Genomic DNA, 1,153,433 nt, shown 5'->3' with positions numbered 1-1,153,433 from the left:
TTACTGTGTGCATTTCATTAGCCACTGAGTTTTATATCCTTTATCTCTTGATTTATCCATTCCATTCATGGTACTATTACCATAATTGTATGTACATTATTCTTTGCCCAAATTCCTGTAATAGCCTCTTAACTGTTGTCCCTCCTTATTTCATCATCAGTCCCCCATACTGCATACAAAGTGATTTTTCATGATCTAAAATGATCATGGCTCTCCTCTGCTTAAAACTTCTTCATGGTTGTCAAAGCCTTGAGATAAATTATAATATGGAATCAGTTCAGTTCAGTCACTCAGTCATGTCCAACTCTTTGTGACCCCATGAATCACAGCACGCCAGGCCTCCCTGTCCATCACCATCTCCCGGAGTTCACTCAGACTCACATCCATCGAGTCTGTGATGGCATCCAGCCATCTCATCCTCTGTCGTCCCCTTTTCCTCCTGCCCCCAATCCCTCACAGCATCAGAGTCTTTTCCAGTGAGTCAATACTTTGCATGAGGTGGCCAAAGTACTGGAGTTTCAGCTTCAGCATCAGTCCTTTCAATGAACACCCAGGACTGATCTCCTTTAGAATGGATTGGTTGGATCTCCTTGCAGTCCAATGGACTCTCAAGAGTCTTCTCCAACACCACAGTTCAAAAGCATCAATTCTTTGGCGCTCAGCCTTCTTCACAGTCCAACTCTCACACCCATACATGACCACTGGAAAAACCATAGCCTTGACTAGACGGACCTTAGTCAGCAAAGTAATGTCTCTGCTTTTGAATATACTGTCTAGGTTGGTCATAACTTTCCTTCGGAGCAGTAAGTGTCTTTTAATTTCATGACTGCAATCACCATCTGCAGTGATTTTGGAGCCCCCCAAAATAAAGTCTGACACTGTTTCCACTGTTTCCCCATCTATTTCCCATGAAGTGATGGGACTGGATGCCATGATCTTCGTTTTCTGAATGTTGAGTTTTAAGCCAACTTTTTCGCTCTCCTCTTTCACTTTCATCAAGAGGCTTTTTAGTTCCTCTTCACTTTCTGCCATAAGGGTGGTGTCATCTGCATATCTGAGGTTATTGATATTTCTCCCGGCAATCTTGATTCCAGCTTGTGTTTCTTCCAGTCCAGCATTTCTCATGATGTACTCTGCATATAAGTTAAATAAGTAGGGTGACAATATACAGCCTTGACGTACTCCTTTTCCTATTTGGAACCAGTCTGTTGTTCCATGTCCAGTTGTAACTGTTGCTTCCTGACCTGCATACAGATTTCCCAAGAGGCAGGTCAGGTGGTCTGGTATTCCCATCTCTTTCAGAATTTTCCACAGTTTATTGTGATCCACACAGTCAAAGGTTTTGGCATAGTTAATAAAGCAGAAATAGATGTTTTTCTGGAACTCTCTTGCTTTTTTCATGATCCAGCGGATGTTGGCAATTTGATCTTTGGTTCCTCTGCCTTTTCTAAAACCAGCTTGAACATCAGGGAGTTCACGGTTCACGTATTGCTGAAGCCTGGCTTGGAGAATTTTGAGCATTACTTGACTAGCATGTGAGATGAGAGAAACTGTGCGGTAGTTTGAGCATTCTTTGGCATTGCCTTTCTTTGGGATTGGAATGAAAACTGACCCAAGGAGCGGTGGCTGAGCAGGCACAGGAGGGCCTAGAGGAGCTATCCCATGTTGAAGGTCAGGAACGGCGGCAGTAAGGAGATACCCCTCGTCCAAGGTAAGGAGCAGCGGCTGTGCTTTGCTGGAGCAGCCGTGAAGAGATACCCCACGCCAAGGTAAGAGAAACCCAAGTAGGATGGTAGGTGCTGCAAAAGGGCATCTAGGGCAGACACACTGAAACCATACTCACAGAAAACTAGTCAGTCTAATCACACTAGGACCACGGCCTTGTCTAACTCAATGAAACCAAGCCATGCCTGCGGGGCAACCCAAGATGGGCGGGTCATGGTGGAGAGGTCTGACAGAGCGTGGTCCACTGGAGCAGGGAATGGCAAGCCACTTCAGTATTCTTGCCTTGAGAACCCCATGAACAGTAATATGGAATACAAAGCACCAAAACCACATAAAGTTTTATCTTTTACCACTCCTGTTCTTTACTGTAGAACATTTGTGTTTAACCATCCTGAATGAGTTCTACTTTTTGGACATGCCTTGTTTTCTCTTTTCTGTTAAGTACTGCATTCTCGAACTACTTCCTCTCTGTGGAAAGCTTTTATTTTCTTTCTGGGCTCTTTCCCTGATTCCTTAGGATGAATTATAAATTACAGTTCAGTTCAGTTCAATTCAGTAGATCAGTCATGTCCAAATCTTTGCAGCTCCATGGACTGAGCACGCCAGGCCTCCCTGTCTATCACCAACTCCTGGAGTTCACCCAAACTCATGTCGATTGAGTCGGTGATGCCATCCAACCATCTCGTCCTCTGTCGTCCCCTTCTCCTCCTGCCCTCAATCTTTCCCAGCATCAGAGTCTTTTCTAATGGGTCAGTTATTTGCATCAGGTGGCCAAAATATTGGAGCTTCAGCTTCAGCATCAGTCCTTCCAATGACTATTCAGGACTGATTTGAATTAACTGGTTTGATCTCCTTGCAGCCTGAGAGACTCTCAAGAATCTTCTCCACACCACAGTTCAAAAGCATCAATTCTTTGGCACTCAGCTTTCTTTATGGTGCAACTCTCACATCCATACATGATTACTGGAAAAACCATAGCTTTGACTAGACAGACCTTGGTAGGCAAAGTGATGTCTCTGCTTTTTAATATGCTGTCTAGGTTTGTCATGCTCCTCCTATATTCTCTCAGATCCTCGTTCATTGGTCCTTATATGCTTTAGTACACTGTTTCTGTGTACTTACTGATAGCCCCTGCCATGTTGTACAAGATATGAATTTACCACTGAACATCTCATCTAGCTCCCTTCTTACTTGGCACATTATAGAGAATCCATATTTGTTGAATAAGTGAACATATAAATTAATATTAAATCATTTTAATCCACATTTGACTTGTATATCTTCTCTCTCTGAACTTTCCTAGCAATTGCTGTATGCATTGTATTTTACTTTAAATTTGCTATTTGTAAAATGAATCTATAATCTCTCATATCATTTCTGCAGAGTAAGTTACATTTCAGAAGAATGTAATTTTATTGAGTTGTGTGAATTTTTGAAAACAGATTTTTTCCCAATCTATGTTAAAAAAAATTAATAAAATTCCACAGGGAAGACAAAAGGTCCAGCCCTGATCACATATTACTAATCACAGCATCTTCTGATGTTCCTAGAATATAAATATATAGATGAACACTGCCTTCTTGCTATTAATATTCTTGAGAGAATGTGAAAAAAAAATTCTGCACAATCATGTTAGGGAAGCCAACTAAAATAAATCCTTTTTGGAAGGCCCCACATGGCACAATGAATATAGGAGATCTCTGCAGTTGCTTTTTTGTTTATATAGTGCATATCTATTTAGGTACATAAAAGCTGAAATTTGAATGCCAGTTTTTATTAATGGAAGATATAGAGTAGTAGACATGATGGAGAGTGACCTTATATGGAAATGGTCAAACAGGAGATGACAAGAGTGAATGTCGCCATTCTAGGAATCAGCAAACTAAAATGGACTGGAATGTGTGAATTTAACTCAGATGACCATTATATCTACTACTGTGGGCAGGAATCCCTTAGAAGAAATGGAGTAGCCATCATGGTCAACAAAAGAGTCCAAAATGCAGTACTTGGAAGCAATCTCATAAACGACAGAACGATCTCTGTTCGTTTTCAAGGCAAACCATTCAATATCACAGTAATCCAAGCCTATGCCCCAATCAAACACTGAAGAAGGTGAAGTTGAACAGTTCTATGAAGACCTACAAGACCTTTTAGAAATAATACCCAAAAAAGATGTCCTTTTCATTATAGGGGACTGGAATGCAAAAGTAGGAAGTCAAGAAACACCTGAAGTGACAGGCAAATTTGGCCTCGGAATATGCAATGAGGCAGGGCAAAGGCCAAGAGAACACACTGGTCATAGCAAACATCCTCTTCCAACAACACAAGAGAAGACTCTATACATGGACATCACCAGATGGTCAACACTGAAATCAGATTGAGTATATTCTTTGCAGCCAAATATGGAGAAGTTCTATACAGTCAGTAAAAACAAGACCGGGAGCTGACTGTGGCTCAGATCTTGAACTCCTTATTGCCAAATTCAGACTTAAATTTATCAAATCCCTTCTGATTATACAGTGGAAGTGAGAAATAGATTTAAGGGACTAGATCTGATAGACAGAGTGTCTGATGAACTATGGATGGAGGTTCGTGACATTGTATAGGAGACAGGGATCAAGACCATCTCCATGGAAAAGAAATGCAAAAAAGCAAAATGGCTGTCTGAGGAGGTCTTACAAATAGCTGTGAAAAGAAGGGAAGTGAAAACCAAAGGAGAAAAGGAAAGATATAAGCATCTGAATGCAGAGTTCCAAAGACTAGCAAGGAGAGATAAGAAAGCCTTCCTCAGCGATTGATGCAAAGATATAGAGGAAAACAATGGAATGGGAAAGACTAGAGATCTCTTCAAGAAAATTAGAGATACCAAGGGAACATTTCATGCAAAGATGGGCTTGATAAAGGACAGAAACGGTATGGACCTAACAGAAGCAGAAGATATTAAGAAGAGGTGGCAAGAATACACAGAAGAACTGTACAAAAAAGATCTTCATAACGCAGATAATCATGATGGTGTGATCACTCACCTAGAGCCAGACATCCTGGAATGTGAAGTCAAGTGGGCCTTAGAAAGCATCACTATGAATAAAGCTGGTGGAGGTGATGGCATTCCAGTTGAGCTGTTTCAAATCCTGAAAGATGATGCTGTGAAAGGGCTGCACTTAATATGCCAGCAATTTGGAAAGCTCAGTGGTGGCCACAGGACTGGAAAAGGTCAGTTTTCATTCCAATCCCAAAGAAAAGCAATGCCAAAGAATGCTCAAACTACTGCACAATTGCACTCATTCACATGCTAGGAAAGTAATGCTCAAAATTCTCGAAACCAGGCTTCAGCAATAGGTGAACCATGAACTTCCAGATGTTCAAGCTGGTTTTAGAAAAGACAGAGGAACCAGAGATCAAATTGCCAACATCTGCTGGCTCATCGAAAAAGCAAGAGAGTTCCAGAAAAACATCTATTTCTGCTTTATTGACTAGGCCAAAGCCTTTGACTGTGTGGATCATAATAAACTGTGGAAAATTCTGAAAGAGATGGGAATACTAGACCACCTGACCTGCCTCTTGGGAAATCTGTATGCAGGTCAGGAAGCAACAATTCCAACAACAGGTCTGGAACAACAGACTGGTTCCAAATAGGAAAAGGAGTACGTCAAGGCTGTATATTCTCATCCCGCTTATTTAACTTATATGCAGAATACATCATGAGAAACACTGGACTGGAAGAGACAAAAGCTGGAATCAAGATTGCCGGGAGAAATATCAATAACCTCAGATATGCAGATGACACCACCCTTATGGCAGAGAGTGAAGAGGAACTGAAGAGCCACTTGATGAAAGTGAAAGAGTAGAGTGAAAAAGTTGACTTAAAGCTCAATATTCAGAAAACTAAGATCATGGCATCTGGTTCCATCCCTTCATGGGAAAGAGATGGGGAAACAGTGGAAATAGTGTCAGACTTTATTTTGGGGGGCTCCAAAATCACTGCAGATAGTGATTGCAGCCATGAAATTAAAAGACACTTACTCCTTGGAAGGGAAGTTATAACCAACCTAGATAGCAAATTAAAAAGCAGAGATATTACTGTGTCAACAAAGGTCCATCTAGTCAAGGCTATGGTTTTTCCAGTAGTCATGTATGGATGTGAGAGTTGGACTGTGAAGAAAGCTGAGCACCAAAGAATTGATGCTTTTAAACTGTGGTGTTGGAGAAGACTCTTGAGAATTTCTTGGATTGCAAGGAAATCCAACCAGTCCATTCTAAAGGAGATCAGTCCTGGGTGTTCATTGGAAGGACTGACGCTGAAGCTGAAACTCCAATACTTTGGCCACCTCATGTGAAGAGCTGACTCACTGGAAAAGACTCTGATGCTGGGAGGGTTTAGGGGCAGGAGGAGAAGGGACGACCAAGGATGAGATGGCTGGATGGCATCACCGACTCAATGGACATGAGCTTGAGTGAACTCTGGGAGATGGTGATGGACAGGGAGGCCTGGCATGCTGCAATTCATGGGGTTGCAAAGAGTCAGACATGATTCAGCAACTGAACTGAACTGACCTGATATGAACTTTAAATGACTGATTAAATACACAGAAAGGAATTTATTCCACAAATTCAATATATTTTGAACATCCATATGGTTCCTCTAAGGTATTAGAGAGGAATGCTGATGTTTGATTTAAGATAATGAGTCAGTTTTCAAGCACCAAATCTCTGATCTGAGTGTAAGAGTAGATTAGCTGTTATATTTTAAAGAACCAGGAAGAAATTAATCATAAAGAGAAGGCAGATGTTCTTCTTTGGTTTTTTTGTCATTTCTACCAAATATTTATAAAAGAGTGCTTGACCCAATGCTTCTCTTAATCCGTATCTGTGACTTAAATGCTTCAAAACAATGGCTCAAATGAAGCCCCATTGAAAACATAATTTGCAATAATATGTCTTTTGGCTATAAAATCCACTTTTGGTTTTATAGAAGCAAGGATTTAGGAGTCAGGATGTAAACAAGAAGAAATAATTAAACTGGAACAGTATAGCACATTGGACAAAACCATAAATATTATTTATTATAATGATAAATACTAGCTCTCTATATACATAAAACATATGTATAAATACTCATATGTAATTATCTTCTACTAGTCTAGGGCTTTTTAAAGACAAATAGTGGAAATTTTTTCTACTTAATTCAGTTCCTACTTGCTCAAGGTCCAAGTAAGTGAATCAGTAAATATATACTCTTAAGATTATGCTAATATAAATAAAAGGAAAAAGGGTAATATATTTATAATTAGATATGAAAAGAAGAGGGGATATCTTTGGCTTATTCCTTATTAACACAACTTTATCCTTTCAAAAAAAGCATCATATGGTATCATTACATATTCGATGCCGACTGCCTCAATGGGTGATGAAGGAAGTATAGAAATCCTCACATTTTAAATAACTGGGTGAAAAAGAAATTATACTTTTTATTCAGTATCAAATAGATTTCTCACTAATACTTCCCTTAATTCAATCACAACTGAAAAACACAGTAGTGCAATAGATGAGTAGTAATGTGCACGCTCAGTTGTGTCCAACTCTATGTGACTCCATGTACTGTAGCTGGCCAGGCTCCTCTGCCCATGGAATTTTCCAGGCAAGAATACTGGAATGGGTTGCCATTTCCTTCTCCATGGGATCTTCCTGACCCATGGAGGTCAGGTATGGAAGGTATGTCTCCTGAGTCTCCTGCATTGGCAGGTAGATTCTTTACCACTGAGCCAATTGTGAAGCCCAGAAGAGTAGTAACGGAATGCAATAAATCAGTAGAGCTTAGTCCGAGGCTTAGCATACTGTTGCATGGTCCAGGCTTAGCTTCTATGGTTAAGAGAAAGGTAAAATTGAAAATATCCCTTTCTCAAACAATAGCAAGCAAAAATTATATTATGCATATCTATCTCAATTCTTATTTTTATGGCTATCTTTTATGGACCAAATAATCCCATCACCATTAATGTTATTATTGTATAATTCTGATAATTAAATGCTACTACACAAAGATGAAGGCTTCAGCCATGGTGTTATACATTTAAAAATTGCCTACAGTGTCAGATATTGATCAACTGAGAACAATATATTCCCAGCATAATGATTACACTTTGAAGGCTTGTAGTTCAAGTGATGTTTCTGTCATTTCAAATTTCCAACTTCAACCATGCAGGATAACAAATCACATTCCCAATATCATGTCCCAGAGAAATAATTGGATCACTCTTTTCCTCTTGAATCAGAAGGAACACTATTGAGCACTTCTTGCGAATGGAAATCACTACCATTGAACTTGTAACCTCTCACTCATTCCTCATTATCTTTCCAAGTAAGATCACTCAGGATACTTTCTAAAAATGAGTGCTATGGGATTTGTCATACAGAAGACTGGCTGTATGACAAAGATTTTAACTGATTGGTATATAAAATGTAGTGTATATGAAAAGTTTGTAGGGAGAGGAAGAATTCACAGTGTTCAGCCCATTTTCAAAGTTCACAACTCATAAAGATTAAGAATTATTTATTTGAAGATATTTTTAAAAATTCTAAGACTTTTGGCATTGCTTGAATAATAGGGAAGAAAATGATGCAAGAAACTTTATCTACTATTTTTCTGTTGAGTACTTGCAATATGTTATGTTAGGTGTTATACTTAACAATGTCTCTTATTAATATAACAGCAATATAGCAATACACAAAATGCAATATACTGGAGAAGGGAATGACTACGCACCCCAGCATTTTTGCCTGGAGAATTCCACAGACAGAGGAGCTGGAGGCTACAGTCCACGGAGTCACAAAGAGTTGCAGACGACTGAGCAATTAACACTTTCAATATACAATAGATGCTGTTATTCTTATTTTACACCTATAAAAATGAGGCACAGACAGGTCAGGTAATTTGCCCAATGCCACACAACTTGTATGATGAGGTCAAGACTCAAATCCATATTTTCTTTATATTAAATTATATGCTGTTTACATTATGCAATACAGCCAAACCCTGAGTTTGGCTCATAACCCTCTGGTTATGTCCAGAGAAGACTAATAAGGTCTCAGAATATATCTTTAGGTAAGTCTCCATCTTATTTCAGTAACTTCCTTTTTAGGTCCCTTGTAACCAAAGGAAACAAACTGCTGCCCATGTGTATCTAATATATTGAATAGCTTCTATGTTTTACTTCCAAGTGAGATTGTGTTTTAAGTTTGACTATTGATTTTCTTTAAAGGCAAATAATAGCATCAAACCAGTTTTTCTTCTTCCAGGGAGTGAGGCTTTGGGGGAATAAAGAGCCGGCACTATACATAGACTATATCAAAGGGGACACATAAAAGTTGATATTTTCTTTTTATTACTGGAGAAAAGTACATAGTGGCAATTAAAGTGCCTGAGTCTCTGAGCTCAAATCTATTTATTGTGGCTGATAATGGGCACAATGAGAAGATGTGCTCTATTCCAAGACTAGAGAAGGCTTTAACAGCCTTTTAAGTGAAAACAAATAGTAAGGAAAAGCAGGCAAGAGAGCTCCTCTTTGGCAGTGCAGGGGATGTACAAATTCCATTATTTGCTAATAGGATTTGTGCTACTCCCCCTCATCACTTTGAAACTGTTTGCAGCTTCCCACATCTCTCTTAGATGTTGGCCTCCTGGGTGGCTGTCAGCAGGACATCCATCTGTTTCATAGCTTCTCTTTAAACAGAGTCAAGATCACATAAAATGCTATTGGGCATTTCCAGTCCTTATTAAAATAATAAAATAAATACTAAGTAATTATTATATATGCTTCAAACCAGTTCTATGATTAGCTACCAACTTGGAAAGTTGCCTGTGAATTGTTACTTCGTACAATTGGGTAAAAACAAAGTTTTATTAGGCAATCTTCACATTCCAGGATTCCATGACATCTGTCATTGCTGCCTCCTCTTTACCTGTGTTACTGAACATGACCCCGACAGTGGGAAAATGGAAATTGTGATGGACCGGACAGACATGCCCAGTAGATAGACGAAAGCAATCTGAAAGATGTGCTCTGTTAGCTTCTGCCTATCACATATATTTGCAAGGATGGTGGCTACTTCACCAGGAAGATATCACAGGACTGGCTGTAACTTGAAGTAAAAACAACCAATGATACTGTCAGCAGGCATGGATTACATGTTACTGTCAGCTTTGTATCCATCTAGTACTCGGTGATTTTCAATTGTGGCTACACATTAGAATTACTGGGAGATAGTTTAAAAGTACTGAGTTTGGGCCACAGTCAGACCAATTCAACCAGAATCTCTGGGGATGGAATCTAGGAATCAGCATTTTAGGGTTTCCTCAGATGATTCCAATGAGCATCCAAGATTTACAGCCACTAAACCAAGCCTCAATTGTCAGCAGCACCAATGTGAACATACTTTCTTATGTACAATTTTAGAAAGAAAACTGGGTACATGTAGTTTAGTCTCAGAATGATATTGTATTCAAGAAAAACAGACCAATAGCCAGAAGTCATTTAAAAGAAATTTCAATGTTTACGTATGTATAAAAATTATTAAGGAGAAATTAAATAGTTTCTTTTAAAAAAAAAAAAAAACCTGTTACAATACATCTTTCCTCTCCTATGTATTCTCTCACATTCCAAAACTTTTTCATCTGTGTTTTCAAACACTTAATAATATCTTCCCTTCTACCATTGCTACCATCAGCCTTTCTGGTTTTCTATTTTCTTTCTGCCTCTTTCATATTCATTCCTCACCGTTTCCTTCTGCTCAGTATTTTATTAAGTAGATTGACAACAGTAGTATGAAGGAATCTTTCCTCTCTTGGAGGGATACAAAATGGGAAAAATTGAGCTGACAGTTCTAGGTTAGTTTTGTGAGGTGGCCTGAAAGACAACTGTAATACTCCCATATTACCATTGCTGGTGTTTCCTCATGTATTTTGTCAATCTTTAAGCCTTTCTTTTCAAAAGATATGATGTATAATCCTGTTCCCCAAGAGAATTCTTGTTTTGTTCTGTTTTCCCCACCCAGGAGCCTCTAGAGAGGCTTGCAGGACCTTTAAGGCGAAACCCCGTGATTCTATCCCAGTCCCTCCACAAATCTTGAGTCTGAAAATATGATTTCCTGGGAAGCAAATAGTGCAGCACTAGCATTAAAACTCCTGACTCTGTCGAACCTAGCCTAAGCTCTGTGTCCTGGAAAATCAGCCATGGTTGAGAAATTCCCCCACAGTGTAGAGGCGATGGCACCCCACTCCAGTACTCTTGCCTGGAAAATCCCATGGACAGAGGAGCCTGGTGGGCTGCAGTCCATGGGGTTGCGAAGAGTCGGACATGGCTGAGCAACTTCCCTTTCCCTTTTCACTTTCATGCATTGGAGAAGGAAATGGCAACCCACTCCAGTGTTCTTGCCTGGAGAATCCCAAGGACAGGGGAGCCTGGTGGGCTGCCATCTATGGAGTCACACAAGTCGGACATGACTGAAGTGACTTAGCAGCAGCAGTAGAGTTCTGAGATACATGTAGTCCGAAGGACCAACTTGCTCTTATGTATCCAGACTAGTCTTCCACACTTCAGAGAAGACTCAGCGTCCACTCTCCCTCAGGACTCCCTTGTTATCTTCCTCTATAAATTCTATACCCCTTTTTTGTTTTCCTTTGAGAGGTTCCATGCATCAATGAATACTTCCTGACTTCAGTAGCGTGAATGAACTCATCCTCCTATTTGTCTGCTGAATTTTATCTTTCTCTTACCTTATTCCTATAAAAATCTCTTGTGAGATGATGAAAAGGTACATGGGGGAAATGAGTAACTCCGTGTACCATTTTTGACACAGTGAAGCAAGAATAAGGATATATTTTAAGTAAACTTTTAAGTTTGGAAAATTTGTAGACTTACATATGAAGATGTGCAAAGATTATACAGTGTTCCTATATACCCCTTACCTACTTTATACCATTGTTCACATCTTATATTAATATTTTCCAAAGCTAAGAAACTGACATTGGCATAGCACTGCTAACTAACCTCCAGACTGTTTTTTTTTTAAACTTTATTTTACTTTACAATACTGTATTGGTTTTGCCATTTTACCAGTTTCCATTGAGAAACAGACTGCCATGGCAGACATTCTCCACATAAGGACCATAATGATAGATTGACCACACACACAAAACAATGAATGCGGACCATAATTTAAAGGCTTCCTCTTCTCCAATCTCTCCAACAAATAACAACACTGCTTTCTACCTGGAGGTTTTTTCTAAACTACAGAGCAGAGAGGTGAAGTTTAAGAGAAGTCTAGTGGCTGCATTTTGTAAAAGAGACAGTCTTGCCAGAGGCATCTGGGCCAGAAAAGGCAACTGGAATTTGCAGGTCAAAGTTATAAGAAAGAAACGAGCTCTTAAAATCTGCATGGAGGTTTCAGTCAGGTACTGACCAAACCTTCTCCAGTAAATATCTGTTCTGATCTTTCTGCTACACAATACCTGAAAAAAAGTAGCATCATACATTCTTGTCAGTTTCAAACCTACATATAATGTGAAGATAAATCCAATCCAGTGACAGATGAGACCTAATTTATTTTATTTTCATTTTAATCCAAAATTATTTTTGCAGATATCTGTTATGGTGCTATTATGGTGATTTTTTAACCTATCTATATAACAGTTTTTCTTTGTCCCATATAGTAGTATTCTCCCCACAAATTCTACTTTATCTAAAATTAATATTGATGAGTAAGTGTTAATATTTCTCTAATGCATTGATTTATTTCAATATCTATTCAGCTCCATGTCATTTTTTCAAATATGTTGTTGTTGATTCTGTTCTATTATTTAAGATTTTTTTTATCTTGTGAAGAATGACAACTTTTATGTTTGTTCTCTTTTAATATTTTTCCTCCTATCTTCTCTCATTATTTCTTGCATCTTGGAGAATTTTAAATGACTAAGCATTTCACTTGTCTGATTTTCAGCTCAATTCTTTTTCTGTTCACTCCAAAGTGAATTTTAATTTTGTTTTGAAATTTGGGTTTTCCTATGGCACTATATTTTTATCAAGTCTCTTCTTTTGTGTCTTTACCTTCGTCGTAGATTTTCCTTTCATAATGTCTGCATTTTTTAGAAGCCACATCTTGTTGCCCTCAAATGAAGATATAAATGATAAAGGAAAAACAAGGTTATTTTAATCCATTCCTACTTTAAATACTGTATTTTATCTGTGAGTTTTAAAGATGTTTCTTCACTAGAGTTAATTTTTACATATCACACAACATTTTGTTTCTCCACTTCTCTATTAGCTTTCTAGGGTTGCTGCAACAAAGTAAAGCAAACTGAGTGGTTTAAAACCACAGAATATTTTCTTCTTTTCTCACAAATACAGAGATTAGAAATCCAAAATCAGGGTACTACTCCCTCTGAGACTGATGAGAATCCCTCCTTGTGTCTTCCTAGCTTCCAGTTCAGTTCAGTTCATTTCAGTCGCTTAGTATGTCCGACACTTTGTGACCCCATGAATTGCAGCACGCCAGGCCTCCCTGCCCATCACCATCTCCAGGAGTTCACTCAGACTCACGTCCATCGAGTCAGAGATGCCATCCGGCCATCTCATCCTCGGTCATCCCCTTCTCCTCCTGCCCTCAATCCCTCCCAGCATCTGGGTCTTTTCCAATGAGTCAAGACAGACCTTAGTCACCAAAGTAACGTCTCTGCTTTTGAATATGCTATCTAGGTTGGTCATAACTTTTCTTCCAAGGAGTAAGTGTCTTTTAATTTCATGGCTGCAGTCACCATCTGCAGTGATTTTGGAGCCCCAAAATATAAAGTCTGACACTGTTTCCACTGTTTCCCCATCTCTTTCCCATGAAGTGATGGGACCAGATGCCATGATCTTCGTTTTCTGAATGTTGAGCTTTAAGCCAACTTTTTCGCTCTCCTCTTTCACTTTCATCAAGAGGCTCTTTAGTTCCTCTTCACTTTCTGCCATAAGGGTGGTGTCATCTGCACATCTGAGGTTATTGATATTCCTCCCGGCAGTCTGGTGGGGGCTGACAATCCTTGGCTTTCGGTTGCTTCTCTGACCTCTACCTCTGTCACCACATGCGGTTCTCCTCCTGTGTCTTTGTCTGTCTTTGTGTTGTCTTCTTATAACAACACAGTCATTTGGGTCAAGGGCTCACACTACTCCCCCATGATCTCATCTTAACATCTGCCATGACATTATTTACAAATATGCTTTCATTCAGGGTGATGATTTCAACATATCTTTTAGGAGAAACACAGTTTAACCCATAATGACTGCTAAATAAGGAAATATTTATCCACACATGGTTTTGCTAAGAGACAGGATAAGTAACATGTCCTTGGATTTGGTCACAGGTCACTTAGAACAGTTGCCAGACTGTTTCAACAGAAACAAACACTAGGTTCATGTTCTTTCATGTATGCAGCAAATCAGTGAAATTCTATGCAGCATAAGCTAACAAACAGAAAAGTTAACGTATATGTCATATTATAAAATGCTTAATATCCAAACACCACATGTGATGGATTTTTATGTTTAAAATACTGACAATGAATAGCTTCACTGCTTGATGTTGCAAGAATTTTCCAAATCTTTACCCGGAAGACAAGTTGATTAGAATAGCTTGTTCCTAGCTCAATATTCAGCACCTCACAGGCATTCATCCAGTGCAGCTCTTCTTGATTGAGGTGGAGTTTTTTCCTGCCTTTTTCTCTCTGAACTGATGGAATATAAATGAGACTATTCACTCCAAAAAGCATGATTTGTAGAGCTATTCCCCTACATTTTTCTACAACACTTGATATGTCAGTACTATCTCTGGCATGCAGTATGTGATCACAAGTCCATATTATTTAATGTCCTATTTTTTCCCCTATGAATTTCAGTCTTTTAATTCATGCAGGGACATATTGGGAAGAGAAGGGTATCTCTAGATATTTACCAAAAAAGCCTTTCTGAGTTTTTTCAGATACTTTGGTGAGATTTTTACTACAAAACAAATGTTTTCAATAAGAACTTCTTCAACTTATAATGAGGTAACATCCAAACAAATTCATAGTAAGTTGAAAACTCCATAAGTCTAAAATTCATTTACCACACCTAATTTACTCAGTATCATAGCTTAGCCTAGCCTGCCTTAAACATGCTCAGAACACTTATATTAGCCTACAGTTGGGCAAAATCATCTAACACAAAACGTATTTTATAATAAAGTACTGAATGTGTGTGGGTATGCTCAGTTGTGTCTGACTCTTTGTGACCCCATGGACTGTAGCCTGCCAGACTCCTCTGTCGTGGGATTTTCCAGGTAAGTATAATGAAGTGGGTTGCCATCTCCATCTCTACGGGATCTGCCTGACCTAGAAATCAAACCCGCATCTCCTGGGTTTCCTGAATTGGCAGGTGGATTCATTACCACTGTTCCACCTGTGAAGCCCCCAAAGTATTGAATATATCATGTAATTAATTGAATACTGAAAGTTAAAAACAGAACGGCTGTCTGGGTACAGAACAGTTGGAAGCGTGTCAGTTGTTTACTCTCCTGACTGTGTGACTGACTGGGAGCTGTGGCTCACTGCAGCTGCCCAACATCGCAAGAGAGTGTCATACTGTATTGTATATCATGAGTCCAGGAAAAGATTAAAATTCAAAGCTCAGAGTGTGGTTTCTACTGAGTACATACCACTTTCATACCATGGTAAAGTTGAAAACTTGTAAGTTGAAACATTAAGTCAGGGACATCTGCGTGTGTGCATGTGTATGTGTGTGTGTGTACTATATATATATGTATATATATATATTCCACTTTATATGCAATTATATATAATTTACATATGATTTTATAAATAATTTTAAATTTAAAATATAAAATTATCATTATCTCATATAAGAGAGTTACATGTATCTGAAGATTTATTAAGAGCTCTTATATAAGACAGTTACATGTATCTGAAGATTTATTAAGACCTCTTATTTATTTAAATATGGATTAAGTCTTTTTTTTTTTTCAAAAGTGTCTCATTGGATCTAACAGACTTGACAGGCCAATTACCAACACTAGTAGTTTCTTTTTCAAGATGTTCAACAGAACTTAGTTTCCGAATAAGAAGTTTAGATAATTCATGTAGCTTCTTACCATATTAGTAAGTAGTTTTACTACCTACTAGTCAAAAGTATGTATTAACTCTCCTAAGGTGTTTTGATATACATTTTTATTCTCCAGCTTATTAAAAGGAACTGGATTTCAAATTACTAGACTAGGAGACTACTTGTAATACTCATTGGTTAACATAAGACTTTGATTCACTATGGCTTTTATGATTGCTGACAGCTATATCACTGCTTCTTTAACATTTCAGAAAACATTCATGTGAGAGTACTAATATCTGGTGGAAGAATCTGGTTTGTGACTTGGCTTTGATAGTTACAAGCTGAGTGAACTTGAGAAGAAACAAATTCTCTAAATTAGATTTCCTTTAGGTGAAGAAGCTTAATAATACCATCCAGAACTGTTGAAAAAATAAAAATGATATGGTGTACATGCAAACTCTTTGTAAATGAGAAACTAAATGTTGGGAATTTTTATTATTATTATTCTAATGATGATGGTTATCAGACAACTATAATTTATAAAAAACAAAAACTTTTGACATATAAATATATGCTAAATAAACTTGGTTTCCATGAATTTCTTTGACAAGGCTTCCCAGGTAGCTCAGTGGTAAAGAAGCTACCTACAGTGCAGAAGCCAGTGGGTTCCACTGATCCTTGGGTCCGGAAGATCCCCTGGAAAAGGAAACAGTAACCCGGTCCAGTAATCTTGCCTGGAAAATCCCAGGGACAGAGAAGCCTGGAGGGTTATAGTCCCTGGCGTCACAAAGAGGTCAGATGCCACTGAGCAAGAGCGCAAGCATGAGTGAATTTCTTTAACACATACAATCAAAGGTTCTAGTTCCACTCAAGATGGAGTAACTACAGTCTTCTCTGTCTTTCCCATAGAATGCCTCTCAAAACCCTGGACATGAAATAATTATATCTGGACTCTGAAGAATATTTAGTACAATATCTATCGGAAAATGAAATGAGAACTTAAACTGTCCCATTTTTTGCTCCAGGCTCTTATCCTCTCAGTTCAGTTCAGTTCAGTTGCTCAGTCATGTCTGACTCTTTGTGACCCCATGAATTGCAGCACGCCAGGCCTCCCTGTCCATCACCAACTCCCGGAGTTCATCCAGACTCACGTCCATCGAGTCAGTGATGCCATCCAGCCATCTCATCCTCTGTCGCCCCCTTCTCCTCCTGCCCCCAATCCCTCCCAGCATCAAAGTCTTTTCCAATGAGTCAACTCTTCTCATGAGGTGGCCAAAGTACTGGAGTTTCAGCTTTAGCATCATTCCTTCCAAAGAAATCCCAGGGTTGATCTCTTTCAGAATGGACTGCTTGGATCTCCTTGTAGTCCAAGGGACTCTCAAGAGTCTTCTCCAACATCCCAGTTCAAAAGCATCCATTCTTCGGTGCTCAGCCTTCTTCACAGTCCAACTCTCACATCCATACATGACTACTGGAAAAACCATAGCCTTGACTAGATGGACCTTAGTCAGCAAAGTAATCTCTCTGCTTTTGAATATGCTATCTAGGTTGGTCATAACTTTTCTTCCAAGGAGTAAGTGTCTTTTAATTTCATGGCTGCAATCACCATCTGCAGTGATTTTGGAGTCCAAAAAAATTAAGTCTGACACTGTTTCCACTGTTTCTCCATCTATTTCTCATTGAGTGATGGGACCGGATGCCATGATCTTCTTTTTCTGAATGTTGAGCTTTAAGCCAACTTTTTCACTATCCTCTTTTACTTTCATCAAGAGGCTTTTGAGTTCCTCTTCACTTTCTGCCATAAGGGTGGTATCATCTGCATATCTGAGGTTATTGATATTTCTCCTGGCAATCTTGATTCCAGCTTGTGTTTCTTCCAGTCCAGCATTTCTCATGATGTACTCTGCATATTCAAAGTCAGTATGTAATCCAGAACTCTTTATTGAATGCAGAGAGAAAGAGTACCAAAAGAAGCTAAACTTTCTGCTCTGAATAACAGGAAAGAAGGAAGCTTAAAGGCTAGAACAAATGGAAAAATTCTCCTCAAAATTTTGTTTTTCTCCTTCACTCTAGCCTCAAAGGAATTTTTGGTCAGCAGCAGCAAAATGATAGTAGTGTAACTGGGCAAGAATCCAGAACTCTGAGAGACAGTATGTTTTCTGTGACCATAAGAACTGTGATCCTGAGAGCATGAGAAGAATCCACACTGCTGCTTTTCTCTCTATACACACACACACACACACACACACACACACATACACACACATACACACACACATACACACACACACACACACACACACACACACACACACTATCTTTTCTTGGCCCTAGAGGAAAGACAGGGCTAGAATTTATGTGACTGGGTAGAGAAACTGATGGTCCAATTTTATAGCTTGAAGACCAAGAAGTGAGATCCTGGGAACTGGTAAAGTGAAAGTGAAAGTGAAGTCACTCAGTCGTGTCCAACTCTTTGTGACCTTGTGGACTGTGTCCATGGGATTTTCCAGGTAAGAGTATTGGAGTGGGTTGCCATTTCCTTCTCCAAGGGGTCTTCCCGACCCAGGGATTGAACCCGGGTTTCCTGCATTGAAGGCAGATGCTTTAGCATCTGAGCCACCAGGGAAGTCTTGAAATCACTAAGAGTCAGGCGCTCAGGAAAGAGATAACATAATGCTGTGTATAAACACTTGGGTTCACCCTCAAGTTTCATGCACATGTTTATGAAGTAAACAGAATACGAAACTCTTTGATAATAAAACTAATATGCTCATGACCACCTAGATTCCAGACAAGTCATCAAATAATACACATGTGGTAGAGACGGAAAAAATATGACAAGCACATAGAGAAACTGACGGAATGTGTGTGAGAACTTAACTGGACTCAATTACAACTAAAATCAATCATTCCCTGCAGTAATTAAATGACATCAAGAATATTTTGGTCTTAGAAAAGGCAGAGGAACCAGAGATCAAATTGCCAACATCTGCTGGATCATTGAAAAAACAAGAGTTCCAGAAAAACATCTATTTCTGCTTTATTGACTATGCCAAAGCTTTTGACTGTGTGGATCACAATAAACTGTGGAAAATTCTGAAAGAGATGGGAATACCAGACCACCTGACCTGCCTCTTGAGAAACCTGTATGCAGGTGAGGAAGCAGCAGTTAGAACTGGATATGGAACAACAGACTGGTTCCAAATAGGAAAAGGAGTACGTCAAGGATGCATATTGTCATCCTGCTTATTTAACTTATATTCAGAATACATCATGAGAAATGCTGGGCTGGAAGAAGCATAAGCTGGAATCAAGATTGCTGGGAGAAATATCAATAACCTCAGATATACAGATGACACCACCCTTATGGCAGAAAGGAACTAAAAAGCCTGTTGATGAAAGTGAAAGAGGAGAGTGAAAAAGTTGGCTTAAGCTCAACATTCAGAAAACAAAGATCATGGCATGTGGTCCAATCACTTAATGGCAAATAGATGGGGAAACAGTGGAAACAGTGTCAGGCTTTATTTTTCTGGGCTCCAAAATCACTGCAGATGGTGATTGCAGCCATGAAATTAAAAGACACTTACTCCTTGGAAGGAAAGTTATGACCAACCTAGATAGCATATTAACAAGCAGAGATATTACTGTGCCAATAAAAGTCCATCTAGTCAAGGCTATGTTTTCCAGTGGTCATGTATGGATGTTAGAGTTGGACTGTGAAGAAAGCTGAGCACCAAAGAATTGACGCTTTTGAACTGTGGTGTTGGAGAAGACTCTTGAGAGTCCCTTGGACTGCAAGGAGATCCAACCAGTCCATTCTAAAGGAGATCAGTCCTGCGTGTTAATTGGAAGGACTTGATGTTAAAGCTGAAACTCCAGTACTTTGGCCACCTCATGCGAAGAGCTGACTCATTGGAAAAGACTCTGGTGCTGGGAGGGATTGGGGGCAGGAGGAAAAGGGGATGACAGAGGATGAGATGGCTGGATGTCATCACCGACTCGATGGACATGAGTTTGAGTGAACTCTGGGAGTTGGTGATGGACAGGGAGGCCTGGCCTGCTGCAATTCATGGGGTCGCAAAGAGTTGGACAAGACTGAGCAACTGAACTGAACTGAAGAATATTTCAACATAATATTCAAATACAGAATGCAATCCAAACTTATATGAAAAACAACTGGAAAAAATTTAATAACTCTCAAAGAAAAGACAAACAATAGAGGTATACGTTGACTTGACTCAGCTGTTGTAATTATCAAGCAGATTTTAAAGCAGCGCTTATAATCATGCTCAAGAAGTAAGAAAGAATACGCTTGAACGAAAAGAGATAGTGAAAGTGAAGTTTCTCAGTTTTATCTGACTCTTTGTGACCCCAAGGACTGTAGCCCACAAGGTGCCTCCATTCATGGGATTTTCCAGGCAAGAATATTGGAGTGGGTTGCCATTTCCTTCTCCAGGGGATCTTCTTGACTCAGGGTTTAAACCCAGGTCTCCCACATTGTGGGCAAACTCTTTACCACCTGAGCCAAAAGTCTTGAGAAATAAATGATAATATCAAGTGTAAATTTTAACTGAAAAGTGATGCTGGGAAAGATTAAAAGCAGGAGAAGAGGACAACAGAGGATGAGATGGCTGGATGGCATCACCAACTCAATGGACATGAGTTTGAGCAAACTCAGGAGCTGGCGATTGACAGGGAAGGCTGGCCTGCTGCAGTCCATGGGGTCACAAAGAGTGAGTGACTGAACTGAACTGAACTGAAGGAATACCAAGGGCTTCCCCTGTGGCACAGTAGTAAAGAATCCACCTGCCAATGCAGAAGACTCAGGAGTCATGGGTTTGATTCCCAGGTCTGGAAGATGAGGAAATGGCAACCCACTCCAGTATTCTTGCCTGGGAAATCCCATGGAGAGAGAAGCCTGGCGGACTACAGTCCATGGGCTCACAAAAGAGTCTGACATAACTGAACGACTGAACAAAACAACAAGGAATACTAAAGGAAGTTCTTCTGATGAAAGCAAAATAAATCCAGAAGTACTTAGAATTTACTACTGTTGTAAAAACAACAGGAATTGTAAACATCTAGATAAGTAAAATAAATTTTTCTCTTTTCTTAATTTTGTTGAAATATGTGTTATGGTTAGAAGCAAAATAATCTAACATTATCTTGTGAAGTTTGATAATATGATACTAAGGGGGACAGGATATCTGACCACTTACATGGTAGTAAGGTTTCTATGTTGCATTTGAAATGGTAAAATATCAAGTAAACTGAAAATCTAGGTATGTTTAATTTCTTTAGCAACTAGCAAAAACATAATACAAAAGATATAGTCAACATTACAATGGGTAAAATGGGCTACTAAAATGGAATACCAAAAATGTTCACTCAATATGAAAGAGAATGGAAAGGGGTGGTCACGGAAGAAAAACAAAACGAAAACAAACATAAAGCAAACAACACGATGGTATGCCTACAGAAAAATACATCAATAATTATAGTAAATTCAAATGATATAATAATATCAAAAGACAAAGATTATTTGAATGGGTATTAAAAAAAGAATACAAGACCCAACTATATGCTGTCTATAAGAAATTTAAGTACAATAATATAAGCAGATTAAAAGTAAACGAATGGTAAAAAGAAAATCACATACAAATATTGATCTATTTATCATACGTAATAGCTCTCTTTATTCATGGTAACTTTCCTTGCTCTGAATATATTCATTCTACCTTTAAAACCTGCCTCTTGAGAAATCTGTATGCAGGTCAGGAAGCAACAGTTAGAACTGGACATGGAACAACAGACTGGATCCAAACAGGAAAAGGAGTACTCAAGGCTGTATATCGTCACCCTGCTTATTTAACTTATATCCAGAGTACATCATGAAAAACGCTGGACTGGAAGAAACACAAGCTGGAATCAAGATTGCCGGGAGAAATATCAACCTCAGATATGCAGATGACACCACCCTTACGGCAGAAAGTGAAGAGGAACTAAAAGCCTCTTGATGAAAGTGAAAGAGGAGAGCGAAAAGGTTAGCTTAAAGCTTAACATTCAGAAAACGAAGATCATGGCATCTGGTCCCATCACTTCACAGGAAAGAGATGGGGAAACAGTGGAAACAGTGTCAGACTTTATTTTTGGGGGCTCCAAAATCACTGCAGATGGTGACTGCAGCCATGAAATTAAAAGATGCTTACTCCTTGGAAGGAAATTTATGACCAACCTAGACAGTATATTCAAAAGCAGAGACATTACTTTGCCAACTAAGGTCCGTCTAGTCAAGGCTATGGTTTTTCCTATGGTCATGTATGGATGTGAGAGTTGGACTGTGAAGAAGGCTGAGTGCCGAAGAATTGATGCTTTTGAACTGTGGTGTTGGAGAAGACTCTTGAGAGTCTCTTGGACTGCAAGGAGATCCAACCAGTCCATTCTGAAGGAGATCAGCCCTGGGATTTCTTTGGAAGGAATGATGCTAAAGCTGAAGCTCCAGTACTTTGGCCACCTCATGTGAAGAGTTGACTCATTGGAAAAGACTCTGATGCTGAGAGGGTTTGGGGGCAGGAGGAGAAGGGGACAACCCAGGATGGGATGGCTGGGTGGCATCACAGACTCAATGGACATGAGTCTGAGTGAGTTCCGGGAGATGGTGATGAACAGGGAGGCCTGGCATGCTGCGATTCATGAGGTTGCAAAGAGTCAGACACGACTGAGTGACTGAACTGAACTGATTGTGATCCACACAGTCAAAGGCTTTGGCATAGTCAATAAAGCAGAAATAAATGTTTTTCTGGAACTCTCTTACTTTTTCGATGATCCAGCAGATGTTGGCAATTTGATCTCTGGTTCCTCTGCCTTTTCTAAAACCAGCTTGAACATCAGGAAGTTCGACGTTCATGTATTGCTAAAGCCTGGCTTCAAGAATTTTGAGCATTACCAACCTAGACAGCATATTGAAAAGCAGAGACATTACTTTGGCAACAAGTTCCATCTAGTCAAGGCTATGGTTTTTCCAGTGGTCAGGTATGGATGTGAGAGTTGGACTGTGAAGAAAGCTGAGCACCAAAGAATTGATGCTTTTGAACTGTGATGTTGGAGAAGAGTCTTGAGAGTCCCTTGGACTGCAAGGAGATCCAACCAGTCCATTCTAAAGGAGATCAGCCTTGGGTGTTCTTTGGAAGGAATAATGCTAAAGCTGAAACTCCAGTACTTTGGACACCTCATGTGAAGAGTTGACTCATTGGAAAAGACTCTGATGCTGGGAGGGATTGGCAGCAGGAGGAAAAGAGGATGACGGAGGATGAGATGGCTGGATGGCATCACCGACTCAATGGACATGAGTTTGAGTGAACTCCGGGAGATGGTGATGGACAGGGAGGAATGGCGTGCTGCAGTTCATGGGGTCGCAAAGAGTCGGACACGACTGAGTGACTGAAGTGAACTGAACTGATCTATTTAATTGGAATATTTAGCATATTAATCTTAATTATTTTAAATTATCTGTCTGATAATTCCAAATCTATGTCCTCAGTTTAGTTCTGTTAATTTCTTTCTTGTTTGACAATATGTTGTTTTTAACTTTCTTTTTTCGTATGCCTTATAATAGATTTTTTATCGTTGGACATCTTGTGTAGTGCCCTAGAGGCTGACGTGAATTGAAATAAATAGTGTTGTTTTTCCTTATTGGATTGTAAATGGGATTACTTGCCTTCTGCTAAACCATTTTTATGGGAATTGAGTCAATCTAGTTAAGAGTTGGTATGTATTTGGGATTTATTGTTACTATGGTTTCCTTTAGCATAGTACAGGGTTCAAATTATACCCTATTTTAGGGTAGGAGTCGGTTTGCCAGTGGTTTTATCTCAGTATTTGCTCATCCTCATCTTTAGGTCTTTCCTTTGTACTGTGCTTCAGTCAAAAATAGTCTTTACCTGCTCTGGGACTTTGTCTAGCAGAAAACTACTGGGTCTTATCACTTGATGTTTCTTAGCCTGGGGGTGGAGTGTAGAAAGGATGTGTCCACTATTATTCTGATTTAGCCTAAGTCTCAGGGGACCACTAGATTCCTGATTCTCAGGGGTGAGTTATTTTCAGTGGTTCTGTCCCATCCTCAGCTATAGTTTTTGAATGAAATATTTGGCAAAAGTAGCCTTTGTTCTTGTTTCTCTGATTTTATGGGGAAGATGTTTATTAAAATATAATTACATTAATTTTAAAATAACTAAAACATGTTTAAAAACTGAGACATATTCTATGAAAAAGTCTTTTAACAAAGGATCTTGATTTGTAAGTTTGAAATTTTGAAACAGACTAAAGAAATGATGCTGAGACAGAATATAATTAAATTAAAATTAGTTACTGGTTAATATAACACAGATTTCACTTTTTCTGTTTAACTGTTAATAACTGTTAAACTTTACTCTGGCTTCTTACCCTCTGTCCCACAACTGAGGGAGCAAATAAGAAATCCTTTGGCATTGGAGGGAGAGTCAAGCCCTGCAAGCCCCTTGTCAAACTGCTTAGGAGTCCTTACCCTGGCCCCACTCCAAAATCACAATAAAAACCTTCAGCCAGACTTCTTTCTTTGTCCTGTCAAGCCGTTTTTGCACCTCTTTGGGAGGTTTACATTGTTCTTCCCAGAAAAGTCTCAATTGTGTAATAACCTCTTGGTGTGTGTATGGTGTTATCAGTCTCAATATTCAAACCAAATTATGGGAGTGAGTCCATTCTGATATTTCAATGCAGCCAACCAGCTAATTTTCACATGTATATAAGTCTACATTATCAAGGAGTTTTGGAATATTTGCAAGTAGCTCATATTTTTATGCAAATATTATTGTTTAGAGTATAAATATAGAAATATTTATATAAAGAAATTGAAATGACTTTTTTAACATTTTAGTTTTTTAAAGTATGGTTGATTTTTAATATTAGTTTGAGGTGTACAACATACAGTATTTTTAGATTGTACTCCATTTCATGTTGTTATAAAATATTGAGTATATTCCTTGTGATATACAGTATATCCTTGTATCTTATATATTTTATATAGTAGTTTGTAATTCTGAAGCCATCTTCCTAATCTTGCCCCATTCCTTTTCTACACTGGTAACCACTCATTTGTTCTCTATATCTGTGAGTCTATTTCTATTTTGTTATATTAATTTGTTTTATTTTCAGATTCCATACATAATTGATAGCATACAATATTTGCCTTTCTCTATGACATTTCACTAAGCATAATACACTCCAGGTTCATCCATTGTTGCAAATTTAATTTTTTTTAATGTTTGAGTAATATTCTAGCATGTATATGTCTGTGTGTGTATCACATCTTATTTATGTATTCATCTGTTAATGGCCACTTGAGTGGTTTCCATGTGGTGACTATTGTAAATAATGCTGCTATCAACATTGGGGTGCACATATCTTTTCGAGTTAGTGTCATTGTCTTCTTCAGACATATATCCAGAAGAAGAATGGCTGGATCATGTTGTAGTCCTATATTTAGTTTTTTGAGAAACCTCTGTACTGTTTCCCATAGTAGCTGCACCAATTTAAATTCCTACCAACAATGTACTAAGGCTACCTTTTCTCCACATTCTCTCCAATATTTGTTCTTTGTGATGTTTTTGATGACAGCCATTCTGACAGATGTGAGGTGATAACTCATTGTGGCTTGGATTTTCATATCTCTGATGATTAGTGACGCTGAGCATCTTTCCGCATGCCTCATAGCCATCTGTATGTCTTCTTTGAAAAAAAAAAAAATGTCTATTTAGGTTTCCTGAAATGGGTTGTTTGGGGTTTTGTTGTATTGAATTTTATGAGCTGTTTATATATTTTGGATATTAACCCCTTATCAGTCATATCATTCACAAATATTGTCTCCCATTCAGTAAGTTATCTTTTCATTTTGTGGATGATTTCCTTTTCTGTACAAAAGCTTTTATGTTTATAATTAGGTTATATATTTTTTCTTTTGCCATAGGAGACGTATCCAAAAAAATATTGCTACAATTTATATCAAAGACTGATCTCTATGCTTTTTCCTAGAAATTTTACAGTTTTTGGTCTGACATTTATGTCTTCAATCCATTTTGACTTTACCTTTTTTGTATATGATGTGAGAAAATATTCATTTCATTTTTTTATATATAGCTGTTTAGCATTGCTTTTGAAGAGACTATCTTTTCCCACATTGCATATTCTTGCCTCCCTTGTTGTAGATGTTATTGTGTTGTTGTTTAATTGCTAAATCTTGTCCAACTCTTTTGTAATTCCATGGACTGTAACCTGCCAGGATTCTCTGTCCATAGGATCCCAAGCAAGAATACTGGAGCAGGTTGCCATGCCCTCCTCCAGTGGATCTTCCCAACCCAGGGATCAAACCTGTGTCTCCTGCATTGGCAGGCAGATCCTTTATCTCTGAGCCACCAGGGAAGATTCAATTGACCACAAACTCACACTTGTTCTTGTTCTTGAAAATTTCTGATCTGGAGACTCAGAGACAATTAAGGTAAACAAATCATACTTATTTTTAACTATGAGCTTCTAAGGCCATACGATTATGCACTTGATGTTCAGCTCTAGTGTCAGGAAGCAATAGATGGAATACTCATGTAATGAAATAGGAGAGGAGTTTAATAGAGGGTATATTTGCAAAGTCATAGGCAATAGGCAAAGAGAGAAGAAGAGGCTACTACTTGTGCTACTGGCTAGTAACAGTGAAGGCCAATATAATTCTTATACCTGAAAGATAGAGGGAGAGAAAGTGAAACTGTTAGTTGCTCAGTCATGTCCAACTCTTTGTGATCCCACCAGGCTCCTCTGTCCATGGAATTTTCCAGGCAAGAATACTGTAGTGGGTTGCCTTTTCCTTCTCCAGGGGATCACCTGGGTCTGCTGCAGTGCACGCATATTCTTTACCATCTGAGCCACCAGAAAGCCCCAAAGTGAGAGAGGATGACCACAATTTGAGACAGACATGTGTACACATGTACACAGTGTACACACTATGAGATTTTTTTGATGGGGACACACAAGCAGCATAAGATGACCAAAATAGGGGTATCCAAGAGGACAAATATGCTGATATCACTCTCCCCTCTTAGCTCAGGCATATGACCCTCTCCTTATTCTCCCTGACAAAATCCATTTGGAAGGCCAAGGACAAAAGAAATTTTAATGACGTCCATATAAGTCAGCACTGAGCTGAGTGAAGGTGAAATAGAAAGGAGATCTGAAGGTGCAAAAGAAACATATCCAGAACACCAGATCTTCTTTATGTTTACTGTAATATTGTAAATCTACTCTCAAAATTATTATTATTATTATTCTTTTGCAGAAAAAGACATACTTCAGTCTTACTATACCTAGACATAATAATATCTTTCACATTCCTAACAACTTTTGTTGTTTCCTTTATTAATCTTTACCATATCCAGGTATATCAAGTATCAATTTCCTTTAGCTGCTATTACTGATTATTACTGTTGATGCTGTCCTGTGTGTGTGCTTAAGGTTAATCATCCACTCATTGTGTAGAATAATGACAGTAACCCTGGAGGTGAATCCTTATTGTCCTAAGAGTCCTAAAATATGGTTTCATTTATTTTTTGTTCAGTTTTGAACTCTGGATAGTAATATCCAAATGCTAAGTGGCTTCAGCCATGTCTGACCCTTTGTGACCCTATGAACTATAGCCCTCCAGGTTCCTCTATCCACAGGATTCTCCAGGCAAGAATATTGGAGGAGGTTCCATTTCCTACTCAAGTTGTGTTCATCAGTTCAGTTCAGTCACTCAGTCATGTCCGACTCTTTGCAACCCCATGAATTGCAGCACACCAGGCCTCCCTGTCCATCACCAACTCCCAGAGTTTACCCAAACTCATGTCCATCAAGTCGGTGATATCATCCAGCCATCTATCCTCTGTCATCCTCTTCTCCTCATGCCCCCAATCCCTCCCAGCCTCAGAGTCTTTTCCAGTGAGTCAACTCTTCGCATGAGGTTGCCAAAGTACTGGAGTTTCAGCTTCAGCATCAGTCCTTTCAATGAACACTCAGGACTAATCTCCTTTAGGATGGACTGATTGGATCTCCTTGCAGTCCAAGGGACTCTCAAGAGTCTTCTCCAACACCACGGTTCAAAAGCATCAATTCTTTGGTGCTCAGATTTCCTCAAAGTCCAACTCTCATATCCATACACGACTACTGGAAAAACCATAGCCTTGACTAGACGGACCTTTGTTGGCAAAGTAATGTCTCTGCTTTTGAATATGCTATCTAGGTTGGTCATAACTTTTCTTCCAAGGAGTAAGCGTCTTTTAATTTCATGGCTTCAATTACCATCTGCAGTGATTTTGGAGCCCCCAAAAATAAAGTCTGACACTGTTTCTACTGTTTCCCATCTATTTCCCATGAAGTGATGGGACCGGATGCCATGATCTTCGTTTTCTGAATGTTGAGCTTTAAGCCAACTTTTTCACTCTCCTCTTTCACCTTCATCAAGAGGCTTTTTAGTTCCTCTTCACTTTCTGCCATAAGGGTGGTGTCATCTGCATATGTGAGGTTATTGATATTTCTCTCGGAAATCTTGATTTCAGCTTGGGCTTCCTCCAGCCCAGCATTTCTCGTGATGTACTCTGCATATAAGTTAAATAAGCAGGGTGGCAATACGCATCCTTGATGTCCTCCTTTTCCTATTTGGAACCAGTCTGTTGTCCCATGTCCACTTCTAACTGTTACTTCCTGACCTGCATATAGGTTTCTCAAGATGCAAGTCAGGTGATCTGGTATTCCCATTTCTTTCAGAATTTTCCAGTTGTGTCCATAGTACACTACAAAAGTTATAGTGCTTTTCAATTTGCCTCATGTCCAATCAAGAGTGATTTTGTCATTTCTGCCATGATTTTATAATATTAAAATATTAAGAAGGACATGTACTTGAAATAATTCTAACAAAATTTTAATTTTTCCTTTGCTAGTCAAAATTGATATTTTATTATAAAAACTTTAAAACAATTTTAAATGAACAGAGACTAGACTAGAAATCAGTATCCATAGACTATGAAGAGAACATGATTGATAGTGTTCTTTTGTTTTCCCTTAAAATAAAGTATTCAACTTTACTTAATAGCTTCACAAATATTTTCAGGGCTAAAATAAAGCAATCTTAGCTTTACCTATCTTTCTCATCTTTAGAATCACATCCAGATTCTGCTCAGTTGTAAAATTAGTGTTTTATACTCTGATATTCTCCAATGTATAATAGAGTATTCTTGCTAATGAAGGTTCCGATCAACTGCTGGCAGGAAAAGTTCTTTTTTTCCTATCTCATCCATCATAATGAGCCAGTGGTATGGTGCAAGATATATATTAGACAACAGAAAATGGGAAGATTTCTGGTGTTCATATTTCATAAGTTCAGTTCAGTTCAGTTGCTCAGTTGTGTCCTCCAGTTTGCAAACCCATGGACTGCAGCACGCCAGGCTTCCCCATCCATCACCTACTCCTGGAGCTTGCTCAAACTCATGTCCATCAAGTCAGTGATGCCATCCAATCATCTCAACCTCTGTCGTCCCCTTTTCTTCCTCCCTTCAATCTTTCCCATTATCCAGGTCTTTTCCAATGATTCAGCTCTTTACATCAGGTGGCCAAAGTATTGGAGCTTCAGCTTCAACATTAATCCTTGTTCAGTTCAGTTCAGTTGCTCAGACATGTCTGACTTTTTGCGACCCAATGGGTCGCAGCATGCCAGGCCTCCCTATCCATCACCAACTCCCAGAGTTTACTCAGACTCATGTCGATCAAGTCAGTGATGCCATCCAGACAACTCATCCTCTGTCGTCCCCTTCTCCTCCTGCCCCCAATCCCTCTCAGCATCACAGTCTTATCCAATGAGTCAACTGTTTGCATGAGGTGGCCAAAGTACTGGAGTTTCAGCTTCAGCATCATTCCTTCCTAAGAAACCCCAGGGCTGATCTCCTTCAGAATGGACTAGTTGGATCTCCTTGCAGTCCAAGGAACTCTCAAGAGTGTTCTCCAATACCACAGTTCAAAAGCATCAATTCTTCAGCGCTCAGCCTTCTTCACAGTCCAACTCTCACATCCATACATGACTACATAGCCTTGACTAGATGGACCTTAATCAGCAAAGTGAATGTCTCGTGCTTCTGAAGCCAACTAACTCTCTAGAGGCTTTAGGCCATAACATCTGCATACAGTCAGTTCAGTTCAAGTCGTGTCCAAGTAGTGTCCATCACCATAGTTCACTTTCCATCAAGTCCATGATGCCATCCAGCCAGTCATCCAATGGATCAGTGCATCAGATGTCCAAAGTACTGGAGTTTCCTTCAGCATCAAAAATCCCAATCTCCTTCAGTGGACTGGTTGGATCAGTCTGAGTTTCCACCACAGTTTCAATTCTTCAGCAGCCTCTTCACAGTTTCCCCATACATGAGTGCCTTGACTAGATGGACCGTAATGTCTCAATGGTTGATCCTTCCATTTTTAATTTCATGGCTGCAGTCACCATGCGCAGTGATTTTGGAGCCCCCCAAAATAAAGTCTGACACTGTTTCCACTGTTTCCCCATCTATTTCCCATAAAGTGATGGGACTGGATGCCATGATCTTCGTTTTCTGCTGTTGAGCTTGAAGCCAACTTTTTAACTCTCCTCTTTCACTTTAATCAAGAGGCTTTTAGTTCCTCTTCACTTTCTGCCATAAGGGTGGTGTCATCTGCATACAGTTCAGTTCAGTTCAGTCGCTCAGTCGTGTCCAACTCTTTGCAACCCCATGAATCGCAGCATGCCAGGCCTCCCTGTCCATCACCATCTCCTGGAGTTCACCCAGACTCACGTCCATCAAGTCCATGATGCCATCCAGCCATCTCATCCTGGGTCGTCCACTTCTCCTCCTGCCCTCAATCTCTCCCAGGATCAGAGTCTTTTCCAATGAGTCAACTCTTCGCATCAGATATCCAAAGTACTGGAGCTTCAGCTTTAGCATCATTCCTTCCAAAGAAACCCCAGGGTTGATTGCCTTCAGAATGGACTGGTTGGATCTCCTTGCAGTCCAAGGGACTCTCAGGAGTCTTCTCCAACATCACAGTTCAAAAGCATCCATTCTTCAGTGCTCAGCCTTCTTCACAGTCCAACTCTCACATCCATACATGACCACAGGAAAACCATAGCCTTGACTATATCTGAGGTTACCGATATTTCTCCTGGCAATCTTGATTCCAGCTTGTGTTTCTTTCAGTCCAGTGTTTCTCATGATGTACTCTGCATATAAGTTAAACTAGCAGGGTGACAATATACAGCCTTGACGTACTCCTTTTCCTATTTGGAACCAGTCTGTTGTTCCATGTCCAGTTCTAACTGTTGCTTCCTGACCTGCATACAGATTTCTCAAGAGGCAGGTTAGGTGGTCTGGTATTCCCATCTCTTTCAGAATTTTCCACAGTTTATTGTGATCCACAGAGTCAAAGGCTTTGGCATAGTCAATAAAAGCAAAAATAGATGTTTCTTTGGAACTCTTTTGCTCTTTCCATGATCCAGCGGATGTTGGCAATTTGATCTCTGGTTCCTCTGCCTTTTCTAAAACCAGCTTGAACATCAGGAAGTTCAAGGTTCATGTATTGCTGAAGCCTGGCTTGGAGAATTTTGAGCATTACTTTACTAGCATGTGAGATGAGTGCAACTGTGCAATAGTTTGAGCATTCTTTGGCATTGCCTTTCTTTGGGATTGGAATGAAAACTGACCTTTTCCAGTCCTGTGGCCACTGCTGAGTTTTCCAAATTTGCTGGCATATTGAGTGCAGCACTTTCACAGTGTCATCTTTCAGGATGTGAAACAGCTCAACTGGAATTCCATCACCTCCACTAGCTTTGTTCATAGTGATGCTTTCTAAGGCCCACTTGACTCCACATTCCAGGATGTCTGGCTCTAGATTAGTGATCACACCATCATGATTATCTGGGTCATAAAGATCTTTTTTATACAGTTCTTCTGTGTATTCTTGCCACCTCTTCTTAATATCTTCTGCTTCTGTTACGTCCGTACCATTTCTGTCCTTTATTGAGCCCATCTTTGCATGAAATATTCCCTTGGTATCTCTAATTTTCTTGACGAGATCTCTAGTCTTTCCCATTCTGTTGTTTTCCTCTATTTCTTTGCATTAATCACTGAAGAAGGCTTTTTTATCTCTTCTTGCTATTCTTTGGAACTCTGCATTCAGATGCTTATATCTTTCCTTTTCTCCTTTGCTTTTCACCTCTCTTCTTTTCACAGCTATTTGTAAGGCCTCCCCAGACAGCCATTTTGGTTTTTTGCATTTCTTTTCCATGGAGAAGGTCTTGATCCCTGTCTCCTGTACAATGTCACGAACCTCATTCCATAGTTCATCAGGCACTCTATCTATCAGATCTAGGCCCTTAAATCTATTTCTCACTTCCACTGTATTTTCATAAGGGATTTGATTTAGGTCGTACCTGAATGCTCTTGCGGTTTTCCCTACTTTCTTCAATTTAAGTCTGAATTTGGTAATAAGAGTTCATGATCTGAGCCACAGTCAGCTCCTGGTCTTGATTTTGTTGACTGTATTGAGCTTCTCCATCTTTGGCTGCAAAGAATATAATCAATGTGATTTCGGTGTTGACCATCTGGTGATATCCATGACAGAATGTGGTCCACTGGAGAAGGGAATGGCAAACCACTTCAATATTCTTGCCTTGAGAACCCCATGAACAGTATGAAAAGGCAAAATGATAGGATACTGAAGGAGGAACTCCCCAGGTCAGTAGGTGCCCAATATGCTACTGGAGATCAGTGGAGAAATAACTCCAGAAAGAATAAAGGGATGGAGCCAAAGCAAAAAAAAATACCCAGCTCTGGATGTGACTGGTCATAGAAGCAAGGTCCAATGCTGTAAAGAGCAACATTGCATAGGAACCTGGAATGTCAGGTCCATGAATCAAGGCAAATTGGAAGTGGTCAAACAAGAGATGGCAAGAGTGAACATCGACATTCTAGGAATCAGCAAACTAAGGTGGACTGGAATGGGTGAATTTAACTCAGATGACCATTATATCTACTACTGCGGGCAGGAATCCCTCAGAAGAAATGGAGTAGCCATCATGGTCAACAAAAGAGTCCAAAATGCAGTACTTGGATGCAATCTCAAAAATGACAGAATGATCTCTGCTCATTTCCAAGGCAAACCGTTCAATATCACAGTTATCCAAGTCTATGCCCCAACCAGTAACGCTGAAGAAGCTGAAGTTGAACGGTTTTATGAAGACCTACAAGACCTTTTAGAACTAACACCCAAAAAAGATGTCCTTTTCATTATAAGGGCCTGGGTTGCAAAAGTAGGAAGTCAAGAAACACCTGGAGTAACAGGCAAATTTGGCCTTAATCCTTGTAGGGTTCACTAAGCAAAATATGACTCACTAATTTAAAAAAATTTTAAACACTATTAAGCCCAACAAAATATAGATGTTGTTCTTATTTGGACTGAAGGTTGCTTTACATGTATTTTAGTAGAAAGAGATTATTATAAAATATACATGTACATTTTGTCTTTTATTTGAAATACACTCTGTGACATACTGGTGTTGCCGCATCCCTTGGTGAATATCAAGTGTTAAAGTGCTAGATTAAGATAAGAGGTGATTTGAATATATTGATTGCCTTCATTATAGATATTAAGAGTTCACTGAATACAACAGAAAAAAAATTTTAAGAGAATAATGTTTCTTAGAAACCATGTGCCATCACTGTATTTGGTAGTTTATATTTACAAAACTATGATGCACTATTAGCTCCATTGACGGTTGAGAAAACTGAAATACAGCATCTCTTGTAAGATATCAAAGAACATGTAAGTCAGAAACTCAGATTTCTCTGACTCTTAATTCAGTGTCTTTTCAATACAACTGACCACCACACTAGCACTTAGTACAAACTATGTTCTTATTAAAAAAAAAAAAAAAAAACTCCACATGGTTTGGATTTAGAGAATAATTCTGAGGTGAAACATGGGCTTTGAATATGGTAAGAATAGTTAATGGACATAAATAAAAGCAAGACTATTAGATCCAAGATAACTAAGGTGAACTACCCAGTTCCTCTATGGGCAAAGAATGTGTTGAGAAGATGTGATAGAACTATTGAAATATACAGAGATCTTGGGTGTTGAAGTAAAAGAAAAGGAAAAATATAGTGAAGGTGAAGCACTATGCACCTCTATCCTTGGACTTCTACAGTGTGTGTGGAATAATCTTGAGATTTGGAGGCAGAAGATCATGTTCAAGGAAAGTACTCCTGCCTTAGTGAAGGACATGTTGTCCTGAGCCTCAGTGTAATAGAAATGATATTCATTTCATAAGTCAACTCTAGGTATATTTTAATGCTGTTTAAATTTAATGGTTAATAAATGTTACTTCTTAATGCCTATTTATAATTGCATGATTGTAGAATTAAGTTTTACAATTTATCTTTGCTTAAGATATGTCTTCATTTTTCATATATTGCATTTGATGCAAAACAAAAACAAAAACCCACAAAGAATACTCCTATTGACACATTAAGTCTTTAAAAAATAGCCAAATCGGCCTAAAACATTTCACCCAAAGGCCACAAGAATTTTGTTAACATTGAGAATCTAGAAATGTGACTTAAAAGACTCCATTGTACATTTCCACTAGATGAAACTCTCTTTGAATACTCTCAGATAGAGCAATGTCCATTACAATTGAAAATCAGACTCTATTACTCTCACACTAAATAGGCATGTGGGTGGGAGGAAAGTGAGAGAACACATATTTTTGTGAACTAAGCTTCATTATCTACCTTTTTGAAGCCCTAAAATTCAGAAGAACAACAAAAGGACCTGAATCTATCATTTAAAAACAAACAAACAAAAAAAACCTCTCTCCTATTACTCAGAAGACATTAGGATTTGCTACCAGTGGTAAAAGTTGAAATGAGAAAACTTCACTAATAACATTATAATAAGAACCTCTCCTTCCACGGAAAAGAATCCTACAGTGAAAGGAACTTAAGAGAGTTAAAATTGTTCTAAGGCTCAAACCTTTCAACCTTTTAGGAGGAATATTCCTGAAAGATCAAAACATTCTTTGTTTCTTAGAATAACTGAAGATTAAAAAAATAAAAAGCAATACCAATCAGCTAAAAATGTCTTTTGTCTTTCCAAAGATTCCAAACTATATGTTTATCATTACCCTCATATGCATTTACTTATTATTTACAATGATTCACTATTTAGACTCATAAAACTATTTTTAAAAGATTATTTAGAGGAGCAATGAATTTCCATGGGATACACTTAAATCACTAAGGAAGAAATATTTTACATTTGAAAAAGAAATATAGTAATTAGGTCACTGGAGGGAAAAGTATTTGAAAATGAATGTCTTTTATAAAGACTTACCATTTGCAATCCTGTTCAAAACTCTGCATATAATGGTTCCAGAAATGATAGCATGTACATGAAGAGCAGAAACTACAATTATTTTTTAAACTGTAACTTGCTCTTAGAGTATCAAGAACAAAGCCAGTTTCCCAGGCATGCAACTCGGGCAGTCACAAAGCACCCTATCCTAAGGAAGGCCTTGTCTTTGGTTTGACTCTGCCATTGCTGTCTTAAAATTGTTCATGATTTTTCACAAAAGACACCATATTTTCATTTCACACTTGGCCTCACAAATTATTTACCTGATCCTTATTTTTAAGTGAGTTACTCTTGATCCTCCTTCAACCAGCAATGCAGTCCCTCTTCTACAGGGTCTCTATCTCTTTATCACGGAACCACTACCATTCAAAAAACATTCCAAAAACTACCACTTGGTGCTACTTCTTAAAGTAATTAAAAGTTTAAAAGATCTTATAAATTTACCACTAATATTGAAGTAGAAAAACTCCTTACACCATTGCTGGAATCCCAGTAAATCTTATTTTTGAGATGGAGATAGTATGATGACCAGAGAATAAAGAGGTTATTGAAAAGTATTCTTAAATTTACTATTATATAAGTACATAAATTTAAATTTTTCTTATGCATATGTCTTATTACATAACCAGATTTTATTGTGAATTTTCTATACATATCAGAGCCACCAAGAGTGTTTACTGATAATGCAGAAATTTGGGTTTGTTCCCTCACTTTTTAATTCAATAGCATTGGAATAGAGAGGACAGCACTCCATACAGTAAGTACCTCAAGTAAATTCGACCCTAGGTGAAATCCGGCAATTAATATTCTGCTTTGTTGACTTAATGATGTAACTGTTTTTTGTGTATAATAGTATTCAAAATTGTTTAAAAACATATTAGTCCATGATGAGGGAATGCTATAATTTATTTTTTAAATTATATTCAGTATATCTGGAACATTAAAAACAATCAATTCAAAACCATTATAAACTATAAGATAGACCAGCGAAATAGCTAAATAAATGTTCTTCATTTAGACATATAATAATCTGTTAATGGGTAAAATGATAAAGTGATAAAAATATAAATTACATAGAAATAAACATTAAAACATCTGTCAAACTTATCTGAGAAAACATTCAAAATCAAAAAGTTTCCTAATACTACTGACAGATATAACATAATATCAGCATGATTTAAAAGATCTAAAACATTCTTAATAATAATAGTAAATACCTTTAGAATGTCAACTCAGACAACTTACTGAAGAAAATGTATGGTCATGTTATTATAATATACGTGTGGATAAGATATGATGAGAAGGTACTTATCTCTGTAGTATTATTCCCTCAAATAAAAAATCCACAGTTTAATCATGAAGAAATATCAATTGAAAGACATTTTATAAAATACCCGAAAGACATTTTATGAAAGTGTGTCCTGTGTGACTCCACTGATAGAAGACTCTTGGAAATTTGTGTCTGGATTCCTGTGGATTTCACATCATGTGCTCTGCCCTTTGTTAATTTTGCTTTATAAACTTTCACTGTAATAAATCCTAATTGTGAGTACAAAAACAAGAATAAAAATTGTCAAGGTCATGGAAAAGAAAGAAAAGCTGAGAGTTCTAAATCTGAATTTTCTATTTTGTTTCATTAATTTATTTATCTTTACAGCAATGAATTATTCTCTTGATTATTTTAGCTCTTTAAAAAGAATTGAGTTAAATAATATGAGTACTTGAGCTTTATTGTTCTATTTCAAAGTTGTCTTGGATATTCTTTCTCATTTCTACAAAAATTATGAATAAGCTTGTCATTTTCTATACAGTCTGTGGATATTCTGATTGAGATTGCAATGAACCTATATATCAGTTTGGGACTTCCCTGGTGGCTCAGACGGTAAAGTGTCTGTCTACAATGTGGGAGACCTGGGTTCAATCCCGGGGTTGGGAAGATTCCCTGGAGAAGGAAACGGCATCCCACTCCAGTACTCTTGCCTAGAAAATCCCATGGATGGAGGAGCTTGGTGCAGGCTACTGTCCATGGGGTCGCAAAGAGTCAGGCACGACTGAGTGACTTCACTTCACTTTATATATCAGTTTGGAGAGTTGATTACTTAATACATTAAAGTTTCTGATTGACATGGCATAAGACTCAAGTTATTTAGATTCTTTTTAACTTCAATCAGCAAAGTTTTGTAATTTTATTGTATGCTTTCTCTATCTTTTTCTCAAATGTAGCCCATATTTTTGTATCTTTATGCTATTCTAAATGTTACTGCTTTTCTATTTTCAATTGCCAATTATTTGCCACTAGTATGTAATAATACAATTAATTTTTGTGTATTGGTCTTGAATTTTTCAATTTTGTACCTTCTCCTTCCTAAACCATCCAGCTATAATCTATGGGACATTCTCATAAAAATCAAGTTATCTTGAAATCAGTCAGTCAGTCAATTTAGTCTCTCAGTCTTGTCTGACTCTTTGTAACTCCATGAACCACAGCATGCCAGGCCTCCCTGTCCATCCCCAACTCCCGGAGTCCACCCAAACCCATGTCCATCAAGTCGATGATGCCATCCAACCATCTCATCCTCTGTCGTCCCCTTCTCCTCCTGCTCTCAATCTTTCCAAGCATCACAGTCTTTTCCAATGAATCAACTGTTTGCATCAGGTGGCCAGAGTATTGGAGTTTCAACTTCAACATCAGTCCTTCCAATGAATACCCAGGACTGATCTCCTTTAGGATGGAGTGTTTGGATCTCCTTGCAGTCCAAGGGACTCTCAAGAGTCTTCTCCAACACCACAGTTCAAAAGCATCAATTCTTTGGTGCTCAGCTTTCTTCATAGTCCAACTCTCACATGCATACATGACCACTGGAAACACCATAGCCTTGACTAGATGGAACTTTGTTGGCAAAGTAATGTCTCTGCTTTTTAATATGCTGTCTAGGTTGGTCATAACTTTCCTCTTGAAATAAAGACAGTTTTACTTATTTTCTAATCTTTTTATGCTAGCGTTTTCCTTCCTTACTCTACTGACTACAACTTAGGGATAATATTGACTAGAAGTTGTGATAATGAACACCCTTGCCTTGTCCCTGATCTTAGTGGAAAGGAATTAAATCTTTCAGTACTATGTTAGATGTTTAGAAGTAGGTTATTGGTAGATGTCCTTTATCAGATTGAGGAAATCCCTGTAAAGAATTGTGAAGGGTCTGAGATTTTACTCTATTTTCAAGTTAATGACTTTAGCTTGTTGCAATTTAATAGGTACTGGCAGAAAGCATAAGATTAATACTTGTCTCATAATAAGTTAGGAAATTGTCCCTTATCCTCTAATTCTAACGAAGTTTGCCTAGGACAGGTACTACTACTCCCTCTTATTTGATGTTTAAGATTATGTGCAGTTACTCCCCAAAATATATAAGCTGCGTGTGTGGTCACATAGGCAATTAAATAAAGATGTGACTGAAACAAACACTTTCGCATTATAAAGTCTTTGACAGTGGCACTAATTTTTATATTTCCTTCAGGAGTGATGTTACTTTACCATCATGTTACTATCATAGCAAGCAATGAGCACCAGAAATATGAATTTGGTCTTTCCTACATAATAATAGCTCTTATTTCATGGATCAGTGTGGGGATTTTTCCAATTACTATGCAGATCAGTAAAACAAGAGAGAGATCAGTTCATTTCTGCCATATACACCCAAAATGAGTAAATAAACACAGATATTTCTGTGGTACCAACTAGGCTTACACTGAGATTAATTCTGGCCGAGACACTTTTTATTTTCTAATATCTATAAACTAGAGTGACTATGGTGGCAAAATGGGATGGATAAGAACCAGCCTTCACTTGAAGTCTTAGTGACCTTCTGAAAACCTGAATTTTTTCCTTTTTCCTGTGCACACACCCTGGTAAATGACCACAGATCATGAAAGCTTGGGAGAAGAGTTATACCATACACTTGTGCCTGCATCGCAAAGGGACAAGGTTCTTCCTTATTCAAGTAACTGTGGGTCTGCAAACTGAGTAAGGGACTGTGAATCACAACTCCTGTGATTAACTTGAACTAGGGTTCTTCTAATACCATTTAGAATTTATCTGTTTATATAAGTCAAGGCTGACTATTTCATTCATAGGGTTCTTTCCCTTGATCAAATGATGATTCACCAACACTGTAGCCTGAGAGTCAAAACACTCCACATTCAATTCAGTTAATCACTTGTAAAAACTGGGCCCACCTGTGCTTAAGTGCTACCACCCATCCTCTATCACTCTTGGTCTAATTATTCCTGAAGTGAATTCACTCCCTCGTCATGTCCAACTCTTTGTGACCCCATGGACTGTAGCCCACCAGGCTCCTTGGTCCATGGGATTTTCCAGGCATGAATATTGGAGTGGGTTGCCATTACCTTCTTCAGGGGATCTTCCCGACCCAGGGATCAAACCCAGGTCTCCCACATTGTAAGCAGATGCTTTACTGTCTGAGCTACCAGGGAAGCCCCCCTTCTATAATTGGGAAAGCCAATTGCATACTGGCATTGTCCACAATCATCTCTGGCCTTGAGAGGAAAGGCTCCAAAAATGTTTTATAGATGCGTTTTCTTAGACTTTCCTAAGGTTACAAGATGACTGAACATGTAAGAGCTCCACTTCAAGATTTGCATCTCCTTGAATTTTCAGAAACTTTTCTCTAGATTTTACTTGACAGGTTCCACCATCTCCCTTCCCTTAAAAGTTGGTCACATTTAAGGCCAGAGCCACAGTCACATGCTTGAGCTAACAATATAAATCACAAATTCTATGTGAGTACACTCATACCACTAAAATAGGCTTAAGTCAACTTTCCATTTTGTCATCTCATACTAACACCTTTAAAACCTTTTCCAAACATACTCCCTCCGTTCTTACAGATACAAATCAGCCAGATTCTGCACTATTTCAGTATCTCTGTTATGTCCTCTTTGATGAAACACATACTTCATTAGCGCTCTGCTAGAACACTATTTATCATGAGTGTGTGTCCTGAAGATAATCTAAATCTATGAATCCTGATCCTCATTTATAATTCTTGAAAAATGTGTGAGAGAAGAACTGCTTTTACATGTAAGGAAGATTTTGCAGTAATTTTTGGTTTAAAATTCTCAACCACTCTGGGAGGCCAAATTTGTTATCATCCCAATCTCAGGATCCCACTATTTCCTGTTTGCCTTATTTTAGCATGAGAAACCTGGGAAGGTTGGGGTTTAAATGATTTTTACAACACTATAACTTGTATGATCAAGTTCTGGATCTGATCCTGACCCATGTCTACCTTGCAGCTATAAACGATAAGGGATTCCTTTAGCAACAACCTAGAGGCATTCTGATTCTCCACCAGTGAAGATTTGGGTTGGGTGTGAAAAGTGAAAGTGAAAGTGGCTCAGTCGTGTCAGACTTTTTGTGATCCCGTGGACTATATAGTCCATGGAAATCTCCAGGCCAGAATACAAGAGTGGGTAGCTGGCATTAGGCATTACTGACAAAATGGAAGCACGGCCCTAACCCCCTCTCCTCATCCAGCGGGCATGGTCCCAGGATGAAGGAGTTACATCTTGTGATTCTGACTTGTTCTTTCCTTTCTTCGGTTGAGTTGGCTGGAAAGAATGTTAAGGTGCTTATCGTTCTTGAGAGAAGCATGAGACAGCACAAAGCCTTCTGCAGTTGTGCTCAGAAAATAACCTATAAAGTAACCACTGACATTTGTTCAAGGATCTTTACAAAGAATGTTCCGAGATGAGCACAAAGACCGCAGCTTGAGGCCATGGGAAGGATTGTTATCTGAGACCTGTTTGTGAGGGAAATATTTATGGCAAAAGAAGTTTGCTGAGCTTAGGGCTTAGGAATAATTAAGAATAGCTAGAAGCTAAAAGTTTAAGGATTGTTGTAGTGTTAAGCATATTTTACTATAGCTTATAGAGATTAGGAATTTTAGAGATATTAATAGCTAGAAGCCTTTTTAGGAGATAGTGAGCCTAAGATACTAGGGGCAAACAGGATTTAGAAAGATAGAAATAAACTGAGTACTGTGGTATGTAGCTCAGGCATAAGCATGAGTTACTATGTAATCACAAGTTAAGTATAGGACACATAAGAGGAAGTAGATAATAGATAGTAAAGCTGATTCTGAGAGAATCGCTGAAGCAGGAACTATGTTTGAAGGGCAACAATGATTTCTGGAGACAATAAATCTAGGTCGGGGTAGGGGACTGAAAATGTCAAACCTCTGACCTAATGCTTTTGTCAAAGTATAAAAGAAAACCTGAAGCTTGAAATAAACATGTAGTCCCGCACCTTGAGTCAGAGGCTACATCATCCTCCGCCAACACCGCTCATCCCTTCAAGCTGATTCCCTAGCTGCCAGAGCTGGACTCCGGCAGATAGCCTTTCCCTTCTCCAGAGGATCTTCCCAACCCAGGGACTGAACCCAGGTCTCCTGCGCGTTGCAGGTGGATTCTTCACCAGCTGAGCCACAAGAGAGGCCCAGGTTGGGTGTACAAGGCCTTAAACTTAGTGTTTTCATCTTGTTGGCTCACCACGGTAGCCACAGTTAACCCAAACTGTTTTTATCATCACCATCATTAGTAAACACCATGTCCTTTGAACAAAGCACCATATCCTTTGATTGCCCCATGCCTTTCTACACACCAGCACTTCATCCTCCACCAACATGTATGATTATTTGACTAACTGTGATTCCACACCATCCCCTAAAGTGCCTCTGTTTCCTATGTGGCACTGTCTTCAGGAAAGTGATAAGACCCCTACAGAGCAGCTACACCAAGCTTCCCACATCATTAAATACCCCTTCACTGTCCAATATGTGGCAATTGGAACCAAAGAGCTACAGAATAAAGGGGTCTCTGGGAACTTAGATGATTAGGTTATCTCTCTCTGTGTGTGTGTGTATGTGTGTGTGTGTGTGTGTGCACGGTCAGTCAACAGTGTCTGACTCTTTGTGACCCCATGGACTATAGCCCTCCAAGCTCTGTCCATGGAATTTTTCCAGGCAAGAATACTGGAGCGGGTTGCCATTTCCTACTCCAAAAGGATATTAGTAGCAATCAATATAAAATTGAGAGTCAAAGTCCTGTCCTTATTTTAGAAGTTTTCCTCTCATTTTCTGCCTAAATAGTGGTATAACTCTAAGAGACAGTGGAATCTCAATAACAAATGTAAGGTGAAAGTTGATGGTCTGATTTTAATTTATGAGTGATGACACAAAATTGTATATATTTTTATAGAGAATATGGGTTTAAAATGTAGAACATATTTAAACATTTTATATGTTGTAATTAAGGAATGTTAAATTCACATTTTCTTGATGTTTTTGAGTTTCAGAAGCACCTCTAAGATTTGAAAACACTAGAAAATTATGCATGCAGGACTGGTTAAAAACTTGTGATACGAGTGTTTGACTCCACCTCTCAGCTATGAAATGGGACTGCTTAGAAAGGAAATGTGACAACAGCAGAGTGAGTCAGTGGGTCCTGTCGGAAAGAAGCCAGAAACGGATCAGAAGATGATTTGGCTAGACTGAGGCAACATCATCCACTACTGAACATGTTCCTTGTAGTTTCCTATGTTTTCCAGGTAAAAAAGCATCAATATTTGACATTCTAAATACAAGGGACCCCATTAAAAATGCATTAGCACTTAAGACTACGCCCATCCCTCCCTTACCAAGTCTAAGGTGGCAAAGACAATAGGTAACAAGTAGAATAAGTTTTTATCCAGAAGGAAAAAGGAAGCCTAATACACCCTTCTTCCTGACCACAAGCTTCCAAACCAAACTGCAGTTGAGGGAGTGGGTGGGTGACAGTAAGAGTGGGTAAAAAATGTTATGGATCAGATGATGAAATAAAGCAATAATTATGTTAATAGATCATTCTTTATTTTTAATACCTCAAAAACGTAACAACTAATTGAGAGTAACCAGAAACCATACTGCAAAGGTTCTCAAAGTGTGGTCTTCAACCCTCCTCAGTAGCATCAGAATCATCTGGAAACTTGATAAAAATACAAATTCTCAGATTCATTCCAGACCTATTAAATGAGAGGCTCTGCAGCAAGACCCAGAAAACTGGTTTTCACAACCCCTCCAGAGGATTTCAATCAAGCCAAAGTCCGAGATCTGCTGCCATAGTGGGATTTGCTTATGATTTCATCCAAGTGAGGGGAAGAAAAGTTAGCAGAACTTGTTTAATACACACTTTATTTTTGCATGACATCGTCAGGGTCCACCAGGCTCAATTAACCAGTTACATAGAGCTGCTTGCTGATATTTCAATGTTAGATTTTTTTTAATGTTTTCTTTTGCTATTACATCTGGTTTTGCTTGTGCTTCCTTTGCCTTAGTATCTGCCGTGTATTCTGATATTTTCTATATCTTTTGAATTTTTTCTTATTATGATCATTTCTTCCTTGTGTTTAATGTCTGCCTTCTATTTTTCTAGTAACACTCCTCAGCATAAATTCAAGTATTATTTCATGATTCTAATCATTACAGGAATCATTTTATGGAAATCAACTTCTTTATTTCTGAATATTGAATATTCTTTTGATTTCAGAATGGAAACTCATCTGCCTATATTAATATTAGTATTAAATCTTCAAGCTTTTCCTAGGTTATACTGGTCATAAATGAAGTTCTTAAACCTATGACAAACCCAGATAGCATATCAAAAACAAAGACATCACTTTGCCAACAAAGGTCCGTATAGTCAAATATATGTTTTTTTCCAGTAGTCATGTACGGATGTGAGAGTTGGACCATAAAGAAAGCTGAGCACCAAAGATCTGATGCTTCTGAATTATGGTGCTTGCGAAGACTCTTGTAAGTCCCTAAGAGAGCAAGGAGATCAAACCAGTCAATCCTAAAGGAAATCAACCCTGATTGGAAGGCCTGATGTTGAAGGTGAAGCTCTAATACTTTGGCCACCTAATGTGAAGACATGACTCATTGGAAAAGACCCTGATTCTGGGAAAGATTGAAGGCTAAAGGACAAGAGGTCAGTGGAGGATGAAATGGTTTGATGGCATGACCAACTCAATGGACATGAATTCAAGCAAACTCTAGAAGACAGTGAAGGACAGGGAACCTTGACATGGTGCAGTCCATGGAGTCTCAAAGAGCTGGACAACTTAATGAATGAAACAAAAACAACAACAATGCACACATTTTTCTTCTCCTTATTCATACGGTACAAACATTCTGGTCAGATACTATTTTCTGCTTGCTCATATTTCCAACTAATATTTTTATAATCTTTAGAGGAAAAGTCTCTTTGGAAATGACTTTGAAACTCCACTTCATAGCTCAACTAATAGCCAAGGGCAGGTTTGGAGTTTGACATAACATGACAGCCTATTTGGTATTAGGAAAGGTCAAAGCAAGGCAGAGAAAGGCCTGAGAGAAAAGTGCAAAATGGCTTATTTGAAGAAGGGTGATAGCATGATGAATCTGTGTACAACTGTGCTGATCTCAGGTGACCTAAAAGGATTTGGCAAAGGGCTCCCAAGACACCTGCTGTACCTTATAAAATCTATCTCACAACAGCACTCCAAGAAAGAAAACAACCAACTTTCCTACAATCAAATGAGAGGAGCACTTTGGGGCAGAGCTTGATGAGAATCAACGTCATTACAGTTGGCTCCTCTGGGCCACCGCCCCTGAACTTGGACGTGGGGTAGCTCCTTTCAGCAGTGCTTCTACGCTGTCCATCGCAAAAAGGCAAAATGGATGTCTGAGGAGGCCTTACAAATAGCTGTGAAAAGAAGGGAAGCAAAAAGCAAAGGAGAAGGAAAGATATACCCTTTGAATGCAGAATTCCAAAGAATAGCAAGAAGAGATAAGAAAGCCTTCCTCAGCGATCCATGCAAAGAAAGAGAGGAAAACAACAGAATGGGAAAGACTAGAGATCTCTTCAAGAAAATTAGAGATACCAAGGGAACATTTCAGGCAAAGATGGCTCAATAAAGGACAGAAATGGTAGGGACCTAACAGAAGCAGAAGATATTAAGAAGAGGTGGCAAGAATACACCAAAAACTGTACAAAAAAGATCTTCATGACCAAGATAATCATGATGGTGTGATCACTCACCTAGAGCCAGACATCCTGGAATGTGTAGTCAAGTGGTCCGTAGGAAGCATCACTACGAACAAAGCTAGTGGAGGTGATGGCATTCCAGTTAAGCTATTTCAAATCCTAAAAGATGATGCTGTGAAACTGCTGCACTCAATATGCCAGCAAATTTGGAAAACTCAGCAGTGGCCACAGGACCGAAAAGGTCAGTTTTCATTCCAATCCCAAAGAAAGGCAATGCCAAAGAATGTTCAAACTACCGCACAATTGCACTCATCTCACACGCTAGTAATGCTCAAAATTCTCCAATCCAGGCTTCAGCAATACATGAACTCTGAACTTCCAGATGTTCAAGCTGGTTTTAGAAAAGGCAGAGGAATCAGAGATCAAATTGCCAACATCTGCTGGATCATCAAAAAAGCTAGAGAGTTCCAGAAAAACATCTATTTCTTTCTTGACTATGCTAAAGCCTTTGACTGTGTGGATCACAATAAACTGTGGAAATTCTGAAAGAGAGGGGAATACCAGACCACCTGACCCACTTCTTGAGAAACCTGTATGCAGGTCAGGAAGCAACAGTTAGAACTGGACATGGAACAACAGTCTGGTTCCAAATAGGAAAAGGAGTATGTCAAGGCTGTATATTGTCACCCTGCTTATTTAACTTACATGCAGAGTACATCATGAGAAATGCTGGGCTGGAAGAAGCACAAGCTGGGGTCAAGATTGTTGGGAGAAATATCAATAACCTCAGATATGCAGATGACACCACCCTTATGTGAAAGTGAAGAAGAACTGAAGAGCCTCTTGATGAAGGTGAAAGAGGAGAGCAAAAATGTTGGCTTAAAGCTCAACATTCAAAAAACTAAGATCTTGGCATCTGGTCCCATCACTTCATGGCAAAATAGATGGGGAAACAGTGAAAACAGTGGCTAACTTTATTTTGGGGGGCTCCAAAATCACTGCAGATGGTGATTGCAGCCATGAAATTAAAAGACACTTACTGCTTGGAAGGAAAGTTATGACCAACCTAGACAGCATATTAAAAAGCAGAGACATTACTTTGTCAACAACGGTCCATCTAGTCAAGGCTATGGTTTTCCAGTAGTCATGTATGGATGTGATAGTTAGACTATAAAGAAAGCTAAGCACAGAAGAATTGATGCTTTTGAACTGTGGTGTTGGAGAAGACTCTTGAGAGTCCCTTAGACTGCAAGGAGATCCAACCAGTCCATCCTAAAGGAGATCATTCCTGGTTGTTCATTGGAAGGACAGATGTTGAAGATGAAACTCCAATATTTTGGCCACCTGATGTGAAGAGCTGACTCATTTGAAAAGACCCTGATGTTGGGAAAGTTTGAAGGCAGGAGGAGAAGGGGACGACAGAGGAGGAGATGGTTAGATGGCATCACTGACTCAATGAACAAGAGTTTGGGTAAACTCCAGGCGTTGGTGATGGACAGGGAGGACTGGTGTGCTGTGGTTCAAAGAGTCGGACAAGACTGAGTGACTGAACTGAATTGAATATTTGGCTCACTATTTCCCCAAGTGGAAGTTCAAGTTCAATCTGAAAGCCAGAAGCAACAGCACCATCAGATTAAAGGCACCAGGTAGTGGTTTCAACAGTTTAGTACACATTCTTAAAGCTAGGTTGTGAATTTCTGAAGTATGCAACTATTGGGTTGGCCAAAAATTTCTTTTTGTGTTTTGCTAACACTTCTGGAAAAGCCTAAACTTTTTGGCCAACTCAGGACTTTTAATTCATCTTTATTTACCCTCCATACAGAACTACACTTGGTAACTATTTTCTGCAGTGTTCAAAGAGCCACTGCTACACTTTTTACCCCATGGCAGTCATAGTAAATTTGCCTATAACATGGAAGCATATTTTGTCACCTGTGTAGTAATGTACAAATAAATCTTTTTTCTTGTATTCTAGTATGCATCAACTGTTTAAACGTAAATTGTTTTAGACAAATGATCATGTTACTAGGCCATCTTTGTCAAAGATTGAATTATGTCATTATTAATACATACTCTCTTGTTGGGCAAAACCCTTTTACCACATACACGCAGTCACAGCCATACTCATATACACTCTTTTTTGACTTTTTGGATGGCAGCAGATGTAGAATCTCTGAGCTCACATCTGTAAAATACCTAGCAATGTGACTGGAATTAAATAGATACTTAGGAATTTCTTCACTGGAAGTGTAAGGTCATCCACTCCTGTCACTTTCCATATCCAGTCACTCACACGTCCCCTGCACTAGGAATCCCTGTTAATACTCATTTTTAATCTATGGTGTAGGCACCGTGTTTTCACCCAGGAATAATAAATCACTAGTTCTTCATCTTTACTCTGTTATTATTATTGTATGTCTCATTTTTTTCTATAGACTTTTCTCTATTTCCTTTCTTGTTATCTTCTTATTTGCGCTTGCTGTACTTTCATTCATCCCTATCATAATACAGTGGCCTTTCTCTGCTAAAGAAAACACAAAAATAAAACACTGTGTGTGTATATATATATATATATATATGTATATATATATATATATGTGTGTGTGTGTGTGTGTGTGTGTGTGTGTGTATATATATATTACAACTTAATGCTTGACTATCAACACCTCACAGATGCCTGATTGAGAGGAATATTCCTTTTTCTGACCACAGCCTAGATAGCAGCTCTCTCTTTTTTCCCCTCAATGTTTCATGATATAATTCAACATTTTAACAATAACTTTATGAATTTCCATTGCAATGTTTGAAATATGTAAAATACTACAATTTCAATTTTAACACAGACAGTGTGAACCTTCTGTCCAAAATACTTCTCTGAATTTTTTTGATAATATATAGATCCCTCCACCCCTACTCAGTAGGCAGTCACACAGCTTTCCTTACTGTCCTACAATCTTCCTTTCATTGCAAATACTTAGGCAGATTTATTTTCAGGTGAAAATGAACTGAATTTGAAATGAAGGGGAGACTTTCTTGTCTAACTGAAAATGTTATATATAGTATTTCAGTCATCTTAAATAAAGTTCAGAAATTGTAACTGCATTTTAAATAAAGATTGATCCTTAAATGCTGATTACAAAAATAAGATTATAAAATAAAAATGGAAATATAGAAGCATACCATCTCCTATCAAATAGGGCATCAACTCTTATTTTCCATATTAGCTTTTATTATTTTTCTGCATGCATTCATCCTTGTAATCTCAACACCAATATCAATTTCTATCTTATTTTCATGTTCTGTTTTGTCAAGAAAATTTATCTAAGTTGTTGCATTGCCTTCACAATTGTCATTAAATGAGGGAAGGCAGTTTAAGTAAGTACATGTATCATTGGGCTTCCCTGGTGGCTCAGTGGTAAAGAATCTGCCTGCAGTGCAGAAGATGTGGGTTTAATACCTTGGTCAGGAAGATCCCGTGGAGAAGGGAATGGCAACTCACCCTGGTATTCTTGCCTGGGAAATCCCATGGAGTTACAAAAGAGTTAGACACAACTTAACAACTAAACAAAAACAACAATGTAAATATGAAATAATGATGCACCAAGAAGAAAAATGAAAAGATTAGTTCTCTACAGAAAGCTTTTGAAAATGTTTAAAATAAAGCATAACTAAATATATGTTCCACTCCTGTGTGTTATACATATTTTCCAAAATATATATCAGTACTTGGAGAAAACTAAAAAGTATGGCTTTAAGTGATGAATGTCACCAAAGGGAGGCCTCTGTTTTACTGTGCATATTTATTCCGTAATATAATCTCTATTGAGTTCACATTTTCAGATTCTAGGGCCCTAACCCAAAGCTGTCCTTAAGTTTTTACCTCTGTGGAACTCACCTTGGCAGTTTACTATTCACTTCATTATTCAATTCTCTGCAAAGAAGAAAAAATGCAGGTCCCAATTCTGATCCAGACTAGGACTCCAACTTTATTTTGAGCTGTCCTTTCCACACTTGCCTATAAATTATGCTGCCAAAAGTCACTGGCCTCATCCCTTGAGTGTTAGATCTCTTTGAGATGTGACTGATATTTCCATGTCTTCTAAACCCACTGAAGACTTGGTAGCTATTCAGGACATCTTTAGAGTTCACTGTGGGTGCAGCTATAATAAAGTGGAGGAAAAGTGGCAGACCTGGGTCCTAAAAGTCTCCAAGTCTCATTTTATTTATCTGTAAAATGGGGGAATTCATGACTAGTTTACACAGATAATTTACGCTGATCATGAAGTACAATCATAGAACATTCTGGAAATAAAACTTGATCCAGAAGTATCTTGAGGATATGCCATCCATTCATAACAGCCAAATCCAAGGCATACTGGCAAATATCAGGTCAGTGATGAAGTGGCCTCCTCATTGGCAGCCATACTTCTCATACACAACACTCTTCAACTCCATTAGACTGAAGGCCTGTGCCAAACACACTACCTGCATGCAAACCACTGGACCATTTCCTAGGCTGAGCACACAACTTATCATGTCTCCAGTCTTGCCCATGCAGGACAATGTGTTACTATTATTTCAAGACTTGGCTCAAATTCAACAGTTTCTCTGAAGCCTTCCCTATTGCCTGAATCAAATGTATTATACCTCTCTTTAAGCCTCAGCATCATGTTCTTTCTATTCCTGTTAAGAGTTTATATTTCATCCTGTCTTTAGAATAGTTTAAGGCTTTCCTGGTGGCTCAGAGGGTAAAGCAGCTGCCTGCAATGAAGGAGACCTCTGTCTAATCCCTGGTTTGGGAAGATCCCCTGGAGAAGAAAATGGCAACTCACTCCAGTATTCTTGCCTTGAGAATCCCATGGATGGAGGAGCCTGGTAGGCTACAGTCCACAGGATCGCAGAGAGTCAGACACGACAGAGCAACTTCACTTTCTTTCTTTCTTTAGAATAGCTTTCTGCTTCTGTCCAAGTTTACTCAGGCAAATAACATCTCCTATGTGTGTCTGTATTCTATCTTTACTACAGATTGCTTTTCTTAAAAATTTTTGACAAAAGTTGATGGATAGAATGACAACAAACTATTACTTTGGTATGTACAAAGATGTTGCAGCTCATCACGGAGTTCTTTGAAAAAGCTAAAATGTTTTTCTTTCTCTGGAAAATTGAATTTTTATAAAGATAATTTTTAAGAAAGTTAATGTTACAATCTTAATTGAACCCTAATTAAAATACTAATATATTTGTATAGTGCTTCAGTGTTTTCAAAACATTTTCACTTGCTTTATATCATGTAATCCTCACAGCAACTCTGTAAATTATGAAGTTGAGTGTCTTATATGAGTCAAAACCATGAGGGTCCATTTTCACAGTAATCCCTCTGATAAAACAGTATGGAAAATATGATCATGTTCATTTCAGAGATGAAAAAGTTGGTCTATGGATGATAACATGTCCAATTCATAGAGCTATATATGCTGAAGACACTGAAACTGTAACCCAGATTTGTGTCGTATCAAATGAAATGATAAAATGAAATAAATAAAATGGAAGATATAAAACCTTAACCTTGAATATAAATAAATTGTCCACAAGCTCACAACCATGACTACTTAAGTGTGCCCTAGTGAATATGTTACATTATTTGGAAAAACAAGACCTTTAAAAATCACTATTTGTGTAAAACTAAAGAAAGCATGTCTTCCATTCCTAGAAATCATTCTCTCACATATGGTGCTTTATACCTTAAATTATGCTTGCACTATTGCAAATTTACATGTGTCAACAGAATGACATCTTTGATGTACTTCCAGCTCTCTCAGACATTTCCAAAGTAGGGTTTGGACTAGGGTTATATAACCCTGAACTTTAACAAAACTTATGTTTAAATGCAGAACTTGCTGTTGTCCATGAATATTTACCTGACCAGGCTTAATCAAAATTTAATTTTAGGAGTTTTTAAGCTCTATATATCACAGAAAATCACAAGTTTGAAGGCACAGTTAAACTGTGGAAAAACAGGAAAAAACAATGGTTACATTATAATATAATTTTAGAAATAAAGTACTACTTCTATTTCCAGCAATAAACTAATGAATTTTTAAATTGTAAAAGTTTTTTCTGTTATAGTTAATGGCAAAAAGATAGTATATTCACATTATGTTAGAAAGCCAATAATGCTCATGAGTTTATGTGATATCAAATTCTGAAATTAATTTTTTTGCTATTAATGTGGTTACTGTTGTATAATATTCTATACAAATATGAAATTTAAGTTTGTTGTTGTTCAATTGCTCCGTTATAATCTGACTCTTTGCGACTCCAAGGACTACAGCACACCAGGACTCCCTGTCCCTCACTATCCTCCAGAGTTTGCCCAAGTTCATGTTCATTGCATCGGTGATGTCGTCCAGCCATTTCATCCTCTGATGCCCTCTTCTCCTTCTGCCCTTAATCTTCCCCTGCATCAGGGACTTTTGTAGTGAGTCATCTGTTCACATGAGATGACCAAAATACTGGAGCTTCAGCTTCAGCATCAGTCCTTCCAGTGAATATTCAGGGTTGATCTCAAGACTGACTGGTTTGATCTCCTTGCTGTCCAAGGGACTTAAAGGAGTCTTCTCCAGCACCATGATTTGAAGGCATCAATTCTTTGGCATTCTGCCTTCTTTTCGGTCCAGCTCTCACAACGGTACATGACCACTGGGAAGACCATAGCCTTGATTATACGGACCTTCGTCAGCAGAATAATGTCTCTGCTTTTTAACACACTGTCTAGGTTTGTCATCACTTTGCTGCCAAGAAACAATCATTTTCTGATATCTTGGTTGCAGTCAACAAGTCACTAATCCTTGTTAAATTTTGAGTTATTTTATCTCTTTCCATAGATGAAATGCTAAAAAGTAGGTTGTTTTTTTTTTTTTCCTGCTAGGAATTGTAGTTGACTAGATATAGCTTCCTGTTCCTGAAAACTTCAGCAAAGCAAATATGTGAGTACAAAGGGTATAAAGTCCACTTCTTCATCAAAGCAAAATAAAAAGTATATATGACCCTCAAGACTGTTTACATAATTTCCTCAGGTGTCTTACATCAAAAACCATATAGAACCTATAGGATGATTTTTCTTTTATTTATTAATCTATTCATTCATCAATGCACTCATCAAATCATCAATCATTTGATAACTATTACTGCTTGAATCCAGAGAAGGCAATGGCACCCCACCCCAGTACTCTTGCCTGGAAAATCCCATGGATGGAGGTGCCTGGTATGCTGCAGTCCATGGGGTCGCTAAGAGTCAGACACGAATGAGCGACTTCACTTTCACTTTTCACTTTCATGCATTGGAGAAGGATATGGCAACCCACTCCAATGTTCTTGCCTGGAGAATGCCAGGGATGGGGGAGCCTGGTGGGCTGCGTCTATGGGGCCGCAGAGTCGGACACAACTGAAGCGACTTAGCAGCTGCAGCAGCTGCTTGAATCAATCTAGAATCTATGTATGTAACCTTATTCTAAAACGATCGCATGTACACCCGTGGTGGATTCATGTCAAAGTATGGCAAAACCAATACAGTATTATAAAGTAAAAATAAAAAGTTAAAAAAATAAAACTATATTTTATTACAATTATGTAAGAATAGTTACTGGACAATTTTATTTATGAACATACATGCACAAATTCTCAAAAATATTAACTTAAACACAGCAGCATTTTTATAGTGGAGTTTGTTTTAGGACTTTGAAGATGGTTCTATATCAGGAAAAAAAAAACTGTTATAATTCACCATTTGGACAGACTGACAAAATTTAAACGATTATCTCAAATGTTGAAAATTACTTAATGAAGATTAACACATATTGATAAATTCTCAACAACCTATGAATGCAATTGTATTTCCTTAACTATATAAAGTTGATATCAAATGAAATCACTTTTGATGGATTCCTTTTAAAATCAGGAACAATATAAGGATGTAAATTTTACAACTACTTTTAACAAAGTACCAGTGATGCTGACCAATGTTATAAGGAGAGAAAAAATTAAAAAAAAGAGAGGCAGACAAAACTGTCACTATTGTAAGGTGATACGATCATATAAAAAATATACAGATCAACAAGTATTAGAAAATGTTGATGACTTTAGCAGTTTGTTGACTAGAAAGCCAACAAAACTAACAGGAGTATTTTTTTCTCATATCAACATACACCAACTGTAAATTATAGTGAAAAGTATATTTAACATTAGAGAAAATATAAATATTAATTTTCTAGAAATAAATTTATTCAAGAAATCACTTTGAAAATAAAGTTTCTAGTTCATCCAATGTTTATAATACACATACTTCAGGTATTATAACTATAAAAATAGTTTTTAACCAATTCAGAGCACACAGACCTAATCTCATGTCATTAAACACTGGCAATTCCATAATATCCACTCAAGTTCCATGGCTTTATGGTAATGAAAAAAAAATGAAGGGTTTTAAGCTAAAGTAAATATGAACTGTAACTTAAACATTGGGAGTTTGGTAGTGATATATTTTTTATATTATTATACCCTATCTAAGAATGGTCAGTTTTCTTCTAATTATTCAGATGACCTATATATATATATCTTTTATCACAGTGTTAATGTTTTCTTTGCACTTTGGAAACAGGGTGTCCAGGAATAAATCAAATAACATGAAAATGAAGGGAAAATGTTTATATGTGGCCTGCCACTGAGATTAAAAAAGGATAATATATTAAGATTCTTGGCAGTTGACCTGAGGGCATAAAATCTGCCAGTCTTCAGACATAATTCCCTACTTAGTATCCTTCTTATATCTGAAGAGTAAGATAAAAGATCCAGTTGTGTGTGTGTGTGTGTGTGTGTGTGTGTGTGTGTGTGTGCACGCGGGCGCGCGCGTGCATGCATGCGTGCTCATGCGCACATGCTAAGTCATGTTCAACTCTTTGTTAACCTATGGACTGGAGCCCACCAGGCTCCTCTGTCCATGGGATTCTCCAGGCAAGAATACTGGAGTGGGTTGCTATTTCCTTACCCTGGGGATCTTCCTGACCCAAGGACCAAACCCGTGTCTCTGGGGTCTTCAGCATTGGCAGGCAGATTCTTTACCACTGAGCTACCTGGGAAGTGCTAAAGAGCCAGTTAAGAAGTAATATGCTATCCTGCTCTAAAAGTTTCTAGAATACAGAAACTGGTTTTTACCTTTGGACCTCTCATATTCCAGAATCACTTCAGGTATAAAGTGCTATTGTTGTTATTTAGTTGCTAAGTCATGTTCATCTATTTGTGACCCCATGGAGTATAACCTACTAGGCTCTGCTGTCCATGGGATTTCCCAGGCAAGAATACTGGAGTGGGAGTATTTGGTATAAGGGAACCATTTCCTTCTCCAAGGGATCTTCTTGACCCAAGGATAGAACTCATGTCTCTTGCATTGGTGGGCAGATTCTTTACTGCTGCACCACCAGGGAGCCAAGGTACAGAGTGTGAGAAAATGTTAGTCTCTCAGTTGTGTCCGACTCTATTCGATCCCATGGACTATAGCCCAGCAGGATCCTCTATCCATGGAATTCTGAATAGGTAGAGGATATACACATTCTGGAAGGAAAGTTATGACCAACCTAGATAGCAAATCAGAAAGCAGAGACATTATTTTGCCAACAAAGGTCCGTCTAGTCAAGGCTATGGTGTTTCCTGTGGTCATGTATGGATGTGAGAGTTGGACTGTGAAGAAAGCTGAGTGCCGAAGAATTGATGCTTTTGAACTGTGGTGTTGGAGAAGACTCTTGAGAGTCCCTTGGACTGCAAGGAGATCCAACTAGTCCATTCTAAAGGAGATCAGTCCTGGGTGTTCATTGGGAGGACTGATGCTAAAGCTGAAACTCCAATACTTTGGCCACCTCATGCGAAGAGTTGACTCATTTGAAAAGACTCTGATGCCAGAAGGGATTGGGGGCAAGAGAAGGGGATGACAGAGGATGAGATGGCTGGATGGAATTACCAACTCGATGGACGTGAGTTTGAGTGAACTCTGGGAGTTGGTGATGGACAGGAAGGACTGGCATGCTGCAATTCATGGGGTCGCAAAGAGTCGGACACGACTGAGCAACTGAACTGAACTGATACACCGTTTAACTTGAATTACTATAGGAGCCACATACCAATCAGCATTCTAGAAAACACTACGCTTCAGATTTGTTGTTCCTGTTGAACAAATTGATTATGAGCATAGTGTTTGTGTAAACTTTTCATAAGAAAAGAGGCCTGTTAAAGACTATTCAAAATTGCATGTTCTGTAGGAGACATTTAATAAGAAAGAAAAATGGTTAAATAATTATTGTTAAGATAGACTGGAAACATGTATCTAATAAAATATTTTAATGATTTTTACCCAGTTGCATGGGCAACCTTCAGATCAGTTCAGTTCAGTTGCTCAGTCACATCCGGCTCCTTGTGACCCCATGGATTGGAGCACACCAGGCTTCCCTGTCCGTCACCAACTCCCAGAGCCTACTCAAACTCATGTCCATCATGTCGGTGATGCCATTCAACCATCTCATCCTCTGTGTTCCCCTTGGGTAATCTTAGTTTATCAGAATTTCTTAGACTCATTTAGTTGTATGAAAACATTATACAAGTGTTTATCAGAAATCATAATTACCTCCTAAATGGAGGTCATGACTTATGTCAAGCGAAAATAATCTGTCTCAGGCCAGGTTTGCTTTTATTTTCTCACTTATTTTAACATAAAGTATATCAAGACAAATTAGGTTAAAACTGCATAGCATTCCTTAATAAAAAATAATTTAGATATTACTTGAGGGGTGGTTGGCTCCTCTGCTCTGGCTCAGCTTTTTTTCCCTCCTTTATGTGGGGGTAGGAGAGGAGATGAAGTGGAAGGGTCATGGACATGCAGAAATTGGTAGGCAACTTCTTCCACAGAAACAAGGAGACAGAGCAGGAAATCCCAAGATCACCAATATTTACTTACTTTCTCTGTTGCTACTTCCAGCCATCCAGGAAAAGATATAAAATTTATATATGATCCCAACAGAATAGTTAATTTACTATTTGATATGTTATTCTCAAAAGATTTATCAAAGTAGCTGTAGCCTCTGAATTGTTATTTCCTTTTTTGTCTACTCCAGAACCAAAGTAGTTATAGTAACCAAATGCAGGTTAATTATTTTGCAGACCCATGGTATTTTTGGTGTGAATTTTTAGCTGGATCCCAAAGTGAAAAGGAAAGAGAGACAGAGACTGATTCAACTCAAGCTGAGAAGGGATGTGAAGTCAGCTAAGACGTGGTTTATCCATTCATTCTGACTTCTCCCAAAAGAAGAGTTTTTATTAAGTTATCTGCCCTGGACAATAGATTAAATACTACCACATTCACTATTTGCATTTTTTTTTTAAATGAAATAAAGAAATGAAAGAACAGCTCCTTATTTAGAAGACCTAGCTGCAATTCTTATCTCCTCGCGATTTTTCACAGCCTCCCAAAGAGGCAGTATTTTTCCAGTGCTGGTAGAACTCATAACTTAAACCGGCTGTTCCTGTCAAATTCAATTTGACAGAGTCATTTTGAAAATAAAGTCTATATTTCATATATTTATAATACACAAACTTCAGGCATTATAATTATAAAATCTATTTTTTTTTAACTTAAGAAAACCAATTCAGAGCACACAGACCTAACCAATATCTCATGTCATTAAACATAGGCAATTCCATAAAATCCACTCAAGTTCTTCAAGGTTTTACAGGAATGAAAGAAAAGGAAGGTCTTAGACTAAAGTAAGTATTAACTGATCTTAAAAGTTGACATAATATATTTTAAAAGGTAATTTAAATTTTTTGACCTATTACTCCAAAAGTATTCATTTTATGATCTATAAAAGAAATCCTTCTACAACATGTGCATATACAGTAAGAATTTAAGTAATTTTATTATTTTAATATTTAAAATGTTATATCTGAGTATTTTAATCTGCTATCATTGCACTTAAAATTAAAATAACAATTCAAAATGTTCAATGAAATAAGCAAAGTATGCTGTTATTAAGATAATTAGATTGAACTCTATTTTATCATTTTATCATCTTATTGCATGATTATGCAGTATTTCTTAAGTACCCAGGGTAAAATACCAAAACAATCTAAAGTATATAGTGTTCAGTTCTCTTTAGCTGAACATTCACCAAGTAATTCATATCTATAAACTTTTTATTAAACAACAAAGAATGCAAAACAAGAGAAGATAACAAATAAAATCTCAATATTATCATAGAATTTCAAATATGCAGACTGTATTCTCTGTTAAAAATGTATTTAAATTAGAAACCAAAAATAAAACTGTAATTAAGTTATATATTTGAAAATTTTAAAAATAATAATGCTCAAAATAACTCTCCAGTGAAAGAAGTAATCATAATGAGAATTATAAAATATTTGATATTGGATAAAATTTAAAATATGATGTACCAAAGCAATGAAAATGTTATTAAATACTCACATTAAAAAATAATAACTAGAAATTAACTAGTCAAGTGTCCATCTCAAGAAGTTAATAAAATAAAAGTAGAATAAACTGATCAAAAGCAGTAGCAAACAAAGAAAGAAGTAGAAAATAATGCCATAAAAACAATGCAACAATAGAAATAATAAGAAAAACAACAAAACAAGCGGTTCATTATGATGAGAGCACCTGAAATCTACTTTCTTAGAAAATTTCTAGTATTCAACATAGTATTATTATCTATAGTCATCATACTATATATAAGATGTCTGGATTTATTCATCCTACATAATCTTGTACCTTCCTCCCACCTTCCTGGGCCAGATAACCATAGTTCTACTCTCTGCTTCTTAACTTTTCTAGAGTCCACATATAAAAGACATCATGCAGTGTTTTCCTATCTATGTCTGGCTTGTTTTACTTAGCATAATAATCTTCTGATTGTAATGATTTTACTATGCACATGTATATCAAAATTGGATGCTGTACACCTTAAATATATACAATTTTATCATAAAATAAAACTAAAAGTGGTTCTCTGGAAGTTTGTTTCTAACGAATATACAGTAATTCCCTCTAAACACTCTGAAAAGAAAGAGAGAAAGAGAGGGAGAAGAGGAGAGAGAAGGGGAAGACAGGGGTGAGAAGGGAGGGCAGGAGAGGAAAGGAGAGCTGCAGAGATGAGAGAAGAGAAGGGAAGGGAAGAATTGAGGTGAGCCTGACTGTTGAGGTTGGCACAGCTTACTACCTTGGAGAGTTTCCAGGATGTAAGCACAGAAAGGAGGAACTCAGACAGAGCTAGGTATTGTCTGACTTGAGGAGACAGAGCTGGGATTTGGGGAAGAAGAAGATACCAGAATTCAATGGATTCAGTGCCAGAAAGAAAAGAGCTTCACAGAGAGAAAAGTCTGGGAATCTGAATAGCAGCCCACTGAAGTAACCAGCAGAATACTGACCAGACCCTGTGCGTGGGGGAACCACCCAAAGCCAGAGAAAGAACCTTACAATTAACATAAAAGGTAACTATGCCAAAATAAGTATGAGGAAAAAAAATGTTAGAAATTCCACAGTAGCCAACTTCAAGACTTACTAAGTCTACAGTAATCAGAGTAATGCTGAAAGGATAGGCATAGATTAATTACACAGAATGGAGAGCTCAAAAGTAGATCTAAACAAATACAGTGAACTAACTTTTTACAAAAGTACAAATACAATTCAGTGGAGAAAGAATATCCTTTTCACATAATGATACTAAAATAATTGAACACAATTTACAAAGCAATAAACCCTGACATATGTCTCATATCTTATACCAATTAAACCAGTACGGATTATGGGCCTAAAGTATAAAATGTAACACTAAAAACTCTTCTAGAAGAAAATAGGAGAAAATCTACATGACCTTGAGTTTGATTAGGAGTTTTAAGAGATGAACTCAAAAGCACAATTCATAAAAGAACATTAGTAAATTAGACTTTTACCAAAACTTCTGATCTATGAAAGACATTTTTAAGAAAACAAAAAGATAAGACACAGACTCAGAAAATATTTGTAAATCACACACCTGCTAAAGGATATACATCCAGAAAATAAAGTACTTAAAACTTAAGAATAAAACATAGAGTTGCCACAGTTAGTTGCACTGATCATTAGTTATTAGGGAATTACAAGTTTGTTTTTTTTTTAAGTTCACCTTTATATACCTATTAGAATGACTAAAATAAATCAGTTGAAGATTTTAAGTGGTAAAGAGGATAAAGAACAACAGAAATTCTGGATATTCTGGAATGCAGAGTATCACAACCACTTTGGAAAATAGTTTTCCAGTTTCTTATAAAGTTAATCAAATGCTTATCATATGATTGAGCATCCTTTCTCCTAGGAATTTACCCACAAGAACTGAAAATTTGTTAACACAAAAACTTGTACACCAGCATTTCTAGCACCTGTATTCATAAGAGCCAAAACCTGAAAACAACTCAAATATCCTTCAAGAGGTGAATGGATAAGCAAACCACGGTGCATGCACCTAAAGGACCAATTCCTAAAAAAAACAGAACAGACATTAATTCATGTATCAACATGGATGGATCTTAAATGCATTTTGCTTAGAGAAAGAAATCAGACTGATTTCTGATATTATATGATTCTATGTGTATGAAATTCTAGAAAAGGTAGAATTATAGGGATGGCAAACAGATGTTTGTTCCCATGGATTTAAGGTGGTGGTACTTTTGAGTACCAAGAGGTTGCACAGGAAGTTTTAGAAAGAATAGCTTTGTATGATACTGTGGCAACACTATGTGTTTATCAAAATGCACAGAACTGCACATCACTGAGTTAATTCTACCGTATGCAATTTTTTAAAAATCCCCTAAGATTTTGGAAGAACTCTGGATAGGATACAGACTGTTTAAACATGTCTGTTCTGCAAATGTGTGACATAAGCTCAGCAAAGGAGACAGGAAGAAAAAAGAAGACATAAATAACTTTGGAAAATCATGTTTTGCCAAAATACTATAAGGTAAAAGATAATAAATGTATATAAAATACCTTTCTAGTACACTTTAAAAGAGTCAGGTCATGAAAGATGAGGAAAGAATAAATGTAAACTAGGGAGACAGGATAACTAAACATGGTATGTGATATCCTAGATTGGATTCTGGAACACAAAAGAACATTAATGGAAAAAACTGACAAAATCTGAATAATGTCTGTAGTTTAGTTAATACTGTTCTACAAATACTAATATCTTAGTTGTGATGAATGCATAGTGGTTAAGCAAAATGTTGACATTAGGAGAAAGAGTGTGAAGAGCATATGGAAATCTGGAGAGGTAGCTTGGGTGAAATTGTAAAGGTTTCATTTAGCTGTTATTATTATTTTTTAATTACAAGATAACACAGTTATTTTCTATCCTGAAACCACAGAGCAGTAGTGTGATTCAGCAAAAAAATGACATGATGTTTGATTTGTTTTTATAATTTTGTTTGTTTTAGTTTGTTTCTTTTTTCTTTTTATACAGAACACGGATGACAGTAGGGAAGATAGTCAGGAAGACAGGCAACAGTGAAGCTGATTATTCAGTAAAGCTATTATGGAGAAACTATGATTGAAATCATCATTGGAAACTATGATTAAAACCATTATTGAGAGGATTTACTATCTGTTCAGTTAAGAGCAACTGTCAACCTTTTAAACTAGTATTAATGAACAGTATTTAATCTTAATGAGAATGATAACACAAAGAAGATTGTCTTATTGGTCCACAATAGAGTAATTTTGATCCTGGTACACAGGCATTTCCAACTGAAACACCATACAAACACAATGTCAAGCCCTAAGGAGGTAAACTCAAGGCTTCAGGATCAGCAGGGGCTAACCAGCTTTGCTAGCTCTAGTCCAGTGCCCTTTCACTAGTGGCACCTCGGTGGATTAGTCAGATGTGAAGCGTGCTTGGCTGTATCTCACACTGATGCTCTATGGTGGAATCCAGGAGAATTGAAACTGTGAGCCAGGGTTTGAGGATGCATCTAGCAAGGGGTACAGTGGGACTGGACATCCTATTTTGACACTTACTTCTCTCCATTTCTGGAAGAATGGCATGCTATCATTGTTGCCAATTTGTATTTGGTAAGTGTGCTATTTTTATATATCTATACTGAACATCTATTGTTTTTAATCTGCTGAACACACTGCTTAGTTCTCTTGTTAATAATAGTGATTCTCTTCCCCTTCCAATTGAAGATTTCTCCTCATTCACTCTCTGAGTTTCTGAGAGGCCACTAATCATAGTACCCCGTGACTCCTGTTTGGGCTTGTCAAGTCAGGAAAAGCAAAGCACTACACCTCCCTTAGCTCATGACAGACAAAAGTTCTTCCCAGGACTTTTCAGAACTAGGGTTGAACAGATGGCTCTCTTCTTCCCTTGCATCATGACCTATATGTATTGTACATGGCACTAGTTCGACTGATGGTCATGCCTCCCACCATGAAAAGCAACCTAAGAGAGGAAGGCCAAGATGAGAGTAAGTGAGACAGGAGACTCATGATGATTGAAACAGTTTGGGTTGCCCCAAGGGCAGATCCTTACACAAGGATGCCAGGGTTGCTAGTTTACTAGTAAAAAAATAGTATCAGATAGTATCAGAGAGGAATGTTGAAGTGAGATGAAGAAAAAAAGGAGACTCATACAGGGTAAGTTATAAAACCACTTACTCTTGTGACAGTGCACAAACCAGAATGATATTTTTAAACTCACAGTGGTTCCAGCTTGAGAAGGACGTGCTGGCCTTTGGAAAGCAGCACCTCCTAGGCTCTGAGGGAAACCAAATCATAAGCACAAGATTGTTTTGAAAGGATGCAATCAGAGCAAGAGGGCTTAACCATTGGATTCAATGTTCAATAAGCTCAGTCTGGACAAGCAGGACCAACCATGAGTCCAGTCACTCATTCTTCCCCTGGGCAATGGTGCGTAAGCAGGACCCACTTCTCCTCTAAAATCTCTTAGATGGCCTGTTTCATATCCTCTCTCTTTCTTCCTCTTCCTCCTTCTCTCTCCCTCTCATCCTAACAGCTCTTAATCATTGGTGCTTACTGTGTATTTGACACCATCTGCGGCTGCTGCTGCCGCTGCTACTGCTGTTGCTAAGTCACTTCAGTTTTGTCCGACTCTGTGTGACCCCATAGACGGCAGCCCACCAGGCTCCCCCGTCCCTGGGATTCTCCAGGCAAGAACACTAGAGTGGGTTGCCATTTCCTTCTCCAATGCATTTTCATGAAATTCACTTTCGTGAAATGTGAAAGTGAAGTCGCTTAGTCATCTGACACCGTCTAGAGCTTAATATTCATTATCTCAGCTACTTTACCAAGCAGCCTTATGATTTAGGTTCTGCTAGTATTATCTTCTTATAGAGGGGTGCTTTCTTACATAAGAGGATGAGACATCAGCCAACTTATATTTATATATTAATTAGGGTCTTTTAATCTCACTTTTACATTTTATTCTGTTTTCCCTTTCCTTCCCAAATGTAATCTACTCTGCCTCCTCTTCGGCTTTTGATATTCCCCCTTGTATACAAAGTACATCGTAAAGAGTACTCAGTACAGAGTCTGAAGAGGCTCAGGTTTGAAACAGGTATATTCTACCAAGTCTTTTAAATTGCAATATTTAAACTAAACCAAGTGGCTTAAGCTCTCCAAGATGTTTCCATCTGTAAATTGGAGTCAATCCTCTGGAGGATCCACCTCAGACCATGTGAGAACTGGTAATTGCTATGAAGATCAAGGTTTTGTGGAAGTGGGTAAGGGTGTATGTGGAAATGCAGGTACAGTGGGAGAGGCAATAAGGCAGGGTTTAGATGGCCCCAATCTACATTTGATATGGCACACGAAACATCTGTGGAATAAGCCAGAGTCTGAAAGAGGAAACGGTTTACAATTGTTGAGGTTTGAAAGGATCTGCTAAAGTGGTTTTAGAAAATTGTTGACTAAGTAGTTTATCAATCCTCATGTTATCAGCTTGCACACATGTTTCATGCTCTACAGCATCTCGGTGAATGCTTTTGTTAATTACCCACTAATTATAACATCACTGAATGGCTACACTGAGGCAACCAAATAATTATGGAGCAAAAAGCTCTGAGCAATTACAAGGTTGAGCATATTGGTTGATTATAATAAATCCCCAGGTCATTGTTGATATTTGTCACATGCTTAATGTTCCTAATCTCTCGATACATGTGATAAACCACATGCAACATAGGCAACAAGGCCTATGGAGAGAAAGCCCAATTTAAGGGAGAAGTAAGAACATAAATAAAAATAAGAACATAAATGCAAAAAAAAAAAAAAAAACCACTAATATTTTTGCAATGAACTAATGAATTGTACGGTCTATTCATTTCTGTTTGTCTAGCCAGTATAAAGGAGGTAACTGCTCTAGTGGTTCTTCCCCTCTAGGGTCTTCCAGTCCATGAAAGGAAACAGTTTTATATGCAAAAAATAGTGAGTATTGGTGGCAATGGATACGAAATATTATGGAAGCTTGGTGACTTAGTGGAATATTGGAGAAGATTCCAGAAGATCTTCATAGAGGAAGTGATATTGAGATCTATTTTTGAATGATGAAAATACTTCTAAGTATACAGGGAAGAAAGAGAGTCTTTGGGAATATGCAGTTTTCCTTAAAACTGTTAGTGAATCAGCAAAAATATACACAGAAAATAATAGTATTTTGTTATATTTCCTGAAAAGAATGGCCAGCTTCAAGTATACAGAAGAGAGAAAGTAGTAGAAAGAAGCCACTGTAAAAGTACATTCTAAATAGTTCAATTCTGTCTACCATACCCAGTTTCCTCGAGCAACCCCTTTTTGTTTCTGAAACAATGGTATATGAATGAACTTCCCTTGGCAAATCCTTTAATTGACCTCCGTGCTTGGAACAACAAAGGAGCCTTGAATCTATCTAAAAGTTGTAAAATTTAATTAGGTAATTAGAGAAAACTCACATTTTCACATTGCCTTCAAGACAGCATTGTTTTTAGCCTCCTGTCTTTCCTTCCAATTCTAAAACTTCGGAAAGTGCCTCGGGTATTTTCACCCTAAACATTTTCTTAGACAGGCTGTAAATATATCAAAACATTTGGATGGACAATTTGTGTATATGATATATCAATTTCTCCAGATTTTTTTTGTCAGATTCTATAGGCCAAAATAAAAAGTTCAGCTACTGTGTAATTAATAAATACCTTTGATTCCTACGCTTGGCTCATGATCATTTCACGGAGGAAATTGAAAATTAGTAATTGAATGTACTACATAGCTTAGAGCTATATAAGTAGATTTTTCAGATAGAACTAAGTTTCTCTTCTCGAGGCGGGGTAATGAGGAGTAAACATGAAAAAGGAAAGTGGCAGTCAAGTTCCTTTGATACACTATTACAACAGTTACATACCTGCTCTGAACGTAACTGTGTATTGACTGAATTATAAATTTGAGACGTCAGCTTGACAGAAATTTGTGTATGGTTATAAAAGGTTAGATTGGGGATAATGAAGACAAAACACTGTATGAGAATTCTGCCCATAGCCAAGGACATTTTGTTTTAAAGATCATCCATTTTATCATAGCTTTTCTCTGCACAGAATTGGAGAGTCAGACCTCTCTGTAAAATGCTTGCCCAACCAAACTGCTTTGTGTGACGAGTCAATGTTCTCTTTGGATGAGGCATTTCCAGCTGAATTTTCTACACCATTCACTAACTGGATACTTTAATGAAGTTACTGATTTCCTCAAGTATTATCCTATTATTTTAACAAAATCTCTTATTGACATTTGTCAAGAAATGCCAATTTTATAAAATTACAAGTAAAAGAGTTTATCATTGTTATCACATCCTAGATCTCTTTAGAACCCCATATGTCAACTTTGTGTCTAGCACAATGTCCTAGAGACTGCTGCTAAGTTGCTTCAGTCGTGTCCGACTCTGTGCGACCCCATGGACGGCAGCCCACCAGTCTCCGCCATCCCTGGGATTCTCCAGGCAAGAACACTGGAGTGGGTTGCCATTTCCTTCTCCAGTGCATGAAAGTGAAAAGTGAAAGGGAAGTCGCTCAGTCATGTCCGACTCTTCACAACCCCATGGACTGGAGCCTACCAAGCTCCTCCATCCATGGGATTTTCCAGGCAAGAGTACTGGAGTGGGATGCCATCGCCTTCTCTGGTCCTAGAGACTATAGGTACTCAATACAGTTATTTTTTTGAGGGGGAGGGTGTTTTGTATGGCTTCTCAGGTTGCTCACTGATAAAGACTCTATCTACCAATGGAGGAGACATGGGTTTGATCCCTGGGTTGGGAAGATCTCCTGAAGAAGGAAATGGCAACCTCCCCAGTATTCTTGCCTAGGAAATCCCATGGACAGAGGAGCCTGGCAGGCTACAGTCTATGGGGTCGCAGAGCCAGACATAACTTAGCGATTAAGTACAAGTACAAGGTGCTTTGTACATCTTGTCTTTCACTACTACCAATGAGGCTGAAACCATGATCATTATACATTTTCTATATATGTTAATATATTGTGAAAATTGGTAAGTAATACCTGACCTATTATGTAATTACTAAACAGAATATAATCAAGTATAACACATTCCATACTCATGTTGAATTACCTGAATGTTTGTTGTATTTCAAGATAATCATTCAGACTCAGTTTCCCATTTAAAAGTGAAGATATTTATCTAGCCCTATAGGAAATTGCAAAGGATATAATGACTTCAAAAGAACTTTGTGGTTTATAAAGCTTCCTATAGAGGCAAGGAATAGTCATCATTATGAAAGATCTTCAATGAGTACAGGAGTATGTGTGCCACTACATTTTTGAGCCTCTCAAAACAGCCCCAAAATGCCCAATTTTAAAGTAGAGACAAGCGATGCTGAAGTCAAAAGTGCCAGACCTTTCCTTACTTACCTCAGTGTGATGCAAACTCCAGGCCAGCCTGCCTGGCCATGAAGAGACTCCTGCTGAGGCCACTACATCTTCTTTCCAAAAAGCACTGCACTAAAACATTATGTGATTTAATCACTGAATCCTTGGGCTCAAAGACCATTTAATACATTTATCCCTTTTAAAACTGGAAAGGTGTTAGGTAAACATGACTATAAATCAATATTATAGATTCTAGATTTGGCATGAGTATGACAAGTGAGTCACTAGAACTCTCGTCTAGTACTGAAATTATCATATTTCTACCTATTTTATTTTAATCTATATATCATTAAAAAACATATTATTATATCCTTATATCATTATGCTCATGTGAAGACTATCCTAAATTATAAGAAAAATTGAAATATATAAAAGTAACATTTTCTATGTTCAAGAAGGAAATTTTAGATTAAGAGGTATCTCTGGTCTTCATGGTTTAATCTTAAAGATGCTTATTTGAATATTTAGATGATTTTTAGAACTTAAATTGGGACTAGCATAGCCCTGAAGTATCATCTCATACATGTTAGTGTCCAAATCATGTGACATTCTAATGCCTGGAACCTGTTTACTGTTGATCAAATCCAACCTACTATTATATCAATGCAATTCATTCTAACTCTGAAGGATATTCTTGAGGAATTTTTTCCCATAGTTCTTGAGTTTATGTCTTCCCAGGATAGAGTGCCAGCAGCACTGGGATTTCAAATCTTCCGTTCAGACTGTTATTATAATGCAAATAGATACTGAGAAAAACAGATAATTCTTTTTCATTTCGGAAGAGGAAAGAATGAAAAGATTAGAGGACTAGCTATGGGAGAACCTGATATCAAAAAGAAGGGACTAACTTTGTTTGAAGCAGGGGACACTATTGGCTTGCTGAAGGAAGCAGTATCTAGTCAACTGAAGTCAAAGCTTTTAACAACTAACATAGAAAACAAGCAGTCCTCACATCAAAAAATAGTCAAGAAGAATAGATAAATATACTCTTTATATCCTATGCCTGTGAGCTTTGAGGGGTTGGATCTAAAGTTCCAGTATGATTCCTACTCTGTGTGAGGTGTTTTAACAAGCACTGTTGTTATATGACTGTTCAAACCATATGAAGAGGTTCCCACCACTTTGGCTTTTGCCTTAGAAGCCAAACACAACTTGCCAATTGGTTTCCATGTATTATATATTGACACAAATATATAGACTTGTATTTAACTACTAGGGAATAATACTAAGTCCTGAACATAACTAGCATCTGAAGAAATGTGAGGTTGAGATGTGCACATATATCCCTGCATCAGGATGCTAGAGATCATGAGGGAGTATTTGGTGTTTATGCAATGTTACAAAGAATGCAGCATCATGTATAAAGCAATTCTGCAGGAGTTTTATTTTTATCTGAAAATAGTATAAAAGTAATTGCAGTTTTGGACATTGAATTTTAGATCATTATAACTAGGCTCAAACACATCTTTACTAATCAAAATAGGAACCATTACAATCAACACATTTTTGTCCATGAGAAATAAGTTTGTATATTCCTGTAGTGTAAAAATCTACATTTTGGGATTTGATGAAGTCTTGGAAAGTATTTTCTGCCTCTTGTTGGCTGTGGAAGCATTTTCCCTACAAAAAGGTGTCAAGATGCTTGAAGCTTTTTCCCTGCAAAAGTTGTCAAGGTAATCAGCTGGCGAGAGGTCAGGTGAATATGGCAGATGAGGCAAAACTTCGTAGCCCAATTAGTTCAACTTTTGAAGCACTGGTTGCATAACGTGCAGCCAGGCATCACTGTGGAGAACAATTGGGACCTTTCTGTTGACCAGTGCCGGCTGAAGGCATTGCAGTATTGGGTGCATCTCACCAATTTGCTGAGCATACTTCTCAGATGTAATGGTTTTACCAGGATTCAGAAAGCAACAGTAGACCGGATGTGCAGCAGACCAACAAACAGTGACCATGAGCATTTTTTGGTGCAAATTTGGCTTTGGGAAGTGCTTTGGATCATCTTCTTGGTCCAACCACTCACCAGTTGTCATATAAAATCCACTTTTCATCACAATCTGATCAATAAATGGTTCATTATTGTTACATAGAGTAAGAAAAGACAACACTTCAAAACAACTTTTTTTTATATATTTGGTCAGCTCATGAGGCACCCACTTATTGAGTATTTTTACCTTCCCAGTTTGCTTCAAATGCCGAATGACTATAGAACAGTCGATGTAGAATTCTTTAGCAACTTCTTGTGTGGCTGTAAGAGAATGAGCTTTGATGATGGCTCTCAATTGGTCATTGTCAACTTCCAATGGCCAGCCACTGTGCTTCTCATCTTCAAGGCCCTTGTCTCCTTTGCAAAACGTTTGAACCACCACTGCACTGTACGTTCATTAGCAGTTCCTGGGTCAAATGCGCTGTTGATGTTGCAAGTTGTCTCCGCTGCTTTAGGACCCATTTTGAACTTGAATAAGAAAATTGCTTGAATTTGCTTTTTGTCTAACATCATTTCCCTAGTCTAAAATAAATGTGAAATAAACAGCAAGAAATAAATGATAAGAAAAAAAGCATACAATGATAAATGTACATTGAAACGATGTATAACATAACCACATTTATTTATGAATATATTCTAATATCAAATGGCAAAGTTCAACAATGCAAAACTGCAATTAGTTTTGCACCAATCTAATAAATTCTGGCTCAAATTGCTGGTCAACATAGCTATGCTCAAAACTCTAAATTTACATGCGGTATGTCTTGCTCCATATATACATAGGATTAAAACATGTATTATTACTTGTCTAAAGACTTTGAAACACAGTTCACAATATCCATTCTCCTCCTCTTTTGGAATCTTAGAGTCAATAGGCCCAAGATGGCACACAAAGCAGTCCTCATGTGATCAGATGTGCGGGTCCTGGCTTTGCTGAGAATTATTCTTGTGAGCAATGATAACTATTGTATTCTTGGCTCCCTTTTCAAAGATGGTGGTCAGCTTGTCTTTGATTAATATTTCTAGATTGCTGATAGTATATGGTTACACCACTTTCTTTTCCCAAGCAAAGATCAACACTGTCAGACTTCACCTTCTATTTATCTAAATTTGTAGCATATACACACACCTGTATCGGCTTCTTCAAAAGACATGCATTCATAGCTCTACTACATGTTTGGCAAGGATAATAGGATGAATAAAGCTTGGTAATTATGTTATATAAGTTTTGAGTCTAAAAGGTAAATGTGCAATATGGTCAATGAATACATTACACTTAGTAGATTAGGTCACTTGTTCTGGAAGAAATTGACAAATGATGTGGTCCTTCATAAGTGGGAGATAATATATTAAGACTGTGAGGTGTTTGGGATTGGGAGTAGAAAGGAAAGAAAATCTGAATATGTAGGGGAATATGGGATTTGAAGTGATTCTTAAGAGAAGACAATAACTCATGTGGGAATCATTGCTACTATTTAAATGTAAATGGAGGAAAAGATTGTGTTCCTGGAGTATCTATCTCTGACTTTTTAGAGTGATCAATCAGTCTGTTTTATGCAGGTCTGAGGATTTTCTCAGGATGCAGAAATTTCATTTTTGAAACTAGGAGAATTGTGGGCAAACTGGTCATGCTGTTTCCTCCTCTTATACCAATGTACCCTTTTGATTTAAGGGTGACCCAGGGGGCTTCATCAATTGAATATTTCTTTAAAGTGAATCATCCTCTCTTTCATTACTTTCACATTTTTGTTCTATTTTCATAATTTCTTGCCTAAATTGCTTCAAAACCTTCTATCTATCCTCCTCCTGGATGATAGATAACTTTTCTAAAGTACACCTTGGGTGATGTAACTCTTTGCTTAGAATTCTTCAATCATTCTTCATTACCTTCAGGATAAAAATCTAATTTATTTAGTATGTATAATAATCATGTAGGAAGAGAGATTCTTTAAAAAGATACATTGCCATTCATTTGTGTGTGTGTTAATTCAACAAATATGTGCTGAGGGTCTATGCGAAACACTGTTCTAGGTATCAGGGTTAAGAGTGAGAAAAGCAGACAACATCCTTATGTAGCATGTATTCTAGTAGGGCAGGGACAGACAGTCAACAAATATGTATTGAGTACAGGTCAGGTTAGGCTATCAAGGAAAGCAGAAGTGAGTAAGAGAAGAGAGGGTAGGTACAATTTTAGATAGCGCAGTCAGGGAATGGGCTTCCCTGGTAGCTCAGCTGGTAACGAATCCACCTGCAATGTAGGCAATACTGGATTGATTCCTGGGTCAGGAAGATCCTCTGGAGAAGGATTAGGTTACCCATTCCAGTATTCTCAAGCTTTCCTGGTGGTTCAGATGGTAAAGAATCCACCTGCAATGCAGGAGACCTGGGTTCAATCCCTGGGTTGGGAAGATCCCCTGGAGTAAGGCATTGCAACCCACTCCAGTATTCTTGCCTGGAGAATCCCCATGGACAGAGGAGCCTGGCGGGCTATAGTCCATAGGGTCACAGAGTCGGACACAACTGAGCAAAAAGCACAGCACAGACCAGGGAATACTTCTCTGAGTGACATCTGAGCATGAACAGTATCACCAGGATATTTGGAGAAAAGCATGTTTTAAGAAACAGCAAAATCCTGAGTTGGGAGACAGTTTGGTGAAAATGGATGGAAAGGAGTGAGCATGGGAATCTGGACAGAAAACAACAACAGAGAGAGAAGCCAGGAGCAAACACATCTAGACACTTGTATGCCATTTTGAAGACACTTAATTTCATTCCAATGAGATGGTCAGCTACTTAGAGTTTTGTGCAAAGGAGTGACATGACTTGCATTTTAAAAAGCCTCTCAGGCAGCTATTGTCTGATGAGACTATTGGAAAAGTAGAATCAAGGAGACCATGTAGGAGGCTTTTTACTGTAAGCAAAAAATGATACTGGCTTAGAATATAGTATATCAGAGGTGTTAAGAATTGGCAGTGCCCCAAGTCTCACTCAACATCTCATTCCTTCAGTCACACCTCACTACTTGCATGCTTGCTCACATTCTATGTGTTGTTGACTCTGACAGTAGTTCTTTTCTCCGTATGTCTTGTCCTAGATACCTTACCTTTTTTAAAAAAACAACAACAACAAGAGCAAAAGCCTAGTAAAATCATCATCTCTTTCAGGAAACCTTCCATAGTTCTGGGTTTGAATGTGATGTTTTGTCTGTGCTGCACTATACCTGTCCTTATTTGCACACTGATTATGATTGCCTCTTTACATGTCTGTTTACAACCCACTCAAAACTCACCCTTTTTCTCAATATCTCTCTATCTCCCTGTCACAGATACATACACACACTCACATCACATAAGATCCCTTTGAGGAAAGTGATTGGCAAATAGTAAGTGAAGAATTCATATTGTGTTGAACAAATGAAGAAAGGAATCTGCATCAAAATGAAAAGAAGAGAAATTGGGCCTTACTTGTAAAGGCATTATGAAAACAGGAATATGCAATCAATGGACACCTTCATTCACTCAGTTTACACTGTTTAGCACTTACCATATACAAACATGCAGATGCATGCTAGGTGCTGGAGATATAATGATAATAAGACACAATCAGCACTGATTGCAAATCCAATCATCAGTATATTTCAATTGTGACTGAAAAGTACATTATTGAATGTACCTAAAGCCAGCTAGCAAACATTATACATGGAGGCTCATAAATTGGGAAATAATCCCAGGGGATACTTTACAGGAAGCTCTCACTCCTCTAGTTATACTTCAGTGATTAAATAGAGTAAAAATTTTAAAATGTGTAACAAGTGTTCTCTATTCCAAAGAGTATAGACAGATCTGATTTTGATAGAAATCATGAAAATGTAATATAACTAATTAGGAGTGACCAATCCCAGTTCAAGTCAGGGACAAGCTATAAAGCAAAGTGCAGGCCCATAATAGAATCAGCATGAAGCAGTGATAGCAGATACAGGGAACAGTTGTTTGTGTATAGACACTATAAATGCATAAAAGCAACTTACAGGCCAGGTGGCTTGTAGCAAATACCACTTTCTTATACAAACGATACAAAACTGATGAGAAAACCATGGGGCAAACCCAAGGTCCCCAGGGCATGGCAAAACCAACCAGAGGGCACTGACCTTTCTGTTCTCATTATGACCAGGCTTTGCAGCAGAGCTGTGCCCTTAGACTATCCACGCTGTCCAACAATTTGCAGCTGCAGTAGATAGCTTAATTACTGACATCCACAAATGCAGTGGCCAACAGTTCCCATGGGGATTTCTGAACCCACTCAGCTACAGATGGAAGAAGGGAATCTGCGGCAGGATAAAGAACTGCTTGGGTTAGAAAGCATTAAGGCAGTCACGCCTGCTGTGAAAACCATAGCAGCATACTGCTCCTGTCTGTGGCTGCTAAAATGATAATTAATAGAGAGCCAGAAGGTGACTGCTGTCTGAGAATTGATTACTGAAGAACTAGAAATTCAGGGCTCTGTGTTGGTTCAGAGCCATCATCAGAGTCAAACAAACCTGGGTTCTAAGCATAGAGCTTTGTACTTTTTTTATTGACCGATTGTGAAATCTTAAAGCTATTATTTTTCTTATTATTCTTTTTTCTTTCACTAAGAGCCTTTAATAGTATTATGTATCCTATCAGAATTGATCAACATTGTAACACTGAAAAATGTTTTAACACCTGTTTTTTTTCTTTCTTTTTCTCTTTTCATTTATTCTGCTCTTGTAGCTATTCTTTCAAATGTAAGCAAAATAGCTAGAAGAAATCTTGTGGACAAAGGATTTAAAAGGCAATTGAATTCAGATCTCTCATATTCAGAAAATGACTGTTAGAGAAATTCCAAAGTCCATGTCTTCCCTAATGCTTTATTAAATACATTATCACTAAATTCATCATCATTCATCAACCAGAATGAGAAATTATCAAATTTGTATTCATTTATTATTAGAAACTAATCTCCAACCCAATTTTAGTACTGGTAATGGTAGAAATGTCACCTACCACTGTGCTCCAATTTCACATTTCCATCCTATTCCAAGGTTTCTGATGCTTAACTGTGTTAAATGCAGATTACTAGCTAACATTTATTATGTCTTGATATCATGTGAATCCTTGCTAGCATATTTTTGAACTATGAGAAAGAAAATTGTATTATGATGGAAAAAGATACAGGATATGGATTATAAAAACTGCAAGAAATATCATTAATGATAAAACATGATCTTCAGTGTTTGCTATACACCAGGTACTATGCTTATATTATTATAGTCAACTTAATTCTTGTCCTGATATTTATGAATTTTGTATACCTGAACTAAATTTTTAAGCTCTCTGAGACCCAATGACCTTCTGTAAAAAAGGGTATGGTAATATCTCTCACATGCCACTGTTGTGAGAAATAAAATAAAAATGCAAATAGTATCTGGTATGAGAATAGATAAATGCTAAGTGATTATTTTAAACATGGCAACAAGAACTGAACACCCCTCCATAAAACTGGAAAAAGAAAAATTAATATACTATTTATGGCCATTTCCTTGAAAACTGTACCTTTGTACAAATCCAATGAAGGAAAATGTCAAAACCAGGAGAAAGGATTAGAAATGGAGGGGAACCACAGTCCTGAACCTTGATGGTTTCAAGAACTGTGTACATTTAGGAGCCTGATTTCCCTTCAAGTGGTAGAACTTAAGGGTAGGCATGTATGTGGGCTAAAGAATAAAAAACTGAATACTGAATGTTTTTAGAAGGTTGAATATAATATAATGTTTTTTAGTTTTAACAAGTTTTCTGCTATTGAAGAGAACAAGACAGATCTTAGAGGAAAAATATTCATAGATGAAAGTAGCAGGAAAGAAATACAATGAAAACAATGTATGGCTCCAAGATGAGTATACAATACATTACTCCCAAATTACTCTTTCCCTTCAAGGTGCCACTTTCAAAATGTCACATCTTTGACCCCATATTCATTTCTTTATCTCATCTCTTACACTTTTCATTCAAAAAGTATTTACTGCCTCGTGAACTTTTCTTATTCATTCCTAAGGCAATCCTTACTCCCTCTTATGCCTCTTATATTACTCAGTGATTTTATGATTGCTAAATCTAAACAATATTTTATGACATTGGTATGCCTGTCATGGGGCGCTGTTAAACAGGCTTTCCTGGCAATGCTCCCTTTCTCTATAGCCCACAGATTCTCCTTTCCTGATTCTCTTATGTTTACGGCAACCCAAGTGCTTTTTGCTCCTATGACCACATTAATGTTGCTATACTTGGTCTTAGCTGTTCTCAATCTATTCTGCCTAATCTAGAACTGACTCACCTTTGCAATAATTTAAAACCATGTCTCTATATCAGACTTCTCTCTTGAGCTCTAATCCTATTGCACATCATGACTTGAACAAGCCAAAAATTCATCAATGTTCTCAAATTAGCAAGTTCGTCTGTGGTAATTTCCCCAAATATGATACTGTTAATAAATCTACTGGCCTTAAAACATCTCAGATTTCTGCATTTTCCATACCACTCACACAAAGCATTGAGCCACTTCATTTCTCTCCAGAATGACAATAGGAATTTTTCTAGTGCAGACATTTGTTAAACTATGTTCTCCAAACATTGGGTATTCCCTGTATTGAAAGAGGGAAGGGTGAAGGCAGGCAGAACAATCAGGTCCTATGTTCTTCATCCCTATTTCAAACAAGTACATCTCTTTCATCTAAGGTCTCAAATAAATTTAATTTGAAAAGTAAAGATTCCGCTATTTAGAATGTGTAAATAATTATCCTATATCTAATCCATTTTCCAGATTATAGATATCATGCTAATGTGAAAATCTTATATCATTTTATTGATAAATAGCCTTGGTAACAGGGACTTTTTGCCTATATTTCAGGCAAACAGAACCATAAGTGATAAGGAATAACAGATTTATTATAGAGATTAGAGCCTACACTATTGTGGAAACTGGTGAAGAAGTCTATAGAAGGTTGTTGATTACACATTGTTTGGTGAGCTAAAGTCACTGTTGGTGGTCAGGAAGAAAAACTGTAGGGAGAGTGAGAAAATAAGTCCATGAGGACAACTAAAATGTACTGCACAAGGCCAAACTGTAACCTACATCTGCTTCTCACTGATTTCAACCTTGACAACACATATGACCTGTAGATGAAGCCATTATCCTTCACACAGACCAGCACACATTCTGGCCTAGGACTCAGAGAAACTGAAGGATGAGATGTGGGGGGAGGTAAAGGAGCTGTGACGCTGCCAACAAGATGAGTCTCCACAGATAAGCAGTCCATGGTGGTGTCTACCTCCCATACTGACTTGCAGTATGGTTTACTCCCTAAGTCATGCCTGGCTCTTGCAACTGCATGGACTTTAGCCCGCCAGACTCCTCTATCCACGGGATTTCCCAGGTAAGAATACTGGAATGGGTTGCCATTTCCTTCTCCAGGGGATCTTCCCAACCCAGGGATTGAACCCAGGTCTCTTACATGGCAGGTAGATTTCTTACTGATGAGCCACCAGGGAACTGTTATTTCACTTCAGCTTTTAAATCTTACACAAATTTCTCTTATGGGCAACACTAATCCCAAAGCATAAAAGGACACAAATTCTGTGAAAAATAAATCCAGTTTGCTAATCAGTCAAATCTCAATACATTTCAATAGCCTTCAGTGAAAAAAATGTCATACCTCCCTGCTAATACAGAACTGATTTTAAAACCTGGTCTTAGTTTGTCTCCCTACTCTCATCTCAGGGTGTACTCTTATGCAGTAGACATATCAAGTGATTTTCTGCTCCCAAGTTTCTGCTTTTTCAATTTTCATTGCCTTTGTGCAGTTTCTTATCTAGAAAGCCCTTGTTTTCTTTCACTGATCAGCTTGCTGCTCATTCTTCACTTAGTAGGTTAAATCTCAACTTCTCTAGAATTTCTTCTTTCATACCTCCCTGCACATGGTCTGAATAAGATGTGCTTCTAATATGAATACATTCATATGGTAGTTTCTCCCATAGCTATAGTTTTCAGTAGTTACTGATGGAAAGTTTCAATTACTTGTTCACTTTATTCACTATATTTCAAGCTCCTTGAGGACAGAAAATATGATCCTGTATATCCATGTATATAAATACTTCAAAGAATGCTTGGATTATCATAAAATACTCAAAAATACTTGTTGACTTAGTAATCAGTAAAATGAGTAAATAAATAAATATATGAATAAATCACAAGAAAATCACAGGAGAACTATTGTTGTGGACTGGTGATTCTAGTAAAGAATTAGGGTAGTTTGAGGCGTCTCTGATGGCCCATATGGTAAGAAATCTGCCTGCAATGCAGGGGACATGGATTTGATCCCTGGGTTGAGAGGATCCCCTGGAGAAGGGAATGGCTGCCCACTCCAGTATTCTTCCCTGGAGCATGCCATGGACAGAGGAACCTGGTGGAATACAGTCCATGGGGCCACAAAATATTGGACATGACTGTATAACTAACACACACAGGTCTAGTGAAAAGCAAGCTTTTCCCTGTGAGAACTTGCTTTCATTCACTACAAATGAAAAACCTGATCTTCATCTCAAAGACTCACATGTTTTTACTTAAAGGTTAGTTCATGTTTAGCAGTTCCTACAGGAAAACTTCTTCCCTATCCCAGTTGTGTAAATATACCAAAGAGTAGTCCATATAGATTGAAAAACTTGTCTCCATATAATGTATGTCATCTGACATATTCACACATACTTTTCGGCAAGGTATTAAGTCATCCATGTCAGTGGCCTATACTGGCCAATGCAGTGGCAGCTTCATGGGAGTCAGGGAACTGTCTGTCGTATAGTAGCTTCCCTTAGACAATAGTGGGAATAGTAAAGGGCAGAGTGTGGCGATTGGTGAATTGTGTATTTGGACATCACGAAGGTGTTTGATTCTGCCAAATGCATCAGTGTACAAGGAATCCTACGAGAGATTCTGCCATCGAGGGAAGTTTATACATATCACTCTCTTACTTTATAAGGGTATCATAAAAAAAGTTGTAGCTGTCAGAGAGACTAGATGTACAGGCCAACATGACGTCTCTCAGCCATTAAGATGTGCATTCCAGCAGCATTCCATACTGCTTTTATCAGAGTATTCCAACAAGGGGGAATCTCTACATGTGATTTTAGTTTTACACTATGTTTTGGAAGGAATGATGCTAAAGCTGAAGCTCCAGTACTTTGGCCACCTCATGCGAAGAACTGACTCATTGGAAAAGACTCTGATGCTGGGAGGGATTGGGGGCAGGAGGAGAAGGGGGCGACTGAGGATGAGATGGCTGGATGGCATCACTGACTCTATGGACGTGAGTCTGAGTGAACTCCAGGAGTTGGTGATGGACAGGGAGGCCTGGCATGCTGCAATTCATGGGGTCGCAAAGAGTCAGACACAACTGAGCGACTGAACTGAACTGAACTGAACTGATGGGCTATTCATAGAATAATTATGTTACAGATGTGGTTATATTTAGGTTTTATATATATATATATATATATATATATATATATATAAAGACTTGCAGTCCCTTTTGACTTTTTTAAAAGCAAAAGGAGACAAGTTTCAGTCTATTTTACAATTTAGAGATTTCTACTACAAGTATATATCTCTAGTCCAAATCTTTCCCAGTCCCCAGATTCCCTAAAGAATATTCAAAATCAATGTGTACATTGAGTTCAACCACTTTCCCTTCTGTCCCCTGACATAATAAATATATATGTATATACCTGATTGGAAGATGAATTCTATAGATTCATTTTTACCAATTATTTTTTAAATTTCCACTTTAACTCAGACCCATACTACCTCTATGAAAGCATATGTCAGGAACCCAGAATATAATTTTTTTTTAACTGGGATATAGTTGATGTAATATATTATGCAAGTTTTATTGTGTACAAGTGATTCAAAATTTTTAAAGGTTATATCACATTTATAGTCAATATAAAATAGAGATTATATCTCAAGACAGAACTTTAACATGTGCAAATTCCAACTAAGCTTAAAAATAAGACTTTTGACTCCTATGATGACACTTGTATTTGAGCTTTCTTTGTGACTTTCTGCATTCAAATGGATATATCTTTCCTATTCTCCTTTGCCTTTCACTTCTATTTTTTTTCTCAGCTATTTGTAAGGCCTCCTCAGATAACTATTTTGCCTTTTTGCATTTCTTTTTCTTGGGGATGGTCTTGAATACTGCCTCCCGTACAATGTCACAAACCTCTGTCCGTAGTTCTTCAGGCACTCTGTTTATCAGATCTAATCCCTTGAATCTATTTCTCACTTTCACTGTATACTCATAAGGGATTTGAGTCAGGTCATACCTGAATGGTCTAGTGGTTTTTCCTACTTTCTTCAATTTAAGTCTGAATTTGCCAATACGGAGCTCATGATCTGAGCCACAGTCAGCGCCCAATCCTGTTTCTTCTGACTCTATAGAGCTTCTCCATCTCTGCTTACAAAGAATATAATAACTCTGATTTCACTATGGACCATCTGATGATGTCCATGTGCAGAGTTTTCCCTTGCATTGTTGGAAGAGGGTGTTTGCTATGACCAGAGCATTCTCTCAGGAAAACTCTATTAGCCTTTGCCCTGCTGCATTCTGTACTCCAAGGCCAAATTTGCCTGTTACTCCAGTATTTCTTGCCTTCTTACTTTGCATTTCAGTCAGTGATCAATGCAAAGAAATAGAGGAAAACAATAGAATGAGAAAGCCTAGAGATCTCTTCAAGAAAATTAGAGATACCAAGGGAACATTTCATGCAAAGATGGGCACAAGAAAGGACAAAAATGGTATGGACCTAACAGAAGCAGAAGATATTAAAAAGAGGTGGTAAGAATACACAGAAGAACTGTGAAGATCACAAAAATGATCATCACAACCCAAATAATCATGATGGTATGATCACTCACCTAGAGCTAGACATCCTGGGATGTGAAGTCAAGCGGGCCTTAGGAAGCATCACTAGGAACAAAGCTAGTGGAGATGATGGAATTCCAACTGAGATTATTTAAAATCCTAAAAGATGAGGCTGTGAGAGTTCTGCATTCAATATGTCAGCAAATTTGGAAAACCCAGCAGTGGCCACAGGACTGGAAAAAGGTCAGTTTTCATTCCAGTTCCAAAGAAAGGCAATGCCAAAGAATGCTCAAAATACTGCACAATTGCACTCATCTCACATGCTAACAAAGTAATGCTCAAAATTATCCAAGCTAGGCTTCAACAATATTGAGAATTCCAGATGTTCAAGCTGGATTTAGAAAAGGCAGAGGAACCACAGATTAAATTGCCAACATCCGCAGGATCATCAAAAAAGTGACAGAGTCCCAGAAAAACATCTACTCCTGCCTTATTGAATATGCCAAAGCCTTTGACTGTGTAGATCACTGCAAAGTGTGGAAAATTCTTGAAGACATGGTAACACCAGACCACCTGACCTGCCTCCTGAGAAATCTGTATGCAGGTCAAGAAGCAACAGTGAGAACTGAACATCAAACAACCGACTGGTTCCAAATCAGGAAAGAAGTATATCAAGGCTGTATATTGTCATCCTGCTTATTCAACTTATATGCAGAATACAACATGAGAAATGCTGGACTGGATAAAGCACAAGCTGGAATCAAGACTGCTGGGAGAAATATCAATAACCTCAGATGTGCAGATGACACCACCCTTATGGCAGAAAGTGAAGAGGAACTAAAAAGCCTCTTGATGAAAGTGAAAGAGGAGAGTGAAAAAGTTGGCTTAAAGCTCAACATTCAGAAAACTAAGATTATGGCATCCAGTCCCATTACTTCATGGCAAATAGATGGGGAAAGAATGGAAACAGTGACAGACAGTGCTCCAAAAGCACTGCAGATTGTGACTGCAGCCATGAATTTAAACGACAGCTGCTCCTTGGAAGAAAAGTTCTGAGCAACCTAGACAGTATATTAAAAAGCAGAGACATTAGTTTGCCAACAAAGGTCTGTCTAGTCCAAGCTGTGGTTTTTCCTGTAGTCATGTATGGATGTTAGAGTTGGACTATAAAGAAAGTTGAGCGGTGAAGTATTGATGCTTTTGGACTGTGGTGTTGGAGAAGACTCTTGAGAGTCCCTTGGACAGCAAGGAGATTCTAAAAGAAAGTAGTCCATCCTAAAGGAAATCAGTCTTGAATATTCATTGGAAGGACTGATACTGAAGCTGAAACTCCAATACTTTGGCCTCCTGATATGAAGAGTTGATGCATTTGAAAAGACTCTGATGCTGGGGAACATTGCAGGCGGGAGGAGAGTGGGATGACAGAAGATGAAATGGTTGGTTGGCATCACCAACTCAATGGACATGAGTTTGAATAAACTCTGGGAGTTGGTGATGAACAGGGAGGCCTGGTGTGCTGCAGCCCATGGAGTCACAAAGAGTTGGACATGGCCGGGTCTCTTTAGAGTCTAACGTACATTCTGAAACCCTCACCCCAACCTCTCTAGTGTGCAATAGTGTCTCCCAGGAAAGGCTGACCTGGTTGACTTCTCCGTTCTTTTTAACCTGCTCTCTGTAGGTCCCACAGTTCCCAGGATCTCATAGGATAAACCATTACAGAGGAATGATTCTATTATTTAATGTTGACCAAAGTTAGGGTCAGAATTTAAGATAAGAAGATAGTAAATGCATTAGGTATTGGACTGCAAAGAAATTGATTTTCCAGTATGTTGGAAGATGATGGGCAGAAATACTCATCAGACATCCTGTGCTACCTGTGCTTTCTCCTTATGAAGTAATCCTCTCATATGCCCAGGATGAAAATGTGGTTTTGCTGGCATTTACTTTGGTCCAAAAGAAACTGCTATTTCTCAAACATACTATTCAATGGAAACACATTGTCTGTGTAATTATTTATAAATCATGCTGCAATGCCAAAGTAGAAAATGATTGTAACATAGTAAGAATTGAACTCATCAGGACTTGTAAGACCCTATCTTAGAAAGAGAGTGTCATCCACATTCTGTGTGCCCTTATCCCACCATTAGATTCTCTGGAGACCAAGCAATTGCACTGAGATTTACTGTAACTTTCTCCTCTGTGTGACCCCCTTACTTCTAATTAGACTTTGCAAAAATTAAATCAGAAATGTTATCCTTTAATGCACGAAATGTGTGACTTCCTACTTTAAATCTACAGCCCATATAAAACGTTCCAACATTCAGGAGGTGCCAAATACATACCAATTATTCAGAATGGCCTTCAAGACCCTCCATAGTACCATTTCAACTGCATCTTCAGCCCTGTCACCTACCAACACCAGGAGTATATTTTATCTTCAGCTTGCTGAATTATGAAATGTTACTTTCACAGTCATCTTTCCATATCTGTGCCTTTGCTCTGAGGTTTTACTGGTAGACTCTCCTTATATTCACCTCTAAATTTCCAAGTCATTTCAAGTCCCATGTCAAAGCTGCCTCCTTCACAAATCCTTTGTTATTCTTTTCCAATATGTGCTTGTGTCTCTCTGCTGAACCCTCATGGGACACTATCAACACTGATTTTTTTTTTTTTTGCACTTTTCTTAATCTTCCTTGTGCTTTTGTGTTACCAACATGACTCTCTTACAGATTTCTACTGGATTGTATGTAACATTTTTAAATTCAGTATTCTATCTTTCAGAATCAAAATATATTGGCTGATTCAAGTTGCATATTTTCCAAAGAGGAAAAATTCCTGTTTAGAAAGAGGAAGCAGAATCTTCAAAATGAAGCCAATAGCAATACTTTGCAAACTTTAGGGGACAAAGTCAAAGGGAACTGCATTTATGAGGCCTGCAATAGGTTTAGAAAGTCGTATATTTAACAAGCTACTCAAGTGATTCCATGCAGGTGGTCTGAGCATCACATTTTAAGAAACACTGCCAGAGAGAACACACAGTTGCTAAAGGGAGCAAGGACAGGTGGCAGCCAATATGCATAACAAACAATTATCTGTAATTTAAATTATCCATAGTTCTGCATTCACAGAACAGAAAGTTGGTCCAAAACAGAAATGGTTAGCTGTAAACAATAAAAATCTCATGATTAAAAATGTATAGTGAAGGGAAATTACACTGGACAAACGTTCTACGCAACTTGAAAAATGGACACAAATTATACTTTAGAAAAATAAAAACAAGCTTTCTTGTAATGATTCTGTTAGATTTAAAAATAGGAGGAAAGAATTTTACATTGATACCACATAAGAAACTTAGTTAGAAATAGTCAATACAAACATTAAATTGTGTGATATCAGTCTAGAGCTTAACATAAAGTACTATAAGTGAAAGAAAGAGTTAAATATGTAGGAATCAACTTATATCTATTAACTTCTTACAAAAGAGTTATTTAATTGCAGACAGGATTTGTATTTTAATTATGCCCCGATTTTCTTTTTCTTTAGAAATATATTTATTTTGAAATAAAATTTATATTTGCAATATAAAATAGGTCACAAGCATATCCCATTTCTTCAGGTCTAAAGAACTTATGACTCCTACTTGCCCCATTTGCAAAGGGCAGCCAGTTCCCTGGAAAAGTTGACTTCACTGCCTTCTAGAAGAACTTAAGAAGTATCATGTATTCTCAAAAATAGATCATTTTTTATTTTGCACAGATGCTGACTCGCTTGGCCTCATCTGGGTGCCACTATTCTGCCAAGTTCCTATCATCTCTTGTCAGTCATCACTGAGTACCTCTTCGTCTGCCAGATGCTATAATCTTCCATGGCCGAGTCATTGGCACCACCAAGATGATAAACCTCCATAGTGTTCTTTTGCAAAATGAAGAAGACTGCTTTTCTCTCCTTTGGTTTACACATTAGAATGCACTGTGAATGCTCTATTTTTAGATCAATGTTTTACAGAGGTTTCAGACTTTTTTGCTTATAATTGCTCTAATTTTCATGGAACTTAGATATGAACCCAAAGGCATTAATAAGTGGATCAAGAGGCTAATATGAACTATACACATAACCACTGCCTTCTCAAATACTTATGCACTCAGTGTACAGTGTTCCAAGACCTTCTCATTTCTCATGTGAGTGAGCTTCTCTTGATCTTCCATTGTCATCTACGATCAGTTTCATTTATAGGCCAATAAAGGTCCCTGCTATAAAAATAATAGTTTTTCATTGTTAAATTAAGAGCTCTATTTTTATATCGAAAACATTCTCAAGTGGGGAAAATGTTACATTGTATAAAATATAGGTATCATACTTATGAGAAGATGTTTTTTCATTTTAAATTATAAAAACTTAATCCAGAGACTACTGACTACCTGGTAGACACTTATATAAACTATGTAGACAGTGGTAAGAATAAAAGAATATCTGTAAGACTTAATCAAAAGTTGCAAATTGAACATTTTTGTTTAGCTTGTACTGTTGTTTACCTTAAAACATACCTAAATTAAACAATAAACATAATAATTTCTGACATTTATTTCTGACATTATGTAGGACCTTATATGGATTTAACTTATTTAGTCCTCACAAAATCCTATGAGGTAGGTAGCACTAAAATAATGCACCTTCCCGTCCCCCACCCCCAAATAACCATCATGGTGTGGACTTTATAGCATCTAAGATAGCACTATTTTTTAAAATATAAATTAATTTAATTGGAGGCTAATTACTTTACAATATTGTATTGGTTTTGCCATATAGTGACATGAATCTGCCATGGGTGTACATGTGTTCCCCATCCTGAACCCCCCTCCCACCTCCTTCCCCATCCCATCCCTCTGGGTCATCCCAGTGCACCAGCCCCAAGCATCCTGTATCATGCATTGAACCCGGACTAGCAATTCATTTCACATATGATAACTGACTTGTTTCAGTGCCATTCTCCCAAATCATCCCACCCTCACCCCCTCCCACAGAGTCCAAAAGACTGTTTTATACATCTGTGTCTCTTTTGCTCTCTCACATACAGGGTTATCATTACCATCTTTCTAAATTTCATATATATGCGTTAGTATACTGTATTGGTGTTTTTCTTTCTGGCTTACTTCACTCTGTATAATAGGCTCCAGTTTCATCCACCTCATTAGAACTGATTCAAATGTACTCTTTTTAATGGCTGAGTAATACTTCATTGTGTATATGTACCACAGCTTTCTTATCCATTCCTCTGCTGATGGACATCTAGGTTGCTTCCATGTCCTGGCTATTAGAAATAGTGCTGTGATGAACATTAGGGTACACGTGTAAGACAGCACTATTTTGAACTACATTTTCAGGTTAGAACACTGAAGCACAGAGCAGCTGAGTGACAGCAGAGTCACAGACTAGTAAGTGGGAAAGTCAGGGTTCAAATGCAGGTCTTGGCTTGAGGCCTACTGTGGGCTATGCTACTTCAGAGATCAGAAGGTTTCACTTATATTTCCTATTTCTGGCCTCTGTGGAAAAATCAGATGATCTGGCAGCATTATCCCCTCATGTTGTCATGATTCCTAAGGACTGAAGGAATGAGGGCTGCTCCCCTGTGTCAGCCCACATATCCATAACCCTTCAGTGTTATACTTTGTTATCCTACAGAGAGGTGAAGGGAAAGTGAAAGATTCCTGAACTGAAAGATAGTTCAAAAGGGCTTGGTATTCCATCTGTCCTTCTTTACCACAACACACGTCACCACTGGCCCTGTATGCATGTGACTGTGAATTTAGATCTAGGTTTTCAAACCAAGACCTCTTTACAAAATAGCTGAAAATCTCAGAATTATAATTGTAGCTAAATAATATAGAGTTTAACTCCAAGGCTGTAGAATATATTGATTTTGATCACAAGGCTTTGGATTATACAGGCCCAATTTAAATAATAGCTTCACCACCTATAGCTGTATGACTTAAAATAATTAAATTCTAAGCCCTGAACCTTGGTTTCTATTATTACTCAGTGTATCGAATGAAATAAACAAATGCACAACCCATCCATACTCACTGAATGAGTAAATGATTAGGTGAATGAAAATATAAATGAAACTTTATAAAGTACTAAATGAGTACTGCATTTTCAAAATTATTTTTAGGTATTAACTCAGTTTCATGTTCGGGTCTTTGATAGGAAAAAGAAAGTGCTGATATAAATCACTGTAGGCTATTTATGTACTGATGATATTGTTCTTATAGCTTCTAATCAGGATGCCATGAGACAATAGTTAGATAATTTGCTAAAGCTGTACTTTTCCTTGGTCTATCATTTCTAAGGGCAAATACCTTCCTGTAGAGCTAGAAGAGATACCTGGGAATTGCTACCAAGATCCTGGTCAATGATTTTATTTCACTAACAACTGAGATGACTTTCGCTACTTAAATGCATTCTTCCTCTAACATTAGCCTTGACAAAGTAATTATTTGCTTTAAAATATACTTTGTGTTTATTGACAAAGCATTTGCAGAAGGTGGATGACACCAAACAAGAAACTGTGGTGACCATTATTTTCCTATGCCATAGATCTCTTTGAATTATAATTCCGGATACTTGACTGCTGAAATACTAGATCCTAGGAGACTAATATCCTTAAAGACTAATATTGAGGACTCAGTTATGTGTTTTACAGAAAGCAGACACTCAATAAATACTTGCTCAAGAAGCAAATTAATAGACTAATAAGCAATTGAATGTGTAGCAGGAAGTTCGCTGTGTGTGTACACATTTGCATCAGATCACACATACAATCAGCCTCAGCATCAAGAGAGGGAGAAAAAAAATAGATTAAGTCATGGTCTCAGCAGAACACATCTCACTACACTACATTAGGGTCTTTCTGGATTTCCAAAGGTAAGCAATGAGATGCAAAGCTGGCTTTAGCTACTCCTTTGAGCATATAATGATTTCCTGAAGGGAACTTGAAGGGGCTTCATGATTGCCCCATTAAATATACAAAGATATCCTAAAGTTGAATTCAAAGGGGCATTTCTCATGGGAACTGGATGTAAAATCAAACTCCAAATGGCTGCCCTATGTCACAGCATGGACCAGCTGTTTCCAGAGAATTCCTTGAATATGCAGGATCAAAAAATAGTGTGAAGCAGGCATTGAATGAGAAGCTAAGTCCCCATGAAGCATTGAATTCTTCTATAACTAAGGAACCATCAAGACATCCTAAGTGCACACTTCAAAACACAAATTATATTTACCAAAAATAATGTTTTTGGTAAATGCTTATATTTTTATTCAATTCCTCAAAACTTGATATCCATGAGTCCTCAGTTTATTTTTCAGTAAATGTTGTGATTAATGACCCTAAAATATAAAAATACTTTTGCATGTTCTTATCTTTTAAAGTATCAGAATTGAGCAATTTGGAGAGAGAAAAGCATACTTCTGAATATAGATTATGATTTGATGGCATACACAATATCACAGATTTGAAATATTTCAACAAAACTAATTTCAAGATATGAATAATGTGTGCTTAGTTGCTCAGTCGTGTCCGACTCTTTGTGACCCCATGGATTGTAGTGCACCAGACTCAGAGCTCTGTCCATGGAATTCTCTAGGCAAGAAAACTGGAGTGGGCTGCCATTAGAGAAAGAAAAATCTCCTAATATCTTTGATGATTAAAGTCACAGCAATTCTTAATTATTTTCTGAGAAATATCATATAATGGACAATAGCTTAAAACACAGAAAGACAATAACCTTCAATAATATATGATGGAGTAAAGTTATTTTTTTAAATTATTCTCCCTAAGTAAAATAAATAAGAACAAAGTGAGATGAAAATCTTAGCTACAGTGAGACTAAAAATGGCTACAAACCTCAAACCACAGTTTGTCAAAAATGCCTATCAAATATTATGCCCTTTGGATTAAATCTAGGTAGATCCTAAAACTCTACACAATGTTTCATAGTTCAAATAGCACGTGTAGTTCCCTAAAAGATTTGTATGGGACTTTGAGCATCCAGGTTTTAATCCTTTCCTTGAAAAAATTAGGTGGATGGTGGGTAGGAAAACCCTAGAATAGCTGACAACTTTTAGTGTGCATGATTCTAGAGGGAAGATCAACGGGAGAGACAATGTTAAAGAAAGAAAAGCCCAGCTTAGTCATATTTATTTTAAACATAATAATATCCTAAATCATAAAGTTTTATAAACATGAAAAAACTAAATGGGAGGAAAGAGGCAATCAAATATTATCTTCAGATTTCACTCAACATATCAAAGAAGAACAAAAAACAACCTATGAATTTCAAGATTGCCACCTCAAATATTAACCAATTGATTTCTGTCATTTCCATGGAATAAAATTTGAAGACAAATAGGTTCCTGAGACATAAGACACAGAAGACTGAAATTTGTTGTGGAGTGCTTTAGGAATCATCATCTATGGGGAAATGAAAAACACAATATTGGGTAGAGTGAGAAGTTTGGTCATTACACACTCACAACAAAGGTATAAACTGATCTCAGAGTGACTCAGGAATTTGAGTAGTCCTACACAGTTGTCCCAACTGGCATAAAGGATCAGCCTTTTATAATTTGACATTTCCAGTTATTGAATAGTTTCGTAGACATTGGAAATCTCTCTTAAACATAGCAGTTCCCAAAAGCTGAGGAATGAGTGCTATATTTCTGAAGTTGATGAATGGAGATTACGGCAACATAATAGTGTTCACTAAACATATCTGAATAAGTGAAATACAGTGTATACGGGTATTTTTGAAAACAATGTCTATGACTTAAAAGATTTTATGAATTAAACTCATCAGATCCAAATCTAAAGTAAAAAGGAACAATGATATACAATGCTTAGAATATGATAAAAAGATGGAAGACAAAGAATATCCAGCATATGCATTACTAATACTCTTGAACAGAATACAAAAATAAAATAAGAAATATATTCCCACAAGATAAGTAAAATAAATGAAAAACTGAATAGTAACTTCAAAAACTAGAGAAAACAAATGACTAAGAATATGTTGATCTAATCATATTGTGATAAATTTACTGAATTAAAGCTAAAAGAAAGAGTTCAAAGGAAATAGAGACAGAATTAGTAGATTGTCTCCATAGGGGAAACATTAGGATGATTCCCTATTATTTCATACTAAATTTTGGTACCAGAAAACAATAAAAGATTATTTACAATATTTTAAAGAAAAAATATGTCACAAGAACGTTACTTCAAATTATTTATTCTTCAACCTGAGGTTATCATTAAGATGCAATATAATACAAAGTTCTCAGTAAATCTACCACCCATGAACCTGGCTTTAAAAAAATTTAAAAACTATAATTCACAAAGCTAACATAGGAATAAAAATAAAAACTCAGAGCACAGAAAACCTGTGGTTGGTTTGAATGAACTGCAGTGAGCACTGAAGACCAATTTAGGCACATAATCCACCCCAGTATTCTTGCCTGGAGAACAGCCTGGACAGAGGAGCCTGACAGGCTACAATCCACAGGGTCACAAGAGTCGGACACGACTATAGCAACTTGGCTCTCACATAAACCATACGTAAAGGAAATACTTGAAGCAGTAAATTGAAACACAATGGTAACTAATTCAGTTTTTATACCATTGATAACTTAAAATAAATAGACAGGAGACCTGAATAAAATGATTACTAATATTAGCTATACAAATAAATGGAAAGGTAGATGGTTCATATAAATGTGATATTAATTATTTTTTCCAAGAAAAATGGAGTACACTTTAAAGACCCTGCATTCCAATACATTCTAATGTTATATAAATATCCTTATACAGTTTATTTTTATTCCCTTTCTTAACCAATTCTTAAATAGAAATCAGAATCAAAATCAAACTTGTAGAATACCCAGAAAATAATTATACTGAAAATACTCTCTATTAAATATATAAATCCACTAATAAGCAGAAAAGAATAAGGAGTGAATTGATTTATCAATTCAAAATTTAGAAAAAGAGAAGAGGAATTACTAAACATGTGAATACAAATTAGTGAGTTAGAAAATAAAGGAAGTAAACATAATAGTTCTAATATGTTAGGATCTCTGATACAAAAACAAATAATAAAATAGAAAAATCATTCATATTAATAAAAGTGGGGAGAAACTATAACCTTAAAAATTGCTTATGAAATGTGGGATATCACCTGAAAGAGAAAATGTTTTACACATACACACACCCATGAATGCAAATAGTTTCTACAATAATATGCAAATAGATTTGAACACAAGGTTAAAATAGATCATTTATCTTGTAAATACAAATTAGCAAAAAGATAGGAAGGAAACATATAAAACCTGAATCCACACTTGAGAATAAAAAAATTTGAGAAGTTTTTTAAAGGGTTAAACCACAGACTTAAGCCAGGTTCGATGACTTTAAACTTCAAGGAAAAGATAATCACAAGACTATGCAGTCCTCATTTCACTTGATGTATCAGCAAGGTGTGGCAGAGATGGCCCTGCTTGGTCCTTCCACTTATACCCTAGTCTAGCCTTCTCCATCAGAGTAGGTTCTCATCACAAGTAATGGAAACTATAGTCTCCATTTGTTCAAGCCAACAAGCTTCATAATCATTTATCCTTCCCTTTTTCTCACACCGCACATCTACTCCATCAGTAAATCCTATTTGCTCTACTTCAAAATATATCCAATTTCCCTGAAATCTAGCCTTTTATCATTTTCCTCATCATAACATCCTGGTGTAAACCACCTTCATTTCTTACCCAGATTATCTAGTACTCTCCTCATTGATTGTCCCACCTCTGTTTTCACTTATTCTTCTTTTTATAAATAATTGTTTTTATCCACCTGTTCATCTACAGTCTTTTTCAACAAAACAGCAAGAATGTTGTTCTTTAAAAAGTCAGAACATATTATTTTTCTATCTGGACTCCTTCCAAAGTTTTCATATCTCACTCGGAATAAAAAATATTCCAATCACTCAGAAGGCCCAAAGAATCAGATTTCCTATTACTTCTCTGATTTTAATACCCCATCATTCTCCCTCTTGTTCATATTTCTCTAGCTGCACCACTATACAATCCTTCCTGTGACATGCAAAGTATGTTCTCTGGCTTCAGGGTCTTGTCACTTGCTCTTCCCTCTTCTTGGAATGTACAGAAAACTACCTTCAGTCTCCGGGGATAATATGTTTCCAACATGATTCAGTTCAGTTCAGTCACTCAGTTGTGTCCGACTCTTTGCAACCCCATAGACTGCAGCACACCAGGCCTCCCTGTCCATCACCAGCTCCCGGGGTTTACTCAAACTCATGTCCATTGAGTTAGTGATGCCATCCAACCATCTTATCCTCTGTTGCCCCCTTCTCCTCCCGCCTTCAATCTTTCCCAGCATCAGGGTCTTTTCAGATGAGTCAGTTTTTCACATCAGGTGGCCAAAGTATTGGAGTTTCAGCTTCAGGTTCAGTCCTTCCAACGAATATTCAGGACTGCTTTACTTTATGGAGAAGGAAATGACAACCCACTCCAGTATTCTTGCCTAGAGAATCCTGTGGACAGAGGAGCCTGGAGGGCTGCTGTCCATAAGGTCACACAGAGTCAGACACGACTGAAGCAACTTAGCAACAGCAGCAGCTCAGCAGCTTTCCTTTAAGATGGACTGGTTGGGTCTTCTTGAAGACCAAGGGACTCTCAAGAGTCTTCTCCAATACCACAGTTCAAAAGCATCAATTCTTCGGTGCTCAGCTTTTTTTATAGTCCAACTCTCACATCCATACATGACTATTGGAAAAACCATAGCCTTGACTAGATGGACCTCTGTTGCCAAAGTAAAGTCTCTTCTTTCTTAATATGCTGTCTACGTTGGTCATAACTTTTCTCCCTAGGAGTAAGCATCTTTTAATTTCATGGCTGCTCACGTTTGTAGAATTTAGTTCCTGTAATTGTGGGACTGAGATTTGTGTTTTCTTGCTGGTTGTCAGCCAACAGCTTTCTTGTCTCTTTAAATAGAGATCACCTGCATTCCTCTTTACCTTAGCTTTTCCATCTTCAAATCAACAAGAGTATGTTTCCCTCCTCACAATTCTAATCCCTCTGATTTCTTCTATCACATAGCCTCTGCTTCAAGCGGGAGAAATTCTCATCTTCAGGAGCTCATATGATCAAATTCAGACCCAGATAACTGAGGATAATCTTCCCATTGTAAAGTCTATAACCTTAAATATATCTGCAAAGATCCTTTTGCCATATAATATACACTATGCATAGGTTTCAGGGATTAGTGTGTGCACATCCTTGGGAGGTCATATTGCCTACCACTCCAGTTCGACTACTCTGTTTAAAACAGAACAGCTTATGTGCATACTACCAATCCCTTTATCTTTTAGTTTTTTTCACAAGGAATGATGATAATTTACTTATATGATTTACTTGTTTATCATTTGAACATATGATATACAAAATCCTAAAATATATTGTTTCATTCACCACTGTATTTTCCTAGTACATAAAAAGTTGTTTAGCATGTATTAGGCATTCAAGTATTTATTTGGTGAACAGATTAAATAATAATCAATTATTTGAGAATATAGAAAAAAAGTAAATCTTCTATAGTAATTTATTTCAAATTTAGTATAACACATTAACAAAATTTGACAAAAGTTCAAACAAGAAAAATATAGAAGAATGAAACCTTGGATAGCAAACTGCTGCTGTTAGTATCCTTGGAGAGAAAAGTAGAATTGGTGGAGGACATGAAGAAAAAAATTATGCTTAATTCTGAATAATTATTCTTTGGAATTTTACTATAAAGATACATTTAGTTAATAGTTAATTAAAATGAATGAAAACAGACTGTCTCTTCAAAATTAAAAAGCAAACTAAAGCAAAGTTCTAGTTATAGTCAAATTAATAGAAATGAAAATTCTTACAAGAATCAGTGGGACCTTAACAAAATGGTTTTAATAATTAACCTGAAAAAGTAAAGATGAACAAATGACCAGAGAATATCATAATCAGAAGTATAACAGGAGTAGTCATAAAGATATTATATTGGATAGTACAGATTTTATAAAAGTGTGGTACTGGCACATGGATAGATAAACAGAACTGAATATAAACTCCAGAAATAGCACAAAATATGTTTGGGAAATTAATATATGATATAGTATTCATATAAGGATTTTTCACTTCACAAAGTAACATTTGGATACTTTTAATATTTATTGTTTGAAAAACAGATGATTAAATCTGAATCCATATCTCACTTCTCATACTCAGATTTTAAGGAGACAGTAGATTTCAATTTAAAAATAAAAACTACAAGATTGTGAGAACAACCATAGGTGAATAATTTTATGATCTTAAATTAGATAAGGTCTTTCCAAGAAAGACATACATCTTAGAACCAAAATGTAAAGCAGTTGATAAGTTCAATTGTAGAAAAATGTTAAATTTGTACACAACAAAACTTCAGTTTCATTAATAAGGCTAAAATGTGATTTTAAAAATATGATAAAAACTATACATATGCACATGAGATATGCATCTGAGATATATATATAAATTATAAATATGTGACAAAAGACTAAATTTTCTTAATATATAATCTTTTTTGAATGACCAAGACTCAGATACAAAAAAGGTCAAAGCAGATGAGTAAAATGAGTCAACTGACACATAATCAAAGAAGTGCAAATGTGAACATTTCTGAGAGCACTTTTCACCAATGAGACCAATAAAATGTTAAGAAATATTAATATATAAAATTCCCATGCACTCTGAGACTATGATATATAAAATTATTTTGAAAGGCACTTTGATATCTATCTTCCTATTTAGCTATCATCTATCTATATATATATAGAAGATAGAGAATCCAAAATGGTACAAAAATACATATGAGAACATACACATTTTAATGAGCATACCTTTTGATCCATACCAGCTCTATTTTTGAGTATGCGTAGTAAACTCACCTAAAGATTGTTAAAGATGTATAAGTAGATTGATATCTAGAGAATGCAATGGCACCCCACTCCAGTACTCTTGCCTGGAAAATCCCATGGGCAGTGGAGCCTGGTAGGCTGCAGTCCATGGGGTCTCTAAGAGTCGGGCAGGACTGAGCGACTTCACTTTCACTTTTCACTTTCATGCATTGGAGAAGGAAATGGTAATCCACTCCAATGTCCTTGCCTGGAGAATCCCAGGGACGGTGGAGCCTGGTGGGCTGCTGTCTATGGAGTCGCACAGAGTCGGACACGACTGAAGCGACTTAGCAGCAGCAGCAGCAGCAGCAGATTGATATCACTCTGTGTGTGTGTGTGTGTGTGTGTGTGTGTGTGTGTGTGTGTGTTACTCAATCATGTCCAAATCTTTGCAGACCCATGAACTATAGCTTGCCTGGCTCCTCCATCCATGGAATTCTCCAAGAAAGAACACTGGAGTGAGTTGCCGTTCCTTTCTCCAGGAGATCATCCCAACACAGGGATCGAACCTAGGTTTCCCACATTGCAGACAGATACTCTGACCATTTGAGCCACCAGCGAAGCCCTGATATCACTGTACTCTGTAAACATATAAACTGAAAATAAGTACATTTAAATACGGTGTTTTTAAATAAATTAATGCATTTTCATATGATGTTTTGCTCTGCAAATATTATAAAGAATGAAATAATAAGAAATATTTGAATTGATGGCATGTTTTTCTACTGTAAAATTCCTCTTCATACTGAATAAATATCTTGAGGAAAACACTTTGATACTATACAAATATCTTGATTCTTCTCAGAGAAACCTATTTACCAACTAGAGTACATTATTTTTATACATTCTTATCATCTTTGCAATGTGCTGTACAGTCTAAATAATGTTCTCCAAAGTTAATTAAATGAATTCTGTTCTTCCCTACCCCTTTTAGTGTAATTATGTTAGTGATCTGTAAGAATAATCTGTTATAGTAGTATCCCATTTTAGGCTCAAGAAATACAGTAAACTTACAGTTTGTCTAGCTTATTTCTTTTGCATATTTGGGAGAGATACTTTTCCCAGCTCTCTACTTTCCCAGGTGAAATCTAGAAGTTCCATTCTGTATTACTTTAAAAGTGAAGTTTATAGATGAAGAAAACTCAAATAACTAAATCTTGAACAATCTCCAATTCATGAATACATTTCTAAGCATGTCTAACACAATTATCAAACTGAATTTTCAGGAGGAGATGCAATTCTAAGTATACTGCATGGATACCCTTGGTTCCCTATAGTGAGACCCTGGTTTGCAAGTTTCCACAAATTGATTTAAGAGATAATCAGCCACATTTCAAATGCCATTCTTTGCTGCCTTTATTGCCCTGTGGGCTCTCAATGATTCCCAAAACATAGTTGTGCCTAAATCAGCCTTGGTAATTGCCCAAGCTTTTTTGAGTTAAAAGAAAGAAAACGGTAATTGAATGAATATAGTTCTATTTTGCCCTACGGTGAACTTAGTTTTCTTTGTAAGTGTCTTTACCATTCATTCTAAAGCTGCATTCAACATCTTAACTAATGTGGAACTTTAGGGAAGGATTTCTAAGATGTTTGCAGAATCAAAGCAAGTGACTCTAAATCAGGTTTCACTGAGTTCATTTTAACTGTAATTTACAGATGTGCTCAGATTTCCAAAATATATAGTAGTATATTATGTAAGGACACATTTATTTCTGTTTTTAGGTTTAACCATCACTCATGAAATATACATTATACTATTCTATCATTAGAACAATTTGAAACACTTGACAACTGTTGAATAAACATGGTAATTCATTAAAATATGGGGGAAGTTTTCTCTTTGGCAGTATGAATAGCTTTTCTTTTCCTTCTGCACAGAATGCTAATGTAGAAAGCCTGTGATCAAAGTGAACTGGAGATGTACTTTTAGGACGGGGAGTCACTCCACATTGGTGTTACTGCTTGATTCTCTTGTTCAGTGAAAATGCCACTTGCAGCAGAAGCACACACAGAGAGGGAGAAAGTGACAATTCTGAACAAGGAAATCAAAAAAGTTGAGTTGCTTACTGATATTCTGATAAACATGAAAAGTTTCCTTTGCAGTATGGCCTCTACTATAACATCTTTTTTCTGCTGTCGGCAAAGTGACTGTTGGACAGCTACAGCCTCTTTCTAGATGGCAGGAATGTTCCTAGAAGTTGACAAACAGTCCACATAATGTGACTTGTACTCTTATTACTGAAGACAGGCTGAAAATGCATTGCTTGCTCTGATTCTCAGTGTTGCAAGCTGTTGCTAATGAGGTAGTGTTTTTTTTGTTTGTTTGTTTTTAAACAACTAAGACTCTAGACATCCTATGACAAGCACACAAATGTGATTATTTTTTCAGGTGTGGATCTAGATAGTTCAGTCAGACTTACCTGTAACAATATACAATTGTAAATGGATTTATTCTGCGTGTGTACATTACTTATGCTAAACTTTATACTAAATGCTTTCAGAACCATTTAACTCTTATTTGGTTCTACTTAAGATGAAGACAGTATATTTAAATTAAAAATTAGTCTAACTCCTTAATATCTCAGTCTGATATTTCTTCTGTAACACAACTCTTCCATGGACATATATTTAACATTAAAAATTCATGTTTTCAAATAGAATTTAAAAAGTAGAGAGATATAATAACAGAAATATTGGCTTAAAACCAAAAAATGCAATGTGATCTCCATTCTGTAAAACCATATGTACCTCTACTTATATTACAAAATGTTAATTGCTGAAACCTAGTAAAGCATCCAGAAATAGACCCAAACATGGACGGTCAGTTATTTTATAAAAGTGATCAAAAATTATTCAATGGAGAAAGGATAGTTTTCTCAACAAAACATGTTGGATCAATTGGACATCTTCATACCAAAAATAAATTACTAAAATAAAAAAACCTTAACTTCACACCAAAGTGGATCCACTTCACAGCAAAGTGGATCCCAGACTTTTATAAAACTTAAAACTACAAAACCCATGAAAAAAAAAAAAAGAGAGAGAATTTTTATCACTTAGGGTTGGTCAACGTTTCCTAGACATGATACAAAAAGCACAAATGTAAATATATAAGATAGTTAAATTAAACCTCAACAAAATTAAAGCCACTGTTCTTAGAAAGACATTGTTTAAAAAATAAAAAGATAAGTCACAGAACAAATATTGCAAAACAAGAATATACAAGGAACTCTCAAATGTCAATATAAAAAAACAAATACTGAATAAAACATTGGCATAAGATTTTGCAAGAACCTTCATCAAAGAAGATATGTGCAAAATAGAAAAGATCATGTGAAAGCATGCTGTTGTTATAAATAATCATTAAAGACATAAAGTTGAAACTACAATAAAATACTACAATGTATCTATGAGAAGGGCCCAAATTAAAAGAAAACAGAATCTTTCTATACAAAATGATGGCAAGGATGCAGAGCAACTAGAAAGCTCATAACTTGCTGATGGGAATGCAAAATGCTATCAGTCGCTCAGTAATAATTCAGTCGCTCAGTCGTGTGCAACTCTCCCAACCCCATGAACTGCAGCACACCAGGCCTCCTTGTCCATCACTAACTCCCAGAGTTTACTCAAATTCATGTCCATTGAGTCGGTGATGCCATCTAACCATCTCATCCTCTGTTGTCCCCTTCTCCTCCTGGCTTCAATCCTTCCCAATATCAGGGTCTTTTCAAATGAGTCAGCTCTTTGCATTAGGTGGCCAAAATATTGGAGTGTCAGCTTCAATATCAGTCCTTCCAATGAACAATCAGGACTGATTTCCTTTAGGATAGACTGGTTGGATCTACTTGCTGTCCAAGGGACTCTCAAGAGTCTTCTCCAACACCACAGTTCAAAAGCATCAATTCTTCGGTGCTCAGCTTTCTTTATAGTCCAACTCTCACATTCATACATGACTACTGGAAAAACCATAGCCTTGACTGGACGGACTTTTGTTGACAAAGTAGTCTCTGCTTTTTAATATGCTATCTAGGTTGGTCATAACTTTCCTTCCAAGGAGTAAGCGTCTTTTAATTTCATGGCTGCAATCACTATCTGCAGTGATTTTGGAGCCCCCCAAAATAAAGTCAGCCACTGTTTCCACTTTCCCCATCTATTTGTCATGTAGTGATGGGAGCAGATGCCATGATCTTAGTTTTCTGAATGTTGAGCTTGAAGCCAACTTTTTACTCTCCTCTTTCACTTTCATCAAGAGGCTCTTTAGTTCTTCGCTTTCTGCTTAAGGATGGTGTCATCTTCATATCTGAGGTTATTTATCTTTCTCCCAACAATCTGGATTCCAGCTTCTGCTTCCTCCAGCCCAGCGTTTCTCATGATGTACTCTGCATATAAGTTAAATAAACAGGATGTCAATATACAGCTTTCACGTACTCCTTTTCCTATTTGGAACCAGTATGTTGTTTCATGTCCAGTTCTAACTGTTGCTTCCTGACCTGCATACAGGTTTCTCAAGAGACAGGTCAGGTGGTCTGGTATTCTCATCTCTTTCAGAATTTTCCACAGTTTATTATGATCCACACAGTCAAAGGCTTTGGCATAGTTATAAAACAGAAATAGAGTTTTTCTGGAACTCTCTTGCTTTTTGGATGATCCAGCAGATGTTGGCAATTTGATCTCTGGTTCCTCTGCCTTTTCTAAAACCAGCTTGAACATCTGGAAGTTCACGGTTCACGTATTGCTGAAGCCTGGCTTGGAGAATTTTGAGCATTACTTTACTAGCATGTGAGATGAGTGCAATTGTGAGCATAGTATGAGCATTCTTTGGCATTGCCTTTCTTTGGGATTGAAATGAAAACTGACCTTTTCCAGTCCTGTGGCCACCGCTGAGTTTTCCAAATTTGCTGGCATATTGAGTGCGGCATTCTCACTGCATCATCTTTTAGGATTTAAAATAGCTTAACTGGAATTTCATGACCTCTATTAGCTTTGTTCGTAGACTTCCTAAGGGTCACTTGACTTCACATTCCCAGATGCCTGGCTCTAGGTGGGCGATCACACCATTGTGATTATCTGGGTCGTGAAGATCTTTTTGTATAGTTCTTCTGTGTATTCTTGCCACCTCTTCTTAATATCATCTGCTTCTGTTAGGTCCATACCATTTATGTCCTTTATTAAGTCCATCTTTGCATGAAATGTTTCCTTGATATCTCTAATTTTCTTGAAGATAGCTCTAGTCTTTCCTATTCTATTGTTTTCCTCTATTTCTTTGCATTGATAGCTGAGGAAGGCTTTCTTATCTCTCTTTGCTCTTCTTTGGAATGCTGCATTCAAATGGGTATATCTTTCCTTTTCTCCTTTGCTTTTCACTTCTCTTCTTTTCACAGCTTTTTTGTAAGGCCTCTCCAGGCAGCCATTTTGCTTTTTTGCATTTCTTTTTTTTTGGGGGGGGGATCGTGTTGATCCCTGTCTCCTGTACAATGTCATGAACCTCCGTCCATAGTTCATCAGGCACTCTGTTTATCAGACCTAGTCCCTAAATCTATTTCTCACTTGCACTGTATAATCACAAGCGATTTGATTTAGGTCAGTGTTATAGTCACTTTGAAACAGAAACAAATTTTTACAAAAATTTACATATGGATATTCTTTGAGACTTTGTTCCTGATGCAAAAAATGGGAAATAAAGCAATGTTCTCTGACTAGTAAACAGATAAATAAACTGTAGTACATCCATACTACAAAATTTTATTCAGCTATAAAAAATCCAAGCTACTGATTCTCACAGAAACATGGATTCCTTTCAAAAACATTATGCACAATAAAAAGTCAGACCTAAAAGGCAGCACACTTATGGTTCTCTTTATATGGCATTCCGGAAAAAACAAATCTATAGTGACAATCAGATCGGTGGTTCCCAGTGCCTCTGGGAGGGGGATAAAAGTGACCATGAATGGATGTCAGGAAACTTTGGAGTGATTAAAATACTTTATATCTTGAGCAGTGGTATTTCCATGACTTACAAATTGTCAAACTTCATAGTAAAAAAGGATCTGAAACAAATGAATTTTATTGTGTGAATATTTTACTTCAACAACCAAATGTTAATATTATTTATTTATTGGTAATAGAGTTTTCTTCTCTTTGCTGTTTTATAATTTCAAAAATTTTTTAAATATTGCAGAATTCCAATACTGAAAATGTATATTTTCTTTCTCAGCATTGTAAATCAATTTGACTGGAGGAAGAGGCTAAAGTAGGCTTCACAGTACTGGCTGCTTCTCTAATACATCTTCTATAGAAGAACACAAGTGAAAATCTTCTTAGGAAGAACTGAGAACTTGTATTTTAAGCAACTGAATAGAGATACTGAAACACAGAAAAGAAGGCTCTTCTAAGGCTCATCATAGCCATGAGAAATCTCTTATTAGCTCCTCTTATAAATTTATAGCTATATTCCCTTGGATTTTTAAGATAGGCTAAACAGCCATATTCACTCAGGTTGTAGTGTAAAGGGATATGGTTACTACTCTGTTAAAGTAATAGTACGTAGTTATGGAGAATCAAAAATTCTCTCAAGAGATATAGCCTTAGTAATCATTAAAGAAGCATTCTACTTTTTCTTGCTGTAGTACAATGTCAGGAGTCTCAGATTGTTATGAGCATAGAGGTCATTTAAGCAACAGTGATAGTTAAAGCCAACTTGATGTAATAATACACAATGTGGAAAATAAGACAGTCTGTAGAACATAGCCTTCTAAAAATTTTGAGATTGATAATATTAAACACAGTGCAATTTAAACAAAACACTTCCAATTGAACATAGCCACCAGTATGCCTTTTGATTTCTGGATTTGGGCAACACAACCAGAATCACAGTAATTGCTTTTTTAGTTTTTAATGGATCAGTTGCTCAGAAAATAAACTGCATTATCTGAATAGAGAATGTGTTTCCTTTTAACTTTTTAAATAAAATTCATATAAATATTTCAGTTAAAAATAATCCATTAATAAAAAATGAAATCCCATTGAAACTCAGAAAATATTTTGAATTGAACACAAATATTAAAATTTCAGATATAGCTAGAGCAGTTCTTAAAAGAAAAATCTATGTCTTCTAGTGCTTATAACAAAGATGAAAAATCTTTAAACATAAACTTAAGATTACATCTTAAGAAACTAACATAACAGAAGTAAACTAAAAGTAATCAGAAGGAAATAATAAAGATTAAAGCAGAAAGTATTGAAACAAAAACAAGAGGAAAAAAAAAGTCAATCCAAAATTTGATTCTTAAAAGATAAACAAAAATTGTAGCTAGACTGATCAATTTGTAAAAGAGAGAAACCACAAATTACCAAACTCAGTAATGAAAGAGGAAGGCATTATTCCTGAGCTACAGAAGTTAAAAGAATTATTGGAGAATATTCCTACAAATTCACGCCAACCAATTAGGAAATGCTGATGAAATGGGCAATTTTCTAGAAACAATTGCTGAAACTGACTCAAGAGAAAATGAAAACTCTGAATAAATCTATAACTAGTTAAACGATAGAATTTCTTAATTTAAATTTATTTTAATTGGAGGCTAATTACTTTACAATATTGTATCAGTTTTGTCATACATCAACATGAATCTGCCACGTGTATACACGTTTCCCATCCTGAACCCCCCTCTCACCTTCCTCCCCATACCATCCCTCTGGGTTATCCCAGTGCACCAGCCCCAAGTATCCTGTATCATGCACCAAATCTTGACTGGCGATTCATTTCTTATGTGATATTATACATGTTTCAATGTCATTCTCCCAAATCATCCCACCCTCTTCCTCTCCCACAGAGTCCAAAAGACTGTTCTATACATCTGAGTCTCTTTTGCTGTCTCGCATACAGGGTTATCATTACCATCTTTCTAAATTCCATACATATGCATTAGTATACTGTATTGGTGTTTTTCTTTCTGGCTTACTTCACTCTGTATAATCGGCTCCAGTTTCATCCACCTCATTAGAACTGATTCAAATGTATTCTTTTTAATGGCTGAGTAACACTCCATTGTGTATATGTACCACAGCTTTCTTATCCATTCATCTGCTGATGGACATCTAGGTTGCTTCCATGTCCTGGCTATTATAAACAGTGCTACGATGAACATTGGGGTACACGTGTCTCTTTCAATTCTGGTTTCCTCAGTGTGTATGCCCAGCAGTGGGATTGTTGGGTCATAAGGCAGTTCTATTTGCAATTTTTTAAGGAATCTCCACACTGTTCTCCATAGTGGCTGTACTAGTTTGTATTCCCACCAACAGTGTAAGAGGGTTCCCTTTTCTCCACACCCTCTCCAGCATTTATTGCTTGTAGACTTTTGTATCATAGCCATTCTGACTGGTGTGAAATGGTACTTCATTGTGGTTTTGATGAAAATTTTCCTTGCCAGAAAAACTTAAAGAATATGTGTTTCAAGTATTTAATAAATATAAGGAAATAGAGATAGCAACACTTTTCGCACTTGTGGCCTATATTCTAAGATGCCAGTAATACTATAATACCAGATGAAATGTATATAAAGAAAATAAAGTTGCATGGTATGACCAAGATGGCGGTGTAGGAAGACACTGAGCTTACCTCCTCCCATGCACATGGTAAAATTACAAATATTTACAGATCAACTATCAATGAGAATAACCCAAAGACTAGCGAAAAGTGTTTTCACAACTAAATATACAAAGAAGGGAACACAATATTATGGATAAGAGGAGAAGACGTGCAGTATAGTCAAGATCCATACCACCTGGTTAAGGGATCCACAAATGGAAAGATGATGACAATTGCAAAAATGTTCCCCAAGGAGTGAGAGTTAGGAACCCCATATTAGGCTTCCCAGCCCAGAGGTCCTTCACAGAGAAGGAAAGTCCCCAGAATTTCTGGCTATGAAGATCAGTAGGTCTTATATAAGGAAGATCCAGAAGACTGAAAGAAACAGAGACTCCACTCCTAAAGGACTTAAAGAAAACCTCACATGCTCCAAGACCCACAGAGATCCACAGACACCTGATACAAAGAACTGACTCATTAGAAAAGACCTGTTGCTGGGAAAGACTGAAGGCAAGAGGAGAAGGGGGCGACAATGGCTGGATGCCATCACCGACTTGATGGACATGAGTTAGCAAGCTCTGGGAGTTGCTGATGGACAGGGAAGCCTGGCATGCTATAGTCCATGGGGTTGCAAAGAGTCAGACATGACTGAGCAACTGAACTGAACTGGGACACTTGCTGATTTTGGAGAGCCTCCAGGAAAGACAGGAAACAATCTGGAATTGCCTTAGAAACAAGACTCTGGCGGTAGCCATTTCTGGGGGTTCATTTCATCATGGGGACACTGGTGCTGGCAAGCAAAAATTTGGAATCCTCCATATAGGTTATTACTGCCCGGGGCTTATCTTCCTACCAAGTTGGCCCCAGAACTAGACATCCCAGGCTGAGCAGACACCCAGGCTGAGCAGACACCCATATGGTTACTCAGCTTATGGAAAGTAGTGGCCCTAGGAATCTCCAAACCCTGTAGGTAGCCACCTGGAAATTCAACCCTGCCTATAATGAACACCAGGAATCCCAGACAATGCACCCAGTCACCCCAGGATCCAGTAAAGGTCACCAAGGGTGGAACTATCTCAAGGACACGCAGGCTGCATGGCAAGACACCATAGAACGTGGGCCCAACCACCAGCAGACCTGTGGTCTCTGCACAAAGCAGGACCTAGCAGCCAACCGGGCTGGATTTGTGCAGCGTGTCAGTACTGCCTCAATATGTATGAAATGAAAAGTTGAGAAAAATCTTAATGGTAGTAACATCAGCAAGATAGTAGACTGGGAAGCACTGCACCTCTTCTCACCTATAAACATACCAATTCAGCAAAAATTCATAGATATATCCCATTTGTGAGAATTCCAGAAACTAACTGAAAGGCTCTTGCACTCCAAAAGAATATGAAACCAGACTCATCATCAAAGCCAGTAGGGAGATCTGGAGAAATCTCTCACCAGAGTCCCTACCCCAGACACAGCACCATATGATCAGTAAAATAATTCCTAGCTGCTGTCTTCACTGAGGGGAGGCAAGGGTTGGTATACACATCCAGTGTCCCAACTTTTCTGAGGGGTGCCTTAGAGGACTGGCTTCTGTCTTGCCAATCCTGGAGCTTTGTTGAACCCAGCATAGCCTAGACACAGTCTTCTCTCAGGGAGGGAAACGCTTCGGCTGTTAAATACCATAGATCCTCACCCTTCTTAGCACAGTAAAGAAAATGAAAAATCCAAATTCTCAGCTTACCTCTATGGAAGGAAAGAGTTGATCCACGTATCTAGAACTCCAAATTCTCCAGAGATGCTTGAAGAAATTTTGCCCCTCTTGAAGCTCTAATAGGTCCAGCATAGTCTAGCCACCTAAAGAAGAAAAGAAAGTGACTTGGGTTGGTAGACACCATAGATTCTGTCCCAGCCCCCTACTGCTGGCATAGAGCATGTGTATGAAAATTATTAGCTCTTAGCTTCCCCCAGTGGAAAAAACTAGATCCCGGCATAATGCACCCTAATTTCTCTGGCGCTGCCCAAAGAACTGGTATCTAATTGCCAGTCTTGGAGCTCTGATGGGTATAGCATAGTTTAGTCATCTGGGGAACAACACAAGTGGTGGATTAGACTACATGGCATAGCTCCTTTCCACCTAAAATCAATACAGAATGAGTGGAAGAAACCACAGCTTCCTGCTTATTCTTGGGGAAGAAAAAGTTGGTAGAAATCCCCAGAATCTTGAGTCAGGCTGATTGGTGGGGGTGTTCACCTGTGGAAGGCCAGTTTATAAAAATGGGACTGGTGCCTTTGTCTAATGTATACACAATTTTTGTAGGTGACTGAGATTAAGTTGTTATCAGCTTAAATAAACAATTATAACTAAGATATTTTATGTAAACTTCAAGGTTATCACAAAAGAAAAATAAAAGAAGAAAGGGATCAAAGCATATCAATACAAAACATTAACAAAATACAAAGGAAGACAAATAAGAAAATATACAAAAGACCAAAAAATTAACATAAACAACTAACAAAATCCAATAGTAAATCCTTTCCTTATTTAATGTATATGCAGAGTACATCATGTGAAATGCCTGGCTGGATCAATCACAAGCTGGAATCAAGATTTCTGGGAGAAATATCAACATTCTCAGATATGCAGATGATACCACTCTGATGGCAGAAAGTGAATAGGAACTAAAGAACTCTTGATGACGGTGAAAGAGCAGAGAAAGAGCTGGCTTAAAACTCAACATTCCCAAAACTAAGGTCATGGCCTCTGGTCCCATCAGATGTAAAACAGTGTAGATTTTGTTTTTGTGAGCTCCAAAACCACTGTAGACAGTGACTGCTACCATGAAATGAAAAGACTCATGCTCCTTGAAAGAAAAGCTATGACAAACCTAGATAGCATATTAAAAAGCATAGACATCACTATACTGACAAAGGTCCATATAGTCAAAGCTATGGTTTTGCCAGTACTCATGTACAAATGTGAGAGTTCGACCATAAAGAAGGCTGAGTGCTGAAGAATTGATGCTTTCTAACTGTGGTGCTGGAGAAGACTTCTGAGTGTCCCTTGGGCAGCAAGGATACTAAACCAGTCAATTCTAAAGGAAATCAACCCTGAATATTCATCATTGGAAGGATTGATGCTGAAGCTGAAGGTCCAGTTCTTTGGCCACCTAATGTGAAGAGCTGACTCACTGGAAAAGAATCTGGTGCTGGGGAAGATTGAGGGCAAGAGACGAAGAGGGGTGACAGAGGATGAGATGGTTGGACGGCATCATTGACTCAATATATATGAGTTTGAGTAACCTCCAGGAGATACTGAAGGATGGGAAAGCCTGGTGTGCTGCAGTCCATGGCATCACAAAGAGTTGGACACAACTGAGTAACTGAACTACCCTGCACAGAAGTTAAATAATCAGGGTGACAATATATAGGCTTGACATACTCCTTTCCCAATTTTGAACCAGTCCATTGTTTCATGCCCAGTTCTAACTGTTACTTCTTGTCTTGCATACAGGTTTCTCAGGAGACATGTAGGTGGTCTGATATCCCCATCTCTTTAAGAAGTTTCCACAGTTTGTTGTGATCTACACAGTCAAAGGCTTTGGCATAGTCAATGAAGCAGAAATAAATGATTTTTGTAATTTCCTTGCTTTTTCTATGTTCCCACAGATGTTGGCAATTTGATCTCTGGTTCCTCTGCCTTTTCTAAATCCAGTTTGAATATCTGGAAGTTCTCAGTTCATGTACTGCTAAAGCCCAGCTTGAAGGATTTTGAGTATCCCCTTTCTAGTATGTGAAGTGACTGTAATTGTACAGTAGTTTGAACATTCTTTGGCATAGACACACTACTATATATAAAATAATTAACAAAAGCCTACCATACAGCACAAGAAACTATACTCAATACTTTATAATTACCTATGAGAAAAGAATCTGAAAAACTAAATATGTATATACAACAACTGAACCACTTTACTGTATACCTGAAACTATACACAACATTGTAAATCAACTGTACTTCAATTTAAAGAATAAATGAAAATTAAAATGAATAAATCAGTAAAAGAACTTGGATAGAGGGAAAAAAATCTACCTTGGATTATACTTTATACTGCTTAATCTTGGATTATATATCAGAAGGATCCCAGGAAGTATTTCTTGAATCAGTTAATAAGAAAATTCAGAATTATAAACCAGCAGACATGAGAGCTACTTCAATAAAACAGAAAAACAAATGAACAAAAGAAAACAGTATGGCACTGGCATACAAACATATAGACCAGTTGAACAGAATAGAGAATCCAGAACTAAATCCACATATATATATGGAAAACTGATCTTCAAAAAGGGTACCAAGAATATAGGAAAGAGAAAGGACAGTATCTTTAACAAATAATCACAGAAAGACTATATAATCCTATGTAAAATAATATTTGAACCCCTATTTTACATCATGCACAGAAATCAATTCAAACTGAACTGGTGATCCAAACCTAAAACTTTAGAAGAAAACATAGGGAAAATAACCTTGACGTTGGACTTGGTGATATGGTCCATGAATTTGCCACCAAAAGCACAGCCAAAATGTGGAAAGAACCTGATGTTTATCAACTGATGAATGGGTAAAGAAAATATGGTATGTGTATGTGTACATACATATATATACACACACACATACGTAAATACAATATAATACTACTCAGCATTCAAAAAGATGGAAGTTCTGCAGTAGGGCACAACCACAGATGAACCTTGAAGACATTATGATAAATGAAATAAGTCATCACGGAAAGGAAAATACTACCTGATTCAACATATATGAGTATTTAAAACAGTCAAAATCATAGAAGCAGAATGGAATGGTAATTTCTAGGGACTAGGAAGAGGGGTATATGGGTAGACAATAGTCAACAGACACAAAGTTTCAGTTAAGTAAAATGAATACAATCTAGAGATCTGCTGTACAACATTGCAGTTATATTCAACAATCATAAATTACAAAGTGAAAAAAATTACTTTGAGAATAGATTTTATGTTAAAAGTTCTTAGAACAAAAAAATAAAATCAGGGGGAAAAACCCTAAAAATTGTGGCATCAAACTCTGACCACCTGACATATACACTGCCTGTGGAATAGCAGATGTGCCAAAAGAAGTTGCTAATTCCATCATTTGGATAGTGTTCTAGACAAATTGAAAAATCTAAAGGTTTCCCTTTGTCTAAGTCACCGTTCTCCCATTGATATTTTGAACACAGAACTATTATAACTTTATTCAGGTCTGTGTGTGCATGCATGCTAAGTCACTTCAATCATGTCTGACTCTTTGCAACCCTATGGGCTGTAGCCCATCAGGCTCCTCTGTCCATGGGGATTCTCCAAGCAAGAATACTGGAGTAGGTTGCCATGCCCTCCTCCAGGGGATCTTCCCTCAACCCAAGGATCAAATCTGCATTTCTTATGTCTCCTGATTGGCAGGACTGTTCTTTATCACTAGTGCCACTCATGTCCTTCTAAAAAGGTATCCATGAACCAGCCATATCATAGAGTTATATCTACAGATCATCAAGTTTGATTTTCAGTATTTTCACAACTGAAAACTGGTCTTTCCTTACAAGCCACCAAATGAACTGACTTCTATATTACTTCAGTTTGTGAATAAACTATCAGTTGGAGAGGAATTTGATCCAAGTAAATATTAATAAAGTAGCCATAATGATGCAAGTGAGATTCATCAACAGGATCTTGCTTATGGATGATATTTATCTCTCTTGGACTCAGTAATACATGGGGGGGTTTTCTGGGAGACATTGGTCCATTTCATTCTATTGGATTCCTCGTGACATGGAGCATAGCTTTCTTGAACACAGCTATACAACTTTTTATCCCACTACTTCCCTCTATCCAAAATCTAAGTTCTAGATTTTTTCTTTCTTTTAACATCTTTGTTTTAATTAGGAATTCTATAATTCATTAAGGTTTACAGAAAGCAATTATAATAACTTTTAATTATATACAAATGAATTGAGATATAGAAGGAATTGTTCTGTACATTCTTTTTTTTTAATTTTTATTTTTACTTTATTTTACTTTACAATACTGTATTGGTTTTGGCATACATTGACATGAATCCGCCACGGGTGTACATGAGCACATTCTTAAGACTTTCAGTTGCTAAGAGTTGAGGGTCAGGGTTCTGGGAAGTTAGAAATCCCTAGAAATAGAAGTATTTGGAATGCTGTTAATGTGTTATTACTATGATACCTGGATGTTTTTAAATCCACCAGACACAAGTATGTTAGTATAATCCATTAAATATTTTTTATTAGAACTTATGCTTTGTTATTTGGAAGGCTAGCCCTTAAACAATTCCCTCAACACTCTACATCAGGCATGAAAGAACTATATTTTAGCATAGTGTTTTTTGTTGGTTTTTTTTTTTTAAGGTGATTTATACTACTGGATTGCTGGTTAAATTCTGGGCCTCAGGGATCATCAGAACTCAGAATGTCAGCTCTGTTTCTTCCAATCTGCTGACCTAGAGTGAGTTATTCATTCTCTTAGACATCTGTGACCTCAGCTTTATAACAGGTTGGGGTAAACGTATCGCTCGTGTGCATTCTGAGGTTTAGGTAAGATAGCACAGTGACTGACACATGAAAAGTGGTAGTAGAAGTCGGTTAAACTGTAGTTTCACACATTTATTGAACAATTTGTTGCACCTTGTTGAATATGCATAATAGATCATGAGATATTCAATAAATATAAATTGATTTTTGATTAAGGGATATATTTGATAGTTCCTAAATGGAATTTTAAAGACTAAGAATAACATGCTCAGCAAAATATCTTGCCATGGCATATATAGATCAAATGAAGAGTGGACGAGTCACTGACATCTTTCAGCTTCCAAACCCATTCCTCATGCTAGGAGTCTGAACATTCTGTATCGGTTTCTTGCATTAGAGAATTAGAATGCACAGTGGTTAAGAGCATGGGCTCTGAAATCATACTTCATGGAATTAAGTCACCGCCTTGTTCCTTCCTAGCTCTTTGACCTTGAGCAATTTACTGTATTTCAGAGTTCTCACTTGTAGGTTAGTGATATAATAAAGCTATCTCATCATGTTGATCTGAGGATTAAATACATCAATTCATGAACAAACAAATTTATATTTAAAAATTTTTTTTAATAAAAATAAAAAGGGAAAAGCCTGGTACATTGTAAGAACCTAATAATTAACTGTTTTTGCTTTTATTGCATAAACTTATTTAGCCTTCTCTTCACTTAGGCAGGCACAGAGCAAGATACCAAGAAGCATGATTTTAACTTCCTAAAAAATATTTTAGTTTCACTCATAAATTTTTGCCTTTAATCTCTTTTGGCAAAGGCTTTAAGTAAACATTATGCTTACCATGGGAGGCACTTTTTTTTTTTCCTTTTTGAAAGTGATTACAATTATCTATGTCTTGTGTGTGTGTGTAACAAAGATTTCCAGACCTGAGAAAATTTCCCACTTTGTAAATCAGGAAGAGGGGGAGAAAAACACAAGTCTTGGACAGGTTGAAAGACAACTACAAAAGAACAGATTCTCTGACAATGGGAACAAAAACACCATAATAGAAGACCAGAGTGTCTTCTTTCATTTTTTGACCTTTAATTGAAAGATTGAAGATAAGTAGTTCCTGTGAGAAAGCAAAAGGCTGATTCACTTGCCCTGTAGCTTAAAGGAAAAAAGCTTCCTGGAAGCCTTACTATATATTATGAATCACCCTCTTGTCACTCTAAGAAGTTCATAGCTAAGTAAAATGCTAGAAATGGATTGATGGTGCTGTGACAGGCACCAGGCCTAGAGGAAGAGGTGAAAGGCCTCTAGATAATGCATCTGGGCCTCCCTCAAGGCATTTTTTTTACAAAGCTGATGTTTCTGACCTACGGTTTTCCTGTCTCACTTTATCAGAAAAGACTACCCTTTAAAAATTCCCACTATTTTAAAACATACCAATCTGTAGAGTAAGGTTATGAAAAGCCAATTGCTTGTTTTGTCCCTTCAATTTAAACATTCCCTGTGCCTTTGAAATAATCCCAAGGGTGTACCCAAAGATAAGTCCTAAAATACTAGTAGTCTTTATTTAGGAAGTCATTGAAAATCCCATAATAATCAGACCCTGGACAAGAAGCCGTTGAAAAAAGGAAAAAGCTGGATTCAAGCCAATATCTGACATGTCATTTTAACAATCCATACAATCACTTATCATTTTTACATCACTTTTCTTTAAATTCAATCAAGTTAATGTGTCTTTGTGCATTTACTTACTATAATTCAACCATAATTATTAATCCTTTAAAGATTTTAAAACTTTCAACAACTAGACCCATCTAAATACAGAGTGGTTGGCAGCCACCTCCTCATGCAAATTAAAGGATCACTTGTTTCCTTTCCCAAATGTCCATTCAATATACTGGACTCAGAGAATATGCAAAGCATTATTATAAACACTTCATCATACAAAGTAATACAGGCATTACAGAGTGAGTCTAGTTAATTGAAAATAATAAAATTTATTCAAATTCTATAGAATTTGAATTTTTATTACAATAAAAGGTCGTTTAAAGTTAATGTCATATAAGAGTGTTAAAAATTCAGTAGTGACTGTTGAGGACTGTTGAATTATGGTTGGGAGATCTAGAAAGCTTATTGGTTTCTTGGATTTTGGATAATAGGAGTGAAAGGGGACAGAGGGAAGGAGAGAGAGACATATATAGAGAAAATATCTTAGGTCTAGGGAACTCGAGGTGACATCATACAGAGGAAAGAAAGTGGACTGTAGTTTGTGGTCCTATAGGGCCTGAAGGGAGGATGTGAGAACTGAAGTAGGCAATAAAGTTGGAAAAAAAAAAAGGGGGGGGTTTGGTGAGAGGGTTGATAGGCGTCTTAGTCAATATTAAATGAATTTCTTCTTGTTCTTGTTTGGTCACTAAGTCATGTCCAAGTCTTGGCAATCCCATGGATGCAGAATGCCAGGCTCCTCTGTCTTCCACTGTCTCTCAGAATTTGCTCAAATTCATGTCAGTTGACTTGGTGATCCTATCTAGCCATTTCATCATCTGCCGCCCCTTATTCTTTTGCCTTCAGACTATCCCAGCATCAGGGTCTTTTCCAGTGAGGCGTCTCTTTGCATCAGGTGGCCAAAGAATTAGTTTCAGCCTCAGCATCAGAACTTCCAATGAATATTCAGGGTTGATTTCTTTTAGAATTGACTGGTTTGATCTCCTTGCAGTCCAAGGGACTCTCAAGAGTCTTCTCCAGCAACATAATTCAAAGCCACCATTTCTTCGGCACTCAGTCTTCTTTATGGTCCAACTCTCACATCAATACATGACTACTGAAAAAAATTATAGCTTTAACTACATGGACCTGTGTCAGCAAAGTTATATCTATGCTTTTTAATACACAATCTAGGTTTGTCATAGCTTTTCTTCCTTTTAATTTCATGGCTGCAGTCACCATCCACAATGATTTTGGAGCCCAGGAAGATAAGATCTGTCACTGATTCCATTATTTCCCCATCTATTGGCGATGAACTGATAAGACCAAATGCCACGATCTTAGCTTTTATTGAATGTTGAGTTTTAAGCCAGCTTTCTCATTCTCTTCTTTCACCCTCATCAAGAAGCTCTTTAGTTCCTCTTTTTAGTTCCTGCCATTAGGGTAGTGACATCTACATATCTGAGTATATTTCTCCCAGCAATCTTGATTCCAGCTTGTGCTTCATCCAAACTGACATTTTGCATGATGTACTCTGCAAATAAGTTAAATAAGCAGAGTAACTATACACACCCTTAAAGTATTCCTTTCCCTAGTTGGAACCAGTCCATTGTTCCATGTCCAGTTCTAACTGTTGCTTCTTGACCTGCATACAGATTTCTCAGGAGGCAGGTAAGGCGGTCTAGTATTCCCATCTCTTTCAGAATTTCCAGTTTTTTTGTGATTTATACAGTAAAAGGTTTTAGCAGTCAATGAAATAGAAGTAGATATTTTTTCTGGAATCCTCTTGCTTTTTCTATGATCCAACGGATGTTGGCAATTTGATCTCTTGTTCCTCTGCCTCTTTGAAACCAAGAAGATAAGTAACTTGAAATGAAAATTGCTTGGTTTTGAATATGAATTTAAGCAAACTCAAGGAAATAGTGAAGGACAGGGAAAATTGGTGTGCTGCAGTCTATGGGGGGTCACAAAAAGTTGAATACAACATAGTGACTGGACAAAAACAACAACAATCTAATTTTCAGGGTTGTCTAAAGTTTACAGTCAATATATATGAAATATGTATCATTATGTTTGGCAGTATTTAGGCACATAACAAAGTAATCAATATAAATAAACATTCACTGGAATTTACTATTTTATGAAACTATCTGAATTTATATTAATTTTAAAATATTATTTGTAGAATTTAAGTGTGTTCACCAGAATTTAAGTTTCCTGAGGACAAGGACTTATTTATGTTATTTATTGTTATATCCCTAGTGATGAAAACACTACATGGATTGTAACATTTGATCAATCAATATTCATTACATGAATAAATAAATAACAATCAAATTCAGTTTGTTATAAATATTCATCATTGTCAAAATAAAACTTTAGAAAGATTAATTAGAAGTTCTACAAAGGAAGGATTAGAATGAGAAGATAGGGCCCTCCTTTGTGAAGGCATCATCACAGCATCCTTGATGATAATTAATGCCTAATTTTAGTGAGAATGGATGGAATGAAAGGGATTTATCCAAAAGACAATACGGTGGATGCAAGAAATGCCAGATTAGAGCAATTGATCATATAGGCTAAAAAAGGATAGGCTGTTTCAATGCAAATTAAGGAGTTGATGATGCTTAAGATTTTGAGCCTTAGCACTTAGAAGGATATTGATCTTAATTCACCAAAATGAAGATGTCAGGAGAAAGAGAAAGTGAGCAAGTCATCTTTAGATATCATATATGTGTATACATGTATTGAGTGTTTTCTATGCCAGGAACTGTACCAAGGGCTTCATACACATGATCACATTATATCTTCCTCAATGCTCACAAGAGGTACATATAATGATTACTCACTCTTTACATAAACCAGAAGACTGAGGCATAAAGTGGTTGGATAACATAGCTAGGATCAAGCAGATAGGCTGTGATCAAAGTAGGAATTTGCACACAAACTATCCTGACTCCAGAGATTCTAACCATGAGACTCCATTGCATAGTTTGAGTATCAGATGTTATGGGAGGAGAAGGAATATAAGTTTATCCAATAATTCAAAGGAAAGGCTTATCTTTTCACTATTACAATAGTCCTATAATGCGTCATGGATGATGTTTTACTTTTAAGAACTCTTTTTCATATTATTTCTAGAGGTGGTTACACATTAGAATCCTTTGCCAGACAATCTCAAATTTATTTGTTAAATCACAAACACTTATAATTTGAAGCAGAGGTGGCCAGATAAAGGATTCAGTTAACTCCTGGCATGGAAGTGGTAAGAACCACAGAGGAGAAATGCACAGCAATGGGAGAAATTCTAGGTGACACTGATCTTTCTTCAGGCTGAAACTAATAACATTGATCTGATGTTTTACCACAAACTATGCAGGAGGGCCGAGAGGAGCTACTCCACGTACAAGGTCAAGAGCGGTGGTGGTGAGGCGATACCCCTCATCCAAGGTAAGTAGCAGTGGCTGCACTTTGCTGGAGCAGCCGTGAAGAGATACCCCACGTCCAAGATAAGAGAAACCCAAGTAAGACGGTAGGTGTTACAACAGGGCATCAGAGGGCAGACACACTGAAACCATAATCACAGAAAACTAGTCAGTCTGATCACACAGACCACAGCCTTGTCTAACTCAATGAAACTGAGCCATGCCATGTGGGGCCACCCAAGACGGGCAGGTCATGGTGGAGAGAGGTCTGACAGAATGTGGTCCATTGGAGAAGGGAATGGCAAACCACTTCAGTATTCTTGCCTTGAGAACCCCATGAACAGTATGAAAAGGCAAAATGATAGGATACTGAAAGAGGAATTCCCCAGGTCAGTAGGTGCCCAATATGCTACTGGAGATCAGTGGAGAAATAACTCCAGAAAGAATGAAGGGATGGAGCCAAAGCAAAAACAATACCCAGATGTGGATGTGACTGGTGATAGAAGCAAGGTCCGATTCTGTAAAGAGCAATATTCATAGGAACCTGGAATGTCAGGTCCATGAATCAAGGCAAATTGGAAGTGGTCAAACAAGAGATGGCAAGAGTGAACATCAACATTCTAGGAATCAGCGAACTAAAATGGACTGGAAGGGGTGAATTTAACTCAGATGACCATTATATCTACTACTGCAGGCAAGAATCCCTCAGAAGAAATGGAGTAGCCATCATGGTCAACAAAAGAGTCTGAAATGCAGTACTTAGATGCAGTCTCAAAAATGACAGAATGATCTCTGTTTGTTTCCAAGGCAAACCATTCAATATCACAGTAATTCAACTCTATGCCCCAAGCAGTAACACTGAAGAAGCTGAACAGTTCTATGAAGACCTACAAGACCTTTTAGAACTAACACCCAAAAGAGATGTCCTTTTCATTAAGGGGACTGGAATGCAAAAGTAGGAAGTCAAGAAACACCTGGAGTAACAGGAAAATTTGGCCTTGGAATACAAAAATGAAGCAGGGCAAAGGCTAATAGAGTTTTGCCAAGAGAACATACTGGTCATAGCAAACACCCCCTTCCAACAACACAAATACAGTCAACAAAAACAAGACTGGGAGCTGACTGTGGCTCGGATCATGAACTCATTATTGCCAAATTCAAACTTAAATGGAAGAAAGTAGGGAAAACCACTAGCCCATTTAGGTATGACCTAAATCAAATTCCTTATGATTATACAGTGGAAGTGAGAAATGGATTTAAAGGACTAGATCTGATAGATAGAGTGCCTGATGAACTATGGTATGAGGTTCGTGACATTGTATAGGAGACAGGGATCAAGACCATTCCCATGGAAAAGAAATGCAAAAATGCAAAATGGCTGTCTGCGGAGACCTTACAAATAGCTGTGAAAAGAAGAGAAGTGAAAAGCAAAGGAGAAAAGGAAAGATATAAACATGTGAATGCAGAGTTCCAAAGAATAGCAAGAAGAGATAAGAAAGCCTTCCTCAGTGATCAATGCAACGAAAGAGAGGAAAACAACAGAATGGGAATGACTAGAGATCTCTTCAAAAAAATTAGAGATACCAAGGGGACATTTCATGCAAAGATGGGCTCAATAAAGGGCAGAAATGGTATGGATCTAACAAAAGCAGAAGATATTAAGAAGAGGTGTCGAGAATACACAGAACTGAACAAAAAAGATCTTCAGGACCAAAATAATCAAGATGGTGTGATCACTCACCTGGAGCCAGACATCCTGGAATGTGAAGTCAAGTGGGCCTTAGAAAGCATCACTATGAACAAAGCTAGTGGAGGCGATGGAATTCCAGTTGAGCTATTTCAAATCCTGAAAGATGACGCTGTGAAAGTTCTGCACTCAATATGCCAGCAAATTTGGAAAAGTCAGTGGTGGCCACAGGACTGGAAAAGGTCAGTTTTCATTCCAATCTCAAAGAAAGGCAATGCCAAGGAATGCTCAAACTACCGCACAATTGCACTCATCTCACATGCTAGTAAAGTAATGCTCAAAATTCTCCAAGCCAGGCTTCAGCAATACATGAATCATGAACTTCTAGATGTTCGAGCTGGTTTTAGAAAAGGCAGAGGAACCAGAGATCAAATTGCCAACATCCGCTGGATCATCCAAAAAGCAACAGAATTCCAGAAACACATCTATTTCTGTTTTATTGACTATGCCAAAGCCTTTAACTGTGTAGATCACAATAAACTGTGGACAATTCTGAAAGAGATGGGAAGACCTGACCACCTAACCTGCCTCTTGAGAAACCTGTATGCAGGTCAGGAAGCAACAGTTAGAAATGAACATGGAACAAGACTGGTTCCAAATAGGAAAAGGAGTGCGTCAGGCTGTATATTGTCACCCTGCTTATTTAACTTATATGCAGAGTACATCATGAGAAACGCTGGGCTGGAAGAAGCACAAGCTGGAATCAGGATTGCTGGGAGAAATATCAATAACCTCAGATATGTAGATTACACAACCCTTATGGCAGAATGTGAAGAGGAACTAAAAAGCCTCTTGATGAAAATGAAAGAGGAGAGTGAAAAAGTTGGCTTAAAACTCAACATTCAGAAAACGAAGATCATGGCATCTGGTCCTATCACTTCATGGGAAATAGATGGGGAAACAGGAGAAACAGTGTCAGACTTAATTTTGGGGGGGCTCCAAAATCACTGCAGATGGTGACTGCAGCCATGAAATTAAGACACTTACTTCTTGGAAGGAAAGTTATGACCAACCTAGATAGTACATTCAAAAGCAGAGACATCACTTTGCCAACAAATGTCTGTCTAGTCAAGGCTATGGTTTTTCAAGTAGTCATGTATAGATGTGAGAGTTGGACTGTGAAGAAAGCTGAGCGCCAAAGATGATGCTTTTGAACTGTAGTGTTGTTAAAGACTCTTGAGAGTCCCTTGGACTACACAAAGATCCAACCGTTCCATTCTAAAGGAGATGAGTCCTGGGTGTTCTTTGGAAGGAAAGATGCTAAAGCTGAAACTCCAGTACTTTGGCCACCTCTTGCAAAGAATTGACTTTTTGGAAATAACTCTGATGCTGGGAAGAATTGGGGGCAGGAGGAGAAGGAGACAACAGAGGATAAGATGGCTGGATAGCATCACTGACTCAATGGACGTGAGTTTGAGTGAACTCCGGGAGTTCACGACAGGGAGGCCTGGCGTGCTGTAGCCCATGGGGTCACAAAGAGTCAGATACGACTGAGCGACTGAACTGAACTGATGTGGGCTCTTATTTTCCACATGAATTTCCTCAGAAACTATTAGAAGTATATTAATTTAAATACTCCCTGTTCAATTTCCCATTTCAATGTGTAAATAAGGAGAGCAGTTTTTAAGTTGTACTTAGTTGATTCATTGGAGCTGAAGCTGAAATATTTTGGCCCCATATTGCAAAAAGCTGACTCATTAGAAAAGACCTTGATGCTGGGAAAGATTGAAGGCAGGAGGAGATGACAGAAAATGAGATGGTTGGATGTCATCACCGACTCAATGGACATGAGTTTGAGCAAGCTCTGGGAGATGGTGAAGGACAGGGAAGCCTGGTGTGCTGCAGTTCATGGGGTTGCAAAGAGTCGGACATGACTGAGTGTCTGAACAACAAGTTGATTCATGGGATGAACTTAAACCAATGTCTATGTTTCATATTTATTCAAAGAATACATTGACATTCTAGTGAAGTTTGGAACTTAAGCAACATTTCTAATTCATTAGGACCATTCTCTTTGCTTCCATTTTAGCTATCATTTTATATTTTAACAAATACTTAATTGCAAATCAAATATATTTTTAGGAAATTATATTTTAAGCATCTAATTGCATCATGCTGTCAAGACTAATATGTCACATACAAACTGAGGGAAAGTCTGATGTTCAACCCTGTATCCTTCACAATCCTCAGCATAGGTCCCTGCTCTTGACACATCCTCTAAGAATGTTTATTAAATTGAATAGAAGTTGATATTATGAAATAACTTAAATCAGATATCAAAAAATCTCTAAGGGTACAAAGTTTCAGTTAAAGATATACTCTAAGTACTAGAGATCTACTATACATTTTAGTGCCATAGTTAATAATATGCCTGTATGTTCAGTCATGCCTGATTCTCTGAGACCCCTTGGACTGTAGCCAGCAAGGCTTCTGTGTCCACGGAACTTCCCAGGCAAGAATACTGGAGTAGGTTGTCATTCTGTTCTCTAGGGGAATTTTCCAAACCAGGGATAGAACCCTAGTTTCCTGTGTCTCCTGCATTGGCAGGTGGATTCTTACCATTGAGCCACCTGGGAAGCCCATAGTTAATAATACTTTATCATAAATGTAAAATTTCACTAAAAGGTGAAATCTTGATTGGTCTTATCACAAATAATAATAATAAATGAATAAGACAGGAAGAAACCTTTGGAGGTGATAGACCTGTTTATGGCATAAATTGTGGTAACAGTTTCATAGACGTATATTTATCTCCCAAATCATTAAGTCATATACATTAAATGTTTTTTGGTATGTCACTCATATCTCAATAAAATGGTTTTAAAAATATGTCCTATATTCTGGGCTCATGTGAGGTATCCTGTCACTTAAAATCCTTAGCTCTGGTACAAATCAGTATTAGGGTAAATCAGTGGGCACACAGTAGTCCCATACTCTTGAACTCAAAAGGACCTGCAAGTTGCCAGCTCAGAAACAGATGTTGGCATGCAGCAGAGCTATGGAACTGGGAGCACACTTGTAGTGAAGAACTCTGGTGAGGGAAGTCAGGATTCATTCCTCAGGGATTACATTTCCTATTGTTTCTCCCACCAGATATTCCCAAAATCTCCAGTCCCAGCCATCTTTTGGAGCTTTGAAATGTGGCAATGTAGACCTTGAACTGGAATCTACTAAACAGTTTTCTTTTTGAGGACCTTCTTTGATAATCACAGCAACTATCTCTTCAAGTAGAGTCAAGTAAAGGGGGCACATAAGAAGACCCTTTACAGCAATGGATTTCTTGACTCCAAAAAATAGCATCCAGAAAATGCACATCAAAATGTCTATCTGAGGCTCTTTCCTGACTGCACCACTGAAGAGCTTCCTCCTGACCACTCGCAAAGCTCATTTCTGCCCTTGATGTAGCAAGTATATTAAACAGCCTAAGTATGGAGTAAATGCTCAATGGAGATATGTGGGTGTTCAGGGACTACACTGTTATCATGTCAATAGCTTCACATTATTGAAAAGAGATGCTCTTTTACTTGGCATTATTTTGGTTTATATTGCAAAGGATGCAATGAATGAGAAAATTTTAAGCTTTTTCTAGCCTACTAAATTCTTGGGTTGTTGTAGAAAATGGAAATGAAGTAAGAAGGCTTTCTTGATCTCATCACTGAAAAAATTTTTTTTGCTATCAAAGGCAGAGCTACTAAGCAGAACTGACATTCCAAAATCAGTGGTAACAATAATATACCATGAAATAAAATAAGGTAGAAATCTCTATTTAGACTCCATTAATTTGGAATTTATTACGGTATGGAGACAAACTGGACAGAAGTTTACTTTTAGAAAGGGTATACCACCAAAAAAATGCAATAAAACAAAATGTTATCATAGATAGCTCATATCAATTTAGGTTATTTTTCAAGGTTCTTAAGCAAGAGCATTTATCAAAAAAATAATAAAAACCATTAAGCAAGTAAAGAATAACACGTGATGTTCATTTATTCATTAAAATGTCAGGATGACCCCTGATAAGAGCTTGATATATTTTAATTTTGGCTAGTATTCATATAGGCACCAATGATTTTAAAGACAGGATTACAGAGAAGAAACTTATAGCAGTGACTTGGGGAGAATGTGTTGGTGCCAATCTATATTAAGAATGGCTGATTTTCATTGACTGCTTAAATATGAGCTATTACTACAGCTGCATTATGGAACAATTATTAGGATAAACATAGCAGGTAGGCACATCCTTATCATGTTTTATAGACTGAAGTGAAGTGATCTTGCTCAGTCGTGTTCGACTCTTTGCGACCCCATGGACTGTAGCCTACCAGGCTCCTTGGTCCATGGGATTTTCCAGGCAAGAGTACTGGAGTGGGTTGCCATTTCCTATAGACTAAGATACCATAATTTAAACAGTTAAAAGCAACTTGCCTCAGGCCAAAAGTTTAATATGCAGACAGACAGGGCTTAGAGACAGGTCTGTCATACTGACACATATGCTTTTTATTATTCTGAAATATTATTTCTGTATTTATGATTATAAAACTTTTTCCATGTGTGACCTCATGTCATAGCATTAAAACATTAATAAATTCACATACAAAGAAACTCTAAATGATGTGCAAACTCATGCACAGCCTATCAGAATTTTTAAAACCACATTTTGTTAATTATCAGGTATTTGTTCACATGTGTGTAGTAGGGACCAAAGCACTAATGTTGGGAAGGATATCAGCGGAATAAGTGAGGGGCAACAAAGTGAAAATGGGCAATGCAGGAGGTCACCTTAGTGTTGTTAAAATAAAAGGCAAAAATTCAGTTCCACAAAAATTAGCCTCCAAAGATCCTATTATCACATTGGGCCATTCTTTACTTTGTGTACTGAAATCATTGGTGACTATATCCTTTAAGAAGTTACATCAAGATCTTAAAAGCTTGTTATTATTTCAAAATAAAATTAGAAAATCTTCTTTGGTGAGAATAGAATATAAATATATTTGTAAAAAATATTTTCTTAAAATAGCATAAATTCACATATCACTATTTTAGACTGTCATTCCCTCAAAAATTGTGAGCTAAATGAACCTTTATGTTGTTCCTCAGTAGAGTCTGATGCTAAACTTCTTTGGCATAGCAAGCTACTATTGAATCACGCTAAAAAAAATAAATAAATAAAACCACTTAGGCTTTTAGAAAATAGACTGTAAGAGCCTCAAAGGACACACTACTGGCACTGCTGTCAATAATGCATGGATTAGAGTCTACCCGCAGGCTTTGATTTGACAGATTACAAGATACAAATGATCTAAAAAGTAGGTATTAATGCATAAGAAGAAAACTCAATATTTGCCTGGTCTCATTTTTACACTTCTCTTTTTTAAAGTTTAAGACATTGTTCGCAGCTAAGGTAAAAGTTGGCTCTTTCTTCCTCATGATCTTCTCACAGCCCTTTAAAAAATTAGAACTAAAGAGAAAGAAAAAGGGAGAGGAGAGAAGAGGGAAGTGGAAGGAGAACTGATGAAAATAATATCTGAGACTTATTTGTCACTGACCAAAGAAGGATAGAGGGATTAGTGTACGAAAATCTATGTTCATCCCAAGGAGAAAATTTAGGACTGGCTTGGATTTGATTCTTAATGTTAGTCATTTGTCAGGCTAAACTACATGAGGGATGGGTATGCACTACTTGGAAACCTAAACCTGGACCATCATAGGAAAATGAGACTCTGCAAAGTAGGAAGGGACACTGTGTATGTTAAGAGACATGATCAGTTGCCACTATTTCATCAATTTGTATTTGTGACTAGATGCCTAACAACCAGATGGGAAACACTGAATAAAGATGGAAGAAGCAAATATAAATCAGAGACTCTTCCTTAGAGGAGTTCAAGTCTAGCTAAAGAGATAATATATACACAAATATAACTCAGTTAAGTGTCTACATTCTATTGACTAAATTGTGTCAACTCAAAATTCATATGATAAATCCCTAACCTCCAAAGGGAGGAGCTCTGTATTTGGAGATAGAGCTTTAGGAGATATAGAAGGTTAAAGGTTCTGCACAACCTGACACATAACTTCATTGAGTTACACAAGCCCCTTCACCACAAGAAGACTGTGATGTTCAAACTACCATACAATTGCACTCCTTTCATATGCCAGCAAGATTATGCTCAAGATAGGTTTTCAAGATAGGCTTCAGCAGTATGTGAAATGAGAAATTCAGATGTACAAGCTTGGTTTAGAAAAGGCAGAAGAACAAGAGATCAAATTGTCAATGTTTGTTGGATCATAGAGAAAGCAAGGGAATTCCAGAAAAGATATCTGCTTCATTGACTATGCTAAAGTCTTTGACTATGCAGATCGAAACAAACTATGGAAAATTCTTTAAAAGATGGGAATACCAGATGACCTTATCTGTCTCCTGAGAAACCTGCATGCAGGTCAATAAGCAACAGTTAGAAATGGACTTGAAACAATAGAAGGGTCCCAAATTGGGACAAGGCTATATATTTCACCCTGCTTGTTTAACTTATACATAGAGGACATCATGTGAAATACCACTTGGATGAAGCACAAGCTGTAATCAAGATTTCCAGAAGAAATATAAATAACCTCAGACATGCAGATGATACCACTCTGATGGCAGAAAGTGAAGAAGAACTAAGCCTCTTGGTGAGGGTAAAAGAGGAGAGTGAAAAAGATGTCTTAAAACTCAACAGGAAGAAAGTTAAGACATCTGGTACTATCAACTTCATGGCAAATAGAAGGGGAAAAAGTGGAAGCACTGACAGATTTTATTTTCTTGGTCTCCAAAATCACTGCAGATGATGACTGCAATCATGAAATTAAAAGATGCTTGTTCTTTGGAAGGAAGGTTATGACAAATCTAGATAGCATATTAAAAAAGCAGAGACATCACTTTGCTGACAAAGGTGCATACAGTCAAAGCTATTGTTTTTCCAGTAGTCATGTATAGATATGAGAGTTCTACCATAAAGAAGGCTGAAAGCCGAAGAATTAATGCTTTCAAATTGTGGTGCTGGTGAAGACTAACAGTCCCTTGTACTACAAGAAGATCCAACCAGTCAGTTCTAAAGGAAATCAACCCTGAATATTCATGGGAAGGACTGATGCTAAAGCTGAAGATACAATCCTTTGGCCACCTGATGGGAAGAGCTGACTCATGGGTAAAGACCCTGATGCTGGGAAAGATTGAAGGCAAAAGAAGGGAGCAGCAGAGGATGAGATAGATAGCATGAATTTGAGATTTGAGCAAACCCCAGGAGATAGTGGAGGACAGGGGAACTTGCCATGCTGAAACAACAGCATAAGGTAAAAGGAAGCCATAAGGGTGGGATCCTAATCTGATAGGATTGGGAGTTTATAAGAAGATAAAGAGAGAAAGCTCCCTACATACACACACAACAAAGAAAGGTGCTGTGAGCACACAGCAAGAAAGAGGTCATATGCAAGACAGGAAGAGAGCTCTCAGTAGGAATCAAACCAATCAGTACCTTGTTCTTGGACTTCCTAGCTTTCAGACCTATAAGCAACACATGTCTCTTGTTTAAACCACTCAGCCTATGGCATTTTGTTATATATATGTATATGTATATGTATATATATATGTATATGTATATGTATATATGTATGTATATATATTGGATATATATATATATGTATATATGAATTGGACCTGAATGGAGACGTGGGCTGAGCATGTGTAGAGGAATAGAGGAAGACAGAGTCACAGGGCTAGAATGAGACCAGATCATGGCATTTTCAACACCAGGCTAGATGGAGCAATAAAACAAACTAAAAGCTGAAGAAGCATATGGGGCAGATATGTACTTGAAGGATTGGAGATGGAGTACTGGTAAAGCAAGGAAACCACTTTGAATGGTTTGCTTTAATTTAATCAGGAGATAAGGAGAGGTTTCCCTGATGATGACAGCTAATTAAAGCTTACATCATTTCATGAATTAAAAGAGTAAATGTAACTATTACATTTTCATGGCACCAACTTCTGAGGGGATCTAAGACAGTTCTCAGCTCAAGGGAAGCTGTGAAAACAGCAAAGATCAAGGCATAGCCCATGGAGTTCTGAAGGAAAGCACAGGGTCATGTACAAAGTTACATTTGAAACTTATTATTGAATGGTGATTTTTATTTTCCTGACTGGAACTTTAATTAACTCTAGTAAACATTAATGATTTACAAATTTGTTTTCTAAATTATAATTATATCTTTAGCTGTTTCGAGGATTTTTCCCAGTGCCTTACTGGATGCCCCATGAGTATAAGAGCTCTCCAGAAACCTGGAACCAATAGGATGATACACAGATAGACAGACAGATGACAGATGGGTTTCCCTGGTGGCTCAGGGGTAAAGAATCTGCCTGCCAATGCCGGAGATTAGGGTTCAGTCCCTAGGTCAGGAAGATCCCCTGGTGAAGGAAATGACACCCACTTCAGTATTCTTGCCTGGAGAATTCCATGCACAGAGAAAACTGACAGGCTACAGTCCATGGGATCACAAAGAGTCAGATATGACTTAGTGACTGAGCAGGAGCACAAGATAGATTGACTGATAGATAGATAGACGACAAACACACAGACAGAGAGCTAATCAATAATTGGCTCATGAAATTATGGAGGCTGAGAAGTCCAAAGATCTGTAATTTGAAGGCCTGATTACAGGAAAGCCAAAAGTGTAAATTTCAGTCTGAGCCTGAAGGTAGGAGAAGACCAGTGTCCCCCAACAGAAACCATCAGGAAAAGATAGTGAATTCTTTCTTGCTCAGCATTTTGTCCTATTTGGGCTTTCAGTGGAGTGGATGAGAGCTGCTTACACTGGGAAGGATGACCTGCTTTAGTTACTCTATTGATTCAAAGGTTAATATTATCCAGAAACACTCTCACAGACACACCCAGAATACTGTCTAACCAAATATCTGGGCACCCTATAGCCCAGTCAAGCTGATACATAAAATTAATCATCACAAAGTAAAAATCACTTCTAAATCATCACTTCAAAGTAAAACATTAAAAACTGAAATGACCTTTTCCATTCCTATGGAAATAGGACTCTATATCCTATAGTCCTATCCTATAGGTCCTATATCTCCAAGAACAGAGTCACTGCCAACCCACCAGCCCAAGCTTCATGCCCTCTCCCTTCTGTATAACATTCCACTGCCTTTTCAGACTTCTATCTTCAAAGGAATGGACTATTGTGAAAACTAACATCCTGGTCTTCTTGCTTCTTTTTCTAATCTTACCCATGTTACAAATTTTTCCATTACCATAAAGACTAATTTTCCTAAAATGTAATTCTGATCACGCTATTTCTCTGTTTAAACTCACCCTTGATTCATCATTATGTGAAAAATAGTTCCAAACTCTTTACTATGACATTATCCAAATTTGGATTTTGACTACATAGTCACATAGTCACATAGTCACCATTCCTCCTGGTGCATCACTTCATCCTACAGTTGAACCAAAATGTTTGTAAATCCATGAATCTATATGTTATGCACTAAATTTATCACCCTCAAGTTCATATGTTGATGGTCTAACTAACCCTGAGCACCTCAGAGTGTGGCTATATATGGGAATTGGGGTTTTAAAAAAGGTAATTAAATTTAAGTCTTTTGGGTGATCCCTAATTCAATATGACTAGTGTCTTTATTAGAAAAGGGAATTAGGACATAGACACATATAGAGGAAAGACCTACAGGAGAAGACAGAAAAGATAGCCAACTATAAGCAAGAAGATTCTTTTCAGAAGAAACAAACCCTGTCAACTCCTTGATCTCCAGAACTGTGAAAAAATAGATTCTTCTTGCCTAAGCCATGCAGTCTGCTGTACTTTCATATGGAAGCCTTAGAAAACTCATGACAAAATGGCATTCATTTGACTTAATTCATCTAATTAAATTCACTCAATATTGTCCAACACAATATTTATTAAATGGTCTCTGCCCTTAAGCTAAGATTCTTTTCCATATGTTGTCCCTTGGTAAAATTCCATTCATCCTCCATGACTCATTTCAATTTCATCTGAGAAACACTCTCTTCGTCCTCTGTAAATACATTATATACCCTGTTCTTGTGGCACATATCACATTATGCTTGAATTACCTTGTTAGTATGATTTCAATTGGAAGAATATTTTGGACTTAATGTACTATGAAAGTTTGGAGTTACAGAATTTCCAGGACTAGGCAAGATATTTTCATGGATTTTTATTGTAATAAACAGAATCATCTCGTACTAACCTAGACTCCTTTGTTTCAGATTGTTTTCCCCTTCGTGTCTACTTGATATTCAAGATGAAAAATTCAGAGTGTTTATTTGCTTATCTATTAATGCTAAATAAGAGGGAGAGATCAAAACAATGAGGTGTTTTAGCAAAACTTAAATGAGCGATGCCCTTGAATGAAGTGTCAGAAGAAGGTGGGAGATAAACTCCTAAGACAAGCAAAAGCATTTTATAATTAGAATCCAGTTTCTACTGATAATACTTTCTCTACCCACTTTAGCACCATATCACAAAATAATTATTACTAATTTAAGGAAAATGTTGACAAATATTATCTTTAGCAATAGATAGTATGTATTTTACACTCTGTGGGACATATGTCTCTATTGCATGTATCAAAAATGGCCATTGTAGCACAAAGCCATCATAAGAAGTATGTAAATAAGCGTTCCAAAAAAATTTTATTTAGAAAACTAAATAAAAGTTTAGTTTGATAAGCCAGATTTGGCTTGCAAGCCTAGTTTGCTAATAATTTGTTTAGGGGATAGTGGGAAGAGTGAAAGTACATTCCTTTCCTTTTCCATGGCCAAGTTAACTCTTAGTGTTAGTGTGCTGTGTTAGTTGCTTAGTCACGTACAACTCTTTGCAACCCCATGGACTATAGACTATCAGGGACCTCTGTCCATGAAACTCTTCAGGCACGAATACTGGAGTGGGTAGTCATTCCTTTCTCCAGGGGATCTTCCTGACCCAGGGATTGAACCCGAGTCTCCGCATTGCAGGCAGATTCTTTACCATCTGAGCCACCATGGAAGCCCAAGTTAACCCTTAGCAATATACTAAAAAAAACAAACTCTAGGTATTTGATATTATTAGTAGAAGCCTGTCATAGAGAATAACAGAAAGATAAGTCTTAAACTTGATTCTTAGAATATTGCTATGATGACAAGCCAGGAAGAATAAATGGAAGGATAAAATAGAGGCTGGCTAGATGAATATGCTGATGAGGAAATCTTCTTAATCATTAATCTCTTTTCATAGTAATTCTTCTCTACCTCTTAATTCCTATAGTCCATGTCTCTGAATCAGGAACTGTGTGTTCCAACCTTTTATAAATGTGGTCATAATTGCTTTTTTACAGTACTAGAATGCCCTTTTGATTCCAGTAGTAGGCTCTGCACTGCCTAAAATATGTAGCAATACAAGTAAAAGACAATGATGAGTTCTAATCCACTCTACATGTTCTTTACTAACAGTATCCCAAATTTGTTCAGAGTAGCAATGTATCTGGCTGAGAACTCCAAGTTCTCTCTTACCAGTTAGCATAGCCAATATGAACTTATCTGGGCAATGACATAAATCCGAAAGGGCTGAATGGGCCTTCTGGAAAAGCTTTGCAAAGATGTCATTTTGCTGTCTGCTCACTCATATCTTCATCTTCTTCCTTCTTAGCATGAGGTTGAGTGGAGCTATCTTACAACAATAAGAATGAAAAACATCTGCTAGGAATAACAGAGCAAGAAGCTAAAATGAGTCTGGGTTGGTATGACACACTTGAACAGTAGTACCTGCCTTGGGCTGCCTAACTCTGGATTTCTTATTACACGAGAAAAATGAAACTTTCTCTGTTCAAGTCAGTAGTAATTGGACTCAGTATTTTTTTCTGCCTACATCCCAAACTAATAAGATGAGTAATAAAATCCATGCTTGTACCAACCATAAGAACTTGGTAGTATTAGTTTTCTATGGCTGCTGTGGCTACCAGCTTAGTAGTCTGAAATAATTTAGACTTGTTGTTTTATACTTCTGTAGGTCAGAAATCTGATGTAGATCTCACTGGGCTAAACTCAAGGTGTTGGCAGTTCTATATTGCTTTCTGGAAACCCTGGGGAGCTTCCTTTCCATTTCCCAGCTTCTAAAGGCCACATATTCCTTGGCTCATGCCCCCTGTCTCCATCTTCAAAACTACTCCTTGGTAGTTACCTCTCTGTCTGACTCTAGCCTGGAAAGGTTCTTTGCTTTTAAGGACTCACTCGATCAGACTGGACAGGGATAATCTAAGACAATCTAAGACTGGGGTTCTTAATTTAATCACGTGGAGAAGGAAATGGCAACCCACTCCAGTGTTCTTGCCTGGAGAATCCCAGGGACGGGGGAGCCTGGTGGGCTGCCGTCTATGGGGTCACACAGAGTCAGACACAACTGAAGCAACTTAGTATAGCTCCTTTGGCCAAGTAGGGTAAATTCAGTTTCTGATGAAAATTCAGTTTCTGGTGATTAAGATTTAGATATCTTGGGTTATCTATTATTCTGTTTACCAACAACTACATAAAGAAAACCATATAAGGTTAAATGACCTTGTTTCTTGGTATAACTCAAAGTTGTTGTATAGAGTTATGCAAATAATAGATAATGAAAAATAATTATGTTTATTAGACATAAGAATTATTATACATTTTTTTTAAAATTGCCATTCTAAAGTAATCTTATTATATCAGCAAAATCTACCTTTGCAGGATGGATAATGAGCCTGAACTTCCTTTAAATTGGGAAAGCTAAAAACGGAATTAGCCAGAAAAAGTGAAAAATTTCTATTATTCACACATGGGTTGTTGTAATTTTTCAGCAGGAGAGATATAGAGGTAGAAAATTTTATAGAGCAAATGACTGCTTCTCAAGAAAAGAAGTAGTTGTAGAATCAGGAAGTGAAAATTTATATAAAAACTTATGTAATAAGTTATATTTTATAATTTATAATGTGATTTTTATATTATTCATTCCACTTATTCCTATATTTTTCCTAAAATTATTTGATTATTCTACTCTGTTCCATATATTGTAGACTACAAAATTATTTGATCATTTTTCAAGGAATCCTTCTTGTTTCTGTGCCTTTGCTATATCCACTGTCAACAATCATGCCCAAGTAAGACATAATTTAGTTTTTATATTGCCTAGTCTATTTGATCTTAAACTCTTACCCCTATATTACAACCCACATGCTGTTGCTAGAACAACCCTAGAAACATGAAGTTTTACAATATTTTAGATTTGTAAATGATACACTCATTTAAGGGAAGTTTGAGAAGTGGCTATCTATCTGTTCATTCAAATCTTCTAATGACAGGTAATGTTGTTTTGCAAAGTTCTCTATACTATGCATCACTGGTAAACTTTCTACTTATTTGGAAAACTTCCCTTCCTATTTTCATTTAACTCCCCATATTTTTGCCTTTTAAAGAAACATGCTCTAAATAAACTCTTTCTCCAGCATAATATATTTTCACATATTTAAAGATAATTATCATATTTTTTCACTATCATATATTGTCTCAGTAAATTTTTCATTTATCCAACTCATCCTTGTTGCAGTTGGAAATGCAAGATTTTTCTGTTCTCTTCTGAATACATCACAATCCATCAGTGCAACACGAAAGCTATTTTTGGTTGAGTTAAACTGAGTACTCCTAAGACCAGCATACTGTAGTATATGGGGAGCAGGTAAATCAGGCCGTAGTTTTTTATATTGCCTATGATTCATGAATTTTGTGATTTCATGTTGGATTTTCTTCCATGACTTTCACATGACTTACTATCAAACATGTTCTCTCCCATCTTGATCTTTTACAATTTATATTTTTAAATGAATATGTCTTATTGCACAGATAATACCTCTTCATTGTAGAAGATAAAGATAAGTAAAATGAAAAAATGAGAAAATTGGCATTCAAAGAATTATTAACCACTTAAACCTAAATGTGAAAATCATTTGCTTTTTAATAGTAGATTAAACAATTTGATCAGTCTTCTTACCAAGGACAACTAGAACAATTTGATAGAAAGATATAAAAGTATATAAATATCCTTAAGCGCTAATAAAAATGAAGACATTTTAAAGGTAGAAATCTAAAGACAGCACTTGGAGCATCTTTTCTGCTGGTAGTGTCTGACATGCTGCGAATGTGAGAAGCACTTCTGAAAACATCTTGGGGCAGGGAATAAATCTTTGAAGTTCAGGGTTCAAAAAACATGGAAGTCTTAGTAATTCTAACACTGTGGATGAGGACTCTGAAAGGCTGCAACCTAGTGAAAGAGAGACCTGGAAATAGAACTATATAGGCTCACAGAAACTTTGAAGAAAAGCTTCAAATATTCTCAGTGCCTAGGAGGGAAGTCCAAGAGGGAGGGGACATATGTATACCTATGACTGATTCATATTGATTCATGGCAGAAACTAAGACAATAGTATAAAGCAATTATCCTCCAATTAAAAATAAATTTTAAAAAATGCCTGGGAGTTGATTAAATTAATCTCAGATTGCTAGTGTCCCAGATACTTAGCAGAAGTAAAGATGAGTATTCCATGTAGGATTATGACACTGATCTAATCCTCAAATCATTACTACAAAAAAATTTCCAAATACAATGTCACTTACACAATCAAAATTATCAAGCCTACAGGAGCTAATACATGAATGACCTATCACTTAACACAGATCTTAATACAAATTTCTATATACGACAAAACTCAGTTTTCAGCAACTTGCTTGACGTCTCACATTGTAAGGCTCTTCTGTCCATGAGATTCTTCAGGCAATAATACTGGAGTGGGTTGCCAAGCCCTCCTCCAAGGAATCTTCCTGATCTAGGGATCAAACCCACAACTCTTACATCTTCTGCACTGGCAGGTGTGTTCTATATCACTAGTGGTACCTGGGAAGCCCATAAGTACAAACGTGAGTTTCAAACTAAGGCAATGTGACTGCAGAGTCTGTGTTTCAATCAATATAATAAACTGCCTCTTAATCAAAATGTGTAGGTGAGAAAAGCAGGCAAGTGTGTTATCTTGACTGGAGTCAGATTCCCTGGGCTTAGATTCTGGCTTCATGCCCTTATGCAAGGTACTTTATGTTGCTTTCCACCCATAAACTGTGAATGTTGTTAGCACCTACCTCATATGAATTCTGTAAGGATACACGAAAATTGTGTGTAGTGTTTCCATCACTAAGGTTCTCAGAATTAGCTATTATTTTTTTATCAGTATCTGCCCCAAACAAAAGCTATAATATTTAAAACTTATTTTGAAAGAATATCTGACTTAAAATATTAAAATGAACATAAATGAGGTAGAAAGGGAAAATATTTCTTGTCCTGCCTTCCACAGAAATGAAACATTACAAAAAGAGAAATAAAATCATAAAAGGAACAAATCCATCAAGAAAGACTAATGAAAAAGATCATTGGCCACTCTTATAGTTGTCTCAATTATTATTCACTTCAGTACCACAGGAAAAGTGCTTTTATTCGCATATTACCTCAGGAAGATTATTTTGTTGATTACTCATAATCACACAGTGAGTAAAAGGCAATATCAGGAGGATTTGAAACCATATCTCCCTGACATCATATCTCCAATTTAAAAAGAGACAGAGAAAGAGAGACTATATAAATGAAAACTAAAAGAAGCAAAAAACAAAATAAACAGTAACAAGGGCTCAGATTTTAGAGTTACACCTCACATAGTTTAATATAGGAAGTAAGTTGAAAATTGCCGGGAGAAATATCAATGACCTCAGATATGCAGATGACACCACCCTTATGGCAGAAAGTGAAGAGGAACTAAGAAGCCTCTTGATGAAAGGGAAAGAGGAGAGTGAAAAAGTTGGCTTAAAACTCAACATTCAGAAAACTAAGATCATGGCATCTGGTCCCATCACTTCATGGGAAATAGATGGGGAAACAGTGGAAACAGTGTCAGAATTTATTTTCTGGGGCTCCAAAATCACTGCAGATGGTGATTGCAGCCATGAAATCAAAAGACACTTACTCCTTGGAAGGAAAGTTATGACCAATCTAGATAGCATATTAAAAAGCAGAGACATTAATTTGCCAACAAAGATCTAACTAGTCAAGGCTATGGTTTTTCCAGTAGTCATGTATGGATGTGAGAGTTGGACTATAAAGAAAGCTGAGTGTTGAAGAAATGATGCCTTTGAACTGGGATGCTGGAGAAGACTCTTGAGAGTGCCTTGGACTGCAAGGAGATCCAACCAGTCCATCCTAAAGGAGATCAGTCCTAGGTGTTCACTGGAAGGATTGATGTTGAAGCTGAAACTCCAATACTTTGGCCACCTCATATGAAGAGTTGACTCTCTGGAAAAGACCCTGATGTTGGGAAGGATTGCAGGCAGGAGGAGAAGGGGACAACAGAGGATGAGATGGCTAGATGGCATCACCGACTCGATGGACATGAGTTTGGGTGGACTCCAGGAGGTAGTGATGGACAAGAAGGCCTGGCGTGCTGAGGTTAATGGAGTCACAAAGAGTCGGACATGACTGAGTGACTGAACTGAACTGAAGTTGAAAATTGTAACAATATGAAAGGAGATAGATTTGAAAGAAAATAACATTTTTATAACTAAAAATAATAAATATAAAAGGAAGGATCTAATGAATAAATTTAAGAAGGTAATCTCTCTCATAACATAAAAGCAAGTCTTTATTAATGAAATATTAGAACATTTAATCCAACATTAAATTAAAAGAATAACATATCTTGACAAAGTGAATTTTTTTCCAAAAATGCAAGTTTGACTTAACATTTGAAAACCAATCATCACAACTCACATCCTCAGGAAAAAAAAAAAAAAAAAAAAGGAGAAAAACCATTGTGTTCTTTCAATTACAGCCAAAAAAAAAAAAAAAAAAAGATAAAATTTAATTTATTCTAAAAACTCTCAGCAAACTAGGAATATAAGTAAAGGTCCTCAGTTCAGTTCAGTTCAGTCGCTCAGTCATGTCTGAGTCTTTACGACCCCATAGACTGCAGCACGCCAGATCTCCCTGTCCATCACCAACTCCCGGAGTTCACTCAAACTCATGTCCATTGAGTCGGTGATGCCATCCAGCCATCTCATCCTCTGTCGTCCCCTTCTCCTCCCACCTTCGATCTTTCCCAGCATCAGGGTCTTTCCAAACGAGTTAGCTCTTTGCATCAGGTGGCCAAAGTATTAGAGTTTCAGCTTTAACATCAGTCCTTCCAATGAATATTCAGCGCTGATTTGCTTTAGGATTGACTAGTTGGATCTCCTTGCAGTCCAGGGGACTCGCAAGAGTCCTCCAACACCACAGTGCAAAAGCATCAATTTTTCAACACTCAGCTTTCTTTATAGTCCAACTCTCACAACTGTACATGACTACGGGAAAAACCATAGCTTGGACTACACGGGCCTTTGTTGGGAAAGTGATGTCTCCGCTTTTAATATGCTGTCTAGGTTGGTCATAACTTTTCTTCCAAGGAGCAAGTGTCTTTTAATTTCATGGCTACAGTTACCACCTGCAGGACTTTGGGGCCCCCAAAAATAAAGTCTGTCACTGTTTCCCCATCTATTTCCCATGAAGTGATGGGACCAGATGCCATGATCTTAGTTTTCTGAATGTTGAGTTTTCATTTTTATTTTTTTTTATTTTTTAAATTTTAAAATCTTTAATTCTTACATGCATTCCCAAACATGAACCCCCCTCCCACCTCCCTCCCCATAACATCTTTCTGGGTCATCCCCATGAGTTTTAAGCCAACTTTTTCACTCTCCTCTTGCACTTTTCCGGGTGGCTCAGATGGTAAAGTGTCTGCCTACAATGCGGGAGACCCAGGTTCAATCCCTGGGTTGGTAAGATCCTCTGGAGAAAGGAAACGGCAACCCACTCCAGTACTCTTGCCTGGAAAATCCCATGGACAGAGGAGTGTGGTAGGCTACAGTCCATGGGGTTGCAAAGAGTCAGACATGACTGAGTGACTTCACTTTCTTTACTTCTTTTACTTTCATCAAGAGGCTCTGTAGTTCTTCTTTGCTTTCTGCCATAAGGGTGGTATCATCTGCATATCTGAGGTTATTGCTATTTCTCCCAGCAATCTTGATTCCAGCTTGTGCTTCTTTCTTCAGCCCTGAAGCAATATTCATTGCTTCTTCCAGCCCAGCATTTCTCATGCTGTACTCTGCACATAAGTTAAATAATCAGGGTGGCAATATACAGCCTTGACATACTCCTTTCTCTATTTGGAATCAATGTGTTGTTCCATGTCTAGTTCTCACTGTTGCTTCCTGACCTGCATACAGATTTCTCAAGAGGCAGTTCACTTGGTCTTGTATTCTCACTTCTTTCAGAATTTTCCAAAGGTCCTTAATCCAACAAAAATTCCTATCAAAACAGCATCTAATAACTTACTGAAAAATTTACCTTGATCCAGGAACAAAACAAGAGTGTCAACTATACTGATATGCTTCACATATCATACTGGAAGTCTCTGCCAGTATTAAAAAAGCCATAGAAAAGCCTTCTGGTTTTGGCTAAGATGAAATAGCCCCATTATTCCCAGACATTGCCTCTTCTAAGTGAAAACTCTGGACATACAAAGGACAAGCCCCAGAAGGCCCAGAAAAAAAGGCAAATTGTATAAGGACCTTGGAACCTGAGGACTGGCAAAAGAGTGAGTTCCTTGGCTTCCTTATTGATTGCCATATATCCCAGCAGGGTGATGCAGAAGCCTTCAACCCAAGACCTACAATAGGCACAAACAGAAAACAAAACAAAAAACAAGCTCCAAGTAAATCCTATTTTACTGGTCCAAGGACCAGAAATGCTGCTGCTGCTAAGTCGCTTCAGTCATATCCGACTCTGTGCGACCCCATAGATGGCAGCCCACCAGGCTCCCCTGTCCCTGGGATTCTCCAGGCAAGAACACTGGAGTGGGTTGCCATTTCCTTCTCCAATACATGAAAGTGAAAAGTGAAAGTGAATTCGCTCAGTCATGTCTGACTCCTAGTGACCCCATGGACTGCAGCCCACCAGGCTTCTCGGTCCATGGGATTTTCCAGGCAAGAGTACTGGAGTGGGGTGCCATTGCCTTCTCCGAGGACCAGAAATATGTGGCCTCAAAACAAAAGTCTTTAGTGGCAATACCCAATCTACTCTGGTCAAACACCAAGAGAAAAAAGTGTACCACTCACTGCAAGATTTCAGAGGCTGAACAGGAAGCTAATCATCTACTAACCCTATCCCAGCCCAGCAGAAGCCAGGCAGCAGCTGTCCAATTCTCTCCCCAGTGGTATGCGTGGAGCCAAGCTGGGAGTTAAAGTTTCATCCCCAAACTGGCCAAACCTGGCAGCACTCTTAATTCCCTGATAAAACAGTATCATCATTCCGAGTCTGGAGCTCATCTTCTGTGCTCTGTATGCCTACAGAGGACAAAAGATGCTTCAATTCCCTGATCTCCCACCCAGAAGCAGATGGCACTAAAATAATTCCACCACAGTAGTGTCAGTGAGGTTCAGCCACAAGCTGAGCCTCCACCTCTCTGACAGCACTGAGACTGTATAGGCAGCATGAGTTGGGACTAGTCAATATTCTAAGTTTTCCTCACCCCTGTTCTTATCAGTGCCCACAGGCAGTTGAACCTTCACACCCACCCAGCAGCAATGAGATTGAATGAGGCAGTTCAAAGCAAGGTTGACTGATATGAATCCTGGCCATCTCCTAGTATTGGTGGGGCCCAGTGAAGAGCTGAGCCTCCACTTCACCTAGCATTACAAGGCAGGATGAGATTGTTGGGACAGGCATGTCTAGCTGGCACTTGCTTCATCTGCGCCCTTCTAATGGTGTCATTTGTGTCCAGCAGGGTGCTGAGCCTATATCCCTACTTGGAGGCAACAAAGAAGTATAAAATTGATGTCCCAGTTTTACCAAGAAGGTGTCAGTGTGGAAGAGAGGAAACTTGAATTTGTCTGAAATAATGCAGTGTGAGTTGGCACTCCATTTTGGCTAGGGTACTTTAGGCAAGGCCTGGCCTGAAGCAGAACAGACACATTTATTAACACTTGCCCCAGGTTCCAGGCTTCCCTGATGGCTCAGACAGTAAAGGATTCTTCTGCAATGTAGAAGACCCAGGTTCAATCCCTGGGTTGGGAAGATCCCCTAAGAACTAAATGCCAACTCCACTCCAGTATTCTTGCCTGGAAATTTTCATGGACAGTGGGGCTTGATAGGCTGTAGCCCATGGGGTTGCAAGAGTTGGACACGACTTAGGGACTAAACTACCACCAGATATACACCTCAACAGGGGACTACCTGCTACAATAAGAAGATTATATAGTATCCAAAGTTTCATAAAATAATATCCAAAATATCTAGGGTACAATCAGAAATCACTCATCTTACAAAGAACCAAAAAATTACAACCTGAATAAAAATATACCAGAATATAACACTAATATAAATCATATGTTGAAATTATGTGTAAAGGATTTTAAAGCATCCAGCTTGAAAAGGCTTAAAGAAGCAATTGTAAATCTTCTTAAAGCAAATAAAAACATAGAAAATATCAACAAACAGAAATTATGAAAAGGGAAAAATTGGAAATTATAGCACTGAAAAATGTAAAACTGAAACAAAAATATAACCTGCTTGATGGGCTTAATAGTAGAGGGGCAACAGGTAGCAGAGTAGAGGAACAGAGGATAGAATCAGTCCCTGACATATCGAGAGAATGTACCCAATCTGAACAACATGAAAAACAGACTGAAAAACAAACAAACAACAAACCCAGAGTCTCAGGAACCTATAGGGTTATAACAAAAGAATTAGCATTGGTGTGATTAAAATCTTGTAAGAAGGGAAGAGTGAGAGTGGAACTGAAAAACTATTCAAGGAAATAGTAGTTGAAAATTTTCCAAATTTGGTGAAACATTTAATTCTACAGATTCAAGAAGCTGAGCAAACCCGAAGTAGGATAAACCTCGATACCAAATGCTGTCAAGGATCTGGGGAAACTTGATCATTCATATATTGATGACAGAAATGTCAACTACACTCAGGAAAATAGTTTGGCAGTTTCTTAAAAAAAAATTAAACATGAGCTTATCATATGGCTCAGGAACGGCATTGTTGGGCATTTATCCCTAAGATCTAGAAAAGTTTTTACACAGGAATCTGTACATGAACATTCATAGCAGCTTTATTCATGATAGCCCCAACCTGGAAATAACCCATTTGCTGTATGGCTAGGGAATGGTTAGACAAAATATGATATATCCATACCACAATATCAGCAAGAAGAAGGAATAAACTTTGAAACAACTTGCATATTTTATGATGGGTCTATCACAAGATCATTATGCTGAGAGGAAAATTAAAGAAAACAGTCTCAAAGTTTTCATTCCATTATATAACATTCTTCAAATGAATGAATTATAGAAATGAACAAAATTATAGAAATGAACACCAGATTAATGGTTGCCAGAGCTGAGGGCAGGTAAGGGGTTGCAGTCAGAGTTAGGCAACTTATAAAAGGGTAGCACAAGGTATCCTTGTAACAAAACTCTTCTGTCTTGACTGTGATGGTGGTTGCACAATATGATAAAATAGCATAGAACAAAATACACAGACACCCAGGTGTCACTAGTAGTAAAGAACCCGCCTGCTAATGCAGGAGATATAAGAGAGGTAGGTTCAATCCCTGAGTCGGGAAGATCCCCTGGAGAAAGGAATGGCAACCTACTCCAGCATTCTTGCCTGGAGAATCCCCATTGACAGAGGAGCCCCACGGGTGGGCTACAGTCCATAAGGTCACAAAGAGTCAGATGCAGACACACACACATATACAAAGGAGCACATGCAAACTGTTGAAATCTGACTAAGACTGATGGGCTGTATCAATATCAGTTTCCTGATACTGAACTATAGTTATGTACGCTCTAACTGTAGCAGCAAACTGGATGAAGGGTCTATGGAATTGTACCATATTTTTTCTTTCAACTGTATGTGCATCTCTAATTAACACAAAATAAAGTTGCAAAATGAATAAAAATATAAACTTTATAAATTAACAAACTTTATTTGCAGATGACATGATTGTGTGTATAAGAAAAATTATCCAGAAGAATTTAAACTGTTGAAAAAAATTAATTAATCAAAGTTTCAGGATATAAGTCAATATTCAAAAATAATATCTCTCTATACCAGCAGCAAATTTCCCCTGGTAGCTCAGATGGTAAAGAATCCACCTGCAATGCAGGAGACCTGGATTCAATTCCTGGGTCAGGAAGATCCCCTGGAGAAGGGAATGGCAACCAACTCCAGTATTCTTGCCAGGAGAATTCCAGGGACAGAGGAGCCTGTGGGCTATGGCCCACGGGGTTGCAAAAAGTTGGACATGACTGAACAACTAACACTATACACTATATACCAGCAGCAAACAATTATAAAAGGAAATTTTTAAAAATGTATCATCTATACTGGTTTGCCTAAGAGTAAATATAATATGATATGTGCAAGAATTATATACCAGAAACTAGGAAACACTGTTCAAAAAGAATTTAATAGCCCAATATTAAAGGATTAGAAAACCCTATATGATTAGTATGAAAATTGTTCAGATTTATCTCTGAATTCTCTACAAACATAGCATATTGGGGGCAGGACTGAAAAGCTGATTCTGAAATTTAGATATAAGTAGAAAGAACCTAAACTAGCCAAGACAACCTTGATGATGAATAACAAAGATGGAGGAATTCCACCAAAAAATTTTCAAGACTCATTCTAAAACTAGTATAAATAAGACAGCCTAGCTTGGCATATGCATAGAAACATTGACTAGTGTAATAGAAGAGATAAGTCATTAATGGTTGTGCAAATGAAGAGTCATCAATGGTTCCAACTCTAATTCACTGGAGGAAAGGATGTCTTTTTAATAAATTATATTGGAACAATTGCCTATTTATTAGATTAAAAAGAGGAACATAGACTCTTACCTTACATGCTCATAGGATAGGTACAAATTTCTCAAGATGGATCATAGGACTACCTGTGATTAGTAAACAATAAAGCTTCTATCAGGAAAGAGGACAATATTTTCATATCTTTGGTGTGATAAGGCAAAAGATTTCTTAAACAAAACCCCAAACTACTAATTAAAAATAAGATAAATAATCTTTTGATTTTTGAAAATTAAAAATTTTCATCAATCAAAAGACACCATTAACTAAGTGAAAAGATACTTCATAGACAGGGAGAAGATACTACAATGCACATTTCCAACAAAAGATATAACTGGAATATATAAATCACTCCTGTAAACAACTGAAAAAACAAAAAAACACCCAATGAAAAGAGCAAGTCTTGAACAGGGACTTGATAAGAGGGAATTCAAATGGTTAGTAAGAATAGGAAAATGTGCTCAACATTTTTAGCTACAAAGGGAATGCAAGTTATAACCATAGTGCCATATCACTACACATTTCCTCTGAAAATTCAGATTCCAAAGAGTCACAATACTAATGTCAGCAAGAATGTGGAGTAACTGGGACTCTCACAAATCAGTTAGGAGTGTAAATATTTACCATCATTTTGGAAAATACTTTGGCAACATTTGCTAAAGTTATATCATTCCTAGTCATATTCACAAGAAAAATGAGTGGATAAGTTCTCACAAAAGCATAAACAAGAATATTTCATAATAGCCCCAAACTGGAAACAACCTTAATTTCTATCAGCAGCAGATTAATAAATTGTGGGACTCTGATACAGTAGGATGCTACAAGAAATAAAAAGAAACTGTGAATACATATAAAAATATAGATGAACCTCATAGTTATTATGTTGAGTAAAAGGAGTTGGGCATTAAACACACAAATGACTCCATTCATGTTAACTTCAGAACAAGCAATACTAACTGATGGTGGGATAAGTAAGAATATTGAATAACCCAAAAGATGAGAGAACCTTCCAGGCTTCAGAAATGCTCTATATCCTAGCATGAGTGGTAATATATGAATGTATTTACAATGCTGTAAATATGAAGCTGTATACTTATGCCTTTTATACAATCAATCTATAACATTTAAGATACACCTCTATAAAACAAGTTTTTAAAAATCATAAAAGCTCTTGACAATACCATCTCCCTCCAAGGACGGTTAAGAGTTTTCTGACAAGCAGATAGACTTCTGGCAGAGCACTATGATTTTATAGAGGCCTCAGGCTTCCTTAGGACTGCTCTTCAGAGTTTCCCTTGCTCTCAAGCTATTAATTTTATTCCTCTGTTGGAGGCCCTTACTCTTAGGACATGGCCTTTCTGGAGTCTCACCTGAAAGCCCAGTGTGTTTATGAAGCCCACTTAATTGAAATGCTTGAATTCCAACTTCTGTCTCCACAGCACCACATAGATACTAAAGTCTCTGTTCAATTTTCAACATTCTATGTGATATTTTTCTGAATTCTAAAGTGATTTACCCTATATACACATAGTTTCAGCACTGGCTGAAGATTCACAGGAGTATGCAGGCAGATTTTTCAGAGTCTTTACTGGATTGTCCTTCTGTCCAGAATTTAGTCTGTAAAGTACCAACAGATCTGAACTCTATCTTCCCAGTCAGTTAATTCTACCAATTTCCTTTCCTTAGCACAACAGTTTGGAAAATGCCCTTAGAAGATAAAGTTGGGATAAAAATGGAACTCTCTTTTTTTTTCTTCTAAAGAATCACTGACTAGAAAGCATTGCCTGCACTGGTTGCTCTCCATCGTCTCTCAATATATTTCCCCCCTAAAACTACTTTCTCCAGTTTCTGTATCCCCACCTACTACTACACTTCCTGTTCCCTCTGTTGGAAAGTTAATCTGATACAAGCTATTCTGTCATAGTGACAATTTGAAGTCTATTTGTTTTCTTCACACATGGAATATAACAAATTTAGGAGTGAGGAAACACATCACATATTTTTTCTGTTCTTAAATTACCTAATTCCACTTTCAGGTCACAGTTTCTGCTCAGAAAGTTTTTTGATTGCTTCATTTGAGCTTGAATAAGAGGCAGGAAAACAGTAGGCAACAGTTGTGAGCAAATTACTGTGACAGTGAGAGAACCTCAGTTAAATTTAATATTGGGTAGAGAAGGACTAATCTTGTATCTCTATCTGTGGGAATGATCCTTCAGTAAATTATGATTTTCTGATGCCTCTCTGTGCATCTTCCATGAAATAGTACAGAACAGCAATCACAATTTCTTTTGCTATTGTACTTGTGGTCCATAAATATAAATATATACTCTACTGAGATGTTTCAGGAAAAAAATATATAACAGGTGAGGAAACTGAGAATCAGAAAGGATTGGAAAAAGTAGAGAAGGGACGCCAACTGTCATTGAATCTCCACTAAGAATAACTGTGCAGATTTCTTTTACATAGTAACTATTTTAATTCCCACAGCAATCCTAGGGGTAAATGGTTTGTAAATTTCAAAGGGGTTAATTTTTTCCCCAGCTTCTCAAGTTATAATGAACTTGAGTGCATCTGGAACTTGAATACATCTTCTAATTTATATTCCAGTGCAGATTCAGATAGAATACTAATTAGTGCACACTGATTGTAGAATAAAGCATGAAAAAACAAAACCTTGCATATCAAATTTGAGGGTCTTAGAAACAAAATGTCCAAAAATAACAAAAACTGCTGATTGACAGAAAATTTAAGAAGTTCTTTGTGATGCAAAACCATTAATAAAAAATTGAATACCAATGTGTGTTTTGGAAGAGCTCTATCCTTTCTAAACATACAAACATTATTCAAATGCTACATCCAGGAAAGCTTTTGTATGATCTTACTTGGAAGATCATACAATAAAACTAGAAAATATGAACCTGACACCACATAATGCCCAATATTTTTCCTTGTGTTTTATTTTAAGGTAAATTGTTCCCATTTGACCTAGATTGGCACTGTGAATGGAAACAGACACTTTAATTGAAACAACAGAAATTTTTAAAATATATTAAAAATTATTGTCATTCTAAAATGTGTTTACAGTTGTTCAACAAGATCAACTCTTGTGACAGTTGGTCACAAGAGTCGGGCTGACTTAGCAACTAAACTACCACTACCACATTTGATCAAAGGATTTATTGCATCATATCCTTAATATTTGGCCTTTCAAGAAAAACCATAACCGTGTTGTAAGTAAGAATTTTTTTCCAGTACATAAAATGATTTTAATAATTTCAAGTTAATGAAGTCAGTAAAGGTTGTATTCTTTGATTATGAAGTAGCATAGTTTCCCACATGTGCTTCAACTGCACAGCTAGATTTTGATTAGGTGTACAACTGAGGGAGCCTGGAGAGCCAGACAGAGGGATGAAAGAATTTGTCACGTTCTTGCCTTCAAGGCTGACCTGCTCCTCTGTGTGCTTCATAAAAACTGTGATAGGAGAACCACCTTCTCTGGGGAAACCTGGCCACAATCTAGTCTATAATTTCACCAGGTCAAACAAGGATTCTTGACTTTTAGTAGGGAAAACTTGACCTTGCAGCCATTTTTTCCTTCTAAGGTATAAGATTTTTCTGCTAAGTTTTAACACTCTAAAATCTAAGTTGTTGACACTGAACTCCTTCCTGAAACATACTAAACTTGCAAAGCTCTAAGGTGATCCAGCCGTTCCAAATGAACTCCAAGGAAGCCTAATTTAGCAAACAAAATCTAATATTTATATAGGGCCTTGTTTATAGAAATCCAAATCCTTTAACACATTACTGTATCTAATTTATCAAAAAATATTATTACAAAAAAATTTTTCTCAGAAAACAAATACAGGTCTGTTCTTACACACACACTGAGTATTTATATAGGTTCTAAGCTACCACAGTTTTAATAAACCCTTTTTAAAATATGAAGCCATTCATGAAATTATAAAAAAAAACTGGTGATATGATTCTAGTACCATGTTTACTATTTTCAGAGGATCTTTTTCTATGCTACTTCATATTTTCATCTAACATTTCTTTTAGGGAATTAATATTTTAAAATGTCATGACTTGCAGACATATTTTATGTTTAGCCTTTCTCATTGGTACTTGTTTCTTTTAAAGATTAACTCTTCTTGAAATTTCAATCTTTGTGTCTCTGGAACTTCCAAATTGTCCACAGAATCCTCCTCCAAATTCTTGACGTTAAATCACCCAAATGTTGGTACCTTAGTAAATGTTCTATTCTCCATAAGGAACTCTTTCCCTTGAAACTCCATGCCTCCTACTCTTAAGTCTCTCTCTTGTTTCATACTTTTGACTAAATTTATTGATGGTGTGGTTTATGTTCATTAGCTTCTTATTTTTTCAATTACAACTCACTCCCAGGATGATTTTGTTTTTCCTTAGTTCGTTTCTCATTTCATCAGCAATGAGCTCTTAATGGCCCAAATCTATTTTAGTGACTAAACAACAACAAAAGCAAATTCTGTTATTAGTCCTACACTATCGATCATCCCCTCCTCAGGTTAAGACCTCTGCTCCCTTAGCTCTTGATACACTATCTTCTCCTAGCTGTTATCCTCACTTTTATACCTATTCTAGTCAAAATATTTCCATCCTGCTACCCCTTTTAAGGTTTATGCTTTAGAGGTAACTGCCCTTTGAAGTCTCTTTTTACAACAAGTGCCTTTTTCAAGTTCTTTCTATAGGCAGACATTTTATAAAAGCCTATTTTCTGAACCAACTTCCCTCTTGAACTCCAATTATCTACTGGATATCTGCACCAAAATAGTCCTTACACATACCTGACATACTGATTGCTGAAAGAGGCATTTGATTACATCATATAATGCACCAATCAGGGTACTTCATTTCACTAGTACACCATTCCATTTCACCCGTGGCAAAAGTTTTGACAACTGCATGCTATCCTATTCCAGAGACTCTCCTTGCTACCACCAATGATGTGTTCTGCCTTGCTAGATATTAAATTCAAAATCCCATTTCAGAGCTATCAATTGTAGAGCTTTGCTTATTACATACAGAGCTAACACATATTATTTTGACATAAAAAGCTATTATAGCCATTACAGCAAATTTAAGACAAGTTAGATGGTTTTAAGAATAACTATTTTTTGAGACCAGTATCTGCTAGAATTTCTATTTCAGCCTGCAAAGTATGGAGGTATATGGAGAGGTCTAACATCTGTGTAGAAAATTTAGAAGTAGAAGGCTCTGTAGAAATTAAGAAAAATTGTGTTTGAATCTTAGTTTCACACTTTAAAACAGTTTTAAATAAGTCACTTAATCTTTATCATTTGTAAGGTGAAAGTGAAAGTCGCTCAGTGGTGTCTGACTCTTTGTGACCATATGGACTATAGAGTTCATGGAATTCTCCAGGCCAGAATACTGGAGTGGGTGAGGTGAGGTGAAGTCGCTCAGTCGTGTCCGACTCTTTGTGACCCTGTGGACTGTAACCTACTAGGCTTCTCCATCCGTGGGATTCTCCAGGAAAGAATACTGGAGTGGGTTGCCATTTCCTCCTCCAGGGGATCTTCCTGACCCAGGGATCGAACCCAGGTCTCCCACATTGCAGGCGGATTCTTTACCAGCTGAGTCACAAGGGAAACCCAAGAATATTGGAGTGGGTAGCCTATCCCTTCTCCAATTGTAATAAGGTAGTAAAATACCATTAAACTGTTTACATAAGATCTGCTTTCGCATGTAAGAAATATTCAATTATTAACCATTCATTTACAAATTTTTCTGGATATTATTAGCTAGTTTTAGTTTTGCGATCATATTTGCATTGTTATTGGCTTTATTATCATACCTTATGAATACAGAGAAAGAAAAGAAAATTATCATTTATTTACCTCCTGACCCACCTTAAACCTTTGAAGCTTTGGTAGAGAGTTTTCTATAAGTCCTTAAGTTTTGTTCTAGTTGAACCATGTTATTGCATGGTTAGGCAAAATTTCTGATTATACAATTAATAACTAATTATTAAAATTGGCAAATGATGTTTATTTTCTGTTAGTTTTCTTGAAATCTCTAGCAGTAGAGAATAGAAATATAAATGAGCAAGCCTAGAGCCAGCAGTTTAGTGATACAGTTTTAAATGCTTTGGTGTTTGACCTTCGGAGAAGGCAATGGCAACCCACTCCAGTACTCTTGCCTGGAAAATCCCATGGATGGAGGAGCCTGGCAGGCTGCAGTCCATGATGTCGCAAAGAGTCAGACAAAACTGAGCAACTTCACTTTCACTTTTCACTTTCATGCATTGGAGAAGGAAATGGCAACCCACTCCGGCGTTCTTGCATGGAGAATCCCAGGGTTGGGGGAGCCTGGTGGGCTGCCATCTATGGGGCCGCACAGAGTCGGACACCACTGAAGCGACTTAGCAGCAGCAGCTATTTATTTGACCTTAGAAAACTTTTTTGATTTCTTTCTGATTCAGTTATCTGTGAAATGTGGAAGAATACTAGCAACTACTTTCTAAATTTGTTGAGTCGAATGAGTGCTTAGAATATAGGATGGCTCAAAATTAGCACTCAACAAATGTTTCCTCTTCTCATAGTCCAATTTACCAGATATATGAATACTGTTACTTTAAGTTTACTCATTGGGTCACTTTTCTGTTGAATCCCACAAGGATTCTATGATCCCCACATATTCCAACATTTTATTTTCAGTTATCAAATGGATAGGAGTTCAGACTTCCTTTCTTCACTAGTAATGCCAATGATAAAAAACTACATGTCTTCACAATTTAGAAAGTGAAGGCTACATGGACGAAAACCAGCAAAAACATTTATTAAATATTCTATATTGTCTTTTTCTTTTTAATCAGAATAAGATCTTTATGGGGAGTAGATTGGAAAAGGACATAATTTTGATTATAAATACAGTTTCAGGGTGGTATCTTCTGTAATGAGATTGAAGGTATAAAACACAGACACTGAAAACCATCTGAAAAAAGATCCCAGTTAAGCATTATACATATTTCAACAGTATTGGATCTTACTATCTCTAGTCTTGCTTTTAGTTTTTCCTTTCTAACACTACTGGAGAAGTAAATGGCAACCCATTCTAGTATTCTTGCCTGGAAAACCCCATGAACAGAGGAGCCTAGTCGGCTACAGTGTAAGGGGTGGCAATGAGTTGGACACAACTGAGCAATAACATTTAACACTGCTAACACTTTCTATTTTATTAAGTTAGTAAAATATTTTTACACTTGGTTATTTGCTCTATTGCTTTGTCTTTAATCACTCTGCATTTGCTTTTATTGACCTCAGAACTAATTATCTCCGTATTCTCCTTAGTATACACTACTGTAATAACTGGTGAACAAAACAATTTGATGCAGTATCTCAATCTTTTTATTACTTATTATTTATTTTATTATTACTCTTATCTTCATTATATATCAGTCAGCTGTTAATGATAGATGACTTTTATTGAACTCATATCATGAGCCAAGATGAACTTTACATGTTATTTATTTTTCACAAATTCCTTTGAGGTCAGTGCTGTCTCTACCATTTGCAGATAAGATAACTGATATTCAGATTAGATCAGCCCTTGGTGCTATATTTTCTCTTAGTATATTCTGTACTTTTTTATAGAATTTATCATAATTTATACCTTTGGATTATCTAATCCCACAATAATGTAAATATATTCAGTGTAGGGACTTAGTCTTTTTTACTCATGCTTCTTTTTCCAGTACATAGCACAGCACCTGGCATACAGCAAGCACTTAATAATATGTATTGAATAAATAAGTATATATGAACTGAAAATTGTTTTAAAGATTTATTTTTGCCTGATAATCTCCCAAAAGGGATAAACATTTGTCTCTGTCATCCTTCTAATGAAATGGTCACATTTTCTATCATAAGAAGATCTAAACAACCCAAGGAGAGTCAAACACAGCTGAGAATTATTACAGGATTTACTTTAAAAACAGACACAATTTTCTATTCTGATATAATTATAGACTCTAGGAAACTGCAAAAGAAATGTACAAAAAGTCCCAGAAAATTATTTTTAGTACATAATATATGTTCATCAAAGAAAAAAAAAGTATAGACCAAAATAATGATTTTCCCTGTAGTGACAGAAAGCAGTAATCATTGTTGATGTTTTAGTGCATTGCCTTTCACAATTTTCTATATGTAAGCATTTCTTCACGAGCGAAATCAAATCATATGTGATTAGTATCCATATTATGAAATGAGCATTTTCATATTATATCAGGTAACTCTGAAAAATGCCACTATAATGCCTAACCAGTATCACCTGAAATGAATTTGTCATAAATAATTTACTCATTCTATTATCATGGAGTAATTGATTTGTTCATAATTTTACTATTAAAATTATGCTTTAATAAATAATTTGAAAAATCATCTATGACAAAGTTTTACTTGTTTAGAGGGTAGACTCCTTGATATAAAAATATTTTTTAATAATATGACTATATTAGTTAGTTCAGTTGTTCAGTCGTGTCCGACTCTTTGAGACCCCATGAATCGCAGCATGCCAGGCCTCCCTGTCCATCACCAACTCCTGGAGTTCACTCAGACTCACATCCATCGAGTCAGTGATGCCATCCAGCCATCTCATCCTCTGTCGTCCCCTTCTCCTCCTGCCCCCAATCCCTCCCAGCATCAGAGTCTTTTTCAATGAGTCAACTCTTCAAATGAGGTGGCCAAAGTACTGGAGTTTCAGCTTTAGCATCATTCCTTCCAAAGAAATCCCAGGGACTATATTAGGTATTCTTAATTTGAACTGACAAATTTCTTTCCAGAAAACTTTAATCTGTTTATTTTTATGCAAGTAGTTTATGGGAATAATTATGTCAACTGATCTTTATCAAAAATTTATATAGGTATATATATAATAATATATACAGAAAGTACATATACATATAATAAATACAGAAAGTAGCATTTTAGCTATTGTTACCTGGGGCTTCCCTGTGGCTCAGATGGTAAAGAATCTGCCTGCCATGCAGGAGACCTGGGTTCAATCCCTGGGTTGGGAAGATCCCCTGGAGAAGAGATAGGCTACCCACCCTGTATTCTTGCCTAGAGAATTTCATAGGTAGAGAAGCCTCACAGGCTATAGTCCAGGGGATTGTAAAGAGTTGGACACAGCTAAGCGACTGACATTTGTAACTTTTCACCTGAAAAGCATACTATCAGTGGTAAACTATCAATGGAGGGAATGACCTTGTTTTGGAGCCAGCAAAATAGCTTGTGTATCTACAAGCTGCAAGCTGCATCTAGAATTACAGCACTATATGAAGTTAGCAGAAATACCAGGCTGCCCTTTAGAGATTTCTCTAAATATTCAGATCTTTGGAGGACAATACTAAAGAACATTTAAGGACAATCAGACACCAAGAAACAATCCAATGGCATTGGATAGGATTAGCACGCTAGGCAGAATAAAGACAGAAAACCCATCGTGTAACCGGGTCTTTGGAAAGAGCAGCTCTCAGCGATGGTGGCCATGACTGCATCCTAAGAACAAACATTCCAGGAAAAGGTGACCAAGTCAACCTACCTCCCAAAAGAATCCATATACCTCCAGCTGCTCCAGCTGCTCCAGCTGCTGACCTGTTGTGAAGAGTGCCTGTCATCCACCCAGGAATGACATTCACTACTCAAGCCACCCAGCTCCTTAAACTTTCATGTGGGAATATTTTGGGAGTTTTTCCTGGAGCTGCCTCTGCCCCTTAAATTTCATGCAAAACACCTGCAGTCATTGTGCTAGGGCAAGATGCCATTCTCTTGCCAAATGAACCTCTGGGGCTTTAACTAGGAATTTCCTTAGGGTTTTTTTCATACAAGGAGGAACAATGTTTATCAAAATCAGGTTTTGAGTTCAGTATTTTTATACCCAAGGATTCCGCTCATACAGAACTGTGCTTTTCTACATTCCCTTAACCCATAACTAATTCCCCAGTTACCTCCAGCCCTGGTGAAGCCTGCTGCCCCAGTTTTGAGCACTTATTAGTTCCTCTTATAAAAACATTCTGAAAAATAGGGAACCATATAGTCTAGTGATTACTTATTGTGAGTTCTGCCAGAATACATCTATGCTTTATTTATGTACTTATTGAGTTTATTAACACATGCTTCTTAGTTCACAGAACATTTATCATTAACTCAGGCAAGGCCTCTCCTTTACTTTGTAAACTCTGTAACCCCAAAGCACAATGCTACCAGTCACCTATCCAGTTATACTTCACAAAGATCCTTAACAATGTACACACATAGAACATCTGCTTCTGCCGTGCGGAACAACTGCCTTGTCCCCAAGCCATAAACAATTAGAAATGACACAAAAATACACTAAACATAATTTGACTGTAGTTATTGCAGGGCAGTGCTTCCTGAGAGAAATAAACAAATGAAGTGAGTTCATGATCATCCTTGTTTTCCGCATGGAAGACCATTCTGGTCTGTGAAAGAAAGACAGGGAGCTTGAGCAGAGATTAGACAAGGATGAGGGAGAGAATAAGGTGGCTGGAATTTATGGGGTGGAGAAAGGAAGGGAAATCAGCAACAGTAGTTCCAGAAATTGGCGAATTGAAAGCCCTGAGTCTGTTTCAGACCATAAATTGTATGCATGTGGTGAGACTGCAAGCAGCTGGCACCAGCAAAGAATTATAAACTGAATAATTTCTAGAGCTTACAGTAGAGCACAAACTGTACACTTAAAATGGGTGATTTATACTGTTTATGAATTATAACTCAATAAATGTAATTTTAAAAATAACAAATGCCTATAATCTTATATATAATGGTGTTTCAGGTGTATGTTTCTAATGTAACTAAATAAAGTTGTACCATAAATCTCATACTTTTAATACTTTTTTCATTCAATAATCTTTCCCCAGTATCTCTGTATTTATTATTTACTGCTTCTAGGCATTTAAATTTATGTAAATAAATTATAATTATGCTTATAGTATATATTTTAAATCTGCTATTTGTATGGTTAGCTGCTTCTTCTCTTTCCTAATATCATATGTGTCTTCCTCTGGTTAAAAAAGGAAGTGTCAATTAAGTTTTATCTTTTAGTCTTCTATAAGAAACAATTTTTATCTGTTAGCTGTCTCGCGAATCTTTTGCTCTATAGCTGACTGATTACTCCTCTTATCTTTACATTCTTTCCCCTGATTTTTTCAGGTTTGCATCCATTTTTTACTTTCTTGGGTGAGACATGTAACTAATACATTTAATCATCTATTCTTTTTAATAGAGATCTATAAATTGTCCTCTATAAATGCATTCTATTTGAGTGTATCCTATAGTGATATGTGGTATTTTCATTACTGTATTTTTAAAACTAACCATTATTAAAGTATTAATACAAATCAAGTTGCTTTTACATTTGTCATTTATTTACAGTAAATAGCTAATGAAACCAAAAATTACCTTTGCACTTTTATTTATAGATAAACCATATATATGTTGCTGTTGTTTAGTCGCTCAGTCATGTCCGACTCTCTGCGACCCCATGGACTGCAGCCATGCTTCCCTGGCCTTCACCATCTCCCAAAGCTTGCTGAAACTCATGTCCATTGAGTCAGTGATGCCATCCAACCATCTTGTCCTCTGTTGTCTCCTTCGCCTCCTGCCTTCAATTCTTCCCAGCATCAAGATCTTTAATGAGTTGGCTCTTCACCTCAGGTGGCGAAAGCATTACAGTTTCAGCTTGTGCATCACTCCTTCCAATGAATATTCAGGACTTCTTTCCTTTAGGAAGGACTGGTTGCATGTCCTTGCAGTCCAAGGGACTCTCAAGAGTCATCTCCAGCACCACAGTGCAAAAGCATCAATTCTTTGGTGCTCAGCTTTCTTTGCAGTTCAATTCTCACATCCACACATGGCTACTGGAAAAACCATAGCTTTGACTAGATGGACATTTGTTGGCAAAGTGATGTCTCTGCTTTTTAATATGCTGTCTAGGATTGCCAAAACTTTTTTTCCAAGGAGGAAGTGCCTTTTAATTTCATGCCTGCAGTCACTATTTGCAGTGATTTTCGAGCCCAGGAAAATAAACCTTGTCAATATCCATTATTTCCCCCATCTGTTTGCTATGAAGTGATGGGACCAGATGCCATGATCTTAGTTTTTGAATGTTGAGTTTTAAGCCAGCTTTTTCACTCTTCTCTCACTTTCACCAACAGGCACTTTAGTTCCTTTTCACTTTCTGCCATAAGGGTGGTATTATCTGCATATCTGAGGTTATTGATATTTCTCCCAGCAATCTTGATTCCAGTTTGTGCTTCATCCAGCCTGACATTTTGGATGATGTACTCTGCATATAGGTTACATAAGCAGGTTGACAATATATAGCCTTGATGCACTCCTTTCCCAGTTTTTAATCAGTCCGTTGTTCCATGCCCAGTTCTAATGGTTGCTTCTTGACCTACATTCAGGTTTTTCAGGAGGCAGGTAAGGTGGTCTGGTACTCCCATCTCTTTCAGAATTTTCCACAGTTTATTGTGATCCACACAGTCAAAGGCTTTGGAGTAGTCAATAAAGCAGAAGTAGATATTTTTCATGAACTCTCTTGCTTTTTCTTTGACCAGCAGATATTGGCAATTTGATCTCTGGTTCCTCTGAAAAAGAGAAAGCAAAAGTGAAGTCGCTCAGTCATGTCCGACTCTGCAACCCATGAACTGTAGCCTACCAGGCTCCTCTGTCCATGGGATTCTTCAGGCAAGAATACTGGAATGGGTTGCCATTTCCTTCTTCAGGGGATCTTCCTGACCCAGGGGTCGAATGCAGGTCTTCTGCATTGCAGGCAGACGCTTTACCCTCTCAGCCACCAGGCAGCTTGAACATCTGGAAGTTTTCAGTTCACATACTGTTGAAGCCTAGCTTGGAGAATTTTGAGCATCACTTTGCTAGCATGTGAAATGAGTGCAATTGTGCAGTAGTGTGAACATTCTTTGGCATTGTCTTTCTTTGGAATTAGAATGAAAACTAACCTTTTCCAGTCCTGTGGCCACTGCTGAGTTTTCCAAATTTGCTGACATATTGAGTGTAGCACTTTAACAATATTATCTTTTAGGATGAATTGCACTTTAAAGGCATCATCTTTTAAGATCATACATATAATACTCCAATAAATGATATCATAAAGGAGTAGTAATTGAAATTAAAATTAAAATATAAAAAACTCACACATAAGATTAATGTATAAGTAATATTTACCTAAAAGTTTTCTGAAAGTATAGTTCCATCTAACTTTAATTTGAATAAAAGGGTAGTCTCTTAAGTAGTCAGCAATTTCTAAAATTATAATAAAAGAGAAATAATCTAAACTCATCTTGATGAGAGAGGAAAATTTCTCAAGTTTTTTTGAGTATATTTCTGGAAGAACAAATAATTGGTTTACTTACAGGTTGAATTAAATTTGAAGAGAATCTATTTTCAGGACTGAAGTTGATGGAAAAATCAAATCTGTAGAGAAAACAGGATTTCCACAATATACCCCGAGTTTTTGAAATGAAATTGAACCAAGGATAAGCATTACATGTAGGTGGTATGTCTCTTGACTCTATTTTTACATTTCTATTGATGTACTATATGCACTCTTGAGTGGTCTTTCCTTTAGGCAGAACTCTTATTTATTTTTTACATTTGTATTATCGATGAGATGAGACATTCTGTGAGGTATACATGTGGCTATAAATGTTCCTCTGATGATTGATGTAACTGCAACCAACAGAAATTTTGATATGTGATGTTCTCATTATCATTCAGTCTGAAGTATTTTAGAATTTTTCTGGAGAATTTTTTGACAAGTTATCTAGGAGTGAATTATTCAACTTCATCTGCTTCATTCTACCTTCTTAATATGGCTACCGGAAAATCTTAAATTATATTGGGTTAGTCAAAAGGTTCCTGTGGTTTTTTTCCATACCAATGTTTAGTCATTTTTAACTTCATTTGAGGAACTTCCCTGGCGTCCAGTGGTTAAGACTTTACACTCCCAATGCAAGGGACATGAGTTTGATCCCTGGTAGGGGAACTAAGATCTCACATGATGAGTAGTGTGGTCAAATAAATTTATTTTCAAAAATTTAAAAGCATAATTTGAGGCAATTTTTTTAGACTGTATTGTGACAGCTGTCATATCAGTGTGCATTTTTAAAAAGTTACCAAAATTGGTGAATTTGTGTGTAGCCATTTTAATACTGAAGATGGAAAAAAAGGAACATTTTTGGCTTAATATACTTTATTATTTCAAGAAAGGTAAACACAACTGAATCACAAAAACAGATTTTTGCAGTACATGTAGAAGGTGCTATGACTGATCGAACATGCCTAAAGTGGTTTGTGAAGGTTCTTGCCGGCTGAGTAGACCAGTTGATAGCGGTCAAACCAAAACATTTATTGAGATCAACGTCATACCACATGGAAGATAACCTACACACTCAAAATATCCAAACCAGGTGCTGAAACTGTTTTGCACCAGCTTAGTTATGTTAATTGCTTTGATGTTTGGGTCCCACATTAGTCAAGAGGAAAAAACCTTCTTGACCATATTACTGCATGTGATTCTCTACTTAAACAAAACAAAACCGTTTCATTTTAAAAACAAATCATGACAGGTGATGGAAAGTGGATATTGTACAATAACATAGAGTGAAAGAGATTGTGGGACAAGCAAAATGAACCACCAACAACCACATTAAAGTCTGATCTTCAACCAAAGAAGGTGATATTGTATATATGGTGGGACTGGAAGACCGTCCTCTATTATGAGCTTCTTCTGGAAAACCAGATGATTAATTCCAACAAGTACTGCTCCCAATGAGAGTAACTGAAAGCAGCACTCAGTGAAAAGCATCTGCAATTAGTCAACAGAAAATGCTTAATCTTCCATAAGAATAATACAAGATGGCATGTTTTCTGATGACCAATCAAAGACTGTTACAGCTTGGCTGGGAAGTTCTGATTCATCCACCATATTCACCAGACATTGCACTTTCAGATGTCCATTTATTTCAGTCTTTACAAAATGCTTTTAATGGAAAAAATTTTCAATTCTGTGAAAGACTGTAAAAGGCACCTAGAATAGTTCTTGCTTAAAAAATAAAACGTTTTGGTAAAACAGAATTATCAAATTACCTGAAAAATGGCAAAAGGTAGTAGAAAAAAAATGAAGAATAACTTGTTCAATAAAGTTCTTGGTGAAAATGAAAATAGTGTCTTTTATTTTTACCTTAAAACCAAAGGAAATTTTTGGCCAACCCAATACATGAATAATTTCAGCTATTGATTCATACTACATACGAGCTTTACAGCATGTTTTTATTAAAGAGCACTGTTTTATTTTTACTAATTTTTAGACTGATTTGTGAATTATAAGAGGGAGGTGTGTTTGACTTGTATCAAGTTAAAGATTATTTACCATATTCCTAGTTTTCTGAATGTTTTCATTATAAATATTGCTGAATCTTAACAAATTATTTCCCTGAATCTACTAAGATAATCTAACTTTCCCTTGCAGTCTCAAAGACTGGTTAATTACATGCAAAAAGGTAATATCTTATTGTTGGTTTAGATTGCATGCTAACTCAACGGTTAAACTAAAAATTGAAGACAGAGTATGAGAATTCAGAGTAAGAAAAACAAACTTCAAGATAGTAGGAGTCAATGAAACCAAGGCTAGAGATTGTTTCCCCTCCATTGAAAAAGAATGAATATTCAACTAAGGAGATTACTAAAGGATCATTATAAAAGTTGTACAACACAAAAGGCAAATCTGAAAGATTGATTTTGCTGTGATTTTGTGGAGTAACCCAAAATAAAATGATTTGAGGATATAATAGAAGGTAACAAAATAAGAACCAAACTTAATCATCCTCATTTATTTACCTCTAATCCACAGGTCTGTTTCATGAGGAGAAGAAAATCTACACCATGACAAATCTATCTTCTTCATCCTAAGTACCATCCACCCATTTCCTCACATACACACCTCAAAAGGAAAATTTTCCTTCATGTCTCAGAAAAATAATATGCGCTAAAGAGTCGCAAAGAGTCGGACACGACTGAGCAACTTCACTCACTTACTCAAAGAATTAACAGGTGCAAATGTAATTGTTTATCATCCTAACATAGCATGCTATCAGACACTGCCTTCAATTTCAAAAAGCTATTACCATAAATGTAAAGCAGAAAGTTCTCAAGAAAAAAATTTCTTTCTATATCTTAATATTTTATGAAGTAAAGCCTCATATGACCTTCAGACAGAGAAAAAAGTTCACATTTGGCAACTGAAGCCATTTTCCCATTTCTTATAAATAGTGAGCTATTATATTACTTCCCTATAACAACCTAATTCTCATTGATATTCTACTAAGCTCTCTCTAAAACTAAGATGTTAATCAAGACACGGATCAGAAAATGATGTAAATCTTTATGTTCAACACCATGACTATCTGGTTTATTCCCATGTAATGATCTACCCACAGGCTTTAGACCAGCAAAAAATACTATGCATTATTTACTAAGGCATAGTAACAGTTCTTACTTTTATATTTTCCTGTCTAATGTGAATTTTGAGATATTAGATGATAAACCACAAGTAGTTTTCAAATTTATCATATTAGGCTCTTCATAAATTCTTGGCAAATTTCACTGCTTATCCACTTCCAAGACTTGATGCTAATGTGTTTGAAATCACATAACCAAATATTGATAGGTGAGAAAAAACAAATACTGTACATAACAGTTTCACTGTATTTTCTCAGTTTTTGAACGAACTAAATAATTATCTTACATCAAAACAAAATATGACCTATCATGTTTTTCTTATCTTTAATTTTTGTTGTAGGTAATGGAAATAATTGATCTTTTCCATCACTACTTATAGTAGGATATAATTGTACTTGTAAACTATAATAAATCTAGAAATATTACATTTTGTGATTGACTTTCCATGCAAATAAAAAAATTCCTTCCTTGATATATATTTGTATTATCTTTATAAATTTTAGAGCTATTATGTAATGGAGTAAAATGAGTTAGAAATTATGCTAGTCATCTTGTATTGCATTACTGAAATTATGGGTGCTAAAATTACATAGAAATGAAAATGCCCATTTTTCATAAAAATTCGTTTTTAAACTAAATTTACGTCCAGTCAGTAAGACAGACTAAGCTGATATGTCACCACCACACATGTATACCAATATATAGAAACATCAGATAAAATATGGGGAACTATTTATATAATAGAACTAAGCTTGAAACTAAGAAGAAAAATATCTAGGTACCAAAAATGTTTTACCAATGATTTAGAAGAGAACCCAATTCCATATAAGAGAGGACTCCAAGCTATGTACCTGCTTTATATGATTAAAGCCAGGATATCCCAAAGTACCTCTCTACACAAAAATATAGAATAGGAAGACTATCTACCTACTGACCTATAAAGGGAGCAAGGAGGTTTGCCATCCTTCTGGGGCCATAGGTAGAAATAAAGTACATAGCAAGAACACTGAATTCCTTCCTGTGCCACATCCATGTGTGAGCCAAAACACACTATCCTTGTGGTGTGGAATCTCAAGATAAACATTTAACATAAAATAGTCTAATCAATAAAATATATTAGGCCTAACAGCAGCAAATATGAAATCATCTCAAGTCACTTTTATAACTTGCAAATTGCATAGAAAATAAGTATCAGTGATTTTAATTCATAATAAAAAATCAAAATCCATCATTTGTAAAATACTAGATAATTCTATACCAGAATTACTAGATTATTTAAAAGTGACACTTAGACCAAGGATCTCTAAATGTTCACAGGCAATTCAAAAAATGAAATGGAACTGTAAAGACAGTACGAGATAACAGAGTAAGTCTTTAAGTTAAACATTCAAAAAAGACTAACATGTACCCCTAAAGACTGGGATCAGTTTCTGAATCTAGTCTGAAAAATCATAAAGGAATGAAGACTAGTGGACCTCCTGATGTGACGGTCATGCTGAAGGTAAAGTGCTATGCCATTTTAATATAGACTCTCAGTGTCTTTGAGGACCACAAATGCATGAATGACCCCTTTGTACTGGGTGTCAATCATGCAGAAGAGAGAACATTCCTGGAGGAATAAACATATTTAGAACTGGAAAGCTGACATATTGCTAGATAGACAGGCATTTAAGAAAGAAACAGCAACAAGCTCTGATCAGAAGACATTCTCCCTAATTTAATGCAGATGGGAGTTTCCCGCAAATTAGGTGAGGCTGAAGGAAAGAAAAGAGAAAATATCTGGAGACCCATCAAAGTACTCAAAGTGAGAGATTTAGTGTCACAGATTTGCTCCTGCTTTGTACTCTTGAAGGCTCACCCATATGAGTTACCTCAAGCCTTTAGCTGTTGACCAGTTTCAGTCAGAGGGAAAAACCCACAGGATATTTGGGGATTTGGGGAGAGTGGGATGAAACAAAACTTGGTTTATTTATTCTCTTAGTTTCTTCTCTGCTTTCACTGTGGCTTGGCAGTGTGTGCATTTCTCCACCTCAGGCCTAAGCTGTTAATAGGTGACCAAGTATGGTGGTGGCTCTTCACTCTTCCTAGCCATGAGGTGTTTCACCTTTCCTTTTAAAACACTCTCTTCATTAAATTGTTGGTCATTGCTCCTTTTGTATGTGTCACCTGTTCCCTGCCAGGACTTTGACACAGTAAGCAACTCTGGCAGCCTCAAACACAAGATTAAAAAGCCACAGAAAACCCTGTAGAAATTCAAGGCAGAGGGATAGAAGAAGCAGACCATATGTGTTCCATCTCAACCCTAGACTTTACTCATGCACTCGGTCCAAGATAGAGGTGGAAAGAACTTTCAGCATTAAATCAAATTTAGAGTTTTGACTATTACATGAAACTCCAATGATCCAAGAAGACCTGTAATAACCAAATTGAGATAGTATTTCATGCCTCTAAACAACCATGTGATTCTTGATTAGCCAAGGGCGGTTAGAGATGTCACAGACTCCTCAAATTCTGCCTATTACTTGGGAAGAGTAAACACTCACAGTGTCAGTATAAAGGAAGACGGGAGACACATGAAATTGCTTCATGATTAAATCCCACATATTCATGGTTATCCAAGTTACTAATTACATATAGGAGCAAAATGTTGTTTGGAAGGATATACACCAAAACCTTAATGGTAGTAGCCCTTAGGGAAATGGTAGTCAAAGTTAGTTCAACATTATAAACGTATGTACTTTGTCTACTTTTACCCCGTGGATCGGGGCCCACCAGGCTCCTCTGTCCACGGAATTTTCCAGGCAAGAATACTGGAGAGGGTTTCCATTTCCTGACCCAGGGATTGAACCCACATCTTTTATGTCTCCTGCACTGTAGGTAGTTTCTTTACCACTGTAAAAGGGGCTTCCCTACCTACTTTATATCTTTTTTTTTTTTTTAGTTTTTTATTTTTTAAATTTTAAAATCTTTAATTCTTACATGCATTCCCAAACATGAACCCCCCTCCCACCTCCCTCCCCATAACATCTTTCTGGGTCATCCCCATGCACCAGCCCCAAGCATGCTGCATCCTGCGTCAGACATAGACTGGCGATTCAATTCACATGATAGTGTACATGTTAGAATGTCATTCTCCCAAATCATCCCACCCTCTCCCTCTCCCTCTGAGTCCAAAAGTCCGTTATACACATCTGTGTCTCTTTCCCTGTCTTGCATACAGGGTCGTCATTGCCATCTTCCTAAATTCCATATATATGTGTTAGTATACTGTATTGGTGTTTTTCTTTCTGGCTTACTTCACTCTGTATAATCGGCTCCAGTTTCATCCATCTCATCAGAACTGATTCAAATGAATTCTTTTTAACGGCTGAGTAATATTCCATTGTGTATATGTACCACAGCTTTCTTATCCATTCATCTGCTGATGGACATCTAGGTTGTTTCCATGTCCTGGCTATTATAAACAGTGCTGCGATGAACATTGGGGTACATGTGTCTCTTTCAATTCTGGTTTCCTCGGTGTGTATGCCCAGAAGTGGAATTGCTGGGTCATAAGGTAGTTCTATTTGCAATTTTTTAAGGAATCTCCACACTGTTCTCCATAGTGGCTGTACTAGTTTGCATTCCCACCAACAGTGTAGGAGGGTTCCCTTTTCTCCACACCCTCTCCAGCATTTATTGCTTGCAGATTTTTGGATCGCAGCCATTCTGACTGGTGTGAAGTGGTACCTCATTGTGGTTTTGATTTGCATTTCTCTAATAATGAGTGATGTTGAGCATGTTTTCATGTGTTTGTTAGCCATCCGTATGTCTTCTTTGGAGAAATGTCTATTTAGTTCTTTGGCCCATTTTTTGATTGGGTCGTTTATTTTTCTGGAGTTGAGCTGCATAAGTTGCTTGTATATTTTTGAGATGAGTTGTTTGTCAGTTGCTTCATTTGCTATTATTTTCTCCCATTCAGAAGGCTGTCTTTTCACCTTGCTTATATTTTCCTTTGTTGTGCAGAAGCTTTTAATTTTAATTAGATCCCATTTGTTTATTTTTGCTTTTATTTCCAGCATTCTGGGAGGTGGATCATAGAGGATCCTGCTGTGATTTATGTCTGAGAGTGTTTTGCCTATGTTCTCCTCTAGGAGTTTTATAGTTTCTGATCTTACATTTAGATCTTTAATCCATTTTGAGTTTATTAAACTACAGGCCAATATCTCTGATGAACATAGATGCAAAAATCCTCAACAAAATTCTAGCAATCAGAATCCAACAACACATTAAAAAGATCATACACCATGACCAAGTGGGCTTTATCCCAGGGATGCAAGGATTCTTCAATATCCGCAAATCAATCAATGTAACTCACCACATTAACAAATTGAAAAATAAAAACCATATGATTATCTCAATAGATGCAGAGAAGGCCTTTGACAAAATTCAACATCCATTTATGATAAAAACTCTCCAGAAAGCAGGAATAGAAGGAACATATCTCAACATAATAAAAGCTATCTATGACAAACCCACAGCAAACATTATCCTCAATGGTGAAAAATTGAAAGCATTTCCCCTAAAGTCAGGAACAAGACAAGGGTGCCCACTTTCACCGCTACTATTCAACATAGTTCTGGAAGTTTTGGCCACAGCAATCAGAGCAGAAAAAGAAATAAAAGGAATCCAAATTGGAAAAGAAGAAGTAAAACTCTCACTGTTTGCAGATGACATGATCCTCTACATGGAAAACCCTAAAGACTCCACCAGAAAATTACTAGAGCTCATCAATGAATATAGTAAAGTTGCAGGATATAAAATCAACACACAGAAATCCCTTGCATTCCTATACACGAATAATGAGAAAGTAGAAAAAGAAATGAAGGAAACAATTCCATTCACCATTGCAACGAAAAGAATAAAATACTTAGGAATATATCTACCTAAAGAAACTAAAGACCTATATATAGAAAACTATAAAACACTGATGAAAGAAATCAAAGAGGACACTAATAGATGGAGAAATATACCATGTTCATGGATTGGAAGAATCAATATAGTGAAAATGAGTATACTACCCAAAGCAATTTACAAATTCAATGCAATCCCTATCAAGCTACCAGCCACATTTTTCACAGAACTAGAACAAATAATTTCAAGATTTGTATGGAAATACAAAAAACCTCGAATAGCCAAAGCAATCTTGAGAAAGAAGAATGGAACTGGAGGAATCAACTTGCCTGACTTCAGGCTCTACTACAAAGCCACAGTCATCAAGACAGTATGGTACTGGCACAAAGACAGACATATAGATCAATGGAACAAAATAGAAAGCCCAGAGATAAATCCACACACATATGGACACCTTATCTTTGACAAAGGAGGCAAGAATATACAATGGAGTAAAGACAATCTCTTTAACAAGTGGTGCTGGGAAAACTGGTCAACCACTTGTAAAAGAATGATACTTTATATCTTTTATCAAAAATCTTAGATGTAAAGCAGCAATGCTAACTTTTCAAAAAATTGTGGATGTGTGGTATATGAATATTTATTATATTATTCTTGATATTTTTTTTAGTTTTTTATTTTTAAAATTTTAAAACCTTTAATTCTTACATGCGTTCCTTGATATTTTTTAAATTTATTTTTGGCTTCTCTGGGTCTTCATTGCTACACGTGAGCTTTCTCCAGTTGCAGTGAGCAGAGGCTGCTCTCTAGTTGAGATGCCTGGGCTTCTCACTGTGGCAGTTTCTGTTGTTGCACATGGAGCACAGGCTGTAGAGTATGGTCTTTAGTAGCTTTGGCACACAGGCTTTGTTGCCCTGCAGCATGTGGAATCTTCTGCATGGGATCAAACCTGTGTTTCCTGCATTGGAAAGTGGATTCTTAACCACTGGGCCACTGGGGAAGTCCTTATCCTTGACATTTTTTCCTCCCTCTTTTAAAACTGGGCCTCTTGATGCTAAGTCCATATATTCTTCATCTTCACAAATTTCACTATTGTTTAAGCCACAAAGGCATGTTGCTTTATTCAGCCAGGCTGAGAAATGGCTACTATTATTTCTTAGTTTACAATCTGCTTTGAAACTTCAAGGGTCCTCACAAGGCAGGAATTCAAAACTCTACTGTAGTGATATAAATGCTAATGGGAACTAAATGACATTGTTAACTACAGCTTATTTTGCAGTTATAATTAGGGGCAGCCAGACATGGGCCTATAACTCAAGACTTTAATGGGAATCCCTGAAGCAGAACTACTGAACTGACAAGTGTGTCTGTAAGAACTAGACAAAACACACCACAACAAGGCTCTTTCACTGAAATTACTTCCTTAATTTGGAAATTGACACTTGTCTACCTTATGGCTTCAGTTATGAAAAAGAATTTTCCTTACTTCACAAACCACTCCAAACCACTAAGTCAGTTCAGTCACTCAGTCGTGTCCGACTCTTTGAGACCCCATGAACCGCAGCACACCGTGCCTCCCTGTCCATCACCAACTCATGGAATCCACCCAAACCCATGTCCATCAAGTGTGATGCCATCCAGCCATCTCATCCTCTGTCGTCCCCTTCTCCTCCTGCCCTCAATTTTTCCCAGTATCAGTCTTTTCCAATGCGTCAGCTCTTTGCATCAGGTGGCCAAAGTATTGGAGTTTCAGCTTCAACATCAGTCCTTCCAATGAATACCTAGGACTGGTCTACTTTAGGATGGACTGGTTGGCTCTCCTTGCAGTCCAAGGGACTCTCAAGAGTCTTCTCCAACACCACAATTCAAAAGCATCAATTCTTTGATGCTCAGCTTTCTTTATAGTCCAACTCTCATATCCATACATGACCATTGGAAAAACCATAGCCTTGACTAGACAGACCCTTGTTGGCAAAGTAATGTCTCTGCTTTTTAATATGTTGTCTAGGTTGGTCATAACTTTCTTCCAAGGAGTAAGCATCTTTTAATTTCATGGCTGCAATCACCATCTGCGGTGATTTTGGAGCAGAGAAAAACAAAGTCAGCCACTGTTTCCCCATCTATTTGCCATGAAGTGATGGGACCAGATGCCATGACCTTAGTTTTCTGAATGTTGAGTTTTAAGCCAACTTTTTCACTCTCCTCTTTTACTTTCATCAAGAGGCTCTTTAGCTCTTCTTCACATTCTGCTATAAGGGTTGTGTCATCTGTGTAGCTTAGGTTATTGATATTTCTCCCAGCAATCTTGATTCCACCTTGTGCTTCTTCCAGCCCAGCTATTCTCATGATGTACTCTGCATAAAGTTAAATAATCAGGGTGACAATATACAGCCTTGATGTACTCCTTTTCCTATTTGGAACCAGTCTGTTGTTTCATGTCCAGTTCTAACTATTGCTTCCTGACCTGCATACAAGTTTCTCAAGAGGCAGGTCAGGTGGTCTAGTATTCCCATCTCTTTTAGAATTTTCCACAGTTTATCATGAGCCACACAGTCAAAGGCTTTGGCATAGTCAGTAAAGCAGAAATAGATGTTTTTTAGTCAATATTAAGTTGTTCTTTTCCAATTTTTTTGAAACCTCCATAGAAGCATTTTTGCTTTTTGACAGACAGTCCCCATGATTTAAGAATGAATAATGTGCACTGAACTTTGATGTGACCTAATTTAAACTGGGCCATTGGTTGGCCAATGCCAGCCAAAACTTAAAGAAACTAACATCAACACCTTACCCTCACACCAGAAAATATATCAAACAAACAGAAAAACAAGAACTAAATAATGCAATGTAGTTCTTGGAGCCTACTGACAAGAAACCAAAAGAGAAATTATGTTGTATTAAAAAGAGCAAAACTTTCCAAAAATAGTATCTGCCTAAGTCTAGTCTAAATTGCTCTCATTACGTGGTGCCTACTCCTTAAATTCTCTTCTTCTCAACATTACTGTCTATTTCTACCCCACTCCTCTTACTCCAACACCTCCTCACATCTATTCTGCCCTTCAGAAAGGACTCTCACATTCTTTCTATTCTATAGTGAAAGTATCCTCTTTCACTAATTATTTAGTCTTTTCAATGCAAAACCCCAATCAGAACAATAAAATACAAGCGTTCAGTAGATCATAAAAAGAATTTTCCCAAGAAAACTTGGTAGAAAGGACAGAGACTTGCCAGGTTTTGCAAATAAAAATACAGGAGATCAGTTAAAAGTGCATTTCAAATAAAAACAGTTGTTTTTAGCCAAAGAATTGATGCTTTTGAATTGTGGTGTTGGAGAAGACTCTTGAGAGTCCCTTGGACTGCAAGGAGATCCAACCAGTCCATTCTGAGGGAGATCAGCCCTGGTATTTCTTTGGAAGGAATGATGCTAAAGCTGAAACTCCAGTACTTTGGCCACCTCATGCGAAGAGTTGACTCATTGGAAAAGACTTTGATGTTGGGAGGGATTGGGGGCAGGAGAAGAAGGGGATGGCTGAGGATGAGATGGTTGGATGGCATCAGTGACTCGACGGATGTGAGTCTGAGTGAACTCCAGGAGTTGGTGATGGACAGGGAGGCCTGGCGTGCTGTGATTCATGGGGTCGCAAAGAGTCGGACATGACTGAGTGACTGAACTGAACTGAACTGATGTCCCAAAAAGACATTTTAAAAATATTTATATTAAAAATACATTTTTATATGGAATTAAAGCTTAACTGATGTTCTTTACTTTATCTGCAAATTAAGGGTGGTTTGTAAATATATTTATACTATATGTTGTCCTTGTGAAACATATTAAATACAAAGATTCAAGAGCATCTTATTGAGTTCAGTATGTTGGGATATAAATTATTTATGATAGGACTACTTCAGTTCATACAGAAGCCTAGCTTTGTGTGGTTTAGTTTCCTAAACTTTTTCACTGGCATTTCTTGATATGTTTGGTGCTTATAGTAAGATTCTGCAAATCACTCCAGGAAAATACTGTCATTTTTTAATGCCCATTATCAACAACAACAAAAAATGTATAGATGAGTATAAAGAATGTCATTCAGATAATTCCATCATGGACAGGAAAGGGTCTCCATTATTGTCTTTGCAGTCAAAACCTGCATTAATAATACTAGGGTGTTCTCAGACTATAAAAGAGAAAGTTAAAGGAAGTATCTCAGCTTCTAAGATACAGTGAAACTGAGCATAAGCCTCATTGATGTGTTCTAGAATATTCATATTCTATTCCTGTGCAGAATTAGATGTATGCTCCAGTTTTCCTTCTTAACTTTTCTCAAAGAAAAAATAAAACCTCCCTTAGCTCCCTTAGTTACTTAATAACTAAAGATTTTATAGTAATCGACTTAAAGTTCCCTCCTCTAGTGACTTTCATGCTAATGTACTTTGGCCAAATGATTTAAGATGTAAAGCGATAGACCAAAGACAAATTCACTCTTGTTATATGTCATTGCTAGTTACACAGACCATGCGCACTATTAATTAGAGAGGTAAAAGCACATCTTGTGGCAAATAGCATAGCACATTTAATTTTAGAAGTTGGATATACAAAGGTTGATTGGAAATTGGGTATGCTTTGACTCTCACTACTGATATATTAGCTAACAGATGGATTTTAAGGGAAAAAAAAGGAAAAGAAGGCAATGGCACCCCACTCCAGTTCTCTTGCCTGGAAAATCCATGGACAGAGGAGCCTATTAGGCTGCAGTCCATGGGGTCGCTAAGAGTCAGGCACGACTGAGCGACTTCACTTTGACTTTTCACCTTCATGCATTGGAGAAGGAAATGGCAACCCACTCCAGTGTTCTTGCCTGGAGAATCCCAGGGACGGGGGAGCCTGGTGGGCTGCCATCTATGGGGTCGCACAGAGTTGGACACGACTGAAGCGACTTAGCAGCAGCAGCAGCAGCAGCAGCAGCAAAGCCCAAGGGAATAATGTTTTTACCAAACACTATCGTGGTTCAAGGGATTTGGATGCCACGGCCATTACTGGCCATTTTAGTTCATAAAGTAAACCAACATTCAGAGAAGGAGGTCATTTGACTGATCAGAATGGTTGATCAAGATTACTTAGGGCCAACTGTATTGATGTTATGTAATGAACACAGGGAATACTGTTTGGATCCCAGGGAATTGATAGTATTTCCTTTCTCAACAGTCAAAATAAATGGGAAACTGTAGCAACCTCATAAAGATAAAGCCATCAAGAACTCAGGTCCTGCAAGAATGAAGCACTGTGTCACCTAACAGGTATATATCACTGTTCAACTGATATGCTGGCAGATGGGATGGGCAATATGGAATAAGTGTTGGAAGAGTATAGGTATTATTACTGAGGAGGAGTACCTCTCACTAGCTACAGAAACAGTAGCAATGGTCTGAGTAGCAGCAGCTATAGTTTATGTTGACTGTTTTATGATCCTTGGTTTTTCTATTATACAAATGTGGCAGCTAAGCTTTTCTGTTTTAGACAGAAGTATGACTAAATTGATATCACTACATGATGATATGGTAATTGACATGACTTTATATGCTTCCTGTGTTGGGTATGTAAATTTTTTATCAGAGTAAGTTAAGGATGTGTGTATAATGAAAGAAATAGGGGTGAGATGTGCTAGATAATTGCCTTCTGCCCTCCATATCCACTTTCTACTTCCCTCAATCTTGCAAGGGCTACATATTAGCTTGAAAAAACATGCGAAAGGTATTCAACTTTAAATATTAAATTCAATGTGCTATTTTATACATATAAAGACATAATATTTACATAAGTTTTAAGATATATAAAGAAATAATATTTACCTGTTTTAAACCTTGGTTTCATTTTAAAATTTTTTAAAAACATAATTTTGGCTGCACTACACAGCTTGAGGGATCTCGGTTTCCTGATTAGGGATTGAACACAGGCCATGGAAGTGAAAGCACTGAATTCTAACCACTAGACCACAAGGTTAAAACATGAGCCTCCTATACAAAGAAAAAAGTAGTATTCTACTTTTTGGCCATCATTTTAAATTTCATACTTTTCATTCCTTTGCTTCTGGTTAACTTTTATAAGCATTTGTTTTCTCATATATAAAAATTTATCAACCTATTTATCATAAATCTCATTGGTTCAGTCTTCAAAATATATCCAGAATCTGATTACATTTTGCTACCTCTACCACTTAAACCCTAGACTCCAAGATCAAGTCACCATGATCTCTTCTTTCAACTATTGCTGTAACTGCCTAACTAGTCTCTCAAATTTGTCATCTCCCTGCCTTCTATTCATCCTATAAAAGCTAAAATGGTTCCTTTAAAATATAAATTAAATCATGTAACTCCTCTGCTCAAAACCTTGTAATAATCATTTCCCATGTCACTCAAAATAAGATCCTAACTTCTGGCCATGTCTTAGAAGGTGCCACATGTTCATGTCATTGCCTCCTGCTCTAACTCCTACTTTTCCCACTCTTGCCTCATCCAATCCACTTTAGCTTCCCTGATCTTCTCTACATTTCTCAAAATTCTCTGTTAACACTCAGTTAACTTTTGTATTCATGTTCTTTCTGACTAGAATATTCTTCTCTCACAATTCCCCAAAGTTCATTACTTCCCTTAGTTTAATTCTTGATCTTTTCAAAAGCCATCTTCAGTCTTCCCTGGTGGCTCACTGGTATACAATCCACCTGCCAATGCAGGAGACATGGGATTGATCCCTGATCCAGAAAGATTCCACATGCCACAGAGCAAGTAAGCTCATGTGCCACAAATACTGAGCCTATGTTCTAGAGCCTGGAAACCACAATTTCTGAGCCCACAAGCCACAACTACCAAAGCTGCTGTGCCCTAGAACCCATGCTCTGCAACAAGAGAAGCCACTGCAATGAGAAGTCCCTACCCCACAACTAGAGAGTAGCCCCCACACTCTATAACTAGAGAAAAGCTGGGCAACAACAAAAAAGCCATCTTCACAGAGAAACTTTTCAGATAACCCTACCTAAAATGGTACTCCCTTATCTCATTATCTCGTCACCTCCTTATCTCTTTTTCCTATTTGCCCTCTATAGAAACAGTGGATACAGTGTCAGACTTTATTTTGGGGGGCTCCAAAATCAGTGCAGATGGTGATTGCAGCCATGAAATTAAAAGACACTTACTCCTTGGGAGAAAAGTTATGACCAACCTATATAGCATACTCAAAAACAGAGACATTACTTTGCCAACTAAGGTCCGTCTAGTCAAGGCTTTGGTTTTTCCAGTAGTCATGTATGGATGTGAGAGTTGGACTGTGAAGAAGGCTGAGCACCGAAGAATTGATGCTTTTGAACTGTGGTGTTGGAGAAGACTCTTGAGAGTCCCTTGGACTGCAAGGAGATCCAACCAGTCCATTCTGAAGGAGATCAGCCCTGGGATTTCTTTGGAAGGAATGATGCTAAAGCTGAAACTCCAGTACTTTGGCCATCTCATACGAAGAGTTGACTCATTGGAAAAGACTCTGATGCTGGGAGGGACTGGCGGCAGGAGGAGAAGGGGACGACAGAGGATGAGATGGCTGGATGGCATCACTGACTCGATGAACGTGAGTCTGACTGAACTCCGGGAGTTGGTGATGGACAGGGAGGCCTGGCATGCTGCGATTCATGGGGTTGCAAAGAGTCGGACATGACTGAGCCACTGAACTGAACTGATAGGCGTATTATGTATTTGTTGGAAGTATATTATCCATATTTACAATGTAAACACAACAAAGACAGGGACTTTGCCTCTGCTGTTCACCACCATGTTTCCAGTATGCACAGCAGTGCCTGGCCCAAGATAGTGATAACTGATACACTCAACTCTGGGTGGCTAAAGCCCCAAGCCTGTTTGCTTGAAGCAACCTTATGTGGTCACTACAGTGTACTAATACTATCATTGCCTAAGTGTACTGTAATATTATAATGCAAAGTGCTATATGGACTTGATTACAGAGAATAAAATAAATATACACATTCAACTCTTATGCAAAAACTTTTATGACAGTCGTGCAAAACCTGTGAAAACACAGGAGATGAGTAAACACAACACACAAAACATTGTGTTAACACATGTTTAATTCACAAGTGAGTAACTGAAAAAGGAGTGCTTTTCTAGGCATTCAGTTTGATGGTAATACACCAAGGCATGACAACAAAGCTTTTTGAAGGAGAAAAAGTTGACATATAAACATCCATAACAAGATTTTAAAAATCTATTAGAAAACAAACCTTTAAGTGATCACTAAAAGATCAATGGAAGAGATTTTAAAATAATGTAAGAAGCTCCTGAAGATATTTTTTTGATATGCTTTTTACTTCAAAATACTGAACATTTACAGGAAGGGCACCAAAGCTAAATGGCAGAAACAGGTTATTTTGGTTTCTTTGAAAGTATAGGTTTACAATCAGATTTACATTCACTTTAAAAGAAAACATCCCTGGAAGGAAGCCAGACAAACATGTCTTACAATAACTGAAGGCATTTTAAGGACAAATTCCATAAAAGAATTGTTTCAGAAGTGTCTATATATAATTCCTCAGAAAAACAATTCTGCATAGATACAGATAATTAGAGATGTTTGTCCTTTTTATAAAAATCTGAGTATTCAAGTACTATAACAAAATATTCCTTTCATTTTAGCATAAGATTTCTCCTATTTTGAAAGTCTTCACAGTGAAAAATAAGGGCTGCATTGTCAGCTACCACCGTCAATATTTATTTTCACTTTTTCCAAGTCAAGCAAGGAAAAACAAAAATATAATAAAGATAAAAATTTGAAAAAGCACGAGGAACAGACTGAGAACCAGGTTATGGCTTAAGTAGTAGCACACAGTGTATATAAGGTACCCAAAGAAAATAGTTTTTAGACGATACTTTGCAAACCTGAAAATATGTGATCTTCAGTTCGTTTACCTTCACTTATGAAGTATCTGCGATCTCCAGTGAACAATACAGTGCTCAATCAATTAACCAAATTATGACCAAGAAGCAAAATGTTTGTATGTCGGGTACACAACATTAACTTCTTAAACTATCCACAAAATTGCACAAATGCAACTATAATTTTTTTAAAACATGAAGGCAACATAATTATTTTCTACTTCTGTCAAAATATTTTCAATATTGTCCTATCAGTATTAATATCTTTGTCATAGATGCTTCATGAATTTTCAGCATAAAATGGAGCACAGATGTTACAGAGGGGTTATTAATCTATCAAGTAAATAGTAAATAGTGTTAATTTCAAGCACATATACTGTCATATCACAATCCATAAAAATTACCAAGAAATTCTAAACACCATATCAAATGAATTCTGACAATATCTCACCATGTCATAATGAAAGGATGTATATATGGAAGACAATTCTAAGAGAACATTGTTGGTAGATTTATGGTGAACATTGTATAGTGACAATTCCTATAAATAATTTTTATTCATAATTCATGTAGCAGTCACTCAATAATAGATTTTGTATTACATACTGTTTACACTTTAAAAAAACCAGGAAGAGCTGAGTTGAATTATTCATTTTGTGTGGGTATTATTTGTGTTTTGTCTCAAGAAATATTTAATATTTAATACAATTTTTCTTCTTTTATGAAGACAAACATGTCAATAATTTTCATTAGAAAAGTATACCCAAAAGTCATAAAAAAAGTATACCCAAAGTCATAAATTTCAACCCATTAAAACAGGAAGAAGGTCCCTACATTTAGAGGAGAAAATGCACAGAATCACGTATGCTAATTTTTCTGTTGCTATTTATTTTAAAACATCTCCAACTTGTCAATATGTGTTAACTCTCTTAAATTAATTCGTTAGTTTTTCTTTGTTACTATTCCACTGAAACAATTCTTGTCATACTCAAAATTACTCTATCTTACCATATACAACAGCAAATTTTCAGACTTTAATCTATGTACTTTATCAAAATCATTTGACACATTTAGTCACTTCTTCCTTGAAACAATTTCTTTACTTGGATTCCAGGACTCAATATTCTGATTTTACCCACAGAGAAGACTCTTGAGAGTCCCTTAGACTGCAAGGAGATCCGACCAGTCCGTCCTAAAGGAGATCAGTTCTGGGTGTTCATTGGAAGGACTGATGTTGAAGCTGAAACTCCAATACTTTGGCCACCTGATGCGAAGAGCTGACTCACTGGAAAAGACCCTGATGCTGGGAAAGATTGGGGGCAGGAGGAGAAGGGGACGACAGAGGATGAGATGGTTGGATGGCATCACCGACTCAATGGACATGGGTTTGGATGGACTCTGGGAGTTGGTGATGGACAGGGAGGCCTGGCATGCTGTGGTTCATGGGGTCGCAAAGAGTCAGACGTGACTGAGTGAGTGAACTGAACTGAACAACGTCTGTTTTGTTTTGTTTTTCTTTATGAGTGTCTCTTGTCCCAGACCTCTGCACATTAACAGTAGCAGAAGAATGTCCTCTTTGATCTCTTTTTTCCCTCTGTCTATAATCATAAACTAATACTGCATTGAGTTCTATGGATTCAAATATACTTATACTTAACATATTTGTATTTTTGGTCCTGACCATTTCTCTAAACTCCAGAATAATATCCCAGCTACTTACTAGAACCCTTGTGCCAGTTATTTTCTACTTGTCCCTCCAGACTCACTTTTCAACCCTCTCTACTCTAGTCTCTATCCTGAGAAGATAATGTATTTCATGTGTTTGGCATATATCAACAGTGTCCTTATGATTTTTGACTTCCATTGATTTCACATATTATTATAAAAATGTTAGTTAAAATCATACTGTGAAACAAATATTTAAGAGGCAAATTAGCCAAAATGAGAGAGAGGCCAAAGGTAGATACAACAAAGGTGTGAAGAAGTCAGAACTCTCTTACACTGATGATGTGGGGTACAAATTGATACAACCACTTGATAGCTTAGAATGCAGGCTAAATCTGGAAATATACAAACTTTAAGACCTTTTAAATTCATTCTTATATCAGAGCTGCTGCTGCTGCTAAGTCACTTCAGTCGTATCTGACTCTGTGCGACCCCAGAGATGGCAGCCCACCAGGCTCCCCCGTCCCTGGTATTCTCTAGGCAAGAACACTGGAGTGGGTTGCCATTTCCTTCTCCAATGCATGAACGTGAAAAGTGAAAGTGAGGTCGCTCAGTCGTGGCTGACTCTTAGCAACCCTATGGACTGCAGCCTACCAGACTCCTCCATCCATGGGATTTTCCAGGCAAGAGTACTGGAGTGGGGTGCCATTGCCTTCTCCATATATCAGAGCAGACATACACAAATGAGAAAACTGCAGCTTTTTAAATCAAACCCATGGACTAGAATGTTCATAGCTTACATTTAGCAATACTTTCAAATTGTAAACTGTACAAACATCTATAAAGCAGAGGATGGATAAAATAAGTTTGGTATATTCACACTATAAAATATTATACAGTAAGAAAAAGAAATTACTTCTAACATCACGTAGCAATATGAATCATTCAGTTCAGTTCAATCAGTTCAGTTGCTCAGTCATGTCCGACTCTTTGCAACCCCATGAATCGCAGCATGCCAGGCCTCCCTGTCCATCACCAACTCCCAGAGTTCACTCAGACTCACGTTCATCGAGTCAGTGATGCCATCCAGCCATCTCATCCTCTGTCATCTCCTTCTCCTCCTGCCGCCAGTCCCTCCCAGCATCAGAGTCTTTTCCAATGAGTCAACTCGTCACATGAGGTGGATTAAGCAAAAGATCCAGAAGAGTATGTATGCATTATTACATTCATATAAAGTACAGAAAGGGGCAAAATTAATTATACTGTTAAAAGTCAGAATGGCAATTACCTTAATTACCAGGAAAATTAGTTATCTTTGTAGAAAAAAATTAATTAATTCTCCATCTCAAGCCATAAAATATATCAATTATAAGATATCTTATAATTTACTATAAGATAAATAATCATTATAAGATATCTTTAGCTTTTAGGGACTTCCTTGATGGCTCAGTTGGTAAAGAATCTGCCTGCAATGCAGGAGACCTGGGTTTAATTCCTGGATAGGGAAGGTCCCCTAGAGAAGGAATGGAAACCCACTGTAGTATTCTTGCTTGGGAAATCTCATGGATAGGGGAGCCTGGCTGGTTACAGTCCATGGGGTCACAAGAGTCGGACATGACCGGCTAAACCACCACCACTACCACCAAGCTTTTAGAGGAGAAAAATATTTCTTTAAAAAGATTAAAAATTTTTAAATATTACTAAATTTGACCATATTAAAATTAGAAATAGCTTTTCATCAAAAATAAAGTATAATGAATATAAAGCGGTAAACCACAAACTGGAAGAACATTTTTAGAAATCATATAACCTACAAACATCACTTGCTAGATTATATACAGGGATATTATATGGAAGTTAAAAAAAAGAGAGATAATATAAGAATGTCTTTGAAGGAAGAAACAAATTAATGGTTATATATAATATATATGTGGACTTCCCTTGTGGCTCAGCTGGTAAAGAATCCGCCTGCAATGCAGGAGACCTGGGTTCAATCCCTGGGTTGGAAAGATCTCCTGGAGAAGGGAAAGGCTACCCACTCCAGTATTCTGGCCTGGAGAATTCCATGGACTGTATAGTCCATGGGTTTGCAAAGAGTCAGACACTACTGAGCGACTTTCACTTCCAATTCCATAATATATATGTTACATATATAGTTTTATATGTTATATATGTTTCATATATATATGTATATATGAAAGCAATGATCAACTTCATTAAGTATTGAATAAATGTGAATTAAAATCACAATGATAACCAATATATTGGCAATAAGTAAACAAATGTGGTAAGAATACAGGCTAATCAAGTTTCAGGACAACAAGAGCTATCACCCACTTTTTATAATATAAATTTGTATTATACACAGAAAATTATTTTGAAATATAAATATAAAGATGATTTTAGTCATAATTTTAAAATTCCACACTTACGCATATTCCTTGGACAAATAAGTTTATGTGCTACAGGAAACATGTTCCTATCTGCATTATCTTTAATAGCTAACACGGGAAAAATTCAATACCTATCAAGAGTACAATAGGTACATTGTTATGCATTCATACAAAGAAATGCAATGCAGCAATAAAAAGAATGATTCATTGATGTACATGGTGATTCTCAAAGGCATAGCAAGGCATAAAAAATACAAACTAGTATGTCCCATATATTCATTCATATAAAATGAAAAAGAACAGACAAATTTTCAAAATTCTTGTCTTAGATATGATGTGGATGGCAAACCATTGAAGAAAAGCAATGGGAGGATGGAGAGGGATGTGTTCATGGAAGGAGCCTCATGGAGCTTCCATACTAGTCACATTTTTGTTTTTCTCATGCTGATGTTTGATAGTGTTAACTTTTATTATATTTTAAATTATTCATCCACTTTACACTTTGGATATGTCACTAAATAAAAACAAATATGAAACGACAACCTTTAACATTCCTATGGAGATTCCCATTTGAAGATAATGATAAAAACTTGAAAATCTCTAGTTTGAATTTATTTAAGTGTTACAAGAATTTTTTTAATTACATAGTACATTGGCTATGTGTAAGGGACACAGATAAAGCATACTCAAAGGATCACAGAGGAGGAAGTGCTGCCATATGCAATGGAAACAGGCAGACATGTTCTTGGGAGAATGAGGAGAACAAACACTGAAGCTAATTATAACAGAAAAATCAGCAGCCTATAATTCCCACAGTTGAAATATCCATCCTAAGGCATAAACCATAAAAACATATCTTTGTAAAAACAGAAAAGGATGAAAAAAAAAACATTTTACTTGACTAGATTCATGAGAGATGAGGACTGTACTGGACAGTTCTTTACCTCTTTGTCCTGTCAACTGTGGTTGGCTAGTGTCTGAGCTGGATAAGAAGTTCCAAATACATTTGACTCTTATTCTAGGCCTGTCTTTCTACATGGCTAATGCAGGCTTCATCCCAAAGTAGTCTGACCTATTCCAGGTGACTGGCTTAGTAATGACTTTCAACATTTCTAAGGTGGATCAAAGCAGAAGTTGCAGGTCTCTTGAAGCCTGGCCTCAAAAGCTGTACAGTATCAGTCCCATCAATTCTGTTAGTCAAAGAGAGACACAGAGCCAGATTCAAAGGGAACAATGATACTGTCGTTACTCAGTTTTGGTGGGGTGTGGCAAAGAACCTATAGCCATTTTCAATCTACTACTCCATAAGAACATAATTCAAGAAAATAATACTGAAAAATAAATGTTATTTAATATGCTGAAAGTACATGCTGTGTTCCAGGAAAAACATAACCTAAATAACTGCCATTAAAATATCAGTTTATAATTTTCAGACTCCAAATTATACAAATAAGCTATCATTTACTAAGACTGTTACTTAGTAGCTATATGCCAGACATAAAGTTGCCAGATTTAGCAAATAAAAATGTCTCATGCAATGCTTGAGGCATACTTACACTGAAAAATATTTCTTGTTTATCTGAAGTTCAAAATTTAACTAGACATTTTTTATTTTATGTGGCACACTTTCTTAGCAGTAATTTAAGCAAGGTACTAGAGGTGGAACTCTAGCCAACTGAAAAATAATCATAAAACTAGGATAGGACTTCGCTGGTGCCTCAGAGATAAAGAATCCACTTGCCAATGCAGGAGACATGGGTTCAATTCCTGGTCCAGGAAGATCTCGTATGCTGTGGAGCAAATAATCTGGTGCACCACAACTATTGAGCCCGTGCGCTGCAACTACTGAACCCCACGTGCCCTAGAACCCACGCTCCTCAGCAAGAGAAGCCCGTGCATAGCAGCTAGAGAGTAGCCCCAGTTTGCTACGACTAGAGAAAAACCCACATAGCAACAAAAATCCAGCACAGCCATAAATAAATAAATATTATTTTTTTAAAGTAAGTAAAACATCTGGCAATAAGCATTAAATGTATGTAAGAGAATGACAAGATAATAAAATACAGTGATTATATATATATATAGATATAGTTTACTAAAACAGTATATTCTCTGACTATGTAGAAAACATAAATAACAAAGGGGTGTGAAAAGTGAGTGGTAGCATAAATGTGCAGAGTTCTTCATTTTCTATGGGAATTAGAATGTATAAGTTAGAGGTGACTATTCAAGTGAAGGGCTTCCTTTGCTCAGTGGTAAACAATCTGCCTACCAATGCAGGAGACACAAGAGACTTAGATTCAGTCCTTGGGTCAGGAAGAATCTCTGGAGAAGGGAACTGTAACCCCCTCTAGTATTCTTGCCTGGAAAGACCTCACGCACAGAGGAGCCTGGCAGGCTACAGTCCACGGGGTCCCAAAGAGTTAGACATGAGTGAATGACTGGGCACAAGCATGAACATTCAAGCAACAGACGTGTAATCACAGTTAGCAGCACAGCAACAGACACTGAGAAAAATCTCATCATTAGTTAAAATCTGGCATTGTGGGAGAGTAAGAGAGCGAAAAGTAATTATGCTAATTTTATCATTGCTTATAATAGGCATATCAGTCAAGGGGCCCAGTAGGAAATAGATGGCATACTAAAAACAGAAAAGTTCGAGGTAGGTTTATTTTCAAAGGAACAATTTAAAAAGTGTAGGCTTAATGAAATAACAAGGAAGAGAACAAGAACCAGGGTTCCTACCTTTAGCCTAGAAAGAATGAGTGAAGCAGTACAGAGTATTTATTTAGAATCAGTCATCATAAGAGAGACTGTGCTGGTAGGTCAAGGGACATAACTATTCTCTCCTTCATCCATCTTATTTCCTGCCAGGGGTCACCAATGGCTGAGCACAACCAAAAGACAGATGTCATGGAATATACTGATCTAATCCATTGGGTCAGACTTCTGGACCAAAGAGAGCAAGTAAAAAGATGGAAAGTGAATCTGGAGGGGCAAACAAGGTATGTGGTATCTTAGATAATTAACAAATAATGCTGAAGAAATAGACTATATAGAGGATAATATACTACTATAGTTATAAAAATACTACTATGGCAAAAATAAATAATCTAAGAAAATCTAAATTAAAAAACAAAACAGAGAAAGAGCCAAATCAAAGATTTTTGCTGCTAAGTCGCTTCAGTCGTGTCCAACTCTGTGTGACCCCATAGATGGCAGCCCACTATGGTTACCCCGGTCCCTGGGATTCTCCAGGCAAGAATACTGGAGTAGGTGGCCATTTCCTTCTCCAAAGATTTTTAAAAGCTATCAAAACAGTTATTTTAAAATTATTTAAGATAACTTAAACACATATGCTATGTTAACAAACAAAAATGGCTTATTTTCACTCAGTAAAAGAAAAAGATATTCACATTACCTTACAAATAAAAAATACTGTTTACATCAGTTTTTAAGACACAATTGAAAGCAAAGTGATTTGGAAAAGTAAGTAAAAGGATTTGCAAAGATATGTTAGTAAAGTGCAAACAAACAAAAAAGAACAGCGGGTATGATCTTCATATCAGATAAAGATACCTTCATTTAAAGGCATTAAGTAATCATAGAAAGGCACTTGTAACAACTTAAAGCTAATGTATGATGAAGTAGCAGACATGGTTACCATAACAGAGCACTGACAACCTTAAAGCAAAGATTATAGGAGTCAAAAATAAGTGATAACCAAAAAATCAATTAGCAAAACATTTTAGTTCACTAATGTCAGTCTATAACAGAGCAAATGAATATTGAAAAAAAATGCCAGGAAAACAGATGACCTGAATGCACAATAGGTTGTATGTTTATATAAAATGAGTTGGGAAGTGTCCCCACAATTCCTACTTTCTGAGATGTTCTATTACTGGTATTTTTCATCCTTAAATATTTGATAGAATTTATAAGCAAAGCTATGTAGCCTTAGAGAAATATTTATATCTATCAAAACTTACTCTAAAGAAACAGACAGTCAGAAAAGACAACCATAACAAAAGAAGAGGTGTCACAGAGCTGTTCCCCAGAAAGCACAAAGCTAAGATTCATGGGGTCACAAAGAGTCGGACACGACTGAGCGACTGAACTGAACTGAAGACAATTTTAAGAAGAAATCTACATTTCTCAAGACCAGACAAATTAATGCTATTTAAATTTTTTCAAAGCACAGAAAAACTTCCAAATTCTTTGGGTGAAATGAGGATAATTTAAAAACAACAGCAACAAATATCGCAAGATAATATAAACAGATATCACCATGATAATTAGTAATTAAATGCATTAATAGTTCAAACAGGAAAATTAAGTAATTCCTACAGATCATTAATGGATATCAGTAATATTAACCATCCATCCCTGATTTCAAAATTTTAATAAAATAGGATGATGGTATTAACATGACTTATGCAGATAACTCCAAAGACAGCATATGCATAATGAGGAAACATTCCCCCAAAACTTGGAAGCAAAGTAAGATGTCCATTGTCACTACTATTTAGCATTGTTCTGAGAATACTATTATTGCAATTACAAAGTTATGAAAGGATAATGGTGTGGAATTATTTCTGCTTTCATTCACCAAATTCTATATACAAAAAGGGGAACTATTACTGAAAATCAGTAACAAATATGATTCCATAAGGTGAGTAGATAATAACTTCATGCACAGAAACCTTTAACAGCCATGTATTAAGACAGCAAGAATTTAAAAGATAAAGTAAATTTTCACATTGGGTAGATAAAAAAGGTTGAAGTATATTAGGCATAATTGATTCAAAAATATTTAAGATCTATATGGATTGAGCTTGAAATTTTTCCTGAGAGATTACAAATAAGGCTAATGGAAGCATATCATTTTTTCTTAAATGGGAAAATTCAACATCATAAAAAATAAAAGCTTTTTTTTAAGATAATCTTTAAATTTAAAGCATGCATGCATGTTAAGTCGCTTCAGTCCTAACTCTGTTCAACCCTATGGACTGTAGCCCCTCAGGCTCCTCTGTCCATGGGGATTCTCTAGGCAAGAATACTGGAATAGGTTGCCATGACCTCCTCCAGGGGATCTTCCTGACCCAGGGATCAAATCCACATTTCTTATATCTCCTGCATTGACAGGCAGGTTTGATAGCTTGCATGAATGATGATCTCCAAAGAAGAAGATTTAGCTTTCGGGCCAGGGACCAGTCTTGATCACTCAAATGCCTTTGTGTAGCAGAGTTTTATTATAATGAAAAAGGGACAGAGTAAGTTTCTGCCATAGACATCAAAAGGGGGACAGAGAGTGCCCTCATTGCTAGTCTTTGGCAAGGGAACGATATACTTTTTAAATTAGTTATTACAATAAATCAAAAGAATGTCTCAAGGTTGTAAAAATTTTACCAGACCCACTCCCACAATTTACATTTTAAGTTGACAGGATCAGAACTAACAAGAGAAAGATATTACTAGACCCACTCCCATTATATACATTTTAAGATAACAGGATTAGTCAGAAGACTTTCAAGAAGAACAAACCATCCTCAAGCAGGATACACTGTTGTTATATAATCCTTAGTATTTGTTATATAATCTTGTTACATAATCCCTGAAATTCCAGATGTTGAAGCTGGTTGCAGAAAAGGCAAGAATCAGAGATCAAATTGCCAACATCCGCTGGATCATCAAAACAGCAAGAAAGTTCCAGAAACACATCTATTTCTGCTTTATTGACTATGCCAAAGCCTTTGACTGTGTGGATCACAATAAACTGTGGAAAATTCTGAAAGAGATGGGAATACCAAACCACCTGGCCTGGCTGCTGAGAAATCTGTATGCAGGTCAGGACGCAACAGTTAGAACTGGACATGGAACAACAAACTGGTTCCAAATAGGAAAAGGAGTACGTTAAGGCTGTATATTGTCACCCTGCTTATTTAACTTATGTGCAGAGTATATCATGAGAAACGCTGGGCTGGAAGAAATACAAGCTGGAATCAAGATTTCTGGGAGAAATATCAGTAACCTCAGATATGCAAATGACACCACCCTTATGGCAGAAAGTGAAGAAGAACTAAAGTGCCTCTTGATGAAAGCGAAAGAAGAGAGTGAAAAAGTTGACTCAAAGCTCATCATTTAGAAAACTAAGATCATGGCATCTGGTCCCATCACTTCATGGCAAATAGATGGGGAAACAGTGGAAACAGTGGCTGACTTTATTTTGGGGGGCTCAAAATCACTGCAGATGGTGATTGCAGCCATGAAATTAAAAGACGCTTACTCCTTCGAAGAAAAATTATGACCAACCTAGACAGCATGTTAAAAAGCAGAGACATTACTTTGCCAACAAAGGTCTGTCTAGTCAAGGCTTTGGTTTTTCCAATGGTCATGTATGGATGTGAGAGTTGGACTATAAAGAAAGCTGAGCACCAAAGAATTGATGCTTTTGAACTGTGGTATTGGAGAAGACTCTTGAGAGTCTCTTGGACTGCAAGGAGATACAAGCAGTTCATCCTAAAGGACATCAGTCCTGAATGTTCTTTGGAAGGACTGATGTTGAAGCTGAAACTGTAATACTTTGGCCACCTGATGTGAACAGCTGACTCACTGGAAAAAACCCTGATGCTGGGAAAGATTAAAGGCAAGAGGAGAAGGGGACAACAGAGGATGAGATGATTGGATGGCATCACCGACTCAATGGACATGAGTTTGGGTAAACTCCCAGAGTTGGTGATGGACAGGGAGGCTTGGCCTGCTACAGTCTATGGCGTTGCGAAGAGTCAGACATGACTGAGCAACTGAACTGAACTGAACTGAATCCATAGCACAGAGTTTAAACTGAGTTGTTTGTTGTGTAATCATCAATTCTGGGCTTAAAGAAAAAAACCTTTTATGTGACTAAGACTAAGGAATGTAGAGGAAAAAAGATATTTATCCTTTCCTCCTCCTTGAGAATTGAAACCCTTATCCAGAGTTCCTTAAGAGCCCCAGGCCCCTTTTTCCTCATCCTCAGGGACCCCAGACTTCTTATCAAACTGCCTAGGAATTGACTCTGTCAAGTTCTTTACCACTAGTGCCACCTGGGAAGTCCTTAAATTTAACACAATCACAATAAAAGTGTCAAGAGCATATACAAGGTGATGCCAAGGTCATATGGAAATAAGCAAGGATAGTCAGAGAATATAAGAAAAAAAACTGAGAAATAATTAGCTTAAGCAGATATATAATGATATTATAAATATTAAATAACAAAAGCATACAGATTTTATTCATGTAAATAGATACATCAAAGGAATGGAAAATTAAATCAATAGAAACAGATCCAAAACCAGAGAGAAATATGATAAAGTGGGTATCAAAATTAAAAGAAGAAAATTGAATCATTTAACAATGTTAAAAATCTATATGAAAACAGTAATTTTATCCAGCTTAAGATCCAAATAAAGCAAACATTTACAGCTAAACATGTAAATAATAATTAAATAAAACCATAGTATTATTTGAAGAAACAATAGGAGAATTACAAAATTATATATATATATATATATGTATTTGATTGTATATGCCTAAGATATTTTTAGAAAAATATTTAAAGGGCAGAAATCCTGTTTGCCTATAGTAAGGAGAATTATTTGGCTGGAATCAAAGAAAAATTGAAGACGCTTTGCTAAATACTTTTATGTAATGTTTGTATTTTCTACAATGTATACGTATTACCTATTCAAAAATATAATATACACAATTTAGACAAAAATAAAATAAAATGCACAAACTGAATAAAAGTAATTCTTAATCCCAGATATTAATCCAAATCACTGACATAAATATTTCATGCATATTATGGGAGGTGTTCCAACAGCTAAAATTACTTCCCTGTCTTCTTTCTGTTTCTTCTGACTACAGATTTTAGCCTAAGAAGAGTCCTGGTTTATAATGTCCTATTCAGCCCCTATATTTTAAGGACATCTGATTTTATTGAAAGATGAAAAAAACACAGTTTACAAATGTTTTTATCTTCTTTGAATTACTGCAATTTAAAATGAAAAAATACAAAGAAAAGTTAATATATTTCATGGACTATGTTAAACTTTCCATAAGCATAGAGATTTTGATGTTGAGAATTTTATTTCAGGAACCTGGGTCTGGATGGAAACCAAGTACCCACTGGCAGATGTATCTGATGATCTCAGCCAAGGTCCTATTAGAATGATCTGAGACTCCTTTGTGGATGGTTGCCTCTGATACAAAGCAGTCTTAAGTCAGGATAGATTTATGTGCATTGGCAAAGCCAAGTAACAAACGAAACATGTTCTCACAGTATGTCTGGCCTGAGCCTGTGTGATTAAATTCTGACTTTGATGAATCCCAGACCTTCAGGGAAGAGAAAATAAAGTCCAAAGACAGTTGGTTAATAAGAAATTACTGAATCAGCCTGGGTCTAAGATGTTGCAGCAAAAGGAACAACATTTAATAAGTCTGCAGAGAAATAGAGGGAAAATCTAGAAAATAAAAGTTATATTTTTTCCAAAAATGATGGTCTATCTTCCCCTCAATTTTGCTTTCATCACATTTTGTATGATGTTATAGATATGTAGAATATTTTACGATCAAAATTGGATCTTTTATTAAATTCAGACATGTTGCTCTTAATAATTATAATCTAGGACTGCTCTGGGAAAATCAGCTTATATATGGCACTGATTCCAAAGCATTACAAGATTTTGTTTATGCACCTGTCTCCTCACTAATATGTCGATTCCTTGAAGAGAAAGACACTATAATATCACTATAATAATTCACTATAATATCATCATTAACCCATGTAATGTCTAGTATGTGGCCAAAATGAAATATTTTGTTGAGAGAGAGAGAAAAAAAGTGTGAATTAATGTATGTATTGATGGATAAATACTAGGGAAACTCAATCTTACTACTAATATGCTTTCCCAGTATATTTTCAAATTATGTTAGATAATTTGAACACAAACTTATTTTATACACACAATAAAGGTATATATGTACCAAAAAGATGGTTTTGTGGTAATTCAAAGGGTTGAGATTGGAGTTTGAAATGTTCAGATTTAGAAAACATACTCAATAAGAAGTACTACACAGTACTTTTAAACATTCTTAGCAGCTTAGCCATGGGTACTGATGTAGTCACCTTTACTGGGCCCAGTTAGCTGATCATGTGAAATACTAGAACTTGCAGTGATAACATTAGCTGGAAAATATTTATGTCAACATCTAACAAACACTATTCAGAAATCTAGAAGTCTGTTCTTCATACTGCCCTTAATAAAGGTATTCTTGTAGACTTGATTGTTACAGAACTAAAGGTCACTGTTCAGAACAACCATTTTAATTACACATGACTGTAGGTAGACAACTAAGCGAATACATACTGACATAGGAAAATGCCTAAATTTAGTTTTATTTGGTTATTATCACCACATAAAATTAGAAATCCTTGATAATGATATCAGACAAGCACAGCATAAAAGAGAATCAAAGAATTCTAAATGAAATATTTTAAAACCTAAATGCAGCAATATTCATGGACTGCTGCTGCTAATGCTAAGTTGCTTTAGTCGTGTTCGACTCTATGCAACCCCATAGACCGCAGCCCACCAGGCTCCTCTGTCCCTGGGATTCTCCAGGCAAAAATACTGGAGTGGGTTGCCATTTCCTTCTCCAACGCATGCATGCATGCTAAGTCACTTCAGTCAGGCCCGACTCTGTGTGACCTTATAGACAGCAGCCCACCAGGCTCCTTTGTCCACCAGATTCTCTAGGCAAGAATACTGGAGTGGGTTGCCATTTCCTTCTCCTATACCCATAGACTACACAGTGAGATTAGTCTAGGATTTGTTGGCATAATATTAAGAATTTATTAGGAGTAACATCAATGAAAATGGGGGAGCAAGCACCTCAAAGAATTTCTTTACTCCACACAAAAAAATAAAAACACCGGCAAAAAAAAAAAAAAAATCAGAATAAACTTCAGCACTCCACAAATTAACCAGAGACTAGCAGAAAAACAAGATCATTTATTTAAGGAAAACAGCAGAAAAACAGTTTACAATATTTAACTTGCCCTAATGGCACCCCACTCCAGTACTCTTGCCTAGAAAATCCCATGGGTGGAGGAGCCTGGTACGCTGCAGTCCATGGGGTAGCTAAGTTGGACATGACTGAGCAACTTCACTTTCACTTTTCACTTTCATGCATTGGAGAAGGAAATGGCAACCCACTCCAGTGTTCTTGCCTGGAGAGTCCCAGGGACAGGGGAGCCTGGTGGGCTGCCGTCTATGGGGTCGCACAGAGTCGGATACGACTGAAGTGACTTAGCAGCAGCAATCCTATCTTCCTTTCCTCCTAAGCTTTGTAGTATCTTTGAAAACCAAGAGCCCTTCATCACAGTAAAAATGAATAACTTAGTAATCACTAAAGGGGGCAATAAAAGGTTGGGGCTATTTCAAAGGCCCATTCACAGAGAATTTTTATTATTGACTGATCTGGTATTTCCTTGGGATATCTCACTTGCAAAGTTTTCTTTACTTAAGATGACCTAAAGATTATACACAAGAGGCTCACCAAAAAGCTTAAAAGAATAAAGCATAAAGATGTTAATAGGGGGTTTGGCAAATCCCCGATATATTTCTGGTAATATAGAATGCCATGCATGTAGGATGTTATACATTCCCAGGGTTATAAACTAGTTCAGGACAGATGTGAAAAGGTCCCTATACTCTTCACTACTAATTATCCTTGAAGCTCTGCATTTGCAAGAAATGAAGGCTAAGGCAGTTCTAAACTCCCTGGCTGCGTGTCAAGGCTTCACTAACATGTGTAAGCAAAAGTAGGATGCCAAGGTTTGTTAGAATGACTATTCTACTTTGTTTTTATTCCATAAAGATATAACATATTCAGTTTAGGATAGAATTCACAGAAATATAGTGAATTTCCATGCCTCCAAACAAGGGTAGGGGCTTCCCTGGTGGTTCAGCAATAAAGGATTTGCCTCCCAATGCAGGAGACTTGAGTTCTGTCCCTGGTTTGGGAAGATCCCCTGGAGAAGGAAATAGCAACACTTTCCACTATTCTGATTTTTCCAATAGTCATACACAGATGTGAGAGTTGGACCATAAAGAAGGCTCAGTGCCAAAGAACTGATGCTTTCAATTGTGGTGCTAGGACTCTTGGGAGTCTCTTGGACAACAAGGATCAGTCAATCCTAAAGGAAATGCTTCCCTTGTGGTTCAGCTGGTAAAGAAACCACCTGTAATGCGGAAGACCTGGGTTCGATCCCTGGATTGGGAAGATCCCTGGAGAAAGGAAAGGTTACCTACTCCAGTATTCTAGCCTGGAGAATTCCAGAATTCCACGGACTGTACAGGCCATGGGTAGCAAAGAGTCAGACAGGACTGAGAAACTTTCACTTCATTCACTTCACTTCAAAGGAAATGAACTCTGAATATTCATTGAAAGGACTGATGCTGAAGGGGAAACTCCAATACTTTGGCCACATGATGCAAGGAACCAACTCACTGAAAAAGTCCCTGATGCTGGGAAAGATTAAAGGCAGGAGGAGAAGGAGATGGCCAAGGAAGAGATGGTTGGATGACATCACTGATTCAATGGACATGAATTTGAGCAAATTCCAGGAGATTGTGAAGGACAGGGAAACCTGACCTGCTATAGTCCATGGGGTCACAAAGAGTCAGACATGACTGAGTGACTGAACAACAACATGTATACAGAGCACTTAGACACTCATTGAAAGAATTCTTAGTTCCAGGCATCTAAAAAATCTCTGTGCAATCATTATCTGACCACTAAGCTAACTAAGCAGAAGCCTTAGTAACCATACCTGACAAATAATACAAACTTCACAGAATTAGTTCAGAAAAGTCACTAAACGAACTACAACAAAAAGCAAAAGTAAAACCCTGATAAGAAAAACAATCTTTTTTTCAGAGTTCCTTCTTTTCAATGTAAGGAAAAAACAAAAGCAAACAAACAATCAAAAACTATGTGGCTTGGAAAGAAGCAAGAAAATATGGCCCGTGTTGCAGGAAATAAAACCAGCAATCAGAATCTGTCTCTGAGAAAGCCCAGGAATTATTTGACAAAGGCTTTAGATTAGCTTTTAAAAATATGTTTAAAAAACTGGAGCCCATATCTTAAGAAATATAGGAATATATGAGAATGATAGAGGATATCAACACAGAGATGAAACGAAATGACAGAATGAAAAGTTCAGTAGAGAAGCTCAACACCAGATTTCAGCAGGTACAGGAAAGAATCAGTTAACTGGGAGAGAGCTTAATTTATTATCCAGTCAAAGCTTACAAGAAAAAAATAGTAAATAAAATCAACGGAGCCTCAGAAACTCACAGGACACCACCAAGCATATCAGGATACACATAATGAAAGCTCTGGAAGAAGAGAGAGGAAGAGGACAAACGAATATTGAAGAAATTACTAGTGAACGTCCAAAGTTTGACTACAACAATTATCAACTATTAATTCTAATTCCAGCCCCATCTTCTCTCTGGAGAATGAGGTGAGGGACTAAAAATCCTAAGCTTGTAAGCATGGCTTGGTCTTTGTGGTGACCAGTCCTATACAGGAGCCATTCAGGAGCACGCTCCTAACAAAAGAACAAAGGACATTTCTAGAACCCAGGAAATTCCGAGGAATTTAGGAGCTCAATGTCAGCAACCAGTGCCAAAGAGCAAATATTGGAAGAAAAGATGTTCCTAGTGTTCTCATCACTTAGGGAATTATAAGGGTTTTAGGAGATTTATTCCAGGAACTAGAGATAGAGACAAATATATATATTCCCTTCTATTATACAAAAGGTTTTGCATACTATTAAATTTGAGTTGATATCAATCTAAATCAGATTTCTATACATCAAAATATTATTTGCAATTCCAAAAAAATCATTTTTTTTTTCTTCAGCTTTGTAAAACAGTTAAAAAATACTGGGAAAAAATGACAAAAGGATAAAAATGGTACAACACAAAATGTCTATTTAACACAAAGGAAACTACTAATGAAGGAACAGAAGAAAAATGTTTAAGATATTAAATATAGGAATATTACAGATATAAATCCTGTCTTATCAATTCAGTTCAGTTCAGTCTCTCAGTCATGTCTGACTTTTTAGAACCCCATCGACTGCAGCATGTCAGGCCTCGCTGTCTATCACCAACTCCTGGAACTTGCTCAAACCCATATCCATCCAGTTGCTGATGCCAATCCACCATCTCATCCTCAGTCATCCCCTTCTCCTCCTGCCTTCAATCTTTTACAGCATCAGGGTCTTTTCCAATGAGTCAGTTCTTTGCATCAGGTAGCCAAAATATTAGAGTTTCACCTTCAGTATCAGTCCTTCCAATGAATATTCAGGATTTATTTCCTTTAGAATTGACTGGTTAGATCTCCTCGCAGTCCAAGGGACTCTCAAGAGTCTTCTCCAACACCACAATTCAAAAGCATCAATTTTTCATTGCTCAGCTTTCTTAATAGTCCAACTCTCATATCCATACATGACTATTGGAAAAACAATAGCTTGGACTAGAGGGACCTTTGCTGGCAAAGTAATGTCTCTGCTTTTTAATATGTGGTCTAGGTTGCTCATAGCTTTTCTTCCAAGGTACAAGTGTCTTTTAATTTATGGCTGCAGTCACCATCTGCAGTGATGTTGGAGCCCCAAAAAATAAAGCTTCTCACTGTTTCCATTGTTTCCACATCTATTTGCCATGAAGTGATAGGACCAAATGCCATGATCTTACTTTTCTGAATGTTGAGCTTTAAGCCAATTTTTTCACTCTCCTCTTTCATCAAGAGGCTCTTTAGCTCTTCTTCACTTTCTGCCATAAGAGTGGTGTCATCTGCATATCTGAGGTTATTGATATTTCTCCCAGCAATCTTGATTCCAGGTAGTGCTTCATCCAGCCTGTTATTTCACATGATGTACTCTGCATAGAAGTTAAATAAGCAGGGTGACAATATACACCTTCCTTGATTTGGAACCAATCTGTTGTTGCATGTCCGGTTCTAACTGTTGCTTTTTGACCTGCATACAGGTCTCTCAGGAGGCAGGTCAGGTGGTCTGGTATTCCCAACTCTTGAAGAATTTTCCAGTTTGTTGTGATCCACAAAGTCAAAGGCTTTGGTGTAGTCAATGAAGCAGAAGTAGATGTTTTTCTGGAACTCTCTTGCTTTTTCGTTGATCCAACAGATGTTGGCAATTTGATCTCTGGTTCCTCTGTCTTTTTTAAATCCAGCTTGAACATCTGGAAGTTCACGGTTCACATATTGTTGAAGCCTGGCTTGGAGAATTTTGAGCATTACTTTGCCAGCATGTGATTATGAGTGTGGTAATTTAAACATTCTTTCCAACAAAATGTGGAAAATTCTTAAAGAGATGGGAATACCAGACTACCATCCCTGCCTCCTGAGAAATCTGTATGCAGGTCAAGAAGCAAGTTAGCACTAGACATGGAACAACAGACTGGTTCCAAATCAGGGAAGGAGTATATTGTCACTCTGCTTATTTAACTTATATGCAGAATCAGTTCAGTTCAGTTCAGTTGCTCAGTTGTGTCCGACTCTTTGCGACCCCATGAACTGCAGGACACCAGGCCTCCCTGTCCATCACTAACTCCTGGAGTTCACTCAAACTCACATCCATCGAGTAGATCATGCGAAATGCTGGGCTGGATGAAGCACAAGCTGGAATCAAGACTGCAGGGAGAAATATCAATAACCTCAGATATGCAGATGATACCACCCTTATGGCAGATAGCAAAGAAGAACTTCACATCACAGAAGAATTCATGATCACACCATCATGATTACCTGGGTCGTGAAGATCTTTTTTGTATAGTTCTTCTGTGTAATCTTGCCACCTCTTCTCAATATCTTCTGCTTCGGTTAGGTCCATGTCATTTCTATCCTTTGTTGTGCCCATCTTTGCATGAAATGTTCCCTTGATATCTCTAATTTTCTTCAAGTGATCTCTAGTCTTTCCCATTCTATTGTTTTCCTTTATTTCTTTGCATTGTTCACTGAGGAAGGCTTTCTTTTCTCTCCTTGCTATTCTTTGGAACTCTGCATTCAAATGGGTGTATCTTTCTTTTTCTCCTTTGCCTTTAGCTTCTCTTCTTTTCTCAAATTTTTGTAAGGCCTCCTCAGACAACTGTTTTGCCTTTTTGCATTTCTTTTTCTTGGGGATTGGTCTTGATCACTGCCTCTTGTACAGTGTCACAAACCTCAGCCCATAGTTCTTCAGGCACTCTATCAGATCTAATCCCTTGAATCTAATCTAATCAGATCTAATCCCTTAATCTAGCCTTTATTGCAAAATTCAGACATAAATTGAAGTAGGGAAAAGGACTAGACCATTCAGGTATGACCTAAATCAAATCTCATCAGTAATTTGATGAAATATAAATGAATTAATCCTACTAAAAAAAGATGAACAATGGCACAATAAAGTAAAGGAAAATACAAGTTTACTTTCAACATAAATGTAAAGGAAAACTTTGACAGTTAAAGGATGAAAAAAGATATGGTATGCAAACAGTAAGCAATAGAGAGCTGGAATGGCTAAAATAATATCAGATAGAATTGACTTTAGGACAAAAAATTTACTAAAAAATATTATTATTATAAATTGTTAATTTATAAGGGTAAACTCATCAAGAAGATAGAACAATTGTAAACAAATGTGCACCTAAAATAGAGCCCTCAAAACAGGCAAAACATTACGGCTTCCCTGGTGGTACACTGTTCGGGAATCTACCTGCCAATGCAGGGTACACAGATCTGATCCCTGGTCCTGGAGGATCCCCCAGGCCGTGGGGTGGCTGCAGCTGTGCACCATGATTACTGAGACTATGCTCTAGAGCCCATAAGCCATTGTTGCTGAGCCCTCGTGCTGGAACTGCTGGGGCTTCCATGCCCTGAAGCCTATGCTCCACCAAGGGAGAGGTCACTACTATGAGGGACCAGCCCACTGCAGCTAGAGAGTGGACCCTGCTCACTGCAAATGGAGAAAGCCCACACACACAGCAAAGAAGACCCAGCAAAATGAAAAAATAAAAATAAATATACAAATAAATAAATCTTTAAAAAAGAATATAAAAAAACAGTAATTCACAGAATTTAAGGAAAAAACAGGCCAAACAAACTGGGATAGTTGAACAATTCAATGATTCACTCTCAATAATGGACAGAACAACTATAGAGAAGTTTCAAAAGGAAAAAGAGCACATGACCATCCTATAAAACAATTAAACCAAGCTCACATGTATAGAACACTAGGGTGTTAGCAAAATGTGGCTCAGACGGTAAAGCGTCTGCCTGCAATGCAGAAGACCTGGGTTCAATCCCTGGGTCGGGAAGATCCCTAGAGAAAGAAATGGCAACCCACTCCAGTATCCTTGACTGGAGAATCCCATGGACGGAGGAGCCTGGTAGGCTACAGTCCACGGGGTCCCAACGAGTTGGATACAACTGAGCGACTTCACTTTCACTTTCACCTAGCAAGAGCAAAAAACACATCCTTAAGTACCAGAGAACATTCTCTAGGATAGATTACATATTAACCCATAAAACAAGTCTTAATAAATTTAAAAGGATTGAAATCACACAAAATATAGTTTCCAACCACCACAAATGATATTAAAAATAAATAACAGACAGAAATTTGGTATTCACAAATAAGTTTAAATTAAACACACACTGATAAAGATCAGTGAGCTAATGAGAAATCACAAAGGACATGAAAAAATAACCTTGAGATTAATGAAACAAAATCACTGCATAACAACTTACAAGATGCATTAAATGAAAGATTAGAGGAAATTTTATAGCTGTAAACACCTATATTAAAAAAGAAAAAAGAAAGGTAAATAATTTTCTACTTTAAGAAATTAGAGAAGGAAATTATGCTCATAGTGTGCAAAAGGAAAGAAATAATAAAGATTAGGGTAGACAAAAGTGAAATACACAAACCCAAAAGATGGTTCTATAAAAAGCCAACAAAAGTGATGAAGCTATAGCTAGATTATACAAGAGAAAAAGAGCAAATAATCAAATTATTAAAATCAGGAATGAAAAAAAAGGGCATTACTAGAAATGAAAATTATTGCAGAGAATACCAATCCTTCATAAACTCTTATAAAAAGTAAAAAGAGAGGAAATATTTCCCAACTCATTCTGTAAGATTAGTAAAGAGACATAGAAAAATCATTTGATAATATCAAACATACTTATATAATTAAAAAAAAAATAAACACTCAAGAAACTAGAAACCAAGGGAAATTCCTCAACCAGATAATGGACTTCTAAAAAAATAAATAAATAAAACTAACATTGTGCTTAATGGTAAAACATTCAAGTATTTCCACTATGATTAAGAAAAGATGAGGATTCCCACTCTCACCACTTTAATTCAGCATTGTACTGCAGTCCCTGAGCAAGACAATTAGCAAGAAAAATAATTTAAAAAGCATCCACATTAAAAGGGACTAAATAAAACTGTCTCTATTTATAGATGATATTACCTATAATATAGAAAATCCTAAGAAATCTAGTAAAAAGAAAACTATTAGAGATAATAAATGAGTTCAATAAAATTTTAGGACACAAGATAAATAAACAACAAAAAAAGTAAGACATATTCTGAAATCTACAAAATACCATTGGAAGAAATTAAATACCTAGATAAATCAAATATATCCTGTGTTGAATGAGAATAACTTAATACAGTTAATGCATCAATACTCCCCAGAGTGGTCTACAACTTTAATGCACTCCTTCACACAATATCAACTCATTTCTTTATAGAAATTGACCAGCTTATTTTAGCATTTACATGAAATTTCAAAGAACCAAAATTGCCAGGGGCCAGCGTGAGGAACTCCCCCCATGGCAAAGGTCATGAGGAAGGAGGCTTGGCATACGCAAAGGCGTGATCAAGCCTCAGGAAACCCCCTGTTCCCGAGCATCTACCCCAAAACCAGAGTCTGTTCTATGCTCTCACCTACACCTCTGACTTTATGGGGGGCTCTCCCCATAACCGTTTCTCTCATAGAAGGAGTAAAAGTGCAGCTCCAAGGCAATAAAAATTCTTGGGCGTGACAAGAGTGTTTCAGCTTATGGACTCCTCTGAAGGTTATCTAGCCTACCTGTATAGGTTCTTCCGGCCACATGTGATTGTTTACAGCCTCCCGATCTGAGAGGCAGGAGATGTTTTAGACTTACTAAAGGCAAATTCTTTTGGGGAGTTAGAAATTATTAGTATAGTGGGTTGGTTAGGAATTATATTGGTGAAGGGTTTTTCATTTGTTGTGTCAATAATTGCTGCTAATTCCCTGCTCTGGGTAGGACAAGGATATCTCAGGTCAAACCTCTCTGCTGACAGACTAGCTTGTGTGACAGGATTATCCATACTCCTGCCACATGATTGTTTACTACCTCTCAACCATAAACAGCACAGAGAGTTTTGGAGTATTTTGAAAGTCTTAATTAGCATAGGGCTTTTTCTTCTTGTTGAGTCAATGATTGCTGCCAGGCCTCCATATCCTTAGGCACCTGGGAATATATTAATCAATGTATTTGGAATATAGAAAAGGAAATACAGTAGTTTTTGATGTTAGCAATGCTAGACTCTTTGAGTTAATGGATTTTCTCTTTTGTAATAAATCACTGTGCTTTGTTATAAATCACTGTGTCCTTGCTATGTAAAAATGTAACTTTATCACTATCTTAAGACTAAATAGATCTTAAGGAGAACATTGGTGAAAGGATTTTCACTTGTTGGGCTGATGTTTGCTGTTAAATCTCCATATTTCCTGCCCTTATAATGAATATAACTAACATATACGAGAAATAAGTATTAACCTTTAAGATTAATCATGTTAACCTTGGGTTAACAATAAATAAATTGGGTTAAATAAATTCCTTTCTTGATTATAACTCACTACACCCTCACCCTATAGGAATGTAACTTTATTTGGAGGGTGGTGCCTGGTTTAAGAAAAAACACCCTTGGAAAAAATATGTTTTTTGGTTATCAGAAAGAAAGGATCATAAAATCCCTAAGACCTTTTTATGTGAAGCACCTGATTTTGATAAAGGTCAGGACTGCTGACCCCCCCGTGACTCTGTATTCATCCCTATGTGTAACAAAAGGTATATAAGCAAAGCTAAAAATAAAGAAAATGGATCAGTTTCCGGAAAGACTGATTCCCCCATGTCGCTTCTTTCTTGCTCCCGTTTTTCTGGCTGAATTCCCATCTGGAGCATGGATGCTATTCCACTTAGACCAAGTTATTCAGCCTCTTTTTCTCCACTAATCCTCCTACTACACTATCTGTTTCTAATCTCTCTATATATCTGTAATTAAATATGTATTTTTCCAAAGACGCCAACTCCGTCCCTCCACCTTCGAATCACCCTGGATCCACCGGAGCTGGACCCCGGCACAGAATAGACATAAGAATTTTGAAAAAAAAAAATAGTAGAAGGAATCACACTTCTGATTTCAAAAGTTACAAAAATCTGTGGCAATGAGGATGAATGGCTCTGGTCAAACACTGACATATAATATATCAGTGGAGCAGAACTTAAAGTTCAGAAATAACCCCAGATGTTACAGTCACTTGATATTTTAGCAGTGTGCTAAGATCGTTCAATGTGGAAAAGTGGTCCTTTGAATAAATGATGATAGAACAGCAAGACCACCACAAGCAAAAGAATTAAATTGAATCCCTAACCCACACTATACACAAAAATCAAGATTAAAATGAATCAAAGACCTTAATATAGAAGTTACAATTATAATTTTTTATAATAAAACATCATGGTAAATATTTGTGGCCTAGAATAAGTAATTGTTTCTAAGATATGATACCAAAGCATAAGAAACTGAAGAAACAAAAATAAGTTGGATGTTATCAAAATTAAAATCGTTTGTGCTTCAAAGTACACTATCAAAAAATTGAACAGGTAACCCACAGAAAGAAAAGACAAGAAAGAAAGAAAGTGAAATTGCTCAGTCCTGTCCAACTCTTTGTGACCCCATGGACTGTAGCCCACCAGGCTCCTCAATCCATGGGATTTTCCAGGCAAGCTAGAGTGGGTTGCCATTTCCTTCTCCAGGAGATCTTCTGGACCCAGGGATTGAATACAGGTCTCCTTCATTGTAGGCAGATGCTTTACTGTCACCAGCAGATGCTTTAGAGATGCTTCACCAGGGAAGTCACAGAAAGAGAAAATATTTGTAAATCATAAATCTAATAAGGAGCTTATATCTAGAACAAAGACAACAGAGGACTCTCACAACTCAACAATAAACCACAAATAATCCAACTTTAAAATGTTCTAAGAATTTGAATGGTAATTTCTCCAAAGATAAACAAATGGCCAATAAACACATGAAATGGTTCTCAACATCATCAGTTATCAGGTAAATATAATTCAAAACCACAACATGGTTTTGCCATACATTGACATGAACCCACCATGGTTGTACATGTGTTCCCAAATATGAACCCCCCTCCCACCTCCCTCCCCATAACATCTCTCTGGGTCATCCCCGTGCACCAGCCCCAAGCATCCTGTATCCTGCATCGGACATAGACTGGCGATTCGTTTCTTACATGATAGTATACACGTTTCAATGCCATTCTCCCAAATCATCCCACCCTCTCCCTCTCCCTCTGAGTCCAAAAGTCTGCTCTACACATCTGTGTCTCTTTTGCTGTCTTGCATACAGGGTCATCATTGCCATCTTTCTAAATTCCATATATATGTGTTAGTATACTGTATTGGTGTTTTTCTTTCTGGCTTACTTCACTCTGTAACCAATACAGTATTGTAAAGTAAAATAAAGTAAAAATTAAAATTAAAAAAAGAAAACACAACATGATATCACTTCATACCCACTAGAATGGCTGTAATCAAAAGACAAGCAATAACAAGTACTGATAAGATTGTGAAGATATTAGAATTCTCATACATTACTTTTGAAAATGTGACATAATGCAGCCACTTTAGAAAAGTGTAGGGCAGTAGTAAGTAACTCAAAAAATTAAGCAAAGAGTTCTGTGACTCATCAGTTTCACTCCTCAGTACATAACAAGAATATATATATATATATATGTATATATATATATGCATCTCCACATAAAAAATTACACACAAAATGTCATTGTACAGTTTCCAAAGTCAAAGAATGTACAAGAGTGAACCCTAGGGGAACTACAGGACTTTGGGTGATTATGATGTGTCATTATAAGTCATCCTTGGTAAAAAAAATTACCATTCTGGTGAGTGATATTGACAATGGGGGAGGACATGCATGTATGGGGGACAGGGAATATATGGGAAATATCTGTACCTTCAACTCAATTTTGTTGTAAAACAAACTGTTTTTAAAAAGCAAAGTCCTAATTTTAAAAAATTTACATTTATGAATATTATGGCAATTTTATTCATAGTAACCAAAACATGGAAATAGTTCAAATGTCCTTCAACTAATGAATGGAGAAATAAAATATGATATATCCATAGAATGAACTATTATTCAGTAATTAATACCATACTAAGTGAAGTCAGAAAGACAAATGCCATATATCACTTATATGTGGAATACAGAATATGGCAAAAATTGTCATCTACTTAATTTGATAAAAATTAGATAAAAAACTAAGTTATCTACTTAAAAATAGAAAGAAACTCACAAAGAGAACAGATTATTGGTTTCCAAGGGGGAAGAGGGAAGGAGAAGGATGGATTGGGAATTTGGGATTAGCAGATGCAAAATATTATACATATAAAGAATAAACAACAGGCCCTACTGTATAGTACATAAAAACTATATTCAATATCTTATAATAAACCATAATGGAAAATAATAAAAAAAGATTAAACAAAGAAAAAGGGAATGAAGTATTGATATAACATGAATATATCTTGAAAACACGATGTTAAATGAAGGAAGCCAGTCACCAAAGGCCACAATTGCATGATTCTACTTACTTGAAATGTCCAGAATAACAAATCCATACAAATGGAAAGTAGATCAGTCATGATAAAGGTTGGGAGAGGGTTGTCAGGGAGTGAAAGCTCTGAGCTGAGAAGAATGTACTTGAATTCAGGGATGATGGTTGTAAATAATTGTGAATAAACTGGAAACTACTCAATCATATATTTTAAAAGGCTGAATTTTATATCATGTAATTTATATTTCAAAAAAGCAATGTGAATCACTACAGATTAAAGAAAAATTACAAGTTATCTCAATTTATGAGGAAGAAATATTTTATGAAATTTAATACAGTAATAATTTTTAAATTAGCAATAAACTAATAATAGAATGCCCTACTTAAATTGATAAACATCATTCAACAACATAGCAAATAACCTAAAAATAAATCCAGAGTCCACAAAAAAACTTCTACCACTAAAATTTTATAAATCTGACACTAATAACATGTCATGTACATACAGGTTGTTAGAAATACATGACCAAATAACATGGAGTGAGGGGAAGTTGGGACACTATAAAATTAAGCCTCAAAAGTAACTTAAATATTAAAAGTTGCAAAATTGGACTTTAAAATAGTTATGATTAATATGTTAAATGAAATAACTTACAAGGCAGAAAACTGTGCCAGAGGACTCATAACAAGAATACCAAATGTGAAATTTAGAACTTAAATTACTATAACTTGCCAGGAGCCAGCACGGGAGATCCCACCCATGACAAGGTCATGTGGAGAGACCTGACGGGCAAGGTGAGTCAGGTCTCAAAGGGTCCTCTGTCTGAGCATCTACTCTGAAACCAAAATCTATCTGTTTACTGTCCACTATACTATACTCTTCTGACATTACCACCTTTCTCTGGAAAGAGTTAACTCAGAGCTCCAGTTAACAGTCTCTTGCGTATAAAGAGAATGTCTCGGCTTAAAACCCTTTGATGGCTTTCTCCCTTACCTGACCGGTCTGCCCCAACTTTTACAACTTGAGAATTGTTTACAGCTCCCCAACTGCAAGAGGCACAAAGCTTAAAACATCTTAAAGATATAGAGCCTTTTAGTTTGGTGAAGAGTTTGTTGAGTTAATGTTTGCTGCCAGGCCTCCATATCCTTTATCTTTTAGGCACCTGGGAGGATATTAATCAATGTAATTGGGATGCAGAAATAGGAATAGAGTAGTTTTGATGTTAGCAACACTAGACTTTTGAGTTAATTAATTTTCTCTTTGTTATAAATCATGTACTCCTTTTTCCTTGTTATAAATTGTGTCCTTGCTATGTAAGAATGTAACTTTATTTAGTGCGTTTTGAGAGTGACACCAGACTTTGGAAAGAACAACACTATTACCCTTATCAAAAAAGGGCTGTAAAATGCTAATTGGCCTTCCGGCCAAAAGATGATATAAATCACCTAAGACTTGTGCATACAACTAGGTATGCAGAGAGAAAACCTGGTCGCGATAAGAGTCAGGGCTGTTGACGCTGCATAATTTTATATTATCCATTGATCTCTATGTACAAAAAAAAAAAAAAAAAGTATAAAAAGCCTTTACGAACAATAAAGAATGGACCAGTTTCTCTGACCAGCTTCTCGAACTGGTTTCTTGGAAATCTGGCTCCCCCCGTGTCAAATCTCTCTCTCTCTCTATTTCTCCCTCTCCCTCCCTCTCCTTTTCAGGCTGAATTCCCATCTGGGGCATGGAGGCTCTCTGAGTCTACTTACTTGCCCTGGCTTCTAAGACCCACGCAAGAGGGAGCCTAAGGCAGGGCACCCTCCGCTATTCAAGTGGGCGCCGGTGGCCTAATGTAGATGGTGCAAGTTCCTTGTCTTGGAACTTTATTAGTTTTCCACGTAAACCAAGTTATTCAGCATCTTTTCTCCACTAAATTTCCCACTACACTATTCTTTCCTAATCTCTCTTTTATATTTCTAAATAAGTAAATTTTTCCTCACCTACTCCGTCTCCCCTTCAAATTACCCTGGATCCATCGGGGCAGGAGCCTGGCAATAACTGAAGATGAAAATGTAGTATACAGATTTTAAAACATTGAAATGTAGCAGATGAAAAAGTCAATTGATTAATAATAATTCAATAGATTATATCCAGACTGAAGCACAGAGATTGAAGGGTATGACCAATTAACAAAAAGAATGTAATAGATTTGTGGACCAGGTGAGAGAAGGGAAGTTCTAAAATACCTATAAAAGAAGTTCCAAAGGAAAATAAAATAATGGATGGGATAAAAACAATAGTTGAAACAATACTGGGCAAAAATCTTCCAAAATAGAAGAAAAAATACCCTTAGAGGTTTAAGTAGCTCAATGAATCACAGCAAAGAAAAATACAAAGAAAAGCATGCCTAGACAGAGCAGAGTCAAACTACTTAAAGCTAAAGACAGAGGAAAATTTTACAAGCAACTGAAAAGAAAAAAACAGGCACATTGCCTTAGCAGAGTAACAAGAAACTCACAGCTTACTTTCTAACAATAATGATGGAAGCCAGAAAAACAAGAAATAGTTTCTTTAAGTGCTGAAAGAAAACAACTGCCAAACTAGAATTCTATATGCAGTGAGAATGTTCTTCAAAAAAAGGCCACATGGGAATTCCCTGGCAGTCCACTGCTTAGAATTCCACACTTTCACTGCCAAGAACCCAGGTTTGATCCCTCCTAGGGGAACTACAATATCAATCCTAGAAGCTACAAGGCGGGGAGTGGAGGGGGGGGGGGGGGGGGGAAAAAAAGCCATAGGAAGATCCTATTCAGAAAAAAGAAAAACTGAAAGAGAGGATTCTTCACCTGCTGAATCTTATAAAAGATATAATAAAGGCACAAAGTGAATTCTTTGGGTAGTAGATGGAAGTACAATGGATGCTCAATGGAAATACGAAAAAATGAAGGCAGATTTTAATGGTATACATGTGGTTAAATACAAGTAATTATTGACTATATCGAATAATAATATTAATTTTGTGGGTTTAAAGTTTATGAAGAATTAGAATTCATGACCCTAAAGTACAAAAGCTGTAGGCAGATAAGTAGACCTGTGTTGTAAAGTCCTTGTTTTGTCAGTAAAGCTGTAAACATTCTAATTTAAGTTTTAATAAATCAAAGACATATGTTGTAATCTAATGGGTAACCAGTGAAAGAATTATAAAAATATATATATAACTACAAAGCCAATAGAGGAGAAACACAGAATTTTACAGAATAATTGATTAATCCAAAAAGTCAAATACAGCAAAACAATATAGAAGTAGCACAGAAGAAATAGTATGAAACATTTAATTCCAAATATATGTACAATTATATGTGAATGAATTAAGTGTTCAAATTAGATTTGAAAACAATTGTATTGCATATGAGATAACATAAATGTAAGAACATGAAAAAGTTAAAATAATCCAAAAATGTATTGCATGAAAACACCAAATAAATGCTAGTACAGTTGTACTGTTAGCCACAGGAGACACTGAGACATAAACATTATTAGATATGCAAATTATTTTCAAAATAGTAAAGGATCAATCTTTCAGAAAGATATTCTAAATCTCCATGCACCAGATAATTTAAAGTCAGAAGTTATAGGGAGATATAAAATCATAGGGAAAGAAGGTGCTCAGCCACTTAGACCTGTCTGACTCTTTGCAACCCCATAGACCATAGCCCACCAGGCTCCTCTGTCCATGGGACTTTTTTCAAGTAAGAATACCAGAGCAGATTTCCATTTCCTCCTCCCAGGGATCTTCCCCGCCCTAGGATCAAACCTGCATCAGGGAAAGAATACTGGATTCATAAAATTCAAGAGTACACATTCATGCATATAGATTATTTACCCAAATATAACCAGTGCTGCATCATAAAGAAATCTTCAAAGATGCTCTTTGATAAAAGTAGAAATAAACTAGAAATCTATTAAAAAAAATGATGTCTGGAAAACCCTTAGATGTTTAGAAAGTAATGGCTACAGTAGATAATATGAGGGCATTAAAAACTGAATAATAACTGAAGTCATGCATAAAAAATCCTTGATACATACAGCTAAATCATCTGAGAAAAAACAGATTAAAATTCATATATAAGAAATAAGGCCTAGAAATTAATGTAAGTTTTCAATTAAAATAGTTAGTGAATGCCAGAAAATGAAATTCAAAGAAAATTGCTAAATGGAAATGACAAAATAATAGCAGCTATTAATGAAAAAGAAAACAAAGGTACAATAGGGAAAATAAATAGTGATAAATATTGGTCTTTGAGAAGAGAAATACAATTGATAAGCCTCCAACAAGAGTAATGAAGAAAAAAATCACATAAATTAAAAATGGGACATTACTGCAAATTCTACAGATGTTAAAAAGATAACAAAAACAGGCTCTGAAGAAATTCAGCTAGTGTATACCTGAATAGTCTATTTTATTAAATAAATCAAAATAGCATTTAAAATGTTCCTAAATGGCAACCCACTCCAGTACTCCTGCCTGGAGAATCCCATAAAGGGAGGAGCCTGGTAGGCTACATACAGTCCATGGGGTCGCAAAGAGTCAGACATGACTGAAAGACTTCACTTTCACTTTTCACTTTCACAAATAAAGCCCAGATGCTTCCTTTCAGGTTCTTTCAAAGTTTTAATAATGAAATAATCTCAATCTTCTAAAAACTTAGAATATAAAAAATGGAAACACTCCCACTTCATTTAGGTGGCCAAAATGAACTCAAAAATCCTGAAAAGACCACAACAAAAAATAAAAATGTATAACTAATGTTCTCATTACCAATCATGAATTCTTTCCCAAGTAATAGTTAACTGAATTTTATAATTTATATAAAATACAAACAGTTTAAGTTATTCCCTGAGTATTAGCTTGGTTCAACATTTAAAATAATAATAATAATAAATGTAATTCACTGTGCTAAAAGAAAAAATATGAAATTATTTTGACACGCAGTAAAGTTTTTCAACAATTTAGTTATTTGTGATAGAAACTCTTAGCAAACTATAAAAAAAGTCATTGAACTATACACTTATGACTTGTGAACATTTTTGTATACATGCTAATTTTCACTGGTAAGTTTATATTCTAAATAAACAGATGAATACATTTGAACATCAGTTCAGTTCAGTTGCTCAGTTGTTTCTGACTCTTTGTGACCTCATGGACTGCAGCACACCAGGCTTCCCTGTCCATCACCAGCTCCTGGAGCTTGCTCAACTCACGTCCATCAAGTCGGTGATGCCATCCAACCATCTCATCTTCTGTCGTCCCCTCCTCCTTCTGCCTTCAATCTTTCCCAGCATCACAGCCTCTTCCAATGAGTCAACTCTTCACATCAGGTGGCCAAAGTATTGGAGTTTCAGCCTCAGCATCAGTCCTTCCAATGAACACCCAGGACTGGTCTCCTTTAGGATGGACTGGTTGGATCTCCTTGCTGTCCAAGGGACTCTCAAGAGTCTTCTTCAACACCACAGTTCAAAAGCATCAATTCTTTGACACTCAGCTATTTTTATAGTCCAACTCTCACATCCATACATGACTACTGGAAAAACCACAGCTTTGACTAGATGGACCTTTGTTAGCAAAGTAATGTCTCTGCTTTTTAATATGCTGTCTAGACTGGTCATAACTTTTCTTCCAAGGGTCAAGTGTCTTTTAATTTTATGGCTGCAGTCACCATCCACAGTGATTCTGGAGCCCAAAAATATAAAGTCTGTCACTGTTGACATTGCTTCCCAATCTATTTGTCAGAAGTGTGGGACCAGATGCCATAATCTTAGTTTTCTGAATGTTGAGTTTTAAGCCAACTTTTCCCTCTCCTCTTTCACTTTCATCAAGAGGGTCTTTAGTTCTTCTTCACTTTCTGCCATAAGGGTGGGTGTCATCTGCATATCTGAGGTTATTGATATTTCTCCCAGCAATCTTGATTCCAGCTTGTGCTTCATCCAACCCAGCATTTCACATGATGTACTCTGCACATAAGTTAAATAAGCAGGGTGACAATATACAGCTTTGACATACTTCTTTCCCAATTTGGAACCAGACTGTTGTTCCATGTCCAGTTCTATTGCTTATTAACCTGTATACAGATTTCTCAGGAGGCAGGTCAGGTGGTCTGGTATTCCCATCTCTTTAAGAATTTTCCATACTTTGTTGTGATCCACACAGTCAAAGACTTTGAAATAGTCAATAGAGCAGAAGTAGATGTTTTTCTGGAACTCTCTTGTTTTTTCAATGATCCAGGAAATGTTGGCAATTTGATTTCTGGTTCCTCTGCCTTTTCTAAATCCAGCTTCAACATCTGGAAGTTCATGGTTCACGTACGGCTGAAACCTGGCTTGGAGAATTTCAACCATTACTTTTCTAGTGTGTGAGATGAGTACAATTGTGCGGTAGTTTGAGCATTCTTTGGGACTGGACTGAAAACTGACTTTTTTCAGTCCTGTGGTCACTGCTGAGCTTTCCAAATTTGCTGTCATATTGAGTGCAGCAATTTTACAGCATCATCTTTTAGGATTTGAAATAGTTCAATTGGAATTCCATCACCTCCACTAGCTTTGTTTGTAGTGATGCTTCCTAACTTCCACTTGACTTCTCATTCCAGGATATCTGGCTCTAGGTGAGAGATCATACCATCACGATTATCTGGGTCATGAAGATCTTTTCTGTATAGTTCTTCTATGTATTCATGTCACCTCTTCTTAATATCTTCTGCTTCTGTTAGGTTCATACCATTTCTGTCTTTCACTGTGAATGACAAAATTCTCCCTATTTATTTTCTTCCTTTTTTAGGTTACTTTATCCAATCATTCATTCCGTATCTTTGAATTATGAGTACCATCCGTATTTGAAGCACCTCTAGTTATTGAAGATACAGTATATTGTCCTATCCCATTTTATTTGGTTTGCTCATGTGACTGCTTTGATCCTGCAATGTTAAGTAGCTCTACTCAACAGAAGCTTTTCATATGCTGTATGGTTTAATTTAGTCCCTCATGTTTCTGCCACAAGTCATGAGAAGATCATGTCCTGGGTATCACTGATCCAAGGAAAACAAAAATACAGTCTTGAACCAAAATGTCAGCCAGGAGCAGACATCAGTCAATCCCAACCAAAGCTAGCAGAACTATACAGCCTGCTTGTACACTGTGAGAAAGAAATAGATGTTCTTCATGGTGAACCATGGAACTTTAATTGTTTCAAAGCAGTGCTATTTCAGCTGAAATCTGATCAATATAGCTTTCAAAGATTTAATGGACCCATGGATAATTCTTAATTTACATCAGTAATTCATAAGGCTTTTGTGAAATTAAGCTAGAGGTCATGGAAAGACTGGGAAGTCAAATAATACTGTGTAGTTGAAATAAAATAATCATATTTTTAAATAATTAATACTTCATGCCATTGTTTTATAATATGTCACAAATTTTGGTGTATTAATACATAGAAGTATATGTGTGATTATACTGTATATGTGGTGCTGGGTGCTGGTGGATGGAACGTTTTCTTTCAATAGAGTAACCCAATTTTGCCATTCCACTACCTCTCAGCGAATGCTAAAAGTAATCTCCAATCCATGAAAGTGAAAAGTGAAAGTGAAGTCGCTCAGTCGTGTCCAACCCTCAGCAACCCCATGGATTGCAGCCCACCAGGCTCCTCCGTCCACGGGATTTTCCAGGCAAGAGTACTGGAGTGGGGTGCCATTGCCTTCTCCGAAAGTGTTGGCAGAGTTCTTACTTACTTCTGGTGACACTTCTGACTATTCCCCTATTGGATTAGTGTGGTTGGAATCTGTAAGTAAATGCATGGAGAAGCTAAGAACAGACATAAAAATTGGTTCTGTGCTTTTTTCTTTTTTTTTTTTGGAAGCATTTGGAATATTACAAGGTGCATTGTTGGTTTACACACACATGTATGCACACAGATCTCTGACTCTGTCACAGCCGTCAGTCTACTGCACAAATGTTCCTTTTTATATATCTTCACACGACTGAGCACACACACACACACACATAGCACAATTGCCACATTCCTGTTTCTTCCTCAAAATCATATCCACCAGAGCTGCTACACAGGTATATTTTTATCACCTCTTCCTTTACTGCTGCCAGTAGCAAATGAGGTAGCAAATCCATTCTAGGCTTTCAGACCAAAGTCTATTAGCATTTTGCAAGGCCAAAACACAGATGGGTATGATTTTTAATTTAAAAGCACAATCAGATGTTGAAAAGGAAAAAAGTTATCCCTCTAAAATACTAAGTATATTCTTTTAAAAAAGACTCATCATTTTTAATTCGTCCCAACTTACAATAGCCAGTCATATTTTTAAATATCTTAAATATTATTGGAGAAGGAAATGGCAAACCACTCCAGTATTCTTGCTAGGAGAATCCCATGGATGGAGGAGCCTGGTAGGCTACAGCCCACAGCGTTGCAAAGAATTGGACACGACTGAACGACTTCACTTCACGTCACTTCACAGTCTTGTTTTATTCACATTGTTAAAGTGTAAAATACTTATCTTGTTACACAAATGTGAGCATAACCACACACATCTTTTATAGAAATTCCCAGTAAGATGTCAAATAAAGAAAGAAAATATTAACTTTTATTGCTAATATATATGTTAGGTGCCAAAGAGTTATATAGCAATGAAAAGCTCTCTTATACTATTTAATGCACTGAAATATACAAATATATTTCACATCCTTAAACATTGGAAACTCTTCAAATCAAAGTTTATTTCTTGTAGTTGTGAATAATTATGACATTCACTCATCGAATCATAGGACTCAAACCTACTATATATCTGTTGTACTCTTTTGGTTCTATATTTTTCTCTCTTCAGAAGGTGAAAGTAGGCATAATTTTGGGGGTCTTTTTAAAATTAAAAAATCCAATCAGACTTAACTAAGATCTATGCTTTTTAAAAAAGAAAATAACATTTTATTTTGTGATACCTGCTGATGCACATATAATCATAAAAACTATCACAGAGATCCAATGTACACTTTACTAATCCCCCACCACCTCAAAAAGCATCTTGCAAAAGCATAATACATTATCACAACTAGGATACTGATAGTGATACAGTCAAGAAATAAAAGATTTTCATCACCACGGAACCCTCCAGTTGCCTTTTATAGCCACCCTCACCTTTTTCCCTTAGCCACCTTCTCCTTAACCTGTGGCAAACATTAATGCATTCTCCATTTCTATAACTTTGTCATTTAAATACTGTTATATAAGTGGAATCATGCAGTATGCAACCCTTTGGGATTAGCTTTTTCACTCAGTTTAATTCTTGGAAGATTCAACCAGACTGCTGCATGTATCGATAGTCTGCGCGTTTTTATTCTAAAATAGTATTTCACATTGTAGATGTATCATAGTCTATTTTAGCATTCACCCATTGAAAAATATCTACATGTGTTCCAGTTTTTGGCAATTATAAATACAGCTTTTAAAAACTTACATGTACAGATTTTTCTGTAAATATAAGTCTTTGTTTCTGTGGGATGCATACCTGGAAATATAAATGCTGGGTCATATGGAAATTACATGTTTAGTTTTTTGTTTTTGTGTTTTTAATCTAACAAGCTATTTTCCAAGGTGAAATCAGCCTTTCATGCCTGGAATAAACATACCATAGATACCATATACAATCTTTACTACTGCTAGATTCTGTTTGCTAATATTTTGTCAAGGATTTTTACTACTATATGTATGAGGAATATCAGTCTGTAGTTTTCATTTTTTGTACAGTTTTTGTCTGGTTTTGATATCAATCTAGTACTAGCTTCTAAAAATTAACTAGGAAGTCTCTCTTCTATTTTCTGAAAGACACTACATAGAATCTGTTTCACTTCTTTTTAAACATTTGGTAGATTTCAGTAGTGAAACCATATGGACTTGAAGATTTCTTTTTTGGTAGTTTTCAAACTACAAGTTAAATTCCTTAAGAGGAGTTTAAATTAGGCAATTTAAATTGTATGTTTCACAATGGTGAGTTATGGTAATTTGTGTTTTTAGAGGATTTAGGCTAATTTGTCAAGTTAACATACAAAGTTTAGGGATATTCTAAAAGGGATTGTGTATATTCTTACTCATCCCAATAACAAGCAGTCTGAAAACTTCCAATTCTATATGTTAAAAAGAGTTGTCTATGAATCTAAAACCATTGGTTGGAGTGGCAGGAGATGGTGGAAACACTTCCTGGTGATGGCGGCAATGAAGATAACATTGTGCTCCTCGCTTAACCTGCTAGACAAAGCAGAAAATCTTGGACATGAGAACAAGTAACTGAGGTACAATCCTGATGTGTTGCTGAAACCAGAGAGCTCTGCCAGTTGCAGCATTCCTTCCTCCCTCTTTGGGATGGCCCGGCATGAATGGTTGAGGCATTCTCCTGATTCCTAGTTAAAATCTGCAAGTGTTGGCCACTGTGACACTCTCTCTCCCTCTGGCTGGGGCTAGCAAGTATGAGGAGTCTCAGCATCATCCTCTTCCTGCCAAAAGTCAATTCAGCACTCTTCAGTCTTCCGGTTGGGGCCAACGAGAGCAGGCAGTCATGGCATCCGCCTGCTACAATCAAGAAGCTGACATGCAGACACAGACAAGGCACTATCACACTGCAGTGCTGAAGCCCACAGGCACATCATTTCCCCAGCTATTTCCTAGAGCAAGAGAGCAAGTCTTCCCCGTACACTTTCAAATTTCCTAGCTAAAGAAAATGGGTATATGCAATCCACACAAGGGATACTCCTTGACTTCCTGGCCCTCGTGGCCAAGGGAACTGGTGATTCTAAGCTCCGTGCTACCATAAGAATCAGAAAGAAAGTTATTGGCAAGCAGAAATTTCACAGATAGAAGACAACCACAATCCCAGACTATCTGCGAAAAAGGGCTGATAAGAAGAAAGACTAGTGTTTGTGATCTTACCCAAATATCTGCTAAAAAAAATCACCTGGTTATTTAACAAAATGTGATATTTTTTTAATTCATGTATTCAAAAGAGGGAAACATTAATGATGGAAAGGACAGGAGTTTGAGTTGGGAAAGACAAATGGACAGAACTAGCATTTACTGAGTATCACCTAATTGTTATGCACTGTGTTAGACAACTTAAAATGTTAATCACTTGTTCACCATTTCCTTATCTTTGTTTTAGAGGTGAGTAAAATTAAAGATGAAAGAAATGAGCCAGCTGGCCCAACATTACACAACTTGTGAAGAAATTCATCTGCAAAATCCATGATTATTCTCTTTCTAATTTATTTATTAAATTAATGGTGGCTATGTGGTTGACCAGAGATATTTCCAAATATCAACAGATATGCTAACAACTTTAAATAATTTCCTAAGTCAACCAAAATCATATCAAAATTGAAAGACAAATTCATAACTTAAAGATAAACTTATCTATAAAATGAAATCTTAAAGACTATCTTTAGAAAACATTACTTACTTGGAGAAAACACCTTGGTTTTCAATATTCTCAAACTTAACAGATAATTGAAAAACAATATTCTCTCAACTGGACATAAGAGGCCAAAGGATATAAGTCCCAGGATAGGATCAACCATGAGGACTGAGAGCTAAGAGAAGAAGTGGTCAGAGAAGTTTATTTTGGTCTTCCAAAGGAGCAAATACAGCTGGGGTGGGAGTTTCATCAGATTGCCTCAGAGGATGAGTACTAATTTTATTATATCTGAGATCTTCAGAGTCTCAGAGCGGGAAGGGATGATGAACTCATCACTGATGGAAAGACACTGACAGGCTGTTATTCATCATGAAAAGTTGGCCTAAACTAGTCAGTTATTGTCAACAAGAAGAGGAATAACAGAACCTAGAACAGGAAATGTAACTTTTTCTAGCAAGTATGATGCAAAAATCTTAGATCAGGAGAGCTATTATAGTCAGTGAAGAACTAAACATTGCTATTTTCCACAAAAACTAGAAAAGGAAAGATAAAACTTCAGATGGTAAAAGGACACTGCAAGGGAGACTGATATGGAGGTCCTCCAGAGTCCAGGCTGGTGAGTCTTTAAGACACATTATTACTAGGTGTTTCATTATGGAAAAATAGTTAACCTTTCTGAGTCTGTTTCTCACCTGCAAAATGGACTATCATGAGGACTGAAAAAGATTTTTAAATATAAATATTATAGTGTGAGCTAAGAGGTTACTGAATACAAAGTGAGCACTCAGAAAATTTTTGCTATTAACTAGGGACAGAATGTGAAGACTGGAAAGGTGTGATCTGGATAGCAATGCTATTCTGTTAGATGAATCTCTCCATCTCTCTTTCCTCTGACTCTTCCTATACTGGCCTGTGTGCATGCTTCAGCCGTGTCCAATTCTTTGTGACTCCATGGACACAGCTCTCCAGGCTCCTCTGTCCATGAGATTCTCCAGGCAAGAATACTGGAGTGGGTTGCTGTGCCCTCTTTCCATGATCTTCGTTACCAGGGATTGAATCCACAGTTATTATGTCTCCTGCATTGGCAGACAGGTTCTTTACCACTGGCATCACCTGGGAAGCCCCTTCATATACTTTAGTCAGTGCTATAAGCAACATCAAGAATTTACATTAAAAGTGTCTCACTGCTGCTGGCAACATCTAGATAAAATATATTTATTACAAAAGGTATGTCCAGTACTGATTTTATTTATCCAGGATTCCTTCAAGTACATCTTATCTCTGGGCCTTCAAAGCACAATAATTTGTTTCAAGATCAAGACTGTGAAATAGGAAGATTCTGAGCTGACCTCTCTAATAGATACATCAAAACTACAAATATATATAGAACAATTATCTCTGTGAATCACCTTAAGACTGACAGAACAGATTTTGTACAGTTAAGGATATAAAGAAAAGGCCACACTGAGATAGACAGGAGAAGTCAAGATGAAATCTAGGCAGAGCCCACACGCCTGTCACAGCCACCCATAAGCAAGAGGAATATCACAATTGCAAGAGGGTCCCCTGAAGAGGAAGGCGTCTGAACTCCACTTTAGTATTCTCAAGATGGGGGACCCGAACTGGGAAGACAGACTCCCATAACATCTGGCTTTGTATATGTTTTATTCCTTTGTTCCGCCTCGCTACATGTACAAACCCTAGTTAAAAGTAATTAGAGGGGAAAATAATGTAACTTAACGGAAGTTCTGCAACCACATAAGATGCAAAAAGCTTGAATAAAACATCATACTCTTCCTAACAATGAAAAACCTTTAGGTAATGTATAAAATCATAATTTGAATCCTTCAGAAAATTGAGATGATGCCAACCAGATGATGCAGATTTCAAAGAATGAGAGTCTCTTCCAGTGAGAGATGAAAACACTCTTATTATTGCCAGAGCATAGGAAAAAGTAGCTGATAACAAAACAGTTAAGTATTTTAACAAACTCTTAAATCTCTTTATGCTTTAGTATGACAGTTTAAAATCTCTAGAAGTGTCCGACATATAAGCTACATCAACTTGTTAGGTTTTTTCCAAGGGCCACTGTAACAGGTGCTCGAAAAGAAATGGTGACAGGGCAGGAGACCCAAAAGAATTCCCCTTGAAAGACACATAGAACGTCTGTCTAGGTTTTACAGTGGAACAGGTGAATCTGTAGGAGCCTTCCTGATCTCTGGACCCTGTATGAAAATAAAGTGTGGATCAGCAGCCCCTAGAGAAAAGGCTATATACTATCCTACATGCTAGATTTTTCTGTGCTATAAAGCAAATATTGGCTTACATTAAGTGAGAAGCAGGACACTGACCCATGCAGCAGACCAGCTCTAACATAAGGCGCAAGCCATCTGTCAATGAGAAAGAGAAAGGAAACACTTTCATATCTGGTCTCTACCTGTGTGCTCAGTTGCTCAGTCACACCCAATTCTTTGCAAACCCATGGACTATAGCCCGCCAGGCTCCTCTGTCCATTGGGATTATCCCAGCAAGAATACTAGAGTGGGCTGTCATTTCCTTCTCCAGATGTTACTACCCTAATACCACAAAAAAGTTGGCTGCCACTGGGGGAGGAGAAAAAAATCCTTTTGTTCTCCAGATGCTGCTATGATATTCATATGAAGTAGAATGCTACTGCCACTGATGGTAGTGAGGGAATCTCACTTGCATTCAACTTGTCCCTCACCACCAATAAAAGACAAAGTTAGACTGCCATTGGAATGGAGGCAAAGGGAAAGATAACCCTTCCTTGTAAAAGTCACAAGTTGTCTACCCATTAGAGGATGGGAAAACTTGAAAAACATCTACCCCTGTGATTTTGTCTGCCTCACACACATAATGTCTGCTTCAGACTGCTGTTGTATTAGAACAGAGATATCTCCCTATACCCACCATGATCCTTTACCAAATCATAAGCAATAGCAGCCTGTGACAAAAGAAGGAACTAAAGAGAGAGCAACTTTGTTATGAAAGCATACAGGGCAGCACACAGGGCCTGCTGAAATCTTAGGATAGAGAAGAAATACTGGGGAAATGCTCTGGAACTCCAGCCCACAGACACGGGCAAGCTAAGACAGTTCACTACAAAAGAAATTTGAAGTCTTTGGTTCACTGAAGGTAATCATAGAAACAAAAAATGTAAAACCAGTACAATTACTAACTAGATTGACTTTGAGTTCAGTTCAGTTGCTCAGTCGTGTCTGACTCTTTGAGACCCCATGAATTGCAGCACACCAGGCCTCCCTGTCCATCACCAACTGCCAGAGTTCACCCACACTCACGTCCCTCGAGTCGGTGATGCCATCCAGCCATCTCATCCTCTGTCGTCCCCTTCTCCTCCTGCCCCCAATCCCTCCCAGAATCAGAGTCTTTTCCAATGAGTCAACTCTTCGCATGAGGTGGCCAAAGTACTGGAGTTTCAGCTTTAGCATCATTCCTTCCAAAGAACACCCAGGACTGATCTCCTTTAGAATGGACTGGTTGGATCTCCTTGCAGTCCAAGGGACTCTCAAGAGTCTTCTCCAACACCACAGTTCAAAAGCATCAATTCTTCGGCACTCAGCTTTCTTCATAGTCCAACTCTCACATCCATACATGACCACTGGAAAAACCAAAGCCTTGACTAGACGGATCTTTGTTGGCAAAGTAATATCTCTGCTTTTTAATATACTATCTAGGTTGGTCATAACTTTTCTTCCAAGGAGTAAGCGTCTTTTAATTTCATGGCTGCAATCACCATCTGCAGTGATTTTGGAGCCCAAGAATATAAAGTCTGACACTGTTTCCCCATCTGTTTCCCATGAAGTGATGGGACCAGATGCCATGATCTTAGTTTTCTGAATGTTGAGCTTTTAGCTACATACAAATGGCTTAACAGAAGTGTTATTTATGCCCATTATTGGGCATAAGTAATATATACTTCAGTTTCTATTGTTCTTTTATCACCATTACATCATTTTTCAAGAATTATAAGACATACACAGACAAAAGAAAAAAGTCAAGAAAAATGAACCAAATGTCAAGAAATAGAAGAGTTAACAGAACCAGGTCTGCATATGCCCAGATACAGAAACAATATTTAAATAAGCATGATTAATATGTAAAATGGCTTCACTGGTGTCTCAGATGGTAAAGAATCCAATCGCAATACAGGAGACCCGGGTTCAAATCCCGGGTTGGGAAGATCCCCTGGAGAAGGAAATAGCAACCCCACTCCAGTATTCTTGCCTAGAGAATTTCATAGACAGAGGAGCCTGACGGGCTACAATCCATGGAGTCACATAGTTGGACATGACTGAGCGACTAACGCTAACTAATATGTAAACTAATCTAGTAGAAAAACCAGACAAAAAACATAATCAGAAATTTTAAATGGAGTTAAGAAACTACAAAAAAAAAATCAAATGTACATTAGAAATTTTTAAAAATATATCTGACCTGAAGAATTCCTCTCATTGTTTTATTAGCAGATTGGATACAGTAAAGAAAAAAAAATTGTACTTTAAGATAGTTTAATAGAAATGATCCCTATGAAACAAAGAGGGAAAACAATTTTTTTTTAAGTTAGCTAACAATAACGAAGAGAAAAATGCATTGAAAATCTGTGAGATAAAATAAAACATAATAAAATACCTATAACTAGAATCCTAGAGAACTGAAGAGAGAGACAGACAGACACAACAGGATATAAAAAATTATTTAAAGAAAAAGAGACCCATGGCCAATAATTTTCCAATATTTTCATATGACAATAATATACAAATTGAAGAAGCACAATGGATCCTAGAGGAAATAAAATAAAATTAAAAACACTCAGGCATTTAATAGCTAAAAGGTGAAGATCCAAAGATAAATAGAAAATATTGATGACTGCCGTAGGGTGAAACATTTCAATCAGAGGAACAAAATTAAAATTACAGTACACCTCTCATCATACACTTTCCAAGTCATAGAAAAATAAAATATCTGTAAAGTTCTATAAGAAAATGTCAAACTAGAATCCTATATACAGCAAAAACATCTTTAAAAAGGGCATGATAAAGGACTTTCTCTTTTTTAGATAAACAATTGCTGAGAAAATTTATTGGGTTCAGTGGAACACCGAATCAGAAAGTAAGCTCATGTCAGTGACTCCATATCTTGTTTTAAAGTTTGACTTTATTTGGCAGGTTATAGGGAATGTCTGAATTACTTTTTACCTCAAAAAGCAGAGGTCTACCCTCCTACACTGTTGATCAGAATATAAACTGGTACAGGCACTGAGGAGAATAGTATGGAGGTTTCTTAAAAAAAACTAAAATAGAGCTACCATATGATCCTGCAATCCTATACCAGGGCATATATCCATAGGAAACAGAGGACTGGATGAAGACACGGTACATATATACAATGGAATATTACTCAGCGATAAAATGAATAAAATACTGCCACTTGCAGTAACATGGGTGATCCTGGAGATTGTCATAGTGAGTAATATATGACAAAGACAGATATCATATGATATCTCTTATATGCAGATTCTAAAAAAGGGTACAAATGGAGTTGTCTACAAAACAGAAGTAGAGTTCCAAATATAGAAAACAAACTTAGGGTTACCAGGTGGTAAGGGGAGAAGGGAAGAGGGAAACTGAGAGATTGGGATTAAGATACAGAAACTACTATATATAAAATAGATAACTAAAACAAGAAAATAGATAACTAATAAGGACCTACAGGTTACTCTACTCAATACTCTAAAAGCCTATATGAGAAAAGAATCTAAAAAAGAGTGGATATATGTATAACTGATTCACTTTTCTATACACCTGAAGCTCATACAACACTGTAAATCAACTATACTCCAATAAAAATGTAAATAAATTCTTTATAGATATTAACTTATTCCTAAAAATAGTTCTATGAGGCAGATGCTATTACTCCTGCATGTAGAAGACATGAGCAAGGCCCTAAGACATTAAGACAGATGATGGTGAACTGGGAGGCCTAGGCACTCTGGCTCTTTATCTTATCCTAGTGCCTTCCGTCTCCCTCACCACAGATGCGCTTCCCAGTCTTTGCCACCCTCCTGGGACCCTGGAAAGCTGACTTGGGAGTATGGACTCGAGTGAAGATTTCTCCTTCCCTCCAGCTTCTGGTTATGTTCAACCAATAAAGAGAATGGAGGAGAGGCATAGCTGCATATTTATTCCTCTGCCTTCCTCCTTGGAAGGTGGCTGCTGGCATCAGGCCTTCTTCCATCTAAGATTACTTCTATTAGGTGACATATCCTCTCTGAGTTCTGGTAACTATTGCCCTGACCTTATTATTCTGGAATTTCTAGGTATAACACTTGTTCTTTAAAAGATAATGCACCTAGAGTGCTTACACACACTTCAGATTGAATGTCTTCTTAAATTCTGTGCCTTCAGTCCCTAGCTCCATCCTTGGTCACTCACTATCTAGCATCCCATCTGTTTTCTGCTGAGACATTGACCAGTACATGTTCTAACCGTGATCTACTGATCTATTCTGCCTCGTAAAATGCTCAGAAAGAGTAAGTTAAATGGCCCTGCTAAATGATGCCCAAGGGGTCAAGGCTAAGAGACTCAATTTAGAAGCAACACATTTTTAAATAAAATAATAAGGAAAAAAAGAAGTATTTTCCAAGCTGATTTCCCATGACAAAATTACCTGTCTATTCTGGAATTATTTGAAAACCATTGTGCTTCTTTCCCTGTGTGTTTTTTGAACATTACCATTGGATTCAGAGCTTTTAGCAGCATAGGCATCATCACTGACAATTATTCACACCACTTATAAAAACTTTCATGTCCACTGAAATTATCTTGGTATTTATAACATGCTGATCATCAAGCAAATTGCATACAGAATTCTACCTCAGTAGCTCTGAGGTGGGATCCTGAATCAATATTTATTAGGCATTCCAGATGATGCTGATGCACAAGATCCATGGATTACACTTAGAGATACAACTAGGCTATTACTCTACCGATGGTTCATAGGATTGGCATATCTTTTGCTAACTCCATAATATTTCACTTTCTCAATTATCCATACCATCGTCAGGTGCAATTAGGTTCTGTTGATAGAAGCAAAGGAAATGTTAACTGTGGTGGCCAGAAGATAGGCATATTCTGGAGTGTAGTGGAAAGTCTCACCTCCAACAGAGCATAAAAAAAATAAAACAATAACAAAAACAATATACAGTATTAGTGAATAACAAAGACTTACAAGTAAAGATTCAAAATAAAGATAAAGATTCATAATAAAGATATTTTATTAAGTGATAGAATTAAGGTGCTATGACAGTTCAGTGGATGAATCTATTTTCAGGTAGACTGCCTGTATGCTGCTGCTACTGCTAAGTCGCTTCAGTTGTGTCCGACTCTGTGCAACCCCATAGACGGCAGCCTACCAGGCTCTGCGTCCCTGGGATTCTCCAGGCAAAAACACTGGAGTGGGTTGCCATTTCCTTCTCCAATGCATGAAAGTGAAAAGTGAAAGTGAAAGTGAAGTCGTGTCCAACCCTCAGCGATCCCATGGACTGCAGTCTTCCAGGCTCCGTCTGTGGGATTTTCCAAGCAAGAGTACTGGAGTGGGGTGCCATTGCCTTCTCTGGACTGCCTGTATACTGGCGCATTAATCTTATTTCATGGGCCTATACAAGTTTGTCAAGTTCACTTTGGGTATGTTACTTGTTTAGTTGCTAAGATGTATCTGACTCTTTTGCAACTCCATGGACTGTAGCTCACCAGGCTTCTCTGTCCATGGGACTTTCCAGGCAAGAACACTGAAGTAGATTGCCCTTTCCTTCTCCAGGGGATCTTCCAGATGGAGGGATTGAACAAGCATTGCAGGCAGAATCTTTACCACTGCGTCACTGGGGAAGCCCATGGTATCTGATTAGTGGTATCTTATTAAACAAAGTTAGAGAGATCTTTAAAAGCACCAAATTTCTCTCCTCTAGTTTCAGTAATTTATGAAGATGATAGAGATGAGAATAAATGCTATGAAACGTTATGACATAAAATGATTATTCTTCCTTTATTTACTCTTTTCCAATCACATTCATTATAATGACATTTATCATCTACTTAAAATAGTTCCTATACTTCAGTGAAAAAATTAAATAATAAAATATTTCCTTTCTTTCAATACATACTTTTCATAAATAATATATAAGAGAGAACTCTGAGTAGAAATTCCTTTGTTTTGAATGACAGTGTGCATGTTTTGGTAACTTTTGCTTAAATAATACAGCATTAACTGTCCTAGAGGCTCTCTCTTGTACTTGTTTTCTATTTCACATGAGGAAATTTGCAAGCTGAATGCTACATTAACATATTCATTTAATGAGGCCATGAGACGACATGTAAAACACTGACTGTCCCTTCCCTACCAAATATTTAAATGGAAAAAAATATTCAAATTGCAACTTTCAAGTTTTCTGTCAAATGACATCATGCAGCAATTTAAGAGTAGATTTGGTGAAGCAATAATGCAACTTTGTCATTTCACTTCTCTCAGTATAAACAAACCAGGTTCTGTTGCTAAAAGTTTTGAATGATTCTAATTTTTTTAGTAAAGAAAATAACAGTGAAATTATGATGTTTTAAAGCTACAAAGCAAATAATATCAATCTTGGAGAGCCCTGTTCTGTATCACCTGACTTTCAGAAACAACTAGTTCATAAAAGCACCATTTACTTTTGCTTTAAATTACAATTATTGAAATTTTAATAAGGATTTTGCAGCAATATCAGCTATCACATAATGCCAGGAAGGAATTATAACTTTATTGCAGCCCACACTGACAGCCAACTCATAAAAATGAATGACATTCTATATCATAACATCTCATAGGCTGTTCAGAATGTTAATAGCTTACTTCATCTTTCTTTAGTGTAATGAGGCAGACTGTAACAATACTCAATGTGAAAATGAAGATTAAGAAAATCTGAATTAAGGTAGGAAAGTAACATTTAACAGGATTCAGACAACATTCAGATTAAAAGTTTCAATTAAAACACTGTTAGCAAGCTTTTTATCACAAAAGCAACACTTTGTCACCCAAGACCAATCACTATTTTGAAGAATATTTATTTATCTATAGACACACTTAGCTCTTCTATTCTTCTATTTTTCATTCAATTTATAAAATGTTACAAAGTTTCTACCAGCACTGCAGAATTCTTTGACTCAGAACTATAAAAAGGTCACTGAATTAAAATAATTGCAAAAGAACCTTATAGACACATAACTGAAATAATACTCATCTCTATTAAAAACCATTCTTTAATCCAATAGCCTTAAACTTCTACACATTTTAAAATTCTATAGTTTACCTTTGGATTGAGATAAATCCAAAGACAGATGAGGGTATATGAGTTTTTTCTTAAATGTCTCTATGATTTATAAATATAAATTTCATATAAATACAGAAATGTATTACATAATAATATGCTATAATATATATGATTTATCTGCCTTCTCCAATGGCTTATAAGGTAAAGAACCTGCCTGCAAAGAGGAGACACAGATTTGATCCCTGGGTCGGGAAGATCCCCTGGAAGAGAACAGGCTACCCACTCAAATATTCTTTCCAGGAAAATCCCATGGACAGAGGAGCCTCGTGGGTTGCGGTCAGACATGACTGAAGTGACTAAGCACATATAATTTATAAATATAAATTTTATATAAATACAAAAATATATTCCATAATAATACATTATGATATTTTATATATATATATATATTATATTTTCCAGTTCCATGTTTATGGGATTAAAAATGCAATAACCATGAATAAATAAAACAAAGTGAGATACTTCTAGCAGCATATAAAACTTAAAACTGGTTGTCCATCTTTGTAAAACTATACAGCAATACAAAAATTGAGTATTTTTCAATCTCTTTAACTTTGTATAGAATTGAGAAATTTATTTTTTGTCATCTTTCTATGAGGGTAAAAATTCTGCACAGAATTTTTTAGTTAGCTGGGTTACCCAAACTGCTGAAATAAAATGGGCAGAGAAAGCAGTCAAGGTTAGCCACAGATGGGGAAAAATGGGGTTTTCATTCTGAAAGGGAAAGTGAAGTCACTCAGTCGTGTCCGACTCTTTGTGACCCCATGGACTGTAGCCTATCAGGTTCCTCCATCCATGGGATTTTCCAGGCAAGCGTGCTGGAGTGGGTTGCCATTTCCTTCTCCAGGGGATCTTCCTGACCCAGGAATCGAAACCGGGTCTCCCGCATTGCAGGCAGATGCTTTACCGCCTGAGCCACCAGGAAAGCTGAATACAAATGGGGGAAAGTAAAAGTGATTAGAGGGGCTTTCCAGGTAGCACTAGTGGTAAAGAACCTGCCTGCCAATGCAGGAGACATAAAGGATACCAGTCCGAACCCTGGGTCAGGAAGATCCTCTGGAGGAGGGCATGGCAACCCACCCTGGTATTCTTGCCCGGAAAATCCCCATGGACAGAGGAGTTCAGCTGGCTACAGTCCACAAGGTTGCAGAGAGTCAGACACATCTGAAGCGACTAAGCACACAAAAGTGATTAGGGACAAATCACCTGTGCCTAATAGACTTCTACTACCACTATTATAATAAGAGAATGATAATGTGTCATTTTTGAGAGTTGTCATGCTTCTTGTGTGGATTATTTATGAGGTAAGAAGAAACTAAAATACTAGAAAACACAATAATGTTATTTCACACTTTAAAACAACTAAGATTTATATCATGAAATTAAATTTGTTCCTCATTTTACAAGGTGTTGGAATAGTGTCAATTCCCTTTAATGAGTGCTATGTCATCATTAGCGATTTGATATTTTCTAAAAACTTGTCAATTTAGTAACATTACTTAATTTTTTTTCACGTTTCTTTATTTGAATGATTTTTTTTCTATTCAGATGAGTGCAGAATTTCTTGACCATACCAGCTAAATATTTTTTAAAATTTTGTAACTTATGCTAACTGCGCATTTGTTTCATATATTATCTAATTGTAAGAAATCTTAAAAATAAAGTTTTCATTTTCAACCAATGCTTCAGTTACCATGAACTCTTATGGATAATTAAAACTTTTCTGATGGTACAATTATACAGCTACTTTGAAACAGATTTAATGTTGAAATCTTTGAATTTATCACATTATGTTAATTTTCTTGGAAAATCTCCCTATATCCTTCAATTGTATTTAATATTTGTTCTATTAATGCATTATAAATTCTTTTATCTGTGACATCTGACTATGAATAAAGGGAATACTTGCTTCCATTCTCTTTCTTTTCATTATCAACCTATCTTCATATACTATGACACAAACTGTATTTTGAATCCTAACCTTAGGAAATCAAAGTTTGTCCTTCCTTAGAAATGGTGACCTCTAAACTTTATCCTTTTATACAATATGTTTTTGTTTTTATTTTTTTATGTTCCAAATATGATGGGTTTATTTTATTTTATTCCGATGCAAGACCAAAGATTCCACTATTGTACAGAGGCAAATACATTGCAAGGTTATAAAAAAGTGGTATATGACATGTAGAACATGATGGACAACTGGAGGGTTGGGTCAACTTCTTTCTAACATGACACTACACTGTTGCTGAGGAAGACATTTAAAATAACACTGCAGAACTGAACTGAAATGCAGCAGGAACATGACAATTTCTAGACATTCCTTCAAGTACCTCCTTTAGGATGAACTTGATAGGTAGGCCTCAGTGTGGACAGGATTACAATTCTTCAGAATAATAAGTTCACACTATTGAAATTTCACAGAAGAATTTTTTTTTATTTTTACTTTATTTTACTTTACAATACTGTATTGGTTTTGCCATACATTGACATGAATCCACCACGGGTGTACATGCAATCCCTAACATGAACCCCCCTCCCACCTCCCTCCCCACAACATCCCTCTGGGTCATCCCTGTGCACCAGCACCAAGCATGCTGTATCCTGCATCGGACATAGACTGGTGATTCGATTCTTACATGATAGTATACATGTTTCAATGCCATTCTCCCAAATCATCCCACCCTCTCCCTCTCCCTCTGAGTCCAAAAAGTCCGTTATACACATCTGTGTCTTTTTTGCTGTCTTGCACACAGGGTCATCATTGCCATCTTTCTAAATTCTATATATATGTGTTAGTATACTGTATTGGTGTTTTTCTTTCTGGCTTACTTCACTCTGTATAATCGGCTCCAGTTTCATCCATCTCATCAGAACTGATTCAAATGTATTCTTTTTAACGGCTGAGTAATACTCCATTGTGTATATGTACCACTGCTTTCTTATCCATTCATCTGCTGATGGACATCTAGGTTGTTTCCATGTCCTGGCTATTATAATCAGTGCTGCGATGAACATTGGGGTACATGTGTCTCTTTCAATTCTGGTTTCCTCGGTGTGTATGCCCAGAAGTGGGATTGCTGGGTCATATGGCAGTTCTATTTGCAATTTTTTAAGGAATCTCCACACTGTTTTCCATAGTGGTTGTACTAGTTTGCATTCCCACCAACAGTGTAGGAGGGTTCCCTTTTCTCCACAGCCTCTCCAGCATTTATTGCTTGCAGATTTTTGGATCACAGACATTCTGACTGGTGTGAAGTGGTACCTCATTGTGGTTTTGATTTGCATTTCTCTAATAATGAGTGATGTTGAGCATCTTCTCATGTGTTTGTTAGCCATGCGTATGTCTTCTTTGGAGAAATGTCTATTTAGTTCTTTGGCCCATTTTTTGATTGGGTCGTTTATTTTTCTGGTATTGAGCTGCATAAGTTGCTTGTATATTTTTGAGATTAGTTGTTTGTCAGTTGTTTCATTTGCTATTATTTTCTCCCATTCAGAGGCTGTCTTTTCACCTTGCTTATATTTTCCTTTGTTGTGCAGAAGCTTTTAATTTTAATTAGATCCCATTTGTTTATTTTTGCTTTTATTTCCAGAATTCTGGGAGGTGGATCATAGAGGATCCTGCTGTGATTTATGTCTGAGAGTGTTTTGCCTATGTTATCCTCTAGGAGTTTTATAGTTTCTGATCTTACATTTAGATCTTTAATCCATTTTGAGTTTATTTTCGTGTACGGTGTTAGAAAGTGATCTAGTTTCATTCTTTTCCAAGTGGTTGACCAGTTTTCCCAGCACCACTTGTTAAAGAGATTGTCTTTACTCCATTGTATATTCTTGCCTCCTTTGTCAAAGATAAGGTGTCCATATGTGTGTGGATTTATCTCTGGGCTTTCAATTTTGTTCCACTGATCTATATTTCTGTCTTTGTGCCAGTACCATACTGTCTTGATGACTGTGGCTTTGTAGTAGAGCCTGAAGTCAGGCAAGTTGATTCCTCCAGTTCCATTCTTTCTCAAGATTGCTTTGGCTATTCGAGGTTTTTTGTATTTCCATACAAATCTTGAAATTATTTGTTCTAGTTCTGTGAAAAATATCGCTGGTAGCTCGATAGGGATTGCATTGAATTTGTAAATTGCTTTGGGTAGTATACTCATTTTCACTATATTGATTCTTCCGATCCATGAACATGGTATATTTCTCCATCTATTAGTGTCCTCTTTGATTTCTTTCATCAGTGTTTTATAGTTTTCTATATATAGGTCTTTAGTTTCTTTAGGTAGATATATTCCTAAGTATTTTATTCTTTTCGTTGCAATGGTGAATGGAATTGTTTCCTTAATTTCTTTTTCTACTTTCTCATTATTCGTGTATAGGAATGCAAGGGATTTCTGTGTGTTGATTTTATATCCTGCAACTTTACTATATTCATTGATTAGCTCTAGTAATTTTCTGGTGGAGTCTTTAGGATTTTCTATGTAGAGGATCATGTCATCTGCAAACAACGAGAGTTTTACTTCTTCTTTTCCAATTTGGAGTCCTTTTATTTCTTTTTCTGCTCTGATTGCTGTGGCCAAAACTTCCAGAACTATGTTGAATAGTGGTGGTGGAAGTGGGCACCCTTGTCTTGTTCCTGACTTTAGGGGAAATGCTTTCAATTTTTCACCATTGAGGATAATGTTTGCTGTGGGTTTGTCATAGATAGCTTTTATTATGTTGAGGTATGTTCCTTCTATTCCTGCTTTCTGGAGAGTTTTTATCATAAATGGATGTTGAATTTTGTCAAAGGCCTTCTCTGCATCTATTGAGATAATCATATGGCTTTTATTTTTCAATTTGTTGATGTGGTGAATTACATTGATTGATTTGCAGATATTGAAGAATCCTTGCATCCCTGGGATAAAGCCCACTTGGTCACAGTGTATGATCTTTTTAATGTGTTGCTGGATTCTGATTGCTAGAATTTTATTGAGGATTTTTGCATCTATGTTCATCAGTGATATTGGCCTGTAGTTTTCCTTTTTTGTAGTATCTTTGTCAGGTTTTGGTATTAGGGTGATGGTGGCCTCATAGAATGAGTTTGGAAGTTTACCTTCTTCTGCAATTTTCTGGAAAAGTTTGAGTAGAATAGGTGTTAGCTCTTCTCGAAATTTTTGGTAGAATTCAGCTGTGAAGCTGTCTGGACCTGGGCTTTTGTTTGCTGGAAGATTTCTGATTACAGTGGATACAAAAACAAGACCCCTCTATATGCTGCTTACAAGAGACCCACCTCAAAACAAGGGACGCATACAGACTGAAAGTGAAGGGCTGGAAAAGATATTCCACTCAAATAGAGACCAAAAGAAAGCAGGAGTGGCAATACTCATATCCAATAAAATAGACTTTTAAAACACCAGCTGCTGCAAAAGAGATAAAAGATAGCCACTACCTAATGGTCAAAGGATCAATCCAAGAAGAAGATATAATCAATTATAAATGATATACTGTATATGTACCCAATATATCTGGATGGACATCCGTCATTATAAAACAGTGCTAAAACATTGACAAAATGCTAAGGGACTAGTTTGCATTACAACAGTGTATTCAACTTGCACAATACTGGTAGTGGGGATAAAACTCAAAATGAAATCTAAATGAAATCAGAATAAAACACATACAAAACACTCTCAGACATACCTGATGAATGCTGACACAAAATATCTAATTAAGCAGTGCTAAGAATGGAGAAGCAGAAGCAACTGACATAGCAACTTACAGGAAAAGCCAATCACCTAACATTTCTAAAGAAGACATCTAACAAGAAAAGATGCTCAACATCACTCATTAGAGAAATGCAAATAAAATAGACTTTAAAACAAAGGCTGTGAAAAGAAATACCTAATGGTCAAAGGATCAATAAGTATGAAAGGGGAAATTAACAATAACACAATATTAGTGGGAGAAACTAATGAAACTAATGAAAATGAAAACACAACAACCCAAAACCTGTGGGACACTATAAAAGCAGTGCTAAGAGGAAAGTTCATAGCAATACAGGCATACCTCAAGAAACAAGAAAAAAGTAAATAAATAACCTAACTCTACACCTAAAGCAACTAGAAAAGGAAGAATTGGAGAACCCCAGAGGTAGTAGAAGGAAAGAAATCTTAAAAATTAGGGCAAAATAAATGCAAAAGAAACAAAAGAGACCATAGCAAAAAATCAACAAAGCCAAAAGCTGGTTCTTTGAAAGGATAAATAAAATTGACAAACCATTAGCCAGACTCATCAAGAAGCAAAGAGAGAAAAATCAAATCAATAAAATTAGAAATGAAAATGGAGAGATCACAACAGACAACACAGAAATACAAAGGATCATAAGAGACTACCATCAGCAATTATATGCCAATGAAATGGACAACGTGGAAGAAATGGACAAATTCTTAGAAAAGTATAATATTCCAAAACTGAACCAGGAAGAAATAGAAAATCTTAACAGACCCATCACAAGCACAGAAATTGAAACTGTAATCACAGAAGGATTTAAAGGTCAAAATATAGTGGGTTCATTTCTCTTCATCTCTAGAGACAAAGCTGATGCTTTACTCAAAACCTAGTTCAAATCCCAGCCCAAACTTGTGGCCTCCTGCATTGAAATTCTTTCTATTAATTAGAGCTGACAGGGTGAGTTTCACTCTGGGTCAAAAGATCTGAGTACAACCCAATCCAATCAGACTGGTGTTATTTACTTTATCAGATAGAGAAGTTCTATATCCAGGTTGTATTTAGCAGGGATGCCAAAATAGCTGTCATCACTGCTGGTCGTCCACATTAAGTTTATTGATGTTTCAATCATCTCGTTCATCTTTTGGTAGATGGACCCTCCAAATTCAGTGCCATTGTTCATGTGAATGTGCAGCTGGAAGTCTGTGGCCTCGTAACCTGGGGGAAAATTATTCTGTGACAGTTTGGATCTGGCTGTGTCAAAATTCATCTGATAGCCTGCAGAACAACCCTCAAAGGCTAGCATAGCCCAACCATAGGTGGTTGGTCTAGAAAAATCTATATCAATGTTACTGTTGAGACTGACGCAATCCTGTTTATATGAGGCCTTTAATTTCCCACTCTTCTTTTCTTTTCTTGATACTATTTTTAGTACAAAAATGGTGTCAAGAGTCAGTTTCAACCTTTCAGCCAACTTATTCTCCAAAGAGATTTCTCTTCCAAGAGTATTGTCTGTGTACCACTTTTGGGTGAGGGTCAGTCCACAATTACAGATTTTGTATTTGACCTCTAGGTTGACCTCCCTATATTGGAATAAGCATGACCAGAAGTAGAAAATTCCACTCCTCTACATAACTTGGTTCTCAGATCTATTTGACCATGCCAAACCCATATCCTTTGTGGAAGACATCCTTGGCAGCCTTTCCTAGGTCACAGTAAGTCAGTGTTACACATATCTCCAATCAGAGGGCCTGACAATAAGTTTTAAGTGATATCTACCCAGGTGGCTCAGGGTTAAGGAATCTGCCTGCCAATGCAGGAGACACAGTTTCAGTCCCTAAGTCAAGAAAATCCCCTGGTGAAGGAAATGGCAAACCACTCCAGTATTTTTACCTGGGAAATCCCATGAATGGACAGAGGAGCCTTGAGGGCTATGGTCCATGTGATCACAAAAGAGTCAGACACGACTTAGTGACTAAACAACAACAACTATCGTTAAAGAACATAATTTAGCTGTTCACTCTCACAAGGACAAAGACAGCATATACTTTCCAAAGAATTAAAATGAAAAGAGAGACCTCTGCTTCCTTTGCTGGCCCTAGTCCTCCTTGCTGATACGTGGATAAGTAACTCAATATTTTTGAACATCAACTTATCTCACACATAACATGGACATATCTTTTTTTGTTTTACCTCGGCAAATAAGTAGGCTAGATTGAGCTATTTTTCCCTCCTTCCTTGTCAAATTTGAGCAGTTTTAAACATTGCTAAATTTCAAAAGAGTAAAATAATTTTCAAAAATGATGTGGATCAAATCAAGGATGGAAGGTGCAAAGAAGGGGCAGGGCAACCACTAAAATAAAACAGTCCAGAAATAATGAGTTAGATGTCAAGTGTGGCCCAGAGAAGCACACATTGTCGTGGCTAAAAATGGGTTTTAGAGTAATTTGGACATTGTGGCTTTTGACACATTATCGCTTACCTCTTTGTGTGTGGTTTTATTTTGTTTTGATAAATAAAATACACATAATAAAACCTGCCTCTGAATGTGGGTATAAGAATTAAATAAAATCATGGAGGTGAAGCATTTGGCACAGTACCTAGCAAATAACTATTTGTATTTCTACTTACTAGCCTTCATTCATTTCAGACTTAATGACAAGATGGCATGAAACAAAACCAACAGTTGCAGTATAACCCAAAAGTGATCTTTCTGTTGCAGAATATTTTAGTTAAGTTTCCCACCATATTTGAGAGACTTCATTTATGCAAAATTCAAGCAGCTCATCTAAGAAACAGCTCAAACCTTGTGAAAAATGCATCTTTCTGGAAGAAACTGAAGATGATGAATGTAAAACTGTCTAGATGTGCAAATCTAGATGTGCAGTTTTCTGATGCAGCTGTAGAATTAATCTAATAAGATAACATTATAAATCACTGCAAACGTACACTGTGTAGTTTCTAAAACTTAAATTGACATTCTTGTCTGAGTTGTGAAGATTATGTAGTACAGCTTAAGCCGTGTCAAGCAAACGCTTCTGGTGGAGTAGGGAATAGAAAGAGGTAAATCAAATCTATCTGACTAATGATTTAAATAAAGGTATAAGATTTAATTTGAATCTCATTGATCCCAACTCTAGTCAATTTTGGATTAGTTGTGAGTGAAGATGAATAAGGCAAACAATTCAAATAATTCAGGAACTGATGTAGCAAATGATGTTATGTCAGTCAGAGAACCTGTAGCCTGTTACTTTCTGAAAAGAGACTGGCTACTCACTAGAAGTCATAAACTAACTTAAGTGTTTTTCAAGAGATATATCAATAAGTAATGACAAAACAGATTTATCATTTGGATGACCAAGTCATAGACAGTATTGTGGAAAGAAGATAGTTTCGTTAGTGTATGAAGTAAAAATGAAAAGAAAAGGAAAAAAAAAAAAGACCAAAGAACTCATAGATACATCATCTGAACAAAACTTTCTGGCAGTACCCTGGCTGGCTGAACTCATTGGCATGGGATCCAACCCAAATTCAATCTGAATCTTTACACAGCCACTTATTAGCCATGCTATCTATAGTAAGTCACTTAATATCTCTGAGTCTCTAGCTTTGTCATCAATAAGAATAATAACACTTCATCTGCATTGTTTTAAAAAAGGACTACAGATAAAATATGCAAAGCATATTAGCAAAACAGTAGGTTCTTCATAAATGGTAGCTCTTCTTACAAACTGATAATATGATGATTACCCCTTGCTACAAATTGCCCAATTTTGAGAGCCCTTAAAGCTGAAACAGGAGAAGGCAATGGCACCCCACTCCAGTAGTCCTGCCTGGAAAATCCCATGGACGGAGGAGCCTGGAAGGCTGCAGTCCATGGGGTCGCTGAGGGTCAGACACGACTAAGCAACTTCACTTTCACTTTTCACTTTCATGCATTGGAGAAGGAAATGGCAACCCACTCCAGTGTTCTTGCATGGAGAATCCCAGGGACAGGGGAGCCTAGTGGGCTTCCATCTATGGGGTCACACAGAGTCGGACATGACTGAAGTGACTTAGCAGCAGCAAAGCTGAAATTCCAATACCTTGGCCACCTCATGCAAAGAGTTGACTCATTGGAAAAGACTCTGATGCTGGGAGGGATAGGGGGCAGGAGGAAGAGGGGATGACAGAGGATGAGATGGCTGGATGGCATCACTGACTCGATGGATGTGAGTCTGACTGAACTCCAGGAGTTGGTGATGGACAGGGAGGCCTGGCGTGCTGCAGTTCATGGGGTCACAAAGAGTCGGACATGACTGAGTGACTGAACTGAACTGAACTGAAGATTATTTTCTCTTGGGAGGCTGCCCTTTATGTTTAACTGGATTGCACTTAGGTATAAATGAATGAAGATAGAAAATAAAGTAATTTGAATTTCTAGAACCTTGCATTTCTACTGCTAATGCCAACCCCCACTCTGGTTGATACTTAGAAAAGATAGGAAGCTTATGCAGATCACCTTTATTCTAATCAAGCCTGGTCAAGAATGGAGAAACCAAACCTCATTGGTTATCTTCTACAAAATTAAATGAAAATACTTATACATGGCAAGCTTGTAATTATATAATGTGCTAAGTCGCTTCAGGCATTTCCAACTCTTTGAGACCTAGTGCCTGCCAGGTAGCTCTATCCATGGGATTCACCAGGGAAGAACACTGGAGTGAGTTGCCATTTCTTTCTTCAGTTACAAAACCGGTCATATTATTTGTTAGTTCTGAAATTACAGTACCTCAAAATTGTATCTTAGTATTCTGTAGCAATTTGTTCATTAGTCTTACTTCCCCAAATAGTTTCTAGATTCCTCAGAGCAGGCGTATATATTTCACTTCACCTGAAGCACAAGGTGAACTACCTATTGCACAATGACATAGTCTTTTCCAACTGCCCTTATCCCAAGGGCAATAACCACAGGGTTCAGAGAGGAAAACATCTCATGGCCAAAACCCCAGTTCATGTATCCAGTCCTCATTTCTTGTCTCCTCTCGCAAGAAAGATTTATACTCAGTATTTCCAAAACTCTCTCCACATCTTAAGGCGAACCTACTTGATGAATAACCATAGAATGATTCTGGCACATACAGTTGCAGGATATCGTATCCTAAAGCTAAGTACTGATTCAGTTTTGGGACACCAGTTCTGGTCCAGAAACTGGACACGAGTTTCTGTTGCCTAGCCCAATCTCCTTTTGACTATATTGGACACGAGTTTCTGTTGCCCAGCCCAATCTCCTTTTGACTATATTTCCACTGCTCTGGGGTGAAAATCAGACTTGCACAACTTTTCTTACTACCTCTGTGACACCTGTTGCCAACCTAATAAAATGACTTGTTGGACAAGATAAAATACAAGCATTCCTCCCAAGAGTAAGTGAAAATTTTCAGGGATGATGAAATCTAAGTTGTTACATAAAAAAGAAACCATTGCTTGACCACAAGGCAGAATATCTGCAGAATATCTGACTAGACTCCCATTCACATGTACAAACCAGAATACTTGGCTTTCTAGTCTTAAAATGTCTATTCACTTATTTCTTACTTTTATCACTGATTTTTAGGAGGAAAGTTTATATTTCTTTTGAATTTCAGGGATAATCTGTAACATTTCTTAATAATCTACATTAAAACTTTGGACCTTCAGTAACACCAAGAAAAACTTGTTAAAAATAAAAGGATTCTATTTTAACTCATGCCTTTCTCAGGAATAATTGTTCAATAAGTGCCTTATATTTGCATAATTAAAGATTACAGTTTTGCAATTTTTTTATTAAAAAGAGAAACTGCAAAGGTAAGTAAATTCATGTCACCACCTCTTTAATACAGAAAACTGCCTAAAGCTTTGAAATTACTGTCTCCCATAAACATATTAGAAATTTTTTAAAAAGTAATATTTTTAAGTCTTCATGAAAATATGATACTCATTACAAACATTGAAGAGAGGTAAATCAAAGAAAAAACTTCCATGCTAATCTAAATAGGAGGTTTGCCTCCAAAAAAAGAAGTCTGAGAGAGATTTTATTTAAGGCTTCCAAGGAAAGAAGATGAGTGTGTACTCCGTCACTTCAGTCATGTCTGACTCTTCATGACTCCATGGACTATAGCCCAGAGGCTCCTCTGTCTATGGGTGTCTCCAGGCAAGAAGACTGGAGTGGTTGCCATGCCCTCCTCTCGGGGTACTTCTTGACACAGGGATTGAACCCTCATCTCCTGTGGCTCCTGCTTTGTAGCCAGATTCTTTACTGCTGAGCCACCAGGAGGCCCAAGGAAAGAATATATATCAGGGGGGGAAGAAGTGTTTTTTCTGGGAATCAAAAAAGCAGAAATAGATTAAAATGATTGCAATCTTTATGAATATAGTGTATAGCAAAGTAATATTAATGTCTTCAAAGAACTCAGCATGATGTGCTTTTCCAATTTGGCATAATGATTTTCAGTCCTAAATCTTTTCTGCTCTAACTACTGAATATACTGTAACATTTAAACAAGTGTAAGAATATGTGAGAAATATTGTAAGAAGAAAAAAAGAAGAAATCTCCCTTGAAATATTCACTAAAAGCTGATTTTTCAAACTACAGCAGTCAGGTTCTGGGAAGAAATATATGATACACTTAAATGGGGATATCTGAATACAGTATTTAAAAAATGAGCTATTTACAAGTTGTGAGTAGATATACCAAAAAGAATAATACTGTATGTACTCTGCAGCTGGTACTGTCTCTAGGCCTAAAGGGGCAGAGAATAACAGACTCATCACAACCTGGAAACAAAATGTCTACGTGAAGAGAGCCACCTTGAAGAGCAGTGATTTTTCTTTTGAGGACGATTCATGCTGTGGTCACCCAGAAGAAGTCAGATCTTTTATCTCCTTCCTTGATGATCACTGACAGTGCCCACCCAGAAGTCAGAAGACAAGAGAGCACCTTGAGGTGCTCCATATCAACAGATTCCTAAGCTACAGGAGTACATGAGAAAGAATCAAACACACACACACACTCCACTTGCTTTGTTTTGAGCCATTCAAGACATGCTTTGAAAGTGAAGAAGGCTATAGAATTGTGGGGTGGTCTACTTAGTATATATACTTTCTTATTTACAATTCACACAAACATGTAGAGTTTCTCTATTATAATTTTAAAAACAGAATTAGAATACTTGAGAGTGTAATTGGCTGAAGAATACAACTAACTCAGAGGTAACCACAAAAGAGGCAAAATAAATTTTAATTTTCACATGTTACAGTTTCTCCAGTGATACTTTGAAACAGCTATGTCAAACACTACCATCTTTCACCCATGGTTAGATTACTTGTAATTGAAATTCTGTATTAACATCTGTCAAAAGAATCAAGCTAGGGACCCCTACACTATGATGGTAGAACACTACAGAATGTATCCTTGCTATTATTCCTGCATACTATCATACCCATGCATAGATCTCACAAACAGCTCCAAAGAGAGTAAGTATATATCACATTATTTTGAGGAGAAAACATTCCAAATAATCCATCCTTTTTAAGAAATGCATTCTTTTTATACATCACATGTTCTAGTTATATGTGTTTGATTTTTATGAGTGTGTGTCAATTTATTATAGAAATAAATGTATGTTATATATATATATATATATATATATAAAGAGAGAGAGAGAAAGAAAGAGAGGATGAAGAGAAGGGAAGAAAAGAGAGAGACTGTAACAATGTGATCTTCTGTTGGACATCCCTAATCTTTAGGACCATCCATGGGTCAGCTCCACGGAACAAAGATGCAAAACATGGTTAGCTGAAACGAGGTAGTTTGTATCTCCTTCACATTAAGCCTACACTGGTATAGCAGCTTGCTTCACAGGGTCCTAAGAAACCAGGTACGGATATGGAGTTCCATCCATGCAGCAAGGATGTTACCCAGGAACGTTGCACCACCACATCTTTATTATAGCCAGAAAGTAGGGGACTATGGAAAGGAAAAGACACATCTGCTCCTTTCAAAGGTATAAATATGAAATTGCCCATATCTCCTTCACTGTCTCATCCTTTTGTCCAAAACTTATTCATAGGGCCTCATCTTTTTGAAAGAGGCAAGAAAATATAGTCTTTTGGGGGGTGGCCACAAATTCAACTACAGAAGAAGAAAGCATGGATATTGTGGAAAAGGAGCCAAAGTCATTTGGAGTGACTTACCAGGCATCTGCCATGAAAATTGGTTCCTTTGTATAGGAAAGGAATATCACAAGGGATTCATTCTCATTTTTACCTAAATATACCCTACAAGAATTATTGACCAATCACCAAAATATTCAGTGCTCACTGTATACTAACATAAATTGCTCTTAAAAATCATACAGATGAAAAATAAATTACTACAAACCAGAGAAGGAAATCGTAAAGAAAAATCATTAACATTGGCAAGACAAGCTAGGGTAGAAAAAAGGAAGATAGAAACAAAGAGTGAGGAAGGTGACAGTACGATGAAGGACAAATCTGATCAAGCACTGGAGATATGGAAATGTAAAAATATCTCAATTTTAGTTAAGAACAACAAAGAAAAGAGAAATAAGAGTCAATGAAGTGTACATGGATAAGTTATTTACTACTGTGTGTGGTTATGCTGGAGACTCTGAAAGATATAAAACATGCCTATAATTTTCACCTTATAACTGTCCACTCAAGTAATGAGAAAACTGTGTATTTTACTTATGATTTCCTGATTTTATTTACTGACTGAGTGTTGTACCTGGAACCATCAACTTTCCAACTTTCCAGCATTTCTTCTCTTCCAGGAAGAATGACTAAAGAATGCCCTCAGGCAGGAAGGTGTGGAAAGCTTTTGGAATATAAAACAAGGGTCAAATGGAGGTGCAGGTGATTTCTAGGATGGCCTCAAGAGACATGAGTGGAGGAGTAGAGGATGAACAGCATCTGTTATAGAAAGTGACCAAGAAATCACAAAAATCTCTGCTTTTGTGGATTTTAAAATTCATCAGAACTGATGTACAATAAACAAGTAAATACATGGGTGAGATAATTCCTGGTAACAAAAGACAAATGCTATACACATGAAACAGAATCATGTGATAAAGAATGACTGGAGGACAGGATGAGGGAAAGAAAAAGAAAAGAGGAGAAGCGAAATTAGGTTCAGTTATCAAAGGAAGTCTCTGAGAAAGAGGAATTTGAAATAAGTTCTGCAAAAAAAAAAAAAAAAAAAAAATCAGGGAACACAACATTCCAAACAGGGCAAAATATAAGAACAACAAAAACTCAGAGGTAGGACCAATCTTGGCATGCTCAACAGTCAGGGAAAAGGAAGCAGAGGTAGAGAGTGATAAGAGATGACATTGAAGAGGGAGTCACATTACATACATCCATAGATCACTATAAGAATTAAAATGATAAAACTCATTTACATATTTTTTTAAATCAGTTGGGTACTCTGTAGGATATGCATTTTATGGGGGCGAGAAGGAGGGGCATTATCACAAGAAGTAGTACAGACTAGAGACAATGTTTGCTTAGACAAGACTGGCAGCTCTGGAGGTAGATCAGGATATGTTTGTGATCTTCAGTTCACTAAATGTGTTGATAGATTGGAGCACAGAGGGTAAATGATATTCTACTCTTCATTGAAAGAGAAATACAGAGGAAAAAACTGGAGTGTTGGGAGTTCAGGAGACTCAACTCTTGACTTGACTTTGAATCTAACTAGCTGTTTAATCCTAGGTCAGCTGAACAGCTATTTTAGGTTTTCTGCTTCCCCACTTCTGAAATGGTATCAATAACAGCATTCCTATGCCAGAGTTTCTAAACTTCAAACTATAGAGATAAAAGATATTTGACAATTTCAATGTGCTATGTAAATTTAAGGTATTATTAGGGATGTCATAAGTTGCTTTTAAAAAATTGTATGCTATTACTTTCATAACCTTTTATTTATGATAATTAATGTGATTAGTGTGTTAATTTTCTACAGCTGCGCCCTGGGGCAGTCACGCAACAGTTGTAATTTTTAAAATTGGGCAAATAAGTAAATGTCAACCTGTAATAAAATCCAAATGAGTCCCTGATGAATGTTGATGGTAACTGGTAATTTACCTTATAAAATATTGTACCTGCCCAGTTATCTTGGAATAGCTGATTTTTCAAAATAATTACCTTGTTCTGCCTAGTGAAGTGTCATCTGAGGGAGTCTCAACACATAGCGGTGATTTTTAATTTGCCGATTTAAATATCATATTTATTAATGAAATAGTAACATTTTAATTCAGATTATGTCCAAAGAGAGAAATGCATGTTATGCACTATAGAGTGCCCTGTTGCACAATGATAAGGCCCTCACTTGGTCCTTTCCAGATGATTAACACTGCTGTGACTTACAATGGGGTTATATGTAACTGGTGCAGTAAAAGAGAGCTGCTCATTTCTTACATGTTTTTAACTACCATTTATCAAAAAAAAAAAAAAGAAAGAAAGAAAAATAAAAACTCTCCTCCTGATAAAGATGTAATTTTATTGGAGAAAGAGCTAAGAAGCAAATGGATACAGCCTCCTACCTGGACCCAAAAAAAAGTCTTAGTCTAAGACATGATATATTTAAGAAGTCAATCTTTAACTTTTTATTTTCTAAGAGTCATATGTTATTTCATTAGATCTGCAAACAAACTATAGAATCATATTGACAGTATGGAGTACTGATATTTGCTATGATAGTGTTCACTGCTCATCAAATTTTTGACTTTTGGTTAACTTTCTGTTTTGCTTTTTAAAGCATAATTCTCACAGATATCATCAGTTCAAGAAATCCAGGGGGGTGGGAGTGGAAAAGAGCTTAAAATTCTACTTGAAAATGAATTAGAGAATCATAAAGTAATTGCCTGGAATAAGTGTATGGAGACTTGGATAAATAATTATAAAAGGACCAAAGTAGACTGAAAATAAAAATAACATTTTTTAGCATGTTTGGAAAAACCTCCTGAAGATGTTCTTCCAGCATGACCAATACCAAGTAGGTAAAGATCAGTTTTGGTTTTTATATCCAGTCCAAAAAATGATAAATTCTCTAACAGCTCAAAAGCTCTTGTCTCTTTTACTTCTTCAGACTTTTAATCAGTATCACAACGTTACACATTTTATTCGAAATATATAGATTATAAAATACTATACATTGTGCCAGTATGTTTGAATTAACCCTTTCAGTTATTTGAAAACTAAAGAGGTAAAACATTAGCATAATATGAAAGTCATCTTTTAATTTAAAAATTAAAAGGAGAACAAGACGTGAACAAATGCTTGAGCAAAACAGGTTTACAAATAGCCAGTAAACACACGAAAAGATGATTAGTATTACTATTCATTAGAAAAATGCAAACTAAAACCAAAGTTGAACAGTTTTATGAAGATATACAGGACCTTCTAGAATTAACACCCCCCAAAATGTCATTTTCATAATAGGGAACTGGAATGCAAAAGTAGGAAATCAAGAGATACCTGGAGTAACAGGCAAATTTGGCCTTGGAGTACAAAATGAAGCTGGGCAAAGGCTAACAGAGTTTTGCCAAGAGAATGCACTGGTCATAGCAAACACCCACTTCCAGCAACGCAAGAGATGATTCTACACATTGACATCACCAGATGGTCAATACTGAAATCAAACTGATTATATTCTTTGCAACCAAAGATGGAGAAGCTCTATACAGTCAGCAAAATCAATACCAGGAGCTGACTGTGGCTCAGATCATTAACTCCTTACTGCAAAATTGAATAAAGTAGGGAAAATGACTAGACCATTCAGGAGGGACCTAAATCAAATCCCTTATGATTATTAAGTAGAAGTGACAAATAGATTCAAGGGAATAGATATGATAGAGTGCCTGAAGAACTATGGACAGAGGTTTATGGCATTGTACAGGAGGCAGTGGGCCCCGGTAATCACTGATCTGATTTGTGTCTATAGTTTTCCCTTCTCCAGATTTTCTTATAAATGGAATGAAATTATTTGTCTTTCTTCATGTCTTTCGTAAGATTCATCCATATTCTTGCACTGATTTGAAGTTTGCCCTTTTATAATTGCTAACAATCTACTGTTTCTATGTATTACAATTTGTTTATCTCTAGCTGATTGATGTACATTTAAATGAGAACATGAAAAGAAATAGAGGATAAAAATAGAATGGGCAAGACTAGAGATATCTTCAAGAAAATTGAGAGATCAAGGGACTATTTCATACAAGGATGGGCACGATAAAGAAAGTAAAGATAAGGACCTAACAGAAGAACCATATATATAAAAAGGGTGAGTTTTAATAAATGTAGATTATGCATTAATAAATATGCTCTTAAAATGTTATTGATGACTAATGGCTAATTAACATGATATTATTAAGATGACTTATGACTAATTCTATGGCAACAATTTAAACACATAATAAGTAGATAAATATCAAGAAAAATACTTACTAAAATAGACACAAGAAAAACAGAAAATCTGAGCTAAGTGATATATTATGAAATTAAATGTTTACTATAATTAATTTTGGAATACTAATGTTTTAATTCACTTATAAAATTTTTTAAAGATTTAAGAAAATAATAATGATTGTAGACTAATACTTACAGAAAATAGAAACTGTGAAAACCCTTTTCAGAACATTTTATGAAGCCAACATAATCTTGATAGAAAATCTGACAATGTACCACATGAAAGAAAATTACAATCTAGCCTTATCATAAAAACTGATGCAATACAAAAATCCTACACAAAAATTTTACAGAAAAATGCCAGCAACATATAAAAATTGAAAACTGCCTAAAAGATTTCTTTTTTAAAAAATTAATTTATTATTTTAATTGGAGGATATTATATTATTGTGATGGTTTTGGCCATACACTGAAATGAATTAACCATGGGTGCACATGTGCCTTCCCATCCTGATCCTCCTTCCCACCTCCCTCTTCATCTTATCCCTCTGGATTGTCCCAGAGCACCAACTTTGAGTGCTGTGTTTTATCCGTTGAACTTGCACAGGTTGTCTATTATACATATGGTAATATACATATTTCAATGCAATTCTCTCAGATCATCCCACCCTTGCCTTCTCCTACAGAGTCCAAAAGTCTGTTCTTTACATCTGCGTCTCTTTTGTGGCCATAAGATTGTCATTACCATCTTTCTAAATTCCACACATATATGTTAATATATGGTATTGGTGTTTATATACAAAAGTGTTTTAATTCTTAAATATAAATAAGTAAACTTTCATTTTATAGTTGTACTTTTGATTTTGACAGTTGTTGGGGAGATGCCTTAGTTCTTAGGAAAACAGGCTAATTATTAACAGCTTTTGGATTAGAGATATGAAGGGAAAATTTTATGCAGAAATGGGCTCAATAAAGGACAGAAATGGACCCAGCAGAAGCAGAAGATATTAAGAAGAGGTGGCAAGAATACACAGAAGAACTGTACAAAAAAGATCTTCATGACCCAGATAATCATGACGGTGTGATCACTCACCTAGAGCCAGACATCCTGGAATGTGAAGTCAAGTGGGCCTTAGGAAGCATCACTATGAACAAAGCTAGTGGAGGTGATGGAATTCCAGTTGAGCTATTTCAAATCCTGAAAGATGATGCTCTGAAAGGGTTGCACTCAATATGTCAGCAAATTTGGAAGTCTCAGCAGTGGCCACAGGACTGGAAAAGGTCAGTTTTCATTCCAATCCCAAAGAAAGGCAATGCCAAAGAATGCTCAAACTACTTCACAATTGCACTCATCTCACACACTAGAAAAGTAATGCTTAAAATACTCCAAGCCAGGTTTCAGCAATACATGAACTGTGAACTTCCAGATGTTCAAGCTGGTTTTAGAAAAGGTAGAGGAACCAGAGATCAAATTGCCAACATCCGCTGGATCATCCAAAAAGCAAGAGAGTTCCAGAAAAACATCTATTTCTGCTTTATTGACTATGCCAAAGCCTTTGACTGTGTGGGTCACAAAAAATTGTGGAAAATTCTGAAAGAGATGGGAATATCAGACCACCTGACCTGCCTCTTGAGAAACCTATATGCAGGTCAGGAAGCAACAGCTAAAACTGGACATGGAACAGCAGACTGGTTCCAAATAGGAAAGGGAGTACATCAAGGCTTTATATTGTCACATTGCTTATTTAACTTATATGAAGAATATATCATGAGAAATGCTGGGCTGGAGGAAGCAGAAGCTGGAACCAAGATTACCAGGAGAAATATCAATAACTTCAGATATGCAGATGACACCACCTTTATGGCAGAAAGTGAAGAAGTACAAAAGAGCCTCTTGATGAAAGTGAAAGAGGAGAGTGAAAAAGTTGGCTTAAAGCTCAACATTCAGAAAATGAAGATCATGGCATCCGGTCCCATCACTTCATGGCAAATAGATGGGGAAACTGGAAACAGTGGCAGACTTTATTTTGGCGGGCTCCAAAATCACTGGAGATGGTGATTGCAGCCATGAAATTAAAAGATGCTTACTCTTTGGAAAGAAAGTTATGACCAATCTAGATAGCATACTAAAAAGCAGAGACAGTACTTTGCCAACAAAAGGTCTGTCTAGTCAAGGCTATGGTTTTTCCAGTGGTCATGTATGGATGTGAGCTGGACTATAAAGAAAGCTGAGCACAGAAGAATTGTTGCTTTTGAACTGTGGTGTTGGAGAAGACTCTTGAGAGTCCCTTGGACTGCAAGGAGATCCAACCAGTCCATTCTAAAGGAGATCAGTCCTGGGTGTTCATTGGAAGGACTGATGTTGAGGCTGAAACTCCAATACTTTGGCCACCTGATGTGGAGAGCTGACTCATTGGAAAAGACCCTGATGCTGGCAAAGATTGAGGGCAGGAGCAGAAGGGGAAGACAGAGGATGAGATAGTTGGATGGCATCAAAAACTCAATGCACATGGGTTTGGGTGGACTCAGGAGTTGGTGATGAACAGGGAGGCCTGGCGTGCTGTGGTTCATGGGGTTGCAAAGAGTCAGACATGACTGAGCGACTGAACTGAATTGAACTATGGATAAAGGGAGCAATATTGCCAATTACTCTGCTTCAGAAAGAAAAAGAGGGAAAATCATAACAGGGAAAATTTATGCATTTGGAGAATCTGAATGTATGGGAGTTGTTTATATTTTTCTTTCAACTTTCCTATTAATTTGAAATATTACCTCCTTTCCCCAAATTTGCCAAAATTGCATTTAAAAATCAATCAGTATAATTCACTAGTGAATGAAAAGAAATATCTATGAAGAATGGCATAGATTAGAAATAAAAACCAATTCAAAATCATAACCCATTTATACGAAAGCTCAGAAAAATAGTAGATTTTTAATTTGATAAACATCATCTTCAACAAATATGAGAAAAAAATCTGAAATGTTAAAAGTTTTCCCTGCAAGATAAAAAGTGAGGCAATATTTGTTACTATCGTCATTTTCATTCCATTTCATTCTATTTTATCCAAAGCCAATGCAAAGACAAAGAGTAAAAGAATAATGATGAGAAAGGGATAAATTTCACTTTTGATTGCAGTCTATATGTTTGTGTTCATATACAAGAGAACTTCCTACTAAATTATTATAAATAACACCGTCAAGCAACAAGGTCAATATTTAAAAATTTATTTCTTTATACAACAGCGAGAATACTAAAATAAAAAATGATACTATTTAGAATAGCATCAAAATATCAAATACCTTGAAAAAATCTAATCAAATTAATGTAAAATTCCAACAGAACTATAGAGCATTATTGAGTAAAGTTTAATCAAATCTAAATAAATGAAGAGATAAAATATGTTCACATATTTAAAACCCAAATGTATAAATGTGCTCATTGTCCTAAAGTAATAAACTGATTACTGTGGCAATCATAGTTCTAGCAGACTTATTAATTTTCAAAACTGACACATTAACTCTAAAATTTAGGTGAAAATACAAAAGCTAAGAGTCACTAACATCTTAAATATAAGACTACAGTATTCATCAGTTCAGTGCAGTTCAGTCACTCAGTTGTGTCCGACTCTTTGCGACCCCATGAATCGCAGCATACCAGGCCTCCCTGTCCATCACCAACTCCTGGAGTTCACTCAGACTCGCGTCCATCGAGTCAGTGATGCCATCCAGCCATCTCATCCTCTGTCGTCCCCTTCTCCTCTTGCCCTCAATCCCTGCCAGCATCAGAGTCTTTCCAAGGAGTCAACTCTTTGCATGAGGTGGCCAAAGTACTGGAACTTCAGCTTTAGCATCATTCCTTCCAAAGAAATCCCAGGGCTGATCTCCTTCAGAATGGACTCGTTGGATCTCCTTGCAGTCCAAGGGACTCTCAAGAGTCTTCTCCAACACCACAGTTCAAAAGCATCAATTCTTCGGTGCTCAGCCTTCTTCACAGTCCAACTCTCACATCCATACATGACTACTGGATAAACCATAGCCTTGACTAGACGGACCTTAGTCGGCAAAGTAATGTCTCTGCTTTTGAATATGCTATCTAGGTTGGTCATAACTTTTCTTCCAAAGAATAAGCATTTTTTTATTTCATGGCTGCAATCACCATCTGCAGTGATTTTGGAGCCCCAAAAAATAAAGTCTGACACTGTTTCCACTGTTTCTCCATCTATTTCCCATGGAGTGATGGGACCAGATGCCATGATCTTAGTTTTCTGAATGTTGAGCTTTAAGCCAACATTTTCACTCTCGTCTTTTACTTTCATCAAGAGGCTTTTTAGTTCCTCTTCACTTTCTGCCATAAGGGTGGTATCATCTGCATATCTGAAGTTATTGATATAAAGACCTATCATATAAATGAAGAGAGGGAGGATTATTGCAAGGGAGGATAAACCAATATGAAAGAATAGAGTCCTGAAAGAGAACAACCTGGTTCTTTGACAAAAGGGGCAATGTCGTGTAGGAGAGATGACCTTTTCAATAAACAATTCTTAGCAATTGACTATCCATAATAAAAAACAAAAGTAGATTTTTTACCACACATCAATCCTCAGAATCACTTTCATTTATTGTAGATCTAAATGGGAAATGTAAAGTAATTATAATTTTAGAAGATAATATAGTAAAATATCTTCAGGGCATTGACAGGCAAAGATTTTTAATAGGTAATAAAACATTAATCATTTGAACTACAATAAAATTAAATATTGCAGTCCTGCAAAAAGTGCCAGTAAGAGTTCAAAAGCAACCCAATCAGAATATTATTTGCAACTCATACAGGTGACAAATGGTTTACTAACAGAATACACAGTCTCCAACAATGAGGCAACTTATCAGAAAAATGGCAAAAATTTTGAAGAAACATTTTCAAAAGAGGCTCTACAAATATCCAATAAATACTTGAAAAAGTACTCAAGTTCACTAATCCTCAACTAAATGATAATTAAATCTACCATGAGAAACCACTACAAACCCACCAGAATACCTTTTAAAAATGGATACATGTATGACTGAATTCCTTCACTGTTCCCTTGAAACTACCACAACATATATTAATTGGCTATACCCAAATACAAAATGAAAAGTTAAAAAGAAAATTTAAAGTGTTGATGAAGTTTTGGAGCAACTGGAAATCTCTCACAATGCTTTTGGGGATGCAACCTGAACAACTACTTTGGGAAAAGGTTTCATGGTATCCACTATATTTTACACTTACTGTATGACTCAGGAATTTCATTTCTAGGTATCTTATCAATAGAAATATGTATATGTATATATGCACTACTAGAAATATTTATAAATGTTCACAAAAATTATTTATAATTATTTATTATTTTAAATTTTATAGCCTTAAATTGAAAACAATGTCTAACAAGATAGATAGGAAAGAAAAAATAGTATTATATACATATATTGGACTACTATACATCTAGCAAAATAAATATGATAAAGATATAATCATGTATGTGATTCTCAGTCATAATATTGAGCAAGAGGAGTAAATAAAAACAAGCACATTCTGCATTAATACACTTATATCAACTTTTTAGGTTTAAGTTGTTCTGTCCCATTAGAAATCAGGACAGAGGCTACCTTGTGGCAGAAGGGCTTAGGATAGTGATTAGGATGGGGCAGGAGGAACTTTTGAGATCCTGCTAGTCTTCCACTTCTTAACCTAGTGTGTAGATTCAACAGTCTATTCACTCAGCCCTAATTCACTGAACTGTATGCTTATGATTTGTATAATTTAATGTATGTATATTATATTCTAATGAAAAGTTTCAAAAAAGAGAAACATGATGATAAAATGGTAAGATTTTACTTAGTGGAGAAACAGAATTATGTCATAAAGATAGAAGGTTTCCCACAGGTCGACTGTGTGACAACTTTAGCCTCAAAAAGAAAAATGATTTTAGTGGGTTGAAACACACTGGATCAATGAAAATCCAAGACTCCATAATGATTTTTAAAAAAGAACAACTAAAAAAATTTGTTTGTCACCCTTTATCCTTTGAGGCAGCTATTAAAACAACACCTTACTCTGAAAATTGATAATGAAAGACAAAGATTTAAGTACTTACATTGCCCTTCCAGTACAAAACTATACTTTAAGATAATAGATAGATAGATAGAAATAGAACTATCAGTCAGTTCAGTTCAGTCGCTCAGTCATGTCCAACTCTTTGCGACCCCATGAATCTCAGTATGCCAGGCCTCCCTGTCCATCACCAACTCCCGGAGTTCACTCAGACTCATGGCCATCGAGTCAGTGATGCCATCCAGCCATCTCATCTTCTGTCATCGCTTTCTCCTCTTGCCCTCAATCCCTCCCAGAATCAGGGTCTTTTCCAATGAGTCAACTCTTCGCATCAGGTGGCCAAAGTATTGGAGTTTCAGCTTCAGCATCAGTCCTTCCAAAGAACACCCAGGACTGATCTCCTTTAGGATGGACTGGTAGGAGCTCCTTGTAGTTCAAGGGACTCTCAAGAGTCTTCTTCAATACCGCAGTTCAAAGCCATCAATTCTTCAGTGCTCAGCTTTTTTCACAGTCCAAATCTCACATCCAAATATGACCACTGGAAAAACAATAGCCTTGACTACACAGACCTTTGTTGACACAGTAATATCTCTGCTTTTTAATATGTTGTCTAGGTTGGTTATAACTTTCCTTCCAAAGAGTAAGTGTCTTTTAATTTCATGGCTGCAATCACAATCTGCAGTGATTTGGGAGACCCCAAAATAAAGACTGCCACTGTTTCCAGTGTTTCCCCATCTATTTCCCATGAAGTGATGGGACCAGGTGCCATGATCTTCATTTTCTGAATGTTGAGCTTTAAGCCAACTTTTTCACTCTTCTCTTTCACTTTCATCAAGAGGCTTTTGAGTTCCTCTTCACTTTCTGCCATAAGGGTGGTATCATCTGCATATCTGAGGTTACTGATATTTCTCCTGGCAATCTTGATTCTAGTTTGTGCTTCTTCCAGCCCAGCATTTCTCATGATGTACTCTGCATAGAAGTTAAATAAGCAGGGTGACAATATACAGCGTGACAATATACAGCCTTGACATACTCCTTTTCCTATTTGGAACCAGTCTGTTGTTCCATGTCCAGTTCTAACTGTTGCTTCCTGACCTGCATACAGATTTCTCAAGAGGCAGGTCAGGTGGTCTGGTATTCCCATGTCTTTCAGAATTTCCCACAGTTTATTGTGATCCACACAGTCAAAGGCTTTGGCATAGTCAATAAAGCATAAATAGATGTTTTCTGGAACTCTCTTGCTTTTTCCATGATCCAGCAGATGTTGGCAATTTGATCTCTGGTTCCTCTGCCTTTTCTAAAACCAGCTTGAACATCTGGAAGTTCACGGTTCACGTATTGCTGAAGCCTGGCTTGGAGAATTTTGAACGTTAGTTTACTAGCATGTGAGATGGGTGCAATTGTGCGGTAATCTGAGCATTCTTTGGCATTACCTTTCTTTGGGACTGGAATGAAAACTGACCTTTTGCAGTCCTGTGGCCACTGCTGAGTTTACCAAATTTGCTGGCATATTGAGTGCAGCACTTTCACAGCATCATCTTTCAGGATTTGAAATAGCTCTACTGGAATCCCATCACCTCCACTAGCTTTGTTCATAGTGATGCTTTCTAAGGCCCACTTGACTTCACATTCCAGGATGTCTGGCTCTAGGTGAGTGATCACACCATCGTGATTATCTGGGTAGTGAAGATCTTTTTTGTACAGTTCTTCTGTGTATTCTTGCCACCTCTTCTTAATATTTTCTGCTTCTGTTAGGTCCATACAATTTCTATCCTTTATGGAGCCCATCTTTGCATGAAATGTTCCCTTGGTATCTCTAATTCTCTTGAAGAGATTTCTAGTCTTTCCCATTCTGTTCTTGTCCTCTATTTCTTTGTATTGATCGCTGAAGAAGGCTTTCTTATCTCTTCTTGCTATTCTTTGGAACTCTGCATTCAGATGCTTATATCTTTCCTTTTCTCCTTTGCTTTTCACCTCTCTTCTTTTCACAGCCATTTGTAGGGCCTCCCCAGACAGCCATTTTTCTTTTTTGCATTTCTTTTCCATGGGGATGGTCTTGAACCCTGTCTCCTGTACAATGTCACGAACCTCAGTCCATAGTTCATCAGGCACTCTATCTATCAGATCTAGGCCCTTAAATCTATTTCTCACTTCCACTGTATAATCATAAGGGATTTTATTTAGGTCATACCTGAATGGTCTAGCAGTTTTCCCTACTTTTGTCAATTTAAGTCTGAATTTGGTAATAAGGACAGAATGTGGTCCACTGGAGAAGGGAATGGCAAACCACTTCAGTATTCTTGCCTTGAGAACCCCATGAACAATATGAAAAGGCAAAATGATAGGATACTGAAAGAGGAACTTCCCAGCTCAGTAGGTGCCCAACACACTACTGGAGATCAGTGGAGAAATAACTCCAGAAAGAATGAAGGGATGGAGCCAAAGCAAAAACAATACCTGGCTGTGGATGTGACTGGTGATAGAAGCAAGGTCCAATGCTGTAAAGAGCAATATTGCATAGGAACCTGGAATGTCAGGTCCATGAATCAAGGCAAATTGGAAGTGGTCAAACAAGAGATGGCAAGGGTGAATGCCAACATTCTAGGAATCAGCAAACTAAAATGGACTGGAAGGGGTGAATTTAACTCAGATGACCATTATATCTACTACTGCGGGCAGGAATCCCTCAGAAGAAATGGAGTCGCCATCATGGTCAACAAAAGAGTCCAAAATGCAGTACTTGGATGCAATCTCAAAAACAACAGAATGATCTCTGTTCATCTCCAAGGCAAACCATTCAATATTACAGTAATCCAAGTCTATGCCCCAACCAGTAACGCTGAAGAAGCTGAAGTTGAACAGTTCTATGAAGACCTACAAGACCTTTTAGAACTAACACCCAAAAAAGATGTCCTTTTCATTATAGGGAACTGGAATGCAAAAGTAGGAAGTCAAAAAACACCTGGAGTAACAGGCAAATTTGGCCTTGGAATGTGGAATGAAGCAGGGCAAAACTAATAGAGTTTTGCCAAGAAAATGCACTGGTCATAGCAAACACCCTCTTCCAACAACACAAGAGAAGACTCTACACATGGACATCACCAGATGGTCAACACCAGAATCAGACTGATTATATTCTTTGCAGCCAAATGGAACTATACCTTTATTATAACCTATGGTAACTTCCCCTATGTTATAATTTTGTATGTTTACTCTTTTATGTTGTTATTTTGCTAATTTAAGTTTTTCTTTTTTATGTTAAATTATTTATAGTAAATAGCCTCTGAATGCTGCTACAGCTATGCTAAATGTTTTAAAGCATGGTGTTTCATTATTATTTTCTAGTTAGATTTCAGTTATAATTTTGATTTGTTCTTTGATCCAATGAGATGACAGAATCTTCTACACCAACTGGTATAGTTTGCTTATAATTGTTATTATTAATATCTAGTCATATTACATTATCATCATGGATTAAGCTCTGCATTGCTTCTCCTTTTTTGAATATCCTGAGGTCTTTCTTGAGGCCCAATACCTTGTTGACTTTAGCTTAGTCCATGAACATACAAATGAATATCCACCATTAGTTCTCCCCCCAACAGTTATTTTTACCCTCCTTAATCTCACTGTTTTGCCCACTTGATCATTTATTAGCTGAGAAAAGAACACTGTAAATTTTCTTTTAAAAATATGTTTCTACTTCCTGAAGTTTTTACTTTATAAATTTTGTAGACACAGTATTTAGCAAATTAATATTTAAATAGTTATTTGTGTATATTATCTTCATATTAAAATATGTCTGTATTTGCCCATTTTAGCCTCCCTTGAGGCTCAGTGGTGAAGAACCTTCCTGAAAGTGCAGGAGATGTGGGTTCGATCCCTAGGTCTGGAAGATACCCTGGAGAAAGAAATGGCAATCCACTCCAGTATTCTTGCCTGGGAAATCCCATGGGCAAAGGAGCCTGGTGGGCTATACTCCAAGGGATCACAAAAGAGTCAGACAGGACTTAGTCACTACACAACAATAATTTATCCTTTTAATATCTTTTTTTACCAATCATGAATCAATCTAACTTGATATTAAGATTATGATCCATGCTTTTCACTTAGTTTCATTTGCCTGCCATGTCTTTGCCTAAAGTTTCCCTTTCAAGCTTTTTGAGTTAATTTTTATCATGTTTCTTATACACAATAAATCAGTGGCATTGATACTAGAGATAATTCTGAAAGAAATCATGATTCCTCTCTGAGGTTCAACTGTAGAGAACTAAATAAAGAGCTTTTTTACAGAATTATAGCTGGGATTTAAAGAATTTATGAGAGAAAACAAGAGATGCTTGGGAACAGAGACACAGCAACTGTAGTAAGCCATAAAGGGACAAAGGGATGGAAAGTGTCACGAAAGCCAAGTGAGTGCTGGAGCTATGAGGAAAGGCCCCCAGCAGAAGTGATACAGGGAGACATGCTGCCAGAGGCACAGGACCAAAGCAGGGAGGAAACGGGATAAATACCCTCTTCTCCCTCTTCCCAACTTGAACCCTACTGAAGTCACCCACTGAGAGTATTCCGCTAGAATTCAGACCATAATGGACCTGGATGCCCAGTTCTGCATCCATGACCTAAAAGAAAGCTGGAGAGGAGAGAAAATAGATCTAGGAACCAAACAGAAAAGTACCAGATCACTGAGCCCATTCAGTATCCATTTTTGGCTTTTATTAAGAAAATTGCATCCCCAGTGCAGGGAAAACTACAGTTCCATGATGACTTAAACTGTGACAGAGTATCAGAAATTCAGCCATACTCCCAGTTGAAATTTAAAATTTAATATTACACACCATCAGTAATCTTCATATAAGATAGCAAAGAGTATGGTAAGAGGAAAGAAACGCTCAATTAACATAAAATAAGCTAATTAGATGCTACTGTTCTTGCCTTTGATCATGAAGCCAATTTGATCATTAGAATTTTTTTCTATTATCCATTTCATGTTCAAAATACACTTTGCTAAACTTCTGAAGGACAGGAATATTTGTCTCATGAGATGACCCAAATCTTCATCTCAGTCTTTGACAGTCTTTGGTAAGTCTGTCTTTATTTGGTGCCCAGGTTGTTTCACTGACTATTTTTATGGTACATGTAAGTGATAAAAGGCTCTATAGTGAATCCTCTGGACTCCAGACTAGTCCTTCTAGCGTAATTTTCTCTTGTTACAGAATTAATCATAGAGTAAACTTTATTGTTGCCAGTTAGGTCACTGGCATTAGAAGTGAAACATCAAAAGAGTATAGTTTTAAAATCCAATTTAATAGATACATAGGCAGAAGTCTTCCCTTGGAAAAAGAAACCCCCAAAGTCACCTAGTATGTACAAGGTTTCAGGAAGAGAAACAAAATTTTATAACTAGAATATTAGGTAAAATAATGAGAAAGATTTCTCTCAATTGTACCTCTTAGTTCCAAGACCTTCATATTCTTCTGGCTTTGGGGCATATGGAAACATGAATTGGCTGATGGTATAATCCATTAGGCAGTACTACAATTTCAAACAATATTGTCTCCCAGCTGGCACTGTAGCTGAACCTCCAGGAAGCCATTCCATCATTCTATCAGGCCAGCAGCTTACTGGTGATTGGACATGTGGGGAAACTTGAATTTTATGGCTATGAATCTGTTGTAACAGTTCCTTTGCTATAAAATGAGCTTCCTGATCAAAGGCATAATGTTCATAATGTTGGACATTATGGCAATGAATAAGGTATTCTATAAGGCTATGTATGGTGATACTGGTAGAAGCATTAAGGGCAGGAAAAGATTAACCCATTTCCAGAATGTGTATCTATTTCTATGTGGAAAAGTCATTGCTTATTCCATAATGTAAAGAGTTTAATGTAATCACTCTGCCACCAGACTAGTGGTCCCTAAGGAATGGTAGCATATTAGGAGTTCAGCATTACCTCTGGAAGTGGTTGGCTAGACACCGGCGATAGCTGCCAGATCAGACTTACTAAAGGTTAGTCCATTTTGTTCAGTTCATGCATATTCACCATCCGTGCTACCAGGATCACCACATGGACCCAATAAGTAAGCACCAGAGTCACTGGTAAAAGAAGTTTACAGATAGCCATCCATGGAGAGGTCACACATCTGACTCACCTGATTACTGAACACCTTCTCTTCAGACAGTTATTCTGATAAATACAAATGCAGATCGAGGGAAATTCAGCAAATAAGTATACACTGTAGGAAAAGGAATTACCTGCTTATTTAATGGACTTGTGATTCCCATACCTGTTCAGGCCATTTCATATAAATAATTTCCATTTTATAACTTATAATGCTAATGTACCTGCACTTTAGGATTTGATAACTCAGCAATAACACCCAGTTGGTATAAACACTTGAAATCACATACCCAGTATCCCATTCTCAAGCATTTTATTTATTCCTGGGCCCCTTAGCAAGTCAGAAATGGGTTTTCATATACAGAATATTTGAAAATCAGTTGTGGCTTTGCTTTAAAATCTTAGCCAAATGAACTGCAATACTTCTCTAGGAGCTAGCTGGAAACTTCAGACAGCATCACTCTCAGTCTCAGAGACTCTCTGCACCATTAGATCTAATGAGTCATAATGCCTACATGGCAGGGGAGCTTACAGGACCAACTGGACCTGCTGCAAAGTGCTCTTTCTGCATGTTGGGCAGTACGAAATGCCATAGCTTGGTGTTCTTTGTAAAAGAGATATTCTTCCATACTTCACTTTGTAACAGCCACTATATCAGTTAGTATCCTTGCAAGAAACCAATTTCTGCTTCAGTGATCCATCTTACAGACTTAAGTGAAGGGTCTATTTTCCTCAATGTGTGCAGAATTTAGGGACCCAGCAAAGAATGCTAGAGTACTCAGAGACTAGAAATAGTGAAAAACTTTTAACTTAGACCTGAAGAGACAAAGGGTATAAGTAGCATTGTGTAAGCTCAGGAAGAGCTGGTCATGTTAAGAAGGGTTATTTGGTAGAAAGTATAGTCATGCAGAATCAGCAGGGAAATAGAGAAGAAATGCCATGATTTTTCTCTCTCCATGCTCTCTGATCTCTTGCTAGCACCTTGAATTAACCCAGTTTAACTAGAAGCCAGCTGGCAGGAGAACCAAGTGATAGAGTTTGAAGTTTGCCTCCCAGAGTACACAAAGGAGCAGCAAAAGTTGGAGGAGGGATCTGGTGGAAGAAACGGGAAAACCAACACTTTTTTTCTTGTCCAATATGAGTATTTTTTTCTTTCATTTTTATTTCATTTACATATCCTAGTAAAGATATGTTTAGTTTGAGTTTTGTCATCTTATGTAATTGTTTCTCCTTTGAATGGTTCTACTTTTTTACATGTTCCTGTAATATATCCCTGTATGTATATATTTGAGTTTATTTCCCTTCATATTATCAGACTATGAATCAATGTGCATGTCTTTGTTATGAAGGTTGTAGCAAAAAAATTTTAAACTGACTTTTAAATATGCAAATATCTATTAAGTAGACATGAACCAAATAAATGTTTGGTCAGAAGCTGAGCATCAAATTCAGTGTTCACCTGAAGCTAAACATTACTATCATAAAATGAATCCAAAATCTTATTAAATTCAGTTGTAACTAATTTTGTTATCGAAATTCTGCTAATGACTACATTTTCCATTATTGTACTTATGATGACATTGCCACCAAATTATTACATTTTCTCCCTTTATGATATTAAAGAACTAGGGTACAGGTACGAACATTCTGGATCCTCAAATGTGGTTGATGGTACTGATACAGTTTTATTGGTGCAATCCTGTTCGGGAACTGTTGACCGAAACCACCCACTTTGGCCAGGCACAATAATAAGCACTTGCATGAGTAGTCTCACAACAGAATGACCTGATCGGAAACATGGTGCCACCTCAGCAAACTAACTGGCAGAATTTGAGAGGGGCTACAAGCAGGGAGGAGATGCCAGCCCATCCTATGTCCTGCCAACGTCCCAGAACATCTCACACTAGAATCCATCTTGGCTGAGAGATGCATGAGTCCCCAGGAAGGAACCTGAGTCAGACCAAATATGGACACAGGCAAGAAGACTGGCCAGAAACAACCTAGAAAGCAAACCACTGCCATCAGCCCGGAGACTATGAGCCACGTGGCAGAGAAGTCCTCCTGGGTTCCCTTACCCTGCTACTGTCTGCCTGGGTGCCATTTCACAATAAAGTCTTATGCTTTGTCAGTGTGTGTATCTCCTTAGACATTCATTTCCAAGTGTTAGACAAGAGCGCACTTTGGGGCCCTGGAAGGAGTTCCCCTTCTGGTAACAATCCCAACCAAAGCTTTGCACAATGACAATATTTTCAGAAGCAGAACTAGGATTGTTACCCTGACTTAAAACATCTTATTTCTATATTTGCTTGTACTAGTTGCTCCATGAAATCACTTCAGAATAATTGTCTATAAGTCTTAGTTTTTAAAATGTGGCAATGGAAGAATGAAATTGATTTTCAAGATAAAACAATTGTCCCTGAGTTTTCACCCACATGGAAACTTTCACCATACACACTAATTTACCCAGGTTAGGATAGCAAGATGGTCTTCACAGCAGGTATTTTATAAGAAATATGTACATTCTATTGGCATACTGCATTGGATATTTCCTCAGAAAATTCCAGCAAATAATTAACTTCTCTGCAAACAGGCATTGGATGTCAACAAGTCCTTCTATGCAAAGTATTGCTATTAAGGTATGGTCCAGCAGACATTGTAATGTGTAATTGTTGCTGATTCATATTACACAGATTAGTGATAAACCAGTTCTGAGACTGTATTCATATCACATAGTATGTCTGAAGATTTTAAGGTTCCACCCAGACAAATAAACCTTTGAAAGTAAACATTCAAATATTTATTAGTAAATCTGAAGGATTATAAGATCATTGCTCCCAGGCAAGCTCAAGGATGACAGAAATGACGGTAGAATAGGTTTGTCTAATTTGGTCTCCCAAAATCTGAGGGTAAATCTAAAGGCAAATGGAGATTTGAGCCAACACAGAGTGTAAAGCCAAAAGTTCATGCATTTTCTTTTTTCAAAAGGAAGATAACTGTAAATCTGCACATTTTTTTAGCTTTCCTGCAAAGCTGGTACAATTCAACTCAGAAACTTTCTTTTTCTTTCTTTTAATTTATATTTGGCTGCCCTGGGTCTTTGTTGCTTTGTGCAGGCTTTCTCTAGTTGCAGTGAGCAGTGCAGGAGCATAGAGGGGCACTCTTCATTGTGGAGCACAGGCTTCTGGTTGCGGTGGCTTCTCTTGTTGTGGAGCATAGGCTCTAGGCATGGGCTTCAGTAGTTGCAGCACATGGGCTCAGCTGCTCGCAGGTTTGTGGAATCCTCCTGGACCAAGGATGTCCCTCACACTGGCAGGCAGATGCCTAACCACTGCACCACCAAGGGAAGTCCATGTTGGTGCATTCTTTATGTGTGTGAGCATGCGTGTGTGATGAGAAGGCAATGGCACCCCACTCCAGTACTCTTGCCTGGAAAATCCCATGGATGGAGGAGCCTGGTAGGCTGCAGTCCATGGGGTCGCTGAGAGTTGGACATGACTGAGCAACTTCACTTTCACTTCTCACTTTCATGCACTGGAGACGGAAATGGCAACCCACTCCAGTGTTCTTGCCTGGAGAAGGAAATGGCAACCCACTCCAGTGTTCTTGCCTGGAGAATCCCAGGGACGGGGGAGCTTGGTGGGCTGCCGTCTATGGGATCACACAGAGTCGGACACGACTGAAGTGACTTAGCAGTAGCATGTGTGTATGGCCTTGTGACTGTGCACACATGTGAGTGTCTATATGTGCTTATATGAGAAAGGAATTCTCCAGGGCCTGGAAAAGTAGTGGCTGAGATAGCCCATTCAGGAACACATGAACACTGACGTTTTCTTTATGCATGGGAGATACTGGTTCATGGGCTAAACCAAATTCACAGAGAAAGATTCTGAGTTTCCGATACACATCAAATAATTAAGTGAGGTATCGCTGAAAGTTCAGACTATTATAGTGGAAGGAAAATCTCAAAATAATGGCATTATGGATTATTTGATGGCTGTGTTAATATCCTCCACCTGGTAAGAGGAAGGGTGCTTTTCCCAATTTTTGTGAATTTGGGTCTTTGTTCTAAATTAGGAGTTGTCATATTTATGGAACTGAAGAGAAAACTACAGCCAACCAGAATCTAAACTTTCAATCCAGCCAAGAGTTTACTTAATTCACTCACTTAAAATGCTAATTCTTTATAATACCTATTCATAATCTCTTTAAGCCCATATTTTCCCCATTATGTACAACTCCCACCCATCAGCTGTTGATTTACAGTGAAAGCTATTTTTTAAGACAGTAGAATTAATTTTTGAACTTGTATTCCCTAATTCTATAGATTCATAAAATCCATATTCACCTCTGTTTCATTGCTTATTCATCTAGAAACAGTGGTCAGAAATAAGATAGAGTGTGTTTCACATATAACTCATTCACTGCCTCTCTTATTTCCTTTTGTTCAGTAGACAAAGGAGCATAGGGAGCAACAGGACTGGGGGAAGAGGGCAGACAACTGAAAAAATTTATGTATGATCCATCTCTTGAAAAGGTAGTCTAATGTCCTACTAGTGTAGGAAGTCTATCCTACACTTCCATCTGTAAATCTTAACCAATTCTTCCAGCTACCAGAGGGAAACTTTCTTTTATTTATGTTATACATTGTTTAACTTGGAAAAGTAAAATAAGAACTTTGGAATAACACCTAAGATAACAGTTTCATAGTAATCAGTGTAATCATATAAAATAGTCTGTTTTGGGTTTAAGATTACTTAAAAAAAAAAATTGAGCTACACCTGTGGAATGTTAAGGAGTAGAAACCAGGTTATACATACCAAGAGCAGATAAACAACTAGAGATGTTTAGCTTGAAAGAAAGAGTTTATGATGTTATCAGAGTTGTCTTCAAATATTTGAAGTCTTGACAGTAGATGAACTTGGAGACAAATTTTATATTGCAATAATGAGTAGATAAAGGAACTAGGAGTTTTAGAGTAGTAAATTTGAACTACTATAAGGAATTAATGGTAACAATCAGATATTGATTGTTTTAAGGGGTTAGGAATACAAATAGAAAGGTCAAAATAGAGATCTGTTGTTAAAAGATGCTGTAGAAGAAGTTTGGGCACTGAAATTTGGGCGTTTGGGGAGTTAGATTAATTCAGTTTATTGACACTTTCAATTCTGATGTTCTGCAATTGTATGAAATTACAGCACTGACTCTGCTGCTGCTGCTGCTGCTAAGTTGCTTCAGTCGTGTCCGACTCTGTGTGACCCCATAGCTGGCAGCCCACCAGGCTCTCCTGTCCCTGGGATTCTCCAGGCAAGAACACTGGAGTGGGTTGCCATTTCCTTCTCCAGCACTGACTCTAGCAACTTGGAATTAAAATATCTACCAAATCTGGACCTTAGTTATTATGCTAAAAATGATGATTATTATACTATCTATCTCACAAGATTATTATGTGAATTAAATCAGATAGAGCATATTCAATTTAGCAGCACTTAAAGATGACCTAATATGTGCAATACAGTCTTACAGGCATAGACTCAAAGATGAGCAAGATGCAACTACAGCCTAAAATTCTGCTAGGGTTTATGGCACATAAAAGACAGCTATAATTCAACAGGCTAAATGCTATAATAGAGGTGAATCAAAAAGCATTTTATGAAAATATAAAGTTGGGAAAAGAGGGTGGGTTTGGGAAATGAACTGGGGGAAAATGCAGGGGAAAAAAGGTGCCATAAATCCCTTAAGATAAACAGAATTTAGGCAGTATGCAAATAACATAACAAAAATATTCAGCATGAGAAAATGCATAGTGGTGAAAACAGTCTGCTCAAGGTCTCCCTCTCTCCCAAAATAATAAAATGTAAACCCTATCTGGTGAATAGCAAATAGTAAAGGCTGATTTGATTACATATTTGAAAACATTTAGTATGGTGCACAGCAGATAGCAGGTACATAATACATGCTCTTTTAAAACCAGAGTGTTTGATTTCTGGTTCTAGTCATAACAAAATAATGGATTTCAGACTATTCTTCTGAAGTAAACGACTATAACACTAGAAAAAATATATGATGCAATGGTTTTCAAGCATTGTACAGCAAACAATACAGAGGTGCTATTCCTAAAGTGAACTCCATATTCAAGGCTGAGTTTCTATATATATAGTTACTTTTAAAACTGCAATAAAGGAAGGAGAAGCCCAAATAGATAAAAGTAATTTTTCTAGATATTATAGAGATTATAGGATGAAGCTGAGATGACTGGAATTTATGAATATGAGCAAGGTCCCAGAGAGAAAGGAGCGGCAGCAAGGAGGAAATCCAAAACCATACATATGACTCTTCTTGAGTTTTTGACTGAATACTAAATTGTATGGACACTAAGTAAGATTTCACAAGGCCAGAGAGAAAATATTTACTGAACACCAATTAACTGAGAGGCTATACAATGTTGGGCAATATTCAAGTTTCAACTAGTAAAGTGAAAAGACCTCACTAAACATCCTCAGGTGTTTAAGAATTCAGAAGAGTAATGCATAATTAGGGACAATCTAGCCCTATCAAAAGAAACGATCTAAGTTTTAGAAAGCTTGAAATCAAGTATAACTGAATTGTTTACCTGATAGTAAACTACCTGCTCAGAAAAAAATTCAACACAATTTCATAGAAAACAAAGATCAAGACATTCAATAACACAGCCTGAAAAATATCAAGCAGCAAATTTTAAAAGTTATTAAACAAAGAAAAAAACAAAAAAGAGGACACTGTGACATAATCAGAACAAATAAGCTATAGAAGTAGACCTGTAGATAAACAGAACATTATCAATAGAAGACAAGCTCATATTAAATGTTAAAATATGGCAAAGATTTAAAGTAAAAAAAAAGAAAGAAAGAGAAAGAAGTTATAAGGAATATCAGGAGAGAAATGAGAATTTTACATTGTAAATATATCCAGCTGGGAAGACACATAATATAAAAGTGAATGATAATAAAGAATACTACTAACTTCTCATCAGAATAAATTTATGCCAGATAACAACTGAAAAAATATTTTAAGCACTGAAAAGAAGTATCATTTCAGAATTACACACCCAGCAAAAACAACCTTCAAAAGAAAAGGCAAAATTAAAGATTTTGGGGTTAAAATAAAAGGTAAGAAAATTTGTTACCAATGCAATAGCACTAGAAGAAATATTTTTAACAAGATCTTTGTATAAGAAGAGTAATGATAAAAATGTAAACTCAAATATACTAAAGATATAAAGAGTATCAGAAATGAGAGCTATGTGGATAAATTTAAAAAGATATAGTTTCATAATTTATTTAAAAACATGACTATTCAATTAAAAACAATATTAATGTATTGTGTGGTATATATGCAAAGCATATCATGAGAAACACTGGGCTGGAAGAAGCAAAAGCTGGAATCAAGTTTGCCAGGAGAAATATCAATAACCTCAGACATGCAGGTGACACCATCCTTATGGCAGAAAGTGAAGAGGAACTAAAAAGCCTCTTGATGAAAGTGAACGAGGAGAGTGAAAAAGTTGGCTTAAAACTCAACATTCAGAAAACTAAGATCATGGCATCTGGTCCCATCACTTCATGGGAAATAGATGCGGAAACAGTGGAAACAGTGGCAGTCTTTATTTTGGGGGGATCCAAAATCACTGCAGATGGTGATTGTAGCCATGAAATCAAAAGACGCTTACTCCTTGGAAGGAAAGTTATGACCAACCTAGAAAGTGTATTAAAAAGCAGAGATATTATTTTGTCAGCAAAGGTCGTCTAGTCAAGGCATCTAGTCAGTTTTTCCAGTGGTCATGTATGGATGTGAGAGTTGGACTGTGAAGAAAGCTGAGCTGAAGAATTGATGCCTTTGAACTGTGGTGTTGGAGAAGACTCTTGAGAGTCCCTTGGACTTCGAACCTTCCATCCTAAAGGAGACCAGTCCTGGTTGTTCATTGGAAGGACTAATGCTGAGACTGAAACTCTAGTACTTTGGCCACCTGATGTGAAGAGTTGACTCATTGGAAAAGACCCTGATGCTGGGAGGGATGGAGGGCAGGAGGAGAAGGGGACGACAGAGGATGAGATAGTTGGATGGCATCACTGACTCAATGCACATGAGTTTGGGTAAACTCCAGGAGTTGGTGATGGACAGGAAGGCCAGGTGTGCTGTGATTCATGGGGTGGCAAAGAGTCGGACACGATTGAGTGACTGAATTGAACTGAACTGAGATAACAAATGTAGAAATTGATTGCATGATAGATGTATCAGAGAACAGGAATAAATGGATACAATCACACTGGCACAAAGACTGGCATGTGTATGGACATGTACCTTGCCTCCTTAAGCATGTCAGTACCCCCAAGTTTATATCACTATCCATGGTGACAGTCCCAGTGCAGGAGATGTGAGAGACACAGGTTCAATCCCTGGGTCAGGAAGATCCGGTGGAAAAGGAAGTGGCAACTCACTCCAGTATTCTTGCCCGGGAAATCCCATGGACAGAGGAGCCTGGCAGGCAACAGTCTATGAGGCTACAGAGCTGGACATGACTGAGCACTATCACAAGTTTAGGCCACAAAGTTCTTTAATGAAGAAACATTTTCTTGATGAAACATTAAATGACGGTTTATTCTTGAACATATTTGCTATTTACCATTTTTTAAAAGGGTAGTTGTAGAAAGATACCTCAGTTTATTGGTTTTAATTATATATTTTAATTCAGAACAGAACTGATGTAGTTGAAATAAAATCCACAGAAAAGATTCTTTGCATGTTAGTACTGACTTAACCTATCTACATATGAATATTCATATTCTATTGCAAGTAAACCTGAATAAGATAAAGAAAACTACAAAATTTCTGATGTTTTTTTTTTACTTTGAAGCAAAGATTTAAACACATTTGTCCCTCAGATTTTTAGTTCTTAATTCAAATATCATTCATTACATTTGTTAGTAATTCCTTTTCAGATAGTATTATTTTACTTGTAAACAATTTTAAATAATCATGGCCAGTTAATTTTTTTACTATGAGGCTGGGTTTCTACACAGGGTATCTGAGACTCAGTGTCAATTTTTCAAAGTGTTGATATTAATTATAGTTACTTGATATATCAGTAATATCATTAAAAATTTAAACAAAAGCTTATGTAATTTCAAAATAATTCAAGAAGTAAGGTTTATATTTTGTTACACAAAATATCTTGTTACACAAATATTAGAACATGGTTTGCTGAAGTTTATTTAAGAGAAGTTACTAATGGTTTTGTTATTCTATGTAAATATCTTTTTATACCCCCACAGAGTGAAAACAAGCTTAGGGAGTAAAATAAATAAGTTTCCTCTTTTTCCTTTGTTTCTCTTCCCACAACTAAAAACACATGGAGATTTTAGAAACTGCAATATGAATTCCTAAACTTGTGCATCACCATAATAAATTAACTGAGTATTAGGGTTTAGATCAGGAGTTAGAGTGGGTTTAATAGTCCTATTGATTATTTCTCTCCTTCTTTTATACATAACAAACCAACTCCGTCCTCTTGCTATGTTTGAAGTATTAAACTGTTTTTATATATAACTGAGCCAACTCCAAATGAAGAAATTCTATCATTGAGGTCTATATAACACTTTATGATCACAGCAATAAAAGACAGTAGTAGAAGCATTTGAATTTTTTTCAGTTCTATATGATAGAACAGAATAATACACTGCATGTACCATATTGTAGCAAGTTGAGTAGGAAGCGAAAGAGCAGAATAGAGAAATGATATTTATTGCTTACATTAAGGCCTAGGCTTGTGATGGATTTTTCTGTACGTGTTATTTATTCACACAAGAACCTTATAAGCTGAAAATCACTCTCATGTTACAGACAAGAAAACTGAGACTCAGACAAGTAAGGTAACTCATCCTAGGTCATATTAAGTGGAATTTCTATCCATATTTGTCTAATACCAATGCCCATTATCTGGCTCTCTGGAAGGGCAACAAACTGGGGAGGACAAAGAATAAATATAGTAGTGAAATAAGGAATCCCTAAATTCTGTAATTCAGTCAGGATTATATATCTTATATATTATATATATCTTTCTGGAACTACTACACATGAAAATTTAGCCCTCTCCCAGTATCTCTTACCATGTCTTTGTAATATAATATTTCTTTGTAATAAGCTACAGAGAAACATAGAAGGTCAAGGTCTCATCTGTTGGTTAAATGCTCCTAAGTGGATATAAATGTAAAATGTCTAGGTCTTGTGCAGACCCTGATCTCGAGTGGGCCAGTGAGGCCCTTGCCACAGGCGTGGTGCCAGAAAAGCTAAGCACTCAAAGTAAACAGTATTTTAATGTAATATTTTTATTAAATCGAAGTTCATTTTTTAAAAATCTATGATAAGCAACATAGCAATTTTTTTTTAAAGACACAATCAATATTACTGATTTTTCCTTTTGCTTCAGGCTTCCACATGGCTTGGCAAGGTACGGTTACCAATCCTGTCAGATAACCAAAAGTATCTGCTAGAGATAATAGGTAAAAAGGCTGAGTCAAAGATTAGGCACATTATAAACTCAGATAATTACCATGTTTAATAACTAACTATGCCCTTTTAGGTTTTAACAGATTTGAAATTAGAATGTCTCTCAGAGGATCCTATATTGCAGTCACTGATGGTGAGGCAGTGGTCTTTCAATGGTTGTCACTGTTTCAGTTCAGTTGCTCAGTTGTGTCCAACTCTTTGCAACTCCATGGACTGCAGCACGCCAGGCTCCCTGTCCATCACCCAACTCCCGGAGCCTACTCAAACTCATGTCCATTGAGTTGGTGATGTCATCCAACCATCTCATCCTCTGTTGTCCCGTTCTCCTCCTGCCTTCAATCTTTCCCAGAATCAGAGAAATAAAAATAATGCAAGGCACAAAATTCTACGGGTTACATAAAGAAAGTTTTAAAAAAAAAAAGCTGGAAGAGTGCTAAATAATCTCTTATAACAATACATAAGTTTATACTATCTAAAAGTGAAATCTGAAGTTAAAAGAGGAACCACCAGGACTTCTATTACCATTAATAACAGACTTCACTGATACCAGCTAACGAAAATTTTCCTCAAGACAATACGTGTAAACATGAAGGATTACAAAAGTAAGATCCAAGAGAAAGTGAGCTTGACATTAAGAACTTCCTTTCAGTTTCAGATTTCTGCTAATTCTACAGCATCATTAAATAGACTGTGAAACTGGTGAGTATCTTGACAGCCAAATATATATATTTTTGTGTGTTTGTGAGCATGGGGTAAAGAGTAAAGGGCCCTCAAAGCTCTGATTTGGGGCCAGAATCACATTCTAGAAACACCAGCCTACACAGGTACACAAGATCAGTTTCTAGATCCTGTACTTCTATAGTTGCATTAAAATAACACTGAAATGCTAGTGCCCTTAATTTCCTGTAAATTCAATTACTCTAAGGAAAGTTAATATTTTTCTCAATTTCAAATTATTTTCAAGGCCTAGTACTCAAATAGAAATAAATAGGCACATGTGAAGATATGAAAGAAAAGAAATCACTAGGAGGAAAAAAGACATATAATTTTTAAAAATTAAAAAGTTTCTCCTTGAAAAATCAATAAACCCTTTATAATTCTTGAATAATAATGTATTTAAGTTATTTCAGAAAGAGGAAAAAAAGACAGGGAGACAAAGAGAAAGAACACAGTTTACCAATAAATGAGAGAGAACATTATACAGATTCTATAGAAAGCAAAAAATTTACCAAAGATATTCTAGTGGTCCCAGTGAGTGCAATAAAAAAGAATTTACATTTAAAGAATGCAAATAAAAGAATAAAATAAAAAGAATTTAGGCAATAAAAAGAATTTACATTTATAAAGACTACAAAGAAAATGTAAATATTTTAAGAGGACCTGGCTATGTGCAAAGAAAATCCAAAATTAACTAAAATCAGAAGTAAAAATAAGTTTAAAATGGTAGCTGAAATTATGACAAATGCACAAAATGTAAAAACTGCTTACCTATACATAGGCAATTGGAAGAGGAAATTTTTAAAATGTCATTTAAAGAACAAAATTATATAATTATACACAACATCAACAAAAGATGTGTACGGCCTCTACACTGAAAACTATGAAAGAGTACTGAAAAAATTAATCAGATCCACAAACAAAATAGACCATACTGAAGGATTCAGTACAGTTCAGTTCAGTCGCTCAGTCGTGTCCGACTCTTTGCGACCCCATGAATCGCAGAATGCCAGGCCTCCCTGCCATCACCATCTCCCGAAATTCACTCAGACTCATGTCCATTGAGTCCGTGATGCCATCCAGCCATCTCATCCTGGGTCGTCCCCTTCTCCTCCTGCCCCCAAACCCTCTCAGCATCAGAGTCTTTTCCAATGAGTCAACTCTTCACATGAGGTGGCCAAAGTACTAGAGCTTCAGCTTTAGCATCATTCCTTCCAAAGAAATCCCAGGGCTGATCTCCTTCAGAATGGATTCGTTGGATCTCCTTGCAGTCCAAGGGACTCTCAAGAGTCTTCTCCAACACCACAGTTCAAAAGCATCAATTCTTCGGTGCTCAGCCTTCTTCACAGTCCAACTCTCACATCCATACATGACCACAGGAAAAACCACAGCCTTGACTAGACGGACCTTAGTTGGCAAAGTAATGTCTCTGCTTTTGAATATGCTGTCTAGGTTGCTCATAACTTTTCTTCCAAGGAGTAAGCGTCTTTTAATTTCATGGCTGCAGTCACCATCTGCAGTGATTTGGGAGCCCAAAAAAACTAAGTCTGACACTGTTTCCACTGTTTCTCCATCTATTTCCCATGGAGTGATGAGACCGGATGCCATGATCTTCGTTTTCTGAATGTTGAGCTTTAAGCCAACTTTTTCACTCTCGTCTTTTACTTTCATCAAGAGGCTTTTTAGTTCCTCTTCACGAAGGATTAGAGGGTTGAATAACATTAAAGTGCCTGCTGCTGCTGCTGCTAACGTTTAAAGTACCTATTCTTCCAATATTCAACACTTTTATCATAGATACAGATATGGATTTAGCTTTAAATGTACATCTAAGGTGCAACAAAGTTGGGAAAAAAGGAGAAAGAACAATATGTTATTTATTATAAGTTATGTGTTTTTTGCTTGCAAATTAGAAATAATGCACCAAAAAATAGGAAAAGAAAGGAGAAAAAATAATTCCATTCTTATGTTGTGTACCTACATGCTTCTCTTGACTCATCCTGGTATTGGTCCTGGTATATCCAATAAAGACAAAAATTGTTCACTATTCATTAGGGAAATTCAATTTAAACTATAAAGAGATACCACTGTACACATACCAGACTAACTTGTATTAAAATACTAACAAGAATAACTATTAATTAAGATATAGAACAATAATTCTCAAACAATGTTGGGAAGAAAATAAATGTGTGAGCTACCCACTTACACATTTACACTATAAGACATGTACATATATATTCAGATATTCACAGCAGCATTATTTGCCTTAAAAAGAAAAGGTAGAAAAAAATTTAAAACTCCATATTGAATATTATACAACAACAAAATCAACAAATTAGAATAGCATGCAACTTCACTGATTATAAAAAAAGGACTCTGTACTAGTTTACTGTGGTTCTTCTAAAAAATTACAATAAATTTAGTAGCTTAAAACACAGAAATTTATTCTTTCATAGCTCAGGCTAGATGAAGCTGGAAGTCTAATGTCAGTTTGCTTAGCCCAGTTTCATAGAGCTGCACTCCCTTTGGAGACTCTAGAAGATAATCTGTTCATCATCTCTTCCAGCCTATCAAGTTACATTCCTTGATGAGTGGCCCTATATAACATTTTCAAAACCAGCAGCATCACACTTTCAAACCTCTTTGCTTTCACTGTCACATTGCCCCCTGCCTTCTTTTATTAAAAAAACTTGTGATGACATTTAAAGACCACCAAGACAACCCAGGACAATCTCATCTCAAAATCCTTAAATAATTACATTTGTAAAGACCCTTTTTTTCTCAAATAAACTTTACAGGGATTAAGATGTGGGCATATCTTTGGGAGCCATTCTCAGCCTGCCACATAGTAGATATATAAATTCCACAGCACCAACGAAAGGATACTTTGAACAGTGGATACCTTTGAAAACAAAGTAAGAAGTAATGGTCTATTTTGCAGAAAATGTTTCTAATAGTTATTGAGGTATTTGTTTTGTGATAGTTCCTTTAATAGGATAGATTTTGAGTACTTTTAAGTTTTTTCTATATATATATGTATGTGTATGTGTGTGTGTGTGTGTGTGTGTGTGTGCGCATGCAACTAAGTTGCTTCCATTGTGTCCAACTCTTTGTGACCCTACAGACTGTGGTCTACCAGGCTCCTCTGTCCATGGGATTCTCCAGGCAAGATCTAGGGAATCTTCCCAACCCAGGGATCAAACCTGAGTCTCTTACATCTAAGTACATTAGTAAGCATGTTCATTACCACTGACACCACCAAATATAATTAAAATTTAACAGACCATCATGACTCAATCATCTGATTTATCTTCTCTTAATGAAAATGTGAATTTTATAGGAAACAATGCACTAAAGGAAATAAATGTACTACTTTTACCTAAAATAGATTATCAGAAATATCTCTTATCTTTTGTTACCTGTATATGTCTATCTTTCACACACACACACACACACACACACACACACCGATCAATCCATTCACATTTTTAGGATATATGAAATTTGAACCAGATACAATTCTATAGTTCTTATAATGATAGGGGTGTGTGTGTGTGTGTGCATGCATGCGCACGCATGCACACATGTGTACTCGGTCAAGTCCAGTGCATTGCGACCCTATGGACTGTAGCCTGCCAGGCTTCTCTGTCCTTGGGATTTCCCCAGGAAGAATACTGGAGTGGGTTGCCATTTCCTCCTCCAGGAGGTCTTCCTGACCCAGAGATTGAATCTGTATCTCCTCTGTTAGCAGGCGGATTCTTTACTACTGAGCCATCAGAGAAGCCTTATAATGATAGTACATGTGTATTATTTTTAAAATTTAAATAATACCAAAAGCTACGAACAGGAAACAGAAAAATCACCAAAAATGAACTTTGACACTTAACACGATTATATCTGGCAATTTTTGATAATATGCTTGTTTCTTCTTTGCACTTTTTGGATATTGTTCAAATTTTTTAAATGATAAGCATGTAGTATTCAAAGGGAAAATTATTACTATAAAAATCACTTAAGTGAAACTGGCTTCTCTGGTGGCTCAGATGGTAAAAATATCTGCCTGCAATTGGGAGACCAGGATTTGGATCCCTGTGTCAGGAAGGTACCCTGGAGAAAGGAATGCCAAGCCAATCCAATATTCTTGCCTGGGAAATCCCATGGACAGAGGAGACTGGCAGACTATAGTCCATGGAGTCACAAAGAGTTAAACGTGACTGAGTGACTAACACTTTCACTTTTTTCATAGATTATAACAGTGAGAATAACGAAAAGAGGGATTGCTATTTACATAGCAAGTTATTTAGCATTTAAAGTATATTATGAATTATCTTATGTGATTTTAACTGTTTTCTAAACGTGACAATAATCTGATAAGAGAGACACGTAAAATAGAATGTCTCATCTATACTATAGGTGAGGAAGCAGAAGTGCTTTGTAAGTAAAAGTGGCATGACCAAAAAACAGGTATTTTCAGATATGGTACTTGAGTCATCTGGCTTCAGAATGAAAAGAAAAGACTCTGATATGCTCCACCTACAAGTATTTGGATTCAGTTATGACTGAATCAGATGAGGTTGCTGGCATTTCATAGGTATAGTTGTTCAGTGAACCCATCATGAATTATGTACACTTCTGTGATCTCCCTAAATCTTGCACTCCTTCTTCATTCTCCATTACCTAACCCCTCCCACAAAATACACATGATACATACAAATAACAATTAGTTCCTTGGTGACTCAGGGGTACAGAATTTTCTGCAAGTATTCTTGCCAGGAAAATCCTATGAACAGAGGATGCTGGGGGGCTATGGTCCATGGGGTCACAAAGAGACATGACTGAAGCAAATGAGTGTGTGTATATGTGTATGTATACATATATATATATATATATGTACACACACACGCAGAAGCGCTGGATCCAAAACCAGAGCTTGGGTAGTAGGCAAGTAATCTCTTGTCTGCTTCCCATACAAAAAGATAAAGTCCATGAAGTCCATAGCCGCCATATCCAGAGGTTACAACAGCGCCACTATAAAAGCTCTCACTACTATTGTCATAGTTTCCATTAAGTGAGGTCAACTTAAATCGAGAAGAGGCAAAAAGATTATCAAACGAAATCAAATAAGACTCTGACCACATTCTCTCTTTCAAGAATTTGTATCTGAGAATATCATAAAGGAAAGCAATTCAGAGGTAATTGCTTGTTTAATATGCAAATCAGTAACATGCTAGTCTAAAGCTTGACTTTATGAGATTAGTGCTATATAAATGTAGGCAAAAGAAAACCACCAGGAACCAAAACTGTCTCTTATCAGAGAAAGTGCATAAGTCTGTATTTTCATAAAACTCCAACTAGTACTTATTAAGCCAATATGAATGCAAAGCAGCTACAGCCACAATGTTCAACCTGCATGAGAAAACATAAAAACAATGAACTCAGATTTAATATTCCTAATTATCCCAATGTAAGTAACAGTCAATGAAAGAGCATGCAGCCCTTTCCAATAACAAAACACCCTACAGGCAAGAATTCTCCAAACTAGGCTTCAACATTATGTGAACTGAGAACTTCCAGATGTTCAAGCTGGATTTAGAAAAGGAAGAAGAACCAAAGATCAAACTGCCAACATCCATTAGATCATAGAAAAAGCAAGAGAATTCCAGAAAAAACATCTACTTCTGCTTCATGACTACGCTAAAGCCTTTGAATGCGTATCACAACAAACTGTGGAAAATTCTTAAAGAGATGGGAATACCAGACCACCCTACCTGCCTCCTGAGAAACCCGCATGCAGGTCAAGAAGCAACCATTAGAAAAGAACAAGGAACAATGGACTGATTCAAATTGGGAAAGGAGTACTCTAAGGCTATATACTGTCACCTTGCTTGTTTAACTTATATGCAGAGCACATCATGAAAAATGCCAGACTGGATGAAGCACAAGCTGGAATCAAGATTGCCTGGAGAAATACCAATAACCTCAAATATGCAGATAACCCTTATGGGAGAAAGAAAAGAAGAATAAAGAGCTTCTTGGTGAAGGTGAAAAAGGAGAGTGAAAAACTGGCTTAAAACTCAACATTCAAAAAATGAAGATCATGGCATCCAGTCCCATCACTTCATGGCAAATAGATGGGGAAACAATGGAATCAGTGACAGACTTTATATTGTTGGGCTCCAAAATCACTGCAGATGGTGATTGCAGCCATGAAATTAAAACACACTTGCTCCTTGGAAGAAAAGCTATGACCAACCTAGACAGCATATTGAAAAGCAGAGACATTACTTTGCCAACAAAGGTCTGTCTAGTCAAAGCTATGGTTTTTTCCAGTAGTCAGGTATGGATGTGTGAGTTGGACCATAAAGAAAGCTAAGCACCAAAGAACTGATGCTTTTGAATTGTAATGGTGGAGAAGACTCTTGAGAGTCCCTTGGATAGCAAGGAGATCCAACCAGTCCATCCCAAAGGAAATTAGTCCTTGAATATTCACTGGAAGGACTGATGCTAAAGCTGAAGCTCCAATACTTTTGACCACCTCACACAAAGAAATGACTTATTGGAAAAAACCCTGATGCTGGGAAAAGTTGAAGGCAGGAGGAGAAGGGGACAACAGAGGATGAGAGATGGACATGAGTTTGAGCAAGCTCCAGGAGCTGGTGATGGACAGGGAAGCCTGGTGTGCTGCAGTCCATGAGGTCGCAAAGAGTCAGACACAACTTTGAACTGAACTGAAAGGCAAGAATTTACAAAATGTATTTATAAAAATCACTAAAATGAATGCACCAAATGATTTCCTTTCACATTTGCAATGTTTTCTCAAGTTCAGATGATCTTCTCATAAAATCAAGTTCCCCCAAACTGAGTTTGTCTGCTGAGCTTATGATTAACCCCTCTATCCAAAAATATTCCCTTTCTTGTCACAAATCTGTTCCCCTCAAGATTGAGAACTATCAAGGGAAAGGAGGGATTGAAACCATATACAAAACCCTGTGTCCCTTTCCTTTGAAGTAGAAGGCTTTTGCTTTATTTTCTCAAGCCTCTTCTGTGTCTCAAACAGCTGGTTCAAGAGTTTAAAATTTAGACTATAAACCAATCACACAGTAGAGTCACTGAAATCCCAGTTCCCTGAAAGATATAAAGGACTGACACACTTCCTCAGTTGTTTTCACATGAAGCAGACCCACCCGCCCCCTAGCCCAGGTGAAAACCGCTAACTGAAGGCATGTAGGGCCATGATGGGTTGAAATCAGAAGATTGATGACACTTGCAACTTCACCTTGATGCCAGGATGTCACACAAAATTGGTTGACTTGAGCACGAGTTGATGATATGCCCTGAAGCCCCCTCCCTCACACTGAGTTTTTAAAGACCCTTCCCTGAAAGCCATTAGGATGCTGGGTCTTTTGAACATTAGCTGTCCATTCTCCTTGCTCTGCACCCTGCAGTAGACACTGTGCTTTCCTTTACCACAACCTGGTGTCAGTAGACTGACTTACTGCCAGCAGGCAAGCAGATCCAAGTCCAGGTGTGGTAACACTCATTGCTATATATTTTTTTTTAATTTCTATATATATTCAGGTAATTCTTACTTAGAAATATTGAGCTCTAAAAATATTTTCCTCAATTAAATTTCTTAGAATCAGAAATGGGAAAAGAATTCTAAGATATAAACATTCTTACAGACTAATAACTAAATATTACTCCTAACTGAATTAAAATGTGCCTTTTATCTGTGTTCCAAGTAAAATAAAATGGAAGAAAATAAATATTTTAAGAAATGCCAGTTTTTAGCATTTCTCTTTTGCACTTAGTGTAATAGTAAATAACTAGTTCACTTTTGAATAAATAACCACTCAACACTCTCCAAGAACTGTCATTCTGTGCTGTGCTTAGTTGCTGAGTCATGTCCGACTCTTTGCAACCCCATAGACTGTAGCCCGCCAGGCTCCTCTGTCCATGGGATTCTCCAGGTAAGAATACTGGAGTGGGTTGCCTTGTCCTCCTCCAGGGTATCTTCCCAACCCAAGATAGAACCCAGTTTCCACAGTGCAGGCAGATTCTGCACCAGTTGAGCCACCAGGGAAGCCCAAGAATACTAGAGTAGGTAGTCTATACCTTCTTCAGGGGATCTTCCCAACTGAGAAATCAAACAGGGGTCTCCTGCATTGCAGGTGGATTCCTTACCAGCTGAGCTAGCAGGAAAGCCTTCATTTCATTCTGACAAATAGTCAAATGATACAGATAAGGACTTTCAAGGTGGCACTAGTGGTAAAGAACCTGACGGCCATTGCAGAAGACTTAAGAGATGCAGGTTCAATCCCTCAGTCGGGAAGATACCCTGGAGGAAGGCATGGCAATCCATTCCAGTATTCTTGCCTGGTGAATCCAATGGACAGAGGAGCCTGGCAGACTACATAGTCTGTTGGGTTGCACAGAGTCAGACATGACTGAAGCGACTTATCACGCACAGATATGCCATCCTTGACTCCAGTAAACAGCAAAGAGTAAGAGACAAAATTGACAAAACAGCAAAGAGACACTGGAAGAAAGATGATTTGTTCTCAAAGACAAACATGTAAGGTCAAGGTATGAATTTTAGATAGACAGGGAAACAGTGTCTCTTGTGAAAAGATTTTAAAACAAACTTGGTGATATGTAATGCACTTGCAATGTCAGAAAAAATAAAGTATTACGTTTCAACTTCAAAGTATCTGGTATGGTATGATAGTTAACTCAAGGGATGTTAGTTTCAGGGAGAACAAAGCGACCAAGAGCCAGACTTGTCTGCACTGCTTCCAGATGCCTCCTCTGAGTCTTAATCAAACTAAGGACCCGTTACACTTGGGAAATCACCACTAGAACTTTAATCAACTTTGTTGTTGCCTTTCATCTACTTTGCTGTCTCAGAACTGGATTGATTTATTGATTTTGATTTTGAATTGTAAGAATTTCAAGAAAGATCTTTTAGTGCCAGACCAAGGTATACAATTTAAAAGGTGCTTGAAATATCTTGTGAAGATGCTGTCTTTCTACTGAGTTACTGAAAAGCATTTAATTGGCCCCTAAAATAATAAGTTTGATTTAGAGGCCTGATGCCAGGTTACAAAAGTGCAGGATGGCTTAGATCTGTCCCTTTCAAGCTTAATGAACAGTCTTTGTTCAGCTTCCAAACACACCTTATGGTTCATACTTGATAGAGAACAATATTTTCATTCAGAAAGGAAAGTTCAATATGTTTACTCACAACTCCTAATTGAACAGCCAATTTAAAGCCAAAATTTAGTCTATTTTTCTCTATTAATTTATATATTTAGGAGAGTTTTAGGTTCACTGGGTGCTGAAGCAGTTGTATAAAATGTGCTTCCAGAACATGTGTGATTGATCTGGTTTCACTGCTGATACAAAATCTTGATTTCCTCTGATTTCCCACTCAGCAAGCTAGTAGAAAAAAAGTAATAGTGAAAATGACGTAGTAATTTTCTTTGAGGAACACAAGTTTTTTTCCAAATATATCTTCATTAATCCTTACAACATTCCTATGATGTTAACCAGTAGAGAGATTATTTCTGTTTTATAATACGGTCCAAAATCTTATATATATACATCAGCTCAGTTCTGTCACTCAATCATGTTCGACTCTTTGCGACCCCATGGACTAAAGCAGGTCAGGCTGGAGGCTACTCAAACTCATGTCCATCGAGTTGGTAATATCATCCAACCATTTCATACTCTGTCGTCCCCTGCTCTTCCAACCTTCAATTTTCCCAGCATCAGGTCTGGGAAAATGGGTCTGTTCTTCCATTCTTTTCAATGGGTCTGTTCTTCACATCAGGCAGCCAAAGTATTGGGGTTTCAGTTTCAGCATCAGCCTTTCCAATGAATATTCAGGATTGATTTCCTTTAGGATGGACTGGTTGGATCTCCTTGCAGTCCAAGGGACTCTCAAGAGTCTTCTCCAACACCACAGTTCAGAAGAATTAATTCTTCAGCACTCAGCTTTCTTTATAGTCCAACTCTCATATCCATACATGACCACTGGAAAAACCATAACTTTGACTAGATGGACCTTTGTTAGCAAAGTAAAGTCTCTGCTTTTCAATATGCTGTCTAGGTTGATCATAGCTTTTCTTCCGGGGAGCAAGCGTCTTTTAATTTAATGGCTGCAGTCACCATCTGCAGTGATTTTGGAGCCCAAAAATATAAAGTCTGTCAGTTTCCATTGTTTTCCAATCTATTTGCCATGAAGTGATGGGACCAGATGTCATGGTCTTAGTTTTCTGAATGTTGAGTTTTAAGCCAACTTTTTCACTCTCCTCTTTCACTTTCATCAAGAGGCTCTTTAGTTCTTCTTCGCGTTCTGCCATAAGGGTAGTGTCATCTGTGTAGCTGAGGTTATTGATATTTCTCCTAGCAACCTTGATTCCAGATTGTGCTTCATCCAGCCCAGCAATTCACATGATGTACTCTGCATAAACTTAAATAAGCAGGGTGACAATATACAGCCTTGATATACTCCTTTCCTGATTTGAAAAATGTCTGCTGTTCCATGTCTCATTCTAACTGTTGCTTCGTGACTGGCATACAGATTTCTTAGGAGGCAGGTCAGGTGGTCTGGTATTCCCATATCTTTAAAATTTTCCACAGTCTGTTGTGATTCACACAATCAAAGGCTTTGGCATAGTCAATAAAACAGAAGTAGAAGTTTTTCTGGAATTTTCTTGCTTTTTCAATGATCCAACGGATGTTGGCAATATGATCTCTGTTCCTCTGCCTTTTCTAAATCCCACTTGAACATGTAGAATTTTGTGGTTCATGTACTGTTGAAGCCTGGCTTGAGAATTTTGAGCTTTACTTTGCTAGCATGTGAGATGAGTGCAGTTATGCAGTAATTTGAACATTCTTTGGCATTGCTTTTCTTTGGGATTGGAATGAACACTGACCTTTTCCAGTCCTGTGGCCACTGCTGAGCTTTCCAAATTTGCTGGCATAGTGAGTGCAGCACTTTCACAGCATCATCTTTTAGGATTTGAAATAGCTCAATGGGAATTTCATCACCTTCACTAGCTTTGTTCATATTGATGCTTCCTAAGGCCCACTTTACTTAGCATTCCAGGATAACTGTCTCTAGGTGAGTGATCACACCATCGTGGTTATCTTGGTCATGAATATTTTTTTTATAGTTTTTCTGTGTATTGTTGCCACCTCTTCTTAATATCTTCTGCTTCTATTAGGTTCGTACCATTTCTTTTTTTTTTTTTTCACAGTCCTAGAAATAGATTTAACATGGATTTAACATTCTTGTATACAAACAATAATAAAACCTTTTGTGGATAATTGTAAATTCAATAAGCAATTTAACATTGCATACTATATACTGTATGCTTTGCATGTACTATATATTTTTCCATAGGCTCAGCTGAATATGTTCCTCAAAGAGAAAAAAGGCTACTATGCTATGCAGGATCTCTGAAAAGTCATTCTGGCAGATAATGTGAGACATAAATTTAATGTGTGTTTTTTTTTTTTTAGTTTTTTATTTTTTAAATTTTAAAATCTTTAATTCTTACATGCATTCCCAAACATGAACCCCCCTCCCACCTCCCTCCCCATAACATCTTTCTGGGTCATCCCCATGCACCAGCCCCAAGCATGCTGCATCCTGCGTCAGACATAGACTGGCGATTCAATTCACATGATAGTATACATGTTAGAATGTCATTCTCCCAAATCATCCCACCTCTCCCTCTCCCTCTGAGTCCAAAAGTCCGTCATATACATCTGTGTCTCTTTCCCTGTCTTGCATACAGGGTCGTCATTGCCATCTTCCTAAATTCCATATATATGTGTTAGTATACTGTATTGGTGTTTTTCTTTCTGGCTTACTTCACTCTGTATAATCGGCTCCAGTTTCATCCATCTCATCAGAACTGATTCAAATGAATTCTTTTAACGGCTGAGTAATACTCCATTGTGTATATGTACCACCCCTTTCTTATCCATTCATCTGCTGGTGGACATCTAGGTTGTTTCCATGTCCTGGCTATTATAAACAGTGCTGCGATGAACATTGGGGTACATGTGTCTCTTTCAGTTCTGGTTTCCTCGGTGTGTATGCCCAGAAGTGGGATTGCTGGGTCATAAGGTAGTTCTATTTGCAATTTTTAAGGAATCTCCACACTGTTCTCCATAGTGGCTGTACTAGTTTGCATTCCCACCAACAGTGTAGGAGGGTTCCCTTTTCTCCACACCCTCTCCAGCATTTATTGCTTGCAGATTTTTGGATCGCAGCCATTCTGACTGGTGTGAAGTGGTACCTCATTGTGGTTTTGATTTGCATGACAAACCCACAGCAAACATTATCCTCAATGGTGAAAAATTGAAAGCATTTCCCCTAAAGTCAGGAACAAGACAAGGGTGTCCACTTTCACCGCTACTATTCAACATAGTTCTGGAAGTTTTGGCCACAGCAATCAGAGCAGAAAAAGAAATAAAAGGAATCCAAATTGGAAAAGAAGAAGTAAAACTCTCACTGTTTGCAGATGACATGATCCTCTACATGGAAAACCCTAAAGACTCCACCAGAAAATTACTAGAGCTCATCAATGAATATAGTAAAGTTGCAGGATATAAAATCAACACACAGAAATCCCTTGCATTCCTATACACGAATAATGAGAAAGTAGAAAAGAAATTAAGGAAACAATTCCATTCACCATTGCAACAAAAGAATAAAATACTTAGGAATATATATACCTAAAGAAACTAAAGACCTATATATAGAAAACTATAAAACACTGATGAAAGAAATCAAAGAGGACACTAATAGATGGAGAAATATACCATGTTCATGGATTGGAAGAATCAATATAGTGAAAATGAGTATACTACCCAAAGCAATTTACAAATTCAATGCAATCCCTATCAAGCTACCAGCCACATTTTTCACAGAACTAGAACAAATAATTTCAAGATTTGTATGGAAATACAAAAAACCTCGAATAGCCAAAGCAATCTTGAGAAAGAAGAATGGAACTGGAGGAATCAACTTGCCTGACTTCAGGCTCTACTACAAAGCCACAGTCATCAAGACAGTATGGTACTGGCACAAAGACAGACATATAGATCAATGGAACAAAATAGAAAGCCCAGAGATAAATCCACACACATATTGACACCTTATCTTTGACAAAGGAGGCAAGAATATACAATGGAGAAAAGACAATCTCTTTAATAAGTGGTGCTGGGAAAACTGGTCAACCACTTGGAAAAGAATGAAACTAGATCACTTTCTAACACCGCACACAAAAATAAACTCAAAATGGATTAAAGATCTAAATGTAAGATCAGAAACTATAAAACTCCTAGAGGAGAACATAGGCAAAACACTCTCAGACATAAATCACAGCAGGATCCTCTATGATCCACCTCCCAGAATTCTGGAAATAAAAGCAAAAATAAACAAATGGGATCTAATTAAAATTAAAAGCTTCTGCACAACAAAGGAAAATATAAGCAAGGTGAAAAGACAGCCTTCTGAATGGGAGAAAATAATAGCAAATGAAGCAACTGACAAACAACTAATCTCAAAAATATACAAGCAACTTATGCAGCTCAACTCCAGAAAAATAAACGACCCTATCAAAAAATGGGCCAAAGAACTAAATAGACATTTCTCCAAAGAAGACATACGGTTCGTACCATTTCTGTTCTTTATCGAGCCCATCTTTGCATGAAATTTTCCTTTGGTATCTTTAATATTTTGAAGAGATCTCTAGTTTTTCCCATTCTATTGTTTGCTTCTATTTTTTTACACTGATCACTGAGGAAGGCTCTCTTATCTCTCCTTGCTATTCTTTGGAACTTTGCATTCAAATGGGTATATCTTTCCTTTTCTCCTTTGCCTTTCACATCTTTTCTTTTCTCAGCAATTTGTAAGGCCTCCCCAGACAACCATTTTGCCTTTTTGTGTTTCTTTTTCTTGGGGATGGTCTTGATCACTGCCTTCTGTACAAGGTCACATACCTTCATCCATAGTTCGTCAGGCACTCTATCAGATCTAATCCTTTGAATCTATTTGTCACTTCCAGTGTATAATTGTAAGGGATTTGATTTAGGTCATACCTGAATGGTCTAGTGGTTTCCCCTACTTTCTTCAACTTAAGTCTAAATTTTGCAATAAGGAGTTCATGATTTGAGCCACAGTCAGCTCCCAGTCTTGTTTTGGCTGATTGTATAGAGCTTCTCCATCTTTGGCTGCAAAGAATATAACCAATCTGATTTCAGTGTTGACCTTCTTGTGATTTCCATGTGTAGAATCTTCTCTTGTGTTGTTGGAAGATGGTGTTTGCTCTGACCAGTGTGTTCTCTTGGCAAAACTTTATTATCCTTTGCCCTGCTTCATTTTGTACTCCAAGGCCAAATTTGGCTATTACTCCAGGTGTTTCTTGACTTCCTACTTTTGCATTCCAGTCCCCCATAATGAAAAGGACATCTTTTTTGTGTGTAAGTTCTAGAAGGTCTTGTAGGTTTTCATAGAACTGTTCAACCTCAGCCTCTTCAGAATTACTGGTTGGGGCATAGACTTGGATTACTGTGATACTGAATTTGTGATATTGAATAGTAATATATCAGTTACTTATCCAGAATTTTGTAAGTTACCAATGTAAAATCAGGATGAACATTAAGTTCAGTTCAGTTCAGTCGCTCAGTCGTGTCCGACTCTTTGCGACCCCATGAACTGTAGCATGCCAGGCCTCCCTGTTCATCACCAACTCCCGGAGTTCACTCAGACTCACATCCATCGAGTCAGTAATGCCATCCAGCCATCTCATCCTCTTTCATCCCCTTCTCCTCCTGCCCCCAATCCCTCCCAGCATCAGAGTCTTTTCCAATGAGTCAACTCTTCTCGTGATGTGGCCAAAGTACTGGAGTTTCAGCTTTAGCATCATTCCTTTCAAAGAAATCCCAGGGTTGATTTCCTTCAGAATGGACTGGTTGGATCTCCTTGCAGTCCAAGGGACTCTCAGGAGTCTTCTCCAACACCACAGTTCAAAAGCATCAATTCTTCGGCACTCAGCCTTCTTCACATCCATACATAACCAACTCTCACATCCATACATAACCACTGGAAACTATAGCTCAGATACCCATATAATTTACTGTCCAAACTAGGACACTGTGAAAGGGGCAACAGTAATAAGAGGGTTAATATTAATATCAGAACTACAGTCATAAACTTAGACATACAGTTACATGACCTATAGTCCGCTGAATGGAATAGGGATAAAGCCACAATCTTAGTGGAAAGTCAATGGTGTAAAACATACATTTTGAACTTGTTTGTATGGAGAAAATATATAAGAACATAAGTAGTAGTTCAAAGGATTTGTTTCATTATTTACTATAAAATTCCACTACTGGTAGTTTGTTGCATTTACTTTTAGGGTTGTTCTACACAATTTAGAAAATAGTTGAAATTACACTCTATATGTAAGTTAGTCTTCAGAATTCTGAACTTGACAAATCAAAAATATTTTTCCAATTTACTAAAAATGCTTCATGAACTTTTAAAAATTACCACATTATGTCCCAGGATATTGAAACACCATAATCAATATAATCATATCCAATTATTGCTAATAACATTTTAGATTTATGAATAGTACCATGATGAGAACTTTAGCATACATTTTTCAGTTCAGTTCAGTTCAACTCAGTCACTCAGTTGTGTCCGACTCTTTGTGACCCCATGAATCGCAGCACGCCAGGCCTCCCTGTCCATCACCAACTCCCAGAGTTCACTCAAGCTCATGTCCATCGAGTTGGTGATGCCACCCAGATATCTCATCCTCTGTCGTCCCCTTCTCCTCCTGCCCCCAATCCCTCCCAGCATCTGAGTCTTTTCCAATGAGTCAACTCTTTGCATGAGGTAGCCAAAGTACTGGAGTTTCAGCTTCAGCATCACTTCTTCCAAAGAACACCCTGGGCTGATCTGCTTTAGAATGGACTGGTTGGATCTCCTTGCCCTCCAAGGGACTCTCAGGAGTCTTCTCCAACACCACAGTTCAAAAGTATCAATTCTTTGGCACTCAGCCTTCTTCACAGTCCAACTCTAACATCCAATACATGACCACTGGAAAACCATAGCCTTGACTAGATGGACCTTAGTTGGCAAAGTAATGTCTCTGCTTTTCAATATGCCATATAGGTTGGTCATAACTTTTAATTTCATGGCTGCAGTCACCTGACCCGCCTCTTGAGAAATCTATATGCAGGTCAGGAAGCAACAGTTAGAACTGGACATGGAACAACAGACTGGTTCCAAATAGGAAAAGGAGTACAAGGCTGTATAATGTCACCCTGCTTATTTAACTTGTATGCAGAGTACATCATGAGAAATGCTGGGCTGGAAGAAGTACAAGCTGGAATCAAGATTGCTGGGAGAAATATCAATCACCTCAGATATGCAGATGACACCACCCTTATGGCAGAAAGTGAAGAGGAACTAAAAGCCTCTTGATGAGAGTGAAAGAGGAGAGTGAAAAAGTTGGCTTAAAGCTCAACATTCAGAAAATGAAGATCATGGCACCTGGTCCCATCACTTCATGGGAAATAGATGGGGAAACAGTGGAAACAGTGTCAGACTTTATTTTGGGGGGCTCCAAAATTACTGCAGATGGTGACTGAAGCCATGAATTTAAAAGCATACATTTTTAATACAGTTCTAATAATTTCCTTAGGATTTATTTTTTCAGTTTCCTCCAGCTATAAAGTGAATCGCTATCATTCTTTCTATTTCTTTATGCTTTAAGTTTACATTTTGGGGGAGATTTATGCTTTAATTTTATTAGGCGTTGTTCAGAAGTTTGAAGGGAAATTTGGATTTTGTATCATTGTTAGTAAAAAAATTCTGATTAGTTTTATCAGTTGTTCATTTTTTATTTTTTCAGTTTTGTATTATATCAAAGTGTGTTTGAATAATATCACCTTTATTTTACTTTTGTTAGTGTCATTGAGATTGTTTTGAACTAGTTATGAATTCTTCTGCTTAGCTTTGATTTTCTTCTTCACTCATGGCAGCTGTTTAATGCTATACACAAAATTCTATGTAGAGCTATGGTCTCTTCACGAAAATTCTAAAACACAGTGTTGGAAATTTCCTGAATTACATTAGTTATGCTCTTTCTTTTAGCTTCCCCTTTGAAGGTCTCATTTTGTCAATAGTCTTAAGGCTCTCACTTTTGTTATTCTCTAGATTACCTACAACTTTAAAATTGTTACCTCTCAATTTGCTGATATTCAGCATCATTTCAGTTCTTAATCTTAATTGATGGTTTTAGTTTTCCTTATGTAAATTTTGTATTCTAATTCCCAGTTTGGGAGCATTTTGCTATAAAAGATGAACATTTTATAGTTTGGATTTTGCTCTCTATATAATTGCTTTAGTATTTAGAGGATCACATTTGTTGATATACCCATGGTGAAGGAGGAGATTCATACAGTAAATTATGTCAACAAGCAGCCTCAATTTCGTTTTATTTTCCCTGAACATTTTCTCAGCAATTCTCAGCAATTTCTCAGTAATCTGTGGGAATCATTCTTTTCATGGCCAGCAGTAAACTGGTCTGGCTTTATCATTAGTTTAGCCTTGGAAACTATGAACACTGAGCTCAATATAGATATGAGTTGAAAAATCCATTTAATGTCATTTAAATATCTGGAAAAGTTATGACTTTGGCAGATAATAAGAATATAAGAAGTACCCTGACAAGAATCATACAATAAATAGATTTTTAATCTAACTTAGTCCTTAAACAATCTGAGCAGGGAAATGAATTAAGATCAAACTGGATGTAAGACAATGTGAAGAAGACACATTGGTATGGTGAATCTAATGAACACGAGTTGTCCCTCCATCACTTCATCCCTCTTCAGAGTTCATAGACTTGGAATCTCTATTTATTAGTATAACTTTATAAAAGGCTCAAATTTTGTTCACCATATTTATAAAGGAAATCACCCTGAATATCTGCAACTCCAGAAATCAATATCCAAGTGAAATGTCCATTAATGAAGCAGCCCTTGACGGTAGCTACAATTTACTTGAGTTGAAAACCCCATTTGCTTAAGAAAGCTTAATTGTTTTCATGGTAATTTTTTCCCTTGGAAAAGAATTTTTTCAAAGTAGAGAAATGATTAAATAGATCAAAACTATAATATTCATATTTTAAAGATGCTATACACATCAATAATTGATGTTAGTAATTTAAATATCTACAGATTAGCACTTTAAATTCACACTTTAAGTACATAACCGAGTGATTATTTTCAGCATTGTTTTTTGAGTTGAAAGATACAAGAAATTTTACTAAGTTGGCAATAGTGTTTTAACATTTAAGACACCTTAAGATTCATCATGTTATTAGTTTGATTTATTATCTTTATAAGGACTGTTTAAGTACTCTGGAAGGTTTTGTTTGTTAGATAATTAAAATGTTCACAAAGATAATTGAGCACACTAAATTTATAAATGCAGTTTAAAAACATTAAGGGAGTCTAATTAAGTTGTAAATGGAACCAAATATTAATCAAAGTCCCCCTTTAAATTATTTTTAAATTTATTAGATTTATATAGAATAAAGCTTCCTAGTTTAAAATATAAAATTGTAAGTGTTTAAAAAAATTTAATATGCTGCATGTTAACTTAAAATTTGTACTTACTGTTAAGACTCCTTTATATATTCAAAAATCAGAGTAAAAAAACAGCTTGACATGCTCACTATCAGTGTAAAACTGATAAAACTACTGTAAAACTCTTGTTAGCTATAGATCCTGTATGGATTTTAATCTCCATGATCTGAGGATCACACATCAATTCTTTCTTATTTTATTTTTAATTTTAAAATGTTATATTAATATATCACACAGGTTAGTCAAATAATTATTCAAATCTTATTATGGAATATGGCAGTATCCTATTCCTTGCACCCCATTTCTCCCTCCTCAGAAGATACTACTTTCAATTACTTTAGCATTGCTTTTGGATTTCGCTTTTGTATCTCTAAATAATAGTCTAATACTCAAACTTCATTATTGTTCATCATTAAGTATTTTCTATCAATCACTACTCTAACAGCTAAAGATTTAACTCTTCTTCCCATCCTTTCAATATAATTATATCTTAAAGTTGTTTGGTCAATAGTTAGTGTTCATATTATTATGACTATGTTAATGTTACTCACAACTGATCCATTTAAGTATAAATGATCATATTTCTTTCCAATATTTTCCTTCCTTGAGTTGATAATTCTCTTATTTTTGTTTTGTTTAGTTTTGTATATATGTCTCAAAAAATGAGCTCAATTCCATTGTCTAAAGAGTCTATTAATACATTCAAAAGACAAATTTTATCTCTGAAGATTTTTTTGTTTACTGCTAATATAAACAGGTTATCACTTAAATATATTCTACTTCTTTAACAACCTAGAGATTCCTTATACACCGTGCCCTTCTCTTTCTTCACTTACTGTTCAATTTAGTAGAACATTCTTCAGTAACTTGCTAACATACTATGCATTGGAGGTATCATTTTGGAAATTTTAATGTCAAAAATGCTTTTTGTGATTTTTCTCATATCTGTTTAATAGTTTGGCTAAGTATATTATGCTACATTGCAAATAATTTTCCAATTTATAAACTTTTGCTTCATTGACTTCTAGTGACCTATTTTTGTTTTTCCTCTCAAACAGCAGGAATTATCTTCTTTTTTTTTCTCAGTGAGCTGATTTTTTTCATTATTATTCTTAGTGTTGGTAGGTCTATTTTCATCTACTGGGTTGAACCTGGGTGTATAAATTCAATGTGCAAACTTATGCACTCTAATTGTTATCCATTACAAATTATTTAATTTATGTATTCCACACTCCATTGTATTATCTGCTCTTTAATTATAGAATTTATTCCCCTATATATTTAAGTTGCTGCCCTATTGGACTGATGCTTTGTTTTACCGAACAGTTCTCTCCTAATATTCATCTTTTATATTTTTCTCACTTTCTCAGGAAATTCAGTCAACTTTATCTTCCAAATCTATAATACTATTATATTATTGCAATATTTTCAATAATTTTAGTGATTCATTTTATGTCACATCTTATTCTTGTTGTGTAGGTGTATTATCTCTGAGGAGATTAATGGTAAGTCTCATTCCTCCCTGTATAAACTTAGTGTATTTGTAGAGATTTTATTTAGTTTTGTCTCTTTTACCTTACTGGTTATTCCTAGACTTTCATAATGGTTATGAACATAATCACTGTCATAACATATTGTCAACAAATGTTGACAATAATCTCTAAGTTCATGAAGAATACTTTTCAACTGTGGCTTCACTACAGGTTAATCTAAGTGGACTATTTCCTTGGGATAGCCCCTTATAAACATAGTGAAGTGAAGTCACTCAGTCGTGTCCGACTCTTTGCAACCCCATGGACTGTAGCCCACCAGGCTCCTCCGTCCATGGGATTCTCCAGGCAAGAATACTGGAGTGGGTTGCCATTTCCTTCTCCAGGGGATCTTCCTGACCCAGGGATCAAACCCAGGTCTCCCGCATTGGAGGCAGACGCTTTAACCTCTGAGCCACCAGGGAAGCCCTTATACACATATCCTTTGGTCTATTTCACTGTACTAAAGTAGATTCTTCAAAGCAGATTCAGTTTCCTCCTCTGAGGGTACAAGACTTATAGATCTTGATATTGTGAGCCCACAGAGGATTAAAGACTGGAGATATCTCAGCTTTTAGTATTAAATGTTTGTTTTAGCCCCTATTTCAAGTATTAACAAAAAGTTGATTTCTCCCATCCCAAGATTCCCTTTTACCTGATCAGAGGATAAACCTCTACTATTCTGCCAGAGGGGCCAAAAGGCATTCACTAGACTTGGTAATCTGAGCATTTAAAACATACTTCTAACCAATTTTCCTGAGTTTTATCTTAGCTTTTCTCTATACTTCCAATAGTATCTTACACCATTAATTCAAGAGACTTTAGGGAGATCAGATCTCCCCACTGTCAGTGTAAAATTCAGTTCTCTTTAGTCTCTTTAATATTTAGATGTCTATCTTCAAAAATATTGCTGTTTTCTCTTTGATCCTATAAGTTTATATCATTTTATTAAACTATTTACCATCAAACTATGTAATTTCAAGAGAGACTAATCTATATGCATTTGATATGACATATTTGTTCAGGTTTCTGCGCCTACTCTTGCCTTATTTTGAAGAACAAAATAAATTGTCATGGCATTGAGCAACTATTCCTCAGAGTTTACGTAAGGATTTTTTTCATGGTGTTTATTTTTAATATAACTGGGTTTTGTGTTTTCTCTTTTATATTCATTTTTTTCAGTTGTTTTAATGATGAAAAACTGTTATAAATCACATTTTACCTCTTTTTATCTTATGTATCCCTTAACTATTATAATCACAGTTATTTTCACTACTTTTGTCTTTTATATGCCAAAGAATGTTCAAACTACTGCAAAATTAAACTCATTTCACATTCTAGCAAGGTAATGTTCAAAGTCCTTCAAACCAGGCTTCAATAGTACATGAACTGAGAACTTTCAGATGCACAAGCTAGATTTAGAAAAGGCAGAGGAAAACGAGATCAAATTGCCAACATCTGTTGGATCATAGAAAAAGCAAGAGAGTTCCAGGGAAATTTCTACTATGCTCACTGACTAAACTAAAACCTTTGACTGTGTGGATCACAACAAACTATGAAAAATTCTTCAAGAGATGAGAATACCAGACTACCTTACCTGCCTCCTGAGAAACCTGTAGGTGGGTCAAGAAGCAACAGTTAGAACTATGGAACCACTGACTGGTTCAAAATTGGGAAAGGGAAATATTGTAGGCAGGAGGTGAAGGGAATGACAGAGGACGAGATGGCTGAATGGTATCACCGACTCAATGGAAATGAGTTTGAGCAAACTCCGGGAGATGGTGCAGTACAGGAAAGCCTGGTGTGCTGCAGTGCACGGGGTCGCAAAACTTCAGACATGACTGAGTGACTGAACTGTCTTTTATATACCAGCTTTATAAGTGATGAATACACTACTTCTACCATATATTTGCTTTTCCAGTGAGATTTTTTCCTTCAATATAGTCTTGTTACTAACTAGCACCTTTTCTTTGCAGCTTATAAAAGTTCCTTTAACATTTCTTGTAAGACTGGCTTAGTGGTGATGAACTCTAGCTTTTGCTTGTCTGGAAAAAGCTTCATATTTATTTCAATTCTGAATTATAGCTTTTCCAGGTTTTCCTGGTTAAAATTCTGTTTTTTGGTTTTTTTCCCTTTCAGCACTTTAAATATATTGTGCCAGTGCCTACTAGCTTACAAAGCTTCTGCTGAAAAACCTGTTGTTAGTCCCTTGTACATAATAAGTTGTTTTTCTCTAACTGCTTTTAATATTCTTTCCTTGTCTTTAAGTTTTGACACTTAATTTTAATATGTCTTCATGTGAATCTCTTTAAGTTCATTTTATTTGAAATTCTCCGTGTTTCCTGGATCTTGATGCTTGTTTCCTTCACAAGATATAGAAAGTTTTCAGCTATTATTTCTTCAAATTTAAGATTTCTATCCTTTTCTCTCTCTACTCCTTCTCTGAGACGTTTTTATACATAAGATTCATAGTGATCAGAAAGCAAAACCCTGTAATAAATACAAATAAGATAAAGAAATATAAACATATGACTAAAGAAAGTCATTAAACCACAACAGAAGAGAGGAAAAGAGAGGAACTACTAAAAGAGTCAAGAAACAACAAAATGGCAATAAGTACATACCTATCAATAATTACTTTAAATGTAAATGGACTAAATTCTCCAATAAAAAGACAGAGTGGCTGAATATATGCAAAAATAAGATCCATCTATATGCTGCCTACAAGAGATTCACTTCAGATATAAGGATACACATAAACTGAAAGGAAGGGATGGAAAAAGATATTTCATGCAAAAAAAAAAAAAAAAAAACCTGGGGTAGCCATATGAAATAGAGCAGGAACCTATAGTCCTCCCCTGATCATGTCTACAGCCTGCCTTTTGTCTGGGGAATAATTTTAGCCAAAGAATAACCTTAATCAGAGAAATGAGAAAATGCAGGAACAAAGGAAAACAGTCCAACAAGACTAAATAATAAGTTTAGTCATTTAGTCAAGGACCTTTAGCTCCTATGCAAGGGCTATTTTTTAGATAATATTCTGAACCATATTCTTGAGTTATCTTATAGATACTAAAACCCCTTCAGGTATAAGAAGTTAACTATGATGACCAGACTGTCGCTATGATATAAGATGCCACAATTCCAATGACCTGTCTTAAAGAGATGGAGACAAACTGACCCTGGAACTAACAACTAAATGCTCTTAAAACAATTAAGATGATACTGATCAGACCATTGCATGACTAATATCAAGATGACTATTAGAGTTGAGTGTGCTGTTTCTGCCTGGAGCTCCCTCCCTCAGTCTATAAAAGCTCTTGCCCACTGATTGTCAAACGAGCCTTTGACCAGGAGTCTGTCACCCCCCATGGTTGCCTGCGTCTGAAATAATGCAAATCTTCCTTTCCACCAAACTTGCCTCTCTAGTGGCTTTTGAGTGATGAGTAGCAGACCCCATTTTCAGTAACATACTCATATCAGAAAAAATAGAGTTTAACAGTAACAAGAGACAAGGTAAGTGTTACATAAAGATAAAGGGTCAATCCAATAAGAGGATAAAACTCATATGATCTTTTCAATAGATGGAGATAAAACATTTGACAAAATTCAACAGTCATATATACTAAAAGCTTCAAATAAAGTGGGTGTGGAGGCCACATACCTCAACATAAAAATACCATACATGGCAAGCCCACAGCTAACATCATACTCAATGGTCAAAGCCTAAAAGCTTTTCCTCTAAGATCAGAACAAGATAAGGATGCTACTCTCACCAATTTTATACAAAATAGTGTTGGAAGTATAAGCAAGAGCATTTAGGCAAGAAAAATATATGAAAGACATTTACATTGGAAAGTAAGAAGTAAATCTGTCACTATTAACAGATTACATAGTATTATATATGGAAAAATCTAAAGGCTTTATCAAAAAGATGTTAGAACAATGAATCTTTTCTAAATTTTTTTTTTCAAATAAATCTTATAGTAGTGAACAAGTGAAGTCCCTCAGTCATGTCCGACTCTTTGCGATCCCAGACTATAGCTCATCAGGCTCCTCCAACCATGGGATTTTCCAGGCAAGAGTATTGGAGTGGGTTGCCATTTCCTTCTCCAGAGGATCTTCCTGACCCAGGGATCGAACCTGGGTGTCCCACCCTGTAGGCAGATGCTTTACCATCTGAGCCATCAATCTTATAGTAAATTTATAGTATCTAAAATAAACAAGCCAAAATGGGTTGCATGTCTACACACTAATAATGAATTATCAGAAAGAGAAATTTAGAAAACAATCCCATTTATAACTGTACCAAAAGAGTAAAATATCTATAAATAAGTTTAACCAAGGACATGACAAGTACAAGACACATACAAAAAGAAATGAATATAACACAAATAAATGAAAAGATATTCCATGCTCATGGGTTGAAAGAATCAATATTGTTAAAATAAACATACTACCCAAAGCAATTTATAGATTCAAAGCAATAATCCTAAAACTGATATGGGCCACAAGCAACTCAGAACAGCCAAGTGAATCTTGAGAAGAGAACAAAAGTGGAGGCCTCAAGGTCCCTGATTTCAAACTATATTTCAAAGATATAGTAGTTATTAATAAAAGTATATACAGGCATAAAAACATAGATTAGTGAAACAGATGGAAAAGAAATAAACCTGCACATATATTGTCAATTAACTTATAATAAAGGAGCCAGGAATATTCAATGGGAACAGGATAGTCTTTTCAATAAGTAGTGTTGGGAAAATGGGATCATTATAGCAAAAGAATGAAACAAGACCACTATCTTATACCATACACAAAAATTAATTTAAACTGGATTAAAGACATGAATGTAAGATCTTCTGAAAACAAAAATTTCCTAGAAGGAAACATAGGTGGTAAGCTCCTTGACATAAGTCTTGGTGATGATTTTTCTAATCTAACACCAAAACAAAACAAGAGCAGTAAAAGCAAAGGAAAAGACAACATACTGAATGGGAGAAAATATTTGAAAGTCATATAGTTGATAAAGGGATAATAACCCAAATATATAAAGAATCCATAAAACACAATAACCAAAAAACAAACAATCCAATTTAAAAGATGGGCAAAGAATCTGAATAGACATTTTTCTAAAAAAAATAAATACAGGTGGCTAAACATCATTAATCATCAGGGAAATGTAAATTGAAGCCACAATGAGATGTCACTTCACACCTGTTTCGAATGGCTATTATCAAAAAGACAGTAAACAACAAGTGTTGGCAAGAATCTGGAAAAAAGGGAACCACTGAGCTCTGCTGGTGGGAATATCAACTGGTGTAGGCATTATGCAAAACAGTATGGAGGGCCCTCAAAGAGTTAAAAATAGAACTGCCATATGTTCCAGTATTGTCCCTTGCTCACTGAGTATTGTTTTCAATAGCCAAGATAGGAACATAACCTAATTGAAATACATTTCACCCTATTCAGAAATATTATTCAATATATAATACTGTTCCAGAGTATTATTCAAGTTCATATATATATCAGTATTCAGTTCAGTTTAGTTCAGTCGCTCAGTCATGTCTAACTCTTTGTGACCCCATGGACCACAGCATGCCAGGCCTTCCTGTTCATCACCAACTCCCAGAGTTTACCCAAACTCATGTCCACTGAGTCAGTGGTGCCATCCAACTATCTCATTCTCTGTCGTCCCCTTCTCCTCCTACCTTCAATCTTTCCCAACATCAGGGTCTTTCCCAATGAGTAATCTCTTCACATAGGTGGCCAAATTATTGGAGTTTCAGCTTTATCATCAATCCTTCCAATGAACACTCAGGACTGACCTCCTTTAGGATGGACTGGTTGGATCTCCTCGCTGTCCAGTGGAATCTCAAGAGTCTTCGCCAACACCACAGTTCAAAAGCATCAATTCTTTAGCATTCAGCTTTCTTTATAGTCCAACTCTCATGTCCATACGTGACTACTGGAAAAACCATAGCCTTGACTAGATGGACCTTTTGTTGGCAAAGTAATGTCTCTGCTTTGTAATATATGAGTATTATTGATTCATAAAAAAATGAAATATTTAACACAGACAACACAGATGGACTTTGAGGGCATGATGCTAAGTGAATAAGTCAGATAGAGAAAGACAAATACTATATGAGCTCTCCTTATGTGAAATCAAAGAAAAAAAATTGAAAAACCCAGAGATACAAATAATAGTAACAGATTGCTGGTTACCACAGGCATGAGGTAAAGGGTAACAGAAATGTGTTAATTTTTTTTTAATTAAAAAGAAAAAAGGAAATAAATTTGTGAGATCCTGTAATCAAGTTAAAGGGAAATATTTCCTCCAATTTAATTAGATATGCATATTGCTATGAAAATCGAAATAAAAATGAAAGCAATCTTAAACACATACACACATGCACACTTGAAGGCAGAACTATATTTATTTCCTGTGCTCTCACTAACAAGAAAAAACCTTTAAACAGTACAAGAATTAACTTTTTCATTAAGTTTAATAGGACCTGCTTGAGATATTCATGTAGGCCTTAAGCTATTTGGGTGGTATGACCTTACAACTTTTTCCATTTCTTCTATGTTGTTGGAATATTCAAAAAGCTTTAATTTCTCTTAATTCAGACTTTTTTTACACTTTTTCTAAAACAACCTTTTCACATACACTTTAAATATGTTGGCCAATATTTACATACTTTATTCTTCAGAACCATTTAAATCATCCAGTTTCTCTTTCTTCTTGATTTATCTATTTATATTCTTTCTCTTTTGGGTGAGGGGGTGTCTAATGCATTTGTATGAAAAAAAAAAAAAACAGCCTTTCATTTATATGAAAATTCTATTGGTTGTTATGGAGGAAGGTTAATATTTTAAATGGAAGCATATTGTTTTCCAGATTATGAGTAATACATATTTACTCCAACATTTGTTAGAGCAGATAGTGAAATACTTCCTGATGCCATGTTTCTCCAAAGGTTACACAATTGGACCTTGTCTAGGACTAAACAATTCTTCCTTGCCTAGGACTGTCTGCCCAATGCAGGATGCACACCGTCTCTGACCTCTACTTGGTAAAAGCAAGCCATGTCCCTGTCGTTGATTAAACCTAAGATGACTTACATTCCCAAAAGCATGTGAGGGGAGTGGTCCTGAGAGACATTTGAAAATTCTCAACTCCCCTTCTCATTTCAGACCCAATTAAATATTGGAATAAATATGCAAACCAATATATGAAAGGTTTTTCATTATACAATTGTTTACAAAATGGATAAAATGGAAATGCCATATATTTTCATCAATTATGACTTATTTAAATATATGTAAAAGGAATTTCATGGTGGCCCAGTGCTTGGGACTTTGCCTTCTAATGCAGGGAATGTGGGTTTGATCCCTAGTCAGGCAGGGAGCTGGGATCTCACGTGCCTCAAGGCTAAAGATCTAAGACATAAAACAGATGCAATGCTGCAACAAATTCAAGAAAGACTGTAAAAAAAAAAATCCAATTAGAAGAAACTTAGAAAAATAAATATAGGTTAAAAAATAGCACTTTACAGACTTTCAAATAATGGTAAGATGTTCAATGTATTTTTTAATGAACTGCCTTCCTTCCCCAGAGGATCTTCCCAACCCAGGGATTGAACCTGGGTCTCCTGCATTATAGGCAGACGCTTTACTCTCCGAGCCACCAGGGAAGCCCCTGTCAGAAACTACATACCATAAATAGTATTTTTATATATGTATGTATACAGAGAAAATGGTATTTTTAACTTATTATACTTAATCCACTTTGTCCATTCTGGACTGTTAGAGTATTTACAATAATCATTTTTAAAATGGTATTTCAATTTTTTTTAAAGGGAATACCAGGTAACAACTGCAGCCATTCTAGTATTCATAAATGACTATTTCTTGCCTTCATGTCACGGAAATGGGTACATATTAGAGAAAGAGACAGATTCCATGCTGCGTGCAGTGAGGATATAAGAATAAACAAAAGGAAGATTACCCAACTATGTGCCCTGGCTTCACCAGTTCCTGAGCAAGCTGGGAAGCCACATAGTCCAAGTTTCCATATGCACTAGTGAAACGTTATTTTTGCCAAAGGACATTTTCTTAGTGGTGAAAACATCATGTTAGGTACGAAAAAATGGTACATCAACTATGCTAAGGAAAAACTGTGGTTCAGTGACATTTTCAGTCCCTTTTGAGATCATGTAGTTACAGCAATAATACAAGCTGTTTGTCTCAGAATGATTTCTGGCCTGCTTATTCCTACCTATTCACGATTATTTTAAAATTTAAACAAAAACAAATACTAAAATAACATCCAAGAGTATACAATTAAGCTCTATGTTTTAGGGGATGGTTTATAAGTATGGAAAAAAATTCAAAAAGGACAGCAATCAAGGAGGGAATAGTTAAGAATGGGGAAAAAATGAAATCCAGTCAATGAAGGAAGGCTAATAGTTATATGGCAGGATGGAGAAGAACTTTCTTGGCCAGGAGAACTCAAAGAGGTCATGGGTTTGACCTAAGGTTAACAAATAGGAAGGAAGGAAAAGAATACTCAATGTGCTTAGGAGCAGAGTTTAAAACGCTTAAAAAAAAAATATCTTAGTTAAGTACTATGGGACCAAGGAAAGGAGAAAGATTAAAGCAATGAAGAAGAATTTAAATATAAAAAGAAGAAAATTGAGAATATTTGTAGGTTTCTGATCAAAAGATGCAATGATTAAAGCCACATTATAAATTATTACATCCACAGAATTAATGATGGATTGAAAGGGATAAAAGTCAAAGAAACTAACCACAAGTTTCTTTTAAGTGACTATAAGTCTACTTCAGAACCTAAAGAATTCACGTATCTAAATTAATCAGGTACTTTCTGTATATGATTTACACAAAAGTATCTATGTATACATTTAGAAAACTTCTTAATTGCATGTTTTCTGAAAAAGTAAAATAGGAGATTGTTCATTACTTCAAGTAATATTCATTTAGATCAACCCATGTCTTCCACAAAAATATCTTGGTTAAGGATTAGACTTCACTACCATGTTTCAGATTTGATTTCCTTTCAAAAAGGTATTATCTGTTACTCTGACATTCAAACCAAAGGGGCATAATTAATGTGGCTTATAGCCAAATTCAGCTTCAACATAACAGTTGTGTATTGAAACATTCATCTTCAAATGGTTTCCTTCTAACTGGAATCTTTACTTCAGAATTAACTTACATTTTCATTACAGTCTCTACAATGAAATTATTTTAAAATTCTTCTTTAGCTTAAAGAATATGCAATTATTTTGTTTTCATAATAGAGCTAGTCCGTCAAAGAAGTTAGAAACTATTATGACAGGAAGGTCCTACAGTGCGCAAAATTGGGTGAAAATTGAATGTTTTAAAGTTAGTGACATGAAACACAAAAGAGAAAATTAAAATTTGTCACAGACTGGAAAGAGCCTTAAGTAATTAAAATCACAATGTATGAGTTACAGATTTTGCCCATGCTATTCTGGGGAAAAAAGTAAAGACTTTTATATCATCATAAAAATGTAAATAGAGATATTTTAACTTTTCGTAGTTTGATAACAGTTCAGTTCAATTCAGTCCAGTCACTCAGTCATATCTGACTTTTTGCAACCCCATGGGCTGCAGCATGCCAGGCTTCCCTGTCCATCACCACTCTCGGAGTTTGCTCAAACTCATGTCCATTGAGTCGGTGATGCCATCCAACCATTTCATCCTCTGTCATCCCCTTCTCCTCCTGCCTTCAATCTTTCCCAGCATCAGGTCATTTCCAATGAGTTAGTTCTTCGCATCAGGTGGCCAAAGTATTGGAGGTTCAGCTTCAGCATCAGTCCTTCCAATGAACATTTAGGACTGATTTCCTTTAGGAATGACTGGTTTGATCTCCTTGCAGTCTAATGAAATCTCAAGAGTCTTTTCTCCAACACCACAGTTTAAAAGCATAAAATCTTCAGCGCTCAGCTTTCTTTATGGTCCAACTCTTACATCCATACATGACTATTGGAAAAACCATAGCTTTGACTAGATGGACCTTTGTCAGCAAAGTAATGCCTCTGTTTTTTAATATGCTTTCTAGGTTGGTCATAGCTTTTCTTCCAAGGAGCAAGCAACTTTTAATTTTATGTCTGCAGTTACCATTTGCAGTGATTTGGGAGCCCCCAAAAATAAAGTCTCTCACTGTTTCCATTGTTTCCCCATCTATTTGCCATCGAGGGATAGGATGGGATGTCATGATCCTCATTTTCTGAATGCTGAGTTTTAAGCCAACTTTTCACTCTCCTCTTTCACTTTCATCAAGTGTTCCTTTAGTTCTTCTATGCTTTCTGCTGTAGGAGCAATGTCATCTGTATATCTGAGGTTATTGCCACTTCTCCCTGCAATCTTGATTCCTGCTTGTGCTTCATCCAGCCCGACATTTTGGATGATGAACTCTGCATATAAGTTAAATCAGCAGGGTGACAATACACAGCCTTTACATACTCCTTTCCTGTATTGGAACCTCTCTGTTGTTCCATGTCCGGTTCTAATTGTTGTTTTTGACCTGCATACAGGTTTCTTAGGAGGCAGATCAGGTGGTCTGGTATTCCCATATCTTTAAGAATTTTCTACAGTTTGTTGTGATCCACACAGTCAGAAGCTTTGGTGTATTCAGTAATGTAGAAGTAGGTGTTTTTCTGGAACTCTCCTGCTCTTTCAATGATCCAACAGATGTTAGCCAAATGATCTCTGCTTCCTCTGCCTTTTCTAAATCCAGCTTGAACATCTGGAAGCTAACAGTTCATGTACAGTTGAAGCCTGGCTTGGAGAATTTTGAGCATTACTTTGCTAGCATGTTAGATGAGTGCAATTGTGCGGTAGTTTGAACAATCTTTGGCACTGCCCTTCTTTGGGATTGGAATGAATACTGACCTTTTCCAGGCCTGTGGCTACTGCTGAGTTTTTCAAATTTGCTGGCATGTTGAGTGCAGCACTTTAACAGCATCTTATTTTAGGATTTGAAATATTCAATTGGAATTCCATCACCTCCACTAGCTTTGTTCAAAGTGATGCCCCCTAACACCCACTTGACTTCGCAATTCAGGTTGTCTGGCTCTAGATCAGTGATCACACCATCATGATTTTCTGGGTCATGAAGATCTTTTCTGTATAGTTCTTCTGTGTATTGGTACCACCTCTTCTTAATATCTTCTTCTTCTGTTAGGTACATACCATTTCTGTCCTTTATTGCGCCCATCTTTACATGATATGTTCCCTAGGTATCTTTAATTTTTTGAAGAAATCTCTAGTCTTTCCCATTCAGTCTGACCACTTCTAGTTTACCTTCATTCATGGACCTAACATTCCAAGTTCCTATGAAATATTGCTCTTTACAGCATTGGACTTTACTTCCATCACCAGTCACATCCACAGCTGGGCATTGTTTTTGCTTTGGCTCTGTCTCTTCATTCTTTCTGGAGTTATTTCTCCACTCTTCTCCTGTAGTATATTGGGAACCTACCAACAGGGAGTTCATCTTTCAGTGTCCTATCTTTTTGCCTTTTCATACTGTTCATGGGGTTCTCCAGGCAAGAATACTAAGTGATTTTCCATTTCATTCTCTAGTGGACTACTTTTTGTCAGAACTCTCCATCATGACCCATCCATCTTGGGTGGCCCTACACAGTATAGCTCATAGTTTCACTGAGTTAGAGAAGGCTATGGTCCATGTGATCAGATTAGTTTTCTGTGATTGTGGTTTTCATTCTGTCTGCCCTCTGAGGGATAAGGGTAAGAGGCATATAATAGTTAAAAAAAGAATTTTAAAAGCTCATTGTTATATAATGTGAAAAATAGATATTGAATCACCATGTTTATATAATACTAGTGTTCTATACATCATATGGGCTTCCCTGGTGGCTCGAGAGGTTAAAGCGTCTGCCTTCAATGCGGGAGACCCAGGTTCGATCCCCGGGTCGGGAAGATCCCTTGAAGAAGGAAATGGAAATCCACTCCAGTATTCTTGCCTGGAGAATCCCATGGATGGAGAAGCCTAGTAGGTTACAGTCCATGGGGTCGCAGAGAGTCAGACACGACTGAGCGACTTCACCTTCACCTTCACCATACATCATATACATAGAAAATCAGAAACTAATAGAAATTTTCTAAAGTAATGAAAATGAAGAGTACTAAGTGACTTTAATGTGAACTTTAGTCTTATAAAAAATTAAAATTTTGGTAGATTCTCTTTGTTTAAATAGAATTGCTAACGTTATATTAAAAACTTTCTTTAGTTATTCATTATATTAAAGTGTTCCAAGAATGCCTGCTTACTTTGGTAAAATTATTCATTACATATATTCAGGAATCAAGCAAACTGTCCAAACTTTATTTTTAGAATTTATATGTTAGAGATTTAAAAGCAAAGTATACCTTACATTCACCCAAGAAATTGTATTTCTGGATAAACCAGCTCTCTCTGTTAACTCAATGACCATAGACATTGAATGAATTTTAAATTAAAAACAAGACAAGGTCCTGATAAAAAAAAAAAAATGAAGAAAAGATGTTCAAATTCAAAACTGAAAGATGGAACCAGAGCTTATCTGAAATAAGATCTTCCCTAACAATGTAGAGATCTTACATAAAAAGCAGAATTTATAAATTCTTTCACCAAATGAACATATAACCAATCAGTAAGTAGCTGATTTTTACATGAATCTTTATTACATGTTGGTTAAAATCCCAGAACCAGATGATTTCACTGCAGAAATCTGTGCAATATATAAAAAAGAATCAATGGATAAGAGGGTGGCAGCGGATAAGATAGTTGGACAGCATGACCAATTCAATGGACATGAAACTGGGCAAACTCTGGGAGATGGTGATGGGTGGGCAGGGCTGGTGTGCTGTAGTCCATGGGGTCACAAGGAGTTGGACACAACTGAACAACAACAAAGTTAGTCTAACTTACAGAGGTCAGTCAGTCCAGTTGTTTAGTCATGTACAACTCTTTGTGACCCCATGAACCACAGCATGCCAGGCCTCCCTGTTCATCACCAACTCCCAGAGTTCACAGAAACTCACGTCCATTGAGTTGGTGATGCCATCCAACTATCTCATCCTCTGTCATCCCCTTCTCCTCCTGCCCTCAATCTTTCCCAGCATCAGGGTCATTTCAGATGAGTCAGCTCTTCACATCAGGTAGCCAAAGTATTGGAGTTTCAGCTTCAACATCAGTCCTTCCAACGGACAACCAGGACTGATCTCCTTTAGGATGGACTGGTTGGATCGTTTTGCAGTCCAAGGGACTCTCAAGATAAAGTAAAATTAAATTTTCCAAGGAAAGGCAGGAGAGAGAAATAGAGAGTTGGCTTTTCAATGAGTTTTAAATAGGAAGATGAAAATAGTTGACAATATAGTTGACAATACTGTACTGTACACTTAAAAATTGTAAAGAGGACAGATTTCATGTTATATGTTTCTTATCACTATAAAAATAATTCTATTGAACTGACATTTTATGGGAAAGGACAAATAAACTAGTAAATAGCAGTCTTAAATGCTGTAAACATATCAAAAAAGAGGAATCAAGAATGTATGAGTACAATTTTAGTTCATAAATATTTCTGCATTAAAATAGTATATGAGCAAAGAACTGGGGAGTGAGGAGGTAAACCATGCGGAATGCCCAAGGCATCCAGTAAGACATACAGAGAAAACAGTGAGGATAAAGACCATGAAGGGAAATCATGCTTGGCTTACTTCAAAACAACACCAAGGACACCAGTGTGACTGACAAGAATGATCAGTGGGGAGGCTGGTGAGTTTTTCAGAGACATAGCTGAGGGACAGTACCCTAAAGGCATTTATAGGCTCAGTAAGAACTTTGAATTTTATGCTGGATAAAATGTGAAGCCATAGAAAGCAGAATAGGGTTTTTAAGCAGAAAGGTGAAATGATCTGCCTTATATTTCAAAAGGATTATTCTGTTTTAAGGAGTAGATACTGTACTGCAAAGCTAGAAGCACAATCAGTTAGGTGCTTACTGCAATATTGTTATATGAGAAACAGTAAAGGTGATGAGAGGTCATCAGCCTCCAGCTGCCATTTCTTCCAGATATTAGGCTCAAAGACTTCTGGATTCTCCAGAGTTTCTTCACAGTTCTTACTTTCATTTCTCATGTGCAAACATAATCCTTTTACTTCTGCTACATCTTAGATCGAGATCCTGTTTAGAGAATCAGCAGTCTATTTCAGTTTAAATGTTTTGATATTATTTGATATAATAATATAGAGTACAGTAAAATGGAGGTTAGAGGAATAGTGAAGAGGGAAAGTTCCTCTCCTAAGTCAACACCGGTGCCAAAAGAATAAAGAGATATATCTACATGGTTTTCCTATTGGCATAGGTCCTCAATTCTGTTAGGAAACAATTATTGAATATAAATAAAATAAAAGACCTTTCTTACTTATTTTCAGGATTTCTTTTCTTTGTCACAAAAAAAAGGAGTCAAGGCATTTTTCTTCTATTTATTGCTTTCTACAAATTCACCACCATCTCTCACTAAGTTATTGATGCTCTTCCTCAAATTGCGGCATACTGTGGTCCTATATTCTAAACTGTTCATGGCCTGAGTTCTCACCTTTTCAGTTCCCTCACAATTATTTTAGTAAAAAGTTGGGACCAGCTGCAACGGAGTCACCTAATCAGATTTTTTTTATCCACCATAATTTCTGAATAAGGAAAAAACATCAACACCTTTTCTCCTGAAATTGCAAAGAATTTCCAAGGAGAGGAAAAGAAATCAAAACAGCTGCAAAATGTTACAAACCAAGGGACCGTATGAGGTGAGAGTTAAAATGAGAAAAATGTCCATATTACTTCGGGCAATGCAACTCCAGGGAAATAGTAACTCAGCACCTGAGAGCTAAATAATTCTACAGAAATAAATATATATTCTGATATTCAGGGGGAAAATGACATCATGGAGAGACTGGGTCTATTAAAACACACATTTGTAGACATGTCAGTGTGAAAATTGCTTTCAGAGAAGGGAAGAGGAGAAAAGCTCATCTTGTTTGTCTAATAATTCTATTGGGTGCTTTTCACTAAGAGAATCATCCATACATTTATAATAGCAAGAATGTGAATTGCAGTACATTTCAAATTACATGAGAAACTAGAGAAAATCTTTCAGTTTCAGGTCATTGAGTAATGCTTTCTTGCTTAGTGTTTGCCCCTAAATTTTGTGATTTTATGAATAATTCAGAACAATGATTTTACCTTCTTTTACTACCACAGCACTTGGCAAGTTTCCACTTCATTTTTGTTGCAAAGAAATAGCTGAGGTTCTTAGAATGGGAATAATGTTTAGAATGTATTTTTTCATAATGAAGAATATTATGAAAGAGTCAACTAAGACATAGTTTGGAGGTTCTCAATACAGATACTTGGAGAAGGAAATGGCAACCTACACCTTTATTTTTGCCTAGAGAATCCCATGGACAGAGGAGCCTGGTAGGCTGCTGTCCATGGGGTCCCACAGAGTCGGACACAACTGAAGTGACTTAGCATACATGCATGCATTAGAGAAGGAAATGGCAACCCACTCCAGTATTCTTGCCTGGAGAATCCCGGGGACAGAGGAGCCTGGTGGGCTGCCATCTATGGGGTTGCACAGTCGGACACGACTGAAATCTCTTAGCAGCAGCAGCAGCAATACAGATACTAACAGACTTGCTGCTGCTGCTGCTGCTAAGTCGCTTCAGTCGTGTCCGACTCTGTGTGACCGCATAGATAGCAGCCCACCAGGCTCCCCCGTCCCTGGGATTCTCCAGGCAAGAACACTGGAGTGGGTTGCCATTTCCTTCTCCAGTGCATGAAAGCGAGAAGTGAAAGTGAAGTCGCTCAGTCGTGTCTGACTCTTAGTGACCCCATGGACTGTAGTCTACCAGGCTCCTCTGTCCATGGGATTTTCCAGGCAAGAGTACTGGAGTGGGTTGCCATTGCCTTCTCCTAGCCTCAAGGAAAAACGGCATCTTGGTAACTGTAAGAGAAAGAAGATAACATTGAGCCAGAGGGGAAAGGTGAATTCAACTTAGTTACAGATCTGTCACCCAAAACAAAACAAATTCAAACTTGAATGAAGCTGCTATTGATACTGAAACATTTATTTGATACATAGAGATAGTATCAGACAAGCATGGCCATGTGAGTGATTTTATTTTACAGGAGACTTCAGCTACTGGAGGGCTTGCCCAGTGACTCAGTAGTAAAGAACCTGCCTCCAGTGCAAATTTGATCCCTGGATCGGGAAGATCCCCTGGAGGAGGGCATGGCAACCCACTCCAGTATTCTTGCCTGGAGGATCCCATGGACAGAGGAGCCTGGTGGGCTAGAGTCCATGCGATCACAAAGAGTCAGACACGACTGCGGTGACTAAGCACACATGGACACACTAGTTACTGGAACGTGTAACCAAAAGGCCATAGGCGACTTGTCAGCATATCAATCAAAACATTTGGGAGAGTAATGCAGATCCAGTAGGGGAATTGTATTAATATGTAATCAAGGCAAAATGAATTATAACTAATGGGAAAATCCATTAGACTTGGTTAGTAAGAAATTGATGATTCATTGTGAACCTTGATACTGGACTTAGAGCAGCAATCCTATTTCCAGATCTGCCTGAATTCTGGTTCAATATTCTCAAATGCTTTCAGTTTGGGCAGGGACTAGCCCAATACTGAAGGTAGTTGAGTGTGCAGGTGTCTACCTGGAGCTGTAACAGGCCAGGAGAAGCACTATTTAATGCTTGGAAAACCTGACCTGGAGTTAATATCAGTCCCATTTCAAATGGGAAAGTAGCATAATTATAAGAAGCTATTATCCAATAACTGATAGATAATTCCTTTCTCTGCCAAAGTCTTCATTCAGTAGCAATCTTACTTACCACCACCCTCCCAGACAATCTCAAGGGTTCAAGGAAACTAAAAGCAGCTTCCTGTTGCTAAAACTAGGAAATCTGATATTGTGCAAGAAGGAAATTATTCTATGTCTTGCTTTCTTCTAACGTAACCTGCAATCCCTAAGCACTAATCAAAACTGATGAAAATTTTCTAAGAAATTTTCCTTGCATTTCAATAAGTTCTTTGTGTTTCTGACTTGTATGTATTGTCAGGCCTTGAGGTTAGCAGTATGGCTTACCAAACTTAAATCTATCCCTATCCTCTACCGTTATCTTCACTCCTCCCCAAGATTAGCACACTGTCAATAAATGTTCAACATATAATTGTTCCAAGTTCCTTAACCTACATAAACACTACATGTCAATACTCACCTACAACAGCAGAAGATAACTTTTTATGTCAGTTACATATTGCTAACAATTGCTCAAACATCATACCCAAGCTCCACATTAGACATCAAAACTTGCCAAAATACATACTTTAAAAACCGTGTGTAGCAAGTGCAAACAGAACCCAATAAATGCTTTAGTTTATCGCAATGCCTCCAAAATATTAATCCTTCTCCTGACATTGCATGCAAATGAGAAAGATTTTATCTCACTTGAAAAACAATGTGTTTTGCTGTGTTTATTGAACTAAAGTGTAATTGAACAGAACTCATGTTTAAAGTTTTTCCTCAATGTTAAAATTAAATGTTCTTCCATGTGATTCTTTGTTTGTATTCTTTTCCATTTTGTTGTTGGAATTTGCCTCTGCTATTATGATCCATTTAACATTCTAAGCTGTCTGCTCTTTTTGAATGTGTATTTTTGATAAGAATCTCAAAGCTTCAACCTTTGGGCTAGAAACATTTTTGAAAAACAATATTTGTAGTGAATCACATATTTTAGCAAAAATTTGCCTGTAGAAATACAGCCTCAACCAAAATAGCTAATAGCTGACTGACATTTACAATGGCCAAGTATGCTCTCTATTCTCAATATTTCATTTTCGAGCATAAATGCTGGGTATAGGAAAATTTTCATAAAAATAAGCAAGACAAGTTCAATTGTCTTGTCTCCACTTTCACTTTTTTTAAAACTATGTTGCAATATTTACCTTTATAATATCACATATACATTAAATGTAGTATTATCAACACTCTACTTCTTTCAAATTTGGATTGAGCTATGTATAAAAAAGGTCTTAATGACCTAGATAACAAAAATGGTATGGTCACTAACCTAGAGCCAGACACCCTGGATTGTGAAGTAAAGTGGGCCTTAGGAAGCATCACTACAAACAAAGCTAGTGAAAATTATGGAATTCCAGCTGAGCTATTTCAAATCCTAAAAGAAGATGCTGTTAAAGTGCTGCACGCAATATCCCAGCAAATTTTGGAAAGCTCAGCAGTGGCCACAGGCCTGGAAAAGGCCAGCTTTATTCCAATCCCAAAGAAGGGCATGGCAAACCACTCCAGTGTTCTTGCCTGGAGAATCCCAAGGACAGGGGAGCCTGGTGGGCTGCCGTCTATGGAGTCACACAGAGTCAGACATGACTGAAGTGACTTAGCAGCAGCAGCAGCAAAGTAGGGCAATGCCAAAGAATGTCCAAACTACCACACAACCATGCTCATTTTCAAATGCTAGGAAGATAATGCTCAAAATCCTTCAAGCTAGCCTTCAACAGTATGTGAATGAAAAACTTCAAGATGCAAAAGTTGGATTTAGAAAAGGCAGAGGAACCAGAGATCAAATTGCCAATATCAATTGGATCATAGAAAAAGCAAGAGAATTCCAGAAAACATTTACTTCTGCTTCGATGACTATGCTATAGCTTTTGACTGTGCAGATCACAACAAACTATGGAAAACTCTTCAAGAGATGGGAATACCAGGCCACTTTAGTGGCCTCCTGAGAAACCCATATGCAGGTCAAGAAGCAACAATTAGAACCTTATATGGAACAATGGGATTCAAAATTGGGAAAGGAGTACATTAAGGCTATATACTGTCACCCTGCTTATTTAACTTATATGCAGAGTATATCATGTGAAATTCTGGGCTGGAATCAAGATTTCCAGGAGGAATAACAACCTCAGATATTCAGATCATACCAACTTAATGGCAGAAAATGAAGAGGAACTAAAGAGTTTCTTGACGGATGTAAAATAGGAGAGTGAAAAAAACTGGCTTAAAACTCAACATTCAAAAAACTAGGATGAGGGCATCTAGTGCTGTCACTTCATGGCAAATAGATGGGGAAGCAATGGAAAACATGACAGATTTTACAAAACCACTGTGGACAGAGACTGCAGCCATGAAATTAAAAGATGCTTGCTCCTTGAAAGAAAAGCTATGACCAACCTAGACGGCATAGTAAAAAGCAAAGACATTACTTGGCCAACAAAGGTCAATCTAGTCAAAGTTATGGTTTTTCTAGTAGTTATGTACAGATGTGAGAGTTGGACCACAAAGAAGGCTGAGCAGTGAGGATATGATGCTTTAGAACTGTGGTGTTGGAGAAGACCCTTGACAGTCCCTTGGACAGCAAGGAGATTAAACCAGTCAATTCTAAAGGAAATCAACCCTGAATATTCTTTGGAAGGACTGATGGCTGAAGCTCTAATGCTTGGCCACCTGATGCAAAAAGCCACCTTATTGGAAAAGACTCTGATGCTGGGAAAGATTGAATGCAGGAGGAGAAGGAAATGACAGAGAATGAGATGGCTGGATGGCATCACTGACTCAATGGACATGAGTTTGAGTAAACTCCAGAAGATGGTGAAGGACAGGGAAGCCTGGCCTGCTGCAGGTCATGGGGTATCAAAGAGCCGGACATGACTTAGCAACTAAACAGCTGATAATCGCATAAAAATTAGCATTGTAACCATTATTCATCTATCTCATTTTCCTTCTTACTTTCTGAATTTCTGCATCATTGTTCACCTTCACATCAATTGTATATTACACAATAATTTCATATCTTATATTACCTAACTTTAAAATATTATTTGAATTTATGCATCTACAATTTTCCTTTGCTTCTGGGAAAATATATTTTCACTGGAGCCTGTTTTCTTATCCTTTTTCAAGAGTGATGCACAATCATTGTTCAAAGTCCTGCTCCCTGAAATGAGTAAAAATCTTCATTAAATTATTTCACTTAATCTGTCATGTTTTCTCATCTGGATTCAATAGGAAGTACTAATAGCATTCCTCAGCTAAACAATAAGTGGGAGTGCATGCAGTTAATGCCATGTTTCTTAAATTCTTCTCTGATCCAGAATAACAAATACAATGGGGTGAGAAGTGGAGAAAAGAAATTAAGTGTATCTACATCTGCAAGCAACTGTTGCAGCCACTTTGTCAAGGGTAAAACAATCATCAATGAGCAATACAGATTGTTTGTCACCAGAATAACTGAATCAAGAGGTTCCAATTCATTGATTTCTTTCATTCCCATATGCTTGAACATCTGGGACACAAAGAAACAGTGCATATATGCTAATAGGCAATGCAGTGGTAATGACTTCTACCTAAACTAGAAACAGTTATCCATTTTTTCTTTAATATCTAACTTTACATTAAAATACTTTAGATGAATTCTGATGAAAACTCAGGAAGAACTAAGAAATACATGAATACAAAAGAAATGTAGCAGTGGAAGAAAATGAGAGCTTAAATTTTTTTACAAGGACAGTAATGTTGGATAAACTTTTTATAATTTTGATTTGAAATGATAATATACAGCTAACAAAGTATAACATTCAACTTTTAAATGTGTATTTTTTAAGATTCAATAACTAGGGTTTATGGCAATAAAGAATTTAGAGAATGTTGGATTGGATTTTATGTTTCTTTCATATTTATGCCTCTTGTCAGATAGTACCACATTTCATCAGGTGTTCAGTAAGTTAACATTCAATCTGTGAAAACTATCACATGAATTATTGTAGAAACATACTAGGAAATACACATGTGGCTCACTGTATTCTCAAGGTTATAAGTCTGTGTGAAGACTACACTATATATGTGTAGAAATAAATAATTATGCTCATAGTTGATTTTTAAAACATGCAAATTAATATAATATGAACTGAATGCATAAGTATGGGGGGCACAGGATAAAGCAATGATCAATGCCAGTGAGATTAATCAAGAAAGGTTCCTTGGAGGAAGTGAATTCTAAGCTGAATTAAATTTATTTATTTAGCACTCAATTAATGTTTTCTAATTATAAAAATAATATATTCTATGGTAGTAAGTTTGCAAATTTAAAATTTGTGAAATAAAAGAAAATAATAATCTGCTGTCCAAAGATATCTGAATCACTATTCAGATTCCAGTATTTTCCTTCCATTTTGTTCTTTTTCTTTTTACATAGCTACCATAATATTAAATATTTAGTATTATAACATTCTTTATGTTTCAGCAGGGTCTTAAGGTACAGACATTGAGTGATTCAAATGTCTCATTAAAGTCAAGCTTAATGTGATTCAAAATGTGTCATATTCATAACTCATTTGCCTACAACTGAACATTTCGATTTTTCAAATTTTTGTTAAGACAAATAACTTTAAAAATCATTATTATTGATAACTTTTTACCCTAGTATTATTTTTCGAGGTAGACTTCATGATCATATGTAATGATCATTGTAAGGTTCCATATATCTCTACACAGTCAGCAAAAACAAGACCAGGAGCTGACTGTAGCTCAGATCATGAACTCCTTACTGCAAAATTCAGAATTAAATTGAAGAAAGTGGGGAAAACCACTAGATCATTCAGGTATGACCTAAAACAAATCCCTTATAATTATACAGTGGAAGTGACAAATAGATTCAAGGGATTAGGTTTGATAGACAGAGTGCCTGAAGAGCTATGGACAGAGGTTTGTGACATTGTATAGGAGGCGGTGATCAAGACCATCCTCAAGAAAAAGAAATGCAAAAAGGCAAAATGGTTGTCTGATGAGGCCTTACAAATAGCTGAGAGAAGAAGAGAAGCTAAAACCAAAATAGAAAAGGAAAGATACATCCATCTGAACGCAGAATTCCAAAGAACAGCGAGGGGAGATAAGAGAACCTTCCTCAGTGATCAATGCAAAGAAATAGAGGAAAACAATAGAATGGGAAACACTAGAGACCTCTTCAAGAAAATTAGAGACACCAAATGAACAAAGCTAGCGGAGGTGATGGAATTCCAGTTAAGCTATTTCAAATCCTGAAAGATGATGCTGTGAAAGTGCTGCACTCAATATGCCAGCAAATTTGGAAAACTCAGCAGTGGCCACAGGACTGGAAAAGGTCAGTTTTCATTCCAGTCCCAAAGAAAGGCAATGCCAAAGAATGTTCAGACTACCACACAGTTGCACTCTTCTCACACGTTTGCAAAGAATGCTCAAAATTCTCCAAGCTAGGCTTCAACAATATATAAACTGTGAATTCCCAGATGTTTGAGCTGGATTTAGAAACGGCAGAGGTACCAGAGATCAAATTGCCAACATCTGTTGGATCATCGAAAAAGCAAGAGAGTTCCAGAAAAACATCTGCTTTATTGACTATGCTAAAGCCTTTGACTGTGTGGATCACAACAAACTGGAAAATTCTTAAAGAGATGGGTATATCAGACCACTTTACCTGCCTCCTGAGAAATCTGTATGCAGCCCCAAGAAGCGCCAGTTAGAATCAGACAGGGAACAACAGACTGGCTCCAAATTGGGAAAGGAGGACATCAAGGCCATATATATTGTCACCCTTCTTATTTAACTTTTACATCATGCAAAATGCTGGGCTGGATGAAGCCCAAGCTAGAATCAAGATTGCAAGGAGAAACATCAATAACCTCAGATACTCAGGTGACACCACCCTTACAGAAGAAAGCAAAGAGGAACTAAAGAGCCTCTTAATGAAAGCAAAGAGGAGAGTGAAAAAGCTGGCTTAAAACTCATTATTCAAAAAACTAAGATCATGGCATCCAACCCATTACTTCATGGCAAACAGATGAGGAAACAATGGAAATACTGGCAAACTTTATTTTCTGGGGCTCCAAAATCACTGCAGATGGTGACTGCAGCCATGAAATTAAAAGACACTTGCTCCTTGGACTGCAAGGAGATCCAACCAGTCCATTCTGAAGGAGATCAGCCCTGGGATTTCTTTGGAAGGAATGATGCTAAAGCTGAAGCTCCAGTACTTTGGCCACCTCACGCGAAGAGTTGACTCATTGGAAAAGACTCTGATGCTGGGAGGGATTGGGGGCAGGAGGAGAAGGGGACGACAGAGGATGAGATGGCTGGATGGCATCATGGACTCGATGGACGTGAGTCTGAGTGAACTCCAGGAGATGGTGATGGACAGGGAGGCCTGGCGTGCTGTGATTCATGGGGTTGCAAAGAGTCGGACACGACTGAGCGACTGAACTGAACTGAACTGAACTGCTCCTTGGAAGAAAAGCTATGACCAACCTAGACAGCGTATTAAAGAGCAATGACATTATTTACCGGAAATGGTCCATCTAATCAAAGCTTTTCCAGTAGTCATGTATGGAAGTGAAGGTTGGACAATAAGCTGAGTGCCAAAGAATGGATGCTTTTGAACTGTGGTGTTGGAGAAGACTCTTGAGAGTCCCTTGGACAGCAAGGAAATCAAACCAGTCAACCCTAAAGGAAATCAACCCTCAATATTCATTGGAAGGACTGGTGCTGAAGCTGAAGATCCAATACTTTGGCCATCTGATGTGAAGAGCAGACTTATTAGAAAAGACCCTAATGCTGGGAAAGTTTGAAGGCAGGAGGGAAAAGGGAATGACAGAGGATGAGATGCTTGGAGAGCATCACCAACTCAACGGACATGAGTCTGAGCAAGGTCTGGTAGTTTGTGATGGACAGGGAAGCCTGGCGTGATGCAGCCCATGGGGTCACAAGGAGTTGGACATGAATGAGTTACTGAACTGAACTGGTATCTGTATTATTTATAATTAATAAAAGCTATCACTTCTTTGTAATTACTTATTTTTGTTTTATATTTGATTGCATTGATCTGAATTCTCAGAAATATCAAATGCTAATTACTAACTCTAATATTCCTGCTCATTCAATAGTAATGAATTTAATAAAATGATACTGTTTAGAAATCTTATTAGCATGCTTGATACATCTTTAAGGATACTGGTATTTCTACTTTTCAAGAAATTTTTTGTTTTGTTTTTAATCAGAAATCAATCTTGAGTTCTGCTCAAAAACTTTATAATATTTATTCCAATATTCACATTACTTTACTTTAACACAATGTCCCCATTGAAATATCACTTTTATGTAACAGAATAAGAGTGACCTCATGCATGTACTGAGATATCAATACACTGATATTCAACTGCATTGAAAATGCAAAATATCCACACAGATATTCTCAGTTCCCACTGTGTCACAGCTTGAAAACTTTGTGATTTTCCAGATAACAAATAACAAAAATTTGTATTAAGATGTGGCAATGAAAATGATAATGAAAGGATAGATACTAAATACATTTCAAAGGAATAAGAACTGGCTAAACTTGACAAACAGTTATACGAGGCATGGAAGAATCAGGAAGCAAAAGAGTCTATGAGGATTATGAACCGAAGTGAATGGGAATCATATAGCATCATTTTTAACAGAAAGTCTCAACCTTTAGTATTGAGGCACACAAAGTGTCACAAGGATGTACTGCTGTTAATAAAGTCTCATAACTATGAATAATTTAGTTTTCATGAATTAAAGAGGATTTTCAAGTTTACCCCCAGAAAATATCACTTACTTTCACTCCTATATCATTTCTTCAGTGTAAAAGAGAATTTGATGGACATATTGCTAAAGGTAGGACTTTGTCTCTTACTCTGGTGCATACTTAGCGAATGAACATACACTTTATGAATGTAACAATTAAACATTTCCTACCCTGGACTTTCCTTCTTCAGAAGGAGAAAACTCTGGAAGAAAAGACGATTTGTTAATGGGAAAAATGATAATATTTATGTCATATGAAATACCTAGAAGGAAGCCACTTTTTGATGGAAGTTTGCTCACACCAGTAGATGCCCCATGTGTGAAAAGCTTCTCTTGCACATGCCACAACTTGTTAGACTATCCTATTCCATCTATGCAGAATTAGTGCTCCCTGTACTTTGCACTTGATTCTTTAAGGTTCCCTCTGAAACGTGAATCTGTTTTTCATGTTTATAGCTGCAGTACCCAGTAGAAGCACAAAACCTAGTTCAGTTACAAAATGGATGGTCTCTGAGGCCAAAACAGTCTTCTGCATTTCACTGAGAAATTTATATTAATTCACATTCCTTTGATAATTAATTTTATTGATATTAATGAGGATGGACTATTCATCCACTACTGCTATTGTATCTGTTTTGTAAAAGATATACATGGCTGGCAGAAAAGTAATGTTTTCCTAAGTAATTTTTCTAGATCCTAAACAAAATAATTTTTAAGGAAAATATTTTAAAATATATCTTAATTTTTTCAAATGAATATTTATTACGAGATTTTGTTAAGAGAGTATTGGAGGTTTTTAACCAAGTGAATATCTTAGGAAAGATAAAATAACACAGTACCAGTTTTTAAGTTTTGGATACATAGAACCACAGTTATCTATTTAAAACAATAATAATAATACCAGAAAAATTCAAAAGGTAGCTGTTTCTAGTGGATTAGGATATATTTTTATTTGGGGTTTTGCTCACATATATTTCAAAGTCATCTGCAAAGGGCATGTATTATAGTTTAATTTTTAAAGATCATTTTATTTACATCAAACTTTATATGTTTCTTTCATTTTATACCAGAGACTTTGTAATAGTTGAAGCAACTATATTTTAAAATGGATCCTCATAAAACCCCGATTCTGGGCTAGTATAGTGTGCCTCCTCCATAATGAAAGCACAGGATTATAGCTGTAAAATTGTTTTAAGCGCAGCATATGTGTATCTGTCCTTATTTTTTTAATGCAGATCAATAGAAAATACATGGTTTTATATGTTAGGTTTCAAATTAAGGACTACATTTTAGACACTCGTTTGCTTAACAAAATATATCTGTATTCAGAAAAAAATTATTTGCTGTGAAGCAGAGTAAAATTGATCAAGTATCCAAAGCATAAGTTAAAATTTATTTTTTGAGGAGTTATAGATTATTATCCCCGTTTGGATTTTACACCTCTATAAGTTCATGTATGTGCATGCTCAGTCACGTCCAACTCTTTGCAACCCCACAGAATGTAGCCCACCAGCTCCTCTGTCCTTGGAATTCTCCAGGCAAGAATACTGGAGTGGGTTGCCATTTCCTTCTCCAGGGGAATCTTCCTCACCCAGGGATTAAACCCACATATCTTGCATGTCCTTTATCGGCAGGCAGATTCTTTACCACTGAATCACCTGGGAAACCCCATACATGCAACCACAGAAAAATGGTTCTCAAAGTGCAATCTGCAAAAACTGGGGGCCCCCAAATTCAAAACTAATTTCATAATAATGCTCAGTTCATTTCAGTCACTCAGTCATGTCCGACTCTTTGCAACCGCATGGACTGCAGCACAACAGGCTTCCCTGTCCATCGCCAACTCCCTGAGCCCACTCAAACTCCTGTGCATCACATCAGTGAGGCCATCCAACTATCTCATCCTCTGTTGTCGCCTTCTCCTCCTGCCTTCTCTCTTTCCCAGCATCAGGGTCTTTTTCAATAAGTCTGTTCTTCGCACCAGATGGCCAAAGTATTGGAGTTTCAGCTTCAGCATCAGTCCTTCCAATGAACATTCAGGACTGATTTCTTTTAGGATGGACTGGTTGGACTGGTTGGACTCCTTACAGTCCAAGGGACTCTTAAAAGTCTTCGCCAACAGCACAGTTTAATAATGCTAGGAAATTCTTTTCCTTTTGCACTCTCATTCTGCTGTAAGTGTGCAGTGGGATTTCACAGAGGCTATATACATGTGATATTAGAACAGATTAAATCCAGACACAATATAAGATTCCCAGAATCTTCCATTAAGCCAAGTTTTGAAGAGATTTGCAAAAACATAAAGCAGTGTTAATCTTTTTACTGATCTTTTTTTTTTTCCCTTTGGAAAATAGTTGTTGTTCAAAGAAGTCATTTGTTTCAGTGTATAATAAATTTATTGTCTATTTTAAATGAATTAATATATAAGTAATTTTAAAATTGCTTTTAATTTCAAATATGATAAATTCAGAACCAACATAAATAAAAGTTTTCTTAATTGTAAAATTGTCTTGACACCAAAAAGTTTGAGTACACCTATACCACCAAGTTTAAGTAACCACTTGGTGACAGGACTATTTACTTCTTATGTTTTTAATCTTAGATCTAGACCTTCTTCTAGACCAGAGATAAGCAAATTTATTCTCTTGGCCATGCTCAGGCACTCAGTTGTGTTCAACTCTTTGCGGCCCCACGAACTCTAGCCCGCCAGGCTCCTCTGCCCATGGGATTTTCCAGGTTAGAATACCAGAGTGGGTTACCATTTCCTCCTCCAGGGGATCTTCCCAACTCAGAGATGGAACAAGCATCTCTTGCATCTCCTGCGTTGGCAGACAGATTCTTTACCACTAGCTCTACCTGGGAAAGCCCTGTTTGCCATATGGGCCTGTAAATATACTTTAGGCTTTGTAGGCCATATAATTTCTGCTGCAACTAGTCAAATCTGTCATTATATTGCTGAAGCATCTATAGTAGATACTATGTAAGCAAATGAGTGTGGTATTATTCAAATAAAACTTTGTTTACTAAGATAGATGGTGGGCCAGATTTAGCCACAGACTGTAAATGACCAACTCTTGCCCTAGTTTCAAATTTATTTTTTAGTGTGTATGCATATGTGTACATGGTGTGGAGGAAGGAAGTAGAAAAGTAACATTTATCTCTTATCTCTTTAGCATTTATTAAGAACTATATGCTTTATATATTATTTAAATAGTTACACTTCTGTGAGTTGGTTATAGATACTAATTTTTAATGCTATTTTATAGATGAGGAAACTATGATATAAAAATACGACATGCAGTAAGTACAAAAGCGACTTGGATTTGAATTCCAGTCTGACTTTCAGTTTGGCAGAATGCTTGCTATCACCATCAGCACCAGCATCAGGGGCAGTAAAAGCAACAGGTAGCATTTCCACAGTACTTCTTAGTACACAAGGTGCATTCACATAGATTACCTCATTTGATCTTCTTACACACACACACACAAACACACAAAAAGAGCCAAAACCTCTGCAGCAGGTAGAACAAGTATTACTATTTCCAGTTCACAGAAGAAAATGGGGTTCAGACAGCAAAGCCACAATTCTGACCCATATATTTTTTGTTCCTAATTCAAATGTTCTGTTTTTATAGATCACTTTGGAGGGTTTACCCATTTTAAGATTTCTGGAAATCAAATATTTCTCCTTTTTTTTTGATACCTAATCTTTTAGCACAAACTTCAAAGTTATAAAATGTCCATTTCTCTGAAATGTACAAAATGGAACATAGATGAAAATGTGCATTTTATCTCCATCTCTATGAAATAGAATTCATGCTGAATCAATGGGAAAGCATCAAAGGTCAAAGAGATGGAAAAGACCTCAGCTTAGAATTAGTAACAATTTCAATGAGGTATTCTTCTTTGAAGCAGAAGGTAATGGGGCTACTAGGACATTCAAGTGACCCAGAGTTATAGTGGCTTTCATTCCTACAATAAATGAGAGCAGAAACCATTGCATCCTGTAGAACTGTGATGGTAATCTGTGAGCCTCTTATTGACCATTTTAAAAGTCCCAGATATACAAGTTGATATATCTCTTGGTGAAATATGTTTAGAACATGATAGTGTTAAGGACCCAGTGTAGATAAATATTTGCTTTAGGTTAAGAACAATTTACAAATCTATAAATTGACTGATAGTTTATATATCTTTCTTCTGAAACACTGATAGCTAATTTAAGAAAGAAACTAAATAGAATAAAATATAAATTTATGGTAAGATTATTTAAAAAAAAGGCTCTTTGTGCTAATGATGAAAGTGAAAGGGAATATTTAAGGTTCCAAATCACCCCAGCATATTTTCCTGATAGGGTCAATTTTAGCTAAATACTATCTTTAATGGCCCTCTCTCACTAGTCCTTGTAATGAGTATTCCCTTGCTGCCCATCAGCTACGCAGAGATCACCCATTGTCTAGATTTCTCTTCTTCTAATTGACTCTTACATGCTTTCCCCCACCCACTCAAAGAGGTGTGCTAGTAAAATAGCAGTAGGGAAGTGAGATGGATCACTTCCAACTTCTGTCATCAAGTCTTCAGACATCAGGGGCCAAGAGATGATTATTTAATGAAAAGGAAGTTGACATTATTTTAGTATGTAGTATTTAGTATTTTATGTAGTATTTAGTATTCGAGTATGTAGCAGGAAATATATGAGAAGGTGTGAAATAATGAAAAATATATAATCTTGTCTCTGCCTCCTGTATCTGGCATGTTGCTCCTAAATCCTTTATGATGGCCTAAGACAAGTTTCATTGTTGCTGTTCAGTCACTAAATTGTGTCCAACTATTTGTGACCTCATGGACTGCAGCACACCAGGCACCCCTGTCTTCTACTATCTCACAGAATTTGCTCAAATCCATGTCCACTGAATCAGTGATGCTATCTAATCATCTCATCCTCTGCTGCCCCCTTCTCCTTTTGCCTTCAATCTTTCCCAGCATCAGGGTCTTTTCCAATGAGTCAGTTCTTCGCAGCAGGTGGCCAAAGTTTTAGAGCTTCAGTTTTAGCATCAGTCCTTCCAATGAACATTCAGGGTTGATTTCCTTTAGGATTCACTGGTTTGATCTCCTTGCAGTACAAATGACTCTCAAGAGTCTTCTCCAGCACCACAATTCAAAAGCATCGATTCTTCAGTACTCAGTCTTCTTTATGGTACAACTTTCAGATCCATTCATGACTACTGGAAAAACCACAGCTAAGAGAAGTAGAAATATCTTTCTTTTTCTAATATTTTGTCTCTTTGACCTTGGTTTCTGAAGCTCCCAAATTCCTTGAATTCACTGGATGACAATAGTGTCTTTAGTTCTAATGAGACAACTCTTGGCAGTCCCATTATTAACTTCATGTTGGGGGCTAACCACTAGAGACCAAGCCATGATTAGAAGCTGGAAACTCATGGCCTCGCCTTTTATACTCTGGGAAGGGGAGAGGGACTGGAGACTGAGTTAATCATTGATCATGTCTATGTGATGAAGTAAAGTGAAGTAAAAGTTGCTCAGTCATGTCCGACTCTTTGAGATCCCGTGGACTATACAGTCCATAGAATTCTCTAGACAAGAATATTGGAGTGGGTAGCCTTTCCCTTCTCCAGGGGATCTTTCCAAACCAGGGACTGAACCCAGGTCTTCTGCATTGCAGGGGTGTTCTTTACCAGCTGAGCCACAAGGGAAGTCTATGTGATGAAGCCTCCATAAAAAAAAAAAAAAAAAAAGCTACAGAGCTGGGAGAGCTTCTGGGTTGATGAATACATCCAGGTGCTGAGAGGGTGGCACACTCCAACTATAGGGAGACAGATGCTAGTGTGCTCAGAACTCTCCTGTACCTTGCTCTACATCTCTCTTCATCTGGCTATTTATCTATATCACTAATTATATCTTTTATAATAAACCAGTTAACATAAGTAAGTTTCCCTTGAGTTCTGTGAGCCATTATAACAAATAATAAAACTCAAGGAAGGGATTATAGGAATGTTGGTATATACAGCCTGACAGAAGTACAGTGACAACCTGAATTTATGATTGACATCTGAAGTGGGGGAAGTCTTGTGGGACAGAGCCCTTTACTTGTGAGATATGAAGCTATTGATATATCGAGGCAGATAGTGTCAGAACTGAATTGAATTATGGGACATCCACCTGGTGTTGGAGAACTGCTTGATGTGTGGAAACCCCACATATCTGATGTCAGTAGTGAAGTAGGTAGTAGTGTGAGAATAGAGGAGAAACACAGCATATTTTTACAACTTAGAAGAAAAAATTAAGCTACATACCCGGTAAAACGTTGATCCTGCAACAATTAATCAATTACAGAAAACTTAGCCAAAAGAGTAGCAGAAACCAAATTGCTCAAATCACTAAATTCAGCAAAACCCCTGGCAACCTACCACAATAACCAAAATCTCCTCAGCAGGGCTGAAGCCTAGGTGGTGTAATAGGTGTTTTCCATCATAATTTTCACGCTTCTCTGATAATTGTAACTTTGCTTTCCTGCTATGTTATACTTCTCATTCTCAGAAACTACTTAGAATTCTTGAGTGAAATCTTGTAGAAATCAAGCTGAGAGGACTCTGAGAAGAAATGATGAATGCTGAGTTATTCAGCCACTTGTGATTATTTTATTTAAAGCCAAATATTACTAAAATTTTGACAAGCTGTCATTGTACTCTTATCAAACTTCTTGAGGAATTTCAAGATGGAGACAAGCATAACTTTAGAAATATGAAAAGCAGGATGACAAAAATCAGTGGTTGATTTCTTAAGCTGATTTGGCCTCTGTGTGTGAAATCGTGAAGGCAGGAGGAACACAACAGACTACTTGGCAACCATGTAATGGATTTTGTCTCAGATACAATACAGGCTTAAAATGGAATAGCTTGAAAAGAGTCCATCCCATCACAGAGGAGCTCCAAAACCAGGCTTCCTTATGATAATTTCTGTTCCAGAGAACTTTGGTTTTCAACTTCTAGTGTACCTAAAAATTACTTTGCTTCAAAAATACTATGCTGAGAGAAGGAAAACAGAAACAATTATCTATGGTAAGTTCCATGTTGCTAACGCTCAAGAACAGATATAACCAATGTATTTGAGAAAAGTCAGAATTGTGCTTAAACACAGTTGGAGTACTGAGAATTGACTGAAAAAGAGCAAGATGAACTTTCTGGGATAACAAAAAAATTGTTCTACATCTTGTTCTGGGTGGTCACCATACACAATTTACTACATACAGTTATGTCTCCATAAAGTACTATTTAAAAAATAATCTACTGGCTATCTAGTTAGAAATGCAAATTATTAAAACTCAATATCATGGATACTAATTCAGGAGATATAGGAGGATAAAGTCCTCAAATCCACAATTTGATCTTCAGTGGGGTAACTCTTAGATCATACTTTAAAATTTGCTGATAGATTAAACAATGCTTTACTTTTAAACAGAGCTACCTAGGGCCTTCCAGAGCATGTTGGAGATTTCTGCTCAGCTTTAGGAAGACTATACTAGGTTCTCCCCATAACATCTCTGCATTATTCAAGTGGACTATTCTCTTATACCTCTAGTCTCCTTAAGATAATTAAAATGGAATAATAATTTCTGTCTCCTATCTCATTGCTGTGTCTCCTGGTCTATAGGTTCTTACATGAGCTGCTCATGGAGTTGAATCCTAATTTTTATGATTGACACTAGAGATTGCTGTATTTCCTGTTTGCAGGCTTCTACACAGTAACTGGCAGAGCTGTCAGGGGTCATGGAAAAATGACAAAATTTTCTAACATTGATGAAAAATATATATATATACATATATGAAATTGTTATTACTTCTTTTCTCAACAAGAATGTCTATTGTCTGGAAGCTAACAAATTGTAAAGTAAAGACTGAAAACATGAACTTTAAAATGAGCTATTTTCTATTTCTTCTAGTTTTATTTTTTAAACTCTTATTTTATTGAATTGTTAAAAATAAAAATGATTGTTAAATATATTTAAATAGAATTGAATCAATCTAGCTTGATTGATTTAAAAATTTAGATAATTACCAAAATAATTATTACTATATATACACAAAAAAGTGAAGTTTTATATATAATTTAACACTAATGAATGAATGAATTAATACAGAAGCCATCAAATTTAACCAAATTATGAAAATACAGCTTTTAAAAAGCATTAAAAATTGGCAACTTTTTACACAAATTTCCAGTAGTATTTCACAACTATGAGGTTTTGGAGTCAAGGAAGAAGTTTTAGCAGAACTAAACAGAGAAATAAACAGTTCTACAAGAAGAATTGGAGATTTCAATACCCCTACTGCAATAATAGATAAAATAAACAGACAAAAGATAATAGAGGACTTGAACAGCACAATAAACCAACCAGGTATAACAGGTATATGCAGAATTCTTTACCAAATAACAACAAAATATATATTCTTCTCAAGTGCACATGGGTCATTTTTCCATACAGGACAATGTTAGGACACAAATGAAGTCTCCAACACAATGATATGAAGTTAGAAACCAATAACAGAGAAAACTGCAGAATTCGCAAATCAGTAGAAATTTTTTTAAAAATCAATTAATCAAAGAATTCAAAGAGAAATTAGAAAATACTTATAGACCAATGAAAACAAAAATACAATATATCAAATTGATGGGACACAGTGAAAGGAGTGCTGCTGCTGCTAAGCCGCTTCAGTCGTGTCCGACTCTGCGACCCCATAGAAGGCAGCCCACCAGGCTCCGCCGTCCCTGGGATTCTCCAGGCCAGGGTACTGGAGTGGTTTGCCATTGCCTTCTCCAAAAGGAGTGCTAAGGGGGAAATTTACAGGTATAAATGCTATAAAAAGAAACAAGATCTCAAATCAGCAACCTAACCTTATAACTTAAAGAACTAGAAAAAGAGTAACAAACTAAACCCAAAGCTACCAGAAGAAAAGATATAATAAAGATTTAAGGTTAGTACAGAGATAAACAATATGGAGAATAGAAAAATCAACAAAACCAAAAGTTGGTTCTCAGAAAAGATTAACAAAATTAGCAAACCTTTAGTTAGATGAATTAAGAAAAGAGGAAAAAAGACTCAAAATATTAAAACCAGAAATGAAAGGGAGGACATTACTGTGGTATTGAGATCTATAAGAAATATATTTTTGATCTTTGGCTCAGTTTCTGACACAGAATTCCTAAAATCCTTGAGATTTCTTGCAATAAATGTGTCTTTTGTTATGTTAATGAGGTTACTTTGGGAACAGGATTGGTTGGTTGTCAGTGGAGCCAACTTCCCACTCCCAACTTTTAGTCAGTCCCATTACCAACTTCTAGGAAGAGAAGAGGAGAGGGACTGGAGATTAATCAATCACCAATGGCCAACAATGTAATCAATCCTGCCTATGTGATGAAGCCTCCATAAAAACCCAAAATAATGAGGATTGGAGAGATTCCAGGTTGGCAAACATCTGGCAATTTAGGGGACAGTGTTGCAGCTAGAGAGGGCATGAAAGTGCCACACACTCCCCCCATACCTTGCACCATACATCTCTTCTATCTGGCTACTCCCAAGTTATATCCTTTTATAATAAACCAGTGATCTATTAAGTAAAACGTTTTTCTGAGTTCTGTGAGCTACTTTAGCAAATTGAGGGCTTCTCAGGTGGCTCAGTGGTAAAGAATCACCTGCCAGTGCAGGAGATGCAGGAGACACGGGTTCGATCCCCAGACGGGGAAGATCCCCTGGAGGAGGAAATGGCAACCTGCTACCTGCTCCAGTATTCTTGCCTAAAAAATCCCATGTACAGAGGAGCCTGGTGGGACACAGTCCATGGTGTCACAAAAAGTGGGACACAACTGAGTAACTGAACACACACACATTACACTAGCAAATTAGTCAAACCTACAGAGGAAGTCATGGGAACTTCTGAACTATACTCAGTCATTCAGAAGTACAGGCAACAACCTGGACTTGTCACTGGTATCTTAAGTTCAAGAAAGCTATTTTTGGAACCTCCAATCTATAGCAAATGGAGCAGAAACACCAGTGATAACCTGCTGATACCTGAGAATTTCTTGATGTTGTGTGGGAAATCCCCACATGAATATTGGGATTGAATCCAGAAATCCAAAATAATTACTAACAATTCTATAAAAATGACTATACAAAAGTATTAAGAGCAATTATACAAGTATAAGTTATATAATCTAGATGAAAATACTAGAAACACAAAACCTATCAAGACTAAACCAGAAAATCTGAGACTAACCATATATAGAATATCTGAATAGACCTATAATTAGAAAGGAGATATGTACCAAACATTCAAAGAACTAAAATTCTTTCTCAAACTTATCCAAAAATTGAAGAGAAAACTTTCCAACTAGTTCTGTGAGGCCGGCAATACCTTGATAGCAAAGTCAGACAAAGACACTGGGAAAAAAACTACAGATCAATATCCCTTAAGAATATTGTGAGGAAAAAACCTTCATAAAGTACTAGCAAATGGAATTTGATCACATATTAAAAGATTATACACTATGACCAAGTGTGATTTATTTCTGGAATGCAAAGATGGTTAACATATAAAAACCAGTTGATGAAATAGACCATATTAACAGAATAGAGGACTAAATCAACACAATCAACTAAATATATGCCAAAAATAAAAATAAAAATTATCTGACAAAACTCATTTTCACAAACACTCAAAAAATTAGGAATAGAGGGAAACTACCTCAACATAACAAAACCAATATATGAAAAACTCACAGAAAATATCATACTCATTATAAAAAACTGAAAGCTTTTCCTACAAAGTCATGAGCAGAGCAGTTAACCTGATTTTCCCACTTCTATTCAACATAGTACTGAGACACTTGGTCAGAATAATAAGGCAAGAAAAGCAAATTAAAAGCATCCAGATAGGAAGGAAGAAGTCCAATGATCCCTGTTAACAGATGATATGATCTTATATATGAATAACTTCAAATACTAAAAAGAAAGGTTAACAAAAAAAAACCCTGTTAGAACTAATAAATTCAGCAAAGTAACTGGATAAAAAGTGAACACCCAAAACTCAGTTCCATTTTTATACAGTAATAATGAACACAACTAAAAAGAAATTAGGAAAATGATTCCATTCAATGGTATCAAAAAGATTAAAGTACTTAGGAATCAATTTAACCAAGGAATTGGAAAACATATAAAGAAAACTATTAAACAGGTGAAAGAAATTAAAGATATTCTTAAAAATAGAAATAAAGCTCATGTTAGTGGATTAAAAGACTTAATATTATTTAACATTCTTAAAATGATAATATTACCGGAAATGATTTACAGATTTAATACAAAACCTATCAAAGCCCCAGTGATTTTTTTGTAGAAATAGAAAACCCATGCTAAAATTCATGTGAAATCTCAAGGGACACTGAATAGTTAAAAGAATCCTAAAACAGATCAAGAAAGCTAGAGGACTTACATTTCCTGATTTTAGAGCTAAATGCAAAACAAAACTACAGTAATCAGAAGAGTATAGTACTGGTCAGTATATTAAAATGATTTTCAATAAGGATGCTAAAACCATTAAGAAAAAAGACAGTTTTTCCAACAAATGGTTGCAGGAATCCTGGATATTCACTTGCAAAAAAAAGTTGCATTTTTACCTAAGACCATATACAAAAACTACTTCAAAACAGATCCATGATCCAAGCTTTACAATGTCAGATTAGCAACAGTTTCTTGGGTATGACACCAAAGGCACAGATAACAAGAGGAAAAATATGATGATGTTTTTTAAAAAATTCAAAGACACTATCAAATTCAAAGTATATCCAAAGACACTATCCACAGAGTACAAAGACAACCTACAGAATGGGAGAAAATATTTGCAAATCACTTTTCTTATAAGGACCTAATATTTTAAATATATAGATAACTCCTAACACTCAAAATCAAACACAAAACAACCCAATTCAAACATAGGGAAAGAACTTGAACAGTCATTTCTCCAAAGAAGATACACAAATTGCCAATAAACACATAAAAAATGCTCAACATCATCAACCCTTAGGAATACGCAAAGCAGAACTATTTAATACAATGAAATACTATCGCACACCTAGTAGGATGGTTGCTATCAAAACAAAAACAGAAAATAATAAACACTAGTGAGGACGTGGAGAAACTATAAACACTTGTGCACTATTAATGAGAATGTAAAATGATATAACCATTAAGGAAAACAGTATGATGCTTCCTCAAAAAAAAATTATCATAAAAATAATCCAAACAATTTCACTTCTGGATATATACTGAAAAGTATTTGAAGCAGAATCTCAAAGAGATATTTGTACACCCATGGTCGTGGCAACATTGCTCACAATAGCTAAAAAGTGAAAGCAATTGAAGTCTCCATTGGTGGATGAACAGATAAGCAAATGCAGTAAAAGGAGGAAGGAAATGGAAAGAAATACTGCAATATGCTACAATATGAACAAACACTGAGGGCATATACTAAGTAAAATATGCCAGTTACAAAAAGACAAATACTATGTATTCCATTTATATGAGGTCAAAATCCTACAGATATAAAATGAAACAGTATTAATAGTTGCTTGGGAAAATGGGATGGGGAGTTATTGTTTAATGGCACAGTTTCAGTATTGTAAGAGGAAAAGTGGAAAAGAGTTCTGGAAAGGATAGTGATAAAGATTGCACAAAAATGTAAATTTTACCTAACTAATGCCACTGAGTTGCACACTTCAAAAGATGCTTAACATAAAATTGTACATGTATTTTACAACAATAAAAAAATTGTGGACTTCTCTCATGGTCCAGTGGTTAAGAATCCACCTACCAATGTGGGGACATGGGTTGTACCCCTGGTCTGGGAAGACCCCACATGCCTCAGGGCAGCTAAGCTCCTGCCCCACAACTACTGAAAGTCACACACCTTATGTTCTGCAGCAAGAGAAGAAGTGCTTCTCACTGCAAGGAGAAGCCCACTCACCCCTAGGAAGAGTAGCCCCCGTTTGGCACAACTAGAGAAAGCCTGCACACAGCAGTGAAGCCCCAGGATGGCCAAAAAATGAATGAATGAATTTTAAAAACTGAATTAATGTACTGTAAGACCACTAAGGGTTGTGCTCTCAAAATAAGTGGAATATAAAGGTATCTGGAAACTTCCAACTGGACTTGCAAACAAATTGATATGTAAATTACAGGTTATTTATTTAACATACCTTTCATTTTAAAGCACAGAGTACTATTTATCATATAACAAATTATGTAACAAAATCCTTGTATGTACTATTCATATTTAAGCCACACTTATAATTCACTGTATTTGTTTCAGATTATATTCTTCATTTATGGGAAAAAAATTGTACAGATACAGCTAAACCCACCCCAGATCTACTTCTCTTCTTCTCTTCTAAAAGGGAACTACTATCCTAAAGCCAGGAAATATTATTTTAATTAATGTTTATATAGTTCTATTAAGTATGTAGGCATCTTGAAACAATACATGTGGGGCGGCTATTTACATAAAGGGCATTTCTCTTTTTTAAAAACTTTTTTTTACTCTGTATCAGGTTTTTGAGTTTTATTTGCATAGATTTGGAAAAAACAAAAAGCCAAGAAACCTCGCCTGAGTCTGGCTAGGTTACCGAGCCAACCTGAGCAGTCAGACAACCTGAGGGGACAACCTGAGGGGACAACTTGAGGAGAAGACATTTGAGCGCTCAGAACTCACGGATCCAGACTAGGAATTGTGGGAAGGCTCCAGAAGAAGTTGCCAGGGCAAATGGGCGTGGTGGAAAACCTCGTCTCCTCCCATTCCCCCTCCTGCGTGCCCCACATATCTGACCCCAAGCTCAGAAGATAGGGAATCGCACCTGTAGACACCGACCAAGGACCACAGGACTTCGGGTGCCAAGACCAAGTCGTCGTGGCGGCGGGACGCTCACACGGCAGGCCTTCACAGGGAAGCGGTCATAGCTGCGTCCAGAGAGCACAAGTGCCGGTTGCACCTGGTGACGCTATCAACCAGGTGAGGAGCAACAGGAAGCGCGGAAGCGCGGGGGAGGCCTTGGGTGGGCGTGGTTTGTCCCTGAGCTCTGCCCAGAACATGGCCTCCAAGAGGTCCCACACCAAGACATGCTCGGCAGACTAGCCTTACCCAGAGAAAAACCCAGTAGAGCTAGTTAAATCACTTTGATTTCAGTGTAATATTTGGTTGATTAAATATATCTCGTGTTATTAAAAAGTCAAGTTGTTTGCAATTTTTCCTGTTAAAATGTTGCTGTATAAAGAAATCCTACTATATGTATATGCGTGCAAAATTTTTTCTAGGATAGAAAATAAGAGAAATTGTTATATCATAGGGGCTTCCCCAGTGGCTTAGTGGTAAAGAATCTGCCTGCAATGCAGGAGAAGAGGCAAAAGCCACGGGTTCCATCCCTGGGGATCTCTGGATTGGGAAAATTCCCTGGAAAAGGAAATGGCAGTCCACTTCAGTATTCCTGCCTGGAAAATTTCATGGACAGTGGATCCTGGCAGGCTACAGGCTACAGGCTACAGGCTACAGGATCCATGGGGTCACAAAAGAGTCTGACAGGACTTAGTGACTAAACACATACAATATATCATAGAGAATGCTTATCTTAAACTTTAGGAGGTATTCTAAATTGCTCTTCAAAGAGAGATTACTTAAAATCATTCTTTGTTTGCAAAATTCTAATATATTAAGGAAAGCAACAAAGTTCTTTAGAAAGAGACTTGGAAAAGTGACATGGGTCAGGCCAACTTACCTCACCACCATTTTCTTCTAAGATAACTCATATTCTAAAACTGGTTAAGATAAACGTGCATTTCATTTAAAATGCCTTTTGGTACACTGCTAAGAAGCCTTCTAATGACATGGAAGAGAGAATAAACTACTGAGAATTCCAACAATAAATTCAAAGTATGTCTTCACTAAGGAAATGAAATAGATGCAGGAGCAAAATATATACATAATTGCTCATTCTAAGACACTTCAGTAACATCCGATTCTTTGCAACCCTATGGATGGTAGCCCACCAGGCTCCTCTGTCCATGCAATTCTCCCAGCAAGAATACTGGAGTGGGTTGCTATGCCTTCCTCCAGGGAATCTTCACAACTCAGGGATCAAAACCACATCCCCTTCATTGCAGGCATTTCTTAAACCACAGAGCTTTGCTAACTCACTCACTCACCAGGGAGCTCCACAGGTGCAGGTTGCACCGGGAGAAGCTATCATCCAAGGGAGGAGCAACACGGGAAGGGGAGGGGAGGGGGAGATCCCACTCTTTGTGACCCCCATAGACTGTAGCCCACCAGACTTCTCTGTCCATAGGATTCTCCAGGCAAGAAGACTGGCGTGGGTCATTTCAAGTCAGTTTTCATTTAAAGTGTGAAACATGTGTCAATATGTGTTGAGGTTCCTCTTTTCTTTTTTCCATCTCTTTTTTTTGTTTTGTTTTTAAGTATGGAGATATCCAGTTGTTCTAACACCTGGACAAAGACATATTTGTTCAAAGACAACCATTTGTCCATTTACTGGCCTAGGCAATTTTATCAAAAATAAACTGATCATATATGTGATCATATATGTTGCATCCTTTCAACAACCCCATACTTTTTTAGTTACCACAGTTTATGAATAATCTTGAAATTAGGTAGTTTGAATGCTCTAACCTCAGACTTTTATGCAGAATCATTTTATTTATTCTAGTTGCTTTGCCTTTCCATATAAGTTTCAGAATCTTCTTGTCAATATCTATAAAAACACTTGCTGAGATTTTCATTGAGATAAATATATAGATCAAACTGGAGGGAAGTGACATCTTAATTCTCATCTTCAATTCCAGAACACAGACTATATCTCTCTCATATCAAGGCATATATAGCAGAAACTGTATTTCTTTTATCAGTGTTTTGTAGGATTAGGAGGCTTTATTTGTATCAATCAGATATGGAAACAACTCAAACAAATGCTCATCAATACATAAATAGGAAAACAGATTTTGGTCTCTGTACTGTGGAATACTACTCAGCAGTAAAAAGAAGAAATTATTGGTAGAAACATACAAGAACATATCTGGATTTTATAAGTAATTATGCTCCATGAAAGAAGTCAGTCAAAAAATACTGCATTCTGTATGATTTTATGTATTTAAAGCTCTATAAACGTAAAGCTAATCAATACTGACAGAAAGAACATCAGTAGTCGCCTGGGTATGGGTTGAAGGTTGACAGAAGAGAGTAGAACTGAGGATTTACAAGGAGACACAGGTAGATTTTTGGGGGTGATGGATATGTTCCTTCTTTTGTGGTAATGGTTCATGGGTGTACACATAGCTCAATACTGATCAAATTATACAATTTAAGTGCTTACAATGCATTGTATGACACATATAACTCAATGAAGCTTGCTTGTTTTACTTTGTATTGCTAAATTTGGTTCTGCATATTTGACAACACGCTAATAGCCATTACATCACCTGTCCCATATTTTCTCCCCAAAGAGGAATTTGAAGACTTCATGACAGAATCAATACATGGAGCTCTAGTAACAAAACAGGACCAGTTCTCACAGGTCTACATTTTCTAAATATATTCAGATCACAAAGTAACCACATAATCACACATTTATAACTAAATACTCATCTAAGTTAAAGGAATATTTTTCCCCCTGGAAGTCATAAATTGTAACAATATATTGCATTAGGTAATCACAATTTTGAAGAATAGATGGTGTCCTATTCAGAGTGGTTACTTAGGACATTATAATGGCAGTGTTCCATTCATCACAGCAAATAGAAGACATGACACAAATACAATAGAAAGGTCATTAATGTAGAAAGGTTTTAAAACTGTCATCAGATCCATTAGATTTGCTACCAGTATTTTACATAAAAATTGCCTGCTGTGAGGATATGCTACCTGAGATTAGATATTGGAAGAAAATCAAATCAGATACTTGATTGCTAGATGGCATAGCTGTTAAAAGGCCAGACACAAATATATATGAGTAGAAGCTTGATGCATTGAAGGCAGAAATGTCAAGAGACAAATTTCCTTGAGAAATAGCCTGATTCTTTGGTTAGGAGCTGAAATAAGATGGAAACCCATTTTTCAAAACAAACCTGAGGATTATCATTTTTGTCTATCATGGAAAAATATTCATCAATACGTTCATATACTGTGGGTTCAGCCAAGTAATTCAATCAAGTAAGTTGTCAAAGTGACCTTTGTTCTCTTCTTTTCTAAACCTTGACATGGAAAATGTCACTAGGAAGCTGTTCAAACTCTTGTGGTGTGTACTCTGATAAAGATCCAATATAAACAGATTAGTGCACAGTGTATTTCAGTTTTTAATAACTAGTGTGGTGGAAGGCTAATTTGTGTGTGTTCAGTCATGTCCAACTCTTTGCAGCCCCAAGGACTGTAGCCCACCAGGCTCCTCTGTCCATGGGATTTCCCAGGCAAAAATACTGGGGCAGGTTGCCCTTTCTTTCTCCACGGGATCTTCCTGACCCAGGGATCGAACCCGCCTCTTGCTAGTCTGCTGCACTGGCAGTCAGGCTCTTTACCACCAGTGCCGCCTGAGAAGCCCTGCTAGCAGGAGGAATTCTGTTTATTACAAAACTATATACATCTGGTGTCTGTCTGGCAAGATGAGCTTTTTAGAGTTCTGGAATGAACCTTGTCTTAGCCATTACGTTCAGTATCAGCAGAATTATTCAGAAAAAAAGAATACATATTTTATAAGGCAGCGACTGAAAGGAGAAGAAAGTTTTGCCCAGTAGGTTATCATAATAGGATTTTAATAAATTTATGTCAGGGCTGTGATAAAATTTGGTTAATTCTCAGATCATTCTTTCACCTACTTGAAAATTCATTCATACCTCTTGTATGATTAGCATCACTCACCAGGATGAGGTCACAATTCTATGTAGAGCCCAAGGGTTCTCACTTAGCTGGACTCTGAATGCAAAACATGTGAAAAGGGAATTAGAATAAAACCACCAGTGAGTATGCCAAGAAAGCACTGTTGCCTTCAAAAGCAATATGGTTGGACTTAAGACAGCCCAAGAATAGTTCAAAGCTATTGCCTCCTGCCCCTGACTTTTCCCCTTAATAAAGGATATTGGCAGTAGATGGGGTGGCTTACAGAGTGATCCCTTTCAATTTAATGGACACCTAGTCCAAACTTAGAAAAGGCAGAGGAAACAGAGATCAAATTGCCAGCATCCTCTGGATCATCCAAAAAGCTAGAGAGTTCCAGAAAAACATCTATCTCTGCCTTATTGACTATGCCAAAGCCTTTGACTGTGTGGATCACAATAAACTGTTGACAATTCTGAAAGACATGGGAATACCAGACCACCTGACCTGCCTCTTGAGAAATCTGTATGCAGGTCAGGAAGCAACAGTTAGAACTGGACATGGAACAACAGACTGGTTTCAAATAGGAAAAGGAGTACATCAAGGCTGTATATTGTCACCCTGCTTATTTAACTTATATGCAGAGTACATCATGAGAAACGCTGGGCTGGAAGAACCACAAGCTGGAATCAAGATTGCCAGGAGAAATATCAATAACCTCAGATATGCAGATGAGGAGCACCAAAGAATTGATGGCTTTGAACTGTGGTATTGAAGAAGACTCTTGAGAGTCCCTTGGACTGCAAGGAGGTCCAACCAGTCCATCCTAAAGGAGATTAATCCTGGGTGTTCATTGGAAGGACTGATGCTGAAGCTGAAACTCCAATACTTTGGCCACCTCATGGGAAGAGTTGACTCATTGGAAAAGACTCTGATGCTGGGAGGGATTGGGGGCAGGAGGAGAAGGGGACAACAGAGGATGAGATGGCTGGATGGCATCACTGACTCAGTTTGAGTGAACTCCGGGAGTTGGTGATGAACAGGGAGGCCTGGCGTGCTGCAATTCATGGGGTCACAAAGAGTTGGACACGACTGAGTGACTGAACTGAACTAAGTCCCAACAACCCCTGTACTTTTCTCTAATTCTGTAGTCATTTATGCTGTGCCTGTGGACATACAGTTGATAACACTACAGTCTGTATTTACACAGTATAGTACTAACATCAGGGGATTTCTGAATCATTTAAATCACACAATTCATCAAAATGTTCATCACTGAGAAAAAGGACCCTATATGGGTTTTCTTTTCTTTTTTCTGCTTTATTCTACATTTCAGTTCAGTTCAGTTCAGTCGCTCAGTCGTGTCTGAATCTTTGGATCTCCTTGCAGTCCAAGGGACTCACATGAGTCTTCTCCAGAACCATAGTTCAAAAGCATCAATTCTTTGGCACTCAGCTTTCTTCACAGTCCAACTCTCACATCCATACATGACCACTGGAAAAACCATAGCCTTGACTAGACAGACCTTTGCCAGCAAAGTAATGTCTCTGCTTTTCAATATGTTATCTAGGTTGGTCATAACTTTCCTTCCAAGGAGTAAGCGTCTCTTAATTTCGTGGCTGCAGTCACCATCTGCAGTGACTTTGGAGCCCCAAAAAATAAAGTCTGACACTGTTTCCACTGTTTCCCCATCTGTTTCCCATGAAGTGATGGGACCAGATGCCATGATCTTCGTTTTCTGAATGTTGAGCTTTAAGCCAACTTTGTCACTCTCCTCTTTTCACTTTCATCAAGAGGCTTTTTAGTTCCTCTTCACTTTCTGCCGTAAGAGTGGTGTATCTGCATATCTGAGGTTATTTATATTTCTCCCAGCAATCTTGATTCTAGCTTGTGGTTCTTCCAGCCCAGCGTTTCTCATGATGTACTCTGCATATAAGTTAAATAAGCAGGGTGACAATATACAGCCTTGACGTACTCCTTTTCCTATTTGGAACCAGTCTGTTGTTTCATGTCCAGTTCTAACTGTTGCTTCCTGACCTGCATAGTATTTCAAATGAGTCTGCTCTAACTTTTCAAAGAGGAAAAGCCAAAGACAACTTTAAAATATGGTAAATTCTAAACACAGAAAAGTAGTTAATTACAGGGAAACTTTAAATAGACATTATACATAATGAGGAGGCAATGGCAACCCACTCCAGTACTCTTGACTGGAAACTCTCATGGATGGAGGAGCCTGGTAGGCTGCAGTCCATGGGGTCACTGCGAGTTGGACCCGACTCAGCGGCTTCGCTTTCACTTTTCACTTTCATGCATTGGAGAAGGAAATGACAACCCACTTCAGTGCTCTTGCCTGGACAATCCCAGGGAGGGAGGAGCCTGGTGGGCTGCCATCTATGGGGTCGCACAGAGTCAGACGAGACTGAAGCGACTTAGCAGCAGCAGCAGCAGCAGCATACATGTGACCATTTGGACACATAATGAAGCAAAACAGGATGAGGAATGACCTACCATCTGACAAATCACTGCAACCTTCCAGTAAACATCTTTAGTTTAGGTCATTGGTTCCTAATTCATCATTTCATGTAAATCAGAGACTTTTTACTTTATGTTACTTTGAAAGAAGAAGGAAATCTTTATCTCAGTTGGTAACATTATTCGTTGCAGACGATCTGTTTTGTTTCTGTGGTCAGTCTTGGGAACCGTCTTGTGAGCCAACTGGTATTATTAGTAAAAGAGGGTGCATTCGAATGAGAGGCAGAATACTCTTCATAAGTCTAGTTTGTGATAACCTTCCTCTTAATTCTATTTTGTGTTCTGTAAACCATTTGAGTATATCCTACTTTGGGAATGTAATTGGAAATACTCTATCTAATCTGTTTTTAAATTGACAATTTAGGTTGGGAAATTGCCGTGGGCCATTTATCAATAACTTACTCAGTTCAGTTCAGTTGCTCAGTCCTGTCCAACTCTTTGCAACCCCATGAATCGCAGCATGCCAGGCCTCCCTGTCCATCACCAACTCCTGGAGTTCACTCAGACTCACGTCCATCGAGTCAGTGATGCCATCCAACCATCTCATCCTCTGTCGTCCCCTTCTCCTCCTGCCCCCAATCTCTCCCAGCATCAGAGTCTTTTCCAATGAGTCAATTCTCCGCATGAGATGGCCAAAGTACTGGAGTTTCAGCTTTAGCATCATTCCTTCCAAAGAAATCCCAGGGCTGATCTCCTTCAGAATGGACTGGTTGGATCTCTTTTCATTTAACTTATATGCAGAGTACATCATGAGAAACGCTGGGCTGGAAGAAGCACAAGCTGGAATTAAGACTGCTGGGAGAAATATCAATAACCTCAGATATGCAGATGACACCACCCTTATGGCAGAAAGTGAAGAGGAACTAAAAAGTCTCTTGATGAAAGTGAAAGTGGAGAGTGAAAAAGTTAGCTTAAAGCTCAACATTCAGAAAATGAAGATCATGGCAATAACTTATTAGGATTACATAATTCTTAGATTCATTTGGTCATTAATGGTCTCAAATAAATCACAATCCATCATGATTTTGACTCTGATGGTGAAATAATATGTAACCTTTATTCTAATTAACACTTAGTTCATAACATGGATAGTTCAGATTTGCACACATGAGTATATATATTTATATATTCTAGATAACCAGTTCACATAGTTGTATCAATATATTTCCTTTTAATTCTTTTATCACTATTCTTTAATGTCCATTCAAACCACCAGCTCTAGCTGATTAACTGCTATTAAAACTGGTTAATTAGGAATGCAGATTCCTTTGATTTATTCAATAAAAATATTTTCTAAAAATATAGCAAAAGTAGAACCTTCGGTCTTTTACATTCAGTTAAAATTTCGTTACCTCATAGCCACTTGAAAATATATTCTTCTGCCAATGCTGAAAATATTTCTAATTTTAAAAAAAAGAAAGAAAACACCTGTTTTGGGTCCAATTATGAATTGCAGAGAACTATCATTCCTAATTACTAAATAGCTACAGAATTCCCATTTAAGTGAAATCAACTACACTTGAAAATAAACCTAGAATTTAAATGTTATAATCATTTATAATTCATTCTGCTTCTGCACACAAAAATAAGGCTTGATTTAAAAGCAAGCCAAGGGTAGGACATGTACTTTGCGAATCTCACTGGGTGGTTTTAACATGGATGACACTAAATTTTGAGAAATTGAATGAGACCATTTTTTTTTTCCTTCTAGCACATTTTGTAAATTAACCTTAACGTAATCTTAGCTTCCTCTCCCCAACCCCAAGAAAAGATAACCTGTAATATTTCTAAATGTATTTTAACTTTACCAATTAAATCTTCTAGAACCTCAATATGAAATTATACTTAAGAATTTCTGGGCATAATATAAAAACTTACTCTTAATTTGTAAGAATGAGTATAATTAGATCTCAAAGATTGAAACAGATAGCACTTGTACTTTAGGAAAATCAATGACCCAAAGAAATCCAATGATACTTTCTCAGACAAAATTACTGAGGGTGGAACTTTTAGAACTCAAATACAGTTAATGTTCCCTTGGGAAAGACTCTCATATCAATCTTTAATGTGTAGACACATTTCAGTCCCCCTGAACACTACAAATCAGTTCTCCTAATCTAGGCCTCTTTCATGTTGATTTGTAAAAAGGGTATTTTAGTCATTGCTTCATGCCATATATCACTAAAATACATATATTATAATTACATTTTTCTTCAAAAAGGCATTTAACTATACCCAAAACAATATGGGCTGCTATAAGGAATTCTAGTGGGAAAAAAAAAAAAAAATCAATGGTCACTTTTTGGAACTTGGTTTTGTTAACTAAGCCTTCGTCTATAGGTTATTTTAGAGATGTTTGTTTGCTGCTACTTAAAATAAGGTCACACATAACCTTGCTGATTATAGAAGTTCTCTTCTAAAAAACTACCTGACGCAGCACATATTCTGACAAAAGCAGACATTGCAGAGTTGATTTATAGGGGAATATGACAATATTCAGGTTAGGTAGGTGGCAAAGTTTAGCACTCCCTTAAGGCTCTATGTGTACATGCTGATTTACAATCAGTTGAGTACATCTTAAATTAAAACATGTATATACATCAACAACAAAAACATAAATTTCTGATATGATTTTTTTTTCAGTTCGCATGCCCCCTTTTCTGCATTTTTCCATGTAAGTAGTGATGTTTTTGAGTCCACAAATAAAGGAATGGATTCCTAGGCCTGCTGAGAACACTAGGATGAGCCTAGAAATGCTCGCTAATCCTTGGTAGGGATTAAAAACAAAGCAAAATAAAGAAACAAACAAGAATGTTGTCTTGCTTCTGATATGTGGATCTGGGAGGAAGTCAGTCAATATGCCTCATTCTCCAGCTTTTCTTCTAATAGTAAAGAAATTATTTAAGCACAGACTTTGAAATTGACAGACATATATTTGAGTTCTGGCTTTGCCACTCACCATGTGTGAGATTTCGGTCAGGTCACTAACAGCTTTAGATATTAGTGTTACCCCTCACTAGGATGGGGATAAAAATTGTATCAAATTTTTAGAGAATATATGATACATTGATGAAACAATACATGTAAAGAAATTGGTAGCTGACACACAACAGTCATTAAGTGTTACTATTAGTGTCATTTCTGAAAGTCACAATTTTTTTGTCAGCTTTACAACATATTTCACCAGTGAATTTTTACAATGTATACAGAAACATAACCATGACAATCACCATAAAATAGAACATTTCATCATCCTAAAATGTTCCCACATAAAGTCACAAACTTTTAAGACTTGAAGAAAATTTTGTGGTATCTATCCAATGTCTTTATGTTATAAATAAGGAAGCCAAGGTCCTGTGCAGTATAGAAAATTATGCATGCTTACTTACCTCGGTAGCGTCAAATCTGTTAAATATCAAATCTCCTCCTCTGGATTTTGTTCTCTTCTGCTGTAGCACACTGCCTCCAGGGAGCCCCCCTGTAGGGAAGGCTCAGCACCCTACAGAGCTAACCACAGGAATGCAACAACACAGAGGACCAGGACCAATGGCCACAGAACCAGCAAACAGCAGATAATGCCCTCATTTGGAATGTGAGCCCTGGAGAGATTTCCTGCTTTTTCAGTCTAGAAGAACCTGCAAAATTTACTTTATTATTGAAGTTCAGAAATGTCAATAGTGTTTGCCAAGAGCAACATATTTAAAGAAAAATAATACATACATTAAACAATGAAATTTAGGGATAAAGTCGATGTACCTTAGAAAAAGACGTTGTATTGGAAAAAGAGAGACTATGTACTGTAGACACAAAACAAAAATCATATGGGTTTTGGATCAAAGTCTTGCTTTTAGGAGGATCTGATGCTTCATTGTTGGGCGAAACATTGACTCATTTCACACCAAGCTATGATGACCTCGTATCCTGATTGGGCTTTTTAAGTGTTTAGAGTAGGTCAGTCAGGATACAGAATTCCACACTGCTTGTTCTTTTGAGATGAAAGGGCCTTGCACTTCTAGGGGAAAGAGATGATATCTACACACCATAGATGAAAATAGTGACTTTCTAACAACAACAACAAAAAAATGCAATATGTACCAAAAAAAAAAAAAAAATGCAATAGCCAAATATATCAAATTATTGAATTATTTTGACTCACGAGAAACCATGTAACTATTCAGGAAAGGTCTGGAAAACAGGAATGTGGTGCTTTAATTATGATTCTCTGAGTAGCTAGATGATCTTCTGTTAATGAATTCAACCTTCCTGGAACATAATGCAATCATTTATTAATTAACCATTAAAATTTGAAAACTCAGAAAAAAAAATTTTTATTTATATTCTCTAAAATAATTTTGAAAACCTATGAATCGTCTTACACATTTTAAGTTGACATCCAAAATTTCCTGTCATTAAGTTTAAAATAGTATTTAAAATGTATAAGAGCTGGTGTTTTTAAAAATACTAACTTTTAAAAACAAAATTATTAGATTTCAAACAATCGAAACATATTTCAGATATTTTCAAAGAAATCTAATTATCATCGTGATTTTTAATGCCCACCATCCTCTGCTGCTAAGTCACTTCAGTCGTGTCCGATTCTGTGAGACCCCCGAGACGGCAGCCCACCAGGCTAACCCGTCCCTGGGATTCTCCAGGCAAGAACACTGGAGTGGGTTGCCATTTCCTTCTCCAATGCACGAAAGTGAAAAGTCAAAGTGAAGTTGCTCAGTCGTGTCCGACCTCAGCAACCCCATGGACTGTAGCCTACCAGGCTTCTCCATCCATGGGATTTTCCAGTCAAGAGTACTGGAGTGGGGTGCCATTGCCTTCTCCGCCACCATCCTCTGTTAAAGAAGAAAAAATGAATAAGGTATTTTTTGAAAATCTACCATCATTCCTTTTGGATCTTGTTCATATAGTTCCATTCTACTTCCATATACAATTTATTCTTTATAAAATAATTTAACATATGAAAGTCTTCACTAGATAATCGTATAACACTTAATTTCAGTTTGTACATATGAACAAATACATTTGTTTATAATTTTCTATGATCATCTATGTTGACAGAAGCAAAACAAATTTATCATCAATTTCAATAGTGACTAAGGATAGTAAGTAAAATATAATTAAGAATGCATTTCTTAATGAAATACATGATGGATGCCCTTGTTTTGTTTCAATTAGTTTATGCACTCTCTTTTAAAAATTCAGACTCATTTCTGTTTCTATTTTTTACTTGACATATTCAGTGAGATAACTTGCTTTCCTCTAAAGAGATGAGAATCCAAAGAATTTCATTATGGCAATGAAACAATTCATTGAACTCCTTTCAAGTTATAAGGCAAAATCACATATTGATCTCTCATTAAAAATATGTCTGTAATGATCTAATTACTAGATTCGTTTCTTCATTCAGTTTTATCAAAAGCAAAGAATTAGAAGCCACCTGAATGGCAAAAGAAATCATTTCTCTGTCATTAGTATCATTTAAATTATCCCTTTGATTGGGCCCTCTCACAGAGGTAATGTACCATAAGAAGATTCCCTCTGTATGAAATTTATGACTTTCTATTGCAAAGTGGGAGAAAAACAATTAGAAAAGAGAAATTAAGAAACTTTCAGCCACCAGCAAACTGTCAGGCTTATCCATTCTAGGAAACTACACATGTGGCATGTTGAATATTTGGAAATAGATTTCTTTAAAGCTATTCTTTCTTAAGTACCTGGTGGAACATGGACTCTCAGGGGAAAGTATATATTCCAGCATGAAGACCACTGGAGTAACAAATGTAAGATTAATTTTATTCATAAAAGATTTTTTTCTATGCTGCTCTTTAGACCTCTATTAATTTGTATCATATGAAAGCTACATGCTTCCTAGAACCATTCCTCATTGATATATATATATATATATATATATATATATATATATATATATATTCCTGATTTTGAAGGCCAAACACTAAAAAAATCATATACCATTACTAGGAGTATGCTAAACTCAAGACTGAAACTTAGGGCCAATTGGAAAAATAAAAGGTAACTTTTAGAGGTAATGTTAGTATTTTCTGTAAAATGCTTATTGAAAATAATTCAATTACATTCCTCTCATTAAAGTCTCTTGCAATAAATTCTTTCCACTAATTTGTACTAGGAAATTTTTGTCAGTCTTGAATAATTAATAGATTTTATTTTATTATGGAAAAAAGGTTATAGAACATTTTGTGCTTCTACTTTTGTCTTAACTGCTAGAATACTTAGAACCCAATTTAGAGTTAAATCACTGTCAATATTTCTTAACTACAAAATATGCTTCTTCTTTTTTCTTATGATTTTATATTTTTTCAATAGGCTTATTATATATATGCAATTCATTTAAGCCATAAGTCTTTTTTTTTTAAGATTTAAGGTATAAGTTAGAGAATGGAGGAATTGAAATAGAAATAATTAAAATATTTACAATCTGGCTATATAGCTGGGGAGGCTAAAATTTGTTCTTATGACAACTACCATCTGTTAGGAAACTGGTATAAATATGGTATACTCTGAAATGTTTTCCAGATTAGCAGTAGAATACTATACATAATTATTTATAGAGTTGCTATTGGTCTGTAACCTGATAGCATTACTGTGCATGGTAGCAAATGGGCCTAAGTTTCTATTGGTCTCTGATTGGAGCTGCTACCAGAACTTCTGACAGGACTCATGACCACAAAAGCAACCATAGCTAGAAACAGCAATGGTAAAGAGACCTCATTGCCTTGCTCTACTTTCCACGAATTTTGAAAGAAAAAGTTCTGCAACCTATCTAATCCATATGGGTGTCAAAATACGAAGAACCAGTTTTCGGCATTTCTTTCATCAATGACATCATAATTTATTGCTTAACAATTATGTGAGAAGACTAAGAAGCCCAAGGTAGAGCCTTGACCCCATTGTGAGAACCTAATCAAAGAATTCTCAGATTTCAGGATCTAGGTTGTGACTCACTTGAAAAAAAAAAAAGAATGGCTGGATATATCAGATGAGAAGTCAATTCACAAAGCACAAGTGTTAACTGGCTTTGAGATCCTTTTAAAGTAAGTAACACGTTATATATCTTTAGTCTATTAACAGATTTCTGAATGAATACTAATACTCTTAACTGAAAAGCAACAATAATTATCACATTTATTGTGGTTCTAGTTGTACCTCTAATGCAAAAGAGTTGTTTATAGATTGGGTAACACCCCATTCTTTGAATGCAGGTTTAGGGGGAAAAATATTTTAAATTTAGGTGGATTTAACAAAATTAAAGTCATTAAATACAGACATAACATTTATGCACATTCTCTTTTACTGATAGATATAATTGGATGATAAACCATTAGAGACCTGAATTTAAACAGAGGATTGCAATGAACAATCTAAGTATACACATGATGTTAATTATTAAGTTGGCTCACATCCATTTGCAAACTAATGTCCTGCTTATTTCTTAAGGTCTACTAGACATATTGTACAAGAGAATGCCATAAAAATTATAGCAACCTCAATATAATATATGACCTCAACTCTAAAAAAAGTTCACATATACACATGTAAGTGTGAAAATATTGGAAAACAACATACATGTATAGTGGCTATTAGAGAATACAACTGATTTTTATTTTATTATCTGTGCTCTTCTGTATTTTACAGATCTACTATGTATGCATAAATATATTGTAATATATAAGAATATAATTAGATATTTCTAAAATTGACAGGATTCTGATAGGTTTTTGGGGTTTTGTTTGTTTGGTTATTGGTGAAAGAAAGAGATTTAAAGTTAAATATAGCTTAGTTTCAACTTTACCATTTAAGGCTATATATCTTTACAGGATCTTGCTTTATTATGATGCCAGATTGCAGTATTGGGAGAACAAATTATAAGGGAGGTGGCTTCAGGATCTTCATTACCGAGTTTAAAGTCTGCACCAGTTGCATGGTTATTGAGTACATATAAGATCAAGCTTACCATACCTAACTTGTCCCCCTGTCTCTCCAGCCTTCCTAATATTGATTTGAATGTCCTTGCTCTAGGGAAGGCAAAACATGCAATTATCCCAATGTGCAGGAAAGTAATTAACTGAGTAGAAAATATGACTAGAGTCCATATTAGATGAAGCTTTATCCAAACATTCTGTATGTTAAGAGTAACTAGACAGAAGATAAATTCTAAACTGTCTACTAAGGTAAAAACCACTGGGAAACCCCCTTGTAACACAAATGCAATTGCAATAGAATCATGTTGGGACATCCCAGCTTAAATAATAGCAAGTGTAGCTACGGAAGTGACCAACTCTGGGACCACCTTGTAACTACCATCCAGTAGGCCTATGGGACGAAGGAAGGTCCCATTTTTAATCATGCTCTTGATAACAGATGTTACACTGTTAAATAACTGCACTTATCTCCAGAGAGAAAACATGGCACAATATGAAGAAAAAAGTCAGGTGATCATGACTTGTATAACAACGTGAATAACCAAGTTCTCAATAGTGTGTTTAAAAGCATGAATTTTCTGAAGTTTTATCAAATATTCTATCCATTCATTTGCTTATTCATCCATTTACCAAACATGCATTGAATACTTTTTTGGTATGGGGATGAGCTCTAGACAGTTTTAAGAAATAATTGAAACGCAAACAATTTGGAGAAGAGTATGCTTTTTTTGGCTTTGCATTCTGATTCTGACATAAACATATTGTATAGGACAAACTGAGGTTTGGGGGGTCCAAAGCTTGTATAATTTATGGGATCTTCTATGTGAAAAAAAAGCAAAATGAGGACTGTGGGTCATGGAAGTGAGGAGCCCTGAATCTTCATCAACATCATAGGCATCTACCTTTGTAACTGGTTTGATCTTGAATTTCAAGTTCTTCAACCCATGGTCCTAACTCAAGACTCACAGGTAGTAAAAATCTGGGTAAGTGACTGCATCTGTCACATGGAAGACATGCAACTCATTGTTAGTTCCAGATCTGCCTGCTCTTTAACTGTGTTTTAACAATATGTTCACCCAGAACTATCTCTGGGATTATCTGCCAAAGCAGTCGACAGAGTGGCCGTATGATAGGGGTGTTAGACTCACTCAAAATAGGGTTGTTAGGCAAACGTGTGCATGCTCACTCACTCAGTCATGTCCTCCTCTCTTGCAACCCCATGGACTATAGCCTGCCGGGCTCCTCTGTTCATGGATTTTCTAGGCAAGAATACTGGAGTGGCTTGCCATTTCCTCCTCCAGGGCATCATATTGGCAGGTGGATTGCTTACCACTGAGCCACCTGGGAAGCTCGCTATGCAAAATACAGGACACCCAATTGAAATTGAATTTAAAGTAAACAATGACTAATTTTGTAGTGTAAGCAATGCTTGAGTATCCTGTCTGCTAAACCTTGCAACTAACTCAGAAAGTCCTATGCTTGATTCTTACCTCAACTGCTTAACTAGTTGTGTAATGTGACCTTAAGCAACTCATTTAACTTGAAACTGTTTTCTGTAAAATGGAGGTAAACATTGTTCCTTACCGTACTGCTGTGCCAGTTTAATGAGACCAAAGTGCTTTTCACAGTGCCTGGCATGGATGGGCTTGTATTAAGTGGTAGCTAGAGGGGCTGCAGACAGAAGCCACAGAGTGAGGCTTCCGAACAGTTTACACAGATCACAGCAGGCACTAGGTGCTCCCTTTATTTATTTATTTATTTTTCTCCTGGAAAGTACATACAGTCTAGCTGACTTCTCAGAAGCCCAAACAAATGCTAGAGTGCCCAAATAAGCTTAACAATGTATTAACCCTCTGGGAAGGAATAAAGGAGTACATCTGGCCTTAGGTACTCTTTTCTGCTCAGTTAATTGGATTCACTGAACTCTCTTTTACAATGATAAAAAGCAAATGTTTGGGATAGAAACCTTTCCTCTGCCTCATAGAACACCACCATTTCAAATAAACATTTTGACCAAACATTTCATCACATAGATTCTGTTTGCCCAAAAAGAAGCTTCTATACCTATGTGCAGAAGGTTTTCTCCTTCCCAAAATATTGGCTTGACATTTTCTAGACACACATTGAAGGCACCAAAAATAAAATCTTTTTATTTCTTTTCTGTTTCTTTTTTTAACCATCGATTGTCCGGACTCATTGTCATTGTTTAGTGATTTTTTTCTCAGTGTTCTAGTCAATAAAAGGTACACGATAAGGAATATTTCACCCTGAATGAATGAAACCTTTTTAAACTGTGTCCTCTGTTTAATTTCCTTACTCCTTAGCTTGAAATTTATGATATGTCTCTTTCTTCCCATGTTTAGGCCGAATTCCACATCCATATTTCCCCTCTTCATTGGTTTCATCATCTTGATTGTCTTATTTATTCAGCAAAATTATTTTCCAAATAATGTTTAGATCCAGAAATACTAATAGGCTTCAATCTCTTCTCCCAAAGTGCACAAAGCCTAGAGGAAGAGACAAAGGAGTAATGATTCTACCATTTTGTTAAAAACTCTGTCACAGAAATGTGTCCTACATATTAGGCAAGTACAGGAGACAAAATGCCTAAATGTGCTAGAGGATGGGTTAAGGTTAGAAGAGATAAGAATAAAGGAGGTAAAAATGCAGCTAAGTTTTAGAAATTTGAGTGAAAAAGTTGGCCTAAAGCTCAACATTCAGAAAACAAAGATCATGGCATCCGGTCCCATCACTTCATGGGAAATACATGAGGAAACAGTGGAAACAGTGTCAGACTTTATTTTGGGGGCTCCAAAATCACTGCAGATGGTGATTGCAGCCATGAAATTAAAAGACACTTACTCCTTGGAAGGAAAGTTATGACCAACCTAGATAGCATGTTGAAAAGCAGAGACATTACTTTGCCGACTAAGGTCCGTCTAGTCAAGGCTATGGTTTTTCCTGTGGTCATGTATGGATGTGAGAGTTGGACTGTGAAGAAGGCTGAGTGCTGAAGAATTGATGCTTTTGAACTGTGGTGTTGGAGAAGACTCCTGAGAGTCCCTTGGACTGCAAGGAGATCCAACCAGTCCATTCTGAAGGAGATCAGTCCTGGGTGTTCTTTGGAAGGACTGATGCTAAAGCTGAAACTCCAGTACTTTGGGAACCTCATGTGAAGAGTTGACTCACTGGAAAAGACTCTGATGCTGGGAGGGATTGGGGGCAGGAGGAGAAGGGGACAACAGAGGATGAAATGGCTGGATGGCATCACTGACTCAATGGATGTGAGTCTGAGTGAACTCCGGGAGTTGGTGATGGACAGGGAGGCCTGGTGTGCTGTGATTCATAGGGTCGCAAAGAGTTGGACACACCTGAGCGACTGAACTGAACTGATGGGTTCATGAAAAAACAGACAAGCTAACAAACAATGAAAGTGTCAGTCGCTCAGTCATGTCTGATTCTTTGGGACCCCATGGACTGTAACTCTCCAGGCTCCTCTGTCCATGGGATTTCCCAGGCAAGAATACTAGAATGGATAGCCATTGCCTTCTCCAGGGGATCTTCCTGACCTAGAGATTAAACCCGTATCTCCCTCATTATGGACAGATTCTTTACTTTCTGAGCCACCAACATTAAGAGTGCACTAATGACAATTAACTGTCAAGAGGGGTGATCTTGCATGAAACTGCAAGGGACATCAGGGGAAGCAGAACGATTTGGTAAATAATTTGGTAAAGCTGAAGCACAAAAACTCAGAAAATAGGCTGTACCTGGATTTCTAAAAGACTTTTATGTTATTCTGAGGAGGTTAGGTTCTATTTTGTAGAAAATTAGGAATTTAAGGCAGGATTTGTGTTTTAGAAGATCAGTCTAGCTAGAAGTTCTGTGAAAGCTGAATTGGAAGAGAAAGAGATGGAGCAGGGAAAAGCTATATAGCTATATAGCTATGAAGCAGGGTAAGCTCCATAGGAAAGCTACATAGCTATATAGCTATGAAGCAAATAGTAAATAGTAAAAACCAGAAATGACTACTAAACCAAGGTAAAGACAGTCTGAATGTGGAGGAGAGGATGAATTTAAATGTTTTCTAGGAAGCAGAGTGAAAACAATTTAGAGAAAGGTAAGTTTGGTTGGTTTCTGAATTTCTGCATCCCTTTGTGAGTCTTATAGAGAAATTAGACACAGGCACCCACGCAAATACACACACAACACACCACAGATAACATGCCTCTGAAAATATGTTGTGTGTACACACTGCAGTAGAAGTTCCCGAGCAAATTGCACCATTAAATGTGTTTAACCATTTATGAATCTTTTATTAATATTTAATTAGTATGTTATTAATAGAACATGAGGCAAGAAAGTTGCATGGCAATTTTCAGAAAATTTGTGATTACTTACAGGTTTTATACCCCTCAAGAAAATTGCCAAGATCTATTAGCTTTTTGAGAAGAATTTGTTTATATATGAAATTTTAGTCTAGCCACTTGCTAAATTGGAGTACAATTTAATGTTTTTTTCTTTCTTTTCCTTGTGGTGTTATTTTATTTTGATTTTTAATGGTTTTATTAATTATTAAATATTTCTGAAATTATATTTATAATACAATGAAGTAGAAAGAGTAATAACTGAGGATCCATGTATTCCCATACCCCATTCTAGAAACAGACTATGAACAACACTTTGAAGACCTTGTGTTCCCCTTACTTATCTAACAATCTTCACTCTACCCAGCCCACTCGTAAATAATATAAATTTGATTATATCGAGTTAATTATCTCCATTTTTCCAGTATAATTAATATTCTCAGATTCTTAATCAATAGTGATCATTTTATACATAAATTAAATCCTACCTATGTATTCTTGGTGATTTTTATCTTTCACCAGAAAATATATTTCTGAAGTTAATCCATGCTGATGTATATAGCAGTGCTCATTCTTTGATACAGAGTGCATGCATGTGTGCTAAGATGCTTCCGTCATGTCCAACTCTTTGTGATCCTATAGACCTTGGCCCACAAGGCTCCTCTGTCTGTGAGATTCTCCAGGCAAGAATACTGGAATGGGTTGCCTTTCCCTTCTCCAGGGGATGTTCTTGACCCAGGCATTGAACTCATGTCTCCTACATTGCAGGCAGATTGTTTACCACTGAGCCACCAGGGAAACCCTCTCTGAGAATACCCCATGCCCAATTTACTGGACAAAGGCACATAGGCAATGCTAGAGAAATATCGGGTGAATGAAAGAGGGCTTTACCCTGCTTTGTTTTTTACTAGGGCCAATCTGATAAACTTATTTGGGTTAACTTGTTCAGGCCGATAAAAAGGTGATCATGTTCAGCTAATGCGTGCCTGAGTGCTAAGTCATGTCTGACTCTTTGTGACCCCATGGACTGCAGCCTGCCAGACTCCTCTGTCCATAGGATTCTCCAGGCAAGAATACTGGAGTAGGTTGCCATGCCCTTTTCCAGGGGATCTTTCTGACCCATGGATCGAACCTGCTTCTCCTTGCAGCTCCTGCATTGCAGGTAGATTCTTTACCACTGAGCCATCAGGGAAGCCACATTCAGCTGATAGTTAAATATTTAACAGACACTCAAAACGTTTTTTACAAAGTTTCCTGTGTAAATGCTAAGGAACTTTAGATCAAGTTACCAGGCCTAAGGGCTTCCCAGGTGACGCAGTGCTAAAGAATCTACAGGAGACCCTGGTTCCATACCTGGGAAGATTTCCTGGAGAAGGAAATGGCAACCCACTGCAGTATTCTTGTCTGGAAAATTCCATGGACAGAGGAGCCTAGTGGGCTACAGTCCATAGGTCACAGTCAGACATGACTGAGCAGATATGCACATACTAGACTTAAAGGGCAACTAGGAATACGAATTATACTTAAATTCATCATACTCTTAAAAAATCTTTATTTAGGCTGCGCTGGGTCTTCAATGCAGCAAGTGAGATCTTTGTTGCATTATGTGGAGATCTTTAGTGGCAGCACACAGATTCTCTAGTTGTGGCTCAAGGGCTCCAGAGTACATGGGCTTTGGTAGGATTTATTTTAATCATTCCTTAAATTAAAAAAAAAAATCATTCCTTAAATAAATTTTAACACATACTAAAGAGAGATACTCTGCCTTAATGGGAAGACATTGACAACAAATATAATAAATAACGAAAGTATGTAATATTTTAGAATGTGTTAAGTGCCAAGGAAAACTATTTAGAGCAAAATGAGAGTTCAAGGAAGCAAAAGAAAGAAAAATTAAAAATTCATTCATTAATTCGTTTATTCATTCAGTCACTCAGCCAGCACTTCCTAAGCATCAGTGTTGTCCTTAGCATTTGGAATAGAAAGTCTCAGTAGACACAGCCCTGCTTAATCTAGTTAACACAGGTGAACAACAGGAAGAGCCAAGCTCTTGTTTTGTAAATACCCAATACAAATGGGTTTAGACTGCTACTGGGATTCCAATAGCAACTAGCAATTCAGGGAAGGATTCAGAGATGAGAAAATTTTACCTGAGATCTTAAGAACTGGGTGAGAATTAATCAGTAAAAAGGAAAGAAAGGACAATCCAAATGGCAGAAACAGTTTACGAAACATAATGGAGATTTGAAAGAGGATAACAATTCATAGGTAAAAAGTTTGTTGTTTATAATTACAACAGAAAGCAAACTAGGGAATGTGTGGTGGGGTCAGGTATAGGAAGTGGGAGTCGCTTTGCCTGAGATGAACCTGGAAAGGAATCTATCTTCCCAACACATATTAAGAGTTTCTACATATACTGAATGCATTTGTATGCTGCCCTGTAGTTTGATCATAGGAAATAGAGGCTTTAAAGTACTATGGAACAAAGCAGTATACTTTTGTTTTTACCGTGGGTGTGCTTGGCTTTAACTTAGACTTAGAATACAAAAATCCAAACCTACAAACTGATAAAATAGGATGTGATTATTTTGTGAATAAAGGGATGCCTAACTTTATAAAAGGATTTACACTCTTTGTTCTCAAATACAAAAGTACTGCCTGAGCTTGCCAACTCTCCGGATGTCAGGAGTCTCCCATAATGGATGCGATAACTTCTTGCAAGCTCCCGATTCTTCAATAGAACTATTTTTATTCCTGCTTTTTTCTAAAATTACGGTTCTACATCTACAGAACTTAAGACCAATTCTATAGACGACACAAATGTGTATTTCCAATGTGCGTCTAGTAAATATTGTGAGTTTAACTTCCAACTTTCCCTTCTCTTATCCGTAAACAAACTGAAGGCAAAAAGGGAAAGGAGTCATTCACATAACCCCCATGAGGTCAGATCAGAACACCCCAGAGACAGGCCTGGAGAACTGAGAAACAAAGCTCATGGTGGAGATGAGGGTTCACAAGTTTATAGGGAATACAAATGAGGCCACTGGCACAGTGTAATAATTGGCACCAAAGATTCCTAGTAATGAAGGGAATTTGGGATACAGGGAAAGCAAGGATAATAATACGATTGTCTTGACTTTCCTGGTTGGTACAAACGGAAGAATCCCAATCTTATAATGGGCATATGTATCTGGAAGAAAACTTCCCAAATTCCTTAATACAGTGATGTTTCATGAAAACATGATGTTGTTAGCCAGTCTTTGTCAGTTGTTGTTCTTTCCTGTTTGAACTTTTTAAAAAACACGAAAGTTTTGGGAATGACCTCTTCCATGTACCCTTATGACCACGTCTCTTCAAAATACTAGTATTAAATTCCTTAATTTGTTAAAGGCTAAAAAATGTAATGTTTGAGTTGATAGATATTAATACTTTAAAAGTAACATTTAAAGGGTAACATTAATAAGGGTTCAAATATGTAAGCCATTTACCTCACTAACCAACCAGATCATCTATTTTTTTATATGTTAAAATATGTGTGTGCTTCTTAAATGAAAAATGCAAAGAAATGGAGGAAAACAATAGAATGGGAAAGAAAAGATCTCTTCAAGAAAATTGGACATATCAAGGGAACATTTCATGCAAGGATGGGCACAATAAAGACAGGAAAGGTAAAGACCTAACAGAAGCAAAAGAGATTAAGGAGGGGTGGCAAAAATACACAAAAAAACTATACAAGAATGTTCTTAATGACCTGGATAACCATGATGGTGTGGTCATGTAAGAACTCTATACTTAAAACTGAAAAGCATCGAGAGACATTGAAAGAATATTTAAATAAACAGAAATAAACCATTTTTAAGAATTGGAAGGCTCAAACCTGATAAAATGTTCATTTTCCACAAACTGATCAATGTAGTTAATAAAATCTCAATCAAATTTACAGCAGCATTTTTTTGTTATTGTTGGTGACCTGATTATAAAATTCATATAGAAAAGCAAAGGATTTAGAATAGTCAAAACAATCTTGAAAAAGAACAACGTTGGAGGATGTACACTACCTGATTTCAAGACTTAGAATATAGCTACAGTAATCATGATAGCATTGTATTGATATAAAGGTAAGCTTACAGAGCAATGGAAACAGAATATAGATTCCATTAACATACCATACATATATACATAATATACATATATATAATATATGCATATATACATAACATACTATACATACCATGAGGGCTTCCCTCGTGGCTCAGCTGGTAAAGAATCTGCCCACAATGCTGGAGACCTGGGTTTGATCCCTGGGTTGGGAAGATCTCCTGAAGAAGGGAATGGCTGCCCACTCCAGTATTCTGGCCTGGAGAATGCCCTGGACTGTATAGTCCATGGGGTGGCAAAGAGTCAGACATGACTGAGCGACTTTCACTTCACTTCACATCACAATACATTTATGTCAAATAATTTTTCACAGAAATATCAATTCAGTTCCATGAATTAAAAAGTCTTTCCAACAAATGTGCTAAAACAATTGACTATCCTTCTGGAAATTAATTAACTTCAATCCAATATCACAATATACACAAAATTTAATGCAGAATGAACAACAGACCTGCATGAAAAAGCTAAAATTCTAAACCTTCTAAAAGAATATTCAAGAGTAAAACTTTATATCCCTGGGGTAAGCAAAAATTTATGAGATAAGATATAAAAAGCATTGTCCATGAAATAAAATGACAGATAACAGTCTTTACCAATATTAATAACTTCTTATCTTCAAATAACACTATCAAGAAAATGAAAGGATGATCCACTGAGAAAAAATATTTGTGATACATTTATCTGACAAAGGACTCATATCCAAATCATATAAAGAATCACTATAGTGCACTAATAAAAATTTAACCAACCCAAAAAAATATGTGCATTTTCTTGGACCCCTATTTAAGAAAATATTCCCAACAACAACAAAAACTTCTGTTTCTATTATCAAGACAGTCTGAGCTCCAGTTTTTTATCATAATTATTTTTGGTGATAACAACCCAATGATAGTACCCAATCAGGATGCTCTGAAGTGGAGGCAGAGAAGCCCCATGAATATAGGCAATAAGGTTTTAATGGGTTCTACTACCCTTGCACAAACCCAACCCATTACAGATTTATCATTTAGCTTTATGGCATCACAATCATATAAACGCTAACTGTAGGACTTCATACTCTTTCCTGTACCCTGGAATTTTCCTAAGGGTATCTATTAAAAAGCAGTCTGATCTAAAAAACCCAACAGAATTGTGAGAGAATTTTATGTTGACATAACTGAATAGATTGACAAAAATACAATCTCTTTATTGGATTAAGAAAGAAAGATGTGTAGAACTGTTATTGAATTGATACTAGTATATTAGTATAAACATTAAATATAATCAATATAATTATTTAATTACTGGTTCGTTATACAAGTAAGTGATGTCTATTTAAGCAAGCCTCTTAAGTCTTAATTCATGACTATACAGTCCTAAGAAATAAGTTCTTATTATTTTTCTTAGCAGAAAAAGGCTATAAATAGACACATCTCATACTATGCAAAATACCACCCTCAAGTTTATAAACCAAAGTATTACAATTGAATCAACTTTATTTCCTTCAGTCGTTTAAATTTGGCCCTATATTTTTTTCTGATTATAAAAATAATATATACTCATAAGAAAAAATGGGGTATACAAAAGTATATACTTTTTTCTTTCAATATGAAGATAACAAATTATTTGACTTGTTTTCTATGTATTTTTTGGAGAAGGAAATGGCAACCCACTCCAGTGTTCTTGCCTGGAGAATCCCAGGGACGGGGGAGCCTGGTGCGCTGCATAGTCCAGTCTATGGGGTCGCATAGAGTCGGACATGACTGAAGCGACTTAGCAGCAGCTATGTATTTTTAAGGCTCTGGAATGTTTCACACAACACTGTAATTACCTGTTTCTTTCAAACTCAGAAAAACTTGCTTGTAAAAATTTCTTAACCAAGGGCTTTTTATAGCTACATATATAATAAGAATTTCAAGTTTTCTCTACTCTATTTTTTTTTTTGCATCAAATTAGGACTTCCTGGTATACTTGTATACAATTATGCATTAAATTGTTGTGTAAAGTTAAAATCTGTCCCCTTTGTTTCTTATACTTACTTTATTTTTAAAATAATTTTCTTTTTAATAATTATATTTCCAAAAAATATCCTTTTAAGAAAAATCTACATATTTTTATCTATCCACACTTTTTTCTATTTAGTAATTTCTACCTTTGGTTTTTCCTGCTTTCCTGGGGGCTGCCTTCTTTAAAACTTTCTAACTTCATAAAAATGCTTATTTCATTTATTTTATCTTTCTTAAATGACAGCCCCTAAGAATATTTTTACCTTTGAGTGTGTATTTTTAACTATCCCAGAAATTTTGATACATACTATTCTCAATTCAATTATGTTATAAATACTTTTTAATTGGATTTCTATTCCCTCTTTAAGTAAATTGCTATCTAATGGAATCTTAATTAATTTTTAGTTTTGTTTATTCTTGGACAAAAGATGTAATCTTGCCCATCCAGTTTCCATTTTTCAGAAAGCTGAGGTTTTTGCATGGCTTTAGATATGAATAATTTTATAACCATTCCTCAGGCATTTGACAAAATATATATTTTCTATCTGTGAGTATATAGTGATATTGCTCATAAGTGTCTGTGCATAATCACTTTGTATCTTGATTAGTCATAGTGTGATAGTACTAAGCAAAGGCACTGTACTATAATTGTTTTTTATGTCAAATTATTTCTAATATTTTTGCTATATTTTATCTTCATGGAGATTTATTACTGTTATCCTTTTATAATGGATTTTATCAGGAGAATTTTCCACTGTCTTGTTCAATATCTTTTTCCCCTTGAGCTCCATTTTGATATTATTATTGTGACTTCTGCCTCCATCTCTTTCTTTCTTTTTTTTTTTGCATTTGCTGTTAACAGAGGAGTTTAACTCACATATAAATGTCATAATATATTTAATCTCAGTTTTATTTTATAACTTCTCTATTTTCTTTTAGCTTACTACCTACTCTTTACTTCTGCATTTAATTTTGTAAACTTTGCTTAATTTGCTTTTCTTTTTAGTTTGCTAGGTAGAAATCTTATTTTTAATTTCTTGGAAGTTGTCAAGTTTTTCACATATTTTAATAACTTATTTTTTGAAGTTAATTGCTTAGAAATATGCATTTAAAATAAATGTATTTAAACTAAAACCCAAATGATGTTACACATAATTGGAGTAGGGCACAGCATAATGAATGAATGGTATTAATACTTCTCAGTAAAAAACTGAAAAAAGTAACTATTTACTATTGGTCTATGACTTGTTAAGAAACACTTATTATAATTGCAGCTGTCAGAGAAGGAAAAAAATCTGAATCAAAATGATGATTTTCTCGCCACTATTTTCCCACCAAAATGTTATGACCTCCTTCTTTAGCTCATGTTGCAAAAGCACCAGTCTTTACAACTCATGCATTTAAAATATATTTAATAATTTCTGTTATGCTTAGGGACTAGAGAACTAATCAGATATGGTTCCTGCCATTATGAAACATGCAGCCTCATTGGAGAAACAGATAAGAAATAAGTGAAAAAGGAACACACACACACATACACACCCCTCCTGTCTTTTGATTGTTTTTCAGGTATATTTTAATGAGGTGAGAAGAGACCTCATATATTAAGTAATACATATCAGTAAGCCCATATATTAACATGGATGTTTTTTCTTCAGTGATGGCTTCATTTTCATTGCTTTGCCTTTCAATGAATTATGATCCTTAATATATTCACTTGAAATTTCCCCTATCAGAATTTCTGCTAACAATACTTTTTCTTTCATAGAGAATGATATATCTGAAAGGGACCTTAGAAATCTTTTAGGCCCAGGATGTTAAACATAGGCACACTCATATCTCCTTTGTTCATGAGACACTGGCAATCAATCTTAATGCATGCTTATTTTGTGTGTGTGTGTGTTTTTTTTTAAGTTACGACTGGATATAGGCCAAAAATCTCTTTCGTCATACCATTCTAGTTTGTATTAACCACTTAAAGCTTCTTAATGAGACTCGTTTGAAAAATTTTTACCTCAAAGCAAATAAACGTTAACTAAAATTAAAAAGAAAAATTAGTAGTAAAGCCATAAGAATGCCCTTGAATAACAATTTTGTAAGATGGAGTTTTTAAATAGGTATTCATTTGAAAGTGAGGTAAGTTAAAATGTCATGCTGCTCATTCTTAGCCCTATGCCTCTTCCAGACAATTTTTACAACTGTTACTGGAGATCTTGAACTAGAACTGTGGCATTAGAACATCGTACCCTACCTACATTATATCAGAACAACACTCTACTTCTGGGGAGTGCACATCCTTTCTCCAATTTTTTCTCTGTACAATTCACCCTTCATTTCTCATACTAGTAAGGATTATACTCTGGTATATCTACATGACAATGCAAAATCTCACACAGCCAACGAAGGCTTATTTAAGAATAGACGTTGCACAATCGAGAATTTTATTATTTATTCAGTAAATATTAATTATCTTCCATGTGCTAGGCAATGTGCTAGGCTCTTGAGGTACATCATTAAACAGAAACTGAAAAGGATTCAGACTGCTATTGAGCTTTCTAGTTGGACATAGCAGAGACAGAGACAAATAATAAAAAGAGCAGTAAATTATGCTGTATATTAGAAAGTGGGTTTTTGCTCTAAAAAACAGTAGAGTAGAAGAGGGAGGTTGGGAATACTGAGGATGGTGGTGGGGTACAGTTTTAAATAGGACATTATGGAGAAGGTGAAATTTAAGCAAATATTTGAAAGGGGTAAGAGACTTTGCGTACATACAGCTAAGGGAAAGATGTTCCAGGCATAAGGAACAGTGGTGTTTGACGAACAGCAAGGAAGCCAATGTGCCTAGAACAGAGGGAACAAAAAAGAGAGCAATAGCAGAAGATGGAAGAGGCAGTAAAGGAGGGGAGGGACAGATAATTTAGGGTGTGTTTCCACAGACAACCAAAATGGTATACACTCAAAAAAAGATAGATATTAAATATGTCACTGTAGTTAGTGTATGGATTAAGTGTATTTAGTAGGTTTTAAACCAAAGGACACTAGGAATTGATGTCCTAAAGGAATCCCCTCTCACTCTTAAGCCCTTCAAATTTTATCCTCATCACTGCTTTAATTAAATGAGTTCTACTTGTGAAATTTCCTGTTCCCTAATCTTTGCAAACTACGTTAACCTTATGCAAGACTTTTCTAAATGCAACCTACATAACACATTTTCATATCCAGGGTTTGTGTTTTTTGACATCAAACATAATTACCTGTGAAGTATCTTGTGATATTTCTGCAAAATAAATTCTATTACAGTGCATTTTGGGCCCCATTTACTACCTAAAACAATTGATTTGAGTCCACTGCATCCTTGGCATAATTATGTGAACTGAAATGGATGTCATTAAAAATGCTAAAGTGCCTCATGCATACCCTTCAGGCTTCTCTAGTGGTGTTGAAATGAGGCAATGATTTCGTGCAAACTCAGCCAGCAACCTAAATGTCTCTGTACATCTGCATTCATTGCAAGAAGAGTGAGTCTCAGCTCTCAGGGAGGCAGCATTATGCCTGGAAATTCAACATGAGGAAGACACAGCCTTCCTCCCAATCCCCATCCTTCTAGTAATAGCTGTGCTTCAGCCATGTTCCAGGGCACACAGCGTCCAACCAAATCATGGACAGCTACTGTGTGGCACAGTGGCTGCCCAGCACTGTGGAGGATACACTAAGATAAGGCAGCTCTCATATTTTTAGCTTTTGTATTATAGCTTATAAATTTCAAAACATACTCATGGCCTTACCCAGAAAAGTTCCACAATATGCTGCCTTTTGTTTTTTTTAATTGGAAATAACAGGAGACCAAAGTTTGCATATGTTAAATAGACAGTTATCAAGTTCCAAACTTTGTAGCCCCCACTATGATTGCTCTTATCAGGTGGACTCAGCCTAGGTAGTTTTAGATCCTGATTCTACTACTTTCTAAATCTAAGACTCTGGATAATTTACTAAAACTCCTTGTGCTCATCTCCTCGGATCTGTAGGTTTGGTCCAACTAGAAACTAGCAAGCCTAATGTACTTAATAAGTGCTTGCATATTAGGGCTTGTCATCTTGGAACAGCCTTGCTTAGAAGCCAGCCATCATGCTGTAAGGATGCCAAGGCTAGACAACAAAATTATGAAAGGCCAGAAGAAGGAAGGCACTAGAGGCTGAAAGGTCACGGTGGATGTTCCAGACACAGCATATCTTCCAGCCGAGTATACCCACCTAAATGACCTCAGCTACACCATGTGGAACAGAAAAACCACGCGATTGATCTCAATAAGTTCACAGAACCATGAGAAATAATAAAATGCTACTATTTTCAGCTAATAAATTTTGGAGTGATTTGTTAGCAACAAGAGATGATTGAAATAATTAATGTATTCTTCTTTTAATGTGATATTTAAATTTTTAATTTAGATTGACCTTTGCAATATACTTTATTTATTATACTGGTTCAGACAATAGCAAGTCAAGGAGATAAGGGAAAGTCTGTAACTGGTCCTGGGAATGATACAAGAATCTGATGTAATGAAGTGAAGAAAAAAACAAATTATTTCTATCTGACAATAGAATTTCTCTTAGGCTCAGAATCGCACTTGTTTAAAAAAAGAAAATCCTTTGGTAAGTATATCAAGTAGGATTATGTTTGGCAGCATGTAATAGAAAAACACATGCAACATAATAACGGTGCCTTAAAAAGATAAATGTTTATTTCTCTTGCGTTCATAAACAAAACCAAGACAGTCTAGAGCTGATACGGTATCCTCTGTTTTTCTGGAAATTAGACTCCTATATCCTGACGCTCTGCCATCTAAACGTATTGACTCATTGTCCATGATAGCTGCTCAGCCCCTACAATTCAGGTCTGTATTTCAATTAGTGTGGGGGGTGAGGAGGAAGAAAAACAAAAAGTATACACATAGCCACAAAGAATGAAGAAAAATGTAGTCTTTTACATTGTTACCCAGTATGTTAGGTGAAGACTTCATACGGCCAATAGCCCTTCTTAAAGACTATCTTATTCAAATTACTTTGTATGTATCTTACCTGTATGTGTGTGTATTTGGTGAAAAGACTGAGAGTCATATATGGGAACATGTGGATGGCAGAGTGACACCAATATGAGTGAAGGTCCTAGAAGTGTAAGTGACCAACACGATCACTGGAGTTTTGTGAATACATTTTAAGAACGACTTTATACCTCAACAATTTGCAAACAGAGATTCAAGCAATCATTTCTTTCTTTACTATTTATTGTATAAGTTTTTAAAACATGCACAAGATTAGAAGGAATAATATAATACAAATGTTAGTTGCTCAGTCATGCCCGACTCTTTGTGATTCCATGGACTGCAGCCCACTAGGCTCCTCTGTCCATGGGACTTTCCAGGCAAGGATACTGGAGTGGGTTGCCATTTCCTTCTCCAAATGATATAATGAACCCCCTACAAATCCATCATCAATTTCAATAATTTCAAGACATGCCCAATCTTGTTTCATTTACACATCACTGACTTTTCCCTCGTCCCAACACTGGATTATTTTGAAGCAAATAACAGATATCATATCAGAGGCTAATGTTTTCTCAATTACAAAAGATCAAAGATTCTGAAAGCATCTGGATTAAATGTGGAAAAATGTAAAGTCAATGATTGTAGTTAAAGGGCAGAGTTGGCCAGCATTGAGGAAAAATAGTGGCTAATAAGAGTATTTTAGAACTGACTAAAAATGATATATATAAGGAACTTTAGGGTGATTAGGCCTCCCAACTGGTGCAGTGGCAAAGAATCCGCCTGCCAGTGCAGGAGACACCAAAGATGCAGGTTTGATCTAAAGTAGGAAATGGCAACTCACTCCAGTATTCTTACCTGGAAAATTCCATGGACAGAGAAGCCTGGTGGGCTATAGTCTATGGGGTCAAAAAGAGTTGGACACGATTAAGTGACTGAGCACACACATTAGGGTGTTTAAGTAACTAATACAAGAACAGGCAATAGATTTGTGAAATAATGAAAAAGACATACAGAAAGAGAGGAGAAAATGATTCAGATACAGAACATTCAAGGAGTTGCCAACTGGATAGCAAACCAGGACCTTGAGGACGAAGATGAAAGGGAAAAGTGAAGATGTCAATGGTAAACATACTTGGTATTTGCCTAATATCCATCTTTTTCTTGAGTAACAGAACTTAATAGTATTCAGGCAGCAATGCGTCCTGCTGAAAGTGACATTTCTCAGCTTCTCCTCTTCTCCTGTCACACAAAGTAGGTGAAATTCATCTAGTAGAGCTTGGGAAAGAGTCTTTAAAGAAGACATTCACCTGGATGGGCTTACTTTTTACCCTTTTTGCCCTTTATCCTTTCCCTCTGCCTCAAGTACATAAAGGAGAAGGGATTACTGGAGTCCCAACAGACATCATCAGCTAAGAGACAGTGCAGAGATGTTGGGGCTTGCATTCCTGATGACTGTGGGGCCAACACATTGGCTGTGGCCTGCTGAATTCTGCATTCTGATAGAGGAGAGACAATGAAAACCACTTTTGAGGGGAAGCACATGTTTGTGTCCAATTCACCCAAGACTAATTCATATAGGTACAGTGAAAGAAATAGAGTAAAAAGTCTTTGAAGGAAGAATGGTAATTTTTATTGAGCAAAGCAAAATGAATAAGCCATTTTCCACTGATCAGGAGATGTTGCTGTTGTGTAGACAGTGTCTCTCCCAATTGAATTTTTAGATGAAAAAGGTTAAGCGTCAAACATTTATTGCACAGCAGTTCTTCAAAGCTGAGCCAGAATCAAAGAGTCAATGGTATTACCTATTATTACTTATTAATTATTACTATCAGTACTAACCTCTTAAAACTTGACAACACTTTGTCAATTTCACAGCACTTTCATATAAATTACCTTATATCCCTTCATGCATTTAATATTTTTGAGCTCTTAATATGTGCAAATCATTGTAGCAGACAAGAATGGGGGATAAAGCATGGAATGGATCATTGTATCAAGTGAGATAAAAAAATATTAATAGTTACCATTTATTGATTGAGTATTCTGTATGAGATACTGTGTGAAACATTTTACAGATATTTTCTCATGTAATTTCAAGACAGCTTTATGGGGTGATTGGTGTTATCCCTCCGTTATAGGGTGAGAATTCGTTTAGAGAAATTATAAACTTATCAAGTTAACTCAACTAATAAGCAGAGGAACTGAAATCCAAATCACAGAAATTCAAATCATGAACTGACTCTCTCAAGTCTCCAATTAATTTTAATTCAAAATGGAAAATATTATACATCTGAAAAGGATGTAAAAAATGGTACAAATAAGAGCTTAGAGATGTATAAAGTATATGTAAAGGGTTTGTGTTCTATTTCTACAGCAGAAGAAACTAAATCTCAGATAACTTAGTGATTTACCTGACTTGCTTTATTTGTCCCTTATGTTTCAATACAAGTCATACGAATTATCATCTATCCTCCCCCTCCCCTTTTGTTTCACCCTCTATAAATCTAAGTGCCAGAAATTGGAAACGACGTGAAAGGGGCAAAGAATATTCATCTACTGCTGGCAAAAGGACTGTGAATGACAGGGGAATACTAGTTCAAAAGGAAAGAACAGTCTTCAGTTTAATCCAATCTACTATTTGTATGATAAACAGTAGCATGCTATGATAAATAGTAGCATGTAATCTCCAGGAGTTGGTAATGGACAGGGAGGCCTGGCGTGCTGCAGTCCATGGGGTGGCAAAGAGCCGGACACGACTGACAGACTGAACTGAACTGACAGAAACACTCTGTGTGACAGTGGGAAATTCCCCCTAGAGGAGATTTATGCTCTGCAACCAAATCTTAGAAGAGTCACATTATTCCCTTTTCTTCTGTATGGAGCAAGGCATCAGCCCTAGGCCAGCAGTGAGAGATCAAATCTGACTTTAGCTTTGTTTTAAGTGAAAACATATTAGTTACTTTTAATAAAAATTAAGGTGGGTAGGGGTAGTGGGTCAGGGGAAAGTTGAAGAACAGGAAAATGCACAAGCAACAGAAAAGTCAAACAGGTTTGTCTGATTGAAAAAGATAAACATATGGGTACCCAGTTAAATCTGAATTTTAGATAAACAATAACTATTAAGAATAAGCATGTCTCCAAATCCCAAACATTGATGACTCACAACAGGTTGAAAAATAGACAATTTATTGTCTCAAATATTGCACGGCACAGTGATTCATACTTAAAATTATTATTTTTACCTCAAATTCAAATTTAGTTGGGTTATTTTATCTGGTAGCCCTAAGCAAGAAAAAAAAATCAGATAGAAAAATCTAGTTCTTAATTTCAGCTAATATGATCTCACAGAGTTTGAGAGACTGGGCCACATTTTTTGTTTATTTGTTCTGAGGTTCCAAATATGTCAAAATATGAGAAAAATTTTACAAAGTTTATGGAGAGTTTATGTATATTTTTCATTTTACAGATTAACACGTATAGCTCAATGAAAATATATTTTTGCTATTCACTAGAAAATTATAGAATATATATTTTTAAACCATTATACATTTTAGGGACTATAAATACAGATAATGGGAAACAAATTTAAAATTTTAAGTTTCTTTTTTTAAAATTATGAAAGTATGATAACACATTTACAGGGGACTTGGAAATACAGGGCAAAGTTACATATAGTTTCAGTATATATTACAATTAAGTAGATAAATTAAGATTTTTAGTTGGTGGTTCAATATCAAAATCTCAAAAATTATTAGACTAAATAGAAGATTTATAAAAGTATATCTCAGTTATTGTTTGGAAGTAATGACATCTAAAATGGAAAACTTTTCTATAATATTATGTGTGTGCTCAGACATGTCCAACTCTTTGCAACCCCATGGACTGTAGCCCACCAGGCTCCTCTTCCCATGGGATTCTCCAGGCAAGAATACTGGAGTAGGTTGCCATTTCCTCCTCCAGGAGATTTTCTCGACCCAGGGATCAAACCAGGATCTCTGGTGTCTCCTGCATTGGCAGAAGTGAGCCACCGGGTTAAGTCCCTGTAATATTGTGCTGGGGGTCAAATGCCCCCCTCCTCTCCCAAACGATTGGTTCTGCCAGCCACAGAAGAGGGGCCTGACCAACTGTTTGGAAGATCTTTCTTCTATTTCATTCCCAGGTATAGAAATCTTTTCTAGAGTTGGGGATTGTATTCATTTTCTTTGGCTGCTAAAACAAATCACCACAAACTTGGTGGCTTGAAACAACACGTATTTATTTTCATACAGTTTTAGAGGCTAAGTTCAAAATCCCTTTCCTGGGCTGAAATCACCGTGCAGGCAGGGCCATGCTCATTCAAGAAGCTCTTGGGGAGAATCCCTCTCTTGCCTCCTCTAGCACTGGTGGCACTTGTAGGCTTGTGGCTGTATTACTTGAATCCTGGCCTCTGGTCATACTGCCTCCTCTTCTGTGCTGAATGTCTCTCTGTCTCCCTCTAATAAGGACATGTGATTTCATTTAGGGCCCACCTTGACAATCCAGGCTAATCTACCCTCAAGATCCTTAACTAGCCACATGTGCAAAGCCCATTGTTTGCCACATAAAGTCACGTTTCACAAATTTCAGGGATTAGGATATGGATGTCTTTGGGAGTCATTATTCAGTCTGCCACAGGGACTGAGGGGATGCCTTGCACAGATCAGGGCCCCTGAAGAACAGAAATCAGCTTGTTGGTAGCCTTAGCCAGGAGTCAGTTTAGGTGGGGTTGTCTTTTAGACTAGAAAGATTGGCAATCCAACCTTGAAGCCTTTGCTGTCTCACACACCTGAAATCATGAGCCTGAATTGTGTCCCTCACATGTTTCAAATATAGGTTACAGGGAAGGGTCCATGATACCCCAAAGAAAGCAGTTCTGGTGGTGTCAGGGCCAATCAGATGCCACTGATAATGTAAATTTCTTCTCATTTCATTACGGTCTTTTTTTCCTGCTATGAAACTAAGTGTAGATGAATAAATACTCATTATTTTAAAATATTTGCTAACATTTCTTAGGAGCAAGGGACTGTGGAAAGTCACATAGCAGGGTGATTAGACAGCAGCTTCTAAAACAGATTGTCAGGAATCTAATCCTTGCTTCACTCATTACTGGCTATGTGACCCCACTTCTTCTCTCACTCTGTTTTTCATTTATAAAATAGCCTCCATATGGTTGTTGGGTTGTTGAACATTAAATGAGATTATATATATACACATATATATATGTCAAGTACTTAGAACAATAACTAGTTGTTACATGCTATCTCTAATAAATGTTAGTTAATATTTATTTCAACTGAGAAACCAAAGAAATAAAGAATCCTTGTGTAAAACACAAGGATAGCTGAGGCAAAATACCATGCCAAAAGAATTTTAAGTGTAAGAGTTAAGATAATAAGTACTATAAGCAGTCTGAGCTTAGATTTAGATTTTTTTTTTTTTGCTTTTTGCTTTGAACTTGAGGGGGTTAAGAGTTACAGAAGAGGGTATGAAAAGGGTAAATCTTTCTCTTTGGAGGAGAGCTGGTTGGGCAGGTTGTAGATCTGGTAGGTAGCTTTAGGATGTAGCACTGGACAGTCAGGACAGGCTGGATAGTCAGGGCAGGATGGTAATATGATAAGAACACCAGCCCAGGCAGCTTATGCTAGTCTGCAGAGACACTGAGCCTCAGTTTAAACACTTAGCAATTCAAGCTGAATGACCATCACCAAGGTAGAAAAAGTAGGAAATACCTACAAATGAGGTTTTAAGTATTACATTAAGGAATGCATGAAAAATCACCCAAATAAAAAGCAAAAAGCTTTGTTTTCTACCTGACCTGTTAGTTGGGATACTGGCAAGTATATGATTCCACACTTCATTCCTTTAAATACTGAGCATATAGTATATAGTGGAGACTATACAAGAAGCTGCTGAGAAAGTTACCAGCATGACAAAGTTCTGTCTAGAGAAAGTTATGGACCAGTAACAGAGGCAGGTGAAGAGAGAACACCAAATGGGTGGTGAGCACTATCATGGAACTATGAATAGTGCTGAGGGAGCCCTTGGAAAGAAATCTCTAACTCTGCAGAATAGGGAAAAATGAATATAAAAATCCTTTTATAACAACAGCTAAAAGAAAGGGGAGGGGTCAGTAGAAAATGGTATTTTGGGTTTGGATTGGGTAAAAAAATGTGTTCAGGCATTTTGTGGGCTTTTTGCATTTGGAGAAAGCTGGGCTGACAGTCCATCCCCAGCGCCCAGTGAATAGCTGCTAGGTAATTACTAGGTGACACACGGGGAACAAACGTCTCCGATATTAAGTGACAAATGGCACATCAAAAATTACATCCTTATATATAGTACTCAATGCCTAACCCATCGCATTAACAACATCCGAAGGATGGGTCCTGTGTCCACCAGGGGCTGGGGGAACACAGGCGAGGACCTAAAGGTCAGCCAGCCGCCATGGTAGCCCGAGCTGGACCTGGTCTCCTCTTGGAGACGGTGGGGTTCTCCGAGTCGAGGTGGGGGCTCGGGCAGGGGAAGTTCGGAGCCGCCGGAGCGGCAGAAGCACGTGGGTTTAAGGGGGTGGGAGGACGCAGACGGAGGAGTAACGGGTGGAAGTGTCAAAGAGGAAGGAGTGGAGGGCCGCTGAGGTGACAGGGTGTGGTCTGCGGGGGAGCAGGCGGGCCGGGGGAGGAGGGCAGCGAGACCCACCGGGGCTGCGGAGGCAGTGGGCAGCGTGCCTGCGTCGCTCGGTGAGGGGACAGCGAAGAGCGCGCGCGGGGCCGAGGGGCGAGGGGAGTTTCCCGTGCTCGCCAAGTGGAGCCCAGCTCGGAGCTGCGCCAGCGCCTTCAGCCCTGGGCCCGCGGTGCCTGACACCTGCCGAGTCCGAAGCGGGAGTCCGCCCCCGAGTAAGTCTCGCCTTTTCTCTCAATTCTCCTCGGCCGCCTCAGCCTCTTTTATCTGTGGAGCTCGGAGCTCCCGCGGCGGGGTGCCGCGCGAAAGGCGGACCAGAGGGCTCCGCCGGCGTCCAGGGATGCTCCAGCCTCCGAGTGCGCCCCGGCCGGCACCGGGACCCGGCCGCGAAGCCCCGCCGCCGGGTGGCCCTGCGCAGCGCAGACGGAGGCGGTGGCAGAGTTGTTGGCATGGATGCGACCCGTCTTTTGTGTCCTGCCCGATCCCAGAGCCGGGCCAGGCCGGGGAGGGAGCGGGGGTGGGGAAGGAGCGGAAGCCACTTTATGGCTCCTGGCCCCACCTCTTGCCCCCACCCCAAATCCTTCGGGATTTCAGCCTGCCGCGGACTCGGGCGCAAGTGAGTGCCTACGCGCCCTTGCTGGGCCAGTTGGATTCCGGTGGGCAGCGGCCGGACCACCATGCCGCCCCCTCTTTTGGTTTTCTTCTTAGATACAGCATCTTTAACAGCGGGTGTTGAGAGGGAGGCTGACTGGGTGCTCGCGGGAGTCCGGGTGTGGGATCCACCTACCTTCTTGTGTTTTTCGGGCTCTGGAAGGGAAAGGACGGGCCGCTGAAAGCCCCGAAGCTCCAGCGTCCCGTGCTGGCGGGCTCGCGCGCGGCCGGCGAGCAGGCGTTCGCTGGGTGGGTCCCTTGTCTGGCTCATTGTTCGCGGTTACTGTTCTTGGGGCCGGGCAGAGCGACAGACGCCGCTCAAGGGGCCATACATACAAGTGACGACTTGGAGGAGTGAGGTCAAGGGTGCCTGGAGGAAAGGGCTTACCAGTTTGGAAGCAGACTTCTAGGAGCTGGGAGGGCAACAGTAGTCGTCAGTGAAAACCGCTGTTGAGTGTGAAACTTAGATCTGACTCTAATTCACGGAGACAGCCTAGCGAATTAAACCTTCAGAAACACGGCGCGATATTTCCCCATTGAATTTGTTTACAGAGTAAGGAAGATGGAGTTTTAAGTGTTATTGGCAACTGGCTGCATTCTGTTCGCACCTGTTTATCTTCAAAGGTTTTGGGGTGTTTTTTTCCCCCACCCTTCCCCCTTTCCCCCTCTTCTGGGGGAATGTGTGTTTATCATTCTGTCTGTGCCTTCAGCTGGTCGAGTTGCATGGTTTCGGGAAAAGAAACCGTTTTTAGGAAAAGTGCAATTTCCACTTTACAAAGGGCCAAGCGCTGGTGTAGACATTGCTCCCCCACTCTAGCCGCATGCTAACATTCATGGAGGCAGACGTGTGCACCCAGAGTCAAAGGGAACCAGCTGTCCCTAACTGGAGATGCCAAAACATAACTAGTGTATGCTCATTTTGTTGAATACTAGGACACTCTTTTCCCCAATTCCCTAAATTGCAGTGATACCTGATAGACATCAGGTATATCCTGATGTCTGTTTCCTAGCCCACTACAAAGGAAGATGCATTTTCCTGAGAAGGATGTTTCTTCTTAAGCTGATCCAACAAGAGAGAGTTTTAAAAATTATATATCTGTATATGTATATATATGTGTGTATGTGTGTATATATGTGTATGTATATATATATTTATATTTCTGTAAATCTCAATAGTTACTAACACACCTAACTGCGCTAATTATATTTACTTTGACTTGCCTGATGGACTTGCTAAGTGCATCAGTCTGCTGAAATCTGGAATTCCAGACCCCAGGAGAAATAATATGAACATCTCTCTCTGACCAGTCTGATTCCAGAGAGGAAACCCTTGCAGTAGAGTGTTACTTAGGGTAATGAAAGCTGTGTGATTTATTCTAAGGAGGGAAACAAGAGTTAGGCAGAAGAAAATAAAAATGGAAGGCCTGAGTAGGCATCCCAATCACACTCATAGTTCCATAAATATATATGTGGAAAGTATAGTGTGATCTCTCTCTCCTTTTATCACTCTTAGTATTTAGATCCTTAATGCTTTTTCATCACAGTTTTTGTACCTCTTATTAGTGAAGAATTGACTTTGAAAAAAAGCTTATATATTTTCAGTCTGTCATTATTTTAGATTTTCAATATCCATAGTGTTCATTGAATATACAGACTCATCTTTTATACAGTTCTATTGTTTGTTTCCGTGCACGCCATGTCCAGCTTAGTATGGGACCACATGAGCAATGAATCAACCAGGTTCTAATGAAGATTAAAATATGAAAGGTATCTACAGCTATGTATAAAATGTGTACTCATTTAACCAGCTTCCCACATGACCAGTTTTAGCTACTTGCTTGTTCATCTTCTGAAGTCTCCAGACTCCAAATTCTTACCCAGATTGATTGCTACACTAAATCTTGATTGTACAAAGAACAGAACTTAATTATTTTGGGCTCATTTATCAGTCAGCAATGTTTAGTGTTGCCAGTTTAATTATATCATTGAAATATGCATGACTTTAAAGTATGTTGAGAAATTGAGAAAGGTCCTTTTAAACTTGTTTCTTCATAAAAAAAAAAAAAAGTCCTTGTGAAGCCATAATTTCACTGCTGTGAGGCCCTCTAGCCATTTGTGTTTATGGAGTTTACTCTTCCACATGAAGAAAGAACCATTGTTTTGTTGTCTAGGAGCTGAAGGAAGATAGAAAGTGAGGAAAGAAAATCAAGCACTTTAGAATGCTATTATTTTCTCTACTTGGGAAAATGTTATTTTAAGTAAATAGTGATTATTTTCTTAAAGATATACTTAAACCTTATTAAAGGATCCTGAGGAAAGGAAATTTTCAGGATAGAAATGCTGGCTGTTACTAAATACTCATAAAAGATTGGTGCATACAACCACATGCATTTTTGAACCAATCTCATAAGGCATTTTCTTCTTTCAATAGAATTTTGAAATCTTTTTAAGTCATTGTTATTAAAACATTGAAGTCTCATCAAAATCTATATTTAAATATACTGTCTTTTTGCAAGTGCTTTAATTGTAATAGCCTGTTTGTTGAGATTAAAAAGAACATCATTGATGTCATGGTGTGCTTTGCATTTTAAAATAGTAGCTAATGAATTACAAACATTCATTACCCCACAACCACTTGCTGAAATTTCTCAGGACCCCCAAATAGAGAATTATTTGTGCTATATACTTACTATCATTCAGACCCCTTCTGAGTTCTTGTTGATCCCCTTTTCTTCAAAATTAAGTGCCTTTTAAATTAATACCCTGTTGGTTCTGAATCTTTTGTTATTTTTCTGTGTCATAAGTTTATCTGTAAATATCTTCAGCATTGTCTGGTTAGGGAATTTGCTGGTGAAAATGTGGGAATTAAGCTTAACACAGAGAGGGCAGGTTTCACCTCAGTAAAATTCATTGAGGAATACTTCTTTGACCTTTAAAAGTCCAAGCTTTGTAGCACAAAATTTACATTTGGGTATTTCAGGTACTAACTTCACATATGGTAAGGCAAACAGTAGAAGTAATAGAGTATCACAATGCCTTTGCTTTATTGCATTTGAATGGTGACTTTAATTCCATTCATTTTCTTCATATTAAGTAATGAAAACTACCCACTGCTTTCTTATGGTTTTTTCTTTCTTTCTTTTTGGGCCAGGAGTGGGTATCGGTGGGAGGGGAGGGAGCACTGTTCTATTTATGTAACAGTGAAAGTTGTCAATGCTTATTTTGGAAAAGTTTTATTTAAAAAGTTCAGTTTCTTCTGTGAATTGTGCTTATTCAGTGTTTACTGAGGAAGATGGTTTGACACTCAATTTTCATAACCAGATGCAACCAGAAACAGATTGGTTAAGTGATTTAAATTAGTGCATTTAAATCTTAAATTTAGTTTTCCTTCCCATAAACTAATATGAAGAAAAGTATTCCGTTAGATTTTATTTTTAATAATCAATATTCATTTAGATTATCTTGAAAATGGAGATGAACAGGATTAACAAAAATGTAAACATTTATGAAATGAAGATATAAGGGACTGCAAGTTAATGATTGTATATACTGTTAATATGTAGTTTTTTCCCCCTGATAAATTAGTATTTTTAATCTTAGGGGTGATGTGAATTTCTTAACTGATCACATTTTCTCTTTGACCACTGAAAAGCTCAGAGCCAATCAGAGATCTAATTTATTGATCATATAAGGCTCTACAGAATGCATTTGTGTGTTATCCTTCTGAATGACCTTATCTTGTTTTACTTACATATTTTCTCTGTCAAGATGTCTTTTTTCATTGTGGAACGAGACAGACCATCAAAATTAATTTGAATAAGTGTTTAGAAATACAATTAAGCCCGTAAATATCATTAAGGTCTAACATTGCAAATGCTGAGGAAATGTCAGAGAAACGATTTCTGATCTAAAGATACTTATAATCTAGCTTGATATAGAAGCCATAAACACATAACAGACTAGCTAATAATGATTCAATGTATATACACACATCTGTTGCATTACATTGAAAACCTAGACCTTATCTTTAATGATTCTCAGCTTCCACTTTCTAGAAAACACTATTAATAGTACCAACTGGTAAAGCAAAGTAACCAAATATTTTCATTAGAAAGAATTCCCCTCTGGGTATACTAAACTCCAGATAGTCTGAGGATGATGTGAGGATGAAAATAAATATTGAAAAGTCATTGCAATTCTGTGGTAATGGACTGGAGACTTCCAGACATTTCTCTTCCCTTTCTCTTCTTTCTCAGTCTCCTACTGGCTTTTCTACTTGCTCCCCAGTCAGCCAGTAGCTGGACCTGATTGACAAGTGTGACAATTCCAAGTGTCAAGCTAAACCCCACCAGACTCCTGGGCTTATGAAATTTCTTGCTATGTGAGTACAATGTTTGTTTTAAGTACCATAGGTGCTTAAATACAGTAGTTAAGTTTACGTGCCCACTGGTTGTTTCCCTTTGTACTTGAATCAACAACCATTTTCAGCTTTTAGAAGGGACCACCCGCAAAACCTTTCTTTTTCACTGTAGAAAAACTCAGGGAAAGAGAAAAAAGAAAGTAAAACTTGTTGGGGAGGGGGGGAGAACTAAATTATTGACCCAGGGTGACATATTTATGGCTAAGACTACAAACTCTGAATTAAACTTCCAAATTTAACCAGCTACCTCTGGGTATAAATCTGATTTTCATCTTCTCTATCTCCCACAGACGCACCATTTTTTTCAGACATCTCAATTATAGTTAGTGTTAAAAATAATCTAAAGTCTAAAACACAAATCTGTTGTCTTGAACTGAAGCAAACTATCAGACTATGATAAATACTGATCATTTAAACTTGGCCTATTAAAAAAAGCACATTGGGTACAATAAAATACATGTAGTACACTTACTGTGCTTCCACTTATGATATAAATAGTGCACGGAGCTTTAAAATTTTCATGAAATTAATGTTTCACTGACATGCAAATTAACTACTGACATCTAAGGTGCATGCCATGTGATGGTTCCTAATTGGCAAGTGAACCTCAGAGGGTTATTTATAGATTACATTGCAACAAAGTGCTGGAGTAAATTCTCATTGTGCAGTTCAATTCAAATTGATGTTTTATCTTTGATTCTCTTTACTTTTTTCACATCCTTTTTGATCTCTAAAAACTCTCAGAAATAAGCTACCTAAGGTGCTAAATATATAATTAATAACATTTGGGCAAAGAATTTGTCTTCCGATTATCCTTAAGAGATTTGGAGACCAGTTAAGTATCCCTCACTAGTGTGTTCAGGCATGAATAACTCTTGGGGCTGTGAATTTGAACTCAAAGATTTGGTAACATTCATTTCCATCCACAGCGCATAGGATAAATGTTCACATAGAGAAAGTCAAGAAGAAACTTGAATATTTATCAAATGAATTAATTTTTTAAGAATAGCTGCCTTTAAAGATCTAACTGGAAATTCTATTTTATTCTCTAATGGCAATTAAGGTTTCTTTTTTATCTGTACTTTTCATTACATTTTGTGTATGGGGAATGCAGTAAGAGAATTAGAATGTATCTGCAATTCCAATGTTATGTTGAGTGAGTGAGTCAAGTCGCTCAGTTGTGTCCGACGACTCTTTGCGACCCCATGGACTGTAGCCTACCAGGCTCCTCTGTCCATGGGATTTTCCAGGCAATAGTACTGGAGTGGATTGCCATTTCCTTCTCCAGGGGATCTTCCCAACCCAGGGATTGAACCCAGGTCTCCCGCATTGTAGACAGATGCTTTACCGTTTGAGCCACCAGGGAAGTCCAATGTTATGTTATTAGGTCAAAATTTGGCTTTTATTTATACCATGTCTGTGTCTGCCTTAAGTTAGAAGGACCAAGTGAAAATGAAAAGTAAATTCTTAATTTATTCTGCATATTTCTATTCACTATGGATTTTTGTACACAATCCAATAAGGCAAAGTTATATAAGCTATAAATCTGCCTACAAAGATAAGTTTGCAATTTATTAACTTTCAGACATCTTCTTTATTTTGTACTCAACCTGAAATGTTCTACTTTTCCTACCCATTTGTGAAATGCCTATCTTTTTGTAATGATTTACTTAGAAGACACTTTTTGAAGGCATCCCTGCCATTGCATTTGAATTTGGCATTTTGCAGGGCAGGTATGTGTATATGTGTTTTACAGTCTTATTATAAAGCTGAAAATGTTTAGAAAATTTTAAGAATTTTATTCAAATATAGTATTATTATGGTTATTACTATCATTACAATACTAAAGAGACAAACTAGGTATTAGATCTAAGCTGTGTGTGAAAGTTAATACTTATCTTTTTTTTTTTTAACATTTTGACTAGTAGTTGAAAAATTTGATCTTAGGCCTGTCGCTTGTCATTGATAAAATCTTCACTAGCCTTGTATGGTGTGGTGTGGTTATGGTCAAGGCAACTTCTTTTCTTGCTGATGAAGGCTATCAAAAAAGGTATCCCTTAATTACAAACATTTACTTTCATTAATAAACATTGAATGAGGATTTATTGTATATCATTTATTGTGCATCATATGACATGGGAAATGAGCATAAAAACAACCGATAAAGAGGTCCTTCCCTGAAAGAATTGAGTAAATGGAGAATAAAAATATTGAGTTAATGTGGTAAAATAAATTCTACAGATCATCAAGGGATATTTGGGGAGCTATGGGACAGGTGTGTCTCAATTTGAGTGGAAGGGGAGTGGTCTAGGAAAGTTTAATAGGGGATTTGAAGCAAAAAGGACAAGTACAACTCTAATAGGTGAAGAAGCAGTAGATGGGGATCTCTGGCACAGAGCTGCTGGAGAAAAGAACAGTGAGACTTACATGGGAAACCCAGAATTTCCATTAGACTTAAGACCAGTTTAGTAGTCTAGACTAGAAATCAAGATTTGGAGGTTTAATCCTGATTAAATCCAACACTCTTATACTGTATGTGTGCACTCATGCAGCTCAACATATCCAGGTACACAACCATGTTGTCATTTCATATTCATTCATCTTAAATGGATTCTTAAAATTGTCAGATAATCTTACTGAACTAGCCCGCTCCATTTACTTTCCAAGGGGACTGTATATCATGTTTCCTCCTGTCTCTTCCGAACTCTCGATACCTCTGTCTACATCCTCACTCTCAGATGAAGGCCCTTCTTCCTATTCACTGATACTGAGCCATCAGAAAAACCTTTCCAGAGTTACCCACTATCACATTTATCTACCTAGAAGTATTTGCTTCCACATCATCTACTTTCTTGCAGATTTTCTCACATAGCACTGGTGGAATATAAACAGTTACAATTTAGTGGAATCTGATGTAGAAATATGTAAATGCAATTTATTAGTGAATAAAACTATTCCTTTAGATCTTGAACTTCCATTTTTAGTTGATTAGTATTGAGAAATAATCATAGTTTGAGGCAAAGATTTATGTAAAGTATGTTAGTATAATGAAAAAAAATCAGACCAGCTCAAGGATAGGAAAAAAAGCTAATAAAGTACAGTACATTGTTATGACAGAATGTTAAGCATCACTTAAAATTATTTTTTAAATAATGATATAATGTAAAAAAAAAAAACCCTAAAACTATTAACTATACAAAGTACATGGTGCGGTTTTGTTATATGTATGAGGAAAGACCAGAAAAATAAATGAACCATGTTAAAAGGTTCTCAATGTCCAAAGGTTCTTTTCTGAAAATTGTTCTGTATGGCAGATTCTTGGAAAATGCACTGAGCTTGGGAAGAGAAAGGTCTTTGATGAGAAGATCCTGGTGACATAGAAAATGTCCACTGAATAAACACGATAGTGAAAGGGTAATTTGGCTGTCATTGAAATATTGGTCCCCATCAGGCATTCCTCTTCCCTGCAACATCCAGTCCACCAAGACTCATAGAATTTACTGCTCAAATATATCACACATTTATTTAATTTTCACTATTTCTACTGCTATCCTTCTATTGTGAGACATCATAATTTTCAGCCTGGATCACTGCCTTAGCTTTCAGCAGGTTCTTCCCACTCTTGCTGTTGCAGAAATAATGATCTGAGAGGCCGTACTGCATAGTGTTCAAAGCATGGACCCCACTGGTGGGCAGCCCAAGTATGAATTCCAGCACTGCCATTTACTGACTGTGAGACTGGGGACCAGGTACTTGACAGCTCTTTGCTTTCATTTTCCCATAAATAAGATTAAAAGTATTAATACCTATCTTTTAATGTTATTATGAGTATTAAATAAATGTCTAACTTAAAGCAAACACTATTACGTATTTGTCAAGGTCTAAATCAAATTATAACCTTCTTTATTTAAAAGAAGGTTTGTAAGTGTTAGTCGCTCAGTCATGCCTGGCTCTTTGTGACCCCATGGACTGCAGCCCACCAGGCTCCTCTGTCCATGAGATTTTTCTGGCAAGGACACTGGAATGGATTGCCATTTCCTTCTCCAGGGGATCTTCCCAACCCAGGGATCAAACCCAGGTCTCCCAAATTGCAGGCAGATTCTTTACTGAGTGAGCTGCAAGGGAAGTGCTTTTAAAATCATCCAAGGACTTCTCATTGCACTTTGAATCAATAATAAAATCCTTATAGTCACCTTCATCAACTTTATTAACTCTTGCTAATTTCGGTTTTCTCCTTTTTCTATGAAAACATCAAATCCTATTCTGTCACTGGGCCTTTGTATACGCTATATCCTGTGCCTGGTATACTCACATCTGACTCTTCCCGTAGCTTCTTCTTGTCCGACAGGTCTCAGCTTTTGCTACATCCTCTAACAGTCCTTTCCTGATTTCTGATCATCTAAAGGACACTTCCTGTTATTCTTTTTCCACTCTCTACATTTTATTGTTTCCTTAATAGTGAAAGTGTTAGTTGCTCAGTTGTATCTGACTCTTTGAGACTCCATGAACTTCTAGGCTTCTAGGCTCCTCTGACCATGGAATTCTTTGGGAAAGAATATTGGAGTGGGTTGCCATTTCCACCTCCAGGGGACCTTCCCAACCCACGGATCAAACCCGGATCTGATCTTTACAGTCTGAGCTTCCTTAATAGATCTTATCATAATTTGAGCTTTTTGTTTGTTAACTCTCCCCACTCCCCATTTTGCTGCTAGAATTTAAATTCTATGGAACAAATACAATATCTGTCATGGTTATTTTTGTTTCCCCAAATACCTACCAAAGAGTCTGGCATGTAGTCCTGAATAAATATTGGATGGCTGGCTCACTGGCTGGCTGGCTGGCTGGTTGACTGAGATTTTCACTATTGTCATCTTGGAATTTGCATTTCTAGAAGGGCTACCTTCATATTTGTGAGGTTTGTATGTCACAAAAGAGATATAGAAGGTCAACTTGTTAACACTTGTTATTTTAGCTCTGGTTCACAGGGCCTTAACAATACTCATCAGTACACAAGTGCATTTTGAAGGAGGTAGAGAGTTTGAGAGTGGAGAGAAAAGGCAATACATGAACTGGGGGACCTGAGATGTAAAAATGCTTCAGACTAAATGGAAGCTTCAGTATTGGGGGTATAGGGTGAGCTTGGGGTAAGGTGGTAGAGTGTTGGTAGTTCAAGCATTCAAGAGGAAGTGTCAGACCAGCCTTTCACAAAGAACCAGGTTAAAAATTCTACATAAAGTCATTTCCATATAATTTTTTCTTCTTAGCTTTAGAAACTGTTGAATAAGCCTCTGTGTGTACACAAAGCCAAAATAAGTGGATGAAAGATTTTTTAAGGTCAAATTAGTTATTTGATGTCATGAAATAAAAACAGAACTGTTTTCTTTCTTTGATTCAACTGGTTTCTAAAATGGAAATCAGTCTGACCTGAGTATTATACATGTGTGTCTATCTTTGAAACTCTTGTTTTTTTCAGACAGAAAAACATTTCATTTGGAAAAGATGTTTCATGTATTGTTTTGGATCATAAAGTTGTAAAGGCATGCAAAGTTCTGTATCCAGTGTCATTCCCTTTCTCTTACCAGGAGATGTCACTACAGCTCACTCAAACTTACCAGTGCATTCTGTAGGGATAGACTAGTTGGTAGCATTTTATCAGAATGTCACCCACAACTTCTTTACTGAGTTGCTTGAAGGAAATTTGATGAAAATAGAATTCTTTCAGATGCCTGTCTCTCCTCCAAACAAATGTTCCTGTCATGAGCTAGCTGAAAACTTAAAAGATGATGTTTAGTATCCTGCAGACAAACAGCATTCTTACTTTCTTTGAATGTTGAGTAGGGTGGGGTAGGGGATACAGTGGGGAGAAAAAAAATAAGAGAGGGATAAAGGAGCAGAGATGAACAGAGAGAAACATAAAAACATAAAAAGAAGTGAAACTGAAGTGTTTTCAGTGATAATACACTGCTTAAAGATCTCTGAATACAGTTCTCTCACCCTTCTGACTTGCATATATTGTGTCTTCGCAGCCTTCTCTGTCCATATAAGTCCAGCTTGCTCTGCCAAAACTGTTGTAATTAAATATGTCTATCTGGTATTGAGGTATATAATATCCCAATTATTTATTCATAAACTTCTGTTTTTTCTGATGACTTTATAAAATAGATGTTATTACTAAATATGTTTCAAGTGAAGGAAATGAAAATTGGAAAGGTTGAATGATTTTATCATAGACTCATCAGATTTCAAAAGCGTATCCTTGTTCTTTATACTATGCCACTGCAGAGCCCCTCCCACTGGAGACTTTCCTAATGTTGTTTCATACCTCATCTATTTATATTTCCCTTCTCTGGGTCCCACAACGTCTAGTACTTACCCACTGTGAACAACACTCATCATGACTGAGCCATGAACCTCTATTTTCTTGTCTCTTGCTTCACCCAGAGTCAGAGAATTTTAAGGATGAGTACAGTGTCTTATCTTTAGAACAGAACATGAAACCCCTAATATTGATCAACTGGATGGACAAACAAGAGAACAGGTGCTCCAAAAGATTTGCTCCAATGTATATGAGGGTGAGGGTAAGGAAAGTACAGACCATGGTGCTACTGGTCTTGCCCTATTTCTGTTGGCTTCACTTGCTCCACAAGCAACTGAACAATGAAGTGGAAAGCCCCAGCATCTATGGAGTAGGAAGAACAAGGTTAAGTGCCCCAAAAGGAGGGAGTATTCAACACACCCCACACCTTGTAGCTCCTCTAGAACTGGAGGGAATATGGTTATCCGAAGTGTTGTGTTTCTTGCTGACCTGCAGGTGGCAGCATGGGCCAGCTGTCAATTCTTAGAAACCCCTATGGCTGCTGTGGGACTCAGAACTGTTCTCAGGGCATTAAGTGCCCTGGGAATGATTAATGGTGCTGCCCATTCATTGTACCCTGAGGGTAATTGAGCCTGCAATATTTTGGAGGCTGCAGAGAGACTTCCTGAGCCTCTGTCTATGGTGGGACTGCAACATTTTGGATATTATGGGACATTTGGATGTCCCTTCAGAGACATCCCAGCAACCTTTGTTGTGTTTAGAATGCAGTCATTGGCAGAATGCTTTGAAAGGGGTAAAAAAAAACCAACCTACTACCACCATCCCTAAAATATGAGGAAATTAAATAGTCTTAATGTTTTCTTCAAATGTTTGGTTTGCTATGCATTCCGTATTCTTTTTTTTTTTTAATTCTTTGATTCTGAAATAATGTTCCTTTCCACCTCACTTAAAGTAAATCCTCTGGAAGGTAGCTTATGTTAATTTATTGAGTATTTTGAAAGAGTGGAGACAGAGCTGTGTATAATGTCTTTATTTAAATAAGCTCAAAGCCCTTTTATATTGTAGACTGAGGTATTTAAAAGTAAAGATGATTGGAAATTTCTAAAGTTGCACAGTTCAAGAGAATGTAAAACATTTCAGAAGGAGAAACAGACACAAAGGTACAGTGTCCATTTATTCTAAATATACATGTAATATCAATTATATAAGACAACCAACAAAAGATCTTAAGCTTGTCGGGTTGGGTTTGTGTAACTGCTGCTTTTCATTAGAATTTTTATAACTGAGAAAAATGCCAGATGCTAAACCCTGAAAAAAGGTATCCTGAGTAGGATATACTGGTAGATCTTAGCACTGTTGGGGAAAAAAAAGTCACTTAAAGATTCAGAAAATGTTTCCTCATTCATGCAGTCAAATGGGAAGTCTGAACCTCTACCTTTCTGTACTTTGGAGTTAAATAGGCTTGGTGGTTGGTTTTAAGCAGTGCTTCCTAGCTTTTTCAGTGGTTTTTAAGATAATATCACTTTGGTGTTTTTAAGAACAGTTGTTCTTCTCTCAAACCTGTGAGGTTTTACTCTCTAACAGAAGACTCTCTCATGGTGGAACATGGTGATTTAAAGTTGTATTCTGTATGAGAGGTTACTTTCTGGATGTTTAGAGAGCCAAACTTAACTGGTTTTCCATGAACTGACACTTTATGCTTTAGGAGGCAATAAATTTGGTCTGTTTAATTTCTTGGACTAGAGAAGAAAATCAGAAGGATGATTAGAATGGCCCCTCAAAGTCTATTTTTAGATTAGATTGCAGGTGTTGTACAGACTGCTATTCTATCTGCCTTTGCTTTGTTAAATTTCTCTCAGAGGTTGAACTTGTAATAGCGGGGTGTGTGTGTGTGTGTGTGTGTGTGTATGTGTGTGTGTGATGCAAACCTAGGCTAGGAATTAAAAGTGAGAGTTGCAGGTGGAGAGTTAATTGAGATAAGTCCACATGGTTTATTCACAGACTCTAATTTAACTCCAACTTTAACAAGAATATAAGTAAGGAAAAAAGCCCCAGCATACCCTCAAATCCTGCTTGATGATCCACAACTCGTGGAAGGACTTTTTCCATCCTTGTTGTTGTCGTTCCATTGCTAAATCATGTCCCACTCTATTTGACCTCACAGACTGCATCATGTCAGGCTTCCCTGTCCTCCACCATCTGCTGGAGTTTGCTCAAATTCATGTCCACTGAGTTGGTGACACTATCCAGTCATCTCATCCTCTGCCACCCTCTTCTCCTTTTGCCTTCAGTCTTCCCATCATCAGTGTCTTTTCTAATGAGTTGGCTCTTTGCATCAGGTGGCCAAAGTATTAGCTGCTTTGAGCAATTTATCAAAAATTTCTTTATTTTATTTTTTAATATAAAGATCTCTACTTCCATGCTGCCTTTAATTAATATACTGCTGAATATGTAAATATTATATCTTGCTTTAAGTATCATTATGTATACTTTGTATTTTTTCTAGCATTTCAGAATAAATTATAATTTTTATCAATGTCTAATTCATATTTCTAAAGGAACAATTTTTAAATATATTGGTGTCATTTCTGAGGCAGGGTAAATAGGCCTTAGAAAAGGACACAGTTGGTACTATCTTAACTAAAGTGTCCACTGTTCAACTTTTCATTCGAAAGCTTAATTTCTTGACTTCTTTAGCACAATAATATTCTTGAGGAAAAACAATAAAAGATTTTCTAAATCTTTCAGTTTTTAGGATATCAAGAACCAAGATTGGTGGAATAGATCAGAGAGTTTTAGTGCATTCCAGGAAATAGAACAAACTCAAGATGAGACAGAAGAATTGGAAGGCCCACTCTTTTGGCCCTAAATAATTGTGGCAGGAAAAAGTTATGAAACTAGGGAACCAGGATGGCTTATTTAAGATTCTGACCTTGTTTTTTTGAGTTCAAGATCAGAAAAAGAACAGAGTTTAAAAAAAAATACTAGGTGTGGTTCCCAGATAATAGGTTTTAGGAGGAAACTGCAAGATTTTAGGAGAAGACCTAGTGTGACCTGGACAACAGTAGAGCAATGGTGGTGATAGTCTGCTTGGCTGCTGCTGCTGCTGCTGCTGCTGCTAAGTCGCTTCATTCATGTCCGACTCTGTACGACCCCATAGACGGCAGCCCATCAGGCTCCTCTGTCCATGGGATTTTCCAGGCAAGAATACTGGAGTGGGGTGCCATTGCCTTCTCTGCTGCTTGGTTGATGAACCTCTGAAAATGGATCTAGAAGACATGTCCCAATGAGGGCATAGGGTAGCCAGTAGATTAGTGGTGATCTGAGGTCTGAAGGAAGAAGCTGCCTGCCATGGATGGAATCTTAAGGATTAGGAGTCGTGGTTTGTACATGTGGACACCAATGAAGGGCACCAGTATTTTCTTCCAGAAGACTAGATGGAACAATCAAATTTCAGTGGTTTACTCACAGGGATTCATTTTAGCAGGTCTGCTACGGCATGCTTACATCATTTGTTTACATTCAGTGTCTATTCTGATAGTTTTTATTGGGCTGGCATCCATTTTGTTTGCCATGCTGTACCCATTGTTAAATATTTTGGATTTACTCCAGGTTATCCACATAGAGAGTAAACTGATCCTTCCACTCTATATCATGGACCTGAGAACGTCTGAAGTTCTGGTATGGATTGGAGCTCCCTTCCATTCACTATCATAAACTCAGGGTCAATCCCAGAATTATCTCGGGGAAGAAATGAAGAAGAGGAAGAAACAAAATGCTGAACATCTATAATGAAAAGACAATAGCCTCCAGAAGATGACTTTATAAACAGCTCTGTTGAGTTAATTTTGAATAGAAATGGTATTTAAATTTAAGGAGATTGCTTAAGCTTGAACATAATTAAAATATTGTGAGTTAGTGAGTGTTTGTGGACTAGAGCAACTTAGAGAAGAATCATATGAAAGAAATGAAGTATTCTTTTTACATGTCTCAATAGGATAAGTAAACTTCTACCTACCTCCTACAAACTCTTGCTGAGTCCACTGTAGTAATAATTGCTTTGGAACTGTGGCTCATGCTGACTTCAGATTCCTTCTGTATGTACCACTTGCTTCTCAAATGTAGATAAAAATATATAGGAATTCTTAGATTGTCCAGTTAGTGTCCTTTAAGTGTCTTACTTACATCATATATTCCCAGCTCTAATCTAGAGTTATGGCCTTCAGCCCCTTTCTCACATCAACCTGAATGGATATACTTTAAACCTAGTAATAAACCCATTTCTTTGGATTTGTCTCTGAACCTTTATTATATTCTTTTTCCTTTAAAATGTGGATCCCATTGTAGCTAAGATTATGTTGTTCCCTAAAGATAGTGATCTAAAGATAGTGAAATAAGAGCAAATAGTAACACCTAGGATCCTATCTTTTTCATCTTTTTTTAAAAGTCTTTATTGAATCTGTTAAAATATTTTTTCTGTTTTCTGTTTTGGTTTTTTGGCCATGAGGCATGTGGGATCTTCGCTCTCTGATCAGAGATTTAACTTACACCCCCTACATTGGAAGGCAATGTCTTAACCTTTGAGCCACCAGCAAAGTTCCTTTTTTTCATCTTTGAAACTCCCTTTGCTTATAAAGGCTACTACATTGTATAACTCCATGGTTAACCTTTAACATTATGGGTATATAAAACAGGGACCTGGATTCTCATTCACAATTTGATAATTTTTTTTTTCTTTTGTCTCGGGGAGGGTGACATACGTAAATTATTAATTAAGAGAGCCAGAATTCAAATTTGGATTTTTAAAAATCTAGCCCGCCCTCTATTTTAATTCTGCTTCATTGACACCAAAAAATTTATAAACTGTTCATAGCAAAGGATAACAAAAATATATCGTGACAGGAGAGAGCAGTTAACGTCAGTATGTTTCTATATCTCCTTGAAACCTGTAATGAAATATCAGTGGATTCAATAGGGAGTCCCTTGTTGAGAAGGAAATTTCTCTAAAATGTTTGCTCTGAGGACTTGAAACAGGAAAAAGAGAGATATGAAAGAGAACAGCACTAACCCCTTATGTATCTTTCCCTTGTTGGGTCTGACTTTACTCACCATTTGTAGTAGACAGTTGACTCGTAAGGCCATTGAAGGTTTCCAGCTTCAAGTCCAATTGTTTGTTCATTTGTTCCTTGCTCTTTAATTCTGACCTTCCCATTAAAATGTTTGAAGTAGCAAGTCTGTTAGGATAATTTATTGGGCCTATTGACCAATAAAGAGGTTTGTATTAAGATGGGGAAGAAATTTATGAAAATGGATTGTTTCAGCTGCTTTCATTACTGACCGTGAATCACACCACCTGGAGAACTCTACTATTCCTGTGAATTATAAACAAGATGAAAAGACAATCCTTAGAATGGGAGAAAATGATTACAAATGAAAAAACTGACAAAGATTTAATCTCCAGAATATACAAGCAGCTCATTCAGCTCAATACCAGAAAAAACAAACAACCCAGTCAAAAAATGGGTGGAAAACATTTCTCAAAAGAAGACATACACATGGCCAGCAAAGAGATGCTCAACATTGCTTGTTATTAGAGAAATGCAAATCAAAACTATACTACAATAAGGTATACCTCACACCAGTTAGAACGGTCATCATTAAAAAATCTGGAAATGATATATACTGGAAAGGTTGTGGAGATAAAGGAGTCCTCTTGCATTGTTGATAGAGATGTAAATTGATATAACCACTGTTGATAGAGATGTAAATTGATATAACCACTGTGGAGAATAGTATGGAGGTTCTTTTAAAAAATAGAAATAAAACTACCATGTGACCCAGCAATCTCACTACTGAGCATATACCTTGAGAAAAACCATAATTGAAAAAAAACCACAAGTACCCCAGTGTTCATTGCAGCACTGTTTACAATTGCAAGACATGGAAGCAATCTAGATGTTTGTTGACAGATAACTGGATCAAGAAATTGTGGTACCTAAATACAGTGGAATATACTCATCCTTAAAAAGGAATGAATCTGAGTCAGTTCTAGTAAGGTGGATGAACCTAGAGTTTGTTATACAGGGTGAAGCAAGGCAGAAAGAGAAAAATACATATCATATATTAACACATATGTATGGAATCTAGAAAAATGGTACTGATGAACCATGAACCTATTTGTAGGGCAGTAATAGAGACGCAGGCATAGAGAACAGATTTGTGGACCCAAGGGGAACGTGATGGTGGGACAGATAGAGCAGCATTGAGACATGTACATTACCATATGTAAAATAGATAGCTAGTGGGGAATTGTTGTGTAACACAGGGAGTTCAAGCCGGTCCTCTGTGACACCCTAGAGGGGTGGGATGGCTGGGATTGAGAGGGAGGTTCAAGAGGGAGGGGCTATATGTATACTTATGGCTGATTCATGTGTTGTATGGCAGAAACCAACACAGCATTGTAAAGCAATTATATTCTAATTAAAACTAAAAATTTAAAAAAGTCTGTAAAAGAATACTACTCTTTCATCAAGGTGTTTGCTGGGCAGCCTTGGTGGGCAGAGGAGGTTTTGTGGTAAACAAGGCAAAACTTAACACAACTCACAACTCTATATGAGGCAGAGTGTATGTACATGCACCTCACTCAAAATGACAGAGAATTCCAACATTCCTGTTTTACTTGGAATACATTTTAGAATGAACATTTAAATATCTAGGTAGGTATGTCCAAGTTTCTGTGTGTGTGTAGTATTTTAGCAATTCCTTCAAGAAAATTATGTAGTCCCACTGTGAAAACCTAACTGAGAAAGAGCTAAAGATATATTTTTCCCGTCCTGACTCATGGTCAACTCCACCCTGGTGAAGCACTCCTCAAATAATTCTTTTCCATAAAAACTCACTGATCTGCAAAGGATCCCTCTTATTTTATACCTTCTCAGAAACAAGTGTAAGATTTATTCTAGGGTGTGTGTGTGTGTGTGGATGTGAGCTGCGAAGCCCAATAATAAAACTAGCTGAATTTAAGGAATTCATACTATGTACCTTGCACTGTGCTAGGTTACCTAGTTGCATGCATTATTTTATTTAGTCTTCATTGTGAAAGTTCATATTGTTAACACTCAAGCAGAAGATGAAACTGAGTCTTTGAGAGGTTAAGTACCATGTCCAACATTCAGGTGGTTGGGAGTGGAACTGAGGCCAATTTCAGAGACCATACTCTTCATCATTATGTTCTGCTGCCTCCTGAACCAAAACAAAATGTTCTGTAAAGATGAAAGTGAGATTCCTCAAGGAAGGAGCACAGAGATGGTTATCTATGTATTTAAGATGCTGTGGGAGAAGGGAAATGGCAATGTTGTGAATTAGAGGATCTGAATTTAAATTCAGCTCCTCTACTGCCTCACTATGTGAATATCTGAGTACTTACTTTGTTGGATTGTTGGGAAGACAAATATGTTTGTGAAAAGTGTTATAAGACTATAAAGGGCAAGGGTACAAAGGACAGTCAACTAACCAAGCAAATTTAAGAGATACTTCTGGAGGAAGTTGGCAGTCCTTTTCTGGCTGTGATATTATATTTTTATAAAATTCAGATATCCATTGGAAACAAAATGTTTACTGAAAAGTATAAAATATGCCTGTAGTAAATTCAAAGTACTACTCTTAATTTATAATTCCTAGCATCTGTCAATGTTAGCTATGTTTAACTATTTTATTCTAATGAGTGGCTAAAATACAGGAAATTAATTTTATACTATTCTAACAAACTTAAAATCTCTGGAGTAAAGTCATTAAAAATTTCAACCTGGATTTAAAATAAAACTGCCCATTTAATTTCACTATCTCACCTGTGCTGACATTTTGAGGATAAGTTAAAAATGTGTGGAAATTTTTAAAACTACCCTATAAACATGTAAACATATTTTACACATTTATAACTGTAAAAGTTTTCAGCTAAAGTTGTTTCCTGGTTTCTGTGCTCAACAAAATAATCGTTGATTGTTTTGAAAAAAGCTATCAGAACAATATGATGAAAGTGATTTTTTTCTTCCACCAGAACTGCATGGTTTCTTTGAGTGTGCTTAAAGGGACAGAGAAGGGAAGGAAGAAATGAGTTGAGATGTAAGCTGTAGTCAAGGTAGTCTGTGTCTTCGTAGAGCTAAGATAAACCATCTTCTGCCTTGTTTTGTTCATCTGTTTAGCAGAAAGCTTGTGCAATTTGCATTTTAGAATGTTCAGTCCTTTTAATTTACTTGTAAATAATTTGTTTCTACATTATGCTGCTTTGTTTGTAGTGAACAATACTTACATAAGTGTTTCATGAAGTCAAGTGAACTAACACAGCACTCTCCAAAGAGAATTTCAAGATAAAAACCATTAAGGATGAATGGAGTGCATTTCGGAAATCTCTACCATATGTCTGAATGGGTCTTTGTATCAAGCTTATTTACAAAATTCACAGACACTAATTTTTCTAAGAAATAGGATGTGTTCAAGCCAAAGAAAAAATTAAAATGCAATAAATGTAAAATACACATTAATAATCTTCTGTGAGCATAAGTTTGATCCACTGGATTATCTATTGAGGCATATCAGAAGGATTTGCTTAATAATATAGAAATTATCTGGGCTCCACAGCAGTTCGGCAGTATGAATTTCTGGAGCAGGTAGTTTGGGTGATGAACTACCAATATCACTGCATTTATAAAAAAGGAAATTTTGACCAAACTTTGGGAAATTCCATATCAAAGAATTTCTAAGAAGTAGAGTCTATCTACTGTAGGTGTATAAAACATATCTCGGAGACATTTTCCCCAAAGATACTGGCCATCTCATTTCATTAAAAAACAAAGCATGAGAAAGGCTTATGTAATTAGATACCTGAAGAAGGAAACGGCAGCTCACTCTAGTATTCTTGACTAGTTAATCTCAGGGACAGAGGAGCCTAGTGGGTTATAGTCCACAGGGTCACAAAAAGTCAGACACGACTTAGCTACTAAACAGCAGCAGCAATTAGATACTGAAGTATTTTTTAAGTCATTTTCAAAAGGAACATGTGCCCCTGTATCTTCAACATCATGTTCTGAATCTGCGTATTTGAATAGACTATTGAAATGTGTATGTTTTAAGAGTCATTGCATTAATCTCATCCCTTTGTGTATATTATGAGAATCCCCATTTTCCTATTTGTTTATTTAGGAGACTGTAAATATTGTAAGTTAGTGTCTTGTTTGTATCAGTATTTTTGCATAGAACATATTTATTGTAGAAAGAAAATACAGAATAGATAATACAAAAGGTTTAGTAGTATAGAATCTATCAGTAACAGTAAGCATTAGTAGCAAATCTCCTGTTTGAGAAGAAAGCGGTATAGCATTTTGAACCATGGGAACTTGATGAAACCTCAGTGAAAGAAAAGTCAAATAGTTATAAAAATACAGTTTCCCAGGAATCAAACTGGGGTCTCCTGACTTGCAGGTGGATTCCTTACCAGCTAAGCTACCAGGGAAGCCCTTCTGTCTCTATAGGTGGTCTTTAAAGGTTCTTTGTGAGGGACCAGAAAAACATCTATTTCTGCTCTATTGGCTATACCAAAGCCTTTGACTGTGTGGATCACAATAAGCTGTGGAAAATTCTGAGAGATGGGAATACCTGACCACCAGACCTGTCTCTTGAGAAACCTATATGCAGGTCAGGAAGCAACAGTTAGAACTGGACATAGAACAACAGACTGGTTCCAAATAGGAAAAGGAGTACATCAAGGCTGTATATTGTCACCCTGCTTATTTAACTTATATCCAGAGTACATCGTGAGAAACACTGGGCTGGAGGAAGCACAAGCTGGAATCAAGATTTCTGGAAGAAATATCAATAACCTCAGATATGCAGATGACACCACTCTTATGGCAGAAAGTGAAGAGGAACTAAAAGCCTCTTGATGAAAGTGAAAGAGGAGAGTGACAAAGTTGGCTTAAAACTCAACATTCAGAAAACTAAGATCATGGCATCTGGTCCCATCACTTAATGGGAAATAGATGGGGAAACAGTGGAAATAGTGTTAGAGAGACATTATTTGCCAACAAAGGTCTGTCTAGTCAAGGCTATGGTCTTTCCAGTGGTCATTTATGGATGTGAGAGTTGGACTGTGAAGAAAGCTGAGCACCGAAGAATTGATGCTTTTGAACTGTGGTGTTGGAGAAGACTTTAGAGAGTCCCTTGGACTGCAGGGAGATCCACCCAGTCCATTCTAAAGGAGATCAGTCCTGGGTGTTCTTTGGAAAGAATGATGCTAAAGCTGAAACTCCAGTACTTTGGCCACCTCATGCGAAGAGTTGACTCAATGGAAAAGACCCTGATGCTGGGAGGGATTGGGGGCAGGAGGAGAAGGGGACGACAGAGGATGAGATGGCTGGATGGCATCACTGACGCGACGGATGTGAGTTTAAGTGAATTCCAGGAGTTGGTGATGGACAGGGAGGCCTGGCATGCTGAGATTCATGGGGTGGCAAAGAGTCGGACACGACTGAGCGACTGAACTGACTGACTGACTGACTGACTGTGAGGGACACTCACTTTTATGCTAGGAAAATTTGCCTAGTACATTTGTTTGTTCTTTTCCCCCCATTTTGGTTCCCCTGAATATCATCCAATAGGAAGTTAACACTGTAGGGAGACTAGGCATAGGTCCTAGGCCTTCCTTCAAAGTTGGACTGCAATAATAATACAATATAAAATCCAAGAAGAGTAGAGAAGGAATTCCCTGATGGTCCAGGGGTTAGGTGCTTTCACTGCTGAGGGACCACGACATGATCCCTGGTTAGAGATGTGAGACCAAAAGGCAAAAAACAAAGGGTTTAGAGATCATCTTAATGGAAATCCCAAATCTCTCACCTGTCAGCTTTATGACCTAGGTCAATTATATAATTTCTCTAATAAATGTTATATAAAGCAGATTTTGTAATAATGACAAGAATTAATATATTCAATGTGTGGCATAGTTTAAGCATTCAATTAATGATGCGTGTATTTGCTGTTTTTGAGGGAGGATTAATATTGAGAAGTTAAAGATGTTGGAATGTGGGACTGATGAAAATTTTCAGTTCAAGAGATTTGAATCTAAGGAAGATAGTGTATAGGCTTGAGGGATGAAGGAGAAAGAGTCATAAAAGCGCAGTTTATTAGGTGGCTATTATGCTTTGAACACTGCGTGTGTGCTTAGTAACTCAGTTGTGTTTGTCTCTTTGCGACACCGTGCACTGTAGCCTGCCAGACTCCTCTGTCTGTAGGATTCTCCAAGTAAGAATACTGGAGTGGGTTGGCATGCCCTCCTCCAGGGGCTCTTCCTGATCCAGCGATCGAACCCGAGTTTTCTGTGTCTCCTGCACTGCAGGCATATTCTTTACCCACTGAGCCATCTGGGAGGTGGCTTTGAACCCTTTGAACCCTGTAATGGGCATTCAAACAAAGAGAAAGCCAATATAAGAAGAAGTAGAACTTTGGAATTAGTATTAGCTCTCAATTAGTTCTTAATTTCTTTTCAAATTTTCTGCCTCTCAAAATAACTTTAGAAGTAGTTTTCTCATTCATGACATGATTTAAGAAACTAGTTCTGATAATTGGAGATTCCTAGTATATTCTGTTCAAAATATGCTATGAAAGAAAAATAATGAGCTATTTTGTGTCTTCTCCTCCATGTCTTTACACATCCTAAAACATACTGGGATGAAGGCAGTGACCACATATGTTTTCACGTAGATTTCTCTCTTTGAAAAAGTAAGCCATTAAAGGAAAGTATAACTTTGTACAGCCAGGACCTAACTTATTGTCATTATATAATTGTGCCCAATGAAAGGTTTTTGAATGCATGAATTAATGCATGAGTGTGTTAGAGTGAATGAATTGATAAATGAATCTCCAAGTTAAGTCCAAAGTTTTAATGAGCAGGGTCAAAACATACTTATTAAGGACCCTTTGCCATACACATCGTTGTTACTCTGCTAGTTCTGAAATGCATGATATTATATCATAAAAATGATCACTGTTAAAGATGGTGAAGTTTTGGTTAAAATGATGTATACTAGTGGAATTATTAGCTGATAATCCCTTTATAAAGTAACATGAAAGCTTGTATGTAGCAAAAGCCACAAATTTAATCATATCCATTGCCTCCAAAATTATTCTCTTATGGGAAGATTTGAACAGAAACAAGATAAGCTGAACAGAAAAAAGTTTCTTGTAATCAATATTAATAGCAAAAATTTGAAGACAAACTAAAAGTTCAGCAAAATTATGATTTTATAAATTATAAATAAATCATCAGTACAGTTTACTGTTATGAAGTCATTAAAATAATACTGTAGGAAAATCAAGGTATATTTAAGAGATAATATTTGTGAAAATAGTGAAATATGAAGTTCTATGTATACCATTATTATAGCAATCTAAATACAGTTTGGGTGTCTAGATAATATGCATAAATGTAATAGTTGTGTCAGAATAAGATAATTGGTTTTGCATTTTAAAAAAGCATTTATTCATCTTATATTACCTTTCAATACACTTCTAAAATTTATCTTATTTTCTTTTGTCATAAACAGATATTTTGGTGCCTTTTCTTCTGACAATTCAGTGTCTTTATAGGGCTTGAGATTCATTATCAGTTACTGTCAACATCCTTGTATTGACAGTTAGGATTACATAGATGACTGGGTTGTTGTTTAGTTGCTAAGTCATGTCAGACTCTTGCAACCCCATGTACTATAGCCTGCCAGGCTCATTTGTTCATGGAACTTTCTAGGCAAGAATAATGGCATGTGTTCCATTTACTTCTCCAAGGGATCTTCATGATCCAGGGATCAAACCTATGTCTTCTGCGTTGGCAAGCAGATTCTTTACCACTGAGCCACCAGGGAAACCCAGATGACTGTGTTTTAAAAGCATATAAAACTTAACTCCGGCTATATACTTTGAAGTTTGTTTAAAAAAATAAATTCCCAATATACATTCATTTTCTTATATAGTTTGTTTTTCCTGAAAGTCAACTTAAGGTAAAAACTCAAAGGTTTCTTATCTTACAGATATAAATATGCATGTGTCTTTGTTAATCTGAAGGCAGCACATTAAAACGGAAAGGAACACTTGGGCAACTGTTTGGATCTGTTGATTTTACAGATGGGGGAACCCTGGGAGGCAGGGAGATGAAGTGATTTGGACCAGGATTCAATGCCGATTAATGGCAGAGCCAGGAGTAAAATGTACAGGTTTAGAGCGAGTTGAGAACGTTCCCACCCACTACTCAGCCAGAACGCTTTCCCCATCATCCTAAAATGAGCTGTCAACTTCCTTCTAGCTTCAAAGCCCATGAAGATTTTTCTATACCTGCAGTGTCACAGCTGTACTACATCCCCATGTCTAAAGAGAACAGGATTTTTCATCTCAGCCAGAAATTGCTGCTTAGTACACCCTTGCACAGAGGTAAATGCTGGCACTCAGGGAGTCTTGTCTAAATGTACTCATTGGTTGCATCTCCCCAAAATCAGGGGTTCTGCTTCTCAGTCTACAGCATTAATGTGTTCACCTAGCGATAGCATTCCTATCTGTCTTAATAGCCTTTCTGAGTTCCCTGCCCTGCATCATCCACAGACAGAAATCCCGGTCACAGGAAGTGGCTCCCACTGGGGTAGCTTCCAAAAATCCACAAAGAACAAATTAGCGTCCTTGATTTGTTTCAGAAACAAACAGCAAAGAAGCCTCTCCAACATGCCTGAAAAAGCAAATAAGAGAAAATAAGTTCATGGGAAAACCTACTGCTATTCTTAAAGGGAGCTCTAAGTAGAAGATTTCAAAAAAGATAAATGATTGCTGAGGACTGCTTGCCCATTAGCCTATGGTAGGCCAATTAGGCCATAGTATAAGGGAGGATGAGTGGGTAAATTCATTTGAGGGTCCTATGGAACCAGCCTTGAGGGAATTAAAAATATGTTCATTTTATTTAATGAATGTAGTCAAACAAACCTAGGTGATTATATTGAATTTCTAAATTGATATGTAGTTTGTTAAACCAGGCATCAATTTAAACGTGGCTTCCTCCTTTGCACCCATTTGTTCTTGCCCTTCTTGTTCTTTCCTTTGTGATAACATGGTGATTAAGTTCTCTTGCTGTGTCTCCTATGTACAGTGTTGTGGAGAAATTTATAACTTTCATAATCAGGTTGATAGATAATTATTAGTTACAGGACCTTTCTTAGGCTCATTAGAAAAACTATTCTTTTATTGCCTTTTCTCAATAATATTCACCCAGAAACTTAGATGGTAAATACTAACTGAACACCTACCATGAATTAGGCACTAGTCTTGAGATTCCCAGGTGGCTCAGTGGTAAAGAATCTGACTGCCAAGCAGGAGATGCGGGTTCAGTCCCTGGGTCAGGAAGATCCCCTGGAGAAGGAAATGGCAACCCACCCCAGTATTCTTGCCTGGGAAATCCCATGGGGCTACAGGCTGTGGGGTCTCAAAGAGTTGTACACGACTGAGCACACAAGCACACCCTTGCCATCATCAAAATCACCGTGGGGTTAACTGTAGCCATAAAATTAAAAGATACGTGCTCCTTGGAAAGAAAGCTATGACAAACCTAAACAGCATATTAAAAAGCAGAGGCATTCACTTTGCCAACAAAGGTCTATCTAGTCAAAGCTATGGTTTTTCCATTGGCCATGTATAGATGTGAGATTTGGACCATAAAGAGAGCTGAGCACCAAAGAATTGATGCTTTCAAATTGTGCTGGAGAGGACTCTTGAGAGTCCTTTGGACAACAAGTAGATCAAATTAGTCAATCCTAAAAAAAATAAACCCTGAATATTCACTGGAAGGACTGATGCTAAAGCTGAAGCTCCAATACTTTGGCCACCTGATGTGAAGAGCAGACTGACTGGAAAAGACCCTGACACTGGAAAAGACTGAGGGCAAGAAGAGTGGGGGCAACAGAGGATGAGATGGTTGGATAGCATCACCAACTCAGTGGGTAAGTTTGAGCAAATTCCGGGAGATAGTGAAGGAAGGGAAGCCTGGCCTGCTACGATTCATGGCGTCACAAACAGTCGGACACAACTTAGCGATGGAACAGTAACAACTAGCCATCTTGGAAGATCCAAATTTGACTAATGTTTTGTCCTTGTCAAGGATTTCATAGTGTGAGCAAGGAATTTGAAGACTTCCCAGGACTAGGTGCTAGGTTAGCCAGTCTAGTTACCCTTTGTGTCCTCTTTCCCCTCATGGCTCCTGTGAACACAGGCAGTTTCTTTAATAAATAAGGCAACCATCCACAAGAGAAAGGCTCTATATCAGTGGCTCCCAAACATGGGTCCTTGGATCTGAACCTCCAGGTGAACCTGTTGTGCATTTTGAAACTACCTCATTTTGTACAGAGCAGAGTACCTTGGCAAGAGGACTACCGTGTCTATTTTAAAGATGTTCTTAAGATGATTCTAATACTTTATCGGACTTGGCAACCAACAATGGATGAATCCATAATGGACAAGAGGGCATGACTATGAAAATGCATAAAGAAATTAACCATCAGCAGACATCTACAAGGCAATATGCTTAATGGTTAAAGACTTCAGACTGTGAGGTCAGAATCCCTGAGTTTAAATTCTGTCTCTGCCACATAAAACTGTGAGATTTGGGGCAAGGTTTAGAAACTAACTGATCTATAGTTCCCACAGTTTGTAAAGTGAGAAAAACCGTATTACCTACTACAGGATTATTATAGGGAGTAAATGAGTTAACATATTCAAAGCAGTTAGAACTGTCCTAGAGATAAAGTAAACACTCAGTGGGTGTCACTACTACTATTACTACTGGTTATTGTTGTTGTTTTTCTTCTGCCTATTATTACTATGATCATACGAAAGTTTATGCTTAGAATATTCCAAAAATACGTATGAGAGTTAATAGGAGTTCACCTTTCTGTAACCCCCCACCAGATTAAATAAAGCAAAATCCCCTTCCATTTTAAGCTGGCTACAGTAATCTTGGGCTATGTGGACCAGATCCACATCAAACCAGGACCCACTCTACGCTTGGGGCTGCCTTGTGTACCGCCCTCTCCTGCACCTCTGGCATCTTAGGCTAACAGGGTCTCATCTGTACATTTGAGTGCTCCCACTCCTCTGGCTCTGACCTCATTAATTTGGCCGAGAAGAGAGCCAGCACTAGTCTTGTCATTGAAGATGCTTGGCAGCCGCACAAATTCCATTGGTGTATATGATCTTTGCCAACACAGCCTTGCCAAGGTGTAGCCCTGAATGCCCACACCTTGCTATGTAATGAAGGGCACTTTGTGATTTCCATTAAGGCCAACTGGATTGACCCCACAGCCTCTCCTGAGGCCTTATTTGTCTCTGAAGTGAAACAGATGCAACAGGAAACACAAAGCCCCAGGAGCAGTTGACCTTAGAACCATCATCTTGTGGCCATAGGCGTGTCCATGCCACACCCCAGCATGAGCTGAACTCCAGCACCGTTTGGACTGGGATAGACTGTGTTGCCGCTGTTAATACTACTCTTGCTGATTTAGACTAGGTGATTTTTCACTTGTTCTTTAGATACTTGTAGGCTGTTCTGTGTTTTCTGTGCTCAGTGGATGGGTAATGTCCAGCCACTACACTATCCAGTACTCTGTACTGCTATATATTCTATTGTTTTCCACTGCTACAGTTCAAAGTATTACACACACTAGAAATTATTAATCAAAGAAGAAACATTAAGCATTTTTAAAATGTCTTTAATTGTTCATTTCTCATCATGGTCCTAAATGGGCCCAAAGTAACATTAATGTACACTTACATTTGATTCAATCAATAGTTTTTCTACTCACCAATGGGCAGAAATGGTGTTGGCTGCTAGGAAGTACTCTGCTATCACGTTCAGAAGACTGAGTTCTCAATCCAGGACTGCTCCTGACCATGAGCGTGGTCTTTGACATTCATATCTCTGGCTTTATCATTTTCATTTATAAATGAGATTGGGTTGATCTCTGGGGATAAATAAAGAGCATCCCCTTTCCTACTAGTAGTTTATTCCACTCTGCCTCTGATCCAGATTTGGTTGGAAATAGGGCAAAAATATTTACCAATAAGGAGCGTAATTACTCTAATTTCAGGATGCTGAAATTGGGCCACAGACCTAGCATGTAAATCTCTTTTCATCTGCTTTCTTTTTGAGATACTCCTTGATTTCTGTGGTAGCTGGATCCACAATCGTTATATTATTACTGACAGAATTATCTTGTGTTTCCTGAAGTATTGTCTATATAGAATATTGATTCAATGAAATATTAATTAATATATCGGGAAGATATTTCCATGATAAAAAGATTCAGAAATAAGACATTAAGCAAATTTAAACTGGTTAATGTTTTTGACTACTCAGAATCTTGAATAATTAGATCTATACTGTGAATTACCCTTATGAGAATATAATATAAAGTGCTTCCAAAATATTTTGATCATGGGATCCTAACCTTCAAGAAATATCCCAAGAGATAAATTATTCATGGAGTACACTTCTGAAAATGTTGGAAGACTATTTACCAGTTTTAGCTTCTAAACAAGTGTCAACCATGTAATAAACAAGTTTTCTCTCAGAGGCTCTATGATGAAAAGTAGATTACCCTAAGAGATATTCACTGAAAATAGCAAATTTGAAAAGTTTGTGTATTTATCCACTACTACAGTATAACACATTCTGTCCTTTCAATTCAAAGATTTTGGAGGCATTGTACAGTTTCTGACTATTTTATTTAAGAATGTATATGAATGTGGGATGTGAGGAAGAAATCTTAATTAAGCCCAAATCATTTCTTGGTCCCTGTTGCCTGGCTGAGTCTGTTGTACTGATCTTCACCAGTGCTTATGTGCCAAACAAAAACAGAATTTAACTCCCTGACAGCCAGTTTCTAAAAGGCTGTCAATCCTGACTTAGTCTTTTGTATAAAAAAGAAAAGATTGAAACTGTTACTCGTGTTTGATTCATTGGACCACAGGATCAAATGCTAAGGGCTCATCAAACTCTTTAAATGTAATGGCTGGCAGTTCTTGTTCCAGGATGAATATTAGATTTTTGTCCTGAATGAAAGAATACTTGCTACACTCCCTTTAAAAAAGGTAAATGGAATAAAGAACTTGAGATAACATCTTCACTTATAATAGGTGTTCTGTTTCTGGAAAGGTGCTAGGTCTATTCCCTTGTGACCTCCCATTTATTTCAATGTAGTTAGCGTCTTAAATTCTATAGCATTTTGTCAAAATAATAGATTTCTTTAGCTTTTACTACATCCAGACATTAGTGGAACCTTGAATAGATTTCAAATAATAATTCATCCAAGCCAGATTTGAATCAAAATAAGGTGGGGTTTCTAAAAGTAGTCATATTAGTGGATATTATATGACTTCTCTTTCTTTGAAGATGTAAGCCTTGTGTTTTCGTTTTTTTCAGGATAGGCAATCGTGACCAGTTGATGTTTCTTTGACCAAGTAGTTAGTGCCCAAAGCAGTATTGCTCTGTCAGTTTAGAGGGCAGCCCTTCAAAAATATAGTCATTTATCAATGTGAATTTAACAGAGCAAATGATAGCTCAGTTAAACCTTTTGTCAATAATACAAAAGATTGTTTTAAAATAACATGTACTAAAAACAAAGCAAAAATAATACATACTATTTTTTAATAAAAAGAAGTAGGCTAACAGAAGTGGATCAAAATGTCAATGCCCATATAATTTCTGATAATACATGATAAGAAAATTTAAATTGTATGTAAATACAAAATAAAATATAAATGTTGCACCACCCTACCCTCCACAGAGAAAGCTACTATTGACTTTTGTGTGTATGATGCCTAACAGTAATGATAGTAATAACAATAACATACCAGAAATCATCTATCACTCTCTCTCATCTGTCAGTTTGACAACCGTGAAGATTTTCAGGTTGCTTAAAAAAATTTTAGCATGTATATACTTGTACATTTGGCTTTTTTCATATAACTTTATATCTTCTATCTCTTTCCTTTCTAATAATAATGGATTTAGTTCATTCTCTATAATGGTTACATAATACTCTGCACAAGATCTATCATAGATTTTTCAATCAGTGGGTATAGTTTCTAAAGTTATCTTGTACAGAAAATAAGGATATATTTTCTTCACCTTCAGTTCAGTTCAGTTCAGTAGCTCAGTCGTGTCTGACTCTTTGTGACCCCATGGATTGTAGCATGCAAGGCCTCCCTGTCCATCAACAACTCCCAGAGTTTACCCAAACTCATGTCCATTGAGTCGGTGATGCCATCCAACCATCTCATCCTCTTGTCCCATTCTATTCCTGCCTTCAATCTTTACCAGCATCAGGGTCTTTTCAAATGAGTCAGTTCTTTGTATCAGATGGCCAAAGTATTGCAGTTTCAGCTTCAACATCAGTCCTTCCAATTAGCACTCAGGACTGATCTCCTTTAGGATGGACTCGTTTGATCTCCTTGCAGTTTAAGGGACTCTCAAAAGTTATCTCCAACACCACACTTCAAAAGCATAAATTCTTCACTGCTCAGCTTTCTTTATAGTCCAACTCTCACATCCATACATGACTACTGGAAAAGCCATAGCTTTGACTAGACGGGCCTTTGTTGGCAAAGTAATGTCTCTGCTTTTTATAATGCTGTCTAGGTTGGTCATAATTTTCCTTCCAAGGTGTAAGCGACTTTTAATTTCATGGCTGCAGTCACCATCTGCAGTGATTGTGGAGCCCCCAAAAATAAAGTCTACAGCTTTTTCCACTGTTTCCCCATCTATTTGTCATGAAGTAATGGGACTGGATGCCATGATCTTAATTTTCTGAATGTTGAGCTTTAAGCCAACTTTTTCACTCTTCTCTTTCACTTTCATCGTGAGCCTCTTCAGTTTTTCTTCACTTTCTGCCATTAGGGTGGTGACATCTGCATATCTGAGGTTATTGATATTTTTCACGGCAATCTTGACTCCAGATTCTGCTTCATCCAGCCCAGCATGTCTCATGATGTACTCTGCATATAAGTTAAATAAGCACAGTGACAATATACAGCATTGACGTACTCCTTTTCCTATTTGGAACCAGTCTGTTGTTGTTCCATGTCCAGTTCTAACTGTTGCTTCCTGACTTGCATACAGATTTTTCAAAAGGCAGGTCAGGTGGTCTGGTATTCCCATCTCTTTCAGAATTTTTCACAGTTTGTGGCAATCCTCACAGTCAAAGGCCTTGGCATAGTCAATAAAGCAGAAATAGATGTTTTTCTGGAGCTCTCTTGCTTTTTCAATGATCCAGCAGATTTTGACAATTTGATCTCTGGCTCCTCTACCTTTTCTAAACCAGCTTGAACATCTGGAAGTTCATGGTTCACGTATTGCTGAAGCTGGCTTGGAGAATTCTAGCATGTTAGATGAGCGCAATTGTGCGGTAATTTGAGCATTATTTGGCATTGCCTTTCTTTGGGACTGGAATGAAAACTGACCTTTTCCTGTCCTGTGGCCACTGCTAAGTTTTCCAAATTTGCTAGCATATTGAGTGCAGCACTTTCACAGCATCATCTTTTAGGATTTGAAATAGCTCAACTGGAATCCCATCACCTCCACTAGCTTTGTTCATAGTGATGCTTCCTAAAGTCCACTTGACTTCACATTCCAGGATGTCTGGCTCTAAGTGAGTGATTACGCCATCGTGATCATCTGGGTTAAAAGAGCTCATTTGTACAGTTCTTCTGTGTATCGTTGCCACTACTTCTTAATATCTTCTGCATCTGTTAGGTCCATACCATTTCTGTCCTTTATTATGCCTATTTTTGCATGAAATGTTCCCCTGGTATCTCTAATTTTCTTGAAGAGATCTCTAGTCTTTCCCATTTTATTCTTTTCCTCTATTTCTTTGTACTGATCAGTGAGGAAGGCTTTCTTATCTCTCCTTGCTATTCTTTGGAACTCTGCATTCAAATGGGTATATCTCTCCTTTTCTCCTTTGTTTTTCACTTCTCTTCTTTTCACAGCTATTTGTAATTCCTCCTCAGACAGCCATTTTGCTTTTGTGTATTTCTTTTTGGGGGGGATAGTCTTGATCCCTGTCTCCTGTACAATGTCATGAACCTCCGTCCATAGTTTATCAGGCACTCTGTCTATCAGATCTATTCCCTTAAATCTATTTCTCACTTCTGCTGTATAATCGTAGGGATTTGATTTAGGTCATACCTGAATGGTCTAGTGGTTTTCCCTACTTTCTTCAATTTAAGTCTGAATCTGGCAATAAGGAGTTCATGATCTGAGCTCCCAGTCTTGTTTTTGCTGACTGTATAGAGCTTCTCCATTGCTGGCTGCAAAGAATATAATCAATCTGCTTTCGGTGTTGACCATCTGGTGATGTCCATGTGTAGAGTCTTCTCTTGTGCTGTTGGAAGAGGGTGTTTGCTATGATCAGTGCATTCTCTTGCCAAAACTCTATGAGCCTTTGCCCTACTTCATTCTGTACTCCAAGGCTAAATTTGCCTGTTCCTTCAGGCAAATTTTCCTGTTCCTACTTTTGCATTCCAATCCCCTGTAATGAAAAGGATATCTTTTTTGGGTGTTAGTTCTAAACGGTCTTGTAGGTCTTCATAGAACCATTTAACTTCAGCTTCTTCAGCATTACTGGTTGGGGCATAGACTTGGATTACCATGATATTGAATGGTTTGCCTTGGAAACGAGCCGAAATCATTACGTTGTTTATGAGATTGCTTCCAAGTACTGCATTTCGGACTCTTTTGTTGACTATGATGGTTACTCCATTTCTTCTAAGGGATTCTTACCCACAGTAGTAGATATAATGGTCATCTGAGTTAAATTCACCCATTCCAGTCCGTTTTAGTTCGCTGAATCCTAGAATGTGACGTTCACTCTTACCATCTCCTGTTTGACCACTTCCAATTTGCCTTGATTCATGGACCTGACATTCCAGGTTCCTATGCAATATTGCTCTTTACAGTATCAGACCTTGCTTCCATCACCACTCACATTTACAAGTGGGTCTGAGTCCATTGATAAGATAAAGCAGTATATTTCAATATATTTGTTTTTAAAATACATACATATTCTTTAGGTGTGTAATCCTAATTTGATAATCTTTTGAAATATATATAGCCTAAATATCCATTAGCATAAATAGGAACTATAGGAGATTTGAAAGTCAGAATTGGCAGTTATTTTCTTAAAGACATACATAGAGAGGATTTGGAATAGAAATTTTGTCTTTCTGCAGTGATCTTGAATCAAAGAGGAAAGCATTGAGCCAAATATACTTGTAATCATAATTTATATTATAATCTGACAGACCAAGGAGATAAGAGTAGGAATGGGAGAGAAGGAAATAATTGTTAGGTGAGTTTTATGTGCCAATGATTGGGTTAGGTGTTAACACGTATGCTAGGGATTATTGTTATTATTTAATAACTAGCTTTCATGAAGTTATTTTCAGCGTCTATGAGATGGATATTGCAGGCAGTCAAGAGTCATTATTACTTCCTTAAATGTACTCTCATCCATAGCAGTTCTGCCTCCATGACTGATGATAAAAACTAGAAAGGAGAAAATATTAAGAAGGCCAAGATGGACTGAGATTCTTTCTAATGTTAACAATATCCTAACAGGGCTATAAAGGTGCATGAAAATTAAGTTATTCACCCAAACCTACCAACCTAGCAAATTTTAATGTCAGCCTTGCAAATGATTATGATCACCAGATATAAAGCTTAGAGAAAAAATTAGGAAGTACTCAAGGATCATTAAAAAACAGGCAAATTAAAATTTAAATGAGGACTTTCAGCAGTGGCAATGCATTTCTTCACTGACTGATATTGAACATTATCTCTTCTTTCATCAATTTGTTGTATGTACCTGTGAAAAGGCAATGGAAATTTCACTTTAAGAAGATAACAAAGAGGTTAATCAGTCAGACCCTCCTGCTTCTCAGACTGCTATTTATCTCTGACAGTGACCCTCTCACCTGTACTTCAGAGGGTGGGTGATTATGAGCATCACCTATTGAGCACAGTGAGGATTCAATAAATGAGAGCTATTGTTATGATGATCACCATTACTGCAGTTTTACCTTTGGTAATTCACTCATTTCTTGCTTCCCTTAATAAGGAAAATTTCAGTCATTCATTTTCTATAATTCTGTTTCCTTTTCAGTAGATGCACTGTGTGCTTAGCTGCTCAGTCATGTCCAACTCTTTGCGACCCCATGGACTGTAGCCCACCTGGCTTCTCTGTCCATGAGAATTCTCCAGGCAAGAATAGTGAAGTGGGTTGCCATGCCCTCCTCCAGGGGGTCTTCCCAACCCAGGGATCAAACCCAGATCTGCTGCATTTCAGGCAGATTCTTTACCATCTGAGCCACCAAGGAATCCAATGAATACTAGAGTGGATAGCCTATCCCTTCTCCAGGGGATCTGCCCGACCCAGGAACCCAACTAGGGTCTCCTGCATTGCAGGTGGATTCTTTGCCAGCTGAGCTACTGAAGTAGATAAAATCTCTCAAAAGAACACATTTCATGTGTTTGTTGCCTTATATATAAAGTAGCATTTCCTTTGTTTTTATGTGCCTTAATGACATGACACCTCATTCTTTTTTACATATTTATCTTGTTAATTATGTTTTTAATTTTTGGCTGTCTTGGGTCTTTGTTGCTGGTGCAGGCTTTTCTCTATTTGCAGTGAGTGGGGGCTACTTTCTGTTGCTGTGTGCAGGCTTCTCATTGCTGTGGCTTCTCTCATTGCAGAGCGTGGGCTCTTTTAGTTGCAGCACATTGGCTCAGTAGTTGTGGTTCCCAAGCTCTAGAGCACAGGTTGAACAGTTGTGGTGCATGGGCTTATTTCCTCAGAAGCACATCAGATCTTCCTAGACCAGGGATCGAACATGTGTCTCCTGCACTGGCAGGAGGTTCTTTACCACTGAGCTGCTAGGGAAGCCTGATACCACATTCTTTAATCTCCTTTTTTCTGATAAGTCTATATTGACTGTGTGAATACCATTTGTGATTATATTGATGCCAAAGAGTAGTAAAGAGCATGGCATAAGATGTCGTGTAGATGTGGACTCAAACCCTTCTTCAGTCTCTGCTGTTAAGTCAATAACAATTTGAAGTCTGTGAGGATTAAACACCTGGTCCCATCACTTCATGGGAAATAGATGGGGAAACAGTGGAAACAGTGTCAGACTTTTATTTTGGGGGGCTCCAAAATCACTGCAGATGGTGATTGCAGCCATGAAATTAAAAGATGCTTACTCCTTGGAAGGAAAGTTATGACCAACCTAGATAGCATATTCAAAAGCAGAGATGTTACTTTGCCAACAAAGGTCCGTCTAGTCAGGACTATGATTTTTCCAGTGGTCATATATGGATGTGAGAGTTGGACTGTGAAGAAAGCTGAGCACCAAAGAATTGATGCTTTTGAAGTGTGGTGTTGGAGAAGACTCTTGAGAGTCCCTTGGACTGCAAGGAGATCCAACCAGTCCATTCTAAAGGAGATCAGTCCTGGGTGTTCTTTGGAAAGAATGATGCTAAAGCTGAAACTCCAGTACTTTGGCCACCTCATATGAAGAGTTGACTCATTGGAAAAGACTCTGATGCTGGGAGGCATTGGGGGCAGGAGGAGAAGGGGGTGACAGAGAATGAGATGGCTGGATGGCATCACCAACTCAATGGATGTGAGTTTGGGAGTGAACTCTGGGAGTTGGTGATGGACAGGGAGGCCTGGCGTGCTGTAATTCATGGAGTCGCAAAGAGTCGGACATGACTGAGCGACTGAACTAAACTGAACTGAGGATTAAATGAAATGACATATGAAAGGACTATAGCAAAGTATTTGGCTGATAGTAGGTGGGGGAAAATACTATTTTTCTGCTCTAACATCACCCTTATTTCTTACTTTCTACCCTTCCTTTTCATATTCTAGCATAAGGGATCCTATGGTCCTAGAGTAGCATTGTCTAGTAGAACTTTCTGTAGTGGTGGAAATGTTCTACATGGTTACCTCTAGTCACATATCGCCATTTAAATTTATCTTAATTAAAATTAAATTGAAATATCAGTTCCTCATTTACACTAACTGCATTTTATTTTTTTATTTTTTTTCCAGCTATCCTTTTTTTTTAACTTTTTTATTTTTTTAAATTTTAAAATCTTTAATTCTTACATGCGTTCCCAAACATGAAGCCCCCTCCCACCTCCCTCCCCATAGCATCTCTCTGGGTCATCCCTATGCACCAGCCCCAAGCATGCTACTGTATCCTGTGTCAGACATAGACTGGCGATTTAATTCTTACATGATAGTATACATGTTAGAATGCCATTCTCCCAATTCATCCCACCCTCTCCCTCTCCCTCTGAGTCCAAAAGTCCATTATACACATCTGTGTCTTTTTTCCTGTCTTGCATACAGGGTCGTCATTGCCATCTTCCTAAATTCCATATATATGTGTTAGTATACTGTATTGGTGTTTTTCTTTCTGGCTTACTTCACTCTGTATAATTGGCTCCAGTTTCATCCATCTCATCAGAACTGATTCAAATGAATTCTTTTTTACGGCTGAGTAATACTCCATTGTGTATATGTACCACCCCTTTCCTATCCATTCATCTGCTGATGGACATCTAGGTTGTTTCCATGTCCTGGCTATTATAAACAGTGCTGTGATGAACATTGGGGTACATGTGTCTCTTTCAATTCTGGTTTCCTCAGTGTGTATGCCCAGCAGTGGGATTGCTGGGTCATATGGCAGTTCTGTTTGCACTTTTTTAAGGAATCTCCACACTGTTCTCCATAGTGGCTGTACTAGTTTGCATTCCCACCAACAGTGTAGGAGGGTTCCCTTTTCTCCACACCCTCTCCAGCATTTATTGCTTGCAGATTTTTGGATTGCAGCCATTCTGACTGGTGTGAAGTGGTACCTCATTGTGGTTTTGATTTGCATTTCTCTAATAATGAGTGATGTTGAGCATCTTTTCATGTGTTTGTTAGCTATCTGTATGTCTTCTTTGGAGAAATGTCTATTTAGTTCTTTGGCCCATTTTTTGATTGGGTCGTTTATTTTTCTGGAATTGAGCTGCATAAGTTGCTTGTATATTTTTGAGATTAGTTGTTTGTCAGTTGCTTCATTTGCTATTATTTTCTCCCATTCAGAAGGCTGTCTTTTCACCTTGCTTATATTTTCCTTTGTTGTGCAGAAGCTTTTAATTTTAATTAGATCCCATTTGTTTATTTTTGCTTTTATTTCCAGAATTCTGGGAGGTGGATCATAGAGGATCCTGCTGTGATTTATGTCAGAGAGTGTTTTGCCTATGTTCTCCTCTAGGCGGTTTATAGTTTCTGATCTTACATTTAGATCTTTAATCCATTTTGAGTTTATTTTTGTGTGCGGTGTTAGAAAGTGATCTAGTTTCATTCTTTTACAAGTGGTTGACCAGTTTTCCCAGCACCACTTGTTAAAGAGATTGTCTTTACTCCATTGTATATTCTAAATGTTCAGCAGCCACAACATTAGTGGCTACGCATCTTGGACAGCACAAATATAGAACATTTCCCTTTTCTTAAAGTTCCATTGGACAGCATTGCTCTCAAACTATAGGTTGTAAATGTAACTCATGTGATTGCAGAATTGAGTTCTTCATTTTTATACATTTGAATTCATTTTCATTTAAATTCAAATAGCCCAAGGTGGCTACGGGCTGCCACATTGAACAGCGCAGTTCTGTAGTATCACAAGCACTCATCCACAGCTTTGCAGATTTTAGTTGGCGTTTTTAGATTTCATCTGGTGCCAGGAGTTCTGAGAAGTGGGTAGATGAATTTATCAACTCCACGTGTTGCAGTGTGTTTCTGGTTTCCTCTTCTCTAGTATGACTAGGCTAAACTCCACCCATATCTGATGTTCTTATGTGCTTAGCTGTCTCTAGTTTTTAAATCAAAAACTTTTATATATCTCATTGGATTTTACTGATCTCACTTATTGTTAAACCTAGCCTCAAAATCAATAAAGGACTGTTTTGTAGTATGCCTAACATCGTTTGGTAACTGACAAGGTTCAGAGAAAGTATATGGGAAAATGAAAGTCTGTTGCAAGAGGTCTTAACCACAGAGATACAACACACTGATGAGCTGTGATCACTTCTGAGGTATGCAGAGAGTAATTTGTTGCTGTTAATAAAGTGCCAACATTTGCAAATGATTCCCCTTTTGATTTTAAGAAATTAAAACAGTCAATCACTGGTATAATGATGGTAGTTTTATTTATTTACATCCTGTCATATTCTCTCTTTTTGGAAAGAAAAGTGTGGTGTGTAGTTATGTCTGGCACATTGGTGGCTGCTCCCATACCTAGCTTTACGTACGGGACTGTGTCATTGATCAGAATGTTATCCATGTGTGTCACAATGGCAAAAACTTAAAAACATTACAAGCAATATGATGGCAAGCAATACATTATTCTGATAGTTAGTGATGGAGGCTGAATATTTCTCTCTACTGCCTGAGTCTAGTTTTTTAAAAAAAATTGGATGGCAGTTATTTAATAATTAGACTGTTTCAAGTGTAAAAAGTCTGACTTAAACGAATGTGTTTTCAAGGTAAAGTAGGGTCAAGGATTCATCTTGTTGACAGAGAGAAGAGCAATGTGATGCAGTGGAAGAAGTATTGGCGGGGGGATTAGGACAAAGTCGAAAAGCACAGTCTGGAAGGCTTCAAAGCAAAGAGAGGTTTAAACATTTAATGGGAAAGGAGGAAAAGGTTATAGGAAGACATGTCTGAAGGTCAGAAAGCAATATAGTATTGCTAACAGCATGCCGGATGATTATTTAACTGAATTCCCTGAAATGTGTTTATTTATAGACTCTGAATACACGGTGTTTAGAATACACATAATGAGGGTGAATTTGGCGTTTGTTCTTGTCTAGTTTCTTTATTTATGGGCAGAACAAAATTGTGATAGAAAAAGATGGCATGTTAGAAATTCTCAGTGGATTCTGTAAGCCAGTGAGCCCAGATACAGGTAAATGACCAGCTACCAAGAAAACTGAGGAAAACGCTGCTGCTGCTGCTGCTAAGTCGCTTCAGTCATGTCCGACTGTGCAACCCCATAGACGGCAGCCCACCAGACTCCCCCGTCCCTGGGATTCTCCAGGCAAGAACACTGGAGTGGGTTGCCATTTCCTTCTTCAGTGCATGAAAGTGAAACTCTAATCCTGTCTAATTCATTTTGTTATTAAGGTAAACTGCATCAGAATATTTATATTTCACAGTTTTCTCAGGATAGAGTTTGAGTTCATTCTGGAAAATGGCAGATGGACACAAAGACTATATCAGAACTTCCGACTACTGGAGGAAGAGGGAAGTTTGGCTAATGTAGTATCTTCTGCCCATTTAGTTTGTTCTTTCTTTGCTGACAGTTACATGGATTTGAAAGCGCATTAGGCAAGAGTGTGTTCTGTCTGTAAGCAGGGGAAACACATGAGTTGAGGACTGTTCTATAAACAGACCTAAGCTTCATTTTAGACAGGAATAAGTTTTCATTTATTTCAGGGAGGCTTATTATAAATGGGAATGATATTCTTTTTGATGGACAATTCAATTGCATTTAAATTCAAATTAACATCTGGTGTTTATGCTTTATATTGTGCTATCTACCTGAATCTAGACAGAAGCTATTAAACATCTATGGCTAGAGAATCTTTATTCTCTAAAGACTTTAAAGGAAAATCAGAGGGTTTTCTAAACTCTCGTGAATGGAACCAGATTATAGTTGCCCTTGAATCTAAGATGCTTTCTTTGTCCACTGTGTATTAAAGGGGGTTTTGCAAATATACACAAACACATTTTGCTGCTAAGCGGATGTTAAAAATATTCAGCACTTTTCAAATATGTGTTTTGAATGAATAACACACATTATGGTACATATATATTTTTGTTCAGATACTGTCTTAAGAATTTAGTTCATATATATTTATAAGTACTTTTTACTCCATAGATACATTAATTCTATGTATACCTGAGTTCTTTTATAGCTATACTTCATATATATGAACCACATACTTATAGGTGGAATATTTATAGCTGGATGGATGTATGCACATATGCAGGGGTTGCCAGGTGGCTTAGTGGTAAAGAATCTGCCTGCCAATGCAGGAGACTTGGTTTGATTCCTGGGTTAGGAATCCACTGGAGGAGGACAAGGCAACCCACTCCAGTATTCTTGCCTGGGAAATCCCAGGGACAGAGGAGCCTGGTGGGCTACAGTCCATGGGGTTGCAAAAAGTCAGATATGACTTAGCAACTGAGCATGCACACACATGTACAGATAGGCATGTGTGTGTGTGTGTGAAAGTGAAAGAAAGTCGCTCAGTCATTTCTGACTGCGACCCCATGGACTGCAGCCTGCCAGGCTCCTCTGTCCATGGAATTCTCCAGGCAATAATACTGGAGTGGGTTCCATTCCCTTCTCCAAGGGATCTTCCCAACCCAGGGATCAAACCCAGGTTACCTGCATTGTGGGTAGATTCTTTACTGTCTGAGCCACCAGGGAAGTGCATGTGTGTGTATTTTTATATATTATTTATTATATATACAATATTATATATATTTGTTATATATATATATATAATAGTTTCTCAAAATTGCAAAACTAGAAATAATTAACTGTGACTCATGGTTTTGGGCATTTTGGTTTTATTTAAACTCTCACTCACTCACAGATTACATGCTAATAGTATAGATATTATGATTTTAAATGTTGCTAACTGCCTGAAGAATGTGCTTTTCACCTGAAAAGCATATAAAGCACAATGACACCAGAGTAGAGAATCAATACTCAGGGATCACTGTAAAGTTATCAGCAAAGAAGTATACAATCCACATATTACTGTTACTTTTTATTATAGAAACATAAAGCTGGTATTTCCCCAAAAGTAATTAGACAATTTATAAGATGACGAGAATTTCTTATGGCATTAAAATCAGTCCTGACATCTAATTTAAAGCATTGAAGAGAAAACTAATCCTGTTGAATGGTCAATTTTATCTTTTAAACATAGTATTAGGATGATTTTCCTTATTATTTGATATGATGTTGATGTGAAATAAGCATAAAGTTATTTAAAATTACAACATATTTTGCATGAACTTGAATAAACCCCAAGATCTTTGAAAGGTAACTACTAATTATTTGTTTGACAGACTGTGGTTTTAAAGCTTCAAAATATGTAAACAAATGTTAATCATGAACAGTCCTGAACTGAGATGAGTAAATGTGAGCCTTTATGAGGATCTCAGAATGGGCACAGAGTTCAGAGGGTTAGTGTCCCAAATTCCTCGAATCTTCCTTGTGCAGTGTCTAATCGATTAAAATGTTAAAAGCTGTCTCCCCAGTATTCTTACTGGTTTACAAAGACCCAAGCCCTACCTTTACATTTTCTTTTATGGATTCCCAGAATGCTCCTGAAAGTTGGAATGAAGGGGTGAAGCAGAGATTGGGGAATTGCCAGAAGAAGCTAACTGGCTGGTAGATGGGACACACTGAGCTGCTTTGCAAAGTAGCATGAACTTGGCATTAATAATGACCCCGTGTATTGCTCTCAGTCTTGCAGGATCAGAAAATGATTTGTTAACTCATAAAAAAAGGATCTGTCTCTGAAGGAGTACTCAAATTAACAAAAATTCAAAAACAAACATATTTACACCAATACACATAATCCTAAATTGTTGTTTTTTAACTCAGTCATGTCTGACACTTTGAGACCCCATGGACTGCAGCAAGCCAGGGTTCGTGTTTGTCATTATCTCCTGGAGTTTGCTCAAGCTCATGTCCATTGAGTCGGTGATGCCATCCAACCATCTTGTCCTCTGTTGTCCCCTTCTCTTCCTGCCTTCAATCTTTGCCAGCATTGGGGTCTTTTCTGATGAGTCAGCTCTTTGCATCGGGTGGTCAAAGTATTGGAGCTTCAGCTTCAGCATCAGTCTTTCCAATGAATATTCAGGATTGATTTGCTTTAGGATTGACTGGTTTGATCTCCTTGCTGTCCAAGGGACTTTCAAGAGTCTTCTCCAACACCACAGTTCAAAAGCATCAATTCTTCAGTGCTCAGCCTTCTTCATGGTCCAACTCTCACATCCATACATGACTACTGGAAAAACCATAGGTTTGACTAGATGAACCTTTGTTGATAAAGTGATGTCTCTGCTTTTTAATACGCTGTCTAGGTTTATCATAGCTTTCCTTTCAAGGAGCAAGCATGTTTTAATTTCATGGCTGCAGTCATCATCTGCAGTGATTTTGCAGCCCAAGAAAATAAAATATGTCACTGTTTCCATTGTTCGCCCATCTATTTGCCATAAAATGATGGGACCAGATGCCATGATCTTGGCTTTCTGAATGTTGAGTTTTAAGCCAGCATTTTACTCTCCTCTTTCACCTTCATCGAGAGGCTCTTTAGTTCCTCTTCACTTTCTGCCATAAGAGTGGTATTATCTGCATATCTGAGGTTATTGGTATTTCTCCCTGCAATCGTGATTCCAGCTTGTGCTTCTTCTAGCCTGGCATTTCACATGATATACTCTGCATATAAGTTAAATAAGCAGGGTGACAACATACAGTCTTGATGTGCTCCTTTCCCAATTTGGAACCAGTCTGTTGTTCCATGTCTGGTTCTAACTGTTGATTCTTGACCTGAATGCATGTTTCACAAGAGACAGGTCAGGAGGTCTGGTATCCCCATCTCTTTAAGAATTTTCCACAGTTTTTTTGTGATCCACTCATTGCTTCATAAAAGAACATACAACTTTTACACATGCTCTCAGAATATTCTTTAAAAAATAATTTTATTTATTTATTTTTTGTTTATGCTAGGTCTTTGTTGCTTTGTATAGGCTTTGTCTAGTTGCAGCGAGTGGGGTGTGCTCTCCAGTTGCAATGTGCAGGCTTCTCATTGCAGTGGTTTCTCTTGTTGCTGAACACAGGCTCTAGAGTGAGAGCTCAGTAGTTACGGCCCAAGGGCTTAGTTGCTCAGTGGCATGTGGGATCTTCCCGGATCAGGCATTAAACCAATGTCCCCCATGTTGGCAGGCAGATTCCTTACCACTCAGCCACCAGCGAAGTCCAACACATGCCAGAATATTCTTAATAGCATGGTGATTTAGTTGCTAAGTCGTGTTCTACTCTTTGTGACCCCATGGACGGTAGCCTGCCAGGCTCCTCTGTCTATGGGATTTCCCAGGCAAGAATGCTGGAATGGGTTGCCACTTCCTTCTCCAGGGGATCTTCCCTGACGCAGAACTTGAACCTCGGGTCTCCTGCATTGCAGGCAGATTCTTTACCGACTGAGCTATGAGGGAAGCCATAGCATAACCAGAGCATGATCTCTTGCAAGCCAATATAAGAGAAAATCTAATCATAATCAGAAATGTGCTAAGAAGGTGAAATGGCTGATTGTGAAAAGTGTTCCAGAAAAAAATATGCAGGACCCAGGAAAAATAGCCAGTTCCTTAATTTTCAAAGAGTTTGTACAAATAATTAAGAGAAAAACTAGTGTCAATTTTAAAAATGGGCAAAAATATAAATAAGTGAAAATAATTCACAGAAAAATAAATACAAATGACAAGTAATATAAAGATGATAAACATCATACATAATTCAAGAAATGAAAATTAAAATAAGATAAAATTTTTATCTTGTGAGTTCAGCAGAAATTTTAAAATCTAATGATATTTAGCACTGATGAGGATGTGAGGAAAGAAATCATCTCAGACAATATGGGTGAAGTCAGAAACTGAAAGGAAATTTGGCATTATGGATCAAAAATTCTAATTCACACAACCTTTGAGCCAGCAGCTTCACAGCTCAGGATCTACCCTAGTAATATACTTGCAAAAAGATGCTAGGATACCTGAATGCAATGTCCTTTATTAACAGGGGATTGTCAATAAATCAAGCTAATGTACTGAACAGAATACCTTGCATCGGTAAGAAGAGTCAGTTAGACCTACTAGTGATAATAAAGAAAGAGCTTTAAGGTATATTATTAAGTGATGTACAAAATATGTATTACATGTTCTCCTTTGTGTACGTAATTGTTCTTTAGTTGCTAAGTCGTGCCCAACTCTTTTGCGACCACATGCACTGTAGCCCGCCAGGTTCCTCTGTCCATGGGATTTCCCAAGCAAGAATACTGGAGTGGGTTACCATTTCCTTCTCCAAGGGGTCTCCTCCACTCAGGGATCAAACCCAAGTCTCCTGCATTGGCTGGCATATTCTTTACCACTGAGCCACCACCAGGGAAACCCAATTGTTATCTGCATTTTACTGGAAGAATACAGATAAAACTGTAGGTGGTGGGAGATGTTTAGCTTTCATTTTATATTTTCCTGTGCTGTTTGAAAAAGTTCATATCATTTGCCCAGATTTCATTTAATTACAATCAAACATTTATTTAAATGCATACATTATATGTATATATGTATGAATACATGTATGTATATGTATGAATACATGTACAGAAACACTTTTGTAAAGTAATATTTAACCAAATAATTTAAAAGGATCTTCCCCATATAAAAATGCTAGAGCCTGAGGTCTTGTAGCTGAAATATTTTTTCTGGTCACTCCTTGATTGGTCACTGACTTACAACATTCAAGATGCTCTGCTTTCATTATTTTCTTGTTATGTGACTGGACAAATTAATCTCTCTGAACTTCTACATTGTTTTATTGTGGTTCTAGGTAGAATGAGAGAAATGTCTTTGTCCAGACGATTCTATGAGCATTAAATAATAAAACTGCTATGCACATAGTTCAATATCTAGAATCCAAAGGACATGCCATAACTATTAGTTTTTTTCTCTCATTCATTTATTTTTTCTTCACAGTGCCCCTTCTCCCCGTCTTCTCTACGTCTTTGTCTTTAACCACACGGGACTCTGCTCTGTGACCCAGAGTTAAAGTACTTTAATCAACCATATTATGGGCCAAATATACTCTTCTGAGGTGGCTTGAGAATCTAACTACCATCTATAAAATTGTTTCCAGAAAGTGACTCACAAATTAAGTTTTGGAACACAACCCTTTGAAAATTGGAGGGTGCCTGGACTGTGACTAACAGCATCAAACAAAGATGCATTCTTTTCCTGCTTTGCTTATTATCTACAACTCAGTCATGCCTTTCACTTCCTCCAAAGAGTGTGATTGAGCTTTTGATAAAACTCTTTCAATTTAAACACTATGATAGCCAAAGCAAAGTGTTCATGGAGATTATGCCTTGCCTTCAACATAGAGAACTGGCAATGTAGATTTATTGAACACTTGCTATGAGACAGACACCCTGTCAGTTGTTTAAAATGCATTACCTCATTTAATCTTCACAATAACCCTATGAGTCTATTGTAGTTATTGCTCTTACCATCTTCTAAAACAGGAAATAGGTTTAGAGAAGTTAAGCAACATGGACAAGACAATTAAGTGTATTTTTCCTTTAAAAAAAATTTATTGGAGTATAGTCAATCCTAAAGGAAATCAGTCTTGAATATTCCCTGGAAGGACTGATGCTAAAGCTGAAACTCCAATACTTTGGCCACCTGATGCAAAGAACTGACTTATTGGAAAAGACCCTGATGCTGGGAAAGATTGAAGGCAGGAGGAGAAGGAGACGACAGAGGATGAGATGGTTGGATGGCATCCCCAACTCGATGGATATGAGTTTGAGGCAAGCTCCAGGAGTTATTGGTGATGGACCGGGAACCCTGGCTTGCTGCAGTCCATGGGATTGCAAAGACTCGGACACGACTAAGCAACTGAACTGAACTGTTAGTTGATTTATATTGTTAGTTTCAGGTATACAGCAAAGTGAATCAATTGTACATGCACATGTATCCACTCTTTTTTAGATTCTATTCCCTTATAGATCATTTCAGAGTACTGGGCAGCATTTGCTGTGCTGCACAGCAGGTCCTTAATAGTTATCTGTTTTATATATGGCATTGTGCAAGTGGCAGAATCAAAGTTCAGATTCTCTGCTGCCCAAGCCCATGCTTTTTCTACTGATTGCTAACTGAATGAAGTCCAGCACTCTAAAGATTTTTGCATCTTATTTTCAAAAAATGTTATAAACTTCTGTTTGTTAGCATTGGCATTACAACGTTTAACCCATGGATAGTTCTCCTATATAGCTTTAAACTTGCTATTTAACGAAATAAATCTTTTTTTAACCTTGGTATGGTAATTTCACTGTTTTATAGAGGAATAATTTTTTGGTTGGCAGGAGCCATTATTGTTTGAATCGTTGCCCATCCTCTCATTAAATGATCCGGAGTTAGTAGTAGATTTTCTACAGGTATCCTGTGTCAAAGATGCTCACCATTTCTCTCCACAGCTGCCAGAGGTAGACCATGACCTGAAGTCTCCAGCACATTCACAGAAGCATACTTACTAAGATTTCATGAGGGGGCTAGAGGTTTCCAGGTCATAAACACTGTTGTTTTACCATTGCTAAATTCAGGATTTTCAGGAACATCTTTTAGGATGCTTAAGAGTGTGTTTTTATTGCATTTTTCTCTTTATGGTTACCTTCCTCATCCTATACTATGCCTGGGTCTGTAAGGGTACAGTTGAATTTTCGTGCTACTTCCATTGTGTATTTGTATGGAAATACAAGAAACCTCGAATAGCCAAAGCAATCTTGAGAAAGAAGAATGGAACTGGAAGAATCAACCTGCCTGACTTCAGGCTCTACTACAAAGCCACACTCATCAAGACAGTATGGTACTGGCACAAAGACAGACATATAGATCAATGGAACAAAATAGAAAGCCCAGAGATAAATCCACACACCTGTGGACACCTTATCTTTGACAAAGGAGGCAAGAATATACAATGGAGTAAAGACAATCTCTTTAACAAGTGGTGCTGGGAAAACTGGTCAACCACTTGTAAAAGAATGAAACTAGAATACTTTCTAACACCATACACAAAAATAAACTCAAAATGGATTAAAGATCTAAATGTAAGACCAGAAACTATAAACCGCCTAGAGGAGAACATAGGCAAAACACTCTCTGACATAAATCACAGCAGGATCCTCTATGACCCACCTCCCAGAATACTGGAAATAAAAGCAAAAATAAACAAATGGGATCTAATTAAAATTCAAAGCTTCTGTACAACAAAGGAAACTATAAGCAAGGTGAAAAGACAGCTTTCTGAATAGGAGAAAATAATAGCAAATGAAGCATCTGACAAACAACTAATCTCAAAAATATACAAGCAACTCCTGCAGCTCAATTCCAGAAAAATAAACGACCCAATCAAAAAATGGGCCAAAGAACTAAATAGACATTTTTCCAAAGAAGACAAAGAGATGGCTAACAAATATATGAAAAGATGCTCAACATCACTCATTATCAGAGAAATGCAAATCAAGACCACAGTGAGGTACCATTTCACACCAGTCAGAATGGCTGCTATCCAGAAGTCTACAAGCAATAAACACTGGAGAGGGTATGGAGAGAAAAGGGAACCCTCTCACATTGTTGGTGGGAATGCAAACTAGTACAGCCACTATGGAGAACAGTGTGGAGATTCCTTAAAAAAGTGCAAATAGAACTGCCTTATGACCCAGCAATCCCACTGCTGGGCATACACACCAAGGAAACTAGAATTGAAAGAGACACATGTACCCCAATGTTCATCACAGTACTGTTTATAATAGCCAGGACATGGAAGCTGCCTAGATGTCCATCAGCAGATGAAGGGATAAGAAAGCGGTGGTACATATACACAATGGAGTATTACTCAGCCATTAAAAAGAATACATTTGAATCAGTTCTAATGAGGTGGATGAAACTGCAGCTGATTATACAGAGTGAAGTAAGCCAGAAAGAAAAACATCAATACAGTATACTAACACATATATATGGAATTTAGAAAGATGGTAACAATAACCCTGTATACGAGACAGCAAAAGAGACACAGATATATAGAACAGTCTTTTGGACTCTGTGGGAGAGGGAGAGGGTGGGATGATTTGGGAGAATGGCATTGAAACATGTATAATATCATATAAGAAATGAATCGCCAGTCTAGGTTCGATGCAGGATACAGGATGCTTGGGGCTGGTGCACTGGGATGACCCAGAGAGATGGTATGGAGAGGGAGGTGGAAGGGGGGTTCAGGATTGGGAACATGTGTACACCTGTGGCGGATTCATGTTAATGTATGGCAAAACCAATACAGTATTGTAAAGTAAAATAAAGTAAAAAAAAAAAAAAAAGAACAACTGTCAAAATCCCCCTCTCCTTTTTCAAGTGCAGAAGACCTAATTTTTTTTTCTTTCTATCTTGTGTACACTGGGACCATATAGAGTTATATCCTGTGCTTTATTGTATCAATTAGCTAATGCTGCATAACAAGTCACCCCAAAAAACAAAATCCATTTATTTTGCTCATGATTGTGCAGGTCAACAATATAAGCTAGGATCTGCTGGATACTTTCACTTGTCTGGGATAGACTTCTTTATGAATTTATGATTTGCTTAGGTCAGCTGTGGGCCAGCTTTACTGATCTTACCAGGGTTCTCATATGTCTGGGGCCTTGGCTGGGACACATAGTCTAATTTGATTCTGATCCACATGGTCTCTCATCCTCCAGCAGCCTAGCACAAGCTTATTCACATGACAGCTGGGCAGGATTCCAAGAGAACTAGCAGAAGTATGCAAGGTCTATTAAGGTCTGGGCCTAGAACTCTAGTGTCTCTGGCATATATTATTGTCCAAAACAAGTTGCAAGACCACCCCAGATACGGAAGAGGGCGAAGTATATTCTACCACTTAAAGGGATGACCTGTAAAGCCACATTACAAATGATGTGGATATAGGAGGGGATGGAGATATGGGTCATTTCTGTAAGCAATCATCCAAAAATTCCTTCTTTTTGCTCTTACCTGTGAAGAAAGTAATTTTTAGTTCTTGGATAATCTGTGGCCAGGTACTGTTCTGGTGAGCTAGTTAACTGCAGCAACGGATACACAATAGTTTGATTTGTGATGCTTAAAACAGATATATGATGTAAAAGCCTGTGATGAGAGTGGTTACCACAAGCTGCTGTTCTCAGTGGAAAGGCCACATGTAAGCACTCTCATCTGTCCAGGACACAAGCTGACTACTTGGGATGTCTAAAATCCCTACTGGAGAAGTTTGGAGTCCTGAACCGGATATGAGGGGATGGGCTCCCCAAAGTGCTGTTTTAGTTTGGGCACTTTCTCAACTATCTCTGATAAAAAGCAGGGCACATTATTTTTTCTTCACAACACTTATTCTCCAGTCTCACTGCTGCCAAATAAAGTTGAAATCTGGTCTTTCTGGGCTCTCACGTGTTTTCTAATATGCTTCCCTGGCGAGACAGCTAAATAACTTGATGCAGGTAAAATACATGTCTACAGAAAATCCTAAAGCAGTATCAGGAAACTTTTGTTCTACAGACTATTAATCCTCCATGATGTTTCTTGGAAAGTGGATCCTAAGATAGCTTTGATCACCACTGCTTATTAAATTAATAATCAATACATGTGTTGAATAACTACAGTAGATTTTTTAGTATATATTGAAATATCTTGAAAAATCTACCCTAAAGAACCATAACTACCTAATGGGCTAGTTTTTCTGGTGTATCTTCCCATACTGCTTCATTTTCCACCCTTCTGTGCCCTCTTCTGGTCCCCTGGGGACTGTTCCCTGTGAAAAGACTCACCTAGGCTGTGTCAGCTGAACTTTTATTGATCTGGCCAATTGAGGACACCTGCTGAAGCGACTTAGCAGCAGCAGCAGAAGATAAAATGGGCAAAGGAGAATGATTGTTTTCTTCCCAGCATTTTTGCTTTGGTGCCACTTCTCTGGCAGTAGCTAACTTCCTCTATGATTACAGCTCTTTTGGGCAGGTCCGATCCATGGCTCCAGCTTGCCGTGGGCTCTAGAAATACGATTTCTTTTCCCCTTGTTTCTGCCCCAGCCTTATCTATTGTGGCTACTCCCTGGGTGCTTCTGCATCCCTTAATTATTTTATTAACCTACCTGTATTTCCTTAAGCAGTCTCTTCATTAAAGTATTTTCCTAGGGATTCTTAGACTGAGGGTCTAAGGACATCGATAGATAGAAAACGAGATTGGAGAACTTGGATGGGGAAAAAAATAAGCTTTGAGGTTGTCAGTAAATTACTCCTTTATTTTCACTAACCTCTAAAAGAAATTTAGCTTTTCATCCAGTTATAAATGTAGGCAAAAGACATTAGCAACACCTCTGGCTTTGTCATCAGCAGATGTCGCAGACATTTTTATATCATGTTGTAGGTTTTGTTGATACCTTGAAATAGTATTTATTATTATTACTACTTTGAAACTGCATTAGTTTTGAGATATGATGCTAGATCATGTTATTTAAATAGGTCAGTAAAGAAGCACATTTATTCCTATACTAATGTGTTTTTTTTAATTTTGTTAATTGAATTTCAATTTAATTGGAATCCATTTGTAATCTTATTTTATTTTGTATTTTCTGAAATTGATTTCATTGACCTCACCAAACTCCTGAGAGTTTCAACACTCCCCCTTCCCCAGCACACACACACACACACACACACACACACACACACACACGCGCGCGCGCGCGCGCGCGTGCGAGCACGCACACACACACACGAGATTAAGAACTCCTGAACCATCTGAGTGAATTATATTTCCTGTAGAGCCATGACTGATATAACAGGAGATGAGCTTCCCAATTTATTTGACCGGAGAACCCATTTTTCATGTTCATGGATTATTATTGCATGGAACTAGTCTTTCACAAAACACACTTAGGAAAAGATATCCTACAGGAATGACCCATCTTATGATATTTCCAAAAGTAGGAGCAGTCAGTCATGAAGATGTCAGGTCAGAAAGAGACTGTAGCCCCTTAAGTCCCACTGGGTGCAGGACACAGGCTTCTCAGACTTTCCCTGTCACATGTACTTTGCCCAAGTTATTTTCTTTCCGAATGCCAGATATTTTCTTCTTAGGTTTCATGTTCTTGCCGTTTATTCTTTTTCCCTTTATAGTCTGTGCTTGCACCCCTCTCCAGTGTCCTGAACCCTGTTTCACAAGCCCCCCATTTTCATTCCCCATGGTGAGAACACATTTGTGAATTATATTATTGGCTATCGCCAAACATACTCAAAATAAAAATGGTGACCTGATAGTACCAAGAAGGCTCAATGTTCATTTTCAACCTGGAACAAATCTATTAGTGACTCTGCCTTGTCACTGAAAACATAATTTAATCCTGTCAGAATAGTCAAACAGTGTTACATATTTTTCTCTTTATCTCTCTGGCTCCCTCCTAATTAACCACGAAGAGCTAGACATGACCGCTACTGTGATATTACAAATGCATCATCCTCTCTATTAACTCTGCTTTTTGAGAGCAATATTTCCTTTCTATTTATTTTAATATTCTCAGGTCCTAATACCAGGAGTTCAATTATGCCTATTGGATGAATAAATGAGATGCAAATTTAAGCTGGGGCAAGGAGGCTTTGCTTTGTCAACAGATTTAGTGACTAAAAAAACCATGCTAAGGGAACTTTAAGAATAGCTTTCATATTTTATTCATCATTAGACTCACTAAGGATCATATGGGGCTTCCCTGGTGGCTTAGAGGTTAAAGCATCCGCCTGGAACGTGGGAGATCTGGGTTCGATCCCTGGGTTGGGAAGATCCCCTGAAGAAGGAAAATGGCAACCCACTCCAGTACTCTTGCCTGGAGAATCCCATGGAGGGAGGAGCCTGGTAGGCTACAGTCCACGGGGTCACAGAGTTGAACACAACTGAGCGACTTCACTTCAAGAATCATATGGATAGTGTTGGATACTTGCTGACTGGGCCATGATCACAGGTTCCAGCCATATTTCTCAGAGGCAGAGCCTTTAGAAAGATTAACTACAATGAGGACTATTCTCCCTGAATGTTTTGTTTCTTTGCAGTATTTACAAAATCTTTACAAGGGTTCTGATCCTCTTCGATTTCTTTTTTGGCCTCATATAGATAAATGCTAAAACTTTTTATGCTAAGGCTAAAATTCCAAATAATATTTCTTTCTTATCTTCTTTAAGAAATAGACAACATCTACATTTATTATTTTAATTGTATGTACATAATGTATCATACTGTATATTAAAATATTATATGATATATAACTATTCCAATGTTTTCCTTCTTGGTTAATCATCCATTTTCATTTTCCCTGCCCCTCCCCTTTTAAACCAGACTTCTTGTTTGAAATATGAAAAATTGTGTTTTAGAAATTATCTTATCAAAGTACTAGGAATCATACCTAATATTTTCATTTATGAATTACTTGGATCTTTTACAGTTAATTTGTCTACCACACTGGCCCTTTGAGGGATATTTTCTACTTTTCATCTGTTCTTTCTGTTTTATGTTGTAACTTTTTCTACCAAAGATGATTATAGTGTCTTTTTCCTCCAGGTTTTTTTTAAGGATCTCACTGAAGCTTGAGTTCTCTCTCAGTTTTCTCCCTTTAATTTTCTTTTTATTTTCTTTCTTTTGGTCACCTGTGGCAGCACTCTTTAAGGTTTTTACATTGAAGTCGGTATTTTGAACTGTGCTTCACATGGCCAGTTTTCTGACATCAGGCTTTCATGTTGTCGTCTACTGTCAAAAGGTTCCAAGTTACCCTTCAACTTTGAAGGTAGAGGCTTGAAAATTGCCATCCTGTGTGTGCACTCTAACCATTGATAAATACAGTGATCATATGGTCCTGTCTTGCTTTTTTTGGTGATCACTAGCCTTACTGTGAAGTCCAAAATTCTATCTGGTAAGTAAAACTCTAGACAGCTAAAGAGATGATGTTGTCTAACAAAATGTTGTTGTTGTTGCTATTGTTCAGTCACCTGGTCATGTCCAACTCCTTGCAACTCCATGGGCTGCAGCACAGCAGCCTTCCCTGTCCCTCACCATCTCCTGGAGTTTTCCCAAATTTATGTTCATTGTATCAATGATGCCATCCAACCATCTCATCCTCTGACGCCCTCTTCTCCTTCTGCCCTTGATCTTTCCCAGCATCAGGGACTTTTCCACAGAGTCAGCTGTTCACATCAGATGACCAAAATACTGGAGTTTTAGCTTGAGTATCAGTCAGTCCAGTGAATATTCAGGGTTGATCTCCCTTAAGATTGACTGGTTTGATCTCCTTGCTGACCAAGGAACTGTCAAGAGTCTTCTCCAGTACCACAGTCTGAAGGCATAATTCTTTGGCGTTCTGCCTTCTTTACTGTCCAGCTCTCACAGCCATAGTGACCGCTGGACAGACCATAGCCTTGACTATGGCAGACCATAGCCTGTGACTTTTCAACACACTGTCTAGGTTTGTCACTGCTTTCCTGCCGAGAAGCAGTTGTCTTCTGATTTCATGGCTGCAGTCAATGTCCCCAGTGATTTTTGTGCCAAAGAAGAGGAAATCTGTTACCACTTCCACCTTTTCCCCCTCTATTTGCCATGCAGTAATGGGGCCGAATGCCATGATCTTAGTTGTTTTCTATTTTTAATTTAGTCTTAAGCCAGCTCTTTCACTCTCCTGAAAAATGTAATTCTTGGATTTACAAGTTGTCTGTATATTTATCTGAACCACCTTTTATATCTCCAGTTTTACTTCACTACTCTATTCTCCCTTTATTTTTTGAAGTAACATCTATAAGAATTTATGAACTTCAGAAATAACTGAAAATTATCATTTGTGTGTTTGCTACAAGACTGCTGAAAATGCCAGAGCATTTAAATTCTGGACAATTTCAGTATCTAAGGTAGAAAAGATGGAATATTATTTGTTACTTAATTTCTTTGCTTCATCTCTCATCCTAAACCTAATTTCAAGGATCAGTTTGAATATCACCTCATGGGTGATTCCATTCTTACACTCTCCCCATCAGAATTAATTCTTTTCTCCTCTGTGCTACATATATAATCATAATAATATTGATTATTAATATATCTTAACAGTGATAATTGCACTTATGGCACTTAATGTTTTCTAGGCACTATGCTAAATAAATACTTTCCATATAATAGATAACTTTTCTTTTAACAAAACACTGTGATTAAGCATTATTATCCTCTCCATTTTACACATAAGGAAACTGAAGTACAGATAGACTGTGCAAATAAAATTTGATCTCAGGCCTTTTTAACCTCAAAACCTTAGTAGCCACTGAGGACTATTATCTCAAAAGAAAGATTGTGACTTACCATTTTATTACCAACACCAAAATCCTTGTCACATGGTAGATGTTCAATGAATAACTGTTGAGCAAATGAACATGAAAGGAAATTCTTTACATCAATGAAAATTATTCAGTTGAACTTACAAGTCCGGGACTTACAAACAACAACTCATTAAAAAATTACTTTTATCCTTACTTAATACCTATATGCAGGTCAGGAATCAACAGTTAGAACTGGACATGGAACAACAGACTGGTTCCAAATAGGAAAAGGAGTACATCAAGGCTGTATATTGCCACCCTGCTTATTTAACTTCTATGCAGAGTACATCATGGGAAACGCTGGACTGGAAGAAACACAAGCTGGAATCAAGATTGCCAGGAGAAATATCAATAACCTCACATATGCAGATGACACCACCCTTATGGCAGAAAGTGAAGAGGAACTCAAAAGCCTCTTGATGAAAGTAAAAGAGGAGAGTGAAAAAGTTGGCTTAAAGCTCAACATTCAGAAAATGAAGATCATGGCATCTGGTCCCATCACTTCATGGGAAATGAATGGGGAAACAGTGGAAACAGTGGCTGACTTTATTTTTCTGGGCTCCAAAATCACTGCAGATGGTGATTGCAGCCATGAAATTAAAAGACGCTTACTCCTTGGAAGGAAAGTTATGACCAACCTAGACAGCATATTCAAAAGCAGAGATATTACTTTGCCAACAAATGTCCATCTAGTCAAGGCTATGGTTTTTCCAGTGGTCATGTATGGATGTGAGAGTTGGACTATGAAGAAAGCTGAGGGCCGAAGAATTGATGCTTTTGAACTGTGGTGTTGGAGAAGACTCTTGAGAGTCCCTTGGACTTCAAGCAGGTCCAACCAGTCCATCCTAAAGGAGATCAGTCCTGGATGTTCATTGAAAGGACTGATGCTGAAGCTGAAACTCCAATACTTTGGCCACCTCATGCGAAGAGTTGACTCATTGGAAAAGACTGATGCTGGGAGGGATTGGGGGCAGGAGGAGAAGGGGACGACAGAGGATGAGATGGCTGGATGGCATCACCAAATTGATGGACATGAATTTGAGTTAACTCCGAGAGTTGGTGATAGACAGGGAGGCCTGGAGAGGTCACAAAGAGTCAGACACGACTGAGCGGCTGAACTGAACCGAATCCTATTTTGATTTCCTACTTCCTGTCACTCCAAACCAATTGTTTTATCTTTCCTATCTTCTATGCACTGTCTTTCCTTCTTACTGCTCTGTGGAGATATGGGGATGACAGATGAAACCCTGCTTGGTTGTGTGGTGGTAGAAGATCCTTATTCCGATCTGTGAGATTCTAAGTGCTCTTCTTCCTGTCCCCATTATAGCCTGGCTGGGGAGTCCCTGGCCTCTCTCAGTCTTGACACAAATAGAATGCCAAGTCCCTGAGTCTTATGGTCTATTTAGATTTGATGGGTTTCAACAGAAGAATTTTATAACAGAAGAATTCCACCATCTCTGGCAGTCTGAGTAGGACCAGACCTACTTATATACACACACAGAAGCCTAAATAGAGTTCCTTTTTCCTTTACAGAACACCACCCCCACCACCACAGAAACATAAAAATTGTTGGAATGAGCTGTATCCACCTCTCCCAAAATTCTGAAATACCTGTGAACATGATCTTAATTTGGAAAGAGGACCTTTGCAGATGATCAACTTAAAATGATATCATTAAAATGTGAGCCCTCATCCAATATAACTGTGTCTTTATAAAAAGGGGAATTTTGGGCAAGACAACATATGGAGAACGCCATGTGAAGATAAAAGCAGAGATTTAGGTGATGCATCTCCAAGTTGAGGAATGCCAAAAATTGCCAGCAAACCACCAAAAGCTAAGGGAAGACCATAAAACAACCTGTCCCTCACAGCCCCTAGAAGGAGCCAGCCCTGCTGACACCATGACCTCAGACTTCTAGCCTCCAGTAATTTATGTTGTTGAAGTTGCCCAGTGTGTGGTACTTTGTTATGGCAGATCCAGGAAAGAAATGCAATTCTCTCTCCAGACCTGACCTACTTCCTGTTTAAAGAATAGATGAAATCTAGAAATAAATGAAGTATCTGAGTAGCCAAATAGGTGTCATGTGTGTTCAGTCATATCGAATTCTCTGCAGCCACATGGTTCCTCTGTCCGTGAAGTTTTCCTGGCAAAAATACTGGAGTGGAATGCCATTTCCTCCCCCAGGGCATGTTCCTGACCCAGATATCAAACCTGTGTCTCTTGCATCTAGGAGACACCACCTGGGAAGCTCATCATAGACATACCCAAATATTTTATTGTAGACCCTCAGTCAGAGCTGGTTCACTCCTTTTTAGCTTACACTTCTATCAGCTGTCTTTCTATTTTTCAAGTCCGTAGCTGCAACAGATGATTACAAGGCACAGGAGTTTCCACATAGAGATTGACAGTGAAAGGTTGTATATACACTGATAAAACAGCAAGAGAGGAGTCAGAGAACCCAGGACTAGCAAACAGTGTATATTGAAGGAACATTAGTGCTTGTAAGGAAGCTACACAATGAACAAGATGAGCAGGATATGGCTCATCATCCATAGACTTGGCCTTGGAGTCTCCCTTTCTCTCTAACTCTCCCCAAACCCATTCCTCCATCCCATTCCATATCTTTGCTTTGAGTTGCATCAGGTATTGTGCTGGCTTATTTTCTGGTTTCATTTTTCTAATTGTCCTTCCTGGCTCAACTATGCTCTCCATTCTGAGTTTTTAACCTGGTGAGCCCATTGGTGCAATATATGTCCTATAACCAAGCAAGATTTTCTTACAAACACCCTCCTTCCAGGCAAGGGAAATGGGACACAATTTGTTAAAGTGCCCTTGACCACTAAATCAAAGTAATCAGAAACTCCTTAGGGTAGAGGTAAACATCCCTGAACATGTGATTATCTTTAAAGGCATCGTGGTGTTTTGCAAAATACTATATGATTATCATGATGACCCAGGGCTGTAAAAATATTAAAAAGACAGATACATATATAATAATTCAGCTTAGAAAAGCTTCTACTTTGTTGTATAAATTGTTAAAAGCACAGTTGCCTTAGAGGCATGGTGGTTCAAATTAATTCCTTATAGGTGTTAGAGAGCTGTTTCTGCCTCTCAGTTCTGTGTTCTTGCTCTCTTATTCTCCCTCTCCTTATCCTTCCCTCTGGTTCACTTCCTCTCCCGGTGGGTGAGTGGAGGGGAGAGACTGAAAGACAGACAAACACACAGACACAGACACAGACATACACACCCTTTAAAGGTATAGGGCCAGAAGAACATGTATATGGGACTGGAATGAGACTCACCTGCCCTTAAAGAATCCCCACATTCACCTGATTGTCATTCAGTACTGTACAGCCTTTTTTGCAGCCTTTTTTTTCATTCACACAATGCCATAGGTAAATATGAATGAAAAAAATGCTGGATAGTACTGAATGGCAATCAGGTGATTGTGGGGATTCTTTAAGGGCAAGTGAGCCTCATTCCAGTCTGTATACATGTTCTTCTTTCCCTACAACTTTAAAGTGTGTGTGCGCGTGTGTGCGTGTGTGTGTGTGTGTGTGTGTGTGTGTGTGTTTGTGTATTGACCTCTGGCATTGTGTGGGCTTCCCTGGTGGCTCAGATGGTAAAGAATCTGCCTTCAATGCAACAGACCCATGTTCGATTCCTGGGTCTGGAAGTTCCCCTGCAGAAAGGAATGGCAAACCACTCCAGTATTCTTGCCTGGAGAACTGCATGGTCAGAGGAGCCTGGCCGGCTGTAGTCCATGGGATTGCAAAGAGTTAAACACTATTGAGCAACTAACACTTTGACTTTCCATGGCATTGTGTGAGCAAATATTCTTGTGGCAAGACTCATGAGTAAGTGCCTAATTTGGGCTGTAAGTCTCCTACTTTGAACAAAACCAAAAAGGCCTGTTGGAATGAAGTTGCTGAAGTTGACATTGTTATACATAAATTGAATATACTTTATTTCTAAAGCAGTAATTTGTTACTTCAATATTATTCATTGGTTTACCACATAATGGAGAAGGAAATAGCAACCCACTTCAGTATTCTTGCCAGGAAAACCCCATGGAGAAAGGAGCCTGGTGGGCTATAGTCCATAGGATCACAAAGAGTTGGACACGACTAAAGCGACCTAGTACTGCACTGCAGCACACACCACATAAATGGTTGAAACATACTGGCAGCCTGGAAACACCTATGAGTTAGCTGGTTTGCTGGAAAGAGCTTTCGTTTAGTATTCAGACAAATCCAGTTGCTCCTGACCCTGGCATTTTGGACCTGGGCAAGTTCACTGCCTACTCCTTGTCTCAGGTTCATCTATGAAGATAACAAACTGTTGTCACAGATAATTATGCAGATCAAATAAGATGATACAGAACTTAGCTTGACAGCATCAATAAGCCTTGATTAATACTTATTTTCTTTCTCTTTGCTTTATCTGCATCAATTTCTGATTGTAGTCATTAACACATGGAGGGAAAAAAGATTGAAGCCCATCTATGCTTCCAAGTTTTTCAACTGTAGCTCCCTTCCTGTTTAGGACTTTGACATTTTTGAGTTGTCGGATGAGTTGATTCTCACTTTGGAAGGTTAAGTCCAGGACCCGTAGGGAATGAAATGCAGACAGGCAGAGTTTCTTTGAGGAAACTTATGGTAAGGGGGAAAATAAAGGAGAGGCAGTAGATTGGCTGGAACCAATTCTGGCAGCCTGAGTGCCAGTGGACCAGAGGCCAGCCCTCTACAGAGTGTTCAGATGAGTCTCTCGGTGTAAGGATGGGAAAGGGGGGAAAATATTTGCTTCAGAGTTTTGCCTCATGATGAATAAATATCTGTGAATAATTAACTCTCTTTGTATCCATCACAGCTCCTCACAAATTGCCTTACATATGGCAAGCTCTCAGTAAGTGTTTAATGAATGAACGATTTATTCAATTAATCACTGAATGTTAAATTGGAAGGGGCCTGAGAAATCATATAATCTCAAACTATCACAGTACAGCAGGAAACTGAAGCCCAGAGACTGTCTCACTTGTGAGCAGACTCAAGAGACTTGGACCCAGGTCTACTAACCCTAAGACAAAGTCCCAGCGCTGTAGCACAGATCTTTATTTCAAACTAGAATCAGAAAACGCATTGGGACCAGAGATCTACTTCTTTTCTATGTAAAAACACACCAACCATCAGTCTATTTATTTGTCTTAATGGCTCAGAATGTCTGGAGACCCTCTGGCATGCTTTGCATTCATATCTCTCCCTGTGGTCCTCATGAAGCTGAAAAAAATGGAGATGGTTTTATATTTATAGATATATAGATATTGATGAGAGTTGGTAGTTATGCTCCAAGAAGCTATATAGCTGGTGAGGGAGCTGGCTCTGTCAGTCATAAATGTTCCTTTCCTATTTGCCTGCTGTGCTTGGTCCAGACACTATATTTCATATTCATGCTGTTCACTTCTTATGCATAGCCTTGACCCCAGCTTTTGACTAATAAATCCTACTCACCTTCAGGACCAGCTGTGGTCATGTTTGCTGATGATGCTTCCCTTCCTAGATCTTCCAGTTGTACTGGTCTCCCTTACTGCTTCACTCTTTTTTTTTTTTTTACTGCTTCACTCTTAATGGCTTTGCTGTTTGGCCATCCTTTTGTCACGTGTGGCAAAGAATATGCTCTATACTTCTGTCTTTATAAGACTGAGGACATATTGAATGTTCATTGAATGAATATTTGGTCAAAGTCTACTTGGATTAGAGCTGCCAGATAAGACACAGAACACTCGGTTAAATTTGAATATCAGATCAACAGTTAGAAACTTTTTAGTATCAGTTTGCTCCAAATAGTGCATGAAACATTTATATTAAAAAGATGCATTGTTTATCTGAAATTCCAATTTTACTGGGTGCCCTGTATTTTTATTTGCTAATTCTGGTGACTCTAACTTGGATGGATTTTTATTTCTGGTGTCTCCTAAAGAAATTCTTCTTTGGAATAAAGAATATTTGGGGTATTAAACAATCAAGTAAACTTTTATCTTTTAACTCTTGGAGCCCAGGCTGTACCAAGATCTCTTGATTTATCTGCTTCAGCTTCCTCATATCCTTATTTAATAAAATTTATTGTGAGACATGTTTTATTCTTACACAGAATCTGATATATGCAGAGTTGTATATCTTGGACTAAAATGCACAATAAGTTTTACTAATCTTGGATTTCCATGATTACATTTAAGAACAATTAGCATGTAAAATTAAAACAAAACAAAACAAGAAAACCTGACAACAATTGACACAAAAATGCATAAACATCAGTGTTCTGTCTGCTTGATGAGGGTAAAGGTTTGCTGTAGTGCCCAACTCTCTCTAGTCTCCAGTAACTAGCACAGGTTGTCAGTACTCTGTAACTAACTGGCTCAATCTGCCTTCTCTACCCTCATCCATCCTTGTGCATTCATCAGGCCATCAAGATTTCTTTCTTTGTACCCTGCTTTTCTCACTTGGTGATTCTCAAAATGTGGTCCCTGTACCAGCAACTTCTGGCTATACCTGGGTACACTCTTGGTAGAGCCCCATTCCTGACCAGCTACCTGAGAAAGTCTAGGTGGGGCCAACAATCTGTGTTCGGACAAGCCCTCCAGGTGATCTTGATGTATTCTTAAAGAACTGCTAGGACAGCCAATGGTTTCCTATGTGTTTGTGTATAAAATACAGATAGCTGATGTGTGGGTGATTATCACACTGCTTCATGTACTTGAAACAAGTAAGTCAAGGTAATTACTCAGTTTTGAATAGGTTCTTACTGTTTTACTTTCTTTTTCTCCTCCGCTATTATCCTCCTTCAAAGTAAGTCTTGTTTCTTCCCTTTTGCCAAGTAGATATGTTGCAAAGAAAAGGTCTGGTCATCTTTCCTTTCCTCCTCTCCTCCCCCGTCCTCTTTCGCTTTCTCATTCCCTTCCCCCACCCCCGCCCCACCCTCCACCCCCGCCCCATCACTCTTTTTCCTTTCTCCTTTTCTCCCTATCTTATTTGGTTGAATTTCCGCTGGAGCCATTGAAATCCTTCTAGCAGAGAATTCTACCATACTTGTCTTTCACTCACATAAATGTCCCCAGACTAGTATCTTCTTTACTGATGCTGAAATCTCTTTCTCAGCTCACCTGAACTAGCTGGTCTTAACTAACCTTTTTTATCTGTCTTTCTAGTGCTCTAGCTTCTAACCATTTCTCTCTTTATCATATTGCTCTGTCTCAGTCTTTCAGATCTCTGCTAGTACTTGCTATGCTAGCAAGTCACCACCTACCTAACAAACAATCCCCATTTGTTTTATGCGTTACTATTACCAAAATCCACTTTTCATTGCCATTACTTCTGCTTTTTCCAGGCAGGGGTACTTTTAAATTTACACAGTTATTTGAAGAAATGAAATTTGTTGCATATACTTTCCAGAATTGGATGTTCACTAAGCTTCTATATTTCTAATTCATAATTACTTTTGTTTCTTACATAGGACAATTCTTCTATTTCTTATTACATGAAACTGTGCCCCAGCAGTTTATCCCTTCAGGAGATGTCAATTAGAACAAGAAATATTTCCTAATTCTTATCCTGCATTTGTTGTTCTCAAATAACTATCTGAGAGTAACCGCTAAGCTAGATGGAAAAATTAGAGTCTTTCTTTGGCAATTGATTGTTTTTAATGTAAAATTCAAATAATATAAAATTCACCATTTTAAACATTTAAAAGCTTATATCTTAGTGACTTTTAGCATATTCACAGTATTGTGTAAACATCACTATATCCAATTCCAGAACATTCCAGTCATCCCAAAAAGAAACCTCATGACTGTTAGCATGCATGCATGCTCAGTTGCTACAGTTGTGTCTGACTCTTTGTGACCCAATGAATTGTAGCTCACCAGGCTCCTCTGTCCGTGAGGTTCTCCAGGCAAGAATACTGGAGTGGGTTGCCATATCCTCCTCCAGGGGATGTTCCCAACCCAGGGATTGAACCCACATCTCCTGCATTGCCAAAAGATTTTTTACCGCTGAGCCACTGGGGAAGCTCATGGCTGTTAGCAGCAGGCAGTCTCAATTTCTTCCTCCTAGCCTCTGAAAACCACTCACCTTCTTCATGTCTCTTTGATTTAACTTTTTTGGACATTTCATTTATATGAACATACAATGTGTGGTCTTTTCTATCTGGATATTTTTATTTAGTAGAGTGTTTGAAAGTTTATCCATGTTTTAGCATGTATTAGTACCTCAGTCTTTTTATGGTTATATATTTCACTATAAAGATATGCCACATATTGCTTTTTCATTCTCACTTGATGAACATATAGGTTGTTTCTACTTTTCAGCTACTATCTAGTGAATAGTGATGTTATAAACATTTATGGTGAAGATTTTGTGTGGACAGTTCTCTTGAGTATGTCTCCTGGAATGGAATTGCTGAATTTTTGAGAAACTGTCAAACCATTTTCCACAGTGGCTTCCACATTTTACATTCCCATCAGAAATGTATGAGACTTGAAATTTATCCACATCCTCTGTAATACTTGTTGTTTTATTTTTTGTTTTGTTTTTTATTATAGCCAATATAGTGGTTGTGAAGTAGTATCTCATTATGGCTTTGATTTGCATTTCTGTAATGAATAATAATGTTGAAATTCATGTTTTTATTTGCCATTTGTATATATTGTTTGGAGAAATGACTATTTAAATCCCTTGCCAGTTTTTTAATTGGGTTGTTTTTATTGTTGAGTTTTAAGTGTTCTTTATATAATCTATATATTTATCAACTATATAAAGCTAATATACACATATATATGTATCCACATATTTTCTCCCATTCTGTGGATTGTATTTATACTCTCTTATTGTGTTCTTTGAACACAAAAAATGAATTATGATGAAGTCCAATTAATTAATTATTTTCTTTTGTTGCATGTGCTGTTGGTGTCATATTTAAGAAACTATTATCTGATCCAAACTCACAATATTTGTACTTGTGTTTTTTTTCTAAGAGTTTTATACTATGAGCTATTCCATTTAGGTCCTTAATCCATTTCAAGTTAATTTTCGTATATGAACTAAGATCATGGCATCTGGTCCCATCACTTCATGGGAAATAGATGGGGAAACAGTGGAAACAGTGGCTGACTTTATTTTGGGGGGCTCCAAAATCACTGCAGATGGTGATTGCAGCCATGAAATTAAAAGACGCTTACTCCTTGGAAGGAAAGTTATGACCAACCTAGACAGCATATTCAAAAGCAGAGACATTACTTTGCCAACAAAGTTCCGTCTAGTCAAGGCTGTGGTTTTTCCAGTGGTTATATATGGATGTGAGAGTCGGACTGTGAAGAAAGCTGAGTGCCAAAGAATTGATGCTTCTGAATTGTGGTGTTGGAGAAGACTCCTGAGAGTCCCTTGGACTGCAAGGAGATCCAACCAGTCCATTCTAAAGGAGATCAGTCCTGGGTGTTCTTTGGAAGGAATGATGCTAAAGCTGAAACTCCAGTACTTTGGCCACCTCATGCAAAGAGTTGACTCATTGGAAAAGACTCTGATGCTGGGAGGGATTCAGGGCAGGAGAAGGGGATGACAGAGGATGAGATGGCTGGATGGCATCACCAAATTGATGGACATAAGTCTGAGTGAACTCCAGGAGTTGGTGATGGACAGGGAGGCCTGGCGTGCTGCAATTCATGGGGTCGCAAAGAGTTGGACACGACTGAGCGACTGAACTGAACTGAACTGAATGGTCCAAATTCATATCTTTGCAGGTAGATATTCAGTTGTCCTACCCCCGTTTGTTGAAAAGTCTATTTTCCCCTAATAATATAGTCTTGGCACACTTTATTAGAAATCAAGAAACTATAGAGTGGACTCTCAGTTTTATTCTGTTGATCTCTTTAGCTAGTCTTATGCCAGTACCCAGACTGTTTTGATTATTCTACCTTTGTGATAAGTTTTGAAGTCAGGGTGTGTGAGTCTTCCATCTTTGTTTTTATTTTCAAAATTACTATCATTTTTAAGATTATTTTCATATTCAAAGCTTTTGGGATCTTTTGAATTTCTCTATGAATTTTAGGATCATCTTGCCCCGTTTCTCAAAAGTGGCACTTAAAATTTTGATAATGATAACTTTGTAAATTACTTTGGAGAGTAATGCCAGTTAGTGATATGTAATTTTCTAATCTGTGAACATGAAGTGTCTTTCAATTTGTCTTCTTTAACTTATTTCTACTGTATGTTTTATAATTACTGTGGTATAGATCTTTCACTTTATTGCTAAATTCCTTTCTAATTATTTTACAGTTTTAAATGTTATTGTAAATGGAAGTTATCTCAATTTCATTTTTAGACTGTTCATTGCAAGTATAAAGAAATATTACAATGGATTTTTATTTATTGATATTATATCCTACAACTTTGCTGAGTTCTTTTATGAGCTCTCATAGAGATTTGTGTGTGTGTGTGTATTCTTTAGATTTTTCTATGTAAAATATCAAGTCATCTATAGATGGAGGTAGTTTTATTCTTCCTTTCAAGTTTGGATGCCTTTATTTATTTTCTTTAATTAATTGCTCTGGCTAGAACTTCTAGTAAAATATTGAATAGAAATGGCTAGGGCATACATCCTTGATTTTTTCTTGCTCTTAGAAGGAAGTATCAGTGTTTCATAAGTAATCCTGATAATAACTATGTGTTTCTTGTAGATGCCTTCTATCAAGTTGAGATATTTCCTTTCTGTTCCTAGTTTTTTGAGTATTTTTATTGTAAAATGGTGTTGTGTACTGCTAAGTTCTTTAACTATTGAGAGGATTATGTGGTTTTATTTTTTTTAATTCTATTAATATGATTTATTACATTGATTGATGTTCATATGTTGAACCAAAATTTCATCCCTGATATAAATCTCAGTTAGTCATGGTGTGTAATCCCTTTAATGATGCTTGATTCAGTTTGTTAACATTTTAGCATCTGCATTCACAGAGATTATTAATATGTAGGTTTTTGTTTCCTGTGATATCTTTGTCTGACATTGGTGTCAGGGTAACACTGGCCTCATAGAAGGAGTTGGGCATTATTCCTTTCCCTTTTATATATTGAAGAGTTACATAAGGACTGATGTTAATTCTTTAAAAATGTTTGGTCAAATTCACCAGTAAAACCTTCTGAAAAAAAAATCCTGGGATTTTCCTTGTAGTGTTTAAATTACTAAGTCAGTCTGTTTGCTTGTGATAGGTAACTGTTCAGATTTCCTATTTCTTCTTGAGTCAGTTTTGATAGTTTGTGTATTTTTAGAACTTTGTCCACTTCATCTGGGTTATCCACTTTGTTGGTATATGATAGCTCATAGTAGTCTCTAACATATACATTTTTCCCCTGTGTAATCAGTAGTAACATTCCCATTTTAATTTCTGATTTTAATAATGTGATTATTCTCTCATTTTTTTCTAGACCCATCGAGCTAAATATTTGTCAACTTTCTTGATCCGTTCAACAAGCCAACTTTTGGCTTCATTGATTTTCTCTATTGTTTTGCTATTCTTTATTTCTGTGTTCTGATTTTTACTATTTCCTACCCTCTGCCAGCTTTGGGCTTAGTTTTCTCTTCTTTTTGTGGCTTTCTTAAATAGAAGTTTAAGTTATTGACTTGAGATCTTTCTTGTATTTTCAAAGTAGGCATTTGCAGCTATAAATTTCTGAGTGCTACAACCCATAATTTTTAAAAATTATTTTCATTTTATTATCTCAAAGTATTTTCTGATTTCCCTTTTGATTTTTCCTTTGACTCATTAGTTTTTAAGAAGTGTTTATATAAATGTGTGATTTTTCACATTTGCTTCTCTTACTGATTTCTAATTTTATTTCAGTGTGATCAGAGAATATATGATTTAATTATTTTTCAGTTCACTGAGTTTGCTTTGTGGTATAAAATATGATTTGTCCAAGGGAAGGTTCCATATGTGCTTGGAAAGAATGCATATTCTTCTGTTATCAGGTGGAGTATTCTGTAGGTGTCTGCTAACTCTAGTTGGTTTACTGTGTTGTATACAGTGTTACACAAGTCTTCTGTTTCCTGTCTAATCATCCGTCTAGTTGTTTTATCTACAACTTGAAGTGAGGTATTAAAGTCTCCTTCTATTATTGTTGAATTGTCTTTTCACTGCTTATTTTTGTCAGTTTTCATCTTACGTGTTTTGCGGCCCATGGTTATGTACGTATAATTTATTAGTTTCTGTAATTTTTGAAGAATTGACTCTTGTACCATTAGCTACTGACTCACTTGCACAACAATTTTTGTCTTATACTCTATTATGTGTAGCTACCTTAGCTCTTTTTTGGTTGCTGTTTGCATGAATTATCTTTTCCAACCTTTTAGTTTTAAGTAATTTATGTTATGCTCTTTTTTGGTTGCTGTTTGCATGAATTATCTTTTCCAACCTTTTAGTTTTAAGTAATTTATGTTATGAATCTAAAGTGAGTCTCTACTCAACAGCATTTAGTCAGATCTTAGAGAAATTACCAACTCTAGGCCTGGGACAGAGCAAATACAAGATAAGCCCAAATATTTTGTGTCAGGAAGCAGGAGAGTGCTCCCAATTCATTTAGCAGCTTTATTAGAAGTGATAAACCAATATTAATCCATTATTATTAACTGAAGTTCAGAATAGTTTACATTATGTTCACTCTTGACTGAACTGAACTGAACTGTGTTGTACAGATCTATGTATTTTGACAAATGTGTTTTGATAATGTCAGTGAAACTGTTCTGTATACTACCAGAGTATCTTCCAAAAGGGCTGTACCATTTTGCATTTCTGTTAGCAATAAATGAGAGTTCCCATTTCTTCATTCTCACCTGCATTTGGTTTTATCAGTATCTTGGATTTTATCCATTCTTTTAGGTGCATAGTGGAATCTCATTGTTGTTTTAATTTGCAGTTCCCCATTGGCATATAATTTGGAGCATCTTTTCATGTGATTAGTTATTGTCTGATTTGTATATCATCTTTAGTGAAATGTCTTTTCTGCTGTCTGGTCCATATTTTAATTGGGTTGTCTGTTTTATTATTGTTGGGTTTTAAGAGTTTTTTTGTATATTTGGATGGAAGTCTGTTTATCAGGTATGTGTGCTGCAAATATTGTCTTCCACTCTTTGACTTTTATTTTTATTCTTTTAATGGTATCTTTTGTAGAGTAGAGGTTTTTGATGTTAATGAAGTCTGACCTACCAACTTTTTCTTTCATGAATTGTGTATTTTTGGTGATGTGTCTAAAACTCATTATCAAACCCAAGAGTTCCTAGATTTTTTCTATGTTGTCTTCTAAAAGTTTTATACTTAATTTTGTATTGCAATTAATATCTATTATTCATTTTGAGTTATTGTAAAAGGTACAGAATCTATGTCTAAGTTTACTTTCTTTTTTGTATTTCGAGGTGTTCTAGCACCATTGTTGAGAAAGACTGTCCTTTCTCCATAGATTGCCTTTGCTCTTTTGTCAAATATCAATTGGCTGTGGGTCCATTTCTGGGCTCTCTATTCTATTCTATAACTTTGTAATAAATCATGAGTTTAAATAATGCCTGTCTTAGGACTTTGTTCTTCTTCAATATTGTGTGCTATTCTGTCTTTTGCCTTTGTGTATAAACTATAGAATCAGTTTGTCAACATCCACAAATAACTTGTGAGGGTTTTGATTGGGGTTGCCTTGAAACTATTGATATAGTTGGAAAGAACTGACATCTTAACGATATAAATTTTCCTATGTGAGAACATGGAAAATCTCTCCATTTATTTAGGTCTTCTTTGATTCCTTTCATCAGCAATTTTTCTTTTTTTTCAGTTTTTCTTATATAGGTCTTGTGGGCTTCCTTGGTGGCTCAGAAGTAAAGAATCCACCTACAATGTGGGAGATCTGGATTCTATCCCTGGGTTGGGAAGATCCCTGGAGGAGGAAATGGCAACCCACTCCAGTATTCTTGCCTGGAGAATTCCTTGGTCATAGGAGCCTGGTGGGCCCTAGTCCATGGTGTCGCAGTCAGACACAAATGAGTGACTAAACACATACACACATATAGATCTTATACGTATTTTCTTAGATTTATATCTAAGCATTTCTTCCTTCCTTCCTTTTGTTTCCCCTAATGTAAATGGCATTTACTAACCAAAACATTTTGGGAAGAAAAGCTGGGGAATGAGATGTTTCGGGAAATATAAGGACTTTGAAGAGCTCTGACATTTTCCTGGGAGTCTTAGAGGTCCTGTGCAGGCCCAGGGCTATGCATAAGCTCAGAAAAGACCTGAGGAGTCCCTAAGCTCTCATCAGTGGATAACCTCTAGGTTTTGTGCAACCAGGAGATAAAGACAAAAGCAGAGGCTAGAACATTCCAATGTAAATGTTTTTTTTTTACAAAGTCCTGAGGGGTAAAAGTTGCAAAATTTTAGTTAGATTCTAGTGTTCTGAAATATTGATTCCAGTAGTCTTTACCATGTTTTTCATTGCTGTTTTGCAGGGACAAACTTTTAGAGTTCATTAATCTGTTGTTTTCTGTAACAGCTGAGAATTTTCTTGAAGAAACTTGAGATCCCTCTTTCCTGGATAACTAGAGAAATTGATCACATCCACTAGGTATGCTTAGTCCTACCAGGAGAGGGAGAATTCATGTGGGGTTCTCTCAAGTCCCCTGTTTCCATATTTATCCATTGTTAAATATAATTCTAAGAATTTAATATTATGATTCACAACATTCTATATGATCCATTTCAGTAATAATATAATTAATAACAAAATCATAAATTTACACAGCCTTTTAGTATTCTAACAGTGATAAGGTATTTTATCAGTTTATTTTTTATCTCTCGACCATACTGTATAAGGGAGTTATTTTTTTTTAACCTTTCAGCACAGAGGACAAAAATATTTATGAGGAAATAATTCTGACTGCCTTTAGATAAACTCTGCTATCACTGAAGGTTATCAGGAAGAATAATTGCTCAACAACATTTTGTATGGAAAAATTCTGCTATAGGTATGGTAAGGCTAAGGATCTGTTACCTTATAAAAAAGGATTAGAAAATGCTTAGAAAATCTTTGCCTATCTTTCACATCAGCTATAATCTTCTATAGAAAGGAGGTGAATATAGTTATGAAGCAACTTAGGTGAGTGTCACTGGACTGGGAATCAAAATAGAGTTCAAATCATGAGTGTGTCTCTAATTTAATATATACCTCCTAATACTTTCTGAAGCTGGATTTACCATATAGCTACTGAAGGGGTTTATTTAGACCCAAACTGCAACAGGAGGCAGTGACATTGTGTACATTCTGCTGGATAATACTCGTCTTTTGTTGAATCAAATGTATATGCAACAAAATACCACCAGCCTTTGGACTATTTTATGCTTTTGAGCAGTTTTATCAGAGTGGTTCAATGATATCAACAAGGTTATATAATTCAATACCACTCTTAGAAATACAGTTGAAAATTAGAGAACAGCCTTGCTGTACTGTCTAGAATCCTGGTAAAGTTCTCAGTGTGGCCAGACTCCCTTTTGGCTGCCAGAGCTCAAGGTAACTAGTAGTTTCATATGTGTTATTCCAAGTGTAAGAACACAGAGTAGACATCTTGGAGCTGTCTGCTTTACTTATTGGTCCAGCATGCGGTCAATATGCTGGGAATATCTAACAAACTGCAGAAGGGTTCTAACTTGCCAAAACTGGAAAATAGACTGTCATGATAATGTTTCTAATAATTGTATCTTTTGTCCTTCCTTCAAATTGACCTATGTGGGGAGGCAAAAAGCAGTGTAAAATGATCACTGGACAGAAGGGGTAGGAATATTAGTCCCAGCTTCGCTGCTAACTAAGTCTGAGGCCCCAGCCACTTTCATTGTCTTGTTCCTTTGGTTCCTATGTCTATAAAGTGGACTGATCAGTGGCTGTCCAGTTGTGCAGAACTCAAAGAGTTCTGTGGAGTTGCTTCAGACTCTTCTAGGATGTGAGGATAGGTCTGAACAGGAGGGACTCCATCTTTATCCCTTTTTCAACCAAAACAATTCTACTTTTGTTTGTTTTATATATTTGAGCTTCTTGGTATAAAGCCCTTGAGGGAAGATTCTAAGGCTCTGAAAGTCTGTTTCTAGATGACTGCTCTTATAAATCTCCTTGGCCGGTTGTCACTGAACTCCATGTTTCTAGTTTAAGAATGACAAAACTGTACAGCTTTAAAAGTAGTGGGGGTTCTGCAAGTAGCAGCCAAAGAATCAGCAACACCCTTTAAGAAACGTCAATGGTTAGAAGGAATTCTGGAACGATGTGGTGTAGAGAACATGCTTGTCAACCGTGCATTTATTGATAATGATGATGACACAAGTATTCTGACAGTAGCTAGATATTTTTGGTGTATGTGTGTTCTTTTTCACTGTAGTGCATTTTTATTTTTGTCACATTTTGCCAAACAATAAATAAAACAATATTAATATTCATGAGAGGTTGCAGAAAGAAAATGGTGAGTTTATTTTGCTCTCGGGGACACAAACCACTGAAGAGAAGATGCTGTAAACTCATAGTTGGAGAATAAAATAGAAACAACAATAATAATGATCTATCTAATTCTCCAGGGTACATTAAAAGCACACAGCATTGTCTAAACTCATTTATGAGAGTGAAACACATTGTAAGGCCCCATATCTCACTTTTACGTGTATGATTTGACCCCCAGAGTATACCTGAACCTGTTAGAATTTTCTCATATAGCAGAAACTTTCACTTGGGTACAGAGCTAAAAGGGCTTCTTAGTATTATACCATGAATTACTTACCTGTCAATATTTATATTTCCCCCACTAGATTGTGCTTTTCTAGAAGACAAGGAGTCTAAGTTCCCCAAAGCACCAACATAGTATTTCCTAGCGTTTGGCCCATAGTTGGAACTCAGATACATATTTGTCAAAGTGAAAAGCTCAAAGAGGTATAGATCAAAAGTTTGTCTTAGGGAATAAAAGCATTTCTGTGGAACCTATGCAAGTTTCCTAGTCCTGGTTTACTGGCAGCCATGCTTAGGCTAGAGCCGTTGGCAATGAGTCCCGGCCCTGCCTTAGCACTTAGCCATGAGTCAACTGATAAATCAGTTGAGAACTGATGAGAACTTTTCTTCCAAGCAATAGAGAAGGTGCTAACTGACTCTTTTAGGATTCACTAGCACTTAGACAAAAGTAGACAGCTCAACTGAAAGCTCTTTCATTTCGTATGCATGGTAAAATGATCACACTCTTTCAATGGAAGTCCTACCCACCAAATGTTCTCCAAATTATTTAATGAGCAGTCAGTTTGAGAAACATGAAGACTGAGAAAGAATGCTGGCTTTGGAGTCCAAGCCCAATGTTCAGATTCTTCCATGGCCACTCACCCTCTGTATGAGACTGAGTATGGAGCAGTGCTTTAGGCCTGGCTGTTGGAGCCAGATTTCCTGGATTTGAGGAAGCTCTTTAGCCTCTCCATGTATGAGTTTCCCATGTGGTAAATGGGTGTGATACTAATGCTTGCCTCTAGAGTTATTATGAAAATTAAATGTTATATATATGTATCTTACGATATGAATAATGTATAAGAAAGCACTTAGTACTTGGCCCATTGTAAATCCTAAACAACTGTTTTCTATTATTGTTGTTGTTATCTATCTGTCTAGGCTTCAGTTACTTCATCTATAAAATGAGATTATAATATTTGCCTTTAAAGGTTACACGAGGCTTTGAAATAACATTTTCAGAGTCCCTAACGTGTCATAAGCATTCAATAAATTATTTTTATAGCATTTATAGTTATTATAAATTCTGATCTCAGTTATATGATGTATAGTTGGAATAAGCCTGATGTTCTCCTACATAGGGAGTGATTCGTCATCCCCAAGGGTTTTGGCTGAATCTCTAAACCAGGACCTCTGACAGAGAATCTGTGGTTTCATTAACAGCCACACCACAGTTCATGCTGTACTTCACTCATTTCCTCATATATAAATTCAAACCTTTCTGCTAGTTTCTTTTTTCTTTTTAAGATTATTTCCAACTTCAGCATTCAGTCTCCACATGATCATGTAGGCTTAGTATACTTACTGCTTTGGCATTGACATGGAATCTTTTGCATCTTGATTTCTTTTTTCATTAGGGGAATTTTAGTCCAACAGAACAGTGTTTTAATGCTGTTGAATATTAACATTTATTTTCTCACAGTTAGTTAAACCAGATTGCTCTGACTACAGAGAAAAAGGAAGATATTTGAAACGTTTGCATAATGAGTGCCATTTGCCAGAAATTCAAATTCATTGATTAGTCACGGGCAAACATTTTGAGATCATGCTAGGATTTAGGGAAATTAATCCAATTATATGGCTATATTTCCTTTGTGAATCTTATTGATGACTGTCTGGGAAAAATAGAATATGAAAACATAAATATGGTTCAGAGAAAAATCTTTTAAGCCAAAACATTATGAAAGGTTTTGCTATAATCCACTGAGAAATTTAGAAGAGTAGATTGCATGTATAGTCTTTGCTTAACCACTAAGGAAATTAAAATACCAAAAAAATGAGAGATTCATCTCTCTCCTAGCACGGCAGGGATAGAGCCAGGAATAGAATGTAAATGGCACTGTTATCCAGACTCAAAACAATGTGCAGCCCAAAATGTGTATTTTAACAACATTATTGGTGTTAAATGATTCTGTTGGAGTGTATTTTCCCTCTAATTTGTCAATAATCTATTCTTATTTAGCTCTAGTAGGCACTATTAAAAATAACAGAAAGTCAAACATGTAGGGAGCCTTAGAAGTCACAACCCATTCCTTGGATTTCTTGAAGGAAATGACTGAAAACAAGAAAAGGAAAGGGGCAACTCTCCACATGGCCAGACTATGCATAAGTGGTCACCAGCTATAGGATAGATAAAAAGTGTCCCTACATTGTTTTTAATCCAAGAAAGTTTATTTTGTTTGTACAAAGCTATAGAGGTTCTTGTGTTCTGTCTGTCTGCTAGTTTATTTTAGTGCATTCTGGTTTCAGACATATTCTAGGGCTAAGCATATTGAAAGGAAATACCAAACATGACCCACAGTTGGGCTTGATTTAGGTGTAGAATCAGCAGGGTGAGGGGTGAGGGAAGAAGAATGGTAGAAGGGAGGGAGGGAAGGAAGGGAGAAAAAAGAAAATGCTGAAAAAAGAACTCTTTAAAATTTATCTGTAACCCAGAGCACTGCTTATCAGATGTGCATCTGGTTCATGAGAACCCTCTAGTTCTGCTTAATTATGCATTTTTCTCATTAAGTTTCTTTATTCAAAAGAATCTATCAGGGTGGATATAAGGGCTAGATGATACAGGGAAAGGAACGAGTTTTCCTTGACCCCCTGACTGCTCTGAAAGTTAACAAACTTCCAAGACAGACTAGCAGGATAAAAGCAAATGCATTTTACTGAATTTTTTCATGTACATAGGCACCTTGACAAGAATGACGATCCTAAGAGGTGACCAGAGCAGGGAGCTCTTATACCCTTTGACAAAGAAACAATAAATTTATGAAGAATTGACAAGGCAGAGGTGTTTAGGCTAGGGGTAGTAGGTGATGAAGCAGTAACTAGGAAGACAAGGATTAGTTTAATGATTAGGTTTGTTTGTACAGATTTCTCACCTCTCCACTCACTGTCTGTGTTTATAAAGATGTCTTCTTTCTTCCCGCTACAGTACCTTTCATATGGGAGATTTAGCTCCTGCTCTGAAGGGCAAGGGTGGAGGTCAAAGTATCCTCCTGCTTCTACCATTTTCTCAGACTCCTTCAGCTTAAGATATTCATTATGCCAAGGCGCCATATTCTGGTGTGCTATATTCCTGAGCCCCATCATTGGATAGAAAATTCTATAAGATATTCGCTACTTCCTTGCACTCCTGACACTGATCCCATGAGTTTCATGGCAGAGACAGGACTACCCAGTGTGGACCAGCTGGGTGTAAAGAAAAGGACTGGAGTCTGGAGATAGAGAAACAGGAGTGAATTCCAGTTTTGTTATTTACTACCTGAGAGAGTTAGACCATAAAGAAAGCTGAGCACCAAAGAATTGATGCTTTTGAACTGTGGTGTTGGAGAAGACTCTTGAGAGTCCCTTGAACTGCAAGGAGAACCAACCAGCCCATCCTAAAGGAAATTGCTCCTGAATATTCATTGGAAGGATTGATGCTGAAGCTGAAGCTCTGATACTTTGACCACCGAGTGGGAAGAACTGACTCATTGGAAAAGACTCTGATGTTGGGAAAAATTGAAGGTGGTAGGAGAAGAGGCCAAAGAGGATGAGATGGTTGGATGCTATCACTGACTCAATGGACATAAGTTTGAGCAAGCTCTGGAAGTTGCTGATAGAGAGAGAGTCCTGGCATGCTGCAGTCCATGGCGTCGCAAAGAGTCAGACATCACTAAACTGACTGAGCTGATTTACTACCTGAGTGAACTTGGACAAGTCACTTAATCTCTCTGGAATGTCTCTTAAAATCGACATTAAGAATAATTTGTACTTCGCAAGGTTGTTATATGTTGTTGTAACAATGACCAGGCCCAGAGGCTAGCATAGATTAAGTACTTTAATATTATTATTATTATGAAGAATGTAGATTTAGATATGTTGGAGATATCAGAGATATCAAACCACTCTTGACATTATCTGGGTTTACCTTCTGTAGTTACCTTATGAAGTTTTCAAGGTTCTCAAAGAGGCAGACTTTTGCTCTCAGTTGTTCCTTCATGTTCTGCATAATGCTTACAGATTTGGTTGTGTGTGTATGTGTGTGTGGTATGTGCTCAGTCACGTTGGACTCTTTGCAACCCCATGGACTATAGCCCACCAGGCTCCTCTGTCCATGGGATTTCTCAGGCAAGAATACTGGAGCGGGTTGCCATTTCCTTCTCCAGGGGATCTGACCAAGAGATCGAACCTGAGTCTTCTGAGCCTCCTGTGTTGGCAGGCAAATTCTTTATCACTCTACCCCTAAGTGCTCAGATTTGATTAGGCTCAACCAATTAAGGTTTCTGCTCATGACTTAAGTTACTATGTGATGAGAAAGGGGTTATGGGTATATGCAGACTTTGAGGGTCAGCTCTGAAGTTTCTTTATACCTCCAAAAATATATTGAGTTAAATTACAGCCTAATGGTAATTTTCTTAGGTGTCTGAAAGAGAAAAAAAAAAGTCCTCAGAGAAAAAATTATTTGTATCCTTGTGATCAAATATGCACTGTATTGGAAATAGATTTGTTTTTAGGTAATATTATTTCTAATTATAAAAGCAAGCTCTGTTAATTATAGAAAATTTAGAAAAATTAGATAAGTAGAAATAGCCATTTTTAACAAGAGGGTCTGTTACCTTTTAAGCATTATCTATGCAAATGTATTATGCAAAGTATATGTGTATACATACTACATAAACAGTTTTTAGAAAGCTAAAGTTAAACAATCATTTAGTAGTTATGCTTTCTGATTAAACCTCTTAATCATAGATTGAGTATATGCATGCATGTATATTCAGTCATGTCCAACTCTTTGTGACCCCATGGACTGTAGTCTGCCAGACTTCTCTGTCCATGGGATTTTCCAGGCAAGAATACTGGAGTGAGTTGCCATTTTCTCCTCCAGGGGATCTTCCTGACCCAGGGACCGAACCTGCATCTCCTCCATTTCCTGCATTGACATGCTGTTTGTTTACCACTGAGCCACTTGGGAAGCCCTATTTGAGGATGTGGTAGCTATATATTACCTTTTTGAAACTTTCCAATGTAACTCCAAACACTTTGGACACACATACACAAGCAGGCCCTTATGCACACTCACAAAACTATACTTAGCACGTTTGTTTCATGAGCTACCTGAAAAATGGGAACCAACAAGCCTGAGTGGAATTTGGAATTTGAGAAGCCATCTGGGGAGAAATACAATTTTAATTATCAAAGTGGAAGATGATTTAAGTAGAAAAAACAGCAAAGAGTAAAATCCAGACTAGGACATCTCACTGTTGCATATCCAAGTTTGTTGACAGTGGTTTTACTCCACTCTCAACATCATCTTAACCTTTCATGGCATCAACTCATGAACTGATTAGCTGTGTATATTTTGTATTCCAGTACAACTAACTTCTTACCCCATCACTATTTGTGTTAAAATTGGAGAACCTGGAAGGCAAGAACCTGGACAATTTAATTTTCTTTTTTACAGTACTATGCCGAAATAAAAAACAAATGGTTTGTAATGATCTTATGAGACCCAGCTCTTCAGGAAGAATTGATTTGAACTTGAATAGCTATGTGATAGAAAGAAATAGAAATTTTCATTAGGCAAACCCAAGTCAATATACTTATGTTCAATATAAGACAGGCAATAATAATTAGAATTTGAAATACACCAAGAAATGAGAAGAGTTGGTTTTAAAATAAAATGGAGACACTAGCAAAGAATCAGGAATGCCATGATTAGCAGGTTTGATTTCGGGTGTGTTAGCAAATGTCAAACATAATAAATTTTAAGTAGGAATAGAACATAATCAAAATGATAGAAAGTGCTTTTACTTCTCTGTATACGGTTTGATATGGAAAATGACTTTAAATGGAATAGCACAATAAAGGAGGAATCTCTCTGGTGTGTAGGTTTTATGTGCTGGTAAATGGTTGTACCTATGAGCCTGAAAAGGAAAAAAGCTATGTGGAGTGTTTGTGTTAAATGCATTTATTTTACAATATTTGTTGAGGGAGAGATTTCATTCATCCATTCATTAGTTTATTCATTCACTCGTTTATTATCAAAAATATTTTTGAACACCTGTAATCTTCTAGACTGCATAATTTTACAGGCTATAGAAACTTGGATACAGCAGTGGGCATAACTAAATGAAATCCTTATTTGTGTGGAGTTTACTGTCTCAGCGGGGAATATGGAAAATAAAAAAATAAATATGTAATGTGATATCAGGTAGTAGTGAGTATAAGGTATGAAGGAAAATAAGGCAAAGTTCTCTGATGTGTGGTTGTGATAGTTTAAGTAGGATATTTGAGATAAAGGGGAGAGAAGAGCCAACAGTAATGTAAGGAAAACGAACCTTGGGGATATTGCTTGAATACTGGGAAAGGGCCATGGGAGGAATGGGAGAACTCAGAATAAAGAGGTCACAGCATGGATTTTAGGCTCAGGGTGTTCTGAGTTTGAATCTCTCTACTGAGCAAAAACTTTGTGACTTTGCCAAAGTTACATAAATTCTGGGAATCTCAGGTTCATTGTCTACAAAGGAAAATATCTTTCCTGTAGAGTTATTAAGCATTAATTCTGCATGAAAATATATGACTTAATTTTCTTTATAATATTCTTATCCCATTTACTGATTATAAATGTGTGTTACAAAGCCCTTTTTAGATATTATTTCATTTAATCCTCATAATAACCCTGTTGTAGATACATTATCCTCATTACACAGATGTGAACTTAAGCACAAAGAAGCTAAGTAAACATGTCTAAGTTTGCACAGTTAAGTAATGAGCCATATTTCAAACTCCTAGGAAACCTGACTTCATGATCTAGCCCTTAAGCACTGCACTGGCCTACCCACCGCAGGATTATAGGGCTTTAAGTAAAAGAAAGAAAAGTGAAGTCGCTCAGTCATGTCTGACTCTTTGCGACCCCATGGACTGTAGCCTACCAGGCTCCTCCGTCCATGGGATTTTCCAGGCAAGAATACTGGACTGGGTTGCCATTTCCTTCTCCAGGAGATCTTTCCAACCCAGGGATTGAACCCGGGTCTCCCACATTGTAGGCAGATGCTTTACCATCTGAGCCACCAGGGATAAATGAAGCTTCTAGAGTAGATAGGTCCTCACCATAATCCATTCTTGCATTCTGTGATCCATGAGCACAGTGAGAAAGTAGATCTTATCTGAGAAGAAGTGAGGCCAGAACAACTGGACAGGGCTAGAACTTGGTTGTTCTGAAACGTTAGCTTCTAGCCACAGTTCAGAATGATCTGAAATACCTGGATATTTGTACTAACAAGAAAGGTGATTTGCTGTTTTATACCCATCTTATTACTTACAGACTTCCTCTCATGAATGTGCCAAATTTGCACATTTTAAATATGGAGTTTAGCTTGGCATAGACAAATTCACAGTCTTTGTGATGCTTGTTCTGAGAACTTGATCCGCTTGTTTTTTTGGAGAACTGGATCCTCTTGTTTGTGTTCTAAATATTAAGTGTGCTGCTGCTGCTGCTGCTGCTAAGTTGCTTCAGTCGTGTCCGACTCTGTGTAACCCCATGGACGGCAGCCCACTAGGCTCTTCTGTCCCTGGGATTCTCCAGGCAAGAATACTAGAGTGGGTTGCCATTTCCTTCTCCAGTGCATGAAAGTGAAAAGTGAAAGTGAAGTCATGCCCAACTCAGCGACCCCATGGACTACAGCCTACCAGGCTCCTCCGTCCATGGGATTTTCCAGGCAAGAGTACTGGAGTGGGTTGCCATTGCCTTCTCCGATAAAATATTAAGTATAAAAGAAGGTAAAGAAAGATTCTGAACCTAAGAAACTGCAAGCACAGACAGTAAGTATCCACCAAGAAAAAACATTTGTGTGTATATGTCGGTAGTGAGGGGTGAGAATTGCTGCAAAAATACAGCAATATCACAGAATAAAGTAGAAAATCATAGACATGCTTCGTGGAATGAAAAAGGATTAAAAAAAATGGAAACTTCTTCAGGGATCTCCTGATTTCTCATGACCCTCTCCCATCTCTGTGCTGAATGTTCCTCTTCTAAGTCTTAATAAACTTTCAGCAACCTTTCATAATGCTTTAAGGAAACAGGGCTGCTTCGACCTTGGTCCTAACAGGAAGCAAATTAACCTTAGACTGTGCAGATAAAAAAATGAATAAAGGGGGAACACTAGCAGAGATGTGGGCAGGAGTAAGTGAATAAATAAAGGTTAGAGACAGTCTCAGAAACTAACAAGCAGTAGATAACCATTGCTGTCATTTATCATAACTGTTGATGGAGAAAATATATAATATGAATAGTAGTCCCCATAAACAAAGTTTCTTATCCATTTATGTCTCTACTGATCTATCCATTTAATATTTGCTCACTTCTTGGTCTTATTTGGCATTGTTTCTTCTACTAGTAGTTTTTTCTACTTCTGAAACTTCTAGTTAGTGTGTATGTGTATGGCTGGATTAATAGTTGAGACTAGATTCAAAATATATAACAGCTTCACAGGTGGTGCTAATGGTAAAGAACCTGACTGCAGTGCAGAAGACGTAATGAGATGTGGGTTCGGTCTGCTCCCTGGTTTGGGAAGATCGCCTGGAGGAGGGCCTGGCAACCCACTCCAGTATTCTTGCCTGGAGAATTCCATGGACAGAGGAGCCTGGTGGGCTACAGATCATACAGTTCAAGAGTCAGACACAACTGAAGCGACTTAGCATGAACGCATATGAGAAGAGATAGTCTGAATCTAAAAATTCCATCAGTCAGTTTCATCATTTGTAAGATAATCAAACTCTGTCGGGTCTATTAGTGTTTAACAGACCAGAACATTTGCAAACTGTAGTGTGTTTTAACTATGTCAGATTTTGGGGTCAACATGCAAGGGATAAAGTTTTAATCCCCTACATGGACTATGGGTATAAGGACCTTCTAAACTGCAAGTTTGCATACAAAATATATAATTTGTATATATTATATATAATATATTTAAATATATATACTATAAATACATATCATATATATTTATATATATTTAAAATATAATACACAAATATATAAAAATATATAAAATATATAATATATATAAAGTACCAGTATGAGAAGCAAATGGTTCAAAGCTATGACATTATTCTTAAAAGTACAAGTACCTTGTAAATATATGTAAATTAGCTATCTCCAACATTATGACCTCTGCATAGCTATGTACATCCTAAGTTGAACATCCTTTTTAGCAAAAATAGGTGACACAATATAAGTCCAGTGAAAATCAGAGACTATTTCTTCTTATGTATTCCTAAATAAAGAGGCTTAGTTTCCCATATTCTAAGATTTATCAACTTAGAAACAAAATAATTAAAAATTATAAAGGAAGGGCATCCAATAAAACATCATTTCCCATTAACAAGCAAGGAGTGAGAAAAATACTTACCAAAAAATTCCCAAAAGTTATGAAAGATAGAATTTGTGCGTTTAGGAATATTCAGCAGTCAGGGTCATTTCCTGCCATGTAAAGAACACACTTTACTCCAAAGTGCCCATAAGGCACCACTTTACATGGGCTGGAATAGTGAGTGTTAGTAATGATTATATTAAATTTTTTTTCAAATTATTTTTTTTATTTTTTAATTATTTTTAATTGAAAGATAATTGCTTTACAGTATTGTGTTGATTTTTTTTCTTTTTTTACATTTTTTTTGATTATATTAAATTATCACAGAAAGGTTAAATTACATTTGCTGTGATTTGCTCAAGATGGCAGGGTTTTATATAATGTATTCTAAAAAGATATTCATTCAAAATGGTTAAATGTTTAATGACATTGTGAAACTTTGAAAATTATTTGGAAAACATAGGTCTCAATAGCTGGAGTTTTATTATACTATCCCACTGATTTACAGTATAGAAAGTCAGAAGTGACAATCAGTCATTTGTCTCGCTTCCTGACACACCTGTGTTTACAGAGCTGAGTCTAAAGTAATGGAATCCTCCAAGTACTGGATGCCTTGTCACCTTGTTTGAAGAAGTTTGGCCAACCTTGTCTTTAAGACTTGAAACTTTGAATAGCACAGCCAAGGAGGTGAGCAGCCCTATGACACGATACTTAATAAAAAATTACCATGTTCTGCTACTTCTGTGAACAGTGTGCTAGTTGTATTCCAGGATCCTATATTGTTGTGTCTAATGAGAGTTCACCTATGGTGCCTGCAGCCCATTTGCACACATTGCTGCTGCTAAGTCGCTTCAGTCGTGTCCGACTCTGTGTGACCCCATAGACGGCAGCCCACCAGGCTCCCCCGTCCATGGGATTCTCCAGGCAAGAACACTGGAGTGGATTGCCATTTCCTTCTCCAATGCATGAAAGTGAAAAGGGAAAGGGAAGTCACTCAGTCGTGTCCAACTCCTAGCGACCCCGTAGACTGCAGCCTACCAGGCTCCTCCGTCCATGGGATTCTCCAGGCAAGAACACTGGAGTGGATTGCCATTTCCTTCTCCAATGCATGAAAGTGAAAAGGGAAAGGGAAGTCACTCAGTCGTGTCCAACTCCTAGCGACCCCGTAGACTGCAGCCTACCAGGCTCCTCCGTCCATGGGATTTTCCAGGCAAGAGTACTGGAGTGGGGTGCCATTAAATTCCTACCCTGTACCAGGCATAGCATATTAGGCCTGTGTTAGACATTCTGGATATAAAGGTAGATGGTGGAATAGCCTGAAAGAAGTGTTGATTTTAATTTTCTGTAGGTTCATTATAAACTCCTACCCTGTTTCTCTTTCTCTCTCTCTCTCTCAAACACACACACACACACACACACACACACACACACACACACACACACATCAAGAAGTGATATGGTACCATCCTGTGTTCTAGGCCTTCTTATATTCTAAGAAAGAGCTCAAAGATTTGTGATTTAGAAAGTTTAGATGCAGGAGATAAAGGGTTAGACTGTGGGCCAGGAACTAAAAGGTAATTGAATCTATGTCCCAAAGGTGGAAGGACCAGAGAAAGGACACTGAAGAGATGTGCCCTACTAGAGCCGCTAGGTTTAAGAGACATGGCAGTTAAAGGGCCTTGGCCAAATAAAGCATGAAATCACTCAGTCGTGTCTGACTCTTTGCAACCCCATGGACTGTAGCCCACCAGGTTCCTTGGTCCATGGGATTTTCCAGGCATGAATACTGGAGTGGGTTGCCATTTCCTTCTCCAGGGGATCTTCCCGACCCAGGGATCGAACCCAGGTCTCCCACGTTGTAGGCAGACGCGTTACCATCTGAGCTACCAGGGAAGCATAGGGAAGAGGATTCCATGAGCAGAGGAGTTTAATAGGATCACTTGAATCTGGTTAATAAGTTTCTCAAAGAACTAAAACCAGACACCACTCTCTATATTTCTGTACAATCTAAACATCCTGGCACTACTGAAAAGCACTGGAAGTGGTAAGCAGGGCAGACTCCTAGTGAGGATTTAGAACAATATTTAATTTGAATTTGAAACATAAAGTCATATTCATGCTTCTCTAGTGTTGTGATGCATATTCATATCCATCAGAAATAGTAGGTCATGGATCCTGCCTTAGAGGTGCTTGCAGCCTAGGAGGATAATTCCCATAAACAATAACTAATCACTCTGTCCAACTTTACTGACTGGTTCTCTGATGTTCATAATAAAACCCGAAAGGTGAAAATAGTCTGTACTTTACAACTGACGGAACATACAGGATGACACATATTAATGAAAGTGTATGAGGTGTCTGTAAATAGAATAACAATAACAACAACAAGGCAAATGCTGAAAGAAAACACTTTAAAGTGCTGCTGTGAAGAACGGCTCGTTTATATTTATTTGTTTAAAAAGTTTTTTCACACAATTTTCCAAATACTTTGGAAATTGTGTAAAATGAGTGGCAGTTCCTTTAAATAGCAATTGCTGTCAATAGTTCTCAGTTTGATGGAATGTTATCTTTAGGGAACAACAACAACAAAAAAGAGTAAACAATTTCCACTGTGCCCTAAAGGTCTACCAAAGAAAGTGATATGCACTGCCCCAGAGTTAAGATCTGAAGACCAGAAGGAATGAAGGTCACCACGTGTGGCTTGCTTCTGTCAAATGCCAAATGCTCTTTGACACAGTTGTGGGAACTCTAGCGTGAAAAGATGCATGCTTTTGGCTAAGAAATTTTTCACTTGCATTTTCAACAAGGTGGAAGGATTACTTGGAAAGAATCCTTTCCCTGGTTCATAATATAGAAAGATATGATGTGAAATTATTAATACATTTAAAGACTGAGGAACCTTGATTCACGTTGTTTTCCATCTTGAAGCATTGGATCAAAGCTACCTGAGACCTGTCTTCAAAACAGCTTCTCTCAGAGGAAAGTGATATAAAGGAATAGGTCAGAAGGTGCCAGCAACCCCAGCTACAAGATAAATGGCAATTGAAACTAGCCAGAGGCCTTCCTTTTTAAAAAATCAGAATTCTGGGTAAATGGACTTTAGCAGTTCACAGTTCTAGTCACTCTCTGAACTAGAGGCATTCTTTCTACAACATCCTTGCCAGAAAGTTCAGCCTCTGTCTGAACTCATCCTGTACTTTGTAAGTCAGATTGATTAATAGGAAATTTGTTGCCATGGCAGTTTTACTCATAGCTCTTGTTTCTAGAACTTAGTATGTAATCTACTTCCCCTTTTATATGACAGCCCTTAAATAGTTTAGAGATGGCTGTGGTCCTTCTCCCCCAAAACACTTGAGTTCTGATCTATTCAAATATGTCATTCTGTCTGTTCTTTCGTTGATGGTGCTGCCATTTCCAGTTTCCTCCTTAAACTGTGTGTAAAGTAGTGAGGTATGTAATCTGACCAGGTTAGTTGAGTAGGATTATTTCTTATTTTGTGCTTTAATGATCTTTCCAAATTAATGACTTTATGATCTCTCAAACAATGCCTTATAAAATTTCAGTTACTACAAATAGATATGAAAGACAAAGCCATAATTCAGCCAAATTCCCTCCACTCATAAATAACTACTTTTCACATTTGGTGATTACTTTAGACATCTTTGCATGCATATATATATATATATATATATATATATATATATATATACACACACACACACTTGACTCTACATATAAATTGTATCTTAAATATGTCTGCTACTCTTCTTCTCTATTTTTTATTATAGTGATATGTATAGTTATACCTCATTTGGTTTAAATTTGCCTTTCCCTGATGGTTAAGGATAATGAATCTCTTTTCATGTGTTTATTTACCATCTGTATATCCTCTTCAGTATATTCTCTTCAGAAATCTCTGTTAATGTACCTGTCTATTTTCTATTTGGATTTTTAAAACATTTACTATTGAATTTTAAGATTTCTTTGTACTCTGGGTATTATTCTTATTTTGTGTTTGTGGTTTGTAAATATTTTCTCCCAATGTGTGGTTAATCTTTTCATCATCTTCACATTGTCTTTCAAAGAGCAAAAGTTTTAAAATTTATCAATTTTAAGCTTTTAATTTTACCAAATTTTTTTATGGATCACTCTTTAGGTATCAAGTTCAAGAGCTTTATCATTAGTCCTAAAATCTAGATTTTCTCCTGTAGTAATTTCTTGAAGTTTTCTAGATTTTTGTTTACATTTATATGTGTGATCCATTTTGAGTTAATTATTGTATAAGATGTAGTATTTTAGATTGAGATTTACTTTTATTGCCTACAGTATCCAGTGGCTCCAGCAACCATTTGTTGAAAAGTCGATCCTTCATTAAATTGCTCTTTCACGTTTTTCAAAAATCAGTTGAGCATTTTGTGTAGGTCTATTTCTCTGTTCTGTTCATTAGTCTGTGTGTCAATTCCTCCACTGAACTTGATTAATGATACTATATAGTAAACCTTAATATCGGGTAGAGTACTTTTTCTCACTTTATTTTTCTTTGTCAAGATTATTTTAGCTATTTTAAGGCCTGTGTCTTTTCATACAGATTTTAAAATAACCTTTTCTCTTTCTTAAAACACTTACTGGGATTTTGATAGGAACTATGTTAAACCTATAGATCAACTTGGGAAGAATGGCTATCCTTATTATGATGAGTGTTCCACTCCATGAATATAGTATGTCTTTCCATTTGGGTTGTCTTTGATTTCTTTCCTCACCATTTTATAATTTTTAGCACACAGATCCCACTGCAGTTAAGTATTCCATTTTTAAAGATTATATTTGTTAAGTAATATATGTGTTATATTTTCTTTGGAATAATTTAAAAATTTGTTTCCACATGGACAGTGTTAGTATATAGAAATGTGATTGATATTTGTGTGTTAATTTTGTATCCTATGGCTTTTCTGGAAGCACTTGTGAAACTAGATTTTTTTTTTTGAGGATTTCTTTGGATTTTCTGTATACACAGTCATGTCATCTGCATATGAGAGTTGCTTTCTTTCTTTCCAATCTGTGTGATTTTTGTTTACATACTCATTTGTATACTTTATATATTTTGTATGTAAATTCAATTATTTGTCTTATTATGCTGGTTAGAACTTCCAGTACTATATTGAATAATAGCGATGAGAAAATAAATTTTTGACTTGTTCCTGATGTTATGGGAAAGCATTCTGTTTTTCATCATTGAGTATGTTAGCCATAGGTTATTTTACCTATTCTTTACCAAGTTTAGGTAATTCCCTGCATCCCCAAGTTTTATTATGAATGAGTACTGGATTTTTTCAAGTGCTTTTTTCAGTTTTAATTGATATAATCATTTAATTTTTGTTCCTTAGACTGTTGATATGAGACAAGAAGTGATCTCTGGGTTGGGAAGATTTGCTGGAGGAGGGAATGGCAACCCACTCCAGTATTCTTGCCAGGAGAACTCCATGGTCAGAGGAACCTGATAGACTTAGCACACACAGCCTGTTTATATAGTTGATTACATTAAATGGTTTTCTAATTGAACTAACCTTGCATATTTGGAATAACTTCTACTTGATAATGATATATAATTCTTTTTATACATTTTTGGATTTTGTTTACCAGTATTTTGTTGAGGATTTCTGTGTCTAAATTCTTGAGAGATACTGGTCTATAATATTCTTTTTATGCATTTTCTTGAGGTAGTTTTAATATCAGAGTAATATTGGTCTCATGAAATGAGGTGGGAAGTGTTCCCTCTTCTTCTGTTTTCTTGAAGTGATCGTGTAAAATTGGTGTTAGTTCTTCATTAAATATTTAGTAAAACTGTCCAATGAAATCATCTGAGTATGGAGTTTTCTTTTCCTAAAGATTTAAATTATGAATTCTATTTCTTAAATGGTTATAGTGCTTTTCAGATTCTCTGCTGCATCTTGGTTGAATTTTGGTAATTTGTGGGTTTTGAGGAAAGTCATCAAATGTATTTGTGTAAAATTATTTATATTATTCCTCTATTATCCTTTTAATGGCTGCAGGGTCTGTGGTAATATCCCCTCTGTCATTCCTGATATTGATGATATGGGTGTTCCTTTTTTTTTTTTTTTTTAGTTTCGCTTTCTTTCTTTTTTTTATTTTACTTTACAATACTGCTTGCTACAGGTTTATTAATTTTTAAAAACTGCTTTTGTTTTTAATTTTCTCTATTGCTTTTTATTTTTAATGTCATTACTTCTGTTCTGGTCTTTATTATGTTCCTTTTGCTTACTTTGTTTTTATTTTTTGTTTTTCTAGTTACTTTCTTTTGGAACTTAGATTATTGATTTAAGAACCTTCTTTATTTCTAATTCAAACATTTAGTATTATTAATTTCCCTTTCAGAACTGCTTATGCTGCATCTCATATATTTTGATATGTTGTATTTTCATTTTTTACTCAATTATATGTGTTTTAAATAGACTTCTTTTTTTGAACTAGGGTTATTTATATGTATGTTGTTTACAAATTTTCTGTTACTTGTTTCTAGTTTAATTCCATTAAGGTCATAGAACATATTCTGTTTGGTTTTAATTCTTTAAGTTTTAAGTATGTTTTCCAATATATATGGTATATATTGAATATAACATGAGTACTTAAAAAAAAGTGTACTTTACTGTTTTGAGGTGGATTTTTCTGTATATATCACTTGGATTCTGTTGATTGTATTGTTCAGATCTACTAATTTTCTGATTTGATGAAATTGTAGGAGTTCTGAAGCCCCAGCTATAACTGTAGATTTGCCTATTTCTCTTTTCAGCTCTATTGATTTGTCCTTCATGTATCTGAGACTCTGTCAATTAGTACGTACACACTTAGGACCATTATATTTTCTGGATGATTCTTTTATCGTTATATTTATTTCTAATAACTTTCTTTGCTCTGAAGTTTACTTTGTCAGATGTTAATACAGCCACTGTGCATTTTTTTATTAATGTTTGCTTATCTTTTTAATCTTTCCATTTGAAATAAGTTTTCCAAACTTCACTCAGAGTGGTAAATTTTGAATTTCAGCCTCTTTTAGTAGCACATAGTTTGGTCAGTTTATTTAAATCCAGAACGCCAGTCTTTTTCTTTTGATTAATGTATGTTTAGACCATTTACATTTAAGGTAATCATGGTTATATTAGTACCTGATATATTTATACGTTTAAAGTCATTTCGTTATTTGTTTTTCTGCTTGTCTTCTCTCATTCCCTTTCCTCTGTTTCTCTTTTCTTCCTTGCCTCTGTGTTACTGGAACACTGTTTTAGGATTTCATCTTTATTTATTAGTGTTTTTGAGTGCATATATTTGTATAGTTTTTGTAGTACTGGCTCTTTTGTAGTGCTGAGTATTATATTGTATATATGTGACTTATTCCACACTATGGATATCAACATTTTACCACTTTAACTGAAATATGGAAACCTTTTAATAGTTGTGTGGACTTTCAGGAATTATCCATTTCATTTAGGTTATCTAATTTGTTGATATACATTATCATAGTATTACTTTATAATCATTTTTTATACTAGTAGTGTCTTATTTGGTAATGACTTATCTTCCATTTCTTAATCCAGTAATTGGAGTCTTCTTTGTTCTCCTCTTGGCCAATAGAGCTAAAGATGTAGCTTCCCCTGGCTGCCATTTTGTTACCACAAAACGGGTGGCCTAGATAGGTGAAATCCATTCTCTCACAAGCTGAAATCAAAGTGTTTGTAGGGTTTCTCCTAGATTCAGGTGGCTGCAGCAATCCTTGGCATTCCTTGTTACATCTGTACTCATAGTACCTCCTTCTCTTTCTGTTCTCCTGTTTATCAGTCAAATCTTCCTATGCCTTTCTCTTATAAGGACACTTGTAATAGCATTTTGGTCACATCTTGGATAATTCAGCTTAAGCTCCTTTTCTCTAGACCCTCAGTGTAACCTCACCTTTTCCTATGTAAAGTGTCATTGACAAGTTCCAAAGATTGACATGAATATTAATTAATTGGAAAGTTGAGATGAAGAGTGATTTTTCAGCCCTCAACAAAACCAATTTTGTTGGCCTTTCCAAAGAAGCAGCTTTTGGTTTCATTTATTTTTTCTATTAATTTTTTAATCTTTGTTTAATTTCTGATCTAATTTTTATTATTCCTTACTTTAGGTTTAGTTTTCTCCCCCCCCCCCCAGTGTCTAAAGGTGGAAGGTTATGTTATTGATTTGAAGTCTTCCTTTTTTTAATGTAGGCATTCACAGCTATAATTTGCATCCCATAAGTTTTGGTATGTTATGTCTTTGTTTTCATTTATCTCAAAGTATCTTCTAATTTCCATTGTGATTTCTTCTTTGACCCATTCAGTAAATTAGAAGTGTGTTAATTGCCAAGTTTGTGTAACTGATTTCTAATTTCATTCCATTGTTGTTGGAGAATATACTTGTATTCTATCTGTACTTTTAAATGTATTGAGGTTTGTTTTGTGACCTGCCGTATATTCTACCTGGAGAATGTTCCATGTACATTTAAAAAAGATACACTGCTGTTGTTGAATGGAGGTTTATTGTGTCATTCAGGACCTCTGTTTCTTTATTGATACTTGCCTGATTTTGTTACCTATTTTTGAGAGTAGAATGTTGAATTCCCAACTGTTATTATTGAATTCTCTATTTCTCCCTTTACTACTATCAGTTTTGCTTCATAATATTTGGTACTCTATTAGGTGCATAAATATTTGTAGTTATTACATCTTTCTGATTTATTAATTTTTCCTATTATAAAGTACCCTTCTATATCTCTTAACATTTTTTGTTCTGAAATGTGTTCTACCTGATATTGTTACAGCCACCCCCTCTTTCTTATAATTGCTGTATGTATGGTATAGCTTTCTTTATCTTTTGACTTTTAATGTTTATATCTTTGAATCTAAAATGTGTCTACTGTAGACAGCATATAGTGGTCTTTTTTTTTTAATCCATTCTAACAGTCTCTGCCTTTGATTAGCTTATTTATCTAACCACATTTAATATTATTATTGAGATAGCTGGATTTATAGATGCCAGATTTCTTTTGTGTTCTATATATTTCATAAATTTTTGTGCCTCAATTCCTTTATTGGTTTCTTTTAGTATTAAGTGCATATTTCATAATGTACCATTTTAATATCTTTAGTGATTTTTTTCCCTAGCATTTTTCGGAGTTATTTCCTTAGTGGTTGCTCTTATGTTTACAACGTACAGCTTAACTTTTCAGAATCAGCTTTAGATTTTTACTAACTTAATTCCATTGAGCAATAAAAATGCCATTCATTTGTAGATGTATACCTTTATACCATTTTTGTGCATTGTATGTGATCATATTATATCTCTAAATTTTACAAACACATGTCATTGCTGTGGTTTCTGCTTTATAAAATTTAATGTCTTTTAAAGAAGCTGAGAGAGGAATAGAGAACAAGTATGTATTTATAGTTTTTGTTGTATTAACCTTCTTATTGAATATTTCTGATTCCTTTATTTGTTCCTGGGGAATTAAATTACCATAGGCAGTCATTTTCTTAGCTCAGTACCGTTTTGTTTCCACCTACCGTTTTGTGCTGTGATTTGCAAATTTATTACATTTAATTTTATATGATAAACTATATCCATGTTGTTTTGTACATTTGCTTTTAAAATCAGTTAAGAGAAGAAATGATGTATTTATACTTTTTTTTTTTAATTTGGATGCAAATTACTGTTGGGTTTCACTTGCTCTCTGCCTGAAGAACTTCCTTTAGTATTTCTTATGTATCATTTTCTGTTAGCTGTTAGCTAGCAACAGATTTTCTGTTTTTGTTTACCTGATATGTGTTAATTTCACCTTTCTATTCACAATAAACTGTGGAAAATTCTGAAAGAGATGGGAATACAGACCACCTGACCTGCCTCTTGAGAAATCTGTATGCAGGCCAGGAAGCAACAGTTAGAACTGGACATGGAACAACAAACGGGTTCCAAATAGGAAAAGGAGTACATCAAGGCTGTGTATTGTCACCCTGCTTATTTAACTTCTATGCAGAGTACATCATGAGAAATGCTGGACTGGAAGAAACACAAGCTGGAATCAAGATTGCCAGGAGAAATATCAGTAACCTCAGATATGCAGATGACACCACCCTTATGGCAGAAAGTGAAGAGGAACTAAAAGCCTCTTGATGAAAGTAAAAGAGGAGAGTGAAAAAGATGGCTTAAAGCTCAACATTCAGAAAACGAAGATCATGGCATCTGGTCCCATCACTCCATGGGAAATAGATGGAGAAACAGTGGAAATATTGTCAGACTTTATTTTTGGGGGCTCCAAAATCACTGCAGATGGTGATTGCAGCCATGAAATTAAAAGACGCTTACTCCTTGGAAGAAAAGTTATGACCAACCTAGATAGCATATTCAAAAGCAGACACATTCCTTTGCCAACAAATGTCCATCTTGTCAAGGCTATGGTTTTTCCAGTGGTCATGTATAATGTGAGAGTTGGACTATGAAGAAGGCTGAGCACCGAAGAATTGATGCTTTTGAACTGTGGTGTTGGAGAAGACTCTTGCGAGTCCCTTGGACTGCAAGGAGATCCAACCAGTCCATTCTGAAGGATATCAACCCTGGGATTTCTTTGGAAGGAATGATGCTGAGACTGAAACTCCAGTTTGGCTACCTCATGCAAAGAGTTGACTCATTAGAAAAGACTTTGGTGCTGGGAGGGATTGGGGGCAGGAGAAGAAGGGGACGACCCAGGATGAGATGGCTGGATGGCATCACTGCCTCAAGGAACACGAGTCTGAGTGAACTCCTGGAGTTGGTGATGGACAGGGAGGCCTGGCGTGCTGCAATTCATGGGGTTGCAAAGAGTTGGACACGACTGAGTGACTGAACTGATTCACAAGATAGATTTTTTTCTACATAGGCTTTGGGTTGACATTATTTTCTTCGAGCATTTAGAGTATATTATGGTACTTTGGGACGCCATGTTTTTCTAATGAAAAGTTTGTTAATCTTACTGGGGATTCCATACAAATTATGTGTCCTTCTTCTCTTGATGTTTTCAAGATTTTCTTCTTTGTTTTGTCTTTGAACATCTTTACTATGGTGAATCTGTTTATAGATTTCTTTGCATTTATTCTGCTTGGATTCATTGAGTTGCCTGGGTGTGTAGATTGATGGTTTTTTAACACATTTAGGAAAATTTCAGCCATTATTTCTTTGAGTATTTTGTCTGCTCTTTTCTCTCTCTTCACTTTTTCTGGCTTTTTTGTTACATGCATGTATATGATCTTAACTGAGTCCCACATTTCTCTGAGGCTCTGTTCATTTTTCTCAATTCTTTTCTTTTCCTGTCCTTTGGATTATGTAATATCTATTGATTTATCTTCACATTCACTAATTTTCTCCTGCCAGTTCAAATCTACTGTGAAACTACTCTAGTGAATTTTTTATCACAGTGTTATTACTTAAAATTCCAAAATGTCTATGTGATTCTTCAATTTTTAAAATCTCTTTATTGATATTGTCTATTTGGTATGGTGTTTTGCTCATACCTTCCTTTACTATAATCATTGTTTCTTTTAGTTCTTTGAACATATTTATAATGGCTGCTTTTAAGATTTGTTAAATCTGACATCTCGTCATTCTCAGGCAGTTTCTGTTCCCTGCTTTTTCTTTCTTTTTCTTTTTCATTTGTGCATCATACTTTACTATTTTTTTCTAATTTTTTGTTTGAAACTGTACATTTTAATATAGTCAGTTTGGCTATTGATTCTCTACTCTGGAGCTTGCTATTGTTATTTATTTATTTAGTGACTGGCTGGGTTATTCTGATGAAGTCGATATCCTTCACACAATGTTAAGTCTCTGATATTGCTCCCTTATAAAGTAATGCTCAAAATTCTCCAAGCCAGGCTTCAGCAATACGTGAACCGTGAATTACCAGATGTTCAAGTTGGTTTTAGAAAAGGCAGAGGAACCAGAGATCAAATTGCCAACATCTGCTGGATCATCAAAAAAGCAAGAGAGTTCCAGAAAAGCATCTATTTCTGCTTTTTGACTATGCCAAAGCCTTTGACTGTGTGGATCACAATAAACTGTGGAAAATTCTGAAAGAGATGCGAATACCAGACCACCTAACCTGCCTCTTGAGAAACCTGTATGAAGGTCAAGAAGCAACAGTTACACCTGGACATGGAACAACAGCCTGGTTCCAAATAGGAAAAGGAGTATGTCAAGGCTGTATATTGTCACCCTGCTTATTTAACTTGTATGCAGAGTACATCATGAGAAATGCTGGGCTGGAGGAATCACAAGCTGGAATCCAGATTGCTGGGAGAATTATCAATAACCTCAGATACGCAGATGATACCACCCTAATGGCAGAAAGTGAAGAAGAACTGAATAGGCTCATGATGAAAGTGAAAGTGGGGAGTGAAAAAATTGACTTAAAGCTCAACATTCAGAAAATTATGATCATGGCATCCGGTCCCATCACTTCATGGCAAATAGGGAAACAGTGGAAAAAGTGGCAGACTTTATTTTTTGGGGCTCCAAAATCACTGCAGATGGTGATTGCAGCCATGAAATTAAAAGACGCTTACTCCTTGGAAGGAAAGTTATGACCAACATAGACAGCATGTTAAAAAGCATAGACATTACTTTGCCAGCAAAGGTCTGTCTAGTAAAAGCTATGGTTTTTCCAGTAGTCATGTATGGATGTGAGAGTTGGACTATAAAGAAAGCTGCATGCTGAAAATTGATGCTTTGAATTGTGGTGTTGGAGAAGACTCTTGAGAGTCCCTTGGACTCCAAGGAGATCCAACAAGCCCATCCTAAAGGGAATCAGTCCTCAATATTCATTGGAAGGACTGATGTTGAAGCTGGAACTCCAGTACTTTGGCCACCTGATGCGAAGAGCTGACTCTTTTGAAAAGACCCTGATGCTGGGAAAGATTGAAGGCAGGAGGAGAAGGGGATGACAGGAAATGAGATGGTTGGATGGCATCACCGACTCAGTGGACGTGAGTCTGGGTAAACACTGGGAGTTGGTGATGGACAGGGAGACCTGTTGTGCTGCAGTCCATGGGGTCACAAAGAGTCGGACACAACTGAGTGACTGAACTGAATTGAACTGATATCCCTCACACTATGTTAAGTACCTGATACTGCTCGCTTGTATGTGCATCCTTGGGTATAACCAGTCACACTGAGATGCCAGTTGTTTTAGCAGGGCTTTCCAGCACTGCTTCAACCCTGATTACATCCAGTTGTGAAGCTCCATCAATTACTGGCTGTTTTTCCTAGTGTTTTCTTTTACTAATGTTCTAGGGCAGGGGTCTCCAACCCCCCAGACACAGACCAGTGCTGGTCCATGGGCTGTTAAGAACCGGCTGCACAACAGGAGATGAGTGGCAGGTGAATCAATGTATTTACAGCTGCTCCCCATTGTTCACATAGCCTTAGTCCATGGAAAAAAGAGTCTTCCACAAAACAGGCCCCTCGTGCCAAAAAGATGGGAGACCACTGCTCTAGGGAATACTTTGCTCTGTAAATGGATCCAGTCAAATTTGGGCTTCATCGGTATAATTCCTGAGATCAGTATATGAAATTGCGTCTGGTACAAGGAGAGTTCCTCTCAGCTGTCTTGTTTCATTCTCTCTGGCAAACAGTCCAGCCTGTTTGGCCTGTATCAGCTGTAAATCTACTAATTTCCTTCAAATTACCTTTCACCACATACTCTTTTTATCACAGCCCCTCTTAGGCTTGAACTTCTCCATACTCTATTGTCAGTTCAGTTCAGTTCAGTTCAGTTGCTCAGTCGTGTCCGATTCTTTGCGACCCCATGAATCGCAGCACGCCAGGCCTCCCTGTCCATCACCATCTCCCGGAGTTCACTCAGACTCATGCCCATTGAGTCAGTGATGCCATCCAGCCATCTCATCCTGGGTCGTCCCCTTCTCCTCCTGCCCCCAATCCCTCCCAGCATCAGAGTCTTTTCTAATGAATCAACTCTTCGCATGAGGTGGCCAAAGTACTGGAGTTTCAGCTTCAGCATCATTCCTTCCAAAGAAATCCCAGGGTTGATCTCCTTCAGAATGGACTGGTTGGATCTCCTTGCAGTCCAAGGGACTCTCAAGAGTCTTCTCCAACACCACAGTTCAATAGCATCAATTCTTCGGCGCTCAGCCTTCTTCACAGTCCAACTCTCACATCCATACATGACCACAGGAAAAACCATAGCCTTGACTAGAAAGACCTTGGTCGGCAAAGTATTGTCTCTGCTTTTGAATATACTATCTAGGTTGGTCATAACTTTCCTTCCAAGGAGTAAGTGTCTTTTAATTTCATGGCTGCAATCACCATCTGCAGTGATTTTGGAGTCCAAAAAAATAGTCTGCCACTGTTTCCACTGTTTCCCCATCTATTTCCCATGAAGTGATGGGACCAGATGCCATGATCTTACAATGGAGTATTACTCAGCCGTAAAAAGAATTCATTTGAATCAGTTCTGATGAGATGGATGAAACTGGAGCCGATTATACAGAGTGAAGTAAGCCAGAAAGAAAAACACCAATACAGTATACTAACACATATATATGGAATTTAGGAAGATGGCAATGACGACCCTGTATGCAAGACAGGGAAAGAGATACAGATGTGTATAATGGACTTTTGGACTCAGAGGGAGAGGGAGAGGGTGGGATGATTTGGGAGAATGACATTCTAACATGTATACTATCATGTAAGAATTGAATTGCCAGTCTATGTCTGACGCAGGATGCAGCATGCTTGGGGCTGGTGCATGGGGATGACCCAGAGAGATGTTATAGGGAGGGAGGTGGGAGGGGGGTTCATGTTTGGAAACGCATGTAAGAATTAAAGATATTAAAATTTAAAAAATAAAAAAAATAAAAAATTTTTAAAAAATGAATAAATAAATGTTGCGCTTTAGGCCAACTTTTTCACTCGCCTCTTTCACTTTCATCAAGAGGCTTTTTATTTCCTCTTCACTTTCTGCCATAAAGGTGGTGTCATTTGCATATCTGAAGTTATTGATATTTCTCCCAGCAATCTTGATTCCAGCTTGTGGTTCTTCCAGTCCAGCGTTTCTCATGATGTACTCTGCATAGAAGTTAAATAAGCAGGGTGACAATATACAGCCTTGACGTACTCTTTTTCCTATTTGGAACCAGTCTGTTGTTCCATGTCCAGTTCTAACTGCTGCTTCCTGACCTGCATACAGATTTCTCAAGAGGCAGGTCAGGTGGTCTGTATTCCCATCTCTTTCAGAATTTTCCACAGTTTATTGTGATCCACACTGTAAGGTTTTGGCATAGTCAATAAAGCAGAAATTGATGTTTTTCTGGAACTCTCTTGTTTTCTCCATGATCCAGCGGATGTTGGCAATTTGATCTCTGGTTCCTCTGCCTTTTCTAAAACCAGCTTGAACATCAGCAAGTTCACGGTTCATGTACTGCTGAAGCCTGGCTTGGAGAATTTTCAGCATTACTTTGCTAGCATGTGAGATGAGGGCAATTGTGTGTAGTTTGAGCATTCTTTGGCATTGCCTTTCTTTGGAATTGGAATGAAAACTGAGCTTTTCCAGTCCTGTGGCCACTGCTGAGTTTTCCAAATTTGTTGGCATATTGAGTGCAGCACTTTCACAGCATCATCTTTTAGGATTTGAAATAGCTCAACTGGAATGCCATCACCTCCACTAGCTTTGTTGGTAGCGATGCTTTCCAAGGCCCACTTGACTTCACATTCCAGGATGTCTGGCTCTAGATTAGTGATCACACCATCATGATTATCTGGGTCGTGAAGATCTTTTTTGTACAGTTCTGTGTATTCTTGCCACCTCTTCTTAATATCTTCTGCTTCTGTTAGGTCCAAACCATTTCTGTCCTTTATCGAGCCCATCTTGGCCTGAAATGTTCCCTTGGTATCTCTGATCTTTTTGAAGAGATCTCTAGTCTTTCCCATTCTGTTCTTTTCCTCTATTTCTTTGCATTGATTGCTGAAGAAGGCTTTCTTATCTCTTCTTGCTGTTCTCTGGAACTCTATTGTCATTGAAGTCAATTTCTTTAGCAAGAGACTACAGGCTGTATATTTTAAGACTGTTTCTCATCCTGAGATAATTCTCTGAGCCACGGCTCTGGAGCTGTGGGTAGGGGGACAGTGGTGTGCTTCTAAGTAACAACACTGCTTTTGATGCTGAGTCCTTTGTCAAGTGGCATTGGCACTAGCACTAGGTCTGTTCAGCCTGACATTTCCAGCATTAACCATTGCCTTATAAGCAGGGGTGAGAGAGTCAGGTTCTTAGTATTCTCAACACATCCTCCATCCCACCAGTTAAGGCAGGGCAGAAGAAGAAAGGCAGGAAAGAAGAAAGAAGTTAAAGCAGGGCAGAAGAAGGAAACTCCCAGTTCTCATCTGCATCCACACAGAACTTAGCCACAGCAATAGATAGCAGTCCATCTTGAGAAATGCTAATATTCTGTACCCACAACTCCTAGAAAGCTAACTCTCAAACTGGTCACTGAGAGGTGAAGGACTCTTGTGTTCTTGATATACCAAGTCTAAACTGGAGTCTCTGACATGCTGAACTGGAAGGAAAAAAGATAGGGAGTAGTTCATGGTATTTTGATTCAAATACCATACACTCTTGCTGTCCTTATGAAGTTTTACTAGATTTTCTTGAATAAATGTTTTCTCCTTTTCTGTTTGTACTTAGGACCACTTCCAGAAGGTTTAATGTTGTTTTTAAATAATTTTCACTAGTTCTACAGGAAAACAAGTCCACAAAGCTTCTCTCTGTGTCATACCAGAAACAGAGCAGCCTGCAGTAATTTTAACATGACTTTCTCCGTTCCCGGGGCTTCCCAGGTGGTTCAAGTGGTAAAGAATCTGCCCGCCAATACAGGAGATGCAGGACATGTGGGTTCCATCAGTGGGTTGGGAAGATCCCCTGGGAGAAGGAAGCAGCGACCCACTCCCGTATTCTTGCCTGGAAAATTCCATGGACAGAGGAGCCTGGCGGGCTATAGCCCATGGGGTCAAAAGAGGTGAACGTGGCAGCAAATGAGCACACACACACGCTCTATTCCCAGCCTTTTAATTTTCCTTTATGCTTTGGTTTGCTGCAGGTGATGACTAAATCATTTGTTTTTCCAGAAGGAGTGTATATTCTGAATTTTTTCATGATCAAGAATATCTCACTGTTGTATTGGTAACTGAGTAAGATTAACCACTTAAAATATTCTTGGCATTTTGTTTTGTTTTGTTTTCCTTACAACTTTGGAGACCCTTCCCTTGTCTTTTGACGTTGAAATATATTATAGAAAAGTTTAGAGCCCGTTTCCCCACCCCCCGCCCCCCACCACCACTTTGTGCTTATAAGTAATTTAATTTCTTCCTGTGTACTTTTCTTTCTTAATTCTTGAAATTAAGTAACTTTTCAAGGATATATTTTAAATTCACTGTTATACATTCTGATGTATATCCTTTCAAAGGATGGATTCAATTTTTTCATCTTTTAAGAGAATATTTCCATATGTCTCTGAACGTTTTTATGATCCACTTATTATATTCTCTAGTTAGGAGAGACCCATTATCCATACTGAGTTATCAATAATACTTATGTCTATCATTCTCTCAATATTTGCTTTTAATCCTTTTGATTTTTGTTTTTTGTGGTTCATTCTGATTATTTAACAACTCTAATATGTTTTTTATTTTTTCTAAGTTTTTATATATCTAATAGTGTTTTGGTTCTCTGTCTTTCCCCCTTAGCTTAGCCTTTTCCTTTTCTATTTGTTTTTATCTGTTGCTGTACTTTCTTTTTGAGCTGACATTTTACCCATTTCAAATTTCTGTTAAATTCTGGGACATGCAACAACTTTCCAGACTCTAGTACTTTTTTCCAACTGGATTACTTGACTTTCTTTGCTTTTATTTTCTTTATCTTCCTTTGTCTTTTTTTATTTAACCAAATATATTCACATGATTTCCATGCTTTTCCTCCTTTTATTTTTCTCGACTTTACATTATCAGTTTTATTTAGACTCCTTTTTTTCCCCATAGTGTGATCTTCAAACCGGAGACATTGGTATCACCAGAGGGTTATTAGAAATGCAGATGAAGAGACCCCACCCAGGACCTACTGAAACAGAAACTGCATTTTAACAAGATCCCCAGGTGATGCTTTGGCACATTAATGTTTGAGAGGCACTGCTCAAATTTTCCCTGTAGTTACTGAGATAACCTGGGGAGCTTTGAAGAATACTAATACCTGAGATTTTTATTTAATTGATATGGGATATGGACTAGGCATGATAGTTAATCTAAAATACAGTAAAGCATGATGGCCACTGACCTAGATCTTCCATTTATTTCTGATACTGTGTGGGTTACTTACATTTGTTAATTTTTCTCTGTTTATGTAGTTTGTCACTTCCCCTTTATCCTCCTCTGTACGCACCCCAAAATTAAATATTGCCTTCTATTTATTCTGTAATCTGAAAGTGAGTATTAAGAAGGTGGAGGTGGAAGGGGTGAAGGTAGTTCACCTAGGATGGTGGAACTGGGTTCAGCTCTTTCTTCTGAGATCCCATGAAGCATCTAACTTTACCAGCTAGGATGGATCCGAGTTCTTGTGGATATCATCTTGGAAAATGGCAAGCACTTATGACCATTCCATTTGAATGCTGGGAGTTTTCAAAGATCATTTCTCTGCTCATCTCAGGACCTTAAGGATTATTCCTTTACTCATCTTCGGACCATATCTAGGCACTTTCTGGACCTGTTTCTCCCTACATTGTAGGAAATTAGTGAATAGTTCTTAGCGGATAATTGACTTGCCTTCTTTTCTTAGTACTACTTTGGTGGGTTGATGGTTGGGTTCGGAGTTAAGTCATTTTATAAGAGAAATTTCAGTTTCACTTTTTAATATTTATGAGTCAAGATTATCTATCACTCTATCCTTTTACTGCTGGTGAATTTTCACTCTTTTTTTCTCTTCATTTTTTCTTTTTTTTTAGAGAATTGATTAGAGAGTTCCTGCTTAATTTTGCCATTAATCTAGATGCTACATGGCTATCCATACAATCTATACATGCAGTTGTATTTTAAACAAAACTACTTGGCATTTTGACATACATTAGGCTACAGTACATTCCATTCAGAATTTCTTTAAATCCCAGCCATTTTATATTTGATTTTAGAAGTTTTTCTGTATTATGCTTTTATTACATATGCTTTAATTTAAAAAATATTACTAGTTTATTTAAGAGATACAAACATGTTTCTAAATCATATATATTATATGACTGTGTGTATGCACTATCAGTTCAGTTCAGTTCAGTCACTCAGTCGTGTCTGACTCTTTGCAACCCCATGAATTGCAGCATGCCAGGCCTCCCTGTCCATCACCAGCTACCAGAGATCACTCAAACTCACATCCATCAAGTCGGTGATGCCATCCAGCCATCTCATCCTCGGTTGTCCCCTTCTCCTCCTGCCCCCAATCCATCTCAGCATCCAACTCTTCTCATGAGGTGGCCAGAGTACTGGAGTTTCCACTTTAGCATCAGTCCTGCCAAAGAACACCCAGGACTGATGTCCTTTAGAATGGACTGGTTGGATCTCCTTGCAGTCCAAGGGACTCTCAAGAGTCTTCTCCAACATCACAGTTCAAAAGCATCAATTCTTCAGTGCTCAGCTTTCTTCACAGTCCAACTCTCACATCCATATGTTACCACTGGAAAAACCATAGCCTTGACTAGATGGACCTTTGTTGACAAAGTAATGCACTATAGCACATATATAAAAATGATTTATCTTTCATATAAGACTACCGGCATATTCAGGAATGTTCATATTAATATTACTGTCAGTGCAGTAGATGAGCCATTTCCATCTCCAGAGATGAGGTCTATCCAAGGATAAATAAATCTGATTTATATCTTAAATAGAACTGTAGCTCATCATTGAAAAGAAACATTAACAGTTAAAAATAGAACTCAATAAGAGCTAAACACTTATTTTTAGAAGAAAATAAATTCCGTTAGAGATTAAATTTATTTCTTAATGTACAATATGATAAATTGTTTTAATTTACTGTAGATTAACTCAAGATTACTTTTATTATATTTTAGTCTCACTCCCCTATTTTCAAATTATATGAATTAATATTTCATTAATTGTGTTGTTTTCAGCTTTCCTAAAGTTTTTATGGGTCAGCAAAGGTCTGCCAATGGAATGGCTAATGAATAACAGTTCAGCAATATGTCTGAGGTTACTGACAAGATTTATGGACACAGATGACACTGAAATCCAAGTTGCTTCACTAATTCCAAGCTCTTTTATTTTTTTAATGATATTTTACAAATTCAGCATATTAGATAGATTCTTATTAGTTAAAAACTAGCTCTATTGTCTTTAAAAGTCTCCAAGAAATCTTAAAATCTGAATACTCTCTTATACATTTTAATTATTTAACATTTATTTTATTTTTAATATCCTAAGTCTGAGGTCAAGAGAATTGAGTTGAAATTGTGAATCAACTTGAGAACTGACATTATATAAATATTGTCATCTAATTCAAGAATATGGTATAGCTTCATTTATTTAGATCTTTATTTCTCTCAGAAATATTTTTGTAGTTTACAAAGTAGAGATCTTGAATATCACTTATTATATTTATCTCTAGGTTTTTTATTTTGTTTGTAATGTTTTAGATGCTATTTTAAACTTTTATTTTGTAGTTATTTGTGCTGATAGTATATAAAAATATAGTTAATATTCATATATTGGCCTTTTATCCTATAACCTGGGTAAGTTCTCTTACTGGTGCTAGTAATTACTTTGTAGATTCTTTAGAATTATCTCTATAAAGAGTTCTACCCTTTTAAAATTGAAAGTTTTATTTTCTTTATTAATGATATATGTCTTTTATTTCTTTTCTTTCCTTACTGCACTCAATCCTTTAGTACAAATTTGAATAGAAATGTTAACAGAGACTATCTTTGCCTTCTTCCCAATCTTAGAGTAAAAGAATTCAATATTTCACCATTAAGTTTGATGTGAATACTAATAAACTCACCACCGAGATTCAGTAATTACCCTTTATTGAATTTGCTTAATAACAAGCTATTAAAAATTCACTCTTTTATGGATGGATCAATCTGTCATTTTAAAAATATATTTCAAAGTAAATTTCAGATATCCATTCTTCTTACCTCTAAGCAACTTACGTGTTCATATCATTAGCTGTGTTTCATATTTATATTACTTTTTTCCTTTGGGGATAAAATTTATATTTCATGAAATACACAAATCTTAATTATATCATTCCCTGATCTTTTGACAAATGCATGCATCTGTGTTACAGAACTCCATTGTAGGACAAAATGTACTGAACGATTAAGGAGATGATTTTATTCAAGCTATCATAATAGGGGAAATATTCATTCATGAGGAACATCCTAAAGAAAAGGATGTAGACTAGGGTTTTACAGAGGTAATTAAATAAGGGACTCATTCAAAAGTCTCACATGAGAGTCATGATTAAAGATACAGACGGATCTTCTCTGGAAATATGAGTGGGCAATGTGGTTATCATGCAGTTATGGGAAGGTTTTTAAACCATCTTTGTATTTTGGGGAGTATAGGGCTCAGATTAAGTTCAACACGGTCAATCTTCATTTTTGCTAGAAATATTATTTGTTACTGTATGACTCAGAGAAGATAACAGACATCCTGGGTGGGACATAGAAGAGACTAAGAAATAGTCCCTCAAGGACTCTTGTTGATATCATTTCTATAATCTGACTATCTTTGAAAGTTGATGGCAAATGTGAGTTGTTTTAGAGTCCTAGAGATCAGATATTTTAAAAAGGCATGCATGAAATGAAAATGAAAACTATTAATATAAAAAGTTGTGTTAATGTAACAAACCAAGAGTGGAATCTTGATGGTAATTAGTCCAGTGGATTTTAAGAGCTAAGTGGAGGGTTGTCTTTTGGTTATGCTGCAACACTCAATGAGTTTCTTGAAGCTCTCAAATTAGGATGTGGATGCTCTTGGTGATATTAGCTACATTCCTAGTTAGGGACATCTGTGACCCAAGTATTTAGCCAAACTTTCATTCCAAAGAGAATTTGGCCCCTGCATGACTTGCAATGGTGAATCTGTGGGGGTTTAAGCCATTCATCTTGCAGGACTTCTTCAGATTTTGAGTAAAAGGGCCAATAATAAGGCAGCATAGAACACAGAAAGAAATCTGGGCAGTTAGATTTTAGGTCTTGGTGAGGATGCTTGGTCAATCAGGCAAGAAGGGAAAAAAACCTGAAAAGTTAGTTTGGAGGATTGTAGCAAGATACTGAAGAAAGTTGGAAGAATTGAAAATTTGAGAAGAACTGTGAATTTTTGCAAGTAGCAGAAACCAGTCCAGTGTAGGTCTGAGTACCAAAATTGTTTTTTCCCCACAGTTGGAGAAGAAGTCAATTAAATTACTACCAGACAAGACTCTATTTGCATATCTGTCAGTTCCCTATAATTTACAAACAGTTGCAAAAAAAAAAAAAAAAGCTTAAAGACCTTGAATAGGGTTAGACTCTGACAACTCAGAAGAATGTGCTATAGATGATGAATAGTTTTCTGTTGAAACACAATACTTCTCTCTATAGTCACCCTTCTTTTGATCAAAAATAATCTCAAATTAAAAGATAATTCCTCCTTGGAAGAAACACTATGACGAAACTAGACAGCATGTTAAGAAACAGAGATACCACTTTGCTGATGAAGGTCCATATAGTCAAAGCTGTGGTTTTTCCAGTAGTCATGTACAGATGTGAGAGTTTGACCATAAAGAAGGCTGAACAGCAAAGAACTGATGCTTTCAAAGTTGGTGCTGGAGAATTGATGCTGGAGAAGACCCTTGAGAGTCCCTTGGACAGCAAGGAAATCAAACCAATCAATCCTAAAGGAAATCAGTCCTGAATATTCACTGGAAGGACTAATGCTGAAGCTGAAGCTCCAATCCTTTGGCCACCTGATACAAAGAACTGACTCACTGGAAAATACCTTGATGCTGGGAAAGACTGAGTGCAGAAGGAGAAAGGGTCACAGAGGATGAGATGGTTGGAACTCATCAATGACTCAATGAACATGAGTTTGAGCAAACTGAAATTTAGTGAAGGACAGGGAAGTCTGGCATGCTTCAGTCCATGGAGTCACAAAGAGTTGAACATGACTTAGTGACTGAACAACACCAATCTCAAAGAAAAATGACTCTTGATCACAAAATAAGGTGGTCATACATAAGTATAGCAGGAATGGTAATTTACACTGTAGACCTTAAATTTGCTTTGCTGAACTTTGTATGGGGAATCTCTGATTGAACTTTTAAAGACATTTTAAGGATAGCGGACCAAGCCAAGAACTTGCTACCCAACTTCACCTATGGTATCTGTAAATTAGAGTGAATTCCTCTTTTCTCACAGTCCTTGAAATTTCTTCAGGTTCCTGAGCCTTCTAGAATATCAACTTCCTCACTCCTGTAAAGTTGGGAAATTCTCAGTTTATTCTTGTTTATACCATTGTTTGTTCACTAGTTTGCGGATGTACTATTTACTGTGGTCTTCTACAGAATTCTAAGGTGATATGTGTCCTTAGTTTCACCTTTCATTTCCAATTTTACTGCCTCGAGGGTGAGCTAACTCTTCTGAAGTGGGAACCCTCTTTTGTTCTGCCTTAAAAAGAAAAAATTGGCCTGCAGAAGTCTCCAGTATTTAGTGCCCAAGCCTGTTACCCAGACAACAGCAAATGCACCCTTCTCTTGTAGCCTTAATTTTCATAGAGATTTCCTGGGTTTCAGCCACTTATAAAATGTAAGAAGGACCTGAGAAAGTATAAACACTCTGTTCTGCCCATATTGAGTAAAAGGCTTTGAAAGTGCTAAAGGTAATACAGAGGGCAAAAATCCTTACATAAATGAATATTTAGCCTCAAGAATGTGTTAAATCAGGATAGATAAATTCCATTTGTTAATTCTATAGACTTTAACCAGAGTTCTGTCCTTACCCAGAATATATTACTCCCCACAGAAAAAAATAATCCTATTATACTTCCAAAGCACTTAGCAACCTTTCCTGTTTCACTCACGTGTAAATTAGTGGATGTTACTTTCCTAATCACAGTTGCTATCATGATGTATTAATAGGAAAAGTTAACTCAATAGCAAAAATCTTTGAAAGCAAAAAGAGCTTTTCAGTCACCTCTAGTTTACCATATTATGGCAGCATTTCATTAAATTCTCTGTACAACTGATTACTTAAAATGTAATAATTGACTGTCAGTGGAAAAGAAGTGTTATGCATAGTGGTGACGGGAGAGACTACATATTCTATCAGTGGCTAATCTACCTGCTGTTTTTCTCACAGTCAGAGCATCTCCTTGGTATGGGGCAGAGGGAAGCTGAAATGTACTAACCCCTTTGTAGAGCTTGGGATATGGACCTAAAGTCTTCAAAGAAACATAGGACATGCTGGGCAGCCCACAAAGCCCCCATTATTGCTGTGGGGCAATTGATGCGACTCCGTTTGCATCTCATTGAAAACATTGACTTGCACATCAACATAAGCAATTAAAAAATAAAAGAGGAAAAACATCCCCCTGCTTGTTTAAGATGCTCAGCAAAAGAAGGGAAGCTTGAGATTTGAGAGAAAAGGTAAAGTTGTAATATCAAACTTCCATCCTCACCCCCTCCTGAAACTAGCCTGTGAAGCTACTTTCTAAAAAGCCTTGAAAAGAAGAGGAGGGGAAAGTTCTGAAAGAAGCTTTCATGGCTGCCAAAATGTAGGTTCATTAACCAGTATATAAAGACATGAGAATTTGGTTCACTTGCTGACATATTAATTTCAAAATAAATTGAATACAATGTATTTAACTTCTCAGGATTTTCCTCCAGGGCATAAGTTCTGTTTATGAGCTCAGTAGGAACATAATACCAAATCTGGATTGATAGAAAAATAGAAACATAAAGCTAAGAAAAATGTAAAAAGGAATGAGAGAATTAGGAATGTAGAGTAAAATATGAAAAGAAAATGGGATGAGAAATGAGAGAATGGAACTGCTGTGGAGATTTTAGAAGATGTATGTAAAGCATGAGGGGAGGGGAAGTAGAGGAGTGACCTTCAGTGCCTCCCATGTCTCTTCCACCTGTCTCCCCAGCTTTGTACAACCTGATGTTCCGTCACTTCAAAGGTTTTGCACCTGTGTCCTTTGGACCATTCACATCAGTGAAGAAGTTCAAAGATGTTCCAGTTGCCAGTAGGTGGGTTTGTCTATGGAGATGAGGAATCAGGCCTTACCTAAACTGCAGGTAACTTCTAACAGAGAAGGGCAGGTTCTCCAAACAGGCTTGTGGGTGCATTCTGTCCATCAGCACTGCAGCTGCAATTTAGAGCTATGAAGAAAGGGGCTGTGGTTTGCACAGTGTGGATGAGAATAAAGCAGGCTATATATGCTCTTGATGAGAGTGAAAGAGGAGAGTGAAAAAGTTGGCTTAAAACTCAGCATTCAAAAAACTAAGACCATGGCATCCAGTCCCATAACTTAGGCAAACAGAAGGCAAAAAAGTGGAAGCAGTGATAGATTTTATTTTCTTGGACTCTCGAATCACTGCAGACGGTGACTGTAGCCATGAGATTAAGATACTTGCTCCTTGGAAGAAAAGCTATGAGAAACCTAGACAGCATATTGAAAAGCGGAGATATTACTTTGCCAACAAAGACCCACATAGTCGAAGTTATGGTCTTTCCATTAATCATGTATGGATGTGAGAGCTGGACCATAAAGGAGGTTGAGTGCTGAAGAATTGATGCTTTCGAACTGTGGTGTTAGAGAAGATTCTTGAGAGTTCCTTGGACAGCAAGATCAAACCAGTCAATTCGAAAGGAAATCAACCTTGAATATTCAGTGAAAGTATTGATGCTGAAGTTGAAGCTCCAATACTTTGGCCACTTAATGTGAAGAGCCAACTCATTGGAAAAGATCATGATGCTGGGAAAGATTGAGAACAGGAGAAGAGGGCAACAGAGGATGAGAGAGTTGGATGACATCACCAACTCAATGGATATGAGTTTGAGCAAATTCTGGGACTTAGTGAAGGACAGGGAAGCCTGACTTGCTGCAGTCCATGGATGCGCAAAGAGTCAGACACGACTTAGCAACTGACAACCACCACCAAAAACATATGCTGCATACTGTTGACTAACTTTAAACAAAATAGGCAAAGGAAACATTAACAGGATCTGCTGACTTCCAACCTCAGAGACTATGGTGATGGTAGTCCAGTAAGAAGAAATAAGCCTAACTAGTCATGCATTACAGAGACAGGTTGTCACGTTTGGATTAAAGGTTGCCTGAAGTTTCCATGACCAAGAGCTGTAGCAGCATTGAAAAGGACACTTACAGTCATATCACAAAGATGGGCGATACATATATATATGTGTATGTGTGTGTGCTGCCTGAGAAAGTGGGAAGAATGAAATTAACATTATTATTAACATCACTGTTAGTCCATATCATTTGTCATTTCTTTAAATTTCACAACACCTCGATGATGTAGATATTCTTCTCCTAATTTTATCAATACAAACAAGTAAATTAAAGCACATAGATATTTGCCCCAATTATAGAAATAATGATTAGTAAATCACAGTTTAATTCAGCTTTAACACTGGAACTTATCTCTTCTCCACTACAATGCTATACATTTTTGCAGGAAGGATTACATTTATCCTTATTACTATAAATAACGTGATAACAATGAGCATCCTGCTTTTTAAACACAAAGGATGCTTGTGTGCACATGCATGTATATGTTCTCCCTGAAAATAAGACATTGGCTAATTTTGACACGACAGTTATTGTTCGAAGCATTATCATCTCCCCAGAAACCTCGTCACTACCTACCCCCACCAAGTGTTTTAGCTATATTGACTTCGAGTAGTGTAGATGCTTTTCACCTGTTTATTGAACTTATAAAATTTACAATATGATATTACCCTTTTGTTGCATTCCCTTTATGGTTTGCTTAACACTTATGCTTAACTTATTATATGTTTAATTAATACTTGTTAGTTATATTCACATCTCAATGGAATTTAGTCTTAAGATACAACATGATATATACAAAGTATTCTATTACAATCCATTAACTATTAGTCATTAGGTTTTATTACAGTTTACTTAACCATGGTACTATGGATGAGCATTTTGGTAGTTTTTGGTTCTGGCGGTTGTGAATACAGCTGCTACACTTTTGTGCAATGTGTTTTGGTAAATATATGGACTTATTTCTGGTGGATATATTCCTAAGAGAAGTATGCGTGTAGAATATGCATATGTTCTATTTTGTACTATTTCTAAATGTTCTGTGAACTGTGAAGACTCTTCTTTCAGTGTCACTCAAGGGAATTTTCCATAAAGGAAAGGTGTTAACACACTTTTGAGAGTCAGTTATGTGTCAGACACTCTGCTGGATGCTTTCCTGGCAGCTTTCAAGGTAGAGGATGTTTTGGTCTCATGTCTGTATCCTTCCTATGCTATCGTCCCCAGAATCAGCTCCAAGGTTCAGACCGTGTCTTTTCTTGTTTCTAGGTGATTCTTGCTAGCAGCATGTCTGCACAGGAACTATGCCTTATATGTGTTCACCACCCCAAACCCTCTCCTCAAGCTATTTCTCTGGGCCCTCTGCTCCCTCTTCCCCACTGTCCTTGGTGCCTTTCAAATCTGTGTAGTCTTACCATTTTGGTTTATTTACTGTGATTCTGAGATATTCAACATAATAGGATCTGAGGTTTCTAGACCCTGGTGTGTGTTTTAGTCCTGTTTCTTCAGAGGTCAAACTGCAGGTAAATCTTCCACAGCAATTTCCTTTCTCTTATTTGAGGAACAATAGTGTCCATATTCTACCTCATCCCCATCGTCCTTTTCCCTAAATTCCTAAGCTCTCTAAACCCAAAAGTGGCAGGACCTGGAGTGCGGTCTTTTGACAGACACATGCAAGAAGGAAAAAATCAGTTATAGAGAGAGAGAGAGGGAGTGTGTGTGTGTGTGTGTGTGTGTGTTTTCACTCAAGTACATGCCATGTCCTGAATCACTAAATTTAGACATCTATGGAGGCTCTGACACCGCTAGTGTCAGCTGTGTGGCACTGTGGATGCTAGGCAGAGACCAGGTGATTGACTGGATCACCCTTTGACTTTCAGTTGAAGGCTTTGGTGTTTACTTACAGTTAACATCTGTCTTCTCTCACTCAATCTCTGCTACTATTCTTCCCATACTCTCATCTTTGCCTAAAACTCCCTTACTTCAATGACGTTCACATTCTGCTATAAGTAGTCAGAGGTACCCTCAGGTCTAGTTAGCCCCAAGAGGAGAGACAAGCCTCATCAATGGTGGATGGGCTGAGGCTCTGGTTGCTGCTTAAGCTCTCCTATTGTGCTTGGAGGTGTGTCCAGATGGAGAAAATTTCGGGCTAGACCAGAAATACAGCAATCAAACCGACTTAATACTTCCCATGTGTGTGAGCCTGTCTCGGCCTTGTAGTGTTTAGTCATAGCCAGCCCATCTACCCATCCTGCTGCAGCTGGCACACACAAACTCTTCACAGACAGCATCTGCCCCAGAATGTTGTCCTAGACAGGGTCCTGGTTACATCTGCTGCTCTTCTTGCACTTGCCTCCCTGGGACAGGAAGCCCTGGACCCATAACCCCAGTTTCTAGTTGACCGCCTATTTTTAACTCCCTTTCTTGCCTTTATGGGCTTTTTTTATTATCTTCTTTTTTATTATCAACTCTACCCTTTGGTCTAATTTTGGTTCTCCTGTAGATTCTTGACCTTAGAAATCCCCCAAGCCTAACTTTTGCCATGAAAACTACCACCCGTCCCTGCAATGCATCTGGTCCAGGGATTTTAGGCAGCAGTCCTCCTCGGACACGACCGGGCGACTGAACTGAACTGAACTGAAGTCCTCCTTCTTTAATGCAAAAGCAAGAGGACTGCATTAAACAGGGCATATAGCATGGTAGATGTGAAGGGGCTTGCTTGAGCATGTACTGGAAGATAGACGTGAACTTATTGTTTACACAGTGAAATGTTTATCATTAACGTGGTATTATTTTAAATGGTAATTTTTAAAAAGTCATACAGTATAAAGGGAAAGGATACGAGGTAATGCTGAGTCTACAGTCCTAATCTGTATCTGCCCCTGGGTCTCAGTCTCTTAACTACTCATGCAAGTTTATTATAATGGGTGACTCTTTAGGTTCTTTCTAGGTGTATGTCAGAAATACTATGAGTCTATCAGCAGTCAAAAATGGTTATTTTAGGGTCTAGGTTCTCCTGTAAATTCTAGATTTTACTGTAACTTTTTTTTCTCAGTTGCCATAGCTTTAGAATAACGAGTTTTCTAAGATAGTTACAAAGACCCTGTCCTAGTGAATGTGTTCCAGAGTTATAGAAAGTTCTTACTCTGAAGCACCGGCTGCCATGACATTCTATTGTCAGTTTTTTGCATTATTTTCCCTATCGTCTTTTTAACCCAATTTCTTGTATTTTCTAGCAGAAATAGGACACGGTTTCTTAAAGTGTAACAACAATGATTTCCTTTATCATTCTGTGCTTTAGAACTTTGCTTCAGGTATTTTTAAATGAGCAGTCCCGAAATCCTGAAATTAAACTGCCAGTTATTAGAGATGGTATTTCATGCCTCGCATGGGGCGCACCTCCTTTTCATATTGCGTTTGTGATAGACAGTTCTTTGCATGAATAATAGAATGGTCTTGAATGAATTCCCGTCAGCTCTGCCTCGGGGAGAAATGCAAGGTGAGCTCGATGACTCCTAGTGTGATCTTTTGCCTGTTGACATTACTTTTAAACTTTTCTTCCTTAGGCTGCAGCCATGTGTATTAAATAAATGATAAACACCATTTCTTTCATAAGGCCGATTCACCCTTTGAGCTACAAAGAATGCTTTGCAGGTAGTTGAGAGGTTAATATTACTGAATTATTTATTTATTCTATATAGTTTAAACATCCCTATTTTCTGCCTTTTTTTTTAACCTTTCTGGTGACTGATTCAAAGTGGAGGAAATACATAATCTCTAGCAAGGATAGATTACAAAGACAGCCTTTGTCTTTGGTGGGAAGGAAAAAGAACACAAATAACAAATCTTGTTCCTTACTTTACTGGAGGGGAGTTCCTTTTTTTTTTTTTTTTTCCTACAGGAAAACAGTTGAGAAAATACAGATGTTTGAAAAAGAGAAAAAGAAAGGAAAAAGATAGCAGGATGTGCTACCGCAGGGACAGACCTCGAAACTGTGCAGGTCTCCTAAAACCTCTGTTGTATATTATCTCCATCCCCTTCCTGATAGAATTCTTTATATTATTATTATTCAAATGAAAGGTAGATAAACTGAACAAGGGCATTCTTGAAGGGTAAATAAGAGAAGAATTGCAAAAAGCAGCATTCATCCTGAGGAATGAAATTGCCATGCAGCTACTCTGTATGCTTTATCAGTCTTTTTAGAAGTCCTTCAAGCATCTCCAGATTTGCAAATAGGAAAATCACTGCCCAGGTTATTTCCTTTCTTTCCAGTCCCGTATCTGTCTTGTCTTTATACCTGAAATGATCATTTTCTTATTTCTTTAACTTTTACTGATATTTTGTGCCACATTGGACAACCATTTTCAAAAAGGAGTAAAGTCTTTACAATCACTTTCATGAGTGATAATGAACAAAGCTAGGCTTATTCACAACAAAATCATTCCATTCCACATAGTGTTTCTGTTCCTGTCTCAACATACATATCCCTAAAAGCACTTATCTAAACTTTAGAACTCTGAATTGGACCAGTCTAGTCCTCATGGTCCCTTATTCCTCTGCTTCTGAACCTGCTTGTCTAACCTGCAGAGGGTAGGAGAGCTTAAGTTGAGTGGACTTTTCCAGTCTATAGACATTCTGGAGCTCCATCTCAAGGTCACTTTTCCAGCTGACAGAATTTCTGAGGGCTGTATATGACTAACATATTGGTTTAGAAAGTAGTCATTAACTTTTTTGCTCTGAAGAAAAAAAAAGTATTGAAAATAGTTTAAAAGGCTGATACTAAATCTTTGAATATTAGAGTTCTAGCTCATATGGGCAGCCTTTGTTGTTGTTCAATAGCAAAGTCATGTCTGAACTCTTTGTGACCCCATATACTGCAGCACACCAGGCTTCTCTGGCCTTCACCATCTCCTGGAGTTTGCTCAAACTCAAGTCCATTGAGTCAGTGATGCCATCCAGCCATCTCATCTTCTGTTGTCCCCTTTTCCTCCTGCCTTCAATCTTTCCCAGCATCAGGGTCTTTTCCAATAACTCGACTGTTTGCATCAGGTGGCCAAAATATTGGAGCTTCAGTTTCAACATTAGTCCTTCAAATGAATATTCAGGGTTGATTTCCTTTAGGATTGACTGGTTTGATCTTGCTATCCAAGGAGCAGCCTAGGATTTTTTTTAAACTATAGCTCATTACACCTGTTTCTTCACTTGCCCTACTGTCTTCATTGTTCTAGCCAGCTGGGTCTTAGAGCAGAGGAGAAGCAAGGCCAGTTGAAGTCAAGGTATAGCCTTCATTGTTCTACCCCAGGGTCAGCTCTGTCCCAGTCCTGATCTGCTTGGTTTTTGGTTTGATCATTAAGTCGTGTCCAACTCTTTTCAACGTCATGGACTGTGGCCTGCCAGGCTCCTCTGTCCATGGGATTTCCCAGGCAAGAATACTGGAGTGGGTTGCCATTTCCTTCTCCAGGGTTCTTCCCAAGCCCAAGGATCAAACTCGCATCTCCTACATTGGTGGGCAGATTCTTTACCACTAAGCCACCAGGGAAGCCTGTCCCAGCCCTCTTACTTAAGCCTAAATTGTCCCACTGCTGCTGCTGCTGCTGCTAAGTCGCATCAGTCGTGTCCAACTCTGTGCGACTCCATTGACAGCAGCCCACCAGGCTCCCCTATCCCTGGGATTCTCAGGCAAGAACAATGGAGTGGGTTGCCATTTCCTTCTCGAATGTGTGAAAGTGAAAAGTGAAAGTGAAGTCGCTCAGTCGTGTCCTACCCTTAGCAACCCCATGGACTGCAGCCTACCAGGCTCCTCCATCCATTGGATTTTCCAGGCAAGAGTACTGGAGTGGGGTGCCATTGCCTTCTCTGAAATTGTTCAACAGACTAACTTCATTTCTTTGGTTGCTAGTTTGTCAGTGACATCACCATTCTCTGAGACTTTCCAGTCTCAGAACATTGAGGTATCTTTGACAGTTTCCACTGATTTATCATTCACTCCATTCTAGTTATTTAAGAAACCTCATATCTGTCAATTCCTCTTAACTGCTACAGCTGAAGTTTCATTCTTGTCTTGGTTTTATGCTTGAAATACAGACAGAAGTCTCAAACTAGATAACATACCTCCAGTTTTTCTCCCACATTTCAGCGACACATGGTGGAAGGAAAATTAAATTAATGGAATGTCTAACCTGGGCAATCACTGTAGTGGTTATTTTGCATATTCTATTTTATTTAATCCTCACAATATTTAAGGTGTAAGTATTGATAACTGGATTTTACCAATGTTCAAATGAAGATCTAGAAAGTTTAAGAAAATTGGTTTAGAATGGCAGAGATAGAAAGTACTGGAGCTAAGATTGAAACGAACGTCTGGTTCACGCCGGAGTCCATAGAATTTCTATTAACAGCCTGCTGTCTCTCAATAAATACTTAACTAAGTGGATAAGTAAGGGAGTGAGTGAGTGAATGAATATATACATTCATGCATGAATGAGAGAAGTGACAAGCAAAAGACTTGTAATAACTTTACGCCCTTTTGCAAACAGAGGACTGTGGCCTGTTAAGGGCAGTTATGTAGTAGCTGCTGTCACCACTGCTCTGAATATTCAGCATTCAAATCTGTAATGTTCTTCCACCTGTACACTCCATAGTCTGTCTTCTTACTTAGGACAGCACAGTGCAACTTAATCAGCTAGTATTGAAAAATATTCCTTTTTTTTTTTTTTTTTGAAAGAATTCTGATTTGGAGCATACTAATGCTTCCTTCAATTAGTTTCCTCCAGAGCTAATCCCATTTACTTTTCCTGTTTGGGCAACCAGCTGTTTGAGGTTGCCGAGCAACCAAGAGTTAAAGAGAGGGAGGTTGGTGAGAGATGGAGAGCCCGAAGCTCCAACCAAGGTGAATAGTAAATGAGAATCAAATGTCAGAGAGGATTAATCTTAGGACACAAACGGATCATTTCAAAGTGAACATGTAAAGGGGGCGCTAACTTCAGTTCAGAACTCTTTTTTTTTTTTAGTATTTATATTCTTAACAGAATCTAATTTTTCTTCTCAAGCACTGTAGCAACAAAGAACCAAGGGGATTAGATTTTGAGTGAAAGGAAAAAAGTGTGGCTACAAGGAAAGCAAGAGTAGTTGTGAAATGGCAGTTCTCCTCTGGGATGACTGTTGTTTCTGTAGAAGTGGATTAAGAGCTGAGTGTGTTCAATCCTGCAGAAACTTCCAAAGAACAAAGCAGGAGGCTGGATATTACAGGAAGTACTACTACTGTGGAGATGTAAATAAATAAATAAGTAAAATCTCACAGTTGGTGGGGTGTGGGGACTGGGGCTTTATGTACAGACACCAAAGGAAATACAATCCAGGCATTTATGCCCCAGACCTGTACATCCTAGGTACTCATCCCTCCACATGTTAATCCTGGGAGTATTGATGGTGTCAGGCTGATCCTTGGAAGGTGGGTGGCATCACTATAGCTTCATCCTGGGAGGAAAGAAATAATTGCCTGGGAAAGATAAATTCTCTCAGATGCATTGACTGAGGGTAAAAGGGAAGGGCAAGATAGTAATGTAAAACTGAAGAAAAATCTCTTGATGATCTTAGGTAAGAAATGTCTTTCTCCTTAGAGGTTCTGCAATACGTCTGCAACATGCTGCCTATATGACAGAGACATTTTTCATCTAAAAAATACGAGAGGACATTCACATCTCTGGTTAAGGCCTGTACATAACAGAAATTGCAGGAATTACTGCAAAACTTCAACTATAGCTAAAGTTCCAAAGCTTACTGAGGTCATTATGTCACCTTTGGCATGACAAGCACCAACCCAGATTTGAAACAATGCAACATTCTCTTTTCTGAAAATAAAACGAGAATGTTTCACTTTACTTGCAGTCCTATACTCTCAAAGGGCAATTAACTTCCACCATTTTCATGGGAATTTAACTGAAATTAAAGAGAGAGAAGGCTACTGAGAAACGGGGAGATTGAGAATTGTTCAGTTCTGTGTAACTAGAAGAATAACCTGGTTGAAATATAAACAACTATATGTCTTTTAATTAAGTAATAATGATGAAAACATTTTAAACTGTAAAGTTAAATGAGTATAAATTATTTACATGTGTATATGCTGCTGGTCATCCCTGATTGCTCAAATGGTAAAGAATCTGCCTGCAGTGCAAGAGACCCAGGTTTCCTGGGTTGGAAAGATCCCCTGGAGAAGAGAATGGCTACCCACTGCAGTATTCTTGCCTGGAGAATTCCATGGACAGAAGCAGGCTTCAGTCCATGGGGGTCACAAAGAGTCAGACATGACTGAGCAACTAACACTTTCATTTTCATGCCACTGGAAGTGATTTATATTTAATAAACATAAATTTACTATGCTATGTAATACAGATTCATTTATATAAACACATTTTAAAATTGTGAGTGAATACCCCTTCTAGCATGCTAGTATCAATTCACTTGTTTTGAACAAGTAACTGAGACATCAGTGACCACAGCTTCATGAATTAATACTTTCCACTAGTTCTCTTCTCTCCAATACATACAGCCAATATGTGGGACCAGAAATACAAAAAAATACATACTCACACATGTACACAGAGTAAGTAAAACTCTTGTTGCATGAGATAATTTGTTGTAAGAAACTTTTAGCCAAATGAACAAAGTTGTACTAGTCAGGACTTTCAGTAAAGATATGGAAATAGTCATCTTATATAGAGCCATTTATATCATGGTATCTCTTATAATGAATTTCTCTGTTTTGATGAGCATCCCAATTAGCCCAGGTGTCCTATTGGGTTCTAGGTCTTCATTCAGAGCCTTGAGAGAAAAGATCACAGCATAATATTCTTCACATTGAAAAGTAGGTATAACCACATAATTATTAAGCATCAAAATATTTCTTTGGTACCACTATAAAAAGAGGTGCTTCCTAAAACTTTGAACCAAAATATCACAAGTAGTAGAACTATTGAATGTTAGTGCATTGATTTATTATCTCCCCATGTCCTTATAAACATGCCATGTTTACATGGCTTGACATTATGAATGATTTTTAATATATAGTTTAGTGCCTCTAAGCACAGAATTGGTTACTTATAAACTTAAGCAGTTTTCCTGTCCAGGTAGTATTAACACTCAAAGCTGGGAGGAGAAGTTTGGAAGGGACTGGCTCCTGGAACTGAGACACCTACTACTCCTGATGCTTTCCCCATTTTCACAATTCAGAACAAAAGCACCATAGTAATAGATCCTTGAGAAACTAAACAAAAAGAAATTTTATCAGCCTACACTGTGGGTGGTGATTGGCAGGATTTTCTGAAACCAGAGATCCTAAATTTACTTAACGATCCTTCTTGTTGATTCAAAAGAAACAGAAGGGCTGGTTGGTTCCCAAAGAGTAATATTGATTGTCCATTGGTCTCTTTGAAACTTGGGTCTAAACTTTATGGACATGGATGGCTGTGGTAATAGATATACCAGTCATTGACCATGGTCCCATTTGGGATAGAGGAGGCCAAAGGAACTTATATCTTTTGGAAGTAACTCATAGTAGATATATTTATGTCTGCAATTATTTATTCTCATGCTTCCTACAAGAGAATTAAGTATTCCTACCTTAATTGGATTCCAGTTCAGTTCAGTTCAGTCGCTCAGTCGTGTCCAACTCTTTGCAACCCCATGAATTACAGCACACCAGGCCTCCCTGTCCATCACCAACTCCTGGAGTTCACTCAAACTCATGTCCATCGAGTCGGTGATGCCATCCAGCCATCTCATCCTCTGTTGTCATCTTCTCCTCCTGCCCCAAATCCCGCCCTGCATTAGGGTCTTTTCCAGTGAGTCAGCTCTTCGCATGAGGTGGCCAAAGTATTGGAGTTTCAGCTTCAGCATCAGTCCTGCCAAAGAACACCCAGGACTGATGTCCTTTAGAATGGACTGGTTGGATCTCCTTGCAGTCCACGGGACTCTCAAGAGTCTTCTCCAACACCACAGTTCAAAGGCATCAATTCTTCGGCACTCAGCTTTCTTTATAGTCCAACTCTCACATCCATACATGACCACTGGAAAAACCATAAACTTGACCAGATGGACCTTTGTTGGCAAAGTAATGTCTCTGCTTTTCAACATGCTATCTAGGTTGGTCATAACTTTCCTTCCAAGAAGTAAGCGTCTTTTAATTTCATGGCTGCAGTCACCATCTGCAGTGATTTTGGAGTCCAAAAAAATAAAGTCTGACACTGTTTCCACTGTTTCCCCATCTATTTCCCATGAAGTGATGGGACTGGATGCCATGATCTTCGTTTTCTAAATGTTGAGCTTTAAGCCAACTTTTTCACTCTCCTCTTTCACTTTCATCAAGAGGCTTTTTAGTTCCTCTTCACTTTCTGCCATAAGGGTGGTGACATCTGCATATCTGAGGTTATTGATATTTCTCCCGGCAATCTTGATTCCAGCTTGTGCTTCTTCCAGCCCAGCATTTCTCATGATGTACTCTGCATATAAGTTAAATAAGCAGGGTGACAATATACAGCCTTGGCGTACTCCTTTTCCTATTTGGAACCAGCCTGTTGTTCAGTGTCCTATTAAAACTGTTGCTTCCTGACCTACATATAGATTTCTCAAGAGGCAGGTTAGGTGGTCTGGTATTCCCATGTCTTTCAGAATTTTCCACAGTTTATTGTGATCCACACAGTCAAAGGCTTTGGCATAGTCAATAAAGCAGAAATAGATGTTTTTCTGGAACTCTCTTGCTTTTTCCATGATCCAGCGGATGTTGGCAATTTGATCTGTGGTTCCTCCGCCTTTTCTAAAACCAGCTTGAACATCAGGAAGTTCACAGTTCACATATTGCTGAAGCCTTGCTTGGAGAATTTTGAGCATGACTTTACTAGCGTGTGAGATGAGTGCAATTGTGTGTAGTCTGAGCATTCTTTGGCATTGCCTTTCTTTGGGATTGGAATGAAAACTGACCTTTTCCAGTCCTGTGGCCATTGCTGAGTTTTCCAAATTTGCTAGCATATTGAGTGCAGCACTTTCACAATATCATCTTTTAGGATTTGAAATAGCTCAACTGGAATTCCATCGCCTCCATTAGCTTTGTTCATAGTGATGCTTTCTAAGGCCCACTTGACTTCACATTCCTGGATGTCTGGCTCTAGGTGAGTGATCACACCATCGTGATTATCATGAAGATCTTTTTTGTACAGTTCTTCTGTGTATTCTTGCCACCTCTTCTTAATATCTTCTGCTTCTGTTAGGTCCATACCATTTCTGTCCTTTATCGAGGCCATCTTTGCATGAAATGTTCCCTTGGTATCTCTGATTTTTTTGAAGAGATCTCTAGTCTTTCCCATTCTGTTGTTTTCCTCTATTTCTTTGCATTGATCACTGAGGAAGGCTTTCTTATCTCTCCTTGCTATTCTTTTGGAACTCTGCATTCAGATGCTTATATCTTTCCTGTTCTCCTTTGTTTTTTGCTTCTCCTCTTTTCACAGCTATTTATAAGGCCTCTCCAGACAGCCATTTTGATTTTTTGCATTTCTTTTCCATGGGGATGGTCTTGATCCCTATCTCCTGTACAATGTCACGAACCTCCGTCCATAGTTCATCAGGCACTCTATCTATCAGATCTAGTCCCTTAAAATCTATTTCTCACTTCCGCTATATAATCATAAGGGATTTGATTTAGGTCATACCTGAATGATCTGGTGGTTTTCCCTACTCTCTTCAATTTAAGTCTGAATTTGGCAATAAGGAGTTCATGATCTGAGCCACAGTCAGCTCCTGGTCTTGTTTTTGCTGACCGTATAGAGCTTCTCCATCTTTGACTGCAAAGAATATAATCAATCTGATTTCAGTGTTGACCATCTGGTGATGTCCATGTGTAGAGTCTTCTCTTGTATTGGACTTAAGTTGGACAAATTACTTACTAACTTGGGCTAATTACTTACTTATTGACTTAAGTTGGACAAATTACTTGCTTTAGCCAATAGAAGGTGCATGGATAGAGCTCATACCAATTCTGTGTAGAAGTTTTGAGAAGTGTTGTAGGTTTCTCCCACCACTTTTAATCTTCCCTTCGCATGTTTCAGATTTAGGCTGCTTCTTCAGTCCTGAAATGACAAGGTAGGTAGAAAGCCATAGCTAACTTGTGTCCAACTTGTAATATGAATGAGAAATAAATCTGTGTTTTGGTAATCCACTGAAATATGAGGATTATTAGCTGACTAATAAGATGTTTACCTTAAACTATCTGCTCTTTAACTCCTAAAAATAGCTGGAGAGCACATGCAGCCCTGATATTATCTACTGTAAGGCATTTTTGCTTATAATCTATTGCCTGTATTCCTCCAATTGTGTCAGCCACTTTAATTTAGAAAAAGTTTTATTTGGATCTTAATTAATTTTTTAACCTTGATTTACAATTTGTGTTAGTTTCAGGTGTACAACAAAGTGAATCTGTTATACTTTTCATTTAGTTATTTATTTATAGAGTATAATTGCTTCACAATGTTTTGTTAGCTTCTGTTATACACTGAAGTTAATCCGCTATATGTATTCATATATCCCCTCCGTCTTGGATCTCCCTCCAACCTCCTAGTCCTACCCCTGTGGCTCATCACAGAGCACTCATTTTCTACATCTGCCTGTCTGTTCCTGCCCTGCAAATAGGTTCATCTGTACCATTTTCTAGATTTCACATATATGTGTTACTGTATGATATTTGTTTTTCTCTTTCTGGTTTCCTTCACTGTTAAATGTTTCTTGTGATCTTGTCACAATAATGTAAATAAATGAATTGAAATAATGATTGAGCACTTTCTTAAATTCTTGTACTGTAGATACAAAACAGATGAGACAAAGAATTTGTCCTCATGGAAAAGCGGGCCAGTGAAAATGATAATAATGCAATGTGATAATTCTTATGGTAGAGGCACATTCAGGATATTATTTCAGTGCGTTCATTCCCTCAGCAGTGTGTCTCTATTTTACTATTTCTTCCTTATTCTCCATCTACAGTTTTAAGCTCCAAAAATTAAAGGACAGAATTATACCTAAGGTGATCCACAGACTACTTCAGCTCTTGACTACTCTCTCCCCTCAGCTTCCTTTTCTCTCAAATACCACATCTAATCCTTAAAAAAAAAAAAAAAAAAAAAAAACCTTGTTCACACTATCTTTAGCAGATATCCAGAATCTATGATCACCTGTCACACCCCCATTGTTAACACTCTGGTTCAAACTAATAACATCTTTTAACCTGTTAATAAGAGACTCCTAAATGTCTTCTCTGCTTCTGGTCTTACCCATCCTTCTCCAGCTCCCACCAACTAATTTCCACAGAGTAACTAGTGGAGAATTTTCAGCTCTGAGTCATTTAATAGATCATACTGCTCCTGTGTTCAGAACCTTCCATCAGCTTGCCATTTCAATCTGAAGAAAGCCTAAGTCCTCTCAGCTGCTTACCAGTCACCTGTGTCTCCTGACCCTCACAGCTGCCCCCTCTCTGAAAACTTGTACCACACTGTCTCCTGCCCTTCCTACTTCATCTGTGCTCTCCTCTTTGCTGCTCTGGCCTATAAAAGGCAATTCCTTACCTGTGTGCGTGCGTTCTAAGTCACTTCAGTCGTGTCCCACTCTTTGCAACTCTGCACTGTAGCCCGCCAAGCTCCTCTGTCCATGGGGATTCTCCAGGTAAGAATACTGGAGCGGGTTGCCATGCCCTTCTCCAGGGGATCTGCCCGATCCAGCGATCGAACCCACATCTCTCACATCTCCTGCATCGGTAGGCAGCTTCTCTACCACTAGAGTCACCTAGGAAGCTCCCTCTTACTTGCAGGACTTCTCAGTTCTGTTCCTTCTTCCTGCCATGCTCTCCTGTCTATACCTGTATGATCGGCTCCCTCTCTTCTTTCAGGTCTCTGCTCAGTGTCACCTCTTTACTGTAGATTTCCCTGACCCACAAAGTCTATCCTGTGGAGACTAGACTTTTACATCTAGAAATTAGATGGAATATTAGAAAAGGAATATTAACCAGGAGATTTTTGCCCATCTTTTAGTCTAAAAGGCTGATAGCAAAGAACAACAGGTAGCAGTTAAAAAGCAAAAACAAAAACTCAGTATGTTAGTCTCTGAAGATATCTGGCTTAGGTGCACTTTGCATTATTTTTAAACAAAAGGTGAGCATGAATAATGGATGAAGTAAAACATTTTCTGTATGAATCTCTCCAACTTAGATATTTGATGGCAGACAAATCAGCGGGGGAAAAAGCCCCAGGTCTAAAATGATAACTGTTTGAAGGGCCATAAGAATTTGAATGATCCTGTCTAGAGTTCCTTTGTGCTACAGGACAGAAAGAGCTCCCTTTCTCAGAAAAGTTAGAAGATCGTATATGGTCTTCGTGTCCATATATTGTAGGCAGAGGAGGAGCCTGGGCTGATGCCTTTGGTGTCAAGTCTGTTATCTGCAGCTTCATTATCTTCTCCCTGCCGTCCAACCCCTGTAATATGAGGACTGAGGATGGAGGTTTAGAACCCTAGCACACAACTCGAACCCATGGAGTCATCTAGGATAGAACCAAAAGCCTAACTGGAGAGTTTATTAAGTCCATATTCTTGTCCACCTTTTCTTCACCTCCTTCCTAATCAACTTTCTTTCTTTGAAGCATTTGTCCCAGTTTCCTTCCTATGAGAGTTTTAGGGGATGGAAATCATTTCCTTTTAAACCAGTATCACCTTTTCCTCCCAAATAATTCACTCTGCACTACAAGCCATTCTGTTGTTCCACCAATATCTCTTGTTGTTGTTTGGTTGCAGAATCTTTGCAACCCCATGGGCTGTAGTCCCCCCAGGCTCCTCTGTCCATGGGATTTCCCAGGCAAGAAAACTGGAGCGGGTTGCCATTTCCTACTCCTGGTATCTTCCTGACCCAGGTATCAAACCCACGTCTCCTGTTTTGGCAGGCGGATTCTTTACCACTGAGCCATCAGAAAAGCCCTCACCAATACCTGTAACTCTTTACATCATTTTCTCTCTACACCTTCTACCATTCACACATTTGACATAATTTTAGAAAGTTATTTTTACCATAATCATTTTTTATGATATCTTAACACTGTGATAGGCTTCTTGCTGTTTCTGTCTAAGCTAGATCTGTCTTTAGCTGAACGATCTGTCTTGTCTTCCTCGAGTTAAAATAAAGTATGCCACAGTAAGCAGAAGTTTGGCCCCAGATCTTCTGCAAAACCTAGTTACCATGCTCTACCTGTTGATGCCTTTGTAAAATAAATCTTGGGCGTATACAAACATCTTACAGAATTCTATTCTTTATTGCTCAGGAAATCTATTTTCCCAAATATAGACAAAACATTAAAATGGATACATCATGTTATTTTGGGGAAACAGAAAGCCAGATAAATGTGTGATTAGAAGATGCATCATTTCACTCCTTGAAATATTGGTTGAACATTGAACATTGATTGAAAGGCTGTTGTGTTCAGGGAAGTGACAGAAAATAGAAAGTATATAAAAGTTTTGATACCTTCCTTTTGAAAGGTTTACAGTGGGGTTTAGGAAAAAAAAAACCTGTAAAAGTGAATGGGAGCATATTTGGTTAATACCTACTGGCTATATAAAATTGCTTTTGGACATGTTTCCTGATTCCTCATAAAACAAAGACTTAATAAGTTTGCTTGGCAGCTGATGGGCAAAGTTAAAAAAAAAATCAAATAAGCTTTTAGTTTTCCTTTAAGCAGTTCCTGGCAATGCTTGCCTGCTGCTTTTTTTTTTTTTTTTTTTTTTAATTTTAAGCAGATGAGTTTTTAAAACAATGATTGCATTTAGGCCCTTCAAGAAAGCTTGTAAACCATAGATTTGAGGAGCTGGGTCTGAGACCTGAACTTGAGCTGGCTTGGCGCACACGCTGCAGGACATAAAGAAGGTCTGATATTTCCATGCACACAGACAAGCAAGCACAATAAGGGCCCACATCAGCCAAGCACGCTCTGAGTCCTGAGCCTCAGCATATATTTTGCAGCTCTGTGAAACTGGTGTGTTAAGCCAGGATCTGGGTGTCCTGGGTACAAGGTGAACAATAAAGGCTGATCAGACTTACATGGAAAAAAATATTTGTCATTAGTTTAGATAGCTTTTTCATTGAAACCCTAATTTCTGAGTGCACGAGTATACCAATTTAAATATTTGCCAGTCATTTCATGTTGCTTGGCCGTCTTTGTTTCCTTTGTACCGGGACACGTTCGCCTGGTCTCGCAGTCTGTCTCCCAAGAGTGCTCTTGATGAGATTTTTTTCCTTTATCAGGAAATTGATTTTCTTGCATTTCTTTCTGAGATTACTGAATGCAATCTTGAGGCGAATAACTCAATTCTTGGAAAAATGTCTGATTTGGAAACCTGGTGGTTGATCCACCCGCCTCCGCCCCCAGCCGCAGCATCAAAGCTATATGAGCATATCCCGGTAACAGGTGAATAGATGCCTCCTAGACTGCTGGGTCCTCCCTCGCTTCAACCAGCCTACCTCCTCTAGACTGCTCTCCCTCATCCTGGATTCTGAGCACCCTCTTTCTACCCTTGAGGCATCCTGCTCCTGTGTATCCTTTCACTCTCTCTAGTTCTAAATCTTAGCTGAATTTTCTGTCTGATTTCTTACACATCCTGGCAATTCCTTCCTGGGCTGTCTGCCCTTACAGTGGTTCATTTTTGCCCTTTCGGTCAGAATGGCCTAAGTTCACCACTCTTTGGATTTAGTGGCCCAAACCCTAGATTAATAAAAGCTGGATTTCTGAGTCGAAGACAGGCACAGCTGGTTGCGCTCTGGATCTTTCCAGAAGAGACACTAACCAGTTTTGTATGTGTAGGGTCTTTGCCGTGATACCTTTGAGAGGGACACTTTGTATATTTTATATCTCACCCTGATGTTTTATTAATGACCAACAGTTGTTTAGACTGCAGTGGCAATAAAGAATTGGAAATCAGTCTATGTGTCTGAGCCTAGTTTGCATAGGTCCAAAGTCAGAACTGGTTTGGTCAGCACATGGATATGATTATTATAAACAATTATGCTGAGAATCCCCACTTTTCTGTAATTAAAATGCCCAGTGTTATTCAATTCATTGGCTTTTGCCCTGTGATCATTGTGATGTTTCTGTGGTAAAGAAGTGTATTCAGTTAAGTCTTGCATGCTGTGTACTTTGTCAATCCAAAAACTTTTTTTCTCAAGTTGCTTATGGTGGTGTTGGTATTTACCCTACATCAGCAGTGCTTGGGGGCCAAATGTGGAGTGAGGTTAGCAGTTGAAGCAACATTTTTTTTTTCTTGTTGTTCACATTCCAGCATTCTTAGGAACAAACTGCCTGAAAAGAAATGCTGGAATTGTATTCTGAAAGTACTTTTCAGAGCCTTGTACTACCAAAGAAGTTAAGAACCTTAGAATTCTAAGGTGGGAAAAAAACTGTGGGAATCTCTCTCCCTCTCCCTACTTTGTGAGAGTGCTAACTCATTGAAATCTCTTTCTCAAAACTAAAATTTAAAATGTTTTTAAAAAAGAGTTGCTGTGTTGTTTCTAGGCCCGCCTCTGGGTCTCTTTTTGTGAGATTTTACAGAGATATTTGGTTCTTTGCAGAGACTTTTTCCCTTCTTCTCACTGAAAGCCTAGGTATAAGGTGGAATGTGTGTACTGCCTAAATTTGTATTCTTTTCTTCTCAGCTGTTGCCAACAGTTGACAGAGACAGAGATGGGAAGCAGAAATCTCAACATTTGAGAATATTTGTGTCTCAGTCTCTGCCCAAAATGGAACAAAATCTGAAACACTTAATTCTCTTGTGCAATATTTCCTTTGTCTTTGCTGCCTCTGTTTTGAAAGGAATCATTAAGACACTTTTAGCCGTAGCCTAGCCCTAGGCTGTTAATGGAGCAGAGGGAGCCAAGAGAAGCAGAAAGACAGCAGGGCTGGAAAGAGGGGCCACTGGCTTGGAGTGACAGTTGCTCAGGCAATGGCTGGCTGAAAGGCCTCTATTGTCTGCGACAGTTGAGCCAACTGTACAAGGAATTATTATACAAGCCAAATAAATGGAATTATTTATTTTATAAGGAGGTTCTTAAAAATTCTATATTTTTACATGTGTGAGAGTATCTGGTGAGATCATGTATGAAAAATCACTTTAAAATCATAGGTTAGATAAATATATATTACTTATTTCCCTAACTTCACGGGGAGCCAGGATTCTACAGTTTGAAGATAGAAGCCTCATGCCTCCTCTACTCTGCTTTGCCTAAATTGGCATATGGATTGGCACAGTTTGGTCTTTTTCAAGTCTAATTTCACTGTGAATTTACAGACTCAAACTCCTGTGAGAATTATTGGTAGGTCTTTTGAGAGAGTAAGAAAGACCTATCCATTGAGATAACCCATGCTGCTTGAATGAGGAGAGCTGTTATGCATTGAGGTAGAAATCTTTAAGCAATAACATAGGGATTGTATTCAAAAGCAGGTACAGAATGCCTGTTATGAACCATTCAATTATAGTGTGAAAGGTCAAATGTTAGAAGTCAGCACAGAGTTAAAATTTGATGTGATAAAACTTGGCCCCATAGTTAAAAGCCATTTTAGCTGGGGGCCAACCAGTGCTATACCATACCATTTTTCCTGATATTAGCTAAGATATTTTTCTCACCTTTTCAGGTACTTCTTACAAAACTCTTCCAGTTTTAGCTCCACCTTTAGGAGATTGTCCCTCTCTCTACATATGCGTGTACAATATGTATATCCCCAATACCGCCTTGTTGCCTTCACAACCAGCCTATTGCCCTTCTGCTAGCTCACAGATCTGGAATTTGGTGGTGTTTTTCTCTTGAACTGGTATCATTAGACCTCTCTTGACCCCGAAGGCTCCAGGTGTTCGGTTTTCTGATTTAATCATGTTTTTTTGCTAATATGTTGGAAGTAGAAATCTATGCATCAAGTGTCTATTTTAATTAAGCACTTGCAGTTCACATTCAGCCCATTCCTGCACCTTTCCATTCCTGCCTATTTTTCTTGACTAGTTTTTTTTTAATAGATGACTTGCTATCCAGTGTATGAAGTAACAACTGCGGACCTGAACAATCTAATGATGGTTTTGGGAGCGATGGAATAATGGTGTGTGAGTGTGTGTTTGTGTATATACACTTATTAGCCTGTCATCATTGAGGTATGTCTGCCTTTAGAAAAACAGCTGCTCCCCTGTTGTTCTCTTTTCAATAAATATTTGCTTTATGACATTATGAAAAATAGATATGACTTTAATGTAGCATGCTGAAAATTAGTCTTCAAACCCACAGCTGTGTATGCAACCAAGCCTGTCTAGATAACCTGGATAACCAACCAACATTTATGCATTCTTTGAAATCTGTGTAGATGAAACAGAATATAAAGCAAGAGGGAATGTTAACTGAAAAACAATTTATGTGCCTGAACATATTTTATAACACTGTAAAAGTAAAGAACTAGGTACTGTTTTAACAGAGGATTCCTTTAGAAAGCCAGAATATAACATAGTGAGTGTTTTATCAAGATATGAAACTTATAATGGAAAAATACTCTTTCTTTTAATGGATGAGCAAACTCTGCCATAAATATTCACACAGTTGGTCACCAAGTATAATTTAGGGCCGTGTTTGAGAACATTTTCCATATGAATATGCTTTCACGCCTGCATCCCTGTAAAGCTCACTGTTTAGTAAGGGGAACTGATAAGCACATGGCTGGGAGGAGGAGAAGAGAAACAAATGGAATTCTAAAAATCATCTTTATGTTTTTGTCTGTAAAAAGAAAAATGAAATTACTGTAATTATAACACTGCCCTCCCCACCCCAAAAAAATAGTTCTCAAGCCCATTTTGAGAATGTCTTCCCACTTTTTGAAATGAGCCATCCAAGAGGAGGTATTTTCCCTTGTTCAAGGGCACAAACCTCAGCTAGAATCCCTGTTGGAAGCGTTTAGTGAATAGGTTATCATTAGAGATGCACAGCGAAATGCAGAATCAGGTATTTTAAAAAGGAATAAATAACATTTACAAATCTGTGTTTATCTTGAAAATATTTTGGCCCTGAATGAACTAAACATTTTTATCGTTTATCAACTGCTTTATAAAGCAGAATTTCACCTACATATATTTGTTAGTTCTCAGTCCTGTTTCTTGCACATAATACCAGAAACCCTTTTTTTAAACAGCTGTCATCAGGTGATTTAGTTCTAATCAGTGATTCTCTGGGTTTCTTATGCAGCCTGTTATTTGCTTCCCTCCCACTCTGTTCTATGTGATCCCATTCCTATCGTCAAATAATGTGTATAAAGAGATAGCATAATTATAAAACATTGTGCTGCTTTGCATAAAATGGGAAATTCTGGAACAAAGCGTTGGTTTATTCATTCATTAAATGTTTAATCTCCGTCGACTCTCTTCCAGATACTGACTGGCCTAGGTGCTGTGGATACGTGGTTTAGAGGTTCCTTCTCTCAAAGCAGTATAGTTATTATAAAGCAAGAAAATAAATACATATACAAAATGAGTACTTGTTGTGATAAAAGCCCTAAAGATAATAAGAATAGTGATGAGGTAGAGGGGTATTACTAGGGGTATTTTAGTTAAGAGCCTCCTTATGCAAGGTGATCAGGGAAGCCTTTCTGAGAATGTGACATCTGAGATATGTACAAGTAGAACTGTGGTGCTGGAGAAGACTCTTGAGAGTCCCTTGGACAGCGAGGAGATCAAACCAGTCAATCCTAAAGGAAGTCAACCCTGAATATTTATTGGAAGAACTGATGCTGAAGTTCCAATACTTTGGTCACCTGGTAGAAGAGCCGACTCATTGGAAAAGACCTTGATGCTGGGAAAGATTGAAAGCAGGAAGAGCAGGGAGCAACAGAGGATGAGATGGTTGGATGGCATCGCTGACTAAATGGCCATTAGTCTGAGCAAACTCTTGGGAGATAGTGAAGGATGGGGGAAGCCTGGCGTGCTGCAGTCCTTGGGGTCTCAGAGTCAGACACAACTGAGAGGCTGAACAACAACATCAAGTAAGCCAAGAGGGCCAGTGGAGAAGACAGTTCCACACAGAGGGGAAAGAACACAAATGAGGAAGGAAAGTGGTGGCACATGGTTGGGCTTGCTCTCGTCTTCTGCACACCCCCTGCCCGCCCAGTGCCCGCTTCACCTGCACCCTGCTCACATGACTGTCCTTCCTGCATATTGTGTATGTCAGTCGCTCAGTCACGTCCAGCTCTTTGTGACCCCATGGACTGTCGCCCTCCAGGCTTCTTTGTTCACGGAATTCTCCAGGCAAGAATACTTGGATTCTTGGAGTGGATTGCCATTCCCTTCTCCAGAGGATCTTCCCAACCCAGGGATCGAACCCTGGTCTCCAGCATCACGGGCATATTCTTTACTATTTGAGCTACAGGGAAGTCCATGGATATTGGGTTGGGCAAAAAGTTCATTTGGGATTTCTGTATCATCTTATGGGAGAAAAAATGGACTTTCTGGCCAACCCAATACTTACCCCATGGCCCAACTGTTTGTTGATTGTTTTTATTAAAGGGTTGGTGAGGAGCATGCTGTCTACTGGTTTCCCTGGTAACTAATGAGATCACCTGACATCAGTTCCCCTGTAACAGATAGTTCCCCCTTCCCTCCTAGATGGCTGCCACTAAGTCCTGCCCACCAAGTGTGACACACAGTGAGGTGTCACCCCAGGACCTTGCATCAAACATGTAAACTCCCCTCATCCTTTAAGCCATTGATGTCTCTGTTGCTGAATCCAAGCTCTTTAGTTTTGTCTTGAAGCTGGGCAAGCACAGGCCTTGTAGGCCTGTGGGATGCAGCCCAACAGTTGGTACACTGGATAAACAGAAGATAAAGCCACCGGAATAAGGGATAGAGGGGTCCTAGATGAGATCAGGGGCTTCCCAAGTGGCTCAGTGGTGAAGAATCTGCTTGCCTAGCTAGCAGGAGACATGGTTCAGTCCCTGAATCAGGAAGATCCCCTAGAGAAGGAAATGGCAGCCCACTTTAGTATTCTTGCCTTAGGAAATCCCATGGACAGAGGAGTCTAGCAGGAGACAGTCCACGGGGTCGCAAAGAATCAAATTCAACTGAGCAGCTGAGCACACACACAATGGGAATAGGTGATGAGAAGTGTTCACAGGAGACTGACTGGTCCAGGACCCCAGGGTAAGGGGTGGAGCTTGCACTCGAGGAAAACTGTGCAATGACTGCCATCATAGACCTTCCTGGAGCACTTAGGCGTGGCTTTTGGTGACCAACTTGGAAATTTCAAAGCTTGGCTTAATATAGACAAAATTTTTTGTTTTGTTTTCTCACTGGACCTACCATACCTTTATTCTAAACATCAATAAAGGGAAAGTAAAAAAATAACAAAGGTATTTAGGGCAGTTTGCAGCATGAGCTAACATATGTAGGAAACAACTGTTTGATATAGAGTAAGATGAGATGTAAAGTTCTCCACCATGTGACAATGACTGAATTGTATCCATTGGATGGAATATTTACCCTAAACCTTTCCTAGAAATCATCTTATTTGCCCAGTGGTGAAATGGCCCATTATGTCAGAATAATGCTCCACCAACTCTTTTTTCACATCTAATTCTAGCAGACTAAAGGGTTGGCAAGAGTTCAGGCTTATGGTAATGTTTCAGGTCTCAACCCCAGATTCATTTTCTCACTGCAAAGACTCTGCTGACCCAAGTTCTCTGTCACCCTTCTGTTACCCTACCCCTTACTTTGTGCCAGTTGGTGAAGAAGATATGATGACAAGAACGATGATAATAATTTTAACCATAATAATATTAACTTGCATTAATTGAATATTCACTGGGTTTCTGGCATCGTGCTGCTTTATCTGTATTAACTCATTTATCCATGAAAGTATCCTTAAATTTGAACGATATAAATTATTCCTGTTTTAACATGAAGACTGAATGGCAGACTATGACTTGCCCAGGGCTACCGTGGACCAGTGGGACAGGCAAGGAGTCTGGAGGAGAGGCAGGGCTCTGCATGAAAAGTACAGAGGGAAGGTTGGGGTGGAAGATGTTGAGGACATTGCTTGCTGGGTGGTTACCAGGAGAACATGTGGGCCAGTCTAGCCACGCTGACACTTAGCACATAAATGAATCATGCAGTCTTGAGAGACTAAACCAGACACATCATTTCTTTTAAATGAATTGTTTTATTTCCCGGTGTAGGTCCACACAAAATAGCCAGTTTGGGACAAAATCCAGTCTGCTTGGAATAACTTCAACCTCGGACCTACTTAATAAGCCAAATATCCCTCACAGCCCATAACCTTTGAGGACTGTTTTTACCCAAATTAAAGCACAAATGGTGCTCATCCAAATTTTCATTCAGTGTAATTTTGGATTCCTTTGGGGTATTTACCTTTGGCAGGGAAAGTGAAGCCAATCTGCATGGCCCATAAACAACAGTTGTTTCATTCGAAACTGCAGGAGGGCTTTCAGTTCAATGAAGATGAAAATAACAAGTAAATTCAGCTTATATGGAGCTTCTCCAAAATATAGACTGTAAGGGAATAATTAATGAATCTGACATAAATCAAAATATTTATGTTGTTATCCCTGATGACAAACCACCCTCGATGAAGTCTATTAAACGTACTTGAGTAGCCTGCATTCTACCACAAGCTATTTCTCCGTTAGACGTTACAGTCTACCAGAAGCCATCTTATAATAAGATTCTGTAGATATTGATGAAAAACTGCAGGCTCATATGTGTGAGCACTGAAAAAAATACAGAGTTAGCGTAGAGAACTATAAGACATTTCCATTAGATCTCTATTTAAGAAACCCTTAGCAACTGGATAGAGGAGGCTGTCTCCTTTGCTAATGACTGTGGGCTGTACACATTAACAGATTAGCATAAATTTATCCTTGATGTAGCTATTTGTTGGGTGTTAGAGAGCCTCAGAAGATTTGGAGATTCTGATTAACCTGAGCAAACTTGGAGGACAACAGGCTCATCAGATCTCAGGGAGCAGATGTATTCTGCCTGGTCTGTGCCTTCCATGGCTTGGTTGGAATGCTTGCCTGCTCCTCGTGCTGAGGACTTTCCCAGCAAGTGCTTTTAATGTCTGCTTTTCCAGTCTTTAGGGCATTTCATTCTTGGCTGATTGCTTTTGTATTGTCTGTAGTGCCAAGTGAACTTGGGCCACTTGAAAAAATCATGAAAAAGGAAATTGAGAGTTTTGCCTTTTTTTAGGTGGGAATAAAAAGAATTCTGTCAAGTTAAAACATTTGTTAAGTGCCTGTGATGTGTAATTCCCACTGTTGAGTCCTGGGAAAGGGGGATTTACCAGGGAAACATAGTGATGACCAGAAGGAAAAAGAAAACACCTGACTTCAACGTGGTCCTTGCGAGTGAATCATATACAAGCTTATGTCCTTTAATCCTTATTTTCCTATTTGTATGGCTAGGTGTTTTGTTTTTTTTTAATAAAACAGACAGATTTGACATCTGCAATGATTTCCTTTGAGGCTCTCATGGTACCTGTAGGTTTCACTTTATTAATCAGTGATAGGTGAGTGCTTGGGATCATGTAATTGTGGATTCATTTTTCAGAGAGGTTTGAGGAATATATTTACTTGCCTTTCCCTGATTGCTCACCAGCTTTTCCTTTTGTCACCCATCTGCCTTCTGTTCAGTTCCCAAAGGCTGGTTAGGCCAACACAGCTGTTGTGTGTAATGTCACCAAGCCCAGTCCATGGCACTGCATGTTCAATGCGGTGTTGTCCATGATCATCCTTGCCATGGCTCTGAACCACTCACAGAGAGGTATTGCATTTTATTGGCTCCAGTATTTTCATCTGTGAGAAAGGAATATTTTATATTAAACTCTGGAAACAACACAACTAGCTACTCACCTGCTCCCTCCATGCAACAAGCTTATCTCAAGGTTCTAAGGAGAAGCATTAGGGACTCCAAGTGTGGGTGAGAGAGGTGCCATAGAAAGAGAAGTGAACTGGGAGTCAGATCAAACAGGGTTCTGGTCTTATCGGTAGGCATACCACTCCCAAAGGAGCAGCACAGATTGAACATTGAATGGCTGTATGATTCATGCCAGCGGAGATCAGAGAGAGGTAAATCAATGTAAACAGTGGCAGCTAGACTTTCATCATGCCTAGTGCTAGCATGAGTCTAGACATGGGTCTGCTCCAGAGGGAACAGAGGCTTTGGGACCCGTGCCGTCCAAACCATCCAACATGGCAGATACTAGGTATGTTGCTGCTACTGCTGCTGCTAAGTCATATCAGTTGTGTCCAACTCTGTGCGACCCAGTAGATGGAAGCCCACCAGCCTCCTCTGTCCCTGGGATTCTCCAGGCAAGAATACTGGAGTGGGTTTATAGTAGACCTCAAGTATTGAGGTTTCTGGGACTTCACACCAACATGAACTTGAGACTCATCAGAAATAGAGCAGAAGTGACAGCAGGTAGCTGGTGCTCTTTCTTCCACCCAGGATTTCTCTGAAGAAGCAGGTGGCCCTGAAGGTCACCAGGCATATGTCCAGCTATCCCAGGGATAGTCTAATCTTCAGTGTCACTACTCACCTGATCTGAGCTCACTGGCTGCCTTTAGCAGAAGGCAGGAGCTTGGCTTTTGGGCTGCAGCCTTTCTCTGCACAGACAGCTGCTGCTGCCAGTCTGCCAGGTGACTCTTTCAGCAACAGCTGTGAGAGGGACGAAAAGACACGCAGTGACCATAGGGCAGTTCTCTTAAAAATAGCTTCAAGGTTCATGCCACAGCACATTGAGTTGGCCTTTGCATGGATTTAACTTACCACAGTGAGTTCAACAGTCCCCCAAACTGAAGGAGAGAAAAGCAGAAATGTTTATTTAGGTCAGATGCAATATTTGGGACTAGTTTACATAGAAAATAGTTTCAGATATTAAAGTTTTTATTCAGAGAGTAGATTAGAAGAGTTAGGAAGCAAGTGAAACAAAAATATTGATGGTGATTAAGAACAAAAGATACAAAAGTGGCCAATGTAGGCCAATGCCATGTTAATTCGTATGGCACGTAGTTTGTCCTGTTTAATTCTCATAACTCTGAACGGCTACTTTAAGGAAATTGAGATTCACAGTGGTCAATTAATTTGCTCCAATTTACACATTATTAAAATATCCAAGGATGCAATGGATAAATTCCTTCATTTTTTTCCCTTTTAAAATCCTATAGTCATATGCTGCCTTTTTAGGAAATATCATCTCAGAAAAAAATTTTTGTTCAAATAACTCCCCATATAAGTAAGAAACCTTTCTCTCCCTTGCCATTTTTTGCAGTGACTAATAACAAACTTTTATAAAACTTGATCAGCTTCTGAAACATGCAAAAAAAAAAAAAACAAAAAAGGTAGAACTATAGTAGGCAGAATAACAGCCCACAAATATACATCCCTGTCTTAAACCTCAGAATCTATAAATATGTTATTTTGCAGGGTAAGAGACTTTGCAGGTATAATTAAGTTGTTACTTAGAGGATACTCTGGATTACTGGGTGAGTCCATTGTAATCACAAGGATCCTTAAAAGCAAAAGAGAGAGAGAGAAGAGAGCCTCAGTCAGAGGAGATATGGCTTCAGAAGCAAAGTCCACTTGTCTTTGTTAAGTTGTGAAGATGGAGGTAAAGGGCCATGGACCAAGGGTTATAGACAACTCTGGAAGAGAGAAATGGAGAGGAAATAGATCCTACCTAGAGTCTACAGAAAGAAGTGCAGCTCTACTGCTGATTTTAGCCTCTAATTTGATTTTAGTCTGTAGAGTCCCATGTTAGACATCTGACCTATAAGATAATAAATTTGTGTTTTTAAGCCAGTGAGTAAGTGGTAATTTGTTACAGCAGCTACAGAAAATGAATACAGCAACCAGTAGTAAGTCTCATAAAATCATCAGAATTATTCATGGCAGAATTTATGACTCCTACTCTGAAAACTGAGCTGGTCCTGTGCTCACACTTGTTGTTTCTAGGCAGACTAAGGATTTTGATCTAATTCATCTTACTTCGTCAGATTCATTGGAGAAATTGTCCTTTCTTGGAGAAAAAGGAAAACAGGAAGACAAGTACACCTAACAAAATTCCCAGAGATTGACACAAATGAAACGTCACCACAGTCTTGCTCTCCAGAAGCCTGAAGCAGCTGATAAAGTTGTGGAATTACTGAAAGCACATTTCTCAGCAGTCTGATACCTGGAGATAGGTGTTGGTGCCTGTGCTGTGAAGCCACACCCCTGATTCAGATGCCCAAGTCTTGAGGTCTCTCATGATCTCTATGTCTCTTTGCACCTGCTATTCCCATTCCCTAGAATGTTCTCCCAGGTGACTTCCACATGGTTCACCTCCTCACTTCTTCAAGTCTTCTTGGAAGAAGTACCTTCTTAGACTCTTCCTAACCAATTTATTTAGAATGACGTCCCAATCTCTCCACCCTTGAACTCTCCACTCCTTTCTTGCTTTGTATCTCTCCTTGGCCCTTATCACCATCGGATGTAGCATATGTCTGGTATTTATTTTCTCAAATTTTCTCTCTTCCCATTAACATATATGTTTCATAAGGGCAAGGTTTTTATGTTTGGTTCACTTATGAATTACCAGCATTGTCTGACACTTAGTAGATAGATACTCATTCAGTATTTATTGAGTGAATAAAGAGAGACTTTGGCAGAGTGTTGATGAAGTATAACTCTTCCCTTCTGAATTACATAAGTTTAAGCCCACTCTTGGTGATGGAGCTATTTTCTTGGTTCCACAAAAGACCAGTCAAATGACGGGACCCTGAACTATTCTGCCTAACAGCTTAGACTGGTCTTTGCCACCTCCTTTGATGCTGGAATGCTTCCCTCCACCTCATCTCTACCTGTCCCCTACCCCAACATCATTATCTGGCTAGTGTGATCACAGGGAAATGTAGGTAGGATATTAAGCTTGATTGACTATGCAGGATAGTACGTTTAAATAAACTGCCTAAGGGTACATTTAAATGTACTGATTACAATGTTTTAGCACAAGTTTTACATCATTATGTGTAAATCATGTTTTTCCTCCAGAAAGAGTTATCATGTTACCTTAGTGATAAGAAACACCTCTAGGGATTCTCTCTATAAAAGCTTCTGTTAAAGTCCTTAACAGGCCTAGTATTTATTCTCATCTTGATTTGACCTGAGAATTCCTCCCAACTGGACTACTCTGCTCAATGTAAATAAAGGCACATATACTTCCATGACAAATGACTAAAACCCAGAAACAAACAAAAAAATGGTCAATAATCCATTGATTTTGAGAGAATCACTCTAGGTCTTGTCCATATTAGCCACTTTTGTCAAAACAGTCCAAAATGCTTGAAAATTTCACTTTTAACTTCTGCTACACAGCTTTACATTACTTATTTACCTATTATTTGTAAATATAAAATTACTGTATATTCACTTGCTCTGAAAATGGATGCATATGTTTCTTTCTTTAGTTGCATTTGAGTGGAATGTGTGAACAAACACTTACCTAAACTATCACCACACACCTCATCGCCTTTGAGTAAATGTACAGTCTGCTATACTGCTGATGACTAAGGCTGTTCTGATGATGTGAAATATGGGAGGAAATTTGCTTACAAGACCTGCCAAGTTTGCAGTCAAATATATTCAAAACAATATTCAGTCTTGCTGAATTATTAATGAAGCAAAGCTGAAAGATTTACTCTTACCATCTCTACTTATACTTAGATGAGAATTTATAAGGCAAACAAGAATATATGCTGAGTGTTGTGATACTAGCACCTGTTTTTCATTTATATCCATCATAAAGGCCAAACAAATAACCTGAATTACTTACTAAAAATGTAAATTCCTGGGCCTCTCCCCATACCAGCTGAGTCAAATTCTTTAAGAGTAGGGCCTGGAGAATCTGCATTTTTTCAACAAGCTTCACAGGTGATTATTATGTATTTAAAGTTTGGTCCACTGTGTTAGAATATCCTACAACCCTTCTATTGTAAACATTCTCCTTCATTGGTGACCAGTGGGTGAACAGATTAGTGTGGCACTACCATGTAGATTTCCATGGGTGTGTCCTGTGGGATGACCTGATGATAGCAAAGTCATTGAAAATATCTGTAAAGAAACATGGTACTGATTTCTGGGTTATAACTTCCTAGGGTCATACCAAAGCTACATGTTGAAACAAAATGTGATACCCCAATGGTCGTTTTCCCAGAAATAGCATTATCTGGTAAAAGAGAGAAGACAGAGCTGCCCTTTCCTTGGTTACTAGATTATGTTAATTAATGGTAAAGCTGTCATGATGTAGAATGCTATAATTTGTCTTGGTGATTTTGTTCCATCTTAGTTTTTGTAATTTTATACTATAATGAATTCAGTAAAATTACTTTAAGATAATATTTTTTTCTTATGAAGACATTTTATTGGAGAATTTTCCTAACTTGGTGATTTTGTTGTCACCATCATAACAATACTGCTTTGAAGAAGCACTGCAAGCTCTAATCTTTCCTAACCACATGGAAGCCCTGGATTTTGGACCAGCAGCCAGGATACTTCTTAAGTGTTGAGTTGCCACGAAAGTAGTCAAGAGGAGCAGCTTACCCAAAAGTCCTCCTCATGTAGGTCACAGTCTGCTCCTCCCAAGCCATTGCCCTCTGCAGTGTCCTTTGTGCCGGCACTTGTTCTTCACCTTCTCCTGTGTCAAAGTGAATAATAAATGAGCTAAGGGTCTGATGGATAATGCCTAAATAACATGTGCAAACTTTTTGTAAACTCAAGTGCTGTACAAAATGAAAGGTTTTATTGAAGTAGATAGGTGAGACTTCCAATGGAGAGAGAGTTAAGGTTTAGTGGTAACTCAACTTCTAGCTGGCTCTGGTATTAGAGGGTTCTCCTAAGAATTCAGCTTCTACATTTTTTCCTTTTTAAAAGGGTTTTAATTATTCAAACAGTAAATATCCATTGTGAAAAGAAATAGAGAATACAATAAAAAATTAATAACCATATGATATACAAATAAAAATAGAGATCAGTCATAATCTTACCAACTAGAGACATTGCTAACATTATCCTTCCTAAAAAATTTAATTTTTATATATATATCCCTTCTATAAAACAATTTATAGGACATATGTGGCTCTTAAACTCAATACAGACACATATATCTGCAATTTCAAAAGCAGGTGGATTTTTTTGGCATAATGCCTTATGTATGAGCATATTCTACTTTGGTAGCAGTATATTGTAGTATTAATATTTCAGAACACAAGCACTTGAGCCAAATTTCCTGCATTTGAATCTAAATTTCATCTCTAAATAGATGTCTGACCTAAGGTAGTAACTTAAATTCCCTATGCTTCCGTTTCCTCATCTGTATAATGGGGATAATTATAGAATCTATAATTGTGGTGAAGATTAGTGTGATTGTTGTGAATATTAGTGAGATAACCAATTATGTTAAGCACTGAGAATAGAGCCCTACACATAAGGAATAGTGAATAAATGTTAGCTGCTATTATTAATTAATTACTTGTTATTGCACATTTAGATTAAAGGAGTTAGTTAACTGCAAATGTGTAATGTCATTTGGGTAAATGGAATCTCTTATAATTAGCCCTTATATTGTTATGCTTTTGCTAGGAACCGAAGACCATTAAGTGTCAGGGAACCTAAAAAAACAAAATTAATGATGGGTTGTACATTTGAGAGAATCATGGTGATTAAACTGATGGGTACTCTCAGAATTTTTCTTTATAGTTTTCTCTATCAATTCCTGCTTAATCCTAGGTCTAAGAAGAAGTGTTATGAATTTTCTCAGCTCAATTACTAAAACAATTTTTCCTAAGTTCTCTAGCACTCACAAATGTGTAAATGAGAAAGGTAAATGGCCAAACTTCAGCATGTAAAGCAGGAAAGATGGTGACTGTTACTCTGGATGGAATATTCATATAAGTCCAGCTGTTTGCTATTAGAGGAACAGGTAGGTGAAGGAAGTAAGATAGGAAAAGAAAGCAATTCTAATGGTTTTGGTTTTTATCTCCCTCTTCATCTCCAGAATGTCTTTCATTTCCTTCCAAGTAAAAGACAATGACTAACTGTGACTTGTAAAATGGCAATTATACTAATTAGGCTTCACCACTTAAAACCATCTTCTTGAAGATGATTTACAAGAATTACATAAAAGGGATCTATGTATGACACAGTTGTTGGATTGAGCCTATTTTGTTTACCAGTTTAATTAGAAATAGTATGATGAGGAGAGAAGTTCTGATGTATTTTCCATGTTCGCTGCCTGCTAAAAAGTATGAAAATTTGACCCGGCTATTTTTTTCAGTTTCTCAAAATAGTTGAGAGGTAAGCAACTTGACATTAAGCTCATATATTTCAAGACATATTTTATAAAAAGGTGAGACATCAAAATAATGATTTACCAATATTTAAATACTGCCCTATCTGCAGTCTTTTCTCCTTGGTATGTTTTCTACATAGCTGAAAAGACTTTCTCTAATCCAAGCCCTTGCCACATAGTTACTGTATGCTTTTGAATAAATTACCATTCTTTCTAGGCCTCAGTTTTCTCAAGTGCCAAATGGGAATGTGCCATCTTGGGTTAAAAAGAAAATAATGTTTATTGCATTTGGTATAATTTCTGTCATATAGAAGACAATAAATCTTAAAGCTTTACTCATTCTTATCTGTTAAATCTTAAATCATTGTCCTTTACCTGTAATCTCTGAAATAAATGAAGGTTTGAATAGGCTCATCTTAATTAGACAAACCAAGAAAATCTCCTTGAACTCTTTAGAACTAATCTTCTGAGACAGTTTCATAATTACTTCTCAGAGGAATCTGTAGACAAATGACTCAAGTGTGCCTACATAGCAGTATTGACAGTGGCCTCAAAATATCGGGTTGGGCTCTTCATGCACAATGTAAAAAGACCATAGTGACAGAAAACTGAAGTCAAATTTTACATTTTTTACCTTTTAACTATAGAAAGAGAGTTTATGGGAAGAAAATGATGCTCAGTGTTCACTCCTTTCCATCAGATTGAATCTATTTCAGACACAAGCTGAAATCAAATAATTGAGTCTTCTCTAGTTTTTAAAAATTATTTATCCCATTGACAAGTTTTTATTTTCTGTCATTTGTTGGTTTTCCATCATATCGATGTGATCAAAATTAAAACACACATCTGTCGGCCTAAATCCCCCTAATTTCAACTTTCAAGCATAGCACTCAGGTTGTTCCTCAGCAGTACTACAGACTGACATTTACCTTATGGTACACATTTTAAAAATTATAAAGTACATTATTCTTAAGGGTAATATAGGCTCATGATTCTCAGAAGAACCCTTGACTATAAATCCTTGTACAGGCAAATGGGACATGGTTCATCTTTATACTCATTTTCTGCCTCCTTGCTACAAACTTCTGAGATTCTGGTATGTATCTAGTGTGAGAGACACCCTCATTAACATGTCCTTTTAGGTCTGTGGCAAGTGGAAAAGATTAATGAAGTGGGTCTTTTTCATATGGCAAGTGTTTGCTCTGTGCTGACAAAACCGTATGCCCACACTGAGTTGGACATGGAAGGGCTGTGAGCTCAGCTTTCATTTAGAAACCCTGCGCTCTGTCATAAATATGAACTGGAAGATGAGATAAAAGCTGCCAGTCACAGTAGAGTGTGAGGTGGAGCAGAGGTGATGGAGGCTGATGTGGAAAGGCTGTTAAATTTCTCATCTAGGTTGTATTTAAACCAGAGTCTGAATTTGGTAAACTAGGTATGTCTCTATTTTTGTATGTAGTACAGTATTACATACAACATCACTACATTTCTCATTTGTTCCCATAATCTGCCATGTGTAGACTACTTTGAAACAGGTGGTAAAGTTCTGAAGGAATTGCCTTGGAGCAAAATAATGGTCTAAATATATACAAGTATAGTTCATGATTTTTTTCTTTTTTTTCCCTAGTTAAAAAATTTTAACCTCAACTTATGCACCCTTTGTATAGTGAAAGTGAATATTAGTCACATAGTTGTGTCTGACTCTTTGCGATTCTATATACTGCAGCCTGTCCTGCTCCTCTGTCTATGGAATTCTCCAGGCAAGAGTACTGGAGTGGGTTACCATTTCCTTCTCCAGGGGATCTTCCTGACCTGGGGATCGAACCCAGGTCTCCCACACTGAAGGCAGATTCTTTACCAGCTGAGCCATAATGGAAATTGTTATTAATATTGTTATGGAGAATCTACTATGTACTGGACACTTTGATCTCATTTAATCCTGGAAACAGTCCTGTGAGGAGAGATGGTATTTTCTACAAATTATCTATGAGGAAACCGAGAACTAAGATCACACAACTACTTTGCAGATGTTGCCCTGCCTCATAATCTATGGAGGGACTGAGGTAAAATCAGAAGGAAAGAAATACGTGAACATATCTGTGGATTTCACATCTGTGGATTCAAGCAACCCCAGGTCAGAAAATAATCGGAAAAAAAAATTATAGAAAGTTCCAAAAGGCAAAATTTGTATTTGTGTTGTGCCAAGCAACTATTTACATAGCATTTACATTTGTATTTATAACCATTTGCATAACATTTACATTGTATTAGGTATCATAAGTACTAATCTAGAGATGATTTAAATTCTAAGGAAGAATGTGAGAAGGTTATATGCCAACACTACCCCGATTTTCCATACAGCTCTAGAGCACTGGGGATTTTGGTATCCAAGGGTGGTTCCTGGAACCAAGCCCCCAGGATACCAAGGGACACCTGTAACCTGCAGAAGTTGAAGATCTTAATTCTAGTTCCACCATTGTGCTTTTTCTTAAAATATTCGTGAAGTGTCCCTACCATGGGTTTATGGCTATAGGTGATCATAGGATTTCTGAAGATTTATTGCCTAACTTCTTGGCTGAAACTCTGTACAGAACAGCGTATACTTGAGATAAAATTCCAAACAGTGTCATGGTGCTTTGATTTGGAATTTCAACCAAGGATCACTCATTAAAGACTTCATTGTCCTCCTCTTACCTGCTCTAGATTTCCTGTCAGCACAACCTGGGAAGAACTGACCCAAAGAGCGTGACTTTCGTTGCATCATCTACACACCTTTTCCTTTATTCAGTGACTTAATGGTTGGTCCAGGCAGTGAGAAGAATGATAATGCATTATCTTCCATTCAGAGGGTTGCAGATTTAGTTGCCTGTGTGCTTAATCTGACACCCTTTGTGATAGCTAACCTGACTTTTTTTTTAAGGATCCAGGGACGTTATTAATGTAATTACTATCTCAGAGACACAGAGTCATTTTAATACCCTTTTTTTGTCAAGCGTTTTCACCTCTTGATTGCTGAATACAATCTACTTTAGAGCCAACATGGGATTATGAAAAACATTGAATATAACTGTTGAAGGAGGGTGTGTGTGTGTGTGTGTGTGTTTTAACATATATTTTGATGTGTTCAGTTCCAGAATCAGGTCATCTTGTAGATCAGCATAGTGATATTTACCTTGAAATAAAAGATGTATTTCCATCTCTTCTACAAATTAAAAGTTATCTTTTGGATTTGAGCATTTGAATCTTTTAACTTTAGCTTTGGGTCTCATTAAAATAACAGACACAGGAATGAAAAAAAATCTATATATAGCTTTTTCTCTCACACAGCAGTTAGCAACAGAAGTCAAGAAATACCCTAGGCTGTTCACATTTCTTCCCTGCCTATGGGAAATCTCTCTCGGTGGGTTTTATCCTGTGTCTACATGAGGCAAACCAAATGTCTGCAGCAGCTGAAAAATGCAGGAAACAGTTCCTGGCAATGGGTCTTAATTATGGAGCTGTCTTCAGCAACCTTGCCATTTCCTGAAGCTCTCATGAGGACTTTCCAGTTTACCATCTTCAGCCGTTTTGATCCAATAAAGCACGTCAAGGTGCTTGCTATATTAGGAAAATTGTGTGGCCTCAAGTTACCGATGTCTCAGCTTTGAGTGTGATGTTGACCTGTCCACCCCAATGAAGGGCTAAGGTTTAAATTGCAGTTGTAGTTGACCACATTCATTCTTGCTTAGGCATCTTTTTTTTTTTTTTTTTGCCATCTTTCTTAAGTTTTCCTTTTCCTCTTCCCCTTACCTCACCCTCATCTAAAAATGTATGATTTCATGCTAGACACCAGCCGTTGCTCCCACTGCCTTCTTGTCTCTTCCAGTCCCTTCCTCATCATGTGTACCGATAACATATGTTCTTCCTAAAGCAATGTGCTCATCATGATATGACTCTTTCCAGGTATTCTCTGTTTTATACTGCATACATATTTAGCTACAATCATTTACTATTTTCCATAATCAAATTCACTGCTTTATACATGGTTCACCTTTTTGCATATGTGCTCCAGTCATGCTATTTTCCTCATCAATGTACTGTCAAAATAATAATTGATTGCATCTTTAGTGCCTCTGTTTTTTTCTGCCCCTTATCTCCGTCTCTGGACAGCCTTTATCTCCAAATGCATGCCTGACTACTCTTGCTTCCCTCTTTGCTTCTTGAAACTCTTTCACACCGCTATGGCTAGAGCCTTTAGACCAGCACCAGCCAACAGGAATATAATGCAAGATATATATGTACTTACCTATGTGATGTTAACTTTCTAACAGCTGTATAAAAAGTTAAATATGAAAAGGTGAAAAGAATTTTAATAATAATTTAACCCAGTGTATTCAAAATATTATTATTTTAACTTATAACCTACATACAAATTATTGTTAAGATGTTTAACTTTTTTCAACAAAATCTTTGGAATCAGGTGCATTTTTACACTTAATGGCATATTTCATTCTTTTTTTCTTCTGAATTTTTTATTTTGTACTGGGATATAGCCAAATAACAGGCTTCCCAGGTGGTGCTAGTAATAAAGAATCTGCCTGCCAATGCAGGAGACATAAAAGATGTGGGTTTGATCCCTGAGTCGGGAAGATCCCCTGGAGGAGGGCATGGCATGTCACTACAGTATTCTTGCCTGGAGAATCCCGTGGATAGAGGAGCCTGGTGGGCTACAGTCCATAGCGTCACAAAGAGTAGAACCGAGTGAAGTGGCTTAGCACGCAGCATAGCTGATGAACCAATATTGCAGTGATTTCAGGTGAACAGGGAAGAGACTCAGCCATAGATATACATGTATCCATTCTTCCCCCAACCCCCCTCCCATTCAGGTCGCCACATAACATTGCTATAGAGTAGGTCCTTCTTGGTTATCCATTTTATATATAGCAGCTAGCACATTTCATTCTGATTAGCCATGTTTCACTTTGCTACCTGGGCGTAGTGGCTACCATGTTGGGCAGTGGTGCTTTAGACCATTGTATGCCGTGCTTTTCTAATTTCTTCTGTCTCTAATTTCTTCTGTCTCTCTGTTGCCCGCATTTCTCTGACCACCCATTGAATATGTCTACAGAGATGCTTCTCAGGCTCCTCCAGCTCATCATATCCAAGGAACCCTTATGAACTTCCTCTCTGCATTTCTCATCCCAGCATCATCCACTCAGTAGCCCTAGCCAGAAACCTTCTAGCTACTGTTGAAGTTCTCTTTCTTTACCCGAAAGGTTCTGCTGTTAGTAACATATAAGAGTTTTCTGACATGTCTTCTTTTCTTTTACTGCCCCTTTTCTATATTTTATCTTTGCAGTAGCCAAAATCATAGCACTCAATTTCACTTCACATGCAGCGATTGCTTATTATCTATTTTATAAGACCTGAGTTTCCCAATGTGTCATAAAGTTGCTTCCCTCGCTGGCCCTGATCTGCCTTCCCAGCCATAACCTCTGACCTGTCTCCCTCTGTACCATATGTTACAGTTATTCACACATTTTATGACACCTCACACCTTTCCTTTTGTCATGCTTTTCTGATTTAATACTTGCCATTCTCTATGAGTAAGCGGCCCTTTCTCCCAACTTACGTTCTTTCTTTAAAAATTCCCTGTCATCCAATAAGTCTCAGGTCAATTATCATCTCCTCTCCAGAGTCTTTAAGTGCCACTTTGTTTTAACACTTCACCACCTGTATTGCTTTCTTAAAAAGTTCCTTAACTCATCCCTTAGAGTCTTGAATTCCTTGAGAGTAGAGTAAGTATGCATTTCATCTTTATATCCCTAATACCAAGCAGTACATCAGTGATTCAGTAGGCAAATCTTTGCTGATACACTGACCTGTCTTTATGGCCTGAAGCTTACATACACTGTAATTACTTTAGAAATATTATTTTTGTCCTCCATGCTGAATTATAAGCTACTTGATAATGAGGTTGTATCTGTTGTTACTCACACAGCATTACCAAATAAAAGTTAATTTGAAAAATATATTTGTGTATCCTAGGCCTGATTAACTCAGTTCAACCACAGGAATCTCTTCTTTCTGGTGAGGAGTATCTGGTATGGTCTCATGATTCACTTCCATGTTTTATGCGTCTATCTCTTGGTAGGTCAAATAAGACAAAACTGAATTATTATTCAAATTGCAGACCTTAGAGCCACCTTAGAAGAGGATACAGAGAGAAATGGCTGGGGGTTTTGCCTGGGCATTTTAAGGGTAGATAATGGAATACATTTATATCATCAGCCGTAATTCAACAGTATTTAGTGAAAAAGATGGTCATTAGCCATAATTTTATAGTCAAAAATGAGTGGTTTATGTCTGTTTCGGTGTTTTCACTCTCTACAAAGACCCCATTGTATAAGCCACGTATTACTGTCATCATCTTTATTAGAAGAATATATTGTTCCTCATAAGAAATGATCCCATAGTATAATGAACATACATTTGAAGAAGTGTTAGTTCTTTATGAGAAAAGTCATTTTTACCTCTTCAATATAAGGAGATAGAGCACATAGTTGCGTCATGTTCCATATTCACTAGTCAACACAAAGTAACGTGCCAGCACTTCCTTAGGTATTGGCCATTTATACTGTGACTTATAGTCACAGAAAATGAATAGATAAACCCTTTCAACGCTATTCAATGGGTTTATTTTTTAATGTTTATCTTAAAACAGTCTCTGTTCCCCTCTGATACTCTGCACAGAGAAGAAAATTCCTTTCCTTATTGGAGGGCACCATTAAGTCAGTTGGAGATACTATTAATTTAACACTGCAACTTGTGAAGTCTCTTTTAGCTGTGCTGTTAAGATTCAGTGTAAGTCTATGCGTATATAAAATAGAAAACTGCATGCGAGGATTTCAGTATTTCTTTGATATCTATAGAACAAGAATTAAACCTGGAAAGAAGGCATAACAATTTTCCCCATTTAAATTCTTCAGGTAATTTATGTTCAGGTAATTTAATACTTACTGAAAAGTTCCAAAAACAATACAGAAAACTCATGAGTTGTATCCTTAACTTAGCTTTCCCTAAATCTAGGAAATTACTGTTGGTAAAGTACTATTAAGCAAACTTCAGACCTTATTAGAACTCACCAGTTTTTTCCTTCCCCTCATGTTATTTTTATGTTCTGTGATTCAGTCCAGGATGTCACATCACATGTAGTTTCTGTGTCTCTTTAGTTTACTCCGATTTGTGACAGTTCATATCTTGACACTCTTACTGAGACCTGGCTGCTGACTTTGTACAGTGCCTCTGAAGTTTTTCAGAAGTTTCTTCATGATTTAATTGAGGCTCTACACTTTGGAGAAGAATACCACACGGGAAGTGTCACACCCTTCTCAGGGCATTATATCAGAGCATATACGTGCCCTCTATGTCTATTATTATTGGTGATAGGAACTTTGACTACTTGGTGAAGATAATATCTACTATATTTCTCCATTGTCCAGTGACTAATTTTCCCTTTCTCATTGATAAATATCTTAGAGAAGATCTTTTAAATTAACACTAGCATTCTATTTCCCCTCAAACATTTGTGCATTGATTTTACCATCCACTGGGGAATGTTGCCTGCAACTGTGGTGTTTGGCTCATGGTGCTTTTGTATTTCTCTCAGATGACAATTATTTTTCTCTCTTCCCTGTGAGAATATATTGCTTCATCTACCTAGACACCAAGGGAACAGTCTAATTCAAAAGTTGATATATTTGCAGAATTGGTTAATATACTGAATTTTTTGGACCTGCTCAGTCTGATGTCTGTTTTATATTTGTCATAGTGTTTTTCTATCTAGCCATCCATTCATCCACCAGACTATCTATTTATATATTCACATCAATATACTCATTATTAAAAAGGTCAGATTATTCAGACCATATACCTATTTCAGTTCAGTTCAGTTCAGTCGCTCAGTCGTGTCTGACTCTTTGCAACCCCATGAATCGCAGCACACCAGGCCTCCCTGTCCATCACCATCACCCGGAGTTCACTCAGACTCACGTCCATCGAGTCCGTGATGCCATCCAGCCATCTCATCCTGGGTCGTCCCTTTCTCCTCCTGCCCCCAATCCCTCCCAGCATCAGAGTCTTTTCCAATGAGTCAACTCTTCGCATGAGGTGGCCAAAGTACTGGAGTTTCAGCTTTAGCATCATTCCTTCCAAAGAAATCCCAGGACTGATCTCCTTTAGAATGGACTGGTTGGATCTCCTTGCAGTCCAAGGGACTCTCAAGAGTCTTCTCCAACACCACAGTTCAAACGCATCAATTCTTTGGTGCTTCTTAACCACATATTATAACTGGTAAATATACATTTCTCACCTTTTCATATTGTCTGGATAAAATGTAGCATGTATTTCTACTTCAAATGCCAATTGGAGTTTTGGAAGTCAATAAAAAAAGGGGGGGGACCCAAAGAAACAAAAAAGAAAAGATAGGAACTAACTTATTTCTCTTTTTGTCCCCTAAAATCATCACCTTTTTGTTTTATCATCTTAAAAGTCAACTTCTTTCTGAGTTGATAAATACCATTGATGAAAGGAACCGGCATAAGGAAAGACAAAGAGAAATAAGATATTTGTTCAGGGAACAAAAGACACCTATGAATGGCCAGAAGAAAAGGGACCCTCAGGGGAAAAACAGGAACCTTCCAGGTTCATCATGGTACTGTGGTACTGTGGCAGCTGGGGAAAAAGCATACATCTAATGTTAAGAGGCATTTTGCTTGGGTTATCCTGGTTTTCCTTTCTTTTTTTATTAAGGTACAAAGACTAGGAGACCAAAACAAATTTAAACATCAAAGTAAGTAAAAAACAATCAATACATAATATATGAGTTCGTACAGAATTTCACAATTCAGAGGTAACTGCATTAACATTTCATTGTGCTAACTATTTATCTAAGTGTTTTTCTTTTATAAGTATGAATTTGTAAATCAGTAAAAATAAAATTTAGACACCAGAAAAGTTCAGTGTCATCTTTTATGCTTCACCAAAAAGAAAGTGAATTGACCTGTGTTTACCTAATTTAGAGAACTGTATATATTAAGAAGTCAAGGAGGAAAGCATATTAGTTTCAAATATAAATACCAAATGAGAAGAGTTAGAAACAGATCTTCAAAACTATAGACTTCAAAACTTCATAGTCAATAGCTATCCATATGGAAAATATTATTGTAAGTTCTAAGATGGGTAGTAACAGGTATTTAGTTATTTAACAATGGTCAATGATTCTCTTAAACACAGAAAAGCCAACTATTATATGAGATATATATATTTACACACACACGTGTGTGTGGATATGTATATGCATATATGTAGTATATATAAATTGTGTTATATATAAATATTTTATTTATGTGCTCAGTTGCTCAGTCATGTCTGACTTTGTGACGCCATAAACTATAGCTTGCCAGGCTCTTCTGTGTATGGGATTCTCCAGGCAAGAAATACTGGAGCAGGTTGCCGTTTCCTCCTCCAGGGGATCTTCCCTACCCAGGAACTGAACCTGTGTCTCTTATGTCTTGTGCGTTGGCAGGCAGATTCTTTCCTGCTGCACTACCTTGAAAGCCCCATATGTTATTTATATTATGCACTATTTATAGTTTGTATACTTATTATATGTATTTATAAGTGTATATATATATATAGTAGCTGTAGGGTTTTATTAATATGTATATATGTGTATATGTGTCTAGATGTAGTAAGTATAGGATATGATCTTTTATTATCTGCTCTTTTCGCTTAGGTATACATTTTAAGTCCTTACCAATGAATACAGTTCAGTATCACTTTAAAAGCTGTTATTCCATGGCAATGAGATGCGTTAGTTTATTTAAAAACTTCTATTCATAGCATTTGATTTTTGGCTTGAGTGTTTGCTATTACAGATAATCTTATGATGAACATATGTTTGTGAAGCTTTTGAAAGAATATGTCAGTTTTTATACAGATTTCTGCAAATGCCACTCTAGAAAGATGGTAGTAATTTTCTCTCCAGCCAGTAGCATATGTGCACGCCAAGCGTGCCACACCTTCTCCAAATAATGGTATCACCACTCTTTGTAATCTATTTGCTAGGAAAATAAAATATAGCCTCATTTAAAGTTTTTATTTCTCTGTTTTCTAATCACTTTGAATATTTTTCCTTGTGTTTCTTGGCCATTTTTAATATACTTCTCTGAACTGCTTTGCTCAGCATAATTACATGGAAAAAAAAAAAAAGTATTCTCTAAATTGATCCCTATCATAATCCTCCCTTGCTCACTGCAGAGATTTTAGACTCAGCCTTGCCACACTTCCCCAGCTTACTCAATTCATTGTTTTTCTCTGGAGTAGGCAACACTCAATTATTCATTGTTCTTAACTATTATTTACTCTTTGGAAATAAGAGCAGGGGTTGGAGGTTTTCAGACCTAAGATTGGTCAGTATTATTTCCTTTCCCATATTCTAATGACCTGTGACAGAACACCTACCCTTTAAAATGCATTAACTACCAAGGCCTCTGCTCCAAAAATGAAAAACCCTGAACCCTCTTTCCCATTAAAATCACCTTTATGCGGCTCCTTGGCCACCAGTACATCCATTTCTTTCATTTCTTATTGTCCTGGCTCCATTATTAGTTGTTGGGTCTAATGTTTAGTGTCTCTATTCACCACACCCTTTCCCTGCCTGCACCTCCTCTGTGCCTGGAGCTGCCAAGTCTTTAATCAAAGGACTGATTTGCAAATTGATATTTCATTTGCAATTGTCATTTTATCTTGAGAGCTTCTTTTGTAGTCAAAAAATAAAAAATCTAAAAATTGCTTATAAGAGACATGAATTTGCTGCTTCGAGCAGTTGCCCAGGTACCAGGGTGGGGGGGCGGAAATCAAATCTCATGTAACTAGTTATTAGAACCTACATCAGTAATTGGATTTAGATTTATAGTAAATTCAGAAGATTTTCCAGAAAAATGGCTGCTGTTAAATTACTTTGAACATTAGGGGTCCAAACCACAGCGACTGTCCATGTTTCCTTGTGAAAACCTCCCTAAGCTATACCGCTTCAGAGAGGATCCATGTGAGAAACCATTACAGCGATAGATTCTCAAATGCAATTTTCATTAATTTCTTTACTGCTGAGCATGAAAATATCAGAAACTAAATTCTGTCACAATCATACCTAAGATCTCAAAACAGAGCAGTTGTAAAGGAGTTACAGAAATGTTATAGTAAGCTTTATTTCATTTTACTTATGACAATAATCATTCTGCTATTAACCGGTGCAGCAGTCATAGGACTACTGTCAATCAGGAAAAAAAAAAGAGCGATCATTTCATCTCATCTGCCCAGGTCTGTTAAAAACATTTGCTGTGCACATTCTTGTTCAAAAAGTGTTGCTTTTTAATGCATTCACTTGGTGTGTGAAGATCAAAATCGCAAACGGGTCAAGTGGGAAGTACATCTTCTTCCCCTTTCTCAGCATTTGCTTGCTGTCTTCAGTTAAGTTGCAGCCTGGTTTACATTTACACTTTCGTTAGTAAGGGCTGAGTTGTTTACAAGCAGTGTTGCCATGTGAACCTTGAAAATAGATCTGACAGGGAATTTTGAAGATGCCAAGCTGAAACTCAGAATGTGGAAATGAGGTTTGTAACATGTTGGTTGCTAAACACTGATCACTGAAGAAAAATCAGTGGCTTCCTTAGATGTATGTTTTAGTAATTGGGGTTTGTCATTTGTCAGAGGATGAAAAGACTTTTCTCATGTCCAATAAATCTTTTTATCTCCTTCCCCTCAGCCTCACCAAAGCCATGTCAGTCTGGCTACTCATGTGATTACAGTGAGTGGGCCACCAACACCTCTCTGGAAAATTCTAAACACATATCCCAGGATTTTAGGTCTATGCCCTTGACATCTAATGTTTCCTTACCTATAAAATCCTGATAACCACCTCTAACTCATAGCATTATTTTAAGGATCAAATCAGATAATAAATGTAAACCACTCAGCCTAATGCCTGGCACATAATAAGCACAAGATAAACTGTAGATATTTTAAATACAGGCTTCCCTGGTGGCTCAGTGGTAAAGAACCCGGCCTGCTAATGCAGGAGACACAGGTTCAATCCCTGGGTTGTCAGGAAGATTCTCTGGAGAAGGAAATGGTAACCTACTCCAGTATTCTTGCCTGGGAAATTCCATGGACAGAGGAGCCTGGCAGGCTACAGTCATGGGGTCGCAAGAGTCCGACACGACTTGGCAATTGAGCATGAGCATGATTTTCATTACATTAATAGCATTGCCCCCATATCTTCTAACTTTTTAATTAAAATTCACCAGTGAGGAGCCACTCTTCTCCCAAGAACCACATTTAGTTATGATATGTTTGAATTGAAGGTTGTGATTTCTTCGTTTCTATTTAAATATTTTAAAGTTGTTTTAAGAAGCTATGTGAGCAGGAAACCTATCATTGTACATACATTCAGATGCCTATTCAGATAGTATTTTTTTGTCCCTTAATTTGTGATGTACAAGTAAAAAATATGAATACCAAGGTAAATGTCAGATAGAATGCAAGCAACAATAAAGGACATTATTATTTAACTGAGAAATGTTTTTCTCATTCAGGAAAGAGAAAGCATGGTATGTTGGACTGGGAAATACTGAGAGAGTACTTCTGCATAATTTTCAATGTTTAGATATGCAAGAGGGCTTTGTCAGCAAAGTAAGACCTTTTCTGAGAAGTAGGGGAAGGAAAGAATACTTATTGAACACTCACTAAATGCCAGAATCATGGTACTTTTAGTCCTTTCCTCATTTATTTTTCACAGAGTTATGCCTATGATTTCTGTTACCTTTCTGTCCATCTTACACATGAGGTTTTATGGATATATTGCAAGTCAGTGGCAGAACCAGGACTGTACCAGGTATGCCAGCTTTCAAGTGTCACCTCCTCCTGACTGTGGGTCTTGATTCACAGTCCAAGGGAAGCTGCAGTACAAACTGTTAAAATCTGATAATTCAGACACAAAGACAACTAATCTTGAATATTGATTCTACATACCTTAGATGGAACAAAGAGGGCAGGAAACATGTTTCTCAGGATAACTATGTAGGTAGCAAGCATGTGTAGGCTCTTCTTTGATGCCGAGCTGAGATGAATTCTCATCTCCTAATCAAGAGAGTATTTCAGAACACTTAGGGAAACTTATCCAAAACAGTAGTCCTTGGACTTTGTCCCTGAAAAATCCAGATTTTCCCACCCAAAAGAATAACTATATTGATCAAGTTCAAGTGCTTGATGTAGCCTTGAAGATATAAAGTGTCCATTTAAAGGCACAAATCACAGATAATACCTGAACTGCTATAGGTCAAAGGGCAGCATTTACTTTAGACATTGTCAGAGCATCTCCTAGTACCCCTCAAATAGGTGACCAAAACGTGATCTGCGGCTCTTCTGATCAGATCTCCAGCTGAGATCCTTCTTATGAATATGATCCACCTTGATGCTTCTGGCAACTGCTGTTTCTTTTCATCCCCAAGCTCTGGTGTACCCCTCGGCTCTTGGGGTCCTCACCCTCTCACTAACTTGGCACTAAGTAAGAAGGAAAGAAGTGGACTGTCGAAAAGGTGATAATGGACTTGATGAGGAAAACATTCCTATGCCTGTTTTATCATTAAAGTGTCTGGTATCTTGTCATTCAAGTATTCTCCCTTCTGTCAGGTCATTGGAGTAGATTTTCATCAATCAAGATAAGAGTTCATTCATTTTTTTTTTTTTTCAGTAAATCTAAGCTGCTTATTTCATGATTCTTCTTTTTGGTTAAATTATCTTGAAGTAGATTTTTATCACTCAATATAAAGCTTATGTATTCTTTCAGCAGAAGTTTTCAGGATGTAAAATATACCGGACACTGTTCTTGGTGTTGGACATACACTGTTGAACAAGACAGATGAGATCTATCTTCTTGGAGTGTTCCAAATGGTGAGCAAGACAGCATGGTGGGGATGGGGGGTAGTAAGTAATTTCAAGTGTTACAAGCACTAGAGAGAGAGAGCTACAGAAGTTTTTGTGAGGTAGAAGAAGCTGAGGAATCAGCTGAGGGATTTGTGGAAGGAGTGTTTAAAATGAATGGAAAACCATTCTCTTACCATTTTCTTTTTATTTATTTATTTATTTTTACTTTACAATATTGTATTGGTTTTGCCATACATCAACATGAATCTGCCACAGGTATACACGTGTTCCCCATCCTGAACCCCCCTCCTACCTCCCTCCCCGTACCATCCCTCTGGGTCATCCCAGTGCACCAGCCCCAAGCATCCTGTATCCTGCATCGAACCTAGACTGGTGACTCATTTCTTATATGATATTATACATGTTTCAATGCCATTCTCCCAAATCATCCCACCCTCTCCCTCTCCCACAGAGTCCAAAAGACTGTTCTCTACATCTGTGTCTCTTTTGCTGTCTCTCATACAGGGTTATCATTACCATCTTTCTAAATTCCATATATATGTGTTAGTATACTGTATTGGTGTTTTTCTTTCTGGCTTACTTCACTCTGTATAATCGGCTCCAGTTTCATCCATCTCATTAGAACTGATTCAAATGTATTCTTTTTAATGGCTGAGTAATACTCCATTGTGCATATGTACCACAGCTTTCTTATCCATTCGTCTGCTGATGGACATCTAGGTTGCTTCCATGTCCTGGCTATTATAAACAGTGCTGCGATGAACATTGGGGTACACGTGTCTCTTTCAATTCTGGTTTCCTTGGTGTGTATGCCCAGCAGTGGGATTGCTGGGTCATAAGGCAGTTCTATTTCCAGTTTTTTAAGGAATCTCCACACTGTTCTCCATAGTGGCTACACTAGTTTTCATTCTCACCAACAGTGTAAGAGGGTTCCCTCTTCTCCACACCCTGTCCAGCATTTATTGCTTGTAGGCTTTTGGATTGCAGCTATTCTGACTGGCGTGCAATGGTACCTCATTGTGGTTTTGATTTGCATTTCTCTGATAATGAGTGATATTGAGCATCTTTTCATGTGTTTGTTAGCTATCTGTATGTCTTCTTTGGAGAGATGTCTGTTTAGTTCTTTGGCCCATTTTTTGATTGGGTCATGTCTTAACCTCTCTGTTTATCAGCCATGCAGCTCATAGCATGAGCCTATATCATGGTTCTCATGGCTGCTGCTGCTAAGTCACTTCAGTCATGTCCGACTCTGTGTGACCCCATAGATGGCAGCCCACCAGGCTCCGCCATCCCTGGGATTCTCCAGGCAAGAACACTGGAGTGGGTTGCCATTTCCTTCTCCAATGCATGAAAGTGAAAAGTGAAAAGGAAGTCTCTCAGTCGTGTCTGACTCTTAGTGACCCCATGGACTGCAGCCTGCAGGCTCCTCCATCCATGGGATTTTCCAGGTAAGAGCACTGGAGTGGGCGCCATCACCTTCTCCAGGTTCTCATGGTAGCATGATATATATTCCAACTTATATATAGGCTTGTATATAAATGGATTTACAAAGTTTCAGCCTCATTATCTCAAACAAATGAACTAAAATTGATGTCAGAATATTTTAGCTGAGTACAGTAAATAAATAAATAAATAAATAAGAATTTATAAGTAAATAAAGTAAATAAGAATTCTGATATATAGGAAACTGTACATCGTTTGGGTTATTGTAGGTAATTTAGCTCACTGCCTCTTCCCTTCCGTGTCTCTTTTCATTCCCTTTATAGCAGTGTTTCCTTTAAGAATGGCCCTCAGACGTATCTCAGAATTTACTTGAATGGTTACTAAAAATTCTGTTTCTTGACCACTACTACACACAGCATCAAAATTATTTAGGGTAGGGACTATCTACATTTTTAATGAGATCCCAAGACATTTCTCCTGCACACTAAAGTATGAGAAACATGCTTTAAAGCTATATATTTCTCCTGTTTTCCCATTAATGTAGTCATCATTGCCTCCATCAGCTGATAAAGATGCTGTTTAAGAACCACATGCTGCTTTTGTGACTAGTCTGATGCCTCCAGGTAGCCCACTTGGTAAAGTGACAGATTAAAAGAAAATAAAGCTAAGCTGCTCATCCTCCGCTGCCTCTATTTATAACTAGCAACTGGTGGTCCTTTTGCTGACTACGCATTTACCTTCTCCCTCGCCCACCAGGGCCCTATGTCTCACATGCAAAACGTTCATAGTTTCTTGTTATGCTTTTCATTCTATAATCTGCTATCCCATTTATTTTTTGTTTCTTTTTCTTTCTTGGCATGACCTGGGACTATGTATATGTGTATTTTCATGTGAATATTGAAATGAGTGATGTCTGTGTGTCCGTGTGTGTGTACATGTGCACGCATGTGTGTGTGTTCACATGTTTGAGTGTAGCATGATGTAGGCGACCCACAGTGCATTGGTAACCAGGCACTCACTTGTTTTCCTATCTGGGATAAGGCACTGAGGGGAAGATATCTCATGTAAAGGATCATTGTGTACGTTAGAGACCTAAGTAGTTGGCTGGCAATAGTAATAGTGACCAGATGGTGGTCAGTGATGGATGGCATGACTGAGGAAGCAGGTATTAAGATGGCAGTCTCTAACTCCATATCTCCCATGTATTAAACCTGGCTGGAAAGCCTGTTGGGTTGATGGGGTGAGTGGCTCACTCTGCATGGTATTGTAAGTCGGAATCGCTCCTCCTTAATTCTGCCAACATTTATCAAACTTCACACATATACCAGAGCCAGTAGACCTACAAAAATAAATAAGACATAGTCTCTGGAGTATTATCTGAGAGTAATCTGGACACAAAATACTGCTTTCTCGATACAAAATGTTATGGGATCACAGAGTAGCCACGATTTTCTGGAAATGTAGGGGAAGGCTTCTCAGAGGAAATGACTTTTAAGGTTGGCTTCAATGAGTGCGTGTAAAATTCCAGGTAGACAGAGAGAGAATTTCTGTTTAGAGGGCAAAGGATGTGGACGTGTGCAAAGACAAAGTGTACTGAGAGCGCATATTTAGTCATAGATGTGAAGGCATTACATGCCATGCTCCAGAGCCTGGCCCTCCTCCATGTTACACAGCCTTTTTGTTGTGTTGACTGATCTCAGTCTCTTTAGCTGTTGCAAGAGCATCAAATCTGAATAGTCTAGGTCATGAGTTTAATTTCTGATCCTTCCTCAATCCATAGTGGCAAATTCTTCTTGCCCTTAATTTCGTAATGTACTATACCCATGTCCTAGGTCACAGGGCAAAAGGGTCACCATAGAAAAATCTGAATGTCTTTTGAAATAGTCCAACCCCTGACCACATTATTCTTGTGTTTGTTTTTTTTTTTAACTTTCCTTGAGCTAACACTCATGAGCATTGACCTGAGATATGAGCATGTGTTTTTCTTTGCCAATCGTGTATATGTGCCAAGATATATACAGAAAGATATTCAATGTAGTGGGCTTCCCTGGTAGCTCAGATGGTAAAGAATCTGCCTGCACTGCAGGAGACCTGAATTTGATTCCTGGATTGGGAAGATCCCCTGGAGAAGGGAATGGCTACCTACTCCATTATTCTCGAGGAGAATTCAAGGGACAGAGCAGCCTGGCAGGCTACAATCCATGGAGTCACAAAGAGTTGGACATAACTGGGTGATTAACGCTTTTACTTTCTTCAATGTAGCATTACTTTTAATAGTGAAAAATTAAATTTCAAGCAATTTACCTAAAGCAAATATTGTACTTTCATATGACAGAATATGATACAATCTCTAAATTATATTTTCATCTTAATTATATGAGAAAATGATTATTGTATTCTTTAGACAAAACAGGATATGAAGCTAAATATATAATATAACTAGTTTTTTTAAAAAAAATAGTGCATAGACATATGTATAATTATGAATTTGGGGTCACGAGTATGTAAGGAAGTACAGCAAAAGAGAATACTGGTAGCATCTTCTGTTGGTATAATTGAAGGTGATTCTTATTGTCCTCTCTATTTTTTTCTACATTGTCAAATTTTTCCATAATGCAAATATTATTTAAAAATGAAAAGACTGAAGGGTAAATAAAAACAGAAGTCAAGAATAGGTCTGTGGTGAATGTTTCTGTCTCTAGCCATTATGGAGAGAGACAACATAGGAAGATATATTAACAACCACAATCTGTGTTTTCAGTCACTTAATACATTTCCAGTTCTCATAGTGCACCAGCCACTGCCTGATGCAGGGATGACTGAATCAGTTACAGTCTTGGAATGAAGAGCTCAGTAAAACAGCCCTGACTTTGCCCTAAATCTGTGCACAGCTCTGGCAGGAAACTCACCTCTCTCCCTCTTCATTATCTTTCTTCCAAAGTGTTAGATTTTGAATGAGAAGTGCTGAGACTAAAGTCTGTTTCTAATTAGCTTACTTATCTGAAGAATGAGTGTAAATGGCATTAAGGCACCTAACAAGACATCTTTGGTAATTCTACTTTTCCTTAGCTAATAGCACTACAGCATGTGGCAGTGCCAACAAACACTGCCCCCTTGTTTACATGATAACTGAGCTTTAATTGGTTTGTGCATATTAATGTAACCTTGAGCGGAGATCAAAAAATGCTTGTGAGACTGAAGAAACTCTCAGGTTCCTACCCTAGCTTTGGACATGTCAGCCAAGGAAAGGCGCTACTGGAAAGGCAGGCAGCAGAAACAGTCTGAGCATTGAGTCCGTATCGGAAATAGATTCTGGCCTTGGCAGCATATTTTTAAGCTCAAGGCTTTCACCAACTGTCTGTTGTCCTATGTTGTTTCCATGGTTAAACGTAATCAGAAAGAACTTGGGAATGTACCCTGGGTGGCACAAAAAGGGGAGATGGCAGCTTTCTTTTACCATTCAAGCTGTATTTTTCCCCTTTTGGGATGAAATTCAAGATTATTTTCTAAGTGCACTTAAGTTTTAAATCAAGAGCAGAGCTCTCCCTCTGGAATCTAGCTGTGGCTGTGGGGTCAGTCATTCTTAAAGAATGATATGCGTGAGAAAGACATGCCCGTCCACAGTCTTAAAAGCCTTAGCCTGCCAGGTTAGGTCCCCTGGTGCCCACAAAATAACCAAGTTTCTTGGATAAAGGATTGTGGAGTAGATTAAGGCCCTATGTGGAATGGGTCCTAAATCATAGAACAGATCTGCACATATGCACAATATAATACCCCAAACATAGGAACCATTCAGCCACGTGCATGAGTATCCAGTCATGTACACAGTATTGCCACTCCAGTAGCTGTTTCCTGTCTTTTAAGTTGTGCTACTGGAAGGAGCTGGTGGAAGTTATACGGCTCAACAAATGCAAACAACCCTTGCTGTAACCTTACATAATTCAATAATAATAAGATAAGAACTCTATACATGGAAGTGGTCATTTTGTTATATATTATTTTTATTGGAAAGGCTTCCTTTGTGAGGGGGGAAACTGGGTTTGGCAACCTTTGATTGTTCCTGATGACTTTTTAAGTTCATAAAATTTAAGTATGTTCTATTCAAACCTAGAAGGGTTACTCCAGTTAGATTATGGTCAACTATGGTTAATAAAGATTTAATGAGTAAATATTTGTTGTTGATAATAGTCCACATTATTCTGACACGCATGTCATAATGAAAAATAATTCATCAAAATCTGAGGGAAATTGGTGAAAAACCTCAAGAGAATATGTTTTAATTATAAGTGAGAGCTGAGGCATGCTAATATATTTTCCTCAGTTCAGTTCAGTCGCTCAGTTGTGTCCTACTCTTTGCGACCCCATGAATCGCAGCACGCCAGGCCTCCCTGTCCATCACCAACCCCCGGAGTTCATTTAGAACCATATCCATCGAGTCAGTGATGCCATCCAGCCATCTCATCCTCGGTCGTCCCCTTCTCCTCCTGCCCTCAATCCCTTCCAGCATCAGAGTCTTTTCCAATGAGTCAACTCTTCGCATGAGGTGGCCAAAGTACTGGAGTTTCAGCTTTAGCATCATTCCTTCCAAAGAAATCCCAGGGTTGATCTCCTTCAGAATGGACTGGTTGGATCTCATTGCAGTCCAAGGGACTCTAAAGAGTCTTCTCCAACACCACAGTTCAAAAGCATCAATTCTTCAGTGCTCAGCCTTCTTCACAGTCCAACTCTCACATCCATACATGACCACAGGAAAAACCATAGCCTTGACTAGATGGACTTTAGTTGGCAAAGTAAGGTCTCTGCTTTTCAATATGCTATCTAGGTTGCTCATAACTTTTCTTTCAAGAAGTAAGCGTCTTTTAATTTCATGGCTGCAATCACCATCTGCAGTGATTCTGGAGCCCAAAAAAATAAAGTCTGCCACTGTTTCCACTGTTTCCCCATCTATTTCCCATGAAGTGATGGGACCAGATGCCATGATCTTTGTTTTCTGAATGTTGAGCTTTAGGCCAACTTTTTCACTCTCCGCTTTCACTTTCATCAAGAGGCTTTTTAGCTCCTCTTCACTTTCTGCCATAAGGGTGGTGTCATCTGCATATCTGAGATTATTGATATTTCCCCTGGCAGTCTTGATTCCAGCTTGTGCTTCCTCCAGCCCAGTGTTTCTCATGATGTACTCTGCATATAAGTTAAATAAGCAGAGTGACAATATACAACCTTGAGGTACTCCTTTTCCTATTTGGAACCAGTCTGTTGTTCCATGTCCAGTTCTAACTGTTGCTACCTGACCTGCATATAGGTTTCTCGAGAGGCAGGTCAGGTGGTCTGGTATTCCCATCTATTTCAGAATTTTCTACAGTATTTGTTCCTAGTTTGGGCTTAATACTTCAGATCAAAAGGCTGTAGACAAGACCTCACTGTTCCCTTTGTAACAGTTGACCTAGGTGTCTGGATGGCAATAGTCTCACTTTTTGTGATCCTGGAAGTAATGCATAAAATTCGATGGCGTGTGTCATAACATGTAATGGAAAATTAGGGATCAATTTGATTTGATGATATACATCACTTATTTGGTCAGTCAGCTGAATAGATTCACTGAGCACTTCCTTTTTCTACATATTTCTCTAGTTGCTGGCTATCATCAGGAAAACAAGACAGGCAAAACGCCTGCTCTCATGGAAGTTACCTTCTAATTGGGAAAGGGGGAAAGCAAACGAGTAAACAGATCAGTTCAGTTGCTCAGTGGTGTCTGACTGTGACCCCATGGACTGTGCCACACTAGTAAACAAATAAATACATAATATTCTAGGTGTTTCCGGGGGCTATAAAGAAAAAAAATGGAACAGGATAAGGGGAATAGTATTGGAAGCTTGGAGGTCACTGTGTTTTATAGGGTGGTCTTTAATAAGCTGGCAAAGACCTAAGTAAAGTGAAGAAGCAAGCTATGTGGCTATCTAGGGTAGAAGACATTCTTTGTACTTCAGGGTATAAAGACCCTGAGGTAGAAGCATGGTTGGTAGTTGTGAAGAAGAGCTAGGATATGGAGCAGAGTAAATGTAAGTAAGTGTTAGTCGCTCAGTCATGCCCGACTCTTTGTGACCCCATGGCCTGCAGCCCACCAGGTTCCTGTGTCCATGAGATTTTCCAGGCAAGGATACTGGAGTGGCTTGCCATTTCCTTCTCCATACGGAGCAGAGGAAAAGAATTAATAGTTGTAGGAGCTGAGGTTTCAGAGGTGTCTGGGAGCCTGCTGATGGGTGACAGGCCATTGTTGCAGAAGAAACTGCTGGAAAAATTAAGAAGGGGCAGAAAACACTGGAGAAGATGGTAGTGATCCAAGTGAATCGTTCCTGTGGAACCAGCTGTGTTCTTGAACTAGGCAAAACAGCCTACTTAGGTGCTAATCTAAAAAAAAAAAACTGTCAAAGGTTTGCTTAGGACAATGCATAACTGGAATGATAATTCTGCCACACCTTATCTAGGGAGAATAGAGGACTCTGTACTCTTCTACTTGGTCATGTATTGTTATCTACTCAGTTTCCCATTTCATGAAAGTGGTCAACTCCTGCTCTCAGGAGAAAATAATACGTATTTATGGGTTTATGTCTCTAATTGAAATCATTCTTTTCAGAAGATATTTACTCCCCACCCCACCCCACCCCCCCCACCAGGGGCCAAATCTGGAAGCCTTCAGCTGAATCCCTAGAGTTGGTTTCAGTTGGCTAATGGGAACATTGTACGGATATAAGACTATGGAGTTAAATCATGTTGTTAGCACCATAACCCCACGCAGTAAGAAAGCACTGATTCAAATAGAAGTTGAAACACCACTCTGACCTCTCTTAGGTTTCCGGTGTTTCCGGTGTTTACTGATTTAATATCCAAAATCCTGTCATGCCATTGGAATAGGAGGAACTCTTGGGAGTGTTGAGAGCTGAGAGATTTATAACTTTAGCTTAAATGATCATTCCAAAGCTATCTAGAGCAAGTATGACTTTTTAACCCATTTTGAGTCTTAGAGTGTTGGACCTTTTTTTCTCATTTAAAAAGTCCATATATATGAAATCATTTTAGGAGATTTAGTGACCTCCCAACCCTGCCAGTGGATTCACTGTAAGTTTTAAATGCTACTAGAGATAAAAAATAGAATTAGAAATGAGACCCGAACTTACTTCTGCATGTTGTAATAGCACAGGTTTGGGAAATAAAGAGATATGTGTTCATTTCCCAGTTTTGCCACTTAGCAACTTTATAATTTTGGACAGGTCATATTCTCCCACAACCTTCTCACTTATAATGTAGGGATATTTGTAACTCTATCTCTCTAGTTTTATCTCAGTGTTAAAGTTGAGATAAGATCTGATCAAGTACTTTCTTAACTGTAAAATTATAAATAAATATTTTTAAACAGCTTTAGGGATTTAAAGAATCATTCTGCAGTGATCTTATGCACAATTTGAATGAGGCACGTTATTCCAGAAATAGTTGCACAAATCTGAATCTATTATTATGGGACTTCAGGGCCCTGGTTTTCTGCTTGTGCTATTTCTTGTGACATCTGGGAAGCAAAGTGTCCCTAGTATTAAGCTCATGTTTGTTCCCTCCCCACTCTCCTTCCACCTACAAATCTGAAAGATCACTGCATGACTCTGCCTGATATATTTGGGCCTGAGTCTTTGAAATTCAATGAAATTATTTCTTATTTGCCTTAGAACACCAAATTACTTTATTCTCAATCATTTACAAAGTAATGAACAATAGCATCTGTTCTTCAGTAGTTTTCAGAAAACACTATTAAGATGTTCTCAATAAATAAGTTCTACAAATCTCTTAAGTCTTATCTCCTAGAGCAAGAAACTTTAACAAGTGTTTATTGAATTGTGCCTAAAAGGTATTATGATTATTTTCTGTATCATAGTATCCTAAACACAGTTAAAAAAAATTTTTTTAATCTACAATTATCATTAAGAACTAAATTTATAATGTTCTTTAGTACAGTGATTAGTAAAATAATTTTGCTGGGTACAATCCCCTTGACTCTACACTAAATAAACACAAATTATTTTCAAGGCATCTAGATTTTTTGCTTTCTTCCTAATGTCACCTGTGGCTTCCTGGTTGATCTCCTTTCAATGTAAGCCCTTACCCACCTTTACTTTTAATTTACATCCTATTATAATGCTTTATAAACTAACAATTTTAGTACTACCTTCAGGGTTCTTGCCACATCATCAATTTATCAGCATTATATTACACGTGTTACTTTTAAAAATAGACTATGTTTTACTTACAGGATTTTATGAGAATATTGTATCACTCTTGCATTACCAGTGTAATTGTCCATTATGTTTTAGTGTACATTAAAACAAATATATAAGGACTTCTATTTCTAGTCAAGATGAAGTAAAAAAGAGTAGGTTTACAGTCCTGTCTGAAGCAACCAATAAAATGAACAAAATGTATGTAATAACAGTTTTCAAGACACTGTATGTCAGGCAAGGAAGGACAGTGATTCCTGGGAGATGAGGAAAAACCAAGTTGTATCTATGATTGCCCCAACTTACTCTCGTTGGAGAGTTTCCTGGCCACAGCACAAGGAGGGGAAATCAAGGAGGAGCCTGATATACTCCCTGACTTGAGAATATGAAGCTCAAGTGTCTAGAGTTCCTAGGGCAAGAGATCCTGAGAAGAGAGAACAGAATAGAGAATGCCAGAGATCTGCAGAGTGCCCCCCTTGATATATTAGTCAGTAATTAATTCAGCTAATTACTCATAGTACAATATTGTACTGGAAATTCTAAGTGGCATAGTATGGCAAGAAAAGAAAATGTCATCTAAGTAGGAAAAAGGAACTAAAGCTCTTTAATTGCAAGCAACATGAATGTCTCTATAGAAAATCTAATGAAGTCACTCAGTCGTGTCTGACTCTTTGCGACCCCATGAGGTATACAGTCCATGGAATTCTTCAGGCCAGAATATTAGAGTGGGTAGCCTTTCCCTTCTCCAGGGGATCTTCCCAACCCAGAGATTCATCCCAGGTCTCCCACATTGCAGGCAGATTCTTTACCAGCTGAGCCACAAGGGGAAGCCCAAGAATACTGGAGTGGGTAGCCTGTCCCTTCTCCAGCAGATCTTCCCAACCCTCCGGAATCGAACCAGGGTCTCCTGCATTACTGGTGGATTCTTTACCAACTATCTATCATCGAAACCCTAGAAAATCTAGTGATATCTACCAAAGGGGGAAAAAAAAAACTATTTAAGAAGTGAGTTCAGCAAGATTATAACACATAAGATCAACAGTGTTATGTATTAGCAATGAACTTTTGTTAATCAAAATAAAAAATCAAAGCCATTTAGAATAACACAAAAATATGAGCTACTTAGTAAATATGCAAAAAAGATATGTATGATCTATACATTAAAAACTATAAAACATTATTAAAAGAAATTAAAGAGGATCTAAATAAGTGCATCCATATACTGTGTTTATGAGTTGGAAAACTTGATATTGTTAGGATGTCAATTCTCCTCCTGTGGGTCTATAGATGAAACACAATTCCAAATCAAATTATAGCAGACATTTTTGTTGAAACTGAAAACTCATTCTAAAATACATATGGAAATACAAATGATTTAAAATTCCAAAGTAACTGTGAAAAGGATAAACTTGGAGGACTGAGACTACAGATTTTAAGAGTTATAAAGCTGAAGTAATCAGGACAGTATGGTATTGAAATAAAGGTAGACAAACAGATCAATGGAATAGAATAAAGGGTGCAGAAATAGATCAACTCATATATAGACAGTTGATTTGCAACACAGGATCAGATGCATCTCTGCAGAGAAAGTATTAGACAAGTGATGCTGGAACTAACAGATAGCCATATGAAAAAAAAAAATAAAACAACTTTGATCCACACTTCATACTATACATTAAAAATTACTAGTAAGCAATATACAAAAAAATTAAGTTGATTTTTGGATCACAGACCTAAATGTAAAACTCAAAACTACAAAACTTCAAGAAGAAAACCTAAAACAGAAGAGAAAACCTTTGTTTCCTTGTGTCAGGCAAAGATTTCTTACGTATGAAACCAAAAGCATAATCCATAAAAGAAAATATCAATAAAGTGGATTTTATCAAAATTAAAACTTTGAGTCTTCAGCAGACAGTGCTAAGGGATTGAAAAGACAAGACACAGATAAGGCATCTATCTGATAAAGAGCATAAATCCAGGACTTAAAAGAACTCTCAAAATCAATAGTAAGATAACAAACAACTCAATTAAAAATTGGACTAAAGATTTGAACAGACATCTACTTCATCAAAGTAGATATACAAGTTCACAAATAAACACATAAAAGATGTTCAACATCATTAGTCATTAGAGAAATGCAAATTAAAATCACAATGAGATATTACTACACATCTTTTGGGATGTGAAATTAAAAGACTGACCATGCTACGTCAAGGATATAGATAATTGGAACTTTCATAATCTCCTTGTGGGACTGTAAAATGGTACAACCATTTGAGAAAATAATTTGTCATTTTCTTTAAAAGCTAACTAAATAAAGTCATTCCACGCCTAGATACTCAACGAAGAGAAACGATACCAAGTGTTCTTATAAAGAACTGCACATGAATGTTCATATATGTACAATTTATTTACATTTACATTTATTTCTCATGGCCCCAAACTAGAAATGACCCAAACAAACATCCGTCAAAAAGTGAATAAACAAACACTGTACAACAATACAATGGAGAACTATACTGCCATTATTAAAAAAATGCACTGTTGATATGTGCAACAACATGGATGACTCTCAAAGTAATAAAGCTGAGTTAAAGAAGCCATACCTCTAAAGAATCATATTGTATGATTACTTTTAACAGACTTTCAGGAAATGTGAGCTTGTCTATTGTAACAGAATACAAATCTGTGTGTCTATGTATCTTAACATACAGACATTTTATTACATTGATTATACCTCATATAGTTTAAAAAAATATTATAAATCCTTATAAAATGTTGGTTCACAATGTATATACCACCATCAGGAAACTGTTGCTCTCTGTATCTCAAAAGAGGGATGAGACAAAGACTTAGTTTAGTAATTTCAATTTTGCTAAGCCATATTCCAACAGTGAACTCTATTGGCAGGCGTGTCCATCTCTCCTAGTAAGTAAAGGGCCCCCAGGAGACTGGCTTTTCATGTTGCTCAGGCATTCCTTTCAAAGGCAGAAGGCAGTTTTGGAAGGCAGTGGAATAGTGTCAGCAGACCAAGGTTGTTGCCCTGTTCCACCTTGCCTTCATTTGTTGCCCTGTATCACCTTGCCTTCATTTTTGGCCCTGAATCACCTTGCCTTCATTTGTTCGTGTGTCTGAGAAAGTCTTTTAATATCCATGGACTGCATATGGAAAACAAAGAGCTTAAATTTGATCCCTAAAACTTCTTCCATGACTGTCATTTTCCCTCCAGGTTGTAGCTGTGTTTGAAAGGATTGAGGTGACTGGAAGTTCAACCACCAGATGATAACACAAAGTATAAGGGAGAAGAGTTTTATGATTTTAAATAAAAATCAAATAAAGGCAATTCAAACTTAGAAACAGAATAATTATAGTGATATGCTGTGGTGACATAGTAAGAGTTGAATAAAAGATTTGCTAATCTCTTTCTCTATTTTTATATTTTAAAAAAAGAGTTTTAAAAGTACAATCTTCTCATCTAGGAATGGTGCCAGGTTTCTGTCTTAAGTGAATTTTTGTGGCTTTTTCTTTTTCTTTGTGCATTAAAAAAGAAGTTAATACTGTCCCACCCAACTTTAGCAGAGTCCCACTCAACTCTAGCAGAACTGGCATTTGCATAAATGATGACAACTTGTACTCCTACCATAGCTTTTGTGATTCCGTTGAAGCGTATTTCTTTTCTTACTTTTTTTTTCTTTTTTGTTTATTTTTGAACATATTTCTTAACAGAAAGCTGACTTACCTTGGAATATCAGGGACAATTTTTGAGTAATTGGTAAAAATGAAAACCTAAGTTAAAACCCAACCCAACATAGTTGGCATTTCTTCCAATGAATGAAGACCTATTCACAGCCAATGCTGAAAATTAAATGGAGCAGACTCTTCTGACAGAAAGTACATAGCTATTTTCCTCCAAGTAACAATTGAGAACATTGATCAGAGTTTCTGGTCTTTTCAGACTGTAGTGCTTGTTACTATGACCTGCTGGGCATCCCTAATCACAGTACAGACACTAGGTGGCTGGAACTAACTGGAGATACTTGAAAATCCATTGCTAATAATGAATGTCCAAAGTAACAGTGTTTTGCTGTATGTTTTCTTCTATTAGCCTAGTGAGAATCTGCTCCTTTTTCCGAAAGAATGAATGCAGGCCAGATTTTAGGGCTTCCCAGGCGGCACTAGTGGTAAAGAACCCGCCTGCCAATGCAGGAGACATAACAGATACAGGTTCGATCCCTGGGTTGTGAAGATCCCCTGGAGAAGGTAACAGCAACCCACTCCAGTATTCTTGCCTGGAGAATCCCATGGACAGAGGAGCCTGGCAGGCTGTAGTCCAAGAACCTGCTCCTTTCCCCAAAAGAATGAATGCATGCCATTTAAATAAACTGGATAAGAGATATCTTCTATTATGTTCTTTCACTCCCTTCATAATCTCTTTTCTCCTTCACCTTGAAAAACCAATAATTACACATTCCCTGCATAATAAATCATTCATATTTCAGTGTCAATGAACTTGGGCTTCCCAGGTGGCACCCACCTAGGAAGAATCTGCCTGCCAGTTCAGGAGACACAGGTTCAATCCCTGGATCAGGAGGATCCTCTGGAGAAGGAAGTGGCAACCCATTCCAGCATTTCTTGCCTGGGGAATCTCATGGACTTGGTATATTATTTCCAGAAATTCAGCCATGTCCCTATGATAGAAATTAGAAATATATGGGGAAAATACTTTGGGACAGGAGAGTTTCTAAGGTTCTTCCATCTTGCTGCATAAATATCTAGATACTCTGTTTTGAGGCAGCCCCTGGCTTTTGCCCTTCTTCTGTTCCATTAAAATCTATTTTTTAAATTGTAGTTCAATAATCTAATTGGAATAATTTCAAATTTTGCATCTTAACATGCCTAGCATACCTATTTAGATATAAAGCTAAAATATTTAGAAGTAAAGCTAAAATAATATACATGCTGCCAGTTTTTTACTTCCTCTTCCTTTATTTCATTTAACCAATACCTATTACACACCATGAGCTCTAGAGCCAGACTGCCTGGGTTTAAATAGAACCTGTGTTGGTTATTTGCAATGTGACTTTGGAAAAAATTATCTAATGTCTGTATTTGTCTATTTCCTCTTGTGTAAAACGGAGACATTGGGGCTTCATCATAGAGTTTGTGTGAGGTTTAATGACAGTATATAGAAACACATAGAATAGCACTGTACACATTAGGACTATACGTACAGGATATCACTACTACTGTTGCTGTTTCTTCCTATAAAGGCACTAATCTCATTCATGAGGGCCCCACCTAATCAACTCCCAGAGTCCTCCCCTATAAATACCATCACTTTGAAGATTAATATTTCAACATACGAAGTTTTTGGAGGGACACAAACATTTAGTCAATAACAATATATAATCTCAAATCTCAAAAAAACTATCATCAGAACAGTTTATAGGTAAGGAAACAGAATTGTTGAGTTTTAAATAATGTGCCCAAGATCGTGCAGCTGGTCATTGCCTAAGCCAGTATTCAAACCCAGGCCTTCTTGATTCTAGCGTGTGCATACACACACAAACACACACACACACTATTGTTTCCTGCTATACCATACCATGCTTGCATGCTAAGTCGCTTCACACGTCTGACTCTTTGCGACCCTGTGGACTATAGCCTGCCAGGCTCCTCTGTCCATAGGATTCTCCAGGCGAGAATACTGAAGGGGGTTCCCATGCCCTTCTCCAGGGAATCTTCCCAACCCAGTGATCGAACCCATATCTCTTATGTCTCCTTCATTGGCAGGCAGGTTCTTTACTCCTAGCGCCACCTGGGAAGCCCTACCACCTGTAACTAATTCTACAGGAGGACTCAGGGAATACCTTTCAGAGGTGATGTTTAGGTAGTATCTTGAAGAGAGAATGAGAGCTGTTCAGCAGAGAATGGGAGAGGCATTTGTGATGGAAGAAACAATAGAATAACAAAAATGAGAAACCGTGCGACTGGCCTTGTTCTTAGACAAACAGGTGCTGTACCGACCCTGTGGATCTGTGCTTCAAGGATATGGGATGGGAAGGCAGAGGAAAGGACCAGGGCATCTAATGACAGAATCTACTGAGGTCCATCCTCCACAAATGCCAGAGCAGATCCTGGAGGAAGGACCTCGGTTCCTCTGTTTTTCTCTCCACTGTATGAACGCAGAGTGGTTCAGCCCACAGTCATTGATCTAAGCCCACTCCTTCCACACAGAAGAGTCATATTCCTTAGGAGCAATACTGCTAGGCATGTTGATAACTTTCTTTAGAAAAGCAGAAGGCAGTTTTTGTGGATTTGATTTGATTTCTTCATCAGAGGAAGTTATTTGAGATTTTGCAGGTGCAGAGTAACATCTCTATGAGGCAGAGGCGCTCTGTTTATTTGCTCACTGTTCATGACTCCACCGGGCATGTTGGTGCATCTGGTTAAGCCCAGAGAAGAAACATTTGCAGGATCAAGCCTCATCACCTTATCAATATGCCAAGATGTTTTGAATGTAAAGACAGAGAATATTATCAAGTAGTTCTGCTGCTTGAAGGGTCTTTTTCTGTTTGTTTTAAAATGTGAATTCTATTTTCTTAGAAAATATTGTGTGGGTCTCTAGTATAAATAAAGTGTTATAATGAATTTTAACTGCATTTAAGCAGGCATTACTAGTACCAAAAGATGCTAGAGAGTGGAATTGAGATCATTATAAAAAATATGAATCTAGAGATAAGGACTAATATAAAAACAGATTTTGGTAACTGCCTGGAGTAAATTGAAATTTGGTCTCAGTGCTAATGTTATTGAATATATTCAAGAATAAAAGACTGGCTTGATCTTGGTTACTGCTCCATGGAGATAAACTCCTCATCCATGGAAGAGGAAATAACCCTTGAAGGGTTCATGCCATTACTGTGTAGTGCACAATAACAATACAACAACAGATTAACAAAGTAGGGTCTATTATTGGAGACTGATTGCACGTCAGCTTCAGAGCAGTTTACTCTTTTCAGAAGTCAGTAAAATAAAGAGCATTTTATTTCTCCAACATCACTGAGGAAATGTGTGTGTCTGTGTGTCTGTGTTTGGTCACATAAGTATGTTTTCATGATAAACCAGTCATGTCCCTTTATCACAAATCAAGTTTCTAATTTCACTGATCTTGATCTAAAAAATTGTAGAATTTCATAGAATGGATATAAAAACAACTGGAGGTTAGTAGGCTTTTAACAAATTAGTCGTTTATTCTTGTAAATGGAGAAGGAAATGGCAATCCACTCTACTGTTCTTGCCTGGAGAATCCCGTGGACAGAGGGGCCTGGTGGGCTACAGTCTATGGGTTTGCAAAGAGTCTGACACGACTAAGCAACTAACACACACACACACACACACACACACACACACACGTTCTTGAAAAACCTGCTCTGAACTCCTAAACTGGGGCATTCAGTAGGGCAGAAACTCAGCTAATAAATAGGGGCCAATATATACCAACCCTGTATTTTACATATTGTTCTTATATAGTTGCTAAGACCCCAGGAACTGTAGCCTGCCAGGCTCCTCTGTCCCAGACAAGAATACTGGAATGGTTGCTGTTTTCTTCTCCAGGATCAGGGTTGCATCTCCTACATTGGCAGATGGATTCTTTACCTACTGAGCCACCAGGGAAGCCCCACTTTACGTATGCCATCATATAGCAGCTACTAACTATATGTTCAGAAAACTAAGATCATGGCATCAGGTCCCATCACTTCATGGGAAATCAATGGGGAAACAGTGGAAACAGTGTCAGACTTTATTTGGGGGGGGTTCTAAAATCACTGCAGATGGTGATTGCAGCCATGAAATTAAAAGACACTTACTCCTTGGAAGGAAAGTTATAACCAACCTAGATAACATATTAAAAAGCAGAGATATTACTTTGTCAACAAAGGTCCGTCTAGTCAAGGCTGCAGTTTTTCCAGTGGTCATGTATGGATATGAGAGTTGGACTGTGAAGAAAGCTGAGTGCCGAAGAATTGATGCTTTTGAGCTGTGGTGGTGGAGAAGACTCTTGAGAGTCCCTTGGACTGAAAGGAGATCCAACCAGTCCATTCTAAAGATCAGTCCTGAGTGTTCTTTGGAAGGACTGATGCTAAGGCTGAGACTTCAATACTTTGGCCACCTCATGCGAAGAGCTGACTCATTGGAAAAGACTCTGATGCTGGGAGGGATTGGGGGCAGGAGGAGAAGGGGACGACCAAGGATGAGATGGCTGGATGTCATTACCAACTTAATGGACATGAGTTTGGGTGAACTCCGGGAGTTGGTGATGGACAGGGAGGCCTGGTGTGCTGCAGTTCATGGGGTCGCAAAAGAGTTGGACACGACTGAGCGACTGGATTGACTGAACTGAAATAAATGTTGGAAAACGAATTTGGAAAACTGAATTGCAAACAGTAATGCTGAATATAGGGTCAAACATTTGTATGTTTTTGGGATTTGATACTTGAGATATTCTGTTAGCAAGGGTTTATTTTCACATGGCCTCTAGTGATAGCAGCAAACCACAGACCATTCTGTCATTACCACCAGTCTTTATAGACAGACCTGGCCCTTCTACTTAAATATAACTTTTGAAGTTTGCTTTATTTTATCACTTTCACAGAAATTTGGCAGATGGGAAAGGAGATGAAAATTCATATTTCTAATGCAAAAATTGGTTCACCTGTACTTGCATTTTTAGTAAAATACCTAAAATGATTGGACAATTAATATTTAATAGTAGAACTGTACCTGTTTTAGTTATTGCTATTGAGCTTAGTGTAGCTGTTGCTGATTCAGACAGTTTGAACTTTAGTTTAAATATAAATTTTAAGAGAATGGGATCATGAGTGGCTTCTTTAGCTTATCAAACCATTCTGTTTATAATGTTTTCTGTCCCAAGTGGAGGTGGAACCTTATCACATATATGACTTAATGCTATTTTGGTTACATGATAACATCCATCATCTAAATCCTGAACTACTGTACATTTCCTAGAAAATCACCATCAGATTCCTGTGTTCCATGGATATAGTGGTACACCTTGACCTCTCTCTTCACGTACTCTGCCCAAATGTCAAGCTGAGCAGCCTCTTATTCCTTATCAGTACCTGATGCTCTCTTGGTTCTGCCTCTCTATACTTCCTCTTCCTTTTAAAGAAAATGACACCCCCACCCCATTTCCATGTGTTTATATCTTATCTCTCTTTAATGTTTTAACTCAAATGTCAAAATTCTTTGAGGAGTTTCCTGATTCATACATTGGACATGATCACTCTGTCATCTATAAAATATCTCATATATTAAATATCAGTTTGATCTCACTTTGTGATACTATCTTTTCTACTCTACCAATAAGAACAAAGCAACAATAATAACAATAACTATTAAACCTTGTTCTGTAATATGAAAAATTCCTTGTGCACATTACCTCATGCAGTCCACAAAACAACCCCATAATGCAAGTGCTATTATTATTCCTAATTCACTTAGGAAGATTCTTAGAGCTGGCACAATAATTAATTCAAAATCAAATGGATGCTTTTACATCTGGAATCTTAATTCATAGACCTTATTCTTAGCCAATAGGCAAGACTGTGCTTCCTGGCTATACCTCCTTTTGCTTGTAACTTATCACTTTCTACTTTGTTATGTAATTACCTATGACCTGAATTACTATAGTTATTGTTCCTTGAGGGCTAAAATTACATTTGATTTTTCTTGGTATTTTAAACATGACTTGACTCAGTGTTTCACACAAAAGTAAGGGTGGGCCAAGCCTATTTGGTGAACAACTGAAAAATTTGGAACCTTTCATATATCCTTTTATAGCTCTGACATGGAAGATTTCTTGAGAGAGGAAAGTACTATGTTTAACTGTCATCAAAATAAAGTGGAAAATACAGCTTTGTGCAAAAGAAATGACATGTTCTGAAAGAATAAAATTAAAACAGGATTTTAAATCCATTATCTAGTCTATCTGAAAATAAACAAGGACAGTTGCCTGATTAAATGAATAAATGTCTTTAAATTTTCACAGCCACTGTGTAATATTCACACACGTACAGCTTGGATATCTGTTTCCCACTGAAGTGAAAGATTATACTTGACTAAAAGCGAATATTAATGAAAACTAGAGAATATTAAAATGTATTTTAATAATTAATAGAAAACTGAATAACATTTCCTATTTATTTATATTTAGATCATGCAGAGAGAGAACTGACCAATTTTCCTCATTATGGTTGTCACTAAATTTGCAGAGCCTCAATAACTGAAGTAGGAGAGGATGTTGAAGATAAGCTATCTTATCTGAAGACTAATAACATTTTTGTCTTTGACAGGCTACCTTATCTTTACTACTCTGTTTTAGAAGCTCAAGAGAGTAGTAACCTTGAATAAACCCTGCTATTTCCAACATCGTGTCCTGAGACTGATTCAGAGAGGAAGTGTCTCAGTAGAAGGATGGAATGTAGTTCTGACTTATGAAGTAGCAGGTGGGGACTTCACCTTCCGAGAGTGAAGAAACTTCTGATTTATCTCAGTCATCCTAAATTCACTGCTAGTTTCACAGTGAAACTAGGGGCTTACCTGGTGGCTCAGATGGTAAAGCGTCTGCCTGCAATGCAGAAGACCTGGGTTCAATCCCTGTGTCGGGAAGATCCCCTAGAGAAGGAAATGGCAACCCACTTGAGTACTCTTGCCTGGAAAATTCCATGGACAAAGGAGTGTGGTAGGCTACAGTCCATGGGGTTGCAAAGAATCAGACATGACTGAGCAACTTCACTTTCTTTCTTTTTCACAATGAATACTAAAAAGAGTTATTTTAAACTTCCTTCAGCTAGGGGCTTTCCTGGTAGCTAAGATGGTGAAGAATCTGCCTTCAATGCAGGAGACCTTGGTTTGATCCCTGGGTTGGAAAGATCTCCTGGAGAAAGGAATGGTAACCCACTCCAGTATTCTTGCCTAGAGAATTCCATGGACAGACCATGGGGTTGCAGAGAGTCAGACATGACTGAGCAATTAACACTTTCTACTTTCTACTCTATCTCCAGTTTCAGCTGATTTCTTCAGCTATCTCCTATTTATTCATGAGGTTAAAAAGAAAAAAAGAAAAAAAGATGAGGATGAAGGCCTATTGATTGATTTTAAAAATTATATTCTTAAGGGTATAATTGAACAGTCTGTCCTATAAAACTTCCTGAACATTAAGTATATTCCCAATATTGGATATATTGTGCTACAATGATCCAGTCACCTAGGAGGATTTATTCTGATGATTTCCCACCTATACATAGTTAACATCATGTAAGCATAACGAGGCTGATTGAATTTTCATGAAAGAATTGTTGGATGTATATTTTTGGATACTGGGACATCAATATCTCTGACTAGTAATCCTTCATACATTATTTGGTCTACATGGCCAAATAATGACACAGCTGAAAAGTGTTGTGAGAAGTACTATTAGGGTCCTGATTTGCTGCTTTATTTTCTTTTGACATTACACACTAAGTTGCTTCAGTTGTGTCTGACTCTTTGGAGCCCCATAGACAGTAGCCCGCTAAACTCCTCTGTCCATGGAATTTTCTAGGCAAGAATACTGGAATGGGTTACCATTTCCTTCTCCAGGGCATCTTCCCAACCCAAAGATTGAACCTGCATGTCTTATGTCTCCTGAATTGGCAGGTGGTTTCTTTACCACTAGCACCACCTGGGAAGCCACCTGGGAAATATATATATATATACACACACACACACACTAATTTCATACATACATACTTATATATGTGTGTATATATATATGCTGCTGCTGCTAAGTCGCTTCAGTCATGTCTGACTCTGTGTCACCCCATAGACGGCAGCCCACCAGGCTCTGCCGTCCCTGGGATTCTCCAGGCAAGAACACTGGAGTGGGTTGCCATTTCCTTTTCCAGTGCATGAAAGTGAAAAGGGAAAGTGAAGTCACTCAGTCATATCTGACTCTTCGCGTCCCCATGGACTGCAGCCTACCAGGCTCTTCCGCCCTTGGGATATATATGCTATTTTCTGTCAATTCTATTCATAAAGAAATCTTTATGATCAGCCTTTTCAGATTACCCCAAGGGCCTCACAAAAGACACTGAATTTTTCTATGCAAATTACACTGATACTTCCTAAAGAGTTCTGTGTTTTTATAATGGAGGCTTTAGATTTCTTTAAGCCTGCATCGCATTTCTGAGTACATGACCATACTATGGGACTTCCAAGGTGCCTCACTGGTAAAGAATCCACCTGCCAGTACAGGAGATGCAGGAGATTTGGGTTTGATCTGTGTCAGTAAGATCCCCTGGAGAAGGAGATGACAGCCCACTCCAGTATTCTTGCCTGGAAAATTCCACTGGCAGAGGTACCTGGCAGGCTACAGTTCAGGAGGTTGCAAAGAGTTGGACACGATTGAGCGACTCAGCACATTTCACAGCCCGCGCAGGGAACATGCTAATTTCATCTCTGACTCCACCATAGCTCCTAGGGCAATATCCTGAAAAGGTTGGGAGTAAATATTTGTCAGAAAAAAAACAAGTGAATTGTCATTTTCCGAAAGACAATAACAAAACCAGTTTTGTACTAATTTGTATTGTTTAAAATATCGGATAAGGTTGTCAAGATTGTTGCACACAGAATCTTTTCCATTTTTATTGAGGCCATTGACATGAAGGCAAGGACTGTGCAGACAATTATGAAGGACATATCTTGAGATAAGTAGTTAGAATGAATTTCAAGGTTTTGAAATATATGTTTCACAAGGAACTAGACTTTAAAATATTATTTAGTTCTTTGTCTGTGGAGTTCTTAAATCATCTCCACTGATAAGCACTCACTCTCGCTCTTTTTATCGTTCAGTTTTTAAGGTAACTTTTAATGTTTTGGCATCTTTCCATGGTCTTTGATGTGCTAGTACTTTTCTCATAAAGCCTGTTTTGAGGCTATACTTTTGGTGATTTAAATATAGAAAGAAGATGTAAACAATGCACCTTCCTCACTGAATGTCATAATAGTTTTCAACACAGAGGTGTATTGCTCATGATTCTAGTGATTCCAGCTCCTACTTTTCCCAGGGTAGAAAGAATATAGATTCACAAATACTCTTCCTTTAAACTTAACTATATGGTATTTTCAGTAGTCATGTATGGATGTGAGAGTTGGACTATAAAGAAAGCTGAGCGCCAAAGAATTGATGCCTTTGAACTGTGGTGTTGGAGAAGACTCTTGAGAGTCCCTTGGACTGCAAGGAGATCCAACCAGTCCATTCTAAAGGACATCAGTCCTGGGTGTTCTTTGGAAGGAGTGATGCTAAAGCTGAAACTCCAGTACTTTGGCCACCTCATGCCATTTGACTCATTGGAAAAGACTCTGATGCTGGGAGGGAGTGGGGGCAGGAGGAGAAGGGGACAACCGAGGATGAGATGGCTGGATGGCATCACTGACTCAATGGACGTGAGTCTGAGTGAACTCCAGGAGTTGGTGATGGACAGGGAGGTCTGGCGTGCTGCAATTCATGGGGTCGCAAAGAGTTGGACACGATTGAGCAACTGAACTGATACATTTTGTAATGTCTTTGTAATGGGGAAACAATGGACACAGTGAGATACTTTATTTTGAGGGGCTCCAAACTCACTGCACATGGTGACTATAGCCATGAAATTAAAAGACACTTGCTCCTTGGAAGGAAATTTATGACCAACCTAGACAGCATATTAAAAAGCAGAGACATTACTTTGCCAACAAAGGTCCGTCTAGTCAAGGCTATGGTTTTTCCAGTAGTCATGTATGGATGTGAGAGTTGGACTATAAAGAAAGTTGAGTGCCGAAGAATTGATGCTTTTGAACTGTGGTGTTGGAGAAGTCTCTTGAGAGTCCCTTGGACTGCGAGGAGATCCAACCAGTTCATCCTAAAGGAAATCAGTCCTGAATATTCATTGGAAGAATTGATGTTGAAGCTGAAACTCCAATACCTTGGCCATCTGATGTGAAGAACTGACTCATTGGAAAAGACCCTGATGCTGGGAAAGATTGAAGGTGGGAGCAGAAGTGGATGACAGAGGATGAGATGGTTGGATGGCATCACGGACTCAATGGACACGAGTTTGAGTAAGCTCTGGGAGTTGGTGATGGACAGGGAAGCCTGTCATGCTGTAGTCTATGGGGTTGCAAAGAGTCGGACATGACTGAGCAACTGAACTGAAATGAATGAAATAGTTTCTGAATGGTTTGATGCAGGTGTGTATGCTGAGTTGGAGAGGAGTACCAAGAATGAGATGAATGTGAGAGGTCAGGGATGGGCACGAAGCAACAATTGAGACTTTACAGTCATGGCAGAGCCTTTACCAATATCTAGTCTGTGGCTCTCAGTCTTAGGGGAAAAGATGCTACTGTGCTTCACTGAACCCTTATCTTGCTTCTTGCAAAAGCTGAATATAGCCTGAATCTTTTTCATGGTTCTCTATTTTACTTTGAAATACACATAGCAGAATGTGTCATCAACAGTCAGTAAGGTCTTATCAAAGTTAGATATACCGTGTTTTTCCCCTCTGTATTACTTACAGCTTCTCCTTGAACAAATGTAGCTGTACCATTTCAGGAAATAGAGGTTGATCAAAATCCTCAAGCACTTCTGTTTAGAGACATCTTCACTACAGTGCATGCGTGTAGCACTTTCCGGCATTTTGTATGGTGAAAGGAAATTCCGAGAAATGTACATCCCAACAGTATGCCTGAATTGTGTCTACATGATACAGAGCACTTCATCAATTTGTGATTAACTAATTAAAAAAAGTGTAAAAAATTATAACAGGACATTGTGAAAATTGGAAAGATGGTAGAGAAAAGTCCAGATAGGTTCGCCGATTTTTATCAGTATCATTTCATCATCAAATGACAAAGCAAGGACTTCTGACTCCTGGTCCAGTGCTCCCCCCTCCCACCATCATACCATTAGATTCATATCAGAAAGTGTTAGTTGGTCAGTCATGTCTGACTCTTTGCAACCCCATAGAATGTAGCCCACTAGACTCCTCTGTCAATGGGATTTTCCAGCCCAGAGTACTGGATTGAGTTGCCGTTTCCTTCTGCAATATCAGGAAAAACTAGTTTCAAACAAATTTGCTGCTGCTTATTCAGATGTTTCTTGAACAGACATAGAAGCTTTAAGTTCCATCTTGTCTTCCACTAAGCTGCCTCATTCCATCATTAGATAGGTCTTACTGTCTAATATTCTTATTCTCAAAATCAAGTTTTCTTTAACTGCCACCCATTGGACCTGGTTCTTCTAATTAGGGCCACACACATCGAACCCAGTCCTTCTTCCCAGTTGCAGTAGTTCAGTTATTCAGAGACAACTGTGGTTTCCTTGTCCCGACATCCCAAGCCTTCCTGTAATTTTCTTTTCCAGGATAAGTATTTCTGTTCCTTTAGTCCTTCACATGAAGAAAACAAAGTTGGTTGTTTTTTTTTAATTTTTTCCCCCCAAAACTTAATTGGTTAGCATTTACCCCTTTGTTTTTCATTTCATATTTTGTGTCTAATTTTTACAAATCACAATTAACAGTTCTCACGGGTCAGTTCTCCAGCCCTTTCCTCCCCCGAGTCCCTTCTGATCTTTTATGAGGTTGAAATTTAAGATTAGGAGTTCTCCGTTGTCTGGTGGAGGAAAGGCAACTTGGGATTTACCACTGAGTGAGAATCTTTCCTTTTCCCTGTGAGTTTTCAGTTTGCTTGTCTCTCCTCCAGTGAAGAGGGGGTAGGGGTGGATCAGCAGGCTGGTGCCAACAATGATACAAGCACATAATAGTTATGGTTGGAAGTGGCTGCTTGCCATTCTGCACAGAGGAGACTTCTGTGGTCAGCAAGAGGCCTTGCAGTTCACATTGTGTCTCTATTGCTGGCAGCATAAGTACCGGAAGGAAAAAAACGTGAAAAGTGGGCTTATTTAACAGCTTTAAGCTGCCTAGAATGTGTGTTTCCAGCCATGGGGGACAAAAATCATTCAAGAATTTGTAAAATTGTTCCAGTGAATTCATCAGATTTTTTTGCGTATTATTTGAAACCGACTTAGGAGAAGATTTAAGAGGCCAGGAAGAAATATTTAAATTCATGTGATTAAAGATGACCAGGGTTTAGGATTTTCCTTCTCAGATATCAGACTGTAACTTTGTGTAGCAAATTTTCAAGTTTTAAAACTCTCTTCTCTTCAGAGGTCTTTCTTGGTGCTTAGGTTAGAGGAGGAAGAATAAGAGACTGAGGGGCTGGAGAGGGAAGCGGCAGCAGAAGAGATGGGGCATGTAGTTATGGCTATAGATGGCAAGCAGTGAAGGAATGACTCAAAAAACCCAACTGCTAATCAACTCTAGATAAGAGAGAGAAGATATTATCATAATAATATCTTGTAATAAGAGAGATTATATATTATTATATAGATAATATTCCAGAATCAAAGAGCAAAGGTGGAAAATTGTTCAGTTTAGATAATTGTCAGAACAAAAATTGTGTATATATGTTTGTGAAAGAGGAAATTTTTAGGAATGCATTCACCATTGTCATCTTTGTAGGGACAGACATCTGCTCTAGCTTCTTAGTCTTATTATATCCTGTTGCCTTCCTTTCCATTTACTTTATCTGTCAGGATCATGCTTACCTACTTATATAGCTTTTAAATCAGCTCTGAGAAAGATGGGGTGGGGGGAAGGCTCAGTACACTTGACAGTGTAGTTAGAGAACTGTCTCTTAAATCCAGCAGCAGTTCCTTGTGATTTACATTGCAGATCAGTGTGCATCAGACCTTTGCACTAGGAGGGCATGTGAATTAGAAGGCCATGTTTTCCCAGTGCAAAGATTATAATTACAGAAACAATTTTAGGGGCAAGATTTTGCTGTTTTCCATTGCTCTTCCAAGTCTCTATTTATGATATTTCTTAGTCAAAAGCGACATTCTACTCTGGATACCACTGAGAAGGAAGGAAAACTGTTGAATTTCAGAGCTCCAAATGGGGACAGTCTAACCGAGAGGGAAATTCTGAGGAAACAGTGGGAGTTGGCAGCCCCCTCAGTCCTAGTTGGTTATTCCTGTTGTGCCAAGTTCTCTTCCTTTGGTCTCTCTGGTCCTTTACTTTTTTCCTCTCCCTTCTAATTGTTCATTAGAGAGAGAGAGGCAGAGAAAGGGAAGAAAAAGAGAATGAGATAATATGGACCTAAATCTCTTAAGGAGGATTGTTCTTAAAGTAGAAGAAAAATTAACTCCAACAAATGTCATTAAATTCCTAGTAGGTTTCTATCCAGTTCAAGACAAAATAGACAAGGTCCCTTCTCTGCCCACTGAGGAGAACAGAATCCAACAATGTAGAAGACTTTATGATTATCTGAAAAACACTTTAAAACAATGCCTCAGAAGACACATAGAAACACATGTCAGAGCACATTAATGCTGGGAAAATCAAGAAGATTTGAGCCTCGGTTTTTTAAAGAACGTGTATTGGCTTTTGGTTGTGTTGGGTCTTAGTTGCAGCATGCAGGATCTTTGCTGCGGTGCTCGGGCTTCTCTGTAGCTGTGCCACTCAGGCTCTGAGGTTGCACCCAGCAGGCTTCATTGCCCTGCAGCACATGGAACCCTGGTTCCCAGACCAGGGATCGAACCCAAGCCCCCTGCATGGGAAGGCAGATTCTCTGGACCACCAGAGGAGTTCCTAGTTCCTAGTTCCTAGTTCCACCAGAGCCTAGATTTGCATGATCAGTTCACTAAGGTACATACTATGGGAAGGTGAGGAGAGAGACAGAAAATCTTTACAGAAGTGTGATCATAGGATGTGAGAGCTGGACCGTGCCTTCATCTCTCATTTCACAGAAGGATAGAGAAAAATTGAGCCAAGTTTCTATTCAGATTCAAGTGCAGATGTACAGATGAGGTATCTGTTAATCCGGGAATTCATCCGTCAGGCCTGTCCACACATCCATTTATTCTTTCATCTCCCTTTTCATCCGCTTGCTCTTCCATCCTTCCTGAAGGACCCAGAGTATGTTAGGAGAACCAACTCCCTTCTCAGTTCACTACTCATGTATAATCATGCCCCAAACCATTTTATTTCATTCTATTTATGGATGAGAATAGGGTCAAACCTCAATTGTTCATAGACATGTAGGGGAATAGAGATGTTGATTATGCCAAAAGGTCAGATAATCTTCAAATCCCTTCTGTTAGACTGTGGACAGATTTTAATGCTTAGATAAAATGGGGGTTATGCATGACATTTTGATAAAACACTTCAAACCAAAAACAAATAAAAACTCCAAACCCCAGAATACGAAGACCCAATGAGAAGACCAGAGGAACCTGAGAAATGTGTACATAGCCATTTTCTGTGTTTACATCGTAATATGGGGCAGAGCCCCACACCTTTCCACCCTTCAAACATGTTAGCAATGCCATCAACTGATTTGAGTGGGGAATCCTCTCCACAATTATCCTTACTAGGAAAGCATATCATTGCAATATTTACTAATATATTGCAAACTAACTAAATATATTTAAACTCAGTTTAGAAGAAGCTCCATGTTTTTGTAAAAGTCGGAAATTTTTAGAGAACGATTTTTTCAGAGTCCCACAATTTATTCTGTGCCAGGGCTCTGAGATTTCCCCCTAGGCAGATGATGCTGTTTTCCAAACTCTTCATTTGACTCTCCAAAGAGTGTGTGGCCACATGTGAAAGAGTGCCTTCCCATATCTTTGAACAAAATAATGTTAGTGGCCTTCTTGATTAGTAGTTACTTTTCTATGGAGAACGATCACCATGATCCATAGTTATGAGTGTTATTATATAATCACCATTTATTTCTTGGCCTTTTTGTTCATAATCTGACCTTATGTGCACAGTAACTTTGGTCTCCTCACCCCCAGTTTATGCATAGAGAAATCGTTTTAAAAGTAATAATAAAGTGACAGTGTATAGATTTAGTTTTTACTGTAATTGCTTCCTCATGATGATCCCCATAGAAAGATGGGAACTTATCATGGTCCGTTTGGAAGAAGGAAAAGGAATGAATTAGGATGATAGAAAATATGCTTCCTGTTCCTTTATTTCCTGCCTTGCCCCAAAGCTTTCTGAGTCATCTGGTGAAGGATCATCTTTGTATGTATATCTATATATATAAACCACTTTCCTGGTTTCTGAAATGGATAGGAGATCACCTGGCTTTAATTTATTTCCTGGGCAGAGGTGGTAATGTGCAAATGAGGCTCGTTCAACACCCACATGGGTGGAGATCTGGATTCCATCAGTCTCACAGGGAAGCACTAGATGTACTCCATGAAGCAGAGCCCTCGACGGGCATCATAGCTACAGCTGCTTTATGCATAAGAGCATAAAGCATTTTATGAGATTATTTTCATGTTTTAGACATAAATTTAGGGTGCCCATCGCTGGGGAGTAGAGACGTAACACTTCTGACATGTACAGCTCTGGGAAGACAGCAGACAAAAGACAAGAGAGAATTTTCAATCTCATATTAAGAACAATTTTAGTTCTGACTATACTTGGTCTGGACTTCCCTGGTGGCTCAGTGGGAAAGAATAATGTCTGCCAATGCAGGAGGTGTGGATTCAAAAGATGGCAGCACACTCCAGTATTCTAGCCTGGAAAACCCCATGGACAGAGGAGCCTGGTAGGCTACAGTCCATGGGGTTGCAAAGAGTCAGACACAACTTAGCAATTAAACAACAACAACAAATACTTGGTCTGCCATGATATCTTTTATAGATAGAATACATCATGTCTTCTCTTTGGATCTTAGGAGCCAGATGCATATCTTTCTCCCTCCCTGGAGAGGAACATTCTTGGAGGTAAGAACTGTATCTCCCAGGACACCTGGCACAGTGGTAGAGAACAGAACAGAGCATGTGTGCTCAGTGGGGTCCAGCTCTTTGCTTAAGCTTCTGAGAGGAAGATACTTTGCAGTTAGAAGACATATTTATTATATACTTCAGTCACTGAAAGTTATAACAATTCAGATATTTTGTTTATGCCAACTAAAAGAAATATCTTCCTAGGGATTAGTACCACTTGACAGAATGAAAATACAAAAAGAGTAAAAGAAAAGAATGATAATCACATTTCTAGTTAGGTTGTAATAGCTTTCATTCTTGATTCTTTTTTAAAATTTGCTTCTGTTTTTAGAAAGATTTGTCAGGAATATTGTGAGACTTAGCGCAGTTTGGAGGTGATCAAATAGAGCTGGGGAAGGAAAAAACAAAAGCTTTAAGTAGATTCTAATGTGGCTAAAAAAAGAGAGCAATGATGGATTACGCTCACACTCATGGACAATGCCTGGTATGATTTGGCCAAAGAGGATTTTAGAAGTGCTCTGTGTTTGGCATAGTCATGGTCCTTCAGGCTGAGAGGGTTTTTTGTTTTTTGTTTTTTTCCCCCTTCCTAGCTTTCTAAACAAGGATATAAATTTTCTGGAATGTTCATTCTGCCGGTAAAATAATGTGACACAACCAGCCATATCAGACAAGTGCATCCTGCTCATCAGTGAAGGGATTCTAAAACTTAATGAATCCTTAAGTCCACTAATGATGTCTGGATGTTACTGAAGCTATTACCCTAGATTGCTTCTGACATTTGTGTCTTCATATCAGAGTGCCAGCATTCTTCAGTTTCTCCCAGTACACACTGAGCTTGCTTAGCAGATAAATATAGGTCTTTGTGAGCAGCTTACATTTACAGAACTTTCTAGACCTGTGCGGTTCAATATGTTAGACATTAACCATCACATGGATATTTTAAATTGAAATTAACCAACATTAAATTAAAATTTAAGCAACATGAGGAAGTCTCACGGGCTCAGAGGTTAAATTGTCTGCCTGCAATGTGGGAGACCTGGGTTCGATCCCTGGGTCGGGAAGATCCCCCGGAGAAGGAAATGGCAACCCACTCCAGTATTCTTGCCTGGAGAATCCCATGGACAGAGGAGCCAGGTGGGCTACAGTCCATGGGGTTGCAAAGAGTCAGACATGACTGAGTGATTTCACTTTCACTTCAAGCAACATTTAAAGTTGTTTCTTTGTCATACAAGCCACATTTCAAGTCCTCATTAGTTATATATGTCTAACAGCTACCACAGCTACCATATGGGACAACACACGTTGGAAACATATCTATTATTGCAGAAAGTTTTATTGGATGGTGTTGTTTTAGATTACAGGTATAAAGCAAGAAAAGTTACCAGTTGTCAGTAAAGAGCAAGTTATCCTATTTTAACAAAGTCCAATCGTGGGACTTGCCTGGCAGTCCAGGGGCTAGGACTTTGCCTTCCAGTGCAAGGGGTTCAATTCCTGGTCTAGGAGCTAAGGTCCTACATGCCTCTCATCCAAAAAAAAACAAAAAAAAAAACAAAGAAGGAACATAGAACAGAAGCACTGTTGTAATAAACTCAACCTTATGTGTGTGTGCTCAGTTGTGCCCAACTCTTTGCAACCTCATAGACTGCAGCCTGCCAGCTCCTGTGTTCATGCAATTATCCAGGCAATGATACTGGAGTGGGGTGTCATTTCCTACTCCAGGGGATCTCCCCGACCCAGTGATGGAACCTGCATCTCTTACATCTCCTGCACTGGCAGACAGATTCTTTACCACTAGCACCATCTAGGAAGCCTTATAAATTCAATAAAGGCTTTAAACATGATCCACAACAACAACAAAAAACTGACCTGTGAAAATGTAGGCTTACAAAAAAAATAATAATTTAGGAATATTTTATTCTCCTCAAATGGCAGTTCATAATAGATTCTACTCAACTACCTCCACTGATGTTTAAGTGGTTATGGATCCTTAATTACATGTAGAGAGCAGTTAAAAAATAAATAAATATAAAATACAGTAAAATAAAATGTAAGACCTTAATGCAGCACTAAGTCATGGAAAAGTATGAAGCTAAAAAATTTTATCAGGATGGTGGAGTGGAATATATATTTGAGTGGACATATATTTCAAATATATGTCCACATATGTATTTGAAACTGGCCAACTTGGATTTGGGTATTAATTTTGCTTCTTGGTGAATGGAGGCCGTTTAGGGCAAAAATGGGCAAAACTCACCACACAGGATTGTCTTGAGGATTCACTGTAAAAGCATTTGTGCAACGTAGGAGCTTGGTAACTACTTGTGCAACAAAGGGGTTGGGTCCTTTCCCAGTTGCTCTCCCCTTACCTCCTCAAGGTCTTCTCTGCCTCCTTCCTCCTTTTCATCCAGAAGCCAAGAAGTTTCAGGCTGGCCACTCTGTATTTCAAGATCTAGCTGTGCTGGCCAGCTAAGCTCTTTTATTTTTCCTGTGGCATCACTTGACCAGTCACTCTTACAGATAACACCATGCTTTCATTCTGTCAAAATCTGCATATCCCCTTGGGAAGGAGCACCAGGAGTGGGAAGCTTCTGCCCCGTGGCAGGGCATTGATGGAGAAGTTTTGGGCAACTTTACTCCTTGAGTTACATCAAAAGGAGTAAACAGCATTAACACAAGAAATTAGAAGATCTGGGTGTCTCAGTGATGACAATGATTTCTGCAAATCCTGTATCTCATGGTAAAATTCCTCATTTATTAAATAGAAAGGTTGAACTAGAAAGTCTCTTGTTTTCTCGTTTCCATTCATACTTTAGTGAGAACTACTATCTCCCAGCTAGACTGGCAACTCTGTGAGGGCAGTGATTGGGCTGCCTGCTCCCTGCTGTATCTCCCACAGTGCAGCAGAGTGGTGGTCATTTAGTAGCCACTCAGGGCATATCCATTTCATTCCGATCCCAAAGAAAGGCAACGCCAAAGAATGCTCAAACTACCACACACGTACACTCATCTCACATGCTAGTAAAGTAATGCTGCAAATTCTCCAAGCCAGGCTACAACAGTACATGAACAATGAACTTCCAGATGTTCAAGCTGGTTTTAGAAAAGGGAGAAGAACCAGAGATTAAATTGCCAACATCTGTTGGACTATCAAAAAAGCAAGAGAGTTCCAGAAAAACATCTATTTCTGCTTTATTGACTGTGCCAAAGCCTTTGACTGTGTGGATCACCACAAACTGTGGAAAATTCTGAGAGAGGGGAATACCAGACCACCTGACCTGCCTCTTGAGAAATCTGTGTGCAGGTCAGGAAGCAACAGTTAGAACTGGACATGGAACAACAGACTGGTTCCAAATAGGAAAAGGAGTACGTCAAGGCTGTATATTGTCACCCTGCTTATTTAACTTATATGCAGAGTACATCATGAAAAACACTGGGCTGGAGGAAGCACAAGCTGGAATCAAGATTGCCAGGAGAAATATCAATAACCTCAGATATGCAGATGACACCACCCTTATGGCAGAAAGTGAAGAAGAACTAAAGAGCTTCTTGATGAAAGTGAAAGAGGAGAGTGAAAAAGTTGGCTTAAAGCTCAACATTCAGAAAACTAAGATCATGGCATCCGGTCCCATCACTTCATGGGAAATAGATGGGGAAACAGTGAGAGACTTTATTTTTCTGGGCTCCAGAATCACTACAGATGGTGACTACATCCTTGAAATTAAAAGATGCTTACTCTTTGGAAGAAAAGTTATGACCAGCCTAGACAGCATTTAAAAATCAGAGACATTACTTTGCCAAAAAACTTCCATCTAGTCAAAGTGCTGGTTTTTCCAGTACTCATGTATGCATGTGAAAGTTGGACTACAAAGAAAGCTGAGCACTGAAGAATTGATCCCTTTGAACTGTAGTGTTGGAGAAAACTCTTTAGAGTCCCTTGAACAGCAAGGAGATCCAACCAGTCCATTCTAAAGGAAATCAGTCCTGAATATTCATGGGAAGAACTGATGCTGAAGCTGAAAACTCCAATACTTTGGCCACCTGATGTGAAGAACTGACTCATTTGAAAAGACCCTGATGCTGGGAAAGATTGAAGGCAGGAGGAGAAAGGGACAACAGAGGATGAGATGGTTGGATTGCATCACTGACTCAGTGGACGTGAGTTGGAGTAAACTCTGGGAGTTGGTGATGGACAGGGAGGCCTGGTGTGCTGCAGTCCATGGGGCTGTAAAGAGTAGGACACAACTGAGCAACTGAACTGAACAGGGCATATCTGTGGGATGAATGGATAACAGAAGGAACATGCCTCCCCTTATATGCTCTTCTGCTGGACCCAGAGTCTATATAATCTGCTATTTCACTCTGTTCAGCCTCCTGTGCCCCATTATTTCTGGTATCACCACTGCTGTACATTTACTTTTTAGAAAGTCCTAGGAGCTCCAGTGCATTGCCCCATCATTTCTGATTTCTCCATAAAACTGTGGCTGGAAAACAAACTGTACTGTGTAATTATCCTTGCTACATTCTCCTCGAAGACTTCCAATTTCATAGAATTACCAAGATTTAAAAACATTAAAACAAAAATGAGCTTGTTAGAGTAAATTAGGCTTCATAAATGTGTTTTGCTTTTATTACAAAACATTGATTTCTGTGATCACCTTCTGTAAATTATTGAAAGCTAAGTGGACTGCCTTAACTGGCAAGGAGAAATGTCAGCAAGCAACTACCATGGAAACCAAGGAGGAGACACATGACATGAAGAAGATATAAAGAAGAATGGGGTACAGAGCTGGCTACATAGTCAAGTGAAAGTCATCACAAGGAAACAGACACATGCCTGCCTTGGTGCAGCTCTGTTGGGGTATTAATATGAGTCTGGGAGAGGAGTAGATAAAGGTCAGTGGATTAAGGGTCAGCATAAATACAGAGCCTCATGATTCTATAGCTAGAATAGGAATTCTTGCTTCCCAGGCAGGAAAAATCTTTGCTCCTGATTTTGGAACTTGGCCTTGGCCTTAACACAGACTCATCAGCAGAAACTGCCCTGGGGTCTCACTTCTAGGATGACTTTAACCTCTGAACCTCTGAATGTCCCCATCTGACACAGGCTGTGATGGTTGCTGATCCCACTCCTCACTGGGCTCTTGTGTGGGTTTACCAGCCCCCAAACAATCTGCTTTAGACTCTGAGCTTCTTGGAGATCATAGTAATCAGTGTGGAGAAAGCAGAGTGGCCCTCTCTGGAGCCTCCTAACCACCAGTTTGGAGAGAAGAGCAGTGGCTGTGGCCAACCATAATGAATTCCCCATAGGGGCTGACCAGAGGAAGGGCAAGGGAGGGGGCAGCTGCAGGCCTCTGAGCTGCTCGTCCCAGTACACAGACAGTTTCACTGTTAGAGATGAGCCCCTTCCGTACTGGAGGCCTAGCTGAGAGAGCTGGCCGAGTTTCTTGAATTAGGTCCAATGGGAACTTTCAGAGGTGATGACCTCATGCTGCTCATTTGCTCTTTGGGAAATATGCAGCCTTTCTCAGTTCAGTGACCAAGTCCTTGGGAGCCTGCTGACACAGAGTAACTTCTTTAGGAAACCTTCTGAACATTACTCCCTTTCAATACCTGGATCAAATTCAACAGAAAAAGATTTCCAAACAATAATGGTAATAATGGTCATAATAGCAGCTGATAAATAGCATTTACTTATTACATTATCAGAAGTTGTATGAACATTTATATGTGTTTACTCAGTTTATCCTCACGAAAACTTGATGAGATAGGAACAAATAGGTGATCTGTTCAAGACCATAGAGCTAGTAAATGTCAGTAAATGGTAGCACCTGAAATTTGAACTTAAGCATTTGGCTTCAGAGTATGGATTCTTAACTACTACTCAGAACATGCCCCTAAACACCTATTAAACACCCATTAAACACCTATTATGGGCCTGGCACAAAGTATGTCTTGTGGGATCTGTGAATTTGAGTTCACCTTCCAAAGTGGAGCTTCCCTTATAGCTCAGTTGGTAAAGAATCTGCCTGCAATGCAGGAGACCCAGGTTCGATCCCTGAGTTGGGAAGATCTCCTGGAGAATGGAAAGGCTACCCACTCCAGTATTCTGGCCTGGAGAATTCCATGGACTATACAGTCCATGGGGTCGCAAAGAGTCAGACTTTCACTTTCAGTGAGTGACTTTCGCTTTCACTTTCACTTCCAAAGTGGAATAGGGTTGGGGAATACATGTCCCCCTTCAGCACTGGGTAAATAACTTGTTTTGTCTCTTTTTTAAAAAAATGTCAAGCATTTTAAGATGTTGACATTAAACCATGAAGCATTAAACCAAGCATGGGACCCTTCTGAAGGAGGCACAGGTGACATCCTATGAAGCTGGCCCTGTCCCCACCTCCCAGAAAAATAAAACAAGACCTAGAGTACAAAGCAAATAACAGAATATTCGTAAAAGGAAAGTTGAATGAATTTGCTTCAGATGGAGTCTGTGAGAAAGATAGCATTCAGCCAAAAAGTGGAGGGCACACCTACCCTAGGGGAGAAGGCTACAAAATTAAGACATTACTTCCCAGTAAAGAGATCCAACCAGTCCATCCTAAAGGAGATCAGTCCTGGGTGTTCTTTAGAAGGAATGATGCTAAAGCTGAAACTCCAGTACTTTGGCCACCTCATGCGAAGAGTTGACTCATTGGAAAAGACTCTGATGCTGGGAGGGATTGGGGGCAGGAGGAGAAGGGGATGACAGAGGATGAGATGGCTAGATGGCATCACCGACTCAATGGACGTGAGTCTGAGTGAACTCTGGGAGTTGGTGATGGACAGGGAGTCCTGGCGTGCTGTGATTCATGGGGTCGCAAAGAGTCGGACACGACTGAGCGACTGAACTGAACTGAACTGAAAGAGTTGGGCGTTGGGTTGGGTGATGGCACTCGTTCACTGTGTCAACTATGCCCCCCCACCCCCACCGCTTAGCTGCTTCATTTAATTACACTTGTTTTGAACCAAAAATTTCTTAAGTCCTGGCTGGGTAGGTGTGGAATATTTTCACGTGTTTGGAGCTATAGGTCAAAACCAGTTGTGACTGAATCCGTGGGTGACAGGAACCCAGCTGTATTATGTTATCTCGGCTTCAAAATGACCACAGCCTATACAACTGTTCATCTCATAATCAGTCACTGGAAAGATGCGAGAGACCAGAGAAGAAAAGGTCTAAAGGGGATTTTTAGTTCAAATAAGCTAGCTCCAGGGGCCTGCTCAGGGTCAGCATGCAAGTTGCTGGGGAAGGAGCAGCATAATTACCATTATTTATAGCCCTGCCCTGCAAATGTCGAATTTTATACAGTAGCTGTAATTTGTTTTCTGTGTAACCAACACAAAATGTATTCAAGTCCCTGCAATATGTTACTTAGTTTCTTAACACTGAAAGTAGAGCAGGCAGCAGGCTATCCCTCCGCATCAGGGCCTCCCTCTTGCTCCTCCTGTTAGGCAGTGCCTTCCTGCCTTTTAAGCCCCACTCCTACTTTCAGTCCCCCTCCTTCCCCTCTACCCCCAACTGCCCTCCTCATCTTGTACCTGGGTTCAGGACACAGATGATCCTGGCCATCTCAGAACAATCTTGCTCTGGTCTGTGTGCTCAGGGCTGCATCTCAAGTAGGCTCTGGGCACATCTGGCTGCACAGTAGGAGTGCCACACTCCAAAGTGCAAGAATAAAACCACAAAAGATCAAAAGAAAAGCATCGTAGGCAAGAAATTACCCTTATCTTTATCTCCACAGAATCCATCAAGTACAAGCATCTAAGAGATGGCAAGCAGTAAGATAACAAAAGGGGAGCCAGAGGAAATTAAAAGCAGCCACCAATCATTAACCCTTCAGTTGGCCTGGTAGGGTCTAAAAGGCTCCAAGAGGGCACCCCACAGACAGAACCTTCATTAGGAATGGACTCCAGCAAAATGAACAACCTGCTGATCATCAGGACTTAAGATGACAGCCTGTCTAAGCCAAATTAAGACAGGAAAACCAATTTTATGTATACATTGCACACTGTTAGAATGGACTTCTCCTTTGCTTAGGATATTTGCTCTTACTTGGGGTTTGATGTTTTTCTTGTTGAAGTATGACTAATCTTCATCCCCCTGCACTTAACTACTGTGCCCAGGGACTCCTGCAAGCAGATAACCTCACTAGAGCCCAAAGAACTCAACCCTGGCAATATAGCATCTGTGAATATCTCTTCCTCTACTAGGAATCTGTGTCAAGCATCAGCATCTAATCTGTTGACTGAGTCAAGTGTCCACTTATTTACGATAAAACTAACCTGCCCAGGCTTGAATGAATTTAGACATAGTATTAGAAACAGAATCCACCAAGATTTTTCTGAAGCATATTTCAGTTAGATATGAATATGACTGTGACTTAACAGTAAAGAATCTTCCTGCAATGCGGGAGACTCAGGAGACTCGTGAGTCAATAAGATCCCCTGGAGGAGGAAATGGCAACCCACGTCAGTAGTCTTGCCTGAAAAATCCCATAGACAGAGGAAGCTGGTGGGTACAGTCCAAATGGTTTCAAAGAGTTGGACACAACTGAGCGACTTAGTGCACATATCAAGAGAAGATCTATGACCTGGGTCAGTTATGAGCTGACTACCCTCTTTATAGTACCAACATTTTGTTCAGACTGGGATGTAACTGATTACAAATGGCAGAAGGTTTGGACTAACGGTCAAAACCCTGTCACTCTGACCTCAGTTATTCATATATAGTCACAAGCTACAACTTCTAGTCCTTTTGTGGCATATGCATCCATATTTTTAAAATATTTTGTTGTTGATACTAGGCAGTTGTGTTCAATTGTTCAGGGGGTGCCCTGCATGACTCCAGAAGAGCCACTCATATTTATAATTTTTATGAACAGTAGCCTCTGGAGTTCTATAGCTAAAAATCTGCATGGTCATATTTGACAGCTCTGTGTATATCTATTCTATAAGGACAGCTGCAATAATCTATTCAATAGCACAGAGTAAGAATACAGAGATGATGGTTCAGTCCCTGCCCATCAAAAAGAACTGTGACAAAGACAGATATATAAAGACAGAAAAATTCCACCGAATGCCCTAAGACTCTATCTGTGGTATGTACGTAGTGCTGTTGGGAAACACAGAAGAGAGTTATTAACTCTGCTTGAAGGAATCAAGGGAGACTTCACAGAGGAAATGACAATAGACTGTGGTCTTGAGGGGTATGTAGACATACTGAATAAAGTATTTCAGGCAGAGGAAGCCTTATGTAAAAAGACATAAGATAACAAGTGTGCAGCTTGTACAGGCAAGAAATTCTGTAGTACTAGAAAATGATACTGACAGTGGATACAGGCAAGAAAGGGTGTAATGAAAGATACAGTTGGAAAGGTGGGGTAAGGACAGATCACCAAAGGACCCTTATTCAACTGTTGGGCATCTAAGATAAAATTGTATCAGTAAATGAATTCAATACTGAATGTTTGGCCAGTTAAGCTCCAATCAGAAAAAAAAAAAAAAAAAAAGGCAGCCAATTAAGATGCTGTCGCTAGGACTTGCCTGGTGGTTCAGATGGTAGAGTCAGTCTGCAATGCAGGAGACCTGGGTTCAATCCCTGGGTCAGGAAGATCCCCTGGAGCAGGAAATGGCAACCTACTCTAGTATTTTTGTCCAGAGAATCCTATATGCAGAAGAGCCTGGCAGGCTACTGTCCATAGGGTCGCAAAGAATGGGACACAACTGAGCGACTAACACTTTGCCTGTGGAGGCAACACAGTAGTAAGAGCATGGACTCTGAAATGCGAATGCATGGGCCATCCCTCATAGTTATTCAATCCCTGTACAAATCAGTTTCATTAGCTTTAAAGGGGATTCATGATAGCATGTGCCTCAGAGTTGGTGTGAGTTTTACATGAAAAAATGTATGATGTAGTTCATTTGCCAGTGTGTCTGGTGGTTCAGTTCAGTTCAGTTCAGTCGCTCAGTCATGCCCAACTCTTTGCGACCCCATGAACTGCAGCACACCAGGCCTCCCTGTCCATCACCAACTCCTGGAGTCCACCCAAACCCATGTCCATCAAGTTGGTGATGCCATCCAACCATCTCATCCTCTGTCATCCCCTTCTCCTCCTGCCCTCAATCTTTCCCAGCATCAAGGTCTTTTCAAATGAGTCAGCTCTTCACATCAGGTGGCCAGAGTATTGGAGTTTCAGCTTCAACATCAGTCCTTCCAATGAACACCTAGGACTGATCTCCTTTAGGATGGACTGGTTGGATCTCCTTGCACTCCAAGGGACTCTCAGGAGTCTTCTCCAACACCACAGTTCAAAAGCATCAATTCTTTGGCACTCAGCTTTGTTTATAGTCCAACTCTCATATCCATACATGACTACTGGGAAAGCCATAGCCTTGATTAGACAGACCTTTGTTGGCAAAGTAATGTCTCTGCTTTTGAATATGCTATCTAGGTTGGTCATAACTTTCCTTCTAAGGTGTAAGCATCTTTTAATTTCATGGCTGCAATCACCATCTGCAGTGATTCTGGAGCCCAGAAAAATAAAGTTGCCACTATTTCCACTGTTTCCCCATCTATTTGCCATGAAGTGATGGGACCAGATGCCATGATCATGATCTTAATTTTCTGAATGTTGAGATTTAAGCCAACTTTTTCACTCTCCTCTTTCACTTTCATCAAGAAGCTCTTTAGTTCCTCTTCACTTTCTACCATGAGGGTGGTGTCATCTGCATATCCGAGGTTATTGATATTTCTCCTGGCAGTCTTGATTCCAGCTTGTGCTTCATCCAGCCCAGCCTTTCTCACGATGTACTCTGCATATAAGTTAAATAAGCAGGGTGACAATATACAGCCTTGACGTACTCCTTTTCCTATTTGGAACCAGTCTGTTGTTCCATGTCCAGTTCTAACTGTTGCTTCCTGACCTGCATATAGGTTTCTCAAGAGGCAGGTCAGGTGGTCTGTATTCCCATCTCTTTCAGAATTTTCCACAGTTTATTGTGACCCACACAGTCAAAGGCTTTGGCATAGTCAATAAAGCAGAAATAGATGTTTTTCTGGAATGCTCTTCCTTTTTCCATGCTCCAGCAGATATTGGCAATTTGATCTCTGGTTCCTCTGCCTTTTCTAAAACCAGCTTGAACATCTGGAAGTTCACGGTTCACGTATTGCTGAAGCCTGGCTTGGAGAATTTTGAGCATTACTTTACTAGCGTGTGAGATGGATGTAACTGTGCAATAAGTCTGATAGTTATTTATTCACAATAACTACGGGTGAATCTTCTTATTCTGCTGCTACTTCTCTTCCTGCTCTTACCCTCCCTGTATTTCTCTTCCTTTAGTCATTATTAATTATTATCGCTGCTAATTTCATGGAGCCCACAGCCCAGGTTTTCTCCTTAATTCTACTCTACATTATACGTAACTAGTTTAGTTTGTGTGGACATCAAACCTCAGGTCATCTGAATATCTGCTTGCTATTAACAGCCCTAAAAATCGAAGGAAATCAGGTATATCTCAAGTATTTTTCCTTCTCACATTGAATAACCACTTTTTTGCAGTTCTGCTGCCTTCTAGCATACTCAACTATGGGACATATGAGCTGTTTACTGTTTATTGTTTTACCAGTTTCCACCCCCTCCCCCAAACTATAGCAAAAGTCAGTTAGAACTATTTCAAAAGAAATTTCTGGAAAGGAGAACCCTTAGTCTGGGATTTTGCCATTATGACTACTTTCCCTTTACCCTTATACATACACATAGAGAGTAAGAGAGAAAGGAGAGAAAGAGATAGGTTAATACCACTGGCCTCTTCGTTAAGTAATACTGCAATCCCTGTATTTAAGCTGGCAACACAGTCATCTCTTTAACATTTTAATTAAATAATGTTGGAGCAAGCCTTTCTGTTTTTCTGATGACAAGCTTTGGCTCATCGTCAAAAGCTCTCAGTTTTAGCTTTGACAAGATGAGGACACTTCCAAGAGACCAAGGGCCCCCTGTAGCTTAAAGCTCCCTTTTTCTTTTCATAACAACATTTGGTGTGTGACTAGAACATGATGTTTGGGCCCAACAAAAAATGGTAGAGAAACAAGCCTTTTACCAGCCTTTCAGATCTCTTTCTAAAGATGCACTTACAATTTCTTTTTTTTTTTTTTTAACAGATATCAGTATTTATAACCCTAAAACCATTGCAACAATGACCTCTAAGATATGGCAGACCAACGGCATTGTGCCAGTTTTCTCAGCTTTGATAAGCTCTGAGCAGCTGACCATGCAGCGAGTTAGCAAGGAAGCTGGGGGAGGAGATGGAGGCAGCTTCATTAGCTGGTGTTCAGAAAGTTTTAAGTCTGCTACTCACGTAATTGTTCATAATTCTGACTCTCCAACACCGTTGTTAAGGCAAGCAAGTAGGTTTATCTGACCACTGACATATCCATTTGATACACCTGGACTACCCTTTTGGGAATCTTTTTCTTTTTAGCAGGGGCCTGTGTGTTTATGTGTAAACAGCCATGGCCAGTTCTTTACTACACTATATTTTAGTCACCTAGTAGGAGTTTCAAAAATGCCACCCTGATCCTGGCATTAATTGCCAGACCTTTCCATTTTCATTTTTACAGTAATGTAACTTGAAGCTCAAAGTTCATAGCAGAGGAACAGAGCAATAATTGGAGCCCAGATTCATCTGATCAAAAATCTTTAACTTTCTGCTACTTTTCAGCATTTAACATTTCTCTCCATATTGCCCCTAGAGAAAGATGCAGTCTCTGTTAGAGATGTTTCTTGGTCTCTGTGGACCCTCTAGGAACACACTGAACATCCCAAATGATCAGTGTGTTCTTGGCTGCTGCTGCTGCTAAGTCACTTCAGTCGTGTCCGACTCTCTGCAACCCCATAGATGGCAGCCCAACAGGCTCCCCCGTCCCTGGGATTCTCCAGGCAAGAACACTGGAGTAGGTTGCCATTTCCTTCTCCTTGGCAGGAGAGCTATATCACTGACTTAATCAAAAGGTATTAATAACTTGGGGGCTACAGGTTTATGTCATAAACCATGTAGAATGACATAAGCCAGAAAATATATCCTCTGGTTCCATTTATATAAGTTCAAAAGTAGGCAGAACTAATGGACAGTGTCAAAAATTAAGGTAGAAATTATTTTCAGAGGACAGGAAATGAAAAGGGCCCCAGGGATTTTGGGGTACTAGTCATGTTCTGTTTCATGAGATGGAGCTGATGACAGGGGAGTGTTCAGCTAGTGAAAGTTAATCCAATCACATACCTGTGATTTGTGCATTTTTCTGTATTTATGGTCTAATTCAATAAAAACATTTCTAAAAATTGCATCAAACCTAGAGCTCAGATAGTTTTGAAGCAACTTCTTTGAATTATCTGACACTTTTACAATGAACCAAAATTTGCTGGGGAAAAGAAGACAATAACAGTTTGTAAAAGAAAAAACATTTTAGAAAATTGTCCTTCATATCTTTCCATTATTGCCGATGTTTCATCTATTCTGTTGGCGTTAGAGTGAAAATTTGAATCCCAATATGATATCATGGTTTAAATCCTCCTACTGAAATTCAAAAGTAATTATTCTTTTTTCTTTGTGCCATAAGATACTGATTTTGATGAAATGTGGTTCATGTTTTAACCTTACTGATCATTATAGTAATCACTGATGTATTTTATGGTGCACATAAAAGGTTAGTACATTAGAATTGTGTTGGATTACCAGCTCCTGCTAAAGTATATGTTATTGCCATAAGAATAAAAGAAGTTCCTACCGAAAGGAGAATTTTGAAATAGTGAGATACTATGATTCTGACTAGAAAAGCTGCATGCTGCTGCTGCTGCTGCTAAGTCGCTTCAGTCGTGTCCAACTCTGTGCGACCCCATAGACGGCAGCCCACCAGGCTCCGCCATCCCTGGGATTCTCCAGGCAAGAACACTGGAGTGAGTTGCCATTTCCTTCTCCAATGCTTGAAAGTGAAAAGTGAAAGTGAAAATGAAGTCGCTCAGTCATGTCCGACTCTTAGTGACCCCATGGACTGCAGCCTACCAGGCTCCTCCATCCATGGGATTTTCCAGGCAAGAGTACTGGAGTGGGGTGCCATTGCCTTCTCCTAGAAAAGCTGCATACAATGTAGTAAATGTTTGCATCCTTTCAGGAGCCACCTACTATGAAATAAGTATGAAAATAGGCTGCATTAATTGAATGCTTGTTGTATTTCAGACACAGTTTTAAGCATATTGCATTGGGTTAACTCACTTATCAGCCTATGAGAGAGGTTTTTTATTATCTCCATTTTACAGATGAAGAAACTAAGGCTCACATGTGTTATGTAACTTGCCTCAGATTATTATACAGCCAGTTAGAGGAAAGCTAGGACATAAACCTACTCAGTTTGACTCTGTCTTCTGGTAAAGGGCAAGCAATTCATCCTCGAGGTTTCACTCCTTTTCTCTCTAATGCTTAGAAAAATCTGTTGGTATTTCATAAATAGTTTAAGTGGAAAATGAATGATGAGGGCTTGGCAGCCTTGAGTTAAGAAAAATGGGGCAATAATCTCATAAATTAAAAGGTAGTGATGATTATACAAAGAGTATTGAGTTCCTGGAGAGGAAAGAATGGGGGATAGTGTAGGAGGCAGCAAAGGGAGTGATGTGACTTAGTGTAGCTTTGTGAAGACTGTGATACAGACAGCAGTACTTTGGATGCAACTTGATGCCAGTTAGTGCCCACCACTGGGCAGGATCTGTTCACTGAGTCAAGGGCCAAATGAAGCAATGGATGGACAAACATTACAGTTGGCCAATGGTGCCTCTAGTCAGGATGGTCTCCCATCTGCTTTACCTGTATGGCTATAATTCAAGATGGCCAGCATTCGTGTATTTCCCTCAAGCCTAGAATTACATCCTGGAGACTTTTTCCTTTTCGTCATATGCAAATTTATCACACAACTGCCCTCAAAGGGCAGCTTTTTGCCAAGTAATGATGACAGACACTTAACTCCTATCTCCATGTCTTGTTCATGGCAGAGAAGTTTGTTGTATCTGCTAACATGTTTGAGAAATCTTGAATCCTTGCTACTGTCTTCCCTTAATAAGGATCCTACCCCAAATCAATGAAATAATATGCTTTTTTAAAGAAAACCCTGCTGAAAGTGATGTGAATGCCAGAACCTCAGGAAGAGTTGAAGGAGGACAATCTCTGTGTTTGGGATCCTTAGGTACCTATGATACTACCTCAGAGGGATGCGTTCCCTTCCCTCGTGGTGCAGAGCAACATGCTGACTCTTGTCTACTACATTGAACTAATTACCATATAACTGGTGAGCCATTAAAAGCATTTGGGCAGCCTAAGCATTTGGAGGATGATGCTCGTGGCCCTCTCACTTCAAGCTCTTTTGCTGCTTCCCACTCTGTTTTGGGTTTGGTGATGATCATCATCATAGATAATATTTATGAAGTACATAATTGCTTATTGGGCACTGTGTTGAGTGCTTTACAAACATTTTATCAATAGTGACAAGTCCTGTGAGGTAGGCAGTAGTACTTTCCTTCAGTTATAGATGAGGAGATGGAAGCTTAGTGAGACTGTGTAATGTGCATAAGGCTATACAACTGTTAAGTGTTGGAGTCAGTATTCAAGCCCACATTGTCCTGATCCCTAAGCTGGCACCTGCTGCAGTATATTTTATCTGCCTGTAGCAATTCCGTATCTCCATTCCTCAGCTCTTCACTCACTGATTTAACTTGTTGAAAGCATTGGCCTCAGTAATTTTGACTTTAGAACTCTTGCTTGGTTGGCATCCGGTCTCTGGCTTCATAACTGTACTCTGTCGTCAAAGTCAGGCTGAGACCCCAAGTCATTGAGTTGGCAACACTCCCAGGCCTTCCCTGATCCTCAGGCAAGCAGGAGACCTGACATACCTGCTTTGGGATACCCTTACTAAGAAATTCAAAAATTTTGCATGGTTGAACAGATGGATAGAAGCACATTGAAATTGCTTCTTTCTTTTTATTTGCAAAGATAGAGCTAGACTTGAAGAAATAGATGCAAAGCAAAACCCACTCCATATTTAGTTTAGCCTCAAAATACACATGACCTGAGCGCTCCCTGTTTAGCTCACCTTCTTACTTCTGCTGCAAATGTTTGCTGATGTTACAGCTTACAAAGCACAAATCTGCAGGGGCCTCTGAGCCCCTCTGGTACACTTTTTCCCCTGATTAGGTAAATGTCAGTGGAAAATCACCATGTATTTAGTGTTTTAATAAAACTACAGAATTGTTTATTTTGTGGCCTCAGGTTTCAAAAGGGAAAGAAATAGCCACATTAAACTTTGCCCCTAAAACTCCAGCAACTCCCTCCAGGACACTTATAAATGTTATCCTCCTGCCACCCGAACTATGTTTTCACTAGGACATCCTCTGCTGCTAATTCTAGTCGATAATCATAGGACTGGCCAGGGTCATTTTCAGGCTCGAGGAAAGAAATAGCATCCAGATTGTGTGTCACAAGAAACATGACTTTAATTCCTAACTTCCAGTTCCTTGATGACAAGGTCAATGAATGCCAAACTTAGATCATGGAACAGTAATTCTACTGAGAACACACAAGCATGAAATCTATCTCAGCTTTCATTTCCCTGCCTAGTCCTCAGAGGGCTTCTTCATCACCTTCAGCCTCAGTGTTAAAAACTAGCTTTATGCACTGCACTGTCCAGGACACTGATGAGAATGAAGGGGTGACCCAGTCAGCTGTAATGGCTTCGTGGTGCCCATAAGATCCAGGTGTCTCGGAGATGTCATTTCAGCTGCACTTGTGTTTGTAGCAGGTTGTCACATGGAGCGTGGGAATTCTGTAGGCCAGGAAGCCTCCACTCCCCCTCTTCCTCCGCTTGTTTTCCAGCTCTTACGTGTTTCTTGAAAGAAACATGGTTGGAAACTACAGATACCATGAAATGCAGATTTACTCCATATTTGAAGCAACACAATGCCATACATTAACGCTCACACATAACTATGATCACCATCTCTTCAGAGAGTTCCTGCTTTGAGGAAAGAGAGAACCCAATGGCTTTGGATATCAGAGTCCTGGAAGTGAGAAGAAAGCTCCCTCCCAAAGGATGAGAAAGGAAGAAAGGGATAAAAAACAGTGTTATCCTACTTTATTCCTCTATCAGACCTGTCCACGTGCTAACTGAATAGTATTTGGTACAGTTGCTAAGAACATTATGAGGTTTCTATATATGATAATTTAAAATTTGGATATTTCCAACCTGTGACTAAATATTGCTATTTAATTAACACTAAGTAATTGAACTATTATTATCCATGATGCTTTCTAATGAGTTCTAGGTTCTATTTCATAGTTATGGCTTTTAAAAAAATTATCAAAATCTGTGTTTTCAGTATTGTATACATTTCCTTGACTTTTGAACAAAAGGTCTAAATGGAAGAGCTAATCTTGTTTTGGAATAAAGGCAAATAATTAATGTCTCTCATTTCGTTGGGGTTCTTATGCATAACCATGAGGACGGTCATGGCATAAATCTATTCAGCAGTAAATTACTTTCTGTCTGTGTAATGGCTACATGCTGAACCACAGTAGATGTGAAGATTAGCAGGTAGAAATCAACCTTATTTTGGTGATATACTAAGGCAAAACATGCTGAATATTAGCAAATAAAAAGGAAAACATTCACCTTAGCTCCAGACATTCATGATATTTCAGTGTTAAGAATAGATAACTGCTTCCTTGTATTCCAGAATAAATAAGAAGGGAATTAATGTAAGGGACTGCAACATTCAAAAATGGGACTAGAATTAGGAAATTGGCTCATGGAAGAAAGCCCAGGGAATAAGTAGTGGGGGGCTAGTGGAAAGAAGTCAGCTTGTCTCTGTTTACCCTTCCTCACAACTATGAGAGGGAAAAGAACTGAGCAGAAAACTCATTCTTGGGGTGAGGGCCAAATCTCCTCCCTTCTGTTGGAGGAACCTTCTAGACAGCAAGAATGGCAATGGTCCTCTCTTCCGTGGACAAGATGAATGTGAGCTGGTGAATCAGTGCTTCCTTATCCCTACTGGGCTCACACTGTTCTAGTTCCCATTCCTTGGCTTGTTAAGGCAGAACTCTCCTTTTCTTCTATGTCTGTGAGTCACCCACCTGCAAAGGCTGATTGTCAGTAGATGTTGAAGCTTGATTTGGCTGCCTTCACTATGTATTAGGGGCTTCCTCTGGTGGCTCAGTGGTAAGGAATCCACCTGCAATGCAGGAGCTATGGGTTGGATCCCTGGGCCGGGAAGATCCCCTGGAGGAGGGCATGGCAACACACTCTAGTATTCTTGCTTGGAGAATCCCAGGGACCGAGGAGCCTGGCGGATTACAGTTGATGGAGTCACAAAGAGTCAGACGTGACGGAAGCAACTGAAGCACACGTGCATGCACTGTGTATTAGGGGCGCTGTATCACTGAGGGTTTCCTGCGTGATTAGTGAGAACTCTCAGCCTGTCCAGGGTTTAGGATTACTGTGCAGGGCTGTGTGGATCACAGCAAACTGAGGAAAATTCTTCAAGACATGGGAATACCAGACCACCTGATCTGCCTCTTGAGAAATCTGTATGCAGGTCAAGAAGCAACAGTTAGAACTGGACATGGCCCAACAGACTGGTTCCAAATTGGAAAGGAGTATGTCAAGGCTGTATATTGTCACCCTACTTATTTAACCTACATGCAGAGTACATCATGCAAAATGCTGGGCTGGACAAATCACAATCTGGAATCAAGACTGTCGGGAGCAATGTCAATAACCTCAGATATACAGCTGACACAACCCTTAAGGCAAAAAGCAAAGAGGAACTAAAAACCTCTTGATGAAAGTGAAAGAGCAGAGTGAAAAAGTTAACTCAGTATTCAGAAAAGTAAGATCATGGCATCTGGTCCTATCACTTCATGGCAAATAGATGGGGAAATAGTGGAAACAATGAGAGACTTTATCTTTTTTTTTTTTTTTTTTGGCTTCAAAATCACTGCAAATGGTGACTGCAGCCATGAAATTAAAAGATACTTGCTCCTTGGAAGAAAAGCTATGACCAACCTAGACAGCATATTAAAAAGCAGAGACATTACTTTGCCAACAAAGGTCCGTCTAGTCAAAGCTATGGTTTTTCCAGTGGTCATGTATGGATGTGAGAGTTGGACCATAAAGAAAGTTGAGCGCCGAAAAGTTGATGCTTTTGAATTGCGGTGTTGGAGAATACTCTTGAGAGTCCCCTGGACTGCAAGGAGATCAAACGAGTCAATCCTAAAGGAAATCAGTCCTGACTATTCATTGGAAGGACTGATGTTGGAGCTGAAACTCCAATACTTTGGCCACCTGATGCAAAGAACTGACTCACTGGAAAAGACACTGATGCTGTGAAAGATTGAAGGCAGGAGAAGGGGATGACAGAGGATGAGATGGTTGGATGGCATCACCGACTCCCGATGGACATGAGTTTGAGCAAGCTGCAGGAGTTGGTGATGGACAGGGAAGCCTGGTGTGCTGCAGTCCATGGGGTTTCAAAGAGTCAGACATGACTGAGGGACTGAACTGAACTGAAAGGGGGGGAGCAGCAGGGGCAAAATACAGATGTCTCCACCTTTGGGCTAGATGCCTTATGTATCCTGACATCTCAGTGCTCCTGGAACCTGGATATGGGACCAGATCTGAGCCCCCGAAGCAGAGTGGAAATACTGCAGTGCCTTCCTCTTCCTGGTCAGATGTGAGGCTGGTTTCTCCAGCTCTGCTCTTGACCTGTCACAGAGGCCACATCGCAGCAGCTGATTCCTATTCTTTCCTGTTCCCCAGAGGGCAATTCATAACTTTTCACATCTGAACTTAAATACCATTGCAGTCTGGACCAGCTTATTTCCTAATCGTATTTTGTCAGTATTGCTCCTTAGGAGATGTCTGAAAAAGCTGACTACCTGTGCTAGGAGTCTTACATCTGAGCGATTAGAAGTCTCCAGGTATTGTAGATGCAGTAAAGGCCAAAAATCACCTGACTCCAGAAAGATGGGTCAGGAGGCAGCTCGGAGCAGCAGAAGTATAAATCAGAGGGCAGAGGAAAAGAAACAGTGGTGTGGGTGTGGAATAACCTAAAACCCTGAGTGGAGAGCTTTTCTGGTGTCCACTTGTCAACCATGGAGCCTCACGTTGACTTTTCTTTCCTCTCCTTCTGTTCCCATTCCTTCCTTCACCTTCCTCTTCTGATTCTGTGTTTCTGTTTTCTCAAAGTCTCTGTCTCCCCCTCTTAAATATACCTTCTCTATTCCTATTATCTTCAAAGAAAATTACTTATTTTAATTGTTATCCCACATGCCCACTGAAGTATAATATTGGTGCATATCTTAGTTACTTTAACTGGCTGGCGAGCAGAGGTGAAGTGAAAATCACTCAGTTGTGTCTGATTCTTTGCAACCCAATGGACTATCAGTTCAGTTCAGTTGCTCAGTTGTGTCCGACTCTTTGCGGCCCCATGAATCGCAGCATACCAGGCCTCCCTGTCCATCACCAACTCCCGGAGTTCACTCAGACTCACGTCCATTGAGTCAGTGATGCCATCCAGCCATCTCATCTTCGGTTGTCCCCTTCTCCTCCTACCCCCAATCCCTCCCAGCATCAGAGTCTTTTCCAATGAGTCAACCCTTCGCATGAGGTGGCCAAAGTACTGGAGTTTCAGCTTCAGCATCATTCCTTTCAAAGAAATCCCAGGGCTGATCTCCTTCAGAATGGACTCGTTGGATCTCCTTGCAGTCCAAGGGACTCTCAAGAGTCTTCTCCAACATCACAGTTCAAAAGCATCAATTCTTCTTGCTCAGCCTTCTTCACAGTCCAACTCTCACATCCATACATGACCACTGGAAAAACCATAGCCTTGACTAGACGGACCTTAGTCAGCAAAGCAATGTCTCTGCTTTTGAATATGCTATCTAGGTTGCTCATAACTTTTCTTCCAAGGAGTAAGCGTCTTTTAATTTCATGACTGCAATCACCATCTGCACATTCCATGAAATTCTCCATCCCAGAATACTGGAGTGGGTAGCCTTTCCCTTCTCCAGGGGATCTTCCCAACCCAGCGATTGAACCCAGGTCTCCTGCATTGCAGGTGGGTTCTTTACCAGCTGAGCTGCAGGGAAGCCCAAGAATACTGGAGTGGTGAGCAGAGGACGTGACTTCATATCAGGCCAGAGAAGATAAAAAGTCAAATTCAGTTCCCCATCATTTCAGCGAAGAACTGGTCTAATTCTAATTCTTATAAGACAAAGGGGGTGTTGATTTCCTTATAGAAGTCTGTTAAAAATTAAATGGCCAGGGGGACATATTAAATATAATTTTATTGCACTAATAAATTGTATGGATTAGTATTTGTAATGCATTGAAAATAATTTAAAGGATAATGGACATTGCAAATATATTTATAATCTATCATATTAATAGGAAAAATACAAAAGAATCAAATGCTGGAATTTTATATATAGAAAAGAAATTAAAAGCTGAGTGTGTTTCTATGAATTTGAATTCACTCATATTGCCTGTTCTTAGCCTGCAGTTCTATGTTGTTTATATTAATAAGTGGAGGGTGTATCCCATGTAAAGAGAACAAACTGTTTAAAACGGATAGTGTGCTGTGTCCTCAAACAGTGTACATCATCAAAATGAACTTTAAAGTTGTGTGAATCCTTTTGAGAAGCGAATAGTTCTTGCACACCTGACCTGTTATCTTCAGGGCGAGAACTTCCAGGAGACAATGGAAGGGCTGAGTAATGCCGCCCTGGCTGATGGGCCCTCCCTTTGCTGCAGTTCTCCTATTCGGAGCTCCATCTGCCCTGTGTTTGACAAATCTGTCTTTTGGGGGTACTCCTTTTAACTTTTCTTCATCACCACGTGCATCTGAATGTAACTAATTCAGCCTACTGCTCAATGCTGAGCACAGCAAGAAATCCGCATCCGCACCCACACCGCCCCCACCCCCAGCCCTGCACTGACTGCCTTCTACTTTTACAAAACCAAATGCCAAACTGGTTTTACAATGGAGATGTTGAACATAAAAGTTGGCTTCATCATAATGTCCACCCAGTGGTTATGTGAATGGTTGCTTATAACTTGTGTTCAGCTTTCTAGCCAAGCACTAGTGTCGCCTAAAATTGCTACTGTGAGAAAACCAAAATGCTATTTTGTAAGCCCAGACTGTTCATCTAAGTTTTGGAAAACTGCTCTTCTTTCTGCAGAGCTTGCTAAAGAAAGATAAACAACTCTACCCAGACAATGGGCAGCTGGGGAGCTGTGGCTCTTTATTAAGTTACATATTACTGTGGAGATGGGCAGAGATGTGTGCTTTAAAGGCAGTTGCCTTCTTGTGGGATAAAATATATTAAATATCAGCAATCTCCACAGATCCCTGAGTTGACCTTTTATGGATCTGTTACTGAGAAATTGATGAGCCTCTTTTTTCCCATGATCATATCAGAAGCTTAATTTAAATATTATCTATCATTGGTATAATTTAAACAACTAATGGCATAAAATAATCAATAATTGGTGTCTGATAGCTGATGATCAGTGATGCTTTTTTCCCCCACAAGTATTTGCCAGACATCATCTTGACTTCTGAAGAAGCTATATATGATGAGTAATTGAATGCCTGAAGATATGTTGGATTTGTGTCTGAGGGTAGAATACAATTTTAAATAATTTATTTGACCTGCCTAGGATTATTAAATTTCAAATGAACAAATTAATAATAAAATCTGTGCAGGATGATAGTAATAATCTAATTCTTCCGTTTAGCCTGAATTTTGAGTCAAATATATAATTTATTCAGTGATAATAAATTTGTATCTTAATAACATGAAATTATTTCAGGGATTGGCTGTCATCTTTGGAGCCATCAGGCAATAGGTACAAGTGGCCTCATGGGGGAACTCAGTAATTCCTAGCAATGCAATCAGATGGAAATAGTAACTTATGTCCCTTGCTGCTGCCAAGTGCCTCCTGGCTACAGGGATGAGAAATAGAGGGCAATGCTTAGGGGGGAAGAAAGCTACTTTATGGAGACCTAAGAATCAGAGTCTATGAGTCCTTGCAGGAAAGTGCAAAGTGCATTTGGAAAATAAGTTCTCATAAGATGAAAAAGTGTTCCTCCATAGTGGGGAGGATTGGCAGTTGTCAAGTATTCTATAGTCCTAACTAATGTGGAGTCAATCCCAAAATAAACCCGGGAAAGAGTCAATCCCAAAATAATCCCCAAATAAACCCACAATAAACCTGTGTCTAAAGTGATAAAGTGTCTGTGAGTTGAAATGGAAAAGTTACTTGAAATACAGGAACTTAGTGCAATCTTATAGATGACTTCTAATAACCCCTTCTGTTTCTTTGCGCTGATCGCTGAGGAAGGCTCTCTTATCTCTTCTTGCTATTCTTTGGAACTCTGCATTCAGATGCTTATATCTTTCCTTTTCTCCCTTGCTTTTTGCTTCTCTTCTTTTCACAGCTATTTGTAAGGCCTCCCCAGACAGCCATTTTGCTTTTTTGCATTTCTTTTCCACGGGGATGGTCTTGATCCCTGTCTCCTGTACAATGTCACAAACCTCAGGCCATAGTTGATCAGGCACTCTATCTATAGATCTAGTCCCTTAAATCTATTTCTCACTTCCACTATATAATCATAAGGGATTTGATTTAGGTCATACCTGAATGGTCTAGTGGTGTTCCCTACTTTCTTCAATTTAAGTCTGAATTTGGTAATAAGGAGTTCATGATCTGAGCCACAGTCAGCTCCCGGTCTTGTTTTTGCTGACTGTATAGAGCTTCTCCATCTTTGACTACAAAGACTAGATAGAAATCTCTTCAAGAAAATTAGAGATGCCAAGGGAAAATTTCATGCAAAGATGGGCTTGATAAAGGACAGAAATGGTATGGACCTAACAGAAGCAGAATATATTAAGAAGAGGTGGCAAGAATACACAGAAGAACTGTACAAAAAAGATCTTCGCGACCCAGATAATTACGATGACATGATCACTCACCTAGAGCCAGATATCCTGGAATGTGAAGTCAAGTGGGCCTTAGAAAGCATCACTATAAACAAAGCTAGAGGAGGTGATGGAATTCCAGTTGAGCTGTTTCAAATCCTGAAAGATGATGCTGTGAAAGTGCTGCACTCAATATGCCAGCAAATTTGGAAAACTCAGCAGTGGCCACAGGACTGGAAAAGGTCAGTATTCATTCCAGTCCCAAAGAAAGGCAATGCCAAAGAATGCTCAAACTACTACACAATTGCACTCATCTCACATGCTAATAAAGTAATGCTCAAAATTCTCCAAGCCAGGCTTCAGCAATACGTGAACCGTGAACTTCCTGATGTTCAAGCTGGTTTTAGAAAAGGCAGAGGAACCAGAGATCAAATTGCCAACATCCACTGGATCATGGAAAAAGCAAGAGAGTTCCAGAAAAACATCTACTTCTGCTTTATTGACTATGCCAAAGCCTTTGACTGTGTGGATCACAATAAACTGTGGAAAATTCTGAAAGAGATGGGAATACCAGACCACCTGACCTGCCTCTTGAGAAACCTATATGCAGGTCAGGAAGCAACAGTTAGAACTGGGCATGGAACAACAGACTGGTTGCAAATAGGAAAAGGAGTACGTCAAGGCTGTATACTGTCACCCTGCTTATTTAACTTCTATGCAGAGTACATCATGAGAAATGCTGGGCTGGAAGAAGCACAAGCTGGAATCAAGATTGCCAGGAGAAATATCAATAATCTCAGATATGCAGATGACACCACCCTTATGGCAGAAAGTGAAGAGGAACTAAAGAGCTTCTTGATGAAAGTGAAAGAGGAGAATGAAAAAGTTGGCTTAAAGCTCAACATTCAGAAAATGAAGATCATGGCATCCGGTCCCATCACTTCATGGGAAATAGATGGGGAAACAGTGGCTGACTTTATTTTGGGGGGCTCCAAAATCACTGCAGATGGTGATTGTAGCCATGAACTTAAAAGGAAGGAAAACTTTCCTTGGAAGGAAAGTTATGACCAACCTAGATAGCATATTCAAAAGCAGAGACATTACTTTGCCAACAAAGGTGCGTCTAGTCAACTCTCACATCCATACATGACTAGACGGTCATGTATGGATGTGAGAGTTGGACTGTGAAGACAGCTGAGCACCGAAGAATTGATGCTTTTGAACTGTGGTGTTGGAGAAGACTCTTGAGAGTCCCTTGGACTGCAAGGAGATCCACCAGTCCATTCTAAAGGAGATCAGTCCTGGGTGTTCTTTGAAAGGAATGATGCTAAAGCTGAAACTCCAGTATTTTGGCCACCTCATGAGAAGAGTTGACTCATTGGAAAAGACTCTCATGCTGGGAGGGATTGGAGGCAGGAAGAGAAGGGGACAACAGAGGATGAGATGGCTGGATGGCATTACTGACTCGATGGACGTGAGTTTGAGTGCACTCCGGGAGTTGGTGATGGACAGGGAGGCCTGGCATGCTGCAATTCATGGGGTTGCAAAGAGTCGGACACGAGTGAGCGACTGAACTGAACTGAATAACCGCTTCTTTAAGAGTCTAAGGGGACTGTAAAGGTCTTTATGGCTGGTGAGAGGGCTTGAGACAAGTCAGAAAGTTACTTCTTAATTTCTTTTTGGTGGGAGGGTGTTTTCCTTCCAGACTGTTTGGGAAGCTTACCTGCCTTAGTGAGACTCCAGTATGTTTATATTAAAGTGTTTAGATGGAATTTTATGTTGCCTGGTCACTTTCAATTAAATGTATTAATGGAGAAATATCCCTAGGGGAGAAATGCTTAAGAACACATAGTTGGTCTGCATCTTGATAGGATAATGGAAGCACAATTCTCTCCTCTCTAGAAGCAGAATATCCCTAGCAACAGTGGCTTCCAAAAAACTGTTCAAGAATCTGCTTCCCTGTTTGAAATTTAGACCCCTGTTCTTCATGTTGGGCTTCCCTTGTGGCTCAGTTGGTAAAAAAATCTGTCTGCAACGCAGAAGACCTGGGTTTGATCCCTGGGTTGGGAAGATCCCCTGAAGAAGGGAAAGGCTACCCACTCCAGTATTTTGGCCTAGAGAATTCCACGGACTGTATAGTCCATGGGGTCGCAAAGAGTCGGACATGACTGAGCATCTTTCACTTCACTTCTCTGTGTTAGTTGAAGGATCTTCATGAGGAAATGATTGGCCAGTTATTTGGTATATTATCACTGTGATGTGTGCTTTGAACATCTTTTAAATTTTAGGTGAACCTAGTCTTTCCTTCCAATCTAAGAATTTTCGTGGTAAACAAAAAATTCAGTGCCTTAGACTTGGTGCCTCCTTCCAAGACAGACCTCTTAATTCCTTGCTTATTTCAGTTAGGAAAATGTATTACCTAAAGCACAAAGCTGGCCTAAATACACTGTTTTCCACCAGCTGCTACCATCTACACCATTAAGTACTTACAGTGGCTTGGAAAGATAAGATTCTGGTAAATGAATTGAGACTTATCTGAAGTAATTCTATAATCTGTGAAATGGGATTACTAGCAGTGGCAGAGAGCTCTGTTAGTATTATACTCAGTTTTGACATCACAAAATGTAATAAACTACTCACTGGACCATATATCTTGCTTCAGACCTACATTGGACATTGTGGGAAGAACAGTCCAGGTGAACAGTTTGTAGTCTTTTGGCAAAGGGTATATCAGAAGACACATGCTGCATTTTCCCATGTAATTTTTTTTTTCCTTCTATAACCAGAGACTGTTTTAAAATGGACAAAAAGAATAAGATTATGTTGGAAACTTCTTTCTGGTTCTATAACTGCGTTTGCCTGAAATATAATTTGTAGCCCAGCTGCTGCTGCTGGTGCTAAGTCGCTTCAGTTGTGTCCGACTCTGCGCGACCCCGTAGACAGCAGCCCACCAGGCTCCTCCGTTCCTAGGATTCTCTAGGCAAGAACACTGGAGTGGGTTACCATTTCCTTCTCCAATGCATGAAAAGTGAAAAGTGAAAGTGAAGTCTCTCAGTCATGTCCAACTCTTAGCAACTCCATAGCCTCTAGCCTACCAGGCTCCTCTGTCCAAGGGATTTTCCAGGCAAGAGTACTGGAGTGGGTCGCCAGTGCCTTCTCCGCAGCCCAGCTATGAACATTTAAACTTATAAATCCTTCATTGACATTGTTAGCCGTATTTGACCTCTTTCATATTATGTAGCTGATAAATGAATTCCAAATTTCTACATTTCTCTAACCAAATTTCTACAGGTTTGAGGGTAGAAATAATGTCCTTGGGGAGCTGTTTATACTTTTCTCAAAGCTGGGGTTTGTAAGGAAGGAAATATTTGTGTATATGAAATCATTTATTTAATCCATTCAATTAAACATCTAAATGATAGGTCAATTAAGCCATATTGAATATAACCCCACTCTATAGAGAGGACTGTCAAAGACACTGAAGGAAATTTCAAGACAGAGAAGAAGCAGTCTTTGTTTTGGAAAAACTTATAATCTATTTAGAGAAAGTAGCCTAACAGATAAGAAAAATGCTTAATACTTGACAGTATAAAAAGAAGCAATTGAGATGAGTAGATTGAGATATGTGATAAAGAGATATAAAGCAAAGGTAATTAAATATAAGTGGAATTAATCTGAGAAGCCTTCATGTAAGAAGTGAATTTTGAATAGGATTTTGATAAAAGATTACTGGAGAGAGACTTTAAGTAAGATAAGTAGCCTTCACAACTAGAGACATGAAATATAAAGCTTTGAGCACAGAATAAGAAATTATCTTACCCTAAGTAAATACTACATTCAGAAGTGTAGTGGAAACCATTTCATCTGACATGTATTGGTTGGATAATCAAAAAAGAACATTTTAAAGGGGATCAAAATATGGAACACATACAACGTTAAACATTTAACTTTAAAGCTTATAAATGTATACTCAACCACAATTTTTTAAACATAATGCCAGGATATTTTCTTTTGAAATGGATTCTGTTGATTCCTTTTTATTTTTAACTCTAATTTTATTTTTAAATTTTATTTTATTGAAATATTATTGATTTACAATGCTGTTACTTTCTGCTATATAGCAAAATGATTCAGTTACACACATACACACACACATATATATTTTTTGAATAGGATATATGTATATATTGAGTTAGTATGTTATATGTATATGTTCTCTTTCTTTTCTAATGCTTCTCTTGCATTAACCACACCCACATGTTTTATTCTCAGTTTCCAAGTTTTGTTGGAAGCAAGATTAGGCTCTGAGACACTTGCTAACCAATATGAATATATAGTCTCCTGCTGTGGCTCACCCCCACCAAAAATTGTGTATATAATTGTCCCATCTATACAAAATTTGAAGGCTGATTTTTTTTTGAGGACACACCTTCAAAAAAACTTTCCAATTTTTTAATTTCCATAATAACAACAATTCCTTTAATTTTCATATCTCATTTAATTGGTTAATTTATTTGAATTCAGTTATATAAATGCTGTAAAGAAGAATTAGTAGGTTTAGGAACATATACGTGACTATCAGAAAGTAGATCAACTATCCTTCCATAAACTATAAAAAATTTTTAAAAAACAAGCAACAATTTACAGAAAGGCATATTATAGATATTATAAGAAAACAAGAATCTTTTTATAGTACTCCAGGCTGTATTTTAGAATAAAATAGAATACAAAGCAAAAATAAATAAATAGTCAACTCGTTTTGAAGGAGTAGAAGTATAAGCATATTTATGGGCTTACTAATAATAACCTGCTGAATGAGGGAATTCATCAAGTAGAGGTTCTCATTTTGTGTATTTTAGAGATGAGTGATATGTTAAGTCAGTTAAGTAAAGATCAGTCAGTAAAGAGATACTGAATTAAGATAGCTATTGGAATACAATTATGAAGGTTAACTCAAAGATGAGCCTAGATTTAGAAGTCAATTAAAAGTGGTTGTAGAACTTGAAGTTAAAATAGCTGGAGGTCATCATATATCACCCATGACTTTGATCCCTAGTGATGATAAATAAAATGCTAGAAGGAGAAAATAAAACAGCTGCAATCAAAGAGCAAGTTAAACATCTTTGTGGCTCAGAAACATAACAGAAATCCAAAACTGAATAAAGTGAGGCTGAAGCTACCAGCCTCCTGAGCTTAGTACCAAACATTATTTTAGTAGATTTTATACTTTGAACATCTGGTTCAACATTACTGTAGTAAAGAACTTAGACTATGTCTACATGGTAAAAATGACAGTGGATTGTGGTGGATTTATGCTCTCCAAAATATGCCATTTCAGAACAAATCCACAGGTTCTACCAAAAACTGGTGCAGTCAAACAAACAGTATCCTATTTATGACTTTAGCTCATTGCTGAAATAGCCAATAGGTGAAAATTCTATTTTTGAGCAAGAGCCCATTTTGTGGATTGCCCTTATAGGTTGACCAAAAGGCCTCATTCTACAGGGCATCTTTCTTACCCAAACCAATCTCTAGAGTGACACCTACATAGTTTTGAAACTGATCTAATCCATGTCTTAGACTCAGGGGCACAATAGCCATACCTATGACCTTGGGGATGCTCCAGTAAAAGGCACTGGGAAGGTGATCCTTCTCTAACTAGGGGTGATGTGGGGACTTTCTTGAAGATTTCAGAGTGACCTATCAAAGAGGTCACTTCTAGATCTTGAACTAACACCCCAAAAAGATGTCCTCTTCAGTATAGGGGACTGGAATGCAAAAGTAGGAAGTCAAGAGATACCTTGAGTAACAGCCAAATTTGGCGTTGGAGTACAAAACGTAGCAGGGCAAAGACTAACAGTTTTGCCAAAAAAAAAAAAAAAAAAACGCACTGGTCATAGCAAACACCCTCTTCCAACAACACAAGAGAAGACTCTACACATGGATATCACCAAATGATCAATACTGAAATCAGATTGATTATATTCTTTGCGGCCAAAGATGGAGAAGCTCTATACAGTCAGCAAATACAAGACCGGAAGCTGACTATAGCTCAGATCATGAGCTCCTTATTGCCAAATTCAGACTTAAATTGAAGAAAGTAGGAAAAACCACTACCATTCAGGTATGACCTAAATGAAATCCCTTAAGATTATATAGTAGAAGTGACAAATAGGCTCAAGGGATTAGATCTGATAGACAGAGTGCCTGAAGAACTATGGATGGAGGTTCATGGCATTGTACAGGAGACAGTGATCAAGACCTTCCCCAAGGAAAAGAAATGCAAAAAGGCAAAATGGTTATCTGAGGAAGCCTTACAAATAGCTGAGAAAAGAAGAGAAGCTAAAGGCAAAGGAAAAAAGGAATAGCAAGGAGAGATAAGAAAACCTTCATCAGCGATCAATGCAAAGAAATAGAGGAAAACAATAGAATGGGAAAGACTAGAGATCTTTCAAGAAAACTAGAGGTACCAATGGAATATTTCATGCAAAGATGGGCACAATAAAGGACAGAAATGGTATGGACCTAACAGAACAGCAGAATATTAAGAAGATGGGGCAAGAATACACAGAAGAACTATACAAAAAAGATCTTCATGACCCAGATAACCACGATGGTGTGATCACTCACTTAGAGTCAGACATCCTGGAATGTGAAGTCAATGGACCTTAGGAAGTATCACTACAAACAAAGTTAGTGGAGATGATTAAATTCCAGTTGAGCTCTTTCAAATCCTAAAAGATGGCACTGTGAAAGTGCTGTACTCAATATGCCAGCAAATTTGGAAAACTCAGCAGTGGCCAAAGGACTGGAAAAGGTCAGTTTTCATTCCAGTCCCAAAGAAGGGTAATGGCAAAGAATGTTCAAACTACCTCACAATTGCACTCATCTCACGCACTAGCAAAGTAATGCTCAAAATTCTCCAAGCCAGGCTTCAGCGGTATGTGAACTGAGAAATTCCAGATGTTCAAGCTGGATTTAGAAAAAGGCAGAGGAAACAGAGATCAAATTCCCAATATCCGTTGGATCATCGAAAAAACAAGAGAGTTCTAGAAAAATATCTACTTCTGCTTTATTGACTGCACCAAAGCCTTTGACTGTGTGGATCACAACAAACACAAATTCTTCAAGAGATGGGAATACCAGACCACTTACCTGCTTCCTGAGAAATCTGTATGCAGGTCAAGAAGCAACAGTTAAAACTAGACATGTAACAACAGACTGATTCCAGGTTGGGAAGGGAATACGCCAAGGCTGTATATTGTCACCCTATTTATTTAACCTATATGCACAGCACATCATGCAAAATGCCAGGCTGGATGAAGCACAAGCTGGAATCAAGATTGCAGGCAGAAATATCAATAACCTCAGATATGCAGATGACACCACCCTAATGACAGAAAGAGAAGAGGAACTAAACAGCTTCTTAATGAAAGTGAAAGAGGAGAGTGAAAAAGTTGGCTTAAAACTCAACATTCAGAAAACTAAGATAATGGCATCTGGTCCCATCACTTCATGGCAAATAGATGGGGAAACAATGAGAGACTTTATATGGGGCGGGGGGTGGAGGGGTAGGGGGCTCCAAAATCACTGCAGATGGTGACTACAGCCATGAAATTAAAAGACGCTTGCTCCTTGGAGGAAAAGCTATGATCAACCTAGACAGCATATTAAAAAGCAGAGACATTACTTTCCCAAAAAAGTTCCATCTAGTCAAAGCAAAGGTTTATCCAGTACTCATGTATGGATGTGAGAGTTGGACTATAAAGAAAGCTGAGCGCTGAAGAATTGATGCTCTTGAACTGTGGTGTTGGAGAAGACTTTTGAGAGTCCCTTGGACTGCAAAGAGATCAAAGGAGTCAATTCTAAAGGAAATTAGTCCTGAATATTCATTGTAAGGACTCATGCTGAAGCTGAAACTCTGATGGTTTGGGCACCTGATGTGAAGAACTGACTCATTGGAAAAGACCCTGATGCTGGGAAAGATTAAAGGCCGGAGGAGAAGGGGAAGACAGAGGATGAGATGGTTAGATGGCATCACCAACTCGATGGACATGAATTTGAGTAAGCTCTGGGAGTTGGTGATGGACAGGGAAGCCTGTCGTGCTGCAGTCCATGGGGTCGCATAGAGTCGGACACGGCTGAGCAACTGAACTGAACTGAGCTATCAAAAGGTGTCATGGAGTTTATTAGACAGACATAAAAATGTTTTTCAGCAGAGGTAAGACAAGATAATAGTTTTGACCACACTCAAAAAGAAAAAGCATACAATTGTCTACAGAGGCAAAATAATTTCATATTAATATATAACATGGGGAAAATGAGTTGTGAGCCTCCAAATTTTATAGTGACTCTATAGGCATGGACAAACTTTCTGAGTAGTGACTAATGAGGCAATGAGAAACACATGTGCTAACTCCTCTGGTGTATGGTTATAAACAATCTTTGTCCTATCTGGTTCTGCTCTTTCATTTATTTGTTCAATGAGGATGTGTTAAATGTTTACTCTGAGTCAGAGATTGTGTTCAGGTTTAGAGGAGACGAAGGTCACTAAGACCTTATTAATGTCCTGAGAATATTTTGCATTACTTTTCTTCTTGGTAAGGGAATTTTGATGAAATAGAGTGAAGAGTGTTCTACTACTACTTGTTTTCAGTAGAACATTGCTAGCTAAACATAGCAAAAGAGATGTAGGAATAGTTTTACAGATAAGCTCTCTTACAAAAAAACAATTACATGATGGATTGAGCAATTTAAAATGGGATAATAGCAGTTTTAGAGCTTCCCCAATGGCTGAGAGGAATCCTCCTGCAGTGTATGAGATGCAGGAGACTCGGTTCCATCCCTGGGTCAGGAAGATCCCCTGGAGGAGGAAATGGCAACCCACTCCAGTATTCTTGCCTAGAAAAAAATCCCATGGACAGAGGAGCCTGGAGGGCTACAGTCCATGGGGTTGCAAAGGGTTCAACACACTGACTACAAGTCCATAGGGTCGACTTAGCGTGCACAAATGAGGCATTTTTATGCTGATAGAGCCAAGTCAACAAAGGTTTGTAGAGCTGCTCAAGTGCCCGGGTAGAATACAGACACAGCTAAGATGTGGTTTCTTTTTCGGAGAGCTCATCCTACAGGACAGGACGAGGTAGAACAGTAAGAAAAGCACAAGATCAGAAGGACAGGTCTCGGATTGGACTTAACTCTTGCCTGTTAATCTTATAGTACTGTTTGGTGAAGAACAGGTGACATTTACATGGTTCTAATTTTTATCTCTCAAAATGATCCAAGGGACTTCCCTCTGTGCCTGTCCTCTGGAGGAGAGTATTTTTTTCTCAGCCCTCTGATATTGTACAGCTCTGATGCAGTTAAATGGTCTTAAGCTGATCCCTTGCTTCCAGGGGTATCAGTTCTGTTCAGTTCAGTCACTCAGTCGTGTCCCACTGTTTGCGACCCCATAGACTGCAGCACAACAGGCTTCCCTGTCCATCACCGACTCCCAGAGTTTACTCAAACTCATGTCCATTGAGTTGGTGATGCCATCTAACCATCTCATCCTCTGTCATCCCCTTTTCCTCCTGCCTTCAATCTTTCCCAGCATCAGGGTCTTTGCCAATGAGTCAGTTCTTCACATCAGGTGGCCAAAGTATTGGAGTCAGCTTCAGCATCAGTCCTTCCAATGAATATTCAGGACTGACTTCCTTTAGGATGGATTGGTTGGATCTCCTTTCCATCCAAGGGACTCTCACCTAGAGCCAGACATCCTGGAATGGGAAGTCAAGTGGGCCTGAGGAAGTATCACTACAAACAAAGCTAGTGGAGATGATGGAATTTCAGTTGAGCTATTTCAAATCCTAAAAGATGACACTGTGAAATTGCTACACTCAATATGCCAGAAAATTTGGAAAATTCAGTGGTGGCTACAGGACTGGAAAAGGTCAGTTGTCATTCCAGTCCCAAAGAAAGGCAATGCCTAAGAATGCTCAAACTACCACACAATTGCACTCATCTCACATGCTGGCAAAGTAATGCTCAAAATTCTCCAAGCCAGGTTTCCACAGTACATGAACCATGAACTTCCAGATGTTCAAGCTGAATTTAGAAACAGCAGAGGAACCAGAGATCAAATTGCCAACATCTGCTGGATCATCAAAAAAGCAAGAGATTTCCAGAAAAACATCTACTTCTGCTTTATTGACGATGCCAAAGCCTTTGACTGTGTAGATCACAACAAACTGTGGAAAATTCCGAAAGAGATGGGGATACCAGACCACCTTACCTGCCTCCTGTGAAATCGTATGCAGGTCAGGAAGCAACAGTTAGAACTAGACATGGAATGACAGACTGGTTCCAAATCAGGAAAGGAGTACATCAAGGCTGTATATTGTCACCTTGCTTCTTTAACTTATATGCAGAATACATCATGAGAAATGCTGGGCTGGAGGAAGCACAAGCTGGAATCAAGATTGCAGGCAGAAATATCAATAACCTCAGATATGCAGATGACACCACCCTAATGACAGAAAACAAAGAAAAACTAAAGAGCCTCTTGATGAAAGTGAAAAAGGAGAGTGAAAAAGTTGGCTTAAAACTCAACATTGAGAAAACTAGGATCATGGCATCTGGTCCCATTGCTTCATGGCAAATAGATAGGGAAACAATGGAAACAATGACAGACTTTATTTGGAGGGGCCTCCAAAATCACTGCAGATGATGACTACAGCCATGAAATTAAAAGACCCTTGCTCCTTGGAAGAAAAGTTGTGACCTACCTAGACAGCATATTAAAAAGCAGAGACATTACCTTGTCAACAAAGGTGCAGGGATATGGTGGACCATTATTCCCTAGGGTCATGTAGGCAAGATCCTAGTCTCTTCATTTATGCCTTATCTCATCTGGTTGGGAACAAAATCTTCTGGTACAGTTTCTGATTCATCTTGGTGATTCATTAGCTAAGATAGCATACCTGGAAAATGTGGGAAGCTGTCAGATAACAGTGTCTCCCATGTAGAGCAGAATGGACAACAGCACTGGAATGGATCTCTAACTCCTCCTATCCCCTGGCTACTTGCTGATTTTTAAAGTTGCCAGCTCTGATATTCCTCAAAGAAGCATACTCTTCCTCTTTAAGATCAGGCTTCCATTATTTCCACTTCTGGCACTGGCAGAGGCTCAGAACTTACAAGACAATAGTAATATTTTGTTGAGTGCTTTCCTTGGGTCAGACAATGAGCTCATATAAATGCATTACCTCACAAGAATCCTATGAGCTAAATATTATGTATTTATATTATAAACATATAATGAAATTTGAGGCACAGAGAGATTAGTCAATTGAGTGGGTTTACAGATGTAGGGGTAAAACTGGTACTTGAACTCTGCTGTTTCTAATTCCAGAGACAGAACCTTTGACTACCAGGCTATATTGGTTCCTGGCAGGCCATGAAATTTTAGCACACACTCAGTTTCTCGTAACATATCACCTTTGTTCTCGGAAGCATCTCTGTGTATCTCATGACCCAACTTCAAGCTCTTACTCCTTGAAACACACACATGTGCACACTCATGCACACAAAGTCTGTTTTCACAGTCTCATTTATAATGAAGCTCACTTATTGCTCAGCTATTGCTTACACCCAATTTCATTTCTGGCTGGGCCTTTAAATGCTTTTTAAATGTTAAGAATCTCCAGGGACCTTCACAAAATGGTATAAGACCAAAGTAGCAGGATTTAACTGCCAGCTTCCACTTGCATGCCCCACCTCCCCCAAGTGACGACAGTTGTGTCAAAAGAATAGAAAAGCCAAAGCATTGTAAGCATGTTTAGCAATGTGTGAAAGGTGCTTTCAAGGAAATCTGAGGTAAAGGGCAAATTTCAAATACTTGCTGCATTTCTAGGGCCTACTCATTTAGTGTTCTCTTGCTGTTCAGAGCTGGAAAGCATGGTTCTTTTCCCATTCCACCTTTTCCTCTCTGAAATATCTTTATCAGCTTCCCATTCTTCAGTCTGTCGGAAGTTCCTATTTTCCTTTGCAATGATTTCTCAGCAAGCTGACCTCTGCAGATTTCATCAGCCCTACTTGCTTGCACATGCTGTGACTCATTTTCACTAATTTGTGCACTGAGGAGTGAGCAGAAGCCAGTAGAGACACTGCTGCCTGAGAAGGACTAATCAGCTACCAATGGCAGCGGGAGGATATCTGCGTGGAGAGTGCCATGAGCCTCCTGTCATAAGCTCCTCCTCCCTCTGGGCCTCCCACTCTGAAGTTTTGATCTTGGGTAAGTGGCGTGAAAGCAAATATCCCTAGCCCTGAGTTAGGCTCACACTGCCAAAACCATATACAAGAGTGTGGCGTTTCTTTCCCATTTGTCTGTTTCAAAATTAACATTTGATTACTACAGTGTTGTTTTTTGGTTTTTTGTTTATTTTTCTTCTTCTTTAAGTAAAGAAAAAGAAATGTATGTCTTCTAGTCCTGGCAGATCATTTGTTGTTTTTCTCACCCCTCCTGCTTCTCTCGGTTGTATTTGTGAAATGAGCAAAGGCTGATTTTTAGCAGAGGATATTTCATGGCTTAGTTTCTCATCAAGATGATAAATCAGACTGGGTGCCTGAATAATTACATTCGTGGAGCTGGACTATAATTTTTTTTACTGCAGAATTCACAAGGCAGTGCTCCGACTCATTATATACAACCGTTTTCATAACTCATGCAAATACTGCATCCAACTTTTGGATAGATAGAGGGATATTTTTAGGAATTTTCATCAATACTTAATAATGCAATTTGCACTACAAACAGAACACTGCAATAAGGAATCCAAGAGCGAATAAGTGCCATTAAGTCAAGTAAGGGGCTTCCTGGACCTGGTTTCCATTTACAATACCTTGTCTCGAGACACATGAATATACATTTTGGCATAGTCACAGTAGACATTACGCTGTTCCTTTCTGCTATGAAAGCAATGAACATGGTCTTTGCTCTGGGAACTGGGAGTACTGAATTCCATTCTCATTTTCATGAGCAAATTGCTATGCAAATTTATAAAAATTAATTTATTTTTCTTTTAACAGAGAAAAGCACCACCAGCCTCTACTTTCCCTGAGATCACTTTTCAAAGCTTGTTTTGGTTTTGTCAGAGAAATGTATCCCTCTATTCCTGTGTATCTGAACCCGAAACATACAGATCCAGAGGTTCTTGCTTGCTTTTTATATCTGCCACTCCTCCAAAGGGAAAGAAAAAAATCATATACATTAGAAACATAGCAGTTAAAAAAAGAACTAAAAATAAAGGCGGAAGCTAGGGAACAATAACCATACCTGAATTCCAAAGCAAAGGATATCTGGTCCAGTAGGACATACAGTTTAGCCCTCTGCTTCCTAGGAGTTAAGATAAGAAATAGGATTAGTTATCTAGCACTTTTTTTCTTTCAGCAAGGGCTTTTGACAGGGCTTGGATTAATAATTTGAGCACAAGATTTAGCCTAAAAGCCCAAATTTAAAATAAAATCTACTACCAACTAGTTGCACAGAACTGAACAAGTCATTTAATTTCTCTGGGCTTCAATTTTCTTCTCTGTAAAATGCGATTGATAATGTATAGCTGGAAGTGTGTTGATGAGAATTAAATAGATATGTTATGTATGGAAAGCCCATAATATAATGCCTGGCCCAGAGTGATATAATGTATCAATAAGTTTTGATGCTATTGCTTTCAAAGGGTTCAACATCTGGTGGAGGAGATAAAATATCTACCTAGATAACCATAATTTATCGTAAAATAACTTATGAATCCTAAAAGAGGTAAAGACAAGAGGTAACAGGAAAAGCTTCTAGCTGGAAATAGGGGCTTGAGGGAATCAATTAATGCTCTGTGGGAAAGGTCTGAAGGGGAGAGTCAAGAGAACGCTAAGCAGCAGGAAACACTGTAAACTGTGTTAGCTGGAGTCCTTTGAGGAACATTCACCCATGGTAAATTAAACATATGAGGTTTTTATTAGGGGAAATGCCTTTGAGTGAAAACAAAGAGACATAGGGAAATCTGGGTGAAATGTCAGACCTTGATCCAAGACTGACCCCAGGGAAGGAGAGAGGGAAGGAAGGTCCTAGATGGTCTTATAGTCTAATGAATTTGCAGCAAGACCTTCGGACCAGGAGTTCTGCAGCCAAAGTTGATTCTTAAAGGGGTATGTGTCTTCCAGCCTGTGACCAGAGTTGGCAGCCGTACAGTAGCCTGGGCAAAGCATGACCTGTGCCAGGTCTGGTGCTGGTATCAGCTGGCAGCTGTTGGGGACCCTGGTCACTCATGCTTCTGGTAGTTGGAAGTCTATAAGGTGTGTTTTAAAAAAAATTCCCAGGTGGCTTAAGTGGTAAAGAATCCACCTATCAGTGCAGGAGATGCAGGAGATGTGGGTTCAGTCTTTGGGTTGGAAAACCCCCTGGAGGAGGAAATGGCAACCCATTCCAGTATTCTTGGCTGGGAAATCTCATGGACAGAGGAGCCTGGGTTACAGTCCATAGGGTCGCAAAGAGTTGGACACGACTGAGCAACTGAGCACAAACACAAGGTGTGTTCCTATGGCCACCTCATAAGCAAAGACACAAAGACTAGAAAACTGGGAACTCATCCCAGAAATTTATGTAAGTATCGTGTAGTTAATAATACAGTTTTGGTTGCTAGACAAACCTCAGTTCTGTCTGAAGATCTGCTGTTTGCTAATTCTGTGGCATTGGGCAAGTTACTTCACCTGAAACCTGTCTCATCATCTGAATTGTGTGTAATGACCGTGAGATCTTCATGAAATTGTTGGAAGGAGGAAATAACATAACTTATTGTAAAGTGCTGAGAATAGTGCCTACTTAAGTTCTACTGCTTAAAACAGTAGTAAACAATAAATATCATTATTAATATTTAAAATTTTGCATTATTATTTTAAGGATTGTTACTTGGTTTCATCAGTGTTCTCAGGAAACAAAGCAGAATAAGGTTGGGAAATGGGATACTCTAAAATAGCATTTCCTGATCACTCTCACTGATTATACCACTTTAAAATATTAAGTGCCAGAGAACATTAAAAGCAAGCAAACAAACACAACAAATATATATCAGTGAAACTGACTGTATGGAATTTGTAGACATAGTTTGAGCCATTTTTATATTGACATTCTGGTTTTTTTTTTAAAGGCTTGCCTGAGTTTGTTTCTTATTATTTACATTTCTCTTTGTTTCAAAAGGATTTAAGGAAGCTTACAAAATATATAAAATCCATCATGATAAATTAAAATTAGAAGTAAATGAGAAAGGAAGATAAGTGGAGGCATAATAGGAATACAGGAATGGGTATACACATGCGTGAAGATCTAGACACTTGCTGTAACTAGGCTAGGCGTTTGGCTCCAGATTTCCAGATGAAAGCTATTGTTACAAAGTCTGTCTAGTAAAAAACTTAACATGAGAAACACATGATTATTTGGTACAAGGCTTATTAGTTAAAATTTTTTTCATTTTCTTAGAATAAGCACAGGGATTATTTCATACAAAAGTGAGAAGCAGTTTCATCTATAAGTCCGAATAAGGTACAAGTGGTGAAGTGAGATGTTTCAGCATCATCCTTACCACAGAGACAGTGATTTCTACAGAATTGCTGTGTATGCTTTTAGAGGCAAGATATTTAGCATCTCTGCCTTGGATTCCGTATCTGAAAAATGGGAGTAAGTGCCTACTTCATAGACTTCTTATGAGGATTAGATCTATTAATGTATAGACAAAGTTCCTTGAACAGTCTGGCACATACAGAACATTTTATAAAGGTTTACTATTGCTATTCTTAGAAGTCTCAAGGAGTCTGTGGCATTTCAACAAAGCAAAATTCATTGCTCTTTGTAGATGGTTTCTTCCACATTCCCCATTAACTTCCTGTCTATGGGAAGGAATGAACTCTCTGGAGAAAAAAGACAATACACCACTGGAATGCTTTGATCCAGTTATCCCATTTCTAGGAATCTACCCTCCTTCCCACATCTAAAATATATGAAAATTAAATGTACTTAGATATTAACTGTTGAGTTTTTGGTAAAAGAAGAAAACTGGAAACAAAGCACATTCAAAATAAAGTAAATTAAGTAATCTATAACATGCTAGCTGATCGTATAGCCATTTACATTATTATTGTGAAAAAAAAAATAGCAATATGGAAAACCAAAGTTGTTTTACTCTTTACTTTGGTTGTTCAGGCTGGAAACCTGGAAGTCACTCTTTAGGTCTTCACTTTCCTTTCTCTCTGAATATAACTAATTCACCAGTAATGTTGGTTCTGCTCCCAAGGTTTATTTACAATATATTTGTTTCCTTTTTACTACATTGCTACCATTCTTTCCAAATGGACTGTTCTCACTGCTTCCTTCTCACTGGCCTCTCACAGCAGCTAGAGTGAGAAGCAATAAATATAATTCATATCATATCACTCTCAGTTTAAAACTCTTCAGTTATTTTCCCACAAGCTCTATAAGATGATCCTTTTATACTCCGTCAGTTATCCCCATGATAATGCTGCATAACAAACCACCCCAAACCATGGTGGCTTAAAATCAACTATCATTTAACCTTGAAATCAACTATCATTTAACCTTAAAATCAACTATCATTTAATCTTTAATGATTTACTCAAGCATCTGCAGATTAGCCAGAGGTTGGCTGGTCTAGGCAGGGCTGGTTTAACTCCAAGCTGCATGTTGGATCCATGTCTGCCACACCTGTCTCTCATCCTCCTCTTATTAATGGGCTATATAGAACATGTTCTTTCATCAAAGGGACAGAAGTGCAACAGAGTGAGCTCAACTGAGCAGGCCTGTTATAAGCCTCTTCTTGCATCATATCTGCAGTGTCCCCCTTGACCAAAGAAGTGACAGCGGCTGAGGCCAAAGTTAAGGGTTAGCAAAGTTCACCCATCCACTGTGCAACCAAAGCAAGTCACATGGCTGAGTCCAATAACAGTGAAGTAGGCAAGAATATTCATCCTTGGAAATGGGCAGGAGGGAGAAATGAATATTTGCCTAATGGTAATCTAGGGCTTCTCTGGTAGCTCAGCTGATAAAGAATTTACCTGTAATGTTGGAGACATCAGTTCTATTCCTAGATTGGAAAGGTCCCCTGGAGAAGGGATAGGCTACCCACTCCAGTGTTCTTGGGCTTCCCTGGTGGCGCAGACAGAAAAGACTCTGCCTGCAATGCAGGAGACCTGGGTTCAGTCCTTGGGTTGGGAAGATTCCCTGGAGGAGGGCATGGCAGCCCACTCTAGTAGTCTTTCCTGGAGAATCCCCATGGACAGAGGAGCCTGGCAGACTACAGAGTCAGACATGACTTAGCGACTAAGCACACAGCACAATTTACCACATATGTATTTCTAACTTCATCTAAATTATTCATCTTGAACTACAAGCGTCACTTTTTTTTTCCCAGTCCTTCAAATAGGACAAGATTTTTCTGGCCTCAGGACATTTGCAAATACAGTTCCCTCAAACTTTGTAGGGCTTCCCAGGTGGCACTAGTGGTAAAAAAACCTGATTGCCAACGCAGGAGACTTACGACATGCGGGTTTGATCCCTGTGTTGGGAAGATCTCCTGGAGGAGGGCATGGAAACCCACTCTAGTATTCTTGCCTGGAAAATCCCATGGACAGAGGAGCCTGGTGGGCTCCAGTCCACAGAGTTGCAAAAAGTCAGATAAGACTGAAGCAACTTAACACAGCACACAGTGGTGCAAGCTCTGTAAGTCTTCACAGGGCTGTTCTTTCTAATTTTAGCTTAGACATCATTTCCTCAGAAAGGTCCTTTCTGGAGACAGTAGTAAGAGGTAACCTCCAATGATTCTCTAGGTGTCCTTCTCTTTGATATAAGCATTTATATCAATTTATCTTTGTTTTCTTTCTACCAGCTTTGATATCTATCTTTCCTACTAAGTTGACATTTTTCTTCCATTTTTGTTTTGTCTGACATGTTAGTTTCCCGCTTGTAATAACAATCAAGAGGTGAGGGTGTGGAGATGAGTCAGAAGCAGTCTAGGCTTCACAAGTGTGCATATTCCACTCAAATCCTGCTATGGCCCAATTCCTTTTCTTAATCCCCTCCTTCTCAATAAGACTCATCTGTCATGAGCTTTTCTTCCTGAATTTGGCCCTTGCTTTCTCAGTTTACCAGTCTGACAAGTTCACTCCTTTTGCTTTGCTTTCTCTTCTGAACGTATTTCCTCTTAGATAGTGAGCTATTGTACTGGACAGTGGCTCATGTTACTACTCATAAGCATTTCCCCCAGACAAGTATCAGTGACCCTACTCGGCCAGACTGGCTTCCCTCCTGCTGTCTGAGCTGCTCTCTGGTCACGTACACACTGGATACTGGCAGAAACACAACTACAGCCAGGCCTCCTTTTACCATTACAAAACTCTTAGCATGGAAAACAGTCTAGAAGCTAGATTAGGTAGCCTAAAGTTTATACCAGAAGTTCTGCTGCACTCTAAACAAGTACTTACAGTAATGAGTCTTCCAGTTTTCCTCCTGGACCTTTTGTGATGATTGTAAGGATCAATCCAGCAGGCACTGGCTCCTATTACTGATTAAAAGATAATGTCAAGCTGAATTTGAAGAGGTGGCTGTCAAACTGGAGTGTTTTGGTTGATAGTTGATTGGAAATTAATATTGAATTGTATATAAACTCTCACTCAGTGGAATGGCCCAACAACTCTAAATTGAACTGCACATTTCACAGAGACCTAAGATGAAATTTGGGGACAGAAACAACTATTGATTTTTTATTTTTATTTTTTCAGGAGGAGTGAAACTAGCTATTTTGTGGTTTCTATACACATGCATTTTTTTGCTGAATATTTCTTGTGGGAGTATCCACTGAAATATGCAACGACCGGTCATTAGAATAAAGGCTAGATTTTTAGGAAAGAAAGTTTTTTACAACTTTGATGACTTGCCCATTTTTACAAACAATGAAATTTATGGGACATCAACCATTCATTTTGACATTTTCTCCCACTCTTTTTGCCCCAATATTCCTCTCTTTGTAGATGTATTTACCCCAACAATGCATCTTAAAATCATTGCCATATGCTTTCTGGTCTCATACTTAATTTTTAATGCCCACCTCCTTGGCCTGCTTCTCTATCCAAGTTTCTAAAGAATCTGTAAAACTACTCTTACTAAAAAATGCCTTGTTGCCTGTTTATTTCAGGCACTGTTCCTACCAAGTACTCTTCTAGAACCAAATTTTCTAAATGTCTAAATCACAAACATGATTTGAGTGACAGTTTTATCAATTTTTCTGAGAATAATGCATAACTAGTATCATTATACTTGCATAAGAGAGAAATTAATTTATTACAAACAAAGGTTGCGGAGTAATACAAAGTAGTCCAGTTCCTAATCTCTGGAACCTGTGAGTCTGTTACTGTACATGGCAAAAGAAACTTTTCAGAAGTGATTATGTTAGGGATCCTGAAATGGAGAGATTATCCTAGATTCCCTGGGTGAGCCTGATATAATCATAAGTGTCCCCATAAGTGAAAGCAGGAGATGGGAGAGTCAGAGTCAGAAACAGATATGAAGCTGTTGTGCTGCTGGGTTCAAAGCTGGAAGAAGGGATCATGAACCAGGGAATTCAGGCAGCCTCTAGAATTTTGGAACAGACAAGGAAATGAATTCTCCCTAGAGAAACCAGAAGGAATACAGTTCTGCCAGCAGACACCTTGATTTTAGTTCAGGAAGTCCTATCTCAGATTTCTGACTTCCAGAACTGTAAGATAACAAATTTATATTATTTTAAGCTATTATTTTCATGGTTATTTGTTATAGTGACAAGAGGAAACTAATATAGATGCTTCAGGGCATTAGGGCTTAATTTTGTCTAAGAATCCCAGAGAAAATGTTGCCACCGGGGTAAGCAAAGGTTTCTAACGAAAATGAGAAATGTCTCTTGGTTGGTCTTTGCCATTCATCCAACCACTGAATGTGTCTCTGGGGAGAAACTTCTCTCCAGAAGTTCTGTGTTTTAGTTTTTTGGCTATTTGCATATGGTAGACTGAGAAGACTATGTGTGTGCTCAGTCGTTCGATCGTGTCTGACTCTTTGTGACTGCATAGACCGTAGCCCACAAGGCTCCTCTGTCTAGGGAATTTTCCGGGCAAAAATAATGGAGTGGGTTGCCATTTCCTGTTTCATTGAGAGGACTACATTTATGAATTGATTCTGTGAATCAACCAATCTTTTACTGGCCTCTACAAATGACTTTACCAGTCTAAAGAATCAGCAGCAGCAGAAATGTCTCCTTCAAGCAAATGGGAAAACACATTTGAAGACAGGGAGAATTCTGGTATCCCACAAGCAATCATAGGTGATCCGGAACCTATGTTACTCTAATGTTATCATACTCTTAACCTTCAAGCTTATGCCTTGGTGGTCAAAAAACTAAGTTGAGATGCTCAGTAATATCTACAGCGTGTTTTCTAAACATTCAGACCCACAGGATTGTCAAAGATATCCAACATCATATTCACTTAGAAGGAGCTGGATGGGAACCTAGCACACCAGCAGAGAGAGCCCCGGACGTTTATTGTCTATAGGAGTGTTCACAGAGTTCTGTGCAGCATAGGCCAGCTATAAGGAGACAAGGTCTATACTGGATAGATAATTCAAAGCCTTGTGCCCCCAGGAGCCTATAGCTTTTAAAATAACCACAATAGAGTCATAATTTCCAGGGTCTCCACAAAGGACATGTCAGTGCAGTTCAGCACACTTGGGAAAGCCCCAAGAATGGCTTCCTATCAGGTACTTATAGTCCCTACTAGATATTTATATGTATTTTCCTCACCATTCAAATGTAATTTATTAATTATGGGTCACATCTTACCATAAACATTGGTTAGCAACATAGTTGGCATATTACACTTAACCAAGCTTGAAAGTTAATTGAAGGTCAAATTCTCATGCCAAATGGAAAAGATTTTGTGAACTCTTTACCCATAAATATGTTGGAATTGTCCATTTTCCATGTATATATACGTGTGTGTGTGTGTGTGTGTGTGTGTGTGTGTGTGTGTGTGTGTAATCATTGTACCAACCTAGGTAGTATATTCAAAAGCAGAGACATTACTTTGCTGACTAATGTCTGTCTAGTCAAGGCTGTGGTTTTTCCTGTGGTCATATATGGATGTGAGAGTTGGACTATGACGAAGGCTGAGCGCCGAAGAATTGATGCATTTGAACTGTGGTGTTGGAGAAGACTCTTGAGAGTCCCTTGGACTGCAAGGAGATCCAACCAGTCCATTCTGAAGGATGTCAACCCTGGGATTTCTTTGGAAGGAATGATTCTAAAGCTGAAGCTCCAGTACTTCGGACATCTCATGCGAAGAGCTGACTCATTGGAAAAGACTTTGATGCTGGGAGGGATTGGGGGCAGGAGGAGAAGGGGACGACCCAGGATGAGATGGCTGGATGGCATCACTGACTCGATGGACGTGAGTCTGAGTGAACTCCGGGAGATGGTGATGGACAGGGAGGCCTGGCGTGCTGCGATTCATGGGGTCGCAAAGAGTCGGACACTGAGTGACTGAACTGAGTGACTGAACTGAACTGAACTGTTGTTATTCTGAGCAGTTGTTTTTGAGGAGGAACATTTATGTAAAGCTACGTGCTTTATATACATTGGCTTATTAAGTCATCGTATGAACCTTGTGACGAAGGTATAATGAATGCTAGCTTTTCATAAGGACACCAGGATTTAAAGAGGTTGAACACATTTCCTAAAGTTTTTTTAGAAAGTGAATGTCAAGATGAGTATCTGAATCCACCTCTATCTGCTGCTAAAGCCCACTCTCCTAATCAGTTTACTATCCTTGCAGCCTCCTCATTGCCAAATTCAAACTGTGGCTGGCCACTATCACAGACACCTTTGTCTTCAGCCAGGTGGACTGGTGCACCTTTCTTGGTCTTGCAGACCCACCTGGAAGTGTCATTAGTGAAGGAAGGCATTCACTCTGTAACGAAAGTGCCCCTAAGGCAAAGAATGAATTTGTACATGCTTAGTTTCTCAGACTGAAATGGAATATCTCTAATGGTTAAAAAAAGAAAGAAAGAAAAGAGTGGATCTGGGGACACTGAACACTTCAGCAGTTTACAATGGTCTTTTCTCAGTTACGTTCAGCAGAATGCAGGAGGATTCTGAAGAGTGCTGGATTTGTATCAAAAGAGAGTGGTGAATTCGTTGGGGAGAACAGCCTGTAACTTCATGTGTAAAGAAAGGCTTGAATGTGGAGGTAGTAAGGGTCAACGGTATTCACTAATCACTTCCCTGACAAAAGAGACTGCCTCCACTTCTTACAGACATCAATAGGAACACTGAATCCTTCCATAGCATTTCAGCTGATTCCTTTCACAGCAGGATCACTACTGTTTCACCTCACTTTTGAAATCCTGCAGTCTTTACTAGCCCTTTGGTGGAGTTATAAATGATTGTCTCTCTCAATCAACAAGTGGTAAATCTCCCTTAGTTATAATTTAATTTAAATTAGCTTACCTGGGAAGCAGATCTCTGCACGTGTAAATTACCATCAACAGCCGCCTTCTTTGACGATTTACATAATTAAATGAGAGAATATTAAGACATTACTGTGAAGTGGCAAACTATGATGCCTATTTTTTTTTTAAGTGAAGAAAGGGTAATCCTTCCCTCTTCCCTGTTGCCATTTTATATCAAAGCAAACTTTATTAAGATCCCTGTGGTCTTAAAGATACATTTTTCTGAGATACTGTGCCCAAAACGTGTAGTTCTCCTTGACATAAAAACTGAAGAATGTTATAATTCCCAACTGCATAAAGGTAGGATATTACAGTATATCTGATTTATAAAATTGAATACATAGTAGATATTTTGCAGTGTAGAAAACTAAGAAAAAGTGCTTCAATTAATCGTGCTTTGGAAAATATTTCATATGCCGTTGTTCCACTCAGCACTGTGAGGGGGAAGAGATTTTCTTCAAAGAGGACTCTTGGGATTTTAAAAACATTTCTGCCTTTGGGAGTGAGGATTTGAAAATGTTGTTGGAAAGTTGTGAAATTTAAGATGCAAAATTGTTACTGGTTTTGTCAATGGAGAAGCCAAGTGAAGTAGTCAAATTCTGTGCAGAAAACCCTGGTTTTCAGACCACAAAGCTGTGAGAAGAGATTGACTGCACACTTATTTTTTAGACTTTTCATGGATTTTTAATTGCCACTTGATTTAAAAAAGAACACATGCTTTTGAAAGAAGGAGAAACCATTTAGGTATCATTGCTTGTTCCTCTGAAGAATGCACACAGGCTAGAGAAGGCCTGTCCAGGGGACAGGTGCTATCATGCAGGAAAATGCCTTGATTTTGTGGTAACATCCAAGTCCACTGTCAGGCAAGCTATCTAAGAGGTCATGGAAGAGAAAGACCCAATGTCAGTGCTCAGGTCAATTTATTTATTTATTTATTTATTTATTATATTTTTTTAATTTTTATTTTTACTTTATTTTCCTTTATAATACTGTATTGGTTTTGCCATACATTGACATGAATCCACCATGGATGTACATGCATTCCCAAACATGAACCCCCCTCCCACCTCCCTCCCCATAACATCTCTCTGGGTCATCACTGTGCACCAGCCCCAAGCATGCTGTATCCTGCGTCGGACATAGACTGGCGATTCGATTCTTACATGATAGTATACATGTTACAATGCCATTCTCCCAAATCATCCCACCCTCTCCCTCTCCCTCTGAAGGTCAATTTAAAACACACAGTAGGAAGTGAGGGGAATGAAATGGGGCAGGTTGGCATTTTAGTGATAGAGTGTGAACATGAACACACTACCTGAATCTGATTTACATGGTGTTCATACACAGGATCAGCTACTCAATTTAGAGGCCCATTGCAAGATGAAAATGCGGGGCCCCTTGTTCAAAAAACGGGAGAAAAAGTACCATGAAATGTACTAAGATATTAAGGGTATTCTTTCATCCGTGTATGAACTCTTCTGATACACATGTTCTATTGTTTCCTCAAATTTTCATACAAGACACAAATTCAAAGATAAAATTGTTAAGAATTTCAAGACAGTGGCAGGAGAACATTAAACCATTAGACTACGTTGGGTCTGGTCCTGTGCTCTATTCCTTTGCTATAACCAGCCTTTACCAATGATAGCCTTGAATAGCTGGGTTAGTTCAGTTCAGCCACTCAGTCATGTCCAACTCTGCAACCCCATGGACTGCAGGACTCTAGGCTTCCCTGTCCATCACCAACTTGTGGATATTGCTCAAACTCATGTCCATTGAGTTGGTGATGCCATCCAACCATCTCATCCTCTGTTGTCTCCTTCTCCTGCCTTCAGTCTTTCCCAGCATCAGGGTCTTTTCCAAGACAGCTGATAGAGATTGGTGAAGGGCTAGTTCTGATTTGTACATATTTATCTAGATAGCCCTCTTAGAACTCTGTGTATTGAGTGGTTACCCATTCCAGTATTCTTACTAGAGAATTCCATGATCAGAGGACCCTGGTGGGCTATAGTCCAAGGGGTTGCAAAGCACACACACAGCAGCTTCTGGTCAGCCCTCTTAGAATTCTGTGTAGACAATCCATGAGACTACCTAGGTTTAGTTGGGTACGTGGGTCTTATGTTCATAATAGAGTTCAGACTGAAAATATCATTTAGAGATTAGTCTGCTTGTAGAGCTTATTAAAAACTACAAAGAAAATGAAATCACATAGAGAGATGGAGAGAGAACAGGGGCCATAGATGAGAAGAAAATAAAACTTTGCTTTTCTTCCTAGACTGCAGGCTTCATGAAAGCAGATCATATGCTTTAACTGGTTTGTGCAAGTCTGGCAATGAGCAAAGAGTCTCACATGTTATAGGTGTTAGATAAATGTGCAAAGAATTAATAAAATGCAAACAACAAGTTTTCTGAAGGTATTATTATTTTTCTCACAGACGTTGCCTTAACTCCCTCTAATTTGGTGCGGCTTGCTTTTCCAGCAGAAATTATACATTGACATATTTTATGCATACTTGTTATAGGTAATTTTGTTTTATTTCTGTAAGTAATTAACCTGTTTTCCATGCCTTCTGTTATACTAGTTAAGAATATTTAGCATGGGATAACTCACTCAAATATAACTTCATTTTTTTTCCTCTTTCCCCCTTGTCATTGAAGATATTGTAACATAAATATGATATCATATATCCATTTTCTCTAGGAGCTTCATAAGCAATTTCCAATGGCTATTTGGTTCACTGTTTCTTAAGATTTTGTTCCCCTGAAAGAATTTCCATTACTGTTTTTCATTTTCTTTGGAAAAGGGAAAAAGGAAAAATAGAACAACAGTATCTTTCAAAATGTGCTTTATGAACAAATATGCTTACAAGACCTGGTTTCTTAAATCGTTACACAAATTGAAAGGCTTTAGCACTCCTTCCATCCCCCAACCCCGAGCACTTTCCCTAGCAAAAATCCGTAACAGTTTCTGTCTTATGAGCAATCTTTTAATCCCAGCCATGGCATTTGTGACTTGGCTAATTATGAAGTACAATTAAAAGATGATTAAGAATTTTTCCCTTCTCAGCCAGAACTCAGGAAGTGTTCTCTTTGTTCTCACCTATTTAATCACCTTTGCAGTCATTTCCAATCTAGCTTTACTCCTTTTGACATATCCCAAAATAGCCTTTTTAATTCTGGCCGGAGATGTTCTTTCTTCTTATCTGATCTGGCACCGTCTCCTACTTTATTGGCTGCTATCAAATAAGATACCCTTTCAAACCATCTAAAGTCACAGATGCCTCAGTTTTGATGCTGTAAACCTCCAAACTTCTGCTTGTCTTTCATAAGTCTTCAAAGTAGGACCAAAGGTTCTGGAGTCTCTGTCTACGCCGATAAAATGGACAGGGGTTTTTGTTGTTATTGTGGTTGTGTGTTTTTATCAATATCCTGAAATGCTGATGAAAAACATTCTAATTCCTATTCCCTATTTCTCTGATGCTTCGACTGGGAATTTTAAAGGACTGGAAAAAGATAGCTTGGCTTAGAAGAGAGACAACATCATAATTTTAGAGACAGGGAAGGGCATTTGTGAAGGCTGAGAAGTGAGAGCAAGGACGTGGTGTTGGGTGGTGCTATGCCCCTGCTGTAGGGGATCTGGTGGCAGGTGATGGCTCTGAGTAGCTGTCATCAACCTTTCAGGAACAACCTGATGCTTTTGCCCTTGGAACTCAGATAGGCTCTCATCTAGGGAGGAACTACACTCTAATGATTAGGGGCACTGGCTCAGGAGCCACAATGCATTACCAAACTTAAACTTGTGCTAAGTCGCTTCAGTCATGTGTGACTCTTGGCAACCCTATGGACCATAGTCCACCAGGCTCCCCGTCCATGATATTCTCCAGGCAAGAATACTGGAGCGGGTTGCCATGACCTCCTCCAGGGGATCTTTCCAACTCAGGGATTGAACCCACGTCTCTTATGTCTCCTTCATTGGCAGGTGGGTTCCTTACCACTAGCACCATCTGGGAAAGTCCAAACTTAAACTTACCAGCGGTATAACCTTGACCAAGTCAGTGAACCTCTTTGTGCTTTAAAATGGCCATTTCAATACATGACTGGAAGATTGGTGTGGATATGTTTCAGTCAACGTTTTTGAGCCACTAATCTTGCCAGATACATTGGCATAAATTCTTTACATGAGAATAGTTTGTGCATTTATAAACATTTAAAACATTATGAACTGTTATACATTTTCTCAGTTGTAAAACTTTGTAGTTTTATTATTTTCAATTATCTTCTGCATTTTAGTGATGAGAAAACAACAGAGAATAAAAGAGGTTGAGTGATTTGCTCAAGGTCACATAGCTGGTAATTCTAGGCTGCACACCCGCAGTGAGCTTTCTAGTCCAGTGAGATTCCCATGACAACTCAGCTCTCAACAATCTGCTTTTAATCAATTGCCAAAGCAACATTCAACTTCCTGGTTCTCTTACCAGCCATCATTAGGCTGAATCTCTCCAAGAATTTCTTCCGACTCAGAGTTTCATAACTATATATCAATCAGCCACCTGAACCTCTTCTCTTCCCAAATCCTGGCCTCCTGGATTTCAATTCCTCTGGCTTCCAGGCTGATGCCTTAACATCTGCTTTCTGATTGTATGCAATTTAGAAGACTAAAAAAAGAACAATTTGTTTTTGGTGGTTTGAGAATATGTGCTTCCAACAGTTATTACTTGCCATTATCAACAGGGAAGAACATACCTTCTTGGCCAGTACTGAGACCCAGGCCAGTGTCTTATACTGGGGAAAGGATGATCATGCTAGACAAGGCCCCGCAGGGAGAAGCTGGGCTCTAAAGGAGTGGAACAAATTTGAGGGATAATTATATTATCTCACTCATTAAATTGGAATTATGTGAGGGTGAACGTCAAACTAAAGGACAGAAAATCAGAAGAAAAGACATTTGGCAGAACTTCCCTGCCAGATGAGGCATTTGGTGAGATCAGTCAATATAAACATCATTGTTTTGGGCAGCCTGGGCTCAGATTTGGGTAAAAACAGGGTTGTTTTGGTAAGTGTTGCTGAGTTTGAATCAGAGAAGGTTTTAAATAAGAAGAATTGGAATTTAGGTCATAGGCTGGGATGTGTTTGTTTTTAAGAATTGCATATCTATGGTACCCTTCTGTCCATTCTTAAAACGTTTGAGAGAGTTGAAGTGAATTTTAGGAGAGGCTTTGCAAGACTCAGCAAATCTTGTATTGGAAGATGACACTTTAATTAAAATAACAAAGATTGTCACAGCAAATGCTACTTCTCAATGAACCACTTTTGAGTGCCATACACAGTGCAAAATCCTTTCTACACATTCTCTTAATGTTTCTTACAAGCCTATGAGATACACATTAGCCCTATTTTCTAAAAAAAAGAAGCTGATATTATGAAGGGTGGTTACAGGCTCACTGTTGTTGAGGATGCCCTGAATAATAGTCACGTCTTGATTATCCAAGTGAATTCTGAACCAACCTTTCAAATTATAAACACTTTATCAAGCATTAGCCCATTTCTATCCAGATTACCTTCTATGGTATATTTCTAGAGCACTCATACTGGCTTCTGGCTTTCATGGTGTGAGAATGTTGTTTTAAAGATCTATACTTAAAATTATTTTGAGGCCATGATGTGATGGGAAATAATTCGATATAAAGTTAGGCAAACTGGTCAAAGAGTCTCTACCAGAGGCAGAACTTAGAAACTGAATGTATAGATTCAAGAGTCTGATTGGTTTTTTGAGTCCCAACCAGTTACTTAGCAGTTGTGTGACAAATTATATAACATTTTGTGCCTTTTCTTCTCATCGATACAAGGGAGCAAGTAGTGGTAGCCTACCCTGTTGGGTTGCTAAGAGAATTAAATAAATTATCTTATTTAAATAACCTGGAATCATGTTTTACATGTAGTTACTCTATAAATATTAGCCATTTTTTAAAATTATTGGCATTGCTGATTGTCTTGTGTCATTACTCTGTACAATATCATCATTTTATTCTTCTGCTCAGACACTTTGGTAACTCCACATTCCTTATAGAATAAATTATTATGATTTTCATTTTTGATTATTTAACATGTGCCATGTACTGTGACAAGCACATGGTCTCGTTTAATCCACACAATAATCAGAAAATGTTGGCAGTGTTATTAACACCATTTTACAGAAAGATCGGATTCAATGAGATTTTTAAACTTGCCGAAGATAATAAAGCTAACAGTGGCAAATTTTGAGTATAATCCAGCTTTATGTAGCGTCAGCGTTCTTCATCACTGTGTTATATAGTTTGTGACCTTTCTTCCTGACACCACCTGCTCACCCAATACCTCTCAGCACACTGTGGCATCTACTTTGCCATCCTGTTCTCACCCAACTTTCCAAAAGTTTACAGTCCACTCCAGGAATACTAGATGCCTGTGGCATGCGGAGCTCTTCTGTGCCTCGTGACGGCATGTACTCTTACCATCTCCAGCGCCCTTTCCACTTTGTTAATTAGGAAAGTAGATCCATGCTCCAAGAGTCACATCCCATCACCTCGCTTTGAGGTCTCCTGTTACTTTAGGTAAGATTTGGCTGTCCTGTCTCCATGCCCTCCTATGGCCCATTACACAATATCCAGTGTTTTATTTTTATTAAATATTTGTCTTCTCACTGAATTGTTAGCCTTTCAACAGTGGAAAACTTTTACTATTTATCTCTGCCCCTTCCAGAACTCAGGATTTAGTAGTCTTCCACAAAGTAAGCAAGTTGTAAAATTATAAAATAAATGAATTAATGGATAAAAATTCAAATTATTTTCTAGAGCAGCACTGTCTACTAGGACTGCTCTCAAAAATAATTGTGATGATGAAAGTATTCAATATTTGTCCAGTATGGTAACCACAAGACACACGTGCCTGTCAAAATCATGAAATGTGACTGATGCAATTGCAGAACAGTACTTTTAATTTATTTCGTTCTAAGTAACCTAAATCAAATCCCTTATGACTATGCAGTGGAAGTGAGAAATAGATTTAAGGGACTAGATCTGATAGACAGAGTTCCTGATGAACTATGGATGCAGGTTCATGACATTGTATAGGAGACAGGAATCAAGACCATCCCCCAGAAAAAGAAATGCAAAAATGCAAAATGGCTGTCTGAGAAGGCCTTAAAAATAGCTGTTTATGATAGCCAGGACATGGAAACAACCTAGATGTCCATCAGCAGATGAATGGATAAGAAAGCTGTGGTACATATACACAATGGAGTATTACTCAGCCGTTAAAAAGAATACATTTGAATCAGTTCTGATGAGATGGATGAAACTGGAGCCAATTATACAGAGTGAAGTAAGCCAGAAAGAAAAACACCAATACAGTATACTAACACATATATATGGAATTTAGAAAGATGGCAATGACGACCCTGTATGCAAGACAGCAAAAAAGACACAGATGTGTATAATGGACTTTTGGACTCAGAGGGAGAGGGAGAGGGTGGGATGATTTGGGAGAATGGCATTGTAACATGTATACTATCATGTAAGAATCGAATCGCCAGTCTATGTCTGCCACAGGATACAGCATGCTTGGGGCTGGTGCATGGTGATGACCCAGAGAGATGTTATGGGGAGGGAGGTGGGAGGGGGTTCATGTTTGGGAACACATGTACACCCGTGGTGGATTCATGTCAATGTATGGCAAAACCAATACAGTATTGTAAAGTAAAATAAAGTAAAAATAAAAATTAAAAAAAAAAATAGCTGTGAAAAGAAGGGAAGCAAAATGCAAAGGAGAAAAAGAAAGATATACCCATTTGAATGCAGAGTTCCAAAGAATAGCAAGGAGAGATAAGAAAGCCTTCCTCAGTGATCAATGCAAAGGAGAATAGAGGAAAACAACAGAATGGGAAAGACTAGAGATCTCTTCAAGAAAATTAGAGATACCAAGGGAACATTTCATGCAAAGATGGGCTCAATAAAGGACAGAAATGGCCTGGACCTAACAGAAGCAGAAGATGTTAAGAAGAGGTGGCAAGAATACACAGAAGAACTGTACAAAAAAGATCTTCATGACCAAGATAATCACGATGGTGTGATCACTCACCTAGAGCCAGATATCCTGGAATGTGAAGTCAAGTGGGCCTTAGGAAGCATCACTATGAACAAAGCTAGTGGAGGTGATGGAATTCCAGTTGAGCTGTTTCAAATCCTGAAAGATGATGCTGTGAAAGTGCTGCACTCAATATGCCAGCAAATTTGGAAAACTCAGCAGTGGCCACAGGACAGGAAAAGGTCAGTTTTCATTCCAATCCCAAAGAAAGGCAATGCCAAAGAATGCTCAAACTACTGCACAATTGCACTCATCTCACACACTAGTAATGTTCAAAATTCTCCAAGGCAGGCTTCAGCAATACGTGAACCGTGAACTTCCTGATGTTCAAGCTGGTTTTAGAAAAGGCAGAGGAACCAGAGATCAAATTGCCAACATCCGCCGGATCATGGAAAAAGCAAGAGAGTTCCAGAAAAAACATCCATTTCTGCTTTATTGACTATGCCAAAGCCTTTGACTGTGTGGATCACAATAAACTGTGGAAAATTCTGAAAGAGGTGGGAATACCAGACCACTTGACCTGCCTCTTGAGAAATCTGTACGCAGGACAGGAAGCAACAAACAGTTAGAACTGGACATGGAACAACAGACTGGTTCCAAATAAGAAAAAGAGTATGTCAAGGCTGTATATTGTCACCCTGCTTATTTAACTTCTATGCAGAGTACATCATGAGAAATGCTGGGCTGGAGGAAGCACAAGCTGGAATCAAGATTGCCAGGAGAAATATCAATAATCTCAGATATGCAGATGACCACACCCTTATGGCAGAAAGTGAAGAGGAACTAAAGAGCCTCTTGATGAAAGTGAAAGAGAAGAGTGAAAAAGTTGGCTTAAAACCCAACATTCAGAAAAATATGATGGCATCTGGTCCCATCACTTCATGGCAAATAGATGGGAAAAGAGTGGAAACAGTGACTGACTTTATTTTTCTGGGCTCCAAACTCACTGGAGATGGTGATTGCAGCCATGAAATTAAAAGACACTTACTCCTGAGAAGGAAAGTTATTACCAACCTAGATAGCATATTCAAAAGCAGAGACATTACTTTGCCAACAGAAGTTCGTCTAGTCAAGGCTATGGTTTTTCCAGTAGTAATGTATGGATGACAGAGTTGGACTATAAAGAAAGCTGAGCGCCGAAAAATTGATGCTTTTGAACTGTGGTGTTGGAGAAGACTCTTTAGAGTCCCTTGGACTGCAAGGAGATCCAACCAGTCCATCCTAAAGGAGATCAGTCCTGGGTGTTCATTGGAGAGACTGATGTTGAAGCTGAAACTCCAATACTTTGGCCACCTGATGTGGAGAGCTGACTCATTGGAAAAGACCCTGATGCTGGGAAAGATTGAGGGCAGGAGGAGAAGGTGACGACAGAGGATGAGATGGTTGGATGGCATCACCGACTCGATGGACATGGGTTTGGGTGGACTCCAGGAATCAGTGATGGACAGCGAGACCTGGCGTGCTGTGGTTCATGGGGTTGCAAAGAGTCGGACACAACTGAGCAACTGAACTGAACTGAACTGAATCTAAATTTGAAGAATTCCATGTGGCTATTATATTGGAGGGCATGGTTGTAGAGTTAGAGCTGGATGAGGATTTTATTCAAGGTTCTTCTGATATATGCCTGGTCTGTTATTCATTCTCGGTTACATTCTGCATCTTATACTTGGTCAAAGTCTTAAAGTTACATCTGTTGGAAAACAGAGGTTTTTAAAATGTGGCGATGCGACAATAGCCTTCAACTGGCACAGTACAGTTCCCTCTGAGTACATAATAATAGCTCTTCAGAGGGGAAATGTGGGCTCTTAGAGCCACTCAGGAATTTCTGTGACAGGGTTAGCAGTGTTCTCCACAGCCCTTGGGTTCACAGAGAATGTTCAAGGACTGAGTAAAATGTCTGTGTTGGGTGCACTCAGGTTCTCTGGAGTTTACAGCTGGGAAGAGACATCAGTATCTCTTTATCTCCCTTCACTGGGCTCCTTTGACATTGTGCACAGCTGTCAATTTTCTATTTGTCTCATTTTACTGTTATTATTTGTTGCTGTTCCGTCCTGTCCCATCCTAGGTGACTTCACTGAGAGCCAGACTCTTTTTATTTTGCACCTTTATTTCCCAAAGACTTACCGTTGCATGTGACAAAAGGAAGAGGGTCAATACATGTTTGATAAATGAATAAATGAACATTGAATCAAGGAACAATGTTGATTCTGGGACTCCAAGAGGCCTAACACATCCATCACAGAAGAATGAATACAGAGGAAAACCAGCCTGCAGCGGTGCCATCCACTGGACAGGGAGACATGTGAGAACAGAATCCTGTCCCGTTTGCAGGACAGTCATAAAGAGAAACAATCACACATTCTAGGCCAGTCCAGGCAGTTAGATTGGGTGAAGTTTCAGTCAAGTTGGCAGTACTATCTTACCATCTACCTGAGCGAGTTTGTATTTAATGAAGAGGAACCTGCAAGATGTTTTAACAAAGCCTTTTTTCACAGTCCTCGTGTTGGCTGGAGAGCTTGCCCAGCCTCCCAGAGTGCTGAAATGAACTTGACCCATAAATGTGCAGCTCTTCTTTTTTGTGTAATCTTTGTCTGAGAATCTCTTGGAGAAGAACATGAAAGTGGTGAGAAAACCCCAGAAATGCATGTATACATGCTCACATATACGCATCCTAGGAGGAGGCAGTAGCAAGTCAAATGCTTAAATGGAGCACGAACAGGGATTCATCTCAGTTCAGTTTAACTCAGTTTAGTAAAAACTAAGTGAGTATCTACTTTATGGAGAGATACGAGAATAATTAAGACACGGTTTCTTCCTTTAAAGAATTCACAGATTTGTACAGGAAAAAAAAAAATGTGAACAGATGACTTGTAACAGATTGTGATGAATGCAGTAGAGGTGTGCTGGGTCCTGTGGTGCCACATAGGAGCGGACCATTAGGTCTTCTTGATTTCATCTTAAACAATGTGTAGGAATTTTTTAGCTGTACAATTTGGGGGTGTAGAGACTAGGAAGGGAAGGAGAAGACCCTTCAGTTGGAAGCAAGAGCATCGGCAAAGGCACCAAGGTATGACCAAGCATATAGAGATGCTTGGGGGAAAGGGGCTTGCCTCTCCCAGTGGGGGCTACTTAATCATTTCATTAAAAGATTGCTCTGCCTTTCCAGAGTTTCAGAGATGAAGTTTACTATTATATATAGGGTGCATTGACGAGAGGATAACGTCTAAATATAAAGTTCAGCTGGGAAACTGGTATAACCATTTAAGGTTGAGAGGTTTAGGGTTCCAGTTAGAATTATAGTTGTGAAAATAAACAGCAAAACTTTCCAAGGTATATTCTAGAGAAGTGCTTCTCAATCTCCTGTCTGATAATTTCTGAGAAAGAAAGCATAAGTTTAATTTGTAGTAGTGACTGTATACCACACATGTGTTTCTAGAAAGGAATGTGGAAATATAATTTGGAAAATCATTCTTGATAATTCTAGTATAGAAACCACCTTTGAACCAACCATCAGGGATAATCCCTATTCTAGAGGCTGAAGATGTAAAAACATAAATGATACCATTGATTAAGAGTGTACAAGGAGCAAAGTTTTGACAGCTATAATTTAGCTTGATTTTCACAACTACCTTACAGAGTAGGAATTTATCCTCATTTTACCACGGGGGGACCTGAAATTCAGCTAGATTCTGAACCTTCCTGCAGTTCCCATTATTACTAAAGACCCCGCCTGGATTTGAGTCAAGGACCATCTGATTGCAAAGCTCCAGACCTTTGCAGCTCTCTCTGGGAGCTTTAGTACTGTGACCTGAGAAAACCCTTGCATCATAATAGAGGAGCATCACTTACAGGAAAGAAGAGATTGGTGAAAGGGATATATTTCAGAACAAAGGTGCCAGGCCAGTACTCTGATCTATTGCCTTCTGCAGTTAGCTTTGTTCCAACATTATCAGTGGAGTGTATCGCCATATGATGAATCAATGCTGGATTGCTAAAAGCACATGGAAGGGAAATGAAGGAAACATCCATTCATTTTTTTTTTTCAATTAACATGTGTTTATTAAGCAAATATACCTTGGGCACTTTGCTCCATATAAAAGATGAAAAGGTCTATTTATAGACATTGCTTTTGCTCTTCAGAAATCCACAGTTTTGTGCAGGCTAAACTTCGTAAATTATAATTATAGTGGAGAATGCTAAAGTGGTCAAGTACAGATGAGTATCAAGTGTCATGAGAATACAGCAGAGGGGATGACCAGCTCCTTCCTAGCAGCTGAGAAATTCTTCACACGGCTAGTTAAGTGGCAGTTGTTTCTTAGAGAATGAGTTGGAAGTGTGCCCAGTGGAGAAGTGAGAAAGGCATTCCAGGAGAAGGGGACAGCAGAGCAAAGGCATAGTAAACTGAAAGTGTTTTAGGAGATGGAAAGAGCTCCATGTGGCAAGAGGTGAAAAGGCAGGGCAGGATTTTAAAGAGATTTGTATTCTCTTCTAAGGAAAAGTATCCCATCCTTGAGTTGGAGGCAGGTAAGGGAGTGGGAGGGGGCAGGGAGATGGCAATAGCTTGGTGTTTCAGAAAAAAATTTCAAGAGCAAATGGGGAAGGATTTGATTGGAGGTGGATAGTGCTAGGAGAACAGGATCAGAGCCTAAAGTTCCACCTCAGGCAGCCTGGTCCATTCTAACTTCCCGCTTCTCCCATAAACATTTCTTCTGAACATCAGGTAATTTTAGAGGTAAAGTGTAAATGCAGAAGTGGTTTTGTCCTGCTCTTGGAGAATTCAAGGTAGAGGGCTGCACACCTGCCAGTAAAATGAATCAATGCCTCCAGGCCTTCCCCAGAGCAACAAAATTAGTCCTTGACACGTAGACATTCTTCCGTTGTTTTTTTTCTCGTGTTGCCTGAAGGCTCTTCTTTTGACTTGCGTCATTCCCTCATCTAGCAGGGGGCCGCATATAAACTGCTGCACTGCTAATATTTCATTGTCATTTTCGGCTCTATTACATCTTTCTCTCAGTCATTCTTTAGAGCAGGAGATGTCATCTAGAGGGGTTGTGCAGCTTGCATAAATGAATTATGAATCCTCACGATTTCAAGTGGGTTACCAAGCCCCTTCCAAGCAGAACCAGGCATCTGGTAACTCCAAAGTGTGAAAAGGACATTATGCATATGTATGCAGAGACACATGCCCCACAGCATTTCTGAAGCGCTTGCCACAGTTTTACTTACACAGGCGCCATATGCAAGGGGACCTGAGAACAAACCACTCTTTGAAAGGGAAGTGCTTTCACATATCCTTTCCTGTCTGTCTTCCTGCTACGATTCCTCAGTGTATTTATTTTTTGAACCCATGAAGGGAGTGAGGAAAAGGATTCTCTGAGTCTTCGTATTAAGTGTGAAGCTTGCTTGTGTGCTGAGTTGCTTTAGCCCTGTCCCATTCTTTGTGACCCCATGGACTGTAGCCCACCAGTTCCTCTGTCCATGGAATTCTCCTAGCAGGAATACTGGAGTGGATTGCCATGCTCTTCTCCAGAGTGTCTCTCTGATCCAGGGATCGAACCGGTGTCTCTTACATCTGCTGCATTGGTGGGCAGATTTTTTACCACTCAGTTCAGTTCAGTCACTCAGTCGTGTCCGACTCTTTGCGACCCCATGGACTGCAGCATGCCAGGCCTCCCTGTCCATCACCGACTCCCGGAGTTTACTCAAACTCATGCCTATTGAGTCGGTGATGCCATCTTTACCACTAGCTCCACCTATATGTAGGCAGGTAACCATTAGTGAGAAAAGCAACAAAGCTAAGTCTACAAGAGCATAGCAAGGGAAACAAAATGAGGCAGCTAGACTACTCTGAAGTAGATCGTTTTGTCTCAACCACGTGGTTTACAGAAAGTAATACTAAAGAATCTTGACTTCAGGTTTCCAATAACTTGAATTGTTTTAATGTTTTCAAATGTGACACAGAGGCTACAGAATCTCAGACAAGCCAGGCACAGCAGGTTAATGAAACTGAACACTCAGGCAGTAAGGACCTCTCTGGAAGTTAGATTGCCTTATTTAGACGCATGGTCAGATTTTGGTTGAGACTCTGAGCTTTGACTTAAACGTGGATTTGAATCCTAGCTGTGTTATTAACTTGCTCTATGACCTTAGGCAAGTTATTTTGTCCTCTGTAATCCTTAGATTCCTCCTTTGTCTGAAGATGGGAATGTTAGGTAGGTAGAATAGGGAAAAGGAGTCCAAAATGGCGGTGGCTAAAAGACAAGGAAGGGAAAAGCCCGCGAAAATAGAACAAAAGAAGGTCCCAGGACCAGAGTGAAGACTTCAGGTAGAACAAACAGCACTCCTGGCTAAGCCCAGTTTGCATAGGGCAGGCCCAGGGGGAGGAAAACATATAAAAGGAGGAGCCAGAGCGCTCTCTCTCTTTCTTTCTCTCCCACGTGCCTGCCCGCTCTCTCTCTCTCTCCCTCTCGGTCTCCCCCTCCCCCATGCGCTCCTCCACTCTCTTCCCTTCAAGTCTTTGGGTCGGCATGCCCTCACGCTTCAAGGATGGATTCTCCTGCTATCTTCTAAATAAAATAGAGCTGTAACACTAATTTGCCTAAGAGCTATAACATGGTTTGTCCAGGACCCGAGAACTGTGATGCGCCGAGAGCTGTGACGCGCTGAGGGCTTTAATGTCCGTCGCTCCTAATCTTTGTTGTGACGAGACAAAGAACTGGGGAACATACACTTGCCTGACAGTAATACCTGTGTCATGAAGTGGTTATGAAGATTAAGGGAGCAGATTTATACAATCTTTGCAGTGTATGATGTGGCATCCAGCAAGCCCTCAATGAGTACAACTTGTGTGGTTTTTACATGATTACACATCATCTTGATTTACTAATTATGCGTTACTTCACTTAGCTTCAACTTCTTTATTTCTAAAGTTGATGACTAATGACTGTCCTATTCACTTTATGTAGTTTTTGTGAAATTTAATAACAGCACATGTAAAGGTATGTTGTAAAGTGAAAAATCCCAAATTTCCAGGAAGGCTGGTTATGAGTATCATTACTTTAGAGGTTTCTGGCTGTCACAGTCATGAGAATATTTGAGAAAATCCACTTGAATTACTGATCCACAGAAGAATAGCTGCATTCACCCATGGAGCCCAATCCCTGCCCCCTTTTTCTTGTGAAAAACTGCCCAATACCTCCTATGTGTATAAAGTTGATAGTATTTGGAAATAAGGATTGGCAAATTCTCTCCTCCCTTTAAAAGTGATATACAAGGTGGAAACCTGCATTTTTTTTTTTTTAAATTTTATGACTAGTGAGCCATTATCATTCCTGGAACTCAGAAATTGGACATGATTGCCAAAGCCCATCTGTTTGATAAGCAGTCAGAAGCTCAGACACTTGAAGACTCTGCCAGTCTTCATGGTTTTCCTTCCAACAGTGATGGTTCTCATGCCTTTCTCCAGCCTCACTGCCATGTTGTAGGGGAGGGAGAATGGATCTCAGAAATAAGCAGTAGATCTGGCCCTTGACCAAGCTGCTTATCACTTGTGCTGACTAATCTCCTTTCTTAGTAAATTTCAGTACTTTCACTTTTCAGCCCCTCCTCCACGTGAAAGTGAAGAGGGTGGGAAGGGGCGTGGGGAACAAGAACTGCCTTTGGCATGGTCTGGCATCCTGGGATAGAGCTGAGATTAAAGCCACCTCCGTCAGCTACCACTTGCAGCTGTTTGACCTGCCTTAAATTATTCTCTCTGTGACTTGCTTACTGCATCTGTAAATGGGGATGGTGCTATATCTACTGAGCAATATATTTCTGAGAATTAGATGAAATAATGTATTTAAAATCTCTTAGAAAGAACATAGCACCGAACAAATGCTCAACAAAAATGTATTCTCCTGTTCTTTTCCCTTTGATTTGTAATAACTCATGAACATACTTGGCAACTTTGTCTTTCTAGACCACTCTTTCCTTATGGATAAAAGGAACTCAATGGTTTGTAATTCCTATGTACTCATGAAGGTCTAGCATTTCTATAATTCAAGTGCTTTAAGAGAGGAATAAATGAGATTGCTCTGTACATTCTTAAGTAACTGGAATAAAGTCATATTGGGAGATTGAGAAGGGAAAATTTGATCTAGGTATTTTTAAATAGGGGCTTCCCTGGTTTTTGAATAAGTAGAATTTTGATAAGCAAGTAGGAATTGACAGAATGAGGAAAGATATACAAAGTTTAATGTTTTATTAAGTTTAACAAAAGATATTTGGATAAATGGGTTCACACTGAAGTAGTAGAGATTCTCTTGAGCTGTGTTTATAAATTTTAAAAAGGGCAACCCAAAGGAAGCATGAGCCCCTGTCTTGGGGAGGCAATGCCTGTCCCTGATGCTTGGTGCACACAGGCAGGAGTGCAGTAGGCCTTCTAGGCGGCCTTAGTTCCTTCCTGGACAGTAACCTGCATGTAAGCAAGGACTTGGTCTCTTGTTGCCAGGCATGCTTGCTGATTGTTGAACTTCAGATGAGTAAATGAGTGTCACCGATGTACCTAAAATATTAATGTTTAAGTGTGTAATAGGATCCAGGAGGAGAGACCTTAGTGATCCTTTATTAATAGCAATTTTCCTGGAACACTTTCTGAAGATACCCCAGAGCACTTTTGAAAATGCTGATTATTTTTTGTAGACAGCTTTTTCTTGCCTGTTGTACAGCTGTGAGTGTGAGAGCCTAATTCTCTGGAGACCTGAGCATATGTACTCTCTCTCAGAAAATCTGCGAGAGAACCCCCAAGGACACTCTGTACCCCTTTCCCAGCCAAGACAGGGAAAGCCTGCCTGAAATACTTCCTCGGCCAATGAGTAAAGTGTGGTCTGAGAATAGAGCTTCACAAACATTGTGTGTGTTAGAATGAAGAGTGAATTGATGTATGAGTCAGAAATTCTTGGTCCATCCTTGATCTTCACCATAAGTATAATATGAAAATTTCACTGGGCTTCATTTTCTCCCCCACAAGTAAGGAGATTAAGCCAATGGACACGGCAAGGTATCTTCCAGTTTGATCCTCCTAGTTTTATGTGTATTTCCTAGATTTGTCAACCTGGAAGAATAGATTTCTCTAGTTCAGCTTGCTCATTTCACAGATGAGAAAACTAAGGTGTGCAGAGGTGAAGTCATTTGCTGAAGGTCACAAAACCAGTTAGATGCTGAGCTAAGATTAGAACCAACAGTTTTAGACTGCCAACCCAAAGGTTCTTCCCCTTTTATGTGTCAGCTCAGTTCAGTTCGGTCACTCAGTCGTGTCCGACTCTTTGTGACCCCATGAATTGCAGCACGCCAGGCCTCCCTGTCCATCATCAGCTCCCGGAGTTCACTCAAACTCATGTCCATCGAGTCGGTGATGCCATCCAGCCATCTCATCCTCTGTCGTCCCCTTCTCCTCCTGCCCCCAATCCCTCCCAGCATCAGAGTCTTTTCCATTGAGTCAGCTCTTCACATGAGGTGGCCAAAGTACTGGAGTTTCAGCTTTAGCATCATTCCTTCCAAAGAACACCCATGGCTGATCTCCTTTAGAATGGACTGGTTATGTGTCAGAGTTCACCTTAAAAAATCTCATGAGAGCTGTGGACTTCTGGGAGTGGGAGATGGGATGAGGGCAAACACTTTACGCACAAAACACATAGAATTTGCAAGCTATTTAAGGGAAGGGGTTCTTCGATTTCAGGTCAAAAGCCTTTATGCTATACTTTATTACTCAAAGTAGATGTTGAAATCAAATGTTAAAAAGAAACATAATTATACGTGTTAGAAAGCATGCCTTTGACTTTTTTGGTTTAATAACTTCATTTGTGCAGAAAGCAGCTCAACACAACTGGAATAAGTTTGGGTTTATATCTGCCCTCCAAACAAGCCTTACTCACTTGCTTTGTTGATGGCCGTTTCTGATTTCCAAAAAGCCAGTTCCCCCTTTCAAATATCACAGCCTTGTTTCTCTTACATATACTTCTGCTAAATTCAGTGCTTGGCTTATGTCAGCTGTAGCCAAATAACACAAGAAGGGGTTGGCTAAAACAGAAAAGGTTTTTCATTAACTGGATCTGAAGGTGACTTCTACTAATTAGTTCTTCTTTCAGCTGCTTTTCACCCTCTTGTCTTCAGGTTTTGGATTCTCAAGTCTTCCAGAGAAACAACTTGAGAAAGGAGAGAAATATCCTCTATGTTTCTATACAGCTGCATCTGGGTTCAGAGCCCTCTGTTGTGTAGTCAGATCCGTCCGTTCCAGGCTTGAAAGCTTCTATTCTAAGGGCCGTCGAGAGAACTTGGCAGCTTCCCTTGAGTAGGCCTGTAGGGTGTCTTCAAGGTCTTATACTCACTCTGATGTGATGTGTAGTCAAAGTCCAGGTGCTCTGTACTCTTTGATGCTTGGCCTATAGAATGCCCGCAGACTTTCTAGTCATGTAAGCACACGCTTCATTAAGATTGGATGGGTTCTTTTTTTTCCCCCACAGAGACTGTGCCCCTATTGCAGTTTATTAAAACTACCCATGCAGTGTACCATTATTCTTCCTGCTTGTATTCATGAATGGCCAGGCCTCAATAGGAATATCCAGGTGGAGATCAATAATCAGTCTCTTAGTTAGGGTAGGAAAAAAAAAGAGAAGAAAAAGAAGATCTCTTGGTACACTGCATTCAGCTGTGTTGAAGAGGTCTTGTCATTAAAGCAGCAGCAGGTGTTCATAAGCCAAGCTTGCTGGGAGTGGTGTACATGCAGAATTAAAATAATTGTCCATCAGTCTCTGTCTCATAAACGTTTTCCTTTGACTTTTGGCAGGAACTCCAGCCTGAGCATATGCCAGTTGACATGGGAACACTGAGGCCAGCAGTTTAAGGATTTTCACATTTGCTTGCACTGGTAAGATTTAAAGATATAATAATGAAGGACATTAAATGTTACTGGGTCCTGGCTGTTTGCACTAGGTATGACATTAAACTTGTTTAGGTGTTAAGTTTTTTTGACCCGGATAGGTCTCTATTCAGTTACTTTACAAAATCACAGTAAAAACAGGAGAATTCTGTAATCTATGAATTTGTGCATAGTATCATTGGTATTGGTGAAAATATGGAAACTAAGTAATATCAGATTTTTTTTTAACTTCTGTGCAATTGGACCAAGTGGGATAAACGGTTTCCCTTTTGAACAATGAAACTGTCTGTTCTAAAGAGATCTGATTCTCAGAGCACAAAGGGATACAGTGTTTAAGCTCAATGTGGAGAAAGAAAGGGGCTTTCCAGGTGGTGCTAGTGGTAAAGAACCTGCCAGTCTCTGCAGGAGATATCAGAGACCCTGGTTCAATCCCTAGGTTAGGAAGAAACCCTGGAGAAGGAAATGGCTACCCCCTCCAGTATTCTTGTCTAGAGAATCCCATGGTGGGCTACAGTTCACGGGGTCACAAAGACAAAGAGTCGGACACAACTGAGCAACTTGGCACGCATGCATGGAAAAAGGGAAAGTAATCCTGTTTTCATACATCAGTGCCTTTAATATGGATGCAAAGACTGGATTTTTAAAAGAACCAAATCTGTAGTCAATTATAGGATTGCTTGAAAATGAGAACTGTGTGATGCCGATGGTGTGGTGTTCACTGGATGCTTATTGGTATCAAAGGCACAACCATATGATGTTTCTTTAAAAGAGAGGCATAATGGTGGAGATATTGGCAGATGGATAGCAAATTGTGTTACTGGAAGATAGTTTTGAAAAGAAGAGTCTAAGATCTGAGACCAAGATATAATATTGATTCAAGTAATAATTAAGCATTCTATCTTTTATGGAAGAGAACAGAGTCTCTGGACATATTTTCAAGATTAAAAAAAATACACCATGGATTAAATTCAGTAATAATACTCATTCCATTACCGTCTTCAAGTTGAGTCAGATCTTCAAGGGATGAGACTGCACTCAGCGCCTTTATTTCTCTGAGGGGTACCATTCTAGCATATTTTCTACAAATATTCAGGTCTCCATTTTCATGTGACCTTGTAGCAGGTCTTTGGTACACTGAACAATGTTTGACTTTTAACTAACTTATTTTCCATTTTTTAGTACTAGATACCTTAAATCTGTGAATTTTCAAAGGATGTATTTTGGTAATTCAGCACTCGCGTTTAGTCTTCTAAGTGTCTCAAATTGCCCTGCTGCTTTATTCAGTTATATTATTACAGCAACTTTTAGTTTAACAGCTTGTATTCACATAATCTATTTATGGAACAATGGAAGAATGATTGTGAAACAGCCTGGAAGATGCATTACTTAGACGGATACCTGAAACTGACAATACAGCTTCACACGTTTATACATATAAAAGTAAATGATCGTACCATTATGGTTTCTTTTATCTGAATAACACATTCCTCTTAAAAATTAAATTACTTTGCACTTGAGTTTAGTGCTTTATTTCATGATTTAAATGTGCTTTCTAGAAACTGCTGCCAAACCTGAATTCCCATACATAAGTCATGGTTTCTCATATACACATAGAATTCAAGATAACATCTTATTTGGAGAGTCATTAAATCTCTGATATCAGAAAGGCCAGAGTTAGAACAGGGCTCCTTAAAGTCCTCAAAGCTAAGCAATTTGAGAAAAGAAAGAAAAAAAGTAAGAGAAACGTGCATGTGCTTGGTCTTAGTGAAACAATAAACTCGATGGAAGTGGTACTTCTCATAATTCACATCTGGACCCAGAAGTCATCATTTTGTCTGAGTTCTGTATATCAGATTGTGCTTCTTGTTATCAAGAGTGAATTGCTACCAAAGAAACCCAATAGATTGTATTAAACTGATTTGTTTCATTTTGGTTGTGGGAAGGTTTTCTTGAAGCTAACCTTGAAGTTCCTCATCTCTGCAGAGAAGCAGATGATGCTGAATCCTGTGCCACTTCTGTAATACGAGGATGCTTTGTTGACCAGATTGGCTTGTTTGAGAAAACATCCATTGATACAGAGTGGCATGGTAGAAAGAACCATGATTTAGTGATCAGTGGACACCATAGCTGATTTAGCATTTTTTTTCTTTTGCCTCTGAGATCTTAGTCACTTAACTGTTGAGTCTTAAATTTAATCTGTAAAATGAGGTTAATAGTCACTGTACTTACTCCTCTGTAGATTTATTCAAAGATAGGATATTAAATGGGAAACAATGAGAAACTAAGAATCACTGCACAGAATTTTACATTGCTTTTAATAGAAAGTTGATTCCTTATTAATAGCACTTTCTGATTTGAAATTTATATATCAAAAAAGCATCTTCATGGATTTTCATAGGTGTCTTTACATTGAGCAAGGCTAACAGTAGCTCTAATCTACTTGTTTTTCTTATTAAATTATGATAACTGCAAGAGTTCATTGAATAACTTGTGTCTGCCTTATATCTGAACCTGTCTCTGGTGTTTTTGCTGCACTGATATTAAATTTCAGTGTCCTAGAATCACTCCAAAAGGAGAGCATGGGAGATAATGGAAGAAATGCTTGCAATATAATCCCTGTCAGCAAGATGGGGAGGAAAGAGTCTCTGGGGTTGATCCTTGAGGTGAATCAGCCTTTCTTAGACCTCTTTCCCTCTAATTCTTTTCAGATGTATACTTTTTACTTATCTCTGCTTATCTTCCTCCCCTTATCTTCCTCTCTCCACCCCCTCCAGTCTCCTTTCTCCTCTCCTTCACACCTCAGAAAGTCCTTTACTTGTTTACAATCCAGGGTGTTTTTTTTGTTTTTTTTTTTTAAGCTATTGACCCACAGCCCTCTGCTTCCATAAATCCTGCTTTAAGTGTTTGATCTCTAAGACAAATATACCCCTATAGCCCTGAGTTTACTCTTTGACTCTGTTTCATTACAAACGCTGTAGACAATCAATATGAACTGAGGGGGGAATGTCTTGGGTCAAAAAACATAATTTGCTTGAACACACCATCATCTTTGCCCCTGAAAAGAATGGTTGATCACGTGTCCTTTAAGGATAAAGCTGTCATTATTGGAAAATGTCACCTATATAATAAACAGGAAATTCCAACAATTACACATGTTATAGAAAATCTTCCAGAGCTCCCAGTTCATGTACTAATGTTAAAAGCAATCAAGGACTATGAATAATGGATGAAGTTAAACATAGTGGTCCAAATTTTTTATCCAGACTGCTAGAAAAGAGCGTTAACATAATGGATGTGGGTCAGAGAAATTGGCTGACATATGAAATACTAACCAAGAGTATCATCCATTTAGTTTTTTTTTAATGGATAAAATTTGAACACCATCCAAAGTTCACCATTGTGGAGATGTTTACCTATGTGTGCTACCATTTTCTTTCCTGATTCCAAGACCCCCCAACTACATGGAAGCATCATTTGTACCTTCTCTGATGATTAAATCCACCCTCATTCATATGAATTTATTCTCTAAAGAAAAAAAAATAGCAGTCTCTTTAAGTCTGAGTACAGTCCATTCTGTCCTCATGTTAGAACTTAGCTTCAACTTTCTCTGGGTTGCAAAATGCTGTGACTAATCTGAGAAAGTAACTAAAGAGAATTGAGGTTGGAATGAAGTATAGGAAAAGTTATCTCAAGATCCACTATGCAGATTTCCGTGTGTTTATAACTAACCCAGTTAGCCTGAAAATTAATTTTTATTCATCACAATAGACCATACTACTTGGAGAAGGCAGTGGCAACCCACTCCAGTACTCTTGCCTGGAAAATGCCATGGGCGGAGGAGCCTGGTGGGCTGCAGTCCATGGGGTCATGAAGAGTCGGACACAACTGAGCAACTTCACTTTCACTTTTCACTTTCATGCATTGGAGAAGGAAATGGCAACCCACTCCAGTGTTCTTGCCTGGAGAATCCCAGGGATGGGGTAGCCTGGTGGGCTGCCGTCTATGGAGTCACACAGAATTGGATACGACTGACACGACTTAGCAACAGCAGCAGCAGCAGACCATACTACTAACAACTCAGTGAACTAATTTTCTTGAGATGTGACTAAACTGGATACTGTTATTTCCAGTGTACTCAACTAAAAGGCAGTTTCTCTTTTCAACCATTTATCTCTGCTTCTCCCCAGAGTCAGAATGGAGTTGAGATATAATCAGCAAATAGGATTCCTTCGGTCCCTTCACAGTAATGGGTTCATGAAACAATGTAAACTGGTAGAAATTCAAGTACAGTCTCTAAACTCTCAGCTGCTTTCCTTAGCATTTTGCTGAAGCTCCTGAAAATAGCAAATATTTTATATTCCAGTCACCCACTAAACTTTTCAGCTGATCAAAATAACCCATAAGTAACAATAGGAACCAGACAACCACCATATATACAATGGTCCCATCTATCACTCGGACATTCTTGGTGTAATAAAGTCAAAAGTGAATTTTCTCCTTTTATTTTCAAGGTTTGCATCTGACATAGTGTCATTAGAGCACTGACTTATGGAAAATTGGGGTAGATTGAGAGCCTTTGATAAAAGGCAGTCTTTATATCACTGAAAGATTCTAATGAACTGAGGGAAAAGGGGAGAAATAGTTTTTAATGATATGTTTTCTGATGTCCTATTGAGCATCTGCAAAAATTCTAATTGACTATCTAAAGATACATTATAAAAATATGTTTTAAATCACAAATAGGATCCTGAAAAATATTTTAAAAGCTGAAATATATATATTTTGAAGGGAATGTAGAGGGCAAGGAAAGATGAGAAACATTGTAAGCATATTATGATTGCATCTTCATATCAAGCAAGAAGACATGCTCTGACATCCCATGTTTTGGTCATGTACATCAGCTTTTAGATTCTATGTATATGCTCTATGGGGGAGGGGAGGGGAAGTGAAGGGGAAGGAAAAGGAAGAGGGGAAGTGTCTTAGTATGTAGATAGGTATCATCAAAAGTGAAACATCCATAGATTACCTGTGTGGGCAAGATCTACAAAATACCTCTTTCCTCAAGGAGTGACAATTACTGCTAAGACTAAATATGATAATTTTAGGATTGTTCAAGGATTTACTTTAACTCTTAGTGGGTTTTGTATTGCTGATGAGCTGTATTGGTATATGGTCATGGCACCACTATAACAACTACTATATCCTAGAATCCCACTGAAATCCTGATTTCATAAACAGGAGATCTCATAGTAAAAACAGATATCTCCAAGTATTAATTTTCCAGGTGAAAAGACATAACTTTCTGTTTTCTCCTTCCCTAGTCATTTATTTATCCATTTATTTGTTGACTTATTCATTAAGCAAATATTTATTGATCACCAAGTAGGTATTTACTGAGCATTGTTTTGTGTACTGGGGATACTGAAGTGAACCCAACAGATAGAATTCCTTGTCTTCATGGATCACTTTCTAGTAGAGGAGATAAGCAAGATAGAAATCTAGAAGATACGGCTTTTATATACTTTATACTCCCATATGTGCTTTATAAATAGATGAGTGCTAAAGAGAACAAGTGAAATAGAGGAGATATGAAATGTCACAAAAGGTGTTGGTAGGTGTTTGAATTGTAAGCAGACAGATGTAGTAAAATTTTTTTAATGTAGACTTTTTTTATTGCCATATTGTTGTTGTTCAGTTACTAAGTCATGTCTAACTCTGTGTGATCCCATGCATAATATTTATTGAAGACCTTCCTTAAGGTAGCCATGCACAGATTACTTTTTTAAACTTTTTATTTTATACTGGAGTATAGCTGATTAGCAAATGTGATAATTTCAGGTGGACAGCAAAGGGACTCAGACGTACATATACAGGTATCCATTCTTCCCCAAACTCCCTTCCCCTCCAGGCTGTAATATCACATTGAACAGAGTTCCCTGTGCTATACAGTAGGATGTTGTTGATTATCCATTTTAAATATCCCAGTGTGTTCTATGTAGACTTTATGAAACAAGACTTGAAGGAGATGAGATAGCAAACCATGCTGATATCTGGGGGAAGAGTTTTCTAGGCAGTGAGAACAGTAAATGCAGAGGCTCTGAGACAAGAGAGTACCTGACATATTTGAAAAACAGCAAGGAGGCCACTGAGGTTGGATCAGCATGAAAGAGGGAGAGGTAATGGGAGATGACATCAGAGCGACAATGTGGAGGAATCTTTCTTGCTGCCAAGTTGAGAGGGGACTGCAGAGATGACATGTGGGGTCAGCAGGGAAGGCAGAGGTGGGAAGATCATTTAGGAGCGTGCTGCAGTAATTCCAGTAACAGAGGAGAGTTTCAGGTATTGAGCCTCAGTGGAAAGACTTGCCTTGACTAAGAGCAGGGAGAACACATCCATGCTAACAGAAGAGAGGTGGGTAGGTGGGCAGATGTGATCATGAGAGCCTGTGCAAGTTCTTTTTTGATTATCTACCAGCTAACAGGCACAGCAGGCTGCATGAGTGTAAGCACTGAGTGATTGCTTGAGTGACTTTTGTGAGGGCTATGATTTCATCAGGAAAGTTCACTAAAGCAAAGAGGGAGCCAAGATGTAACTATAATGATGGAACTTGGAACTTGAGCTGGAAAGGAGGCAAGAGAGAATATATCATTGGGAGAAATATCTCAGGGACACTGAGAGTGTGGATTTTAGGTCCTGGGGGATTGTAGAATTGTAGAATTTGGGATGCGGGAGTGAGGAAAAGACCCTGATATTGCAAATAGGGAAAGATTGAAGGCAGGAGGAGAAGAGGACAACAGAGGATGAGATGGGTAGATGGCATCACCAACTCAATGGACATGAGTTTGAGCCAACTCCAGGAGATGGTGAAGGACAGGGAAGCCTGGCGGCCTGCAATCCATGGGGTTGCAAAGAGTTGGACGTGACTGAGTGGCTGAACAACAACAAAGGATGAACAAGGAAGATGAGAGGCCATGGTTAGGGAAAGGGATATTTGAAGTTAAGGTTTTGCAAGGGCAGCAGTTTTTGGTAGCAATTAAGTGAAGGATATGACTGTAAAAGTGAATGGTTTAGTAAGAATGGCTGATGAAATCTTTGGAAGACAGGAAGTCAGGAACTGAGAGCTCAGGCTAGTGAAAGGATCATCTCATTGGATACAAAAATGATTAAAAATTGAATAGGAGTAGTATTAGAGAGAGTGATTATTATCCAGACACTAAGATTTCACTAAGTGAGTGTTGAGTACAAGATTCAAGGGTGATGAGGCAGACCTTTCGAAGAACATGAAGACCTTTCCTGAGGTTCCCACCTGTCTGTTGCTAAGGAAGCAGTTGTCCTTCATAGAGTGGTATGACTCAGAGCCAACACACAGATATTCTACTAACTTGAGCCAAATAGTGGTCTTCAGTGAGGTGGTCTTACATGGAATGGGCTAGTTCCCTCTGAATTCATCATTGTAGAACCCAGATGTTCATTCATCTTTAATCAGAAGACCTCCTTAATTCCCTTTATCGGAAGAATATTTTCGTATTTGGCCCATCAGATTCAAGCTTAACTGTGGAACTTATGTTGCATTTTCATGACATTCTTTTGTGACCTTTGCTCCAACTTCTTCCCACCTGCCTATTTATAAACCCTTTCTTGTTGTGTGCATGCTAAGTCGCTTCAGTTGTGTAGCCAGCCAGGCTCCTCTGTCCATGGCATTCTCCAGGCAAGAATACAGGCGTGGGTTGTCGTGCCCTTCTCTAGAGGTTCTTCCTGACCCAAGGATCAAACCCACATCTCTGGCATCTCCTGCATTGGCAGGCAGATTCTTTACCACTGTCACTACTCAGGAAGCCCAAACCCTTTTTCGCTTCCCCATTTTTCTGCCTTGTTTCATTCCTTCATGCAGTGAATGAATGAGTAACTGTCCACATGACTGTGACTTCCACTTCTCTTTGAAAGTACAGCATTCTCTCATTCTGTACATTTTCTAAAATACTGGTCACCTACCAGTTCTGCTCATCCTTGGTGCTCTGCATTCTGAGCTCGGTGAAGATATGTGCTTTGCAAGTTCTAGTGACCCTCTCTTCATCCTGACCTTCTGTCTTTGCAAAACTGACTTGAGCACTGCATCTGAATCATAAATGACTCTTAACTTTTTCCATCTAAGACACTTCTAAAATCAACATTGTTTTGGAAAGGATGGTAGTAGTCATACAGTATTTGGAGCCACTATAGTCATTCAGCCACGCTATAGGACTAAAATGCAAGTTGTAATTAAATCTAAAGCCTTAGGCTTAGTCTCTTTGAAAAGCAAAGCTGTTTTAGATTTGTGGTTTTAGGAGTGGCTATTTGGTTCTCTGTAAAATAAAATATATACATATGAAACAGATATAAATAGAATGGGATCACAATTAGTGACACACACCATCAGTACCGTTGGGATTATTACAAATTATAAAATTGCTATTTCTCTTCTTTTCCTACAATGTAGAAATATTGCAAGGATTTTAAAGAGTAATATTTTTGTCCTTTTTATGGGAAGCAAATGCTGTGAGTCAGTGAAGAACACATGATTTAGATGAATGAACTTTTCTTAACAGTTAAAATCTTTCATTATTCATTCACACCCGTACCATTAATAATTTCTCATGCCCCACTCCAAGATTCCATCTTCTTGTTATTCTCCTCAATCTCCCTTAATATGGTTCCCGCCACCTGCAGTTTCTGAGGCAGTCTGATAAAGGGAAGAGCGTAGGTTGTGGCATCAAAGGGCTGGTATTTGAATTCTGGCTTTGTAACTTATCAGCTACACAATGTCAAGGAAGTTTCAAGCATGCTACTATCCTCTACTTTCTTATTACAGGGTGACCATGTTAATGGTTGTAATGTATTTGAAGGTGCTGGGCATCTCACATAATCAGTAGGTGCTCAACACATATGCATTGATGATGCTTTATCATTTACTCCTTGATTTTGGACTCAGATGCTTGGTTTATGTTCCTGTTTTATGTTTTTCTGGCCCCAAGGGTTTACTCCTTTTTCTGCTTAAGCACTTCTTTTTTTTTTTTTGGTCTTTGTTTCCTGCTTGACTGGTGAGTTTGTACCATGTTAGATTAGCTGTACGGTTGCAAAGGGAGATGTTAAAGAGTCTCTCTTTTAGGTCAGGAGGATCAGAAGGAAAGGTACTAATAACATGTATGACGAAATTAAATAGTTACGAGGAAGAAGGAGAGATGACATGATGAGAATCTGAGTCTGAGTGTCAGTTGATGGTTTAAAATTTTCATAAACCCAAAGTCTAGCAATGTTCACACTACCACAGGGTGAAAATTTGGCAAATAACATTGACTATATTTTTTAGAATCTGTCAATCAATTCAATTAAATAATTTTATGTTTTCATATAGCTATCAATAGATAATTTAAGACATATAATTTTATTTCTTAATATGTCTTCCTCAGCACATAGGCACAGCACAGAAGTAAGAAGACTAAGAATGTTTGAGGACTAAGAAGACAGAAATTGATCAACCAACAGCTAGAACTTAGTACTATAGTGTTTTGATTTTTTTCTTTTTGATTCTTCTTTTTTTATCAGTATTTTGATTCTTCCTCTTTTTTTTTAGACAATGAGAACAAAAGGGCAGGTGATTTGAAATTAACACTTTCCTATCTGGACTTTTTTTTTTTTTAATTTGGCTACGTATTGTTAGAGTCTTTAATCATGTATTATTGAATTAAAAACCAAACCAAGTAATCATCATCCTTAAGTGACGAAATATGTGAAATGAAACTCTAAACAGAAGAGACAGTTGAAACAGATTAGTTTCCAAGCTCAGTTTTCTTGATTGATACTGTCTTTACAAAACAGTTGGGTATTCCATGTTGTTAAAATAACAGGGAGAAAAGAATATATTCTGCCTGACTGTGTCTCTTTGGTCATCTTTTCACACTCTATTAGAGGCTTTATCTGACTTTTGTATTGCAGCTTTATTGTATTTTTCCGGTGTAAGAAGAAACTTCAATGAGGACATGATAAATGGCTATATTAAATTGGATCCCTCGCCCCTTTTTAATTAAATTCATTTAAATTTAATTTTGTAATTTTACTTCAGTAAACCATCTGACTCCAGATGTTGGATGCACTTTTTCTTATGTCTGTTCCCACATAATTGTACCTGTAAAAGATTTATAGCTGCAGGAGACATTTTGGAACCTTTTAGAGCATTTTTGGCATATGTTTCATGGATGACTGGTAACATGAGCAATTAACATCCTAAAATGTTGTTCTGCTCCCCAGAATATTTTTAATAGGATAAGTTACTTTTATTAGCTTGAACTTTAAACAAATAATCATCTTAAAGGAAACATTATCATCAAAATAACTCAGTTGAAACGGAAGGCCAGCTCTCAAAGGAAATTGGTAAGAGTGGGGAGAAAAGACCCTCAGGCTAAAAGAGCCTTTAACAAAGACATAAATAAGAGGTGAGGATTGGCCTTTTGCTAAAATAAGAGCAATGAATTCCTGTTCCTTCTGATTGACTCTGAGTCACTGTAATGTGTATGTTGTACTGCATATATTATAGAATGATGGGTCACACCTCTGTCCTTGGGGAAAATTTAATGCTGGCTTTCAGTGATAGAAAATAGAGAACCACTCAAGCATCATCTACGTTGAAGGAGACCAAAGATGGAGGTTCTCTTAAGTATATTTATATGTTTAAGGAACATATAGTTGCCATAAGGCCTAGAACTCAGACTTAACTCCATTGATAAATGATCTTTACCACTAGCTCCTCTCAGGCATTCTTAACAGAACAAAAAAGATCACTCATAGCTAGGCTTTCTTGTTCTAGGAATTATTTGAATGCTTATGCTCCTTCTGAATCTGCCTTCTTGCTTTCTTAGTCAAAACACATCTAATAACATACTTGATAGCTCACCTGGGACCTTGTCTAATGAAATTTCTAGTCCTCATCAAAGAAACATAGATGACTACAATCTAACCCTTAGATGACAACTAAAGAAAAACAACAACTACAAATCCACAGGATAAAGGAATCAATTTCTTCCCTCAAGTGAAAAATTATACTTCATTTTTTTTATGTACTTCATTGTGTCTTGATGTGTATTAAATATTCACACTGCAATAAACAAACTAGAGTATGGATTTTTGCCCCAACTTAAGGGATTTAGTGAGCAAATTATCATTCTGTTCTTTTACAGTCTTACTTTGCCAGGACAAGTATTTGTCTGTGCACTGAGGATGGGAGTTTTCTAAAAATGATGGTGTTCGACATTACTCATGTTGCTTTGACTACCAAATGAGACCATTGAAAATAACACCAATCACTGGGAGCAGGAAAAAAGGTGTTTATCCTTAACTGATCAACAAGAAACTCACAGTCTACCTAGTTTCTATAATAATATAACAAAACAAGCTCACAAAGTGATTGTTATTCATAATTTTACAACTTTACTAGATTTTAAATGGAAAATGAGTAAAGGCCTAGAGAACAACCAGTGTCTGAAGCAGCAAATGGCATATGGCACACAGAGTATTATGAAACTGTAAGTTACTCAATACATTTATTTAGAAAGTAACTAAACTAATTAGGAAAGTGCAGTGTGTAGTGACTATTTACCAATAGCTCTGATTCCTTCTGGGAATTAAAAATATATGTCTACCATGGAACTATAAAGAAGAATTTGGAATACATATGAAATGTTAAAATACTGTATATATTCTAAGTAATAAAAAAGTAATTCATTTTGAAGATTCTAAAATGCATTATGCTTTCAGTTACTTCTGTGGCTCATGCATGATGAAATCAAACAACTTTTAATGGAATACAGTTTTTACCTACCATAAATCTTGGTTAAATCAGAGCCTGGAGTAAATGTCTGAGATGCTATATCCTCAGTTTATTTTAAAATTTGTTTATTTATCCATTTATTCACCTACTATCTACTGTATACTTTTTGGATCAAGGCAAGTGGTAGAACTTGAAAACCCTGAAATAAAAATCAGAGATGGATCCTATTGCTCTCATCTGAATGAGAGAGAGGAGACTATAAACCATTAAACAACAATGAATGAATCTCTTAAGAAGAGGTTGAAATGAAGTGTTAGTCCTTTATTCTTACTTGGACCAATTTTCTAAGTACAAAGATTACTATAAGCTGTAACCTGACATCTTATACACAGGCATCAGTTTTTGTTTTTGTTTTTGTTTTTTAAAGTGTCTACATATGAGAGATACCCCTCAAAAATATTAGTTAATGTTAAACCCTCTCATCCCTTGGGAAGTTGGTACTGTTGCTTTATGGTATAGGTAGACTACATCTGAATAAGATGGATGAATTCCGTCTTTAACGTCTATGTTGGCCTGCAAGGCTAATGGGCTAATGGAGTCCCCCTCCCACTAAGGAATGCTAATTCCATATACTGCACTTTAGCCCTTTAACCTCTTGGAATAGTACCGCTGTATACAGTTTGACATCCCTCACCTTCTCCTGAAATGCTACAGGAATTTATTTCACTGGATTCGAATAGTAAAGGAACTTGTCTTTCACTTCCAAGTTTTCACAGAATGCAAGGGCACTTTGGGGACGTTTCTTCAGTGAATGATCCAAAGATCCAAAGTCTCCCTTCTGATTTTTCAGTCTAGTAAACACTTGTTCTAATTGCTCTCACTCATTCTCTGCTGAAGATTTTTGTGTGTGTATTGGCTATTGATAGGTGTTCCATAATAAATGGAGGGAAGGGGGAAGCCCTATAAAAGACTCCATGTTCTTGCTATTACTCCTTGGAAGAAAAGTTATGACCAACCTAGATATCATATTCAAAAGCAGAGACATTACTTTGCCAACTAAGGTCCGTCTAGACAAGGCTATGGTTTTCCCAGTGGTCATGTATGGATGTGAGAGTTGGACTGTGAAAAAGGCTGAGTGCCGAAGAATTGATGCTTTTGAACTGTGGTGTTGGAGAAGACTCTTGAAAGTCCCTTGGACTGCAAGGAGATCCAACCAGTCCATTCTGAAGGAGATCAGCCCTGGGATTTCTTTGGAAGGAATGATGCTAAAGCTGAAACTCCAGTACTTTGGCCACCTCATGTGAAGAGTTGACTCATTGGAAAATACTCTGATGCTGGGAGGGATTGGGGGCAGGAGGAGAAGGGGACAACAGAGGATGAGATGGCTGGATGGCATCACTGATTCGATGGACGTGAGTCTAAGTGAACTCTAGGAGTTGGTGATGGAGAGGGAGGCCTGGCGTGCTGCGATTCATGGGGTTGCAAAGAGTTGGACACGACTGAGCGACTGAACTGAACTGAGCTAATAAAAGGTCAGGAGGGGCAGTGATGAGGGGATACCCCTCGTCCAAGGTAAGGAGCAGCAGCTGCGCTTTGCTGGAGCATCCGTGAAGAGATACCCCATGTCCAAGGTAAGAGATGCCCCATGTCCAAGGTAAGAGAAACCCAAGTAGACAGTAGGTATTGCGAGAGGGCATCAGAGGGCAGACACACTGAAACCATAATCATAGAAAACTAGTCAATCTGATCACAGGGACCCCAGCCTTGTCTAACTCAATGAAACTAAGCCATGCCACATGGGGCCACCCAAGACAGGAGGGTCATGGTGGAGAGGTCTGACAGAATGTGGTCGACTGGAGAAGGGAATGGCAAACCACTTCAGTATTCTTGCCTTAAGAAGCCCATGAACAGTATGAAAAGGCAAAATGATAGGATACTGAAAGAGGAACTCCCCAGGTCAGTAGGTGCCCAATATGCTACTGGAGATCAGTGGAGAAATAACTCCAGAAAGAATGAAGAGATGGAGCCAAAACAAAAACAATACCCAGTTGTGGATGTGACTGGTGATAAAAGCAAGGTCTGATGCTGTAAGGAGCCATATTGCATAGGAACCTGGAATGTCAGGTCCATGAATCAAGGCAAATTGGAAAGGGTCAAACAGGAGATGGCAAGAGTGAACGTCAACATTCTAGGAATCAGCGAACTAAAATGGACTGGAATGGCTGAATATAACTCAGATGACCATTATATCTACTACTGTGGGCAGGAATCTCTTAGAAGAAATGGAGTAGCCATCATGGTCAACGAAAGAGTCCAAAATGCAGTACTTGGATGCAATCGCAAAAATGACAGAATGATCTCTGTTCGATTCCAAGGCAAACCATTCAATATCACGGTAATCCAAGTCTATGCCCCAAACAGTAACACTGAAGAAGCTGAAGTTGAATGGTTCTATGAAGACCTACAAGACCTTTTAGAACTAACACCCAAAAAAGATGTCCTTTTCATTATAGGGGACTGGAATGCAAAAGTAGGAAGTCAAGAAACACCTGGAGTAACAGGCAAATTTGGCATTGGAATATGGAATGAAGCACGGCAAAGGCTAATAGAGTTTTGCTAAGAGAATGCACTGGTCATAGCCAACACCCTCTTCCAACAACACAAGAGAAGACTCTACACATGGACATCACCAGATGGTCAACACTGAAATCGGATTGGTTATATTCTTTGCAGCCAAAGGTGGAGAAGCTCTATACAGTTACCAAAAATAAGACCAGGAGCTGACTGTGGCTCAGATCATGATCTCCCTATTGCCAAATTCAGACTTAAATTGAAGAAAGTAGGAAAACTACTAGACCATTCAGGTATGACCTAAATCAAATCCCTTCTGATTATACAGTGGAAGTGAGTAATAGATTTAAGGGACTAGATCTGATAGATAGTGTGCTGATGAACTATGGACGGAGGTTCTTGACATTGTACAGGAGACAGGGATCAAGACCATCCCCATGGAAAAGAAATGCAAAAAAAGCAAAATGGCTGTCTGAGGAGGCCTTACAAATAGCTGTGAAAAGAAGAGAAGAGAAAAGCAAAGGAGAAAAGAAAGATATAAGCATCTGAATGCAGAGTTCCAAAGAATAGCAAGAAGAGATAAGAAAGCCTTCCTCAGTGATCAATGCAAAGAAATAGAGGAAAACAACAGAATGGGAAAGACTAGAGATCTCTTCAAGAAAATTAGAGATACCAAGGGAACATTTCATGCAAAGATGGGCTCAGTAAAGGACAGAAATGGTATGGACCTCACAGAAGCAGAAGATATTAAGAAGAGGTGGCAAGGATACACAGAAGAACTGTACAAAAAAGATCTTCACAACCCAGATAATCACGATGGTGTGATCACTCACCTAGAGCCAGACATCCTGGAATGTGAAGTCAAGTGGGCCTTAGAAAGCATCACTATGAACAAAGCTAGAGGAGGTGATGGAATTCCAGTTGACCTGTTTCAAATCCTGAAAGATGATATTGTGAAAGTGCTGCACTCAGTATGCCAGCAAATTTGGAAAACTCAGCAGTGGCCATAGGACTGGAAAGGTCAGTTTTCATTCCAATCCCAAAGAATGCTCAAACTACCGCACAATTACACCCATCTCACACTCTAGTAAAGTAATGCTCAAAATTCTCCAAGCCAGGCTTCAACAATACATGAACCGTGAACTTTCAGATGTTCAAGCTAGTTTTAGAAAAGGCAGAGGATCCAGAGATCAAATTGCCAACACCCGCTGGATCATGGAAAAAGCAAGAGAGTTCCAGAAAAACATCTATTTCTGCTTTATTGACTATGCCAAAGCCTTTGACTGTGTGGATCACAATAAACTGTGGAAAATTCTGAAAGAGATGGGACTACCAGACCACTTGAACTGCCTCTTGAGAAACCTATATGCAGGTCAGGAAGCAACAGTTAGAACTGGACACAGAACAACAGACTAGTTCCAAATAGGTAAAGGAGTACGTCAAGGCTGTATATTGTCACCCTGCTTATTTAACTTATATGCAGAGTTCATGAGAAGCACTGGGATGAAAGAAGCACAAGCTGGAATCAGGATTGCCAGGAGAAATATCAGTAACCTCAGATATGCAGATGACACCACCCTTATGGCAGAAAGTAAAGAGGAACTAAAAAGCCTCTTGATGAAAGTGAAAGAGGAGAGTGAAAAAGTTGGCTTAAAGCTCAACATTCAGAAACAAAGATCATGGCATCTGGTCCTATCACTTCATGGGAAATAGATGGGGAAATAGTGGAAACTGTGTCAGACTTCATTTTTTTTTGGGTTCCAAATCACTGCAGATGGTGATTGCAGCCATGATATTAAAGATGATTACTCCTTGGAAGGAAAGTTATGACCAACCTAGATATCATATTCAAAAGCAGAGACATTACTTTGCCAACAAAGGTCCATCTAGTCAAGGCAATGGTTTTTCCAGTGGTCATGTATGGATGTGACAGTTAGACTGTGAAGAAAGCTGAGCACCAAAGAATTGATGCTTTTGAACTGTGGTGTTGGAGAAGACTCTTGAGAGTCCCTTGGACTGCAAGGAGATCCAACCAGTCCATTCTGAAGGAGATCAACCCTGGGATTTCTTTGGAAGGAATGATGCTAAAGCTGAAACCCCAGTACTTTGGCCACCTCATGCGAAGAGTTGACTTATTGGGGAAAACTCTGACGCTGGGAGGGATTGGGGGCAGAGGAGAAGGGGAAGACAGAAGATTACATGGCTGGATGGTATCACCGACTTGATGGACATGAGTTTGAGTGAACTCCAGGAGTTGGTGATGGACAGGGAATCCTGGCGTGCTGCAATTCATGGGGTCACAAAGAGTCAGACACGACTGAGCGACTGAACTGAACTGAACTAATAAAAGGGCTTCCCTGATGTTCAGTGGTGAAGAATCTGCCTGCCAATGCAGAAGATGCAGGTTTGACCCCTGGATCCAGAAGATCCCCTGGGAGAAAATGGCAACCCACTCCAGTATTCTTGCCTGGAAAAACCCATGGACAGAGGAGCCTGGTCACTCTGTGACCACGGGGTCACAGAGTCAAACATAACTAAACAAATGACCATGCATGTACTAATAAATGTTACTTTGTCTACCCGTCTCATCCTTTGAAAGCCTTTCTCCAATTTTATGCAATGTTCCCAAATTGCAGAAGCATATCCACACTGATTTCTATATTACCCAAGACCTGACTTAGCTTAGTGCAAGAGTTTTGACTGTAATATTTTTTTTCTGTTTTATTTGATAGTACTGTCTAGTGATTCCCCATTTTGTCACACGGATTTGCAGAGCTTCTGAGGTAGAGAAAAACACAATGGATTCAGTTTTTATCATCAGTACCCTGCATGAAAGTATTTGGATTAATTGAACCAACTCCATTCTGACCCTGTCATGTGGGACACATGAGGATGTAGTCTGCATACAGAGAAAGATAGACCTTAAGACCATTGCTGCTAAAATCTTTTTTTTCCAAGTTAAAAGGCATGGAGATACAGAAGGAAATATTTGAAGAAAGATTTGGGCCTTTTATTAATATTTTCTTTAACATATAAAAGCATATTTGTGATGTGTGCTTCCTGCAGGGTAGGGAAACTCAATTTCTCTGTTCCACATACATATGTAATACCAAGTATTTTTCCCGAAGTGGAGCCCAACACTAGCAAGGACTAGTTTCATATTTGTTTTGTAATATCCTAAGGGCTGTTGTGATTCTTATTCTTGTTACCATTGTGGTAATGAACTGTATAAATTACACAGTTTTTCTCTGCCAGATGCAACTCATAAATCTGAAGAGAATATTTTCTGTTAAAAAGACATAATGATCATTTTACTGACAGAGTTTAAATGGTAGAAATCACATGCTTCTTTATATGGGTTAAACTATTACAGAAATGAATTAATAACTGAAGTACCAAATGCAGTTTCAAATGCCAGTAGGGTAAAAGACATATTTGCATTTTCCTTTGTGGTCTTATTGGAGTAAGATACATTTTCAACGTATCATTTCCTTTAACTGATTTCCTTTAAAAATATGACATCGTTTCCTTTAAAGACATGACATAGCAAGAATCCACAATAGGAAACACTTTAGTAGGGAGAGAACAGACACTGATAGAGATCAGAATTGCCCAAAGCATGTGTCCTGGGACACAGATCTCAGGAGATATTGGTCAGTATAATGATCCATTGGTCATATAAGTTTGAGAAGCACTTCTTATACTCCTGCTATATACTTCATTCTCCACAGTCCAAAAGGTCTGGGAAATGTTGCACTGGTGGAGAATCCCAACACACAACAGTACACAACAGCAGGTTAAAGCTCCTAGAAATATTGCAGCTTAACACTTTTAACCTATTGTTTCCCAAGCTCATTGGACTTCTTTTGTTTCTGTTAAATTTTATAGCATCCCATGGAACTACGATGCCATGGAAAACACTTTGGAAAACATTGGTTTCAGCAATACTACCTTTTACATATTATACATGAATTTATTTTAAAAGGAGAAGAAATACACACATGAGACAGAACATTGAATGTGAGATTAGAAAACCTCTCTATTACGTAACAACCTAAATGGAAAAAGAATTTGAAAATAATAAATACATGTATATGTATAACTGATCACTATGCTGTACACCTGAAAGTATCACAACATTGTTAATGAACTAGAGACCAATATAAAATACAAAGTTTAAAAAAAAAAAACAGGTTAGATTTCTGCCTGCGTGTTGCTAAATATATGACGTTAGGGATATTTCTTAAGCTTGCTGTGAAATGGGAATAGTGTTACCATCTCTTACTCACAGGGGGCTGCTAAATCCAAATTCTAAAAGAAATAATACTCTCATTCATGGCCTTACTACCATTACAGCTACTGCTACTATTATCTACAAAAGCTATCCCTCAGAACTCGTCAAGAAATTCTTACTTATCCTGCTAGAACCCTTCCTGACTCCCTAAACTGTCTTCTCAAGTCTCTGAGGAGGCTGAGAGAAATTGTATCTTAGAGAAAAAGAGAAATGGGGTGTACAAAACAGGATAATCAAATACGTCCCTTTCAGATAAATTACTTTGAAATTGTTAGCTCCCCAGGAGACGTACAAGATTCAGGTGTTTTATCAGATTGCACCACAGACTTAAGCTAAAAAATATAGAAAAAGAGAGAAGTTGAGTATTTTATTAGCAACCACAATACGTAGGTAAATTTAGATGTAATATGGTCCATCTACCTGCCCATATTGCAACAGATTTAAAGAGAACAGCAATTAATTAACCTGTGAAAATTTATTTAGCACATACGATGGAATATGAAATGCTCAGCACTATGGGAGATAAAGAGAATAATATAATTTTTGTGTGTTAATCAAAAACCTTGCAACCACCCTGTGGAGCCATTAGGAACACCTGGTATAAATACTGATCAATCAATCCCAGCTTTGCAGGAGACCAAAATATTTCCAGTTTTGACTACATGCTGCATTTACAAGAGCAAAAGGAGTTTTAAGAATAGAGAGGCAGAAGTCTTCAGGAAGAGGTTTGGGCTTCAGCTGGCCCTTAAAAAATGGCTAAGATGGTTGCCATGATTTTTGTCTTTCCATCACTTTGGTATCTGTGTACTTTGAGTATTGTAGGTACTCAAATACCCAATACAGATGTGTTACGTAATTGGGTGAACAGACCAGAGGCTGGGAGGAAGGAAGGAGAGAGGGAGGGAAGGAGGGAAGTGGGAGGGACAGATGGAGAACAGTTAAAGTAGTAGGACATTCCAGCTCTCTCAAAGATATAGAGCAAGTACTGATATATGCCAGGCTTCCTGTAGAGCAGAGGTCCCCAGCCTCTAGGATCTAATGCCCGATAGCCTGAGGTGGAGCTGATGTAATAATTATCAAAATAAAGTTCACAATAAATGTATTGAGCTTGAATCATCCTGAACCCATCCCTCCACTCCATTCCATGGAAAAACTATTTTCCATGAAACTGGTCCCTGGTGCCAGAAAGGTTGGGGACCACTGCTGTAGAGGATGTGTGAGCCCAGAGCCTGCCCAACCCTCAGGAACAAGCAAGCTGGAGGTAGCTGTGATACAGAGTAGACAGAATCGAAGTTACCATTAGGAGATGTGAGCTGCTCAGTTCCTGGCTCTGCCAATCCCTACCTGTGTGACCTCAGTAAATCTTACATTTTCTGCATCCTCATACAACAATGTGCTTTCTTGTCAGAGTTCTTGTAAGAATTAAATCAAGGCCTGGGAAGTTCATTAATAAACTGTTAGACAGCTGTGAGACAGTCTTGTTATGTATGGAAGAGATGAAACTCCAGGAGGTCATGAAATATCCAATCTAGACAATCCTTCAAAAGTCTGGTGTGAAGTTCTGAGGGATTTTATTTGACATAGATTTGCAATATCTGTGAGAGGTGTGCTATTACTCTACTCCGTCTCTTTGGTAAGGCAATAGAACACTCACAAAATTGTGTACTTGGCTCTACAAGAAACCCCTGCCTGAGAAGAAGTATAGTGGTGTAGATGGTATACTTCTGAGTATTTTATGGTCAAGACCCCTCTGCTGGGTCTTGCTGAAGTCCAAAATAGCTTTAAAAGGATTTGTTTTTAAGGTGGGTGTCTGTTCTTGGTCCCCAAGAGTTTAAGGCTCTAAGATTTGTGTGATCAAACCCATTGACTTTCCCAATAATTAAAAAATTCAGAGTCTGTGAACTTAGTGGTCACTTGGCAGACATCCATGAAAAGGTTTGCTTACTTCTTCAGGCCTTTGAATGATGTATCTCATTTAAAGTGTCAAAAGTGTCTTGTGTGTTGGTTTGGAGCTGATCACTATAAGGGGCCCGTAGAGCTGTATCTGACAGTGAGAGGCTCCTGTGTCCAGCTCATGTGCTTTCTGACCTGATTCAGCAACCACTCCCTGAGTATCTCCAGACTTTTACCAGGGAGGGGAAGTAGCAAAGATGCAGTGTGCTTGTGCAGCTACTCTTTGATTTTAGCATTAAATTCTTGTTCCTCCTTCCTTCCCACTTAACCCCATTCTCCGAGGAATCTCCTTCTTGGTTTGCCAAACCATTTCCCCTGCTACAGAGAGAAAGAAAGAGAATTCCTTTTTGCTAGCATAGGAGACTGTGGCTACGGACGAGGGAACCAGTCACACTTGGCCTGGGGCCCATTTTTACTTGCACGATTACTGCCAACTTTCACTTCCTCAGTATGTGTTTGTTTTCTCCTTGTCTGTGATCATCGAGGAAGTACTTTTCTCTCTTTGGCATTTCATCAGGGCAGGGGCTGATCTGGGAAAAGCAAGTTAATTGTGCCTCCTCTGATATAAAATATGTATAGTTTTTAATGAGGCATATGGAAGGGCAGAAAACTTGGGACAGGGATAGGCTAATGTAAGCTGGGTCTCCCATTTGACAGGTCAAAGAGTTCAGTGTCTGTGCCTGGAAGTGCTAAAGCAGAGTGAAGAGACAGGAGAAAATGTATAAAATGCAAAGAAAATACGTTTCCTTTCAAGGTTATAATTGGCTCCCCCTGCCTCTGTTCCCACCCCAGCCTTACACATGCCCAAGGTAATGTCTCAACGTCCAGATGAATGTTGATAAGATATGAAGATGGCTACACACCTTCTGAGATATATGTGTGCATTCTGTTTGATTGTAAAGATGCAATTTTTTTATTTTTATTTTTTTTAGAAAGAAAAGCATAGAAAAGTTGTAAATGCCATCTCTTGAGAGGACTACCAAGACTTTGTCAAACGCTGCCACCCACCCTCACTCTTCACCATCCCTGTGCCATTTGAGCAATGTGGCTTCTTGGATCGGATGGGGGCAGGGTACTGAATTGCAGTATTGAGCACTCTTGCCTGGGAAGCCCAAGTCAGGCCGGGCAAAGCTGTCTCAGTTAGGAACCCCAACCACTGAGTATTCTTGTGAAGCAAGTTACACAGGCAAGTCCTGTGGATCACAGATTGATGGTCATTTCTGTAGCTATTCAAGAACCAATGACCTGGAGAGAGGTTAGACTCTGCTCAGGACTCAAGATATGATTTTTCCTCATCTTGGTTGAAACAAATTTTAACTTTAAAAAAAGTTTTTTTTCTTGAAGAACACAGATGAAACATACTGGGTGTATTATGTGAACACCTGGCTATGGTGAAGTACCTGTGGGTGTGAGGTTTGGGTATCACTTTTTCCACTACATCATTCTAGGCCTCTGTTTTGAGAATAGATGGCTATTAATGTAATGTGCAAGACATTTTGTAATGTGAGTCTTAAGCCTTCTCTTTAAAATCTTTGATTTCTGATGCTTTTACCTTATAGTTGCATATCATCATCATTATTATTACCTTGTTAAGTTAAATTTAATAAATAATAAACTAAATTTTTATTTAGAATGTTATCCTTCAAGTTAGGGCTTCCCTGGTGGCTCAGCAGTAAAGAATCTGCCTGCCAATGCAGGAATTACGGGTTTGATACTGCATGCTAGGCCAGGAAGATCCCTTGGAAAAGGAAATGGCAACCCACTTCAGTATTCTTGCCTAGAGAATTCCATGAACAGAGGAGCCTAGTGGGCTGCAGTCCATGGGTTCCTAAAAGAGTCGGACATGGGACATGACTGAGTGATTAAACAACAGTCCTTCAGATTAACATTTAAAAGCACAATTTGAGTATAACACCAGTTGAAACTCTCTCTTTCTCCCCTTCTAACATTGCTTACAGTCTAAATGGCTCCAGGTCCGCACTTTGCTCTGTATCCTCATTACAAACACAGTTTTCTCTCTGCTTCTCTTCTTCCACTGTTCAGCAAACTTGCATCCTCCCATGGCAATCCCAGACTGCCCACAAAGCATAGTTTCCTAGTTGGCTGGATGGAGCTGTGGGCTGGACATGGGGCTGGCTGGCAGCATTACCGCTGTGAGCAGCAGGAGTAGTTTTGTCGTTGTGCCTTAAGGTCCAGCATGTGAACTGAGTGAATCATGCTGACCTCAGTTCCAAGGGCATCCACAAAAATGCTTCTTGGGTGATGTTTTCAATACTCCCTCTCGATTCACATGCACTTAAGAACTAAACAGTTTAGACTTCAGATACAGTGCAGTTGAAAATGCCTCTGACATCAAGATACGTCTTATGTGACTAAAAGATATCTTAGTGTTTCTGTTGAAATAAGGAAAATAATTTAAATAAGGCTCTCATTTATTTCATAAAGGTGTGTATGCACAGGACTTTGTATTCATTGAGGTAACCTTGACGTGTGTTAAAAATATGAATGGCTTCTTTTTATTCTTTTAAATATTTACTCCAACCATCATCAAGGTGACATGGCTCTGCTGGGGTAGGTTTTTGTTGTGATGAGCAATGCCTGAGACTATTGAGGCCTAAACAACATTTTCTCCTTTAAGAGGAGAGCTGCATGTTCACAAAATCATTAATGAGTCTAAAAAAGCCAAGAGTAATTTCAGACCTGGTAATGCCTTCAATGAAAATAACTGGCAGAAGAGCCAATGTCCACTCTACAAAACTATAGGTTTGATTTTCAGTTCAGTTCAGTTCAGTCGCTCAGTCGTGTCCAACACTTTGCGACCCCATGCATCGCAGCACACCAAGCCTCCCTGTCCATCACCAACCCCTGGAGTTCACTCAGACTCGCATTTATTGAGTCAGTGATGCCATCCAGCCATCTCATCCTCGGTTGTCCCCTTCTTTTCCTGCCCCCAATCCCTCCCAGCATCAGAGTCTTTTCCAATGAGTCAACTCTTCGCATGAGGTGGCCAAAGTACTGGAGTTTCAGCTTTAGCATCATTCCTTCCAAAGAAATCCCAGGGTTGATCTCCTTCAGAATGGACTGGTTGGATCTCCTTGCAGTCCAAGGGACTCTCAAGAGTCTTCTCCAACACCACAGTTCAAAAGCATCAATTCTTCAGTGCTCAGCCTTCTTCACAGTCCAACCCTCACATCCATACATGACTACTGGAAAACCATAGCCTTGACTAGACGGACCTTAGTCGGCAAAGTAATGTCTCTGCTTTTGAATATTAAATCCTCTATAATACAAAGATAAGAAGAGAGAGTAGAAGGAATTCCCTGGATGTCCTGTAGTTAGGACTCCATGCTTCCACTGCATGGGCATTGGTTCAATCCCTGTTTCAGAAATAAGATCCTGCATGCCCTTTTGGGTAGCCAAAAAAAAAAAAAAAAAGAGAGAGAGAGAGAGTGGAGAGGGTAGGGGCATATTTCCATGAATAAATATGGCTTATTAATATAGATCAATAGAAAGAAAGCAATTCATGTTTAGGTTGGTGAATTTTAGAAGGCGAGATCTTTTCTTATTAAAATCTGACAGCTTTCTGATTTATTGTCTCCTTACCTTCCCCCTCTTTATATGTGTGTGTGTGCATGCACTTGTGTGCTAAGTTGCTTCAGTCCGACTCTTTGCAACACTATGTATACAGTAGCCCACCAAGCTCCTCTGTCCATGGGATTCCTGAGGCAAGAATTCTGGAGTGGGTTGCCATGCCCTCCCCCAAGGGATCTTCCCAACACAGGGATCAGACCCACGTCTCCTGCAGCTCTGGCATTGCAGGCAGATTCTTTACTGCTGAGCCACCGTGGCATCCCCCTTTATATTTTGTTGTTCAGGCACTCAGTTGTGTCCCACTCTTCAGCTTCAGCATCAGTCCCTCTAATACGTATTCAGTACTGATTTCCTTTAGGATTGACTAGTTTGATCTCCTTGCTATCCAAGGGACTCTCAAGAGTCTTCTCCAACACCACAGTTCAAAAGCCTCAATTCTTTGGTGCTCATCCTTCTCTCACATCCATACATAACTACTGGGAAAACCATGGCTTTGACTACACGAACCTTTGTTGGCAATATATATACATGCATAATGTATATATATGTAATGTACACATATACATATACATAATGTATATTAGTTTGGTTCAGTCACTCAGTCGTGTCTGACTCTTGGCAGCCCCATGGACTACTGCACACCACCAACTCCCACAGCTTGCTCAAACTCATGTCCGTCGGGTTGCTGATGCCATTCAACCATCTCATCCTCTGTTGTCCCCTTCTCCTCCTGCCTTCAGTCTTTCCCAGTATCAGGGTCTTTTCCCATGAGTCAGTTCTTTGCATCAGGTGGCCAAAGTATTAGTTTCAGCTTCAGCATCAGTCCTTCCAATAAATATTCAGGACTGATTTCCTTTAGGATGGACTGGTTGGATCTCCTTGCAGCCCAAGGGACTCTCAACAGTCTTCTCCAGCATCACAGTTCAAAAGCATCAATTCTTTTGGACTCAGCTTTCTTTCTAATGTGTATTATATATACATATATTTTCACACACACACACATATATATATAGGTGCATACATCCACACACAGTAAGTAATCAGCCAAAAAAAAAAAAAAAAAAAGATTGAGTGACTTGACTTTGCCCAAGAGGAAACATAATAGGCAAATGTGCTGAAGAGATCATGTGACCACACTTGAGATGAAAAAGCAACTCTAAAACTAACCTCTCCAAATTATTAGTTGGTTTTGGCATCCCTTGTGAGAACTCCTGTGTTTTCCCAAATGAAACAATTCAGCTTAGAAAAACTAAAACTCTAAAAGATCAAATGTAAGTCCATTTTGCTTGGTGAGAAGTGTACATTTTTAAGATGTGAAAGGTTATTTTTAAAACTATGAAATAAACCAGGCCATCAGTGATTTGTCAAAAACATAATAGCTTATATTTAAAAAGCGGGTAAGATGATTCATTTATTACTTGTGAATGGATTCTTCCAATGTTTGTAGGGTACTCAAAAAAAAGTTCATTCATTCCACAAAAATTTTCTGAATCTTTCTACCAGAGATTGGGCTAAGTGCTGAGCTATAGTGGCAAAGCACTATTTACAGGCTATAAACAAACTCTAATCTATAATTACCAATTGTGATAAATGCTATTTGTTCTTTAGTATTTTAGATATTATCACTTCCATCTTAATTATACTCTTAATTTCTTTTGCTAAGCTTTTTTCAAGGACAGTGCAGATGTAAGTTTGAGTCAGGCCTTTGAGTTATTTACATTGCTGGAATACTAATAAAAGGTAGTACATTTCTTGATTCTTACACATATATCCAACTATCTTACCATTGTAAAATGTGCCTTCTAAACAACAGCTTGTCATACAGAGTAACAGCAGTAAAAGCAACAATGGAGACTTCAGTGGCATTTTATTAACCAATTTCTCCAGCTAGGGTAAATAATGATTTTTTTTGCCTCAAAATACCAGGGTTTAGATTTTAATAAATATCAATCCTTTGTATAGATATTTGTCTAATCCTGAATTTAATGTATCTTTTGCCTTATTTTTCCAGAACATTTTTCTGTCGAGCACTGCAATGCAGTGTTTCATAGATTACACATTCTGGACCTCAATTTTAGTTGAGGTTAATGATTAATTAGAAAAAATAATTCCCTGAAGTTGTAGCATATAGTAAGAGTCTGATTTACCTAGGGGCATACTTTCACTGCCTTGGAATCCATGGGTAACTCAGTCTCTTCGCAAAGCAGGATGGAGTAAACATAAAATAAGACTTGGATGTCAAAATTAATTTCATTATAAGATGTGGAAAAGATTAAGAGAAAGAAATCATTAGTTCTGTGATAGGCGCATTCTGTCCAGAGCTCCATGCTTTTGAAAATATAACCTATGAGATGGGCATGCAGTGATTACATCAAAATTCTGAGTGTTAAGATTGTCAGCAAGGACATAAGTTACTATCTCAATAAATACCAAGATCCCAAAAAAGTCAACTAAAATCATAAATGACTATGTGAAGGTGGCAGACTAAAAGTGAGAAAGTCAAATAGGAAAATAATGACAGCCATCTAGATTCACAAGGAGGAAGCCTCCAGCCATGAAGTTATGATGGTTAACAGAAAGGGATAAAAGTTATGCAGTACACCTTGGGCACAGAGAAGGCGATGGCACCCCACCCCAGTACTCTTTCCTGGAGAATCCCATGGACGGAGGAGTCTGGTGGGCTGCAGTCCATGGGGTTGCTAAGAGTCGGACACGACTGAGAGACTTCACTTTCACTTTTCACTTTCATGCATTGGAGAAGGAAATGGCAACCCACTCCAGTGTTCTTGCCTGGAGAATCCCAGGGACGGGGGAGCCTGGTGGGCTGCCGTCTCTGGGGTCACACAGAGTCGGACACGACTGACGTGACTCAGCAGCAGCAGCAGCAGCAAAACTTGGGCATAGTAGTTTGGTTTGGGGACTGAAAGAGAATAGCACAAATAAGATAACTTGTTTTAAGTCTGGTAATGAATATTGAAAGGACTGACAAAAATAAGAAGGTTGGGAGGAAGCAGTTTGAGAATAGGAGTTTAATCCTGTTGAAATGCGTATGTTCAGGATCGCCCAGATTGACATACCCCATAGTTTGACAGTGACATGACAGTGAAGCCAAGGAAGAAATGTTCTGGATCTAAAGGAATAAACTATCTGAATCAAAGCAGATACTTTTTTCTTCTTCCATCTTCTATCCGTCTATCTCTTCTTGCTACACGCCATCCTGATCATTTTCTGCTGTTTTCCTTATTTTGATTGCCGTCAGGAGCAGTGATATATAAATATAACTTTGTTTTCCTCAGCTTTCAGAAAGATTAACTAAAGGCAGGTGACAGACTATTGGACTGAAGCTAATTCATGAGTCAAATCTGTGTTTGATCCAACTTTGTATCCTACGCAGCATGTAAATGGTGTTTGGTATATAGAGTTCATTCTGCAAATGAATAGTATATGGTCCCACATGGCATAACTCCCTCTGAATCATATGTGAGGTCCCATTGACTAACCCAGAATCAATCCGAGGGCAAGACCCAGTGTACAAGAGGAATATGTGTGTTTATATCAGTGCGTTCTTTGTAAGAAATATGCCAGATGGGAAGAAGAAAGGAGCCTTCCTTTGACCTTTAAGAGGGACTAAACACAGCTGGTCATCAGAAACAACACACACACATACACACACACACAGACTACAGTTCTTTGACAGCTTTATCTTGATCCCAAAGAAAGATAATAAATGTTAAAAATAAATCACTGGCCTGCAAGTTAGTGGAGAATGGCCAGCTTTTAAACTCAACTATGGTGGAAACACCATGTTCAAGCTTCAGTCCCTTTTTGTACTTTGCCGTATTCTTCATAGATGTTTATGGTTAGCTGTAGGTGGGTAGGGAAGTGGGACTTCTTAGAAGGTCATACTTAAAAAGACTGCTTCCCTAATTGAGGAAGAAAATATTCTAAACAACAGTCTAAAATTTCTGCGAGGTTGCTACAGTAGAAGCAGCCTGGTTTACAGGTCAGTCCCTGTCTCTGAGTCCACGATCCTTCAAACCATTAGTGACACAGATTATGTTCTCCCTCTCCTGGCTCCTTTCATGATGAAATTCATCATTATGGTAGAAGCTCTTTGCCACATGTACCTTGTGTTCTGTAACGTACACACTCACAGGCCACGGTGAGAAACGAAAAATTGCATATGGCAGATCTGAAGATGTGTGATTCCCTTTGCAATCAGGCCAGATTCCTCTCCTTCTGAGCACGTTAGCTAAGGGAGGTTCTGAGGTGCGTGTCTGCTGACGCCACAGAACGCTCTGGCTCCATTTGCCTTAGTATGAGCTGGATCTTGAGAGAGGAAAGCTCTTTCTGGGTGGAAGCACTACTGATTGGAATAAGTTGAATCTTTCACCTGATTTTTATGAAGAATTTCAAGTATTTTTTTGAAATGGTTTCCAACCAACTTCTGTGTACATCTTAAAGAAGAATCATGCTGTGGATCCTTTAAATAAACAGAAAGATGGCATGGAAAAGAAGAGTACTCACCAAATACTCCTTATATTTCCGAGTAAGTATCCTTGCAGTTTAGTAGGAGTGATATGATTAGCTTTGGCCAAAGGGCTCTGAAGGAGGTGGCATGATTCACTTTAAGGCTGAGGCAGAAAGAAGCCTGTGCTAAACTAATCAGTCTCTCATCCCCAAGAAAGCTGAGTGTTCCAGCACTTTGGGCTCTGATTAGCTCTAGAGAGGACAAGCCCCCACCATATTAGATAGTGTTGTTGTTCAGTTGCTCAGTAGTTTCCAAGTCTTAGCGAGTCCATGAACTGCAGCGTAGTAGTAATATGTAAATAAAAGCTTCCCTTCCTATGTTGCGATGCTGAGATTTGGGGCTGTTTGTTACCACGTCACTGATAGCCTGACCTGAAGAATACAGATAATAACCATTTGTGATGCTTTAATAGACTCTAAATGATTGAGACATATTTAAAATATTTATCTAAAGCAGAAATTTAATCTTTTCAATCCTATGATATAGAAAAGTGCTGTGGGAAAATGATTGCTGGGAACCAGCATTAAAAATTGGTGGTTTGGTTGTCTGTCCCTCACTGAGACTTAAAAAAGTATTCCTTTTCTCATCCTAAAAGAGGACTTTTCAGTAGTTCCCTAGTCAAATAACTGGTTAGCCTATTGCCCTCTCATGGCTATTCCAAATTGTTTTCTGTGCCCATGCATATTATTTTGAAGAACATCTAGTCTCCTTATTAGAGAAGGAAATGGCAACCCACTCCAGTATTCTTGCCTGGAGAATTCCGTGGACAGAGGAGCCTGGTGGGCTGCTGTCCATAGGGTCGCACAGAGTTCGGACATGACTGAAGCAACTTAGCATGCCTGCATGCATTGGAGAAGGAAATGGCAACCCACTCCAGTACTGTTGCTTGGAGAATCCCAGGGACTGAGGAGCCTGGTGGGCTGCCGTCTATGGGGTCACACAGAGTCGAACATGACTGAAGCGACTTAGCAGCAACAATCTCCTTATAGGCTTGGAAGGCCTACAGTGATCTTGATGACAAGGTGTTTATCACTATGCTTTTTATCACTAATACAGTCCATGATCCTGTGGAGCAATATTAAACGTTTACTGTTGAATGAATCAGCATGCCAAAATCATTAGTTATCTACAAGTATGTAGGAAAGTTTTTGAATAATCAGTTCCAATCCAACTGAAAATCAGTTATACAGACTTTCCGTTGCACATTTCCTACATAATATTAATTCTATCCCTTTATCCTAAATTATTCCCCACCTTCAGTGTCTGAAATTAACAAAGGAACTGAGCACTATCTATTTGTTTAAGTGGGAAAAGAAGTGATCTGCCACCTTGAATACCAACCTGGATGACTGGCTGGCTCTTAATCACTTTCATTCCCTCTGACTAAAGACTTGCCTTCAGGAGGCCTGTACAGCACTGATTTGTATGAGTCAGAGCCCAATGCAAACGATCCAGCCAATTTGCTATAATTACAAATTTTCTTTATTCTTATAGGTGAGACAAAATGAAAACTTTGGATCTGATTTTTGTTTTTTTCCAAACAACATACTGCATTTCCACCCTTTCTACTCTTTGCTTTGACACCATCACAGATAACAGCCTAAAAATCTCTTTGACTCAAGAGCCAACTATCGTTCTTTTTCTCACTCTGTGCCCTTGTTATGACTTGAGCTTCTACCAAAATCTGAGATGAGTTAGGGGGTGGCCCATAAAAGCTGTTTCATTCTTAGGACTTCTAATTTATGACTGCTAACAAATTTGGATAGTGTGAATGAATTGTCTGGCATCATGTATTCTAAAGTGAATTTCCTGTCTTTCCCCACCAAATCCATTCAACTTGTAGTCTTCTCCATGTCAGGTGCTCAGACCAAAGTATCTTGGAGTTAATCTGTGATTTTCTCTGCTCTCACAGCTCACATATAATCTTTCAGAAAATCCTGTTGACTCTATATTCAGAATATATCCTTAACCCTACCCCCTCTCAACCACCTTCATTGCTACCACTGTGGTACAATCTTTCATCATTCTTTTTTTCAAATTGGAATATAGCTGCTTTACAATGTTGTGTTGGTTTCTGCTGTACAATGAAGTGACTCAGCTGTGTGTGTACGTGTATCCCCTCCCTCTTGGACCTCCTCCCAATCCCTCCCCATCCCACCCATCTAGATCATCACAGAGCACTGAGCTGAGCTCCCATGCTAAACAGCAGTTTCCCATACCCATCTGTTTTACACAGGGTGGTGTGTATATATATCAATCCTAATCTCCCAGTAAATCCCAGCCCCCCACCCCTCCTGTGTCCACATATCCACTCTCCACATCTGTGACTCTGCTCTTTCCCTACAAATAGGTTCATCTGGACCATTTTTCTAGATTCCACATGTGTGTGCTAATATACCATTTTTGTTTTTCTCTTTCTAACTTACTTCACTCTGTGCGACAGACACTAGGTCCATCCACATTGCTTCAAATAACCCAACTTCATTCCTTTTTATGACTGAGTAATATTCCATTGTATATATATACCGTTTCTTCTTCACCCGTTCCTCTGTCCATGGAGTACAGTAACCTTCTGCATGGTCTCTCTGCCATCTCTCTTGATTCCTTAGAACCTATCTCAACACTACAACAAGAGTCATCTTTTAAAATGTAGTAAAGACCTTGTCAGTCCTCTACTCAAAATGCCATGATAGATATTCACCTCACATGCAATAAAAGCCAAGATCCTTATACAGCCTATTTGTTCCTATAGGATTTAATGCTTTCTTATATCTCTCCTCTCCTCTCATAAAATCTCCTACCTCCTTGCTTATGGTGCTCCAGCCACACTGGTTCCCTTGCTGTTCTGAAGCCCTCTTTACATGCTCCTGCCTCCAGTCCCTTGTATTTGCTCTTCTTCCAACAGGTATGTTATTTCCACAGATGGCCAAGTCCCTTGCCTCCTTTAAGTCTGCTCAAATACCACCTTCATGAGGCCTACCCTGACCATTGGCCGTTGTCCTCACCCCAAATGTCCCTTATTCTGCTTATCCACTTAAATGTCTCATTCATTTCTATTGTTGTTAGCTTGCCTCCTAGAGTGTAAACTTCATGTGGGAAGGGATTTTTGTTGATTTGTCTCACTGTTGTGTCTCAAATGCCTGCAACATTTTCTGTAACACAGTAGATGTACATTAATATTTAGTCAATGCATTTGATATGTGACTCGCTCCCAGCAATACTGTGCAGTAGGTAAACTGTTGGAGCCTGGGGAGGGGGGTGGAGGTCGTGTCAGGGAGAGAGTGACATTTTAGGAAAGAGTCAAAGGGGAGAGAATAAAAACATCTGTGTCTACCAGTATAAAGAGAGAAGCTGAAAAGTAGTCACCTGAGAACTGGAGCTTTGGCAAAATTTTAATTTCTGATTTCTGTTCAATGAAAGAAGGAAATCACCTTGTATTCTTTGCATGTTATAGTTGGAGCACTGTGCCAATGAATTTGAACAGGTACTCTGGGAAGTATTGCAATGTTTTATTTTTGTAATCAAATAATAGCTATGTATCAAGATGTGAGTAGTTTGTGTACATATTTAATAATGTTTGTGAGTCAGAACACTCCTATTTAAAAAAGCCTATATAAACTGAACACTTAGTTTCTGTATTTATACAGATCAGTTCTTTAGAAGTCTTTAATTATAAGCTGCTCAAGATTCTGTGCTTCTGTTTATATAGTTACTGGAAACAACTGATAGATTTGAGCCTGAGCTGTGCCAATACTACAATTTTGGCTGTACTTTCTTTTCTGAATGTGTGAACTCTCCTTTGCAGGGAGAATTTATCATGTGACCCAAGTGGTGATACGATCTGTACAATATCCTCTTGGCCATGGTGTATCTTTTCATTACAGGCTTTTCCGTGTGGGATTTCTCATTCACTTTGCAAAGGCAGAGCTAAAAGTAGACAGTGCGTTATTGACTAAGCGCTGATGCTATTCACACGAATGAACACTTTATACCTAATTTCTGCCCTGTGGGTTTAGAGGCCAAGTTCAGCAGACAATAAAAATCAGATAAAAAGTAAGTGTGAGGTCTCAAATAAAATAAAATAAAATAAAAAAACCACGCTCACTTAAATCTCTAAAAATCCTTCACCAAGATACTACTAAAAAAAATTTTTTTCTGAAAGATCACAGTTGCCAAGAGGAATTTCAATACAAAAAGGATGCTAGTTCCATTTGAAAAAAGCATTCCAAGCAGTAATGAAAAAGAGGGAAAAATATAATCCATCCAAGATATAGTCTCAAGTGACAGGAAATGTCAGCTTCCAACATTTATTGAGCACACACTTTATGACCAGTCTGGAGAGTAACATAAAAGCAAGTTGCTCAGATGTAAGTTGAACTCTTGAGAACAAAAGGAGGGATGGAAACCAGGGGGTGGTCAACGTGCTAGACCTACTGTGAATGTGGTAGAGGTTGAATGAAGACAGCCGTTTCAGAAATAAGAGAAAGAAACATGTCCAAGGCCTAAGAGTAGGATAAAAATAGAGAGACTTGGCAGAATGGAGAGCAGAAAACGGGAACTTAAAGATGGCCTCCTGCGAGTAAGGACACAGAGAGGCAAGAGATTATCCTCATCATCAGTAAAGCCAAAGAAAATGACATGAAAGGGAGTGTTTGTTGTAAACTAGGAGTAGTGATTTTATAACAAACTTGGCTGTGGTTATATTTCACTTTTTATTGGCAAGGAATCTGTGTGATAACAAACTATAGCCAATAAGAAATATTGGGCTGAGGATTGCACTGGGAGAGTCAGGTGCAAGCATGCATTGGTGGGATTGTGGGAACTGTTGACTGGAAAGGAACCAAGCACTAGGGGGAAAGTCGTGCCACTAAACTTCAGAAGAGAACATTCATTCATGCTTGAGGGAGATGGGAGAGCCACTTTCTAAGAACGGCTTTCACAGGCATCAAATTGGAAATGAAGAGAAATGTACAATGTTTCTGAAGATAAAGTCATGGAGTTGGTGTCGAATGATATTTAGGATAAGAGAAGCTGAGCTCGAGAACAAAATAGGCAAATAAGTCAGGTCATTGGTGACCTCTGTGGACATTTTGTTAATCAAAATGAAATGTAACCAGATTGTCTGGGATGAAAGACATGAGTGATGAATTCTTGGAGGCAATGCAGTGAATACATGGAGGCCATTTAGGATATACGCATTCAGATAGCTTAGCATATAAAAAGAAAAAGAAAGTGAGAATTGTGATAAATTTTTGTGGAACCTGCAGAAGAATCTACTGTTGGGACTCACATTAATAATTCTTTTCTTGACCTTTAGGAGACCAAACATGACAACCAGGCTATCTGTTTGTAGTCATCTTGTATGTTATTTGCTCCTTCTTTCTTTTGCCCTTGAAGTTCCATCATCCTCTGACACTCTACTTGACATTTACCTTTTCACTTTACCCTGTGAGATTAATCATAAATAATTCCCGGTTAGCTTTTAGACACTCTCCTTGTGTGTGCATGCTAAGTCATTTCAGTCATGTCCGACTCTGCACAACCAATGGACTGCAGCCCGTCAGGCCCCTCTGTCCATGGGATTCTCCAGGCAAGAATACTAGGATAAGTTGCCATGCCCTCTTCCAGGGGATCTTCCCAGCCCAGGGGTCGAACCTAAGTCTTCCTGCATCTCCCAAATTGGCAGGCAGATTCTTTAACACTAGGGCTACCCAGGAAGCCCAGACACTCTCCTTACATTATACTATTTTGCATCTCTTCAGGATTCTGTTTTGGTCTTTCTTATGTATAAGTGAATGATGTTATCTAAGTAGATCACATATTCTTCAAGACAGATGTCTCTATTACTTGGTCAATTATGTCTAATCCTCAAATATATTTTTTTTACCTTGCAATAAACATTTAATGAAAATATAATCAGGGAAGTGAAAGACAAGTTAAACAGAGAAGGGAAATACCAAGTAAATAATGCTGGGAAGAAACTAGAGTGGACCAAAAGTCTGAAATAAAAGAAAGAAAAAAAGAAATTGTGATATAAATGGGGGAGGATGGGAAGAAGGTATACTGAGAAATGAGGACCAATGCAAAGACAAAATGGAATGTTCTTGTTGTAATAAGCAAGATAAATGACATGTTTATTACTTTAAAAGAATGTAGACACAGTGTCATTTATATGATAGCTTGATGCACCATTTGTCTTTTAAATGTTTATGGGCAGGAGTTTCAAAATGCACAGCTGTTTTTTCAGTCTTAGATGTTGCATGGTTTTTGGCAACAGCAGGTCCCAGCTGACTGGATAAAACTGGCCTTCAAAGATTCCATGTACTGAAAAGTTTTATAGAATCATAGCCAATACACTTTATTCTTTAAGAGGGTTGACTTGGACATATTCCAAATTCTGATACATTAGGAATATCTGTTTATACAAAACCTTTCAATTCAAAGAATAAATCAGAGAAAGCATTTGTAGCCTGTCTAAGGCTGATTTCTATATGGTCCCTTTGGTTGGGAGGGAGTACAGGAGTGGGACAGTCACATCTCTACACTGAGAGATCACTTATGACCCCGAATTTCTTAGTTTATTACTGATATTTGTATAACTAAATAATTAGCCAAGTTTTTAACTGACAGATTATTAGCACTTTCTATCTAGTTTACACATCTTTCTTATCATGTACAATTTCTAGCATTTGAAAGCAGCTAAAATTCTCCCTAATTACATTCAGTATATTATAATTGGAGTAAATAGCTTGGAAAAAGATTCTGAATGACTAGCAAACCCTGTATTCGCAATACATTAACAAGATTTCTCCTGAAGGTTGGTTAAAACCAGTTAATAACATTCTGTGTATTCTGCACATCAAATACTGAGAATCAGCAATGTTTTCAAGGTTTGTGACAGTCTTTTTAATAGTCTTTGAAACACTTAGAACCCTAAGATTTCCCCTCCCCGTCCTCATCCTTTGAGAGGAGTGAGCTTTGGTCACATTGTCATACTTTCAAAAGATACTCTTTATGACACACAGAAAGGGGAGACTCAGTCACCTCATCTGTGTCTCTTTATGTCTCTGTGGATATGTCTCCTTAGCCATAGCAAATTTTACAGCTATCCTACCCCACAATCCTGAGCAGGAGGAAGTCCTAGCCTGCATTTGCTGGTCCTGAATTCCTATTTCTGCCTTCTGCCACCAGCTAGCCAAATGACCTGTGCCGCTAGGTCTCCGTGTGCCTCTCCCATTTCTTATCTTTCAAATGAGAGTAAACCTGCCTGCAGATTATGAAAAAAATCTGTGGAAGTGCTACAAAAAGTTTATAGCTTTAAATATTACAAGTTGACATTATTTTAACCGCCTTTTAGGGCAGACAGTGCTATGTAAGTCTACAGCACTGTTCTCAGCTAGATTAGAAATGCCGAGATAACAGTACCTTTGTTTTGGTCCCATGCTGCAACATGACAAAACCAACCTTTTCTGGGTGTTGATTCTTTGTATACAATAAGCTTTGCTATGAAATAGGGAAAACTCTGCTTATATACAGCAGAACTGTAAATCTCTAGAATTCTCTAAGAATTCCAAATTGACGAGAGTTAGTATTTATTGTCCCTTTCCTCTAAGCCTTTTGTGTGTGTACCAAATAGCATTTTCCAAAACTGAAACAGGAGGGATAATCCTTCGCTAACTGGGTATAGTTTCAGATTTTTACAGAAGAGTTCACTCACTAGAAAATTAGCTTTCTTCTGCCAGTGATGGTAGAAAACTGCATTACAATTTAGCAAATGAAAACGTTGCTAATCACATGGAAAACATTGACAGATATGTCTCCTTGTGACAGATGGTATTTCCAGAGATGGTCACAACTATATCTCCCATCCCAACATTCCTCCCATTGAGAGGTGGGGTCTGTGTTGTACCCCCTCCCCTTGAAACTTGGCAAACTGTCATGACTGTGTTGGCCAAGAGAGAACAGTTAAAATGACCTTTTAAGCTAAGTTTAAAAAGACAATGTAGTTTTCACCTAGCTCAGTGGAAGTAATTCCTTTAAAGCCTTTGGCTGCCATTCAAACAATCTGGCTCTAAAACTACCATGCTGTGAGGAAACCCAAACTAACCCAGGTGGAGTGACCACATGGAGAAGTCCTGAGACTCCATGAACAGAAAGATGACCGACCAGCTTCTAGCACCTGCTGTCTCAGCTCTAATCACCATCCAACTGCAGCCTCACGGAGACCAAGCCAAACCACCCAGCTGAGCCCTTCCCAAGTTCACAGGAGATACTAAAATTATTACTGTTTTAAACCTCCAAATTTTGGGGTGCTAAATAATTAAAGACACTGGAAAAATATTAACATTTATGTTAAATTTTTGTTGTTGCTGTTAAAACCTTAAGGGAAAATCCATTAGCAACTTTGGAAGTCCTGCAGCTTTTTGAAGGTAAAGGGATACATTTGCACTTCAGGTAGTTTAGGAAATTGCTTAGTTATGGCCACCTGTCACAGAAATTTGTCTTCTCAGAATATCTAAGAACATTGTCTTTATTAATAGCCCAGTTTCTAGATAAAAGTGAGTGCAAAAAAGGTAAATAAAGATGTAAACAAATAGATGACCTAGAAGATACTCAGCATCTTCAGGATGTGATCAAATTCCAGCTAGAGGCTCACTTACCTTTAACTTATGTTTTTATTGAGGTAACACTGATTTATAATGTAGATAGGTTTTATGTATACAAAGTTATATTTCTACTTCTGTATACCCTGCATTGTGCTCACCATCAAAAATTTTGTTTCCACCTGTTATCATACCTTTGATCCCCTTTACCCATTTCACTCTCCCCACAAAACCAAACCAGACCACATGCAAACAAACACATAGATGCAGAGAACAGAACAGAGGCTCACTTACTTTTCAGAGACGTTCACAACCCCCGTTCTGGTTATGATCTGCATCTGGCTGAGATGTGACTGAGTGTGCCATTGTCTTTCTCACCAATGAGTGTATCTTGGACCTTTCTCCCATATTTGTTTGCTATGTGCAGAAGAATAACAAACTCTAATGGAATTTATAATTAATACACACACACGTGCACACATACAGAGTTACTAACAATACAAATTATGACCCCCCAATAAGTAATATTGATAGTTAGGCTGTGGATGTTGAAAAAGGAGAAGATTCATGTTAGCTAGAATGAGTAAGGGGGGCTTGTCAGTGGATGTAGAATATATAAGTCTTCAATAAAGTACTGGTGAGTGAAGAATAGCTGAGAGTGTAGAGTTAGCTGATTTCTTTTAACTAAACTAAGATAATTCCCATGACACCAGGATAAGCTGTCAAGGCTGGAAGACTACTTCTTCACCTTAGTCCTTTAAGTGTTAGAAGTACATCACATCACAGAGATAATGGAGTAGATATTCAGTTTCCTCCAGAATGAGCTGGACCAGTTCATTTTTGGGGAGAACTAAAAGATTACCATACACTAGACAAAATTCATATTTACATCTCATATTTTTAAAATATTTTAATTTTTATATTTTGCTATGGTCATAGTATCATTATCTTATAATACTGTAATCAAAGAAAACTTGTGGAAAATAAGAAAAAGAGAAAGTAAGTAAAACTCAGTCATCTTCCCATCACAGTAACATGTCATCTCCTTCACATCCCTGTCTGTTCAGGATGTACCCATTCTTGCATCTGTTTTACATATTAGTAACTATGGTACATACTCATTTGTATTCTATACTTGTTAATTTAGTGTGGTAATTTCTTTAGTACTAATTTAGTAGCTTAAATTTAGTAGCATAATATTCCTTTATTCTATGTGCCATTGTTGAGCCATTTCCCTTTTGTATGATACTTAGATTATTTCCAGTTTAGTAAGAGGGTTATTTTTTCAGTTTTTCATTTTTACTATTCTGATTCAAATTTACAACTTAAAACAACAACAAGAACAATAAAAAACCATGGCATTTCAGAAGTCAAGGCCTGTTCTCCTTCCCCTCATCTTATGTTCATTTCCCCCATTTAAGCTCCATATACATGACAATATCATTTTCAAAAGGTTGTGTTCAAAGGGTGAGATGGCTCACTCTGACACAAGTTATATCAAGAATGCTCTAGCAACACAATTTATACTTGGTTACAGATAAGTGTTAAACATAAAAGTAGTTTGCTTCACGAAGAATACATGGTGATTACCTTCTTCTTCCCTTCTCCTAAAGGAAAATAGGTGATCTTTGTGTAAGAGAAAATAAATAGGTGTGCACAAGTGTTTTCTTTCCTACATGGTAATTTCCTCCATTCCTCACCCACCTTCTGCATCTCATGCTACACTCAGCTTTGCTAAGTGGAGTGAGCAGCCTTGCTGGTCTCTTCCCTAACAGCCTATCCCCATGCTTGGTGGAACAGAGAGGCACTGATCACTTCCAGGAGAGGAAGGACTCCTCGTTGACTTGTGTGGGGATATCTAAGAGAAAGAGCCCCTAGCCCTTGGGACTGCCAGCCTGCACCACTGAGTGTTCCTGGGATGCATCATCCTTTATGGGTCCCAGGGATGAACTTGAGTGTATTTTTCTTAGTGTATTTATACTTTTCTTTTCTATTTTTTCAACTTGTTTGCCAAGGCCACATGGCATGTGGAATCTTCCCAACCAGGGATTGAACCTGTGCCCCGTGCATTGGAAGCGCAGAACCCCAATAACCACTGGACTTCCAGGGAAGTCCCGGTGTACATATTCCTACAATCTGTAATGGCATTGCCAAGTTATATGTATATACTATATCGATAAATTATGCATACATTTCAATTCTTCTGTTAGCAAAGTGGGTGTTTAGGCATTTGTAAGATAGGAACTACTAATGTAAATATCTGTTTAAGACTGTAGTGGTCACTTACTGTCATAACTTACTGGCAAGCCCCAGTCTGTTGTAGATCAGATGTTTAGTTACTCATAAGTAATTTAGTAATGAACCTCACACATGGTTCATTTTTCTTTGCAGTAGTATCTTTAAAAATAAATCCACTCTCCTTTGCTTGAAATCCAACAAGCTTCCTTCTGAAAGAGAGAGTTACGCTACTGTGTTGAATTAAATGTAACATTCCTAGCTTATTTGTAACAATGTTTCATGGAAGCATGCTGCCAGTGGGAATGTCCTATGTCATGTGTGTTGTAGTGATTTTGAGAACTGCTGTTTAGAAATACTAAGCAAAGTGATAAGGAGTTCAACAGGCCTAGTCCATTCTAAAATACATTTACCTTCTTAAAAACCTTCAGTAATTTCTACTTGCACACAGGATAAAGCCCAGAAATCATAGCATGACGCAGGAGGTTTTCCATGGTATTTTCCGTGCCTAAATGCCTGGCCTTTTCTCCCGCCACATCACCACAGACACCCTGTGCTACAATGGTACTGAACAAACACCCAAGTCTCCATTTCTGTCATGAAATTTGACATATTGTTTCCTTTGCTGGAATATCTCACTTCCTTTAACATGCTTGCACTGCCATTTATCCAAGACCCTCTTGGCTCTGTCAGCATTTCCTTTTTAAAGTATTCTCATCCAGCAGGGTTTCCCAGGAGGTGCTAGTGGTAAGGAGCCCACCTGCCAATGCACTAGACATAAGAGATGAGGGATCGATCCCGGGGTCTGGAAGATCCCCCGGAGGAGGACGTGGCAACCCACTCCAGTACTCTTGCCTAGAGAATCCCATGGACAGAGGAGCCTGGTGGGCTACAGTCCATAGTGTCCCAAAGTGTTGGACACAACTGAAGCAACTTAGCAATCATGCTTCCAGCATAGGTGACCCCTTTTCCACAGGTACCTCTACTGAACATGGCATACATCTGCTTTCATACTTCTCTATTACTGTGAATTTAATCTTCTGTCACCTCTCCATTATTGCAAGCTTTTTATAGGCAGAACCTGTGCCTTACAGGCCTCTGGTGCTATTTGTGGTTCATAGGATCACTCAGAGAACGTCTGTTGAGTGAATGAATGATCTGGCAACGTAGCTGGATCTTAAAGCCAATGGCCACACATCGGTAAAATAACACCCACATCCACTCTTTTCAAGTTACATGGAACACATCCTTCTCCAAAAGAGTGTGACTAATGTCTTCTCAGGGTAGGGCTAAAACTATAAAACACTTTCAGAGAAACCAAGAAATCTACCCAATTATACTGTGCTTGTTGAAGGACACAGAATTCTCCAAGCTAGGCTTCAACAGCATGTGAACTGAGAACTTCCAGATGTTCAAACTGGATTTAGAAAAAGGCAGAGGAAACAGAGATCAAATTGCCAGCATCTATTGGATCACAGAAGAAGCAAGAGACTTCCAGAAAAACATCTACTTCTGCTGCATTGACTGCACTAAAGCCTTTGACTGTGTGAATCACAATGAACTGTGGAAGATTCTTAAAGAGATGGGAATGCCAGACTGCCTTACATACCTCCTGAGAAATCTATATGCAGGTCAAGAAGCAACAGTTAGAACTGGACGTGGAAAAATGGACTGGTTCCAAATTGGGAAAGGAGTACGTCAAGGCCGTATATTGTCACCCTGCTTATTTAACTTATATGCAGAGTACATCATGAGAAATGCTGGGCTGGATGATGCATAACTGGAATGAAGATTGCCAGGAGATATGTCAATAACCTCAGCTATGCAGATGATACCACCCTTATGACAGAAAGTGAAGAGGAACTAAAGAGCCTCTTGATGAAAATGAAAGAGGAGAGTGAAAAAGTTGGCTTAAAGCTCAACATTCAGAAAACTAAGATCATGGCATCTGGTCCTGTCACTTCATGGCAAATAAATGGGGAAACAATGGAAACAGTGACAGACTTTATTTTGGGGAGTTCCAAAATCACTGCAGATGGTGACTGTAGCCATGAAATTAAAAGACACTTGCTCCTTGGAAAAAAAGTTATGACCAGCTTAGATAGCATATTAAAAAGCAGAGACATTACCGACAAAGGTCCATCTAGTCAAAGCTATGGTTTTTCCAGTAGTCAGATATGGATGTGAGAGTTGGACCATAAAGAAGGCTGAGTGCCAAAGAATTGATGCTTTTGAGCTGTGGTGTTGGAGAAGTCTCTTGAGAGTCCCTTTGACAGCAAGGAGATCAAAAGTCAATCCTAAAGGAAATCAGTCCTGACGACTCATTGGAAGGACTGATGTTGAAGCTGAAGCTCCAATACTTTGATCACCTGATGCAAAGACCTGACTCATTGGAAAAGACCCTGATGTTGGGAAAGATTGAAGGTGGGAGGAGAAGGGGATGACAGAGGATGAGATGGTTGGATGGCATCACTGACTCAATGTACATGAGTTTGAGCAAGCTATGGGAGTTGGTGATGGACAGGGAAGCCTGTCATGCTGCAGTCCATGGGGTCACAAAGAGTCAGACATGACTGAGCAACTGAACTGAATTGACTGTGGGATGCAGAAACTACCCTTGTCACAGAGGCATTAACATTTGCTTCATGAACCCTGCCTTGCTGACGGTATGTGCTCTCTACTCACCTACCTCCTCCTACCCTCTCTTACCCCGTCCCTCCTTTAAACATATCCTTAATCCAGGCCAAAAACCCAGTGTATCATGAATCCTGGGCCAGGACCTTTCTTCATGTCTGTGTGACAGCTGAATGAAGAAGAGCTGGCTGTTTTCCAGAAAAATAGGCTGAGTATGATCTGAGCTCAGCTGATGGGCCAGGCTGTGATGCAGGCTATGCTGGGAGGCCTCTGTTGCCTATGGCATGGCCTTGGCAGTTTTTGGAGATTCTGGCTGCTGGCACCTGAACCCTTAACAATAGGGCACACTCTTTAAGCAGATATCCCTCTAAGGAATAATGCCTGATCAATTGGTTGTTTCTCAGCCTGGCATATTGATGGAACTCAATAACATTTGTCACATGAAAGGATGGATGGATCTATTTATCACTGTATCTTCCTGGTAGCAGGGCTTCACTGGAGAAAGAAATGAGGGCCCTGGGGACTTAATTTGGTGACCAGAGAGGGGGAAAGAAAGAAGCAAATAGGGCTGAAGGAAGAGCCCTGCTTTGGCATTTTGCTCGGTTCACAAAAGGATGCTTGTGGTGAAGGGACCTGTTCTGCCTGTAGAAGCCTCTGAGGTTGATACCTTCCTCCAGGGAGAGGACTGGAGTCTTCAGCTTTGTTCTAAAGCAGATCCTGCAAGTGACTCAGGCAGGGAGGACATGATGAATCATCTTCACCCTTCCACCCTGTCCAAACCTTTCTGGGGGGTCATGATGCTTTATCCATCCAGAATCTCATTCTAGCAAAGAAACAGATGAAAACTCATCCTCTGTCCCTTCACTTGTTGTCAGAGACAATTGCTGCTGCATGCTGCCATGACTGCAGGTTTTACTCCTTTCTGTGCATATTTTGGAGAGATCATTGGGAAGCAAAGAAAAATCCTAGCCAGGATGCAGTGAGTGAGCACACTTTCCAGTCTGGGCTGGCTTCTCCCAAACCAGGAGTCTGGTGATTTATTGACATGTGGAAAAAAATATTAGCACTATGTAGCCACATGTTGCTTAAAAATAAGACATAAATTAAGCTTTAATTATATTAAATATATATACTTTATGAAGTATTTTACTCCAGTATATTTTACTCCAGTATGTATACTGGAATAAAATACTTTAAAGCATATTTTATTAATGGAACATATGATCAAAAATGCTGATGTCCACTGTCTAGACAATAGTAAGGTGTATGTGTGTGTAGCTAAAAGGATCTGACTGAGGAAGGGGCTGAAGAATCTGATGCAGAGATTTGGTACGGTCATCCATCTACATTTAAAAGAGGGTCCCATGTCCTACTTAGAACTGTAGGAAAACCTTTCTTTCACAAATTGCTTTGAACCTGGATGACCCAGTTCACGAAGATTGTGTTTGCCCATTTATGGGCTGACATGTGAGCAACTGTACTGCATTATTTATAAGGAAAAATAAAGTATCCTGAGCTCTTGCTCACGTACTTTGTCTTTGTGAAGAATGAGGCTTCACATCATATGTGGAATTTGAGATTCTCCATGGCTCACTGACAGTGTCTCATTACCATCTCTTATCAGACATCCTGGTCTATCAGGAAAATATCATGAATTTTTTAAGAGAGTGAACATATAATGCAGTTGAGCACAATCCTTCCAAAGGAGTTATTATAAAGCCCTTTAGTCATTGTAAGAAAATCCCTAAATATATAGTTATAATATGTATTAAAAGTCTCTAAATGCATATTTAGTCGGCAAGTTCTATGTTTAGCTGTCCCAGAGTACTTGTTTTAAAATGTTACAAAGAATTAGTGAAACTCCCAGAGACAACACAGTTTCCACAACTATGAACCCAGAGAAAGCTGTTTTGAGAGTGGCTCACCTCTAGGGACCGTTTGGCACCATTTTAATTGTCTTTTTAAAAATAGGATTAGAAATGAAGCAAAGAGAATACCTTTGGTACCCAGTGCACAAAGTAAACTTACCTTAAATACATATTTAATAAATCAGATAACCCCAGTTAAAATAAACCAAAATATCTAACTCATTCATTCCCTGTTCTGCCTAGGAAACAGAGGAAACAGAATTTCCCTCTCTATGTATTCGCTCAAGCCATGATTATTTATTGATTCCCTGCTGCTGCTAAGTCACTTCAGTCATGTCCGACTCTGTGTGACCCCATAGACGGCAGCCTACCAGGCTCCCCCATCCCTGGGATTCTCCAGGCAAGAACACTGGAGTGGGTTGCCATTTCCTTCTCCAATTGGATGAAAGTGAAAAATGAAAGTGAAGTTGCTCAGTCGTGTCCGACTCTTAGCGACCCCATGGACTGCAGCCTACCAGGCTTCTCTGCCCATGGGATTTTCCAGGCAAGAGTACTGGAGTAGGGTGCCATTGCCTTCTCCGATTGATTCCCTAGGATGTGCTAGATGATATTGGGTACGATGCTCCTCTCATAGCTCCCACCACCCACCCCAGTATGATGGTCACTGTGCTTGGCAGTGACACCTTGTTAGTGTGTTATAGTCAGTTGGTTCCTAAAGCAGGGTGCTGCTTTTCTGTGAGCCTCTGAGGAAGGGGTTAAAGGTACAGGATTCTCTTCTCAGAAACTGGTTCCTCCTCGCCATGCCAGGTAACTTCTCAGTTTTATGGGCCTTTCAAATGTCCTGATTTTCAGGTGTGTATGCAGGATATCTTATATGGTGACTTCAAGGGCTTTCCCTGGTAGCTCAGCTGGAATCTGCCTGCCATGCAGGAAACCCTGGTTCAAATCCTGGGTCAGGAAGATCCCCTGGAGAAGGAATAGGCTACCCATTCCAGTATTCTTGGGTTTCCCTGGTGACTTAGTTGGTAAAGAGTCTGCCTGCATTGAGCGAGTCCTGGGTTCCCTCTCTGGGTTGGGAAGATCCCCTGGAGAAGGGAATAGCTACCCACTCCAGTATTCTGGCCTGGAGAATTCCATGGACTGTATTAGTCTATGGGGTTGCAAAGTGTCAGACACAACTGAGTGACTTTCACCAGCATACTTTATTTCAGTTATAAAAGGGAAAGGATAGTTTGACTTAAGGAACAGTGTTTGGGGATATGAAATCTTAGAAATTATAGACACTATCCAATCCATTTCCTTATCATTTGAAAGATGAGTGTATTGGGGCTGCCCAGAGAGGTTTGTGACTTCTTTAACATTATACCCCCTCATAGCTTATTGGGAGGGGGGAAACAGGACTAAAGACACACTAGAATATCTTAGGTGGTCTTCATCCTTTCCTGCATTGCTGCTCGACAGGCCATGCATCGCTCCCTTCCCCTCGTATCTGTTTTTTAGGACTGTATTTCCTTGTGTAACACAGTGGGAAGGCATTATTAAAGCCCGCAGAACGCTTTGTAGAGAAAGTGCTCATGTAGAACACGATGCAGCGGCTCTCCTGGCCCCTTTTGCGCAGGTTGAGATGTTTCTCCCTGCTAAGCCCTGTGCAGGAAGATGCAGAAAAACACAAGGTTATGGGAGGGTTTTACTCTGAACACCAAGGACATTCTTTGGATACCAGGGATGGATTCTGGGGGCCCTGTGGACCACCTGAAATGGAATGCAGAATTGGTTTGGGGTGCATGTTATTAGGAAGAGAATCAAAAGCTTCCTCAAGGATGTCTGTGATTCCCCCAGAAGTTTAAGAACCACTTGAGTAGAATCTTGGTTAGGGTTTGTGGCTCTCTGGGATGGGATGGTGATTGGAGGTATCAGTTTATAGCTTCCTGTTACAGCAGAATTCTGCAGATGTCATTTTCCTCCTAGAAATGTAAGACGTGTATGGGCCTGAGGTTGATAATGGGGCAAGGAGACCAAGAAATGACTGTTGGAATGGAGGAGGTTTACATGGGAGAGCAGGTGGCTTCTCCTTTCTCTTCCTTACAAACCCATGTCATTTTTCCTTCCTTGCTTGGAAATTTTACCTAAGACTTATAACCTGGATTTCTAACAATTGGGAAATTTCATTTGATTTCAGTCTTCCCTTTTTTCTTGCTATTTCCATTACCTTCTTCTCTTTTCAAACTTTAAAAATCTTACTAGATCCACCAAAGTAGGGTGGTTGTATGAGGCCATTGGTAGGAGGAGGGATTGATTGCAGAAAAGCTGGAGGGGATTTTAAGGGTGATTAAAATGCTCTTGGTTGTATTGGTCACTGAACAGCACAAACATTTTATTATATGCAAATTATATCTCAGTGTAGTTGGCTTAAAAACCAAAAATTGGACTGTTTCTTGTTCACGTAGGTTCCCAGCTGATGACTTCTTTCTGTGAAAGCCACTGGTACTTAGAACTGGTACCTTTGTTTTGTACATACTTAGATCTTCTGTCTAAGTATGTCCACTACTTCCTTTCCTGGCTTGCACCCCTGTGAGCCTCTCAGTTCCTTAGGGTCCAGCCTACAACTTGCCCTTTTCACTCTTCCTTGAGTTCTCTGTAGCTGTGAGCACTACACTAAAAAATGCCAGTCACTAATAATAATGATGAGGCAAATGGAAGAAGTCCTTCAGTGTCACTAAATCACATGGAAAATTGTCTTCATTGCTTTTGCAGGAATTGAAGAAGGGTATGTTCTTGATTAACCAAAGAGTGGATTCAAAGAAAGGCCAATGTCTTGCAGTTAAGCCCCAGCTTTGGCAATTCATCTATGTGTTTTAGGAAAGTTAATTTCTCTGGGCTCTACTTTATATCTTTAAATGTAGGAATAAGAGGGAGAGGGAGAGGGTGGGATGATTTGGGAGAATGGCATTCTAACATGTATACTATCATGTAAGAATTGAATCGCCAGTCTATGTCTGACGCAGGATACAGCATGCTTGGGGCTGGTGCATGGGGATGACCAATAAAAAATAAAATGTTTTATCTACCTCTTCCAGATATATATATATATATATATATATATATATATATATATGGAGATACCTCCACAAATTATAAGACTACGTGCAATTAGTGTTTCTATAGTATGCAGTTAGCTAATAACAATAATCTTTTCTTCTAAAAAATAACTGTTTCCTTTTTCATTTGAAAAATACTGATCTTTTTAACAAAAGGAAGCTCTGTTATTGAATTTTAATAGGGCAGTTTTAAAAAATATTTCCTAAAGCTTCAGGAATACTTTTCTTTCATGATTATGTAAGCAAGCATGAACAAGTATTTTAAGTTATAAATAGAAAATTCTGTTTAGTCTGTTTCTTCATTTTGGCATATTTGGGAGATCTTTACTTAGTGTCATTACCATTAGTAAAGTATTAATTTGGTCTACTCAAAACTGTGTATTTCAATTTCTGTTCAGTTGATTTATTATGTTTATCAACATCAAATAATAATATTTATTAAATAACAATATGAACTCATTTATATTTTTAAGTGAAAATATTTACAGTTGAAATCACCCCTATGGATGGTTTCTTAGTTGATTTTTATGATCTCATTATTTCTTAAATGTTACTCTCTTCTTTGTAATTCATTTAAAAAGAAAAGGTAAAGCTCAACCATAGCAAATACATTTCCAGAGAATCATTATCATTTGTTTCAAATTTGGTTTTTGAAAAGAAATCTGTGCTTTTTCAACTTTGTTCAGGATCTAAAACAACTCCAATGTTTGCCAAGTTGGAAAGTAAAATATTAGGAGAAAATTTAATTTCCAAGTTCCCAAAAGGTCATGTAGAAGCAAATGAGGAAGGTAAATTTAATTCATTCATTTTAAATAAAAATGACTTAAGTGCCCTTTAGAAAAAAGCACCATTTCAATAAATGTGTTTTAAACGGAAGTGACAATATCTATTGCTTTAGGAACAGATATGAAAAAAGTAAATCAACAATGATAAGCCCCACATAATAATCCACAGTGAGTCAGTAGAGGTTATGACAACAGCAGCCTGAAGGGTACAAATCGGCTATTAAAATGTCTGAGTTCATTATGTGTACAAAAGCTTTGTATCCTACTGAGAGGAAAGACCTGGGAATGGTACTTAGGGTCTATCTGTATTTCATGTTCAGGATAGAGTGCAATTTTAAGTAGTAATAGCATGTCTGTGAGTTCTCAGTTTTATTCCATGAACTAAAACAAATAGCCCCACTCCACAAAGAGGCAGAATCAAATGTCACTGGTTTGATCTATTTAAAAAATCTTGCTTTATCACAGGAACCACTTCTAACCACTCTTTTCAAAAAGATGGCATGGGAGGGGGTAGATCAAGAACCTACATAAGTCTTATCCTGTGGCCCAGACGGACACTCCACACACAAGTTTGAAAGCTATTGAAGATGAAGCCACAAGGTAGAGAAATCCCAAACAGACATCTGTTGGAAACAGGAGCCCTTCTGAGATGAGACCCAGAGAGCCATGCTGTGCATAAAGCTCATTCCCTATTGCTGATCTCTTTGACCATGAGTACCTTGACGTCCAGGTGATTGTGGCCACCATTGCCTCATAGGACTACAGAACTAGTGAACAAAAGCATGCTGCTGCCCAACTAATGTTCTAAGTAACGCAAGGCCTATGCTGCAGTCGGTGGAGAACACACAGTTTTAAACAGTGCAGGTTTCATACCTCATGCAGCACAGCCATAAGAAAAACAAAAGCAAAACAGTACTGGTTCTTCATGTACTCACTGATCATAAATAGCCTGGTGGTTCTATACTAGGCTCTGTGCTAGTAAGATTCAAATATGAATCACAAGCTAGGAATCTCTGTCTTCTTAGAATGTTATAAGATCTTAGGGTCTAGTTTTGGTAACTGAATTCTTGCCTATTAAAGATCCTAAAGCAGCTTCCCCCCCCCCCCCGGATATAGCTTAATTTCTTCATTACACTCATGTTTATTGAATACCTTTTACTAAGCACGTTTAGGGGCAACAGATAGATCGCTGCCATGAGGACTGCCTGTTGTGCTGTGAAGACTACACAGCAAGAAAGCAATGGTGGACTCTGAGGACTTTGCCTTCAGAGAGTTCACCATTTCTGCATACTCTCTCTCTTTCTCTCTCTCACACACATGCAGCTTTTTATTCACTATTTGCACACAGGACATGCTGATGTTTATATGACATGATTTTTGTTTACCTCAGCCACTTAATATGCCACCCTTTTATTTATATTTCTTTGATTGTTGAAGGCTTTTCATTATACAATGATGCTTTCTAAGATGCTGATGCTCTATAAAATTGAATCACTCTTGAATTTTATTCCTACTACAGTAGGGTGGTGGGGTGACTAAATGGCTTTAAGCAGGCTCAGGAGTCAAAATGCCTAAGTTTATATCTTGACACTACTGCTCATTAATTGTATGACTCTAAACACATTACCTGTGGCCGTCAGTTTCCCAATCTGTGAAATGGGGGTGATGATAAAACCTGTATCATGGGCTTGTGTAAGGGTTGATTAAGATGAGAGTATAAAAGAACCGCTCAGGAACTTCCCTGGTGGTCCAGTGGTTAAGACTATGCCCTACCAGTGCAGGAGGTGTGAGTTTGATCCTGCTTCAGGAACTAAGATTCTGCATTTTGTCAGGCATGCTGCCCAGACATGCCCATACGGCCACATTTTTTTTTTTAGTAAAATTAAAAAAAGAAACAACTCAGAGCCTGACACATAGTAGCACTCAATAAATGTTAATATTCACATTATTATTGTTATTTATTATCATCATCATTAGTTATCCACAAACACCCCAGATGGAACCAGAGATTAGCAGAAATAACACTCTAAAGTAGAGAGTGTGTCTGTGCTGTCTCTTCAGTCATGTCCAAGGTTTTGCAACCCTATGGACTGTAGCCCGCCAGGCTTCTCTGTCCATGGGATTGAGTGGGTTGCCATGCCCACTTCCAGGGGATCTTCCCGACCTAGGGCTTAAACCCATGTCTCTTACGTTACATGCATTGGCAAGCAGGTACTTTACCACTAGCACCACCTGGGAAGCCAAAAAAGGATAGGAAAGCATGATTAGAGGAAGGGCGACAGCAGTTAGCAGGGCAGTTGGAATGGCAGTAAAGAAAAATTAAACACATCACTTTCCCACTTCACCCTAATATGCTTGGCTTCCCTACATCCTAGAGAAACATTCGATTCAGTGGTTAAAAGTTAAAAAAATTTGTAGCAATATCCAGCTTTAATTTTTTTTTCATTCTTCCTTTTTACTTCATTTTTTCCCCCAAAAGATACTTAGGGGGAAAAAAAAAACATTCATTCATTGTTTTGATACATTTATGTGGAATATCCACTGTGTGCTCTTGCTTTGCTCGATGGTGGAAATAGAGTGAGAAGTGACTTAGGCAGGGCCCGCTGTTTGCTATGCTGTCTATCACTGGTTCACTCTAATACATCTGTTGTTGAGAACATGGAAAATAAATCCCTCCAGAAGTCAAACACTCAGGCTGGGGCTCCAAAGATCAAGGCAAGGCCGGGTAGTTGTCCTCTCCCATCTTCAACACCTCTCCACATTTCCTCATACCATTACCTCTGCTTTCACAAGGACAAAGAGATTACTCTAGCATCATGAATAAATGATAAAAATTATGAAGATGAAGAAGAGGAGAATGTCAGTTGGAAGCAGACTTACCATGAAATTAGTAAAGTTTAAGTTTCATGAATCCTAGCTTGCCCAGGAAGCTTTGAGGCCCTAGGAAAAACCCTAATAACAGGTTCCTATAGTCATGGTGTTGGTGGTTTCATTGCTAAGTCATGTTTGACTCTTGCAACCCCATGGACTGGAGCTTGCCAGGATCCTCTGTCCATGGGATTTCCCAGGCAATAATACTGGAATGAGCTTCCATTTCCTTCACCAGAGGATCTTCCCAACCCAGAGATTGAACCCATGTCTCCTGCTTGGCAGGCAGATTCTTTACTGCTGAGCCACTAGAGTTTTTCATAAAATTGGCAAAAGGAAAATACTTACTTGATTTTCCTTAAAAGAGAGCCCTCATATTATATAAATTTCAGTCTCTCCTCCCAACAAAAATGGTCCCCCCCATAATAATGATGCTGCTGATAGTTACTAGTTATCCTGCTTGGGCTCACCAGGTGCCAAACATAATGATAAATGCTTGTCCTGTTATCCCATTTAATTCTACTGTTATTCAGGCCCTCACTTGAAATAAGGATGTAGAACTAACAGCAAGATTGAAAAACCAAGGTGTTAGGGGCAGCAAATTCTATGATCCATGATTTGATCCCCAAGATCAAAGATTCAGAGAAATTTCTCTACAACAGTATTTCTTCTCAAGGGGTCTATAAGATGTTCACAGATATGGCAGGAGTCCATGAAGCTAGCTAAACAAAATATATGTCTTTATTTTCACTAACCTCTGACTGAAATTTAACATCCTTTCAATTGTGAATACAGTATCCAAATCTGCAGTATTAGCAGTTGTTATGATTTTGTTACCAATAGAAATTGAAAATATTTTCATAACACTTACAGTTGTTACAGGTATCTGAAAATATTAATTATGCTCAACACTGCTTCAAATTTTGGAAATTATTATACCAGCTGCTAGAATTTTTAAATCTTTTAATGTAGAAGCACATATATTACTGTAATGCAATTATTTTAAAAAATATTTTGATAAATATGTCTCAGGATAATTGGTTTATTTTGTTATCCTATGCTTTAGTTGTATGAATCTAATAACCTTCCGAGAAGAATGCATAGATTTCACAAGCCTGCTGATAGAGGTCATGACACAAAATGGAAAGATTAAGGTTACTAGCTCACTTCCACTTCTGGTAAGAATGAGGGACAGAGACCGCATTTATTCATCTCCCTTCAACAACAAGAAATGGGCAAGAACAAAGCAACAGTTTTGAAATATTGAATAATAGGCAATACAAGACAGTGATACTTTACGTAAAGGAAAAAAATGAGGCAAGTCCTATAATTGTTTCAGTTTACTGCTTTAAGATTTTACAGTAAAAGGGACCCAGACAGATCCCAGTAATTCTCACTGGACTGAAGAGATGGAATTGAGAATTCAGGGAGGTCAAAAGGTTAGAATTTGTAGGACAGAATTTTGGAGAGAACAAAGCAGCACAGAGAGAGGACTTTTGAGATCTCCAAAGTTTTCTCCTTAAGTCACCTGCTTGATTCTGCTCACCAGAAGGATGTAATGAACCACCATGTCTGGAGAAAGAGCTTATACTAGACAGGTAAAACAGTTCCAGGATATCACAAAACACTTGTGATAATTTTTGTTCCTAAGAGCCAGGGTGGAAAATCTTTGTAATAAGCAGGGCTTTAAGTACTTAGAATTGTATTGCTCTAATAGCACTGATAAATTAGTCTTAAGCTGAAGGATGCTGTCTGTATGTGTGTGTGTTTGCTCAGTCATGTCCAGCTCTTCTTTGAGCCCATGAACTGTAGCCTGCTAAGCTCCTCTGTCCGTGGGATTTCCCAGGCAAGAATACTGGAGTGGATTCCATTTCTTTCTCCAGGAGATCTTCGCAACCCAGGGATTGCAAGTGTGTCTCTTGCATTTCCTGCATTGTAGGCAGATTCTTTACCACTGAGCCACCAGGGAATGTTCTGGTACCCCATAAAAAAAAAAGCTTGGAAAACTTACCAAGTAATTTATTTGAGTGACAGAACAAAATTCACACATATATAAAAGAATATGAAAATATCCACCATCCTGAAAAATAAAATTAATATGTCAAGCATCCAATAACAGTTTACTGCAAAAAAGTATAGTACACCTATTATTAGAAGAAAATATCAATACAAAAGACTCAGAAATGACACCAATGAAAAAGTTATCACACAAGAAATTAAAATGATATTATAGATGTATTTCATATTTTCAGAAAAGTAAGAGAAAGCACAAGCTTGTTAAGTAGAGACTTGGAAGATATTTGAAATTACCCAGAGAAAGCATGAATATGAAAAAATAACTGTCTGAGATTTAAAAATACATAAAAAAGGCTGAGCGCCAAAGAATTGATGCTTTCAAACTGTGGTGCTGAAGAAGACTCCTGATAGTCTCTTGGACAGCAAGGAGATCAAAGCAGCCAATCCTAAAGGTTATCAACCCTGAATATTCTTTAGGAAGACTGATATTGAAGCTGAAGCTCCAATACTTTGGCCGCCTGAGGTGAAGAGCCAGTTCATTGGAAAGGACCCTGATGCTGGGAAAGACTGAAGGAGGGCAGGAGAAGAAGGAGATGACAGAGGATGAGATGGTTAGATAGCATCAATGACCCAATGGACATGAGTTTGAGCCAACTCTGGGACATAGCGAAGGACAAGCAAACCTGGGGTGCTGCAGTCCATGGGATGGCAGAGTCAGACATGACTTAGCAGTTTAACAACAAGAGTGACATTGGCCACTGCAAAAGAGAAGATTAGTGAATTTGAAAACATGACAATAGAAAATGATCATAATGAATTATACAGAGGAAAATAAAAGACTGAAAAATTAAAAATATAAACAGAGTATCAGTGAAGTATGAAAAAATTTCAAACAGCCTAATATAGTTGTTATTGGAGTCCTCAAAGTGGAGAAAGATACATAAAAAAATGCTTGAGGAAATCAAGGGTGAAAATTTTATAAATTTGATGAAAAATATAAACCCAGAAATCCAAGAAACTATTTCAATAAATATCAAGGTAAGGACAAGAAGAAAACTTCATTTCATAAACAAATTTCCAAAGCTGGTAACAAAAAGAAAAAATAATTTAAAGTAACCAAAGGGAAAAAAGACAAAGTACATACATGGGTACGTCAAGTACATTCAGTAAAGTTCAGTTCAGTCGCTCAGTCGTGTCCGACTCTTTGCGACCCCATGAATTGCAGCACGCCAGGCCTCCCTGTCCATCACCAACTCCCGGAGTTCACTCAGACTCGCGACCATCGGGTCAGTGATGCCATCAGCCATCTCATCCTCGGTCGTCCCCTTCTCCTCCTGCCCCCAATCCCTCCCAGCATCACAGTCTTTTCCAATGAGTCAATTCTTCACATGAGGTGGCCAAAGTACTGGAGTTTCAGCTTTAGCATCATTCCTTCCAAAGAAATCCCAGGGCTGATCTCCTTCAGAATGGACTGGCTGGATCTCCTTGCAGTCCAAGGGACTCGCAAGAGTCTTCTTCAACCCCACAGTTCAAAAGCATCAATTCTTCAGTGCTCAGCCTTCTTCACAGTCCAACTCTCCCATCCATACATGACCACTGGGAAAACCATAGCCTTGACTAGACGGACCTTAGTCAGCAAAGTAATGTCTCTGCTTTTGAATATACTATCTAGATTAAAAAGTACATAAAATTATAAGAATGATTGCAGACTTCTCATTAAAAACAATATAAGTCAGAACATAGAGGAATGACATCTTTAAAGTAATAAAAAAGCAAAATTGTCGACCTAGAATCTGTACTCAACAAAAATATCTCTCACATATAAAAACCAAATTAAAAAAATGTTTTCAGACAAACAAAATCTGAAATATCAATTTACACAAAGGAATTAAAAGCACTGAAAATGATAAATGTGAGTATTTTAAAATACCTTTTTTCTTATTTTTAAAATACAATTGATTACTTAAAACAAATAATGTTGGCATATTGAGGGGATTTATTATTTATATAGTAGTAAAATGTATGACAAAATAGTAAAAAGTGGGAGAGGTTGTAATGGTTGTAATAGTCTTGTATTCTACATGAAGTGACATAATATTACTTGAGGTAAATGATACTATTTCAAAGATGTATGTACAGTGTTAGCTCTAGAGCAGCAACTATAAAAAAAGAAACATAGCTAATAAGCCAACAAAATATATAAAGTAGAATAATTTAAAAATGCATTCCACTAACTCAAAAGAAAGCAGAAATAAAAAGATGTCTTAGTCTGCTTAGAATTCCATAACAAAATACCATAGACCTGTACCTTAAACAACACAAATTTACTTCTCACCATTCTGAAAGCTAGGAAGTTCAAAACCAAAGTGTCAGCTGATTCAGTTTCTATTGAGAGCTATCTCCTGACTTAAAAATGGCCACATTCTTGTTATGTCCTCAAATATCCTTTCCTTGGTGTGTACATCATGTGGAGAGAGGGAGGGAGATCACTTTCTCTTCTTCATCTTATAAGGCTAATAATCCCATCATGAGAGCCCCACACTCATGACTTAATCCAATTCTAATTACCTCATGAAGGCCCCAGTCGCAAATACCATCACTGTAAGTTAAGGCTACAGCATCTGAAATGGGGCGGGGCAGGGGGAGGGGCCTATTCAATCTGCAACAAAGGGAGAAAATAAAGAAGAGATGAGACATGTATGAAAAAAAAGAATGGCCTGGTAGATTTAAATACAATGATACTGATAATTACACTAAATGGAAATGATTTAAACCACCCAGTTAAAAATGAGAGAGTTTTTAGACCTGAATAAAAAAACTAAGAACCAGGATAAGTTGCTCACAAGCTACTAACTTAAAATATAAAAATTGGTTAAAAGTAAAATGATACAAGAAAGCAGAGACATTACTTTGCCAACAAAGGTCCATATAGTCAAAGCTATGGTTTTTCCTACTTTTGCATTCCAGTCCCCTATAGTGAAAAGGATATCATTTTTGGGTATTAGTTCTAGAAGGTCTTGTAGGTCTTCATAGAACTGTTCAACTTCAGCTTCTTCAGCGTTATTGGGTGGGACATAGACTTGGATTACCGTGATATTGAATGGTTTGCCTTGGAAACAAACAGAGATCATTCTGTCGTTTTTGAGATTGCATCCAAGTACTGCATTTTGGACTCTTTTGTTGACTATGATGGCTACTCCATTTCTTCTAAGGGATTCCTGCCCACAGTAGTAGATATAATCGTCATCTGAATTAAATTCACCTATTCCAGTCCATCTTAGTTTGCTGATTCCTAGAATGTCAATGTTCATTCTTGCCATCTCCTGTTGGACCACTTCCAATTCATGGTCCTAACATTCCAGGTTCCTATACAGTATTGCTCTTTACATCATGAGAAATGCTGGGATGGAGGAAGCACAAGCTGGAATCAAGATTGCCGGGAGAAATATCAATAACCTCAGATATGCAAATGACACCACCGTTATGGCAGAAAGTGAAGAAGAACTAAAGAGCCTCTTGATGAAAGTGAAAGAGGAGAGTGAAAAAGTTGGCTTAAAGCTCAACATTCAGAAAACGAAGATCATGACATCTGGTCCCATCACTTCATGGCAAATAGATGGGGAAACAGTGGAAACAGTGGCTGACTTTATTTTGGAGGGCTCCAAAATCACTGCAGATGGTGACTTCAGCCATGAAATTAAAAGACGCTTGCTCCTTGGAAGGAAAGTTATGACCAACCTAGACAGCATATTCAAAAGCAGAGACATTACTTTGCCAACAAAGGTCTGTCTAGTCAAGGCTATGGTTTTTCCAGTGGTCATGTATGGATGTGAGAGTTGGACTATAAAGAAAGCTGAGCTCCAAAGAATTGATGCTTTTGAACTGTGGTGTTGGAAAAGACTCTTGAGAGTCCCTTGGACTGCAAGGAGATCCAACCAGTTCATCCTAAAGGAGATCAGTCCTGGGTGTTCATTGGAGGAACTGATGTTGAAGCTGAAACTCCAATACTTTGGCCACCTGATGCAGAGAGCTGACTCAATGGAAAAGACCCTGATGCTGGGAAAGATTGAGGGCAGGAGGAGAATGGGACAACAGAGGATGAGATGGTTGGATGGCATCATCGACACAATGGACATGGGTTTGGGTGGACTCCAGGAGTTGGGGATGGACATAGAGGCCTGACATGCTGTGGTTCATGCAGTTGCAAAGAGTTGGACACGACTGAGCAACTGAACTGAACTGAACTGATAGTTTTTCCAGTAGTCATGGATGTGAGAGTTGGACCATAAAGAAGGCTGATCACTGAAGGATTGATGCTTTTGAACTGTGGTGTTGAAGAAGACTCTTGAGAGTCCCTTGGACTGCAAGAAGATCAAACAAGTCAATCCTAAAGAAACTCAATTCTGGGTATTCATTGGAAGAACTGATGCTGAAGCTGAAGCTCCAATACTTTGGCCACCTGATGCAAAGAGCCAACTCATTAGGAAAGAACCTGATGCTGGGAGAGTGAAAGCAGGAAAAAAAGTGGACAACAGAGGATGATGTGGTTGAATGACATCACTGACTCAATGGACATGAGTTTGAGCAAGTTCTGGGAGATGGCAAGGAACCAGGAGGCCTGGGATGCTGAGGTCCATGGGGCTGCAAAGAGCTGGACACAACTGAGTAACTGAACAAAAAAATGATAGGAGAAATTATACCATGATAGCATTATTTATTAATAAATTTATTGATAATGTATTAATAAAAGAAAGCAGAGTGGCCATATTGATAACAGAAAAAGAATATGGCCCATGGATAAAGTGCATCTTTTCATAGACAAAGAGGTTAATTTATCAAGAGAACATGACAATTCTAAATATTTATGCACTTTAAGATTCCAAATATATGAAGCAAATGCTGATAGTATAATAGTAAAAGGAGAATTAGACAAATCAACAGTCATAGTTGGAGATTTCAATAACCTTTTTTCAATAGCAATAGAAAATGTACATTAAATTAAGCTATAGAAGACAACACTATCAACCAATTTGCCCTAATTGATGTTTATGGAAGACTCTATCCAACAATTAAATGATACATATTGTTTTTCAAGTGCTCATGGAACATTTACCAAGATAGACAATATTCTGACCATAAAACAGGTCTTTTGAATTTAAAAAGGACTCTAGATATTTAAAGTATATTCCCTGACCACAAGGGAATTAACTTAGAAATCAATAACAGAATGGTAACTGGAAAATTCCCAAGTATTTGGGAACTAACTAGCACACTGCTAGTTAACTTGTGTATCAAAGAAGAGATCAAAATGGGAATCAGGATGTTTTTGAACCGAATGAAAAGAAAAACATGATAAATAAAAATCTGTAAAATGCTGCTATCGCAGTAATTAGAGGTCGATTTATAGCAATAACCCCCTTTATTAGGAAAGACTAATGGCCTAAGCTTTCACCTAAAGAAACTAGGAGGGACACAAACAATTTAAGCCAAAGTAAGCAACAGAAAGGAAATAGTAAGAATATGAGCCAAGAATACTATTTAAAAACTGTAATAAATAATGTCAGTTATAATCTGACAGGAAGACCTTAAAGTAAGCCCCAATAATTCCTACCTTCTTGTGTTCAAGACTTTGTGTAATCTCCACCCCTTGAGTGTAAGTGGAACCTGTGACTTGTCTCTAATCAGTTAAATATGGTAAAGGTGATGGTTTGTCAGTCCTGTAATTAGGTTATGCTATATGACAAAGAGATAGGGTACAATGCTTATCATAATGTTGCAATATATAAAACTCTGTCAGACTCAAGCCAGAGACTCATCATAGGCTTGATGAAGTAAGTGGATAAGTTGGAGAAAGCCATGGGAAATGACATATAGACAGCCTCTAGGAACTTCTGGTGGCCACAGTGGCCTGAGAGCAGTCTCTAGCCAACTTCCAGCAGAAATCCAGTTCCCTCAGTCAAACAGCTCTAAGATATTATTTATGCCAATAACCTGAATAAACTTGAAGTCAGATTTGTTTCAGTTGAGCCCCCAAATAAGAACATAGCCCAGCAACTCCTTGATTGCAGCCCTGTAATATAGGTTTTGGACTGAGTTACTAGAACTTGCAGATGAATTGTATGTGGATGGAGTTATAGGAGGGTCTGAGAAAGAAGAGAATGAAGAATGACCCAGCTTGCTTTGGCACTGGGTACATGGTGACTTACTAAACTGAAGACCATGGGGTAATAAATGGGATGCGGAGTGTGGGAATCAAGGTTTCTGTATTGACTGTACTAAGTTTGAGATGCCTGTAATACCTGAAAGAGAAATTAAAACTTGTAAAATAACCACAAGACCAATGATACATTTTCTTACTTTTTCCTGCAGCCTTTTATTTAAACCAACACTAGATTTTATTGACAATAGAGAAAACTCTCTTAAATTCTTTTGAAGATGTTGTCTTTGTGACAGTACCAGAGATAACTGTCTGGGAGGACATGTGGAGTAGTAGAGAATATACTGTATTTGGCCCTTCTGCTTCAATTTTCTAAATAACACATGAATTTATGAAATAAAATTCATTACTAAAAATCAAATTCACTAGCTCCTCCGTTGACCTTTTAAACTCTTTAGATCCCTATATTCAAATCCCCAAGCCAGAGAGTTTAAAAATCTGACACAGAGACAAAGAAAAATGTCCTTTTTCTAGGTTTTGTTAAAACATAGTTAGGTAAGGTTAAAGTCTTCCTAATTAGCCATCCCACAGCTGTGTCTTCTCATTTGCAAACAAATGACACTCAGCTAAGAGGAGGAATTCTGCTCTTGTGAATTCTCAGAAATTATTTAGAAATTACTTAGAATCTAATTTTTATACCAGGGATCCTAGTAAGAAGTCAGTCTCATTACTGCTTATCAGAAATTACTTTTCTTCTCAAGTCCTTTTTTACCCTGAAAGAGCAATTTTGATAAGAAGTGAAGATTTGAGTCAAAGAGAGGGGAAAATCATTGCAAGGAGTGATCAATGAAGTCCAGTTAGCCAGGCTTATTTAGAGTTGCTGAGAAATCTTCTTGCCAGTGTCCAAATCTCGCAAAATAATAAGTACCCTACTCAAAATGTGCTTTGAAAGCACTGGAGAAAAATCATATATCTGTTATGATTAAAGCTACATCATGATAGCATATGCTTGAGGACAGAGTATAAACAGGTGATTTGTTAGTGTTACATGATTTGGGGCTTTGTTTCTCTGAGTCCCACCTTTTGTGTTGATAACTTTGTGAGACAGGGATAGGCAACATTGAAATGTACTAAAAAATCCCATAATTTTTATTTCTCCAAAGAAGACTTACAGATGGCCAACAAACACATGAGAAAATGTTCAACATTCCTCACTTTTAGAGAAATACAAATCAAAACTACAATCAGGTACCACTTCACACCAGTCAGAATGGCCATCATCAGAAAATCTGCAAGCAATAAATGCTGGAGAGGGTGTGGAGAAAGGGGAGCCCTCTTGTACTGTTGGTGAGAATGTAAATTGATGCAGCTACTATGGAGAACAGTGTGAAGATTTCTTTAAAAAACTAGGAATAAAACTACCATATGACCCAGCAATTGTACTGCATAAACCCTGAGAAAACCATAATTGAAAGAAACGCATGTACCCCAGTGTTCATTGCAGCACTACCTACAATAGCTTGGCTGTGAACGCGCCTAGATGTTCATTGACAGATGAATGGATAAAGTAGCGGTACATATATACAATGTAATATTGTATGTGTGTGTGCTTAGTTGCACAGTCATGTCCAAGTCTGTGTGACTGGGGCCAGCCAGGCTCCTCTGTCCATGGAGTTTTCCAGGCAAGTATACTGAAGTGGGTCGCCATTCCCTTCTTCAGGGGATCTTCCCAACCCAGGAATCAAACCCACATCTCCAGCATTGGCCAGCAGATTCTTTACTACTGAGATACCTGGGAAACCAATGGAATATTACTCAGTCATGAAAAGGAATGAATATGAGTCAGTTCTAATGAGGCGGATGAACCTAGAGCCTGTTATATACAGTGAAGTAAGTCAGAAAGAGAAAAAATATTGTATAATAATGCATATGTATGTAATCTAGAAAAATGGTTACTGATGCACCTATTTGTAGGGCAGGAATGAGATACAGATATAGGGAACAGACTTGTGGACCTGGGGGGATGCTGAGGATACAATGAATTGAGAAAGTAGCATTGACATATATACACTATCATGTAAAATAGATAGCTACTGGGAACTTGCTGTATAACACAGGGAGCCCAGTCTGGTGCTCTATAACAACTGAGAGGGCTGGTATATGGTGGGTGTGGAAGGGAGGGTCAAGAGGGAAAATACATATGTATACTTATGGCCAGTTCATGTTGTTGTATGGCAGAAAGCAATACAACATTGTAAAGCAATTATCCTCCCATTAAAACTTTTTTAAAAATCTCTTAATTATTATGTAACTTGAAACATGAAAACAGCAAATCTCCATTTTGGTAAACATTATATTTTTAGTAAATATTCAAATAAGTATCTAAAATCTAAAATGTTTGTTACCAATGAGTATTTTAGTATGTAAAGCTGATATAATAACTTAGAAATTAATTCAACTAAATTTGCCTGGATCTTAGGAAATTACTGTTAATATTTGTCCTAAGCAGGCATGCTGAATCCTCTCCACGGCCCACAAGGCCTCAAATGATCCAAGTCCTGCCTTCCTTTTCCTGCTTCTTCTCAACACTTCTGTCTCTCATCCTGCTTCAGTGGTCCTGACCTTCCTGGTTATCTTGAACGAGCTCAGTTCCATCCTAGGGCCTTTGTACTTGCTCTTTTCTCGACCTCTTCCCTTGATCTTTGTATCACTACCTTCATCCAGTTATTAGAATGTGAATTCCTCCAAGAGACCTTGGGTGACTACACCATCTGAAGTAATGGCACTCCCACTTCTGCCATCCCCAGCAGTCCTCTCCATCTCATCACATCAGTATTATTTCCACCTGGCAGATGCCTCACAATCTGAATTGCCTCTAGTCACTGTACCGCATGTTTGTTGTCTGTTTCTCCCCAACACAGTAACACACACACGCACTTGAATGTAAACTCTATGAACACACAGACCTTATACCTCCCCTATCACCACCATTATATCTGCAATACCTGGAACATTATTTAGTATAAAGAAGACATTCTGTAATATTTAGCAGATCAGTGGTTAAATTGAATCTGGTAGAACAAGAATCTGAGAGTTGTCTGTCAGATTTAGTAATCCTATGAAAATATAATAGATGGCATGGGGCCAGGTTTCCATCATTACAACTTGTAGTAGTAGTACTTCTATTACTCTCTAAGTAAATTCTTCTTGATAATGTGAGGTGTACAGGATATTAGGAAGAGGCTTCTTCTTGGAAATTTCATTGCTTTTTGTACTTAGATGAGTCATTCTATTTGGAATGGAAAATCTGGTCCTTCTTTGTTAATTGAAGAAGGATGAACTAAGCTCAATATAAACACACAACTAGTCCCAAAGGGATAAGATCCATAAGATTAGAACTTCCACATGCAGGACTCATTTGTATAATATGTGGAGAAAATACATGCTGCTGTTTCCATACTGACATTTATACTGTGTTGGAAGGAAAAGGCTATAAATGTGCACTCATTCAAGTCAGTATAGCAGATCTGATCCAGCTGCGTGAGAAAGGCCGTCCTTGTGCATTATCAGAGTATATTGAATATTCATGAGGGTATCATTTGGTGATTCTAGATATTGATTGTTTTTGGCTTTTTACATCCATCTAGTGTAATTCATTTCCAGTCCTGGTACCGACATCCAGACCACTCCAGTATGACATGTTCTCTCCATTTTTCTGACATCCTGTAGCAATTATTGACAATTAAACATGTCCTGTCTTGTGCTATTTTTGTTGTCTTGAACTCTTATTTGAGGTTCTTTTTGTTTCAGTTGTTTGGGGCTATTAAAACAATAAGACATCATTTCTTATCTACCCACCTAGAATTTTTGGGCAGAGATGACACATTTAAACCTTTTTTATTCCCCAGTACTGTGCCTTATGTAGCAGGAAAATACTATTGTATGTCACCTGACCAACGACTCTAGAAGGTGAAAGCCAGACCTCAAATGCCCCATCTCAGCTTTGATCTTCTCAAGTGGGAAACATACAGTGTTTTTGCAAAAAGTGAACCTATTTCCTACGGTATCTCTGAGTATTGATCTTAGTGATGCTGTTATTACCTGGACATAAGCTTATTTCTTGCTTCTCTGCCATGAGAGATTAAAATGTTAGCTGTAATGAGCTAGAGTTAAGACTATCAAGTTGTTCAGGTTCTCAGAGAAAATGAAAAACACTTAAATGTGGTGGTTTGTCGTTGTTTTTTCCTGCTTCTGTGAGCCATAGCAAATTGTAATTACTCTGTTTACAATGAACAGATAAAAGGCCTTCTTCTTCTTCTTCTTTGTTATTAAGGTTAGGCAGGAATATAGGTAATTTTATCTCTCATGAATATGACTTAATTCACCCTCAGTGGAGAGGGTGAAGGGCTGAAGTAAAGCTAAAACTTGTTTTTTAAGAACCCAGTATTTGTGTCCCTGTGTGTTGCTGGTCTGGTTTGTAACTCACTAGATCCCTTAGCAAAACCGACGGCATTGAAAGGGGCTCATGGACAGAGAGAAAATGGCTGACCATGAAGGACGTAGATACAAAACTGATTCAGGAAACGGCCTTGGATGTGAAAAAGACTTTTTAAGAGAAGGATCTTCAGTAAGTAAGTAAGAATACCTCAGATTCCAGAAGGGATAGCAGCAATCCACTGTAGCGATAACAGAAACAACCAGGATCTAAATCTAATTAGGTTTTGATTTTAGTACAAGACTTCCAATTGCAAGCTGGCTGACATAGTGTACTCTGAATGCGGCTTATAATTTTCCCCTTGAAATACTATTCAAACTGTCCTTCAGAGGCCCTGCAATGTTCTACCTGGTCCTTCACAATTATCCAATTATGTGTATCATTTTTCTCATAACTCAAAATCTTCTCTGTCATATACTTTTTCCTGATCATAACAAGTTCTCTAGACTCAACTGTTGAAACCTTTACATTTTGTTTAAATCGTAACATATATAGCAATTTTTAGTGATTTCCAAATATAAAGTGGTTTAGTGGTTTTGGCTAAAGTAGATGGTAAGAAGGTATCCTGGAAGACCCAGGAGCTGTATGGCTACGACATATGTCAATGGCATATGGGAGGCATCCCAGTGGACCCAGAGAGACAGATTTTAAAGTCAGATGAACTTTGATTTGAAACATCTCTCTTCCTCTCACTAGTTAATTGTGTAACTTGTATTTTTTCCTGTAGTTTTTAAAGCAAGTTATCATAGACTGGGTGGTTTAAAACAAAAATGCATTCTCTCACAGTTCTGGAGGCTGAAATTCTGAAATGAAGGTGTCAGCCAAGCCATGAAGGTTTCAGGAAGAATCTGTTCCTTGCCTCATCCAACTTCTGGTGGCTCCAGGCTTGTGACTGCATCTCAATCTTCTCTTCTGTGGTCACATTGCCTCCTTCTCTTCTGTACGTCTTCTCTGTGTGTCTATCCCAAAGTTCCCTCTACCTCTCTCTTATAAGGGTACATGTGGTTGTCTTTAGGGCCCACCTAGATAATCCAGAATAAACTCCTTCTCTCAATATCCTAAACTTAATCACATCTTTTGCCATATAAGTTAATATTCATAGCTTCTAGGGTTAGGGCATGGATGTATCATTTTAGGGGGCATATTTCAACCTATGAATAAAAGAAGTGAAAGTGTTAGTTTCTCAGTCCTATCCAACTCTTCATGACCCCATGGACTGTAGCCTACCAGGCTCCTCTGTCTATGGAATTCTCCAGGCAAGAATACTGGAGTGGGTTGCCATTTCCTTCTCCAGGGGAACTTCCCGACCCAGGGATCGAACCCAGGTCTCCCTCACTGCAGGCAGATTCTTTATCATCTGAGCCACCAGGGGAGCGATTCAACTTAAATGGTGCCCTAACAAGAGATTTTATTTTGGAGGGTTATAGTTTTTCATCAGTAAAATGAGGACCATGAGCTTTCATTGTCATAACTATTAAATATATTTTCTGTGTAAAACATGTTTTCTAGATTCACAGAGATGGTAAATAATAAAAAGTATTAATGTGGATGGACTATTCACTGCTATTCTAATAAATTCAGCCCCTGTAGCATAGTGTCCCTAGAGGTGTCTTGTGTGCATGCATGCTCAGCCACTCAGTCGTGTTTGACTCTCTGCGACCCCACGGACTGCAGCCTGCCAGACTCCTCTGTCCATAGGATTCTCCAGGCAAGAACACTGGAGTGGATTACCATTAATAGGTGTCTTATTTGCTCTTATTAAGAAATGTATTCATAATATATGATGGAGTCGAGAAGATCCCCTGGAGGAGGGCATGGCAATCCATGCATTGTGCTTCAGATGCTTTTGATGATACCTATGTTCTCTGCTGCTGCTGCTAAGTCGCTTCAGTTGTGTCTGACTCTATGCAACCCATAGATGGCAGCCCACCAGGCTCCCCAGTCCCTGGCATTCTCCAGGCAAGAACACTGGAGTGGGTTGCCATTTCCTTCTCCAATGCATGAAAGTGAAAAATGAAAGTGAAGTCGCTCAGTCATGTCCGATTCTTAGTGACCCCATGGACTGCAGCCTACCAGGCTCCTCCATCCATGGGATTTTCCAGGCAAGAGTACTGGAGTGGGTTGCCATTGCCTTCTCCGCCTTTATTCTCTGCATCGTATCAAATCACTGACTAGTACTGGAGCTCAGGTTCATGCCAAGGGCAAGCTTCCTGATACACCCCAGATACACCTGCAGTGTATCCCATGGCCATGTCTGATTTTCACTTCTCTGAGATTATTGGTTTGAGGAGCTGCTGGTATGCTGCCACGGTAAGCTCTCAAGATGGCCAAGTCATAGCATATCCTTTGCAGTACTCCATCTCCACAAACCACCTGCACCCTTGCCAAAATGGAAACTCACTTCTCTCTCTCCCAAATTTAGTTTAAATGCCACTGTAATAGACAAGTGCCATATAAATGGGTCCATGCACAGTTAGGTCAGGACATAAACCAAAGTGACAGTCCCATGGGTTGCCCTACCCCACTGATAGATGAAGTCGTGTTGTGGACCAAGTATGTTTGTCTGAATTAGTACTCAACTTAAGTTTTTAAGTCTCTTGTGTAAATAGAAAAATAATTCCACAGAATCCCACTGATGAATAACACTGAGACTCAAACTAGAAATCCCCCCTCCTCTCCTCCTACATTTCCTCTTTGTCCTACCCCACAACCCTCATTGCTCACATATATACAAGAAATTCTGCTGCACAGCATCTGGGATATAGTAGGTCCTCAATAAACACAAGAACTTCTTCTGTCCTATACCCCCAGTGCTCTGCACATGTTAAATAATCAATAAGTATTCTTTGACTAGTGATATATGGATCTTTATTGTATAAAAAATAGCATTTTTTTTTACCTCATAATGCTATAATCACTTAAATTGTGCCTTTAACTTCAACCTCTACCACTCTTAATTGTTTGGTTATTAATAATAGGCCCCTAAACATAGACCTATGTACATTCATATGTGTGTAAATAATTGTCCACATGCCATTTAAAGTTCTTATTCCTTAGACACTCACTTTGCAACATTGCTAGTGGTGCTAAGCTCTTTTATAGCCTATGAAAAAGAAAGGTCTCTAACTTTATGTTATAAATCCAGGGAGGAGTCTTGCCAGTTTTACAGGAATATTCACTTAGTGGTTTTCTCCAGGAAGAAACATACTTTCCTGATATGATTTTGTTTTGGCATACTTTGAAGATGCCAAAATGATCATATTTATAATTTTCATGGAGAAAATTCAAAGAAAAGAATTTTGATCCTTGTTTAAAAAAAGAAAGCCTGAAGACCTAGAAAATCACTCACATCAGGGAAAAAGCCTTGTGCCCTCCTGTTGCAAAGTTGGGATCCTTTTAGAAGTAGTGTGCCAAATTTCCAAACATTTATTGTAATTTATGTTTCATGGACCAGTAATCATCCCTTACCCCTGAAATTGTTGTGGATCGACATACTCCAGGTCTGCTGGGGCCAAGGGAATTAAAGTAATTATGGTGCAGACATACTGGTATTTATGCTAATGCTTGCTGGAAAATGCAACCTAGAGAAGGTGAGTTGACTCAAGGCCTTGTATACCCAGTGTATTCTCTTTTATTTTTTTTTTTTGCATTTATATATATATATATTTTTTTTAATTTTAAAATCTTTAATTCTTACATGCATTCCCAAACATGAACCCCCCTCCCACCTCCCTCCCCATAACATCTTTCTGGGTCATCCCCATGCACCAGCCCCAAGCATGCTGCATCCTGCGTCAGACATAGACTCCAGTGTATTCTCATTAAATGTGTGAAGGCTGGAAATGCAAGAAGGCTGGCAAATTTGAAGGAAAAAGCAACTTGAAAAATGTTAGCTAAACAGTAGATTTAGAAGCAAAGGAAGGGATGGAGGAATTAAAAATGATATTTAATTAGGGATAAACTAATTTAGAGTCCATCTAGATATGTGGGAAATGGGGATGGGATGGTTTATCTATCTTATCACATCCCTTTTACACAACATGACATTTTGCTTGGAATAAGGATTGTGACCCTTTGCTTTCTCTAACAGAATGCTAAGGGAAATTTAGTGTAATTTCTTTTTTTTTTTTAATCATCATGGGTTTCTGTCAGACCTAACCTAGCAGCTTTGGGGCCATTTACAGATGTGCCTGCTAGAGTGGCAAGTAGAAGACACACTTGAACCCCATCTGTGGGCCTTAGTTTTCTCGCTCATCTATAGTGTGGGAAATAACATCCACTGGGCTGTTTTGAGATTCAGATTACACAGTTTATGTAACAGTGCTTCGTGCAACATACACATATATGGAGCTTCCTTGGTAGCTCAGCTGGTAAAGAATCCACCTGTAATGCAGGAGACCCCAGTTCAATTCTTAGGTCAGGAAGATCCCCTGGAGAAGGGTTAGGCTACCCACTCCAGTATTCTTGGGCTTTCTCTGGTAGCTCAGACAGTAAAGAATCTGCCGGCAGTGTGGGAAACCTGAGTTTGATCCCTGGGTTGGGAAGATCCCCTGAAGGAGGGCATGTCAACCCACTCCAGTATTTTTGCCTGGAGAATCCCAATGGACAGAGGAGCCTGGTGGGCTATAGTCCATGCAGTCACAAAGAATCAGACACAGCTAAGCACAGTATGGTCACCTACTTATTATCTTCATCATTTTTCCTCTATTGGTATATCAAAAGTCACATTGTTTACTAAATTTTTTTAAAAACATTGACTCACTCTTAAATTTAAAATCATTTTAAAAGGAAACACTTTATCTCTACCATAAGTAGATAAATGAAAACTCCTATGGTTTATGAGAAATATAAATGCAGTGGAAACAAACATGATTAATAAGAACTAGTTGAATCTTGTGATCTGCCAAGACCTATGTTAGTTAAAAGAGAGATTGGCAAAGTTAGAGACATACTTTAATCAAAATAAGACTTTTTCCTTAAACTCACCAGAGCCCGAAGAGAAATTAACAGTGTCATATGTGCCCTCATGTTACCTCACCCTTGTCCGCGTCCTCCCTAAAACAGTCATATTTCCTAGAGTAACCATGTTGCATCCCTTCTAAGGCCAAGTACAAGGCTCTCAGCTCACATTGATTCTGTGTGGAGAAACATGTCTGGTTGAAGCCCTTGAATTGCTTAGATAAACTGGATTATGAACTTAGTTCCAATTTATTTTCTATTTCTTGAGTAAACTTTAGGCAATACATTTTCACTGCATTTGTAGCTGTTTCAATGTCTTTTTATTTGTTTTCTTTAATTTCCTATAGAATGCAGAGCCCTGGATCTCTTGGCCACTAATTGAGAGCCTGGAATCCTGAAGAAGACCAAGACTCCTTACAGTAAGACATGGGTCTTTTGCAATTTTGTCTCTTCCACATGTGTATACTACTACTTGATTTGAGTTTGAACGTGGAAGTTTCATTCTTCTTAGGGAAATACCTGTCATCTAGTCTGGATTTGTGCCTCAACATTAGCACTCAACTAGCATTAACTACAGTGTTCAGCTTGGATTAGCTCTTTAGATTGAATCCTTGATACAGTATAGATCAAAATTCCAGTTTAATCATGATTTTTTTAAACCTGCATTGCCAATTTAGGAAAAACACAAATGGAGGAGAATAAGGATAAATAATAGAGGCACTGCTTCAAAGCACAACATTTGAATAATAATCTTGGTCTGTTTACTGCATGCCATAAGCTAAACATGATTTACAGGGGTGTTTCCAAATTTAAATCAACATCAAGTGTATTGTTTTCACAGCCAAATGTATATACTGTAACAGCCATATCTGGCAGGCAGTTGATGGAGCAGAGCAAGTTGTATGGTGTGCATAGAGGCTTCCCAGGTGGTGCTAGTGGTAAAGAATCCACCTGCCAATGCAGGAGATGCAAGAGACATGGGTTTGATCCCTGGGTTGGGAAGATCCCCTGGAGTAGGAAACGGCAACCCACTACAGTATTTTTTTTTTTTTTTTTCCTGTTATTTATTTATTTATTTATTTATTTATTTTTATTTTTATTTTTTTAGTTTTTTATTTTTCAAATTTTACAATCTTTAATTCTTACATGCATTCCCAAACATGAACCCCCCTCCCACCTCCCTCCCCATAACATCTTTCTGGGTCATCCCCATGCACCAGCCCCAAGCATGCTGCATCCTGCGTCAGACATAGACTGGCGATTCAATTCATATGATAGTATACATGTTAGAATGTCATTCTCCCAAATCATCCCACCCTCTCCCTCTCCCTCTGAGTCCAAAAGTCCGTTATACACATCTGTGTCTCTTTCCCTGTCTTGCATACAGGGTCGTCATTGCCATCTTCCTAAATTCCATATATATGTGTTAGTATACTGTATTGGTGTTTTTCTTTCTGCCACTACAGTATTCTTGCCGGAAAATCCCATGGACAGAGGAGCCTGTTGGGCTTCAGTCCATAGGGTTGCAAAAAATTGGACATAACTGAGCAGCTAACACTTTCTATAGAGGGAAATACTCATGATTATGATCAAGTGAAACAAGAAGAAGCAATCAAGTACCAAAGAAAGACGGTTAATTGGCTGGGACATGAGACCATTTTGTCTCCTGAATATCAGGGCAGTAAGCAGTTCTATTCAAACAGTGACAGTGTAATAGGATGACTGAGTGAGCATCTATTGGGTAACTGAGTGAGCATCGTGGTGACTGAACATCTGTACAGACACCGGGAGATACTGATAGACTGTTACAGTGATGGTGTTGAAATCATTGCTGACTCAGTGCAGTTTTAAGTATTTTAGTCCCATAAATGGGTCTCCATGATTCTAGTATTTTAAAGTTCCCACCTCCATGGAGGGGAAAAGAAAGGGAATTCAGAACATTCAGGATTCCTCTCTCTCCTAAGGAACTTTTTTCTTATTTCTTGAATTAAGTGCTGATATACTCTTTGCTTAAACTACAGTCTGTCCAGTCATTCTCTGGTTATTTCTAATCTTCATGTCCTGTGCAATCTGTTATACAGATTGCTGCTCTGGTGGACAGGACCCTGTGATTGTTATGTCTACTTTGTCAGTGAGGCCCTGTACCAAAGGGAAAGTTAATTCTCAGAAAAAGGCTGCCTCACCATGAGATGGCAGTAGAGAAAAGCCTGGAAGACAGGCCCAGGTTACTTGGTTTGGGGGCCGGATTAGGGGGCTGGACTTGGTGGGGGGAGCTAGATTACCAAGGTAAGTGGCTTTTGATTTTGTCCTTTGTTTCCATCTGAGAGTGCCTCTCTGAAAAAGGTGCTCAGCATAGCTGATAGGGAAAATCCTGATAGTAACATCTGAGGTTGAGAAATCAGGAGAAGGGGAGAGAGTTCCAGAAATATGCCAACCTCAGATGATCAGAGTTACGCTGGACTGTCTCTCTCTCTCTGTCTCTCTGTCTCTCTCTATCTCTCTCTCACACACATGAATAAAGAGAAAGAGAGAGAAGAATAGAGAAGAGATGAGAAAAGAGAAGAGGATAAACATGTCTTGTCATTGGAAAGCAGGGCTAACTGAAGTCAGCAAGAAGCCAGAAGACAATTATCGTTGATGGAAACTGCTTGACAGCTCAACTCTGAGGCCATATACCTTGGCATTGCCTCTTCCTTCCTTTAAGAGGCCAAAGTGCCACTAGACTGGACACTAGAGTGGACTCTAATAGCCTGTGCATTTTGATATTGTACAGAGAAATCAGAAACTGTTAAATATGGACGTCATTTAAAAAAAATCACAGCCCAGGAAGTGCCATGTCTTACCCAGGGTCATTTAGTTAACTAGTGGCAGTATTAGGTTTAGAAATTCATGTGTCCTAATTATCACTAGCCTATCCTTTCCAAGTCATAAGAGATGGGGAAATTTAATACTTTCTCTCAAATATAAAACACATGAAGAGTCTGAAATTCAGTCATTCTTATTTTCCTTAATTAAAATTTTGATCTATGAGACAAAATTTGGGCCAAAAGGGAGTATGCGGTATCATCACTGATTGACTAGTAAGTTAGCATGGTAATCGATTAATGTGCCATAGGATCCCTCAGAAATCTTATCCTTAGAAAACACCTCAGCAATCATATGTTGCTCTGCTAGCTATTATTTTTCCCTAAGCAGGAAGCCTGAAATAGGAGGACAACTGGTGTATTGTTCTATGGTCCAGCTTTTCTTATCTTCAAGGAAGATCTTTCATGAAAACCCAGTATGCAAAGCAGGTAAAGTAAATTTGGAAGAAATAATGAGAACTCTTGATTAGAGTCTTACCTGCTTGCCAGTCATGCAATCCTGCTCTGTCCAAAGTGGCTCCAGGACAATATTGGAGGAATGTGAATCCTAGAAGAAAAGGAGCTTTCTGACTAAAGATACCCACAGTCAAATCTTGCGTGCATCTTTCATAATCTATGTGACACTGATCTTGTTATTTGACGTCTCCTTGAGCTTCAGCTTCCTCATCTGAAAAATATGAGTAACACCAATAAAATAAAGTTTTATTACAGATTAAATGAGATATGTATATATGTGTGTGTGTTTATATATATATATATGAGTAACATATGATAACCGGAGAAGGCAATGGCACCCCACTCCAGTACTCTTGCCTGGAAAATCCCATGGACGGAGGAGCCTGGAAGGCTGCAGTCCATGGGGTCGCTGAGGTCGGACACGACTGAGCGACTTCACTTTCACCTTTCACTTTCATGCATTGGAGAAGGAAATGGCAACCCACTCCAGTGTTCTTGCCTGGAGAATCCCAGGGATAGGGGAGCTTGGTGGGCTGCTGTCTATGGGGTCGCACAGAGTCGGACACGACTGAGGTGACTTACCAGCAACATATAATAACACCTTCCCTTGTAGCTCAGTTGGGTAAAGAACCTGCCTGCAATGCAGGAGACCCAGGTTTGATTCCTAGGTTGGGTAGATTCCCTGGAGAAGGAAATGACAACCCACTCCAGTATTTCTTGCCTGAAGAATCCCATGGACAGAGGAGCCTGGCAGGCTGCAGTCCATGGGGTCACAAGAGTTGGACACGACTTAGTGACTAAACCACTGTGTGTGTATATATATATATATATATATATATATATATATATATATATATATGTGAAATAGTGCTGGATTTTAACTTGATGCTGAAAAATGTTGATTTGATTATTAAAAATGGTTTCGCAGTCCACGTGAGAAGGTCATTCATTTTTAAGATTATGTGTGCATTTGCTTTGTCAAGAACTACTTGCCAAGTTACTAATAGTTATGCAGTCATAGACTACTAAGAGATCCATATTTCTGGAGGAAGAACTTCAGAGAACATTTTTGCCTCGTCTAGGACCTAGCGTTAGAAACTGTAAATAAATGGAGTTTGACAGTGCTCTGTCCCTGTAAGACTCATGGGAACTCCCTAGGGAAAATGGATGCAGACAGTACCTCTTCTCTTAGGCCAGTTTAAGAAAAAGTATTTTGCTAATACTGTTGGTGGCCTTGAAAATGGGGGACATGGTTAGTAGAGGAGAGTAGCCATTCAGTCTTGGTATGGCGGCCTCCCACTGGCCACACAGACTGGACCTTTCTCATTGGCTGCTTCAAACGTAGCTTTGGTACCAGTCCAAAACTGGCCCTGGAACAGATTTATGATTTTTGGAGCCCAGTGGATCCCGGATAATACCCGGCCAAGTCAGAGAATCAGTACCACATGAGAGAGGTCTATGACTGAGCCAGGCAAATTTCTGGGCCAAGAGACACTAAGACTAACCTTGGAGGAGATCCGCACCACAGACTCAGTTCAGTGGTCATGCTGGAGTCCATGGGCATACGGGAATGCAGCCTGCAGGAATGGGTGTCTCTAGCTGCTTTCTCACCCAGTCTATGTCTGAAACAGATATCTCATACCAGTGTCTGTGTATCTTCATGAAGTATCAAATTATTCATGTCTTAGAGAATTGGGGTTAATGTGCAAACAGAAAGCTTCTCATAAAATAAAACTAAGGAAATGTGGCTTTGAACAGATTTCAGAAATACCTCTTCCAGCCTGCCTGAGGTCCTTTGGAAGGAAAAGGTTTTCTCTGATTATCAGCAAACTATAGCAAACCATGACTACACTGCTAGAAACTTGCCATCGTCTTTCTTTTCCTTTGACCCAGAAATTCTTTCTTCCCCTTGGTCTCTTAAAGCCTCTATTAGTGACCATTTTGTGACAGTGGCTTTGTAATCTCCCAATTCTGGCTCTTGAGTGAAAAAGAAGGGTTTATTGGCAAGCTCACAGGGGTCTGGAAAGGCCGTTCCTTTCCCAGCTGGCCAGGAGAGCCGGAAGCCTGAGAAGGCTGTCCACAGGGCTGTCTGGCGAGGGTAAAGGAAAGGGAGGAGGAGGAGGAGGCTGAATTCCTAGCTGGCTGCATATTGGAAGGTGGCCTCCTTTCTCTCTGGCATATAAGGGAGAATAGGAGGCCAAGAATCCTAGCTTAGTTCCTGTCAGCTTGTCGCCTTGTTTGTGGGCTTGTGGAGGGAACTGACTCCGGAAGAAGCCCGAGGGCTGCCTGAGACAGCCTTACAGCTGAGGCCAGAGGAAGGCAGACCCTCACTGTCGCCACTGGGGTCAGAATCTCTCAGCCAGAAGCCTCTCTCCTTTCAGTTTAGAGCAGTGGATTGAGGAGTAAAGGACCTAATGAGTTGTGGAATGTTTACTCAATACATTGGGGATCTTTTCTATTTTCCCATGAAATTACCATAAACATAAACTAAAAACACTTTTATTTTTGTGCATCCCTAACCTAATTGTCGGAGAAGGAAATGGCAACCCACTTCAGTATTCTTGCCTTGAAAATCCCTTGGACAGAAGAGCCTGGTGGGCTACAATCCATGAGGTCTTGAAAGAGTCAGACAGTACTACATAGCAACAACCTATTAGTATGTATCAAAGGGTACATGGCATTAAGTCTTCAGCTTCAGTTCAGTTCAGTTCAGTCGCTCAGTCGTGTCCGACTCTTTGCGACCCCATGAATTGCAGCACGCCCCGTCCATCACCATCTCCCGGAGTTCACTCATACTCATGTCCATTGAGTCAGTGATGCCATCCAGCCGTCTCATCCTCAGTTGTCCCCTTCTCCTCCTGCCCCCAACCCCTCCCAGCATCAAAGTCTTTTCCAATGAGTCAACTCTTCTCATGAGGTGGCCAAAGTACTGGAGTTTCAGCTTCAGCATCATTCCTTCCAAAGAAATCCCAGGGTTGATCTCCTTCAGAATGGACTGGTTGGATCTCCTTGCAGTCCAAGGGACTCTCAAGAGTCTTCTCCAACACCACAGTTCAAAAGCATCAATTCTTCGGTGCTCAGCCTTCTTCACAGTCCAACTCTCACATCCATACAGCTTATGAATATATATATATATATATATATTTTTTTTTCCAGCAACTGTTACATGACTCCAAAGAGTCATCTTAAAATATGAGTCTTTTGGACTCTGTGGGAGAGGGCAAGGGTGGGATGGTTTGGGAGAATAGCATTGAAACATGTATATCATCATATGTGAAACGGATCACCAGTCTAGGTTCGATGCATGAGACAGGGTGCTCAGGGCTGGTGCACTGCGATGACCCAGAGGGATGGGCTGGAAGGGATTTGTGTGACCTCAATGAAATGCTCATGTATGCAACATTACTATAGTAGGTATTAGCTTTATTAAAACCATTCAGTATCTATGCAATGTGCTACATGCAAGAAGGCACTAAGTCTTAATCGTGTTGGTTTCCCTAGTGCTTAATAGAGTACTTGCAGCATTATCGCAATGTAGCTGAGACATATTTAGTGCATACAGTTTGATAATTTGGGACATAGGCATGCACCTGCAATACTATCACCACAACCAAAGTAAGAAAAATATCTGTTACTTCCAAAAGTTTTCTTGAGTTGTTTTGTTTTTTCACTGTTTCTGTTTTTGTTTTGGTGTAAGAACACTTAAAATAAAATCTGCTGTCTTAAGTTTTTAATTGTGCAATACTATTTTTAGCAATAGGGACTATGTTGTACAGCACCTCTCTAGAACTTGTTCATCTTGTGTAACTGTAAACTTATACCCATTGAAAAACAATGCCCTGTTTCCTCCACCCATCCCCTGGAAACCACCATCCTGTTTTCTTCTATAAATTTGACTGTGATAAATGCCTCGTGTAAAGTGGAATCATGCGGTATCTGTCATTCTGTTACTGGCTTATTCCACTTAGCATAATCTCTTGCAGGTCCATTCACATTGTTGCAAGTGGTGGATGGAACACTTTTTAAGGGTCTTTTTAAAGGGCTGAATAATATCCCACTTATGAATATACCACAGTTTCTATATCCATTCATCTCTTGATGAATATTTAGGTTGTTCCTATATCTTGGTTATTGTAAATAATGCTGAAATTAGTATGGGAGTGAAATTATCTTTTTTAAGCCCTTGATTTCTATTCTTTTGGCTGTATACCTAGATGTGGGATTGCTGGGTCATATGATTAACAGGTGTGAAGTGATATTTCCTTGTGTTCTTGGTGTGAATTTCCCTGATGATTAATAATCTTGAGACCCTTTCCATATACCAGTTGGCCATTCATATGTCTTCTTTGGAGAAATATCCATGCAAATCCTTTCCCCATTTTCTAATTGGACAGTTTTGTTTGTTTGTTTTTATTTTTGTTTGCTACTGAGTTGTTCCTTATGTATTTTCGAAATTAGTTCTTTGTCGGATATATGGGTTGCAATTATTTTTTACCATTCCAAAAAGTTGTGTTTTAATTCTGTTGATCATAACCTTTACTGTGTAAAAGCTTTTCAGTTTGACGTAGATTATGTTTGGCCATTTTTGCTTTTGTTGCCTATGCTTTTGGTCATATACAAAAAATCATTGCCAAGACCAATGTCTGGAAGCTTTTTTCCTATGTTTGTTCTAAAAGTTTTATAGTCTAATGTCATACTTTTAAGTCTTTAATCCATTTTGAGTTTAAGTATGATATAAGGGTCCAATTTCATTCTTTTGTATACAGGTATACAGTTTTCCCAACACAATTTATTGATTATTCTTTTTCCATTGTGTTTTCTTGTTACCCTTGTCAAAAATCAGTTGATCATGGATTCTGTTCTATTTCATTGATCTTTATATCTGTCTTTATACCAGCATCATACTGTTTTAATTACTATGGCTTTGTAATATATTTTGAAATCAGGACACAGCTTTATTCCTTTCCGTGAAAATTGCTTGGGCTATTCTGGATTTTTTGTGGTTCTGTATTAATTTTAGGATTGTTTTTCGTATTAATATAAACATGTCATTGAGATTTTGATGGGAATAGTGTTTAATCTATAGATTGCTTTGGGGAGTGTATCCATTTTAATAATACTTTGATAGAGTATTGCAAGTCAGACAGTTATGCTTAGCATTCCCTTTGTTCTCCTTTATTGCTTGATCCTTCTACAATTAGGCAAGGTACTGTGACCAGTTCTGGACTGAGTGGAAGTGATAAGTATGTCACTTCTGGACTGAAGAAATGAAAGTCCATGTGCAGTTTTTCATTATTTCACCGTATGATTTAATGGCATCTTTTCTGGCCGAAAGCAGGCATGTGTTCTGGATAACATTGCTACAGGATAATGGAGTCACCATCAACTTGGATCCCTCAGTGACTATGTGGAGCAGAGTCTCTGCTGACCCCATACTGGATATAAAGTATAAACAGGAAATAAACTTTTGTCATATTAAATCAGTGAGATTTGGGGATCAGTTTGTGACTTGCGTAATGGAGCTTGTCCTGACTAATATGAGTGCCGAGCCAGTAGCCCTCAAGTTGCTTACAATGATACTGCTAAATATCAGGGCTCTACTGTGAGTTTGTGCAGAGTATGGTTAGAACAAAGAGCATTGTTAGGGGGAGACCTGCACCACAGAAGAGATGGCCTGTATCCTAGATCTTAAAGGAGACGTGGATGTGTTTCAAGCAGAAGAAGTAGGGAAGGCATTTTAAGGAAAGGTAGGTAGAAAAATGATCTGCATTTGAGATATTGACACTTCATTTGTTCACTCATTTAGCTCTCCTCTCAAGACGTGATTAAACAGATTTCACAGAAGGATTGATAGAGAAATAAACTGTAATAGTTATTAAAATCAGGTTGGGGGATGCATTATTTATCTTGTTTTTATGCAGAATTCTAAATGACTTTTATAAGCTTAAAATATAGGCTTTTATTTGATGAAAGAAGATGGACTTAATTATTGTATTCATATTTTGTATGTGAAGAATCTGAGAATTTGATATACCTTATTTTCAAGTTCAATTCAGTGTAAATCAGTGGTGGAGCTTAGAAACAGTTTGAGTTAGGTACTATTTCTTCCACCTAATCTATTATTCTATCATTTCTTCCAAAACTAAACAAACAAAACAAAACAAAAATTCCCCAAACCTGAAGTCATTTTAGAAACAAATACTAGGATTTTGGATGGAGGAAGTATGACATGCCCAGCAAACTGTCTGACCCAATTTTGTCAGTTGCTTAATTTTTTGCCCATGGACTCACCCCATTTATCCCATCCTAAGACAACTCCTGCTCCATTTCTTAGATTTTTCTTAATTCTAGCCAACTTATTTTCTTAGTACACCCTCATTTCCCTGCTTTACCAGGAGGCCTTAGGCAGATGATATCTCTAAGTACAAATCTATTTTTCATTCCAAAAGATCTTGGCACTGGGAGATGAAGGAGATAGTAATACTAAGCAGTCTCGTAGAAAGGTCATATTGTATGATTAAAGGTTCATGGTGTGGGAACAATGTAGAAGAATCAGAAAACTGATTTTTCATAATGTGATCTATATTTTCTCTAGAATGTTAATTCATTTAACCAAAATTTGTCCTCTAGACTCACAAACTAGATAAGTCCCAAATTTTAGGAAAATGTGTCATTTTTTGGAATTAATTACAATATTTGGGTTTTTATTTCTGCAGAAAGGTGAATGTTTTCAAATACCACATGAATTTCTATAGGAAGCAGCATGTAAATTATATTATCAGTCCAGTTCTAATAACCTGGGTATAGTATCCAATAAGGAACACCTGGGTACTAATGACACCACCTTCCTGGGTTCACCTGGATAGATAACACGTTTAAATTGTTTTCCCATAGCAACAGAGAGCCCACGGGCTCAGCCCTGGTGAGCTTTCTCTCCATTGCCATTAGTTTACAACAGGGAAAGATCACAAATGTCCTGGCATAACCCATTTTCACCATAAGAAAAACACTCAGATCACAAATTCCAGTAATTAGGGATAAACATCATCATTTTATATTTGGAGAGAGCATATTGTTATCATTATGAAAAAAAAAAAAAACCCTAGTCTATTTAATGCTTTAATAAGCAAGAGAATTATGCTGGAAGTATCTAAACAGCCACAGAATTCAATATTTTTACCAACTTTTTTTCTTTTTTCTTGGGAACAATGTAGTAATGAGCATCTAACTAACCATTATCTATACATTTCATTTTTCTCAATTTTGCAGTTGGCTTTACTGGTAAAGCTGACCACAAGACAAAACTAGAGAAACTGTTTTTATACTAGATATTGTGATATAATCTAGTAAACTGTGGCAGAGAGAATATTGTCTTAGTCTCCTCATAGTTCAGCTCTTTCCATGTAAATGCCCAATCAGGTGCTCATAAAACTGAAATTATGACCTTCATTTTCTGTGGCTGGAAGTTACAGCAAAAGTGTTCCATCAATAAAATCTTCAGTGCTTTTTCGATCCTCATAAGATCACCCAGCAATTCTCTCCTTGAGTTGAGATAATAGCAGCAATTAGGCAGCTTTTATTTCTCAACCCCTTTTAACTTTTGCTGTCTTATAAATGAGCACACTGCATATATATGTAACCACTATAGAAAGAATGCCAGCCAGCTTCAGAGGCAGGAAAAAACAGTTAGCCCATTCATGAATTATTCTTTAGTTTTCACTTTAGCCCCAAAGGTTAAATGTGAATGTGTGAGTTGCCTCACTTTCTATTTTGACCACATGTGAAAGCTTTGATGGAGTTCTGCAGAGAGTAAGAAAAGTAAGGTTTGTGAAAATCAAACGCACTTGCATTTATTAATGGTCACTAATGGCATGTAATTAAAGTAATTACAGGAAGACAAACAGACAATTAACTTGTTGGAAGTGTAAAGAAGGGCAATAACAGAGTTTAAAGTTCTTGTCTGTCTGGTTCAAGTTTAAGTCTCACAAATTTCATAAAGAAAGAGTAACGCTGACCAGGATTGGGTTAATATTAGACCTCTGTGAAGCCACCATGGGGCCTGTAAGGGAAACGTCAAGGGATAAGGCCAATATGTTGGGGGTAGTGTGGAATGGAAGGAAGGGAACTTAAACCAAAACAGGCTTTGAGAATGAGGATGGCTTTATCAGAGCTTTGGGAAAGATTAACTGCCACAGATGACAAACAAAGAATGCAAACTTCCTGCTTCATCAATCTATGTGCTTCAGAGTTGGAACCACATTCTTCAGCCCCGATTGGTCTCGGTCAGTCATATCATGTGTATATTAACTTTATATTGCTAATTGTCTTGGGGGACAGCCTTTTCATTAGGCTCTTCCTTGTGTTCTGCCACACTCAGTATAGAGTTGAGTGTCATTTGTTGAGAAGGAATCTCCTGAACTGCCCATCCATCATCCCCATTCCCAACCATTTTCTAGATGCCAGGAATGATGTGTTAAGAACCTTATCTCAGCTATTGAGATTTACGTCTTATGAGCCCTAAATGCAGCCACTTAACACACAAGAACTCCACTAACATTACTAATAAATGTGTACGTATCAACTATCTTTTATGCACTACACACTTTATTCTTATCTTATCAGAACAATTCTGTGAGGTTCTCTTACAAGAGGTGGGGGGAATCTGATTTATGTTATGTGTGTGTAAAATAAGTGGAAATTTTAGAGTGTCAACTTGGAAACCAACCTTTAGTAAATTGGGAGTTCTTTTATTATTAACTGAATAATTGCTGTACAGTAGGTATAGGGACCATTTACAGTCAGAGGGGTACAGCGATAAGAAGAGAGCCCCTGCCTTCATCTAGAGATAAATGCGAGCAGATTGCAATTCTGTTAAATTCTGTTAAAACACTGCGACATTTCTTAAATTTATTATTTTCTTATCATTGTTACTGCGCTACCTGTCTTCTTTGTTATGTCTCACCTAGAGGAAAGCACTGCCTTCAAAAAGTGAAAAAAGTGAAAGTCACTCAGTTGTGCCTGACTCTTTGCAACCCCATGAACTGCAGCCTGCCAGGCTCCATTGTTCATGGAATTCTTCAGGTAAAAATACTGGAGTGGGTAGCCATTTCCTTCTCCAGGGGATCTTTGCGACCCAGGGATTGAACCTGAATCTCCTGCATTGGAGGCAGATTCTTTACCATCTGAGCCACCAGGGAAGCCCTTCAAAGCATGCTCCTTCATTCCATTTCCCTTTCTCCAATTTATCTGATGTTCTTCTCCTGTGTAATGGGTTTCTCCTATCTAATGGGTAACTCTGATCGTGTTGCTGGCTCACTCAAACACCTTCAATGGCTCTCCAAGGTTTAAATTCCGATCACCTCATTCTGACAGTCACAATTACCCACAAGCTGGGCCCCATTTCCTTTTCTAAGTGATCCTCTATTACTTTCCTTCAGACATCCTAAATTTCCAATTTAAATAGCACTCTCCATGTGCTCTATACCTTCCCTGAGCTTTCTCACCTCCATTCTCTGGTTTATGCTACCTCAGCTGTTTTTTCTGCCCCCCAGTTCTGTCTTTATTTCAAGACCTACCTCATTGTCAAACTAATGACACACCCTCACCTAACTTACCTCCCCACCCTCTGTTTCTGCCTCTCAAGTTTCTTATTGAGAGGCATTTTCTAGCATTTTAGTTTATATGTATTTATTTCTAGATACAACCAGCTCTATAATAACACTGTAACATTCTTGTGAAGGACAAAGTAGACCATTGTCCTGCTTCTCATTGTATCTTCCTCATAAAAACCTAATAACCTAAATAAACACAAGTCCCCAACCTTACTACCTTTCTTCACCTAGTGAATTCCTGCTTGATTAGGAATACTCAGTTGGAATACCCCTCTTGCAGAAAGTCCTTCTTAAGCTTTCAAGGCTTTTTGAAGTGTTCTTTTTTTGTGTTGTTTGTCTTTTATTCATATTTTCATCTTGAATCTAGATCATTATAATGAAATTATCTAATTGTAGGCCTGTCACCACTAGTAGACTCAAAACCCCCCTCCAAGGAATTATCTAGGATTGAATTTCCTGAGCCTTGAACATCATTGCTACTATATTGTAGATGCTCAGTACTTTTCTAATGATGCTTTCAGGGCTCAGATCCATGAAGCTTTCTTCATAAGGCTGGAGACAATAGATGAGGGCAGTTTAGATAAAAGTAGAGAGCCCTTTTTGAGGTGAATAGCCACAAAACTGCCAGCTTTCAGCTTGTAAAATTGTGTTCAGCTTGGGCTTTATCATCTTGAACTCCACAGCCACCCTCATTTACAGCTACAAAGTAACTCAGTAGTACTCAAGGGCATGAAGAGGATAAGTGCCTTTGACAGATCTGAAAAAAAGTTTGGATGGATTTTAGAAAGAAGCAAGTGTTTTAAACTCTTAAGCTGTTTTAGACACCTGAGCTCCAACTATTTGTACTGGGACATTTCCCATGGTTCTTTTTCTCACCCTGGCTATGACAGTTTTCAAGAATCTGAGACTGATAGAAACAAGTCTCTTTTAACTCACAAACACTGTAGTTTCCAGACACCTGGCCCTGAAGTTGGGCCACTGCCAACCCCAGTCACTTCCAACTTGCAAATCCATTGAGCTCCGTTACTATGTCTGCAGAGCTCCAAAGAAGGAACGTGGTGTGGCTTAAATCTGTAATTACTATGGACTATTTCCCTCTCTGGGTTTCCCTAGTGGCTCAGAAGGTAAGGAATCTGCCTCAAATGTAGGAGACCCAGGTTCAGTACCTGGGTTGGGAAGATCCCCTGGAGAAGGAAATAGCTACCCCGTCCAGTATTCTTGACTGGAGAATCCCATTGGCAGAGGCGCCTGGTGGGCTATATTCCAGGGGGTTGCAAAGAGTTGGACATGACTGAGTGATTGTCACTTGACAGTTCCCTCTCTAGGCTAAATCCTGACCCTAGTGCTAGGAAGGAATACAGGTGCATGCTATGTATAGATTAACCCTGAAGGTATGTGTTTATGTACAAAACCACGTCAAAAAAAAGTAAACCTGAATGTAGAAGTCCTGAGGAGGGTAGAGATGTGACCCGTCAGACATGGTGAATTATAGAAAACTTCCTAGAAGAAGTCATTTTTTCCCTGAGAGACGAGGGAAGTATTTGGTAAGGAAAAGGAGAATAACCGTTACAGGTGCAGCACGTCGTGCGGTGTGAATAGATGCTAGGACAGTGTCAAGCAGGACGTGCAAGGAAACAGGCAGACCCTTTGGCTAGGGCAAGCATTCTGGATAGGTAAGTCATAAATGATGAAATCTCTGAAAATGGAAGTTTCCGTATAAGAATTTAGGTTAAACATAAGACTAGACATGATGATGATGAGTCATTATAAATTATTGAGTGAGGGGAAAGAAACGTGGTAAAAGATTTTTGTGAAAGATTGTTTTAAAACTTATTTTAGTAAAGATATTAAAGAGAAAAAGATTGAACACTTGGGCTCTGTGAAGAAATTTGCTACATTAAGTGTGTGAGTTGATGAGAGCTTAGACCAGGGATGACATGTCACCCCTACCTGTTCCATGACAGGTGTCCATATTCCAAAACAGAACACTTTCAGAATAGCATCAAAATCCTCAACCCAACTCTCTGGGAAGCTTCTACCAAGCAGTTTAAGTTGGCAAGCGAGGTGATGCCTAAGTGCTATTGCTGTTTTCGACTGTGGTATAATATGTGGAAGTGATGTAAAAGGGGCCATCATATAGGAATGCTAACAGGAATATGCAGAAATGCTAATAGGATAGCATGAACACAGAGGATGAGGAGAAGGAGACGGATGAATATAAAGAAATCCAAGGACTACAAGGGTTTCCCAGGTGGCTCAGTGGTAAAGAATTTGCCTGCCAATGGAGGAGATGTGATTTTGATCCCTGGGTTGGGAAGATCCCCTGGAGATGGAAATGGCAACCCACTTTAGTATTCTTGCCTGGAAAATCCCATAGACAGAGGAGCTTCCCAGGCTACAGTTCATGGTGTCATAAAAGAGTCAGACACAATTTAGCAACAAAACAGCAACAACAAGGGACTACAAAGAGTTGTTCTAAGATTTTAGTAGAGAAACATGGGAGGAATTCTTGTTTTGATAAGAAAAGGAGTTATTTATTAATCCATTAGGTTTAGGTCCAGATGAATGTAATTCACTAGATGGAAATGCATACGAAGAGGATGATATATAATATTGAGATTGATAACATTATTCATTCAACACTTTTAATACATACGTTTTGAGCAACTACCTTGTATCAGGTACATTGGGGGGTGTTGGGATGCATCAGTGAATAAGCCCGGGGCACAGAGGGGAGACAGACAAACCATAATAGACACAGTAAATAATCATGTAGTTTATTAGAAGATGATAAATATAGTAAAAGAAAGAAAAATGTATAGCAGCATAAGAATGGTCAGGAATTCAGCAGATGTGGAGGGAATGAGGAGTCATTCATTTTGCCTCACCGTTTATCCTACAGTCAGAATAGGTGTTAGGTCAGCTCCATACGATTTAAAATATTAACAATTAATTTTTACTCTGATTTTAGAGACCCTTCAGAATACAGAAGTGTGTGCTAGGTCTTTTTAAGAGATCAGAGATTCAACATCTTGACCCTTGAACCAATCTTGTTGCCTTCCATAAAGGGAAAGAAAAGTCCAGGTAAACTCCAGTGATTGAATAGAGTGGGACATTTAGCCTATTGAATTTTTGTATTGCTTTTATGAATAAATTTATGTTCCAAAGTCTGGTGAGAGCAGATTGCCTGATTTTGTCCACCCAGAGTCTTAACTGTAATAGTCAAATGCAGTCTATTCAAATTTCTGTCAATTATAATACCTGCAGGAGATTTTTAACCTCAGGAATTTTTGAGGACCATGGCAAGATTTAATAGGGATTAAATCTACTCTTTAGAATGGGAACTAAATGGATTTTACTATTCAGTTACCATAAGAATGTCTTTACCATAGAATGATCATCAATAACAGTGGTGTTGAGAATTCCGTCTTCATGCTCTTCTAGGTAAATATTTGTTAGAATCTCTTGACTCTCATGAAAGAGTAATGATATCTATGCTAGTTTACTTTGAACTCTGTTCTTTTGTTGTTCCTGTTTTTTGGAGCCTCTTTGGTTTGCTATGTATATGTTTGCTTTGCTATAATACAAATGCCCTGCCTTATTTCCTTATACCAGGATATGGGTTTCTTATGTCAGGGTCTTTATTGATAGTTCTGGGGCTTCCTATCTGCAGAAGCTTAAAGTCCACTTCACATTGACCCTTTACAGAGATTCTTGTTTAGGTCACCAAAATGCTGGCTGCCTGTTTTACATGTTAGTCTCATAAATGGCTTTGGTCTATTTGCTTGGCCCTGAAACTCCTCACATAGGAGGACTCCCTTCTCTTTCCATTCTTTTTGGCACAATCAGCATTTTCTCTGCAGCATTCTAAGCACTCTCTAGCAGCGAGAAGGGTATTTTCAGTCTCTTTTTGGCAGTAAGAGTCATCCTTTGCCTGGTACCAAGCTGAAAACGTTCCCCATCGTGGAGTGCTTCGATACTGTCTCAGCAGCAGTAGTGCAGAGGTACTTCCTGTGTAGCACTATTAAAAATCCCTCCCCATCAATAGCCCTTCAGGGACATTTTCTGTGTAGCACTATTGAAATTCCTGCCCCATTAGTAGTAATGCAGAGATGCTTCTCTTGTTCTTTAGGGACACATTGTATGTAACAGCATTATAGTCCTTGCGTCAAGCCACATAGCAACTCAGGATCCTTGTTATTTACTTCATTTCTATAACATCAGAGTTCTTCACAAACATATAAAATACTGTTACCAGTTAGTTAATCTAGTATTTTATTTCCTTGTCAGAGTCATTCAAGCAGTGGATATTCAGGCATGGAAAGGATGAAATCCAATCAGTTTTCTTATTCCTTAACAGTCCACAATAAATAAAAATACAGTCTAAATCCTATCATTGTCAACAGAGTAGTCAATTCAAAGAGAAGTTTCAAGTCGTGCAGCTGTGGGGAAGGGAGAAGAGAATGCTATGTGATTTCCTGTGGGATAAATTCTGACTATGTTTAGAAAAGTTGTTTATTAAGCCTTTTCTATTTATTCTTCAAAGACTACAGGGATATCTATCTATCTATCTCTATATGTGCATATACAGGGATATACATCACAATGAATGCACAAATCTTAGGATAATGTAGTGATCTATGATTATTTATAAATATCCCATCTAGAAAATACACTAACCTGGAATTTGTACATAGCTTTTATGCTATAGAAGATATAGATTCATCATGCTCTTAGATGATATAAATGCCATATCTTTATCACCATGACTAAATTAAATGTGATTAAATATGTGGTCAAAATCTGAGTCACTCAGACCTGCAAAGCAGGCACAGGAAAGATCAGTATTTCTTGATCCACATTAAAGTAATGGGTCACCCTGAATGAAACCAACCAACAATTTTTTTGCATCACATCCATGGTTCTTATGGTATCTGCTGCTGCTGCTGCTAAGTCTCTTCAGTCGTGTCCAACTCTGTGCGACCCCATAGGAGGCAGCCCACCAGGCTCCCCCGTCCCTGGGATTTTCCAGGCAAGAACACTGGAGTGGGTTGCCATTGCCTTCTCCAATACATGAAAGTGAAAAGTGAAAGTGACGTCACTCAGTCGTGTCGGACGCTTAGCGACCCCATGGACTACAGCCTACCAGGCTCCTCCGTCCTTGGGATTTTCCAGGCAAGAGTGCTGGAGTGGGTATAGTATCTAGCATGGTCTATTTCTGGAAGAAGGAATAAACATAAAATAACCACAATTAGATAGACATAATCATACCTCTCAAGGAAAAAAAAGAAGAAGAAGATCATCAGGCACAAGTACACAGTGAAACGTTTTGTACAGAGATTGAAATACTCTGACTTAATTATGTCTACACCAAAGAGAGTAATACAACATTTAACCCAGAGAGAGTTTCATCAGACTCAATCTTGTTATCTGTCCAGCTTTGTAGAATGATGTCATTAAGTTGGGTTAGCTTGACCACGGTCACATGGAGAGAAACAGAGCAGAAAACCCAGCCACACTAGTTTGTGAATCTGTCCTGATAGGGGCAGATAGGCACAGCACTGAGCCACAGTAGCGTCACAATCAGGTCCATATTTTATGGACACACGAGACATGCGGCATTGCTCTCTGTAGAGCCCCCAATGCTGAACTCTTTCATCAGGCTCAGGTAACATAATAGGAGAAGGCAGTGCTGTTTTTCAAAAGGAGCCAGAAAGATTCAGTCCACAGGGCCAACAACACTTTTAATGCAAGTCCACATTATTGGACTGTGTTTGTTTAGATAATGAAAGAAAAGGATTGCCAAAACACTGCTTTGTAGTGAACTAAAATTGGGCAGTAGGGCCAGGTAAGAGGGTTGTTGTTAAATATACAAATAATCTAATAAAAGCCAGAGTCTGCTAAAGTTCACCATTATGGCTAGTGAAAAAATGGGATTGTTGCTAGTTAATGACCAGAGCTAACAACTCATTTTTAGTTAAAGCACAGCCTATGAAAAGGACAGCTGCAGTCAATGTTCCCACTAATATTTTCCATCCGTGTACTGAGTGAATTTGTAATGTGCAACTGATGTCAAGAAAATAAACAGATGTTCACCACAAGCAAGAACAACAATGAAAGAACTTGCGCGGGTTTTATGAAGATTGAACTTTTGATGTTGATCCTGCTTGGTGAGACCATATTGTTGGAAAAGGTCTCCTGTTTGTAAAGTTGTTTTCTATTAAGGAAGATGAAGACGTTGATATGCCCCAAGAACCCAAAACATTTGAGTTCTTTCTGGTGAGTCTGGGCCAACTCTGAAACACCCTCTTACCCATTCCCATCATGAGCTCCAGTGCAAGCTTGCCAGACAGCTGGAAATGCCTAACAATGAAGAAAACAGGCCTACTAAAAAATCACATCTGTTATCTTGGCCTTATATGCACCCTGCTGAAACCAGCTTCTCCACCTGGTCAAAGAGATGAGAGAGTATAATTATATTTTAATTAATTCTTGGCATTAGAAAACTATATCTGAGTTTGTGCATTTTATAGAAAGAATTTAGACTAGAAATTTAATTGATGACATCAGTGCTAAATTTATACTACTGTTGACTATGAACATACTACATGGCTTCATACATCTTTCATAATTTGTCCCTATGTGTTTATCTCCTTTATTATTCCTTCCATTTCCCACACATCTTACAGTTGAGCCACATATGTGACTTGAGATTCGCATAACATATCGTAATTCTCAATTAAATATTCATTGAGCAACTATTATACAGTCATGGACCGTGTTTTTACAATGGTACTTGCCCTGAAATCTAATAGTCAAAAGAATAATAAATAAATATGCAAATAGATATTTAAATCAAAGTGTGACATTTTTATACAAGTAACATATTAATAGGGCTTCCCTGGTGACTCAGCAGTAAAGAATCTGCCTGCCAATGCAGGAGATGCGGGTTCAATCCCTGAGTCAGGAAGATACTCTGGAGAAGGAAATGGCAACCCACTCTAGGATTCTTGCCTGAGAAATCCCATGGACAGAGGAGCCTGGCGGGCTACAGTCTACAGGGTTGCAAAGAGTCGGACACAACTGAGCAACTAAACAGCAGCAGCAAACTGGTAGTTGTTATTGTTCAGTTGCTAAGTCCTGTCTGACTCTTTGTGACCCATCGGCTGCAGCACATCAGGCTTCCCTGTCCTTCACTATCTCCCAGAGTTTGCTAAAACTCATGTCCTTTGAGTCAGTGATGCTATCCAACCATCGAATCCTCTGTCAACCTTTTCTAGAGCCACTACCCTTCATACTGGTAGTGGCCCTAAAAACAAGAGAATGCTTTCCTCTTTCATTGGTCATTTATAAAATTTCAGGGAAGGACCCTGATATGGTCCTCTTAAATCATAAGACTCATCTTTACCAATCCCTGTGCAAGAGAATGTGCACTATAACTGGCACCCTCATAAGAACCTTAGAAGAGAGGGAGAAGAAAAGCTCCCTAAAGGCAAGCTGAGTGAATAATTACTGATCAGGTAAAAGCTATAGATGCTCACCCCTCCAACTCCACTCTTCCAAATAAGTCACTGCTGTAAAAGTTAGTTTTTGTTTCTCTAAACTTGTGTCCACACATTTCCAATACATGTAAGTATATAAATTTATTCACACACCTGTGCATATACATGTACATTTTTCATATGTGTATATATGCAAACACACACATATATCTATACATATGTGTATATATTTATGACTTTCTTAAAAATATAAATTAGATTATATTATATGCATTATTTTATAATATTCTTTACTTGGCATTATATATTGAAGACTTTTCTGTGTCACAAAAAATTCTTGAATATTTTTCTAATATTTCCCATAATTTTGCTTTTTATACTTATCTCTTTTCTTCATCCGAGTTTTGATGACTGTTAGAGGCAGGAATCCATTATCTACCTCCCTAAGCCACCACCACAAAATTGTCAGCCACTTGCTTCAGTACCATTTCCTGAAGAGCTGATCCTTTCATGGCTGATCTGAGAAGTTAGACATACCAAATACTAAATCTCAGATATGTGTGCCACTGTTTCTAGCCTTTCTATTCCATTCTACTGATCTATTTGTACATTCCTCAGTCATACTATTCTTTACTTTTTTGTTTCTATCATTATTATTTTTGTAACATAAGTAATACATAGTGTTTTCTTTGCTCATGGTTGAAAGAATACAGAAATATCTAGAGGAAACATGAAAGACCCTTTTTCCCCCTCACATTATTCCCCCCTGCCTTCCTCCCAATTGTCAACAATTGGGAGGTATTATTCTCATTTCCTTATGTGTTTCCACATGTGCATAAAGCTATATAGACATATCTGGTCTTGTTCTTTTTTGTGTAAATGTGAGCATGCTATAAATATGATTTCAGCTTGCTTTTGTCACTTAACACTCTCGGAGATCTTTTCATATCAGTGCATAATCAGACCTTATTATTTTTTTAAACAACTGTTTAGGATTCCATAGTACTATGAGATATTTATGTACTCTTCTTTTTCTGAAGACACTAAAAGACACTTAAAAAATTGGAAAGCCACAAACTGGTGAGATGATATTTATAAAATATGCAGTTGACAAAGGATTAGTATTCAGAGTTTATAAAACTTAATCAGGCAAATAAGGAAAACAATGAAACAATTAAAAAATGAGTTTTGGCATTTTAGAGAAGAATAAATATATTTGGTCAATAAACATACAAAAATATGCTCAATCTAGTTAGCAACCAGAAATGCAAATTTGTAATACTATTTAACACCATTTCAACTTGAAAAATATCTGATAAATTGACAAAGTCAAGTGCTGGAGAAGGTATGGTTCAGTGAAGTCTTTTTAAAATTACTAGTTGAAACGTAAACCAAAGCAACCACTTTGGAAATAATTGGGCAATATCTCATAAAATTGAACATTCACATTCTCTATGACCTAGCAATTATATCCATATATAAAGGGAGGAACATACACCAGGAGGCTTTTATAATAATTTTTCAGCAGTAAAATAAAGATACCCTTAATCTTACCACCAGTCCCTCTTCTCAGGTAAGCCCACTATTAGAAACAGATATCTTTTGACAAGAGAATCTGACAAGGTACTGGATAAATAACTTGTGATACATTCTCACAATGGAATATTATATGGAAATAACAGAATAGAAGCTAGAGTTACAGATGACACAGATGACTGTTAGTAACATAGTGTGGAATGAAAAAAGAAGTCTCAGAAGACTGTATGATACGCCTATCACGAAACTCAAAATTAGGCAAACAACAATACAGTAGTACTAAGCAATACATTATTTAGGACATATGTGATTTCAAAACTGTATTGTTTAAGAAGTAGGGAAACTATAAACACAAAATTCAAGATACGGTTTACTTCTCAAGAGAAGGAAGGAATAAAGAGGTGCTCATTCATAGATCTAGGTTAATGATAATGTTTTTAGTTCTTGAATTGGTGGTGAGTTTGTATTTTAATTTGAAATATGATGAAAGAGGGCCATCAATAGTATCTTATAAATGAAGGTTGGAATTGGTCTAATTAAATCTGTCCACTTGAGGTTTCAGTTCAGTTCAGTCGCTCAGTCGTGTCGGACTCTGCGATCCCATGAATCGCAGCACGCCAGGCTTCCTTGTCTATCACCAACTCCCAGAGTTCACTCAGACTCACGTCCATCGAGTCAGTGATGCCATCCAGCCACCTCATCCTCTGTCGCCATCTCATCCTCTCTCACCTTCTCCTCCTCCTGCCCCCAGTCCCTCCCAGCATCAGAGTCTTTTCCAATGAGTCAACTCTTCTCATGAGGTGGCCAAAGTACTGGAGTTTCAGCTTTAGCTGATTTTGGAGCCCCCCAAAATAAAGTCTGACACTGTTTCCACTGTTTCCCCATCTATTTTCCATGAAGTGATGGGACCAGATGCCATGATCTTAGTTTTCTGAATGTTGAGCTTTAAGCCAACTTTTTCACTCTCCTCTTTCACTTTCATCAAGAGGCTTTTGAGTTCCTTTTCACTTTCTGCCATAAGGGTGGTGTCATATGCATATCTGAGGTTATTGATATTTCTCCTGGCAACCTTGATTCCAGCTTGTGCTTCTTCCAGCCCAGCATTTCTCATGATGTACTCTGCATAGAAGTTAAATAAGCAGAGTGACAATATACAGCCTTGACATACTCCTTTTCCTATTTGGAACCAGTCTCTTGTTTCATGTCCAGTTCCAACTGTTGCTTCCTGACCTACATATAGGTTTCTCAAGAGTCAGGTCAGGTAGTCTGGTATTCTCATCTCTTTCAGAATTTTCCACAGTTTATTGTGATCCACACAGTCAAAGGCTTTGGCATAGTCAATAAAGCAGAAGTAGATGTTTTTCTGAAACTCTCTTGCTTTTTCAATGATCCAGAGGATGTTGGTAATTTAATCTCTGGTTCCTCTGCCTTTTCTAAAACCAGCTTGTACATCTGGAAGTTCACGGTTCCCATATTGCTGAAGCCTGGCTTGGAGAATTTTGAGCATTACTTTACTAGTATGTGAGATGAGTGCAATTGTGCAGTACTTTGAGCATTCTTTAACATTGCCTTCCTTTGGGATTGGAATGAAAACTGACCTTTTCCAGTCCTGTGGCCACTGCTGAGTTTTCCAAATTTGCTGGCATGTTGAGTGTAGCACTTTCACAGCATCATCTTTTAGGATTTGAAATAGCTCAACTGGAATTCCGTCACCTCCACTAGCTTTGTTCATAGTGATGCTTCCTAAGGCCCACTTGACTTCACATGCCAGGATGTCTGGCTCTAGGTGAGTGATCACACCATTGTGATTATCTTGGTCTTGAAGATCTTTTTTGTATAGTTCTTCTGTGTATTCTTGCCACCTCCTGCTAATGTCTTCTGCTTCTGTGAGGTCCATACCATTTCTGTCCTTTATCGAGCCCATCTTTGTGTGAAATGTTCCCTTGGTATCTCTAATTTTCTTGAAGAGATCTCTAGTCTTTCCCATTCTGTTGTTTTCCTCAACTTGAGGTTTATATACATATATATGTATGTATGAACATATATGTACACCTATATACATGTACATTATGTATGTGTGTATACATATGTGTGTATGTATGTGTATGTGTGATTCCATTTCAAAATGACCTTGGCTACTAATTTCTGCCAAAGACTCTCATCCTGTATAAGATATCTTCTCTTTGGTCAGTGCTCTAATTATTTCTCATTACCTGCTCTCTCCCTAGAACAGAAAGCAGTCATTAATTAAAAAAACAGAAAAGTAAACGCACTGGTTGAATTAGTTCATAAATCCATGCATTTGGGTTCTAATTCTTTCTATTAGAGTTAGTTACTACCTATATAAAAGGATGGATCTTGATAAAAAATACTGAGTATTAGACTTCAGAATTTTAGATTCTGTCATGATACACAACATGTGGAATTTCAAGAACATGATGATTTTCCAGTCAGTGTCTATGATTGCACCAAAGGCAGGTCATCTTAATGTAAGAAAACATATGAGTAACTTTGGCTGTAGGAGCGTAAGAAGATACTAATTAGAAATGTCCGATTCAAATACTCCTATATGACATTACTCAGAATGAGAGAGAAAAATCCAAATTAGATGGAAAACTATGTACACTAAATTTGACTGAAATAAGGATAGAAGTAAAGCAAATATAAATGTTTCTATAAGATCCCACAGAGCCACAGTATTGAAATATAGAGTTGTTTCTATAATTCCTGGCAAAGGAAGCAAAAATAAAACTGTGATTAATACTTAAAAAGTTCTCTCCCACTTCCAGTCCATGAGGGAAGGAAGTACACATTTCTGAGGCAAATGTACAAAGTGCTCACTCTTTGCAACTCTCTGAACATTTGATCTTTAGCCAGGACCTTAAAATGTGTGTACTTACTACACAGCCCTCACTGTATTTTTATACCTTTCCAAGCAATATATAAAGATGCCTTGAAAAACTACTTTAAAACCTTAATGTAGCTTTGTTTCTTTCAAGTTAAAAAAAAACTCTGGAAACACTTATTTAAAGTGCATTTTTAAAATATATTCAGATCTTGAGATTTGTAATATCATATCCCATTTTAGTAGGTGGCTTTTTAATGCTTGGGTACCAGGGTTTTGTGATGAAAATAGTGGCATAACTTTAACTGATGTCTCTTGAGTGGGAAAGCACAATGTTAGAAAAAGTTGACAATGAACTTTTTAAAAAGAAAAAAAAAGAATCATGTTTTACATATATTTTTTATGGTTGTTTTGTTCCCAACTTTCGTTTAGGTATTTGCCAAGTAAGACTCTTTGAAGAGTCCTCAGGGTATTAAATTCTTCCATATCCATTACCAAAGTCTGTTGAGGAGGGAAAACAAGAAAAGAAACTAAAAACTATTCCTGTGTCCAAGCTTAAAGGCTGAGCTTGGAAAGACACCCACTTGGATTTCAAATTAAAAATGATTGGTTGCAGAACAGGAATTGAATTAATGTAACAATCAACCACCACAATCAGACTCTGGAAACGTTCATGGAAGTCAGAGTCTCCATGAGAGGTCTCCACCCCCTCATGTTCTGCGTTCCATAACGGGGATGGTGGCACATGAGTAGAAGGCGCAGGTGAACAGTGGCCCATTCTCAGAGTTTGGTACTTACCTGGGGCCTATGGTTGCTGAGAACACAGCTCTGCCAGAAAAGCATGTTTCGTGAGACCTTGTCAGCAACACTAAGCTCTCAGTCTTTTCGTCTTGTGGTCTTTTTGTTGGCAAGTAAAAGCATCATCAAGGTCAAAGGTGGATGTTTCTCTTTAGAATCAAAACGTGATGCTCGTACAAGGGCTTCCCTGGTAACTCAGCAGTGAAGAATCTGCCTGCCAATGAGGAGACTTGAATTAGATCCCTGGGTCAGGAAGATCCCCTGGAGAAGGAAATGACAACCCACTCCAGTCTTCTTGTCCGGGACATCCCATGAACAGGGCATCTGAGTGACCTACAGTCCATGGAGTCACAAAAGAGTCGGACACAACTTAGTGATTAAACAACAACTAGCACAATATCTTAGCTAGAAAACATCATTTTATCTCAAGCAGTTACCAATGCTGGGTGTTGGAGCCAAATATACCCCAGACTTCACAGAGACCCTTGATAGGGAATCAGTCAACAAACTGAATAATAGTTTACGGAAAAGGCCTTTGATGTATGTGTGTTCATAATTATGCTACATAATAGTTCTGAGTGTTTTTTTATTTGCCAGAGTCTCTATTATTTGCTTTGTGTGTATTTTTTCATTTATTTCTCAGTGTATCCCTGGATGGTAGAAAACACGATGATCTCACTTTGAAGGTGAGAAAACTGAAGCTTAGAAAACTGTGCTCAGAGAAACCAAGTATTTTATCTTCAAACAGTTAAGATTTGATCCCAGGTCCCCTTCCTCCAAAGTTCATTCTCAATCATCCCACTACTCTGCCTACCCTAGATTTTTGGTTTGAAAGTGCATTGGAGTTCTTTGTAAAATTCATGGTCAGGTGTTAGAAATGGAGCATAGTTTGCAAAACTTCAACTTGTATAGAATATGCAATGGAAAGTTCAAGTCTCAAACTTATGCAACATGAAGTCTTCAATAAGACAAAGAAAGTCAGCCAGAAGGGTGTTTCATATAGTTCTGTAACGTATTCTTCAAAGTAGGTTCCATTCCAAAGAGTAGAAAAGCTGCTCACTTCAAAGTATATTGAGGATCTGAGTGCTTGCTTGTTCAGGCCTATCTACAGTTGATGACATGTGCTACTAGTTATTTCAGGGGCCTGATGATCACCTTGGCACCATCTTCTCTATAATTTACAAGTGTCTATCAAACAGTAAATAGTAGGAATTACTATAAATAGCAGTAGTGCAGTTTTGATGGCTACAGCTTTCTGAATTCTAGAAATGTAATCTTACACTCTACCTTTAAATTGGATATAGCATATGAACGCCTTCAACCATGCAAAAAGTGAAAATGTATATTATAGACATCACTGCTGTCTATAAAACAGCTGATGAAGAGTCACAAAAGGAGTTTTAAATGTCCTGGAGAAATTTCTAAGCAATGTTAAATTCACAGATAGAACATATCAGAAGTCTTTGTGTACTGGAAATCAGCCTTCAAAAGTTTTTGTTAAGTTGTATGCATTTTGGACATAATTTATTAATATATAATTTGAGGAGCTTACAATTTATATGACCAGTGAATAGAATAGTTAGTGTAACTTATTCTTTATGATAAACAGCTGCTGAAGAATTTGACAATATCTTCTATTATAATTTTTTTTAATACTTGGATTCTTTTCCCTTGTTTTTATTCTTATCCCCAAAGTGAAATAAAAAATCTGGAGATTATGTAAATGTAATCTGTTATATATATTATACTAATTATATATTTTTCTACTGAATGATGAATCATTCTGCACATGATAGCAGGCCATTGTTTGATTGCTAGCATTTATATAAGCATTTGACCATAAACACAGTTAGCTGTTGGAAGAGTAATACAGTTCCTTGTGGAAAAAGCTTTTTTGGCTTTGGGGTTTTGTAATAATGTTTGACTATTCCCACGCTGTGATTATCATATCAGTATCTCAGGGGAAGAAAATACAATGGACAGTCAATAAAAATACTGAATTTTTAAAAGGTCAACTACATAAGGGACTAAGTTTCTGATGCCTTATCATTTTTATTTTAAAAATATGCTATAAATGGGAAATAGAAAAACTGCAAGCGATTCTTGTGCCTGTACATGATTAAAGGAATTATATAATAATAATTCTTGCAGCTGTCCGGAGAAATGGTAGTGTTCCTTACTATAAATTATTTCTATTTAGAAAAAGAAAAGTAAAAGGAAGAAAAGCTCCCTGATTTTTGGTTTACTGAGGAATTCTACTCTCCCTTCAAGCCTATGTTATGCCTTTATTGTAAATTGAGACTTACGGAGAGTAGACTTCGTTCTGATGCCTTACTTTCCTAACTGAGGGTGTAGAGATGAAGAAAGGTTAGCTACTGCAACTCAAGTACTGACTTCAGTACTTTCCCTACTAGATCCAGTACTATGTATGTTAGAACTCTTTTTAGTAGGTCTTGTTAATGAATCTGTGAATCATGAATGAGTGTCTTTAGAATCCCCAGTAGCTCAGTAGTAAAAACTCTACCTTCAATGCAGGAGACACAGGAGATACGGGGGAGGTTTGATCCCTGGGTCAGGAACATCCCCTAGAGAAGGAAATGGAAACCCATTTCAGTATTCTTGCCAGAAGAATCCCAAGGACAGAGGAGCCTGGAGGGCTATTAGAGTTGCAAGGAGTCAGACACAGCTGAGCGACTGAACACACACAAAAACAAAGAGAAGGAAGGCTCTAGGACTCTTTTTAAACATTCTGTTTCTATTGGCCTTTCCTTTAGCCTCGTATGGTATATCATTCTCTTCATGAATAATTTTAAAAATTAAACAATTATCAAGTTATTTTTACTTCTGAGTAATCTTGCTGAAGCTGAAACTCCAATACTTTGGCCACCTCATGTGAAGAATTGACTCATTGGAAAAGACTCTGATGCTGGGAGGGCTTGGAGGCAGGAGGAGAAGGGGATGACAGAGGGTGAGATGGCTGGATGGCAACACCAACTCTATGGACATGAGTTTGAGTGAACTCCGGGAGTTGGTGATGTAGAGGGAGGCCTGGAGGGCTGTGATTCATGAGGTCGCAAAGAATCGGACACGACTGAGCGACTGAACTGAACTGAATCAAACTGAATCTGTAAAAAATAAGTAAGGTACAGAGAAAAGGGCAGATTTTAAAGTTCTGAGTGTTAACTTTAATCTTATAAATACCCAGTTCTCATAAGAAGTATTTAAAAGGTGTCCTTCATTGAACACGAAAGTATTATTGAGTTTGATATAAGGTGAAGTTGCTCAGTTGTGTCCGACTCTTTGTGACCCCGTGGACTGTAACCTACTAGGCTTCTCCATCCATGGAATTCTCCAGGCTAGAATACTGGAGTGGGTTGCCATTTCCTTCTCCAGGGAATCTTCCCGACCCAGGGATCGAACCCGGGTCTTCCGCATTGCAGGCAGACCCTTTAACCTCTGAGCCACCAGGGAAGCCCTTAAGTTTGGTATAAAGATCTACCTAATGCTCTTAAAAGGTTAATAAAATTTAATGAGATTGTTAAACTAATCAACAATTCTTTTATTGAGACTTTTTTCATTTGGATTCCCAAGGGAGATAGATAGAAACAATGTTCTCTATGAAATAGAGTATTATGGAAACACTAGGGACTCACCTCCATTTTTCCATTAAACTTCTTTTTTAGATTTCTGATTACAGATGCTAATGTGTCCTAATGGAACATGGAGCTAATTTATTATACTTTCAGATTCAATATTTTTTCTAGTTGGTCCAAGACTAAGCGTATGATTTCCATGATTAGACCCAAGCCATATTTTGTAGCGTTTGAGGCTGTTGATACTACCTTGTCAGAGGCTATCCAACCACTGATTCAGTCAATGAAGTGAAATGTTTGCTCTTTGTATATTCATAACATCTTCATTATTTCACTGATTCATCAACACTTTCCCAATATCCTCAGTGACTTCAGAACCCAACTCTTAGTTACCCTGTCTACATGGAGCTCAGCTTCCTCCCTAAATTAAATATCAGTATTTACTCCTCTATTTTTCAGCTCAAGAAAGTCACGTTTTTCATTGTACTTCAGAAACTAGTGATTTAGTCAACATCTTAGATCCTATATTTGAAATGGTCCTACTTCACCTCTGATAAGAAATCCCTACCCTTTACCTAAACCTGATATTTATCCTCAACATCCTTTCTGGTACTTGAATCCTCACTTTCCTATATTTTTTGTTTCTTCGGTTGGTTGGTTGTTTCTTGCTTTCTTCTTAGCCTGAATTCTCTTTCAGAAAATTGAACATCCTAATCAGAACTTGACCTTCTACCCTCCCACCTTCCTGATCTCCAACCCAGAAGATCTTTGGATGTTTTGACTGCTGGGCAACTGAAAACAACTGAGAAAGCCTTTTTCTCTCCTCGCTTGGGCCATTATGGCTATATTGCAGTCTCTTTATTCGCCACTAGTTGGCATCAGCCAAACTCGTGGCAGTGATTTTAAACACTCTCCATTGACTCACAATCCCAGTCTCAGTTCTTTCTCCACACTTTCAATAGATAAACTCAGACCAGGCACAATTTCTTTAGTTCTCTGTCCTATGCTTCATGAGTAATCACTCATTTGTGATCTTTTCTGTCTCTGTCTGTGAAACAGAGGCTTCCTATTCATTGCCAGAATTCATCTTTTCTTCTCTGTATCTAATGCCATTTCTTACTGTCTCTGTTAATCTCTTGCTCCATAAACCCTTCCCTTATTCTGGTATTTTCAACATAATTTTAATACTGTCTTCCTCCACATTAAAAAAAAAAAAAGGGAAAAAAAACTTTTTTCAAACTTCTTGCTTTCTGAAAATGATGTCTTGTTTTTTCTCCTCCTTCTCTTCAATGTCAAGCCAAAATCTTGGCTCCTCTTCTTTGTCCTTTTTTATTCCAGTGATCATTTTTTTTTGACCTCACAACCTTGACACCGCTATTTGGCTCCTTTCTGAAATTTCTACTTTCCTGTCATTGTTTTCTGGTTCTCTTCTTTGACTACTTTTCTCCTTTAGATATACACTTACCTTCAGCAAATTAATTTATTTTCCTGTTGGCAAGTATCTCCCTAATAGATGACTCAAGTATATTTGTGGGCTTCCTTGGTGGCTTAGAGGTTAGAGTCTGCCCACAATGGGGAAGACATGGGTTGGATCCCTGGTGTGGGAAGATCCCCTGGAGGAGGAAATGACAACCCACTCCAGTATTCTGGAGCATCCTGGGGACAGAGGAGCCTGGTGGACTACAGTCCATGGCGTTGCAAAGAGTTAGATACAACTGAGCAACTAAGCACACACACACGACCTCCTTAACACAGTTCCAGACCTCCATTCCCAATGCTTCTCGATCAATTCTGTAACAGCCTTCACCTCAGCCAATGGTGTAAAATGTGTAAAATCAAGCCTGCTTTCCACTGTAAACTACTGTCTTTTAATTCTACTTACTGTAGCAGCTTACTCACAATTAACTTTTATTGAAGCCTTGCAGCCATCCTAATCTTCCTGCACTCTTTCTCATGCTTCTTTCTTTAGCCTCTAGTCAGTTTCTAGTTGGTTCTACTTCTGCAGAAGTTAACTCTTTCCTTCTGATACAAACGCTACATCAAAACTTCAAAGCTTCCCATAGGAACTATTGTACAATAAATCTCCTCTCTGATTTTCTCTCTTTGTACAGAGCTGTTGGATTATTTTATTAAAGCATGACTCAAGTACCACTGCAGCCTTCATTGATTCCCCACTGCCTTTCAAACTAAGACCATATTCCAGTGTGTAAATCATTGTCTTCACACTTTGGCCCATCCTATTTTAACAACCTTACTTCCATGTGTCTGATCATTACATGGATTTTAATATTTAGGTTATCATTTCAGATTCCCAAGACTTAGCAACAGGATGACATAGACTTATAACCTAGGCTTCCCAAAGGAATACCTCCCACTATCATGAGGACTTAGAATTACATACCAGCCAGAAGAAAAATCGAAAAATAGGTAAATTCGATGTGGTACCTCTTACTGCCCTTTCTGTATCTTTCACCAAGATTGATAACTACATCAGGCTATCAAATCCATAGCCTTTTTAAAGGCTACTAGATAAGAAGTCTTTGAATGGGAACAGGAGGCCCTTTCTGGGATCTTATTTTAAAATGAGGGATCTCAAGACCCTGATTTCCTCTAGTTTACAGGTGTCCAGAGTTATTTCAGATATAATAATACTGTCAATTAAGGTCAATCAAAGTACATTTTAATCTCCATATCACCATAAATTATGAAAACAGAGAGACATACTTTCACCAAATTTGGAAGTTACTCTTATCAAAGGCTAAATCAAGTATATGTTTTAAATATTGGGAAAGATTTACTTTGGGGGCCCCTGAGAAACACCTCAAAGAAATCGATGTAATTTTTCTAACAAGTAACCTGATATACAAGAGACCCTCATGACTGCAGACGCAGAGAGTCTTGATATGGACAGAGAGAGCACAGTGACCTCAAATATGAGCTGGCATTTAAAAGTTGTAGGGTCAATATTCCAGCTAGATTTGTAGTTGTACAGCTCATTACACTGACCCCTGTTTATGCTACGCACTGCAGTTTGCAGCAACAATACGCATAATTATATAAATCACTGTTACCACTTTTTGTGTACTGCTGTGCACTTTCCTTACCACTTTCTATGCATCATTTTAATTTAGGTCCTAAAGCTATTTCATGTGATTATTATCATTGACGACTTTCAGAGGAGAAGACTGAAGGTCATTGTCTTAGTCCATGTTCAATTCAGTTCAGTTCAGTTGTTCACTCGTGTCCGATTCTTTGTGACCCCATGAACCGCAGCACACCAGGCCTCCCTGTCCATCACCAACTCCTGGAGTCCACCCAAACCCATATTCATTATGTCAGTGATGCCATCCAGCCATCTCATCCTCGGTCGTCCCCTTCTCCTCTTGCCCTGAACCTTTCCCAGCATCAGGGTCTTTTCAAATGAGTCAGCTGTCTGCGTCAGGTGGCCAAAGTATCGGAGTTTCAGCTTCAACACCAGTGCCTCCAATGAACACCCAGGACTGATCTCCTTTAGGATGAACTGGTTGGATCTCCTTGCAGTCCAAGGGACTCTCAAGAGTCTTCTCCAACACCACAGTTCAAAAGCATCAATTCTTCAGCACTCAGCCTTCTTCACAGTCCAACTCTCACATCCATACATGACCACTGGAAAAACCATAGCCTTGACTAGATGGACCTTTGTTGGCAAAGTAATGTCTCTGCTTTTTAATGAGCTGTCTGCTGCTGCTAAGTCACTTCAGTCGTGTCCGACTCTGTGTGACCCCATAGATGGCAGCCCACCAGGCTCCCCCATCCCTGGGATTCTTTTAATGAGCTGTCTAGGTTGGTCATAACTTTCCTTCCAAGGAGTAAGCGTCTTTTAATTTCATGGCTGCAATCACCATCTGAAGTGATTTTCGAGCCCCCAAAAATAAAGTCAGCCACTGTCTCCACTGTTTCCTCATCTATTTCCCATGAAGTGATGGGACCAGATTCTGTGATCTTAGTTTTCTTAATGTTGAGCTTTAAGCCAACTTTTTCACTCTCTTCTTTAGCTTTCATCAAGAGGCTCTTTAGTTCTTCTTCACTTTCTGCCATAAGGTTGATGTCAGTGTGTGTGATATCTGAAGTTATTGATATTTCTCCCAGCAATCTTGATTCCAGCTTGTGCTTCTTCCAGCCCAGCGTTTCTCATGATGTATTCTGCATATAAGTTAAATAAGCAGGGTGACAGTATACAGCCTTGACGTACTCATTTTCCTATTTGGAACCAGTCTGTTGTTCCATGTCCAGTTCTAACTGTTGCTTTCTGACCTGCATACAGGTTTCTCAAGAGGCAGATCAAGTGGTCTGGTATTCTCATCTCTTTCAGAATTTTCCACAGTTTATTGTGATCTGCACAGTCAAAGGCTTTGGCATAGTCAATAAAGAAGTAGATGTTTTTCTGGAACTCTCTTGCTTTTTTGATGTAGGCTGCTATAATAAAAATCACAGTTTCAGTAGTTAAACAGAAATTTGCTCTCAGTTCTGGAGATTGGGAAGTCCCAGATCAAGGTGCCAGTGTGGTCAGGTTTTAGTGGAGGCCCTCCTCCTGGTTCATAGCCAGCACCAGTTTGTCCTCCCATGGTGGGGGTGTGAGGGGTCTCTCTGAATCCTCTTATTTATTTATTTTTAATCTGGACCCTCTTTCACCATTCTCATTCATTAGGGCTTCAGCTTCATAATTTAAGTCCCTCTCAAAGACCCCACCTGCTAATAGGCATACAATAGGATTTCACCATTTGAATTTGGGGTAGGGAGGTCACAAACATTCAGACCATAGCAGTAATAAAGATTAAGAATATCATATATGAAATGAATTGCCAGTCCAGGTTCGATGCATGATACTGGATGCTTGGGGCTGGTGCACTGAGATGACCCAGAGGGATGGTATGGGGAGGGAGGAGGGTAGGGGGTTCAGGATGGGGAACACGTGTATATCTGTGGTGGATTCATGTTGATGTATGGTAAAACCAATACAATATTGTAAAGTAATTAACCTCCAATTAAATAAATTTATATTAAAAAATATTAAGAAACTTGTTCAAGGTTGCAAAGCTAGTCAATGATGGGACCAAGACCAAGTCTAAAACTAATGAGCTCTCCTTTTCCAAACCTCTTGTCTATCCCAGAAACAGTCTGTCTTATCTTTACACCCTTCTCAGGCTCATTGCTTGGAAAATCCCACCAACAGAAGAGCCTGGCAGGCTACAGTCCGTGGGGTCACAAAGTCAGACTCGGCTGAATACCCACACGCGCGCGCGCGCGCACACACACACACACACACACACACACACACACACACAGGCTCAGTCACTCAAGACTTGCCCTTCTTCCCTTTTCCAGGTTCTGCATATCTTCCACGGTTTATCTGCAAAGTCAGATAAGACCAACCACAAGATATAAGATGTGTGTCATTTGTAAAATTAAAAAATTAATTAGCAGCTTATTAATGTGTAGCTTTATCAAATTATAACTCATAGTAAACATTTGATAGGATTATTAATGTCATTGTGATATTTTGTATTTAAGTATTCTGCTTCATAAAATTAGATGAATAGATCATCTTTCAGTGTTAATTTAAGATAATGTCAAAGCTTTTAGCTACATGACTTTAAGTCATGTATTTCTCAAGAATATGTCTGTTATGAAACTTAGGGTTCAGCTCTGTTTATAAATTGCTTATAGTTTGTTGGATGGGAACAAAAGGCTGTTTAAATAAAAGATCGAGATACGTCTGTAAGGCTTCAAATTGCAGTTCTAAAGCTTCTGCAGGTAAATCATGTGTTTATAGCCTGTTATTTTTCCCCCATACAGCAGCATGCTCACAGATGGTGATATGAGTGATTGCCCCAATGATTCAAGCTTTCTTTTTTCTCTGACGAATAAAAGCAACACCAATCCCTACCTGCAGAAATTTTTGACATCACCATGGCTACTTGAAGGGCAGTTGTTCATGGTCTGGCTCTTAACCCATCAATGATAAACCCAAACCCTCTTCCCCAGCCAGAATTCCTTTCGTGCTACAGTATCACCACTGTTTCTGGTTCCCTGAGAAGCTATTTTCATAACTAGTCAGAGAGGACACTAGTAGAATGACTCTTCTCATGGAAAGAGGTGGTTTTGACTGGTTAGAATCCACTCTGCCCTTGAGAAAGCTCTCTTAATAAGTGCTTGAGGGTCACACAGAACCTGATTATACTCACACGCTGCACTTCTGTTTTGTCTGAAGCTATTCAACAAATGCAGCCAAATGTAATAGGGCAGCTTAATTACAAGTGGTAAAAATATAAAGACACCAACATCTGCTGACAGTCTCTAAATTGTGTGTTTCTATGCCTAATAATTGTGATTATTGCATATATTTGTATAATTTAAAATAATTAAGATCATGGTATAATCAATGCATATGAATTTATTACATTTTATATCAAATAAGCAACTGAAGCAATTTTATATTACTTTATTTTTTTTTATTTTAACATTTCTACCTTTATTATTTGTTTTTTTAATATATATATATATTTTTATTTTTTTTATTTTTTAAATTTTAAAATCTTTAATTCTTACATGCATTCCCAAACATGAACCCCCCTCCCACCTCCCTCCCCATAACATCTTTCTGGGTCATCCCCATGCACCAGCCCCAAGCATGCTGCATCCTGCGTCAGACATAGACTGGCGATTCACTTAATAAAACAGATATTATTCTAATTCCCTTATTCACTGCTTTCAAATACCCCACTAGCTAGGATTACACTTCAGTAGTTTAAGTAGTTGTTAGAATGCCTTGGAGAATTTTAGTGCCTAAGTTCTACTGTGGTGTTGGAGAAGACTCTTGAGAGTCCCTTGGACTGCAAGGAGATCCAACCAGTCCTTTCTGAAGGAGATCAACCCTGGGATTTCTTTGGAGGGAATGATGCTGAAGCTGAAACTCCAGTACTTTGGCCACCTCATGCGAAGAGTTGACTCATTGGAAAAGCCTCTGATGCTGGGAGGGGTTGGGGGCAGTAGGAGAAAGGGACAACCGAGGATGAGATGGCTGGATGGCATCACGGACTCGGTGGACATGAGTCTGAGTGAACTCCGGGAGATGGTGATGGACAGGGAGGCCTGGCGTGCTGCGACTCATGGGGTCGCAAAGAGTCGGACACAACTGAACGACTAAACTGAACTGAACTGAACTGAACTGAAGTTCTACGCACCAAGGCTCTGATGTAACCAGTTTAAAATAGAACCCAGGTATGGGTGTATATGTATTTTGGGTTTTCCTGGTGACTCAAATGGTAAAGAATCTGCCTGCAATGCAGGAGACCTGGGTTTAGTCCCTGGGTCGAGAAGATCCCATGGAGAAGGGAATGGCTACCCACTCCAGTATACTTGCCTGGAGAATTCCATGGATGGAGGAGTCTGGCAGGCTACAGTCCACGGGGTTTTATAAAGAGTTGGGTATGACTGAGTGGGACGTGACTGAATTGGACATTGGCTAACACTTTCACACCTTCACTTTCCGCTCTTCTAAATCTATTCAGAGGCTTCCTTTTTCCAAGCCTCACATCTTCACCTAACAGTCTGTTCGTTAAGATTTTCATTCAAAAAGGTAAATTTGCCCACACTTACATATAGATGTTATTCAGAGGTGAGATAGTCTTGAACCATTATTAAACTTTCCTTTTCATTTTACTTTGCAAAAGTCAGCTTACCACCTATGCCTCAGTGTTTTACATCTGTGAAACAGGTATGCTATTTTGTATGAATAATTCTGGTTGACTTATGTTGTAGAATTGCTTCCAAGCAGTAGAGGGAAGTATTGACCTGGGTATTTCTAGAACACGGCAATGCAGAGAATTGAAATAACTTCTGGCACCTGGGTAAATGGGAAATCCTATCAACATTTTTTTTTCCCCTCCTCATCAGTTCATAAAAGCTCCTCAGTTCTTTTTTGCATTGGAAATCTAGCTTTCAGGGTTCCAGGCTTGAAATTAAATAGGGCCTTCTCTAAGTGTTAGGAGATATATCACTGTCTAGAGTTCTTTTGAGGCTTCCCAGGTAGGTGAGCGGGTAAAGAATCTGCCTGCAATGCAGGAGACCCGGTTTGATCCCTGGGTTGGAAAGATCCCCTGGAGAAGGGCATGTGACCCACACCAGTATTCTTGGCTGGAGAATCCCATGGGCAGAGGAGCCTGTTGGGCTATAGTCCATAGGGCTGCAAAGAATCAGATGTGACAATACACACACACACACACACACACACACACACACACACACACAGAGTTCTTTTCAGAAGTAGAATTTTCTCTTTCCATCAAGTTTCTGGCTAGTTTTTTCACTTCCCTTCTTTATCTTGTGTATTACTTTATTCTCTACTTCTTTTGCAAAGAAAGTGTAAGAAATTACAAGTAGGAGAAAACATGAGGACTGACCAGGGGAATATCTTGGAATGGATTTAGCATAAAAGATCCTATGTGAGACCTACATAGATTTTCTCTAACATCTTGAGAATGAGACACTGTCTTCGTACTTTACAAGTTCAGAGTTGTTTGAGATGTAGGGTCTAGTTCAGAAACTAGATGTATATTTTCACTAGATATATTGGATCAAGCTTGTCCCTTCCTCTGAAAGTTAGGAGGATGGTGTAGTCAGCAGAGGGTGCCTGGAAACTGTTAACAGTATTAGCATAATGAACTGGTTACCCAGGGCAAAGGAGCTGTATATGAGTTTCTTAAAAAGCCAGTATGTGATGCAGCAGCAGAAATTAAAGTATATCACTTAAATTATAGTAATTGACAAAGCAATTAGCAAGCTGTTCATAAAGCCCAAAGTAGCCAAACGTTATAAATTGTGGCACCACCTGCTGGCTGGAGGACTTTTTTGTTTCTGTTTTTCTTACTGTAAGCTTCGTTTATATCATTATTTCTCCAGCAGCAATCAGGCATCTGGCAGTAGATGCTCCTGTCACTGCGTTGCCTTCTTGACCATCAGTTACTCTGGTTCAAAGATCAGAAGGTAATTGTGGCTCTTAGCTAGCTGAGCTTAGATTGGAATAAAGAAAACATGTCCCCCTCTTTCCTCAGTATTTAGTATCCATACTAACAACAATTTCAATATTTACCCAGAGACAGATGAAATAATGAGCCCAGGAAATCTGTGCCAAACACATATTTCAGCAGTGACTGTAAAAAGACATCACACTTATCACATTCAGCTCTGTTCCCAAAATACATTTTTTGACAGAAGACAAATTAGACCATCGCACTGCATGGTGATGGGACCCATCTCTCTACAAGGATTTGATTAAATGCCTTTGACCTGTGTCATTGACCACAGAAAGGAGAGAGAGAACGTAAATAAATTCTGTGATTTAAAAGTATGTACTACAGAAAGTGGGCTTCTCTGGAAATCTGGAACTTTCAGCCACTCGGTCTGTGGTGTTTTGTCCTGCCCCCAAATGAAAGGGCTTCCTGGGATAAAGTCACATGGAAAGAAAGAAAAGTGCCACCCTCCCACCTCTGGCCTGAGGTGCGAATGGAAGAAAATTGATATGAGATGGAGAAATCTAAAGGCTATGTGGTAATTAGTAAAATCTATGACCGAAACCACTTGAAGATGACAGGAGCATGTCACATCATCTTTGAGAGATGGGTCCCTTCTACCCAAATGAATGGAATATCTTTTGCAGCAAGTTTCCAAATCCCTTTGGACCATAAAAATGTTCACTGGTTCATGAAATGTCTCTTGACACCACCTCCACGCATCACTGCTGTCCCTGCCTTCCACCATTCCTGAGTCCTGTGACCCAAACTGTTAGGTCAAAGACACTACATGTGTCCATTGATTTTTGAGGATTGTTTTCCTCAAACTGTATTCTCACTGTGATTTCCCCATAAAAACTGAGATAAGTAGAAATGAAAAAGAAGGGTTCACTGTGACCTCCTCCTACCTGTCCACCTAACCTCATTTTTGTTTAAAACCAGGCCTCATTTTGTGTTTCTATCTTGACACATGATACAAAATATCAGTAAAATCAGTAACTATATTTATGGTTGTATTCACATACCTTTAGAGCCGATTCAATTTTTTCTGCCTTGAATGCTATTTTATTGACTATTCAGTTTGTTATACTTGCTTTCTTCAAGTAATATAATACAAAAATCTGCACTAACTAGATTTTTGAAACTCATATTGTATGTTGGATATCTTAGAGAAGCTTGATCTTTAGTGATATCTTATGATGAATTCTGAGAGAAAGCTCCAATATCCTTCTGCTGATACATCTGTTTAGGGGGAAAATGTTTTTCTTTTATATGTTGATTTTCTTTGAAATGATATATACCTGAGTTACCATCCATCATATTCATTCCAAGTGTAAACTCTTGTTTTGTAAGAATGAAGAGTAAAGCAAGTAGAACCACACCAGATCCCCATAAATCTGTTGCTCATAGAAATTATGAGGTTGTCATTCTGGTGAACTCAAAAGACGATGGACTTTGGGTTATTCCAACTGATCTGTCATTCACGAGCGAGACGGCCTTGGACAAGTTGAAGTTCCCATATATTTAAAATGGGGATAGTAAATAATATTTGTAGACTTTTTGTTAAGATAAAATAAATCATCTTTGCTTGATTCTTGCCACTTGCTAAGTGCTTAATGAAGGGAGTAAATGTTTTATAAATTGACATCCAGGGGAAAGAATTGCTTAATGAAGAGCTAGCTCTTCATTATGTGGGGGCCCCTGACCAGGGCAAGATACCAAGAACCATCCTAACTGTAAATCATTACAGATGTTTTTCAGACTCAAGCTTTCTCATATATGAATATCCTTTACATTGGAAGATGCTGACCAGATATGGGAAGTGGAGCCTCTCCTGGTTCTACTTTTATTTCCGAGACACATCTGTGCTATCTATTTACAAATGTCCACAGACTAGTTTGGGCTTCCCAGGTGATGCTAGTGGTAAAGTACCCACCTGCTAAGGCAGGTGATGTAAGAGACTCGGGCTCAATCCCAAGTTCTTTCCCACTCAAGAATACTGGAGTGGATTGCCATTTCCTTCTCCCCGGGATCTTCCCGACCCAGGGATCAAATCCAGGTCTCCTGAATTGCGGGTGATTTCTTGCACAGCAGGCAGATTCTTTGCAGACTGATTCACCAGAGAAGCCCTTTCTTTCACGTGATCGTGCAGAAATCAGATCCCTCTCATTCTAGCTAGAAAACCTGGGCTTTAGGCATAGGTTCATTTTTATTTCTTTGCATCCCCTGCTAACTGCCTGTGGAAGAGAAGAACCCTGGGTCATCAGGGACCATAAAATAAAGAATGAAATGGGAACATCACAGGGAAAAAAATAAACAAAATGGCAGTCACAAAACAAATGGAAAGTGTTCAGCATTTGGCTGTATCTGCACCTTTCCATCATGTACACACGCATACACACTTACAAACATGAGCACGTGTACAGTCTATGTCTCTGGAGCCTGTGTGTAGTTTTGGCTTCTTCTAAAGACAAACTGAAATCTTCCTCCTTATGGTATCAACCTTAGGAGAAGTTTCATAACCAAAATAATGCCACTGAGCAGCAAAAATACATTGATCTAGTCACATACCGCACACTTGAGTTTTGTAGTCTTGTAAATTACCACAAAATTGCTATGCCTCCTTTGTTGTTTACCATGTATGCAAGTATGATAGAAATGCAAGATTTTGGTCCATTCTGTATAATTTAGAGTATTTGATGAGCAGAGGAAGACCATAATGTTTAAAAGTTTAATTACATCTGTCAAAGGTCCATGTATCAAACTGTTTTTCAACATGCCTTAATAGTTTTAAATGTCCAGAAAGGCAATTTTCTAACTCTGGATTAATGCAGATATTATAGGAAATTTAGAGTTTTTGTTGGAAAACTTCCCAAGTTATTAAAGCCACAAAAGCCTCCTTTGAAGACGTCCTCAGATAACCCATGTCCCTGCCATCACTGACCCACAAACATTCACACAGAAAACAATGGCAGATACTTTCTGGTTAATTCAAAAATCTAATCCAGTCCATTCAGTTATGCAGATGAGAGGCAGAGGCCCAGTGAAGCTTTTTGCAATGTAAGAATTGATTATTATCAGTAAAGCACTATCCTCAACTCCAACCAACCAAATTATGACGTCTTCAAACAATAGCACAGGATAGTCTTTATTGTTATCTTATAAGTGAGGGGAATGAGATTTAAGGAAGTCAAGGGACTGATGCGAAGTCATCAAGTTAATAGGTGACAGAACTGTGTCTAAAACCCCGTGCTGCAGCCTGGATGGAAGGGGAGTGTGGGGGAGAATATATATATATATATATATATATATGTGTGTGTGTGTGTGTGTGTGTGTGTGTGTGTGTGTGTGTGTGTGTGTGTGTGTATGTATGGTTAGGACTTCCCAGGTGGCTCAGTTCTAAAGAATCTGCCTGCCAATGCAGGAGACCCAAATTTGATCCCTGGTTCGGGAAGATCCCCCAGAGAAGGGAATGGCAGCTAATGGCAGCTGATGGCAGTATTCCTGCCTGGAAAATCCCAAGGACAGAGGAGTCTTGCGGGCTGCAGCCCAAGCGGGTTGCAAAGAGTAGAATATGACTGAATGACTGAGCACACACATGTGTATGACCAAGTCCCTTCACTGTTCACCTGAAATGCTGTGCTCAGTCGTGTCCGATTCTTTGCAACCCCGTGGACTGTAGCCTGCCAGGCTCCTCTGTCCATGGAATTCTCCAGGCAAGAATACTGGACTGGGTTGCCATGCCCTCCTCCAGGGGATCTTCCCAACCCAGGAATCGAACCACGGTCTCCTGCATTGCAGGCAGATTCTTAACTAGCTGAGTTACCAGGGAATCGGCTATACCCCAATACAAAATAAACAGTTTTAAAAAATAAATAAAACCCCACGCCACCAACCTCCACATCCTACTGTTTCACACTCACAAAGATGTAACCTGTCTACCCTTTTATTAGATGCTTGTCTTGTGCCATGCACTGTGCTAGTCCTGTGATCACAGGATCTCAAAAGCTCAACTTGAGAAATAAATCCATGTGTCCAAACCTGCTCAGCACACCCAGGCTGGCAGTGATTCTAGTTAGGACTGAGGGAGCAGACCAAGGGCCTTGGGTCATTTTGCTCATACTTGCTGGGAAGGAAAACATGCATGTGTGATGTTGGTGGAGGTGGAGATGGAGGTGCGGTACATACTAAATTATTCAAGTGTTGGCAGCCGTGTAGAGATGGCATAAACATTGAGTTGACTATCCTTGGGGGAAACAACAGCATCTTTGCTTATATCTGTAGGTGTGCATGTGCTCACATACACACACACACACACACACACACACACACACACACACACCCCTACATCATACCCCTATGAGTAACAGGTCAAGGCCTAGACAGTTCCAGCTGTGTTTTGAATATGGCATCTTTTCCTTTCATTTCTTCTTGGACTCAGAGATAAACCAAACATCATTCAGCATAATTTAACTTCTTAGTGATGTAAGCAAAAGGCTGAAAGACCCCAATCCTTATATTTTCTGCTACTTCACCTTCATCCCATCTCCAAGCCCCAGCTAACAACAGCCATTTTTTTCTTTATGTCTAAGGGGAAGCCTGTTCTAGAAAGGACTGCTCCAGTCACCTCCTAGTGAAGAAGCCCGTGTGTCTCCAGAGAGCCCAGTAGGAACATCAGTTCTCAGTTCCCATCACAAAAGCATTAGCCCTTGGCAGCTAGACACAAAACCTTCTGCTGCGCCTGCTGTGGTCCTGCAACCTCCTACCCTAACACCAGAGACAATGCATTGCTGGCAGTATCAGCCAGATTTGCCCTTTCATCAGAGTTGAAAATGAGACTTTGCTGTCCATCTTTGTCTTCTGTGCACCTGCTTATCAGAATCACAGACCTCTCCTCCCAACTTCTGAATTCTTCCAAGGAGTCTCCCAGCACACCAACTGGCTGGGGCCTGTGGCTGGCCAGCTGCTTCTCTCCCCCAACACTGACCCCCAGTGGAGTGGCCCTGAGTTGTCCCCATTGTCCCACAATGCAGGCCACCCTCTGTCTCCCTTGCAAGGGAAGAGCTCAGTGCAAGCACAGTGTTCGTTCCACCCCATGGCAAGGGCAGTGGGAAACCTGTGCTGCTCTATTATGGTTAGTGCTCTGATAGAAAAGTTGGGGATTCAGAGAACCAATAAATAAGACCCTTTTGCCCTCCCGAGATGGAAAACAACACAGACTTGCAGGCAGCAGACAGATAAACATCAAAATAGCAGCTTTATTTTTGATGAAGCTAATTAGAGAATGTAAGAGGGCTTTGATGTGCCACCCGACAGGCACCTTACACTGCCCTCTAAATTGAACGTGTCTCCCTAACAGCACCCACCACACACACAGACACACAGAGAATGCTGTGAGCATGTATGCGCGTCTGCTCAGACAGGCGGCTCAGAACAAAAGAGGAGGAGTTGCCTGGGCATGCTCAGATTTGTCCTCCAGTTTTCCTAGTCACTTCACAGAGCCTGCATGAGTCTGTTAGAGTCTCCCCATAACTCTTCTCTTTGTGGAGGGGAATAAAATTCCCTGTTCTGTATGGCAGTAGTCCCCAAATTTGGCTACATTCATGGAAGACAATTGTTCCATGGATCAGGGGAGGAGGGGATGATTTGGAGATGACTCAAGCCCATTTGTGGCACATTTTATTTCTGTTATTATTACATCAGCTCATCTTCAGGCATTAGATCCTGGAGGCTGGGAATCCCTGCTTTATGGGAAAAAGAAGAGTGGGGAGTAACGGCTTGCTCCTCTCTGGAGAAACTGTCTCCTTCCTGTCATCTGATCCTGGGAAGACACAGTAACCAGGCAGACATGTGGATGGAGTGTGGGATTACGGTGGCTCCGAGTGACTGTTTGCATGAGAAGTGGGGGTCAGCCAGGAGTAAGAAAAGAAGTCAGGCCTTGCATAAGTTAGAGGTATGGTGTGGAAGAGGGAAGGTGAAGGGAAGAGAAGGAGCCATACATGTTCTCTTCCGCCCCTATTCCTTGGTTGGCCCCAAGTCGAATGTCTTCTTTTTAGCAGGTAGGTCATCCAACATCTTCATTCTTTACTTGTGTAGTAAGAATAAGAACATAAGTGTTTCGTATACCCAGCGATGTTTAGGAACACTGAGGAGGTAGCAAAAAGGATAAGACTTAAAGCAGTAGGCACATTTTGCAGAACCACTGGCCCAGACTTCCATAAAGATCAATATCATACATTAAAGACCTATACAGATGCTGTGGGACTGTTGGGAAAATATGAAGGTTGGCTGTATATTAGCTCATCATAGAGTATCAAGGTTAAATTTCCAACATATGGTGATTGTATTTGTGGTTATCTAGGTAGTATCCTTATTCTTGGGCTTCCCAGCTGGCTCAGTGGTAAAGAATCCATTTGTCAATGTGGAAGACACAGGAGATAGGGGTTCGATCCTTGGGTTGGGAAGATCCCCGAAAGTAGGAATTGGCAACCCACTCCAGTATTCTTGCCTAGAGAATCCCATGAACAGAGGAGTCTAGTGGGGAGTCCATGGGGTCACAGAGTTGGATATGATTGAGCAACTGAGCGCGCGTGCACACACACACACACACACACATCCTTATTCTTAGGAGATACATGTGGAAAAACTTAGGAGTCAGGATGTCTAACTAACTTTCAAATAGTTCCGCAACAAAGCAAAAATAATCCTTATATGTATGCATGCATGTGTGAACGCACGCACACACACACACACACAAAGAGAAAAGGAAAAAGAAATTGTGGCAAGATGAGAATAATTGGTGACTTGAGGCAAAAATTATAAGCCAGTTCATTGCTCATCATCTTATTCATGCAACTTTTCTGTAGATTTGAAATTTTAAAAATAAGTTGTGGAAAGTGGGGAAGAATTACTAGAAATTCTGATGGGCCAGAGGAAAGGTGAAGTGGAATATTATTGCCAGGTGATCAGAGTCTCAAGGAGCGGGGAAGTGGGGGTCAGGATGGCAGTGCCCAGAGGACTTTGATCTGCTGGGGACCGTACAGAGTCAGAGAAAAGGAGTTGGATAGGGGAGCAGTAGGATTCCAGTGGGGATCTGGGCAGCCTGAGAGGCGAATCTTGACCTTTTATCACTGTTTCCTGGGGCCAGAAAAAGTTTATGAAAGTGTAATCCTGGGCAGCCACATTATGTACTCGGAGCCTCAGAGGAGAACTTTCCCATATCAAAATTTAAATATGTACACAGTGGCCAGTTTTATCCCTTTGCCTTAAAATTTTTTCCCATCTCACGCCATCAGATCCCAGAGAGGCACCTTTGAGTTTGTTTCTCTTTTCCTAAATCCATCAAGTAACATGCCTTCATGTTAGATTTTAGAATCGTTTTGTGACTGTGGTGGCACCAGAGAAACCTTTGCTAAATTTAGCCTTGTTGCTAATTAGGAACAGAGGACATGTTAAGCTTCAGGCTTAAATACAGAACTTGGCAGGCTACCAAAATATGGAATCAAATCGTCATTTCAGGCTGGGGGAAAATCCAACGCTGAATGATTGTGGTGGGTAAGCTCATATATTGTCATTTTCATCTTCCAGGCCTCCTAAACTGTGCAGGCATCTGCATACACACACACACACACACACACACACACACACACATCATTGTTGACTGTCCTACTCAGCCTCCAGAATTCTGCATGCCTCCTTTTCTAAATAAAAAGGCAGTGGATTCCAGGGATAGAAGCAGGGTTAGAGAAAGAGTGTCTATGTTGACTTTATACTGGAAGCTATTATTGTATGGAGTGCCGTGTATAATGACATGCCATTCCCATTGAGAAGAGGCACTGACCACATTCTCAGTTACGCTACTGCAAGAGTTACATTATTCCTGTTGCCATATTTACATCACTTTAGATCCAGACAGCGACTGCAACCACAATAGCTACACTCATCCTCTAATCCAAGCATAAAGTAGGTCTTTCAAGTCAGGCTTTAGGCATCTACACAGCTGTATCTAATGCTACAGTGCTGCCAGTATTTAAGGAAAAAAGGGAGCAGTGCCTGAGATGTTTGTCACTCTAGGGTCTCTATCGTTTAACCAAAATAACTTGAAAAGGGTGTTATTCTCATCTCCTAGAGTCATGTGCATTTCCCCAGGGTGTTAGGGGGGATCTTGGGACTATCACTTTCTACCCTTCCTTCCTCCTTCCTAGATCTCACCATATTAGAATGATGATGGGAAAACTAACTAGGGAAATAAAATAGAATGGAGAAGAAAAGAGAAGATAGGCAATAGAATAAAGAGAAATTGCAGTTATCGCCATTGTCTTGTATTTTTCTGCCCTTCCGCCCAGGCAACTAGCTCTTCTGGGTTCTCAGGTAGGACCCTCCTTATGTTTGTTGACTGAGGCCAGAAGCTGGCTGGGCCCAAGATTGGCTTTTGGTCCCCACTGCAGAATTGCCGTTCCAACTGGGTTTCTAAGTGCCGGAGATGGAGCAAGAAAAAGGCAGTACGCCGAAGCCAGGCTTGCTCCTCCCATGTTGTTCTCAAGTATATCTATGGAGGAGTATTTATCATAAAGGAAGAAAACAGTAATAGCCCAGAACTGTCTGTTTGTTCAACTCCAACTTGAATGATACCAAAGATTAAATCTTGGTTTCCAATTGTTTCATGCCAAGGCTGTTATATTTAAGGTCCAAATATGTGCACCATATGTCATAATGTAGCTTGACAATTACCTCAACAGGCAGTGTCAGACAGATGGTAAACATTACTACCAGGCATACGTACATTTAGAATTAGACATTTAAATAAATTCAGGCCTGTCTTAAGCTTATTAAGAGGATTTGGGTCTGTAAAGCCATTTCAGGCATCTGCATATGTTAAAGTGTCTTTTGCATCCTGAACAGATTTGGTTTGATTCAGGCACCTTCCAGCTACAGATGGCAAGTGACATGCATTCTCTTTGAGCCCAGTACCTGCAATTAGGCCAATAATAGCAATTAAGCAGAATGTAAAGAGATTGAAAGTTCAGTTCTTAGTATCGCAACCATGCATTCCTGCCTATGAAATGACAGAAAATCCTCTGCAGGGAACATCACCGACCTCTCTTAAAAGCCCTGAACTTCAGAGAGAGAGATTAGAAAGCTACAAAGATACCTGCCTCAGGACCAAGTCAAAATCTCTCTGGTTTAAACCTCAGGCTACAGCAAGCTTTTGACATGAATCTCACAAACTGAAAATAAAGGTTAGCATTTCTTGAGAGAATTGGAAGAAGTCTTCAGATGAATGTGTTTTAAGATATTTTTTCCCCATAACTTTATAAAAGCCCTCTTTACACTCTCTTCTTCCAGGAGGTTTTGAATCCTATTTGGTGTTGCAGAAAGCTTCAGTATGGTTTGTGATAAGAAACTAAATGAGGCTAAGAATGAGGTCCTGGAATTTATTAAGTTGCAAGTATAGCCAAAGCTGCACTCTGCGAGGGTGGCCTCATGGAGTGGATTGATCTTTGGAAGCCCCTGTGTACTGGCCATGCATGCAGTTCACTGCTAAAATTATTTCTCTGCTTAGAATATCTTCTTCGCTCCACTTTAAAAAAGAAGCAACAATCTATGTGCATAGTGCCTGAGAAACCATGGGAGTTCAATAATTTGAAAAGAAGGGGAGGAAGGGAGGACAGAAGGGAGGGAAGAAGAAATGAGAGACAAATCAAGACTTCAGTTCTCAAATGCATGTGTAATCCTAGGAATCTTAGCCAATTGAGAGGGCAAACCTAATGCAGTGGTTTAACGCACAGATGCTGATACCTGGCCTTTCTGAGCCCATATCCTGATTCCCCTTCTTAATAGTTGTGTGACTTTGTCACATTTCTTGACGTTTCGGAGTCTTGGTTTACTCATCTGTAAAACGGGGGTGATAGTCATCTCTTTGGGGAAGATTAAATAACATAGCGTATGTATTATATTTAGAACACTGGTACTATGTGTTGGTTATTTTTATTTTGGGAGACAGAGCTCAAACCTACTTTTTTTTTCTTTCTTTCAGACAGACTTAGAGGGTTCAATACAATTGTCCTCCTTTTTTAGGTCTACTTCGTAGATCAAGTTATTATCCTGGATAGCTCCTGACTTGAGTAAAAGAACCATCTTACCCTGTGTGTTTTGCAATGCTTCCACACCAGTGTATTTAGCACTGGGGCTAAATCCTAGTTTCAGAGCTACAGACTTTTATGGGTATATGAAGAGGAATGTTCTAAATTCTAGTGTGCCTCTGTGTGTATGTGTGTGTGTGTGTGTATGTGTGTATGAGGGTAACAAAAGCAGAATCTGTAAACCCTGGGGATGGCCAAATGCAGACCTTTGTCCCACTTACTCAGATTAGCTCTGGAAACATATGGAGCAGCTTTTGGAAGAACACCTGTTCTATCCCCCTTAATAAAGACAGATTGGCTTAGTGGCTTAATTACCAAGCCCTCTTGTCCAGTATTCTATCGTCTCCTGTGTCAGCCTCTTCTAGGAATCATCTGTATTGTCTTTCTTTGTTCCATTTACATTTGTTTCACGTTTTTTGGACTCTGTATTCTCTACTGCCCAATAAGTAATCCCAAGTTCCTTGGTATGACATTGAAGCCCTCCAAAATAGAGCCCCTCAATCCTGGTAGTCTTAATTTTTTTTAAAGCTGTTTGACATCCCTTAAACTTTGTAGGTGCTTCCACATTTCTCTCCCTTTCGTCATACTGTTTCTTTGGCCATGTCCTCCCCCACTCCTTTAAAGCAGGTGAAAGTAACTGCTGAAATGCTTTTCACTATCTGGGGCTTGTTTGCCCTTTGGGTTTCCCAAGTGGCTCAGCAGTAAAGAATCCAACTGCAGTGCAGGAGACCTGGGTTTGATCCCTGGGTTGGGAAGATTCCCTGGAGAAGGAAATAATAACCCACTCCAGTATTCTTGCTTGGGAAATCTCATGGACAGAGGAGTCTGGAGGGCTACAGTCCATGGGGTCACAAAAGAGTTGGCTGTGACTTAGCAACTGCTGCTGCTGCTGCTAAGTCACTTCAGTCGTGTCCGACTCTGTGTGAGCCCATGGATGGCAGCCTACCAGGCTCCTCCATCCATGGGATTTTCCAGGCAAGAGTACTGGAGTGGGGTGCCATCACCTTCTCCGACTTAGCAACTAAGCAACCACAAGAGTTTGACCTTTACCCCAGTGGTTCTCAAGTGTTTCTGCTGAGTGAGGAACTAGTCCATCACCAGGGCACTAGTGGGAAATAAAATGTTCAGGCCATTTCTAAACTAAATAAGGAACTCTGGAAGCGGGGCCCAGCAAGATGTACCCTTCAGGTGAATCCAGTGTGTGCAAAATTTTGAGATCTACACCTTAGCCCATCATTTGAAATGAATTGCTCTCCTCTTTGCAAAACAGTTTGTTCTTTTTTCTTTTCATTATCTTTGTGTCTTCTTGATGGAGAACGTGTCTTTCTTTTCTTTCCCTTGATAAATACTTGAGACAGAGATTCTCTAATCCATTGTTGTATCTCCCAGCCTGGCCCATAGTAGACTCTCACAAGTCTATGAAATTGATTCCCTTCAAAACATATTTCTTGAGTGTTAAACATATGTCAGCCTCCAGTGCCGGGTCCTTGAAGAGATAAAGGAGCAGTTCATCATGGGAACTGAAGGAGTTTACAATCTAATTGGATGTCAAGAGCTGCATATATGTGATGATTAGAGAGAAGCATAAAGTGGTCAGAATGCAGAGTGTTATCATGAGGTGTAGGCAGGAAGAGCCCAGGAAACCAGGAAGAAGAGAGACTGCCGGCCGGCTTGATGGGGGCTGCTGCTGCTGCGGCTGCTGCTGCTGCTGCTGCTAAGTCACTTCAGTCGTGTCCAGCTCTGTGCAACCCCATAGATGGCAGCCCGCCGGCCTCCCCGGTCCCTGGGATTCTCCAGGCAAGAATACTGGAGTGGGTTGCCATTTCCTTCTCCAATGCATGAAAGGGAAAAGTGAAAGTGAAGTTGCTCAGTTGTGTCTGACTCTTCGCAACCCCATGGACTGTAGCCTATCAGGCTCCTCCATCCATGGAATTCTCCTGGCAAGAGTACTGGAGTGGGTGGCCATTTCCTTCTCCCTTGATGGGGCCTACTCACAAGCAATGGAGCTCAAGCTAGGCCTAAAGGTCAGAGGGTGTCAGTGGGTCAAGATGAATAAAGATTCATTTCCTCGAATGAGAGCAGGGAGATTCATCTACAAACCTCACACCATCCTCTGACACCACTTTCCATATGGCGCTTAGTTCTTAGAGGGCTGAATCAGATCCATAAATACTTTATTTTTATGACTCAGATTAATGTGATATTAATACCTTGCTAGAATTAACCAAGTACATTATAATCTAATTTATGAGAAGACAATCTGGGCATATAATAAGTATTCACAGTACCACCCTCTGAAAGAATGCCAACATGTACTGCTTCCAATTTCCTTAGGTTTTAAACAGTACCCATGAAACCACCTCTTCACCTACTTTGTAATGAAACATTCATCTTCCTTCAGAGCTGCCCTGTGGCAAATGGTAGAGAAGGTGGAGTCAGTTTGGGATATTCTTCCACCGTTGTCAGAGATTTCTTTAACATCAGTTTAGTCTGTATCCCTGGGCTATCCAAAGATCACCACTGTGGGACTACATGCTGAAAATGCATCAACTTCCTGATTTATAGTCTGCAATTTTAGAGATAGAAAGTGCCTTAGAAGTCATCTCACAACCTCCTTCATCTTTACAGTTGAAAGGGCGGGTGCCCAGACTCATAACATGGTTTCACCAAAGCTGAACAGTTGGCAAGTAGTCTAACCTCTCCTGCCTCTCAGATCAGTTTCCTCTCCCCCCAGTCAATTTTATTAGGTTGCCCCTATATCTTAACATTGGGCTTCCCTGGTGGCTCAGGTGGTAAAAAATCCATCTGCAATGGGGTAGACTTGGGTTCAGTCCCTGGTTTGGGAAGATCCCCTGGAGGAGGGCATGGCAACACACTCCAGTATTCTTGCCTGGAGAATCCCCAAGGACAGAGATGCCTAGCAGGTTGCAGTCAATGGGGTGGCAAAGAGTCAGACGTGACTGAGCGACTAAGCACAGCGTGGCACAGAGTATCTTGACGTTATGGTCTCCTTCCCTTCCACCCACCTGGCCTGAGACATATCACTTCAGAAACTTACATATGAGCCATTAAGTCAGCAATGCTGACTTGTGTTAAGATAAATACCTAAGTAGGTTTCCTAGATCAAGTTTTTGGGAGGAGGTTAGGGAGGAAAATGAGAGAATTGGGTAGGGCTCCAATTCAAATAAACCTAAAACCTGATTTTAATGTTGAGGATGTATGCTCTATGACAGGTGGGAGGAGGAGGTGATTGAAAGCAAGAATGCCCGCACGCCTTCAGGCTACACCCCAGGCCACCCATGGGCTCCAAGGACCATTGCATCTGAAATATGTACTATCATTTAGGATTAAGCCACCTGTCCTGGGCAAGCAGTTTCAATCAAGAAAATTTTCATTCATATTTTCTGTTAAATTATTTAACATTATCAAATGTTTGAGATTAGGCATACTGCCCCACTTTTTCCCTTTGAATCTGACCCTGTTATTAGGTTCCAGCTAACGTTTATATGGGGCTTCCCAGGTGGCTCAGCATAAAGAATTCACCTGCCAATGCAGGAGACATGGGTTCGATCCCTGGGTACAGAAGGTCCCCTGGAGAAGGAAATGGCAACCTGCTCCAGCATTCTTGCCTGAAAAACTCCATGGACAGAGGAGCCTGGTAGGCTATAGTCCCTGGGGCTGACTTAATGACTAAACAAGTCTAAATAACCACAGCAAAACATTTATCTGGCTTTAAGTCAGGATTCTGAAACTTAAATGCTGATGATATGTTAAATACTGATGCATATGCTGATCACCACTTAACTTGCTATACGCACAATCACTTATTAATAGTTGTGGTCCCAGGGTATCAGTCAGGCAGTGGTTAGCATCAGGATTGCCGCACAGTACAACTCCAAGGGGGGCCATTGATGTTGCAAGCCCCGTGCCTCTCAGATGTTGCATATGTTGCACTCTACAGTTGAGCCAAATGTAATCTGTATAGTGGTCAGCAGTGGCTCAGGTTAGTGTTCTTTATTTCTCTTGCATATGTGTACATGATAGAGCAAGTACCGTCCATACATCCATCACTCCCAGCGTCCACACAGTTAAACCATCAACAGCAGGTGGATCCAGCAGGCAGTGAGTGTGGAGGGTCAGATGCCAAACACTGTGTGGTCCTGGCAGATGGGCAGAGCACAAAGCTTCATGTGGGATCATCAAGCAGGTAGACATGCCTACAGGTAGCATCAGGAGACACTGGCATCTCTGGGGTTCATGGGAAAGGATTCCCATCCCTTGGGCAGAGGCCCTGGGATAAAATAACAGGAAATATTCCTAGAAGGCTAAGAGTACTGGGAAGGTTACCAAGTTGGGCACTTTGATACAAAAGAGTGAGACAAAGATTTTGCCAGAACTAGGGTACAAGTTGGGAAACTGATCTGAGAAATAAAGACAGAAGCTCAATTAGAGAACTGGGCCATGCTGTGGTGATTTGATTCAGAGTCACTTGAGTGTTGAAGGAGAACTCTTTAAATCACTGTGATTAAGATAGGGTTGATGCTAGAACCTGAGATAGGGCTTAGTCTATGGGTGGGAGGAATGTGTCCCCGGCAGTAAGAAGCAGCAGGGAGCAAGAACCAAAGTAGGCCTTGACAGATGTCTTCTTCATTGTCATTTGCCAGTGATGCATAAAATGCTATGTCATTACCCCCAGGAGGTAGTACATTCTAAAATGTCAATAGCTTCAGGGAAAGTATAGATAAAATTCATGGATGAGAGATCCAGAGTGTGGGTTATTAATAGAAACTAAAAAAGTTTTAAGGCATACAGTTGACCTTTGGGTGGATATCAGGGAATGGCAATCATTTCCCTCTGGGGGGAAAAAAAAATGGTGCTATAGTCTGAGGTGGAACACAAGGCAGAATGGACCAAAGGGCCATGAGTTACATGATAGTGTCTGCTACTAATAGTCCACTTCTGTGTGTAAATCAAGATATATAAGCACATATACATACTCTGGCTCATTTTTCAAGCAACCTTAATACTAATCTCTGTTACTGTTACACCCTAATTTTCTTACGGAAAGTACCTAATTATCTCCAGTCCTGAATGAGCAGAGGTTTGCAGCTTCACCTTCTGTGGGCCTTGAGAACTGCTTCTAGCCTCAGGCATGAGTAGAAATGAGCCAAATATATAATCCAGGAAAAGAGATGAACCTAAAATTCCGTTAAAGGTGACAGGTAGTGAAGGGATAAGTCTGCAGCAGAAGCTTGGCCAGATGGAATGAGCAGGTTCAAGAAGTGAATCCAAGATAATTCCCAGGCAATAGGAGGGGTGTGTGTGTGTGTGTGTGTGTGTGTGTGTGTGTGTGTGTGCGTGTGTGTGTGTGTGTGCATGCGCACGTCTGTGTTTCGTACTTGAAGCACCTTAAGCCAAGCTCAGCTGTTAAGAGTACTGAAACAATTAGATTAGTAAGACCCACAAGTGATGTTCAGTAGCTTCTATTTTGTTTAGACCAGTATTTACACATTGTGTTGCTCACTCTTTGTTGTTGAATGAATAAGTAAATATTTACACTGCTACCTCAAATGGGTGTTTGTTCTTCATCTGTTTCAACAAACTAGAGAAAGCTCCAAGGTGTTGGCCACTGAATGATAATTCATGCTGGCGAATGTGGCTTCATCATAGAGACTGAGTTTGTAGAAGGGAAAAGTACACCTTTTCACTGTCTGCGTTTGTCCAGGAGTCATTCCTAAAGGCCTTGTTACCTGCATGACAGAGCTGTGGGAGACCCGAGGAGACTAGACACTCAGGTCGCATTGGAAGCACACTCAGGTTCCCTGCTTCCAGGGAACCCTGAGAGAGAATCCTCTTTCCAGGCTTCTTCTGTGTTGTCTTCTAGGGACAGGAGATCCCTGACGGAACTCCAGGAGGTGAGGGCCACAGGGCTATTCTATCTACACTCGCTCTTTGGGTGATTGCCTCCAGTCGTAGGGCTTTTTGTATCTTTTGTCAGCCACTCCCACATTCCAGTCCTGCCCTCTCTTCCAAGTGCCAGACTCTGTCTTTCTAACATCACCAAATGCATTATATGCAAACTGAACTCTTCCCTACTTTCTAAATCACTTTCCGCCTGCAGCAGTTTTCCCATTTCAAGTGGATGGTCACTCCATTTTCCAGTTATTCAGGTCAAACACTTCAGTATCAGCTTGGTTCCTCTCTCTCACACACAGCTTCTAACCCATCAGAAGATCATTATAGCTCTACCTTCAAACCATGTCCAGAATCTAACTGTTTCCACCGAGACCTCCCCATCTCTTGCCTGTGTTACTACAATAGCCTCCTAACTGGTTTCCCTTCTTCTCTCCTTTTCCGCCACCACAGTCTTTTCTCAATAGTTTCAAAAGCTTCCAATGGATCCCCATTTTACTCAAAGTCATTAAACAATTGTCAGAAATTCTGCTTCTTAAAGTGTGGGCCATTCAGCAGCAGCACCAGAGGCAACTAGGAACTGGAGATACGGCATCTCAGACCCTACCCCGCATCAAGTAAATAATGGCTATTCATTTTCACAAGATCCCAGGTGATTAACATGAACCTGAAAGTTTGATAAGCACTGCTCTATGAGATCCCACATGATCTGGACTCGTATTACTCTTTGACCTTATCTCCTACCCCTCACCCATCCCTCTGCAGTCATGCTAGAAGGGTCCACACTGTTCTCTTAGACTTTCTCAAAGGTGGTGGCACGCTCCTGACTTCCTTGCTGAGTGTTTTTTCTGCCTAAAATGATCTGCCTCCAAACATCAGTATCACCAGTTATTTCACCTCCTTCAAGCCTTTGCCCAGACATTACCTTCTCCAAGAGGCCTACAGATCTACCCTATACTAAAATTGATAACACAATTTAAGTGTTATCAATTGTCTCCCACTATTCTCAGTCACCCTTATCTGGTTTTTATCTTTTATTTCCTAATCCTTATCACTTTTTAATACTACCATATTCTACAATTTACTTACTATGTCTGTTTTCATCATCTGTCTTCCCACTGCCTCCTGTTCCGAATGTCAGCTTCACAAAGAGCTTCCCTGATACATCAGTGCCTAAAATTATCCCTGACACATAGCAGCCTCTCAATAAATACTTGTTGAATAAATTGATGAATGCAGTAGAAATATCCTGTTGCTTGCTAATCTGGAGATAGATTTACATTTCTACAATAATCCTCCTATAATAGTAGGGATTCATCCCCAGACAGAGTACAAAGATCTAAGTGTATATGGAAGAAGACAGGACCCCCTCCTAGAGGCAACCCCAGCAGAAATGGAGTTTGCCCAGAGACCTTTCCTTTCCTCTTAGAGAGTCCCTGAGTTATTAGAGCAGGTCTATCATGTCCCTACAACATGGTCTACAACAGGTTATTGCGGGCATATATCTTCAGTTAGTGGAAGGCATGAGCCACACACAGAACTCAATGAGGCTTTCTTGTGTCATGTTGATATATTTTGACTCCGTGGGCTAGACTCGGAACAGAACCAGCAGTTACCTTTCAAAAATACATTTTTCACTATGCAGTCATTCTTCCAACCCTTCTTCACAGCCAGAGCTGTAATTTGGGTGGATCTGAAGGGGAAGACAGAGGTGGAAAGTTACTTCTGGAAAGCAGAAAACCACAACTCAAATTGTGGGCGGCAGGTTGGCTGCAGAAGGGAGTCTTAGACTTGCTACAGTATTGGATGCCACTCTACAGTGACCTCCATTGAGCCATGTGGAAGCAGTGGCTTTTGTACGGTAGCAACACTGTCATTTATAGTGACTTCACAGACTCTACTTTTGGGACTGCCAGAGTCATTTCGTAATGTTGTGAATGGTATCAGCACCCCGTTACCATCATGTAACCTGAGCTCATTATCGCTCTGAGCCTCACCACGGTACTTCAATTCAGTGCCACAATATGGGTAGTCAGGCCTCACAACAAACTTAAATGAAATTACAAAAGGATCTTCTGGAATGAAATGGTGTGCCTTGTCTGCTTGCTCTCAGATGATCACAGCAACCACAGGCACATCAAAGTGACAGAATCAACTTGCTTTTCAAATGCCATTGATGTCCCAATTTTGAATTTAACCATTACTGTCAAGCTGAGCCTATTTAACAAAAACCTAATTTACTATCTCATCAACGTGTTGTACCTTTCCAGAGAATACAAGGGAGACTAGAATACTAACTGTTCCAAGCTCTCCCCCGCTGCTCTTTTATGGACAGACAGCTCAGGGACAGGAAGGTCCCACGTGCTTGGTGGGAACACTGTGAATTAATATCTGTCCTAGAAGTGCGCCCCTGGCTACAGCTCTACCAAGCTAACAAGTGAGGTGACTCGCCTCACTTCTTTAAAGAAATTAAAAGGGGACATCATTAAAGTGATAAGTATTGATGAGTCGTAAGACTTGCTCATGCAAAATAATTGCCAAGTGCCAAAATATTCTCCTAGCAGCTGATCCTGAGCATTGGGTCTTCAGTGAAGCAAGGAGTCCAGACTCAGAGGTAGCTGTTCTGAATAATACATTTTGTTTAATTTCTTCAAAGAGGAAACAATTTGTTTTTAATAAACTTTAAGTGCCCAAGAAGAATGAAGGTTTGTTGAGGGATGTGCTGGACTGAAGCAGTCTCATTGGGTACACAGCAATGCTTTCTAGAAAACCACTCATTTCAAGAGCCAGTGCTACTCTCTAATTTTGTAGCTTTCAACTGCAGTTTTGGGAAAAGTAATATCTTGGTCCATAGAATTTTTAGGTCTTTAACTTCATAATGGATGAAGAAAGAACTGTCCATACATTATCCATACATATTCAGGGGAAAGACACTGTTCTAGGCAGTTGTATGGCAATCCCTGATTCCCTGAGTGCCTGATTTTTCCATTGTGATCACATTGTTGGTTATTGCTTACCAGGAGTTTTCAAAGTAGGTGTATTGGAAATTAGATCATGGACTCTCAGATGGGAAGGCAGATGTCTTCGAGGTCAGACAGTCTCATTCTGAAATCCGCCTACTTGAAGGACTCTGGCATGACAGCTGAGTTGTTTTTTTATAGAAAAAAACCAATTTGCTCCCTTCCATGCATTCATTACACACCTATATTGTGGTACAAGGAATGCAGTGAATTCTATTTCAAGCTTTCCTTTTTCATTTTTAGAGGTACTGCAGGACACTGAGACTAGGAGCAAAATGTAGCTTAAAATAACATAAGATGGAGAAGTTCTGTGTGTCTGCTGCTCTTGTTTATGTGTTTCCTTCCCTCCTATCTCCCCCTCCCCAGCTCCCACTGGGAAATTTTTATCTGGGAGATTCTTCTCCTGACCTTGGAGTGACCCTTAGCTGTTGTAGTTCCTTCATGTCACTTATTTTTTTATTTTAAAGAAGGGTGACCTACAGGCAGTGCCTTTCGGGCCTCACCCAAACCCTTCTTAACCCCTCATTGGCTGGCCTCTACCCTAACAGCTAATAAAACTGCTTTATTTTTTAGCATCAACAAGTGGGGGGTGCTGTTTTTTCTTAATCTCCTAGAAATGTCTTGAAACCTTCTCTTTAAACTTCCTGCTTATTTTCCTCTCTGAGCACACACCAATCTTCTGCTTGTTTTCCAAGGTGGGCCATACCAACTCATTTCCAGAAACATTTGCCCAGGGCAAAGACTTTGGCTTGCTACAGCTCTCTTTCACTAGTTCTGTCTCTTGAACTTCTGTTCAGTTCAGTTGTTCAGCTGTGTCTGACTGTTTGCAACCCCATGTACTGCAGCATGCCAGACCTCCCTGTCCATCACCAACTCCCGGAGTTTACTCAAACTCATGTCCATCGAGTCAGTGGTGCCATCCAGCCATCTCATCCTCTGTCGTCCCCTTCTCCTCCCACCTTCAGTCTTTCCCAGCATCAGAGTCTTTTCTAGTGAGTGAGTTCTTTGCATCAGGTGGCCAAAGTATTGGAGCTTCAGCTTCAGCATCAGTCCTTCCGGTGAATATTCAGGACTGATTTCTTTTAGGATAGACTGGTTAGATCTCCTTGCAGTCCAAGGGACTTTCAAGAGTCTTCTCCAACACCACAGTTCAAAAGCATCAGTCCTTCAGTGCTCAGCTTTCTTTATAGTCCAGCTCTCACATCCATACATGACTGCTGGAGAAACCATAGCTTTGACTGGAAGGACCTTTGTTAGCAAAGTAACGTCTCTGATTTTTAATATGCTGCCTAGGTTGATCACAGCTTTTCTTCCAAGGAGCAAGCATCTTTTAATTTCATGGCGGAAATCACCATCTGCAGTGATTTTGGAACCCCCAAAATATAAAGTCTCTCACTGTTTCCATTGTTTGCCCATCTATTTGCCATGAAGTGATTGGACCAGATGCCATGATCTTAGTTTTCTGAATGTTGAGGTTTAAGCCAACTTTTTCACTCTCCTCTTTCACTTTCATCAAGAGGCTCTTTAGCTCTTCTTTGCTTTCTGCCATAAGGGTGATGTCATCTGCATATCTGAGGTTATTGATATTTCTCCCAGCAATCTTGATTCCAGCTTGTGCTTCCTCCAGTCCAGTGTTTCTCGTGATGTTCTCTGCATATAAGTTAAATAAGCAGGGTGACAATATACAGCCTTGACGTACTCCTTTTCCTATTTGGAACCAGTCTGTTGTTCCATGTCCAGTTCTATCTGTTGCTGCTTGACCTGCATACAGATTTCTCAGGAAGCAGGTCAGGTGGTCTGGTAGTTCCATCTCTTTAAGAATTGTCCACAGTTTGCTGTGATCCACACAGTAAAGGCTTTGGCATAGTCAATAAAGCAGTAGATTTTTTTCTCGTGCTTTTTTGACGATCCAACAGATGTTGGCAATTTGATCTCTGGTTCCTCTGCTGTTTCTAAATCCAACTTGAACATCTGGAAGTTCATAGTTCACATACTGTTGAAGCCTGGCTTGGAGAATTTTGAGCATTATTTTGCTAGTGTGTGAGATGAGTGTAATTGTGCTGTAGTTTGAAGATTCTTTGACATTGCCTTTCTTTGGGATTGGAATGAAGACTGACATTTTCCAGTCCTGTGGCCACTGCTGAGTTTTCCAAATTTGCTGACATTTTGAGTGCAGTACTTTAACAACATTATCTTTAAGGATTTGAAATAACTCAACTAGAATTCCATTACCTCCACTAGCTTTATTCATAGTGATGTTTCCTAAGGCCCACTTGACTTCCCATTCCAGATTGTCTGGCTCTAGGTGAGTGATCACACCATTGTGGTTATCTGGGTTGTGAAGATCTTCTTTGTACAGTTCTTCTGTGTATTCTTGCCACCTCTTCTTAATATCTTCGGCTTCTGTTAGGCCCATACCATCCTTGGCCTTAATTGTGCCTATCTTTGCATGAAATGTTCTCTTGGTATCTCTAGTTTTCTTGAAGAGATCTCTAGTCTTTCCCATTCTATGGTTTTCCTCTGTTTCTTTGCAGTGATCAGTGAACTTCTGAGGGCTCATTAAATGTTGAAAGCAGTAGTGAGATGAGGACAATTACAATTGCCAGGGATATGGCTGTTTATTTATTTTTTAAACTGTGTGAATCTGAAAGGTATGATTTAGAACACAGAGAGGAATTTAATTTTTAATCATAAGGGGAAAATAAGACTTCGAGGGACAGAGGGAGTGAGAGGCTGAAGGAGAGAGGGAGACATTTAGGTTAGAGCAGTCCTGGGGAAAGACTTTGTTTTCCTTGTTTTTAAAAAGGTATTGACTCATCCTAAGAAGTGCTTTCTCCCATTCTTTTTAGACACAAAAAGAACCCAAGAAGAAGAACTCAGATGGCAAGCAGGGAGTGAGTGATAAGTAGTTGTTTACCTAGATGACAATCAGAAGGTTAAGGGGAAATCCAATAATCACCAGTTTGTGGAAACCAGGTTTTATGCAGTAAAAACACATTAGGATGGCAAAAATGACTTTTAAAATATGAGACCTGACAGGCCTTCATCAGTGATAAATGGTTGTCCAAAGTGGCATTTGTAAAAGTCAGGTGCACCAACTTGGCGGGAGGCCTTCAAGGGGTGTAGCTTCTGGCCTGAGACTGGGCCCAGTCCCCTCCCTGCCTTTTGCTGCAGCTGCTGTTTGGTTACAAGGGGCAACAGACAGTTCATAAGGCTCTGGTTCAATCTGATGACTCCATCTACTCCTGCCATTTGTATCATATTAGTCCCTGCCCTCTTCCTCCCTCATGGGGCAGTGGCAAGAATTATTAATGTGAGGCCCATGAAATTTTTTGAGCTTCTTTGAAGAAATGCATGAGTTGTCCTTATTATCATCATCACAAATTGTGAAAATGTTTTCACAAATGTGCTTTATGCTAGGACAGACCCTGTTCTCATCATTGGATTCTCGGCCTATTTTGATCTTTCTTCATGCTACTGACCTTTCAAGTGAAAAGTGAAAGTGTTAGCTGCTCAGTCGTGTCTGACTCTTTGTGACCCCATGGATGGTAGCCCACCAAGCTCCTAGAATACTGGAGTGGGTAGCCTATCCCTTTCCAGGGGATCTTCCTGTTTCAGTGATCAAACCTGGGTCTCCTGCATTGCAGGTGGATTTCTTACTCTGAGCCACCAGGGAGGCCTGACTGACCTTCCAAGGTCTTCCCTAAAGGAGTTGAGAGAAGAAGAAGAAGAATTTCTTAATTAAACAAGACCTTTCAGAAAATAATAAGCAGAATTGCCAATCTTTTTTTTGCCTGTTTTTGTGTGGTTCTGTGTCTTCATGAAACCTGGGCAGTTCTCACCAGGTAAGACAATGGAGAAATCAGTGGATGATACAAAATCAATTTTCCCTGAGTTTTAAAGTATAGTTTAAATTTTACTTTAGAGAATAATGCTGTGGGAATTTATTCACACATAATAAATCCTAATAGTAGAAGAGAGTGATAAGGAATGGAGACCCAAAGAAGCTAAGGCCCTGGGACCTCAGCCAGGGGTAGAGGGATGAGTGGAAATCAGGTTTCCTGGGACAAGAAGTAGCACTCCTTTCTTTCTCATCATATCACATGCTCTCACCCTGGGAGGACATAAGATGGACAGAATGTGCTTTAACACCTTTTTATTCATGTCTTGGGCAAGACCTATATAATGCAATAGAAGGCTGACTCTGAAAATGTTTCCTCCAATTGCAGCTGTCAGAATATAGTACAAAAAATAGCTAGAAGAGATATGCATTTTTTGTTGGTTTCAGAAAATTCTTGAAGATAGCTATTTCTGAGAAGTACCCCCATGAACACCTGTGATCTCAACCACAAACAGCAGGGCTTTTGGGGGATAGTGTAAAATAGAGGAGTTGAGTTGAGGGGGATCAAAAGTCAAATGATGGGCTATGACAGTGGAGAATCTAATATCAAGTACCAGGTACTTTGGGGTTTTTTTTTGGCTCTGTGGAACTAAAGCACAGGGAAATGGAAGGTACCAGAGAGGAACCAACACCTAACGAGGGTGAATGTGCCTTACTCATGATGTCTCTATGCTGCCTGTGGTTTTGAAGCAAAAAAGACTCTCCAAGATAAAACTTGGAGTTTGTGTTTTTTGAGCTTTATTATACTGCTTCAGGCAGAGTGAGTGAGGCCAAAGTCAGGGTTGGGACAGTGGAAAAGCTGCTTTTTTGTACACTACACCAGTGTAGAACCGCCTCCTCTAGCAGGTTTTGGCTCAGAGGTGCCCCACCAACAGAAGCAACTTCGTGCTCTTCATTGGGCTGTCTTATGAGTGCATGGGTCAATATGGGCTCATTCTGTTTTGCCTTGATGCACGTGGCCTGGCTGGACAGAGGTTGTAGTGCTCTTTGAGGGTACTTGAAAGAGGAAGAGATAGCCTAAATGAGGTGCTGGGGGACAGTTATGGAGATAATACTCTGGACTGTACAGGTGTCTCCAGATCCTTGTAGAGGAGACCTTTTTACCACCTGCCATTGCTCAAGGCCCAGGGCAGTTGCTCTTCTGAGGGTTCCCTCTTCTCCTGCCTTGACATTCTTGGCAGTCTCCTCAACTAAAATGTAAAATTTTCAAGGCCTTGCTTGCCTTGTATCTATCTTTATATACCCTGTGCCTGTGCCAGAGCTGACACATAGCAAACATCCAGCCAGTGTTGGCTGAGTGAATGGATGACTCCTTCCATGATTGTTCCTTGATACAAGTAAGAAGAGTCTTTTCTTTGAGTATAACATCCCTCCAGATTGCAATCTCTTTAGAACACTGGGCAATAATAAATTATTTTAACTAAAAGAAAATCCTTCCTCAAGCCTAGAAAACAAATATATCATAAAGATTCATTACCACGAAGGCACTTTAGTGAGACTATATCCTTTTATCTACCTGTAATCTAACTACACTTGTCCAGCTTGCTCCAAGCCACAGGTAGCTAGTGCAGCTCTGTGGGCACCTGGTAGACAGTGTGTCCTGTGGAGCTGCTGTGAAACTAGGGAAGGCACGCACTTGGGGTTTAGAGGGAGTCTCAAAATATGTGCTTTCCAAGAACAAAGCAAAACAGTTATAATTCTATTTCAAAACCAAGTTTATTAGATTTTTTTTTTTTAATACAGAAACCCATATAGGAAATAGTTTCATCTATAAACTTTAGGATATTTCAGAAATCTCTTGGCACCATGCATTTTTCCCTTGTACCAATTTCCACAATTATAAATTATATGTCTTGTTTATTGTCTGGTTTCCCAAATTGGTCTATAAGCTCCATGTGGTCAGGGAACTTGCCTGTCTTGTTCACACTTTGCCTCCAGGGGAAAGCATGGAGCTTCAATACATGTTTGTTAGATGATGAATAAATGAAAATTTAAGTGTGTCAGCCTCTTCCCCCAAATTTTTAATGGTATCTCCTCTTGAGGAGGAAGCAAAAGGGGTCTTTAAATGGTGTGAATAGTGACTCCAACTAGTGGTGGTGAAGTCTGCCCAACAGGGTGGTGGTGGCGGTAGTGACAATGACTTTGTGTGGACTTCTTTATTCATCATGGGCAGAATTAGTAAGACAGTCACATCCATTAAGGTCCCAGCAGGAAACCAGTGAAAACTTTCAAACCAAGTAATTAGGGAGAATGTAATAAATTTACCCTTACTAAGTTATGAACAAATTAAGAGAAACCTCTAAGAGATGATGAGGTCATCTGTGCCTCGAAGTGAGCAGACTCATGGAGTCAAAGTGCTATAGGCAAAGACTTGTGGAGAGGACATGGTCTTCCACACGGCCAGCCTATCAAAAGAGAGTGGGGATTTGGCATGTGGAAGTGAATATCCTCATCTCAGTCTCATCTTGCGTCTTCTGATGGTGTCCTTCATTGGCTGAATCCAGCTGAAAGCCAGAGAGCACGGGCACCTTGGAGACAGTGAGGTCAGTTTTCCAGGACATGGAACAGGGTGCAGAAAAGTAGAGAATAGATCTTGAAGGGTAAATGGAATATCCAGAAAAAGGGGGGCATGGCAAAGACCACAGATCTGCTGGAGAGAACTTGTAAATAGCTTTTTGAGCTTAAAATGAAAAGCCCCAAACAACAAATTTCAACAGCAAAGCAAAGTCCTGTAGTTTGAATACGCTCTTTCAATATTCTTTAAGCACTGATTGAATATCTCCTCTGTACTAGGCATGTAGGGGCTGCTGGGGACAGAAGAATGAATGGATAAAGCATTGTGCCTACCTTCAGGAGGCTCCCAGTCTAGTGAACAGAACTGTGCTTTAAGATAAGGTGATAAGGTTGCTGAAAGGGGACTAAAAATTCCAGGCTTCTTTAATGAGCACTTCCCAAAGGAGGCCAACATGAACCACGTGAAGCTGTGATTCAAAGCTGGAAAGGGGTCAGGGTGGAGTAAAGAAAGATAGGAGGAGTGGCTGGGGAGGAAGGCAGCTTTCCAAGTGGAAGAAATGGAAGGTGCAGAGTCAGGAAGTAAAAGAGGACACGATTCGTTGTGGAACTCTTGAAGTGATGCCTATACCTAAACAGGGTGGCTTGATGATTCTCAGGGTTTGATATTTACTCTATAAGCCTGCTACGAGTTTGCTCTTAGGAAAAAGATTAAAAAGACTTGATGGATTCACTGTACATTTAGAAAAGCCTGATTTTTATGAGCATTCCCTTTTGTGGATCAACCAGAACACTCCCAGATACCCACTCAGTGATGACTGTCATCTCCTCTGTGTGTAAAAGGAGCCAGAATTTCTGCCTATTATTTTCAGATTGCTTCCTGTGCAGGAAATTGTGTCAATTTATTTGGACGTTTGTGGTTTCACTGTACTCCCCAAGCCATTACATCATGATGTGGTAACTCAGAACTCCAGTGGCAAGTTTATCAGAGGTGACTATTTCTGGAAGCCAGGAGATAACAAACAAAGCGGCTTCATTTGGCCTATAAGCATGTTAAACACCCTCAGCAGTGGAATACAAATATGCCTCCCTCCTGACTTTTATCAAGGAGAGGCGAGAGACGTGGAATAGATATAAATTATGTGCCCTGTGCAGCGTAGGATCTATCATAAAATCTATTGCCACCGATACAAACTGGCTTCGGCCTATAATTTAGTGACAGTTTTGTGCATTCTGTCTCCACGCTGACAAGATTGCTGCATGGTGAAATGTTGCTGTATCTAGGTATGGATGGAACTGCCTAGGGATTTAAGCTATTTTATTCCATCCTGAATTAACATGCTCAACCTAATCCTCATCTCCCCGGGAGACTGCAAACCGTGCAGGAGGTTGAGCAGAAGGCTTTTCATGCAGGTGGCTGGGGCCTGTGTTTCCACTTGCCTGCATACCATTCCCTCTTGTGAAGCTGCTGATTGAAACTTACTTGAAGATTACCTTGGTAATAATTTGAGCCTTATCAGGAAAAAAAAACCACAACAAATTAATGAGTTTTCTGCTGATAAAAAAAAACATATATATATATATATATATATATATATATAAAGGCTTACTTTCCTAAAGATGCCTGATACCATGGATAAATCACAGACAAATAGAAAACTTGCTGTAGTTTATGCCTAATTATAAATGACTTAATACCTAGTCAGAGCCAAAAGATTTGGGAGTGTGATCATTCTGAAACCTAATTAGTTAAAGGGAGACAGTACTACAGTATCAAGATTTCCATTAATGCAAGGAAGTCTCTTTTCCACTCATACTTAGCATTATCCCAGTGGCAAATAAGGAAATTTATCTTCCTGAGTAGATGAATTCAACTCAGTCTACTGAAATGTATTGCTTAGTAATTGCTTTGTTGGACTAGGCCAAAGCAGCAAATGTTAGGGCCTTTCCTGGGACCAGTGATCAGAGAAGTTGTCTTAGTCATTTCAGGCTGCTATAAGAGAATACCATAGCCTAGATGGCTAAACAGCAGATATTCATTTTTCAGTTTTAGAGGCTGGAAGTCCACGATCAGTGTGCCTGCATGGTCAGATTCTTGGTGAAAGTGCTCTTCATGGTTTGCACATGGATATCTTCTTGTTATATCCTTACATGGTGGAGAGAGAGCCTGCTCTGCTCTCTTTCTCATCTAATCCCATCATAGAGACTCTCCCTATTTCGATCTCATTCAAATCTAATTGCCTCCCTAATTTCCCACTTCCTTATATCATCCCATTGGTGTTAGGGTTGCTAAGATGACTTTTGGGGAACACAAACATGCAGTCCATAGCAGAAGTCATGTGTGTCTAGCAGGAACCAGGTAGAAATGAGCATAATAATGAGATGACAAAGAATCTGCTCGTGACCATGTTAATGGACCAAATTTTCGTAATAGTCATGGTGACTTGAGCATCTCTCCAAGCTGTTCTCTTTGCACAGGGGGTCTGCCTATGAAAGAAATGGGCTCCCTGTTGCTTCTCTCTTTTCCTGATCACAGAGTGTCTCTCCCCTGCCCACAACAATGTCTTTACCTGTCATTCTGCCATGTGGCTTTGCCTCTGGCCACTAATTCAGTCTCTGTCCCTTCTCCCCCTTAGGTGATATGGATCAATGAGAATAGATGATTTAAAGATATAGAGAAAATGAAAAATGATTGCCTCTTAAGGGAAAAGGAATAAGGGATTTATACTTGTCTGAGCATAGCCTAAACACAGCCCTTACACCATGGGCCTTTTATGTAAACCTAACTGTAGTCCTCATGTTTTTGCAAACAACTGCTTCATAAATGAGACCTAGAGATGTCAGGTCAAGCCAGAGAGGGATGTTAGCTACTTAGTTGGTTACCTAAAGAAAGTCTTCTGAGCTTCTTGGACTTTGCAAATTATTCTGCGAACTGAGTAAGTAGTCCTTCCACTTTCTTACTCTGTCAGTCTCTCCACCATCTCCCCTTTCTCTTTTATCAGTGCTTGCTTTTCAGATTGGATTTTAAAAACTCATCTAAAAAGAGGGGTCAGAAGTTGAAAATAAGTATTATCATTTTAACAGGGATCCTCACTTCCAAAATAATTGCTCTCTATGACTCATCTGCTTGAGGAGGTTAAGGAAAGGCCTGGAATTGGCTAGAGCTTGATTTAATATGCTGTCAGACATCTGACCCCACTGAAATATCCTGTAATTCTGTCTGTACAGTTTCAGCTGCCAACAGGGGAGTGAAGGCAAAAGAGCATCACCAGGGTCTCTGAAATCAGATAGGCAGCTTCCTAGGCCATTTATCCTTACAGCCATTTAAAATAGTCTTTAAAAGACAAATGGCAACAAAGCAGTCCAGTGATGTGAAAGAGGGGAGGAGGCAGACCCCCTCCTATAGAAGCTCTCCGCATTCATGGGGCGGAAAACCAAAGAACACCCACATTTTAGTTGGACACGACTGAGCGACTCACACTTCCACTTCCTTTCTTCATTGAGTTGTAGGATTTCAGCGAGCAATGCAATAAGAAATGAAAATTTGTGCTTTCAAACTACACTTTAGGCTCTTCTCGAGTCATTATTTGACATCCTGTTACCTCCAGTGTCTGTACCTTAATTTTTTTTTTTTATTTCTGGTTTTGTTCCTTCCCTCCCTGCTACCAGCTGGCAGCCCATTCCTACAGGACTGTGCCCCTCAACCGACTGCCACATCCATTGTCCTTATTATGAACTACTAAAGGCCTATTGGCCACTCTTCTTAAAACAGTTTGCCTTTTATTAGGAAACTTGAAAAAAGACCTCTAATCTTTCTCTCAATCATGTAAGATAACAGAGAAAGAACACTGAATGGGGGAACTTACTGAGGACTGATTGCCCGGAGCAGCATCTCTAAAAATGTTCCATGTAAGTGAACATCTATCTATTCATAAAAGACTGGTTTACAGATAGGCTGCAGCTAGAGAAGCACTACTGGGGACCTGAATGTTATTAATAATTCTCCTCAAGGACCATCCTAATTCAGATCAAAGTATCTAGCTTTGGCCTTTGGAGACATAGCCAATATTCAGCAATGCCTGATAGACTGTGATGAGCATTTTAATTTTAAACCGGTAATCAGTAGATAGAATCATCATTATGGCAGTGGGCAACTAGCTGTCCTGGGCTGCTAGAATTGTTCTTTGTTTGTGGTTTGGGTTTTTGCTTCCCTGGTGGCTCTGTGGTAAAGAGTCTGCCTGCCAATGCAGGGGACGCGAGTTTGATCCCTGGGTTGAGAAGATCCCCTGGAGAAGGAAATGGCAACCTGCTCCAGTATTCTCGCCTGGGATATCCCATGGACAGAGGAGCCTGGTGAGCTACAGTCCATGGGGTCGCAAAAGAGTCGGCTACAACTCGCGACAAACAACAAGTGTATGTTTGGCACGAAAATGGAACTAGTGATTCTTAACTGGACTGTCCTTCATTTACTCAGTGTCTCAGGACTTTGCTTATAACTAGCTTCTGGCAGGAATTATCCCCAAGAGAGGACTGTTTCCCAAGTTCTTTAAAGTCCTGTCAGATTGGGTGGGTGCAAACTGGGCTTGAACAGCAATGATTGTGCTTTTCTAATAAAAAGGCAGAAACAGCCAAAATAGTCTACTACCCCAAAAGTGATGCTCCAATTTTCAAACTGGCAAGTGACACAGTAAATATATATGTTTTCTAAGAGAAAGTTTTGAAAAGAATACGTGTTTTGTTTCTATTATCCAAGTGTTTTTAAAATGTATGGAGAGGATTTCCCTGGTAGTCCAGTAGTTAGGACTCTGCACTTTCACCGCTGTGGCCCTAAATTCAATCCCTGGTTAAGGAACTAAATCTCACAATTACTAAGCATGGCCAAAAAATCAAAAAATAAAGTATGTATATCTTGGGTACATATTTTGGCAAAAGAGTGCTCTGACCAATAATTGTATGGAAATGCCAACAAAATCTGTGATACCACATGTAGATTGTTCTGGAGTTTGTTACAGATCTGGTTCCAAAGGAGAACAAGAAAACCAATGTCTCAAAGGTTTTCTGTGAAAGTAATTGATGAAAGGTGTTCTTGTGTAGGTGTGTTTTTATGTTGGATTTCTTTTCCTAGAGAAAATAAAGTGTTTTATTGAGTTCACAGCACAGAATGAGGAAGGCAATTTTGTATGCCAATCTTATAAAATTCATAGCCTTACTTTATTTCCCCACTACGTTTGTTCCCTTTAGGGCATTCTGAACAGTGGGAGAAAACAAGGAAGAAACTAAATTTATATTCCTCTTTAGATGCTTCCTGAAGGAGGGGAAAAAATACTGGAAAATGCATGTGGATTTCTTTCGTGAAAATTTCTGTAGAATAATCCACTGTTGAAACTGCTAACAGCTGTTTTTTCACACCCCGTAACCCCCAGCAGGTAGGAAAACCCTTGCGGATTTCAATAGAATTGCATGTCAAGTGTAGTAAAGCGCAATTCTTTTTTATTATTTTTTTAAGACCTTGTTTCCAGTATTCCTTCAACAGGAAAAGTTCCTATGCTATGTGAGTAACTGTTTTCTAGCAGACAAAAGGTAGTATCATTTTATTGCTGGCTAGGCTCTGGGTGAGAGGATCAGCATTTCAACCTCTCATGCTTGATTGCACCCAGAACAAAGCTGAGGAAAGTGGAAGGCACCTGGTTGATGTAATCCTGAGTCTCTGTTTTAAACTTTAATGTAGACACTGCATTCATTTTGACTGAGTAAGAGCAGTGCATCTTCAGCTCTTCCCACACTGTTTCACTGTATACAAGATCACAGGAATAATCAATTCCCATGTATTTTTACTTTTGTTTTTACTTAGGTAATAACTAAGAGAGAATTCTCAAGAGGAAAGTCCAACATATCTAAATCTTTCTCATCCCTCCATGCCTCCTAAGGTTAGACTGTCCAGTCCTTCTCTCAAGGTAACTTAGAGAACCGTCCTCAAACTCAAGTAAGAGGAGCTCAACTTGGAAAATGCTGGAAACTAGAAAAGCTTCTCTGTAGAAGCATTTAACCGTATTACCTTTATCATTTTATTCCCCTCCATCTCTCTCAGTTGGACAGCATTTTAGGAGACATTTTATTTTAAGCCTCAACCATAATTGTGGGATGAAGGAATATTTTCCTATAGAGAGGACATTTTTAATATGCATAGTCCAAGAAGGCTGACCACTATGTAACAGGATGGAGGATGTGAAAGACTTCTCCTGTAAGTTTACAATACAAAAATTTGAGGTATATTTTCTTCTCTTATCCCATTGGCCAGACCTGGGCAATTCTAGCTGCAAGGGAAGCTGGGAAAGATAGTCTATCCTGGGTGTCTATGTACCCAGCTAATAACTCTATGTTATGCAATAAGGGAAAGGAGATATTGAGTATTAAGACTTGAGCTGGTAGGGAAGGCTTGGAGGTGGGAGGACAGGAGAATATAGCCTTCAAAATAGGCTGTTATCTGCTTCAGTTCAGTTCAGTTGCTCAGTCATGTACAACTCCTCGTGACCCCATGAAGTGCAGCACACCAGGCCTTCCTGTCCATCACCAACTTCCAGAGTCCACCCAAACCCATGTCCATTGTGTCGGTGATGCCATCCAACCATCTCATCCTCTGTTGTCCCCTTCTCCTCCTGCCCTCAATCTTTCCCAGCGTCAGAGTCTTTTCAAATGAGTCAGCTCTTTGCATCGGGTGGCCAAAGTATTGGAGTTTCAGCTTCAACATCAGTCCCTCCAATGAACACCCAGGACTGATCTCCTTTAGGATGGACTGGTTGGATCTCCTTGCAGTCCAAGGGACCCTCAAAAGTCTTCTCCAACACCACAGTTCAAAAGCATCAATTCTTCAGTACTCAGCTTTCTTTATAGTCCAAATCTCACATCCATACATGACCACTGGAAAAACCATAGCCTTGGCTAGATGGACCTTTGTTGGCAAAGTAATGTCTCTGCTTTTTAATATGCTATCTAGGTTGATCATAACTTTCCAAGGAGTAGGCGTCTTTTAATTTCACGGCAGCAATCACCATCTGCAGTGATTTTGGAGCTCAAAAAAATAAAGTCAGCCACTGTTTCCACTGTTTCCCCATCTATTTGCCATGAAGTGATGGGACCGGATGCCATGATCTTAGTTTTCTGAATGTTGAGCTTCAAGCCAACTTTTTCACTCTCCTCTTTCACTTTCATCAAGAGGCTCTTTAGTTCTTCTTCGTGTTCTGCCATAAGGGTGGTGTCATCTGCATATCTGAGGTTATTGATATTTCTCCTGGCAATCTTGATTCCAGCTTGTGCTTCCTCCAGCCCAATGTTTCTCATGATGTACTCTGCATATAAGTTAAATAAGCAGGGTGACAATATACAGCCTTGACATACTCCTTTTCCTATTTGGAACCAGTCTGTTGTTCCATGTCCAGTTCTAACTGTTGCTTCCTGACCTGTGTATAGGTTTCTCAAGAGGCAGGTCAGGTGGTCTGGTATACCCATCTCTTTCAGAAGGCTAACTCATTTGCATTCAGAAAAGTGTTTTCTATTCTTCAGGATCTTTCCCTATTTAGCCCCAAGTCTCTAACACTAAGAAAAATCAGCCTTCCCTTGAGGTATATTGTTTTCCTTTTCTTAACTTATTTTCTTCATCTTTAATTAATGATGTCTTCAGTTGCCTCATTTGGAAAGAGATTTTTGTTCCACAAATGAGAATCATTGGTATATAAGCCTTTTGGAAATGGTATGGTTTGGGGAAGAATGTAGCATTTCTTTCTTCAAAGCCTACGTTTATCTTAATCTTTGTTATTTCATGTGAAGGGGTCATTGTTCCATCAGTTTGCTGCGAGTTTGGAAGACCAGGATCCCGGAAGATATCTAAAGCCTCACATATTTTGTCTTCATTCTTTGGATGATAGTCTGTGTGAAATGCAGCTCCCACTACAAGTGGTGAATCGATAGGGAGCTTACGCAGCTCCGGAGGGAGGAGGAGATGGTTTCCATAGCCCTGCTAGGCTGTCAGGACAGAAGCAAAGGGATCACATATCTTGATGTCTTCCCTCGCTTTTGGCCCAAGAAAATGCTCCTTGCTTGAGTCTCTCAGGCCCTGAATTTCACGGCAAAACAGGTGAAGCTGTTTGCTGTGACAGCGTATACACCAGAAAGGCAACTCCAGTTCAACAGAATCTCTGTAAGGAAAAGTGAACTTCATATTTTCATAATCTTTCCCACATTCTTACCTGTCATGAAAAATTCCTTTAGATAGAACATCTAACTTCTGAGTGATCCAAAGAGACTTGAACAGATGCATTAACATGTTTCATTCTGAATGACCAAATGCCCTAATTTAAAACCACAAAATTAGGCACTTCATAATTAGCCAATGATCTCCTAAACTTGGGCCATTTGTATGAAAACCTGTTGTTATATATAATGTACAACTAAACTCAAACTCCTTCTGCTCCTTTAAAAATATCGTCTAGGATTATTTTTTGACATAGATTGTTAGTTTATATAATTAAGATCACAAGACATTTAAAGAGACCTCAGATGGATTTTGAATGCAGTGTGTGTACTTAAGGGCATTTCTAAATGTTACATGTCAGAGTAATGTTTTTAAGATCCATTTTCCCAAAATAAAAATTTAGGCTTAAATCATCTTCCTTTACAGGGTCTGTCTAGAGAGAAGCAACTCAGTAGTGCTGATGGTAAAGACAGGCAATTTGGTTGAATCTTGCCACTGCTGCTCATTAGCTGGATGATTCTGGAGGATGTTATAAAACTTCCCATAGCCTTGGTTTCCTTAACTACAAGATGTGATTAATGAATGATGTTTATTCCATATGATTGTTGACAAGTTCAATTAAATAATTCAAGTTGGAAACTTAGCACACTATCTGGCTAAGGTAAATATTCAATAATTGTACATTAAAAGTGAAAGTGCAAGTTGCTCAGTCATGTCCAACTCTTTGCGACCCAATGGACCATACAGTCCATGGAATTCTCCAGGCCAGAATACTGGAGTGGGTAGCCCATCTCTTATCCAATGGATCTTCTTGACCCAGGAATTGAACTGGAGTCTCCTGAATTACAGGCAGATTCTTTACCAACTGAGCTATCAGGGAAACCAAATTGTACATTACTATTGATATAATTATTTTACTTCGTATATTTATATATAACAATGAACTTATACAAAGTTAAAAGTAAGACAAAATGAATCATGACAGTCTATCCAGTTTGCCTTATAAAGGCGAAACAACCAAAACAAAATCTACGTGAAAAGAAAAATAGGTCGAATGTGTACTGTTTATGTGTGTGTGTGAAAAGTTTCCTACCAAAATAGAGTCTGTCGAAGGAAGCTATGCCTTGTCAGTTTGCTATAAATACCCATGTAACAAACAGACACTTTACAATTATATGTGCAAAATATATGCCTGGCCTTAAGATTGTGATTTGAAGTGTACAGAAAACTAGGATTCCAACAGGAAAGCTTCATGATAACCTCGTTTCTGCTCCTTGCCTGCATATGCATAGACAAATTATATTTGGGCTCTCATTATATGGCCACACACACCGAACTCTGTGACATAGTTTTGACCAAAATTGTCAGGTATTATAAAGGAGCTACAGTTCAGAAGATGCTATTTTAACTAGCATTCTGTGTCATTGCTTATATTCTCAGGCTAAAGGACATAAGCATATATGCGTATGGATTTATGAGGCTCTTCCTTTTTGCCAAGTGAATCAACAGTTGAGCCAGAGAAGGGATACCCACTCCAATATTCTTGGGCTTCTCTTGTGGCTCAGCTGGTAAAGAATCTGCCTGCAATGCAGGAGACCTGGGTTCCATCTGTGGGTAGGGAATATCCCAGGGAGAACGGAACAGCTACCCACTCCAGTATTCTGGCCTGGAGAATTCCATGGGCTGTATAGTCCATGGGGTCACAAAGAGTCAGACACAACTGAGTGACTTTCATTTTCACTTTTTCCTCTCTGGATGTTCATTAGAACAGGGATTGATGAGGCTAGATGGGAACAGGATAACAGCTTTTCAAAAAACTTACCCCTGGAAAGAAATGGCAGTGAATAAAAGCATTAATTCAAAGTCTACAGTAAAGTCTCATAAATCCAGTTTCATGAGATCTGACCGTCTTGCCCCCTCTTTCGCTGGGTTTGCGTTGTTGTTCACCTGTGTTGTACGTTGGCTCTTTTCTTATCACTGCACACTGACTTTCCCCCAAGGTTCTTAGATCCAGCTCTTCATCGCTTTGAGTTTCATGAAGCTCTGAGTCGTTATGGCACTGATTCTGACCCCAAACCTTTATCAAATGTCAGAGTTTCACCCTACTTTGTCATTCTGGTTCTCTCAGGTAAAATTCTTAAGAGGGAATGTTTAATTGGTGGCTGGTCAGTGAGTGGATTGAGTCTTCCTGAGTCTCTTGTCCACTACTGGCCTAATCAGCAGGGGCTGGTAGAGATCCTGCAGAGATGTGCCCTTCGAGGCTGTTATCTGTGGCCAATTAAACAAGAACGGGAAGTTGACTATGCCTTACAAATTGACTCAGTATCTTGATTTCACTCTAATCTTCTATTAAGCTGAACATTTCAAATCTCACTAGTTCCAGATAGCAGATGAGTTTACTATATATACATTTCAGTGTTCTCATTGCTTATTTCAGTTGGCATGGGTATAAAGCGAAGTGTGTATCATTCAGCACAATGACATTCCATTTTGATCCTTTAATAGCAATTGCTTGAAGATACCTATGATGATGATAACGATGAGATTGCTAAGCCTGAGGAGGGATAGGCCCATCTTGTATGTCACATTCACAAGTAAAATAGAAAAAATGTCCTCAGATGCCACTAATATTTTATGTATTACCTACCACTGGTAACCCACAGATGACTATGATAAGATGGAGAAACCCTGCAATGCAAGAGACCCCGGTTTGATCCCTGAGTCAGGAAGATCACCTGGAGAAGGGATGGCAACCCACTCCAATGTTCTTGCCTGGAGAATCCCATGGACAGAGGAAGCTGGCAGGCTATAGTCCATGGGGTCGCAAAGAGTTGGACATGACTGAGCGACTAACACTTTCACTTTCACCTTGTATCGAAACTTTTTTATTCCTGAGATAATGTTGTATTTTCTTTTCCTATCTGCATAATAGAACTGTAGATGATAAGAAATTATAATGATCACCTGGTTGAAAATTTGAAAAAAGAAAAAACTCAAATCTACTTCAGCAGATGTAGATATAAGCCAATAAACCCAATAAAACAGTAATGCAAGGCAACAGAGAGCTGTGGTGTCTTCTGAAAATTGTTAACATGACCTTTAAAATATTTCTCCTAGAAATCCTGAAAACACAGGTGACAGTAAATTGAACACAGGATTTATTTGTAAAGCATATTGTGGACTTTATTAAATTAATAATACTATTTATGGCTATTACACCTTTGGAGATACAGAGGGTAGAGTAGTCAGCAGAAAGTTTTCATTAGGTCATTTTCTTTAAAGCTGAAAATGAAGTCCGTAGATTTGCTCTCTGTAGGGTTTGTAGGAGGTACAGGAAGTGACAACACAGAGAACTGACAGCCCACTGAGCTGAGATGGACTATAGGGGAGGATGGCTTCCTGGGGGGTGAGGGCTATTAGTGCTTCCAAAGCAGCGCCCCGTGACTTGGCCCACATCCTACCATTATATTTTATTTGTGAGAGGACAGGGAGCCCATTGGAAAAAGAATGTGCAGAGAGAAGTTCTTTGACTTCTTAAACGGATGGGGGATGGATGGAAATTGTTTGTTGAACTTAACATAGAAGCCAAAATTGGGATTTCACATAGGCTTGTGATTCTCAGGCTGAATATTCTGTGATCACTCTAATTGGATAAAAAACTTAAAATTAAAAATGGCAGAATTGTGTCAGATTTGCAAAGAATGTAAGTGTTTTTAAAACCTTTGCTATATGGAATTTAGGAAGATGGCAATGACGACCCTGTATGCAAGACAGGGAAAGAGACACAGATGTGTATAACGGACCTTTGTACTCAGAGGGAGAGGGAGAGGGTGGGATGATTTGGGAGAATGACATTCTAACATGTATACTATCATGTAAGAATTGAATCGCCAGTCTATGTCTGATGCAGGATACAGCATGCTTGGGGCTGGTGCATGGGGATGACCCAGAGAGATGTTATGGGGAGGGTGGTGGGAGGGGGGCTCATGTTTGGGAATGCATGTAAGAATTAAAGATATTAAATTTTAAAAAATAAAAACTAAAAAAAAAAAAATCAAACTTAAATGCTAAAAAAAATAAATAAATAAAACCTTTACTGGAAAATGTTACTGAGACGTTAACTTTAACCAAGGTACAAAGACATAACAGTATGTATTGAATATTTGATATTGACTCATCACATTTGAACTCAATCCAAAGTTATATAGTTATTTGTGGGCAGAGATTGTCAGGGGTGCTTATCACCAGGAAAAGGAACAGTACAGAGAGAAAAATGTTGAAAAATGCTAAGTATGTGCCCATCTGTGTGCCCACTATCAAAAATGCATCTAAGCCAACAACTATTCCTTAAAGCTAAATGCTAAAGTGGCCTGATAATTTAGTTTTCATTGAAATGAAATAGAATAGTTACTAATGTTAATACACTAATTCTATGTTCATGTGTTCACTGTGACAAACAAGCAGTTTGGGCTGACAGTATCCACTGTTGAAGAAACCATGTAACACTTCTGAAATTTCTGATTCTTGAAGAAGTTTCCCATGTGGAAATGATATTTTTTCACTCAGCCTGAATTTTTCCCCTATCACACCCCGGCTTACCTGCACACACATACACAATTCCTTTTATATTATCATTTCTACCACAGTACTGTGTCTTCCGTATCTCCCCTGGCCATACCAATTAAAAAACCCATTTGCATATTGTAGATCTACCACTTTGTTCTATATGTGGACATTAGCTTATGCATAATGTAAATGTAGCTGTTTGTAATATTAAACTGGAAATAAACTTGTTATGGAATAGAACACCTAAGGGGGAAAATCATTCCACACCATATTGTTCAGAGTCATGCAACTGAGAGGAATGAGAGGGGAAAATGTGACCGGAAGTCAGCCAGAAGGGGAACAACCTTTCAGAAAATTAGTAATGGAACCTGAGAAAACTTCTCTGAGGATTTGAGCTAATGTGTATATAATACTCATGTAGTACCAAAGACTACTGTTTTAGGTCCTTTATATGAAAGTGAAGTGAAAAGAGAGGGCTTCCCTGGTAACTCAGATGGTAAATAATCTACCTGCAATGTGGGAGACCCAGGTTCAATACTGTTTTAGGTTTATATATTACTTATTAAATTCTAAACCCTATGCAGTAGTTATGAGTGTTACCACATTCTTCAGATAAAAACATGGAGGCAGACAGAGGTCAAGGAACTTGCTCAAGGTCACTGGCTGGGAAGAAGCAGAGATGAGATATGAACGGAGTCACTATGCTGCAGGGTTTATACTATTAACTACTAGAGTAAACAACCCCTAGTCCTTATCTCTATAATGAGCAGAGAATCTAGCTGATTCTGAGAAACAATTCTATTAAAATTCAGCAAATGCTTTTTAAGCATCTTCTATGAATAAATACTCAGAGAAGGCAATGGCACCCCACTCCAATACTCTTGCCTGGAAAATCCCATGGACGGAGGAGCCTGGTAGGCTGCCATCCATAGGGTTGCTAAGAGTCGGACACGACTGAGCGACTTCACTTTCACTTTTCACTTTCATGCATTGGAGAAGGAAATGGCAACCCACTCCAGTGTTCTTGCCTGCAGAATCCCAGGGACAGGAGAGCCTGGTGGGCTGCCATCTATGGGGTTGCACAGAGTCGGACCTGACTGAAGCCACGTAGCAGCAGCAGCAGCAGCAGCATGCATAAATGCTAGATACCTTAGGGAAGTAAACAAAAAGGCAGTTAGGCCACTACCCTAAAGGGAATTAAGATGACTATGACCACCACTCTGATATGAGGTAGAATGTGACATAAACTTTTTTTTATAAATAAATTTATTTATTTTAATTGGAGGTTAATTACTTTACAATATTGTATTGGTTTTGCCATACATCAACATGAATCCGCCACGGGTATACACGTGTTTCCCATCCTGAACCCCCCTCCCCCCTCTCTCCCCGTACCATCCCTCTGGGTCGTCCCAGTGTACCAGCCCCAAGCATCCAGTATCAGGCATTGAACCTGGGCTGGCGACTCGTTTCATATGTGATTTGGGAGAATGGCATTGAAACATAAACTTTTTTTTTGAAAAAAGAGGATATTAATAGTCTTCTATTCAACATACATTGAATAGTGTGGGAGTTATTTTAAAAACAGTTACTTTTTTAGCTACTAGAGGTTAAGGGATGCGGGTAGAGAGGAAAGGATATGATATAAACCTCATGAAGGGGACATTTAGAAGGTGAATTGAATGTAGATAGGTGAAGGTTGAAATATTCAGGGAAGAAAAAAACAGAAAAATTGGGTTGGATACAGGGAGCAGAAGGTAGTTTGTTCATCTGTGTTGTCTTCATGAAGAGAACTGGACAGTGAGGCAGGAAAGTTTGGATTATGTTCAGGCCATGAAGAATCTTGAAAGTCTTAGTAGAGTATTTAGATTTTATTTGGTTGGGAACTATGAAAAATTTTTCAACTATGTTTTGGGAAGATTAATCCATTATTGAGAATGGCATGGCTACTTAAAATGCTGATGTCTAGGATCAATAAAGTTGTTCATCTGTTCAGTTCCATGGAAGAAATAGTTATCTAGAACCTCCTGGGAATATGTGTTGTGGTGGGTTTGTGGAATACAGAAATAAAGAAGATATTATCCTTGACTTTGAGGAGCCTTTTGCAGGATGTGCAAAGTTCTGTGAGGGCCAAGAGGAACGGCATGTTATTTCTGATGGGGGCACAGTGAAGGCTTGTGGGTAGCCTCTTCTGACTGTCTTAGCCAATGAAGCTCGGTCACAGTTGTCAGACTGTACAGCTGACTTCCAGCTTGGACCAGATGACATGGCCTCAGTGAGGGACAATTTGTAAGAATTACTGGATGTGAACAAAAATCGGTAATGGTGTCCATTTCTTCACATAGACAGTACATCTCATTATTGACCCCAGGATGTATTTCTAGGATAAATATTAATTATGACTATAAAAAGAACAATCAGCTATTTAACATCTGTTTAATCCAGCCAGAATGGATTTAGGTTTCTAACAATAAAATCTAAAGTTTCCAATGACTGTATTATTCTACAAAGCAGAAGTCGTGGAAAAACCTGGCAAGGTGGAAAAACTCAGAAAGTTACTGGGCTCAGATGAGTCATCTCTGAACACTTAGGAAATTATCTCCCCATTTACAAGCACTAAATGTTTTTTAAAACTTCCTATTGCCTTATCTTATAAAGTATCTACTTGTATTTACTTTTTCTAATACTCTGTATCCACTTTGTATTCCCCAGATCAAACAGAAAATTCTTTGGAACCATTTTGATTTCATTATCAAATATCTTTATTGCTTATAAAGAGTAAAAGTAATTCAAGCCATTGTGAAGTGTCTAAGTTAAAGAATCTTCATGATACATTTACAGTGCATAAAAGCATTTAATTAAGAAAACATCACAGTGATGCATCTATAACCATTTAGATATAAAAGTCACAAAGGATCAGTTGGTGTAAGAAGCATCTTTTATGTGTAGAGCCTGTGACAGGGAAGGCTAGTCATCATAATCACTTGGAGGTGGTTCATAACTTAGAAAATCACAATAAATATGAATTTATTTTATATTTTAAAAGGACAAAAGCAAACATTCCTTATTTTCATAACTCAAATAACACCAAATAAAGCTTGACAAATATATCATGGCTAGTAGGGATGGATTTAAACAGATTATAAAACAAAGTACACCTAAAGAAAACATCCAGTCTGTGTGAGTTAAGAGGATATGGAAAGATATTCTCAGGTCAGGAAATATGGCAAATCAAAGTACAAGACATAAGGTAGAAATAGGCCCAGCATCAGAGGGAGGCAGTGGGGAGACTGTTTAACTGGGCTAGGCAAAGCATTTAGACTAGATACCTTAAGGTATTGGGAGCCATTGTAAGTTCTTACAAAGGAGAAAGTCATGTTTAAAATTTAATTTATGGAATATTAGACCGGTGTTTTTAGAATATATTGATGAGACAGAAGTCCCAGAGCCTAGGAGAACAGACCAAAGGCTGTGCCATGTGTCAATCTTGAAGACTTGTTGGCCTAGGCCAGAATATTGAATAAGAAAATGGAATGGACTTGAGTGTCATCTCAAAGTCATGGGACTTGGTGATAAACTGGCTCTGAAGGCACAAGGATGCAAGTCGTCAAGGCTGACCAAATCTTGCCTCAAGGTTTCTACCTTTGTGTCTGGGTCGATACATGGCCATTAACAGAACTAAGGATGCTGGCTGCAGATCCTGTAGAGAGGGGAGAGTGTTTAAAGTTTATATTTAGATGTATGGAGTTAGAGTTGCTGACAGATTATCCAAATTTAAAATATGAAACTGTAGTAGTACAGGAGAGCAGTAGGTTTGAAAGTCAATGATATGGATGTGGTCATGAAAAGTGCTCTTCAGGGGGGTGATTCAGGAAGAAGCCAGGATGGACAACCAAAGCTTGAGGGCACATACAAAACTGGGGCCCACATAGGGAGCCAGAGGAGATGTGATCAGATAGGTAAAACGATAAGCATGATGAGATGTTTTCTCAAAAATTCTAGTAATTTGATAGAGTCATCTATCTTCTGACTGCTCAAGACCCAGAACATTCTGAATACAGTCAGTAGTCCAAACTGCGACTTCTTCTTTTAATCCAGACCCTTCCTGATTCTCGTTTTTGTACATATTCATCTCTGTTCTGGCCCCTTCTCTTTTATGAATCTTACCCTGTTACTGTCTCCTCACCACCGCAAAACCCAGATGGTGTGAAGATCTAGATGGTGAAGTCCATTGTGAGAAGTTCTAGCAGCTGCGCTTTCCTTCACGTGTCTAATCCCCAACCTTTCTTTTCTTCCTGCTCTTTCTTCTGTCCTTCCATGTTTCTCTCTATATTGCCTCATATTTTCCCACTTGTCCTGAACCCTCAGCCCTTTATGCCAATCTTCTTATCCCTCCTCATCTTTTTATAGTAGAGTGACTAAAGTTCATTATCAGTTACTTCCTGTTTAGATCAAATCTGTTATATACTTTCATCAAATCATATTTCTCTCCTTGGAAGCATCTGCTGCAGGTGAAAAGTTTTTAGTATGATTATCTGAATACCATGGTTTCTTCCGTTTGCTCCTGAGTTACCTGGGAGTGGTAAGTGCATAAGCTCATAATATGCTCCTCACATCTGACACAGTGACTGGCCTATAAATATTTACCAGAAGAAAAGTATAAAGAACCTGAGAGTTGTCACAATGGGATTAGAGACTTTTGCCATGTGTCTCAACTTCCTCTCGAATTCCCATAAGACCCAGGAGCAGATCAGGCAAGTTGAGGACTAGGAGAGCCCCAGGTATTTAATAGCTAAGTTAAAAATTCAAATCAAGGCCTAGTAGTGAACATGAATTATATCAACTTTAGAAAAGAAAACCAACAGCTTGGCAAGGATATCTTGTTGAGTTGAACCAATTATCTGTACAGGATCCACTGGTCTGTTGATAGGGGTGTGGAATGAGCACAACAGCTATTGATATTTATCATAATGTATGAGAAGATGATTGTTTAAAACAGAAATGAATAGGCTTAGGTCAGGCAAACTTTAATGATCTAATAAAGAAGTCATTTTTTATTGCACTTAATAACAAATAACCTTTTCAGGATTTTCTAGTTGTCATAAAATCTATTAAAATTATTATTTGGTGTCAGTGCATAACACTATTTTGATGTATGGCAAAATCTTAGCAAATAAAAAGTTTTGAAAACTTAATTATTTAAAGAGGAAGAAAACAGAAATACACCTTTAACAACCATGCAGACAATGTAAACCCAGAGGAAGAGAGGAAATAATTTCCCTGGTATCAAGAGGATCTACTAGAGCTCATGGGATAAAATTGAGAAAAGGGACATTAAACCAACAATCCTGAAAAGAAAAAAAAAAAAAACCCTCTTCTTACTGAATATGTTCAAGCTGTGACTTAAGCTTCAGGGAAACTGATAACCGTGTCTTTCTTGGACAAGGTGTTAGAAAGCATATTATAAGAAATATCCTGCTTTGCTGCATTTTCTGATATAGCCAGACAATTTAGGATGTACAAAATTTATTTCAGTGTTTCTTATATTGTGATATGCCTGTCATCACCTGGTACTGCCATTGAAATTTCTACTAACATCTGCTTACAACTATGTCACTAGCTACCACATACCATGGTGACAATTAAAACATTGTAAATTTATTCTCTAAAGAAATGGGCTCACATAATCAAGAGACTAATATTATAATAATGTAATTTTTAATGCCTCGGAGACACAGGCCATTCATCCCGTAATGCTGGGCTCAGTTTTTTAATGAAGGAATTAAATATATTAAACAAGAGCAAAGAAAGGAAATACATCTGTTGATTGTGTGCTTAATTAACCCCATGGAAAACACAGGTACAACTGCAGAGATGTGTAGCCGAAAAGATAGCAGACAGAAGACATGAATCCAGGTTTGATCCAGGCAGCTATGGATCTGGGTCTATCAACTTGGGTCATTATCAAGTTACATTTCACTGGTCAAAACATTGATCCTATTGGTACCTATTTTCTCATCTGAAAGCTTCTGTAGTTTTATAAAATGCATGAGAAGGCACTTTGGAGAGTCTAAAGGACTATACCCATGTAAGAGATAAGTAGGAGCATGATCTCAAAAGCTTTTATATTTAACTATGATATGTGCTTTTTTAATTTTTGTGCTTACATTTAAATCTGGATGTGTCTGGTGCTCTGGGAATTCACAACACTTCAAGCCATATAATGAAGCCACACTGTGAACACTTAATTAGCTTATAGTAGGTGCTAATTCTTAATAAGAACTTTAAAACATGGCTTATTGTGAATAAACCATAATTCAAAGAATCTACTCACATATAAATGAGATTTACCTGTAGCTTAGAAAGATACACTTTAAATAAGATCTGAATAAAACATCTGGAAACTTTATTTCCAGGTTTCTATGGTGAGTGACTGATAAATGTGAGATAATATTTCAAAATTAGAAAAGCATCCTTTGTCACCAATAGACAAGTTAATAAGTTATTCCATGAACTTGAATTAAAAAACAACAGTTGATTCATCCGTCCATTCAAATATTCTTTCATCCATTGAATCTCTGTTTGCTCAGTAAATGGTAAATGGGTCTGTGATAGCCACTGGTGCTGGTGGTACAAGAAGGCTGCACTCAGTCAGGATGGCCCGGTGCAGATGAACGAGGCATGTGTGGCCAGTGTCGTAATTGGCCAGTGCCTCTATATCACTTCTGAATGCAGGAAGGAAAAGGCAAGGCTCTGGCTCCAGGGAGTGTTCTGTCTCATTGAAAGGCAATAGGATCAATCCTATATTGAAGCAATTCACAGTATCCTCAAGAAGAGCAGAGAAAAAGACGTGTAGCACTGCCCTGGGGAGGTTAAAGAAGAGTTCAAACGAAAGGTCGTAGTGAATAAGAAGGAAAAATGGAGCAGCCCAGGCAGAAATGGAGAGCATGTTCCAGATGGAGGAAAAAGTTTTCAGAGCAGACATGTGTGAGCTAATGCGAAGTGTTGCAGAAAAACAAGTGTCCATTGTTGGCTGAGAAGAAAACTCTTGCAGTAGAGTGCAGGAAGTAAGACTGAAAAGGAAGAAAAATCAAGTGTGAATTATAAGATTTATGACAAAAATAAAGATGAACTATGGAAGCATTTTAATGACATGATCACATTTGTGATGAGCTTAGGCAAGGATGCTGTGTGTAAGAAATGTAGGCAGTTTCCTAGGGAGAGTTCTAAAGTTTGGACATGATAAAGCAGTCAAGTGCAATAAACTAAAGAAAATCGCAAATAAGAAATATTCAAGTGTATGATTCTTTAAATGTTATTAGTGGTGGTGGCTTAATCACTAAGTTATGTCCGACTTTTGTGACCCCCATGGACTACATAGCCCGAGAGTCTTCTCTGTCCATGGAATTTTCCAAACAAGAATATTGGAGTGGGCTGCCATTTCCTTCTCCAGGGCATCTTCCTGACCCAAGAATTGAATGCAGAATCTCCTGCATTGTAGGCAGATTCTTTACCGATTGAACCACCATTAGGTGGATGCAAGATGGACTTAAAAAGTTTTCTAGAAAGATATGTTAACTCCACTACACTAAAAAGTCAATAAAGAAATTTGACCCCCCTAACTTCTAAAAGTGTTTCCATGAAGACCATGTGAACATAAACAATTATCCAAAGACTTTGAGATGAAAGAATCCCTACAGTAAATACGGAACTTTCATTCCCAAAATAATCCAGATTCTCTGTTATTCTGAGCCTCCAAAAATTGCTTGATCTCACTTATTTTTGTGTAGACTTATCCAAAACTGATGTTTCTAACAGCAGTTTCTATGGAGCTCAGGAAAACTGTGCCAGAGATACAGGAGAGAAAAGGTAAAGAGAGGAAAAGGAACTGTGAATGAATTCTCTTTGCAATGTTGGCCTTTCTTCAGAGATGGCCATGGTCTTTCCCCTTTGCAAAATAGCATTTAAAAACAGAATCCTGTATCTACAGATGATCTGAGGGAGTAGCCCAGCTGTGCTTTTCATATATGCACCTAACTTATTTCAAGGGTGTTTTTGTTTTATTTTTACAGCTGCAAAGTGTTAGCAATCCAAAAAGAGCTGCCAAGAGTACAATCAGATGAATTAGCTTAGGGCTGGTTTTCGTGGTATATTCAGAGATGTTCTAAATAAGTTCCCTGTGCAGTTTCTGAATACCCTGAGTGATCAGAGCTGTTTCCCAAACAGAGTTGGAATGGTTATTTCCCCATTTGCAGCTGCTTTAATGATTTTTAAAAAGACCCCTCAAAACATTTTCACAGTCCCTTAAAAAACTGTTATATAGGCCTATATACGAGTGAGGTTGCTGTTATAACATGAAAACTGGAGACAGTGACAGTCAGTGAAATCCTCATGAAGACCAATCATAGAACTGAACTGCAGGTGCACCTCAGCTTATGGATATGTTATAATAACCAGCCAATCATAAATTCAAATAATATTACATGCTGTTTTCCTCTGACTTCCACCATAATATTCAAGAAATATTCCTCTCCAAAGTGAAATAATCCAGGGGTGTGACAGGACAATTTTTGTTGAGAAACTGATTAAAAGGCAGTCCTGTGGTATCTAGAATATATAAACCTTGGAGAACACATATGGCTTCCTGAACTTGGCAACAAGTCACCAACCTTTGGATCTCCTTTCTGCTATAGATGTACTTCCTTTCAGCTGACTGTAGAGATGCATCTTTTTCCTGATCCTGCACATGCAGTTCTTGGACACGAGCTCTTGTGAAAGTACTTGTTATGCCTGGTGACTTACAACAACTGGTCAAACCTGTGTGTGATTCACTAGTAGCGACACATTGAACATGTGACCTATTTTGGCTTCACATCTTACCAAGCTAGAGGTGTTGGCCTTCCTACTTTTCCTTCTTATCCATTCTGAAAGTGTAGAATACTATTTTTCTTGAAGCCGTGCTATTCTTTTTTCTGAGATATTTGGGGTTTTCTTTAAGTCAGTCTTTTCTGCTGGTTATAGTCAATACCCTATGGAGAAGATCACTAGAAAGTCGTAAGAGGACTAGTGTGACTTTGGGGTAAACGTGGCCAGGTTCAGTCAGATGTTTTTCTCAGCAGTGATTCCATGTGTCTCTTAGCTTAGCCCTGGAATTTGGAAGAGAAGCCTCAGCTCAGGTGTTTTCTCTGACCTCAGATTGAGTTAGGTGCCCTGCTAGGTAGTTCCACAATGCTATCTTTTCATATTGCTGGGAGTGGTATGTTTAGACATCTGTCACGTGCATTAGACTGGGAGCACCTTGAGAGCTGGAGCAATGCAATAGGGCATCATCAACCTAGTACTGTCTTGTGTTCCTGCATCACCAAGGTTTTAGCTGTGTCTGAAACATAACAGATGCTCAATAATAAGGGTTTTGAATGAATTAATAATGAATACTATGGATGAACAATTGTGCTACAGAAAATTTCTGAAATAAGAATTAGTGAGCCTATATTCTAAACTAAACCTGCTGTGTCACTCTGGATGATTTATTAAGTCAAATATGTTATTTCTACTAAAGGATTTGGACCAAATTATCTCTAGTGTTTCCTTCCAGCTCTGAAATACTATGATTGCTGCAGGGTTATTTCAGACCTATGAGTCTATGATAAGATGTTAACCTAGTAAAATTGATTCTGGGTACTGTCACATTGTCAAATTTGGGGGCTCTCTTCTAAACAAGTAAAAATAAAGCAAAAATGATGTATATGAAAGATTAGAAAATTTAGAATTTACCATGCTAGAAAAAGTTATTTAAATAAAGAAACTGTGGTTGGTTAGTAGGCTTGACTTGGATATTCAAAAGTCTACTATTGGTTAGAAGCTTCACTATGCATCTGTAACGTACCATGTGAGTATGTGCTAAGTCGCTTCAGTTGTGTCTGACTTTTTATGATTCTATGGACTGTAGTCCACCAGGTTCCTCTGTCCATGGGAATTCCCAGGCAAGAATACTGAAATGGGTTGCCATGGCCTCCTCCAAGGGATCTTCTTGATCAGGGATTAAACCTCAATGCCAGTTGGCATTGGCTGGCTGGTTCTTTACTACTAGCGCCATCTGAGAAACCCCTATAACATAGTATCAGTAAATAAATTATATTTATAATTTTGATCATTAGATTCAACCAAACTAAAGAAAGTGGGCTCAAAGTTTAGGTTTAAATCAATTAGAACATTTTACTGTCTGCTAAATGAATATATAAAATAATTATTACAAATAATATATTTGTGTGATATTGATTTTATTATCCTTACCTTTGGCAGTCCAGGCATCTAATATCATGCAGAATTTAGCATACCTTCTGGAGTAGCCTAATCCCCAAATACTCCTACAAGTGTGCTCTGAGTTTTGATAACATTATCATCTTAAACCCCTTTGGGCTAAAACTTTGAAGTTCCTTGTTAGAATGCAACTAAGTATCCTTTTCATTAATTCAACAAATAGCTGTTGAATACTTATTATGGGCTCAAAATTGAGGACTTAACTATTTGCCTGGCACTCTGCTGGGAACTTAGGTCTCAAAAGTAAGTTAAAATAATACTGTGGTTCATTCTTAAATTTTAAAATACTGATGCATTAATACCTTAGGTCATCATCATCATCATAGCCCATTATTTCTATCTAATAATTCAGGTTAGTTTTTCTCATCAAGAAGTCCTGGGAGAATGGAATTTGTGATGAATAAAGTCTTATAAAAAAAGGAAGGTATCTAGAACATGAAGGACCTTGGAAATACAGAGCAGAATAGGATTCTTGTATATGTGATTCCGTAGACAACAGCTTTAGGAACTCTAGAAGAATCAAACAGAGAGACGAACATATGGGCAGAAGGACTGGTATTTCCTTTGGATAGCCTTCAATACAGCTACAGCCTGAAGTATGTTTTGTTTTAGGAACTTAGATCAGCAATCCATTAAGTGACCTGAATGGTTGTGCCAATCAGTAAGTGGACAGACACTTCTTAACGATAACTATATGGAAAAATCTAAACCTGGAGGAGGGCATGTTGTCATTAAGTGAAGTCCGACTCTTTGCGAGCCCGTGGACTGTAGCCCACCAAGCTCCTCCGTCCATGGGATTCTCCAGGCAAGAGTACTGGAGTGGGTTGCCATATCTCAAGTTGTCATTAAAACTGTAGATTTATCTAAAGCTGCCATAATAGGAAATTATTATATGTGAATTGGTTTCTTGGCAAGAAAACATGGGGTGGAGGAAGAGGAGGTGACCTGTATTTGTACAAATGGGTCAGTAAACCAACAAATCTATAGTTCAGAGCTTGCCAGGAAAATGTAGACACATACCAAGGAGTTGACTTCATTTCTAAAATAAATGATGCTTTAGAAATCAGAAGGGATGTGGGGCAATACTTCAATCTGCTCTGATTGAAAATTGATTAGCACTTTGGGGGAAATGTGTAACCAGTTGAACTGCAAATTAAGGTAAATTAAAATAGGCTGCTAAGTTATTCATCACTGGGTGAGTACAGTGGACATTTATCGACTTGCACTCCATCTACCAATACGTATTGTTCTGGATTGCATGGTCAATAACTAAGGTTGTTGGTGGTCTGTACTGAAAGACATTTCTTAGGCTATAATATGTCATCAGGCTAGAATTTGCTTCATGCTGTGTTAGCCTTACCATAGGACAGTAGCAAAATGTCACATTTTCTTGATATTGAACTATTAGCTCAGAGCATCAACATGTATTCCCAATTTATTAGTTTCTGAATTGAATTGAGTTTTCTTTTACTTTGTATGTCCATGAATAGGTTACTCTAAATCTAGCTTCTGAGATTTAAATAAACATGATCAATTTTCATATATATATATCCATAATATCCCTCTTATATTTTATGAACAAGCTAGGGGATGAAAAATATATATCTTCTGCCATTCAGAGGACAGGACAAATGAAAGTGTTGAGGGGTGAACATCTGAGGACATTCTGCCCCTTACCAGTGCTGACGTGGTCTTCTGTCCTTAGCTGTGACTCCATTTTTTCCTAGCTCTTCTCCCTCATTTTCTTCTCCCCACCCCCTAACATGGCAGCTGGGCTGTGTGAAAGGTCCCTTCCAGACAGAAGCAGAAAGCTGCATATGACTCAAGGAGAGGATGTATAGGGGCATGGAGATAAGTACTGCCTGGAGCTCTTGTTGCCAACACATTACACAAGCGCACATATTCACTGCATTTGTATGGAAGTTAGGAATGGAGGAGATTGAAACTGACCCTGCTGGGCGGGGTAGGAGAGTGTTCAAAGTTTGTTATTAATATGCATAGGGAGTTTTCGTTTAAGGAAATGTAAAACCATGTGAGAAGAGTGGAAAATAGTGTGAGGAAGGACAAGGAGGAGTTTGGAGTATCACCAAGCGGGAAAAAGACAGTTATCAACCATTTTCAATGTTACGGCTTGGGAAACTGAGGTTCAGTAAATTATTTAACTCTCCCAAGGTTATTCAACTTAAAGTAGTATGGAGTTAAGATTCTAACTTAAAGTTGACTCCAAAGTTACATTTCTTTTGTATTGCACTATCTTGCCTTCCTAACTAAATGAAATCTAGATAAGAAACCCATATTGGATAAGATGTAGTTGTGTATCTGTAAGTATATGACATTTTTCAGTATTTTGAGATAGGATTCTCTCAGTGCAGAACATGGTTTCAAATTACAATCAAACCTCAACTTTAAAGTTCCAATGTCGGTGACCTAGAAATTAATGCCATGGAACCCAGAAGACCTTTCTTCTCAACCCCAACCAATCCTTTACATTTAGACCTCATGACCATTACCTTGTGACTGTGAAGGAGAAACCCACAGTGGTGTGACATGTGCATTTGATATGTGTCTCAACGGGCTTGATTGATCATGCCAAACCATTCACACTTGGATTTCCCTTGAGATCTACTGTATGCAGCTCACAGTCAGATGACCTGGGGGCATCTGTGCCCCTAGGACACACTTATATCCTCTGTGTAAAACTGATTGGTATCCAGCGTGTGACCTTAGCCCCATCACTCCATGTTCCAACCCAATTCTGTCTAGTATTTGTGCTTCAATAGCCAGACATCCTAGCTGACAGAAATAACCTATTCTTGGCTTAGCCTGCTCTGGGGAGAGTCAATGGTGGGATCATTGCTTATAAAAATACACACGCACAAATAACTCAGACTTTATGTGCACTTGTGAATGACACTATTTTTACATGTAAATCAAATTATGATACAGATCCATAAATACCTGGGGAGATTGTTATTATTTCTGGGGGATCCTGATGTACATGATGGGGGGAAATGAGGAAAATACACTGTCCATATCAAAATCCACCAGTTTACAAACCCTCATACCACACAAACCCCTGATCTCCTTCCAGAAAGATTAGCAACAATACTATTAGCACTAATCGTAGAACAATTGTTATGGGGCTAAATTAATCTTTATTGCTTAGTTTAATATAGCTCAAAGCCTGAAAAAGACCTTGCTGCAGACTGGAATACCTTGTTTTCAAACTTTTCCAGTACTGTTTGTGAAATAGCTTGACTAGTATTTTTGCTTTTGTTCTTGTTTTAAGCATCAAATATTCTAGCCACTGCTCCAGGTTCTGTGCTATATTGGTTTTCAACTTTTTTTTTTTTTTAACTTTCAAGATTTGGTAAGTCCCAATAAAATGGAAGAAAATGTGTTCATCCATCTTTGTTCTTCTTTAATAGAGATTTGTTTCAATCATGTTGCTATCTGCACTTGAAAATAACAGGCTCATAGAATTTTAGTCTGAAGTTCAAAAATGTGCAAACAGCATAAAGAAAATCTTAGAAAACCAGCCACGTTTGCCTAAGGCTTCTAAAACACTTGTAAAAATGTATTTCTAAAACATTATTAACATCCATCTCCTACCTTCATGAAAGTGATCAAAATAAAGTCTGTTTCAGCTCCCTGTGTCTCTCACCTACATTGACCAGGTAAAAAACGAAAAAGAGAGTCCGTTTTTTCTCACCTACATTTGTGATAAGTTCAGGTCCAAAAACACGGAAGACCCTGGAATGTCCTTACCTCTGAGGTTGTTTCCCGCGTCCCCCCTCCCCGCCCCCACAAATATGTAACTGCTGACACAGTCTTTCTCTGATTCAGTTTTATCCATGTCCTTTTATTTGCCACAAACCTTTTGAGGAAAATGATGTGCTTACCATAAAACAATATTCTCTGCCCACCACAGTTGATGGGAACTAGTGTTGAAATCAAGAGCTTTTCAAACTTTCCTAATTTAGTAGTTGGGAATTCCCAGTGATGGGCTGAGTAGAAAGAAGATCAAATGGTTGGGAACACAGAAGTGGGTCTGCTTAGTTTCTGAAGCCAAGAACACTTCCAAAGCAGGCTTTAGTAGGCAGCGTGGAGAGGCAGCTGCTGCTCAGCTGAGGGGACTGCTGGTTGCTACATGTTTTTACTATCTTAAAATCCTCGCACCTGCCAGAAACACCTCCCTTTGGAACAAATTCAGCTCTTTCTTGGCCCTTTCCCTTCTGGAAGCAGACACAGAAACAGGGAAGTATACAAAGAATAGGCAAGGGAATTTGCACATGTTCAAAAATGTGGAAAGAGCCATTGCCCTTTCAATGTAGCTTTCATGGAACTCTCCCGAGTCATCCCAGTTGCCATTTGGACATTGTTCAAAGCAGCATGAACACTCCTAGGACAGCACATTATGCTTGCAAAAATGGCTGTCAGAATAAGAGAATTCACTTCAGTATGGTGATTGATACATATATCACATATACATATATATATGAAGATTATCACACACACATATACATGTATAATTTTTTTTTCTAAATCTAAAATAACGTGTCTGTTGTAAACATTTAGGAAAATAGAGGAGCGTGATCCCATAAAATTATAATGGGCTTTCCTGGGTCACGAGAACTCTTTATTTATTACTATCATTATTATTATTAATTATGTCATTATTATCATCAATATTATTAATAGCACCAAGCATGGAGCATGAAGCATGGCATCCGTGTTTTTCAAGTCACCTCATGAGTCATAAGGACATACTGCTATAGATCATTACACTTTGATCTGAATCAACTCGTTCAACCCTTAAGGCTGAAAAAATACATGTTCACTTAACTATGTGTATCACAGGGTATTATTATTCCCCAGCCCCTGTGAAGCCAACTACATGCTTCTTTCCCACAGCAGTGGGCAAAGGATGCGTGTGGGAGGAGCTCCTACAGGAGCTAGAGTGGGGGCCCCTGCCAGGATTCCTCGCTAGAGGAACCCTAGGGAACTTTGTGCCAGCTGTGTGCGTGAAGCAAAGCTGCTCAGATTCTGGCAACAAAGTCATAGTACCCTCGAGGGTCCTTTTCTTTCCCCAGCACAGTCTGCTGATTTCCTGTGATGCTCCCATCAGGGCATGAAGCCACTCTATGACAAGTCTGTGGTGGTATCAGATTCTCCGTGACTACAGTGATATTCCATGTCAGGCAGCTTTTATTGAGGGCAAATTCACTTAATCCCATCTTCCAGGAAATGGAAGAAATGTTTTAAATATGATTTTTAAAAGTCTAGAGTATCAGTGAACTTTTCACTGTGGGTTCTATACACAGGAAATAAATTTGTGTGCTGCCAAATAGCATAACCAAAATCAAAGTCAGTTGTAACTAAAGATACTCTTGGAGAAGGAAATGGCAACCCATTCCAGTATTCTTGCCTGAAAAATCCCATGGATGGAGGAGCCTGGTGGGATACAGTCCATGGGGTCGCAAAGAGTCAGACACAACTGAGCGACTAACACAAAGAGATGAAGATGGAGATTACAAATATTTATAGCACTGATTTGTATAACCTGCCTCTCCACCCCAGGTCTTAACATAACCCTAACCCTAACCTTTCATAACTAAGAAAATGAAAGGGATTCCAGGACTATGAAAGTAGGTCTTCACTGTAGACCTAGGCAAGTGTTGTTCATCCTTGAGATTCTCACTCTTTTTATTAAACTTGCCTGAAGTTGCCAGCACTAGCCTGAAGTTGCACAGGTGATATGACAAAGATCGTTGAAATCTGGATTGCCCACTTGGTGTTCTTCCTTCCTTAAAGGACTCTCTGTTCTCATTAAAGAGACAGAAGAGAAGTGTCACCACCCATGTGCTGGTTTGTTTGAGAGAATATACAGCACGTTGTTATGGTACATTATAAACCTTTCAAGAGACTTTTATATATCTCAGGAAGCCAAAATTGAAAAAGAGTGAGCAAGTGAATGAAGAAACAAATTTTTGAGCCATGGTTTCCTCCTTCCAAGTTTTTCTTTTATAATGTTTATTTTTATTTATTTATTTGGCTGCACCATGTCTTCGTTACAGCACATGGGATCTTTTGGTGCAGCATGTGGGATCTAGTTCCCCAGCCAGGGCTCAAATCCAGGCCCCCTGCATTGAGGGCACAGAGTCTTAGCCACTAGACCACCAGCGAAGTCTCTCTCTTCCAAGTTTTGAAGTTTTGATCAAGGGGAAGAATGGCCAGTCATCTTTTCTGGGTTTGGTTTTGAATATTCAGGATGTAAAGTAAAACAAAAGTCAAATACTCTTCTAACACAGCAGGAGAGGTAGGGAAGGCAGAATTATCACAGAAGAGGGAGCAAAAGAGAACTATATCAGATACGGTGTTCTCCTTCACGTCTTTCCATTAAAAAATAAGTAACTCCATGCTATTTGCGCCTGATTTGAGTTCATTTTGTATGCAGATCTTGATAGAAACAACCTCTTTTTTATAAGATACAAAATATGTCCCTTAGTATGAGAACCAAACTGCTATAGCAAAAGAATCTGGGAACACGCTCATGGAGAATCTCTGTGACTGAATTCATCTTCACTGTTGAGCTGATCCCTCTGCTTAGAGGAACCCATCTAGCCATCCCTGCAGGGCCCATTCTCAGCTGCAGTAGACAAGTGAGCATCATCTTCTTCAGAGGTACAGAACAGTTCTTTTTTCAAACTCAAGTAACCCTCAAAGCTCTTTTGCAAGATTTGTTACAGAGCTGAACGGTGCCTATATCAATCACTCTCTTGTGGCTGAAACACTGATATCCCATAACCCCAAGAAAATGACCTTTATGATTACAGTCCAAGTAGAAACTACTCAAAATGGGAGCTAAATTCTATGTGGAAGAAAATTTAAAAATAAATATGGCATTATCATTTTGGAAAAGTGCACATATGCTATAAACAGATATACATTATTCATGACATTATAATAAAAATTAGACTAAAACCATCATATATGAAAGGTTAAGCTATGATTTTTTTATGAGAGCTAGAACAACTCTGCTGCTGCTGCTGCTAAGTCGCTTCAGTCATGTCCGACTCTGTGCGACCCCATAGACAGCAGCCCACCAGGCTTCCCCATCCCTGAGATTCTCCAGGCAAGAGTACTGGAGTGGGGTGCCATTGCCTTCTCCGAGAACAACTCTAGATATCTGTAAACTTTGCTCCTTGCATCTCTAGTTACATGGAGCTTTTCACCTTTTGATTGTGTTGATTCAAACTTTTTTCTGTCTTAGGTTCCTGAATTACCCATATGCAATGAGCTGTGGCCTCTGATCCAGTCTCTTGCTCAGATGACCACCGCTCATGAGCCGTATTGGTGGGAGCTCAGAGAGGTCACCACTGCTTGGCCAGCCAGGAGCATGCTTACTCCTGTGCTTCCCTGCGGTCCCCAGCCTGTGCCATGCATGCCTCCGTGGTCCATCCTTTGTTTATTTTGTTGGGAGCAGTTTGTAGGGTGGGGGAATGGATGGACTGAAGATACACATATTTGCACTGTGAATTTCAGAGGCAGTTAACTGTGGCAAAAGGCCAAGTGAACCTACAGTAATGTATAAAGGCTGGTATCCTGCCTCAGATAAAAGAGGTACAGCCTCTCCAGGAGCTAAAGCTTAGGATTGAAGCAGTGAGTTGATGAAAAGAAGAGGTAAGGATGAAGTAAGAAAGTGTGTAGTCTGAACTCCACATAGTACATTTTATTCTTCTCTGCATCTTTTTGCTTCCAATATGCAGGGATATGTGTTTGACTGATCTCTCTACCTCTGACCCCAGTGAAAGTCTAACATCTGGGGCTGTGTGTGTGTGTGTGTGTGCATGTGTGTGTCTGCTTGCACTTGCATGTGAATGCTGTGATATTAACACCTGTTAAAAACTGCAAGAATCAAAGACCGTAACCAAGGCCAAAGATTCAGAGGCATAGTAGATACCTTAGAATTTGGTATAATATCACCGAAGCCATATAAATAAACATGTTTCTGTGAAATAGGAATACACCAAGGTATAGATGAACTTATGCATTGCTGGAGGTCATTTAGATTGATACAACACTTTGAAAAGCAATTTGACCTTAGGTATCAAGAGCTATCAAAGCAAACAGTGCATACATTTTAACCTGGAAACCCCACTTGTGGGATTGTAGCCCAGGGAAAGAGAGTAAAAGAAAGAGAAAGCCATATGCGTAGAAATGTCCATCACAGTGCTATACACAATAGTGGAATACTGGAAACCATCTAAGTGCCCAACAGTAGAAGAAAGAATAGTGTGCAGTCATTCAGAAGGCCATTTCGCAGCTTGTTAATATGATAGTCATGAAGTCTACATAACAACACTAAAAATGCGTAATATAAAATATTGAGGAAAAATACCAAATTGTATCAACTATGTAGTTGCAATTGTGTAAAAATGTAAATGTACATGAGCAGAGACAAAAATGGTAATGAACATCCATAAAACAGCTCCATAAACGATATGATAGTAGGTGGTTTCGTTCTTTTTATGGCTTATGGATTCCAATGTACTTTTTAACAAGAATGAGGGGGAAAATGTGAGCTTATGCTTATCATCAAGAAAAATGACAAAAAATTATAGGGAAAGGCACCAAGAAATGTATGTACGTGCGGCTTCATGTACGTGTGCGCTTATTTCAGATTCCTCAGGGGATGATGGCGTTTTTAAATTTTAAGTTCCAAGCTGTGGTTGTTTAGAAAATAAAAATTTTGAGCATGAGAACTGTGACGGTGAGACATTTTACGAGCACTAAATTCAAGCGAAATTACAAGGAGGAGATAAGTTTGATTTTATTTCACAGTGGCAACCTGTTTCAATTTTATGCCCTTAGTCATAGAACTAATCTTTCAAAAGTTGCAGGTGAAATTACTTAAAAATTTGTCACACTTCAAATGACAGTTTTGGAGCTCTAAAGAACATAAATATTTTTACTTTATCACCTAATTGCCTCTAACTACCAGTTAATTTAACTATATGGCTGTAAAATTGTTTTCTAAAGTGATGATGTCCCAGTGGGGTTGTATAAAACACCTTTCGCCCACACCCACGCCTATCACCCTTACTTTTAGCTGGCCTATTACAGCCCTGCTAATAGCTCACATTTCCTGCCTGAAAGAGACATTTTAAAACTACTAATGTATTGTACCAGTGAATATTGAACTTGAAAGAGAGAGCACCAGGGGGGTAAAAAGACCTTAAATCATGATTAGAAATGAAGCTGAAGTTTTATTAGGGGTGCAAACCAGGCTTCATTCAGCTATGTGTGAGACCAAAGCCTTTTTTCTATCTTATTCCCATCTTAAGAAGGGCATTTCACTATTGTTTGATAAGACAAAAGAATTGTAAAATATGTGTAAATGAATAAATTGCATCTGACAGGCTTTCCCAAGCTTTTATAAAAAGTGGATTAAATATAAAGATGTATTTCTTATTAGAGAAATACAGGGTCCAGGAGAAAACAGTGCATTCCAGGTGTGCTATACTCTTAGCGATCTATTTTTGGAGGAAGGGTGACAGGATCAGGGTGACTCTGATCACGAGTATCATCAGAGGAGAAGGAGGAGAAGGAGACAGGCTGTAGTCCAGCATGAGAAAGAAAGCGGACTTCTACATAGGCACCTTCTGTGTGCCTGGGGATATCTACGTGTTATCTCATTCAACCCCCTGTGACCACACCAGGAGGTAACTAAATATGTCACAACAATATTGACGGAGAGCTGACAAGCCTGAGGGTTGAATTACTTGGCCAAGGTCACACAGCTACTGAGTGGTGGAGACAGGATTTGAACTCAGACACTCCAGCTCAAGAGGACATAAGGTTTTGTTTCCGCCCTCCAAGGGTCTCTGCTTCCCCCAGTCCCTTAGAAGTTCTATAGTCAAATCCCACTGGCCTTCAAAGTCAGATTCCCTGGGGGTTCCCTGTCCCTTGGCCAGATCCCCAAGTTGGGAAGCCTGACCATGAGGCTCAAAACGTTCACAGCAGCGGGAGAACGTCTTTGGTATTTTTTTTCTCCAGTTTGTGGGTCGCCCACCTGGTGAGTATGAGATTTGATTTTAGCATCATTGCACCTCTCCTACCATCTCACTGTGGCTTCTCCATTGTCCTTGGATGTGGGGTGTTTTTTCTTGGCGGGTTCCAACACCCTGCTGTTGATGATCATTCAGCAGCTAGTTTTGATCTTGGTGTACTCAAAGAAGAAGAAGAGCACATATCCTTCTATTACACCATCATGGGCTTCTCCCCAGGAGCCCATATTCATAACTTTCATTCTCTCCAGCTTCCTTACATAGTCATGAGCAAAGAGGCAGAAGACTGCAGATATTTAGCCTGGAGGAGAACAAGAACAGGCATGAATGCAAGTTAGATGAGAAAATAAGTATAGTCCGTCAGTATAGTTTTACAGAATAAATGGTTGGCACTCTGGGGAAAAAAGATGTTCTTTGGGGAGAAAAGGGTATAGCAATGGAAGAAAACAAACTTTGTCACAGGATAAATCTGCTTAGGGTTGACCATGGTCCTGCTAGATAGGAAATTGTGTTAATGATTTCAACATTCAATTTTCTTTCAGTCCCCAAAAAAGCAGCTTTATGTTTTCACTCTTTTTCCATCCGGCTGCTCATTTTTAGCAAGACATGTGGCTGTGAAGCCAAACCCAAAGTGACACACAGATAATGAATGGTGGCGTTACGTGAAGGGTGTGCAGCCCCAAGGTCCTCTGTTACAGGTCACTGCTGTAGGCAACATCTTTGATAGTCTCAGGTAAACGTTTTGTTTTTGGTCGTGTAGCTTCTGTGTGTTTTCTCTAATAAGCGCTCAGTGGGGGAGTGCTAAAGCAAGGAGGTCTGTGTTCTCAGGAGGATTATGGTGAGCCTAGGATGAAACCACACTCAGCAGGGCTCAATCCAGGATAAATGATTCATAATTATACATGAAGGCAAGGTTTGAGTTGCATATTAGTTTTGCTCTGAAAATAGTTTTGCATCTCATAAGAAGGCAGTGTTTTCTGGACAGGAATTGAGGCTTCCGAGAAGATCCATTTTGGGTGTTAAATTCCTAATGTGTGTTCAGAGAATGGATACAGCCACCTTTTTCCCAAGGAGAACATTGAACTGGTTTGAATGCATAGCATGTTGGTTAGTGCAGTCTTAAGAGGTAGGTACGGAGAAAGCAATGGCACCCCACTCCAGTACTCTTGCCTGGAAAATCCCATGGACAGAGGAGCCTGGTAGGCTACAGTCCATGGGGTCGCTAAGAGTCAGACATGACTGAGCGACTTCACTTCCTCTTTTCACTTCATGCATTGGAGAAGGAAATGGCAACCCATTCCAGTATTCTTGCCTGAAGAATCCCAGGGACGGGGGAGCCTGGTGGGCTGCCATTTATGGGGTCGCACAGAGTCGGACATGACTGAAGTGACTTAGCAGCAGCAGCAAGAGGTGCAGGCCCCAGAAGTGTCCTAATGCCAGTTACCCCCAACTACATCTGTAATAGCCTTGCCCACCCCATAGTCAGGCTTCATCTTCTCATAACTTCTCTCCACTGTTAAACTCTCAACTCCCAAACCCTAAAGAACTTGATCTTTCAAAGCAAACTGGTAAATTCATTCAATATAACATGTTAATGGCACATAACATCCTAAAACACAAATGTGTTTTCTGTGAAACACATTTACATTTAAATAACTTTCATTGTTTTAACCTGAAATAAAATGAATAATATGAGCTAAATGGTCCATTCTTTTGAGACCCTTTGGCCAGTGGACAGTGGGGGCAAGCTGGAGCTGTTTCATCCAGGGATTTTCAAAATTTACTCATCATCAAAATCACCCGGGAGGGGCTTGTTAAAACCTGGGTTTGTGCCCCTCCCCACAGTTCCTGATTCAGAAAGACGGGAGGGCTGGGATATTTGCGTTTCTAGCCAATCCCCAATGTTTCTACCTGGGAACCACACTTTGGAAGCCACTAGTTCCGATCTTGCAGTGCCTTCGGTTATTATCAAATCACATGGTATAATAGATTATGACTGCAATTTGGGTGAAACTATGATAAAGAAGCCAAAGTATAGATGCTCTCATGGTAGTCAGTGTAAATTATTTAGAAATGGTTCACAGAACCATGCCTAGTAGGCTTTCAGGCCCATACATGACAAAATGGTTTCCAGGGAAGTGGCTGGTAAGATGCCCTGGACCCCTCAGCATCCACATGTTGAGATGACCCTCATCAGTGCTTCCCTTCATTCACATAGTTGAGGGCTGAATGTACTTTGTGACAGTAAATTCTTGATAGAAGAATAAATTCTGGCTTTATAGAAGCCAGAATTCTAGCAGAAATAGAAATGCCACATTTATTCTTCCTGATGGTGTTGGCACACACATTACACATTTTATTTTTAATTGGTATTCATTGTTACATGTTTAAAAATTATTTATTGCACAAAACAACACTTTTATAGATTTAATAAGAATCAAATTGAGAGAAGTATGTCATCCCATAACTCTACCCATACAAATCACACCACACTTGCATTTCTATACTCCCTTCCAACTTTTTCATATGCACTCATAGTTTTTCCTGGTAACTATAGTGTGGATAAGATTTTATTCTCTGTTTCACTTAACATTATATTAGACAAAATATTATTACATGAAATAACCTGCTGCTGCTGCTGCTGCTAAGTCACTTCAGTTGTGTCTGACTCTGTGCGACCCCACAGATGGCAGCCCACCAGGCTCCCCCTTCCCTGGGATTTTCCAAGCAAGAACACTGAAGTGGGTTACCATTTCCTTCTCCAATGCATGAAGTGAAAAGTGAAAGTGAAGTCGCTCAGTCGTGTCTGACTCTTAGCAACCCCATGGACTGCAGCCTAACAAGCCCCTCCGTCCATGGGATTTTTCCATTTAAGAGTACTGGAGTGGGGTGCCATTGCCTTCTCCATGAAATAACCAAGAAGTCCTTATGGAAAATGTCAAATTTGTATGTGTGAGCCACTATTGCCTCAGTTCAGTTCAGTTCAGTTGCTCAGTCGTGTCCGACTCTTTGCAACCCCATGAATCGCAGCACACCAGGCCTCCCTGTTCATCACCATCTCCCGGAGTTCACTCAGACTCACGTCCATCGAGTCCATGATGCCATCCAGCCATCTCATCCTCTGTCGTCCCCTTCTCCTCCTGCCCCCAATCCCTCCCAGCATCAGAGTCTTTTCCAATGAGTCAACTCTTCTCATGAGGTGGCCAGAGTACTGGAGTTTCAGCTTTAGCATCATTCCCTCCAAAGAAATACCAGGGCTGATCTCCTTCAGAATGGACTGGTTGGATCTCCTTGCAGTCCCAGGGACTCTCAAGAGTCTTCTCTAACACCACAGTTCAAAAGCATCGATTCTTTGGCGCTCAGCCTTCTTCACAGTCCAACTTTCAAATCCATACATGACCACAGGAAAAACCATAGCCTTGACTAGACGGACCTTAGTCGGCAAAGTAATGTTTCTGCTTTTGAATATACTATCTAGGTTGGTCATAACTTTTCTTCCAAGGAGTAAGTACCTAGCATTGTGCATATAATACAGCAATAAAAATTTTCTTGGATTTCCCTATATTTCTATTGTTATTGTCTTATAGACCATACTATAGAAGTGTAAGGACTTCCCAGCTGGCTCAGTGGGTAAAGAACCTGCCTGCAATGCAAGGGACTCAGGTTTCATTTCTGAGTCGGAAAGATCCCCTAAAGGAGGGCACAGCGACCCACTCCAGTACTCTTGCCTGGAGAATCCCATGGACAGAGGAGCCTGTCAGGCTGCAGTCCATTGGGTCACAAAGAGCTGGACACTGTTGAAGTAACTGAGCACGCATGCACACATAGCAGTATAAGCCATGGATAGCTTTCCAAAGATATTTGGGCACATAGAACTGAAGGAGAGTAATTATTCAAAGTCCCTTTTCCTGGGTTGCTTTTCCCTGTTATGTAACCCCTTTCCCCAAAAGGTGAACCCTAGGGAACTATAGCAGGGCTTGGGTTATGAGCTTCTTTTCCCTGACAATAAGACACAGAAGATGGAGAACAAAAGCTGGGTGTAATGCCTTTGGGGCACCCAAAGTCAAAATCAACGATGAAAATATAAAACCAAGGTATCAGTGCAAAGGCTGCCAGATTGTCAAAACCTATCTTTGTCCCTTTCTGGCTATAGGACCCTGAGCATGTCAGTTCATTTCTCTGAGTTCCGTGTGCCTTATCTTTAAAATGCTTGTACCAAAAATGCCTAACTTAAAAGACTCATGATTAAATGAAATGATGTAAGGCATCTAGAAGAGAGCCTGGCGTGTAAAGCATTCTTAATTAGCAAATGCAGTTATCTCTAGCTGTAGCATCCTCATATGCTACAGGAGGTGTTAGGATGGTGCAGAGGAGCAGAATGGGTAAAGAAGAAGGGGACCTAGGACAACTTTTATAATAGCTTATTTTAAGATGTAAAATTGGTCCATTTTTAAGGGACAGGAGGGAAATATCTCTGTATGGATGTGTCAGCCACACTCTGCTAGTACCCTTTCTCAAAGTACCCCACCTCATTAAAATGAAAGCATAAACTTGACAGTTAGCTACCTAACAATTTCAAGAACCTACAATTGTGACTTTACATTTCTTTAATTTGAGGTTAACGTTCTGTTAAACATCAACAATATGACAAACACAAGTGTTCTGCTGTTAATTCTGAATCAGATATGTAGATAAGCTTTTTGCTCAAATTCGATTTTGGGGGCACTGCCTTCATTAAGTATAACTAGAATATGGCCCACATTAGCTCGCTAATGCTTGGCCACCTGCCAAGTGCAATGAAATCAGCCTGAATTCCAATCTTTATAATAGATGAACCAAGGAGTTACTATTGCCTTCATCAAGCAGAACTGATATTGTCATTAAAGTTTAGTAGCTGTATACTTCACAGACAGTGGGGTCTATTTGCTCTCTTTTTTGGCTAGGGAAATCACATCAGGTTTACATTTTCTTGTTGGTTTTGAATTTACTTCCTTGTTAAGGGCCAGTCAATACATTGGGGTCTATTAATATCTTCTAATCAAAGGAAAAGCCTTGGTTGTTAGACCTGGTAACTCTGCTGTTAGAGTGGGCCCATTTGTTTGTTACTCTACAGTGAATACAAGATCAGCTTTATTGTTGGTGGTAAAAGGATTGAATATGAAGTCATGGACATGAAGAGAAGCACTAAATGAAACTTGGAATCCTGATAAAGTTAATAGTTGCTTGTAACAAATACAAAACCATGGTTTTAGTCTGCATCCCTGAAGGAAGAATGAGCAAAAATTCATCAGCCATCCAGAGAACTCTGCTATTTGTTCCCTGGATCAAGTCACTTTATCTAGTGAGACCTCAGTGATCCCATCTGAAAAGAAACTCTTCTAGATCGTCTGTAAGTTCCTTTTAAGTGCTGATCTCCTTCAACTTCACAGGACATCATATTTTCAATGACTATATTCTGCAAACTGAGTGTAACTTATAAAGCCAAGATTGAACCTCAGTTCATTCACTCATTTATTTAGTATACAAGTACCAAGTTCATTGTATACTATAACATTCTACCAATGAAGTCACAGGGTTAGTCCTTGCCTGAAGCTCATGCTCATATCTAACAGAAAAAGGTATGCACATAAAGCTACGATGCAGGACAGAAAGTTATAAACACCACAGGCAGAGCACAGGATGCAATGAAAATTCTGGAAGGAGAGTAGCAGGAAAGCTTCATGAAGGAGGTCCTCAATCTATAGTTTGAAAAGTAGAGTGATTTAAGCATGCAGGGACTTGCTGTACCATGTGAAGAGGAGTATAAAACATCTTTTATGATTCCAACATTTCTAAAAGTATAGGACATGATCACCAATCAGGCAACTATTCATGATATATTCAATTCAACCTACTAACTCTAAATTGTGCACTAGTTATATCTAGGATTTCAGTAAAATCTATGAGACATGCAAAATAATAATAGCTTTGCTTCTACCTTCAGTAAATGTGATCTCCCTGGGGAGAAAAGAAAGAATAGTGCATAAAAAGAATAGCTAGGAGAAGAATATATTACAGAATCTGTATAATCTCAAAAAATAATGGCAAAAATAAGAATCAAAGAGTTTAAAGAGAAGGGAGGTTGGAGCAGGTTGAAGTAATTAGAAATGGCTTTATAAGAGAGAGTGGTCTTGCACAGTCTTAGAACAGCAACTGGTTTGAAGAGGAGGAGGCGGCACATTCCAGTAGATGAGAAAACTCCTGGGTTCTTAACTAAACTTGCTATTTTCTAGAGATAAACTAAGGAATTGGAAATGAAGGTCCTATTCATTTTGTTTGTCACAGTCATCTCGAGAATTAAACTGCTAGGACCAAAGGAATGAAAGAAAACATCATGGTTAGGACACAATGGAGTTGATGCACAATCAAAGAAAAGACTGTTAAAAAGCTACTAATATGAGAGTTCATTCTCTTCAAGCATGATGGAGTGAGAAGGTAAACAAGCTGTTTCTCCCAAAAGCAACTGTACAATTGAATGAAAACCTCGGAAACAATCATTCAGTCAAAAGCACAGAACAAATTAAGAAGAATTTGGGCTTCTCTCATAGCTCAGTTGGTAAAGAATCTGCCTGCAATGCAGGAGACCCTGGTTTGATTCCTGGGTCAGAAAGATCCCCTGGAGAAGGAGATGGCAACCCACTCCAGTATTCTTGCCTTGAGAATCCAGTGGACAGAGGAGCCTGGCAGGCTACAGTCCATGAGGTCACAAGAGTCAGACATGACTTAGCAACTAAACCACCAACCACCATTCTTGAGAAATACAGAATTTCGGCTAAAAACAGTGTTTTTGGTATTCTTGTCAATTGCTTCTCCCACCCCTCTCCCAGCTCTATTAGCTCATGAAAGGAGCAGCCCTGCTACCGTGCTGGAGAGTGCTCATCTGTATTGGAGCTTCGGCAGTTAAAGTGGTCAGCTTAAGCCACTCGGGAGATCTAGGGGCTTCATTAACCCAAGGTTACAGTCCCAGGTGGGACAAGCAATGAACTAGACCGTCATAAAAGCCAGAGATTTGACAAGAAATTTTGAAAGGTGAGATAGGCACACGAGAATTGATAAGCATTCCACATGTCCCAAACTGACTGGACTGTGCAGATGTGCAGGAAAGACTGTGAAGGCTCAAGCCATTCAAACATTCCTGGTTGATGGAGCATTCAGAGGGGAAAAAATAGCATCTAGAAGGAAGGAAAATTCATGACAGACTTGGGAATGGCCTGAAATTTGAAAGCTGTCCTAGCCTACACACAGACCCATTAGCAGGAGTAGAACCTTACTGGCTCAAAATGTTTGAGCATAACTTCTTACCAGTCTTTGCCTGAACACCATGTTAAGCAGACATAGGTACCTAGGAAGTTGATACCTAGGAAGTTGATACCTAGGAATTTGGCTTAAAAATAAAACCAAAGCAAATGAAAACACTGAGTAGGATCATTAGCATTTGTAACTTACAGAAAAGACAAAGTTCACAGACTTAGTCCATATAGGTTACTAACCAGAAGAATAAAACAATGACAAAAATTCGTATCTCTTATAGGAGAAAAGTTAAAATCCAGAATTATAATAACATATTACATAAAATGTATTTGATGAAAATTCTAGAATATGTAGAGAAACAAGGAAATTTGGTCAACATTTAGGGGGAAAAGGCAGTCAATAAAAACTATTTCTGATTATCCCCAGATGATGGATTAACAGGCAAAATACATCAAAACAGCTTTTGTTAATATGTTCAACAAACTAAAGGAATCTATGTTTAAACAACAAAAGAAAAGCATGACAATGACTGATCAAATAGTCACAATAAAATATGAAAATTATAAAGTGGGACTAAAAGGGAATTATAGAGTTGAAAATTATAATATCTGGAATTTAGAAATTTCACTAGCGGGCTCAAGAGCTGATTTGAGTGGAAGGAGGAGTAAAAGTGTGAATATGAAGATAAATCGATAGAGATTACTCAGTCTGAGGAACAGAGAGAAAGGATTGAATTAAAATGAGCAAGCTTGAGGAACCTATTAAATAACATCAAACATACCATCATATATGTAATTGGTCTTCCAGAGGAAAGGAAAGAGCCAAAGGAACATTTTATGCATTGAATTTTGTCTTCCAAAAAGATGGTGAAGTTCTAACTCCCAGTATCTGTGAATGTGACCTTATTTGAAGATGATCAAGTTAAGATGAGGTCTCAATATGACTGATGTCTTTTTACAAAGGGGAAATTTGGACACAGAAAAAGACTGCAGAGAAGGAAGAAGTGATGACAAAAGAAGGCAAGGTAGCCTGAGGCTACCAGAAGCTAGGAGAGAGACATGAGAAGTCTCCCTCACATTCCTAAAAAGGAACTAACCCTGCTGACACCCTAATTTCAAACTTCTGCCCTCCAGAACTGAGAGATATTAAATTTCACCTAGTTAGAGTGGCGTTTTGTTATAGTAGCCCAGGAAAATAATTTAGAGCAGAAAATAATATTTGAAGAAATGATTTAAAATGCCTCAAATTTAATAAAAATATTTATCTACAAGTCCAAGAAGTTCAATGAATCTCATTTAGAAAAAAAATGAAGGAGATCCTTATCTAGACACATTAGGCTGTTTATAGTCAAAGGAAAAGAAAATATTTTGAAAGCAGCAAGAGAAAAATATCTTGTCGCATCAAGCAGATGATTAACAGCTGATTCATCATCAGTAACAGTTGAGTTCAGAAGTCAGTGGAACGACACCTTCAAATGAAAGAAAGAAACCTTGTCAACCATATATACTGTCTCCAAAAGAAGATTCTTCAAAAATGAAGGTGAATAAAGATATTTATAGATAAACAAAAACTAAAAGAATTTGTTCACCAGTCTATGTCCGATACAGGATACAGCATGCTTGGGGCTGGTGCACGGGGATGACCCGGAGGGATGTTGTGGGGAGGTGGGAGGGGGGTTCATGTTTGGGATTGCATGTACACCCGTGGTGGATTCATGTCAATGTATGGCAAAACCAATACAGTATTATAAAGTAAAATAAAGTAAAAATAAAAAGTTTTTTAAAAATAAATAAATAAATAAAATAAAAGAATTTGTTGCTAAAAGACATGCCTTATAACAAAACTGAAAGAAGTCATATGGGCGGAAAGGAAATGATACTAGAGAGTAACAGGAATCCAAAGCACTGAAAAGTACAAGAAATGTTAAATGTGGGCAAATATAAAAGATTCTATAAATGCAAATTTATTTTTTCTAATTTCTTAAAAATAGGTAAGATTGTAAAAGCAGTAATTAAAATTTGTATTGTTGGGTTTATAACATATATAGGTGTGATATATGTGATAAAATAGTATGAAAGAGGGGGATATATATTGGAGCAAAGTTTCTATACTTTCTTGAACTAGGTTAGCATTTTTCTGGAGTATACTGTGATGAATTAAGATGTATATTATAGGGACTTCCCTGGTGGTCAAGTGACTGAGACTTCACTTTCCAATGTAGAGGGTACAGGTTCAATCCCTGATCAGGGTGCTAGGATTCCATATACTTTATGGCCAAATATCCCTAAATATAAACAGAAGCAGTATTGTAACAAATTCAATAAAGATTTTAAAAAATTCATATTATAATCCCTGGGGCAATCACTAAGCAAATCATGACAGATAGCTATCAAAAGAGCAATGAAAAAAGTAAATGAAATATATCTAGTTAATATAAAAGAAGATAGAGAATGGGAGAACAGAAAGATGAGACACATAGAAACAGCATGGTGACAGATGTAGATACAATGGTAATATTCTTAATCACAGTGATTCTGAGTAGACGGAATGCCTCACTTAAAGGTCAGAGATGACTAGACTTGACTGAGAAAAGAAAGCATATGCTGTCTGTATGGGACATACTTTAAACTCAAAGACAAATAGGTTGAAAGTGAAGGATCAGAAAAGACAAATATGCAAGCAATAACAATAGCAGAGCTGGAGTAGCTATATTAATAACAAATAAAATAGATTCCATCAGAAATGTTACTAAAGACAAAGAGAGACATACATAGATGCAAATTCCTTAGCAAAATTATATGACTTCTATAAAATATTTTTAAAAATCATGACCAAGTTAAATTTATTCCAGGATGGTACATTTCATTAACATCCACAACTAAATTAATATACATTTTATTATTAAACCAAAGGGTATAAAACACATGATTATTTTAATAGACACAGAAATAGCATGGACAAAATCCACCACTCATTAATAATAAAAATTCTGAACAAACTAGTAGTAGAAGAAAACTTCCTCGATGTGATAAATGACTTCTACAGAAACATATGGCTGGCATCCTTAATGCTGAAAGACTGAATGGTTTCCCCCCTAAAATCAAGGACAAGACAAAGATGTCCATTTATGGTTATCTCATTCAACATTCTACTAGATTTTCTAACCCATGACATTAGTAAATAGTAATAATAAAATAATAATAAACCTTCTAGATAATAAACCAACAATAATAAAACCTTCTAGAGTAGATGAGTGTGACAAGATCACAGGATACAGAATCAATATGTAAAGATAATTTTATATAGTTCAGCAAATATAAAACTGAAAATGAAATTAATAAAATAATTTCATTCACAGTAGCATCAAAAACAATAATAAATTCAGAATGAATCTGACAAAATAAGTATAAAATGTAAACTCTAAAATCTTGATAAAATTACTGAAAATTTTAAAGAAGATATAAATAAACATTTTATTTCTATCAATTTAATGATTCAGTTCTTTTTATGATAACAATTCTATCCAAATTTTTCTATAGATTCAGTGGATTCCCTATCAAGTCCAGAGGTCTTTTTATAGAAATTGGCAAATGGTTATAAAGTTCAAAGGGCCTAGAATGACTAACACAAAGTTGGACAAGTTACACTACCTGATTTGAAGTTATATTATTAAGGCATAAAAATAGACAACTTAGTCAATGGGACAGAATGGAGAGCTCAGAAACATACCCACATGTACATGGTCAACTGATTCTTATCAATAGTACAAAGATAATTCAAAAGAGATGACATAGTCTTTTCAACAAACAGTCCTGGGACAAATTGGTTATCAGTTTGCAAAAATAAAATAAAATGAACCCTTCCTTCACACCATACCAGGAAAATTACTGAAAAATGTATCATTTACCAAGAACTCAAATTGTAAAATTTCTACAAGAGAACAAAAAGAAGTTTTTATGAATGAAGGAGTTCTTAGAATCAACACTAAAAGAAAGATCTATGGAAATGATAAATTTGATTCTTCAAAATTAATAACTTTTGTGTTTTAAAAGTGTTAGAAGGGATGTGGAGAAACAGCAAGGTATTGCTGGTAGGAATGTAAAATGATATATCTACTTGAAAGATAGTTTGGCAGTTTCTTAAAAACTTAAATATAAATTTTCCATAAAATCCAGAAATCTTAGTAGATTTAGTAACTTTGTAAAAGAAATTGAAATATATATCCAAAGAGAAACTTGTTTGAGAATGTTCATAGCATTATTTCTGCTAACCAAAAATTGGAAACTATATAAATGTCCATCAAGTGATGAATTTGTAAACACATCATTATATATCCATGCAGTGAAATACTATCCAACAGCAAAAGATGGACTGCTGATGTATTTACAAGTGAACCTCAAAAGCCTTAAGTGAAAGCTGTCGGATACAAAAACAAAAATGTATATTTTTATTTAATCTATTTCATTTCATCCATTTCTTCTTTTCAGAAAAGGAAAAATAGCAGATCTGTGGTTGCTCTGGAATGCGAGCAGGAATTGAGTGTGAATGGGCTCAAGGAAATCTTCTGGGTGGTGGAAATATTCTAAAACTGAATAATGATGATGGCTGCGCAACTTCAAACTTTACTAAAAATCATTGAATCACAAAGTCTTGAAGTTCGTTAAAAGTTGAAAAAAATTGAAGAATTAGGGAAATAAATAGGGATTACGTGATGAGGGTTATAAATAGGGGCATTTAGGTCCTCTTCTAATCCAGGATTCTAAAAAAATCCAATTAGTTTTCATCCTCCTTGACAAAGACAAGAGTGAATATAAACCTGTATCAGCTTCTCCTTTACCATATTTTCTTTGAGAGGTTCTACCTACCATCTTAATTAAGAGCTCAAAGAAACCCAGCCTGCCTCTGCTGTATCTCTGCACAATCTCCCTTGTGCCCCTTGGTAAGCCTTGGCATTCACATACCCGTAGGCCTTTAGTCTGCGTACCATGCACGTGTGCTTTGTGAGCCCTCCTGAAATATATTAAGACTACAAAACACAAATGTCAGCTTATTCAGCTAAGTTGGTCCTCCATCTCCTTGAGAGAAGTAACCCCCTCACTGGAGGCAGAAATGAGAAAAGAGGGCTGTGTTTAGGTCTTTGGTTGCTACTCGCATTTCTGGCTTGGAACTGTGGGAACTTAGGCAATTACTTAAACTCTAAGCCTCTATTTCTTCATTTGTGATATAATAACAATACAGGATATTAATGTAGATCCCCAATCCCTTATCTGAAATTTCAAATTCCAGAAATCTCTCAAAACAGAGCTTTTCAAAAATAACTCATTTGATGTCAAAACTTGACCTGATCTGAACTTGGTTGGCTGCAAAACCTTACTGGAACTGATATGGGGCTATTTATAGTTTTCATTTAATTCCACTTAATGAGAATATTCATATTTTTTGCTGAATAAATACAAGTGTGTTTGATTACAGGATGATATCCCAGATGCTACTGAGAATGTTTTGTAATATATGATACATTTACTGTATTGCTTTTCTAAAAATCTGAATAATTCTGAATCTGAGAGACATCTAAGATTTGCAGGAAGTCAGCAAAATGTGTCTTCTTTATCCTTTCATTTCCCTTTGCAACTTTCTTCTTTTGGTGTTGCTCTCTTGGCTATTAACCTTGTCACTACACATATTCTTTTCCCTTAGTTTTGAACTGAATTATAAAAGTTTAAATATTTGAAAAATATCTCAAAACCGCAAAGACGTACTCTAATAGTGTAATAATAGAAGCAGCTTATTATACTAGGGCTTCAGCCCTTAACAATCACTCCCTTAGAATATGACCTTGGGTTGATCATGTAATGTTGAAGAGTCCCAGTTACCTCATCATCAAAATTGAGATAATGTCTGACACCTGACAAAGGCAGATGGCTGGATGAGGTCCTCTCTTGAGGTCACTCCCAACTCTAAAATCTGTGAGTTTCTGGGTTCACAAGAGACCAGAGCACATTCCCAAAGTCTGTGGATCCCAGAATTTGGGCCTCTACCTGCTCTGACAACTTCATGATGGGCCCAACTCAGGACCCACTGTGCAAACAGGAAGAGAGGAAATAAGAAGAGAAGGTGGGGTTGAGACCTTCTTGCCAGCAGTAATGAATGGAAAGAGCATGAGGCAGATGATGGGGGAGAGGGAGAGACAATGAGGAGATGAAGCTGGAGTGTGTTCACTGGAACTGAGTATGCTTTGTACCACCTGCATGTTAAGGAATCACAAAATGTATGTGCATCAAGGATTCAGAGCCCAGGACACTTCCCAAGTGGGCTGGGACAATAAATGTATTCCTGGGGTTTGGGGAGTTGAAGGGAAGACACAGAGGCATTCTCAAGAGCTTCTTAGGCAGGTCCTTTTGATATCATACTAAATGGATTCTGATTTGAGATCAGAAGCACTTGGCTCAGATCTGGGCCATATTACTTAAAACTGTGAGCAAGTCATTTAAGCTCCCTGAACCTGAGCTTCCACATCTGGAAACGGGTGGTAATAAATATGTCTCCCAGGACCTTTAGGAGAATTCAGTGAGCTAATACACAGAAAGCACTTCGCATAGTGTCTGCCACATGATTGTGTTCAGTAAAGGCTAGCGATTTAGGCCTGACAAAAATCTGCATTCTGAAGGAAGATGGAAGGTGTTATTTGTTTGATGGGAAGAAAAGATGGTACATTCGGGAAAAGAAAGGGCCTTACCTTTTGCTCTTTCAGACAAGGAGTAAAAAATATCCCCTTGCCTCTACTAAGTAGGATGAGATCATTGTTGAAAGCGGAAACTTGGTCTTTGGAAGTATTCTGCCATCTATATTTACAGTGGCTTTGGAGTGGCATCAAAGAAATCACTAGGAAAAAAAACAACCAACTAAGAAGTCAACAAAAATTTTAAACGCGTGGTGCGTAGGTGAGGCATGGCCTATTATCATAGAAAAAATTCTCAACTTCACTCACAATGAGAGAAATGCCAACTAAAACAATAACATGATGTTATTTAAGCCCCATTCGATTTCTAAAATTTAAAAACAAGCCAATCGCAAATTTGAGAAGGACATAGATGTATCAAAACTTTCACACATTGCTAGTAGGAATATCACTTGGAGACAAGAGTGGGTGTATCTAATAAAACTTATGCTCATGCTCTGTAAACTAACACTGTCTCTTATAGAGAAACTAAGTTATGGCCATGTTCATCTTTGTAGTGATTTTTAAAAATTTTTGTTGGAGTATAATTGCTTTGCAATGTTGTGTTAGTTTTTGCTGTACAGCAAAGTAAATTAGCTATCTGTGTACATAGATCACCTCCTTCTTAGATCTCCCTTCCACCCACATTCCACCCCTCTCAGTTCAGTTCAGTTCAGTCGCTCAGTCGTGTCCGACTCTTTTCGACCCCATGAATTACAGCACATCAGGCCTCCCTGTCCATCACCAACTCCTGGAGTTCACTCAGATTCACGTCCATCGAGTCAGTGATGCCATCCAGCCGTCTCATCCTCTGTCGTCCCCTTCTCCTCCTGCCCCTAGTCCCTCCCAGCATCAGAGTCTTTTCCAATGAGTCAACTCTTCGCATGAGCTGGCCAAAGTACTGGAGTTTCAGCTTTAGCATCATTCCTTCCAAAGAACACCCAGGGCTGATCTCCTTCAGAATGGACTGGTTGGATCTCCTTGCAGTCCAAGGGACTCTCAAGAGTCTTCTCCAACACCACAGTTCAAAAGCATCAATTCTTCAGTGCTCAGCCTTCTTCACAGTCCAACTCTCACATCCATACATGACCACTGGAAAAACCATAGCCTTGACTAGACGGACCTTAGTCGGCAAAGTAATGTCTCTGCTTTTGAATATGCTATCTAGGTTGGTCATAACTTTTCTTCCAAGGAGGAAATGTCTTTTAATTTCATGGCTGCAATCACCATCTGCAGTGATTTTGGAGCCCAAAGATATAAAGTCTGCCACTGTTTCCACTGTTTGCCCATCTATTTCCCATGAAGTGATGGGACCAGATGCCATGATCTTCGTTTTCTGAATGTTGAGCTTTAAGCCAACTTTTTCACTCTCCTCTTTCACTTTCATCAAGAGGCTTTTGAGTTCTTCTTCACTTTCTGCCATAAGGGTGGTGTCATCTGCATATCTGAGGTTATTGATATTTCTCCCGGCAATCTTGATTCCAGCTTGTGTTTCTTCCAGTCCAACGTTGCTCATGATGTACTCTGCATATAAGTTAAATAAGCAGGGTGACAATATACAGCCTTGACATACTCCTTTTCCTATTTGGAACCAGTCTGTTGTTCCATGTCCACTTCTAACAGTTGCTTCCTGTCCTGCATACAGATTTCTCAAGAGGCAGGTCAGGTGGTCTGGTATTCCCATCTCTCTCAGAACTTTCCACAATTTATTGTGATCCATACAATCAAAGGCTTTGGCATAGTCAATAAAGCAGAAATAGATGTTTTTCTGGAACTCTCTTGCTTTTTCGATGATCCAGCGGATGTTGGCAATTTGATCTCTGGTTCTCTGCCTTTTCTAAAACCAGCTTGAACATCAGGAAGTTCACGGTTCATGTATTGCTGAAGCCTGGCTTGGAGAGTATTGAGCATTACTTTACTAGCAAGTGAGATGAGTGCAATTGTGTGGTAGTTTGAGCATTCTTTGGCATTGCCTTTCTTTGGGATTGGAATGAAAACTGACCTTTTCCAGTCCTGTGGCCACTGCTGAGTTTTCTAAATTTGCTGGCATATTGAGTGCAGCACTTTCACAGCATCATCTTTCAGGATTTGAAATAGCTCAACTGGAATTCCATCACCTCCACTAGCTTTGTTCATAGTGATGCTTCCTAAGGCCCACTTGACTTAACATTCCAGGATGTCTGGCTATAGATGAGTGATCACACCATCGTGATTATCCAGGTCATGAAGATCTTTTTGTATAGTTCTTCTGTGTATTCTTGCCACCTCTTCTTAATATCTTCTGCTTCTGTTAGGTCCATACCATTTCTGTCCTTTATCGAGCCCATCTTTGCATGAAATGTTACCTTGGTATCTCTAATTTTCTTGAAGAGATCTCTAGTCTTTCCCATTTTGTTCTTTTCCTCTTTCTTTGCACTGATCCCTGAAGAAGACTTTCTTATCTCTTCTTGCTATTCTTTGGAATTCTGCATTCAGATGCTTATATCTTTCCTTTTCTCCTTTGCTTTTTGCTTCTCTTCTTTTCACAGCTATTTGTAAGACCTCCCCAGACAACCATTTTGCTTTTTTTGCATTTCTTTTCCATGGGGACAGTCTTGATCCCTGTCTCCTGTACAATGTCACGAACACCACCCCTTTAGGTTGTCACAAACCCCTGAGCTGAGCTCCCTGTGTTTTATAGCAACTTCCCACTCTCTATTTTATACATGGTAGTATATATGTATGTCGGTCCTAATCTCATGCAGTAGGAAACCACCCAAATGCCCATCGGTAGGAGAAAGGATAAATAAATTGTAATATAATCAAATTATGCAGTACTATCAAATAGCAGTAGGAATGATGCAGAGCTGAGTGACAATGCAAGTTTGACATGGAGTATGTCTTGATAAATTAGAATTTACAAAGCTGTTCTCTATATCATTTATAAATAAAACTAGAACCTGACCCACATTACATTAATTATACTGGTTCCTATGAAGAAAAAAAAAAAACAGAATGAGATTTGGGAAGAAAACACAGGGAACTGTTTTATTCATAATTTTTTAACAATTCCATCTCAAGTAAGTATGACAAATATGCAGACTTACTCATTTCAGGTGATAAGAGCCTAAATGATAGTTATGTGCTCTCCGTATTCTTTTAGTATTTTATTTTCTCAGATTAAAAAATTTCGACAAAATTAGGCACCAAACTTACTGGCACTGTGTCCAGGACAAGTTGCTTCATCCTAAGAATGAGGATGTCTATGTTAACCTACTTCAAGTTATCATAGGGGACAAGCAACATACAGAAACAGCTTTTTAAACTGTTCAGCAACATGTTTTCCTCATTATTAATGCTATCATTATCACTGTCATCAATTCTTCACTAATGGTCACTAAGTAGAGCAGCAGCTTTAAAGCCGTGCTCAGTGGAACTCGAGAGATTTTTATGGAATCCCAAGGCATCGATGAAGCCTCTAGACACTGTCTGGGGGATACAAGAAGACAGGATTTCAGGTCTTGTGACCTCTTTCAATCTGAAAAGTTTCAGTTTTTACCTTTTTTTACTTTGGGTTCCAAATAAAGTTTCCTCTAAAGAAAAATATATAGTTTTATAGTAGTCATACAGATTCAAGAATCAGGTGAAGGTGCAAGAAGTGTCAAATTATTTTTTAATACATTAAAACCAATTCTGATTCTAATTCTGCAACTCCATTCCACCCGGCCAATAAAAAATTCAGTATCTGTTATTCATGGCTCTCCCTTTCTGCCCTGCCTAGATTCATGCAAGCTTCTAGAGGTCTTATGCAAAGCAGAACATTTTGAAAGAACTCTCTGACCCGCAGTGCACATGGTCATTGATGATAAGCTTTTCACACAAGCTGATATGAGCCCTGCAGTGGTTCAATGGATCCTGGGTACAGACAGGTCTGGAGCACAGGACATTTATAGCAGCTGGAGACCATGTGCTTAGGTCTGGCCACCCAATGGGACCACCCAGCAATTTCCCTGAGAGGACCAGACACCACTGCATAGCACCTTGTAGCTGCCAAGCAGAGACCCTTGATACTCAAGTCCCTCCAAGCACCTTCCCCTTCTAGCCTTGGAGCTTCACTCCCACAGAAGCAACTACTCCCACTTTTATTAGAAACAGAAAAACACCTTCTCAGAATGAAAGAAAGAAATGCATGAGGTAAATACACACACTCACACACACACACACAAATTAATATCTAATTATTTATCTTGAAGTGGATATTTTTACAAAGATTTGAAAGTTGCTGACCCAGAGCAATGTCTCCTTGTGTTTTTTGTTTTTAGTGCAAGGTCACTTTTTAACATCAGAAAGTTCAAAGCCCTTTGCTGCTCAAGCCATCACTCCCCAAAGTCCCAGCAGTCACTTGCATCTCTTGACTTTGGAAATACAGAAATGTAAAGCCCTTCCAGCTGGCTCCAGCCTGCATGTCCTGTCCCCATGCAGGTGGCACACAGGGCCATTACCCACATGGATCAGGTGTTTAATGTCATCTTCATGTGAGGTGATGCACAAAGTTAGGGGGTATACTGCCAGGTTATAATAAGCAGTCCAGACTTCAACTTAATTGTGACCCATTACCAATCACACTGCTTATAATGGACTCTACAATGATATATTTGTCGTAAATCCTATAATTACTTTGTGAACATTACAATTATATGGATATTTTGTAAGTTAAGTGTTTTTTGTTTTGTTTAAATATAAACATTTAAATGTCTTCCCTTGTGGCTCAGCTGGTAAAGAATCCGCCTGCAATGAGGGGAGACCTGGGTTCGATCCCTGAGTTGGGAAGATCCCCTGGAGAAGGGGAAGGCTACCCGCTCCAGTATTCTGGCCTGGAGAATACCATGGACTACAGTACATGGGGTCTCAAAGAGTCAGACACGACTGAGCAACTTTCACTTTCACTTTCAAACATTTAAATATACTTTAACTGGTGAAGTTTCATTTTGACTTTTTGCTATTTTTAATATGTTTTAGGATGAAAAAAAAAAAGTTACGCTTAACTCCTGAGATTTCCCTACGGCTCTTTGATTCATAAAGGATCGGACCACTAATTCAATCATCTCCTCCCTTACTAGTCAGCCCCAGCGCCTCACCCACCCTCAACCCCCTGTGGTTGCAGCCCTGGCTTCATCTGGTCAGTGACATTCTCCCTCTGCTACCAAAGGCTCATTCTATTCAGTTCTGAGTCCAGGAGGTTGTCATTTGATGCAAGACAAATTGGAGTACTTTACAGCTCTTCCCAAACTGTTCCATCCCACATGATTAAGCTGTGGCCAAAAGACAAGGTCCAACCTAATCCTTTAGCTGGTGGGAAGAGGCCAGGGAGTCGGTGATATAGTGGCCTGGTGCTGTGAGAAAGGCTCCATATGTTTCAGCTACTCTCAGAAGAGTCACTGAGGTGTAGATGGCATTTTGTGCTCAGCCAAATATACATGTAGGGCTAGGAAGTTTCAGACTCTGTGCACAGATCCAAAAGCTGACATAAATTTTAGACCATGAGCAATCTAAAATGGTACAAAGCAACAAACTTCGTCCGATTTCTCTCCCATCCCAGCCCCCCTCTTGCCTGTCTGCACACCGTGCCTCAATTTTTAGTGGCACATTCATCATGACTTTTATTCTTAATTGACAAGGTCACAAGTTCATTTCTCATGGAGAATCATTCTCCAGCCCACTTATTTAAAATATATTTGAGGCCAGTATTAAGAGCATAGTTGGAATAAAGCATCTCAGAGCCCAGCTTAGAAGAAAACATTTGAAAATCAAGCAACAGATATTTTCAGAGGCTAATGTCCCTGGAATTTATACAAGCGGTCACCACGGCCATTGGCCTTGAGAGTGCCAATTACAGATACTCTGCTGTCTGATTAGAGAATTCCCGAGTTCAGAGGAGTACATTAAGTCAAAGTGTGGGTCTTTGAATTCTGATTAATGAATTTGATTAACTAGTTTTAATTACAGAGTGATTTTAAAACATCCCAGAACCATCATTGATCTTTAATCTGGGTTTAAGAAAGCTGAATATCTGATGCTGAGAACTATTTTGTGGCTGGGATGGTTTCCTGAAAAAGCATTGCAGAAAATATTCTGTTAAATAGTTTTACTTAACAGCTGTGGTTTAGGCATATTTAGAGTTCCATAAACCTCAATGGGTAATGTTCACAGGAACCACAAAATATTAAAGTTTTGTAAGATCATTTTTTGGTAAGGAATAGGAAATTGCTCAAATGTTGGTTAAATTGCAAAAATATGGGTTTTGAAAATTGATTTTTTGAGATTATACAAATGTGTCTGTGTGTGTGTGTGTGTGTGTGTGTGTGTGTGTTTACATGAATATCCTTTAGTTCATCCTTACCTGGGACTAAAAAATGATTTATTCTTCTAGCAAAAAGTCCTTGAAAAACAAAACCTATTATTTTCTGCTTGGAGCTGAGCTTCCTATCTAACATTAAGTTCAAAGTATTATAGAAACAGAAGCCAAATTACACATTGTCATTGGTTTAGAACAGCATCGCTTTGACTCTAGATAAAGCTGAAAATTTCAACTTAAGAAACACCTCCGTAATCATGTGGCAGTACATGTCCCTGAAAATAAAGGCCATCAGGTTAGTACAGTCATCTCAGGATTAGATGTTATCTTTAAGGAATTACTAGATCCAAAATTTTTCTTAAATGTGTCTGTGATAGTGGCTAGTTTCCTCTGACTAGAAGTACATCAAATTAGGTTTCTAGGTTCAGCTTTAAAAGAATTTTTCAGCCTCAATTATTTTTAGAAATAAAATTTTTTGTGTAATACTATCTTTGTCACTTTCTAAACATATTATTTTGATATACATACAGAAGAATGCACAAATACTTTGTACTTCTAAAGTCATTTTACTTAAATTATTAGCGTTTTGAAACAAAAGATTTGATTTAAATGTCAATTTCTGTATTGAGCACAGAAGCTGTGATAGGCCCTGATTCTTCCTGTATGGGCCCAGCTCTGTCTCCATCTGTGCAGAAGATGCCTACCACACTCTCTCCCGCTTTCCTGGAGCACTGGGATCAACTTTCAGAAACAGGCACTCCTCTAGTGACACGTTAACAATCAAATCATATGCGTTCACACACACTGGCGTGAAAACCCATAAATATGTTTTTCATCCAATAAGAGAGAAACACAGGATAAGATCTCTGTATTACTTTTCCAGGAAGTATTAACATATGTGGACACCTGGACGTATCATTTTTAATAAGAAAATAGTTATTCAAGTAAATAAACTTTTCATTCATTCAATGAATGTTGCCCAACCTTAGCCAGACACTGTGCTAGGGAGACACAAAGACATATATGACAGACTCTGTCCTCAGGGAATTACATTCTAAAAGCAAGTTGAACCAGGACATTTGAAAAGCATTATTAAATATTAATATTTTAAAATTCTTGACTCGAGAAAAAAATCTGCATTTTTAAAATCAGGTTAATTACTGAATCAATAAATGTTCTATGTGCCCAACAGTTTGATAAGCATTTTGTGTAATAAAAAGAAATCAAAATGTGTAATATGTAAAGTATCTTAAACTCAGGAAGAAACAACCATCACAAAATAGCAGGGGCAAGTGAAATTTGTAAGTTAAATTAAAGAAACAGGGAAACATTAAGATGTTTTCATACAACAAAAAATCAATAGCTGACCTGTACATAACAGTTAAGAAGAATATATCACTGATTTATAAAAAGATCCCTTTTAAACAACTGGCAACTCACAAGTTCTTATTCTACAAAGAAAAGAAAGTAAGCTAAAATACTAAGAATAAACTTTATAAAACAGTCAAGCTTTAGTCACCAAATGCATGGTAAAGAACTTATTTGAGACTTCCAGTACATAGAAATTATTTTAATATGATGAACTTTCATTGAACTAAATACATGCTATTCTTATAATTCCTTAAATGGACCCTTATATCAATCAGTCAAGTTCTATCACTTTTCCTTTTGAGATATCATGAAACACCCCGTCTTGTCCATTCCCTCTGCCGCCACTCTAGCTCAGTCCTTCATGTTTAACCTCATTGAGATTATTGCAGTGTATCATTGCTGGTTTTCTCTTCTCCCATGTCTCACAGCTAACATGGCATTAAATCTTTGTAAAACAGCTCTGCTAAAATATGTTCCTGGCTCACCCTCAACTGTACTCTCTACATCTTACACACCAGGTGTGAACTCAGCCTGGCTTTAAATTTCCTCCAGAATCAGCTCTACACATCCAACTCTATTCTCCATCCTTTTTACTGTAAACCCTCAATCTTATAACGTTGACATCTAAGTGACACCCAAACTGCTTTATCCATTTCCTACTTCTTGCTTTTGATTTCACTGTGTCCCTCATCAGTGATGCCACATATACTGTACTGTGACTTCCCAGCGCACATCCGTCAAGTCTTCTGTGGCAAAACCAGTCTACACTGGGCTCTCCTTTTATCTCCCATAAAGTATATCATTTTCGAGAGGAATTGTCATTTCATAGGACTTAGATTTCTACACCCAGCACTTGCGAACTTGGCTCTACTGTCATGTAAACTGGGTTTAAATTCTGGTTCCACCAATAATGTTTGACTCTAGAGAAACCACTTCACTTCGATCATATACAAAAATGAGAAGAATAGAGGTGCATATCCCAGTGGGGCTGCTGTGAATTGAGATGATGAGCATGAGGCTTGTAGTATGGTACATTAGAGCTCTGTAGCTGGTAATTATCTGAATTATTAAGCAAGAACCCAGTGGATCTTGCAGGTTGATGTGCATTAAGAGAATTAATGATAATATCCAAGTTCTTTTGGATAGAAACTGATCTCATCCTCAGGTCTCTGTGTCTCCCAGTTGCCCCACAATATTAAGAATGATCAGTATTCATAAAGTAGTTTTTGTTTGGTGTTATTTGGATCTGAAAGTAAGACCTACCTGGGAAATGACAGATCAGTGTTAGTTTGACTAAATCCTGGTTCAAATTGTAAAATCCAAAGAATTCTCAGCTTTTTAACAAGCAAGCATAACATTAAAAATATGATGCCAGGTTGTTCATTGAATGAGAAGACTTTCAAATGGTGTTTGCTAAACTGTACCCATGAAGTGAAATCGGATCTGGTGATCAGATCACTCAGCTGATGGAAACAAGGGCACTGCAGACACAATTGTCATTACATTCATTGAAACAAATTAATCGTATCAATTATGTAGTAATCTATCTCTTAATTCTTTTGAGGATACTGAAAGGGGATCTGAGTGTGAATGGCTTTCTCCCAACATGCAGTCTTTCTTAAATAGAGAATATCATAAAGCTGTTGGGCAGGCAGAGGGTAGAAACAAGGTCATTAAGAGAATCAAGACTGTCTTAGATGAAGTTTCAGCAAAGCCTGGATGTGGGGTGGGCTAACGTCACCCCCAGGCTTTAAAAAGCATGGAAAGGTGCAGGCGGATGGAGGGTAGTGCAAGCCCAGTGTGGTTGCTCTTGCACTAAGGGCTTTGAGGTGGCATTCAGGAGATGTCATAAAGATATTGATAAACATTACGGTATCTGACCATTGTAGGTGTAGAAACTGGATGAGGGGTATGAATATTTAAAAATTAACAGAAAGAAACATGATGGAGATACTCTGTATATATTATTTAAATAAATGCATACTATATTTTCCACCTCTCAAGTTTTTCCAGTTTAGCTCCATAATGAGCTAAGATAGAGAAAATTCTGAATTTACCAAAGGAGACATTTTCATCACAAATTTTTAAAATGTCTAAATGATTCTCAATGATATTCCTTTAAACTACAAGTTCTACCTGCATTACTAATTGACTATGATTTATTAAAAAAAGAAAAACCTACCAGTAACCAATTTATTGTCTGCACTTATTTTAATTTTGACTGAAAGCCACCTTTTGTAATATTTGAGAGTCTTATTTGGAATTTACCCTTTAAAAGGCAGAGTAATGGAGATAAAAATATGAAATAAAGAGAATCTAAAATGATTCGTTAGGACCATAGTCCAAATGCAGCTGAACTCAGCACATCTTCCCATCATAGGCAAAGGAGGCCAAGGGACAAATATCTGCAAATAGGGGTTAATGCAGGACCAGGCTCCAAGGCAAGCCCCTGGGTGTAGCTTCAGACAAAAAAAAGAAAAAATGAAGATGTTGGTGTTGAATGCCAGTAAGAGATAGGGCACAGTGGTCTAGTCAGCTCCCTACTTTTGATGAATTTATCTCAGATCTTGGACCTGCTGGCATCCACCCATGGCCCCAAATCAGGACTCACTTGGTCTCAATCTCCCATTACTAGGCTCAGAGGTTTACGTGACTGCATCAAATCACCTTGCTCCTGGGCCAGTGGTCACTGGGGCATTCATTCGCTGGCAAATCTAAGATTGCGTTAGAGGCCTATTAAGGCCTCTTTCACTCCTGTGATTCCATGACTTCTTTTATTCAAATGCTTACCCCTTGGGCCTGGGCTAGCACCAGAATACTAACAGGCAGGGCTTTCTCTGGCTTGGTAAAAAGGAATAATCCTCTTTAATTCTCTCTGTGTCCAGACTGTATCATCCAAGGCTTTTTTACATCGCCTAACAATCCAGAACCAAACGAGTCATGTGGTTCTCAGATCTGAGGTTAGATGTCCCTGTGGTTTTTTGACCTCTTGTTGCCTGTGATATTTTATGTGCGTGTATGTTCATGTACGTACAGAAATACGTCTCAGTATTTCTGCACACGTAGAATGCTTGCTCTTGCCCATGGAAGAAAAACCATTAATTGTGTTTCTGTTTATGCTTCTATTCCCCAAGCTAGGACTTTTGTTTGAGTAAAAATTTGTGCCTTAATTATAAAACGGTAGTAGATGAAAAATGTTTGCATTTCACAAATATATAGTTTCACAATCTTTATAGCATCAAGTCAGGCTCATGAAATATAATATTTAGTTAACTATTTTTTCCTTCTTTTCCCCAGATATTTTCCCATCAACAACCAGGGTGAAGAAAGTTATACAAGCAGATGGTTTCACCCTAACCATCATTAATCTTTGCTTTCCTCATCTTTGTTTACTATAAGGCTGAGTTAAAGTATACCTGGACTTTCTCAAATTTTTTTCTACAGTAGTGCTTCACATTTCTGAAAAGTCACTTCCAGCAAAAGATGGCAGGAAAGGTACATGGCTGCATGTTTCTGAGAAAAAGGCAAAGATAATTTGCAAGTGATAGAAAGCTGATATTTATGGTGTTTCGGATATTTTTGAAGCTAGGGCATAAGCGTTTCTAATTCACCGGAAGAGGCAAGAGAGCTGTTGTAGAATTATGTCCCTCCCTCCCAGGACTGAAGGTGCCCTGGGGAAGCAGTCTTATGCCTCACAGTCCAGAGAGGATGGGGGCAGGCAGGGAGGAGTGTGAGAGGGACTGGACAGTGATTGAGGAATGATGGCTAAAATTAGTTCTTGCTTCCCCTCCCTTACCATTAGCAGACAGTCTGCTTCTCCAGCTGGCTTCTCTGGAAGTCAAAAAGTTAACCTTTTCTCTGCCTTGGCAAGGACAAAGCATGCTCTGCTCTTGCCTGTTGGTACGGTTGGAGTTTTTAAAGTGTGAAAGGAAAGATACGTGTAAAAATTGTCTTATTGATTTTTCTTTTCAGAATGTGTCTAAGAAAGAAAATCCAAGTGCCAAAAAATGAATATAGTATTTTCATGTTTCATACATCAATAAAGACTAATTTTTTGAGACTTTTATAGACAGTAGCAGTGTTTTAAGCACTTTTCAGGCATTATGTTATTTTTTCCTCAAAGTAGCCCTCTGAGATCAGCATTGTTAACCCTAATGTATAATGATGACAGTGAGCACAGAAGTGACTCATCCATCTTCTTGCTCAGTTCAGACTGCTATAACAAAATGCCACAGACTAGGTGGCTTATATACAGTAGAATTTTATTTAGCACTGTTCTAGAAGCTGGAGGTCTGAGATAGGGTGCCAGATGGTCAGGTAAGGATCCTCTGGTGAGTCACAGACTTCTAATCATATCCTCACATAGTGGAAAGAATGAGGGAGCTCTCTGGGGTCTCTTTCAAATGAGCACTAATCCCTTTCATGAAGACATTCCCCTCATGACCTTATCACCCCCCAAAGGCCCTACCTACTAGTACCATCCACTTTGGGCTGTAGGATTTCAACTTAAGAATTTTGATGGACGCAAATATTAAGACGTAGCATCCATGGGTTCCTAACTAGTCAATGGTAGGACTGGGGTCTCCTGATCCTGGATCCTATACTCTTAACCAATTTGGTAGTCGACCTCAATTAAGGAAATTAGACTTATTGAATGAGCAGCTGTAGAAAGTGAACTTACATGGCTTACAGTAAGTGCACAGGAAATACATGATAAATAAAATCAGCCCTTGTTCTGACCATGAGGCGAATCACTCCTGGGCCTCTGGGTCTTCCTCGTACTCCTGTCCCTCAAATTGTGTGTGTGTGTTCACTAAAATTGAAAACATCTAAACTAAATTGCATGTAAATGATCCCTGTATAATAGAAAACAACTCACAGCAAGTTCTCAACATGTAAGAAGACTTCTATATCTTTGCAACAGTGGATTTAAAGGATATATGTCAATGTGAAATCTAAAAAGAAGAACAGAAACTAGTCAGTGAAAAACAGAAATGTTTGCCACTTAGGACCCACTTTTTCCCATCTCTTGTGTTTAGAGTGCAACCCTGCTGATCAGAGTAATTTGTGACTCTCAGGCAGATGCTTGCTCACTGTAGTGCACACGTGAAGCACCCCAGACTCCATAGCCTCAGTTCCTAGAGTGGGACTCTTTAGATCTGGGACTGGGCTCTGGACATCTGCATTCTTAATGAGCATCAGCCCTTGAGAAATGTTGATGCTCATTGAAAAAGTGCCTTAAGTTAAGAAGGGCTGCTTCTCTTTCCTCTTCAAAGATAGGAAGGCAGGTCCCTGCACTTGGCTTCATAAAACCACGTGCATGGTTCTGTTTGTATTAAATAAAATTTTCACTGCATTCATTTTGCTTGGTAAGTGGCATGTGACTACAGTACATAGTAATTACATGTTCCTGAAGACTACTTGGTAATTTGCACTTAATAAGACCAAAAATAATTACCCCGTACTCCAATCTAGAAAACATAAATAATCGTAAATATATGGTACTCACCATGTAATTACTTTGCCACTCCACTCAACTCTCCATAAGATTGAGCAGTTACTGAGGAAGTAAAGAATCATAACAAAATAGTCCCTGTTTTTCCTGATAAACTAAAGTAACTCAACCACAACATTTGCATTTCAGGCACATTTTCTTAGGTTCACAATTTAAATCAGAAAAATTTTAAAGAAAAAGTGCTCCTTAGCTCTTATTGGGCTTTCTGATTTGACCTTTTACTTGGTAGTGCTAGACAATTTCCCTGAAATTTGAAAATTTTTCAAACCATTTAGGAATATGACATAACCTACCTGTCTAGGATGACCTTTCAAAGCCACTTCTAATTCTGTTCTATGACTTAGTAGAGTGATTAAATTTTAGATCTGAGACACACATAAGGAAAGAAGGGACAGAAGTTGGAGTTTCCCAGCAAATATGCCTGCTTACAATTATATTTGAGGCTTCCTTCATTCCTAGTGGAATGCATTCCAGGAATCCTTCCACATAGCACAGGCTAATTATTTTACTGTTTCTAGGTCCGTAGTTCTGCACTGACTCCTCAGTACAATCCATCATTAAAATCATGTATTTGTAACAGACAGAAGGAGCCTTTGAGGTCTTTGATGACTACAAAGGTAGAGGCACCTGTGTAGGTATCATTATCATTTGTAGTTTAGGCTTTTGTTGTTATTCTGTTACTAAGTCGTGTCCAACTCTGCGACCCCATCGACTGCAGCATGCCAGTCTCCCCTATCCTTCACTATCTCACTGAGTTTGCTCAAACTCATGTCCATTGAGTCGTTAATGCCATCCAACCATCTGAACCTCTGTCGCCTCCTTCTCCTCCTGCCCTCAATCTTTTCCAGCATCTGAGTCTTTGCAATGAGTCAACTGTTCGCATCAAGCGGCCAAAATAGTGGAGCTTCGCTTCAGCATCAGTCCTTCCAGTGATTATTCAGGGTTGATTTCCTTATAGGATTGACTGGTTTGATCTTAGATTTTCTTTTCTTTGCAGTTTTATATTTGCCTTCAGGGAACACATGCTCCCTCCCCCCAACACAGCAATTCTGAAGCTCCTCTGATCTTACTGTTATCTCCTCACCACCACACCAGTGTGGACCACTATATCCCTTGAAACGCTATCACTAGAAAGTGGGCAGAGAAGAAATTTGAAGAAAGATTCATTCATTCATTCAACAAATATTAATTTAAAGCCTACTATGTGCAAGGCTGTTTAGATGTTGGAATATAGCAATGAATCAAACAGAAAAGCTCCCTAATCATATGGAGCTTAAGTTCTAGTGAGTAGAGCAAACAAATGCTGTCAGATCTCCTATAATGCTTATTTTGAAAATGAGAATATATTCCATCCTGGTTGATATGTTAGAAAATAATTTAAGCACAATTAAAATTTTATGTTTGCTTATACATAATTTCTTCTGTGAGAAACACTAGAATGCAGAAAGCTATACCAAGCTGAATCAAGCCACACAGGAATACATAAAGTGGACGTGTGTAAGCACCTCAAACGTCTACCAGCTACCTCAATTCTCTGAGTATGTTATGAGCCACATCTGGTGTTAACATCTGTCTAAAAGCCTCTTTGCACCACTTCACAATAACTCACGAGCTGCAACCCACTCCATCCCCACGACTACAAGCAAACTTCAAGTCTTTTTCAAGATAAAGTGATGTATTTGTTGCAGTGTGGTTCAGACAGTAAAGCATCTGCTTACAATGCAGGAGACCTGGGTTCAATCCCTGGATTGGGAAGATCTCCTGGAGAAGGAAATGGCAACCCACTCCAGTATTCTTGCCTGGAAAATCCCATGGACGAGGAGCCTGGTAGGCTACAGTCCATGGGGTCGCAAAGAGTCGGACATGACTGAGCAACTTCACAGTAGTTATGTATATTTTGACCAGAAACATATATGAAACTATGATGCCATTTTTATTGTTTGAATTTTTTAAAAATATGCCACTGGTGAAGTTTTTGAGTGTTGGGCTCCCAACTCCATTTTTCCTATAGCTCTATGATTAATAGTATGTAATTTCACATAACTTGATGATTTTTAGCAATATATATGTCACTCTCATAGCAGAACTATTCATAAACAAGCAAACTATCAAGTAAGATAATTCCAGGTAATGGTAAATGCTTTGAAAAATTCTATCAAGGACTGTGGTTGAGAGTGTTAGAATGAAATAGGGAGGCACTCCTTTAGACTGATGACCGTGGAAACCTCTCTCTGAAGGGCATGTTTGAATTCACACTTGAATAACATGAAGAAGTCAATCATACGAAAAAAAAAAAAACAACCCACTACCAACAACAAACAAGCCTGGGGTAACAGCATTCCTTATAAAGAGATATGAGGATAGAGGGTCATGGGCAGAGAGTTTGGGGAATGGGGTTTATGCAAAGGTCCGAAAGAAAATAAGCTTGTCAAAGGAACAAGGAGAACAAGAGCAAGAAATGGGCAGTTGAGGATAGTAGCCAGAGCCCAAATCACCTAGACCTGGTAGGACATTGTCAGTCATTGGAATTTTCATTGGCGGATTTTTCACTGCTAATAGAACTCACTCCATTTATAGATGAGTTCTGGGATTTATCCTTTTTATGCAGAGTTACATTAACCATTAACAGCTAGAACCTAAGTCTCACGTCCTTTAGAATGGAAATAGATGTACATATGGAGCCATCCTTAAAAGAGTCCTTTACATGGACTTTGGGGAAGAAGATACTGATTGGGAAATTTTCCCAGATTGCCCCCAAGCAGATTCTGCATCCATAAATTGCTTTCTCTAGCGTGATGATATTGGGAAGAAGTCTGGTTTTAGCAGGTTGTTTCCAGTGTCCTATTTCACTCCACTGAAATAGACCAGACAAAGGAAAGACCAGACCAAGGAAAATAGACCAGACAAAATGTCAACTAAGCCATCCTAGATGACAGCAAGATTTGTAAGGCAGCCAGCCCAGCTTAGCGCAACTGCCAGAGCCCAGATCTACCCATGCCAAGTAGTGCTCTTATGAAACCTAGCGATGCGGTCAGTGGACATCCGGACCTCTCTCTGTTCTGCTAACTGACATCGAATGCAAGGCAGGAGATTTTCCTGACAGTGAATTACAAAGCCCAGCAATGAGTCATTGGAAGAAGTTGTAGGATTTCTTCTTTTAGATGGATGGATGATTTTTTTTTTTTAATCAAAGTCAGTCATAAGACAGAAGAATAAATTTAACCTGACAATGGACTGAATGCCACAGGCTAAATGCCTTGGCCCAAAGCAGCCTGTTTGGAGTTTTGCTCTACGCCAAGCAGAAGAGGCAGCTACATCTGGGGTGTGGTGGTAGGAGCTGCTGAGGATCCCTTGTGGGTCAGAGGAGGCATCTCCACCGCCACCCCCAGAGTGCACTGCCTGCAGCCTTGAGCTCCTGCACTGCCTTCTGCCTCAGCCCTGCAATCCCACCTTCCCTTTCCCAGTCTCCACTTCACTTTCAGATCTTCTTTCCTCTAGAAGCCTGGGTAGTGGGGAGGGTGAGTGATGAGATGCTAAGTAGCTTTATGACCCTTGGGCTCAAATTCAAAGCATTTCTTCCCACTCTGACCCTGACCCTCAGCCTATCAACTTCTTGAGGACAAGGCAGGCTCTGCCTGTGGTTCCTAGTCTCAACTAGACTAGTTCTTCACCACCTCATTCCATATCTACATAATCCAGAGTCCTTTCTGCAGTCATTGTATACCTTTATACTTTCCCCAGTGTTTCATTCACCAAAAAATATGACCAAGGCCTCCCCTCTCAGGGGACCAGGAGGCAGGGCAAGTCCCCAGGCATTAATTAAATCAGCATATTTACTGTATGGTCAATCTGAGCTCCATCCTGTTCTACTGCTAGGAGTTCATCTGTGAACAAGACAGACATCTTCCTGCTCTTCTGGACCTCCTCCCAGAATGTGTGTCCTTTGGCTGTGTATCTCAAGGGTGAGCCTAAGAGCACCTCCCCAGAGGCTGCTGTGAAACTTGTTAGAAATGCAGATTCCAAGACCCTCTCGAGACTTCCTAAAGAAACAGAGTTTCCAGGGATGGAGCCTTGGAATCTGTATTCTTTCAAGTTCCCCTTAGATCCTTATATAAACTGAAGTATACCTACAGGTACACCTATGGCTGATTCATATTGATGTTTGGCAAAAACCAACAAAATCCTGTAAAGCAATTATCCTTCCATTAAAAATAAATAAATTTAATTTAAAAAAAAAAAAAAAGAATTGCTGCTCCAAGGAATGAAGGTCTGTAGCTGAAGAGTCTTTCTTCTTCTTACAGGCTGGAGTGTCGACTTCTATTGAGATCCTTCAAGGAAGTTTTCTCTGGGGACTCCTTGTTTTTTAAGTACACAGAGCTAGAATTTATTAATATTTGGGTCCTGGGTTTGAGGGCACCCAGAAAGCTCTTATGCCAAGCAGAGGGCTCCAAGAACCACATATTTTGTCAAGACGGTGCCAGGCCTGATCCTCTTTTAAAATCAGACACTCCTAGGGTGACAGATAATGGCTAGTTGTGTCTACCTTGGAGTAGATAAGAGTTCTATATCCCACCAATATCTATATTGGTGATCTCTAGCAGAGCTGAGTCCTATAGAATCAGGAATTTCTCAGCCCATGGCATGCCAGTCTTCGGGAAAAGTGAAACCAGGCAGTTGTGACAGCAAGAGGGCTTGGGGTGTCCAGATGAGAAGAGGAGAGGGCAGAGGAGGCAGAGAGCGCCAGGAGGTCAGAGAAGTGTCTGGGAAGGCTGAACTCTCCTTTGCAGCTTTGCCTGCAGCCTGATCTGCTTCAGCTCGTTTTTCTTTGGGACACACCATGCCATCCCCTCAAAGCATTCCTCCACTGCAGTCCTCTGTGACTCACCTACAGCACTGATCCCTTCTGCCTGGCTTAGCTTAGAGTATTTAGGTTTGTGTCTTATCCACACACACACATTGGTATCACATATGCTTGCCCTAGGCCCCCTACACTTGTCCATAACTTCTTAAAGGCAGGGCAGTGTCCACACGTGATTCATTTTTACCACCCCCACACTGCCTAATAGCACTTGTGTGTGAAATGTGCTGAATAAATATTTGTCAAAAGAATGAATGAACACAAACTGAAGGGATGGAAATTTACGGAGGTTAGAGCTGGCTCTGTCTGATTTATTCAGCCCCTGGCATAGCATCCCATGCAAATAGCCATTTAATACTCATTTTTGATGATCATGAAAGTGATAATGAAACCCTGCAAGGGATGACTGAGAACAAGACTCTTTTATTGTCGGTGTCTTTTGTTGTAGGCTCCCTCAAATCTTTTTTAGAGGAAGGCAGGGTATAAATAATTAATAAGTTAGTGGAAAGAACTTTAAACCCCTGGGGCCGATCCAGACTTTTCAGCCCCTCTCATACCCCTGGGGCAAAGCAGCCTTCTGGGGATGGGAGGTGAAGAGAATTTTTTCCTTCATTCAACAAATAAGTTTTGAAAGTCAGACCATACTTCTCCTAAACAATAACCTTGCTCCAGGGTTTCCAGGCAAAATGACACCTTGAGGTCTCTTTCAAGGCTATGATTCTTGATTCTGCTCAGAATTGTTGGGGATATTGATTAAGTAATATTGACAAAGTCCCACAAGCATCAGAAATTTAGTGAATATATGCGGGCAGTGGGTTTCTGTCGTTTCTCTGTCTATCTTAATATACTGGTACCTGGTGAAATTGCTCTAAATGCTTTGTTTGGCATCTGTTTATGTCAAATCAGATCTTCTCCTAACACCCAAATTAAACCTGATGTGACCTCGCGTAATGCAGCAGATGTGTCACCTTGTAGCAAGCCCTGAATAAAGGTCTCACTTGATTTTTCAATGCATCAAAATGGAAATTATTTATGATCAGATTTACCTTTCCTAAGCATTTTGCTTCTGGTGGTGGCTAAATTATACCAGCTGATTATAATAGGCAATCAATGTCTGCCTGTCAGAGGTGTCTTAACTTGCTATATATACTTTTGGTAAATATCACAACATTATTTTAATCTGTAAATTGGATTTGTCAGGTCTGATTCATTGAAATGGCTCACATGCCCCAAATTCTCTCTGACAGCCCCAATGTGGGAGCCTGTCCTCATCTTGAAAAGGTAGTATTGCCTGGGGCTTGTTGCTAGCTTAATAGAGGCAAGAACATTGTGTAGCATGGAATTAAAGACAGACAGACCACCTTTCCTAAAACAGGTTTCTGCAGGCACCCTACACCTCAACCATGCTGCATCTTTTCACAGAAATTGAGAGACTTCTGACTGAGATATGGGAAAGGTAAAAAATATATCATTTATATTGATAATGCTATTGATAACAGTAACAAAAGTTTATCCATCAATTGCCATGTGGTGTGTGTTGTTCTGGTCTTCCAACATGGCACTAGTGGTAAAGAACTTGCCTGCCAAAGCAAGAGATGAAAGAGACACAGATTCAGTCCCTGAGTCAGGAAGATCCCCTGCAGGAAGGCATGGCAACCCACTCCAGTTTTCTTTCCTGGAGAATCCCCTGGACAGAGGAGTCTGGTGGGTTATGGTCCATAAGGTCACAAAGAGACGGACACAACTGAAGTGACTTAGCACGCATGAAAGCATGCATACACTGTTCTAAGCAGTTTATAAAAATGAATTATCCTATTCAATCTCTGTAGAAACTTAGTAAAGTAAGTACTATTTTATATGTGTAAAAGCTTAAGTTGAGGGAAGTTTAGAAATTTTCTCAGGATCTATCTGGCTCCTATCTATCTATCCTCTGGCTTTATCTAGCCAGTCTGCAGCCCTACCACCAAGCATATGACCTCTCTATGTAAAGTTATGATTGATTGACTTTTGAATGAATGAGAGGGCCATTTGTTCAGGATTGTATTCCTACCCAAAACCCTTATGGTTCCCCCAAATCTTATAATCCCTACTTAGCCTATTATTTGACTTCCTCAGCCTTGAAAAAAGATATACTCAATATTTGTTGATTATAAAAAATAATAAAAGGTGTCTTGTAAATGAGTTAATTATATTCTATTCATCCTGGCTTCTTTGGATGTGTTTATGGTATATCCTTTATTTAGTACATAGACAATGCTTAGTGAGCATAAGAATTTAGGTTCCTACTACAAGAAATAATAGTTCATTATGAGATAAACTAGCATGCTAAATTTAGAAATGCAATAAGAATGCTAGGGAAAATTCTGAGAACTTAGAAATCAAAGTCTTGGTTAGTGTACTAACCTAGTGCAGCCAAGGTTAACAAGACAATTAACCTCATGTAGCCTTATTTACTTATTTTTCCCCATGAATAGAATTTTTCCTACCTCCCAGACTGACTGGGAAGACCTTATACAGTAATCTATGAGAAAGTGCTTTTATTTGTTGTGAAGCATGACACAAATACAATACAAAGGGTCGTATTATCCAAATTTTCTGATGTCCAGTCATTGCATAAACAAGATTTTCCTTTGGGAAGATAAAACCACTTTTAAACCAACACCACAATGGGTTGGAATTCTAGGAGCAAAGCTTCCTGCATACCCCAACAGCCAGCTCATAGTAACAGTGATTAACTGAATTAAATGAATTTTCTTCAGTGAAGAATCCTACAGAACAGAGGCACTCACAAGTCCCCCAACCCTGTAGCCATCAATTTGTAAAGAAAACCCTGTTTTGCTACTTGTTTTGTGCTCGGACTGTATTTAAGTGCAAGCCTAGATTCTCAAAATGATATTTGACAGGTTTCTTACAAGCCTCGCCCATGCGTGTGTGTTTGCTCTTTTCTCCCCAGGGTGCTTCCAGTGGGTTGGGAAAGCTGCCAGAAGGCTAGGCTGCAAAGTCTCTGGGGGAATCTGGATTTGCAGGCAAGGAAGAGCAGAGGGTGATGGCAATATAGGGGCAACAGAGAGGGAAAATAGACTTTGGTTTTCTGCATGGGTGACCATGGGAGGAAGCCTCTTCCAACAGGTAGAGGAGCAGAGATGAGAAGGTAGGCTGGCTGGAAGTGGGGAAAAGTCCCTGGCGACCTGCCCTGCCTCACCCCGCTTCTCAACTGGTTCCATCCTGGTTTTTTGTTTGCTTGCTTTTGGGTTTTTTGGCTGAGCCACATAGCTTGTTGAATCTTACTTCCCCAACCAGGGATTGAACCATGCCCCCTGTGCCCATTGCAGTGGAAGCATGGAGTCCTAACCACTGGACCACCAGGGAATTCCCCATCCTGAGTTTTTAAAGTAGACTCATCATCTGGTCTTCACACCTTCCATCTGAACAGCTCTGGTCTCGTCTGTCCTCTCTCCACCTTTCAGCCCTGCAGACTTGAGGGTCGACACCAGGTCCTGCTGGCAGCATTCCAGACCTCTCTGAAAAGCGCCATTTGTTGGAAAATGAAGAGATCTAAGTGTATAGCCTACAGAAACTGTCAGTCTGAATGGTATTAAAAAAAAAAAAAAAAAAAACTTTGGCCTTCAGTTCTCTGGAGCTGGGTTGGCGAGCATTTTATGCAAAGTCAGTTCAGTTCAGTTGCTCAGTCATGTCCAACTCTTTGCGACCCCATGGATTGCAGCACACCAGGCCTCCCTGTCACCAACACCCAGAATTTACTCAAACTCATGTTTCATTGAGTCAGTGATGCCATCCAAACATCTCATCCTCTGTTGTCCCCGTCTCCTCCTGCCATCAATATTTCCCAGAATCAGGCTCTTTTCAAATGAGTCAGCTCTTCACTTCAGGTGGCCCAAGTATTGGAATTTCAGCTTTAGCATCAGTCCTTCCAATGAATATTCAGGACCGATTTCCTTTAGGATGGACTGGTTGGATCTCCTTGCAGTCCAAGGGACTCTCAAGAGTCTTCTCCAACACCACAGTTCAAAAGCATCAATTCTTCTGTGCTCAGCTTTCTTTATAGTCCAACTCTCACATCCATACATGACTACTGGAAAAAACATAGCCTTGACTAGACGGACCTTTGTTGGCAAAGTAATGTCTCTGCTTTTTAATATGCTATCTAGGTTGGTCATTACTTTTCTTCCAAGGAGCAAGTGTCTTTTAAGTTCATGGCTGCAGTCACCATCTGCAGTGATTTTGGAGTCCAAAAAAATAAAGTTTCTCACTGTTTCCACTGTTTCCCCATCTATTTGCTATGAAGTGATGGGACTGGATGCCATGATCTTCGTTTTCTGAATGTTGAGTTTTAAGTCAACTTTTTTACTCTGCTCTTTCACTTTCATCAGGAGGCTCTTTAGTTCTTCTTCACTTTCTGCCATAAGGGTGGTGTCATCTGCATATCTGAGGTTACTGAAATTTCTCCTGGTAATCTTGATTTCATGATATACTCTGCATATAAGTTAAATAAGCAGGGTGATAATAAACAGCCTTGACGTACTCCTTTCCCAATTTGGAACCAGTCTGTTGTTCCATGTCCAGTTCTAACTGTTGCTTCTTGACCTGCATGCAGATTTCTGTGGAGGCAGGTCGGATGGTCTGGTATTCCCATCTCTTTAAGAATTTTCCGCAGTTTGCTGTGATCCACAGAGTCAAAGGCATAGTCAATAGAACAGAAGTAGATGTTTTTCTGGAACTCTCTTGTTTTTTCAATGATCCATTGGATGTTGGCAATTTGATCTCTGATTCCTCTGCCTTTTATAAATCCAGCTTCAATATCTAGAATTTCTTGGTTCACATACTGTTGAAGCCTGGCTTGGAGAATTTTGAGCATGACTTTGCTAGCATTTGAGAAGAGTGCAATTGTGCAGTATTTTGAGCATTCTTTGGCATTGCCTTTCTTAGGGATTGGAATGAAATCTGACCTTTTCCAGTCCTGTGGCCACTGCTGAGTTTTCCAAATTTGCTGGTAGATTGAGTGCAACACTTTGACAGCATCATCTTTTAGGATTTGAAATAGATCAACTGGAATTCCATCTCCTCCACTAGCTTTGTTCATAGTGATGCATCCAAGGCCCACTTGACTTCGCATTCCAGGATGTCTGGCTCTAGGTGAGTGGTCACACCATCACGATTATCTTGGTCATGAAGATCTCTTTTGTATAGTTTTTGTATAGTTCATATACAGAGTGTTTTCTTGCCACCTCTTCTTAATATCTTCTGCTTCTATTAGGTCCATACCATTTCTGTCCTTTGTTTATTGTATTTATGCAAAATACAAGTTAGTAAATATTTCAGACTTTGCAGATCATATGATCTCTGTCACAGCTAATCTATTCTGTCACTGGAAGTGGTCAAGGACAGTGTGAGTGAGGCTGTGTTCTGATAACACTTTATTTACAACAATAGGTTATGGGCTTAGAGTTTGCTGCCCACTGCTCTGGAGTAATAACAATTTATTTGTTTTTGTTTTATTTTAATGAAGCAGCACTTTGACATCTTGGTGAATTATAGAACACCTCGATCTCCTCCCCCTTCTCCATTTCCACTGGAGCGAGCTCGCTGTTAGTAGCTAAATGAGAGCTGAGTAGGCAAGATTGATTAACTCAGACTGATGTGTTCCCTCTGAAAAGGGTGGTTGCATGTGTTCATCTACTTCCATAGGAAAGCCTGAAGAAAGATAACCAGAAGCCTAAATAATGAAGACATTCCCCGTTCCCCACTGCCTGTGGAAAGAATAAACCTTAAAGGGGCCCCTTCTCCTGACTCCTGTCCCTCCCCTAACACACACTTCCAGGGTTTGGGTGGGAGGTTGGCCTGCTGGAAGGATCCCCCTAAAGGACTCCAGCCATGACCCAATCAAGTCTCTTCTTTCACTCTCCAAACCTCTCCTTCTACTTGACCCTTTATTTCCAGGGCATCTGGGGAGACAGGGCTTCCTCCCAGAAGCAGGTGAGCTTGTCTTTCTTGGAGACATTTCCTTTTCAGAGAGGAACCGTGAACTCCAGCGAAACTCCAGCAAAGCCAGCTGTCCAGTGGGCACTGTCTGCCTGTCCCTTTTTCTATCTGGATCCTTCCCTAAAGAATTTTCTCCCTCCACTAACTTCAGAGTGATCGAATCCTTGGTGTCTGCCTCTCAGCCGCCAGCTCCAGCCTTTCCTCTTTTGTGAGCCATACTCCTCTGGCTCAATACAAACAGATTCATTGCTGAGAGAAGTTTTGAGTTAGTACAAGAACTGCACGTTTCTGGAATCACAGATCACACGTTTGAGATGGCAGAGAGCCTTGCTTGCAGGCATCTGCAAATGCTGTGTGAAGACCCACATCTGGATGCTGTCTGAGAGCCCAGGCCTCCGTGGTAGCTCTTCCTGGGTAAGAGAGTCAGGTCCCCGGAAGAATTTAGAAAGTGGGAGTAGGGGCTAAGCAGGCTGGTACAACTAGACATGACCAATATTTCACAGGATGGAGTTTTATAGTCTCCTAATAAAAGAAAGGAGTCAAAGATGGGGCTCGTTTGCTGTAAATTAAAAGTAATCGTTCTCAGTAGGGGAAGATTTGGCAATGTCTGGAGGCATTTTTGGGTGGTGCTTGTCCTTCCTATAATGCACAGGACAGACTCCCCTAACACAGATTTGTCTGGCCCCAAGTGTCAATAGTGTCAGTGATGAGAAATTCTGAATTAGAGCTGTCTCTTGTACAGAACAGCGCTACACTGTCAGTGGTGAAACGACATCGTGCGTGGATAGGCTGGATCATCACATGAGGGTCCCCTGTGAGCAGGCTAAGCTTTCGGGGCCTGATGGTGGCCTGACGGATGAGGGCACCCCACGCACTTGGGTGATGCACCAGAAGAGGGTGAATGGATGGGAGCCAGTTCATGGTTCCTGCCCCAGTATTGAGCCGTGTGTCCCTCGCTGGTTTGTCTTCTTCCTGTCTGTGGAGCCTTGCCTCTATCAAGGAACTGCCCCTTTGCCCTTCTGGCCCCTAAAGCTAAGATGGGAGAAAAGGTTCCGCTTTATTTTGTAACGTCCATAGGTGAGGGAGCATACCTTGCCCAGCTCTTATGAGCGAGGGGGGAGACACAGGGAAGGGAGACTGGCTCTGACCCTCACAGTTTCCTGATCCTGTGGATTCTGAGGCCCAGGGTGTTTCCCACATTTATCGCTATTTCAGAAGTTCTCTCCTCAGCCTCTCCTGGATTCTCTGGCTGTGTTGTTTTGCTGTTGTTGTTGTTTGTTTGTTTCCATTTATTTCTGTTTAATTGGAGGATAATTGCTTTACAGTATTGTGTTGGTTTCTGCCGTACATCAGCATGAACCAGCCATATGTATACGTGTTTCCCCTCCCTCTTGAACACCCCACTCACATCTCATCCATCCCACCCCTCTAGGTTGTTGCCGAGCACCTGACTGAGCTCCCTGTGTTATACAGCAAATTCCCACTGGCTATCTATTTTGCAAATGGCAATACATGTTTCATTGCTATTCTCTCAATTCATCCTACCCTCCCCCACAGTGTCCACAGGCTCATTCTCTGTGTGTCGATTCCTGCCCTGCAAGTAGGTTCATTGGTATCATTGCTGTAGATTTCGTATATATGCATTCATATACATATTGATATTGATGTTTCTCTTTCTGACTCACTTCACTTTATAGCAGGTTCTGGGTTCATCCACCTCATTGGAACTGAATTCGTTCCCTTTTAATGGCTGAGTAGTAATCCATTGTAAATGTATACCACAACTTCTTTGTCCATTCATGTCGATGGACATCTAGGTAGCTTTCATGTCCTATACTATAAATACGGTAAATAGTGCTGCAATGATCTACTATAATTGTACAATTGCAATAGCTACTGTAAATAGTGCTGCAGAGAATATTGGAGTGTATGTATCTTTTAGAAATGTGGTTTTCTTAGGATATATGCCCAGGAGTGGGATTGCTGGGTCATATGGTAGTTTTATTCCTAGTTTTTTAAGAAATCTCCACACAGTTCTCCAAAGTGGCTGTATCTATTTCCATTCCTACCAAAAGTGAAAGATGGTTCCCTTTTCTCCACATTCTCTCCAGCATTTATTGTTTGTAGATTTTTTTTATGATGGCCATTCTGACTGATGTGATTACCTCACTGTAATTTTTATTTGCATTTCTCTAATATTAAGCAGTGTTGAGCATTTTTTCACATGTTTACTAGCCATCTGCATGTCTTCTTTGGAGAAATGTCTATTTAGGTCTTCTCCCCATTTTTTGGTTGGCGAAAAGAGAAGAGAAAAAAATCCAGAACCAACTATAGAATGAATCAAAATGTAAGAATGATAGTAAATGTTTTTCCTAGATCTCAGCTGTCAGCATCCTTTACCCCACTGTGAGTCACAGCCCACTTCCACCTAGCTAATAGGTCCTCCAATTCTGTGGTGGGCACTAGTCTCTGGACCTGATGTGGGGACAGCTCAGACTCTAACCTTCCCTACTCCTGTATATTCTTGCTTCCAGTGTCCACACCTGCCAGAGCTAGAGCCTTTTCTTTTGGGGGAATATCCATTGTCCTTTTATATATTCCATAGACTCAAGTCTACCTAGTTAACATGTGGATTTAATCTGCAGCTCATGCACCTGGTAGGAAGGTTTTGTTCTTGCTTAGCCGCTCCACTCCTGGGTATCCTAGAGCTCTACTGTGGGTGCAGTTGCGGCGTGAAGTGCGCAGAGCAGCCGGCTGCCACCGGCACCGAAGATGTGGCACTGTGATCATCTTTTTCTTGCCCCTGGCAGCTGGGGTTCAAAGGGCCTCTCTGACTGGTCCCTCTCTATTGCTTGGGGCAGCAGGAACTCAAAGGGCCGCCTTCTCTGGGGTCTTTGTTGGTCAGCTGCCAGTGCTGGCATATGGGGAGAGAGAGGCTACAGTAATGGCTCCAACCCTGTACATGGCTCAGCAATAGTGCCCTGCCTCCACGGCTGCCCAGCTTTCCTCCAAAGGCATTCTCCAGGGTGTTCTCTCCCTCCCTTTCCCTCGGGCCATCTCCCCGCAGTTAACAGCAGTCTTGCTCTGCGATTGCTTTCCAATCCCTACGCTCCAGCTCCCAGCCACTGTGCCTTCTGGTGACTTACATCCCTGTCCAGAGTACATAGGGCCACAGCACAGATTGTCCGTGTGGTTCTCATTCCATTCAGACCGTCACAGATGACCTGCCGTATTCTCTGACAGCCTCAAATGCTTCCCTTCTGTCCCAACCGATTGTCCCAATGTGGGCCTCTTACCCCTGCTTCAGCTCCCCCGCCTTCCAAGTGCAGATCTGACCCTGCTCATTCCCCTCCTCATTTTCCCTTCCTTCCTTCATCCAATCAAGTTTTGTGCAGATCTACATGTTTCTTTTGGGTGGTCAGAGACTCCTGCCCACTCACAGGTTGTGCTCCGTGGTATCTTCTGCCTCTGAAATGCATTCCTCATGCATCCCTGGAGAGAGATGTACTCTGCGTCCACCTACTCCTCGACCATCTTGTCTCCAGTCTCTTGACTGAGATTTTACTTTCTCTTTCCATTTAACTCTGCTTTGCATTATTCAGAAATCCTTCAAGTTTCTGGTATGCTGATATCAGCCTTTGTTTTTCAGGGATTCGATGAAGTGATTCTTGCATACAAAGTCTCTTGGTTATTTTGATAGACTTCAGTAAGAAAGGGAGGTAAATGTACAGACATACCTTGTTTTATTGCATTTTGCTTTATCACACTTTACTTGACCCTGTATTTTTTTAAATCATTATGATTATTCTCGTGTTTTGTGGATTGAATGAGTTCAGCTGAGTGGTTCTAGACTGAGGTCTATTACGAGCTGAATTTTGTCCCTTAGAAACATATGTTGAAATCCTAACCCCCAGTGCCTAGAATGTGACCTTATTTAGAAACAGGGTCTTTATGGATACAATTAGTTAAGATGAGATCTTCCCGGGGTAGAGTGGAGTGTTAGTTCAACATGATTGGTCTCCTTATAAAACCCTCAAGGAGAATGCCAAGTTATGACAGAGGCAGGAACTCAGCTGCAATTCCAAGAAAGTCAAGGATTGATCAGTGCTCATGAACCCCCCACCAGAAGCTCAGAAAAGGCAAAGACTCTTCCCAGAGTCTCAGAGGGAGCACGGCCCTACTGATACCTTCACGTCAAACTTCCTGCCTCCAGATCGATGAGAGAATAAACTTCAGGTGTTTTAAGGTACTCAGTTTATGTATGTTACTACTTTGTTACAGCAGCCCTCAGAAACTTGTGCAATATCTCTCATGTGGTTGCAGTCAGATCTTGACTGGGGCCAGAACAATTGGAAGGTTCTATTGGGCTTAAAGTCCAAGAGGGCTTCTCATTCCAATGGCAGGTGCTCACCTGGGTTGATAGGAACTGCTGGAAGCTAGACAGGCAGCCCTTTCATTCTCTCTTTACACCTCCCCACATAGACAGTTTGGATTTCCTAAGAGCACAGCAATTTCAGGCTAGTTGGGCTTTTTGCGTGGTGACTAGCTTCCCTTAGAGCAGGTTCCAGGATACCCTGGTAGAAAGTGCAAAATTTCTCTTGACCTAATCTCAGAAGTTATACAATGTCCCTTTGTTGCATCCGTTGGCCCCAAAAGTGAATCACATGGCCAGTTCAGAGAGAGGGAACAAAATAAGGACCTGAAGACCAATGAACCATTGTAGGGTCATTTTTGTGGGCTGGCTGACACAACATGCAAGCTGGAAGCAATTCTTTAAGGAAATTTGATTTCTAAGGAGTAGAAAGGTTAATGAAAAGTTTTCATTTACTTTTTGACTTGAGGTATGGATGGGAAAGAGGTACTAAAAGTTGAAAATTCAGAAGAGAAGAATTCTGAGAGGATAGAATCAGGATTTAGTTAGAGGGTTCAGTTTTAGGCTGTGGGAGAAACATCTTTTTCATTGTATCAGGATAGGAGCAGGTGAGGATGGGTGAAGACACAGAAAATGTATAGATGAAGAAAGGGATGAGGAGGTGGGTACAGAAGTTTGACCATGTTGGGAGAGTTGCTATGTACTGGCTTCTAGTGTCCCTGCGTCTGGAGAAGCAAGATTATCTGCTGACACCGATAAGAAATGTGGTAGGGAGAGAACTTGGGAATAGTGACATTTTGGAAGAGCCACAATAGAGCATGGAAAAAAGAGCTAACTATAATCAACATATGCCAAAAGACCCCAGTACCTTTTCAGATAAAACTCGGCATGAATGGGAGTGAAATCCAGGGGGCAGCAGCTGTTTCCTGCGGTTCATGGCATTCTTGGTGACATTTTCTGAGTTTTCCAGCCCTAACAGAAGTCTCTAACATGAACTAGATGTTATTTCTAAAATCAAGGTATTGGGAGCTAGAAAAATATGGTCCTTGTTTCATAAGTACCTTTCATTAAGAATCAATCTTTTTATTTGGTAGGATATAAGAGAAGGGTTAGTGGGGATGAAAAATGTTGTGAAATAGAGTTCAAGCACCTCATCCAAACATACTTAGAAAATGTCTTACCCTTTGTTGTGAATGAGTTCTCCCCATCCTTCTTCACTGCATTCAGCTGTACTTGGAGTGGAAAAATCAGGACCTAAGATACAAAATTTTCTGGCTCAGACAGCACAGATTAACTGTGTCTCATCACAGAATTGTCATATTTGAGGCAATTTTATGTGATTGACTTTCTGGGTGTGGGGAAGAGGCAGATTTGTTTTTCTCAGTGTTAATTTCATTTGTTAAGCATGGCCATTTTTGTCAATGACCATGGAGTGAGTTTCTGTGATTAGTCATTTAACTGTATGGTAATTGCAAGCTAAATAGAGTGTTTACAACACACTCTTTGCTTAGGAGACAGAGTCTATGTCAAATTATATCCTATGAAAATTACATAAATAAAATTTTCCATCTAGAAGAGCCCTTCATGAAAATTATGGAAAGATTGTGGAATTTTTTTATTTGCATTGTATAGTAGCTCCATCATTGACAAGCAAATTGTAACTATCGTCCATAATATTTTACATCCAACAATTATTTATCATAACTGTATATATATTGCTTGGTTCATTCCAAAAAGTAACAGTATTGGCAATCACATTGGTTGTTTCCTTTATCCGATTAGTGACAAAGTGCCGTAATGAACATAACCTTCCAGAATGGATTCACTGATCGAATAAACAAAGCTAGATCTTGGCACAGGACAGATCATAAAAAAATTGGCTTTCCCTTTTGCCTATTCCTGGGAGCCATAACAGTACCACTTGTCTCTGCTAAGTGTCCTTGATTCCAACTTGGTCTGGAATTTTAGAAGCATTTATTACTCTCTGTCCCATAATTAGGCAAGAAAAGGTCTTTACCTTCAATCCAAACAGGGAATTACATGAGAAATTCTCAAAATGAGCATTTTCATTTAAGCTCTTGGGCTTGGACAATTGCCTGGAGAGACTTTTATTTTTTAAATAATCAGAAGAAAAGCTTCACGCATCAGGATATTCTCCCTTCTTTCAAGAAATTGAAAGGAAAGATTTCAGGGTGAAGTGGCATCATAGTGAACTGTGCCTGTGGGAATTTAAATTCATCTGTGCACAGACAACGTAATTCACCATTTCCTGCTCAGCACAAGGGACAAGTGCCATTAAGTCTTACAAACTTGGAAGGATAATATTTGTTTCTCTGTAGAGCTCAAATCACTGTTAGAGGACTTGTTTTCCCCTATGTTCCCAGGTACAAATACATTCCTTGCTTTGAGCATAGAAACTTCACATCTTTGCCCTGATCCCACGTTTTTTTTCTCATTTCCCTCCTTCTTCTTCTTTTGCTCTTTATTATTTTTTAAGGTTTTTTTTTTTTTGGCCACACTTGGATGCTTATGGGATCTGAGCTCCCCAACAAGGGATCAGACCTGTGCACCCTGCACTGGAAACATGGAGTCCTAACCGTTTGACTGCCAGAGAATTCCCTTCTTCTGCTATTTAAAGGCCAGTACTTATTCTGAAAATATTTTCTCACTGCTGAATTTAGCAGATTTAATACATTACTAATATGCTTCTATGTATGTTTCTCAAGAACACCCACAGGTATATTATAATCATTGCATCCTGGAGAGAATTTACAGAAAACATTCTTGCATTCATGCTTTGAATTAGCCACTATTGGGTACCCATCAGACACTGACACTGTGCTAGGCCCTAGTCCTCAGGATATAAACTTCCAGGCACACAATGGACATTTAATGTTTACTGAATAAGTAGCAGTACCTGCTTCCAAGAATCTCCCCATCAAATCTGGGAGGCAGATTTGTACACAAAAAATTAAAATACAGTGTGCTAAATATTCTAGAATAAGTAGGAATAACAATGGGAACACAAGGAAGTAAGTAACCAAGCATGGGGAAGTGGAGAAAGGCCCTGAAGAACTGGTGTGTAGAGTAGGTTTTGAAAAACGAGCAGGTGTTTATCAGTTGAAAAAGATTGTGTCTGAGTGCATGTGTGTGAGTGTATGAGTGTGTGTGAGTGTGTGTGTGTGTGTGTGTGTGTGTGTGTGTGTAGAGGAGCATGAACACAAACATTCCAGAAAGGGGAACAGCATGTGTAAAACCGTGGAGGGAGGTGTGGTAGGTTCTGGAAACAGTATTTACTGCAGCTGGGATCTAGAAGGTGTCCAGATGAGGGGATGAGGGATAATGAAGAAGAAAGAGAAGTGCCAGAATTGGAAAGACTCTGTGACCTTCCTTGCAGAGTTCAGGTTTTGGCCATGGGGAATCAAATGATAGTCTAGTAAGAAAGAGACAGCAAATTACGTTGTAAGGAAGATAGCCCCCTGGTTAGGTGGGATGAGCCAAGTTGAAGAGAATCAGTGGACATGACAGAGACCATTAGAAGACAGCCATCACAGCCATCCAGGTGGAGTTGCTGGAGTGCCTGAACCAGGCCAATGGCTGAAGAACTCAGTGTTAGTTGCTAAGTCATATCCAACTCTTTTGTTAACCCCATGGACTTCAAGAAGCCAGGCTTCTCTGTCCAAGGGATTTCCCAGCAAGAATATTAGAGTGGGTTGCCGTTTCCTCCTCCAGGGCATCTTCCCAACTCAGGGACTGAACCCAGATCGCTTACGTCTCCTGCATTGGCAGACAGGCTCTTTACTGCTGAGCCACCAGAGAAGCCTGGAGTTGACATACACACAATATACTATATAAAAATAAATAACTAATAAGGACCTACTGTATAGCACAGGAAACTCTATAGTCAGTAATCTGTAATGACCTATATGGGAAAAGAATCCATTGATTAAAAAAAAGAGTGCACATATGCATATGTATAACTGATTCACTTTGCTGTACAGCAGAACCTAACACGGCATTTTAAATCAATTATACTCCAATAAAAAATTTAAAGAAAGAAAACAACGAAAAGAATTTGCATTTCTAACAGTGTCCCAGTGATGCTGACGCTGCTCCCCTGGAGCTGCACTTTGAGAACCACTGCTCAAGACTATGTAGGTGATTGTGTATATGAGAGAAAAATTAACATTACCTTGTTTATGTCACTGTTATTTTGGTGTCCTTACACACAGCTGAACCTGCTGAAGTGATCAGGAAGAAAGAGGGCCTAAGACACATGAGTTTCTCTAATGGGCATGGGAGGATACCATCTCCCTCATGAACACCAAGTCTTCCTCCTCACAGGGCTTTATTCTGAACTTGCCTGATAGCCTGCTGCCTGCAGTCTTAGGCTCGCTTCCAGTTCACTTAACTAATACTTCTTGAGTGTAGGTCAAAGCTTCCTCCAAAGTCACCACTGGGGAGTGGGAGAAGGGTGGTCCTATAGGTGTAATTGGCAGGTCAGGATGTGGAGTTGATTTCAGGAAAATTATAGACTACTCTGAGAATGTGATATTCAGAATACTAGTTTTGTAGAATGTGAATAGGTGCTGTGTGCAAAAAAAATGTTTCCTGGGGTAAATGATATCATTTTTTTAAATGAGAGAGGAAATAAAGGTAACGTTTTCTTTATTCCAAGAGAACTCTGAACATACATTATTCACTAAGAATCTCTGAAAGGGGTTATACTGTAAAGTACCACCAGCACTACATCTTTTTGCTCTAAAACCAGGAAATCTTTTATTTAGAAGCATCTCAGGGGATGAATGTTGGGTGAGATAAACCCAGGAAAATGCTGACTCTAAGTTCTTTGTCGAAGAACTTTACAGAAGTGGTTCCCAAAGTATAGCTCATTGATTGGCACTGGGTCCATGATAATGATTCGGAATCTATAGCAATATGGAGAACGTAAGGACAATGTAGTACTTTACTAAGCTGAGTTTTTTAGGTTATCTTTGTTTTGAAATTATGTATTTCCTATGCTTTGAGGTTAAAATTTTCCTTTTCAGTAAAATGATGGTGATGGGAGAGATAATCATTTCTCAAATGTTTTTATGTTTTAAATTAAAACTTGGCATCTTTATATCCATCCTTTTGTTTTAGCTTAATTGTATCATACTGTTAGATTCTTAGATACTATCTAGTCCAAAACCAGTGTTTATAGATAAAGAAAGTTCTGAGGCTGTTACAAAGAAAATGATAATAATATGCTTATTATAATTTATGCAGACCCTATGGTTGTTGGAAATGACCATCACACTCCAGACCTCATGGCACGTATTTGGACACTTTGGTGCCTTTCATAACATCAGTTATAATAGGAGGTTGAAAGGTTTGTGCTGTCACAAGCAAAGCATGAAATAGTTAATGAATTGTTAGAAAATTAGAACCAGCAGGATGCCATGTGTCCATTTCAGTATTTTGGTTCTAGGCAAATCCAAGACAGTACATGATTGATTATGATTAATCGTATTTACTAACATAGTTCTTTTTGTGAATATTTCCATCTAAACTGAGAAAGGGTAAACATTAAGCAGATACATGGAAATCATTCAAGATCACAGCTAAAATTTTCCATTAATCTTTTGGATCACCCCCATTTATAAAGTAATCCTAAAGTTAGTTAATCTCTCTGCATGGAAGCTTCTTCACTTGGAAAAATGAAATGATTGGACTAAGTTTTTTTTTTGTTTTTTTTTCTGAAGTCCATCCAGCTATAAATTTCAAGGATTCTATGACTTACTTGAAGTTAAACAATAAATAAGGGCCACTTTAATTAGAGTTGTCTTACTTAAACTTTCTCATTTTTCAGTGATTTATACATTACCAAAACAATATAATGCTAAGGCAGGTCAGTTATCTATTTGGAAATTGTAAAGGAAAAGGAAAAACATTTGCAAGTAAAGAACATACTGTACTTATGTTCTGTATACTATTTTTCAAACATAAATATTGAATGTATTCTGAGATGGGATATCAATATAACAGCCCTACCCATCTGAGACCTGGCACTTGGTACAGACTGATATCACTTCTCCTGTCTTCCTAAGTCTGTATTTCTCAAAATGACCATTCGATCAAAGTCACCCAGAAAATTATTGAAAATAAACATTCCCAGGCACTAACCCTTTAGAGATTCAGATTTAATAGAGCTGAGCTAGAGCTCAGGAATCTGCATTTTTAATAAGTTCCCCTTAGGGACTCTCATGCACACTTAAATTTAAAAACCACTTTCCCTACAATATAAATGACTGTGCTAGGGGACCTGGTACTTCCAGCTGCCCAAACAATAAATAATAGAACAGGGTCAGAGTAAAAGAGGATTCTTATTGCTAGGTTCTGGTAGTTCTTCTTACTTTATTATGGCCAGTGACAAGGAGCTGGTTGCTTCTGTCTTTCATCGCCTGCCTTTTCTGTCACTGTTGCTTAGTTGCTAAGTCATGTCCAACTCTTCTGTGACCCCATGGACTGTAGCCAGCCAGGCTCCTCTATCCATGGGATTTCCCAGGCAAGAATGCTGGAGTAGGTTGCCATGCCCTCCTCCAGGGGATCTTTCCAACCCAGGGGTAAAATCCGCATCTCCTGCATTGCAGGCAGATTTTTTTACTGCTGAGCTACCAGGGAAGCCCTGCTGTTTCAGAAAGATCAGCAAACTTTCCACTTAAGGAAGCCTCTTCCTGAAAGTAGTTTTGAAGTCAGTTTGGAACTAGGGGTGGACAGGAGTAGTAGAAATTGTGGATTTATTGGGGAAGAACCTTAATTTTTTTTCCTCAAAAATATATGTAGTTTAGAGAAACTAAGCTGATAGTTAAACTATCCAGATAAATTTACATGTCATCATATAAATACATTTCCAACTAAGATAGAGCAGCAGTATACACTTAACAATTCAATACAACTTAAATGTGAGATTTCAAATATGTAAGAATTTCAGTATGCTTTCAGGCCTTATGCGTGTGTGTTTAGTAGCTCAGTCTTGTCTGACTCTTTGCGACCCCACGACTGTACCCCTCCAGGTTCCTCTGTCCATAGGATTTCCCAGGCAAGAATACTGGAGTGAGTTGCCATTTCCTTCTCCAGGGGATCTTCCTGACTCAGGGATCAAACCAGCATCTCCTGCATCTCCTGAGTTCTAGGCACGTTCTTTTATCGCTGAGCTCCTGAGCATTTATTTTCTTCCATTTTTGAAGTTCACTGTATTCTTGAATGTTGATTTTCTTTTTCTTGTTTAAATCCAGTCCACTATTTGTGAACAAAGTGCTGTTTCTGCCCTAAGGCTAAGAATGTTCTAGGTGAACTAATCAATCAATTTTTGCCCATTAAGAAAGGGCTCCAAAATAAAAAGAATGCTAACCTTTTGATTGATTTGGTACCAGTTTGCTAAACACATTTTTTTAATGATAAAACACCATGAGGAGAAATAGTTTCATACCTTAAGGAAAGAAAAGCTCCCAGGTCCCAGGGAATTGTGTGACATTTGGGGAAACTTTTTTCAAATCCTGGAGTATTGATTAACTTTAACATAACTTGGTGATACTGGTGTTACTTTTAATTGAGTCTCTCTAGCCTAAAAGTTCTAAGATACACATATTTAAAATGTAAAATGTTTACATTCTGCAGAGCAAACTGAGAATAAGACATGGTGTTCAGCTTAACTGAACATCTAACTCAGCAACAGCTTTTGAATAGTGCTGTTCAAAACTACCTTCCTTCAATTTTCAGACTCTTAGGCTTATAGAATTGATGGAAAAATAATTGATTTACTGTGTAGCCTGTGATGCTTCCAACTTGTTATTTTCAGGTTTAGGGTATTATATGTCTGAACCTGTTGGTAGTACATTCTCTTCTAGCCTAACTGTTAAATTAGAGCAGTTCATGAAGAAAAATGAGATATGATGTTGAATTTCATGAAACAGGATGTCTCAGCACAAAGAAATTTTCTCATCTCAGTAGCGAGATAAAATAAGATATAGCAGACCAGAAGTCCTCAAGTGGTTAAAAGTTAAAAAAAAAAAAAAAGTTTTAAACCACCCTGTGTAGCCTGCCATAGTTTTTTCCTCAAGTGTGCTGGTGGATGCTTTTCCTCATCTGAACTTATTCCAGACTTTATAGTGAAATTAAATAGAAAAAATGGATTTAAGTTAGACTCCAGCTTGGCTTAAACCTTTCTATTACTTCCAGCAAGAGAAAAATTGACATATGGATTTACTAAATTAATAGGCATACCGCAGATATGTTCAATGTAGTATCATGGTGGCAAGGTTAGAAGTAATAGGGTTAATCCGTTTCTCTTTTCTTTTTTCAGGTTTTTGGCTGTACAAACCAACCTTCTCCAAGGTAAACAGCATTATATTCTTCTCTAATTTGTTGGAAGAAGCAAGCATAATTTTATTGGCTTTGAATATATTTTTACTCGGCAGTGTCTCATAGTCGTGAGTGTGACATTCAAATAGTGCCCCGAATTAGGCTTTTATTAGTGGTGTTTGTGATGAAAGCATCCTACGAAAATGGCTCAATGGCCTGACTAAGGAGTAGACCACAGAGAGAGAGGTCGAGAGAGAAGAGATACTTTTTCTTGTTTGGTTAGCCCTTTTATGAGACAGCAGATTCTTTCCCTTGGTCTCTGATGTTCAAGGACGGAAGGTTTCTTTGTGAGCAGCTGTGGTAGAGCTTGCTTCAATCCTGGATCCTACTGGGAAGAACTGAAAAGCAGAGCTTTCCTGAGCATGACGCCAGCTCTTCATTTGGTGAGGCCTTGTGGTCCAGGTCCAGCAGAACAGCATTCACCAAGTTGTTCAACTTTCCAGGAGTATCTGTCAAAACTAGCAGTTGAGGATGCATTAATCTTGTTAAAGAACACAATAGGAACCCTTTTTTTATTTCATTAGGAAATCAGGATGCATTTGATGTGCACCATCTGGTTTGTGAATATAGGAATAAGTTTTTCAAAAGGGCACATTTCCAAGTTCTATGTTTCATATGCTTGGGAAGAAAAAAACCTGTAAGCAGCTCTATTTTAAATGAGAGCAGTGCTAAAGCTGATAAGGTTGGGGTGGATTTCCACTATGTGTCATTTCTCCTAAATGACATGTGTTTGTAGTACGTTTGGCAGACTTGTCCTGTTTCGAGGATGGGCTTTCAATTGAAAAATTTTAAGTTTTCCATGTGTTAATTGGAAAATAGAAAGAGGCATCATTGTAGCAAAGCAGCTGGCTTCCTAGGTATTAATTATGGTTATTTCATAAGGACTATTTTAAATTTATCTCCTGTTATTTATCATATTGTTTTCAGAAATGGTAAATTTTAAACCATAGAGAAAAATCAAGTTAAACTTTACTGCATATTGTATGCTTTTTTTTTTTTCAAGATTCAATCGCTGTTAATAACCAGTAAGCAGTAACTAAACAAGAAAAAACAGATTTGCCGTTGGTACTCTCTGTTAAGATTTTTTTTTTTTTAATAAAAAATAGAGCTCCACAATATAACCATCTCACTGTATACTATATGTCTATGTAGGGGTATTTTGGGGTCAAAAAACCTGCTTTAGAGGAATAATTCCTTCAGCTTCACATGTAATTTTTAAAACCCTAAACAGTAACAAACATGGTTTGTGAGGCAATATGATGTACTCCTTAACCTCTCAGTAATTGGAGGCATCTTCTGTGTGTATTCCACAAGTCCAGCTCACACTGATGAAGGAAACATAATTACATTACAGGCAATCTCATCTAAGGTAATTACAATTGTCGCCATCAATCCAATTAAAGAGGATAACCAGCTCTACTGAGTCAGAGCTGCAAAGCTTTCCAACTAAGGCCAGGTTTTGGGATGTGGGTGTGATTGAGGATTTTGAAAAATTTTATTTGCAAAACACAGTTGCTTATGAAAATAGATAGCAATGTTGAGAGAGAGGGTTAGTGGGGATAGACTGAATATTGGTAGAGGTTTTTGGTGGTTTTTTTTTCCATTTAACGTTTAATTTCTCATTGCTAAATACACAAATCATGTAGAGCCTCAACATCAGAGCTTCAGCCGCATAAGATCTTTATGAAAAGGTTAACAAAGCATTGTCATAATGGTCCATGGTACCCATCTGGCATCTCATTCTAAATTGGCCCTCCATCCCATTATTCCTTCAGAGACCTTCTGTTTTCTTCCATTTAAAGATACAATGCACCATTTCCTGTCTTTGCCTGGTATGGAAGGAAGTTAGCTTGAATAATGCCTCCTTGGAAGCTCTTGCACTGGTTTATGTAGGCTCAGTGTGGGTGGCGATACGGTGTACTAGTAAGAATTACAGAGGCATAATGGCAGGTGAAAATGGTGCATGTCTTAAAGACTTCACCTATCCATGGCATCTAGGCCAGAATACAAATTTACGTTGTTTCATAGTGCTTTGCAGATACTGCTTTTTCTGTTGTTTTTATAAATTAATGGTTTATGGGAACCCTATATCTGAAAAGCCTTATCACTGCCATTTTTCCAAACAGCATTTGCTCACTTCATATCTGTGTCACATTTTGGTAATTCTCACAATATTTCAAACCTTTTCATTATTATTGTATTTATTATGGTGATCTGTGATCAGCAATTTTGAATGTTATTATTGAAATTGTTTTGTGGCTCTAAGAACGCCACACATTAAGCAGCAAACTTAATCAATAAATCTTGTGTGTGTGCTGACTGCCCCACTGACCAGCTGATCCCATTCTTTCTGTCTGTCCTTGGGGCTCATTCTCTTAGGAATATATGCTAAAATTGGGCCAATTAATAACCCTACAATGACCTCTGAGTGTTCAAGTGAAAGGAAAAGTTTCACTTTAAATCAAAAGCTAGAAATGATTAAGCTTAATAAGGAAAACATGTCAAAAACAGAGTCAGGCCCTAAGTGAGACCACTTATACCAAACAATTAGCCCAGTTATTAACACAATGGAAAAGTTCTTGAAGGAAATTGAAAGTGCTACTCCAGTGAATGAAAAGAAAGTGAAATGGCCTTATTGCTGATATGGAGAAAGTTTTAGTGGTTTAGGTAGGACATCAAACTAGCCACAACATTCCCTTAAGCTGAAGCCTAATCTAGAGGCCCTAACTCTCTTAAATTCTATGATGACTGAAAGAGGTAAAGAAGCTCCAGAAAAAATGTTTGAAGCTAGGATCATGAGGTTTAAGAAAAGAAACCATCTCCATGATGTTCAAGTGCAAGGGTTGATGCACAAGCTATAGCAAGTTATCCAGAAGATCTAGCTAAGATCATTAATGAAGGTGGTTACACTAAGCAACTAAATTTCAGTGTAGATGGAACATCCTTATATCGAAAGAAAATGCCCTCTGGGACTTTCATAGCTAGAGAGGAAAAGTCAGTGTTTGGCTTCACAGCTTCAAAATCACTAGCTGTGTTAGCCCCTAACTCTCTTGTTAAGGGCTAATGCAATTGGCGAATTTAAGTTAAATTCACTTAAATCAAGTGAATTCAGTGCTCATTTACCATTCTGAAAACCCTCTGGCCCTTAAGAATTATGCTAAATTTGCTCTGCCTATGCTCTGTAAATGGAACAAAGTCTAGGTAAAACTACATTTGTTTACAACATGCTTTACTGACTACTTTAGGCTCACTGTTGAGACTACTGACCAACAGAAAAGATTTCTTTTAAAATATCACTCCTCATTGACAATGCACCCAGTCAAGAGCTCTAATGGAGATGTATAATGAGATTTATGCTGTTCTCAGGCCTGCTAACACAACATACATTCTGTAGCCTATGAATCAAAGAGTAATTTTGACTTTCAAGTCTTATTCTTTAAGAAATACATTTTGTAAGGCTATAACTGCCAGAGATAGTGATTCCTCTGATAAATCTGGTCAAAGTAAATTGAAAACTTTCTGGAAAGGATTCACTATTCTAGATAACATGAAGGACAATTGTGATTCATGACAAGAGGTCAAAATATCCACATTAACAGGAGTTTGGAAGAAATTGACTCCAGTCTGCATGGATGACTTTAAGGAATTCAAGACTTCAGTGAAGGAAGTATCTGCAGATGTGGTGGAAACATCAAGAGAACTAGCATTCAAAGTGGAGCCTGAAGCTGTAAGTGAATTGTTGCAATCTCATGATAAAACTTTAACAGATGAAGATTTGCTTCTTATGGATGAAAAAATAAAGTGGTTTCTTGAGATAGAATCAATCTCTAGTGAAGATTCTTTGAAGACTGTTGAAATGACAACAAAGGACTTAAGAGGATTACATTAACTTAGTTGGTAAAGCACTGACAGGGTTTGAGAGGATTGACTCCAATTTTGGAAGAAGTTCTACAATGGGTAAAATGCTATCAGAAAGCATTGTGTGCTGCAGAGAAATTTTTGATTAAAAGAAGACTCAACTGATGCTACAGACTTCATTGTTTTAATTTTAAAAATTGCTGCAGCCACCCCAGCCTTCAGCAACCACCACCCTGATCAGTCAGCAGCCATTAACATTGAGGTCAGACTTTCAACTAGTAAAAAAATTGACTTGCTGAAGGCTCAGATGATAGAAAATTTTATCAATAAAGTACTTTTAGTGAAGGTATGTACATTTTTTAGGCATAATACTATTGCACACTTGAGATACTACAATATAGTATCAGTTCAGTTTAGTCGCTCAGTCGTGTCTGACTCTTTGAGACCCCCATGGACTGCAGCACGCCAGGCCTCCCTGTCCATCACCAACTCCCAGAGTTTACTCAAACTCATGTCCATTGAGTTAGTGATGCCATCCAACCATTTCGGTATAAACACACCTTTTATGTCACTGGGAAAGCAGAAATTCATGTGACTCACCTTATTGCAGTATCCACTTGATTGCAATTGTCTGGATGTAAACTGGCAATATCTCCATGGTATGACTGAGCCTTGGACATAGGACTTAGAGAACAGGAAATGAGAATGATGTAACTGTGTCTAAGATTTGAAAGGGCCAAGAGTGATTGTATATGCCTAGACTGGGTAATGTTCTACTAGCTGGAGATACTGGTGACTATTTTCTTGGTGACTACTTATGTATGAAGAGATGAAGGAGGTAATCTTCTAAGTCAGGGGGTGGGAGGGGAAATTTTGCTGTCTCCTATCAACAGCTCTCCTAGTCACCACTCAGCATTCTTTCACTTTTCCACGCCCTGGCTTTTCTCTTCTGTATCTGGAACTTGGCCTTAATTATGTCCTTCTCATGTATTTTTCAAATTCTCTCACTGCTCCCCAAACTCCTTGTCACACTCAGAAGCCTCTTCTCTCTGTGCATGTAAATATTTCTAATCCTGCTTTAGAACTTAACCTCTTTCAGGGAACCAGTTCACCCAGAAGTGGAAGAGGAGGCAGAGAAAGGCCTTGGTAGAAGGGGAGCTCAGTTTCATATTCCACTCCTAATCAGCCCTGTGATACTGAGCAAGTCAACAAAACTACCTGAGGCAGTTTCCTCATCTGTAAAATGAAGTTGTTAACTTGTGTCCTACTAACTTCATTGTAAAGAGTACTTCAGACAAATTTATAAATGTGGAAAAGTTATTCATAATGGATAAAATTGCATACATATATGAAGGATTGTGTTTGCCTGTATTTACTATTCTTAAGCCCACTGTATTCCCTCAATTTTTTTCTGTGGATCCCCCCAGCTCTTGCAATTTAAGTGGTACTTCTTAACAATAACTTGCTTTCCTCCCTTAGTATGTTGTTTTTGCATTTTCTGTTTCCTGTTGAGTATTTCAGAAACCTGAGGGCTGGCACCTTGTTGCTTGTTTCTTTTCTTTCATTTTATCTGCTCTCTGACTCCCTGCCATAGGATGCTTTGTTGAGGGACTATGTAGTGTTTTTCCTCTCCTAAGTTTTCCTCCCACCGCTGCAAGCAGATAGCCCAGGTGGGCCAGAAGAAAACATGCTGCAGTATCAAAATAATCATATAAAGGGTCGAGGTAGAAACGGAAGGCCAGAGACCCTCCCTGATGCTTTAATGATTAAGAACTTGGGCAGATGCTGGGAGATGGATAGGAGAAAGCCTCAAGACTGAGTTAAATTTCTCATCTGTCTGATGAAATGAATTTCCAGGACCGAATCAACTTGATTTTTTTTAAAGTGAAGAAATCAGATATTTTTTACACATCTGAGTTTATGGACTAAAACTTCACATAAAGAACTGCTCAACATATAATTGTTAATAAATAATGTAACTTCGATAAATATTCTAGAACCCATCTGGATGGTATCAATTAAGCATTAAGGAAAAAAATAGAGCCTAGAAAGTCTTGATCTACTTAATTTCTTAGGAGTACAGGTAGATATCCTTTCCACTGATTGTTTAAAGATAACTAAATAGGATGCTAATAATTTCAGTAAAAACAATAGAAGATAATAGTCTAGGAGAGCCACTGAAACTTGAAACTAGGTGATGGTGAATTAATTATTATAAGTATTTGTGATTTCTACTAATAAATGCTATATATTAAACAGACCATATATTGTATTTGAAAATTGGAGCGTAATTTTTTTTACTTCTTTCTGTTTTTTAAACTCTAGGATGCACCTTTGGTGGATTTTATGACAGTGTCTTAAAATGGAATAGATATAAGGAATCATGTACTGTAATAGTCACCTATTGCTGTGCAACAAATTACCCTGAAACTTAGCAACTTACAACAACAAGCGTTTATGATCTCATACAGTTTCTGAGGGACTGGAGTCGAGAAGCGGCTTAGATCAAGATCTCATGAGGCTGCAATCAAGGTGTCAGTCCCACAGTCACTTCTGCAATGGTTCATTGACATTGGCAAGAGGCCTCAGCCCCTCATCATTCAGACTCTCCGTAGATTACTTGAGTGTCCTCAAGACTTTGCAGCTGACTTTCCCCAGAGTGAGAGATCTGAGAGAGAGAAAGAAAGAAAGCAAGAAGCCTGAGAGTTATTTTTTCTCATACCATCCAACTGTATATCCAAAACCTCAATGCAATTCTGACTCCAACTCCTGAAGTTAGTGGAAATTTCATAGTTTTAGGGCTCAATCCCACAAGACTGTCTCCACTTCAGACATCAAGCTACCCATATTTCTGCCCATTCAACTATAAATGCAGGAGTTTGCTGGAATGACTCATAGAACTCAGGAAGGTGTTTTACTTACAATTGCTATTTTATTATAAAGGATCCAACTCAGGAATAACCAAATAGAAAAGGTGCATTAGGAAAATATATTCTGGGAGAGGATTGCAGGGTATGGAACGTCCATGCCCTTTCTAGGCACACCTCCCTTGAAGCATGTTGATATACACACAAACCCCATTGTTTATGGGTTTTTGTGGAGATTTCATTTAGTAGGCATGATTAATTAGCTTAATCATTAGTAATTAACCTGCTCTCCATCCCTTTCTCCTGGAGGTTGGTGCATGGGGCTGAAAGTTCTAAACTTCTAATGAAGGCTTGTTCTTTCTGATATCCAGGCCCCACTCCTGAAGCTCTCTAGGGTCTGCCAAGAGTCATATCAATCTCCCTTATCATTCAGGAAATTCTAAGGGTTTTAGAAGCTTTCTGCCAGGAACCGAGGACAAAAACCAAGTACCTTTTATGACCTAGCTTCAGAAGTAACATAATATCACTTCTACTGTTTCCTATGGGTCCTACATACCATCTCTGATACAAGGTGCAGGGAACTATATAAGGGCATGGGTACAAAGAAATAGGGCCCCAGAGGCCATGGAGGAGACTAACCCCACAGCTGCTGCAGTTTTTCTTCCTTCAGCTACAGATGTGTCAGGAAAATCTGGTGTCCCCTTGGCTTTGGTTTGAATACAATCAAGAATGTTATTTCTTAGTTAGATGATGGTATAGTATCCCTTTATTTTACTAACCTCTTGTTGGCTCTTGACATGTAAGCTGTTGAAATAAGTGTTCCTGATCCTCAGTGGGATTGTCAAGGCCTAACCATGGGCCATGTGTCCAATTCAAACATTTGGCAATGGAAAGATGACTAGGCACGAACTATGAGATCTGGGCTCTGGTCTTATTCTTGCTCTTGAGTTATGCCATGACCTCAGTTTTCCCATCTCTAAAATCGAAGAGTCAGGGGAAGATGACCAACAGTAAAATCTATGCATTTCCAAGGAAGTTCAAAGAAAATGCTTAAATCAAGTGATAAGGATTGCATCAGATGATGTCAGGGGTCTTAGAATATGTTTAGTTGATTTGAGGGGAATAATAGCTTATATTTCTTTTTCTAAAAGTATAGTAAATCATATATGATTCCACTGGTCAGTCACTTTTTACTCTAATGGACCCTCCAAATGGTATCTCTGGCATGACATTTTGGAATTGACTGGTGTTGATGGATCACAGATCATCAAACAAACAGCCTTGTGCATATCCTACTCTCTCCATTTAAATCTGTAGAAACTGAGGCCCAGAAAGGTTAAGACACTGCCCTAAGGATGCAGAGCAAGGTATTGGCCGCAACAGATTGCAGCAGAGAACCCCTGAATCTTTGCCCCTCTCTACATACTAAGTATACCAAGCAGTTGGTATATTTTTCCTTTATTACCGTAAGTAAATATCTGTTTATCTTATTCAAAACAAACAAACATGCATGTCAAGAAATAGAGCATTATTGGTTTCGAGAGGAAAGTGCCAATGTGTTTAAAAAAAATTCATTGAACAGTGCAGACTTAATTATGATGTAGCTCCTGATTTTGTAAATCTTGCAAGTGAAAAATCTTGTTCTTATGAGAATCATGCAATATGGCCTTATAGTCTGTTTATCTTGACATGTTTGGTATTGATGAAGCACTGGCAGGGGTTCGCTGGCATTTCTTTGAGGAGAGAGAAGCTGGTGCTGGATGAACAGTGAACGCAGACAGGCAGAAAGCCTGGGGGAGAGATGAGGCTTATGCTAGGCTTCTGCCAAGCCTTTCTCTGGCCACTTTGTTTCCTGTCTCTTCTCTTTGTCCCTTTCTATCCCTTTTCAGGACTCTTTGTACTGTCTCTGATATAACTGAGATCATAATTTGGCCTCAGAGAGTATAGGATACTTGCAGTTCTCAAGATTATTATTTAAGAGCTTCCAGCTTACATGTAAACAAAGATTCTGTTCCTTTTGCAGTCAAGATAATATTATTGTGGAATGGCTCATTTGCATGCCAAATGGGAGTAGACTTGTGTTCTCAGCCATTTCCTTAAAGGTGCATTATGGCAATTTGCTTGTTTAGATAATTTAAAAAGATGTCAAAGTCTTTAATCTATAGATTATTGATTTCTAAACTTCTCTTCCTTATGCTTTATCACTAACAATTACCTTTCCTAGATTAACCTAAAAAACCTGATAATTACCAAGAACTAGACTAATTATATATTAATGTATATATTATGGTTGATTTTACTTGTAGAGGAATTTTATCTGTAGATTTTAGCAATAGAATATGAACTTCATCCTTATCTCTTTTGAAAAGAGAAAACAGTTCTACAAGACATGATTTGCTAGATTTCCATTAAAATTGAAAAGTTACCATCTATTGTCTAGAAGGAAGAAGGCCACTTTTCTGTTTTTTTCCTCCATTATTTTCTTTATAATTTATTTTCCCGTAGTGAAATGACAATGTGTCAAGATCCTATAAATAACCTCCTGTGTTTGGATATGTACATATATTATTGTTATTACCTATAAAAGAGTATTATTTACAAAGTAGATATGTGTAACTCTTATATAAGATTTTTTTCTGGATCCACATTCAGCATAATGTATCTTGCAAGGATCAATATTTCACTTACCTGACATATATATATATATATATATATATATATTTAAACCATACTTTCAACAGTGCACGTGTATCTGGTACAACTAAGTGAACATTTGTATGTTGAATATTTTCCCTTTGAAATCCATGGTGAATTCTAATATTTCCTAAAGAAAAAACTAAATTGATGAAAACAGTGATAAGCACATTTACTCCTAGAATTATTACAAAGCATTCTGCTGTTTTCAGTCTGTGCTCATATAGTTTACTGTGGTTCACACTTTCAAAAGTAAATTAGGCAAACAGTTAAGGATTTGACGTGTTCTTTCTGGAGTAAGGAAAAGCACATAAACACTAAACTCAGTAGTTGAAAACTGTGTTGTGAATTTTCACCAGTGACAGACTTGGCGTATTTCAGTGCCCACAATAGTTGCTCTGCTGGTTTGGATTGTGTAACACAGAGAAGCATGGAGTACCCATAGATTAATGACTGTTCCTTATACATCTATATTATCTGTACAGTCCATCACGTAGAGCTTAATAAGTAAAACTTTAAATAAATGAAATAAAAAGGCCTGGGGAAGGGAAAGGTAGTATATACACCAAAGTGTTAAAAGTGAAAGTGTTAGTCATTCAGTCCTGTCCAGCTCTTTGCAACTGCATGGACCGTAGCCCCGCAGGCTCCTCTGTCCATGGAATTCTCCAGGCGAGAATGTTGGAATGGATTGCCATTTCCTCCTGTAGGGGATCTTCCCAACCCAGGGTCTCCTGCATTGTAGGAGGATTCTTCACCACCTGAGCCACCAGGGAAGCCCATATATACCATACTCCAAAAGGAAAAAACATGTTGAGATACATTTTAGGGCATAATTCACTAGTTTATTGCTACCATCGTGTCCCTGTGTATACAGAGCTTGATATAAAGTATGAATGTGGATTCACCAGTTTAAAAACAAAACACAGAAGCTTTTTTCAGAGGCCATTTTGTCAGTCTCTTCCTATTTAAGTTCACGTTAGCATAGCTGCCCCTCCATTGAGGAAAGATTCTCTTAAATATTTGAAGGTACATATGCAGGTCTTAATTGACCCCAAAGGAGGTCTTTGAAATTCACTGCTTCTAAAACTTATTTAAAATTGAAGTCTTCCTGTGCTAAAATAGCATATGTCTGTGATACATAAATCATAAGGCTTAACTAAATCTTAACACCTATAACCCCATTAACCTGGCTCTTTCCCCTCCCTGTTCATGTAGGAACCCTGGTATGTTATAAACTCCCTCCTCCTAATTTCCCCTGGGAGTTCCCAGGTGGTGCCTTATGTGTGCTTAGGAGCAGCTTTCACATCACATGTATTTACTTGAAGCTCCACCGGGGATGATACCACCTCCCACTACCACTGGTGACCCCACTGCCTTTTACAGCACCCATTAAACATTGTACATATGCTGGGTTCTGCCTAACAGCCTTGTCTTTCTTCTGCCTTATCTGTGGTGGTTTAGTCACTAAATTGTAGCCCGCCAGGTTCCTCTGTCCATGGGATTCTCCAGGCAAGAATATTGGCCATTTCCTTCTCCAGGGGATCTTCCCATCCCCGGGATTGAACCTGCATCTCCTACATCACAGGCGGGTTCTTTACTGCTGAGCCACCAAACCTGGTCATATATCCTGGTGGCTGCTTTGAAAATATCCAGATTGTCCCGTAGCCTACAATTGAGTTATAAGACTGGATTTCTTCTATAGTTAAGAAAGGTCCCAAGGAAGTGAGGCTTGAACCCCAGTGAGCTGGCTTATATTCTTTCCACTTTTTCCAGGACCCAGCTATGTTTCCAGGATTCTGAGTCGGAGACCGATTAGAGTGAGAGGCATCATGCTGTGGGTAGACTTCCTGCTCCTCACCAATACCCAAGGCTTTTACATGAGTACGAGCATCTCAACTGAGTCTCTCCTTCATTGGGATGGGTTCTTCCCAGGAAAATATTTAGTGTCACTGCCAACCTACCCCTACTGGACTTCTACTGGGCCACCATAGAAGTTCAACGGCCATTCCAACTGTGGGTTCACCTTTAGCCACATTCCCCCACCCGCAAGAAAAACATTGGGTTCCATAGGAGCTAATTTTTCTTGTGTCTTCACTACCAGTGTGATAAAGATTTATAGACATGTCTGAACCTTCACAGTGGGGAGTAAGAGGCTGAGGCTCAAACTATATCCCCTCCACAATGTACATTTATAGTTTTTCACTCTTTTGAAGAATTTTCATAATATGCTTCCTTCCTAGATTTATTATCTTATTCATAGTATAATAATTTATTCTTGGTACAATTTTTCTTTCAAACTCTTAATAGCAATACTCTGTGCTGAAATATTAAAAAGGAAATTTTTTAGCACTTACTTATTTTTCTACTGCTAAAGAATATAGTTAATAAACTATAGAAATGCCTGCTATGATTATTTCCAATGTAAGATGCAGAATTAAAGAAAGCAGGATGGGGAAAGGAAACAGATACTCAAATAGCTCACTTCAAAGTAGATTTAGTTATTTAAGGCATGACTTTCTGTTGTATAGTAGCTAAAAAGATTTTTAAACAGCTAGATGTATTCAGAACATATGTCTTTATACAGCAAATGGCACACAGATGACTGAGGTCCTGTCATCATTCCTTATGTATGCGGTACCTGAGTGAAAGAATATGAAAGCCCACTGTAATGAGAGCAATAGCTAAGGTACCTGCATCAGTCGCACATAATTGATTACCTATCAACGCCAACCTTACCCCACCACACACACACACACACACACACACACACACACGCACACACACACACGAGTCCACAAATCTGCTTCAGAATTGAAAATCCCACAGTCCTTTGCATTCTTCTGGGTTTCAGCTGCAAGCGTGCGTTTTTTAGGTCCTAAATATATAACAGTAAAAGAACGATTCAACAATGGCAATAATATATTTCATGACAGAATTATATGTGTTAAATTGTTTTGAATAAGTTTTTAATGATGTGGGAAAATATTTAAACTACAACACTGAGTGAAGAACCAGATTGCATAACTTTATTACAATATAATGAACGTGTGTGTGTGTGTGTATGTGCGTGCATGGTTATGCATGAAATACCGACCTGCTTATCATTGAAAAGTGAAAGAGAAAGTCGCTCAGTCACATCTGACTCTACGATGCCATGGACTGTATAGTCCATGGAATTCTCTAGGCCAGAATAACTGGAGTGGGTAACCTTTCCCTTCTCCAGGGAATCTTTTCAACCCAGGGATCAAACCCAGGTCTCCTGCATTGCAGGCGGATTCTTTACCAACTGAGCTAGCTGTCAGGGAAGCCCACTGCTTATCATTAGGCTGATGTAATTACAGGAAATTTTTAAAGTATATTTTTCCTGTATAGTCCGGATTTTCTGTAATGAGCATATTTTAGATAAAGGAAAACTGGGACACAATATAGAAACTAAATTTTATAATAGAACAGTGTTTACAGATAGTTGAGACACATACGCTGTTGCAAAAGTCATAGTCCTAGAGTGCTAGGAAAAGCATTAAAAAGTTTCTGAGGAAGAAAATTTCATCCAATAAGACCCAATAAGGTGGAAGGTGAGAAATCAACAGTCAAAAAGTTTTGCTTTCAGAAAGGCTGCATTGTGGATTAAGCTGAGGTAAAGCAGCCACCTTTCAGGGGAGCCAGGGCAAGAAGGGGCATACTCATACTCGTAGGAGCATGAGGAAAGGGAGCTGGAATGAAGACAGGATGCAAAGAGAGTGCACGGAACAAAGAGGAAACAAGGGGGAACAGGAAGGAGGGGTGGGAGCTTCTGCACTTGGCATCCTCCCAGGTTTAGGTAATCTCGTTGGTAGATTTGGAATTAGCTGGCTGAGAGTTAAAACTGATTGTTAAGTGCTGGAATAGAATGTTCTTGAGAGAGTGATATACCGAATACAAATTTTTATAGCAAAACACTTCCTTGTATGCTGTCCCTGTAGCCATACCATTGTCCCTTTGCATGTTTGGATTGGTTATAGACTCCTTTAAAGAACTGAAAGTGAATTGAATTATGACAACCAAACCTCAGGGCTCACAGTGACTAAGGCAGAACTTTCTTCTGAGAAAATAAGCATTTTTTTTGAAAATAAAATACATTAAACAATGCAATCATCTGTCCCTTGCCTGCCTAAACAGAAGACATTGAATGTATTTCTTTCTTTGGGGCAAAGTTAACACAATAAAGTTTTGCATTGTAGAGTAATGCCCTTAAATATTGGGGTGGTGCTAAGTGCTCTTGTGCAGAATAATTCCAGAAGGGCTATGTGGACACCTTGTATTCCTTTTTGTGGCTATTACTACTTTAATTTTCTGGCTCTCTGCTGCCCTTTCTCACTGTTCCCAGCAACCCTCAAGCCCTCCTCATTTACCCTTTGCATTTTTCCTGGTTTGGAAACTGCTGGCTAGTATCCTGTCAGAGAGCCTGGACTCAGACGCTGTCGTGGGTAAAAGGCATGGGCTTTAGCATTCAGACTTATCAAGACTGTTTGACAACACAGAGGCTTTTTGCTTATTTTTTTTTACAGTTTTTAAATCCTGGATAATTGAGATTGACAAATATGTGGCTTTTGTAAGTAAAGTGACTTTCAAACATTGTTTTCTCAGCTACTTGCTACAAATCTGGGACTTCTACAGCTTCATTTCTGGAACTTAGAGTTATAAAAACCTCAAAATGCTAACGTATAGTGTACAATGTAAAACACATTTTAGAACCGATGTAAATGTGTTTATGAGACACATAGATAATGCTGTTTCGTGGCAGTGAGTTGTAAGCTATATGGAGCCTAAAACTACAGATTATTTCTTTTTCCATTATTTTAGGGAGAAAGAATGTCACCAACTATTCTAAAATCTAAGGAACATAAAAAAAAAGTACATTTATGTAAAGCAGAGCTAGATAACTGACTATAAGCATAGTATTGAGGAAGATCTTCCCACCCCCAACCCCTCCCCTCCACCGCCAGCACGCACACTGCACAATAGGCAGATTTCATCTCATCTCCCTCTGTCCCTACTCCTTCAGTTGTTGAGGGTGGAAGGAGGCCTTTGAACCTCATTTATTCATTCATTAGGATCTGTTTTAAGTCTCTACTATTAGTCTCTACTAACAGTGCTATTTCTAGCACTGTTTTAATTAATATGTCACTCATTCATTATCAAATATTCATTGAGCTCTTCTCTGTGTCAGGCACCCCTCCAGGTGCTGGGGATACAGGAGTGAACAAGACAGACAAGATCTCTTTTTCTCATGAGCTTAAATCTTAAATCATTAATACAAAAATGCTAGGCAGTGCTCAGTTCGAGGAAGATACTAAGATGAGTAACACTTGGCCTTTACCATCATGGTGCTTGCAGAATGTGTTATAAACAAAGAAGATGTTTATGAATACAATATATCTGGGCCATTAAGAGTATCCTCTTTAAAATGGATGTCATTATTTGGGAGAATATTTGAAATTAGTACACTTAGAACAATTAGTACTATACAGTGGTTAAGCCTTTTTATATCCAGTTTTATTTACTTTAAAAATTTCAGCTAGTTCACAGGTAGAGGCCTGAAAGATCCATTTTCAGAAACATAAACAAAGATTGAATCAGGGAAAAGAAAAAAATCACAAAAAGTCCTGTATCGTAACATGACTACAAAGTGTGTCCCAAACCACTTCCATGGTGCCTTTCTGGATGATCAAGAAGCAGTGCGTCTTTGTTTGTGAGCACCTTGTGCAGCAGAGTTGTTGCCTCATTCCCATCACGGCAGCAATGCATAACCATTCAGATGTTCAAGTGAGTCAGCATTGCTATGGCTTGCCCTTTGTGTGCTTAGTTGCTCAGTCATGTCCGACTCTTTGAGACCCCATGGACTGTAGCCCACCAGGCTCCTCTATCCATGGGACTTTCCAGCCAAGAATACTGGAGTAGGTTGCCATGCCCTCCTCCAGGGGATCTTACAAACCCAGGGATCAAACCCAGGTCTCCTGCATTACAGGTGGTTTCTTTACCAGCCGAGCTACCAGGAAAACCATGGTTTGTCCTACCAAGTGCTAAGCCCCTTCCTTAAGTTGAGAACCCTGGTTTCAATCTTTGCAGCTCAAATTCCTTTTCCCCTCCAGCCTCTGAATTTCCTGAGAACACAGAGCTTGCTGTGTCAAGTTGCTCAGATCTTCCATGACCCAAAATACCAAAGCAGCCCATCAGCAAGTCCTTCCTTCCTGCTCCACTGTCTAACACACCTGTCTTTATAGCCCTCGTGACTGTACCAAGTACCTTTTGTACATACATCAATTCCCCAGTACGATGTAAGCTCCCAAGAATTCAGACCTTACAGTCTGTGTGAGTCCAGGATCTAGAACAGGACAGAACATATGGCCACTGAAACACAAGGTTTAGGAGTCAGACCAGCCTGTGTTTGAATTCAGGCTCTGTCATTTAGGATGTGTGACCTTAACAATTTGCTGAATCTTTAGAGCCCTGGTCTTCTCATGTATAAAACAGGATTAATAGTAGTATCTGTCTTACAGTTTTGATTTAAAGATAAAATGAGATAATATCAACATGTTTGCCAGCATATGGCCACTGTTTTTTTATTAATATTTGCTCAATACATTCAACAGATACTTTTTTCAAGGTCTTGATATGTGCCAACCACAACTTTGTTAGGAATAAGCCTGAAATGATCAGAACACTGGATGAATCTCAGGATCATTCTAGAAAGCATTTTTTTTACCTCCAAAACATGCCAACTTTCATGGCTCTACCATAGTTTAACTTCCTCATAGTTATAACTGTAAAAATTAAACTACATTTATACACACACAAACTGAGTGTTTAAAAGAAGTTCTCATGTGTTTCTTTTGCAAAATGAAGAAATTTTAGATTTTATCCACATAGTCAAAAAATTATCCTAATCAAAGAAAACAAATAAGGAAGACCCAAGGGGTATGAATTCTAATATATCTGAGTACTTGGTTTCAAAATCTTTTATTACCACATCAATCCAGATGATGATAATAAAAGGGAAAGGAAGTGTGTCATACATACATAAGAAGGAAATTCTATTTTGTTTAACACTCAGGAAGGCCTGGACAGAAATTTTCTGTTGTGAAAGCATTTGCATTAATAAAGCAAAGAGATGAAAACCATTTCAGATGGGATGTTAAAAATCTGACATGTGCACGAGTTTTACATTTTAAATCAGAATATATACAATATCATGCAATAGCTAGTTACTAATGAGTGCATTTTTATCCTGAATGTTTAATAAACCCCTAACACATTTTAGGATCCCTGGGTAAGGAAGATCCCATAGAGAAAAAGGACTTCTCTTATAGCTCAGCTGGTAAAGAATCTGCCCACAGTACAGGGGACCCCAGTTCAATTCCTGGGTTGGGAAGATCCGCTGGAGAAGTGATAGGCTACCCACTCCAGTATTCTTGGGCTTCCCTTGTGGCTCAGCTGGTAAAGAATCTGCTTGCAATGAGGGAGACTTGGGTTCGATCCCTGGGTTGGGAAGATCCCCTGGAGAAGGGAAAGGCTACCCACTCCAGTATTCTAGCCTGGAGAATTCCATGGACTGTACAGTCCATAGGGTCACAAAGAGTCAGACATGGCAGAGCGACTTTCTGAGGGTTTCTCAGGTGCTTCAGTGGGTAAAGAGCCTGCCTGCTATGCAGGAGACACAGAAGATGTGGGTTCAACCCCTGGGTCAGGAAGATCCCCCGGAGGAGGGCATGGCAGCCCACTCCAGTATTCTTACCTGGAGAGTCCCATGGACAGAGGAGCCTGACAGTCCATAGGATTACAGAGCAACTGAGCATGCACACTCAGTTAATTAACTTAGCGCTTCCCTGGTAGCTCAGTTGGTAAAGAATCTGCTTGCAATGCAGGAGATCCTGTTTCAATTCCTGGGTCAGGAAGATCCACTGGAGAAGGGACAGGATACCCACTCCAGTATTCTTGGGCTTCCTCCTATGGCTCAGCTGGTAAAGAATCCGCCTGCAGTGTGGGAGAGCTGGGTTCAATCCGTGGATTGGCAAGATCCCCTGGAGAAGGGAAAGGCTACCCACTCCAATATTCTGGCCTGGAAAATTCCATGGGCTGTATAGTCCACAGGGTTGCAGAGTCAGACACAACTGAGCAACTTTCACTTTCAACACGTTTTAAGGCCCAATTCAAATATTCACATGTATCACTTCCTGCCTGAAGCCTTCTTGTAGATTAGTTATACCCATTTGGGGGCACCTTTATTACTCTGTGCACACTCAAATATGAATGTGTCATAGTTGAATTAGTCATTTACTGATCTCTTACTCTCTTTCTGGATTCCCTGGTAGCTCCGTTGGTGAAGAATCCGCCTGCAATGCAGGAGACCATAGTTCGATTCCTGGGTTGGGAAGATTCACTGGAGGAGGGATAGGCTACCCACTCTAGTACAACTATGATCTTCTTTTTGACAAAAAAAAACAAACAAAAAAAAAAAAAAAACAAAAAAAACACAACTATTTCAATACTTTACTTGGCTGTGGCACAATGTGAAGAAAAACAAAAAAAGCAGAGTATGTGAATTGTGGACTGCATGCCATTGCTCTCCAAAGAGCTGAGCCTGAAGACAAAACTAAAGGATCCTGAACGGGGTGTGATTTAATTGTGTAATTATTTTGTGGGCAAATGATGCATGCAAGACAGGGCTTGGATGTGTGCTTTTATTTGCATGCTGGAACTTCTGGTGTTTGAGATGGAAAAGTAGATAAATCAAAAACAAAAGACTATACACTTTTCTCCTTAACTCCTCAGTCCCTTCCCCCGTTTTGGAATTCAAGCCCCAGACTTCCCATCTTGCTTCAACGGTTCTGACTTTCAAACACTGCTGCACATCTGTTGAGAACGTATTTGAGATTCCCTCAGCTGCTTCAACTCAACTGTTAAGAAACAGCTGATTTTGGCACATGTGCTCTTTTACACCTGAATTTCTAGTCACATATTAGCCCAGGGCCAAGACTTGCAGCTCCCAGGCGTGAACATTAGTAGGCGTGAACTATTGCCTTCAATGAGCCCAGCAGTGAGCTGCCTGCCGAAGTCCTCACTCCACCTTGATCTCTTTGTTAGTTGAGTTCAGGATTTCTCTCAGAAACTCGAGCCTCATTACTGTTTCTCCAGTGTCTGCTCCAAGGTTACCTCGAGTCTGTGGCAGAGAATAAGAAGAATTCATCATCTTTCAGACTCCGGTCTGTTGCTTGAAGACTTATAGGAAACCAACTGAGAAAATCACAGTTGTTAGTGGTTGATTACTGTACAGTGAAAACTGAAGGCTCTAACGGGACCATGAAAAATAGTCGCTAATGGAACAAAGTTTGGCTGTGTGTTGTGTGATGAAAGTCACCCTCTTTGCTGTCACTTTAGGAGGAGTCACTAAAATTTTAGTTTTCAGAGCTGCTGTAGACAAATTTTTATTTGCTTTGACTGTGACACTGTAACAGAAATAGGCTTCAAGGAAAGGAGAAAATAACAGTGTTTATACATTTGATTTATACGTTTGGTCTCTCTGTATTTTTTATTCCACTTTAAAACATAAATAAATATTTTAGAACATTTGTTCTTTGAGAACCATTTAGCACAGCACCTAAGCATAACCTGCAGAGTTAAAGTACTTCGTTTAGATCCCAAATCTGCTGCCCTAGGGGAAAGCTACCCTGATCAAGACTCAATTTTTCGCCTATAAAATGGGATAGTACCTAAATCTTAGGACCGAACTAGGGATTAACTGAGTTATCTATGTGAACACTTAGAACCGTGCTTGGCACAAAGTAAAGACTAGGCATGATACAACTACTCTGTAGAGTACAAGTACTCTGAACATCTAGCTCTCATTTGAGTCCATTTCCTCCAGTTGAGATTTCATGAGGCATCCATTTGGTATGGTCCTGATAAGATGTCTCTTCCAATTCCTCTCTGTTCTTTCTTAATTGAGTTGATTCTCAAGGTTAATGCATCTTCATTGATTTATCCCTGTAAATGCGGAAGACAGTTCAGACTATATTCAAACTGGGAGAAACAGTTTTGGCCCCAGTGTAGCTTGCTGGGTGACCTAACCCTCTCTAGGCTTTCATGCCCTGTCTGTAAGCCGGTGATAACTCTATTGGTCCTCTTTCAGTGCTTGGATTGCTAACAAAAAGGAGCACAGGAATTTGTAAATGTAAAGAATCAATAGGTACTTAGTAATTGAAATAAGACTGTCCTGAAAGACAAGCCCATATGTTAGAAAAGTGATCCATTCCAAGGAGAGGTGCTCAGATCCTGACCTAGGCAGGCAGACCTCTGACCGAGTCTCTAAAAGGACTGCCTGAGGAACCAAAGGACGCTGGATGAGCAAGCCAATTGGCTGCTGCCATGGTAACACTTTCAGAAGAGACTTGCCTGTGGCTATGTCTACACAAGCCTCTGAAAAATAAAACATCCAATCAATGAGTTGTATTGTCCACTTGACTCTTCAGCCGATCAATGTGGCTGATCTCCTCACTGAATTAATTGGGTCGCTTTTCTGTGATGTTGCTATAGGGATTTGGGGCTGTTTTTCCTATTACAGAAATAGCAGAGTTAATCTCCTCTCTGTATTTAGCTTCACGTTTGACCTTTGCCACCTTTCTGTGTTAGAAAGGGCAGAAAGAGGAACATAAGTGAATGAGAGTAATCTCAAAAATAAGTGTATGGTGCAGCCAGGGTGGAATGACTGCGGTGACATAGAAAACCTTCTGGGTAACACTGAAGAGTTTTGCTGAATGTACATAGTTTCTTTATCTAAGAAATGGAGCTACTAAGAACTTTTCCCTAGGGTTGGCTTGAAGATTCAAAAAGACCATATTTGTGAGCATGCTTTATAGGCAATACATTCTGATACAATGTGAATAACTCTCTCCGTCCATCTGGGTCACTTCCTGGGTGGAAGTAAAAAGTTGCGTTTCTAGAGTAGAACCTGGATCAGGAGAGGTGTGAGCTGGTGCCCTTTCCAGTAAAGGTGTATTGAGAAAGAACTCAGCAGATAACTCACTGGCTGCAGGACTCAGCTACCTGCAATTCTGCAGGCCAGGTGGTTTCCAAGGCAATAAGTGTCTGGCAGAAACAGCCAAACCACTAAAGGAAGACCTATGTTAGTCACCATTTAGTCTAGACACACACTGCTCCCCTGTCTCTGGAGCCTTCCCTCCTTGCCCCCACATTTCTTCTTTGGAAGGAATTAAGCTGTTAACTCAGTGAGTTATGTTGGGTGGGTGGTGAAGGAGACCAGTATATTCACCTTCAAACCTTTGATGAAAGCCATGCAACAGAGGATGGAATTGTTCAAACCCAGGGGTGACATAGGCTTGGATGTGCACGTAGGAAGGATGTGGCATCTGGTGAAAAGTAACACTTGGTCACTGGGTCTGCAGACCTGTGTATGAGGAAGTGTCCTTTGACCCTGGACAAAATAAGTACAAGGTGGTGAGCTGTAACCAAACTAATTCTTTTTTTTTTTTTTTTTTTTTACAGCAGTGTTCCCACAAACCAGGAGAATCAGCATGACTTGGGAACTCGTTAGAAATGTACAATTCAGGCTCCCAAACGTTATAAATCTCTGGGAGTAAGGCCTAGGAATCTGTTTTTAACAAGCTGTCCTGGTGATTTAGATGCTCTCTAAAGTCTGAGAAACTCTGGCTTGAGGGACTGCACTTCTGTCTGAATTCAGGGCATTTGAAGGCTTTTTTAAGGAAATGATGATAGAAGTAAGTGGAGTTTTTGTTGTGTGTATTCCTTACAGGAAAAATAGGGCTTCCCAGGTGGCGCTAGTGGTAAATAACCCATCTACCAGTGCAGGAGACATAAGAGACATGGGTTTGATCTCTGGGTCAGGAAGATTCGCTGGAGGAGGGCAAGGCAACCCATTTCAGTATTCTTGCCTGGAGAATCCCATGGACAGAGGAGCCTGGTGGGCTACAGTCCATAGGGTTGCAGAGTCAGACACGGCTGAAGTGACTTAGCACACATGCACTAGGAAAATATAGATTAGCAACACTACATTAATTTTGTTGGCCTGGGAAGGCCAAAGGTCAAAGACTATCCAGTGTTCAAATTTTGTTATTTTATTTTGTCTTCCGGTTCATGTTAACAACTGCCGATCAATACAGGATGTAAGTGAGGGAACTACATGTCTTAGAAAGCTGATGACAGTGAAACTATGGGGTTAAAATATGGCACTCAGACCTGAGCTCGGCTTTGGAGACATGGTTCTGGCAGGTCACAGGCCAGTGAAACTTGCATCTTGTTTACCTGAACCCCAAGCACCCGCGAGTACAAAAGCGTGAGACTATGCTCGCTTCCCAAAGAGCCATCTCACAAGGCTGGTTCCTAGTGTCCACCCACCCTGGGTCTATGCAGATGGTGTTTTCGAACTCTTAAATGGGCATGTTCTTTCTTTTTTGACCTCACTGCTCAGCATGTGTGATCTCAATTCCCTGACCAGGGATCAAACCCTTGCCCCTGCACTGGAAAGAGTAATCTTAACCACTGGACTGCCAGGAAAGTCCCTTATTGTTGTTCTTGTTCGGTTGCTCAGTCGTGTCTGACTCTTTGCAAACCCGTATCTGTCCATGGGATTTCCCAGGCAAGAATACTGGAGTGGGTTGCCATTTCTTCCTGCAGGGGATCTTCCCAACCCAGGGATCCAACCCACGTCTCCTGCATTGGCAGGCAGATTCCATACCACTGAGCCACCAAGGAAGCCCAGGAAAGTCCCTGGGCATGTTCTTTTGCAAGGCTTCTGATCACTTTGTGTGGGTGTGCCAGGAGGGAGGGGCAGGAGCAGGTGTAGCTGGGAACACAGAGCATCAGCTTCATTGCGTTAGCACTCAGCTCGCTTTGTTCTCAATACTGAGGCAACGAAGACTCCTTGTAATTTCAGGGCACAGGGGGAAATAGTAACTAATATTTAAAGTTTAGAAATTAAGATGAACACGCAGCCTCTGGATACCTATTGACCCATTCCTGGGTTATTTTTAAAAAGCAAATCAGCCAGCTGTGCTGACACTCAGTGTGTCCATCTTGCCTACTTCATCATGCTGTCAGCGCGCCGTGATCTAGTGGGTACCAAAGGCAATAGATTAGGGGCGGTTGTTGTGGCTGAGTGGTCATACTTGCCTCTTTTTTTTAATTATTCTACATTTGTGCAAATATTATTTCACTGTGGGTGTATTTCAGCCTTGGAATATTTCAACCTTGGGATTAGAGAGGTTCAGGGGAATGTATTTTAGCTACCCATCTCTCCAATGTGGTAAGGGAAAGCTGGGGCAGACTGAAGTCTAATCTGACCCCCAGCTGGCTGACCAGTGACCGATGCTGGAGCAACCCAGCCTGAGCACCCTGCTGTATGCCGTCCTGTGTGCCAGCTTTTAACAGCATGGATCTGAGTGTATATAATAGGAGGGACCTAGTGAAAGGCTCAGAAAAGACCCTTGTGTGGTACACACAAAGGGGTATAAACTCACATAGATGGGATCTTATACCTTTGTTAGTTTACACTCAGTAGTGAGAAAATATCCTCAAAATAACCTAGCCTGTTCCAGTCCATATTAGTAGCATTTTCTCAAACTTCCCCTGCATAAAACCTTGTGCAACCATTATACCAACAGGTGAGGACCCCATCAGCTAAAATCTGTGATACTCACTGGCATCATACATACTTGCCCCTAACTTTTTGCTAACTAGAACAAAAGAATTGCTAAATGTCATGAAGCACAGTGACAACCAGAAATAGAAACATGGGAATTATTAGTTCTACAAGTCCAAACTCTTCTCCCAGAACAGAATCTTTATTTTAGCTGAATTAGCTAAATACCTAAGCCCAGTGAATCAACAGAAATGACTCATTTTAAATCTTTGTTGGCAAGGAAGTCTAGACCTGTGCAAAGAGAACAGCTGGGTCAGACAGAGCCAGTTCGGGGCTGTGGGAAATTTCTGGAAGCCCAAGAGTATCTGAGCTCATAATCATAATGTATCTCGCTTCCACGTGCTGCTCTTGGATGTTCAGAGCCCTGGAAAATGCAGAAGTAGTGAGGGTCTCATCCCATACTTGCCAGCCCCAGTAGCTCCGCACAGAACACGAAGTACGGAGATCCTGGTTCGATTTGACTCTGAACTCCACAACTTCCCTTTTTGTGGCTCTCAGGACCTCACTTGACCTGTCTCTGCCTCAGATTTCTCATCTGTTAAATGGACACAATTCAATTTATTCCGCCTTCATCATGATATTGTTATAAAGAACTACCAGGATAGCACACGTGAAGCACATTGCAGCATGAAAAGTTTATGAAGACAAGAAATTATTAGTCTTCAAGCATGACACTTTAACCCCACCTCTGATTTCCAGATTGTGAAAGCCAGAGCGATTGCTCCTGGACGGGCAGAGTAATGAGGCAGAAGCTCCCAGTGGCACCCCTGAGAGTGCTGATTCAACAGGACCAAAACCTCACTTAGGAACCATCAGGGTAGATTACTGGTGGTTGACATTATAAGTGACTTCCTGATCCAAACCTTTTGGGGTTTAACCAGTGAGCGTCTTGAATATATACTGGGCGAAACCCAGCCATTGAAAATATGGGAGGAATTGCTGATTCAGCAACCCTCATTCAGAGGGAATCTCAAAACTTAGAATAAGAGTAACTGAAGTTCAACTTCCTTGTCTCAAAACAAGGCTGAAATTCTCCTTGCTTTCCATGAGATTTCTTCTGTCTTGCTTCTGTCCCGAACATGAAAGAGGAACATATTAGAGCCAGGAAATTCAGTCTATCCAAAGTAACCAGTCCAGAAACTGCTAGAGAGGCAGTCCAGGACTGGAGCAGCTGCGGTTGTCTTTGGTGCCCTTGGCCTTTGAACTTCTCTCTCAGCTTTCCATCTCCTTCCTCCCAGCCCCTGTCTAGGAGGTTCTGGAGAATCAGACCCTGAAACAAGCATACAAGTACGGTGATCTACTAGGGAGTAAGAAAGAGGGAAGCGTGAGGAGAAGTTAAGAGTGTGAGTTCAGGCAGAGTTCCAGTCTCAGCCTAACATCATGGGGAGCTCTGAGCATAGACACCTTACGGTTTGCTCCACTGAAGCTGAGCTTTCTTGGGCCTGTACAGTCAAGAAGCCCTTCGAGAAAGTCCATTTGTTAGTTGCTTGGTTGTGTCCGACTCTTTGCGACACTGTGGACTGAAGAGCCCTCCAGGCTTCTCTGTCCATGGGATTCTCCAGGCAAGAATACTGGAGTGGGTTGCCATTTCCTTCTCCAGGGGACCTTCCCAACCTAGGAATCGAGCCCAGGTCTCCTGCATGGTAGGCGGATTCTTTACCACATGAGCCACCAGGGAATCCCATGGCAGGTTGTGAATGTGCAGGCGCTTCTGTGCAAGTGCGGCCGAGGGCCTCCCGTAGCCCTTGGATAGCTCTCAGAAGAGAGCGGCAGACTCTTAGAAGTTAAGGAACCTAGAATCTGGGGAAAGGGTGCATGGCAGTGGGAGAAGGGACTGAAGGGGGGATCTGGACAGGGCTCAAAGTCCAGTACCCACTCTAGTGTCAGCTCTTTGCTCCAAAACTACCCTTCTCCTGCCTTCTTGCTTCTCTGACAGCTGTTTTCAAGTCAGAAGAAGAGTTATGGCAAGTCATGTTTCTGCCTGCTGGAATGGCATCAATAGCTTTACTTGTAGGGTTTTAGCCAAGCTCCATATTGTAGCATATGAACCCTCCCTGACCTGGCCAGGCCAGATTCTCGGGGATCATCAGTTGCCCTGCTCAGGTTCAGCCCTATGTGTTGGTTAAATCTTCTGTTTTCTGTAGCTAAAATAATTATCATAGTCACAACATCTTACTTAGCATTACTTCCCCTTATGCTAGGCACTAGTTTATGTACTTTACTCACATTAACTAATTTGATCCTCAGAAGTATCCCATAATATAGGTAAAATCACCATCTTTATTTTACAGATAAAAAGATCCAAAGCAAAATAATGTTTTCCGATAACCAGTATACCTTAACTGATATGCCAACCAAACAGCCATTCTTAGGAATATAGTAAAGTGCACCATTGCATGAATAATTAACAATGGCTTAGAAAAGGAAAGCTGCTTTGATACCAACAGTAATTTGTGAAGACTGTGTAGTTTAATTTTCTCCTATAATAGAGTGGTAGCCATGATCAACAAGGGAGACAGTACAGATGTGATGTGTCTTCTCTCCTCTGCTCAATAAAATATTTTCAAGGGCTTATGCCACATGATGGAAGAGAACCAAGAAACAGACCTGCGTCCTGTTTCAGAAGACTTGTAACCCAGAAGGGAAGATAAGACATCCATATAGATAGCTGTACTATCACCCTGCTTCAAACCTTGCCATCTGTGTAACCCATTCTTCACACCGAAAGGAGAATCATTTTTAATTTTTCTATGAAGCAATCTGAGGATGTCAGGATCCTGCTGTGAACGTCTTTTAATGCCTCTCCGTGACCTCAAAGTCCAGACTCCTTACACTGGCTGACAAGGCCTCTCATGAGCTAGACCTGCCAATCTCTCAAACCTTGTTTCTCACCGATACCCCACGTCCCCTCTGTCATACGGAACTGCTTGCAGTACCCGGAAGAAATAGGATCTGTCTCTCGTCTTCAGATCTTCCTGCTTGTTGTCTTGACTACTTATACCTGTTCTTAGAAGACATCCATGATCTCCCAAGACTGTAATAGGAACCATACCTTCATGTTCCATAGTTTCTGGTCCTTACCTATCTTACTGCACATATTCACAGCTTTGCACATTTCTTTTAGCCTAAGGAAGGAAGATAAAAGGAGTTATTAATGTCATTGACCTGGGACACCCTATCAAACACTTTCTGATAGGGAATGTGTCACTTTTTATCACCTCTAAAAAAAACTGACAAATATATTCATCAAATTTGTACATAATATTAAATAAGATAGGGTTACCAGAATTCGAGAGGTGAGGAAAATAGAAAGTGCACTTGAAAGATTAGAAAATGATTTCATCAACAAAGCTGAAATGTAGTATGGCAAACACCCAGTTGTCCTCCCAAGAACACAAATCCAGCAACACAAATATAGGCTAGCTAAGCATAAATATAGTGGAAAAACACTTAGGATGCATAACTAACCGTGAGAGAAAGAGAATCAGCAATGAAGTGCCATTACAGAAAGAAAATGCAAGACAAATTCATATTTCCCAGATGCATTAAATGAGGTTTGATATATTTGGCTGGGAAGGGATTTTACCTCCACCATGGCTTCAGCAGAGTGGAGCATCCATTTTCAGTCACTGAGTCATAAACTAATAAAATGTATTTTGAGGAAGTATTGAAGAAAATGGGGTTATTTAGCGTAGACTGGAGAAAGGAATTACTGTTTCTGAGAAGCAGTGTCTAGATTTTTAAAATCTGCTCCAATTAACATGCTACATTAATGAACATTATCTCATTCAGCCTTGCAAGTTCAATATTACTGTCACCATTTCACAGATTTTCTTTTCTTTTTTATGAGAAGGTTCAATTGTATTTTTGTGTGTGTTCAGGAAAGAACAAATGAGCTCAAGGTTCTGGTAGACAAATCATTTTTCTCCCAAAGATTCTTTCAGGGAAAAAGCTTACTTGTGGGGAAGAAAAATAATTCCAAGCCAAAGCCATTTACCTAGCTTATACCCTAATGGTTATATGCTGCAATAATTTTTAAGTGATTAAAGTGAATGAATGCATAGTCGCAGACAGTGATTAAATATTTAGGTTAGTCAATACTGAAAGCTGTAAAAACCTTTCTCCTTAAGAAGATAGGCAGTCATCTGCCAAGCATGGTTTAGATGGGTAAATTCCACATTTTTGTTGTTTCCACCTTGATTAATGAAATATCTGCTGAAAATATATACAAAATATGAACATTTATTTATAAATTACATGGATGATTATGTACTACTAATCTTTATATAACATTTACAAAAAGGAACTTTTAAGGATATGATGAACTATAAACAACTACAACTTCATATATTTTCTTCCTTTCCCCCAGTATAATGATTTTCATAGCCCTGAGGTAGTCAGTCTCACTTTGGAGACCACTAATGTAGACATCCATTAGCTAGATTTCTCAGGGCTGGGAAAGGCAAGGGATTATGAAAAGCCAGGAGGAGGGTGAGAGGAGAGAGATAGAGGAAGAAAGAGGGGAGAAAGGCAGAGACAGAAGACAGACAGAGATTGAGCACTGGCAGACTTTTTAAAGATATAGCTTGCGCCTAGATCATCAGCTTTCAGGCAGATAGCCTTCTGAAGTCAGAAGACCTCTTCAGTCAGACTGATAAGAGTTGACCCCTGGGAATGAATATGCATTGCTCACCCGGGGAGGTTGTGAAGGGAGGGAAGAAAGTATTGGCTCTGTTGGAAATTAAGGCTCTATCAAAGTCTACTTCCCTAACAAACCCTCCCTACAGTGTTCTTGCCTGGAGAATCCAGGGATGGGGGAGCCTGGTGGGCTGCCGTCTATAGGGTCGCACAGGGTCGGACACGACTGATGCGACTTAGCAGCAGCAGCAGCAACAAACCCAGGGACAGAAGAATAGGCATGGAGTTCCCTGGTCTGTGACATAGAACAATGTGAGTTCTCTGAGTGTGTGACTGTCCTCCTAGGAGTGTGTCACTGATACTCCAACTGGGAAGTGCTCTTCTTAATAAAAGTGGCCGGTATACTGTGTAAATATCTGTGTAGTCTATCTACCTGAAGAAAGTCTTTCTTCATGACTATCGGCATCAGCTTCCCAAAGGCTTTGAGAAACTGAAGTCATTCAATAAAACCCTACATTTGTCATCTTAAGGAAAAAAAAAGGTAAGAATCGCAATAGTTTCCCATGCCCAAGAAGCCAAGAAAGATGGATTCAAGAAGGGCCCTGAAGCAGTAGGTTAACTGTTGCTGTGGCTGCTGCTGTCATCGTTTTCCTGAATTGCCCTTCTGCACACACCTTTCCTGGGTTTTCCGCATCCATTTTTGTATTCTGTTAATTTTGGAAATGTATGACAAGTCCTCTTATTCAGAAGGATTGGATGTTAAACAAGTAAATGGAGTCAGCCTTGAATTACCTACCAAAAAAATACAGTGCTTTGACTGATGGAGATGTTCCAAAATGCATGCCGTTTTTTGTGTAAGGGATGTTCAGAATTTAATTTCCTGATATTTAAAATCACTTGACAGAGCAGGAGACACAAAGGACACTTAACAGTCAGGACATCATATGAAACAAGAAAGAGAAAGAATTCCTTACCAGAAAAGTTTAGTTCAATGAAAGCCAGCTGGTAGCAGAAAGAGAACTCAGTTTCTCACCACAGGAAGCTCTCCTTGTTTAGAAAGATGAGTGGACAGCTTTCTCAGGTGGTGGCACTGACTTGCTTAGCAATTATTGCCGACCTCCTCCCACCCTGGTGATGTGGGTTGAAGTTGGGGAGAAGGTGTAAAGAAACAAAAATAAATGCATCTTTGCCTTCAACATGGTTTATTCACGATCCATTTATAGCAAGTGCTGCTTTGAGATGAGTGTAGATCTTGGAACACCACTGAGAGTATTTAAAATATCCAATAAACAAAAACCAAAGTGATGTGGAATTAAGTAAATGGAATTATTAATTGATCACATTGATCTGTCATCCAGTGGTTTGTTTTTTGTTTTTTTTTTTTTTTTAGTTTGACCATGGTTAAAATTCTAGCTCTGACCCTATCGAGGAGGGCATGGCCACCCACTCAAGTGTTCTTGCCTAGAGAATCCCATGGACAGAAGAGCCTGGCAGGAAACAATCCATAAGGTCACAAAGTCGAACACAACTGAAGTGACTGAGCAGAGCGCACAGCACACCCTATACCAGAACACTGAATATATTTATGTTGGTGCTCAATGATTTTTTTAAATAAATCCCTCAAATTACTTGCCTACTTCAAATTTTTGTAGAGTAAGTGAAGAATAAAGAGCCTTTGTTAAACATATACATGTACAACTGAATTTTCAACAGAACAGTTATTTTTCCTCGCAGGGTAATATTGTAAGACAGCAGATTTGTCTATGAAATTTGAGGATACGTATTGTTAGTATATTGGAACTTCAACGCCTATTTCACATTCTCTACCTACAACAAAACCCTTGTGCACACCAGGACCTAGGGAAAGGAGCGGTGATCCCCACAAGAGACTGAGCCAGACCTGCCTTTGAGTGTTTGAGTGTCTCCTGCAGAGGCACAGGTTAGCAGTGACCCGTGGAGACAGGGGCTCTGGTTGCAGCACACCCGGGAGGCATGGTGCGTGGCCTAAGTCCTCTTGGAGGAGGTCGCCGTTAGCTCCACCATAGAGCTGCCAAGCAGATGACCGACAAACTGGAGAACAGTTCTGCCAAAGAAGTTCTCGCACTTCTGGAAAAGTTCGAGGGCCCCCAACAGATTTCCCAACCTGGAAATCCGGTAAGGGACAGAGAACCCCCAGGGTGTTTGACTTTGAAGGCCAGTGGGATTTGATTACAGAACTCCCACAGTCCTGGGATCTGCAGCTTGCTGGCATAAGTCCTTTTGAAGGAGGTTGCCATTGCCGCCATTACGTCTACCACAGTTTGACCGCAGACCAAACCAGAGGAAGGGAACACAGCCTTACCCATAAGCAGAAAATTGAATGAACGGTTTACTGAGCATGGCCCAGCTCACCAGAGTAAGACCCAGTTTACCCCACAGCCAGTTTCTCCCATCAGGAAGCTCCCACAAGCCTCTTATCCTCATCCATCAGAGGGCAGACAGAATGAAAACCACAATCACAGAAAACTAACCAAACTGATCACATGGATCACAGGCTTGTCTAACTCAATGAAACTGTGAGCCATGCAATGAAGGGCCACCCAAGATTGACAGGTCATGGTGGAGAGTTCTGAAAAAAAGTGGCCCACTGGAAAAGGGAATAGCAGACCACTTCAACATTCTTGCCTTAAGAACCCCGTGAATAGTATGAAAAGGCAAAAGATACGACACTGAAAGATGAACTCCCCAGGTGGGTAGGTGCCTAATATGCTACTGGAGGAGAGTAGAGAAATAGCTCCAGAAGGAATGACGAGGCTGAGCCAAAGTAAAAACAGTGCCCAGATATAGATGTGTCTGGTGGTGAAAGTAAAGTCAGATGCTGTTAAGAACAGTATTGCATAGGAATCTGGATTGTTAGATCCATCAATCAAGGTAAATTGGAAGCGATCAAACAGGAGATTGCAAGAGTGAACATCAACATTTTAGGAGTCAGCGAACTAAAATGGACTGGAATGGACAAATTTAATTCAGATGACCATTACATCTACTACTGTGGGCAAGAATCCTATAGAGGAAACGGAGTAGCCCCCATAGTCAGCAAGAGAATCCAAAGTGCAGTACTTGGGTGCAATCTCAAAAATGACTGAACAATCTCTGTTCCGTTCCAAGGCAAATCATTCCATATCACAGTTATCCAAGTCCATGCCACAACCACTAATGCCAACGAAGCTGAAGTTGAATGGTTCTATGAAGACCTACAAGACCTTCTAGAACTAACACCAAAAAAACGATGTCCTTTTCATCATAGGAGACTGGAATGCAGAAGTAGGAAGTCATGAGATACCTGGAGTAACAGGCAAATTTGGCCTTGGAGGACAAAATGAAGCAGGGAAAAGGCTTACAGAGTTTTGCCAAGAGAATGCACTGGTAATAGCAAACACACTCTTCCAGCAACACAAGAGATGATTCTACACATGGGCATCACCAAATGGTCAATACAGAAATCAGACTGATTGTATTCTTTGCAGCCAAAAATGGAGAAACTCTATACAGTCAGCAAAAACAAGACTGGGCGCTGACTGTAGCTCAGATCATGAACTCCTTATTGCAAAATTCAGACTTAAATTAAAGAAAGTAGGGAAAACCACTAGGCCATTCAGGTATGACCTAAATCAAATTCTTTATAATTATACAGTGGATGTGACAAATAGATTCAAAGGATTAGCTTCAATAGACAGAGTACCTGAAGAACTATTGTCAGAGGTTCATAACATTGTACAGGAAGTGGTGATCAAAACCATCTCCAAGAAAAAGAAATGCAAAAAGGAAAAATGGTTTTCTGAGGTGTCCTTACAAATAGCTGAGAAAAGAGGAACTAAAGGCAGAGGGGAAAAGGAAAGATACACCCATTTGAATGCAGAGTTCCAAAGAAGAGCAAGGACAGATGAGAAAGCCTTCCAAATGATCAATACAAAGAAATAGAGAAAAACAATAGAACGAGAAAGACTAGAGATCTCTTAAAGAAAATTAGAGATACCAAGGGAACATTTCATGCAAAGATGGGCACAATAAAGGATAGAAACGGTATGAACCTAACAGAAGCAGATGTTAAGAAGACGTGGCAAGAATACACAGAAGAACTGTACAAAAGAGATTTTAATGACATGCATAACCACGATGGCGTGGTCACTGACCTAGAGCCAGACATCCTGGTATGTGAAGTCAAGTGGGCCTTAGAAAGCATCACTATGAACAAAGCTAGTGGAGGTGATGGAATTCCAGCTGAGCTATTTCAAACCCTAAAAGATGATGCTGTGAAAGTGCTGCACTCAATATGCCAGCAAATTTGGAAAAATCAGCAGGGGCCACAGGATTGGAAAAGGTCAGTTTTCATTCCAATCCCAAAGAAAGGCAATGCCAAAGAATGTTCAAACTACTGCACAGTTGTACTCATTCCACATGGTAACAAAGTAATGCTTAAAATTCTCCAAGGTAGGCTTCAACGATACATGAACTGAGAACTTCCAGATGTTCAAGCTGTATTTTAAAAAGGCAGGGAACCAGAGATCAAATTGTCAACATCTGTTGGATCATAGAAAAATCATAGAAGTCCAGAAAAACATCTATTTCTGCTTCATTGACTATGCCAAAGCCTTTGACTGTGTGGATCACAACAAACTGTGGAAAATTCTTCAAGAAATGGGAATACCAGACCACCTTACCTGCCTCCTGAGAAACCTGTATGCAAGTCAAGAAGCAACAGCTAGAATCAGACATATAACAATGGACTGGTTCAAAATTGAGAAAGAAGTACACCCAATCTGTATATTGTCACCCTGCTTATTTAACTTATATGTAGAGTACATTATGTGAAATGCCAGGCTGGATGAAGCACAAGCCAGAATCAAGATTGCTGAGAGAAATATCAATAACCTCAGATATGCAGATGACACCACCCTTATGGCAGAAAGTGAAGAGGAACTAAAAAGCCTCTTGATGAAAGTAAAAGAGGAGAGTGAAAAAGTTGGCTTAACTTTTCAGAAAAAGTTAAGATTCAGAAAACGAAGATCATGGCATCTGGTCCCATCATTTCATGGCAAATAGATAGGGAAACAGTGGAAACAGTGTCAGACTTTATTTTCTTGGGCTCAAATTTCACTGCAGATGGTGACTGCAGCCATGAAATTAAAAGATGCTTGCTCCTTGGTAAAAAAGGTACGAAAAACCTAGATAGCGTATTAAAAAGCAGAGACACTCCTTTTCTGACAGAAGTTCATATAGTCAAAGCTATGGTTTTTCTGGCAGTCATGTTTGGATGTGAGATTTGGACCATAAAGAAGGCCGAGTGCCAAAGAACTGATGCCTTGGAACTGTGGTGTTGGAGAAGACTCTTGAGAGTCCCTTGGACTGCAAGGAGATCAAACCAGTCAACCCTAAAGGAAATCCATCCTGAATATTCATTAGAAGGACTGATGCTGAAGCTGAATCTCCAATACTTTGGCCACCTGATTCAAAGTGCTGACTCGTTAGAAAAGACCCTGATGTTGGGAAAGATTGAAGGCAGAAGGAGAAGGGCACAACAGAGAACGAAATGGTTGGATGGCATCACTGCCTCAATGGATATGAGTTTGGGCACGCTCCAGGAGACGGTGATGGACAGGGAAGCCTGGCGTGCTCTAGTCCACAGGGTTGCAAAGAATCAAACACGACTGAGCGACTGAACAACCAAAACCTACAACACTTGAGTCATGTTTCTAAACCCAGCCCACAGGCCCCCACCCTGTAGAGCCTTCTTCAATCCCCCAGCCAAAAGCAACTTATTGTTTATTTTATCTAAGTAGAATAGTAATGTATGTTCTTATCATATTTCCTTGTTTTATAACATATGCACCTGTTTTTCTGATCCTAGATATTGTTATAAATCTCTGTAGAAATTGGAATAAGTTTTCTTTCTCTTTGTAATTGCCATAAAATCCAATATAACCCCTGCTTTGTGTATAGAAGATGATCAAGAGATATTTTACAGTGATTATCAACTTCAGCTATACTCAGACCCGCCTAGAGCACTTTATAAATTATCCATACCAAGAGACTACCAAGATCAACTAGATCAGAAACTAGATACAGAGCCCAAGAACTGGGACTTTTCAAAATGGTCCCCATGTATGAACTTTTTCCCCAGTTCCTGACCATGAGCTTCTAAAAGCTTGGAATTCCCTGAGTGATACAGCTGATAGAGATATCTTTTGTTCTAGTAAGATAGCTCTTGGTAGTCTCTATATAGCTTCAGGATATAAGCTGGTCACCAGAAAAATCAAGCCATGTTTAGAAGCTTGGACCTTTCAACCTCACCTCCAACATCCAGAGAAGAGGGACTGGAGCTTGAGTATGTCACCACTGGCAAGTGATTTAATTAACCTTATATATGCAGTGGGAACTTTATTAAAGCAAAAAGCCTACATGATGAGGTTCAGAGAGCTTCCAGGCTGGTAATCGCATCCATGAGCTGGGAGGGTGCCACCCGTCGCGTCTCCATGGGACAGAGGCTCCTGCACTTGGGACCATTTTGGACATCATCCTGTGTACCACAGCATCTGGCTGTTGATTTGTATCCTTTATAATCAACTAGTAAAAGTAACTAAAGTGTGTGCCTGAGTTCTCTGAGCTGTTTTGGCAATAATCAAACCTAAAGAGAGGGTCATGGGAACACTTGATTTGTAACTAAGTCAGTCGAAATTATAGAAGTTCCAGGACTTGTGATGGGTATCTGAAGAGATGGAAGTGGGGGCAGCCTTGTGGAACTGAGTCCTTAAGCTTTGAACTCTGGATAGTTGGTGTCACAATTGAGTTGTTGAACGCACAATTGGTGCCCGAGAAATCAGGGCACCAGGGTGCCCACACCAGGGCATCAAAATGTGCAGCCAGAATTGGGGATTTTAGTTTTGACAGGCAGACAGCCATGTCAGCAGGTACACATGACAGATGTTATATATATTTTAACTTTAGATACAGGATGAGAGTCAGTCCATTCTCTGCTCATTGTCAGTATCAATAAAGACTTCCCTTGACCAAAAAATAAAAATTTACAAAACTTAAATGTGAAACAAATCTCATTATGGAGGAAGATCAATTTATTTAGGGGCCTCAAGCACACATTGTTTTCACGGAGGTAATCTTGAATATTCAACATGTTCAAAATTCAGCATTTCTTTTGCTCTCAAAATTGATGCAGATAGTGAGTGGGATTGACTGCAAACAGGCACAAGAAATCTTTCAGCAATGATGGAAATGTTCTAAAACTGGGTTGTGGTTGTTGAATACACACCTTTACAAATTTATTAAAAATCATTCAATTATGAAAAATAAAACAGTAACAAGATAAATTATAAAGCACTATAGATAGAATTTACTCTTTCTTAAATTAAGAGCAGTTTTTCAAACTTGAATTATACTCTTAAAAATTAATTTTGACCATGGATGAACCAGCATAACACTCAGGGGGAACAAGTGCACATACCTCTTTGCCCCTGCTGTAGCTCTTATTAAAGCCAAGAATGGGCAGAATTGTGATTGAAGTCCAAGCTGTTTGCAAGGTTCTCTCTGTTGCTCTTGCTCTCTCTTTCTCTCCATCTCCCTCTCCCCTTCTCTCCTTTTCAATAGGGCAAAATCCAGTATACTGACTTATTCACTTTGACCCTGGTGTAGTACTGCCTAGAAGAACCAGCAAAACTACAGTGGGTTCAAAAAAGAGCAATTCACCTCAGCCATGAGATATTCTTGTTGTTCAGTTCAGTTCAGTTCAGTCGCTCAGTTGTGTCCGAGTCTTTGCGACCCCATGAATCGCAGCACGCCAGGCCTCCCTGTCCATCACCAACTCTCGGAGTTCACTCAGACTCAGGGCCATTGAGTCGGTGATGCCATCCAGCCATCTCATCCTCTGTCGTCCCCTTCTCCTCCTGCCCTCAATCCCTCCCAGCATCAGAGTCTTTTCCAATGAGTCAACTCTTCACATGAGGTGGCCAAAGTACTGGAGTTTCAGCTTTAGCATCATTCCTTCCAAAGAAATCCCAGGGTTGATCTCCTTCAGAATGGACTGGTTGGATCTCCTTGCAGTCCCAGGGACTCTCAAGAGTCTTCTCCAACACCACAGTTCAAAAGCATCAATTCTTTAGTGCTCAGCCTTCTTCACAGTCCAGCTCTCCCATCCATACATGACTACTGGAAAAACCATAGCCTTGACTAGACGGACCTTAGTCGGCAAAGTAATGTCTCTGCTTTTGAATATACTATCTAGGTTGCTCATAACTTTTCTTCCAAGGAGTAAGTGTCTTTTAATTTCATGGCTGCGGTCACCATCTGCAGTGATTTTGGAGCCCCAAAAAATAAAGTCTGACACTGTTTCCACTGTTTCCCCATCTATTTCCCATGGAGTGATGGGACCGAATGTCATGATCTTTGTTTTCTGAATGTTGAGCTTAGGAGTCATGAAATCATATAAGGAGGTAGTAGAAGAGGACTGGCCAGAAGGCATCACGTGAGGTCTGGGTAATGGCAGAGATGGGAAGCCCAGAGATGTACTCTAGCCAAGAGGGGCAGGTTCAACTTGATAAAAGACCTGAAATATTCAGGAGACCATAACCAGAATATATCAGAGCAGAAAGGTTATGTTGCTGGCGCAAGCAGATAATCTGTAGGGTATATATTGTATTAGCAGATTTGATGAAGAATACGAGGGGAAAAATTCATTTAATATTGTATTGGTCTGGTGACTGGCCATCTATAATGCTTGTTTCTCAATTTTGTTTTGCTGATACATTTTCTTAGTTCCTGTGACTCTAGAACAACTAATTCAGAGCAGTTTTTCTCTGGGAATCCTTTGGAGAAATGATGATATGGTAGGTGATGATGCCATTTGTTAGTAATATTCCCTGATAAAGGGAAACTCCTCTCTGAAGGCCTTGCACTAAAGAAGATAAAAGGGTGACTAAGACAAGTCAGCATGTGAAATTCTCTGAGATCCTTCAATGATAAGCATGGTTAAATTGAAGATTATTGTTAGACATTGTGTATAGCTCAATAGTCTTGATTAAACTTGAGATTTTTGGAATGATATCAGACTACTCAAGTCACTACATTAATAAAACAGACACTGGCACCCCTTAACAACGTAACAAATGTGTATGAATCATTTATACTTTTTTTTCTATCAAATGATGTTTGACAATAATCAAATGATAATGAAATGTATAATTAATAATAAAAATGCCAACATCTGTTAGCTTGTTATTACAGACTGATTTTTCAGCGTACTATTTCAAATGTGTCACCATTAACCTAATTTATATTAAAATCTGCTAAATACAATCTGCTTTCATTAGTTGTTAATTTAGGTTGGCACATAACACCAAGAAGATGCTTCTGTCTCTGCTGTCCCTCCCTATTTTTCCTTCCAGTCTGAACCAAAGATTCCCCCAAATGTCTTTAAAAACTGGCTGCCTCAACTCAAACATTCTGTCAGCAGATGGATCAGGTTGTTCTCAGCGGCAAATGATCAGTTCTCTGAGTCTGAGAAACTAGAAGCAGGTCTTGTAAAGAGTGTTGGCCCTCAGCTGCAACCTTCTGACATCCTTCTGTCCAGTCACCTGCATGTCTCTGATATCCTGCCTCACTCACATCCACACACAGAGGCACCTGGAGCCTGGCCACTTTCTTAGTCTGGAGGAAATGACTGTGCTCCCACTAGATACCAGTCGGTGTGGGGTTTTAAGCTACATCAATTCTCAGGCACATTCGATGATTGAGGACAAATCTCTTTAAAGGGGCAACCACTGTTGACCAGATATTTCCCACCAATGAGAAGCATGTGTATGAGATGAACCTAGAGCTTCTGAAGTGTCAGAAAGTAAGGATATGCCTAAAATATTAACCAAAAAATTCAGCCAATATATTGGTAGAGATATGGGAATGGGGCACAGAAACCAACAGAAAGCTCCCAATAGCCAAAGCTGGAACTCTTGGAGGAGCAAAGTAGTAATGTACTATTGACGTATAATTTAAAGTATAAAATAAATATCCATGAATATATGCCATTATAAATGAGTAACTGTGTTAATAAATGGGGAATAAGAGTCAAACCTCCCATACAGAAGATTCCAGGTAATTTATGGAGGTACCTCATCCTCAGGAAGGGGAACATGACTCCCCACTCCTTAAGATACACATGGTGACTTCCTTCCCAAGAAGACAGAATGGAAAGGATGGAAAAAGTGTAAGTAACTTTACAGTGGAGAAACCTCACACATCCTGCCTCAGCCAGGTGATCAACATCAGCAGGCAGAAATCATGCTGATAGTTTGTCCCTTCAATATGATGTGATGAAAATAGCACTTTACCTGTGCGGTCTTCTTTCCAGGAACACCCATAGCTCCCATCTTATCATAAAAATCCCAGCAGTGAGACATTCTTCAAAATACCTGATGAGCTCTCCCCAAAACTGTCAATGTCATCACAAACAGTCCAAGAAACCGCCACAGTCAAGAGGAGCCTAAAAAGACCAACCTGAACATACTGGGTTGTCCTGAATGGAGTCTTGAAACAGAAAGGGAAAAGAACATCAGGTTAAAAACTAAGGACCTTAAACTATGGGCCTTAGTTAATATAACATTGCAAGATAGGTTCACTGATATTACAGATATATCATACTGATGTATGCTGTTAATACTAGGGACAACTGGGTGTGAGGATATGGGGGAAGTCTCTGCAGCTATCTCATAAATTTTCTGCATATCTAAAACTGTTCTAAAAATAAAGCCTACTTTTTTAAAAAAAAGCATGTGTGATTCTTTTTAGAAATATTGGGCATGAGGGATAATTCATAGTGTGAGGAAAAAACAGGCTGGAACCAAGGCGAGATTCCCATGTACGAGTCATCTCACCATCTGCAGGGAAAGCCCTGCAGATGGATGAAACAAGGTGTCTCAGGAAGAGGATTAGAGAGAACTGGATCTGCCTTTTAAGATACAAATGTGTGTGTGTTATTTTCAAAAGCTTGCTATGGTTTTAGAGCCACCCTTGAAATCCTGTCTAACTTCAGCTTAGAGTGAACTTGTGAAATGATCTGAGCCTGGAGGGAGCTTGAAGGAGTGTCTCATACTCTAGTGAAATCAGTGATTCTCTCATAAATGGGAGAATCAGCAACCCTGAAAAAGCTGTCAGGGCGCTTAAAGGATCACCATGACGGGAGCTGCTTATTAATTAATTACAATGAATTTGTTACATCTGTGAGATCTTTGAAAGTATTCTGTCTTATTACCCTTAGATGATGTTGCAATGGAGATATTGCCTTCTCTCCTTTATGAACTGAGCGCCTGCAGAATTGGCTGCCTGACTCTTCACTACTTAGTGATGGAGTAAAGATGATGTTACATAATGTACTTCTCAAGTCAAAAGTTAACTAGTCGCAAAAACATCCTAATTATGTGCACCCAAAGGAATATGATATTAATGTTAAATATGGCCATAGGCTAGTCTAGGAGAAAAGCTGAAAATTCCATACCCTTTTCTTTTTTAAAGACTGCTCCTTGAACAGAAAGTGGTAATAATAATATTACACACCTACACAGTCTTTTTTATTCAAGAAACCTCAAAGCACTTCACCAATTGTTCTTCAGATCCACAGGGCTCACATTTCTTGGGAAAGGAAGTCACTAGTGATAAAAACCCGGTCCCCGATGGTCTGCCTTTTCAAAGCCAAGTTAAATGGAGCAGAGTGGGAGGGGAGAGGCATTGCTCCAGATCCCCACAGTTTCTTCTGGCCCCGCGGGGCCCTCCTTTATCCCTTCCCAAATGTTTATGCAGCTTGGGGACCAGGCTAGAATAATGAGTGGTCATGGTGAGGGGCAAGGACAGCAGGAATGAAATCGCTTACAGAAATATCACGGCCTTAAGCAGATTTTTAAAACACATGGAAACTCTTCAAAATGTAGAGCTAAGAGAGAGTGAGAACTGGGTTTGTTGGCAGAGGGTCTAGCTGTGAATTCTGGGTCTGTTATTTACTGTTTGTGTAGCCTTAAGGGATGTCTGTCTCTCCGTTTCACAATTTTTGCCTCTCTTTGTCTCTCTGTCTCTTTATCTCTCTGTGTTTCTGTCTGTCTATCTCTCTGCCATTTGCAAAATCTCTGATTCCTAATTCCTTCCTGCCTCATGCTGCTGAAAGTACTTGGGGTAGTGCCTGAAGCTCAGTAAAGCTTAGAGAAGCTACAACATCCAGGTTGGCCAGTCTCTTCCAAAGAGCCCTTGGCCAGGAGTTTGTGGGAAATGTGGATCCTTCTGTGAGGAAGAGGCAGTTCCCTTGGCATGTGGCACCTAAACTCCCATTCCTTAGCCAGGCATCCGGCTTGGCAGGACCATTGCTTCTTGCTTCTCTCAAGTCCTATCTGCCTTCCCACCTTTTAGCTCTTCAGCCACACTGAACTGTTCCCGTAAATCTCATGTCTGTACCCACCGCTCCCTCTGCCATGAAACACTGTGCTCCCCAACCCTGCACACTGGTACTGCTCACTCTAGAAAATGCACCTGAACCAGCACCTGTTTGATAATACCTAGCACTCTGGTGCACTCTGCGTGCACTGCTAAGGTAGAACAAGGGCCGTGCTACCATTGGTTTCTCTGTCTGCCTCCCCTCTAGCCCTCAGGGCTGTATCACTAGAGCTCAGCACAGTGTCTGACACATGATAGCTACTCTACTTAGTAAGTATTTGGTGAGGGAATCATGATCTGTTTCCCTAGCCGTCTTAATGGAGTAGCTGTGGTGGTTTGCTTGCTAAGTCATGTCTGACCCTCTCAAACCCATGGACTGTAGCTTGCCAGGCTCCTCTGTTTATGGGATTTCCCAGGCAAGAATACTGGAGTGAGTTACCATGTCCTTCTCCAGGGGATCTTCCCAACCAAGGGATCGAACCCATGTCTCCTGCATGGCAAGCATACACGTTACTGCTGAGTGACCAGAAGCCCACATAGAGCTTCTAGGGCCTGCACGTTCTTTGGAAGATCCGCCAAGCAGAGGAAAATATGTCTTGCTTGCACAATGCAGCCTCTCAGTGCCTCCAGCAAATAGGTTTTAACCTATTGCAGGGGCGATAGGTTTTAAATATTTAGGCAGTTGTAGTGTCTGACCTGGAGAAGGCAATGGCACCCCACTCCAGTATTCTTGCCTGGAAAATCCCATGGATGGAGGAGCCTGGTAGGCTGTAGTCCATGGGGTCGCTAAGACGCTAAGAGTCGGGCACGGCTGAGCGACTTCACTTTCACTTTTCACTTTCATGCATTGGAGAAGGAAATGGCAACCCACTCCAGTGTTCTTGCCTGGAGAATCCCAGGGATGGGGAAGCCTGGTGGGCTGCCGTCTGTGGGGTCGTATAGAGTTGGACATGACTGAAGTGACTTAGCAGCAGCAGCAGTGTCTGACATGGTAGAGAAGGTCTTCTCAAATTTGTTTTTCCTTCCAAAAACGAAGGTTCAGCTTAAGTCGATCTGTCCTAGGGCTTGGGATTCTGCATTCATAACAAACTTCCAAGGGATGCTGACACTAGTCATAGGCAATATTGTAAAGCATGTCGTTAACCCCCTGTGGTCTAGATTAGTGATTCCCATCCCTAGGTACACTTACGCGAGTGCTCAATTGCTGTTGCGTCTGACTCTTTGTGACCCCATGGACTGTAATCCTCCAGGCTCCTCTGTCTGGAATTTTCCAGGCAAGCATACTGGAGTGGGTTGCCATGTCCTCCTCCAGGGGATCTTCCCAACCCAAGGATCGAACCCACGTCTCCGGAATTGGCAAGTGTTTTCTTTACCACTGAGCCACCTGGGAAGCCCATGGGTACACTTGGGAAGGCTTTTAAAAAATACTTATGCCAAATCTCACCCCAGTGTTTCTGTTTTATTTGCTGTTAAGTCTTGGAAAGCATTCAAAGATTAAAATGCTTGTACCATTCTTAATTCTCCTACTCAATATTTACTCCTTCAAATATCATATACTCTAAAAAAAATCAGTTTCTGGCATATGGTGGACTCTCAATGCACAGTTGATAAATGAGTGAAAATGATGTACAGATGTTAAGTGCATATGCAGTTACACAGTATTAAAAAATCACTGTGTCATGGATAATGTCATATCATTTAAGTACAACTGTTTAGTTGCAATAAAATTGTATTGCATCAACTGTAGACTTTGATGGAATTAATTCTAACTTTTCTCTCACTTACAATAAGGAGGGCTTTTCCATGTCTAATAGTTTGTACAGGTGGGTCATGAAAACAACTCAAGTGTCTCCTTGGTCCTGTCCAGTTCCTACCAACTGTATGTATTTCCTTTTGGAGGCCTGGTTTAGTCTCAGAGGGCCAAATGAAGCTTAGTAACATTACAAGAAGGACTAAAATTAGCTTACTGGAGATTTTCCAGGGACACAACGTGCTGATTTGTGTGTCCCTAGAAGGGAAAACACATCTGTTCCCAGGATGACGAAAGAATATCCATTCTAGTGAAGATGTTGAGGGCAGCCTGTCACAGTGAACTAAGCATGTGGGTGCTGGGACTCTACTGAGATGTGGTTGGGTTCCAAATCGATTTCACTGCAGGCCCCTTTAATAATCCAAAGAAGAAGGGAAAAGGGAGCTTGGCCAAATTGTGTGATGCTTTAGCCCCTCATTGGAAACATCTTTAAGAAGAAAACAGTCAAGTTGCAGATAATGAGCATCTGCCTTCCATCTCCTTCTTCCTCTTCTCCTCTGTTGCATCACTGCTGTTGTCGTCACTGTAACAGTTTCCAACGGAAGGCGCCCCTCCTCCCTCTCTGAAGGCACCAACCTGTGCCATCATGTGTAGTTCACAAAACATCCTGGAAACCATGAATCCTTCCACACTTGCTCCTGGTCCAACCCACTGCCTGGCCTTCTCTCCCAGAATTCTCTTTATGTAGACCAGCTTTCTTGTAGGTGGTCACAGAATGGGTGTGAGGTGTGTACCAGGCACACTGATGGAGGGTATTTGAGGTCATGATGCCTGTAGAGACGTGAGAATGGACTGAGATCATTTGGAAGTATGTCCATTTTTAAACAATAAGAAGACACTTCTAAAGAAGGATACGTTAGTGAAACCATCTGAGGGAAAGGAAAAAAATCTCCCAAAGGTATTTTCAAGATTTTTAGAGTGGAAAGAAGAAAATCTAATTGCTATAGCCAAGCTGAAAATGTTCTGTGGGCAGCGTGATTGTGAATGACTGTATTCTCTCGAAGCCAGCAGGACTAAGCGTATACTGATCCATATTCATGCTTGAGACGAGCACTCACTGTCTCAGGTGTGATGACAAAAGCAGCAGGAAGTTGTTCAACCCCAGGAAAAGAGTGAGAGGAAATGACTGCTTGTGTGAGTGGCACTGGATTTACTTATTCTCCAGGCAAATGTGTCCCCTTTGGCAAAATATGTCACTCGCTGAAAAATGTATCACTGTGCACCATCTTCTCAGAGAGAGAAGTGTGGTAAATGAATTTCATGAAAGAAAAGGATTTTCAGAGACCAGAAAGGTCGGCTTTTAGGTTCCACCCAGACTGAAACTGTGACCAAAAATAATCGAGCAGATCTGTGGTTAATTGTGGAGCAACCTACCCCTTCCATATTCCACTGAATCCCTGGGTAATCTTTTTGTTTGTTTCTTGTCGCTGCTGTTTCAGTGACAGGTACAATTTTAGCTTAGTGTGGGTTTTCCAAAGATAAGACAAAGCAACACAGTTTGGCTGTATAGTCTAAATGCTGTAATTACAATTTTCCTGTGAGAGCAATATTTTGGATATAAACTGTGCTTTACAATGTAGTGGGTTTTAACTAGCAAGATATACACCTTTCTAAGTAGGCCCTATTAAAACAATTTAATAGAATGTCAACAAGTACCAACATGTACATAAAGATAGAATTGCGTGGTTTGTTTTCATGCAGTGAGCTAGTTCTGCTGGGGTCTGTCAAGGACTATTGAAGCTCAATTCGAGCTAACAAGATTACATGATTGGAATTGTATTAATTGAACGCCTTTATTTTTCAGGCTGACAAACACGATGTCTGATCAGTTGTAGGGGGTACACTTAAGAAATATGGAGTGTTTTTTGCTTGTGTAAATGTGTTTGTGCATATGTATTTCCAAATTAGCACAGGCATATTGATGTTTTTGTGAAAAAATACATACATTTTAAAAAAGAGGAAAAAATAGGGCTTAAATCAGTCTGGTCAAGTGCTGATGAGATTAATTTCACACATTTTGAGTCTTTAAAGTTCTCCTGAGTGGAGTTTTCCTAGATCAGAATTCACACTGAGCATATGCAATTGTAGACAAAGGAAACTGTCACTGACAGCCGTCATGGAGGCAGATTATGCAGTGGATTTAAATAGCCTGAATGTATTCTATAGATTGTAAGACGGTGATAGTTTATTACCTTGCACAGCTCAGAAGCAGTGGAACGCTTCCTAATACTGGAATAGAGACTTCATGTTGCATCCCAAAGCAGGATAGAGGATGGTAGCTGAAATATTCCTTTTCACACACTCACATGCTTATATTCTGGACAACTGGGGGATATAAAACCCAATAGATAACAAAAGAAGAATGTAAACCTGCTTCATGATACAAAACATAGTGATATGTAATATACATCCACCTGTATACTTATGTATAAATACATGTAAATATATCTGTATTTTTAGATTACTATTTTAACATGTCAATATAATATCAATGATATAATATATACATGTATATAAAATACATCCACATGTGTATTTATGTATAACTCTATGTATATCTGCATGTAAATGAGTGTACATGTGTTTGTACTTTGAGTGGGCCTATTTTAACATATATTTTTAATATTGACATGAAGAACCCATTTATTAATGGGAATAAATGGTCATCCCTGTAGCTCTTCGTGGCTGTCTCAATGGCATAAGGAAGAGAAAGGCTATGGAAGAGCTTAGATATAAAGAATTAGATACAGGACTTTATGTGTCATTTAAACAGAAACATAGAGCCAGATAGAGGGAAGAGACACATCTCAGAGATCTATCTGTGGGGCAAAATGTACTAAAAATGAATGCCAGACACAGACCACACTGACTCATTCAAAGCTGAGCTGCACTGAGGCATCAGAACATTATCAGCAGACAAGAGAACAACTATCCAACACCAATCAAAGCGGCCTGTGCAGAAAGGCTTCACCCAGAAACCTTCACCAAAGTAGAGGGAAAAACAGGGTAGGCAGCCACAAGTTATCAAAAGAAAGAGCTACTACTCTTCCTTGTGCAAATGCCTGCAGCACCAACAGATGGCAGTTCACTTTCATAGAAGCCAAATCCCTACAACTTTTCCAAGATAGTGCCACAAAATAGCTCCTGTAGGCAGTTTCCATAACAAAAGAGTGAGAGATGATAGTGTACTCTGCAAACTTCCTTCTCCACCAGAGAAGATTCCCAGTTAAAGAAACGTTACAAGAAAAAGTATGGGCTATGCTGAAAGTATTTCTTGTGAATAAGGCTGCTTACCATCCCCAGGTAATAAAACAAAGGCTGGGAGCCAAGTTATTGGTCCCTGGTGTCCCCTGTCAACCACCATCACCAGCACAGGTGACATACCCTGGGCACCTGTGATGTGCCAGTGATGTGTGATGCACCTGGTGGCAGGTCCCCCCAGCAATCTTGGGAAGGTTCTAGCGTCAATTTAACTGACTTGCACAAAGTGAAGATGCTAGTTAAGTGCAGGGTTCAGGATTAGACCCAGGTTTGTCTTACTCGAGAGACCCAGCCCAGAGCTGCTGTGCTGCACACCCTCGTTCCAGTGTGTCCGTGTGCTGGTCCACAGATGATGCCAAAGCGACCTGGGGAGGGACTCATGGTGCAGAAAGCATGGCAACGTCTTGTCCAAGAAACCACTTTGGCTATTTGAGGACTCACAGCTGAGTGATTTTTTGTTTAATTTGAATTTGAAAATACACTGCCTAACACATAACAGATACTTAATATAAAAATACTAATATATATTGCAGTATATATGTACCCATATGTGTTTGTGTATACACACAGAGACATATAGCTGACCCCAGCTCAGGAATTAATTGCTTTTAGTTGCTTTTTCCCCTCTCAGTAGATCAAGGTATCATGCATTTTTATAGTAGTTTGTATCACACGTAGGTTTCATTTCAGAACTCACATTTATTAACTCATTTTATCCTTATAAAATATTGAAACTTAGGCAAAACAATCATTTATGTCTCCACCACATAGATGAGGAAAATGAGGCTAATGGTATTTCTCTCACTGTGCTGCATCTCAAGTCTGCTCAGATTGTACTTCCCTGGGAAACAAGAAAATGGCATTCCAATTTGCTGACATGTTCTAAGAGGAAACTTTAAATATCTGAAGTTAATACTGATCATACCATGTCATTGATTCATTAGAGCAATCAATGTTTACATCTGTTCTTTTTTTACTACTTGCTAGTGAATGTTTGTAGTCATCTGTATGCTGTCTTCTTATTTCTGATCTTATCAATAACTTTCAGCAATAGCTTTACCTTAATGATATAAAGGGGTAAAGGTCCATTTTCTTTTTCCTTTAATGTATGTAAACCTGTAAATGATCAAGAACTTAGTGAGCTTCAATTAATGGGGCACGAACACAAAATAGACAAATTCTGCCCTCAGAAATCTTCTACCAATAGAAATTTTTCTGGATCCTAATCCACTCATGACTGGACTGGTTGAGATCTTTAAACTCGATGTTATAAATCTTGGCAGATCAGAAATGTTCTAGAGTCAGGCAATCACCCAGGATGTTCCCATGCCCTGCCTCTATTTTCAATCTTAATTTCTAGGTCAGACCTCCTGCTTCTACTATATATTCTTCCCATGTTACCTACTAGATTCTGCATCCTTTCTGATGTTCATCTCAGCAATTCTGCATCTTGTGTGTCCTGCACATTTTCTGATATACCATTATATGTATTGATGGTGTTTAGTAGCACCTAAACCTTTTAAGGAGCTTCCCAAGTGGTTCAGGGGTAAAGAATCCACCTGCAGTGCAGGAGACTCAGGGCGTGTGGGTTCAGTCCCTGGGTTGGGAAGATCCCCTGGAGGAGGGCATGGCAACCCACTCCAGTATTCTTGCCTGGACAATCCCATGGACAGAAGAGCCTGATGGGCTGCAGTCCATGGTTTCGTAAAGAGTCACACGTGACTGAGCACACACGTGTGCAAAACTTTGAAGTCTTCATTTGTAGTTCACATAACACTTGAGTTAAACTGTATCATAAAGAAGTAGACCTGTGCAAGAAAATCCATTTTTAGCATGTGGCTGGTAGATTTCTTTTTAAAGTGACCTTGGGTCTGTTTTTTCATATGGGATGCAAATGGGTACTGTCAGAGCCTCTCTGCCATCACTATAGTGTAATATCATTATTACACCACACTGAAATGTGTTCAGAATTAGATGTTGTTTTTAGCTTTATCCTTTCGTCAGAAGTGATTCATATGTACTGGTGATACTGTTCCTTCTTGAATATATGAACACTCCAAAGTGTTTATATTGGGGAGATATAATGGAGGTATCATATTTGTAAAGGATGATGGCTGTATCTGTTTATATTCAATTTTTCACTTACATTCTTACAAGGGTAAAATGCATTTTTCTTGCTGTTCAGTGCTTTATCCTTTTCACTTGTTGTTCTGTGGTTATGGTGACTTTAGCTATGTAGCAGCTTTCCCCAAATGTATTGAGTGTGAAGAAATAGTTACTTAGCAAGATCTGACCAAAAAGAAGAAAAAAAAAATCAACTTCACAATTTCCGATATGCTATTGACAGTGCCAGTTCCAATTGTTTCACATTAGGACTCCTTGCCTTGGTATCTGGTTGCAAGGAAACCCTCTCCTCTACCTCCATGAAGGGCTAGGGTTTCAAAGTGCTGGTTCATTTCCACAGGACAGTACCTATATCATAGGAGATACCCATTAATGTTTGTTAAATTAATAAATAAACATAACCCCAAACACATTACAACACAAGCGTGGTTTAACAAAAAAAGTTAATCTTCACCATTAATACTTCCAGGAAAGGAAACGGTAAGATACTGATAGATGAATGAGTAGTATACAAACATTACTTTTTTTTAGATCTGGGAAAATTACTAACCTATTCATCAGCGTTATTATTTTGTATTCTCCTCTCTCTTCTAAGATATACATGTTTTGCTAAACAGTTACCTAAAGCAGTTATATTTCAAGTGCTTGATAGAGGATTATCTAACAAGCGTATTTGAACTTCCCTGGTACTTGATATGAGGAGTAAGTACAGTGAGAATAAACTATTAATAACGTCTCACGTTTAGGCACTGAAAGGGAGATAAAAGACGAAGACTCAGGAAGCAATTAGAGGCACTCCCCTGGTGGTCAGTGGTTAAGAATCCACCTTCCAGGCTGAGTTCGATTCCCAGTTGGAGAACTAGGATCCCACACGCTGCGGTGCAACTAGAGAGGCCGAGAACCGCACCTCCCGAGCACGCACACTCTTGATCCTGCGACTAGAGAGAACCTGTGTGCTGCAACAAAGACTCAGCACCGCCAACATAAATAAACATGTTAAAGAAAGAAAAATGAACAAATAGAGAACATATTGGTAAGGAATAAACTGACTGGTTGCTTGCTTTGGATAATGTGTTTCAGGAATTCATAAAAGTGGAAGATCGTTAGTATAAGTCTCACAGAAGTCAGCAGTTGAATGGAGTCTAGACCTGGAAGCCTATAGTTCTGGTTTTGCCAAAAGAGGTGCGAAATTCTCTGAGTCGAGTGAGATAAATGTGAAAGCATTTCATAAAAGGTAAATTTCTGTAGAGAAGTATAGGATGATCACTCTCAACCCCCAGTCTTCACTGTAAGCTCCTATTTTCCTGTCTCCAAACAATAGCTCACATCAACAAGGCAATCATTTTCCTAAAGTGTCCGCTTGATTATTTACTTCTTCTTTCTAGAAAAGTTAATTTCATTGTATTTATTTATTTACCCACTTGACTGCTCCAGGTCTTAGTTGTGGCATGCAGGATCTTTCGTTGCACCATGTGGGATCTAGTTCCCAGACCAGGAATCAAACCCAGGCTCCCTGCTCTGGGAACACAGAGTCTTAGCCACTGGGCCACAATGAAAGTCTCTGATTATGTTCTCCTTAATGAGAAAGGCATCATCAGGCTACACAGTTAGGTCCCAAACTCACCTCCCTGCTCAACTTTATCAACCACTGCCACCCTGCGTGACCCTTCCTTCAGCCCAGCGGTACCAGTCACTCCCTTGTGCTTTGCAGCCACTGCATCTTGCCTCTGCCTAAACATATCTTGGAGGATGAGAAGTTTCTGTGCCCATCAGAAATGAGCTGGTTAAATACTAGAGCCCTTCCCTAATCTCTCAGGTTGGTGGAGATCCCCTCCTTCTCTTACTCTTCATAACCATGTTTCCTGAATCCTTTTTTTTTTTTTTTTTTTGTCCCTGACATCGTATTCTGCTCTACCTTCACTAGGAAATTTTAATTCCTGGTGGTCAGGAAATAATTCGTTTGGAATTCTCTACTCTTTTTAAACAGTGCCTTGCACATAGGCACTTCACTCAGTTTAATATTGAGTGAGTGATGCTTCTAAGATATAGAAAGATTAGACAGAAGAACAAAAACCAAAATATATTGTTTTCGGAAGCTATGCCACCAGAGCTTTCTGGGGATTTTTTGAGCTTGCAGAGGACTAGTATGTGAAGAGTTAAGAAAAGTTTTACTAACAACTGCAGCTGTTTGTGGGGGAGCTCAAGGACATTATGAGATTAGCAGGAATAGGACTTTGAAGTCTGTACTAGTCTCTGGAATTCCCCAGTCCCCCTCTCCACCCCCAGCTCCCCGCTTCTCTTCTTCAAAATCCCCACCCCTCTCCACTTTCCAGGGAGTATTAAAAATGTAACTGTGGAATTATGTAGCTAGATAATACTGAGTACTTTCTGAGTTGTATTTACACAAAAGTCCTTGTTGGGCATTCTTTGGTCCTCTCCAAGCATAGACTGTACTCTTGTGGCATGTAGTATTAAAATAATGATAATAATAATAAAATTATACATGTTGCTTGTGTCCCACTCATCTCACAAGAAAGCAAGGCCCAAACAAAGATTCAGAGATTCAGTTGGCTCATTGGTGTCTCATTTATTAAAGGAAGTGGTCATTTTTGGTCTCTGATTTGCTTCAGAGTTAGATTTTCACCATAATACTGTTGCCCACCAATGAATGGAAGTATTTTTGGGGGGCCTTCAGTCCAGCTATAATAAACCTGATTTTAAATTAAATCAGCATTCAGTTGCAGCAACCAAAATTATTTAAATATTGAAACATACAGAAGCCTAGTACTCCTTGTACATGAAGTTAGTGGTGCCAAAAACTCAAGAACCCTGGTAGATGTACCCTGCGTGCATACTTAATACTCCTAGTTCTCTTGGCTAGGAAAGAGTATGATAAAAATACTTGTCTTCTTAGCAGATAAACATGCCCATACACCTGGCAAGATAGAACTGAGGGAAGATCGGTTTACAAGGAAAATGCAAGATAATGAGAAATTTTCTTAAATCAAGGCTTTACATAGAAAACCTTTAAATAGAACTGTAACCTGAAGCTATTCACATGTAAGCATTCTTAATGTGCGATGGAATCTGCGCATAAAAAGAAACTTGACTCCACAGGAATAATAGAGACTCTTCAAATAGTTGATAAAAATAAAAAAAGTCACAAAAAGCAGAGAAAATCGACTGCTGGTACTTATTCCCTAGAACCTGTGCACTTTTCCCAAACTTTAGAAAAAATGCCAGTGCCTTCACAGCAAAGCCTGATGAGAATAGAGTTGATGCCACCGGCAGCTCCTTAATGTGCTGAATGTTCCTTTGACGGACTTGCTCTTTTCTATACAGAGCCTGAAGGTTCTCCAGCAGCCACTTAGAGACTCAGTGCCTCTGCAGAGCTTTGCCTAAACCCTCTCCCCAAAGCAGCAATTATTGTCTTTGTGATTCAATGAGGTGCACTTAAAATAGTTATTTAATGTGCATTACCAGTATTTTCTATGCCTTGTCTGCACAACAATAATGTAAGTTCCTCGTTTGTCTGGATTTTTAATTATTTTGTATTCATAGTAAATGGATCCGTGGTGGCTCACATGGTAAAAAAGTTGCCTGCCATGTGGAAGACCGAGAGTCAATCCCTGGGTCAGGAAGAGTCCCCTGGAGAAGAGAATGGTTGGAAAATCCCAGGGACAGAGGAGCCTGGTGGGATGCAATCCATAGGGTCGCAATGAGTTGGACATGACTAAACAACTAACATTTTTCACTTTTACAGTAAACAACCACACAGAGGGCATGCATGTACACAGAAGACGTGTTTATCCATGAAAAATGGAGAATTAATCAAGAATTAAGAATGCCTCATCCATTCCTAAATCAACATAAGGCACCGTTGATACATTCAGCACATAATTAATGAGACTTACTTATATTGTTCCAGGTACAGTAACTAGGCTCTGAAAATTCAGTGGTGATCGAAATAGGATATCTGCCCTTGGGCATTCACAATGATTTGGAATTTTATCTTCCATATGGATAATATTGATGTGACTATAAGTCTTCTACCAAAGTCCCACAAAATGAGTATTGTCCTAACCTGAAATGAGGAAGAAAGAAAGGATGATGATAACTTTTCCTCTCCAAATTGAGAGACTCATCCTCTTTCCTTTTAAGTCGATGGTGTTAGATTACCATTCACACCACTGTTCAGTCAGTTTCTCATTGTATGTTGAATCTCTACCCTTCTCTATATAACTTGCATGACCCCTTTATTGAGATGTAGGAGTGAATGGGCTTCAGTGGTTACACATCCCTTGCAAATCAATGGAGCTAAACCTGGCTGCACATTCAAATACCTTAGTCTGCTTTTAAATACATTACAGATGCCTGGTCCTCACCCACAGAGAATCTAATTAATTGGCCCAGGGTGGGATTTGGGTGTTCATATTTTCTTATTTCACTTCCTAGGGGATTCTGATGTGAAGCCAGGGTTGAGAATCACTGTTGTAATCCCTGATTGTTCGTAAGTATATTCTTAAATCTTTCTGAATAGAAAATCAGGAACCTAACAGGGAATAGTATGTGCATAGGTATTGTTTCTATAATTACTAGTATCTTAAATAAGCTTATAAGAAGTCCAGGAAAATTGCATGGATCAATATCATATTAAAGTGACCATGCCCATTATTTTAAATGTTGCAAAAGTTTGAAAAAACAATTGTAGAAAGGACAGACGTCTTAGGATTAAACAAACAAAGCTCTACAAATTTTTAATATGTTCTTGAAATTTCTCTGTTTCAAAGCATCTCAGTATCTCAGCTTTCTCATCTAAAAGTTAGGGATACCAAGTTTTATCTTGGAGAGCTCTTTTAAAAGTTAAATGAATATTCAAATACAATTGATCCTCACTATTCCCAGATTTAGTCATTGTAAATTAGCCTACTTGCCAAAATTTATTTGTTATTCCAAAATCAACACTGTGGCATTTTCCTGGTTAATTGTGGACATGCAGAGAGATGAAAATTTTGAGTTGCATTCCCAGCTGAAGTTGGACAAGACTATACTCTGCCTTTTCATTTTCAACCTTCCGACTGGAAACAGTCATCCTTTCATGGCCTACTTACTTAGTGCCATGTTTTGTTCGTTTGTTTTACATTTTTTGCTCTTCGTCAGTCACTTCACTATTTCACACAATGGCCCCCAAGCACAGTGCTATGTGGTGTTCCCAAGTGCAAGAAGGCTGTCATGTACATCCAGAGAAAATGCGTGTGTTCGATAAGCTTCACTCAAGCATGAGCTCTGCTATTGGCCATGAGTTCCATGTTAATGAATCCGTGAACATTGACAAATATAAAGTAAATAAGATGGCTTTGAACAAACACACACACATATAACAAGGTCATATACTGATCCATTGACGTGGTGACAGACTCACAGGAACCTAACCCTATGTTTACTTGATGAGCAATGATTCAATATTCTCTACGACTTTGTTTGTGGTGACTTTATAGAGTATAACTACCATGAATAACACGAACTGACTGTATACAGAGTGTCTAGCATCTTGCCTGGAACCTAATTCTTGCTAGAAAATGTTAGTTTCTCTGCTCCTCTCATGCATTATTAGTTTTCATCTTTAAATTATTTTCAAATTAAGTCCAGATATCAATGGATGCATCGATTCTATCTGTAATAAAATCCTTATCTGTAAGGACAATTCCATGTGAGCATATGCTGTCCAGAATTAAGCCTTCTATAATAGTGAGACTTCAAGAAATTTTTCAAGCTCAAAAACCGCTAGAAAAACGTTTTAAAATCTTTTATCAGCAAAAAAGATTCCCAGCACCAAATGCTGCTAATAAAAGCTGCCTCATGGATGGGAAGAGCCTCTTGATGAAATGTTAAGCCCGCAAACAGCTACAAAGCACATGGAGAAGGATGGTGATCGTGGAAGGTAACATCAATTAGAGGCACAGACAGGCATGGGAATGAATAGACATTTTTGACAGTGGAAAATAATGAGTGACAAGAGGCAAAAAAAGGGAACAGCTACAACTATTAGGACATAAAGAATGCCCTGTGTAATGCCTGTAACCCTAGAGAGTATCAAGCTGCTGTCTTGAAAACAAGTCATCAGCAAAGGACTCTCTCGGTCACCCATTTATGGAATGTCAGAACTACTCTAAATACTATGCTACTCTGGACACTAGAATATGTCAAACCTCTGCAATAGATCAGAGCACTGGGAAAAAGATGCAGTTTGATTTGTCCTCCTCTGGCGAAAGGCAAAAGATGGAAGTATAAAAGTAATGCTGATAACATGTATAGGCAAAAATGGGTAAGCATAAATAAATGATAACAAGTCAACTGAGTAGTAAGCTTTTAAGCCTTAACAGCAGAATTAAGAATGGAAATCTATTAAATATTTGTAGATTCTGAGTATCACTGTACATATTGACATATTTAGGATTTCTAAAGAAGCAACATGATTCCCCTTCTATTGAAGTTGTTTTTATGTCCTTTAGCAGAGTTTTAAAATTTTCTTCAGCTTGATCCTACTCATTCTTAGTTTTTTCCTACGTTTTTAACATTGTTAGTGTTATCATGAACAGTACTTTTTCTGCTTCAACTTTGAACTATAGGTTACAAGAATACAAGGAAGTTAATGATTTTTGCATTTCCTATTTTTTAAATATCTTTTAAAATTTAATTCAAAAAGAGAAAGAATATATCTAAAAAACAGTGCATATTCTCCTCCTTTGCAACATTTATACCTTTTTTGATACAATACTTAATAGCATTTATAGGAAAATTTGGGCTTCCCTGATAGCTCAGTTGGTAAAAAAAAAAAATCCACCTGCAATGCAGGAGACTTGGTTTCAATCCCTGGATTGGGAAGATCCTCTGGAGAAGGGAAAGGCTACCCACTCCAATATTCTGGCCTGGAGAATTCCATGGACTCTGTAGTCCATGGGGTCGCAAAGAGTCAGAAACAACTGAGCAACTTTCACTTTCATAGAAAAATTTATTCTGTGCAGTGATAGAAGGATTTAATTTCTTTATTCTGACTTGGATGTAATATTTGTCTTTTATGAGAATTATGGTGATGGTTGGTTTAAGGTAGATATCTTTATGATGCTAACAAAGTGTTATTCTTTACCTAATATGTTATTGCTTTCTTAAAAAATGAGAAGTCCTTAAATTTTGTACAAACTTTTCAACATCTCAGTAAATTTATACACTGTATCCTTTGAACAACAAATGTAATTAATCATATTAATAAATATACCAAACCATCATTGGTTTCCTAGAGGAGGAGGGAAGAGCCTTCACAGCTATAATGTAATATTATAATATTTTCTCAATTCTTAAGAGGCTATCAATTATTACAATAAAGAACCTTTCAAAGAGAAAAAGAAACATTACTATGTAAAATATATATGGACTATAAGGTGCTTCTCAATTTCAAAAACATTAAAATGTAAGAAATGGATAGCTTAGAATTAAAGAAATACGGTAGAAGGCTTCTGAATTTAAATTGCAAAGATTAATTTTTATTTTAGCAATAGAATTCATAAATGACAACAAACAAAGCTATGTTTGTCCAATTTTGGTATTGAATTATGCAGTCTTTCCTCCCCATACTTATAAAGATTCGATCCATCATCTTCTAAAATCTGTAAAGGATATCTTGTGTAACCATAAGTAATCATATTAATCACAATATTCTATACAATAGTAGCAATCTGTGCTAAAAGAAAAAGTTAATTATATTAGGCACATTCTGTTTAAGAAAGCATAGGAGACTATCATTCAACTTCCCTAGATACGCACACAGACACACAGCAGTTTAGAATATAAAAAAAGAAAAGACACCCTTCTAAATAACAACAAAAAGTTATTAGGAATAAACTTAACAAGAAATCAACATGATTTGTCAAAACTGTTGAGGAGCAAAAAGGGCATACCTTATCCTTGAACAGGAGATCTTAGCATTATTAAGATGTCAATTTTCAAATTAGTGAATTTGATAGAATCTGAATTAAAATACCAATGGAATATTTTAAATTAGAAAGAATCTAAAGTCCTCATGGCAAACTGAATACATGGAAATAGCCAGGAAAATAGAAATAATAAGTGAGGTATAACTCAATTGCTATATAAAAATATTTCCACATTAAATAATTTGGTACTAGCACATTATATACAAACAAAAAAATAAAATAATATAGAGTACAATTCCAAATACATATAGAAAACTTGGTATATGATGACTTTAATGTTAAAAATCAGTGAAAAACAGGACTTGTCCAATAAAATGGTAGTGAGAAAGTGGGCAGCCAGCTGCAAAAGAATAAAGCTACATCTGTTACTACATACAAATGGATCCACCAGTCAAATGTTTTTTAAAAATGAAAGTATTAGAAGAACATATGGGATCATAAATTTTGTGGGAGTTTTGTTGTTGTTGTTGTTTACAAACTTGGGAGTGGGAAAGGTTTCATAAGCACAGAAGTGATGACTGATAAATTTGATTAGAAAAATTAAAAGTCCTCACATGACAAAAATGTTTTTTTAATTAATTTATTTTAATTGGAGGCTAATTACTTTACAATATTGTGGTGGTTTTGCCATACATTGACATGAATCAGCCACGGGTGTACAGGTGTCAGCCCAACCTGAACCCCACACACACTTCCCTCCCCACCCCATCCCTCTGGATTGTCCCAGAGCACCAGCTTTGAGTGCCCTGCTTCATGCATTGAACTTGGTCTGATCATCTGTTTTACATATGGCAATATACATGTTTCAATGCTATTCTCTCATATCGTCCCACCCTCACCTTCTCCCACAGAGTCCAAAACTCCATTCTTTATATCTGTGTCTCTTTTGCTGTCTTGCATATAGGGTCTTGTAACTGTCCTTACAAATTCCATATATATATGTGTTAATATACTGTATTGGTGTTTCTCTTTCTGACTTATTTATTCTGTAAAATAGACTCCAGTTTCATCCACCTCATTAGAACTGACTCAAATGCACTTTTTTATAGCTGAGTAATATTCCATTGTGTATATGTACCACAACTTCCTTATCCATTCATCTGTTGATGGACATCTAGATTGCTTCTAGATGTTGTAAACATCTAGCTGTTGTAAACAGTGCTGCAATGAACATTGGGGTACACGTGTCTCTCTCAGTTCTGGTTTCCTCAGTGTGTATGCCTAGCAGTGGGATTGCTGGTTGTATGGCAGTTCTGTTTCCAGTTTTTTAAGGAATCTCCACAGTTCTCCATAGTGGCTGTACCAGTTTGCATTCCCACCAACAGGGTAAGAGGGTACCCTTTTCTCCACACCCTCTCTAGCATTTATTGTTTGTAGACTTTTTGATGGCAGCCATTCTGACCGGCATGATTTGTATGCCATAACAGAGGAATGATTTCCTTTATGTATACAGAGTTCTGAAAATTTAATAAAAGAAAGGGTGAAGATCATGAATACACAGATTACAGTACAAATGGCTTATCAATTAAAGAAAGATGGTTAACCTCACTTAAAATTAAACATGAATTAACAATAAAATTTTTAACCAAACATTAGGAAATTTTGAGTATACATGTTGGCAAAGGTGTGGAAACTGATACTCTCATATTGATTTGATATAACTTCTGTAAAGAGTTTCTTTGTGACACATGTTATAGTTTGACTAGTACATACTCTGCAACCCAGAAGTTGCTCTTTTAGGAATTTACATAAAATATATAATTGCATATGTTCTCAAACACAATAACAAGAGTAATAATGATAACTACCACTTATCAAGCATTTGTTATAGAACAACTGTTATTCAAAGTGCTTTACATATAGTCCCTATTTAATCCACTCAGTTCAATTCAGTTCCGTTCAGTCGCTCAGTCGTGTCCGACTCTTTGCGACCCCATGAATTGCAGCACGCCAGGCCTCCCTGTCCATCACCATCTCCCGGAGTTCACTCAGACTCACGTATCCTATAAATTATACATCAATTAGGAGTGCTATTAGCTGCAAATAATTAGTAAATTCTGTTTCTTTGAGAATTGGACCAGAAAGAAGGCTGAGCACCAAGAATTGATACTTTTGAATTGTGGTGCTAGAGAAGACCCTTGAGAATACCTTGGACAGCAAAATGAAACCAGCCAGTCCTAAAGGAAATCAGTCCTGAATAGTCACTGGAAGAACTGATGCTGAAGCATCAATCAGGATCCAATACTTTGGCCACCGTTGTGAAGAGCTGACTCATTAGAGAAGACCCTGATGCTGGGACAGATTGAAGGCAAAAGGAAAAGAGGTTGGCAGAGGATGAGATAGTTAGATAGCATCACTCACTCAATGGACATGAATCTGAGCAAACTCTGGGAGATAGTGAAGGATAGGGAAGCCTGGTGTGGTGCAGTCCATGGGATCACAAAGAGTCGGACATGACTTAGTGACTGAAAAACAACAACAATAATGCGGTTTAGTAGTGCATCATCTAATTAAACAAGAAGTTTGGAAGTAACTGGTCCTAGGTGCAAATCTGTGGTGTAGCATTCTGGGCTCTGCTTGATGTCTTAGCAGTTCTTGTAGCCTTCTCATGGTGCCAAGAAGGCTACAGCAGCTCTGATCATCACAGTCTCACACAACGAATGGTAACATTAGAAGAAGGGAACAATACAGGGTCTTCTTAGTCCATCTCTTGATCACAAGCAAAAGTCTTTTCAGAATCCTCACCTAGCACAAACTTTCACTTACATTTCACTGGACAGTTAATATTAATTGCAACACTTATTGAGCGCTTAAGAAGTATGGGACCCTGCTATAAGTTCTTTATATACATTCATTCACTCCTTTAATCTTCACAGCATTTTTTAAAGCAATAGGGACTACTATTATAATTTCTTGCATTCAGTGAGTTTAAGTAGCTTCTCCAAATTTACACTGCTGGACCCAGGATTCTGACTTCACAGTCATATGCTTTTTTTTTTTTTTAATTTAAATTTATTTATTTTAACTGGAGGCTAATTACTTTACAATATTGTATTGGTTTTGCCATACATCAACATGAATCTGCCACGGGTGTACACGTGTTCCCAATCCTGAACCCCCTCCCACCTCCCTCCCCATACCATCCCTCTGGGTCATCCCAGTGTACCAGCCCCAAGCATCCTGTATCCTTCATCGAACCTGGACTGGCGATTTGTTTCTTATGGAATTTAGAAAGATGGTAATGATAACCCTGTATGAGAGACAGCAAAAGAGACACAGATATATAGAACAGTCTTTTGGACTCTGTGGGAGAGGGAGAGGGTGGGATGATTTGGGAGAATGGCACTGAAACACAGTCACACTTTTAACCGATGCACCATACCATATCTCCAGATCTTGTGTCTCTGCTTAAACTTCTCACTGACAAAGGGCATTGTCATTGCCAATTTTGCTAAAATCAATCATTGTTTATCCTCTAGAGCTAGAAGAGGGACTCAACTTGGCTGAGTATATTGTATGGCCACCAAGACAAAAGTCAGTGTTCTAAATCTTAAGTGAAGTCGCTCAGTCGTGTCTGACTCTTTGTAACCCCGTGGACTGTAGCCCACCAGGCTCCTCTGTACATGGGATTCTCCAGGCAGGAATACTGGAGTGGGTTGCCATTTCCTTCTCCAGGGGATCTTCCCGACCCAGGGGTCGAACCCAGGTCTCCCGCATTGCAGGCAGATGCTTTAACCTCTGAGCCACCAGGGAAGCCCTCTAAATCTTAGGTGAAGGTGAAGTCGCTTAGTCGTGTCCGACTCTTTGTGACCCCATGGACTGTAACCTACTAGGCTTCTCCATCCATGGGATTCTCCAGGCAAGAATACTGGAGTGGATTGCCGTTTCCTTCTCCAAGGGATCTTCTAAATCTTAAACAAGGAGGAAATAGCCATTGGGTTAACAATCAAAAGAATCTATGATGAATAAGTGCTATTGTTGTCCCCAGTAAACAAATAAGGAAACTGAAACATAGATTAAGTAACTTGCCTCAGGTCATGCTTCTTGTGAGGAACCTGAGATATTTCTTGAAAATGCCTGGAAGTAATCTAAATGTGTATGAATAGGAGATCAAGTTAAATAAATTATGGAGATTGATGTAATACGATAGTTTGTAGTTTTCTTTGAAAATAGGATAGATCAATATGTAAATATGTAAAGTGGACCCAGTAACTGGGGAGTGGAGAAAAATTATTTTGATGGGATAGTTTTATATAATATTTGAATTTTTGTCATATATATGTGTTGCTTTTTCAAGTAAAATATATAATTTATTTAAAAACTAGTTTTGATGTTACAAATGGTATTTTTCTGTATCATTTTACAAACTTCCTGAAGATCTTGAAGAGCTGTCACTATATTTCTTTACACTTGTTTGGACAGTTTACAGGAACTCATGTTTTCAAATGCAAATTTAATTTGAAAAGCAATCAGAGTCTGCTGTTTTCATCTGTTAATAAAGTCAGATTTTGGATAAAGAAACACAGTTATCATTTGCCAAATGTCTTTTCAGAGCAAAGGAGAGCCAGTCCGTTTTGTACTCTCAGTGACGGATATATTCTTTCTCGTATTTACTTCATTTTCTTAGGAAACCAAGTAAAAGAAAAGTAGATTTTCTTTCTTAATCCACATTAGATGCCAGTTTCATCCTTGTACATTTCTTAAAGGAACATTTACCTGACAGGCTCCTTCCCTCCTCCGTGAAATTTCCAATATGCTCTTCCCCTGGGAAACTGTTTCATAAGAGATGTGTATGAAGATTGAACTTGCCTCTATTTGTTTTTGAGATGGCCTATTTTACATGGCTCCTTTTTAGATTCTTTTACATCTTTTTTCCCTACTTAAACAAAAATGAAATCAAAACTGATGGTGATGAAAATACTGATTGTGTAATCTCTGCCTACCAGACTAAATTAAGATTTTCTAAATCCACCTTGGCACTGCCCTGCTAAATCTACAGTCCTTAAGATTTTCTGGGTGAGGGGTGAAGCTATGGAAACTGCATGAAGAGCTGGCTTCTTACATTCGCTCCTGAAGGGAGGAACTCAGAGAGAAAAGCAGTATTAGTGAAAAGCTCATTCCAGGAAGTGAACAGAGGAACTGAAGCTCTGGCTCTGTGGGAAAATGGAGACTTTGAAGGTAATAATGCTTGTGCGTCCAAGAAGAATAATGACCAGTTTGTGTCCTGAGAAGGTGATGCTGGAGTCCCTTTGTGCAAAGAAAAGCCATGTTGCCTAGTTACAGAGAGATTTTGCTCTAAGTGTCGAAAGTTCAGGCAGGAGTAGAGTTAGAACCCACATCCCTAATATAAAGCCAAAAGATTTTTAATGATGCTAGTACAGAATTTTGTTATTCAAACACAATTCTTGTCCCAATTGGACAATTCATCCCAGGAGTCTTGCGCAAATCATAGTTGAAAGTACTCAGGTGCTTCTTCATTTCATTATTTGATATTCCTAACACTAGCATAAATTGACCTGAGGCCCCTTCCTAGCTAGTCACAACAGACTTCAAATGTAGTATGCAAATCACAGATATGTATCTGACTTGCTTCACCTTGGAAGCACAAGAAGAGCCAGAGTGGTTGTATGTTAGGGTGAATCAGTGTGTGTATAGGTGTTTGGGAAAAAGACAAGTTGCAGTGTCTCCAGTGCTGTGAGTTCAAAAGAGATGCAGTGTTGGAGCAGTAGTATTACCCCCAATCTCCCTCTCACAGGCAATCATAGTAATCTATGTGTGATTGTGTTGTGTTATCACAGTCTTTTAAGTACCATCTCCCAGAGCAGCAAGACTAGTAACATCAGAATGAAAGTTCAAATCATCTCTGTGATTCTGTCATTCTCTTTTAATGAACCAGTGAAACCTAAAATTAGCCAAGATTTTATGAAATAGGATTTGTCTCTGTTTTAACTGTGAATGACAGCATTATAAAATTAGAAAGACCAGAACATTCAGTTATTAGCTCATCACTCTTTGTGCATTCCTCTTAAAATGTACCTTCCTTTGTCTCTATCAGAACCCAAAATGCATCCAAATAAGTTTCAGCAATAGGCTTCGCCAATAGGCATTCTCTGTGTTTACATATTTACATCACCTCTTAGGAGTTCATTTCTTTCAAACTTGTACTTTAAACAGACAATATATGAATTCAGTTCAACTCAATACATATATTTTGAGTTGAATAGAACACAGCATTGAGATGAGCAGAACACAAAACAGATTTTTTAAGCAGATGGCATTCACCTAGATTGCAGGGTTCAGTTGTGAGAGAGAAGATGGAGCGCAAAGTAAGTGTTTATTGTTCACAGACAGAGACACACTGACTCACACAGAATAACAGTCATAGATATGAAAAATCAAGAGTGTGTATATTTAGGGAATGGCAAATAGTTCAGTTAGGATGAAACAGCCCTATGTTACATGTTGGGGAGAAGTAGGCTCAAAAAGTAAATTGAGATCAGACTCCAGAAGTACTCATCATATATTTTAAAGCAATTTTGATGATCAGATGAAGCAACATGCATAAGGTATTAAGTAGTGCTTGATACAATGTAGGTGCCCAAACAAACACCACCTCCTTTAATTTTGTGGGTAGTTGGGAGCTTTAGAGATTGCACAGACACTAACAATTTCCAGAAGGAATGCTGCAAGAACATTGTTCACTTTGGAAAAGGCCAAGCATGTTCAGCAAGGGAAAATTACTTTGTTCCAACTAGCAAGGTACTTGAAATCTTTCTCTCCTCTAACCAGTGAACTGTTTATTCTGACTCAATACAGTGTCACTAAAACTGAATTATCTTATTTCCTGATCCTGAATTAATCCTGGATTGATGTCTGAAGCACTAGATTCAGGATTTTGCTTTATTTTGTTTCCACAGTAGTAATGGGGTCAGGAGCTTTGAAAAGAGACCTTTTCATTTAAACCAGTGATGGACCTTCTGGTGTCCGGAAATAATAACCTGTGAGACTTGGTGTCACAGAAAGGGAGCACATGGAATACAGCGATCATAGTCCTTCACCCAAACTCTGAAACAAGATCCATCAAAAGATCTCGGTGCTTCTTTGAATTCAAGGCAGCCTGTGAAATGTAATTTGAAAAATGCACTGCTGAGTTTTCCAGATGTTCCAGCAGTGGATGAGAGAAGAGAAAAAAAAAACTTTGAAAATTCAACTGTCCTTCACAAAAATCTAGGCATACAGATATGATATGGAAACTCGTCTAAGCCAGCTGTCTTGTTGGGAGATCCAGCTCCACAAATCAAATTGCCCATGGATGCCCAGACTATAAGGAACATTCACGGGATCAGAACCTGAAGTCCTTCAACTTCTGGGTCTGTTCATATTTATTGTGTCAGACTTCATCTTGGCCAAGTAGATATTTTTCTTATGAATAAAAAATCTAGAAATCAGTGTTAGAACAAATCTGAAGGCAGGTAACACTGGATACGTTAATAGAGCCTCAAAACAAAACAGTGTTCAACACAAGGTATTATATCTACAGCAGATAATACTTATTAATAGTTAGTCCCTCTCAACTAACATACCTTTATACCCACATATACACACACATAAAATGGTAACAGTCATTTTACATTTATAAAGTGCTTAACTTATGCCTTACAAATGTATGTACAACTACAGAGGAATTTGCTCTGATTGGGTTCTTTTTGAAGATTCCTCTATGTTACAGCTGAGTTCTGTTTATAGAATATCTAGTGAGCTCCTACTACATGTGCCAGGCAAAATTCTAGGGAGCAGTGATTCCAATTAAGAAGCCTTCTTAACTTCAAAAAGGCAATAAAATAGTTACTCAAGATCTAAATCAGTGCCATGACATGAACTGAACTGTTATCATGTATTACATCCATAAAATCGGGCTTCCCTAGCAGCTCAGTGGTAAAAAAAAGAAAACCCACCTGCAATCCAGGAGACATGGGTTTGATCCCTGGGTTGGGAAGATCCCCTGGATAAGGGAATGGCAACCCACTCCAGTATTCTTTCCTGGGAAGTCCCATGGACAGAAAGCCTGGTGGGCTACAGTCCGTGGGGTCACAAAAAGTCAGACACAACTTAGCAACTGAGCATACACGCACAGCCATAAAATATTCAAAAACAAATACCATACTAATGTAACTGTAATTTGTACCAGGGGTCTAATAATCCCTTCTCAACAGGAAGTGACCCTGGGCAGGTCTTTTAGCATCTGTGTGAAGTCGCTTCCTTAAGAAGAAATGAGATGTCTCTCCTTAGGAGAAATGAGATCCCCTTCTTGGTCCTGCTCTTCACTGCCCTTTTCTTCTGTGTCCAGTTTTCACTGCTTCTGTCCTCTTCACTTAAACCTCACCACTCTGTAGCAATTAGCCACTTCCTAGGGTCAGAACTGAACAGCTAATTGCAAAGTTTACAAGCATTTTCTTCGTGGTTGTTTAAAACTCGTCTCTAGAGTTGGGTTTTACCAGTCAAATTTTTATGCTATTCACAGCACTTTCACGGATTAGACAAACAGATGCAGTGCTGGGCAGTTTCAGTCGACATCTGCAACCATGGCTGCTACAGAAATGCTGTTACCATGAAAGGATTGTATTCACCTCCCCAGCTTTACTGGGCAGTGAGGGAAGTAGGGAAAAATTCCCAGGCTGAGTGACACGTAGATCTTTTCTCCTCTCAGAACCACTTTATACTTCATAAGATCATTTCTTTCTCCGCTATCCATAGCAAATGTCCATTGACTAGGTGTGGTTTGTATTTGACTTTTCAATTTAAATTGTGTTTATGAATTATTCTTGATATTTTCAGCTCTTGAGTAGGAAGAATGGAGGGTCAAAGGAAAATTCTTCTCCACCCTATACATGGCTTTAGATCATCTCCACTGCTCTTGTGTTATGAGGCACTGCTTTCCATCTTCCCATTCTATCCTTTCTGCCTTTTCTCCTGTTCATATTTTGGTGTTTCATTTCCTGCTTTTCCTGCCCAACCTTTCTCCCATCTTCTCGACTTTTCAACAAGACAGAACAGCAGATGGACAAAGAGCAAGTTGTTAGAGAGAGGATGTAGGCAAACTTCTCAGTCCCTTTTTAATAAATGTTTACCTTTAGTGACTAGAAGAACTTAACTAGTCAGCATTAAATCAGTTTTAAGACTCACATTTTTACAGGAATTAAATTTGGCAATAATACAAGCCAAGAGTATCCAGAATAAATTCAGAGTTCCAGAGTTCTTCCTACTGTTGGATCATGTGTCCCAGTTCTGAGAGTGTAAAATCAAGCCAGCAGTTAAACAAAATTGTATATGACACCTCTTTCTAAACTTACAAAAAATGCTTTTGTTTACCAGTTCCTACTTGAAAGTCCTGTTCTAACAGTGTTTGCATCTTCACTCCATTATGAGAGTACTGTGAAAGAAAACAAGAAATAGAGCTGTCATCCTCCAGGAAGTTGGGCCCAGACATGTCTCTGTATGTAATGGCAAGGCCAGTGCCCTAAGAAAAACCCCTATTTTACTCCTGTTGAGTAATTGTACTAGGAATTATATTTAGCACCAACCTGGCTGGGGTAAATTTATGACATTTAAGGGATAATCCCATGCTTAGTCACCAACTCCTTTATTTTCATTTAGGAGAACTGGGGAGGCTGCACCTAAGAGAATGCTTTCAAACAAGGCAAGTACTATGTATTTGTGGCATCCTTCCAAAGGCAGAACTGTGTACGGGGAGCAATACAGAGACACGGATCATAAGTATTCACAACCCTTAGTAAGCAGAGTACAGTACAGTACAGAAAACAGTAGTGAATATTTTCTGCTCTCATAGAATTTTTTTTTCTTAGAGTTATCAAAAAGCAGCTAAATTACTCCCACTATGACCCACTTGTAAGAATCCACTGCTCTTTTTGGTTCTTGCTCCCTGGTCTCTACAATTAGCAAATGAAGCTTTACAGTGTGAATGCATTTTGCATCATCTTCATCATCGTGACCCTTCAGTTCAGTTCAGTTCAGTTCAGTCACTCAGTCGTGTCCGACTCTTTGCAACCCCATGAATCGCAGCACGCCAGGCCTCCCTGTCCATCACCATCTCCCGGAGTTCACTCAGACTCACGTCCATTGAGTCAGTGACGCTTACCTGGTCCTAAATGGCCCTAAACAAACTGCCAAGTAGGATGTCCAGCTACCCTGAGGCTGCCATCCTGGGAGAGAGCCCAAGCCACATGGAGAGGCCACTCCCAGGCAGTCCAATCAGCAGTCCCAACTGAGCTCAGCCTTGGAGTCACTACAGCCTGTTCATCCAACATGGGAGTGAAGAAGCTGCCAGATTATTTCGGCACCAGCTGTTCAGTCAACTCCAACCTTCAGGTCTTTCTAACTGAAGCACCAAAAATCCTGGAGTAAAACCAGGCCATCCCCACTGTGCTCTCTCCTAACTCCTAAAGCCCACTGTCAGCCTGCATATTCAAAGAGTTGTATTATGACACTATATCTTGGGTGGTTTGTTAAAATCAAGAATAATTGATCAGCCTCGTTATCATTAATGAAATTGTCATTCTGAGGTTTTGATTTTCTGAAGCCCTAAATGGTTGTACAGAACACTGTGGGGTATTTAAAAATGCTCTTCAAACATATACCCATGTATATGTATGACTGAGTTTTCACTGCTGGGTTTTCACTGGTTGTTCACCCTGGGTTGTCCACCTGAAATGATCTCAGCATTGTTAATCGACTATACTCCAATATGAAATAAATCGTTTATAAAATAAAACAGTAAAAAAAAAAAAAAACGCTCCATTGTATATATGTACCACAGCTTTCAGTTCTAATGAGGTGGATGAAACTGGAGCCGATTATACAGAGTGAAGTAAGCCAGAAAGAAAAACACCAGTACAGTATACTGACACATATATATGGAATTTAGAAACATGGCAATGATGACCCTGTATGCAAGACATCAAAAGAGACACAGATGTGTAGAGCGGACTTTTGGACTCTGAGGGAGAGGGAGAGGGTGGGATGATTTGGGAGAATGGCGTTGAAACATGTATACTATCATGTAAGAAACGAATCGCCAGTCTGTGTTCGATGCAGGATACAGGATGCTTGGGGCTGGTGCATGGGGATGATCCAGAGAGATGATATGGGGTGGGAGGTGGGAGGGGGGTTCATGTTTGGGAACTCATGTACACCCGTGGTGGATTCATGTCAATGTATGGCAAAACCAATACAGTATTGTAAAGTGAAATAAAGTAACACTGAAAATTAAAAAAAAAAAAAAACACTACCCAAGTACAGCATAATCAAATTTTGTGTGGAGCTATAAGCATTCTCTGTTCGTCTCCAAGGCAAACCATTCAATATCACAGTCATCCAAGTCTATGCCCCAACCAGGAACGCTGAAGAAGCTGAAGTTGAAGAGTTCTATGAAGACCTACAAGACCTTTTAGAACTAACACCCAAAATAGATGTCCTTTTCATTATAGGGGACTGGAATGCTAAAGTAGGAAGTCAAGAAACACCTGGAGTAACAGGCACATTTGGCCTTGGAATACAGAATGAAGCAGGGCAAAGACGAATAGAGTTTTGCCAAGAAAATGCACTGCTCATAGCAAATACCCTCTTCCAACAACACAAGAGAAGACTCTACACATGGACATCACCAGATGGTCAACACCGAAATCAGATTGATTATATTCTCTGCAGCCAAAGATGGAGAAGCTCTATACAGTCAGCAAAAACAAGACCAGGAGCTAACTGTGGCTCAGATCATGAACTCCTTATTACCAAATTCAGACTTAAATTGAAGAAAGCAGGGAAAACTGCTAGACCATTCAGGTATGACCTAAATCAAATCCCTTATGATTATACAGTGGAAGTGAGAAATAGATTTAAGGGCCTAGATCTGATAGATAGAGTGCCTGATGAACTATGGAATGAGGTTCGTGACATTGTACAGGAGACAGGGATCAAGACCATCCCCATGGAAAAGAAATGCAAAAAGCAAAATGGCTGTCTGGGGAAGCCTTACAAATAGCTGTGAAAAGAAGAGAAGTGAAAAGCCAAGGAGAAAAGGAAAGATATAAGCATCTGAATGCAGAGTTCCAAAGAATAGCAAGAAGAGATAAGAAAGCCTTCTTCAGCGATCAATGCAAAGAAATAGAGGAAAACAACAGAATGATAAAGACTAGAGATCTCTTCAAGAAAATTAGAGATACCAAGGGAACATTTCATGCAAAGATGGGCTCCATAAAGGACAGAAATCGTATGGACCTAACAGAAGCAGAAGATATTAAGAAGAGATGGCAAGAATACACCGAAGAACTGTACAAAAAGGATCTTCACCACCCGGATAATCATGATGGTGTGATCACTCATCTAGAGCCATACATCCTGGAATGTGGAGTCAAGTCGGCCTTAGAAAGCATCACTACTAACAAAGCTAGTGGAGGTGATGGAATTCCGGTAGAGCTATTTCAAATCCTGAAAGATAATGCTGTGAAAGTGCTGCACTCAGTATGCCAGCAAATTTGGAAAACTCGGCAGTGGCCACAGGACTAGAAAAGGTCAGTTTTCATTCCAATCCCAAAGGCAATGCCAAAGAATGCTCAAACTACCACACAATTGCACTCATCTCACACGCTAGTAAAGTAATGCTCAATATTCTCCAAGTCAGGCTTCGGCAATACATGGAACCATGAACTTCCTGATGTTCAAGCTGGTTTTAGAAAAGGCAGAGGAACCAGAGATCAAATTGCCAACATCCACTGGATCATGGAAAAGGAAGAGAGTTCCAGAAAAACATCTACTTCTGTTTTATTGACAATGCCAAAGCCTTTGACTGTGTGGATCACAATAAACTGTGGAAAATTCTGAAAGAGATGAGAATACAGACCACCTGACCTGCCTCTTAAGAAATCTGTATGCAGGCCAGGAAGCAACAGTTAGAACTGGACATGGAACAACAGACTGGTTCCAAATAGGAAAAGAAGTATGTCAAGGCTGTATATTGTCACCCTGCTTATTTAACTTATATGCAGAGTACATCATGAGAAACGCTGGGCTGGAAGAAACACAAGCTGGAGTCAAGATTGCCGGGAGAAGTATCAATAACCTCAGATATGCAGATGACACCACCCTTATGGCAGAAAGTGAAGAGGAACTAAAAAGCCTCTTGATGAAAGTAAAAGAGGAGAGTGAAAAAGTTGTCTTAAAGCTCAACATTCAGAAAATGAAGATCATGGCATCCAGTCCCATCACTCCATGGGAAATAGATGGAGAAACAGTGGAAACAGTGTCAGACTTTATTTTTTGGGGCTCCAAAATCACTGCAGATGGTGACTGCAGCCATGAAATTAAAAGACACTTACTCCTTGGAAGGAAAGTTATGACCAACCTAGATAGCCTCTTGAAAAGCAGGGACATTACTTTGCCAACAAAGGTCCATCTAGTCAAGGCTATGATTTTTCCAGTAGTCATGTATGGATGTGACAGTTGGACTGTGAAGAAGGCTGAGCACCGAAGAATTGATGCTTTTGAACTGTGGTGTTGGAGAAGACTCTTGAGAGTCCCTTGGACTGCAAGGAGATCCAACCAGTCCATTCTGAAGGAGATCAGCCCTGGGTGTTCTTTGGAAGGAATGATGCTAAAGCTGAAACTCCAGTACTTTGGCCAGCTCATGTGAAGAGTTGACTCATTGGAAAAGACTCTGATGCTGGGAGGGATTGGGGGCAGGAGGAGAAGGGGACGACCGAGGATGGGATGGCTGGATGGCATCACTTACTCGATGGACGTGAGTCTGAGTGAACTCTGGGAGTTGGTGATGGACAGGGAGGCCTGGCGTGCTGCAATTCATGGGGTCGCAAAGAGTCGGACACAACTGAGCGACTGAACTGACTGATAAGCATTCTCTAGAGCATTAGACCTCATGCTTCCTAAAAAGCTACACAAAGATCAGATTGGGCGATCCCCATGAAAATGCAGATAGTTCCATAAACTGTGACACTGAGGGAGGTATCCAGGTTTTGGGGACCTAGTTGGGCAGGATCCCAGATAGAAAGGTTTTGCCTTCTCTTTTTTACTCCTGTTTCTGTTCTGACACTTTAAATAGTCTTAATTCTCTGCTTAAAAATCTTAATATACACAATTAATTAAAATGTTCATGTAACTTGTTTTGGACAAATTAAAGCTTTAGTATTACTACTGTGCAGTATTTCTTTATCTCCAAGCCCACTTCCAAGTGTCACTGATTTTATTTCCCCTGTGATATACCTTGTACCTTAGAATATACTCTGTTAGAACAGTAATCTAAAACAAGGCACAGTATTAATGGCTCTGAAATAACCTGGGTCAGTTTGTTCTGTGTCATACTATAAACATCTTGTTGATCTAACACTGGAGATCGTTAGACTGAAATGAAGCCAGACCTATTCCAGCCTGGTCTTGGCCAACTAATTCCCACCCTGCTGTTTATAACACATACACTATTCCAACAGCTTATGTATAAAGAGCTGGGTAATATATAGGCTCTATTCTGTTTCTGGCTGCTTTCTCTGGTTTCATACATCTCAGAAATTACAAAATCAATGAGACAAATGCCTCCCTTCCTTCCATCTACCCTCTCTGCATGATCCACTTCAAGAAACCAAAAGCTTATTTGAACCTGCAGAGTGAGACCCTCTGAAGATTGGGAAGCAATAGTCTCTTCCAATAAATACCTTAACATCATTGTTCCCAGACGTAATGAATAGTTTCCTCTTCCTTACCACAGCCAGCCTCTGTCTGCCACTGCAGCTTCATCTCTCCCAACTTCCCCACTTTGCACTGAGGTGCTACCCTTTCTGAATGCTCTTCCTTCAGTTCTAACCCAGGCAGAGTCTTGCCACCATGCTATTCCTCTGCTGGAGAACTCTTGCATCTTCAGCCTTCCCTCCACCCTCAGCCTTCACCTACTCGCAGTCAGCTCCATTCTCACTGTAACTCATTTATTTATAGCTGTGCTGCATGGCTTAAAGGATCTTAGTTCCTCAACCAGGGATTGAACCCAGGCCGTTGGCAGTGAAAGCACTCCTTCTTATTAAAAAAATATTCAAACATACAGAAAATTTGGAGAATATTACAGTGAACATCCATATAGATTCACCAACTGTTATTTCGCTACCTTTGGCCTCATTTACATCTTTCTTTGTTTTAAACATTATTGAAGTGTGGTTGATCGATGATGTTGTGCCGATTTCATCTGTATCTTTCTGCCTTTCCCTTTTCTGGATGGGTTGAAAATATGTTGGACAGAGCAGTCAGGCCATTCTTTCCCTGATTCTTTGGGCACAGAGCTCCTCAGAACAAAGACTTTTTAAAAGCACCATCTTTTGAAGTCCTTCCCGCTACCCTTTCTCTCCCCATTATTCACATATACACCTTGATTCTAGCATCTGTAACTCATACTTGATAGATTTTAAGCCTATATCCTCTTAATCAGCTGGAAGCTCCTAAGGGCGGGGCTCCTTTTCTTATTATTCTCTGTCTCGTCAGAGCCTAGCCTAATGCCTAGCATATGATACATGTTTATTACCTATTAGTCAAATAAATGAATGGCTGAAAGAAGGTCATCCTCCCTTGGTTTCCTGTCCCAGGACTCCAAACTCCTCACCTCCTTGGGCATCAGCCATTCCTGCCTTGACAATCTGGAGACTGCCTTTTTCATTCCCAGGGCTACTCTTCAGAACTCTCATCACTCTCTCACCCCAAGCCTTGCTTCTTTTGCTATCAAAAGATGACCCAGCCTCTCGTTTCACATATGTCTGTCAATTCTCCCATCAAAGTCCTTTTCCTCCAATGCCTGTGTCTGGCTTTCTTTTCAGTTATTTCAGAGAAAAAGACATCTTTCTTCCTTTCCTGCAGACACTCGCATCTGTGCTCCATCACGTCCTGTTCTATGTGGTGTAGAACAAACTGCCACAGGGTCTGACCTGGGCTTGAGTCCTAGCTCTAACATTCTGCAGCTGTTTCCAGCCTCTCTTCTTCCAGAATATGGGAATTATATCATTATCATAAGTAATTGTAAGTTTCACTCGCTGCTCTTGTGAAGCAACTACCTGGCATGCGCTAGCCAGTGAGTTTGCACTAGTTCTCATCTTTGCTTGGTTCTCCAGACCACATCGAGTTCTTTTTCTTGTTGGGTATCTTTGGACATGTCACCTTTGTCTGAAGTGTCCGTAGCGTTTCTCCACCTCGAGAAGTTTCTGCCATCTTTCAAGATCTGGATCAAATAGCACAGTCACTACAAAGCATTCCTGGAGTGTAACCCTCTCTCTTCTTGAACATCAGGAAACAAACACTAGACTTGGTCAATCCTTTTCTATACTCTCTTAACCTTCCGTAAACACTTTTGCAAAATATTCTCTGTGTTACACTGTGAACACCTGCCAAGGGTCTGTCACACTCACTTCTCTGTGAGCTGTCCCTATCTTCGTTTGTCTTACACACCCATGTGCTAACCCCAGCACCAGAAACATAGTCTGTTAGTCGAGAAACAATTATATTTTACAAAGTGTCTTGAGTGAGAAGGGTACAGTTTCTGGGTGTCGGTTCTTGCTTGGTTAGCAAAGTGCGTTACTGAAGAACCAAGGTGAAGGCTCCTGGGAAGTCTTGGCCAGTGCGCAGTAGAAAGCCATCTAAGGAAGAGATCTAAGGAAGCTATGCTTCAGCGATGTCTTCCTATTACTGTACACTCCCTTGAAACAATGCTTAGAAAGTTTTCTATTCTTGTGATGAGTGCAAGAAAAATCTTCTAAGGGATGAAAACGATGAAGGAACTGAAGAACAAAAGGAATCTCCAGTGCATCCTTCCTAGACGAACACACACTCTTCAGCACCTAGAAACCCAGCCAACTCCTTTTCTTTCACTTGTTTTTAAAAAGCTGCTATTAAATTCCCATATCCAGTGCTTTCCTTGTAGATATCTGCTTTTTCCTCCTGTTGTGTTAGTTACCCAGCAATAGCCATTCCTATCTCTTTTTTTTTGTAGTAAGAAATATTATACAGCAGTATTTTATATGAATTTTGGTTTCCATTTAATTACTTTCAGTAAGTACATTTAGTAAACCAAGTTAGCATTCCTGAGAAAACAATGGTTTTGTCAAGATGATAGCTTTGGATTTAGATTATATTTTGATAATAGAATATAGAAAAAAATACCCTTATGTTTTTATTCCATTTTCAAAGAAATTGGTGATGGGTTTTTCTCTTCTAATTTAAACATTTCCCTGCAATGTTGATAACTCAAAGCAAATCTTATTATACACAGTGCATAAGAAGTAGAAAAAGCTGCTGAATTGAGTTGAAAAATGAAACTGAGTAGTTTTGGCTAGATATAATAGCTGTTCCAAGAATTTAAAAAAATACCTATCATTTGGCTTCTCACTATACTAGGCAATGAAGGGTATACAAGAGAACTGTCAGTACTGGCCCATACTCTCAAGGGTGTATATAAATGTGGGCACAAGTCAAATTATGAAAGAATGCAATACAGTATTTATTCCTGTAGCAAGTGTCTATAGAGGTATAGATGAAATCCACAGGAAATGGCCAGATGAAAAACTTTTGAGAACTAGAAAGAGAAGCTTAAGCAGGGGAGCAGGTAGGGCTGAATGGGTAGGTAGGAGGACTTCAGACAGAAGAAAAGTGATCATAGCTTTGGGAAGGACAAGGAATAGACCAGTCCTTTTGGAGTACTGGGTAATGGAAGGAATAATATATTTGAGGCTGAGGGATGGAGAAGGAAATGGCAACCCACTTTCCAGTATTCTTGCCTGGAGAATCCCATGGACAGAAGAGCCTGGTGAGCCTCAGTCCATGGGGTTTGAAAAAGTCAGACATGACTGAGCGACTAACACTTCAACACTTCAGGGATGGAAAGCTTGGGTTGACCAAGTAAGGAATCCAGACAGTGGGGATCCAAGTAGTAAGTGAGCAGCAAAAACATGTCTTTTACTGCCACAAAGGATGGATTGAAATTGGAGAAGAATGGAAGCAAGAGTAGACGTTCAGAGACTATTACAATATTTTAAGTTTGAAAACCTGGTGGTGGTAGCAATAAAATAGAATTGAAGGGATGCAAAAGAAGAAGAAGCTATACAGCTTGGAGACTGCATCGCTGAAAGGGCAAGAAGAGAGAAAACGTGAGGAGAGAGGAATAAAATACTAGTGCTTACAGCGGAGTAGGGAGTTGAGACATCCTGCTTTGAGGACAAACATATGTGGGTATGCTTGTAAAAATAACTACTACTATTATTTGAGCATTTACTGCATGCCAGGTAGTCTGCTACTAATAATGGCAAACATTAAGTCTTATGTGCCAGACACTGTTCTAAAAATGCTACCTATATGAATTCATGGAAGACTTTTAAATAAATCCCTATGTGATATTATTATCACATATAATCCTTATAATAATTCTCTGTGATATTTTTATCTCCCTTTTACAAAGGATTTCCTGGTGGCTCAGACAGTAAAGGGTCTGCTTACAATGCAGGAGACCCAGGTTCAATCCCTAGGGTGGGAAGACCTCCTGGAGAAGGAAATGACAACCCACTCCAGTATTCTTGCCTGGAAAATCCCATGGACAGGAGGCGCCTGGTAGGCTACAGTCCATGGGGTGGCAGAGTTGGACATGACTGAGCGACTTCACTTTCACTTTCACTTTACAAAGGAAGGAACCAAAGTAAGAGAGGTTAAGTGGCTTGCCAAAGGTCACACACAAAGTCAGGACTCAAAACCAGGTAGCCTGGCTCCACAGTCTGAACTCTTAACCACTCTGTTGTGCTGCTGAGCATTTTACATGCCTCAACTCATCACACTGGACAGAGAAAAACAACAGTGAGAAATGGCTTTTTTGATCATTTGTATTTTACTTATCAAAAACTGACTCTTAGAAAGTGAAGTATTGCGAGGAATGCCAATACTCTATTGACTGTCCGAGAATGCTAAGTGATTCCGTCATGGCCGACTCTTTGCAACCCTATGGACTATAGCCCATCAGGCTCCTCTGTCCGTGGGATTCTCCAGGCAAGAATACTGGAGTGGGTTGCCAAGCCCTCCTCCAGGGCATCTTCCTGACACAGGGATCAAACCCACGTCTCTTGCATCTCTTGCATCAGCAGGCAGGTTCTTCACCACCAGTGCCACCTGGGAGCCACTTTATCTGTAGACCCCCAGCAATTATGAGAGAAGGCAAAACCCAAGATCTATGGAAAAGTCAACCACATGGAAATTGGAACCCTCAAAGTAGTGGAAATAGAAACATAGAGTTAAATCTTGAGTTTTTAAAACAGTATATGCCAATAATACTTTAATTAACTTGAAATAATTACATTACTGATATAATTTATTCTATTACCAAGTTGTATTAAAATGTTTATTGGCAACTGTGAGTACATGTATTAATGATTTCAATAAAAAACATTTGGACTAGGTTTTATTTTCCTAATTGCATCAGCTTCTCTTTCTGGTTAAATAATGATAATTATATAAGGTCGATATGAAAATTTCACTCAACTTGAGTTGCTTATTTTCATTTTTCCACTGTAGGCAGTATATTAATAATTATTAGAATAATTCATTGCAACATAATAAATATGACCTAATAATATTTATTTTTATATTAAATAATATTTATCAGCAATATGTGAACCATGAACTTCCAGATGTTCAAGCTGATTTTAGAAAAGGCAGAGGAACCAGAGATCAAATTGTCAACATCCACTGGATCATCGAAAAAGCAAGAGAGTTCCAGAAGAACATCTACTTCTGCTTTATTGAAGATGCCAAAGCCTTTGACTGTGTGGATCACAATAAACTGTGGAAAATTCTGAAAGAGATGGGAATACCAGACCACATGACCTGCCTCTTGAGAAACCTAAATGCAGGTCAGGAAGCAACAGTTAGAACTGGACATGGAATAGACTGGTTCCAAATAGGAAAAGAGTACGTCAAGGCTGTACATTGCCACCCTGCTTGTTTAACTTATATGCAGAGTACATCATGAGAAATGCTGGGCTGGAAGAAGCACAAGCTGGAATCAAGATTGCCAGGAGAATATCAATAACCTCAGATATGCAGATGACACCATGCTTATGGCAGAAAGTGAAGAGGAACCAAAAGCCTCTTGATGAAAGTAAAAGAGGAGAGTTTAAAAGTTGACTTAAAGCCCAACATTGAAAAAACGAAGATCATGGCATCTGGTCCCATCACTTCATGGGAAATAGATGAGGAAACAGTGGAAACAGTGTCAGACTTTATGTTTTTGGACTCCAAAATCACTGCAGATGGTGATTGCAGCCATGAAATTAAAAGACACTTACTCCTTGGAAGGAAAGTTATGACCAACCTAGATAGCCTCTTGAAAAGCAGAGACATTACTTTGCCAACAAAGGTCCGTCTAGTCAAGGCTATAGTTTTTCCTGTGGTCATGTATGGATGTGAGAGTTGGACTGTGAAGAAAGCTGAGTGCCAGAGAATTAATGCTTTTGAACTGTGGTGTTGGAGAAGACTCTTAAGAGTCCCTTGGACTGCAAGGAGATCCAACCAGTCCATTCTGAAGGAGATCAGCCCTGGGTGTTCTTTTGGAAGGAATGATGCTAAAGCTGAAACTCCAGTACTTTGGCCAGCTCATGTGAAGAGTTGACTCATTGGAAAAGACTCTGATGCTGGGAGGGATTGGCGACAGAAGGAAAAGGGGACAACAGAGGATGAGATGGCTGGATGGCATCACAGACTCGATGGATGTGAGTTTGAGTGAACTCCGGGAGTTGGTGATGGACAGGGAGGCCTGGCGTGCTGAGATTCATGGGGTCGCAAAGAGTTGGACGCGACTGAGTGACTGAACTGAGTGGACTGAATAATATTTAATCACATTAATAATGTAAGTGGCAAAAATTAAATGACATTCGGAAATGCTCCTACAGTTTTAACAAATCAGTTGGGTTATCAGAAAGGCAAGGCACTTTTTCAAATGGGCTTGTATTGCAAGACAACTCCTTTAGTTTCTGATGTCAGAGACAGAAAGATCCATTATCCTTCTGGTTGCTGTTGAGAATAGAAAAGGACTACTTCTGTGTGTTTCATCAGGTCCTGAACAGCTATGCCCCTAGTCTGGCACTCTTTCCTACCCCTAAAAGATCCCCCAGTGGCCAGATACCCATTTGAGCCACATCCCCACGATTACTCTTTGTGAAGGGAAAAAAAAAAGAGCTAAATTATTTACAAGAGTAAAATCTGTACCCAATCATAAGATGCCTGAGGCTAAAAATCTGTTGTATACTTTTCTCCTTTCTAAAATAATATTAAGCTTGGGCATATATAATTATACGGAAACCACTAGGCTACGAAAGATGAGAAAATATAACACAATTATCTCTTCACAAACCTTCACTGAAATCTGACAGAAATCAACAGGAGCAGAGAACACTCCCTTCCCCTCCCCCTTTTCCTCTGCAACTTAACCCCTGCTTTCAAATGGCTGTCTACCAGAATCCACATCTGGGCATGGTGCCTGCACTCCAGTCACACAACCACTGGGCTGGTCCAGAAAGCATTCAGCGGGAGATGTCACATTCAATCCAGGGATAAGGTTTGCAGGAAAGTTTGTTGTTCTGATGCAAAGGCAACACTGTGAGCTTCATAATCAGCTGAAAACCAGCCCAGTACTATGGGACAAAGCCAGCTCTGCTCAGGAGCTTGCCATGATGCTGTAGAGAAAGGAAGGAGAGCTGTTATGTGAGGATGTGGGAGGGTGGGGGTGGGGAAATGAACACCAGGATAATTGGGAGAAGAAAGAGAACGAAAAGAAACCAAGGAGTTGATTTCTAATTTCCCAACTAACCCGATGCCTGCAAAAATGCCCTTCTGTCCACATAGGAAAACTGGCAGGCGTAGTGTGTAGATGTCTCCTTGGGAGAAGCAGTACAGTGCTTCCTTCCCTTTGGATACATCTTTGGGCTGGGCCCTCGGTGAGATACTTTCTCAAGCTCGTTTTTTTGTAACACATCTGTCTCACTTGGTTCAATCTTTGCATCTTCTCCTTTTGGCAGTTTCATCTAACTTTGTCCCTGAACACTCTCTGTAGCTCTCCCACCACACTTTGCAGCCTACGGGACAGCCCCAACTCCACACCAAACCAGCTCTGGCTCCCGGTACCCTGTGCTGGGCAAAGTGTCACCAAGGCACATTGACTTGAACCCTTGAAATTGGGAAAATTTGGTAGCAGAATCATTTCCAAATAAGAACTCAGTGTCGTCTATTTCAAAAGTCAGTCTAAGGGTAATTTTCAAATCTCTGAAATATCCTCAAGCCTGTTTTTTTCTCCTAGTGGAAAGGAGAGTGACAAAGAAGGGTTGGAAGAAAAGTAGGTTGTGGAAAGTTCATCTGATTGCTTGGTCTGCATCATCGTTGTCGTCAGAAGTCATTGAGGCCACGTTAGACCCTTGTGATTCTACTTGAATAAAACACAGTTTTGAGAAAGCTTGATTCAGGATGAAAATATCATCGATTTACTATTGTTTGATTTAAAAAGGATAACTTGAAATTCCCACCTACTGGGTCACCTTTGCCTCCTTCACTGATGTTCTGACTGCCACAACTCTCTCTCATCCTATTTGTAGCCATGGTGGTTGGTAGGATGAGGATTCTGTTTATCATCACTTCAGATCACTGATTAGACTTTGCCTTTTCAACCAGGACACTAAATTATAATACATCTTCAGAAGCAGCACAGTCCAGCCAAAAGCAAGCTTAAAGGAGAGGGATGGCAGCTGGACCAGACTGGGGCTTTTGTAGTCTCAGAAGGAACTGTGTACATGAGGATTAAGGTAGAGCTAATCATAGGAGCAAACTATGGAAACAACACCATTTTGCAGCTGCCCTTTTATTGAAGATTCACAGGGCATCTGTAGCCCTTCACCAGCAGAAGCTGAAATTCCTACTAGTTTGGGGGGGTTAGTGAATAATGAACACCTGCCAAATTCTAGGTCTCTTGGAAGATCTCCTGGCTCAGAGATCTAAGTGAAAAACTAATGGTGGGCCTGCACGTAAGCAAATCAAACAAGCTGAGTACCTAACAGCATATCAACAATGCAAAATACAGAGCAGGATTAAGAGGGGTTTGATCAAGGAGTGACCATAGTAAAGCCATGTAAAAATGTTTCTTAGATTATTTGCTTTTCGGTATTATAAACACTATTATTTCCTAGTTAGTGGATATAATTTAATTGACTCAATTTTCCAATTTTCTGATTCTTCTCCTTACCTACTGCTATTGGCAGAACTGTGTGTGCCTAAAAATTCATGAGCTTCCCTAAAAATGCAGGAGCTGCAGGTTAGATCCCTGGGTAGGGAAGATCCCCTGGAGAAGGAAATAGCAACCCACCCTAGTATTCTTGCCTGGGAAATCCCACGGACAGAGGAGACTGGCGGTTACAGTTCATGAGTCACAGAAGAGTCAGACATTACTTAACGACTAGACAACAACAACGAAAGTTCATACACTGATGCCCTAGCCTCTAGTACCTCAGATGTGACACTATTTGGAGATACGGCCTTTAAAGAGGTAATTGAGTTAAAATGAAGTCATTCAGATGGGTCCTAATCCAGTCTAACTGGTGTCTTTATAAGAGTTATAGTTGGGGCACACAGAGAGACACTAGGTTGTGCAGACGCAGAGAAAAGATGCCATGAGGACAGGGCAGGAAGGCAGCCCCCTGCAAGCCACAGAGAAACCAAACCTGCCATCACCTTGATCTTGGACTTCTGGCCTCCAGAACTGTGGGAAAATAAATTTTTGATGTTTAAGACCCCTCATCTGTGGTATTTTATTACTGTAGCCAAAGAAAACTAATATACTCCCTCCCTAAGAAGAATTGATGTCATTTAGCATTGTGTTTTGCTGTATATCAGAAGAATTCCAAAAATAACAACTTTCACGCTAAGTCAATTCAGTTGTGTCCAATGCTATGTGACCGTATGGACTGTAGCCTGCCAGGCTCCTCTGTCCATGGGGAAATAGCAACTTACAAGGCAATCAATATTTATCTTGTATGGCGATTCTGTGATCATCAGGGGTCAGTCACCTTCTATCTTTCTGTTCTCCTTCCCAGCTCTGACATCTGTGATGGTTCTGGGATCATTTGTCTCAGAGTTTCCTAACCCTTTCCCTGCTCTTCCCTGTGCTGTAGGGAAACTGACTTCTGCAGCTTGAGTTCGCTTGGTTCCTGGGATCATAGACTTGTGGCTGCATTTCTGAGCCGGTGAGAGGCACTGGCTAGAGTTTGGGGCACAGGAGGAAGGAAGAAGACTTTCTGCCTTGGGCTGCCCCTCTGAAGCAGCCGTGTCTTCCTGGGGCTGCAGCTCCAGCAGGGCAGGTCCATGATGTTGCAGGTGATATAGAATGATTCTGCTTTCTGACTCTAGCAACACTGTCTCCTCTTTTGCCTTCCACTGTGGCACTGGTAGTGATTACCTTCTCTTGCTAATCTTTAGGTCTTCTCACCATTCTGTTTAAGCTCTTCCGCTTTTCCATATGCTTTCTTTCTTTCTTTTTTTTTTTTTTTTTGACCATGCCATGGGGCATGTGAGATCTTCCCCAACCAGGGATCAGACGTGTGCCCCATACATTTGAAGTGGAGGTTCTTAACCCCTGGACTGGCAGGAAAGTCTGCCTCTCAGCTTTTCCAATACCTGTTGAAGCAGTTCCCTGCTTTGAATTCCATCAATATTAAATACAAATTGCAGTTTTGTTTTCCTGGTTAGACCCTGCCTAAAGCAGGCTTCAGCAATACGTGAACCGTGAACTTTCAGATGTTCAAGCTGGTTTTAGAAAAGGCAGAGGAACCAGAGATCAAATTGTCAACATCCACTGGATCATCGAAAAAGCAAGAGAGTACCAAGAAAAGATCTATTTCTGCTTTATTGACTATGCCAAAGCTTTTGACTGTGTGGATCACAATAAACTGTGGAAAATTCTGAAAGAGATGGGAATACCAGACCACCTGACCTGCCTCTTGAGAAACCTATATGTAGGTCAGGAAGCAACAGTTAGAACTGGACATGGAACGACAGACTGGTTCCAAATAGGAAAAGGAGTATGTCAAGGCTGTATATTGTCACCCTGCCTATTTAACTTCTATGCAGAGTACATCATGAGAAACGCTGGGCTGCATGAAGCACAAGCTGGAATCAAGATTGCCAGGAGAAATATCAATAACCTCAGATATGCAGATAACACCACACTTATGGCAGAAAGCAAAGAATAACTAAAGAGCCTCTTCATGAAAGTGAAAGAAGAGAGTGAAAAAGTTGGCTTAAAGCTCAGCATTCAGAAAACGAAGATCATGGCATCTGGTCCCATCACTTCATGAAAAATAGATGAGGAAACAGTGGAAACAGTGTCAGACTTTATTTTGGGGGGCTCCAAAATCACTGCAGATGGTGACTGCAGCCATGAAATTAAAAGACGCTTACTCCTTGGAAGGAAAGTTATGACCAGCCTAGACAGCATATTCAAAAGCAGAGACATTACTTTGCCAACAAAGGTCCATCTAGTCAAGGCTATGGTTTTTCAGATAGTCATGTATGGATGTGAGAGTTGGACTGTGAAGAAGGCTGAGCGCCGAAGAATTGATGCTTTTGAACTGTGGTGTTGGAGAAGACTCTTGAGAGTCCCTTGAACTGCAAGGAGATCCAACCAGTCCATTCTAAAGGAGATCAGCCCTGGGATTTCTTTGGGAGGAATGATGCTAAAGCTGAAACTCCAGTACTTTGGCCACCTCATGCAAAGAGTTGATTCATTGGAGAAGACTCTGATGCTGGGAGAGATTGGGGGCAGGAGGAGAAGGGGACGACCGAGGATGAGATGGCTGGATGGCATCACCAACTTGATGGACGTGAGTTTGAGTGAACTCCGGGAGTTGGTAATGGACAAGGAGGCTTGGCGTGCTGTGATTCATGGGGTCGCAAAGAGTCGGACATGACTGAGCAACTGAACTGAACTGAAAGCAACTTTTGGGCTTCCCAGGTGATGCTAGCAGTAAAGAACCTGGCTACAAAGAAAACATAAGAGACCCAGGTTCAATTCCTGGGTCAAGAAGGTCCCCTGGAGGAGGGCATGGCAACCCACTCCAGTATTCTTGCTTGCAGAATCCCATGGACGGAGGGGCCTGGCGGGCTACAGTCTATGGAGTCACGAAAATGTCAAAGTACTTGGGCATCTCCAAAGTTGATTTCTTTCTTATTAAGCTCTATGAAATCTGATACTTTTAATTACACATAGCCCAATATTTCAAGTTTTCCATGCAGACAAAAGATGGGAAGTTACAATCTGTGCAACTTCAGGAATTCTGACATTGAGTTGTTCCTCCAGTCAAAGGCAAATAGGCTCTCACTTTCAATTCCATGAAATGATGGAGGGCTAATTAGATTACTCTCCCAATGCCAAGTAACTATTCACAAACAAGCTATTAGTGTGGAATCTGAGAACCAAAGAAGGATAGAGAACTATTCAGATTATCTGAGTTGTATTTTGTGGCATTAAAATTTCAATTGCCCTATTACAAACCACCCCAAAACTTTTATCTTGAAACAAATATTAATTTGTGGATAGGCTGGACCCAGATGGGGTGTTTCTCTCTTAGGTTGTCTCATGGAGTTACACATGGTAACTGGGGGCTTTCAGTCTTGTGAAGTTTGGTTGAGCTGGACATCCAAGAAGACTCACACTCTTGGCTAGAAGTAGGTACTGGTCATGGGCTGGGAGCTGAGCTGGCACTATGGACTTGTACAGCCTATGCATAGCCTCTCCATGTGCCTTGGACTTCTCACAACGCTACAACTGGGTCCTAGAGGCGCACTAGAGCGCCCCTAGAGGCTCAGGTAGAAGCTGCTCAGATCGCTCACAACCTAGCCTTGCAAATTTCCCATGTCAGTTTGCTGCATGCTATTGGGCAAGCGGATTCAAGCGGAGAAGAATCAGCCCCCATAGCTTAGTGGGAAAGCGGCCAAAATCACACTACAGACACATGTGTGGAAATGGATAATAAGCTATAGCCATTTTAGAAAATGTAATTTGTCATAGTTACTAAGAATCAAGAGTTTGGGGTCCATTTCTGTGTGACTTTAGTTTCAATGTCTTCCCTCTCTGGGTCCCAGAGCTTCAATTCTTAACTGAAAGAATTGAACAAGACACACTTTACAGTTTATTCACACTAAAGACATCCAGCGTTTGGCTCCTTGTGAAAGACGACATCTGTATCTCTCTGAAAACCAAGAAATAGTATAAAAGGCACAGCTTAAATTGCCAGCAATTCTCATAATGTAGCTTTTAGACAGAGAATGTAAGAAATTAGATGATTAAGGACTTTTCACAAAAGCACACCATGTTTGAAAGCTGTAGAGCAGCAAAGAAGCATTATAATTCTACTAAATTAAAAAAGCCTCAGTAGAAAAAGGGAGTGTGAAAATGGGGAGTATCCTTTCTCAACAAGAACCACCCTGTGAACATTAATTTTCTCCTGCAAATCTCAAAGCATTTGACACATTCACTAGCCTAAGGTTTTACTATTTTCTTTTTATTGGAGACGCACCACTGGCACAAAGAAAGTAATTTTATCATAGAAAATTAGAGCTGAAGGGGACCTCAAGGTCATCTTAGCCAATGGAGTGATACAGGCGGAAGAGTACAAATTATATACACCCACTGAGATCGTAATCTAGAGATTAGATGATTTCCTCAGCATCAAACAATGAGTCAGTGGCTGTCAAGAAGGTAAAGTTGTGTCAAGAAGGTAAAGTTCCCAGCTTCTCAGCAACAGACTAGCAGAAGTCCCTTTCTTAGCCCCTTTATGATTTTAAGACGTTTTTATTTCCTCCCTCCCTTTTTCCCTTCCTTCCTCTTCTTTCCTTCCTTCCTGTTTTTCTCTATTCTTTCTTATTAATATATTATGTATCAGAAAGTGCTACCCAAATTATTTCATTTTATCCTTACACCAACTATGATGGTGCTAAATACTATTGTCCACATTTTACAGCTGAGGGAAATGGATACTTGTAAGTGAAGAGACTTGCCAAAACCACAGAACTAGTAACCAGCAAAGTGTTTCAGGTGAGGTAGTGACATATTGACTTCTATTCCAGCTCACTTTCTCTTTCCTTTTAGTCCTAAGTATTGTTCTAATCGCTAAGATTTACTAAGTCTTTTCTATGTGTTGGGTTTGGTATTAGTTTATTTTTTATAGTTTATTTAATCCTACACATAATTTCATATCTTATGTAGGACTTTCTGTTCTTACCTCAAAGAACTGAGGTCAATGGCATAAATGAAAGTTACTTTTTCACATCAAAACTTGGATATTTATTGGTAATTTGGAGCTTTGCCCACTGCTCAAATGACTCAGTACAGACCACTGCTAGATGGTATAATAGAAAAAGAAAATATATGCAAAATATACCTCTGACAGGGTGTTAATATCTAAAATATACAAGGAACACATGTATCTCAATAACAAAAAGGCAAATAACCTGATTTTAAAATGGGCAAAGATCTTGAATAGACATTTCTCCAAAGAAGATATAAAAATGACCAACAGATATGTGAAAAAAAATACTCAACATCATTAATCATCAGGGAAATACAAATCTAAACCACAAGGAGATATTACCTCACATCCATAAGGATGGCCATTATCAAAACGAAAAAGAAAACAAAGCAAAAGCAGAAAACGAAGTTGGCAAGAAAATGGAGAACTAGAACCCTGGCAGGCTGCCATCTATGGGGTCGCACAGAGTCAGACACGACTGAAGCGACTTAGCAGCAGTAGCAGCAGCAGAACCCTCATACACTGTTGTTTGGAATGTAAAATGGTATGTCATCTATGGAAATTAGTGGGGAAATTCCTGAAGAAATTAAAAATAGAGCAATCATATGTTCCAGCAATCCTACCTCTGGGCGTTTATCTTAAAAAAATGAAATCAGGTTCTCTTAAAGATACTTGCATTTCCGTCCTTATTTCAGCATTATTCACCTAGCTGAGAGATGAAAACAACCTTTAATAGCCATTGACAGATGAATGGATTTTTAAAATGTAGTATATACCTACAATGAAGTACTATTCAGCCTTAAAAAGGGAGGAAAGTCTGACACATGCTACAACATGTATGAAAAGTGAAAGTGAAGTCGTGGCCGGCTCTTTGCAACCCCATGGACTATAGCCTACCAGGCTTCTCTCCATGGGATTTTCCAGGCAAGAGTACCGGAGTGGGTTGCCATTTCCTTCTCCAGGGGTTCTTCCCAACTCAGGGTCTCAACTGCCAGGTCTCCTGCATGGCAGGCGGACGCTTTACCCTGTGAGCCACCAGGGAAACTTGAGTATATTAAATTAAGTAATATCAGTTACAAAATATGAAAAAATTTTAGAGAGATGTGCTGTACAACCCTGTACTTATCATTAACAGTACTTCAAGGTCTGTTGAGAGAGTAGATCTCATATTATGTGTTATTTATCACAAATAAAAAAGAAAACCATTTGAATGAATGAATAAATGGGTGAATGAATGCCTGCTTCGGATCAGCCTTTGCTACTCAATTACTGTATGACATTGGACATGATATTTAACCTCTCCAAAGGGAGAGTTGGACCATAAAGAAGGCTGAGCACCAAAGAATTGATGCTTTTGAACTTGGTGTTGGAGAAGACTCTTGAGAGTCCCTTGGACTGCAAAGAGATCAAACCAGTTAATCCTAAAGGAAATCAGCTCTGAATATTCATTGGAAGGACTGATGCTGAAGCTGAAGCTCCAATACTTTGGCTACCTGATGCAAAGAACTGACTCATTGGAAAAGACCCTGATGCTGGGAAAGATTGAAGGCGGGAGGAGAAGGGGACGACAGAGGATGAAATGGTTGGATGGCATCACCGACTCAATGGACATGAGTTTGAGCAAACTCTGGGAGTTGGTGACGGACAGGGAAGCCTGTGATGCTGCAGTCCATGGGGTTGCAAAGAGTCAGATACGACTTAACAACTGAATAACAACAACAACAACAAATCGTTAGATAGTAACATCTCTTTTAAAAGGGATGATGTGTTAAAGATTGGACTTGTGGTTGCCAAGGAGGAAAGCAGGGAGGAGAGAGAGGGACTGGGAATTTGGGATTGGTAAGTGCAAACTATTATATTTAGAATGGATAAGCAGTCAGATCCTACTGTATAACACAGGGAACTGTATCTAATCTCCTGAGATACACCATAATGGAAAAAATATATTTAAAAAATGCATATGTGTGTAAAACTGAGTTATTTTTCTGTATGGCAGAAATTAGCATTACATTGTAAAGTCAAATATACTTCAATAAAAATTAAATTAAAAATTTAAAAGAGGTGATATGAAATTGAAATGAAATGATTATTAATTGTAAAGGATTATAAAATGAAAGATAAGTTTATTACTGTTATCATACATTGTATTAGCATTTCCCCACCTGAAGAAGAGATTGTCTTGGGGATGTGGTTGATATTGGCAAAATTTTTCAAGTGTAATCAGTAATAAAAGTATTTAGCATAAAAAATACTCTCTAAGAAAAAGCTTTTAGGTCTAATGGCCTACTTGTTTCAAATAATATTCAATTTTTATTATAGAAGCCAAGTTTCAGCTCCATAGCATCAATCTTACTAAATGTCACTGAGTAAGGTGTGATTTAGGGGACATATATAAGCCCTGAAAGGGTAAAGTTAGCTCTTGGGTTTCTTCTCAACCAGTTAATATGTCAGGAGACAAAGATGCTGCAGCCTGACCCAAATTTTTGTGTCAGTTACATCTGCAGTATTCACATCATTTTAAATCATATCAAAAGAAAATATGTGAAGAATTTGTGACCCCAGTGACTTGATTCCCTGTTTATTCCCTCATTTCCAGGACTTAGTTTTCTTATGCCATATATCAAGTCTTGGATGGTTCTTTACCAGGATGGCTTAGCCATATCATTCTATGCAAGCAAGAAGGCAATTAAAGTATTGCAAATCAATTGGTGTTGTATTCTAAGAATGATACAACTCTGTCAAGTAATAATATTCTAGTTAAGCTGAAAATGAAATCAGTTTTGGTATAGTTTATATGGCCTGAGCAGTACACAAACTTTGCTCACAAATGTCCATTGAGAGAAATGAAGATGGAAACCCTAGACAGTACACAAACACCATTGGGGAGGAGGAGGAGAGATTCCCCCAGCAACAGATCATGCTCAACACTAATGCTGAGCACATAAATGCCATTGATTGATTTCCTGAACACAATGAACACACTCAGGTTTAATTCCCATGGCTACATCAAGACTCCAAACAGCAGACCATGAAGAGAAATGATTAGTCTGTGCACATATTTTTATGTCAATTTCTCCACCTAAAAGCAATGATGTTTAACTTCTGAAGATAGAAAAGCTGGTAGTTTACAAAAATTTAAAAATTCTTAAATTTGCATTGTATTATAAACTCAGCATTAGGAAAGCATTGCACTTTGGTATTTAGCACCCACTGAAGGCAATACTAGTCGTATATCTTCATTCTTCTCAGAAAAAATCAACCTTGAACATTTTATTTGTATTGATATTTGCCTTGTTTCTTTTATAAGTAGACAATATACATCTAATATATTATAATAATAGATTAGTGTTAACAATTAGTGTTACATGAGTGTTAACATCGCATACCAGTATTAGCATAGCTGTACTAGCACATGAATGATTCATTCTTCTCTTTGAGTCGAGGCACTGGGGCCATGGCTGAGGGAGATATTGACTGCACAGAAGAAATGCATTGTGTCTTCACTGAGTTTAGTTCTGGTAACATGTAACTAATCTTACTATTTTTCAAGCAGCATGTAACTAATCTTACTATTTTTCACTTACTATTTTTTAGTGACCCTGTTAATACCTAACAATAGCAAAATCCAAGAGATGCCGAGGACAGATGATCAAGAGGTAGAATTCTTTAAAGGGGTGGATATCTTTTGTTTCAGTTGATACAGAGTCATCCTCAGGAAAACAGACTCAATAGTCTTCACACTTAGGCAGTTTCAGCAAAAAGAAGTGCATTACAGGCCCCATTCCCCTCTTCCTAAAAGATGCTGATACCTTCTTGCAGCCGCATCAAATGCCGCCTGCATTCAGAGAAGAGCCATGCTTGCATTAGCTTCATGTGGGCTATGCAGTTTTATGGAGTATTCCCAGTCTAATAATAAAAATAACAGCAATAATAACAGCTACTAACATTTATTCAGTGTTGACTATATGTTGTTTGGTACTGTCCTAGAAGTTATGGGTATAAATGTGTGTGTGTGTATATATATATATACACACATGTATTTAATGACTATATATATTTTTATGACCATATTATATATTATCATTTTTTTTCCTTTTTAAAAAGTTGAGCTCAGGACTATATCCATTTTACAATCAGTAGGGAAGCACAGAGACATGAAATAGAATGTAATCTCCATGAATGCAGGTATTTTTTACTAGTTCACTGCTGTTTCCTATTCTTTTATAATGTTTGAAACCTACCTTGTTGAATGAATGAATGAATGAATGAATGAATATAGTTTGTCTAAGGCTACTGTGGCAACAATTATCCAATTATAATTGAAAGCTAAATGTTTAGCAAATTGTAAGATCATTTAATAGGATTCTATTTTTTTAATTTATATTTGAAGATGTATCACAATGATAATCAGTTTCAATGATGAATTCCTTAATTATTTATTCCCATGATATTAATTGAGATTAAATGATGTTTTGAAAGACTCACAACCTTATTCCAGGCCTTCTCAAATGATTCTACTGAAGAATCCCTATGATCAGATGAGAAGGAAACTTTCTCTTCAAGGGGTCTTGTTGTATATCATGAAAGACCCATTGAAAGCATTAACTATTTTTGGTGAGTCATGTTTTGTCATAAAATTCATGACAGTTTTGTGCAATATCATCCAATAAGTTTTCTCAGAATCCCTAGAAGACAGAGCCTTTAGGCAGGTTCTCTCACGTTAACATCAGTGTTGTTGATGCAATCCCAGGGAGCAAGAGGGAAGGCGAAAGGGCATGAAGCAGAGAAGAGAAAGTAAAATGGGGGACATTGCCAAAGTAGCCATTACCTATAGCAAATGAAACTAATGTGCTCATCTGATGGGAGTCTTTTTTAAGGCAATATGGGGACTAGTGCGTTGCAGAAAAGTTCATTGGAAGGGCTGGAGGGAGGGGATAGAGAGGAATTTATCTACTGGTCCCTTTCCATATTTATTACAATCTGTCCCACTGGGAATTAACCCCCCTGCACTCTGGATTGGACCATATAGACCCTGCAAGGAACCATGGAGCAAGCCGTATCTCCTATAGGTGTGGAGGTTCTTTATCTGAGTCCAGAAGTAGGGGGAAGGTCCTGAGATCACTAGTGGGAGCCTCAGACCAAAAAATCTCTAGGATCCTAGAGATAGGTGAGGCCCAGAGGGTTTGAGGCTGACCATATGAGGAATCTAATATAACTCATGAGTAAAAACTGACGTCAGGGAATGCCACGTTCCTGTTATGGCTTTGCATCTGCTTTAGACTCCACTCAACATCTTTAGGAGAACTAGTAACCAGAGGAAAAGCACAACCTGACTATGGGGAGCAGATCTGAGAATGGGCCAGAAGAAAAGTACATACTTACTGCCACAGAGCCCACTGGAGAACAGGTGGGCTCATAGAAAGGAATAGAAATGACAATATTAGATATTGTTTATTTAAATGAAAACGTGAATATTTACTCTCAGCCACTGTCCAGATATAAGAAGTGGATGGTACATTGCTGCACAGTGGCAAGATATGTTATTAAGAGGACTTTAGTCATTTATAATCTATTTGGCTCTTAGGTGGATAAGTCATATTATAAAATCATTTGCAATGGTTCACAAGTGAAATCAAGTCCTGAATTGGGGCCAAAGAGAAAAACTTTCAGTGTTTACATGTTTTAGAAGAGTCATTTCAGTAAGTTCCAACCTTCTGAAACTTTTGAAAGTGACAGTTTCATCCATAGACATGAAGAATTATTATCTAAACATAGTTGACTAACTCCAAAAAATTTTCAGAGGAATGATGCACATAGATTACATGATATGAGATTCTGACAAAAAAAAAAGTTATATCAGTAATAATGCATTTACCTAGGTTGCTAACATCGTGGACATGTAAAACAGTGAAAAAGTAGCACACAAGTTCCCTGTTGCCAAATGTGGTAAGGCCCCAGGGTAGCTCCGTTGTCATTCTTTTCGTCCTCCTGGTCAGTCACCCTCCCAGCCCCCTCCAACTCCCCTTTCACAGTTGTCTCCCGGCATATGGTCTCATTATTTCCATATGTGTGCCAAATTTCTTGAATGAACACATAAAAGATAGTCTTATCAAAACTGTAGTGACATAACTAAAGTAGTGTTAATTATGACAGACAGATCACCCCAAAATAATTTGAAAGACTTAAGCAATGGAACAGACCTAGAAATACCTTGTTTTACAGAGATAAAGTGGAAGCTCCAACACTGGTGAACTTCTACAAATAATTCTGAACATTTGCTATAGGCCTGCCACTGTGTCTGTACTATGGATACAGTGACGGGCAAGACTGAGCGTTTCCCTGCCCTCAAACATCTTACAGTCCAGGAGAGACTCTGAGCAGGGAAGGAAGATCATTTAGCAGAACTAAAATGTGTGGCTAAGTGCTATAGGAATAGAAACAGTGTTGGGATACCCAATTTATCTGGTACATAACTTCCAAATCCCAAGAAGTGACATTTAGGCTAGAATCTAAAAAAGATTGGGGGTTAGTAGGTAAGGCAGAGCAGTAGAGTGATTCAGAACAGCATGTGCCATGGTTATTCAAAGAATTGGAAAACGTAGCAAAAGTCAGATCATGAAAGTCCTCTTAAGCTACAATAAGTGATTCCATTTTACTAAAAAAAGCAGTGGGAGCACACTGAACAGTTTTAAGCAAGAAGTAATATGATCAAGATATGAGTCTTGGAAGTATCAACCTGGGAAGCATGTGGAAGATAGACAAATGTAGGAGAAATCCAAGCAGAAGAGTCTGATAACCAGTAGGAACAGAGAGAAGACATGACTTAGGTTGAAGCAATTGGTATGTTTGCCAAGTTACTGAATATGAGATATGAGGTGGTGGGGAAACTCATTGACTTCGAGTTCAAAAGTCATTGATTCTGACTTTTCCAGCTTGAGTGTGTATGCTTATGCTATTCAGTGAGATGAAAATATCAGAGGGACAGAAGTTTAAGCAGTTTAAGAAAATAATGACTGAAATTTGAGTCATGTGGGATTTGACATTCTTACGGGCCATCCCAGTACAGATGACCAAAGTACAGTGGACATAAGAGTCTGGAGCTCGTGAATGAGGTCTAAGTTCATTGACTGGACTATGTCTATGAGAGTCAACATATACATGACGACTAAAACTATTGGATTAAATGAGGCCAGAGTATTAGAAATAGAATATATAGGAAATAGGGCTTGACTCTACATTCACTAAGTTCACAGAGTCAACAACACAATGTGGCTAGCAAATGTGAAGTAATGATAGGATGCATAAAGGCACCATTTGGCTCCAAAATAAGACAGTGGAGAGCTCTGTTCTTCTTGGGGGTGATCAGGCCATGCTGAGCATCATGTTAACTGGTGGGTACCACACTACAAGCAGATTCAGAAGAGGTGGTGGTGATGAAGAGATGGAAAACCAAGCTAAAACATAAGAATTACTTATAAGAATAAGAAGCAAGCTTGAATGTTCAGTCAAAATAAAAGTTGATTCTTCAAATATTAGAAATACAATCATATAGAAGCTGAATTAAAATTATTTTAATGATAATGATAAAAATAATATCAGTAAAAATATTCTTTTTTTTTTTCACAATTATTCATTAAAGTCATGGAGATAGTACACTCCTTGTCACTGGGGACATTTAAACATCAGTTCAGTGAGGACCTGGAAAGGACTTTGTGGCTAGAATGACAAGATCAGGTAGATGGGTAGGCTGACAACCTTTAATGTGCTTTCCAACCTTGAGATGGTTTACACTGACTGGGGATGGCAGAGAGACACATATGAGGCAACATAATTTTAGTGGGCAGCCTGAACAAACACTTATTTTCTCGTTTTGAGTTGACCATTTAATAGTGTAATCTGGCAATTTCACCAGGCTGTGCTTGAGTTTCCGCAGTGAAATATGAGAAACTGACAAAATGTTTGCTAAGATCCTTAAATTCTGGGAAGATTTTGCTAACATTCCTGGCTACACTTTCTATCCATATGTAACTAATGAGTGTGTGCTCAGTGGCTCAGTTCAACCCTTTGCAATTCCATGGACTGTTGCTTGCCAGGCTCCTCTGTCCATGGGATTCTCCAGCAAAGAATATTGGAGTGGGCTGCCATTTCCTTCTCTAGGGGATCTTCCAGACCCAGGCATCAAACCCACGTCTCATACATCTCCTGCATTGGCAGATGGATTCTTTACCACTGAGCCACCTGGGAAGCCCCCATATGTAAGCTATACCCCTCAGTTATTCACGTTTATCACACACATGTGTTGGTGAAATGAAAGGACTTTTAAAAAGAGGACTTCTGGGGAGGCAAAGGAAATGAGTCTTGGCTGATTGTGCACGTTGGCAAAAATGGTGTAAACTGATTGAGTCATAGATAAGCCATTTTGAATCATGACAGTTGATTCAAATATTTTAATGGATTTAATACTGCTCAAAGACCCAGGAAAAGGAAGGGCTCCAATATGGTGGCAGATATCAGCTTAGACTTGACATTGCAAGGTAGATGGATGGTATATGTTCACATTCATCTTCCTCAACAGTTACACTTATATTCAGATTTTTTTAAAGTAGTCACCCCTTTGCATATCATTTTTATATGGACAGTTGGACTATCTTTAGGCCCTGCTGACCTTTCAGAAAAGGCTGAAAACTTGGACATTGCTCTAGGAAGGCAGTCTCAGACAGCATGTGACTGAATTCCATAATAAAAATTGGTTTGGTTCCTTCCTGAATGAGGATGTAAAATTATACCAATCAGATGGCAACTCCCAGAGAATTTGGTCACAAAAAGGCTTAGCCATTTGGTTATATCTTAGAGTGGGGATTCTGGCCTTATAAAGTCAGCTTCTAGTTCAATGTGGTAATTGGAAAGAACATTAGAAGGTAAGCAGATGGCTGGATTGCTTTCCTTAGTGTCTTTTCCCTAGTATCAAAATGTAAAGGCTTGCCCTAGGCACTGAATAAAATGAAGAGCCTTCAATGAAGAACTCCCATCAACACAAAAGCTCTAGCAAAGGGGGAGATATGGCCTCTACAAAGCCTAATTTTCTCTGGCCCCACCACCAACCCACAGCCACTCTGCCAACTTATTTGGGAAGTAGCCTGACTGCATATTTCAGAGCAAGGTCCTGACTCCATTCCTGCCCCATCTCCTTGGCAGGCCTCTCCTCAAAGCCTCGGCTTCCACAATGTCTGAAGACATGAGCTTGCTGGGGCACACAGCTTCTCTGTATGCATGAATCTGCTCATCATCTCTTTCCTGTTCACAGCTCCTCGGGGGTTTCCTGGGCAGCAGGAGATTTGCTACGGGGCGGGGAAAGCAGGGATTTAGAGTAAAGTGTTTCCCTGAAACATACTGCCTGGGCAGGCTGGTTCTGCTGTTAAAAGCTCCTCCACAGCCATATGCCTCCATTCTGCTATTAAGTGGAGTGTTACTGTCATATAGACAGAGGCGCCGGCTCCCTCCATCAGTTACACCCTGCGCTGCCCATCTGCACGCATGGCGTTTTGCCCATTTATGAGTTATAGACCAGCTACAATAGGAAACGACTTGCATCTAATGCAAAGCTCAGAAGCTTCAAAACCTAGGCAGTTCTCCCTTGTGGATTTGAAGTCACTGTTTCTAGCACCTGGCCCATCGTTAAATGATTGTCGACCTGTTCTTGACCTGTTTCAAGCTTCCTGTGTATGGTGCAGATAGGGAAGGAGTGGCCACCGAATGAGTCAGTCTTTCATGATAGATGGCAAGAAGAGGAACTGCAGACATTAGAAATGCTATAGTTGGTACACAGACAGCACCCACTTCCTAGCTTGATTTCGGGTTTTATCCACATTCTCCACAAGGAATTCCTCATTTTCCCAAGAATGGCGGGGGTGGGATGGGAGTAGAGGGGTCAAAGACTATCCATTTCCATTCATGTGTGTACAGACATCCTGTAGACTCCACAAGTTGTTTCTTCTGATTCCTCCTCCAGGAGGCACAATAATAACAAAGCATTAACATGTTATACCTTCAAAATCCACTCAACAGATTTTGGCACTGCAGAGTGAGTCCCAGTGGCACCAAACTTAAGAGTTCCCAAATCATAAGCAAACTTTGTTCCAAACATCCTCTGTAGATTTTTGTTTCAGAGTTAGTTTTTAGAAATTGGAATTTTTTTTTTTTTTTGGAGAAACGATGCTGTTTCTTAACATTTCATTTCATAATAATTTTGAACTTTAAAAAAGTTACAGAAATATACACAGAGCTCTATTATACACTTCATCCAACTTCCCTCTTCATGTTACATAACCATGGAATAAATAGTCCATAATCCAAACCTAGAAATCAACACTGGTACTTTAGTATCAGTAACTACTCTGTAGACTTAGTTGAATTTCATCAGTTATCCCTCTAATGTCCTTCTTCAGGTTCAGCAGACAGTCCAGGGTCTCCTGTAATCTGAGACTGGTTCTTCATGTCTACAGGCCACTTTTGAAGAGTACTGACTAGTTATTTGTTAGAATTCACCTCAGTTTGAAGTTAGCTATGTTTTCTCTTGATTGAAATGAGGTGATGCATTTTTTTTTCCAAAAATTCCAATGAAACAATATTGAACCCATCTCAGAACATCCTATCAGAAAGTGCTTGAAGTTAATATGTCTTATTACTTATGATATTAACTTTGAGCTCTTGGTTCAAGTGGTATCTCCCAGGTTTCTCCAATGTAGAAGTTACTGTTTTTCCATTTGAACTGTTATTTTTTAAAGCTAGACTTTCAAGATAACACTCAAAACCTATGTAACCCATCACAGTAAACACTGTGCACCTCAGGGAGCTTGAAATAAACAGAAGAGAGCTGAAGCATGCTTTTTCTCATCTGTATCTATACTCACTGAAGGTGGTAGGCAGTGTAAAGACTCACTCGGTCCCTGTCCCTGTCACTAATGCTTTTGTCTGCAATTGCAGGGTGATACACTGAGTTCAGAAGCAGTTGTTACTCTCGTGGTAAAATGAGAAGGAAGTGTCAGATCCCCCTCGGTTTGAATCATAAATCTGTGGTTTTGGACAAGTTATTAACCTTCTCATCTACAACACAGTGATAATAAGATCTTTCTTGCAGGATTGATTTAAATATTAGACAACATAAATTCAAGGTTTCCATGTAGGGCTGTGCCCACAGTAGGTACTTAATAAAAACTATTAGCTATGTCTGATGGGAGATGGGTGGATGTCATGAACGTTGGTCAGCTGTCCGTTTTCATGAAACCTTTATTAGCCTGGTTTGTTCATTCATTCACTCAGAAAAATTTATATTGAGTGCCCACCAGAGGCTAGGTACAGGTCATATAGTCTTTGCCTTCATGGAGCTTACTCTCTACTGAAAGAAAAGACAGTAAACAAATGAAAAACATAAAATGTGAAACTCTTAGAAAACTGGGAGAGGGAATATATGTTGATGGAATGGTGAAAGAAAAAGTCATTCAGGAGCTGACATTTGCTGTGAAGCACAAAGGGTAGCAGAATTTCTCTGTGCAAAGAGACGGGGAAAAGCATTTCTAGTAAACAGAATAGAAAAGGCAAAAACTCTTTAAGATGCTTGGGATGTTTGCAAAAAAAAAGAAAGATGGCCAAAGTGACTGGAACACAGTAAAGAATTTAACAGCTACCTGTACTAAAAGCTGAGCGCCAAAGAATTGATACTTTTGAACTGTGGTGTTGGAGAAGACTCTTGAGAGTCCATTGGACTGTGAGGAGATAAAACCAGTCAATCCTAAAGGAAATCAGTCCTGGGTGTTCATTGGAAGGACTGATGCTGAAGCTGAAGCTCCAATACTTTGGCTACCTGATACGAAGAACTGACTCACTGGAAAGGACCCTGATGCTGGGGAAGATTGAAGGCAAGAGAAGGGGACAACAGAGGATGAGATGGTTGGATGGAATCACCGACTCGATGGATATGAGTTTGAGCAAGCTCTGGGAGATGGTGATGGACTGGGAAGCCTGGAGTACTGCAGTCCATGAGGTTGCAAAGAGGTGGACACAACTGAGCAACGTGAAGAAAGCTGAGCACCAAAGAATTGATGCTTTTGAACTGTGGTTTTGGAGAAGACTCTTGAGAGTCCCTTGGACTGCAAGGAGATCCAACCAGTCCATTCTAAAGGAGATCAGTCCTGGGATTTCTTTGGAAGGAATGATGCTAAAGCTGAAACTCCAGTACTTTGGACACCTCACGTGAAGAGTTGACTCATTGGAAAAGACTCTGATGCTGGGAGGGATTGGGGGCAGGAGGAAAAGGGGACGACAGAGGATGAGATGGCTGGATGGCATCACTGACTCGATGGATGTGAGTTTGAGTGAACTCCGGGAGTTGGTGATGGACAGGGAGGCCTGGTGTGCTGCGATTCATGGGGTCGCAAAGAGTCAGACACGACTGAGCAACTGAGCTGAACCAAACTGAACTGAGCAACTGAACTAACTGACTGCACTAAAATAGCCCAAACTCTTCAGAAACGTATTCACATATTTTTTCCTCTTAGATAATGACTGTTTAGAGTTCTGCTCAGCTTTGGGCATTTATCTAAGTCACAGGTGGTGTTAGAAATGAGTTTTTCGCCCCACCCAGTCCTTACCTTAATTCTCATAACTGAAAGTGTCATTTATTCCAAGGAGTTTTCCTTCCTCCACTGTGAACGTATAAAAATATTGGATGTACACCCACTTACCGTCTCTGCTTTCCTGTGTCTTCCATGCCAACCGCTATTCTGCTGCCCTAGTAATGATCTTGCCTAGGTCCACTTGCTGATTACACACAGTTCCTCTGCTTAAAAAAGTCCCTAGGCATGCTGCAAGCAGCATTCCTTCAGCACAGAGAGTTAAGCTGTGAAAACAAGGTTGTCTAGCTCTTTAAATATTGTCACGTTACATTAAAAACACATTATACCTGACTCTCCAATGCTCAGAGGAAAGCAGAGTCATGTAAACCTGTCAGAAAATTCTTGGCTGGCTGAGCTGGAAAGGGTGTTTCAGTTTTCTTGGGGTCTGGTTGCAGATGTGACCATTGCAATGCATACTAATGACCATCTCTTTTCTCATTATGTAGCAGTGACCCTGAGACCTCATTCTGGTATCTCACTGCTCTGCTTCAAAAGCATCTTATGAAAAGTGCAGTCTGCAGTCATTGACAAAGAAGACTATATTTACCAATGACTGATTTTCTACAATTACAAAAAGCTTTGATTTGAATGGAAATTTTGCTAAAAGAGTCTCCCTCCTGAGAATATTTGCCGTCTTATAAAGAACAGTATTAGTGTTGTGTGGATTGAATTGTGTTTAAACCCCCAACACCAGCCAAATTCACATGTTGAAGTCATAATCCCCAGGACCTTAGAATTTGACCTATTTAGAGATACATAGGTCTTAACAGGGAGAAGGCAATGGCACCCCACTCCAGTACTCTTGCCTGGCAAATCCCATGGACGGAGGAGCCTGGTAGGCTGCAGTCCCTGGGGTCGCTAGGAGTCAGACACGACTGAGCGACTTCACTTTCACTTTCCACTTTCATGCATTGGAGAAGAAAATGGCAACCCACTCCAGTGTTCTTGCCTGGAGAATCCCAGAGACGGGGGAGCCTGGTGGGCTGCCATCTCTGGGGTCGCACAGAGTCGGACACGACTGAAGCGACTTAGCAGCAGCAGGTCTTTATAGAAGCAATCGAGTTAAAATGAGGTCCTTTTGGGTGGGCTCTAACCCAATATGTTGTTGTTTTAGATGCAAGTTGTGTCTGATTCTTTTGTGACTCCATGGACTATATCCCACAGGTTCCTCTGTCCATGGGATTTCCCAGGCAAAAATATCAGAGTGGGTTGCCATATCCTTCTTCAGGGCATCTTCCCAACCCAGGGATCGAACCTGTGTCTCTTGCATTGGCAGGCGGATTCTCTACCACTGAGCCACCAGGGAAGCCCTAATCCAACTGGCATCCTTATAGAGAGACATCTGGAGACAGAGATGGGCACAGAGGGAAGGCAGTATGATTAGACATAAGGAGAACACCACCACCTACAATCCAAGGAGAGAGACTCGGAACAGATCCTTCAGAAGGAACCACCCCTGACAACACCCTGATTTCAGACTTCTGGGCTCCAGAACTTTGAGACGATAAATTGCTGTTGTTTAAGCTCCCCATCTGTAGTACTTTGTCACAGCAGTTCTAGAAAACTAATGCAGTTGTTTATCACCTGGGATAGAAGAAAAATGAGAGGGAGAAATCATTGAAAATGAAATAGGTCTTCTATCTCAAATACGTTCCCTACCCCCACCATCACCAGGACCCCCCTGTTGCTCTAACGCAGTGATTCTCGGTTATGCCTGAACATTATTAGAGTCACTTGGAGAGCTTTGAAAGAAAATTTGACTGCCTGGGCACCCCAGGCCAATTGAAATAGAATGTCTTGGAGCAGAGCCTGGGATCTGGTGCTTTTAAAACAGTTTCCGAAATGATCCCCATATGCAGATAGGTTTAGAAAGCTTGCATTAATTTCATGCAGTGCAAAGTGTGGCACCCAGGCCAAAAGCAAGAGAGTCACTTGGGAAACTGTTAGAAATGCAGAGTCTCAGGCTACACATCAGACCTACTGAGTCAAAAACTCTTGGAGTTGGGTTTCAGGAATTGGTGTTTTAATGAGACCTCCAGATGATGCCAATGCATGCTCACATTTGCAAAACACTGGTCCAGTCCTTTGATATTTTGCATGATGGTAGCTCATGAGAATCTGAAAAATTATGCACGTTTTCCACCAACAAAAATGTATATATGCACAAAACTTTGTGTTTAATATCAGATAATGCACAATCTGCCTATCTGTTCCGTGGATGTCTCAGGGTCAAAAGATCCCAGCTTAAGAACTTGAGACTTTTTCTCTTTACCGCCAACCCACCAAACCATAGACAAGAGAGTTTGTTACCCTTTTTTTAATTGCGAAATGGGCTTCCCTAGTGGTTCAGTTGGTAAAGAATCCGCCTGCCAATGCAAGAGATGCAGGTTCAATCCTTAATTCAGGAAGATCCTCTGGAGGAGGGCATGGTAACCCACTCTAGTATTCTTGACTGGGGAATCCCATGGACAGAGGAGCCTGGCAGTCTACTGTCCGTGGATTCACAAAAGAATCAGCCATGACTTAGTGACTAAACAACAGCAACAATAATTGCAAAATAAGCAGACTTCCAGGAAAAAATCTTCTCCCCTGCCCCCCTCACATGTCCCTCTCCAGCTAACTCAAGGGCTGCTTGGCAGAAACCTAAGCCTCCTTCTTTGGGCCATCGATCTCCATACTGAGGTTTGCATGCCTATAGCTGAGCTGTGCATTCACTCACCTGATAACAAATGGTGATATTTTTCCTAGGTTCACATGAATACAAACAACCCAGCTGTGCAAAGATCAGCGCATGTTGTCTGTTGTGGTCAATGAGCTGCAAGTTATTGTTTGCAGCAGGGCACAGGAAGAAGACGGCAGCTTTTCTTAAATCAGAATCATTTTTATATGAAAGTGGCAAAGATCAAAAGTCATGGCAGAGGAGGTTGGTAATGAAAATAAATCTGTAACCAATTAGAGTCTGTGTTGCAGTTATTGAGATCGTGAAGTTTGCCGGTTATAGAGAGAGGATCCAGAACCCCAATCATGATGGGCTTTTGAGCAGGGCACTGCCTTAGGCAAAAATTAAGTTAATATTGATGGAGATTATTTATTCATTAAATGGCAACATAGTGCCTGACATTGCCCCCAGGGCTTAAAACCTAAGTTACACACATACACAGACAGGCAAATTGCCTCCCCACTGGTGGTCATTGCTTGTTTGGTGGCCGTTCTCAAGGAAGTCCCTGGTCTTGAGTCCAGATGTAAATCAGACTTCTGTGGACTCAAGCTGGTTTGTGATACCAAGGCCAAATCCAATTCTACTTTTTAAAACTGAGAAAAGAAAAAAATGAAAAAAATGTGTTCCTTTTCCCCTTGCCTTTAAGAATCACGTGATCATAGCCATGTAAATTATGTACCTTTCAGTGAAGCCTTATTTCAGGCCCTAGTAGATTATGGGGTTTAAAAATGTAGAGAGTTTGCTGCTGCTGCTGCTAAGTTGCTTCAGTCGTGTCCAACTCTGTGCAACCCCATAGACAGCAGCCCTCCAGGCTCCCACGTCCCTGGGATTCTCCAGGCAAGAACACTGGAGTGGGTTGCCATTTCCTTCTCCAGTGCATGAAAGTGAAAAGTGAAAGTGAAGTCACTCAGTCGTGTCCGACCCTCAGCGACCCCAGGGACTGCAGCCTTCCAGGCTCCTCCGTCCATGGGATTTTCCAGGCAAGAGTACTGGAGTGGGATGCCATTGCCTTCTCCGAGAGACAGTTTTGGCATCCTGATTCCCTTGCAAGGTGCCATGAATGGTCTTAGCTAAAAGCAGCTAGAAGAGATTCGCTCATTTGAACGTGGAAACCCTGATAATTTCTAACTAGGAAAAGAGAAGTCATGTACACACATGTGCACAGACACACACACATGGAGATGTGTAGATCTTGTTAAATGAAGTTCTTAATTCTTATCATCATCTGATGCCTTCCCTTCAACTGTCAAATTTTCCGAATGTAAAATCTAAACATAACATTTATTATTTTTCTATCTAAGAAAATATATAATGTATTTTAATCCCCAAAACTAGTACAGGAAGAAAAAACTGAAGTCACATGAGTAAAAGTCCATATTGGTGTGGGATTTGAATGTCTGTATGTGACAGAAAGTTGATTCATATTGGATTTTTGTATATTTTAGAGCCTGTAATGAGTTATTGATCTGTGATAAAGTAAACTGACATTTTTGTAACCCAGTATGCCATCATTATATCCAGTAAGCGCAAGTTTCAGTAATATATTATTAGGATCAAGTCATTGGTAGTTTTGGCAAGCATTTGCAAACATTTGTTGCAAAAGAGCACATATACATATTTACAAGTAAAAGTGTTAGTCATTCAGTAGTGTCTGACTCTGCAACCCCATGGACTGTAGCCTGCCAGGCTCCTCTGTCCATGGCATTTCCCAGGCAAGAATACTGGAGTGGGTTGCCATTCCCTTCTCCAGGGTATCGTCCTGACCCAGGAATTGAACCTGGGTCTCCAGCGTTGCAGGCAGATTCGTAACCATCTGAACTACCAGGAAAGCCCCATATTTACAAATTTTCAAGTGTGCATGTGTATCTACGATGTTTTATTCTCTTCTCTACCTACTAGGAAATATATTTTTCCTTAGCATAAATTTTCTCTTCTCTCACCTCCAGTGTGCTTCCTTGATGTCAGTTGATGGATTAAGAGGGTGATCTAAACTTCACTTTTCCCAGACTTTTATTAGGGACTTAAACACTTGTTTTCAGTCCTGAGTCTCTTTAGATGACTCAGCCTTCGAATCTACCAGGTTGCATCACGTATTCCAGGTACTGGTTGGAAGTTCTACCATCTCCACCCAGCCCCAGAGTCAAAGTTGCCTGACCTGCCACTGAAATTCTGAACATCTCCGGAGCAACGAGCCCACTTGTTCAGGTCAGGAGGGAGGAAGGCCTTCCAGCGGTTTCTCTCAGCCTGAACAACACACTGCTCTCTGGGATGTTGCTCCCAGGGACTGCAGCTCTCCACAGCTATTTTTAGAAGTAGGGGAGGGAAGGGGGAGCCAGAGGGGTTCTCTGTGGTGAGAAAAACTTGGCAGAAGCTCCTAGTGACTTCTCTTGCTGCCAAGATGAAGAGAGAGGACGGAGGCCTGCTAAGGATCTGACATCTGCTCTGCAGCTTCTTGGAGGCCAAGCACTGTCAAAAGCACTTCACCCCCAGCCTTACCGTGTAGGAATTAATACTCTCATTTTGCACATAAGACACTGAGACTCCAAGGGTTTGGTCATTTTGAGTCACACGAGTAGTGATGGACCCGGCATGAGAACCACTGCTCTAGGGATGGCCTGCACATTTCATGGATATTCATACAATAATGATGATAATAATGCCTCTCTCATGGATTTGCTATAAACACTCACATTTGTAAAGTATCTATTTAAGCACTTGACACAATAGGGGCTCAATCCATGGAAACTGCTATTATTATTATTATCATCATCATAATCACCATTATCACCTTGTTAGTACTACCCAGGTTCCTATTACTATGTGATGGTGTGCTTGTCACTTCAAAGTGTCTAGTAAATTTTATAAAATTATCTAATTACCAAATAGAAAAAAGACATATTTCCTGTTTCTCTTCACTCTTACACCACACCCAGGTTTTAAAGAACATGCTAGAGTGTGTCAGGAAGGGATTCCCCAGTGGGGCAATGGTAAAGAATCCGCCTGCCAGTGCAGGAGATTCAAGAGACATGGGTTCGATTCCTGGGTGAGGAAGATCCCCTGGAGAAGGAAGTGGCAACCCATTCCCGATTCCTGCCTGGAAGATTCCATGGACAGAGGAGTCTGGCGAGCTACAGTCCCTGGGGTCACAAAGAGTCAGACATGACCGAGCATGAGCACGCATGTAGGGTGTGTCAGTAGCACTTCTCTTGTGCAGGAAGGGTAAGGGCTGTGCATGTGTGTGAACTGGCTTAGACAAGAGGACAGAATGTAGGGACCTCCTTGCTGCCAGAGCCGAGAGCCACAGGAAGCCCATGACTGTTCACGGAAGTATCCTGGTATATATTCTGAGGATTAGCAGATACCTGCTGTCCTAAAAAGAGCGAATCCTGCCTCGCCTTGCCCTCTGAACTCTCTGGAAGAACTTCCCAGGACACCCAGAGAGCCCACAGTGATGGCTTGTTGTCCTAGCTAACCTCTTGCCTTTTCTTTCCCACTAGCAAAGGTTGTGGCAATCTGTCCCATTGGTTGACTGATTCCAAGGTTGATCCTATTTTTGCTTATTTTCAGATAATAATACAATAAATTATACTTGTTAGAATTCAGACTCCAAAATCCCTTTAGCCCATCACTTTGCAAGTATTCCTCAGTCTCTTTCAAAATCTTTTTTCCTATATCAAGAAGTTTGCTGACTTGAGGTTTATTCTAATTAATCTAATTTTATGTGTAACAATTATTAAACCTTTCTCATTTTTCCACTTCAACCTATCTACCCTTTCCTTTACATAAGCCTCCTAGCATCATACTGCATATACTTATCATCTTATTTCAGACACAGCCCTGTTGAGGGGTAGCCCTGTTTGGTAGCAGATGCTATGATTGAGTGCCAAGAAACTTGGATTCTATTTCAACATGGGGCTTCCCTCACTCACTAAAGCCCAAAGATCAGTAACTTCCCTGAGCCTCAGTTTTCCCATAAGTGAAGCAGAAAGCTTAGTCAAAGATAGTCTAGAATCCATTCAGATTTTAGTCTATTCTATCAAAAATCACTTGACCTTTAACATATGCGTGGAGAAACTATGTGCACTTTTCATTTCCCCTCAGAATAATTACCGCTTATTATTAAACTATGGGTTTGGTGAGATACCTTTGGAATTACATAGTTTTTGCATAATCCATGAAATTTAATATTTGGACAGTGCCTATGATGAAGTGGAGGAATGAGCAATAAACAGTTAAAAGCAAGCTATGTAAGGTATTTTGCCTTTGTCTTTATGTAACCAATGGAAGTGATGAGAAAATGAGAAAAAAAGGGCCAGAGTAAGCTGAGGTATTTTTTAACAGGCAAAATGATCAAACTCTCTGATGGCAAGAACAAAATTTTATAAATGCTTTTTGCTTCTACTTTAAAACCTCTAGCAATAAAAATAAAACTGTCTTAAGACTTCTTTAAGGCATGGCTATTAAAATCCTCCTACCAAGGAAAACTTCTCAAGAGAGAAATGAAAAATTTTTTGATGTGGATGGAACCTAAACAAGTGAATCTACTAAATGAGAAACATTTATAAACTTGATTATTCTCTTCATGTCTGTAAATCACCTGTTACTTTCTCTCTTCCTTTGTTTGTTCCTCTGGTTTAGCTGATTCACACGTGTGAAATAGAAATACATGGCACACAGGCTTCCAGTCCTCCTTGCTGTACCCATGGCAGGCATAAGTAATCGATCATAGTCCTCTTTCCCCATGCTTTCTTCTGCAGTCATAGCATATTTGCCAATGCAGCATCCCCATGCAGTCACTCTCAGAGTTGGCATAATGCATAACACTTGCCCAACAAGAACTAGAGACGAACTAGGTCCCTAGCAGTATGATTTTCCAGGCATGCCACCCCCACAGTAGTAGCTTTGCCCATCATATCATTCAATAAAGTTTAAAAATGGCTGTGAGAGCAAAGGCAGTTATAAGGGAAGTCACTAGAATTATGAAAGAGGGAAAACATGAAAAAATGTAATTAGTAAATTGCTTTTTGCCAGTTATCTATATAATTTATTGAACATCTACCCTGTGCCCAGGTCAGAGATGATGAGAAGGGTAAGCCTGTGCCAGCCTTTTGAAGGCCTTTATTTCACTTGTCCTTTAATTCAGCACTATTCAGGACTTCCCTTGAGGTCCAATGATTAAGAATTCACCTGCCAAAGTAGGGGTCATGGGTTTGGTCCCTGGTCCTGGATGATCCCACATGCCATGGGGCAACTAGGTCCATGTGCCACAACTGCCAAGTCCACCCTCTAGAGCCCGCGAGCTGCAACTACTGAAGCCTACCTCAATAGGATTTAGGTAAAAGAACATGAGACCCAATAATTACTGGAAATCTGCTGTGTGCCAAGTACTATGCTAAGGGCTTGACCAATGCGATATCATTAAGTCTCTAACAACCCTATGAGGTTTGGCATTATTCCTGTTTTATACATGAGAACATTAAAATTCACTGAGGTAAAGTAACATTTCCCATATCAGACTTTTCCAAGGAATTGGGATATAAACCCAGCTTTATCTGTCTCTATGCAATGTTCTTACCACTATACCAAATTACCTCTAAAAAGACCTGAAACATTTGGCACTCTTTTTATTAACATATCAGCAAACTGTATCCTGGAAACATAAGTTAGCAGCAACAGAGAGTAGTGGCTGTCTCTTAAGCTATGCCTACACATGTCGCTTAAGTTACCATCGTATATCTACTGTCAGCTCAGTAGGAAAGGAAGGGAGATATTCAGGAGAGAAAAGCCAACACTGGAAAAACAAGAATACCCAATTCAAGATATTCCTACTTTCCAATCACCTTCTTATAGCAGAATGTTTGTCAGTGCTTCCCCAAAACGACTATGGTGCGATGTGTGTGTATGTTTAAGGAGAAGGACAGATGGGAAGATTTTGAATATGGCTCTATGAATTAACAGTAAAATGTTCTTATTTCATATTTGCATTTACATGTTTGAAAAAGATACAATCTATTGAGATAATACCCTAAAAGAATTTATAAATTCTAAAGCAGGTATACATATTATAATCAAGTATTTAATGTTTACTGTAGTTACCCCATTAGCTTTAACTAACTGTAATTTATAACCTGCTGTATTGTAGTTTTTATAGGTTATGTGTTCATTTTATGGTGCTTCAGAGCCTTTTGTGTAATCAATAAAAATATTTTCATGCTATTTTTATAGGAACAGAAATATAATTTTGCTATTTAAAGTAAGTATAAAGGCTTGCATTTGCATATTTGAATTTACGACATTGACTACTGCTGTAACTTATATCATACTCGATCACAACACGTTTGGTCTGCTATGCAACTGTTCATGTATGTCACTAGTTTTATGGAAAAGAAAAAAGAGCCCATCATGAAACAGCTCACTTTCTGACAACTTCCAGAATTCCTGGAAGGAACAATGATGCCTGTAAGATGGCTTTTACTCTTTGAACTTGTATTTTCATGAAAGAAAGTAGAAAATTAATACAGTAATATAGATGTGTGTGCATGCGTGTGCTAAGTCACATTCGACTCTTTGTGACCCCATGGACTATAGCCCACCAGGCTCCTCTGTCCATGGGTTTCTCCAGGCAAGAATCCTGGAGTGAGTTGCCATCTCCTTCTCCAGAGTATCTTCCCAACCCAGGGATTAAGCCTGTCTCTTGCATTTGTAAGTGTGTTCTTTACCACTAGTGCCACCTGGGAAGCCCGCGATAACATAGACACATCTGGCAAAAAAGACTCTTCATGAAATATCCAAATCCGTTAATAGAGATAAGAATAAGTGGCCCAGTTTTCTTTCTATCATTTTGGAGAGGAGGGAAGATGGAGTGAGTTTATGTGTGTATCACTATGTGAGAACGTACTGAAAAGTTTTACAAGGTTTTAGGTTTTCTTATCAACATGAAGCCTTTGTTGCTAATAAAATTAATCCCTACTCAATGAAAGAAGAAAAATTCTGATGGTACATAGAAGTGTGTTAAAGAAAGAAAATTACGTTTTAAAAACTTAGGAATTTTAACATTTTGATATATACACAGACACTCTCCTCATTTTGGCTTTGATTTTCAAAAATGAAAGCATATAAAATAAGAGATTCTACAGCTTATCTTTATATATTAGTATATAGTAGATATATTTATATGCCCAAAATATTAACATGTTTTATCACTTTAATAGTTGTATAGTGTTCCAGTGACTGAATGCAACCCAAATTTAAATATTCTCCCATTAATAGATACTTTAGGTTGTTTAAAATTTATTTTTATCATAAACAGACTGAAGTATGTGTGTGTGTATATATATATACGTACATATATATGTATATCCATGGGCAGTTGCCTAATTCTTTTTAAAAGTAGTTCACAGAGATGGACTGTATAGTTAAAAGGGTCAGCACATCTTATGTTCAAATATATAGTGTCAAATTGTTCCCATCAACACATTCAAGAATGCTTATGTTCCCATACATACTGAACATTCTATTCTTTTAAATTAATGTCAACCTTATTGAAGAGAAATGATAGCTCATTTTGATTTGCATTTTGATTACTAATGAAAATGTTACCCATTTTATAGATCAGTTGGTTGAAATTACCTGCTCATATCATTTGCCTTTTTATTATTGGCATATTAATATTTTTAATTATTGAAGTATACTTAATATATTAAGAATATTAGTCCTTTCATTTGCAAAAGAATGAACATAGACCCCTATATCATACCATAATAAATTAATTCAAAAATGAATCATGGTGTAAAAGCTAAAACTATTATACTCTTAGAAGAAAACATACAATATCTTGTGACCTTGGTTTAGGCAGTGGTTTCTTAGATATGGCACTACAGCATAAGCAGCAAAATACAAAATAGGTGAGTTGGAGTTCACTGAGATTTTAAACATTTGTGCTTCGAAGGACACTGTCAAGAAAGTGAAAGACAACCATGGAATGAGAAAAAATGTTTGCAAATCATATGTCTTTTAAGGGACTTTCATACTTAATATATAAAGACTCCTTCAGTTCAGTTCAGTTCAGTCGCTCAGTCGTGTCCGACCCCTTATGCCTCATTAATTTAAAAGGCTAATAAACCAATTTATAAATGGACAAAAGAACTTGAATAATTTCTCCAAAAAAAATACACAAATGGCCAATAAACACATGAAAAAATATTCCACATCTTTAGTCATTAAAAAAATGTAAAGCAATACCACAGTGAGATTCTGTTTTGCAACCACTAAGATACTGTGTCCAAAAAGACAAGACGGTAGCACATGGGTGAGTACATGAGAAATAAGAACTCTCACACATTGCTGGTAGGAATATAACATTATTCAGCCAATGTGGAAAACAGTTTGGCAGTTCCTCAAAAAATGAAATATAGGGTTATCTTAACAATTCAACATCTAGTTATATACCCAAGAAAAATGAAAACATATGTCCATGCAAAATCTTATATATCAATTTTCACAGCAATATTATTCATAATAGCCAAAAAGTAAAAATAACCCAAACGTCCATCAACTGATGAATAGATAAGCAAAATTTGATACACCTATAGAAGAGAATATTATTCAGCCATAAAAATAATTAAATACTGATACGTTATACAACATGGATGGACCATGAACCTTGAAAATTTTGTGCTGAGTTAAAGGAGCCAGACACAAAAGGCCACATATTGCATGATTCCATTTGCATGAAATGTCCAGAACAGGCAAATCTAAAGACAGAAAGTAGATTCATAGTTACCAGGGACAGGGGAAGGAGGGATGTGGAATGCCTGCTTATGAGTACAGGGTTTCTTTTAGGGCCGATGAGATGTAATTAGACTGTGCTGATGAATGCACAGCTCTGTCAATATGCTAAAAAAAACCACGGAACTGTATACTTTAAGAGAATAAATATTATAACTTGTGAATTATATCTCAATACAGCTGTTATTTTAAAAAATAATAATAATAATCCTTTTGTTCTTTCAGTTTCCAGGTAATAGTTTCAGGTTTTATTGTATTTTCCACTGTATATAAACTTTTGCCTTTTTATAGTAAAAAAAAACTAATCTTTTTCTCTGATTTTTGATTTTGTGTCATATGTAGAAACTTTATTCCTATTTTAGGTATGTGAAAACAATTATTTACACTCTTTAAAATTTAGATATTTGATCCATTAGAAATTTATTTGGAGGTAGGCAATCAAGTGTGAAATAGGATTCCAGCTTTTTTCCCAAATTGGATGGCCAGTTTTTTAATCTGGTTATTTAATAATTTATCCTTTTGCTGTTGTTTGACATGCTACTATATTTATATCCAATTTGCATATTAAGATGAATTTAATTTGTACTTTAAAATGTGTGTCTATCCCTATACTCTACTCTGGTCCATTGACTTGAATGGTTCTTCTTGCATCACTGAAGCACTGTTTCAGTTGTTGTAGCTTTAATATGCACATTTTTGCATGAGTAAGCAAGCGTTATCTTCTGTCTGAAACTGTAATTCTAAACGTTCTTTAAAGTAGCCTTCAGTACCTCCACACACAAAAAAAGCATTGGGAATTTAATTGCAATTACACTATATTTAGTCCTAAGCTGCTTCAGTCGCGTCCAACTCTGTGCTGCCCTATGGACTGTAGCCCACCAGGCTCCTTTGTCCCTGGGATTCTCCAGGCAACAAAACTGGAATGGGTTGCCATTTGCTCTTCCGGAGGATCGAACCTGCATCTCTTATGTCTCCTATATTGGCAGGCGGGTTCTTTACCACTAGCGCCACCTGGAAAGCCAGACTGTATTTAGTGGCTTTCCTGGTAGTTCAGCTGGTAAAGAATCCACCTGTAAAGCAGGAGCCCCCCCCCCCCCAGTCAATTCCTGGGTCGGGAAGATCCTCTGGAGAAGGGATAGGCTACCCACTCCAGTTTTCCTGGGCTTCCCTGATGGCTCAGCCGGTAAAGAATTCACCTCCTGGACATATTTATCACATTGAGACTTCTTATATAGGAATTAAATCTCATTTTTCATTTAGCCATCTCTCTTTATGCTCCTCAAAAGGACATGACAGTTTCCTTCATACATATCCAGCACATTTCTCTCCAAGTGTGTCCTCAGGTAACCTATGTGTAATTTTCCTTTGTGAATGCAGTATTTTCCCATTAAACATGGCAATATCTGTGTGGTATTTGGCTTATAGGAAACTGATGATTTTTACATTATTTTATGAACTATTGATCTTGCTAAACTCTCTTATCCTTCTATAAATTTTACCATGTTTGCTTCTTTCTTTCTAATATTTATGATTATATTTTACTTTTTTGATTTATTGTTTGGGCAGCACATTCAAAATCATAGCATATAGTAGTAGCAATAGATGACTTATATCCATGGCTTTTTTTTTTTTTTTACTTTAAGAGGAATTCTTGGATTTTAACACTAAGAACCATATTGGATTTTGGTTTGAGCAGTTTACATTTTCACCATGGTAGAGAATTATCTTATTCTAGTTTTGTTTCAGAGCTGTACTCAAGATGTATTTAAAATTTTTAATATCTATACTGTAGTAATAGGAATACATTTACCTTTCTGGTAATAATCTCTGTGTTATTACTCAAATTGTCCTTTCAATAAATTTGTATTTAGCCAAACACTGACCTAAGCATTAGGAATACAAATATGGTACCTGCTTTCTAGCACTCACTGCTGAAGACAATTTCTTTTACTCTCTTTATACTCTGAAGAGCTAATGGGACACAATATAACAGTGGATCACTAAAGCAATGGTGTCCATGAGAGAGAAGAGAAAGACACTGGAGAAATAGGTCATTGATGGAGAAGGAAAAGAGAGAGGGGTAGTGCATAACATTTATCAATACACCCTAGGAGCTATATGACCACCATGTTGGTCTTTGGAATTTAGTAATGCCTATCCTTAATATATAGTTTACAGTTTCACTCTATAACACTTGCATGCATTCTCACAAAATTACTCTACTCCTAACTCCTACTCATGTTACATATTATACCAGCATTACAGAAGAGGAAACTGAAACTTGGAATTGTTGGGATACTAAAGCTAAGCAAAAAAACAAAATCTGTGCTCTTTGCAATCACTCTAGTAAAATAATTGAATAAAGTAATGTATGGTTTAATGATTTCCATAATCTTTGGCAGAGGGTTTTAGAATTCATTCTTCCCTGATTTTTTAACCCCCCTCCCCCCAGCAAAGTCCCCATTTCCCACTTCAACCAGACAATCACTTGTTAATCACACCAGGCTTCCCAGTCTTTGCTTTTCCCAATCCCTCTGAATTGTAGGAATCTCTAAGGCCAGTCTTCTGTGAAAGTCCTATGTCCTTGTCCCACACTGACTTATGCTGATCAAAAGGCGAGGGAGGAGGTGCTCCAATCAGGACCAGATGCTCTGCTGCAGTATGAAAAGATATTGGTTTTTCCATCAAGCCCTGAAGGCTTAAGGCCATTAGCAGGGAGTCAGAAACCTTTGCAGAGTAGCCATGCTCCTCAAACCAAGCGGAACCTGCTTCCGCAAAGTGGGAGTTGCCTCAGTCCCAGAGCCCTTTTTCCAGTCCTCTCCTATGACAGAGCGCACATAAGAGGCTGCTTGGGCAACAGGATGTTGTGTTTTTCTGCTTTTCTCCAACTTAAAGAACATCAGAGGGAGAAAGTGGTAGAGGGAGCTCAGGAGGCCAGATCAGCAATTCAGTCCCTGGTGAAAATTGCTCCAGATCTCACAGCTAAAGTGGAATCTTGAGAGCTCTCTGGCATATTAAATATTCATCAAAAGCCAAACACTACTTTTTCAACATTTGACTAATATAAGTGTAGCTTTGTCCCATCTCTACTCTTGTGTTGATCAGATATACATCACACTAAACTACAGTTTTAATGAAGTCAGTTTAAACGATAAGGAAAGAATCCTTTGTAGTTTATCCCTGCCTTTCATTTCCTCTTAATTTAACCATAAACTAAATGGATTCATAAAATGTTTATAGAGGGCAATAAAATGATGTTTTTAATGCAAAGGTTGCTTATGTAATTAAGCATACATTCTGTGACATTCTGTGTAATTTGAAATAGTTTGCATGAAATTAACGAATACTTATATCTATTTTATTTCTTCTTCTGTTAATGGCAAATAATAAAACAAAAAGAAAACAAGTAAGTTCCTGCCTATGTAACTGCCTACACTTTGGAAATTGAAACTGCAGATGTTGCTAAAGACTTTTTCTTGGAAATGTGTCATTAAATTTAATTAGATTCCTTATTTGTCTTCCTTTTCTTTCACTCTTTTGCTCTACTTTTTCTTTTCTGCCCACCTCTCCTTTTTCTCTCCTCTCTCTCCTCCCTAAATGTTAGGAAAACACTATATGTTTTTAAGTGACCTACATAATATAAATCAAAACTAATCACTACAAGAAAAAATAAAGTGGCTGTTTTTCTAATCCTCTAAGTTTGACAGTATAAATTTTCTTGAAAATACTGTTACTTCAAAGCTCACTGTGATCATTACATAATATGACAATAATCATGGCTACCACACTCACTTTTCATAAACTTTCTTTTTCTAAATAAGAAGGAAAACTGTCCTTGAAGAATTAAAGTCATATTCTATTTTATCTAGAACTTTTATAAGGAGAATTGGAAGTGATCTAATCTTCATCGTTATAGCATTTCATCACCTAACTGTCAGGATGTGATTTCTTACTCTGAAATGATCCACTCTCTATTATATTTCATGTTAACATTTCAAATCAAGTAAAATGGTGATGTTCATGTTGTCCAAGATAATTTAGAGAAGAAGCCCCTGAAATGTATTGCTGTAAGTTCATTTAGAGTTTAGCAGCAAGTATTGATAATCAGAGCCTACAGATGCCTAATTTTACATGGAGTGATAATGGTTTAAGTAAGCTAATTTGTGGACATTTTTCCTCATCTAAGAATTAGATGAGAAAGGACACTGAGAAAGACAGAAGTTCCCTTAGCAAACCTAACATAATGATTTTGGATAGTTTCACAGAAAGTTTTTAAAGTATCCATCAGCATTTTTTGTAAAAGTATCAGGCTGAAAAGATATCACCAAACAGTCAGCTCAAAAAAAGTACTAGATAAAATATGATGAATTGCCATATCTATTTTTTCTATATTTGCAAGACATGAGTGAGAAATGGGAATAACCCCATAATTCTCCACTGTGTGGTTTCTGTGTTGGAGGAAACAGTCCAGAAGTGGGAAGGGTAAAAGTTTCTCACCTCAGTGCCTCTGAGGACATGTGACTTCACAGAGTATATTCGTTAGCCAGGGGCTGCCCTGGTGGCTCAGATGGTAAAGAATCTGCCTGCAGTGCAGGAGACTGAGTTTGATCCCTGGGTCAGGCAGATCCCCTGGAGAAACCAAGGGCTACCCAGGCCAGTATTCTAGTCTGAAGCAGTCCAATAGTCAGAGGAGCCTGGCAGGCTACAGTCCATGGGGTCACAAAGAGTTGGACACACTGGGCAACTATCACTTTTACTTTCAGTCATTCAGTGATTTCCTCTTACTCTCTGTAAGTATTTAGCTCTTTTAGATTTTGGTGTTTCTCTGGACGATAGAAGTGCTCTTGTCCACTAACTGTAATTATGAGGACAGTTTCCAATTTTCTGTTGGATATCCCCTCAGGAACACCATACCAGCACTTTAAGCTCCACTTAGCCAAAACTAAACTTAGTTACTCCCCCTGCAAACCTGTTCCACTTCCTACATCTCCATCACTTTTAATATTTCAACTTTTCTTAAATTCAGGAAGACAGAGGAACTTGGAAGAATCTCCCACATCTCCACCTCTGACATTCAAAGATCAGCCCACTGTGCTGCACCTCCCGTATATATAATCCTGCTTTTCTACTGACTCCACCACTGAAGTTGTCTTCTGTCATGACCCCTAATAGCACCCTGACTTCTCTGATGACTCCTGTTTCTCCAAGCTGTGCTTCCCTCTTGAGCACTGTCTCACAAAAGTACAGCCTAGATTAGGATGACCTTTTCCGCAAAACTCTCTGAGTAAAATTTTCAAATTCCAGCAAGTGCCAATTCAGAAATACCATAAAATGATCCTATTCTGTGCTTTCAGTCACATCTCCTCCTTCTTTGCCTCCAGAAACAGCAGTCATGCCCCAACTCCACCATGCCCCCCACCACCCACTTCCACTTTTGCTGTCTTCGAGGTCCACAGTACTTTGGCCATAAATAATCCTCTCCCTTTGACACCTGTCTCTCAGAGTGCTGGGCTCAGCTCATATGATCCCACATCATTAAGTCTTTCACAACCTCACTGTTATTCGAGCCTTCTTTTTCCATCTACAGTGCTCTTTCTCTGCTTCTGGATGTAGCATCTCCAGCGTGCTGCTACATATGATGTTAGCCTCTTGCATATTTTGTTTCTCCAGCTAGGATGCACACTCTGTCACTCATTCCATTCATCAAATGCATCCAGAGTTCCAGTCCTCATCACTGTTCTGGACAATAATGATACAAAGAGCTACTTTTCTCTCTCCAGAAGCTCAGTCTAGTAAGTAATAAAACAGGTCAGTAATGTGATATGGTGAAGTAAGTATAATAAGGAAGTCCAAAGGGCAGGGGATAGGGAGGCCCTGTGATAAGCACCAACTTAAATTCAGAAGACTCAGGTTCAAGGTCTGGCTGTGCTGTGTAAGTTGTGATAAATGAATCTCCTTGTTTCAGTTTTTTCATTTGTAAAATTAAGATCCCTACCACTTAGTGTTCTTGAAGGCTCAAAATAAAATTAAGTAGTGCATTTCCATTTGTTCCACCATATTCACTCTCTGTCCTCTTCCTCTACTCCTTGCCTCTAGAAGTTGACCTCTAAGCAAGGGGTTCCCCTCCACATCACCACTGTGTTTCCAGGTTCCACTAATTGCTGCCTCCTCTGGCTGCTCAGGTCCTTGGGGTAGTCTGGCCCCAGAGTAACTCTCCCTTGTGGGTTCCCTGCACCTTTGCAAATAGTTTCTTTATTAAAGGCTCCTCAAATTACCCAAGTTGAATGTGCCATCTGTTCCCGGCCAGGACTCTGACTGATAAAACTGCTTTTCAAACTTGAAGTTGCTGTCTAAATGCAAGTTATTTCTCATTTATCTCTGCACAGAGCTTTACACAAAGCAGATTGCTGCTATTAATAACAAACGGTAAAATGAATGCTTGCAAGGATGAATGAGTGGATGATCCTACCCTCTTCCGCTTCATTTATGTTCTTCTTCGGAGAACATCTCCTTGTCACCTTGATTGGATTTGGTGATGCCCTGATCTGATTTCTGTTCTCCTTGGAACTTACTGTCTCTTAGGTGAAACGCTTCTGCAGATAGTCTAACTCAGGCTTTGTATGTTCCTAGTGGTTTAACTTAGAAGTGTTAACTTTGTCTGAAATTTCTAAAATATCTGCCTTCAATAGGCTGCACATTTACCTGATATCAAAATGGATTGCTTATTTGTTCATTTGTTTGTATTTTTTGTTCATCGACGTAAAAGTTGGCAAATAAGTCAAAAGCAAACAAACTGTTCTCCTATCACTTGAGAACCAAGAGCATATTTAAGGAATCAGTAACCCAGACTGGGGTAATTTTTTTCAAAAGCACAATAAATAAATGTGGGGTAAATGAAATCCTCCACTGACCCCTTTTCTAGGTAAAATCCTAGCCAATGAATGGACAATTGGGTATCATCACCAACTGATCTAAACAAAGATAAATCTCAGAATTCAGTATCTTGATATTTATGAAGAGGTGAGATCATGACTAATTAGGCTTTAATATGAAATTAATTGATTTACAGCAATTACAGACTATCTTTTTTTCCTTAATCCTCACCCATCTCAATACAATAGGAGACAAACATTTCCTCTTATCTTAGCATTAGGTGGATGACTTAAAAATGTGAAACTGACCTATGGAAGCTATCTTTAAAAACATAATTTTGAGTAAACATATTTAATGGTATGCTTTGATAATGAGCAGGTATTATTCATTAGCAAATAATTGCATAACTAGAATTCTTAATTAAAATTTGTGGTGAGAAATGAATCTGTTTATCCTATAATTATGACCCAGAGATTCAGAACATATTGGGATAGATTATGAGCACAATTCCCCAAATTTTAATATAATAAAAGAACTCACAAAGCCTTTAAATAGGGACTCTTGGAGGAAAACTACACATACAAAGACGCACAGCATGTGTATGCATGGATTCAGATGCAATAATATTTGAAAAATCAACTGTTGAATATAACTATTAATATAGCATGGAGATATTCTTACTTAATAATGTGTGATACTATTAAAAATCTCAGTACTTCTGGACCTCTCTGGATTTTCCAGAAAGGCTCTTAGCTAATAGTTTCTTATTTTAGCTTTGTAACTGAAATACAAATTCAGACAATTGAAAACTCTGTGAGACTCCTTTTTTTTTTTTTTTTTGCTTTACAATATTGTATTGATTTTGCCACACATCAACATGAATCCGCCACGGGTGTACATGTGTTCCCAATCCTGAACCCCCCCTCCCACCTCCCCCCAACACCATCCCTCTGGGTCATTCCAGTGCACCAGCCCCAAGCATCCTGCACCCTGCATCGAACCTAGACTGGCAATTCATTTCTTATATGATATTATACATGTTTCAATGCCATTCTCCCAAATCATCCCACCCTCTCCCTCTTCCACAGAGTCCAAAAGACTGTTCTATATATCTGTGTCTCTTTTGCTGTCTCGCGTACAGGGTTATCATTACCATCTTTCTAAATTCCATATATATATATGTTAGTATACTGTATTGGTGTTTTTCTTTCTGGCTTACTTCACTCTGTATAATCGGCTCCAGTTTCATCCACCTCATCAGAACTGATTCAAATGTATTCTGTGAGACTCCTTTTTAAAGCTTTCCTTAGTAATACATTTGAAGTGATTGTTCAGCATCCATCACAATTTACACTTTTTTGTTTGTTTGTTTGTTTCTCTGCTGAGATTTTATTTGCCATGATACATCGAATGGTCAATATAAAGTGAACGTCTTTAACGTATTTATACTGTGTCCACTGTGTATTATTTGTTGTGTGCTTGCATGCTCAGTTGTGTCTGACTGAGACCCCACGGACTATAGCCTGCCAGGCTCCTCTGTCCACGGGATTTTTCTTTTTTTTTTTTCTTTTTTTTTTAATTTTAAAATCTTTAATTCTTACATGCGTTCCCAAACATGACCCCCCCTCCCACCTCCCTCCCCACATCAACTCTCTGGGTCATCCCCATGCACCAGCCCCAAGCATGCTGCACCCTATGTCAGACATGGACTGGCGATTCAATTCTTACATGATAGTTTACATGTTAGAATTCCCATTCTCCCAAATCATCCCACCCTCTCCCTCTCCCTCTGAGTCCAAAAGTCCGTTATACACATCTGTGTCTTTTTTCCTGTCTTGCATACAGGGTCGTCATTGCCATCTTCCTAAATTCCATATATATGTGTTAGTATACTGTATTGGTGTTTTTCTTTCTGGCTTACTTCACTCTGTATAATTGGCTCCAGTTTCATCCATCTCATCAGAACTGATTCAAATGAATTCTTTTTAACAGCTGAGTAATACTCCATTGTGTATATGTACCACAGCTTTCTTATCCATTCATCTGCTGAGACGGCCATGCAGGAGTCCATCCTGGCCCATAGTCAACTGGATCAGATAATATTTAAATCTAACTTGGCTACTAGGGCCTCCCTGGTTAGAAATTCTGTTATAAAAATGAAATAGGCCTAGTTGTTTTTCCTTGCTGACTGTCAACATGTGATAGGTTCTAGATTCGAAGACCAGAGAGATCTGGGGACAAGGAGAACATGAGTGCAGAATACCCTGTAGAAGAAGTGAAGTCGCTCAGTCGTGTTCGACTCTTTGCAACCCCATGGACTGTAGTCTACAAGGCTCCTCTGTCCATGGAATTTTCCAGGCAAGAGTACTGGAGTGAGTTGCCATTTCCTTCTCCAGGGGATCTTCCCCAACAGGGATCGAACCCGCGTCTCCCGCGTTGCAGGCAGACGCTTTACTGTCTGAGCCACCAAATCACCCTAGAATACCCTGTGGAACCAAGCAAAGGCTAGATAAGCTGAAGGTTTCTTCTAACTTCATTCTAGAGCTTAAATGAAACCTCTGTAGCTGGGGCTGTGGAGCGAGCATTACCTCCTGTCACCTAGTTTGTGCCATTGCTGACTCAGTGGACACCATATCCCACACCCGGATTTAAACACTTGTTACCCAGATATATCTCCTGTGTGCTGCTGGGCCTTGCCACTTCATCACGGTCTAATAGGGCACTGGGGATTTGAGACAACTCCTCTAATTACAGGGGAGCACTGACAGTGTTTGCTATTGATTTTTATCCCACAATGTCAACTTCTTCTGATCCTCTGTACACGTACTATGCTCACTCCCCTGCATATCAGCAGTGTAATTTTTAAATGACTTTAATATATTAAATATTAACAAAATGCCTGCCATAGTAAGCATCCTATCTGAGAAAGCGAAAAGAAACAAAGAAAGAAAAAATGTATTGTGTGCCTTTATTTTGAAAGACTGGAATTACCCAGAATCCTATTCCTTTTTTTTTTAACCAATAGGTGGCACTAGTGCTTGCTGTCAATACCTTGGCTCTGTCGCTCTAACATGCAGAAGTTCTAGTATTTAGAGGGTCATGATGATGATGATTTTGTCAAAGCTTTGATGATATAGCCCTAACCACTAACTGAAACATTTGTAACCTAACCAGTAAGGTTGATTTTAATATAAATTCACATTTATATGAATAGACCTGCTGCTAAACCAGTCTATTTTCTCTTTATTTACAAGTAATCCAGGGGAATTTCATGGGTAATAGAATACATATAATGTATAGAGGTTTAAGCTATGTTTTGCTACTGCTGCTGCTGCTAAGTCACTTCAGTCGTGTCCGACTCTGTGCAGCCCCATAGATGGCAGCCCACCAGGCTCCTCTGTCCATGGGATTTTCCAGGCAAGAGCCCCATCAAATGGTTCCTGACACTAGTTTATAGGTAACAAACAAAAACTGGCAAAGAATTAGAAACTGAAGCACACATTCTAACCTTACTCTGAGTATCTAGTTGAGGATTTTTTTAATGTTTTTATTTCCTTTATAATTCAAGACTTTTTTTTTTTTAAACTTATGCTCTTTCCATTTTTCAGAACATAGTGTCCTTGAAAGAAAATTAGGCTTGAGAGCCAAACAGACCTTATTAGACTCTAGGCTCCATCATCTACTGGGGCTAAAAATCCTGACAAAATGGTTAACTTAAACAAGGATGGGTTTCTTTGTTCCTAAAGGATGCCTGTCTCCAAGAGCTGTGTCAGAATTAAGTGATACTATTATGGTTAGTCACAGTTTCTTCTCCGTTTGTTGATTTGAATTTTAATATTGACTTAAGCAATGATAATAATAATAATAATAATAGGAAAGGAGGTCTATTTTTAAAAACAAAGTCAAAAGTTATATATTTTTGAAACATGAAATTTTCTAATTCTCTGCCACTTTTGATTATTTTTGTTGTCTTTGTCCTTGGTTAAGACATTCTAACATTTATTAGGTATTATTTGGTCCCAATTTTTCAAGGTCAGAGGCTTGGTTACTGTAGATTTGTGGAGAGAAGGCTGTCAGGAACTTACACAGAGTCTCATAAGCTGACCTCCCTGTATCCTAAGCTTTCCTCCTCAACGTATGTATAAATAAAATTAAGCAACTCAAACTGAGTTAATACCTCTTTATTTGACCTTTCCTTCAGAAAGTTTATTTTGCTTCTGTTTGTTTAAAAGATCTTTGATAAAATGTTGATAGCATCCTGCCTCTTGCCTGTTTTCAAAAGTGCTAGTATTATTAAAGGTTGTTTACTGTTCATCCTTGATGGAAAAAGAAAAGCCTGATTCTTTTTATTTGTCTTGAGAACTCAGTGTCCTTCCACACAGTGGCACCTGAGGAATCATTAGCAAAACTAGCTAAGTAACTGATTTATTATTTCCATAAATGCATGGTGCATTCCTCCTCCTTTGAAGTGCACAGTAAAATTAGTCATGCTAAGATGGAGTAATCACAATGACTAAAAAAGCACATTTTTATCCATTCCAAACATAAGCAGAACTGTGGTGGTATGCTATCATAGTACATAATAATAGAAATGAATTATGTCAGTAAAATCTTGAGGTTTAAGATTTATCATGATAAATATTTTTCATTAAAGTGAAATATCTTGGCAGAGTCACTTTCATATGCAGACTGTTGACACAGGAGACCAGCTGTGCCTATGCAGATGCTGAGATTTGGGTCTATATTATTAATGATTTATCATGTCATGGAGAGCTTAGATTAGTTTTGAAAGCAATCCCTTGGCACAAAAGCACTTTCTATAATGTGCGAACGCAAGGAATACTATATGTGCATTCCAAATTAAAGTAATCACAGAAGCTATAGCTACCTTTGAAATTTCAATACCTCTAGCTTTTTATTTTGAAACATGAAATTCTAAACTATGATTTATGAAAATTCATGCAAAATGTTATTTCATATCAACTGGATAGTAAGTGGTATATCTGAATTTACATAAATATGTATATAATACACACACACACACATAGATGAGGAAATTAAAGCAATGGAGCAAAAATTTATTGCAAACCTATTGTGTATCATGTGCTTTTACCCTAAGTCTCACATTTAGTATGAGGTTGGATTAAGTTTCTAATCCAATTCTGCAGGATTCCAAGGTTGCTCTGCCTACAGGGCATGTATAATAACATTGGCTAATATTTATTCAGTGCTTGCAGTGTTCCAGGTAAGATGCTAAACACTTCACACGCATTATCACATTCAGTTTTCATAAAATCCATTTGAAGTATTGTTATGACTCCTGTTTCACAGATAAGAAGACTGATGCACAGTGTAGTTAAATAAATTATCCCAGGAGAGGGGGGAGTCTGGATTTGAATCCAGGTTGTCTAATGTTTCCAAAGCATTCACTATTTACCACTGCTGTTAACTGTGACCTCAGTATTAACCACTGTTATAACTAAGTAAGAGGTTAGGTTTCTCTTACACAATTACTACCGGCGTGGCCTTAGGCAAGTCACTTAAACCCTCTAAGCCTCAGTTTCCTCTTCTACAAAATGTAGATAATAATAATACTTAACTCATAGAATTGTTGTGCACATTAATATTTTTAAAATGCTTAAAAGAGACTGACACACAGTAAACACTATTGTTTTATTTAATAGCTGTAATAGTTAAGGAGTGGTATTCTCTGATGATTGATAAACTTTTACAATTACACAGATTTTCTATAATTTTCAGATGAATTTTATTGTTAAAGCTGTATTAGAAATGAAACATAGAAACAAAATGTTGAACTTTTCCTAAAGCAAACAGACAAAAAAATAGATTGTAAACAGTTATTACGTATCACATCACTGCTGGTAGATGTATACAGATAACACAAAAGCATAATCCTTAACTATCTAAAACACAGACCATTCTTTCTAGGTGTTAAAAGAGCCAAATATCTTCCTTCTTTCTTTCTTGATTTGTTCATTCTTCACTCATTCAACAAACACCCTTGTACAGATACTGTGCTTGCCCTAGGGATACAAATGAATCAATCCCTACTGTGAAGATTGTATTCTCTGGTTCAGCACATAAAAGAGTATGTTGGGAAAGTTGTGGCTTCCCTTGCCAGACCTATTTAACAAGTACTTGTTGAGTGTCCACTAAATGCCAGGCACTGTGCTAGGCTCTGGGGTTCAGTTCAGTTCAGTCGCTCAGTCGTGTCCGACTCTTTGCGACCCCATGAATCGCAGCATGCCAGGCCTCCCTGTCCATCACCAGCTTCCGGAGTTCACTCAGACTCACATCCATTGAGTCTGTGATGCCATCCAGCCATCTCATCCTCTGTCGTCCCCTTTTCCTCCAGCCTCCAATCCCTCCCAGCATCAGAGTCTTTTCCAAAGAGTCAACTCTTCGCATGAGGTGGCCAAAGTACTGGAGTTTCAGCTTTAGCATCATTCCTTCCAAAGAAATCCCAGGGCTGATCTTGTTCAGAATGGACTGGCTGGATCTCCTTGCAGTCCAAGGGACTCTCAAGAGTCTTCCCCAACACCACAATTCAAAAGCATCAATTCTTCGGCGCTCAGCCTTCTTCACAGTCCAACTCTCACATCCATACACAACCACTGGAAAAACCATAGCCTTGACTAGACGGACCTTAGTTGGCACTGGGGTTATTCGGGTAAATAAGATCCTCGAAGTTAAGAAGCACCCAGTAAGGAAGACATCCTGGGCAATTATTTTCCCTTCCATTTAGTAAATTAGAGAGTGAACTTCCTAGGAGAACACAGAAGAGAGATGCTTATATCCATCTTGGGGGCTAGTGGGATAAGGGAAATTCTGACACCTAAGTGAAATTATAAAGTCAAGAAAAGCAGAAACTAAAGTACCTGAAGTGATGGAGAAAGAGAACCCCAAGAAGTAGACAAAAGTGAAGACACGGAGACAAGAGACAGTGTGACGGGGGGAGCTTTACTCAGCAGGGCTATGCTAGAGCCTAAGGGATTCCCACGTGGCACAGTGATAAGGAATCCATGCCAATGCAGGAGACAGAGACTCGGCTTTAAGCCCTGGTTTGGGAAGATCCCCTGGAGTAAGAAATCGCAACCCATTCCAGTATTCTTGCCTGGAAAATCTCAGGGGCAGAGGAGCCTGGTGGGCTGCAATTCACGTGGTCGCAAAGAGTCAGACAGGACTGAGAACGCCACAGCAGCTAGAGCCTAAAGCATACTGTAGTGAGCAGAGAAAGTCCAGTCTGACTGGAGAAGTAAACAGGGCTAAGAGGTTAAGTGTGTAAAATCAACTGAAAGGACAAATGCTAATAAACTGCACAGAGTGAGCAGTTCCCTTAGATTTCTCTCCACTAAAACCCAAACAAAAAAAGAGTGTCATTTTCTTGACATTTGAGACTCGGAACCAGAGTCTCTTAAACTAATCTTTAAGAATAATATTTTTATCTGACCAAAAGTAATATTGTGATTCTTTTTTTTTTTTAGATTTCCATTATAATGTGTTATTTCTAAAATACATCTGAAACAAACACATAAAATGTTAAAATGTATTGAAGTTGAGTGGTGGGCATATGAATGTTACAGCCTTTAATCTTCTAGTTGTTTGAAAAGTTCTTTTTCTTACAAATTACACCTTGAATATAGGGCCTGAATAACTCTCCTAAGTCTCCATTTTACTTGGTAAAAGTAACACTCAGTAAAATTGTTCTTTACCATTCTTTCGGTGTCACTAAATTGTCCACTTCCATCTCTCTCTTCCCGTACTGGACCAAACACGGGGATTGGCTCTGAGGTGTACACTGCTACTTAGTCTGAAAACATGTCTAACCCTTGGCTCGAAATGACCTATCAGCATATTCTTCTGCAACCTAAAAGGTGTTTTCATTCTTGAATATAAAACTCAGTCTAAGGTAAATGGCACTCTCTGGGGTGGTACTCTTTACAGCTGGCCATCGCAGAATTTCAACAAGGAATTCACAAATCTGGAGAACTGAACTTTTTTTTTTTTTTTTTTTCTTGGCTGCTACTGCAGACAGAAGACAACTCGTGTAAGCTCTCTGCCTCTAGGTGGGTGGCGATAGGATTCGTCAAGCCACTGGTCACCCCTTTGCATATTCATTCAGTGCACAGAGCCCGCTGCCTGCAGCGGGGCTTGCTCTCTTGATGGAGAAAGGACAGAATGACTGGATACGAGTTAAAGAGGCAGAGCTTTCTGGGTCAGAAGTTGGCTGGGGAAGGGCCCTGACTGCCAAGTAACTTGCAATGATGTCAGAGCCCAGCACAACCCGAAAACACCAGCCAGCCAGCCAACAAAAGCCTTAACAACAACATAAAAATCACAAAGCTGTGTTGCCAAAGCTGTTCTTTCCGCCCCCTACCCTTTACTTGGAATAGGAAGAACAGCAGGAAGAGAGCTTATATTTTAAAAGACTCCGGGTGCATCCTCTTTCTTCCTTTTGGTAACAAAGTGTTAACTAGTAAGGAAACAGTTTTCCGGATGAGTCCTGCAGCAGTTCCTTGGGGTGTCTTTTTTGAGTTCCTTTTCAAGGCTGTCCGTGGAAGTTTCAGAAATAACTCAGAACCGGGTATTTTTTTTTTCTAACTGTAAACAGGTAACTGTGCTTGGGAGAAGCAAAAACCATTGAGGAAAGGAAAATACTTTGCTCCCTTCTCTCCCGGTAATTAACCATACTCAAATGAAAATTAAAAGTTTGGCGGAAAAGCTGTCGTCTTTTTCTTTAAATGAGGGCATCATGGTTCATTCCAGCCATTTAGAGCCCTCAGTGAGTCATAATTCAACTGGAAATTTTAATAAAATAAAGCCCGTTCTTGGATATGAAGTTTGAATTAAAATCCTCTCGTTTTAAATGTGTGACTTTTTTCCTTTCCTTTGTGACAGTCAATTTTAAATGATGTCACTTCAAGGACATTTTCATTTCTCCCACAACATATTACACGAAACACTTGCCTGTAAAACCGGCTCATTAGCCTGCAAAATTATACTGTACTGAATGGCTTTCATTCAAAGTAGAAATGGGATTTTTAGTAGGCAATTTTTGTATTTTGTAAAGATAAAACAATGTTTGATTGCTTCTCCCCAGCTGTTTTGCTTAGCGGTTATAAAGAGAAGGGGGGGCGACAAAGGTAATATGGGGGCGGGCTTGTAAGGATGTGCATAAAAAAATAAATCTTAGATCAGAAAGTAAGGCATAACTTTACGGAACAACTATGCCTGCAGATCCTCTGGGCTGCAATGATTTGTCCTCTAGATGTCTGGAGGAAAGCTCTGAAAAATCTTTCAGAGGGAGAAAAAAGAGGGAAAGAGGGGGGAAAGCGAAAAGGCTGCTTCGCAGGCTGCAGCAGCCGCCGCGAGCCGGATGAGTGAGGCGCTGGGAGTTGCTGGAAGGAGCAGCTCTTGAGAGGTGGCGAGAGGGAGGGCGCGCAGCCGAGAGCCGGGGAGGAGGGACGCGGAGGCCACCGAGGGGTCAGCCTGGCCGCGGCGCCGGGCTGGGGGCCTCCAGGCGGCGCTGGCCGCGGCGCTCGAGCGAGCGAGCGCGCCGGGCCGCCCGCGCCTCCTGCTGTCCGCGCCCGGGGGTGGGCCTCGCGCCTCGAGCTGCCGAGTGCGGGGAGGGAACGAGACTCCGGCTCGCCTGATGGATTGACTTGGAGATGGATCGAATTACACCATTTGCCGTGCCTCGATTTGTTTTGCTCCCGCTTGGTCCGGCTGCTGCTGTCGCTGCCGCTGCTGCAAGGACTGGTGGCGGCGAGTTTCAGGATTATACCGAAGAAACCAAAACCTGAAGAGACACAGGGATATATATATATATATTTTTTTAAATTTTTTAATTTTCATTTCTCCCTGAGCGTAACAAGCTTTTATTATTTTTTTAAACCAAGCCTCCCCCCATGAGGTAAGACAGCCCTATAAAAATTTGCTAATGCTCCAGGCGCCTGGTGGGGATCGGACCCAGATCCTTAGAGCCTGAATCGCTTCTAATGTGTGTGTGTATGTGTGTACGTGTGCGGATGTGTGTGTGTTGGCACTGGAGAGTTGATTTGTTTTCCAAGCAGCTCTCCGCCTGCCGTGCAAGGGACGCGCAAAAGGCTGGAGAGGTTTGGTGGACGCGTCAAAACTGGCATTGCTGGAGGCTTGGGGGGAGGGGCCCTTCAACATTGTGCACCCCCCCCCCAAAAAAAAGGAGAAGGAAGGAGCTAGCAAAAGTTTCTTGCCAGGCAGCGCCAGCTCCGCGCTCCCCCACACCTTATCAGCGGGAACCCGAGCTGCTTAGGTGCCGGGCACCACGTCTCCCGCTCTCGCCACCGTCGAGCCGAGGCTAAAGGAGCCGGCTGCGGTCTCCGCCGCCCGCTTCCGCCCGCCCGGCAGCCCCGGAGCCGACTCCGGCATCGCCGGGCCAGGCAAGCAGTGGACGGGCGAGCACTCGCCCGCGCCAGGAGAAGGGGCGCAGCGCAGCCGCCGACACCCGTGCGGCCCTCGGCAGACGCCGGCTACCTGTCGGTGCGCCTCGGGGTCGGACGGCCCACCGGTAGTGCCGAGGGGCGGGGGCTCGGGGGACTCGGCCCCTCCCCAGGCCCCAGGCTTCTGCCCGGAGGGCGGCCACTTCCCACCCTCCCTCTCCCCCTGCTGGCCGAGCACACCGCGGGCGGGCTCCGGGGCCCGGAGCTGCCCACCGCCCACCCCCGCCTCGCAGCCGGCGCCCAGGTCTCTCTTCCCAGCCACTCTCCCCCGCAACTTTCCGCGCTTTGTTCTCCCGCTGGAAATGATTTACGGAAGCGTCTTGGACAGGGTCTCCGCCAGGCGGCAAGAGCCCAGCGCTGAGATGTGTTACATTCTCATCTACCCATCAATTATGGATGGAAACAAATAAGGAAGAGTCAATTTTGCATGAGCTCCTTCTCCGGCGGCCAGAGGCATCCGCAGCCGGGAGGGAGCCGCCGCGCGCGTCGGCAGCCGCTGGCAGGGGGATGGTGAGGAGAAGGTAGGGAAACTTTTATTTCCCGTCTTGACAGCGGTGGTGTTTGTTCCTGGTGTGCAGAAACTGATACTGCAGCTGCCTTGGGTAATTTGGAAGGGCTTAAAGCTTCCTCTATCATGTATAACGCTTGGATTGAAATAAAAGGTCATAAAAACTTGAAGGTGTGGATGAGAACTGGGTTTGAAAATTTTTTGCCCTATAGACTCTTGGGACCACTGGTGTCAGGTGATTCTTTAAATCCCGAACTTGTGAAGAGCTAAACGCCAAGGAGCTAGAGATGAGTGAGGCAGCAGTGTTAGAGAAACAGAGTAATGCTCTCCGTTCCGAGGGGACCAGTCAGTAACCCAAGTTCCAGCATCCCAACCTCTCACCGCGTTCAGCTGGGAGATTCACAGAGAAGGATTATTATAGATATACAGACTTGGTAAACAGTCATTGGCTATTATGTCCATTGCTATGGGCGACTGCTTTCCCTTAAAAATAACCGTAGTGTTTCCAGTTACTTGGGAGAAGAAATGACTGGGACAGTTTTCCCAAGAACTTCTGGATCCTAAGAATTTAAATCTGCGGTAAAATGTTGAGTTGCTTTTTAAGGATTATCCTTCCCTCTACTTGATATTTGGGCCAGTAAAGTGGATTCTTTTATTCAAGGCTGAAGTCCGAGGGAAAGGTTTACCATTTTTCTAATCTGCTTTGGTCTCCCCTCCCTGCCCAGAATTGGACAGATACTTGTTTGGAGAAATTTTTCAAGGTTTCTTTCTTGTAGAATTGAGAAATCTTATCCCAGACAGCTCAAGGTGAGGATTTTACTGTTCTTTTGGTGGTTTAACAATAGGTTTTGATGCTGGCTTATTCATGTGGTTGAAAAATCCCTTCCCTCTCTTTGGTATCTAACTCAAGAAATTAAGCTGTGTGTAGTCATGTTTAATGTAGTAAGTGACAGGCATATTCTGTCAGGCTGGTGAGTACTTTACAGACATTTAGCTGGCTCAGATAAATAGAAATTGCTAAACAAGTTCTGAGATGTAAGCCTATGTTACCATGAACTTGAACAAGTAAACTGTAGCCCAGCCATAACTTGAGTTTTGTATTTTATAGTTGGTGTCTGCTTTGATTTAGGTGCCTAGATTGTTCCCTTAGAAAGACAGTTAAGTCAAAAAGTCCCTGAGATTTCCAAATGTGTTGTTTAGCAGACTGTTTTTTTCCAGTGGTATATTTGGTGAGATTTTGACAGCCAGCACCTAGCTGGGACTGGATTCTAGTTGTTACCTGTCTTTGTTTCTATGAGGGATGCTACGTAGGTGAACTCTTTTTTTGAGAAACATTTCTGTGATTCAGGACAGTGTGTCAGGATTCTAGTGGCTTCTCCTTCACTAAACAGCTTGTTAACCTGACTTTGATTTAGATTTGTGGGCATTCTGCCCTTGTCCTCTTTTATTTATTTCTTAGTTACTTATTTATTTTGAAGTCCTCTAATAGCACCATCTGGCCTTGTCTCCCCTCATTTAATGGATTTGAAAGATGGTTGTGACGTAAACGATAGAGTGGGGGTAACTTACTTAGAAACCCAGTTTCGCTGCTTGCTAAACAGGAAGGATCTGTCCAGTACCTGTTCTGGGGTAAGTAGGCCCCTGAATTCTGTGTGGTGATTTCTGTTTCGTTAAAGCGCACAAGCAGAGTAAGCAGGAATCAGAGCTTGGATTCACGAAGATACCCATAATTGTTAAGGACTTATTGAAACTGGAGAAGTTCTTCACTTCTTGCTGTTCCATTATAATAAACCTTGGTAATTAGCTTAGTCATTGTTCTTGCATTTGAGTTTCACTAAGTTACAAAGAGTGAAAAATGCATCTGAAACAGGGTCATTTTTCACCCTTCTGAGGCATTTTATGCAGAGTTAAGAGCCTGGCTGAATGCCTAACCATTATTGGTGTAAGAGTAGGAGGTGAACGCCTTCCTTAGCATATTGCAAGATAAAATATTACCTTTTATTTCAATTAATAGACTTTAAGCCTGCCCATTCTAGATTCATTCCTAGAGGAAGCAAGAGGCACTTGGGGTATGCCAGGCAGTCAGCATTTATTGAGTCCCTGTTGCTTGCGAGGAGCTATGCTAGCCAATGTTCCAGCATCACATGAGGCAGACATGTTTCTCTACATTAAACTTAGTGAGAATCTAAAGAAACAGAGAATGGCAAAACTGGATCATTTGGCAAGAAATGTAAATCCGCATCTTTTTCTGAAGCATGTTATTTCATCCTAAAGGTTTTAAGGCAAGATTGTCCATACCAGATATGTACAAGGGGCCAATCTTCCTGCCTTCAACAGTAATAATGCAGTGTACTAGTAGTGTAATTCACATGGTGAAACTGTCAGTGGAGCTGGAGATCTTGCTTTCAGTAGCTCCTGTGAATGGAGACTTAACGTTAAAATCTACCAAAGCCAGTGTCTTAGGTTGTAGCTTATTTTGTGAACAGCTGCCAACTTCCAGTTGGGGGAAAAAAAGTGTGTTTTGATTTATTCCCATGACACGTGGTGAGAATGCAAATCATATAAGCATATCATAACCTTTTCAGTTACGGTGGCTATTGTCAGGCTGACTTTTTCTCCTCAGACCTGACAGCAGTGGCAATGCAGCTGATAAGTGAATCTGCTTCCATTCATCCCAACAGGAAAACTAGGAAATGTTCTTACTTTGAAAAGCAACTGTTTATGTAACCAAGAGCAATCAAATCAGTGCTCCACATAGGTACCACATGAGGTATACTTATTTCTCAAACTTTTCTTTTCTGTTAAGCTTTTGTTAACTCACCCAGATTAGCATTTTAACAACCCTGAAGTGAACTTCTGCCATTCTCTCTACTTGGACACAGTATGTAGATCATCCATCATTCTGTCCTTGGCTACAACAGGCTGCTGGCTCCATCACCATTTGGAGCTACACAGAATCCATCCGACTGTGAACAGCACAGCTGGCTACAGCAATTTTTTCTTCCACACCACTGGCAGCATTGTCTGGCTGTGGTAACTAAAGTTAACACCCAGAACAGGAAGTTTCCATTGTTTGCCAACCTGTGCTGGGCCCCTCACCCACTTTAGGGGTGGTGCGGGGGTTGGGCACCTGCAGAAAGACCCTGCTGGCTTGCCGTGGCCTGTTCCACTTAAGAGAAGGTTTGCCTCAACCTTACAGGACTCACAGAAAATCCTCTTCAGACTTGATACAATTAAATCACCAGAATTACAGAATTAGAGTCATTCAGTCATCACTCATCCTAGACCTTTAAAACTCAGTCTATCAAAAAGGGGAAGAAAAGAATGAAGTGCCTTTAGCTGGTGATCCCAAATGACTGAAACAGAAAAAGACCCTGTCTGGTTGTTTGAAGAAGTGAACGTATCATTGTTTTATCTCTATCACAAAGAACATGGAATGGACCTAAAATCTGAGACCCAAGCCTAATGGAACCCAGTGCATTCTATAACATTTTTTAAATCTTCCTTTTACTCAGTTAAGATACCTGTTACAGTAGCCATTGCTTATTAAAGCGAGAATGGCATGAATAAGGTGGACATGTTTGTAAGGTTATGTTGCCAAGCTTTTAAAAGAAAAAGATTTTATAAGTACTGCTTTTGGAGTTTGATATAGGAAGGGGAAAAGACCCTGATGCTGGGAAAGATTGCAGGCAGGACGAGAAGGGGACAACAGAGGATGAGATGGTTGGATGACATCAACTCCGGGAGTTGGCGATGGATAGGGTGGCCTGGCGTGCTGCAGTTCATGGGGTCGCAAAGAGTCGGACACAACTGAGTGACTGAACTGAACTGAACTGATAGGAAGGGGAAAGGGTCTCATAATTTGGTGGGAGCTAGTCTTCTCACCTCTTTTTCTAATGTTTACTAATGAAATCATTGGAAAAGATTCTGATGCTGGGAGGGATTGGGGGCAGGAGGAGAAGGGGACGACCCAGGATGAGATGGCTGGATGGCATCACGGACTCCATGGACATGAGTCTGAGTGAGTTCCAGGAGATGGTGATGGACAGGGAGGCCTGGCGGGCTGCGATTCATGGGGTCGCAAAGAATCGGACACGACTGAGCGACTGAACTGAACTAATGAAATCAGCTACAAGATACCTGGGATGATGTGATGATGATGGTGGAGAAAGAGGAGAAAGCAGCAACCTTGACAACTATCACTTATCATTAGTCTGCTTACTAATTTCTAGGTACTACGCTAAGATCTTTATCTTAATTATGTCATATAATACTCAGACAGCTGGGATGATTAAGGCGGGTTCTGTTATTATCACTGCTTTATCAAAAAAGCTGAAAAAGAAACTCAAGCACCTGAGAAGTCAGGTCATTGTCCTGAGATCATAGAGCAGAGAAGTAGTGGAGTCAGTATTTGAACTCAGGTCTGCCTGACATCTCAGCCCACCGTGCTATCACCGCACTGAATTGTTTTCAGGAATCCGGACCTCCAGGCAATTTTCTGACTCCTTGATACTTCTGACATTCTTTTTCAATAAAAGAGTTCTATTTTGAGGGAAATCTTTGCATTGATTGAAATGATATGTGCAGAATATGTATGCTCTTAACTTTTGGCCTTTCTCTGAACAAAACTGTATTGACACACTCGTCTTCATTTTAATTCCTGTTAGGCAAATAATTATGACATACCCTTCTTTTCAAGTGTCCTAGGGTAGCATCTTCTCCCACCATTTTTTCCCTGTTAGGTTTTCCTGTCCAAAATTGCATGGCACAGGACAAATGGCAATATTCATCAGTCTACCAAAAAGTGCTTCTGCGTCAGAGTGCGATTGACATTCATTTCCCTCATCTTGGCAGGTGAAGATCCATTATGTATCTTTGTCCCATTTCCCAGGAGTATTTATGGGCCCCATCAGCAAAGACAGTGAGAGCTGCAGCTGTTCAAGCTTTAGTGGCATGACGATGAAAAGTGTATTACTGAAGTTTGACTGCATATTATACTATAATATACACTTTTCTTACCTATAGCTGAGGGAGAATCCTTTTACCTCTGTGAGTAATCAGATATGTTGTTTGAGAAATCATCACCCATGCATCAGCATTTTTGGTTGATCTTTTTGATTCAGGATTCCTATGGGAGGGAAAAAAAATACACATTACCACTACCTATAGTGCTGAAATTTAAGGTTTCTAACATTTATTTATGGAAAGGAAATACGGGTTTTAAAAAGTCCAATATGTTGGTACATGTATAAAAAGTCCTTGGGAAGATCTGCAATTACTTAGCCTATTATTGGAGTCTGTATTTAAAAATAAAGTCAGGAGTTTCTACTCAGGCGAGGAACTGGCACATATGAACCAGAGCAGATGAAGCTCTTTGAGAAAATAACACTTCCATTCCCAGGAGCCAGCTGTCAGTAGACCAGGGACGCAGACTCCCCCCAGCGCCTACATTGGTCGAGGCCTCCTTTGTTGTTAGAAGGGTCTCTGGAAACACTTTTTGGTCCGCAGAGTTGTCTACATATATCCCCAAACCTCCCCCTGGGTAATTGGTAGATCAAGTAAATATATTTTTAAAAGCTGTTGAAGAAGAAGAAGAAGGAGAGATAGAAAAAAGAGGGATAAAGAATGTTGCAGTTGCTTCTGTTTCTATCATTGCTGGGGTAACCATTTGTTCATACAGCTAATTTTTACCAAGTATCTACTCTGTACAAGGAGGTGCCAGGGTGGGGAAACAGTTCAAAGAAGAACTGACATGGATCCAGAGCTCAAGGCCCTTACTGAGTGGTGTATTGAAGACGAGGTAAACACATAGCCAAAATAAAATGGCCAGTGTCTTAAGTGCCAGAACACACACGGACCTATGGAAATTGAGAGCAGTGAGAAGTTATTTCTGGCTAGGGTGGTTAGGGAAGGCTTTGTGGAGCACTGATATTTGAGCTGGTCCTTGAACTAGGTAGGATTTGGACAGGTGGACACTGAGGCGCAGTAGGCGAGGTGCTGAGAGGGAGGGCATTCCAGGCATAGAGAACAGCTTAGGCAAAGGCCCTGGGATGGGGGCGGGGGTCTAGCTCACTTGCCCTCTTCTGAGTCCTGACCTAGACTTGTGTTTCAGGTGTGAAGAAGCAGTTTGCCAGGCAAATCCACAAATATTTACTGAGTGTCTCTGGTCTACTGTACTGAGCCGATCAGCAGATGGCCCTGCAGCTTAAGCCATCAGAATGGATGGGATCAATCTTGTGATGATTCAGGAGTTTGCTTCGTGATCAGAGCTAAAACCCCCACATCAACTGCCAACTGGTTCAGTGTTACACAGGGCATGGCAAAAGGATCACGTGGTTTGCCTCATATTACCCTGCAAGCCAGTTTCCCCCGCAGAGGGGTTTATAAGAATCAGATTAGAAGTTTGCTGCATCATGGGCTTCAGCTTTAACTTGAAAAGACTAGGTGTAGACTCTTAACAAAGAACACGTTGCATATGTAGGTAGGGGTTTGGGGAGGATGTGGAGGTAGGAAGTGGAAGAGAGAGAGCAGCAACTTGTTGAAACCGTAAGAAAAGCATGAGTTGGACTCCAGGTGCTCCTTTGACTGCAGCCCCCAGGTGCTTAGGTTGCTTGATTCACCCCTGTAACTTAGCAGAGTGTGTGACACATAGTAGACATGTTGCAAATATTGTAGTAAACGTGTTGAGTCTTAACTTCTTATTCGATTGTAGTTATAATCTATCATGCCTGGTGAAGTGTGCAAGCAACGGGGTTGGAACTCTGGCAACCTTCTCCTGATAGAACAAGTGAAACAGTAGCAGCAAACAACTTGGAGTTACTAATGTAATGCTTCCCTTTGGAAGACCCCATCCTTGAGTGACCCTGGGGATCCAGCACCCCTTCCTGAGTCTGAGCTTTGAGGATAAACTCACCACCCAACTACTGGCTCCCCTGATCCTGCCTTCCCAACTCCCTTACCTCCTCCCTGCTTCCCCCCATGCCCATCCCTCCTCTATGTGGGGCTGTTTGGGTATGAGGATTTCCAAGCCGTTATTAACCCCTTGAGTTCCCATAAATTGTAATCAGCCCACAGTTACATTGAACAGTGGAGGTGATAAGCTTTCTGGGCTTCCCTGGTGGCTCAGTGGTAGAGAATTCACCTACCATTGCAGGAGACCAAGGTTCGGTCGACCCCTGGGTTGGGAAGATCGCCTGGAGAAGGGAATGGCCACCCATTCCAGTATTTTGTCTGGGAAATTGCAGCGATAGAGGAATCTAGCAGGCTATAGTCCACAGGGCTGCGAAGAGCTGGACACCACTGAGTGTCTAAACAACAACATAAGCTTTCTGAGAGGAAATACCAGAGGTTCTCAGTAGTATAAGCACGAGAACACATACTAAAGGGAAAGTAAAATGAAAACAATTGCACTAGGGGATGATTAAGCCAATTGCGTGGCCAAGAAATGCTCCAGTGGTTCAATTTTCCTTGGTATATTTAAGTCTTTTATAAGTTAACGGTTACATGACAGTCTGAGAGCAGATTCTTAGTCTGAAGAATCACTGCCAACGAAAGATCAATCAGAAATGATAAGATAGGTCAATGGGGAAAAAGGGTTAAGCATATACCAATTCAGTATTAGGAACTTTTCAGGAATATTCCAGTGACATAAAGCAGAGAACCTGTTGGATTTAATAATTAGGCTGGCTTCTACCCAATTACTTTCTGAAGTGAAGGGCATGCTGCCTCCCCTTGCGTAGAACACAGTTGCCTTCCAGACAAAACCTAAAATAAACCGTCCTGGCTCAACTTGCCTAATAATAACAGCTAGCCCTCACCGTATGCTTACCGGGTGCTGTGGCCATGTGCCTAGTACTTTACGTATGTTATCTGATTTAATCCTCATGCTGCCCCTGAGAGTGGAGGATGCATGAATAGCTAACTCAGAATTAGCATTTATTAAATGCTTACTGTGTGCTTGATACTCTTTTAAGTAAATATATTAAATCTTCTGGTCAGAATTCTTTGAGGTGGGTGCTACTCTTATTACTCCTATTGCACAGGGGAAAACAGGGATGGGAGATTAAGTAGTTTTACCAGGGTCAGACAACTGATGAGTACTAGAACCAGGGGACTTGGGCCCATGAGAAGCAACTTAGTAAGGTGGTTAAGGACATGAACTCTGGCACGAGCTTACTGGGGTATGAGTCCTGGCTATGTGATCAATAAACTGTGTGATTTTGCGCAAATTACTTAACCTCTCTGAGCCTTAGTTTCATGACATGAAAGGTGGACGATGATGAGTGGTAGCCACCTGGTAGGGTGTTTGTGAGACATAAATGAATTAATATTTGCACGGCACTTAGACTAGTGCTTGGCCTGTAGTGCGTACTATATTTATCTCAGTGTCTGTTAAGTAAAAGTAAATGCAGTCTGGCTCCAAGGCCCATGCTTTTAGCCCTTATACTATGCAGTCTTTTCACACGTGGTTCTGTCATATCTCTTTGACTGATACATAGACCTTGAAGCCAATTTTACAACCAGCTCTCCTCCACCCCCACACACTTGCCACACATTCAGCCAGACTGAAGAGGGGAATTTGGCAAGAGAGCTCCAAGGCCCTAGAGATGTACCCGGACCTTGATGCCTAGTTGCCTAGCCCTGACCCAGATAGCAGCCATTTCAGATCCATGATGTCAGAAATCTGGCTCCACTGATGGTTGGGCTGAAGGACAAAATGTAGGTGATTGGCATGTGTTCTATGCTATTTGCCCTCTAGGCCAATTAAAGTGTGAATAACATCATGGAAAATCAGGCCCATTGCTGTCATCACCCACATCTTTGATCTCTACCAGTGGTCCTCAAACTTTAAAATTGATCAGAATCACCTAGGGCTACATGCAGATTCCCAGGGCCCCAGCACCAATGGGTCTGTGTGGTTGGGTCAGGCATGAGGTCCCAGTGTTAGCATTTTCAACAAACTCCTCAAGTGACTCACATTCTATGGTACCTTGACCACAAATGGGGAAATGATGCTCTGGTATAGCCAGAGTTTCTCAAACCTCAGAGCACCTGCAGTTTGCCCAGCATCTTGTAACATTCAGATTCCCATCCAAGCAAGGTGCTAGACTTCAAGACTAGTGTTGGCAGGCCACTGGGTAGTAGGTCAGAAACCTCTTGCCCACAACACAGGGAGAATTCGTAGGAGCCAAAGGCAACCCGGCCAGCTCATGAAAGAGTGAAGAGAGTAATAAAATCTGCTCAAAGCTGAAGAGACTTTTTATTTTTCGTAGTTTGCAAAGGATCCTCCCGGTAAGCAGAAATTAAGAGAGAAAAAGGGCACTCACTTACTTCTGCTGACTGGCGTATATCATTTCATAAATGGAGTCCTGGTCCAGTATTTGTAGCAACAGTCTTTGATTTAATGATAAACTGAGATAAGGGTAATCAAACTTCATGCTTCAGGGCATCAGGTGATTGCCTGCTGCGGTCAGGATGAGATCTTTTCCCTTGTGCTTTGCACAATTGACTACATGCATTTGAGACAAGCCGCAGGCTGCACTTGCTAGAGTTGGGGCAGAAGGCGTGGGCAAAAAACGCCGCTGGATGAGACCACATGGGAAATGGCCTTGTGTGGGATGAACAACCCCGTCATCATTTGGCCTTATCATTTTTGTTTCATTTCAAGAGTCTCCATACCCTCTGTGTACATTTCTATAAGCCACATGATGAAATCGGCAGCCTGCTGTGTCTGGAATGACAGACTCCTAACTTTGGCCAGTAGTGGGCTCTCTGAGTGACCTAAGGGAAGCACTGTCCCCCTCGGAGGCTCTGGCTCCTCATCCTTGGACTCGCAGTTAAAATGAGCATCAAATAAGACAGTGTTGATAAAAGGGCTTCATAAAAACCAAAGTGCCACTCAAAAGTAAGGGATCATTATGATACAATGAATTACACTTTATGGAATCACCATTTATCACAATCATAACATAGCCAACTCATCTCTGTGTAATGATATCATACATAATGGCAGTGAACATTTATTGAGTTCTTCATTTCTGCCAAGCACTAAAGAGTTTTATTTACATTCTCTTATTTAATCCTCATGTCAGCCCTTTGGGGCACATATTTTTTTTTTTACTCCCATTTTTTAGATAAGGGCATGGATGCTCCAGGAGCATCCGTTAGTTTTCTGTTGCTGTTGTAACAAATTACTACAAACTTAGATGTCTAAACAACAGGGATTTGACCTGACAGTTCTGGAGGTTTGAAGTCCCAAATGGGCTTCACTGAGCCAAAGTCGAGGTGTCAGCAGGGCTGTGTTCTTTCCAGAGGCTCAAGGGAAAAATCCATTTCCTTCCCTTTTCCGGCTTTTAGTAGGCTTCCTGGATTTCTTTGCTGTGGCCCCTTTCTCCAAACTCAAAGTTAGCCATCCTATAACTCTGACTTCTCTTCCATAGTCATGTCTCCTTGGATTCTTCTGCCTTCCTCTTCCACCTTTTAAGGACCCTTGTGATTACATTGGGTCCACCCATGTAATCCAGGATAAATCCACCTATTTTAAGATCCCTTACTTAATCACATATACAAGATTCCTCTTTCCATATATTATAGTATATTCACAGATTCTCGGGATTGGGCATGGACATCTTTGGAGATGAATGGGAACATTATTCTGTCCAGTACAATTAGGTACCTGCTAGGAGCACACAGTGGCAGAGTCAGAATTCATGCCCAAACCTGTCTGACTCCAAAGCCCATGATGTCAAACCACTCACTATAAAATCTCCTTGATTCATTCAGTGAAAGAAATAAAATCATAGAATGTAAGTAGTGAGGAGGGCCATGTTACTTTTATAATGTCAATTGGGGGCTTTTAAATCATTATAATAGTAACAATAAAAATATTAACCTTACTGGTCTTCATGTCCTACTTTGTCCTAAGCATTCTGTGAGCAGTTGTTCACTTTTTTCTTAGGAGGGTGAATATTATTTACCTGAATAACTGAATCGAAGGGTTCCTAAATCCAGCTGTCTTTCATGGGGTGACTAAACAAAGAAGGAGTGGGGGACCAGGGGACCATTTTGGAGGACTGTACAAAGGGGTTTTAATGAAGCTACTGGTTCAGCAGAGGATGGACGATCAGAGGTGATGGAGATAACCAGGCTCTCCTTTGCTGGCTCTGACACTGTCTCTTGGCCCGTCGGATGTGGTTCCTCAGGTGACAGTCACCCTGCCCACTCACAGCCAAAACCATGTCCAGTTTGTGAGGCTTTCATGTCCTCAGAGGTCAATCAGGAAATCAGATGCTGTGTTTGATAGAAAGTGTGGGAAGTTATCAGAGATCTCTCCCTCACTCTTTCCTTGTCCTCTCTGCTTCTCTGCCACGCGCTTAATAGCTAATTTGTGAGGCTTAATGTAATTTTAAAGTTCAAAACATGGTCCCATCACTGAAAAGGCCATCAGAGCAGTTTAAAAAGGAGTGAGAGGACAGAGCTGGGAATCTGGAAGCCTGGCCTGGCAACACTACTAGCCAACCAGCTATCTCTGGACAAAGCCCAGGCCTTCTGTGGCCCTAGTGCTCTTATTAGAACAAAGTGAGGTTGGGATGGGCATCAAACAGACTCTAAATGACGTCCAAGTTTCTTTCTAGTAGTAGCATTCCTTAATGTTATATTTATCTTCGTATTTTAATTGCCACACAGTATCACATCTATTGGTGATTTCAAAAAATATGAACCCGTCTCATGAATGTGCATATAACCATCTGTACAAAGACACACACACACACACACACACAAATAGCCCCACTTCTCAAATTTATTATTGCCATTTACATTTTATAACACTTTGCCCTTTTCTTTCAAGATCACTTAAAACTTCATTGCTGCTAATATAGTTTTTTTACTCAATTTTCAGAAATATATAGATAATATTTTCAGTTAGCAGTAATTGCACCTCATTCAGCTCTCAGGGGTTGATACGCTACCATGGCACAATTTCCCTGTAATTTTCAGTTACATCCCTGAAGAGCCATTCCCCATGGAACACATAGGACAGGCAGGGAAAATGAGTTTCAAAGTAGAGAGGCCAAGCCTGATTGGTAGTAGGCTGTTTGCATCGTGTGTTGTAGAAATGTGTGGGGCTGCATCTAAGGTCAGGGAGAAAAAGGATACCTTGACTGATTTGCAGAGTCTTCTATGCGAAATAGAGTGCACGGTAGTCCCAATACAGTACATTTGCCATCTTTAATTTAATTTTTTGAGACATTTATCTCCCTTAAAACAATCATATGTGCATGCTAAGTCGCTTCAGTCATGTCTGACTCTTTGCGACCCCATGGACTGGAAATGCATCAGGCTCCTCTGTCCATGGGATTCTCCAGGCAAGAACACTGGAGTGGGTTACCTTGCCCTCCTTCAGGTGATCTCTACCCAGGGATCGAACCCAAGTCTCTTACATCTGCACTGGCAGGCATGTTCTTTATCACCAGCACCACCTGGAAGCCATCCTCATTAATGATCTCTGTATAGGTTGACGAGTATTTAGTGCAGATGCCATCTGGCGCGATGTCTCAGAACAGAGCTTGAATCATCTGACCTGTGAGAAGGCAAATAAGTAACTCAATGGATAAGTAAACTTGATAATGATTACTTTTGCCAGTTCTTTCCATTTCTTTGTTGTTGTTGTACAGTGACTAAGTTATGTCCGACTCTTTGCAACCCCATGGGCTGCAGCATGCCAGGCTTCCCTGTCCTTCACCATCTCCCAAAGTTTGCTCAAACTCATGTCCATTGAGTTGGTGATGCCATCCACCATCTCATCCTCTGTCATCCCCTTCTCCTCCTGCTCTAAATCTTTCCCAGCATCAGGGTATTTTCCAAGGAGTCAGCAGTCTTGGGCAGAGAATGGGACCACTATGATCAACTTACAGGGAAGAGACTGGTTTATTATTGAAAACATGTTCAAAATCAGCATTTTGTTACAAACTATTTGCAACTGAACAACAACAGAATTTGTTTTTATACATTGTTATATATGCATGTTATATACACCCCACGTAAACATGTTCATGAGGGCTTACAAGCTAGAAAACTTTGGCCTTTGGCCAGAAATATTTTTCTGCCATTATGAAAAAAATTTGCATCCCTGGAACAGCACTTTCATATAATTAGGCAGTTAAAAAATGTAAAAATTATGACATTGGTGGGCAATGCTACAAAAAAGTGGACAGGATATATCAAATGAATTTGCTCTCATATTTTTTTTTCTTTTTCTTCCCTATGGCTTGTTTTAAATGAGGCGTAAGATACCCCTGCTAGATTTATACTTTGAAACATCACAATAAATACAAGCCATAATTATGAAGCCACGCTGGAGAGGTAGAGAGAGAAACATTAACTCTCTTCTCCTCAGTTCTGAGACACATGTGAGTCTGTCATCATGAATGTCACCCACATTTTTGCCTTTCTGTCCCTTCATGAAAGATATTGCAGACCACCTGAGTGGAAATCTCAGCCTGGCGAAGTCTTCCTTCGCTCTTGAGTATACAGTTCAGCCTCTTTTTCTGTTACAGTAATGCAGTGAATCAGATTCTAAAGCCCCATAAAAGATAGGTGAGGAGGCTTCTCCTTTTCCTGTCTTTATCCAAATTTGCAATAAGCTATAAAATTAACCACCTAGATTTTCAATATCAGAAATTTCTACTTTCAGGGTTTTATGACTGCATTTTTGCTCACCAAAGTGAAACTTCACTCAGTCCTTATCAGATAAAAGTCTCATTCCTTAAAGGCAGGCCGTAGCCCTTGCTCTGCTATTTTGTGTATAGCCAACCTTCCAAAGAACTATCAGTCTTCAGGAGTCCAGATGGTCCTAAAGGCAAATTCTGTCTAATGTGCCACTCGAACTCTTGGAACCTTGATTTCCTCACTGGAAAATCAGGATAATATATCTCCTTCATTCACAGTTTGATGTTTTGAGGTCTTTCTTCAGGAGAAATAAATGCAAAGCTCTGAGCATGGTATCTGACATAATAAAACTCAACAAATTGTCATGTTGTTATTGTTACTACTGTTTTCAAATCAGGGATGCTTGGCAATATATGAAATACTTGCATCTGAAGTATTTTGTAGTTTTGCACACGGATAGGTTCTGTAAAATATATCTGGATAGCTACTTCTAAACACAAAGAGAAAAAGAACACAAGACCAGTTCTGCCAAGAAGCTGGCATCTCTTGAGCACATAAAAGCATTGTAACACTACCACATGTAAACCTCGATGTTCACATTTTGGACATGGTACTGGCAACTCCCTTATGCTGGGGCTAGGAAATTTTTTGTGTTGTGAAGTATTTTCAGATTGTGAATTGTGTCGCTTAAATAATGGACCAAGTTCTCAGGGTGACTTACTGTATTAACTCAACCTGTCCCTGGGTCTGAGGTGTAATTTTCTAGCTGCATTCTTTCACTCATTCTCCTACACATTCGTTCACTTTTCCACATGATAGATCATTTTCTAGCTTATTCAGTGTTCAAAGGGACGTTCTTCCCCTTGGCCTCAAAGAGTCTCAGTTCAGTAAGTGCTGGCATAGCTGCAGCTAGGATCGGTTCCATGGATGTGTTACTTGTGCAGTCACAGTTGGCCCCGTGCCTAGAATGTGTTCCTCTAGCCGTCTTGAAATTCTTAATAATTTTTGAATAAGGAGCCCCCGTTTTCATTTTGCACTGGTCCCTGCTTATGTAGCCTCTCCTGATTGCTCCTTTTTTACCAATGCCATTTATTCTGTAGCATCTGAGTGGACAGACATGCGTTGGAAAGAGGCACGTTTTCTGGGTCTGCACGCTCAGGCAAGGCACATAATTTCCCTGGGCCTTGGTTCTCTCAGTTGTAAATTGATGCAGAATAGACATGGTGTTCAGGGCCACTGCTAATAATCTGCACACTTCAAGAGAGTGTAAGACATGAGTGTCAGATGACATCAGGCCTGGGTTTGGGTTATAACTGGGGTGACTAGACTCTCAAAACTTAAAGTTATGGTATAGGGATTATATGAGATCAAAAAAAAAAAAAAAAAAGTAGAAGTAAGGACTCTTCTTGAGAAGTTGAGCTGTATAGCTGAAACTTTTGACCTCTAGACTAGGCCTACATGCCGTATGGTGATTTTATAACATAGAATCAAATTGATTCAGTGCTGGAATTATTCTGCTCATTTCATTTGGATCTGTCCTTTCCTCTCTATAGATTTTATGTTGATATCCCAGAGGAGATGTAACTCACTCCAGGACTTTTGCCACGCTTAGGAAAAAAATCTATATCTGAGACTTTAAAACTCTAATATACAAATATTGGCATCCTTGAGAGTTCTCTAATTTACTGCCTCAGTTTTGTATATTACAAGGTGATAAACTATTTAGCCAGCCCACTGGCATGGGCCACTGACCAGTTAAAACAGACCCCACAATGTGGTGCCAAGTGAATGCTGGTTCTGGGTCTATTCTGTGTAGTCTTTTCTCTAACATTTTTATTGGAGCATAGTTGCTCTACAATGTTGTATTAGTTTCTGCTGTGCAGTAAGTGAATCAGCTATATGCATATGTATATCCCCTCTTTTTTTTTTTATTTCCTTCCCATTTAGGTCACCACAGAGCACTGAGTAGAGTTCCCTGAGCTATGCAGGTCCTCATTAGTTATCTGTTTTATACGTAGTATCAATAGTGTATGTATGTCAATCCCAGCCTCCCAATTCATCCCCCACTCCACTTTCCCCCTTGGTATCCACACATTTGTCCTCTAAGCCTGTGTCTCTATTTCTGCTTTGTACGTGAGATCGTCTCTCCCAGTTGTCTTCAGATTCCACATATATGCATTAATATACGATGTTTGTTTTTCTCTTTCTGACTCACTTCACTCTGACGACAGTCTCCGAGTCCATCCATGTGTGCGTGCTAAGTCACTTTGGTTGTGTCTGACTCTTTGTGACTGCATGAACTGTAGCCCTCCAGGCTCCTCTGTTGATGGGATTCTCCAGGCAAGAATACTGAAGTGGGCTGCTGTGGCCTCCTCCAGGGGGTCTTCCCAACCCAGGGACCAAATGCGTGTCCTAATGCACCTCCTGCATTGGCAGGCAGGTTCTTTACCGCTAGTGCCACCTGGGAAGCCCAGGTCCATCCATGTCTTTACAAATGACCCAATTTCTGGGTAGTCTTAAACTTAGTTTTAACTTTTAGAAAAGGTGCTACTCTACTTATGGTGGCCCAAATATCTAGTTCTGTGGAGACCCAGTCGCTCCAGGGTTCAGGAAAGAGGCACCAATAATGAATCTGCATTTACTCTGTGTGAGAACCATGATTTTTCTGGTTTGGTCATTATGACACTTTGGAACACTTGCAAACTCTGTATTAAAACTTATAGCTGTTTAATGGGAAGCACAGATTTCAGGTATACTCAGGTTTTTTATCAAGTTGAGCTACCAACTTGATAAGTAAATATGTATCAAATAAAGACTATCAAAGAAAAACAACTTTAATTGAGATGTAGCAATTATCATTTTTAGATAGATCTTCATTTCTGCCTGGAGCCACCTTCCACTTGAGCAGATTTTAGACCGCAAGAGAATTTGATGCTCCAAGTGTCTCTCATCACCCATCTAAACATTTATATCATTTAAGTGGACCTTTTCCACTTTCCAAACATGTTGTTGGCCTGTTTAAGTACAGAGATGGGAGGCTGTTCTGTAATGTTAAAGCCCACAAACATCTCCAGTGTAAGCCACAGTACCACGGGCCAATTAAAATCAAAATCTTGATGCTACAGACTTCATCACTTAAATATTAAGCAGTTTTTACTTTGACACTAATCAAGAGGTGTTAATGTAGATTCTTTTAAACAACTCAATTTAAGGTGTGTATATGAGAAAAAGAATAGTAATCTTTTTGACTTTTGAGAGCTGGAAGTATCATCTCTGTGGGCCTCCTAAAAGTTACTCAGTTTAGCGGTTGTTTATTCACTTATTTTAATTTAATTTAACCTCATTTAATTTTAGTTTATCTTGGTAGAGAACATCTTGACTTCTGCCTGTTTTATTGTCTGTGTGCAATAAGATGCTTAACTTAGGAGCCTTGGAACCAAATAGGATTTTGTACTTTAGCTCCCAAGACTTTTCTTGAGCCCCTAATGACTGGCTGACTGATGTGTTTACATTTATATTAGTGTTGAGTGGGCTCATTCAAAAAGGGCTACAGATAGAGCTGATGTCTGACTTCTTGTTGCTCTAATACCTAGAGGCAGATTTATGGAATTATCTTTCTCTGCTATGGAATTTATTTTATGACTAAGAAAAATGGCTCAATGTAACCAAATTCTGAAATGGATTCAATGTTCCAGCAGCCATTTATCTTTTAAAGTAAATTGTAAACAGCTCTGCTTGGACATTAGCTTAGGAAAATGTGTATTTAATGTTTGGCTACACACACAAATGAAAGTATGTTTAATGCTTAGAATGGCACTTATGTGGCTCATGGTGAAGTAGGTTGATGACTCCAGCAAGAAGGCTGGCAGAGAAGTCATCCTTCTTGCCACTCCGCTCACCGGGCTATAAGAGGAAGTTTGAAATTTGAGTGAGCCAGGTCTTTCTTCTCCATTTTCCTGTGCATGTTTTTAGGATAGAGAAAGGAGACCTTAAAGCCAGTGTTTAAACAACCAGGGTAAAAATGGGTTTGGCTTTAAATATCCAAGGACACAATTGCAATCAATTACCTTTTGCTTTTACTGGCATGCACTTGATCACTGAGAAGTCTAAACCAGGTTTTCTTTCTCCTATGTGACTAGAATTCTTAATTTTTAATGCAAAAGACAAACACCATCTTACTAGCACCAGGAGTACAGCAGTGATTTTGAATTGGGGTGGATCTTTGTGAAAATCAGATTAAAGTTCACTTTAAAAGTAGAAACTGTTGTTGCTGGTTTTATTTTAGCACTTTATATTTTGGAAGCCTAGGAAAGAAAAAATTGAAGGTTAAAAGTGGCGGGGGTGGTGCGGGGTGGGAAGCAAAGCCAAAATTATGATATGCTGACTTAACTGAAATCTCTGAATTACCTCCATTTTCTTTTATTAGATGCCCAGAGTGTAAAAATGATATATAAAACTATAGAGGACTTATTTTCTAAGACATTATCATCTAAAATAATGTTTTAAGAGACAGATTCCACAGGATCCAAGTATTAGTTCTTGGCTTTGGTCAACAGGTCAATAATTGCCTTCATCAGGAAAATGTTTAGCTTATTTGGGTTGGAGAGTGATTTTATATCTTTACTGGATCATCGCTCAATCTCTCCTTTTATAATGTTAAAAGTATTATTCTTAAAAGGGAAAAATCCTAAAATAGCTTATTTTACTTTTATTCCCTTTTAACATTTGTCAATATGTATCTCTGTTTTTATAGAGTAGTAATTAATGAACATATAATTTTATACTCTGATTTCCCCATTTGGTATTACATCATAAACTAAGGATTACTGGTCTTCATTATTATCATCTTAATGGTTGCATGATATTCCATGAGCCTGGTATAATGTACTTTTATTTTTACTACTTCTCCATGTTAAATAAGCATCTTCCTTGTTCTTCTTTAGATCTTTTGCTTAGGATAAAGTATAAGAAGCAAAAATCACTGAATCAGGGTTAGTATTGTTAGCATACATGGATGGGAGCATGTGTGTACACACTGACAAATTGTTTTCTGTATGTTGTAACTTTTTTACCCTGCCATGTGTAATATATCAATCAATTCCAATTAACATTATATATCATCCTTGAGAAAAAAGACATGTATTTGCCTTTTGTAAAATACACCTTGGTGATATAATTTGCATTCCTGATTATTAACAAGAAGCCTGATGTTTCTTTAGAAACTGAGACAAGACCTTTTAGGAACAAGTTCAGTCCTGCTGATACCTAGACAATCTGCAGGCTGGGAATTGTGTGAGCATCTACATTCGGACCAGCAGCTTCCTGTGCCTCTGCCATATACTCAGCTCTGACAGCTAATTTCAGTCTTCAGCTGGACCAAGAGGAAAAAGCAAAACAAAGCAGTATTTCAGGCCCCAGAGAGTACCTTAAAGGATCTAGGAGAGGATTCTCCCCAAAACATGCAGTATATCAATTATCTAGCTTCGTTAGAGATCATTGCAAAACTGAGTGTTTAAAATAATCGCGATCATTCATCCGACTCAAAAATCTACAATTTGAGCAGAGCTCAGCACTGGTCCACTTTAAATCAGGTAGGGTGTCTCAATTATGGGCTGGAGGATCCATTTCAAAATTGGCCCACTCATGTGGGAAGCCCATGTGTGTTGCCTATAAGCTGGGAGGTCAACTAGGGCTGAGCCTTAGTCTCAGAGACTAACCCACAGTCTAGTCTCTCTCTACGTGGGCCTCTTCATGAAGACCTGATAAACAGCATGGGCTTCCTCGTACTATGGCGTGTGTGTGTGTGTGTGTGTGTGTGTGTGTGTGTGTGTGTGTGTGTGTTCAGCCATGTCTGACTGTGTGGCCCCATGGACTGTAGTCCACCAGACTCCTCTGTCCATGGACTTTTCCAGGCAAGAATACTGAAGTGGGGTACCATTTCCTACTCCAGGGGATCGTCCCAACCCACGGATGGAACCTGAGTCTTTTGTGTCTCCTGCCTTGGCGGGCAGATTATTTTTTTACCACCAGTGCCACCTGGGAAGCCCCATATTATGGTGGCTGGGTTGAAAAAGTATCTGAAGAACCAGAAATTGGAAACTGCCCACTCATTACCTTCTGGACATACAGGCGACAAAACATCAGTTCCACCATATTCTACTCTGTTCGGGCAAGTCATATCCGAGACTCAAAGGAGGGATCTATGTGCCCACTTCTCAATGGGAGCAGTAGATGATATTTGGGGGCCATGTTTTTGAGAGGCTAAGAATCTAGATATTTGAAACATCATAGTCTGGGAGGTATTATAGCATTGATCTCTACCCTTGCTTTCTAGAATACTCCAGGAATGAGTTCTCCAATTATTTAACTCACCTTTCCCACAGCAGGGAATTCAGTCATTGGGTTGTGTCTCTTCACTAACTTTTCCACTAGCAGCATTCTGTCCATTCCCCACCCTTCCCTAGGAAGCCAGGTCTCAGGGCTTTTAATCATCTATGTCATGGCTCTTTTCTTCCAAGACAGCTATTAGAAGTGGGCCTGAATATGTGATGCATCTCAAAAAAAAAAATAACAACTTTAAGTATATTTGGTGCATTTACACCAGTAAAATGTGTATCATCTGGTGTGCTGGCAGATTCCGGGACAGAATTTATACCATAGAAGACGCTGAAATCACCAGAGGTGGTCTTCAGGAAAGATTAGATTATCACAGGGCAGGGAAGACAGAAACTCTATTGACAAACCCAGAGTTATGTCAATAATGATACTAACAGCAATAACCATGATAGCTAAGACTTCACTTATTTGCCTACACACTTTTCAAGATTTTCTGAATATTAAGCCTGTAACCAGTCCTAAACATTCCTTTAAGATAGTCTACTTGTTTTCTATTTTTTACAGGTACAAGGCAAAGTAAGTTTTCCAAGGTCACATAGCTAATGGGTAGTAGAACCAGAATATCCTTAAACCCCATTTCCTCAATGAATTGTATGGGGGTGTTTATTCTCAGGCACAGTAGAAGATGGGCTGTCGTCTCATGGCTCCTTCTGTGGGCTTCCATATTGACCCCCTTTTTCCAGCTGTTTCTCAGGTTTGAGATGGAGTATGGATAAGAGTTTCCTCTCCGCTGTTCTCTTATTGGTCATTGATAATAGAAAGAAAAGAAGTAGATGAGCCTTCAGAGGCGCAGACTTTCCTTCTTATGTGCTCCCTGCCACATCCATGCTGCCTGGCCTGCTGGACATTTCCAGGAAGGAATTCTCAAGGAAAGCTTTCTTTAACTCTGGAGACCCAGGAGCAGAGGGACCTGGTGGGCTTTCCACCCTCAGTTTGTGTCCACACAGGAGGAGCACCTGAATAAGAAGGTTCCCTGATTTTGGAGGTGGGTCCCCACTGGACCCCTGCCCTGTCACCTCGCCACCCCTCCCACCCCGACACACACCAGAAACAGCTCGAAGACTCTGATGCTGGGTCAGAGATGGTAAGGAAAAGGCCCTGGCCACTTCAAAGGTGGAGGTAGGAAGAAGAGGTGGAAACCAACTCCCACGACTTAGGGTGACAGGATCTTTGCTCACTTCCTGCATAAAAGTCCTCTTATTATTTTGTTGTTTCATAAAATCTTTTATTTATTTATTTGTCTGCTGCAGTTACCTGCTAGGTCATTAGACTAGAAGACATGAATGCTGTTTATCTCTTCAAATAACAATAATAAAAGCAAGCTAAAAATATGACTATGCTTTTCTTAATAAATTAAAAAGGCCCCTTTCTCTTCTCCTTTCCGTTTCTTCTGCATTATCTTTTTCTGGTGTCGTGATTAAGACCACAGACATTGGAGTCCAACTGACTTAAGCCCTGCTATTTAGTTTTGTGACCTGAGGCAGATTACCTTTTTTATTTTCTTATCTGAAAATGTGGGAAAATAGCACCGGCTTCCTAAGGAGTGTTATTAGCACAGTGCCTCGTGTTTCCTTAGCATTCAACCATGGCTTGTTGTGCTCAGAATCATCTCCACTTTTCCCGTTTCTAGCATGTGCCTGTTACTGGGAACTCCAGGTATGTCCCATGAAAATAAAAGAGGAGTATGTTACTCGGCAAACGCTGCTGTCTTAGAGAAGTGGACATGGGAAATATTTCATGTAGTGGCCCATGAACTTATTTCCACTAAGAAGTCTCAGATCCTGCCTTTCAGGAACTCACTCTCATCAGAAAGAAAGACAAACTTGTAGATGGTCAGTGCAACCTACCGTGGTCAACCCACAGTCAAAATGGATGGAATGTTGCAAAAAGAGAGAAACAGACAAGGGTTCAAATTGGTGAAAAGTCCTAAGAAATGAGTAGGAACTTGCCATCAGAGAAGTCATGGAAACGGTCCCTGGTCCAGAGAACAGCAGGAGCCGAGAGTCAACAGCCCATCAGCGCCCTCAGCTTGCAGAGTAGCTGCATCCAGGGAAACGGGAAGGTTCATCTGAACCAAAGTAGAAGCAATGTCCGTGTACCGTCCTGTTGCAGACTGGGACCAAATAAAGCACTGATAATAACACTACTACTTCACACGTATAGCACCTTTACAATCTACAGAGTATTTTTACTCTCATTTTCTCACTTGTCCCTTTAAAACACCATGGTGAGTTAGTCAGCAGTGATGCTTCCTTATCTCACCTCCATAGAAGCACTGGGCCGGCCTAAGAGCGTGGGAGGCTGAAGAATCCAGCACATGTGAATAGTAACCTTGCCCTGGGATCCCTCTGTTCCTCTGGCCTCCATCTCTTCTCCCTTGGGCAGGCTGGATGCTGCAAAAGACACAGTAAGCAGAGAAGGCGTAAAGGATCACTCGAGACAGAACTTAGGGCCTGGGAATTTTGGATTAGGGCACCTCTGAAAGGAATGCCCCCACCTCCCTTGGCTTGAGGGTCATGCCTATTGGTGGCTTCTGCTCCTTGATTTCCTGCCACCCTGAGGGCTGACTAGGACCTTAGCATGTAAAGCATGAAAGAGGCAGCTCTCCATCCCCCAGCTTGGTGTAGACACAACTTTGGAGGAAATTCTGAGGTTCCTCCCATCTTTCTTCTCCAAGTACCACTTACCAGTTCTCTGCTGAATCTCCTTGTAAGCCCACTTTTGTCCCCGTATCCTTTATACAAAAGACCTCCAACCCTCCATCTCCCCTGAATTTTTAATCTTTCCTTTTTATCAAGGAGCTGTGAGTTTGTGATAAGGGTGGATGATAAAAAGGAAAGCCAGCCATACTTTTCCCTCCAAAGGTAAGCCACACTTTCCCTCCAAAGGTAATTTCAAGTGTTCAGCCTGTTTGCATGAATAAAGCACCAATTATTTTTCTATACCTCCCCAGGATGCTGCCTGGGACAGCAGTAGAATTGTGGGCCCCAGGTCCAAGGCATTAATCATTAAAGGAAATAGGTCAGAGAATATTGCTGGAACATTAAAAGTCCTATATATCTATCCCAGCAATAGTAAGATCAGTGGAAGTCCAAGTCTTAACTGTGGTTAGATCAGCAGTTTTAAGAGACCACCTTCCCCACATACTGTAACATCATTCAGTGTTGCTGTGTGTCTGTTATATGGTGACTGGGGGTAACCTATTGCTAGCAGTTCACCATGAGTGGGAAAGGTGCTCTTGAGAGATTTTGTAAGTTTTCTTTTTTTCTCCAAAAGATACAGAGTTGCATCTATCAACTCATCTAACCAGTAGCCATTAAAAAAACAACAACAACAACCTGTATGGTACTGATGAGCCTATTGTAGGGCAGGAATAGAGATGCAGACTTGGACATAGTGAGGAAAGGGGAGGATGGGACCAATTGGGAGAGTGATATTGACATGTATACAATACCATGTGTAAAACGATAGCTAGTGGAAAGCTGCTGTATAGCCCAGGGAGCTCAGCGCTCTGCGATGACCTAGAGGGGTGGGGTGGGGGAGTGGGAGAGAGGTACAAGAGAGAGGGGACATATGTATCCAGGTGGCTGACTCACTGTTGCACAGCAGAAACGAACACAACATTGTAAAGCAATCATACTCCAATTAAAAGCAAAACAACTATGTACCCACCACTTTTTAAGGAGTATATTTATGGATGTAAAGGACATAGTCTTCGCACTCAAGGAATTCACAGTGTGAGGCTGGGTGGGGGGAGAGAATATTGAGAAAATAAGGAATTTATTCTATTTTTATTTTCTATATTTTATATTTATATAGATATATTTATTTATTATTATGTATATAGCATATTGTATGCTATGTGCTCTGAGAAAAGGTGAGCCCAGGTTTTGGCAACAAGTGGAGGAAAAAAGGAGAGCCTGGTGGGAAGTGATCTCTGATTAGAAACTGACCACATGAAGCAAGAGGGAGAACAAGAAGGGTGCCTGAAGTGGTAGGCACAGCATGTGCAAGGCCAAGAGACAGGAGAAACGGTGTTGTTTTTAGAATTCAGTGAATTCATACACCCAGAATTGGGGTATTAAAAGAGGTGTCCTCTAAGAGAAGTGAGACCCAAATGCTGACCTCTGAACCTTTTGGTTCCTCATAGTTGTAAGGTCCTTGGACTGCAAGGAGATCAAGCCAGTCAATCCTAAAAGAAATTAACCCTGAATATTCATTGGAAGGACTGACGCTGAAGCTGAAACTCCAATACGTTAACGACCTGATGCGAACAGCCAATTCATTGGAAAAGACCCTGATGCTGGGAAAGATTGAAGGCAAAGGAGAAGGGGGTGGCAGAGGATGAGACGGTTGGATGGCATCACCTACTCAGTGGACATGAATTTGAGCAAACCCCAGGAGATGATAGTGAAGGACAGGGAAGCCTGGCGTGCCGTAGTCCATGCCGTTGCAGAGTCAGGAGAACTCTGTTCAGTGACTGAACAACAACAGCTTGTAAATTCACCACTGAATGTCACTGTGGAACTTAGGTTTTCTTTTTCTATGCAAATCCACTTTGAGCCTTTCTGACATTAGCCACTAAGGTGATAGAGCAATGAGCCTGGAGACAGATGACCTAGAAGCCTGACCTGCAGCAGTTCTTGAACTCCTCATCTCTACAATAAAGATTCATTCATTCACTCAGCAAACATTCTCTAAGTAGACACTGTGTACCAGACAACGCAGTGGTTGTGGTTGTAAAGATAAAGCAGAGAACAGAACAGATGTAACTTCTGTCCTCATGAAGCTGACATGTTGTTCAGTGGAGATAATAATTTCTGTCTTAAACCTTTAAGGGCCAAAATAGATATATCTGCTTTAAAAAGTGCAGGACGCTATAAAAGTGAACAGCCCATTGTCCGTGGTCCCTGGTCTGGGATGACTGTCACTGAGAGCTGGGATTTCCTGATCCCTGCCTAAACACAGAAGAAGTTAGTGAAATACCTCCAGCAGATCAGCTACCAAGTACCTCTAGAACGCAGAGAAGGGCTAAGAAACTTAGTGGTTCCTGGTGTATGTGACCTGAACTTCCCATGAGCATGTCCCTCAATTTAAAGAAGAAATTGAAAATGATCTTTTTGATCATAGGGAGGGCCCGCACCACCTCACCCCTGGGTCCAGAAATTAGAGATCAGCATCTAAAGGCAATTTTTCTAAGACCACGTGAGTGTGAGGGGGAAAAGTGCACCCTCTGCCTTTCCATCTGGCTTAGAGTCAGAATGCCAGATCCACACACATCAGCATGTGTAGAGACGCGTTCTGTGTTGAACACATCTGTCGGTTTGTACTACAGAGCCCGTTTGTGGTTTGGTGTTACAGATCAGAGCCAGCGATCACAGCTCTCCTGTCTCGGGGTTCAGAGGGAGCATGTGCGTTTTGTATCCTAGGCAACGCCAATGCTATAGGAAAAATTTACAAGTGTGAATTGGGAATTCTGTTCCTTTTGGTGAAGAGCCCTTTTCAACTCAGGCACCTAAGTCAGAATCAATAAAATCTAGCGACTTAGAAGGACCTTAGGGATCATCGATGTTCTAGCCCAACCCCTTGTTTATAGATGAGGAAACTGAAGCCAGAGGAGGTGGGGCCTCTGGGCTCCTAGAGGAGAATCTAGATTTCTCAAGGCCCTGTTATCTCCAGGTGTGTTTGATATGTTTGATGTTTGGGGTGAGGTTAACATCCCCTCAGGTGAGTCATAAGAAGAGGCGAGAATAAATGTAAATAAAGGTCATATAACACTTGAGGCATAATTCTCTCCAGCAATAGCTTGAGCCACACAGCCCTTCCTCAAGGTTGTGCGGTTAGCCTTGCACCTTCCTGGTACTCACCTGACCACAGAACAGGATCAAAGGAGCTCAGGGCACCTCACCTCCTAGGGAACTCATCCAGTCCTCACAGCATCTTTCCCTGAGAGGAGCTGCTAGTTCTCCCCACTTCACAGGGAGACAAGCACAGAGCAGTTAAGCAGCTTGCCCCAGGCTAATTAAGGGGCAAAGCTGGCTCTCCTCCCTAGGCATTCTGGCTCCAGAGTCATGTTCGCAAGTTGGTACTGCACTGCTCAGCACTCACTCAGGCTCCAGCCCAGAGGAGGAAGGACCTGACTGCTCATACCCTCTGGGTGTTGAATCGATTTGGTAAAAATCAAAAATTGGCATCAGTCTACATAAACTCCCATTTTGCTTCTGTGAACACAGAGGTTTCTGAAGCTGATAGATTCAGAGCCCAGACAAAGGGCTCCAGGTGACTCCCAGGTAAACTGACTCTGGCCCTGACTGAGCCCTCACAAAGCTTTCTCTGGCCATAAAATTCACTTGGGCCATGTATTAGTCCAGGACTTCTGGCTGAATGAAGACTTAATTTGCATCAGTAGAACAAAAGAACATTTTTTAGAAGTTGTTTTGAACCGACTATAAACTAACAGGAAATTGCAACAGTAGCAGAGAACCGTGTACTTTTCACCCAGGAAGTGGATTTTTAAAAACAAGTCACAGTTCTTGAATACAGATAATAGTAGTGCTATGCTTTAGATCCTTCTGAACAGTTAGTCATCATTCTCTACATTTCCCATAAACAAGCAACTGTTAACTGTGTTTTCAAATAGGAGGGCAGATACAAAGGCAACTGGAAGCCATAGTGCTTAGATCAGAAATTTTTGGCTTTACAAATAAGTTTAAAGCGCACTTTTCTTTCTCTTGGTTGTTAAGTTTAACCCTGCTATAAACCCTTCAGCAACTGCTTTAAATCATGACATCACCTAGGAACCTCTGGTGAGGGGCCTTGCAGAAGATGAAACAGGAAGACAAGAGCTTCTTCATGTTAGAGTGAATCCCTGCCGTGGGCAGGGCTGAGCAACGTAGATCACTAGACTCCAGTGACATCCGGGTTCTACACTAGTTTCACGACTCCTGGACCTTAAGTCCCTTAATTTATGTCCTCATTCTTTCCTAGGAATAGGAGCAGCAACCCATCCTCAGTCCTTCCTTGCTTGGGTATTTTTCAGGTCCTTTGGAAATCCTAAAATAAAAAGAAAAGGCACTGTGGAGGATACTGAAAGCTGTGTCTCCATAGAGGCGGCATCAGACATGCCAGTAGAATCAGAGCAGACATGCTCTACTTCTGCCATCCCAGCCTGGAGGGAGGAACCAGGCACAGACCCAGGCCCTATTATACTGAACTGAATGTCATGGCGCAGGCCATACGGCAGCCTCAGCAGGTCAGCTGCTAGAAGAAGCCAGTGTTCCAAAGACAGGCTGAGTCCCTTTGGCATCTCAGTCATCCCTGGGAACCCTGAGCCCTTCCTTTGTCTAGAATAGTTCCTTTCGTGGAGGCCAAAGGGGAACAGCCAAGTCGGGCTGGGACCACACATTTGGAGGAGATAGCAAAGGAAAAGCTTTTCATGTCTTGTCACTAGTCAGCCCTAAAAGCCTTGCGGTCCTCCCTGAAGAAAGGACACACCGTTGTGTTCATCTCTGCCACAGCAACCTTCTGCTTTCTTTCTCTTTTTTCAATTGTAGATGAATCCTGTGTTTTACATTTTCACAAAGCTAGTTCTCATCCTGGTCTCTTAAGAAGCTGATGTGTTTTGCCATCTGCCTGGTTAGCAGATAGTCTCTGCTTAGATTGGGGCTCATCCTCTCATTAGTTTCTTGTGTTAATTTCACTTTAAATGAAGATTGTTTCTAGAGTGGTTTAGCTTTAAAAGTGTTACCCAATTGGAGTTAGGACGGACAGGCAGGATCTTGCAGGCAAGTTGTCACTGGAATTATGCTCCCCAGAGCCATGGTTCTGATCAGAGGTTGAATTCTGGGATTCCTAATCAGATTTGCTTAGAATTTGGCAGAGACAGGTTAGATCCTGTTTTCTGTCCCTTCCTGCTCAATTCCTTTTAAGTGCTACTCCTTTTTGAATTATTAATATTTGACCAGAAGCATTACTGATGGAGATATTGTTATGCTTTGCTTTAAGAAAATCTAGGCTTAAAGGGAAAATCTTACGTAAGAGCTGCTTTAGTTTTCAGAAAACGTCTTTAAATAGCCAGCTTTCCTCATGCATGTAAAACATAATTAAAATAAACAAAACTGACCCAGCTTTTAGGAAGACATTGATTATAAAAGCAAAGCATTAATAAAGAGCGCAACAGGCTTCCATACCCTGCAGTGTGTCCTTTCCTGCCTTCTGCGGCGTCTGCTGCCACCTTTCTTTCTCTTCTATCAGAATCTAGCCCCAAGGAAAGATCTTATAAATGTATTCATACTGATTTCTGGCTTATGTTATGCTCTAGCACTGCATACTTTATACCTGGAAAAAAAGGCTGTCAGCCAAAGAACATAATTTCCCATTGTAGAGTCTCCAGCATCAGGCAGCCATTAGGCAGGCTGGTTTTTATTTTATTTTTGCTTGTTGGGTAGTGGGGAGTCACACAGACTTCCTTTTCTGCCTCTATATACCCTGCTCTTTAATCTCAGGAATATCTCTGCTTTCCTTTTCTTGTACTGGGAAGACTGTAAAAGGAGGAGGAATTTCAGTGTGGGGGTGGAAGGGCGGTGACAGAAATCACTTACTCTCTTGGCCTGTGTTGCCCATCCCTCCTGGATTAAAGAGCAGTTTTTAATGATGCGAAGGTGTGAAAGGAGGCATCTGTTGCTATTAGTAAGAACCTGTTGGTTTGGGAGCACCTGGAAGTGCCCGGGGCTGATGAGGCTCATGTACTAGTACTGTCAGAGGAAAGCGGTAGACCCGAGACTTGGTGTTTGTGGCAATGGTGATGAAGCATTCAAGCCAAGGCGCCTGTGCCATCACTGCTAAGTCAATCACATGTGTAGCCTTTGTCTATTTTTCCTCTATCCTTTACGTACTCACTGAGGACCTCCTTACATGCCAGGCTCTGTGCCTGATGCAAAGGATAAACAGGATGAATACAATGTACTCTTTCTCAAGCAGTCCTAGTTTAGTCGGGAAAATGTGGAAATAAGTAACATTATGAGGAGTGGTAAGTTCTGTGTTAGAAGTATTTACAGTGTCATCATATGATTAGTCATCCTGAGGGAAACAGAGTAGCCTGGGGAGAGAGGGATTTGGAGTATGGGAAGAATGGGAAAGTGGCAAAGGCCAGGGACATTTTGAGCTGGTAAGTAAACAATTTCCAGGAAGAGCTTTTGAGGGAGTATACTGTGTATAGAAGACACTACTTTAGGATCAAGGCTGGGAAGCATCTAGAACTGAAACAGAGAAGCTAGCAAGAATCAGGCGGTGGAGGACCTTGTACATCTTGGAAGTGCATTTGGACTTTATTATATAGGCCTTCAGGAGCCATAAAATAGTTTTTAGACAAGGAATTAACATAATGCTATTTGGACTTTGAGAAGATTATTCTGGTGGCTTTGTGGTGAATCATCTAGAAGTCTAGAAGGGCAGAAACCAGCCCAGAGTGGATTCTAGAATGTGGAAAAGAGAGAAACAACAGGACATACTGACAGGTTGAAAATGGGATGATGGGGCAGGGGAGATCTAGGATGACTCCCAGGTTTAAGGCTTCAGTGACTGAGTAGGATGTTGAAATACAAATAATAACAACAATATTGTTGTAACAGTAATTGCAACAATAATAGTGGTAATTGTTGGATCTATATCAGGTACAAAAGTTTAGCTATGTGCTTTGAGTAGATTATTTTATTGAATCATTGTAATATTAGTGCTAAATTATCTTCATTTTAGGCATGAAAACTTGAGACTTGGAGAGGTAAAGTAGGGTCACATTGCTGATGAGTGATGATGCATGAATCTGAACCCAAGCATTTGAAGCTCAGAGCCTGCCCTCTGTAGGGAATTTAACAAGAGTACAAGTCAAGGCACAGTCCCTAAATTTCAGGCTTGCACCTTCCAAATTTAAGTTGCCTATATTTCATAAGCCAAAATATCTAGCAAGAAAGTTGGACAACTGGATCTGGAGCTGAGGAGTATGGTCTCTGCTGGGCACATGGAGCTGAGGATCCATCAGTTAACTGGTGGTAGTGAAGAAGGTGGGTGTGATGTGGGTGAATCTCCAAAGAGCCAGTGGGAGTCATGACGAACCACATCTAAGGGTGGGCACGTTTGGACGAGTTTGGGAAGGTTGCTGAAATGGAGTAGCTAGAGAGGTGAGGAGTTAACTAGGAAATCCAGAGGTCCAGTTTCAAGATCTGATGGAGGGACCAACATGACTGAATGCTTCAGGGATATGAAAGAAGATTTGAAATGAGAATTGACTTGGATTTGACCATATGGTAGCTGATGGGCAAGAGTTGAAGTTAGACTGGGGGGGATTAAAATTTTAATAAAAAGTGAGTAAAGGGAGACAGTGAGCTCAGACTTCTTATCAAAGAAGTTTGACTGGAGAGGGGGTGAGACGGGGAGGTAACAGAGGCAGCCTTAGGATCAGGGGGACCCAGTTTGCGATGGAGTCACTTGAGATGCTGGTATGTGACAGGGAAAGACCATGTGGAGCAGTGGGTGTTACACCAGGATATTTATCTGGGCAGGCAGGAAAGTTAGAATCTGCCCTCCAGTCCGCAAAAGGAGCTCACAGACTCTGAGAAAAAGTGCTCCTACACTTCGAATGTGCCTACCGTTTATTACATGAAGAAACTCAAGCCCCAAAAGTGAAGTGACCTGGTGCCTGGTCCCTTTCCGCCCCCGCTGCTGGTGTCCGTGGGAGAAGCAGCCCTGATGCGCCTTCCGGTCCCAAGCTCCCAGTCCTCCAGACCGACTCTTCCCTGCTCCATCAGAAGGCACATCCTTCTAGCTTCTGACATACGGCAGGGCTTCATCTGTGGGGCGGGGGGTGGGGGGGGGGGGGAGGGTGAGTCAGAGAGCTGCTTTGCCATTTCATCAGCATGCCAGGGGGCAGTGTTTTAAGTTGTTAATCATAAAGTGGCATTAACATAACAGTGCAGGGAGGAACCATGTCTCAAAATCGGGGGCTTTCAGACGTCTCTTCTCGCCCCAGGGTCAGGGAAGACATTTATTCATACCTGGTCATGGTCCCAAAGCCCTTGTGCAGAAGAGGACTGGGTGGGTATGGGGTGGAATGTCAATTGAGAATTTCTTAAGTGAGAGAGCAAATGCTCTCCCGAGAGACTCCATCAGTCAAGAATCACTAAGTGAGCCTGGATGTACGAAGCTACCTACGCTGCTCAGAAGGACCCAGAGAACCCCTAACTCTGCTTAGGGGTCTTCTGAAATCCATGTCATCATCCCTTCTTCTCATCTTCTTATACCCCAGAGGCTATGCTGTCAGCCTGGCTGCCATACCATTCTCATTAAATACTGATGTTGAGCACCAGTTAAAAGCCATAGCCCTACACAGAATGAACTGCCTGGAATCTAGAAATGTGAGTGCTCTATAAATATAAACTTCTCTTTTGTAACTGACCTTCAATTACAACCCTCTGTGTGTTGGTAGACTCCAAGGAATAGCAATTAACTTTCTTCTCTTGGCTCTTTTTCAGTCTGCTTAAACCCATTGCTCCTTTTCCGTTTTGTCATGTGAGGCTGTCAAGCCATAGACATAACTCCTGTAACTCTGCGGGCTGTCTTTCTCATCGACTGCCGTGTGGACAGTGCCCCCTGGAATTTCACAGACTGTGGAATGAATGGCACCCCTTATGCTGCAGGGTCCACCCCTGTTCTCTCCTGCTGTTCACAGCACTCTCAAATAAAAGAATAAATGCTGTTTGGGAACAGAACCGGGGTGCCTATCCTCCCTGCGTTTGCTGCTCTCTCTCCTTGTTGTTGTTTTGTTTCACACTATTAGATAAATCTAAATCAGACAGAAATCCAAAATGCTAATCTTGCCCTGAGAGATTTACCAGAGCTTGTGGTATTCAGGGCACATGATTAGTTCTTTTGTTTTCTTCCTTCCTGTACACTTTATTCACAGTTGTGTCGATGTTGACAACTGTGAGACATGCTTGTCCCAAGGGACTGGGAAAACTCATCTCCAAGCTCTGAAAAAATTAGGAGGACTTAATTAGGTCAAGGATGGGAGGCAGGAAAGGCCATCCAGAGGGAGAGAGGAGCAAAGACTTGGTGGCATTTAGGTAGCATCTGACACATTCCGGGGTCAGGTGGTAGAAACACACGTAAAGAGGGAGAGAGGCTTGAGATAAGGCTGGAGAGGGAGCCAGGACTCAGATCAGGAAAAGCCTCATGGCAGAGATCTGGACTTTGTCCTAGGAGTAATAAGAAGTTCCTGGAGGATTATGAAATTCTGTGATCGGGTTTATTTTCTGAAAAGCTCATTCTCACTTCATCTACAGAATGAATGGGAAATAAACAAGGGGCAGCCAGAAAGTAGGTAAAAGGTCAGAAGAATGTGGTAGAAGGGACGGGAAGGATCCAGAGAACCAGAAAGCATCCATTGTGTTGAGCTACCTGGAGGTCATCAGTGTTTTTAGAAAGGAACCATGGACAGAGGAGCTAGAACAGAGGAAGGAGAAAGCAGAGTGGAGGGTGCGGAGATGGTGACAGTGAGAATGAAGAACTTTATGTCAGTGTCCATGAATGGGAGAAAAGAGGTAAGTTGCGGCTGGAGAAAGATCTGAGGTTATGGAGCTTTTTCACCTTTTTTCTTTCTTGAGATGAGAGCAGTTTGAGCAAATTCAAGTGCTGATGGATAGTTTTTATGCAATAAAAAATTATAGAATATGCCAGTAGAGAAAAACATAATCCATTCCATATTTTTTTTTTTCTGTTCCTGGGAAAACAGCAGGGATTGGATTTAAGGCAGAGGGAGAGGAGTTGGGGAGTGAAATCCTCGTAAAGCAAGAGAAAAGGAGGAAAAACTAGAGGAAGAATCGTATAGGTTGGTATTCTCGGTAATGGGAAGGGGGAAGGAATAAGGAAGTTCTTATCTTAAGGCTTTATTTTTTAGGTGAAGTAGCTTCCAGGTAGGAGGGAAGAATTTATAGAGTGAGGAGGGAGAAGAGATAAGGGCCTTGAGGAGAAAGGGGAAAGTTTAAACTCACTGATTGGGGATGTGGGCAAATCTAGTAGAAAAATAGTGGACCCCACAGTTTTATAACTATGACATTAGTACGTACCAAACTGCCATAAACTGTGGTTGACTTAATTGCTCAGCTGCTCTGGAACAGGTGCAGAAGGCTGAGTTCCTCCACAGTAGAAACTTTGTGAGAACCTCTGACACAGAAACAAAGGCTGAGGGAGTTTAGAGTACAGACAAAAGTGTTATTGAAGTGATTGACTACTGAAAGAAAGATGGATAAAGTGTCAAGACTGGGGATGGATAATGGATGAGAAGAAAGTAGCCTGAAGGCCCTGATGAGAAGAAAGTGTTGTCATGGTGAAAGCAGTCAGATAAGCAAGCTAGAAGGACAAAAGTTTGGGATCAAGGCATGTAATGCTTGACTTTATGATTTGGGGGATGAAGAATCTATAATTAATACCAAGTCTGAGAGTGGAACCATGGACCAGGACTGCTAAAGTCTTTGAAATGTTTTTCTTAGAGAAAGTGACTGGGAAGTTACTAGCTAAAAGAGAGGAGGAGGGAAAGAACCTCAAGTAAACACAAGATTTTTCTGTAAAAGGCTGGAAGCTCAAGGTCTCCAGATTGATTTGTGTGGGTCTTCCCAAGGTTTCCCAAAGGCACTGGGAAACGGGGAAGAAGCAACTCCCGTTTCAGATCCTGAGGCTGGGGGAGTATGAGTCTAAGGAGTTCCTGTTTGAGAAGGATCATTTCCAGAAGAGAGCCAGGAATCTAAATTCAGCATGTTTTTTTTTTTTTTTTTTTCCCCTGAATTCTTTGGACTGGGGAGAAAATTAAGTAGGCCTGCTCTATTTCTGAATTCTCATTTCCTTTGAATTAATATAGTTTTAAGGGAGATAGACTATAGATCAGTTTCTCTGTCTGGGATTCATTAATTCCAAATGTGGCCACTGTGCTTTAACCATAAAAAGAACCTGTATTAACCAACCCTATAAATTTTCGTACTTAAAGAACTTCCTTTCAGTATTTCTTTTATTTTGTGTCTGTTACACAATAAATCTCTCAGTTTTTGCTTGTCATAAACATCTCGCTTAATTTTTGAAGCATATTTTCACTGATTATAAGATTCTGGGCTGGAAAAGTATTTTCCTTCAGCACTTAAAAAATGTCATTCTGTGGTCTACTGGATTCCATCATTTCTATTGACAAGTCAGCTGTCAGTATTCTTGCTTCTTGAGAGTAAAATATCTTAGCTTTTAACATTTTTTAAATGTTTATTTTTAGCATCTTGACTAGGATGGATATGTGTGTTTTTTCTTTATATTTATAAGTTCTTAGAACTTCTTTAATAGGTGTTGTATTGTCTTTCATCAACTTTGCAGCCATTCTCTTGTCACATATTGATTCTACTCATTTTTCTCTCCTCACTCTCAAAGATTCCCATATGTAACATCTTTTCACAAGATCTTATGTCTCTCTTTCTCATTAGTCCGTTTTTTCCACCTTTTTTGCTGTCCGTGTTTCTGGCTGATAATTTCTATTAATGCATCTCCAGTTCACTAATCTTATCTTCAGCTGTAAGAAATATGTTGCTAAAGACATCTATCAGAAAGTTGTAATTCCGTGCTTTTTAGATGGAGAATTTCTGCTTAGTAATTCTTTTTCAGTGGATTCTAGGGAGCTGGTGAAATTCTTTATCTTGTCATTTTCTTTTTTTTTTTTTTGGACAACATAAACGTAGCTTTTAAAACTGTATCTGAGCATTCTAGTACCTGAGTCCTATTTTCTGTCGTCTTCTTTCTCTCTTAGTTCTTGGAATGTCTTGTCATTTCTCTTGGAATGAGCACTTTGTGTAAAAAATTATAGTCTCTGGGTGATTATCTTTTCCGTAAGTAGCTAGAGGGCGAGGAGTTTACATTTCTCCAGTCCAGACTTAGTTTATTAGATATCAAATTGGAGTTTTTATAAGGCTTGATCAGTCTCTAAAGATCTACACTATAATTTTCAGAGGTCCAAATGAAAGGCTTTGGATATTTCTAGGATCCCCGCCCCCCCGCCCCACCTTGTTGGTGGGCCCTAAATTGAGACTGCCAAAAATCTGGCATTTCATTATAACTACATTCTCACCTTTATATAATTTAAGAACTAGCAAACCCCATAATGTGAACTCAACTGCTGAGTGTGAGGCTCATTTCCTTGTACTTCCGTTTTCTCCTAAACACTATCATTTCAAACCCTGGCTATCTTGGCAACTCTGAACTCCTTTAAAGAGCTTTTGTCTTTATATTTAGGCTTAAAATCAGGAGTGTAAAGGTAACCCCATATAAGAAAATCCAAGCTATACTTACTCAAGTACCCCTGCTCTCTCACTGAAAGGAATGACCTCATATAAGTATGTACTTTACTGTAAACTTACACATCAGAAATGTGGTGCCCTCCTCCTCCTTGGAGGCATCTGTGTCTATGAAGCCGTACCTTATCCTCTAAGAATACCTCGATTATTGTTATGATGATGTACATAGACAGTTGTAGGTAGTTATACAAAATGAAAGAGTAAACGCTTTTTCCTTTTGCCTCATAAGATATAACAATAATAGTCATGATAATATTCACTAAAATTTACTAGAGGTTTACTATGGACCAGATTCTGTGTTAGTTGTTTTGTATAGATTATCTCAGAAGAACCTGTGAAGTAGTAAAGGTAATTATTCATATTTTACACTTGAAGAAACTGAGGCTTTAAGAGGTTAAGTCACCTTAAATAAGGTCTCAGAACCAGGAAGTAAATGGCACAAGCAAGTTTAAACTCAGATCTTTCTGGGATTTCTTTGGTGGTTCAGTGGCTAAGACTCTGCATTTCCAATGCAGGGGGCCCAGAGTTTGATCCTGGTCAGGGAACTAAATCCTACACGCCACAACTAATTGTTCGCGTGCTGCCGCTGGAAGATCCTGCATGCTGCAGCAAAGACTGAAGACGATCCCACATGGTGAATCTAAGACCCTGCGCAGCCAAGTAAATAAACTCTAAAAAAATAAAACAAATCTCAGATCTTTCTAACCTCAAAGTCTATGTTCTTTACCAACATCTCATCCTGCCTCATGTCTTGCCTTCATTCCACATAATTGGTTTGATAATCTCACTACCCCTGGAAACCTGAGATTAAATATTTCCTTAAATAAGGCGAGAACAAAGTAGTCTAAATGGTTTACATACAAATAAATCTTCTCCTTGGTCCATTTTTCTCAGGTATTTCCAAATTCTTCCCTTCCCTACTCAGCTTTGCTTTGATATGTATTTCACATTAAATATTTCCATTTATAATTTCTATGGCAAATCTGAAAGTAGTTTTTTAAATACAGCTTTATGCAGGGACAGGAAGTAATTAGCAGTGGGGTTTTATTTTTGGAAGATGAGATTGGTGGGGAATGGGGTATAGCGAGAAATTGCTTTCTGCAGTGTCAGTTGAATGAGTTATAGGAAATGATGGCTCAGCCAGCAGCTTGGTGCTTGCCAGTGAGTCAGCAGTGATTCCATCCTCATCTAAATGCTGGAATCACAGCTGTAAAAGACTCTCTTCCTGGTGAGTGCCCCTCCCCGCCTTGCTGTCTGGGGCATGGAGGCTCTGCCCACATGATGGGAACTGTTCAGTTACCTGTCCCAGTGGACAAAGATTGACAGAATTATTTTGTGTTCAGGCAAATGTTTCTATGTTTCTTTAGGATTCATTAGTGTTTCTCATTTTCCCATCTGATACCCAGCAGAAACGTCCAGTGTGGTATTGATGTCCTAGCAGAACTTAATTCCTAGGGTAACATTTCATATTTTTATATGTCCTGGGTCTCTCTCTCTCTTTTTTTTTTTTTTTGGAGTATAATTGATTTATAGTGTTGTGTTAGTTTCAAAGTGATTCAGTTATACACACACACACACACACACACACACACATATATTTCTTTTCAGATTGTTTTCCTTATAGGTTATTACAAAATATTGAGTATAATTCCCTGTGCTATATAGTAAGTTCTTATTGCTTATCTATTTTATCTATTTCATATATATTAGTGTGTGTATGTTAATCCCAAACTCTTAACTTATCCCTACCCTCCTTTCCCTTTTGGTAACCATAAATTTGTTTTCTCTGTCTGTGGGTCTATTTCTGTTTTCTAAATAAGTTCATTTGTATCATTTTTACATATTCTGCATATAAGCAATATCGTATTTGTTTTCCTCGGTGGCTTACTGCACTTAGTATGCAATCTCTAGGTCCGTTCATTTTGCTGCAAATTGTCCATCGTGTGTGTTAACACAGTGTCCCAGGTGGCACAGTGGGGAAGAATCTGCTTGCCAGTGCAGCAGGAGATGCAGATGTGCACTTGACCCCTGGGTTGGGAGGACCTCCTGGAGGTAGAAATGGCAACCCACTGTAGCGTTCTCACCTGGAAAATTCCATGGACAGAGGACCCTGGCAGGCTACAGTCCAAGGGCTCACAAAGAATCAGACATGACTGAGCACACACACACGTATGTATATACAAATGTGTGGTGTTGTCCAGTCGCTCACTTGTGTCCAACTCTTTGTAACCCCATGGACTGCACCACGCCAGGCTTCCCTGTCCTTCACTATCTCCCATAGTTTGTTCAAACTCTTGTCCATTGAGTCAGTGATACTATCTAACTATCTCATCCTCTGCTGTCCTCTTCTCCTTTTGCCTTCAATCTTTCCTAGCATCAGGGTCTTTTCCAATGAATCAGCTCTTCTCATCAGGTGGCCAAAGTATTGGAGCTTCAGCTTTAGCATCAGTCCTTAAAATGAATATTCAGTGTTGATTTCCTTTAGGATGGACTGATTTGATCACCTTGCAGCCCAAGGGACTCTCAAGAGTTTTCCCTAGCACTACAGTTCGAAAGCATCAATTCTTGGGATCTCAGCCTTTATGGTCCAACTCGCACATCCTTAATGACTACTGGAAAAACCATAGCTTTGACTGTATAAGTGATGTCTCTGCTTTTAATACTCTGTCTAGGTTTGTCATAGGTCTCCTTCCAAGGAACAAGTATGTTTTAATTTCATGGCTACAGTCATTGTCTGCAGTGATTTTGGAGCGTGTCTTCTTTAGAGTCTTTAAAATTGACAAAATACTGTGGAAAAGCAAGACAGGGAGATGCCACTTAAGGCGAAGTAGCAACTGAAAGAGGTTCTCTTCTGTGAAGACTGAAAATATGTGCATGTGGCAAGAAAACTAGAACTGGATCATCATAGTTGTTGGGTTGGGATGGTAGGATTATCAGTAATTGCTTTTTGCTTTCTTTTCTATGTTTGATAAATAGGCTCAAGTTGTAAAATTTATTCTAAAAACAACTTTAGCTTTTTAAACCTTTGGGAAAACAGTTGACCAAATAGCTTTAATATTTTAGGATGCCTTTTTTCTAGACTCTGCCCATGTCCTTAAGGTCAGCTTGGTCATATGCATGGTGTCCTATAGGAAATGAGAGAGGAGGATTAACTTTGCTCAGAATCTGTGTCAGGAACTTAGTTCTTTTTCACCCAGTGGAGAAAGTGGTATTATCCACATCTCATAAATAAGCTAATGCTAAGACAGATTGAAGAACCTTTCCCAGGTTGATAAGCCAGTAGGTGGTGGAGTTCCATTCAAGCCCAAATCCCATCATAACAAAGTTCTGCAGTCTTTCAACTCAAGTACGAGATGATGATGCTGCAGGTTCCATTCCACCAGACTATTTTCAGGACATTTTAAATGTGTTAACTTACTACTGGATTAGTTGTCCATTAAGGAAAATTGTACTGCAATATTATTCTCTCCTTTTGTAAAACTAGGATTCCAAATGTTGCATATACATAAATGGCTTCTACTTCCATTAAAAAGATAAATATTGAAAATGTTACATAGAATGCATGTGTGTGCATCTGTGTTTTTGACATTAAGAAGATGAAGCAAAAAAAATTAAAGGAATTTCCCTGGCAGTCCAGTTGTTAAGACTCTAGCAGGGGTGTGGATTCAATGCCTGGTTGGGGAACTAAAATCCCGTATGCTGTGTGGCACAGCAAAAAAAAAAGAAGATGATGATGAAAGAGGTATATAGTATTAGTTGAGTGGTTGAACTCCCCAAGAATTTGAAGTGATTCTTATGATCCCCGCTAAAGTTTTTAGATATATAAAGACTGAGACTAACAGTATAGTAGCAGTAAGTGACAGTTTTGGTCAAGGAAGGGGTGATACTATTGTGAAGCAGAGCTTTTACCATTTCACAAAAATATCCATTGTCCCAGCAGGGCCTTAGTTTCTTTTCTTAATTACTTAATAATATTTAAAGATTTTATTTAAAAATTACAGCTAATAATGTACAATTAATGCTATAAGCTTTGTTCATATACTGACATGCAATACAGTGCATATATGTACCTGTACAACTTGATAAAATTTAGCATAAACCTACACCTATGAAATATCACTTCAGTAAAGGTAATGAGTATATTCATTATCCCCCAAAGATTATTATTTTTGTAGTGCTCTATTCTCTAAGGAGAAAAACCCAGTCATTTAATTTCATTATCTAATTTGATGGAAAACATCTGGATAGGGACTCAGGTAATGTCAGTCTGGACTCTCTGATCTTGCCCTAAATAGTTCCATGAAATTCAATGAGTCCCTTAATTTATCAGGCCTTAGTTTTCTTATCTGAAAAATGAGGGGGTTGGACTAGGTGGTCCCTAAGGCCCCATATGGCTCTAAAGCTTAATAAAGCTAAGAGGACAGGCATACTTAGAGTATTGGTTTGTGTCCAAATGCTTTCATGTAAAAATATAGACTTCCCCAGTGGCCTGGTGTCAGCTGTGCTGGTCATCCCTACCCTGCTTTGCCTGATTGATTGATCGTGAAATCATTTCATTTCTTTTCATTCTCTTTCACCCTGATTCAAGGTCATTCATGTCACTGCTCTCATGCTGTTCTTTCTAAGTTTAGGGAACTGTTCTACTTAAGAATTTAGGGGGTAGCTTGAATAATGCTGGGAATTTGGCAGTGCCTTAAGGGGCTGAGAGGGGCTACAGGCCCATCAGCTCCTTGGATACTCTCGAGACAGCTTGGGCATTTTGGGGGGATGGGGAGGGCAGAGACAAGCTGTACTGGATTTATTTCAGGGATGGGGGAAGGGAAGCAGATTGGCATTTAATTAAAATTCTAATCCCAACTTTGCCCATCTTCTTGCCAAGTCAGCAGCCAGCATTTCTGTTTGTGGTTCTGGTGATTTTGCTGTGATGACATACGTAGTTACTTCAAAAACTCTTGCAAATGGGCCTAAAACTTCGATATGCTCACCAGATGCTTTAATCAGACTTGGCAGAATGCCACCTTTGGCCTGTGTTTTCGGAGGTATCTCCTCCACCACTGCCATCTTTCTGATGGGAGGGGGACGTTGGAGAGAGCTCATGATGGAAACTGAACTGATTACAAATGACAAAGCTCTTTGTTCACAGCAGAGATCTTTCCAAACTCTTTCTGTTTTCCAGGTAGCTAAGTGGACTCTCTGAGGAGGGGCTGCTCTGCCTTCACCTTGGCCCAACCATGAGGTTCTTCCTGCTCTGTGCCTACATGCTGCTACTACTGATTTCCCAGTTGAGGGCAGTCAGCTTTCCTGAAGATGATGAACCCCTTAATACTGTTGACTATCACTGTAAGTGATCTAAAGAATACTCTTTTCTAAGAAAGAAGGTTTTTTTTTTTGGTTTTGATTTTCTAAGCATATTCATTTTTAGAAAGAGGATTTTATGTCTTTAAAATGTTTTACATCCTCATTTATCCATAATCACTTCCTAGTGTCTGAAGAAAATGGGACAATTTAGTTAGGCACTTTTCTAAAGCAACCTATATATAGGTTAAATGTTTTCAGTTAAAAAGAAAAAGACCATTTGGTGATATTCACCATCTCTTATTCATTCATATTCAAGACCTTAAGTAAAGAATTTAGTTAAAACTCTTCTACAACTAGTATATACAGCTAATCAATGCTGTATATTGATTCTTCAGCTCCGTAATCCTGACTGATGGTTTAGCCCGCTTTTACTTGCAGATTCAAGGCAATATCCGGTTTTTAGAGGACGCCCTTCAGGCAATGAATCACAGCACAGGCTGGACTTTCAGCTGATGTTGAAAATTCGAGACACACTTTATATTGCTGGCAGGTAATTTTCCCCTCGTTGGTTTATTAGATTAAGATTCTTTTCTCTTGTGGTGCTTGCATTAATGTGTCTAGTTCTAATATGTGATTGTGATCAAAAATTGCAAGTAGCCAAAAATACTCACTTGAGAAGAGTCAGCGTTGTGTACCAGGAACAAAATACAGCAAAAGCCTGCAGCGGTCCTATTTTATTACTGCAGTCAAGAAGGCAGACACCATTCTTTATTCCTAAAGCAGCAGGAGAAAAAAAATTTTTTCTTTAGTCTTTTTTTAACTTGGAATTATTCAAAAAATATTAAAAGTATGTCTATGCTAATACTGAGTAGTGGTTTGACCCATGCCTGAAGAAAAGGGCTTTCTTCACTCCCTAACCACAGTGATATATAAAAGCATCTCACTAATGAAAAAGTACTCTTTGTTGACTTTGGTGGAGACAGAGAAAATCCAAATGATCTCTAAAACACAATAAAACCAGCTCTGTAAAAATAAAATAAGAAGCAGCTTAACATTTTTATGTATTCACATGATATGACTTACTGCCTTGTTTCCAACAGGGATCAAGTTTATACAGTAAACTTAAATGAAATCCCCAAAACAGAAGTCATACCAAACAAGGTGAGCAACTGTAGTTGGCAAATTTATTTGCATTCCCTTAGAACTTGGGTAATGTCCCTCTCCCCTCAATATTTAAAATATTGAACTTTGGTTTTGCTTGATTGATGCAGAAACTCACATGGCGGTCAAGACAACAGGATCGAGAAAACTGTGCTATGAAAGGCAAGCATAAAGTAAGTAAAACAAATATGCGATCACTAGATTGAGTCTGTATGGTGGCTTGAGCCCACGATGTAGGCATATGGTATGTCTAACGGCAGTGTCGCTCTTACTTTCTTTAGGATGAATGCCACAACTTTATTAAAGTATTTGTTCCAAGAAACGATGAGATGGTTTTTGTTTGTGGCACCAATGCGTTTAATCCCATGTGTAGATACTATAAGGTAAGTATATTTTATACAATGTGCGGTTTTTAATCAATTCTTCTTCCTCTACTGGTATGGTATTAGCGTCGAATCCTTTCTTCTATAAATCCAGTCATTTGTTTTATCTCTAACACTATGAAAGAATAAAGACAGAATTTTTCCCATAGAATTTCAGTACAAATAAAGCAGTATTGCCTTCAAACATGTACACTGAACAGATGTGACACTAGCTATTTATTTTTCTTTTGTAGTTGAATACCTTAGAGTATGATGGAGAAGAAATTAGTGGCCTGGCAAGATGCCCATTTGATGCCAGACAAACTAATGTTGCCCTTTTTGCTGGTAAGATTCTTTAGTGTAATGAATATAAATGATTAATGACATTGAAGGTGCAAGACGAATTTAAAGGAAGGAAAAAAGCTCATAACCAGAATAGCTACCTTGACATGAGTGTTTCAAAGACTAAAAGCTATGAACAGATTTTCAAAAAAGAGGAATTATAACTGAGCATACTATAAGTATTCTGACACTTGGCTCTGTTGTTAGGCCAGTGACCCTGAATAAGCTGAAAGTGAAAGTACTAGTCACTCGGTTGTGCCCAACTCTTTGCTACCCCATGGACTGTAGCCTGCCAGGCTCCTCTGTCCATGGAATTCTCCAGGCAAGAACACTGGAGCCATTCCCTTTTCCAGGGGAATCTTCCCAACCCAGGGATCGAATCTGGATCTCCTGCATTGCAGGCACGTTCTTTAACCATCTGAGCCACCAGGGAAGCCTTTTTTTAATAAGTTCCTTAACTTTTTGGTGCTCCAAGTTCTCATCTATAAACTTAGATAATACGGGTCAACCTGTCACAAGTTGATTATGAACATCAGGTTTTAGATTTATTTTTATATATAGCAATGATGTCAGTGAAAATACTCCAAAGGATATAACACATTACATGGGAAAACACGGGCTTCCTAGGTGAGGCTGGTAGTAAAGAACCAGCCTGCCAATGCAAGAGACATAGATGTAGATTCGATCCCTGGGTTGAGAAGATCCCCTGAGGAGAGCATGGCAACCCATTCCAGTATTCTTGCCTGAAGAATCCCATGGACAGAGAAGCCTGGCAGGCTGCAGTTCATAAGGTTGCAAAGAATTGGACACAACTGAAGTGACTTAGCACACACATGAGATAACACACTTATGATAACTCTGGCTATTTTTATTTGAATTATAACCTTGGTTCCAGATGGGAAGCTGTATTCTGCCACAGTGGCTGACTTCTTGGCCAGTGATGCTGTTATTTATCGAAGCATGGGTGATGGATCTGCTCTTCGTACAATAAAATATGATTCCAAATGGATCAAAGGTAACTTTGAAGACCAATATTGCCAAGGATGGCGGGATGGGTACATGGAAACAGGAGCCCTGACATTGAAAAGTTCAGTGCATGACTTTATATTGTTAATTTAGAGCCCAGTACAAGCTGCCTTGGTTGGCTGCATTAGTGGGGAATGAGGATACCAGTAGCTATATCTGGAAAGTAGATTTCTATCTTAGGTGACCTCAAAAAAAAAAAAAAAAAAGATCACCATTCTGTGTACCGTTTGCCTAACTGAATGCAGGTACTGCTCCTTGCCCACTTCCTTCTGCCTATCCTGGAAAGTTTAACCCTGGGAATTGTTAGTTCATATCTTCAGAGTTATTTTGTTCTTTGGAGTCTAGAAATCAAGATTTTTAATTTTCAACATAAAAAGTTTCCTTTACTAGCTAAATAGGTTAATGAATAAATCTGTTGAAACAAAGACCTTTGCTGTAGTTCAGTTCCCTGTAGGCTTTTTCTAGTCCATTAGCTAACATTAAAGACTCTGGGTTCCCTAAAGCTTCAACATACCTATAATGGGACTCCTGAAACTTGGTGGCGTATCAAAGTGCTTGGCTTGAAAGTAGCAGTGTGATGTCTGTCAGTCATGCCTAGCAGTCGGGATATCATGCTAATTGAATTACCCTTTAGGAACCAGTTTGTTTTCACTTTCTGTTTCAGAGCCACACTTTCTGCATGCCATAGAATACGGAAACTACGTCTACTTCTTCTTTCGAGAAATTGCTGTAGAACATAATAACTTAGGCAAGGCAAGTATATGACTGTGCACTCGTATTGCATGGAATTGAGCCCGCCTTGGTAGAGTCTTTGCATGTTTTCTAGCACTCAGTGCATTTAGGGCCAAGTGCAGAGAGTTGTGTTGCTTAGCAAGAGAATAGTTGCTGGGAAATAACTGAACAGTGGCCAGAGTGGGAACAGCAGCCTTGAGAAGGTTTTATTTATTTTTTCCTGTTACTACAGAGAATGTGCTGCAGGCACCCTTGAGCTATGGGTGCTTCTTTAACTCTTTAGAAATCTATTATAGCTGTTCTTTCTTAGTGTCAAAAGGCAGAATGGAAAGGAAGGGCCCCTGTTCACTGACGAGTACTTCAGTCCAAGTCTGTAAGATTCTAAAATATTGCATCTCCTCCTATGCCAGGTTTAAGGACGGTGCATTTCGTTAACAATATGAGAAGCTAAGTGGGGAATGAAGTATGGGAATGGTTTCCATCCAGCCAGGCAGCCCAATGGCTCACTTCTTAGGGAGCTTGTTTGGTAGAACAGGAAAATGGCCCTCCTTTTTTGTTTTTCTCACAGGTAAATATAGTTTACATTCTTACTCTGCAGATCCCTAGAGGGAAGGCTGCTGGAGTCTTTTGAACCACATGTATCTTTTATCATTTTTTGTCCCTCCCTTATCTGGCAGCTTTTTGTTCCTGGTCTCCCTCCATGCTCATGATCCTGTTGCCTTGCTTTTGTGCCCTGGGCAGGCTGTCTATTCCCGTGTGGCCCGCATATGTAAAAACGACATGGGTGGCTCCCAGCGGGTCCTGGAGAAACACTGGACTTCGTTTCTGAAGGCTCGGCTTAACTGTTCTGTCCCTGGAGATTCCTTTTTCTACTTTGATGTTCTGCAGTCTATTACAGACATAATACAAATCAATGGCATTCCCACGGTGGTAGGGGTGTTTACCACACAGCTCAACAGGTGAGAACCGACCCCAGAGCTTCAGAAGGCGCTCTGTGTCTTGTTTGTGGGAACCCAGAACAGGTCTGCTGTCCCCTGATGCTCTTCCTCTTTTTCAGCATTCCTGGTTCTGCAGTCTGTGCGTTTAGCATGGATGACATTGAAAAAGTATTCAAAGGACGGTTTAAAGAACAGAAAACTCCAGATTCTGTTTGGACAGCGGTCCCTGAAGACAAAGTACCAAAGCCAAGGTAGGAACACAATAAAGACAGAAAGAATTTCTGTCTTTAACAAAGCCCTCTGGTCACTGGAAGCATGCATCCTCAGAGAGCAGCTGGGCCCCCCTCCCTCTCCAGGAAGGGTGTCCCTGTACAGCCCTGCAGATAGAAACTCAGTGACTGTGACTGAGAGCCTGAATGTGGAGAGCCCACCGAGTTTTTGGAAATGTTATTCATTCTCCTTCCTCTCTTAACGTTTTCTTCCAGAATAGACACCTTTTCCCTAGATACAAATTGTGAGGAGGGGAAAACTATTTTCCTTTCAGGCCTGGCTGTTGTGCAAAGCATGGTCTTGCCGAAGCTTATAAAACCTCCATCGATTTCCCTGATGAAACCCTGTCATTCATCAAATCCCACCCCCTGATGGACTCAGCCGTCCCACCCATTGCCGACGAGCCCTGGTTCACAAAGACTCGGATCAGGTAAGACTGGGCACGCAGGCCCGCTCCCATTCAGTGGTCCCCCTTCCTGTTGGCCCCTTCTCTAACCTGATTCACCTCCTCTGGCAGGTACAGACTGACAGCCATCGCTGTCGACCATTCTGCCGGACCCCACCAGAACTACACAGTCATCTTTGTTGGCTCAGAAGCTGGCGTGGTGCTTAAAGTTTTGGCGAAGACCAGCCCTTTCTCTTTGAATGACAGCGTATTACTGGAAGAGATTGAAGCATACAACCATGCAAAGTAGGTGTATTATACCAGAACGCTTTTTGGGACTTCAGTGTCTGTTTCATCTAGTCATTTTCTTTCAGCCCTCTATATTAGCAGTGGTAGAAATGGTGGTGGTTAGTCGCTAAATCATGTCCCACTCTTGTGACCCTATTGACAGTAGCCCACCAGGCTCCTCTGTCCATGGAATTCCCCAGGCAAGAGTACTGGAGTGTGTTGCCATTTCCTTCTCCAGAGGGTCTTTGTAACCCAGGGATAGAACCCAGGTCTCCTGCATTGCAGGTGGATTCTTTACTTATTGAGCCACCAGGAAAGCCTCAAATTAGTAGTGGTTTGGCTTATTAGTATTGTGGTTTGTTTGTTTTTCTCACTGAAATAAAAACCCGGATTTGGTGTTTTCTTGAGTCTCAGGGTTTGGAGGGTGGACATTTAAAAATAATTCAGCCCTTGTTTGTCACCTATGGAAAATGAGAATATTTTACCCCACCCCTCTTACCTTACAGATCTATTTCAGGATGCTGTATCCAGAACTATGCTACAGCTGGTTGCAGATAGACACACACACACATATACCCCATAATTCTTGCAACCACTGATATACAAAATTATATGAACCATTAAAACAAACGAGATAGATGAGAGTAATGGAGCAAGGAAGACTAAGGAGCGATCTAGAAATAGTTAGCACAGGAAGATTAAAATGCATTAGAACATTATCCTTTTTCTTCCCTATTGCCTAACATGCTCTTCACAAATGCAGTTCCCTTCTATCATCAGAACAGGAAGGCAATCTTTAAAAAACCCTTTGTCCAGCCTGAAATTTAACTAACCATGCAAAGCAGTAGAAGATGAATCACATAATTATTACATCCTAAACTGCGTACTTGCCTAGTTTGCTACTGAGAGCGTTCCTTAACACCTCCCCCAGCTCTCAGTAATTGCAAAAACCAAACCTCACTTGCCTCGCCCAGTTCCTATAGCTCTTGACTTACTAAACCTCTATCTTGAAAATGTCTCCCACAATATAGGTGCAATGCTGAAAATGAGGAGGACAGAAAGGTCATCTCATTACAGTTGGATAAAGACCATCATGCTTTATATGTGGCATTCTCCAGCTGCGTCATCCGCATCCCCCTCAGTCGCTGTGAGCGTTATGGATCATGTAAAAAGTAAGCTGGTGTTTCTTTCCTCACCCTGGGTTTTTCAGGATCATGACCTTTGATAATGAGAAAATTCAGGTTACCTTCTGTCTGGTTGCATACAGGTCTTGCATTGCATCTCGAGACCCATACTGTGGCTGGTTAAGCCAAGGGGCCTGTGGCCGAGTGAGCCCAGCGATGCTGTAAGTACACTTCGTCACAGTAACGGAGATCTTCTCCAGATGTGCTTCTGTCTTCTCCAGGGCCTCAAAAACTAGGAATTTTAGAAAAATTCCAATAACACTACTTCCCTTTTTTCTTTTCTTTCTCTCTTGCCTTTTTTCTGTTTTTGTTGTTGTTGTATGGGAGAAAGAAAAACAAAATCTGGAGCTATGACAGGGAAAGGAGATTGTAGACAGCATAATACTTAAGGGAAAGGGATAGATGGCGAGAAAGAAAACAATTCTCTTCTGCTCTCTTAAACACTCTAGTTACTAAATGTTGAATACAAATATTCATCTTAGCAAGCTATGTTGAAATGTCCATTTTTCTCTCTCTGCTCATTCTTACTAATCTGTCTGTGTTCTTGGTTCTGCTCTGGTTGTCACTTGTGTTCCTATGAAGGCTGTTAACTGAAGACTTGTTTGCTTTCCATAACCACAGCGCTGGAGGATTTGAGCAAGACACAGAATATGGCAACACGGCCCATCTAGGGGACTGCCACGGTAAGACCGAATCTTCCTTTCCCTCCTGATGCTTCTTTTGGACCACATTTGCACGTGAACATTATTTTACAATCAGCCTTTTATAATGACTCAGTACACATGCCACCTAGCATTTAACTTGAACTTCGCAAAAGCTGAGCTGTTTGATCATGGGGATAAGTTAAAGAAGAATCTTACTTTTTTTTTTTTTTTTTCCTTCGCCATTTACAATTCCATAGGAAATCTAGAGAAAGGTAGTCTAACCAGTAGGTTCATTTTTTAATTTATAGTCCTTTCTTTTGACTTTTTGAGTTAATTGGAATTCGTAAATTTTTGCTTTCTTTTGGTTACTTCTTACTGATTACTTGTTCCTTTAATTCTTTTAGAAATTTTGCCTACTTCAACTACACCAGATTACAAAATATTTGGCGGTCCAACATCTGGTTAGTTTTTTTTCATTTTTTTGAATTAACAAACCTTTTCTTTCCTTCAGTTCAGCATTTTCAGCCCCTTCTCCCCTCCTTTTGCGCAGTTTGGCAGCCCCTCATTTTTGTGCTTTGACTCATAACCCCCTGATGGTCCCAAAGACTTTTTCTTACTCAGCACTTCACCTTGTGTAGCATGTTGATAGTCCATCATTGACCAAGGCACATCCTTTAAGAAAAATCCAATGGATTAACATAGGCTGCATTCCAGCTGCACGCCCGTCCACCTGAGCTTTCTTCTCTCACCCCTGTGCATCGTGAATGTTCCCTGCAGCCATCTATTTTTAATGGATGGCAGAACTTCATTATTTCCCCTTCTCTCCTCACCTTTCCTAAGACCTAGTAAACAAATACACATTTCCCCAGAATGTGTATTTATAAATTTTTGAGATCTCTTTTGGAATGGTTTGTGGTAATCCCTGGAACCTTTGAATGTTGTGGTCTCAGTGGTGTGAAAAAGGTCCCCATCGAATGAAGCTGGTTTCTGATGTATTAAGATGTTCACTGGGTTCCCTGTGCTTCCCTGCCCCTGCCTTGTCTTCATCTGTTCTGGAGTCTTCATCTGTGACCCTTGTACCAGTCTGAATTTGGGTCTCTGGAGTTTTTGCCTAAAATCATATGCTTCCATTTTGATGGAAAATCTGCTTGGCAGAACTCAGTAATAGATGCGCTAAGAGGTTAAGCTACTCCCAGTCCTATCACTGGTTCTAAAAAAAATCACTAGCTGTTTCATTCCTCAGAGGGGAGAAAAGAATGGTAGATCCTATGTATCAGGACATCCTTAATCAGCTCATAAATGCCATTTCTTGTGCATGAGTTGCTTCTTACTCTTTGGAAAAAATAACTCCGTGGGCATTCTGGAAAGCTTCAGTGCTTCCCTATGGACAGTGACCCCTCAGTGCACTCAGGAATCTACAGATGGGCGGGAGGTCTGTGCTAAAGCAGGACAGCCTGTTTGTCAAGTCCAAAATTGAGTGTTTATGCAGAACCAACCAGGTGCTTTCTGATGAAGTTACACTCTAGGTTCCCCCGTGAAAGATATACAGCTTCTTACCATGAGTCAAAATTATTTTTAAAAAATACACAAAAAAGAAATGAAATGATGCTGTCCCACAAAAAGATGAGGAAATCACAGTCTGTGGGATTCATATGACCTTTTCCATGAGTGTCATTAATCACCCCAGAAGTTTCAGTAGGAGTATTTTGAGTGTCTTCAAATTTGAAATCTGTGTAATGTGTCTTTATGATTAATTTTTAGTTTTTATTTCTCCCTTGCAAGAAAGGGATTTGGTATAATCTCCTTAGATGTGTTTTGATGAAATCCTCAAAACAGGCTTTCTCATAAGATTTGCTTAAACTTTACTTGAAAAGACAACAACCCAGTCAGAAACAATGGGCTGGCATTACCCACGTTAATAAAAATCTGTTTGCCACCACAGACATGGAGGTATCTTCATCTTCTGTTACCGCAATGGCAAGTATCCCAGAAATTACACCTAAAGTGATTGATACCTGGAGACCTAAACTGACCAGCTCCCGGAAATTTGTAGTTCAAGATGACCCAAACACTTCTGATTTTACTGATCCTTTATCAGGTATCCCAAAGGGTAAGGCCTCACCAGGGAACTCATCTCTCACTGAGTGGAAACCTGATTCCTAATATCTCTGAGGAGTGGGTGGAGGTGAACCCAGACGGAGACCCCTCTGCTGTTACCACTACCTTCACGGGCCGCGATCGCTCTGGTTTTCTGTGGTTACGTGGAGTGCATTCCTTGACAGCAACAGAGGTGGAGAGCTGAAAGGGTTGGTGAAACAACCACTCGGACAATCTAATCCATGTTGGCTTCCGTCTGAAGAAGCTGGACCCCGCTGGATATCAGAAAATGCCGAGGGCCACCCGGGCAACATCCCAGAACAAAACTCATTAATTGCAAATATCCTGATACTGGCTGTTTTATTTAGGAGCCTTTCCCAGTCTTTTGTTTAGCTCCAGTTTACAATGTGATCTGAGAAGTATTGATAAATGCCAGGCACCAAGTTGTTCGAATACCACAAGCTATAAAACATAACAGAGCACTTGTCCGGAACTATCATTTTCGGCCCATAATAGAAGCAGTTATCAAATAGCTGCCTGTTGAATTACCTTATTAGATCTATGACTCTGGGGGGTGGGGAAATCTATTCTTTAGTGCTTACTAAACCGTGGTATCAGGTTTCCAATCAGTTTTTATGGCAGTGCATTGTCATTTATGATTTACGTCTGTTGATTTTGGATTTTTATGTTTTCATTGTAAACAATTTTATAATCATTCTTCCTCTTTTGTTTTCTTTCATGATTCCATTTCTCTCTACTTTTCTTTGTCTTTCACATTGCCACTGAATTCCATTGCCCTCAACATTGATTAAAAACAACTAATGTTTGAAGGCCTTAGTACTAACCTAGAGCAACAGAATCTTCAGTTCACTCTGACTTACCTTATTCTGGGATAGCTGTGTTTATAGCATGTAACAGACTTGAATACCTCTTAAACTAACATATCTAAATGTCTGTGGTTGCATTTACAAAAAAGCAATAATTACAAACTAATTCACTCTTTTTCTTCTAGTCTAATTTAAATATTTCCTAAAATATCTCAAAACAATTGGATAATATCATTTAACTCTAATACATAGTATACTTCCTTAGACTGTCTGGATGTTTTTCATAGCAGACAATTCAAGAGTGCTTCACTCCAAGATGGAATGCAAAAAAGAGCAAACAGGAAAGGTTGTATTTGTAGCTAACAGTGACTAAGCAGATGCTTTTAGTTTGTGAACAAATTATGTATTTTCATGCAAATTAAGAAGAGCATAATTGTCTTAGCATAATTATTTTATCAAAATGTGTATTTATATGGATTCCTACATTTCCCTAATCCCAGTAGCTGCCCTTTAATCCTGATTTATGAATTAAGAGAAAATCATGAGAAAGAAAAACATTTTATGAATTTAAAATGGGCCAGTTAGAAAATATATAATTTCTAGCCCTAATTTTAGATAGAAACGCTTAAAATTTTGTATGTTATATAACAACTATTTAAGAGGGATTGGAAGGGAAAAGACTAATACATAATACAGATCAATGGAAGAGTTATCCCTTATTTGTAGCAATTGTAAGTGTCTCTGGGGACCCTATTGTGATTAAAGAAAAAAATATGTGATTTGGGAGTCCACCTCACTCTCCAAGCTAAGCATATGGACCTTGTGAAGGTAGTGTTGATTCAAGGCAAGCCATTTGCTGGCAAACACTGTTTTAAAGAAGCTCCTCACTCAGACTCTTTTCCTGTGTGTCTGTTGCAGGTGTACGATGGGAAGTCCAGTCTGGAGAGTCCAACCAGATGGTCCACATGAATGTCCTCATCACCTGTGTCTTTGCAGCTTTTGTCTTGGGTGCGTTCATTGCAGGTGTGGCAGTCTACTGTTACCGTGACATGTTTGTTCGGAAAAACAGAAAGATCCATAAAGATGCAGAATCTGCCCAGTCATGCACAGACTCCAGTGGAAGTTTTGCCAAGCTGAATGGTCTCTTTGACAGCCCTGTCAAGGAATATCAACAAAATATCGATTCTCCCAAATTATATAGTAACCTGCTGACCAGTCGGAAAGAGCTGCCACCCAATGGAGATACAAAATCCATGGTCATGGACCATCGAGGCCAACCTCCTGAGTTGGCTGCTCTCCCCACTCCTGAGTCTACACCTGTGCTTCACCAGAAGACCCTGCAGGCCATGAAGAGCCACTCAGAAAAGGCCCATGGCCATGGAGCTTCAAGGAAAGAAACCCCCCAGTTTTTTCCTTCGAGTCCTCCACCCCATTCCCCACTAAGTCACGGGCATATCCCCAGTGCCATTGTTCTTCCTAATGCTACCCATGACTACAACACTTCTTTCTCAAACTCCAATGCTCACAAAGCTGAAAAGAAGCTTCAAAACATTGACCACCCTCTTACAAAGTCATCCAGTAAAAGAGATCACCGGCGTTCTGTGGATTCCAGAAATACTCTCAATGATCTCCTGAAGCATCTAAATGACCCAAATAGTAACCCCAAAGCCATCATGGGAGACATCCAGATGGCCCACCAGACCCTAATGCTGGATCCCGTGGGACCTATGTCTGAGGTCCCGCCCAAGGTCCCTAACCGCGAGGCATCTCTCTACTCTCCTCCCTCGACTCTTCCCAGAAATAGCCCAACCAAGCGAGTGGATGTTCCCACCACTCCTGGAGTTCCGATGACTTCTTTGGAAAGACAGAGGGGTTATCATAAAAATTCCTCCCAGAGGCACTCTATATCGGCTATGCCTAAAAACTTAAGTTCACCAAATGGTGTTTTGTTATCTAGACAGCCTAGTATGAACCGTGGAGGGTACATGCCCACGCCTGCAGGGGCAAAGGTGGATTATATTCAGGGAGCACCAGTGAGTGTTCACCTACAGCCTTCCCTCTCCAGACAGAGCAGCTACACCAGTAATGGCACCCTTCCCCGGACGGGACTAAAGAGGACACCGTCCTTAAAACCGGACGTGCCACCAAAGCCTTCATTTGTTCCTCAAACCACCTCCGTCAGACCACTGAACAAATACACTTACTAGGCCTCAAGTGTGCCCTTCCTTGTGTGGCTTTATCATGTCTATGTTGTTGAGAGGATGATATGGTTAAGAAAAGAGACTCGCTCGTATTTCAAGAGAACCAAGTGGCCAAAGAAACTCTTCCTAACTTTGGCAACATCAGAACTTGCCCTATGTAGCTACTGCAGCAAGGCTTCTGTGTACTTGCTTGGAAACAAAGGAAGGTGCTGGTCATTCCGTTTCTTTTGTTTGAAGCTAAAGAGATGTGTGGCTCTGAGGGGCTGCCTGCCTGTAACCAGTATAAAGAGCTGATACAGTGCTCAGAAGAATCTGTCTGTGAGCAAATACTTGAAAATGGGTTCAACTTAGACTGCCATTTTGTGTGGTCTTCCCATTAAATGTGAACATTTTAATATGTATGCATTCACCTTGCCTCTTGCACAAATGTCAAAAAAAAAAAAAAAAAGGTAATGTCTCAAAGAAACGAACTTGTAGATTACCAAACATTTTGCTAAAAATTCAGTCTTTGACCCAAACTGTAGCATCTTTTTCACGTGTGGCATTTTTTTCCATGCCACCAAGGAACTGTGTTGCGTGTTCATGTATGCGTGCGTGTGTGTGTGAGTGTGTGTGAGTGTATGTGTGTTCTGTCCCCACTAGCGTTTGTTTAGGTGCCCATTGCATCTTTTTGTGCTATGGAGTTGTTTACATCGCGCATGACTGAACAAGAGACAATAATTTCTTCCCACAGCAGTCCATTGGGTTCAGCTTTGAGAAAGAAAACCAAGGCTGATTTTGACAGTCAAAATGATTAACTCGACTTCCATGTTACCCAATGCCAGAATGTAAGAGTACTAAGTAATTTTGTGCTGCTAGTCACTGAAACTTCTATTACAGTCTTGCCAGCTTAAGGAGATAAGAGACGTTAAGAGGTGTCCTTGATTTATCCACCAGTTTCAGTAGTAAAATTCACCAGTCCACTGTGAATCCAAGCCCCAGTGACTCTATTAACCTTGGACACACTAACAAGGTTTTATTTTTATTGTGTTTGGTTTCTCCCCTGTAGTAAAATTCCTCTTATTTTAACTCCCCTCTAACCCCAAAATGGGGAAAAAAAAAAAAAAAAAAAGAACCACACTCACATACAAAACAGAAGACAAAAGAAGGGAATGTGAGAGGGTCATAATTGGCTTAACAGAAACAGTCTATGAACACCTGAGTGGTGCAATCACGTTGTCTGTGTTGTGTGATGTGAGAATTTTCTCCTAAGTCATGCAGGTAACGACAGTATACTGTAAATATTACATGTGAGTTTACCTGAATCTGTGCATTTTGTGCCTTATTCATGAGAATGATAGAAGTACTCAAATATGTCAAGTGTTTTCAGTATAGCACATCATTTACTGAGTGCCAGTTGTACATGTTTTTCAACCAGCACCTGAAAAGACTTTTCAAAAAACTCGTAACAACAACCTAGAACAATTAACTGTAAAGCAATCCATCCAGATAGCCGCATTACATCCTTTGCCATGATAAACATTCCACTCCTGCTTTCACTAAGGATGAATCAGTGATAATGTGAAGTCAAATGAGGTTTCCCGGGTAATGTGACACCTGCAGAAACCATATAGAGTCATTTATTCGTAGTTTTGCAGAAGCCACTTACGGTTGATGATGTGCAACCCTGACGACTGTTTCAGTTAATACGCTGCACACCACGGTTTATTGAACCTCATCTAGAAAGTATCAAGGCAGAGGAATGCTCCTGACTTAGTCAGACAAATAAGCTCAACTGATTTCCTGTGATGATATCTATTACTTGGGGGAGGATGGGTTGCAAAAGACCAGAGCATTTTTATACAGAATGTAGAATACGGATGCAGTTATTCTTTTCCTTTGAGAATATTGTTTTATAAAGAACATGATTCCCTGAGGTCTCTGGAAGCTCAAAAGCTAAAACTTCTGGTTTTGCAACACTTCAGCTTTGAAACTAAAATAATACAGATTGATAATAAATTAAACCAACCAACGATAAACACTACTCAGTCCACCGCCGACAAACCTGTTTGAATTCACCCTGCCAATATTAATCCCGGCGTGCGGAAAATGGAACCGTAACTGTATGTGAACCCAGATAACATTTTTGTAACATTGTGCTGCCTTGTAGCTTGTAATGTGAGTTCCATCAGTATTTATGTTGAGATTTCTAACATAAAATCTAGTCTCTATCCTGTTAATTTAATTTTTAAGTGCTTTATTCATTTGTGCAAAGGTAAACACAGATTGTATCTTTTTTAATGGTACGGCATAAAAAGTAACCCTAAAGTGAAGTGGCTCTATACTGTTTTATAGAGTACTTTAACATGTATAGATATCTTGTAAACTTGTATTGTGGATGTGTAAATAATATGTACTTTGGGTTTTTAACACCGCATGTAAAGTCAAAATAAAATATACAAATCATTATATTCTGCCTCTAGATGTGGAAGAGGTTTATAAGATGTCATATTTTTAAATATCTTTAAGTCAGTCAACACCAGTGAGTGCTGCTTTTAAAATATACCAAAATATTCTTACCTAGAATACTTGCCACCAAGTCATGGTTATAACACATTGCTCTTCTTAGAGGCTAATACTGATCATCAGAGCCCCTGAAAAATGTACAATACAGAAAACCAGGTGAACTGTATTATTTAACAGTCATATTCTTCAGGCCAACATCCCAGTGGCTCAACGTGTCCACGTGTTGTTAGTTCAACAGGTTTTTTGGGTTTTTTAACTTTTTTAGAAAATTTATTTTTAATTGGAGGATAATTGCTTTACAAAATTGTGTTGACTTCTGCCATACAACAATGTGAATCAGCCATAAGTATACATATATCCCCTCCCTCTCAAACCTCTCCCCACCCCCCATCAGAACTTGCCACAGAGTACTGGGTTGAGCTCCGTTTTACACAGCAACTTCCCATTAGGTATCTGGTTTACATATGAGGATGTAAATGTTCCAAAGCTACTCTTAGTTTCCCCACGCTCTCCTTCCCCTGCAGTGTCCAAAGTCTGTTCTCTATGTCTGCATCTCTGTTTCTGCCCTGTAGATAGGTTCATCAGTACCATTTTTATACCTTCCATGTGTATGTGTCAATATGTTACTTGTTTTTCTCTTTCTAACTTCACTTTGTGTAACAGGCTCTAGGTTCATCCACCTCACTAGAACTGACTCAAGTACATTCCCTTTTATGGCTAAGTAATATTCCATGGTTATATGTACCAAACTTTCATCTTCTTTATTCATTCACCTTGGTCTCTTCCATGTCCTAGCTATTGTAAATATTGCTGCAATGAACATCGGGGTACCTGTTTTTTTCAGTTACAGCTTTCTCAGGGTATAAGCATAGTAGTGGGATTGCTGGGTAATATTATGATAGTTTTATTCCTAGATTTTTAAGGAGTCTATCTGCGTACTGTTCTCCATAGTGGCTGTATCAGTTTACATTCCCACCAACAATACAAGAGGGTTCCTTTTCCTCGACACCCTCTCCAGTGTTAATTGTTTGTAGATTTTTTGATGATGGCCATTATGACTAGTGTGAGGTGATATCTCATTGTAGTTTTGATTTGCATTTCTCTAATAATGAGCAATGTTGAGCATCTTTTCATGTGTTTTCTGGCCATCCATATGTCATCTTCAGAGAAATGTCTGTTCAGGTCTTGTGGTTACTCTTTGATAGCACTGTTTGTATTTCTGGTATTGAACTGCATGAGCTGCTTGTATATTTTGGAGATTAATCCTTTGTCAGTTCTTTCATTTGCAATTGTTTCCTCTCATTCTGAGGGCTGATTTTTCATCTTGTTTATAGTTTCTTATGCTATGCAAAAGCTTTTAAGTTTAATTAGGTCCCACTTGTTTATTTCTGTTTTTATTTCCATTGCTCTAGGAGGTTGGTCAAAGAGGATATAGCTGTGATTTATGTCAAAGAGTTCAACAGGCATTTTTAAAATTTGTGATTTGTATTCTCACATGAAATTTTTAATATCATTTTAGTCTAAAATTATAACTGGTAAATCAAGTTCCTGTGACTATTTATTGCTGTTTGGTATAGGATGTTTCTCAGTTCCATCATTTCAGTTGAATAAGACGGTAGTAAGATATGTATTCTTCAGTTATTGAAATGGGAGGCAAAATCATGATTCCATTTGGTTCTCTTAGCATGTGTGAGTTAGTAGCTGCTGTCATTGGATCTGGAAAAATGAATGAAGGAAGAGACAATAAGGGAAATGTATCTTCAGCCTTGTTTCTCCTTGGCTATTTGAGCATTATATTCTCTTTCATTTCCATTGTCTGTCTCTATTAAGATGGTGTTTATCATACTGCCTGGCCATTATACCAGTTTTCCTGGGTACAGCATTTTTTTTGTTGTTCTAAAAAGTTCATCTTTCTCTTTTCCCTTTATGGCAGATTTTAGCCTTTTTCAATCATGGACATCTTTGATAACTTATAAATGGTATGGACTGAGAACTGAATTTCTTTTTTTTTTTTTCCAGGATATTTACAGAGCCCTTAAATCATATCTATGAATCCTCAAGGTAAATGCTTAGATGCCATTTGAAAGAAATGGGGTTAGAGAACTTGGAGCTTTTCATAAAGAAAGCTTTGTGAAGAAACAAATGAATTAACCAAGACATACCAGAGTGGTGGTGGTGCCAGAAATCGCACTGGTTGGCATATAGGTTACTCTGGGAAATACGACAAATGAAACACTGGTTCAGGCTAGGAAGAAATGTTGCCTCACATGCAAGGATCACCTAAGTGCTGGCCAGGTGCCAGGAGGACTCCTTCCTGCCGAGAGAAGCCAACTTTCTTCTCCTGCCCTCCCAGCTCTTCTCCTTCATTCTCCTTGTCACGGGAGGGCAAAGAACAAGACATCCAAAATAGCTCAGGGTCCAGGTCTGGGAGCTGGATTCATATCCTGGCTCCACTATTAATCAAGTCACTGCAGCACTATACTTTCTTTTCTTTAGTTTTTTATTTTTTATTGGAGTACAGTTGACGAACAATGTTGTGTTAGTTTCAGGTGTATAGCAAAGTGATTCAATTATACATGGATCTAGTCTTATTCAAATTATCTTCCCATTTAGATTGTTACATAATACTGAGCAGAGTTCCCTGTGCTATACAGTAGGCCTTGGTTATCTATTTTAAATATTAACAGTGAATACATGTCCATCCCAAACTTCCTACCTATTCCTTCCTCCACCCTTCCCCATTGGCAACCATAAGTTCATTCTATAAGTCTGTGAGTCTGTTTCTACTTTGTAAATAAATTTATTGGTATCATTTTTTTACATTCTACATATAAGCAATATCATGCAATATTTCTCTTTCTCTGTCTGACTGACTTCACTCAGTATGACAATCTCAGGATCCATCCATCTTGCTGCAAATGGCATTATCTCATTCTTTTTAATGGCTGAGTACTATTTCATTGTATATATGGACCACATCTTCTTTGTCCATTCCTTTATCAATGGACATTTAGGTTGCTTCCATATCTTGGCCATTGTAAACAGTGCCACAGTGAGCACTGGAGTGCGTTTATCTTTTTGGGCCATTTTTTCCTCTGGATATACACCCAGAAGTGGGATTGCAAAATATTATAGTAGCTCTATTTTTAATTTTTTAAAGAACCTCCATACTGTCCTCCACAGTGGCTGTACCAATTTACTTTCCCACCAGCAGTACAGGAAGTTTCCCTCTCTTGATTTGTTTTCTTATTTTTGAAAGGAGATCGTTGAACATCCATTTCTCTGACAGTTCTATGGTATCTGTCAACTCTATAATACCATTAGCTATTTTATGAATGCTGTGCTTAAATATTACTCTTCCAATAGCTTGGTTTGTAGGCCTTTTATGACTGTGAGAGGCGTATTCCATGTTAGATGTGAGATATGTGAGATTGGCAATAAAATAAGGGCATGAAAACAATGCATCTTAAGTCAATCAGCTTGTGTTTATATTTGATGCTTACCATTTTGCATATATAACATGCAAAACACTTAAATATCTGCTAACATTGCATTCTTTATCAAATAGATGTGAAGTCATAAACAAGGAGAAACTCGGCAGATAATAAAATCAATATTTAATTCACAGAGGAATCGGGATAAGAGGATGGGGGAGGGCACTCAAATCCTGGATATCCAGACCATGGATCTACAGGGACTCACATATTAAGGAAAATAGAATATTTCTAGACTCTGTCCCATGATATAATTCTTTTTAAAATTAGGTATTGATTATTGATTGATAAATCTCTCTGCAGCATGTACTTTGGCTTATTCTAGCCGCTAGTGCTGGGTGTGGGTGAAGAAAAGTATGATAATACGTCATTTGTTATATACGCACTGTTACTTTGGACTGCTGTTCATTTGTGTGAGATGGATTCACCTGATGTTACTGTAAAGACTGACTTAAAGCCAGTTAGAGAAGCTGCGAGAGGGAAGATTTGTCCGTGTTAGACAGCCCAGCCCAGCAGAACTTTCTATACTGATGGAGATACTATATCTGTGCTGTCCAATAGGGTGGCTTGGTGGTAAAGAATCCACCTGCAAAGCAGGATTCATGGGTTTGATCCTTGGGTTGGAAAGATCCCCTGGAGGAGGAAATGGCAACCCACTCCAGTATTCTTTTCTGGGAAATCCCACGGACAGAGAAGCCTGACAGGCTACTGTCCATGGGGTCGCAAAAGTCTGACATGATTTAGCGACTAGAACAACAACAGTAATGCTTTATGTTGGAAAAGGATAAGATTTGTCCTTCCCATTTTCAAGGTACAGAAATTGAGATCAGCGGGGCTGTGACAACTACAGAAACATAGATGACAGCCAATTTACAAATCAGGGCTAACTCATGTATTTTCACACTCAGGCCCTGTGTGCAAAGCAGCACACTCCATGAAAGCGCTGAAAGAGAATATCAGTTTTCAGTCAGAAAGGGTGGCCTCTCTCTGCATTTCACGTATAATGAGGAGAGACAAAAAGGGTAGGATAATTACAGTGTCCGGGGGTATGTGCCAAACATGGAGTGAAAAATGAAACATTTAGTCAGTCAGTCCCATGCTTGGCCGTCATAATAAACATGTCAAATCAATTACTCTGAAAAAGAAAAAAATCCCTGAATTGAGCTGATGTAGTACTGTAGGCTGAAAGCAACCAAAGAGGATATATTTAGAGATGTTAAAAGAAATTAACCTGATGTGACCAAATTGTACCCATCTAAGTTTCTGGGCATCATGCCAGACCTACGTCTGGACTGTCAGAGAGTCTTTGGAGAGAATTCACTTTATTTCTCATTTTGGAATTTCTGTTACATTGAGCTGGGGTTGTAGATTGGGAGTTAAACACAGTTATATTTTTTCACTTTTCCCTATGGTTGGTGGAGCTAGAGGAGTCAGACTTCATCCTGAAGGAGAATGTTTTCTGATGATATGAGCTACCTAGCCTTCTGTGAGGTCTGCAATAAGCCCATAGAAAATGTCTATCGATGCATCAAATTTGGGGACTGTCTTGAGGGTTTTATTCTAATTCAGGTGGCAGGGTCTGGCCAGACATTTGCAAATGTAAATGATAGTAAGCAGAAAGGTATATATCACTTCATATTTTCAAATCAGGTTCCCCATCTAGGGGATTAGAGGATTCTTTAACATTCTGAATGGAGCATGCCAAAGGACTGGGAGAGTTTTATAAAGTGTGAAAAAAGAAACAGAACTTTGGGGTACGTTTGTAAACTTGAAAACCTCAGGTGTTAGCAGGTGTTTGGAGTTTGAGATAGGTTCCAAAATTCAAGGACATTACAGGTTGAGAGACAGGACCATTCGCTGGTCTGGGCAACCTGGATGTTTGCTGGTCAGTTAAAAACCTGCGGCAATTCATAAAGTTTAAATCGAACCTTAAAATTCAACCTGACTTGATGACAGCCTGGTCAGACTGCCCAAGTGAAGGCTGTCCCCTGAATAAGCCCATCTGAATACCAGGACTTACTAATCTATTATTTCCAATTACCTATGCAACACGTCTCAAGAAAGGTGGAAACTGTTGAACTCTTGATGTTGGATTAATTTACATAACTATAAGAATCCACCTGCCAGCCGATGTAGGAGATGCAGTTTAGATCCCTGGGAGGGGAAGATCCCCTAGAGACGGAAATGGCAACCCACTGCAGTATTCTGGCCTGGGAAAACTCCATGGACAGAGGAGCCTGGCAGGCTAGAGTCCATAGGGTTGCAGAGACTGAGACATGGATGAATGACTGGGCACACATGCACGCACATGAGTTCACTTTAAAAAGGAGAAAAAAAAATCCGGGAGACAGCCCCTGATTGTGATTAGTTATCTGGTCTCAAGAAAATGTGACTTCTATCCACTGCTGGAAACGAACTCCATGAAGGTTTGATTTAGCTGAGAGGAAGATGTCACCATGATGATTGTCCTCAGTATGCTTTGGTTTCTAAGGTGTCTAAACAATGTATTTTGATTTTAGCTGGAGATCCTAAGACTGACATGATGGAATATGAAAACTGTGAAAATCACAAAAGGCAGAACAGAGGCTTCCAAGGGAAGACCTGGGGCCCAGGCAGAGAGGCTGGGCCGGGGCAGGACAGGTAGCTCTGAGGACAATGAGACTGTTACCGTGATGACAACTTGTGAAAATACAAAATAATTAGTAGAGCAAAACCCTCTCCTCTGAGACAGCATGCCAATTAGGGCTGTCAGGAAAGTTACACCCCTTCCAAAATTCCCTGTTATTCCCCCCTCACCCCTCCGACTGAAACCCTCCCTTTTTTAAAAAAGTGAATTTTCTCAACAAGTACTCCCTTTAAAGAAACTGACTTTGCCTCTCCTCTCTATTAAAGCATGGACCTAAAGCAACTAGAAAAGGAAGAAATGGAGAACCCCAGAGTTAGTAGAAGGAAAGAAATCTTAAAAATTAGGGCAGAGATAAATGCAAAAGAAACAAAAGAGACCATAGCAAAAATCAACAAAGCCAAAAGCTGGTTCTTTGAAAGCATAAATAAAATTGACAAACCATTAGCCAGACTCATCAAGAAACAAAGAGAAAAATCAAATCAATAAAATTAGAAATGAAAATGGAGAGATCACAACAGACAACACAGAAATACAAAGGATCATAAGAGACTACTATCAGCAATTATATGCCAATAAAATGGACAACATGGAAGAAATGGACAAATTCTTAGAAAAGTACAACTTTCCAAAACTGAACCAGGAAGAAATAGAAAATCTTAACAGACCCATCACAAGCACGGAAATTGAAACTGTAATCAGAAATCTTCCAGCAAACAAAAGCCCAGGTCCAGACGGCTTCACAGCTGAATTCTACCAAAAATTTCGAGAAGAGCTAACACCTATCCTACTCAAACTCTTCCAGAAAATTGCAGAGGAAGATAAACTTTCAAACTCATTCTATGAGGCCACCATCACCCTAATACCAAAACCTGACAAAGATGCTACAAAAAAAGAAAACTACAGGCCAATATCACTGATGAACATAGATGCAAAAATCCTCAACAAAATTCTAGCAATCAGAATCCAACAACACATTAAAAAGATCATACACCATGACCAAGTGGACTTTATCCCAGGGATGCAAGGATTCTTCAATATCCACAAATCAATCAATGTAATTCACCACATCAACAAATTGAAAAATAAAAGCCATATGATTATCTCAATAGATGCAGAGAAGGCCTTTGACAAAATTCAACATCCATTTATGATTAAAAAAACTCTCCAGAAAGCAGGAATAGAAGGAACATACCTCAACATAATAAAAGCTATATATGACAAACCCACAGCAAACATTATCCTCAATGGTGAAAAATTGAAAGCATTTCCCCTAAAGTCAGGAACAAGACAAGGGTGCCCACTTTCACCACTACTATTCAACATAGTTCTGGAAGTTTTGGCCACAGCAGTCAGAGCAGAAAAAGAAATAAAAGGAATCCAAATTGGAAAAGAAGAAGTAAAACTCTCACTGTTTGCAGATGACATGATCCTCTACATAAAAAACCCTAAAGACTCCACCGGAAAATTACTAGAGCTAATCAATGAATATAGTAAAGTTGCAGGATATAAAATCAACACACAGAAATCCCTTGCATTCCTATACACTAATAATGAGACAGTAGAAAAAGAAATTAAGGAAACAATTCCATTCACCAGTGCAACGAAAAGAATAAAATACTTAGGAATATATCTACCTAAAGAAACTAAAGACCTATATATAGAAAACTATAAAACACTGATGAAAGAAATCAAAGAGGACACTAATAGATGGAGAAATATACCATGTTCATGGATCAGAAGAATCAATATAGTGAAAATGAGTATACTACCCAAAGCAATCTACAAATTCAATGCAATCCCTATCAAGCTACCAGCCATATTTTTCACAGAACTAGAACAAATAATTTCAAGATTTGTAGGGAAATACAAAAAACCTCGAATAGCCAAAGCAATCTTGAGAAAGAAGAATGGAACTGGAGGAATCAACTTGCCTGACTTCAGGCTCTACTACAAAGCCACAGTCATCAAGACAGTATGGTACTGGCACAAAGACAGAAATATAGCTCAATGGAACAAAATAGAAAGCCCAGACATAAATCCACACACATATGGACACCTTATCTGTGACAAAGGAGGCAAGAATATACAATGGAGTAAAGACAATCTCTTTAACAAGTGGTGCTGGGAAAACTGGTCAACCACTTGTAAAAGAATGAAACTCGATCACTTTCTAACACCACACACAAAAATAAACTCAAAATGGATTAAAGATCTAAATGTAAGACCAGAAACTATACAACTCCTAGAGGAGAACATAGGCAAAACACTCTCAGACATAAATCACAGCAGGATCCTCTATGATCCACCTCCCAGAATTCTGAAAATAAAAGCAAAAATAAACAAATGGGATCTAATTAAAATTAAAAGCTTCTGCACAACAAAGGAAAATATAAGCAAGTGAAAAGACAGCCTTCTGAATGGGAGAAAATAATAGCAAATGAAACAACTGACAAACAACTAATCTCAAAAATATACAAGCAACTCCTGCAGCTCAATTCCAGAAAAATAAACGACCCAATCAAAAAATGGGCCAAAGAACTAAATAGACATTTCTCCAAAGAAGACATACGGATGGCTAACAAACACCTGAAAAGATGCTCAACATCACTCATTATTAGAGAAATGCAAATCAAAACCACAATGAGGTACCACTTCACACCAGTCAGAATGTCTGAGATCCAAAAGTCTGCAAGCAATAAATGCTGGAGAGGGTGTGGAAAAAAAGGGAACCCTCCTACACTGTTGGTGGGAATGCAAACTAGTACAGCCACTATGGAAAACAGTGCAGAGATTCCTTAAAAAATTGCAAATAGAACTGCCTTATGACCCAGCAATGCCACTGTTGGGCATACACACCGAGGAAACCAGAATTGAAAGAGACACATGTACCCCAATGTTCATCACAGCACTGTTTATAATAGCCAGGACATGGAAACAAACTAGATGTCCATCAGCAGATGAATGGATAAGAAAGCTGTGGTACATATGCACAATGGAGTATTACTCAGCCATTAAAAAGAATACATTTGAATCAGTTCTGATGAGATGGATGAAACTGGAGCCGATTATACAGAGTGAAGTAAGCCAGAAAGAAAAACACCAATACGGTATACTAACACATACATATGGAATTTAGAAAGATGGCAATGATGACCCTGTATGCAAGACAGCAAAAGAGACACAGATGTGTAGAGCGGACTTTTGGACTCAGAGGGAGAGGGAGAGGGTGGGATGATTTGGGAAAATGGCATTGAAACATGTATACTATCATGTAAGAAACAAATCGCCAGTCTATGTCCGATGCAGGATACAGCATGCTTGGGGCTGGTGCACAGGGATGACCCAGAGAGATGTTATGGGGAGGGAGGTGGGACGGGGGTTCATGTTTGGGAACGCATGTACACCTGTGGTGGATTCATGTAAATATATGGCAAAACCAATACAGTATTGTAAAGTAAAATAAAGATTATAAATAAATAAATAAATAAATAAAGCATGGATCACCTTAAAGGGATTAAAAAAAACTTTGAGGGGTAATTTTAACCATAGCCAGCTAAAATAGAATGCAACCTTTATATCAGCATTTAAGCTGTATGTATCATGTTTTTTCATTGGTATTTCTGATGGTCTAACTTACATCGAGTGTGTCAGCAACCAAGCCAATTCAGTGTAAAGTTCTTGTTCACTGAAAATAAGCCTAAAATGCACAGTTTTCAGTCGCTCAGTCGTGTCCAACTCTTTGTGACCCCATGAACTGCAGCGCACAAGGCTTCCCTGTCCATCACCAACTCCTGGAGTCCACCCAAACCCATGTCCTTTGAGTTGGTGATGCCATCCAGCCATCTCACCCTCTATTGTCCCCTTCTCCTCCTGCCCTCATCAGGGTCTTTTCAAATGAGTCAGCTCTTCGCATCAGGTGGCCAAATTATTGGAGTTGCAATATCAGTCCTTCCAATGAACACCCAGGACTGATCTCCTTTAGAATGGACTGGTTGGATCTCCTTGCAGTCCAAGGGACTCGCAAGAGTCTTCTCCAACACCACAGTTCAAAAGCATCAATTCTTTGGCGCTCAATTTCTTTATAGTCCAACTCTCACATCCATACATGACCGCTGGAAAAACCATAGCCTTGACTATACAGATGTCTCTGTTTTTTAATATACTATCTAGGTTGGTCATAACTTTTCTTCCAAGGAGTAAGCATCTTTTAATTTCATGGCTGCAATCACCATCTGCGGTGATTTTGGAGCCCAGAAAAATAAAGTCTGACACTGTTCCGACTGTTTCCACATCTATTTCCCATGAAGTGATGGGACCAGATGCCATGATCTTCGTTTTCTGAATGTTGAGCTTTAAGCCAACTTTTTCGCTCTCTTCTTTCACTTTCATCAAGAGGCTCTTTAGCCCTTCTTTGCTTTCTGCCATAAGGGTGGTGTCATCTACATATCTGAGGTTATTGATATTTCTCCTGGCAATCTTGATTCCAGCTTGTGCTTCCTCCAGCCCAACATGTCTCATGATGTACTCTGCATAGAAGTTAAATAGGCAGGGTGACAATATACAGCCTTGACGTACTCCTTTTCCTATTTGGAACCAGTCTGTTGTTCCATGTCCAGTTCTAACTGTTGCTTCCTGACCTGCATATAGGTTTCTCAAGAGGCAGGTCAGGTGGTCTGTATTCCCATTTCTTTCAGAATTTTCCACAGTTTATTATGATCCACACAGTCAAAGGCTTTGGCATAGTCAATAAAGCAGAAATAGGTGTTTTTCTGGAACTCTCTTGCTTTTTTGATGATCCAGCGGACATTGGCAATTTGATCTCTGGTTCCTCTGCCTTTTCTAAAACCAGCTTGAACATCTGAAAGTTCACGGTTCTCGTACTGTTGAAGTCTGGCTTGGAGAATTTTAAACACTACTTTACTAGCGTGTGAGATGAGTGCAATTGTGCAGTAGTTTGAGCATTCTTTGGCAAATGCACAAGGGGGAGAGAAACCACTGAAGAGAAAATTACTCCCATTGTTGAAAAAATTTAAATCAATCGCATAACTGGACTTGAGTTTTTTAGTTTTAGATTGGTCACCTACTGCCAGGGAATGAAGAACTATCTGTAGAAGAAGAATACTTCTCTCATCTTTACATATGAAATCACCTCAAACGAGTCATTTTAATTTCTAAATCTCCAGTACCTACAATGGGTGGCCTGGTCACACTAAAAATACATTGATTAAAACTTTTTGAGATCCCGGCTGCTCTAGGCCTTATTCACATTTATTAGAATCTGATCAGGTGCTAGTCTGATAAAGTTATTGTCCAGTGCAAGAAACTGAAGCAGTCTAGGAGTCAATTCTGTTGCAATCTTTTATAAATGGTTTTATCCTTTTCCAGGGATCAGATGTTTTCCTTTTTTTCTCCTCCCCTTTACTCAGATATCATTATATTTAGGGAATTATTTAAAAGAAATACAGAATGGATTCAGGTTTATTATATATATAAATTTGTTTGACAACTGTTTGGTTTTGTTCACATCTGATTAAAAGATAACGGAAGAGGCCATCACTCCTAAAAACAATGACATAACAAAACAGGACAAAACTCAGCAAAATGGTTGTATTTTAGAGTTTTGTGAAGAAACTCCCTTTCATGTTGGAATAGACATGGGAAAAGAAGAAAGGGAGTCTGGAAAGAATGGATTTCTCTCTAGCCTGCAATAGGGAACTTCTACCATTCAGGTAGCAAAAGTCATGAGGAAATATGGCATCTTTGGAAATTCAAAACATCATCCCCTAGGAGAAAATGCATCTTCCAGCGGCTTAGAAGGGACAAAAATAATTACTGTCTTTCCCTGGGAAAGTAGAAAGAGACTGAAGGACCTAAACAGCTAAATGGGAGTATCACGAGACCCAGACAACTTTTCTAAGCACAAGCAACTAGTTGAAAGATAGTGGATTAGTTGGAAAATACTTTATTTCATAACTGTGTTGCCCTGACATCCCAGACAACAGAGCATGAAAGGCTAAAAGATTTATACTCACGTTTGTTTTTAAGTAGTCAACAATTATTTTTCTTATTTATTTGACCACACCACAGAGCATGTGGGATCTTAGTTCCCTGATCAGGGATCTAATGGTCACTCCTTGTATTGGAAGCATGGAGTCTTAACCACTGGACGGCCAGGGAAGTCCCTGTACTCAATTTTAACTGGACTCTTTGATAGAAGTTGAAGGAGAGTGTGGAGGGAAAACTGAGAAAATTTGGGCAATAACAGGCAATATTCAGAGACCAATAAAAAAAAATCTCTGTATATACCTTACAGAGTTGCCATAATATGATCCTCTTTTGATGTATAAAGAATGACTACCCACTTCCCTATATACATTCTTTGATGATTTGTATTAGGCATTGAGGGAATTACTAAAGGATAAACATCAGGTGTCAACATTTGATGTTAGGCTGAAATAAAATAGTTACAACTATTATAATAACAATAGTAGAATGTGAGAGGAAGAATGACCACAGTAAAGACCATCTATGATGTAATTCTATTTATGCATACACCTGTATATACAGAGTCATGAATATGTATCTTTAGATGAGCATACTGCTACTGCTACTGCTAAGTCGCTTCAGTCCTGTCCGACTCTTAGCGACCCCATGGACTGCAGCCTACGAGGCTCCTCCATCCATGGGATTTTCCAGGCAAGAGTACTGGAGTGGGTTGCCGTTGCCTTCTCCCGTTAGATGAGCATAAGGAGCTATATATAGAGATACATGAATATGTATCTTTAGATGAGCATAAAGAGGTACACGAAAGAATCAAGGTGGTTGGTCATCTACCCAGTAACCTATACATCGTCCCCTACTGAGATTTTGCTAGGAGAGTCCACTTCCCACTACAGTGGCTGAACATGCTGGGTATTTCTCTTCCAGTCACTTGGACAGTGAGTACCTGGAAATGTAACCCAATTCTTGCCAACAGAATTGAGCAAAAGTCTGGGAAGGCTTTGGGGAAGTTTTCTCTCCCTGCTAGAAGGGAATACATGGGGAGAATTCACTTCCTTTGGATGGTGGCAAGTGATACGTGGTGTACCAATCAGGAACTACCACCTTAGTACCATGAAGCAACTGGGACCAAAGCCCACGTGCTGAAGATGGCGGAGCAAAAGACAGTTATGCAGAGCCACTGAACTCACCAGCTATGAAACCCCTCATATCTGGATTTCCCATTAAAGGAGAGACTAATGATCTTGTTGCCCCATTGTGGACGGGATGTTGTTTCTTCCAGCTGAAACACCCTACCTGAAAGAGTCACCAACATGCTCAAGGCAACTGTCTCACAGTGGAGGGGTGATGGGATGGACATCTCTCTCATCCATTTCTTTGCCCGTACATAATTTGTTTTATATTAGTGGTTTTCAATTCTGGCTGCATATTAGAATTACCTGGGGAGCTCTTCAAAAATACCAATACCTGGGCCACATCCCAGAACAATTAAATCAATTAAGTTTTAGCATCTCTGGGGTGGGCCCAGGCATGGATATATTTAGAGGTGCTCCACAAGATTCTGATGTTGAGCCAGAGTTAAAATTCCCTGGTCTATGGTAAGTGTTTCTTGTGTGTCATGAAAATGTTAGTACATGTATTCGTCATCTAAAATAAACTCGTATTAATCTTCTATTGCTGCATAACAAATTAGCACAAACAAGATGATTATTAGGGCCTCCCAGGTGGCTCAGTGGCAAAAGAATTTGCCTGCCATTGCAGGAGACACAGGAGACGTGGGTTCAACCCCCTGGATTGGGGAGATGTCCTGGAGGAGGAAATGGCAACCTGTTCCATTATTCTCATCTGAAAAATCCATGGACAGAGGAGCATGGCAGGTTACAATCCACAGAATTGCAGAGTCAGACATGACTGAGTGACTGAACATACACGCAGAAGCTTATTAGCATGTGATGCTGTAGGTTAGTGTTGTGGGCACGCTGGACTGGTTTCTCTGCTCAGGGTCTTACAAGGCTGTAAGTAAGGTCTCCGCTGAGTTAAGCTCTTACCTGGAGGCTCCGGGAAAGAACCTACTTCCTGCTTTTTCAGGCTGTTGGCAGAATTCAGCTTTGGTTGTACAACAGAGGTCCCAGCTCCCGTGCTGTCAGCTGGAGCCGCAGACATTCCCTGTTATGTAGCCTCCTCTATCTTTAAGAAAAACCGGAGAAAACTCACTGCATTTAAAGTGGTCACTTCAGCACTTCAAATGATTGCATCAGGTTCCTACCACAGGATCAACTGACTTGGGGCTTTTTAATTTTTAAGATACAATCTCTCTTTTTTTAATTTACATTTTATTTATTTTTTGCTTTTGGCTGTGCTGGATCTTCATTGCTGTGTGCAGGCTTTCTCTAGTTGTGGGGAGCAGGGCCTGCTCTTCGTTGCTGTGAGTGGGCTTCTCATTATAGTGGCTTCTCTTGTGAAGCACAGGCTCTAGGTATGCAGGCTTCATTCGTTGTGGCACATGGGCTTAGCTCCTCCTCGGCATGAGGGATCCTCCCAGACCAGGGATCGAACTCGTGTCCCCTACATGGGCAGGCAGATTCCTAACCAATGGACTACGAGGGAAATTCCTGGCTTGGGGCTTTCTTTATATTTGCAAAATCCCTTCACAACAGCACCTATATACTATATGTGATTGAATAGGAAGAGAATTAAAATCTTGGGGGGACTGTCTTTAAAATTCTGTCTGCCACAACATCTCACATTTAATGGCTGACAGCAATGATTATGTTCCACCACTGTATAGGTTGGCAATTTGGGGAGGACTCAGTCAGGACTTCTTGCCTCTGCTCCACACAATGTTGGCTGGGCTTTCTCATGCATCTGAGTCTATCAGCTGGTGGAGCTGGTTGTGATGCTGGCTGGTCTCTGATGGCCTCACATACCTTGGACCTCAGCCGGGATGTCTGTGATGAGTGGACCTCTGTTGTAACAGGATCTCTCTCTCTCCCTGTCTCTCTCTCGAAGTGGCTATTCTAGCTCGTTTCAAGCCATAGAGTCCCAAGAGTGAGACTCACTTTTTGAAAGCAACAAAAGCTTAGTTACACATCAGACTTTGCACAGGTCTTCTATCTAACCATTAGTATGATCTTTCTAAAACAACTTTGATCACTAAATTACTCCCTGATTGCTCAAAAAGCTTCAGTCATTACCTTAACAAAAAGAATAAGTAATAAAGCCCAAGTTTCTTATTGTTGTATACAAGCCCTTCCCCATATGTCTTCAATGATGGGTCTTCATTTTCTCCATTCATTTCCCTAAGTCATGCTTACGTGCCAGTATTGTTTAGACACTTTTTTTTCCATCTCATTTCCTTTTTGGCCACACCACTCGGCCTGGGGAACTTCCCTGACCAGCAATCAAACCTGTGGCGCCTACAGTGGAAGCGCTGAGTCTTAACCACTGGACTGTCAGGAAAGTCCTAGAAACCAGTATTGTTCATTCAGTAATTTAGTCATTCATTTAGTCAAACAAGAATTCATTGAGCATCATTATGGACCATATATAGTCTTCCAGTTGCCAGAGATTCAAATATTGTCCTCTCTCTCCCACTCCCTGTCAGTGGATTCAAGGCTTACTTGGGGCCAGGAATAAAAATTTTAATGGCAGTTAGAGTTCACACAGTGTGATAATTATGATAGCTTTCCAACCCAGGTACCTTTTTGCAAACATTCATCTGTTCAATGGATGTTTAGTGAGTGTCCACCGCTGAGCAGTATGAAAGCACCTGAAGAAACCAGTGGGGATGCTCTGAGCTTAAATTTTCCACTTTAAGTGGGCTTCCATGGTGAACGAAGAAACAGAAAACCAACACATAAAGGTCCAGAACAGTTTATCCATCTTTCCCTAAGCAGTGCAGTCCTGTGCAGAAGAGCCTCTAGTTGAGGAATTGTACAGCACATTGGAAAGTACCGCTGCCCTGCAGCCTATGAGAAGTACCTGAGTCAAGTACAAGGCTGGGGGTGCATATGGTAAGGGTGTGAAATGAAACAGGTTTTCACAGAAACTGGGGGTGGCAGATTGCAGGACAAAGGCCATGCTAACAGTCTCTAAAATCTATTTCCCTTCTGTTTCCCATGTTTTCTGCTTTTGGTTCTTGTAAGATGCAGAGAGAAGCAGGAGAAAGGGGTTTAAGGGATAGAGTAAACAGCCTTTTCTCTGGGGTTATTTTGTTTTTGTTTTTTAATTTAAAATCAATTAATTTATTTTAATTGGACTATAATTACCTTACAATATTGTGGTGGTTTTCACCATACATTGATATGAATCAGCCATAGGAATACATGTATCCCCCCATCCTGAATCTTGCTCCCAACTCCTCCCCACCCTATCCCTCTAGGTTGTCCCAGAGCATCAGGTTTGGGTGCCCTGCTTAATGCTTTGAATTCTCACTGGTCCATCTGTTTTACATGTTTCAATGCTGTTCTTCTCCATCAGTTCCCACCCTGTCATGTAATCTCTGGAATAGGCTGTTAGAGGCTGGGGACTCCAGGCTAAGCATCCCTTTCGGTTACCTCATAGAGCCCCTCTTCACTCCCATTTGCCCTTCCACCCAAATCCTTCTCTTATAAAGGAGGACAAGAGCAAAATGAGAAAGTCAATGAGAGAGGGAAGGGGAAGCATAGCTTGAAAGAAGAAAGAACATCAGGAGGACAGATGCACAGACATGACAAAATCTACATCCCTTTCACATGCCAGAGGCTCTAGCTGAGCTAAACTTCCTAGTTTCTGCACACGCAGGGTTTTCCCAGCACATCACAAGTGCATGTGTGAAACTTGGGCCTCCTTTAAAAGGTCCAGGGCAGACACAGCCACCTCCTCCGTGGAATTTCCCCTGATCTGTTGGCTGGAAGTAATCTGACCAGAGGACCCCTTAGTCATTCTCTGAACCTCCTTTATGGCCCTTCTTGCTTTCTATGCTGCAGCCAAACTGCATGTGTGCAGTCATTTCCCACTTTTTTGACTGGAAGCCTGTTGATGGCAGGCTCCATATCTAGTGCATCTTTGTAATCCGGGACAATGCCTAACCTAGCCCTGCACGTAGTGGAGTGAAAGTTGTTCAGTCATGTCCAACTCCTTGCAATCCCATGATTATACAGCCCATAGAATTCTCTAGGCCAAAATACTGGAGTGGGTAGCCTTTCCCTTCTCCAGGGGATCTTCCCAACCCAGGGATCGAACCCAGGTCTCCCGTATTGCAGGGAAATTCTTTACCAGCTGACCCACAAGGGCATAATGCAGCCTCAGATGTCTCAAAGCCAAGAAACTGAAGGTTTGTGCTCAGCCCGGTTGCCTGCCCCACGTCTCTCTCTCCGCCTCCAAGTGCCAGTAACTGCACTCTGTTCTCTCTCCTGGGTCAAGAGATGAGAAATGCTATCTGTTATTATTAGATGCCAGGTATTACACTCATTTCCCTACAAAAGAATTTTATGAATTCTTCTTCTATTCAACTCAACTCCAATAATCCTAATTTGAGTGTATTGTTGATTTCTTGCTTGGGCCCTAATTGACACAGATTTTATCAATGACAATAACAGCTACTATCTATTGAACCACATATATATATATATATATATATATATATATATATATATATATATATTTCCTCTCCTCTGTCCTTACAATAAACTAAGAGCTGAGTACTTTAATTTTATCCTTGAGAGATTCAGGAAGGTTAAGTAATTTATCTAAAGCTGCACAGCTTGTAAGGTCTCAATTCAAGTCTTACCTTCTTACATGAAGCCTTGTGCTCTCTCAGTCATGTCCAACTCTTTGGGGCCCCATTGACTGTAGCCCACCAGGCTTCTCTGTCCATGGAATTTTCTAGGCAAGAATGCTAGAATGGGGTGTCATTCCCTACTCTAGGGAATCTTCTCAACCTAGGGATTAAACCTGCCTCTCTTACATCTCCTGCATCGGCAGGATTCTTTACTACTAGTGACACCTGGGACGCTCACAACCTCACCTACTTGGAATAACCTCTTCCTCCCAAGCCCTAATGGTACTTTTCATCCCCTTCATAATACTCTTCACTATCATATATTCTGTTAATTGTTGGTGCTTTATATTCTTGTCTTATCCAGCCAGAATGTATGCTCCATAGAGGCAAGACTTCCTTTCATTCATGGCTTTACCCTTGGAATAGACATGATACTCAGTAAGTATGTGCTGAATGAGTGAGAGAAAGTCGCTTCCTTCAGCCCAGGCTCCCTTTACACTCTGTGTCTCTCCTAGTAGCCTGGGATTTCCTTTCTGTTTGCATCAGGATCTTCAAATCCAGAGTTTAGATCATTAAATCCTATCCCTGTCAACTCTTTGGACCAAAAGTAGGGAGTCTCTCAAATTAATTCTGACATTTTTATGAAGGAAATTAAAGAGCCAAGAAGAAGCAAAAGAAAAGAAAGATACAGAGGGTGTTACAGAGAGACACAGAGAGGAAGAGAGAGACCCAGAGAGACAATGGGAAAAGACACATTGAAATTCTCCAGGGCAACTGCCTGGGGACCGCTTATAAAGGAGCATCTCAGAAACAGCATACGCAAACCTGATCAGTCACTCCCTAGATTGCATTTAAGATTGGGGTCCTCTGGTAACTCACAAAATAGTGTGAACAGTCCAAAGATGGTTGACACCATGTACCCTAATGCAACAACAAAGTAAAAATGGTCACGTTTAATAAATAAATAATCTTTGTAAGACTTCAAAACCAAACAGCCCACAATCTCAAAAAAAAAAAAAAAAACAAGAACACAGATTATAGCACATGTTCTGTAAATACTATACAATCTATTCCCTCGTGAAAAAAAAATTGTTTTCCACGTACTCTCCTAAATTTACTGCTTGTTACTATAGTACACACCTACACAATTTCACATTTAAAATATTTTAAAATTTCAAATGAAAAATTTCAAATTCATATGCTTCTATATATAAAGTAGTCATTTGCCTGAAAAATCAGTTTTGAAAAAAAATATCAGTTTTGTACTTAACTTCTTGGCAATTCTTTAATTTTGTTTCATAAACCACTCTCTCTGGCACAGAACTGATCCCTGTCTACTAAAGGTCTATATGAAGCCCTGTTCTGAGCTTTTTCTATTCAGAAAGACAGGATTCAGTTAAACTCTCATTTCTCCATTGTGTTCCCTGTTGCCCACTGTGAATTTCCCACGGACATCATTGTAAGGACAGTCCTGCGAGCTTTCCAAAATCTATAGGTTGTAAGACCTTGAGCCAGGGAAACTAGACCATGCTTGGCACATTAATGGAAATCAAGAGTGATTCCATTGGCTGGCTTGAGGAACTCAGGGCCTCCTCAAGAGGGTAAATATCTTACTCCTATTGTGCCATTTTCTTTTCCTAGAAAAGAAGTTGTTACTATATAAGTCTTTGTAATTTTGGTGCTGTGTTCACTGTGTAAATATGAGGACACTTGTTCCCTACGCACTTCCTGATTAAAGCAAGCCCCTGGAATCAGAATGGACAAGCATGGACATCTGGAGGAAAACACCACAGACTAAAATAGAAGAGTACTGCATAGATGACAACGCGGGCCAGGAACAGGCCTGAGAAGTCCTGTTTCTGGCTGCTCGTGACTGTTGCAGTGATGCCAGTCACCACTGAGATGGACCACAGGTGAAGGACGAAAACTGCGTATAAGATGCTGCTTCAGCAAACCTAGATAATTTATTTAAAGTGTTGCTCTTATTCTTACTGAACAGTTTTTGTGTGTATATCTAAAATCTTTGTAAATTCTATAGAGATGTTGTCCCAGCAGAAATCCTGGCGATCACTGTGATGAGTCCTGAACACACTGTCGTTTTTGGAGAAGAAAATCCATGCAGTGTGTGTCCCCAAGCTGGACCCTGTTGTGGGACAGCTGCCCATCACTGTGATTATGAGGACAGAGAAGGACCTGTCCTTCTGATTATGAGGACAGAGAAGGATTATGTGGTCCTGAAAAGGACCACATCCTGCTGAGATTAACTTGACCTTCAGCGAGTCTCTGGGCATAGCACACATGTGCCAGCAGCTCTGTGGCCAAGCCAGTTCTACAAGCGTGGATTCAATGGGGCAGCCTCACAGACTTGCATAGGAATTATGAATTATCAGTGACGTGCAATTCCCTGAATTAACCTCCCATTCCTCTTTGGATCAATAAATACAAATTTCTTCTTTAAGGAAAATAAACACCATGGTATGTTTTGGGTTGTGCTCTTACATTCTTTCAAACAGATTCTATCATCACCCTGAGATAAATGTTTTAAAACCCAGTTGCTGATCCAAACAAAAATTATAGCAAGATGGAGGGAGAATATTTAACCCAAGGGGTTTTGTTGTTATTTTTGTTTTGCAACTATTTAGTTGTTTTTAAACAATGCAACATAGTTTAGGTTGAGAGCACAGGAATGGAGGTCAGGATATAGACTCTTTGCTGCATGAGGCTGAACCCTCAATTTCCTGAGTAACAAGAGGTTACATCAACCAAGCTCTAACATTTATTTCAAGTTTTGCTTTTGTGAGTTTGTGCAGTGGAGCCAGCTGACCTGGGGTTGTTTCACAATCACTGGCATTTATTAGCCTATGCTGGGAAAGATTAAAGGCAAGAAGAAAAGGGGACAACAGAGAATGAGATGGTTAGATAGCATCACTGACTCAATGCACATGAATCTGAGCAAACTCCTGGAGATAGTGAAGGGCAGGAAAGCCTGGCATGCTGCAGTCCATGGGATTGCAAAGGGTAGGACATAACTTAGCGACTGAACAACAACAACAAGCTGTGCAAATTTGCCCTTCTGCAAAAAATAAACCATCCTGGATTTCCTCATTTGTTAAATGGGTACAATAACAATATATATACCTCTTAGGGAGTTTGTGGAGATTAAATGAGTTCCTATATGTAAAGTGTTTAGGCAGCCCTGGCACTAGGAGTACCCTGTGCATAGTAGCTATTGGTATTTACATTTTTATTATTATTCTGACTTCATTGAAAAAAGCTAAACCAACACTTCAGAAGTGAAAATGCAAGCTGAAGATTTTGTGAATGTTCATGTAGGCATGGGCTTGAGTAGCAAGGTTTAAAGGAGGGCTTTAAGTTTTATGATAGTGAACGATGGAGAAGTGAATGTCCTTGAAACTACTAAAGCTTTAGCCTTGTGAACCTCTTCCCAAGGAAGTCACTTCTTTCTGAATAAACAAGTCAGGCCCCATCCAGGGTAAGCACTCCATGAAGCCTCCTTCTTTGTGTGTGATAGGAGTCTGAAATAAGCATTTCAATTAGATTCATTAAGACAGTTATTACTTGGTAATTGAATAGCAACAGATTGCAAAGGAACACTTATTGAGGTCTAATAAGTATGTAGGAGAGAAATCTTCTTCTGTAATTCCATCAGCTATAAACCAGTATAATTAGATTCTTACTAACACATCCAAATTGAAGGGAATGTTGAGGCATATAATTGGCACTTAGGAAGATACCTGCATCACGTTAGGATGCTTTCCATTTACATACTTATTAAGTGTCAGTTTAAGTTGTTAAATAATTGAGACTATTGGACAGTAGTAGGTCAAGTGGTTAAGAATTAAATTCTTAAACATATTAGTAAATTAGGACCAGATTTATTTTAAGATATAAAATGCAACTTTACTATGTCCTTAAGTTTGTATCAATACATAAAATATTTCAATGCATCTCATTAAAAATTTCATGACTCTGAATTGATTTTCTCAAGTATGATAGAATCATTCATCCTTCATTTGCAATCATTTTTTGAGCAACTACTGTTTGTAAAAGAGCACATTGTTTGCCCTCAGTCTGATAATGGAGATTGAGATAGGTATATAAGAAAATTTCCTAGTTAGTGACACAAGCAAAACATGCTGGGAGAGCATAACAGAAGAAAAAAATACAAATTCTTTTTATATTCTTTCTTTTTCATGGGACAAAATTCTCTTTGGGATTTAAATTGTCTACAATTATATGGCTATATGGTTCTACTTCCAAGTCAAAGTACAAACTTCTGGGGAAGGTCTTTATTCTTTATTATTTTTGATGGAAAATGATGACCAGATGCTATGTAAATAGCAAACTAAATTAAGAACTTATAAAACCTCAGATAATTTTTATACTGAAAATATACTTAATTTTTGGAGAAATTACATTTAATGCAATTACATTAATAGCCAAAATTTGGATAACTTAAGTTGGCCTTTCATTGAAATCATTCATAAGAAAATATAACTTCTTCTAAAATACAAATGACTCATATCCCAGAAAGTCCATAGAGAAACAAAACCTAAAATGACTGGAAACCGAATTTACAAGGCAGAAGTTTCACTTGTCATTGACAGGTGCAAAAAAGTACCACTTTTGTTACCAAAGTCCCCAAGAAGCAAAAAAAAAAAGCCACCAAACCCCTCCATCCTCCCACACCAAAAAGTCGGACTTACTAATACCCACCTTTGATAATTTTCTAATTTATAAGCCTTGCCAGGATGTGTACAGATTGCTAAAAGTTCTTATTGTTGATATTTTCCTTCTCCTCTCTTTTTTAACCACCTATTTATCTAGCAAGGTACAGAAAGAAAAAGAAAATGTCTTTTTTACTATTCTGGCACCATTTTGATTTTACTATCAAAGCCCTGTTAATACCACAACCATATACTTATAAATCCAACTCCTTATCTAGAAGACCAACCTCACCCTGCTCGCTCGTCATCACAGATACCATTGTCTCCCTCGTCTTTCATGCCCACTATCACAGGCATGCATCTGACACGACCCTTTCTCCCTGTCACTAAAAAATGGATGTCACTAAGCCTTGTCACTTTTCTCTACAGCATCTCTAAAGCTCCATCTTAGCCTTCCATGTCTGTTAAACCTTTACCCATGTTTTATCCTGTGTGAAGACATAAAATGGGCTTATGTGACAACCGGAGGGATTTATCTTGAATATAATGGAGAATTTCTTGACCATGAAGCACTGGAAAAGGCTTTTATAAGAGTCTGTTATAATGTTTAAGGATGACAGATTGACCTTGGATGGGAAACACTGAAAAGTCTCTGAAACCCGATTTTCTTCCTCTTCTTATTTGGGGCCATGCTTTAACTTTCCCTTTCCCATATGCCGTCCTCACTCTGGTGCTTCCTCCAGCTCCTATTTTTCACCTTCATTATTTCTTTCTCAGCCAAGTAAGTGGACTTCTCTTTTGTTGATATCTTAGCATTTCTTTACAAATTCCCATGAACATCCCTCTGAAGAGTCACTTTAATGACCATTACAGCAGAAGCTAGTCTTTAAGCACTTACTATGTGCCTGACAATGTCACTAGCAAATTGGTTATATTATCACATTTAATCCTGTAACAGCCACAGAAGTCAGATACCATTATTATCTCGTTTTCTGAATTGGGGAAATGAGATTTAAGTTAAATAACTTGTCCAAGGTCACATGGCTAGTAGGGTTTACATCTAGAACCTCTCCCTCTTAACTACCCACAGCACAAAATGTCACTTTGTTAAATTTCAGGTTTGTTTCCAACACAACTGAAGCTTACTGCTATAGTCCAGTATGCATCCCCTTTTCTTTCCTTAAAATCACCCAGATTTTTAAAAAATTGTATATTTGACTGCTCTGGGTCTTAGTTGGGGCACACAGGATCTTCATTGCCACTTGCAGAATGTTTAGCTGTGACATGCAGAATCTAGCTCCCTGACCAGGGATCAAACCTAGGCCCTCTACATTGGGAGCACGGATCTTAACCAATGGGCCACCAAGGAAGACCCCAAATCACCCAAATCTTAATGAAAAGCAAAAAAGCCATTCAATCCCAAATGGTCCCAGTACTAAGAAAAAGTGATCCACTCACAGCCCCAACGGTGGACCTCTGTTGGTGGAAACCAATCAAAGAATTTCATTTCCTGGGCCACAACATTTATAAATGGTGGGCACATGACCCTAGTGTCTGAACCTCAAAATCCGCACTTGTAAGCCTCAGTCCAGAAGTGCTCTCCCTGTTGTTGGTTGTGAACGCAACAGCCTGGAGCCCTAGTCGCTCCGGGAACTCATCCTATGACCACCGAAGAACCAGCTTCAAGATAAAGCTGCCATCCAGAAGGAAGAGTGGAGACATCAGAAGAAACTGGTTGGGCTACTTCAAAGTCCACCAATCTCTGCAGTTCTCATTATGTGGCCAGTGAATACCTTGCATTGCTCAAGTCAACTCAAGTTGAGGTATTTTAAGGATAGGAAGGTGGCCCATTTGCCCAGGACCATCTGAGTTGATACATGTTGTCCTGGACTAATTATCAGCAGTGCCTCCTTTCACTCTCAAAGTGTGGATAATAAATCATACGGTCACCCTAGTTTTCCTATAACTTGAAGCAACAAGTCCTAACTAAACCATTCATTTCTTTCTCAGACTTGATTTCTTTTTGTGCTTTTCACAAATATCCTACAACTTGACATGAGAGGATCAGCAAAGAAAGATGCCTTAATAAATGGAACAGGGTAACTTTGGCACATCAAATTCCTGAACCCTCCTTGCTTTTAGCCAGCTAAGAAGAGGTCTCTTTGTGCCCAAATTGAATGAAAAGGCCATTTAGGGGTTCAGGATCCAGTAAATTACTGGTGCTGTAAACCACCTGCAAACTCAGCTGATCCCTGAGTGTGACCATCAGAATCTAGAAGCATCTCCCCCACATTCATTCTGTCATCAGGTAAAGCCTCGGCTGTTTTGCTGTTCTATAAACAGCCAAATGTAGCCCCTTAGAATAGAAAGAACCATGCATCACTGAACACCACACTGATGCCCTGGCACCGCACATCAGTGCCGACACCCTGGGAACCAGACTGCAAAGGTGTTCCTGGCATCTGATTCATAGTTAAAGCAACATACTGAGTGAGCTACAGATTCCAGCTAGGAAAGCTAATTTTAGCAGGCGAAGAGAAAGAGAAAATGAGGGGGAAATGGCTCTAACAGAGAATAATAATTGAGAACATTTGGATTTATATCCTGAAATGTAGCACAGGCCTCAGGACTTGATGTTTGGGGAAGAGAAAACAACATAATGATTACCAGGTACAAATAGGAAAGCATTCAAGCACCCAGATTTTTCATGACCTTTTTGACTTTGAATATTTCTTTCTACTCAAAAACTAGGAAGAAAAAGAATTGTAAATATTTACTTTTTTCCTCGTGTTTCATGTTCATCTTCCTTAAAAAAAGAAAAAAAATTTTAAATAGCAACCATGACAACTAGGGGGCTTCCCTTGTGGCTCAGACTATAAAGAATCTGCCTGCAATGCAAGAGACCCAGGTTCAATCCCTGGGTCGGGAAGATCCCCTGGAGAAGGAAATGGCTATCCACTCCAGTATTCTTGCCTGGGAAATACCATGGACAGAGGAACCTAGTGGGCTACAGTCCATGGGGTCTTAAAGAGTTGGACATGACTGAGCAACTACACTTTCACGACAACTAGTGTGGTAAGTATAAGCGGGTATCCTATCTGGACAGTAGTTGGGTCTCCAATGCTTTGAGGGTCTCTCTTTATACACAGTAGTTGTGACTCGTAGGGGAAAAGGTGAAACTTCCCTGGTGAACCCTGGTTGGTGTCATGATGACTGTGTATCTGAGGGCTCCAGAAGGTCTGCAGCCAGTGGAAGGAGTCTGGTGAGGAAGGATAGACACGGAACAGGGCAGAGTATCTTGAAAGGGAGTAGAGATCTGAACGCAGCTCAGATGATCCTGGAAAATTTGTCCTTATCTGGGAACCCAGGAATCTATTCCTATGTAAGAGAGTATCCCCCCACTTAAAAGTAATGACTTACATAGGCAGGAATTGGTTGGCTTCTCTGCCATGTGTCAAGTTGACCGGGGTCACTTCATGGCATTCAGCTGGTGACTGGCTTCACCTGGAGGGGCCAATGCCTGGGGCGTTGGCAGGCATGGCTGGGCCATTTCCCTTTCCGTGAAGTCCCAGGGCCTCTGCACCAGGCTTCTCAAGCAAGGTGCTCGGATTTCTTAGGTAATGGGGCCGGGCTCCAGGAGGTCAAGGCAGAGGCTGCCAAATTCTTTTAAAAGCCAGGGCCAGATCCAGCATAGATTCACTTCCACAGTCCTCATTCTCCTTGTTAAGCACAGGCCAGCCAGAGCCATGGGGGGCAGTCGGGGGAGGACAAACAGCCCCACCTCTCCTTAGGAAGCCTGTCAAAGAATTTGCCCCCATCTCCATTTTGTCATATCCAATTATGTTATCTCTGTGTGTGTTTATACATTAAAAGCATATTTTCTAAGTACTTGAGGGCTGCTCATGTAATCTTGCTGTGGGTACCTTACTCTCTTACAAACTATAAATGAAGTCATTCTCCCCCTTGACTTCCAAAGTGCTGCCCTGAGCACGTCTGGCACCCACGTCAACCTCAGTCAGGTAAGGCGATCCTCGGTACTGTAGGGAGGCAAGCCGAGTTCCCCCATCAGAACTGTGTCTCTGCTGGCCTGGGGGCTGCTGATCTAGGCTCACACCCCCACACCTGGAGGAGGAAAGAGCCGGAACACTAATTGCTGTGGTATTTTGAGGCACAAGCTGACTTTCTGCAGGAAATCCTGTTTTCCACCCTCAGTTTTCCTGGCCCCACCCTCAGCTTCTGACTCTGCGGAGCGGGGACAAGGATCCCTGGCACCCAGTCAGGAGGTAGTGTTCCACTCGCCCTGACCTGATGAACAGTTTATTTTCAATTCCTGCAGGACGGCCACAGAGACAGCAGCTGTATTCTAGCATCAGAATAGTCCCTCCCCAGAAACATCAAGGCAGGGATACAGAACACCTGTGAAATACAGATTAGAAGTTTCAAAACCAGTGGTGATGAGCCACAGGACCAGTTACCCTAGGGTTGGAGTGGAGTGGGGTGGGCAGTTAAGTATGTGAGGGGCTTGGAGCCATTAAGATTTGGGTATTAAAACTCAGTCTGTCCTTACTGAGTGGTGAAGCCTGAGATGGGCATGTTATACAGGTAGGATTTTTTTTTTTTAATGAAGAAACAGAGTTAAAATAAAACATCCACTAACTACTGACAGCCGACTTAGCAAAAGGAAAGGTGAAAACAATGGAAGACGTGTAAAATAATCGTCATTCCACTCCATCTACCTTAGTTCTCCACTTACACAGTCTGCATTTCAGTCCCAGTAGGGAGAGGTAAATCGCAGGTACTCCTGAGCTCCAGTTACAGGCTTTTGTAGAGGTCCTCAGGCATCCACAGGACAGTCCGGCTTCAGGCTAGAAACTGGGGCTGAACAGCCCAGTCCTTTTTCCGCTTGGGTTCTAAGTGTTTGAACAGTAAGCCTGAAACTTGAGAGGCAAGGACATCCTTCATAGAAGCATCATTTGTGATCATCTTGTGCTAGTTCCTTCCTTCAGTTTATTTCTCAGAAATGTGAATAATACGTTTCACCAGGAATGGTACTAGTAAGAAGGGAAGAAATTGTTAAAGAGAAGCTATTCAATGATCTCATTTAAACTTCAATTTGAATTGTAGCGTAACTTAATGTCCTTTAATGAGGTGAAACTTCTAATAGTAATAATGGTTTCTAATGTGTTTAAAGCAATACTATGTTTCTTTTCTTTTCCTTTTCTCCTTTTTAAGATTTTTTTTTCATAAAGGTAAAAGCAATTTGTACTATTTAGATCTATTTGAGGACAACTATAGCACTGAGAAGAGAAAAAACTGCTTAAAAGTAATCTTTAAAATGATCTTATGATTAAATGTTTCAAGAGAAGACACATTGAGATACTGCAAATATGTGGGCAGCCTTATACAATGTATATGTATATACATTTTATAGGAAAGAAAAATATTAATAATCACTTCAATTACCTCTTTTCCTGAGACTAAATCTCTCAAATAAGATGATGAAACTTAATCTAGCTTCTGAAGTGAAAATAAAAACCAAGGAACATGTTGCAATGAAAGATCATGTATCATTGTGCAGACAGAAATTCAACACACAGACCATCCCTAAATCGTTAAATAAATTTTCCACCTTTATTGAGATGTAATTGACATATAACAGTGGAAGTTTAAGGTGATGAGTTGATACATGTATATATTGTGAAATGATTACCACAGTAAGGTTAGTTAATACTTGTATCACCTCACATAATTACCATTTTGTGTGTGTATGGTGAGAACATTCTACAAAACCTTCCATAATATATGCCTTATTTGCCTGATGTGGACTTAGAACCATCATTCTGAATGACGTAAGAGCCACTGGAGTGGGAGCTTATTCCAGCCGTGGGTATAGAGAGACACCTGGACCAGCCTCACAGGTAGGTTTTCCACCACTGCGTGCAGGTGGGCTGAGGGACTCACACTGTGAAACCGTGCACCCCTTTTAGCAGCTGTAAACCCCAGGTACCTCTCAGCAAGGCTGCTGCCTGGAGGGACTTAATGAGCCTCCCCTGTGCTCCCACTTTTGCTCAGGTGGAAGGCACTGGCAGGAGGGTGTGTAGGTCATAGGATAGAAATCAGCATTATCTACCCCAGCACAGCACTGAGACTCAAGGCTGAGAGTGCTAGCGTGAGGGGTAGAAAAGACACACGTGCTAGGACCCAGCCACGGAAGCAGAGTTCACAGACCAGAGGGGCTGACATTGCCTGGGAGCTGGCTCAGAGCTGCAGGCTGAGGACAAATTGCCGGGGGGTCTGGTTCAACATGAGCTCTGCTTCCATAGGTGTGGGGTGAGCCCTGAAACCTGCACTCCTCCTGAGCACGCTGATGCTGCTCCATCAACAAGCGTGGCTCTAGGGCACCTGGTAATTTCAGTGCAGTTCCTCTGTTTTTAAGCAGGCACTTTTAAAATTGGAAAACATAATTAGATATTCCCATGAAATAGATCTCATTATTCTAGGGACTAAAAATATTGGGATTGATAAGGGGATAGGAGGGCAGATTCCCTGTGGTCCAATGGTTAGAACTCCAAGCTCTCAGTGCCAAGGTCCTGGGTCCCATCCCTGGTGGAGAACTAAGATTCCACAAGCCATGTGGTGTGACCCAAAAAAAAAAAAAAAGCCCCTAAAATCTTATGGGGCTTCTCTGGTGGTCCAGTTGTTGGGACTTTGCCTTCCAATGCCAAGACTCAGGTTTGATCCTTGATCTGGGAGGTAAGATCCCATATGCCTCCTGGCCAAGAAACCAAAACATAAAACAGAAAGAATATCATAATAAATTCAATAAAAACTTTAAAAATGGTCTGTACCGCCCACCCCCCCCCCAAAAAAAAGCAAGGGAACTGATAGCAGAGGGAGCAGACAGTGGGGGGTAGAGACCTACCAGTAGTTCTTCTGGATCCAGCAGTACATAAATCTTAGGGCATGCATCTTCCAGGTGCCCTGTGTTTTTATATTGTTGTTATTATTTATTATCATTATTATAGCATCACAGTAATTAGAAGTAATTAAATAACATGGAAAGCGGTGGTTTAGTAAGATAGCTCCCTGTTTGCCATTTGCATGACCTTGGACAAATCTCTTACCCTCTCTGAGTTTCTGTTTTTCCTTCTGTAAAATGGCAAGAAAAATTATGCCTCTCTCACTGACTTGTGAGAATGAACTGCAGTTAAAGAGATTATGAGGTTAAAGAATAAATGAACTATTCAGAGATTAATTGTCGACACTGCTCTTATCAACAGTTATATTGCCTGGACCAGGCTGTCCTGAATGCGCTTAGGTATCTTTTCCTGGGGCCTGCCTGTGTGCATGCTCAGTTGTGTCTGACTCGTTGTGACCCCATGTACTGTAGCCCTCCAGGCTCCTCTGTCCATGGGGTTTTCTAGGCAAGAATACTGGAATGGGTTGCCATGCCCTCCTCCAGGGGATCTTCCAGACCCAGGGATCGATCCCATGTCTCCTGCATTGGCAGGCAGATTAGTTATCACGGAGCCACCTGGGAAGCCCTGGGGCAAGCAATGAGAAATTAAGTCCCTTCTCTTAAAACACGAATTCTCAAAACCAGTCAGAACAGGGGAATTACTGGAATAAGCTGAGCAATTTTCCTGAGTCAAAGAGGGAACTATTGATACTTCTAAGGACTCAGAGAATTAATATCTATATCCTCAGATCTCTGGGGAAGGGAGGGTCTGCCTGGGTTTGAGTGACGGCCTTACTTTTTGCCCCTCGTCAACCAGTGAGACCACAGGCAGACCTGCCTTCATTGTCCTAGTTGCTGAAGCCCAGTTCATGAGACCTGCCTTATGGTGAAGTCCTGTGCTGTGTTGCTGGTGCAGGTGAAAATAAATGATGTTGTTAGAAGAGGATAGGAAAAATATTTAGGACCCAGTGAGAAACTGAAAACTCCCAACTCTGGAAGATTTCATCACTTTTTCCTACTGCTTGTTAAACTTCAGGATGGAAGGGAGGAAGGGCAGGGTTCAGATCTAATTAAAGTATTCTATGAGTCAGTTTTAGATACTATTATCCTATTTAATTCTCAAACAACATTGTGGGTTAGATAAAATTTCCACTGTTTCAGAATTGAGTAGACTACAGCTCAGAGAGGTTAAATTGTATGTTTATATAAGCTCACATAGCTCACAAAGGATGAGGTTGAGACATAAACCCAGGTCTGGCCAGACTCCAAAGCCTACAGTTTTTCCATCCTATCTTGCCACATCCTGAAAAAGACAATTTGGGAGATGTTCATGTTGCTACACAAATGGTGTCAACATAGTTTGTGGGTTTCTGAAAAAAATTGCTTTACTTAAGGCAATTGTTCTCAAACTTTAGCAGGTATCAGAATCTCCTACGGATCTGGTTAAAACACAAGTTGCTGGTTTCTCTCCCCGTTTCTGTATCAGTCTGACTGTGGTGAGGTCACAGAGTTTGCTTTTCTAACAAGCTCCCAAGGGATCCCGATGCTGCTGGTCCGAGGACCACACTTTGAGAACTGCTCACTTACAGCAGTGGTTCTCCAACGTGGCTGCGCATTAAAATCACATTGGCGGGGGGCGGGGGGGGGGCGTGCTTTAAGAATCCCAGTGACCAACCTGCATCCCATACCAATTATATCAGAAGTCTTTTTAGGGGTAGGTGGTACCAAGGCATCCATGTTTTTGTTTTTGTTTTAATTCTCCAGGTGATTCAAATGGCCAGGCAAGTTTGAGAGTCTGTGTCTAAAGATACTGACGTGATGAGCCAATCAGTGATACAGGTGTGGAATGGGTGGCCTGGAGCATTTGTGGAATGCAAGAGGGTTGTTGTTCTTACAGTTACAGGATAGGGAGGGGAAAAGGAACTGGGTTTTGTTTATTTTTTTGGCAGTGGCGGAGGACTTCTTGGGTGGAGAAACTCACTCAAAGTCCACAAACGGGAAGGTCAATCAGGGAAGTCTCCATTCTGTCATGTTTTCTATTTCCTATTCCATGTCAGAGATAATCTGCTAATTCTCTCCAGCCTCTATGAGTTGCTTCTTTTCTTTCCTGCTTTCAGGGTAGAGCCTGTGATTTAGAAGAGACAGAATACAAATCAAACCTAACTGTGGTCTACAGCTCATAAAATAAAAGTAAGCAAACTTGATTATGCTGATGCCATGTGGTTCAATGTGACAACACCCCAAACTTTGTGGTATATTCAGAATCATCAGAGTATGTTGTTTATTTTTTTTCCTAGTCCACCAAGCCTTCTTGGTTACATTGCTTCCCTGCTTTTTCACCCATGTATTAGAAGCTTATACGTGCTTGATTTTTAATAAATGAGATATTGATTTGTTTCCCAAAATGCTGTAGCAGGTAAACCTTAATTGACTGGTTCCTAAATATTCACTTGGGCTTCCCAGGTGACTCAGTGGTAGAGAATCTGCCTGCCAATACAGGACACGGGTTCGATCCCTGGGTCAGGAAGATCCCCTGGAGAAGGAAATGGCAAGCCACTCCAGTATTCTTGTCTGAGAAATCCCATGGACAGAGCAGCCTGGTGGGCTACAGTCCATGGAGTCGCAAAAGAGTCAGATGTGACATAGTGACTAAGCAACAACGAAAACAAAGACCCACGTTATAAAAAAAGCCATTAGACCCCACAATTACACTCTGATTTTTTTTCTTTCCCACTTCAGAAGACATTATAAAGAATTCCCACCAATGTGACCTCCTTCAGAACTGTTCAGGATTCTGAACAACAGAGGCAGATGCGAACTATTATATATAGGATGGATAAACAACAAGGTCCACCTGCATAGCACAAGGAACTATAGTCAATATCTTGTGATAAACCATAATGGAAAAGAATATGAAAAAGAATGTATATATGTTTGTAACTGAATCACTTTACTCCTCAGCAGAAATTAACATAACATTGTAAATCAACTATACCTCAATAAAATACAATGAATTCAATTAATATTTTACTAAAAAATAAAATATTCTTCAAAACAATAAATAAAATGTCTCTTCTGAGACCTTTCTCTCACTCTCAGAGGAGCTGTCCCATGGCATTGACCTCTGGAATCCTGTCATCTCTAGAGTGAATTTTCATCTCAGGCACTTTAACTTAGCTTAGGGTCTCAGAGTTGCTCAAGAGCACACATTGCGGGAGGGGTGGGGAGCAGCAGTTTTCTGGGGAATTTAGGAGTCACGTGCTTCCTGCTGATCAAGGAAAGGGGTGAGGTTTCTGAATGTAAAGGGATTACTAGTGCCTTGTGGCCAGCCTGCTTGAGCAGGATCTTTATGAGATAACTATAAAATCACATCTTCACTCTGCAGCTTACTGAACTGCCTCACTGGTTGAGAACACAGAAGGGAGATGGAGATGGAGGAGGAGGCGGAGTTGGAGGGCAGGAAAGATCATCTGAACATGATAGTCCAGAGTATGCAACTGTATCTTTGTGCCAGATAATTAAACATTAACCCATGACACTAAAATTTAAACACGTGGTTAATAAACTAATGCATGAGGCCATCAGGCTAAACAGAAAAGCCAATTTGTAGTTACATCCTTGGTCCTGGGGCTAAACCTTTGGGTTTTGAGACATGGACTGAAATGTTCATTTTTCAAAATATGGCAAAACTCAGGACTGAATGCCACCAGTAAGGATTAAACAGCTTATGAACAAGAACTCAAGAGGTCCCATATTCGCACTGCAGGACTAACTGGCCTTTAAGCCATTCCCAACCAAATGCCCTCTAGTTGTCCTGAACAGATCAATGCAGCGTTTGGTGGTAGGGTAAACCTAATTGTTTATTTACTACTTCCTTAATTTGATTACAGTTTTCCCCTAGTTTGGCCTACCTGTCATAGTAGTGGTTACCCTGTCAAAAAGAATTATTGTATATCATGCAAAGATTCGGTGTGGGCAGCATTTGGTGCAGTGCAGATCAGCAAGGATGATGTACATTACCTCAAGCTGAATCTAAATGAGATGACATAGGCTGATCTCATCAAGCCAGTGAATCCCAATTCAGCAAATCACTAAGTAATTACTATGCCCTGGTAGGTGAAGCTAATCTGATTGTCTTTGTTTTCTCTAAACACATATATACACAAGTATATTTATTTTGGGAAAAAAGATAGCAGTCAGTGGGAGAAAAACAAACAAACAAAAGCAATACAGAGTACAAAAGGCTAAGTAAGAAAATCAAGTTAAGGTGCCCCAACAGAAATAGTCTCTAACAGGGGTATCAGGGAACTTTGGGGAACATCATTCCAGAAATTCATTTACAAATAGAAGAAAGGAGGTTGGGAGATAAGTTTCACAAAAATGAAGTTACTATACAAGCTCATTTTTATTAACTATTTTAAGCTTAATTTACATAAATGTTAGCAGGATTGTTGTTGTGTAGTTGTAAATTGTATCCGATTCTTTGCAACCTCATGGACTGCAGCAGGCCAGGCTTCCCTGTCCATCACCAACTCCTGGAGCTTGCTCAAACTCATGTCCATTGAGTCGGTGATGCCCTCCAACCATCTTATCCTCTGTCACCCCCTTCTCCTCCTGCCTGCAATCTTTACCAGCATCAGGGTCTTTTCCAACGTGTTGACTCTTCATATCAGGTGGCCAAATAACCATGATAAATAACCAAATAAAACAAAACATAACTGATCTTTAGATAAAATTTTTAACATTTCTGAAAGATGCCTAAAATTTGGAAGTAAAGATTATGGATAACATTAAGAGGCTGAAAATCATTTAAAACGAAAAAGACTTCGTATTCTGACTTTAAACAATGTTTATTAATGTTTTATTATAAATTGTAAGGAAATTAGCATCCTACTCCTTCTCTCCATCTCATGAGTATTATTATGATTGTTATTATTGTGCTAGTCAGTCTGGCCCTACCATTTGTGAGGTCTGTGGCAAGAATAAAACAAAAACTCACTTACCCTATTAAATATTTGTTACACATGCTAACTGGTCCAAATAGGAAAAGGAGTACGTCAAGGCTGTATATTGTCACCCTGCTTATTTAACATCTATGTAAAGTACATCATGAGAAACGCTGGGCTGGAGGAAGCACAAGCTGGAATCAAGATTGCCGGGAGAAATATCAATAACCTCAGATACGCAGATGACACCACCCTTATAGCAGAAAGTGAAGAAGAACTAAAAAGCCTCTTGATGAAAGTGAAAGAGGAGAATGAAAAGATTGGCTTCAAGCTCAACATTCAGAAAACGAAGATCATGGCATCCAGTCCCATCACTTCATGACAAATAGATGCGGAAACAGTGGCTGACTTTATTTTTCTGGGCTCCAAAACCACTGCAGGTGTTGACTTCAGCCATGAAATTAAAAGACGCTTACTCCTTGGAAGGAAAGTTATGACCAACCTAGATAGCATATTCAAAAGCAGAGACATTACTTTGCCAACAAAGGTCCATCTAGTCGAGGCTATGATTTTTCCAGTGGTCATGTATGGATGTGAGAGTTGGACTATAAAGCAAGGTGAGAGCCAAAGAATTGATGCTTTTGAACTGTCGTGTTGGAAAAGACTCTTGAGAGTCCCTTGGACTGCAAGGAGATCCAACCAGTCCATCCTAAAGGAGATCAGTCCTGGGTGTTCATTAGTAGGACTGATTTTGAAGTTGCAACTCCAATACTTTGGCCACCTTATGCAAAGAGCTGACTCATTTGAAAAGACCCTGATGCTGGGAAAGATTGACGGCAAGAGGAGAAGGGGACAACAGAGGATGAGATGGTTGGATGGCATCACCGACTCAATGGACATGGTTTTGGGTGGACTCCAGAAGTTGGTGATGGACAGGGAGGCCTAGTATGCTGTGGTTCATGGGGTCACAAAGTCGGACGCAACTGAGCAACTGAACTGAACGGTTAAATGAAATTCTATCTTCCTATCCTGACAAATATACCTTCATAATAATGAATTTCTGGAGAACAGAATGGCAATCCACTCCAGTATCATTACCTGGAGAATCCCGTGGATGGAGGAGCCTGGTGGGCTACATTCCTTGGGATCACACAGTCAGACACGACTGAGCCACTCACACTACTATACTAATAATGAGTTGGAAACTGTGTAAAACTGTAGTTATTAATATGGCTAAAAGTTGGGAAATATCATAGAAAAGAAGATATAATTATTTTTGCTCCTACTGATGTGTTTTGATGTTTAAATGAGTTACAAAATATATAACTTACAAAGCATTGTGGACTTACTTTTGTAATTAAGCCAAATCATATATTGTTTATATAATTTATACTTTTATATAAATTGTGTTATACTGATAGTGTGAGACAAAGAATTAAACATAAAATGTAATTTCATATAATATATGAGCATATTTGAGCCAAAAGTGTAAATTAAGATAAACATAAAAATAAAAGTCAAAATTATTTTTCATGTGGATTTTTCACATGTGTGGTCAATTTTAATTTATCACTAAATGTTGTGAATGGAGAAGTTAAGTTCACTTAAATGTTTTCTTATAATTATGATTTGCTTGGATGCCATGAGATTCTTTTTTTAAAATTTTATCATGAGTTACTTTGTTGTAGATCACTTGGTATCAGTTTTGCTGCTGACACAGTTGTTTTTATTATATCTCTGAATATTTTAAGATTCCATTTGCTTTGTATATGAGAGACTCTATAGCATAGCATGCCTAGTTGCTTTAGTCACATCTGACTCTTTGTGACCCCCTTGGCTGAAGCCCACTAGGCTCCTCTGTCCAAGGCAGTTTCCTGGCAAGAATACTGAAGAGATCTAGATGTCCATTGGCAGAAGAATGGATAAGAAAGCTGTGGTACATATACACAATGGAGTATTACTCAGCTATTAAAAAGAACACATTTGAATCAGTTCTAATGAGGTGGGTGAAACTGGAGCCTAATATACAGAGTGAAGTAAGTCAGAAAGAAAAACACCAATACAGTATAATAATGCATATATATGGAATTTAGAAAGATGGTAACAATGACCCTATATATGAGACTGCAGAAAAGACACAGATGTAAAGAACAGACTTTTGGACTCTGTGGGAGAAGGCGAGGGTGGGATGATTTGAGAGAATAGCATTAAAACATGTATATTACCATATGTGAAATAGATTGCCAGTCCAGGTTCAATGCATGAGACAGGGCACTCAGAGCCGGGGCACAGGGATGACTCTGAGGGATGGGATGGGGAGGTAGGTGGGAGGGGGGGTTCAGGATGGGGAACACGTGTACACTGGTGGCTGATTCATGTGAATATATGGCAAAAACCACTACAATATGTGAAGTAATTCAGTTCAGTTCAGTTCAGTCACTCAGTCATGTCCGACTCTGCGACCCCATGAATCGCAGCATGCCAGGGCTCCCTGTCCATCACCAACTCCCGGAGTTCACTCAAACTCATGTCCATTGAGTCGGTGATACCATCCAGCCATCTCATCTTCTGTCATCCCCTTTTCCTACTGCCCCCAATCCCTTCCAGCATCAGAGTCTTTCCCAGTGAGTCAACACTTTGCATGAGGTGGCCAAAGTACTGGAGTTTCAGCTTTAGCATTATTCCTTCCAAAGAGCACCCAGGGTTGATCTCCTTTAGAATGGACTAGTTGGATCTCCTTGCAATCCAAGGGACTCTCAGTAGTCTTCTCCAACACCACACTTCAAAAGCATCAATTCTTCGGCCTTCAGCTTTCTTCACAGTCCAACTCTCACATCCATACACGACCACTGGAAAAACCATAGCCTTGACAAGATGGACATTTGTTGGCAAAGGAATGTCTCTGCTTTTGAATATGCTATCTAGGTTGCTCATAACTTTCCTTCCAAGGAGTAAGCGTCTTTTAATTTCATGGCTGCAATCACCATCTGCAGTGATTTTGGAGCCCAGAAAAATAAAGTCTGACACTGTTTACACTGTTTCCGCATCTATTTCCCATGGGCTGGATGCCATGATCTTAGTTGTCTGAATGTTGAGCTTTAAGCCAACTTTTTCACTCTCCTCTTTCACTTTCATCAAGAGGCTTTTTAGTTCCTCTTCACTTTCTGCCATAAGGGTGGTGTCATCTGCATATCTGAGGTTATTGATATTTCTCCCAGCAATCTTGATTCCAGCTTGTGCTTCTTCCAGCCCAGCATTTCTCATGATGTACTCTACATAGAAGTTAAATAAGCAGGGTGACAATATACAGCCTTGACATACTCCTTTTCCTATTTGGAACCAGTCTGTTGTTCCATGTCCACTTCTAACTGTTGCTTCCTGACCTGCATATAAGTTTCTCAAGAGGCAGGTCAGGTGGTCTGTATTCCCATCTCTTTCAGAATTTTCCACAGTTTATTGTGATCCACACAGTCAAAGGCTTTGGCATAGTCAATAAAGCAGACATAGGTGTTTTTCTGGAACTCTCTTGCTTTTTTGATGATGCAGCAGATGTTGGCAATTTGATCTCTGGTTCCTCTGCCTTTTCTAAAACCAGCTTGAACATCTGGAATTTCACTAGTCTCCAATTAAAATCAATAAATTAATTTATTTTTTTAAAAAAAGAATACTGAAGAGGGTTGCCATGCCCTCCTCCAGGGGATCTTCCCGACCCAGGGATCAGACCCAGGTTTCCTGGGTCTCTTGCACTGCAGTGAGGTTCTTCACCGCTGAGCCACTGGGAAGAATAGCCGTTGAGAACATTTGAGCCTGCCGGTCTCAAACCTAAGCCCTGTCACCTATCTTCTAAGTTGCTTGTTTTGCTCACCTATTGTGTTAGTCTGTTTAGGCTGCCATAACAAAAGGCCATAGACTAGGTGGCTTGAACAAGAGAAATTCATAGTTCTGGAGACTGCAAGTCTGAGATCAGGGTGCCAGCAAGTTTGGGTTCCCATAAGCACCCTCTTTCTGGCTTGCAGATGACTGTCTTCTCACTGCATGCTCACCAGGCAGAGTGAGAAAAACAGAGAGCTGGAGAGAGAGAGAAAAAGAGAGGGAGAGAGAGGGAGACAGTGAGCTTTCTGGGGTCTCTTAATGGGTACTAATCTTATTAGTCTGAGCCTCACCCTCACAATCTCATTTAACCTTAAGAACTCCCTTAAAGGCTTCGTCTCAAGATATAGCCACACTAGGGAGGGGTTGCGTGTAGAGCTTTCATATATAAATTTGGATGGGGGAACACAAGTGTTCTATCTGTAACACCCATGAAATGGAGACCTAGTTTATACAGCTTTTATAAAGATTAAATGAGTTAATAAAAGCCTTAGAAAATGTCTGACATTTAGTAAACATTATATAAATATTAGCGTTAATATTATTCATGAACACCATCTATATATTTGTAATGCTGCTGCTACTAAGTCCTTTCAGCTGTGTCTGACTCTTTGCAACCCTATGAACTGTAGCCCACCAAGCTCCTCTGTCCATGGGATTCTCCAGGCAAGAATACTGGAGTGGGTTGCCATGCCCTTCTCATGGTTTAATAACAGAAATGATTTCAGCACTGTGTTCTGTCACTTAGCTATGTTACATTTTTGTTATCGTAGAATGGGCAAGCAATATGACTGAACAATTGAACTGAGGCAATATCATTCCAATATGGAGATAAGTGCAACATATATCCTGGGGATGGTTGAAGCAAGTTTAATGTAAAGTCTGTACCAATTTGCAGATTTCTAATAGAGTCTAAGAATATCCAAATGTGGAGTCACATTCATATTTTCCTGTAAGCAGAAGGGAAACTGGAGTCTTATGTGAGCCAGAACTCCCTCTTTTCCCCTTCAAAACAAGATCAGGTGGACATATTAAAAGCTACACTCTCATTCCCTAAGTCACTGACTGGAGGGACAATTTCCTGTCTAAACATGTTACTTTCCTTTCAGAACTTGGGTTTTGGGCACCACCCTTCAGCCTCAAGACCAGATAAAGTTCACTTGATCGCATATCTGGCTTGCACATACCTTTCTCAGGCAGTGCCAGCCACAGGCATAGTTTTGAATCCTCCCTTCTCAGAAGCACGTGCCACTTCTGTTTTCTCTCCTCCAGGTCTTGTTTGCAGCTAGCTGTCATTTAGTTGTCAATAAATTTCTAGAGGTATTACCTGATGGATTATTCTTATCTCACTTAGGGGAATGGCATTTTAATAGGACATACTTAAGGCAAAGACATACCCAAAGACATTTAATACCCAAAGAAATACAACCTAAACAGTAACTTTCGAGCCTCATGGGTTAAAAGGGTGCTGGATAGGGTCAGAGAGAGACTTTTGTGATTAAGAGGACTTAATATTTGCTCATTAAATCACTGCTCACAAGGCAAGTCTGCTTTGGGAGTTCACTCTTCGTTCCCTTCCTGCCTCTCCTTCCAGGCTTAGCTTCTAAACCGGTGGCTCCCACTCCATGTCTCCTCCAGAGTCCCTTCCGGCACTCCTATGTAGCTATTCAGAGTTATTCATGCCTTCCCCTGAAAAATGCCGTTCCTTCCTGTCTCTCTGCCTTCATCTAAGCTGTGCATTTTGTGGAGGTGTCTTCCTTACCCTTCTTTCTCCCTTTCCTGAATTTCAAAATCTAGTCAGCATCTAAACCCCAGAATAAATATCTCCTCACCTACACAGACTTCCCCTAAATTCGCCAGGCCGAGCTCATGATATCTGACTCCCAGGATCCCCCCTGGATCCCCTGAAGACCTCATATGGAGCATCTGCTATGAAGTGTTTAGCACACTGTACTTTCCTGAAGGCAGTGGCTGGATCCTGGTCGACTTGATCTGTTTGGCTCCCAGCACAAGCTTTGCATTCTGGTGCCCAATAGAAGTCTCACTGGTTATTACTGTTTGTTTTTTTTTTTTTTTAATGCTACTTACAGTTTCTGCCATGAACTAATTCTACATTGTTGTTGTTTAGTCGCTCTTTGCTACCCCAAAAACTCTAGCATGCCAGGCCTCCCTATCCCTCACCATCACCCAAAGTTTGCCCAAGTTCAGGTTCATTGAGTCAGTGATGCTATCCAACCATCCCAACCTCTGCCTCCCTCTAACTCTATGCTCTTGATAAATTATTTCTCAGTAGGCCTCAGTTTCCTCCATTTAAAAATGAGTAAGTTGTATTGCTAATTATTAGCGACATGCAAATCAAAACTACAATGAGATATCACCTCATACCAGCCAGAATGGCTATCATGAAATAGTCTACAAACAATAAGTGCTGGAGACGGTGTGGAGAGAAGGGAACCCTCCTTCACTGTTGATGGGAATGTAAACTTATACAGCCACTGTGGAGAACAGCATGAATGTTCCTTAAAAAGCTAAAAATTGTTGACTACTGATTGCATATGACCCTGAAACACCATTCCTGGGCATATATCTGGAGAAACATATGATTTGAAAGAGTACATGCACCTTAATATTCATAGCAGCATTGTTTACAGTAGCTAAGACTTGGGAGCAACCTCAGTGTTCACTGACAGAGGAATGAATAAAGAGGATGTGAAATATATATATATATATATATATATATATATATATATATGAATATTACTCAGCCATTAAAAAGAATGAAATAATGCCATTTGCAGCAATGTGGATGGACCTAGAGAGTGTCATACTGAGTGAAATAAGTCAGACAGAGAAGGAAAAATATCATATGATAACTCTTATATATGGAATCTAAAAAGAAACGATACAAATGAGCTTACTTACAAAACAGAAACAGACTCACAGACTTCAAGAAGGAGCTTATTGTTGCCAGCGGGAAGGATGGGAGGAAGGGATAGTTAGGGAATTTACGCTGCTATATTTAAAATGGATGACCAACAAGGGCTTACATAGAGTACACACTTACATACAGACCTACATTCCGCACATGGAGCTCTGCTCAATGTTATGTGGCAGCCTGGATGGGAAGGGGGTTTATAGGAGAAGGGGTCCATGCATATGTAAAGCTGAGTCCCTTTGCTGTTCATCTGAAACTGTCACAACTTGTTTGTTAATCGGCTATACCCCAGGACAAAATAAAATTTTTTTTTTAATGAATAGGTTGGGAAAAACTTATCCTTTAGGCTTTAGCCTTTCACAACAATAAAATTCTATGATACAGCATCATGACTGAAGCTCACCAAAACAAAAACGATTTTAAGTTTGTTTTCCAGAGAACTTTTGACATGTGTTTGCGCAAATAAATATTGCCATGTCCACAGACTCATTTGTCCTGGAACCACAAGCTCACATACCAAAGAGAACCGAGATGCAACATGAGAAAAATACTTTCAATCTGTCAAAGTAGGAGTGTGCCACTCCCCATTTTCATTCCATGAGTACTAGCCATTGATGTCCTGGCACTCTGCAGAATGGCAGCTCTGGATGGCTTTTCCGGGAAGCACGAGGGTCAGGGACGGCTGCCAAGGCGTCAAGAGATAGCATCACACCTGTCCTTCTTGTTGACTCTGCTTGGATTGTTACAAATGAAATGCAGGAGAACTCTCAAAGGACATGTGAGGCTTGAGAGGGACTCAGCTTTCTAACAATGATCAGAGAAGAAAATCAAGACAAACACATTCCTCTGATGGTTTCACTTGGTTGCCTGTTCTGTTCAGCCTTGAAGGGTCTGAGCAAATGCCCATGTCCAGGATAATGACAACAGACCTGCTTTTTTTTCCTCTCTGCCTACTTCGTAACATTCTTCTCTTCCATGCACTCACCCTCTGCTCTTGTGGTAGATGCTATGGGGGCTGGGCCAGCCCCCTTTAACCAGCTGATGCCCTGACCCCACTTGCTGTGTTAATCACTCATAGCTGCCCTCTACTCCGGAGACCCACCCTCAGAGGACTGGAGCTGTCTTGCCCAAGAAAATACACTTCCTGGAGGCCTACAGCCAGCGCCTGATATACACGGGCATATAGAAAGCTGACCTCCTTGCCTAAAAGGGGACAATTGTTCTGCATAGCATGTGCTCCAGAACCTTCTCCCATAGATCAGACCAAGGCAGGGCCTTACCAAAGCACATCCTCACTAAGCTTCTCTGCCCGCCCTACCGTGTGTCAGGCTCTGCTTCTAAGGAACCTGACCTGATTCAGCCCATCTCTCCTGGGACTTTCCATAGAACTCTCTTCTAGAAAAGCCAGTCTAAATGGTAGCTAGACTGCTTTGCTGCATGGCTGCTCTTTGGAGGCTTTATGCCATCCTAACAAATGCACTCTGTGGTTCATTTATATTTAATGGGCTAGTGGGTCTCCAATAGTAACATTTTCAGATCCCTGGGGAGGAGGAAATGAGGCTCATGGTGTCATGGCAGAGGACTGGCTTGGGATAAATGGAACTGAGTCCAGCTCCACTCCCAACAGTCATCTTGACCAGAGGTCAGTTGGTGTGGCTCTCGGGTCTCAATTTACTTCTCTATCAAGTGGAGAGAGGAAAACATGAGCCCAAACGCCCCTTCCTGTTCTGCTTCTCCAGGAATTTATGATTCACACACTCTTCTTTCTGCTTCTATCTGGAAGGAACATACAGGAAGATATACACATGCAGGAAGAGATATGTAGATGGGATTGACCTTAAACTCAATTATTCATTTCCTAGGTCCCAAGCAGAGAATCCACACATATATTTAGTGATATTTATTCAGCACTCAGTGCTTTCAAATAATTGGTTTTGAATAATATGGTCTAAAGTGAAAGAAAGTGTCAGTTGCTCAGTCATGTCTGACTCTTTTCAATCCCATGGACTATATCCCGCCAGGCTCCTCTGTCCATGAGATTTCCTAGGCAAGAATATTGGAGTGGCTTGCCATTTTCTTCTCCAGGGGATCTTCCTGACGCAGGGCTCATACTTGGGTCTCCTGCATTGCAGGCAGATTATTTACTGTCTGAGCCGCCTGAGAAGCCCATGGTCTAAGCATCTGCTTTTGGGGGACAAACTGGCAGCAGGACTCCCTCATTTCACTCCGGCAACCATTCAACATCTTCTCTTCTTGGCTCTGCATTAACAAAACTATATGAGAGCCTGTTGAACAAGGCAAAACCTGCTTGGATCAACACAGGAGTCATTTGTAAAAAAACGGAGGTCTCTTATTGACTCTGTCATAGACCATAGCATTCACTTTAAGAGAGTTCAAGGGACTTCCCTGAAGTCCAGTGGTTAAGACTCAGTGATTCCATTGCAGGGGTGCAGGTTCAATTCCTGATTAGGGAACTAAGATCCTGCATGGAATGTGGCATGGCCAGAAAAAAAAAAAAGAGTAGGGAGTTCACTGGTTTTCTCTTTCCTTTGGATTTCCAAAATGATTTCACATTTATTCCTTCATCTGGTGTCCTTACTGACCTTGTAACATCCTGCCTTGTTACTACATGTTATTTTGTAACAATCTTCTATTTGGAATGCAAGGAAAATAAGGAAGGGTGTGGTTATATGACCTGATTTTCTTGTCACAGTGCATTAATATCTAAAACAGTCCTAGGGCCCAGTTCTCAAGCTCTGAGTCACCTAAATTCCTACCAAATCACACTGACTTTCTTAAGAGCCTAGAGTTTGCCCAAGTGTTCTCAAAGGAGCTCACAGTTCCTTGAAAGGTGGATAATTGTTACACAAAAAGGAGTGGTCTGTGATGAAGTTAAGTATGGGAAAGCCTAGCTTAAGCAGGCTGCTTTAGAGAAAGACACCTTGGAGCCTTTCTGTTCCTTAAATGTTCCAAGGCAAGGCAATGCACATATAGTTCCAAACACTTAACCTTACGGACCTTTACTTCCAAATAATCTTGCAGGTTGGAAAGCACTCTAAGAAGTCATTGATGTATATGATACCCACATTTTGGATATTTGGATGATCCCTGGTAGGCATAACTACTATTCAAATCATTTCAGTGCCCAGTAACCTATTGCCTTGGTTGTATGTGTTTATTTGAGTAATGTGCATGCTTATGTGTTGGTAAGCCTCACTTGGTTGCAATATGATGAGTGTCATCTCTGGTCCTTTGTCTTTGAAAATTTTGTCACTGAGAATTTACTAACCACTCTTGTAGAACTGACTCAGGTCTTACCTTCTCAGTTTCCACTAGGCTAACTGGGCTTCATGATTTCCAGCCAACCGGATATTCAAGGTATACTGGTTCTGACACAGCTTGTAGTATCTTAATGTTAAACCTTATCCAAGTTGCTTTCTCCTGAGAAGGTCCACAGCCCTCCAAAACATGTTGACAATCATCTATAATTGCAAGGATTCAATTGCCTGCATACAATAGAATTTCACCAGTCCATCCTACAGGAAATCAGTCCAGAATATTCATTGGAAGGATAGATATTGAAGCTGAAACTCCAATACTTCAGCCACCTAATGTGAAGAACTGACTTATTGGAGAAGATCCTGATGCTGGGAAAGATGGAAAGCGAGAGAAGAAGGGGACAACAGAGAATGAAATGGTTGGATGGCATCACTGGCTCAACCGACATGAGTTTGAGTAAACTCCAGGAGTTGGTGATGGACAGGGAGGCCCAATGTGCTGCAGTCCATGGGGTCACGAAGAGCTGGACATGACTGAGCGACTGAACTGAGCTCGACTGAACTGAATAAAATTTGGAGGACTCTAATCATGGTCTCCACATAGACATATCATACTGCTTTCAATTAAATATGAGGTACCAATGATGGACGCAGCTGATGTATCTCCTCAGTTGGCCCTGCCCCACATACCCGATGAGTCTTGGATTTTGCTCCCTGAGGTCTGGCTGCTGCCATCCTGTTTCCCATAGCCACGGGCAGCAGCCCGGGCCCCATATACAGCCCTTGTAAGACCTATGAAGGCTCCTGGAAGGTCTTCCACGTTCTGAGGCACGATGCTGGGAACTGGCCATCTCCCAGAAGGGCTGAGTGACACAAGCTGGTGGTATGCGGTTGGGGGCTGAGGGATGGATTGATACCCAGAGAGACAACAGCTGACCAGTAAGAGGCAGGAGGCAGAAAGAAACTGACAGGAAAACACTGCTCCCGTTCTCTCCTCAACAGGCTGTCCTGAGGTGCAGTGGCTCCTCACAGCATCTCCAGAGCCCTTAAAAAATATTTTTTAAATTTATTATTAGCTACTCTGGTTCTTCGTTGCGCTGTACAGACTTCTCATTGTGGTGACTTCTCTTGTTGCAAGCGCAGACTCTAGGGCACAGACTCAGAAGATGCAGCGCATGGGTTTAGTTGCTCCGTGGCACGTGGTATCTTCCCAGACCAGGAATTGAACCCATCCATGTTCTCTGCATTGGCAGGCAGATTCTTAACCACTGGGCCACCAGAGTAGCCCCTCTGCAGAGCCCTGGGGACACCAGTTCTGCTTTCTTGTGAAGCTATGGCTGCTTCAGAAGCCCCTGCCTTTGACTTACTTTCTTTGTCTGCTTCACTTACCTCACTGTCTGTGGCTGGAATTGTGTCCCCGCATTGAAGCCTTAGCATTTAAACTCTGCCTAAGCTCTGTTCTATGAAACCCAGGTGGGCAATTTCATGTATATCCAAGGGCTTTCCCTGTTTTTAAAACCATCATAATCATAGCTCTTGCATACGGATCCATATTACACAGACTCCCCTCACACACTGTACTTCCTACTGTTGCAGTGGATGAGAATAAAATTGTGACAGGCCACTGTCTGAAATCCTCTGTCTACTCCTAAGGATCCTAAAGTAGATCTTTGCCAAAATATCTCCTGCAGATGACAGATGGAAGGGTTCATTAAGAAAATAAGTGTGATCTAGACAAGAATGTGGCCAGATTTCATCACTGGTAAAGCATGATTAGCTCCTGATCTTGCAGCTCAGTCTTGTACAAGGGATGAAATGTATTCAGATAAAAAGTGGGAATAGCATGAAGTGAAAGCGAAAGTCATTCAGTCGTGTCTGACTCTTTGCGACCCTATGGACTATATAGTCAACGGACTTCTCCAGGCCACAGTACTACAGTGGGTAGCCTTTCCCTTCTCCAGGAGATCTTCTCAACCCAGGAATCAAACTGGGGTCTCCTTCATTGCAGTCAGATTCTTTACCAACTGAGCTATCAGGAAGCCTGGGAGTAGCATATATAATTAAATTATAAGGGCTGTAGTTTCACATAGGCCTAGGAAGAAAGGTAGATTAGTCTCACCATAAACTTTAACAAAGCATTGAAAAGAAACTTAGTTTTTTCCTGTGTCCTAGATAATATGTATTTTTCTGGACTGGAAGTGAGAAGGAGGTTTTTCAAACCCTCATCTATAGAGTTCTCTATGAACTACCAGCATAGACTCCTTCCACTGGCAGCTAGAAGCTCCCCTCTTCTGAGAAGGGATTAGAAGAGTCCAGGAGAACATCATAGATTGTGCTACATTAACAACCAGGCAATTTTCTTACTAGTTTATGACAGTAAACCCTTACTTCTCATTCTCTCCACGTGTCCATCAGTTGTTGGCAGGGGCTCTGCTCCAAGTCATCCCCACTTTGGAAGCCACCATCATCTGGCCATTGCCAGTCACCTTGGCAGATAAAAGAAGAGGTGATGAATTATGTAGTAACTCTTAAAGCCTCATAGGAGATAGTACAATTATTTCCACCCATATTTTAGTGAGTAAAGCAGGTCAGATGGGCACAGCTCATTTCAAAGTGGGTGAGGCAAAAGAGTTCTACCAAATGTCCTAAATAGGGAGTAATAGAATATTTGCTTTCAGCCCTAAAAACTACAGCTCTTCAGCCCTAATTACTATGGTTCTACCATTGCCAAAGGAAGAAATTACATCCTGGGAAAGGAAGGTCAGCAAAGCCTTTTGTTTCAAGTGCAGCCTGCCCTTTCTGAGGTCATAGGTATCTAGGAGTTCTCAGATATTGGAAGGAGGTGCTACTAGACGGGCTTCCCAGGTGGTGTTAGTGGTAAAGAACCTACCTGCCAATCCAGGAGACTTAGAGACACTGGTTCGATCCTTGGGTGGGAAAGAGCCCCTGGAGGAGGGCAAGGCAACGCACTCCAGTGTTCTTGCCTGGAGAATCCTATGAACAGGGCAGACTGGCACACACACACACACTTTCTTCTGACTGCCTCATATAAATGCTCACTTAACCACTCCTATTAGAGAAAGGAGAATTAGACCTCCCCTCTCTGTGCCGAGCAGCTTCGATGGAGGCGAGATGTAGGAGCTTGCCAGCACTGTTCTGAGGCAGGATGATATTCAGAAATCACTGCACCCCAGCTGTCCTCCATGGTGCAGAGGGCTCCCTTCTCTTCCTGCAGACTTGGCCTTGCCAGTAGACAATCTGACACCCACTGTGCATTGCCTCCAGATGCACCCGTCTGCCCTGGAAAGCTTTGCAAATGCAGGCCCCAAGTTCTCTGCAGACAGCATCCTGTCACCCTGGGAGCTGGCTTGTTTTCTGTGGTGCTGTCTCAGCAAAGAAACGTTTTCCAGAGGGTTCCTGTGAATGGTTTCTGTAAACGAGAGTTGAAAGACATCATGGCCAGAAGCTTTTTAAAGAAATTTGTGTTCTTTCTTCTCTAGGCTTTTAAGAGAGTACATTTCAGAAGTCATTTTTATCTATCTGGGGCTAAGTAGAGAATTCCATAGAGCAGAGACAGAAGAAGAATTTTCTTTATTTGAAAAGAGAAAGAGCGGAAAAAAGGAAAGAACAAATTCTAAAGAGTTTTTAGGTACAGGAACCTAGAAACTTTGATACTGGGTGTATTTTTATCACTCGATAATATGTCTTTGTTTCTTCTTCAGCCTCATTAAAGGGGACAAAGGCGAAGAGCATATTTCTCATTTTCCCTTCTGAGATTGCTCCCCTTTACGCTGCCAGACGTGCCCGCAGCTTAGCGCATTAGTACCACTGAGCTCCCTGAAGGTCTTGCCTCTCTGCTCACCACCTTTCAGTTCTTCTCTGGCTGCTTGCAAAGCAAGCAGCAGTTTAATGAGACAAGTCCCCCTCGGAGACTCCTCTTCCCTCTAGGAATTCAGTAAGTGCTTTATATAAAACAGTAATAGGATGGTTCAGCCTGACTCTCTGGCTCACACACACTAACTGGTGTTCCCTGTGGGAAGGAGGAGCAGGTAGCCGAGTGATAAGGCCATTAGGACTGACTGCACTGTGTGAGTGGCTGGTCCCTGAAGCCACTTTTCTTGCCTGTTGTAAGTATGAAAAGACGTCAGCAAATGGCTGATCAGAACAGATTTCCTGGTGGGATGTAAAGATGTCCATGGGCAGAGTCTGGATAATAATGGGCAAAGAGTGATTTAGTATCATGATTATTCTTCAGCAGAGCCCGGAAGCCTTGCACCCAGGGAGCTCAAAAGAGATGCAGAGGGAGTGATGAGTGAGAAAGCAGATACACGGGATCCACAGAGGGGAGACTGCCTGCTCTTGTCATCGGAAGGAACCAAGAGAATCCTCTGGGAAGCCTTAGCAATGCCTCGGAGAATACTACGAGACATGAGGTAAAAGAGGATCACAAATGGGAAGAATTTCTCTCCTCCTTACATATCACATTACCTCATCCTCTAAATTCATAGATTCTCAGCTCTCTTACAACTCAAGGCCTCAAGGGTACCTGGGGCTTGGCCTGTGTTGAGTCCTATTACCTAAAGAGGTTGAGAATGTCATAAGATCTCAGCAACTGTAAGATCAACAGCTGGAGTCAGGGAGAAGTTCCTTAAAGCCGTGAACAGTATCAGAATGGCTTAAGGAATGGGGATGGGCTTAGGATGGAAGTGAGCAGAGCAGGATGAGTGAATATGTAGAGAAGAAACTTACAGTTACCAAGGGAGGAAGAGGGGGTGGGATGGAAACTGGGAGACTGGGACTGACATATACACGCTCAGTTCAGTTGCTCAGTCGTGTCTGACTCTTTGCGACCCCATGGACTGCAGCACCCCGGGCTTCCCTGTGCATCACCAACTCCCAAAGTTTACTCAAACTCAAGTCCATTGAGTTGGTGATGCCATCCAACCATCTCCTCCTCTGTTGTCCCCTTCTTCTGCCTTCAATCTTTCCCGGCATCAGGGTCTTTTCAAATGAGTCAGTTCTTCCCATCAGGTGGCCACAGTATTGGAGTTTCAGCTTCAGCATCAGTCCTTCCAATGAATACTCAGGACTGATTTCCTTTAGGATGGACTGGTTGGATCTCCTTGCAGTCCAAGGGACTCTTAAGAATTTTCTCCAACATCACAGTTCAAAAGCATCAATTCTTCACTGCTCAGCTTTCTTTATAGTCCAACTCTCACATTCATACATGACTACTGGAAAAACCATAGCTTTGACTAGACAGACCTTTGTTGGCACTAAAATGAGGCTTCTCTGATGGTTCAGTGGTAAAGAATCTGCCTGCTAATGCAGGAAATACAGGGGACAGGGGTTTGATCCCTGGGTTGGGAAGATCCCCTGTAAAAAGGAATGGCAACCCACTCCAGTATTCATGCCTGGAGAATCCCATGGATAGAGGAGCCTGGTGGGCTACAGTCCATAGGGTCACAAAGAGTTAGACGGAACTGAGCACATGTATAAAATAGATAACTAATGAGAACCTACTGTATAACACAGGGATCTCTGCTCAATACTCTGTACTGACCTAAATGGGAAGGAAACCTGGAAAAGAGGGGATATATGTATAACTGACTCACTTTACTATATAGCAAGAAACCAACACAACACTGTAAAGTAACTATACTCCAATAAAAATTAACTTTAAAAAAGAGTAACAGGAACAGAATTACACTTTCCTTTTTCCTTTTCATCTTCATTTTAATTTATGCTATTTATTGATGTCTCCCTATTAGCTGCACAAATTAGAAATTGCTATGGTTTTTCCAGTGGTCATGTATGGATGTGAAAGTTGGACTGTGAAGAAAGCTGGGCACCGAAGAATTGATGCTTTTGAACTGTGGTGTTGGAGAAGACTCTTGAGAGTCCCTTGGACTGCAGGGAGATCCAACCAGTCCATTCTGAAGGAGATCAGTCCTGGGTGTTCTTTGGAAGGACTGATGCTAAAGCTGAAACTCCAATACTTTGGCCACCTCATGCAAAGAGCTGACTCATTGGAAAAGACTCTGATGCTGGGAGGAAGTGGGGGCAGGAGGAGAAGGGGACGACAGAGGATGAGATGGCTGGAAGTTTGGTAACAAACAGGGAGGCCTGGTGTGCTGCAGTTCATGGGGTTGCAAAGAGACAGACACAACTGAGCGACTGAACTGAACTGAACTGAACTGAACTCCACCAGTGAAGTGATTTTAAGATAAGACCACAAATTCTTTTCTACTTCACCCTTTTAGAAATGGAGACTAATTCCTCTTAAGTGTTGGCTGGACTATGTTATTTGTTTCTAACAAATAAAGTGAAGCACATGGTGTGTGATTTTGGAGTCCAGATTTATAGAGTCTATAGCCTCATGCTTGTTCTCTTTCACCCTCTTACTTGAAGCTTTCATTCCAGGGCGGGGTGGGGTGATGGTGGCGGTGGTGGGCAGCTGCCATGGCATGGGGACTCTCAGGCAGCCTGTGGAAAATTCCACAGAGTAAGGAACCAAGGCCTCCAGCCAGCAGCCATGTGAGTGCGCCATCTTGGAAGCAGCTCCAGTCAGCCCTTGACTGTCGGCAGCCCCACTCAACATCCTGACTGTCGCCTCACAGGAGATCCCAAGCCAGACCACCAGCTAAGCAACTCCCAAACTCCTGACCAGCAGAAATTGTGAGATAATCTGTTTATTGTTTTAAGCCACTGCATTTTAGGGTGGCGTTATACAGCAGTAGATAACTGTGACAGCTGGGATTACAGTCACTGCAACACAGACAGTGGTCCAAAGTAACAGATCATTAATATAAAGTCTGCACCAATGTTCCATTACTTAATGCCACAGTTCACTAGCACCTCAAAAGTCTATGGAGGAAGAAAAGGAAAATAAGCCAAAAACTTTCCATTCAGTGCTTGTCCCTGGCAAAATGAATTTGTTATTTTAAAGCATCCCAAGCTTTGTTCCTGTATAACTTTCCTCCGGCCAAGTGAACAAGACCTCAAGTTGAAGCTATATTCCAAGCTGTGGTTTATATATGAATATTCATGTGCTCACCCTTTTTGAGTAGTTTAGATAACACACATTTCCTATTCTAGATTTAGACATTCTTAGATGGGCAAAATTGGACCAGAAAGGAAGGAGGGAGAGAGGAAAAGGGGTGGAGAAATGAGCAAAAGTGAGATCTATAGTCTTTATTAGCTCACCTGGAAGCATCAAAAAATAAGGAAATTTCATATTTGAGCAGCTAGAGGAAAGGTGGCCTCCTGCAGTTCAAGTTTTTATGAATTTTGTCCCTAAGCTTTTCATACCTATCTTGATTTATTAGCCTTTCTCAGCATTATATCTTGTAGACCTGCCAGAAGAACACAGAGGAATGAAACATCTGGCAAATTTTCCCAGATCCTGTTATGAAATATCTTCAATCTTCAATTCAGTGAAAAGTAAACAAGTCATTGTCTTCCCCAGAAGTGATTCACTTTGCTGTCAGAACCCATGAACTGCAGGAGATGGAGGTTTCTGGGTCCCTCCTGGGGCTGATGGGCATGTGGGCCCTGTCTTTGGCAGTCTGGCTTAGCTGAAAGGGTCACAGAACTCTCAGATGCTTCACCAAAATAAATACATCTTCTTGCTCATTGAGGTGGTTATTGTTTTAATTTCTGAGTGATATGCTTTGATGCTGTTAAGGGGTCACTTACGAATTGACATTATATCAGCGAATAGTAACTGCTTAATTTCTGCAAAAACGTCTAGTTTCATTTGCATTCCAGCCTTCCAACCCCAACACACACACACACAAGACAATGTAGATAACATGGCTACCTACAGCTGCTTGTAGCATCACATGGCCAGATTCCTTTTCAAAGAGAAGAATTCCAGAGATTTTTCAACATCAGCCTGCTCTGAACTTAAATTAAAATCCATGCTATTTCTAAAATCTCTGTATCTGTTAAACATAAAACAAAGAGACTGACTACTATGCTGGTGAGTCTATCCAGGGATTTTTTTTTTTTTTTCATCAAGGCATCTTTAGAGATATAACACACAGCCATACTAAGCAGGTATAGGGAGTCCTGAACCAGAAGGACTGGAAACAAGCACAAACTAGCTTTTAAGTTCCCCGAGCCTCTGAGTGACTTAGAACCAGATGATTCTATAACAACACATATGAAGAAATTGAGGTTGAATGTGGGGAAAAAAAATTTGGTCAGTGTTTCAAATAAGTGATGTCAGTGCGGTGCAAACAATTCAGATATAGGATGTTGGGAAAAAACAACTCCAAAATTAGAGTGAGTCAACTTGATCCTACAATCACCACTGCTCCACTGCAGAGATTCAGCAGTGACTCACAACAGTACATTTTAACTGTTGCTAGCATCTGATCCATGTGACTCCTCCCAGACTGTCTCAGCAGTCCAGAAAGTGGAACCCCTTCTTTCACAAGGAGCTCTGGTTCATTTTTACAGAGACTAAGTTATGAAGAGGTTAAGTACAGAATCTTAGTTGTCTTTTTGTTTTATTTTTTATTGAAATATAGTTGATTTACAATGCTATATTAGCTTTACGTGTACAGCAAAGTGATTCAGTTATATATTTTTAGTTTCTTTTCCATTACAGGAAAATATATTGAATATAGTTTGTGGGCTATACAGGAGGTCCTTATTAATGATCTGTTTTATATATAGTGGTCTATATATTTAATCCCAGACTCTTAATATAGCACTCACTCCCCCTTGCCCCTTTGGTAACCATAAGTTTGTTTTTTATGTCTATGAGTCTATTTCTGCTTTGTAAATAAGCTCATTTGTATGATATATATTTTTAGATTTTTACATATAAGCAATATCATACAACATTTATTCCTTTTCTGATCTTCTTCTCTTAGTATGACAATCTAGGTCCATCCAAATTACTTCAAATGGCATCATTTCATTCTTTTTTATGACTGGGTGAAATCTCAGCAGTGGCCACAGGACTGGAAAAGGTCAGTTTTCATTCCTATCCCAAAGAAAGGCAATACCAAAGAATGCTCAAACTACCGCACAATTGCACTCATCTCACACACTAGTAAAGTAATGCTCAAAATTCTCCAAGCCAGGCTTCAGCAATATGTGAACCGTGAACTCCCTGATGTTCAAGCTGGTTTTAGAAAAGGCAGAGGAACCAGAGATCAAATTGCCAACATCTGCTGCATCATCAAAAAAGCAAGAGAGTTCCAGAAAAACACCTATTTCTGCTTTATTGACTATGCCAAAGCCTTTGACTGTGTGGATCACAATAAACTGTGGAAAATTCTGAAAGAGATGGGAATACCAGACCACCTAATCTGCCTCTTGAGAAACCTATATGCAGGTCAGGAAGCGACAGTTAGAACTGGACATGGAACAACAGACTGGTTCCAAATAAGAAAAGGAGCATGTCAAGGCTGTATGTTGTCACCCTGCTTATTTAACTTCTATGCAGAGTACATTATGAGAAACGCTGGACTGGAAGAAACACAAGCTGGAGTCAAGATTGCTGGGAGAAATATCAATAACCTCAGAAATGCAGATGACACCACCCTTATGGCAGAAAGTGAAGAGGAACTAAAAAACCTCTTGATGAAAGTGAAAGAGGAGAGTGAAAAAGTTGGCTTTACGCCAACATTTAAGCTCAACATTCAGAAAACGAAGATCATGGCATCTGGTCCCATCACTTCATGGGAAATAGATGAGGAAACAGTGGAAACAGTGTCAGACTTTATTTTTGGGGGCTCCAAAATCACTGCAGATGGTGACTGCAGCCATGAAATTAAAAGACACTTACTCCTTGGAAGAAAAGTTATGACCAACCTAGATAGCATATTCAAAAGCTGAGACATTACTTTGCCGACTAAGGTCCCTCTAGTCAAGGCTATGGTTTTCCAGTGGTCATGTATGGATGTGAGAGTTGGACTGTGAAGAAGGCTGAGCACCAAAGAATTGATGCTTTTGAACTGTGGTGTTGGAGAAGACTCTTGAGAGTCCCTTGGACTGCAAGGAGATCCAACCAGTCCATTCTGAAGGAGATCAACCCTGGGATTTCTTTGGAAGGAATGATGCTAAAGCTGAAACTCCAGTACTTTGGCCACCTCATGCGAAGAGTTGACTCATTGGAAAAAGACTCTGATGCTGGGAGGGATTGGGGGCAGGAGGAGAAGGGGACGACCAGGATGAGATGGCTGGATGGCATCACTGACTCGATGGACATGAGTCTGAGTGAACTCCAGGAGTTGGTGATGGACAGGGAGGCCTGGTGTGCTGCGATTCATGGGGTCGCAAAGAGTCGGACGCGACTGAGCGACTGAACTGAACTGAATATTCCATTGATTAAGCCTTTTTAATGGTTCCCATCTCACGCATGGTGCTGGGCATACAATAAACATTTAACAAATACTTGTTGAGGTGAAAAGATGGGGATAGTCTCCATTATTTTGGATGGCACCTCATATATTAGCTATGTATTTATTGCTTTTCTTCTTCCTTTTAAAGCTAAATGAAGGCAAAAAGGGGCTCTAGTGCTTCCTAAATTTCCTTCTCGAAATAAATGAGCCAGCTGGAAACTCTCAAATTTTGAATCTCTAGTAATTTTGTTCATGCAGTTCCTCTGTCTTTCTCTCTTTTTGATTTCACCTTAATAAGCACTAAGCCTATTAACGCTTCCACTCAGTGATGCAAGCAAGGGAGAGAAGATGGAACACCACCTGCATTTTGCCTTTCCTTTTTCTCAGGGAGCCAAATTATGTCATTTGTGTAAAAGCATCTCTCCTCTTTTCCTCTCATCAGCCCCGGTCATCTCTCCTATCTGACAGTGGAGCAGCTCGGCGTGGGGGCAGCTTATCTTGGCGGGGATCTGGTGGTGGGCTTTTAAAGCTGCCCCAAGCTGAGCTGGAGGTCTGCAGTTCTTGGCACTATTTATTTAGGGACAAATAAAAGTGGAGGAAGAGTCATTGCTGTCTCCTCTGGTGCACTGGTGTAGAAAATGTTAGTGAACATTTTCATTTTCAACTCCAGTTTCTTAATTCCTTATGGTGGAAGAAAGAAAAAGAGTAGGCTAGTCAACCTGGGAATTCACAGGCCCACGCTCATGCCTGGCATTTGTTTTTGTAAACGTTGTAATAGGGTTTAGGAATGAGAGACAAAGGCGTGGAAGGACATTTCAAGGCAGTCTGCTCCAATCAGTACTGTTCTCTCGTATCACAAACAGTTATTCTGTTTGTTAAGCCTGTTTGAAAATGCTAATCCAGGTTTGTTTATGGTTGGCCTTCAGCCTGTAAGTCTGCAGGCTGGCCAAGCCGGGCAGCCACATTGACCCCATTCCCTGTCCCAGCCCTACCTGTGCGTCACAAGCCTTGTGGAGGACCAGTGTGCCACAGCATAAACAAGGGCAGTGAAGCTGGAGCTAAGAGCAACCAGCTTCCATATTTTCTTGTGCTCAGTCACTCAGCCATGTCTGACTTTTTGTGACCCCATGGGCTATAGCCCATCAGGCTCCTCTGTCCATGAATACTGGAATGGGTTGCCATAATCCCTCCTCCAAGGAATCTTCCTGATCCAGGGACCAAACCCACATCTCCTGCATTGGCAAGTGGGTTCTTTCCCATTGAGCTACCTAGGAAGCCCAGTTCCAAAATCAGTCCACCACTTATCAACATCCAACAAACTCTTCTAATATCATTTGTTGTCGTTTAGTCATTACATTGCATCCAACTCTTTGCAACCCCATGGACTGTAGCCCACCAGGCTCCTCTGTGCATGGGATTTCCCAGGCAAGAATACTGGAGTGTGTTGCCACTTCCTTCTCCATGATGTTTTCTTGCTTTACATGAAAAAAATTGGCCAAGTTTCCTCCAAACTTGCTTTGGAAACCAGGATTCCAAAAGCTGTGGTCAGGAAGTAGTCAAGGAGGCTGAATTCAGCAGTGAAGGGAAATCTGGATTCCTCCACCAAGCCCCTCACATAGAATGGGAGAGGAGGGCTGGCATGAAAGTGATAGAATAGCTTATTGCTATTGTTGTTTAGTCACTGAGTTGTGTCTGACTCTTTGGGACCCCATGGGCTGTAGCCCACCAGGCTCTTCTGTCCATGGAATTTTCCAGGCAAGAATACTGCAGTGGATAGTCATTTCCTCCTCCAGGGGCTCTTCCTGACCCAGGGACTGAACCCATGTCTCCTGCATTGGCAGGAAGACTCTACCACTGAGCCACTAGGGAAGCCCCACAGTGAGTGAGTGAAGTCGCTCAGTTGCATCCGACTCTTTGCAACCTCGTGGACTGTAGCCCACCAGGTTCCTCAGTCCATGGGATTCTCCAGGCAAGAATACTGGAGTGGGTTGCCATTTCCTTCTCCAGGGGATCTTCCCGACCCAGGGATTGAACCCAAGTCTCCTGCATTGCAGGCAGACGCTTTAACCTCTGAGCCACCAGGGAAACCCCATAGAGTAGCTACAAAATATTTAATGTAAATGAGTGGGCTCCTCATGGGCTGCTGAGGGGTGGCATCTCAGGGCCCCCAAGCTGTTGGTCCCTGACTTGGTTCATATACATGGGTCCTGCTGGCCTGGAGGAAAGATCCTGAGTGCCAGAGGATCTAGTGCTAGTTCATCTAATCTCTGTGCCCATAAAATAGAGAAATTAAAGTCAGACATGAAAAATAAGAAGGCAAAGAGTGGTTCCAGAGCCAGCCAAGAGGACATGCAGGCAGCACTCGACTTAGCTGTATCTCTCCTCCCTATCCATCTAACCCGGGTTATACTATTTTCTGGGCTTCCCTGGTGGCTCAAATAATAAAGAATCTGCCTGCAATGCAGGAGACCTGGGTTACATCCCTAGGTTGGGAAGATCCCCTGGAGAAGGGAAAGGCTACACATTCCAGTATTCTCACCTGGAGAATTCTGCCATCCCTGTAATTCTTAGGCAGACTTCCTCAAGCCTCCAAGTCACCTCTAATCTTTTCTTCAAATCTCCTTGACTCTGCAGCAGTTAGCAGGCCTGGGGGTGCAGGGCCTGCTGAGCTAGGCGGCTACACTGTCAGTCAGCAACCTAGTGCCAGCCGAGGAGTGTAGGAGGCTGCGATGATTTATTGCGTTTATTCTTTCTACCAATATGAATAATCAGGCCAAACTACTATTTTTTTAAAGCCAGGAATTAACTACTCCTGAGGTACCATTAAGCTGAAATAAAATGATTGGTAGAAAACTTTAGTGTGCCATTATGCTAAATATGTAGTGGTATAAGATTAAATTGCTTTCTGCTCTCTGTTCTTTTTGTCCTAAGGTTTGACACTCTGTGTGGTATCATCAGATGATATGTATTTTCCATCATTAAACCAGGTAAAATGTTGCTTCTTCACTGTCTGAGACTTGATGAAATTGTTTCATTTGGGTTGCTTTGAGTTACTATTTTGGGAGATGATTTTTTTTCTGTTCTTTGTACCTATTGCTATTGAGTGGAATTTACATACAGATAATGTTTTATAATGTATATACCTGTGTTGAATTTACATACAGATAATGAGTTTTATAAATGTATATACCTATATGCATGTGCTAAGTCGTTTCACTCGTGTCTGACTCTGTGCAACACTATGGACTTTAGACCAGCCACGCTCCTCTGTCCATGTGATTCTCCAGACAAAAATGCTGGAGTAGGTCATCATGCCCTCCTCCAGGGGATCTTCCTGACCCAGGGATTGAACCCACATCTCTTAACGTCTCCTGCATTGACAGGTGGGTTCTTTACCACTAGCGCCACTTGGGAAGCCCATAAACATTTTAACCATTTCCCTAATCAAGACATAGACTATCTCCATCATTCTAGAAAGTTGCCTTCTGTCCTTCTCCAGTGACTTTTAACTACCTCTATGCCAACAAAGGTCCATCTGGTCAAGGCTATGGTTTTTCCAGTGGTCATGTATGGATGTGAGAGTTGGACTGCGAAGAAAGCTGAGCACTGAAGAACTGATGCTTTTGAACTGATGCTTTTGGGTTGGAGAAGACTCTTGAGAGTCCCTTGGACTACAAGGAGATCCAACCAGTCCATTCTGAAGGAGATCAGCCCTGGGATTTCTTTGGAGGGAATGATGCTGAAGCTGAAACTCCAGTACTTTGGCCACCTCATGCGAAGAGTTGACTCATTGGAAAAGACTCTGATGCTGGGAGGGATTGGAGGCAGGAGGAGAAGGGGACGACAGAGGATGAGACGGCTGGATGGCATCACTGACTCGATGGACGTGAGTCTGAGTGAACTCCGAGAGTCGGTGATGGACAGGGAGGCCTGGTGTGCTGTGATTCATGGGGTCGCAACAAGTCGGACACGATTGAGCGACTGAACTGAACTGATGCCCTGAAAGATAACTACTGTTCTGATTTCAAAGGTTAGTTGCATCAATTTTTAAATGTCATATACATAGAAGCATACTCTACATAGTCTTTTGTTGTTTGCTTCTTTTGCTGAGCAGGTCTCTGCATGCATAAGTGATTTGTTCATTTTTACTGTTGAGTTGTACTCCATTATATAAATGTTCCAGGATTTGTGTATTCCTTCTCCTGTTGATGGACATTTGGGTAGTTTCTAGGTGGAGCTGTTGTGAATAAAGCTACTATAAAAGTTCTTGTGTAAGCCTTATTTGCGAGTATGTTTTAATTTCTCTTGAGTAGCAGTAGAATGGCAAGATCAAAAGGTCGATGTATGTTTTAACACTATATGGAACTGCCAAGTAGTTTTCCAAGATGATTGCAACATTTTTCATTTCCAGCAACAGAGTATGAGAGCTCTGGTTGTTCCACATTCTAGACACATTCTTTGATTTCAGCTATTCTAGTAAATGTGAAATGGCAATTCATTGTGGTTTTAATTTTCATTTCCCTGCTAATAATGATATTGAGCCTTTCTTCATGTGATTATTGGCTATTTGCATATCTTTTTTTGAGAAGTATCTACTCAAAAATTTTCCCCATTTCATTATTGAGTTGTCTTTTTTGACCCAGAGAGATGTTGTGGGGAGGGAGGTGGGAGGGGGTTCATGTTTGGGAACGCATGTAAGAATTAAAGATTTTAAAATTTAAAAAATAAAAAACTAAAAAAAAAAAGAATATCATAAGAATGGAATCACAGTGTGTAGCCTTTTGCTTCTGGATTCTCTTACTTAGTATAAGGCAATTAATAATCTTCTGTGTTGTCATATGTATCAGTGGTTCATACATTACTGAGGAGTAATTTTATTCCTTTGTGAAGATGTGCCAGATTTGTTTATTCATTCTCCAGCTGAAGGCCATTTGGGTGGTTTCCAGTTGGAGCAACTATGAATAAAATCACTACCAAAAATAAAAAAGTTTCTATATATTCTAGATACAAGCTCTTTGCCATATCATGAACATGTTCTGTAATCTGTGGCATATCTTTTCCTTTTCTTAACAGTAGTTTTTAATAAGAAATTCTAAATTTTGGTAGTCTAGGTTACTATTTTCCTCTATATGTAGCATTTTTGTTTCCTCCAAAAAACCTCTATGTGTTTGGGTGACTTTTTTATTGAAACTATTAAAAGAACATTTTCTAAGTGTTCTCAAGAATAAACATTTCCTGATTATCTATGTTCACAAAAATATTTCTTTATTTTCATTATTCTCATTTTATTCACCCAAATGTAGTGATGTGCTGGTAAACTGGCTTTCTTGGCAAGGGAAGCCCTGGTTTATAGTACTTGACAATCTCCATGGTGTTAACACTCCCACAAGGACTAACTTTCAAGCTGTGTGTGCATTAGTGGCTCAGTTGTATCTGACTCTTTGTGACCCCATGAGCAGTAGCCCACCAGGCTCCTCTGTCCATGGAATTCTCCAGGCAAGGATACTGAAGTGGGCAGCAAATCCCTTCTCCAGGGAATCTTCAATACCCAGGGATCAAACCCAGGTCTTCTGCATTGCAGGCAGATTTTTTACTGTCAGAGCCACCAAGGAAGCCCAACTTTCAAGCTACCAATGGTTTAACAACTGGATTACAAAATTTCTGAATATTTAACCATCCATTGTCACTAGCTATCTTATTATTTCCTCCAGTACACCATTGCAATTGACATGTGAAAACAAATGGCAAGGGGTAAACTCTTGAGGAAGAGTTTGATCCCGGGGACATTGCAAAGATGCCATGTTTCAAGGAATACTTGGCGACCCAAATTGGACAATTAGTGACAATGACTGAGAACAGAGCCTGACCTGACTTCCCACTGTGGCTACTATTAGCAAAAATGCAGAGATGGGTGATAAGAGAGTTTAAAAATAAACACTTAAAATGGGAAACCCACTGCTGCTGCTGCTAAGTCGCTTCAGTTGTGTCCAACTCTGTGTGACCCCACAGACGGCAGCCTACTAGGCTCCTCTGTCTCTGGGATTCTCCAGGCAAGAACACTGGAGTGGGCTGCCATTTCCTTCTCCAATGCATGAAAGTGAAAAGCAAAAGTGAAGTAGCTCAGTCGTGCCCGACTCTTAGTGACCCCATGGACTGCAGCCTACCAGGCTCCTCCGTCCATGGGATTTTCCAGGCAAGAGTACAGGAGTGGAGTGTCACTGCCTTCTCCGGGGAAATCCACAGTTCTGACAAATTAGCATAAAAGCAGAGGCTCTGTGATATTCTAATTATTGGGGAGATCAAGAGGCAACTTCCTCCTAAAGATAAGAAAGGACACTGAATGGAAGGTTGAAGGACCTCATAAGGCTGGAGGATGGACATTTAGATTATGAACAAAGGGAGCCGAATAGAAACCCAGACAGTAAGTGATTCATGAAAAGACCCAGGACCTATCTTGCCTAGTGAGATCACTTGGCATAAGAATCAAACAATACATAGCAAAATCCCAGTGAGATGGTAAATGACACATTTCATCCATAGCTGCTGTGGCCAAATGGTCTGCTTGATGATCTGACCGAGGAAATGATCATGGAACGAAGACCTTCAAATCATAAGAAAGAGTCTCACAGATGACTTTCTTTTCATCAAAAAGATCAGAAAATGGATAGCAGTAAGCTATACCACAGCAGTCAGCAGAAGGAGGTGTTTCACAGCAATCATTCTACAAAGAACTCGCATATTAGAGTAGAAAAACCTGGAGATCGGCAGCGTGCATGGTTTTCTGAAGAAGCAGTAATAGAAATAGAGCAAGAGAAGCACATGTTTATTCTTTCAAAATTAAGCTTTGGCCAATATGAACGAGGATTTAGAAGTGTTTCCAGTAAATATGAATACATGGGCTTCCCAGGTGGCATAGTGGTAAAGAACCTGCCTGCCAAAGCAGGAGAGCTGGCTCAGAGGGTAAAGCGTCTGCCTCCAATGCGGGAAACCCGGGTTTGATCCCTGGGTCAGGAAGATCCCCTGGAGAAGGAAATGGCAACCCACTCCAGTATTCTTGCCTGGAGAATCCCATGGACAGAGGACCTTGGTAGGCTACAGTCCACGGCGTCGCAAAGAGTCGGACACGACTGAGTGACTTCACTTCACTTAAGAGATGCAGGGTCACTTACACACACACACAGGGAAAGCAGAGAATTCTCTTCTCTTCAGCAGAGTTAAGCAACCGTGAATACTGTATATGTGAAAACCACCTAAATGCCAGCAATCGATAAATGTGTAATTAATTAGGAAAGAGTAAGTGGGCTTCAAAAAGAATATTTAAAAGAAACTGTAATTATATGAAAGTATTTAAAGTTTAAGTTAAAATATAGGAAAATATTGAGCATCTATTACTAAGCACCTTTTACTTTTATTAAAAAAAAAAAAAAAAGAATGTTTCATCATTGCCTGAAATAATGGAGTCCACTGAGTTACACAGCTCCCAGGAAGATTATCTGCCATTTGCAGACATTACCATTAGAAATGGTAGGTATGATGTGCTCGTGTTTTCCTATAGTATTATGTTTGTAAAGGACTTTTATTATTTTTTCATAACAACTACATGAGCCAGGTTTTCCTGCCATGCAGATAATAGAAACAACATAAGATCAGGCAAAAGGCAGAGCCAAAGTCAGAGCAGTGACTTTGATACCCCTTGTCCAAGGACATTGGTGGTGGGGGAGTCCTCTGTGACTGCTTCATGCTTTCCTCTTTCAAGAAACATGGTAGCAATTCACGTCTCCACCTCCTGGGAAGTATGGTCATGTGATTTCCTTTGCCAAAGAAATATGAGCAAGAATGATGTGTTTCACTTCCTGGTAGAAACTTTAAAAGCCAGGGTGCAATTAGTCACCGTCTCTTCCTGGGAATGGGAAATCTATGAATATCCTGGGGACACATTTAAAAATGAAGCTTCCATAAATCTGGATCTCTGAGATCCCCATCTTCTTCACTTGCTTTGGCCATGTAGCACGAACACCAACTAAATTTGCACTGTGCAAAGTCACTGAGATTTGAGGGCTGTTTGTACAATTTAACTTATATTTTGCTCAAAACAGAAATTACTCTTTCACAACAGTAAACTGGATATCTCATTGTCCAATCTATTCTTAAAGACAATTGAATATTGTCAAAATATCACCCACAGTACATTTGTTAATTAGAAAGAAAAAAAAGTTTCCTTACAATGGAGAAACCTGGCAGACATCATCTCAATCATAAGATCAAAATTAACACTAGTCACAGGATAAATAGACATCATGTGACCCTAGATAGGATATACTGTACATAACTCCAACATCTGTGATACTCCATCCACAAAACAAATAACTGGGGCCTAAGCATGAGGAAGGGCTGCCCAGGTAGCTCAGTGTTACTAAAGAATCCACCTGCAATGCAGGAGACACGTTTCAATCCCTGGGTTTGGAGGATCCCTTGGAAAAGGAAACGGCAACCCACTCCAGCTGTTGTTTCCTGCCTGCCCCCTCCCACCCCCCCCCCCCCCCCCCCCCCCCCACCCCCTCCCACCCCCCCACCCAGATTGCCTGGGAAATCCCAGGGACAGAGGAGCCTGGCAGGCCACAGTCCATGGGGTCACAAAGAGTCAGAAACGACTGAGCAACGTCTAAAAGAAGCATAGAAACCCTACATTGAGTAATTTCTAAAAAACGATTTGTTGACAGTCTTCAAAAATGTCAAGATCATGGAGATTAGAGAAGACTAAGGAACTAGTCCAGTTGAAATGATCGAGAGACTGACAGTAGCCTTAACGGTTGACCCTGTGTAGACCTTCTCTATAAGGGATGTTACAGAGACATTTAGCAAATCTTGAATGGGATTCTGGGTCAAAAGTATATAGGAGGTTTCTCTACTATTCTTATGACTTTTCTATAAGATTGGAACTGTTACAACAAAATATTACACGAATCTCTTTGCCTGGCACAGTAGGTTCCCAGAAGCTTGTAAAGAAAGAGTTGGGGGCAGGGAACCAACAGGGGACACCATGCCTGGCAGAGGCTGGTATGTGTGTGTTAGTCGCTCAGTCATGTTTGACTCTTTGTGACCCCATGGACTGTCGCCTGCCAGGCTCCTCTGTCCACGGGATTTCCCAGGCAAGAATACTGGATTGAGTTGCCATTTCCTCCTCCAGGGGCTCTTCCTGATCCAGGGACTGAACTTGGGTCTCCTGCATTGCAGGCAGATTCTTTACCTTCTGAGCCATCAGGGAGGTATTGCCAATATTTCTCAGTCTTGTCCAACCAAATCAGCCTCTTGTGTTCCTCTGTTGCTACATGGCAGTGACTGGGTCACAGAGACTGTTAATGAGATGGGATGGTAAAGAGGCTTTCCTGTTTCTGGAAATTCTGCTTTGTACAGTCAAGTAAGCGAAGAGTAATTTGGGGAGCACAGGCAAGAGGAGGATGAGGGTAAGGGCCCAGAGGTAATGAAAAAACTCAGAGGTGCTGAAAGAAAAGTGAAAGTGACGTAGCTCAGTCGTGTCCAACTCTTTGTGACCCCATGGACTGTAGCCTACCAGACTCCTCCATCCATGGGATTTTCCAGGCAAGAATACTGGAGTGGGTTGCCATTTCCTTCTCCAGGAAATCTTCCCGACCCAGGGATTGAACCTGGATCTCCTGCATTATAGGCAGATGCTTTACCATCTGAGCCACCAGGGAAGGAGCTGGGTCCCAGGCAACTGAGCAGACAGCAGACCCTGATGAGAAAGGCAGGAGTGGTGAGCAGTGAACGAGGGGAGGAAAGCACAGTCAGAAAAAAGTAAAGGAGCATACATAGTTGATGGTATAAAGATTATACTACATGGATCGTGATGAAGTATAAAGTTGGGAATGATCACAGCCTAGTATTCAAAAGTGGCAGAGGGGAAAAAAAAAAAGGGAGACTTCCCTTTAAAATCACACCCTAATAGCAAGCAAGAAACCTGTTCAATACCTTAGTAACCAGATGAACATCCAGTGCTCAGAACATCATTATGGAATCAGAGAGAGCAGAAGGGAAGAGGGAAAGGCTCACCCAGGACTCCTAGTAGGGACCCCAGGCTTCTGAAGTGACCAGCAGGAAGACATACAGATGTCCCTTGCACAGCCTGAGAGCATTCATCTTTGGATGCTGAGTACCTAATGCAATTGCCAGTTACCTAGAAGTTGCTCAATAAATGTTAACTATCCAAGGAATAAATGTTTCTCTTAAAGACAAATGAAGAGAAACAGAGAGGTCTGTATCATTAGGTAAAATCTAGAGGAAATTATTAGGAATAAATAATTGTATATAGCTCTTTGTGATGACCCAGATGGTTGGAATGTAAGAGTGGGTAAGAGGGAGGTCCAAGACAGAGAGGATATATGTATACTTATAGTTGATTCATTTCACTGTATAGCAGAAACTAATACAACATTGTAAAGTGATTATATTCTAATAAAAATTAGGTTTAGGTTACCTTTTACATTTTATTTTCAAAGAAACAAACCCTTGCAAAGATTCTAGCCAGTAATGTATCACCCTAAATAGTGGATTTAGTAACCATTTCTATCTAGTCTTAAGAGGACTATATAAAAATTCAAATAGACCCTGACAATGGAAAAGAGGATAAATGATTTTGGAGAGAGAGAAATTTTTTTCCTGTTTTAAAAGGAGAAGTCAAAAACTGTCCTTGTCTTACAGGGAAGACTGAATTTTACAGAATGGAAAGAATCTGGAAAGTCATAGAGAGTAGTAGGCCATCCTGAAAGGTAAGATGGCAGGTAGAGTTATCAATTTAATGACTTCTGTTGACCTCTGTTGGCAATGAGAAATGTTGGCAGTTGATAATAAACAGCCAGAAGGGACCAGACATCTGGTTGTCCTAAAGTCACAAAGGCATAGTCATATCATGATAAGGGACTATATTAGAGTTCTCCAAGAAATGAAACCAACTGACTATATAGGAAGAAATTTATTATAAGAAATTGGCTCACACAACTATGGAGGCTAGACAGTCTCACAGTCTGCTTTCTGAAGCTATAGATATAGGAAAGCAGGTGGTAGAAATTCCAGTCTGACTCCAAAGTTCTGAGAACCAGGAGCACCAAAGATGTAAGACCCAGTCTGAGGACAGAAAAGGAGTATTCAGCTCAAGCAGTCATGCAGGGACAGAGAGTATTCTCCCTTCTTTCACTTTTTTTTCCCTGTTCAGGCCCTCAAAGGATTGGGTGATGTCCACACTAACAAGAGCAATCTGCTTTACTCAGTCTACAGATTGAGTGCTGATCCCATTTGGAAACACTCCCACAGACACACCTTGAAATAATTTTATTCCAAAAATATGGGCACCCAATAGTCCAGTCAAGTTGACACAAAAAATTAACCATTGCAGAAAGGAAAGAAGGACTAAAGAGGCTCTTAATGAAAGTGAAAGAGGAGAATGAAAAAGTTGGCTTAAAACTTGACATTCAGAAAACTAAGATCATGGCATCCGGTCCCATCACTTCATGGCAAATAGATGGGGAAACAATGGAAATAGTGACAGACTTTGTTTTTTGGGGTTCCAAGATGGAGAAGGCAATGGCACCCCACTCCTATACTCTTGCCTGGAAAATCTCGTGGATGGAGGAGCCTGGTAGGCTGCAGTCCATGGGGTCACTACGAGTCAGACACAACTGAGCGACTTCACTTTCACTTTTCACTTTCATGCACTGGAGAAGGAAATGGCAGCCCACTCCAGTGTTCTTGTCTGGAGAATCCCAGGGACGGGGGAGCCTGGTAGGCTGCTGTCTACGGGGTCACACAGAGTTGAACACGACTGAAGCGACTTAGCAGCAGCAGCAGATCACTGCAGATAATGACTGCAGTCATGAAATTAAAAGACGCTTGCTCCTTGGAAGAAAAGCTATGACCAACCTAGACGGCATATTAAAAAGCAGAGACATTACTTTGTCAACAAAGGTCCGTCTAGTCAAAGCTACGGTTTTTCCAGAAGTCATATATGGATGTGAGAGTTGGACTATAAAGAAAGCCGAGCACCGAAGAACTGATGCTTTTGAACTGTGATGTTGAAGAAGACTCTTGAGAGTTCCTTGGACTGCAAGGAGATCCAACCAGTCCATTCTAAGGAAATCAGTCCTGAATATTCAAGGACTGATGCTGAAGCTGAAACTCCAATACTTTGGCCACCTGATGCCAAGAACTGACTCATTGGAAAAGACCCTGATGCTGGGAAAGATTGAGGGCAGGAGGAGAAGGGGACAACAGAGGATGAGATGGCTGGATGGCATCACCAACTCAATGGACATGAGTTTGAGCAAGCTCTGGGAGTTGGTGATGGACAGGGAAGCCTGGTGTGCTGCAGTCCATGGGGTCATGAAGAGTTGGACATGACTGAGTGACTGAACTAAACTAAACTAAATCTTCTCTAAAACTCTTCTTTGAGTGAAAGGAAAGAGAGATTCTGTTTTCTCAAGTGATGTAGCTAGGAATTTAACCAAACCAAGAGAGCCACAAGGACATAGACTGATTATAAAAAACCTTTTTAAATACCGAGTTCTACAAACATAGAATCCAAGCAAATGGTTACAGGGAAAGTCATGTGAGAAGAACTTTCATCCAAAACCTGAAATATTACTTGAATTCCATTCTGCAGAGTGAAGTGCTTTTGAGGCTAATGAATCAATAAAGAATCAATCTTCTCTTTTTCTTCAGAGAAGAACTCATCCCTCTCCCCTCTTCTCCCACTAGATTGGCCTTGTCTTCCTAAAATAAAACTCTGGCCAAAAACCTGAGTGGAAGATTCTGAGCAGATGGGAACTCAGTTTCAGCTGATGGCCTGAGGTGGTCTTAATCCCTCAGGAGCAATGTTTTTTGTTTGTTTGTTTGTCTTTAGTGTGGATCATTTTTATTTCTATAAAGACCATTTTACAAGTCTTTACTGAATTTGTTACAACACTGTTTGCTTTATGTTTTGGTTTTTTGGCTGCAACGCAGTGGGATCTTAGATCCCTGATCAGGGGTTGAACCTGCACCTGCCACATTGGAGGAAGAAGTCTTAACCACTGGACTGCTAGAGAAGTCCCTTGGGAGCAATGTTCAAGGAAGAAAGAAGAAAAACATCAGAGAAGCCAGAAAACCCTCAATTAGGTGGGAGCTGGAGACACACAGGTGGAAGAAATCTACATCTATGTACTCAGTAAGCAAAACTGAGCACTTAAGACGCACAAAGCACTGTTCTCTGCACTCCAGCTCCGTTCCTTGCTGAGAATCTAAGCAGAAGTCATTGTCACTAGTGGAAAGGTATAACTGAATCATAGTGAGAAGAGAAAGGCAGACTGTGGAGGTGAAGACCGAAAAACAAAGCCTAAGACTTGGTCTGCTAAGAAATGGGAAAGTTAAAGCTGCTGGGCTGTTAGGGTACACAGATGGTGCATTGTTTGCAATGGGCATTCATTGAGGGAGGAACTTCTCTGCATTTTGAGACAATTGTTTTACTGGCTTTCCATTTGGAGCAGCTTACATACTACTACAGGACAGGATGATGGAATTAAGTTTTGAGGTCATCCCAGATTTTAAATTCTGTGTGCTTATTTATGTTTCCTATTTTGCCTAATTTGTACACTGTATCTAAATCTGCCTAATGCTTTAAAGGATAAGTTCAGTCACTCAGTTGTGTCTGACTCTTTGCGACCCCATGAACAGCATCATGTCAGGCTTCCCTGTCCATCACCAACTCCCAGAGCTTACTCAAACTCATGTCTATCGAGTTGGTGATGCCATCCAACTATCTCATCCTCTGTCGTCCCCTTCTTCTGCCTTCAATCTTTCCCAGCATCAGGGTCTTTTCAAATGAGTCATTTCTTCCCATCAGGTGGCCAAAGTATTGGAGTTTCAGCTTCAGCATCAGTCCTTCCAATGAATATTCAGGACTGATTTCCTTTAGGATGGACTGGTTGGATCTCCTTGCAGTCCAAGGGACTCTCAAGAGTCTTCTCCAACATCACAGTTCAAAACCCTCAATTCTTCAGCGCTCAGCTTTCTTTATAGTCCAACTCTCACATCCATACGTGACAAATCACTGAATTAAGCATCTTGAGATCCAGAGAAAAAAGGAGATGTGGCCTCTGACTTTTAGGTGATAAAATCATATGACGAGATAAAGCAAGTGCCAAATTATATTCTATTTTTAAAGTTGTATCAAAACAGTAAAATTAAATCACAAGCAAAACCACTTCAAACTAGACAATCAATAAAGTTGTGGTCGACTGACTGCAAAAATTTCCCAATTCTTCGTTCTTCCTATCCATGTCCGATAAAACGAGATCTTGCAGTTCCTACTATAAGGGTTTGTATCGAGTTTATTGCTCTTGAAACTGAGTTGTACTGGTGATTTTCTTTGGCCAATAGAAAGGAGCAGAAGGAATGGCATGCTGGTTCTGAGTTTAAGCCTCAAAGGGTCTTGTACACTGCCTGTTTCTCCCAGAACTGCATCACCATCGTGAGACCATGTCCAAGCTAACACATTGTAGTATGAGAGACTATGTAGGAGGAAGGAACAGTTGTCCTAGCTAAGACCATCCTAGGCCACCTCACAGCCAGCCAATCCCCTTAATGTAAGAGAGTCCAGCCAAGATGAGTAGAACTTTGCACCATCACAGAGCTGTCAGTGGATATGTGGGTGAACCTAACTGAGACCATAAGAACCACGCCACTGACCTATATATAGACTTGGGAGGACAAATCAATGTTTACTGCAGTTTGCTCCCACAGTTTGGTTATTCGTTACTTGGCTACATTGTGCCAATTCATAACTGATACCAAAGGCTTCACAAGGCAGTCATCTTTAACAAAGCTGTGAAGAACAAGGAGAATTGTGACAGGTCCTGTAAACAGGGAGGATTTCACACCAAAAGAATAGCGTGAATAAAACCATGGAGCAAGAAAGTCCGAGATATATTCTCAGAATGGCGATAACTCAGTTCAAAGAAAAAGTCTCAGTTTCAAAATGACTCAATCATGTTATCAGCTCCAAGAATGCATCTTGAAGGGTGGTTGTTCTCTAGACAAGCAGCCCTATTGAAAGAGGGTTCATTCTGACATAAGGTTCCTTAGATGCTGGGGCTGTGGAACGATTTACATTCCTCAATGGGCTGAGGCAAAGAAGGTGCAAGACGTGGAAAGAGTCAAATGTCGTAGCTGCACCTGTTTTGACACATGCATCTGAGCAGAGCGAGGAAGCAAATACTGTCTTGAAGTGAAGATAACATGACTGGATGGTGGAACAGGGAGCTGAAACAAGTGAATACAGATGTTTTTGCTGAGACACATTTTTTGTTTCACTGGAACTCAGAAGCACTCGAGTCAGATTTTTGTAATGGCTTGTTATTTTGCCAAGAAACTCAGCTTAGGAGCATGCAGGTGTTGCTGAGATGCTCTCACATTGGATTGCCTCAAAAGTCTTTGGGGAGGTAAGTGGCATATGAATGATCAATAAATAGCTAATCCCTTTCTAGAGACACTGGAAGAAAAACAAAAACACAGTGTTGACTTCCTCACATTGATTGTTTGCTTTTACTTTATGTTCCCTCCTCCCACTTCCTGTAATTGCCAGGATGCTAGGTGACCTCTGCGTGTTTAATTACCCAGAAGAAATATGTAAGCAATGAATGCCAGAGGAACAAAGAGGAAGAAAGATGTCTCTATTCTTGAGCTTCTTGTCAATAGAACCAGCTTCAAACTTTTTTCTCTTTCAGTAGGATATGTGATGCTTATTTGAATTGAACAGAAAATAAGATGGGTAAAGCCTATGGCTATGAGGCCAGAGAAGACGGAATAGGGTAGGGACAGCTAAATGAAAACGTGCCTCCGCAAGGAGAAGTCTCAGTATCATTCTTTGGAAAACAGGGGTTCCTAAATGGTCCCTCCTTAGGAATCCTTCAAATAGAATGCTCAACTCAGACACTTCTATCAAGGAGCTCCCAGTCATTAAATCCAGTTCTCTTGCCTGACCACATGATCATTTCCAACCCAGTTATGGCCTGGACGGAGCCTCTTGCATAAACAGCTCTGAAGAGAATCAGGGAAATGTGTCAGAGATATTGCTACCGAGTCAAGTGTCACACGCCACTTTCTCCAATGAGCACAGAGAAAATAATATTAATTTCCTCTCTTATTGCCTTATTTGCATCAGATGCCTTAGGTGCCTAATAAAAGCTACTTTACTGCCCTGGATTATGTCCTGACTTACTGACTCTTTTATTTCAGTATTATGGGGCCTAATAAGAGATGCAGGGAGTGACCCAGGAGGCCTGCAGTTTGAATGATAAGATTTCTCTTTGCAGTCTGGCCCCTGAGACAGAACGGCTCAACTCCATTTCAAAGCCCTCCAGCCAGAGTCCACACTGGTAGAACCTCTGAGCATGTGCTTGTCAGGGGACATTGTTTAGGTCTACAGAGAGACGACTTGGAAATTCAGAATCTTTAGTGGGGACTGAGAGAACAAAGTAGTGTGGGGCGGAGGTAAACGGGACAAAGAAAGGAATCATGTTCATGTTAAGAAGTCCAAACGTTGTTTGTTCAGGCTGGAGATTATGGCTTTGCTTTGTATACACTCCTAGAGTACCAGAGCTACGTGGGTCTTAGGAATTATAACCTCCAAGCTACACATCCCACCAAGGGGAAACTGAGCCCAGTAGAAGAAAAAGAAGGTTGTCACACATAGATCCCCACCTCATTGTTCTGGGTACCACTACACCATGAGCTTTATCTGGAGCCAGCCATGCTTCAACCTAAGGACCTGGCTTTCACACCCACCCTGACACAAACCCCAAGGATTTCTGAGCACTGAACTAGTCATCTCCATCATGCCATCCCCACAGCCAACAATTCAGAAGGGCATACATCAGCATGTGTGCTTGTTTGCCATCTCAACGACTATCCAGAGTGATGAGTTCCACCAAATGGATGCCGTCATGGTTGGGCTCCCCAGACCCGAAGACCTGGTTGAACTATTTCATATGACCTTCCCTTTATCTCAGCAGATTGTCTGTTGAGAAAAAGGAAACGAACATCCTCATTCTTCCTGAACTGGACACTTTCTTTGGGTTACCAGCAACTGGAGGAATGTCGGCCATAGAGTTTCTCCGTGAGATTCCTCGTCCTAGCTGTCTGATCATAAGACCTGGAAGTTTAGCCTTCAGGTGCTAGGTGGGAAAAGGAACAAGCGGCAAGATCGATCATGGGATGTGATTTCTTCTCTTTACCACAAAAAGGGTATGGAAAAGCTGGTTGGTAAATGGATTTAAAGGGCTTAGATGGCGATTGTTTACCTGTGCTAAAGGAGCAATTAGTTTTCCCCCAATATTTTTTTTGTAAATAATAATTTGACTTTGCCTATGAATGACAGATTCATCTGCACACTAGCACTGTCTTGGCCACCTTAGAAGCATTGTTGGGCATAGGCTTAATACACTCTACCTTCTTATCATTGCCTCCTCAAAGCTGCCTCTTCATCTCCAACTTCCATGTGCAATAATATTGCTTTCCATGTTTCAGCCTGAGATCCCTGGTTTAAATAATCGTTTTATTTTTCTCCTTCCCCCAGTGTCAGTGTGGGAGAGTTCAGGCATGTTTTCATACGCACTGAGATGTCAGAGAAATTAAACAAGAGGCAGACTTTTCATATCAGTCAGTTAAAGACTAATTATAACTGTGCTTTCCAGCAAACCAGTGATTGTAGGCTAATTTTCAGTTATGAAACAGCAACTGAGGTTAATGAGGCTAATTGTGTTTACCAGCATTAAAAAAAAAAAAATGAAAAGAAGCTAACTTAATTTTGAAGTGAGTTCTTTGTCACCAACAAATTGGGGAAAATTGCTACAGTTGTATCAGCATTTCCTAAAACTGCTTAGTGCTATGCTCGGGGAAACAAACATTCTTGAACACAAGCTGGCAGTCCAGAAAATCTAGTCCCTAGAGATCAAGGCTTTCCTGGCATTGCTGCATGACAATAACAGCTGAGTCTTAGAGCTGATGAGTTGAACAGACCTTCTAGCGGCCAGCTCTCAGTTCTGGCCCATAGTGCAAGAAGAGAGGCAGAAAGAACCATCATATGCTGATGTCTAATAAACTAAGACCTGGCTTTCGTTGTTGTTGTTCAGTCACTAAGTCATGTCTGACTCTGTAACTCCAAGGACTGCAGCATGTCAGGTTCCCCTGTCCTTCGCAATCTCCTAGAGTTTGCTCAGATTCTCTAACCATCTCATCTTCTGCCACCCCCTTCTCCTGCCCTCAATCTTTCCATCATCAGCATCTTCTCCAATGAGTGGACTCTTCGCATTAGGTGGCCAAAGTATTGGAGCTTCAGCTTCAGCATCAAGCCTTCTAGTCAGCAAAGACTGAGGGAGGTGGTACAGGCAAGGAGCCACCTGAGAAGAAAACCTCACCCAACTGGAGATTAATATGGTCCTGACATTCCCATGTGAAGTGACTATAGCACCATCTGTTCCCTGTTTGGGATTGCCCATGAATGGTTCATGCATCCTTTCCAACAATTCCATCAAGCTAGAAGATTGGCTATAGCAACTCCTAGGAAAAATCAGTTGAGAGGCAGATTTTCCTGAGGCCATGAACAGCTTACCATGTAATAGAATAAGCATCAACTGAAAACCGAATTCATGGAATAAAGAAAACTGCTTCTATGATAATGTATAGCTTCAGTCTGGAATAGATGGCAGCAAGGGCTACTTGTATTTCCTGTGTGGGCTTTGCCCACTTGCTCCAAAATATCCTCCCCTTTGATTACACAAGACCGTAGGGTAGAGTTAACTGTGCTCTGGAAGAGGTTGATTTTGTACCAACATCAGGTTACTGTGGTCTTAAATTTAGGTTCCAAGCTCTCAATGTCTCAAGAGGCCTCTGCAGAGAGTCTTTGGGGAGTATTATTAGGCAGACTCTAGAGCTTCAGTAGTTTCAAAGAGAATGGCAGTATTTTGAAATGCATCACATTGTCTACTATGATTGTAAACAGCACATTCTGTTTTAAAGGATATCTTGGGTTCTTTATGCCAGCAAATTTGGAAAACTCAGCAGTGGCCACAGGACTGAAAAAGGTCAGTTTTCATTCATATCCCAAAGAAAGGCAATGCCAAAGAATGCTCAAACTACCACACAATTGTACTCATCTCACGTGCTAGTAAAGTAATGCTCAAAATTCTCCAAGCCAGGCTTCAGCAATACGTGAACCATGAACTTTCAGATGTTCAAGCTGGTTTTAGAAAAGGCAGAGGAACCAGAGATCAAATTGCCAACATCCGCTGCATCATGGAAAAGCAAGAGAGTTCCAGAAAAACATCTATTTCTGCTTTATTGACTATGCCAAAGCCTTTGACTGTGTGGATCACAATAAACTGTGGAAAATTCTGAAAGAGATGGGAATACCAGACCACCTAACCTGCCTCTTGAGAAATCTGTATGCAGGTCAGGAAGCAACAGTTAGAACTGGACATGGAACAATAGACTGGTTCCAAATAGGAAAAGGAGTATGTCAAGGCTGTATGTTGTCACCCTGCTTATTTAACTTCTATGCAGAGTACATCATGAGAAACGCTGGACTGGAAGAAGCACAAGCTGGAATCAAGACTGCTGGGAGAAATATCAATAACCTCAGATATGCAGATGACACCACCCTTATGGCAGAAAGTGAAGAGGAACTAAAAGCCTCTTGATGAAAGTGAAAGAGGAGAGTGAAAAAGTTGGCTTAAAGCTCAACATTCAGAAAACGAAGATCATGGCATCCAGTCCCATCACTTCATGGGAAATAGATGGGGGAACAGTGTAAACAGTGTCAGACTTTATTTTTGGGGGCTCCAAAATCACTGCAGATGGTGACTGCAGCCATGAAATTAAAAGACACTTACTCCTTGGAAGAAAAGTTATGAGCAACCTAGATAGCATATTCAAAAGCAGAGACATTACTTTGCTCACTAACATCCATCTAGTCAAGGCTATGGTTTCTCCAGTAGTCATGTATGGATGTGAGAATTGGACTGTGCAGAAAGCTGAGCACCAAAGAACTGATGCTTTTGAACTGTGGTGTTGGAGAAGACTCTTGAGAGCCCCTTGGACTGCAAGGAGATCCAACCAGTCCATTCTGAAGGAGATCAGCCCTGGGATTTCTTTGGAGGGAATGATGCTAAAGCTGAAACTCTGGTACTTTGGCCACCTCATGCGAAGAGTTGACTCATTGGAAAAGACTCTGATGCTGGGAGGGATTGGGGGCAGGAGGAGAAGGGGATGACCGAGGATGAGATGGCTGGATGGCATCACTGACTCGATGGACGTGAGTCTGAGTGAATTCCAGGAGTTGGTGATGGACAGGGAGGCCTGGCGTGCTGCGATTCATGGGGTCACAACCAGTCGGACGCGACTGAGCGACTGAACTGAACTGAACTAGGTTTTTTAACTTGAGGTTGTTTGCAGTAACCAAATCTATTGATACTAATGATAATGACAATGACAGTGATGTGCCCATGACTCAGTCAGGATTTCTTGAGCACAAGTTGTGTAATCCAAGGAATACAAGAGAAAAGGATAACAGGGTTTGCGCTAAAAGATCTTACTCTTCCAGGAAGATCAGAACACCCTCCCCCACCACAACAGCTGACAAAATTGAGCATGAAACAAATTGTATATTTTAAAAGACTGTCACATTGTATTTAATTAAATGCTGCAGTGCAAGATATAATAAATACTGAAAACCATCAGAAATTAAGGATCATTCACATTCTCCAGGCCTTATTTTACATATAAACTGTAAGGTCTCTCTCATCTTTCTAGTCACCATCAGCCCTATTTTCCTTAGGGTTCCCAAAGTATAGTATTGCAACTTTGATTCAGCAATTTTTCCACCATGTCTTAACTGGTATATTTGTCTATTTCACCAATTTCTTCTTTAAATTGTGAGCTCTTTATGACAGAGGCCCTAACCTATCTTTATATTCATCATTGCACATAATACTGACATTAAGCAGGCACTTGATATATATTTACTAAAATAAAAATGAAAAAAGAGGAGTTATTGGTGTTTTCTAGAGATTGTTAGGGAAAGAGTTCTAGTTAATATGAAAAAGAAGTCAGAGGCAGAAAGATAAGGATTTAGGTAAGAGAAAAAGAGGTCAACTTAAAAAAAAAAACAGATTGGACAAATAGAAAGGAACAGCTTTTGTGGATAACTGATGGGGAAAGGGTAGGGATCAATGATGGGAAATCTGACATGGATCATAGACGGAGAAAAGTTGAGACAGATTTGAGAGATTGTGAAGAAATTAGGTTAAGTATAAGAAGCTTAGGTTTGCCAAAATTCAATTTATTGATCTCTTACATCTCTTTCTGAAATGCATGAAGGTGATTCTGGGATGGGGACACATGAGCTCAGAAAGATATTTATGGCTATGAGTTTGCTGCTCTGGATGCCTGCTCCCCTTGTCTTTTAAAAGCTGGAGGAGTTGGGTGCTTATGTTGGCAACAAAGCTTTAGAATTAACACTATGTACTAGGAAGTACTTCTTTAAAAGTCAGACTCAGTACTCAGCTGTAGAAAGGAAGGAAATTGGCTCATCTATAGAGACATGGATGGACCTAGAGTCTGTCATATCTAGTGAAGTAAGGCAGAAAGAGAAAAACAAATGTAGTCTATTAACGCATATAAGTGGAATCTAGAAGAATGGTACAGATGAGACTATTTGGAGGGCAGCAAGAGATGTAGACATAGAGAACAGATGTATGGACGTGGCGGTGGGGGCCAATTCACTTTGTTGTACAGCAGAAACTAACACAATTTTATTAAGTAACTATACCCCAATAAAAAATGTCAGGCCCAGAATCTAATTATTGTGGGGGTCCACATTATGTCTGTATGCACAAAACAGCTTTGCCAGTCTGATTGGTCTAGCCTGACTGAAATGCTAACATGGTTTTGGCACCTAAGACCTGAGTACCAGCTCACCAGAGTCAACAGAATTCATCAGTTATCATCCATCACAGTGGCTTTTTGGATATCACAACCCATGCCAGACCCAGATTTCACATTAGACTTCCTACTTTCCCATGAGATCATAGCCCCTGTTCAAGAGAACACAAGCCCATGACCATGCTAGTTTGCAAAGACTCCACCACTGTCTAGGGTGGGAGGGTCCAGGCCTCTTCCTGTGGTCACAGGCCTGAGTGTGAGCATCTCATTCACGCCAAGGGACACTTGGTCACAATAGGGCTTTGAGGTCACTTGAATCCTGACATTCTACTCAGCGATCCCCAGAGCTCTCCACAGCAGAGCTGGCCCAAGAGTGGTTCCCAGTGGGCAGAGGCTCGACTCATTAACATTTTATATCTATGAGATAACGACATTTTGTTTTTGAATAGAAAACTAGTACAGAGTAGCACCCGAATTTCCCCATGTCTAGGCCTTCTATGTACCATTGTTTGCAAAATTATTACAAAAAGATGCATTCTTGCTATTTTGTAGGGGAAAGAGGAGGAAGAGGAGGGGGAGGAGGAGGAAGAAGCAGCCCCACCAGGCCCCCCACCACCAAAATGTAGCCTCATTGTTTCTCATGTTTTCCAATCCAGCATTCTAGAAGACTCTCTAGTCTCCAAGTCTTCAGACTTCGAATTTTAAACTGTTCTCAAGAAAGAGGTCTGAAAGCTCTCAGGGAAGATCCAGGGCTTTTGCTCATCACAACCTGCCTTCTGCAACCTTGACTCCAAGGACCCTGTCCTTTCACCCCACCTGTAGCCCCCCTCACTTGCCTATGCTCTCCTGATTTGCTCACTCTGCCCAGGGTGGCAGCCTTCCACCTTCTGCCAAGTGCCAGAAGTGCCTGGCGTTCCTGAGAGCCTAGTTCAAATCCCATCCCTTCAGAGAGGTGGGTGGAGCGTGTCACTTCCCCGCCCAGCAGGCCCATGACAGGAAACTTGGCTCACTCGCGCATTAGCTGACTCGTTGTGCTCTGCTGCTGCTGCTGCTGCTGCTGAGTCTCGTCAGTCGTGTCCGACTCTGTGCGACCCCACAGACGGCAGCCTACTAGGCTCCCCCGTCCCTGGGATTCTCCAGGCAAGAACACTGGAGTGAGTTGCCATTTCCTTCTCCAATGCATGAAAGTGAAAAGCAAAAGTGAAGTCGCTCAGTCGTGTCCGACTCTCAGCGACCCCATGGACTGCAGCGCACCAGGCTCCTCCGTCCATGGGATTTTCCAGGCAAGAGTGCTGGAGTGGGTTGGCTTCGCGTTAGGCTCTAGTGAAGGTTATATATGGATGAATGAGTCCCCTGCTTGCTTGCCATCTAAGTAAGCATATGGAATGGATTTACTCTCTTCATACTGTGGTTGGCATGAAGTAGGTGTTCAGAAATAATGTTTGCTAAATAAAAGAATGAGTGAATGAGTGAATGTCTGTGCGCTCGGGTTCCAAGACCTATCCGGTCTCTTTGCAACCCCATGGACTATAGAGACCATGGCATTCTCCAGGCCAGGATACTGGAGTTGGCACCCGTTCCCTTCTCCAGGGGATCTTCCCAACCCAAGGACTGAACCCAGGTCTCCCACATTGCAGCTGGGTTCTTTACCATCTGAGCCACCAGGGAAGCCCATGCATGTGCAGAAATGCACATAAGACCACACATGTACGTGTGAGATCACTGTGTGTGTGTGTGGAGGAGGCAGGGCGTGAAGGAGGGCCATGGAGCACATGCACCCTGGATTTGAGTAGAGTTAAATAACACACTACCCACAAATACCGAAAGCACTTTCACATTGAAAACAATCACAATGAAAATATGAAAATTAAAGAAAAATTACAGATTTCTAGAAATAACCATAGTCATTAAAAAAAGAACATTTGTTATTACAAAATACATTATCCCATTTTTCTCTGTATTATTAATTTTATTTCTTTATACTCTTCCATTTTAAAAAGTTAGTTTTTATTTATTCATTTATTTATTTTTTTGTCTTCCAGGTTAAAAGCAGGGAGAATCCCTAGCAGTCTGGTTCAGTTGAGTTCTGTCTTCCCAGCATTAGAGAGGCCAGTACTCAGCGCCAACCTGGCCCAGGGGTCACTAAGGCCATTCCTGGCAACAAACAAGAAGTATAATGTATTGATTTCAATTTGAGAGATGTGCCTATAATAAGTCAGCATTTCCCAGGCCTACTGAGTTCCATAGTATAGTTAATATGTCTATTTGTAAATATTATCTAATTTCATATACAAATATGTAGTTAGAATATCATTTAAAAAACGGACTGCCATCACTAACATATACCATTCAGTGAAATTAGACTGTAGATAAGTTCAACATGGCATGTAGAATAAAAGCTCATTTAGGCCTAATTTCTACCACAAAACTGATCAAGAAACAAGGGTTAAAGAGATTCTCTTCTTTATCCCTCTGAAAAGGTTTTCATAACTTTTTCTCTAAAATTATTCATGTAGTTGCCTAAATTCTCCTTGTATGTGTAATAACTCCAGATGAAGACTTATTTCTCTCTAAAAATAAAGTGCTTCCAAAATCATTTTCTATACCTAAATGAAAGCCAAAAGAAAGACAAAAAATACTATATTCTGTTGGAAGAATGTTTCAAGTCTAATTCAATTACAGAATCTCATGAGTCAAAGGAACTTGAGAAATCATCTGATAGGCGCCTTCTCTGAATTATTGAATCCTAGCCCAAGTGGGCATCTGTCTCTACTTGGCTCTTCCAATTATAAGAAGTGCAAGACAGAGCATCTCATTTGTTTCCTGAAAGTTCTCATTGTTTAAAGTTCTGAATACAATTTGCCCTCTTGAAATTCAGCTCTAGCTACGTATACTGGAGCTCCACAAAGCTTCTTCTTTTACGTGTCAGCTTTATCCACTGGCTTCAGCCTTGAGTGGAATTAAGGTTGACAGGAGTGTGTCACTCAAGGCGTCACACCCTGAGTAATCACGTGCCATTGTGTGAAAATAAGGACAAGTTCATGGTCAGCACCCATAAGCTTTTAGGAATTTGTAAGGCTTGTCTGTCCAATATAGTAGCCACTGGCCATGTGATTATTGAGTACTTGAAACACAGCTGGTCTGAATAGAGATGCACTACATGTGTAAAGTACATAGCAGAGTGTGCAGACTTAAAGGAAGGTAAATAAATCTCACTAATTTTCTATATGGATTACATGTTGAAAAGAATATTTGAGATAGACTTGATAACTAAAAACATTTTTATTAAAATTATTTCACCCTTAAACCTTTTAAAGTGTAGTTACTAGAAATTCTAAAATCATAGCTCCTCCAGTCATAGTATTTTCATCATAGAATTGATCACAGTTTGTGCCAGTGTCCTTGTACGTGTACATGTATGTCTGGAGGGGGTGTGCATGTGTGTGTGTGTGTATTTGCCTAACATCTGTATCTCTAGTCAAATGTAAGCTCCAGGCAAGAGGACATTTTCACTCACTCACTTTCTATTGCCAATACTTAGCACAGTACCTAGCATGTAGTAGCTGTAAAATTCTTTGTTGAGTGCTTTAATGAATGGAGTTTACTATATTAAGGAACAATTTCTACATCACTGGAGTCTTCAAACATGTGGTTCTGATTTCTGCATATTTATCTGAGAAGCCAAATAAAAGCTGGTGATGTGCTTGGACCTTAGTGAGGACAGGGCCAAGACAAGCCACAAAATGTAGATAGCAAGGGACACAGGCTGGTTGGATTGGGGAAAGACAGAAGCAGGCAAGTATAAAGCATGGGCTAGGTTAGCCTGGATCAAATCAGTCAGTCCTAAAGGAAATCAACCCTGAATACTCATTGGAAGGACTGATGCTGAAGCTTCTGATACTTTGGCCACCTGATGGGAAGAACTGACTCATTGGAAGGACCCTGATGCTGGGAAAGATGGAAGGTGAAAGAAGAGAGTGGCAAAGGATGAAATGGTTGGATAGCATCACCGATTCAACAGACATGAACCTGGGCAAACTCTGGGACAGGGAGGCCTGGCATGTCACAGTCCATGGGGTCGCAAATAGCCAGACATGACTTAGTGACTGAACAACAACTAGGCTAGCCTTGCATTTGTTACATCTGCAAGTAGCTACTTGTCCTTAGAGCAATGATGTCTTATAAAAAGACAGGGTTGGCCACATATGTGAGTTTATAGAGAGTCATAGAGAGTATCTTTAAAGAAGTATTATTAAAGGAAAGATCTGGATGGTGAAAAAGAATCATCCAGGTGAATACTGGAAGAAAGAACTTTTCAACTGTGTATGAAAGCTTTGAGGTGAGAAAGAAGTTGGCCACATGCAACCAAATAAAAAAGACCCATGTCTTTAAATTGTGGGAATCGGGAGGAGACATGATGAGGTTGGAGAAGGAGTCAGGGGCCATATTAAAGAGTCCTGTAAATCATGCTAAGAAATCTGAATTTAAGTAAACTGACTGCCAATAGAAGGATTTTAAGCTTACCAGCAACATGATGACATCTATTGTTTTCATTTTTTGTTTAAGATCTACAGCCATGTGGAATAGAGACTGTGAGTGTCCTTGAAAGGAAGCAGGAAGACGAGTGAGGCTGCTATTGACCAGGAAAGAGATGTGGGCTTGAAACTTGAGGGAATGGGGATGGAAACGGTAGATGAACTTAAAATAAAAATTTGTAGAATTTGGAATTAGAAATCAAGGATGATTCAAGGGTTCTGGTACTTGGAAAGAGGAACATCTGTTCACCGAATGGAAGAAGGCAGATGAAGGAACAGTGGAGGAGAGTCAGGAATTATACTCTGCCAGTGCTTAGCAAGTTGTGCCCACTATGATGAAGAAAGTGTTGGGGCTGGAGTGGAGGTCAAGGGAATGTGAGGACCCTCCGCACAGATGCGCATTAGCACTGTTTAATGCCAATCCTGCAGTTCCGAGAAAGACTGCCTACCTTCATGCCAAGGGAGCCTGTGCTCAACTGTGTGTAACAGGACTAAACCCGGAGGCACTGAGACCCATCTAGAAAGATTTGAATTTGTCTGCAGAGCTTTTTCTTGACTGTTTATAAAAATATTTAAGAGTTCTGAATGTGACATTGAAGAGGGAGCACTAGGTAAAATGAGAATACTAGAGAGCATCTTACTTGTAAGCATGAACCTCCTGGGAAGCTTCTAAAAACTGGGCTATTTCCTGCTTTTTAGGATAAGAGAAGTAAATCCCTGACCAGACAGTCCTTCCTTGTACATAAAGGAGGCATCATATAAATAGAACAGGGCTTCCCTGATAGCTCAGTTGGTAAAGAATCTGCCTGCAATGCAGGAGAATCCCAGGTTCAATTCCTGGGTCAGGAAGATACCCTGGAGAAGGGATAGGCTACCCACTCCAATATTCTTGGACTTCCCTTGTGGCTCAGCTGGTAAAGAATCTTCCTGCAATGTGGGAGACCTGGGTTCGATCCCTGGGTTGGGAAGATCCCCTGAAGAAGGGAAAGGCTACCCACTCGAGAGAATTCCATGGACTTTATAGTCCGTGGAGTTGCAAAGAGTCAGACATGACTGATCGACATTCACACTAACTTGCCAGGAAATAAGTAATATATCTAAGCCTATTGTCTTTCTTAGAGTCACAAAGAATGATTCAAAGAAAGAAGGAAAGCAACACAAGGGCCCAATCAGATAGTGGTCCACAGAGGATCTTTGATGATTAAGAAGGCAAGTCCACCCAGCAAACATAAGGAGGCCCCCTCTGTGGACCCATTACATTGCCGGCAACATTGGAAGTTCTTATTGCGAAGGTGCCCAACACATCACTTTGTTTCCTCTCTGCTTTTGTCCATCATCAGATTCTTCAGTGAGAGACTTCCCTGGCAACCGCTGGTTAAGACTTTGCTTCCCAGTGCAAGGAGTGCGGGTTTGATTCCTGGTCAGGGAGCTAAGATCCTACATGCCTCAAGACCGAAAAGCCAAAATAAGAAACAGAAGCCATATTGTAACAAATTCAATAAAGACTTTCAAAATGGCTCACATTAAAAAAAAAATCTTAAAAAAGAAATCTTCAGTGAGATACTAGCCTGAAACCCAGATTTTCATGTCTTCTGGAGACAGAATGCTGCCTTGCTCCCATACTTTCAGCAGAACTACTCTCTTCCACACTCCTGTCCTGCCACCTACCTCATATTCTAGCCATAGATATTATTATTCCAAAATCTCAGAACATTTATAGTGTTGAGTTTCCTATGCTGTGTTAACACTTTAGGCTAATGATGCTATCCATGTTCTGCACATTCACATCTCTTAAGTTAGTATTTTTTTATACATGAAGATTCCAAATTGCCTGTGGAACAATTACAAAATGTGTCAAGACAGAATAAGGACTCAGTTCAGTTCAGTTCAGTTCAGTCACGCAGTCGTGTCTGACTCTGCGGCCCCATGAATCACAGCACGCCAGGCCTCCCTGTCCATCACCAACTCCCAGAGTTCCACTCAAACTCATGTCCATTGAGTCAGTGATGCCATCCAGCCATCTCATCCTCTGTCATTCCCTTTTCCTCCTGCCCCCAATCCCTTCCAGCATCAGGGTCTTTTCCAATGAGTCAACTCTTCGCATGAGGTGGCCAAAGTATTGGAGTTTCAGCTTCAGCATCAGTCCTTCCAATGAACACCCAGGACTGATCTCCTTTAGGATGGACTGGTTGGACCTCCTTGCAGTCAGAGGGATTCCCAAGAGTCTTCTCCAACACCACAGTTCAAAAGCATCAGTTCTTCAGTGCTCAGCTTTCTTTACAGTCCAACTCTCACATCCATACATGACCACTGGAAAAACCATAGCCTTGACTAGACAGACCTTTGTTGGCAAAGTAATGTCTCTGCTTTGCAATATGCTGTCTAGGTTGGTCATAACTTTCCTTCCAAGGAGTAAGCGTCTTTTAATTTCATGGCTGCAATCACCATCTGCAGTGATTTTGGAGCCCCCCCAAAATAAAGTCAGCCACTGTTTCTCCATCCATCTGCCATGAAGTGATGGGACCAGATGCCATGATCTTCGTTTTCTGAATGTTGAGCTTTAAGCCAACTTTTTCACTCTCCTCTTTCACTTTCATCAAGAGGCTTTTTAGTTCCTCTTCACTTTCTGCCATAAGGGTGGTGTCATCTGCATATCTGAGGTTATTGATATTTCTCCCAGCAATCTTGATTCCAGCTTGTGCTTCTTCCAGTCCAGCGTTTCTCATGATGTACTCTGCATAGAAGTTAAATAAGCAGGGTGACAATATACAGCCTTGACATACTCCTTTTCCTATTTGGAACCAGTCTGTTGTTCCATGATCTACAAGACCTTTTAGAACTAACACCCCAAAAAGATGTCCTTTTCATTATAGGGGACTGGAATGCTAAAGTAGGAAGTCAAGAAACACCTGGAGTAACAGGCAAATTTGGCCTTGGAGTACGGAATGAAGCAGGGCAAAGGCTAATAGAGTTTTGCCAAGAGAACGCACTGGTCATAGCAAACACCCTCTTCCAACAACACAAGAGAAGACTCCACATGGACATCCAGATGGTCAACACCAAAATCAGATTGCTTATATTCTTTGCAGCCAAAGATGGAGAGCTCTATACAGACAGCAAAAACAAGACTGGGAGCTGACTGTGGCTCAGATCAGGAACTCCTTATGGCCAAATTCAGACTTAAATTGAATAAGGACTAGTCAAGTATAAAATAATACAGAGGAATGGTGTTTCAAAACAAACAAACTGACCTAAATTTACAGTCAATTGTTTTGTATCATTAGGATTTCACTGATAATTATATTTGTTCCCTCTTATCAAAGTTCTGCCATTTATGCATCCAACTGATTTACAGATGGGAATTAATTGCAGAACTCAACAACTTTTGTCAAAGTAAGAGACTTAGTTTGAAAATACAGTCTTCTGTTGCAGATCTTTGCTGATGATCATTTCTAAAATTGAAATTCAGGAAGAAACAACACCAAAAGCAGAAAAAGAAAAGAGCTCTATGCAAATTGAGACTTGCCAAAAGGAATGTGAAAACCTGTTGTATATTCCACATTGAGCTCACATATACTGCACATTTCAAATGTTTCTTTAACATCTTTATTGGAATAATTTTCAGTGAAATTAAAATGAATCATTGCTCTTTAGTTGTATAGATGACAAAAATAAAGACATGAAATGTCACAAACTAATTTTTAAATAATCTTAGTTCCTAATCTATTTAATATTGTAAGTCCACTTTTTCTTCTATTCATGCATCAAAGGAAATAAATAAGTGCATTTTTGTGATTTTTCAGTTAAATATGCTTACTTATTTACTTTTAATGTTTATCAAAGTTGTATATATGCATAATAACAACTCAAGAGATAATGGTGAAAATCCCTCATCTCTTTACTTTAGTCTCCTTCCTTGAAAGCAATCTCAACCCTAGTCAGTTTTCAGTCGTTTTGAAGTTATCACTGTGCCTCTTGGAAGACGCTTGTAATACCATATCTTGATTTGTTAAATTTAGAAACTTTCTATTGACTTTCAAAAATGAAAGATGAAGATCTGGGTCACTTGTGCTGCCCACTTCTCCTCTTCTGCTTCCAACATTTGATAGTTAAATGTCTAAAGTTTCTCTTTGTAGCTTTAAATATGCGATTCTATTTCTTGTCCCATTGACTTTCAATACATTTCTTGATACCCTATGTGTAAAATAAAGATATTTGTGTCCTACTTTTTCCTCTGGCTTTTTCCCTCCTCCCTGTATTTCCCCTTCCATCACTTACATGATGGCATTGCCAGTGTGGTTTACATTTACATTCCACAAGCAAACGTACTTAGCTCACAAATTTATATAAACATTTAATAAAACAATAAAACCTGTTTATTAAGCTTGTGTGAACTGTGTTCATTGTTGTATTGAACAGCACGCTAGAACTATGTTTCTCCTTTGCAGGTCTCGCCTCATGCTCCTCAGTCATTGGTAGAAAAATTTCTAGCATCAGAGTTTAAAAGCACTTTATGATGTTATACTCAATCAATTACATAAAACTCAAGCACTCTACTCTGCTTCATAGGCCATTTTGCTTCTTTTATCTTGGCGTTTCCAATTTTATTTTTCATTTTAATTTGCATTTTGGCCTTTATGATATCAACAATTATGCCCAAGTTATCTTACAAAGACATCTGTAAATTTTTCTACTCAGAATCTGAACTCTCTTTTTCTATGTGGGGAATTTTTCCTGGATGAGCCTTTCGGGGCAAGGGTGTCAAAGCCCACGTTCTCTATTGGAAACTCAAGATGCATAAAATCCACTTTCCTAATGTCCTTTGCATCCGTGGCCATGAACAAGCTAACTTGGATTTGACCATCAGGTTTTCCTACTCAGGACTTCGAATTGAGAACTAGTGACAAAGAATTCGCTCTGGTGGATGGTGGAGTTGGTGACATCAAATAGGTTGTTCAGTGTCTGGGGACCCCAAACTAGCAGTGTGAGTGTCCATTGTCCAGGGCCAGCAGCATCAGTGAGACAGACTGTGTGGTCAGTCTTCTACAGAAGTGGGAATGATTAACTAAGTTGTAAGCTAATTTGGGCAAATCTCTGATTGCTGTTCGGTCACTCCTTCTCTCTCACTTTCCTCAGTCTGATACTTCCAACTCGCCCGTCATGAGATGTACATTTTCTGTGTCTTTGATAACTAAAAAGGTCTCCATTCTGACCTCTCACTTGAGTGGGCAACAATTCTAGGTTAAACACTACTTAACTCAAAACTGTAAAATTGCTTGTGCTGTTGTCTTCTAGCATCTTAAACTGCTTTTGAGAAGATTGATGTCAGTCATATTCTTTCTCTTGGAGCCGAAATACTGAGATCTTCAACTGAAAGCGTACACCAAATAGTGACTCCAAATAATGCATAGAGACATTCATCTAGACATAGACTTGAGAATTCAGAACACCAAAACTGAAGAGGGGACCTCCAAACTTCTCAGAAAGTATTAATTTTATACCTACAAGGGAAAAGATCTTCTGCTGATGACTTGAGTTAAAAAAACAATTTAAACAGACTTTCCTGGTGGTCCAGTGGTTGAAAATCTGCCTGCCAGTGTGGTGGCAGGGGTAGGGGGTTGGGACATGGGTTCGATCCCTGGTCTGGGAAGATTCCACATGCCTTTGGGCAACTGGGCCCATGAGCCACAACTACTGAAGCCCACATGCTCCAAGGCCAAGCGCTGCAACTAGACAAAGCCGGAGCACAGCAGTGAAGACCCAGCGCCGCCAAAAATAGATACTAAATGCATCTAGGGCTCAAGAGTTAGACATTCCAGACCCTCCCTGACAAAGAAATCCAAGCTATGTGAGAATGTGCTTCAGAATTAGTTTCCAGTCTGATTTTGTGCCTCTGGCTTGAGAATAAATCAGTTATCCTGTCCAGTGACAGCAAGGACATTTCTCCGGAAGTGATGTAATTACAGAGTTGGATCTGATTCATACAGGAAGCTTTGCAGGTGGGAAGCCAATTCCAAGGATCACTGCAGGTCTGACTCCACTTACTGTTCTCTCTGAACTCTTCTCCCTAGTCTTTTCCCGCTGAAGAGAACATTTAACCCAGTCTGTCTTCTACTCCTTGGGTGCAGGGAGATGGAGTCTTATAGCCCACGAAGATGTAGCTTCCTGACAGGGAATAGTCTCTAGGTCCATCCAGAGACACTGTCATCCTTATAGTAATGCTGCTGCTGCTGCTAAGTTGCTTCAGTCGTGTCCAACTCTGTGTGACCCCATAGAGGGCAGCCCACCAGGCTCCCCCGTCCCTGGGATTCTCCAGGCAAGAACACTGGAGCGGGTTGCCGTTTCCTTCTCCAATGCATGAAAGTGAAAAGTGAAAGTGAAGTCAATCAGTCGTGTCCGACTCCTAGTGACCCCATGGACTGCAGCCCACCAGACTCCTCCGTCCATGGGATTTGCCCGGTAAGAGTACTGGAGTGGGGTGCCATTGCCTTCTCTGCAGTAATGCTAGGGAATGTAATTCCTCTTACTGGAGTTTGTGTCAAGGCAACAAGATGAAAAACAGGAACTTGATATAGAACATTCTTGCCCACTTTCTCTCCTACCTGCAGGAACTAATATACCTTTTTTTAAAAAGAGTTTTAAAATTACATTTATTTCTTAAAAGTCAACATGTGCATAATAGGAAACCAAAAAAAAACACAAGAAGCAAAGAAAAAAGTCATTCATAATCACAAGCAGTTTACCATTTGATTGTGTCCTTCTAGGTCTCATTTGTGTATTTTCACAACTAAGCATTCACTTTTATGTAATTAAGATCATACAGTTATATATCACGCCACTTCACACATTGTGTATTTGGGGAGTGGAATTGTCAAAGGAGTCTAGGAAACTAAGCTGACTGTTCACTGGGTGGTGGGTGGTAGGCGAGGGGACAGGGAAGGAATTGCAGGGAGAAGGGCTCAGTGCCCATCGGTCTTTAAACAAGTTCACATTGTCTAGCCATTGTTCTGTTTGTGCATTTTAGTTAATATTGCTGTGCATTAAAGAATAAGCAAGTCTTAATACCCAATGTATATTAAAAGTAGAGGTGGGGAAATAACTCCTTAATTTAATGCCCTTTTGTTGGTTTTTAGGAAAGGTTGTGTCTTCTGGGAGTAACTATGTTAATCCACTTCTTGGAGCTATGCTAAGTCACTTCAGTCGTGTCCAACTCTGTGCGACCCCATAGACGGTAGCCCACCAGGCTCCCCCGTCCCTGGGATTCTCTAGGCAAGAACACTGGAGTGGGTTGCCATTGCCTTCTCCAATGCATGAAAGCGAAAAGTGAAAGGGAAGTCGCTCAGTCGTGTCCAACCCTTAGCATGGACTGCAGCCTACCAGGCTCCTCCCTCCATGGGATTTTCCAGGCAAGAGTACTGGAGTGGGGTGCCATTGCCTTCTCCTCTTGGAGCTAGATGTAGTCTGATACCTTAACTTTTTTGTGTGGAGAAAAATATGGCCCTTAGAATTGATTCATTTAGAAGTAACCGCTAACTAGCTATGAAAATGGATTCTGAATTGCGAATGAAAAAGCCCACACAACTTACCCATATGAAGAAGTAAGTGTTTAATTTTTCCAGCTCACACCTTGCATCTTAGAGCTATTTAACCATTTTTTTGCAAAGGTGTCTGATAGCCTCGAGTCACTGCTGGAGAGAAGAGGCAAAGAATTTCCATGGGTTATTTGGTGATATTTTACCACCTAGCTTAGGACTTGCTTGTGCCAGAACTAGGAGATGGTGACCTTTTATAATTGAGGCAATCTCCTTAAAGGTCAATCCTGACAGAAAATGCTGTAATTGGTGTGGTTGAAATTGCCGAATCCCTGGGCTACATCAACTCAGCAGAATGTTTACTGTTTCCTTTTCCTGCTCTACAGACAGCAACCCAACTCAGGCCACCTGGGGCTTTTATATCACCAGTTGGGGAGGCAGGAAGGAGGGGTGGGTAAATCAACCAAACACAACAGCCACCACTCCTTGGGGCAGAGATTTTCTCCTTTTCCATCATGGTGTCTGTAGTATTAGCCTGGTGCCCAAAGTTTGCTAACTACTTGTTCTTTCACTAACTGAATAACAAAAGAAAAGGAAAAAAAAAAAAACAACTTCTTGTAGTAAATAGTTATGAAATGCTAGGATTTTCCTGGAGTTTCCTAAGGGAAAGACCCAATTTTGCCATTTCCTAGAGACATTAAGGGTCCCAAGCTACCTGTGTTCATGTGTGCCAAGTCACTTCAGTCATGTCCGATTCTTTGCGACCCTATAGACTGTAGCCCACCAGTCTTCACTGTCCATGGGAGTTTCCAGGCAAAAATACTGGAGTGGGCTGCTATGCCCTCCTCCAGGGGATCTTCCTGACCCAGGGATCCAACAGACGCCTCCTGCATCTCCTGCATTGCAGGCAGATTCTTCACTGCTGAGCCACCAGGGAAGCCCCCAAGTTATCTGTAATTGAGGAAACAGGAAGATAAAGATCTCCACTATCTTACCTAGAGCTCCTCTTCAGGAAGGAGAATGCATACCTCATTCCCACCCCTCTCAATCCATGTGGTCATTTTTATTTTACAGAAGGGAAAATTGAGATTTAGAAAGATGAGAGAAGTTTCCAGAATCATGTGGATAAGTACATGTGGATCTTGGATTTGCAATTCCAGTCTGTCAGAACCTGACATCTATAGATGTCCTCACCATACAGTACTGAGCAACGAGTGGTTCTACTCGGCCCCAAATGCTTCAAGCTTTATCCAAAGTTCCCACCATCTACAATGTCTTACTCTTCTTGACCCCATAGACTGCAGCCTGCCAGGCTCCTCTGTCCAGATTCTCCAGGCAAGAATACTAAAGTGGGTTGCCATTTCATCCTCCAGGGCATCTTCCCAACCCAGGGAAGGAAACTGCACGTCTTATATCTCCTGCCTTGGCAGGCGGGTTCTTTACCAATAGCGCCACCTGGGAAGCCCATTAAGCTCCAGTTCAGATGCAAAACAACATTGATCTAAATGTGGGCCCATAGCCTTTAATTGCTAGCTATTTTATTGAGTCTAATTTCAGTTAGGATGATCTAAAGTCTGACATGCTCTGAACTAGAACTAAAACTGAGGGTGTGGAGCATGAAGTAAATGCCTGAACTCATGGATAGCTTCTTGGGCAAACAACTCTGCAGAAGATCTCCAAGGCTTGGGGGGCAGTGGGAGACCCCAGTCTGGTGCATCTTCCAAGGCATAATCCTAATTGTATCCAATATCCTTCAGAGGGAGTGGTCCTGGGTAATGGGGAACTCTGCTAGACTCTACCTTCAGAATTCCACAAACATCCCTCGAGCTCAACAGCCAAGGTCAACGAGATGCCAAGGGGAAGACTCTGGACACACCTGCCCATCCACAGCTTCAAGGGGAAGTGGCACCCCCAGGCCAGCCCCAGATGCTGAAGGCTGCTGAGTGGCCCAGAGACTCACCGCACTGTCTTTCTTCTAGGGTGTGGGTGCAGGTTTCACTCAGAGGGAGCTCTTACTTAGCCCCTGACCCCCTGGATTCTGTAATCAGAAGTCAGAGGCTCCTGGGACTACGACTCATTAGTTCTCTTCCCACCAGACAGGGATGATTTGATCCGATTCTTGTTCTACCCAAATGTACTTCTGTAAACAGTGCTCTTTCCCTGAAGATTGCCTATTCCTATCTTTTACCTCCTTCGCGCGTGGCAAGGAGAAATAAGATAATATATGTGTGATGCTTTGAGCTCCTTGGGAAAGCAGAACTCTCTAAGTGCATGATATTAATAACAGCAATATTTCTGTTACCACGAAGACAGGCTGAGTCCATCTTTCACATGTCCTTTTAAGTCATTTTCCCTGCGGCTGCCTCTTCTGGTAAAACGGTTCTGAATGAGCCGTACAAATCTCTAGTTTTAAAACACTCATTGGGGAAAACACTAGCTGGTCTCCATATTACCTAGGAGGCAAATATTCCGATGTTTGTTTCTTGAAATGATGGTGCTTTGGTAGGTCAAGAAAGGGAGAGCAGTCACCCCCCAGGTGACAGAACTGTGAAAAAAGCAATTGCTATGGAAAATAGAAAACCGTGGAAGCCCTGCCTGTCAGGGTCAGAATTCCAGGCCTGCTCTCTGAAGAGCAATGTGGCCAAGTGACCAGGAACTCCTTTCACAAAGATTCTTGCTATAAGAAAACAGACCAATACCGGGGGAAGGGCGGGGAGGGAGGGATAAACTGGAGTTTGAGATTGACACACACTGCTATATTTAAAATAGATAAACAACATGGATTTACTGTTAAATAAACAAACAAAGAAAAAAATAGACCAAGATTCCTTTAGCCAGGCAGCCAACGACCTCACTCAATTATAAATAAACCTAAGACTACTATTCCCAACATTGGCATAATACCATTTTGATGTTGATAATGATAAAGATGGTGATTGATGTTAATGAGAGCTACCATTTATCTAAAGCCTGCCCCATCCAGAGACCAAGCTAAACTCTGCATATTTTTTTCTCTCATTTTATATAATCCTCTAAACAAAACTATAGAGTTGATACTATTATTTTTAAAATTCAGAGATGTTTAGTTTCATGTCCAATGTCATAGCAACAATTTAAAATTTGGGTTTCAAGCTGAGAATTATATGCTGTGACTACTTTAAACAAAAGAGTAGGGCTACTCCTTTCCTATGATCTTTCCCCACCCCCCACCCTGGCCACCTCACCACCTCCCCTCCATCCATTCAAATGCATTTGGTACTTTTGGTGTCTGAGTTAGAAACTATTAGGTTCTGGGAATACAGTAATGAATGTCTCCATCCTGGGGGAACAGGAACATACCTCAAATGATAACGTGAGGACTTGAGCACAGAAGTGAGGTCTCCTTCCTGGTTTGCTGCTGGGACAACCATTGTATGAGCCTATGGTTTCCATGCCTTCAGCCTCTGTGCTGGGTTCCCTCTCGCTCCAAAGTCCTGGCTCCTTAGGAGGATGCAAATATGTCTTTTTAAAAAACCCAAAGAACAGGGTGGAGCCTTGGACAGTAAAGAGCATAGACTTTAGTGTAAATTAAAACTGGATTTTAACTCTAGATTTCCCACCTACTTGCTATGTGACCAGGAACAAGTCTGAGCCTCAAAGGCTCATATTTTAAATGGAGCTGACACTGTCAATTGAGAAGGACAATCGAGAGCACTAAATGAGCTATCGCATCTAAAGGACTCGATTTAGGACTTGGCGCTGTAAGACCCTCAATTGTAGTAAATGCTCTTTCTATTGTAAAATCCAAGAAGAATGTTCAAAACCAGCCAGGCTTGAAGGGTAAAATCAACTGGAGACTGGGGCAGTGCCAGCAGGGCCATTCTGAAGCCTGTGAAATCCATAATATAACCTCCTTCCAGCATCTTTACTTGTCCAAAATTCCTCTGCCCAGGAAGATTGCTAATAAAATGGGAACAAAAGAAATCACGAGGAAACCATCCATTCAGTAACCAAATAAAGCCAGTGCAAAACCACCTACTGCGGCCACAAGATAGGGAGTGGAGAGCGAGAGCAGCTGGAGAGCCCCGTTATTACACAGAGCTCAGAAGAGAGGCTCGCTATTCACCGGCTGCAGCCCCCTGGGCCTGGGGTGAGGGTCTCAAGATTGTCCACCTTTTCCTAACAAACACTCATATCATCAATAGAAGATTGACATAGCACTGGGTGTAATTAACTGCCTTCTAGTACATGCCAGGGCTGGTCCTTGTTCTTAGGAAACTGTGCATTAATTTGGTATTTTGCCTTAATGAAGGAAAACAAGTCTTCAGTGTGAAAAAACTTCTAGCTTTGTTGTGTGGCTAGCAAATATATCTGGTTTTCCTTGTTCACACCAACCACATACTCTATTTTTCTCTCCTTGCCAAAGACTGTCAATGTGAGACAGATCAAAATGACAATTTAAATGTGTACCCCAGGGCTTAAGTATCACAGTGCCAGAAAGTCTAGTGATCCTGGTTGATACAGACAGTCTGACCTCCAGCTGTGGGCTTTGGAAAAGGAAGTTGTGCTCCCAAATACAAAATAAATAAGTCCTTTTTTATATATATAAAGGATTCTGTCAAGTGTCTTTTTTTATTTATCTTGCCTTTTGTCACACTCAATCAGAAGTCTGAATACGAAAATTCTTTCTTGCTGTTCTTGGTCCTTTTCTCAGTAAACACTTTCTTCACTTCATTTTATAAAGCAAGATACATGAACCCATACAGTTAATTATTTTAAGGTAGAGCTGTAAAATAACAACTGGTTAAAAAGAAACCCAGCATATTGACATGAGTACTGACATTACTATTGTTGTTTAGTCGATAAGTCATGTCTGACTCTTTGCGACCCTGTGGACTGTAGCTCACCAGGCTCCTCTGTCCATGGGATTTCCCAGGCAAGAATATTGGAGTGAATTGCCATTTCCTTCTCCAGAGGATCTTCCCAACACAAGGATCGAACCCATGTCTCCTGCATTGCAGGCAGAATCTTTACTGCTGAGCCACAGGGAAGTCCTCAGTAGTAATCTTAAGAAGTTCCACAAACACATTAAAGATGTAGCTAATCCCTGGGTATCAGTGACATTTCTTTCTTGCTGTCTGGGACCTGACTTGGTTTTGGCGTTCTCCTTCCCCTGATGAGTCATAGATACATCCAGAGTTGCCCAGACCAGTGATGGAGATAGCATTTTTCTTGGTTTAGATGTGGGCATGGTCACTAGTCCTGGTCAATGAAATGTGAGGGAAGGCCCATTGGGAGTTTTCAACGAATGATTTTAAAAAGAACCAAGAAGCCCAAGAGCCATCCTACTTTATAACATTTTGTTATAGAAGGTAATATTTTTCCCCTTATTCTTTAAGCCTGTTGTGTTGGAGATTTCTTATTTGTCACTGAAAACATTCAAACTGATAAATGATAACTGCTCAACTCATTTTGCCATCTCCTCGATAGAAAATGCTGTCAGAATCAATTTAACACCATCACAGGGAAATTTGTGTAGCAGTCTCCTTTGTGATTGCTCAGCATCTGTTCACCTTTCTTAGAAGAACAGTCAATGCTTCTCAGACTTGAATGTGCAGATGAGTTATCTAGGGGGTCTTGTGCAAACACGAATTCTGATTCTGTAAGTATTGGATGAGACCTGAGACTCCATCTTTCTCCTTGAAGGCAAAAGTTGATGCTCCATAGGCCACTCCTTACATAGCAAAGTGCTATATTTGCATTGGAAAAACCAGTCTTTCCCCATTGGCTATAATATTTAGGTGAAATTAATCTGAGACTGCAAGAGAAGTCTATTCCTGTACTATAGTTATTGGTTCAAAGATGGGCATCTTACCCAATACGAGCCAATGAGATGTGAGATGGTTGCTGGGAGCTGTGAATAAAAAGCTTTTTTACTCTCCAAGAAAGCTACTGGGACAGTTTGCTTTGTGTGATATGGTACAAGGATGTGATGATTGGACTTGTATACTTCTGCTACATTGAGTGGAGCCACATGGGGACAAAACCCACCCACTGAAGATGGTATAGCTGAGAGAAGCACAGAGATATAGAGTTCCTGGGAATGAAGTTCCAAGCTTCTGCATCAACCCTACCTACATTAGAGATTCCGTTGGAATTTCCAGTGATGTGAGCCAGTAAAATCCATTTCCTCTCTGCTTAAAGCATTTTTGTCTTAAGTTTTTCTAATGCCTGTGTGTGTGTTTCAGTCACATCTGACTCTTTGCAACTCTGGACTATAACCTTCCAGGCCCCTCAGTCCACAGGATTCTCCAGGCAAGAAAAAATAGAGTGGGTTACCCTCCAGGGGATCCTTCTGACCCATGGATTAAACCCTCATCTCCTGCATTGCAGGTGAATTCTTTATCACTGAGCCATCAGGAAAGCCCCAAGTTTGCTATTCAGTTCAGCTGCTCAGTCATGTCCAACTCTTTGTGATGCCATGGACTGCAGCACATCAGGCTTCCCTGTCCTTCACCAACTCCTGGAGCTTACTCAAACTCATGTCTATTGAGTCGGTGATGCCATCCAACCATCTCCTCCTCTGTCATCCCCTTCTCCTCTCGCCTTCAATCTTTCCCAGCATCAGTGTCTTTTTCAATCAGTCAGTTCTTTGCATCAGGTGGCCAAAGTATTGGAATTTCAGCTTGAGCATCAGTCCTTCCAATGAATATTCAGGACTTTAGGGTAGACTGGTTGGATCTCCTTGCAGTCCAAGAGACTCTCAAGAGCCTTCTCCAATACCACAGTTGAGAAGCATCAATTCTTCAGCACTCAGCTTTCTTTATAGTCCAACTCTCACAACCATACATGACTACTGGAAAAACCATAGCTTTGGCTAGACAGACATTTGTTAGCAAAGTAATGTCTCTGCTTTTTAATATGCTGTCTAGATCGGTCATAGCTTTTCTTCCAAGGAACAAGCATCTTTTAATTTCATGGCTGTAGTCACCATCTGCAGTGATTTCGGAGCCCCCCAAAATAAATTCTCTCACTGTTTCCATTGTTTCCCAGTCTATTTGCCATGAAGTGATGGGACCAGATGCCATGATGTTAGTTTTTTGGATGTTGAGTTTTAAGCTAACTTTTTCACTCTCCTCTTTCACTTTCATCAAGAGGTTTAGTTCTTCTTCCCTTTCTGCCATAAGTGTGGTGTCATCTACATATATGAGATTATTGATATTTCTCCCAGCAATCTTGTTTCCAGCTTGTGCTTCATACAGTCCAGCATTTCTCATGATGTACTCTGCATATAAGTTAAATAAGAAGGGTGACAATATAGAGCCTTGATGTGCTCCTTTCCCAATTTGGAATCAGTCTGTTGTTCCATGTTCAGTTCTAACTGTTGCTTCTTGACCTACATACAGATTTCTCAAGTATGACCTAAGTCAAATCCCTTAAAATTATACAATGGAAGCGACAAATAGATTCAATGGATTAGATCTGATAGACAGAGTGCCTGAAGAACTATGGACGGAGGTTTATGACATTGTACAGAAAGCAGTAATCAAGACCATCTCCAAGAAAAAGAAATGCAAAAAGGCAAAATGGTTGTCTGAGGAGGTCTTACAAATAGCTGTGAAAAGAAGAGAAGTGAAAGGCAAAGGAGAAAAAGAAAGACATACCCATTTCAACGCAGAGTTCCAAAGAATAGCAAGGAGAGATAAGAAAGCCTTCCTCAGTGATTGGTGCAAAGAAATAGAGGAAAACAACAGAATGGGAAAGACTAGAGATTTCTTCAAGAAAATTAGAGATAACAAGGGAACATTTCATGCAAATAAAGGATAGGAATTGTATGGACCTAACAGAAGCAGAAGACATTAAGAAGAGGTGGCAAGAATACACAGAAGAACTATACAAAAAAGATCTTCATACCCAGATAACCACGATGGTGTGATCACTGACCTACAGCCAGACATCCTAGAATGCGAAGTCAAGCAGGCCTTAGGAAGCATCTCTACAAACAAAGCTAGTGGAGTGATGGAATTGCAATTGAGCTATTTCAAATCCTAAAGATGATGCTGTGACAGTGCTACAGTCAATAAAAACTCAGTAGTGGCCACAGGACTGGAAAAGGTCAGTTTTCATTCCAATCCCAAAGAAAGGTAATGAAAAAGAATGTTCAAACTACTGCACAATTGCACTCATCTCACACGCTAGCAAAATAACGCTCAAAATTCTCCAAGCCAGGCTTCAACAGTACATGAACCGTGAATGTCCAGATGTTCAAGCTGGACTTAGAAAAGGCAGAGGAACCAGAGATCAAATTGCAAACATCTGCTGGATCATCGAAAAAGCAAGAGAGTTCCAGAAAAACATCTATTTCTGATTTATTGACCATGCCAAAGCCTTTGACTATGTGGTTCACAACAAACTGTGGAAAATTTGGAAAGAGATGGGCATACCAGCTCACCTGATCTGACCCCTGAGAAATCTGTATACAGGTGAAAAAGCAACAGTTAGAACCGGATATGGAACCACAGACTGGTTCCAAATCGGGGAAGTTTGCTATTACTTATAATTAAAATAGTCCTAAGTAATGCAGTTAGAATCAATATTTTACAGCAGGGGCTGGCAAAGTGTGGTCAGAAATCTGTTTTTGCATGGATCTGGAGCAAAGAATGGTGTTTACCTTTTTAAAGTATGTAAAAGGAAGGAAGCAGAAAAAAAATAAGGAAGAAAGAAAAGGAGCAACAGCCAAGTCGATAGTATGTGGCTCCAAAGCATGGATTTGTTAGACTTTTCTGCAAAGAATGAGATAGTAAGTATTTTATGCTCTACATGCCCTACAGTCACTGTTGCAACACTCAACTCTGCTGTACTAACTGAAAGTAGCCGTGTGTGTTAGTCACTCAGTTGTGTCCAACTGTTTGTTACACCATGGTCTATACCCCACCAGGCTCCTCTGTCCATGGGATTCTCCAGGTAAGAATAGTGGAATGGGTTGCCATTTCCTTCTCTGAAAGCAGCCATAGATAATATGTAAATGAATGAGCTTGACTGTGTACCAATAAAACTTTATTTATAAAAACAGGCAGCAGATCATATTTGGCCCACAGTTTTCCTACCCCCTGCTTTAAAGCCACAATTGTTTTAACCAAAGAGAAAAAAAGAAAAAGATTTTTATCTGATCAAATGCTTTATTCAATAAACTTGTTTTTGAAAGGGCTTTGGATTCTTAAAAAATCAATTCCTCTCTTATGTAGTCATGAAAATTTATGATCAATGGGAATATTATAAAGGATGAGCCAAAGATCCTGAAGCAGCTCCCCAGAAGGAGTGACCAAAGTGTTAAGCTGTGGCCACATCTGGATCATCAGCAGTCTCGCAGATGTTCTACTTTGAGCTGTCTCCATAGACACACAAGCTCTGGTATGTTTGTATAACCTATTTTCCCAGGCCCATCAGTCACCAGATGTGAAAGGCAGACAGAAACAGCACTGGATTCTTCTGGCTTGACCTCACCACACTTATTCTGTGGGAAATTTGTCCCCTTTCAAATCTTCAAATGGTTGTTGTAGCTATAATCCTTGTCAGCTCTGGATATTAGACCTCATGCTGCATTTCCAAAAGTTTTTTTGTCTTTTTTGCTCCAGATTTCTTTAGTGATAACAAGAGCAGCACCTAGCCCAAGCCAAGGGACTATCATAAATGCACATGGTTCTACTAGGATCCTCCCAGCTCAGGTAATAATGAGTCCAGGCCAAGGGCCCCAATATTTGAGACAACTGCTTATATTGTGGACATCAGTGACTCTGATGAATGACTTTGGGGACTCACTATTGCTGCTGCCCTGCCTTTGCACCTGGTTGCCTATGCTAGTCTGCAGCTACCTAGACTTGGATGAAATAGGTATGCGTTCTTTCAGCTGAGCCTTGTTGTAGGTCAGGCAATAACCTTCCTCTATCACCAGATAACCCTCAGACCCTAGTTCTTGGATCCTGAGAATTTACCCTATCTGACAAAAGAGACTTTGCAGATACGATTAAGCTAAGGATTTTGAGATGGGACATTATTCTAGGTTATTTTTGGCTCTAAATATAGTCACATGTCTCTGGAAGGTTGATTTGGAAAAGGCATGGCATAGAGGGAGATTTGATGACAGGGGATGAGAAGACGACATGACAACGGAAGCAGACATTGGAGTGATGTGGCCACAAACCAAGGAACGCGACAGCCACCAAAAGCTGGAAGAGGCAAAAAAGAAAAGACTTTCCCCAGAACCTCTAGAAGGAACCAGCCATATCTACATCTTGATTTTAGCCTCATTAGGCTAATTTCAACTCTCTGGCCTCCAGAAATGTAAGAGTACAGTTCTGTTGTTGTAAGTCCCTTAAAGATGTGGTAATTTGCTATGGTAGCAAGAAAAAGAAGAAAGAAACACAAACGAAAGAATGAACACAAGCTTGGAAACAATCATCCTTATGTTAAGAATCTTCCATTCCTTCCAAAGTCCTTGAATCACCTATATTTCCTTAGGTTCACACCCTTGGCACACACAACCTACCAGTCCTCTGAACATAACCAAATAAGCCTAAATTCAAGCTTAGGCTAAAGCAAGAAATTCTGATAATTATTTGTTTACAAGTTAGTCATATCACTTTTGTAACTGACCCTTGAATGTCAGCATTTTGAAATTTTCCTGTCACTACTTTTTCTCTTCACTTACTCCCAGGTTAGATAATGTTAGTTATAATAAGAAGAGAAATGGTCCATCCAGCTTCTAAAGTTCTTTCCCAGGTCAATGTTGCTATGGTTTTATCTTGTAAAGAGAACTCAAAGCAATGAATATCACTCTTCCCAAGGGTGAACATAACTACCCTGCAACAGAGTGGTCTCCTAGGAAGGAGGCATGATGGTGCTATAGAAAAGGAATCCAGCCAAAATTTGGCAGAAGGTATCAAAAGACTTTAATAAGGACATATACACACATGCATGCTAAGTCACTTCAGTTATGCCCGACTCTTTGTGACCCTGTGGACTGTAGCCCACCAGGCTCCTCTATCCACTGGATTCTCCAGGCAAGAACACTGGAGTGGGTTGCCATGCCTTCCTCTAGGGGATGGATCTTCCCAACCCAGGAATTGAACCCACATCTCCTGTGTCTCCTACATTGCAGGCAGATTCTTTACCCACTGAGCCACCTGAGAAGCCCAAGCACATACACATTTTCACCCAAAAATGTACTCCTAGCAACGTATCATAAATTAAAAATTTATAATCAAATTAATTAAGATGTGCATGAAGATATATATGCAAGGATGTTTATCACAATTTAGTTTATAGTTGTAAGAGGGGAAAATGATAAGAAATGGACAAAATAAAACAGAAGATTCATTAATTAAATCACGGTACCATTTTATGATTGAATGCTATGCAACCATTAAAACAACATCATAAAAGATTAATGACATGGGAAATCTTCACATGAAATTATGAAGAGAAAAAAATCAGGCTATGAAACAGTGTTTATTTTAGGTTACCTTGTGTGTACATTAGTTCAGTTGAGTCTCTCAGAAATGCTGACTCTTTGTGACTCCATGGACTGCAGCATGCCAAGCTCCCCTGTCCATCACCAATTCCTGGAGCTTACTCAAACTCATGTCCATTGAGTCGGTGATGCCATCCAGCCATCTCATCCTCTGTCATCCCCTTCTCCTCCCACCTTCAATCTTTCCCAGGATCAGGGTCTTTCCAAAAGAGTCAGTTCTTTGCATCAGGTGGCCAAAATATTGGAGTTTCAGCTTCAGCATCAGACCTTCCAATGAATATTGAAGACTGATTTCCTTTACGATGGGCTGGTTGGATCTCCTTGCAGCTCAAGGGACTCTCAAGAGTCTTCTCCAACACTACAGTTCAAAAGCATCAATTCTTCGGTGCTCAGCTTTCTTTATAGTCCAACTCACATCCATACATGACTACTGGAAAAACAATAGCTTTGGCTAGACAGACCTTTGTTAGCAAAGTAACATCTCTGTTTTTTAATATGCTGTCTAGATTGGTCATAACTTTTCTTCCAAGGAGTAAACGTCTTTTAATTTCATGGCTGTAATCACCATCGGCAGTAATTTTGGAGCCCAAGAAAATAATGTCTCTCACTGTTTCCATTGTTTCCCAATCTATTTGCCATGAAGTGATGGGACCAGATGCCATGATCTCAGTTTTCTGAATGCTGAGCTTTAAGCCAACTTTTTCACTCTCCTGTTTCACTTTCATCAAGAGGCTCTTTAGTTCTTCTTTGCTTTCTGCCATAAGGGTGGTTGTCATCTGCATATCTGAGGTTATTGATATTTCTCCTGGCAATCTTGATTCCAGCTTGTGCTTCTTCCAGCCCAGCATTTTACATGATGTACTTTGCATATAAGTTAAATAAGCAGGGTGACAATATACAGCCTTGATATACTCCTTTTCCTATTTGAAATCAGTCTGTTGTTCCATGTTCAGTTCTAACTATTGCTTCTTGACCTGAATACAGACTTCTCAGGGTCAGGTCAGGTGGTCTGGTATGCCCATCTGTTGAAGAATTTTTCACAGTTTGTTGTGATCCACACAGTCAAAAGCTTTGGCATAGTCAATAAAGCAGAAGTAGATGTTTTCCTGGAACTCTCTTGCTTTTTCGATGATCCAACATATGTTTGCAATTTGATCTCTGGTTCCTCTGCCTTTTCTAAATCCAGCTTGAACATCTGGATGTTCACAGTTCATGTACTGTTGAAGCATGGCTAGGGGAATTTTGAGCATTACTTTGCTAGTGTGTGAGATGAGTGCAATTGTGTGGTAGCTTGAGTATTCTTTGGCATTGCCTTTCTTTGGGACTGGAATGAAAACTGACCTTTTCCAGTCCTGTGGCCACAGCTGAGTTTCCAAATTTGCTGGCATATTGAGTGCAGCACTTTCACAGCATCATCTTTTAGGATTTGGAATAGCTTATCTGGAAATAGCTTAAGTCTTTGTGTATACACAAAGATAAAAGACTGAAGTGATATACATGAAAATGTTAAAAATGGTTATTCCTTGGACATGGAATTAAAAATGATTTTTCTTTTCTTGTATGTGTCTGTATGTTTTTAGGTTTTCTACAATGAGTATGGAATTTATGTGACATAAATAAAAAATGAGAAAGTAAAAAGTAGATACAGCCATCACCTGAGAGCCAGAATCCAGAGTTCCATTTTCATCTCCTTCAAAAACCTGTTGAGTGGCTTTGGGAAAGTCATTTCACTTCTCCGGGACCTCATCAAAAAGATCCCCAGGGCTCACACAGGTGACCAGTGGGAGCTTGACTAAGTAGATGCATGGACCCCTGCTTCAGTCTAAACTATGCTTTTATCTGCTCCAAACATTGGGTCTGATGAACCATATGTTTTGTATGAAAAAAAAAATTGTTTCTAGTTGTTAAAAATTTCTGTCTAGTCAAGGCTATGGTTTTTCCAGTGGTCATGTATGGATGTGAGAGTTGGACTGTGAAGAAAGCTGAGCGCTGAAGAACTGGTGCTTTTGAACTGTGGTGTTGGAGAAGACTCTTGGGAGTCCCTCTGACTGCAAGGAGATCCAACCAGTACATTCTGAAGGAGATCAGCCCTGGGATTTCTTTGGAAGGAATGATGCTAAAGCTGAAATTCCAGTACTTTGGCCACCTCATGTGAAGAGTTGACTCATTGGAAAAGACTCTGATGCTGGGAGGGATTGGGGGCAGGAGGAGAAGGGGACGACCGAGGATGAGATGGCTGGATGGCATCATGGACTCGATGGACGTAAGTCTGAGTGAACTCTGGGAGGTGGTGATGGACAGGGAGGCCTGGTGTGCTGCGATTCATGGGGTCGCAAAGAGTAGGACACGACTGAGCGACTGAACTGAACTGATCTAGATAGTTTCCAAAATTTGTTCCAGCAATAGCATACTATGGTCTAGTGACTATGAGTTCATCTCCATTCATATAACTATTTCCAAAGCACTCAGACTATGTCCTGCTTGACTCGGAGGCTCCTTTTCCAGTAAACCTGAGCAAAGATAGGAACCCCAGAAAGAGGAGCAAGACAGTTTCTCTGCCAGCTTTTGGCACCTGGATGTGTCACGTCAAGGCCATTTGGAGTCTGGATTCGGCCATCCATCCTACTCGCCTGACCTCGGCTTGGTGCCTTCCACAAAGGTCCTAAGCCCCCTTTTGGTCCACTCTGCCACCTGTCTATATGTTCCACAGATGGATGATCACCTGGGTATTCTTTGTCCTTTTGCAGGACAACAAAAATTGACAGCCAGACATGTGAGTGAAGGCACTTCTGGATGATTTCAGCCCCTAGCATCAAGTAACCATCAACCTCTGACTTTTCCCAGCTGAGACTCCAGACAACATAGGGCAGGGGCAAACTGTCTCTAATGCATGCTCTCTGAATTCCTGATCCATAGAATATGTAAGCAACAGCAAGCGGTTGTTTTGTGCCACTAAGTTTAGGATGAACTTCAGCACAGGTAATGAGCTTGGCCCTTATCATCTATGGCTTCAAAACTAATTGTATTCACTTTAATAAATCAGTCGCATTCCTCTTGCACCCACCTGTTCACACAGCCCTCCAAATTGTCCTGGAGGCTCCTGAAGAGTCTCAGGTGCTTTTCGCTGGGCTCTTGCCCTACCCATCGTCCTCTGTGTCTTGTCCACTGGGCATTCACAGGACCTAATAAATACTCTCCTTCTCCTCCAAGCCACCACTGCTCCCCAACCAGGTGAGGGCTGCCTTTCCCAGGGTGCTCTCTTATCTTTATGAGAACCGAGAAGCTACTGCTGGAATGAAGAGGTACAGAGGGGTTTATGACAGCTGGGTAGATGAGAATGCCATGAACTGGTAGGGGTCAAGCCTGATAGTCATTAGGGGGTGGGGCATTGCCTGCTGAAGGGGATCTGAGTGGGGCACCAAGAACCTCTGCTTCAGAGAAGGAGAGAAAAAGGAGAGGGAACATAGTTAAGGGCATGAGCTTTAGAATTAAAACACCTGAGTTCACATCACAGCTCCTGTCCTTATTTGCTATACCACCTTGGGAAGTTGCTTTATTTTTGTGGCCACCATTTCTTCATCTGTCAAAAGGAGACTCGTGCATGGGTGCATGCTTACTTGCTTCAGTCGTGTCTGACTCTGTGGGACCCCATAGGCGGCAGCCCGCCAGGCTCCCCCATCACTGGGATTCTCCAGGCAAGAACACTGGCGTGGGTTGCCATTTCCTTCTCCAATGCATGAAAGTGAAAAGTGAAAGTGAAGTCGCTCAGTCGTGTCCGACTCTTAGCGACTCCATGGACTGCAGCCCACCAGGCTCCTCCGTCCTTGGGATTTTCCAGGCAAGAGTGCTGGAGTGGGGTGCCATCGCCTTCTCCTACCTAATAAGAAAATACGTGTCAGGAGCTTGCCACTTAGTGCTGTGTCCCTGCAGTAGGGAAAGGGAGCCCCTTAGACAGCTAGTTCCCAGGACATCTGATGAACTCAGCATGGGCCCCCAGAGGCTGCCCCTCTCCTCCTATACATGGGAAGTGAGGAAAGAAGTAAACAACAAAATATCCAGTAGCCTCATGCATTACTGAGGCTTGATAGTACCAGGAACAAGTGTCCCTAGAGAGGAGCTTTTCCAGAGACACTCAGCAGTGGTGGGGTGGGGGGATGGGGAGAAGAAGGCAGAATTGTTCACTGGGCATTCCTTTAAGTGATTTCTGAGGGCTCATTTCTAAAGGAAAATACAGTAAACTGGCCCCCGAAGGAGTGACCCAGTGTACCAGAGGCTCCGAAAATATGCAGATGGAATTTCTGGGATTCGAGATGTTGCAATCCGTTGTTATCCCTTTTATTTATTTATTTTTCAAGAGTCAGCCCCAAGGGTGCTGGCAGCAAAGCTCTTCTCAATGCCATAGATAAGCAAAGAGCAGCTGAAGGAGACTCTTGCCTGTGCCCAAGGTGCAGACGGGTGGGGGTTCCGCAGGGGAGCACACAAAGGGACACAATTGGCATTTGCGCTAAGATGCTGCGCAGCTCTAATCCTGTGCCCTTTGACCCCGCACTATATTCCGATAGGTCAGAGCATCTTTGCTTGGCTTCCCTAATGCATATTATCCTCTCTGGTCAATAAAATTCCCCTCAGTCTCCATTGCTGACAATAGACGTGAAGGTCAGCTGGCCCGCTCCAGCTGCAACAGAATCTGAGCTGTCAGTGGGAATTTAAATTAAGGATATAGGTAATCATTTCATTGCTTTTAGGCAAAAATGGGAGAGTCCATTACCTTGGCTGCAATCAGATCCTCAGAAGACAAGTGAAAAACATCTCTGGGCTCCCACGGGAAAAATATTTTAAAGTGCCGGAGGGGGTCTCAAGCACTGCCTCAAGTGGCAAATTTCCTAAGCCAGAGACTCTGTTATATTTTCCCTGGTACAAGCCACCTTCCTTCTCAGCTCTCACTGTTAAACAGTGTCACATCCAATGGACGGAGCAATCTTAACTAGAGTAAAATGACTCAGTGAAAGAGGTGATAAGAAAAGGACGATGAGAGCAAATGAGGAGATCACTGGAGAATTGACTGGGAAGCAAGCAGTATGTGATTCAGGGGCCTGAGTCAACTCTGCCACTGACCAGCTGCGGGACCTTGGGTAGTACCATTAACCTCCCTGAGACTCAGTGTCCTTATCAGCAAAATAATTTGATTGAGGTTACAATTTCTCTAAGGTCCTTTCGGGTGGGTTCCAGTATTTCCTGAGCTTAAAAGTCATTTCAGCTTAGAGATGTTTAGTGTGCACCAGTCTCATTTTGGACAAACTGGATGAGAGATGTATTTTGCCCTCAGAATCCTCAAATCCTATAAAGTTGAGCCAGAACAGAGCTCCACAGATTATCCTGTCCAACCTGCTCATTTAGAACATGGAGAAACTAATGTGGCTTTTCTCCTTGGCTTTTTAAACCAAAATTTCCCCCTTGATCTTCTTTTTTCTTTCCTCCCTCTCTTTCTACCTGTCTTTTCTTGACCTCTGTTGATGGAAGATTTTCTAATTCAGTTCAGATTTTCTCGAGAAGTCAGTGAGAAACAGAACAGTCAGAGAGAGAAGGAAGTTGGTTTATACTTCTTTAAAAAGAACCAGATTCCTATTGCACACTTTGTATACAAATAATTGTAGGATGAGTGAAGATTTAATTGCAAAAGTCCAAACAGCAAAGTACTAGATAAAAATATAGAAAGATAAATACATTTAACCTTGCTATGGGTGACAGTTTCTGAACATGATGCTAAAAGCAGAAACAAAAAATGAACAGATCAATCTATTATGGTAACACAAAAGAGTTGCCGACACATATGAAATACCTACACACAACTGAATGTCAAAAGAAAATCATGGATGAAATGTGCGATTCATGCGGCCAATAGAGTTAGCCTCCTCGAAATATAAAGGTTTCTTTCAATTTAAAAATATGAGCACATAATAAAAGGAACAAAAGTCGTGAACTGCGAGTCACGGAAGTATGAATGACCATAAAAATGCAAAAATACTCTACCTTTAATTTCCAAGTAAATACACATTGTAAAAGCTGCTAAATGTGCTTTGCTTATGAAGTTAACAAGCCTCGCTTTACCTTTGTTTTTTACCCCACTCCAGTACTCTTGCCTGGAAAATCCCATGGATGGAGGAGCCTAGAAGGCTGCAGTCCATGGGGTCGCGAAGGATTGGACACGACTGAGCGACTTCACTTTCACTTTTCACTTTCATGCATTGGAGAAGGAAATGGCAACCCCACTCCAGTGCTCTTGCCTGGAGAATCCCAGAGACGGGGGAGACTGGTAGGCTGCTGTCTATGGGGTCGCACAGAGTCAGACACTGCAGTGACTTAGCAGAAGCAGCAGTAACAATAACAATATCCAGCACTGGGGAAATAAGTATTTTTAAATACTCTTCATGGAAATGTAAATGGGTATAGTTAGTAATTGGACAACACACAGCTATCTTTAAAACTGAATATGCTCTTTGATAAAACTCACCTTTAGGAATTCTATCAATACACCTAATAATTAATTCCAAGTAAACAAGTCGGGATGCATTATTAGAGCACTTTTGGCACCTACTGCAGGGGGAAGTCACATCTGAGCCTGGGGGTAAATGGGCTCTTGCCAATTCAGACCCACAAGGGTGCCCAGGATAGACACATTTTCACTTAATCTCCTTACGTTAACTGCCCCAGCAACATCCTTGAACAGAGACCCCCTGTATGAGTCTGCTGAGGCTGCCATGATAAAATACTATGGATGAAGTGACAACAACAAAAATGTATTTTTTCATGGTTCTGGAGCCTGGAATTCCAAGATCAGTGTGTCAGCTTGGTCTCTGGTGAGAGCCTACTTCTTGGATTACAGCAGGCAACCTTCTTGCTATGTCCTCACATGAACTGTTCTCGGTGTGTGAGTGCAAATGGAGAGAGATCTCTATCTTTCCTCTTCTTATAAGGACACCAGTTCTATCAAATGAGGGGCCCACCTTTACGATCTCGCTTAACTTTATTTACCTCCTTAAAGACCTGTCTCTAAATGCAGTCATGTTGAGGTTAAGACTTTAGCATATGACTTTGGGGAGGACAAAATTCAGTCTATGAACCCCAAATGAACTTACTTGTTGGGTCACATGGTTGTTTATTTACCCAATATTTATCAACCAACTACAATTGCCCATCAGCCTGGTATATCTAGGATGTGTGGCTATTATGCTTGTCTTTCTTCCTTGACCCACGGAGAACACGAATGTGGGCTGAAGTTGTATCTAACCCAAATTCTCAAAGTTTCTTAATAAAAAATAGAAGGGCAGAAAATCATGTAGACGCAAAAACCTGCACATGAATGTTTATAACAATTTGTTCTTGATGGTTCAAACTTGCAAGCAGCCCAGGTGTCCTTTACTAGGTGAGTGGATACACAAACTTTGGAAAATCCAGGCAGTGGAATATGATTTGGCAATAAAAAGAAATAAGCTATCTAACTACAAAAGGATGTGGAGAAAACTTAAATTTATCTTATTGTACGAGAGAACCAATCTGTAGAGGCTACATTCTATGATTCCAAGTATATCAGTATATAAAGGCAAAACTATGGAGACAATAAAAAGATCAGTGGTTGCCAGGGGTGCGTTGTAGGGGGGATGAATAGACATAGCACAGAAGATTTTTAGGGCAGTGAAACTGTTCTGCGTGATACTACGGTGGTGGAAACATGTTGTACATTTGTCCAAACCCACAGAATACATATCACCAAGAGTAAACCCTTAGGTCAACTATGGACTTAAAGCCATAATTATGCACCAGTATTGGCTCCTTGGGGCTTTCCCAATGGCTCTTCAGATAAAGAATCCACCTGTGATGCAGGAGATGGGTGTTCGGCCCCTGGGTCAGGGAGATCCCCTGGAGGAGGGCATGGCAACCCTCCTCTGTCCATGGGGATTCTCCAGGCAAGAATCCTGGAGTGGGTTGCCATGCCCTCCTCCAGGGGATCTTCCTGACCCAGATATCAAACACAGGTCTCCCGCATTGCAGGTGAATTCTTTACCGTCTGAGTACAGGGAAGTCCAAATGATATTCTAGGTGGCCTTAAATAGATACTAAAGCTCTCTGAACACTTAACTTTTTATTGAGGAGCGAATCAAACACAGGGAATAATGGGATTTTTGCTTATTATCTGTACCACGCTGGCTTCAGATAACCAACTCACCAAGAACTCACTTTCTAGCCCCACAATAATCTCACTGCAAATTGGAATGCATCAAGTATCTCCATCTGTAAACTAGTCAAAACTGAAGCCGTGTCTAATCAACTGGAACAAAACGACCATGGAGCAATAGAACCCGTCACTTTGGCTCACCATGGCTTATCTCCTCCATCCGGATGGGTGTGCTGCATGCGCCCCAACCGCTCAGAGAGTGATGCCCTGTTAAGACAGCATAGTGGCTGGCTCAGCAACGCTTCAGGCTGGTCATCTCACTGCATAGAAGCATGACCTTGAATCAAGCCACTCATTCTTCATGTCTGGCACACAGTGCTCCAAGATTTAAGTATTTGAATTTTTAAACCGATGGCTCTTTTTCCCCTCCAAATTATATGCCAGGGTAAAAAGAATTATGTCTGAAAAATAACGTTCATCTGTCCCAAAGGCTGCTAAATAAATGCCTTTTTGTGAAGGTTTGCTTAGGGGGAAATAAGGGGAAATGCTTTTGGTCCATTCCACAGACTCATACAGCCCTGCTGAAAAAATTGGCCCTAAATGACCCGCTCCAGAGCTATGGCCTTTTTCTCAAGTCTCCATTATCCATTGTCCATTTGTCCAGTTGTGCTAGTGGGTGACAGACTGGAAAGAGAGTGAGAGTCTGCAGGGACTGGAAGTCTGACATTAAGCCCGATGTCCTGGTTTTACCGGTCTGGCATCTTGTGCCAGTCAATTTTATTGACATAATTTTTGTCCCAGTTTCAGTATATAATTGGCTAATTTTTTATTTGTGACTGTGAGTCACTTATTTCTCTTTGATGTTAATTGTATGGAAAGCAGTTGAAAGGAGAGTTCTGGTTTTCCTCTATCTATTAGAAAGCATGGTTGAAAGTCAGAATAGAGGAAAATGAGAGAATCTGGTTAGTCAGATTGCCTTGGGAAGATAAATGGCAGTCATTGATTGTGTTAGGAGATTTGATTTCCAAATGATTCCCACTGCTCAGAAGTGTAGCACAACCCTAATTCCATTCAACGTCACAGTTCAGATCAATAATTGATCAGCTTTTAAACAAAAACAAACTCCAGAGTCTAATCAGAATAATTGCTGAAAAGGTGACTCAAATAGTATCCAGCTTTAAGCAAAGACTAGTTCTTTCTTTGTGTTCACTGAAGGTCTATTCTGATATGGGAACTAGCCAGATGAGGGGTGCCACGTGTACAGAACATGTGGCACTTTCCACTTTACGTTCAGATTAGCTGGTGTCACTGAAAACTAGTATTTCAGCAACCAAAAGGAAAAACCTAGAGGAACTTGCAGTTAAACTGCTCGAAAGACACTTGTCTTTGTTACGTGTTTTCCTTAAGGAATATTTTTAGAGTCTAGAGAATACAACTCTTCAACTTTTAAAATATTTGCTATAATCCCTTGCTTCCCGTTTATACAGGATGTTTTTTCTCCTGAAGTTTGCCTACCAATACCCTAAGTATTCTGCAAAGATAGTTTTGTGATTCCCTGCAGCCATATGAGGACATTTTAAATTAGAAAACCAGTGATTAGAAATTGAAACCAGGAAACCTATGGACTTTTTTAAAAAACCTAAATCCAACTTGGAGTATCTTTTATGGCTCAAATGTAGAAATGCAATGTGAATTCAAGTATGTGATGCATTAGAGAAAATCTTAAAGTAATGGAATAATGATTAGTACAGCATATAAGGAGGAGAATGGCCATATATAACCACAAAATTGATAGAAGCCTCATATTCATTTTCATGCAATGATCACACACACCTAATTATCATATCTATCCTATTTTTGTTAGAGCTCACATAGTATATTGAGTGCTTGATTGACTAATGATTTACATTATACAATTGCTAAAGATCATGATAGTAGCAATTTAGAAGCATATCAGTGGGATTTGTTTGTTGTGCTGAATCAATCAAAATAGTGTTCCTAGTTTCCCTCTAATGGTTTTACTGAAGCGATTTATTCTGCCAGTAACCATCCATCTTTGTCATTTTCTGTTTTAAAAATATGGAAGAATTTTAAGCTTAGGATGTGGGTAGAGATATGGAGCTACATACATAGAAATTTGTCCTTATTTTCAATTAAAGCATTTCTATTAACTTTGTTCTTAACTCTGGGAGATAGTGGAGGACAGAGGAGCTTGGCACACTGCAGTTCATGGTGTTGCAAAGAGTTGGACATGACTTAGTGACAGAACAACAATGGGCAATTTATAGACAATATCACTTTGAAATAGGAAATGACTTGATGAAGTATAACAGGATGTTTAGCTAGGCTGGACTAAGAACTCAGATATTTCACATCAATAATTTGGTAAATAACCCCTTTACCCCTTAAAATATATATATTTATCTCCTGAATTAGGCAGGGGCTAGGGAGACTCCTAGGGGAATAATGAGCAAAAACAGTGTAGAAACACATTAATCAAAGTCAGTTGGACTATAAAGAAAGCTGAGAACTGAAGAACTGATGCTTTTGAACTGTGATGTTGGAGAAGACTCTTGAGAGTCCCTTGGACTGCAAGGAGATCCAACCAGTCCATTCTAAAGGAGATCAGCCCTGGATATTCATTGGAAGGACTGATGCTGAAGCTGAAACTCCCATACTTTGGCCACCAGATTCGAAGAACTGACTCATTTAAAAAGACCCTGATGCTGGGAAAGATTGAAGGTGGGAAGAGAAGGGGGACGACAGAGGAGGAGATGGTGGGATGGCATCACTGACTCGATGGACATGAGTTTGAATAAACTCCAGGAGTTGGTGATGGACAGGGAGGCCTGGCCATGGAGTCACAAAGAGTCGGACACAAATGAGCGACTGAGCTGAACTGAACTATGATTAATGCCATTGCAGAAAGAACATGCTAAAGGGAGTCAAGAAAGACTTTTTGGGGGTAGTGATGTTTGAGTTGACATCTGAAGAGGTTGATCATATGTGAAATAGATTACCAGTCCAGGTTCGATGCATGTGACAGTGTTCTCAGGGTTGCTGCCCTGGGATGACCCAGAGGGATGGGATGGGGAGGAAGGTGGGAGGGAGGGTCAGAATGGCAAACACAGGTACACCCATGGCTGATTCATGTGAACGTATGGCAAAAACCACCACAGTATTGTAAAATAATTAGCCTCCAATTAAAAAGAAAAAACAGCAGACTCATATTCAGAGAGGGGTTGCCAGGAGGGTAAGAGGGTGGGTGAAAATAGGTGAAGAGGTTTATGAGTAATGAACCTCCAGCTACACAATAAATAAGCCATGGGAATGTAATAATATTGTAATAATTACATGGGGATAGATGGATACCAGACTTATTACGGTGGTTATTTCATAATGTATGCTAATATCAAACCATGATTTAGTATACCTGGAACTAACAGAATATTGTATGTCAACAGTATTTCAATAGGAAAAGAATCATATGTTAATTCATTCTTTAAGTCTAAAATGAGATAAATGGGACCTAAAAATTTATGTCAGTGTTTGGTAAACGAGATTATGGGATCACTATTTTATGTATATCTATGTTCAAACTATTTTTTACACTAAGCCTGTATTTCTTTCATTAAAAATTGCAATAATGTCTTTTGAAGAAAAAGAAAGAAAGCAGTAAACAGAAAAAAAAATAAAGCAAATGAGAATGCGCCTTAATAATGTAAAATGCTAATAATAGGGGAAACTGGGTAAGGGGTACATGCACTACTTTCTATCTTTACACTATCTGCGTGCTTCTATAAGCCTAAGACTGTTTTAAAATAAAAAAATTATTAGCAAAAAAAAAAAGAACTTGAGAGTTAAAAAAAAAAAAGAAAAGAAGTTGGTCATCTCACCTAGGAGTCCTAGGAGGGAATTTATGAGTGGGATAAAAGAAGTATGGAAAGGCCAGCTCACGCACAGCCTTTTCAAGGATTCTGGTCCTTAAGAGCAACGTGTGTGTTAGTCACTCAGACATGTCCAACTCTTTGTGACCCCATGGTTTGTAGCCCATCAGGCTCCTTTGTCCATAGGATTTTCCAGGCAAGAATACTGGAGTGGGTTGCCATTTCCTTTTCCAAGGGATCTTCCCAACCCAGGGATGGAACCTGTGTTCGATTGCAGGCAGATTCTTTACTGTCTGAGCCACCAGGGAAGTCCCTAAGAGCAATGAGAAGCCACTTAAAAGGGTCCTTTAAGCATGCTCACGTTTGCATTTGGATTCTGTGGGTCAACATAGGAATGAACTAGAGGAAGCCTATTAAAAAACTATCTAAGTTGTCCAGGTGAATTATGGTAACTGGGACCAGTGGAGATTGACGTGGATGCAAATAAGAGGACAGATTCAAAGCATTTGTGAGGCAAAATGTCCAGGTTTAGTGATGGTTACTATTTGGCGAGGAGGTGAGTGAGGCAGATGATTTCCAGTTTTCTCACTTGCTTAACTGAATAACTATAATATTTACTAGATAGATAACCCTGGAAGAGGACCAGTCTGGAAGGGAGGTAAGTATTTGCTATTTTAATAAATTAAACTTGAGATTACCTTGAGACATCCAAGTAAAGATGTCATATAGACAATGGCTTGTATGGTCTAGAATATAAAGAAAAAATGCAGACTATAATTATACATTTTGATATAGGTGGTATATGAGTAGCAGTTAAAGTAGAGGACATAACATGTTTCTTAGGGAGAATATTAGGAGTAGAAGAAAAGAGGACCAGGACTCAGCCTTGAAAAACTTGGATGTTAATCATCAGGTGGAGAAAAATATGCAATGGAAAGCTTCGAGCAAAGAGAAGCCAGGTAGCCAGCAAGAATACATGAAGAGTATGGCATCACAGTGACCTAAGAATAAGAGAACTTCAAGAAAAAAGGGAACATGGTAAATAGTACAAGGATCACCAAGAGACAGGATACAAAGGGCACTGAAAAAGTGTCTATTACATTTGGTGACCTGGAAGGAGTATCAGAACTCTTCTCTTGCACAATGCAATCAGAGACCAGCCTGGAGCAGGTCAAGGAAAAAGTGGGACATGGGAAAAACAGAACTCTCAGGCAGAGAAAACCTTGTCAACTTGTAAGTTCCTGGGTGGATTCCTAGAAATAACTAAGGAGGGAGACTGTACAAGCATCACACTGGTGAAACTTAAGACCAATGAGAACTAGGGTGTTAATGTATATATTAATTTTATATTTACTACTTTAGGCTGAAGTTTGGTTAGTATTAAGGCCATTAAGCTTTAAACAATTAACCAATATATGATCAGATCATGTTTTGCCATCATAGAGCACAGCAAACCAATTGATTCCTTGACATGTGGCCTATAAACGATCAGTCCAGACAACATAGTCTTTGGTTCTGAACTGCCTCGACTATAAGCACAATCATGCATCCATCAGCAGAGGCAGTCAGTTTTGATGAATGTCAAAGGAGGTTAGGGAATGGTGTCTCTGTGAGAAGGGTATCCATGGAGGTCAGGCAGGTAATCTGAGTGATCAAAATGCAACTACAGAAAACTAAAGGAACTATGTGTGCATGCTAAGTCACTTCATTCGTGTCTGACTCTTTGTGATCCCATGCATTGTAGCCCAGAGAAGGCAATGGCACCCTACTCCAGTACTCTTGCCTGGAAAATCCCATGGACAGAGGAGCCTGGTAGGCTGCAGTCCAAGGATTAGACACAGCTGAGCGACTTCACTTTCACTTTTCACTTTCATGCATTGGAGAAGGAAATGGCAACCCACTCCAGTGTTCTTGCCTGGAGAATCCCAGAGACGGGGAAGCCTGGTGGGCTGCCGTCTATGGGGTCACACAGAGTCAGACACAACTGAAGTGACTTAGCAGCAGCAGCAGCAGCAGCAGCATTGTAGCCCACCAGGCTCCTCTGTCCATGGAATTCTCCAGGTAAGAATACTGGAGTGGGTTGCCATGCCCTTCTCTAGGGGATCTTCCCAACCCAGGGATCAAACCTGCGTCTCTTTCATCTCCTGCATTGGCCTGTGAGTTCTTTACCACTAGCGCCACCTGGGAAGCTGAGGAAGTATATCCTCTTTAAAGGGCAGCTACCACTTTGTTCAAACTGATTATAGCCATGGGAAATGCCAGACATCCAAAGTTTTATGTGACATCTGCCAATAGGCCGTTACGTCAAATTTTTTAAGATATTTCTGGCCTATGACCTGCCAGTTTGTGACTTCTGATGTAGGACTACAAACTTTAATTTAGTGGATATTTCATGAGCACTTGCTATCTATAAACTGTGATAGAAGCTTGTGGATAAACACAGATGGCATGGCCCCGGCTCCCTGAAAGGCCATTATCTAGTCAGGAGACATGAAAGAGCTATCATATAAGGCAGAGGGAAAGAGATCCTAAAAGGAAGGACAAATTACAAGCTTCCAAAATGCAGAAGGATGAACTGTTAATTTTGGCTGGAGAGAGCACCATTGGAAGACTCTATCAAGGTGTTATTTGTACTGGATTTTAAAAGATTTCAGTGGGGAGGAAGGAAATGGGAGGAATTCAGTTCTTCTCAGTGGTACCTCAAATCTTCCTTTATAATACGAAATGAAACCTTTGTAACCAGAATCAAAACAAATGCTAGTAAAATACATAATTTTCTGGCTTAAAAATTTTTTGGCATGTGGAGTGCCCCCATCAAAATAGATAGTAACCATGAAATTAAAAGACTCTTGCTCCTTGGAAGAAAGGCTACAACATACCTAGACAGTGTATTAAAAAGAAAAGACATCACTTTGACTATGAAGGTCCCTATAGTCAAAGCTATGGTTTTTCTAGTAGTCATGTACCAGTGTGAGAGTTGGACCATAAAGAAGACTGAGCAATAGAGAACTGATGCTTTCAAATCGTGGTGCTGGTGAAGACTCCTGAGAGTCCCTTGGACTGCAAGGAGATCAAAATAGTCAATCCTAAAGAAAATCAACCCTGAAAGGACTGGAAGGACTTCCTTGGAAGGACTGATGTTGAAGCTGAAACTCCAGTACTCTGGCCATCTGATGTGAAGGGCCAACTCATTAGAAAAGACCCTGATGCTGGGAAAGACTGAAAGTGGGAGGAGAAGGGGGCAACAAAAGGTGAGGCAGTTGGATGGCCTCACCCACTCAATGGACATGAAGTTGAGCAAACTCCAAGAGATAGTGAAGGACACGGAAGCCTGTTGTGCTGCAGTCCATGGGGTCTCAAAGAGTCGAACATGACTAGCAACTGTAACAACAACAATTAGCAAATGACAACACTTAGTAATATGCTAATTGCTGTTAATGATAACAGTAACAATACACACGTGTGCTGCTTTATAGTCAATCTATAGCATTCATTCCTTTTTCCTCAGTCAAGGATGCAATTTACCCAAAATTCTCCCAAGCCAGGATGGCTACCTGAGAACTTATCAGAGCTGTCTGTGGCCAGAGCATCCTGCCCTCTGCTTATGTTGCTGTGAACAATGCAGGTTGAAGTGCCAGGCAAGGGCTTGTCTCCTGTACAGTTCTCAGTGCTAGTCTACTTCTGCTTTGTGGACTCTTTCCTGGTCCTTTTCCATGAGAAGTTTCAGATACTGTTTAATCCATTGAACATATTCATTCTCTGTTCAAGGAGAATACGATGTGGAAGCAGAGATGAAGTGGGCAGGGCTGACCCACATTCGGGTTCTTAGGAACAACCGAATGTTGTTGCTGGCTATGAATCCTTGAGCTGCCATCTCACCCCCAGGGAGGATTTTAGCCTGTGAATTCTCTGAGTTGAGCAGGAGACAGAGTGTGTAGAGTAGGGCCACTCTGAGATGATATAGTACTACCCTGCCAATCCTCCTTCACCCCCCTGGTGGACCCTTGCCCCAGGGTGATGGGTGAGGCATGGTATACAAGCATTTTTCATGGTTCTCTGAAACCTGCATGGTACTGTCTGCAAGACTACACTAGTAAGAATTCTGCAGGAGGGCTTCCCTGGTGGTACAGTGAATAAGAATCCACCTGCCAGTGCAGGGGACATGGGTTCAACTCTTTGCGAGGATTCCATGTGCCGTGGAGCAGCTGAGCTCCAATATGCACCTGCTGAGCCCGAGTGAAGCCACTGAAACCTGTGCACATAGAACCTGAATTCTGCAACAAGAGAAGCCACTGCAGCGAGAAGCCCGAGCACCACGAAGAAGAGCAGCTCCCACTGGCTGCAGCTAAAGAGAGCCCATGCATAGCAGCAAAGACCCCGCGTAACCAAAAAAGCAAAGCGAAACAAAAGAATACTGCAAGAGCTCCTTGAGCCCAGGGTGACATCTTACGTTTCATCACAAGAACGGAACTAGGTTGGTAAAAAATAAAAATAAAAATGGATTTTAAGACCTGCCAGCTCAAAATATTCCCAATTCACTGCAGTTATTTAGATGGCTCTGATGATAGGAGGTAAGCAATAAAAATATCACTGCCTTAAAGTATTATTTTCCCCTAGAATCTGAGTAGAGTGGTGTTTCTTGGTGGCAACTTTTCTCACATCTAAAATCAGGCCTTATTACCGTCAATCCCAACCCCATAAATTAGTAGTTCTCAAACATTTCTGATCCCCCAAATCACCTAGGTTCTAAGTCGATCCAGTTGTGTCCAACTCTTTGTGACCCTATAGCCTGCCAGCAATTCTGTCCATGGGATTTTCCAGGCAAGAATACTGGAGTGAGTTGCCATGCCCTCTTCCAGGGGATCTTCCTGACCCAGGGATCAAACCCGTATCTCCTGTGATTCCTGCACTGCTGGAGGATTCTTTACTGTTAAGACACCGGAGAAGCCCCAAATCACCTAGGCATTGTTATAAATGCAATTTCCTAAGACTCACACCAAAAGGTTCAAAGTGGGGACCTTGAGTCTAAATCTCTGGTGGAAATCCCAGTTGATTCTGAAGTAGGTGACAGTCCATGGACTTGCCTTTGAATACCAGTGGTAAGAATCACTTATTTCCTCAAATCACATCCCACCCCCAGAACTGTACTTAGCATCATGAACAGGCAGAAGTGAAGTAAAACGAAGCCCTGCCAGAAGAGTGAAAGGGACAAAGGCCCTTGTGATCAGGGCCTCCCACGCAATGACTGCCTGAATTTTAGATTCAGAGAGACGTTATCTCCAATTAAAGTTGTTTATATATTTAATTATAGAAGTGAATCAGCAGAATTGGAAGAAGAGGGTGTTCATCAAATAATTTCAAACTTTTGTCCCATTACCAGATTATAATACTTATAGGTGATATAATTTCAAGATAAATCTTCTTGTTACATTTCAAATGGCACAATTTTATTAAACTGTATTTTCTGTATTGAAAGTGAGACTATCTTAAATGAAAATATATGAACTGAATAAGCTTTTGTAATTTTTACACTTGAACACTTATTTTTATTTTATAATATACCAAAAGCCCCACTCTACCCTAACCTTATTCCCAAACATAGAAGTGACCTGGACTCTCAATATTGGTAGAGAAGGCATCTTAGGAGAGTAGAAAATGAAAGATAAACTTTCAAAAGGGTTGCTTGCAAGGATTTTAAATATGCACCGATAAACTAGGGTCATTTATTTTGTCTCAGAATTTCAGGCTTAGCATGGCTGATATTCTTCCCAGTTGTAAATAGTACAATAGGAATTTATCTACATTAAGATGAAGAAAATAACTTTTCAATCCCCAAAACTGAATCAGAAGAAAGGCCTTTCAGATGAAGAAAATAACTTTACTCCCAAAAACTGAACCAGTAAAAAAAAAAAAAAAAAAAAGACTTATCTCTAGTTGTCACTAAGCTGATCCATCCCTGGACAGATGGTAACAAAGCATTCATTTACAGCTGGAAGATCCAGAACATTTACTGCATGCTTACCATCTATTTATGGTCTGCCTCTTTCCCTCCTTCTCTCTCTTTCTTGCCCTCAGTCACGGGCATACACACACACTCACACATATAACCCACACCCAAATATGACAACCAATACTCAGACGACAACCAGTACATCAGAGCTATAAGCCATTTCCTGTTACTTCTTTCACGATTTCCAGACGTCTGGTGAGAAACTCATTCCATTCTGTTTCCTTAGCAAATTCCACAGAGGGATGCCCCTGGTGGATACTCAGCAGAGCTGTAAGGTTAATGGGCTTCTGGGCAATTTTGTCAAACTAGTTGTTTTCTGGTGACTTATCTATAATACTGAGGGAACTACACAATGCTATCTGTTTGTAAATAATTGGAAATCCTTCCTGAGCTTACAGGAAGAAATGCTTTATGGCTAAATGGAGTTGATTTCCCTGGAAGTTTAGTTTTTTCTTACCCTTGCTGACTTCAAAATAATGCCTACCTTTTTTCATCCTTTTTCTCCCTGGAGAAGGAAAAAGAAATAAACAAAACCAGACTTGTTAGAATACAATAGTTTGTTAAGAGTGAACTAGATTAGTTGGTGATTAGTGCTATTTTAATTAAATAGCAAACAAAGATGGCACCCAAGGGAGGTTATTTACCTTTGGTGGAAATAAATTTAGGAGGAGAGATCACTCCTGGGCTTCTACAATGGGAACGGGTTTTGTTTGAATTACAGTTTGATGATCACTGTTTTTCAAGATTTCACTCAATCTGAAGACCAAAGGCATTTAGATAATTGTTAAGCATATAATTCCTCAGGGTCAATTAAAATAACAATACTTTGCATTTGTTCTGGGCTTTCCAATTTACAGAATGCTTTGAGAGAGTTAAATTTTTCTTTCTCAGTTGTCTTAAAGCATCTTATCCCATCCACAGCAATTACATCAAATAATAGTCCCTTGTTGAAACCTCAAAGTTCTTTGAAATGAATTTCAATAGAGAATGGTACTCTTGAAAAATATTTTAAAATTTTAATTAAAATGCTCTCTCTATTTTGGTGCACACTTTCCATTATGCTGTTTTAAAAAATCTGCCACCTGAAAATTATATCTGGTTATGTTCTAGACACAACCCAGTGGAGACAGAAATAAAGGCAACCTTATCAGAAGCCTTCTACTTCTTTAAGACTCTGAGGAGCAGGCAGTTGGAAATTAGTAATTTTCTGTCAGGCATAAGTGGTTTGGTATCAGAACAGGCATCCATTAACCATCAAATGGACTCAACTAACAGCATTAAGTAACAGCTAGAAACAGGAGCCTTCTGCAATGGCCCCCGACTGCCAAGGGGCTGACCCGTGCGTGTAGGCATGACAGAGCTGTCTTCCTGATGGAAGCTGTGGAGGATTCCAGCATCCCATGCTGTCAAGGAGGGGAGTGAGGCAGCACAGTGGCCCTCTGGCTTCTCCTGCTTTGAAAAAAGCCTGGGAAGCCAGTCAGGAGTTTGTATTCCATAAAGGAGAATATTTTAGAGAAAAAAAAAGTAATGAAAGGCTTTTCAGAAGTTCAAAATAGCTCAGAAGAAGTAGATTTGCTGAAACTGGAGTCACAAAAAAGTGAGAGTTGCTCAATCATGTCTGACTCTGCAATCCATGGACTATACAGTCCATGGAATTTTCCAGACCAGAATACTGTAGTGGGTAGACAGACTTTCCCTTCTCCAGGGTATCTTCCCAACCCAGGACTCCTGCATTGCAAGCAGATTCTTCACCAAGTGAGCTATGTGGGAAGCTCAGAGTCACAGAAGAAGAAACCAGACTTAAAAATTAGTGCATTAGGACCTTCCCTGGCAGTTCAGTACTTAAGGCTTCACCTTCTGATGCCAGGGGGTGCAAGTTTGATCTCTGGTCGATCCCTGGTCAGGGAGTGAAGATCCCACATGCCTTGCAGCCAAAGAAACAAAACATAAAACAGAGACAGTATCATAACAAATTCAATAAAGACTTTAAAAATGGTCCATATTTTAAAAATCTTTTAGAAACAGTGCCTTTTGCTGAGGTCACCCAGGAAATAAATACTCTTCCTGCAGAGAAAATTAACTGTAAAATCACAATATCAATAACTCATCAAAATTCATTTTTTTAGCGCTCTCCTCCCATGTTTCTCAGCCTCATACTGGTACCAGAGGTTTGCAGTCAACCCAAGGAGCATCAGTCACTGTGGTAGACATATTTCAGATGGAAAGATTATTTTGGTTCTAGACACCATATCTAAGGACCTGGCAGTTGGTAAGTAACCCTCCTGCTGGGAGCAGGTGTCTTGACTTTGACAAGATTGCATTTTATACCGAAGGACTTGAAATTGATTGTAACTGGTAGCAGGTCAAACAAGTTGTTTGTTTGTTTGTTTTTTAATAGTTTGTTAACCAGCTCAAGGTGATGAGCAATAACATGGGAAATGAATTACCTGTTTACTAATGTCAAATAATTTATCTATTCATTTTGACCGGAGCAGGCTCCTTACTGCAGCCTGAGGTTCCAGACTCTAGAAGTCTCAATGGAAACTGTTTGCTGAGATGACAGTAAATTAAATTGCACACACACACACATATGCAGAGAAAAACAAACTAGATTTTGGAAAATAATTTCATAGTGTAAGCTAGTATTTTCCATCAGTGGACTATATCACACTTCAAAAATGTGGGTTTATTATCTTTGAGTTAATGTTTTCTGTAGACTTCGCAGGTCACGCTAGTGATAAAGAACCTGCCTACAAATGCAGGAGACCTAAGATGTGAGTTCGATCCCTGGGTTGGGAAGATCCCCTGGAGGAAGGCATAGAAACGCACTCCAGTTTTCTTGCCAGGAGAATCCCATAGACAGAGGAGCCTGGCGGGTTACAGTCCATAGGGGTCATACAGAGTCAGACACAACTGAATCGACTTAGCACAATGCTGTCTGTAAACTACTCAACACAATTAAAAATGTTTAGGATAAATACCCAAACATGGAACGAGAGTAGAATGGTTAAGTAAACTGTAATACAGTTGCACCGTGGATGAACAATTACAAATATATGAAACAATATGGATGATTCTCACAAGCACAAGGCCGAACAAAAGAAGTCACACACACAAAAGTTCATATTGCATCATTCCATTTGTAAGTACAGGACAGGAGACACTGAGCCAGACAGGTGGCATTTTGGGGGAGGGACTCTGAGGAGCCCTGGTCCTTTATGTTTTAATGCAGAAAGAATTCACTGGGAGACAAAATGATAGATAAGAAGTGATTTATTAGAAGAGGATGGTTGTAAGACTTACAAGTGGGAAGACAGCGTTGCACTGAGCTTAGTACTTAGTAGCTTTCATTTTTATAATCAAAGGAAGAGAGGGTTGGGAGAGAAGACTTTATCTTTCCTGAGTAGACGTCATGCTTAGACCATTGGCTCCTCCTCCAGGTTGGTCGGGGGAATATTCTGTCTCTACAAAGTTAAGCCTGGACTCTAAAAATTATTTCAGTTTGTCTGACAATGAGCACCTTTCCATAAATTATCGTTTTCATTTGTGCAGAGAGCACATTCTAGGGGTGATTAACTTACTGAGGATTTGGGTCTCCAGCCACCATTGCTTATGTCTTCTGCTTCTATTGATTGGTTTTGTATTAAGCAAGCCTGCTTTCTTTTGTGGTTAAACAAACCTGTGTTCTTGAGTAATCATTAACTTCAGGATTCTCCCATATTTTTTTCTACTTAAAATCCCTCTGTGGGACTAGCTAATCATCTACTTTGTTCCTCTACTCGGTCCCTATCAATACTAGTGTCTGATTAGAAGGCAGGATTGTGGTTATTCTGAGGGGTTTGTTAGCGACTGAAAGGGCCAGAGAGGATGCTAGTCATATGCTGTTTCTTGATGTTGGTGTTGCCTACGTGAATGTGTCGTTTGTGATGATTCATCAAACTAAACACTAACATGCACTATCCTGTGTGTCCGACTCTTTGAGATCCCATAGACTGTAGCCCACTAGGCTCCTCTGTCCGTGGGGATTCTCCATGGCAAGAACAATGGAGTGGGTTGCCATGCCCTCCTTCAAGAGATCTTTCAAATCCAGGCCTCTCACATTGCAGGTGGATTCTTTACCATCTGAGCCACACCAGGGAAGCCCAAGAATACTGGAGTAGGCAGCTTATTCCTTCTCCAGGGGAACTTCCCAACCCAGGAATCATACCAGGGGAAAGGGCTTCACTGGTAGCTCAGCTGGTAAAGAAACTGCCTGCAACGTGGAAAACCCCAGTTCGATTCCTGGGTCAGGAAGATCCTCTGGAGAAGGGAATGGCAATCCACTCCAGTATTCTTTCCTGGAGAATCCCCATGGACAAAGGGACCTGGAGCATGACAGTTCAGGGGGTTGCAAAGAGTCAGACATGACTGAGTGACTAAGCACAGCACTATGAGGGAAGCCTTGATGATTCTACATGCAATATCCTGCATATAGATTTTGTCTAAATTCAAAGTTAAAACATTACATTCCCCTAGTATATATGATGTTCTTTAAGAACATCTGATTTATACATTTTTTTTTAATTTGGTAAACAATCTACTGGACTGCTATAGAAAATCTATTAGGCTTTAGATTTTATTCTTAATGAATGATGGCGGTGTCCATGGCTTAGGAGAGTCCTGGATCATGAACAGACTTGAGACATGAAGCATCTGAAACAATCAGTGAATGTCTTGTGGGTAACTTCAAACACATGTTTTCAATTCTCTTCTTGATAAAATTTTAACCATGACCTATCTTGGGTTAACCTTCAATTGAAAATGCACTCTACTTCCATCTTATATCAAATGTAAAACTGTACCTGGTATATAAAAATAAGTTATTTGAGAAAAGTATATTGCAAACTTGGGGGAACAAAGGTTTGAACTTCTTTTCCCTCTAGATTCTTCTCCTTCTTCTTGCATGAATATTTATCTACTAAGTCTTTTTCCCACTCAGTGGACTAGAACATAACTTGATTTTTAGTTCAGTGGTGAACTGTATCTCAGGGCATGGGGTGATAATGAACTCAAGTATTGAGAATGTTAACATTTAATCTCAGGTTTTCTACTCTCTCACACTGGAGTCTCAGGTAAATCACTTCTCTCAGAGACCTCAGTTTCTTCATCTATAGAATGGACCAGTTGATCTGAACTACCTCTTAAAATGTCAAGAATCAAGACCCATGAAGAGATAAAAGTCTGACAAAGTCAGAGGTACTATAGTACAAATATTCCACCAGAAGTGTTTCTTTTACTGGATGGTTTCTATGGGATGAGGGGAAGAAAGTCCCTAAGGTTGATTGGATTATGGCAAAGAGTTTTCTCACCTGTCCTAGAATAGAAATTATGTTTCAAATTGCATTAGGATGGTGCTAGAAGGTTCAGAAGTTATGATTAGATTTTTCTTTGCCCTCCATTCTACCTTTATCCCTGGTCATTACTCATTGTTGTCCTCATTTAAAACACTGCAGTTCTTACAAAGAGAGAACAAAATGGCCCCCCAGAATGGAATATGTCCAACCAGAGTGACCTTTGTCCTTCAAAGTCAAGGAAGTATATCTTAACCTGATGCTCAGAAATCCTGCCATTTTTGTGATTCCACCCCATCAGCTTGTAACCAGGATTAGAGTATCCAGCTGGGCTGTCCTCTCAGCCCCTGAAGGAGAAGTGGTTTATGAAGGACTGGCAGGTTTGAGGCTAAGGGAATAACTCTCAACCTGAATCAGTGTCAAACCGAGTGACACTATTGTCACAAAGGGGCCATTTTCAACACTGTAAATTTTCCTTATTTCTTCTAATACTTAGAGTTGGTGTAAGCTACAAGGCTATCAGCAGAGAGGACCTAAGTCCTTCTGGGCATATAATTCAGGCATAATATGGAAGTCAAGGCTTGGGATGTGAGAAGAGCTGCCATGTCACATGACTTCAATCCTGTCTTCCCCTGGCAACTGCGATGATCAGAGGCTGCTGGTCTGCTATTCATGGAGAACTGGAGACAGACAGAAATGGACTTCCCAGATTAATGCCCCAAGCTTGGGACCATTTTAATGAGGAAAAAAGCTAACCTTTCATCACACTGAAGTTTGATCCTCCAAGGCAGTTTCAAGGTATTCCACAGCCTGTGTGTAAGATTTTTTAAAAATGAGGTGACTGGCTCTGAAGCTCCAGACAACAGCACTCCAAGAGATTTGCCTCCTTCCTTCCTTAAAGTTATCTTCTCTGAATTAGAAATAATTCCAGAAGAATTGCCTACGAGATCCTTGGAACTATCTCAGAATGCTGCCTGCTTCAAGACCTCATAGAATCTCCTTAATGCATCTTTTCTGATAGGTGAAGGGAAAGCAACTGAAAACCACTTTGATTGCCCTGAGTGGTTGTGATGGTTGCCTATTTTTAACTCTCGAACTGCCTACTAATGAGACTTATGAGGCTATTTGCCTTTTCCAGATTACAATAGCTCACTCAAAATTTGAGGGGTGGGGAAGGCTGTTTTTGGCTTATGTCTGGTGAAGTAAGTTAATAGATGGACTAGTATAACATGGACCTTGTGTGTGAAAGATGATTACAACATTGGACTTGAGATCAGAATTTGTTTTCAATTGGTGTTACTCCTAAAGCGGTCAATTTTTCCCTTAGGGTGGGTTATTTGCATCAGCAACATATTTGAGTTAGCACAAGTATTTAAAGTACTGGGTGGTAATTTTAGCTTTACACCAGTATCTGCTGTCTTCACTCTTTCAAGGATTGCTAATCTCATTAAATGAACTTTTTGTAAATGAGTTCTATATTTGACTCTTACCTAATTTCACTTGGGCTCAACTTAGAGTATAACTAGACACTAGGGCTGCCCAGGTGGCTCAGTGGTAAAGAATCCTTCTGCCAATGCAGGAGATGTGGGTTTAATCCCCAAGTCAGGAAGATCCTTCGGAGAAGTAAATTGCAACCCACTCCAGTATTCTTGCTTGGGAAATCCCATGGACAGAGGAGCCTGGCAGGCTATAGTCCATGGGGTCACGTAAGAATCGGACATGACTTAGCAACTAAAAACAAACACAAAAAGACACTATTGTATTATTAATTATACCTGTGCCTTTTAAATGCAAAAGCAGATGCTATCTGCTCCTCAGAACACAGTTTTTCTTTAAAATAATAATCTTTTAAAAGGATTTATACATGTGAACTTTGCTATCTGAACTAATCTCATCTGATCCAGTTTCATCTGGACTAACACATGAACCAATTTAGGATAGAGTCCAAAATTACCCTTACAGATATTTGATTCTGAAGCAAATTGTACAAATTGTTCATTACTGGTTACTAAAACAGTAGAATGTATGTATGTGTTGGAGGGAAGTTGGTATAATCGGTGCCTTTATTTTTGGCTAGTGGAAAAGGGACTTTCAATTAAGGAGAAATAGCTCTATTTGAGTTTGGTAAGCATGCATACATATTCAGACGGGGTTCTATGTGCCACTGGGGAAGACCCATTATTAAAATTGCAAAATACTTCCTCCTTACCAATTGGAATCCCCCCCCAACCCCCCGCCACCTTCACTCCCTGCCCCAGCCCAAAAGTGGCTATCCCAAGGATGCCAAAATCTCCCCAGGATCCAGCAATCAAAGTAATTTAATCAGCAGAGCAAGGGGCCTCTAGGACCCAGTGCAGCATTAGTCACCTTAATCAGCCTTCCTGTCTGAACTGGGGATTCTGGATAAGCTTGACCAGCATGCATCTTTGAATGTGCTATCAATTAACAGCATGGGCTCTGGCCAGCATCCTGGCTCCTCTAATGACTAGCTGGGTAACCTTGTGCAAGTAGCTTAACCTTTCTGAGCCTAGCTTCCTTAAATCTATAAGATGAGGATAGTGATAATATTTATCCCATGGGATTGTTGATACAATTAAATTGAACTTAAGTACGTCCAATGCCTAGAACAGGGCTTGTGTAAGTGTTGGGGGTTACATAGTGATAAAGTGGATGTAAATTATGACTGGTCTAGACGTAAGCAAAGCCACCTGGCCATGAGGTGAACCTCTGATTAAGTGGGGTGTTCAGTACCGAATGATGAAAACTAACTTGATCACATCTTCTCTCTTGGGAATTATGATTACTGATTTACACTGAGGGGATTCTTTCTTTGAGTTTGAGTGATATTCCAAACAGTGGGGAGCTAACATTCTTATTCTCCATGAGGACAAGCAATATACCAACAGGATTGCAATAAACCACCATTATTAAAGTTATTCTGGGTTTATATCCTCCATGCTGCCCAAAAGACCATACATGATACAGCTAGATGAATGAAAGTTCTGATCAGTGAATCATATATCTTTGCAAAATTCTCATTATTAGAGTCTTTCAAGAGAATATCAGTTCTTAGAATGGTGGTTCTTGCCCTCAAGAGTAACATGTGCTGCTCTCCTAGAATCTTCCAGATGACTGTAGACCAGCATAGTGTGGCATTTTTCATCTGGGTGAAGTCCATAGTCAGTTCACATTTTTAAAAAGAGAAGGATAAAGAATAAATTTTTTAAATGTAATCCCAAAAGAGGGAAAACAAAAGGAAAGGAAGAGACACCTTGTGTTTTTAGAGCAACTTTTTACCAGTAAAGCAGAAGTATGAAGGATGGATTCAAAATGATGGTGCTTCCTATTATTACTTGTTTAAATGGAAAGTACACCGTGAGGTCATTTGAGATTAATACAAGGAATGTTGATTGATTAGGTGTAAGGAGGATAAGAAAGAATGGGTAAAAGTATATCTGATCAGCTGGCCTAAGACCACCCTATTTCCTTCCCATCCTGCACTGCCCCTCCCCCACATCCCGTTTTCCCTCTCAGTGAACCCCTTACAGGCACAAAAATGAGGTCTCAGGGCAAAACCTCAATAACTACGATTGGAATGGATCAGAATGGAGTACCTTTGAGACTGAAGACAACTGAAGAAATCCCCTGCCCCGTGACTGTATCTATGGCCTCCATGCATTTCTTCTATTGTAACAGGCAGGTTCACAAAAGAATGTGGAAATTTTGTCTTAAAGAAGTCCATGTAGTCCAAAAACTGGAGAAACACTATTCTAGGAAAAGCCAGTGCATTTTATGGCTCTGCACCATCATGGAGAGCTGGATAGGGAAAAACCCCACAGGGTGAAAAAGACGACAGGCAAGTGTCATTCAGACGTTTCACCTGCACCGTGTTCCTTCTCTAGTCATATTCCTCATGTGCAGTGAGATTATATCTGAAAGATGGAAAACAGTGTTCTCCACGCACTCAGAATATTAACAGCATCTTTGCACCTCTTTCTGCACAAGCGTTTTTTGCCAAATCATTAGGGAGCACGGGACGCTGTCATCTATCTTGTTTATGGTTTTAAGATTTCTTAACCCACATCCCTACGAAGAGAAAATAAGTTTACCTTTGGTGGGAGCAAGAATTATATTTACTAAATAATCTAAAAGTACAAGTTCAAATGGGAGAAAAATGCAGGTGCACTGGAGAAATTCTGATCAAAAGAATCTTGCTGCAACACACAGCTTCCCTCATTTATCAGAGCCAAGCAAGAAAGCCGTTCTCTTATTTTCCTAAGTCCCCAGATATGTCAAGGGCAGGGAGCCCACCTTACCTCTGATTTGTGCAGAAAATGCTGACAGGAATGGAGCAGTATGCAAGGGGAAGGAAATACAGTTAGCAAATTTTCTCCAATTTGATATGCAGCCAGAACACCCCGAACAGACTTGACTCTCGGCCACCAAGCTCAGAGCTCTGTAAAGCTGCAGAACAGAGGGATCCTTACCCCTGAATTTCTGGTCCACTGTGGCGTCTTTGCTTCATCCAGGGGGAACGAGGCAAAGCTGTCGAGGACATAAAGATTACCCCCAATTGCTGACAGCAGATGGTGGCTAATGGCAAGTGTTTTTAATGGAGCTTTATTGTTCCAGGTTGAGACATTAACATGTCTCTGTGGGGTTTTTCCTAGCTTTATTTATTTATTTGCTATTTTAAAAAGTCACTTTGTAAAATGACAGTGTGACACCCATTATAATTTTTGCAAACGCTGGGCTCCCATGTGGTATTTGTCTTCTCATTTTCCTGATGTGCGGGTGGCATTTGGGATCCAGCCACAAGCAAGTCTGTATTATTTTGAGCCTGGACAATTAATAAGGAAAGCATCAATTATTCCAAATGAGAGCAAGGAACTGTTCCCCCCTTTTCTGAGCAATTACAAGAGTTTTAAAATCAAAGCAAATACAGCCTGTTTCCACATGCAAGGTGGGTTTTACATCACTCAGTGCAAACAGCCCCAAACCTGTTTGTGCCAGCTGCAACTGTTCAGCAGCCTTAGACGAGAAAGCTTCTCACCACTTTAATTTCTCTAACAAAGCAACTTTAGTCACTGCAGATTTAAACCTGATTTCTAGGTGATTATCTTTTCGTTTGATTTCTAAATCCCAAGTATTTCACTGGACTCCAACAAGTTGTGACTGAAGCATCAGGCAGTTGATTAATGCAGACACAAAGGAAAGCTGGAAATGGAGGAAGGGTCCAAGACCCCTTCTACATCTTCCTCCCCATCAGAGTCCATCTCAATTATCGACAGAGGAAAATCATAGAAGGAGAGGAACCAGCCTCCTTCCCACCACCTTGCTCTAGTCCAGGGACCAAGACAATCAGTCTCAGCAGCCCAGCTGCAAGTGTGAACAGCAGCGGAAAGGAAGGGAGCGCTACACTTTCTGAATCTCCATAAATAATTCCTGGGCATAATCCGAACCATATTTCGAGGCTCTAGGCTCTCCCCTCATCCAAAAATTAAGACATATCTTCACACCCCTAAAAAACTAGATGCAGTGGGGTGGTGATCACAGTGTATTCTGGGATCCAGCTTCCCATCAACCTTTTGTGGCTGTCATTAGACTGGTTGGATAGAGTGGGGAGCAGGAAGGAAGGATGGCTATCTGTTGCTCTGGGTATTTTCCTATATTGGCAGGACCTTGCAGAGCAAGACCGTCCTAGGAAGGAAATTCTGGAGCAAGTCCTTTTGTCTGTCTGGTGCAGACATCTCGCCTGCTGCTCTGGAATCCAGACCAGCCCCAAGACCTGCCTGGGGGTGTCCAACACAGCCTCTTGGTTGGAAGCCTGGAAAGCCTTCCTTGACCACCAGCTATTTCCAACGTTAAGAAAAAAAAAATGAACAAGCAAACAAAAGAAACCAAAATATCTGATCCTTTGTTTGACAGTTATCAGCTGCTTAGAATGGTTGTATTCTCTCAGGAGAAACTGTAGAAAGTCTCCTGCCCTTTTTTAATTGCAAAACAAGCAGCTCAACCTCTGAGATGCCAATATTGCCACAGGGTGAAGGTGCCAAATAAACAGATTTTCCTCATCTCCCCTTCTTCCCTGCAGTGTCAAGCATCTTGGACAGTATTTGTACCTCAGGAGAAAAGAAAAACAGTGAATTTTGTACTTTTGATGCCGGCAAGAGTCCCATTACTAATTAAACCACAGCAGCCTGAACATGGAAGTATCAGCCAGTAGGTACCTCCAGCAGTGTTGGAAGTTTCTGTTGAAATGGGTTATAGGGATTTTGTGCCTCAGACAGAAACAGCCTTGATGTCATACCCTACGACCTCCTCATTTCACATCTATCTTCCCTCCCCACACTAGGCTGTCTGGGAAAGCTGGATCCCAACAAATCCTTCTTGCCCGTGGCTTCCAAATCTTACAAGGGCCAGTTAAGTGATGTTTAAGCCTAGAGACTTAAAGATTGCTATTGTATCAAGTAGGATGATTTGGGCCATAAATAATAAACCTCACCTGGCATAAACAAGTAAGGGGAATTATGACTTATGTAACAATAATTCCTAGCATATGTTGGCTCTAGGGTGGCGCCATAACACAGCTCAAGGACATCAAGATCTTGGTTTAATCTTCATTCCTCTATGCCAACCTCAGAAAATTGGCCTTGTTCTTATCAAGTTCCTGTCAAACTCACAAGATGATTTCCAAAACCACAAACATCATCTGCAAATGTGGATATGCAGTCAGATGAGAGAAAAATTGCATATTGTCATTTGTCCATTTTAAAGAGGAATTTCTTTGCTAGAAAATACCCATCAAATCTCCTCAATTCTCATTGGCTCTCATGCCCACTTGCCTACCCAGTTATAGGCTAGGAAACTGGAGCTGCAGTGGTTGACTAAGATGAATCAGGATTTTCAAGAGTAAAGTGGGAATAAAGGCAGAAACCTCAGTGGAATCAGGAATTTGGGAGCAGAGAAGAGTAGACGGTTGTCGGGTATGAAACCAACATGCCTGGCCCAGTTTCAAAAGCCAAATAAAGCTCCTGAATGCCATGAATCCAGTATGCCATGAAATCTTTTTGGAGTAAAGTCTCCTTTGCCAACAGTAGGGATAAAAATAAGAAATGCTTACTTATTCACATTTCCTAGTGCTTGTGCTCAAAAGTTCAAGATATAAGCATATGTAGGATCACTAAGACTAGAACAAAAATATATGCATAGCATTTATTTCTCTGGTTAATTTTTTTATGCTGAAACATGCTTCTCTGCTGGTGTAGTAGTAAAGAATCTGCTTGTCAATGCAGGAGACACACGATATGAAGGTTTGACTCCTGGGTCAGGAAGATCCCTGGAGAAGGGAATGGCAACTCACTCCAGTATTCTTGCCTGGATAATTCCATGGACTTACAGTCCATGGGGTCGCAAAGAAACAGACATGGCTGAGCAACTAACACTTCCACTTTCATTTGGGGTTTCAGAGACAGTATTTTAGTGAGATTATCTTATTTTAATGATGAAATTCCAGTTGAGCTATTTCAAATCCTAAAAGATAATGCTGTTAAGGTGCTGCATTCAATATACCAGCAAATCTGGAAAACTCAGCAGTGGCCACAGGAAAAGGAGCGTTTTAATTCCAACCCCAAAGAAAGGCAATGCCAAAGAATGTTCAAATTACTGCACAATTGCACTCATCTCACATGCTAGCAAAGTAATGCTCAAAATCCACCAAGCCAAGCTTCAACATGAACCGTGAACATCTGGATGTTCAAGCTGGATTTAGAAAAGGCAGAGGAACCAGAGATCAAATGGCCAACATCCACTGGATCATCAAAAAATCAAGAGTTTCAGAGAAACATCTACTTCTGCATTATTGACTATGTCAAAGCCTTTGACTGTGCAGATCACAAAAAACTGTGGAAAATTCTGAAAGAGATGTGAATACCAGACCACCTGACCTGCCTCTTGAGAAATCTGTATGCAGGTCAAGAAGCAACAGTTAGAACTGAACATGGAACAACAGACTGGTTCCAAATTGGGAAACGAGTACATCAAGGCTGTATATTGTCACCTTGCTTATTTAACTTATATGCAGAGTACATCATGCTAAATGCTGGGCTGGATGAAACACAAGCACAATGCTGGAACAAGATTGCTGGGAGAAATATCAATAACCTCATATACGTAGATGACACCACCCTTATGGCAGAAAGTGAAGAACTAAAGAGCCTCTTGATGAAAGTAAAAGTGGAGAGTGAAAAAGTTGGCTTAAAGCTCAACATTCAGAAAACTAAGATTATGGCATCCAGTCCCATCAATTCATGGCAAACAGATGGAGAAACAATGGAAACAGTAAGAGACTTTATTTTGGGGGGTTCGAAAACCACTGCAGATGATGACTGCAGCCATGAAATTAAAAGACACTTACTCCTTGGAAAAAAAGCTATGACCCACCTAGACAGCATATTAAAAAGCACAGACAGTACTTTGCCAACAAAGGTCCGTCTAGCCAAGCTATGGTTTTTCCAGTAGTCATGTATGGTTGTAAGAGTTGGACTATAAAGAAAGCTGAGCACAGAAGAATTGATGCTTTTGAACTGTGGTGTTGGAGAAGACTCTTCAGAGTTCCTTGAACTGCAAGGAGATCCAACCAGTCCATCCTAAAGGATGGACTGAATATTCAGTCCTGAATATTCATTGGAAGGACTGATGCTGAAGCTGAAACTCCAATACTTTGGCCACCTGATTCAAAGAGCTGACTCACTGGTAAAGACCCTGCTGCTGGGGAAGATTGAAGGTGAAGGAGAGGAGAACGACAGAGGATGAGATGGTTGGATGGCCTCACTGACTCAATGGACATGAGTTCGAGTAAGCTCTGGATGTTTGTGATGGACAGGGAGGCCTGGCGTGCCGAGGTCACAAAGAGTTGGACAGGACTGAGTGACTGAACTGAAAAACTGAATCTTATTTTAAAGATTTTGTATCTAGAATTTCTAGATTTTGTTTCTAGATTTTATTTCTAGAAAAGCAATATACTTTTTTCACTGGATAGCTCTGGTTACTGTGTGGATGGGAGCCTTCAACTTAGTCTTACCTGGGAAGTGTGAATCCTACCCAGTAGAGCAATTTTTCTACCCCGTTAAAGTTCACAGACTTCACAAACACCTCTTCTTCTAGGCGGTCTCCTCTTCCTGAACTCACAGTCCAGGATGGGGCACAGCATTGGCATGCTGTGCTGTGCTTAGTCACTCAGTCTTGTCCCCTTTGTGATCCCATAGCCTTCGGCCCACCAGGCTCCTCTGTCCTTGGGGATTCTCCAGGCAAGAATACTGGAGGGGTTGCCATGCAACTGGAAAGGGGATCTTTCCAACTCAGGGACTGAACCCAGGTCACCCACGTTTCAGGCAGATTCTTTACTGACCGAGCCACCAGGGATGTTGTAGCCACAGCCAATTCTCACTGAGATAAAAGACAAAATAAACCTGGGGCTGGAGAGCTGATTATTGGTGTCATTATTAGAGCTGATTGTTACAGTTATTATTATTTATTTCTTCTCTTTCTTACTCATTCCTTTCATTATTTTTCATTTTTTAAAAAATTGAAGTATAGCTGATTTACAACATTGTAAATATCAGTGACAGATTTTTGTTTGTTTGTTTAAAATATTTATTTATCTGGTGGCAGCAGGTCTTAGTTGTGGCATGCAGGATCTTTCTTTGTGGCTCAGGGGCTCTCTAGCTGTGGTTCACAGGCTCCAGAGCATGACAGTCCAGTAGTAGCCCTGCATGGGCTCAGTTGCCCTGAGGCACATGGGATCTTAGTTCCCTAACCAGGTATTGTGCCTGGGTCCCCTGCATTGGAAGGTGGATTCTTAACCACTGCACCACCAGGGAAGTCCCATTATCAGTGTTTAAAAAAAACAAACACCATAGATTATCTAACTGATACAACTGACAGGATTTTTTTTTACACTATAGAGACCATAAAAAAGAATTGTATTATAAAGTAAAATAAAGTAAAAAAAAAATAAATAATTTCTTGTGTCTGTTTCATTAAACAACAATTATATTTTATACTGTACAGCATAGCTTTAGAAATCATTTATAGAAATGGTGAGTTCCACTGTGATGGTTGATTTTATGTGTCAACTTGACTGGGCAAAGGGATGCCCAGATGACTGTGAAGCGAAAGTGAAACTCGCTCAGTCGTGTCTGACTCTTTGCCACCCCATGGACTGTAGCCTGCCAGGCTCCTCTGTCTATGGAATTCTCCAAACCAGTATACTGGAGTGGGTAGCTATTCCCATCTCCAGGGGATCTTCCCAACCCATGGATCGAACCCAGGTCTCCCATCTGAGCCACCAGGGAACTGGTAAAACATTATTTCTGAATGTGTCTGTGAGGGTGTTTCCAGTAGAGATTAGCGTCTGAATTGGTAGACTTGAGTTTAAAAGATTGCGCACAAATGTGGGTAGTCAGCATCCAATCTCTTGAGGGCTTACATACAGGGGAAAAAAAAAGGCTAAGGAAGGGAAATTTGCTCTCTTTGCTTGAACTGGTCTTCAGTCTTCTGTTCAGATAGGTTCTTGGGTCTTTGGACTGTGATCAGCACTTACACCATTGATCCCTGATACTCAGGCCTTCCGAATTGGACTGAATTACACCACTGGCCTTCCTGGATCTCCAGCTCACAGACACCAGATCACAGGACTTCTTGGCCTCCATAACCATATGAGTCAATTCCTATAATAAATCTCCTCTTGTATATACCTCTATACATCCTGTTGGTTCTGCTTTTCTGGTGAACCCTAACTAATATGCAAAAATTCTCTAGTGTCTGTTGTTTGGCAAACCCATGCCTAATAACTTTGAATCATTTATAAGTTGCTGTATTTTATGGATTTTATAGGCTATGTTGCTGCAAGGCCAGACAGGTTGGTAAAAACTTGTTTGGGGAGGAGTGCTGGTCTTGGCAAGATGGCAGATGAGATAAAATGACAATCCTCCAGCTATAAAGACTTAGAAAATGCTGCAAAAATAAAAAAATTAAATGCACAAAGAACTCAAAAATAAGAAGAGGAACACCCAAGTTGTCTGAAACAAAGGTGGAATTAAAATGAGTTAAAAGCACATGAACTAATGGATCAAGAGTGTCAGAGTGGGGTTAGGATAGGGGCATTCTAATACTCTCTGTGGCTACATGAGACAGGGCCTTTGAACCAAGTGAGGGGGAAGTGGGAACCAAGATTATAGAATAAAGCCAGGTGCTCCCAAGTGGGGCAGCCTCATTGGAAAGGTCAACTTGAAAATATTATCCTGGTTGGGGGCATGATATAGAAGCTTGTCCATCTCTGCCTGAGATTTGGGTGGGAAAATAATTCTTCCCTGAAGGGAAAAAGAAATTGAAACCAGGTCTGTACTTAGGATGATCAGTGGTCACAGTTTGCCCACAGTCTATCCTGGTTTTAGATCTGAGAGTCTTGGATCCTGGGAACCCTGTGTGTGTATGTGTGTGTGTGTGTGCTCAGCCACTTCAGTTGTGTCCAACTCTTTGCGACCCCAGGGACTGTAGCCCTCTAGGCTCCTCTGTCCATGGGATTCTTCAGCCAGGAATACTGGACTGGGTTGCCATTTCCTTCTCCAGGGGATCTTCCTAACCCAGGGATCAAACCCAAGTCTCCTGTGTCTCCTGCACTGACAGATTCTTTACCACTGTGCCACCTGGGAAGCCCAGGAATACCCACAGGCTTAGATAAACCACGACAACTCGTTACCCTACCTGCACCTTGCGTAGTAGAGGCATCGTAATTCCCTCTAACCTGTTTTCAGAAACTCCCACCAAAGAGTTAACCTAATATGGTCTCAAAGTTGGTGGTCCCTCTGAGGTTCTTGGCAGAAGCAAATGCCAGTCCTCTCAGGTCTCACAGCCCTGGGATGAGTTAAGGGCTGGGGAGAAGTGTCTGTTAACAATGGGCCTACAATGAAACTCATCATAAAGACGTGAGGTGTCAATTCACCAGGTGCAAAAGTCAGCAGATAAAGCAGGATTAAAGCTCCAGAACCTGCAATAAGGAAAGTGGAACATGGAAGTAATGATACAGTAAGAACGTAAAAAAACACTAAATATATAGAATGGATGTGCAAGTGCAAACCCTAAGAAAACCACTAGGCACTAAGTAAAAGCACTGAAAGATTTAAAAAGGAAAAAAATATGACTGTCTGTTTGTCATTTTCTAGTTGTAATTCTGTCAATTTTCTTTTGTATATTTTATGCCTTGTTGGGGTTTCAAGTTAGTTATTATACATAACACGTACATTACTCCTGATAAATGTGGTCCTGGTAAATATTTCCTTTTGGCATTAAATTATGATTTTCTTTAGTCTTAGTAAGGCTTTGTTTCTTCCAGTCTTTTGCTAATATTAATATAGATAACAAGTCTGGGGTTTTTTTCTTGATTTTTTAAGTGTTTGCTTTGTGGGGAGGGAGTGGTGTACAAGTCTGGTCCATCCATTGCCTCCAGTTCAGTTCAGTTCAGTCACTCAGTTGTGTCCGACTCTTTGCGACCCCATGAATCCAGGCTTTCCTGTCCATCACCAAATCCCGGAGTTCACTTAGACTCGCGTCCACTGAGTCAGTGATGCCATCTAGCCATCTCATCCTCTGTCGTCCCCTTCTCCTCCTGCCCCCAATCCCTCCCAGCATCAGAGTCTTTTTCCAACAAGCCAACTCTTCGCATGAGGTGGCCAAAGTACTGGAGTTTCAGCTTTAGCATCATTCCTTCCAAAGAAATCCCAGGGCTGATCTCCTTCAGAATGGGCTGGTTGGATCTCCTTGCAGTCCAAGAGACTCTGAAGAGTCTTCTCCAACACCACAGTTCAAAAGCATCAATTCTTTGGCACTCAGCCTTCTTCATTAAAAATGCAAGAAATTCATTTTTGTCAGAGAAAATATTGAAGGAACTGAGAGAGGCCGACAGAACCATTAGACTACAATGCAAGACTGATTCCCGAGTAAAGGAGAGGGGAAGGAGGGAAGGAAGTTTGGTGGAAGCACCTTAGATTGCCAGCATGCATGCTAAGTTGCTTCCGTCATGTCAGACTCTGCGACCCTATGGACTGTAGCCCGTCAGACTCCTCTGTCCATAGGATTCTCCAGACAAGAATACTGGAGTGGGTTGCATGCCTGCCTCCAGGAGATCTTCCTGATCTAGGGATCGAACCCGCATCTCCCGTGGCTCCTGCTTGCAGGCAGATTCTTTACCTCCGAACCACCGAGGAAGCCCATCTTAGATATAGTCCAGTCTAAAAGAAATTCACTTAGGTTATGAGAGAGTCCTCAAGCTAGTCAGAGGAGTTCCATGTCTCCCAGGAACCTCCACACCTGCCATATGAAGCCAGTGATTGGGAATAGCGCCAGGGAAGCTTGATCCAGAGCACATCAGCTGGTTTTCTTGGTCATCTATGCTCCTCCCTACATCGGAGATCTGAGAGGTGTGTTCTCATGACTGCCAGTTAGTACTGAGCTTGTATTTTTCATAGCATCCCTTTACTTTTAATGTTTCATATTATTTGGCACATATTGATTGGAAGCAGTTTGTAGCTGGACTTTCAAATATCCAGGCTGAGGATATTTTTGTACCATTTTGTAACTGGTGAGTTTAGCTCATTAACAATAATTATCATTACTGATATAACTGACTTTGTTCCTCTTATAACATTTGTTCTTCTAATTTACCATACTTTTCTTTGCCTCTTTTTTTTTATTGGTTTTTCATTAACTATATTCTAATGATGATTTGTAGGGTCTGTAAAATAGTAAACACAATAATATGTAAAAAGACACTATATCACTGTAAAGATGTCAATTTACCAGACTGCTCTTTATTTCCTTTTTTCTTTGTATTGGTTTAGAGGTTACATGTCCCATTTCTATTTTTTTAATGGTTATTCTTTGAATTTTAGATTGTATCCTTATCTCAACAAAGTCTAAAATTAATCAAGTTTCTCTAAGTAAATTTAAATTCAACACAGTTACAAAAAAATATCAATAGTTTTCTTCTTGGAACTTAGCAAGTGTGCATTAATAATTGTGATATGATTCTAAAATATATATGGAACAGCAAAAGACCATGAATAGTCTAGATAATCTTAAAGATGAAGAAAGCGGAAGAACAAGAGGAAGGATTCACCTTCTCAGATAACAAGACTTTCTATAAAACTAAAGTAAATTTAGGGGAATTAGCACAGTGACACACAAACAGCAGACTAGACAGCTGGCACAAACACAGCAGAATAGAGGGCCCAGGCACAACCTCTCCCTCATCTGCTTGCTTTCTTTCTCTCTCCCTCTTCTCCCTCCTCTGCGTGCTTGCTCTTTCATGCTCTCTCTCTCTCACACACACAATATGGATGTATAACAAAAGTGGCATTTCAAGCCAATTAAGAAAGGATAGTCTGTTTAATAAAAGATGCTAACAACATTAGATATCTGAAGGAGACTATTAGAGAATTTTATAGAGAGAAGAGAATTTAGATTTTCAACTTATCCCGTAAACACACACACACACAATTCCAAATGAATTAGATTTAAACATGAAAAAAGAAAAGCCTAGCATTTCAGAAAAAAAATACAGAAAACTAACATAAGATTATGATGAGAGAATTTTAAAACTAAAAAACAAAACCTATAGGCTATAAAGGAAACACAGATAAATTTAATATTAAAAACTAAAATCAATGTATGATAAAAAGCATTTAAAAAATAGACCTTGAGGTCATTATCACAGATGAAATAAGTTAGACAAATGCTATATTCTATCACTTGTATATAAGACCAAAAAAGCTTAACTTATAGAAACAGAGAAATGAATGGTGGTTACCAGAGGTTAGGGGTTCAGGGAAATGGAGGCTTTGGTCAAAGGATATGCAGATGATACCACCCTCATGGCAGAAAGTGAAGAACTAAAGAGACTCTTGATGAAAGTGAAAGAGGAGAGTGAAAAAGTTGGCTTAAAACTCAACATTCAGAAAACTAAGATCATGGCATCCAGTCCCATCACTTCATGGCAAATAGATGGGGAAACAGAGACAGACTTTATTTTTTGGGCTCCAAAATCACTGCAGATGGTGCTTGCAGCCATGAAATTAAAAGATGATTGCTCCTTGGAAGAAAAGTTATGACCAGCCTAGACACCATATTAAAAAGCAAAGACGTTACTTTGATAACAAAGGTCCATTGAGTCAAGGCTATAGTTTTTCCAGTGGTCATGTATGGATGTGAGAGTTGGACTATAAAGAAAGCTGAGTGCCAAAGAATTGATGCTTTTGAATTGTGGTGTTGGAGAAGACTTGAGAGTCCCTTGGACTGCAAGGAGATCCAACCAGTCCATCCTAAAGGAGATCAGCCCTGTATATTCATTGGAAGGACTAATGCTGAAGCAGAAACTCCAATACTTTGGCCACCTGATGGGAAGAACTGACTCATTTGAAAAGATGATGCTGGGAAAGATTGAAGGCAGAAGGAGATGGTAATGACAGAGAATGAGATGGTTGGATGGCATCACCGACTCAATGGACATGAGCTTGGGTGAACTCTGGGAGTTGGTGACGGACAGGGAGACTTGGCGTGCTGCAGTCAATGGGGTCATAAAGAGTTGGACACAACTGAGTGACTGAGCTAACCGACAAACTTCTAAGTATAAGTTCTTGGGCTCTATCCTACTACATGGTGATTAGAGTCAAATTGTGTCAATACTTGAAAGTTGCCAAGAGAACAGATCTTAAATGTTCTCACCACAAAAAAGAAAAAGAAAATTATGTGAGGTGATGGATGTATTAACTAACTCCATTGTGGTAATTATTTTGCAATGTTCAGTTCAGTACAATTGCTCAGTCGTGTCTGACTCTTTGAGACCCCATGGACTGCAGCTTAAGTCATCACATTGTGCCTTAAAACTTACACAATGTTACATGTCAATTATATCTCAATAAAGCTGGAAATTTTTTTAATTTTTTTTAATTGGGCAAAACACTTGAGATCAGAAGATGATCTTTGCATCTTTGTGATCTCTTTTTAACAGACATAAAATGAATGTTTCAAACATGTCTCACAAATTACTAAGATAAAAACTATATAACCCACTAGAAAACAGACAAAAATTAAGAAGGAAATTCACTGCAGGGGAAATGAAAATGATCAATAAAGATGAGAATTTGCTCAGTTTCACTACTAAACAGAAAAATGAATACAGAAGTGAACTAATGAAACAGAGCCATTACACTGGCAAAAAAAAAAAAAAAAAAGTCGTCAGATAACACTGAGTTTTGGGAAAATGTAGAGAAACGATGTTTATATCTTGCTGCTAAATGTGAACATGTCTGTCTACAATGTTGGTAAGAAGTTTGGCAAAAACTAGAAAGTTCCAGATTTGCTTAACTTCCACATGTGAAGGTCATCCTTTGGAAAGTCCCTGTTTATACACACAGAGGTACATACAAGGACATCCCTGCAGCACTGTAACCAGAAGACGAACAAACCACCAACTTGTCCATTCACAGGAGGGAAAAATAAAGTGAGGCTTACTAATACAATGCAGTACCACACAGCAGTTACAGTGAATTAGATCCATGTGGACCAAAACCCAATGCTGTGTCCTGGCAAACTACTCGAGACAAATGAAAACATCTGTCCATTCAACAGCAGGTACATGAATTCTTATCACAACAGCCAAATGATACAAACAACCCATATGTGCATCGACTGAGGAAGAGATAAACAAATTGTGGTATATCCACACAACGGAATATTACAACATGCACAAAATTCGAAAACATTATGCTAAGTGAAAAACTTCACAAAAAACTAAAAATTATATGCGTCCATTTTTATAAAATGTCTAGAATAGGCAAGTCTACAGAGACTAAAACTTGTTTAATGGCTGCTTACAACTGGAGTTAGGGGGAGGACTGATGAAAGAATGGGAGATGATAAGTGAAGATACAGGATTTCTTTTTAAGGTGATGAAGATGTTATAAAACTGACTGTAGTGATGGTTGCAAATATCTTTGATTATAGTAAAATCCATTCAATTGTACAATTTATTTTTTAATTCTTTGGCTGCACCAGGTCTTAGATGTGGCATGCAGGATCTTTAGTCAGAGCATGTGGTACCTAGTTCCCTGACCAGGGATCAAACCCGGGCCCCCTGCATTGGGAGCACAGAGTCTTAACCACTGGACCACCAGTGCGTGCGTGCTAAGTTGCTTCAGTCACATCAGACTCTTTGTGACCCTATGGACTAGAGCCCATCAGGCTCCCCTGTCCATGGGATTCTCCAGGCAAGAATATTAGAGTGGGTTGCCATGCCCTTCTTCAGGGGATCTTCCTGAGTCAGGGATTGAACCTACATCTCTTTTGTCTCCTCCATTGGCAGGCGGGGAGCCCCTGAACCACCAGGGAAGTCCTGAAATTGTACACTGGAAAAGGATGAATTGTATCATATTATATTGTATTCTATTATTAATTGTACTATATTATAATTTATTATATCACATTAATTATATCTCAATAAATTTGTTTGAAAAAAAAAGACGTAGACTTGACTAGTATAGCGTTTACGTAAATGAGAAAACAAAGGTAGAAAAACTAGATGTTGTTTGGGGACATATACACATACACGGTAAGCATCAAAATAGGCATTGCACTGATTGATGCACACCAAATACAGATAAAGGTTACCACTGTAGTGGAGGACAAATGGGAGGACATTTGAGTGTACCTATAAGAGTATTTCTTTTAAAAAGGCATGCCAGAAAAATACAGAAAGTTAACATAAGTTTATACTTCATAATTTACACATAGATACCGTTGTATTATTTCCTGGGATGGAAATCCTTTAAAAGTATTTTTTTACCTTAAAAAATTCTTACAGTCTGTTTAATTCATTGAAATGAAAATTTAACCTTCAAGGGAGGAAGTAAATTTTTCCCTTGCTCTGATCTTGTAGACAATAAATCTGTCCTCTTTTTCTCCCTTTGACTATGTTTTACAATCACAGAGGATGGTCTCAAGTGATAGGTGTTTGAGTCCATAAAGTGTGTTTTGCATGAATCACACACCTTTCAAATGAATGTGGTATAATTCCAGCAACAGAGAACTATGAAGTGGTGCTTTTTTGTCAGTGTAGGACAGGATTTATAAAACAATTTTTTCCAAGAGCAAAGATATTCACTAATTTATTTTCAGTATAATTACCAAAATCAGGAGCTATAACAGTAACACAATTCACCATTCTAGGCACAGCATTTTCAGCCCCTCTGGTCCAAAATTCAAATTAGAACAGATTTTTGTTATCCCTTCAGGAATGTTATGAATTAAGTCATTCTTCCACCATGATAATGTTAGCACATTTTAGCCTCAGTTTCTATATGGATCACATTGGTTTGTTATTCCAGAATGAAGATCATTAGATGGTAATCGTGGTGGTAAGAGAAAATTCAGGAATTTGGACATTTTTGAAAATGAAAAGAGTTGTGGTTCTCTACAATCAGACTGTCAAAACGAGAACTTGTGGGTTGTGAAAAATGTAAATATTTTGTAGGCCAACTAAATCCAAGTTTGAAATGTGAAAGGCACATAAAAATCAGTGCTGTGTTCTCATCTCAGAAATGATCTCTTTTACTGCACACTGTAAAATATATTCAGCTACTCTAGTCCTTCTAAAGTGACATGTAAATGGATACCTACAATATCTTAAGGATATCATGAGTGCCTGCGTGCATGTGTAGTCACTCAGTCATGTTTGAGTCTTTGAGACCCTATGGACTGTAACGTACTAAGCTCCTATTTCCATGGGATTTTCCAGGCAAGAATATTGGAGTGGGTTGCCATACCCTCCACCAGGGGATCTACAATGTTCTAAGAATATTATGGATGCAACAAAGTAAATTATATAAACCTGTGCCATACAATAAAAGAAAACTAATTGCAAAGTATATGCCATCAGGATTACTTTTGTTGTCAGAAATAGTAGGAGTCATTGCATAGGTCTTGTTCGGGGAGGTATTTATGACCAATCCCCAGTGTGTCTGAAATCACAGATATAAGATGCTGGCAAAATCCACTATGCTTACTGGCTTAGCTGACCATCACGCCCAAGAGGAAAGGTTTTTATGGAGAAAAGTCTTTTAAATATGTGGTTGACTGCTAATAGATGGAACCAATTACCCAAGAAATTAAAATGAATAGATGGTTAGTCATCACTGCTTGGATTACTGTAATAGCCTGTTTGTGACTAAGACTTCTTCCTGCATAGATAATGATATCCCCTCAAAGGACGAATACTCAAGTTCTAAAAATCACTGATAACTTACAATTTATTTCACTGGAAACTACCCTTGGTGTACACTTCTACACCTCTGTAATCCACCAAAATAGTGGTGTATAATGAACTTTAGTATATTCTTTATATGTCCCCTGAATCAAACAGTACAAAGTCTATTCTTTTTTCCTGGACCATTTTCAAAAGAAGTTTTTGAGCAATCAGTTTGCTCATAAAATCAATCTGATGTGTTCTTAAAACATTGGATGTATTTGAAACTAATGTTTAAATCACATAGACATTCCCTTGCTCAACAAATTAATAGAGCAGTCCCCAAGGCCTGAGTAATTCGTTTCAGATGCAGCATATAAAGGTATTAGACTCGTTCATGATTTTATGATCAACATCAAATTCATATTATGTCAATGAAAAAGCTGAGATAAGTGGAATTTTTAGGACCTTTCTGACAATGTTGTCCAGATTGGCAACTTGATAAGTAGAATCTAATATCCTTTCAAAAGGATTTCAAAATAACTTAAAATTAAAATTTAGATACTATTTGGACCACCATTTCTTCAAATGTGTTCAATCTCATACGAGTCCCAGGAAATGTTACTAAAATGGGGGTAAGTTTGGAGGAGAAGGGCTCTCTAATCAAAGTGGTTTTTTTTGTTTGTTTGTTTGTTTGTTTTTGCAAACTGTATATTTTAACCTCTTTTTGAAGAGTCCCAGTGTATATTAGCATTTTAAGGACACTGAGAAGTCCTACTACAAAGAAAACTAGCCCTAATGCAGCATTTGATCAATGAGTCCTACTTTATTTATGGCTGTGCTGAGTCTTCATCGCTGTTCACCGGCTTTCTCTAGTTGCGGCAAGTGCTCGGCTACCCGCTAGTTGCAGCGCTTGAGCTTCTCACTGTGGAGACTTCTCTTGTCGCGGAGCATGCCCTCTAGGCACAGGGTCTTTGGGAGTTGCAACCCTCGGGCTCTACAGCACGGACTCAGTGGTTGTGGCTTGCAAGCTTAGTTTTCCACGGCATGTGGAATCTTCCCGACCAGGGATCAAACCCGTCTCCTGCGTTGGCAGATGAATGAATCCTATTTTGTCTAACATTTATTCCACACTATGCACACTGGAAAACATCCATAGGGACTAACATCTCTTATCAATAATGACTTAGAAAGTTTAAACTACTCACCCAAGATCACATGAGCACTTAGTTGAAAAACCAGGAACCGTGACTCCCTATCAGGGCTCCTTCAAGGGGAGGATGCAGTTAAGGGTAAGGTTGTCCACATGATACTGTCAAATTACAAGAATTTTTTAAAATAATAAGAAATAAAGAAACTTAGGAATTATCAAGAAACCTAAGAATAGTTAGGCACTGTTTTTCTCTCTGGTTTCAAAGTAGATGGATAATGGGTAGGACAGAGATCTCCACTCCATGGCAGATAATGTCATCTCACTCCAAGGTCCCGCTCTACTTTCCTTCCTTTCTCACCATCTACATTAATACTGCAGTTCCACGCCCAGATCCACACTGGAAAAATTTTTTTTGTAAATAAAACAGTGGGCTCAGATCACGGAAACAGTGGTGGGACTAAGACCTTGATAACCCAGAGATGAAGAATGTTTGGAGGTCTCTTCCTTACATCATGCTTCCAATTATACATCAGTACTAGTGGGAGACCCTCAGGAAAATCCCCATCTGTGTCTGAGACCCTCTGACTTCACCATGTAACTATCTGTCCTTCCCGTCAGAAGCAGATGGAATTAATAGACTATGACAATTGCCTATTGTTCTAAGCAAGTTGTGCCATGATCTGTATGCCTCTTTCCCAGAAGATGGACGGCAGAGCACAATGAGGAATGAGAATGTGTAATGTCTGCGACTTTCTGGTAAAAAGTCGCTCTTTGTTTGGAAGTCATGCGCTAGCTTGACTTTCTGTGTTCTACTGGTTAGTATAAGAATCTTGGTCCTCAGTGTCCTTGATGAAATTAGACTCATGATCGGGTGTCACCAGGGTCTCTTGGTTTTCTGCCTTAAGCATAAAGCAGGGGTCAGAACGTCTCCTCCTTTGGAAAGGAAAATTCTTCAGGCCTGCAGACCACCCCGACCCCTGCACCAGAGAGCCAGGCACTCATCTGTCATCTGTCCAACCCACCACAGAGAAAGCCAAGTCATCCAGGGCTCAGACATTCTAATGATTGAAGGACCCACCTTCAGGCAGAGGCTGGAAGCCTCTGGGTGGGGATATCTTGCTATTCTTTCTTTTTTTTTTTTAAATATTTGGCTGCACCAGGTCTTAATTGCAGCATACAAACTCTCAATTGTGGTAGGTGGAATCTAGTTTCCTGACCAGGGGTTGAACCCAAGCTCCCTGCATTGGGAGCTCAGTCTTAGCCAGTGAACCGCCAGAAAAGTCCCTGGCTAGTCTTACCTTAGTCTTTGATAGTGTAGTCTTTGATGGGGAATAAGGGTGAGGCCCTTGCCTTTCGGTTTCTCTGAAATCTTGATCTTACTTTAGGTGGCCTGTACTCAAGAGAACATCACCCTGCAATTCATATATTGATAGTTTCTAAGTCAGTATGATTACACTTTTTCACAGCAATTAATTGTATGTAGTTCACTTCTGTTTCAACGCTGTCATGTTCAGTCACTCAGTCATGTCTGACTCTGCAACCCATGGACTGCACGCAGCACAGCAGGCTTCCCTGTCCTTCACTATCTCCCGGAGCTTGCTCAAACTCACGTCCATTGAATCAGTGACGCCATCCGACTATCTCATCCTCCATTTCAATAAACAGTGCATTTTTTAATGAGGAAATGCCTCATTTGTATCTACAATTGGTATCTGTTGATGCCAATTATTAATGCTTGTTTACCCCTTGCACTTACAAAAGTTGCCTGCCTAGAGCGCCATATGGAACCTAGGAAGATGGAATAAACTATTTTTTTGCATCTACTGTGTGTCAGGCACTGTGCTAGGGCTTCCATATATTACTATTAAACTTAATTTTCAGCCTGACCTTGGAAAAATAACCTTCATTGTCATCTCTATTATACACTATAAAACTAAGAATCATAAAGGATCATTTAGTCTATTCAGTCAGCATTTACTACCTATTAATTTTAAGGAGGAGGAGAAATAAGAGGGGAAATAAAGAAGCAGAGAGGCTAAGCTAATCTAAGCCCTTGATCCTCACATTGACATCACCTAGATCCAGTGTTCTTGCCTGGAGAATCCCAGGGACAGCGGAGCCTGGTAGGCTGCTGCCTATGGAGTGGCACAGAGTCGGACACGATTGAAGCGACTTAGTAGCAGCAGCAGCAGCAGCAGCAGCAGCAGATTCTTATTAGAAATGCAGGTTCCTGGGCAGCCCTTGATCTACTGTGTCAGACTACGAAACAAGATCCCAGGTGATCCACGTGTAGTTTAAAGTCTGAGAGGCAATATCTACCCATCTAAAACCCGACCCAGTAGGAAAGAAAGAGAGAGGAAAGGAAAGTCTCTATAGGGAAGACAGAAAGACAAAGCTGTGAGACATGTGAAAACAAAAATCTTTAGACATTGGGCTGTGTCTGGCAGAGAGGCCGATTGGGGAAATAGCAGTTTAGTGTTTTTTGTTTGTTTATATTTCCCTGTGGTTTTTAAATTATTTCCCCTTTTAATGTTTTTTTAGGTGAATACAGTACAATTTACAATTTTGAATTTCATTTTCCATTATTCTTCATTTCAGGTCTGATCCTGACCTTTCTCTGTACCATGAAGATTCCAGGCTTCCACGTAAGTTGCTACTTAATCAAACCTGTTGAGCTTCACTAAATTGAAAGACCTGATGTGATTCCTGATTCTGTGAAGAGAACCAGGCTTGCGGCACTAGCGTCTTCAACCTCTCCCATCGGGTCATTAGATGTGGGATACCTAGCCCTAAAGGGGCTTCCCTGGTGGCTCAGAAGGCAAAGGCTCTGCCTGCAATACAGGAGATCCAGGTTTCATCCCCAGAAAATCCCCTGCGGAAGGGAATGGCAACCCACTTCAGTATGCTTGCCTGGAGAATTCCATGGACAGAGGAGCCTGGAGGGCTACAGTCCATGGGGTCGCAAACAGTTGGACATGACTGAGCAACTTTCACTTCACTAGGTCCTGACAAGCTTGCTTTCACCTAGGAAAGCATACAGTAGTCAAATTTGGGGCAGTAGTCAAATTTGGGGCAGCAAATTGGGCTCCATGAGATGCTCAGAGTCTAGGGAGCCACTGTGCATGTCCTGCAGCCACCCTGGGGTCCTGTAGAGCCTTGTTACTCAATGTGTGAGTCAACAGGCAGGCAGCACTGGCAGCACGGAGGAGCCTGTTAGAACGCAGCCTGGAAGCCTCTCTCTTAGACCTGCAGAATCAGAATCAGACGTGAGTGATTCATGTGCACTTCAAAGGCTGACAGCACTGCCGTGGCCCTATTCACAGTATTTTTTCATAACTTCTTCCCTCAAATTGATCCCTCTTCTGAGTCTGCTCAGGCTGCTGTAATGAAATACCATTGACTGGGTGACTCATTAAAAGAAAAAAAAAAAGACATTTATTTCTCACAATTCTGGGGGCTGGAAATCTAAGTCAGGAGCTAAAGGCTGAGGACCCTGTTCTAGGTCACAGACCTCCTTGTATACCCACGTGGTGAAGGAAGGGCCAGCCAGCTTTCCAGAGCATCTTCTATAGGTACACCAATTCAATTCATAAGGGCTCCCTCTTCATGACCTAATCACCTCTCCAAGGCCTACCTACTAATATCGCCACCTTGTGGTACATCTCAACATATGAATAAGGGTGGTGAGAAACACACCAAGATCACAGCACCTTTCAAATCTATCCTTAGCATGTACAGAGAGAATTCAGCGTATTTTTCTACAAATATCTCCCAGGCCAGACCTCCCAAAGTGCCTCAGGAGACAGTGTGATGCTGAAGAGATGCCAAATGCAATTTTTGGCAGAGGCGGAGCAAAAATCATGGATTATCTACTCTATGCTAGAGGGCAGAGGGATATTAACATTTTCTGGGTCTTATTTACTTAATTATAGAGCCATTTACACCATAGGTGTTTCAACAAATCTGACTCCCAGGTTTGAACCCAAATATGAAAGATTTCACTACCATATAATTTGGAGCCTTAGGGATTTTCATATTCAATGACTAGTTTGGTTTTAGTGATTCTGAGAGCAGGATCTTCTTTTTGTAGATATGTAGAAAAATGACTGGCTTTATCACATAACCTGGCAACTCCACTCCTAGGTATACATCCAAGAGAAATGAAAACATAGAGTCATACAAAACCTTGTGCTCGAATGTTCATAGTGGTGTTATTCACAATAGCCCCCAAATGAACACAACCCAAGTGTCCATCAGCTGACGAATGGATAAATAAATGAGGTATGTCCATACAATAGAATGTTATTTAGCCATAAAAAGAAATGAAGTCCTGATGCAAGCTATGAAATGGTTGACCCTTAAAAATATTATGCTAAGTTAAGTAAGCCAGACACAAAAGGACAAATGTTGTAGGATTCCATTTACATGAAATGGCTATTACAGACAAGTCCATAGAAACAGAAAGTAGATCAGTGGTTGCCAGGGGCTGAATGAGGGGTGGAGGAGGACTGGAGAATTACTGCTAATGGGTATGGATTTTTTTTTTTCAGGGTGTTGAAAAAGTGATGATGGTGATGACTCCACAACCCCGTAAAACACTAAAAAAACAAAAAACGCTGCATTGTAGACATTAAATTGTACAGCATATGAATTATATAATAATAAAGTTGTTTTAGGAAATGACTGACTCTGAGACAAGAGAAGCTCTATGTTTTGAGATGAAAGTTAGCTGAAGTGGGGTGTGCAGCCCCGCCCAGGACAAGCGACAAGGAGAGGTACAGCTGCATGACAATCGACTTTTGTCTTATAGGCTCCAGCTGAGCATGAGAGATGCTTCTTCACACCCAAGATCCCAGAAATGAAGGTGACTTCAGCATAACCCCCTGATTGGGGCAGGTTATTTCTGACACTAATCACCTCTTTTCCCCCACAAAATGAGCCTCACTTAATTTTATACTAGGTCACTTGGACAAGATATATCTCTACTGCGGTAATAGTAAAGAAAATAATATCTATTGGAAATATGCTGTTAATTCTCCTTGGTTCTAAGTTGAGCTTAAGCGCCTTGTGGGGAGTTACTAGACCCTGAGAGTTGCTCAAGTGAATCAACTCTACCTTGTAAGGGAGTCCCATTACAGACTAACGACAGGCATCGTCATCTGTAGCGCAGATTTCTAGTGCATAGTGAAAAACGCACGGACACTGGTTCATAAGAATTTCAAAACAGTGAGTGCAGAGCAGGCACCGGGATCTCCCAAGTGTGCCACTCTGTGCAGTGTAACCCTGGGTGGATAAATAGACGAGAGAGGGCGAGATGGAGAAGCTCTCATCCTTACATACATGAAGATAATTCCATGTCCTTTATTGGACATGCTATTTCTTGTTAATAAAAGCTACTTCAAGATGGTATATTTCTAAGGAGTGCACAGAAGTAATAGTATAATTTGATTTTTTTAGGAACTCTCCAAGTGCTTCATTAACATAGTCTATTTCAAGGGCTTTCCTTTGCAAATTATTTTACCTCCCAACATTACTGTAATGTTGAAAGACAAAATTTTAGCATCGATTTTACTTACAGAAAAATTGTCAAGTAAAGCCTTTTAGAGAGAATACCCAAAGGCAGGGAAGCACAGTGGGAGAGATAGCATTTTACACTTCTCCTGTTTCTTTTTAGAGCAAGCTATTCTTGCCTGGAGAATCCCAGGGACAGAGGAGCCTTCTGGGCTGCCGTCTATGGGCTCGCACAGAGTCGGACACGACTGAAGCGACTCAGCAGCAGCAGCAGCAGGATAAATATGATAGTAGTGTGGAGAGACTGCACACCAGTTCATAATATTGATATATGCATACCAACAATAGTAACAATTACCAAATGACATGCTACCGAATGTTCACGATGCACCAGGTACTGTGATAACCCCTCTACATATTTTATGTTTGATTTTTACTCCAAAACTCTTGCCTGAATTGATCACTTGTTCACTCAGAGGTAAGTACTTGTCTGTGTCAGACTGTGTGCTTGTGTGTTGGCACAGTGTGAGTCTAAATTAGCTTTCATAAGCAGTAATTCTCCTTTAACAGAAATATTTTATGTTAGCCATTGCACAATTATCCCAAAGTTGACCACTGATCATACTGTGAACCTAAAATGGCCTCCTGCTTCAGACAGGCATGGTGTGATGGTGAAGAATTCAGGCACAGGGGTCAGGATGTCTGGGATTCAATCTCGATCATAACTGCTCACAAGCTGTGCAACCTTGAGCTAATCGATTATCCCCCCTTGATGTGGCTTCCCTTTTTATAAAATGGAGATGACAATAGTACTCACCATGGAGTTATTGTGAGGAACAAATGAATATATGTCTGAAGCAAAGGTCCCCAACCCCTGGTCCACAAACCAGTACTGGTCCTCGGCCTCTGAGGAAATGGGCTGGACAGCAGGAGGTGAGCGGCAGGCTGGGTGAGTCATCGAAGCCTCTGTCCCCATCACTCCCCATCCTCGAGTTACCACCTTAATCACCCCGCTGCCCCATCAAAGAAATTTTGTCATCCATGAAACTGGTTCCTGGTTGCCAAAAGGTTGGGGGCTGCAAATCTAATGTATTGTATTATAGTGGCATTAACTGTTGCTATTGTTACTGTTATTACATAAAACATCTGACCTTAACATCATGGGTTATGGAGATTGTCCACCAGTGTTGTTTCTATGTATGCAGCACATCTTGATAACATATTAAGTTGTATTTAAGTACAATGCAGGGTGTTTCTCTAAGAAGCAAGATAACAAGCCACCAGGGCAGAATGAATGGTGGGAAATGATGGGGCTGTGGAGGCTGACTCCTGGACCAGAAAAAACAGGTAAGCACAGTGCTAAGCTCTTTTAAACAGTGCTTAAATCAACATCAATCTTAGTCATGATTCTAGCCATAGTTGGCTTCCAACTGCAGGGTACTAGGGAACCAGATAATCATCATGAAAACCTCTTTCTGGGGAGTAAAATGCCACAACTTGGTTGGGGTCGGGGTAAAACTTCCCATTCAACATAGGAGAAAAAAGTCATCAAGAATAAGGCAGACCTGGGACTTTCTGGTGGTCCAGTGTCTAAGACTCCATGCTCCAAGCACAGGGAGCCAAGGTTTGATCCCTGGTCAGGAAACTGATCCCACATGCCACAAATGAGGGATCACATTGAGTCCCCATGGATCAAGGATTCTGTATGCCACAACTGAGACCCAATGTAGCCAAATAAATACAAACTTTTTTTAAAAAAAATACTGAGGCAGAGCCATAAAGCCCCAGCTCCTAGGGCCTGGAAACAGCAGGACTTCAGTCCTGGAAGGGCAGGAGCTGGGCAGAAAGTGAGCTGTCATTTGGGAGTCTCCGATGCCATGTGTCCCTCCAAGGGCACCGATTAGTCTGCACCTCATTTGTGGGTGAAGGGCAATGTTAGCAGTCCTGCAGGTGCGACTGGGCCAGGTCTGTGATGGTAGCATAACTTGGAGTGTGCACCTCCTGGTGAAGAGGGCATGGCTGTGGACACATGGTCAGCCTCCATCAGGACTGGCAAAGAACGGAATCAAGGAGTCTCCAGGCAGGAAATCAGTGGTCCAGCTGTGAGGAAATAGGGACCCAAAGGCTGAGGAACAAGATGGCGGCAGCCTCACCAGCCCAGCCTCCCTTGCCTCCTGTGCCCACCTGACTCCTAGTCACCACTCAGACCCTGGTAACCCTGTGAACCCTGTGTGTTGTGACCCCTCTGGTCAAGAATGACCTCTCTGTTTCTCTCCACTCAGGTGAACTGCACTTGCTTTCAAGGCCAACTTCAGATTCCACATACATTATATGCTGACCTTCCTTGCTCTGCCCCTTCTTTGGGGGAGTTTGCTGAGTACCTGGCAGGGACGTAGAGAGGGTACAGGTGAGGGAAGAGGTGAAAGCTCCATGTGTGTGCCTGCTTAGTCACTCAGTCATGTTTGACTCTTTGTGACCCCATGGACTGTAGCCCACCAGGCTCCTCTGTCCATGGAATTTTCCAGGCAAGAATATTGGTTGCCACTTCCTACTCCAGGGGAATCTTCCCAGCCCAGGGATCAAACCTGCGTCTCTTGCTTCTCCTGAATCGGCAGGCGGTTCTTTACCACCGTGCCACCTGGAAGGCTCCACAGCTGATGCCAAACACTGCAGTTTTATTGGCCCTCTTAGAAACTACCTTCCTTTGTTGCCCTAAAAAACCTAAAGGAACTTTTTTGTTTGTTTGTTTACTTTTTTATGTTTACTTAAAAAAATTTTTTTTGCTGTGTTGGGTCTTCGTTGCTGCACACGTTGCTTTCTCTAGTTGCGGCAAGCTAGGGCTACTCTTCTTTACAGTGTACAGGCTTCTCTTGTTGCAGAGCATGGGCTCTAGAGCTCGGGCTTCCATAATTGTAGTGCATGGGCCTCGTTGCCTTGGGGCATGTGGAATTTTCCCGGAGCAGAGATCAAACCCATGTCCCCTGCACTGCCAGGCAGATTCCCTGCACTGGACCACCAGGGAAGTCCAAGCAACATGTTCTAAGTAATGTGAGTCTGTCCTCCCCATCTTCACATTTGCTTTGAGTCTATAGGTTGTCTTTATGCTACTCTTTTTACATTGTAAGATTGAAGTTAATTCTACCCAAATATTGTTTAAATAAAAATATTGGAAGAAACCACAACATAATTTGCCTTGGACCTAAATCTCTGAAATGGCCTTAGCTAGATATTTGCACATCAGTCACATAGTAGGAACTCCAAAATGCTTGTTAATGTGTCCTACTGCTAAGTCACTTTAGTCGTGTCCGACTCTGTGCGACCCCATAGATGGCAGCCCACCAGGCTCCCCCGTCCATGGGATTTTCCAGGCAAGAGTACTGGAGTGGGGTGCCATTGCCTTCTCCATGTTAATATGTAAACAGATAAAATAATTTTTATTAATATTCTGAGCTTGTAGTGGGCTATTGTCTAAATGGCAACCCACTCCAGTATTCTTGCCTGGAGAATCCCATGGACGGAGGAGCTTGGTGGGCTACAGTCCACGGGTCGCAAAGAGTTGGACACAACTGAGTGACTTCACTTCACTTTCACTTTCTGTTGAATGAGAAGAATCAGTATATTACAATAATATATTCACATAATGAGGTTTCTAAAAATGTTTAGTGTGTCTTTGAGCAGAAATCATCACCTTTATCTTGGATTCTGTGTTACCATGCCAAGGTGTCAACCTGAGTCTAAAGAGGCAGAGGGGAGAAGATTCAAGGCCCTGATCTAGGATGGAATCAGGAGAATGGGAGCCCCTGGGGATGGCCCAGCTGTGGTACATAAATGTATAGTTTTAGTTTCCCCTATTGCTCAGACAGTTTGCCCACATGTATCATGCTAGCTTATGTAAAGCTCACAGCCCACACCACAAAGGGCAGACGATGCTGAGCACATCCACTAATTTCACAGGGACAAAAATGAGAAGTGACAGCAGCTTCCTGAGAGCTTTGTGAGCTGACACATTAAAACCTGCCTATTGGCAACAGCTGAAGCAGAGAGTGGCGGTAAGCACTCTGGGTGTGATGTTTTGCGAGCAACAGTTTTAGCAGCCTGCTTCTCAGAGGCAGAATGTGCTAAAAATGCCCAGGCCTGAGGTTTACCTCAAAGAGCCAGACCTGAGGTCATGAAGAATAACTTTCAGGAAAGTTAGGTAACTTTTGCAATATCAGCAATTTAACCTTTTAGCCTCAAATCTAGCAATGAACATGTGGGGTTCAATAAAGTGATGACATAAAGAAAAACACACATATTTTTTTAATGAACTATGGTCAGCTTGGGGTGGATATCTGTCAGTCAACTGGTCAGAAATGATATTCACTCTGGCTCTCCAAGGGAAAGATTTGAGAATTTTATGAGATGCAGAGGAGACTCTATTTGATGTATAATGAATTCAGATGGAAATTAAATGGGATATGAGTTGAAATCTGTTATTAAAGTCCAGTTGGATCTCTCTTTTGCTGATGCCCATAATGATGGTCCTAATGGTTCCTGTTTTCTTTTCACCTCCTAAAGTACACTTTTATTGACGTGTTCCATTACTGTCAGAGGTGAGGGCTTTGAACTGACAATATCATCACCCTCCATGCATGCTGCTACAATTTTAGGAATTACACAGAAATGAACTATTTGTGGTTTCCCTTAAGTCTTTATATATATATGCTCTAATTTAGTG

The 1,153,433-nt window shown here is 39.1% G+C and overlaps 1 protein-coding gene, 2 long non-coding RNA genes and 1 other non-coding gene across 53 annotated transcripts; 2 read left to right on the top strand and 2 right to left on the bottom strand.

Annotated features, from left to right (window-relative positions):
• Positions 1 to 352,920: 352,920 nt before the first annotated feature.
• SEMA6D (semaphorin 6D) lies at positions 352,921 to 998,818 on the top strand. 50 transcript variants are annotated; one of them, XM_042252508.2, is made up of 22 exons: positions 352,921 to 353,227; positions 600,971 to 601,051; positions 669,869 to 669,940; positions 817,270 to 817,301; positions 983,792 to 983,955; positions 984,352 to 984,463; positions 985,014 to 985,074; positions 985,185 to 985,247; positions 985,356 to 985,457; positions 985,691 to 985,781; positions 986,674 to 986,793; positions 987,469 to 987,557; positions 988,278 to 988,495; positions 988,594 to 988,725; positions 989,019 to 989,174; positions 989,262 to 989,435; positions 990,449 to 990,589; positions 990,685 to 990,762; positions 991,184 to 991,284; positions 991,650 to 991,706; positions 993,188 to 993,355; positions 995,088 to 998,818. In XM_042252508.2, exons 5-22 carry the CDS (start codon positions 983,847 to 983,849, stop codon positions 996,374 to 996,376), a joined length of 3,261 nt encoding a protein of 1,086 aa, XP_042108442.1. In that variant the 5' UTR covers positions 352,921 to 353,227; positions 600,971 to 601,051; positions 669,869 to 669,940; positions 817,270 to 817,301; positions 983,792 to 983,846; the 3' UTR covers positions 996,377 to 998,818. The 50 variants fall into 50 exon arrangements, with proteins under 50 accessions (XP_042108442.1, XP_060274630.1, XP_060274607.1 ...); XM_060418624.1 differs by lacking the exons at positions 352,921 to 353,227; positions 600,971 to 601,051; positions 669,869 to 669,940; positions 817,270 to 817,301 and adding exons at positions 941,678 to 942,104; positions 966,040 to 966,105; positions 979,131 to 979,275 and having other exon boundaries at positions 991,223 to 991,284; positions 993,188 to 993,343; XM_060418618.1 differs by lacking the exons at positions 352,921 to 353,227; positions 600,971 to 601,051; positions 669,869 to 669,940; positions 817,270 to 817,301 and adding exons at positions 941,678 to 942,104; positions 966,040 to 966,105; positions 979,131 to 979,275 and having other exon boundaries at positions 991,223 to 991,284.
• Positions 937,914 to 942,742, bottom strand: LOC132660133 (uncharacterized). The gene is made up of 2 exons (XR_009601365.1): positions 942,455 to 942,742; positions 937,914 to 941,990 (listed from the first exon to the last, which is right to left on the bottom strand). It is a non-coding gene; the product is annotated as an uncharacterized LOC132660133 (long non-coding RNA).
• A 48,537-nt stretch (positions 998,819 to 1,047,355) lies between the features above and the next one.
• On the top strand, positions 1,047,356 to 1,049,776 carry LOC132660099 (uncharacterized). The gene is made up of 2 exons (XR_009601325.1): positions 1,047,356 to 1,047,864; positions 1,049,237 to 1,049,776. It is a non-coding gene; the product is annotated as an uncharacterized LOC132660099 (long non-coding RNA).
• Positions 1,049,777 to 1,063,436: 13,660 nt separating this feature from the next.
• On the bottom strand, positions 1,063,437 to 1,063,508 carry TRNAY-AUA (transfer RNA tyrosine (anticodon AUA)). The gene has a single exon. It is a non-coding gene; the product is annotated as a tRNA-Tyr (tRNA).
• Between the last annotated feature and the right edge of the window lie 89,925 nt (positions 1,063,509 to 1,153,433).

Source organism: Ovis aries, chromosome 7 (assembly GCF_016772045.2).
Source record: "Ovis aries strain OAR_USU_Benz2616 breed Rambouillet chromosome 7, ARS-UI_Ramb_v3.0, whole genome shotgun sequence".
Classification (NCBI taxonomy): Eukaryota; Metazoa; Chordata; class Mammalia; order Artiodactyla; family Bovidae; genus Ovis; species Ovis aries.
This window is presented reverse-complemented; position numbering and strand designations above follow the sequence as displayed.

Excerpts from the sequence above, each read along its gene's own strand:
- SEMA6D (XM_042252508.2), top strand. The coding sequence starts at position 983,847 with ATGAGGTTCTTCCTGCTCTGTGCCTACATGCTGCTACTACTGATTTCC. Across the intron at positions 986,794-987,468 it reads TGATTCCAAATGGATCAAAG|AGCCACACTTTCTGCATGCC; the intron begins GTAACTTTGAAG and ends TTTCTGTTTCAG. Across the intron at positions 990,590-990,684 it reads CGTTATGGATCATGTAAAAA|GTCTTGCATTGCATCTCGAG; the intron begins GTAAGCTGGTGT and ends GGTTGCATACAG.